General features: G+C 38.9%; 3 protein-coding genes across 10 annotated transcripts in view; 1 reads left to right on the top strand and 2 right to left on the bottom strand.

Annotated features, from left to right (window-relative positions):
- LOC120514212 (guanine nucleotide exchange factor VAV3) overlaps nt 1–12,398 on the top strand; it is a 307,554-nt gene extending 295,156 nt beyond the window's left edge. For both annotated transcript variants that reach the window (XM_039734454.1, XM_039734453.1), the window contains exons 26-27: nt 87–238; nt 8,791–12,398. In XM_039734454.1, coding sequence (XP_039590388.1) covers nt 87–238; nt 8,791–8,835 — 197 coding nt within the window. In that variant the 3' untranslated portion in view covers nt 8,836–12,398. The remainder of the gene's footprint in view (nt 1–86; nt 239–8,790) is intronic.
- A 470,372-nt stretch (nt 12,399–482,770) lies between these two features.
- On the bottom strand, nt 482,771–993,188 carry ntng1a (netrin g1a). 7 transcript variants are annotated; one of them, XM_039735641.1, is made up of 8 exons: nt 992,138–993,188; nt 947,637–948,293; nt 761,380–762,023; nt 635,371–635,543; nt 598,211–598,237; nt 552,942–553,109; nt 528,759–528,893; nt 482,771–484,153 (listed from the first exon to the last, which is right to left on the bottom strand). In XM_039735641.1, the coding sequence occupies exons 2-8, from the start codon at nt 947,880–947,882 to the stop codon at nt 483,906–483,908; spliced, it is 1,641 nt and encodes a 546-aa protein (XP_039591575.1). In that variant the 5' UTR covers nt 947,883–948,293; nt 992,138–993,188; the 3' UTR covers nt 482,771–483,905. The 7 variants fall into 7 exon arrangements, with proteins under 7 accessions (XP_039591575.1, XP_039591576.1, XP_039591577.1 ...); XM_039735642.1 differs by lacking the exon at nt 552,942–553,109 and adding an exon at nt 583,658–583,699 and having other exon boundaries at nt 992,138–993,183; XM_039735643.1 differs by lacking the exon at nt 528,759–528,893 and having other exon boundaries at nt 992,138–993,187.
- Nucleotides 993,189–1,043,821: 50,633 nt separating this feature from the next.
- prmt6 (protein arginine methyltransferase 6) lies at nt 1,043,822–1,045,587 on the bottom strand. Its single transcript, XM_039735342.1, has one exon. It carries the CDS (start codon nt 1,045,468–1,045,470, stop codon nt 1,044,427–1,044,429), a length of 1,044 nt encoding a protein of 347 aa, XP_039591276.1. The 5' UTR covers nt 1,045,471–1,045,587; the 3' UTR covers nt 1,043,822–1,044,426.
- Nucleotides 1,045,588–1,153,433: the final 107,846 nt, after the last annotated feature.

Genomic DNA, 1,153,433 nt, shown 5'->3' with positions numbered 1-1,153,433 from the left:
ACAATATGAGAAATTGGTCTTATTTTTCTATTTCTTTCTTTTAAAGACATTGATTATTTTGATTTTTTTTTTTTTTTTTCTTAAAGTCCTCACTCCCAAGGTGGTTGGAATTGCAATAGCCCGCTATGACTTCTGCCCCAGAGATATGAGGGAGCTTGCATTATCGGAAGGAGATGTTGTAAAGATCTATACCAAGACTGGAGCAAATGGCTGGTGGAGAGGGGAAGCAAACGGCAGGGTAAGAATCGCCTTAATCTCATGAGAGATTTTTACTCATTTTGTAGACAGAGAAATACCGAAGGGAGCTTACACACTCACATAATGACTGACCTAAGGTCACCAGAGTTCTACTAGGCAATAATAAAGAAGGTATAATAAAACCCTAAGGAACTGATCGTCTAAGTGAGAAATTGAATTTCTCTGCTTTCTAATCGGCATTGTCTTGGCCCTCGAAGATAGACCTTTCCGGTATTTATTGCCATTATATGTGTTGCTGCTCTAGCCTGATGTTATTTAATATTTATAAGCTGCGTATAAACTAGAAGTAAATGATTGATCTGGATAAATAGTCCTATGTGAACTGTGAAAGGCACCCCTGAAGCAAACCTAACAAAGAACATTATTGCACTTGCAAAGGTAATGATAATGTTAATATATTTACACCCAGTGATCCTGAACTGGATAGACAGGTAAGAAAGTAGATGGTTGCATACTTTCACAGCTTTTGATACACAGATTATTTTAAATTAGTTTCTTTCCCAGGGAACATTTTCATGCAGGAATGCATTTTAAAGCAGGCCAAGATGGAATTATGTTATAATGATAATACTTTCAGGTGTGTGCATAATTGTGTCCTGGGAGAGCTGGTGCCCTCAGCCTGGGTTTATTTTTGCTTTGTGCCCAGTGCTGCCGTAATCACCAGGCTCAGAAAACTAATGACAGAAAAATGCCCCATAACAAACATCATCATTCTGGAGGCAGTCAAATAATTCACAAGTGCATACATTCAGATGACAAAACACTAAATGAAATCTTAGTCCAGTCCCTTCATGTGTAGCTTCTAGCTTGTGGAACAAGCTGCCCACTTCCATTTGAAATTCTGATTTCCTCAGTTTGTTTAAAAAGTGTTTGAAGACTCTCTTCTTTGTTGTATTTCTTTCTGACATATATTAGCTGTTGGGTTTTGTAACCTAGGAGTTGTAACTTGCTTGTATTTTGTTGTGAGCTCTTCAGGTGTGATGATCAATTTTGTAACCTTGTTCTGTAGCACTTGATCCCTAACAGTCCCCAAACTGATGTTTACTTGATTGTGTTGACCTCCTCTTTAAGTCACTTTAGATAAAGAAAATAAATGTAAATATAAACTTAAGAAACGTCTTCTTTATCTCCTTCCAGTTCTTTGTGGGGTTGACATGTTTGATCAAACCTCTCCACAGAGCTTGGTTCTGTACCTCCTCCCAGTCTCTTTTTACTTTCTCTCTCTTCCTCTGTTCTTCCATTCCCTTCATTCTTTTGCCCACATATTCATTGCCTCTCCTCATCACATGTCCATGCCACTTCCTTGTACTTTCTTAGATACCCCCCCTTCTTTTCTCTTGTTGTACCTCTGATTGTCTCATTTCGTATTCTGCCCTTCTTTGTGACTTCACACATCCACCTCAATATTCTCACGTCTGCCACATTCTTCTCCTGCTTTCCCTTTACTGCCCAGCCTTTAAACTCCCTTCACTTTTTTTTTTCTTTGCTGAAATTTTTGCTGTCATCAAAAAGAGCTAAAATAGAAACTCCTCCTTATTACTAGAATGTTCTTGAAACTCCAAACTTAATACTAGAATGTTCTGGAAACTCCGTCTCCACTGTGGCCAAAAGTTTTGAGAATGACACAAATATTAATTTTCAAAGTTTGCTGCCTCAGTTTTGATAATGGTAATTTGCATATACAGTCAACCCTCATTTATCGCTGTTAATCCGTTCCAGACTCTGCCGCGATAAATGAATTTCCGCGAAGTAGGATTCTTTATTTATAAATCGAATATTTTCGCAGTTAGAGCATAGAAAACCTGTTTACGACCTTCTAAATACAGTAATCCCTCCTCGATCGCGGGGTTGCGTTCCAGACCCCCCTGTGATAGGTGAAAATCCGCGAAGTAGAAACCATATGTTTGTATGGTTATTTTTATATATTTTAAGCCCTTATAAACTCTCCCACACTGTTAACATTATTAGAGCCCTCTAGACATGAAATAACACCCTTTAGTCAAACGTTTAAACTGTGCTTTATTACAAGACTGAGATTGCAGTTCTTTCTCACAATTAAAAGAATGCAAACATATCTTATCTTCAAAGGAGCAGATAATGTCAGAGAGAGCGCTCGCTAAGAAAAGCAAACAATCAAAAAATCAATACGTGCTTTTAAGTATACAGAAGAACCGTGATAAAGCGGCATTTTGTAGAGGAGCGTCCTATCTTCTAGGCAAACAGCCACTGTGTAAACAGCCCCCTCTGTTCACACCCCCTCCGTCAGGCAGAGAGAGTGAGAGAGACAGAGAGAAGCAAACAAAACAAGCGCCACGCGGGAAGCATATCTTATAGCATTGAGGAGTTTTAGTTAATATGCAATACATGCTCTGATTGGGTAGCTTCTAAGCCATCCGCCAATAGCGTCCCTTGTATGAAATCAACTGGGCAATCAAACTGAGGAAGCATGTAACCTAAATTAAAAGACCCATTGTCCGCAGAAAGCAGCGAACCAGCGAAAAATCCGTGACAAATATATAGAGATGTGCTTAAATTTAAAGTCCGCAAAAGAGTGAAGCCGCGAAAGTTGAAGCGCGATATAGCGAGGGATTACTGTACTCCAGAATGTTCTGAAGAGTGATCAGATGAATTGTAATGAATTCAATTAATGCAAGGCCCTCTTTGCCATGAAAATGAACTTCAACCCAAAAAACCTATTTCCACTGCATTTCAGCCCTCCCACGAAAGGACGTGCTGACATCATTTTTAGTGATCCTCTCGTTAGCATGGGTGAGAATGTCGATGAGGACAAGGCTGAAAATCACTTTATCATGCTGGTTGAGTTAGAATAGAGAGGTTCAATTGTTGTGAGGAAGGCTTCAGGGCACCCAAGAAAGTCCAGCAAATGCCAGGACTGTCTCCTAAAGTTGATTCAGCTGCGGGATTGGGGCACCACCAGTGCAGAGCTTGCTCAGTAATGGAAGTAGGCAGACGTGAGTGCATCTGCACGCACAGAGAGGCAAAGACCTTTGGAGGATGGCCTGGTGTTAAGAAAGGCAGCAAAGAAGCCACTTCTCACCAAGAAAATCATCAGGGACAGACTGATATTCTGCAAATGGTACAGGGAATGGACTGCTAAGGACTGCTGGGGTAAAGTCATTTTCTCTAATGAATCCCCTTTCTGATTGTTTAATTGTTTGGGGCATCTGGAAAAAGATTGTCCGGAGAAGAAAAGGTGAGCCCTACCATCAGTCCTGTGTCATGCCAACAGTACAGCATCCTGAGACCATTCATGTGTGGGGTTGCTTCTCAGTGAAGGGAGTGCGCTCACTCACAATTTTTTTAAGAACACAACCATGAATAGAGAATGGTACCAAAACATCCTCTGAGAGCAACTTCTCCCAACCATCCAAGAACAGTTTGGTGACCAACAATGCCTTTTCTAGCATGATGGAGCACCGTTACACCATAAGGCTAAGTGGCTCAGGGTCCATGGCCAGGAAACTCCCCAGACCTTAATCCCATTGAGAACTTGTTTTCAATCCTCAAGAGGTGGGTGGACAAACAAAAACCCACAAATTCTGAACAACTCCAAACATTGATTATGCAAGAATGGGCTGCCATCAGTCAGGATTTGGCCCAGAAGTTGATTGACAGCATGCCAGAGTGAATTGCAGAGGTCTTGAAAAAGAAAGAAGGGCCAACACTGCAAATATTGACTCTCTGCATAAACGTAATGTAATTGTCAATAGAAGCCTTTGAAACTTATGAAATTGCTTACAATTATACTTCAGTATACCATAGAAACATCTGACAAAAAGATCTAAAAATACTGAAGCAGCAGACTTTGTGAAAACCAATACATGTGTCATTCTCCAAACTTTTGGCCACAACTATAGAATGTACTCTGTTTCTTTATTTTTATTTTCAATGCATATGTAGTAACAATACAAATAAATTGTTCAGAATGGAACACCCTCTAAATGTTTCACAATCAGGCCAACATTGCACAAGTAAGCAAGCTATCCTTAATAGACAAAAATATGTCTTTAATATACTGTTTACGATATTCAATTGTGTTTTCCTTCAAAACTACAATTTTTACATACAGAAGTGACACTGTTTTAAAGACATGCGTTAATGCAAAATATAAAATCCCTTGGCAAAAAACAAATGGCCTGCCAAATATCCACATGTACAAATAATTTGTTTAAAAGTCAAAGTTTAATCTTTGCAATTTTAAATAAAACTCCAAGAAAGATAACACTGCACAGTAGATAGTCAAGAAATGACTGCAAAGCACGACCTGCCTACAAGGTTGCATCATACGTACAGTATGTGGGAAAACAAATGTATTCTGCTCTTGGTGCAGTCAATCAATATATATCTTGATATGAGTCATTTTATTCTCAGAAGTATTAAAAAGCTCCTTATATAAATACACACATTTATGTGGAAAATAAATTGAGAATTAAACGATATTTTACAGTTCTGTCAATGTGTTTCGGCTCCGACAGCCTTTGTAACATTTTTTTCAGTTTATCTTTTACTCAGTGCTATCAGTTCTTTACCAAATATGAGTTAACAAGTCACATCAAAGTTTGAATTTTAATTTAATGAGTCTATAGAAGTGCTTTCCAAACTTTTTCTATGGCGACTCACCCTAAGGTCATTATTTGACACCCCTATATAATGTGCCTGGACAATTACAACCCTAAGTTTATAATTAGTCATTTTTTTATTAAAAATTTCTAAAGTTACTGACTCACATATGCCTGTTGAGATTTATGAACTTCTTTGATTTTAGGTCATACGTGTCACAGGTTTGCATGCATTGCTTCATCAAGCATTTGTAGACATTCATTATTTTAACATATTTCTGATTTTCCTTTTTTTCAATTTTAAAGAGAAATTCACATTAGGTGTCTTTTAAATTGACACAGAATGCCTATGATGAATGGATGATGTTAAATAAATATGAAGGTACCTGTGTTACGTGTTTATTGTAACTGTCAAAGGTGGGAAAAAATGACAGACGGAGTTTAGTTTACTCCCGGAAATTCTTCTCTGAGCCTCTGTTCCTGCCTGCAGGACTTAACTGATCTCTGACACTGAGAAGTCGGCTCAGGTCCCATACTCCTAATTGTTAATGTTGTCCACTTGCTGTGTTTTTTTATTTCGGTTTTGATCAATCACATTCTGCTTTTTTTTTGTACCATATCAATTTGTGCACAATAAGAATCTCTTTTTGTGAAGTGTTGTGCTTTCAACTGACAAATTTTTTTGAAAGTTTCAGTTTCCATCTGTGTTTTTAAGCAACATTTACATGAGTTATAGGTACTTCATGCTTAGCAGACATACCACAATCAGAAAAGTAAAAATATTAATAATAGGAAATATAAGAATGCAAATACAGGATAAAGTATATTCGGCCGCCAGAATATGTAAGGTATACATTTGACAATATTTGAATTTATTCTTATTTTTAATATGAGCATTCAAATTGAAATTTTCACATCCTACTGCAGATACAGAACATGAGAACATACAGTAAGAAATTTGACAAACCAGAGGAGGTCATTCGGTCCATCAGGCCCATTTGTTTAGCTAATAGCTAAGCTCTCCCAATATCTCATCCAGATTCTCGGTAGTTTGTTCCAGAGTCCCATATTCATTCTATATTGAAAGTCAAAACTGAAGCTTAAATTACACCCTTACCTTCCTGACACCCCTCAGACTGCACTGTGACACCCAGTTTGGAATGCTCTGGCCTAGAGAATCTGTTTTATGTGAACTTCACTGTGTTATTATTGTGTATATATGCTGACTCACAAGCGACAGCGACAATAAGATTAACAATAATGACCAGAAGATGCATGGGTCAAAAAACCCAAAGTCAAAGCAAAAGAATTAAATGTCAAACTTCATTAAATAAAGTCAAAACATAATAAAACACTTTTAGAAACACAAAAGTAGAATTTCTATCCGCAAAACTCAGCTAACCGGTAAATGCCTGGGATCGACTTTATAGTGTCGCTTTAAGTGGTGTCACAAGAGAGCACATTCCAGGGAATTCTAGAATTTCGGTGCCTATGGAAAAACAAAATGCCGTTATGGTAAGATGTAAGTAAATTTAGAACTTTGTAAATATGCAAAAGCTTAAAAAGACACATGGCTTATCAAAAATCATACAAGAATAAGGACAGAATATTATCAAAAGCATAACTGATCATAACAGTATGTTGGTCATTTTAATGTACGCTTGCTTAAGCCTTTTTTTCTTGCTGGTAATTACCTATTATAAGTTTTCTGAGGTGCTGAATTTTACCTTCATTTTTTACAATGAAATTTGTTCCCAGGGTATCACCATTTTGTCATCATGATGCAACGATGGTTGCTATGAAATGCAGTCCCTGAAGTTACATGATTAATGTTATCAGTACTCCAATATTAAGAATCGGCACATCAAATCCATCTCTATCTTAGTTTGCGGATATTCAAAAGAGTTTAAATTTGTGCGTGTATTAGTTTTCCTATTTAGTCTTTCCAGTTTATGACTTGGAAGACACAGTGGTAGCCTGTGTAAGGAGACCTGAGTTTCCATCCCATGCCCTACCTGCGTGGAGTTTGCATGCTCACCCACTGTCTGTGTGGGTTTCCTCCTACTGTCCAAAGAGATGCAGCTTAGGTGAACTGGCGATGTTAGATTGACCCTTGTGTGTGTTTGGTATGCGGGTGTGTGTGTTTGACTTGCAATGGACTGGAGCTCCGTCCAGGGTTTGTTTCTGCCTTGTGCTCTATGTTCAATGGGAAAGGCTCCAGCCCCCACCACCAAACCCACCATCGATCCTGGTCTGGATTAAGCAGGGTAGAAAATGACAAGTCATAGTTCTTGACATTTGCTTTTGAACTCTGTGCTTTGATTCCTGTATTTAGTGCATAGACAAGCTGCTTTTTGATTTCGATTCTCTGCTTTAACTGTTTTAAACTTAGTAGCCTTCCCTTCTGCAGAGGGCTGTACAAGGTGGATTTTTACTTTATGCCACTTGTGCATGCTTCCTAAAGGTTGCATCTCAAATCTTTCTTTGTATACTAAAAGGCCAATCTCTCCCCCCAACACCCCGACTTTAGCCTGCTAAGTGTCATCTTTCATATTCTGTGGTCCACCTGAATAGGTGCAAGGCTGTGCATTACTAATATTTTGTAATGCCACTACTGATCACCTCCTGAAGGTTCATCTTAACTCTACTTGATACCATGAGCAACCAACCTCAGTTAAGCTCACATAATAAACATTTTCTTCCACTTCAGCCTCCTAAACTAAAGTGTTATCCTTCTCTTTTCGAGGTCTACCAGAAGTAAGAGAAGTCATTTTTAATACCACTACTTACCAGTTTCTGAAGGTTTTATCGTAATCCTTCTTGATGCCATGAGAAACCAACCTCAGCTTAGCTCACACAGTAAACATTAGGACATTACAAAGATTTAGACAAGAACAGCCCAACAAAGCTTGCCAGTCCTAGCCACTTAATTCCTCCAAAGTAACTTAAAATCAAGTTTTGAAAGTTCCTAAAGTCCTACTTTCTACCTCACTACCTCTTAACTTACTCCATGAATCTATGGATCTCAGTATAAAGAAAAACTTCCTAGTGTTTGTGCAAAATTTACCCTTAATTAGTTTTCAATTGTGACCCTGTGATATTGTTGATCTCATTTTAAAGTCTCGCTCCATTGTAGTAATTCCTGTCATGATTAAACATTTTCATAATTTATTCAATAATAATTTTTTTCTGCTGCTTCAGCCTCCTAAATAAAATGCCATCCTCCTCCTTCTCTGGTCTCTTACCTCCTCAGAGGCAAGAGTGCAGTGCAGGACTAGCTGACCACTTTCTAAACATTTCATCACACTGGCACACAGAGTGAGCCTTAGCCCCGCCCACTCCCCGCCACAGCACTAAAAGTCCATTATTCATTGTAAAGTATTGTGTGGAGTTCCGTAAGTCAAGAGGAGCCTCTCCAAATCAATCCTGACGTTTTCTGAGGTGCTCTTATGGCTGACCCTAGATATACATTTAAATTATTGTTAGAATGAAGACAAACATTACATTTGTATGGGACGTCAGGAGGTTTGATTTATTTAACAAATTAATATAGAAAAAGAGTTAATGTCCCATCTAAGGCTTCGCAGTTCTGCATGGAGAGTAATGGCCACCCGCAACTCTGAGTTGTATTAAAACAGATTTTAAATAAAAAAAAATTATTATTTGTTAACATAAAAGATTTGAAGAAAAGTCTGCAAGTTGTCAGTGTCGAACTTTGCAAAGATTCAGAATATCCAGAGAAAAGAAAAACACTTTTTCTCTGACGTTCTACTGTCAGTACAGAGCTTCAATCTTACAAGTTGCTATTACTATAGATATTATCATACCAGCTATTTTTAAAGTAGCAGCAACATAATCTTACTTGCTTGTAAATTATTTGTTAAAAGATTATCTTTAAAGTGACCTTTGTTTGGGCTTATTCACACTTTCTCTTTTCCTTTGTATGTTCCAGGTGGGATGGTTTCCATCTACTTATGTGGAAGAGGAGGATGAGTAAGGCAAAATGGACCCAACAGAGGATCGGAAAAAGCCTTCTCCTTCTGAGCCACCCATGTGGGCCACCAGCAAGGCTTCACTCTGGCAAGTCGGCATGCGTGTGTTTTCCTTTGGGGACAAACAGATAACAACACACTCCTCAGTCCATAAAGTGGTGCTGCCTGTCCTAAATCCCAAATGCAACAAGCAGGGAAATCTGTACAAGCTTGTGTTGACAGATTAATGGCTCGCCTACAGCTTTACAAGTAAAGGCCTGCCAGTCGGCTGTCAGTAGGGACCAGCTTCTGAGCCAGAAGCTCTCCCTCCCTGAAGAACCTCACGTTATAGACAGCTTCATTCTTCTTGTCACTCTTTCTGCTCTTGTGCAGTGTCAGCTCGGCTCCTAGTAAATGTTTCAATACTTCCCAGCCCAGCTTGGGCTCTCCTTGATGAGCTACGAAAATCTGGAGCTGCTGTGTTGTACCTTGTGGATTTATACCAAGGCTGACCTTCTTAACATCCTACGTACCTGTGTTATTATTGATGACTTCATGTACCATTTTCTTTCTAAAGTGAAAACTGTAAGGATTTATGCACTTCATCCGCACAGATGCTGTCTGCTTGGATAACAATCAGAACCTTAAAAAAACATTTCTACAGGGAGAGCAGCATTACTTCATGTTTTTGCATGAAACAAATGCAAATGTTTGCAGCTGGCTTTGTCTTAAAAGGACCTTTTTTAGAAGTCGCTGTTTGTTTGTGTGATGCTAGGTTACTGATCAACTTGATGAAATGATTTGGTACAAAACAAAAGCTTTAGAAAAGATGGAGAGAAAACAGAGACAGTAAATTAAGTGCTGGTACAGAATTTCCATAGCATGCCTCTGACAGTGTTAACTGAAAGGGTAATTATAAGCTGCGGTTTGGCAGTAAATCACTGGGAGAGGAGGGCCGTTCACATGTCATCAGTGCCTCGGACTCGGCCAGCAGTTATAATGAATCCAGACTAATTACCTTGGCTTTTTTTTTTTAACTAATCAGTGAATTTACAAATGTTTCCTCAGAATGTTAATTTCAACTGATAAAGTTGCCAAGGATTTGTTTTCACACACAGTACGATTCTGAGAAGAGAAGATTCGACCCGGTAGGTAGTTTTGAGTGGCACCTAACCCCGTTTATCCTTAAACACGGAATTTGGATTTCTTGCTGCGTTTGGTAATTTGCGTATCTGAAAATCTGTTAAAATGAAATTGTTGCTAGCAATCTGCAGCTAGTATTTACTGTATCCACTAGCTGGTTCCTTAATTGTTCATTGGAATTTGGAAGAGCATAATGAAATCAGGGAGCTGTAATAGAATGGATAATTCTATTACTGCTCTTCAAAACCATTAAAAGAACTTGAAAAAGAAACATCTTGCTATACTTGCTATATTTATTGTGTTGATGAATGTGCTGTAATCAAAAAGAAAATCAACTTAATTCTGATTATCAAATAGAAAAGTACAATTCATTTTAAAATGTAGATTATTTTGCTTTATCCTAAAAGAAGCCCATTGTTTCTAAACAATACACTTCCTCTCACTGTTTTCAAATTAGCAAAACTGATAATTGCTTCCTATACTGCTTTATATATACATTTGACATAACATCACTCAGTCTTATTCAAATTGAATAGATAATAAAAAAAAAAATTCAACAATAAAGGTTGTGTTCTTTATAAATTTGCACTCTGGTTCAGTTCCCAAGATGCATTAGAAAAGCGAAAATGTCCATTTTGAACATATTGCATAAACCCCTCTGGTTTGTCATAGTACGCATTAATCGACTATTTTACATTATTTATGTTAAATTGAATATTTGAAATGATTATCATTGCCTATATTCATATGATGTAAACATTCTTTATTTTCTACTTTGAACACAAGATTAATCTCAGACTAATGTTGCAACCACAGTGTTAAAAATAGTAGGCCTATCAACAATGAATTTGTCAAGTTTATTTGTCAAATATAAAAAAAAAACCATTAATACATTAAATAACATCCAGCATATGAGTAAAGCCAATATTTAGCATATTATATGGTCTATAACTCCTTTAAAAAGGTCAATTTGAAAGACCAGCCTAGGAACGTTACAGTTACGTGACGTCATGATGGCAGCATTCGCACCGCAAAACTCGTTTGCAGCTGGCGGAGGTCTTAATAGTTCTGTATACCTCTTAATAAAATTTGTAACTCAACTTTATTTCATTTCTATAAAATAGAAAAGGTTTCCTTCCAAAGGGTAAACGAAAAATGTCTCATCATACACATCTGCTGCTCCACAACACTTCATAAAGCTCCATTGGTGAATGTCCACTTCTGCACATTAGTGAATTTTTTTGGAATTATTCAACAACGTTCCCTTGAGTAGGACACAACTCCTTTTTCATTAATCATCCATTAGAAGTGCTTATGAATTTATAAATGCAACAAATAAAATTGACACTCAGAAAGGCTCCTCATTTGTTGTATGTAGCCAGGGGCGCAGGAAGCCTTGGCAGCCATCACATCCTTCTCTGAGTCTCAAGCAAATTCATCCCGATCTCCTTCACAACGGGTCGGTCTTTTGTGTCCTTATTTGCAGTACACGTGGGGTTTCCATTTGCAGGAGTGCCAGCAGACGGAGTCCGGTCTCAAGATGTCTCCTCCACTCGTGGGTCTGTGATGTGGGAACTGAGAGAGAAGCATTGAAAACACCACTCCTTACAGGTCTTTCTTTATTTCATTCCTAATTAAAAGTAGCTAAATGGTCACCGCATGACAATATACATGGAATACAGCCTTGAGAATAATTTCCACAATATTATTAGCAGTTCCATACAAGTTTCATAATGTGAGATTGCCTGCTCCTGACGGAGGATGATATCCACTCCATTTTGTAACAATTTAAAATTCAGAGTGTTAAAGATTTGAGCTTCCTGTGTACATTGTGGTGACTCACAGTGTCTTCTGTTTTTTGATTGCAGAAATCCTTGTAATCATTGAATAATTTAAACTGGTAAAATGTGTAAGTGGCTGTGACTATGACGTTGGTGGTTAGATGCTGTGGCTGATGTTTTTGTAGCAGGAGACGGCCAAATGTAACACAACCAAATTCGTATGAACTATTATTGAGAACCTAAAGAGACATGATAATAGATAAATAGTGTAATAAAAACAGTAGACATGGGGGTGACAGGAAGATACTGGACTTGTAAGCTACATTTTATGTTTTTTTGTTTTTGTCAGTCTCAATGCTTTGGGAAGTGAAAGCCATGCACTGAATTGTATAAGATGTTGTTCCAGAATTTGTGTATTATACTTTAACAATAAAAGAAATGTGTATATGCCTATACAGTACAATAATTGTTTCCACTCTAATGCCAAAGAGATAGGAATTTTGTAAAATTTTGCCCCTGATGAAGTGGACATGTTACAAATTCTCTCAATTCTTTTGCGGTTATCTGTGCAATTTGATTTTTGTTTTTCTGTGTATCAATGTAAAGTATTGTATTATATGTATAAAATGCACAATAAACTGTACAATGTTTTTTCATATTTTAAATCTGGAAAAGTTTCTTTTGTTCAGTATCCTCACTTTAGGAAGTGTTAATGGAAGAAATGCTTAAGGGTCCTAGCAAAATGTATGCCACTAAGCATGGGGCATCGATATAACTTGTTTGTGTCCCCAGTTGGAAATTTGTCTTTTTACAGAAGCTATTTAACTAAATAAATAGATAAAGAAAGAAATAAATAGATGTACACACACACTATGGGTCTGAACACACAAAAAAGAAGAATATTTAAAAAGAAAGAAAACACTTCCAACCGCTACACAATAAAGTCATGCATTTTAAACGTCAATGGCACTCTCCTTCTACAGATCTGAAGAACATCCTAACACAGTGGCACAGTCTTAAACCAAGTTAAATAAATACAATCAGTTAAAAATTGGCACCTATTTTTTCCTCACATTTATTAGCAAGAAATGTCATTGCCCATGAACCTCCTTTTCCTGGCGACCCTGGCTAACCCTAACCTTTACCCCTTAATCCTAACCCTACCCCTAATCCTAATCACACTAAAAACAAAAAAAAAAAGAATATCCAGAAGCTCTAGGCAAAACTCCTACTTCATAGTAGAAGCAAATGGTGATAAGCATTTGAAATCCAAAATATTTACTCAAAGGGGGAGGACCAAAGACGTCAAGATACCTTAAAAGCTTTTCATATTTGTTTTTTTTTTTTATTAAATTAAATAGTTTCAGCAACAAAAATAAATCAAAAATATTGATAGTAAACAAACATCAAAATTCAAAAATACCAAAATGCTAAATCTAACCGCAAGAATCAAAAAATCCAAAAACCAAAATACTAAGGATAATAACATAAAGAAATGCATGACACCAACAAAAATCCAAAAGAAGCAAAAGCCACCAACATAAATAAAAACTGGGAAATGGAACATCCAAAAAGCTGAAATTAAAGATAAACTTACCAAAACTATGGAGTGTTAAGTGAAAAGGGGAACCAAAGAACACAAATGCAAGAATGAATGCCACCGCAAGGCAGCTGGGCCAGCAAGTGTCCTGAAGAGGCTCTCAGGTTATTACTGAGCCCAAACTGACTGGCACAGGGAGACTGTCGGGTTAGCTTCATTTTCCTTTTGTGTTTCCTTTGTTTAATTTCAAGCATTTCTTTATACTGTAGGTGTACATTGTAATAATGTGCTTTTGGTATTTACCCGTGTATAATGGATGTTCTTCTGTGTTCCTTGTGTTTTGTGGGTGGACTCGCTACAGATAAGGCCAACTCGAGAAATCCTCCTGAATAAGGCTGGCAGAGAGCATAGTTGCCAGATGAGGCAGTTTCACACTCAGTTGGTCTATTTGTAAATCCATTAGGCATGAAAAAATGGCTTGGGCATGACTCTTCATTCTCGGCCATTTTTCTTGATTTTGTGCACGGTTCCAAAAAGATTAAAAATGTCTATTTGCATTTCCACACCCCTTCAGCCTATGAAATCACCTCTTTTTATTTTCTGCCTAATGGCAGTGAAATGTCACACAACCTGCTTCATTTAAATTTTAAAAAATGTCATTTTCATTTCATTCAACCATTAAAATTTTTGATTTCAAAGGAATGTTTCCAACATTTTGTGGAATCCATGCCATGAGGAACTGAAGTTGCTTTGAGAACAGATGTGAGTCCTTAGCCAGTGTTTTACATTTACATTTATTTATTTATTTGGCCGACACATTTATCCAAAGTGACTCACAATTGGTTACATTTCCTTTTGTTTTTGTCTCAAACGGAGCACAGGCTGGTGAAGTGACTTGCTGAGGGTCACATAGTGTAGCAACCTCAGGGTCTGAAGTCCAAGGCCTTACCTACCTGAGTTGTAGAGCTCCTCATAAATTACCCAGTGCTTGTAGATACCACGCATGGTCAGTGTAGGAGTACTGTTAAAAATGACTTGGATTTCCAAAAAGTAACTGACTTCTGCAAGTAAGAATCTTCAACGAACCATCCCGTATGTATACCTTAGTGTTAATATGCAGAAACAGCAACACAGCAGATGGAAGAACTCGATGAAGGACTACAATGCAGTACACTAGTAGCAGAGTCTTGAATCTGGCTCTTGATTTAGTATCTATTGCAATTATGATCTTGGGAATGTTTAAAATGGTTTTCATTGGACCCTACATCAACATGATTCCCCACTGAGCTTTAGACCCTTGCAATCTGCCTTTGCCACTTACTTCTTCTTCCTGTTTTACAGCCTCTGTTTGACCTGAAATTGGAAGTCCTTAACATTTTTCCTGAACTTAAATCAGTTGGTGAAATTAATGAAGTAGATGATCTTCCTCTATTTGTTGTCAGCCTCCCGTTGCCTGGGAGGAAAATAGTGTTTTTTTTATTGCTTGAGAAAAATATAATTAACAAAACCCAAAACTTTAAAAATAAAAATAAATTAACAAATAATAAAGACTCACTAATGTGCTTGTCTTGCGGTCTTGTATGTATGTTATCATCCAGTTGATGCTCGGAACCAGCCAACTCTATTTAATTTGAAAAGCAACAGGGGCGCGGTGGAGCTCAAACATAAAGAATGCTGGCAGTCACCTCCAGTTCGCCCTCTGGTGGTCATTCCGAGTGTCAACTGAAAGATAACATACATACAAGACCGTACCATCACCCCCCACCCTACCCAGAAGCAGGTGGGTTAGGGTTGATTTCACCTTACAGTATTTTTAGTTGACCAATCACAAACATGTACCAAGTTTCATGAAAATCACTCCAGCCGTTCGGAAGTGATGGTGTATACATCCTTCTATATAAAAGCGGTCGGGATTGTCCTTCCATCCCGTGAGTGCTACGCAGGCGCAGAGTTTCACACACGCCCCGTCCATTTTGCAATGCACGATGGGATTTGTAGTTTTGTTTTTCCAGGTAAAAGATGATTTTCTACTCCAGACGGTGTGATATCTTCTTCTTTCTTACTATATAAAAGCGATCGGGATTGTCCTTCCGTCCCATGAGTGGAAAGCGTAGCGGTATTCCACTTATTACAGACTTACTACTTGCAGCTTGCGGTACGAAGCGACATGATGTGAGCAGAGTTCTGGTGATCCATCGTTCCCTTGCTTTTGTGCACGATGTGCTGGAAAAAAAGACAAAATTATGTCTCTGGAAATAATTCATGTTGATGGAGTACAAATGCCACACCACGTAGTAAATATCAGGGGTGTTCAAAAGGGCGACCTCAATATAGAAAAAAAGTTTAAATTTCATCACAAAAATAACAGAAACTACGAGTATTAAAGTAATATCGCTCAAATGCAATATAACCAAATTAATGAGTTTGTATAAAATATCAAATTGATCTACATTTTGAATTGCCTTACAAAGTGGTCAACTTAAAAGTCAGTCGCCTTAAAAGGCGGGTCACCTAGTACATACATACACACATACATTGACCTTTATATATAAATATACTAGCCATCCCCTGCGGCTTCACATGTGTAGTAGTGAAACAGGACAGTGACGAGGGCCCTGCCCAGCTCTCTACTGCTGACGTCACGTTTTCCCCTCCCATCGGCCCACAGCCTCTACCTTGGATTAGCGTGGATATATTGTTCCTGCAAGCAAACTATGATTCTTATTGCGATGAGAGAATTCGCAAAATCAACCAGAATGTTCAAGCAAATTATAGGAAAAAAAGATCTAAATCCGTTAAGTAGTTCTCTCGTTCGCTAACTGAACGGAGTTAAGGTTACGCCCCAAGGCAGATGCGTGAGTGAGGAGGGCCCCGCAGTCTGATGAGTCTCTCTCGGATTCATGCTAATAAATCAGTACCGCAAGCGATTTCTAAATCCGTGAAGTAGCTCTCTCGTGAAAAGCGGACAGACATACAAACGGGTCTGAAAAACTATAAGAAATTTCACACTTGCACCACAAGATTTTTAAAACCATTTCTTAGCGAGCACCTATAGGCCAAAGGTAACCTACAGTACATTCCAAATTTCAAGTCCCAAGTCCTTATGGTTCGGGAGATTTCGTGATGAGTGACTCAGTGGTATTTGGCTTTTATATATATATATAGATTATTAGTGCGTTGTATGACAGGAACTTAGATAGATAGATAGATACTTTAATAATCCCAAGGGGAAATTCACAAAATTACCTCATTATTACCTCAAAATTAAGTTTGAAAAATGTTTAAAAGACTCTTTTGTATAGCGTACTGGGACATGAATGTACTGATTGGACAGAGAATACGTTGCTGATTTTTGAATGCATTTCTTTGACCAGAACATCTTGGACTTGTTTCATATTTTTCAGATCTCTGTGGGAAATCAAAGCAGGCAATGCAAAGGAGAGGGTTTTAAATTCAACGTGAAACGTGTAGAAACTAGTAAATGAGAATGAAATAAAACAAAGAACTGATCAACAAAACGGGACGTGGCCTCCATTTAAGCGAGACATACTGTATGTGCTGTAAAGACCTGCATTTCCAATGTCCATCCAAAGGTAGGCAGAGCACATCCTCTCTCTGACACACTGGCATGGAGGACTTTCAGCCTAGAAACTGTTCAACAGAAGAGTATGAAAGAAACATTCCTTCCCTTTTACCTTCAGAACAGAAGATGAACGGCAAGAGGAACAATGATACCACCTCTGGTTCTGGCCACCTTATCCTGCCTCTTCTTTCTGGGCTTCCTTCCATCGCCACCACAACTCTTTACGCACATGACTCGAATTTGCTAAAATGTTATATGACGACGGTAGACGATATTTTTCTTCCGAGTTTTTTTCCCCTTCAATTATATGGGCTCATAAGTTCATTTTTGTTTTTTGCTCTTTATCTCACAGTTGCATAGTTAGCAACATGTAGAAACCATCAAATGAGAAGGAAATAAAGCAACGAGTTGATCAAAAAATGGAACTGTAGCCTCTGACTTAGCAAGACGCATGTGCTGCGAAAGCCTGCATTCATTATGTCCATCCAAAAGTGAGGTGCTGCATCCACTGACATAAAAAATGAAGAGAAGAAGGTCAAGATTAGCAAGAAAAGTGCAAAGATGAAGAAGGACCCAATCTTGGGTCAGAGAGCTGTGTTCAGGGCCGGTACCACCACTGAGCTGAATTAGCTACTCGCCTAGGACGCAGATCATAAGGGGGTGGAAATCCTGCCGCACAGGTTAGCTGCCGAACAGTCAGCTGGCACACTAATAGGTTTGGCCTTGGGTGCAAATAAACCCAGAACCGGCACTGGCAGTGTTACTGTATCGGACGTTAATGGGGTCCCAAGTCCCTTGTGAATTTTTCCCTTCCAGATAAGCAGGTTGTGGTAACAGATGGAATAAAATAAGGTGAATCTCACATCATAAGATTTAATCTATAAAAATGCCCGCCAGTCATTTTATTCTTCTGCACATGGTGTAAGCTGATAAGTCGGGATGTAACAAAAGGCTGCTGTTCTTCACAGCTGATTATATTCAAAACGACATCAAATACTCGTGTATGCCCATCACACCCCTGAGATCCTGATTTTCACTTCATTTTTTTCTTCAGAGTAAGACTTTAGATGCTTTAATATGGCCAAATGTGACGATGCGGGTTTGGCTCCACGCTCCAATCGCTATTCGGGAGCCCTTCAACCCAGCACCGTCGGTAAAGTCACCGATGAGCTAGACAGTTGAGGCAATTAACAATTGAGCAAGGGGATGGCATAAATGTGCAAAAAGGTGCGTAGTGTTTTTATTAAAATAGTCAACAAAAACCGTGTTCAATAAATAGTGCAGTGCTTCAAAATTCTTTCAATAAATAATCCAATAAAAGACATAATGCGGAGGTTAAAAATATACAAAAAAAAAACGATCCTTTAAAATCGAGGTTAAAACGTTCCTCTGTGTTAGCGTCTCACCTGCTTATCCCGCTTGGGCTGCCCTCTTCTATCACAAACACAGGTCTGGAGACCTCCCGATCCAGGCTTCGGTCTGGCACTCATCCCAGACCTGAGACTTGGAACCTTGATTTCCAGGACGCCCATATCAAGGACTGCAACACCAAGCCTCGCGACTCCTGCTGCCTTTCCGGTCTTCTACGGCCAGGTCGCTTTTCCCTGGTCACTCCCACTACCTGATCGCTCAGCGGGAGTGACTACAACTCCAACTCCTGGGTGTCGGCCTGACACCCAGGCTTTCTGCCAGCTGCCTACGAGCACTCGTTCGCTCGCTCACCACACACTCCGTGTGGCTCCCTCTCTCGCTCCCTGTAACCTCCGTCCTTTTCGTTTCATTTTTTTCTCCTCCTTTCCAACCGACTTGCGCTTTTTATATTGCGAGGGGCCAGAGCAGCTGCAGCACATTGACCACAGGAACAACCATGGATGTGGGCAGTCCCTCACCTGTGCACTAGGTGAGAAACGGCCACACTGCAGATCGCCCCGCTGCTTGCTACGACTACTACGCCCCCTCACGAAGCTGCAAGTGCAGAGATTATCTTCCCTGTAATTTTCATTTTTCTCCTCCTTTCCAACCGACTTGCGCTTTTTATATAGAGCATGCAGCACATTGACCACAGGAACAACCATGGATGTGGGCAGTCCCTCACCTGTGCACTAGGTGAGAAACGGCCACACTGCAGATCGCCCCGCTGCTTGCTACGACTACGCCCCTCACGAAGCTGCAAGTGCAGAGATTATTTATTTTAAAAAATAATGGCCTTTGCTGAACGAGCTGTGGACCCATAACACCACACCATATGGCTCATACTGCTATCACAGAACACTGGAGGAGGTGGCACAGAGGTGAGCATCATGGCCTTTCAGGCTTTCCTTCCACAAAGAATTACACGTCATGGTGACTCTTAACTGGGCCATCTGATGAGTGCCGTCTAATGGACTGGGCTAGTGCTCTGAAACAGAGGAATGGATGTAGAAGTTACTAAAAGATGGAGAAGATTATATTACTATAACTATGAGCTACCGACAGTGTAGGAACCTTCAACTGTTTCACACTCGTTTGGCCACCTTTGGAATCCTTGTTGCCAAAAAAATAAAACAAACTCCTCGGATGATGCCTTTTACAGATATCTAGTCAATTCTGCCATTTCTCATTCACAAAGTGCACATCTTTTTGTGCAGATCTCTCCTCGCAAGTGTAAAATATGATGAGCCCTGAAACCAGAGAGCCCCCTATCAGCACTCAGTGTCATTGCACCCCTTGTTCCCAGTAAGCCCAAAGTATGCACAATTACGCTTAGTGAACTGATACAATTCTAGCATGTATGATCATTTTCTAACCCACTTTTCCAGTTCAGGGTCACACAGGGCCAAGACAAAGATTTATAAGGGGAATTTATGATTAACTCCCTTCATTTGCTTTAGCGTTGCATGGATTTTTTGTTTTAAATCGAATTTATTGAAACCATACAAGCAAGTGAAGCCTAACAAACTCAATTCAATTCAACCCTCACCCGAGAGAAAGAGAGGAAGGCCAACAGCCAGAAGAGAAACGAGGGAGGAGAATCCTCTTCCCTCCGTAATATAAAAGCTTATTCTAAAATGTTAATGATTAGGTCCTGCCAGGTTTAAAAAACGTTTTGTGCAGATCCACGAAGTGAGAATTAGATTTTTTCCATCCAGCCATCCATTATCCAACCCGCTATATGCTAATTCAAGGGTGCCCACAGTTTTTTGGCTTGCGAGCTACTTTTAAAATGACCAGGTCAAAATGATCTACCTACATTAAAAATGATATATATATACCGAGTATACTTTATACATAAAATATATGTTGTCGTACCTTGCATAACTGAATAACCTTTATGGTACAATAACAATTCAATACATTTATGGTCATTGCAGTATTTGGATTTAATAATCTTCATGTGGGAAAAGGCTGACTTGCATAAATAAGTACAGCCGAATAATGCAGTCAAGGAGGGAGCTCTTGGAAGGACTTCTTATGCTTAATGATCGAGTGACTCACCGGGAACGATGCTTTGGTGTGTCTGCTTTTGCTTCTGAATTCAGCCGAGTGTCCGATAAATGGCGATTTTAGTTCCCTCTCCTTTCTCTTTCTCAGATCGCTTTTCGGAAGGATGTCAGTTTCGTAGTTTTTATGAACAGTTCGAAAGTGCCTTTCCACATTTTCCTTCTTTGGAATAGCAATGATAGATTGACACACCAGGCAAGCGCACTTCGATTGTGACATTGTTTGAAAAAAAATCCTCTTCCAATTCCACATCCAGCCCATACACTCCCCAAACAATTTCTTTTTTAAATCCCTTCTTTAGTTGATATAAATTGGAAGGCTAACTAGATCACTTAGATAGCCTGAGTTTCGCAGTAGCTCGTGCGTTTGGTCGTGCGTGATGGCCAGTGTGTTAGAAGAGAAGAGATCTCAGACTGGCCGCCCTGTATGTCAATCAAGTGGCAAATGATATAGGGAGGATATATGATAGACTAACATAAAAAAAAAATTAATGCAACACGATCTACCTGCACAACCTTTGTGATCTACCGGTCGACCGCGATCGACGTCTTGGGCACCCCTTTCCTAACTACAGGGTCACGGGGGTCTGCTGGAGCCAACCCCAACCAACACAGGGCACAAGGAAGGAAACAAACCCCGGGCAGGGCGCCAGCCCACCGCAGATGTTTTCCAACATCAGTTACCCACTGACTTAACAGAGGTGGGCTAGGATAAGATAAGTCTACATGCCAATTGTGAAGTAAAGGCAATTCCAGTTTGTTTGTCTCCTCTGCAAGCCCACCAAACACAGCTGTTAGTGGATTAGGAGGGATTGTGACTCCAAGGCTGTCTGAAGGGCATTTAAAGATTTTGGTCCAGAGTGATGTTAATTCGGTGCAGGCCCAAAACATACAGTATGTTGCATGGAATTCGATTGGCTGGAGCTCAGTCCAAAGACACTACATGAGGAATACATCTACCATTGTTACACAACATGCCTACAGACAGACATTATAGCAGAAACACTTCTACAGTTCTTCAGTATTATTATATGAGTCTCTTAAGGTCAGGTTGTTCAGTTCATGGCGGTGGATAAGTAACGTTACGTAACCTGACCAAACCTAAGCTAGGAGTAGACAGAGGGTGTGCGACCATACAGGGTAGATCTTCAAGGGTTTATATTTCAGTTTTGTCACAGACCTGTACAAAAAGGCCATTGCCTCCCAGACCACTCAGAACGTCTTTAATAGAAAAGCGTCAGCTAAACCCTCTTGACCACTCTACATTCCAGTGCTACACGTTTGGTAACGCTCATCTTTACCTTTGGTGTTTAGCAATGGGAGTTTTCTTCTGACTCACTCTTATTAGAACTGAATATCATGCCATCATGGCTACTACGTGAATGTCTGTGAATAAAGTTCCCTCTGCTACTTTTGAAGGAATAATTTTTTTGTAATTTAAGGTTAGCATTGTCCAGATACTGTAATATACAGGTGCCGGTCATAAAACTAGAATATCATGACAAAGATGATTTATTTCAGTAATTCCATTCAAAAAGTGAAACTTGTATATTAGATTCATTCATTACACACAGACTGATGTATTTCAAATGTTTATTTCTTTTAATTTTGATGATAATAACTGACAACTAATGAAAGTCCCAAATTCAGTATCTGGGAAAATTAGAATATCAATTAAGACCAATGCAAAAAAAGGATTTTTAGAAATGTTGGCCAACTGAAAGGTATGAACATGAAAAGTATGAGCATGTGCAGCACTCAATATTTAGTTGGGGCTCCTTTGGCCTGGATTACTGCAGCAATGCGGCGTGGCATGGAGTCGATCAGTCTGTGGCACTGCTCAGGTGTTATGAGAGCCCATGTTGCTCTGATAGTGGCCTTCAGCTCTTCTGAATTGTTGGGTCTGGCGTATTGCATCTTCCTCTTCACAATACCCCATAGATTTTCTATGGGGTTAAGGTCAGGCGAGTTTGCTGGCCAATCAAGAACAGGGATACCATGGTCCTTAAACCAGGTACTGGTAGCTTTGGCACTTTGTGCAGGTGCCAGGTCCTGTTGGAAAATGAAATCTGCATCTCCATAAAGTTCATCAGCAGCAGGAAGCATGAAGTGCTCTAAAACTTCCTGGTAGACGGCTGTGTTGACCTTGGACCTCAGAAAACACAATGGACCAACACCAGCAGATGACATGGCACCCCAAACCATCACTGACTGTGGAAACTTTACACTGGACCTCAAGCAATGTGGATTCTGTGCCTCTCCTCTCTTCCTCCAGACTCTGGGACCTTGATTTCCAAAGGAAATGCAAAATTTACTTTCATCAGAGAACATAACTTTGGACCACTCAGCAGCAGTTTTGTCTTTAGCCCAGGCGAGACGCTTCTGACGCTGTCTCTTGTTCAAGAGTGGCTTGACACAAGGAATGCGACAGCTGAAACCCATGTCTTGCATACGTCTGTGTGTGGTGGTTCTTGAAGCACTGACTCCAGCTGCAGTCCACTCTTTGTGAATCTCCCCCACAGTTTTGGGGTTTTGTTTCACAATCCTCTCCAGGGTGCGGTTATCCCTATTGCTTGCACACTTTTTCTACCACATCTTGTCCTTCCCTTCGCCTCTCTATTAATGTGCTTGGACACAGAGCTCTGTGAACAGCCAGCCTCTTTAGCAATGACCTTTTGTGTCTTGCCCTCCTTGTGCAAGGTGTCAATGGTCGTCTTTTGGACAACTGTCAAGTCAGCAGTCTTCCCCATGATTGTGTAGCCTACAGAACTAGACTGAGAGACCATTTAAAGGCTTTTGCAGGTGTTTTGAGTTAATTAGCTGATTAGAGTGTGGCACCAGGTGTCTTCAATATTGAACCTTTTCACAATATTCTAATTTTCCGAGATACTGAATTTGGGACTTGCATTAGTTGTCAGTTATAATCATCAAAATTAAAAGAAATAAACATTTGAAATACATCAGTCTGTGTGTAATGAATGAATCTAATATACAAGTTTCACTTTTTGAATGGAATTACTGAAATAAATCAACTTTGTCATGATATTCTAATTTTATGACTGGCACCTGTACACACATAAATATATTTGATTTTGACAGAAAGCCAGTTATATTACTGAACCTCATTTCGGATTGAATCTCTAATAAATTAGTGCCCTCATGTGGACAATTGTGGAAATTTCAATATTTCAGTATGAGATCCTTCTTTCAAGAGCATTAGATTTCTGGGTTGGTCTGAGATAACATACCACCAACCAACCATTTTCTAACCCGCTGAATCCAAACACAGAGTCACAGGGGTCTGCTGAAGCCAATCCCAGCCAACACAGGGCACAAGGCACGAACCAATCCCGGGCAAGGTGCCAACCCACCGCAGGACACACACAAACACACCCAGCACACACTAGGGCCAATTCAGAATCGCCAATCCACCTAACCTGCATGTCTTTGGACTGTGGGAGGAAACCGGAGCGCCCAGAGGAAACCGACACAGACACGGGGAGAACATGCAAACTCCACACAGGGAGGACCCGGGAAGCGAACCCGGGTCTCCTAACTGTGAGGCAGCAGCACTACCACTGCGCCACTGTGCCACCTTAGATAACATACGGTCTTTATTTTTAAGTCACACTTTCTATTGTGGACCACCATCCCAAGATGCTTCACAATTACAGAGAAACAATACCATTGTTTCCAAGTACATGTTTTTTGCAGTTTGAGCGTAGACAAGTTAAATGACTCATGAAGTGTCACATGGTGAGTTTTGAACCAGCAGCCATAGGATTTCAAGTCTCGCATTTCAGCTCTTGTACCACACACTGCCAGACTACATGCGAAGCGATTGTAAGCCTGGTGGACCTCTAACCTTTGTAAGGATGGTGGGGCAAAGCCAAAACTTACCAAATAATGAAGGGAGCCGTGGTTCAGAAGGAGACTTCATCTTGTTAGGAGTGAGATGACATATTCAAAGAAATGCAGGTGGGCACAGATTTCTGGTCTGAAAGCATTTTTAGCACCTGTTAGCTGTTAAAGATGAGGAGTCTAAAGGGATTCTGTTTCTCTTGCACAAGCTAATTTTAAACAAATTATGATCCATGATGGCTTACTTGCATACTAGGATGAGCAAAAGAAAGCACTGAAATTAGAGATGAAGTAGACTAATGTGGCTGGGGATGCATAATGCGTAGGGGAACGTAGGCAGAAAACAACCTGAGTGTTCACGGTGAGGATGGAAGTTTTATCAGCAGCTATTAGACTTTAAAAGACTGCAGTCGTGGCCCAAAGTTTGGAGAATGACACCAGTTTGCTGCTTCAGTGTTTTTAGATCTTTTTGTCAGATGTTTCTATGGTACACTGAAGTAGAATTACAAGCATTTCATAAGTTTCAAAGGCTTTTATTGACAATTACATGACGTTCATGCAAAGAGTCAATATTTGCAGTGCTGGCCCTTCTTTCTTTTTCAAGACCTCTGCAATTCACCCTTTCATGCTGTCAATCAACTTCTGGGCCCAATCCTGACAGACGGCAGCCCATAATCAATGCTTGGAGTTTGTCAGAATTGGTGGGTTTTGTTTGTCCACCCGCCTCTTGAGGACTGACCACAAGTTCTCCATGGGATTAAGGTCTGGGGAGCTTCCTGGCCAAGGACCCAAAATTTTGATGTTTTGTTACCCGAACCACTTAGTTATCACTTTTGTCTTCTGGCCCGGTACCCCATCATGCTGGAAAAGGCCTTGTTGGTCACCAAACTGTTCTTGGATGGCTGGGAGAAGTTGCTCTCGCAGGATGTTTCGGTCCCATTCTCCATTCATGGCTCGCGATCGGGACACCACAGGCCATATTTGCTTCTACATTTAGACTGATGAACATCCAGTTTAAAATGTGTATGAAAAGTAAACGAAGATGGCAGTGTGTGACGATGTGGGTTCACTTCACGCTCCCGTCTGCCTTCTGGGAGCCCTTGAACCCGTCACCGGTAATGTTAGCAATGAGCTCAGCAGTGAGGCACTGCAATGGAGCAACGGGATGGTGTAAAAAAATGCTAAGTGCTTTTATTAAAACAACAACAAAAACAAAGTGTCCAAATGAAAGTAAAGTGCAGTGCATCTCAAAAGTCATTAAATAATCCATAAAAACAGAAGTGAGGTGGAGGTTAAAATCCAATAGAAAAAACAACAAGGTTAAAACAATGCTGGAAACAGTCTCTTTAAAAACAAAGCCTTGTGTCTTCATTTTACTTGGCGGCTTCCCTGCTTCTCCCATTAGACTTTGCAACAGGAGAGTCGCCCTTCCTGCAGCTGATCTTTCCACTCAACTAGTCTGGAGGCTTCCCAGTCCCTGGCTTCGGTCTCGCACTCTCCACACCAGTTGAGTGGAAAGGTCAGCTGCAGGAAGGGCGACTCTCCTGTTGCAAAGCCCGATGGGTGAAGCAGGGGAGCCGCCAGGTAAAACACACCGGGCTTTGGATTTTTTAAAGGGACTGCTTCCAGCGTTATTTTAACCTCGTCGTCATTTTAAAGGATCGTTTTTTCTCTGGTGTTGTTAACCTCCACTCTGCACCTGTTTTATGGATTAGTTATTTAATGATTTGAAGAACTGCACTTTAATTTGAACACTTTGTTTTGTTTTTGTTTTAATAAAAGCACTTGGCGTTTTTACACCATCCCCTCGCTCTATTGTAGGGCCTCACTGCCAAGCTCATCGGTAACATTACCGACGGTGACGGGTTCAAGGGCTCCCAGATGCAAGACTGGAGCATGGAGTAGAACCCGCATTGTCACACAAAGCAGTAGGTTTAACTAAAGCAAATGTCTTTGTGCATTTATAGGGACAGTTACTGTATACTATAATAGGGAAAGTTACTGTAATCGTCCGAAAATTCAACCTCAAGATTTTGATGACTCTCGACCTTTTAGACCTCGCTGAGTCCAAAAATACCATTTTTGGAATTATGTCTGTGTGTGTAAACACGATAACCTGAGTACGCTTTCAGCGAGGTCAACCAAATTTTGCACACTAGCATTAGGTACAAAACGTAGATTTCTATCAACTTTGAGCTTTTCCGCTAACCAGAGTGGTACTTTTATTTATGCAGCTGCAGAGTCCAATTTTTTCAACTTTACTTTTATAATAATTGTTCAATATTATTAATTTGATTTGTTGCTGATGGTTCTTCAATGTATATAATATAAAAATATAATCATTGTCTTGTGGTTTACTCCTCAAATATCCATCCCCATATCTGAGCATACAAGAAAGTCGAGGGGAGACCACTCCCGATTTTTGGTTAAGAATCTTTCTTTTGTTAATTTAGCTCTTAAATTTTAACTGTCCTTGTGACCACAGCTTTTGTCTTAGCGTTCTGGGTTTTTCAAAATGACTTCATGAATCCCTGCACGGCCTTTCACTCTGAGTTTTGCCCACTTCCTTTAACTCTTCGTCCCCTTGGTCTTATTTTCTCTTGCTCTCCTTTCCCTACCACAACAATTTATTTCTTGTATAGCCTAAAATCACACACGGAATTCCTTGATGGGCTTTAACAGGTCCTGCTTTATGACATCCCGCCAGCCTTGACTCTCTAAGAAGTCAAGATGAAAACCTAGAACATTGTTGGGCAACTGGTGTGCCAGTGCGCCCCGGAATTTTCTAGGGGCGCCGCGAAAACTTTTGTAAAATATTTAAAATTGCTAGTGTAACTTTTGGTTGATTAAAAAATAATGTTTAAAAAAATATATTTTATGTTGGAAAAACAGATAACGGAACACTTACGGAAATGAAATCTAAGAAACACGAGAGACTTCAAATGATCGACAAGAAAATGCACGTCTGTCTTTCGAAAATTGATCCTCGCATCAATCTCATATGTGCTGAAAAACAATCTCAACGTTTAAAGATAAAAAGATTTATCCTTTGATTCCTTTATTAATACAATGTCTTTCAAACTTGTAAAATTAACTGTTTTTATTGGCGATTGTCCATAGATTGTGTCGTCATGACTTTATTTACGGACAGTCCCTCAGGTGCGCCACGAAAGAAAAGTTTTGGACTTAGTGCGCCGCAACTCGAAAAAGGTTGCCTTTCACTGACCTAGAAGAAGAAAAAAAGGGAAGAAATCTTGTGAAGTGCAATTCAGAGAGAGACAGAAGAGACCCTTATCCAGGTAGGTAGGTTGGGCATCCAATGGGTGTCAAAAAATGAGGGTAAATACAACAAAAAAAAACTGAATACAAGTCATCCTCTTTACGGAGCTACACGGCCAATCTATCACTGCGACCTCAGAAATACGATACAAGGGTACAACATACTGTAACACATACAGACACATCAAAAATAAAGTAGACACTAATTAACATAACAATATCAATATCTGTCCATCAGCTAATTGTAGAAAAGAAGTCAGACAAGCCAGACAGTCAGAGCCTCAGCCAACAAGCCGCCTACCCCCTATTGGCCAGTCCACAGCTGAGTCATTGCTGGGCCGGCCAATCGGATGAAAGGACCCTTCAATCTGATGATTCCAGTGCTCCTTTATCAGAGATAACCTTTCCATAGGCAGGCAAACAACATTTTTATGCATTCAAAATTATCAGGATAAACAGGTTTTACACATTTATTATTCACAATGTTTAAATGACTTTGTTTTCTGTGCTTACACGATGGCCTTGCGTATTGTGAGATCACCTCGATATTCAGCAGGCAGGCTTATGTTTGCAGTGAAGTGTGTGTATGCATGTGTTTTGTGGGGTTCAGCACACACACCGGCAGCGGATGTTATTCTGCCAGGGTTTGGGTGGTAAAGACAACCCCCTGCAGCCTCACATTCAGTGAATTTTGGTTTTGGTCATTGGCAGGAATTTTGGCTGTCCCTTGATTTGCCTTTTGGATCACTTCTCAAATGACCCAGCAACACTGTTAATTGTTTCATTTTTTTTTTTTTTGTCATATGGTGCTCAATGTTAAGATTTTAGCTTTTATAACATTTTTGTCACTTTTGTCATTTCCCCCCACTCCCTTGTTTTTGGCTTATCTGCATTTTGTGTGTTGTCTTTTAATCCCCATTCCATTATCCTAACGTTAGACAATTAGGCGCTTCTCCCCGTGTCTGCGTGGGTTTCCTCCCACAGTCCAAAGACATGCAGATTAGGTGCATTGGTGAGCCTAAATTGTCCCTGGTGTGGGTGTGTGTGTGTGCCCTGTGGTGGGCTGGCACTCTGCCCGGGGTTTGTTTCCTGCCTTGCGCTCTGTGTTGGCTGGGATTGGCTCCAGCAGACCCCCGTGACCCTGTAGTTCGGATATAGCGGGTTGGTTAATGGATAGATGGATCAATTCAATCTGCAGTTACCGGAGAGTCCTGTATAAATCTTTCTGCGTGTCACACTATTTCATCTTGGAGTTAGTTTGCTTTATGCAATTATTCTTCGGCCTCCCTTTATTTGCTTCTCCTTAATAAGGTTTGCAGCTGTTATGATCCTATTTTATTTTTAATTTTTCTTTACTTTTCTCTGTAGTTTGGGGTTTTGAATTATGCAGAATTCAAATTTTGCAAACATTTTGGGTTTTTAACGTATTTGATGTTAATCAAATAATTTTATATGGCTTTTGATGCCAAATTTGTTTCTGCAGAGTGTCACCATTTTGGAGCGTTTGTGGTTGTGTTATTAGAGTAACAATGCAGACATGTGCAGTGCATGATGTTAGCTGTGCAACAGGAGAAAATGGCAGACATCGCGTTTCTATCCCAGATTGTGGATAAATACTTAAAAACTTAAAAAGGCAGTCAGTCCAAAAACAGAGATTGAGGATCAGAAAAAGAATGGGGTCCTAAGGCAAAGTGAGCAAAGTCAAAATGGGGGAAATCATCAGAGCCAACACTGAAACCAAAAATCCCAGAGCTGCTTTCAAAATCAGCACTCAAAGCAGTCAGCGCGAAATTCTTTCTAAATCGGGTCCAGTCTTGAACATTGAATGACTGCCTGGGGAATCTTTATACTGGGACACCTGATGACATCATAAGCAGCACTGACCTGCTGCATCATGGGAAGATTTCCATTGAGATGTGCAACACTAACTCCTCACAATTGTGGTGCCTATCACCAAAATAAAATGAAAACTCGGGTGAAAATTCTGATTACAGAATTAGATTGATTGGGTGTTAAAACCTCCAAAGCAACACCAAAATTATGTATTAGGGGACTGGGCGGTCTCATGGTCTGGAATCCCTACAGATTTTATTTTTTCTCCAGCCGTCTGGAGTTTTTTGTTTTTTCTGTCCCCCCTGGCCATTGAACCTTACTCTTATTCGATGTTAATGTTGATTTATTTTTTATAATTATGTCTTTCATTTTTCTATTCTTTAATATGTAAAGCACTTTGAGCTACTGCTTGTATGAAAATGTGCTATATAAATAAATGTTGTTGTTGTTGTTTCTAGAGTCAGAAAAGCCAGAGAAAAATGTGAAACAATCGCCAGTTTTAGCAATCATTTTTGTCTTTGAGTTTGGGTTTCGCTTGCTGAAAGACTGTGGCCATAAACTACTTTATGTTTCATTCCCTGGTCTGTCTCATCTCCAAGGCAGTACTGTGGTCTCTCAGCCATTTAGTCGTTTGGATTTTTTGGTCTTTAAAGATTAAAAATTTTGGATTTGTGGACTTTTTGGCTTAGGTGTTATTCTGTTGACGGTTTTTGAAATACCTCAATTCATATTTTCCTTTTCTTTTCTTGTTGTTTTAAATTGTATTTTTTTTTTTTTTAATTATAAGTCTTGGGTTTCCTCCTACAGTCCAAAGACATGCAGGTTGTGATGGTCTGGTGTCCCGTCAAAGTGTTGTTCCTGCCTTGCGCTTGCCATGTCCTAGATAAGCAGGCTAGGGCAATCGATATGATATGATGAATGATATCTTTCATTCTGCACTTGGAATTCTTCTTTTAATTTAATCAGTTCTTTTAGTTATTAAAGTATTGTGTGGGTTCTGTTTAATGGAGGTTTTGGCCTTCCACTCATGCTCATTTATGGCTGTTATAATCACGTCTCCATTTAGTTAGTAATTTTTTTGTACGAGTAGGTTGTAGCACTGCCATATATTATATTTTCTGGTTTGTCTTTTGTCTCTCTGTGTCGTCCCCACCCAAGGGGTGGTCCAGTTCTAATTATGCAGATCCAGATCGTCTGGATGACTTTGATTTATGCGGGGACGATTCCAGTTTGGCGCAAAGACTATTCTTCATGCCGCCAGTTCGCACACTTCTCGATGGTCCGGGATTTTTCGGGTGATTTTCTATGTAATAAACGTAATAAGTTATAGCGTAATGAAAATTGCATAATTAGATGTGGACCACCCTATATAAAAGTGGAAGGAATGGAACAGGCATTTTGGGTAGAGAGCAATACTGAGGACCTTTGTGCCTCATACAGTTAAAAAGAAGCATGAAAAGGCAGGAAAGAAAAGAACGATTACTGAACCCAAGCTTTGTGGTGGAGAACACAGGTGTGGACTATCCAAGGCCAGACTGAAGATTACCTCACTTAATGGTCAAAGCCCTTTCCAGTTTGGAGGTGGCCACCACGAAACGTGTCGACGTGCTACGGAAAGAAACGGATGGGACAGTCAAGAAGGTCAAGATTAGGGGAGCTGAAAACATTCTTTGCAGTTCTGGGATCGCGCGTCTGCAAAAAAGAGAGAAAAAAGACTGCAATTTCATTTAAGAAGTGACAGAACTGTGTGGACATTGTGTGCTGTCTCTTGTCAAAGAGTTTTCCTTTTATGTTATTTGTAAATTGTATTTGTTGGAGTGGTGGGGTGTGTGGCTATGGATCTGATTGCTGATTGTGATTTGTATATAATAGATTTATTACATTTGTTCTCGACTTCATCTTTTGCGCTAGGCCATTTTCTTTATATTAATTTAATTATCTTTATATTTATTTAATTATCATCAATGTCGCAGGAAGGGCTCTGAGTGTGGATTAGAGTTGCTATCACCAAAAGTGTGGGGAATAGCGGCAACGTCAGAGACAGGGCGAAGTGCTATAAAATAATGTTATGTCGACGCCTGATAGTTTCTCAGTCCTAGACCTGTCAAGTCAATACGTCTTAGAGCGTGAGTGAGCAGTCTGTCCTGCAAAGACTCTCTCTGTCGATGTTTAAAGAGACTGTGCAATGCTACCTAATTAATATAATGAATTTAGCAAATAACTCCAGCAGACCCCCGTGACCCTGTGGTTAAGATATAGCGGGTCAGATAATGGATGGATGGATAGACAACTTTAAATATAAAGATACAAACTGTGAAATGCTCACTTAAGTCTACAGACATGAGGCAGACCATTTGTGAAACCTATACTGGGACAGAGATGACCTTATCTCCACAATAAACTTGGTGGAGTTTGGTGCGGGTTAGTGGTGCTGCCCAACACCTCCATCCACAGTGCTGGTTTCAAACTTCTTTCCATATCTGCATGAGGGTGCAATATCTTCATCAGGTGGCAGTGGGTTCCTCTTCCATCTCAGCATCTTCTTATCAGCCTGGAGTTTATATATTTTCCTGTTGCCTCCATGGAACGATGCTGATGTTTTTTAGAGTCTTTTTGTAATACCAGATGCCACATACAGTGGGTACGGAAAGTATTCAGACCCCCTTCAATTTTTCACTCTTTGTTATATTGCAGCCAATTGCTAAAATCATTTAAATTAATTTTTCCCTCATTAATGTACACACAGCACCCCATATTGACAGACAAAAAAGAATTTTTGAAATTGTTGCAGATTTATTAAAAAGAAAAACTGAAATATCTCATGGTCCTAAGTATTCAGACCCTTTGCTCAGTATTTAGTAGAAGCACCCTTTTGAGCTAATACAGCCATGAGTCTTCTTGGGAAAGATGCAACAAGTTTTTCACACCTGGATTTGGAGATCCTCTGCCATTCCTCCTTGCAGATCCTCTCCAGTTCTGTCAGGTTGGATGGTAAACACTGGTGGACAGCCATTTTAGGTCTCTCCAGAGATGCTCAATTGGGTTTAAGTCAGGGCTCTGGCTGGGCCATTCAAGAACAGTCACAGAGTTGTTATGAAGCCACTCCTTCGTTATTTTAGCTGTGTGCTTAGGGTCATTGTCTTGTTGGAAGGTAAACCTTTGGCCCAGTCTGAGGTCCTTGGCACTCTGGAGAAGGTTTTGTCCAGGATATCCCTGTACTTGGCCGCATTCATCTTTCCCTCGATTGCAACCAGTCGTCCTGTCCCTGCAGCTGAAAAACACCCCCACAGCATGATGCTGCCACCGCCATGCTTCACTGTGGGGACTGTATTGGACATGTGATGAGCAGTTAAATTAATGATATAAACAAAGTTTTTATAAAAATAAAACTTATTTCTATTCAGGGTCATAGGAGGGTGAAAAACATTCATGGCAAAAATGAGCCCTGGGCAAGGAGTCAGTCCACTGCAATGTCTACTCTGGCATACACCCAAACTCGGCCAGTTAACCTCATCTGCACTTCTCTGGAGGTACGGGAGGAAAACCCATGGAGATGTGGGTAAAATGCAACAGTAAGAATGACTGAGCGCCGAGTATGAACTCACAGTGTGTGACCGGTGAGGCAGGGACACTAACTACCAAATCACTGTGATCTCAAAATAAAATGATGTGGCGCTGCTGAGGGCCGTCTTAACGTATGGGCACAATGGGCGCTGGCCAGGGGCCCCAGGAGCAGAGGAGCCCATGATGTTTTCTGATGTCTATGTATGTTTCTGTTTTGCTATCAGACCAGGGGACCCAGCACACTTCTTTGCCAATGATGCTGGTAAGATGGCCCAGACTGCTGCCTCCCAACAGATAGACCGGGGTTCACATCCCGGCCGCTCCCCGTGTAGTGTTTGCTTGTTCTTCTGTAGTCTGTGTGGGTTTCCTCTCACAAACCACAGATTAGCAGGTTAGGTGGACTGGCTATGCTAAATGGGTCTGTGTTGTGTGTGTGTGTGTGTGTGTTCACCCTGTGATGGGCTGGCATGGGGTCCAGGGATTGTTCCTGCCATGCACTTGGGGTGGGCTCCATCTTACCTGCATCCCTTTAGGCGGAGTGGTGGCTCTGAGACTAGGGATCTGCGCTGGCCATCGTGAGGTTGCTGGTTCGAATCCTGTTAATGCCAAAAGGGACTCTGCTCTGTTGAGCAAGGAAGGCCCTTAACCTGCAATTGCTGAGCGCTTTGAGCATTGAGAAAAGCGCTATATAAATGCAAAGAATTACCCCTGCGCAGGATAAGCCAGCATTTCTCAACCTTTAAGTATTTGCGACCCGAGTTTTCATAACAGTTTTAATCGCCCCTCTAACATTTTTTGAAATGTAGATGCATATTTTATTATTCCTACTTAACTTGTATCAACATTTATCTACCTCTATATTTATTATTCTAGTATCACAATGTAGTTTAAGTTCATTTGTTTTGGTTTCAACAGATGTTGTTTTCATATTTTTGATTCTTGTTTTCTTTTTTTCACATCTTTGCGCCCCCCTTTGTGTTACTTCGCGTTCCCCCTAGGATGAGAACCACTGGGATAAGTGGTTTCAGAAAATGGATGGCTGGATGGGTTCAATAAGAGAATAAGGAGTGATATGTGATGTTTGCTTTACATATTCTTTGCAATGAAAAATACACTTTATAATGAAGTTAAATAAATATCCTGAGAGATATTCTTCAGCTAAAAAAGAGCTGATTTTACACTTGGAGCTCCTTAGCTGTGATCATCCTGTTTGAACAAAGCGTATTTTCAATATTCTCCACTAGGTGGAGCTGTAACCATACAGTAGTTCAAATGTCAATATGCAACTTGAGGTTTTTTTTTTTTTGTCTTTTTTAATGAAAGCCTCTATAAAGAACATATGCCCCCTGAATGTCATTATCATTTCTTTTAGGCCTTCTGTAATGCCGGTTGCTTTCACTTCCACTCATTCACTTTTTCCTTTTTTGTATGTGTTGCAGTAGCTGAGGCCCCACTACTGTACATGATGCAGTTTTAGATCCAACAATGGTGTATCATTTTCTTTATTATTGTATCTTATTATCTGCACATATAAATGAAATTAAAAATCCCTGAGTGACAATGGGTGGCAGTGAATATACCCTACGTTTCTTTTAATTAACGCACACTTGCTTGGATCGGTCGAGTCGAGACTGTTTGCTTTCTCTTTGATACATCTGAACTTGCTGTAAATCCGCACCTTTTTCAATATGAATCGCGCTGAGCTAAGAGCGGGCATTCTCGAGGTGACTGAGGCACCAGCTGTTGGTTCTCATGTAAATGGATTGATGCCCTAATTATCATGAGGCATTTTCTTACAATTTGTGTTTTCATTCGGAGCCGAATTCCCGCTAATTGGAAGCAGGCAGCAGCAGTGCAGTCTATTACTGTTGACTTTATGTGTTTGTTTTCATTACACATGAATTAGTCAAACGCACTCATGATCAAAGTGACAAGAGTCATTTACAAATGGCCCTTGATGCTATGAAGGGGATTGCCTGGTATTGTAAAAGTAGATTTGTTTTTCGTGCCTGAAGTCTGACCTTTTCGCTTTATGTGCTCGCTCTTTAGTTTGAGAATTCATTCCTCTCTTATGGTCAATAAAAATAAAATCTGCTGATTAAGGCTAATACATGATCAGCACTTAAAAAAATAAGAGAAGCAAGGCGCATTCAGCCTGTGATGATATTTTGTTGCAGAAATTTCTTGTTTCCTTTTGAATTTGTTGGACTGTTGTCCCCATCCAGAGTGTCCATAACAACTCCCTGTGACGGACTAATGTCCAATTTAGAGTTGGGTTTATGAATTCGTTTTCGCCGTAATGAACTGCATGGTCATGTGAGCTCGTGAGTGCTTACTGTACCTCATTTTTATTCATTTCAGTCCATTATTGCTAACAATCATTAGCTGTACTCGATATGGTGATCGATGACCAGCTATCCTTCACTGACCCTGTTGCAACTGTCTCTTGGTCTTGCATATTTAGTCTATGCAACATCCACCAAGATTGGACCACATCTGATGGAGTATGCAGCACAACTCCTGGTCCAGGTTTGGACTTCCAGCATGTGCCACCAAGCAGCTGCAGATGATTCAAAATGCAGCCGAACGGCTGGTGTTCATATCTCTTATTGTTTTAAATCACTAAATTTGCTCTCAGTTCATAATTTTGATACTTGCCTACAGAGTAGTCAGTGGGTTAGCACCTACTCTGTATGTATGGAGACACTCGTGAGGTCCTATGCTTTTTCTTCCCCACTCAGGTCTGTTTAAGAAATGGTTTCTGGTGAACACATAACTCCAGTTCTTAAATCCGTTACACTGGCTCCTGGTTAAGTTTAGGGAAGATTTCAAAATCCTCCTTTTTACACATAAAGCCTTAAATGACCAAGGTCCGGCTTACAAACCAGAGCGCATATTAAGATCTCAAGATGCCGGTCTGCTTATGATTTCAAGGATTAATAAAATAACAGTGGGAGGTCGAGCCTTTAGTTACAGGGTGGTCTCTCTACTACTATAAGAGATGCCCCTTCGGTCTCAGCTTTCAGATCCTGGCTGAAGACTCACTACTTCAGTTTAGCACACCCTGACTAGAGCTGCTGATTAACTGTACAGACTGCATCTCTGTTAGTCATTAGCACTAAAACATAAGTAACATGATAGTTATAATTTGTTACTAATCCTCTCCTAATCAGTTTCTCTTCTCAGTACTCAAATGTGGCACTTGGTGCCGTGGCCCACCTGCCAAGTTGTTTTGCCCGCCTAAGGTAAAGTCATCCCTGATGGAGGATCGCAGGAATCATGGGGTAGAGGGGTCCTTTCATCTGATTGGCTGGCCCAGCACTGTTTCAGCTGTGGAATGGCCAAATGGGGGAGGCAACTTGATGGCTGAGGTCTCCAGGACTCTAAACAAATCCAAATCCTATTATGTGATATCATCAACTGTTAAATTCTGCTCCGTACTTGTAAAATTTTTATTTTTATGCTGTATTGAGGATTTGTTCTGTTCTGTGTATTGCATTGTATTATATTGTATTGACCTCCTTCTTTTTGACAACCACTGCACGCCCAACCTACCTGGAAAGGGGTCTCTCTTTGAACTGGGGTCTCACTTTGAACCATAGCTGAAAGCGTCCACGAGTGTCCATTAAATAATGGAGTGATGATTTGACCAGGTTGGTTATGTGCATAAGTGTCTGCCTTCTGAGAAGTCCTTCTATAGTTTTTATTTCTGATTGTCACAACTGGTAAATGTATGTTTAGCCACACATACAGGACTTTCCTATAATGCAGTAACATGTTTTTGAGCTAATCCAACCTGTTTAACTTTGTCAAATCCTCTCTGTACTGAGCATAGTATAGTAGATTTTTAAATGAGTTTGTTCCATATATGTACTGATCTTCTGATCTTCGGATGAAGAAGTCCTCCCTGAAATCTTTCCATAATGCACTTCACCTTAATGTTCATCAAAGACCTCAAACAATTGATTCAGCATTTATACAAAACACTTCTTGTGGATGACCTTTACTGATGGCTTTATGGGCACCTAATGAAGGTCCTGAACATTCAAGACTTCCCTGTTTAGTTCCTATGGTTATAACTGCCTTCAGAGAAAGGCAGAGATTAAGGGTCGGGAGATGAGACACGAGTCAGAAATGGAGCAAATTCATTCCTATCTTTTAACACGGATTAAACAAAAAAAAAAAACAAATAGTGAAGTCAAAAATGGAAGAGCAAGAAGTCTGGAAACTAAGTCAGAAGATCAAAAGCAAAGCATAATGCAGGTTAAGCAGTTATTTAAATCTCAGATGATCTGGTAATACATATATTGACCTTTATACACTCACGCCAACAACATCACACACCACCCGTTCCCACTGATTCATGGGAATTACAGCTATAACAATCAACCTCACAAACAGCCCCAATCTTTTGGCTCCCAAAGTCAAATAAAAAGGCTTTGATAAATAGCACTACAAAAATGAACAACTTTTGAAGGAAGATTTCAAACAAAACACAAAGATCACAAATGAATTCTTTAGCATAGAAAGCTCAGGAAACATATATTCTTTAACACTCCAAGAAAGTCCATGAAAAATTAAACAAAAATGGCAATTATAGGATATGACATGACCTTCAGTCTACTGATGCTTGCTTTGCAACTGTGACTGTGGCTATTTCATTTTAAAGACGATTGCATTGTGAAGGTTACATGGCTGTTGAAACAGCTGATTAATCCCAGTTGGATAACTTAGGCTGAATGTTAAAAAAAATATGACTTGAACAGGTTATTCATCCTAACTAGCTCTTCCATCTTATTAGTGTTGATTGTTGACCCTCTGCAGTTCGCATACCAGGAGAAGGTGGAAGCGAAGGATGCCATCATCTTCATGCTACACCAATCCCTCTCCCACCTGGACATAATAAGAGTTATGTTTCTGGACTTCTCTAGCGCCTTCAACACCATCCAACCTCTGCTCCTTAGGGAAAAGCTGACTGAGATGGGAGTAGATTTATACCTGGTACCATGGATCGTGGACTATTCTTACAGACAGACCCCAGTATGTGCGTCTCGGGAACTGCAGGTCTGACATTGTGGTCAGCAGCACAGGAGCGCCGCAGGGGACTGTACTTTCAGGGTCCTGTTCAGCCAACATACATCAGACTTCCAACACGACTCGGAGTCCTGCCACATGCAAAAGTTCGCTGACGACACTGCTATCGTGGGCTGCATCAGGAGTGGGCAGGAGGAGGAGTATAGGAACCTAATCAAGGACTTTGTTAAATGGTGCGACTCAAACCACCTACATCTATTGTCCAAAATAACATCAAATCAAGATTTGAAGATCCTTAAAGTCCTGTCAAGTCAGCTGGGGTATTAATGAGGCTCCAATAGTGTGAGGGGTCTCTGCATGACGTGATAACACTGCACCTACAGCCCCTAGTGATGTTAATTACAAAGAGTTAGGTTAGTGGTGTGTCCAGCCCACAGAAGGGCAAGAAGTGAAGGGGTAAGAATTTCATTTCACGTGCCATGCCACATTCAATGCCAAGGATCAGACAGATATCACATAACACTGTGTCAGAAACATGGGCTAAATGAGAACTTGTGTGCCAGCTTAGAAACTGGTCTTCCTACCTAAAATGGCTGGTTGAGGATATTTGTATTGTATTATAAGGACTGTAGAGTAAGGTTTTACCTCTTCATTTTATGTTTCCTGCATCTTGCTCGAATGTCCCAAGGATTTGACTTTTCAGCCATCTACACCATACATATGGCAAGCAGTCTGGTCTAGTGGCTTCAATTCGCAGCTCTGGCTCACTATGTGACCCTGAGCAAGTCACTTGATCTGCCTCCAATCTCCAATTGTTAAAAATAAAATAAAAAAGTACATGTAAAAAATTATAGTGTGCCCTGAAATGGAAAATCATCTTAGATAAAGGTTTCCACCAGATACACAATATTAATCCAATAATGATAACATATAACCTTGGCTGGGGCCAATCATTCCACATATCCCAGGGGAAATTCCTAAAGACCGCAGGCTAGAAAATATTATCCCATTATATAAAAATGGTGACTGGGACAATTGAGGTAACTATAGGCCAGTAAGCTTAACGTGAATCACAGGTACTGTAAATGTATGGAAGGAATCATTAAGGAAAAGACGGAGCATCACATGTCTAGAAAAGGAGCATTATCAACATGGGTTCAGACGAGGAAGGTCGAGTTGCATTAATATGCTGGAATTCTTTGAGGATGCAACAAAAGAACAGAATCAGAGTGGTGCATATGATAATAATTATCTTGATTTTCAAAAGCTACATGAAAGGTTGTTAGTCAGCAAACTAAAAGAAAAGGGAATTCAGGGTGTGCTGCACAAAATGTGGGTGCAAAATTGACTCAAATACAGGAAGCACAAGGTTATGGTGTAGTGGACTTCAGTTAAAAGTGGTGTCCATCTGAGGTCAGTGCTGGAGCCACTGCTTTTTTTAATATACATAAACAATCTGAAGAAGAATATAATCCACAAAATGGCTAAATTCTCAGATTATAGAGGAAAGGTCAAGTAAGTTAACAGAGTGTAGGTATGAACTAAATGTAAAGTCTTTGGAATTGCACACACTTACAAGTTACAATTTCACAGTACAGGATGTCAATCATTGGCACAACACATGTCACATATGACTGATAGATAGATAGATAGACAGATAGATAGATATGGTACTATTTGATAGATAGATAGATAGATAGATAGATAGTAATAGATAGATAGATAGATAGATATGGTACTATTTGATAGATAGATATGGTACTATTTGATAGATAGATAGATAGATAGATATGGTACTATTTGATAGATAGATAGATAGATAGATTAGATAGATAGATAGATAGATAGTTGGCACTTGTACACATTATAGGAGGCAGCTGAAGGGCTGCAGATTAGGACTGATACATTGCCCGGGGCGGGTATGCTGACACTCGGAAGTTCTACAGGTTTTCCCGGAAATTACCTAGGTAATGTGCACATTAACAACTTCCGTATCATTCCTGGCCCAAAAGGATGATATCACTCATTTCCTTTCCCTAGGACCTCCACCTCTCCACTCCACTCCTATAAAGCCTCCCACCTTTGCTCTGGGAGGCAGTTCTGTTTTGGACTCTGTCATGTAAACTTCTCTACATGAATCATTTGCTTTTGCAGCCAGGAAACTGCATTAAACGGGTGGCTGCCCCAAACCTTGCCCTGCTTCGAGTCTCTTCTTGTTACACACTATATGATAGATAGATAGATAGATAGATATGGCACTATATGATAGACAGATAGATGTTATGATAATCAGTAATCATAAATTAGCCTGTAGGGAGAGCTATTAAAAGAGTGGATATGTTACTGCTAAAGCTCGAAAGCTGTTAATGTGCACATTACCTAGCTAATCTGCAGATTAACTGATTTGCTCCGTTAACGTGCGGAATCAAGAGTTTTCCCATATTACCTAGGTAATGTGCACATTAACGACTTCCGTATCGTTAAAGTTCAAAAGTTTGTTTCTCTCATTTCCTTTCCCTACTCCTTCCCCCTCTCCCTCCACTTTTAGTTTGGTTTCGCCAGCATCTTGTCGTTCCCGGTTGTTTTTATTTCTCATAATTTGCATCAGCTGCCAATGCGTAGCATAGCTAATTCTGTTTTCAAATTCGTTTCTGCCTGTTAGCATGTGAATTTGTGTCATGATTTTTTTTAAAGCAGATAAATTTAACTCCTAGTATGCAAGCAAGCACCGAATTGGTGAGTAAAATGAAGAAAAAATTTTTCACAAACCTCTTTAGCCAAGATTCAAAATATAATAGTGTTTTAATGACAAAATGAAAGTATGATTCCATAACTGAAGATGTAAAGCGAATAAAAGTTTCCAAGAAGAAAGAATCATCTTGAGATTATCGAATACAGTAATCCCTCCTCAATCGCACGGGTTGCGTTTCAGAACCCCCCACGATAGGTGAAAATCCGCGAAGTAGAAACCATATGTTTGTATGGTTATTTTTATATATTTTAAGCCCTTAGAAACTCTACCACACTGTTTATAAATATTCTCCGCACAGTTATACAGTAAACCCTCGTTTATCGCGGTTAATCCGCTCCAGACAGATAAATGAATTTCCACAAAGTAGGAAACCTGTTAGAGCATAGAAAACCTGTTTATGACCTTCTTAATACGTTTTTTAACATTATTAGAGCCCTCTAGACATGAAATAACATCCTTTAGTCAAAAGTTTAAACTGTGCTCCATGACAAGACAGAGATGACAGTTCTTTCTCACAATTAAAAGAATGCAAACATCTTTCTCTTCAAAGGAGTGCACGTCAGGAGCAGAGAATGTCAGAGAGACAGAGAAAAGAAAACAAAAATCAACAATAGGGCTAGGTAGTCTTTTTAGCATTTTTACGGATCGTCTGTATCCTCTAGGCAAACAGCCTCTGTGCAAACAGCCCCTCTGCTCACATCCTCTCGATCAGGAGCAGAGATTGTCAGAGAGAGTGAGAGAGACAGAGAAAAGCAAACAATCAAAAATCAATACGGGCTGTTAGAGCTTTAAAGTGTGTGAAGCACCACACGGGAAGCATATCGTATATCATTGAGGAGTTTTATTTAATACATAATACGTGCTCTGATTAGGTAGCTTCTCAGCCATCCACCAATAGCGTCCCTTGTATGAAATCAACTGGGCAAACAAACTGAGGAAGCATGTACCATAAATTAAAAGACCCATTGTCGGCAGAAATCCGCGAACCAGCGAAAAATCTGTGATATATATTTAGATAGGCTTACATCTAAAATCCGCGATGGAGTGAAGCCGCGAAAGTCGAAGCGATATAGCGAGGGATCACTGTAATTCAAAGGTATGATGTGTTGACTGTACAAGGCTGTGAAAAACTCATTGAGCCGTTGTCAGATGTACGAGAAAGTGTGAAAAAGTTTGTCCATGCCGAAGAATTGTTTGACATATTGTATTCTACTCATTTGTCAAATGGCCACGGTGGAAGAGACAGAATGATCAAGCAATTAAATGCACTTTATAAAAACATAACCCAAGCCCAAATAAAAATGTTTTTGGATTTATGCGAACCTTGTCAACCTAAATCAAAAAAGTGTGAAAAAAGGGATTGTTGTAAAGCCGATTATTTCATCGCATCCATAATTGTAATAATATTTTAAACTTTCTTTGTATTATAGTTCTTTAATTGATTGATGATTGATTCTGTCAACTAATTTGTTGATTGTTTGATTGTATTAACTTGATTCTTCAGATATCGAAAAATAAATAAATAACATTATGTTAATTTAAGCGTACAGAAACGTTGCTGTTGTTCCAGCAAAGATCTTATTTTCACTTTAACGAGTAGTTAAGTAATGTGCAGATTATCTAGGTAATTTGAGAAATGAAACCATTTTCAGCACTTTAACGGATCACCCTAATTAATCTACACATTACCTAGATAACCTGTAGAATAACTGATTTCTGCACTTTAGTAACAGGTACATTTCAATGTCTAGGCTCAGTGGTAACCCACAATGTAACATTAGATGCAGAGATAAGCCATAGAGTGCAGTGTGAACAGAAGAAGGTATCAGGAGCATCGTGTGATCGAAGCATTAAGGTGAAGGTTAAAGGTAAGGTGTTTAAGGCAGTGATGTTTGTAGCTGAGATGTGTCAGAAATGAGAATATTGAGATGGATATGTGGAGATACAGAAAGGGACGGAATAAGAAATGAGACCATCAGTGGTACAACAAATGTGGAAGAGGTAACTAGAGAAAGTACAGGAAGTGGTATGAAGATGCCATGAGGAGAGGCAATGAATATGTAGGCAAGACAGTGATGGGAATAGAAGTTTGGGGAAGAGAAAGAGAGGGAGGCCAAAGCAGAGGTGGATGAATAAAGTAAAAGAGGATCTGAAGGAAAAGGGCTTGACTGGGAAGGAGGTGCACAATCGAGCTGTATAAAAAGGGTAATCAAGTAAATCAACTCCACTTTGAAGTGGGAAAAGAAGAATAAATAAATAAATTAATAATAAATAATATCATTATATTATGATAAATAACAAACCCCTCTTTAATACACACCACAACAACTAAAAAGAAAGAAAACGTCAGACTTGGCAGTCCCAGTCACAGTGCGGCATTATGCAGACGTATTGCTGTTGCTATAAAGGAGCCACCATAGCGTTTCCTGACATACGTCTGCTGTATACTTCGTTGGCTGAAAATCCTCAGTGTTAGTGTGTCAGAGAGAGGATGTGCAGCATTGTTCATAATGGCACTCAGTTTTGTTCTAATCGTCTCCTTCTCTATGATTTATAGGGGGCCAAGAGTGCATCCCATAACTGACTCTAACCTTTTAATTAGCCTGTCAGTTCAGTGGGCCTCTTTTGAAGTGATATTACCAGCCCAGCACACCACAGCGTATAAAATCACCCTGGCCATCACTGAGTTGTGGACAATATAAAGGATGTCACTACTCACATTAAAGGAACGCAGTCTCCTAACAAAAAGTCTGCTGTGACCCTACGTAAGTTCCTATCCATTATGAGACCAGTCCAGTATGTCATTGTTCTTGTATGAGCCCACCACCTCTACATCCACTGCCTGAATTGGGATCAGGTATCAAATGTGTAAAATGTGTGGGCTCTCTGAACCTTTCCTCAATGTCTCACTGGTCTAGCGTCCTACTTTCGAATACCAGGCCCAGTGGAGTGTGACTGTTTTTCCTCAAGCTTTGTTTTAATTTTCTTTCCCCATGGTGTACATGCTAAGTTAGTCAGTCCTGTGTCAGAAGGAGTGTGTGTGTGTGTGCGCGTCCTGTGGTGGACTGGCACCCTGCCCAGGTCTGTTTCCTGCCATATGCCCACTGTGGTGCCCCCACAACCACGAATTGAACTAAGTGAGTTTGAGAATGTTATATTAAAGTAAAACATGACCTGACTGTCAGATCAGAGACCATCCATCCTACCCAGAAGCCACTTGAGGATCAGCCAGCATTATTATTCTTTTTGTTTTTCACTGACAGTAGATATATTTCACAGGTTTTCCTTGGAAGAATATATGTTGTTTTCCTGTGGGAGCAAATAAAATCTGCAATTCAGATGAATTTTTTTTTCTGTCAGCATATTATATTATAACCTGAAAAAATGATGTAGGTAATACATTCATTTTATATAAAAAAAAACAAAACCCTAATTAAAAAAAGAACTTTTTGCTTCTGTTTCCTTCTGTCCTGCCCAAACAGGTGAGCCACAAGCAGCTGCTGCCCGCGTTTTTACAAAGGGTGTCACGGTCCGTAGTTCTGAAAATTAAGAATAATCTCTGCAATATCCACATTCACTTTGAGGCGCTGGTGCGATCTTGTTAACAACCTTTTCCTGTTTCTTTCTCTGCATGATTTAAAATGTTGCCAGTCATCATATATCATCTTGTGTGTATTGGAAATGAGCTTCTGGAGACTTTTAGCAGTGAAATGATGATGGAGGGCCCTCCGCACAATCAAGTCACGTTGTGTCGCCATTTATGAGGATTGCTTCACTCTGAATGCATTGGGCTCTATGTTTGGATATCATGCATAAAATAATAAATATAAAATAATAATAATAACAATAGTAAAAAAACTCTTCATGGCTAATAACATAAGTGCCCTCCTGTTCCTTAAATTATGACAGCCTGTCCACCACATGGTTCATTCAAAAATGCTCATCCACATTCAGGAAGGGCCAAGTTACAGAAGAACACCAGAAATTTGACAAACGATAGGAGACCATTCAGTCCATCATTTCTTTAGCTAATAGCTAAGCTGTCCTAATATTTCACCCAGATACTTCTTAATGGTGGTCAAGGTTTCTGCTTCAACTGCTTGGCTCGATAGTTTGTTTCAGATTCCCACAACACTTTGCATGAAGAGGTGCTTCCTGGCTTCAGTCCTAAATGCCCTTCCCCTTAAGTTCCACTGATGTCCTCACATATGCGCTACGTCGTTTAGCTGAATGAATTCTGCTGGATCTACTTAATCAGCCCCTTTGAGGACTCGGACGACTTGATCAGGGCCCCACACAGTCTCCTCTGCTCGAGACTGAAAAGGTTTCATTCTCTAAGTCTGTCAGAATACGACATGATTTAACACAACAGACATCCCCTTGCAAAAGAAACTTGGGGTGTTGAGTGAGAAAAAGGTTTACTGGCACTTATTGTTCAGTTTAGCAAAAAAATTAGAAAGTGTATTAAAACTAACGCGGCCATATTCTTTCAAAGTGAATATAGGACTGCCTAGTGGGCGAAAGTGTAGTAGTGCTCATTTGGTTGGCTTGCATAAATAATTTTTTTTTTTTTGTCAGATTCTATGCCCTTATAATAATAATACTAATAATAAATATGATAAAGAAATAAAAAAATAATAATAATAATAAACACCTGTGTCTTACAACCACATTAGCACGGCTCGCACATGCACCAACTCCACAGCTCTGCCCTCTCATACAGGCCATGATACTTGTGCGTAACAATACAATATGCACTTAAACTACCAATAACAGTACAAAAAAGGCAGCAGACCACCTCAAACACAATTCACAAACAACAAACCCACAATTAAAAATATTGGGCAACGCTACTAGCTGTGTCACTCCAATCTGTTAAAGCCAAGTTCGTTTTTAGGCTGAGGTGCATCGTTGCTCATTCTTTGTCTTAACGCTCGAGTTTCTAGTTCAAATGTTCTTTCTCACAGGACGTTTCTGGATAAAGCTGGCCAGCTGGTCAGCCTAAGTAGGACATCCGATTGGTCAGACCTTTTCTGTTTAAAATAGAATTGGTGTGATTGGTGATTAGATATAATTGAATCTATCAAGAATCTGTAATAATACTAAAAATAAAAATAATTATAATAACAGTTGTGATAATAAAGCGACACAGACATCATAAAGATATGGGGCAGTGACCAGTATATTGTTTTCCCAGCTGCAAAAGTTGAATTTTAGAAGCACGATGTGCATAGAACAGAGTCCAAAACAGAACTGATGGTGGCTTTAAAGGGCCATAAAGGAATTGACTTCATCAAAAGGGCAGGAATCGGAAGTGATGTCTTCTCATCAAAAGGGCAGGAATCGGAAGTGATGTCTTCTGGCCCGGAAGTGACATCAGCAGAGGGGTCAGCACCGGACGTGGTTTCTTCTGGCCCGGAAGTGACATCAGCAAAGGGGGCGGCACCGGAGGTTATGTCTTCTGGCCTGGAAGTGACGTCAGCAAAGGGGTCGCACCGGAAGTGATGTCTTCTGAGGTGCCAGAACCTTACAGGATTTCCCAGGAAAGGTCTGTAGGGAACTGAGAAAGACATTCAGCGCACTCCGCCACCCCTGGTCGGATGTTTTATTACAATTACTCAGGACCTTTAGCTGCCTCCTACTCGCACGTATGTGACACAGTATAACACATATATGGTGCTTTTCTACCTTCTTCAAAGAACTTTGCATAGACACTGCAGAGCCACTTCTGACACCACCAATGTGTAGCATCCACCTGAATGATGCGACGGCAGCCATTCCTGCACACATTAGCTATTAGACGGTAAAACGATAAGAGAGACAGTTGGCCAATAAGGAACAGGAGATGATTGGGGGTTGGGGCAGAATGACCAGACTGTGGTGGACAATTTAGCCAGGACACCGTACTCTTTTAGAAAGATGCCCAGGAATCTTTAATGACCACAGACAGTCAGAGAAAGTGTAGACTCTTTAGTGCGAAAGGTCAAACTCTGGAATTCAGCAGAATTAGCAAATTATTTACACGGGACAGACTGATATAACAACCGACGTGTCCTTAACTAGCAGTTATGTTCTGATTAATTTGAGTGTCACACGATGTCAAAGAATTGCAAGTACTCATGAATCCAGTACTGTCTCAGTTCATTCTGAACACTGCTTAAGGTAACTGTGCTGGGCTCCCCTGGCACCTTGGTATAAATAAAGGAGTCTGCAAAACATTCAGAGCTTCAACGGATTACTTCATAAAGAGAAAATCCCTGACACTGGTCACCCTAATTAAAACAATACTTCCATATAATGTCAATGTGTGGACTGCAAAAAAAAATGACATCTAAGCAAGTGAAAAAGTAATTATATCATGACATTAAATCTTGGTTTCCTTACTGTAAGAATTATTGACTTACCAAAAAATTTATATTTACGATTATTTTGCTTACTTTAAGAAATCTTGTCAAGTGAATTTGGCTTTCCCCATTGGCAGATTTTCTTTTCTTTTTTTTTTTACTAAATAAAAGCAAAACAACTCTATTTAAAGTTTTTTGGTCTAGTTTTTGCATACGCATGTGTTTGCAGTGCATGCACTGCTGTTCCATAGTACTGCGGTATTTTATAAAAACAACAAACAAAAAAAGAGTATTTTAAAAAGTCATGCCATTATTGATGGACCATTAATCTCCTTTACAGAAAACTGGGATTTTTTTAGCACAATAGAGCTTTATTTCATTAGATGCTTTGAGATTATCTAATAGCACGGCATGGAGTTTAAAGATCATTCATCTTAAAAGATTGCTTTTGGGATAGCTAACTCAATAGTCTGTGTCTGACTTAAAAAAGAATCTGCAGGAAAAGCTCACAGTTTTTTTCAGGAAACCATTCTTGAGACAGCAAGTGCTCATTATATTTGATGTAATGAATTGTGCTTTTCTAATTAATTTTATGTCAGTACGCTAAAAAGGGTATCATCTAAACCAGGCTCATTTTTTTGTATTTATGTGGCTCTTTTTAAGGTGTTAAATTGCTGTGCCCTCAAAACACCCATTCATCTATCCAGTTCCACATTCACTTTACCCAATTCAAAGTCAATCTAAAACTGATTCGACCTTAAACTGTTCAGTAATTATTTTTTAGCAGTGTTTGTGATCAAGAATCAAATTAGACACAACAGTGCCTATCAGTCACAAAAGTAGGGTGCAGTACCTGCCAATTGAGCCCACTAGAATGTTTAGGGCATTCATGGATCTGTAATATACCAACTGATAAAAAATCTATGCACATTAATCACTAATAATGTGCTTAAGAAAAAATAAATAACACTCATTTTAATTATTGCTCTAAACGTGATAATCGATGAAGCATTACAGCTTAATAAAATAAACCTAATCTAATGCCATCCTCAGCCAGGGCAGGAAATGTAGTACATTAAAGGCAAATCGTTATCTGGAAAAGCCGAAAGACAAGGATTTTCATTTTTAAAGATATTTATGAAATGGTATTCATTTTTATTTGTTCACTTTATGATTACCATTTCATTGTGTGTACCTCATAATTACCAAAGCTCTTAATGCTAATGCACATTAGCACTGATATCACAAGTTAAATCAATTCTGTTTTCAATTTCATTAATTCTTATGTAGTGCACTTTCACTTTACTACCTAGCATACCATACAATAATTACCAATATAGAGTGTCTACAATAAATAACATTGAGAAAAATCATATACAATATGCAAAAATATAAATCTGAAGGCTGTATTTACACCCAGAATGCAACTGTTTTAATTCAGCTGTACTCTGAAATGGATCATTGAAAACTTGTAACCCTCCTTTCAAATACCTGTAAGTAAGCTGATGGTGCAACAATTATACTACCACGCCTAGAGCAGCAGCAAAAATAGCCAGAAAAACGTTTAACCAAACCAACTGATCTCACACAAGAATAGAGAAAAAACACAAATGATGATGAATGAAAAATATGAATATGTATTAGAAATCAAAACAAAATTCCTCTGTGTAAACCCACCTGGAACTCTCCCCAAGTAGAGCTATGAATATTATCCCACCACATAATATAAGCAACGAGAAGAATTCATAATTAATTTTAGAATTATGATATTTGAGGGCTCCCCTAGAGTGCCTCCTTCTCTTGCACGATTTGGCTCAAAAGTGAATCAGCACATCGTCATCTCAAATTTCTGTCCAGCTGTTTTAGCTCTAGACCAGGGGTCCTCAATCACAGTCCTGGAGGGCTGCAGTGGCTGCAGGTTTTTGTTTCAACCCACTTGCTTAATTAGAAAACAATTCTTACCAATAATTTAATTTCATGGCTTGTTTGTGCTTTAACTCTACTATGTCAGGTCATTCTCATATCCTAGATTTTCTTTCCCTTTCTAAGGATATCATCCAAAAAATTTGAAGGCTAAAATGGAGGAGTAATTCTCAGTCCTTCACTTTTTTCTCTTCACTTTCCTTCCAAGTATTTAATTAAACCCAATAGTGCACGATAAATACACACAGGAGTAAATGGTAACAAGCTAAATGGAGAACTGCTGGTCTCTTTTGCCTGGGTTCGCTTCCCAGGTCCTCCCTGCGTGGAGTTTGCATGTTCTTCCCGTGTCTGCATGGGTTTCCTACCATAGTCCAAAGACATGCAGATTAAGTGCGTTGGCGATCCGACATTGGTGTGTGTGTGTGTGTGTGTGTGTGTGTGTGTGTGCCCTGCAGTGGGCTAGCACCCTGCCCGGGGTTTGTTTCTTGCCTTGCGCCCTGTGTTGGCTGGGATTGGCTCCAGCAGACCCCCATGACCCTGTAGTTAGGATATAGCGGGTTGGATAATGATTAACTGACTGAATGACTTACTAACTGACTGACTGGTCTTTTTGTCATTTGCATGTTATTGCTAATTAGGAGAAATTAAAAACCAAGAATACAGCTGTTTAAGACTAAAATAAGCAATAAGGGTTCAAAATCTTAAGGAGTGAGACAACTAAAGTGAAGCAGAAGTGTTAGTTGAGCAATAAGGGCTTCTTATTAAGCAACTGGGTTGGAACAAAAACCTGCAGCCACTGCGACCCTCCAGGACTGCGACTGAGAACCCCTGCTGTAAACTGTCCTCAAGAAACTGTGACACACACCCACCATGAAGATATCAATGTTTTGTGTCTGTGGACCATAAAATGTCGAAAACTGGAGATCGAAATATTTGACTAATCTAAAGCTTTCGCTCCTCCCCACAGACAATAGGTTAGGGTTGGGGAAGGCACAAAGCAAATAACTGTCCCCTGAGACCTCCATACCATGCCTGCCACACCGTTTATGATGCCATTAACTGCACTGAAATGCCTAATCATAGCTGAGAATCCTAATGTCATTTGGGATGAATACACTTTTGGGCAATTTCAAAAGTTTGAGTCACATCACTTTCAATAAACTGAACGATTCTTGTTAAGAAATTAGTTCAAATTAAAAGCGGTAACATGTCATCAGGATAAGAGCTCAGAATATTTCTCTGGAATTGGTAAGGCCTTACTTATAAAAGATCATTTATTGTGTTTTATATTTTTATAGATTTCAATTAAAAAAAAAAGCTTCACTAATTTTTAGTTTCCTTTAAAGAGTTAATACATTTCTCTGGGAAAAAAAAAAAACAGAATGTAGCACTTGTTTTGCCTTTCCCACAGTGCCTTGTTATTCCAGGTTTATCTGCCAGGGGAACAGTTATTTTTAAGATAAAGATCACACAAATGTAAACAAACTGTAATTGCACACCTCTCTGGATGACTCTTTGAGTGCTCTTTTCATACACATCCAACATCAGACCCAAAAATGCAAATTGGAATTGCCACGAATTTACAATGCATGCTTTTGAGCGGATCCCATCATGCAGTTCCTGCCATATGCTTCTGAGGTAGGCTTGCAAGTAGAAGCAAAGGAGCATTTGCATAATGATTGTGTGTGCAGCACATATATTTAATCTAACCTCCCGTTGAAGCATCTCAGGTTTTTAAAGTTTTTTTTTTTTTATCCCACTTAGGGTTTATTTTATTCTGTTCTCCATTAGGATTTCATTATCCTGCCAGTTGCAAGTAATTTGCTGCAAGTTTCCCATCGTATTAACATTTTACAGCTGCTATGATTTCTATTATCCATGTACACCTAATCATTTTTGCCAATTACTGAGTGCCATTTTTAAATCAAGAGAACATCTTAGAAGTAATGACTTTGGGATAGCAGCATTGGAAAATCAAATATTGGTTTACATGATCAGTCAGAAAGTGAAACAGGTCCATGCACTTGTTGAAATTTTGCTCTCTCCTGAGGTGACAGCATATGACATCCAACAGTTTTATCAAGTGTACTGAAGCTTTATCAGAGACATTTGCTGTTGCAAGTCCTTTCTATAAAAAATGATCCATGTCATTTTTCGCATAGTCTCATGACATCTTCTGTACTGCTTTGCTGTAACAAAGGTCACACAGTTAGCACGCTGCCCCTTCAGTGGTTATTCTTATTATCTTAGCATGGAGAATTTCAGTTTAAACTATAAGGTAAGTCCATAGGTAAAATCCCTCCCATATTTCAATTTTCTGATCTGGGCCTTCTCCCAGTAGATGGTGTCTCCTTCTGTAGCAAACAAGGGAAATCCAGAAAGGCCAATGGATTCATCAGCTCCTACACAGTCCAGAGTAGCAGTGCTTCTGCTAAGCGTAACTCCACACTCTGACATTACTTTCCATAAGCTATTTAGGGGTACGCTGTTGGGCAGAAGAGACCAATCTGTTTGAATGATGGACTCTAAACAAGTCATATTATGTGATATCATCTACTTTTAAATTCTGCTCAGTACTTGTAAAATATTTTATTTTTATACTGTATTGAGGATTTGTTCTGTTCTGTGTATTGTACTATATTATATTGTATTGCCCCCTTCTTTTTGACACCCACTGCATGCCCAACCTACCTGTAAAGGGGTCTCTCTTTGAACTGCCTTTCCCAAGGTTTCTTCCATTATTTCCCTACAAGGGTTTTTTTTTGGGAGTTTTTCTTTGTCTTCTTAGAGAGTCAAGGCTGGGGGGCTGTCAAGAAGCAGGGCCCATTGTAGCACTTCTTGTGTGATTTTGGTCTATACAAAAATAATTTGTATTGTATTGTATTGAGGTTAATTCTTTGATACTTTTTGTTGATAGTCTTCTATATTTATGTTGTAGAAAAAACAGCAGACTGGATCTAAACAAAAGAAAGAAGTAATTGTCGCACGGAGGATCTCCTGACAGGCTCAACCGAGGTATGTGATAACCGCACTGTGGCTAACATTCTCTTCACCTTCGCTCCCTGCACCACTAAGAAACCTCCCGGTGAGGACAATTCACGTGATATTAAGAAGTTCGGCTGCTTGGAAGGAAGACTGAGTGAACTGCCAGACAGAACGCCAGACAGAACTCCAGTGACTGACCCTGAATCTCAGGCCAAAGAGACGATTTATATTTATTGTTCATTTGCCCAGGCGGGCTGCTAATTGAAACGAAAAGGTATTTTTTGTTCAGCTTTCCTTATTAAATGGAACAACCTGGTTGGAGTCCCAGCTATTCATCTGCTTTCCAACATGACATTCTGAGACTCGTCCACATAATTTAATGTCAAAATATTACAGGGATCTGAGGTGGGCTGGTGCCCTGTCCAGGGGTTTGTTTCCTGCCTTGCGCCCTGTGTTGGCTGGGATTGGCTCCAGCAGACCCCCGTGACCCTGTGTTAGGATATATGACCCTGGGTTGGATAATGACTGAATGACTGACTGGTCTTTTTGTCATTTGCATGTTATTGCTAATTAGGAGAAATTAAAAACCAAGAATACAGCTTTTTAAGACTAAAATAAGCAATAAGGGTTCAAAATCTTAATGAACGAGACAACTTAAGTGAAGCAGAAGTGTTACTTGAGCAATATCACATGAATCCTATATCCTAACTACAAGGTCACGGGGGCCTGCTGGAGCCCAGCAGACCCCCGTGACCCTGTAGTTAGGATATAGCGGGTTGGATAATGGTTGGTTGGATATTATTGGGGCTAAACCAAACAGTCTTAAGTTAACTTCCAAGTGTCTGGCTAATTATTCTGCCGTCCCTTTGATAAACATTTTATACACTAAGCATTTGAGAGCGGCTGGTGTCTGCTTTAATTGTAGGTGCACAGAGATGCCAAGAGCGTGACCTCTTATCACAGAAGGTAGTGCAGGTTTTCTCTAACATCAGAAATCCTTTAAGTCAAAGCCTAAAAAACTCAAGAATGACTTAAGAACATTTATGTTGGGTAGAATACCCAGTGCAGGCTGGGTGGCCTTTTGGCCCGAAACCCCTACACAATTTTGCTTTTTTTTTTTCCAGCTTAACTGGAGATTTTTAAAAAATATTTTCTGTCCAATCTCGCCAGCTGACCCTATTATTGGACTGTCATTTAGAAACTTAAAAAAAGCCATATTTCTCTTAATTATTTATCTTTCTTATGTAAGTGCACATTATTCTTTTTGTATAAATTGTTATTCTTATCTATTTTTAATTTAATTTTTCTTTGCTTGTAACTTTCTCTTTAACATCTTGTAAAGCACTTTGAGCTGCCTTTTTGCATGAAAATGTCCTGTAGAAATAAAGACTGTTTTTGTTGTTATCCCACTCATTAGTAACACATTTAAAGTCTCTTTATGTGTATCTGAAGACGTTGTTGTAGATGGTAGTCTACGTTAAGTAGCTTTGGTTTTGTAGCACAGGTATGACTGTTGGTGGTATGACGGTGTTCTCGTTAGTGTCGTTACCTTACAGCTCCAGATTCTTGGTATCTGCCTGTGTGAAGTCTGCAGGTTCTTTTTATGTCTGCGCAGGCTTTTCTAAATTGGTTCAGTTGGAGTGGACTTTGTACAGTATATACATGAGTGTGTCCAGTGATGGACTGGTACCCCATCTAGGACAGGTCTCAGCCTTGGCCCCAATTCTCTGTGAATGTTCTCTTGCCTTGAAAAAATGTATGGATAGAAGGAGATATGTGTGTACAGCTACAAAGCTTGTCAAGTGTGATGAACCTTGTGTAGCAGTGTAAGGTCAGGGTTATATACAATGCAATTTATTTTTGTATAGCCCAACATCACACAAGAAGTGCTGCAATGGGCTTTAACAGGCCCTGCCTCTTGACTGCCCCCCGCCTTGACTCTCTAAAAAGGAAAACCTCCCGAAAAAACCCTTGTAGGGAAAAAAATGGAAGAAACCCTCGGAAAGGCATTTCAGAGAGAGACCCCTTTCCAGGTAGGTTGGGCATGCAGTGGGTGTCAAAAGAAAGGGGGTCAATACAAAACACACAACATCCATCCATTATCCAACCCGCTATATCCTAACTACAGGGTCACTTGTAGATGTATATATACCTGTTGTGAACGATAGGGGCGCCCTCGCTCCCTTGAACCCCTGTCCACGACTCCAGACACCAGGTAAAAGTCAAATGTTGACTTTATTTCTCTTCCACAGTGCACAAAGCACACTCTCTACCACAATACTCATATAATAAATCACAATAACAACCAATAAACCAATCCTCCACTCCCAGACGCGTTGCCACCCTTCCACCCAGCTCAGCTCGTTGTCTGGGAGTTCCCAAAGTCCTTTTATACCTCCTGACCCGGAAGTGTTTCTGTCCAATAGTCCACAAGTCCTTTTTCCTTCCGGGTCAGGGTAAATAGTCCTTTCTTCAACCCGGAAGTCAGTCGCTCTTCCTGTGACGAACCTCCGGGTCACAGGGCATGAAGAAGCCCTCGGTCCTCCTGCAGCTCCCTCCTGTGGCCCCACGGCATCCAGCAGGGCTTTGCATAAAACTCCAATGTCCATGATGCCCTGCTGGTCTTCTGGGGCCCTCCTCGCTGCAAGGAGGGCTCCACCTGGCGCTTGGGGTATTGGCTGGGATAAATGGCGGCCATCCATTACACTGTGTATATATATATATATATATATATATATATATATATATATATATATATATATATATTGTAAAAGATGTAGAAGGACACAACATAAAGGTTTGGGGTTTTCCGGCCCGTATATTGTAGGCGATCCACAATAAAAAGAAAAGCAGGTCAAAACATAAACTAAACAGTTCATATGCTGCGCGAATCATGGCGTTGGCGGCCATTTTATGAGGGAGGAGCGGAAGTGGAGGAATGCTGGGAAGGAACCATGAGGGAGGATGGGATCGATGGCGTCAGGAAAAGATGGAGGAGGAAGGGCGGAAGTAACACACTGCGGCAAACCCGGCTTATGGTGGCAGAGCGTCTTTTTCCTAAAAGAAAGCAGAAAGAGAAAGTTAGTACCCGCCATTCCCTGCTGGCGAATGTCTTCCCAGGTGTGTTAAGATCCTTCCACGGTCTCCCCACTCAGCGTGCATGACACGATCCCCTTAGCCCAAGACCGTCAGGTGGGCGGACCTAACCGAGAGGTCGTGGATACGAGAGAGGGCATTGGCATTGGCTTGAAGGGTGCCCGGCGATAAGTGACGGTGAATTTATACGATTGTAAATCCAGAAACCACCTGGTGACCCGCAGATTCGACTCCTATATGTAGGAACATCCACTGAAGTCCAGCGTAATCAGTCACCAGAGTGAATTCGCGACCCAGCAGGTAATAACGGAGATGGGTCACCGCCCACTTAATGGCCAAGGCCTCCCTCTCCACTGCCACATACCAGGTCTCCGGTCCATCAGTTTCCGGCTTAAGTACATTACGGGTGTTCGACACGTCGATGCTTTGGCTCAACACTGCGCCCAGGCCTGTGTCCGAAGCGTCGGTCTGGAGAATAAAAAGGGAGCCCAAAATCGGGCGTCCTCAATACAGGTGCCGGCGTTAGGGCCTTCTTTAGGTCACTGAATGCGTGTTCCGCCTTGTCGTTCCACACCACGTATAAGGGAGCCCTTCTTTGTCAAATTGGTCAAGGGTGCTGCTCTTTCAGAGAAACAGGGCACGAACCAGCGGTAGTACCCCACTAACCCCAAGAAAGCCTGCACCTGCCTCTTGGTATTCGGACGGGGCCATCCCAAGATGTCTTTGATTTTGAACACTGTGGTCTCACCTGTCCCCGTCCCATGAGGTAGCCTAAATACTTGGCCTCCTTTAAGCCAAAAAAAACACTTTCGAGGGTTTATGCTGAGGCCGGCTTTAGCTATTGTCGTGAGGACAGCAGAGACCTGCAATAGATGCTCCTCCCAGGTGCGGAATAGATGACGCGTCATCCAGGTAGGCGGCATTATAGGACTGGTGGGGCTTCAGCACTCTATCCACCAGACATTGAAAGGTCGCTGGGGCCCCGTGCAGCCCAAATGGGAGGACCTTGTATTGCCAGTGCCCGCTAGGGGTGCTAAAGGCCGTTTTTCTTTTGCGGATGCCTATAAGGGAATTTGCCAATACCCTTTCGTCATGTCAAGAGTAGTCAAGTATCGAGCCGTACCCAGCCGCTCAAGCAGGTCGTCAATGCGGGGCATCGGGTAGGCATCGAATTTGGAGACCTGATTCAGATGTCTAAAGTCGTTACAAAATCTCCAGGAGCCGTCTGGCTTGGAAACGAGGACGATAGGGCTGGACCAGGGGCTATGGCTCTCCTCAATAATGTCCATGTCCAACATTCGTTGCACCTCTAATTCCACATCAGCGTTTTGCCTCCGGGGAGTCTATAGGGTCTCTCCCGGACGATTACACCGGGGTCTGTGACTATGTCATGCGCAATCAGCGAGGTCCGGCCAGGCGACTCGCTCACTACTTCGGGGATGGCTCGGATTACGTGGGTTAACTCCTGCCGTTGTTTGGGTGTTAGCTCATCATCGAGGTTAAGGGCAGTCGTGCATGAGAAGAGGGAGAGGGACCTATGGGAGTCGGGAAGCTCCTCCCTGTCTTTCCAAGGTTTCAATAAGTTTACATGGTAGATCCTCTCACTCGGTCGACGATTGGGCTGTTTCACCAAATAGTCGACGAGTCCCTTTCTTTCCTTAACCTCGTATGGTCCTTGCCAGTGAGCGAGCAACTTGGAGTGGGAGGTAGGAGCGGCGTCTGGTTGAAGCGCTCCACCAACCCGTCTGTCTGCGGGTGATAGACAGACGCTTTCAGGTGCTTTATTCTCAATAATTTGGCCACCTCCCTGAACGTATCCGAGGTAAAGGGTGTACCCTGGTCCGTGAGGACTTCTTTGGGTATACCCACTCTGGAAAATAAACTGACTAATTCCCGTGCTATGTTTTTGGTGTTAGCGGGCGGGGAACCGCCTCCGGTATCGGGTGGCGTAATCCACCATAACCAATATGTATTTATGGCCACGGTTTGAGGGTTCCAGGGTCCTACTAAGTCGACCCTATTCTATCGAAGGGACATCGATCAGGGGTATAGGGACGAGAGGAGCGCGGTCCCTTCTAGAAATATGGCAGGTCTGACACTCCGGACAGGATTGCCAGAAGCGCCGGACCTCCTTGTTAATCCCAGGCCAGTAAAACGGAGCTTAATCCTCTCCAAGGTCTTTTCACCCCGAGGTGGGCCAAGGAGGTGGCGTGAGCTAATTCGCATATCTCCGCCGGAAGGTGCAGCGGAACTAGCAGCAACTTCCGCACCTCGCCCTTGTAGGTTGCCACCCAATACAGCAGATCATTCTCAAGTACAAAAAGGTGTGGAACCGTCGGCTTGTGAGCTGTTTGGCAGAACCACCGCATTCGGCAAACCGCGGGAATCATCGCTCCACTGCTCCCTCTTAAATGAGGCGTGGATCGAAATTGGTGATCCAAGTTACCCAGAGGGTCTTGTGACCTGGACACGGAAGATTACTAAGTGAAATAACAGAACAGCAAAAATATATAGAATATATGGACATAGGTGATATGTCGGAAGTATGTAGATATTGCAAGGCTTTAAGGTTTAAGTTGGAGACTTGTAAATCAACTAATTCGTGTTGCCATCAGGGAAAAGTACTGCTGCTTCCCAATTAAGAGGCATTCCGCAAGAATTAAAAGATTGGTTGTTTGGTAAAAGTGAAATCTACAAACACTACAGGCAAAATATACGCATACTACAATAATCTTTTCGCATTAGCATCATTCAATGTACAAAACGTTGATTTACACAATGACCATACGCTATGAAAATCTGTGTTCCCAATACAATTACAGTTACGACAAGTTTAATTTAGAAAAAAACACAATTTGGTCAGGTGTATCTTTATGATCACAGATAAGCGATTCAACATAGAATTGAAAGAGTTAAACAATCCGATGTAATAGAAATTATACAGCCAATAATGGATAAAAATCCATACATCCAAAAGTATCGCACTTTAAATGTAATTTATCAGCAAAACATGGCCAAAGAAATTTTCTTGGATTTCTATATCAATCCGAAAGATCACAGTCGAATTTATAATAAACCCACATGCAGAGGTGGGTAGTAACGAGTTACATTTACTCCATTACTTTACTTGAGTAACTTTTTAAAAAATTGTACTTCTATGAGTAGTTTTACTGCACCATACTTTTTACTTTTACTTGAGTACATTTGTGAAGAAGAAATGCTACTCTTACTCCACTACATTGGGCAACACTCGACTTATTACTTTTTTCCATTTACACATTTATATACGCTATATTTTAGTTAGAGAGAAGTCATCAGTGGATCTACTGAATGACTGTTTACCAATCAGACGTGGCAACAATAATCACATGACTCCGTTTCACTAATCAGACGTAGCAACAATAGTCACATGACCACACACACAAACTTCCTGCGTGGGCAGCCTGTGAGAGACCTTTTAGTCATACAGGGCTCCTGATCACTGCTAAACGGCCACAGCTTCACTGCAGGAACCTTGAGAGCCAACTCCTGCTGAAGCTTAACCATCACTTCACTGAGTGAAGAACAAACACGTTTTAACCAAACATGCACAGACACACACAGTCAAGGTAAAGTGAGACTTCTTGTACATGCACAAGCTGCCTTGTTCTAATGTTATTTTCTATCAGCTATGCTATTTGGAGGGCAAGTGAATATGCAGTATTATACTGTCAGTGTACAGGATATCTCGTCACTGTAAGTAGTTTGCACTGTTCAAACATACAAGTTACCTACTGTAAGTATCGGCTTCAAAAGCTTTGTTGTGAAAAACTGAGATTTGGAACTTTGTGTTATTTGTGTATCTTTATTTTGTAAAGATGTTATTTATTTTTACTCATTTTTTATTTTGTTATTTGCAAATAGCAGAATTTGCACATTGTTTTATATTTTTGTCTGTCTTATTACATTTCTAAAAATAAATCATTTATTATGATCAAACAGTTACTCAGTACTTGACTAGTCTTTTCATCAAATACTTTTTTACTTTTACTTGAGTAATTTTTTTGGATGACTACTGTTTACTTCAACTAATATTATTTTGAAGTAACACTACTCTTACTTGAGTATAATTTTAGGCTACTCTACCCACCTCTGCCCACATGTAACGAATTGTCAGCGATAATAATTTCGAAAGACAGATATTCGTGTATATCCAAAGGCAAAGCATGATTCGTCATTTATGTCAAATACATCGCCACATGCTGACCCTTTACTCTTTCCTTTGCTTTTCCCAGATGGCGAAACAGGATGGTCATACTGTTCTTTCTTGTACTGGGGTCAATGGGTGGTATGGTGCCAACCGGTCCTTACGCAGCACCACCCGTCTGCCCGTCCAGGCATTTGGACTCGGAAAACCACCTCTGAAATTTTGTCCAAAACTTCTCCAGGTCCTTGCCAATGGTGAGTCAATTTAGGAGACAGTCCCTGCTTCCTTTGTGGGCAAAACACCCACACTTTGTCCCCTTGTTTCAGCGACGGACCATGAGCCCGGGTGTCATATGCCCGTTTCTGGCGAGCTCCAGCTCCCTCTAGGGCCTCCCTGGCCAGTTGATGAACGGTGTCCAGACGCTCTTTCAACCGCCTAAAATAATCCAGTTCGGGCCCACCAACAATCTCAGGCTCAGGGGAGCCAAACACCAAATCCACCGGCATGCGAAGCTCTCCCGAACATCAGTCCCGCCGGTGTACACTGACTTGATTCCTGTACGGCTGTCCAATACGCCCACAGAACCAGAGGCAAATGTTGGTCCCAGTCTCTCTGGTGTTGACTGGTCAGGATTGCAAGTTGGTGGCCAGGGTGCGTTAAACGCTCGACCAGTCCATCACTTTGAGGGTGAAGGGGAGTGGTTCTGGTCTTCTTCACCCCAGCCGCTGACACACCTCCTTAAATAACGGCTCTCAAAGTTCCGCCCTTGGTCACTGTGAAGTTCGTCCGAACTCCAAATCGATTGAACATTTCATCCACCAACCTTTGAGCTGCTGTAGAGGCACTCAGCAAAAATATATAGAATATATGGACATAGGTGATATGTCGGAAGTATGTAGATATTGCAAGGCTTTAAGGTTTAAGTTGGAGACTTGTAAATCAACTAATTCTGATGTTGCCATCAGGAAAAAGTACTGCTGCTTCCCAATTAAGAGGCATTCCGCAAGAATTAAAAGATTGGTTGTTTGGTAAAAGTGAAATCTACAAACACTACAGGCAAAATATACGCATACTACAATAATCTTTTCGCATTAGCATCATTCAATGTACAAAACGTTGATTTACACAATGACCATACGCTATGAAAATCTGTGTTCCCAATACAATTACAGTTACGACAAGTTTAATTTAGAAAAAAACACAATTTGGTCAGGTGTATCTTTATGATCACAGATAAGCGATTCAACATAGAATTGAAAGAGTTAAACAATCCGATGTAATAGAAATTATACAGCCAATAATGGATAAAAATCCATACATCCAAAAGTATCGCACTTTTAAATGTAATTTATCAGCAAAACATGGCCAAAGAAATTTTCTTGGATTTCTATATCAATCCGAAAGATCACAGTCGAATTTATAATAAACCCACATGCAGAGGTGGGTAGTAACGAGTTAAATTTACTTGAGTAACTTTTGTAAAAAAAAGGTACTTCTATGAGTAGTTTTAGTGCACCATACTTTTTACTTTTACTTTAGTACATTTGTGAAGAAGAAACGCTACTCTTACTCCACTACATTGGGCAACACTCGACTTATTACTTTTTTCCATTTACACATTTATATACGCTATATTTTAGTTGGAGAGAAGTCATCAGTGGATCTATTGAATGACTGTTTACCAATCAGACGTAGCAACAATAATCACATGACTCCGTTTCACTAATCAGACGTAGCAACAATAGTCACATGACCATACACACAAACTTCCTGCGTCTACAGCCTGTGAGTGACCTTTTAGTCATACAGGGCTCCTGATCACTGCTAAACGGCCACAGCTTCACTGCAGGAACCTTGAGCCAACTCCTGCTGAAGCTTAACCATCACTTCACTGAGTGAAGAACAAACACGTTTTAACCAAACATGCACGGACACACACAGTCAAGGTAAAGTGAGACTTCTTGTACATGCACAAGCTGCCTTGTTCTAATGTTATTTTCTATCAGCTATGCTATTTGGAGGGCAAGTGAATATGCAGTATTATACTGTCAGTGTACAGGATATCTCGTCACTGTAAGTAGTTTGCACTGTTCAAACATACAAGTTACCTACTGTAAGTATCGGCTTCAAAAGCTTTGTTGTGAAAAACTGAGATTTGGAACTTTGTGTTATTTGTGTATCTTTATTTTGTAAAGATGTTATTTATTTTTACTCATTTTTTATTTTGTTATTTGCAAATAGCAGAATTTGCACATTGTTTTATATTTTTGTCTGTCTTATTACATTTCTAAAAAATAAATCATTTATTATGATCAAACAGTTACTCAGTACTTGACTAGTCTTTTCATCAAATACTTTTTTACTTTTACTTGAGTAATTTTTTTGGATGACTACTGTTTACTTCAACTAATATTATTTTGAAGTAACACTACTCTTACTTGAGTATAATTTTAGGCTACTCTACCCACCTCTGCCCACATGTAACGAATTGTCAGCGATAATAATTTCGAAAGACAGATATTCGTGTATATCCAAAGGCAAAGCATGATTCGTCATTTATGTCAAATACATCGCCACATGCTGACCCTTTACTCTTTCCTTTGCTTTTCCCAGATGGCGAAACAGGATGGTCATACAATATGAAACAACCGCATTCAGAAAAAGTAATAACACCCACACAATATTTTAGGTCAAAATTAACGATACGTTCCCATGTATTTAACCTGCTTCTTTCATGTCAACGTCTATCGCAACATTACATTATTAATGCGTATGTAAATGTTGCAGCTAATTGTCTCTTCTTTATTAAATCTAATCAAGCTAAACTTTGAACAGAACATATGCAAGGTCTCACTGATCACATTCAAAATTCAAATATCAATAGTTCAGACAAATTCAAAATAGGTAAAGCAGTAATATTACCATTATCATATTAAGGTTGTCCAAGACCATTGCAACAGTTATATCAAAATGCAATGGCAATATCCAGAACTATTGGTCGGACAGATTTATTTCTTACAATGACGTGCAATCCACAATGGCCAAAAATCCTCAGCTTCTTGAGAACAATGCCACTGGCTACATCGGCTCTGGATATTTCCACTTTCGTAAGTAGATTGTTTTATCAGAAAGTCTTATTTTTATTGAATGAACTCGAAACGGTGTTAGGGCAAAAAGGAAATCTTGATATGCCATTTGTATTAAACCGTTTAGAGTTTCCCGTGAGAATAGCTTTTGCAATGACAATTAACACTAGAATTACCAGAGCCTACGAAAAAACTTGTAGATCCGTCCCATTTAAATCGCTTCTTAAATCCCTTCACACCTCTCCGCCAGCATCTTTTGTAATCTAAATGTCCTGATAAAGAAAACTGTAGAGTAGCCGCTATTATCTCACCACTTTAACGTGCACAAACTTCTCCCAGCTCATGCCTTGATTGATTATCTGGGAGTGAAATGGAGTTTTAGAGTAGAAATAATAGATCGTTGTTTGGAATACACGTATTTCATGTGTGTTCCGTTTCTACAGTAATCCGTGTAAATACATTTTTAAAACAGAAACATTTTTCATATTGTAGTAGTAAATGACAAAATGTAGGCATAAACTATATAATGTATGAAGCCTGAAGTCCTAATATCAAACACTTTCACAAAAGGTACAGATATAACAGAACAAGTATGCTTTTCGAACTCGGATCTCTTGAGGTACTGCAAGTCTGCTGCGCTCTAAGTGACAAAATCTTACCAATACGCCACGGAAGCAGTTGTTAAACTCTTGAACCTTTTATGAAAGTGTTTATTTGATCTTTGGCCTTCAGGCTTCACACATTTTATAGTTTATGCCAAAATTTTGTAACATTTATTACTAAAATATGAAAAAGTTTCTGTTTTAACATTGTGTTTACACAGATTACTGTAGAAACGGAACACACATGAAATGCGTGTTCCAAACAACGATCTATTATTTCCACTCTAAACTCCACTTCACCCAGATAACCAGAGGCATGAGCTGGGTGAAGTTCGTGGCATCGTTCTAAGTCGGTGGGGGGATGGAATAGCCACCTGCTTGCAGTTTGTTTTTATCGGCACATTTACAGGACAAAGGAGGCTGACGGAGAGGTGAGAAATGGTTTAAGAAGTTTACTTAAGGTGGGACAGATCTACGAGTTTTCAGTAGACTCTGGTAATTCTAGCGTTATCAAATCACAAGGACAAACATTTGAAAAAGTCGGTTTATTTATAAGAGACAAAGAAACGATATTCACTCACAGCCACTTATGTTACACTAGCAGAATACCCTGAGCGTCAGAAAGGAGGATAGTGTGTTAAAGAAGGTACTAAAAAGAAAAGGAAAAATTTTTAAAATAACGTAACATGATTGTTAATGTAATTGCCTTTTCCCCGGTTTTGGGGGGGGAACCCCCAACCCACTTTGCCACAGCCCTTGTCCGATGGTGAATGCAGTTTTGGGCTGGTCCTCTGGTGCCAGTTCTACTTGCCAATACCCACTGCAAGTCCAAGGTGCTGAACCAACAGGATCCAGCCACATAATCCAATGCATCATCGATGCGTGGCAGTGGGTATGAGTCTTTGTGACTGCATTTAGTCTACGAAGTCCACACAAGGGCGCCAACCCCCCATTTTCTTCCGCACCATGACCATAGGTGCGGCCGCAGGGACTGTCCGAAGGCTCAATAATGTCGTTAGCTACCATCTCACAAATCAATTCTTCGGCAGCTTGACGTTTCGCAAGAGGCAATCGGTGGGGCGCAACGAATGGGAGCGGTGTTGCCAGTGTCAATGTGGTGTTTTACTAGAGATGTTCTGGTGCAGTCCTCCTCTCGAGCCGCAAAATGTCCACAAAATCTTTCAATAGGTGCTGAAGTTGCTCCTGCTGTGGCGCTCAGATGTTCACCACTTCGACGCCCAATTCCTCTACAGCGGCAATGTCTCAGCTGATGCTGGGTCGTATGATGAAAGCAATTTGGAAGCATTGGTCTGAGCTGCAATACTCTCCTGGGGGTCCTCTTGAGTCCCTGCAACTTCCAACAACGGTTGGGAGCCGGTGAGCAGTGGTGTCCAGGTGAATCCACGCTGGCAGTCCTTCCAGGACGGTTCCAGCCCGACCGGAGCGGCACAGTCTCATTACCGAGGCAGAGGACGGCCCTTGACACATCAACACGTGCTCCCCAGTGGGCCAACAAGTCCAACCCAATAATGCACTTATCTTTGATGTCAGCAAGCTAGAATTCGTAGCTGGTCTGGCTCATCCCTACCACCACAGATAACAGTTTCTTTCCGGGCATTACTGTCCGTTCACCCGTAACAGTGCGCAGTTCGATATTGGTGGGGTCCAGTCCTTTGGAAGAGGACCAGCGGTTTCGGGCAACACTCCTTTTTGTAGCAAACAAATAGTGGACCCCGTGTCCACTAAAGCACTGCATGGCCGCCCGTCAATAGTGCAGTCTAGGTACAGTCCACTGGAAAACCCACAGCGCCCCACTTTAGGGCAGTCATCGTGGAGGGTGCTGAAAACGGAGCGAGGGTCCCCTCACGGCCTCACTCTGAGGTCATTTCCGCGGTGACGTTGTACGAGGCAAGGGATTTGGAGCAGGGCAGTCTCTGGCAAAGTGCCCTGGTTCTCCGCATCGGAAACAGCGGTCTACTCTTTGTCTCTGTCGGGGTTGATGTTGGTTGGGCGCCACTGACCTCCACGCCTCAGACTGGTCCCCTTCCACCCTCGCTCAACTGCTCGTTAGTCGACTCGGCGCGCTCGACGTGTCGGTGACCCAGCCTGTAGCACCTCTTCAGCCCGCTCAGCCTCCCGCAGTGCCTCACTCAAATCTCGGGTGACAACAGACAGACATGCTGGCGGAGACGTTCTGGTGTAAGGCCCCGCAGGAAAGCATGGAGACTGAGTTCCTCCTCGCTGCTGTCGAAAGTAGGGTAACCTTTTCGTGTATAGACCCTGATGTCAGCTGCAAATGCTCCCACACTCTCACCTTCACGCCGACGTCGGTTAGTCAGCTTCTCTCTGCTGTGTTCTGCTGAGGTTCTCTGTCCAAAGCGATGGGTGAGAGCAGCGGTGAGAGCCTGAAGATCACGACACTCCTCCGGTGGCAGATCAATGAGTACCTGAAGTGCGGGACCCTCCAAGGCAAGGGCCAAGTGTGTCGCAGCTTCCTCGCAGCTCCATCCATTGTGGAGGGCAGCCAGATCTACTTGTGCAAGGTATGGCTCCAAGGCGCCGATCCGCTGTATCGCTGCAGCTTAGCAGGTGACCGTGTGAGGAGGATCGGCCGACTGGTAACTTGGGTGTGTTCGCGGCAGCTGAAGGTTCATTCTGGCCGTGCCTAGAAGATCGTAACACTGTCCGGGGAATACTAGCACCATCAGGCCAGTTTGTCCCTTTTCTCCGCACAGTTCCGCTGATCAGGCGCTCTAACATAACGCTGTTCTCTAAGATGGCACGCTCTAATTCTTCAAGACTCTGTTCCATAACGGCGTCTTCTAAACAGCCTGGGATCCCACTTCTGACACCAATGTAGCGACCCGTGGTTGAGTCTTGAAGTTTTCAGAGCCGAACTCTGCCGTGCACTTCTCCCAAGCTGTCGGCTAGCAGACTGCCAGCGTTATGCACTAACTGTACCCAGCTCTTTAAGTAGCGAGCACTCGTGTCCCATACACCGCACGACTCCGAGTGTCTCGGCAATAATTGCTTAGATGAAATCTTAGCAATACACAGCTCTGTCCTGTTGTATCTCTTTATTAGAGCAGATAGTCAGAAAACAAAGCTCAATCTCATTGCAAAGCCATTGTCGAAGGTCATTAATGAAGCCATCTTTCTCATTGATGGTAACTATTTACAATTTAATAACCCCGGACGGCAATAACCCAAACCCACCCCACCAATTGAACACAAACACATGCAACCATTACAACAGGAAAAATAATTGATTGCCTTGCTAATTTAACACAACAGTAAACTTTACATAAATTACCCACAATGCACCATGCCGCCAGCGCTGACTGCCGGGTCATTACAATACAATATGAAACAACCGCATTCAGAAAAAGTAATAACACCCACACAATATTTTAGGTCAAAATTAACGATACGTTCCCATGTATTTAACCTGCTTCTTTCATGTCAACGTCTATCGCAACATTACATTATTAATGCGTATGTAAATGTTGCAGCTAATTGTCTCTTCTTTATTAAATCTAATCAAGCTAAACTTTGAACAGAACATATGCAAGGTCTCACTGATCACATTCAAAATTCAAATATCAATAGTTCAGACAAATTCAAAATAGGTAAAGCAGTAATATTACCATTATCATATTAAGGTAGTCCAAGAGCATTGCAACAGTTATATCAAAATGCAATGGCAATATCCAGAACTATTGGTCGGACAGATTTATTTCTTACAATGACGTGCAATCCACAATGGCCAAAAATCCTCAGCTTCTTGAGAACAATGCCACTGGCTACATCGGCTCTGGATATTTCCACTTTCGTAAGTAGATTGTTTTATCAGAAAGTCTTATTTTTATTGAATGAACTCGAAACGGTGTTAGGGCAAAAAGGAAATCTTGATATGCCATTTGTATTAAACCGTTTAGAGTTTCCCGTGAGAATAGCTTTTGCAATGACAATTAACACTAGAATTACAGAGCCTACGAAAAACTTGTAGATCCATCCCACCTTAAATCATTTCTTAAATCCTTCATACCCTCCGCCAGCTTCTTTGTCTTCTAAATGTGCTGATAAAGAAAACTGTAAGTAGCCGGCTATTCCATCCCCCACCAACTTAGAACGTGCACAAACTTCTCCCAGCTCATGCCTTGATTGATTATCTGGGAGTGAAATGGAGTTTTAGAGTAGAAATAATAGATCATTATTTGGAATACACGTATTTCACGCGTGTGTTCGTTTCTACAGTAATCCGTGTAAACACATTTTAAAACAGAAACGTTTTCATATTGTAGTAGTAAATGACAAAATGTAGGCATAAGCTATATAATGTATGAAGCCTGAAGTCCAAATATCAAAGAAACACTTTCACAAAAGGTATAAATATAACAGAACAAGTATGCTTTTCGAACTCGGATCTCTTGAGGTACAGCAAGTCTGCTGCGCTCTAAGTGACAGAAATCTTACCAATACGCCACGGAAGCAGTTGTTAAACTCTTGAACCTTTTATGAAAGTGTTTATTTGATCTTTGGCCTTCAGGCTTCACACATTTTATAGTTTATGCCAAAATTTTGTAACATTTATTACTAAAATACGAAAAAGTTTCTGTTTTAACATTGTGTTTACACAGATTACTGTAGAAACGGAACAGACATGAAATGCGGTGTTCCAAACAACGATCTATTATTTCCACTCTAAACTCCACTTCACTCCCAGATAATCAAGGCATGAGCTGGGAGAAGTTCGTGCACGCTCTAAGTCGGTGGTTGGGATGGAATAGCCGCTGCTTGCAGTTTGTTTTATCGCACATTTACAGGACAAAGGAGGCTGGCGGAGAGGTGAGAATGGTTTTAAGAAGCGATTTAAGGTGGGACGGATCTACGAGTTTTTTCGTAGACTCTGGTAATTCTAGCGTTATCAAATCACAAGGACAAACATTTGAAAAAGTCGGTTTATTTATAAGAGACAAAGAAACGATATTCACTCACAGCCACTTATATGTTACATTATCACCCTGTAAGACCAAACAAGTAATCAAAATTCAATGCGATCTTGAAGAAAAGTTAATTCCAAATATTGTTCTTACTGAAGTTTTAAAATAAAAAGTGAACATAATGCATATGTAACAATTCCCATGAAAAAAACACTTTAAATTGTATTTCCACAGGACCAAACACTGGGGTTGGCAAGCAAAGCGAGCTGGGGGGCCTCCACAATTATTGGCACCCCTGGTTAAGATGTGTTCTTAGGCTTCTAATAATTTTTTTTTCCAGAAAATATAGGCTCACAACACCAAAAAGAGAAAAATCCAACCTTTAATTGAAGTACATTTAAAAAATCCCACATTAAGAAATACATTTTTTACAAGAAATCATGTTTGCCACAAATATTGGCACCCCTAACAATTTCTATAAAATAAATGTAATTGAAGCATTTTTCTAATTTCTAGTTTAGTTTTCAAAGTTGATCAGAGTAAATTTGAACTTTTAATTAGTAATTAATGACTCCCTGTGTCCCTGGGGTGTAAACATGACGTGACTGTGACGATGTGGGTTCGGCTCCTTTCCCATCCGCTGTTCGGGAGCCCTTCAACCCAACACCGTCGATAATGTCACCGAGTTGAGCTAGACAGTAGAGGCAACAACAACTGAGCAATGGGATGGTACAAATGTGCAAAGTGCTTTTATTAAAATAGTCAACAAAAACAGTGTTCAAATAAATAGTTCAGTGATTCCAAAACTCTTCCATAAATAAATAATCCAATAAAAGAAAAACGTGGAGGTTAAAAACACTACAAAAAAACAATCCTTTTAAAATGAAGTTAAAACGTTTCTTAGGAAGCAGACTTTAAAACCAACAACAAGCCCGGTGCGTTCTTTTAACTGGTGACTTCCCTGCTTCTCCCTATCCAGGCTTCGCAACAGAGGAGCCACTCTACCTGCAGCTGACCTTCTTTCCACAACTGATCTGGTGGCATCCCGATCCCTGGCTTCGGTTCCGCTCCCTCCAGACCGAGACTTGGGAATTCCTCTCACGGCCAAGGCTCTCACATGGAGGACACCACATCCCAAATCCTGACTCCTGCAGCCTTCTCGGCCTTACGCGGCCAGCCATCCTTCTTCCCATCACTTCCGCTCTTTACAACATGCTCAGCGGGAGAGACCACTAACTACAGCCCACGGGTGTCGGCCAAACACCCCGCTAGGGCTCACTGTCCAGCTGCCTGCGAGCCAAACTCTCGCTCTCCCACTCACTTGCTCATTCTCCTGCACCGACTTGTGCATACACTTCCTGCTTCATGCAACCCCCCTTTCTCTTTCTTTCGTTTTCCTGATCTCTGTTTTTCCCCAACTCACACTTCTTTTACACAGCGAGGGGCCATAGCAGCTGCAGCACATTAGCCACGGGAACAATCACGGATGTGAGCAGTCCCTCACCTGTGCACACAGTGAGAAACGCCCACACCGCAGATCGCCCCGCGGCTTGCTACGACTACTACGCCCCATGAATCCTGAGCGGTGATTATTTATTTAAAACTGAAACGGCCTTTGCTGACCGAGCTGTGGACCCATAACACCACAGTGACACAGAGTCCTCTTACTCTTAGCCACTCTTCAACATGGGAAAGACAAGAGAACATGTTGTCCAAGTAAGGCAGATGTGTGTCGACCATTATAAGTCAGGTAATGGCTACAAGAAAATAGCTACTCGCCTAAACCTGCCTGTATCTTCAGTCAGAGGAATAAAAAAAAAGTGTAAAACAACGGGAACAGTGACAAGCAATGCAGGACGAGAACCCAAGTTTATCTTGCGACCGCGCACAGTGAGGAGGATGGTAACAGAAGTAAAAAATTCTCCAATGCTCACTGCATTGGAGAAGAGTGGTATCTTAGGGGGTCACAAAGTCTCCATAACAACCATAAGATGCTATCTCCATGCCAAAAAGCTGTTTGGGAGACATGCAAGGAAAAAGCCTTTTCTTACCTACAATCACAAACGTAAATGTCTGGAGTTTGCTAAGCGATACTGGGGCTTCAACTGGGACCATGTGCTTTGGTCAGATGAGACTAAAATTGAGCTTTTTGGCAACAAACATTCTAAGTGGGTCTGGCGTGAATCCAAGAATGAGTATGCAGAAAAGCACCTCATGCCCACTGTAAAGTATGGTGGAGGATCTGTGATGCTAATGGGCTGTTTCTCTTCCAAAGGCCCTGGGAACCTTGTTAGGGTGCATGGCATCATAAACTCCTTGAAATACCAGGACATTTTAAATCAAAATCTGGTGGCCTATGCCAGAAAGCTGAAGATGGGTCGTCATTGGGTCTTCCACCAGGATAATGACCCCAAACATATGACAAAATCTACACAAAAATGGCCCAGCAGACACAAAATAAAGCTCTTCCCATGGCCATCTCAGTCCCCAGACCTCAACCCCATTGAAAATCTGTGGGATGAGCTGAAGAGGAGAGTGCATAAGAGAGGACCCAGGACTCTGGGCGATCTAGAAAGACTGTGCAAAGAGAAATGGTCAAAAATCCCTGCCTCTGAAATGTTATAGGAGAAGATTAAGTGCTATCTTGGCGGCAAAAGGGTTGTATGAAATATTAAGAGCAGGGGTGCCAAAAATTGTGATAATTTTAAGAAATATAAAAAATGTATTTCTTAATGTGGGATTCTTCCCCAATACTGTGAATAAATTAAAGGTTGGATTTTCTCTTTTTTTGTGTTTTTGTGGAAAAAAAAAGAATTTATTAGAAGCCTAAGAACACATCTTAACCAGGGGTACCAATAATTTTGGAGGGCGCTGTGTATATATAAAAAATATATATATATATATATATATATATATATATATATATATATATAGTCACACATGTGCATTTGGGAGACAGTTTAAGGCCTCAAATATAAGCATTTACCCACTGAACCAGGGGTTGGTGCTGCCCTCTTTCTCCTCTCTTCCTGTAGAACAATGGATGAATCCACAACTTAACCAGCACTTTCGGTCCTTGAACAACAATGTCACTTCCAGTTCCAGTCCTCAAGACCCCGCCTCATCCTGATGCCACTTCCGGTTCCAGAATGCCATTCACCCATGACATCATTTACTTCTGCCGACTATACACAACCTCCATTTTTGTCATTGTCAGTTCAGTTTTGAACTCCAGTCTGTAAAGACTCATATGGGGCGGATCCCTCAAACCTTTGACCGTGTTTGTGTGCTTATTTTACTATATATATATCTATCTATATCTATATATATATATATATATATATCTATATATATATATCCATCCATCCATCCATCCATCCATTATCCAACCCGCTATATCCTTACTACAGGGTCACGGAGGTCTGTTGGACCCAATCCCAGCCAACACAGGGCGCAAGGCAGGAAACAAACCCTGGGCAGGGTGCCAGCCCACTGCAGGGAAAGCGAACCCGGGTCTCCTAACTGGGAGGCAGCAGTGCTACCCACTGCTCCACTGTGGTTCCTTATACATATATATCTATATATATATATATATATATGGTCAATGCACATTGATAATGTTTTAAGTCTAGGAAACATCATCTTCACTCTCTTCTATGAACTCTAATGTTGACCACTTTCCTACAGCTCTTATTTAGATCAACATGCCCTAAGGTCAGACAGACCTTACACAGCGCCTAGCACTCAATAGCTCAAAAGTCATTCAAAGAAGAAACCGGTCAGATTCTGATAATATTTCTTTAAAGACTCTGATTATGCACCAAATGCCATTCTTGTCTAAGGACCTGTCTTTTGTACCTTCCTTTAAATATTAAACATTCAATACCACCGTCATGCTTTTTTTAATGATCACCATGCAATGCAACATATGGGTCTTTGTTCAAAATCTACATATACAGCATATATATAAAATCTATATATACAAACACATATATACATAATAAGTATAAGTAATAAGTATTCACTCCCTTGGATATTTTCTTGTTAAACAACATTGAATTACAGTAGATTTGTGACAGACGGGTATCAGCAAGAGTCAAAGGGAAGGTCTACAGGATGGCAGTGAGACCAGCTATGTTATATGGGTTGGAGACGGTGGCATTGACCAGAAAACAGGAGACAGAACTGAAGGTAGCAGAGTTAAAGATGCTAAGATTTGCATTGGGTGTGACGAGAATGGACAGGATTAGAAATGAGGACATTAGAGGCTCACCTCAAGTTGGACAGTTGGGAGACAAAGTCAGAGAGACGAGATTGTGCTGGTTTGGACTTGTGCAGAGGAGAGATGCTGAGTATATTGGGAGAAGGATGTTAAAGATGGAGCTGCCAGGAAGAGGAACAGAGGAAGGCCTAAGAGAAGGTTTATGGATGTGGTGAGAGAGGACATGCAGGTGATGGGTGTAACAGAACAAGATACAGAGGACAGAAAAATATGGAAGAAGATGATCTGCTGTGGCGACCCCTAACAGGAGCAGCCAAAAAAAGAAGAAGAATTAGAATAGATTGAATTTGGTATTTTGTTTTACGTTTGTAATTAATTTAGAGAGAGAGATTTGTTTTCAGTTTAAAATAAAATAGTCTTTTTCTGTTGATTAATTTCAAAAAAGCCAAATTCAATCCACTGTGATTTAATGTTGTATAATAATAAAATGTAAAAAATAATGTAAAAATTTATCAGGCACAAGGAATTAAAGGTATATATTTATAGAGGATTAAGATGCAAGGAACTGCACATCCAAGGCGGAAAAAAAAATTTCTGCCCCGATAAACCTGTCAGAATATGAAAGCAGCAGTTATTAAGATAATGGAAATAACAGTAACATCATTAAGAAAGCTCCTCAGAAAAGGAATGCAAGGTTTGAGCCCACTACACTAATATTTAATTCTCAGTAAGTCAAGCTGAACCGAATCCCACGGAAAGATTGTGCTTAAGATCTAATATGAATGTTCTCATAAAACTTTTACTCATCTCTGGATCACCAAAGTATGGTAATCTTCCATTATATCCTGATTTCCTGAAGTGGCTTTGCTATGAGTGAAAGTCTATTTCACTCACATTCTTAGCTATACAGCATTTGTATGGACAGATGGATGCCTGACTCCCAGAACAGTTGACTTATTGACTTACAGCAAATGAAAACTGGCTAATGGATGCCTGTAATGTCTACCAGAGCTCCTCTTCTGTATTTTCTTTATGATAACTGCAGATGTTCTCACCCTAGTAGAAAGAAAATCATGCAGTTTTGTCAGTTCAGTTTAGTATCATGATGAGAAAGTCTACAAGCCAGTTCCATACAATCAATTCAATTTTAACAAAACTAAATTCAATTCAACCCCCACCCAAGAGAAAGACAGGAAGGCCAACAGCCAGAGTAAAAGTTTAAGAGTAGAAAAGTGGGAGGAGAATTGTTTTCCCCAAAATAAAAGCTTATTCAACAATGTTATTGGTTAGATCCTAAGAGGTTTTAAAAAAAAGTTTTGAACAGATCCCCCAAGTGAGAATTCGATTTTTGTTCAGATTTCAAATAGTATATAAAATCAGTTACCCACTGACTTAAAAGAGATGGGTTAGGATTCTTCCAGTAGAGTAAGAAAAGTCTACATGCTAATAGTGTAGTTAAGGCAATAACAGTTTGTTTGTCTTTCTTTACGTTAAGCCTGTCTGGGAGTCCACCAAACACAGCTGTTAATGGATTAGGAGGGATTGTGACTCCAAGGCTGTCTGATAGGCATATAAACATTCTGGTACAGAATGCTGTTAATTTGGTGCACACCCAAACATAAGACCCAATGAGGCTGGAGCATGATTGTAACGTTCACAGGTTGGATCTTGCCCTGGAAATATTTTTGACAAGTTGAAATGAGACAAATGTGCTCAATTAAAGATTTTAAGTTGAATAATTGTATGGTTTGCACATATGGAGTTCGAGTGAATTCTGTGCATTGGTGTCTTCCACTCCTTTTCTGAAAAGCTGAGTAAGAGATCCCTTTCCACTGTACTGTATGATCTTTAAAAGTAAGGGACTTTAAAATGTTTTTATAAATTATAGAAATGTTGTCTGGGTCCTCAAGACTGATCAATATTTGTTCTGGAATAGAAATATGTGGAAGGTGAGGGCAGATTTTGTTTAGCGAAGATTCTAATTTGGAAATCATGGACAAATTGTGTTGATGGGAAAGTAAATTCAGAGTGTAATTGTTCATAGGATGCAAAGACATTATCTATATACAAATCTCTGAATAATTTAATCCCATACGTTTCAGAAACCTTAAAAACTGTGTAAGTTTGAGAGGGTGGAAAAGGTAGTTATTGTATTGTAGTGGCAACGATAAAAGCTTCTCTGTCTTGAAGTGCTTCCTACATTTCGTTCGATATTCTGAGTGAATGGAGGACAGTTGGGTTATTAGTATATTGATGATAACTTGTATTTACTGGGGCACCAAGCAAGGAATATAAATAAATACTGCAGAATGTTATTTCTACTGTGGACCAAACCTGTGTGTAGTCTGTTTATGTCAATGTCCAGGTTTTCATAGTTTGTATATTTGCCGCCCAGTAATAAAATTGAAAGTTAGGTAGAGCCATGCCACCTTCTGCTTTAGTTCATTGAAGGGTCGCCCTTTGGATGTGTTGATGTTTTGAACTGCAAATAAAGGAGGTTAGGAAAGAATCTGATTTCTTAAAAATGATTTGTGAATGTATATGGGGATGGTTTGAAGTAGAAAAAGAAGCTTAGGAAGGAAATTCATCTTAACAGTGTTCATTCTCCCTGTTAAAGTGAGAGGGAGGGAAAATCATCTATGCAAGTCTTGTTTTAAGTTTTTCCATGCAGACAGAAAAAAATTGTTGAAAAAGAGCTATATGCTTACTCGTGATGTTTACCCCTAAGTATTTAAACTGATCTGTTCTGATAAACGGGAAAGTGTCCAATCTAATGTTGTTTGCTAGAGAGTTCACTGGAACACACTTTTATTCAAATTCATTTTGAGTCTTTTTGAAATTCTGCTTGTGCTGTTATTACTACAGGTACAGTATTCTGTGGGTCTGGTATATACAGTACCATATCATCTACAGTACATATAGTGATATTTTCTGTCCAAGTCCTTCTTTGATAATCATCTTTATCTCAGAAGCATTTCGAAAGTAAACAGCCAATGGCTCAATGGTGATTGCAAATAGAAGTGCTGACAGAGGGCATTCTTGTCTAATACCACGCTCTAGTTTGAAGTAGTTAGAAATATTGTTATTAATAAAAACTGAAGCTTCTGGACTGGTATACAGTAGTTTGATCCATGCACATATGTTATGTTCTTGCCAAATCCAAATTTGTGTAATGTAGTGAATAAATAGTCCCATTCAACCATATTGAATGCTTTTTCTGCATCCAGAGATAATAAGTTAGACTTTGTTGGTAATATATATATATTATATTAAATGGGTGTTGAAGACAGGAAGCTACTGTAGGTATCTGCCTTTAATAAATCCAGTTTGGTCTTGTGATATTACCGAAGGAAGTTTTTTCTCAGTCCTTCTAGCTAGAACTTTGGAGAGTTTCTTAACATCATTATGCATAAGTGAGATCGGTCCTTATGATGCACATTGTAATAAGTTATTTTTTTTCTTAATAAAGATGGTAATTAATGCTTGGTGAAAAGTTTGAGGTATAATTTTATTGTCTCTGGCTTCTATAAATGTTAGTAATAAAAGGGGAGCTAACTTAATTGAATTTTTATTGAAATTTGTCAGCGCAGCCATCAGGTCCTGCTGCTTTTCCAGTCTGAAGTAAGTTTATAGAATTTAGTAATTCTGAGAGGGTCTGAGGTTTATCCAATTCGTCTGCACTGAGAGTATCTAGCTGTGGTATCTGTAATACACAGAAAAACACATTATATCATGTCTTGTCTTCTTAAACTGAGTAGAATATTAGGACTTATTGTAGTCTCCAAATGTGTACATCATATTTTTATAGTCAATGGCTTTGTCTCCCATCTGTGTTGGTAACTACTGGTAGTGCATTGTGAACCTCCTGCTTGTAGATTTGTTGAGCTACGATCTTATTAGCTTTCTCATAGTAATTATGTAATGTTCATATTATGTAGTTCATAGTAATTATGTTGCAATTTAAAAATGAGTTGTTACATTTCTTTTGTTGTCAAGAGTTTGAGGTCTGATTGCAAAGCCTGTCTTTTCATATAAAGTACCTTAATTTAAGACTACAAAATGTTAACAAAAGTTCTGAAACAATGACTCTATGACCAAACAGTTAACTTTGTGAGCTGGAATGTTAAAGGTCTCAACCAAGAATTAAAGAAAAAGAAAGTATTCTCTCACCTAACAGGTCTAAACATGAAGAGATAGTATTTTTACAAAAGACCCACTTATTAAGAAAGGATCAGTTTCAGTTGTAAAGAGATTGGACTGGCCAAATATTCTACTCCAGCTATACAAAGAAAACTAGAGATGTTTGAATCTTTATACATAGAACAATTTCATTTGTAGTGTCAGATGTAGTATCTGATTCTGAAGGGTGATATGTGATCATTATGGGTTTTTATTTAATTGTAAAGTGATTTTGATAAATATCTACACACCCAATAGAGTGTATTTAATTGTAAAGTGATTTTGATAAATATCTACACACCCAATGTGGATAATAGAGACTACATCCAAAAGGTTTTGCATCCATTCCTAATATATAATATAATATAATCTTATAAAATTATAATGGCCAGGCATTTTAAATGTGTTTTAAATTCTGATCTGATTAGGTCTTGAGCCACAGGGGTGATGACAACTAACACTGCAAAAATAATTACACAGTTTAGAATTGATTATAACTTATCAGACCCTTGGAGATTTGTAAGTCCAAACTCAAGAGCATATTCCTTCTTCTCACCTGTACATCACTGTTACTTAAGAATTGATTGTTTCTTATTCGATAACAATTTTTTGCCCATGATCAAATCTTGCAAGTTCCACACTCTTGTAATCTCTGACCATGCCCCTCTGCTCATGGAGCTCAAATCATTATGCTCCACATAGTCATCTCGCAGCTGGCATCTTAACCCCCTGATATTAGCTGACAAGAACTGTATAGAATTTATATCCAAGTTCTTAATTACCTTTAAATTTGGTAAAGACAAAACTTATACAATATGATTGCAAATGGAATAGTATCACTAAATCCTGTTGTGATGAACCCCTTGTTACAGCATTACAGAATGTTGTAATTTTTGTAAGATTTCTGACTTTTTAAAAATTATTTAATACTTCGTTTTGATGATTGTGTCACCTCAATTTTATTTTGGAACGGTTGGTCGTCACAGGCACTGCCATTCTGTGGAGTTCTTCAATCTTATTGGTTATTGGTACTATACCTGTTGCTGATTACAGAACGTGAGAACATGAGGTGTACTTTCTCATCATACTCTTCCTAAGAAAGATGGCAGCATGAAGCAGCTTGTTATTCTAGTTTTGGATACATTTCTGAAAAAAGAAAACAAATGAATCTTCTTGAATATTTTCAGGGTATGGGCTAGCTAACTGGTTCCAGTTAAGGGTACCGTTAATGCTATAGTATACAAAGACATTTTAGACAATTGTGCACTTCCACATTTGGGAAGGCCCTTTATTGTTGCAGCATGATTGTGCTCCTAAGAACAAAGCCAGGTCCAGAAAAACATGAAGGAACTCAACTGGCCTGCACAGAACCCTGATCTCAACCCTGTTAAATATTCTGGGATGAATTGGAATGCCAAATGTGAGCCAGTTCCTCTCGTTCAACATCAGTACCTTTCCTCACAAACATTCTTTTGGCAGAATAGGCATAAATTCAGACAGAGACACTCCAAAATCTTATGGAAAGTCTTTCCAGAAGAGCTCAGGCAGTTATAGCTACAAAGAAATTAGGGCAGCTACAAATGAGTGCCTATGGTTTTGCAATGGGACGTCCAACAAGCTCATATAGATGTGATGGTCAGGTATTCACAAACCTGTGGCCATACTGTGTACTTAAAACATGGTTTGATCTTATCAAGACCATGATAATACAGTAATGGCTGCCTATAAGTGCATCTTTTGGTCAATAAAAGTCTTTTTTGTGTTACACAATAATAAGTGGCTAATGGATGCACTATAACAAGCCCATAAGTCCTCTACTATAAAATATCACTTATGTGTTTGTGGTAAACCATAACTGAAGTATTCTAAAATAAAATGTTCAAGTTTGACATCATAGTCACATGTAAAGAGTACAGTGAAATTCTTATTTGCACATCTAGATACTTGGGTGTCTCAGTAATATCATCTCTGGCACTATGATCAGCAAGTATTACTACTTAAACTGGGTGATTAAGTGTATATATTGCAGACTTACAAGGTCTAACTCCTTTCAAACTTCATTTTAACCATAGCAGAGAATACTTTGAGGAGCCATCCCTGTTGTGGAAGTATTTGAGAGTACTTTAGGCTTTATAAACATTTTATTGAAAGTATTTTTCCTGGGGGTAGCAAAGAAATATTTTAGGAAATCTAGTGAGCATCATTAGTAAGGTACTGAAAGTTAAGGAGATTGGCCTAAAAGTAATTTTCAATAAGAAATGCTATTGAAAACTTATAAAGTTATAATTGACACTTCACATTCTCTACATGAAGAATTTGTGTTGTTTCCATCTGTCTGCTACTACAAAGCATCCAGGCATAGGAAGAACAGAAGTACAAATTATTGTATTCTTTTTCAATGGCAGCTGTCAAATGTCAACACATATAATCAATAATCAGCGTCTCACTGTGCTTCAAAAGGTTATACAGGCATATGTGATTATCATGACTAAGTTCCTCAGCAGGCTTTAGAAGACCACAAAGCTATATAGTGTATTATAGAAACCTAAGACATATCCTCCCTTAACTATCCACCTATGTAAGTGCATGACCTTTTTAATGTAATAAGGGTTTCTGCTTCCGAGAATACTAGTCACAGCCATAATAATAACATTTAGACAAAAAATTAACCCACAAAAAACTGCAAAAATCTAAGAGCTTCCCCTGCTGGCAATACAAGCTATCTTATCTCGCTACAATCCTGTCCAGCTCACTACCAGCTGTCCTCATCTCACTCAATATGGTTACTTGGCCACCAGTCTGCTACCTCATTAGAATAAAAGGAAGCCTTTAGAACTTTCCAACGACTTGTCCCTTTCAAAAATTAAATACTTAACTGACGACATAATTTGGTGATATGGTACCCTTTTTCTGCCTTCAGCTGGTGATAGTTCCTCAGTAGTAGATGCAAATCATCTACACTGGAATGTCACCAGATGAATGCCTTTTCCCATGAATGAGATTGCTGCTAGGTGAGCTCTCTCCCTCTGCCCTGCTGTGATGCCTCATGCAAGCAGCCCCTGGCATTGTCCCTTGGTGGAGCATCTAGTAGTTCATTGACCTAGCATAGAAGAGTTTTAAGTGAGTAGGCCTCCCTCCTGCCACAAAAACAGCTCTGGTCCATCTAGGCATGAACTCCACAAGACCTCTGATGGTTCCTTTTTGGCACCAAGATGTTAGCAGCAGATCCTTTAAGTCCTGCAAGTTTCAAAGTGGGGTCTCCATGGATTAAACTTGTTTTTCCAGCACATCTTAAACATGCTTGATCGGATTGAGAACTGGAGAATTTGAAGGTCAATACTTAGAATTTGTTTTTCATCTTCCTCAAACCATTCCTGAACAATGCTTGCAGTGTGGCAGGGCTCATTATCCTGCTGTAAATGGCCACGCCATGCTGAAAAAGGCTATGCCATGAAGGAGTGTACAAGGTCTGCAACAATCTTTAGGTAGGTGGTATGTGTCAAAGTAACATCCACATGAATACCCGGACCCAAGTTTTCCCAGCAGAACGTTGTCCTGAGCATCACACTGCCTCTGCTGGCTTGCCTTCTTGCTATAGTGTTATTATTTGAGTGCCCTCTAGAGCAAAGAGGGTCAGAGACCTCCTAAAGGCTCCATAAGCCAGATCAGGCCTAGCTCTGTCCTCACCACAAGCAGTCTGACCTTCCTACTCCAACAGACAGGATTTGGCCTACTAGGCCCAAGATAAGAAACTGACTTCAAAGTTCGAGCAAATTATATAAAGTCCAAAAGTCTCTAAAATACACATAATCACCCTTCAAGGGAACGGTACAGTAACACTTGGCTACAAAGGACTAGTCACAGAGTAAAGTCTTTATGAATGACAATATTAATTAACAACAAAAATTGAACAACAAAAATTGTCTAAAAGGCAATCCTAGATGAATAAGTCCCAATACACAAATTCAGAAATCAGAAGCCAAGAAGAGTAGCAAAAAATCACAATAAACCAGAAAATCCAATACTAACTATAAGTGCACAGAAACGAACTTCAGTGGACCACTGAAAGACCTGCTCTGAGCCTCCGAAGATAAAGGCTGAGGACGGTACTTCAATGGAGGCATCAGGGTGGACCCACCTCTTGAGTCTACACTCACAGAGTACAAGAAATATATTGGAACAAATCATTACACGGAGGTATTAAAATAAACAATTTTAAAGGGACAGACTATAATTAAAAAATACAAAATACAAGAGACGTGACACAGGAACATGAAAAATAATGACTGAAAGTTAACAAAAACAACAGAACATAAATACAATATAACATATATTACATCCTGCTGCCATTTCTTCCCCCAGGTCATTAACACTCAGTTGACATGATCTCAAAGAAAATGTGATTCATCAGATCAGTCCATCTTCTTCCATTACTCCATGTTTTGATTTGGATGCTCATGTGCCCACTGTAGGCATTTTTGGCAGTGGATAGGGGTCAGCATGGGCACACTGATTAATCTGAGATTACGCAGTCCCAAGCGCATTAAACTGCAATGCACTGTTGTCCTGACACCAATCTCTCATGGCCAACATTACATTTTTCAGCAATTTGTGCTTCAGCAGCTCTTCTATAAGATTGGACCAGAAGGGATAGCCATCGCTCCCAATGCACATTAATAAGCAATGGGCACCCATGATCCTGTCACTGATTCACCAGTTGTCCTTTCTTGGACCATGGAATGGTAGGTACTAACCACTGCATGCTGAATCACCCCATAAGACTCACCATTTTGGAGATGCTCTGACTCAGTCATCTAACCATAACAACTTGGCCATGGTCAATGTCTCTGAAATCCTTAAGCTTGGCCATTTTTCCTGCTCCCAATACATCACCTTCCAGAGCTGACTGTCATCTCTTGAAGGAGATATCAAAGTTATTCACTTCACCAGTCTGTGGTTTTAATGTTGTGGCTGATCTGTGTAAAGTTCCTTCCTCGAGTCACACTTGGGGTTAACATCAATGAGGTTAAACCAATTCAAGCACAAGAATACTTAACTGTGCCTTAGCTACAAAAAAATCTGGCGTAGTGCAAACCATAAGTAATTCTGAAGCAATTCGGAAAACGGGAAAGTCTTCAAATGCATCTTTAACACACTGAAGGTGTCAGTTGTTGCACCCATTCTGCTAGTGAAGAGCTACACAGACTCAGGATTGATATTTGATGCCACATGGAGGTGTTATCACCAGATGCTATTCATTAGCAGACCTGAGTGGGCACAAAGAAGTATGAGAACCCCCAAATAAGTGGGCACGGAACCACTGACTGTTCTATAGGCAACGACAGATGTCATAGTTCAGCGTTTCTCAACCTTTAAGTATTTGCGACCTGAGTTTTCATAACAGTTTTAACCCCCCTAACGTTTTTTTGAAAGGAGCCCACTAATACCAATTTGTTCTTTTTTAATTAATGATATATCATAGATGCATATTTTATTATACCTAATTAACTTTTATCGACATTTATCTAACTCTATATTCATTTTTTTAGTATCAGAATGTAGTTTAAGTTAATTTGTTTTGGTTTCAATAGATGTATCTTTCATATTTTCAATTCTTGTTTTCTTTTTTTCATATCTTAACACCCCCCCCTTTTTGTAACTTCACGCCCCACAGGTTGAGAACCACTGACATAGTTGTTAAACATCTGAATGCGGCCCTGTTAAAAGTCATTGGGCCATCCAGCTTTTGGACTGTTTCTGTGAACTAAATCTGAACACGGCTGAAGGAAGAGTCAAGAAGGCACACGCTGAACCTCAGACAAGACATTTGCCCTTATTCTCGTTTAACAGTCTTATCTTTGATGGGGCTGATGTGGTGCCTTGACAGCTGTTTGTTTCAGGAAGTTAAACCAGAATTAAAAGCTAAGCTAAATGCTATTTTTTTCTAATGTTCAAGTATTTTTTCCTCTGCCACCTGTTCTGAGGTGTGTGGGTGTTTTTCAGCTTGTATTAGGCGAGATGAAATAACCTATTTTTCAGTAAGCATATGTGCCCTGCAAAATATAGCAACTGTTAATTGAAAATACAGCCTACATGGCAAGACAAACACATTTTTTCTGCAGGCCCGTTGTTGATTTTTTTAAAAAATAATTGTTCTTTGGTTCTCTCAATTTGTCTAGAATGTTTTCTACTTGAGTTTCGGTGACATATTAGTTTGTTAATAATTGGGTTGATGTAATGCCATAATACAATTTATATCATGGAATGACAAAAATGGTTTCATTAAATATCTGCATTCCAATAATTTAATGCAGTGTGCAAAATTAAAAATGTTTGAATCTGGACTTGATTCTGATATGGCAGCTCCTGCTTAGTCTTGACCCACAGCAGAAGATACATCTTAATGTGTGCTACATACTGTACCAGCGATCCAGCAGATTCTTCCAGATGTGTGTTATTGCAGGCTTCTTTATTTGTGTCTCATTCTTACACCAAACCTGACTGCACTCTCCTGTATCAGTATTTGAGGTACACAGTAAGTGTGGGGTGACTCCATGCAGTTACACTCTAGTTACGCTACTAATTCTAAGTAGTAATAGTACAAGTACTCTGCACTTAGTGTCACTTAATGGAAAGTGCTAACAGACAAATGGAAACTGGAGAAGAAATAAATGGAGTTTGGTGCTGGCAGGGATACAAATGATGGAACAGGCAGGGTCAGTGAAGGAAGAGGAAGAGATTATACTTAAAGGAAGAAATGTATGCTTAAAGTTGTGCTTTGGTCATAAATTACAACACTTTACTGTGCATAGGGTCTCATAGTACCTGCACTGTAACTATTCAGAAATTATCTGCCTGCCTAACTACAGCGTAATGGTGAAAGAAAACCACTGTTAAAATAGGTCTAAATTAGTGTAAGCTGCCCAGATTCAAGGAGTTCATAAGAAATGATCCACTTCATGAGGTAGAAGTACATAATAAACACAAACAGATGTGTCAAGTATTTTAAATAAATGTTTAAAGTTTAAATTTGTCAATTGTAATAAAAATGTGTCATTTTGCACCCAATGATAGAGATCCATAGAGGGCTAGGATCAAACATCAAAAATAAAACCATATTAGTAATTTACTGTCCTGGAAATGTTTAACACGATACTTCACATGCTTATATTTGAAATTTGTCATTTGTAACCATCTGGGAGTGACTCTTAGAGGGCTAAGACCACCAGTAAAGAATCAAATATCAAAAAACTCGTATTTGTGATCAGCTACCTCAAAATAGCATTACCTGACACTACACATCGTTGTATTGCCGATCCATTTTTTCAAAGTTTAGTGAAAAGAAGTAATTTTCACTCCTGGTATCCTATTAGGCACTGCACCCCTAGGTTCAGTTGATGTGGCATTTATTGAAGACACCTGTTGGTTTAAAATTTTTCATAAGAGAGCTGTTCCCTGGAAAAAAAATATATTTTTTTAGGTCTAGACTTTCAGGCCACAGATAGGAGGGACCCAAAAAGCCTGACATCTCGCATAACTAGGCATCAGTACGAATTGAACGATACATCATACGTAGGAGGTGTTTTGTACCGATTTAGTGAGATGATGCCGGACCTAAAAAGTATTACGTGACCCTGTAGTTAGGATATAGCAGGTTGGATGATGGATGGATGGATAAAACACAGAACATATGGGCTATAGTGTGCAAAAAGGTAGTTTCTGAAGTCTGATAACTCAATTTTGGTTTCATAGAATGTTCTTTTTTGGCCATCAGACTAAATGCCAGGTTTAAATACTACACTTTATCAAAAACACACCATCGATGTTGTGAAGCATGGTGGTGGCAGCTTCATGCAGTGAAAATGATTCTCTATAGCAGTCCCAAGAAGGCTTGTGATGGTAGAGTGGAAAATAAATGTATAAAAATACTGGGAAATCCTTGAAGAAAACCTGATGCAGTCTGCAAAGGACCTGCATTGGAAAATGATTTGTATCCCCACCAAGACAACAACTCTTAAGTATAAAGGTAAAGCTACACAATGGCTTCCAAACAACATCAATGTTAATGTCCTAGCGTGATCGAGTCGGAGTCCTGCGTTCAACCTAAATGAAAATTTGTGGCTGGACCTAAAAAAGGCCATTCATTCACAATTACCATGCAATCTGACTGAGCTTGAGCAGTTCTGCAAAGAAGACTGGGGAAAAATGTCAGTGTCCAGATGTGCAAAGCTGATAGAGGCTTGTTCACACAGACTCAAGGCTGTCATGGCTAACAAAGGGGCATCTCCTGATCATTGTTTTGTACAATCCATTATTTTGTGTTTTACATTTGTAAATATAACTACTACTTTGCAGAGATTTTTTTTACACTTTGACATTAAAGTGCCTTCCTTTTTTGTTGATTAACACAAGAGTTCATGAAGCCTACGAAAAAAACTCTTAATGCCAGCCCACCTTAAATCCCTTCGCACCTCTCCATCAACGTCTTTTGTTTTGTAAATGTGTATATCAGCACAAGCAGCAAGCAGCTTGCTATCCCATCCCCCCATCGCCGGAGCTCATATTGGGCAAAAAGCTCTCCCAGCTCAAGTCTTCTGTATCTGCGTGTGAGGTCCTGTGAGTTGTGTAGGGTAAATAATATATCATTATTTGGAAAACAGGCATTTCATGTGTGTTCCGTGTCTGCAATGATCACATGGCAGGAAAGGCAAGAAATGCAAAAATATTGAGCACATACCTAAAAGACAAACTTTTTTCATGTTTTAGTACTAACGACAAAATTTCGACATGGAGTGTATAATGTGTGAAGACTGAAGTCCAAGCAATCAGATAAACACTTTCACAAAAGTTATACTTATAACAAAACAAGTGTGCTTTTATTCAAGAATATAACAGAAGAAAAAGAAATTAGGATAGGGTAGAACACAGATATGACCGCTTGAGTGGTGCAGTGATAAGAACTGATGACTCATAATCAAGAGGTACTAGGATCGAATCCAGGGCCCCCTGTAGAATTACCATTTTGAGTAGGAGCTGCTCTTATTGTTACTATTGTACAATAAAAACATACATTTGATTTTAGTCTATAACAGCAGGTGTAAATTTATGGTACTTGTAAAGGTTAGCTTTTTTTTTTAATTTAGTTTTATTCTCTCAGTCGCGTTCACGCTCCCCCGATCTGACACTGCTGTTTTCAAATAAAAACCTGATATAACAGAGGTGAGCTCAGATGAGGATGAGCGTTCTACATCGGAGAAAGAGAACAGAAGCCACCCTCCCCGCAAGAAACGTCCACTCACATGCCAAAAAAGCCAAATTAAATCCACTGTGAGACAATGTTATATAATAATAAAATGCGAAAGCTTCCAAGGAGATGAATATTTTTGATGGACACTGTATTTTTATCATCCTAAAAGATGCACATAACACTTTGTGTCATTTGTGTTTGCTTTCTCAAAGCTGTCTAGTCTACCCAAATACTCCCTGCGGGATCAGCACCTACAATTTAAGCAGACGCAGCCTTGTTTCAATTGCCCTCTGAAACAGCATTTTGTCAGCACTGAAATGATTGCTGAACTCTGACAATAAAGCAAAATGCTAGTTCACAATTTAAATTAAAATGGCATACATATTACAGATGCTTTCATATTATTAAATAAACTGGTACTTGACATAGTGCATTTACACATTAAAAGAAACAGTTTCCATACTGAGAACAAGAAAAGGTGAAACATTTAATTGAATTAGTTCATTGGTACGTGCATAAGTGAGGCTGATAGGAAAAAAGTCGTCGCCTGGCTGGGTACTTTAGGATTGCCTCAGGTGTATCTCCCAGGGTTACCTGACATTGTTACACACCAGTAAGCACGAGTGGCAGTGAGGTGTTAAATCAGCTCCAGGCACAGCCCAAAGCATCACCGGGGTGAAAACGGAAAGGGAAAACTCAAAGCGCAAAGCACAATTAATTGTTCAAGGATGTTTAATGTGGAATTTGATACTAAATAATGTTCATACTCTGGGGTATAGAGATATTCTGAAAGCTGTTTGCTTGCCAAATGTGTCTGGTTTCAAAAGAAACAGAGCGCTTGTACAGCTTTATTAAATCTGCATTCAAAATCTGACTTTATTCCAGCAGGATTGGCTTTTAGCTCTGGGTTGCACCAGGGCTTTGGGCTTCCAACTACTGTTGAAATACATTAGCATGTGAGCGATATCATTTACTTTTCTTGATTGGCCACAACTGGATTCACAGATTTATAAATTTGTTTTCAGGGAAGGAAAAATTGTAAATATTGCTAGGGCCGTAGAGGTGCAGCATTTTTGATATTGTGCTTTCCTATTTAAAAAAGACGGATTTCTGTTTGTAGTTATTGCTTGGTCGAGTTATACACAGTGGATCTTTGCTTTCATTCTCTCCACTCTGTTTCCTTTGAGACACACAATTAACAGTCCTCAATGAAATACAGCTACCTAAAATAACTATGAATTGAGAAATTTGTAGTCAGCTTTGGGGCAGTGGCCATACATGAATAATGTACTACTGTATCATCACAGTAGGAAAATACAGAAGAAAAGCAAAAAAAAAGACACTGCTATCAATCTCAGCAGCTCCTCTTTACTGTTCTTTTGTGAATTCACAAAAGAAAGAAAACTGCTTGCAAGACATTTAGTGAATACTTATCACTACTTGTGTGAGTGCACAGTTATGGAATTACCACAGAATCTGTTTAAAGAATGGATATGCACCAGTATTCAAATTAATTTTGCACTGTAAAATTTAGAGCACTTTCCTTTAAAGCAAGGTGTGAAGTTTGTCTTGGCATCTAAGAGAGCCCATCTCAGACCATTTTGGGTTAGAGTGATGCTGAAAGTGTGGAGGGATCACAACATACAAGGCAGGCTATGAAGATTTAGGACCAATTTGAAAGTAACTGCAGTTTCCTAAAGTATATTAGTGCAATGTCCAGGGCCTCATGTATAAACGGTGCGACGCACAGAAATGTTGCGTAAGAACTTTTCCACGTTCAAATCGCGATGTATAAAACCTACACTTGGCGTAAAGCCACGCACTTTTCCACGGTACCTCATGCCTTGTCGACGCAAGTTCTCCTCGGTTTTGCAAACTGGCGGCACCCAGCGTCAAAGCAATGGTACTGTTCTTGTGTGATTACTCATTATTTTCATGACGCGGCTTTATAAATACACAGAAACTAACCACATATTGTTTATTAGTGTAATGCATCTGATTGTAATTAACTGTAACAATATAATGGTCCAGGGAACAGCCATAGTATTCCAAATACCATAACTGCTTTAGCGTTGTTACTCTCACTTCTTCTTCTTCTTCTTCTTCTTCTTTCAGCTCCTCCCGTTAGGAGTTGCCACAGCGGATCATCTTTTTCCATATTACTCTCACTGCACGACTCGGAGTATTTATATCACTGTATCTGAGTGTGAATCACAGCAGCAGCTGATCGGAAAGAGAATTATCGGTATACAGTTTAAGGACACGCTGTCTCAGCCACTGCAAAACGTTTTAAAGCCTTTCCTGTACAGACCTCGCGGTTCAGAAACAGTTTAATCCCAAGAACTTTAAATGCACTCAATCAATTGCTCCTTGTAGAACGGTTTGTACTTATAAGTACAATCACCCCACTGTAAACTTGCACTACAGTTATAATATCTCACAACCTGGGCCACTTTATAAAGCATTTAAAATTACATATTTTTAAGGTGAAATGCAGCAAAATATGTTTGTTAAATTATACACATAAAACTTTAACTTCATTTAAATAATCTATATTCTTCACTGGGAGTGTCGTGAAGGATAGAATAATTAAACATGTACTACGAAGATATTTCAATGTTCTTTAAACGTTTTGAAGAATCGGCGCTAAGCTTACAGATGGCTTAACGTCTATTACAGAGCTGATTGTATGGCGATCGGTTACTTGGGGAAAGAAAAGCACTGACTGCAGGCGGCTACGCCAATATATATTGAATATAAAACAGAAAGAGAAAATAACAACACAGCTAAAAACGCAGCGACAAATTTCGACAAAAGATAATGCTTGTCATGAGCACGAGGCTCATGAAACACATGTTTAATAATGTGCTTTAGCTCCTATCATCATGAAAATGACATCACGTATACATCTCAGTATTTTAGTTATTCAGAGAGCTGTAATATCACAAATGTAATGGACTCTGTGTCCAGTTGGAGGAAGAGAGCCAGTTTAAGAAGCAAGTAGTGATTCACACACATAGATCACATACGAGTAGAAGATCAAATACAAAACAAAGCATTTAACGTGCTACTTTAATTACGATGTGATTTGAGAAACTGGTTAATTAAACGATTTTAAGATGAAGTTTATAATGTTCTACTAAATGACAAAATAAACTACGTGATTAAAGTGGAAATGTCGAGATTGAAGTTGACATTTCGTGCTTTTTCCCCACCGTGTGCCTTTTTCTCTGTACCCTAATAAACTTTCATATGACACTCAGACAGTGGGCTTACAACTCTTCTTTTCACGGCAACTTTGATATGTGACTTCTTTTTATTTCCGCACTGTGCGATTTTGTGAATGTGAGCTTTCAAGTTTCTCCAACACGCTATGTCACTCGATCAACTTCCTTTTGTTGATTATACCACGGTTTATTTGAACAAATAGTATGTTTTTCCTTTGCCTCCACTTGGTATTCGCTGAAATTCTTATATTTTCCCGTGCTTTTCCCATTGTCTTTTCACAGAAGGCTGCGCTTAAGGGCGATTTATATTGATTTGCATATTCAAATAGGCGTAATTTGGGAGGATTTGGGGCGTTACATAATGCGCGTGCACGGCGTTAGTTTTCACGCTGATCGGGATTTATGTAGCGGAAGAACGTGGAAGTTGGAGTACGCACAGATTCCTGCATCTGGATTTTCTGTGCGTAAGCACATTTCGCTTTTGTGCTTACGCCATGTTATAGTGCGAGTTCTACGCACGGCGTTATACATGAGGCCCCAGCTCCTTTAACATCTCTGTCATCTCAAATCTCTTTTAATGAGATGTCCGCTGCCTTTGACACTATTGACCATGAGATATTGCTGATGCGGCTTGAACATTTTGTTGGGCTTAAAGGGGCTGCTCTTAACTGGTTCAGGTCATATTTAACTGGTAGACACTTTTCAGTGACTTTAAATTCCTTTCTCGTCTACTGCTCCTCTTAAATATGGTGTTCCTCAGGGATCCATTTTGGGTCCTATTTTATTCTCTGTATACCTTCACCCTATTGGAGCTATTTTAGGAAATGTAACATTTCTTTTCACTGCTATGCTGATGATACACAGGTTTATATTCCTGTCTGCAACTCTGCAATAAATCAACTGCACAACTGTCTGTCTGAACTAAGATCTTGGATGGCTAATAATTTTCTTGATCTGAATAAAAATAAAACAGAGGCGCTTATAGTGGGTCCATCAGCTAAAGCCCAAATTGGTCTTGGACTTCTCAGCTCTTTCTCTGTCTTTTGCAAACCTCAAGTCCGCAATCTTGGTGTTATCTTTGATAGTAACCTCTCTTTTGAGAAACAGGTTAATTCTATAGTCAAGACTTGCTTTTTCCAGCTTCGACTATTAGATAAGATCAAGCCTTTTTATCTTCTAGGGATCTTGAGAAAGCTACTCATGCTTTTATCTTTTCTTGCCTTGATTACTGCAACTCGCTGTATTCTGGAATTAGCAAATCCCTGATACACAGATTACAGTTGGTCCAGAATGCTGCCGCTCACTTTCTGGTTGGGGCAAGAAAGTCTAACTCTGTTTCTCCTATTTTAGCTTCTTTATACTGGCTGCCTGTCAGTTTTCAAATTGATTTTAAAATCTTGTTGCTAGCTTTTAAATATTTACATGGACTTGCTCCTGCCTGTTTATCTGAATTGTGTGCTTTACACCAGCCATCTAGAGTGCTTAGATCTTCTGGTCAGTTGTCTCTTGTTGTCCCTCGTACCAAGTGTAAAACTAAGGGGGACGACAGAGCGTTTGCAGCTGCTGCTCCTCGCCTGTGGAACTCTTTACCAAATCACATAAAGGAGTCGTCTACAATTGAACTGCTCAAAACGAGATTAAAGACTCATTTCTATTCACTTGCATTCTGTGACCTTCAGTAATACTGATGGTTTCCTCATTGTGATTATATAACATTACTTCTATTTATTATTTATTTTATTTCTATTTATGTTATTTGTTTGTTTTCTTTTATTCTATTATTGTAAAGCACTTTGGCCACAGTATTTTTATGTTGTTTTAAATGTGCTATATAAATAAACTGACATTGACATATACTTTTGCACTCCGTAAAGAATTGTCTTTTCTCCTTAAGATTTTGTGTGTATGCCTATTAAACTACTCCTCAATTAAATGCACATTCATTTCAGAGAGGAGAAGGCTCTTTGTGTCCACTTTTAAAAATAACAATTGAGTATTCTTCTTCCAATCTTTGCTCAGTGTTTGTTCATAATTTAAACCAGTAGCCCAGTGCAGACTTGGTTGCAATGGCATCCGCCTGTTCCTTCATGGAGCTAAACAGTCAATAGATATTTTGCCATTTGGGTGAAGAGGGTAGCACAATAGCATCCACGCCATTGTAGCTTTAGAGATAATGAGTGAATTTGCAAACTTCAGAGTGATAGAAAATACTGAGGACATGATGAAGGCAATCTGAAAAGATCTGGTGGGCATCAAAACTTGGAAAATATTTATGAATTGTAAGTTAACATGGGTAAGTGCAAATTACAACATGCAAGGTATTGGCACATTCATTATATATACAAAATACAGAAGATTATTTTTTGTTATTGTTGAATTATTTTTCATCTGTTTTTATTTTTATGTATTTTGCTTGTAATGATCTAATTCTTATTATTGTTTTTATAGATTTACTTATTGTGTATATATGCTTAAAGGATACATTTCTTGCTTTCTGTGAGTGGAACCCAAAGGGGTGGGTCCACCCTACTGTTACTGTCTCAGCCTATATATTTAAGGGTGGACAGCGAGACCCTCAGAGGTTCATTGACGTTGTTGGAGAAAGGATCATTATTGTGAGTACTGCTGTGGATTTTATTGGTTTGTGGTTTTTACATTAGTCTCTGGATTTCCATTTGGACTTGTTTGCTATGGATTACCTTTTCAGGTAAATTCTTTTGCTTTATGTTTGACTTATTTTGCTCCTTTGACCATTTTTGCACTTCTTTAATTTATTTAAATAAGTCTTCATTTATAAAGATTCTTTGTTTCCCTTGTGTTCTCAAGCCGGGGAGTATTATGGGTCATTCTCTCTCTTGATGGGAAACTTTGAGAATTTTGAAAATTACTAATAAAACAAAACACCTGAAAAATAATAATTCAGCAATAACAAAAATAATAAGAAGTTAAATAAATATAAGCCAGGAAGCAATCCCTGGCTTTCCAATAACAATGTACAGTTCTTATGGACATATTTCAGAAAGGATGTTGCTGAACTAGAAGCTGAGCAGAGCAGAACAGTTAACTGGAATCGATTAAGATATTAAAGCTGTGAGGACAGATGGGTCTGCTAGACTATTACTTGGACATTTGAACAATTTCACAATATGAAGAGAGTTACAGATACTACTACTCGAGTATTAAGAGAGTGTAAATGAGAACAGAACAGGCTTCAACATAGGAATAACAGTGCCAAAGGGCAAACAGGCCCACAATCCCAGTTCAGTTCTATATATATATATATATATATATATATATGAAGACCTCCTTATGTCTTTCCCAGCTTGGACTACTCATTGTCCAGTTAAGACAGCTTGTGGTGGCCCGGCAGAAACTTATGTGCAGTGTACCATCTTGCTTCCCGACTGGGTCAGGGTTTTATCCCTGAAATCACATAAGCTACTTTCTGTACATCATTCTCTTTTCTTATTCCCTTTAATGTCTTTATCAATACTAATACACCTTCTGCATTTGTCTCACCTATCTGCACTACCAAAATATAATGAAACAAAAGGGCTTTCCAGACCATATTATATCCCAAAATCTCAGAGACTATGAACCAAAACCTTTCGCCTAAAATCAATGTATTATATTTGAGTTAATATAACAAATACATTGGTTGGTAGGTTCTTACAGGTCTACGAAATGTGCGCTTGACAACACTCACGTACCTTTTGTGAAAGTTCACAGATTCTTCAAATCTATTCCTTTTAATAACGGAAGAAACAAAAGAGTTCAACATTTAATGAGAATTGCAATACATTAAGCAGTAGAATGATATATTAGAAATAAAACAATTGATGCAGTCTTCTTATAGTATGTGCAATGAAATAAATAAATGATAAGCGTCATTATCATTTTTCCTGGTTTAGAATGATAAGCGGGTGTCTCTCAGAAAACCTCAGCTTGCATAAACCAAGAAACCAGAACGGATTGGGACCAGTGGGCTGAAAGACTGTCTACGCAGACAAGGACGTCTTTATAATACCCCCAATCCAGACAGCCAGGCCAATGAGGGCTGCTATCTCGCTATATACATCTGTCCAAGTTGCAATTTCAGTAGTTTGAAAATCTGGAGCCTGGCTTACCAGTTAATGAAAATTCATTCAGTAGAGCAATATTTTATAAACACTTATAGTTGGTATGAGTTGCAAATTCTCTGCTTCAGCTATATACCTATTTCAATAAAGATATTTCATGACTTTTTATTTATTTATTTTAAATAAATTTTAATTTAAATTAGATGGCCATCAAACGTAAGTATCAAAAGTATCGGAAGAAATTATAAAATAATATGTAATTAAAGCATTTCCTGAAGAAATAATTGTTAATAACAAATGAAACAAAAAAAGTTCAAATAGCAAACATAATAAGTAAGAATGGAAAAATATAGATTTTGAAAAGTACATTTGGCCTGTATCAGTTCATCTCAAATCTTAACAGTAGAATAAGAAGGCAGCTGCAGTACAGAGGAGCAGTGAGTACTGGCGCTGCCTCAGACTCCCTGAGATGGCTTTGAATCCCGACTCACTCTTAGACTCTACATTTCAATTTTTCTCCTGGTTTTTGTTTTTTTATTGCCAAATTCCAAAAGTTACTGGTTAGCCAATGTGGCCTGTTTTCCGGGTCAATATTTTCTGGTGGAGTAGAAAAGATTAAAAAGTATCCCTGTGTGTTTTATTATTTCTGTGTGAACTTATTAATGTTCTGGGTGTGTCTCTCCTATGAAACCCAGATATTTTGTGCCCATCGGGTCCTGGACATGCAATGATGAGATAATTACTATTAAATATATCTTATTTTAAGAATTCATACATAAAAGTTTCTCTTTGAGGTAAATGCTTGTGTCCAAGTCTTTAATGTGTTAACTGTTTTGGTACTGCTAGAATATATCAAATATGTAGTTATGACAGTAGGATGTGCCATTTATCTGTGTGCTGATTGGTTTAGATTTATTTAAATCAGATGATATGTAAGCTAATTTATTGTATTTCAGATTCTTATGTTGTGATTATAGTCACCAGTTGGCTTAAGTGAAGTGGTACAGTGCACTGAAGGCAGTCCCTTCAAGTCCGGAGTAATAAGTAATAATCTGTTTTGAATTACGTTTGAAAAGATGACTCAAGATATTTCTTTATCTACTACATATTGTCTGCAATACCTGGGATGTACTGACACATTTTTAAAATGATCCTGCATTTTACTGGGTACTGCTATGGCAGATTTCAGCTTCATGTGACCCTGACAATTGAAATAACCGGATTTGTAAGTGGATAACAAAACAGCAAACACTCTTAGTTTACTTCAGTTTATGCAGTTGTGTATTTCAAGATGTGCTCATTATGTGAATGTCCAGGGAGGTGAAGGGGGCTAGCTGGCTAAAATCATGACAACTTGTGTTACCCACTATCACTGATTGTGGGCTGCCAAAAGATAGTCTTCTTCATGGATGCTGCTGAGTGAAGTTTTAGGTTGTCCCTACTACCTTGATAATCGGTCATACTTCAAATCATATTTTATCAGGGCTTCATATTGTTAGGATTTTGCTATGTTTAACTATTGAGATTCACATGTACTGTAATTAACTCTTTATCTTCATAAGTGTGCTTATGTATGCATATGTTTTGATGTACTACTGTTATCAAATCACAGTTATAACGTATTCAGTGATGAGTGCTACATTAGAAACAATTTCATTAGACTTGAATGGATGGAATAAGAAGCATGTGTTCCACGTAACTAACATAATAATTTTATTGTGGACTTATTTAACAGTTAATCTTTTAACAGTTAATGAATGGACAGTCTTGCTCACATGTGGCACAGTGAGTCATTGGCAGGAACTGAACCAGTTACAATGACGTTCCAGTTCCATATGTTGACTACTAGACCTTACAGCCTTTCCTTTGTGAATCCGATCCCAGTCAGTGGTTATTCAGTCCAAAAAATGTCAAAGTCCAAAACTAGACACTTTTAAATGTCACAATCCATTACTGTATATTTGGGTTTTATAACCTCAAATTAAAAAATCTTAGTACAAATAATACTAAGCACATAAAAATCTGAAATTTATGTTAAGGAGCTGAACATACTGTGCTAAGCTCAGCTGCAGTGTTCAAGATACCCAATTAAAAGTGAAATGCGTTATGTAGTCCAACTACTTTGTAAAATAACAAGTAACCTGACTAAGTATTTTCTTTATTAAAGTAAAAAGCCAATCAGAAAATAAAAGTGTGCCGCATGCAATCTGGTAACATAAACCTATAGCTAAAGTGACCATCAGTTTAGCTTTAATCCAGCTATTTGCTATAAATATGTGATCGGGTGATGTAGCAGCCTGTGTTCATACTGCAAATCACTGGTAGCTCAAGTCTTAGAATTAGGGTTAGGAGTGGGTTAGGGTTTACTTCAGAGCACATTAAGGACTAAATGTAAAACACAGGAAAATTCTCACAGGCTCCGTGCTTGTTTTCAGATTTACGGCAGCTGATAACGATGCTTAAGTCAATTTTGTGCAGTTTCATGATGTCCAACTGTTTTGCCAAAGGAGAACTCCAGAAGCAATCTTGTAAATGGAGGTTTTAGGAAACCTGGTTTTGGCTTTAACTGGGTTACTCGCCTTATCCTAATTTTGTGTGCACATGTAAATGCATTAAGTGTTGCTCTTACCTTGGCCATTTCCATTGTCTACAAACATCTGGGTAAGTGTAGGATGAATGGAAATGCAAGAAATGCTGAACACATACTTAAAGCAGAAACTTTTTCCATGTTATACTATTAATGATATGAATTGTATAATGTGTGAAAACTTTAGTCCAAATATCAAATTAATATGTGCACCTTTATTCAAGAATATAACCAAAGGAAAAAAGTCTTCGATTTACATGTGGCTGTCAATGAGATAAAACTCAAGCTCAAATGTCAATCGACAGGAGTTTACACGTATTCTTCAATAGTGTAGAGGTAAGAACTGCTGCATTATAACCCGAAGGTCCCAGGTTTGAGACCGGGCACTCCGTGCTTTGAGTATTATTATTATTTCTACAATATAATAAAACATACATTTGATTTGAGTCTGTTACACCCGGTGTAAATTTTGGTACTTGTAAAAGTTAGTACTTGTTTTTTTATTATTCAGTTTTATTCTCTCAGTGACGTTCACGTGGTACAACAAACTTGCCTCTCCTCTCTGAGTTGATGGCATTTATCTCCATTCTTATCACAAGAGCAGCGCTGTGGCTGATGCCTGCTCAGAACTATTTGTTATACCGGCAATCAAAGATACAATGTCCTATGACCACTATCAGACTGTACAAAGGCAGGAACGTAGCAACAGACAGCTTCTTCACCGTGTTTTTGCTGGTAATAGACCGCTGCACTTTGCTTGGCACCATAAGTAAAATGGGACTTCCACCTGCAGCTAAAGTCATTTAGATCTGACAGCCTTTGATTTAAGATAGCAGGCTGCTTGCCCTGATCGACGCATTTATAAAACAAAAGACACTGATGGTAGAGTTGTGAAGGGATTTAATTTGGGCAGGGATTACAAGTTTTGATATTGTCTTAATGTCATTAGTCTGTGGAAGATATTAAAGAAAGAATTCCAGTGTACATTTGGTAAGGAACTCATACTTAAAAGGTGGCTCTATTTCCAGGTTGTAATTGCTGTCCTAGTAATTAGTACAATTTGCAATAATTACAGAGTTAAAGGAAAATGATTTGAAGTATCAGAAACTGATGTGGTACAGTACTTAGTTCTACTTAATATACATACACAAAATGTTTGTATCTGTCATGGTAAAAAAAAAATCATCAGTTTTAAAATATTTCAGAGAAAAAGCAGATCTTTAAATATCTGGAAAATGTAATTTATGTAATAATGGAAAGATCTGACATAAAAATAAAATGTCAATTGATGTCTGATTTAAGTAAAGTAAATACATTAATTGAAATACGTATGCCAAAGCCAAATAGAAATATGTACACAATGTGAAGATTTTACTTTCACATTTCAGTTCTTGTGAGTGTTATTTGTCCCTTGGGCCTGCCTTGTGGCTTTGTCACATTAGATAGTGTGTACAAATTACATATGATTATATTGAAGCAGAACTACAGTTATATTAAAAGCCTTTTATAGTACAGAATATTAAACATATTATGTTTTTAGTTTCTCAAATACCTAAGACTGATTTCACTATTATGACTATATAATTGATGATTTTTTCCTTAGAAAAGCTGTCACCAGGGTAAACATTATACATTTACAAAGTTCTGTAATAACGACTCAAGGTTTTCAAATAAGCAATAAATGAATGGCATCTCAAATACTATGAGATTGAATTCATTGTTTGTTTATAATGATTCAGGTGATTCATACATTCTAAAGACATACAAAGTGCCACTTTTCGAAAAGGACAAAATGAATGGCTATCAGACAGCCAATTAAAACCTGTAATTCAAACAGCAATGAAATGCACCATGAAACTTTCTGTAGTCCAGTGCTGGTGAGGTTTGAGTCCAATCAGCAGGTATCTCTTGCTTTGCAGGCATAATATCTGCAACACTTGATCAAAGATTAAAACTGGTTATAGCCATTTCCTTAACCTGGTATTTCTATGTTCTCTTTTGCTGGGCATTTAAATCACATGTACTCATGTAAACATAAATAGATTTTGGTGCCTGGACATCAAATCACATGTACTTGTGCAATGTTAATACACTTTGGTGCATAAGAAACCTGAATAAAACAGTGAAAAGTGCTGTAAGCATGGAGGAGGTCTAACTAAAAAATGTAGCATAATCATTATCAAAGAAAAGCATGACTTGCTCAGAAACATAATGAGGTGTGATTTCAATTTTTCAAAGGAATACATTGAAAAAATTGTTTGGATTAATTCATGGAGTTTTTATATATTTTTGGGCACTCGAAACCATTTTTCTCCATCATGTAACATTTTTTCTCAGAACGCATTTTTAACTGACAATTATTATTTTTTGTTTATTACTATAATATTTACTATAATTAATTAAATATCAATATGGTCTGCATATAACTGCAATTGAACGTGGTAATGAGTCATAACAGCAATCAGGCAAAAATTAAAAATTCCCAGGATTTTTCTGTGAATGGGACAGCGGAGCCAAGAATTGGGTTCTGAGGGACTGGCTAACTAGGAAATAAGCTACAGCCTGATACTAAGAACATCACCAAACCTAGCTTGGTGGATCCAAAAGACTTTTATCCAAATCCAATCAATAGGTGGAGGTTTATGGGTTAGTCTGAGGCTAAACTGAAAGAGGTAATTTTGCATGAACATATTAGAAAACAAATTTCTGAGGTACAATTTGATGGGCAATGAACAATCTAGAATGACAATTTAAAGAACTAATTTGTATGATTCACAGTAACAATAAAGATAAAAATTATAACTAAATTGTGCAAATTGTATACGTAAAGTTTAAGGAATTGAGCTGCAACGTGAGTTTCAAAATTCATTTTTTGGATTTGCATTTGCAATTTTTCCCTAAACGTCTTGTAGTGGTGCCACTGAACAGATTGGTGAAAGATCCCATCAGGAAGTCGAAGACATGGAAAGAAGGTGCCAGGGATGTTGGAATGTCAGTATGATGGCGGACTACTGCTTCATATGATACACCAGAAAAAGTGTTCAAACAACAGGCCACCAAACAAAGTTTTGGATCAAAACAATAAAGTTTACATTTAACAATATTAGATTGACAAATTTGTACTAAAATGTGATGTAATGGAAACATGAATTATATTTTGTATTGTGTTCATAAATGCAGATTAAAATATGGTTGAAGTCACAAGTTTATATACACTTAGGGTGAATTCTTTAAAACTCACTATATAACCCCTCCACAGATTTTATACTAAGAAACTATAAATTTGGTATGCTGGAATTAGCCAATACAAGATGGGTAAATGATGGCCATGAACGGATACATGGGGTCAGCAACAAGACTCAAATAGGCCATGGCGCTGAATCAATGATTTATTTATATTAACATGCCCAAAGTGTGCTAGAAGAATATTTCCCTACAGCATTGAACCACTGGTGGCACGGTGGGTAGCGCTGCTGCCTCGCAGTTAGGAGACCCGGGTTCACTTCCTAGGTCCTCCCTGTGTGGAGTTTGCTTGTTCTCCCATGTTTGCGTGGGTCTGCTCGGTTTCCTCCCACAGTCCAAAGACATGCAGGTTAGGTGCATTGGCGATCCTAAATTGTTCTTGGTGTGTGTATGTGTGTGCCCGGTGGTGGGCTGATGCCCTGCCCAGGGTTTGTTTCCTGTCTTGCGCCCTGTGTTGGCTGGGATTGGCTCCAGCAGACACCCGTGACCCTGTAGTTAGGATATAGCGGGATGGATGGATGGATATTGCACCACCACCACTCCCTGAACTGTTGACACAAGGCAGGCTGGGTGCATGGAGTCATACTGTTGGTGACAAATTCTGACCCTACCATCTTTATGTCTCACCAGAAATCAAGATTCATCAGATCAGATTATATTTTACCAACCTTCAACTGTGCAGTTTTTTGAGTCTGTGCCCACTACAGCCTCAAATTTCTGTTCTTGACTAACAGGAGTGGAATGCAGCGTGGTGTTCTGCCACTGAAGCCCATCCATCTCAGAGTTCGAAGTATTAATGCATTCTGAGATGCTTTTCTGCTCCCCACATTTGTAAAAAGTGGATACTTGAGTTACTGTAGCCTTTATGTCAGCTTGAGACCAGTCTAGCCATTCCTCTCTGACCTCTCTCATCAACAAAGCGTTTCCATCTTCAGAACCAATCATAGTTATGCCATTGACTATTATTAAAGTCTACATACTTTAGAAAGAATAACCTTAAATAATGAAGGAAACCATAGTAAAAATCAGATAGGTTGTACAATATAGGGCTAATAAATAAGGACAAGAGGCCATGAAGTGATGCACAGGGTCAGCTACAATACTGAAATAGGCCATGGCATTCAGGTGTTGCATGATTTATATTAACAGGCCCAGAATGTGTGAAGAAAACATTCTCCACACGTCTACCACCACCAGTCTGGACTTTTAATACAAGGTGGGTTGGATGCAGGGATTCATATTATTGGCATAAAATTCTGATCCTACCATCTGTGTACTTGACCAGAAATCGAGATTCGAGAGACCATACTATGTTTTTCCAGCCTTCACCTACCCAGTTTTGGTGAGACTGTGCCCACTGCAGCCTCAGGCTTCTGTTCTTAGCTGACAGGAGTGGATCCAGACATGGCCTCCTGCAGTTGCAGCCCATCCACCTCATGGTTTGATGTGTTGTCCATTCTGAGATGCTGCTTTTCTGCTCACCACAGCTGTACAGAGTGGTTATCTGAGTTATCATCGCCTTTATTGTTAGCTTTGACCATTCTGTCCATTCTTCTCTGGCCTTTCTCATCAACACGACGGTTCATTTTCAGAACTGCTGCTCACTGAATGTCTTTTGAATTTTTTCAAATGTTTTTCTGAATGTTGCATGTGAAAATCCCAGGCAGCAGTGGATGGTAAAACAAGAATTTGGTTTAATTTAACTTTAAGTTTATTCATTTAACTCATCGTGACACATTCCATTTTCCTAGATTAGGCAGTGCAAGACTTTATTGCAGGTGTGAACTGGTTTACAGCTTATTCACTAAAACTGAATTCAAATAAATTCCTATTGTTCAAACTCCTTTAAATAAGCCTCTCAGCTCAGGGTCTTGGAGTGCAGAGCTCACCCCTGTATGGCTGAACACAATGAAGGAGACCACACAGGGCCCAGTGTTAGAGGGGACATTTTTTTATCAATGGGTGGTTCCGTTTCTCTTTTAGGCAAAGGAATGTGTAAATATTACATTTAAAACACAGTAGATGAAGGGCAATAGACACCTATTGTTGGGACTGGGGTGAGAAGTTAAAGGCAAATTTCTTGGTTAATCCTGTTACTGATTATTGTGATGGCTGTCTACAGGATATCATTATTTGCTGTCTTGCAAAAGAATCACCGCTTTGAAGTTTTAACTGCTTAACACTAGAATTACCAGAGGCAACAAAAAAACTCGTAAATCCGGCCCACCTTAAATCCCTTCACACCTCTCCATCAGTGGCTTTTGTCTTCTAAATGTGTCGATAAGCAGCAAGCAGCCTGCTATACCATCCCCCCACCGCCTCAGAATGTGCAAGAAGTTCACTCAGTTCCTGCCTTGATTGATTATTGGGAGTGAGCTACCCAGAATTGTAAGGGGAAATAATTTGATGTGTGTTTTGTGTCTACAATAATCTGTGTAAACATATTGTTAAAACAGAAACATTTTTCATGTTTTAGTAATAAAAACAAAATGTAGACATGAATTGTATAATGTATGAAGGCTGATGGCCAAATATCAAATAAACACTTTCACAAAAGGTGCAAGTACAATATGACAGCTTCTGTGGTGCTGTGGTTAGTACTGCGACTTATAATCCGAGGTCGTGAGTTTGAAACCAAATTTACCATTAAGAGTAGTGAGCTGTTCTTATTGTTATATTATACAATAAAAAATACATTTGATTTGTGTACTTTATATTGTCTTGGGTAACAGAAGTTACTGTTGCCTTTTCTGAAATTACTATTGTGTCTTTCATTGTGTGTTTACTCACTGCCCAATTTAAAGAAACCTGTGCACTATAATCGGTAAATTTCAAGAGTTCCCAGTCTCTTAATAAAACTGGGTGGCATAGTCAGATATTTTAATAGTGTCTAGGTTAGATTACCTGTAAGTGTGACCAGCACATTCATTCATACCAGGTCAGCTTCAAATCACCAATTAATGAAACACACAGGCCTTTGAGATGCATTTGGAAAATTAGAGTACCTGTTGTAAAATCCTTGTAGACATAGAGGGAAAGTGTAAAATGCACAGAGACAGAGACTAGAATCAGGATTTGAAATGAGGTCCCTGGATCTGTAAGGCAACAACACTAACCACTGTACCATATATGAACAATGCTAAATCATAAGCTACCAGGAAAAGCCAGATTCATTGTAACTTTATTCACACATCTTAAATAATTTGGTAAAACAGGGTTTGCATTTATATTTGCCTCTGGATGTGCCCATGCTGCCAGTCTTTCCCTGGACATTTTAAATATGGTTTTGTCAGTCGAATGCTGCTCAGTTGGACTCCTGCATCTTCAGCGCCTTTACCCATTCTTGTCATTTTGCTGTGGTGTGTGGCTGCTTTATGCCTTTTATCAAGTGAGGCTCATTGGAACCTGTTATGCTTTGTTTTCAAATGCGGAATAACTTTTACTCTGCCTTTACGGATCTTGAATACCATTAAGGGAATTGAGGAATTTCTGCAGATTTGATTTTTATGGTAATATAAAGCACTTTTGAAATAAAGCAGCCTTATTTTCATAATGGATTCTCAAGAATCCTCCAAAAGAACTGCAAGTGGAAGCAAACAGACAGACAATGAAGGTGCCTCTGTATTGAAAGGAACAATTGCACCTTATTGAATTGATGAAGTGATCATGTTGTTACCCAGCAAGCATTGGGCACATAGTTGAAATCACAACAGAGAGATGATGGAGAAAACAAACCTGAGAGGCAAAATATAATATAAATTGTTATGATGGCAGATGCTGAAATAAATCCTTATCAACATAGATTTGCTAATTTGTAAATGTGCAATACACCATGCATGAAGATTTCACCACACAACTCCCTTCAGTGAATCAGACCATATCTCGATGTTCATGATTCCTGCATACAGACAATGGCTTAAACAAGTCAATTCAATAGTAAGAACACTAAAGGTGTTACAGACTGGTACAGAGTCATTGTTCTGAGACAGCCTCTGTTGTACTTGTTGGAGCAGCAGCCACCAAGGTGACACTTACATACTAGCCATGGAAGAATCAGCATCATCCATACTGTATCTGGTCACATTGCAATGTAGTGATGATTCTGTAAACACCAAAGAAATAAGTTTGTATGGCAATCATGGGAGAGGAGTTTAATATGAGAGTGGGATTACTTCAAGACTCGGCACTGAACCCATTATTACTTCAGCTAACATTAGATGAGACCAGGACAGAAGTAAAGAAAGTGTCTCCATGGTCAATGCTTACAGTTGACCCTGGGTTATGTGAGGGTGCAAGGGAGGAACTGGAAATGGAATTATAGAAGTAGATGCTCTAGAAGAGCATGGGATGAAGATAAATAGATCAAAAGCTCAAAATATGTACTGCAGCTATAGTGTTGAGGGGAAGAAAGAAAGAGTGAAGCTAGTGATGGACGAGTTAGAAGAAGCAGAGCCCTTTTGGATCTTAAGATCAATAATGCAAAGGGACAGGGCTTCAGGTGGAAATTAAACAAAGAATTGGGGTAGATTGGAAATAGTGGAAAAAGAGTCAAACCAATAGTGAGACATTGGGGATAACTAGAAGGAGACTGAAGGAATGGAAGTTCAAAAGATGAAAATGTTGAGATGGAAAGTTGAATGAACTAAATGGATTGAGTAGAAAATATGTATATTAGAGAAAGGGATAGGATGGAAGATGGAGAGAAGACACCAGTGGGCTGGAAACATATGGCAATAAGAGAAAAACATATGCTAAGGAGAGATTAGAGATGCCATGAAAATAAAGAAGAATCGAAAACACAGTGAAGGATACGCAGAAGACTGCAGAAGGAGATGACTAGAAATAGAATGAAATGGAAGTAATACTTTAGATAGATACATGTTCACTGAAGTGACCCAGATAAGGGAAAGGCCAAAATTCAAGAAGAAGATGGGACTCAGAAACCAAGAATGGATAGTAAAATTGGTCTGTGATTTAAGTCATTTAAGTCTGGCAACATGGAGGCACTCAGAGCAGTCAGGTGCAGTAGGCTGTAGTAAAACTACAAAAGACAGGTAGGAAAGTATTTCAGTGACAACTCAGGGCTGTGGTGCACGTTGAAAGGCTTTCAGGCGATCACAGAACAATAACAGAAAAGTAATCTTCTTAATAACTACTACGTATGGCCTCCTTGGGCTGATGATCCTAACACCCCTGTGTTCATATTGATTCAAACAGCATGCAAACAGCCATCAGAGCCACAGCTCCATGAGATGACCAGGTTCTCATGATGCCCATAGATGAAGTGAGGAAATCCTTGAAAGGCAACAGTTTTAAATCTACAGGTCTGGGTGAAGTGTGGACTTGGAGCTTGTGCTGATCAGCTGGCAGTCATCTTCTTCAACATATCGAGTATGCCCATGGCTCTGGCTATAGTCACCAGCTGCCTTAAGACTTGGCCCAAATCTAGTCTGAGGCAGACTAGACTGGCATACTACACAAGCTAATTGATGGAGGACACAATATGCATAGCCATCCCTACAGCACTATCCCATCTTGGCAAATGACATACTTATGGTACAGTGCTGTTTAATAACTTTAGCACAGCATTTAACACAATCTTCCCTTGATGATGGTGCTGAAGCTCAGACCCTTTAAAACTGCATCCAGGACTTCCTAACTGGCAGACCTCAGACAATCAGGCTTGGGGCATCCACATATAACAATTTTCTCTGTGTACATAGGATTATGTATCATCATCATTGCACATACACTAAGTCTTTTTCTTCTTCTTTTGGCTGCTCCCATTAGGGTTTGCCACAGCAGATCATCTTTTTTCATAACACATACACTAAGTCAAGTTTGCTAAAAACACAGCAGTATCAGGTCTGATTACCAATAAAGAGAAGCCATCCTATAGACAGGAGGTTAAACTTCTCACTCAATGTTGCAGAAACTGCAGTCTCTGAGGATTATACAACTGTCTTTGTCTAACTGCTAGTAAAGCAAAGGAGCCAACCGTGTGGTTTATTAGACATATAGCAGATCTTGTGCCTATTGACATTAATGAGGTTTGAGTAGATCTAAATTTTTGAAGCCATCATTCCTGAAGATCCCTAATCATCCTTCACACCACTTACCTTCTTATGAAGATTAAAGAGTGCCTTCAGTTTTTGAGAATGCTAAAGAAAATCAGTCCAAGTTCCATAGATGAACAGAGAACAAGCCACACAACAAACAGTCCCACCATAGTGTGTTTAACATGGCCCATTTCAACACTTCACATATTAAAAGGTTTGCATTATTATATATGCAGAATCATGAAAAAACGTGAGACATGATCCTCCTGTACTCTTGATCTACTCACTCATTTGATGTAGTGTGAGAAGAAGAAGAAGGTGCCCCTCCTGTACTCTTGCTTTGTCTCTCCCACCCTGACACTCCTCCATCTCACCCACTTTTATGCCTAGCATTGTAGGAAAATGTCAGAGTAGCTCTATTTTCATTCTCACTCTGTCTCACACTCTGAGATGAATGATGGCACAAGAAGTGAGACATGCTACTTTCTGTCAGGGTCTACTGTGGGACTTGCCCTGCGTTTTTTTTCCCTTTTCAGTTTTAATTCTGTTTTTGTTAATTGTTTTGTATGGTCAATTATGTGATTCCTACTCCTTTAGCTCAGTCTATCTCCGTATGTATTATCTTGTTAAGTATACTTTTAGATTTTGCTAGTAGAGTGGCAAGATCTTTAATTATCAAGTCATCATCATGTGCTTTACCTTATTACCATGGAGCACCTAGGAATTACCTAAGGCACTTTCCAGCAATGCAGATTTTGGCTATGTTTACTGTTAAGTTTTGCTGATTTGTTGGTGTAGATTTGCAGTTTTCGGACATGTTTATTTAAGGTCATTTTTTACCCTGGTTCTGCATTTGAATTTTGATTTTAGATTAAGGATTTTTCCTTGTTTATTAAATTGTAACATTCTTTATTTTTGGGATCTAATGTTTCTAATTGAATTTTGTTTCTTGAATTGTGTAATTGGTATACTAGAGTTTCCTAGCAATTCATTTTGAGAAGCACTGGGAGAAAGGATGTAACAAAAAAAAAAAGAAGTCAAAACTTTTTGACAAAACAAGGGCTCTTTCACCCAAACTAAAATGAAAATCTAAAATCATAGCAAAAAAACATTAAAGCTGATTGTCAGAAACAGATGAATATTAAGGGTTGTCCGCCTGTGACTCAAAAGTCATAACCAATGAGCCTAGAATCTTGATCTTGGTCTTAATTGTGAAGTTAATAATTGCAGGTGCATTCTACTTCTGCAGTTTATTTGGCCGTGGGTCCATTTCATGCACCGTGAATGACAGAAAAGAACAGTTGTGCAGGAACACAAAATGGCTGACAGTGGCCACAACTGCTGAGAGTAAAGCACATTATCCAGGCCAATCAAACACCTTTCAAATAAGGGATACACAATGCAGATGCAACGAACAGGGCGCACTTCTGCGTGACTCTTTACAGCAAACTGGTGTATTTCAATACAACTGAAAGTCATACACTCGGATCAAAAACAATGTCACCAACATTGTTATACCATGAAAAACAAATTTGACTCCAAAGATGTTTATAAAATTTGTGGTACAGTGGTGCTGTGTTCTGTCCTTCTCCCTCCCAGCCTTATGAGGCTGAGTTTGAGTCCATCACCAGGGAGTTTTCTCTTTATGAATGTGTGGATTTTCCTTCAGGTGCTCCAGCTTCTTCTTCACACCTGAAAGTCATTTGTGTTATGCTCTTTGGTGACACTAAACTGACTCCCAGTAAAAGAGCTTGAATTGATATGTTTCTGTGTCCTGCATATGAACTAGCACTTCCTTCAAATGTGGCCCTTGCCTTGTGGGCTTCCCATGGTCCTGAAATGGCATAGGCAGGGTTTGATAATAAGTGGATGGTATTTACAATTTACACTCCAATATGCCAGTTAGACTTTTTTTCTCTGTGTTGTTGTATATATTGTTTTTATTGTCTTTGGATTAACATTTTTCATATTTTTATAGTATATCTGTCGATTTTGTTTATAATTGATTGACTTTGTAACATGTATTTATCTGTGTCTATTTTCCATGTTTGTTGTGGGCGGAGCCAAGAGGAAAAGAGGAAGGCCTAAGAGAAGGTTTATGGATGTGGTGAGAGAGGACATGCAGGTGATGGGTTAACAGAACGAGATGCAGAGGACAGAAAGATATGGAAGAAGATGATCTGCTGTGGCGACCCCTAACGGGAGCAGCCGAAAGAAGAAGTTTTGGATGGAGCCACAAGAGGCAGGGCCAATCTGATGTCACCACTTCTGAGTCCCTCCCATCAGGCTATTTAAACTGGCTGAGAAAGCTCAGAAGTGGGAATCATTCATTGTGTGTTGGAGTTTTTTAAGTTTCACTTTTCATTGTTGTATTTTTTTATTATTTTACTTTTTGTTTCCAGGAGTTTGATTACCGGACTGTGCATTGGCACTTTGTTTGCTTTGGATGGTCCTTTATGGAATTTCTTTGTGGCTCTTTGATTTTTGGAGCCTCTCTTTGTATTTTTGTGGATATTTTGTTAATAAAGCTTCTTTCTATGAATATTCTCGGTTTGCCCTGTTCATACAAGCTGAATCTTAATGGTCATCTTTCCTCTTGTGAGGCTTCTGGTATATTTTGAGATGTTTATAGGTCTTTAGCCAGCTCCTCATTTTTGGCGCCTGCTCGAGCTGAAGCCAGCGAGCGCATTAGGAGCCTGGAAAAAAATGTGGTGAGCTTCTGCTGGGCAGACCAGTGAAGATTCTGGGTTACTCTCTGGCTTGTTTTGGATGTCTGACCCATTTCGCTTTGGTGGAAACTCCATTTCATATCACACAGTTAATTTACAAATGTTTTTCATTTAAATATTTTAGATTTTTTCTAAAGCTCTACAAACATATCAAAAGTTACATTTTCAAAGAGAGTTAAACTGCTTTTAACCTTTACATGAATTTTATGTGGGTATCTCTCTGTCTTCACATTACTTCCTCCTCCATCCTGACGGGTATTTCAGGACCATGAGCACTTGCACCATGAGATTCAGGGACTTCTCCTAAACAGCCGCCTGTACAGACAACTGTATGCACGTAGCTAATCCTGCCACATTGTATGTTGTTTGTATGATAGTATTGTCACTAGACACATAAGTAAGAATCTCATTGTACAAACAATCGCAAACCTCAGCTGTTTTTTGTAATAACACTAATTTGGTTTGTTATCATCCTGTGACACTGCAATTAATATAAATACATCTGTCATGTATCAGCATAATGCTTAATCTCTCATTTGACTACCTTAATCAAATCCTATAAATGACAGATCAATACAAACAAGAGAATTATATTTAATTTGATGACACAGGAGCATTTTGGCAGCCCTTTACTTGAGTCCAGGGCAGCATAAAGTCCATTAAGGACACTCATTTTTGAATGTGAATAAAGACAAAGAACATACCCATGACACCTCCCTATTAAAGCTCTGTGAATGAGATTTATGATTTCTGAAAATGTAATTACTCAGTGGTGTATTTTTTTCCTCTTTGGGTTAGAAGGATGATAGCCTATTATGAATAAATGTTCCTGAAAAAAATTCTGCTGCCAGGGAAATCTGTTTTTAATTAAAAATAAACAGATGAAAACATGATATTACCCCATCTACAGAGAAAGGTAAGGAAAACAAAGTGGTAGCCTTACCAAACTGCATCATTAAATATTGACATTGCTGAACGCTTGGCTGATAATTAATTCATTAATTGTTTGATTGATTGATTGATTGACATCAGTCTATTCATTCCGCTGTTCCCACAACTATGATAATCAAATAAAATTTAATAATAACATGCTGTCATTTATTGAGAAATAAAGGTTTTCTTCTTCTGCATTGGAGCACTTAACAAAACAAGTAAGAGTACAAACGTATTTGTCAGAAAAATAATTTCGCATAACAAATCTATTCTTTACCGTACTTATAATGTATCATTCATAAAACGTAATCTCTAACATCACAACTGTATAAACTAAAAATCAGAAAAGAATGGTCCATGCAGTACTGTTTACTTCCCTACTGTATGAATCACTCAACGTGTAAGATTTTACAATATAATATAACCGATTGTACTGTTCAATAATATACTTTATATTCAAGTACATTCATTTATATAATATGTATTATGTACAAAATAAGTGCGGAGTAAAATGAGCAGGTAATTGAATCAAATGAACAACTTAAATAATATTTCATTTGAAACTAAACACATTGGGTCAAATGAAGCAAACAAGCTGCACAGACAGTCAGACACTTTGGTAAAGGGGTGACTTAGTGGTTCTGTACATGGCAGCCTTTACACATCTATTGTTTGTGTGTGTGTGTGTTTGTGTTATTGTGTGTTTATTTCTTTGTTTTTATAGTCCAGCATGTGTGTATTCACTTGTGTGTCCCTCGGTGTGTGCATACATGTTGCGACTGACAGCTGGGGCCCTTTGCTACCCTGGATGCCTCCTTAATGAAAGGACTGGGCGAGCGGACATGCATAGGGTACTACATAGGAGCGCTAGATGGCAGCCCTCCTGGGTTGCAGCGGTTCCTCGGATACCCACAGGGCTACAAGGGACTTGGAGTTCGGCACAGTCCTGTTGGGTTCTGTGGGTGCCACCAGAGGGAGCTGCAAGACTTTTGGTGACCTACTATATTGGACTTCCACCACACCTGGGATTACTTCCGGATAATGCTGATGGGCCACCTGAAGTGCGCCCAGGTGCAGCATAAAAGGGACCGGCACACTTCACTCCTAGAGCCATAGTTGAGAGGAGGAGGATGAAGCTTGCTGGAGGAGGAATGGAACAATGAAAGAGACAGAGAAAGGAATAGAAAGAAAAAAAGTCAAAGTACAGGTGTGCTGCTTTTTTGTGCTGTGCTTTTGGTATCGTGCGGTGGGAAACAAAAGAATAATGGGTGGGCTCTAGCAAGTATTGTGTTTTCAACGGTAAAATCATGGTAGAGTAGGCATAAATGTTCAGCCTTCAAGTACTACATTTACAGCAGACTCCTGAGAGTATGATGAACTCCGAGGCCTCTTAAACTAAAGTAGCCACTTCATACAGTACTTCTTGGCAACTTTTGCTTGCACTCATATCCACCACGGATGCGTACAATCACAGCTTTGAGCATGCGTTTTAGCAGCCATTCACCAATCAAAATGCAATGCTAGAGCCCGCCCTCTCATTTTTTGACGGGTAAAAATGACAGTTTTCCTATCATTGTGTATTTTATGTTGCATGTGATGTCAATGAGATAAATATACAAAGGAATAATTAGACAAATAAGTAAAGAATTAAGCAACAAAAACATATTTCATGACACAATTAAATACTTATATTCATATATCATTTTATTACTATATAAATCTACTGTAACATTTCACAATACATTTATTTGCATATTAATTACTTAATTAAATTTTGTGAGAAATATTCCTCCATATATTCCTTATCCAACAGACAAGAAAAGAATTTGTAATTTAACTTTTAAGTGCCTCTTTTTTTGACAATATTGTAAAATATACTATTAATAAACTGCACTTTCTGCTACAGCCAGAATTATGATCTTGATATTTTTCCAGATTCAAAACACGTTGTAAGAGCCAATCTTAGAGTTAAAGTTTTGAGTTAAACTCATATTAATGTTTGCTTAATTTGAATAGAATATACATTTCTTTCATAGTCATAACTTATGGTATAGTCTTTTCCCCCTATAAGTTAGCAAGAGATAGAACCTTCTTACTGTAACTGAGTAACAGTGTGATAATAAGCTCAGTTGTTGTTTAGAACAGGCCTCAGTACATAGGGACTTAAAAGACTCATTTTAAACTTAGAAATGGGATAAGCATACAGTTTTCTGACCGTTTTGAAATGGTTCAGAAATGTTAAGTAAATAGTAACGATTTGAGAAGTAACAAGATTAAGCTTAGAACTGAACTTTTCTTAACATTAATTTTTCCTTTTTTGCTATTTTAATTTTCCTTTTTTTGTGTGAACTGTTTTACTTCAAAACTTAACTAAACTTTCAAAAACCAAGATATTTTGTCTGTGGAATCATTTCTGCGCATCGGGCTTTTGTTGAATCCCATTTTTTGAGTTGAAGCTGCTGAACTTTTAATTTTGGGAAAACGCAGCTACACACATTTTTCCCTCAAACTTAATAATAAATAATAATTCATTACATTTATACTATATAGCGCTTTTTTCAGTACTCACACTTAAAGAAGCATTGACCTAATCTTAAATAATATTTCTGGGCAATATTTAATTTATATTTAGAAATATAGAGAATCCCGGTAGCATCAACTCTGGACTGTATGTTATATAGTTACTTATCACTTATATTATTTTTTCTTCTTTTTCATGAAAAACTGCACACTTCACTGGCCAGCATTTGTTAGTAAATCCTAAGAATTTATATGAATCTGCACGAAACTGACCAGAAACACAGCCAAATTTGACCATATTCTTGAGATTGTAAATATGTTTAGTCCTTCATGCGCTGTGAAATAAATATCATCCAGCCTCTTTTTCCATCTTTACCGTGAGGCTGTAAATAAACTAAAATAAAACTGTCCACAGAATAAACACTAGTTGCAGTGCCACCTGATCACACTTTTTCAAAATATCTTTAGCAAATAATTGGATTAAAACTAAACTGAATCCTTATTTATGCGTTTTCTGTTACTGGATTGCACTCGACACACTTTTATTTTTCTGCTTGACAGCCCTGCAAAGGACTGATGGTTATCACGTTTGCTTCTTGTCTTCCACCCAGTGTTGCTCCAGTTTTCACTCGCTCCCTATGACCCTAAACTGGACAGATTAAATTTACCCCTCTGCACATGCAGGATTAAATGTATACTTAGGTCTTTTGTTCAGTTCCACCTGATTGCATGCTACGCGTGTGCTTAACCTCTCCTTCACTAGCTGTCACCAGGTGGCCAGAGTACTTGTGTGCACAACAAGAGCGGGCAACGTCTTTACCAAAAAAGGCAATACTTCTGTCAAATAACTCAGTACATTTTTTTGGAGTGGTGGGCTTCCATAGTTAGTGTAGTAATGTGTATTTTTTATGGAATGCAAGTATTATTACTTCAGTAAAAAAAGAATTGCATTAGGCCACTCGTTGCTTTAAAAAATAATCTGATTACTGTGAGATTTGCCCGGACACCATCAGTCGGAAACCACATCTTTATAAAAGCCACACGTTTATTTAACATAAATAAACACAGTCCATAACACCACACAATGCACACAGCAATAATCACCCACAATGAACTCTTCTCTATCTCTGTCCTTGGCCTTTGTCCTTTGTCCTGCTCCCACTCCCGACTCTAGCTCCCAGAATGCTTTTTATTCCCGCCCAGATGTGCTCCAGGTGGCTGATGACGATCTTCCGGCAGCACTTCCTGGTGTGGCAAAGGTGTTGCCCTTTGCCCCAGAAGCACTCCGGGCATCCCTGGCAGGTTCTCCGCCATCTTGCCAAGTGTGGCAGAAGTAATGTTCTCCCAGGTTCTAGGAGGCTTAAGATGCCCCCTGGCGGTGGCCACGGGTCCAAACAGTCCAGAACCCTTTTTCTCCTTTCCAGTGGTCCTCTCCTGCTCCAGGGCGGTTGCCCCCTTGTGGCCCAGAGGCTATTCTTATGACCTTCCGGTCCATTTAGGCATCCCTGCTAGGTCAGAACCCCAGTCGTCTGTGGCACTATGTGGCACAATGTATGTTGTGTTTAATTCATTATTCCTAAGCACACATGACAAAATTATGTGTTTTGGACCTTCTAATCTTACTTGTGCTACAGAAATTAATCTTGGCCCATTGACAACCTAAAGTAAACCCTTTGCAAAAAATCTCAGTGTGATTTTTGATAATGACCTCAAATCTGATAAACCAATGAACTCCATTGTTAAAGCCTGTTTTGATCAACTCTCAGAGTATTCACTAAGGTCAAGCCCTGTCTTTCTGTACATGATATTGAAAGACTAATTCATGCGTTTGTCTCTTTTCAGCTTGACTATTACAACTCATTATACACTGGAGTTAATCAGTCATCCTTTGTTGGTCTTTGATCACTACAGCCAGGCTTCTAAAAGGCACCCGAGAATAAAATCACATAACACCAGTCTTAGCTTCTCTTCACTGACTTCCTGTTCTCTACAGGTTTGAGTTTAAAATTTTACTGTTTGTTTTTAAGGGTCTGAATGGTTTAGCCCCCTTTTATCTTACCGATCTCTTACATCCTTAATCTTCATGATATACAGAGTATATAGAATATACATATATAGTATATTAAAATATATTTTGTGACATGCCTGCCAGACAGCACAGCCTCACTGCCTCAATGACGAATTCACAGCCCCAACGCAGCCATCAGGCCATAGACCAATTGCTGGTCTGCAGGGTGCTTTAATTCGGCCAATGACCTGGCCCACTTTCTCTTTGTCCTTTTTCCTCCAGGATGATCCAATCCCAGTCATGGATCCACAGCCATGGGACCAAGCTGACGAGGTGGATTATCAGTGTCTGAACTGAAGGAGGGAGCCAAGGCAGAATGACTAATGAAGTCACTGCTTGTTTGCTGTGTCTGTGTGTCATAGAGTGGTAGCTCCCATTTCAATAAATATGCTTGCTGTTACTATTTGAAGTTGATCAATTAAATTGACCATTCTGAAACTTGAGACTGAACCTTATCTTTCGGGTGCAAGACAGTAGCTCACACATCACAATATATATTGTATTTACTGTTTGTATTGATGTATTTGTGGAAGCTGTACAGCACTTTGGTCAACTTCTGTTGTTTTTAAATTTGCTCTATAAATAAAATTGACTTGACTTGACATAGCCTTATATTGGACCAATTTAGAGCTACCAGTTAGCCTAACACTGACATCTCTTTAAGTGTTGGAGGAAAACTGGACTACTTTGATAAAAAACACACATGGACACAGAGGGAACTTTCAGATTCTACACAGATTTTCCTCTTGGGATTAATAAAGTATCTATCTATTGTAAGATATGGCCGGCCATTCATCCCAGCCAATACCCCCAAGCCGCCAGGTGGAGCCCTCCTTGCAGCATGGAGGTCCCCAGAAGACCAGCAGGGCATCATGGACAATGGAGTTTTTATGCAAAGCCCTGCTGGATGCCGTGGGGGCCACAGGAGGGAGCTGCAGGGAGGACCGAGGGCTTCTTCTTGCCCTGTGACCCGGAGGTTCGTCATAGGAAGAGCGACGGACTTCCGGGTTGAAGAAAAGGACTATTTACCCTGACCCGGAAGGAATAAGGACTTGTGGACTGTTGGGCAGAAACACCTCCGGGTCAGGGATTATAAAAGGACTATGGGAACTCCCAGACAATGAGCTGAGCTGGGTGGAAGGGTGGCAATGCGTCTGGGAGCTGGAGGATTGGTTATTTGTTATTATTGTGATTTATATGAGTATTGTGGTGGAGAGTGTGCTTTGTGCACTGTGGAAGAAAAATAAAGTCAACATTTGGACTTTTACCTGGTGTCTGGAGTCGTGGACAGGGGTTCAAGGGAGCGAGAGCGCCCCCTATCTATCTATCTATCTATCTATCTATCTATCTATCTATCTATCTATCTATCTATCTATCTATCTATCTATCTATCTATCTATCTATCTCCTGGAGCTGTGAGTCAGCACTGCTCCACTGATGAACAATATTTACTCAAGCAAAAGGCTTGAAAATGTCTGAATACATGCTATATTTCAAAAGTACAAATCCTTTTTGAAATTCAAGGGCTTATATCATTATTTTCTGTTAATATCAGGGCAAGGAATAAAAAGTAAAAGTATTAACTTTTTAAAGCTGTTCAAGCACCATGGTAGAACAGTATTGGCAGATTAGGATCTCAGAGATCCATCAATGGCAACTGAACTTATAAATATTTGAAATGGATTTGAATGAGCATTACTGCTGATCAGGTGTGTGAACTTCAGATTCAAAGCAGAGCTAACTGGGGATTATTGTGTTCCATATAAGCTAAAACAAAAGCACTAAGGCTACTGGTTTTATCAGATCATTAAAAAGAAAATGAAGAGCCAGAGAAATAAAGTCAATGCTCACCGGCAAACTGTATTGAATTAAACAAGTACAGCTAGGAAACTGAAATGAAACCTGAGAAAATGTAGTTTTGTAATGCATATAAACTAGGGAGTCATTTCTGTACAGTATATTCATTTTCAGAGCCCACCTATTCAAGTGCAAGGTCATGAAAGCCAATTCAACAACAATAACAATTTATTACTCATATGGCCCAAAATCACACAAGAAATGTCTCGATAGGCTTTAACAGGCCCTGTTTTTGACAACACCCAGCCTTGACTCCCTAAGTAGACAAAAAAAAATTCCCCCCGCCGCCAAAATAAAACACTTGGAAGAAAAAAATTAGAAGAAATCTTCGAAATTAGAGAGAGACGCTCTTCCAGGTAGGTTTTGCATGCAATGGGTATCGAAAAATGGGGTAAATAGAATACACAAAAGAGATCACAAGTAATCATCTTCACAGAACTAGATGGCCAATCTATCATGGCCAGCTCAGAAATACAATTTAATTGTACAAACTATTTTGGTCTTGCGCAGCACTCCTCATCAAGTGCAGGAGCAGGGCGTAGTGACAGCTCTCAAGGCAAAATGCAAGAATAGATTACATTATACTCAGTAAATACAGAATTATCACATATGATGATACAGATTTGTTTAAATACATCAAAAACAAAATAGAAAATAATTAACATAAATGAAAAACAACAATATCTGCCCATCAGGTAATTGCAGAACCATATTCAGATTGTAGAAATGAGTCAGACAAGCCAGACACAGTCGGAGTCCTATTGGCCTTTCAACAGCCAGTGCTGGACCAGCCAATCAGATGACAGGACCCTTCTACCTGATGATCTCAGTACTCCTTCATCTGAGATGACTTTTCCATGACAGGCAAACAACTTGGCTGTACAGCAGTGGCTCCAGGTGCCACATGAGGATACAGAGAAGAGAAACAGAATAAGCAAGCTTTAGTAACAGTTTATAAATATTTTATTACTCATATCTTAGTACTAAGGATGTTGTATGCACAGCTAATCAGTAGCCCTGCTCGGGATATGCTAAACTGAAATAGTGAGCCTTCATCCAGGATATAAAAGCTGAGAATGAAGGGGCACCTCTTACAGACTTTTGTCACTGTCCTGCTCCACTGACAGACTGAGGAGATCGTTCCTCCCCCACACTATGCGACTCTTCAATTCCACCCGGGGGAGTAAATGCTAACATTAATTTTATTTTAATTTTTTTCATTTTTATTACTATTTAATTTAATATTGTTTCTTTGTATCAGTATACTGCTGCTGGATTATGTGAATTTCCCCTTGGGATTAATAAAGTATCTATCTATCTATCTATCTATCTATCTATCTATCTATCTATCTATCTATCTATCTATCTATCTATCTATCTATCTATCTATCTATCTATCTATCTATCTATCTATCTATCTATCTATCTATCTAGTAGCAGACAGACCATTCCACAGCAAATCATGTCATCAATGTGCATGTCATGCTCCTGTCTTCCCTTGACTTTTCCTAAATTGCTGCACTACAAATGGCAATGTTGTTGTAACTCTGAAATTTTATTCAGAAACTGTGATTGATATTATGTTTCTTCTTTACAATACAATACAATACAATTTATTTTGTTTATCCCAAAATCACTCAAGGAGTGCAAAGGGCTTTAACAGGCCTTGTCTTTTGACAGCACCCCAGCCTTAACTCTCTAAGAAAAGAAGAAAAACTCTCAAAAAAAACCCTGTAAGGAAAAAAATGGAAGAAATCTCAGGGAAGAGATTTCCAGGTAGGTTGGGCGTGTAGTGGTTTTCAAAAAAAGGAGTAAATACAATAAAATATGCAGAACAAAACACAAGTAATTCTCAACACAATACAATATCACAATAATAATATTACAAGTACAAAGCAAAATGAAAGAGAACTGTAGATGATATAATGATATTTTGAGTCAGATTTTTTCAGAGTTCTGGAGACCTCGGCCATCAAGCTACCTTCTCCCACTGGCCATTCCACAGCTGAGTCAATGGTGGGTCGGTCAATATGTTAAAAGGACCCTTCTACCCGATGACTTCTGTGTTCCTCCTTCAGAGATGACTTTTCCTTAGTCCTTAGACAACTTGGCAGTAGGGCAGTGGCACCAAGTGTCACATTTGAGTATCGAGAAGAGAAATAGAATAGCTGAGGGTTAGTAACAAATTATAACTATATTAATTATGTTTTAGCACTAATGACTAACAACAGAGATTCAGTGTGCACAGTTAATCAGCAGCTCTAGTCTGGGTATGCTAAACTGAAGTAGTGAGTTTTCAGCCGGGATAAGAAAGCTGAGACCGAAGGGGCATCTCTTATAGTAGCAGGCAGACCATTCCACAGTTTAGGGGGCCTGTAACTAAAAGTTCGACCTCCCACTGTTATTTCATTAATTCTTGGAATCATAAGCAGACTGGCATCTTGAGATCTTAATGTGCACTCTGGTTTGTAAGTCATGATAAGTTCAGATAAAGGAGAAAGTTGGGTGAAATGACACCTTTTATTAGTTCCGATAAGTAAGCCTGACCTTGGCCATTTAAAGCTTCATATGTTAAAAGGAATCTGCCCTAAACTTAACCGGAAGCCAGTGTAAGGATTTAAGAACTGAAGTTATGTGTTCGTATTTTCTTGTTCTTGCAGCAGCGTTTTGGATTAATTGGAAACAGTATAAATAACAATTTGAACATCTAGTGAACACCACACCACATTACAGTAGTCAAACCTACTAGAAATAAATGCATGAATTAATGTATCATTGTCCCGCATATTTAGAAAACGCCTTAATTTCCCAACATTTTTAAAATGGAAGAAACATGTTTTGGACAATATTGTAATGTCTGCTCTAAATGACATACGAGAGTCAAAGATAAATTATAGATTGTGGGCTGATTCAGTAAAATTAATGGTGATTCCAGCTGAGTTAAATAATGACAATATGTTGCTAAGATCAGCAACGTTCTTTAAATTATTAACATGTCTGCTTTATCAGTGTTTAAAGACAAGTAGTTCACATTCAATCTTTTAATTCACTAATACAACTAATTAAAGACAACAACGGATAAACTTAATTTGGTCTAAAAGAAAGGTATAACTGGGTGTCATCCGCGTACGAATGAAAATTAATCTGATGTTTTCTAATGATAGATCCCAGTGGAAGCATGTAAAGTGAAAACAATAAAGGTCCCAGTACTGAGCCTTGTATAATAATGAAGTACTGTCAGCGCATTTCTGTACGTATTGGAATCTATTTGATAAATAAGAACTCAACCAGGCAAGGACAGTGCCTGTCAGCCCAATGTCATTTTCCAGCATGTGTAGTCAAATAGAATGGTCAATGGTGTCAAACGCTGCGATCAAGTCTAACAACATAATTATAGTGGAGTTTCTTTCCTCATTTTTACTTGAAATATCCCCTAATACTGCCACAAGCAGCGCTATTAAACATTGATACTCAAGTGTGAAACTCTCTGTCCTCTGGCTTACACTTGACTGCATTTACATAGCTTTCTCCCTTCAATAAATCTTGCCCTGCTGCTGCTATTGACATTACTCAGTATTGCTGCCCAGATGCGAATTGCTTTCTCTCATCTGTAGACAACTAGAAAATAATCATAGAAAAATGTCACACTTATAATCACTCATATTGTTTCACTATGGGTGATGAAGAAAATAATAGATAAATCTGAAAACTTTAAGTGCTCTGGTTATTTTTGTTAGCTAAAAAAACAGTCACCTGAAACGATATTACTTTTTTTGCACAACTTGGAATACAAAGTAAGCAGCCAGAAGCAGTTTGTTGGGAGAAAGTACAATGCGGAAGATGACACATTATGAATAGAGTGAACAAACCATGAGTGAATAGCACACAGTGCTGGAGGACAGCTTACTCACAACTTTTCACTGACATGGCAGACACAATGATGAAAATATGAGAATAAATGGTTAGCTGGCTTTGTGAACGTGGAAGGACCGATACAGCATTGTACTTGGCTGAGAAAAAGGTAACTTTTTAGAAGAATAGCAATATGATTTTATAACAGCCATGTTGTAATGCCTGGCTCCAGGCTGAATCACATACATCAACAATTGTACCAATAATCCCTTGGTCTGGAGACATACAAGCAGGAATTTTACTGAACTAAAATTCAACTTCAGACTTGAAAACAGGTAAATAAATGTTTTCTCATCTCACAAGACAATCCACATTGAGATTGAGGTCCTATTTTTTTTTAAATGTTGCCGGCAACATCTCATTCACTTGAATATGAAGTCTGATATACTGTATGTGAGCAACATGCTACTTCTACCTCCACCTCCTCACTTTTGGAGCATTGGTCACTCACAACTCTTACTCTTCTTATGGATCGCATATCACCTGTGGATTAAACTTTAAGTCCTCACCTTGACCAGGGAGGACAGGGATATGTCCCTTCCTGAACATCAAGCTTTACTGTTGGGCCTTTGTTTTGTATCTTTAATTTCATTAGGTTTTCCTCCCTCTTCATCCACTTCATGGTTCTGCAACTGAACCCATCCTACCTCTACCAGAGCATCTGTCAGGTATTTTTTTTGGTCCACACCAAACAAAGTCCAACATTAACAAATTAGGTTTTATTATTTCATAAACACTTCAGGTTTTTAGAAAAGTTGAGGAACAATTGCACATTTTACAGATATGATGTTCACATACTCCTTTCTTTTATAATAAAGCTCTTATTATTGGTGGGCTTCCCATTTCATGTCAACACAAAAGTTTTGAGGAAGTCAAGGTTTCTTTCATTCTGTGATCTTTCCTCTACATTTTCACTATATTCCTCTGCTTTTTTACTTTTACCTATAGCTAAGGTCAGTACTCTAAGCATACAGCATCTATCTATCATCCTCTCTCTTATCTTATTCCTTTTTCATTTTTGTTTCAACAACCAACTTTCAATCAAAACCTGTCTCAGTGCTGTACACGCATCTCCATAAGCAGGTTTCTTGCTATTTTAGTTAAGCCAGATGCAGACCTGCAACCATCTACTGAACTGAACCAAGTTTCAGTTTTTAAATAAGTCAAAACCCGCTTCCAAAATTCAATTTACCAGTTTATTCAATTTAAAATCGTCCTCAGGATTTATGCAACTCCTTTAAAACAATATTTAATGGGTTTAGCTCCTGAAACAGTTTGCAATTTATGGCCTCTTAAACTGCCTGGATCTTTTTTTCATATGTTATATGTCCTTGTGGTACTTCATTTCCACCTCTCTTTTGTTCGCTTTGGATGTCTTTATTCTGTGCTCTTTCACAGCCTTTTTTTAGTTGTTGATATTTCATCGTACTCTTTTTAATCCTCTAATAAGGCATTGATTTCAGTGAGTTCTTTAACAGCTAAGATCCTCTGGCATGTTGCTGGAAAAAGCAAAGCCAATGTGTAAGAAATTCCTGGAGGAGCTTACTTTATAACTTATTTCATTTAGAACTCATATTATTTTCTCTTCTTCATCCACTATGTCATCTTTAGAAAAAAGGAGTTGCACTTATTGAAAATCGCTTATTTTCCATTAATCGGGATGTATAGGTCTTGCTGTTAGCACATCGTTTTTTTTCCCTTTTTGCCATCTCACAATTTTAAGACATTATTCTCTTTTTTGATGTTGTACTTTTCATTTCTGGTTGCTCCCGATTTTTCTTCTCTCTCTTTAAAAATAATTAAAAATTATTTATGAAAAAAAGCGTCCAATATAATAATGTTAAAGCAAATCAAGCAATGGGTGCCATTATTAATTCGACAGAATTAGGCTAATTCTGCTTTAAGGTCTGGAGATGCAGCCACACTCAGAACAACAAGAAAGAAACTAGTGGTGAGAATAAAAAGGACAAAATATAACTATGTTCTTACAGTACCGGGTCATTTTTTACCAATGACCCCAGGAGCACGTGGAAAGACATTAAGAGCATCACAAATTATAACAGCAAAGAGGCAGAGTGCCCCATGGACTCTCTACCTGATAGTCTAAATGCCTTCTACATGTTTTTCAAATAAATGAACACTTTTCTCACCATCAGACTGACCCCTCCATCGGATAAACTGCCCCTCACCATATCAGCAGCAGATGTAAGCATGGCGCCGGCAGGGTGCAAGTAGGTGCACGTGCACCCCCCTAGCTTTTGAAAAAAAAGGAAATGGAGAAAAAAAAAAAATCTTTCAATAATAAGAAAAAACGCGAAAAAATAGTTTTTATTTTAAATTTTTAAATTACAATTAGACGTTTACATTTTACAACTATACATAAACAATCATTCACTTTGTTTCTAAAAGAGCATCTCAAGCCTTCTTTTTTGTTGTCCAAACTTGTCTACAACTTTGTCGATAAATTTTGGACAATTATTTATTCTTTTTTTGTGTACACTAAGCATACATAATCCACTTAATCTATCGTCACTCATTGTAGATCGGTTCCAAGGTTTGACGCCGTAATGTGCTAAAAGATCTTTCAATACTGCAGGTTGTTGCAGGAAGTGTCATGCCAATCTTGAGTGCCTCGGAAACAGCCGGATAAAACTTTGTAGCCTCTTCAATTAAACTCATGCAATCGGTAATTTCGTTTGCAATGTTTTTATTTTTCCACATCTCATACCATGTGGTAGCATCAGATATAAAGTTTGGAAGAATATCACCATACAGACTGTTAATGTCTTCCAGAACTATTAAAACGATGATTTATCCAATTTACTCATTTCTTTTGGGTGAAGTTGTAAAAGTGAAAATGCTTTCTCTTGTGTAAAAGAATACCGAATTTGTAGAGAAGATATTATAGAATCCAAATAAGGGATGAAAATGGACCTCCTAAAATATTCTTCTGCGTTTTCAGAAAGTAAATTCGATCTGTGAACTTGCCTTTTATTTAACCGTGGCTGTTTTAATTCAATGTCTAATTCTTCACAAATCGATTGTGCTTTTTTGAAAATCAATGAAAACTCTTCAGAAACATTGTCTCGATGGGATTGCAGCACATCTATTAATTGAATTATATGAGCAGTTACATCTTTAATGTTCATATTTACTTGCTGCAACTGATTGCACACAGGTTCGAGTTTAGCGAATAAGTAGCAATTACTAAAAGCGTCAAAATGTAAGTTGGAGTTGTAATAGCAGTGAACAGCAAATGAGCCTTAACCTTTGTGTTTTGTTCGCACTGTCCTCTGTAAGCTTTTCTAGCGCTTGGACAATTACCAAAAGTTCTCAGAAAATATTCTGATACTTTTATACTTTGCCGACCAACGTGTTTCACAAAACAGAGGAATATTAGGAATCAAAGATCGTCGTAAAGTGCTCTCTCTAAAAAAGTTGATTACTTCTTTAGTTGTGCCACTGGCATTTTGAACTTCTTTGACATTGTTCAAGTCATTAATGACGAGATTCAATATATGACTGGCACAATGAAAATACAAAGCCTTAGGGTGCTTGTCTCTGATAAGCTTCTGAACACCACCTTCTTTACCTGCCATCGTAGAACAACCGTCATAACCTTGACCGACAAGTCGCGACAAATCTAAATTACAATCATTCAGAAACTGAAGGATTGCTTCTGAGATTGATACTGCATCCAATTTGGTCAACAGAGTATAACCCAGAAATTCTTCGCACACTGTCAACTGCCCGTGCCTTCATCGCAACGCAAAAATCGCACACCAATGGATAGTTGTTTTGTTCCACTAATATCTGCAGTCTCATCAGCCAACACAGAAAAACGGATGCTTTTTAACCTCGCAGATTATCTGTTCTTTGAGAATATCTGCACAGGTTTGGATCAGCTCATTTTGAATCTGATGGGATATGTATAACGCATTTTTTGGTCCAGATTCCAAATGATTTTTTAAAACTTGATCACCTGATTGAATTCGAAATGCAACATATCTGTAAAGACAGAACCTTGATCACTTTTTCCCCGAAGAGGAAGCTCATGCTGAGCAATAAATAAAACTGTTGAAGTAATTGACCGAAGCTTGTCTCTATTTTCTTCAATTTTTCTGTGGTATGTTGAATCCAGAATTTCACGAATACTGAGTTGTTGTTTTTTCATTATTTTCTGAAACTGGATGGAAGAAGCTATTGCATTGATGTGCCATTGGGAATTGGCGTGAGATTGTGCAACTTCATGAAATTTGTGAAATTTAAGACACGGGAAAGGATAAATTGTTGCAGACCACGTTGAACTGGAGGTCGAAATAAGACGCAAACTCGACAAAAGGTCCTCTTGCACTGGCTGAATATGCTAACCACGGATATGTCTTGAGCCATTCCAATCTGAAGAGACGTTTAGCTTCAGGGTTTGCATCTTTCTTGAAATCATACGTTTGACTAGGAGTCCAACATTCCTGCAGCAGCTTCAGACGAAGTTCGTCATCAATATGACAGTTGGTGTTTGTGTACAACCCGATATCGACGCGATTGGGATTGACATCCAACGAAGTTTCATCAGTGGTACTTTCTGATCCAATGCTAGTTTGATCGTGGCTTGTGCTGGTACTCGGGATAGGATCTGCAGTTGTCGTAAACCATCATCTAAATCATCGATCTTGCGCTTCTTGGTTGAAATTAAAAAATTAAGAGACGCTCTTCCAGGTAGGTTTTGCATGCAATGGGTATCGAAAAATGGGGTAAATAGAATACACAAAAGAGATCACAAGTAATCATCTTCACAGAACTAGATGGCCAATCTATCATGGCCAGCTCAGAAATACAATTTAATTGTACAAACTATTTTGGTCTTGCGCAGCACTCCTCATCAAGTGCAGGAGCAGGCGAGTGACAGCTCTCAAGGCAAAATGCAAGAATAGATTACAGTATACTCAGTAAATACAGAATTATCACATATGAGGATACAGATCTGTTCAAATACATCAAAAACAAAATAGAAAATAATTAACATAAATGAAAACAACAATATCTGCCCATCAGGTAATTGCAGAACCATATTCAGATTGTAGAAATGAGTCAGACAAGCCAGACACAGTCGGAGTCCTATTGGCCATTCAACAGCCAGTTCTGGGCCAGCCAATCAGATGACAGGACCCTTCTACCTGATGATTTCAGTACTCTTTCATCTGAGATGACTTTTCCATGACAGGCAAACAACTTGGCTGTACAGCAGTGGCTCCAGGTGCCACATGAGGATACAGAGAAGAGAAACAGAATAAGCAAGCTTTAGTAACAGTTTATAAATATTTTATTACTCATATCTTAGTACTAAGGATGTTGTATGCACAGCTAATCAGTAGCCCTGCTCGGGATATGCTAAACTGAAATAGTGAGCCTTCATCCAGGATATAAAAGCTGAGAATGAAGGGGCACCTCTTATAGTAGCAGACAGACCATTCCACAGCAAATCATGTCATCAATGTGCATGTCATGCTCCTGTCTTCCCTTGACTTTTCCTAAATTGCTGCACTACAAATGGCAATGTTGTTGTAACTCTGAAATTTTATTCAGAAACTGTGATTGATATTATGTTTCTTCTTTACAATACAATACAATACAATTTATTTTTGTTTATCCCAAAATCACTCAAGGAGTGCCGCAAAGGGCTTTAACAGGCCTTGTCTTTTGACAGCACCCCAGCCTTAACTCTCTAAGAAAAGAAGAAAAAACTCTCAAAAAAAACCCTGTAAGGAAAAAAATGGAAGAAATCTCAGGGAAGAGATTTCCAGGTAGGTTGGGCGTGTAGTGGTTTTCAAAAAAAGGAGTAAATACAATAAAATATGCAGAACAAAACACAAGTAATTCTCAACACAATACAATATCACAATAATAATATTACAAGTACAAAGCAAAATGAAAGAGAACTGTAGATGATATAATGATATTTTGAGTCAGATTTTTTCAGAGTTCTGGAGACCTCGGCCATCAAGCTACCTTCTCCCACTGGCCATTCCACAGCTGAGTCAATGGTGGGTCGGTCAATATGTTAAAAGGACCCTTCTACCCGATGACTTCTGTGTTCCTCCTTCAGAGATGACTTTTCCTTAGTCCTTAGACAACTTGGCAGTAGGGCAGTGGCACCAAGTGTCACATTTGAGTATCGAGAAGAGAAATAGAATAGCTGAGGGTTAGTAACAAATTATAACTATATTAATTATGTTTTAGCACTAATGACTAACAACAGAGATTCAGTGTGCACAGTTAATCAGCAGCTCTAGTCTGGGTATGCTAAACTGAAGTAGTGAGTTTTCAGCCGGGATAAGAAAGCTGAGACCGAAGGGGCATCTCTTATAGTAGCAGGCAGACCATTCCACAGTTTAGGGGGCCTGTAACTAAAAGTTCGACCTCCCACTGTTATTTCATTAATTCTTGGAATCATAAGCAGACTGGCATCTTGAGATCTTAATGTGCACTCTGGTTTGTAAGTCATGATAAGTTCAGATAAAGGAGAAAGTTGGGTGAAATGACACCTTTATTAGTTCAGATAAGTAAGCCTGACCTTGGCCATTTAAAGCTTTATATGTTAAAAGGAATCTGCCCTAAACTTAACCGGAAGCCATTGTAAGGATTTAAGAACTGAAGTTATGTGTTCAGTATTTTCTTGTTCTTGCAGCAGCGTTTTGGATTAATTGGAAACAGTATAAATAACAATTTGAACATCTAGTGAACACCACACCACATTACAGTAGTCAAACCTACTAGAAATAAATGCATGAATTAATGTATCATTGTCCCGCATATTTAGAAAACGCATTTTTAAAATGGAAGAAACATGTTTTGGACAATATTGTAATGTCTGCTCTAAATGACATACGAGAGTCAAAGATAAATCATAGATTGTGGGCTGATTCGTAAAATTAATGGTGATTCCAGCTGAGTTAAATAATGACAATATATTGCTAAGATCAGCAACGTTCTTTAAATTATTAACATGTCTGCTTTATCAGTGTTTAAAGACAAGTAGTTCACATCCACTCTTTTAATTCACTAATACAACTAATTAAAGACAACAACGGATAAACTTAATTTGGTCTAAAAGAAAGGTATAACTGGGTGTCATCCGCGTACGAATGAAAATTAATCTGATGTTTTCTAATGATAGATCCCAGTGGAAGCATGTAAAGTGAAAACAATAAAGGTCCCAGTACTGAGCCTTGTATAATAATGAAGTACTGTCAGCGCATTTCTGTACGTATTGGAATCTATTTGATAAATAAGAACTCAACCAGGCAAGGACAGTGCCTGTCAGCCCAATGTCATTTTCCAGCATGTGTAGTCAAATAGAATGGTCAATGGTGTCAAACGCTGCGATCAAGTCTAACAACATAATTATAGTGGAGTTTCTTTCCTCATTTTACTTGAAATATCCCCTAATACTGCCACAAGCAGCTATTAAACATTGATACTCAAGTGTGAAACTCTCTGTCCTCTGGCTTACACTTGACTGCATTTACATAGCTTTCTCCCTTCAATAAATCTTGCCCTGCTGCTGCTATTGACATTACTCAGTATTGCTGCCCAGATGCGAATTGCTTTCTCTCATCTGTAGACAACTAGAAAATAATCATAGAAAAATGTCACACTTATAATCACTCATATTGTTTCACTATGGGTGATGAAGAAAATAATAGATAAATCTGAAAACTTTAAGTGCTCTGGTTATTTTTGTTAGCTAAAAAAACAGTCACCTGAAACGATATTACTTTTTTTGCACAACTTGGAATACAAAGTAAGCAGCCAGAAGCAGTTTGTTGGGAGAAAGTACAATGCAAGATGACACATTATGAATAGAGTGAACAAACCATGAGTGAATAGCACACAGTGCTGGAGGACAGCTTACTCACAACTTTTCACTGACATGGCAGACACAATGATGAAAATATGAGAATAAATGGTTAGCTGGCTTTGTGAACGTGGAAGGACCGATACAGCATTGTACTTGGCTGAGAAAAAGGTAACTTTTTAGAAGAATAGCAATATGATTTTATAACAGCCATGTTGTATGCCTGGCTCCAGGCTGAATCACATACATCAACAATTGTACCAATAATCCCTTGGTCTGGAGACATACAAGCAGGAATTTTACTGAACTAAAATTCAACTTCAGACTTGAAAACAGGTAAATAAATGTTTTCTCATCTCACAAGACAATCCACATTGAGATTGAGGTCCTATTTTTTTTTAAATGTTGCCGGCAACATCTCATTCACTTGAATATGAAGTCTGATATACTGTATGTGAGCAACATGCTACTTCTACCTCCACCTCCTCACTTTTGGAGCATTGGTCACTCACAACTCTTACTCTTCTTATGGATCGCATATCACCTGTGGATTAAACTTTAAGTCCTCACCTTGACCAGGGAGGACAGGGATATGTCCCTTCCTGAACATCAAGCTTTACTGTTGGGCCTTTGTTTTGTATCTTTAATTTCATTAGGTTTTCCTCCCTCTTCATCCACTTCATGGTTCTGCAACTGAACCCATCCTACCTCTACCAGAGCATCTGTCAGGTATTTTGGTCCACACCAAACAAAGTCCAACATTAACAAATTAGGTTTTATTATTTCATAAACACTTCAGGTTTTTAGAAAAGTTGAGGAACAATTGCACATTTTACAGATATGATGTTCACATACTCCTTTCTTTTATAATAAAGCTCTTATTATTGGTGGGCTTCCCATTTCATGTCAACACAAAAGTTTTGAGGAAGTCAAGGTTTCTTTCATTCTGTGATCTTTCCTCTACATTTTCACTATATTCCTCTGCTTTTTTACTTTTACCTATAGCTAAGGTCAGTACTCTAAGCATACAGCATCTATCTATCATCCTCTCTCTTATCTTATTCCTTTTCATTTTGTTTCAACAACCAACTTTCAATCAAAACCTGTCTCAGTGCTGTACACGCATCTCCATAAGCAGGTTTCTTGCTATTTTAGTTAAGCCAGATGCAGACCTGCAACCATCTACTGAACTGAACCAAGTTTCAGTTTTTAAATAAGTCAAAACCCGCTTCCAAAATTCAATTTACCAGTTTATTCAATTTAAAATCGTCCTCAGGATTTATGCAACTCCTTTAAAACAATATTTAATGGGTTTAGCTCCTGAAACAGTTTGCAATTTATGGCCTCTTAAACTGCCTGGATCTTTTTTTCATATGTTATATGTCCTTGTGGTACTTCATTTCCACCTCTCTTTTGTTCGCTTTGGATGTCTTTATTCTGTGCTCTTTCACAGCCTTTTTTTAGTTGTTGATATTTCATCGTACTCTTTTTAATCCTCTAATAAGGCATTGATTTCAGTGAGTTCTTTAACAGCTAAGATCCTCTGGCATGTTGCTGGAAAAAGCAAAGCCAATGTGTAAGAAATTCCTGGAGGAGCTTACTTTATAACTTATTTCATTTAGAACTCATATTATTTTCTCTTCTTCATCCACTATGTCATCTTTAGAAAAAAGGAGTTGCACTTATTGAAAATCGCTTATTTTCCATTAATCGGGATGTATAGGTCTTGCCGTTAGCACATCGTTTTTTTTCCCTTTTTGCCATCTCACAATTTTAAGACATTATTCTCTTTTTTGATGTTGTACTTTTCATTTCTGGTTGCTCCCGATTTTTCTTCTCTCTCTTTAAAAATAATTAAAAATTATTTATGAAAAAAGAGTCCGATATAATAACGTTAAAGCAAATCAAGCAATGGGTGCCATTATTAATTCGACAGAATTAGGCTAATTCTGCTTTAAGGTCTGGAGATGCAGCCACACTCAGAACAACAAGAAAGAAACTAGTGGTGAGAATAAAAAGGACAAAATATAACTATGTTCTTACAGTACCGGGTCATTTTTTTTACCAATGACCCCAGGAGCACGTGGAAAGACATTAAGAGCATCACAAATTATAACAGCAAAGAGGCAGAGTGCCCCATGGACTCTCTACCTGATAGTCTAAATGCCTTCTACATGTTTTCAAATAAATGAACACTTTTCTCACCATCAGACTGACCCCTCCATCGGATAAACTGCCCCTCACCATATCAGCAGCAGATGTAAGCATGGGCCGGCAGGGTGCAAGTAGGTGCACGTGCACCCCTAGCTTTTGAAAAAAGGAAATGGAGAAAAAATAAATCTTTCAATAATAAGAAAAACGCGAAAAATAGTTTTATTTTAAATTTTTAAATTACAATTAGACGTTTACATTTTACAACTATACATAAACAATCATTCACTTTGTTTCTAAAAGAGCATCTCAAGCCTTCTTTTTGTTGTCCAAACTTGTCTACAACTTTGTCGATAAATTTTGGACAATTATTTATTCTTTTTGTGTACACTAAGCATACATAATCCACTTAATCTATCGTCACTCATTGTAGATCGGTTCCAAGTTTTGACGCCGTAATGTGCTAAAAGATCTTTCAATACTGCAGGTTGTTGCAGGAAGTGTCATGCCAATCTTGAGTGCCTCGGAAACAGCCGGATAAAACTTGTAGCCTCTTCAATTAAACTCATGCAATCGGTAATTTCGTTTGCAATGTTTTTATTTTTCCACATCTCATACCATGTGGTAGCATCAGATATAAAGTTTGGAAGAATATCACCATACAGACTGTTAATGTCTTCCAGAACTATTAAAACGATGATTTATCCAATTTACTCATTTCTTTTGGGTGAAGTTGTAAAAGTGAAAATGCTTTCTCTTGTGTAAAAGAATACCGAATTTGTAGAGAAGATATTATAGAATCCAAATAAGGGATGAAAATGGACCTCCTAAAATATTCTTCTGCGTTTTCAGAAAGTAAATTCGATCTGTGAACTTGCCTTTTATTTAACCGTGGCTGTTTTAATTCAATGTCTAATTCTTCACAAATCGATTGTGCTTTTTTGAAAATCAATGAAAACTCTTCAGAAACATTGTCTCGATGGGATTGCAGCACATCTATTAATTGAATTATATGAGCAGTTACATCTTTAATGTTCATATTTACTTGCTGCAACTGATTGCACACAGGTTCGAGTTTAGTCGAATAAGTAGCAATTACTAAAAGCGTCAAAATGTAAGTTGGAGTTGTAATAGCAGTGAACAGCAAATGAGCCTTAACCTTTGTGTTTTTGTTCGCACTGTCCTCTGTAAGCTTTTCTAGCGCTTGGACAATTACCAAAAAGTTCTCAGAAAATATTCTGATACTTTTATACTTTGCCGACCAACGTGTTTCACAAAACAGAGGAATATTAGGAATCAAAGATCGTCGTAAAGTGCTCTCTCTAAAAAAGTTGATTACTTCTTTAGTTGTGCCACTGGCATTTTGAACTTCTTTGACATTGTTCAAGTCATTAATGACGAGATTCAATATATGACTGGCACAATGAAAATACAAAGCCTTAGGGTGCTTGTCTCTGATAAGCTTCTGAACACCACCTTCTTTACCTGCCATCGTAGAACAACCGTCATAACCTTGACCGACAAGTCGCGACAAATCTAAATTACAATCATTCAGAAACTGAAGGATTGCTTCTGAGATTGATACTGCATCCAATTTGGTCAACAGAGTATAACCCAGAAATTCTTCGCACACTGTCAACTGCCCGTGCCTTCATCGCAACGCAAAAATCGCACACCAATGGATAGTTGTTTTGTTCCACTAATATCTGCAGTCTCATCAGCCAACACAGAAAAACGGATGCTTTTTAACCTCGCAGATTATCTGTTCTTTGAGAATATCTGCACAGGTTTGGATCAGCTCATTTTGAATCTGATGGGATATGTATAACGCATTTTTTGGTCCAGATTCCAAATGATTTTTTAAACTTGATCACCTGATTGAATTCGGAAATGCAACATATCTGTAAAGACAGAACCTTGATCACTTTTTCCCCGAAGAGGAAGCTCATGCTGAGCAATAAATAAAACTGTTGAAGTAATTGACCGAAGCTTGTCTCTATTTTCTTCAATTTTTCTGTGGTATGTTGAATCCAGAATTTCACGAATACTGAGTTGTTGTTTTTTCATTATTTTCTGAAACTGGATGGAAGAAGCTATTGCATTGATGTGCCATTGGGAATTGGCGTGAGATTGTGCAACTTCATGAAATTTGTGAAATTTAAGACACGGGAAAGGATAAATTGTTGCAGACCACGTTGAACTGGAGGTCGAAATAAGACGCAAACTCGACAAAAGGTCCTCTTGCACTGGCTGAATATGCTAACCACGGATATGTCTTGAGCCATTCCAATCTGAAGAGACGTTTAGCTTCAGGGTTTGCATCTTTCTTGAAATCATACGTTTGACTAGGAGTCCAACATTCCTGCAGCAGCTTCAGACGAAGTTCGTCATCAATATGACAGTTGGTGTTTGTGTACAACCCGATATCGACGCGATTGGGATTGACATCCAACGAAGTTTCATCAGTGGTACTTTCTGATCCAATGCTAGTTTGATCGTGGCTTGTGCTGGTACTCGGGATAGGATCTGCAGTTGTACGTAAACCATCATCTAAATCATCGATCTTGCGCTTCTTGGTTGAAATTAAAAAACGTCTTATGTCACTCATAATAATATAGACGCGTACTTTTTCTCTTAAAATAAATTTTCTTAAACTTTCTGAAAAATAGAAGTTTGTTCACAGTAACGTCATATAATATTTTAGTTCCCTTATGAACATACCTTTATATTTATACCATGAGAAAAACCATACGGTTTAGAATATACTTTCGTTCGTTTGTTTATTTTGACACTCTTGTTTAACACTCACATTAACCACTTAAGGCATGCCGTCGTGTGAGACGACGCGGCTTATACTGTCCGATTTTCACGTGGTGGTGTATGACACGGTGGTTGCTCTTATAATATAAGAGCATACATATTATGTAACCAATCAACTGCATTTGCTTAAGACAACTGGGCGTGTCTTAAGCAAAAGGTAGTATCTAATTATAATTTGAAGCTTCGATAGTGGTATATTTTTGTCATTTGCATTCATTATTTTGTAATTATTACGTAAATAATAATATTTTGCATTCAGAGCGTGCTATTATTTGTGTATTGTTATTATATGTATAGGTGTATAGCTACAAAATGTATTTTCAAAATAATTATGCAAATGCGAAAAAAATGTAAACTTTTTAAAATTTATAATTCCCCCAACCCCTTCTTTCTACGCCACTAATACTTTAAAACCCGAAAAATAATTATATCTATTTTACCAACATACAAGTATATAGTGTACAGCTAGATCTCTTTTACGCGGTATAGTTCGATTTATGGGAGAACAGTAGCTTTAGAGAAAATATTTATCATAAAAGTTGTAGAACTTATCAATGTCTACAATTTTTATTTGAAATATTTTTCTAAAGTGTACTGTTCTCCCAGAAATCGAACTATTAACCGCGTAAAAGAGGTCTAGCTGTATGTAAGTGCTTACAAAATTACATTAAAAACTTAAGGAAAAAGCACTACCTATGCCACTGAATACATCAATAACATTTTTAACTATATTCCAGTGATCATATGATAACAAAAAAGTCGATGATTTTTGTCAGAAAATTAAAAATTAGGTCATGCCTTAAGTGGTTAATCTATCTATGCAAAACTGACTGCTCTGTACTGTTCAGAGATAGCGACTGTATTGGCAGGGATTTAATGGGCACATACATATACAAAAAAAGTTTTTGTTGGGGGGCGTAGAAAGAAAAAATCTCTTTATGCACCCCTGAATTAAATCCTGGCGGTAATGGATGTAACGAGGATCTTGTTGAAGGCTAACCCCCATAAAGCTGCAGGCCTGAATAAGATCCCAGGCAGGGTCTTGAAGGGCTGCGTTCACCAGCTAACAGAGGTGTTGACAGATATTTTTTGTCCCAGGCATCTGTACTAACATGCCTTAATATCTCTATTGTCATTCCATTCCAAAGAGTTCCGCAGAGTCCAGCTTGAATGACTACTGTGTGGAGACTATCACACCTACTGTATAATTTCAAAGTGCTTTAGAAGGCTGGTTGTAGCAACGCTACAAAGTAAAAGACTTCATTTCCCATCTTCCCCGAGGATATTAATCGGAGTCAATGACTGCAGAGGTTGCAGGGGCTGCTGGGAACAAGAGGGTCTGGCGGGAACTTTAAAAGGAAGCTGGCTAGACAGTAAAAAAGAAGAGACAAGGTCCGTTGTTTCATGTTTGGGTTCACCTGTCTGTTTTGCATCTGCATCATCTGCCTTGGACTATCACTTTTTCCTTGGTCACCGTCTATATAGATGTATGGACTGTCTTGTGCCTGCCTGTTGGATTTACTATTGCCATTGTCGGAGGGAGCGCTCCCTCATCACACCATCCCTCTTCGTATCAGGAATACTGGTAGGACTGTTTATACATTTCTTACAGCAAGCTGTTCACAGGATCATCATTTTGTTCCTTTATTCCACAACCTCTGTTCCTGCTACTTTTGGACTGTTTATGGACTTGGTTGTTAGTGTTTGATGTTAGATGTTTATTGTTGTGTTATTTGTTATCACCTTATTATCGTTGGGGAGCAAGGAGAGTTATCTTTTTATTTACTGCTTATATTTATTTTTTCATTCAATATACAGCTTAATTAGTTCAATCCTTTTTTTCCATGTCTCTGTGTGTAAGTGGTGCAAGTCGTGCCAAGGCTGGGTGCGCTGCTGTGGTCCCCACTAAACAAAATAAACAATTACATCCCTACAACAGTGTGAATCTGAGCAGCAACAGACCACTACATGGTAATGATAAAAACCCCCATCAATATGCTAATAGGAAGAACCGCTCCACTACTGATGCCATCTCTTCTGTGATTCATCTGGCTCTCACCCACCTGGAGAGGAAGGACGCCTTCATCAGATTACTCTTCTTGGATTTTAGTTCTGCCTTTAACATCATCATCCCCCAAATGCTGGTGAATAAACTGTCACTACTTGGATTAAACTCAGTACTTTGCAACTAGACTTTGGATTTTCTAACAGGCCCCAGTCCGTCAGAATCCATGGCATTACATCTTTCACCATCATTCTCAACACCAGCTCACCCAAGGGGTCCATTTTGAGCCCCTTATTGTATACTCTGTTGAACTATGACTGCATATCTCACTACCGAAACAATCACATTGTGAAAGTTACAGATTACAGAGCGGTGGTCGGACTTTCTACAGCATACAGGATGGAAGTGGATAAACTGGAGGCTTGTTGTAAGGATAACAACTTTAGCATCAATATCAAAAAACTAAGAAAATGGTTGAGGACTTTTGGTAGACTGGTACTCTCCCTTCTCTCCTCCTTTACATCAGTGGAGAAGAGTTTGAAATTTTCCCCTGCTTCAATTACGTTTCGGTGAGTATTACAAATGACCTGTCTTGGAGTTACAATACGGCCTGCCTGGTAAAGAAAGACCACCAACACCTCTACTTCTTGAGGAGGCTTTAGCGGGCTGGTCTGTGCTGCTCTATTTTGACCTCCTTTTACAAGTGTGTGGTAGAGTGCATCCTCACCTCCAATATCGCGATGTGGTACAGCAGCTGTTCTGCCACAGACAGGAGATCACTGTGCACAGGTGGTGAAGTCTAAACAGTGTATCATCGACAGCAGCCTACCCACTATCATAAGAGTCATCCTCCATTATGGAAGATGTCACTCATCCTGCACATGGACTGTTTGCCCCTTTCCTTTTAGGCAGGAGATTGCACAGCTTACAGGCTACCACTAGCATGTTGAGGAACAGGTTTTTCTTGGATGCTATTAGACTAATTAAGACAACATCCTTAAATCTGACTGTACACTCAGTATGACTTATAACACACTTTGCATTTTGTTTCAGTAGTATCATGTGCTAAACTATTTGCTGATATCTTTTTTACTTGCTGCTAAGTACAGGGCACAATAAAGCGCAAAGTAAAAAAGCAAGTACCTTTCATAAATTGGATTTCTTTATGGGAATTACATAAATTCCTCTCCTGGGGCCTCACGTATAAGAGGTGCGTACATACAAAAATGTTGTGTACACATATTTCCACGCGCACTTCGAGATGCATAAAAACTAACCTTGCGGTAAAGCCACTAACAGTTTCACAGCAGCCTTACACCATGCGTACGCAAGTTTCTGCTTGGATTTGCAAATGGGTGCCACACAGCGTTAATGCAATGTTACTGTTTCTGTGTTGTTTCCCTTTTTTTTTTATATTTGCATCCATGATGCGGGCTTTATCAAATACTCCAAAATGTATTGCATATCGTTTACAAACTTAATTAACTTGATTGTAATCATTCTGTAATAATATAATGGTGCATGGAATAGCCAAACTATTCCATCTACCATGTCTGCTTTAGCTTTGTTAGAAGACATCGCAAATGGGAGAATTAGAAGAGAGTGCATATTTATAGATGATGACAGCTGGCTTCTATGTCGATTTCGATTTTCAACAGCTATCCTCTTGGAGTTGTGTGCTGAACTGGCGCCAGTTTTACAAAGGCAGACTTTGAGGAATTGTGCTGTACCTGCTCCTTTGCAAATTGTGTCCACTCTTGGGTTTTTAGCCATAGCTGCTTTTGAACATGAACTTGCTGACCGATCGGGCATTTCACAAACTTCACTGAGTCGTGCCTTAAGTATGTTAAAGTCGCTTTTATGTCAACTTTGATGTTATGAACTGCTTCCTCCTGTAAACTAGACTGAGTTGAAAGGTCACTGAACCATGTACACTGACTCTAATAGAGGTAAAACAAAATTTGCCAGAGCCAGAGTTCATCAGTTGAGGAAAATCTTCTTCTAAGAGCTGTTGTGCAAATAATACCTCACTGTCATACTTTTTGCTTACCTTTGTCCTCGGTCAGACTGTCAACTTAAATATAACAGGCACAAAACCATTGTCTATATATTTCACGTTCAATTTGTCTGTCATCATGGACATTGTTTATTGTTGTTTAGTAGATGCAATTTCTCAGTATACAGCTGATTTTATTTTTTTTTTTTGATTGTCATGACTCCCTCTCCTTTTCCTATATTTCCTATGTTATCCTATATTAGCCATCCCCTGCGGCTCTGCCTGTGTAGTAGTGGAAGAAGACGGTGAGGAGGCCCTACCTGGCTCCCCACTCCTGACGTCACGCTTCCTTGTATCCTCGTCTCGTAGCCTCTGTCCCGGATTAGCGTGAATAAATAGCTCCTGCAAATGAACCGGAATGTTCAAGCAAAACCCAATCTAAATCCATTAAGTAGTTCTCTCGTGAAAAGCAGACAGACATACAGACAGACATTGGATTTTATATACTGTAGATTGTATATAAAATCTTCCTTTTAATGTCTTTAGATGCTTTAGTCAGTTGTATGTTTAGCCAAGATCACCAGTGCTGTGCTGCCATACTGTAACTACTGAAATTAAATGAAGGCTAATTGGCAATGACCTGACACTCATAAACATTCACTGTTCAATACATTGTGGAGAGGCAGACAAATCTGATTTCCACCAAACAGAACCTGACCACCATGTCAAAGAGGTGATGTAGCAATGGCCCCTACTAAGTTCAGTGGTTGACTGTTTTTAATCTATATATATATATATATATATATATATATATATGCTATATATAAAATTCCAACATCTGTATGTCTGTCTCCTTTTCACAAGAGAACTACTTAATGGATTTAGATTGAGTTTTTTCCATAATTTGCTTGAATATTCCGGTTGATTTTGCGACTTCACTCATCCTGCTAAGTAATATAGTTTGCTTGCGGTACCGATTTATTTGTGTGAAATCGAGAGAGTTGCTACTTGGGCGGAGCCATCATCACTCACACGCCAGCCTCCATTTAAGTCGGTCTACCTCTTGCTACGTGTTGGAGCGTACCTTGCCTCCATTTAGCTAGTGATATCTGTTTGTTCAGCAGACATTATTATCTACACATTGTTAAGAAGTAATGTTTGATGTTTTTCAAAGAGAGATCAGAGCTACGTGTCTTTTAGAGAGTAGCTGCTGATTTCCAGAGATATCACAGTCACGTGCTTTTCTCCCCATGCCGGGGATACTATGCCGTCAGAGATTAACATGATCATATACATTACAAACCTTTGACCTTCGAGTATACCTACCTTCTGCTTGCCCATAATCAAATTTAAAAAAAAAATGTTTTATTGATTTTTAAATGTTGTCCTGTTTCACTGTTACGTGGGTGGAGCCGCGGGGGACAGCTAATAGTGCATAATGATAGATTTGCTAATCAAACAATAATGTTCTCATTGGTCTCTTGATGGTCTTCCTCACTCATCTTCGTTTTGCATGATCACTCAGTTTTAGTGGACGGCCTGTTTTAGGCAGATTAAGAGTTTTGCAGTACTCTTTCTCTTTGCTAATGATTGATTTAACTGGGCTCCAAGGGTTAGTCAATGACTTGGACATTTTCTTGACTTCGACCCTAGACTTGACTTCTTCTTTTCAGTCACTTTTTCAAAGAGTTGTTTGGACCTTCTATGTCAGGTGCTTTTACACTACAATAAAGTAATACCAGACAGATAATCTCCATTCAACTAATTCTGTGAATTCTGCAACCAATCAGCTACACCAGTGATTACTCTATTTAGATGTGCCATATTAAATGGGATGAATACTTAAGTGATCAGCCATTTTGTTTTTAATATTTACAATTATATAGATCACTTTTCAAAGATCTGTTTTCATTTTGACACTAAAGAGTTTTTTTTTTCTGTTGATCAGTGTCAAGAAAACCAATTAAATCCACTGTGATTCAATGTTGTATAAAAATAAAAAGTCAAAACTTCCAAAGGGGTGAACACTTTTTATATGCACTGTAGATTATTGTGTTAACTTTAACTGCTGATAGATAAATAATACTTTATTTGTTCCAAGGGGAGAATTTTGCTTTTTATAGGAGCTCAATAAATTAAGAAATATATGGAAAAATACACAGAATGAGCTTGTCTTTGAAATGTTTGCAACAATCGATGTTCCAAATCATTTAAAAATGCGTTTATTTTAATATTGAAGACTATTTTCAGCAATAAAGCCCACGGATTCTGTGTAAATCAGTTGATAAGGTTTTCCTTCTAAACTAACTATGAAGATGCAGATCTAATTTCCATAATGAGTGATGGGTATCCAGGGTAAACGAAACTCATTTCCTTGAAAGTTGTGAACCTCTTAACACTTTGTGACCAAAACTGAATTTACATTTGGGCGTCTTGAGGTGACAAGCTAAATGCCCGACTGATTCCAAGCAAATCCAGCTGGTCACTCTAGGGTATTTTGAAAACAAGCTGCACTGGTGTGCTCTTCCTCTTACTCAATTCCCTTATGCAATTAGGATCCAAACCTAAGTCTTAATTTGGGTAAACATCTGACTCCACAGAATACATAGATGCTTATATTGCAGGGTCTGGCAGCGGTGGGGGATCTTTGAGCTCAGATCTGTTAATTACACAATCATTTCTCTAAACTGTAATTAGGATTACTGCTACAGCATGCCATTTGCACTACTGCCAAGATGTGAAGACTTTAATCAAAACAGCAGAGAAAAACAAGTATGATCCACCTGACTCCTAGAAGACAGAAACAGTGTTAATTTTTCTGAGAGTTGTTCACAGAAGGCAGCATGAAATTTAACAATTACTTGTGTTCTTCTTTTGAATCTGCAGGAAGTAATATAACACGCTTGGAGACAATTATGTTTTGTACTGGGTAACTTTAACTACTGTAAAAACACTTAAAGGAATATGTCAAAATATTGATGTTTAGAAAGAAGAAAGGACTAAGTATAGATTGGATGGAATTTGATCAATGGAAACAGATCTGGATAATTTAAAACTGGTATCCATCCATTCCATTTATCTAATCCAATCGTGCAGCTTTGGTGTTTGCAGATGAAAACTAACGTGTAAGCAATATTGTGAATGTATTGTATGGAGACTCAAAATCTTTGAGGGGCATAAATGAAGTTAATAATCAGGCCACACGGCATACAGTTCAGATCCAATTTTTAAAAAATATTAGTGTATGAATATGGAGAGAGAGTTTGTGCTTAAATTATGACAGTTCAGTCACCACCATGGAATCTCTAGGCTAGTAGTGTGAATTCCAGGCCCCCAACACTTAAAATGGGCTTCAAATTCAAAAGCTAGGTCCTAAAACTCAGGGAGGGCCTAGAAACACAATATAAACACTCTAAAACAGGACTGTGGCCTTCACCCTCAAAAGGTGTAAAGCCTTACATTTTCAAAAAGAACAGAACTAAGAAAATGGGTGGCACAAATAATGGAAAAGTCCTCATTACAATAATTATAAAATGTATTTAAAAAAGGCAAACAGTGTCAAAGAAGAAAGTGTAGACCCTGGAGAATCAAAAACAAATACATAAAATATCCAAAGAAGTAAAAGGGAATCCCAGAAATTGGAGCCAAACAACATGGCCAGGAGCCTCACTAAGATGAGGGATCTCAGGATTTATAAAAGACAAGAGTGGTCCCCACTGTGGCACCCTCAGTGGGCCATATCAGCTTGGGCTCATAATGGACATGGACAACAACTAACAGAAATGATAAATATTACAGCAACACAATAATATTGAAGAATAAAATATATGAAAATACTAAATAACAAGACTTAAGAAAAGTATTTCCATCCATCCATCCATTTTCTAAACCGCTGAATCCGAATACAGGGTCACGGGGATCTGCTGGAGCCAATCCCAGCCAACACAGGGCACAAGGCAGGAACCAATCCTGGGCAGGGTGCCAACCCACCGCAGGACACACACAAACACCAAGCACACACTAGGGCCAATGTAGAATCGCCAATCCACCTAACCTGCACGTCTTTGGATTGTGGGAGGAAACCGGAGCGCCCAGAGGAAACCCACGCAGACACAGGAGAACATGCAAACTCCACGCAGGGAGGACCCGGGAAGCGAACCCGGGTCACCTAACTGCGAGGCAGCAGCGCTACCACTGCGCCACCGTGCCGCCCAAGAAAAGTATTTACACAGGAAAAAAAAACAACATAATTAGTCAACAAAAAAATAACAAAATAAACGGACTTTACAATGGAAAGAAAAGATGAGGGCCAGGGTCCTGGCAGAAATCTAAACTGCTAGAGATGTAAGCCTAGGTCAGCCACTTCACCATAGGCCATAAAGCATCTTGGGATGGTGTTTAGTGGGCATACAATAATCATCATCATCCTCCTTCAATTACTGAAGATGTTTTAATAATTCAGGGTACCTTGTGCTGAAGCCTTTGCCTAAAACACCTGGCACAATTCAGGGACCTGCCCTGCACAAACTGATGGTGGGCATAAGGGTAGAACCAACCTTGAATGGGGATTGTTATTATTAATACTACTAGTACTGTTTCTGCTACTACTAATAATAATGTTAATAGTGTACATAAAAAGAATGTAATATGTTGGTCATGAAATAAATCTTTTCCCATTTTCTGTCCTTGGAGAATTGGGCACATGGCAGGAGTCAACAGAACCATTTATCATAACAGTTGCTCCTCTAGATTTGTGAATTTGGAATTTATGTTTTTGGTTAAATAACAGGTTAGCCAGACACAATTAAATGGGTATATTTTTGGAGCTTCCTGAAAGATTACAGAAACTCACAGACAATGTGCAATGAAAAAATATATAAACAAAGCTGATAATTTATATCACATAAAAATAATGTCATATATACAAATTAGTGTTATTTTATATTGGTTAGTGTAATGTCATATTTTTCTTTCAGCTGCTCCCATTTAGGGGTCACACAGCACATCACTCGTCTCCATCTCTCCCTGTCTTTTACATCATTTTTTGCCACACCAACTGCCTTCATGTCCTCCCTCACCATATCCATAAATCTCCTTTTTGGCCTTGCTCTTCTCTTCTTGGCTGCTTTAAACTGTTGAACCCAAGTATTTAAATTCATCTACCTTCACCACATCTGCTCCTCGCAGTTGCACCCTTCCACCACCTTCCCTGTTATTCGCACACATGTACTCCATCTTACTCCTATTGACTCTTACTTCCCTTCTCTCCAATGTGTACCCCCACCTCTCCAGGCTCGCCTCAACCTGCTGTCTGCTCTTACTACAAATCACAATGTCATCTGCGAACATCGTAGTCCACGGAGACTCCTGTCTGACCTCATCTGTCAACCTGTCCATCACCACTGCAAACAGTAAAGGGATCAGAGCTGATCTTTGATGTAATCTCACTTTCACCTTGAACCAGGCTGTCATTCCAACCACAAACCTCACCGCAGTCACACTGTCCCCATACATATTCTGCACCACCCTCTCTCCTTCTACAGACCAGCAGAAGAACCTGCCAAACAATGAAGTTAGCACCAGACCTCCTTCTGATGATGTCACATCCGTCCTTACCTGATGACATCTTCCTTCTCAGAACACACCTATTGAAGACATCACTTCCTCTTCAGACCACCCTGGAGCCGTCCCCTTCCTATCTCCACTATATAAATGTCTCTGTTTTCCATCTGTATTCAGTTTGGTTGTAACCACATGTTTTGTTCTCGCTGCATTTTTCAATATATGGGGTGGCCATTCCCAAACATTTTTCAGTCTCCTGCTCTCCTTATTTACATTGTATAGCCAAAGTGTTGTGTTTTTAACCCTCTTGTCTTTTCAACATGGAAATAACATTTAACATTTTTTACTTTAACCTCCTTAGCATTCGACCTGAGAATTACTCGGGGTACGAAAACCGTGATAAAAGTGTTAGAACTGTGAATCACTTGGGCTGTAAAAGTGCTGTTAGTGCTGCTGTTGTTTGGAGAAATTATGTCTGATTCCAATTTTTTACTAATTATGAAATATCTGCACTTTACCAACAATGAAGACATTGATGAGAATACCCATCCAGCACTCAAACTGAAGAAAATTTGGGAGATATACCAGGCCATTGTAGCAAAATTTCAGAACATTTACATTCTGGCCTGTGATGTCAGCATCAAATAAAAGTCTCATGGTTTATAAGGACAGGCTGTCATGGATTCAGTACATCATGTCAAAAAGAGCAAGTTTTGGCATAAAGTTTTACAAGCTTTGTGATTCTAAAACGGGATACATTTGGAATTTGGTTCTGTACAGAGGTAAAGGGACAAAGTTTGATCTGAAATACAATCAGTGCAGTGTTGCTACGTCATCGATGATGACTTTGATAGATGGATCAAAGTTATTGTGTAACCATGGACAATTTTTATACTTTGCCAGAGCTATTTGACATCTTGTTTCAAAGAAAGACTGATGCATATGGAACAGTGCATCACAACCATCGTGTCAGGCCTGAAGACTTTGGCTGAGCTAAATTACAGCGAGGTATGCTAGTAGCTTGGCAAAAGGGTAAAGTGCTTGCACTGAAATGGAGAGATGAGAAAGATGTTTGTCTTCTTAGCACTGTACATAATGCAGCTACGGTCACAGTTCAGGCAAAAGGCACAAAGCTTACTAAGCTTACAATAGCACTATGTGCAGCGAAAACAATGCGGATCAAGAATTGACTTTCCATCCCATTATGCGGAGGCAACAAAAGAAATATTACAAAAAGATATTTCATCATCTGGTGGAACAGTGCATTTAGAATGCATTCATGTTATACAATCAAAAAGCTGTCAAAACTGTATCTCATGCAAACTTCACATGCCAGCCTGTAGAACAAATCATTGCCTGCACATCCACTGTCCACACCACCACTAGAGAGATGATTATATGATTATATATCTCCAACAGAAAAAAAAACAGAATCCAACCCGTCCCCGTGCTGTTAAAAATCTGATATATATGATAAGAAACAGATATTACTGTCCCGACTGTGACGTTGGATTGTGTCTTTCACCGTGCTTTAAGATTTACCACACAAAGGACTCATTTTTGAGTGAGGGAAGAATGGACCGTGAGATTGACAGGCGGATCGGTGCGGCATCCGCAGTGATGCGGGCTCTGCATCGGTCTGTCGTGATGAAAAAAGAGCTGAGCCGTAAGGCAAAGCTCTCAATTTACCAGTCGATCTACGTTCCTACCCTCACCTATGGTCATGAGCTATGGGTAGTGACCGAAAGAACGAGATCGCGAATACAAGCGGCTGAAATGAGTTTCCTCCACAGGGTGTCTGGGCTTTCCCTTAAAGATCGGGTGAGAGGCTCAGTCATCCGGGAGGGGCTCAGAGTAGAGGCGCTACTCCTCCGGAGTCAGATGAGGTGGCTCGGGCATCTGATCAGGATGCATCCTGGACGCCTCCCTGTGAGGTGTTCCGGGCATGTCCAACCGGGAGGAGGCCCCGGGGAAGACCCAGGACACGCTGGAGGGACTATGTCTCCCGGCTGGCCTGTGAATGCCTTGGGATTCTCCTGGAAGAGCTGGAAGAAGTGGCCGGGGAGAGGGAAGTCAGGGCTTCTCTGCTCAAGCTGCTGCCCCTGCGACCCGACCTCGGATAAGCGGAAGAGGATGGATGGATGGATGGAGGACTCATTTTGAGATTACATACTGTTTTGGGATCATTAGTAGTATTATTATTACTTTTATTATTATTTTTGTTATTATTCATTTCATATTATTTTTATTCATCATTACTATTATTATTATAGTTTTGAAATGTAATAAAAATGAACATTTTCATGGCAAAACGCTTTTTATGCGTTTTTTTGGAATAAAATGCAACACTAAGGAGGTTAAAGTTTACAGTACTAGTACTACAACTACTGCTAACTTAACTAGTAAAAACAGAACACAAGGAATTAAACAGAAAAAAATCTAAAATGAACAAAATAGTAACCTAAAAGCATAACAAAGTGCAGTTAGCCAAGAGGCAGGTAGATACTTACTTTGTGATGAAGTGGTCCGTCAAGATGTTCCTGAACATCCAAACACTGGAAGCAGCGGAGGTGATCATTTGAAGATTAGTCCACACCTCCAGAGTAACAGGTTATTACAAAAAATGCATATTTTAATGTTTGGAGAGAAAAAACAGATGGTAGTATGCAGGGCTAAGGAGAATGAGGACTTCTTGGTGTTGTTGTACAGTTTATTAAGTATACAGTGTGCTACAAACACCCAATTTTTTTGTGAATCAATAAAGTACTACAAAAAACAAAAATGGTATCTGCGTTAATATACAGCAGACAAACTAAGAATGGCAGAACAGTTTCGATTCACTGCTAATGTATGTGTATAATTAGTCATTAAATGTAACAAACTTTAATTAGTCTCTGTGTTTCATTCCTATTCCCACCTTTGGCATCTTAAATCCAGGAGATCAGGCTCCCCAAACAAGATTCAAAGGTAGACTAAGAAGCTGCAGGAAAGCTAAGCTGATTTATTTGATGGGATTGTACCCACCGGGTTAATTTGAAAAGAGTTAACCTATCTTCTTAAAACAGGAACAATTTCACAAAAGTCCTGTATTTCTCAGATATTAAATATTTTGGAATATCAATAATTACTGAAATCTCAGCAAATTCATTTTGGGAATATACTTACAACTGCAAAATGTTTTGTGACAAGTAATCAACACTTCTGGTTCCTCAACAGTAGTCTTCATTTGTAGCTCAGGGGAAACAGGCAAGCAAGTGCAGAATTTGTGTTTTTCTCTTCCTTATAAACAATAAGTGAATGATCTAATTAAAAATTTTCACCTTTTTGATTTAACAAGTTAGCATCTGCTTGTTTGTTTAAGAAATGTCATACTTTCCTGCAGCGCATTTACCAAAGACGCAGGTTTTCCGGAACTATCATGTGGTGCCTTCTTCCTCAGAGGGTCCTCTTTTTGTATATCTGGATTGGAAACTGCAAATGCTGGCTGGCTGACTGCCATAACTCATTGTGGCAAACTATGGAACAAAATACTTTATCATTTCAAATTTATTTTTAAACAGTGCTTACTTCCAATTTGGGTGACCCGTCACTCTTTGTAGGTACTGAGGAGGAAAGATGAGACAGAAACAGAACACGAAAGAGAGAATTATAATCTGTGTGTTATGGCAGAGTGGGCAGATGATACATGAAAGCCTGCTTTGGAATTGCAAAAAGGCACCCAACTGACTCTCAGACTATGAGAAAGTGGACTCTCTGGCCTGATTGAACTAAACTGAACTGTTTGGCCTCAATTCTAACTATCACATGTAGAGGACACCAGGCACTGTTTGTCACTTGCAGCCACTACCACACTTCACTGTTGGAATGGTATTGTATATCGTGTTATGGGGTTTTTCAGTGGCATGCACTGAGATACTAGATAAGGTTGAAGGAGAGTTGAACAGAGCAAAGTACAGAGCTCTTGTTAATAAAAACCTGCTCAAGAGTACTCTGGACCTCAGACTGGACTGAAGGTTTGCATTCAAACATGAATATGACCCTAAGCACAAACCAAAGACAACAAATGAATGGCTTAAGGTCATCTCTGTGAATGTCCTTGAGTTGCCCGACATGCACCCAATTGAACATCTCTGGAGAGACCTGAAAATAGCTCTCCGCTGCCTGATCCCATTCAATTTGATAATGCTTGAGGGGATCTGCAGAGAAGAATAGTGAAAGAAAATCCTCAAATCCAGGGGCCTCATGTATAACGCCGTGCGTAGAACTCGCACTATAACATGGCATAAGCACAAAAGCTGAAATGTGCTTACGCACAGAAAAATCCAGATGCAGGAATCTGTGCATACTCCAACTTCCACGTTCTTCCGCTACATAAATCCCGACCAGCGTGAAAACTAACGCTCGTGCACGCGCATTTAGTAACGCCCCAACTCCTCCCAGAATTACGCCTCTTTGAATATGCAAATCAATATAAATCACCCTTAAGCTCAGCCTTCTGTGAAAAGACAATGGGAAAAGCACGGGGGAAAATATAAGAATTTCAGCGAATACCAAGTGGAGGCAAAGGAAAAACATACTATTTGTTCAAATAAACCATGGCATAACCAACAAAAGGAAGTTGATCGAGTGACATAGCGTGTTGGAGAAACTTGAAAGCTCACATTCACAAAATCGCACAGTGCGGAAATAAAAAAGAAGTCACATATCAAAGTCGCCGTGAAAAGAAGAGTTGTAGCCCACTGTCTGAGTGTCATATGAAAGTTTATTAGGGTACAGAGAAAAAAGGCACACGGTGGGGAAAAAGCACGAAATGTCAACTTCAATCTCGACATTTCCACTTTAATCACGTAGTTTATTTTGTCATTTAGTAGAACATTATAAACTTCATCTTAAAATCGTTTAATTAACCAGTTTCTCAAATCACATTGTAATTAAAGTAGCACGTTAAATGCTTTGTTTTGTATTTGATCTTCTACTCGTATGTGATCTATGTGTGTGAATCACTACTTGCTTCTTAAACTGGCTCTCTTCCTCCAACTGCACACAGAATCCATTACATTCGTGATATTACAGCTCTCTGAATAACTAAAATACTGAGATGTATACGTGATGTCATTTTCATGATGATAGGAGCTAAAGCACATTATTAAACATGTGTTTCATGAGCCTAGTGCTCATGACAAGCATTTATCTTTTGTCGAAATTTGTCGCTGCGTTTTTAGCTGTGTTGTTATTTTCTCTTTCTGTTTTATATTCAATATATATTAGCGTAGCCGTCACTGCAGTCCTTGCTTTTCTTTCCCCAAGTAACCGATCGCCATACAATCAGCTCTGTAATAGAAGTTAAGCCATCTGTAAGCTTAGCGCCGATTCTTCAAAACGTTTAAAGAACATTGAAATATCTTCGTAGTACATGTTTAATTAGTCTGTCCTTAAAGACCCTCCCAGTGAAGAATATAGATTATTTAAATGAAGTTAAAGTTTTATGTGTATAATTTAACAAACATATTTTCCTGCATTTCACCTTAAAAATGATATCGTCATCATATGTAAATACGCTTTATAAAGTGGCTCAGGTTGTGAGATATTATAACTATAGTGCAAGTTTACAGTGGGGTGATTGTACTTATAAGTACAAACCGTTCTACAAGGAGCAATTGATTGAGTGCATTTAAAGTTCTTGGGATTAAACTGTTTCTGAACCGCGAGGTCTGTACAGGAAAGGCTTTAAAACGTTTTGCAGTGGCTGAGACAGCGTATCCTTAAAGCTGTATACCAATAATTCTCTTTCCGATCAGCTGCTGCTGTGATTCACACTCCGATACAGTGATATAAATACTCCGAGTTGTGCAGTGAGAGTAATATGGAAAAAGATGATCCGCTGTGGCAACTCCTAACGGGAGGAGCTGAAAGAAGAAGAAGAAGAAGAAGAAGTGAGAGTAACAACGCTAAAGCAGTTGTGGTATTTGGAATACTATGGCTGTTCCCTGGACCATTATATTGTTACGAGTTAATTACAATCAGATGCATTACACTAATAAACAATATGAGGTTAGTTTCGGTGTATTTATAAAGCCGCGTCATGAAAATAATGAGTAACAACACAAGAACAGTAGCACTGCTTTGACGCTGGGTGCCGCCAGTTTGCAAAACCGAGCGGAGAACTTGCGTATGACAAGGCATGAGGTACTGTGGAAAAGTACGTGGCTTTACGCCAAGTGTAGGTTTTATACATCGCGATTTGAACGTGGAAAAGTGCTTACGCAACATTTCTGTGCGTACGCACCGTTTATACATGAGGCCCCAGGTGTGCAAAGCTTGTCACATCATCCTCAAAAACACTTTAGGCTGTCATTGCTGCCAAAAGTAGTCCTACACTGGCAGTGGTGATACATATCAGTATACTTTATGACTTTTTAAAGAAAGACCATAGTCCCAAATTAGAATTTGTACCGTGTTGTTCCTTCAAAGTTCAGGCATATCTGTTCAGCCCATAAGGGGACAACAAGAAACAGTGGTTACCTTTTAAGGTAGACATTCCAGAAGACACCAAAGAGACATGCTATAAACCTTTAAAATTAAATAGTGGCTCAGCTCTGAACGAACACCAGTAACTAGTAAAGGGTGCTAAGTCTGGTGGCCACCCTTAGGCTGGGAAATGACCATTTTGGGGGTACTGTTGGTTTAAAGTAGACAGAATCTAAGTCAAGGTTCGGGAAGACAGTTGGGGCAAAGCCAAAATAGGATAGGTTGGAAGAGGCCAGAGTCAGTACTGGAGAGGTGGGAGTAGACGGTACAGTACCCCCACTTTTCAAATCAGTACTTTATGTCCTCTCCTGGTGCCTCATTTGTAAAATTTTGTGTTGATTTGAGCGTGAAAATATGCACACAGCAGAAACACGGGTAAATGCATACACCAAAAAAAATCTGTTTTATAAATCCTGCCGTATGCACGTCCATCTGTTATCCAACCCAGGATATCCTAACTACAGGGTCATGGGGGTCTGCTGGAGCCAATCCCAGCCAACACCGGGTGCAAGGCAGAAAACAAACCCCACCACAGGCCGTATGCACATTTCTACCCAATTTTCCCTTTGTAAATGGGCAAACGTGAATGTGTTTCAAACACTCAAATTTCAATCACGCCTGGACAAACCTGTTAAGAAGGCAGGCTCCATTGTAGGATTAAAGTTGGACAGTTTAACATCTGTGGCAGAGTGACGAGCACTAAGCAAACTCCTGTCAATCATGAAGAATCCACTGCATCCACTTAACAGTGTCATCTCCAGACAGAGGAGTAGCTTCAGTGACAGACTTTTGTCACTGTCCTGTTCCACTGACAGACTAAAGAGATCGTTCCTCCCCCACACTATGCGACTCTTCAATTCCACCCGGGGGAGTAAATGCGAATATTAATTTTATTTTAATTCTTTTCATTTTTATTACTATTTAATTTAATATTGTTTCTTTGTATCAGTATACTGCTGCTGGATTATGTGAATTTCCCCTTGGGATTAATAAAGTATCTATCTATCTATCTATCTATCTATCTATCTACTCCACCCTGTAAACAGTCATATATGGAACATGCTAATCAGCCGCATACATATGCGATCACAATGCTGCAGAATTTCATCGGCTGGTAGGGCAACGCATCAAGACACCACCACCTGCATTCAAGAGTATGTGGCTGTGCTCTGCAGCTGAGTGCACTAGATCACACATGGCATTATAGTACCTCTCCTCTGCATTCTGGGGGTCTGAGAAAGGCGTAAGGTGCCGGTATGTGACTGGGTAGCCACTATCACCTGGCATATGCAATGATATGACTGCAGTTACAATGAATAGTACAGGCCATATGAAACAATGAGGGTTCAGCCAGTTGTCTTCTCACATACAGCACCATCATGTCTACCAAAGCTACTTTTTCCTCAAAATAAATGAATCACATGTTGACCCACATCACTGAGACATGACATTTTTCAGCTACACCTTGGCATCACAGATGACTTGTGCATTAACGGAATGTCACTGCTTACAGTTAACAGCTTCATTCTAGTTAGGTGCCCTTATTGCAGTGTGATTGTAATGAAGTCTTCTGATTACATTAAGAAAATATGCCTTTTTATGCTGGCAAAAACAGGTTATGTTTTATTTATGTACACCCACACCACACAAAAACTGGACAAAGTGCCCCACCGGTTGGTTAATGGCTTCCAGCACACTGCGCATGGCGGAATGAAGCTTGGCTAAGATTTTCCTGACCTGTCGGCCAGTTTTCTGAGAAGTGACAACAAGTAACCGATATAAACTGACGACAAAGTCAAAAAAGTTCTTCATTGCAAATACTCAGCATCGTCCCTCCTGAAAGGGAACTAAAATACAGTCTGTACATCATATTCATCACTTTGGAGGTGTAATATGTTTGTCACCTTAACACACTTTATAATAACAGCTCAGAGATAACAATCTTTATCAGTGCAAGTCGTCACTTAGCTGGTTTGCCTGCCTTTCCCTACTTTTATCAAGGGTGTCGTCATTTTCCAGTTTCTTTAAAATGTTGTGTATGCATCGGTCAAAGTTGCTATAAATATATGCATGTTCCCCTGGCAAGTTTTCTTTTATAAGTTCTAAAGTTAGAATGCATCGTTGAACACGCAATATGTAAATTTTATTAATGAGTCCTCTGGTCCTTGTCCACAAAATAACATCACCTAAACAACGAACAATGAACACCTTTAAAAGAATGAGCAGAGCCATAGTGGCAGACTATATCAAGTAAAATGAACATTTAGAGATATCTCAAAATGCATTTAAGAAAATGAATTACAGATATCTGAAAATATCACTTTTTCAAAACATCTAAAATTCATTTTATGATATCTTAGATTTCAAGATATCTTGAAGAGATACACTGTTCATTTTGAGATATCTCAAATGCAGTTATCTTGAATTAAGTTAATGCACATTTTGAGATATCTAACATACATATAAAGATATCTTAAAGTAACTCTGAAATCATTTTGAGGAATCTAAAATGCAATTCAAGATATCTCCGATTGCCTGTGTTTTAACCGAACTTGATGTCTATTTTGCGATATCTCAAAATGAGCAGGAAGCTGCATGATTTCTGTATCACTATGAAGGTATACATATTAAAGTCTGTGTTTCTGTCTGTCACGGAAAGTTTATAACCTGAACTGATCAAGAAACGAAAAAAATGTAAGTTGCACAAACTTTGCCAAAGTGACCTGTGGTTGTGTGTTTATTACAGCAAAGAGATTGAGAAACCAGGTGACATGAAGAGCAGTGAAAGACAAAGAAGAGCAGCAACATCTGCTGAGTGTCAAACAAATCTCAAAAGCAGATCACATGATGCAGAAGAAGAAGATCAATGGCTACATAACGCACATCACAGCAGGTGATGACGAATGAGAAAGAATAAGCAGACAGGGCACTGAAGCTCTTGATTCCTTATGTCCCTGCCTTAGAAGTCAGAGATATTGTATGACCAGCATATTGACACTGTGTATATCTTTATGAAAAGAAGAAAACATAACCTGCTTCAGAAGGATGCTGCATTGAATTACGTGAGCAGCATGTCCTCGTTTTTACCCACAACAAAACAAAATTCTTACTAGTATCTGATTATAAAAAATAACAAAAGTAAAGAATCCTGAGTTTTCTTCCCTTTTATGCAACTCTACTTTGCTTATTGCTACAAGCACACTTAATCTTTGTAACCCTGCGAAATCAAAGGACAGAATTACAGAACACTACACATTAATCTCCTGTGTAACCGGGAGACAATTATTTTTGTGCTGGTCCCAGAAAATACAATCAATCATTCTAATTTTATTTTACCCTTTGGCAACCATCTGTTTACACTAACAGGGTTATAAGTTTAATCTGTGTCATGTGCTTATCTGTCGCATAACAAATAGAAGTGGCTTTTCAACATCACTCATAAAATGTTATAACATTAAATATACAGTTGACATTTTAGGTTTCATTTTCAAATGTAATTTGTGTCTAGGATCTGAAGGCAGACGCAGAATTTGGTGTAGTGGAATGTAACTGTAAAGAAAATTGGAGTGAAATATGACAGAAGGGGATGAGAAATCTCTCATCTTATCTGTGCCCATAATGTTGCGACAATGGGACCATATGCTTGTATTCAAACTAAAATGTGTTTTTCTCATTGAGCTGTTAAGTAGTTAGTGTGCTTCATTATAATTTACTCAATGCATGGGAGTACATAGAATACATTAACTGTGGACTGGGCTCTTCTAGTTATATACAGTACCTCATTACAATGGCAAATTAGTTTCTTTATTGGCTATACTACCAAGAGCCATGCTGTGATTAATAACATTCTGGGGGTCATCACCACCTGCACACCCTGTAATACAAGATAAATGTATTCACAGTCTATATATATATACACTGCTCACAAAAATTAAAGGAACACTTTTTTATTGGGCCTGGCATGAAATCAATTAAACCTGTCTGATAATTTTCTGGTTGGTTAAGCAGCTGAGGTCATTGTTAATCACTTTCAGCTGTATTGGTGTTCATGGACTTAACGACAGGTGCACTAAAGTGGCAACAATTAGAAAACCCTCAAAACAGGACTGGTTTTACATGTGGAGGTCATTTCAAGTTTCTCCCTCTTGATCTTTTTTGGCTGGTTTTCCACTCGGGCTAGTTTTGGCTTAAGTAATCATCTCTACTGGCAGTATGAGGCGATTCCTTAACCCTACAGAAGTTGCACAGGTTGTCCAACTTCTCCAGGATGGCACATCCACACGTGCTGCAGCAAGAAGGTTTAATGTGTCTCCCAGCACAATCTCCAGAACATGGAGGAGATTTCAGGAGACTGGCTGTTATTCTCGGAGAGCTGGACAGGGCTGTAGAAGGTCCTCAACCCATCAGCAGGACCGATACCTGCTCCTTTGTGCAAGGCGGAACAGGCTGAGCACTGCTCGTGCCCTACAGAATGACCTCCAGAGGGCCACTGGTGTGAATGTCTCTACCCAAACAATCAGGAACAGACTTCATGAAGATGGCCTGAGGGCCTGACGTCCTGTAGTGGGCCCTGTGCTCACTGCCCAGCACCGTGGAGCTCGACTGGCATTTGCTCAAGAACACCAGAATTGGCAAGTCCGCCACTGGTGCCCTGTACTTTTTACAGGCGAGAGCAGGTTCACCCTGAGCAGCTGTGATAGACGTGAAAGAGTCTGGAGAAGACAAGGAGAACGATATGCTGCCTGCAGCGTCGTTCAACATGACAGGTTTGGTGGTGGGTCAGTGATGGTCTGGGGAGGCATATCCATGGAGGGACGCACAGACATCTACTGCGTAGGAAATGGTGCTCTGACTGCCATAAGGTATCGAGATGAAATCCTTGAACCCATTGTCAGACCCTACGCTGGTGTAGTAGGTCCTGGTTTCTTCCTAATGCACGACAATGCCGGACCTCATGTGGCAAGAGTATGCAGGCAGTACCTGGAGGATGAAGGAATTGAAACAATTGAATGGCCTTCACGATCCCCTGACTTAAACCCAATAGAACATCTGTGGGACATTATGTTTTGGTCCATTAGGCGCCGCCAGGTTGCTCCTCAGACTGTACAACAGCTCAGGGATGCCCTCATACAGATCTGGGAGGAAATGCCACAAGACACCATCCGTCGTCTCATTAGGAGCATGCCCCTACGTTGTCAAGCATGCATACAAGCTCGTGGGGGCCACATACTGAAAAGCATTTTGAGTAGCAGAAATTAAGTTTTGGAAAAAATGGACTAGCCTGCCACATCTTCATTTCACTCTGATTTTAGGGTGTCTACACAATTGAGCCCTCTGTAGGCAGAAAACTTTTATTTCCATTAAAAGACTTGGCATCCTTTTGTTCCTAAGACATTGCCCTGTCGTTATTTGTATAGATATCCAACTTCATATTGAGATCTGATGTATCTAATGTGTTTCTTTAAAGTGTTCCTTTAATTTTTGTGAGCAGTATATGTAATGCTAAGGTCTACCCATCTGTCATGTGATTACTCCAAACTACTAGTGCTAGGACTTTGATCTTGATTTTGATTTAAAGCTTATGACCTGATACAAGCTAGTAATTCAACACATTTCAGGTACCAGCAACCTTAGCAAACTGACCTGTGCATGTGGGTTTCTGACAACAAAATTATTGGCAAACACAGTGACATAACAGAATGAGTAAGAATACCAGCGACGTCTGCTGAGCATCAAGCAAATGACAGAGGCTGTTGACGTGAAAAGAAACACCATAATAGGAAGAACAAGTTAAGCAGTACCATCTACAGAGCGTTAAATTTGGGATACAGAATGCAAGAACAACAAAAACAGAAAAATGCATATGACTGCTGGTCCTCTTGTAACTCCTGGGGCCAGAGTCTTATGACCTGACATATTCTGGAAATGCAACAAATTTGAGGTGGCGGAAACCTCTGCAAACTCACTTCTGCTCATGGGTTTAATACAGCAAAGTGTCTGTCAAATAGAGTGACATGATGGAAAGGATGAGAAGACCAGCATCATCTGCTAAGTGTCAGGAAAATCATGGAGGCCGATAACTTGATGATGAACAACTTAATAGGAAGACAAAGAAGAGGGAGAGCAGCACCATCTGCTGAGCATCAAATGTGGAATACAGAATGCAAGCGCAACAACAGAGAATGCCTGCAATGTTTAAAATAATACATTATATTAAAACAATACGTTAAAGAAATGTCAAGTTAAAACAATGTACTGACCCTAACCTGACAGTGACCATTACAACGGACAGCATGCCCAAACACATATGCCTTTTCCTTAGGAAAGTTGCATTTATGAGGTGGGCATCTCAGTGTTAACTACCTCTGTAAATGCATCGTCTGCCACTGATGAACAAAACTTAACGAAACATCCCATGGCTTTTTGGCCTCACAATCTAATTAAAATTATTTAAACAAATAATACTAGATGGCAGTAAATGGAAATTACTTTTTATACTTGTGTTGGATCATTATACTACTGTACATAATGTAGAGTTAATCTAAATTTGAACTTTGAACATATGTGTACATTGTCACGCACGCACGAGTAGGGGGCCGCGGACGGACCTTAATACGTTCGGGAAGACATATGCCAGCGGGGAGTGGCGGGTACTAACCTTTCTCCTTTTGTTTCTTACAGAAGAAAAGATGCACCGCCGCCATGAGCCTCCCTCCTACAGCTTCCCGCAGTACGCTACTTCCGCCCTTCCTCTGTCCACTACTCATGACGTCATCAATCCCATCTTCCACCACGGCTCCTTCCCAGCATTCCTCCACTTCCGGCCCCTCCTACATAAATGTCCACCGACACCATCTTTCACCGTCAAGCATACGGAATATTGTTTTCATGTACTTTGACCTGTATCATAATTTATTGTGGATCATATTTCAGTATACGGGGCCGGAAACCCCAAACCTTTATGCTGTTGTCTGATTTCTCTTTACAACATTGTGGAGCCAACCCGGACACAGACAGGCGGACATGTTGTTTTCAAACCAGCACACGTTTTATTTACAATTATATTTACAAATATTGGTCACTCAGACCCAGTCCAAATAGTGCACACAACCCCAATACTCAGTCCTGGCCTCACAATGCCTTTCTTTGGGCCGCCTCCACACCACTCTCGTGCCTTGTCCTGCTTCCACCCGACTCCAGCTTTGAATGAAGGGAGACGGCCCCTTTTATCCTCTCCCAGACGAGCTCCAGGTGGCTCCCGGCATTCCCTCTCCGGGTGCCCTTCTAAATCTTCTCCCCAGCTTTTCCTGGTGTGGCGGAAGTGCTGAGGGAACAGGTCCCCAAGGCATTGGGGCGCCTCCTGGCGGTGACCACGGGCCCCTGCAGGGTGGGGCTTCCATGCCCTTAACCCGTGGCCCCCAAAGCAACCAGGAAGGCGTCTCCCACTTGACACAGGGTGGGCGCAAACCCACATCCGGTCCCTTACGGTGTCCCGGCCAGGTCGTTGCCCCTGGCATCCCTGACAACATGTATTACTGTTTAGTTAGGTGGGAGCTAAGTAGGTGAGAAAGAAAGAGCTCAGAATAATGTCATCAGGAAGCAATGCATTTTATAGTCCCTGCGTGAACATCGTGGGGAGTTCTTCCTGTAGCTCACACTGTAGGGAAAAGCATTTAAGAGTCTTTGTTATCTAAATGTCACAGGTTTGCGGCTTACTACTGGCAGAGTGCAAAATGTGTGGCTTGGAAAGGATTGTGGTGTGATTCCACAAAAAAAAAAAAATGACGTAGTTGGCAGGATTTGTGTGGAAGGGTTGAGTGTTGAGGCAGTACTGTGCAGTAAGATCTGATCTGAGTGAGAGGAAAGGAGAGTGAGAGTTCAGCTGACATCACCAGGAAGCACTCCACTTTACATTGCTTGCAGGCGGTCCATGCACAAACAGCAAGGGGAGTTCTTCCTTTGCTTACACTTTAGGGCGCTGCCTCTGAAGGCCTTTGTTATCCAGAGGTGGCGAGGTTGCTGTAGACTACTGGCAGTTACCACAGTGCAAAATGTGCAACCTGGGATGGGATGTGTTGTGACTTCATGACAAAACAACCCATCATATGAAATATATAGCCGATGAGATTGAATCAAGTCCAACACTTAGTCTACTACCCCACTCATTTAGTAAAACCTTATAGCAGTTTAAGTTTATTATATAAATTTAAATGCCAATAGCATGGAGGTGTTATCACACTTCTACTGGTATAGAATATACTGGAATGTGAAAAAATGTGTTATAAAGTGCTCTTCTTGGGCCACTTCAAGAATCTTAAGTTTGTAAGTAAACAATGGGAAAGAAAAAATTGCAATTATATCTCTTAATCTCGTATCTCTTAATAAAGGATAACTGAATTTTACTGGTAACCCAGAACTTCACACTATAAATTGATAAATGCTTATGCACTGTCTTGTTCAGTGTGTTCAGCTTTTCCATCCAGTTGTAAAGTCATGATGTTTGCTGCCTGATCATATTTTGTACCGTTTTGAGAGTAATTTACTTGTTATTGTTTTGCTTCTAACAATTCTCATTGTTTTCTGCGGTCTAAGATGACTTTGGTAGCATATGGCTGGACAGTGGTCATGACCATCCACTTTTGCATATGGCATTCCATGTCCCATTTTCTCTATTAGAGGGCACCTTGGACAGATGATAGGGTCACCTGCTGGAATTCATCTTGTGAGTTTCCATATTTATTAGCGATTTTTTTCTTTTGTAAATATACACACTCATTAGCCACTTTATTAGGTCTATCTGCTCGTTAGTGTAAGCACACGCCATTAATGATTTTGTATCTAAGTATACATAGTATACAAACTACTGTTAGGAGGTTTAATTGTTTTTCAACCAAACATCAGAGAGAGGAAGAAGTATAATCTGAATGGTCTTGATATGGTATGATTATTGGCACTACACACTCCTGCATCTCAGAAATTAGATAGATAGATAGATAGATAGATAGATAGATAGATAGATAGATAGATAGATAGATAGATACTTTATTAATCCCAAGGGGAAATTCACATAATCCAGCAGCAGTATACTGATACAAAGAAACAATATTAAATTAAATAGAAATAAAAATGAAAAAAATTAAAATAAAATTAATGTTAGCATTTACTCCCCCGGGTGGAATTGAAGAGTCGCATAGTGTGGCGTAGGAACGATCTCTTTAGTCTGTCAGTGGAGCAGGACAGTGACAAAAGTCTGTCACTGAAGCTACTCCTCTGCCTGGAGATGATCCTGTTAAGTGGATGCAGTGGATTCTTCATGATTGACAGGAGTTTGCTTAGTGCCCGTCGCTCTGCCACAGATGTTAAAATGTTCAACTTTAATCCTACAATACAGCCTGCCTTCTTAACAAGTTTGTCCAGGCGTGAGGCGTCTTTCATCTTTATGCTGCCACCCCAGCACACGACCACGTAGAAGAGGGCACTCGCCACAACCGTCTGGTAGAACATCTGCAGCATCTTACTGCAGATGTTGAAGGATGCCAACCTTCTTAGAAAGTATAGTCTGCTCTGACCTTTCTTACATAGAGCATCAGTATTGGCAGTCCAGTCCAATTTGTCATCCAGCTGCACTCCCAGATATTTAAAGGTCTGCACCTTCTGCACATAGTCACCTCTGATGATCACAGGGTCCATGAGGGGCCTAGGCTTTCTGTCCTGTTGGAATTTTGTTGCATGAAGAATGAAGAATATTGGGATTAATGAAAATTTAAAGTGAGGGTCTGTAGGCAGAAACACCTTGTTAGTGAAAGAGGTTTGAGGAGAATCACCAGACTCACTCAAGGTAATAGGAAGGCTACCAATAGACAAAAAACAGCATTTTCGTAATACTTTACACTTCTCTGAATGTCAGGGCAACAAATCTTGAAACGGATGGAGGCGCTACAATAGCAGAAGTCCATACTGTTTTCAGCTAATATTGAAAGATCAAAGATGGTAAAGATGTCACCTGACCCAAAGCATCATTATTTCTGCTTTAACATTCAGATGGGGTGGGCAGAATTTGATGTAATCTGCTTCTTGTACCCGTGACACAGGATAGTTGGGGTGATGTAATGCCAAAGAGAATGTTTTCTTGACACCCATTAATACATCTGTAAACCTTTTGAGTGGCATTTCCACGCCACTACACACTTAAGCATTGTTGCTGTATTTGTTTATCCCTTTATGGCCAATGTCTACCCTTTTTCATGGATATTTCTAGCAATATAATGCACCATGTCACAAGGCATGCATCATCTCAAGCTGGTTTCATTAAGACAACAGTGGGTTTGGTGTACTCCAAAGCACTCACAGTTCCAGGATATCTTTTCATTAGAGTATTTTTGGAATGAGATGGTGTGGGGTGTTTGCAGAATAAATACACATAATCTTTTGGGGTAGTGTGAAGTTCTTGAGTCAGCATGAAAAAAATTACTATTATCTATCTATCTATCTATCTATCTATCTATCTATCTATCTATCTATCTATCTATCTATCTATCTATCTATCTATCTATCACACATGTGTGCTTGGGAGGCAGTCTAAGCACTTAACTAGGAGTAAGACACAGAGACTAGGGTTATTGAATGGTGCTAATACCTTTTCTCCTTCCTCCACAGACCAGCAGTAGAAAAGTCTGCCTGAGACTCTGCCTATTTCCTTCCGAAATACGTGTCCTAACAAGACCTCATTTCCAGCCATGATCCCACCCCTTCCCGTCTCCTCTATATAAAACCAGACTCATTAATCCTCTTGTTTAGTCTTGATTTGGACTCGGTCTTGAATGACTACTTGTTTTGTTGATCTTTGCATACAATATATGGGATGAAATCCCCAAACCATCATCCTATTTGTTATGCTTTCTTTCAAATATGTATATATGTATCTATTTTCTTTTTCTTTTTCCTTCTTCTTCAAAAAATGATGTAAAATGAGAAAAAACATTGTTTATTTAATCAACACAAATGTTACAGTCTTACATGCTAAACCAAAATCTCTCACATTAATGAAATTATTTCTTGCCTTCTTCTTATTGGAGGTTGATGTCTTGGACTGATTTCAGAAAACCCATTTGCAACCATAGTTTCATTCCTCAATAAGACCTGTTCATGCTTTAAAGAACAGTGTGGATTAAATCAGATTCTTTAAGTTCTATGCAGTTAACTGAGCATTAGGAGATCATTTCATGGTGTCCAAAGAAGATTGTACGAGAGTTCTTTCTCTTAAAATGAAGATCATTGAGGTGAGGTTCTATGGGTGCAGCATTGCTTTCCAGCTCTCCAAGAGAATGGGAAGTCTCTCAAGCATCTTCAGGGAATGTAAAGTGTTTCTGTTTTCCCTTCTGGGATACAGCCCTGCTGGATCCTTCTGGCATCCTGGAGTTGTTCTTGGCTGCAGACGCGTATTCATTTATGGAAAACAGCAGAACAGGCTTTGGTGTAGCTGAAATTCTCAGCTCTCTTTTTGCAAATTCTCTTGTGCTCCCTGAGCATTTAATATGAGGGAATGAAGGAAACTCTAAAATACTTGGAATAATGATCACACCAGGGTTTTCCTTTTATGAGAAAGGCTTTAGTGTTTCCATTAATATTGATTAAACTGAAATTAATTGTGACTTTCTACTTGGCCACACAACAGGCAAATCATTCAAAAGCCCTTAAAACAACTTTTAATTTATATATTTTTATACATTATAAACAGAAATGTCTACTTTACATTCATTGAAAAATATAGATTGTAACTGTAGTGGTAAAAAACTGTGGTAGCACTTCTTCCAGAGGGTTTAAGAAAAGCCCTGCCTATGCATAAGTATCTGTAATTGTTTTTGTTAAAATAATAGCTTTTCTTAACAAAGAAATGTTCTCTAGCCTCCGAAAATTTTCTGCTCCTTTGACAGTTTAATTTTTCCATTTATTTATTTATTTTGTGCACGAACACTAGCAATATTTCAATTTTTTCAATATAATTTCAAGTACATTTTAATAGGTTCCCGGCTGCAAAAAGAAATGCAATGATCTGAAATCCTTTAAAAGAAACAAATGGGGATTTTTTTTGTAATTCAAGTGAATCTGTAATGTAAAGCAGCCTCTGAACTGTTCAAATTGCATAGCTAATGTACTAAAAATGTTATGCAGCTTGAGACTTGTACTAAATAAGATTTTGTAAAACGTCTTACGAAATTAAGCTGAAGTCATATGGGAAATTGCCCATCTGAGAAAAAAAATCTCACAAAGAAAATGCAAACTTTGTATTTTTGATAAAGTAATATCATATATCATAATAACCACTTGATATTTTGCAGAATTTCTAAAAAGAAGACTTTTGGGAAGGAACAGCAACATCATATCTTGCTTTCTTAATGTAAAGAAAATATAAAACTGTGGGCCCCATTTACTGTATATATTAGGGCTTTTTCATGCTTTATCCATTTTATGTCATCCTTTTTAATGTTCTAGCTTAGCAGTGAATGGTCACTCTGGCCAGACTCCTTCTTTGTCACAGATGCTACCGTGACCTATTCCTTGCTACCTGCTACTGTTAGATGTGATTTCAAAAAATGGAAGGATGGATGATAATTTCCTTCAAAGCCAGGAGGCTATTCTACCCAGCCGTGGCTTGTTAAAAGTTAATACAGTATGACTGTGGAGGGGTAGGTGTGTTGTAATCTAATGGCCTTTGGTCTCAGCTGGACCAAAATGATATGCACATTAATTTTTCATTGTTGAATTCAAATTAATTTCAGCTCATTCTAGGTAATTTATTGAAAGTGTGTGGATTAAATTGTTTTCCTCTGTCAGTCTTTGGGATGTATTTAATTTCGCCACACAAGCACTGAATCATTTTAGCAGAGGCTTGGACTACAGGGAATAAAATACCCTTCCTTAATTATTTTTAGAATTGTAATAAAAATCAGGAGACACAATCAGGTTGTCTTGAAAGGCTGCAGTCAACTACAAAGTAACAAGATGTTTAGGGATTCTGTCATCTGGATGTTTTATGAACAGTAAATTATTTCAGCATGCAAGTAGTATAACAAATCTGGAGAGTGTGATATTAAGGATTTTTGGGGCACCTGACCTTCTCTTTAGAGAGACTGATGACGTGTTGTGTAGGAAGGAGGGTGGTACAAAAGGCAGCAGCAGTACTTGGTCTTAAAAGGAGAAATAGGACCCTGCTGCCTTTTCAAAGATGGAACCTAGCAGGAGTTCCCATCTGCATACCTTGAGCTTGATAAGTGACACCTTCACACCAGGCGGTCTGTAGACATGCTTCAGTTTTAAGGTGGGCAGTAGTAGAGTTGTTAGAGGTAGGCTGTATAGGGCTATACTTTAAGAGATTTCAGGTAAACGACAGGCTTGAAAGACTTACTGTATTGGACAGGAGTGAAGTGAATTCTGGGAAAGCTGAAAGGAAAAGAGGGACCTTAGAAAGTTTTGTATAGCCAGTCTGTTTATAACTTAGTGTACCTTTTCAGTTCTTGTGGCTTGTGTTGTAACTTTCCTGTGTCTTGAGAAATTGTAACAATACTTTGCTCAAGGACAATAAACCAGGTGTGTGCACTCACATTATTAACCTTATTAAAAAAAGAGTTCAGTTTAGTTTTAGTTCAGATTTAGTTCTGCTGGTGCTTTGTTACAAACATGGAGTGCGTGGTTCAATCGCCACCTTTCTGAAACTTAGACAGTGGCCAAAGACATTTAAATGGAGCTTGCTATCTGCTTAGCCGCTGAGCACTTTCTTTTTATTTTTTGATTAAGAATATATAATATGTAAGGAACTGTGTCATCTGGGAACTGTATGAAGACTACATGAACCCACCCAGGTCTTTATATTGCTTGATTCTGCAGCCATTGATTATTATGAAAATAAATAAAACCTTTATTTGCAATGCAGCTGAGTGCAGGATTTTCATTCCTTGTCTTGCTGCAGTTCCTTAAGGACATGGAGGATGCTTTGTGGAATCTTATATTGGCGTAAATTGGATTGGAGTAAAGGAGTGAAAAGTAAAGACAGTCCCATTAATTGAGTGGCCTGCCATTAGAGGTACCTAGGGTTCAAAACATGGGGTATGATAAAGGAAGTAAGACAGCTAAGAGGTCACAAGTAACCGTTACAGTTGACATTTCTTCTTCTCTTTAAGAAAAGAACCTAAGAGGTTAGTTGGTACCTTTCGTGGTTTATTCTTCATGTAGCGAGTGCGCCTGCAGACACTACAGCTATGCAAGCAGTGTACTGTTTATACTTGGGGGTGTTCTTTATGTACATCTGGAGGATTCCTTCAGGTGGCATTGTGAGGTATCATCATGGTGAGAAAACAAAGTTGTGAATTGCCCAAAATATCGGTTAAATTCCCAGGACACCTGCCGCAATATCTCTGAAAAGGATGGCTTTTTAATGACTACATCCACCAACCCAGGAACACACCCATTCCAGCAAGTATCGGGCATCAGCTCATCACACAGTGAATACAAACACACACATACACTAGTGTCATATTAGCATCACCAAATCCCAAAACCTGCAAATCCTTGGAAGGAAACCTGAGCACACATTTGAAACCCACCAGGAAAAGATGCAAACTCCATCCAGGGAACAGTCCCTACTGTGAGGCATCAGCACTACTGCTCTGCCACCGTGCTGCCCCCACATGTGTACTTATTAATAGTATTAATTATTCATTAAGTAAGTAATTAATTATTTAATTGAAGTCTGTGGTGGGCTGGTGCCTTGCCCAGTTTGTTTCCTGCCTTGCGTCCTCTGTTGGCTGGGATTGGCTCCAGCAGACCCCCATGACCATGTAGTTTGGAATAGCAGGTTGGATAATGAATGGATAAATTTAATTGAAGTTAAATGAAGTTAATGATTTATCTGTAAAATGTACCATACATGCTTTGACACATTTCAGCATGAAAGTGATATCAAGTATAAATCTAAGGATTCTAAATTTGCAGAGAGGTGATATATCATGAATTTAATGTGTTTTGTGTGGCAATCCCATTTTGGCTTTGTTATTCTGGGGTATTGTGTGTTGCTTGATGCGGTAAAAATGAATTTAAATGATTTTGGCACAAGGCTATAACTTGGTAAAATGTGAGAACAAAAGTGAAAGGGTGTGAATCCACTGTAGACAGGGCTACATCAGACATTGTCCTTTATAGACTGTTTAACAGCTTCAGTGATATCTAATCTTAGCATGAAAAAATCAGCATGCTGCTGTAACTGTTGTTACATTTAGACTTAGAAACTGGCATTATGTTTTAAAAGACAAATGCTATTAAATGTACAAATTTGTAAAGAGCTGCACTTACTGAAGTTACAGTACATTCACAAGATTAGTGAACCTAATGCAGGTTATTCACTTGCTGTGGGTAGCAACTACCATTGCAAGGATGGCTAAGACAGGAATTCAACCACATTTAACCACTAAAACCTGCAAGTGTTGCTATTTTAAGACATTTTATGGGCAATTCACTTATTGTTAGCAATTTTAATCATAACCTTATTTTTCTGTAAAACACACAAGAACAGGTGAAAATGACAGATACCCTGTTAGACAGCATTTTAGCCTGAATATCTGTTTGTATTACCATATCATATACTTTTCCAATTAGTCCCACTAGAAGCAATTCCGTGCTCCATGGCAGATTTACATCTTCAGCTCTGTCCAGTAAATACAATTTGCTAATTAGTTCTTAGATCTCTATTGACATTATATGCCAAGAAGATTCACCTCTTTCTTGTTGCTGAACCTTACCCTAAGGTCAGTATTGATTCGAGGTGATCACCAGTAAATTAGCTTCATTCCTTATTCATTGCCCACAGGTTCAACAGTGGTGTAAACACATCATTGGATTTTGCCACATATCATGGAATTAGAAGTTGAAAGATTTTTAAGTAAAAGTTTTATTCCACTCAGCCAACACACTTCTATTATCTTGCAATATATTTTTCTTGTGACTCTTATTTTATTTAGTGATGGGCAATACAGCAGGTTTTCGATTTATTAAATGTCTCTAACATATAGATGTCTTAATTTTGAATAAAGGAATGTGTGAAGATGTCCAATGTGCATTTTCTATTGATCTTTTTCTATTGATCTGGTTGTGTGTCAGAAAAACCTCTGTCCAGTGGCATAAAGTTGCTGGGTGAGTCCATTTATTCAACTTTTAGGTTCATAGTGACCACAGGCAAGCTTCTGGCGGCACTGGGCACAAGGCAGGTATGCCAGCCAACTGCAGGTATGCTGATAGACAAAATCTATGGTCAGTTATACTGCTGTGAAAGCCTTTGTTCCCTTACAATTTTCCACTGTTACTGCAAAATTTGACCATGAAAACACTGGACATTTTTTTTTCAAATATTCAGCTTCTTGAGAAATATTTGCTGATTATGTTAGACAGCTTTAAGATGAACACAAATATTTCAGATTGACTGTATCACATAGGAATTTGAAGAAACGTGAAATTATCCTTTATTAAATTTAGCCAGTTCATTACTTAATGATGCTCACATGCTGCATTAATTCAATTAAGCTGAAAATGTTTTGCTGATGATTTTCATTTGTACTCAGCATCTGATGCTTCTAGTTTCAGTGTTCAGCAATAATCAGCCAGCATTGGTGGATTCCACTTGCCCATAAACTTTTCACCATGTTTGCCACTGATTGAAACAAGATTGGTAGGGAAGATGTGCAAATGTGAACACAGAAAATGCATCTTTCAGCGATATGTTGCACTTCATAGTTTTGAATGCTTGAATCATGTTGTCACCCAACTGGATAAACTGTAGTTTGCTGCTCTGTAGCTGCCAAGAAAATTCTCAATAACATTACTGAATGTCCTCCATGCAGCTTCTGCGGCTTCACTAACAAGTCTTCAAACTGGCGTGTCTGATTTGTGGACCAAATAATCACTTATTTGTGGACATATCTGCCTCAAATATCAAAGTCCCTCACTTTTTTTTCTTTGTTTATCACTTTCAGAGCATTTTCATAATTTCAAGTTTTATATGAAAATGAGGAAAAAATGAGGCCAAAATATCTTTATTGAGTTGACAAGTGGTTTATGTGCCACATGTTTCTGCCCTTGATCACTCGACATGTAGATTACACAGCATGAGTAACATGAGATTTTTTTCACGGATATTTTTGATGTTGTTTGCTGTTGTCAAGCAAGAATTTTTTATAAGAAACTTTTTTTTTTATCTCAATTCTACATGAAAACATGAGATAAAAAGTTTCCTCAGCTGGCCTGTGCACTGGTACAATGAGTGCTGTATAGAGTGGAGGCAGAATCTCTGCATTTTTCCCGATTCTGGGGTTCATCAGTGGTGTGTTATTGCTTCTTCTGTGTTCACTGCTTACATGGACTGGGATTGGGAGAGCATAGAGGGTCATGACGTCACTGGAAAGGGGTGTGTGGCACTCCTGATACCTCTGCAAAAGGACAAAGGTATAAGTCTGTAGAGTTCTGGTGCTTCCTGTCTTGCTATATGGTTGCACGACATGGACTCTATCCAGTGACCTGAGATGAAGACTGGATACTGTGTCTGTTCGGAGAATCCTTGGATACCACTGGTTTAAGTTTGTGTCGAATGAGCGATTGCTCATGGAGTCCCGAATGAGGCACATTACCTGTATTGTGATGTAGCGTCAGTTACAACACTACGGCCATGTGGCGTGATTCCCCAAGTGTGATTTGTCTCACAAGATCCTCATTGTTGAGGACCCGAGTGGCTGGACCAGGCCAAGAGGATGCCCACGTAACACCTGGCTGTGGCACAAAGAGAGTAATTTCTGGAGGGTAGGACTGGAGCACGTGTCTGCCAGGGAGGGTTGCCAACCAGGATCCCAAGCTGTTTTGTCGTGTAGTTGGTGTGGCAACACGCTGTACCAGTGCATGCTTCCCAACCTGACCTGACTGACTGTTACTACATGCTACATGGGGTAAGTAACATATAAAGAGAATATCATTTTTTGATGGAGCATTTCTATAAGCCAACACCTCTAAACATCATGGACATGTTTACTGCTACTCTGAGATTTTTTGTTGGAGTATTTCTTTAAGGCAGTACCACATTATAGACATTTTTACTGCTATTCTGGAGTTTAGTTTATTTGCTCTAACAGGTATATCAGAATTCTGTCTTTGCATTTAATTACCTACCAAAACACAATGAAAAAGGGCTTCTCTAATTTACAATATGATAATAAGTGTCAAGATCAACAAAACGACATATATAAGAGCACCCAGTAATTTCTGTATAAAAATGCTGCTGCACGTTCCTAGTTTGGTCTTGAAATTAAGAGTACTGGTCAATCTTATCCCAGGGAGCCCAAAGTAGCCAAACACATTCATCTGTACTGATCTAAATTCATATTCACCTGCACTGAACACACCAAGAAGCAAATGTTCACAATCTGAAGCCGGTTACTATTTCAGCATTGCAGGCTGCAACATGTTTTCCATAAGATTTGGTATTCCAGGTCTGATATAAGACTGCTAGAATCTGCAAGCTAGCCAGACTTTTGTTAGGCTTAATCTTCTCTCCTTGGTTTATCAGAGTTCTTTTGTATTTTTTTTATTTCTTCCTTGGCTGAAATATGGCATCTTAAACTAAGAATGCACTCTGTATAAAGAAAGTAAAAGTAATTCAAATAATGCAGTCAATTTTTGTCACACACATACCTTGAAGAGAGCTTAGGTGACCTAGGCAGCCGATCAGGATGCTTTCATCTGAGGGGCTCTATTAATGAAAGTTAAGGGATGCATGCTCTGGACACTGGGGTGGTTAGGGTCATAAAAGTATGATAGTAATATCCACGGTATGTACAAAAATGGGCACCATTTATGGTTTTAAAGGGTTATGCGCTCTGGATAACAAGGGAGACCACTCTTCCCTAAACAGGCCATCGAAGTCTAATAATACTGACTAACTGATATGGACAATGGGGCTCCAAGTTGGCTTTGACCAGCACTGACCTGGAAATGGTGTAAACAATAGTTGTAAATAAAAATGGCTTCTTGCCATCTTGGCAAACTGGTGGCTGAGCAACATCGCACAACTAATACAAGTTATGGAAGAGGATAAGAGTAGGAGCCACAAAGGCAATTACAGGGCATCTGATAAGAGCTGTGCAAGAAGAGCTGGTGCCACCACAGGAGCTGCTGGTGTGACTGCTCCAAAATAGAACCACTTCTGTGTCTTTTTACTGAAGGCTTTCTTTATATATTCATCCTTTAGTTTGGATTCCAAGATCTTTTAAAGATATCTCATACCAGTTTAACACTGACATTATTCAACTTTCATGCTCTTTTAAACCACAAGACCTTCAGAAGTTATCTGTCCTAGTCATATGCCTTAGTAAAATTAATAAATGGCTGACTACTAACATTTTACATCTCAATTCTAAAAGAACTGAGGAATTAATTATTGCCTTGCAGGATTTGCACTCAGAGATCAGTTTCAGGTTATCGACTGTTTCATTTCACTTTAAATATTGTGTCCGGAACCTGTGAGTTATGTCCAACCGGCCTCTGGATCTTGATGCTCATGTTAAGACCTTATCTCATTCTTGTTTTTATCATCTAAGGATTATATCAAAACTAGTGTCCAAAGCTTAAATGTAGACATTAGTTCATGCTTTTATTTTCTCATGTCTTGATTATTGTAATTCTTTATTTGCATTTAAACAAGACCTCGCTGCTGTGTCTTCAGTCTATTTAAAAGGCTGCTTCTAGATTGTTAACCCGCTCCAATAATAGTCTCACTTTACTCCAACAGTGGAATTTAGAATCCATTTTAAAATTTTACTTATCACCTATAGAGTGCTGCCTGGTCAAACACCACAATATATTTGTGATCTGTTACATCATTATAGCACTTGGCGCCACTTAGGTCATCTCTCCAGGGTCTTCTTATTGTTCCAAGTACTAGAATAAGGACTCACAGGGCTTTTCAGTCTGCTACATCAAAATGGTGGAATAACGTTCCTTGTGCTTTACGGGCTGCTGAAAAAATTGATATATTTTTGAAAAACGGTTGAAGATGCATCTGTTTAGGTTAGCATATGGGTAGCTGAATGATTATCCCATTCTTGGTTATGCCTGTTGGAATGATAGCTTGTTTTTAATTATCACTGCCTGTAACTGTGCATTTCAATTGCTTTTATTTCGTGCACAGCACTTTGTGACTCTGTCTGTGAAATGAGCTTTATATAAAAAAAGATTAAAATATTAAATACTGTATATTATTATGCAGCCTAAACATTTCCATGCATCACTTTATTTTTCAGTGGCATTGAGTTGTATACACTTGATGCAGCACCACACTATACTTCAGTCCATATATAAATCTAAAATGTGGTTTCCATATTTATTTAATGACATATAAGTGCTGTTTCATGCCCAGAATTCTTTTTGTAGCATTACTTACTGTACCAAATCCGTTAAAACTACTCATAAGGTGGTCTGTGTTAATATGCAATGTTGTTCGGTAACAGTTACTCTGTGCTAGTCTGCAGCTCTGGGGTATGCTGCAACAACGCTAAACCCGAAAGGTAGTCTTGTGACCATAAATACGTACTAAGACCAAATCAGCATGGAATCATCTCAGCTCATAGCACACCGCAACTGATGGTACAAGGTCCAAAATTAAACACATCTAACCACAAGTGGCTACCAACACATAACAGATTTCACTTTGTCATTTACTATTCAAGGAAAATATTTTACTATATTTTATTAAATGTACATTAAATATATACTTGAGTATTATATACACATTTTGCATGTCTTAGTATTATTTGACTTAATGGATTTAGGTCAATATGTATTTTCAATTATGAAGCAATTATGAAGTAACTGCTTTTTCTATCATCTTCAGCTTTTCTGCAGCTCATTGTCCAATTCATTCTGTATGTACTTCATCTCATAGTCAGATGGCTCCCTAACTCTGCAAAATTACTACAAATTATTTGCTGCATCCCCTACAGGCAACAGACAAGAGAGTTATTTGTGGATCTCCTCCCCACCTAAAATACAGAATTGTGCACAGCGTTCTTTGAAACTGAACTTTTGATCTTCAGAAATAAAATCAACAGCGGCAGACGTATCAGCTATTTTTAAATATTTAACTTCATTCCCCATTCATATTATTTTGCAGCAACTATTTAAATAGCTTTAGTCTATTGAAAGGTTTTTTTTAGTGGATTTACATTTTACTATACCAGCCCCATAAAGAGGCAAAGGCTATAAAAGAATATATAAAAATGTACATCCATGATTTGCAGTTGAAAAAACAGAAGTGCCTTTGATGCCTCTCTTCTTTTTTGACATCACAAAGAGCCGAAGTGGACAGCATGCCAAAAAGACCTTTCATAATAACTGTATGTGGTCATGCATATATGTATGGTTTTATACTCACTCAGGTGGTGCCAGGAACTATTTTGAAATTATAAACAGTTACTTTTTATAAAATCAAACACTTACAATATGCTCTTTAATTATGAGATATTCTGATCTACTACAGTCCTAACCTTCATAATGGGTGTTATTTTTGTTTATCCTTGGTAATAAAATTGGAAGAAATTGCAACATGGAATCAACACTGAATAGGTTTCTTTAAATGACCTCAATCTGTTGGGTTGTTTACAAAAGAAATATTAAAATAATATATGATGGAATATTATTTAATTCAAATCTTTTTTCTTCAAATGATTGTATCCTGTTATTGTGACTTCCTTTGTGTAGTAATTAAAAAAATTAAAGTGTAACAGAAGAGCACCTACTTCTACTACAATAACCAAAAAAATAATACATTTTTTAAATAAGTTTTTACCATATGTAAAGGATCTGTTATACACAAACATATAATGAAAATGATTATCCAGGAGAAAAAAACAAAGTGACAAAATGAACAAAAAACCCAGACCTTTTCTACCACATTGGGCCTTATTAAGCCAAGCTCATGGGGTGGATTTCTCCATGGTCAATACAAATATAAATATGTCACAAGGATTAAATTTCTTCCTCTATTATTTCAAACTCTGCTCTTGATATGATAAGAAGTTCTCTTCAAAGTAATGTTAGGTAAGGCCTTGATCATCACTGCTATGCCCAGCAGAGGCTCCCTTAGTTCAGCGATGCCCCAAATATTATCTGCTGGCTTCAGCCATAGCCGGACCCAACAACAGGAAGCTGCCAAAAAGACTAAAAATCTCATGGTAAGGCCAAAAGTCCCCAAAGCAGAAGGATGGCCATAAACCCTTGGCTTGCATGAACATGGCAATCAAAAAAATCTTTCTAAATAACTGATTTATTTAGCAAAAATAGTAAAATACAAGGCAAAAGAAACACCGAAAAGAAAGAGGCAAAAAAGAGTTGCCTAAAAAGCAAACCAAACCGAAGAGTGGAAGTGAAATCAGGGACATGTTACTCCAAGTTTATAGGGACAATTCCATGAAGAAAACAGCAGTGTACAAATGAATCAAACATTTTTCTGAGGGGAGAGAAGGCATCACTGATGAAGAGAGGTCAGGACGGCCAGTGACAAGCAGAACTGACAAAAACATTGTAAAAATTTGTTGTGATTGTGCATCAAAAACATTGTCTGATTGTGAGAAATATAGCAGACCAAGTAAACGTTGATAGAGTAACAGTTAGAAAATCTTGGCATGAAAAAGGTGTGTGCAAAAATGGTCCTGAAGGAGCTCACCAATGAACAAAAGCAAAGGAGAGTCGAAGTTTGAAAAGACCTTTCAGAGATACAAGATAATGTTTTGGGCTGTGTTATCACTGGTGATGAGACATTGGTGTACCAATATGACCCTGAAACAAAGCGTCAAAGTGCATAATGGAAGTCAGCCAATATTCCATGACCAACAAAGATTCCATCAGTCCAAATCAAGAATCAAAATGACGTTACTAAACTTTTTTGATATCAGTGGGATTATTCATTATGAGTTTGTACCAACTATTTGGACAAACATTTAACCAAGTTTACTATTTGGAAGTGCTGAAAAAAGCTGTGTGAAAACGTTAGAAAACAACTCATGGCTCTTGCATCATGATAATGCAGTAGCTTACACAGCACTGTCTGTGAGAGAGTTTTAGCCAGTAAACAAATAACTATATTGGAACACCCTCCCTACTCACCTGGGGCCTCATACATAACGCCATGAGTAGAATTCACACTAAAACATGGCATACGGACAAAAGCAGAAATATGCATATGCACAAAAAAAATCTAGATGCATAAATCTGAACGTACACCAGCTTCCACATTCTTATGTTCCATAAATCCCGGTCAGTGTGAAAAGTAACGTTCATGCACGTGCCCACTGCCCCACTCCGACTCCTCCCAGAATTATGCCTCTTTGAATATGGAAATCAATATAAATAGCCCCTTATGTTTTGCGTTCTGTGAAAAGACAATGGCAAAAGCATGGGGAAAAAGAATTTCAGCAAATACCAAGTAGAAGCAAGGAAATACATACTATTTGTTGGGTTAAGCAGTAATACACACAACAGAAGGAAGGTGATCGAGTGACAGAGTGATGGAGAAACTCGAAAGTTCAAGTTCAGAATGTCAAACAGTACCCAAAATAAATACGAAGTGGTCAGATATTAAATTTGCCGTGAAAATGCGAGTCATAGCCTACCATCTGAGTGTCATATGGAAGTGTATTAGGGTACAGAGAAAAGAAAAAAAAACTGGGACAGTGTGAAAAAAAGGTTGAAATTTTCACTTAGTCATGTAGTTTATTTTGTCATTAAAGTAGAACATCATCAGGTGGCTCAGGTTGTGCAATATTACAACTGTAACACAAGTTTACAGTGAGATAATTGTACTTATAAGTACAAACAGTTCTACCAGGAGCACTTGATGGACTGATTGAGTGCATTTACAGCTCTTGGGATGAAACTGTTTCTGAAGTGCTAGATCTTTACAGGAAAGGCTCTGTAGCATTTGCCGTATCGGGGTGTCTCAATTAGACTGTGTGCATGGCTGACTCCTAACGGGAGGAGCTGAAAGAAGAAGAAGAAGAAGAAGAAGAAGAAGAAGAAGAAGTGAGAGTAACAACGCTAAAGCAGCTATGGTATCTGGAATAGTCCGGCTATTCCCTGGACCATTATATTGTTACAGGTTGATGCCTTAAACTAATAAACGATATGCGGTTAATTTCAGGGTATTTAATAAAGCCGGATCAGGGATGTGAATCTAAAAAAAAAAGGGAAACCACACAGGAACAGTGGCACTGCTTTGATGTTGGGTGCCGGCAATTTTCAAAACTGAGTGAAGAACTTGCGTTGCTAGGGATTGAGCTGGTGTGAAAATATGCGTGGCTTTATGCCAAGTTAATTTTTTATACATTGTGATGTGTCCGTGGAAATGGGTGTACGCAACATTTTTGTGCATATGCACCATTTATACTTGAGGCCCCTGATCCGGCCCCCAATTATCTTTACCGAAAGATGAAGGAAATATTGAAAAGAGACATTTTGATGACATTCAGGACATCAAGCGTAACATGACAGCAGCTCTGATGGCCATTCCAAAAAAAGAGTTTCAAAATTGCTTTGATGGGTGAACTAGGCGCTGGCGTCAGTGCATAGCTTCTCAAGGGAAGTACTTTGAAGGTGACCATAGTGATATTCAGCAATGAGGTATGCAGCACTTTTTCTAAGATGAGTTTGTGAACTTAATGGTCAGACCTCGTAATACTTAACGGAACAATTTAAATAGCTTGAGGGAGGGTTCAGAAGTGGTGACATTACAGTGGTCTTGCCTTTTAGGGCTCCACAAAAAAAAGAACTTGGAACATAAGTAAAATAAAAGAATTTAAAAATTTTGAAAAAAAATTTGGTGAATGTGATGAACAGCTTCAGGATAAACACAAGTATAATTTAGGATTCACTTTATCACATATGAGTTTAGATAAACGTGAAATTAACTTTTATTGAATAATGATAAAATAAATCAATTGAGCTAAAAAATATCTCCCTGTTCTTTTTTGTTTGTACTCAGCATCTGATGTTCTCATCTCATTGCCCAACAAAAGCATTAATGGATTCTACTTACCCTCATACCAGAATTCCATCACTGCACCATCTGTGACAACAGGCCATCCCAATAAATACCTTTTTTCTGTGTGTTGGGCAGGTAAACACTACCACCGCCTAAAGTTCAGTTTAGAGAGTCTGAGGAGGAGCTCTTGTCCACGGTCCATCTGCATGTTAAACAGGAAAAGCAGATAGAAATACATCATGAAACCTAGAGTTAACTCCCTCACATGAAGTTATTTTAGTCATCTTTTTAGTTATTATTTTTATTATTTATATTTATAATTTTACTAATGATTTTTGCTTTTAAAAGTTAGGCATTGTTATTGTCCCTTTATATTCATCTCAAGGCACAGTAATAGGAGTTGAGCAACTAAGCATTTCACTGCATAGTGTATCGCATTGCTGCCCAATGCGTTGACCGGTAGATTGCGAAGGTAGTGCAGGTAAATCGCGTTGCATTAAAAAAAAAAAAAATAAAATGTTAGTCTATCATATATCCTCCCTATGGCATTTGCCATTTGATTGACATACAGGGCAGCCAGTCTGAGATCTCTTTTCTTCTAGCACACCGGTCATCCCGCACACATGATCTACTGCAAAACTCTGGCTATCTAAGTGATCTAGTTAGCCTTCCAAGTTATATCGACTAAAGAAGGGATTTCTTTTTTAAATTGTTGTTTATGGGCTGGATGTGGAATTAGAAGAGGATTTTTTTTTCTCACAATTTTACAATCGAAATGCGTTTGTCGGATCTGTCAATCTATCGTTGTTGTTCCAAAGAAGGAAAATGTGGAAAGGCACTTTCGAACTGTTCATAAAAACTACGAGACTGACTTCCTTCCAAAAAGCGATTTGAGAAAGAAAAAGGAAAGGGAACTAAAATCGCAGTTAACCAGACAGCTGTCATTTTTTACTGAGGAAATCTGTTACCTCCTTGACTGCATTATTCAGCTCTACTTATTTATGCGAGTCAGCCTTTTCCCACATGAAGATCATTAAATCCAAATACTGTAGTGACCATAAATGTACTGTATTGAATTGTTATTGTGCCATAAAAGTTATTCAGTTATGCAACGTACGACAACATATATTTTATGTATAAAGTATACTTGATATATATATATAATTTGTAATGTAGGCAGATCATTTCAACCTGGTCATTTTAAAAGAAGCTTGCAAGCCGAAAAAGTGTGGGCACCCGTGGTGTATTGTATGTATAATTTGTATATGGCAAATAAAATTTGATCTGATTTGCAAAATCCTGGTGAAACATTTCACCATATTCAGCACTAACTGAAGGACAGAAGTACAAATGTGAAAGCAGAAATTCAATCTTTAGTGACATGTTGTACTTCATGATTTTGTATGTTTGAGGTAAGCTTTCATCCAGCCGGATGTGGTTTGGTGGTCTCTTGCCGTCAAGAGAAGTGTCAACAACACCCTTGCATTAGTCCCAAGTTGAAAGAACCTAGTCATCAAAAGGTAATACCTGCTACGTTTTTGATTCTCTCAGCCACTTTGGGATAACAATTTTATTCTCAGTGGATTTCAACATTTATCTTGGTGTCTGTCTTTTTGTCCTATCTTGGATTTTGTTTGAATATGGTGCATTTTAAAAGATGCTTTTCCTCTGTTTATTTTAATCTAGTCCCTGTTCTGAGAAATGTGTTGCCAAATCCAGTGTATGCAGTGATGCCATTGTTACCTAATCCTTAATGAGCTGTCTTCTATTCTTTCTTTCTACACCACCCAAAAATTTAAACTCTCAAACCCAAATAGTTTTTTAATAAGTTTTGCTATTTCATATGAAACATAATAAATTCAGAGGGAAACACAGCATTTTTGCTTATCATTACCCATTGTTATATTATATTTTACATGATCTATGAAGTGAGATTTGGGAAGCTGGCAGTGGCGGTGTGATGCACTTGGCCAAGCCTGCACTTCATTTACTGTGTACATCATATATGTCAATAAATCTGAGATTACAGATGTTTTTTTAATAGTGAATAACCTTGTGTTTATGAAAAAGACAGCACTGTTGTCCACCTGCATATCATCATTAACACTTTGAACACAAGGTACAAGTTAAGCCCTATCTCATTGAGCATGTCAAAAGGCAACATATGAGAGAAGTAATTTCTCGGCAAATAGCCACTACAGACTCAGCAAGCTTGCTGGAGAGCTTTACTGACACGTCCCATTTATCTACTACAGTGCTGCCATCTACTAGATCTGATTCATCATAATTTTTTTTTTTAGACCCAACAGCTTGCGGAAAATTGTGCTATAAACAGACAGTCCATAGTTATGTCATCACAAAAGGTATAAAGCACCTGATGTTTTGAAACATCTACGGTAGATCTGTAGCAAGATTAATATTTTGGTGATAACTAGTTATCTAACACGATAGTGAAACAGCACATACTTTAAAAATCAGTAATCAAACAGCTGTCCTCCGCAGCTTCACCTGTGTAGAGCTGAAACAGGACAAACTTCAAAAAAATCTAATTCAAAATCAATAAACAAACAGGTATCGCTAGCTAAGCGGAGGCAAGGTACACTCCAAAATGTGGCAAGAGGTAGACCGATTCGAACAGATGCTAGAATGTGAAAAGCGGACAGACATACAGACAAACATTGGATTTTATGTATATAGAGATAACAAAGATCGAGATAGTGACAATCAACTGGATGATAGCTGTCTCAAAAGCGTTTCTTCATCACAAGGCGTCAGACTCATCATGACTGTCAGAACAGCACTACATGGACATTCTGTAACACACTAAGCACAAACAGTCACCAAACACCAAACATGTTGCCTGTGACAAGCACGATCAGTGCCATGAAACACATTATATTCATGTGCTCCTAAGCCTGCACTCTGTGTGGTGCCATCCTTCAAGGACTGTCATTTAAATGGAGACTTTTAGTTGTATTGCAGGTCAAAATAAAGTCATTAATTAACAGCATGTCATTAACAGTTTCTCTACATTTTTGACAAAGTTACTGTTGCTTTGTAATGCATTCTTTAATTTTTTTTACAAATTTTGATAGAGTTCATTAGTTATCATGTATGCATAGATGTATACTGCAGCGACCTGGTAATAAATGGTCAATGTGTTCATTTCACAATATGAATCAATGATCAGCATGAAGCTCTTTTTGAAGTAAAAAAATAAATTAATTAATTAAAATAAATAACCAATGGAGCCAAACCACAATGGAACAGAATGAAGCACAATCTTTTTCTATAGCTGATTTAAACAATGTTTTTCAGAATGTGATAGAAAAGAACAGGACAGAGTTCTTAACTGATCAAAATTAATTAATAATTTTAGTTTTCTTTGTTTTGCTGGCAGACATTTATTCCAACTCATTGTATAATAAGGCAGTACTAAAGCTGAGGTGCCATTGCACAGTCAAGTTTTTTTTTTAGCAATTTTTAGCTTTGAATGAATCGACTTTGAATCATCTTTACCCAATACCGTTATTGGTGATGTCCTTTACTATGGAATTCTGTGGCAATCTCTTCCACACCAACACCAACAGCTATAGGTTCTTTCTGGGGTCCATGCTGTACATAGTTTACCATATTATTTATTTTCAACACATTGCTTAAAATCAATTCATTGCATATGCCATGTACATGTGCAATCTGTAATCACTTTTACTGTAATTATTAGGCATACTAATAAAAATAAAAAATAACAATAATAAATACTTCAATACTGCACTCCCACAAGTAAAACCCCACATCTGAAGCTGAGTTTACTTCATTTAACTTGATACCATTGTATGATAAGTATGTAGTGGTGCTCATTGCAAGGTTAGGATTTACAGTTTGCTTTACTTTTTAATTCACTTTTCATTGTTTCAATTTTTGTGTACTTTATTTAGACTTTATTTCAGTTCTTACTGATTTAGTTTTTAGTTTCTCACTTTGTCTGAGTAAAAATGTTGCTTCCATATACTTGGCCAGTTTTGGTTTGCCTATTGCTTTTGATTTAAACCCTCCAAAACATTGTTAACAGTACAAGATTACAGATCAAAGCATTACATTTCAATTCTGATTGAAGCTACCATTTTTACAGGATGTGCTGTAAGGTAAAATAATATTTATACCCAGAATTCCTTTTATTCAACTAATAATAGGACTTGTGCAATTGTATGTAGCATGTAAGAAGCACAAGTGAACTAATAATATTAGGTCCTGGTTAAAAAAAATACAAATATTATGTGTAGAAAACTACTCACTAGTACTTAAGGCTAGTAACGGAGGCTGATTCTTTCAGAAAATTACAAGAGAGCATCCAGGGTAGCATTTGCTCATTAAAATGTAGATGGCAGAGTTTGGATTTTTTGGGTGGCACATTGTTGTACAGCCCACGAAGGTTTCCCACATTGCCATAGCTTTTAGTGAACTTCATAACATAGCTCAGAAACATGGACTGCTTCTGCTGCCTGATTTAGGCCAAGATAAGTGCATGGATGACCCAGACACTATCCCTCAGGTAATCAATGCAATGGTAATTAAAAGATGTTTGGAAATTGTACATTGAATGTAAAGAGACTTGTATGTTTTCCAACATTTACTTGGCAAATATTTTTATTTTTTCAAGTTCTTAATATCTCCCAGTTTTGCCCTTACAGCCTGTGTCAATTCACACTGTGTTCTGGAGGCCGTTTGGGCACTGCATGTATGATGGCATGCCGCTATTGCTCTCTCCACTCAGTTACTCCCATTCTTGTTTTCTTAGTGACTCCCACGTAGAGACCAGCAAAAAGAGTTAAGTTTCATTTTCTTTGTCCTCTGTTCCATGGTTTCTAGTAAATAAATCACCTGGGAATGGTGACAAATGTATACGGTAATTAGATTGTGAATATTCACCATAGGTGTTGTGGAATACCGGGGCACTACAGCCACCACAACACCAACACAGAATGGCAGAGACACAAATGTCGCACAACACACGTTTATTCAAGACAGGGGAAGTGCTTTTCTTCACTCTCCACAGCACAGAGCACCATAGTACAGGCGTTCACAGTCCTTCTCTCTCTCTCTCAACATTCACTCTCACCCTCTTCTTTCTCTCGCTTGCTTCCACATCCACTCCCCCCTCAAATCTTTGTCCGCTTCCTTACGACTGTGGCCTCTGGCTCCTTTTATAAGACACCCAGAGGTGCTCCAGGTGCTCATTGATCTACTTCCAGTATTACTTCCAGGTGTGGTGGAAGTAATGCCAACAAGGGCTCAGCAGTTCTCCAGGTGCCCCCTGGCGGTGGCCACAGTCCCCACCAGGGTTGAACTTCCATGGTCCAAACCTGTGGCACTGCTGCATGCCAGGTGGGTTGCCCTCTACCACTCCGGGGGAGGTAATGGTCTGGATATGCTCTCGCCCCCGGACCTTCCATTACAGGGGCATCCACCGGCCACCCACCACAGCATATTTGGGCCAAGCATGGTTACTGGCAGGAGGTGATGGGTGGTGGCAAAAGTGTGTGCATGAGTGCATAATTGTAAGGTAGTTTGACATCTATAAAAGAAATTGATGTGGTACGGCATACTTACAATTTTATAATCCATTTTTTTGTCAATACAATGCTTTTGCTTTTCAAGCATAAGCAAAATTTGAATATGGAATCTAAGCAAGGTTTTAAACATAAAGCTCCGGATCCTTCTTAATTTTATTTCTGTATCTTCATGGTGGAAGAATACTTATAAACATTAATAGGAGACTAATAAACTGGCAACATAAATTATGTTCTAAGTTTTGACTTTTTAATTTGAGACAGCATGTATTCTTATAAAACCAAGGTTGACTTTTTGTATCTTTGATTACTTTTGATTTGAGAGGAGCATCTTCATCTAATTCGTATTTCATTTATGAGTAATGATTATTTGAACATTCATTTACATTATAAGTTCTAACATCAATTTTGTGTCTTTTATAATGTCAATACATCTTATATTATTGTTACTTAACTGCATCATAGTTTTAGTTGTCAATGAATCATTCATTGGAAAGGGAAGAAATAAATCAAAGGTAAATGAATAATGATCATCTGAAGTGATATAATTAACAGAAAAGATTATTATACTAGAAATGTTAATGGAATATTCCACCTAAAAATAATACTTTTTCACATGTTACTTACCCTATGACTAGTTAGTAGCAAACATTGGGAAAAATGTGTAATCTTATGGTTTAATGTAAAATGTATAAAAATCTTCACGACATAAAACAAACAAATGGTGACCAGCACTACAATGTCAAATTTCAACATTTTAAATCACGTTGTCATTTAAATATCAGAAAAAAATCTCTTTGAACCTAACTATTACCTAACTGGTACAAGTTGTGTTTTCGCTGAATTGTCTGTCGCCCAGCTGCCCCTGAACGCTTGCAGCTATCTGCTGTGTCTTCATGGTTTAACCTCTGAGTGTCTTGTTGGAAGTCATCAAGCCAGGCAGCCTTTGATGTCTTTTCTCCACTTTAAGCCACTCAGACACAGAGCTAAGAGAGCAGATCCTGAGCCTCGGACCAGTAACCTGCCCCTGTTCCTCCTGTAGCAGAGATTCAAGATTGATGATGTGCTGCTTTCACAGTCATTTGCGTCAGGAAGTTTAACCTGTTATATTGCTCAAATGAAGGCAGCACAATGCTGAGTTTACCTGCAATAACCCTTTACTTCAGGAGTTCCTTTTTTAAGCTATGCACGGTTTTTCAAGTATGCAAAGACAGCATGAAATACAGCACCGCCGCAAAGGTGTGCAGATCTAACATAGCAAACAATAAAGGTCAAGCTAAGTGCTTCGTTTCTCTAATGTTCACATGTACTTTGTCCTCTGCTGCCTGTTTTGAGGTGTCTGAGGGTGTTTTGAGGCTTACATTAGTCCCAAGATTAAAGAACCTACTTTTCAAGGAGCATGTGCCCCCACAAAATACATCATGGTGTCATTCCTGACCTGAGCACTTCCCTTGTGTCTCTGGGTGCCCATATGGTCTTCCCATATCTGCACTGGTTATTATTCTTATTTTACCCAAACTTAGTCTCAAAAGAACATGTGTTCATGAACTGTGGGCTCAAAGCAGGCCCTATGAGTGAGTGTAAGTTGTGTGTGAGTGTGAGTGTGTCCCATGATGGCAGACTGCCTAATTCTGGGTTAATTCTGATGGGTTAGACTACAGCCTCAGCAAACCTGAACTCAATTCAACAGGCTCTATAATACAACTGATGTACAGCTCAGCTAATATTTAACGTTAATAGTGTAAAAAATGCAATCTATTGATTGGTTTCCAAAGTAAAAAATGAATGTTACTTTACCTCCAGCAGTATTTAATTTATAAATATTAATAATTAATATGACAATGTTGCTGGAACATCATAAGCATGCAATAACTAATTCCAAAGCCATTTTAGGCCGCTATTATTTTTTAAATAACTTTTTTATATTGATTTTAAGTTCTGAATTCCTTTCAACCACGAGCTTTCACATCACAGCTGAAGACAGAAATGCTGTAACAATTTACACCAAGACTGGAATAAATGGCTGTTGGAGAGAAGAAGCAAAGTGGCAGGGTAAGAATTGTCTTCACCTCTTGGGAAATATTTCATACAAACCATTTACTCATTCTGTAACCAGAGCAATACCTGTGTTTGAGTGGGCTCTAGAGGATTTTTGTCAAGGAACGTAATACACAGATGCACAAAGACTCTGACCTAAGGTCATCAGAGCTCTGCCAAGCAATAATAAAGAAGCTATAATAAAACCTGGAGTAACTGCTCATCTAACTGAGAGCCTGAATTTCTTCACTTTCCTATTATGAACAAAGACAAGTTAATACACCTGCATTGTTCTTCTATTGACAGTATGATCTTACGTTATTTATTGTTACTTTAAGCCTCAACATGGCAATATAACTATATTAAATGGAATTGCCTGTTATTTTTACACTTATATTAATTATTGGTTTAGATAGAGTATTTGAAATTGATACATATTAAGTATTATAATTCAATGCTATATAGCATATTTCAAAATGAACCTTCCAAACTGGAATATTGAGTCAGGCAGAAAGAAAAAGTCCATCCAACCAGACAGAACATTGTGTACATATACATTTATTTGCTTAGTACACTTCTATCCAAAGCGACTTACAAAAGAGGCAAACAATCAAGCAACATTAGGCTAGAGGCCTGTTTGTTCAGCAAGTGCAATAGGATGGGTAACAAAAGTTGATTGCCACAAGTGAACAGATATGATAACTCATACATTTATAATCATTGATTACAATCACTAAAGCAATCAAACTTAAACAAATTAACCAAGAACACAAAAATATCACAGAGCATTTTTTTTCTCTTCTTCATCAATTCGACGGCTATTCACGGAACAGATGGATCTTCAATCGCTTCTTAAATACATTGAGAGAGTCAGCAGTACAGATGGAATTGGGCAGCCCATTCCACCAACTAAGGACTACACAAGAAAAGAAACTGGATTGAGACTTGCTGCCACACAGAGGTGGCATCACCAAAAGCTGTTCCCTGGCAGACCTGTGTGGGCGACGAGGAGTGTAGCACTTCACCACTGTGTCCATATAATAAGGTGCTGACCCACTGACTACTCTGTAGGCAAACATCAGGGGTTTGAATTTAATGTGTGCTGCAACAGGGGGCCAATGTAGCAACCTGAAAAAAGGAATGCCATGTGCCCGTCTCGGCTGATTGAATACAAGAATGAGGTGCTTCATCGGCTTGATGGCACATGTGGGTGCTTATCAATAATATTTTGGCTGTCCCAGCACACCCTGGACCTTGTCAGGAAGAAAGGGCAGGTACTAGGTGGGGTACTTAATTTATTTTCTTTATGTGAGTGTTGGCTATTTTATCATTGACTGATTGTTTAATAGTACTTTTGAGTGCTACTTATCAACCAGTGTCACTTCTATTTATTATAAGGACTTGGCAACATCTATAGTGTATTCAGAAGGAATTCAAACCCTTCACTTTCTGCACATTTTATTGTGTTGTAGATTCACTTTTAAATAAATACAATTCCAATTTTTACCCATTTTTCTACACTCAATAATCCTTGATGACAAAGTGAAAGTGAGCTTCCAGAAAGGTTTGCAAATGTATTAAAAATCAAAAACTTAAATATCTCATTCATACTGTATATGTATTCAGACCCATCATTCAGTACTTTGTATAAGCCCCTTTGTCAACAATTACATCTTCTAATCTTCCTGGGTCTTGATAAGTTGTGCACACCTGGATTTGGGCAGTTTATCCAATTCTTCCTTGCAGATCCTCCCAAGTACTACATAGACTGGACCAGAAGTGTTTGGAAACTGTCATTTTCAGGTCTCTCCACACATGTTCTATGGGCTTTTAAGTATGGACTTCAGCTGGGCCACTCAAGGACAATCAAAGACCACAATTGTCTTGGCTGGATGCTTTAGGTCATTGTCCTGCTGAAAGGTGAACCATCGCCCCAGTCTGAGGTCACATGCACTCTGGGGCATCTTTTCTGTATTTGGTGGCACTTGTCATTTTCTTAATTCTGGCCAGCCTCTCTGTCTTTGATGCCGAGAAGCATCACCAGAGCATGATGCTACCACTCTGTTAAAAATGCATATGCAAAAACGTGACAAAAAAACCTTACATGGAAGTTGTTTTGCTTACATTTAGCAAAAAAAATGGGGTAAACAACTTAAAGTTTCTTAAAGTAAGCTATATGGTCATAAATACAAATATTTTGATAACTCAATAATTCTTAGAATAATGAAAATCAAGATTTAATGTCATGATATAAATACTGGGCGGCACGGTAGCGCAGTGGGTAGCGCTGCTGCCTCGCAGTTAGGAGACCCAGGTTTGCCTCCTGGGTCCTTCCTGCGTGGAGTTTGCATGTTCTCTCAGTGTCTGCGTGGGTTTCCTCCGGGTGCTCTGGTTTCCTCCCACAGTCCAAAGACATGCAGGTTAGATGCACTGGTGATTCTAAATTGTCCCTAGTGTGTGCCTGGTGTTTGTGTGTGTGCCCCGCCTGGGGTTTGTTTCCTGCCATGCGCCCTGTGTTGGCTGGGATTGGCTCCAGCAGACCCCTGTGACCCTGTAGTTAGGATAGAGCGGGTTGGATAATGGATGGATGGATGGATATAAATACTTTATACTTGCTTAGATTTCATTTTTTGAAGTGCACCACCATGCTTCACCTTAGGGATGGAATCAGGCAGATGATGAGCAGTTCCTGTTTGAAGTTCGGTTTTTGTCTCTTCAGACCAGAGAATCTTTTGTCTCATGCTCTCAGATTTATTTAAATACCACCAAGAGTCGCTACTATGTAGTCACTCTACTATAAAGGCCTGATTGATGGAGTGTTTTGGACATATTCATCCTTTAAACAGGTCCACCTGTCTCAGAAGATGTCTTGTGTAACTCTGTCGAGTGCCCATTAGGTTCTTGGTCACCTCCTTGATGAAGGCCCTTTTTGCATGGTTCTTCAGTTTAGCCAGGCAGCTAATTGTAGGAGAAGCCCTGATGGTAGCAGATATTTTCCATTTCACAATTGTTGTGGCCACTGTGCACATTCAAAACTTTAGAAATGGTTTTATCCCCTTGTCTTTATGCATCACCACGATTTGATCACGGAGTGTTCCCTGGACTTCATGGCTTTGTTATTGTCGTAACATGCAATGTGAATTGTGGGGCCTTCTATACACTGATGAGTACCTTTCTAAAGGAAGTTCAGTTTGAGAATTTCACTCTAATAGAATAAAACAAAACTAAGAGTAAATGATCTACTTACTTGATCTTAATTTCTAATTTTATCTGTTATCTGATTCTTGTGGCTTTAAGTTTGCATTCAACTTTTAAACAAAGACACGTGTGCCATTCTATTATACCAAATCATGACCCTACTAACTTCTCACAAAGTTAACTCTCCCACTCAAAACAATGCTTCCTCACTTTGAAGAAATAAACAGTTATGACCAAATGGAACATTTCTACTGGATCAGAGTTGTTATAACATGTCAATTTCTAAAAATGTTTTGTGTCAAAATAACTTTTTACTCCATGCTTTAAGATATTTCTATAGGTTATGAATGCTGTAGATTCAGATTTTTTATTTCTTTGTGCTTCTTATTTATTTTGACCTATTTTATGTTTTGTTTACAGTATTTTTTTTATATCATTGCACCATTATTTGGGTGATCAACAGAGGTGGGTAGTAACGACTTAAATTTACTACGTTACATTTACTTGAGTAACTTTTTAAAAAATTTGTACTTCTGCAAGTAGTTTTACTGCACCATACTTTTTCCTTTTACTTGAGTACATTTGTGAAGAAGAAACGCTACTCTTACTCTGCTACATTGGGCAACACACGACTCGTTACTTTTTTCCATTTACAGATTTATATACGCTATATTTTAGTTGGAGAGAAGTCGCCAGTAGATCTACTGAATGACTGTTTCACCAATCAGATGTAGCAACAATAATCACATGACTCTGTTTCACTAATCAGACATAGCCATGCAGTCACATGACCACACACACAAACTTCCTGCGTCTACAGCCTGTGAGTGACCTTTTAGTCATACAGGGCTCCTGATCACTGCTAAACGGCCACAGCTTCACTGCAGGAACCTTGAGAGCCAACTCCTGCTGAAGCTTAACCATCACTTCACTGAGTGAAGAACAAACACGTTTTAACTAAACATGCATGGACACAGACAATCAAGGTAAAGTGAGACTTCTTGTACATGTAGAAGCTGCCTTGTTCTAATGTTATTTTCTATCAGCTGTGCTATTTGGAGGGAAAGTGAATATGCAGTATTATACTGTCAGTGTACAGGATATCTCATCACTATAAGTAGTTTGCACTGTTCAAACATACAAGTTACCTACTGTAGGTATTGGCTTCAAAAGCTTTGTTGTGAAAAACTGTGTTTTGGAACTTTGTGTTATTTGTACATCTTTATTTTGTAAAGATGTTATTTATTTTTACTCATTTTTTTATTTTGTTATTTGGAAATAGCAGAATTTGCACATTATTTTATGTTTTTGTCCATCTTATTACATTTCTAAAAAAATAATTTATTATGATCAAACAGTTACTCAGTACTTGACTAGTCTTTTCACCAAAATCTTTTTTACTCTTATTTGAGTAATTTTTTGGATGACTACTTTTTACTTCTACTTGAGAAATATTATTTTGAAGTAATGCTACTCTTACTTGACTACAATTTTTGGCTACTCTACCCACCTCTGTTTAAATCAAACCTCAACCCATAATGCAAAATACTGAGAAGGTACACATTAACATTTCCAGAACAAACAGTAAGGGACTGACTGATGTTAGCCTGATATGAATAACAGTTTGTACATTGCGCTCAATAGTTGCTTTGCACGGTTTTTAAATTGCAGGTTCTAAGCAGAAATAGTACTATTTATTGTAGCATAAAAATCTTTTTGAGACTAGGCAACTTACTTTTTCGCCATTCTTGCTCCGTTCTGATCCAAACTATAAAACTGTTAGTGTTTGTTGCTGAAACGGCAGCGGGGCATCCAAGTTTACTATCCCAATTTTATAGCACAAAAGTCCAGAGGTTGCGTATGATGTAATTGTGACTTCCAATTCTGCTGTATGACAAATGCAGCATAGCTACCGGAGACAAAAAGTGATGTACTGCCTACTAATCGGCTTGTAATCTGACATATTTATTTAAATAAGTTATATACAGTAAGTTCTAAATGCTCATTGCAAGATGTTCTGAGTTTGGTCTGGACTATCTCCTTTGTGCACTTATTTTTGTGAGTCTCATTATTATGCTCTTATTAATAATCTCCTGATTTTTTGGTTCTGTATCACTTTAATATGCCATTTTCAGTGTTTGCTTATTTTTCTTGTTGAGACAGAGGTTTCGTACTGTCACCAGTTTATTGGGTTGTTTTTCATTTCTGTGGCCTTCTTTCTTTTGGCTTGATTGGCTTTTTTTTTGTTATGTGACCCTAACATGATGTGTGACGTCATCTAAGCAAACATATCCAAAGATGGCAGCACCCCCTCCTGTTATACGAGTTTTGTGATTTTTCAAGAGTTTGAGAGTTCTTTGGTTAGAGATTTATTTTTGATTGGTTTGTTTGGTGCACAGATTAATTTTCTAATTTCCTTCTTTGCCCCTAGTGAGAAGTCAAGCAAAATGACACGTTTTATTGGCTAACTAAAAAGATTACAATATGCAAGCTTTCGAGGTAACTCAGGCCCCTTCTTCAGGCAAGATGTACATCTTACTTTGCTGATCTTGTTAGCTTTATTGGTTTTGACCTCAGACCGTCTGTCCTCAACTCTGAGCTTGCTTCTCCTCTGTTCAGCCCTTTACTCGTCCTACTCACATTATTGTCTGTTTCTGAAACTTCTATTCCTTCCATACTTCCATACAGATATGGTTTTAGGTGCATTAGTGAGAGCATAAGAATGACTGACTGTGTTTGAGCACACAATAATCTGGTCTGATGTTTAATCCAGTATTGGATCCTGCCTTGCACCTCTTACTCCTAAGCGTAGCTCTGCCCCTCTTCACCCTAAAATATAATAAACTATTTAAATCACGTCAAAACTATCAAAACTGGATGAATGGATGTCTACCTTTACCATTTATATTGTACTCAAAATAGAATCACACTAGTTTTCTTTCAAATAGTGCAGCCTGGACTGTTAAAGAAGGTTTGTTGAAACAGTGAATATCAAAAATAATATAATTTACATTTTAAAAAAATAACCTTTCTAAATAAGCATCGCATGTGCAGAGACCCAATTCTGTCAGTTATTGAAAAACATCAGTTTGACAGATTTACTTCAACGTAAAAATATGTTTTCAGCATGAATGTCAATGTTGCTGTAAATAAAATAAAGCAACATAATAAGGTAGCCTTCACGCCTGCTATAGACATCGCTCCGAAATGCATGTCAACTACACCCTTTCATGCATTACATGCAAATGAGTCAACAAAGATACTGTGCCCTAATGCACTGAATCAGAATTTATTTAGTTGTGTGCCTTTTTATTTTACATCACTGTATATTTAAAAACAGTTTAAAAACTCATGATAAAAAAAAGCCATTGGAAGTTTACACATTTAAACATGTAAATACGGAACATACTATGCTTGATAAATGTTTAAATATCTGTAAATTTCAATCATAAAAAAGGATTTTTTTTCTCATAAAATACAATGCTTTTGAGAAACAGCAGCGTTGCTGATCAGTCAATCTGATTACATATGACTGATCACTTACCCTGCCTGTTCACGATTTCATAAGGTGCGAGAAATATTTTACCAAATAAACAAAACTCAAAGGCTTCCAAAACATTTTGCAGAGCCCATCACAGTCATTAGGATCAAAGAGTTCTCGGAGTCTGCTGCATATGTTTATGCTCTGACACAAATATTTAAAGTCAGGTATCAAAGTAAAATGTATGAGCTGATCCAGAGTCTTACTTTAGGTTCATATACCCAAGTGGCACTGACCGACCATTAAACTTGCCCTTTATATTCTTAAATGGCACCCACATTGTTTTTACACCCTTTTAATTTATTGTGGCTCTGTTTACTGCTCCTACTGCCTCTCACCTGCTTATCTTACCTGCTTACTCTTCAAGTAGAAATCCAATGAAGATTCAAAAGCTTAAATGCTCTATTTCCTATTTTCCAAAATAATTCAGCACATAATGAATATTTCCCCATTTTTTAATTATTTACTGATATGGTTTTGTCAAGTATCAAGTAGGTCTTTTACCTCTCAACCAAAGTGTCATCTGTGAGGAATGTGCATGTTCTTGCTGTGTTCCTACAGTCCAAAGATGTGGTTATTATATGGATTAGTGACAGCGACAATCTGGGGTGCGGGATTGTGACAGTGTACTGTATATAAGTCACTTCTGTATAAGACTGCAGTTCCATTTGAGGTTTCCTCCTGAAATGCTTCTCTTACCACATTTAGGACCTCTTAAATTATTAAATTATCGGAATACTTACAAAAACACATTCCTGAGATTTAAAGAAAGGTCAAAGTAATTCATACCATAATCATGCAACAACAAAACAACAACATTTATTTATATAGTACATTTTCATACAAATGATGTAGCTCAAAGTGCGTTACAAGATGAGGAAAGAAAAGTTTATAAAAAAATAGAAATATAAAAAGGGCAGCACGGTGGCACAGTTAGGAGACCCGGGTTCACTTCCCAGATCATCCCTGCGTGGAGTTTGCATGTTCTCCCCGTGTCTGCGTGGGTTTCCTCCCACAGTCCAAATACATGCAGGTTAGGTGCATTGGTGATTCTAAATTGTCCCTGGTGTGTGCTTGCTGTGTGGGTGGGTGTGTGTGTGTGCCCTGCGGTGGGCTGGCGCCCTGCCTGGGATTTGTTCTTGCCTTGCACCCTGTGTTGGCTGGGATTGGCTCCAGCAGACCCCTGTGACCCTGTGTTAGGATGTAGCGGGTTGGATAATGACTGAATGACTGACTGAAAAATATAAAAATAAGATTAGGTAATACTAAATAACAAAGAATAAAGTAAGGGTCGATGGCCAGGAGGACAGAAAAAACTAACAAAAACAAAACTCCAGAGAGGTGGAGAAAAAAAATAAAATCTGCAGGGGTTCCAAGGCCAGGGGACCACCCAGCCCTCACTGGGCATTCTAGTTAACATAAATGATCTCAATCAGTCCTCATGGTTTTTAGGCTTCACATGGAAGAATTTGATATTGAAGGTCATGTGGACATCTGGTCTTCAATCCATCAATGTAGGGACTGCATGATGACGTGATCAGGTGGTGGTGGCGCAGATCACCACCACAGAGAACTAGAAAAAGAACAGCAGAGAAAGAAGGGGGTTAGTAAGAATTGCACAGCCATGATAAAAATGATAATTCAATGCATATACAGAATATCAGGGTTGCACTAAATTGAAGCTGTGAGAAAGCCATGTTAAAATAATTGTTTTTTATCAATTTTTTAAAGTGGCCCACCATATTAGCCTGGCAAATTTCTATCGGTAAGCTATTCCAGATTTTAGGTGCATAACAGCAGAAGGCCGCCTCACCACTTCTTTTAAGTTTAGCTCTTGGAATTCTAAGGAGACACTCATTTGAAGATCTAAGGTTACAATTTGGAGTGTAAGGTGGAAGACATCCTGAAATAATTTTGTTGCCTCCTATATTTAAGTCTTTGTAAACCATAAGCATGCACACAGTAATGCAATTATAAGCAGACAGGAAATCAGGTTAAGTTAAAATTTTTGAAAACTAGTCACCTAATTAATTTAAACTGCATGGACAAACCACTAATACATTGTGACAAGATCTCTCAGAACTGTTCCAAGTTCCAAAGAGGACTCCCTTCACACTAGGAATTACCGCTATTGCTCCTTAACAGTAAGTACCTCGGAGGTAGGCAGGTTTTCTCAAAGGCTGGCGTGAGACTTGCTAGTTTGGTAAAGTGTAAGTTTTCACTCGAAATTGACGCAACCTCCAAACCTTTATAGAAGGAAAAGGGCAATAAGGACTTAAGCTCGGCCTATAAAGGTGAATCCAGACTGGATATGACCATTGATATCAAACCACTGTGTTTTATATTCCTAGATGGTATCAGGGCTTGCAATTGGTATTCTTATTTATTGTTGTTTTCATGTCATGAAGATTGAATTACATTGAATGAAATCTCTTTTCAAACTAAGACTTAGGGCTTAATTCTTAGTCTTAGAATCTAGACTTAGAATCCGGAGACTTGTATGATGTTAAAAACTTTCATTAGTTAGTTGTTTTAAAGAACAAAAAGGGAGGAACAATAAAGGGGAAAACATTTTACCAGGCTGGTGTAAATAAAGGATGTCCATCTTGGACTCAATTGTGACCCAGGGCTATACTTTATTTACAAACTATTTACAAACTAACAAACCTGTGGACACCCAAATGATTTGCTCTCTCACCTGTTCCAATGTTATAAGTATTCATATGGCTAATAAAGTGGCTTGAGTTTTACTTTAGTTGAATCTTATGAGATGCACAGCATGTGTTATTTCTGACATGGCTTTATCCTTCAGTTTTCATATATCAGATGTTTTAAAACTTGATTTCTCCAGCAGTGAAATATTACAAAAATTAAAGTGGTTTCTTTAGCTGCATGATCTTTAAAAGCTAATCCATGACAAGATAATTCAAGTACAATTGTCAGTCTGTTCAAAGTCTATTCAAATCCCAGCCAACACGGGGTGCAAGGCAGGAACCAATCCCAGGCAGGGCGCCAACCCACCGCAGGACACACACTAGGGACAATTTAGGATCGCCAAACCACCTAACCTGCATGTCTTTGGACTGCGGGAGGAAACCCACGCAGATACGGGGAGAACATGCAAACTACACGCAGGGAAGACCTGGAAAGCAAACCCGGGTCTACTTACTGTGAGGCAGCAGCGCTACCCACTGCGCCACTGTGCCGCCCTACTACTAAACAGTTAATTTAAAATACAGCAGAAAGAATAACAACTATATCTAAAAAGCATAACCATATAGAACCAGTTCTTAACTCACTTTACAGGCTCCAGTAAACTCCCTTGTTATACGTAGAATAACAGTTTAATTATTTTTTAGGCTCTTTTATTTCCACTTGCATATCTGCATATCATGGTAAACATGTCTCATCTTGGGATCACTCATACTGATCCAAGTTTCTATTCTGCTTTTAAAACGCAGCATCAGGTTTTAAGAAAATGATCAGAAGAGTCAAAAACCGGGAGACCGAGATGTAAGACAAAAATCAAAGTCAAAAAGTTCAGAAATGATGATCAATACCTGCAGTTTCAAAAGGGTTTTTTTATATAGCAAACATACATGTGAAGATAGGATTTATCTGCAAATGCAGATACAGAAGCCTAGAAAGGGCGACCTTTAACTGTTGCAAATTAGTGTGGAAATTACAGAACTTTGCTGGGATGTGAGACATCAGGTACACAGAATAGCAACTTCAACAAATGACAGATGACAAAGTACTGGTGGCAACGATTCAAATAAAAATATTCAATTCAAATTAAATGTTAACATTTTTTTTTAATCCAAATTAAGTGTTGAACTAATTTTCATAAGAGAAATAGACTCCTTGGAAAAAAATAAAATAAAAACAAAATGGTGTTTGATTAGATACTAATTTCAATATAAAAGCAGTAAAAAACACTTTGCCTCATAAAATTTCTTACATCACAGAACTTAGTTCCTGTAGTTCAGGACATGCATGTATTGCCTGAAAGGGCAGACAGCAAAAATATTGTGGAAAGCACCAGGAAATTTTGTAATGCTGAATTAATGTTTAGAGACAGGCTGGGGTCAAGTACAAGGAGATCTAAATGACAGCGCACCTAAAGCAAATTGTAATCAAAAATCAAAGTCAAAATAGTGAGTGTTGCCAAATAATCAAAAGAAAACTCTGAAAATCTCTCACAAAGCTACTACAAATCAACCAGGAGACAACACCAACCTTCATATCATCGTGCTGGTTATCTCACAAGTCACAGCCTCCTGTTCTTACATGCGTACCTAGACATTACAAACAATGCAGCTTAAAATTGTGGTGCTCACAAAACAAAAATGCAGCACACCAAGATACAAATATTTTTTGTAAACTGAAAATTACCCCAGATGAGAAAAAAATTAAAAACTAAATTGTAGGTATTCAAAATTTGTAGGACTACACAATTCTGGAATGGTCTGCTTGCCATTATTAGAGAAACCCTGTCTGTCTCAGAATTAAAGCAAGACAAACTCTCGTTACTTTAGCCATTCATACTCTCGCTAGGGCTGCTGCTGCTGAGACTGTTTCGTATTCATATTTTTGCATTGATTTTAAATTGTAGTGGTTGTTTTTGCTTTGCAGTATTTTAATGTTTTCTTTGTCTTTCTGTATATTGTGGTCTGTTGTGGTGAGCATACAAGATAGATAGATAGATAGATAGATACTTTATTAATCCCAAGGGGAAATTCACATACTCCAGCAGCAGTATACTGATAAATAACAATATTAAATTAAAGAGTGATAACAATGCAAGTATAATAGACAATAACTTTATATAACGTTAGCGTTTACCCCCCAGGGGTGGAATTGAAGAGTCGCATAGTGTGAGGGTGGAACGATCTCCTCAGTCTGTCAGTGGAGCAGGACGGTGACAGCAGTCTGTCGCTGACTCTGCTCCTCTGTCTGGAGATGACACTGTTAGATGGATTCAGTGGATTCTCCATTATTGACAGGAGCCTGCTCAGTGCCCGTTGCTCTGCCACGGATGTCAAAATGGCTCATTGTAGAATGTGGCTTGCCTAAGAAAGCAGGAATTTGGACTTTAAACCACCCTGCATATACAAATGTTTTATTGCTTAGTATTTCTCTGTTTATGCTGACCATCTTATTTACAATTTTGTAATAACTGCAAAGTGTGCTAGGCTTGTAAGTGAAATGCACTATAGTTTAATAATTGTAATTAAATTGATCATTCCCATAAAAATGGGCCCGTAGGTTAACCAGGTTTATTATCAGTTATTAAATGAGTGATAACATTGCTAATGCACATTAACATCAACACTGTGAGGTGATGTGTGCACATTTTCAAGTTTAATTCATTAAATACACAAGTGTAAATGAATGTCATTTTGGAAAACAATTTACAAAGTGTAAAAATTCACAGACTTTTTTTTGGTTTAGTAGGACAATTTTCTTAAATAAAGCCTTTTGAAATGTTTTTTTAAGGTAACCTTTGGGTTAGTAATCTATAAAGATATCACACCCTAAATGCAATATAACTATAAGTGGTGACTTGCTTTTAACATGCAAGACTATTATTACAGATCCTACAATTTCTGTTAATGAACCTCCTAAACCTACTAAAAGGCTCAGTAGGTGCCTACTGGTCCATTCCTTTGTGACTAATGAGAAACGTATTTCAAATAACACACAAATTGTGTGCTGTAGGTCTGCACTAAATAAACAGGCCTGAAAATAGATTGATCATTATATTAAGAAGGAGCAAAACCTTCTATTACAAAAACAAAGTTTTTAAAATGTACAGTATAAAATATATAAATAATTGCTTGAATGGCAGAGCGTCATGGTGATTAGCCCTGCTAATTCAACTCTCTATCATCACAACTGCTTAGTTCAGTTAAGAGTCATGGTGGCCAGAGATTTTATAGGCAGCACTGGCCATAAAAAACGACACAATTTTGGACAAAGCGTTAGCTTATTGCAGAGCATATTCACACACTTATCTATATTCATTCATACAGTGCCAATTTGTACTTACCAGATACTAGCATGAAGAATGAATTATGTAATTGACCTCCCTCAAAATTAAACTGACATGGTATATTTAAATTCAAAGGGAACAGTAAGGCAATAGATCACATATTCTTATTCCTTGAACCTTTCAATTTCAGTTTCTGAAGTTCTAAACAAAGTCAAAAGGTCCTTACCTTGATAAAAAATAGCAAATGTTGTGAATTCAAAACAGGCTTCATTTGCCTCACCCAGTAAATGGCCAAACACTTTCCATATGCCTTCTTTTAAGTTAAACAGGCAGACGTTCAAGTCAGATAAATGTTCAAGTTGGACATCACAGAAAAGTCATTTCTATTCCCATCACCTGGAAACTCAACCAGATTTCACAGTTGTTGGTAGCCACTGTACAAGTAAATTAACTTATTAATAAGTACCATATTTGGGGATCATTTGGCCATATTTTTACTTAATTAATCTGCTGCCTGGTGTAATGTTACTCAATGGAAGATTACTACATATCTCTCCTCAACCAGGAACTGCCAGGATTGCAGAATCTGATATTAGTCACCAATCAAACAACTGTCCTCTATAAAGCTTAACATAACATTAGTTTGTTATGGCCAACCCCTTAGCCAGCCGGCAGCTACACCTCCAAGACCTGTGGCCTGGATAAATTACTGAGATTGAATTTTATATATCAAGCTGTACCTCTAACAAATACAATTTCCCCCACAATCCTCTTTTATATATCAAGCCGTACCTCTAACAAATACAATTTTCCCCACAATCGACGGATTAAACATAGGCACACAAAAGCAGATATGTAAAAATAAGTGATTAATTATATTTAAGGAAATAACAAAAAATGCTAATTTCACACGTAGAAAATATATATGTATAAACCACCACCAAAGCAATAACATGACAACACCATATATATACACAATAACAAAACCCTCCCTTGTTCCAGTAACATAAACAACACAAAAAACAACAATGAATGAATACGGAAAGAATGATCGTGAACTTGAGTCCGAGTATATAGCTGTCCTGAATGCGGATGACTGGTCAACAGATATGTGATGTGTTTGTACTTCCCGGAACAGATGGAACAACCTCATCGTGAATCCTCGGCGTGTGGTGGATGATGTAATCCGACCCCGGGGTCTCTGGCGATGAGGAAATTGAAGTAAGTCTGGCGGAATAAAAACAAACTGGATACAAAGAGCAATGTGGAAAACAGCAGGTAAACTTGTTTCGTAGTTGTAAAGTGAAATCTCCATCTTTCTCCTCTTCTTTTCTTCTCTCTCCTGAATTGGTTATATAGTGATGAGCTGGTTGTACTTGATTAATTGTGAACAGGTGTTTTCCATCTTGGGGCTGCGTTCTCCCTCTGTCATCCGTCCTCTCTGTATTTACGGGGACCACATTCACTGACGCACACATGATAAACAGCAAATGGGACGATGGAAACAAAAACGCACTCAGCACAAACATTGACAACACTAATTCTATGTGGCCCCGCTACAAGTTAGCCCTCAAACACAGTCTGAAGTTGAACTAAATCTCATCCAGAGACTTATCTATGGTATCTGTGTCACGCCAAAGGTATTTCAAGCTTCTGATGTTGACAAAGAATTAGACACTGTGTTAACATGCAAGGCAAATAGTATTTAGTGCTGCTTCAGTTACACATGATGGTCAATTGCAGCTGTACTATCCACCTAAGTAACACTCTGTTAGGACAAACACTGTCTGTACCAATTTTTTAAAAAATAGTATCAACCTATGAGGTCATTTATGTTAATATCTATACAAATCCATTAAAATAGCAAGATGTCAAGTTCCTTGGTCATCATTCTTTATTTTCGATATTTTTACATGATCCAGCAGGCAAGAAAAGTGATTAAAAATGAACAGTTCAGGAATTGCAAAATATGCTTGAGAGTCTTTATATATAAAACACACACACACGCAAATTACAAAATCCCAAAGTAGAGTTTGCAAGGGCAATGCTTTATCAAGAAGGCCCTTTATGAGTCCATACCTAGACTGACCAGCACCTATCGATATCAAGAAACACCATGCTGCTGAAAACAGTTAATTAAAAATTACATATAAATGAGTGTGCAAAAACACAAAGAAAAGAACGAAATGGCTAACATTTAGCAAAATAAATGTAATGTCAAAATGATTGAGTCTGGCTTTGGTTATTGGTTTACTAAGATTAAAAATCAATTTGTAAAAAGTACAGAGAAAAAAACAACAAATCAGACATTCTTAAATAATAATACTGTTAATCATAACCAATACCCCACGCGTACAGTTCAGAGTCATATTGATCAGTGCAGATCGCAAAACTCAGAGAAAAGGCCTTTATCTAAAAGCTAGGCCTCAAGGTTACAGATGAGGACTAGAAACAAAATCCACCTGAACCTGAACGTGAGAAGAAGGTTTCACTGCTTGCAAAGGCCAAAAGGGACCAAGGCTGATCTCGCAATAGAGATGGGGGGGAACCATAAACTTCTTGGGGCACAAAACCAAAATAGAAATCCTTAATATTTAAAGAACTGAACAGCAGCAAGAAGTAATCAAAAAGATTACTTAAAAGGCAAAATGAAAGAAAACAAAACAAGTCTGTGATCCAGTAATCCAAAATGCAACAGCAAAGATCATAACAAGAAGATAATAAAAAGCACTTGCACACACTACAATTTACAAAATACAAATCCAGATCACAGAGGGAGCTGAACAAATATGGACACTGAGGCTTTCGCAGGCTAAGCTTTTATTTTATATAAAATATTATAAAATATTTAAATAACAATAAATCATTTGCTAAGACATAGTAAAATACAAAAAGAATAATATTTAGAAGACAAAAAAAATGAATACACAGAACAAAAGGACACAAGGCAGGAATGAAACTCTGGATATCCCATAACATTCTGAATTTCAAATTAAAATCAAAAGAAAAACAGAACAAAGCTTTGCACAATTCCTCATAGGTAAAATTAATTGTATTTTCTATTTTCAGATAAGACATCACTTTTCCACTAAGATATAGAAGATGAATTAGAATTTTTCTGGTTCAGAAAGATAAGTCCACACACAAGAAATGTTATATAGGAGATCACAATAGATTTATTGTAGCATTATCTTATCCCATTTGGTATTACTCCAATAATGCTATTAGGGTGTCAGGAGTAACTGTGAATTTAAAGCTATCTGACAAATAAGCTAATATTTCTCAAACAATGTTCAGAGTGTGGTGTAATCTGAAAATATATGACCAGCATAGTTAGTGCTTTTTGACATCATTTGCAATTAGGACTATCATTTTTATTTTTAAATATGCAATGTACATTTGTTATAGTCGATTTACTTTGTGCAAACTAGCAAAGTGTGCATGTTATGAATAGTAAAATTCCAATTCTTATTTGGAATATGAATTTAGAGCTCACTTTCCTTTCTTTGATCAAGACCATCTAATGGGGAGTAGTAACATATTCACTAAAAGATTCTGGAAGAACCATTAGTCATTCACTGGTTAAAATGTTTAGAGCACAGATATTGAAAGAAAAATAAGAAAGTCTTTTTGAAAGTATTTCTAACTTGTACATAAAAAAATAATGTGGTGCTGGAAGTCAGTTGATCATATAATGCATACACAAAGCTTTGAATAACTAATTGCGTCCATAAGTGAAATACCCTTTAGTTTTAGTTAAGTTTTTAAAAAATATGATTATCTGGTACTGGGGCAGCAGGGAGTATTGTGTATTCAGAAAGCATTCATACCCTTTCCGTTTCTGCATAATTTATTATTTTGTTGTAAATTTCATTTTAGATGGAAAATTTCCCCTTTTTTGCCCATCAATATAGTGTACACTGGGTAACTCATAATGCCAAAGTGAAAACGTGTTTTCTGAATGGTTTGCAAACTTATTAAACATCGAAAACTGAAATCTCTTGCTAATATCAGCATTTAGAGCCTTTGCTGTGGCACTCCAAATTGTGGTCAGGTGCCCCCTGTTTGCATTAGTTATCCCTCAGATGTGTCTAAAACTTGACTGAAGTTCATCTCTGTCAAACTGAATCGATCAGACACCTGTGTATATAAGGTCCCACAATGTCACACTGCCTGTCAGGACAAAAGACACTTTTAAGAAGAATTGGGATGAGATATTGGGACAGCCTAGCTAGTATAGCTAAACAAATGAGTCTGGTGGACCGAATAGTTTCCGCCAGTTTGTCAAATTTCTTATGATGTTATGAAAAAATCTAAAATATCCATTGCCATTTCTTGTGTTAAATAGTATGATTGAACACCACTGAATTCTGTGATGATTGAACACCACTGAATTCTGTTTGTCTTGAGTGTGGTGAAATCACAAAAATGTTTGTGAACTTCACCAAACTCAGCGAAATGCATTGAAGTCAATACAGAAGGAGTAATTGGTTTATAATGGTGCAGGAAAAGTCTACCAATGTGCTGGACTGATTATTGTGTTCAAATATGTGATCTGAGCTGTGAGGCAGCAGTATTAACTACTCCACCACTGTACCTCAAAGAAACAGATGGAATGAATACCACAAAAAAAATACAACAAATAGCCACAAACTGGCAAAAAGTAAATGAAATATTGATCATTGCACTTATGAAGTTCCAATCTTGGGGCACACATTGACCATGCCATTCAGCTCTGTGCACAGATGTAACATCTTTTTTGTTCCCCATTTATCTTTGCAGACATTTTGCACTTTCTTCTTCCATCAAGAACAAAGAAATTCCTTATAAATAGTAATAAATCTTTTGTTGTTTAGTATTTTGCAGCAGGTTCTGTATTTTCTAATAAGGGGTGGAGGATGGGGTGGTTAGGACTCATTTAACGTTTGTTTTGGGATCGTAGCTGAGCACATGGCTAATTTGCATGTGTAATTAGCCATGCGGTGCTGGCACAGAGATTGGTTATATATCCCGTGGCAGTGCTCGTAATATTCTCATTATGGTCAGCTAACGTACTCCTAAAATGAATATACTTTAATTTTTTTGATTATTGTGTGATAGACGGCCAGCAGCTCAACCCGGGAGGGATGCCCACAGAGTGGAAGGATGGGGGAAGGCAACCTTTTTGAAACACTACCTCCCCCAAGACATTAGATGGCAGCTTCCCTGCAGTGTAGTGGTGCCCCGGATTCTCTCAGGGCACCATGGGACATGTAGTTTTATACCACAGTCCTGCTGGGTACCGTGGGTGCCGCCAGGGGATGCTGCAAGAGAACCTGTGGAGTCATATCTTCCCCATTGCCTGGAAGTAAAAAAGTCACAAGGACAGAAGCACTGAAGTACATCCAAGCTGCTTAAAGAACTTAAGTTCTCCTTCTGACCCGGAAGTGCTAGCAAGTCATATGAGAGAAAGAACAGAAGTACTTCTGGGTCGAGGACTATTTAAAGGACTGTTGAAGACTCAGCAGGTGAGCCAGAGTCGGGTAGAGGTGGACAAAGTGTGGTGGGAGGTATGGAGGAGATAATAGAGAGAGAGAATTATGGGCTTATTATTGTGCTTGTTTACTTGCCTGTTTATTGTGGCTGTGGTGCTTAGGGAGCTCTCTTGGAGAAGAAAATAATTAAAAGAACTTCTTTGTGTTTTTACCTGGTGCCAACAGTGCCACCTGGCATGCACAATTTATTTTAAACACATGCAGGAGGGAAATCTAGTAGTATTTTTCAACCTTTGTTGTATTGGACCCATTTTTACCATTTAAAGTTCACTGATGACCCACATGCAACGGTCAAAGAGCTGGAGGAGGTTGAGTTAAACTTCCAAAAGTGGAAAGTGAGGATTCCCCTTGGTGAAACAAGTGCAGTTAGAGACGGTGGGGAGGGGATGGTTTCAGAGCATCTCAGTAGCTGAAACAGCATTTTGTTTTTTTTTGCAATGATGTTATTACAGTAAGCATGAATGAAGTTCTTACATGGCTGGTATACCTCTGATTGTAAAGCATCATGGGTTGTTTGGAAATAAATGTTCATCTAAATCAGCAGCACAGCAAATAGGAAGTACTCAGCAAATAAAGTCAATGCCAAACACAGCATATTGCGGGGAAAATAAGTATTGAACGCGTCAAAATTTTTCTCAGTAAATATATTTCTAATGGCGCTATTGACATGACATTTTCACCCGATGTTGGTAACAACCCAAGTAATCCACACATATAAAGAAGTCAAACAAATAAGTCCCTAAATTAAATTATGTGTAATAAAGTGGAATGACACAGGGAATAAGTATTAAAGACGCTTACTGAAATATATTTAATACTTATGTAGAAAAGCCTTTGTTGGTGTTGACAGCTTCAAGACACCTCCTGTAAGGAGAAACAAATCACATGCATTGTTCAGGTGAGATTTTGGCCCATTCTTCCACACAAACTGTCTTCAAATCTTGAAGGTTTCGTAGACCTCTTCTATGAATTTTGATCTTCAGTTCTTTCCAGAGATTTTCAATTGAACTAAAGTCTAATGATTGACTGGGCCATTCTAGCAGCTTTATTTTCTTTCTCGAGAGTTTCCTTGGCTGTGTTTCCTGATAAAATGAAAAACACTTTGGTGAATTTCACTGATCAACACCAGTGTTAAATAAATAATTTAAGCCCTTTTATAACTGTTGTTTCGAGATATTTGAATTGTGCTGCAATAAACATGACCTGTAGTTTGTTAACACGATGTGTAGGAGATTTGACTTGGAGGAAAAAAAGTATACCTATATTAAAATTAATTTTGAATCTAAACACCCTGTATAATTCATCCAAAATATTTAATATATACAATGAATAGTTTCGATCCATATTGCAGGGTACTGCATCATCAGCATAGTCAGCACAGAGAGATTCTTTTTGTTCCGTTCATTTCCTTCCGATCTTTCAATGTCACTGATAAAGAGAAGCAGTTCTTGGTTAGTTCTGTCAAGTTCGCTGTGCTTCTTTTCTGGTGTTCACATTACCATTTTTTCCTATTTGACAGTACCTACACTATACTGAGTAGAGTAAGCTGTAGGACAAAATGGATGGCACAGAAGAAGGATAAAACCTCCTCCTGTGTTACGGCATCTATTATCAATTATGTACATCCTCTTTCGATTTGGTTTGCTCAAAAGTATAACACACTCCTACAAACTCCAAGTGGTGCTGACTGTCCTAAATCCCACTATAAAAAAAAAAACAAAACAAAACAGGGAATTCTATACAAGCTTGTGTTGACAGATTAATGGCTCGCCTACAACTTTACAAGTAAAAGCCTGCCAGTCGGCTGTCAGTAGGGACCGGCTTCTGAGCCAAAACCTCTCCCTCCCTGAAGAACCTCACGTTATAGACAGCTTCATTCTTCTTGTCACTCTTTCCGCTGTTGTGCAGTGTCAGCTCGGCTGCTGGTAAATATTTAAATACTTCCCACCCCCAGCTTGGGCTCTCCTTGATGAGCTGCGAAAATCTAGAGCTGCTGTGTTGTACCTTGTGGATTTATACCAAGGCTGACCTTCCTAGCGTCCTACTTACCTGTGTTATTATTGATGACTTCATTTACCATCTTCCTTCTGAAAGTGAAAGCTGGAAGGATTTAAGCACCTCATCTGCACAGATGCTTTCAGCTTGGATAACAATCAGAACATTTGAAAAAAAAAAAAGAAAGAGAAAGACACCATTTCTACAGGGAGAGCATTACTTCATGTTTTTCCACGAAACAAATGCAAATGCTTGCAGCTGGCTTTCTCTCAAAAGTCCTGTTTTTAGAAGCCACTGTTTGTTTGTGTGATGCTTAATACTAAGCAATTTAGCAAAATGATTTGGTACAAAACACAAGCTCTAGAAAAGATGGGGAAAAAACAGAGACAGTAAATTAAGTGCTGGTACAGAATTTCCATAGCATGCCTCTGACAGTGTTAACTGAAAGGGTAATTATAAGCTGCGGTTTGGCAGTAAATCACTGGGAGAGGAGGGCCGTTCACATGTCATCAGTGCCTCGGACTCAGCCAGCAGTTATAATGAATCCAGACTAATTACCTTGTCTTTTTACTAATCGGTGCCATTTGTAATGTTTCTTCAGAATGTCTGCATTTTGTAAAACTTAATATTGAGACAGAGGGAGAAATCAGTGTGGAATAATTTTTCTGCACAGTACAATCTCTGTCAAATTCTACAGCACCAATCCCCCTCAATGATCTTCACAGAGGCAGGCAGAAATTTTTAAATCTTGTGAATTTTATTAATGCATAGATTCAGTTTCAATGGTAAATCGGCTAGTCTTGTTGTCCTAGCTTAACTACCTTGTCCTTATGAATTTTCCCTCACACCCCCAGATGTATTTGTTTGGGTAAGTGTGGTAGTCCACAGGTAGAAAGTGCTGCTTGGATGAGTTAACCCAAGGGCTTCACCCCCTAATGGGATACAAGGGACCAATGCTACTCCGTTTCGCAAAATTTTGGTTTGACAATGAAAAAAATCCTGAAGAAGTCTGGAGAAAGAGCGACTTTGTGTTTGATAAGTGTGGAGTCCCAAGTAGAAAATGCTGCTGGGAAGAGATTTGTCTTCACACGAGCTTGCAAAAGAAATGGCCTCATTCCTGGGTCAAACTTTTTTTTTACTTTTTTTTTTTTTTTCATGCCTCTGTTCTCTTTACTCTTTATTATTAAATATTTCTTATTTAGTCTGGTGCCTAATGGGGAGGGACCACTAGTTTAAGGTGCCCAAGTGATGCACATCACACTTATGATTGCTTTAAAATCATTTCAGTTTTTGGTTGTTTTTTGGCCAGTAAATCCTGCCACCACATACGGTATACTGCACCATTCGACTTGTCTTGATGTCTAGTTAGGCAAGACGTCAAGCCTTAAGAGGTTACCTCCTATTATTAGCCTACTAGACAGGAAATCCCTCATTTTTAGATCAGTTTTGGAGCATATTTTGCACATGAAATTTCACCCTTATGATAAAGGTGTCAAAACTAAAATGATCAAAAGGACTTGAAGTTGGACATGTCACATCAGCTAACCCCAGGGCTTCACCCCTAATGGTATAAAAGGGACCAATGCTGCTCCTTTTCACAAAATTTTGAAAAAATGGGGACTAGTAATACAGGCATGTGGAGTACCACTTTACAGTTTACTATTTCAAGGTTACTAATCATGAATATAATTCTTCTTTTGATAATGAATTCTGTACTGGTGGTCCAAGCCATGTAAGAAACATTTCCAAAAGTTTACAAATGACACATTTCAAATATATGCAAGTGGAATATCATTTTAGACTACTTCAAGGTCAGTGATTACGAATTTGACGCTATTTTCAATTTTTGATTCTTTTCCTTGTTTCTCTGTCTTGACATTCCTATTCTCACATAATTATCTTTTGGTTATTTTTATCAGTTCTTTCACAGGATTTAAACATTTTGACCCTGTGGGTAACGTAATGATAATTTTATTTTGATTTGTGTTTTTTAAAATAAAGTTTTTCTTCTCTAAAAGGTGAAAAAAAAACAGTTTTCTATTACCATCAAGAATATTTACAGTTTTAAATTGAAGCACACATTTTAACATTTGAAACATATTACTTTACTATTATTGTTTAGTATGTACTTACTGTATACCTCATGAATTAAATCATTACATTTCTTTTAAAAATCCTGAATTAGGGTGACTTATGGTACTTCAAACTTTTTAATATATAATTACTGAAAAATGTAAACATATATATACTAGCTGTCCACCGTGGCTCCTCCAGCATAGTAGTGAAACAGGACAGTGAGGCGGGCCCTACCCAGGTCCCCACTCCTGACGTCACGCTTCCCCCTCCCCTCGGCCCGCAGCCTCTGTCTTAGATTACTGGGAATATATTGTTCCTGAAGGTAACTATGATTCATAACGTGATGAGAGATGAGAGTCACAAAATCAACCAAAATGTTCAAGCAAATTCTACAAAAAAACCCAATCTAAATCCGTTAAGTAGTTCTCTCGTTCGCTAGCTAAGCGGAGGTAAGGTACACACCCTGAGGCAGACGCGTGAGTGAGGATGTGCCTGCCCCCCTCCCCTCTGCCCGCTGCGTGTCTCTCGGATTTGCGCAAATAAATCGGTACCGCAAGCAAACTGTGATACATAGCGCAATGAGAAGTCGCAAAGTCAACGAAATGTTCAAGCAAATTCTAGAAAACAACCTGATCTAAATCGGTTAATTCTTTCACGAAAAGTGAACAGACATACAGGCAGACAGATGTTGAATTATATATATATATATATATATATATATATATATATATATATATATATATATATATACAGTGGGATGCAAAAGTTTGGGCAACCTTGTTAATAGTCATTATTTTCCTGTATAAATCGTTGGTCGTTACGATAAAAAATGTCAGTTAAATATATCATATAGGAGACACACACAGTGATATTTGAGAAGTGAAATGAAGTTTATTGGATTTACAGAAAGTGTGCAATAATTGTTCAAACAAAATCAGGCAGGTGCATAAATTTGGGCACCACAAAAAAGAAATGAAATCAATATTTAGTAGATCCACCTTTTGCAGAAATTACAGCCTCTAAACACTTCCTGTAGGTTCCAATGAGAGTCTGGATTGTGGTTGAAGGTATTTTGGACCATTCCTCTTTACAAAACATCTCTAGTTCATTCAGGTTTGATGGCTTCTGAGCATGGACAGCTCTCTTTAACTCACACCACAGATTTTCAATTATATTCAGGTCTGGGGACTGAGATGGCCATTCCAGAACGTTGTACTTGTTCCTCTGCATGAATGCCTTAGTGGATTTTGAGCAGTGTTTCGGTCGTTGTCTTGTTGAAAGATCCAGCCCGGCGCAGCTTCAGCTTTGTCACTGATTCCTGGACATTGGTCTCCAGAATCTGCTGATACTGAGTGGAATCCATGCGTCCCTCAACTTTGACAAGATTCCCAGTCCCTGCACTGGCCACACAGCCCCACAGCATGATGGAACCACCACCATATTTTACTGTAGGTAGCAGGTGTTTTTCTTGGAATGCTGTGTTCTTTTTCCTCCATGCATAACGCCCCTTGTTATGCCCAAATAACTCAATTTTAGTTTCATCAGTCCACAGCACCTTATTCCAAAATGAAGCTGGCTTGTCCAAATGTGCTTGAGCATACCTCAAGCGGCTCTGTTTGTGCTGTGGAGAAAAGGCTTCCTCTGCATCACTCTCGCATACAGCATCTCCTTGTGTAAAGTGCCGAATGGTTGAACGATGCACAGTGACTCCATCTGCTGCAAGATGATGTTGTAGGTCTTTGGTGCTGGTCTGTGGGTTGACTCTGACTGTTCTCACCATTCGTTGCTTCTGTCTATCCGAAATCTTTCTTGGTCTGCCACTTGAGCCTTAACTTGAACTGAGCCTGTGGTCTTCCATTTCCTCAATATGTTCCTAACTGTGGAAACAGACAGCTTAAATCTCTGGGACAGCTTTCTGTATCCTTCCCTAAACCATGATGGTGAACAATCTTTGTCTTCAGGTCATTTGAGAGTTGTTTTGTGACCCCCAGGTTGCTACTCTTCAGAGAAAATTAAAGGAGGAGGAAACTTACAATTGACCCCCTTAAATACTCTCTCATTATAGGATTCACCTGTGTATGTAGGTCAGGGGTCACTGAGCTTACCAAGCCAATTTGAGTTCCAATAATTAGTTCTAAAAGTTTTGGAATCAATAAAATGACAATGGTGCCCAAATTTATGCACCTGCCTGATTTTGTTTGAACAATTATTGCACACTTTCTGTAAATCCAATAAACTTCATTTCACTTCTCAAATATCACTGTGTGTGTCTCCTATATGATATATTTAACTGACATTTTTATCGTAACAACCAATGATTTATACAGGAAAATAATGACTATTAACAAGGTTGCCCAAACTTTTGCATCCCACTGTATATATTAATTTATACTAATAAAGGCAAAGCCCTCACTGACTACTCACTCATCACTAATTCTCCAACTTCCCGTGTAGGTAGAAGGCTGAAATTTGGCAGCCTTATTCCTTACAGCTTACTTACAAAAGTTAAGCAGGTTTCATTTCGAAATTCCACACGAACGGTCATAACGGCTGATAACGGTCGACAACGTCCGCCATGTTGAACTTTCTTATTTATGGCCCCATCTTCACGAAATTTGGTAGGCGGCTTCCTGCACTAACGAAACCAATGTAAGTACTTATTTCGGTGGTATGATGCCACTGTCAACCGCCATATTGAACTTTTCAATGGTCTTTGTTACTTATGGGCCCATCTTCAAGAAATTTGTACGTGGGTTCCCAACGCTAACTGAATCCTACTTACTTACATATATACGTCCATAGCCTGCAGCTCGGTCATCGCGGTGAGGCGGCATTGGGTCCCCCATCCCAACGCCTCCCACGTTGTTGGCTGCCTGCCTATATAAGGCCGTCCGTCGCTCCAGTCTCTACATTCCCTTCCTTGCTTCGCCACGGATTCACGCCTCCCCTGCTGATAACTACAGCCTTTTTAATTTAATCCACAGCTTCTCTGCTGTTTTATTGTTCATTTATTACTATTATAGTTATTGTGTAGGTATTTTAGACTTACTTTACTTTGTTCAGGTACCCATTTCCTTTATCATTCCAACCGTAACCCCATTAACATGTCTATCGAGGTGATCACCATCGATCAAAGAACTGTCACTTACCAAGTGGTTTCCATGCCCGAGATGGCACCTACCTTTTCCATTCTCTTTGTTACATATTGCACGCCATATCAGGCTCACTCTTGATATCCGGAGGAACATTGTGTCTTATGTATTGAATGACTGGGACAGTTTCAAGGTGTGGACTGATGACGATACAGGAGACAATTATACTACACAGGAGCACTATAAGAGTGAAATGCTTAAGCCCTTCACCTATGCATCTGCATGTGAGTTGATGGCTGCCTCTGAATTGTTTGGTTGTCGCTTTCAAGTGTACCGAAATGGCCAAATATTTTACAACTTTCGACAACTGCCAATGCCTCTTAAACATCTTAGATTCACAGGTGACGATTTCAGTAGTGGACACTTTGATGTTTATGAATGTTTAAACTCTCAAAAGCTGGATGTGAAGTTATCAATGAAACCGGTTGTATACTTACAACGCTTGACAGATGCCGAATGTCTCTTCAACACACGTCCCACAAATACTGTTGTAACTGAAACAAACCATGAAACTCAAACTGATTATGACAGCAGCAATCCAAGCTGTGAGATTTGAAACAAGATTACTGTTCACATGGCCAACTGTACGTTGCATGCTCAAGAGTAAGCTCAGCGCACAGCTTGGTCATATTACAACCGTAGGCGAACTGACAACATGGTATACAAAGAGGTCCTTATCAAATAATTATTGGTATATTTTCCCTCGGTTTAAAAAGGTTTCATTTTCTTCTTAATAAAAATTTTAAGGTAGTACTTTGGCTGCGAAGCGGGTATTTTGCTAGTATCTATACTAATAAAGCAAAGCCCTCACTCACTCACTCACTCACTCACTCACTCACTCACTCACTCACTCACTCACTCACTCACTCACTCACTGACTCATCACTAATTCTCCAACTTCCCGTGTAGGTAGAAGGCTGAAATTTGGCAGGCTCATTCCTTACAGCTTACTTACAAAAGTTGGGCAGGTTTCATTTCGAAATTCTACACGTAATGGTCATAACTAGAAGCTATTTTTCTCCATTTACTGTAATGGAGTTGAGCTCGAAAGTCGTGGGGGGCGGAGTTTCATGTGACATCATCACGCCTCCCACGTAATCACGCAGTACGTAGAAAACCAGGAAGAGCTACAAAAACCGCTGAAGAAAACATACATTATATAATTAAGAAGGCAGTGAAACAATTAGAAGCGAGCGAGTGACATATAAAACTATATTCAGCGGCTCACGTGAACTGACACAGTGCGCAGACAAAAAGCAACAGTTCCAAAGAGTGCTGAACAAAAACTGAATTATACTGCTATGCTCAAATAGACAAACCACACACCGTGGCACAATAGTAGAGGCTTTGCCTCTAGCCGCCTGAGGTTCGATTCCTTAGAGGGGATGCACTGAGTATGTACGCTTCCCGATACATTTTAGCCTCGCATCCCCTTGGTTTGAGACGTATGAAAAAATATGCGGTTAACGCAGAAAGACAGATCACCAATTGAAGCTTTATGAATAATGGATACTTTATTCGCGATCAATGATTGTTTTGGTAAAGCCATACTCAGTGTATTCATTAGATGAACGGTAAAAAAGTAAGAGCGAGGGGAGGATAACTTATTGAGGCACGCAGGCAAAACCACAATAGCACGCGGGCTCGATGTACTGTAGTGCGATCAACTCGATCTGAATTGCGCGATCACATTTGAAAAATATATCTTTTCAAGTTCTATTTAGTCCATATATGTCAAACTCAAGGCCCGTAGGCCACATCCGCCCGGCGTAATTATATCCGCCCGAGATCATTTTATATATTATTGTTATTAATGGCCCGGGATATGAAGCGCTGGTAATACAATAAACTACAGATCCCATAGTGCAGTGCTTCAACTGCCTTGCCGAACACTTACGCGTCAATCAAGTCTAGCTTATGATGCTGCAAGTTATTGCGGCTAGCCCACACGATGCCGAAGAGAAAAGGTGATTCTGAACATAGAGCCTTTAAAAACCGATGGGAGGCTGAGTATATGTTTACTGACATTGCCGGTAAACCCGTGTGTCTCATTTGTGGAGCTAATGTGGCTGTAATTACAGAATTTAATCTAAGATGGCACTATGAGACAAAACATTAAGATAACGTGAAAGACCTGAATGCAATGCACAAGATACAGAAAGCAGAAGAGTTAAAGAAGAATCTGACACTTCAGCAGACATTTTTACCCGTGCAAAATCACAAAGTGATTTCAAGTGAAGCTACTTTTATGGGAGACACAAATGCACCAGTGCAACTTGCCCCACTTTCCCTGTTGCCAAGTAATGTCGAACCAAGTCGGCACAACGGTGTTCCCAAATACGCACTTTGCTGATAAACTGAGCGCACTGCACACTGAGTTCGCACGGCGCTTTGGTGACTTTGAAGAACAAAAAAAGAATTTTGAGTTGTTTCGCAACCCATTTGCTGTCGATGTGGAAACTGCACCTGTGCAGATTCAGATGGAGGTGATTGAGCTGTTTATATATATGTGTGTGTATGTATATATATATGTATTGGTGTGTATATATGTGTGTGTATGTATATGTATGTGTGTATATGTAGATATATATATATGTATATATATGTGGATGTATGTGTATATATGTATGTATATATGTGTGTGTGTATATATATGTGTATATGTGTCTATGTATATATGTATGGATATGTATATATATATATATATGTTTATATGTGTGTGTGTGTATATATATATATATGTATATATATATGTATATATATATATATATATATCTATACTAATAAAAGGCAAAGCACTCACTCACTCACTCACTCACTCACTCACTCACTCACTGACTCATCACTAATTCTCCAACTTCCCGTGTGGGTGGAAGGCTGAAATTTGGCAGGTTCATTCCTTACAGCTTCCTTACAAAAGTTGGGCAGGTTTTATATCGAAATTCTACGCGTAATGGTCATAACTGGAAGCAGTTTTTCTCCATTTACTGTAATGGAGATGAGCTTCAACGCCGTGGGCGGAGTTTCGTGTGACATCATCACGCCTCCCCGTAATCACGCAGTACATAGAAAACCAGGAAGACCTCAAAAAGCGCTCAAGAAAACATGCATTATATAATTGAGAAGGCAGCGAAACAATAAGAAGCGGCGAGTGACATATACAACCATATTCATGAGTTCTGCTACTTCGGAAACAAAGCACGATGTAAACCTACACTTTAAATTAAGTTCATAGACAGGCTGCCGCTGGCGTTTGTAATTTAGTGCCTGCCCATATAAGGCCGTCCGTCAGCGGCAATCCAATAGCAAACTGCCACGGGTAAATATTCACGGGGGAAGGACTGTGCTTATGGAGAGGAAGATGAGATGGTCAGGGTGGTGTTTGACACAAACTCAGCGAAACTGCGAGAGAAAGTTTTAAGTGCCAGGACTAAGGTAACATTAAATACAGCCATGGACATAGCAGGAGATGGCACCAGCACAGCTGGGAACCTTCGATGCATGTACACCGAGTGGCTCACGTGAACTGGCGCAGTGCACAGATAAAGGCAACAGTTCCAAAGAGCGCTGAACAAAAACCGAATTACACAATTGAAAAGGCAGCAAAAAATATGAAGCGTCTGATACATACAAGCATATTCATAAATCCAGCTACTGCGGAAACAAAGCACACGGTGGAAAAGTCAATGTCCGCTAAAGGAAGACAGTGTAAAAAACCCGTGCATGCAGTGTGTCAGGTCTCAGATAAAGAAGAAGACGAGCTGTTTATTGATGCAGTAAGAAGCGAATCGATGAATGAAACCTGTCATCTTTACAGCGATTGACAAACACGGAATGTAACTTGAACACAACACATCCTACAAATACGAACCTGATTGAAAGAAATAATGATAATCAAATCCTTGATGACAGCAACACTCAGTAACACTCACAAAACAAATACTGTATATTGACAGTCATGTTACGTTATTTTTAAAATGTTCCCTTTTCTTTTTCTACCTTTTTAACACACTACTTCTCCGCTGCGATGCGCGGGTATATATATATGTATATATATATAACCCGATCTACATACTCGAATAATGGATACTTTATTAGCCATCAATGATTGTTTTGGTAAAGCCATACTCAGTGTATTCATTAGATGAGCGGTAAAAAGTAAGGGAGGGAGGATGATGACTTGAGGCATGCAGGCTGTAGTCTGTGCGTCAACTCTATCTGAATTCGCGATCACATTTGAAAAAATATATCTTTTCAAGTTCTATTTAGTCCATATGTGTCAAACTCAAGGGCGCGGGCCACATCCGGCCCGTGTAATTATATCCGGCCCGAGATCATTTTATATACTGTATTATTGTTATTAAAGCCCGGTATATGAAGCGCTGGTAACACAATAAACTACAGATCCCATAATGCAGCGCTTCAGCTGCCTTGCCAACACTAACCGTTAATCAAGTCTACCTTATGATGCTGCAAGTTATTGCGAAGCTAGAGTTATTGCACACTGAGTTTGCGCGCTTTGGTGACTTTGAAGAACAAAAAGTCCGTCTACATGCGGCTCGAACCTTGTGCATGTTTGGTAGCACATATCTGTGTGAGAAGCTCTTCTCAGTGATAAAGACTAACAAAACAGCACACAGGAGTTGCCTCACTGATGAGCACCTGCAATCCATCCTGAGAATCTCCACAACACAGAACCTCACACCAAACAGAAGCGAACTTGTGGCCAAAAAAGATGCCAGGCGTCCAGCTCTAAAATGACATATGAGCAAAGACAACTGAATGATTTGATTTGTTATTGCACGTAAGAGCGGAGTCAACCGTTTTAACAAACAGCGTATTGCACTGATCTGAAATAGCTGTGTGTGTATATATGTAGATATGTATGTATATGTATATATATATGTTTATATATGTGTGTGTATATATGTAGATATATATGTATGTATATATGTGTATATGTATAGATATGTATATATATATATCTGTTTATGTGTGTGTGTATAATATATATATATATATATATATATATATATGACAACAACACTCATCACTCACAACAGTGACAAAACAATTACATTGACAATCAGGTTCACGTTATTTTCAAAATGTTTCCTTTTCTTTTCATTGCTTCTTTAACACACTACTTCTCCTTTCTTGTAAGCGTGAGTATTTTGCTATACATATATATGTGTGTGTATATATATATATATATATATATATATATATATATATATATATATATATATATAACTGTGTATATATGTGTATATATGTATATATATATGTCTATATTTGTACATGTGTATATGTATATATGTATGTATATGTATATATTTATATATGTGTGTGTCTGTGTGTATATATATGTATACACTCATGACAATGACAAAACAATTACATTGTCAATCATGTTACGTTATTATTAAAATGTTTCCTTTTCTTTTTACTTCTCCGCTGCCAAGAGCGGGTATTTTGCTATATATATATATATAGATAGATAGATAGATAGATATGACAACAACACTCATATCAATAACAAAACACTTACATTAACAATCAAGTTCACGTTATTTATTAAATTTTTCCTTTTCTTTTCATAACTTCTTTAACACACTACTGTTACATAGAAGTTTATGGGTATTCTGCTAGTATATATATATATATGGTTGAATAGTTTACTGTCAAATAATGCAAAGAGTACATGACACGTGTTTCGCCCTAATTCTGGGCTCATCAGGTGTATACACTCACTGCACCCCTCTCAGGGATCGAGCCTCGGACGTCAGCATCAGAGGCAAAGTCTCTTTACGTTAAGCCCGCGGCGTGTGGTTTGTTTATTTGACAGCACGTAGATCGGGTAATTACATTCATGGCATTCATAGTCTGAATCACAATCTGATTGTATTGGTGGTTACATACAAGGTAACGCTTTGTGGTTGGTCTGCAAGTCAGCAAACATCCGCCACGGTGCCCTCTTTCAGTTGCGAGAAACAGATCATAGAATGGTTGAATAGTTTACTGTCAAATAATGCAAAGAGTATGTAACACGTGTTTCACCCTAATTCTGGGCTCATCAGACGTACACACTCACTGCACCCCATCTTGGGGATTGAACCCCCGATCTACATGCTGTCAAATAAACAAACCACACGCGCTGGCTTAACATAAAAGGCCGCGCTCTGATGCTGACGCCAGGTCCGATCCTGAGATTAGTTTATTTTTATTGTGCAGATTTTATTTTGGAAGTTTTACTTTCAGATCACTTTTCTTATATTTTGAGAGTTACATTTTTATTTTCTTTCCTTTTTTTTGTTTACGCAATGTGTTAGGAGCCATAATGTGACCAAAACTGTCACACCAATTACATCACAGGCTGTGATGGAATTAATATAGCAGTGGTATCATTATTATCTCTCGGTTGGATCAAATTTCTAATTATCTGTCTAGTGATAGCTAGCTGTCAAACAAGTAGGCCACATTGTCATCTTACATTTAGGTTTTTGAACTCCTTTCGTCCTTGGACTCAGATGCCTTTTGCTCTTGTGTGTTTGTTACCTGCTCGTTCTTCCTACTTCGGTTTTGACCTCATTTCTCTCTCTTGACATTCCTATACTCACATAATCATTTTTTGGTTATTTTTAGCAGTTCTTTCACAGGATTTCCAAATTTTGACTTTGGCTTGCCTATGGGTAATGTAATGATAATTTCATTTGGATTTGTGTTTAACTTTATTAAAATTTGAAGTTTCCGTTCTTTAACTTTAACATTGTTTCTTTCATTGGGATTTCTATTTGTTTAATAATGTAAGGTTTTTCTTTGAATGAATTTTAAATTCTTAGTTTATTCTTTCCATTTGCTGTAAGCTCTTTTGTTGTTTTGCTTTTGCTTGCTTTCAGATTTAGTTTTTTTTTTTTTAATTTACAGTGATCCCTCGCTATATCGCGCTTCGACTTTCGCGGCTTCACTCCATCATGGATTTTAAATGTAAGCATATCTAAATATATATCACGGATTTTTCGGCTGGTTCACGGATTTCTGGACAATGGGTCTTTTAATTTATGGTGAGCTTCCTCAGTTTGTTTGCCCAGTTGATTTCATACAAGGGACGCTATTGGATGGCTTAGAAGCTACCCAATCAGAGCATGTATTAAGTATTAACTAAAACTCCTCAATGATAAACGATATGCTTCCCGCGCGGTGCTTGATTGTTTGCTTTTCTCTCTCTCTCTCACTCTCTGACGTTCTCTAAGCCTGATGGAGGGTGTGAGCAGAGGAGCTGTTTGCCTAGAGGATACGGACGTTCCTTTAAAAATGCTGCTTTATCGCAGTGCTTCGGCATACTTAAAAGCCCAAAAGCATGTATTGATTTTTGATTGTTTGCTTTTCTCTCGCGCTCTCTCTCTCTCTCTCTCTGACATTCTCTGCTCCTGACACGCATTCCTTTGAAGAGAAGATATGTTTGCATTCTTTTAATTGTGAGAAAGAACTGCCATCTCTGTCTTGTCATGGAGCACAGTTTAAACTTTTGACTAAAGGGTGTTATTTCATGTCTAGAGGGCTCTAATAATGTTAACAGTGTGGGAGAGTTTATAAGGGCTTAAAATATATAAAAATAACCATACAAACATATGGTTTCTACTTTTGGATTTTCATCTATTGCGGGGGTTCTGGGCATAACCCCACGATCGAGGAGGGATTACTGTATTTCTAATTGTGAATAATTATGTGAATTTCCCCTTGGGTTTTAATAAAGTATCTATCTATCTATCTCATTTCGGCGCCCGCATCCAAGTGGCAGCCTTTCCAGCAGCTCCATGTATGACTTTATCTTTTTACCTTTTTATCTATTTTTCTCTATTTTTCTATTTCACTGATCACTTCTACCACTTTCTTTTATGTGGAATTGCTCCCTGGACACTTTTACTATTTTACTACTTGACATGGATTTTACACTCCGAGAATCGCCTATTCAAGTAGTCAGCTTAAAGCACTGAGAAGAAATGCTTATGCGGTGTGGTTCCTTATTTACCTGACGAGGTAAGAAGGCGATATCGGGCAGCCGAGCGCGCAAAGATAAAAGATAAGATTAAAGAGACAACTTGAGAGAAAATGGCGTTATAAACCGTGGTGCCTTCTGTAATCCTGGGAAATGTAAACTCACTACCAAATAAGATCGACGAACTGGCTGTGCTGGTGAAAATGTCAGAACCTACAGAGAATGCAGCTTGCTGTGTTTTAGTGAAACGTGGCTAACAACTACCATCCCAGATGCTAGCGTGGAGCTACCGGGTTTAGCACAGTTAGAGCGGACAGAGACGCAAGTACCTGCGAGAAGAAGAAAAGAGGAGGACTCGCTCTCTATGTCAATACAAAGTGGTGCAACTCAGGACATGTAAGCGTTAAAATCTCCACTTGCTGCAGGGACATCGAACTGTTGGCCGTAAGTCTGCGTCCCTATTACTTGCCCAGAGAGTTTGGACACGCGATTGTCGTTATTGTTTACATCCCCTCAAGCGAAGCGGAGATGGCGAGTGACATCATCCATTCCGCAGTTGCTAAGTTACAAGCGCGCAGCACCCTGAGGCACTTGTGCTAATCGCTGGAGACTTTAACCATGTAACGCTGGACAAAACATTACCTGCCTTCTCCCAGTATGTGGATTGTAACACCGGGAAACAGGACTATCGACCTACTGTATGCAAGCGTTAAAGGCATACAGCGCCACCCGCTGCCTGCGCTTGGGAAAGCAGATCATAACCTGGTTCTGCTTCAGCCTCAATACAAACCAAGAGTGAGGGCTACCTACAACCACACGCTCATTCAGGAAGTGGTCCCTGAGGCAGAGCAGGCTCTGAGAGACTGCTTTGGAACTACAGACTGGGATATATTGCTTGGGTCACATAGTGAGAACATTGAAGAGGCTGTTGAATGCACAACTGATTACATCAACTTCTGTATGGACATTGTAGTTCCAGTAAGAACAGTATGCTGCTATGCTAACAACAAGCCATGGATTACAAGTGAAATCAAGGGCCTTTTGAACCAGAAGAAAAGGGCTTTTAAAGGTGGTGATCAGCATGAGCTCAAGTGCGTGCAGAAGGAACTCGAGTCCAGCTCAGGGGCGAAAGAGCAGTACAGGAGAAAGCTGGAGCAGAAGTTGCAGAACAACAGCATGAAGGAAGTGTGGGATGGGATGAAGATTATCACTGGCTGCAGCTCAAGCGGTGCCGCCATCAAGACAGACGTGGAGAGAGCAAACCAAATGAACAACTTCTTTAATAGGTTTGATCACTAACCCACTCTCACCTCGAGTACTGCATCCTCCAACCATCCTTCTGCTGATACCAGCATAGGTCAGACATCCCCACCCACAATTACAACAGCCCATGTGAGCAGAGAGCTGAAAAGACTTTGTGCCAGCAAAGCAGCGGGTCCAGATGGTGTATCGCCACAACTGCTGAAGGCCTGTGCGTTGGAACTGGGGAGTCCTCTACAGCGCATCTTCAACCTGAGCCTGGAACAGGGAGAGTCCCAAGGCTTTGGAAAACATCTTGTATCACCCTGTCCCAAAGGTATCACGTCCTAGTGAGCTGAATGACTTCCGGCCTGTTGCTCTGACGTCACATCTGATGAAGACCATGGAGCGGCTGCTGCTTCACCACCTGAGGCCACAGGTCGCCACGCCCTCGACCCTCTGCAGTTCGCATACCAGGAGAAGGTGGGAGCGGAGGATGCCATCATCTATATGCTACACGATCCCTCTCCCACCTGGACAGAGGCAGTGGTGCTGTAAGAATTATGTTTTGGACTTCTCTAGCGCCTTCAACACCATCCAACCTCTGCTCCTTAGAGACAAGCTGACTGAGATGGGAGTAGACTCACACCTGGTGGCATGGATTGTGGACTATCTTACAGACAGACCTCAATATGTGCGTCTTGGGAACTGCAGGTCTGACATTGTGTCAGCAATACAGGGGCCGCAGGGGACTGTACTTTCTCGGTCCTGTTCAATCTATATACATCAGACTTCCAATATGACTCGGAGTCCTGCCAGTGCAAAAGTTCACTGATGACACTGCTATTGTGGGCTGCATCAGGAGTGGGCAGGAGGAGGAGTACAGAAAGCTAATCAAAGACTTTGTTAAATGGTGCGACTCAAACCACTTACACCTTAACACCAGCAAGACCAAGGAGCTGGTGGTGGATTTTAGGAGGCCCAGGCCCCTCATGGACCCTGTGATCATCAGAGGTGACTGTGTGCAGAGGGTGCAGACCTATAAATATCTGGGAGTGCAGCTGGATGACAAATTGGACTGGACTGCCAATACTGATGCTCTATGTAAGAAAGGTCAGAGCAGACTATACTTTCTTAGAAGGTTGGCATCCTTCAACATCTGCAGTAAGATGCTGCAGATGTTCTACCAGACGGTTGTGGCGAGTGCCCTCTTCTACGCGGTGGTGTGCTGGGGTGGCAGCATAAAGATGAAAGACGCCTCACGCCTGGACAAACTTGTTAAGAAGGCAGGCTCTATTGTAGGATTAAAGTTGGACAGTTTAACATCTGTGGCAGAGCGGCGGGCATTAAGCAAACTCCTGTCAATCATGAAGAATCCACTGCATCCACTGAACAGTGTCATCTCCAGGCAGAGGAGTAGCTTCAGTGACAGACTTTTGTCACTGTCCTGCTCCACTGACAGACTGAGGAGATCGTTCCTCCCCACACTATGCGACTCTTCAATTCCACCCGGGAGTAAATGCTAACATTCAAAGTTATTGTCTTTTTTTTTTTTCATTTTTCATTTTATTACTATTTAATTTAATATTGTTTCTTTGTATCAGTATACTGCTGCTGGATTATGTGAATTTCCCTTGGGATTAATAAAGTATCTATCTATCTATCTATCTATCTATCTATCTAATTGTTTTCTATGCCCTAGTTCTTTGTTTCTGTTTGTTTCTGGTGTTGTTGTGATGTTCATTTTATTGCAATTACGTAAATAGTTTTAATTTTTTATGATTTAGGCCTTCCCCTTGTGTTGGATTTTTAACAATATGTAGTAGAATAGGTCAAGAATGTGCTCTGTCTACACTCCTATTTTAACATCTTAATTGATGGTTTTACAAGATGGTGTTAAAGATGATGAGAAGTCAGTAACAGTATTCAGACTTTTGGACAATCAGAAGGTGATAGTCAGCAGTCAATGCATTGTCATGAAAAATTCTTATGGCATATCAGGGAAACTGAAGTGAAGAACAGAATCTCACTGGTAAGGTGCAATTTGGTAGCAGGAGGGAAGAACGCCTGAAATCCGATAACTTAAGACAAAATAAACCCATAAATTCCAAAGTGGAATAGTTTGATTAAAAAAGGATAGAAATGATCAATAGTACTCTTAATAAAAATCAGAAAAATAAACAGTCAACTGTCATGTATGAATCATGAGGACATCAGATGACTGGCTTTTGAAATATGGCTGTGGTGGTGAATAGAAAAAAAGTCAACCAGACAGAAAACTGAACAAAGAAAAATATCCTGAAGAAGTCTGGAGAAAAAGCATAACTTCAGCATGAGACATATTTCTGGTGTTGATATATACTGTAACACTTCAGCACAGTTCCATCATTCTGTGTTTGAATCCTGGCCAGTCACTCTCTATACAGAGTTTTGCACCCTCTCCATATGTCTGTCTACTTTTTTCCTCAGATTGCTCTGAGTGCTTCTAGTGTATCCCAAATACATGAAGCTTAGGTTGAGTGGTGACCCCAATCTAGCCTTGTGAGCGTCAGTCTATTTATTTGTACCCTGCAATTTACTGGCACCCTGTCGAGCCTTAAGGGCTTTGTGCCTGATGCTATCTGGATAGGCTCCTGAACCTGAGCTGGATTAAGTTGCTTTTTGATTATGGATTAATAAATGGCATTCTTGAAGCCCATATATAGAGACTTGAGTCAAAAGGAGAACCAAGAATGTGAGTCAGCATGATAAAGGAACAATACTACAAAAGACTGAAAAGAAAGTAATGAACTGAGAATGACACCATTAGAAACTAGGATTCATCACCAAGTATGTTAATGTTAACATTAATATTAAATATTGACATATTTGTCTATTGCATTTTAGAAATATTAACAACATACTGGGGGTGGCACGGTGGGTAGTGGGTAGCGCTGCTGCCTTGCAGTTAGGAGACCTGGGTTCGCTTCCCGGGTCCTCCCTGCATGGAGTTTTGCATGTTCTCCCCGTGTCTGCATGGGTTTCCTCCCACAGTCCAAAGACATGCAGGATAGATGCATTGGCGATTCTAAATTGTCCTTAGTGTGTCCTTGGTGTGTGGATGTGTGTTTGCCCTGTGGTGGGCTGGCACCCTGCCCGGGGTTTGTTTCCTGCCTTGTGCCCTGTGTTGGCTGAGATTGGCTCCAGCAGACCCCCGTGACCCTGTAGTTAGGATATAGCGGGTTGGATAATAGATGGATAACAACATACTGGAGCTCATTTATTTAAACAATACTGTGTATATCAAACTACTGTAGGATCAATTGGGCCTTTCTTGAAACTGGCGTCTGGGTGAGTGTAACTGTCCTGCAGTGCGCACACTGGATATAATTAAAGAAGTCAGAATGGATTCACTAAGTGCACCAAATTTACTTTGGCAATCTAAGACTCGGGAAGTGGAATGTGTTAGTGCCAAGGTAGAAACTGGCTGCAAAACAGTAGTCAAAAAAACACACTGATCGTCACTGGCAAAATCTTATAATCTAGTGATAAGAGCACAATGCATGAAGTGAAATTCAAAGCCAAAAAAAAATCAAAAACTAGAAATTGTTTGTCCCTAACATGCAAGGAAATTCTGCTGGGTTTTTAATAAATATCTCAAAACTAGGAAAACAAAAACTGTGTAATGTAATCTTAAATTACATTGGCAATATCAAAGTCACATGAAGCACAACATGAATCACAAATTAGCAAATGGGATCACCATTAAAAATGTAGAAGATGTGAAAAAAAATGACAAAAATGAGAATAGCAAAATTTCATGACTGTTACATCCTGGTTCTAAAGGAAGTTTTGGGCTTTCCCATGTTCAGGTTACACATTCTCATCCTGTTGGTGTGTTAGCTTTCTTACATATCCCAAAAGTGGGCATATTAGGTTAGTCAGCAGCTCTTAATTAGTCTAATGGCAGTAAAAGTGCTTTATGCAGGGCTGGCGTCCCATCCAGAGATGCAAACTGCTTTGGGCAAAAGGTTGCTGGGATAAGCTTTCATTGTCAACCTCAGGGTTTGAGGTCCAAGGCCTTAACCACTATGCTTCACTGTAGGGATGGTATTAGGCAGGTGATGAACATTGTGCATTGAGCATTGTGTTCACCAGTCAAACATCTTGGAGTTCAATTTTTGCCTCATCATTCCAGAGAATCTTCTTCCTTATGCTCCTTTACATTTACTTATTTGGCCAACGCCTTTATCCAAGGCAACTTACAACATTTATAACACAACTGGTTACATTTCTTTGGTTTTTCCAATTGGAGCACAGGCAAGCCAAGTGACTTGCTCATGGCCACACAGTGTCAGTAGCAGGATTTGATCCCACAACCTCAGGGTTTGAGGTCCAAAGCCTTAACCACTACACCACACCGCCTTTAAACTGTCATATGCCTTTCATTCAAGAATGTCTTCCGTCTTACCACTCTACCATAAAGCCCCAATTGACGGGGTGCTGCTCTGTTAGCGGTGACCATTTTGTTCTTGGTCATTGTATTTCTTTTGGACAGATTTACTGCCCTAGGAGGAGTCCTGGTGGCTCTTCTTCCTTTTCACAATTATTGAGGCCACTATGCTCCTGGAGACACTCAGAACTTTAGAAATATTTTATCCCCTTCCCCATATCTATGCCTTACCACAATTTGACTGCAGTGGTCTATAGAGAGGTCTTTGGGGACCATGGCTTACCTTTTGTCCTGACATGTAGAGTGAACAGTTGGACCTTCTAGACACAGACGTGTGCCTTTCTAGATGATATCCAACCAGTTCAGTTTGCTACATATGAACTCCAGTCAAGTTCCAGACACATATAAAACAAACAGGACGCACCTGACCACAATTTGGAATGAATTTTGAATGTGAGATTTCATCTTTTGATTTTTAATAAATTTACAAACCCTTCTGAAAACATGTTATCACTTTGTGATTGAGGGTTATTGAGTATAGGTTGATGGGTAAAAATGAAAAACATATCCATTTAAAATTAAATACACAACCCAATAAAGGTATGCAGAAAGTGAGGGGGTCAGAGTGTTTTCTGAATCCACTGCAGAAAATCCCCCTTTTATTTTGTTAAGGAAAGTTGTTTCTCCTGGTTTAATTTTGTTACTGCATTGCTTCCTGTCTTTTTCATTTAATTAATCTGTTTATACAATATAATGTTGAAACGGTTAATAATTTAAGTGATCCCTTGCTGCCAAGTACAGAACTAGGTATAGAAAATGAAAGAAAATCAAAGCCTTGGCAAATTTTTTTTATTACAAGTTGACTCTCATCAGTTAATTAATCAAATGAACATTAACACTACAAGGAGTTTAACAAAACACACAACAAAACAGCAGAAAGCAACAAGATTACAAAGTCTTGTAAAAGATCATTCAGACAGATTTTAACACCCTGGGACTGCAAGAGGAGAAACAGATTAGAACAGCTGATACATGGCAAGCATGGTGGAGTTAGCATCAGCACAGTAGGTGCAGAAGAGTAAGTCAGAGTTTAAAATGGAAATAGATATTGCTGATCAGCGAGTGAGAGGTGGGGGAGAAGATTCGTTTTCCAGAATTTTTCCTAAATCTAATAAAAAAGACAAAAATGGGGAGAAGATGTATAGTTGAACACATAAATGATATTCCTTTTAATGTCAGAAGATGTCATTCATTTTTAAAGTTTTACTGGAAGTTGTCAGTAAATAGTTATGAAATAATATGTGAATGTGACTTGATTTTTTTGTTCTTTGTTTTGCAGAGTTCATATTCTTTGGATTGTTTTATCCATTGGTGGTGTAGTCACTGGCTCTGCCTCCTCACACATTCAGCATGCTGATTCGAATGGATTTGAATTCCAATGCCAGTGGCTGTCTCGGTGCAGTTTGCAGGTTCTCCCCATTTCTTTCTCTTTTTTTAAATCTGATTACTCCAGTTCCCTTTCAGATCCCTGAAAGTATTCAGGTTAAGTTAACTGGTGATTGTGCACTGCAATGGACTGCTCCTGCCACTTCCTGGTTCATTTCTGCCTTGAGCTACAAACCTCCAGGATAAATATAAAGATAAAAATAAAGCACCTCATAACCCTTGTGGAAAAGTTCGCACCTGGACCCAAACAGGCAGACACAGAATGTCCCAAAACACACGTTTATTGCACCACACAAGAATACAGTGCACCAATCACCATCAAACAGTCCTTCAGACTTCTTTCTCTCCTCTTTACTGCCTCCAACTCCTCCCAGGCAAGCTCCATCCTCTTCCACCTGACTCCGGCTCCCGAGTGGAGTGAGTCGGCCTCTTTTATACAGCACCCAGAAGTGGTCCTGGTGCTCCCCAATTAATATCTGGCAGCACTTCGGGTCTGGCAGTGCTGCGTGTTTAGGTCCTCTTCTGGAAACACTTCCAGGTGTGGCAGAAGTGCTGTAGACCACAGTTCCGGAGCTGTCCAGGCACTCCCTGGTGGTGGCCACATCCCTCCATAGGGTTGAGCTTCCAAGCTCTGATACAGTGCAAGTATTCACAGCGCATCACTTTTTCCACATTTTGTTACGTTACAGACTTATTCCAAAATGGATTAAATTCATTTTTTTCCTCAGAATTCTACACATAACACCCCATAATGACAACATGAAAAAAGTTTACTTGAGGTTTTTGAAAATTTATTAAAAATAAAAAAACTGAGAAATCACATGTATATAAGTATTCACAGCCTTTGCTCAATACTTTGTTGATGCACCTTTGGCAGCAATTACAGCCTCAAGTCTTTTGAATATGATGCCACAAGCTTGGCACACCTATCCTTGGCCAGTTTCGCCCATTCCTCTTTGCAGCACCTCTCAAGCTCCATCAGGTTGGATGGGAAGCATTGGTGCACAGCCATTTTAAGATCTCTCCAGAGATGTTCAATCGGATTCAAGTCTGGGCTCTGGCTGGGCCACTCAAGGACATTCACAGAGTTGTCCTGAAGCCACTCCTTTGATATCTTGGCTGTGTGCTTAGGGTTGCTGTCCTGCTGAAAGATGAACCATCGCCCCAGTCTGAGGTCAAGAGCGCTCTGGAGCAGGTTTTCATCCAGTATGTCTCTCTACATTGCTGCAGTCATCTTTCCCTTTATCCTGACTAGTCCCTCAGTTCCTGCCACTGAAAAACATCCCTACAGCATGATGCTGCCACCACCATGCTTCACTGTAGGGATGGTATTGGCCTGGTGATGAGCGGTGCCTGGTTTCCTCCAAGCGTGACAACTGGCATTCACATCAAAGAGTTCATTGAAATCTTTGTCTCATCAGACCAGATAATTTTGTTTCCATGGTCGAGTCCTTCAGGTGCCTTTTGGCAAACTCCAGCTGGGCTGCCATGTGCCTTTTACTAAGGAGTGGCTTCCGTCTGGCCACTCTACCATATAGGCCTGATTGGTGGATTGAGATTGAGAGATGGTTGTCCTTCTGGAAGGTTCTCCTCTCTCCACAGAGGACCTCTGGAGCTCTGACAGAGTGACCATCGGGTTCTTGGTCACCTCCCTGACTAAGGCCCTTCTCCCCCGATCGCTCAGTTTAGATGGCCAGCCAGCTCTAGGAAGAGTCCTGGTGGTTTGAACTTCTTCCACATACAGATGATGGAGGCCACTGTGCTCATTGGGACCTTCAAAGCAGCAGAACTTTTTCTGTAACCTTCCCCAGATTTGTGCCTCGAGACAATCCTGTCTCAGAGGTCTACAGACAATTCTTTTGACTTCATGCTTGGTCTGTGCTCTGACATGAACTGTCAACTGTGAGACCTTATATAGACAGGTGTGTGTCTTTCCAAATCATGTCCAATGAACTGAATGTACCACAGGTGGACTCCAATTAAGCTACAGAAACATTTCAAGGATGATCAGGGGAAACAGGATGCACCTGAGATCAATTTTGAGCTTCATGGCAAAGGCTGTGAATACTTATGTACATGTGCTTTCTCAATTTTTTTATTTTTAATAAATTTGCAAAAATCTCAAGTAAACATTTTTCATGTTGTCATTATGGGGTGTTGTGTGTAGAATTCTGAGGAAAAAATGAATTTAGTCCATTTTGGAATAAGGCTGTAACATAACAAAATGTGGAAAAAGTGATGCGCTGTGAATACTTTCCAGATGCACTGTACTGCCCTTTTCCCAGTGCTTTCCTTCTTCCTGCATCCCAGTGGGGCAAGGTCCCTGGAAATCTGCCACACCCTGCAGTGGATTTAGCAGGATGTTTTATCAGTTCATTCATGGAGTCTGTCCAGGTAGCATTGGACAAAATGAATTAAGTGTTGGAATATTTTAACACAGAGGAACACATTTATATATTGACTTGAAAGTATGCAGAGACAAGCAGTCTGGTGCACACCAAAATCTTAAGGGAATGTCAAAATCAGACAGACTCCAAAAATTAAACTTGTTTAATCTCGAAAAAGGGGGGCTGCATGGGTACTGCGACAGACAGCTTGGCCCCTTTCCCGGCTGGGAGGCTGATATATTGGAAGGACCAGGAGAGCAGATGTACACAGGGCTTTGCGTCCCCAAGAGCACTAGATGGCAGACTGCCTGGGTTGCGGTGGCTCCATGGGAGTTGGAGTCTGGAACAGCCCTGCGGGGGTTCTGTGGGAGCCACTCAGGTGCAGCATAAAAGGAGGCCCCTGCCTTCATTTGGGGAGTCAGAGTCAGGAGGAAGAGGATGAAGCTTGCGGGAGGAGAAAAGCGAGAAAAAAAAAAAGAAAGTGCTGTGGACTTTATTTGCTGTGCTTTTATACTATGCTGTGCATAGTGGGAAACTTGGGATACATTTCCCATTGTCAAATAAAATGTGCGTTGTGCTGGACTTGTGCCTTGTGACTGTTGTGTTGGGGGTCTGGGGAGCTGATCCAGGTCTTCAAAATTCTCAAAGGCAGTGGTTCCTAAACTTGGTCTGGAGACCCACAGTGGCTGCTGGTTTTTGTTCCAACCAAATTCATAGCTTACATTTATAAGATATTTAGTAATATTTCTATTTTTGCCATAGTTTTAAATGCTTTACTCTCTTTTGTTGTTTTCATATTATTTTCTCCCTTTTCTCTGTAGTTTGCTCGATTCGTTGTACCCTGCTAATGACAATTGAAAACAAGCAAAGCAGACACCTGGGCAAATAACACTGAATGATGGAAAGCTGCAACCACTTCAGTGTCGAGCACACTAATTAGTAAATAATGAAGAAAATAACCAGAACACCTGGAAAAGCAGAATGAGAATCAGGACAAAAATGTTGTTAAAAAGTAAAATAAAATCCTACATTATCCCCTTATAACTACTTAATACATTTTTATAAATCAATTACCAGACTTAGGTTTGTGATTTCTACATTAACCCCAAAGACAGAAACTGGAAAATAACAGTTGACTTGATTAGGCTAGGGGTCCAATTAAAAAGAGAAGTTGGCAGGATCAACACCCTATAGCCACAGGGGGTCCCCAGGACTGAGTCTGGGAATCACAGCTGTATGGCAATGGTGAGCAACCACAGTCCTGGAGGGCTGCAGAGGCTGCAGGGGTTTTTTTCCAACTCAAGTGCTTTATGAGAAGTCAAATATTATCGATGAAACACTAAATTCCCAAGCACAATTTGCCTGCTTCATTTTAGTTGCCTTGCTTGTGAAGATGTTGAACCCTTAATTGCTTATTGTAGTCTTAAACCACTGCATTCACTGTTTTTAATTGTTCCACATTCACAAGAAGATGCAAATGGCAAAGGAGCAAAGCAGTTCATCTATTTGGAAGGAAACTGAAGAGAAAAAAGTGAAGGACTAAAAATTACTCTTTTGTTTTAGGCTTCAAACCATTTGGCTGATACTCTTAGAAAGGAGGAAAAATACAAAATATAAGAGTGACCTGATATTGTGGAGTTAAAATACTAACAAGCAATTAAATGAAATGAGATTTATTATGGACAAGGAATGTTTTGTAATTACACAACAGGGTTGAACAAAAACCTGCCGCCACTGTGGCCCTTCAAGATCAACGTTGCACACCCCTGGTTTAAGACATTGATAAAGCAGATCCAGTAGAAATCATTCAACCTAAAAGTTAATTTGCATATTTGAGGACACCAGTGGAAATTGATGGGAAGTGCATTTGGGAGTGAAGCCTGGGAGCACTTCTTTACACAAAGAGTTGTGAGAATTTGAAACAAACGACAGAGTCGTGTAGTTGAAACAACCTTTTAGAAGAATCTGGATGAGCCCAGAAACTCCCTTTTTAAAAAATACTGCAAGCGCCTTTGGGTTTTTCTAAAATAGCGCAAATTAAGTGGATGAGGCCTGATCTCCTCTCATTTATCTAATTTCTTATGTCCTTATGCCTGTAATTTTCCATTTTGTTTAATAGCTGTAAATTTGTAGTGTGGTTATGGCTTTTCAAGGAAAAGTAGGTTATATAAAAATAAATGGTATTTCTTAGTGTATTAATTATAATTCATATTATTTTACATAGGGCGGCACGGTGGCGTAGTGGTAGCGCTGCTGCCTCGCAGTTAGGAGACCTGGGTTCGCATTTTCTCCCCATGTCTGCGTGGGTTTCCTCTCACAATCCAAAGACATTCAGGTTAGGTGGATTGGCGATTCTAAATTGGCCCTAGTGTGTGCTTGGTGTGTGGGTGTGTGTCCTGCGGTGGGTTGGCACCCTGCCCAGGATTGGTTCCTGCCTTGTGCCCTGTGTTGGCTGGGATTGGCTCCAGCAAACCCCCGTGACCCTGTGTTTGGATTCAGCGGGATGGATGGATTATTTTACATTTGGATGACACCTGTATCCAAGGTGATTTACAAGTTCAGGATTTACTGATATTTTTTTTGTACAGCTGTAGCACAGGCAGTTTACATGATACACTCAGGACCATATAGGGAGTCATACAGTATATATGACTTGAAGTTTAGGATCAGGGGTTTACATTCCAGTGTATTAACCGCTATACCATATTGCCTGCATGTAACAAATAATGAATTTGTAGGAAAAATGAATTGTCCTTGGTAGGGGGTGGGTTTACAGAGACTACAGTGATTAAGTCCACATGAACAGCAGAGGATATTTACAGCTCGAGAGTTCTATAAATTACAAACCTGTCTGTCACTCCATCTATGTGATTCTTAAGTATTCTTGGGTTTAAGGACTCTCTAGATGGCACTTACGATATCCCTAGAACTGTTAATAGTCTATAAAGGACCATGTCTGACATAGCCCCATATACAGGTGCCGGTCATAAAATTAGAATATCATGACAAAGTTGATTTATTTCAGTAATTCCATTCAAAAAGTGAAACTTGTATATTAGATTCATTCATTACACACAGACTGATGTATTTCAAATGTTTATTTCTTTTAATTTTGATGATTATAACTGACAACTAATGAAAGTCCCAAATTCAGTATCTCGGAAAATTAGAATATCAATTAAGACCAATGCAAAAAAAGGATTTTTAGAAATGTTGGCCAACTGAAAGGTATGAACATGAAAAGTATGAGCATGTACAGCACTCAATATTTAGTTGGGGCTCCTTTGGCCTGGATTACTGCAGCAATGCGGCGTGGCATGGAGTCGATCAGTCTGTGGCACTGCTCAGGTGTTATGAGAGCCCATGTTGCTCTGATAGTGGCCTTCAGCTCTTCTGAATTGTTGGGTCTGGTGTATTGCATCTTCCTCTTCACAATACCCAAGATTTTCTATGGGGTTAAGGTCAGGCGAGTTTGCTGGCCAATCAAGAACAGGGATACCATGGTCCTTAAACCAGGTACTGGTAGCTTTGGCACTTTGTGCAGGTGCCAGGTCCTGTTGGAAAATGAAATCTGCATCTCCATAAAGTTCGTCAGCAGCAGGAAGCATGAAGTGCTCTAAAACTTCCTGGTAGACGGCTGCGTTGACCTTGGACCTCAGAAAACACAATGGACCAACACCAGCAGATGACATGGCACCCCAAACCATCACTGACTGTGGAAACTTTACACTGGACCTCAAGCAACGTGGATTCTGTGCCTCTCCTCTCTTCCTCCAGACTCTGGGACCTTGATTTCCAAAGGAAATGCAAAATTTACTTTCATCAGAGAACATAACTTTGGACCACTCAGCAGCAGTTTTGTCTTTAGCCCAGGCGAGACGCTTCTGACGCTGTCTCTTGTTCAAGAGTGGCTTGACACAAGGAATGCGACAGCTGAAACCCATGTCTTGCATACGTCTGTGTGTGGTGGTTCTTGAAGCACTGACTCCAGCTGCAGTCCACTCTTTGTGAATCTCCCCACAGTTTGAATGGGTTTTTTTCACAATCCTCTCCAGGGTGCGGTTATCCCTATTGCTTGCACACTTTTTCTACCACATCTTGTCCTTCCCTTTGCCTCTCTATTAATGTGCTTGGACACAGAGCTCTGTGAACAGCCAGCCTCTTTAGCAATGACCTTTTGTGTCTTGCCCTCCTTGTGCAAGGTGTCAATGATCGTCTTTTGGTCAACTGTCAAGTCAGCAGTCTTCCCCATGATTGTGTAGCCTACAGAACTAGACTGAGAGACCATTTAAAGGCTTTTGCAGGTGTTTTGAGTTAATTAGTTGATTAGAGTGTGGCACCAGGTGTCTTCAATGTTGAACAGTTTCACAATATTCTAATTTTCCGAGATACTGAATTTGGGACTTTCATTAGTTGTCAGTTATAATCATCAAAATTAAAAGAAATAAACATTTGAAATACATCAGTCTGTGTGTAATAAATGAATCTAATATACAAGTTTCACTTTTTGAATGGAATTTGAATAAATCAAATTTGTCATGATATTCTAATTTTATGACCAGCACCTGTATATTCACTTAGTTAGATAATATTATTGACAAATATTTATGTTGTAATACAATTATGCTCACTTTTAAAAAAGTAAATATACTTTATATAGAGGCACATGTATGTTTCATTCACAAAACCCCTAGACAATGTAAAATTTTATATTTTACTAAAATAACATACACTACTGTTGTCCTAATTCATGTCATGTAGTCTGAGGTGAACTAAATTTTTATTGAAAGGGAGATACAAGGGAGAGACCTACAGATACTACTTATAAGTCACCACTAGATGTCAGTATTATAGCCTGTTCCTTATTTCTTAAGATATGTAACCATCAGATACCATTTTATGGTACACCTAAATGTACAGTTTTGCAGTAATGTTATATAGCAGAGCTTTGAGCTTGTGTGCACCTTATAATCTCTAATGGAATTTAGCCATCCTTATCTCATATTATTGAACATCACTTCTTGCCATAAAAATGGAGAAAGTTTGTGTAGTTCCAACAAATAATCCTTGTAGTAATGTTTCTTATATTACAAACGTCTGACTCACTGTAATGTAGTAGATTAGATACTGGACTCTTAAACACAAGGAAGCCAGTTCAGTTTTTACAGCAAGTGAGTGGATCACGTGGCTTGGCAGGAATGTGTGGCATAGAGATTTGCCTGATGAAGGTGTATGCGAAAACCCATCACTAAAGCATCCTGTGGAACAATGTACCTGCTAATATAAGAAATGCCTTTTCAGGCAGGTGACTCACTACTTTAGTCCAGTATACCTTGACTGATCAGCTGTGCATATTACATCTTTGTTAGTTATTTGTACTGAAATATAAGGGTTAAAATAATTATGAGCTATTAGTAACCCTCCTCTGTTCTGCTTCTTTGGTATCCTACTGCAGCACATCGGGGTTTCCTATCAATGAAAAAGACACCTGAGATACTGGGAGCCCTGGACTCAACAGACAGAAAGATTCCGTCATCAGATTGGATGGAACCACATTAACTGCCAGCTAGTTGAGTTCTCAAGGACTTTGCCTTTTATAACCCTGCTTTGCATACTCACATCACCAAAGCAGGGATCAAAACTGGCAAATTCTTCAAGCACAAATGTAATTCATTTTGTTGCAAGTTAACCAAGATATGAACTTTTCCCATTCAGACCTTTATTGAAAGCTGGGGGGACCCAAAACTCCTATTAGGGACATTTGGGAAAGAAGCCAAAGTGTACTGAATCCATTTCAAAGCTCTGAGTTTTGTCAAATAAGCCTCAGTCTTCAAACTTATACACAGTTGTTTTCAGGGATCTTTTGTGTTTGACTGCTTTGGTGCTTGACACACTGGAGCAGGCCATATGGTACATCCAAACCTCCCTATGCTTCAAACCCTTGAGACTCTGTGTGTTTCTCAGTGGTGTATTTTCACACACTTCAACCACCTCAGTGTCATAATTGTACACATTGGAGTTTCCACTTAAACTGCAGCATGTTCTTTTTTCCTCCAAATCGAAAAGTTTTAATTTCCTCTGTATCCACAAACACTCAGTTTTGATGAATTCTGAATCCTGAACTCATGTTGAGTGAGCTTTGTATGAATGAATGCATCATACCAGTATATTCACTAAAGTGAACATCAGCGTGCAAAAATTAATTTGCATGAAATCAATGTGGCTACGCAGGCAAAGAGCGCAGCTCACAACTGTCTGCCAGTAGTTATCACGCCACAACACTGCATTCTGGAAGAAGAGATATAAAAAATAACACCTACACTACTTTGGGTCCATGTTGCTCTGCCTTGGGTAATTCTTTCTAATTAGCCGATGCCTCTAAAATATATAACTCTAGATTCAGCATACTTTTATGCATGCCAAATGCTTAACTAGTTTAACCCATTATACCTGGCAGGCCAGTATTCTGGCCAGCCGCATAACATAATATACCCAAATTGCCAGTGTAACGACTCATATGTCTACTGTCATACCACTGTTGACCAGCACAGCCTATGCATATCTGGTACGCTACTGTGCTCTTATGCTACTCTACTCTGTAAATCTTGCACTCAGCTATTTTGGAGATAGATTGCCAAAAGGCCTTCGCTATTGTAGATAACATAATGATATACCTCTGTCTACAGGGTGGGCCATTTATATGGATACACCTTAATAAAATGGGAATGGTTGGTGATATTAACTTTCTGTTTTTGGCACAATAGTATATGTGAGGGGAGAAACTTTTCAAGATGGGTGGTGACCATGGTGGCCATTTGGAAGTCGGCCATTTTGGATCCAACTTTTGTTTTTTTAATAGGAAGAGGGTCATGTGACACATCAAACTTATTGGGAATTTCACAAGAAAACAATGGTGTGCTTGGTTTTAACGTAACTTTATTCTTTCATGAGTTATTTACAAGTTTCTCTTTGTTTACAGCCATTGACATGTCGCAGAGGTTAACACGTGAGGAGCGGATAGAAATTGTGTTGATGTCTGGTGAACGCAGTAACCGGGTCATTGCAGCAGATTTCAATGCAAGACACCCTACGAGACCACCCATCTGCCATGCTACAATTAGCAAACTGCTTGCTAAGTTTCGTGAAACTGGTTCAGTGTTGGATTTGCCAAAATGTGGACATGAAAACTGTCACTAATGAAGAAACATCAGTGGCTGTCCTAGCTTCATTCAGCAAGAGCCCACAGCGTAGCACTCACCGCATGTCACTGGAGTGGCATTAGTCAACATCCCTTCGCGGATATTAGCTACTCACAAATGGCACCCTTACAAACTCCAGCTACTGCAGCATCTCAACGAGGATGACTCAGATCGGCGCACTGAATTTGCAGAATGGGCAAAACAAAAATTGGAACAGGACCCTCAGTTTACGCAGAAGATTTTGTTCAGTGATGAGGCAAACTTTTATGTGAATGGTGAAGTTAACAAACAAAACCACCGCTATTGGTCTGACACTAACCCACATTGGATAGATCCCTCCAAGACTGTTGGAACAAAAAAATTGATGGTATGGTGTGGTATATGGGGTACAAAGATAGTGGGGCCATTCTTCATCAATGGAAACCTCAAGGCCACTGGATATGTGAAATTGCTAAATGATGATGTGTTTCCTCTTTATGCACTGAAGCTGGCACGTTCCCTGAATTTTTCCAGCAAGATGGTGCACCACCACATTATGGGTGTCAGGTCCGAGCATTCCTAGATGAACAGTTTCCTGGAAAGTGGATTGGTCTTCGTGGGCCAGTTGAATGGCCCCTGGTCTCCGATCTGACCCCTTAGACTTTTATCTTTGGGGTCATCTGAAGGCAATTGTCTATGCTGTGAAGATACGAGATGTGCAGCACCTGAAACTACGGATACTGGAAGCCTGTGCTAGCATTTCTCCTGCGTGTTGCTATCAGTGTGTGAAGAGTGGGAGAAGAGGGTTGCATTGACAATCCAACACAATGGGCAGCACATTGAACACATTTTATAAGTGGTCAGAAACTTGTAAATAACTCATGAAAGAATAAAGTTACGTTAAAACCAAGCACATCAATAAGTTTGATGTGTCACATGACCCTCTTCCTATTGAAAAAATAAAAGTTGGATCCAAAATGGCCGACTTCCAAATGGCCACCATGGTCACCACCCATCTTGAAAAGTTTCCCCCCCTCACATATACTAATGTGCCACAAACAGGAAGTTAATATCACCAACCATTCCCATTTTATTAAGGTGTATCCATATAAATGGCCCACCCTGTAGCTACATTACTAATGCAAGTTACGCTGCTGTTTTTTTAGCTATAGGTCAGGTTTCAAGAAGAAGAAGGAAAGGATTTCAGTTGTACTTTAGCATGGGAGCATCTCAAAACAATAGATACTTAGTGTGCACAGAGAAGTACAAGCAGGCAAAGAGCTTTTGCTCTTCTTTTCAATGGAAGGTTTCTCCTGATCTCACCTTAGGACATCTGCATTATGGTGTGACAGGCGTACTGCTCCAGTCAAACTCCCCACCTGCAACTGTCCCTGAAAAGGGTTGCACCACATATGAGGGAGTTCAGGTGCTTGGCGTCAGAAATGAGAGCCACACAGGTAAGTAGAGATGTGGGGCAATTAATTGGAAGATGGTAAAAATCATGAGAAGTGTTCTTGTGCATTTCTTATGGCACCAAAAACTATTCTGAAGCATATTGCTCTAAGTCCCAGTTTTGGCATTCGGCCCTTATAATGGATGGTAGAAAATGATGAAAACTGTCTAAAAGTGATATAGTTTGTTCTATAGTATCAATTTGTTGTTAAACCTTGTGGCTTATCATCTTATTATACGAATAATACACTACCGTGGCTGTACAGCATAAAGTGCAAAGTACAGTGACTGCAAAGGCGCAACGTGCACTCTTTCTCCGATGTAGAACCCTCGTCATCATCTGAGTTCACCTCTGCTATATAGCACGTCTTTATGTGAAAACGGCAGCATCAGATCAGGGGGAGTGTGAACTTAATTGGTAGAATAAAGCTGAATAAAAAAAACAAAGCTAACGTTTACAAGTATCATAAATTTACACCTCCTGTTACAGACTCAGATCAAATGTGTGTTTTTATTCTAAAATAGTAGAAATATGAGCAGATCACTTCTCAAAATGGAGTTGTTTCGAGTCAAACTCGTGACCCTTTGATTAGCAGTTGGCTGTACTTACCATTACACCACCAAAGCAGTCGTAGAGAGGACGTGTCAATGTCGCACTCTAACGCGGGTTCTTTTTCTGCAGTTATATCTATACTAATAAAAGGCAAAGCCCTCACTGACTGACTGACTGACTGACTCACTGACTCATCACTAATTCTCTAACTTCCCATGTAGGTAGAAAGCTGAAATTTGGCAGGCTTATTCCTTACAGCTTACTTACAAAAGTTAAGCAGGTTTCATTTTGAAATTCCACACATAACGGTCGATAACGGTCGACAATGTCCGCCATGTTGAACTTTCTTATTTATGGCCCCATCGTCACGAAATTTGGTAGGCGGCTTCCCTGCGCTAACCGAAACCGACGTACTTACTTATTTCGATGGTATGACTGTCGGCAGCCATATTGAACTTTCCAACGTCACCAATTTACTGACTTCCCGTGTAGTAGAAGGCTGACCCCATCTTCACGAAATTTGGTAGGTGGCTTCCCTGCGCTAACTAAAACCGATGTACGTACTTGTTTCGGTGGTATGACGCCACTGTCGGCCGCCATATTGAATTTTCAAAACGTCACTAATTCTCCAACTTCCCGTGTAGGTAGAAGGCTGAAATTTGGGAAGCCCATTCCTTACAGCTTACTTACAAAGTTAAGCAGGTTTCATTTCAAATTTACATAACGGTCAACAACGTCCGCCATATTGAACTTTCTTATTCATGGCCCCATCTTCACGAAATTTGGTAGGCGGCTTCCCGCGCTAATCAAACCAATGTACATACTTATTTCAGTGGTATGACACCACTGTCAGCTGCCATATTGAACTTGCAACATCACTAATTCTCCAACTTCCCGTATAGGTAGAAGGCTGAAATTTGGTACTTATTTCGGTGGTATGATGCCACTGTCAGCTGCCATATTGAACTTTTAATGGAAACCGATGTGCGTGCTTATTTTGTTGGTATGACACCACTGTCGGCCGCCATATTGAACTTTCCAACATCACTAATTCTCCAACTTCCTGCGTAGGTAGAAGGCTGAAATTTGGCAGGCCCATTCCTTACAGCTTACTTACAAAAGTTTAGCAGGTTTCATTTTGAAATTCTACGCCAGAACGGTCATAACGGTCAACAACGTCCGCCATATTGAACTTTCTTATTTACGGCCCCATCTTCACAAATTTTGGTAGGTGGCTTCCTGAGCTAACCGAAACCAATGTATGTACTTATTTCGTGGTATGACGCCACTGTCAGCCGCCATATTGAACTTTCCAATGTCACTAATTCTCCAACTTCCCGTGTAGGTAAAGGGGTTAAATTTGGCAGGCTCATTCCTTACAGCTTACTTACAAAAGTTAAGCAGGTTTCATTTTGAAATTCTACGCGTAATGGTCATAACGGTCAACAACGTCCGCCATGTTGAACTTTCTTATTTATGGCCCCATCGTCTCGAATTTGGTAGGCGGCTTCCTGCACTAACGAAACCAATGTACGTACTTATTTCGGTGGTATGATGCCACTGTCAGCCGCCATATTGAACTTTTCAACAGTCTTTGTTACTTATGGGCCCATCTTCAAGAAATTTGGTACATGGATTCCCAACGCTAACGGAATCCTACTTACGTACATATACACTCACCTAAAGGATTATTAGGAACACCATACTAATATGGTGTTTGACCCCCTTTCGCCTTCAGAACTGCCTTAATTCTATGTGGCATTGATTCAACAAGGTGCTGAAAGCATTCTTTAGAAATGTTGCCCATATTGATAGGATAGCATCTTGCAGTTGATGGAGATTTGTGGGATGCACATCCAGGGCACGAAGCTCCTGTTCCACCACATCCCAAAGATGCTCTATTGGGTTGAGATCTGGTGACTGTGGGGGCCATTTTAGTACAGTGAACTCATTGTCATGTTCAAGAAACCAATTTAAAATGATTCGAGCTTTGTGACATGGTGCATTATCCTGCTGGAAGTAGCCATCAGAGGATGGGTACATGGTGGTCATGAAGGGATGGACATGGTCAGAAACAATGCTCAGGTAGCCCGTGGCATTTAAACGATGCCCAATTGGCACTAAGGGGCCTAAAGTGTGCCAAGAAAACATCCCCCACACCATTACACCACCACCACCAGCCTGCACAGTGGTAACAAGGCATGATGGATCCATGTTCTCATTCTGTTTACGCCAAATTCTGACTCTACCATTTGAATGTCTCAACAGAAATCGAGACTCATCAGACCAGGCAACATTTTTCCAGTCTTCAACTGTCCAATTTTGGTGAGCTTGTGCAAATTGTAGCCTCTTTTTCCTATTTGTAGTGGAGATGAGTGGTACCCGGTGGGGTCTTCTGCTGTTGTAGCCCATCCACCTCAAGGTTGTGCGTGTTGTGGCTTCACAAATGCTTTGCTGCATACCTCGGTTGTAACGAGTGGTTATTTCAGTCAAAGTTGCTCTTCTATCAGCTTTAATCAGTCGGCCCATTCTCCTCTCACCTCTAGCATCAACAAGGCATTTTAAGCCCACAGGACTGCCGCATACTGGATGTTTTTCCCTTTTCACACCATTCTTTGTAAACCCTAGAAATGGTTGTGCGTGAAAATCCCAGTAACTGAGCAGATTGTGAAATACTCAGACCGGCCTGTCTGGCACCAACAACCATGCCACGCTCAAAATTGTTTAAATCACCTTTCTTTCCCATTCTGACATTCAGTTTGGAGTTCAGGAGATTGTCTTGACCAGGACCACACCCCTAAATGCATTGAAGCAACTGCCATGTGATTGGTTGATTAGATAATTGCATTAATGAGAAATTGAACAGGTGTTCCTAATAATCCTTTAGGTGAGTGTATACGTCCATAGCCTGCAGCTCGGTCACCGTGTGAGGTGGCTTTGGGTCCTCCATCCCAACGCCTCCCATGTTGTTGGCTGCCTACCTATATATGACCATCTGTCGCTCCGGTCTCTACATTCCCTTCCTTGCTTCGCCACGGGATTCACGTCTCCCTACTGATAACTACAGCTTTTTTGCTTAATCCACAACTTCTCTGCTGTTTTATTGTTTGTTTATTACAATAATAGTTATTGTATAGGTATTTTAGACTTACTTTACATTTCTCAGGTAACCATTTCCTTTATCATTCCAACTCCCATTACCATGTCTATCGAGGTGATCACTATTGATCAAAGAACTGTCACTTATCGAGTGGTTTCCATGCCCGGAGATGGCACCTACCTTTTCCATTCTCTTTGTTACATATTGCACGGCCATATCAGGCTCACTCTTGATATCCGGATGAACATTGTGTCTTATGTATTGAATGACTGGGACAGGTTCAAGGTGTGGACTGATGATGGTACAGGAGATAAATATACTACACAGGAGCACTATAAGAGTGAAATGCTTAAGCCCTTCACCTATGGTTCTGCATGTGAGTTGATGGCTGCTGCTGAATTGTTTGGTTGTCGCTTTCAAGTGTACCGAAATAGCCAAACATTTTACAATTTTTGACAACCGCCAATGCCTCTTAAACATTTTAAATTCACAGGTGATGATTTCAGTATTGGACACTTTGATGTTTATAAATGTTTAAACTCTCAAAAGCTGGATGTGATTTTATCGATGAAACCGGTTGTGTGCTTACAATGGTTGACAGATGCCGAATGTCACTTCAACACAACAAGTCCTGCAAATACTGTCGTAATTGAAACAAACCATAAAACTCAAACCGATTATGACAGCAGCAATCCAAGCTGTCAGATTTGAGACAAGATTACTGTTCACATGGCCAACTGTAAGTTGCATGCTCAAGAGTAAGCTCAGCGCATAGCTTCATCATATTACAACCAGAGAGCCGAAATGACAATGTGGTATACAAAGAGATCCTTAACAAATAATTATTGGCATATTTTTCCTCAGTTTAAAAAGGTTTAATTTTCTTCTTAATAAAAATTTTTATGCAATACTTTGCCGCTGTGAAGCACGGGTATTTTGCTATATATATATATATATATATATATATATATATATATATGACAGCAACACTCATAACAGTGACAAAACAATTACATTGACAATCATGTTACGTTATTTTTAAAATGTTTCCTTTTCTTTTCATAACTTCTTTAACACACTACTGCCGGGTATTTTGCTAGTTCTTGAATAAAAGCACACTTGTTTTGTATACGTGTATCTTTTGTGAAAGTGTTTATTTGATATTTGGACTTTAGGCTTCACACATTATACAGTTCATGTCGACATTTTGTCAATTATTACTAAAACATGAAAAACTTTTCTGCTTTAACGACATGTTTACATAGATTGTTGTAGACACGGAACACACATGAAATGCATGTGTTCTAAATAACAATATACTGTAGTATTTACTCTAGTCTATACAACTCTAAGCAACTGACACGCAGGTAAACAGACTTGAACTGAGAACTTTGTGCGGCAGTGGGGGGATGTGATAGCAGGCTGCTTGCTGCTTATTGACACATTTAAAAGACAAACTACGCTGAAGAAGAGGTGCGAAGGGATTTAAGGTGAGATGTATTTGCAAGTTTTTTTGTAGGCTTTGGTAATTCTAGTGTTAAATCACCTGCAGCTTGCAAACCGTTTGACCTATTGACCTGAAATTTGGTACACATATACTACACTGAAACTCTGCCCTACAGTTTTATATTAAAAAAAAAGAGTTTTGGAATTATTAATCTTTTTATTTCATTTTATTGTAGAATCAACTCTCAGCAGCAGGGTGGCCGTGTGGTACATGCGTACGGGCGCTGTTCTCATCCCTACCACCTTTGCCATCACTTCCCCTACCTCTTCATATTTTAAATCATTGTACACATATACAGGTCAATAAAGGTATGGTCAGGTCAAGTGTATTCAATGCACATTATCGTGCATTCATGCACTTTTATAAATCAAAATTTTGGCTTTTCACAATTGGTGAAAATTTCTGGGGAGGCTAGGATTATAGTGCCAAAATGCTGGGGAGGGCAGGATTCAAAGGGTTGAGGTATTATACTTACAAATTAAAAATGTCATATTTCAATGGGAGGTCTGAAATTTGAAAGTATCCCTTATGAGAAGAATTTAGGAGTCATAGTGGACTCATCACTATCTAACTATCACATTTAGACAGTATTCAGAAACCATTAAGGAGACAAATAGAATGTTAGTTTGTTCAGTACGATTTGTAAAGTACAAAAAAAAGGAGGTGATGCTTAAACTATATAACATGTTGGTGAGGATTCGTTTGAAGTATTGTGTGCAGTTCTGGTCTACTGGCTATATAAAATACACAGCAGCAGTAGAAAAAGTGCAAAGAAGAGCAACTATGCTGACTGTAGAGGATGAGTTTTGACAAACAAATGAAAGAGTTTTCAGTCTAAGAAGACAGAGATTAAGAGATGAGGCTGAAGTTTTTAAAATTTTGAAAGTAATTAGTATGGTGAAAGCAGACTGGTAATTTCCTCAACAAGAACACAAGGGCACAGATGCAAGTGGCTTGTTAGAGAAATTACTCTGCAAATAAAGAATCAACAAGAATCATCAATAGTAATGGAATCCAAGATGGATATCTTTTATTACGACAAGCCTGAAGGAGGCAGCTAAATGCACTTTATCAACCTAAAATAACAAAGCAGCATCTAAAATAATTTGTGTTAATTTACATTTACAATTTACACCAATCAATATTCAGGTAAACGGTATAATCTTACTAAGACTAAGACTGTGCTTTAATATTAGCTAAAGGTTCCAAAATAGTTAAAGAGATTGACACACACACATTTACCTCTAAACAGAAGTTTCTTATTTTTATATTTAAAAAAAAAATATATTGAATTATAATTATCTCATTCTTCCCTTGGTAACAGTTCAGAAATATAAAATTTTTTAAGACTATAATTGTAAGCCCTTCACCTATGGTTCTGCATGTGAGTTGATGGCTGCTGCTGAATTGTTTGGTTGTAAAGCTTTCAAGTGTACGAAATAGCCAAACATTTTACACCTTTGACAACCGCCAATGCCTCTTAAACATTTTAGATTCACAGGTGACGATTTCAGTATTGGACACTTTGATGTTTATGAATGTTTAAACTCTCAAAAGCTGGATGTGATTTTATCGATGAAACCGGTTGTGTGCTTACAATGCTTGACAGATGCCGAATGTCACTTCAACACAACAAGTCCTGCAAATACTGTCGTAATTGAAACAAACCATAAAACTCAAACCGATTATGAAAGCAGCAATCCAAGCTGTCAGATTTGAGACAAGATTACTGTTCACATGGCCAACTGTAAGTTGCATGCTCAAGAGTAAGCTCAGCGCTTAGCTTCATCATATTACAACCAGAGAGCCGAACTGACAATGTGGTATACAAAGAGATCCTTAACAAATAATTATTGCCATATTTTTCCTCAGTTTAAAAGGTTTAATTTTCTTCTTAATAAAATTTTAATGCAATACTTTTGCGCTGTGAAGGGTATTTTACTATATATATATATATATATATATATATATATATATATATATATATACTGTATATATGACAGCAACACTCATAACAGTGACAAAACAATTACATTGACAATCATGTTACGTTATTTTTAAAATGTTTCCTTTTCTTTTCATAACTTCTTTAACACACTACGTATTTTGCTAGTTCTTGAATAAAAGCACACTTGTTTTGTATACGTGTATCTTTTGTGAAAGTGTTTATTTGATATTTGGACTTTAGGCTTCACACATTATACAGTTCATGTCGACATTTTGTCAATTATTACTAAAACATAAAAAACTTTTCTGCTTTAGCGATGTGTTTACATAGATTGTTGTAGACCACGGAACACACATGAAATGCATGTGTTCTAAATAACAATATACTGTAGTATTTACTCTAGTCTATACAACTCTAAGCAAGTGACACGCAGGTAAACAGACTTGAGCTGAGAACTTTGTGCAGCAGTGGGGGATGTGATAGCAGGCTGCTTGCTGCTTATTGACACATTTAAAAGACAAACTACGCTGATGAAGAGGTGCTGTGAAGGGATTTAAGGTGAGATGTATTTGCAAGTTTTTTTGTAGGCTTTGGTAATTCTAGTGTTAAATCACCTGCAGCTTGCAAACCGTTTGACCTATTGACCTGAAATTTGGTACACATATACTACGCTGAAACTCTGCCCTACAGTTTTATATTAAAAAAGAGTTTTGGAATTATTAATCTTTTATTTCATTTTATTGTAGAATCAACTCTCAGCAGCAGGGTGGCGTGTGGTACATGCGTGCGGCGCTTTCTCATCCCTACCACCTTTGCCATCACTTCCCCTACCTCTTCATATCTTAAATCATTGTACACATATACAGGTCAATAAAGGTCAGGGTCAACAGAGTATGGTCAGGTCAAGTGTATTCAATGCACATTATCGTGCATTCATGCACTTTTATAAATCAAAATTTTGGCTTTTCACAATTGGTGAAAATTTCTGGGAGGCTAGGATTATAGTGCGAAAATGCTGGGGAGGCAGGTTCAAAGGGTTGAGGTATTATACTTACAAATTAAAAATGTCATATTTCAATACACAATGGGAGGTCTGAAATTTGAAAGTATCCCTTATGAGAAGAACCTAGGAGTCATAGTGGACTCATCACTATCTAACTATCACATTTAGACAGTATTCAGAAACCATTAAGGAGACAAATAGAATGTTAGTTTGTTCAGTACGATTTGTAAAGTACAAAAAAAAGGAGGTGATGCTTAAACTATATAACATGTGGTGAGGATTCGTTTGAAGTATTGTGTGCAGTTCTGGTCTACTGGCTATATAAAATACACAGCAGCAGTAGAAAAAGTGCAAAGAAGAGCAACTATGCTGATTCTGGGACTGTAGAGGATGAGTTTTGACAAACAAATGAAAGAGTTTTCAGTCTAAGAAGACAGAGATTAAGAGATGAGGCTGAAGTTTTTAAAATTTTGAAAGTAATTAGTATGGTGAAAGCAGACTGGTAATTTCCTCAACAAGAACACAAGGGCACAGATGCAAGTGACTTGTTAGAGAAATTACTCTGCAAATAAAGAATCAACAAGAATCATCAATAGTAATGGAATCCAAGATGGATATCTTTTATTACGACAAGCCTGAAGGAGGCAGCTAAATGCACTTTATCAACCTAAAATAACAAAGCAGCATCTAAAATAATTTGTGTTAATTTACATTTACAATTTACACCAATCAATATTCAGGTAAACGGTATAATCTTACTAAGACACTTGTGCTTTAATATTAGCTAAAGGTTCCAAAATAGTTAAAGAGATTGACACACACACATTTACCTCTAAACAGAAGTTTCTTATTTTTATATTTAAAAAAAAAATATATTGAATTATAATTATCTCATTCTTCCCTTGGTAACAGTTCAGAACATGATAAGGGCAGAATATTATAGTTTAATAAGAAAGACACAACCAGAACACTCATAAATATACAGAGAAAACTAAAACAAAGATGCTCTTTTGGGTTTTCTGCTACACTTTTTAAGGGTAAATATCGCACACATTTTAGGAATTTTTTTTCTGCATTGACACTAAATAAATTACCAAGTAGTGTGGCAGACAGTAGGACTTTAGGGATTTTCAAAAGTAGGTTTTGGTTTTTTTTTTTTGGAGAAATAAAGTGGATAGGATTGATGAACTTTATTGGGCTTAACATGGCCTGTGTTCGTCAATTTTTCTAATGTTCTAAAGGTAAATAAGAGATTTTATGTGTGATAACAACATGATTCAAAACAGCAGCTAAGGTTAAATCTATCTACGGTATCTATGTATCTATTGATTAACTGTAGTAATTTTAAAGTGATTGTCCTTCCATTTGCATTAAAATGCAGCTCTATGAAATATTCATGTTTTTCGCTCAAGCAAGGGAAAGGCAATCTGCTCACAGAGAGATCAGAAGACTCCTGTAGCCGCTTATTATTGTTCAGAATGAATTTAATTGAATCCATGCAGTTACAGTCAAGACAAAGTACCAGTATGAAAACAGATACTTTACGTAGAAAAAGGCAAACAGATTATTCAATGAAACCAAGGCATTAATTTGCCATCTGCTGGAGTTGTTAGCAATTAGTCTGGTATACTAATTGCAGTCATTTTTAAGTTGTCTTCAAGTCTAAAACTTTTCAGGAGGGTGTATTGCACTGGAGTCTATCACATATATTTCCCAGTAAATTTTGCAAAGTCTGATTGTGTGCAGCATTGAATTTTCTGGCACCTTCTGGTGTGCCTGTCACTCTTTCCATTGAAGTTACTGCTTTGGTTTTGGCAGCCAACCATGCCTTCGAGTGTACACTGCTAATGAACTGTAAGGCAATTAATTAAAATAAGCCTCAGCAGAAATGTAGCTCTTGAAATGTTCTTTGTTTCTCTGTGTCAGTCTCATAGGCTGAATAGACAGACAAAAAGCCAGAAAACACGGTCTGGTCTGCCCGAGACGAAGTGATTGACTAGTGAAGTGAGGCGTACTTTTGATTGTTAAATGCCTTATCAGAATGCACGTCTCTTGCTTTTACTTAACTCTGGAGTCTCATGCAGTGCTGCATTCATTCAGTGCTTCCTTAAGCACTCAATGGTGGCCTTTTGTGTGCTGTTCCAACTTCAACTTCTGTCTCTCATCTATCCAACCTTTATCTGTAGGCTGTGTGTTTGTGTCATGCTATAAGGCTGTCATGTGTGAAATCAGTAAAATGCTATGTGGACATGTATGGAAAAAGTGGAATAAATGTACAGTCATATAAATGTACAGTCATGTGAAAAAAATAAGAACATCCCATGGAAACTGTTCACTTTGTCAAAATATTTGAACATGCAAATTATAGATTATGTTTTATGATGGTTGTCTCCATGCTCCTGTTTGCAGATATCATAACCGAGATGAGCTAGGCAAACGAGGACACATACAGTACATACAGCAAGGGGTAGGTACAAAAAAGTGATTAATGCTTTTATTAAAAACAATTCCAAAAACAGTGCTCAAAAAAATAGTGCGGTGCTCCAACTCCAATAAAAATTAAATAATCCTTAACAGCAAGTGATGGTGGAGGTTAAAACAAGTCCAACAAATAATCCTTTAAAAGTGAGGTCAAAATTCCCAGACAGGAAGCTGTCTGTTAAAAATCCTGGTGCGTCCCTTTAAAACTGATGTCTCCTGTGCTTAACCCGCAAAGGGCCTTGCCGCAGAGGAGATGCCTTGCCGACATCCACAGCCAAAAATGCTCCACAGGTCCTGGTCCCTGCTCTTCCATGGCTCCTAGTAGGGAGCAGTGCTGGATCTCATTCTTCTTAGGTCTTCCTGGACTTGCATGGTGAATTGAACCAATGGGTTACTCCAGCTCCCTTATCGCTAAGCTAGTAGCCTTCTCCAGTCCCTGAGTGTCAGCCTCATGCTCCTCTGAAGGGGTCTCCTCCTGGTTGTCTGCCCTCTCTCCCCCTCTCTCTCTCTGTCTCCTGCCTTCTCTCTGCCCCCCTTCTTTCTCTTTCTGCCAATCTTTCATTTCTTCCCCTCTGCTGTGCAGGCTCCTCTTATTTTACCAGCCTAATTGGGCACAGGTGCAATGAGCTGCTTCTTCCGCGGCACCATTGAGGCACCTGACTGACCTGCCTGCCTCTGCTCGTGTGTGAGGTGATTTCAGCCAGCACCTCAGTTAACCATGGAGCGAAATGCACGCACACACAGCTACGCTTGACTGGAGCCTCTGCTCACAGAGAGATTACTTCTTGAAAAGTTGAAAATACACACAAGAAAAATTAACCTTTTCAATTACTTACTCTGCAAAAATATCAATATACTGTACTGTATTTAATGATCTACTGCGGAAGAAGTCCGCTACTGGCCTCAGAAGCTTGTTTTCCCCCCCTTTAGGTTCTTGTAGGTGGTTTGCCTAACTGCCAACTCGTCTCTGACATTGAGTCTAAAGTTTTTGATCACTCCTCCATTCGAATTTCCTTCAGTTTCAAGATGTTTGTGTGTTTTCCTGCATGTTCTACCCATTTCCAATCCCCCACAACATTTCAATGTATTTCAAATCAGGCCAGTGTACGATTCTTTGGTGAATTTGCTAGTGTGCTTGGATCATTATTGTGTTGAAAGGTTCATTTTCAGTTCAGCTTCAACTTTTGAAGTGCACTTGATATTGTAACAAATCGGACCAGATATGCGGGTTGATCACTATTGCTCACCTTCCTAAACTGAAAGATCACAATTATATAAGGATAATCCAATATCACCCACAAAGCACCCCTTCCTAAGTCTCTCCTTAACCTGTTAAATTCTTGTAATGTGTATGTATGTATAAATATTAAAAACACAGTGTTACAGTACAAATTTGGCAAGGCCAGGAAAATTAATTATACACAAAAAGATGGAAACAACAAGGATTAATGACACTCCAATCACAACACAAAATAGCCCTGACAATGCAAATAATAATTTGTATAGTGAATTACACACCCAGGCCCCTCCCGAAGTTTACACCATAGCCAAAGTTTGAACAGACGTATTTTACTGGGTGGAAGAAGCTGGTCAATGAATGAATCCAAATTCTTAAATGTAAAATGTTTCTACAGTCAAGATGTTCACTCGATGTAATAAGGGCAATGCAGACTTCAAGGAAGTATCACTCCTGGTGATGATTTCTCATTTTCACTTATCTTGACAGTTACTCGTAGCAGTAGCTCCTTAAGCTGGCCAAACGGTTGCTGATCGGTTTAGGTAGAGTGCAACTTTTTTTCCTCCCATTACAGTTCTTCCTTCCTCATTTTAAAAAGCAGTTTACTTTATGTGAATCACATCCAGGTGGTTCATTGTGTTATGGGTGCAGCAATGAACGATCAGTGCCTGCTCCCAACATCCAACAGATCTCTGAAATTGGGTGTACAAGCTGACATTTTGCCTTCAGGGGTGGCTTTGTCAGTCATCAGTCTACTTCAAAATGGCTTGTACAGACTGTCTTCTTTACCCAATATAAACAGATAACAACAACAGCAACAATTATTTCTATAGCACATTTTCATACAGACGGTGTAGCTCAAAGTGCTTTACAAGATGAAGAAAGAATAAAGACAAATTAAAAGCAAAAAAAACAAACAAAAATACTCCAGACAGCTGGTGATAAAAAAACAAAATCTGCAGGAGTCCTGAGGCCACGAGATCACCCAGCCCGCACTGGGCATTCTACCTAACATAAATGATCTCAATCAGTCCTCATGGTTTTCAGGCTTCACATGGATGAATTAGATGATGATAGTCATGTGGACATCTGGCCTTCAATCCCCAATGTAGGGACTGCATGGTGCCTTGAGCAGGTGGTGGTGGTGCAGATCGCCTCCACAGAAAACCGGAAAAAAGAACTGAAGAGAAAGTAGAGGTTAGTACGGATTAGAGCTATAACAAAATGATAATTAAAGGCATATAAAGAATATCAGGGTTACACTAAAAGGAAGCTATAATTAAAAGTCATGTTATAGTAATGCGTTTTAGCAGTTTTAAAGTGCTCCACTGTACTAGCTCTGCTAATTTCTATCGGCCAGCTATTCCAGATTTGCATAACAGCAGAAGGTCAGCCTCACCACTTCTTTTAAGTTTAGCTCTTAGAATTATAAGCAGACACTCAATTGAAGATCTAAGGTTACGATTTGGAGTGTAAGGTGAAAGACATTCGAAATATAAGTTGGAGCAGATTATTTAAGGCTTTGTAAAGCCCTTACGCAGTATTTTAAGGTCAATTCTAAATGACACAGGTAACCAGTGTAGTGACATCAAAACTTGAGAAATGTGTTCGGGTTTTCTTTTCCTAATTAGGATTCTAGCAGCTGCATTCTGCACTTGTTGCACTCCGCTCCCACCTTCTCCTGGTATCGAACTGCAGAGGGTCGAGGGCGTGGCGGACCTGTGGCCTCAGGTGGTGAAGCAGCAGCCGCTCCATGGTCTTCATCACATGTGACGTCAGAGCAACAGGCCGGATGTCAATCAGCTCACTAGGACATGATACCTTTGGGACTGGGGTGATACAAGATGTTTTCCAAAGCCTCAGGACTCTCCCCTGTTCCAGGCTCAGGTTGAAGATGCGCTGTAGAGGACTCCCAGTTCCAACGCACAGGCCTTCAGCAGTTGTGGCGATACACCATTTGGACCCACTGCTTTGCTGGCACGAAGTCTCCTCAGCTTTCTGCTCACATGTGCTGCTGTAATTGTGGGTGGGGATGTCTCACCTATGCTGGTATCAGCAGAAGGATGGTTGGAGGATGAAGTACTCTAAGGTGAAAGTGGGTTAGGGTGGTCAAACCTGTTAAAGTTGTTCATCTGGTTTGCTCTCTCCACTTCTCTCTCAATGGTGGTACCCCACTTCGAGCTGCAGCCAGTGATGATCTTCATCCCATCCCACACTTCCTTCATGTTGTTATTCTGCAATTTCTGCCCCAGCTTTCTCCTGTACTGCTCCTTCGCCGCCCTGAGCTGGACTCGGAGTTCTTTCTGCATGCATTTGAGCTCATGCTGATCACCGCCTTTAAAAGCCCTTTTCTTCTGGTTCAAAAGGCCCTTGATGTCACTTGTAATCCATGGCTTGTTGTTAGCATAGCAGCGTACTGTTCTTACTGGAATTACAATGTCCATACAGAAGTTGATGCAATCAGTTGTGTAGTCAACAGTCTTTTCAATTTTCTCACCAAGTGACCCCAGCAGTATATCCCAGTCTGTAGTTCCAAAGCAGTCTCTCAGAGCCTGCTCTGCCTCAGGGACCACTTCCTGAATGATCATGCAGTTGTAGGTAGCGCCTTCACTCTTGGTTTGTAGTGAGGCTGAAGCAGGACCAGGTTATGATCTGCTTTCCCAAGCACAGGCAGCGGGGTGGTGCTGTATGCGTCTTTAACGTTTGCATACAGTAGGTCGATAGTCCTATTTCCCCTGGTGCTACAGTCCAAATACTGGAAGAAGGCAGATAATGTTTTATCCAGCGTTACATGGTTAAAGTCTCCAGCGATTAGCACAAGAGCCTCAGGGTGCTGCATTTGTAACTTAGCAACTGCGGAATGGATGATGTCACTCGCTATCTCCGCATTCGCTCGAGGGGGGATGTAAACAATAACAACAAATGACGTGTCCAAACTCTCTGGGTAAGTAATAGGGACACAGACTTATGGCCAACAGTTCGATGTCCCTGCTGCAACTGGATATTTTAACGTTTACATGTCCTGAGTTGCACCACTTTGTATTCACATAGAGAGCGAGTCCCCCTCCTTTCCGCTTCCCACAGGTATTTGCATCTGTGTCCGCTCTAACTGTGCTAAACCCGGGTAGCTCCACGTTAGCATCTGGGATGGTAGTTGTTAGCCAAGTTTCACTAAACCACAGCAAGCTGTATTCTCTGTAGGTTCTGACATTTTTCACCAGCACAGCCAGTTCGTCGATCTTATTTGGTAGTGAGTTCACATTTCCAAAGATCACAGAAGGCACCGACGGTTTATAATGCCATTTTCTCGCAAGCTGTAGGTTCTAGCTGATTTTTGTTACAGTGGAATGATAGATTTCAAACTATTTGGCAATCTTTTTAAATCTTTTCTTTCTGAGGGCCCTAGAGAGCTCTTTTGATCTAGGCATGATGACACCACTCACGTCAAAAGCAAACAGAACAACAGACTCTCAGTATATGTGGTTTAAATAAGACAGGGTCCACCTTTATACTCCCATAGGAGGTTCTAATTGTTGGCATCTAATCTGGAACACCTGATTCTGACTTACTGTTGATAAATACCTGTATAAGAGTGCACTTACTTTTTCCACGTGACAAACCTTTATTTTTTTTATTCATTTAGATTATGAGACTGAATACACTTTGTCAGTTTTATGTGTCATCTGTTCAAGTATATCACCATTATCTGTAGGGACTATTTGATTGAAGATATTTCAAATACATTGAAAAAGTCAACAGTCTCCATAGGGTGTACGAACGTTTTCACATGATTGTAGGTAACAAAAATATATAGAAACAATTTTAAAATTCTTATAAAGCATCATTATTTTATTTAGAAGTTATGCTAAAAAAAAAAACATTCATCAATTTCAAATGGGTCAACATGTGAAGTGAATGAACATTTACATTGAGAACTGAGACAAACAAAGGGCTTTATAAATTAGACTCCGAACACAAGGCAGCCATTCCTCATTTTTCTGCCATACTTCATCACAGAAGTATTTTTCTATGTCAGTCACAATACATTATTTTCACGTCCACTTTCTGTTTTAGAAATACATTATAGTAAAAGACATTCTTTATAAATGACTATCAAAGTCTACACTTTGTCTTAATAGACACTGAATGAAACTGTGGTTATGTAAAAGGAAATAGAAATAGATATCAACAGCAAAACTAGCCAAACATCATAGATCTGTTTTGCTTTTGTTATTTCTTAATGTTTGAAGAAATGTTCCTTTTTCTTTTGTGAAAGAGGAGAAGACAAAAACAAAAAGTTTTGGGGTAACACTGCAACCCTGTATATTATAAAGCTAAAATCTTTTTAGGCTTTTCAGCAAAAAATGAATGTCTCTAACAACACAAGTCTTAGATTAGACTGACTAAGATGCTGACACTGCTGTTTTAGCATGGGCCAGGCAGGAAGGGGTCGGTCCAAGGGCAATGACACCGGAAGTGACGTCAGAGGTGTTTGAGATGTCAATCATCCGGGACCTCATGCATAACGCCTAATGCATAATGTAGAATTTGTACTATAACATGACGCAAGCACAAAAGCCGAAATGTGCTTATGCACAGGAAAATCCAGATGCAGGAATCTGTGCGTTGGCCAACTTCCGTGTTCTTCCCCTACATAAATCCCGGTCAGCGTGAAAAGTAACGCCGTGCACTTTCTCGATGCTGTCTCGCCCCAACTCCTACCAGAATTACGCCTTTTTGAATATACAAATTAACATAAACAGCCCTTAAGCTCAGCATTCTGTGAAAAGACAATGGAAAAAGCACAGGGGAAAATATAAGAATTTCAGCAAATACCAAGTGGAGGCAAAGGAAAAACATACTATTTGTTGATTTAAACAGTGGTATAATCAACAAAAGGAAGATGATCGAGTGACATAGCGTGTCGGAGAAACTCGAAAGCACAGTTCACAAAGTCGCACAGTGCCAAAATAAATAAGAAGTCACATAGTCAAAGTCACAATGAAAAGGTGAATTGTAGCCCACCGTCTGAGTGTCATATGAAAGCTTATTAGGGTACAGACAAAAAAAAATAGGCACACAGTGGGAAAAAAATCACGAAATGTCAACTTTAATCTTGAAATTTCCACTTTAATCACGTAGTTTATTTTGTCATTAAAGTAGAACATCATAAACTTCATCTTAAAATCATTTAATTTACTAGTTTCTCAAATCCCATCGTAACTAAAGTAGCACGTTAAATGCTTTGTTTTGTATTTGATCTTCTATGTGCTCTAAGTGTGTAAATCACTACATGCTTCCGTTCTTTCTCTTTCTTCGACAGGATCCATTACATTCGTGATATTACAGCTCTCTTAATAATTAAAATACTGAGATGTATATGTGATATTATTTTCATGATGATTGGAATGAAAGCATGTTATTAAACATGGGAACACGATGGCACTGTGATTGTTCATGTCCCACACAAGATGCTTGCTGCCACATGCGCAACCTTCGATGAAATAATTTATTGCAGCAGTACTGTATCTTTCAAACGTACTAACCTCCAATTCCTGTCATGACTTTTCTTTCCCCAAATACCCAATCGTACACAGAATCAGCTCTGTAATAGACATTAAGCCATCAGTAAGCTTACAACGACGATTCTTCAAAACTTTTAAGGAACATTGAAATATCTTCAAAGTACGTGTTTAATTATTCTATCCTTCTGTCCTTCCAGTGTCACGCTATCCTCAGAAAATATACAGCACGAGGCAGGAACAATATGTGAACTTGCTAGCGCTGCGGCACCGTGTCCTCACATGTTTAATTATTAACAATACAGATTATTTAAATGAAGTTAAAGTTTTATCTGTATAATATAATCAACATATTTTGCTGCATTTCATCTTAAAAATGATATCGTCATCATATGTAAATACGCGCTTTATAAAGTGGCTCAGGTTGTGCGATATTATAACTGTAGTGCAAGTTTACAGTGGGGTGATTGTACTTATAAGTACAAACAGTTCTACAAGGAGCAATTGATTGAGTGCGTTTATAGTTCTTGGGATGAAACTGTTTCTGAACCGCAAGGTCCATACAGGAAAGGCTTTGAAACGTTTTGCTGTGGCTGAGGCAGCGTGTGCTTGAAGCTGTATACTGATAATTCTCTTTCTGATCGGCTGCTGCTGTGATTCCCCACTCAGATACAGTGATATAAACACTCCGAGTGGTGCAGTGAGAGTAATATGGAAAAAGATGATCTGCTGTGCCAATACTTAAAGGGAGCAGCTGAAAGAAGAAGAAGAAGAAGGTGCAGTGAGAGTAACAACGCTAAAGCAGTTATGGTATTTGGAATACTATAGCTATTCCCTGGACCATTATATTGTTACAAGTTAATTACAATCAGATGCATTACACTAATAAAAAATATGCGGTTAGTTTCAGTGTATTTATAAAGCTGCTTCAAGGAAAAGAGAGAATAACAACACAGGAACAGTAGCACTGCTTGACGCTGGGTGCCACCAGTCTGCAAAGCCGAGTGGAGAACTTGCGTACGACAGGGTATGAGGTACCGTGGAAAAGTGCGTGGCTTTACGCCAAGTGTAGGTTTTATATATCGTGATTTGAATGTGGAAACGTTCTTACACAACATTTCTGTGCATACGCACTTTATACATGAGGCCCCCGGTCTGTAGAAAAAGAAAGAGAAGAGTCGTTAGTACACAGTGCCATCTTGTGGCTCGCCGAAGAATTACCACCACCTATAAGCTGTCCCCTTGGTGTACGTGTGCATGACACTTTTTAAATCCTTCTGCTTTAGAATCACAACCTTGAAAGTTCACTTTGGCCCTGGGTCTTTTAAATCCCTTAATGTTCCATTACTTGCTGTGTGATGCCCTTTGTTTAAGGTTCCTTAATTGTGAGCTACTGAACCCAAATATGAACAATCCACTAGTATGGATTATACATTCTGACCTTTCAAAACCTGACGTGCTGCCCTTTCAATGCATTACCATTCATTCCACTGATTTAACTTATCATTTACAGATTAGCCATTAAGAGCTGACAGCATTTCAGTTCCGTCAGGAAACGTAAGCCCTGCTTTTCATTTGCTAACGTATGTTTAAGCTGGTAGATACCACAAGCATTGTTTACTCACTCTATTGTTGGTGTATCATAGAAGTAAGTTACTGAGTCGCATTTTAACTGCTTTTTATTTGGAACAATTTTTATTTGTATTATGTATAGTTTTGAAAATGATACAAGTAATGCATACAAGTGATAAAGAATTATATGTAATGTGTACATATAAATTTATTTTACTATTATAATTTATCAATGATGTTATAATCAATACTGTTTCTGTTTTTTTCTTGTTTTTAAACTCAGTTTTCAAGTTAATTGTTCCAGGTATTGTGGTGCATATGAATAGCAGCTTGTAACGCAGATATGTTTACAAGTTGAAGTATTGCTTTTCTTTTCTTTTCCTTCATATTTATCTTAACTTACCTTTGTGTGGACAGAGTCAGCAGCATGTTCTGTTGCACTGGGGCCACCAGCTCAAACCTTGCCTGGTTCATGGGTAAATAGCACCTATTTTAACCTCCTTGGCGTTAACCCTGAGTGTGACATATACTTGGAATTCTATATCAGACTTGGGGTGACATGTAATGATCTGCTTTACAGTGTTGAGCCGGAATAACTCTCAGGACAGTATTCTGCTGCCACAAATCATGAATGTGCTCTGCCACTTTAAGGTAACTCTATAGTAATTTATCAATATTCATGAGTGGGGCAGAGCCGTCAACCAAAAACACAATGGCAAATGAAAAGCCGCAAAGCAGTTTTAGAAAAAACTGAAAATGAAACATTGCTTGAATCGAGTGATGACGATGTGAATTGTTCATCAGATGTTGACACGGACTGTGAAACTGACACATATCTAGTAGATTCCAACCTGCCAAGTTTCAGTGGTATATTCATGTTTGTTGTTGGCTTCATACCACTGCTGACAACCCTGAAACTCCTCATTGCCGATTTACGGGTAAACGTAAAGACGTCTGTTGATCACGATTATCTGGACTGTTTATGATTTGTTGCTGGTGGAGAAAAAAATTGTTGAAATTAACCACTATGCTAAGCAGTGTCCAAAATTTCACATTAAACCATTTACTTGCCGCATTCAGTTGCTGCCAGCCTGCTGATGCAGATTACATCTGGGTGTTTTTCCATATTCTAATACTGCAAGGCATAACAACAACATTTATTTATATAGCACATTTTCATACAAAAACATGTAGCTCAAAGGCATAGTGGGTAAACCAGTCCAGAGATGGTACTGGTCCACAAACCGGTTGTTACAGACATGCATTTTTGGTGAACCTATGAGTGAGTGTCCTTATTAACTCATTATGAAATACCTGCATTTCACTAATAACGATGACTAAGATAAAATCAATCACCCAGCACTGAAACTGTACAAACTGTGGGACGTATATCGGGCGATCATCAAAAATATACAAAAGGTGTAAGTTCCATAAGTGACATTGAAATAAGTGTCATGAGTTACAAGGGAAGGCTGTCGTGGATTCAGTACATTGCATCCAAATGGGAACGATTCGGTATCAAGTTCTACAAGCTATTTGAAGAAAACTCTGGGATATTACAAGAAATCTTTTGACATCTGCTCAAACAGTGCCTTAGTGCATTTGGTGACTGTTTCAAAGCATGTCACACAAAGCACGTATATAAAATCTGCATCAGTACAGCAATGGACACTGGACATACCTTTCATACTGCCATTTGTGTTAAGGTTTTGGTATTTACATATTTCTGTTACACATAACATTTTTTGTTGTGGAAAAAAATTCAATGTGTTTGGTTCATTTTTCCTTAGATACAGTAAATATAACACTAAGGAGGCTACATGCACACCAAAGCAGGCATGTCTGTCTGTCTGTCTATCAGGGTAACCAAATTTAGATTTTTAAACTTTAGGCCCATGTGGAGGGATTTAATCAAAATCTGGTACATGCCTTCATATACAATATATCGTTTCTAATCAAACAATTTGATCAAATAAATGGATAAGTTTATATTCAACTACTTGGTAAACATTTTAAGGACTTTCAAAGTTACTTGTTTCTCTTCCATAAATGGCAATAAAAGAAAAACACAAAAACATATTTTAATATTAATTTTTTCAGTACAATGAACAACTTAACATCTGAAGTAGAAACAAAGACAGTTATATGCATCATAGCTAATGAGACATCCTCATTGGCTTTAAAAATGATTAGTTATAATACAACATTTTAAAACAATGAATTGTAGCTCTGCCTAGTCCTGCTTGCTGTGTGCTTTTCTTACTAACCACAAAAATGGTAGCATTAGAAAACAGAAATATGAAAACAGGAGGTTGTCACACACGTGTGCATGAGAAACAGCTGAAGGGCCTAAACACTAGTAATTCTACGCCAGGCCAGGGGGTGGCCTGTACTGACTATCTCTCTCAGTCCCTTGCAGACCTTTCCCGGGAAATCCCACCTATTGCCTGCCCCAAGGATGACATCACTTCCGGGCACGAGGACGCCACTCCAGGTTCCAGCACAGATGATGTCATTTCCCTTCCAGACCTTTAAAACTGCCATCTTGCCTCAGTACAGGCAGTTCTGTTCTGGACTCTGAACTAAGCAAATCGTGCTACTAAAAACCAAGTTTTGCAACCGATAAAATTATACGGGTGGCTGCCCCAACTCTTTATGATGTCTCCGACTCATTCTTGTTACAGTCGCGTAGTCGGCAGGATGAGACCTTTCCAGAAGAAACCGGGAAGGAACCATGGATATACTCAGGTAGGAGAGTAACGGGGCCGTGTTTCCGGGTAGGGGGCGCGCTCAGAGGTCTGGAGCAACATAGTGCAGGCTTCGCTCCCACCAAGAGAAAACGAGCCCCTAGTCCTACACAGGGAGAATGTGGAGGAGACCCACCGACGTGGACTGGTTCCTGGGGGGAAAACAAAAAGGGCTTATTATGTTCTCTCAGAGGAGAGGACTGAGCCATCTGTTGGGACCATGGTCCCAGAAACATACAGGCTATTCCCAGACCAGCAGGTAAAGGACTTACAAAATTGGGAATATGATCCGGAGAGATCAATCCGGGAGCAAGCTTATGCTCTCTGGGAAATAGTGGCTCAATGGCTGAAGCCATTTGAATTAAATACCCTACAAATTGTGCAGCAGGTGGCCTGCTTTATTCTAATTAAAGGTCTTCCCACTAATTTTGCCCAGCTGGTCTGGGGAGACTTTCATTCCATGGACTAATTATTAACACAAGTTAGAACAACTAAGCCAGCCTCACAATCTGTGAGAGCAGAACGGTCCTCTAGTGGACTCCGTAGGGATTATGTTCCACCATATAAGTCCCTTCCATATAAGCTGAAGCCTGTCCCGATGTCCTCGGGACACAGGGTGGGCCGTTCGTGCAGGAGCGCGGAAGAATGCGGGTAGAAGGGGGGAGGATGGTTATGTGCACTTTCAAACCCCCTGGCTACTTACTCATACGATAGTAGTAATTGCGAATGGATTTCGAGTTACAGTCCTTCTAGGCTCCTGCAGCAACATCTCCATTGTTGATTGCTGTTACGTACTACCACGACAGTGGACAAGAAAAAAGACCAGTAGATGCTGCATACATGGGGAAACACGGATATATAAAACCGCCCTCTGTGTTATAAGCTATGAAAGATTAGCAAAAAAGTTCTCCTTAGAGGTCCACCCACACCCACCTTCTCCTGTGATCCTAGGGTGGGACTGGTCTGACAGTAAATGCGGAGTGCTGATAACTACTTCCTTTATCCCTGTAGGCCTAGTCATGGAAGGGGCTAACGCAACTCAGGCTGTTTCCACGGCGTGTAACCAGCCAGAGGAGAGAGTTACAGAGGGCTGCAAGGAGGATGGGGAGGCTCCTGGGATGTCGCACTTAAACATGTCATCAACCCGGGCCTCGATGAGTCGGGAGGACTCCCCACCCCTTGAGGTCAGACCGGACCCTCTCTCCAAAATGCACTTCCAATTCAAACACCGGCATGTTTCAGAAGGGAGCAATGGAATGACGACTCCCTGAAGTTTGAAAAAAATGCAGTTGTGCTTGTCAATGGTCAACTCACTCATCAGCCCTTGCCACGCGGGCCCCACTTTGTACTAGAATTACTAGCGTTTAGGCCCTTCAGCTGTTTCCCATGCGCACATGTGTGACAAGGTGTAAACAAAATAACATCTTGTATATAAACATCTACGTGTGTGTGTCTGTCTGTCTGGCCCGGAAGTGAGAGGTGGAGTTGGGGTAAGGGCTGCACCTCTGAGGATACGCAAGCGAGGCCAGCACATCGGCAAAATGAAACCTTTGAAGAAAGAGTCACTCGCTTCGCCGCTAATACACAAGCAAGGTGAGCACATTGGCAAAACAAAACCTCCAAAGAAAGTCAAAGTTACTTAGCTGCTAATACACAAGCAAGGCGTGCATGTCTGCAACATAAAACATCCTAGGAGAGAGATGCCCAGAGTAGTTCCTTTCAATTACCTGACATCGCTACATTTCAATTTTCTTTTTCTGATGATTTCAGTAGTTTACAGGACCCTGGGCTTACACAGCTTGTTAAAATATTAATATGTAAAAACAATATTGACTAACCTTCATAAAGGATTAACTGATAACAACTAAGTATTGACAGATTGTAATAAAATATTGAAAAATAGATATCAGATTTTGACTGAATATGGTAAACGATTAACTGATAGAAATATAGTTAACTGTTGACATTAAGAATTAATCCATAATAATAAACTTGGAGGCATAAGAATGGAGTATTGCTCAATGACAATAAATTATTGAGAATTTAAAATAAGTTCAAAATGGCTCTTTCAGAGATATTTACTTGGACCATGTATAAAATGCCATATACCGTACATCATCAATAGCATTGACTTCCTTTTGTTGTGAATCTTTTTATTTTTAGGTTTAGTGTGTCATTTTGTGTTTTTTTTATGCTTGCTTATGTTTATATTTGGGACACAGATGCATTGCTGGTGCCATTTCAGTGAGGTCGTATTTCACTTTGGCAGCCATCTTTGTTACAGCTTGATTGACAGATATTGGACATGTAACCTCAACCTTGGGATCGCTGCCATCATATATAAAGATTGCAACATAGCCTGTAATTATCCTAGTTTTGAGATTTTTCAAGACAAATTTTTGCTGTGTGTACGTGCGTGTGTGAGTATGTGTGCACTTTGATTGAGATTTCTTCTTGATTAGTTTGGTTGCTGAATTCTGCTCAGGTTTTTGACTTTGATTCTTTCTTTGCTCCAGTAAAGTCTTTGTTTGCTGATCTTGTTATCTTTGAAGGTTTTCACCTCTGCCTGTCCTTGACTATAAGCCTGTTTAGTCCTTTTAATCAAACTATTATCTTGACACAGACTCTGTCTATTCCTGACACTTTCGGATATTTTAAAATTTTACAGACTTAGATTTAGGAACAAATTTTCCAAAGCATTCCCATGCAGGTATCTCATCTAACTGCTTACCTCACCGTAACCTCTTGACCCCTGTGATCACAATTCTTGCCATCTCATTTATCTCCACCAGTTTTTGAGGAGACATGATCGTTCGTAAAGCTTGAGGTATGTTTTACATCTTAAATGTGAAATTCCTGCATTCGGTTATTTTAGAGCTGTCTCTTCTTTCCCTCTTGTATTGATGCTGACCATGTATGTTACTCATCATCGACTCCTCTGTACAATCAGTTCATTGTTTTATGACTTGGTACCAGTAGGTGCCCTTCACAGACTCACACCCCTTTATTATCTATCTATCTATAGATATTTAGTATATGTATATATGCTAAAGGGTGCGTCTGTTTGTCATGTTTGAACCTTGATTTTGGTGTTAATTAAAAGTTTAGTGAAGCAAAAATATGGCTGTTGGTAACTTCCACAAAGTTATTGGGGTCTGCATCTTTCTTATGGCAAACTGCATAGGCAAACTGATCAAGAGGGTGGTGTGCTAAAAAGAAAAAGAAGAACAGCAACTGCCGAGTGTGAAGCGAGTTGCTGAAGCCAATTGCATGATTAGAAGAAAAAAATGACAGCGTCAAGCACAGCAATCTGCTGGTACTTGCCAACTAAGAGTGCTGGAGCCTTGATCTTGGGAGGACCAGAGGTCTGTGTGTTTCTGTTGTTAATGGAGTCGTTTTCTGTTAAAAGTATTTTTGTGTGCTTTAGTGTATTGTTTTTGGAAGTCAACATGGAGTCGTATTTTTTTCTTTTTCTGATTGCTCCACCTCATATCACAAAGACAAACTATTTAGGTTAAGCCATATGGAAATTTGAGTTGGGTGTGTGTGTGTGTTTGTGCATGCAGGTAAATGCACCCTTCTGAGGACCGTTGTCCCAAGCTGGTTTGTTTCCTGCCTTGTCCGGATGCTGTGGCCCCCAGTGACTGGTTAAAGCAGGTTGAAAAGTGACATAAATGGATGCATGATACATTGGACAAAGGCATGTCCTCCATGTTTTTGTTTCCTGCTACAGTTGACTAGCCATGTCTATCTGGGCTTTCTTTTTCTTTAGCTTTAGTCTCTTAAAAATGCTGACTGCTTGATGCCTATTGCCATTGTTCTGGGCTACCAAACTCCCTCAATACTCTCCACAACGTACAGCATCTTCCTCTTCCTTTTGCTTAGTTTTGACTATAGAGCAGCGTGGGAATTATGGCTTGTCTACCCTGGCCGTGAAGTGCTTGACACTTGAGGGATGATTTGCGCGGACAGAGAACCACCAGCTTCACTCAACACATCGACACTCTGCCTGTAGCTTACAAATGAGCCACGAGACTGACTGCGGACGTGACGGATTTGTGGAGAGCGGCACACACACTCTGAAGTATGCACACACACTGAGGCGGCTGCTTCCCTCTGTTGTGAGTGGAAGTGGCTCCTTTCTGTCAGGGCACTTGAAAATAACAAGATAAATACAGCTGCTGTGGAAATCACTGATAGCTCCATTTTATTTGTTAGTGCATTACATTGACATGTAAATGTGGCTCTGTAATGCACACTTAAATGGATTGCACTCAGCCTGCTACTTGAATATGGAGGAGCATGCCAGCAACCTTTAAAATTCATTTTAAAGGACCATCAACCTGAAGAAATTATCTTTTTTTTTCTTCTCTAAATGAGTCAGCTTGGCTGGTAGCATAAAGTGAGCTATTTTCAGCCAAAATGCACACTACGATTATCAATGTATTTTAAATTGAGCTCAGGATGGGGGTACAGTTCTTATGCACTGAACCAGCCTTTGTATATGCGTCCATTCAGTCATCCATTTTCTGAGCCAGTCTTTATCATTAAAAGGTTGTGGGCAACCAATGCTAATCTAAATAGCACCAGATGCAAAGCAGAGGACATCCCGGATGGAATGCATGCCTATCACAAAGAATCCTCATGGACACACTCACCCTCAAGCATAACATGCCAGGACGTTGCCCAAAAAACAACAATGACCAGCCAATAATTGAACCCATGTCTGTGGAGTGATAAGATGGCAGCCCTAACCACTGTGCCACTCATTAAGACATACTGCTCACTTCACTCGCCAACAACCCCACATCTCCCCCTCCCCGTCCTGCGCTATGCGCCAGCCACTTCGTGTCTCTGCTGCTTTACCTTCAGGAGTTCCTTTAATTTTGTGGTATTCTTTTTGCCATCTACACTTACAGGCCTTCCAGAGCCTGCTACAGAGAAGCACCCCTACAGCATGCTGCTGCCTCCGCCATGCTTCATTGAGAGGATGGTGTACTTTTGATAATGTGCAGCGTTTAGCTTATGCCAAACATGAGGTTTAGTCTGATGTCCAACCAACTCAATTTCAGTCTCATCACTCCATAAAACCTTTTTCCAGCTGACTCAGAGTCTCCCAAGTGACTCCTGGCAAACTCTAGCTGAGATGTCATGTCTGTATTTTTCTATCAGTGTCTTTCCCTTTGCCACTCTCCCATAAAGATGTGATGGATGAAGCACTCCGGCAACAACAACAACATTTACATCTCTAGCACATTTTCATACACAGGACGTGAAATAATTAAAAGAAAATGAAATTGGATAATGGATGGATGGATGGATGGATGGAAACAAATTCAAATTAGATAAGAATAATAATGAATGAATAACAAACAAAAAATCAATATGCACACATTAAATACATATATAATTAGTAGAAAAGTAGAGTCCTCATCAATAGATTCATTTTTAGGTCATTAAAGAGGAGTCTGAGAGTTGTCATCTACATTGTCTCCCCAATCTTATTCACGGTAGCTTGTAACTCCTTCTAAGTTCTCAGAGGTCTCTTGATGGCATCCCTTACTAGTCTTCTTCTTTCTGTTTTTCAGTTTTTGTGGACGACATGCTCTCAGCAGATTTACAGCTGTGCCACACTCTCTCCATTTCTTAATGATTTATTGATGGAACTAGATATTTAGTGACTTTGATATTTTCTTATCTCTATCCTATGACTTGCACTTTTTACGGAGTTGCTTAGAGTGTTCTTTTGTCTTCATTGTGTAGGTTAGCCCACCATACTGACCTACCACACCTTGGGAATCCCAAATAAGGTGCATTTAGACTACAATCAGTTGAAACTCCAGACAGGTGAACTAACTCTGTGACTTCTAAAACCAAATGGCTGCACCCATGCTGATCAGTGTCAAAATGTCACATTTAATCCATAGTGATTCATTGCTGCATAACAATTAAGTGTAAAAGACTTCTAAAATGGTAAATGCTTTTCATAGACACCATCTTTTAAAGAAATAAAAATTCTGCAGGATCATTCAAACCCATCAAATGGCGGCGTTCAAGAATTTAAGTGACATGCGGGTAAGGAAACTAAGCTGCCCAGCAACTCCAACTTGTGGTTAATCCTTAAATGGGCCTGTAGGACCTCTGGCATCCTTTCAAGGCATCATATGGCTAACACGGTACAACACTCTAGTACTATTGAGTGGCCAGAAAGCTTTAACAAGTAGGGGATCCATGTACACATCATGGCTGGCATATAGGAGTGAGTAGTTTTGGCAATATCAATGATGTTTAAATAACTATCATCTGGCTGTGGAAGAAATTGACATCTTAATTAAAGAATGAAACTTATCCTCTAACAGGACAAATCTGATAAAAACCCTTTAGTGAGTAATCAGGCAGGAGAAAAACGTGTTCATCTGCGTCATTTATTCCACCTGTAGCACCATCCTGAGGAGGGAGCATCTCTCACAGCAGTCTCTTATGGCATGATCTGAATAGTCCCAGAAACAAAGGATCAGGGTTCATTTTGTAATTTACTGAATGTACTTACATTGTCAATCAATGCATACATTTGATACAGATTGGTTAAAATATATGAGGTGTTTAGCTAAGAACACAACCAGCCTAAATAAAAGTCTTTCTCCATTACATCCTTGATCTTCAATATCTCTTAGTTTAGATATTACCCTTGAAATCTCTGTGTATGTGACAACTGTCCAGTTTTATTGTTTACAGGACATCTGCTGATCTCTTACTTGGGACCAGGAGAACCAGAAGAAGACTGATGTATATTCTTGTCTTTGTTGTTTACTTGACCTTTATCTGGTTTCCTTATATGCCTAAACAGGTTTCTGACATTTATTAACCCTTTTATACTTCAAAGATAGATAAATATTTTAATATGAAAAGCATATCAAAAACAATTTTTCCTAAATAACAACGTGACCCCTAAGTCTAATTGTTTCTTCCATATGGCACAGCTTGAGGACTGGCACTATATAAAACTTACATTGATTAATTGATTGCCTCTCAGCCCTTGTACTTGGTAGGACTATCCAGCAACCAAAGTAATGTCTTCTTACAAAAAGACCCCTTGTTGGATACTTCTTATTTTTTGTGGCGTGCTAATGGCCTCTGGCATCCCTGTGGCAGCCACCTGTTATGCACCCTTCAGTGGAGAGAACAACATAATCCTGAAACCTTTTGTAATGTTGTAAATGATGTTACTCCATGTTCTATTAATGCCCAATGAACTTTTTTTATTTGTTTATTAAGTATTCCATTTTTTTCATAAAGAGAATATTTTCTTCCTTCTTGAATTCAGATTTTTTTTTTTTTATCAGTTCTGAGATTTATGCGAACCTTTGTATACTCAAGATATCACTTAACAACCCCCTTGCTAACATGTATATATTAATGTAAATATTTATCCCTCAAAACAAACTAAAATATTCAGCAAAGTGCCAACAGTCTCCATGGTTACCTGAAATAATTCCAGTTCTTTATTATCAGAGTTGTTGCTGCTAAAAGCCCAAATAAATAAAACTGATATCCTGAGAAAATCTTTACTTTTCTGCACACTTGGCCCCTGACCTTCTCTGAAATATCACAACTGTGCAGCTCAGCCAACAACACAACAGGGAACCAAGAAAGGCAGCCTAGTTAAACAGGATTGGCACACAGCAATGATTTTTATGATTGTCTGGAAAAAATTGTAGGAGATTTGCTTGTACATTTAACTGCTCATTTGTTCCCTGGTATTTTTGGTAATCAGTGATATTGTTTAAAAGACAAAATCATCTTTTGCGATCATCAAATCTGTTTGTCAACATTAAACAACTTGGCCAATGATGGACTGATTTCTTTGAAATCTGATACTCTTATCCTTCAAGAAAACCTAAAGATAAAGCTTAAATGTTGTTGTGAACTTTAAAAAAAGTACACCATACAAACTGTTTTACATTTCAAAACCTTATATTTAAAAAGCAATGACAAATTGTTGAAATCATCTTTTTGAAAACAGAGAAGTATTCCGTGTGACCTAAATTTCTGACTGATTTCCTCTTTCAAATTTACATTGAGGGTCAGGATATTTCCACTTTTGTATTATACTCATTCAAGTTGGAACTCTGTCTTTTTTACCACACAGCTTACAAATTACATCCTGAGATCTTTCCACAGGTCGAGTAAACTTAACTACACAAAAAAGATGGAGCAAAATAAAACATAAGTTAGGTCATTAAAAAATAATTTGTTTTTTTACCATGGTGGTCGCCTCCACTAACTTTCACTTCCAAGAGAACAGAAGTTTTACAATTTTCCAATGTTAATAAGTTTTACAATTTTCCAATGTTAATGGGATGTTTTGGTATCAACAAGCAAATTCTTGCCCAGAAAGATTATGAATTCTGGAAAATGGGCACACACAAGAATTGTGCTACGAACCAGGCAGTCCAATAGCACAATCACCAAAACCCAAAGTGTAAATCAATATTAAATATCAGAAAACAAAGCCCAAAGATTCCTAAGTGGCTTTTAAACCTTCCACTAATTTCCTAGAGTGAACCATTTCTTTTCTTTTCTTTTAGTCTTCAAATATGTAGATACTAGTGAATCTGCACCACCATCTTAAATAGTAACATTAATAATGACATCAATTGCAGCATTGCTGCAAATCCTAGTTGCAGGAAGAAAATGAACACAAAGTGGTAGTGCAATGAAATTGTAAAAATACAAATAATTTTTTTTTATTAGTTTTGTTAAATCCATACAAAGCAATCAAGTTTTACAAAAAGAAGAATTGAGTTAAGAACAGATCAATCCCCACCCCTGCAAATGAAATTTAAGATAAACATACCTAAATTAATAAATTCTCTGTGCTTTATGAGCTTATTTTAAAATATTAATGAAGAATGTTTTGAAAAAGTCTGTGGATCCTCTAACTGAGTATTTGATTTTTTCCAATTTCAAATCGGTTTCCCACTGACTTAAAGAGGAAGTTTGGGTTCTTCCAGTTTATCAGAATAAGTCTGCGTGCCAAGAGTGTAGTGAATGCAATCACAACCAAATCTGGAAGAACCCCAAACACAGCTGTTAATGGGTTAGGAGGGATTGTGAGTCCAAGGCTGTCTGAGAGGTATATAAAAATGTTTGTCCAGAATAATGTTAATTTGGTGCAGGCCCAGAACATGTGACCCAGTGAGGCTGGGACGTGGCTGCAACGTTCGCAGGTTGATTAGGAAACTTTGGTTTGAAAACTCATTTTTTGTATAATTGTATGCTTAACACATATCTGTTTCTGCATTGCTACTTTCCACTTCTTTTCTGATATATTAATTGAGATCTTTTCCCAGTTCCTCTTGGATCTTTGAAAGGAAGGGTTGTTGATTTTTTATTTTGAGTCTAATTCTTGAGATTAAGCAATATTTTTCCATGATGAGGGTGCAAGATGAGGAAAATCTGGAAGGTTCTGTTTAACAAAGTTCCTGATTATAGTGAAAGAAATGTGTAGCTGGAATATTATTGGAATGTATTTTTTATCGTTGTCTATATAAAGATCTCTTTAATTCCATCCATTTTCTGGGTTTTATCTCTAAAAGGTAAAACTGAGATAAAAGTTAAGGGAAAAATTAAAACTATGGTTTGAAAACTCATTTTGTTAATGGCCTCTGTTTCTGGTCTGTGCAGTTGTTCTGCCCTATTATTATTATTATTATTTATTATTATCCTATTTTATGCCATCCATCTTCTGGGTTTTATCTCGAAAATAAAAATAAAAATTAAAACAAAAATTTTGAATTCCCATTTCTTTGCTGCTTTAAAAGATTAAAAGTTGACTATCTTAAAATGAGTTAATACTCCCAATTTATCAGAAGCTGAACCAAAGCTCTTAATATGGTATATTATACAATATACAGTACGGAAGAATTTATTACTTGTCTTCCCAAAAAGGATTGGATTAAATTACAGCCATTTCTTAAGTCAATTTCTAAGAAGACAGTGGAATGAGTTTTTGGTTTAATAAAGAAGAGATCAAAGAAAATGTAAAGTTGTTCTTTAGAGTAATCTTACTTAGCTGTCTATAACCAATGCATGGTCTTATAGCACAAGATTCAAGATTCTTTATTTGTCACATGCATAGTTATACAGGACAACACACAGTGAAATGCATCCTGATCCGCTTGTTAAAAATTGTGCAAAGTTAGAAGAATATCAGTTAGATTAACAAAAAGTCATTGATTGAAAGATAACAGTATAATAGAACATAATAAATAAGTAAAATTAAGTGAATAAAGTAGAATTAAGTGTTAAGGTGCAATAGTGCAGTGATTATTGTGCAAAACCAAAGTTAGACAGGTGCATAGTTAAATGACAGACCAATTCTAAAACAAGGTAAGGGTAGACGCCATAGTACAACTTATAGTCCAGTCTACGTATGTGGAGGGTCGTGGATGAGATGGCATCTTCTGATTTAACAGTCTTATGACTTGAGGATAGAAACTCCTTCTGAGTCTCTCTGTCCTGACCAGGATGCTACAAAACCTTTTGCCTGATTCTAACAGATGAAACAGGTTATTGCTGGGGTGAGAGGAGTCTTTGATAGTCCTGAGAGCTGTGGTCCTGCATCTTCTGGTGTAAATGTCCTGCATAGATGGTGGAGCTGACCTGCAGCTGCGTTCCGCTGCACAGATCACTCTCTGTAGGGCTTTACGGTCCTGAACACAGCAGTTTCCAAACCAGGATGTAATGTTCTGTATCAGGATACTTTCCACAGCGCCAGAGTAGAAAGGCTTTAGAATCCCTGAAGAGACCCCAAACTTCCTAAGCTGTCTGAGATGGTAGAGTCTCTGCTTTACCCTTTTGGTCTGCACCATCTTATTTCAAGATTTCCTGTATCATAATTTTTCATAATCTTTGTTTTTGAATCAATTGCATTTTCCCTTTGGGTATTAGTGCCAGGTATATATATATAAAGCTGCACAGTCAGAAGGTTGGTGTGGGGGAACTTGTGGAACCATTGTTTACCCATGTCCTGAAAATTGTGATGCTCTGTTGGGAGACTTTCGATTGCAGAACATCTAAATCTAGGACAACTAACATATCTGATGTGTCCAATAAATAATCTAAGAAAACATCATGCCTACATTTTTTGGTACACCAATTAATTTGAGGGGTTATACTTTTGGAGCCATGACAAACCCAACATCATTCATTAGATCACACTTAATTACATAACATGTAAAATAGCAGTTTATTAGGAAATTGCATTAGCCCTTTTCCTCTGGGCCCACCATCACTAGAATGAATGGAAAGTTTCTTTGACACGGAGATAGGCTGGAACTTAATATGTTTTGACAGTCCAGAACTAATGAAATTTCTGGCCACACCCAAATTTGTTTAAATGAGTAAGTTTATATAACACTAATATTTATAGGCTATTACTCTGACGAGTTTACTTACAGTTGCCCATCCTGCCAACCCCTGATTATGATCAGTTTTTCCTGAGGTCTAAGGAATATCACTAGCAGATGTCCTAAGTCATGACAGTTTTTCAACTGTTTGCCTCCTGTGTTCTCTGTAAACAAACACTTGTTTTTTATATTTCCATAGGTGTTGTGGTCACCTTATTGTTAGCAGAAGCTTTACGTATTCGATTTTTTAGTGCCGTTTGCTTTTCCTTGTTCTTTTTAGCCAACCTGGTGCCCAGTTTCAAAGCTATATTTGATAATTTTCTAAAGAGTCCTTTAAGCAGTGACTCACTTTCTCATTTGTAATTTCCTCCAACAGATCATTTCACAATACCAAAATTAATACTGAGTCATTCCTTCCTGAATGTGCAGAAAGAATTTTAAATGTATTACATAGTCCCAAGTGGATTAACAACCCTGGCAGACATTTAACAAATGAGAAGTCTCAAGTCTCTTCCTTTCTGGCATTTTAAAACACCTTTGACATTCCCTTAAGATGCCTCTAAATCAGAGCATCTTATTTAGTGATTTGTGAACGATTTATATTTTTGAGCGACTCTTTTCAGTGAATCATGTGAATTGATTTGTGAGCACAAACGAATTGTCTTCCATTTTGCTGACGCTGTCTGCTGGTGGATGTATAAAGTGCATGTGCAGGAACCACAAGACTAATGGCAAGCAACTCATTTGATTCATGAATTAGACAGTACCTAAGAATCAATCTAATGATTCACGTTTTCTAGATTCATGAACAAGCCAGTATGTGAGAATCAGTCTAACAATTTTTGTTCATTTGTCTCGTGAATTAGTCAGTACAAGTTGCACAATGCTCATTCACTTGTGATTCTGTAATGTAACGTCTTATTTTAATTATGCATCTTACATGTGTTACCATGCTTCTTGTATGGAAACAAGGCAATGGCATATGAATTATCATGTCAAATATATATTGATATTTATAACTATTTACATATTTATAGGTAATAAATATAAATTAACAAGCAATAATATTAATTATATATTTATATATACACACATATATACTGTATATGTATATAAACTAAAGTATGAATTACTAAACATCTATAAGAGCCAATCTTAGAAAGTTCATGTTAATGCTAATTTCAATAGAGTTTCTCATAGTTACTTACATTATGGTTTAGTCTTTTACCCCATGTAAATTAACATGAAATAGAACTTTCTTTGCTATATCAGTAAAACTGAGTGTGAATTAAGCCAATTAGTAAATAGTTTAATTGCTAGCATGGGCTGTTAAATAAGTTTGCAAATAGGACATTGGAATAGAGTTTTCTGACCATTTTGAAATGAACATTTGAAAGTACAACTGTATGACCAAACTTAGAGAAACATGAAGCCTTAAAAAGAACTTTTTTCTTCTTGTCTTTAATATTATTTTTTCTCAATTTTATGTGTGAATTGTTTTGCTTTGAAGTTTTCTAAAACTTTTAAAATGAAGATATTTGGTCTTTGGAATTATTTGAACATGAGTCACACTAGTGCCAGAACTGCCTCTGTGAAGCAAACTAAAAGCTGCAGAACTTTGGTAATTTGAGACCAACGCAGCTACACTATTTGTGATGCGATCAGAGGGGGACCCCGAGAACTACAACATAAGCCATCCCTAAAAATAAGTCAAAAGAATCGATTCACTTACATGGGTAGTTTAAAGGAGTCAATTTAGTTAATTGATTTAAAATGCCCATCACTGATCTTAATACACTGATGCCCATTCAAGTGGTTTTCCTGCTAATAATGACATTTTGAATGCAATCTTTTAACTAGTTGTTTGATTTTGGTATTTTGTTGTTTGATAAAATGTAAGATGGTTGATCAAAGACCCATTTACATTAACTGAGAAAGCCACTGCAACTAAAGGGAGCAAACCTTTCTGGAAGAAGAATACTCAGGCCTCTATATGGTATAATTGCTTGATGTGGTGGAGCAGAGACTGCTACCAAACATTGTTAGGTTGTATTATATTGCAATAGTATTTGACGTATAGTGTTTGTTAGGTGAGTGGCACGGTAGCGCTTCTGCCTCGCACTTAGGAGACCTGGGTTCACTTCCTGGGTCCTCCCTGTGTGGAGTTTGCATGTTCTCCACGTGTCTGCGTGGGTTTCCTCCCGAAAGACATGCAGGTTAGGTGCATTGGCGATCATAAATTGTCCCTAGTGTGTGCCCTGCAGTGGGCTGGCATCCTGCCCAGGGTTTGTTTCCTGCCTTGCACCCTGTATTGGCTGGGATTGGCTCCAGCAGACCCCCGTGACCCTGTAGTTAGGATATAGCGGGTTGGATAATGGATGGATCGAAGTTTGTTAGGTCATTTAATTGATTTTGTTAATGCCTTTGGGTCACCCTTAATTCATTTGATTAATTTCTGAAAACTAATTTCTCAGCTCAGAGATGCTCGTGGTTATGGTCAACAACATTTTACTAATGTCATAATGGTGCTATTTTGTTTAAGGCTTTTTTCTAACATTTCTGGTGTTGTTTGTCACCCTTTGCTACATATGATGATGTAATGGATTAGCATTGTAAAAAATTGTGTCCACACTTTGGATAAACCAAAGGAACTATGATAGCATTAAATAAATTGACATCAATTAGGTTATGACTTTTTTGTCTTTTGTTTGGAATTCCGAATGGCATTTTAACCTTGGAGTTAGTCTCTCATGATTAATGTATACCAGAACCCTGCCTGATAGTGACAACTGTTTTAGCAAATCCTGAAAGCAACCATTCTTTATGTCTGCAGGCCAAACCAGTCCAAGTCCATTTAAAACACTCAAAAGAAAATGGTTAAAAACAAAAAAGTTTAAAAATGTACATATTGAGGAAATAAATTATTAAAGGCAAACCATGTCAAACTCAGTTTGGTATTTTAATAATGATCCCGAAAGCTGACAACCGCTCATTGACTCGCAGACATGTTTACAGAAAAAACACTGCAGTGGAAGCTTGATAGTCACTGCAGGAGATCACCAGCTTGAGAAAATAATAAGAAAAAAATGAGACACACACAAGCAAAAAAATATAACAGTGTAAAAATGTGCTCAATTGGTAGTGCAGGCAGTGTGGTGCAACTTACCTTTGTCCTGTCATTGTCATTCTGAGCTGACGTATCGATCAAAATACCACATGCACAGAAACACAACTAAGCTTTTGTGATGTTTGTTATTTTTTCCAAAGTGCATTGCATAGTGCCTCAGGAAAAAGCAATTCAGTCCAGCATTAGCTTTCCTGTGCTCAGATGCATCTGTAGTTTACCTTGAAAGCCAAGGACCTGCCACCATCGACAAGCTTTATGTGACACCTGTCTTTGTGCCTTGTACTTTATAAGGGTGAGATTGTGCCTTCAGTGTTTTATCACCACTGAGCTTAAATGTTTATTGACTGCGAAAAGTGCATTGATAATCACAAAGTTATTCGCACAAGAAATATGCTTCTGAGGGGCACATGATTTAGATTTTATTTTCTTTTAGCCAGGATCCTGTTTTCACTGCTGTATTTAAAGTTGCTAGAAATTCACTGTATGCTTTAGTATGCTGTGGTTATCACTGCCACATCACAGCTGCAGAGTTCTCGGGTTTTAAATCCTGACCAGGCAGGTATCGATGTGGACTTTGCATGTTCCACCATTGCTGTATATATATGTTCATCTGGGCACTCTGGTTTCACTTTTATATCCTAAAGATTTGCTGGTTAGGTTGCTTGATAACTAGCCAGTCAAACAATTTCTTCATGTGGTGTGTGCTTGTGGTGGTCATGAGTAGAAAAAGGCCAATCCTAATTAATAGCAGTGTAGTAAGTGAACTTACAGTAAGTGAGCTTAAAGCATTTCAGTACTCAACTTTGACAGAAACTAATAACAAAATGAATCAAGATTCTGCTTCTTAAAAAAATTGCTTTAGGTTTGAAATATTTGGAATAAGCAGGTTTTCGAAAGCACACATTCCACATGTCAAACCCTTGTGCAGGTTTCTACTTCATCATATTTTTAGTATTTGACTGGTTTTTCAAGTTGTCAGACATTTAATTGCCTGCCCATCATGACTGTCCCATAGTAAAGCTACACCACTTGTGTCATTTCTGTATGTGGCTGCAGAATCTGAGGTCTCTGAATCTTCAAAAAGCAGTTACTTTAAAATCACACAAAACTAGCAGTACCAGCAACTGGTTACTAATTAAAAAACAGTAGCTGGAAAGAAAATGGGTGGCACGGTGGCACAGTGGGTAGTGCTGCTGCCTCACAGTTAGGAGACCAGGGTTCGCTCCCAGGTCCTCCCTGCATGGAGTTTGCATGTTCTCCCCATGGCTGCGTGGGTTTCCTCTGGGTGCTCCGGTTTCCTCTCACAGTCCAAAGACATGCATGTTAGGTGCATTGGCAATTCTAAATTGTCCTTAGTGTGTGCTGTGTGTGTGTGTGTGCCCTGCAGTGGGCTGGTGCCCTGCCTGGAGTTTGTTTCCAGCCTTGTGCCCTGTGTTGGTTGGGATTGGCTCCAGCAGACCCCCGTGACCCTGTAATTAGGATATAGCGGGTTGGATGATGGATGGATGGAAAGAAAACCTGAAACCACAGTGTCCCTCTGAGATTGTCACCTGTCGTTTACAGGAACAGAGCACTCAAATAAAGCAGGCGCAATTTTTATACCTTTTTTTACCTCTGAGCCAACATGTCTTTTCTTTGCTGTCGATTAGTTTATTCTTCTTGCCATATCATTCCTAGTTCATTGTGCTAGTTCTTGTCACAACAGTGGCACTGGGTACAATTGTTACCTTTGAGAGACTTCTTAGATGTCAGTTACAAGCCATTGAACTCTGAATCGGCTCAGTTTCTTGTCTCGGCTCTGTGTAATTCTTTTAGCACAATGCTTGAATGAGTCCTGCTTCAATTTCTGACTCTTATTTTCTTGTCGTTCATGTGCCAAATTAGAAAGTACCTACATATTTTCATTTTTTATTTGTAAATATTCCTCCATCAGGAACAATGTTTAGAGGAACAGTTATTTTAGTAATATTTTACAGTTCAGGGTACACTGCTGGCACACCATGTTATCAAAGCTGCAAAACAACCATCTGTGTGCAGTTTGCACATTCTATCCGTTTCCATTTCTCATTTTCATTATTTCATTATTTTATATTTTGCCCAATATATATATATATATATACATTCACTGGCTACTTTATTAGGTACACCTGTTCAACTGCTTGTTCATGCAAATTTCTAATTAGCCAATCACAAGGCAGAACCTCAATGCATTTTGGCACATAGACATTGTCAAGATGGTCTGATTGAAGTTCAAATTAAGCATCAGAATGGGAAAAAAGATGATTAAAGTGTCTTTGAATGTGACATAGTTGTTGGTGCCAGATGGGCTAGTCTGAGTATTTCAGACACTGCTGATCTAATGGGAGTTTCACACTCAGCCATCTCTAGGGTTTACAGAGAATGGTCCAAAAAATGTCTAGTGAGCAACAGTTGTGTGGGTGAAAATGCCTTGTTGATGTCAGAGGTCAGACGAGAACGGCCAGACTGGTTCAAGCTGATAGAAAGGCAACAGTAACTCAAATAACCACTCGCTACAACCGAGGTATGCAGGAGAGCATCTCTGAACGCACAACATATTGAACCTTGAAGCAGATGGTCTATAGCAGCAGGAGACCATACTGGTTGCCACTCCTGTCAGCTAAGAACAGGCAACTGAAGCTACAATTCGACAGGCTCATCAAAATTGGACAACAGAAGATTGCCACTGATGTTACAAAGTTCAAATCATCTCTAGCTGGTTTCTTGAGTTCACTGTACTCAAATGGCCTTCACAGTCACCAAATCTCAATCCAACAGAGCACCTTTGGGATGTGGTTGAATGAGAGATTCGCAGCATGGATGTGCAGCCAACAAATCTGCAGGCACTACATGATGCTATCATATCAGCTGACAAATTCCGGTAGTTTGAAGGCACAAGGAGATCCAACCCGGTACTAGCAAGATGTACCTAATAAAGTGGCCAGTGACCCTGAAACACTGACTACACATTGCTCCTTATCCTTGCACTATAACGCGTAATACAAGCCTCAGCGGTACTCCGCCGACTTATAAGCCTTCTAGCGCCTGTCAGTTTGGAATTGATTGTTTGCTTTTATCTCTCTCTGCTCCTAGCGGAACTGTCATCTCTGACTTGTCATGGAGCACGTTTAAGCTCATGTGTTTGCGTGTGTAATATATATATATATATACAGTAGAGATTTTCAGCCGGGACACCAACAGGCAGACACCGATAGTTCCAACACACACGTATTTATTTACATAAAAGTCCTCAATATAGTCCCACACAGCACACAGTGCCCCTGCACCAACCACCCTTAAAGTCCGGGCCTTCCAAAGGACCGTCCTTCCTTCACCACCTCTGTTCCTCTTTCCCGAGCTTTGTCCTCTTCATCTGAACTCCGGCTAATGACTGGAGAAAGGCACCTCTTTTATATCTACCTGGATGTGCTCCAGGTGCCCTCTGATGATCTTCCTGCCTCACTTCTGCCACACTCAGGGTGTCCCTGGCATTCCTTTTTGCAGCCCTCACGTGGCCCGGGAGAGGCTTAGTCCCTCTCTAGGTCCTTCCAGGTGTCCCAGCTGGGTACAAACCCCAGACGACCACCACTATATACATATACATATATATATACTGTATATATACTGAAAGTCGATACATGCTTGTTTGGCCTGCCTTCAGTCAAAATTGCTAGAAAAGAAGAAAAGGATTTTTACCTATTAAGGTAGATGGTTCAGTGCTTAGTGCTGCAGCCGCACGGCACTAGAAGACTCATCAGGAATACTGGACTAGTAAGCCTTGTATGAGTACTGAGTGTACTGAAAAAAGGCTGAATGGAAGAATTTCATATCCTCCCAACTGGATTGAAGAATTAATATCCCCCAGCAGTAGAGGGCCACCAGTCCATTAGTACCCTGAGTTGCTTGATCCTTTCCAAGTGAAAGTAGGTGAGAGAGAGAGGCTGAGGAGAAAATGACAGAGGTGACAAGACTTCCTGGCTACTTTACGGTATACAGCAGTGGTTCTCATCCTGTTTGGAAACAAAAAATTTTGCTTGGTATACGACCTTTGTTTGGAATACGACTCGCGTGCTAACCTTGTTTATCTCTCTCGAGACAAAGCCACGACTGCCCACCAGCGTTAGTGCGCCAGTTGCTAGCATTCAGTGAACAACCCGCGCTATGACTCTCTGTGAACTTTCACGTGTGTGATATAGCGGGTCCACAGCTCCTGTCAAAGTCCAGCTTTAAAATAAATAATCACTGCGCTCGCAGCTTGGTGAGGGGGCATGGTGGTTATGTGGCTGAAGGTTGTCAGGGCGATTAGCGATGTGGGCGTTTCTCACCAAAGTGCACTTGTGAGGGACCGTCCGCATTCATGATTGTTCCTGGGCCTGCTTATCTTGATAAACAGAAGCGCGAGTCAGCTAGAAGGGGAGTAAAAAGAAAAAAAAGACGGGAGGTTGAGTGAGTGAGAGAGAGAGGGCTGCTTATCTTGATAAACACAAGCGCGAGTTGGCTTGAAGAGGAGTAAAAAGAAAGAACGGACGCGAGAGAGAGAGAGTGAGCGAGAGCGCACATAGATGAAGTGGCTGAAGCAGGCAGTGCGAAGGTCAGCTGCAAGTAGGGCGACTCCCCAGTTGGGAAGCAGGCACCGGGCTTCTTCTTGTTTTTGTTTTTTTTAAAGAATGCTTCCTGCTCTATTTTAACTTCGTTGTTTTTAAGACTTTTTTCTATTGTTTTTAACCTCCACGTTTCACTTCTGATTTTATGGATTATTTATTGGAACTTTGGAGAATGCACTTTAATTTGAACACCTTGTTTTGTTAATTGTTTTAATAAAAGCACTTTGCACTTTTTCACCATCCCCTTGCTTTGTTGTTACCGATGAGGTTAGCAGCGAGGCACATTACCGACGGTGTAGGATTCAAGGGCTCCCTGGCAGCAGATGGGAGCATACAGCAACGTGATTTTGTGTTTTTTTCATGTAAATTTGAATTGATTGTTGAAAAGTATGAAGGTGGCATGTGTATCAGGGACATGGCTGTTGCATACCGTTTGCCGAGAACGACGGTATCTATGATTGTGAAAAACAAAGATGTTATTAAAAAGTAAAGTGAGGTAAAATTTTCATTTATTTCATCTAATTGCTTTTGTATTTATGTATTTTAGTATTAAGCAGTGTTTAAATTATTTTATACAACCCCATCAATGTATAATATGCCAATAGCAATAGGATTTTTTTTTTCATGGGAATGGATTAATCATTTTCCCATTATTTCTTATGGGAAAAATTAGTTTGGTATACGTCCTGTTTGGTATAAGTCAAAGGGTCTGGAACGGATTAAGGATGTATACCTAGGTTCCACTGTACATATATACACACACACATATACTATGGGGTGCCAAACAGGCAAATAAATTGATTTTGTGAATATATAAAGTCGGCGTCGATATATATAAAGTCAGCCTCGGAATTTTGACTTTATATATTCCAGCGCTGACTTTATATATTCCAGCGCTGACTTTATATATTTAAGTTTTGACTTTATATATACCGACGCTGACTTTATATATTGTGGTACCTGGCCAGGGCTGGAGCCTGGCCGGGACGCCCAGGAGGACCGGAGGAGGGCTTGTGCCTCCTCCAGACCGCGAGGGGGTGTCCGCCCTGGTTATGTTGGGGGCCTCGGGTGAAGGGCCAGGTGGCACCCCAGTGCCTGAATATCCTGAGAGCCCAGCACTTCCGCCACACAAGGAAGTGCTGGGGGGAAGACGACAGGGGACACCCGGATGGCTTCCGGGTGCGCAGCCGGCACTTCCGCCACACTGGGGTGTGGCTACAGAGGAATGCCGGGAAGCAGCTGGAGCCCATCCGGGTTCCTATTTAAGGGGCGGCCAAGAGAGAGGCACAGAGACTGTGAGGCCTGGACATTTGGGGGAACGGTGCTGGAGGCACTGGGAAGTGCACTGAAACAAATTGTAAATATATTGTAAATAAACAGTGTTTGTGGGTGAACATACGATGTCCGTCTGCCTGTGTCTGGGTCCCAGTTCACAGTGGCGTAGTCGGCAGGATGCTCCGCCTGTTACAAGGCGGGGACCTGTGAAAAAAACAAATATGTCTGTGGACGACCCGGCGCAGCAGCGGACCCCACACACTCGCCGCGGGAGCGGCTAACCCCAAAGACCGCCACCGGACCGCTGACTGGCCATCCCCGGGTGCGGAGGAAGACGAACGGGCATCGCCAGAGTGCAGTGGGCTCCGAGAGTCGCGCTGTCTGGACGGACGGCCAGGCCGGCGTGGCGACGCCTTTATTACAGATGCTGGGTACTATCATCGTCCGGTTGGAGCAGCTGAGGGGGAAGGCGGTCGCGTCGGGAGTGACGGCGAATATTACGGAGGATCGACGCGACGCTGGAGCCTTTGGCCGACGAAGTACCGTGGGGAAGGTAAGTCTTGCTGTCCCCGTAAAGCATGAGGGGGGATTCACCGAACACGGCCGTGACTTTAATGTGGAGGACCGGCAACAAGTAGGCAATTCCCCAACAGCGGACGCGGCGGTGCAGACTGCCAGCGGAGCGAGGAGAGCGAACACGCATTGGCTGGTAGGACAGGGGCTGATGAGTGCCCTGGGTCCTAGCGCCCTGCGCTCCAAGCCCGCGGCAGTCTCCTGTCAGTCTGCAGGGGCGCAGACAGGGCTGGATTTGAGCCATGCTCAGACCCAGACCGTCAAGGCATCCAAGAGGAGAAGGAGGAACCGCGGGGTGAATGCCGGTTTCTCCGATAGGAAGGGACGTCTCGCTGGGTGCGAGCGTCCGGAGAAGGGCTGTCCTCTGCGGAGGCAGAGGGAAACCCCTGGGCGGCTGAATGAGCCGCCTGCGAGCGGTTCCACAAGCAACAAGAGGACGGGCATGGAACCTGCGGCGGAGGAGCCAACCAGGCAAGTCAGGGGCTGTCGGAAGGGGGGAAGAGCGCTGCCGGTATGGAGACCGGTGGGACGCTCGGTGTGAGTGTCCTGGCAGTGCTTCTGGCCCTCCCTTTTCTCTTTTTACAGGCCCGAAGCCCCGACGAGCGCTGGAGCGCTTTGGAACCTGCCCTCCTGGAACGGGCCGCTCTGTGGGAGGGCTCCCCGCCGGGAGACCAATGATGCCCCGGCTGGTGGGGACGGCGGGGGCGAGAGCAGCGCAGACCAGAGGGGCGCGTTGGCGTTGGAGGGGGTGTCGAAATAAGATGTCCCAGGGTGCCGTGTTGGACCCTGGGGACATAGGAGGACCCTCTCTGGGGACGTGCTGCCCTTTCGGGGAGTGTCGCTCTGACCCACGTGTCTTCGCTAGCGGTGGGGCACAGTGGTACCCGGCCGGGGCTGGAGCCTGGCCGGGACGCCAAGGAGGACCGGAGGAGGGCTTGTGCCTCCTCCATACCGCGAGGGGGCGTCTGCCCTGGTAATGTTGGGGGCCTCGGGTGAAAGGCTTGGAAGCCCAGCCCTGTAGGGGCCCGTGGCCACCGCCAGGCGGCGCCCCAGTGCCGGAATATTCTGGGAGCCCAGCTCTTCCGCCACACCAGGAAGTTTTGGGGGGAAGATGACAGGGGACACCCGGACGGCTTCCAAGTGCGCAGCCGGCACTTCCGCCACACTGGGGTGTGGCTACGGAGGAATGCCGGGAAGCAGCTGGAGCCCATCCGGGTTCCTATTTAAGGGCCCGCCTCCAGTCATTGGTGAATGTCGGGTGGAAGAGGACAGAGATGGAGAGAGGACAGGAGGCGGCTAAGAGAGAGGCACAGAGACTGTGAGGCCTGGACATTTGGGGGAACGGTGCTGGAGGCACTGGGAAGTGCACTGAAACAAATTGTAAATATATTGTAAATAAACAGTGTTTGTGGGTAAACATACGATGTCCGTCTGCCTGTGTGCGGGTCCCAGTTCACAATATTCAAGTTTTGACTTTATTTATTCCGACAGTGACTTTATATAATCAAGATTTGACTTTATATAGTTAAATGTAGTCATCATTGCATAACTTTTTCTTTACCATAGAAATTTAAAGACTAAATTCAACTTCCATTCCTAACAAAGATATTTGTGGCGACTAAACAGAACCCACTTATATCCAAATTCGAGCTATTGAGCTGTCGCCTGCCTGCCTGAATAAGTCACCCTCGTTTCGCTCTTACTTTTTTACTGTTCATTTAATCATGGCTAGTGGCTGTAAAATTATAAAATGGAAGGAGGATTACACAAAGTATGGCTTTACCAAAACAATTATTGATGGCGAATCGATTATTCATAAAGCTTCAACTGGTGATCTGTTTTTCTGTGTTAACCTCCTATTTTTTCATACTTCTCAAACCAAGGGGGTGCGAGGTTAAAATGAATCGGGAAGCGCTGATCAATGTAATCAGTGTACCAAGAAATCATGCATTGACATAAGTTCCCCTTTGCTTGTATAAGTGTGATTAAATGTGTGATTTTTTAACACGTTATGGACCACATGCATCGAAGCTTCTCAGCTGTGCTTGTGCTAAGAAAAGGAAACATTTTAAAAATAACGTAACACGATTGTCAATGTAACCTTTTGTAAGTAGTGCCTGGAGGATTCAGTGTGGAGAAACTGTAGAGACAGCGTGTGTATTAACTTGTGGATTTTTCTGTGAGTATTTGGTGGCAGCGTCACAAAGTCGCTTCCGTAACACTGCATGCATTAGCTGCGGAGCTCAGCTCAGAGACAAATGAGGTGAATGGGAGGGGAGATGATGACGTGACTCCCCCACCCACCTTAACTGTCAATCCCCCACCAACACAGTCTCGGAATTTGCATAAGCACAGCCCTTCACCATCAATGTGAACTTAGTTACAAAGTGATCAAACCACTCGTTTATTTCCTGCGTCGTCTCATTAAACTTGTATCCCGCATTACCCGTGGGCATGACAAATGCCAGTGGCAGCCTGTCAATGAACTTAATTTAAACTTTAGGTTTACACCTTGCTTTGTTTCCGAAATAGCAGCACTCATGAATATGGTTGTGTATGTCATTCGCTCGCTTCTTATTGTTTCGCTGCCTTCTCAATTATATAATGCATGTTTTCTTCAGCGCTTTTTGGAGCTCTTCCTGGTTTTCTACGCACTGCGTTGACAGTCAGTTCATGTGATTACGTGGGAGGCGTGATGATGTCACACGAAACTCCGCCCCCTACGGCTTTCGAGCTCAACTCCATTACAGTAAATGGAGAAAAATAGCTTCCAGTTATGACCATTACACGTAGAATTTCGAAATGAAACCTGCCCAACTTTTGTAAGGAAGCTGTAAGGAATGAGCCTCCCAAATTTCAGCCGTCTACCTACACGGGAACTTGGAGAATTAGTGATGAGTCAGTGAGTGAGTCAGTCAGTCAGTGAGGGCTTTGCCTTTTATTAGTATAGATTAAAAAAGAACAAATTGGTATTAGTGGGCTTCTTTCAAAAAAACTTTAGGGGGGGCGATTAAAACTGTTATGAAAACTCAGGTCGCAAATATGTAAAGGTTGAAAAACTCTGGTATACAGTATGGCCCCAGAAATGAAAGCAGGACATCTGTACAGTTAGCTGGGGATCTGAACTAGCTCTTTAAAGGTATACACTACCCAAAAACGATATCCTGTCTGAATGTTACTTACCCCATGTGCTTTAAAGTGATGGAAGAGAAAAAAACATACTCTCATGCTTTAATAAAGAAATGAGGTAAGAATGTCACAGTAGGTGACCAATGTAGGACAACAGCAAACAATATGAAAATGCCCATGAAAAAATTCACATTACTCATGTCGCATAACATCTCAAACATATATTTTTACTAAAATATTTTTAAATTAATCACTTCCGGTAAGCACTGTTCCCAATAACGCTATTGTAAACAAGGAAGGAACGTGCTCACATACAAACAAGTGTCTGTATTGAAGAACCACCTTTCGACCTCATTCATTGGTCAAGGTCCCTGCCTTCAGTTCAAAGACACAGAATTGGGGGAATGCATTGTACTGTTAACAAAGAACAGTGCATGTTAATATTTTAGCAAAAAATGCATACTTCTTACATGTTTTCAGGATTCAAGTAGATAAGGGAGATATGGATTATGCAACATGAGCAATATAATAATTTGTTTCATTTTTCCATTAACATTTTTCACATTGTTTTCTATCTTCCAGCATTGGTGACTATTGGGTTCCATTATATGATAATAATTTCCCTCATTCTTTATGAAAACACAAGATTAAAAATTTTTTTCAGCCATCGTTATAGAGCAAAGAACGTAAGTAACATTTGAACAAAATATCATTTTTAGGTGGAGTATTCATTTAAGGGCAACAGAAAGTTCAGGGACACCATGAGCTGCTAGAGAGCCTTCTAGACTGTAGTCCTTGGAGTTGGATGCCTAACCCCAGAGGTAACACTAGAATTAAGATTTAGTCTGGAGGACAGTGGAAGCAAACATTCAACTTTTGGGAGAAGGAGACCTCAGAATCAGGCAGATAAAGAAGGGAGTAGATGAGGAGAGTACTTTTCTGAGGTCTCATAGTACTGTTGGCACTCACTCTGACAACAAAGGGTTCAACCCTTTAAAAGTATCGCCAGGTTTGTTTTGTCCATTTGTACATTCAATTCATCCATTTATGTATCTCCCCCTTATTATATTTTTGTTTAATAAAGACACCATTTTTATTTTATTGGTGTATAATCATATTTAGCATGCTGCTGGAGGACCCCTTATTTCTTTAGACAATGAGGTAATTTCTGATAGCAACCATTACATTGTCAAATAAGTTCCTTCTCTTTTAGGCTGGCATTAGTCTTTAAATCACTTTAAAGATTATTGATTTCATTTTTTTTTCTTTTAATATGAATCCACATCTGTGAACATCTGTTTTCTAATCCACTAGTACAGTTGAAGGCTGTTAGGAGCCTGCAACTATCCAGGTACCAGCTGTCAGGGTACATAAGATAAAGCAAACTGGAATACTGAAAATACTTTGCTATCAATATTTTCATTAAAAAGCATACTGCAACATGAACATAATTTTAATAAAGCATGACTACCTTTGGGAAAGTGTAAGATAGCATTTCCCTCTAAGTCATTATATAAAGGATTCTGTAATCAATAAATAGCAACTCTAATTTCCATATAATAGGCAATAAAACAGGGTGAATTTTTCAGTGACTCCCAAGGCACCCTGTTAACTTAATTCAGCTTCTAAAGAATGCTGATGTCTAACAACATCAAATGGTTTGGCGCCACTATAGGTTTAACCCGTACACTCCAAGGTTTAAAAGTTTGCCTTTGTGGCCCTGTAAAAAACTAAAAGAGTCACAAACAACCAACATCTACACAAAATGACTGGAAAAATTCATATTATGTGGATTTTCTATACACTTTCACAAACTACACTGACACAATTACCAGTCCAGTGCCCATATCTATCAAGCGTCTCAGAGTCTCTAACTGACTTAGAAATCTCAGATTCATATTTGGTCCAACTCTTAGAAGTACAACATCCAGTTTTATATGGATAAATTTGCCATTTTGGACTATCAATCTTCATTCAATAAAAAAGTGAAACCATGCTTTCAAAAGTGTTTGCAAATTTACTAAGTATCAAATGCTGAATTCTTACATTCATGTAAGTATTCAGATTCTTTTGCAACAACTATGGCTTAAAATCTTCTTTGGGAAGTCTCTATAAGCTTTGCCCAGCAGGATTTAAGCATTTTATTCCATCCTCCCTGGCAAATGCTTTCAACCTCCGTTAAGACTGGCTGGGAAGTGTCTATAAAGTGCCAGCTTCATGTCTCTCCACAGATATTCTATTCGGTTTAAGTCTGGGCTTTCACTGGGCTACTCAAGGACAGTCAGAGACACAAGTCACTCCACCGTTGTCTTGCCTGTATGCTTCACGTCATTGTCATGTAGTCACCTCAGTCTGATGATTGCGTGAACTGTGGAGCAGATTTTCTTCATGGACCTCTCTGTATTTGTCTGCATTTTTCCTGACTAGTCTTCCTGTCCCTGCTTCTGAGAAGCATCCCAATAAAATGGTGCTGCCACCAACACGCTCACTGTATGGATGGTATTAAGCAGGTGATGAGTAGGGCCCACGATTTACTGCGGCCCGCGGAATTTAACGCTATGCTACGGAATTTAGGGTTTTGCAGCGGTAAAATGCCACGCCATGGAATTAACCTAACTGCCACCGAAAATACCAAATCTGAATGAAATCTCACCGTTTGAGGCATATTGATATTAGTATGATTAGATTTGATTACTTCTTTAAGTTCTTTGTTTAACCTATTGCATCATCTCATTAATATCTTATTCGTTGCTACTGAAATCGAACACAGTGGAGCTACAGTCCAGTTAAAGAAGCTGTCGGCGTTGCTGCAAAGTACTGATAAACTTAACGAGCTGAGAGCTGAACTTGAATTTATATCTGTTCACTGCCAGCCAATTATGAACACTCTGACTTCTTTTGAGGCACAGTTATTCATGGCTGTCGATGTCTACAACAAAGTGTCTGACTTACTGTCTTGCCTGAAATCATCCAGATTTCCAATTGCAACCAGCAGCTGTGAAGATGCAAAGCACAATGCTGCTGCTAAACTTGAAGAATATTTTGTGGAAACCAAACAGCCAGAAATAGACCTATTCAGATCTGTGAGAATATTTGATCCACGACGGCTACCACTCTTATTGAAGAATTTTGCTGATCATGCGCAATCAGTGCCAACAATGATGGCTGCAGCAGATGAATGGCAAGCTTATCTGGACATAGCATCTCGTGAAGTAATTCCAGCTAATATCACGGCTTTTTGTTGTGCCTTAGAGGACAGACTGCCTCGCTGTGCAGCTCTTACTAAAGTTTACATTGCATTGCCGATCTCTTCTGTTGATGTGGAGCGTTTGTTCTTAAAATATGGATTGGTGTTGTCACCACTGCGATATTCTCTGTCACAAGAAAACCTACAAGCTTACAGTGCCATTTTCTTCAACAATAAATAAACAATAACTTTAGAAACATTATTCGAGCGTTTGTTGAGAATAATATTATGCCTACATATGTTTCAGCATTGTTTGCCTAAAGCAAATCTGTGGATTCAAATTTGTGGATGTGAATGCTTTGATATACCTATTTGATTAGTATTACAAATTATGATTGATTATTATTAAGGATTAAGAATAAGAAAAATTGCATTTATTTTGCTTGGGTTACGAATTAGTCTTATGAAGTTCGGGTACTGCATTTGCCATACCACGGTACGCCATGAAATTTAAAAAAACATGCCGAGGAATTTATGATTTCTTGCCGCGGTAAATCGTGGGCCTTAGTGATGAGCCATGCCTTGTGTATGCCAGATGTCATGCTCTCTGAGTCCTTTGAGTGTGGCATGGAAAGAGTGTCTAGCAAGTCTGCCATAAACGCCTGATTGATCGAGCACTGCTAAGATGGTTGTCCTTCTGATTGGTTCTCCAATCTCAAGAGAGGATTCCAGAATCTGTTAACGTGACCTTGCTGACCAAAGCCTTTTCTACTTAAGTTTGGCTGGATGGTGTTGGATTTGAAAAAGTAATTTTAACTTGGTTAATTTATTATCAGTTGTCCCTTCTGCAATACTGGTACTAGATTTATTTAATTCGGTAAGGCTTCTACTTTATTTACCTTACCTTTCTCTGTTGTACGAGGCAGGTCTCCAGCAATCTAGACTCATATCTAGGTAACTGAAGCACCCTCATTTTAAGAAACAAACTAATAGAATTTATTAGTAAACACAAGGATTAAAGATGAATGTTAAATGCATATATATTTATTGGCATATAAGACTGAACGCAGACAGACAAACATATAACATATAGAAAGACTAGCTGTTTGCTGGTATTTAGAGTTCTATTTTATCTTGGCACAGATAAAAGTTTTTTGATACCAAGTCTTTAGAATGATGTGTGAAGTTGTTGCTTCATTGTTGGTGCAGGTTCAAGTGGAGGATTCTTCTTGTGTTGGAGTGAACGTTTTCTCTTTGCTACCCGCATCCCTCACAAATGTGCTTTCTTATCAAGCCTGATGTGCCATGAAAGCCTAGCAGAATGGGCAATGCCCACTCTGTCCTACAACATCCAACTCCTAATGTTTTCAAACTCCATCCATTTCAGAACTACTGAGGCCTCTGTGCTCCTGGGAACACTCAAAGAGAAAATTGAATTGAATTAGAACTTATTTTATACCCTTATCCTGATATCATTTTCCACAATTCAGTCCTCAGATAGGTCTTTAGACTTCCTTGTTCTGATATGCAGTCTGAATTATGGGATCTTATACACACAGGTGTATGCCTTTATTAAACTGTGTTCAGTCATTTCAGTTTGCCAGTTAAAGCATCCCAAGATGTTTGTGGTTTTAATGGGCAACTTTCCCGGGATCAACTCAGGGATGCTGAGAACATGAATTATAAAGAAGCAGTAGAGAAAGCTAATTTGATGCATCCTGGGTTCCTCCCATGGAAGACATGCAGGGCACGGCCAACAGGCTCAAAGGCAGGATGGATTATACTGTGTCTGTCAGTTTAGCCTGAAAGAGCCTGGGAATTCCCTAGAAGCACATTTCGACTGCTGCTAGAGTATTGGATAACTTGATGAGCTCAGTGGAGTGAAGTATATCTTCATGGCCGTTTACAAAAAGTTGAATGAAAGAGACAGGGATACTAATGCCTTTAACTGGATGAAGTAATAATGCATAATAATGAACAGCAAAGGAGAAAACATTTACTGCAATTGACGATGCACGTCTTTCTCTGTCTAATAAATGAGCATGCAGTGGCTAATGAGCCTTTAAATTATTTAGGAATTAATAATATATGATCTGCATTATTAAAGAATGTACTACTTAAGCACATTTGAGATGGGTTGAGACAATTCCTCACAAACATAAATGCAGCATAATTTCTTTTCACACGGTAATTGTAATCTACAGTTTAAATTATGAAAAAGGCAACTAAAAGCTTAATGTTCTGCTAAACATTTTTGTAATCTTGCAGTATTATTGAAATTGATGCTTATGTATTTATTTTTGTTGCTTTATAAAAATTTGTTGAAGCAAACTAAAAACTTCTTTTTGGCAATGGTTGGGTTGAAATTAGATCAGAATTACACTATGGCGTTTGCACATTAGCCACATATCTACATGGGCTTTTCTATCTGAGCTCCACTTTTCCTCCCCAGTCACGATGACGAACAGGTTAGGTTGACAGGAAACTCTAAAGTGCTCCGCAATGACTGAGGGTGGATGTGCCCTTCATCCAACTGATCCTCCATTCAAGGTTGATTCCCACCTTACCTTCAGTTCCCATAGAACAGGCTCCAGCGCTCTTTATACTAAATTTGAATTAGGTGGGTTTGCTGGGTTGACGTTGTGGTGACAATACGGAAAAAAAACAGGTTTTGGTAATTGGATGGATGGCTTATTCATAAACTTTTTAATTGTGAATCACTTCAATCCACATAGTAATTTCGAATAAATATTGAATTTACAGGAAATCCGTACTGCATCAGTTATTGTAATCTTCCTTAGTTAGTTAATCTAAAGGGGATTTCTGTACCTGCTATTGTAAACAGAAGAGAATCCAAGCACGGCCTCCTGCCTGAAGCAACATATAAATATAAATAACAGAAGCAGCTGAACCTACAGTGTCTGGAAATTATTTTTTGGATTTGGTCCAGATGTTTTTAAAGCATGCACATAAATGACAAAGCAGACTGTGCATTTCTGTCTGTTGTACAGAAATAAAAGGCATAAAGATAAAGAGCTGGGGTTGCTGGGGACATCCCATTTAATGTCCAGGTGAAAAGTGAAAATGGGCAAACAGAACAGCATCCTCTGGCATCTTAAGTTAAATATGTTCCTTCAGAGGGGAACTGCATCCTTTGTTGGAGCAGGTCCAGAAATGAACAAATACTTCAGTTGGGTGGCAGTTTAAATGTTGTGGTGGGTGGAAGAGTCGTGGCTAGCGACAATGGTTTTGGATGTGACGTCACTCATCTTCTGCTGCTTTCTCCTCCACTCTACAGGAAACAGAAAACCTGTTAGCGGCGGTGTTGTACCCTCTCTATGCCCCCCATGCTTCCTTTGAGACACTCCCCAGGTTTGCATGTATTGTACTATCTATCTATTAAAGCATGTGTTTGTTTTGTTTTTTAAGCCAATGGCTTAATCACAAATGTTGTTGAGTTTGTGTTTTTTCTCCACATCTGCATGAATTGTTCTGTAAGAACTCCAGGTTCCCTTGGCATTTCAAACATGTGTGTGTGTTAACTTATTTGGATTCTGTTAATTCGTCCATTGAGAGTGTTTATGATTGTATGCATGACTGATCTGTGACACAATGATTCTCCATCCAGGGCTGATTCATGCCTTGCACCCAGTGCTACCAAAAATAAACTCCACCTCCCCATAACCTTTTAATTGGTTCATGCAAGGTGGAAAATGAAGTCCACTTTATTATTGTGCAGCCACTATTCCTTCTCTGGCATTACTTTTTCTAGTCTTTATGTCGTTGCATTTTTTTGTGATTTATTTTGGTATTCCAATTAGGATGGGAGCATGCACTGTGCACCCGCCACACATCGAACCACCTGGATTGGGACTCGAATGCAGCGGGTGACACCTCAGCACCACACTGGAACAATGGCAGTTTTTTTTTTTTTTTCCTTCGGTGGCTGGAGTTAAAGTAAACGTTTTACTTAATTTATTTCTTTACAGAGTACATGTTAAAATCTCAATATTCCGGCCTGCTTATGATTCAAGGATTAATAAAATAACAGTGGGAGGTTATGCTTTTAGTTACAGGGCCCAAAAGTGGTGGAACGGTCTGCCTTCTACTATAAGAGGTAGCCCTTCATTGTCAGCGTTTAAATCCCAGCTGAAGACTCACTACTTCAGTTCAGCATACCCTGAGTAGAGCTGCTGATTAGCTGTGCACACTATATTTCTGTGGTTAGTCATTAGTACTAAAATATAAGTAATATGATGTTTATAAACTGTTACTAACCCTCTCCTACTGTGTTGGTCTTCTTGGTATCTTTATGTGGCCACCTGGTGCCACTGCACTACTGCCAAGTTTTTCGCTTGTCTATGGAAAACTCATCTCTGATAAAGGAGCAAAAGAATCCTTTCATCAGATTGGCCAGCCCAGCACTGACTCAGCAGTCGAACAGCCAGTGGTGGGAAGCAGCTTCTTAGCTGAGGTTTCCAGGACTCTGTGTCCTCATATGTGAAGGTTCTGTATTTAGTGAGTGGTATCATCTATTCTTGCATTTTGCCTTGCATTTTTTATTATTGTATTGTTTTCCTGAGGTGACAATGATAGATTGGGTATCTAGTGCTTTGAAGAGGATTACTTGTGTTCTGTTTTGTGTTACTTATTTACCCCATTTTTTGACACCCAATGCACGCCCAACCTACCTGGAAGGATCTCTCTCTGAATTGCCTTTCCCAAGAATTCTTGTTTTTCTTGTCTTCTTAGGGAGTCAAGGCTGAAGGGTATCAAAAACCAGGACTCACTAAAGCCCAATCTGATGTTTCTTGTGTGACATTATACAAGAAAGAAATTATTGTTGTTGATGTGTTATTCCATTTATTTCAATTATTTATAGTTTAATTATTTTCTTTTAGTCGTGTCTGTTTAAGTGGTTTTCTTTTTTGTGATTTGCATGTTGAACCTAAAGGGGCAGGGCCTCCTGATGCCTCAAATGACTCAAATGCTAGTGTGGGCATATCTAAAGGCCTGAGATTCTTCAGTCTGTGCTGAGGCATTAGCTCCTGTTTCTGTGTGTTATGGTTTAGCCAGGGTTGTTGCCATTTTATGTATATGGTTTTGGTTTTTGAATTCATGTGATTTTACAGTTTTTGCTTATATTATCGTGTTTATGAAATACATAAATTATAAATAATTATTCAAGTCCTTTTGTTACATGCCATAAGTACATAATGGGTTAAGTGTTATGTCATTGCTGAAAGACCACCCTCAGTTTATATATTCAAATTGAGGGTCAAGATCTGTCAAACTAGCACAGATCACTGTGGATCCAATTTGATAAAGGCTACACCAATATGGTATGATAAAGGCTAAACAGAGTAAACTCTAACAAAGCTTCAGAAATCCCTCTGCTGAGATGGGAGAACCTGTCAGAAGGCCGACCATTTCAGCAACACTCCATCAATCAGGAAATTATGGATAGTGGCTAGATGGAAGCCACTCTTGTGTAAAAGGCATATGACAGCCCACGTGTAGTTTGCCAAACAGCATTTAAAGGGCTTTGAGATCATGAGGAAAAAGAATCTGTGACAAAAATGTAACAATTTCTGGTGAAGATTGGGCACTGCTCATCATCTGCCTAGTACCATTACCTATGATGAAGAGGTGTGGTGGCAGCATCATGCTATGGGGGCACTTCTCAGTGGCAAGAACAAGGAGATTGGTCAGAATTGAGGGGAGGATAAATGCAGCCAAATAGAGAGAGGTCTGCTCCCTCAGTCTGAAGCGATGATTCAGATTTTAGAACAACAATGACCCAATGCGTATTGCCAGAGCAACAGTGGAGTGGCTTAGGGACTGAGTCTGAGTGTTTGAGTGTCCTTGAGTGGCCCAGCCAAAGCCCTGACTTAAACCCCATAGCACATGGTGTGTGGAGAGACCTGAAGATGACAGTTTACAGACGCTTCTAATTCAAACTAACGCCACTTGAGAAGATCAGCCAGGAAAGAATGAGATAAACTGCCCAAATCCTGGTTTGCAAAGTTTTAGAGACTTAGCAACAAAGACTGAAAGCTGGATTTGCTATTAAAAGGGATCCAAAATGGTAAATTAAGGATCTGAATAATATAATAATATATACAATACAGTACAGTTTATTTTGGTATAGCCAAAAATCACGCAGGAAGTGCCGCAATGGGCTTTAACAGGCCCTGCCTTTTGACAGCCCCCCAGCCTTGACTCTCTGAGAAGACAAGAAAAAACTCCCAAAAAAAAACTTTGTAGGGAAGAATGGAAGAAACCTTGGGAAAGGCAGTTCAAAGAAAGACCCCTTTCCAGGTAGGTTGGGCGTGCAGTGGGTGTCAAAAGAAGGGGGTCAATACAATACAATACACAGAACAGAACAAATCCTCAATACAGCATAAAAATAAAAAAAATTAGAAGTGCGGAGCACAATTTAACAGTAGACGATATCACATAATAACATTTGGATATTTTTAGAGTCCTGGGGCCTCATGTATAACGCCGTGCGTAGAACTCGCACTATAACATGGCGTAAGCACAAAAGCCGAAATGTGCTTATGCACAGAAAAATCCAGATGCAGGAATCTGTACGTACTCCAACTTCCACGTTCTTCTGCTACATAAATCCCGATCAGCGTGAAAACTAATGCTCGTGCACGCGCATTATGTAACGCCCCAAATCCTCCCAGAATTACGCCTATTTGAATATGCAAATCAATATAAATCGCCCTTAAGCGCAGCCTTCTGTGAAAAGACAATGGGAAAAGCACGGGGAAAAACATACTATTTGTTCAAATAAGCCGTGGTATAATCAACAAAAGGAAGTTGATCGAGTGGCATAGCGTGTTGGAGAAACATGAAAGCTCACATTCACAAATCGCACAGTGCCGGAAATAAAAAAGAAGTCACATATCAAAGTTGCCGTGAAAAGCCGAGTTGTAAGCCCACTGTCTGAGTGTCATATGAAAGCTTATTAGGGTACAGAGAAAAAAGGCACACAGTGGGGAAAAAGCACGAAATGTCAACTTCAATCATTTCCACTTTAATCACGTAGTTTATTTTGTCATTAAAGTAGAACATCATAAAATTCATCTTAAAATTGTTTAATTAACCAGTTTCTAAAATCACATCGTAATTAAAGTAGCACGTTAAATGCTTTGTTTTGTATTTGATCTTCTACTCGTATGTGCTCTATGTGTGTGAATCACTACTTGCTTCTTAAACCGGCTCTCTTCCTCCAACTGGACACAGAGTCCATTACATTCGTGATATTACAGCTCTGAATAACTAAAATACTGAGATGTATACGTGATGTCATTTTCATGATGATAGGAGTTAAAGAACGTTTGTGCTCATGACACAAGCATTTAACTTTTGCCGAAATTTGTCGCATGCTTTTAGCTGTGTTGTTATTTTATCTTTCTGTTTTATATTCAATATATATTGCGTAGCCGTCACTGCAGTCAGTGCTTTTCTTTCCCAAGTAACCGACGCCACACAATCAGCTCTGTAATAGACGTTAAGCCATCTGTAAGCTTAGCGCCTATTCTTCAAAACGTTTAAAGAACATTGAAATATCTTCGTAGTACATGTTTAATTAGTCTGTCCTTAAAGACACTCCCAGTGAAGAATATAGATTATTTAAATGAAGTTAAAGTTTTATCTGTATAATTTAACAAACATATTTTGCTGCATTTCACCTTAAAAATGATATTGTCATCATATGTAAATACGCGCTTTATAAAGTGGCTCAGGTTGTGCAATATTATAACTATAGTGCAAGTTTACAGTGGGTGATTGTACTTATAAGTACAAACAGTTCTACAAGGAGCACTTGAATGGCTGCATTTAAAGTTCTTGGGATTAAACTGTTTTGAACCGCGAGGTCCGTACAGGAAAGGCTTTGAAACGTTTTGCCGTGGCTGAGACAGCGTGTAATGCCGTATACCGATAATTCTCTTCCGATCAGCTGCTGCTGTGATTCACACTCAGATACAGTGATATAAATACTCTGAGTCGTGCAGTGAGAGTAATATGGAAAAAGATGATCCGCTGTGGCAACTCCTAACGGGAGGAGCTGAAAGAAGAAGAAGAACTGAGAGTAACAACGCTAAAGCAGTTATGGCATTTGGAATACTATGGCTGTTCCCTGGACCATTATATTGTTACGAGTTAATTACAATCAGATGCATTACACTAATAAACAATATGCGGTTAGTTTCTGTGTATTTATAAAGCCGCCATGAAAATAATGAGTAATCACACAAGAACAGTAGCATTGCTTTGACGCTGGGTGCCGCCAGTTTGCAAAACCGAGCGGAGAACTTGCGCACGACAAGGCATGAGGTACCGTGGAAAAGTGCGTGGCTTTACGCCAAGTGTAGGTTTTATACATCGCGATTTGAACGTGGAAAAGTTCTTATGCAACATTTCTGTGCGCGCGCACGCTTATACATGAGGCCCCTGGAGACCTCATCCATCAAGCTGCCTCCCCCATAGGCCATTCCATGGCTGAAACAGTGCTTGGCAGGCCAATCCGATGAAAGGACCCCTTTTCCCATGATTCTTGTGATCCTCCATCAGGGATGACTTTACCTTAGGCAGGCAAACAATTTGGCAGGTGGGCGTGGCACCAATGCCACATTTGAGTACCGAGAAAGAAACAGAATAGGTGAGGGTTAGTATTCAAATTATAACTATCATGTTACTTATGTTTTAGTGCTAATGACTAACAACAGAGATGCAGTATGTACAGTTAATCAGCAGCTCTAGTCAGGATATGCTAAACTGAAGTAGTGAGTCTTCAGCCGGGATTTAAAGGCTGAGACCGAAGGGGCATCTCTTATGGAAGCAGGAAGACCATTCCACAGTTTAGGGGCCCTGTAACTAAAAGCTCGACCTCCCACTGTTATTTTATTAATCCTTGGAATCATATGCAGACCGGCATCTTGAGATCTTAATGTGCTCAGGTTTGTAAGTCATGATAAGTTCAGACAAGTAAGCGGACCTTGGCCATTTAATGCTTTATATGTTAAAAGGAGGATTTTAAAATCTACCCTAAACTTAACCAGGAGCCAGTGTAAAGATTTAAGAACTGGAGTTATGTGTTCATATTTTCTTGTTCTTGTAATAATTCTTGCAGCGCATTTTGGATTAACTGGAGGCTGTATAGAGAACAGTTTGAACAGCCAGTGAACACCGCATTGCAGTAGTCAATCCTACTAGAGATAAATGCATGAATTAATTTCTCAGAATCCTGTTTATTTAGAAAGCCTTAATTTCCTAACATTTTTAAGATGGAAGAAACATGTTTTGGACAACTTTGTAATATGCGCTTTAAATGACATGCTAGAGTCAAAGATAACTCCTAGATTGCGGGCTGATTCAGTAAAATTAATTGGGATTCCAACTGAGTTAAATGATGACAAAATATTGCTGTGATCAGCGTCATTCCCTCCAACAATTAACATCTCTGTTTTATCTGTATTTAAAGACAAGTAGTTCTCATTCATCCATTCCTTTAATTCACTAACACAACTAATTAAAGACAACATCGGAGAAACTTCATTTGATTTAAATGAAAGGTATAACTGGGTGTCATCTGCATACGAGTGAAAATTAACATTATGTTTCCTAATGAGAGATCCCAGTGGAAGCATGTAAAGTGAAAACAGTAAAGGTCCCAGTACTGAGCCCTGCAGGACACCATATTGAACTTCTGTGTATAATGATGGAGTACTGTCAGCACATTTCTGTACATATTGGAATCGATTTGATAAATAAGAACTAAACCAAACAAGTACGCGGCCTGTAAGCCCAACATCATTTTCTAGCCTGTGCAGTAAAATAGAATGGTCAATGGTGTCAAATGCTGCACTTAAGTCCAACAACATAATTACAGTGGAGTTTCCTTCATCAGAGGATATCAGAATGTCATTTACAACCCGTGTTAGTGCGTTTCTGTACTATGACCAGTGCGAAACCAGACTGGAATTTCTCAAATAAATTGTAATGCGTAAGGTGTGACTGAAGCTGACTGGCGACTACTTTTTCTAGTATTTTAGAGAGAAATGGTAAATTTGAAATAGGCCTATAATTATTTAGTATGTGTGGGTCTAGGTCTGACTTTTTAAGTAAAGGTTTAATGACTGACACTTTTAGTGCATCAGGTACTGTGCCATGCAGTAATGAACTATTGATAATGTTTAGAATAGGCTGCAAGAACATCCATTGCACTTTTACTAGTTTTATTGGCACTGGATCTAGGGAACAAGTAGTGGGCTTCATTTTAGAAATTAAAGTTAAGACTTCCTGCTCAGTTACAGGATTAAAATTATTAAAGTGCTGAATGCAATGTGAGCAGGGTCTGCTAAGCTAGTATTTGGTTTGTACTGTGATGCTGAGATCTGGGATCTTATATTTTTAATTTTCTCATTGAAGAAGTTCATAAAGTCTGTACTGCTAATATCTGTTGGTATTTTGCACTGTTGATCTGAATTCCCATTTGTTAATTTAGCCACTGTTCTAAACAGTACCCGAGGATTTTTATTATTGCTATCTATTAATGTAGAATAGTATTCTGAGCGAGCTTTAAAGAGGGCTTTTTTATATTTATTAACACTCTCTGTCCATGCAATTTGAAAGACATGTAGCTTTGTTGTTCTCCATCTGCGCTCCAGTTTTCGACACTCTAATTTAAGAGCTCGAGTGTTTTCATTAAACCAGGGAGAGTTTCTATGTGCTTTGATCACTTTTGTTTTAAGGGGAGCCACTGTGTCCAGAGCATCTCTCAAGGTCACATTATAATGTGATGTTAGCTGATCTAAATTGTTTTCCACGTTTACATTTGATGTTAACTGATCTAAATGGTTTTCCACAATTACACTTGACTTACTCAAGGCATCTATAAATTTTGAATATATAAATAAAAGATTTAGTTTTTTGATGGCTTAAAATTTGCAAATGTATCTATATAAAATTAAATCTATAGCACGATGAAGTGTGCAGATAGTGGAGGAGTCTTTATAAATCCGCTGTACACCAGTGTTTGTATGTTAAATGAGGTCTCAAGCCTTAACCACAAAAAACTTAACCAAAGCTGAACGCTGGTATTTGCAGCAGGTTGATGCCATCATTATAAGAAATATTAACAACAGGAAAAGAAAAACTGAAATGAATTACAGAGTGAGAAATAAAATAAATATAGCTGCACAGTTATTCAGCTCTGATATTTAGTCTGGTGTCAATAATTGAGGAAAACTCAATAGGCAAAGCAACGTGTTTATGGATTTGTTTTTAACTGCAATGTTACATTTCATGTTCAGTTAAGTACAAATCTGTTGTTCATTTTGCTTCCTTTTGCTTGATGCAAACAATAGTGTAGAGAGTTATAGGAAATGTCAGACATGTTTACTTGTGAAGAGCAGGCTTTTGAGGAGATTTTTTTTTTAGCAAATCGAGGCTGTTTTTTTTACATATTTTCATGCATTATGCACAATATGTTTTTTTCACGTTTTTACTCGAATTTAGATTCATTTTAACACATTCCCTCAAAAGCAAATGGAAATGAGAATGAAGTCTGACAAGGTTACCAAGTAACTCCTTAGGAGTCAAATGCTTGAGTCAAAGAAACCTGGGGCACTGAGAGCAAGAAGTTCCATTCTAGAGCCTCTTCAGTATATCAGAATTAAAACTCACAGACAAATTGGATCTTCTCATTTCTAATTTATCCCTCCTTAAACCGGTGGCCTGCTTCTGTTTTCAGCAGCATACAAAATAAGTCTAAACAATTTATCAGCATTCATCTGATTCTGGTTGCTACACATGTTATGCTGCACAAACCATCAAGTTGTAAAATTGCAAATCCCCAAGTGCTGTAGAGCAATGAGATGACACAGTGTTTTATTTTGCTCTGGGGAGACAATGGAAAAAACATATTTTGTTTTAAAAAATGTACACTGACATCTTGCTAATTCCAAATAAATTATCTAGCAGTCTGCTTCCAGTGGCAATGGTAAGCCACCAGAAATGGATTTCTGTGTTAAAATTACATACCATAGCACTTTGTCATGGTGAGTTAATTCACTTAAAAAGTGCAGCAGGATTAATCTAAGCATGTCAGCCATTAGTTATTTTAAAAAGTTATAACAGCTCACCAAGCCTCACCAAAAGGCCAGAGCCAGGAGCAACAGGGACAACCACAAGGCAAAGATACTTCAAAGTATGTTCTGTTCTCTTTTTAGGAGAGGACTGGATGTCCCTGTAGAAATGCTTGCATAGAAAATATCAAGTATACTGAGATTATATCTAGAGAGTGGTCCACCTCTTCTTTGTTGTGAAATGGCGATACAAACAAGGCAAACAAGCTGGAAAGTCCTTCAAAAAGACCTACAAACAAGGGGCCTCTTGCATAACGGCGTGCGTAGAATTCGCACTATAACATGACGTAAGCACAAAAGCCGAAATGTGCTTACGCACAGAAAAATCCAGATGCATAAATCTGTGCGTTCGCCCACTTCCACGTTCTTCCGCTCCATAAATCCTGATCAGCATGAAAAGTAACGCACGTGCACGCGCCCATCTCCTCCCAGAATTACATCTCTTTGAATATGCAAATCAGTATAAATAGACCTTAAGCTCAGTGTTCTGTGAAAAGGCAATGGCAAAAGCAAGAGGGAAAATATAAGAATTTCAGTGAGTACCAAGTGGAGGCAAAGAAAACCGTACTATTTGTTGGTTTAAACAGTGATATAATCAACAAAAGGAAGTTGATCGAGTGACATAGCGTGTTGGAAAAACTTGAAAGCTCAAGTTCACAAAGTCGCACAGTGTCCGACATAAAAAAGAAGTTGTCACATATCAAAGTTGCCGTGAAAAGGCGAGACGTAGCCCATCATCTGAGTGTCATATGAAAGCTAATTAGGGTATAGAGAAAAAAAAAGTACACAGTAGGAAAAAGCACAAAATGTTAACTTCAATCTCGAAATTTCCAATTTAATCACATAGTTTATTTTGTCTTTAAAGTAGAACATCATAAACTTCATCTTAAAATTATTTAATTTACTAGTTTCTCAAATCCCATCGTAACTAAAGTAGCACATTAAATGCTTTGTTTTGTATTTGATCTTTTGCTCTATGTGTGTGAATCACTACGTGCTTCTGCTTTCTCTTCCTCTGACAGGACACAGAATCCATTACACTCGTAATATTACAGTTCTCTGAATAATTAAAATACTGAGATGTATACGCGATACAATTTTCATGATGATTGGAATGAAACCATGTTATTAAACAGGGGAACACGGTGCGTGATTGTGTGCGACCTTCGATGAAATTATTGTAGCAGTACTGTCTCTTTCAAACGTACTAATCTCCAATTCCTGTCCTTACTTTTCTTTCTCCAAATACTCAATCACCAGACAATCAGCTCTGTAATAGACATTAAGCCATCTGTAAGCTTACAATGATAATTCTTAAAACTTTTAAGGAACATTGAAATATCTTTGTAGTACATGTTTAATTATTTTATCCATCTATCCTTCCAGTGTCACGTCAGCCCCAGAAAGAATACAGCACAAGGTAGGATCAATCCGTGAACTGGCTAGTGCTGCGGAACCATGTCCTCACATGTCTAATTATTAACAATACAGATTATTTAAATGAAATAAAAGTTTTATCTATATAATGTAATCAATATATTTTGCTGCATTTCATCTTAAAAATGATATCGTCATCATATGTAAATATGCGCTTTATAAAGTGGCACAGGTTGTGCAATATTATAACTGTAGTGCGAGTTTCAAGTGAGGTGATTGTACTTATAAGTACAAACAGTTCTACAAGGAGCAGTTGATGGACTGATTGATTGTTTAAAGTTCTTGGAATGAAACTGTTTATGAACCGCGAGGTCCATACAGGAAAGTCTCTGAAGCGTTTTGCCGTGGCTGAGTCAGGATGTGCTTGATGCTGTATATCGATAATTCTCTTTCCGATCAGCTGCTGCTGTGATTCCCCACTCAGATACAGTGATATAAATACTCCAAGTGGTGCAGTGAGAGCAATATGGAAAAAGATGATCCGCTGTGGCAACACCTAACGGGAGCAGCTGAAAGAAGAAGAAGAAGGTGCAGTGAGAGTAACAACGCTAAAGCAGTTATGGTATTTTAAATACTATGGCTATTCCCTGGACCATTATATTGTTACAAGTTAATTACAATCAGATGCATTACACTAATAAACAATATGCGGTTAGTTTCAATGTATTTATAAAGCCAAGTCAGGAAAATAAAAAGTAACCACACAAGAACAGTAGCACTGCTTTGACGCTGGGTGCCGCCAGTCTGCAAAACCGAGCGGAGAACTTGCGTACGACAGGGTATGAGGTACTGTGGAAATGTGCGTGGCTTTATGCCAAGTGTAGGTTTTATACATCGCGATTTGAACGTGGAAACATTCTTACGCAACATTTCTGTGCATACGCACCATTTATGCATGAGGCCCCAGGCCAGTACCCTCACTGGCTTGGCTAGAAATAGGCCTTCCCAGGCAGCCTGATCCCAAACTCCACACAAAGGCTTCGGCCTGTATGGGCCCAAAATTGCGGCCTAGCTGTAAAAGCTCAACAATGACACCTCTCAAGGAAACTGCCAAACCTCTGGCTTAAGAGATAAGTAAAATCATGATGTAACTCTTATTTTTAAGTTTTCTTAAAATGTAAATTTAATTAATATCTCAATTTGGGGGTTTCTGAGGCTCCAGAATCAAAAGCTCATATTTTTTTTCTCAACGCATTTTAATTTAATTATTATTATTTCTTTTTTTTTTTGCATTAACCCACAGCACCATTTTGTTTTTATATGGCTATTGTCATTTTGGGACATTAACGTTTACAGTTGGTATGTGGTTATTAGGAGTAGCATTAAGGTCAGCCCCTTGAACTTCCCGGTGGTCCAAACCACTGTTTGTTTGTTAATTTGGATGGCTCTTCAATTTTGAAATGTTACTGTTTCTGTTTTTTTGTCTTATTGCTAATTGCTCCCCTCTAATGTTTTTGCCCACTAATATTTGTTCTTTTTTAATTAATGATATATCATAGATACATATTTTATTATACCTACTTAACTTTTATCAACATTTATCTAGCTCTATATTTATTTTTCTAGTATCAGAATGTAGTTTAAGTTAATTTGTTTTGGTTTCAATAGATGTATTTTTCATATTTTTGATTCTTGTTTTCTTTTTTTCACATCTTCATGCCCCCCTAGGGGGGTCCCCCCCGCAGTTTAGAAACACTGGTTAAGGCCTTGTTACATAACAGGACCTTAACCTCCATTGTAAAATGCTAGTGCACTTTTTAGAAAACACTTAATTTTAAAATGAAATTTTGTATTGCAAATGTATATATACCAAGTTTGTGAAGAAATAAGTTTCACTGTAAAAATATCAAACTTATTCTTTAGTCGAAAATTATTCAGTCAAATTGATCAATAATTAAATAAGACCCAATGAGATGAAACTCTGCCCTATGACCTATGATATAAACGTGACATGCTTTACAAGACTCTTGATTCACACTGGGACTTTCTGTATCAAACAGCCAAGGACATAATGAATGTTCAGGCTTAACATTACATGAAGACTTAAATAATTGCAGATGACGGGGCTCGTTGTTGATGACTGAGATGTCTTCCTTATTGGAATCAGACAAGTCCTATAGTTAAAATTCATAAATATTGTTTGTTTACCAGAGTGTGTTTTCGGCAAGTGCCTGAACACTTAACAGAAGCAGAAATTTGTACTGAAATCAGTGAAAGCAGGTTATTGCTAACATAAATGCAATCAACGTAGCTATATTTTGGTTGAAACATATCATATAGTATGTACTGGATATTCTTGTATTTTCTTCAAATCTGTAATCTACAGAGTGTGTAAAACAAGTAGTCTCAACACACAAGAAAGGTTTGGGGCAGCCACCTGTATATTGTCCCTGGCTGCAAAAGGGTATAGAAAACAAGAATGATGTGCTTAGGCTGAGTTGCAAGACTGAACTGATGAGGTTTTGGAAGATGGTGGTTTTATAAGCCATGACCCGGTAGTGATGTCATTTGGCTGGAACCTGAAATGACATCAGTCTGGGCACTGGAGCTGGAAGTGCTGTTAAATCAGCCAGGTTTTCCCGTATTTGACATGCAGAGATGACAGAGGAAGGTTTAGTGCCCCCTGCCACCCCCTGGCCTGGCAGGTAATTAGCTCCACTTGGACCACTTGGCTTCTTCCTGGTCGCACATGTGTGACAAGTGTTAATTTAGCAATATGTTTGCCATTCTGTTTAATGGTGCTTTTGATGGACCACTGCAAGTTGTTTTACTGTATATGACAAACTAGATTACAATATATTTCAAAATTTAACAATTGAACTGTGAAATATTAAGAACAAATACAGTCATAACAGATGTAAGAAATACTTCACTGATAGACACCCTCTGGAACATGGAAGCATATGTTTCAGCTTTTGATCAGTAAGTTTTCAAATGATGCCTCAGAGCCACCATCACACAAGTATTGTCCACTCGAACCACATGCAATAATCTTCTTGAAGCAGGACTGCAGTCACATGTTCCTGGCACAGCTGACTCTCGCTCCTTAGTACTGCTATGCTAACCTGCAGTGGTGCCAGGAACAGGCTGACTGGATGGAAGAATCACCATCTGTTGTTTTTGGTGATGAAAGCAGACTGGAAATGAGTAATGGGTATGTATGAGCCCGACAGAGATCTGGTCCGATTGCTGGTCTAATTCTTTCATGCCAGCCATTTCTGCTGCTCATGTCTGAGACTGTAATATTTCAGCATCAAATAAGAATTAATGTTATTTGTAGCAACTTGGTAAGGCTTTTCCTCTTTGAATCTGAATTTGTTTTTGAAATATTTGCTCACTGAGTTTTGCTTTGCCATGGTGTATCAAAAGCCATCACACCAGGGTCTCTGATATGTTTTCCCTAAACTTTGGCATGAACAACATTAGCACGGGGATGAGGATAAGGCAGTAAGAACAACCAATTGCCTTTAATAAGAATTATAAAATTATATGTTTATGAGCTATTATGGTTTTGTCAAAAGTGACAGGAACATCTAATGATAGATATATAGATACAAAAGTTGTGGGCCTAGTCCTATCTGGAGCTTGGCAGTATTTTACAGGTGCAAGGGAAGAAGGAATGAATGTGTCTATTAATATTGGAGTTCATCGAGTCCACTCAGTAAATGTGAGTAGTTGATTCCTGCTGGATGCTGTGTCGATGAGGCAAAAGGGAAAGTACACAGGCAATGGAGATCTTCATCTGCATTGTTCTTGCTGGCAGATAGTAGAGTGTCTGCTTAAGTGTTTATTTATGATTGCCTAATTATACTTTTCAGTCTCTAACCCTAACCCCCACCCTCAACCTTTTCACGGGGGCATGCTGTATTTTTCATAGCTCTGTAGGTCAAATCAACTGAATTGGCCTAAGGCCAGCTCTTACAATAGCATTATTTGCTGAAGCACCACCGGCCTACCTGATGCAGTACTGCCAATTATTTCATTACAGCTGAATTAACAAGTACAGACATACAATGAACCAGGGAAATCCAATTAAGAAGGTAAAAAGTAACATAACATAACATGTCTTGTTATAAAAAAGGCAGTGTTTTCAATCAAAATCAGAAAACATGACGCACTCTGAATAAGCAAAGATGAGTCAGTGGTCTCTGTGGAACCTGATCAGTGGCTTCATGGGCAATATTTACTGCCGGAATGAAAAATGTGCTCTCCGCTTCTCCTGTTCTGCAGCTGCCTGTCCAAACTGATTAAGCATTAGCACTTCACTGAAACTGAGCCAAATCCACCAATGAGCTCTGGCAGAATCTCGGGGAGGTGATCCCTTTGTCCCTTGAGACCGTCTAGTGGCAGCTAATGGAATTACAGTGAAAACCAATCCCATGCTTTTGGGATTCTTACTCTGCACCTGTTAAGAAAGGAGCGATGCTCTGCATTCTTTAGGTTAGTATCTGTTTTTTTATTTATTTATATTTTACTTCATCACCTTATAACAAAACATATGAGGGGTAAAGTAGTTTTAGTAAAGTTGATAGATTGCCTCCATCTGTTTCACTTTATGAGGCTTCTACATATTGGAAAAATATGCAAAACAATAATATACCCAAGTCCATTGTGATTCAATGTTTTATAACAATAAATCTGAAAACTTCCACTGGGTGCATACATTTTATACACATTTTTATATATATTTTTTAAGAATTCAGACCCCTCCACTTTCTGCACACTTTACTGTGTTATAGATTTAATTTAAAATTGATAAATTTGCAATTTTTGACCCTCAATCTACCCTAATAAAATATTTTAACAGGAAGGCTTGCAAAGTTATCAAAATTTAAAAAGTGAAATCACTCATTCACCCAAATATTCAGACTCTTGATTCAGTAATTGGAGCCCCTTTGGCAACAATTACAAGCTTCACACACCAGAAGTGGACAGTTGCTTCTTGCATATCCTCTTAGACTCCATTAGACTGGATGGGAAGCGTCTGTAAACTGCCATCTTCAGGTCTCTCCACAGATGTTCTATGGGGTTGAAATGTGGGCTTCGGGTGGGACACTCAAGTGTCCCTAAGCCACGGCAACATTGTCTTACCTGTATGCTTTGGATGATTGCTGTGCTGAAAGGTGAACAGTCACCCTAAACTGTGGTTGCATGCGGTCTGGAATAGTTTTTCTTCAAAGACCCCTCTGTACGTGGCTGCATTCATTCTTTTCTCAATTCAGACCAATCTTCCCTGCTATTGAGAAGCACCACCATAACATGATACTGCCACCAACCATGTTGCAACGTAAAGCTGACCATGCGGGAAGCCTGGTGAGCTAAGATCAACCCTTGCCAACTTGAGTGTCTGCCCCTGGGCCTTGTTAATTGACTTTGCAAAGCAAAGCTTCACCAGGAAATGTAATCTCTTGAATTGATTACAGGAATGCGAGGGATTAAAACCCAGTGCCACATCCTGTCATGATTATCACCTCTATGATGTTGTTCTGAAGCTGACAGACCTGGAGATGGGCACCAAAGTTTGGACACAGGTTTCTCAAAAGGATAATTGGTGCTCCTACTTTCATTGCTAACTTGTGGGGCGCTATGCCAGGAGGATTAATGGAATTTAAAAATTCTGTAGGATAATGAACTGAATCGTTGTGTTCTAAAATGTTATTTATTGAAGTGTATGTCCAAGACAGCTTGTCACATAATTTGAGCACCAATTGATTAATTTTATGCCTCCCTCTCTCGTCGGCCTACAGCCTCTTTCTTCACTTCGTGCTTATAAATCAATGCCGTAAGCAAACTCTGATACTTAGCACGATGAGAGAAGTCACAAAATCAACCGGAATGTTCAAGCAAATTATAGAAAAAAAGCCAATCTAAACCCATTAAGTAGTTCTCTCGTGAAAAGAGGACAGACATACAAACAGACTGGCAGACGTTGGATTTCATATATACTGTATAGAGGTAATTTTGTGTGACATACTATAGTTTCTGAAACAAAACATTTCACAAATCACACATACTCTAATAAGTAATGCACATTGTAGCATATGGCCGGCCATTTATCGCGGCCAATACCCCCACACCGCCAGATGGAGCCCTCCCTGCGACGTGGAGAGGCCCCAAATTCTAGCAGGGCATCTTGGACCTTGGAGTTTTCTTTCACAGCCCTGCTGGATACCATGGGGGCCACCAGAGGACGCTGCAGGGAGGATCAAGGACATGTATGTTTGATATAGCCTGGAAGTACTCCGTAGTCACGAGGACAGAGGAAATAAAGTACTTCTGGGCTGAAGAAAAGAAGAGTTTTAATCTGACCCGGAAGTGATAAGAATCACAAGGACTGGGGGGTTTGGAAGCACATCCAGATCAAGGAATATAAGAGGACTATGAGAGATCCCAGCAGTGAGCCAAGTTGGGAGGAAGGGTAACTGAGCTGCTGGTTAGGTGTGGAGGATTATTGTGATTGTGATTATTATTGTTTATGAGTATTTTGGAGTGGAGGGTGCTTTGTGCGCTGTTTAGTACAAATAAATTTAATATTTGGACTTTTATCTGGTGCCTGATCCGAGGGGTCAAGGGGACGACAGCACCCCCTATCTGTCACAACATAAAAAAGTGTATTATGTATTACAAAAGAAAAATGTATATCATATTTTGTGTAAACATGTACTTTTTTCATTTTCAGTTTTTGAAACACACCAGTCCCCACCACCTTTGCCAGATGCAATGATTAGGAGCAAAAATGGAAATGTTGGACATGCACAAAGAAAAAAAAATGCTTAACCTAGCCTCTGCTTTCCAGTTTTGAAAATTTATTTTTGTTATAAAACTTCACAAATCATCCCAGCACTGGGTATTCTCTATTAGTAGAAGACAAAAACTTTGCAAGGAAACTCATTGTCTTTAAGGTCCCTAGACAAGCCTAAAATATTCTAAAAAAATAATAATTATTATTACAAAATACATGAGGGAGGCATAAACATTATGGGCAGCATTAGCATCACCAGACTTGCCTGCTGTAATGACTATGGAGCTCCAAAGGTTTATTTTCTTTGGAATTTGTGTAAATTGCATTTTTCCTCATTTCATTCATTACTGCTTTGCTTTAGCTTAGTGTATTATTATGTCCTTTTGACTTACATCATGTTCTTGGTAACTTAAAGAATCAAAATGATATAAAAAATGTCCCTGTTTATAGGCGGATTTAATGTATTTGTGATTTCTAGACAAAATGTTACTTTCCTGTGAGTGGGTGGCTTTAATGTATTGCTGTTCTCTTCCTGTTTCAGTTTTACGGTTTAGTAATGATTTAAATAACAATGCATAATATACAGTAGATATCAAAATGTCCATCGACTCATTTTGTAACCTGCTTATTCATGTCAGAGTTATGGAGACCAAAGCCTATCCTGGCTACATTGGTAGGAATGAGTCCTGGGCTGGGTGCCAGTCTGTCGCAGACTCTGCCCAATGCTCACTTATAAGAGGCTAATCTGAAATTCACCAAGTTGTCTGACTCGCCCGTCTTTGAGTTTACTGGGTATGTCTTTCAAGGGGCACTCTCTCAGTTTCTCTCAGCCCTTATAAGTAGTGCTTACTACTTGCTAAAAAGCCCACCCCCCAAGTTGTTAAAACAAAAGTAAAGGCTATGAATGGATAAAATTGGCTTGTTGTAAAGCTGATTGTCTGCAGTCTTCAATAAACGCAGCAAAGAAACAATTGTGTTGTGAAGGTCCTTTCTTCAGCACAGCTAAAATTATTTCATTCATTGTCCATTGGCGGTCTTCCAGCCTACTTAAGAAGTCTGGTTTTCATAGCTTTTAGAGTCCTTTACCCTAGAATAAACCAATCAGGTAAGGACACAGTTTCAAACAAATAATACAGGCATTTTGTCTTGTTGGTAAGCCAGTTTCTCTGTGCATATAACTTAAACAACAACAACAACATTTATTTATAGAGCAAATTTTCATACAAGTGGTGCATCTCAAAGTGCTTTACAAAATGAAGTGTGAGGAAGAAGTCTGAAGAAGCAAGAGGATGGTGCAAAAGTGCCAAATGCTTTTATTTAAAAACCAGCAAACAAAAACAAAGTGTTCAAATAAATAGTGAAGTGCTATAAAAATCTTCATTAAATAAATAAATCATAAAAACAAGTGAAAAGGTGGAGGTTAAAAAACGTAATAGAAAAAAAAATCCTTTAAAACAACGAGGTTAAAACAATGGCATGAAGCAGGCTCTTTAAAACAAAGCCCGTCCAGGCTATGCACCAGGGGAGCCACCCTACCTGCAGCTGACCTTCTTCTACCTTCTGATCTGGAGGCATTCTGATCCCTGGATTCAGTTCAGCTCTCTCCAGACCGAGACTTGTTCCCCCAATGGCTAGGATGCTCACGCTAGGGAATCCATCTTCCAAGCCTCCCAACTCCAGCTGTCTTCCACGGTGAGCCATCCTTCTTCCGGTCACTGCCACTCTTCACAAAATGCTCAGCAGGAGCGACCACTACCAACTGCCCTAGGTGTCGGCCAAACACCCCACTAGGACTCACTGTCCAGCTTGCTCGCTCGCTCTCGCACAGGCTATCCTCTTCCTGCCTTCTTCTCCTGCAACCTCCGTTTTTCTTTTCTTTTTCTCCTCCTCTGCTAGCTGCCTCGCGCTTCTATTTAGAATTGGGACGTGGATCAGATGTGGCAATTAGCAGCTCCAGGGAACAATTACGGATGGGGATGACTCCTCACCTGTGCGCTTAAGCGAAAATCGCCTGCATCACGAATCACCCAGGGAACCACTTTGGCCACACGCACCATGTCCCCTCTCTAAGCCGCGAGTGCAGCAATTATTTATTTAAAAAGTGGTCCAGTTGACGTGAGCTGTGGACCCGCTACACTACATGAAGAAAGAAAAATCTATAAAAAATAAAAATAACATTAGGCAATACTAAATAACAAAGAATAAAGTAAGGTTGGATGGCCGGCAGGACAAGAAGAAAAAACAAAATCTGCAGGAGTTCCAAGGCAAAGAGACCACCCAGCCCCCTCTAGGCATTCAACCTAACATTAATAATTTCAATCAGTCCTCATGGTTTTCAGACTTCAGGTAAAAGAATTAGATGATGATGGTCATGTGGACATCTGGGGTACTGCATTCTATCCATCAATGAAGAGACTGCATGGTGCCTTGATCAGGTAGTGGTGGCACAGATCAGCACCACAGAAAAACAGGAAAAAGAACTGCAGAGAAAAGTAGGGATTAGTATGGAATGCAGATTCATGATAAAAATGATAATTCAATTTAAATATAGTTTATCAGGGTTACACTAAAATGTAGCTATGAGAAAGCCATGTTAAAATCGTACATTTTTAGCAGATTTTAAAAGTGCTCCACCGTGTTAGCCTGACAGATTAAAATACCTGTTTAGCCTGCTAAATTTCCCAAGATGTTGTGTGAAACATCAGACCTTCCTCAGCCTGTTACAATACATCTTGCCTGAAAAAGGGGCCCGAGTTGCCTCGAAAGCTTGCATAAGATGGCGCCGACTGGTGTGGCTGGCCGTCTGCTCGTCTCGCTAATCTATGTTTTAACATTGTTTTTATGTTTAAGTTTATCCCAACGGCCACTGTCCTACAATCGTGATTCTTTACTTAATATATTTTCTGGCTTGCTTTCCTCTCAATTTTCATCTCATGGGATATTATGTGAACCTCCACCTTTGTTTTATTCATCTCCTGACTTCTTCTCTTGGACACCGGTGTCCACCTGTATCAGTGAGTTGAATGCCTCTTAGAGATGCAAACGTACCCGCCGCCGTCGTGGAAAAAGAGCCGGAATTGCTGTTAAACAACGCTGACTCAAGTCCCAGAGCTTGGATTCCCGATGCCTACGAGTCATCTATGACCCATTTTCTCCTGCTCAGGGCTTCATCCCTGGTTCATGGGTGCTGGACACCGGATTTAAGTTCTCCATTTCAAGGTGGCATCACTTCTCCTCCGTGAGCTCTCGGGCAGTAAATGCCACTAATCTCCGCATGCTCACTCGTGCTCATCCCGCAACGAGCTTTTCTACCTCTATCAAGCCTGCTCTCTTGAACATGAGATCAGTGTCTAATAAAACTTTTATTCTGCAAGACTTTATTACCTCAAATAATCTGGATTTCTTTTTCATCACTGAGACCTGGATTTTAAATGGTGACTCTTCATGTTTTACTGACTTGGTACCATCAAGTTATTCATTTTTAAACTCTCCTCAGCTGACTTGTCATGGTGGGGAATTGCCACTGTTTTTAAAAGTATGTTCTTGTGACTGAGCCTTACAAGGGGTCCGTTTAGTAGCTTTGAACTGCAACTTTTCGAAGTGTGCAGCTCCCATTCTTTGTTGTTTGCCATGGTTTATAGTCCTCCTGTAATTAATATCTTCATTTCTGAATTCTCTGATCTCCTGGCTGATATCACCCTTTCCCATGACAAAGTATTTATTGTTGGTGATTTTAACATTCACGTTTGTTGTCAATCGAAACCTTTGGTTAATGACTTTTTATCACTATTGGACTAATTTGATTTTATCCACCATATTACTACACCAACTCACTCTCTCGGTCACACCCTTGATCTCCTTCTTACTCGTGATTTTTCAGTTAATAATACTGATTTATGCAATGTTTCTCTCACTGATCACTTTTCTATAATGATGGATATGAATATTACTGTTGATGTCCTGACTACTAGCTGTTCCCTATGCTGCTCACCCTTTTTAAATTCTTCTATTATATCCGATTTTAAAACTATATTCTCTGGTCTTGATGTATAGGTCCAAAATAATGGTATCAATGATTCTGTCTTAAAATTCTTCTTTTAAAATGGTTTTAGTCTCAAATGCTCCACTCAAGATACGCTGTAACCAGAGAAGTCCTGCTCCCTGGCTAAATGAAACTACGAGATCGCTGCGCTGCGCCTATCGAACTGATGAACGGCGTTTGAAAAAAGATTGACTGATTGTTAGATTTTTAGGACTTCTCTGTTCAACTTCCTGGCTGCAGTTAAGAAAACTAAACAAGATTTCTTTGCTGATTTTATTATCCCGTCATTCTAAGAATCCTAGGGTCTTATTTAATTCAATTAATGCAGCCATTCACCCTTATTCTGTGATGGGATTAAATAGCACTGTTCATTCATGTGAGCAGTTTCTATCATTCTTTGTCAGTAAAATTGATAAAATTCGCTGTGGTATTGTTCCAACTGACTTTGAACTTCCTACTGTTAATCATGGTATTGTATTTGAATCTTCTGATCCTGTCTCACTTTCACAGTTGAAAAGAACTATTGACACCCTTAAACCTGCTCCCAGCCCTCTTGATATTGTACCACCACGCCTCTTAGTGGAAGCTTTTGATGTTTTGGGTCCATCTTTACTAGCCATTATCAATGGTTCTATTAGTGAGGGAGTTGTGCCCTCATTTTTTAAACATGCTGCAGTCCGTCTCTGCCTAAAAAAGGCAGAATTAGATCCTGGAGTTTTAGCCATTTTTCACCCAATTTCCCAATTGCCATTTCTGGCTAAAATTCTAGAAAGAATTATTTATAATCAATTGGTCGATCACCTTAACCTTAATAATTTATTTGAGATCTACCAATCTGGCTTTAGGCATTATCATGGTGTTGAAACGACCCTCCTGAAAGTATTCAATGCCATCTCTATTATTACTGACTCAGGTGGCACTGCAGTCCTTCTCCTCCTTGACCTGTCTGCTGCCTTTGACACAATTGACCATGAGATATTGCTGATGTGGCTTGAACATCTTGTTGGGTTTAAAGGGGCTGCTCTTAACTGGTTCAGGTCATATTTAATTGGCAGACATTTTTCAGTGACTTTAAATTCCTCTTTTTCGTCTACTGCTCCTCTTAAATATGGTGTTCCTCAGGGATCCATTTTGGGTTCTATTTTGTTCTCTATATTCCTTCATCTTTTTGGAGCTATTTTTAGGATATTTAACATTTCTTTTCACTGCTATGCTGATGATACACAGGTTTATATTCCTGTCTGCAACTCTGCAATAAATCAACTGCACAACTGTCTTTCTGAACTAATGTCCTGGATGGCTAATAATTTTCTTGATCTGATTCAAAATAAAATGGAGGTGCTTATAGTTGGTCCATCAGCTAAAGCCCTAATTGGTCTTGAACTTCTCGGCTCTTTCTCTGTCTTTTACAAACCTCAAGTCCACAATCTTGGTGTTACCTTTGATAGTAACCTCTCTTTTGAGAAACAAGTTAATTCTGTAGTCAAGAGTTGCTTTTTCCAGCTTTGTCTATTAGGTAAGGTCAAGCCTTTTTTATCTTCTAGGGATCTTGAGATCTACTTATCCTTTAATTTTATTCTCGCCTTGATTACTGCAACTCGCTGTATTCTGGAATTAGCAAATCCCTGATACACAGGTTACAGTTGGTCCAGAATGCTGCCGCTCGCTTTCTGGTTGGGGCAAGAAAGTCTGATTCTGTTTCTCCTATTTTAGCTTCTTTACACTGGCTGCCTGTCAGTTTTCAAATTGATTTTAAAATCTTGTTGCTAGCTTTTAAATATTTACATGGACTTGCTCCTGCCTGTTTATCTGAATTGTGTGTTTTACACCAGTCATTTAGAGTGCTTAGATCTTCTGATCAGTTGTCTCTTGTTGTCCCTCATACCTTAAAGTAAGGGGGACACGGCTTTTGCAGCTGCTGCCCCTCACCTATGGAACTCTTTACCTCATCATATAAAGGAGTCGTCTACAATTGAACTGCTCAAAACGAAATTAAAAATTCATTTCTATTCACTTGCATTCCGTGACCTTTAGTAATACTGATGGTTTCCTCGTTACGATTATATAACATTACTTCTATTTATTATTTATTTTATTTATGTTCATATATTTTATTTCTATTGTGGTCTTTGCCCGGCTTGTCATCCCGGCCAATACCCCCAGGCTGCCAGATGGAGCCCTCCCTGCAGTATGGAGGTGCCCCGAAGACCAGCAGGGAGTCATGGACTATGTAGTTTTTATATGTGACCCTGCTGGATACCACAGGGGCTGCAAGAGGGAGCTGCAGGGAGGACCGAAGACTCATTCGTGCCCTATAACCCGGAAGTACGTCAAAGGAAGAGCGACGTGCTTCCGGACTCGTACCTGACCAAGAAGTGATAGAGAATCACGTGGACTGGGGATTGGGAACACTTCGGGTCAGGGAGGATAAAAGGACTGTGGGAGCCCCCAGACAGGGAGCTGAGCTGGGTGGAAGGGTGGCAACGCATCTGGGAGTCGGAGGATTGTTATTGTAGTGATTATTGTTTGGTTTATGAATATAGTGGAGAAGAGGATGCTTTGTGCACTGTACTGTGACAATAAAGTCAATTATATGACGTTTATTTGGTGTCTGACGTTTGTTCGGAGGGTTCAAGGGAGCGATAGCACCCCTTATCTGTCACACTATTTATGTTGTTTATTTGTTTTATCCTATTAATGTAAAGCACTTTGGCCACAGCATTCCTATGTTGTTTTAAATGTGCTATATAAATACATTGACATTGACTGTGTGTGTTTCTAACAATAGTCACAAAACAGAATATAGTGATGCAGCAGATATTTATTGGGGGAAACAAGTCTACCCACAGGAAAAACACTGTAGAGACCGGGTTAACATGCCATGTCTACTCATTCAGTGTCCAGGAGCTGTGAAGTAGCACCTTTAACCTCTGCTTCAACATGCCAACCAATACAGTTAAACATTCTGTGAATAGATGGTGGCCAGGGTGTGAAAAGCCTCATTGTAATCAGGACATCCTGAAAGTCATGTTGGCTGAACTCGTAATTTCCCTCTAGTAATATACATAGAATGAACAATACATTAGCAATGGAGAATATTATATTTTACAGTGCTTATCCAAAGTATTCCTTGGATGTTTTCCCATTTTATTATTAGAAACATCGAATTACAGTAGATTTGGCTTTTTTGTCATTGATTAACAGAAAAAGGATCTAATGCCAAAGTGAAAACATGTCACTGTAAAGTGCTCTAAATTAATTAGAAATATAAATCACAAAATAATTGATCACAGTAAGTATTCAATATTTACTAGATTCACTTTTGGTGGCTATGACAGCCTTAATTAAGTCTTTGTGCTGTATGCTCATTGCCAGCTAAAATGTCTCAGTATGCCAGCTAATAAATGCTGCAGTTAGCCAATTGTCTCAAGCCATAATTAGATTCACCATAGCAGAGGCAATTTCTTTACTCCATAGAGCAACTGAGCTGGACTGGATAGGTGGAATACACATTCTGTTTTTGAGTTTGAACAAGGTTGCCATTAATCTAACCTTGCTGAGGAACAGCAAGGATTGTGATGGTGCGGGTCAGCACCATGTTTGAGGTTCCCTCCAGAAACCTTTTGAAACTGCCGCCGCCAATAATGTTTCTGAGGGATGAGCTAAGCAAAAGAGACCACCATACAAAGCAAGGGGAAGGTGTAAAAAGGACTCAAGTGCTTTAATTACAAACCAACTGAACTAAAGTGTCCAAAAACTGCACTGCTCAAAATTCTTCATCAAATAAATAAATGATCTATAAAAGTCTGTGACAGTGGAGGTTAAAATTAATCCAAATATCTAATATATAAAACATGTATGTTTGTTTTTCCGCTATACTATTCCGCTATTCTGTCCACCCTGGCCATCGGACCTTACTCTTATTCTATGTTAATTAATGTTGACTTATGTTTATCTTTTATTGTGTCTTCTATTTCTCTATTCATTTTGTAAAGCACTTTGAGCTACATTTTTTTTGTATGAATATGTGCTATATAAATAAATGTTGATTGATTGATTGATTGATATACAAATCTGCACTGGGTGTCCGATCGCCACCAAACGGCATGGGGCTCCTATGTGACCAGGAGAAGGTCATGGGGTATATTTGGTTCGTGAAAATGTTCGTAGTGAACCACAGGGCACCTTTTCACCGACACAATGTTTGGCTCACGTCCCCGTACTTAAGATGGCCACACATTGCAACGGAACTTCACTTTGGCGCCATCTAGTGGCAGCTTTGGTCCCTGTGTATTGCTCTTTACCCATATTTATTTAAATTGCCAAGAGATGGCGGAAGAGTCCAAGTATGAGAAGGCCGACTGCTTTGATTGGGTGAAGAGCAGTACGTAATACCATGTAACACATTATAATTGTCCTGCTTTTCGCTAATATACCCATGCCACCCAAAAAAAGACGTAGAATTGGAAAGTCCACTTCAGATGCCACAACAAAGTCTATTTCAAGCCCGTCTCAAATGCCTCACCACACAGAGTCCAGAGTAGAGGAACTTACAATAAAATGTCAATCAGAAAAATGTTTGTTCTATTTCTATGTTCTGTTTCTTTCATTTGGGACATTCACCGGTTATAGATTCCCGGGCAACGCCGGGTACTCCTGCTAGTATATCCATAAAAACATAGTTAAAAAGAGCAGGAAGTAGTCCTCAAAAATCCCTTTAAAACAGACTTCTCTCCAGCTTATCCTATTTGGACCTCACAACGTGGGGAGACGTCAGCCATAGGCGCAGACAATCTTCAGTTCTGGATTGTATCCCGTCGCCCTTCCCATGGTAATCCATGGGGTGCCGCCAAGCCTCCACTCCCTTGGCCTCCCTCTGCCAACCCTGGCCTTGCAGGGCAGTCCCTCTGGAATACTCCTGTTGCTCCAGCAGCAGCAACCTTCAACCCACTCGATAACCGGCCACACACTTCCTCCCTGGGGCTCACATTCCTGTCTTCCTCCTTCTTCCCTTTTTGCTCCTGCATGCTCTCTCGCTCCTGCCCTTCTCTCCCATCTTTAACCTCTGGTTCTGTTCTCTGATCTCATCTCTCTCCCACTTCATTCCTATGCAGGCACCTTTCAACTGTACTACTTAATTGGGTGCAGGTGCGAGAGACTGTCCCCTCTGCAGCCCCAGTGAGGTGCCTAACCGATTCACCCTCCTATGCACGTATGTGCAGCACGATCAGCCTGTGTCCCACTTAATCACTGAGTGAAATGCACTCTGCCCCCTGATTGAAGAGCTGCACCTTTCGGAGTATGATTATTTATTTCAAATCAGCAGAGCACGACGGACCACTCCTCACACACCATCCTCCACAACACCCTAGGTGTATAGGAGGGTTCCAGCCTTCTCCCAACCCATTGCAACTGGTGGTCCACTTCTATGGCATGGCCTTACACCGCACTACAATCAACAGAAATAAGCAAAAGAGAGACTGTACATAAACCACATGTTCACCTTGCACATTCACTTTAATAACTATGGTCACTGACTGATCACCACCTAACCCAGCATGTGCAACTTTGCTAGTGTCCGAGGACACTTTGTGTAAAACCCATGAAGAGAAACTGCAGTAATTCCTGAATCCAGAATGTGCGACCCTGGGAAAAGAAGGAGACCTCCTGAACAAAGGGGAGAAACCATGATGAAAATCCTTTCATGCGTCTGGAGAAAGCCATCCAGTATAAGGAGCAAAGCATCTTTCATTTCAAATCATGAGTACAAATTACTTTGATTCCATGAACTAATAATTGTAATTAATAGGAAGGACAGAGCCAGGTAATGAATTATGGTATTTGTGCAAATGTAACTAAAAGATAATAAATAACCTTGTAAATGATAAGTTCTGGTATTGTATTATAAGTTTCTTTCTAAACCCAGTTTGGTAGTGCAGTAGCATTTCACAGGCACACACACAAAGAGCAAGACAAAGGAGGAGGTTTGGGAGTTGGTTGCAAACCTGTGCAGAAACTAGCTGCTGTCAGCAAATGAATGCCACATGCGGGCAAAAGCAGCCAAAAAAAAAAAATCAGAATTCATAAGTTATGTGCCGCTTTCTAAAAGACACAAACGTTCTATCCAGAAGAGAGGTTGAATACATAAGTTATGCAAATACGTAAGTGCATTTTCCGAAAGGAGAGAAAAAGTTATACTAAACTTTCATTATTTTTTTTTTGTGTTGTTTGTTAGTGTCTTTCATCTACATGTATCTATATAAATATACTGTATATCTATTGAAAGAACATCCATCCATTTTCCAACCTGCTGAATCCGAGCACAGGGTCATGGGGGTCTGCTGGAGCCAATCCCAGCCAGGGCGCCAACCCACCACAGAGCACACACACACACAAACACACCAAGCACACACTAGGGACAATTTAGAATCACCGATTCACCTAACCTGCATGTCTTTGGACTGTAGGAGGAAACCGGAGTACCTGGAGAAAACCCACACAGACATGGGGAGATCATGCAAACTCCACGCAGGGAGGACCCGGGAAGCGAACCTACAGGTCTCCTAACTAACAGCGCTACCCACTGTACCACTGTGCCGCCCGTTATTGAAAGAACAAGAGGACACAAATATGAAGAGTTGTGGCACCCCCACATAATTAATATATTTTCAGAAATAAACAAAATGTGATTTAGGGTGTTAGAGAAACATCTCTACAGTGTACATAAAATAGAATATATTCATATTCTATTAATGTTATGTTATAAATAAATGTAATTATTTTGTTTATTTCAAAAAGCATTTTTGGCTTATTTGTAAGTCTTCTGCCACATTTTGAACCACAACAGAGAAAGCAGAAGTGTTAATGTAGACTTTAGCTGATCTCTTCATGTTTCTGGTATCTCGATCAGAAGATGAAACATAGATCCTACACCCCATTATCTCTATTAATTTGCTGTCTCAAGGTGGACAAGTCAAATCACTCTCATTCCTTCTTGTTGCACCTCTGGGCACTACAATTCTTTACCATTCTTCTTTACAAAAGTGCTTAAGCTCTGTCAGGTTGCATGGGAATTATGAGTGAACAGCATTTGTCAAATTCAGACACAGACTGTCAATTGAATTGAGATTTGGACGCTGACTTGGCCACTCCAGGACATTAACATTGTTGTTTTTAAGCTATTCCTGTGTAGCTTTGGCTTTATTCTTAGGATCCATTGTCTTGCTGGCAAATAAATGTTCTCCAAAGGTGTACATTTCTTGCAGACTACATCAGATTTACCTCCAGAATTTCTATTTGTTTTGCTGCATTTATTGATCCCTCACAAGGCTTCTAGGGCCTGCTGCAGAAAATCATCCCTCACAAATACTGCAAATAGTGAACACCATGATTGAAGGTCTGATGGACACTGAATTACTATTTAGCCAAATAACAGACCCATTTATATAACTTTAACAATAAAAAAATCAGAACTGCGACAAGCCTCTGATAAAAAACTAATAAAAAAAATGAGTTTCTATTAGTCTTGCTCTGATCTAGTGCAATGTAAATGCTATCAGTTGCAGGGTATCCGCATTCAGAACCATTTTATTCTATCTGCCATTTCACTCTTCAGAATCACTGAAACAAAGGCATGCGTAAACTCCTGCATTGGGCTTCAATTTACTATTTTCCACTCATCTTTTCACTGGTTGCCACTATATTTCTTTATTGATGATAATATAAATAAATAGATAAGTAAATAACACATTTTAGTTAATTACTCCCTTCTGAACACTCAAGAACTCAATACAAAATGAAACCATAAAATAATACAATCCTTCTTAATAAATGGATGTGGTCTGTGTATCTGTGTGTCCATGCAGTTGCTATGTCTCTGTCATTCCAATAGATGGCACATCACAAACATTTGTAGTAATAAAATACATTGCATCTGTCGTTCCAAAGATGGCACATCACTAACATTAACACTGCTTTCACAAATCCATACAAAATGGCACATAACAGAGACATATACTTTTCATTTTTCATTCCAACAGTTGGTGCATCACAAACATTTGTATACCAAATAGCATATAACAGAGACATATGCATTGTATTTTTCATTCCAATAGATGATGCATCACAAAAATTTGTAGTAATGTATTGTATTGTTCCATCATTTGGAAGGACAAATGTGATACATTTTTTACTACATGCATTACAATTTACATGGTGCACTGCAAATGTTAATGTTTGGATTGATTACTTAGTTGTCAGCATGTTTAAATATGTATCAGACCTAGTTAAGCAAATAAATAAATCAAATCAAACAAACAAATAAAACAATACAATAAAAGAAAAATTAATCCAAAAATTTAGAAAAATAAAATCTACAGCACTGAGTAGGCATTTCTGAAAAAGGGAGTTTTAAGATGTTTTATCAGTAAAGAAAAGAATTAAGATACAATGAGAGAAAGAGTTTCAGAGTCAAGAAGCTAATTCTGACCTTCCATGGAAGATAGGCAGACCGAAGGGACAATAAAAAGTCCAGAAGTAGAAGTGTTGCAGTGAGCAGGCCTGTGCATAATCTTTACAAACGTGTTTTAAGTGAGTGAGAGCCAGATCATGGAGTGCATTGTAAGCAAGGACAAGGATTTTAAAGTCAATATGGTGCTTACCTGAGAGCCAATGGCGTTTAATATAGAATAGATATAATGTGACGATGAGCAGTAGTTTGACTCAATAAACATGCAGCAGAATTTCAAACTAACTACAGCTTACAAGTTTAGCCAGGATACAAGACAATAAAGAGTTACAATAGTCTAGTTTTAATGTGTCAGATGCATGAGTTACACTCTCAGCTGCAGAGCAGGACATTGAGGGATGAAGTCTCAGAATGTTACAAAGTTGATAAGAGGCAAAATGTAATGTAATGTTAATGTGAGATTGAAAAGACTGAGTGTTGTCGAAATCAACAGCAAGATTCTTGACTTGAGGGCATAAAGGAACAGGGGTCCCATCATTGTTGATTTGAAGGAAAAGGGTTTTACTGGGGAGGAGGTGCAGAACTGAGCAAGACTGATCAGGCACATTGATCCCACACTGAAGTGGTAAAATATGATGAGGAGGAAGATGATTGATACAGATATTAACTCTTAGGGCTAATTTTTTTCTCTTTCTTTTCTCCCAGGGCTGAATATTTTTCCAAAAACTAACTTTTTTTTTAAAAAAAGAACACAAAACTATTGTTTAACATATTAAATCAACAGAAAATATTTATTTATGACTAATATAACTGTTTTGCATTTTGTATGAGCCTGCATACTATATAATTTAACATATTATTTCACATACTATACATGTTACAAAGCAAAGTCCTGTAAAGTATGATAACACTCAAAGCAGCCAATTGCATGCATTGCCACTGCTTACAATATGTGTTGCACTGGTGCTGCACACAACACAGTCAGGCTTGTACTTTTTGTCCTCATATGTTGCAGGAAAGTGGCGCTCAGTCAGCCTGTCTGGCACTGCTCTTTGTGATGGCCTTCCTCGCTTTGCCAAAGGCGCTCCAACATAATCTGCCAGCAAACTGTCAACCACCTTCTTGCAGAAATCTGCTGCAGTCATAGTGCTGTCACTGTTTGCCTGCTTGAATAATAGATATCCATTTGTGATGGTACACAGTGTGGTACCACTTGGTGGACTTATGGCCGTAAGCATATGACCCCAGCATCTGATCCAGTCGATCAACTCCAGCCATTTTACAATTGTACTCCTCAAATGCAACGGGCTTGTCCAGCTTCCTACCTTCTGGGTTTCCCTTTGAACGAATTACTTTCTCACATAAATTGTTGGTGTGAACTGTAGTAAGACAAGTCACCCGTTTGGCATCATGCCATGCCAATGCCGCCAAGTTATCTGCCCACATGAAAACAGGATTGTCACCTCTTTTCATCTTCAGCCTGTCTGGCTTCAACTGTGAAGGATGTGTCTCCTGTTCACCCTCACTGTGCCACAAGCTCCAATTCCCCTGCTCTGTAGATCCATGAACAATTCTGGTGATGTATAAAAATTGTCCATGTACACAACATGTCCCAAATGTTCATAGCCCTGAGGCAGCTCCAGAACAAGCTGACTTGTCGAGGGACAGTTCTCTCTTTGAAAGGAATGCTTTCCAGTATAAGTAATTACTTTCAGGCAGCAACCAGTGTTTGCTTCTGCCAGTACAAAATCCTTTATGCCATACTTTGTGGGCTTGTCTGGCATATATTGGCGGAAAAAAGCCATCCCTTATATTTTATCATTGATTCATTCACAGACAAATCACGGCCAGACTGATAAAACTGTTTATATCTTGGTTCCACAATGTCAAGCAGGGGCTGAACTTTACACATGGGGTTATAGCCTGGCTCAACCCTTTGGGATTTGCTTCTGGTTATCACAGAAGTGAATGAAGCTTTGCAGCAGCATGTACGGCTCCCATGGATCAATTTCTGGGTATTCCTCCCACGCGAACCTTGCCGTAGGTGCATCGGCAGCGCAAATGCGCTCAGCTGCCAGCCGAGCAGCTGGGGCGGCATCGGCCGGTCTCCGATCGGCTGATGCTGGCTCCTCAATCTCTTGCTCGATCTCCTGATCACTGTCAATGAAATCCGACTCTGAAAAATCAGAGTCCGATTCCGTGATAATGCGCAAAATGTCATCTGCCGAGTGTTTTCTTTTCTGCACTCGCTTCGCTCCCTCGTGAGATGTTGATGCCATCTTGCCTTTGTTTGCATTTTTTTATATATCACAACTCATGCACATATAAGAATCAATCTAACATTCCTCCAAGCAGAGAGGGAATGCCTGTGATGTGACAGCGAGTTTTGTCGCCATTAACAGCTGATTGTCACCCTCTATCCCTGGATGTTGACTTTTGTCTACATTCGCCCTCAACCCCTCCTATCGACAAAAGTCGACATCCATCCTAAAAGAGCTACCATGAAAGGGTAACTTTAGAGTCCACATGGACCTGGCACTAGCAGATGATGTGCCTTTCAAATTGTGAGGCAACTAATCAAAGAGGATGGAGAACAATCCTGAGATGACTTTGTAGAAATGTCATGAGAATGTCAATACCCTAAAAATGAAAATAAATAATATGATGTAGCATAATTAAATCAAAGGGGAAGGTGGTAAGCAATAAAACGCAAGGGCCCCAGTACTGAACCCTGAGGCGCAACATGGTGAATTGTAAGAAATGTGGTTATTCAATTGAGTAAATTAAAATCTATTAGTTGAGTAAGGCTGAAACCAAGAATACGCAGTATTAGTCATGCCCAGTGAAGACAGGCATTCCAATAACTGTGTGTACAAAATAGTGTCAAATCCCAAAAGAAGATTGAGAAGGATAGGAATACTTACCAGTCCGGAATCGGCTGCACGGAGCAGATCATTTGTTACTGTTTTGGTGCAGTGTTTAAAATGGAAACCAGGTTGGTACAGTTCAAACTTCACATGATCCTGTAGTTATAAAGCAACAAAAATTTTAAAATTTTGGCAATAAAAGGAAGATTAGAAATAGGATGATAATTGCTGAAATCGTAAGGATTACTACCAGCATTCTTGATATTAGGGGAGACAACATCAATTTTAGGAAAATCAGAGACTACACCAGAGGAAAGGGGGAATTAATAGTAGCAGTTAGAAGATGAATGAGAGGACGTAAACAAACAAAGACACTGGGAAAAGGATCAAGTTGACATGTAGATGAATTCGATTTATGGATCATCCCTGATATCAAAATATCATTAACTGGAGAAAAATCAGAAAAAAGAAGTTTTGACATGTGTGGCAGTGCTCATCCAGGATCCTTGCAAACCCATTAATGGGCACTGAGTGATTTTAAAATATATTTCCAGGAACTGCTGACAGTTTTGATTTTCAGGCTTAAAAGGGTTCCAGACTGTTAATTCGGGGGTCTTGGACCCTGTTCTCCTCAGGATCATTCTTATTTTTCACTTTGATAGTGGTATGGCAACCTGCCGGTTAGTGTCGCTGCTTCAGCGTCCTTGGTTGGAGTCCCACGCTTGACCATTTTCTGTGGTGTGTTTGCAGCTCTCGGCATGTCTGTGTGGGTTTTCCTCTGGGAATTCAGGTTTTGGCCTCATGTCCCCAAATATGTTCTACTTAGGTTTATAAATGAGTCCAAGATGGACCAAGTGGGTGCATGTATGAAGGGATCATGCAGAGCTTGTTCCGGCTTCGTGTCCAAAGTTGCTTGAATAGACTCTTGGCCTTCACCACCTTTAAAAGGCTTAAGCATTTACGTGTGTTATTTTGCTGTATATTTACTTCTTCTTCTTTTCTCACTTCTATGTGGGGTCGATGTGCTTGATCAACCTTCCCCAAACAGCTTGATCCTACACCTTCTCGCCAGTCAAGTCCTTTATTTTCAAATCTTCAGTTAATATGTCCATGCACCTCCGCGTTGGCCTCCCTCACTTTCTCTTCTTCTGTACTTCCGTTTCCGTCACTCTTCCTTTGTCTGTCCCCATTACATATTCATACCACTTCAACCTTTCTTTCCTGTACTTTCTTAGATCTCTCTAACACTTTTTTGCCCCTGAGATTGTCTCATTTCTTATTCTGTCCTCTGTTGTAATTCCACACATCCATCTTAAGCCTTTCATTAAAACCACATCTAACTTCTTCTTATTCTGTGCTTCCTTTACTGCCCATGTCTCAGCTCCTTACATCATTGCTGGTCTTACTACTGTCATATATTAAACATATATTTTACTGTATATTTACTGTATGAATGTAAAGATGGTGACAGAGAGACTGAGCAGCTTGTACTAGCTCATTACATTCACACTGTTTTCTATATTGTGGTGTCTATCACAGCACATTGTGCAAAAACAAGAACAATGTTACTTATGTCAACTAATTAACTGTACTTAGATCTCAGTAACAAACAATTCCAGGTTATATTCCTTTTTTTTTCTTGCATCCGATGACGTGCTAAGCCCTGTGAGCGTTCATGTATTAAACAGTGTTTTACAATGCGGCAGGCCTCTTCCCCAGTTCATTGTTTAAGCTGTTTGCCTTGAACAGCTCAGTAATAAGTGGTGAAAGGTAGAAGCTCCCAGATTTAGAAAATAAAGAAACCTACAGATCTGCAGATAATGAATGTGGCAGCTTATTCGATGGAATGGCAGCACCTGCCCTCTTTAGGCCACCTGAGTGTGATATCATGGAAACAGCGGCATCACTTTAGTTCTGCTGTTTTGTAAATGCTTGCTTTGCGCGTACCAATCAAATGGCAATTCAATTCCAGCAAATATCACACTGCGAGAGTCTCCAAGAGTTAACTTCAGCGAATGGAGCTCAGTGTCCTCACAAAAGACATACACAACCTCTCTATTTTTTATTTTTTTTTCCTTGAAATGCAGTACTTAACACTTTCCTTTAAATTTGCTTTATGACATAATTACACTGTTAAAATGAAGTTAAGCCAAATTGAAAAGTGGTAATTACTGAGATTGTAGAACTCTGTGGGATAATAGAACACCTTGATACAAAAGGCTTAACAGCTGGAACCTGCAGAAATATTCAGCAGAGAGCAAAGTTCCCCCGTTTCTGTCTGATCAGACGGGTGTAAATGACTCCCGGGGAATACGTGCGGCTGGTCCCAGCACATCTGCCACTACTTGAATATACATCACTAAGCCGACCCGGATTGACACTAATTTAACAGGTGAAGCATAGTGAAATCCATTAATGTGATCATCCACCTTTCAGAGCTCTTACAAATTTGGAATCAATTTATTTCTTCATATGTATGCAGAGGAAGTTTCATGTTCTCCTTACCAAAATGCAGATTATATAAAGGTCATATGCAAATATACCCATTACATCTAATTAGAGAACATTTATTGCAGATGGAATTTTCGGCATTACTCCCTTCATGTGTAAATAGACCCTTTTTGATTTTTTGATTCACAAAATGGTTAGCTACCATTGGCCTTTAATCTTTTTTTCACGTCTATGTCCTCATTTAAATGTGCTGACGTTATAAATATCCCAGTGCAGATTGCTCTGATATATTAAATACGATCTTCACAAAAAAATCACTTTTTAATTATTTCCTACATAACTTCCCAAGTATAAGAAAGTTATGATTTTTCCTCTTAACTACTAAAACTCAGTAGTGGTCTGACAGTGGACTGTTTATTGGACAACACTGGAGTTTTGATTTCATGATAATAAATCATAAAATAATAATGTGCCACTCATGTGCGTCAGAGGATCTCCTCACAGGCTCGATCGAGATATGTGATACTCCACTGGGGCTACAGAGGGCGCTGTTGTTAACATTCTCTTCTCCTTCTCTCCCTACAGCACAGAGAAAACGCCCAGTATGGGCACTTAGCCCCGCCCCTTCCGGTTTGTCAGATGTAAGAAGCCCAGCTGCCCAGAAGGAGGCGTCTTTTGCACTCAGAGTGACCTGCTGGACTGAGCTCCCTTAATTGACCTTCTATTCTGTGGCAAAGAGACAAATACCTTTGTTGATTTGCCCAAAAGGCTCTTTGTAGAGATGCCAAGAGGACTGTTTTTATGTTGGATTGCTTTAATTAAACAGGATGACCTACTTGGTATCTGAGCTTTTCATTCTATCTCCGACCTGTCATTCCTGAACCCAACTACAAAATCATTTGATCCAAGTCAGTATTGAGTGGGACTGGGGCTGATCTTAGCTTTGGAGAGGCTGCCAGTTAACTTGACAAGCATGTCTTTAGGATGTGGGAGGAAATATGAAGGAGGAAAAGGAATTCTTAAACAGACAAAGGAGAACATGAACATTCCACATGGACTATGACAGTGTAGGTGATTCAAACCCAGGAAATGGAATCTGTGAGGCAGCAGCATTACCTGCTGTGCTGGCCTGCAATAACTCTCTTCTGTTCAATGGATTTTTTAATGGAGTTCACCTACTATTGACAGATACTATTTTATCATTTTATCAGATCACCTGTGATACTGTATGAACATACCTTCTTTCCTTAATGCAGGATAGGAAGAAATGTCAAAATTAGCCTATTGTACCCCTCTTATTTAACCCTTGAGACCTCTAATGGTAGGCTCCTTGCTGACTGAGAATGCCTTTTATTTTCACTCCTTTACTTCAACCCAGTTTACCACAAATAGAGGAATTCACAGAGTGTGTTTCATGCCCTTAAGGGACTGCATCTAGACAAGGAATGAACAATCATAGCCTCTCAGCAATGCTAGTTAGTGATCAATAATTTGACTTTGAGTTTAAGCGTTTATTTAAAAATATTGCACAATGTAGAAAGAAAAAAAAGGAATTTTAACTGGGTTAATTAATTATCTGTTTTACCATCTGCAATGCCAGTAATTGATTAAATAATTCATTAAAGTTCCCATTTTATTTTCCTTACCTTTCTATATAGGAGATAGTCTCCGGCTGTTAGTCGTATATCAAGTTAACTGAAGCACACTCATTTTATGAGGCAGAATAATACAATTTATTGATAAACACAAAGATTATAAAAACAAAATAACTGCATATATATCAACATATTGTATAAAACAGAAAGCATGACAGATGAGACAGACAAACATAGATAGATAGATAGATAGTGTCACACATGTGCGATTAGGAGGCAGTCAAAGAGCCTAAAGGTGAGTGAAACATCGCGGGATAGAGGGTTGTCACGTGGTACTTACCTGAATCTCTTTTGCTCAACAGAAAACTTGAAGAAAAATAATTCCTCCACATCCAGATTCCAAAATGGCCGCGACGACGTCACTTCCTGCCCACCATGATGACGTCACTTGTGGCTCCATCAATCCACCTCATTTCCGTCCCATCATGATGACGTTGTTTCCGGTTCCTGTTTTCAACGTCACTTCTTGCCAACCATTTCCTGTCCCATAATCCTTTCCTGTATAAATTCGCCATTTTGACTCAAGAAAACTGTTCATTGTTTTTGTTCTGAGACTTTGAATCATTCTTTTCTTTAATTGTCTGGACGACAATATATGGGGACGGTCCCCAAAACTTTGTTTTGTATTGTGTAGCATTCTTTTTAAGAAGAATAATTATCACAATAGATAGATAGATAGATAGATACTTTATTAATCCCAAGGGGAAATTCACAAAGCATATAATACAGAAGAAGTTGGCTATTTACTGTCTATTTAGGTAAACAGTTGTACAATACCAACTCTTTAAGGACAGTATTCGATTTTGAGTGGAGTTGTTGCTGTTGCTGCTCCTGGTTCAAATGGAGCATTCTTTCTCATTCAGACATTGTCTTTTGTTTGTGCTGTGCTCTGCTTTTCTCAGTTAGGCTCTTTGCTGTATCTTGTATAATTCCATAGGGAAAACCATTAATCTTTCTGGCACAAAAAAAAAAGTTCCCTTCTTGAAGTATGAATATTCTCAAACTGGGCTTAGTCAATAGCCGTGAGCTTGGTTTGGCAGAGTGGATCTCAATGAGAGAGCAGCTCATCAGCTTTTAGATTTCATGGAGAGATCCTCAGCTTTGCTAGAAGAGCGAAGAGATGAATAGTTTAGCTAGTTTTCAAAGGAAGGTGTAACCTCTGGTGATTGGATCAAAGTCTCTTCCATTTACAGAACTAGTATCTGCTCATAGGTGTGTTATTTTGTTGAATTATAGCTCTTTGTTTGAACTTGGGTGTCCATTGGGTGCCTTCCGCTCTGAAGGGGCCTTGACAAAGATGTCAGTTCAACTCTGATTTACATCTTTTTTGTCAGATGAAACACTTTGCAAACCAAGAATGTTACAAGCTGCGGTTTATGCCATTTTCTCAGGAGTGCAGGTTGGAGATGAAGCTGGATTTCTGCACCCCTGTTAAATCTGCTGTCTTAACTGGCCTTATGTTTCATTAAGTAAATAGCAGAATAGGCAATGCCCACTTTGTTTTATATCAATAATCAATAGTAGCAATATAAGCAATGCAAAGTACTAAAAAGGTGAGTTCATGCAGTTTTTATGAAGTCCCAGATGACATTTCCCATACTGTTCAGTTCCTTAATTAAAAATTATACAGTAAATCCTCTGTATACACGGAGTCTGTTCCTGTAGATTTCCTAATCCGATATTATAGAAGTGTGGCCTGTTTTGCAGCATCTGTGGTCTACTCATTCCTATTTGCAACCAGATTCCACCTGCTAATACTTACCTCTGGTTTGGAGGCCGGTGGGCACAGAGGTCTGGAGACAAGTCAACATCCCACCTGACCTCCCCTCTGTGCTGAAAAGGTCACAGTGAGATTCCCCTCTCCCCCTGTTTTCAGCTGCAGTTTAATGATTTAATTTTTGTGTTCCTGTTGTGTTAACAAGTCTTCATGTTCTGATAATATTCCATGTGTTCTTTGCACTGTTTTTCATATGAACGTTTTAAATTTCAACAGTGGCAGAAAAGTGTTTTGAGAAGTACTCCTTAACCCAAATGCATCAGGATGGGCTTGGTTGATTTTTGATACATGAAATTATGTGTTTAAGGTAATGAGTAGCAAAGGTGTACAGTCAATCGAGTGTGTCGGAACCTAATCTATTTCTTCCATAGGTTCAATGCATCAGTTTGTGCAGTTTCAGTTTCTGCTGGGTTTTTCAGGAATGTAGCCCTCATGGATAATGAGAATTGACTGTATACTGTTATTTGAAGAGTGATAAGAAAGATTTCTTGCCAGAGACAGAGCTCCTCAAAAAGTGTCCAGCAGGTAAGCAGATAGCAAGCTCCATGTAAATGTCTGTGGCTCCTCTCAAAGTGTTAGAAATACAGAGAATGAACCAAATACTCCATTCTTACAACAAAGCACCAACTAAACTAAACTGAAAACTGAACTGAGATTCTACAGTAGTTGTAAAGAAGTTCTAATAAAAGGAAGCCACATCACACACTTCTTGCCTAAGTGTCTTACTGTCCACTAACAGACATGTTTGGTTTCTCAAAACACATGAAGGTTATCACATAAGCTGCAAATATACTGGCTATATTAAACACCTATGGTCCTGCTTTGTCTTTCAGCTTTCCCAGAATACACTCTGCTCTCACAAACTGTTCCCATGAAATCTGTCAGGTCTTGGTTTGATTCTCAGCCTGGTTTTTACATAGGGGTTTTCTCTTTGAGCTTGGGTTTACATGATTGACCATTTATGAGTGAATGTGGGTGCGTATGAGTGAGCATGTCCAGGATAACCTGCCTTCCAGGCTTCTGCCAGTATATTTGCCAGCTTAATAAAGCCCTGTGATTGCTAAAGCAGTATTCAGAAAATTAACTGAAATAGGCATGTTCTTAAAATGTTAAAAATTTGTTTTTCATTATTAGCCTAACCATTACTTTGATCTAAACTTATATCCACAGACCAGGTTGCCATGCTGTGGGTGAGCTGAAAATTGCTGCCATTGAGTTTAATGAACATACAGGGCTGAAGCATCACAGTGTGGCTTACAAGGTGATCTCCGGTGGGGGGTACAATATGGATGGCGATTCAATGCAACAAAAGCCACTGACTGATAGCTGTTATCATATGCAGTGTGCACATATTTTATTTTTTGATATTGTATCTGCTCCATAAAAGCCAGCAATAGAAAGAGAAGGCCAAGGCTGACTATGAGGGCCTTCTATCTGGTGCCGTGACAGATTACCTCTGAGCTGCATCACATTAAGCCTGGAACTGTGAGAGAGATGTATATTCTGCTTACCTTCTGAAGCTAGCAGTGAGAATGTAAACTGAAATGTAACTCTTCAGCAAAAGCTCGGCTGTTAGTGGCTATGATGTTAATTCCAGTCCTAAGAATATCTTTATGTGTCTGCTTTCAGTAAAAAAGCAGGACTCTTCTGTTTATCAGTTGTGCTGTGGCTAATAAAAGTACCATGCAGCCATGTCCTCTACATCTTCCACGGTCAGCTGCATTTCATTTGTAACATAAAAATAGAAAATTCTTTTTGAGGAATTAACCATACTTGGGCAACAAACAGTGATGAGCCATGTACTATGCCCAGTTTTCACGTGCCAGTCTCAGCTGACAAAAGTGAAATAACAATCATAACATAAAGGGTCAACTGATTAGCTTAGAATTGTCCAGTATCATAACTGGCAGGTCATCAGACATAAATGAGACAGCTTATATCCCATGCAGATAGCCATGGAAGGGTTTTGGGATGACCAAGCATAGAGGATACCCCTGTATCCCCCTTGAGGCAGGGAGGCTTCCAGACTCCAAAGCGCCCCCACACAATGCCTCGGCAACGACAGCCACAAAAATATACATTTTCTGCAAAAACTGGTGTGTTGTGTCATGTGACATTCCACACAACAGAGGAATGAATGTGAGAAAATCTACACAAGGTAGCTTAGCAGACAATGAAGAGATCCGTCATGATAAGAAAATGAAAATAACTAAGTGTTGCCTAAAAGAAGCAACTGGCACAACAGGCAATTGACAACAACAACATTTATTTAGAAAGCATGTTTTCATACAAACAATGTAGCTCAAAGTGCTTTACAAAATGAAATAAAAGGAAGTTCAGATAAAAAATAAACAAATAAGATTAGGCAATATTACAGTATGTAACAAAGAAAAAGGTAAGATTGGATGGATAAGAGGACAGAAAAAAAACTCCAAACAGACTGGAGAAAAAAACAAAATCTGCAGGGGTTCCAATGCCAAAAGCCCACTGGGCATTCTACCTAACATAAATGTTCTAAATCAGTCCTCATGGTTTTCAGGCTTCATATTGAAGAATTTGATATGATGATGGTAGTCATGTGGACATCTGGGACACCCGCCATTCAATCCATAAACATGGGGGGCTGCGTGGTACCTTGATCAGGTGGTGGTGGTGCAGATTGAAAACACAAAAAAAATGGAAGAGACAACAGAGAATAGTACAGATTAGTAAAGAACCCAGAGGAAAATGTTAATTCAATGCCCATATAGACTAACAGGGATACATCTAAATGTAGCTACGAAAAATATATTTTAAAATAATGGATTTTTAGCAGTTTTTTTAAATTGTTCTACACTATTAGCTTAATAAAGTATTCCAAATTTTAGGTGCATAAAAGAAAAAGACTGTCTCACCACTTCTTTTCAGGTTGGATCTTGGGATTATAAGAAGGTCTTCATTTGAAGATCTGGGGTTACGACTGAGTGTAAGGGGACAAACATTCCAAAATATAGGACAGGGAGAGATTATTTAAGGCTTTGTAAACCATTAGTAATATTTCAAAGTCAGTTCTAAATGACATGGGTAACCAACGTAACAACGCTAAAACTGGTGAAATGTGCTGAGATTTTCTTTTTCTAGTTAAGATTCTTGCTGCTGCATTCTGCACTAACTGTAGCCAATTGATTTCTTTCTTAGGTAGTCATGTAAGGAGTTCTTTACAGTAATCTAGTCGATTGAAAACAAAAGTGTGAAGTGAGTCTTGTAAAGTTATAAGACGTCTAACTTTAGCTATATTTCTTAAGTGAAAAAATGCAGTCCTAGTTATTTTATTAATATGTAATTTAAAATTTAGGACAAAGTCAGTAGTTACCCCTAAATTCTTTACCTCCAACTTTTTAGCCTAAATTCAAGTCAAGTCAAGTTGGGGAACAGTGTGTTGCCGCACCCACTACACAACGAAACAACTTGGGATCCCGGTTGGCAACCCCCCAGGCAGACACATAGTCCAGTCCCACCCTCCTGAAATGACCCTCTATCTGCCGCAGCCAGGTGTTACGTGGGCGATTCCTTGGCCTGGTCCAGCCACTTGGGTCCCCAACAATGAGGATCTTACGAGCCGAATCACCCTCGGGGAAATGCACCACATGGCCGTAATGCTGTAACTGACGCTCTCTCACAATGCAGGTAATGTGCCTCATTCTGGACTCCATGAGCAACCTTTCATTTCACACAAAGTCTAACCAACAGTACCCAAGGATTTTCCGGAGAGACACAGTACCAAAGGAGTCCAGTCTTCGTCTCTGCTCACTGGATATCGTCCATGTCTCGCAAACAGATAGCAAGACAGAAAGCACCAGGACTCCAAAGACTTGGACCTTCGTCCTTTTGCAAAGATATTGGGAGTGCCACACACCCCTTTCCAGCGACCTTATGACCCCCATGCTCTCCCAATCTGTCTACTGACTTCATAGGAAGAGTCACCATAGACATGAATGTCACTGCCAAGGTAAGTAAACCTCTCAACAAGGTCAACGCTCTCTCCGCAAACAGACACACTGCTGATGGCTGTGCCGAAGAAGTCATTAAAGGCCTGGATCTTGGTTTTTATCCAGGACTCTCGCAAGCCCAAACACTCAGACTCCTCACTCAGTCTCTCAAGCGCCCCGATCAGAGCCTGCATTGACTCAGCGAAGATCACAGCATAGTCAGCAAAGTCAAGATCCGTGAATCTTTCTTCACCAACAGATGCCCCACAGCCACTGGACCCCACGACCTTGCCCAGCACCCAGTCCATACAAGCATTGAACAGAGTAGAAGGAAGAACAATACCCCTGACTAACCACAGAATCAACAGGGAAAAACACAGAGGTCCTGCCTCCACTCTGCACAGCACTCACAGTACCAGTGTACAGGCCGGCCATGATATCCAGCAATCTCGAGGGGATCCCGCAAACCCTCAGGATGTCCCACAGGGCATCTCGATCAAATGAGTCAAGCGCTTTGTGAAAATCGACAAAGGCTGCAAAGAAACTCTGCCGATATTCGCGTTTGCACTCCATGAGAACCCTCAGTGCCAAGATGCGGTTGATGGCAGACTTCTTAGGCGTAAAGCCAGACTGTTCCGGTCGCTGGTAGGTGAGCAAGTGATCACGGATCCTATTGAGGACAACCCTAGCAAGGACCTTACCCGGCACGAGAGCAGTGTTATCCTCCTGTAGTTACTGCAATCCAGGCGATCACCCTTCCCTTTCCAGATAGGGACGACAAGTCCCGTTTTCCAGCCAGTTGGGATGATGCCATTCTCCCAAATGGAAGCAAAGATTGCTTGCAATGCCAGGAGGACAGCCTTACCACCAGCCTGAAGAAGTTCACCCTGGATACCACAGATAGCCCAAAGGATCAAGTTTATTTCTAAAACCCTCACTGTATCATTTTTGCCAATAACTAAGATTTCTTTTTTCTCCTTATTTAGTTTGAGAAAGTTACTGCTCATCCATTCATAAATACAAGTAAGACACAGGATCAGAGAGTCAAGAGCGTCAGGGTCATGAGGTGCTATCGATAAATACAGCTGTGTGTCATTTGCATAGCTGTGGTAGCTGGAAATCAAAAAGAGCAGTGGACCCAGAATAGATCCCTCTGGTGCACCATATAAAATATCATGGTCCTCTGAATTATAATCACCACAACTAACAAAGAATTTCCTACCTCTTAAGATTGAAACCAATTTAAGACATTGCCGGAGAGGCCCACAGACTGACCAAGGTGATTTAAAAGAATGCTGTGATTAATGGTGTCAAAATACCATAGATAACATCTATGCTTGGAGCATCACTAGTGAAATGCTATCTGTGTCATAAACGGAGCAGATTATTCTACGTCAGAGGAATCGATCATTGCGGCAATGTGATAAAAAAGGCTTGTTCTTCTCATCCTCCTTGCCCACCTGTTCCCAATACAGACATCCAAAAGCTTTATAACAATGTTCTGAGCAACATGACAGCCCTAGGCCAAAACAGAAATAAGAATATGCAGTATTTAAACAGAAATAAGTAAAAAATAAAAACAGTTCTCAAAATGTTTTTCATTATTATATGCTAATGCCACAGAAATTTTCCTCCAAACAGCAACAAATTGGCCAGGTGCAGTGTGGGTTTAATACACACTATAAACATTTGTTTGAGTAGTTTTTGACTTTTGGGCTTAACAGAAAAAAGTTAAATGCAGGAAATTTTCAAGAATTTCTTAGGATCTCTTTAGTATGGGTCTGGATTTGCTATGTTTTATAAATTTTGAGTTGTTCATAGGATGTAAAATAAAGGCGCTATATTGCGCCCGACCCGGCACAGATTGACCCAGAGGCACGTGTAAAAGCACAAAGACTCTTTTATTTTTCTTCACCTGTGAGGCACATCTTCCCCATGAACCTCACAGGCAATACACAGTCCCACAAGCACTTAACTCCACACAACACAATCCTCTGGCGGCACCACTCCTCCCAGGCAGCCTCGTCCTCTTCCTCCCGATTCTGGCCCCTGAGTAGTGGCTGCAGGCTCTTTTTGTAGCCCTCCCGGAAGTGCTCCAGGTGGTAATTGGCCTAATTAGGCTGCACTTAAAGGTGTGGCTGCCTTCCAGCCCTCAGATTCTCCTTAAGCCACGCAGCTCCTCCGGGTGGTGGCCATGGAGCCCAACAGGTCTGAATCCTGAAGTTCCACACCTGTGGCCCCGATGTAACCCAGGAGGGCTGCCACCAAGCGTTCCGGGGGATGTAGACTGCATCCCATGGCTGCTCCCCTGGATCCAGTGTTGAAGGAGCGTCCTGGCCGGGCATGGGATCCGGCCTGCCTGACACAAGGACTAATAGTTAAAATCTAGTATGATATGGTCTGTTCAATTAATTTTATTATTATTGCCATTTTTGTTGTTTCTGGTTCTTATTCCTTTCCTCCTTTCCACGAACACCATTACATTTTTGAGAGCAACTGCATTGTTGTTATAAAACACTGCATACAACCTTGTGATATTTGAAACCAAAGCAGGCTACATTCACACTGCAGCTCCATTTCCATATTTTCACTCATATAGTTTGTAATATACGTAGAAGAGAAATAGAATTATCAAAAATCATCATGGACTCAAACCTTTTCAGAAAGTATTTAAAATTTGCAACCAAATTGAGCAATACACACCAGTCCTGTCTCCTGTCCTTTGAGTCACTTGTGTTCATGTAGGGATAAATGTACTCAGAAAAACAGCTCTGATCTTTCATTTCTTGATGCTCTTCCTTGCCGTCATGAGCTGACAAATTCACACGCGTCCTACACTGAAATGATGTGAAGTAGAGCAGCAACCAGAATCTTTTAGTTTGCATCTGTCTGACAAAATTCTTTTATTCAAAACTAGCAAAATACCCGCGCTTCGCAGCGGTGAAGTACTGCCTTAAAATTTTTAATAAGAAGAAAATTAAACCTTTTTAAACTGAGGGAAAATATACCAATAGTTATTTGTTATGGATCTCTTTGTATACCACATTGTGAGTTCGGCCCTCCGGTTGTAATGTGACCAAGCTGTGCGCTGAGCTTACTCTTGAGCATGCAACGTACGGTTGGCCATGTGAAAAGCAATCTTGTTTCAAATCTCACAGCTTGGATTGCTGCTGTCATAATCGGTGTGAGTTTCATGGTTTGTTTCAATTACAACAGTATTTGCAGGACTTGTGTTGAAGTGACATTCGGCATCTGTCAAGCGTTGTAAAAATACAAGCGGTTTCATCGATAACTTCACATCCAGCTTTTAAGAGTTTAAACATTCATAAACATCAAAGTGTCCACTACTCAAATTGTCACCTGTCAATCTAAGATGTTTAAGAGGCATTGGCGGTTGTCCAAAGGTGTAAAATATTTGGCCATTTCGGTACACTTGAAAGCGACAACCAAAGAATTCAGTGACAGCCATCAACTCACATGCAGATCCATAGGTGAAGGGCTTAAGCATTTCGCTCTTATAGTGCTCCTGTGTAGTATAATTATCTCCTGTACCGTCATCAGTCCACACCTTGAACCTGTCCCAGTCATTCAATACATAAGACACAAAGTTCCTCCGGATATCAAGAGTGAGCCTGATATGCCGTGCAATATGTAACAAAGAGAATGGAAAAGGTAGGTGCCATCTTCGGGCATGGAAACCACTCGGTAAGTGATAGTTCTTTGATCGATGGTGATCACCTCGATAGACATGTGAATGGGGGTACAGTTGGAATGATAAAGGAAATGGGTACCTGAACAATGTAAAAAGTAAGTCTAAAATACCTATAGAATAACTGTAATCGTAATAAATAAACAATAAAACAGTGGAGAAGCCATGGATTAAATTAAAAGGCTGTAGTTATCAGCAGGGAGACGTGAATCCCGTGGCGTAGCAAGGAAGGGAATGTAGAGACTGGAGCGACGGACAGCCTTATATAGGCAGGCAGCCAACAACGTGGGAGGCTTTGAGATGGGGGACCCAACGCCGCCTCACATGGTGACTGAGCTGCAGGCTATGGGCGTATATATGTACGTAAGTAGGATTCAGTTAGTGTTGGGAACCCACGTACCATATTTCTTGAAGATGGGCCCATATGTAACAAAGGCCGTTGAAAAGTTCAATATGGCAGTCGAAAGTGGCATCATACCACCAAAATAAGTGCATACATTGGTTTCGGTTAGCGCAGGGAAGCCACCTACCAAATTTCGTGAAGATGGGGCCATAAATAAAAAAGTTCAACATGGCGGACGTTGTCCACCATTATGACTGTTATGTGTAAAATTTCGAAATGAAACCTGCTTAACTTTTGTAAGTAAGCTGTAAGGAATGAGCCTTCCAAATTTCAGCCTTCTACCTACACGGGAAGTTGGAGAATTAGTGACGTTGAAAAATTCAATATGGCAGCTGACAGTGGGGTCATACCACCGAAACAAGTACATTACATTGGTTTCGTTAAGCAGGGAAGCCGCCTACCAAATTTCGTGAAGATGGGGCCATAAATAAGAAAGTTCAACATGGTGGACGTTGTTGACCGTTACGCGTAGAATTTCGAAATGAAACCTGCTTAACTTTTGTAATTAAACTGTAAGGAATGAGCCTGCCAAATTTCAGCCTTCTACCTACATGGGAAGTTGGAGAATTAGTGACGTTGGAAAGTTCAATATGGCGGCCGACAGTAGGTGTCATACCACCGAAAGAAGCACATACATTGGTTTTGGTTAGCGCGGGGAAGCCACCTACCAAATTTCGTGAAGATGGGGTCATAAATAAGAAAGTTCAACATGGCGGACGTTGTTGACCATTATCGACCGTTATGACTGTTACGTGTAGAATTTCGAAATGAAACCTGCTTAACTTTTGTAAGTAAGCTGTAAGAAATAAGCCTGCCAAATTTCAGCCTTCTACCTACACCGGAAGTTGGAGAATTAGTGATGAGTGAGTGAGTGAGTGAGTCAGTGAAGGCTTTGCCTTTTATTAGTATAGATATGCATGTGGGTCACATTTTGGATAGACAGATTTGAATCAATCACAAAAAATATCTGAGCAGGTAAATAAAAAAACAGATATAAGGGAAAAATCAAAATAGAGATGACCTTATCCTAACTTTGTTATGTACACCAATAGATGTGTTCTCCAACCCAACTCTTGTTCTCTTTTCCGTACACTCACCTTGTCTGGAAGGACATACACCAAGCAACTAAAATACACTTGCACTTGGGATTAAAGGATTCATTCTGCACCCAGAGCTGGCTGCTATTGTGCTTCACTTTCCCTATTAAGGGGCTTTTTCTCCTTATTCATTTATACCCCAGGCAGAATGCAGCAAATATTAAATGACAGCAAGAAGAGCAGGCAATAAACTTTTATTTGGTCATTATAGACTTTTACATTGTTAAATATTTGTAATGTGGTAAAAAGCAAATAATAATAATAATAATAATAATAATAATAATAGGTGTAGACTATGCAACAAGGCAGAAAAGCATACTAGTCATATTGTCGCTGGCTGTATGACATTTGCACCTACTGAATATACACAGAGACATAATAAAGTAGCCAGTTATGTACACTGGACTACATCTGTGCAAGAATCTAGAGGTACATGTGCCAGACAAATAACACCAGCCAGAAAAGGTCGTGAAGCATCAACAACATCACCATCATGTGGGATGTTCCAATAACAACAGATAGAACAATCCTAGCAAATTGACCTGATATCCATCCATCCATCCATTGTCTAACCCGCTGAATCCAAATACAGGGTCACGGGGGTCTGCAGGAGCCAATCCCAGCCAACACAGGGCACAAGACAGGAACCAATCCTGGGCAGGGTGCCAACCCACCGCAGTGACCTGATATTGTGCTGCAAAATAAGAAAGAGAGAACCTGCCTGTTGGTCAATATAGCCGTCCCAGACGACTTGAACATCATGCTAAAAAAAACTGAGAAGATTAGTAAATACAAAGATTTGGAAATCAAGATTAGCAGGATGTGGAACTGTAAAACTAGAACTGTGCCAGTTATAGTTGGAGTATTGTGAAACAGTAAACAAAATGAAACTCAGCTTGTTCACTCATCATTGCTTGTGGAGAAATTGACTTCACAAATCTTGTTCTTGCTGAAGCATAGCTCCATACCTCTGGATTTGAATACCTGCTATTTTGCTTATGAACACTTAGACAAAGACGGACTTCTGGAATGATGAGTTCAGAACAGATGAGGGAAATATAGAGTTATTTGGCCAGAAGATGCATTTGGTGAAAACCACAGAGTTTACCCAGAAGAACCCAAGAGCAAAAGTAAAGCATGGTGATGGAAAGCTTATGGTTGGGGGCTACTTTGCTGTAGCAGAGCCTGGACAGCTCACCACTAAATATCCATCCATTTTCTAACCCGCTGAATCCGAATACAGGGTCACGGGGGTCTGCAGGAGCCAATCCCAGCCAACACAGGGCACAAGGCAGGAACCAATCCTGGGCAGGGTGCCAACCCACTGCAGGACACACACAAACACCCCACACACCAAGCACACACTAGGGCCAATTTAGAATCGCCAATCCACCTAACCTGCATGTCTTTGGAATGTGGGAGGAAACCGGAGCACCCGGAGGAAACCCACGCAGACACGGGAGAACATGCAAACTCCACGCAGGGAGGACCCGGAAGCGAACCCAGGTCTCCTAACTGCGAGGCAGCAGCGCTACCACTGCGCCACCGTGCCGCCCACCACTAAATATTTCGCTATGAATTTTTCATTGCACCAGAGATTTCTTGAGGATAATGTGGTACCATCTGTCCACAGACTGTCCACAGTTCTGCTGAAAAGGGGCAACATGACAATTACCCTAAACATACCAGTAAAGCCAACAAGGAATGACTGAACAGAAAAAAACTGGAGAGTTATGGAGTGGCCAAGACAAACTGTGGAACTGAATCCCTCAAGCAAAATGTCCAGCTGATAGAATTCTGCATGGAACAGTGGGAGAAATTTTCTCCCAGTCTATGTCACAGATTGTTGGAAAGTTATGGCAAATGCTAACTGAGTGATCATTATCAGGTATTAGAGCCAAAGGTGGATTTACTTTTTTCACATGGCATATCTGTTCATTATTTTGTTAAAAAATTATTGCAAATTAATGCAAAGTCAAAATGTAATTGTTTCTTCCCCTTTATATAAAGATAATGCTTGCATAATTATCAAACCATGATATGTCCACATATCTTAAAAACAAAACATTTAATGGGGGGTACTTACTTTTTCACAATATTAGCACCAGAGGTGTGGAATGAAATGTACAGCAATCAAATGCTAAGTTATCAAATAACATTCACTATGTTGAAACGGATCAAATGGTTTCAAATCATAAAGATTCATTTATATTATATTAAATCAGGAGGATATGTTTCTGAATTATAAACACTTCACTTAGCTGTTTGTGGCCCAAGTCTCCATAACCAGGAAAGCAACTAGAGCTGGAGACTGAGTCCCTGAGGCTGAAGGAGGTGATCCTGAGTCCTGTTTATCTGTCATTCAATCGTTATTATAAACTGTACCTTTAGTAATGAACATTACTATGCAGAATCTAACAAAAAAAAAAAAACATACGGTTCAAAAGAATTAAGAAAAACAGAAAAAGCACATAAACTAAAGAGAGCCTTTTTCTGTATGGGTACATATTAAAAATAAGTGAAGCTTCCGTTCGGATTTGAATGCTCTGTGGAGCAACTCAGCTCAGCTACTGCCCCAAACAGCCAGCATAGCAACTCATTTTAACACATCAGCCAGTTCCCAATCTGAAGAAGGCTGCTGCCAAAGGGTAGAGCACCTGGCAGAATGCTGAGTAAGGATAACAAGAGCATTGATTGAATGTTTATTTTATTTAATGAAAGAGGGCATGGAGATTTTTTATGTATCAGAGCAGGCATGTCATTTGCACAGGAATGGTCTGCTGAATCAGAATGACAGAGAGCCTATTAATCCAAATACCCACACAGAGGGCACCCTGCCAAGCACTTGGCAAACATAAATGAAAGAGGACTGTCCAAATAGTAAGGGTTCAGTTAACTATCTTTCTCTCCATCCATTTTCCATACCATGCAGCAGTGGGTGCCACAAAACAACCAGCAATATATAGTGTACCAGTCCACCACCGGGATGATCATCCCACTCTCACATACATACGCCAATTCACCTAGAATTTTTTTTTTAACTAAAAGAGAAAATCCACACAAATAAGGGAAGCACACGTAAACTCCACAGGAAAGGCACCCACAGCTGAAAATGAAAAGCAATCCAAAGCTAAGCATGTGTACCCCCTCAGGTCTTAGTCACTCAGCAGTGCAGGAGATGCGGCTGAAAGAAATTAATACTTTGAATGTCGATTCATATATCAATTAAAAGTGGACATATTATGAAGAAATATTCTTAGGCAACGTTGTGTTTCTGTGGACTCACACCAGAAAGCTCCTTAGTTCCCAGATTTGCACGGTGGTGAACTGTTGGTGGTCATCTTTGAAGCCACACTGTCTGGCTTGGAAGCAGTCTCCTTCCAGTGTGAGCTAATAGGAGAACCTCTTGCACTGGCTATGCAGAGACTGCCTATGAACACAGCAAGCAGAGTGTTTCATGCTGGCGTCAGCTGAGTGAGCACTCTTAGGCCAACACACTCCACTACATTCCACCCGTCCACAGCAAGAATCCCACAGTTGTCACCAAATGTACTGCCATGGACTTGCATCATGAAACATTTCAGTTTACAGATTTGCACTATGGTGAGCTGCTAGCGACCAGTCTCAGAAATGGTCTCCTTATAGCATGAGCTAATAGAAAAACTCCTTGTCTCAACTGTGAAGACACCACTGTGAGTGAAGCTCTTCTTGTCTCTCACATAATGCCATCACTACAACCATCTACATTATGTACATACCACATTTCACAAACACAAATCATACACATATAGGGCTAAAGATTGACCAACAAATGTTCAAATTAAAAAGTACATGGTGACAAATGTGTGAAGGAAAAATTGCGTACTGACAAATGGCACAGCTAGTAAACCTCCCATGTGGTTAGTTTTATTTACGAGAAAGAAAATTTACAAGATAATACAATTAAAATGAAAATGTGTCTAAACAAGACACATAATGTGAGGAGAAACACTATGTCCAAATAAACAGAAACCACAAAATAAGATAAAGTAGAAACTGGTATTAACTACTGGAGGTGACAGTTGTGCTGGAACTGTCTTGATTTTGGACTAAGGAGTGAGAACAACGGCCAAAATTCCACATCATGTTATAATCAAAAATTCTGAAAGCTTCAGTAGGTAATGGAATGTTTGCTGTACAGTAAACCCTCCTTGATCGCGGGGGTTGCGTTCCATAACCCCCCGCGATAGGTGAAAATCCGCAAAGTAGAAACCATATGTTTGTATGATTATTTTTATATATTTTAAGCCCTTAGAAACTCTCCCACACTGTTTATAAATATTCTCCGCACAGTTATACAGTAAACCCTCGTTTATCGCGGTTAATCCACTCCAGACAGATAAATGAATTTCCACAAAGTAGCATTCTTTATTTATAAATCTTTATTTATAAATATTTTCACAGTTAGAGCATAGAAAACCTGTTTACGACCTTCTAAATACGTTTTTTAACATTATTAGATCCCTCTAGACATGAAATAACACCCTTTAGTCAAAAGTTTAAACTGTGCTCCATGACAAGACAGAGATGACAGTTCTTTCTCACAATTAAAAGAATGCAAACATATATTCTTCTTCAAAGGAGTGCGGCGTCAGGAGCACAGAATGTCAGAGAGAGAGAGAGAAAAGCAAACAATCAAAAATCAATACGAGCTGTTGGGATTTTAAGTATGGGAAGCACAGCGATAAAGCGGCCACAATGAAGAGATCAATGTGAAGGCATTCTTTCAGCATTTTTTAGAGGAGCTTCCATATCTTCTAAGCAAACAGCCACTGTGCAAACAGCCCCTCTGCTTACACCCCCTCCGTCAGGAGCAGAGAATGTCAGAGAGAGTGAGAGAGACAGAAAAAAGCAAACAATCAAAAATCAATACGGGCTGTTAGAGCTTTGAAGTGTGCGAAGCACCGCGCAGGAAGCATATTGTATATCATTGAGGAGTTTTATTTAATACGTAATACATGCTCTGATTGGGTGGCTTCTCAGCCATACGCCAATAGCGTCCCTTGTATGAAATCAATTGGGCAAACAAACAGAGGAAGCATGTACCATAAATTAAAAGACCCATTGTCCGCAGAAATCCGCAAACCAGCGAAAAATCCATGATATAAATTTAGATATGCTTACATTTAAAATCCGCGATGGAGTGAAGCCGCGAAAGTCGAAGCGCGATATAGCGAGGGATCACTGTATAGCTGTATATATACAGTACTTTTCAGACTGAATCTTATTTTCATAAAGAACACATGTATTAAACTTTAATTGTGCACACAAATTCTCCTCTTTATCCCTTGAAACGCTTAGTAATACTCTGCTACTCAATGGATTAGACCAGTGGTCTCAAACTCCAGTCCCGAAGGACTGCAGTGGCTGCAGGTTTTCATTTCTTAATTAGTACACTGCTTCTGCTGCTAATCAACTCCTTTTCCTTTCAGTTTATTTGACTTGTTTTTTAAGATTTCTTCCCCTGAATTTCTTCATTGTTCCTCTGAATTGCTTTGTCTCTTTCCTTAAATGGCACCCAAACAAAAATGAAATGTGAAATGAGTGAGCCAACAGAAGACCAACTAAGTCAGGGCCTCAAACTCCAACCAATTTCACTCCAAGCAGTTGCTTAATTTACGCACTACGTGCCGGTCCGGGACATGTTTTAAAAACGTTACAGTAATGTGTGCATGCCCATCTGTCATGTGAAACTTCAAAGTCTCGTCTTTCCGATGATATAAACCATTTTGACACACAACAACCACAGCACTGACACTAAAGCCTTTTTACAGAGAAGTACATACTTTTAAGAGTTGACTGTGCCTACCTTTGAAGACCCCTGGAGTCTTGTTAATTAAACGCATTCTTTAATTCTATGGCTTGTTTCTGCTCTCATTGTGCAATAACAGACATTTCTGAAATTGATGACTTTACAGCCAATCTTTTCTAAGAACTGTTAAAATGTTTTGTGGACCTGAGCAGAGCAACATTCTTGAGACCTTTATCTTTCTTTATTTTCAGATATTGTATGGTGGACGCAGTTTGCTGGTCATGTTTTGGTTAATTTTGTATCTCATTATAGTTTGGCTGCTAATTAAGGAAAAAGAAACAATTAAGGGCTCTGAGTCTTCAAGAGCAAGTCGATTAAGATTAATGCAAAAGAAGTTCATTAGCAGCAAAAACGGGACATTAATTAAGGATAGGGTTAGGATGAAAACCTGCAGCCACTGCTGTCCTCCAGGACTGGAGTTTGAGACCACTGGATTAGACAGCAGGTATTCACCATGAAGAAAACGAAGAACAAGACTCTGCTTATTTCTACCAAATCCTCCAAAACTGAACCTCTGGTAACCATTCTTCAGTCTTCTTTTTCTCAGTGAGTAAAGCCAGTTCTTCTAAATAGTTTCCAAGAGTCAGTTAAAACTTTGAGGTGTCAGTTGACTAAGAGTTCTTATCAGGTTCAATTTAATTCCATTTATTTTTGTACAGTGCTCTTCATTGAGTGCAGACATAGAGCACTGTGGCAAGTTCTCAGGTGAAATACATGTATAAATCTTACAAGTTACTAAATGCTGAATTAGTACATATAGAGACACAGGTTTGTTTAAACACATTGGAAAACAAAGTGGTTTGAACGTGACTAACATGAATGGAATCCAACAATATATGTGCATTAATGGCTGAATTACAGCCAGTTGACAACGGAGGAAAGGAAAAGAACAAGTCCAGTCAGTAGCATCCCTGGGGAAAACAAACCACTGGGAGTCCACAATCGGCTGAAACATAGCAAGTCAAAGATAAAGCCAGACACAGTCACAATCCTGGAGACCTCAGCCAACTAGCTGCTCACCCTGGACATTCTTTAATAGGGTCTGTGTTGGGCCATCTAATCTGATGATAGAATCTTTCCATCTGATGACTCTAAGCCTCCCAGTATCTCAGATGACTTTTCCACGGGAAGGAAAACAGCTTGGTGGTGGAGCAGTGGCACCAAGTGCCACATCAAGATACTATTTGTAGAAATGACTAACAAACAGGTGCATCTCTTCAAGAGAGTAGCTTAGCTGCCAGCTGTTTGCAATTTATACAAACCAAACCACCCATGGCTGGGATTCTCCACAACATAATTATCATTATTCCAGCAAGCAGACGTTCAGCCTGGCTGTAATTTTGGTGGTAGTGGAGAGACAGATTCTGTTTTCTTCTATTCTCAGGCCCAGCAGTATGATCTAGTGCAGGAGTATTGAATTCCAGTCATGGAGGTCTAGAGTGGGTGCAGTGTTCTTACTCCAACCAGTTTTGTAATTAAAACTAAGCCCTAGCAAATAAAGAAACTTGATAATTAGTTATGTGGCTTGTTAGAGCTTTCATTCTTCCAAGACAAATCTTTAGCCCATTGTCGATTTTTCATTTCTTGAGAACAATATCCATATATGAGGGTAAGTCAACAAGTAAAGGGACATTTGAGAAAAGGGGCATTTATTCTAATGATAGAAATGTGAAACATACCTTATTTTTCTACATAACCTCCCTGGACTTCAGTGCACTTTTCCCAACGTTTCACAAGTTTTTCGGTTGCATCTGCAACTAATTTTGCACCGAATTTTGCACCGCATCAATGACTTCTTCATCACTTGCAAATCTTCTTCCCCTTAGCGCTTCCAGAAGTTTCCAAACCATACCTGCAGCCTTACTTTCCGGTTCGTGATGATGAACCCAAGTTTCATCTAGAGTAACGATTTGCTGTAAAAATCCATCTCCCTCGCCATGATAACAGGCCAAATGATTACGAGGCAAACAAAAAGCGAATCACTGCCCTCATTTCCTCCTTGGTGCAGATCGACAATGGAGCTGTCATGTTTAACGGTTTGCTACACTCCACGCTGGAATAACATACAAGCAGTGTTACCAAACTCTGAAAAGAGAAATTAAAAAAATCCCTTTACTTTTTGACTTCCCCTTGTATTTTGTGGTCCAGAACAGTTTTATCTATATTAATAAAAGGCAAAGCCCTCACTGACTGACTCACTGACTGACTGACTCACTCATCACTAATTCTCCAACTTCCCATGAGGGTGGAATAAGAGTTACGTTGTATAGAAGTGTTGGCGACTACACTCATTCAGCGCTGGATACAAGCAGTGTTACCAAACTCTGAAAAGATGAATCGGCCACCATAAAAAAATCCAACTTCCTTTACTTTTGACTTCCTTACCCTCGTATTTTGTGGTCCAGAACAGTTTTATACATGTATATAAGGCAAATACATAGGTTTAAATGGAAGCACATTAGCTGAAGGGCTTGATGAATACTTACGTCCATAGCCTGCAGCTCAGTCACCGTGTGAGGCGGCGTTGGGTCCCCCATCCAAACACCTCCCACGTTGTTGGCTGACTGCCTGCCTATATATGCACCTCATTATTAGCTAAAGGCTGGTTGAAAGGATGGCTGCCTCTGAACATGCCTCTTCAACATCTTAGATTCACAGGTGGCGATGAAACTGGTTGTATAACAATTGAAACAAACAATGAAACTCAAACCGATTATTACAGCAGCAACCCAAGCTGTGAGATTTGAAACAAGATTACTGTTCACATGGCCAAAAACTAAACTAAAATATGCACTTAAGGGTTCTAAATCATAAAAAAGGAGTTAACTAAAAATAAGCCCAAAAACATATTGATTTAGTAGTAAATTAATGGGTTATTATTTAAACTTTGACTAATGCAAATACCTGCAGCCACTGTGGTCCTCTAGGACTGGATTTGAGTACCCCTGGTCCAGTACTTCACAAGAAAAAAAAGGGTAATGCCAGCTTGGTTCTACACACATAACTTACTCCATTACCAACTCACTGCCTCTTAATGCATCCAGTTAATGACTTCTCCATATATACAAATGCATAAGACATATTTATATCTTTAATCCATAAAAACATTTTTCTTTCTCGAGACTTAAAATCAAACTTCAGGGCTCATGAACTTCCATTTGATTTCTGATCTCTTTTCCTTAGCAATTCTGTCAACCATATTTACTGCTTGCTTCAAAAGCTTGATTGCTTCATAAAACCCATAATCCAATGGAGTGTACACCGAAATGAACTTCTTCTATAATCGGCTAGAATCTTAGCTTCACTCTTATTCACGTTGCACATTTCCAACAATAATTCTTGCTGCTTCGTGTATCTTCTTATTAAATACTTTGGTGACCTATTTTTTAATATGTTATTATTTATGTGGATTGCATAACCATGAATTACACACAACACAAACTGAATTCAACCAGTGCTACTTTGATATGTGTGCTGCATATCAAATTAATATCAGCACAAATTCATGAACAAAAAGTCCAAAATATATTAGTACCAATTACTTCTTTTTTTTTTATATTAGCTGATCATTTTTAGGGAATTCACAAGGAGATTTGCAGAAAACCTAAAATTAAATCAATTACAGGTGGATCTGGACAGAAATTAAGCACATATGTGGCAGATGAAGTATAGTGATATAATTATATGTAATTACACAATGGAGGAGGGGCCAAAGCTTGAAAGTACTCATTACAGCATGCAGAAGCGATTATGAAGGCTAAAAGGATGCTGGGTTACAAAGCACACTGTTTCAAATACAAGTCAATAAAGGTTATCCTCAAGTTATACAATGTAGTTGTAAGGGTTTGGGTTTCCATATTGGAAAAAAATATAAGTGTGCTAAGAAAATTGCAGAGATAAGCTTATAAACCGATTCCAGGACTGTAGTGTGAGTGATGTTAGAACATTAAAAGAATCTACATGAAAATAGGCCATTCAGCCCATCCAAGCTCACCAGTACTATCCACATAATTTTTCGAAAATAACATCAAGTTGAGTCCTAAAGTCCTACTGTCTACCACACTACTTGGTAGCTTATTCCATACGTCTATAGTTCTCTGTGTACAGAAAAACTTCCTAATGTTAGTGCAAAATTTACCTTTAACAAGTTTTGAACTGTGTCCCTGTGTTCTTGCTAAGTTCATTTTAAAATAACAATCTTGATCCACTGTATTAATTCCCTTCATAAGTATGAACATTTCAATTATGTGTCCTCTTAACCTCCTTTTTCTTAAAATAAAGAGGCTTGGCTCTTTTAATCTTTCTTCATAACTCATCCCCTGTAGTCCTGGAATCAGCCTAATGGCTCCTTTTTGGACTTTTACTAGTCTGGCTGTGTCATTTTTGTAGCCTGGTGACCAAACCTATACACAGGACTCCAGATGAGGCCTCACCAGTGATTTATAAAGCTTGACCGTAACCTCCTTGGACTTGTACTCCACACATTTTGCTCTATATCATAACATTCTGTTAGCCTTCTTAATGGCTTCTGAACACCGTCGGGAAGTTGATTGTGTGGAGTCACTATGACTTCTAAATCCTTTTCATAAGGTGTACTTTCAATTTCCAGACCTCCCATTGTGCATTCAAACCTAACATATTCTACATCCTATGTGTAATTCTTTTACATTTACTAACATCTGCCACAAATCTGCCCAAGCCTGTATGCTGTCCAAGTCCCCCTGTAATGATTTAATGGATTCCAAATAATCTGCCAACCATCTGTCTTGGCATCATCTGCAAACGTAATCAGCCTGTTACTTCTACTCCTATCTAAATAATTTATATATATTAAAAATAGCAGTGGCCCTAGCACTGACCACTGTGGGACACCACTCTTTTAACACAAGCCAATTATGATAAAGTTTCTTATGCCACAACCTTCTGCTTCCTGTGTCGGAGCCAATATGGCTAATTTTTCATATGAGCCTTATGAAAAAAAGATGTAAAGAACTTAAGCGATTGAAAATTGAGAGGTGACATTATAGAGGTATGTATAAGTATAAAAGCAGTAGTCAGGGATGCCAGGGCAACGACCCGGCCGGGCGCCGTGAGGGACCGGAAGAGGGTCAAGGCCCACCCTGGATTATGTGGGGCCACCTTCCTGGTTGCTCTGGGGCCACTGGTTGAGGGCATGGAAGCCCCACCCTGTAAGGGCCCGTGGTCATCACCAGGAGGCGCCCAATGCCTTGGGGACCTGTTACCTCAGCACTTCCGCCACACCAGGAAGTGCTGGGGGAAAATAAGGGCGATACCGGAGAGCTGCGGAGAACAGCCGGCACTTCCGCCCGCGCTGGGCGTGGCCAATGGGAGTGTCGGAAGCACCTGGAGCTCATCCGGGTCATGTATAAAGGGGCCGAAAAGAAGGCATTTGTGGCCAGGACTGTGTGTTGGGGTTTGTGCAGGACTGGGTCTAAGTGACCATTATTATATTTGTAAATAGTTGTAAATAAAGCGTGTGGTGGTATTTAACAACATGTTAAGCCTGTCTGTGTCGGGTCTGCTCCACACAGTATACTTGATGGCAATCCTTACTTTAAAAATGATTTCATCAACAAAATTCACAAGGAACAGAGATGATTGATTTGGTGATGTAAGATGCAAAAGAGACTGCATAAAAATTGATTAGTGATGGAGTTGTAGTGAAAAATGAGCAGGTACCTTTAGAGAGAACAATGTCATCACACTGATCAATTTCTTAGGAACACTACACTAACACTGGGTAGGGTCACTTTTTATTCTCTGAACAACTTTGATTCTTCATGGCATGGATTCCACAAGATATTGGAAACATTCCTTTAACATTCTGCTCCATGTTAACATGACTTGATTTGTCAACTGCACATTCATGATGCGAATCTCCTGTTCCAACATATCCCAAAGGTTCTCTATTGGATTCTGATCCAGTGACTAGGAAGGCCACTGAAAAACACTAAACTCCTTGTCATGTTAATGAAACCAGTTTGAGGTGACTTTTGCTTTGTTATATGGTGCATTATCATGCTTGAAGTTGGCATTAGAAAATGAGTAAATTGTGGCCATGAAGGGAAGAACATGGTAGGCAACAATACTTAGATAGGCCGTGGCATTTAAGCAATGACTGATTGTTATTAAAGTGTGCCAAGGAAACATTCCCAACACCGTTACATCACCACCATGAGTCTACACTATTGACACAAGGCAGGTTGGATGCACAGATTCATGCTGTTGGCACCAAATTCTGACTCAACCATCTGTTTGCCTCAGCAGAAACTGAGATTCATTGGACCAGGCTATTTTTTTTCAGGTCTTCAGCAGTTCAGTGTTGGTAAGTCAGTGCCCACTGCAACCTCAACTTTCTTGGGTGAAAGGAGTGGAACACAACGTGGTCTTATGCTTTTGTAGCCCATCCACCGGAAAATTCTACATGTTTTGCTTTCTGAGATGCTTTTCTGCTTAATGCACTTGCACAGAGTGGTTACCTGAGTTACCAGCACCTTTCTGTCAGCTCAAACCATTCTGGCTATTCTCCTCTAATCAATGAGGTATTTCTGTCCACAAAACTTACTTTTACATCATTCTGAGCAAACTCTAGAGGATGCCTTGTGTGAAAATCCAAGGAAATCAGCAGTTGCAGAAACACTCAAACCAGCACCAACAATGATGCCGCTGTGGGAATCACTAAGATCACATTTTTCCCCAGAGGGAGCACTGATAAAACCAAATGTCTCAGAGCCTCCCTTGCTCTTTTTTCAAATGAAACTGGAAGCGTGTTAAAATTGACACGGCCAGGAAAAACATTAGCAGTGACAAGGAACCAATCTAACATAGGAGCATCACAAAGGAAAAAACAGCAGACAAGTGAGAGGTAAAAAGGGATAATCCAGGTGGATGTGCAGTTCAACCATGGATGCAAACAAAGAAGTAAGTTCCTAATCGGAGCACTACCAGGTTAAATAAATAGCATTGGACAGATTCACAAAGTTCTGTAAAAGTTTAATAAAAGTCATGCTGGCAGAAAATCAAAGACAAAGTCTTACAGATTTACAACCTTATTGATGTTGGAAAACTAGCAGCCCAACCCATCCTGGGCATTCTAAAGTAGAGTCTGTGCTGGGCTGTCCAATCTGACAATCAAATCTTTCCATCTAACCAGGCTCCCAGTATCTCAGATGAGTTTTCTATGAACAGCAGAACAGCTTGGCAATACAACCCAGGGCACCTAGTGCTACAACAAAATACAGAGAAATAGAATTGAGAAGGGTTAGTGATGGTTTATAACTATTGTATTAGTTATATTTTAGTAAAAATAACTAACAAACAAATGAAGATGCACTATGCACAACCAATCAGCAGCTCTAGTCAGGGTATACTAGACTAAATTATTGAGTATTCAGCAGGACTTAAAAGAGCAGACTGGAGATAAGCAGATAAGTAATTTCATAGCTGTAGGGCCTTGTAACTAAATGGTCAATCTCCCAATGTTATTTTACTAATCCTTGGAATCAAAAACAGGTCGGCATCTTGAGACCTTCATGTGTGCTTTGGTTTGCAACTAATAATAAGTATAGATAGGTAAACACAGCCTTGGCCATTTAGGGCTTTATATGCAAGAAAGAAGATTTTGAAATAAGCCCTAAGCTTTAAATGGGAACCAATATAAGGATTTGAGAAGCATGTTTATAGTATCTTGTTCTTGTACTGATTCTTGCAGCAGTATTTTGAATTAACTGAAAGCTGCATGATAAACAATTTGTACAGCCAGTGAATAATACATTACAGTATTCTTTGGAATTTATTTTTAAATATTATTTGTGTTCTTTCATGTCTGTTTGTTTGTCATGTAATGTCTAGTCAGAGTATTAAAAATAAAAAAAAGGTAAATTGCAAAAAGAAATAATAAAGTTTTGCTTAAGAATCATAGGTTCACAATTAGTTTTTTTCTGACTAGCTACTAATCTACTGGATCAGCCCCCACTTTCCTTAGATTTTCAATTAATGTTTTGTGGTTAAAACTTTAAATGCAAATAAAATAATTCTAAACAAAACTAAAATACTAAAATATAAGAAATTTGTTACTGGAAACAAGGAAACCGCAAAGAAAAGAAGGCATTAAGGAAGGCTGATACTGTGAAAGAGACTGTGTTTTAAATAGTGCACTAAAATGTGGGCAGAAAGCATAAAGACAATGTACATTAAAGCAAACTGACAAGCTGTAAAGCAGTAAAAAAGGCAGATGAAACCAATGGCAGACGTTTTCAAGTCAACTACAGAAGGTTGATGGAAAAAAGATTATGTTCAGGATCATAAAGCAGATGGCAAAATGAAGATAAAACATAGTGGGTGTGAAATGCTTGAATTTCATTAAACACGTGTAACAAATAAAGGCAGATGTTAACTGATACTTCCTTCTTTATTTACAGTATAGGGATTCTTAATAATCAGGCAGTGTGGTCATAGAAGCTAATGACCTTTTAAATTAAGTAGCATATGATCTATCTATCTATCTATCTACTAGCTAGGTTGATATCCACAGTACCATTTAAAAGTATTCCCTTCCTTGTGAATTTGGCAGACAATAAGGATTAAAAATCTTAGGTGTCCAATAAATATATACTATACTGCTGGCCACTAAAATTGCAACATCAAGAAAGATGTGATGTATCAGTGTGATATTTATAGTGCAGATTACTTATGATGCATGGTGTACATGATTAGAAATACACACATTTGGAACACACAAAAATCAATATGTGGTGTATCCATCTGGGACGGCGATATCTTGTTTTACTCTGTGTAGGAAGAGCCATTGAGTATATGTTTGAAGAGTGGCATGCCATGAAGCCTCTGTATTTGCTTAACTCTTTTAGGGTAAATTATTTTTACTTCCTTTTATCCCAGGGCTGAATATTTTTCCAAAAATCTCAGTTTTCTAAAAAGCACACAAAGCAATGGTTTCACACATAAATCAACATAAAATACTTATTTATGACAAATGTCACTCTTTTTTAGGTCCCAGGAACCCCTAAAATAGGCATATTCCCATACTTATTATATATGTGTTGTGGTGTAGGGCCGGCCGTTTATCCCGGCCAATACCCCCAAGCCACCAGGTGGAGCCCTCCCTGCAGTATGGAGGTTCACCGAAGACCAGCAGGGCATCATGGACATTGCAGTTTTTATACGCAGCCCTGCTGGATGCCGTGGGGGCCACTAGGAGACGTTGCAGGGGGAACAACGAGTATTTACCATACGCCCCGAAAGTACGTCCAAGTCACATGGACAAGGGGAATGACGTGCTTCTGTAGTGAAGAAAAGGACTTTCTACCTGACCCGGAAGTGATACAAGATCACATGGACTGGGGATTGGGAACACTTCCGGGTCAGGGAATATAAAAGGATTGTGGGAGCTCCCAGACGGCAAGCTGAGCTGGGTGGAAGGGTGGCAACGCGTCTGGGAGTCGGAGGATTGGTTTATTGTATTTGTGATTAGTGATTTGTATGAATATAGTGGAGGAGAGGGTGCTTTGTGCACTGTGGCGAATTAATAAAGTCAAGTATTGGACTTTTACCTGGTGTCTGGAGTCGTGGACAAGGGTTCAAGGGAGCGATAGCGGCTCCTATCTGTCACAGTGTTTGTCTCATCACCAATAAGCCGAAAGGCACTTTCTGGTAAAAAAAAGTCTTGAAGTAATCAAGTGGCTGCTAATCCGTTGTGTCCACCAGCAGAACATGTCGTTTGGTGAAGTCCAGTTGCCAGCTCGTCTCCCACAGATCAATGTCTGTGTAGTCCTCCCAGGATGAACATTTTTATCCAGCACGACGATTAGCTGATGCAAGCCCCTGACTTTCGTTTTCCACCTCCAGGGGCCTCATGCATAATGCTGTGTGAAGAATTCAAACTGTAACATGGCGTACAGATAAAAGCGGAAATGTTTGTATGCACAAAAAAATCCAGATGCATAAATCTATGTGTTCACCAACTTCCACGTTCTCCTGCGACATAAATCCCAGTCAGCGTGAAAAGTAACGCACGTGCACGCGCCTGCCACTCCTAAACTCCTCCCAGAATTACACCTCTTTAAATATGCAAATCAATAAAAATAGCCCTTAAGCACAGCGTTCTGTGAAAAGGCAATGTAAAAAGCATGGGAGTAAATAGAAGAATTTCAGTGAATATCAAGTGGAGGCAAGGAAAAACGTACTATTTGTTGGTTGAAACAGGGGTATAAACAACAAAAGGAAGTTGATAGAGTGACATAGAGTGTCGGAAAAACTCAACAGCTCAAGTTCACAAAGTCGAACAATGCCCGAAATAAAAAGAAGCTGTCAGATATCTAAGTTGCCGAGCTGTAGTCCACCGTCTGAGTGTCATATGAAAGCTTATTAGGGTACAGAGAAAAAAAATAGGCAGTGGGAAAAAAGCATGAAATGTCAAATTTAATCTCTAAATTTCCACTTTAATCGTGTGGTTTATTTTGTCATTAAAGTAGAACATCATAAACTTCATCTTAAAATCGTTTAATTTATTACTTTCTCAAATCCCATCGTAACTAAAGTAGCGCGTTAAATTCTTTGTTTTGTATTTGATCTTCTATGTGTGTGAATCACTACGTGATTCTTAAACGGGCTTTCTCTTCCTCCGACAGGACACAGAATCCATTACATTCGTAGTATTACAGCTGTCTGAATAATTAAAATACTGAGATGTATACTTGATATAATTTTCATGATGATATGAGCTAAAGCATGTTTTTAAAATGGGAACGTGATGGCGCAGTGATTGTTCATGCCTCACGTAAAATGCTTGCTGCATCATGCGCGATCTTTGATGAAATAAATTATTGCAGCAGTACTGTTTCTTTCAAACGTACTAACCTCCAATTCCTTTTCTTATTTTTCTTTCTCCAAATACTCAATCACCACACAATCAGCTCTGTAATAGACGTTAAGCCATCTGTAAGCTTAGAACGCAGATTCTTCAAAACTTTTAAGGAACATTGAAATGTCTTTGTAGTACATGTTAAATTATTTTTATCTATCCAGTGTTGCGCCAGTCCCAGCAAGAATACAGCACAAGGCAGGAACAATCCATGAACGGAGCGCCAGCCCCTTGCTAGCACTGCGACACCTTGTCCTCACATGTTTATTTATTAACAATATAGATTATTTCAATTTTAGTTAAAGTTTTATCTGTATAATATAATAAACATATTTTGCTGAATTTCATCTAACAAAATTATATGGCGGAAGTAGCGCCATCATATGTAAATCATAAGCACCACGTGCTTTATAAAGTGTCTTAGGTTGTGCAATATTATAACTGTATAGCAGCTTTATAAAGTTTAGTGTGAGTTAATTGTACTTAAACATACAAACCGTTCTACAAGGAGTAATTGATGGACCAATTGAGTGCATTTACAGTTCTTGGGATGAAACTGTTTCTGAACCACGAGGTCAGTATAGGAGAGGTTGTAAAACGTTTGTTGCATGAGAGCAGTTCAAATAGGCAGCATGGCTGAGGCAGTGTCTGCTTGATGCTGTATACCGATAATTCTCTTTCTGATCAGCTGCTGTACAGCTGTGTTTCCCCACTTAGATACAGTGATATAAATACTCCGAGTGGTGCAGTGAGAGTAATATGGAAAAAGATGATCCACGGTGGCAACCTCTAGCGGGAGCAGCTGAAAGAAAAGAAGAAGAAGAAGGTGGAGTGAGAGTAACAACGCTAAAGCAGCTATTGAATTTAGAATAGTTTGTCCATTCTGTGGACCATTATATTGTTACAGGTTAATTACAATCAGACACCTTAAACTAGTAAACAATATATGGTTAATTTCAGTGTATTTATAAAGCCGTGTCAGGGAAGTGGATCTAAAAAAGAAAAGGAAACCACGCTGTAACAGTAGCACTGCTTTGACATTGTGTGCCGCCAGTCTGCAAAACCGAGCGCAGGTATGAGCTACCGTGGAAATGTGCATGCCTTTACGGCAAGTTTAGGTTTTATACATTGAGATTTGAACGTGGATACGTTTGTACACAACATTTTTGTGCGTACGCACCATTTATACATGAGGCCCAAGATCACTTGTATCAATATTGGAGTTCAATAAGTCAGAGTCCAATTCAGCAATGATATGCAAAAAATAAATAATAAGCACAGAGTATTTCACTTTGTGCATTTGCTTCACTCTCTAGTCTGATGTTGATGCCATTCTAGACATTGCTTACTTTATGCTACTCATGCACACATCAAGTCAGCGAGTCTAACAGTCCTTTGAGCAATGTAACGTAATGTAACAGTGAGTTTTATCAAGATTTGCAGCTTTATTTTGCCCTCTGCCCCTGATATCCATTCTCAACCCCTTGTGTCGACAAAAGTCGACATCTGCCCTAAAAAAGTTAAAGTTCATCTATGGTAACCACTGGTGGTCTCTGGCATACTAGTCATTGTCCGTCTATATCCCATATTTGCTCAGTAGGGGGACAAATCTGGTGAAAATGCAGGCCAGAGAAGAAGTGATATTGGTGGTCATCCAGGAAATGTGATGTATTGCTGGCTGGTTAAGGTATTCTTAATGTGTATGTGGTGGGAACAGGAGTAGAATCCAGTTACACTCCACGCCATAACACCTTTCTTGGGCTTGTATGGTGCCGTCAAAATTCATACTTCCAGGAGCCTTTTGCTGTAGTCCATCTATAAAAACAGATCTGTCCATCACGGTGGAATAAATTAAACTGGAACTCATCTGAAAACACAATTCAATGTTATTCATTCGACCATTGGTGGTGCTCATAGCACTATTCCAGTCGCAAATACCTGTGGTCAAGAGTGAAGGAAATCTGAAGCAGTTGATATCAAGCAAGGAAGCCCAGCTGAAGCAAGTGGTGTTGAACAGTGTGTTTAGATGCATATTGACACGTGATAGACATAAACGGTTTACGGTCTGTGATGTGACTAGCCATGTACACGAGATGGCTGTCCTCCTGTTTATTTGTGCATCAGGCCATTCTAGATCCCTCACTTTGGTTATCCAATCCTTCTTCTTTAGTCACATTCCATTCAACATGAACACTGACATTGTAGAAAAACAATCCACAATTATTTACGTTATTTCCACAATTCTCCCGAAAGTCCGAGAGCTGGATGCATAATTGTTGTCCTCTTCACTAGGACATTATTGGACCCTAGGAATACATTAACAGCACTCACTTAATGAGGTTTTCTTTTTAGGTGCCTTTTTCTAACCACTGTGGGAAAGTCTAGGAGATGAAACATGTACTGCACTCTGACATGACATATTTATCCTGCAGATTTCAGACCAATATGACATGTTTTTCTATGGAGCAATTTTAATTATCTGCAGTGTATTTTCAAAGAGCACAAAAAAATAAAAATATAGATACTCAAAAGTTAATGAAATGCACATATTGCAATACAATGACATTGGTGTCTCATGGTCATAGACACTGCGCGTGGGCAGGATAAATTACATACTGAAGAGGCGTGGGCAGGATAAATTACATACTGAAGAGACAGAATTGAAATGTGAAAATCCCACCTTGGTGGATTTTACATGTTTTCCCCAAACGTGTATTTGTATTCCACAAACTTTACTTTACTTTACTTTACATTGGATATCTTGGTGCATGTACACGTCATAAACATGTGCTGGTATGGCTTGTTGAACTGACAGAGAGGAGTGATCACTTTGGCTCTGATCAGCTTTAAAAAGTCAGCAGCTTAAAGTGAAAGTTTGAAAAAGGGAACTAGGAAGAAGAGGAACAGGGAAGAATGCAGATACCAAGAAGACCCATGCCATGAGATACAGCAATGTAACCTTAAGAGACACAAAGTCACACACATTAGGTGTTTAGGCCAGCATTCTCTGTGATAAATCTAAAAATTTCCAGGGTGTATGGTGATTTGTCATATCCTTTTACCTTTTTATTTGTGTCAACCTTTTGCCATATTAAGAATGATGATGATAAATAGGATTTATTTAAGTAGTTATGCACAAATTCAGGCAACCTACGGATGTTGCATCTGCTACAAAAGTTAAAAGTTGATTCATTTTTGGATCTATTTTTCCTTATTAAATCTATAATGAATATAGTGAATAAAAGTTTACTGCCTGCTCCCCTTAATTTTTATTTAATATTTACTTTTCCCTGTTGCCTGAGGTATAAACGACTAAAGAGAAGAATTCCCGTAACAGGGAAAGTGAAGTACGGTAGCAGCCAGTTCAGTCCCAAGGGCAACTGTATTGTGGCTGGGGACTTTGTCTCCTTGCAGACCAGGTGAGTGCAAGCAGAAGAGAACAAGAGTTGGGGTGGAGGACGTACAGTACGTGTCTACATAACAAAGTTAGGACAGTGTCACCCTAAACCTCTTCCATGATTAAACATGAGTTTATTAGGTTAATAAGTGACTTACATCTGTGTAGGCATGTAATTCACTGGGCCCTGGCACTCCATCAGGGACTGGTTTCTGCTATGTGCCCAGTTGTGCCAGGACAGGCTCCAGCCCCCCCTTATCCTTAAATTATGAAAAAAGGTTGGAGAATATTACGTTATATTATAAACTGTGTATGCGTGCAGTAGGAGGGCGTTGTATGGACCAAGTGAAGGTAATTCCACACCAGGCCAAGGGGTGGCGGGGTGCACTAAACCTTCTCCTGTTATTTATCCAGACCAGCAGAAGGAAAACCTGTCTGATACTCAACATTGAAGACGTCACTTCCAGTCCCAGTGCCCAGGATGAAGTCACTTCCGGTTCCAGCACCTAGACTGATGTCAGAAGAAGGTCACTTCCGGTTCCCCTACATCCTCTCCCTTAAAATCGCCATCTTGCCAAACCTTCAGCAGTTCATGTCTGGACTCCAAAAAAGACACTTGTCTAAAAAAAATCACCCCATTGCAGCCAGGGATAATATACTGTTGGCTGCCCCACACCTTTTTAAGTGTGTCGAGTCTGATCTTTTCACAACTGTTATGACAAAACCTGAAAGTTTCACAAGGATATCAAACTGAGGGAGACTAATTATTTTATAAACGTCAATAATTCAACCGTTACTTCACATTCGGTATTTCATAACAAATGCCATTACATTTAAAAGTAATACACTTCGGTCTCAATGTGTAATTCTGAAGAATAAGTAAGCTTTAAGCTGTCAATTTACTTCCATATTTCTTCCTCATGTTTGAAGAGTCCCAGCCCCCTTAGGGACTGGTTAAAATAAGTCCGTTGCAACAGACAACATGAAAAGTAGCAGATTTAACAGGGAAAGCATGAGAGAAACATAACAATGTGTACTCACTGATGATTGAGTTGTTATGCACAAATTCAGACACCTGATGGGTACGGAGACTACTAAAGATAGAAATAAAATGATTAATTATTGATTCCAGGTGGGTACTCATGCGCTGCCCCTGTAACAAAATATCACAGAAAGATCCCCAGACTACCAAGCACCTGTAGTTCTTGTACTGATGTTATTGAATAAATGTGAATTTTCAAAAAATTATAAGTATTACTGGGCAAAGGTAAAACATTTCAGTAAAAGTCATAAACTGAGCTAAACAGCATGAAAGAGAACCAAAGGTGCATGCTCTTAAAACGCATCTCTGTTTTAAAGGTTCTAAATTCACTGGTGTGCAAAAAAAATGTTTCACTTCCTTCAAATAGTGTAGGTGTTGTTTACAGATGTGAGGGTGCGGAATCCAAATCTGGCAAATGAATTATTCACATTCAGGTTTTGAGAGATGAAGGTTTACAAAAAATCTAGAGAAGGAAACGTAACATATTTTTAAAATTAATTATTTAGAGTTGAAAAAAATATACATTACACATATAACTATTTAAATATAATGATTACTTACAAAGAATAGTCACTTGGTAGTTTTTTCCCTTTTAAAATCATCTGAATGGAGTGATCGACAGATGTCTGCTAACATAGACTCCCTCCACTTTCCACTCTGACATCTCTCCAAAGCCGAACCTCGTGAAGGATAGAATAATTAAACATGTACTACGAAGATATTTCAATGTTCCTTAAAAGTTTTGAAGAATCAACGTTATAAGCTTATGGATGACTTAGCGTCTATTACAGAGCTGATTGTGTGGCGATCGGTTACTTGGAGAAAGAAAAGGAAGGACAGGAATTGAAGGTTAGTACGTTTGAAAGACGTACAGCAGGGGCGGCCTTAGGCATGTGCAAACTGTGCACCTGCCGCCAAGCCAATATATATTGAATATAAAACAAAAAGAGAAAATAACGACACAGCTAAAAGCGCAGTGGCAAATTTCGGCAAAAGTTAAACGCTTGTGTCATGAGCACGAGGCGGCTATGCAGTGTCTGCAATGGACGTGGCCATCCGCCGTGCATAAGATACCATATTGACATTGGCGGGCGAAGGGGCCACCGATTCTTTCTCTGCCCAGGGCCGCCATGAGCCTAGAGCTGGCCCTGAATACTGCTGCAATAAATTATTTCATCGAAGGTCGCACACAATCACTGCGCCACCGTGAAATTATGTTTAATAACGTGCTTTAACTCTTATCATCATGAAAATACATAATAATACATACAGTAATGGATCCTGTGTCTTGTCGGAGGAAGAGAGCCGGTTTAAGAAGCACTAATAAATCATATACATAGAGCACATAGAAGAACACATACAAAACAAAGCATTTAACATGCTACTTTAATTACGATGTGATTTGAGAAACTGTGCAGTGCTTCAAAGGTTCAATAAATAATCCAATAAAAAAAAAAAGATGTGGAGGTTTAAAAAAACAATACATAGAAAAAACAATCCTTTTAAAATCGAGGTTAAAACATCCAACAGGAAGCAGTTTTTAAAAACACAACAATGACAAGCCTGGTGCATCTTTTCTGTTAGCGTCTCACCTGCTTCTCCCAGTTAGGCTTTGCAGCAGGCGAGACGCTCTCTGCAGCTGCCCTCTTCAACTTCTGCACGAGACTGGAGACCTCCCGATCCCTGGCTTCGGTCTGGCACTCATCCCAGCCTCGGAGACTTGGCTTCCCTGACAACCAGGACGCTCATGTCAGGGAGTTTACCGCCCAAGCCTCCCGACTCCTGCAGCCTTCTCGGCCTTACGCGGCCAACTGTCCTTCTCTGGTTACTCCCGCTACCTGGTCACTCAGCGGGAGCAACAACAACTCCAACCCCTGGGTGTAGGCCTAACACCCAGGCCCTCGCAGCTGCCTGCGAGCGCTCGTTCGCTCACCCACAGGCTCCGCGTGTCTGTTCCTCTCTTGCACCATCTTGCTTCCTTGCTCCCTGTAACCTCCGTTCTCTTTCCTTTCGTTTGTTCTTTTCTGAACTTTTTGTTTCTCCCCAACCGACTCGTGCTTCTTTTTATATAGCGAGGGGCCATAGCAGTTGCAGCAAATTAGCCACGGAACAATCACGGATGTGGGCAGTCCCTCACCTGTGCACTCGGTGAGAAACGCCCACACCGCAGATCGCCCGTGGCTCGCCATGGCCCAACGCCCCCTCGCTAAGCCGCCGCGAAAGCAGTGATTATTTATTTAAAAAAAATGGCTTTTACCAAGCAACCTGTGGACCCGCTATACCACAGCTATGTCACTCAATCAACTTCCTTTTGTTGATTATACCACAGTTTAAACCAACAAATAGTATGCTTTTCCTTTGCCTTCACTTGGTATTCGCTGAAATTCTTATATTTTTCCCCGTGCTTTTGCCATTGTCTTTTCACAGAAGGCTGAGCTTAAGGGCGATTTATATTGATTTGCGTATTCAAAGAGGCGTAACTCTGGGAGGAATTGGGGCGGGACAGCAGGCACGTGCACATGTGTTACTTTTCACGCTGACCAGGAGTTATGTAGCGGAACAACATGGAAGTTGGAATACGTACAGATTCCTGCATTTGGATTTTTCTGTGCATAAGCACATTTCGGATTTTGTGCTTACGTCACGTTATAGTGCAAAATTCTACTCACGGCTTTATGCATGAGGCCCCTGGACAGTTTGACATCCATCGCATGGCGGCGTGCATTTAGCAGGCTCCTGTCAATAATGGAGAATCCACTGTATCCACTGAACAGTATCATCTCCAGACAGAGGAGCAGCTTCAGCAACAGACTGCTGTTACTGTCCTGCTCCACTGGCAGACTGAGGAGATCGTTCCTCCACCACACTATGCGACTCCTCAGTTCCACATTAACACTATACAAAATTATTGTCTGTCTGTTATACCTTCATTGTTATCACTCTTTAATTTAATATTGTTCTTTATCAGTATGCTGCTGCTGGAGTATGTGAATTTCCCTTGGGATTAATAAAGCTGGATCTCTAAATAGAAGGATAAATAATAAATATTAGTTATCTATCTATCTATCTATCTATCTATCTATCTATCTATCTATCTATCTATCTATCTATCTATCTATCTATCTAAAAACAACATCGTTTTATCATTTCCGGACTGCTATATCATCTCACACTATACATCCTGGTTACCCAAAAACAAGTACTGGCTGAGCTGGATCTCTAAATAGAAGGATAAATAATAAATATTAGTTAAAACAATACTACATTTTGTTTTGCAGTGAATATTAAGGAGGTTTACTTGATAAAAGGAACAAAGACACAACTGAAAACCCTTTCATTCATTTCTATGAACATACAAATAAAATATAACAATCTTGGATTTCTTTTTCTCTTGCTTTAAGTAACTCTAGCATACAATTTAGGACCACAGGGATGCTGGAGCCAGCCTGGTTAGTTTTTTGTCAAACATGGACAGAGAGCCAGTCCATTACAAGGCCCACTCACATGCAGACCCTCATTCACACTTGTTTAAAGCCAATTTAGAATTATCAACCTATGTAAAACACATCTTTGAGGGATGTAGTAGAAAAGCAAAAGAACAAAAACTACATAGATAAAAGAAAAAGTTGTATTAAACAGTGACAGGGTGGAAAATTAGAATCCAGGACACTGGATCTGTAAGCACTGCTAACCACAGCATGACCATATGGCCCTCTGTGTTTCAATTATCACATAAAATATGAAAACCTTAACAAATGCTTTATTTACCTCCAACATAGAATAATGGCTGCTTCTGACATCAGAGTTTCAAAAACTGACGGCTAGCCTAATTGCTGGCAGTATGTGCAGTGAACAGCCAATGCGTCTGAACAGAGTGTGCCCCATCAATAATGATCAGAAAAACATTTTGTCAGAAAATAATTATTTGAACTACACCGTTATGAGTGGTTTGAAAAGTGGGACACAACACATTTCTCAGAATTCACAGATAAAATGAAAAAGGAATTAGCAAATATTCAGATCCTATTAGTCCTGCTGACAGGTGCAATGTGAGTTGCTAATTTTCACAACGGACATTTCAGCGAGAATGTATAACACTTGGATGAAATGTAGTTATTCTGAAAATTTCTGTCCTTGTACATCTGCAGAACTGGAATTAAATGAGATCTATTTCTAATTCTGTTTATTGTTTACTTGACCTGCTTCAAGTTTACTGGACGTCAGGTTTAGCTGAACAGGCTGGGGATGATCTAACTAAGACGTCTTATTCTGGGTTTTAACTCACCTGAAATCTCACCACTTCACGTTTTAACCCACCCATCCTTTTACTTTGGTTACAACTACAAAGGAATTTGGCTGTGCGCAACTGCTAACTGCTGGCATAGTGACACAGAGCTGAAAAATGATGGGGTACACACCTGCCCATCATTTAGTGTGTAGTTTGCTCCTGGCCCTTTCTCTATCTTTTGTTGGGCAATGCCATTCTTAAAACAGCCATATGATTACAGGGTGAAAGATAACACCCAGACCCAGCTAGAGGACTTCACTGTGGCATTGTGATTAAATGAATACTCCAATCAAGAATTTGTATGGTACGTAACCTATGTAGTTTGAAATGATGGCTGAGAAAACAATATAATCTCATATTTTCATGCAGAATACAGAAAAAAAAGTTCATGATATAATAGAAGCCATTAGAGACCAATGCTGTACAACAGCAAACAACATGAAAAACTATATAATTTGAAGCAAAAATAAAGAAAGACAAATGCAATGAATGTGAAGTACTTTTTTCAGACTAGAGTTCAAAACAGAACTAACACCAAGATGGTCAAACTGCTGGTCATATGGCTTCAAGGCAGGAAGGGGCGGGCCCGGGAGAGCAGACAACCAAAGTGACTTCAGAGGTAGAATGCCTGTCAATCTTCTGTTCTGTAGAGGAAGGAAGAGAGAAGACATTATCAAACAGTGCCCACCCCTGGCCTGGCGGGTAACTACCATCACCAAAGCCTTAAGCTGTCTGCCAAGTGCACATGCATGATTGAAATATATATATATATATATACTAGCGACTGGGCCCCGATTGAATTGGGCTACAAATTCTATGTTTGTGAAATCCATACTTTCTCTGCAAAGAATTATTTGTTTTTTTATGTCCTTGAAATGATTTTGTTATCATGGCACTGATTTGTGATTAAAATAGACGTTTTCAGCCAATGTATTGAAGAGCTTCCTGTTTAAATGGTGTTGAGAGATGTGAACTCAGCTCTTCGGCGCACCTCTTTTGATTTTTTGGCAAACAGATTTTTAAAACAAACCGTATTTTATGACTCTAATCAGAGTCGGAGTAATAATTATGTTGCCGTGATCATTTTAGATCTGAGATCGGCTAAAATTTAAACAATGACCGTTGTTAATACCCAGCTGTCATTACTCAGTTTGCCAATAGATGTCAGAAGGACGGATGCCAAAACTGAACTGCCCAAAGATAGATTTCGACGTGCCAAGCAAATGGCGATACATTCTAAATTACTTACGGTTCTGGAGCTGTTGAAGGGTTTAAGTCAGTTGACGATGTTTGTCCTGGAAAGTACACCCCACCAAACCAAAAACCAACCGAACTTACTGTTATCTGCTCGAACCAACACTGAGTTACTATACTCAGCCATCCAGCATCACTGAACACCATTACCGAACATTCTTAGCCAATCATGCAATACTGCATCCGCGTTTGCCACGTTATGTTCTAACTACAGAGGCAGAGTCCCATTACATAGTTCTAACTTGTATCGAGTAGAGGTATTGACGCGAACACCATATATACGGGGTATTGATGCAAACACCATACATACTGATAGTATCAAATTATATATAAGGACCCTATATATATATATATATATATATATATACTGTATATATATATATACATATATACGTATTGCTAATTAGAAACTATTTGTTGTATTTTTCTTGTGGATATCATTCTGTTTTCATCTTTTGTTGTCTGATGTACAGTGGTGCAGTGGTTTGCACCAATGCCTCACAGCTCATATCTTATTTTTGGCCACAATAACTGGTCCAGCATATCTTTGCATTCCCCTCAGGGACAATTAAAAGACCACTGCACCATTATAATCCACTCAAAACTAGTTCAGTTCCTCCATATTGGCTTTAATGCATTTCACAGAGTGTGGCAAAGTTCCCAAGTGTTTAAGTGATTTTGACAAACTCATGGTGAATGGGTTTGACTACTCTCTTGGTACCTTGGTATATAGAAAAGAACTTTCAAATGATCCCAGGAAATAAATAAAACATCCATGACAACATCTGATTATAAAATTGGTCGAAATGAAGATTAGTAGGTGGCCCACTGGTTAGTGCTACATCTTCATTGGTCCAGCATCCTGGGTTTGAAACATGTGCCTGGTCTATGGAGTTTGCAAGGAGTCCCCAAGTTGAATCATTTTCCTCCCTTAAGACGTGTTTGTGGGTCTGGTTAACCGGTCCTGTCCTAGGTGATTTTCTGCATTGTATCCAGTGTTGCAGAAAGAGTTTACATATGTACTCTATGTATGTATGAAGATTGGTACAAATAGTGGTTACTCAAATCTAAGGCTAATTAGCATCCCGAATGTTGCTTAATTACAGAAATTTGAAACTTTGAGTCAAAAAAAGTGTTCACTGTTTTTTCTTTTAACACTCTTCACACTCATTGCAGTGGTTTAGTGGTCTCCAAGTGATTTTAAATCAGAGCCTAAAACTCAGTTCTGACTTTGGAAAAATAAAAAAAACTATATATATATAAAGACAAAAAGAAAGTCTATAAGGAAAGGATTTCAATTCAAATGCAAAATTGGTTTCTTATTCATCTGGGGCAGAAGCCAAGAGCCACTGTGACCCTCCAGGCAGTGAGTCTAAGAAGCCTGCATTTGATGGTGACATTTGGCTCTTTCAATTGTAAAGCTGGCCCTTTCACCTTTAACTTGCAGAAAAGAAAGGCAAAGTGCTCGCACTGCAGGCCTTGTGTGTTCAGGATATGAATGATCAGCACTTGACAGATGATTTTCTGTACAAAGTGACACAAAAGGACATGGACAAATGTTTGAAATGTTCAGCAAAGGGGAGCAAGTTGGTGTTGCTACCTAACTCAAAACAATCACCACGTTATGAGACACCATGAATTCTTAAATGAAAAAAAGAAAATAATGAACAAGATAGAAATATAAAGTCATTTAAACTGTTCTAAAATTGATTTTTGGATACAAGGGTTCCTATTTTTATGTAATTTCTGTTGTTAAATTTGTGATGTGTTCAGGTATTAAATTTTAATATTATGTTGGGGTACTACAAGCATTGAGTTTGACCAGCCTGAATGCAGAATGTATAGTGATGGACCAGGAGAAACTAATTTAGGACACAAATGGAAATTAAGTGGAAGTGCATTTAAGGCAGAGGCCAGGAAGCTCTTCTATACAAAAAGATTCGTGGGACTCTGAAACAAACTAGTGAGAGGTGGAGTTGAAGCTGAAATCTTGACAACCTTTAAGAAGAACCTGGAGGAGATATTCAGACAGCTTAGCTATTTCCAAAACAAACAAGCTTGATGGACTGAATGATCTTCTTTTGTTTGTCAAATATCTTATGTTCTTAATATTACCCAAAAATCAGATAAAAAAAACAAAATGTCAAAGCCAAATTGCACAAGCCAGGATCATAGTAAAAATAGTAAAAAGATTTCATTTTAACTGAATGCACCACTGGAGCACACTCAGTAATCCAGAAACTTGGACACCACAGGTAGCGGAACAGGCATTTAATGGAGGCAGGGTAAAGTGGTATATTTTACATGACCTGTGTGTGACATGACAGGCAATTGGCGCAGTGATCACAAACACCATAGTCATGCAGATAAAAAAAGGCAGTGCCCGCTATCCAAATTGCAATAAACAGTGGTGGCACAGGAGCAATATTACAAAAGAAATTAATAAGATTTTCAGAACAAACATAAAAATGCAAAGCATGTGCAAACTTTAATTTTGTACAACCAAAAAACTTAATTCTTGACAGTGATTTTGTGATTTCCCCCAAACAGCATTTTATATTGAAAACCTTTCACCATTTTGGCATTGTTTATCCAATATCATGACCTTATTGTTTAGGAAGGTGACATGCTATGTCACGGCATCATGCCCTGCCTTTGAAAGATGGTGGCATGGATACAAGAACAATATCAACAATATTTATTTATATAGCACGTTTTCATACAAATGATGTAGCTGAACGTGCTTTACAGCAGTGGTCCCCAATCTTTTTAACACCAAGGACCGCTTTACTAGGTTTTTTTGTTTTTCTGTCCCCTGGCCATTGGACCTTAAATTTTTCCACTGTGTCTCTTATTTCTCTATTCTTCATTATGGCACTTTGAGCTACTGGCTATATAAATAAATGTTGTTGTTGGGCAAATTTTTCCAATGTGAGGGGGAGGATTTTTAGGGGCGGGTTCGTAGGGCAATTTTATACACAATTTACATTAAATTTCTATTATTATTAAGTTATAATATCGTAATAGAAATTATACAGCTTAAAATAATGCAGAATCAGTGGGAGCCCTGAACTTGTTTTCCTGCAACCAGAAGATCCCATCTGGGGACGATGGAAGACAGTGACACGCAAAGTGTGTTGCTTATGTTTAGTCTGCTCCGTAATCTCGTTTTGGTTGCTGTCACTGCATGCTTCCTCACAAGGATAGGATGTTGGAAATGGAAGCAGCTTCAATAGTTTCTTTCGTGTTAATTTTAATCTCCTCTTGCCTACAAGTTATGTTGATGAGAATTTTTCTCAGCATTTCCTTGTGATAATACATTTTCAGGGTGCGAATGATGCCCATACCCAATGGCTGAAGCACTGCTGTGCAATTGGGCGGGAGGAATTCAATGCAAACAGTATCTGAATGTGGAATATGTTGTGGGCAGCACAGTTATCAATCAGAAGCTGAATAATCCTCTTCTTCTTCTTCTTCATATTGTGAGGTTTCTGAATTATATTGGGATCCCCCCCACCCAACGGGAACGTCACACTGAAGTGGATCCTGAAGCACGATTGCAGCATCTGTGTAAGATTGTTTGTCCATTGCTGGGGCAGGGAAACAGCAGGCTCACAGCATGTTGTCCCATTGACAGAGGTCTCAAGAGACTTTGAAAACCACACATTTTCTTGAATGAGTGCCGCATTAATGGGAATGTTTCTTGAAGGAACATCACTGAACCACATAAAATTGGCTTTTTCGCCGTCTTCAAATGCAGCAGTTCGCATACGTTTGCAACCCGAGATTGTTCTTCTTTTTTGCATATAACAAAGACATATGCATTGCATTTGTCATTCCAACAGATTGCATATCACAAACATTAACACTGTTATCATTTTTTCATGTCTGCCGTTTCTATAGAAGGGTGACAATGAGTTAAAATTCTGATGAATGTTTTTCAAATGTTGACGAGCAATAAGCAAAAGGTATCACTGAAAACCACAGAAAACAAAAACAGCAAACAAACAGTGCGAGGAAAGTTCAAAGAAAGAACATTTGTTTACAATGTTTCTGTTTGGGGATTGTTGTGCAAATGTGCACAACTAAGCTGCGACCACAGAACTTACTGCTGTGTGGACGATTCATTCAAGCATTTCAAGGTCACTTCATTGTAATGAAGTATCTGCTACTGAATGTACTTCGTAGCAACGAGATTTCTATAGACTCGTGTCATATGGGAAAACTGTCAGAAACATAAAAATACTTTGTTGTAATACTCTCTCACCTCAGTCTCTCTCCCCTCTCTGCGCCTAGCATTCTGAAAAGTGTCTTCAGTGAAGGGGGCAGCCTTTTTGCTGTAGCCCTTCACTGAGTGAGTCTCCAGTAGTTGGGGACCCCTGCTTTATAGGATGAAGAAAGAAAAAAAGAAAAAAAATCTAGATATAAAATTAGGCAATACTAATTAACATAGAATAAATGTAAGGTCCGATGGCCAGAGAGGGCAGAAAAAAAAAATCCAGATGGCTGGAGAAAAAATGCAAAATCTGTAGGGGTTCCAAGGCCATGAGACCACCCAGGCCCCTCTAGGCATTCTACCTAACATAAATGATCTCAGTGAGTCCTAATTGTTTTCATGCTTCACGTGGAATAATTAGATGAAGATGGTCACCTAGGCATCTGGCCTTCAATCCATCAATGTAGGGACATCACGGTGCTTTGATCAGGTGGTGGTGTCACAGATCGCCTCCTCAGAAAACCAGAAAAAGAATAGCAGAGTAAGAAGGGGTTAGTAAAGATTACAGAATGATAATTAAATACATATAGAGAACATCAGGGTTAAACTAAAATGAAGCTATGAGAAAGCCATGTTAAAATAATGTGTTTTAGCAGTTTTTAAAGTGCTCCACTGTATTAGCTTGGTAAATTTCTATTGGTAAGCTATTCCAGATTTTAGGTGCCTAACAGCAGAAGGCCCCCTCACCACTTCTTTTAAGTTTAGTTCTTGGAATTCTAAGCAGACACTCATTTGAAGATCTAAGGTTATGATTTGGAGTGTAAGGTGAAAAACATTCCGAAATACAGAATGGAGTGAGATTATTTAAGGCTTTGTAAGCTATAAGCAGTATTTTAAAGTCAATTCTAAATGACACAGGTAATTAAAGTAGTGACATCAAAACTGGAGAGATGTGCTCAGATTTTCTTTTCCTAGTTAAGATTCTGGCAGCTGCATTCTACACGACCACAAAGTTGATCATTGAACTGAGGCCTAAGGTGTCCTGGTGCCAAGTGCACATATGAACACCCCTATGCTTGAACATGGTGTTCGTTATGGACAATCCATGATGAGCACAGAAGTCCAATAACAAAACACCACTCGGGTTCAGATCGGTGGGGCCATTCCTCCCAATCATGCCCTTCCGGGTCTCACTGTTATTGCCCACGTGAGGATTGAAGTCTCCCAGCAGTACGAGGGAGTCCCCAGAAGGTATGCCCTCTAGCACCCCCTCCAGGTACTCCAAAAAGGGTGGCTACTCCAAACTGCTGTTCGGCGCATACGCAGAAAGAACAGTTAGGGACCGTCCCCCCACCTGAAGGCGGAGGGAGGCTACCCTCTTGTCCACTGGAGTAAACCCCAATAAACAGGCTCCAAGTCGGGGGGCAATAAGTATGCCCACACAGCTCGGCGCCTCTGACCGGGGGCAAGTCCAGAGTGGTAGAGAGTCCATCCCCTCTCAAGGAGGTTGGTTCCAGAGTCCAAACTGTGCGTCGAAGTGAGCCCGACTATATCTAGCTGGAACCTCTCGACCTTGCGCACTAGCTCAGGCTCCTTCTCCTTCAGAGAGGTGACATTCCACATCCCAGGGGCCAGCCTCTGTAGCCGAGGATTGGACCGCCAAGGTCCCGCCTTCGGCCACCACCCAAGTCACACTGCACCCGACCTCCTTGGCCCCTACCATAGGTGGTGAGCCCATGGGAAGGGGAACCGACGTTGCCTCTTTGGGCTGTGCCTGGCCGAGCCCCATGGGTGCAGGCTTGGCCACCAGGTGCTTGCCATCAAGCCCTACCTCCAGGCTTGGCTCCAGAGGGGGGCCTCGGTGACCTGCGTCTGGGTGAGGGAAAACACCGTCTAAATTTTTTCTTCTTCATAGGAGGTTTGCTGAACCGCTCTTTGTCTCATCCCTCACCTAGAACCAATTTGCCTTGGGTGGCCCTACCAGGGGCATAAAGCCCCGGACAACAGAGCTCAATACAAAAAATATATCAATACAAAAAAAATAAAAACAGTCCAAATACAGGCAAAATTGTGTTTAATGTCTTCCAAAACTCCAGAATCACAACACCTTGTCCCCAGACCTCAGTCTCGCTATCGTGATGAGATTAAATTTTGGTATGGGCTGTATACTCAGCCTGAGGCACACTTTTGGTGAAATACCTGCAAGAATATCCCGGGTTAGAAGTATCCACCTGCAATTCTGAAGTCATCTCTCTAGTGTCCTCTCTAATGGCTCCATGTTTTTTCTGCATCACTGAGCTTAAATTCACTGTTAAAAGGCCATGCCCAAGTACACAGTAGCCATTCAGCACAGAAGAGAGAGAGGACCACAAAAGCATTTATGTGATGAGCTCTTCTTCATAGGTGTTTAAATTTCAGCTTAAAACAGTCGCTAAGGAAGCCAGGCGAGGGGGTTAAGAAGTGATGGCATGTGCTACTTTTGTACTCTTTCAGGAGCACTTTGACACAACAAAAGTCTGCAAATGCCTCTTACAAAAAGAAGATGACAGAGGAGAGAATAGCAGCAATCAACTGTAATCAATAGTTTAAAGCCCACCGTAGAGATGCAGGAACACTCTGACAGTTGTGGCTTTATGTCCTCATGCTGTGTGGTTATAATTCTAAAAGCTCTTTGGACCCATACAACTCCTCTTTGAATGAAGGGTTTCTTGCTACAATAGGCAGTTGGAGACATCTTGGTGAATAATGTCTGCTACGAATCATTCACCAGGAATAAGTAATACTACTGTAGAAAAGCTTTCAATTTTGAAAGCTTCAATGGAATCATGAAAAGCTAGTCTTTCTTCAAGCTGTAAAGGTAGGAGTGTGAGGACAAAAAAAAAAACGAAAGAAATGCACATAAAACCAGCTCACAACAAATGTTGGGGCAATCCAGATGTTGCTGCCATGATGCTCTGTACACACATGTCTCTCACAGAAGCCAATGGGAACTTCTAGCAAATGTTTATTTTGCAAAAAACTTTCACTTATCACATTTTGTCTTTATAAGAAGTATGATAGACGATGTGGATGGACTGGCACCCTGGCCAGAATGGATGCTATTCCCTTACCTGGCTGAGAGGGCATCATGGATGGAGAGTGTGAATGGATGGAAATCAAACCCCAAATGGTTGCCTTTCCCTTTCTGAAGGACAGTGGCAGACTGCCTCCTGAGGCCATGGCTATCCACATTATGCTAGTATGGCAGCATCCATGTGGTATAGCCCCCCCATTTGTTAATTTACAGGGCAGCATGGGAGTTATTGGTTTGGAGGGCAGCCCTGTAAATGTCCATGGCTGCCACTAGAAGGAGCTGCTGAGAGGAGGTGGAATTCTGCCTGACCTGGAAGTACTTCCTGGCTTTGGCACTGATGCCTCAGAAATACTCCATGGGTTAGCTTAAATTGGAGCCCTCAGCCAGGGAAGAGGAGGAAGAGGACGAAAAAGGGAAAGAGAAGTAATTATCTATTGCTATTTTGTATTCACTGTGAATAGGGTGTCTTTCTGGAATAGCTTGTAACCAGAAGAAAAGGTACTGTCCAAAACAAAAAGGCCCTGTTTGGAATTAACCAAGAGTGGCAGTCAGTTGACTCCAGGGTTTGCAATTTAAAGCCCCCCAATCCCCAACATTCATGGTAAATTTCTGATACCTTATGGAGTATAATGCATTCATGTTCAAATGAGCTCATTTATGGAAGGCTGTCATTTTGTTTTACTCTATAGTTTCTTTGTTTCATCTCATCCTATTTTCTGAAACTGCTTTTCCTTTTGAGGGTTGCAGTGGCAGCATGCCAATCAGGTCAGCCCAGACTTTTCTTTCCGTGGCTACAGGTCCCAGTTTCCAGGTGTTTCCAAGCCAACTGAGATATCTAATCCTTCCAACATATCCTGTGGTCCGCTGCAGGCTCTCTGCTTTGTGGCATGCGTTCACAGCACCTTTAGAGAGAGTTCTACCCAGCAGGCATCCTTTCACCATGCCCAAACCACCTTGCCTGGCTCCTCTCGATCCAGGGGGGCAGCGACTCTAATCTGATGCACTCCCAAATAATTGAGTCCAGCCACCCTACAAGAAACTTTATTACCTTATTGCTGCTTGTACACATGATCTGATTCAGCCGAGGATGTGATGATGTCCAACTGGCGTGGCTAGGGATAGCGTTGTTGCTTTATGAAGATGTTGATCACTTTGCCTCATCTGACTGTGAGATCTTTAGAACACACTCGAGTGATTCACTGCCGAGAGTAAAGTAGCAGGTATGAGGATCTGCATCTCCAAGTCTGAGGTCATGGTTCTGTCTTGGAAAAGAGTGTTTTGCTCTCTCCAGGTGAGGGGGAACAACTGGCTTTCGTACAGGAGTTCAGGTATCTTGGCAGCTTATTGATGAGTGATAGGAATGTGAGATCGACACTTGGACTGCAGCAGCAGCAGTTATGCGGGCACTGTATTGGTCTGTGGTGGGGAAGCAAGAGCTGAATCTAAAGACTAAATCCTCAGTTTACTGGACAATCTACATCCCACCTTTCACCAATGTAGGTTATAGTTATATGTAGTTGTATACTCTCTATATATAAAATCTTAAGCCTAAAAGTGCAACGATTTTGTGCAACGATTTTATGTGACGTTTTTAATGTCCCGCTTTTCGTCACGCTTTAAATTGGGCTTATTTTAAAACCTACATACTGTATATATGATTTGGTATCATTATTTTTAGAAAATCGAACTTTAATGTGATGTTGTTAGATTTTCAGATTCTTATTCTGTTTTGAAATTATAAACTAAAATATCAAGAACTCACGTCCTGCGAGACGAGACTTTGTGCCAAGAGATTTAACCACACCTGGGGCTGGAAATAAAAGACAAAGAGTAGATGACAAAGACAGGTGCTGTACAGACTTTTAAATGGTTGAAGTGCCGTGTGAGATGCAGATCACGTGGCACAGCAGCAGCAGCAGCAGCAGCAAGCCATCCAGCAGCTGACCGAGCAAAGAGGAGGTAAAAATATCTGTATTTGTTTCCCATTGTATCACTGTTTAAAAGGGGGTTTCAGAGGAGCAACCACTCCTTGGGGTGCATTCATCCCTCTTCTTCACAACACGAGCGGCAGAGACGTGAAGTGGCTGGCACGTAGTGCAGGCCATGGGGGTTGGTGAGGGAAGCAAACATGGGGTAAGCCCCCCTAGTTTATCCATCCATCCATTATCCAACCTGCTATATCATAACTACAGGGTCATGGGGGTCTGCTTTAGCCAATCCCAGCCAACACAGGGCGCAAGGCAGAAAACAAACCCTGGGCAGGGCGCCAGCCCACCGCAGTAGTTTAGTTATATAGTTATAATTTATCTTATTTAAAATTTTCTATGTTTTTCCAAACAACTTGTGGTGCTACATAAAAGAACGATTGTTTGATTGGTGAAGGGGATTGGTGCTGCTGTTTCTAAATGTCAGTTTCTGGGGTGCAAATCCCTGTCCGTGTTGTACCTGCACAGTCTCCCTGTGTCCTCTTCCAAGTGCTCTTTGTTTCTGTCCACAAGCTAAATAAAGCATCTTTGGCCAACAAGTCCGTTGTCAGTCAATGAGTTGGCTGAGTCCTGCCTTGTGTCCAGTGATAGACACCCTTCAAAGTGAATTAAAATAAGTTCTGGAAAATGAATGAATGGGGAGAGAAACTGTTGCCCCTCATAATACTTGCAGACATCTATATTTTCATTCCTAAATTGGTTCCTTGATTCAAACTAAATATACTGTATTTTCCTGAATGAAACAAAATGGTTTTAGTTGGTATGATTTAACAGTGTCTGGTACTTGTGGATGACCCAAATAATTAATCTACCAGCCAGAAGATACAGTGTAAATTATCTGAGTTTTATAAAAAAAAAAAACAGATAAGAAACAATTTACTTTTCATCTAAAAATAAAAAGGCATGACTAGATTGTGGATGGAAAATGAAATTCATACTATTAGATGACGCAGCCCAGGCTCTGAGACACTGGGATGCTTCTCCTTGCTGACGGCTGATTTAAATAGGCATCGTACTGACAATGATAACTGAGCAAGAGTGGGAAAACAGCACTCGGAATCTATAAACAATCAGGAGAAACCAGCAACTGCATGTCTCCGAAATGACCACACGTACATTTCAATTAGCTCGGAGCTGCTGAGAATGCAGAGAAGGCACACTGCTCATACAAATTGAGATGCTCTGGAGGACTTGGAGGAGAGGCTGCGAGTGAAGGCTACAGACAGTAATAAACGGACAAAGTGCCTGCACGTTCACACGCATTACTCAGTACTCAGCTTGGTACAGCACAACCACTTATGAAAGAGATAAGGGCAATTACGGAATCACTCCAAAATGGGGACAATTCTATCCACCTGACTGTAATGTCGGCCGTGATTAAGAGCGAACTGAGCCGGAGCCTCGGAAAGATAGAGCGATTCAGAAAATCAATAGGCTTCAAATAGGGCGCATTATTCCTATGATCATTTCTAAACGGCTGCTTTCCTCTCAGAGGCAGTTTCCAATCCCCAGTGCAATATAACTGATTACGCAACATGCCTTTAGAACAAAGGTGGGCAAAATAGGCCCTGGAAAAGCTTTGGGGACGGCAGGTGTCTGCAAAAACTCGTCAACCAATATCCTTTCAGTTAATGCTCTGATCACGTGGGACGGCCTTCCTTCTTTCTTGCTTGCTCTTTCTTTCAGTTCTGTTGTCAGACATCAAGAAGTGCTTTCAGTCTCATCAGCTTCAAACCAAAAACTCAATACAAGCAATGCATTTAGTGATAATAAAAAGTGCACTTCTAAGAGACAGCTTTACACATGTGACATTCTCACACATGACTTGCCATTGAGTACTTCTACGGTGCTTCAAACAAGTAATGAGAATTGAATGTGAAGTGCAGGAAAGTGGAGCAACAGCCTTATCAATCTTTATTTGCTTAGAATACCTTTCACACAGCAAATTACAATACATTGTGGTACAATGACATAAAGTAAAATGTGATTGTAAGGCTAAGTATAACAAAAATAACAACGCTAACGTAATTTTTCATTCTAAACACTTACCATGCTAAATATTCCAATGGATTGCCTATAGTTTGCATATTACCTTTTGCCAGGCAACAGAGTGTGCCATAAAACTTGCACTTCATTCCATCATTCCATTCCAGATACTGTCTGAAGATGATAGCTCACCAAGACCCGGAAACAGACAGAAATGGTGGTTTGTAGATCAGGGGCATCTTAAGGAACCGTCCTGTCAACATCCTGTTTACTGTCTATACAATGGACTTCTGGGACATTACCAGCACTTGCCATCTCTCATACAGAAATTCACAAATGACTCCTCTGTCATAGGCTGCATTAATAACGGAGACAAGTCAGAGTACAGGAGGCTTGTAGGGGACTTCATCTTGTGGTGCAGGGAGAACCACCTGCAGCTCAACATCAGCAAGGCAAAGAGTTGGAGGTGGATTCCCAGCATCCCTCAGAGGCCTTTTACCATTCAGGAGCATCTAAGAAGATGCATGTTGTAAACAGAAAACTGAATAGCTGTATGTAGCGTGTAAAACAGTTTGCCATGGTGCATGCTTTTGATGTATGCAGCAAGCTTTTGGAAAAGTTGGTTTTAAAGACTTCATTGTACTTCATCCTCAGTTGAGACCCAGGTTTGTTGGAGTCCTCCTGCATGGAGTTTGCATGTTTCCCAAAGAGAGGATGTGGAAATTGTATGTAGCAACAAAGTATCTGGGGGATTACATAAACAGAAAACTGAACTGGTCTGACAACATTGTAGCGCCATACAAGAAGGTTCCTGCAAAGTAGACTGTGTTCTTGAGAAGACTCAGCAGTCTTTTTGATGTATGCAGCAAGCTTTTGGAAATGTGCTGTCTGTAGTAGCTGTGTATTGTTTTACACTGTGGTCATACAATGGCTGCCATACAACGGTGGAACACACTTATCAGGAAAGTCTGCACCATCACAGGGCTAACCCTGGACACACTGGAAGTTGTTGCAGATAAAAGAATGTTGGTAAAATTGAATGCCATTATGAAAAATCTCCACCATACCCTCCAGGAGGGCGCTGTCTCGTAGCACTTTTAGCCACAGGCTCATTCCACCACAATTTGCTAAGAAGCACCACTGGGACTTTTTGCAAGTTGCCTTGGATAAGTAAATGTAAATGTAATATCTGTATCAGTTTATTTCAATTAACAGTTCTGGAGAGGCAGAGCTATTCTAGGCTCATCAGATTTTAGGCTGGTAAACTATCTTTGATTATATAAACAGATGAATATGGCATGTAATGAAGAACACTTTCAATTTAAGAAGAGATTTAAGACGTTTTCTTTTGGCAACTCAAAGCAAACCCGTAGCTGCTGAGATCTGACTTATATTAACTTGCCCCTTTTTATGTAGAGATAAATAACAACAATTCTGACATTGCTGGTAGTTTGGAAATAAGACAATTGCGCAGACACAGCTAAACCTTGATTTAGAGGACAGCTGAATCTCAAAATGGCATTCTTTACTGTCATGGGTCCCACATTAATGACATTTAGAGCAGTAACATGTGAATTTATGCAAACATGTCATTCATTCATTGCATGAAATAGCAGAGTGACTAAATCTGAATGGGACACCACTCCATCAAAGGGCACGCTTACCAGCACACCCACCCATGTGCCATGAGTATTAGTACAGTGACATAATTTTCATAATGTTGTCTCTGTACGCCACCACAGTGGATTTGATAAAAAGCTATCATTATGTGATTGAAGTATACACCTTCAGCTTTAATTCAAAGGGTTTAACAAAAACACTGTATAAGCTGTTTAGAAATGATAGACATTTGTATACATGGTCCCCCAATTTTCAAGGGCTCGAAAGTATTTGGGCAAACGAACAAAATCATAAATATAATGATCATTTCAATATGTGGTTGAAAATTCTTTACAATCAATGACTGCCTGAAGTCTGAACCCATGGCCATCACCAAGTGCTGTGTTTCCACCCTAGTGATACTTTGACAGGCCTTAACTGCAGCTGTCTTCAGGTACTGCTTGTTCGTTGGACTTTCTGCCATCGTGTTTGTCTCCAGTAAGTGAAATGCATGTTGAATTGGGTTGAGGTCAGTTGATTGACTTTTACATTGAAGAATATTCCATTACTTTGGATTGAAAAGCATTTGGTTTGCTTTTGCAGTATGTTTTGGCTCATTGTCCATCTGTACTGTGAAGCATCATCCTATCAGTTTTGCAGCATTTGGGTGAATATGAGCAGACAGTATAGCCTTGCACACTTCAGAATTCATCCTGCTACTTCTATCAGTAGTCATATCACCAGCAATAAACACCAGGAGTTCCATTCACATCCATGCATGATCATTCCATAAAACTGCTTCCACCACGTTTCACAGATGATGTGGTATTCATCGGATCATGAACCATTTCTTCTCTTCTACATACTCTTCTCTTTCCAACATTCTGGTACATATTAATCATAGTTTCCTTTTTTCCAAAGAAAATTGTTCCCAAACTGGACAGACTTTTAACAAATGTTTTCTGACAAAGTCTAATCTGTCCTTCCTGTGCTTGAGGTTTACTAGTGGTTTGCACCTTGTGATAAACCCTCTGTCTTTACATTCATGAAGTCTTCTCTTGATTGTAGACTTTGGTAATGATAGATCTTCATGTCGGGGAGTGTTCTTGGTTTGGCTAAATGTTGTGAAGGGTTTCAGAACTGAATTCTACAATCATCCATCACAATTGTCGTCTGTGGTTTTCCAGACCTTCTGGTGTTGCTCAGTTCATTCTTTTTATGTATGTACCAGTCATTTCATTAGACCACTCCTGGTGTTTCTGCTGTCTCTCTAAACAGTTTCTTTTTCTTTCTCACATTAATGTTGGCCTGTTTTTACTTCCATGGACAGCTCTTTGGACCTCATATTGAGAGTTCCTTGTTAAAGCTACCTAATGCAAATTCCACACTTAGAATCAATTCCAGAACCTGCATAATAATTAATGAAATAATGAGGGAACTGCTCCCACCTGGCTATGGAAAAGCTAGCCAGTCAAATGTCCAAATAGTTTGAGCTCCGGAAAACGGGGGGCTCATTCCCAAATTGTTCATACAATAATTTTGGTAAACCCCTTAAATCAAAGCTGAAAGTCTAAACTTCAATCACTTAATAAATGCTTTATTTCAAATCCATTGTGGAGGTGTACAGAGCCAAAAATATGAAAATTGTCTCACTGTCCCAATACTTATGGACCTGACTGGATGTCATGCCATTTTCTTAACGGCTTAATCAAGACCAGGGTCACAGGGGATGGTGGAACCTATCCCAGCTAGCATAAGGTGCAAGGCAGGAACGATCCCTGGACGGGCCACCAGTCCATCGCAGGGTACACACACATAAACACACACCTACACAACAAACACACATTAGGACCAATTTAGCACCCACACAGACACAGGGAGAATATGGTCTCCTCAGGGTGAGGCAGCAGTGCTACCACTGTGCCACCATGCCACTCAATACTTATGTGCTCAATTATTTCAGTTTTATATTTCAAATTAATTTAGACCCCCTTGCAGAAATCTGTTTTCACTTTGACATTAAAGAGTCTTTTTCTGATGATCATGCCAAAAAAGGCAAATTAAATCCAAGGTGATTCATTGTTGTATAACAATAAAATGCTCAACTGGAGAAATCCAAATTGAATCCTACCATAACAATAGAAAGATATTTTTTAATTAAAATTAAAAAAGAAGTAAGTTCACTTAGTGAGGAAAAATTCAAACATTTAAAAAAAACTACTAGGTATTATTTGAATACTTTGAACCATTTGTATATTTCAGCATTTGTGAGCAATCACTTCATATTAAATCTTTTTCTGTTTCTGCTGTTTAGGTAGTAGTAGTAGTAGTAGGTAGTAGGGTAAGTACTGTAGCATCTGAAGTGTTTTACATGACATGGTACTGTATGCCTACTCATTTACTGCTTACTCATTGTAATACAATCTGTATATATAATTTACTAAGGCAAGACAACCATGGAAAGCGACATGGATTCACTAAGCCGCCGACAAGTGAGACACCTATGGCACACGCAGGAAAGAGCCATGCCCACCAACTCCAAGACCATTGGATACGACGACAACTCGCAGGGCCACGCCCACCAATTCGGACGTGACGACACAGGAAAAATGGCGTCATTTATATTCGTCTGTCGTAGAGGCCACATGCAGTGGAGGTCAGGATAATGTCATGTGCATGTCATTCACCTCCGAGCTACGTTGACTGTTCATAGAGGCATGTTTCTCGCGGAGGTGAATCGCCATATGCAGCGTGTGAAACGGTTTGCGAGGGGTATCCCATGGGATCCTTAAAATAATCCTTTACAACTGAGGATGAAGCACAATGAAGTAAGCAGTCTTTAAATAACAACTTTTCGGTTACGACGCACGACCATAGCAAACTGTTTTACACGCTACATACAGCTATTCGCTTCCACAACATGCGTCTTCTTAGATGCTCCTGCAGGAACACGGAAGACGTTTTCCTGCCCACCAACGCTCCTTTTTCACCGGCCGGCGTCTACCCTCGCTCTTTAGGCATTCACACTGCCTGCCCATTTGCCCGGATGCAAAAACTCACCGACCACCCAGTTAGTCCCTTTCGTCTGTGGTAATAGTCCGCATGCACGTCTGAGCCACGCGGCGTTTGTTATGCCGCAGGTTCACTATTGTGTTGTACTGTATTTTGCTCTCTCCAGAGTTCCATCTTTTCATTCACTTACAGTTGCATTCTCACACCAACCTGTTTTAGACAACCGTGTCTTTCCAGAAGTGTTTAGCATTCAATAAATAATTATGCATGAGATTGACCGTGTGTCTACCCAGCGCAGAGAGGTATGGGTAAGCCGCTGAACCCCATTCTGGCTGCAAACCGTGGAATTCCCACTAAATGTGACTCATATGCTCCCACTCATTACGTCCCTACCCTTTGTGCACACCCCCCTCCTACCGTGGTCGGGTATCTTGGTGGATTATATATGCAAAAGCAACCAAAACCGAGGGGTATCCCATGGGGTCCTTAAAACATTCCTTTACAACTGAGGTTAAAACACAATGAAGTAGGCAGTCTTTAAAAACCGAGTTTTTGGGTTACGATGCACGCCCACCCGCATGCACCATAACAAACTGTTTTACACGCTACATGCAGCAATTTGCATCTGCGACAAACATGCGTCGTCTTAGATGCTCCTGCACTTTGTTCACACCCCCTCACTACTACCGTGATCGGGTGTCTTGGTTGGATTATATATAGAAAGGCAGCCAAAACTGCACAGAGCAATGAAAAGTCTAGAGTTCCATCTTTTCATTCACTTTCTGTTGTATCCTCAAACCCTCCTTTTAGACAACTGTGTCTTTCGAGAAGTGTCAACCATCAATAAATAATTATGCGGCGTTTGTTATGCAGCGGGTTCACTATTGTGGTATTTTGCTCTCCCGAGTTCCATCTTTTCATTCGCTTACTGTTGTATTCTCACAGCAACTCGTTTTAGACAACCGTGTCTTTCCAGAAGTGTTTAGCATTCAATAAATAGTTATGCATGACATTGAGCGTGTGTCTACCCGGCGTGGGTAAGCCATTGAACCCCATTCGGGCTGCAAACCGTGGAATTCCCACTAAGTGCGACTCATACGCTCCCACTGGTTGCGTCCCAACCCTTTGTACACACCCCCCTCCCACCTCGCTACTACCGTGGCCGGGTGTCTTAGTGGATTATATATAGAATAGCAGCCAAAACCGTACAGAGCAATGAAAACTCTACGTCACTCACAGGTACATCTGGACTTTGTAAAGGCGGCGACTCAAGTGACGAGTTGGAGGTGGGCACATGGCCGGGCAGTGCATACTGAACGAGAAATCAACAGACTAGCATGACGGACAGAGCTGAATGGACGTTCTTCTCTCCTCCCGTTCCACACTCCGCGCCGTGCACCCCCATCCCTCCGTCTGGCAGGAGAAGGCGAGGGCAGTGCGCCAGTTTTCAGTCACGGACATTGTGTGTTGTTTCGTTCCGTGCATTGTTACAATGTTGCTTTTCTTGCTGATTTATTACATTACCGATTTTTCAAATGTTAATTTTCTCCTCTGCTTAAAATCATTAAAAACCGGCCTGATTATGCAGCGTATGTACGCGCGGGTTGGCTAGTTTTATATATTTTGTGTATATATATATATATACTCAGAAAAAAGCGTCCCTTTTCAGGACTGTGTATTTCAACAATAATGTTTTTAAAAATCCAAATAACTTTACAGATCTTCATTGTAAAGGGTTTAAACAATATTTTCCATGCATGTTCAATTAACCATAATCAATTAATTAACATGCACCTGTGGAATAATTCGTTAAGACCTTAACAGCTTACAGAAAGTAGGCATTTAAGGTCACAGTTCTAAAAACGCAGGACACTAAAGAGACTTGTCTACCGACTGTGAAAAACACCCAAAGAAAGATGCCCAGGGTCCCTGCTCATCTGCGTGAGCGTGCATTAGGCATGCTGCAGGGAGGCATGAGGACTGCTGATGTGGCTAGGACAATAAATTGCCATGTCCGCACTGTGAGGCGCCCTAAGACAGCGCTACAGGGAGACAGGAAGGACAGCTGATCATCCTCGCAGTGGAAGAGCCGGATCTCAATCCCATTGAGCACGTCTGGGACCTGTTGGATCGCAGGGTGAGGGCTAGGGCCATTCCCCCCAGAAATGTCCAGGAACTTACAGGTGCCTTGGTGGAAGAGTGGGGTAACATCTCACAGCAAGAACTGACAAATCTGGTCCAGTCCATGAGGAGGAGATGCACTGCAGTACTTTAAGCAGCTGGTGGCCACACCAGATACTGACTGGTACTTTTGATTTTGAGCCTCCCTTCATTCAGGGACACATTGTGAAACATTTTTAGTTTATGTCTTATGGTGTTGACTCTTTTAGTGTTCATACAAATATTTACACATTAAGTTTACTGAAAGTAAAAACAGTTGAAAGTCAGAGGACGTTTCTTTTTGCTGAGTATATATATATATTGCAAAGAGGAGACAAGACAACATCAAAGATATGGGGCATCACCCTGGTGACCCCATATACTGTAAGTACAGTGTTTAGAAATATGAAATACAGGTAAATTGCAGACAAGAATTCAGTACTAATTTCAAAATGGAAAAACTTACAGTCATATGGATTCCAGGCAGGAAGAGGCGGGGACAGGAGGGTGGATAACTGAAGTCATATCAGCGGTGTAATGGCTGTCAATCTTCTGTTCTGCAGAGGGAGGAAGAGAGAAGACATTAGAAAACAGTGTCAACCCCTGGTTCGGCAGGTAATTACCATCACTAGAGTCCTTAAGCTGCCTCCCATGTGCATTCAAGTGACAGTATATATAAAATCCCCTAACTATTGTACTATATAAAGTCATTTCTTCTGGATTCCACTGTCTTATAGGTATTGTCTGTGTGACTGGAGTTGTTTATACGTGAGTAACTACATGTTTGCCAAGTTTCCTAGTCCAAGGAAAACTGACTTTGATGCTTAATATTCAGATGCCATAAAATAAATTATTTGTTCTGACGTCATGTCTTTGGACTGTTGGAGAAAAAACTTGTCAGTATTAGGAGACCACAAAAACTGCACCCCATTACCAATCAAAAGTAAAAGTCACATGAGGCAGCAGTAACCTCAGTTGTGCTGCAGTACCATCTGAATGGTACTGTGGCACAATCTAAATGTTGTTCTTGAAATTTAGTCATCCTTCCATTCATGTTTGGAACCCACTTTACCCATTTCGGAGTTAAGAGGAATCAGAGTCTGTTTTGGGGTAATGAATGTAAGGCAGAAATCAGCCTGGGACCAGACCCCTGCAAATTTGCAGGTCATATCCATTAACATCCGAAACAATGTTGCTAGACTAAAAGTGTGTGTTTGACTGGAATGAGGAAACCAACCTCTATGGGTAAAACCCATGACAACATGAGAAGAACACCAAACTGGTATTTTAAAACAACACTAGCTTCTGCACTGTCAAACCACTCCTACACAATGTGTGGTGACGCTCTGTGACTCAAATTTATTTCCAAAGCCCTTGTGCCTCTACAGCACCCGCATGCCTGATTGCTCTTGTATCACCTATTAGTATACTCCTCACAAGCTGCAGGATTACGAGAAATAATGACAATTGATTTTAGGCAAGCTCCAGCTTGTACCCTGCATCTGAAAAGCATAATGGCCACCACCCATTTGTACCGGTGTTGTTTAAAAGCAATTCTACAAGCTGAGGCTTGTTACAATACACATGTGGGTTTATTCAGGTTGGCCGATGTAATCACTCTTTATTTTTCCATTGATGTTCCATTATTATTTTTTTCTATATTTTGATTACTGGCTCAATAGTTTTTGTCCCCTTTGCAATCTATGGTGGCTCTAGATGTTCTCATAAAAATGCAATTGACAACTTAATGCTGCATTTATGTGAAAGTTTAAAAAACAATTAAAATAAAATTCAAGTCAAATATACAGATTAGATAGATAGATAGATAGATATCTAATCTGAGTCATATCTATCTATATTAAATTGATATGAATTGCCCTAGATTCGATATGATAGCCACTATATTAGATACTGTAGATCTAGAAACACAGATAGATAATAACCCTCAAATCTTTTTCTTAGTGCCATTTTAATATCATAACATTCATAAATGGAGCCACCCCCATCTGAAATAAGACAGGGAGCGGTCCTAGATGGGACACCATCCAGCGCAGTGCACACTTATGAATGTTTGAGATGCAATAAGAAAACAAAATGTTTGAGATGCAATAAGAAAACAACATGCAGAGAGGAAATGACCTAGAACCGTCCTAACCAGTGCCCAGCTGTATCATCCAAATAATTAAATAAATAAATATATAATAGCTGCGGTGGGCTGGTGCCCTGCCTGGGGTTTGTTTCCTGCCTTGTGCCCTGTGTTGGCTGGGATTGGCTCCAGCAGACCCCCGTGACCCCGTAGTTAGGATATAGCAGTATGGATAATGGATGGCTGGATAGATAATAGCATAATTGGTATGAAAAATGTGTAATCAATAATGTTGCTGCTTTTACAGTAGTTGAGCAGATGTTCCTGTTTAACACCACTTTTCTAGGTTTCAACTCCATGTTTCATTGTCCTAAGAAATTTCAGTAAACTGGTCAACATTCCCAATTTTTCCCATATATGTTGGAAAAAAATGTTGCAAGAGAGCAAAACATTGTCCTACCTATATTATTTTATAAAATCTGGATTCTGAAAAATACACAACCAAAAAAAAAAAGAAAATATTATTACTGTTTGAAATTTTACAATATAATTACACCAGATTTCTGGTGATCCCCAACTCATTGGCATGTCACATACATGTGAATCAATCTTATTAATCACCAAAGACCCCCCCACCCAGTCATATACTTATGGTCTTCAGAATATCTTGGTCCACCAATAGCTTGCATGACATCTTCCCTGTTGCTAGTTTAGTAGCATGTGGACAGAGTTTAATTGTTCTTTCTTGATCGACACATACACTTGACTGCTGCATGGGTGCTCTTCATCTTTGTCAAATAAACGCCCTCATTTAAATATCTAGCAGCCACAAACATTTTTTATCCAACCGCGTGTTTGCTGCCTTCCCAGTTTATAATTTTAAAAATCTAGTCACCTTACTATTTGTGCAAACTCATTCCGTGTACCCAATGCCCCTTAACCAAGTTTATTTTAATGATTTTGACTTTGCCATTCTCAACATATAAAAAAAACTCACCGCTTTTGAAAGAAGTTGGAAATAAGTTTTCAAAGATTGTTTTCAAGTCTCCCATTATACTTATTTAATTTCAAAATAATTTTAAATACAGACCCCATGTTTTAATAATTTATTATCATCATCAAAATCGGAAACTTTTGAAGCATTGTCAAATCAGACCAAATTCGTATAAAGTACCCAACAACTACATTTAAATAAAAGTAGAGATGCCTTTCTGGAAAGTGGCACAGGTACAAGTAGAATGTGTCCACAAGAAAAACAAGTCAAGTAGAAGTTTTGAAATGTCTTCTATTATATATATATTATATATATAGATATCCATTTCGGCGCCGCATCCAGTGGCAGCCTTTCCAGCAGCTCCGTATTTATCTTTATCTTTTACCTTTTTATCTCTATTTTTCTCTATCTCACTGATCACTTCTACCACTTTCTTTTATGTGGAATTGCTCCCTGGACACTTTTACACATTTTACTATTTTACTATTTGACATGGATTTTACACTCCGAGAATCGCCTATTCAAGTAGTCAGCTTAAAGCACTGAGAAGAAATGCTTATGCGGTGTGGTTCCTTATTTACCTGACGAGGTAAGAAGGCGATATCGGGCAGCCGAGCGGCAAAGATAAAAAATAAGATTAAATCGAGAAAATGGCGTTATAAACCGTCGGTGCCTTCTGTGATCCTGGGAAATGTAAACTCACTACCAAATAAGATCGACGAACTGGCTGTGCTGGTGAAAAATGTCAGAACCTACAGAGAATGCAGCTTGCTGTGTTTTAGTGAAACATGGCTAACGTCTATCATCCCAGATGCTAACGTGGAGCTACCGGGTTTAGCACAGTTAGAGCGGACAGAGACGCAAGTACCTGTGGAAAGAAAAAGGAGGAGGACTCGCTCTCTATGTCAATACAAAGTGGTGCAACTCAGGACATGTAAGCGTTAAAATCTCCACTTGCTGCAGGGACATCGAACTGTTGGCCGTAAGTCTGCGCCCTATTACTTGCCCAGAGAGTTTGGACACGTGATTGCTGTTATTGTTTACATCCCCTCAAGCGAACGGAGATGGCGTGTGACATCATCCATTCCGCAGTTGCTAAGTTACAAACGCAGCACCCTGAGGCACTTGTGCTAATCGCTGGAGACTTTAACCATGTAACGCTGGATAAAACATTACCTGCCTTCTCCCAGTATGTGGATTGTAACACTCGGGGAAACAGGACTATTGACCTACTATATGCAAGCGTTAAAGACGCATACAGCGCCCCCCACTGCCTGCGCTTGGGAAAGCAGATCATAACCTGGTTCTGCTTCAGCCTCAATACAAACCAAGAGTGAGGGCTACCTACAACCACACGCTCATTCAGGAAGTGGTCCCCTGAGGCAGAGCAGGCTCTGAGAGACTGCTTTGGAACTACAGACTGGGATATATTGCTGAGATCACATAGTGAGAACATTGAAGAGGCTGTTGAATGCACAACTGATTACATCAACTTCTGTATGGACATTGTAGTTCCAGTAAGAACAGTACGCTGCTATGCTAACAACAAGCCATGGATTACAAGTGACATCAAGGGCCTTTTGAACCAGAAGAAAAGGGCTTTTAAAGGTGGTGATAAGCATGAGCTGAAGTGCGTGCAGAAGGAACTCGAGTCCAGCTCAGGCGCGAAAGAGCAGTACAGGAGAAAGCTGGAGCAGAAGTTGCAGAACAACAGTATGAAGGAAGTGTGGGATGGGATGAAGATTATCACTGGCTGCAGCTCGAGGCGGGTGCCGCCATCGAGACAGGCGTGGAGAGAGCAAACCAAATGAACAACTTCTTTAATAGGTTTGATCACAGTAACCCACTCTCACCTCGAGTACTGCATCCTCCAACCATCCTTCTGCTGATACCAGCATAGGTGAGACATCCCCACCCACAATTACAGCAGCCCAGGTGAGCAGAGAGCTGAAAAGACTTTGTGCCAGCAAAGCAGCGGGTCCAGATGGTGTATCGCCACGATTGCTGAAGGCCTGTGCGTTGGAACTGGGGAGTCCTCTACAGCGCATCTTCAACCTGAGCCTGGAACAGGGAGAGTCCCAGGCTTTGGAAAACATCTTGTATCACTCCTGTCCCAAAGGTATCACGTCCTAGTGAGCTGAATGACTTCCGGCCTGTTGCTCTGACGTCACATCTGATGAAGACCATGGAGCGGCTGCTGCTTCACCACCTGAGGCAACAGGTCCGTCCCGCCCTCGACCCTCTGCAGTTCGCATACCAGGAGAAGGTGGGAGCGGAGGATGCCATCATCTATATGCTTCATCGATCCCTCTCCCACCTGGACAGAGGCAGTGGTGCTGTAAGAATTATGTTTTGGACTTCTCTAGCGCCTTCAACACCATCCAACCTCTGCTCCTTAGGGATAAGCTGACTGAGATGGGAGTAGATTCACACCTGTGGCATGGATTGTGGACTATCTTACAGACAGACCTCAATATGTGCGTCTTGGGAACTGCAGGTCTGACATTGTGTGCAGCAATACAGGGCGCCGAGGGACTGTACTTTCTCGGTCCTGTTCAATCTATATACATCAGACTTCCAATATGACTCGAGTCCTGCCACGTGCAAAGTTAAGCTGATGACACTGCTATTGTGGGCTGCATCAGGAGTGGGCAGGAGGAGGAGTACAGAAAGTTAATCAAAGACTTTGTTAAATGGTGCGACTCAAACCACTTACACCTTAACACCAGCAAGACCAAGGAGCTGGTGGTGGATTTTAGGAGGCCCAGGCCCCTCATGGACCCTGTGATCATCAGAGGTGACTGTGTGCAGAGGGTGCAGACCTATAAATATCTGGGAGTGCAGCTGGATGACAAATTGGACTGGACTGCCAATACTGATGCTCTATGTAAGAAAGGTCAGAGCAGACTATACTTTCTGAGAAGGTTGGCATCCTTCAACATCTGCAGTAAGATGCTGCAGATGTTCTACCAGACGGTTGTGGCGAGTGCCCTCTTCTACGTGGTGGTGTGCTGGGGTGGCAGCATAAAGATGAAAGACGCCTCACGCCTGGACAAACTTGTTAAGAAGGCAGGCTCCATTGTAGGATTAAAGTTGGACAGTTTAACATCTGTGGCAGAGCGACGGGCACTAAGCAAACTCCTGTCAATCATGAAGAATCCACTGCATCCACTTAACAGTGTCATCTCCAGACAGAGGAGTAGCTTCAGTGACAGACTTTTGTCACTGTCCTGCTCCACTGACAGACTGAGAGATCGTTCCTCCCCACACTATGCGACTCTTCAATTCCACCCGGGAGTAAATGCTAACATTAATTTTATTTTAATTCTTTTCATTTTATTACTATTTAATTTAATATTGTTTCTTTGTATCAGTATACTGCTGCTGGATTATGTGAATTTCCCTTGGGATTAATAAAGTATCTATCTATCTATCTATCTATCTATCTATCTATCTATCTATCTATCTATCTATCTATCTATCTATCTATCTATCTATTAAGTGGGATTAAATATCAAAACTGCAAGTACATGTAGCATAGCATCTTCCTGTCTTATTTTATACTTTCACACGTGTGCGGATAAGGGACAGCTGAAGGGCTCTAGTCACTGTAGTTCTACTGTCGCTCCAGGGGATGGCGTTGTGTCCTAAAGCCTTTTCTCTTCCTCCCCTCCAAACCAGATGAGTGATGGCTGTAACACCTTTGACATTACTTCTGGTGTTCCTTCACCGTGACCCCCCTCTTCCTGCCGGAAGGACTCAAAGCTGGAAGCTCCACCATCTTTAGTAGTTCAATTCAAACTCCAGTCTGAAAGGACATCTCTGCAATTATTGGGCCTTTTTTCTTATTTTTACTTCACCAATTTTATGGTGGTGTCCAAACTCTTTGCCGTTGTTTTGTGACCCTCTTACAATACATAGTCAAAAAAAGTCCTTATAAACTTAAAATAATCCAGGCAACCTCCTTATATTGTATGTAATTTTTATTACATTCAACTAAAATATGAGCCAAGTTACTGCAACTTGAATCTGCGACATTCAACGTGAACAGACATTTTAATGATTATATCCTAATTCAGTGCAGTGGATGCTAATAGGTGGGGGAGACAGCCTATCCCCACTTTAAGAAAGAGCAAATCCATTCCTTTGTAAAGCGAATTTCAATTATGCAAAGACGATTACAATGAATTTAAATAGAAATGTTTTTTAAGCGCTACCAAGCCCCCATTTCTGCTCAGAAAACACCGGACTACAGGAAGCTTTTCAGAATTAGTGTAATAATAACATTAGTTATGGACTAATGGTAAAATTAGACAACAAATTTAATAAGCAAGTACATTGAATATATTCTCAAAACATACTCAAGTACACTAACAAAGTAACTTTAAAATACTGCCTCAGACATTATGTATGACAATAAAAAGCATAGACCTCTCTTGAACTTAAACCTAATTTTGTTAAGTGCATTAGATTTTGGTCGGAAACCTGTCAGATTTGCTCCTTAAAGTGTAAAGTTTCTTTAAGTGAGCTATTTGAAGGATCTTGCAAGTTGTAATAAGGAGAAAACAAAAGATGGTGAAAATGAAACGGAGCAAAGAAAAAGTCCAGTAAACAAACATTGAATTGCAGATGTCGCTCAATCCAGTGCTGCTTCTTTCTAGACTTTTCTTCTACGATCTCTGGGAGTGTTTTTTCTTTCTTTTTTAGTTTATAATTATATGACAACTCTCAACACTTTTTCTCTTTATTTATCCCGCGAGAAGAAAGAGTGGAATCTTCTGGGGCAACACTGAAGTAATGTCAGAGGGCTTTGTCGCCCAGGCTGCGGGTGAAAAGAAAGATGCAGTTAGTGACCACATTTCCCGAGGCGGTCATTTGTAATGCTGCATTCCATTTACCTTGGTAGTCAGATGTCAGAGGAATGGCGTCACACCAAAGTTCACAACTTTCCAATAAAACATTCAGAAAACCAATATGGATTTCTCCAGAAAAACCATTGTTGTATTTGCGCTTTCAGAATGCATACAACTGCTGAGCAAGATGATAGCAAAGCATTACACAGTATTATGCAGATCCAAGCACCATAGTTTCAAGTCCAGAGATAGATGTTGGACAGTACTCAGTGTACAGCTGATTTAAAGAGATACAGATAGACAGAACTGCTAATAAGTAGTATAATATTAAAGCGTTCACTACTTTTGTTGCAAAGTGCAGCCACTTTGGATTTTGAGGTTGGGGTTGATGAGACTCTCCCGACTTTCCAAGTTGGTAATCTGACTTATGGGTAGCATTCAAGTTGAAACTTCCTACTGGGAATTCATTACAACTTGCCTGAAGAAGGGTCTTGAGTTGCCCCGAAAGCTTGCATATTGTAATCTTTTTAGTTGGCCAATATAAGGTGTGTGAACGCTAGAGGTCACTGTTCCCTGTTTAAATCCAACAGGCAGATGCTCAGGACACAGGGTAAAAGTACTAAGAAGTATTTTAATATTTTTCTTCTTTAAATAGTGCCTCTCCAGCTCAACAATGAAGCAACTGCGAACGATCGCACCCACACGTGCAGGTGCGACTCGCTCCAATTACTTCAATTAACTTCCTGTGGATGTACAATCGCGCCCACGGAGAGTAACATGGCTTTATGGATTTAAAACCTGGCTCCTTTTCTTTTGAAGCTGCGGACCCGCTATACCACACAGCCACAAATAAACACAAGTAAATAACACAATGAACACAATTCTCTCCTTCACACCTCCCAACAGGCTTTGTCTTCTACCACTCAACTCCGGCTTGCTTGCTGGGTTCCCATCAGTCCTTTAAATAGTCCTTGACCCGGAAGTGCTTCTGTTCTTCCGACCACGTGAAAAGGATGAGTCTGCAGGTCCTTCGACAGCTACCCCTGGTGGCACCCATGGCACCCAACAGGGCTGAGAAATAGAACTCCAAGTCCCACGATGCCCTACGGGAATCCGGGGTACCGCTACACTTCAGGGGAGCTGCCATCTAGAATTTTGGGTAGCTGCTGTCCCCCATCTTTCTATTCCAGGGGTGTCCCTGCCAGGTTGAGCTGCTGGCTGTCCACCACAGGTGTCATTTGCTTTTCCAGCTTCCCAGTTCAAATGTAACACATCCTGAGTCATTACCTCCAAATTTTCTTTTTTTTTTTTTTTTTTATTAATTTTATTACAATCCATACAAGCAATCAAGTTTTACAAAAAAAAATTAGTTAAGAACAGATCGATCCCCACCCTGAGAGAGAGAGCAAGCCAAACGTAAAATTTAAGGCTTGTAAACATACCTAAATTAAAAAATTCTCTGTGCTTTATAAACTTATTTTAAAATATTACTGATTAGATCCTGCCATGTTTTGAAAAAGTCTGTACAGATCCTCTAACTGAGTATTTGATTTTTCCAATTTCAAATAATATAACACATCAGTTTCCCACTGACTTAAAGAGGAGAGTTTGGGTTCTTCCAGTTTATCAGAATAAGTCTGCGTGCCAACAGTGTAGTGAATGCAATCACAATTTGTTTGTCTTTCTCCACTTTAAGCCCTCTGGAAGAACCCCAAACACAGCTGTTAATGGGTTAGGAGGGATTGTGAGTCCAAGGCTGTCTGAAGGTAATTAAAATTTTTGTCCAGAATAATGTTAATTTGGTGCAGGCCCAGAACATGTGACCTAGTGAGGCTGGGGCTTGGTTGCAACGTTGCAGGTTGGATCATGCCCTGGAAACATTTTGGAGAGTTTTAGTGAGACAGATGTGCTCGATATATAATTTTGAGTTGTATAATTGTATGCTTTGCATATGGAGCTTGAGTGAATTCTCTGCATTGCTACTTTCCACTCCTTTTCTGATATATTAATTGAGAGATCTTTTCCCAGTGTCCTCTTGGATCTTTGAAAGGGAGGGATTGTAAAATGATTTTATATATTGTAGAGATGGAGTCTAACTCCTTGAAATTGAGCAATATTTTTCCAGCATGGATGAGGGTGCAAGATGAGGAAAATCTGGAAGGTTCTGTTTAACAAAGTTCCTGATTTGAAGATAGTGAAAGAAATGTGTAGCTGGAATGTTAAATTTGGAATGTAATTGTTCATAGGATGCAAAGGCGTTGTCTATATAAAGATCTCTAAGCAAGTTAATTCCAAATTTTTCCAGATATTAAAACTGCATATGTTTGTGAAGGTTGAAAGAGGTGGTTCTCTTGCAGAGGTGCCACAGATAGAAGCTTCTCCGTCTTAAAATGCTTTCTACATTGGTTCCAGATTCTAAGTGAGTGGAGCACAATTGGGTTATTAGTGTATTGCCGATAGCGTGTGTTTATTGGAGCACAGAGCAAGGAATACAAAGAAGTACTGCAGGATTTTACTTCTATTGCGGTCCAAGCCTGTGTATGTTCTTCTATTTGTGTCCAGGTTCTTATCGCCTGTATATTTGCTGCCCAGTAATAAAACTGGAAGTTAGGTAGAGCCATGCCACCTTCTGCCTTTTGTCTTTGTAGGGTCGCTCTTTTGATGCGTGGATGTTTTGAATTCCAAATAAATGAGGTTATTGTTGAATCTAATTGCTTAAAAATGATTTATTAATGTATATTGGGATGTTTTGAAATAAAAAAGGAGCTTAGGAAGAATATTCATCTTAACAGTGTTAATTCTTCCAGCTAGTGTGAGATGAAGGGTTGACCATCTATGCAAGTCTTGTTTAATTTTTTCCATGCAGACGCGAAATTTTGTTGATAAAGAGCTTTATGTTTACTTGTGATGTTTACCCCGAGGTATTTAAACTGTTCTGCAATGATAAAAGGTAGGGTGTCTAATCTAATATTATATGCTTGAGAATTCACTGGAAAGAGTACACTTTTATTCAGATTAATTCTGAGACCAGAGATCTTTTGAAATTCTGTGAGTGCTGCTAAGACTGCAGGCACAGAATTTTCTGGGTCCGATATATACAGTACCATGTCATCTGCATATAATGAGATTTTCTGTTCCAGTCCTTCTCTGCTAATCCCCTTTATCTGATCAGTATTTCGACAATGTATTGCCAGTGGTTCAATGGCAATTGCAAACAACAGTGGTGACAAGGGCATCCTTATCTAGTGCCACGTTCTAGTTTAAAGTAGTCTGAGCAAATGTTATTGATGCAAACTGAAGCTTCTGGGTTAGTATACAGTAATTTAATCCATGCACAAATGTTGGGCCAAACCCAAACTTCTCCAATGTAGTAAAAGGTATTTCCATTCAATCATGTCGAATGCTTTTCTGCATCCAATGATAATAATATTTCTGGGGTGTTTGATTTAGTTGGTGAGTATATTACATTAAACAGGCGTCGAAGATTTAAAGATAAGTGTGGTCCCCTAATAAATCCAGTTTGGTCTTGTGATATTACGAGGGAGCACTTTCTCCATCCTTCTAGCTATGATTTTAGAGAGTATTTTAACGTCGTTATTCAGAAGTGAAATTGGTCTGTATGATGCACATTGTAATAAGTCCTTATTTTGTTTTGGAAAGACAGTGATTAGTGCTTGGCGAAAGGTTTGTGGAAGAGATTGGTTATCTCTGGCTTCTGTAAATGTTGCTAATAGGAGGGAGCTAGCTGAGCGGAGAATTTCTTGTAAAACTCTGCAGGGTAGCCATCAGGGCCTGCTGCTTTTCCACCTTGGGTGACTTTATAGCATCTAGTAATTCTGATAACACAGAGGTTTATCAAGTTCCTCCACACTAAAGCGTCAATTTGTGGTATCTGTAATGTATCCAGAAATGCATTAGATTGTGTATTGTCTTCTTTAAACTCAGTAGTATATAGGGATTTATAGTAGTCTCTGAAAGTGTGCATTATATTTTTGTGTTCGATGATTTTATCTCCGTTAGTGTTAGTAATTACGAGATTGCGTTGCACTTCTTGCTTGTGAATTTGTTGAGCTAAAAGCTTATTAGCTTTCTCTCCATGTTCATAATAATGATGTCTGGATTTGTAAATTAGTTGTTCAGTTTCTTTAGTTGTCAAGAGGTTTAATTCTGAATGTAGAGCCTGCCTCCTCCTATGTAGAGTCTCGCTTGGTAGTCTGGCATGTTCTTCATCTATTTTAGTAATTTCGCTTTTTATCTCTGCTACTTTCTTGGCTTGGATTTATTTCTGTGGGAAAGATATGAGATAATCTGTCCTCTTAAGAAGGCCTTAAGAGTTTCCCAGAGTATTCCTGCAGAGATCTCAGGGGATGTATTTGTCTCTAGAAAGAATTTGATTTGTTTGGATATAAATTCAGTACAATTCTCGTCAGCTAATAGAAGCGGGTTGAGGCGCCATCTGCGGGTGAGTGTATGGGGCTTAGTAATTTCAGCTCCAAGATCATAGGTGCATGGTCAGAAATAACAATAGCATCGTATTTACAAGATTTAATCTTAGGCAAGAAGTTATTGTCTATAAAGAAGTAATCAATCCTTGAGTAGCAATGATGTACTGGTGAGTAGAAAGAATATGTTCTTGAATTTGGGTTTAAAACCTCCAGGGATCTGATAAGTTGTGATCAGTTATAAACTTTGTAATTATCTTTGCGGTGTTAGATTGTTCCCCTGTGGAGGAAGTCCTATCTAAAAGTGGATTTAGAACACAATTAAAGTCCCCAGCCATTATAACTTTATGAGTGTTCAGATTGGGAATGGATGCAAATAAATTTTGTATAAATTCCTTATCATCAACATTAGGTGCATAAACATTTATCAAAATCATTTTACAGTTAGATAAGTCTCCCATGACCATTACATATCTCCCTTCAGGATCCAATACTACATCTGATGCTACAAATGGTACTGTTCTATGTATGAGAATTCCCACACCTCTAGTTTTCTTTGTAAAACTAGAATGGAACATTGGCCAGTCCAGTCTTTTGCAGCGGAACTGATCCTTGCTTAGTAAGTGGGTTTCCTGTAAAAATACTATTTTAGCATTTAGACCTGTTAGGTGAGAGAGTACTTTCTTTCTCTTTAATTTGTGATTCAGGCCATTACCTCCAAATTTTCACCTGGATGCTCTCGATTGCTTTGTCAGGAGGCCGGGTCCATCTTTGAATTAAATTTGTGCACACAGCACTCTATGTTTATTAAAACTGTCTTTGTGCCATGTGTTGTAAATTTGTATGCAGTTCATCACTATTTCCTTCAATTTATTGAACAGAACTCAATAACTTTGGTGTTCTCTTTGTGCAGGTATAAAAAAAAATAAATCAATGTTGATATACAGGGCTGCATGTAACTTCTTTATTTGCTTTGAACGTTTGTTGTAAATTTCTCTTATAGAGAAGCTATTTAGAAGGAAATGCCAGCAAAACTGAAACAAGTGAATGGAGAGCAATTTCATTTTTCTGCATGAGCATTCTAACAATAAACACACTGGGTAAGGGAATTGATACACTGAGTCTATTTACAGAATTTTTGAAATATTAGGGAAAAATCTGAGTTAAAATTAAAACAATCAATCTGTACTGCATATAGTGCCCTTCTTCTGGACCAGCTACAAACAGAAAGAGAGCATTTAATGGCAGAGTAACCATCTTGAAAGTGGAGATTGGGATTTGGTGGAGTTGTGGGCGTGACTTGTTGTGAATCATGCAAATGACGTTGTCACATGTGTGCACACTGGAGACTGCTTACAAGCTCAGGTGACAGCAGTTACCCAGTGAACCAGGGGTCTGCGCTGTTTTCTAATGCCCTCTAACTTACTCTCCCTGCATAATGGAAAAATGGCAGTCTGTCCACCTCTGATGTCACTTCCTTTATCAGCCCTTCTGGGCCCACCCCTTCCTGCCTGAAAGCCATATGACCAGCAGTTCGGCCATCTTGGAGCTAGTTCTATTTTGAACGTGAGTCTGAAAAGAAGTTTCCACCACTTGTTGGATGTTTTTTTGTTTTATTCAAATCTTTAGTTATACGGGGTGACCAGGGTGGTGCCCCAACCCTTTCACGTTGTTATGTCTCCTTTTACAATGTACATAGCTACAATTAATCACGTATTCTGCCTGTTGGAGGATTGTGTGCTATGTTTGCTTAAGTTGAGTTATGCATACAATATGAACAATTTACTTGTTATTTTAACACAAATTTTAAACCAGAAGGCTGCAGACTGACTTCTCGCCTCTAACTTGCTTTTAACTATAAAGAAGTCACTAAATTAACCTATATTGCAAATGTAAAAAAAAAGAGATGTTAACAATTGTAATGAATATTGAAACTGTAGGTTACCTTTAATACGTTTGTCATTCAAATTTACAATTATAATATTTTTTTAAAATGTGCTTCATTCGAAGTGTTTAAATTTCACGTGAGATTGAAACAAAATAATAAGACCAAGACAAGAGAGTCCAGACCATAATAGCAAAGAAAAAAAAATCCCAGGAGCACAGCTGCATGATCAAACTGTCCACAAGATGTCAGACCTGACCAGGTCTCATCAACTGAACACTTTGTCATTCAGGCACATTAGGTCATTCATTACTTTTCTTCGTTTTTCCATCTCAAGTTAAATAGCAGGATCTGATTATTAAAATGAAAGGAACAAGTTTTGCCTAACATTTTGTCTAACTGACACATTCATACACATACTCTGCGAAAAGGTTCTTCAAAAGACAAGTAGAGGGGGGCCTCAAAATGTTCCTTGTTGGTACAAAGGGGCCACATGAGCACACTGCCAGCAGCCAGTGATGATGTCCTAATGTCTTTCTCTAAAATCTTCTTTTTGGGATGTTAAGGGGCTCTGGGGTCTCTTTTGAATCACATATTGGCAGGAGGAGTCAGGTTGTGGTGGCTGAGCTGGTGGCTTTGGAGCTACAGAAGAAGCAGACAATCAAATAATTTTGGACAACATCCCTTCTAATGCTTCATCTCGCACAGACACTCAGATCTACTTTGTAATCACAAATCAACTTGACACATAAACAAACTTGCATTGTGGGAAGAAAAGTGGAGTACCAGAAGAAAACCATGGGAAGGATTTGCCATCTCCGCACAGAGAGTGGTCGTGCACAGGATTTAAACCCAGGACGCTGTAACATCATTCTCTTTCTTTACTAATGGTGACAGATTAAGGGTATGCTCATCCTTGTACCCTCAGACTACACGTCAGACACCAGGTAAAGTCAATAATGATATTTATTATAACAATATGTGCACAAAGCACCCTCCACTCCCAAATACTCCAATAACAAATCCTCCAACCTCCCAGATGCTTAGCCACCCTGCCTCTCAACTCAGCTCGTCTGTCTGGGATCTCCCAGAGTCCTTTATACTCCTTGACCTGGAAGTGTTTGTCCCTCTGTCCATGTGACTTTCTATCACTTCCGGGTCAGGTAAAACTCTCTTTTCTTCATCCGGAAGCACGCGTCATTTCTTCTGTCCATGTGAGTGGCACGTGCTTCGGAGTGTAAGGAAAATAGTCCCTGGGCCTCCCTGCAGCGACTCCTGGCGGCCCCATGGTATCCAGTAGGTTTGTGCATTTAAAGACCACTGTCCATAATTCCCTGCTGGCATTTGGGGCACCTCTACGCTGCAAGGGGGGCTCCATCTGGCGCCCTGGAGGTATTGGCCGGGGTACATGGCGCCATATCTTATATAGTGAAAATGTAATGGTGCGAATCCATCTGTCCATCCATTATTATTATTATTGGGACATCTGTGTGTGCCAGTTATTGTATCTTATTTATATAAAATAATACTGGCAGTAGATGTTTATACCTGAGGCATCCTGTTTTGGGGAATGTACCACATGCAATCAATTCTTCTTTCATTGAAACAAATGCATTTTTACTTAAACCATTATTAAATTATTTTTAAAAATGCTAATTTTACTTTAAACAGTGTTATGGACAGCCACAGCCACTACCTGGCCGGGATGCCAGCAGGGCGGAAGGACCAGGGTAAAGGGCATTGATGAGGCAATACATCTCCTGGGACACTAGAGGGCAGCCCTCCTGGCTGGCTGTGGCACCACGGATTCCTGCAGGGCATGTCGGGAACTGGAGGTTGGTGAAGCCCTGTTGGGGCCCTAAACAGGACCTCCAACGCACCTGGGAGTGATTCCAGATAATAGTGATGAGCCACCTGGAACACTCCCAGGATCTGAATAAGAGGAGCCGCCTCACTCCATTGAGGGTCCAGAGTCGGGAGGAAGGAGACAAAGCCTGAGGAGGTGGATGGGCTGGTGGCAAGGAAGGGAATGGACTGTATATTGGTGTGCTGTTGGTGGTTTGTGCACTTTTAAACTGTAAACGCAGGTGTTGAGTGAACCTGTGTCCGGGGGTAAGGGTGGCCGTACGCCCCCTAGTGGCTTACAACAGTAAAAATTTCCTCACTACCTAAAGTGGCTTTTAGAATGCACAGATGTGTACGATACTTTTTTTAATTCAGATAAGCAGTGTGATTTCTTTATTTAAACAAACACTGCAAATTTAGATTTATACAAAATCTTCACTGCAAATGGTAACCTATAAATAAGAAATAAATAAATCAAAGGCTACAAGTGTACATAATTGCTTATAAAACGAATCATAACAAAAGTGCAAAGAAATATTTTATTTGTTTCAAAAATTTGAATTACAAAAGAAGTATTTTAATATGACACTCAAACAGTGGAACAAAATTAAAGGATTTAAAAATTGGCATATTGTCTTCCCAGGGTGCAATCAAACCTGAAAAAAAAACATTAATTGCTTAACTTGAAACAGTTTTATTTTGTCTAATAAGATTTCTCCCTGTAAAATTGAACTAGGCAAGCAGATTTGAATGACTACATGGCTAACTTTTTTTCCAAGCATAGTCTGTGAATTCCAGTCTTTCCTTGATTCAGATGTTCTGATTTCCTAAATGCTCAACAATCTAAACTTGGAGAAACCCCTAAAAATGTGAATATAAACCTCACAGTCTAACACTTTGCAGGACCACTCAAGATTTCAATCCTTGCATTGTGCCTCAGCAGCTTTGGGTGCAGAGTATGGGTCATCCTTGGACCACTCAGGGCTCACACACCTACGTTCACACCGGACCAGTATACATTAACAAACAAACCTAACATACCACGTTATTTGAGATGTGAGAGGGAAACAGGAGGACTACCTGGAGGAAAGCCTCTGCCCTCTGATCCCAGGACATTGGATGTGAGGCAGCAGCACTAACTATGATAGTTAAACATGTCACATTTACAAGTTTTTATATTATTCCCCAAAGGGTGCAGGACTACTTTGAACTCTTATTTTATTACCTAGTGCGCGGTATATAGGCAGACTGTCATCTGTTACTAGGGGCCAGTGTGTTTTGAGATGACTTCTCTCCACCACTGTGAAGGTTATCTTCTTCTTCCCTACTGCATTCAGCTTCACAGCTTTAGACAAAAACATTTTTTTGTTTTTCTGATCGAAAAGTGACTTTTGACCTTTTTAACACAATTACACAGGTGGCATTATGCTGCTTCTCTGCCTGACTTCTTTTGGTACATTAGCTTTAAAGTTAACGTTTCATCTGTTCAGGCTTTAGTAAGATCCATTCCTTTGAAGATTAGATATTGATGGAGTCTAAAAATCCACTGAAAGCATTCTGACTGCTTTTTATTTTTCCTTTGACTATGTTCCTTGACTACTTTAAGCCTGTAATTTATAATTTCTTCCATTGCCATCTGTCTCCCTTGGTTTTTTTTAAGTTTCATAGACAAGCATTACTCCTCCTCCTTCTCCACTTCACCAAAAGAATCCTCTTTATGATTAGCATTATTATAGCAGACATGCCTCCACCACTCAGCACTTTGGTCTCAGGTGTCATTTCTAACTGGGACACCTTCTGTGTATGCTTTATACTTTTGCTCATTTGTGTAGTTCTGCCAGGCATTACAAAGATTCCAGCTAGCCCTGTTTCAGTTATTTTTTGCAATTAATAGTTTATTTACGCAATATTAATTTACATAAACTATCAAATTCATTTAATCTAATTTATAGTCACAGAGGACCAGAGCTTCTCCCTTCACCTCAGGGCACAATCCAGTCTTTTAGAAAATGTAAAATGTGCATGAAGATTATCGTGAGTGAAAAGAACCTGGAAGATGTTCAACAAGTAGACATTCAAGGTCAAAAAAGGAATAGCGAGGGCCACAGTACCAGGAGACAAAGCGAAAATGCATAAGCAGGACAAGAGGGCAAAACATAATGGTATTCAAGAGGTAATGGAGGTTGACATCAAGCTTTTGGTAGGGCCTACTTGAAGTAAAACTAACTAGCACTAAAGAGAATGAGAAATTTTGCATAAGAAAGCATGACTATCGCAATATTTAAGCATTAAGTTCCATGGCGACACTGTTAATTTTTTAACAGCATTATATTTTGGCAACTATAAATAGTTGAACTGGTTAAAAAATAAATACATTTTTTGCATTTACTGCAATGTCATTTTGTTTTTTTTTATTATGGACACCAACATTTTGTGTATCATAGTTATTAACATTGGTTGTGGATTGCCAGTGTAATGCAAAAGAGCCAGTAAAAGCATACTGTAAGAGTGTTGGGGTGCCAAAAGAGCAAAAAACGCTAAATAAAGAAAGCAGAAAAAGAAAAGAGGGGTGCACAAAGCAGCACCAGTACAAAGTTGACCAATGGGTTTGTTATAAAGCATTTAACTGAGATGATCTGTCCTCCATGGGATCAGGGTCCACCACTCCAACTTCCAGTGGTTTCACTGATTATATAGAGTCCTGGGCCGAAGTGGCAAACCTATGCTCTACAAGGTGGAAGTGATGCTAGAGTTGGCTCAAATTGTCCTCCTCCACTCTAGGGGAAACAACATGGAGGCCATTATTGACAGTGTTTTGTCCCTGTTTTTACCTGCTCTAAACCAGGAAGCCTGTGAGTTGTGTGCGTGGCACCTGAAATTCACGTCGGATGAGGTCATTGACCGATAATATATAAGTCGGCAGCACCAAGCGCTCATCATCCTTGTATTGAATTTTTCTATGTACTATTTACAAGTAGTTTACCTGTTGGTGATGAAAGATTCACTGATCTTGACTTTGCTGACGATGCTGTGATCTTCGTGGACTCAATGGAGGCTCTGATTGGGGCTCTTGAGAGTCTGAGTGTCTGTGCTTGCGAGTGTCCTGGATAAAAACCAAGATCCAGACTTTTAATGACCTCTTGGGCATAGATATCAGCAGTGTGTTTGTTTGCGGACCTTGTCGAGAGGTTTACTGACCTCCGCAATGACATTCATGTCTGTGGTGACACTTCCTATGAAGTCAGTAGATAGATTGGGAAAGCATGGAGGTGTCATGAGGTCACTGGAAAGGTCCAAGTCTTTAGAGTCCTGGTGCTTCCTGTCTTGCTATATGGTTGCGAGAGATGAACGCTATTAAGTGGGCGGAGATGAAAACTGGACTTCTGTTGTACTGTGTCTCTTCGGAGAATCCTTGGGTCCCACTGGTTTAACCTTGTGTGCTTTGTTGCTCATGGAGTACCGATTGGGGCACATTACCTGCATTGTGAGGGAACATTAGTTATGCACTATGGCCATATAGCGTGATTCCCCGAGGATGATCCAGCTCGCAGGATCCTCATTGTTGAGGACCCGAGTGGCAGGATCAGGCCAAGGGGATGCCCACGTAACACCACTGCAGCATGTAGAGGGTTTGTTTCCAGAGGTTGGGACTGGGCCATGTGTCTGCCTTAATTGCCAACCAGAATCCTGAGCTGTTTCGTCATGTAGTAGGTGCGGCAATGCACTGTATACCAATGTGTGCTCTCCAACCTGACGTGATCTGAGCTGACCTTGATTAAGTTCTTAAAGTTTAAAACTAGCTACAGTGTTACTGATGATGATTTTTGATTAACATTTAAAATCCTGACTATACAATTAGGACTGATTTAAGGGAATTTGACTTTGGAAAGGCTTCAATACGTTTCATCTTCTAAGCCAGTATCACTATTCACTCATCTGGCTTGCTTTATCCTATCTTTTGGCAGAACAATGTGATCTATAAGATGCCTCAATGTAAATAACATTAATCAAGATGCTAGAAAAACCCCACTACTTTTTAACTTCAACTCAAAACACAAAATTAACAACAGAATGAAGTTCTGTACATATACAAATGCAAAATAACTCAAAAATACCTGTACAGAAATATGTAAATACTACAACTCAAATATGCACACCCACTCACCTGTGCAATTGACCAGCAAGCCTTTGGAAGGAAAACCTCTGTTGACCCAAAGAGAAAGTGTAAACTCACAGACTCATGGGAAATGACTAGGGATAGGATTTGATTCCTGGATTTGGGATTCATGATTTGGCAGCACTTACACTGCAACACTTGACTACTCCTTGATGGAAAATTAACTAAAATAAACTGCTGATTACTTATTAGATTAGCAATTTAAATTAGCCTGATGTTATTCATATTTAACCAGTGAATATCTGTTTAGTATTTTACTGTTACTGTATTAAAAGTGTAAAGTTGTGTATTTGGTGAATAACACTCTGCTGGAGTAAAAATGCAAACATTTCCATTGCTGCTTAATTTTATTCCTGGTCGTAATGGACTGCAGACTATCCTTTTCACAAGGTGGTGCCACCATGAGACTCAAGAATTATTAGGAAATCCTGGGGAACACAGGGAAAACGTAAAACTCCATGTAAACGATACTCAAGCTAGGAACTCCTGAACTGGGATCAAAGTGTGATTTCATTAAATTGTAGCTGCACACACTGGTTCTAATAAATTGTAGTTTTATTTTAAATTGTGTTCTTTCATATCCATCCATTTGCTTAGCTTTTCAACACACATTTTTTCTGTACAGAGGTGCAGGCAGTGATTAAAATGGGCCTGGACTCTTTGGTACTCTGTATGTTCTACTGTTTTGGGAGTCTTTCCTGAGTACTGATAGTCTTTAAAGTCAGCCAGTATTCACTGTGCCGTATTTGCACTTCAGTCTCTGGAGTATGGTTACTTTTTCCTTTAGTACAGAAAACTGGCACTTCTCACGCGGTCATGTGAGATGTGACATGCCACACATAGCAGCCACCTCTTAGGAATTAGAGTGATGGGTTCATCAGGTTCATCAGACTCCTACTTAAAATCCCTTTCTCATTTTCTCTTAAATATGGATGAGGTGGAACAGCTCTCATCCCAAACTTTTCTCTGTCCCAGGGCCTGTATATATACAATATGAAGAGGCAATTCCATCTCCTCTTAGTTGAAGAAGTAAAAACAACAGGTATACCACCTTCAACCATCGGGTGTAGGCAAACAGAATTTATCTTTGTGGTAATGGAGGTAAGCTAAAAGGAAATCCTGAATACGAAGCCAGTCCTCTTGGGACACATTCATGTAAACACCCTCACTCACAATCGAAGATGGCAATCGACCTAACAACATTATCTTTGGACCACGAGAGGAAATTCATAGATCTATGTGAAACCCAGAGGAACACAGGCAGAACATGTGTAATGTATATCGATGGCACCCCTGAAGTGACCTGAAACGGGGTACAGTCTATTTCAGCTGAGTATACTACTCTTTCTCCCAGCATGCTTCTCTTGAAATGTATCTGCCTCATTTAAGGACTACTTAAAATATGATATCCCAAAAAATGACAAATTTCAATACAAATTAACAAGGGTAAGCAAATAACAAATTTGAATGCTGAGAGGTCAACTAAATGATGCTAGACAAGACTGGTGAGTGGAAAATAGTAAGAGTACAATTGCCTTGAATACGCTTCCTAGATGTGGGGCTTCTCCTGCGCAGATATCAGTAATACACATCCCCCCCTTCTCACTTTCTGCAGCACACTAGCTGAGACTGACATTTGTATTGCAGGGCTGCAGTGTTCAGGCATGGCCCGAGGGAATGGCCAGGAAAACCAGATTTAGCTTGGTTCACTGCCTGTGAGTCAGAGGTGTCTCGCAGAGGCTATGGCCGAGGTTTCTTAGATCTCTGAAGTGAAGGAATGGAGCCAGAGTAAAGGGTGGACGAAGGTCGGTAAAAGGAATTTTATTTCTTTTAGCAACAATTGGTTGCTTACTTTCTCATAAAAATGCAAAATAAGTAAAAGAAAAGAAAGTCTATAGAAAATAGTTTCCTGGATAGAGGAAACAGATGATGCTAGAATAAAGCCCTACTTTTTATTAAGGTAGGATAATCTCCAAAATTAGGGTTCATGCACTGACAATAACATGCCAAGGTTGCAGTGAATGAATTTCTGCTCTTTAGGACTATAAGCCATCAAGGATGATCACTAATGCCAGTCCCTCTGGTCCTGGTGGTGGTAAGGGTCCTGATATCCCTTAGGCGTTTGGGGTTTTCATCCTTTTTATACTGAAGTTTCAGATAGCTGCCAAATTCCCTGGCAGAATTTTATCCCTGATCAAAATCGAGCTTGGCCAGTGCCTTGAACCAAAGCTTCAGCCACTGTCCATGTCTTTGAGTCTCTGAATCTGTGGGATGAAAGGAATGGAAAAGTCCCATCCAGAAGAACATCAATTGTAAAATGGACCAGGAACTCGGGGTAAATTTACGGGGTTAAGCATAAGAAGAGTTAGAGGAAAGGCTAGAGTGCAAAATCAGAAATAAAGTTGAAGATGCTGGGCAGAAAACCAAGTACCTGGCTATCATTTCCTTTGTTAGCAAATGGTGTCTGATATACTGTCTTTTATACTTTTAATCCGATAGGTGGACACTGTTAAGGTGCAGTATAGTTGTAAAGGTTTCTAATCTAAGTATAATATAACCTTTTTTTCATATTTAACAGTTTGTATTGTACAGTATTAGCTAATAGTTTATTTGTCTTTTACTTATTTTGCCTTGGTGTAAATGACTAGTGTTTTAAAAATCAGAACTCTTCATTGTTTCTTTTTTCCTTTAATGAAAAGCCAAATATAACTCAACTCCGTTTATTTATTTTTGTCTGTTTTTGTATAGTGATCTTCATTGAGTCCAGGGACAGAGCACAGTGTCAAGTTCTCAGGTAAAATGCAAGTATGAATATTAAAAATGACTAAATACATAATTAGAACACATATAGACACTGAAACTGATTAATGTAAGTAGAAACCAAACATATTTGTCCATTAATTAACTGTTGAATTGTAACAAGATGCAAAGTGAGCCAACAGGTGATCATCTCACTTAAACGTCTAATGCTCTGATCCTAGAAGGCCGTCATTTTCACTCCAACTATTTTCTTTATTAGAAGCTGATTGAAACAAATTATTTAATTTTATGGATTGTTAGTGCTGCCATTCTGCCATTTTCAAAACTGTTGATTTTCTTTTTGCTAGATAGATTTGAAAGAGAGAAAATATTGAGAGTATACAGAACCTGGCTCTGAGGCTAAGGAAACCGTGCTGGTATCCAGAAGGTTGCCAGTTCAAATCCCTGTCACTGCCAAAAGAGATCCTACTCTGCTGGGCCCTTGAGCAAGGCCCTTAACCTGCAGTTGCTCTAGGGGTGCTGTACAATGGCTGACCCTGCGCTCTGACCCCAAGAGGTATGTGAAAACTAACAAATTCCTAATACAAGAAGTTGTATAAGGCGTAATAACGAAGAAAAAAAAAAACTCAAGAAAATATAAATAAAATAACAATAACAACAAACCCCAAATACTTATTGGGTAGGAGTATGGAGTAATCTGCCCAGCTTTCCCTAGGTTTACATTTAAAGTCTTTTAAAATTTAAATAAATCAGATCCAGCTTCTTGTGTCCATGAATAGAACATAACAGATGCTGAGGGATGTTTGTCATTTTATCTTCCAAAGTTTCCTTGCTTGAAGTCACAACCGTTCCAGGATGGTAAAGAAATATCATTAAAGTGTTGGTAGGAGAGTATAATAATGTATAATAATGTTGGTAAGAACAATAATATTAATAATACATTTTATTTAGGCAAGGCACTTATCTCTATCTCCATTGGCAGTCATATGGACAAATTCAGTCAGAATTTCAATATTTGGATAACACAGTTTAGTTTTAACTGTAACGTGCCTGCTTTTTTGGCAATGCTCATTCACATAGACGTTAAGTCCGCCTCCTACCTTTTTCTACTCCATCTGAGTATATCAGATGAAATCCGTACAGCATTAAAATAATGTCTGGAATAAGAAGTTTAAGCTGATTCACAGTGCACAAAATACCACAGTAGCTGAACTCTTTGTGTCTCACCATTAGACATGCCAGTTTGTCTTACTTCATTGAAAGTGACTGAAAATTTCTCAATATACTGTAAGGAGTCAGAACAGCTTTCAAACCTTTCCACCTTACCTTTATCCGTGCTCCAATTTCTCCCATTCCTTTTTCAATGACCTGCTCTTCAAATACAGTAAAGTGTAACGTAAAACCTTATAAGATGTGATGACTGCAGTACTGTAATATTTAATATTTACTATACTTCATTATAAATTCCTAAGAGCTTCTTGCATTTGTAGATGTTGTAGATGTATTGTAGCCTTTGGACCCTCTTCGCTAACCCTTCGACTTCTCCCTAGTTTACTGTACAGCTTGTCCAAAAGGTGTTGAGATGAGCTGATGCTCAGGTTCACGATTACAGCAGCATATCACCAAAGCAAAAATCACTTTATCCTAGTGATGAGCCAGATGCCAGATCACATCTAATCATAACATTACAAATTGTTAAATAACCCACCTTTCCCCCAATATATTGGTCAAGAGTCGTGTGTTCAATTCAAATGCGTAACCCTGTGCTTTAAGGGAGGAACAAAATTTTAGTGAAAAACACGTTTTAAACATTTTGAGTATTCAACTGGATACCTTTTCGTACATTATACAAAACAAGAAATGTGAGATTTTTTCAGGAACATTCTGATACTGTTCGCTGTTTTCAGCTTTAGTCACCATCTACTCCCATTCAATTTTTCTTGGTCCTCACCCCTATCATCATTTAAAAAATATATCATTGTGTATTATTCCTTTAAGCAAATGATTACTTCTTTTTTAGATCTACACACACCAAAAATAACTTCTTGCTTTATGCTTGCATGTTTCTGTGGTTTCAATCATTTGCTATGCCTACTATTTCAGTTTCCTTTACTGTATTTTAAAGAAATATAAGGAATGATTTTCTTCTTATACCTCTGAATGTTGCACTGTGGACATATATTTCCAATCCATTTTTGGAAAGTTAACATCCCACCACATTTTCCTTACTGCAAATATATCTTGTTTGCTTAAATACTATTCTTTTCTTCATAGCCTCAATTTGCTGGCCTATAGCAAACTGCAATTACCAAATCTCTGGATTCCTCCCTTACTATGATGGTTCTCAACCTGTGAGGCACACCCCCCTAGGGAGTGCGAAGTAACAAAATAGGGGCTGCGAAGATGTGAAAAAAAGAAAACAAGACAAATCTTTTTTAAAAACAGATTTTTGCCTTTCATGCAATTTTAGTTTAGCAGCTAAAAACTCTCGAGTTTTATTAAAATACTCACTATGAATTGTTTCCAAATGGCACTTAAGCTTGGGTTTCATGCTGTCCGCTGCCAAAATTTTCGAAGAAATAACACAAGGGGGCCTCTCCTTGACGGCTACTTTGGTTCTCATGAATCCAAAATTTAAATACTCTTCAGAATATTTTCTTGATTTAACTTTCGGAATGACACTCTTCTCCGCACTTGTTGATGCTTCACAATTGTCTGGTGCTCGTTTGCACCCAATTAAAAATTAATCCCTGGTGCTGAGCTTAAAAATGTTTGGTTTTTACAACGTATATATTCGAGTTACTACGAACACTATCGAGCACTTAAGTCAAACAACCAGACTGAAATATGGCCTCGCCGAGATGACGTTCAATTTATACTAGCAGGTGCATCTCTAGTAAATTCGGCAAAGATTGAAACTTTCCGTGAAAGCGCAAGAAATAAGAAGAGATGGGCAGTGTTGCCATATGTGGCATAATTTCGCTATTCATAGGGAAATTTTAAACTTGTAACGGTGTATCGGCAGCAAAAAATATAGGAATAAATTTTATCAGGGATTTAAAAAAAATGTTAGGGGGGCACGATTAAAACTGTTATGAAAACTTGGGTTGCGAATACTTAAAGGTTGAGAAATGCTGCCTTACTAGCTTAACCCTCAGTCATTCTGGCTTGTTCCCTGTTTGTGTGTTGATTGTATGAACTATTATTTGTCACATATAGTATATCCTTACCTTCCTTGTCTGTCATTCCTTAAAGATGTTGAGCCACTAATATTATATTCTGCTACCTCATTCTTATTTAGCCATAATTCTGTACTTCCTACAATTTCGTAGTCCCAGGCTAATACTGGTGCCTCTAGCTCAGGGGTTTCAAACCTTTTTTCCCCTGAGAGCTACTTTTACAAAATGAAAATGGACGAGAGCTACTCATGTTTTCTAACATTTATTCTCTTAGCTTATTTCAACCCAAACAAACTAAATAAGCTTGTTTTTGCCTGAACATTTACAAAATGTTGGTGTCCGCAACTCACATTTTGCATTAAAACATCACAAAAAATATTTAGATTACCTGCAAGTGCAGTCTGTATGCATTGTCTAGTGTATCTCACACTATTGAATTAAAACATGAATGCTGTCAAAACAAAACAATGCAATTCCGAAGACACAGATATTCCTTATTCATTTGTCATTTTGTTCCATGTCACTGTTTCACTTTATTCACAGGTCCAGTTGCATGTGTGATGTGTTTTTTAGTTAGTGAGATGACTGGCAGTGCATGGAGTCAACAAGAGAGGCAGGTGTCTGGTGGAGTGGAGGCACTGAGGTTCACTCGTATGGAGTCATTTAAATGTTCACCTGTTGGTCTTGTTCCGAACTTTGATTTCATGACATTCTTGTCAGAAAAGGCAGACTTACAGAGGTATGTAGACCCAAACAAAGCAGACATTTTCAGAGCTGCTTGGTGAAGATTCTTATAGTTATGTGGCTCTACTAAGCTTCAGAAATGCTGAGAATGCTGTTGAGACTTTAACTGCACATTATTTTGAAGGTTTACTAATATATAATATATAAAATCCAATGTCTCTCTGTCTGTCTGCTTTTCACGAGAGGGGCCTTCCTCACTCACTCGCCAGCTTCATGCCGTGTTCCTTAACTCCGCTTAGCTAGCAAACAAGAGAACAATTGAATTCAACTTTGTTTGATATTTAAAATAAAGTGTTACTTAGGTCTTGATGAGTCTGAGTCTGGATATTCTCTCAAGTGTATGCCACATTGAAAAGACAGGTTGTAATTCAGATTGTGGGTCATGATTTTGTGTTAAAAGGATCGTGATATGATTTTTTGGAAAGATCACCCACCCCTAATTTGACTAGTCAAGTTTTCAAATTTATGTAGAATTCATTAACCCTTTGCCGAGCTACTTGGAATGGGGTTACGAGCTACCAGTAGCTCGTGAGCGATGTGTTGGAGACCCCTGCTCTAGCTAATGTATTTTATCTCCAATGCTCCTCAAAAACAAGATAAAAGAGGAAAGTTTTGAATTACATTTTGAGCTAATATAACATAACCACATTCTCAAATTCCCGAAGCTGTCAAATCAGGCCCTGACCTTGAATAATTTCTGTGATGCTGGTCTTTAAACCATAGGGTTGATGGTTTAGTCCAAAGTCATTATTCATTGCATATTCATGAAATTTAGAATTTAGAGTATCAGCATCAGTATAATAAATACGAAAAATTATCATTACCAGAAAAAACAACCAAAAGTAATAATATGCATCTTATCTTATCACAAATATACCCATAGTGTGCATGCTCTATGTTAATATGTATATGCATTTCAGACTCAATGCAAACTTAAGCTATACGGGTGACATGGCAATAATTTCAACGACCTTACTAAATTATTAAAGAAGCAGCAATTAAATTAATGCGAAAGCGTCAAGACATTTTATTGTGCTTTGGTTGAAACTAGTTTTAACATGTACATGCAGTAATCCTCCGGGGAACAATTATACAGCTTCTGAGGGATACACTCAGGAGTTGAAAAGCATAGCATCAAGGGCAGGAAAACTCCAGGCGGAGGGCTTAGTAGAAAAAGAAGTCACAGCTGTGTCATTCATTCTGCTGAAAGCATCGCTCTGAAGTAATGTAAGGAATGATTTTCAAGCCTGCCTACGAACGTTGCATGGTGGGCATACATTTGCAATTGCACAAGTGATCAGAGGCGAGGGTCGGCAGTGTTGTGTCATTTTTAATTTGGGAGCTGGCTGCACAATGACAGTTGGAAGAAAGCGTCCTAAATTTAGATGGGCTACCTCTGAACCAGGGGTCTTGTGCCATGATTGCTTTTCCAGGCTGTAGTTTACAAATAGAAAAGTAATACTTGTTTTGCTCCTTTTGCAGAAAAGCTGTGTTTAAGGGGCAAGCCACCAGATTCAGGAAATTGATAGCAAGATACAGGCTTGTTTTTTTTTTAAATAGTCTTCAATTTAACCAGAGGACATTTTACTATAAACACTTATATGATTTTTTTTTATATATTAAGGTACAATAAACAATTATCCTTCTCCCTATGTCAGTGTGGATTTTCACAGAGTACTCGTTTTCTCTAAAAATGTACTTTACATGTTCAGTTAAATGGTGATTCCATACTGACCCTATTGATTGACTGGGCCCCACAGTGACCTGGCAACCTGTCCAGTATTTAGTATGTCAGAATAATATAAAGTAAAACGCTGTATCCAAGATATAGGAAGCAGAGGGTTATAGTGCAAAGAGCCCTGTTAGAACTGGCTGACATTAAGAGTGGTGGTCCACAATATTCAGTGCTAGGGGTGCTGTTACTTTTAATTTATGTGTGGGTTACGTACTTACACAAGAGTGAAGGAGCTGAGTCCAGGCTTCTGAAAAGATCAGCTTTATTATTATCTCAAAGTTGTCCAAATGGGAGCTGTCACTTCAGCACATACAAAACCTAGCTTGCACGCAATGAGGCTGATACCATCCTGTATTCGCTCCGTTTGCAGATTAGACAAGTGAGAAGACAGAAAGTGAGCACATGGCCAGGTCAGTGGCTGGTATTTAATGTTCCCTGTATCAACCATTGGGTGACAGACACGTTAACACAATAAGCCTGTGAACTTGCATTTGCAGACAAGCAATCCCTGCCTGTGTTAACAGGAGTTTCAGCACATGGTGCAGCTGGGGAGCTGTCAGGGTCTCAGAAATCTCAGAATATAAATAATTTGGATAGGAATGTAAGTAACAAGCAGGTGATGTTTGCAGATGATGCCAAGTAAAATGGATTGTCAGGTAATCTGGAATACATTTAAACATTACAGAAGAACTTGATGCGCAGCGCTGCTGCCTCGCAGTTAGGAGACCTGGGTTCGCTTCCCGGGTCCTCCCTGCGTGGAGTTTGCATGTTCTCCCCGTGTCTGCGTGGTTTTCCTGCGGGTGCTCCGGTTTCCTCCCACAGTCTAAAGACATGCAGGTTAGGTGGATTGGTGATTCTACATTGGCCCTAGTGTGTGCTTGGTGTGTGGGTGTGTTTGTGTGTGTCCTGCGGTGGGTTGGCACCCTGCCCAGGATTGGTTCCTGCCTTGTGCCCTGTGTTGGCTGGGATTGGCTCCAGCAGACCCCCGTGACCCTGTATTCGGATTCAGCGGGTTAGAAAATGGATGGTTGGAGAAGAACTTGGACAGCATAGAGGCTTGGGCAGATTTGTGGCAGATAAAATTTAATGTAAGTAAATGTAAAGTATTATACATTAGAAGTAAAAATGTTAAATTAGAAAACACAAAAAGGGAGGTCTGAAAATTTAATTTATACCTTAAGAGAAGAATTTAGCAGTTATCAGTTTCCAGACCGTGTTCAGAAGCTTTCTAACTTCTTGGGACTAAATGGATTCATTCTGCCCTCTGAAATGGCTGTTACTGTGCTTCACTTTCTTTATTAGAGAACATCTTTTTATTCATATATAACCTCGTGATAGAATGCAGCAAATATTTAATGCACGTAAGGGAAGCATGGAGTAAACTTGTATTCACTTTTTATAGATTTAACATTCTTACAATATTCTTAACGTGCCAAATTAAAATAAAATTCATAGGATGTGGCAAATCGCCATTAAACCTGGCTACTTCAGGAGCTGCCATAAATGATCCTGGCCGAGACACCCAATGTGTGTGGCATTTGATCTCTTAGGGTTACAATGCTGTGTCTCATAGTATGGATCTTCTTGCTGAATATTTTCTTCTTGGTTCTCTTCTCCACACTTTCACTTTAAGCTGATGACTTTTTAATACTTGTTAGGGCCAAAGTATCTGTTCGATGTGATTTTGACAGACGATATCAGCACATGCTCACAAGGTGTGCATGCACAAAGATATCCAATGGTTTCAAGGGATTACTTTTACTCATGTGGAAAGTCCAGTAAACAACTAGCTTACTATATAACGTTCTGACTTTTCATCTTGCCAGTCTACCTTTTTGTATTGGCAAGCTTCATTTTTCTGGTTAATGTTTAGTCTGCTGTCTCTACTAACACTTCCTCTTTCTGTTTTTGAAACACTGCTTTTACAGCGCTTAGAAGTTCAAGTGTAAAACAAAACAGAAGAACTTACAGTTAAAATATAGCTCTCTATTATGTAAAAAACCCTGGGATGAGACGAGACATTTATCAAGAGATGTTTTCAAGTCTGACGAGATGAGACTTTGTCCATGAGATTATTTCAAGTCATGCACACTCCCGCCTCTTAACCATATTCAACCACGCTCATGATTCTCTCACCTCTCATTCGTATGAATGCTTTTGTCAGACACAGTTCCTACTCTCTCAGCTCTTATCAATTTTAATGTTTTCCTCACTTTAAGTTCCCTATTAAAGAAGACGTATCATGTCCAAATTTTATTGAAGAATTTTATCATGAAGGGTTATCAAGAGAAAAAATGAGTGCATGGGAAATCCTAGCACTGAGAAATGATGAAGTCAAATGAATTAATGCCAAAAATGTTGATGAGTTACACAGCAAACAGGTTAAATGCTTATCAATAGACTATGCTGAAGCAGTTGGTGGTGATCGTGTGGAACATGAAGACATCAACTTACAATATTCCAAAGTATATCTACAACTGTTAACACCATCCGGTTTTACCCCACATGAATTACTGTGGAAAGAAGGGTGTATCCAAGAAAGGTAATAAAAGGTAGTAAATCTTCCGCGGATAACATTAAACAACAAAGGAGATCTTAATATGCCATTCGTATTAAAACGTTAACAGTTTCCCATTAGAATAGATTTTGCAAAGACAGTTAACTAATGTGAGAGCCACTATTTGAAAAAGTCATTTTATTTAATAGAGAGAAAGAAACGAAATTCAATCACAGGCAGTTATACGTTGTGTTGTCATAATGAAAGTCCAACCACAGAATCAAAATTCAATGTGATATTGACAAAAATTTAATTCAAAAAATTGTTTTTACTGAAGTTTTACAGTAAAAGTGTAAGTTTAAAAAGTATTTGTGTGTTAATTTCAAAGCCAAACAGAACAAAATCTTATTACGCAATGAATAACTCTAACGCAACATGAAACATAATTTACTTTCACATTATTACATTTTACTATTTTCTATATGGTTAATTACTCACTGTAATGTAAAATAGTTCTATTATGCATATGTAACAATTCCCATGAAAATAAAAATCTGTTTAAATTGTACATTTGCATCCAAATATGCTAGCAGTAGAAACGCAAAGACGCTAGCACGTAGCACAGGCCCCGTTGGGGGCAAAGCCCCCAGTACAGTTTAAAATCAAGAAATTCTTCTTAACACTTTAAAGAACAAGAACTATAATAACAATAAAATCACATTCCTTTCAGAGGAGTAAATTGTTATAATTGGTATTCATTATTAATTTCTTGTTTTATTGTGAACCTAATCTATTTAACTTACTATTTCAATATAGGTTTATTGTTTTCTTTGCTAGAATCTCTTTCTAAGATGGTTATGACATTTTTGCACTGTTTTCCGATGTCATCTTACTTTAATGTGCTCCACCATTTTCTGGAGTTGTTGCTGCCACATTTCAGGGCAGTTGACCCAGAACTGTGCAGTTGGTGACATGAGAAACACTTCCTATTCATTGTGTTTGTAGAAACTCAGCAATCTATATAGAAAAACAAGGTGACATGCCATAAGGAAGGAAGCAGCATCTACTGAAAATGAAGCAGATTGCAGAAGCCAATTGAGAGACAAATGACAGCTCTGGAATTCACTAAGCGTCAAGCAAATGTGAAGCAGCAATCTGCTTGTCCTGAAGAACTACTGGGGTAGGAATGTTGATCTTGGGAAGACTAGAGGCCTGTGTATTTCAAGTATGAAATTTTTTTTAAAAGGCATTAGATGCAGCATATAATGAAGTAATGAAAGAAATATTGCACCATCAAGACATTGTAAAGAACAGTGACTTGTGACTTACTAATGAGAAAGCTTCTTACAAAAGGCAACTAACGGTAACTTTAAAGAAGCTATGGTAAATGATGTCAATAATTGGTCAGGTCCTGTAGGTTAAACCAATTTTACATATTCTATACGAGTTTGAACTTTAGGGTAGGGTGAACAAGAAGAAGAAAGAACACCTATGCTTGTATATATTTGGCTGGAAGTTACATTCATACTCTCATAACAATAAACAAAAAAGTCTTATGCGTGGATGATAACAAGGTAGAATTTTTTACCTTAATTCTAAAGAATAAACTAAAACAGGTCATCATTTAAAAACCATAGCACTTACTGTTAAGAATCATAAGGGTAACATTGTGGCATAGGAGTGTTTTTGTTCAGTGGGATTGGGACTTTGGCCAGAGTACTGTAGATGGCAAAAATGAATAGCTTCAAGTATCGAGATATTTTGGTACAAAACAGGAGCCTGCTACTGAAGTTACAGAAGAATTTCTCCTCTCAAAGCCCACTGCCAATGTAACTAAAATAAGGCTTTTAATAAAATACAGATGAATGTTTTGCAATTGCTTAATCAGAGCTCAGACCTCAAATCATATAGAAAATCTTTGGACTCACCAAAACATGCAACTTGATTATTCTAGAACTCACCTGCAAAGATAAATAGGATGAAATGGAAAAATACAGGTGTGCTGAGGTCACAGAAACAATTCACACATTCTGTAATTTAAGTTTCCATTTAAGTTAAACCTCCAACTGTGGCATTTTTTTTATTTTCATGTTTAATTACAGTATATTGTCCAGTAACAATTTATTTTGTCCCAAGAATTGTGATGGGTATTCTAAGCATACTTTATAATGCTGAATATAAATATATAGTCAGATTGTTTTCTATCAGTCTTAGTTTTCTTGTGACACCACCTTCATATTTAAATACATAAATATACTGTACATTTTTCAAATATTAATCACTATTATATATATCTACCTTCCTCTTCTGCATATCAATCCTAGACTTATGAAAACTTTGTTAAAGCAATGGATAAAGCACAAGTAAGATTTGTGTACTTGAGAAATTAATTTACTCATATCTGGAAGGAATTTTTGCAGGCCCTAAAATCAGAGAAGTGCCAAGAGATGACAGATCTGAAGAAGAGTTAAATGATGTTAAGAAAGCTGCGTGGCAGAGCTTTATAACTGTACAAACCATTATCCTGAAATTGTGATCGAGCATCTCAAATTATACCACATAATAGGTGCAATCTGCCATTGGAAGTTCATTCCTTGGACTCTTTCTTGGACCTTTTACCTGAAAATCGTGGTGTGGTCAGTGATGAACATGGTAAGCAGTTTCCAATATGGAATAATCTTACCCAAATTAAGTAGCGTTACAGTATGCTGGCTGATTACTGCAGGTCTTTTAACAGAGGCATTCCTGAGGCAAAGTGCTGCAGAAAATCCAAAAGAGCTAAGGTTTAGATAATAATGTACTAGCTGCATGTGGTCTTCAGGACAAACAACAACCTAAGACTTTCTAGCAGTTTTACTATATTTGTGAATTTGGAGAGGTGTCAGCTCACTCTTAAGAATTACACAGTGTGTAGGATGTGAACCACTTTGTGTTTTCTGCCCCACTGGCTTTCGTAAGAAGACACTAGTGATACCAATATCTTAGCCGTATCAGTAGCATATGAGTTCTATTAATCTTTGTCTCGAGAAAATACCTCCAGATAGACAATGTTTTAGGGAAAACTTCAAACCTTGCCCTCCATTGCTGCTGTTTCACTTGTATGTTGTTGAGTTGTGACAATTGCCTCGTTTTGACGTTGTGTCTCTTTTCTGTGAGCAGAGTGGACTGCTCCATACACACACAGGACTTTCGCTTTATTTATGTCTAATGTTTGTCGTATTAATAAGCATGTAAGTACACAATATTTTCAAATTTAAGTTGTATGTCACACAAAACCTTACTTAACTGGGAAATTCCAAAAATGTATTTATTTGAACTCATTTCACAAAATACGATACGATTCAAGCATTTTTACCGTGGGACAAAAAGTAGTTTTTGTTGACAAGTATTATTTTCCTAGGAAGTTTGAATTTGGCATTCACCTAAATACTGTTGATTACATTAGGTGATAAAGTGTCTGTAATCATCTCAACTTTTACATGAGCAGAGGTTGATTAAACACATGAAATACACAGCACGGTGGCACAATGGTTGGCACTATAACCTGATGTAATAACTCTATGTTATGAGGTTGAATCTCATTTGGGACATTGTCTGTGTGGCATTTGTATGATACAATACAATACAATACAATTTATTTTGTATAGCCCAAAATCACATAAGAAGTGCCGCAATGGGCTTTTAACAGGCCCTGCCTCTTGACAGCCCCCAGCCTTGACCCTCTAAGAAGACAAAGAAAAACTCCACAAAAAAAAAAAACCTAGTAAGGAAAAAGAAAGAAGAAACCTTGGGAAAGGCAGTTCAAAGAGAGACCCCTTTCCAGGTAGGTTGGCTGTGCAGTGGGTGTCGAAAAGAAGGGGGTCAATACAATACACAGAACAAAACACAAGTAATCCTCAATACAGTATAATAGTAAAATAAAAATATTACAAGTACAGAGTAGAATTTAACAGTAGATGATATCACATTATATTATTTGGATTTGTTTAGAGTCCTGGGGCCTCATGTATAAACGGTGCGTACGCACAGAAATGTTGCGTAAGAACTTTTCCACGTTCAAATCGCGATGTATAAAACCTACACTTGGCGTAAAGCCACGCACTTTTCCACGGTACCTCATGCCTTGTCATACGCAAGTTCTCCGCTCGGTTTTGCAGACTGGCGGCACCCAGCGTCAAAGCAGTGCTACTGTTCCTGTGTGGTTACACCTTATTTTCCTGACGCGCTTTATAAATACACAGAAACTAACCGCATATTGTTTATTAGTGTAACGCATCTGATTGTAATTAACTTGTAACAATATAATGGTCCAAGAAATAGCCATAGTATTCCAAATACCATAACTGCTTTAGCGTTGTTACTCTCACTTCTCCCCTTCTTCTTCTTCTTTCAGCTCCTCCTGTTAGGAGTTGCCACAGTGGATCATCTTTTTCCATATTACTCTCACTGCACCACTCGGAGTATTTATATCACTGTATCTGAGTGTGAATCACAGCAGCAGCTGATCGGAAAGAGAATTATCGGTATACAGCTTCAAGGACACGCTGTCTCAGCCACTGCAAAACGTTTTAAAGCCTTTCCTGTGCGGACCTCGTGGTTCAGAAACAGTTTCATCCCAAGAACTTTAAATGCACTCAATCAAGTGCTCCTTGTAGAACTGTTTGTACTTATAAGTACAATCACCCCACTGTAAACTTGCACTACAGTTATAATATCGCACAACCTGAGCCACTTTATAAAGCGTATTTACATATGATGACGATATCATTTTTAAGGTGAAATGCAGCAAAATATGTTTATTAAATTATACAGATAAAACTTTAACTTCATTTAAATAATCTATATTCTTCACTGGGAGTGTCGTGAAGGATAGAATAATTAAACATGTACTACGAAGATATTTCAATGTTCCTTAAACGTTTTGAAGAATCCGCTAAGCTTACAGATGGCTTAACTTCTATTACAGAGCTGATTGTATGGCGATCGGTTACTTGGGGAAAGAAAAGCAAGGACTGCAGTGGTGGCTACGCCAATATATATTGAATATAAAACAGAAAGAGAAAATAACAACACAGCTAAAAACGCAGCGACAAATTTCGCAAAAGTTAAATGCTTGTGTCATGAGCACGAGGCGGCTATGCAGTGTCTGCAACGGACGTGGCCATCCACCGTGCATAAGCTACCTTACTGACATTGGCGGCGAAGGAGCCACCGATTCTTCCTCTGCCCAGTGCCACCACAAGCCTAGAGCCACCCCTGAGTACTGCTGCAATAAATTATTTCATCGAAGTGAAACACATGTTTAATAACGTGCTTTAACTCCTATCATCATAAAAATGATATCACGTATACATCTCAGTATTTTAGTTATTCAGAGAGCTGTAATATCACGAATGTAATGGATTCTGTGTCCAGTTGGAGGAAGAGAGCCGGTTTAAGAAGCAAGTAGTGATTCACACATAGAGCACATAGGAGATCAAATACAAAACAAAGCATTTAACGTGCTACTTTAATTACGATGTGATTTGAGAAACTGGTTAATTAAACGATTTTAAGATGAAGTTTATGATGTTCTACTTTAATGACAAAATAAACTACGTGATTAAAGTGGAAATGTCGAGATTGAAGTTGACATTTCGTGCTTTTTCCCCACTGTGTGCCTTTTTTCTCTGTACCCTAATAAGCTTTCATATGACACTCAGACAGTGGGCTACAACTCGCTTTTCACGCGACTTTGATATGTGACTTCTTTTTATTTCCGGCACTGTGCGATTTTGTGAACGTGAGCTTTCAAGTTTCTCCAACACGCTATGTCACTCGATCAACTTCCTTTTGTTGATTATACCACAGTTTATTTGAACAAATAGTATGTTTTTCCTTTGCCTCCACTTGGTATTCGCTGAAATTCTTATATTTTCCCCCGTGCTTTTCCCATTGTCTTTTCACAGAAGGCTGAGCTTAAGGGCGATTTATATTGATTTGCATATTCAAAGAGGCGTAATTCTGGGAGGAGTTGGGGCGTTACATAAAGCGCGTGCATGAGCGTTACTTTTCACGCTGATCGGGATTTATGTAGCGGAAGAACGTGGAAGTTGGAGTACGCACAGATTCCTGCATGTGGATTTTTCTGTGCGTAAGCACATTTCGGCTTTTGTGTTTACGCCATGTTATAGTGCGAGTTCTACGCACGGCGTTATACATGAGGCCCCTGGAGACCTCATCCATCAAGCTGCCTGCCCCATTTGGCCATTCCACAGCTGTGACAGCGCTGGAGCAGCCAATCCGATGAAAGGATCCCTCTACCTGATGATTCCTGTGATCCTCCATCAGGGATGACTTTACCTTAGGCAGGCAAAACAACTTGGCAGGTGGGCAGTGGCACCAAGTGCCACATTTGAGTACTGAGAAGAGAAACAGAATAAGTGAGGGTTAGTAACAAATTATAACTATCATATTACTTTTGTTTTAGAGCATTATGACTAAGAACAGAGATGCAGTCTGTACAGTTAATCAGCAGCTCTAGTCACGGTATGCTAAACTGAAGTAGTGAGTCTTCAGCCGGGATTTAAAAGCTGAGACTGAAGGGGCACCTGTTATAGTAGCAGGCAGACCATTCCACAGTTTAGGGTCCCTGTGACAAAAAGCTTGACCTCCCACTGTTATTTTTTTAATCCTTGGAGTTATACGCAGACCGGCATCTTGAGATCTTAATGTGCAGTCTGGTTTGTAAGTCATGATAAGTTCAGACAAATAAGCTGGACCTTGGCCCATTTGACCATGATCTCATTGTGTTTTTGTCTCCTGATTCTCTGTCTTTGAACCATGGCATAGGAATATGTGTTTTAGTTTAATGGATGGCTGTAAATTTTTCTCCACGTGAATGAGAATGGTTGTGCGCATGAGTGTGCCCCATGATGGCCCTTGTATACCCTTGAGATTTGGTTCCTAACTAGTGCTTGACATTTTGTGTGATTCAGTGAACTAAGAGAGTATCTGACCGTGTAACTTTAGCTCCTTGAAATGTGCAAATTAAAGCAAAATAAGTCAGAATGAGAGGCTGATTGTTACACCCGAAAAGGGGACTCTTTTTGCAATTAATGGCTGACAGTTAAAGGAAGGGTAATCTCAGACAGAGTCCACCAGAGGAAACGCAGTATAAAGCAGGGCTAAATTCTGTCAGCCAATCAGTGGTAGATGGATTCACTGAAGCAAGACAATGCTTCAAGCAACAGAAGAAAAACCCTGAGGGCATTTTGCATTTTGTTCTTTATTTTGGGTCCCATAAGCTGTGGCCTCTTGGCTGCCATCTCATCTCAAATCACTCCACCTAAAGCCCCACTGTGAGATGATGACTCATTGGTCTGTAATCCTGGACCTGCGAGTGAGACTTACAGCCACGAGCTTCTGAGTGAAATGCATTATGTTCCCTGTCATGTGAATAATGTCTTACAATGTGTATTGTAACAGTGAATACATTTGTAAAAGGTTTTGTCCACTGAACAAATTCTCATTAACTCCCTGAGCTAGAAGGTGTGTCAGAATAATTAATGCTTGTCTATGGACATTTTGTGGTTGATTTATTTCAGTGTGAGTTATGAAACCAGCCTTTTCATTTCTGTACATTGATTGTTGCTCAAATTTGTAACTCAATATAAGTAAAGTATTTTGTTTTACTAATTTAAAATTATAAAAAAAATATATATACAGTAGCAACTCTACCTCTTATACCATGAGTTTAGTAGTGATGGAAGATGGGACAGAGAGATTGATAGGCAGATTGGAGCAGCGTCAGCATTTATGTGGACATTGTACCGATCAGTGGTGATGAAGAGAGAGCTAAGGTGAGAGGGAAAGCTCTTGATTTACTGGTTGATCTACGTTTCTACCCTCATCTATGGCCACAAGCTTTGGGTAGTGACTAAAACAGCTGGATCATGGCTACAAGTGCTGGAAATGATCTTCCTTTGCAGGGTGTTTCGGCTAATCCTTAGAGATAAGGTGAAGAGCACAAACATACAGAAGGATCTCAAAGTAAAGCTACTATTCCTCTGCATCAAAATGAGCCATTTGATGTGGTTCAGGGATCTGAGTTGGATGCCTCATGAATGCTCCATTGTGGAGGAGTTTCAGGCATGTACAACTGGGAGAAAACCTTGGGGCAGATTCAGGACACTCTTGGAGAGATTATAATTCCCAGGCAGCAAAGGGAACACTTCAGTATCATGGAGGAGCTGGAGGAGGTGGTGGGGAAAAAGGGACATTTTGGCATCTGTGCTTGGACTTCTGCCTCTGTGACCCCGACATGGATAAGCATTAGAAAATGGATTGATGCGAATAATAATATGCCCATCTTGATATTTATCAGTTCATATATCCTGTTGTCTTCATGAGTGTAATAATGAACAAATAAATAAATACTTGTACTCCCATATAAGGATATATCCTTTCTTGTACTCATGAGGCTCTGGCTCAAAGGTGAAATGGACATTGCAGATGAAGAGGAGAATGAATTGATATATGAATGGATCATCATCATTACCATCATAATAATAATAAAGTGTTTATTCCTGTCTTACATTACTGTTTGTTGGATAGGCTTTGAAAATAATAACCTTGATATGGGCAACAACATGATTAATAAATAAGAAAATAATAAATAAATTGAATATATTACAAAAGAAAGTCATTAAAAACATTTATCAACAAAAAACAGAATAATTCATAGAAAATCAACAGAAAAAAACCAAACAGAAAGAAAAGAAACTACAGTCCGGGAGGAAGACCTAGTAAATAACATACTATTAACACTAGAATCCCTGAAACCTATGAAAAAACTCATAATCCCTGGCCACCTTAATTCCTTCGCACCTCTCCATCAGTGTCTTTTTTTTTGTAAATGTGTCTATCAGAACAACCAGCAAGCAGCCTGCTTCCAGATCTCCCAGCCCAAGTCTGGTTATCTGGGTGTAAGGTACCTGGATTTTGTATAGCTTAAGTTCCATGTCTACAACAATCTATGTAAATGTAGGATGACAGGAAATGTGAGGAATCCAAGAAATGTTGAATGGAAGGGGCTATTTATATTGATTTGCATATTCAAATATTCAAAATTCTGGGAGGAGTCTGGATGGGGCTGTAGGCGGGTGCATGTGCGTTAAAAGTCATGCACATTTCTGTTTTTGTCTCTAAGCCATGTTTTAGTGTGAATTCTACACACGGTGTTATACACAAGGCCCCCTTTCTGTATATGGACTCATCTTTGTTTGACATAAGGCCTATTAGCATTATTCCATTTACATTTGACAGGTGAATCACCAGAGGTAAAGTCATTTGTATAAAGTTAGAAGAATAGTGGGGAAAGGATAAATCCCTGTGGTGATTGTATTGAAAGCAGAGCTAAAGTCCACAAACAAGATCCTTATATATGTCCCAGGCTTATCAAGGTGTCAGTAAATAAAGCTCAGACCTAAATTCACTGCATCATCCACAGACCGGTTGGCTCTGTATGCAAACTGAAATTGGTCCAGGAAGTCTTTTGAAGCATTTTTGAGGTAATTCAGAATAAAGCGTTCAAAGGTTTTCATTACCACAGAGGTTAAAGCTACTGGACTGTAGTTATTTAGGTCTGTGACCTTTGATTTTTTTTGCTAAGACCTTGCAGCAAGAGGAGACACAAGGGGCTCTCTCGCAACCACCTGCCTCCATACTAAACAGCATGGGCTCTTCCACTTGCTCTCTCTCCTTTGTCTTTTGTTAACCTCTATTCTTCTTCTGCTTTTTGTTCTCCCCGTCACTTGCTCTGGCTCCCTTTTAAGCTGTGGCCCAGCGCAGGTGCTGCAATCACCAGTTACGAAGAATAAAGAAAACACTCAAATGACCTGCTCGCATCTGCACGTAAATGCGCAGTCAGCAAAGCACCTCAATCATCCTCAGAGTAACACGTGCACATTATTGAGTGCATCCACCCCACTTGAAGCATACACGCTCCTAATTATTTATCTCATTTAAAATGTACAGTGCCACAAGCACCTCTCATCACACTCCTGTAGAAGATAGTTAGATTTTGCGAATCTTTTCAAGATGCTGCAGGTCAAGTTTCTGAGTAAATAGTAATAGGTTAAGGCTTGACACCACTAATTTCTTTTCTCTATTTTACCAAATTTCTTCACTCGTCAACATCCTTTGCTCTCCTCTAAATTGTCGTGATTTCACAAGGATTTCAGTTTGTGTGTTATCGTGGGGTTAGCGGAATATACCAAGCTCAGGATGGATTGGCTTACTGTTTCATCCTAAGCTTAACACACATAGAGAAAGACACAGACACACATACACTATCCACTTAAGCATTAATTATGAGTGATTCCTGCACAGCCTATTAGTCCTTAGTACTCCACATAGTGACTCACTAGCTTTAGTGAGTCTCACATCGGTGTCCCAGGATATAACCCAAACCACAGGCTGACACATGTTAATCCCAGAGAATTCCATAGACACATGGATATACCTTGGCTAATGCCACTTCCCAACCAATTAAACAGTAATACCAACTATGGTGTTTTCTGTTGGGGACATCTCCTCTCAGCCTGCTAACCCTGTGGGAAAGAAAATGTCAGTCTACCCGCACATCGTGACCTGAATCTACTTTATTACCATCATCACTTAAGATAGGAAAATAAAGTATATTATTTAAAAATAATAAGTAATTGTAATAAGTTTCCACTGTGAAAATACTTAAAAACTATTAAGAACTAAAACAGAGCGCCAACTTTTTCCTCCATGCCCAACATAGTCCATCCCAGTGCAAATTCAAGACTACATGTTTCCCAATTATCCCATGGAATACAAAGTAAACATCCAGCTTGCTAAGCTAAAAAATTGATTTTTTGCTTCTGTCACCTTCGCACCGTTGTTATCAGGCTCACACTTTACTGTAGATCTGTTAGATACATTTGAAAGCATTTGTGTTCCGGCGCCTGCAGCCACAAGCTTATTCCAATATAAATATGTTTGAATTAATTAGGAATCTCATTAATCTAATTTTGAAAGAGCAGAACAGAAGTACCTGGATTGGGATTAAGACAATTCAACAAAAGACAGCTGTGAGCAGTCCAGGTTTGGGCGGATAACAACATCATTACCGTATGTTCACAAATTTCTGCTTTGTGAGTGCATAGCTCCAAGACAACAAGCTGGCATTAGCAAGTCCCAGTGAGACAATGTCTTCCACCGTTTACCCTATCAGCCTCCTTTTGAAAACTCCCCTACAAACTGTGATATTCAGAAGACAGAAATGAGCTCTTCATAATGAACAGCAGGCACAACTGGAAGCTTGTTAGCAACAGATTTTACAAAGTTATTCCAAAACATTTTTTACTATTTTAGGATTTCCATTTCATCACTGTTAATGCACGCCACCAATTATCTAGCAACACAGTGCAAAGCAGCACCCTGGAGGCCTTGAAGGCTCTACTCACTTCTGTCATAGAAGCACTAGGCAAACTGATGAGCTGTGAAGGTCTCCATGATCTGATCTCATCTCAGATTTGTCAGTAAATGGTAATATCTTAAGTTGTATAACCAAAGGCATTTCTTTCAAAACATGATGTACTTCACCAGGACAGACAATGCGACAGCCAGTTAAACACCACAAGGCTTTCAGTTATGTAATTTTCCATTTTATGTACTGTGCCCGATACGCACATGTTTAAATATAGCAAGAATATTTTATTTTTAGATAGCACTCTTTGATTTGGCATCACTGTGATGCAGATGTGAAGGCTGCTTCCTTGCGCCTTCAGGTGACTGGATTTGAATATAAGTCCAATCAGTGTCTATGTGGAGTGTGCATATTCTTCCTGTGTCATTGTGCACATTTCTGTGGATACTCTGGCTTCTTCCTGCTTCCAAAAGACCTGCAAGTTAAGATCTGTTGTGGAAAAACATAAGAGGATCAGCAGACTAATACACTGTTTATTAGGCAAAACAAAACACATGCAATACAAGAGAACAGTACCAAAAGGAAAATCCATCAATCCATCCATTTTCTTAAACCCACTCATCCAGGGCAGGAGCATAGTGAAGCTGCAGCAGCATTGGGCACAAGGCAGGAACAACACCTGGACAAGATGCTCGCTGTGGTATACCAGGTTCATGGCTTAACATTTTAGAGGTACAGAGAAAAGAAAAACAAAATAGAAAGAAAAGTCCATAAGTCAACTTTAATCTCGAAATTTCCACTTTAATCACATAGTTTATTTTGTCATTAAAGTAGAACGACATAAAGTTCATCTTAAAATCTTTTAATTTACTAGTTTCTCAGATCCCATTGTAACTAAAGTAGCACGTTAAATGCTTCATATCCTATGTGTTCTTTAATGTTTCTACCCCATGTGTGTGAATCACTCCATGTGTGTGTGCTTCTTAAACGGGCTTTCTTCCACCGTCAGGACACAGAATCAATTACATTTATGATATTACAGCTCTCTGAACAATTTAAATATTAAGGCTAGAATTACCAGAGCCTACGAAAAAACTCGTAGATCTGGCCCAGCTTAAATCCGTTCGCACCTCTCCGCCAGCATCCTTTGTCCTGTAAATGTGCTGATAAAGACAAGCAGCAAGCAGCCATTCCATCCCCCCACCGACTTAGAACGGGCACGAACTTCTCCCAGCTCATGCCTTGATTGATTATCTGGGAGTGAAGTGCTGGAGTTTTAGAGTGGAAATAATAGATCGTTATTTGGAATACACGCATTTCATGTGTGTTCTGTTTCTACAATAATCTGTGTAAACACATTTTAAAAACAGAAACTTTTTCATATATTAGTAGTAAATAACAAAATGTAGGCATAAACTGTATAATGTATGAAGCCTGAAGTCCAAAGGTCAAATAAACACTTTCACAAAAGGTTCAAGAAAAAGACAGCAGCTTCCGTGGCGTAGTGGTAAGATTTGCTGACTTGTAATCAAGAGTCCCTGGTTCAATTCTGACTCACTCCTATATTTGCCGTTTTCAGTAGTGAGCTGCTCTTATTGTTAATATTATACAGTGCACACATACACTTGGTTTGCGTCTGTAACACACGGTGTACATTTATAGGACTTGTAAAAGTTACCTTTTTTCACTTTTATTCTCTCTAAATCACGATCATGATACATACTACCGAACCCCCCACCCAAGGATCTGACGCCGTTAGTTTTTATTTGAAACTGGGAATAACTGGAGATGTTAGAGGTGTTTTGAGACAATGGAACTGGACATTCTCTCATCTAGAGGGATAAAAGCTAACACACAAACGCTGGCGAATCTGCCTTCTTCGTATCTCACCGTCACTTGATTTTTTTAAAATCAGTTTTATAGAGTGTTCCTGCTCACACTGATTTAGTATGTACCTTTATGGTCTATGATGTTAAAAAAAAACAAAAAACCAGAGACATAGGTATATATGATATATGGAAGTATTCGTTTTATGACCTGTATAGTACATTTTGGAAAACTTTGTGGCACAGACGCAACATTATTCATATTATTCATATTCATTCGCATAACATCTTGCGGTTTGTAATCAGTGACCGCGTGTCCTTCCTACATTTTTTTCTCCCCGATCTTGCCCGTAAAGAGACAATATATGTGAAAACATCCCACATGTTGCTGTATGCTGTTTCAGATCAGGAGGGGTTTGTACTCCAGGACATGCAAAGGACAAAATAGTACAGAGCAGTAAGGTCATCACTATATGCAATCATCAGATTCAAATGTTAACAGTTCACACACACGCAAGGATCATCCTTCCTGAAACATTTACAACGTTGCAAAATCTACCTATTACAATGTACACACTTCTCTCTATGCTGTGGTTTCTATTACACACCTGAAATAAAGAGACAATATATGTGAAAACATCATCGCACTAATGCAATATTATTTGAAAACGAACAGCGTCCAGACCAAATTTAGCTATTCTGGTGTGAATTTATGCTGGCGCTGTTACTTAAAAGTCAGATCAGAAGGGGTGGGGTGGAGTGACACTGACTCAGTTTACTTTCCTGGGGAAAGCGGCTGTCTGGAACAGAAGCTTGTCGATGTTGAATCCTCCTTTTCTTTTTCCATCGCCTTTTCTAGTAAGATGTGACGACGAAGTTCCTCTGCAAGCTGAGCCATGAACACTCTTCTTTTCTCAGTGGCCCCCTTGCATGCCTTGCACAGTACATGTGCGTTGATCACCGCCAGCATGTTGTAGCACACAGCAACTGGCCACGTGCATGTTCTTGCAAGCAACTGAATAAGCTCCTGATCTGACTCTAAGTACCAGAAGAGTGTTCATGGATCAGCTTGCAGAGGAACCTCGTAAATGAGGCCCCTGGTCCCCTGCCCTTGGTTGTTTCAAATCTAGCATCCAATGCTGCTGCAACAGGCTTTGACTCCTGCAATGTTCACTTGGTTTGAGAATATATGCATGTGTTTCCTCACTTCTTGAAATCTGCCTGATCTGCACCCCCAAATCACATATGTCTTAAAATACATGCGAGCAGGGTAGTGCACCAAGAGTTGCTGGGTCGGTTTTTACCTCTGCCTTTCAATACAAGGCAAACTTGTAACAATTCGTCCTGCCACACCGCTAACCTGTCCTAATTGGCAGCAGATGATAAAAAGGACAGGTCAATATCACACCCTGTAGAGCCCCCCCGTACACACCTTATTTTAAAATGTTCAGTCACCCCTGATGCCAGAGCATTTACAGTCCAAGAAAAAAAAAGAAAAACCCTAGTGGTCAATCTTCATAAAAACATGAGGAATATATTGCATCGCAGAAAAGACAGAGAGGAAAAAAAACAATTTGTTACATATGCCCCCCCAACCCAAAATAACCCTTATATGGGATGATACAAAAAATATATTTATATACAATAAGAATATTCCTCACCCAGTTCCCCTTCCAGAGCTTATAAGTAAGCCCACAGTTCCAACCCCTGTGGGCAGCAGGTGAAACAAGGAATGCTTAATACATGCCAACTCCTAACTGCAAAAAAATCTTCACAATAAAAGCTATACAGTCAGTCTGTGCCATGATACAGAACAGTAAGTTCTTCGTCAAGCTCACCCGAGTCCGTGGGAAATAGCGGAACAATCAATTCACCAGTCAAAAAAAGAATTACTTCCACCTAACCGTTAGGACTTTAGAGGCTCCTGGACTTCATTTCATGACCCAGGCAGTTGCTGATCTGCTTCGTTCGGTTTTCCCGTATCGTCTTCTTGGCTCTCCTCTCTCCCTTTAAACACCGCGCTTTATGCTAATTGCTTCCCGAAAATAATAAAAAAAGGAAACCGGAAGTCCCACCTCTGGGGTGCCGCTGTCAATCTCAGTCTGTAAGTGCAATCCCAACAACACCCGATCGACTGCAGAAAAACATATTTTTATTTATGTGGCAGCGCTACAAACTAATTTGTCTGAGTTCAAACTGTGAATAATATCTGAACACAGTTGCAGCATGTTCTAACTGTGTAAACTGCCTTGGATTAAAGTCTTGGTCAAATATACTGTACACCAATTAATTCAAATTTAAATTTTAAGAACGCACCCACCGGTGATTCCTGAATTGGCACCTGAAGCTCTGATCTAGACTAATGAAATTTGAGAATGTTATGTAGTTTAAATATTTAAAACTGCATTGGGCTTTTGCTTGCTCTGTTATGCACTTCATGATGGTTCCATTTAAAGTGAAGATTCTTGATGAACTGGTATCGCATTTAAGGCTAGTTTTGTCATGCTCCCTTTGACCGACAAACCAGCCCAAAAAACCCCATAATTTTGGAAGTGGGTGAATGAAAACATTTGTTAGAACTGCAGTTATGTAGTCTTTTCAAATATAAACCAGGATGACGGTTTAACATAGACTGCTTTTTTTTTTTCTTCTTTGTGGGGGCGAGGGTGCTCCTCCATTAATCTTTTCAAATAACCCTCTGAAAAGATGATGGATGAACTTTAGCCACCGTTCATAAGCAGGAGAGCATGAGATGAGGCTTCATTTGTAAAGATTAGTTCATAATCAGAAGAGCGTGTCAGGGAATACTGGAAATGCATAAATGAAAGAAATGGCCAGTTGCTAACAGGGGAATGGCATTTGTTATCTTGTAAAATAATAAAATAATTTTATAAAAAAAAAAAATAGGAAGAAATAAAATAGTTTCTATGCAAATACAGAATACTGAATATATAGAACCACACTGTGCAAAGGATTTAAGTATTTTCTGCTCTCTTCCTTCAGGCCATGTGACAAAGCAATTAAAAAGGTTGAAAATGTATGTAATCTCTATTATAAACGAGGAGAGATTTTTCTCACAGTCTACAATGCATTAATGAGAACACATTTAATAAAGTCGTCAGTTCATTTTCTTTATTGTGCTACGATAAGGATACACAAGAATCTGTAAAAATACAAAATCAGCAGGCACATCGCTGGACACTGATAGCTATTCTGTTCTGACAGGCTCAGTGGACTCAAGCTTTTTAGTGGACAGAGTCCAGGCCCTTCATTTAGTTACTACATCTGAAATTCATCCATCCCTTTTTAGAAGCCACATTTCTATTGCAGTGTCATTTGAGGCTAACCCAGAATGACATGCCAGCCCACTGTAGGCCATGCTGACTCTCACACCTATAATCAGTTATACTTATCCAAATTAAAGTTCACTGATAGCCTAATATGCTGATCTTTAGGATGTGAGAGGACAAGTACAAGATCAGCTTTACAGTCAAATGTACAGAATGCAATGACATTCTCTTGAATGCTTTGAAATTACTTTTATTATTTTTCAGTGCCTTTTGATTTATGTATGAGAACCAATATATACGCCGTTTGACTAGATATGCAAGATGTCAATCGTTTTTGGGTTCCCTTTTTTGGTTACTCCAGGCACAAAAACCCTCACTTTTGCTTTGTGTCCCCCCACCATTAACCCATCATCTATGTGGGAAGAGCAAAATAGATTCAGCAAAAATTTAGATTTCTGGTTTTCGACGGATCTCAGTGTTTTAGGGTCCCCCGATACCGAAAACATCACTATCTCGATGATAGGTGTGTGTCTGTATGCGTGTGTGTGTCTGTGTGTCACAGTTTCTTGAGGACAATCTAGAGCTAAAATGGCTGGACAGACAAATACCAAACTCGAAACTTAAACCTGTTATGAGGTGATGATGTGCTGATTTGTTTTAGAGCCAATTCTTGCCAATGAAATAGGCACTCTAGAGGAACCCTCAAATACCGTAATTTTGTAATTAATTAGGAATTCTTCTCATCAATTACTATCATAATGACCTATTTTAGATCCGAAAGACGAGCATCAGAGCGGTAAAAAATTATTGAAATGTTATAGAATAGTTTGGGTAACTTGATTCCCAGGGCCAACTAATGCTCATGTCCAAATTTTTTTTTACCATACTTGTGCAGGAAATTCTACCCTTATGCTTAAGAGTAAATCAATAAGTGTCTTCAGTAAAATGAACAAAACATATATCTGTGCCTGCCACATCATTCAACTCCAGGGGTTCAACCACTGATGGGATATGAAGTGCCAAAGTTATTCCTGTTTGCAAAATCCAGATTGGTAATGTAGGCATGTGGAGTGTCATATTATTATGTTTCGAGGTTGTTGATTATGAATATGATAATAATTTTTTGAATTATTACTGGTGGTCCGAAGGGTAGAAATGACTAATTTCAAATAGAAGCATTTTAACTATTTCACGGTCAGTGATTACGAATATGATGCTATTTTTGATTATTGATCCTTTTAGGAATCTAGCCCTATATGGACCTCTGTCAGAGAGTGAAAAATTACAAATTTCTATAACAATTGAGAATATTTAGACTTTAAACCTTTAAATTGAAGCAGACTTATTAATGTTTCAAATATGTGACACAACTATTCTTGTTTATTATGTACTTTTACCACATGAAGTGAATCATCACATTTCTTGTGAACACCCCGAATCAGGGTGGCTTATGCTAAATCAGGCATTTATTTACTTGTATGTTTGACCAACATTCAATACATTGCCACTCTGGGGCACCATGATCAGCTGATAATAACCAACAAACTTGGACCTTACCTTGAAACATCTTCGTTAATACAGTACACCTACTGTCTGTACTGCGTTAAGTACAACAGGCCTAACATTTCCTTGTAGAGCCCACCGCCATTATCTGCAATGTTAGTATTAATGAAATGCTTATATTCAACTAGAAATGAAGATGGGCTTATTCTTTAGAAAATCTTTTTTTATTAACACAATGTAATCCCAATGGATTTCCCCTTGAAAATGCACAGTTTTGATAAGAGCATCCAAAATGCAACACAGACAGTGACTTTTCAGGAATTGATTTGAAGTCAGAGACAGTTTAATAATGTGCCATCATGAGTGCATGTTCCTACATTGTATGTACTGTAGAAAAATGATTGATCTGCTTGAACTGTTTGTCCACACATGTTGGGATCAAAAACAATAATTTCCCTTTGACTTACATTGAAATATTGTGATCAAACCAAGCTTTCTGGCTTATTTTACAATATTAAATTATTAAAAGTGACAATCTAGATATTTGCCCAATTTTGTCATTCCTCCAGTTACACTTTGTTGGGTATATTCAGTGTTAATGTTTGTGATGCACCATCTATTGGAATGTATTTTATAATTCTTATAGTAATATAGTGCATTGCATTTTATATTCCAACAGATGGTGCATTTGTTATGTATCTACAAACACTGGTAATGCTGTTGATAATCCAATACCAAATGGCGTATAATTGTAGCAACAGACAAACTGACACTTTAGCTAAAAAAGAAAACTTTAAAGAGAAAGGCTATAGGAAATAAATACAGAATCACACATAGAGATTTTGTTATGTTTCAGCCAGGGTTTCTTCCTTGGGCTATGTGCATTTTCTGTTCTGTTATTTACATCTGCTTAGTTTTGAATTAATATTTCTTACTATCCATGTGCGCCCAACTACGTTGCGCGTGTTAAAGTTGTCTGTGAAGGGCTGCCAGTCGTGAACTGGGCCCTGCGTCGCACAGCATTATGATTTTTTTTATAAGGGAAACAAAATTACAAAAGAAAATCCTTGGACATTGATTCGATAGGAACGGCCTACTCGGAATCACTGTCGTAATTATGTGGTGGTGTTGGAGCATTTCTGCTTCTGTCCGTTCACAGTCCGTCTCGTTTTCACGACACTGTCATTTCCTCTCACGATCTCTTCTCAACATTTCTCCAATCTCGCAGGTTGCTTTGTGGCAATCCAAAGAGTAAGGCAATATACACACGGAGCAATGGTTATAAAAGGAGGACACATCGGTATCCGGGCTCTTTAAAGCATAAATAGGGATCACTTCACTGACATGTGAGCAAGCCACGGTACAACTGTGAGACGCGCAACACTCGCCGGCTACAACGTAACAATAATAATTTCCGGAACGTGCTGTTACGTTGTCATTCATTTTACCCACTGTCTTTCTTTCATTCATATGTTACGTAGTGTCACGCATGCGTGACTAGGAGACCGCGGATGGATCTTAAAACACATCGAAGGACGTTCGCCGGCGGGAATGGCGGTGTACTAACCTTGTTTCTTTGTTTTCCAGGACTAAAGACGCTCCGCCATAAGACCTTGCCCGCAGTACGTTCACTTCCGCCCTTCCTCCGCCATCTTCCCTGACGTCAGCAGTCCCATCATCCATCACACCTCTTTTCCAGCATTCCTGCACTTCCGGCTCCTCCCATATAAAAATGGCCGCCAACGCCTAGTATGGCATCGCGCATGAATGTTGTTTTCTTGTGTTTTGACCCTGCATTATTTTGTTGAAAAAGTCTGGAGTGTTGACAATATAAGGGGCCGGAAAACCAAAAACCTTTTTGTTGTCTCCTATTGCATCTTTTACAGTAGGCACGTACCTTTTATCTTCGGCAATCTCATTCACTAACCAGGCCTCAGGAGCTAACCAGCGTAACACTGTCCACCACCCCTTTCGTTATTCCGGCACATTGTTGACATCCATGAGTAACAACAACGTACTAAACTGGAAGGTGGTCTACGCATGCGTGGAATTTGCGGACAAACAAAGATCAAGATCTAAATGAAGATCTCTTTAGTTAATTTAAAGCACAACAAATGTCTATGTTTTGAGGTGTGACTGGATTACTACAGTCTTTAGTAGTATAAGCCTGGAGGAGATTCTTAATGCAATGCCTATGTTTTAGCTGTCTCTCTACTGCCATCTAGTGCTTCTCCTTCTAATTCATTCGGACAAACAAAGATCAAGATCCAAATAACGATTATATATAGAGATGTATTATGTAATTTCTGTTAGGTTTGTTCTTTATATTGTATTGTTGTATTTTATCTTTAAATGTTCTGCCAATTTTTGTGTTTTGTAGGAGGGACCACCCTGATGTCACAGCTGCTGGGTGCTCCCTCTGCCTTTATATTGAGATCAGAAAGGAGGTTGAAGCAGTGCATCATTAAGTTTGTGTAAATCATTGTAAGTATTGCTTTCTTTTGAATTTTATAGCTTGACCATTTCCTTCTTTTCTTAGATGATTGATTTTTGGATTATGTATAGCTATTTGTTCACTTTGGATCATATTTTTAGGTAAATCCTTTTGTTGTCTGGTGCTCCTTGAATTCCAATAGGATTACAACCTGGGCATCTTGTAGTTCAAAGCTAAGGAATTGCAGTTAGGAGAAACAAGACACAGACAAAAATAAAATCCAATAAATGGTTTCATTTTGCTTGAATTCTCACTACATTCATAATGGCTAAGACGATGCAACACTCTAGTACTACTAACAGACATAAAAAAGTGTCATTTTTATTATTTTGTCCACTTTTAAAATAGTTTCCTAAAGACAAATTACTACTTCTTTCAAATGTGTTCTTTGTTGAGATTGAACTTTAGCCTGTGCAAAGAGGAGAAAAAACAATGTCAAAGAGTTGAAGCACCACCCTGGTGACCTCGCAAAATTGAAATAAGGAAAAAATGAAAAATAGTCAACAGGTTGTGGATAACATCCCTCAGAACTGCCTTTAAAATAGCTGAACATCTAGTTATATGGGTTCCAGGCAGGAACGGGTGTGTCCAGGAGGGTGGATCACAGAAGTGACGTCAGTGAAGGAACGGCCGTCGATCTTCATTTCTGCTTTTGGAGGAAGTGAGAAAGCAGTGGAACACAGTGCTAATGCTTGGTTTGGAGGGCAAATTATCACCAGAGCCCTTAATTTGTCTCCCATGTGCACATGTGTGACACCCGTTATCAATGACTGTCCCTAGATATTTGTAGTGATTCACCATGTTCACATTTTCCCTTTTAATTATTGTTGAGAGAGTGGGAAGAAGGAATCACCTGAAGTCTGCTGCCATATCCTTTGTCTTAAGAGATATTTCGCTGGAAAAGGAAAGATCATACCATTGAACAAACTCAATAACAGTAGGTCCTTGGCTGTCCTCCTCTACTATGAAGAGACTCGAAACAACAAGATGAAATGCTGTATCATGAAAAGATAAGGCAAGATGGCCGGTCCTCCTAAATGACCACATACACACATAAACTCACAATGGGCCAGCTTGCCTATTGACACAGCTTGTGAAAACACAACTCAGGCAGTGATCAGGCTGAAACACTAATTCTGGGGGTACAAGTCAGCAGAGTTAACTACTGCATCCCACAATTTAACAAATGTATCAATTATTATTGTAGCTGCTTGAAGCGGTATACTACAAAATAAATCTGTGTCTTGAAATCGTTTTATGAGGTAATTGCAGTATGTTGTTGCAAAGCTCTGAAATGTAAACATACTTTCAAGTCTTTCTAGTAAAATATCAACAATTGTTGCAAATTAGAAAGTACTTCATTTCAGAAATGAAAACAAAAATTACAAATTTTCACATTAGTGCTTTTCAATTCAGTATCACATTTACACATTTAAAGGGCTTCAGCGCCCATAATAATTTTTAATTGTTAGTAGTCTTATCATGTTTATTAATATCTTTATCTGATTAATTGAGTTATAGGGTGATGACAGCCAAAGCTTATCTTGGTGGCACTATCATAAGGCACACTCACTCATACCGGGCTAGGTCTATCTAGGTTTGCTACTCTGACATGTATCCATTAATTGTCCCTCAATCAAACTCAGGCTCATTCAACATCCAACAAAATTTCATGTGCACACCCACACTAACTCATTCACACCACATCATTATCCATAGTCAATATCCATTCATTATTGAACATGCTTAATAAAGTCCAGGGTCAAGTGACAGAGAACAGTATCCCATGTAAGGCAGGAACTAAATTTTGAATACAGTCAACCCCAGCGAAGTCGCTGTTCAGAGTTTGCGGCCTCAGTCATTTGCAGATTTTTCCTTACAACCTACAGTCATATAAAAAAGGTTGGGAACCCCTCTTAATTGTTTGGATTTTTGTTTATCATTGGCTGAGCTTTCAAAGTAGCAACTTCCTTTTAATATATGACATGCCTTATGGAAACAGTAGTATTTCAGCAGCAGTGACATTATGTTTATTGGATTAACAGAAAATATGCAATATGCATCATAACAAAATTAGACAGGTGCATAAATGTGGGCACTCCAACAGAGATATTCTTTTAATACTTAATTGAGCCTCCTTTTGCAAATATAACAGCCTCTAGACACCTCCTATAGCCTTTGATGAGTGTCTGTATTCTGGATGGAGGAATTTTTGGCCATTCTTCCATGCAAAATCTCTCCAGTTCAGTTCAATTTGAAGGCTGCCAAGCATGGACAGCCTGCTTCAAATCATCCCATAGATTTTCAATGATATTCAAGTCAGGGGACTGTGACGGCCATTCCAGAACATCGTACTTCTCCCTTTGCATGAATGCCTTTGTAGATTTCAAACTGTGTTTTGGGTCCTTGTCTTGTTGGAATATCCAACCCCTGCGTAACTTCAACTTTGTGACTGATGCTTGAACATTATCCTGAAGAATTTGTTGATATTGGGTTGAATTCATCCGACCCTCATCTTTAATAAGGGCCCCAGTCCCTGAACTAGCCACACAGCCCAACAGCATGATGGAACCTCCACCAAATTTGACAGTAGGTAGCAGGTGTTTTTCTTGGAATGCGGTGTTCTTCTTCCACCATGGAAAATGCTTTTTGTTATGACCAAATAACTCAATTTTTGTCTCATCAGTCCAAAGCACTTTATTCCAAAATTAATCTGGCTTGTCTAAATGAGCATTTAAATACAATAAGCGACTCTGTTTGTGGCGTGAGTGCAGAAAGGCCTTCTTTCTCATCACCCTGCCATACAGATGTTCTTTGTGCAAATTGCACTGAATTGTAGAATGATGTATGGATACACCATCTGCAACAAGATGTTCTTGCAAGTCTTTGGAGGTGATCTGTGGGTTGTCTGTAACAATTCTCACAATCCTGTGCATATGCCACTCCTGTATTTTTCTTTTTAACAGCAACTGTGCCTGTGGCCTTCTATTTTCTGATTCCATTCCTTACAGTTGAAACTGACAGTTTAAACCTCTGAGATAGCTTTTTGTTGCCTTCCCCTAAACCATGAGACTGAACAATCTTTGTTTTCAGATCTTTTGAGAGTTGCTTTGAGGATCCCATGCTGTCACTCTTCAGAGGAGAGTCAAAGGGAAGCACAGCTTGCAATTGACCACCTTAAATACCTTTTCTCATGATTGGACACACCTGTCTATGAAGTTCAAGGCTTAACAAGCTAATCCAACCAATTTGGTGTTGCAAGTAATCCTAATTGAGCAGTGACAGGCATTCAAATCAGCAAAATTACAAGGGGACCCAAATTTTTGCACAGCCAGTTTTTCACATTTGATTTGATTTCATACAACTAAACTTCTACTTCTACTTCACTAAAATTCTTTGTTCGGAAAACATCCCAGTACTCGGATGTTTCTAGGAAATGAAAGACATACCACTGATATCTTTTCTGTTGAAAGTAGAATCAATTATTATGCAGGCTGAGAGGGGTTCCCAAACTTTTTCATATGACTGTAATTAATAATTGTGAAAAACCGCAAATATTCTCCACAAATTTTCTATGGCTTTTTTTGCGGCAATACTGCACTGTAGAGAGAACAAGAAGCAACTGTAGAGGAAGACATGACTTGGGATGGTGAAAGTAGCCAATCCGAGAACATTATTCATTTCTCTTTGCTGCTGATTGGCTGCTGTCCTGTGACGGATCTCTGGCAGATACAGCCCAGCATTCCCGCGTAATTACAGTTTTACCGCATGTAGCTATCTCAAGTGTTTCGCTGAGTGTTCTCATGTTTTTCGTTTTGTTCTTCTTAAAGCCCTAAGATGCCGCCCAAGCGCCTGAAGAAGAGGTGCCACCCAAGGAGCTGTAAATCCTCTGCTTTGCTGTGCAGTCATTATCTTCATTTACATACCTTCATTGTACTGCACATCTAATTCATTATCATCATCATCTTCAATCAATATCATTTATTATTGGTGAGTACCCATACATTTTATTGTATTTTTATTATATTAAATTAAATTACTACTGTATTTACCCTACTTATACCAAAGAAAATGCACTTACATGAATTACAGTACATATAGGGGTAACATCGGTATTTTACATTCTAGCACTGCGGGAGACATAGCAGTACAGTACTATACAGTATACGGGTTTGCCTTTACATTCTTTTTTTTTTAGGGCAATGTGTTAATCTGAGTTTGACATTAAATTAATTTGTTTTGGGGACATATTTAGGGTTTAAACTATAAAATAGGAATTTATTGGCATTTTTTGACCACATTCACAATTCGTGGATGCTCAATTTAGAGTGAACAACAAATAAAAGAATCACTAACACTCTTTACAAATGTTTCAAAACATCAATGAAAAGGAAAATTGGAAAACTTAGCTGAGTAACAAATCCTTTGTTCCAAAGTTGGTACACCAGAAGGCCTCAACTGTGCAAAATACTGTACAGAATGTAATAATTTCATTTGCTTTCTTAAATTCATAAATAAAATTATAATAAGTCTGTATTGTAGTAATTTTTCCTGGAAGATCTCCTAGCCTTTGCTGTGACTTTGACTGTCCACCCCTCCAAGCTTTCTGGTGAATGTAAGGAGAGGAGGCGTGCAAAACATTTTACTTCTTAATAATACTTCATGTTTTGATTTTCCAACGGCTGCTTCAAAAAATTTTCTTTTTATACATATTTATTAACCAGTAAATCTCTGGTTGTCAGACTCAGTCCTGGGGACCTTATGTGGTTTCACACTTTTTTTCTCTTATTAATTGGACTCCTAGCCTAATTAAGCAAGTTGTTATTTCACAGTTTTTATGTTTTCGGGTCAATGTAGAATTTACAAAACTACGTTTAGTACATTTTTGGTAGCATGTATCCAATATTTATCTGTGTTACATAATAATGCCTTTTTTATAACTTGCTTTTGTAGAATTTACACCATTATTATGAATTTTATTCTGCTTTTCTAGGTGTTCTAGTAATTTCCTGCATTATTTACTAATAAGCACTTCAGTTGTCGGACTTTCAGCATGCAGTGCTGTTTGCCCAGGTGTCTGCTCTGCTCATTAATTGTTGTGATTAGGATACAATTAAGGAAGAAAATTACACACAAATAAAACACATTAAAGGAAAATAAAAATAGATAGCTGAGCATTTAAAGCTATAGCAAAAACACAAATCTTTTTAAATGCCATATAAATGTTACTATCTACTGACTAGAATAAATCTGAAAATATTTGATACCTCATGTATTATGTGTACCCTTAGTGCTTGTCCTACACTTTTCTTTGGTATCCTTGTGCCTCTCAACCTGTGTTGGCCAGACCTTCCTCTCCCTATTGCAGGGGTGTCAAACTCTAGGCCTGGGAGGGCCGCAGTGCTACAGGTTTTCGTTCTAACAGAAATGAGATGTGAAGTGAGCCAACAGATGATCAGCTAAACTGCGATTTCAAACTCCAACCAATTTCACTCCAACCAATCTCTTAAGAAGCCAATTCTTCCTGTTAATTAAACCCATTATTTAATTCCATGGCTTGTTACTGCTCTCATTTTGCCACAGCAGACATTTCCAAAACGGTTGATTTTCTGGTTTTTCTAAGAACACTGTAAAATGTTTTGGTGACCTGAGAGATCAACCTTACTGAGACTTTCGTCTGTCTTTATTATCAGATATTGTGTGCTGGGCACAGGTGAGATGGTAATATGGCAGCTTGTTTTGTGTCTCATTATTGTTTGCCTGCTAATTAAGGAAAAAGAAACAACTAAGGGGCCTGAGTCAAGTTAATTAAAACTGAGGCAAAATAAGTTAATTAGCAGCAAAAACAGGTCACTAATGAAGAAGATGGTTAGAATGAAAACCTGGAGCCACTGCGGCCCTCCAGGACCAGAGTTGGATACCTGTGCCCTATTGCATTCCTGTAAAGTCTGCTTCTCAGACTGTGTCATTTGGAGATGTGTGACTCACTTCTTGTCTTCTTTTTGATTACCACCAATGGTAGATGGGTCCCCAATTACCTGCTGATTGGATAACATCATTCATATTTTTGTCATAACTTCCCATCTTTGAAGATGACTCTCAGTATTCCTGACACTTCCTGTCATGATTGACTCAGCCACTACAGAGACACTGATCATAAAGCAAACTTACGATTGCTTTTATTCTTTCACTATACGGATGCATATTTATTTATGTTGCAAAGATTTCCTGCTTGTTATGGTGTGCAAAATGTGCTCTTTTTTGTCTCTATTTCTATTATATTTTGCTCAAGCTAAACAAGATTAACTTAAATACAGGACACTTACAAAATTTATTTGCATCCATTCCCAATCTGAACACTCATAAAGTTATAATGGCTGGGGACTTTAATTGTGTTTTAAATCCACTTTTAGATAAGACTTCCTCCACAGGGGGAACGGCAACTAACACCGCAAAGATAATTACAAAGTTTATAACTGATCACAACTTATCAGATCCCTGGAGGTTTTTAAACCCAAATTCAAGAACATATTCTTTCTACTCACCAGTACATCATTGCTACTCAAGGATTGATTACTTCTTTATAGACAATAACTTCTTGCCTAAGATTAAATCTTGTAAATACGATGCTATTGTTATTTCGGACCATGCACCTATGATCTTGGAGCTGAAATTACTAAGCCCCATACACTCACCCGCAGATGGCCTCAACCGCTTCTATTAGCTGACGAGAATTGTACTGAATTTATATCCAAACAAATCAAATTCTTTCTAGAGACAAATACATCCCCTGAGATCTCTGCAGGAATACTCTGGGAAACTCTTAAGGCCTTCTTAAGAGGACAGATTATCTCATATCTTTCCCACAGAAATAAATCCGAAGCGAAGAAAGTAGCAGAGATAAAAGCGAAATTACTAAAATAGATGAAGAGCACGCCAGACTACCAAGCGAGACTCTACATAGGAGGAGGCAGGCTCTACATTCAGAATTAAACCTCTTGACAACTAAAGAAACTGAACAACTAATTTACAAATCCAGACATCATTACTATGAACATGGAGAGAAAGCTAATAAGCTTTTAGCTCAACAAATTCACAAGCAAGAAGTGCTAACGCAATCTCGGTAATCACTAACACTAACGGAGATAAAATCATCGAACACAAAAATATAATGCACACTTTCAGAGACTACTATAAATCCCTATATACTACTGAGTTTAAAGAAGACAATATACAATCTAATGCATTTCTGGATACATTACAGATACCACAAATTGACGCTTTTAGTGTGGAGGAACTTGATAAACCTCTGGCATTATCAGAATTACTAGATGCTATAAAGTCACTCCAAGGTGGAAAAGCAGCAGGCCCTGATGGCTACCCTGCAGAGTTTTACAAGAAATTCTCCGCTCAGCTAGCTCCCTCCTATTAGCAACATTTACAGAAGCCAGAGATAACCAATCTCTTCCACAAACCTTTCGCCAAGCACTAATCACTGTCTTTCCAAAACAAAATAAGGACTTATTACAATGTGCATCATACAGACCAATTTCACTTCTGAATAACGACGTTAAAATACTCTCTAAAATCATAGCTAGAAGGATGGAGAAAGTGCTCCCCTCGTAATATCACAAGACCAAACTGGATTTATTAGGGGCCGACACTTATCTTCAAATCTTCGACGCCTGTTTAATGTAATATACTCACCAACTAAATCAAACACCCCAGAAATATTATTATCATTGGATGCAGAAAAAGCATTCGACATGATTGAATGGAAATACCTTTTACTATTTGGAGAAGTTTGGGTTTGGCCCGAACATTTGTGCATGGATTAAATTACTGTATACTAACCCAGAAGCTTCAGTTTGCATCAATAACATTTGCTCAGACTACTTTAAACTAGAACGTGGCACAAGACAAGGATGCCCTTGTCACCGCTGCTGTTTGCAATTGCCATTGAACCACTGGCAATACATTGTCGAAATACTGATCAGATAAAGGGGATTAGCAGAGAAGGACTGGAACAGAAAATCTCATTATATGCAGATGACATGGTACTGTATATATCGGACCCAGAAAATTCTGTGCCTGCAGTCTTAGCAGCACTCACAGAATTTCAAAAGATCTCTGGTCTCAGAATTAATCTGAATAAAAGTGTACTCTTTCCAGTGAATTCTCAAGCATATAATATTAGATTAGACACCCTACCTTTTATCATTGCAGAACAGTTTAAATACCTCGGGGTAAACATCACAAGTAAACATAAAGCTCTTTATCAACAAAATTTGCGTCTGCATGGAAAAAATTAAACAAGACTTGCATAGATGGTCAACCCTTCATCTCACACTAGCTGGAAGAATTAACACTGTTAAGATGAATATTCTTCCTAAGCTCCTTTTTATTTCAAAACATACCAATATACATTAATAAATCATTCTTTAAGCAATTAGATTCAACAATAACCTCATTTATTTGGAATTCAAAACATCCACGCATCAAAGAGCGACCCTACAAAGACAAAAGGCAGAAGGCGGCATGGCTCTACCTAACTTCCAGTTTTATTACTGGGCAGCAAATATACAGGCGATAAGAACCTGGACACAAATAGAAGAACATACACAGGCATGGACCGCAATAGAAGTAAAATCCTGCAGTACTTCTTTGTATTCCTTGCTCTGTGCTCCAATAAACACACGTTATCGGCAATACACTAATAACCCAATTGTGCTCCACTCACTTAGAATCTGGAACCAATGTAGAAAGCATTTTAACTCTTTGAGGGCTGAATTTTTTCCAAAAACACAGTTTCTGAAAAGCAATGGTTTCACACAGAAATCAACTTTAAATGTCTGTTGCTGCATGCTGTGGCTGCCAGTTTGCCAAGAATGTGCGGCAGGCTTGCTGCCAGGTTGTCTTTGCGGATGGGGCAACAGCAACAGCAGGAATCACGGTTGTAGTGCATTGCAATCTGGTTTCTACCTCTTACCATTGTTAAGTGGCAGTCTTCCGGCGTAACACTGCTGTAGGCGTGTCAACAACACGAACCTGTTCAGCACCACGCATTAGCTGGGGATCAGTCAGCTGAAGCTGGAACCTCGCATTCATTTCAATCATTTGTATCAAAATTGAAGTCCGCAAGTCATTGCCCAGTTCAGAGATAACAGGCAAAACTTCATGCATGCAGTATTTTGCTTTACGCATTCGCTTTGATCTCTCCATTATGTCAGTGCCATTTTTGCCATTGTTTGCGCCGTGCTACTACACGAGTGCAGGAAGTCTCGTCAAACCAATGAAGCTAACTTTCTTTCTAGCAACGAGTCCAACTAAAAGATAACGGTTGGTTTTGTCACAGTTTACAGTTGATTACCATCGCCAACTCCTCCTTTGACAGAAGTTGACATCAGCCCTGAAAGAGGTAAGACGGAGAAGCTTCTATCTGTGGCACCCTGCAAGAGAACCACCTCTTTCAACCTTCACAAACATATGCAGTTTTTAATATCTGGAAAAATTTGGAATTAACTTGCTTAGAGATCTTTATATAGACAACGTCTTTGCATCCTATGAACAATTACATTCCAAATTTAACATTCCAGCTACACATTTCTTTCACTATCTTCAAATCAGGAACTTTGTTAAAAAGAACCTTCCAGATTTTCCTCATGTTGCACCCTCATCGACACTGGAAAAAATATTGCTCAATCTCAAGGAGTTAGACTCCATCTCTACAATATATAAAATCATTTTACAATCCCTTTCTTTCAAAGAATCAAGAGGACACTGGGAAAAAGATCTCTCAATTAATATATCAGAAAAGGAGTGGAAAGTAGCAATGCAGAGAATTCACTCGAGCTCCATATGCGCAAAGCATACAATTATACAACTCAAAATTATATATCGAGCACATCTGTCTCGACTAAAACTCTCCAAAATGTTTCCAGGGCATGATCCAACCTGCGAACGTTGCAACCAAGCCCCAGCCTCACTGGGTCACATGTTCTGGGCCTGCACCAAATTAACATTATTCTGGACAAAAATTTTTAATTACCTTTCAGAGAGCCTTGGACTCACAATCCCTCCTAACCCATTAACAGCTGTGTTTGGGGTTCTTCCAGAGGGTTTAAAGTGGAGAAAGACAAACAAATTGTGATTGCATTCACTACACTCTTGGCACGCAGACTCATTCTGATAAACTGGAAGAACCCAAACTCTCCTCTTTTAAGTCAGTGGGAAACCGATGTGTTATATTATTTGAAATTGGAAAAATCAAATACTCAGTTAGAGGATCCATACAGACTTTTTCAAAACATGGCAGGATCTAATCAGTAATATTTTAAAATAAGTTCATAAAGCACAAAGAATTTATTAATTTAGGTATGTTTACAAGCCTTAAATTTTTCGCCGTTTGGCTTGCTCTCTCTCTCAGGGGTGGGGATTGATCTGTTCTTAACTCAATTCTTCTTTTTGTAAAAACTTGATTGTTTTGTATGGATTGTAATAAAATTAATAAAAAAAAAAAAAAAATACAGGACACTTGTATGGGCAGTTTAACATCAAGGTAATCTGTTTTTCTGAATTGCACCAGTATCAATCACTGTAACATTTCTTTGAAATGAGCAGGAATTCAGGAGATGCCTCAAGCTGTATTGATGATTTTATCACTTGTGAAGAAATGGGCACCAGGACTAAATTGGTTTACAGCTTGGGAAAGGACGTTTCTTAAAACATCAAAAACTTTACTGTTTGGGAAACTGACTAATCAAATTAATTAAAGAGTTTGAGCAAATACATACATCATATTGCCAGCCAGCCAATCAGGTATATCTAACAATCACATGTTGCGAAACCCCCGTATAGAATTTTATAATAAATATGCCTCGTCTAAAGAGCAACATCAGAAGAAGAGAACAGAATGACTTCAGAAGAGAAGAGAACGATGTCAGGAGAGGGCACCAGCCACGTGTGATTACTTTCATCTGATCGTCAGCTGAAGCATCTCATGAACAACTTCGATAACCAGATCAATGCCTTCCTGGGACATTCATCTTTGACATCTTTAACTTCTCGTAAGATTTTTTCTAAAGTCTATATATATATATATATATATATATATATATATATATATATATATATATATATATATATATATCTCCAGACTTTGCTATCCAAATTTTCTTTCATGCTTTTCTCTACTGGTATTATTGCTCTTTAATAAACGCCATGTTGCTTTTAAGTTTCTATGTTTTATTTTCATATCTAGAGTGACTGAGATAATGAGAAAATTATTTTGAGCACCTGGAGCAGTAGGACATGCCATAGTATTCGATGTGCAAGGTTTATCGAGCTGAAGACGTAGAGCTCTGTCCAATAATGAACAGTGCATTAAACTAACACTTTCACTGGTTGATAAATGGCCTTTAGACAGGGATGTTGAGCCTTTGCATGTTTGAATATATTCTTGGAGACCAAAGGTAATATTTAGGGCTGAATTATATCTAAGACTTTACACGTTGTTCGTGCCTATGATAAGTAAATCTCTTGGAGTAGTAGGGAAAGCGGACTGTGCCTGTTTTATTCATGCAGTAATTGTGTGGGTTAAAGTGCTAGGTAATAACGTGCAATGGTACTTTTGTGGTAAGGGTCTGTGTGTCTATGCATATATTTATGTATGTGTGTGTTAACCTTAAGATGCTACCAGGTATACTTGATCCAGGGTGTCTTTGTTTCCCAGTTTCTCTGAAATGTTGCATCTGCAGAGTTGCCATAAATACAGGGGGTCCTCAGGTTACGACACAGTTCCGTTCCTACAACAGTGATGTGACCTGAATTTTGGAGTAAGTCGAAACGCACCATAGCATAAGTCACTTACCTATCCTAACACATTTGCAAAATCATAATCTAGAACATAAAAACACAACTAAACCACAGGAAAAGGACATAAATATACTGTACTGTAGTAACAGAAAAAATGAGTGTAAAAAAATGCTTACTTTTATTTCTTCTGAATTTGTTTGTTTTTATGGGAGTGAGCGTTGTAAACTCGAAACGTTGTATGTTGAGACGTTGTAACCCGAGGACCTCCTGTATGCAAAAGCAGCAAAAGTTATGAATATGATGCATTAACTCTTCCCTTTTAAGAGGGCCAACGTCACACTTTTGCATTTAATTATTTTATTTTCTTTGATTTTTCATCAGTTTATATAGGCTACCTGTTGTCACTTCTCAGTTTTACTGGCTGATAGCTGTGCCTGCTGTGTCGGAATCCATTAAATGACCGATGATGCTCTAAATTCAGTTTTCGTATTGTGTTTTTGAACATACATACAACAAAACAGGTTTTTCCAACAAAAAAACAAAAAACAAAAAAGGCAAACATAAAAAGACAATTTGCAGCAGTTTCATGTTTAATTAACATAATCAGAGTAATTTACTGTGCTTGTATTAGAATATGGGAACGTAGCGGAAATGAAGCTGCTTTTGTTAACCATAAGCAGTTTCAATCCATTAATGTACAAGTCATTTTTGTTGCCAAGATAAGTCTGCCAATGATTAATTTATTTTGATGCAAAGTACCGCTAGAAGATGATGTACATGATGGCTGACTTATTGGTAAGGTAACTGGCTGAACCCTTAGTGTTTCAAATGGCCTACTATTCATAGAGCAGAATGTTAATTGACACACGTAATTTTCTTGTTTTCATCCTAATCAGTAAGGCATGAATAAAAGGGTTTACTGGGACTTAAGCCCTGTTACCCTGGGCTGGAGGGGTGGGTTCCAATGGTGAAACAGGAAAATACGAGATCAGAAACATTGAATCTCAATTTGTTACATGTGGCTGTCAATCTCATTCTGGGCACAGCTGGTGAAGCAGTGATTTTTAATTTTTATGAAGAATCTTTTCTGTCATCCAATGGACACAATTTAGCACTCTGAGTGACTTCAACTGTGAGTGGGCTCTAAGTTGTTTTACCGTTCAAAATAGCCACATTTAAAGGTTACATGTATAAATACTCAAACCTAATTAATTCAATTCAGTCTGATGGGAGGTTAAGCATACAGTATCCTGTGAGATTAAGGACCGTGGAAGAATATAAGCATACAAAAAAAGTGAGTTGGAACGAAAACAGGTGGCACTTGGAGAGTGCAGGACTGACAAATCAGTCTCACTTAGACCTCTAAAGCCAAGTCAACCAATATGTTAGATATATTAAAATGGTAAAGATCAAGATCAAACACATTAGATTATTTTAAGACAAGTGATGCCAGCCATAACTAGAAATGTTTAGATTCACTGAGCCGGCATCATAGTATAACAGATGTCTACTCGATAAACATTTTAAGATTGTCCTTTGACAATGGAGATAAGAAACACATTTTCCACATTCCCTCATAAGAATGTATTGCTTAAAAGTGGTTTCTGTGAACAGCTAATTCATTATATTTATTCATGAGTTTGTTCTTGGCCCCTTGACTTGTTTCTGCTTTTATTTTTTGATTGGATTGAGTGTAAGATTGAATTCATTATCTGCTTTTGTGTTCAAGGCTTTGCTTTATATTGGTGAAAATCTTGATGGACCTTAACTAATAAGGAAGAATAAATAGAAATATATTACAGAAAACATTGTATATGGCTTAGTGGACATGCTATATTGCATCCTTACTAATGCTCATGATTCAGATGACCACCAAGCAGTGATGAGCTGGAATTAAATATTGTATCACAGACAAATTCTATTTTTTCCAAAATACATGTCTCTACAATAATGCGTTTATTTTCTCATTACGAATAGGAACATTCTGTGCAATACATTGAATTACTAACAGGGCATCAATTGATCATAGCAAGCAAATTTAGATACCACAGAGTTTAGTATGTTATAAAGAAAAATACCTCGACTTATTTGGACAAAATTTTTAAATTTTAATTTGTAAAGATATGTTGCTGATTCACAGTCTGCAGTTCAAAGCCAACCACTGTCTTTGTGGAGTTTAGATATTCATCTCATGGCTGTTTTGGTTTTATCTCCCAAATAACAAAATACATACATGTCAGTGTCAGAGTGTTAATGTGGTGGGTCTGACCATGCTGCTATCTTTTCATGTTAAAGATAAAGGGAAAACTGGAAGGTGTGTTGTCCCAGATGAGTCAAGGGGTGTGTGTCCTGTAACTCCATTGCCACCAGCCAAGAAAAATGGAAGGCAAAACCAAAACTACACATTGCCCCCAAAGCATCCAGAAGCCAGTTGTCAACCCGCTCTAGAAAGCATTTCTCATTTCAAAGGCATCAAGAGATCATTGCTGACCCAGGAGAAAGATGTGGTACTCCCATCATTGTGCTCAAGTGCCTCTCTCAATTTCACAAACATCCAAATAAACGGGGAGTCCTTCAGGATTCCCGGCTCTTCTCCTTGTCTTGTCAGTATCTGCAGAAGTGCACCTTACTGTCGACAGGCACTCCATCTATGATTAGTTCTTAGCTTTAAACCAATGCTGCTGATACAATAAAATAAACAAAATGGGAGGAGAATACAGCATATTTATATTTTATTATGAACAGATAAATGTGTATGCCAGCGAATTCAATTCAATTCTATTCAATTTTTGTATAGCACTCTTTGGTGAGTGCAGGGTTAGAGTACTGTAACCAGTTCACAGGTAAATACAGTTACAAACTTTACAAATTACTAATAATAATGTCGTTCATAAAAGTCGAATGCGGAAAACTTACGCTATTGGTCCAGGAGATTATGATATGTTAATGCCCACCTGAGAGACTAGCCATGGAGCACACTGCCTTTTTTTTCTATGTATTTTTCCTACATGATCACACGGTATTACCCAAACTATTCCGAAGCAATACTTGCAACTAAAAGCTTTGTGTTTTTTTGTATTTCACACCCTCATACACCTTTATTGTAAGAGCATCCCTTATCTATAATGGAGCGTTCGCTCAGAAGAAAATATTAAGCTGGTTTTAAATTAAAAGTCGTTAAAGTGACGAAAGAAACTGGTAACTGAGCTGCTGCAACAAAATTGGATGTGTCTGAGAAACTGCTGCGAGATTGGAGAAAGCAAGAAGATGTAAAAAAAAAAAATTTAAGTGTCGCATTTTTGAAAGGGCATATGAGTCGGGGTCTGATTTTATGATCTATTTTTTGGGTTTAAGACCCGACTTATACACGTGTATATACAGTAAGTGGAGTCTAACAATATCTGATTGTTAATTATTGAACTATAGCCAGTTAACATGAAACTCCAGTCAGCAAAATCTATCTAAAAGTGCAGTTTGCCAGGCAATTTGTAAAGTCTGTTTGGCTCTGAAATATTTCCTTTGAGTTTTCATAGTGTTTCCTGGACACCTGCATGTGCAGACAAAAGAGGCGTTTCATGCCATTGCAGGTTGGTAATACACGGGCAAAAACACCCACAGTTCCATAAAGAATCTCACAATCAGCCTAACATTCTCATTACCCAGGATTTCCAAATGTGATTGGGGTACATGGGACTGATCAGAGTGGAGTTTGATCAAACATTATTTGGAAAATGTACCTCTCCTCCTGATGAATAATCAGACACAGTGTCTTCATCAAATATAAGACCTTCTTCAATATCTCGTTGGTCAGACACAAGTTCTAGGGATATGACATTCCCTGCAACTGACCCAACAAAAAAAGAGGGCTATATGGAACATACCTATGGCACACATTGAGGACAAATATATGCAATGACCATCCTTTACCTTGAAATGAAGTGACCACTGCATCCTGCCACTTGTTCTGAGGATCAGCTTTCCCCTGGAATGCCCTCAGAAACAGGGCGATGGGCATTTTGCTGGAGAGCCAACTCTTCTTCAGTGGTTAGCTCTGGACCGCATGGACCTCCACCTGTTTTTTGCTTGTCTGCCTACTTATTAGCTTTAAAATTAATGTTCTTTACATTATATATGATCCTTTATGTCAACAATTCTTTAAATAGTTATATACCAATATTTACCAGTTTGAAGTATATTCTTGTACTTCACTTTAACCTGTTCCTGTGTTCTCCTCGTGCTCATGTTTGATTTGGAATTTTGACATATCCTCTTTAATAAAACCCTTGTGTGCGTCCAAGTGTCTGTGTGTGTCTTCTGGTGAAGTGCGTATGCGGGGCCACAGGCGCACGTGTTCAGTCTCTTCCTGTGCATTCCCTATGCAGACACACAGACGCGTGAGACAGACACACATACACACACAGGTGGGCATGAGACAGACAGACACACACACAGGCGTGTCCAGAGACACACACACACACACAGGCGCGCGGGAGACACACACACACACAGGCACAGCGCGTGCGACATACACACAGAGACATACATACACAGACAGTGCACCAGTCACACACAGGTGCACCAGTCACACACACACACACACACACACACAGGCGAGAGAGACACACACACACACAGACACAGAGGCGTGAGCTTAAGATAGACACACACACACACAAGCCCGCGAGAGAGACACACACACAGGCGCATGCATTGTTGCAATGTTACTTTTCCTGGTTGTTTATTAAATTGCGGTTTTTTCAAATGTTAATTTTCTTCTCTGTGCTTAAAACTCATTAAAAAAAGTGTTTTTAGTGAGCGGGTCATAAGGCTATAGCGCGAACTCTTGCAGTGTTAGTTTTCTCTGTTGTTCATGGTTTTCTTAGTGTTATTCAATGTTTTTACATTTAGTTAACTATTACGCTGTGCATTCAATGGTACTTTGTATAATTAACTATATTTGTGCTTAAAAACAAAAAAAAATATATATTTACATACGTTTCATACGGTCTGGAATGGATTAATTGTATTTACATACAATCCTATGGAGGAAATTACTTCGGTTCACAACCAAATCGGGTTACAACCAGAGTTTTGGAACAAATTATGGTCATGAACCGAGGTTCCACTGTATTACTGTCAGACAAAATTAGAGGCATTTTACGGAAGTAAAAACCAGTATTACTGGGAGAGAAAATTAAAGGCACACAATACAGTGACGCATATTACAACCACATACAGGGTCCCTTTCCATTTAATATAGACTGTTCCTGCTAATGTTTATGCACTACTGTTCTAGCGCCCGTTATTGTAACGGGCTTAATGTCTAGTTAAATAATAATTAATTTGACACATAGGAAATGAAACGCTGCTTTCAGTAAGTACAATGCACACGCGTTTAATTTGTTGGCCACTTTTTGCCAGCCATCTTTTCTGGTTTGGGCTGCTTTTGCAGTGTTACCCCTTGTGCATATTAAATCTTGAAATCCTTCGAGTAACTAACTAACTAACTAACACACACACACACACACAGCTTGTGTGAAAAAAAAAATGCACCCGTTCTTTCGTCATTTTGTTGCAACCTATCAAAGACTTGCTGATCATGTTTTCTAGACTCAATATATATGGGCTTTTCACTCAGCGCGGGCGCGCACAATCATCTCGGATGATTAGATCCAGCTACTGATTAGATCTACTACACGGCTGCATTTGAAAAACTGACTTTTCCCAGATGTGTTTCGCTGGCATTAACTCAAACAAAGATGAGGCATCTCATACCCCCAGTTCTAAGCTCAACTGAGAGTTTGTGTAATGACTTACAAACTGGGATTATGTGGTCATACTTTGTAGTTCTTGTAATGATTCTTTCAGCACCTTTTTGAACTAACTGAAAGCTAAATAAAGAGTAATTTGAATAACCAGTGAATAACGCATTGCAGTAATCAATTCAACTAGAAATAAATGCAAGAATTAATTTCTCAGTATCCTCTATATTTAGAAATATCTTTATTTTCCAATACTTTTAAGATGAAAAAAAAGCATTTTCTGATAGCTTTGTGATGTGTCTTAAAAGACATACAAGTTTCATAAACATGTCTAAGTTGTGTCCTTATTAAGTAAAACAAATGGTAAGTCCAGCTCAGATAAAAGATGGCAGAATATTGCAGTCTGCAACACTTCTCCTCATAAATATTTGTGTTTTTTCTGAGAGAAGTAGTCTTAATATACAACCTTACTGCAGCACAGTTCTTAATTCTTCAATCTAACAGCGCAAGGAGACAATATCATTGTCTATGTGGAGTTTGCATTTTCACCTATTGTATGTGTGATCATATTTCTCTTACATACCCAAGGCTCGTAGTTTAGTTTAACTCATTATGAGCGAGTGGGTCCTGTAATATACTGGGATGGTTCCTACTTCAAGTTAAATGCTGTTGGGATAAGCTCAGCCCCAACAACTCTCTCCCGGATGAAGTAGTTGTAGAAAATGGGCAGACAATCCTAATAAATCACAGCACTGATGTTTAAAATTGAAGATCATTTTAACTTTTTTGATCTCTTAATTTGTTGGCACCCAAATTCTTGCATTTAAAGGTGCTTTGGAAATTAATTTTGAAACACTTTCTAGGTTATAAAATTGCCAAAAGCACCTGTTCGTATATTCTGTGGATCCATCAATGCAATTTAGTTGAACTTGGCCCTTTGCACAATTCTGACATGTGCCCAGTGCTGGCAGAAGACCCTCTAACAACCTGCAATGCTGGAATAGGGTCAGGCAGGTTTTGATGCCTGATGAGCATTACTTTCTATATGAATGGGTATTACCGGTGTGAGAATTCACTGAGATGGATATGCAGATATTTGCAAATTGATGTAATTTCACAAATGCTAAATGATGCACTGTGTGTGTTTCACTTTTTTGCTACCCTCGGAAAAACAGCTCTTCATTGGAGTGCGGCTTTAAATCACTGCCTTAAGATTTCCCCATAAATATTTGACCAAAGAAAAAGCCTTTCAAGTCGCTCGACGGCACCACAGTGAAATGTGCACCTCAGACAGGGATTTGCACAGATTACCGTGCCAATGATCCATCCTGTCTATTTGCATTTTGTTTTTAAATTCATAGGCAGGCAAAGAAGCATGACGATGAAGCCTAATGTGAATTTTTGGAGGATAGCAGAAATTTTATATCGATGACTAAATGTCACAGCACTGCTATTTCAGATGAAGCAGTTTTGAGGAAAAAAATTGAAATCTTCGCTCTTTGTCAATTTGAGTGCACTAGAATTGTATCTATGAATGACCAGTGATTTACAGTTTATTTCTTAACAGACAACAATTAAAAGTGTTAGGTGGTACTAAACTGCATATTAGTCATATGCCTTAAGTGTTACTATTAGTGTTTTTTTATTGCGAAAAATGTAAAACCAATGTAGGGCTAGAGTCTATATCAGCAGCACAGAATGAAAGGCAGGAATCCTGAATGCGGCGTTGGGGTTTTACTTTTTTATTATTATTATTGTTATTTACATGAAAATTATTCTTACAGCAAAATTCTGATTGGGGATGCAACCTGTGAAGAACTGCAGACATGTCACATCTGTTCATTTATTAATCTGCTTATTGCATTACACACTCCCAGGGGCCAGGGGTTATGCCAGCCAAATCAGGAGCGAGGCAGGAATCAGTGCCAGTCCAATGCAAAGTACACTCACACACAGTCCCATTCTTATTTATATAGAGTTTATTTGGGCATGCCAGTTAAACTAACCAGCAAACTTTGTGGATGTGAAACTGGAAAACCAAAATGAAAAAATCAACAGATAAAGTGACTGCATTGTGGAATCTGCCTTAATCTCCTGGAGCACCAACCATGGCCTCTCCAAGCTCTCAACCATTTTGTGTATTGTGGCAAAATATGACCCGTCTTTTTGTTGCATGATTTATGAGAAATAATTCAAAAATGTATTTCCATTTTAAATGTTTGTCATGCATATTACTTAATTATCAATGGAGTGTCAATAAGTGTCCGAGATCTCATGCTGGGTTTCTGCCTTATGCTGCTGCTCTTGGTGTTGTTGAGCTCTGGTCCCTTGTAAAACTGTAAGAAGTAAAACAGGTTCAGAAAATCGCTGCAGAGGTTCTTCTTACATTTGTAATATACTGGACAATGGAGGTATTGCTTCCTTATCATTTTCAGCTGTATCATATGGATTATGGACTGTTGATGCCAAAATGTACCTCTAAATTTTCTTATCATGTACTTTTTTATTGCAATCACCTATCTTTGTGATTTGATTTAAAAGACCATTAACAGACATTTGAACTTGAACCCAGCATATGCAGGCTTGAAATGAATATATATATTATATATATTATATATATATATATATATATATATATATATATATATAATATATACCTACACTCTGCACCCCAACTAATCAATTTCCCCCCTCCAATCCACCTACCCGCCCCTCCTTATTTGCTATATATTGCCTTGGATTCCTCTGTAGATGATTCAGAATAGGAATAGAAAGTTCAGGAATAAAAAACTGTTTTAAGATATGTGATTCATTTTCTACTTTGGTGGATTTCCAGATACAAATTTCATAATTACTTACATGCTGTATAACAACTACAACTGGAACATATGTGGTGATCTAAAAAACATACTGGCACTGCCATTTGCAAGGAAGCGTGGATATCCTAAGTTCCTAATTTTGCATTTGTAAATGGGACAGTGGTTTGTGTGATCCATCACCAGTGGGTTTATTCCTGTTTTTTTAATGTCATCTGACTGTGATGTTTGTTAATTTGCTGTAAGCCGATGTACTTTACTTTAGCCTCACATTTTCACCTCTATACTGACTGCTGTTCTCACTTGATTGATAACCATTTTTTCACTCACTGCTGATTTTGGTCTCCTGGCTTCTGGTAGCTTTTCTATACTGGTGCAGAAGGAAGACAGTTTCAAAATAGACGTGAGACACAATACACAATTGTGATGAGCAGAGAGCTACCAGTATGTCTTGTTTATAAAGAAAATGTGGCAGCAGTTGTACGTTGATATAGTAAATTCTTGATAATTAGAATGTCTCTTCTTGATAGGTAGAATGCCCAATGGGGGCCTTGGAACCCCTGCAGATTTTGTATTTTTTTTTTCTCCAGCCTGTTTGGAGTTTGTTCTGTTTGTTTTTTCTGTCCTCCTGGCCGCCTGTCCTTACTTTATTCTTTGTTACTTACTATTGTCTAATCTTATTTTTGTTTTTCATATAAACTTTTCTTTCTTCATCTTTTAAAGCACTTTGAGTACACCATTTGTATGAAAATGTGCTATATAAATAAATGTTGTTGTTATTTGAGGATACCGTTCCTGCTGGTTTGCTTATTTTCTATTATAAAAGTGTAACCCATTTAGCTATAACCATGGTCTACTCGCATCTATTTGCAGCACATGCATAGTACAAAAAGATTGTAAGAGGCCTCTCATACAGCAGCGATACATGAAATTGTACAACAACAGGTTGGTGATGCCCTTAGATGCCTTATTGATCAAAGTGTGTCAAAATGGTGTCATGAGGCATAGATGAGCTGTTGAACTCCATTTGTGATAGGGCCTGGGGACTGTAATTGTTTCCCACCAGCAAGTAATTTCTTGTGAATTTCCCTTGGGATTAATAAAGTATCTATCTATCTATCTATCTATCTATCTATCTATCCATTTTCCAACCCGCTGAATCCAAACACAGGGTCACAGGGTCCGCTGGAGCCAATCCCAGCCAACACAGGGCACAAGGCAGGATGCCAACCCACTGCAATCTATCTATCTATCTATCTATCTAAGTGCTAGTCATTAGCTGGGAGTGATTAATTCATTTTAGTTGAGTTTGACCTTTGTATGGACCACCTCTCACTACTACCGATTGGATGGTTTAGTAAAGACCTCAGACTGACCCTGCCATGGTTGCTTGTATCCTCTGGCTGAGGCCGAGAAGATGTTTGACTTTGACTATCTAAAGGAAGTAAAAGTCATAACATGATGAACCTATGAAGGATCATTATGAAGGCTGGCATGTTCACTGACCCTGTCTCCCTTTACCAGAATCCCATCTAACACCCCCCTTCTTACTCATCATGCCCAAACCTGTGAGACCAGCCCACTTGCCCCACGCAATCTGGATTGGTTCTCTCCTTTCCTCCAAGTATTTTTCCCTTCAGGAGCCTGGGTAGCTACCTGTCTGCTTTAGCCACACAGTTTAATGAATTCATTCTTGTGTCTACCATAGTGTTAACAAGTCTCCAAGTTCTGAAACTATTCCATGTGTTCTAAGTGTTTTGTACTGTTTTTCTGATACAGTTTCTTAATTTTCAGCAATGGCAGCGAGGAGTAGTGCTGATAAAAATGTTTTTCCAATTGTTCCTAAGAGCAAATGTGTTGTGATGAGATTAGTTGATTTTTAGTACATGAAATTATGTATTTATGGTAACAGGTAGGAGAAGTGTATTTTGAATGTGGTCCACAAGAAGCTAACCCCATTTTTCCCATTGTATCAATGCTGCAATACACAGTTTTTATTTCTGCTGGGTTTTTCAGGTATGTAATCCATGCAGATAAAGAGATTTGACTGTATATGCAAAATTATTCTTACAACATAATTCTAATTGAGGATGCAACTTGTTAAGAACTGCAAACATGTCACATCTGTTCATTTATTAATCTGCTTATTGCATTACAGGTTCCCAGGGTCCGGAGGGTATGCCAGCCAAATCAGGAGCGAGGCAGGAATCAATGCCAGTCCAATGCAAAGTACACTCATGCCCAGTTCCACTCTCATTTAAATAGAGTTTAGTAGACGTGAAAGTGGAAAACCAAAAGGGAAAAAAATCAACAGATAAAATGACTGCCTGCATTAGATGTTCAGTATAACTTGTTAGTTTTGGACTTCAATAAAACTGAGTTTGATACCCCAACTGTGTGGGAAGAAATAGTACATTTACATGGAATACAAGGAATCGTTTATTTTCTGTATTTACTTATTCCAAATTTGGCATAAGGTAGAGGTGACCTACCGAGGGCAATGCAGGGAACATCCTTTCACATACCAACACGTGTGGAAAACACCAATCCACATGATCTACACACCTCCTACAAGGTAATGTGTCAATTTTAAATAAAATAGAATTAGAAACTATTCCTTTAAATGATTTTAGTTTTTACTACTAAGTGGTAAATTCGAAAGGAAAAAGTAAAAAGTATTATTTAGATGTAGTTAAGAAAAAGAACAAATTTTAAAGCTGCTAAAGATCCACCAGGGTTCCTGCATGAGCCTCTAAAAATTCAACTGCAGTACAAGCAGGGGGTGCTGTGCACTTGACGGTTGTCCGCTGGGTGGAGTGTAAAGTGTAATAAAACAGAGGTTTAACATTTTTATTTTTCTAATCCAGGGAATTCTCGAGCATGTTTCACAACTGTGTGGAAAATTCATTAAATAGCCATACAGAGCAGGGAAATGAAAAGTGCAATTTTTCTTTATTGAAGCCACCTCGAGGTCAGCTCTGGCATGAATACCATTTGCAAACCTTTATGCAGCTGATAATGTGAAACTGAGGATTTTAAAAACAAGCAGGAGAATGTAAAACTTGCAGGCCTCTTCAATGTCCCCTTTAATTAGGCGAAAGTCAGCATTCTAAATGACACAAATATGATACGATCGTAATTTCCTCTAATCACTCACACATACCTCTTCCCTTCGATTAGGCCTGCTCCAACCCAGACAACTTAATATCTTCTCCAAGGTAATAAAATAAAAGACAATCTCTGTTTCCATTTTATTAGTATAAAGCATCTTAATTGCAAGTAATCTCTCCAGCCATATGCCACCCATTTCTTGGCTGTACTTTGTATTCATGCTCTTGCTCGGGTTTTGAATCTGATTTCCCTGTGTAGCAGCTGAGTGCTTCCTTGGTGAGTGAAACAATTTCAGCTTCAGCTCACTGGAACAAAGCCAGCTCTTCCCTATCCCTTGCACGTCTCCACAGATTAGAGATACCCCCAAAGAAACAGCTTGATTTAATAATCCTCATTTACTTTAATTTAATGATCTCTCTAGTGCTATTAAATGCATGCTACTCAATAGGCTGTTGGCCTTTTTCATTGTAAAGTGTATATATTTTAATTCATTTTCAATTATAAGGAGCCTTATTTTGTTTAATGTAACTTCTTCATCCAGGATTTATTTGTACCATTTGATCTTCTCCTGTCCATTTACGGAAAACAGTTCTAAAGGGTTTACCCCATCTCTTAGTACCTTTATATTTGGCCTAATGGCAGGTACTGAAGGTACTGGAAGGCTGCATTTGGCTATTGTAAGGCTGGAACCCTCCAGAAAAATATTTTTCCTTTAAATACAATTCTAGTATGATAACCCTAGAGCTAAGAAAATTCACATGACATCTCGGATAGAAAGTCTTGGGAAATTCTGGAGTTAGCTGGAAAAAGATTCTATGGTCTAATGAGACCGAAATTAATCTTTTTGGCCATCAGAATAAACAGCATTTTTGGTCTACACCAGACACTGCATATTATCAAAAATATACCATCCCCACTGTGAAGCAGCATCAGGTTGTGGAGGTACGTCTCTGCAGCAGGCGCTGAAATTCTCATAAGGGCAAAACGACCAAAATACACGTAAATCCTGGAAAAAAAACCCCGATGTAGTCTGCAAGAAACCTGCTTCTTAGGAAAAGATTTGTTTTTCAGCATGACAAAAACTTGAAGCTTAAAGGCTTAAAGTTAAGCAGAAAGGGCTTAAAAACAACAGTGTTGATGTCCTGGAGTGGCCAAGTCAAAGTCCAGATCTCAATGAAATTGAGGATTTGTGGCTGGACAATGACAATATAGAGTTTGAGAAGTTCTGCAAAGAAGAAGAACGTTGAAAAATTATAATGTCCAGATGTGCAAATATTAGTTAATAAATAATCTTTTACAATTTATTACAAATATAAACTTAAATGAAGTTGCAACAATGCATTATTATGCACGTAAGGAAAAGGACTGAAGATAACTCAAGGGTTAATTAAATGTAGCTTAAAGCTTTATCACATGAGGTCTGCCTCACCTTAGAGAAACCAGCAACTTGATTTTCCAAGGTTAGAATGAGGTAAATGAGTAACAAACACCCCTCTAGAAAACGAGAATAAAATACTGGGAAAGCCCAAACACCCCTCCCATAAAGCAGAACTAAGATCAAAAGGAGAACCTACATCACACCCTGAGGCGGCATTCAGATAAATGAGAGTTGGCAGGTGTCAGAAAATACTACTTGGTAGCACTAGTTGATTGGATGGAATAATAAAGTTCTGCATGTTATGCATATTAAGAGTAAAATGACGTGATGTATTAGATGAAGTAATGGTAATAGAACTATATATATATATATACTCAGCAAAAAGAAACGTCCCTTTTCAGGACTGTGTATTTCAACAATAATGTTTTAAAAATCCAAATAACTTTACTGATCTTCATTGTAAAGGGTTTAAACAATGTTTTCCATGCATGTTCAATTAACCATAATCAATTAATTAACATGCACCTGTGGAATGGTCGTTAAGACCTTAACAGCTTACAGAAAGTAGGCATTTAAGGTCACAGTTCTAAAACGCAGGACACTAAAGAGACTTGTCTACCGACTGTGAAAACACCCAAAGAAAGATGCCCAGGGTCCCTGCTCATCTGCGTGAACATGCATTAGGCATGCTGCAGGGAGGCATGAGGACTGCTCATGTGGCTAGGGCAATAAATTGCCATGTCCGCACTGTGAGACGCCTAAGACAGCGCTACAGGGAGACAGGAAGGACAGCTGATCATCCTCGCAGTGGAAGAGCCCGGATCTCAATCCCATTGAGCACGCCTGGGACCTGTTGGATCGCAGGGTGAGGGCTAGGCCATTCCCCAGAAATGTCCAGGAACTTGCAGGTGCCTTGGTGGAAGAGTGGGGTAACATCTCATAGCAAGAACTGACAAATCTGGTCCAGTCCATGAGGAGGAGATGCACTGCAGTACTTTAAGCAGCTGGTGGCCACACCAGATACTGACTGGTACTTTTGATTTTGAGCCTCCCTTCATTCAGGGACACATTGTGAAACATTTTAGTTTATGTCTTATGGTGTTGACTCTTTTAGTGTTCATACAAATATTTACACATTAAGTTTACTGAAAGTAAAACAGTTGAAAGTCAGAGGACGTTTCTTTTTTGCTGAGTATATATATAAAAGCAAATCCATCCATCCATTATCCAACCCGCTATATCCTAACCACAGGGTCACGGGAGTCTGCTGGAGCCAATCTTAGCCCACACAGGGCGCATGGCAGGAAATAAACCCCAGGCAGGGGGCCAGAAAGCAAATAAATTGTTTAATTGATTGCTCATTCCGTGGACTGAGATATTTATACGTATCCTGTACAAATAAAGAAAAGTTCTGTCATTTCATCTGGGCTCTGCAACTGCCTTCTTTGAAGACAGAGGAATGTGTTTTCCACAACAAGACCTGTACACACAGACTTGAAGCTGTCATGGCTGACAAATCTGAATCTTCTAAATACAGACTTGAACAGTGGGAATACTTCTGAGTTCAACTATTTAGTGTTTTGTATTTGTAATTAATTTAGTCCACTTTGTAGAAACCTATTTTCACTTTGAATTAAACAGTCTTTCCATGTTGATCAGTGTCAAAACAGCCAAATTAAATCAACGGTGATACCTTACTGTATAATAATATAATTTTAAAAACTTTCAAGCGGGTGAATACTTTTTAGGTACTGTATTTATCGTAGCCATGTTTGATGATTCAGTGGATGACATTTACGATTGGGGAAGTATTTTGTACTCTACTCTAGTGAGTTGTTTAGCGGATTGTTAGGATTGTTGACTTTTGCTTGGTGCTTTTTGGTTTATTAATGGCCCAGCTGTGCTTTTTGAAGCCTTACCTGTTAGAGTGTGGACTTTGTTAAAATAAAATACTGTGTCATTAGAAAGGTGGCACAGTCTGGTGTGCTACTAGAGATTTTGAGACCCATGAAAGAATATCATTTTGGGCCCTCACAAGGTCAAAGCAACTTTGTACCCTATGGAAACTCCACACCCAGCCCATCCAAAGCTTCACCTATGCAGGTTTGAATATTCAAATGAAAAACAAGTAAATACTCAAATATATTAAAACTTAGGTTAATGAGCTTCCTAGTCTTTCTCAAGCTGCCTGGAGACAGTCATGAGTGAATTGTGCTTAAAACTGGGTTGGAGTGTCACATTTCTAAACCAATGCAATTCCTCATGAAGGTGGCGCTCAAAGAATGGGCAGTGATTTTGAACTTATTAACCTGGTCCGACAGAGAGCAAGCTTCTGTTTATGATGAACAGCCTGTAGGCGAACAGTCTCCTAAAAAAACCCCTATTAGACATACTGTATAAATGTGAGTCACGTGTGCAGAAAGCACATAGGACTTCTTAAAAATAAACATAACCTGATGAAAAAAAAAAACCTTTCTGTAGCATCAGATTATACATTGGAATTTACCGGCATCAATAGATGAATAGTAAATGTCAACGATACGTTGTTGCAGGTGCTTGTGTGTGCTCTCTGTTTTTCAGTGATAGATAGTGTAGGAGTTGATGTAAAACTGAAAGAACTGTTATGTTCATAAAAATATTAAATGCAAAATATGCATATGTGTCACACTCCTTCAAAAGGACTGCCATTAGGGGGGTGATAATGAAGATGTACGTGAGATGAAAACTCCTGAATCAACAAATCTGCTTAACAAAATCAGAAGATTCACAGATGAGGCTGCACTACATCTACCTAACTGCACATCTAAATGAATAACTAAAGAAATTTACTATTACTTTCTAATTGGGATTACAATCATGTCATGTCAAAATAGCCACAATATTTTACTATGTTGTATGTCTATAGACCCCAATGTTTATCTAAACTTTGTTTGCTGTTGTTATATCATATAGAGATGTAAGAGTTAAAAAGACAGAAAGATATCATAGCAGAGGCAGGCACATCTCAAACATGTGGAGCAAAGTACCAGCCGAGATCTGTGTGTGTATTTGTATCTGTCTCCACTGTGGCAGCGCTCACTACAAAGTGCAAATTAATTATTAAGCTTCAGTTACCTTGTGTCACTGAGCTCCTGAATTGATAACAACAATTTCAAATTTCTATTTTCTCTCAACATCAAAGTAACTTTTGCTCTCTCCCTCAAAAGCCAAATTGTAATTTAGGTGGTCTAAATATTTTTAATTACACCCCATTATTTTAGGCTTTATATGTCAAGCCTGCAGTCGCTTAACATGGAGACAGCACATATTTGTGGAGATGAGTAAACTGAGTATCCATTACTGACGCTGAAAAGGCTTATTTAAAGTGCGAATTTGAAAGGGTTATTACAAAAAGAGGAAAACTAGAATTACGCCAGGTATTTTTCATTGCATTTATGAGAAAGTCTTACCGTGAAATAACAGCTACAATTTACAGGTTTAGGAGTGAATCAGAACAATATCAGGTTTTACTAAGAAAATGAATTAGCCATTCAACATGAAAAACCTGATCATGAAAGTGAAGTGCAGAACCAGATCTTCAAATTACTACAGCTTTGCATCGCAAGTCTAGAATAACGTGATGCTAATATTAGTGGAAATTAAAACAAACATCCGTTCTTTTATCATCGAATATCTGTCTTTAGCTTCAAACATATTTTCAATTAAAATTGAATTGTGTTCAGAAAGTAACATTCGATCTCAAAGACCAAATACTTGGATATATGAGGTGAGACACAAAAATAACCAGATGGGCAAAAAACAAATATTGATGAATTACAGCATTCTAAACATGGTCACCAATTATATAGTCCCCCTCCAAGTCTCTACACCGATCCATACGTTTATTCCATTGATTGAAACAGTACTGGAAGTCTTCTTGCTTGAGGCTCTTCAACAGGTTTGCCGTTTTTGTCTTCACTTCATCCACTGAAGAAAAATGTGTTCCCTTCAGGTCACTTTTGATTTGCTGTTGATTCGCTGTTCGATTTTTTTCACCCGACATTATCACAGCAACTCGTGTAGCAATTGTTGTGCAAATACTGACTGATCTATTCACAGGATATACCCAGCCAGTCAACGCTTTGAGAAGGCATGTAGGAGGGAAAATAGTTCTATGATTCACGTCCAGCCAACCTCCAGACGGTTTTCCAGGAAAGCCCAAATCCCAGTCTGGTTATTTTTGTGTCTCACCAAGTTAAGGCAGAACTGATTTAGAGAGGTACATAAAGAATGTTAGCTGTTGTGGTCGTCCGAAGGAATATCAGGCTTGAGAAAAATAAATTTTGGCGTGTCAACCCAGCAGTCCCCATTTATTTAGCAGAAAAAAAAGCTCAGTGCTGTTAAAATAGATAAAAATAGTTGCCACCAAATAACATGGGCTGATTCTAGGTTGCAGAAGAGCTTCTTCTCTCTGATTTCTTTGTCATGAAGTGATGCCTCCTTCTGGGTAGTCTCACTTTTATGGCCCAGGTACTGGAAAGGTGGAGTCAGTTGCCTTCCTTGGGCAGTTTCTATGTACTGTGTAGGATAAGCAAAGCAAGACAGTTATCAGCAGCATCCCCTCTAAGTCTGGGGTGGAACTACAGGAGGAACCTTGACATGACACTATCTAGCATTAAAATCATTAGCCACTGAAATAGTACATTCATTGTGAGTTAATTAATAATAAACATATACTGCTCAGCTTATTTGAATTGTCTTGTAATTTTATTTTTAATCCAAAGACATGCAGGCTTAGGTGCATTGGCGATCCTAATTTGTCCCTAGTGTGTACCTGGTGTGTGGGTGTGTGTGCCCTGCGGTGGATTGGCGCCCTGCCCTGGGTTTGTTCCTGCCTTGTGCTCTGTGCTGGCTGGGACTGGGTCCAGCAGACCCCCGTGACCCTGTGTTAGGATATAGCGGGATGGACAATGACTGACTGACTGACTGTATTTTTTTACCTCTTGGTTTCTGGATTTGACTGAATGATCCTATAAACTGGTTCATTTGCACTACATATGGAGAATAGACTAATGTTAATAAACTGAACTTTATTTGAGAAAAAAATGCATGTCACCCTCTTCTCTCTTTCAAGCCTTCCTTACCATTCTTTCCTTTCCTGGAAGACAAAATTTGACTTTGACGTTTCAAATAAGCAAAACAAAGATGCATCATACATTAACCAGCAAGTGTGTGGATTGCTGTTCTGGCTCAAGTTCATGAGGAATGGCCTGAACCATTTTGGCTAAAACAGGACAAAGAGATACAAAGTAGTTTGACTTTGGATTACTACTTTTGGCCAAAAAAAAAAAAAAGTTTCAAATCCTATGAAAATTATTCTTTCATATATATATACAGTATATATATATATATATATACATATATATATATATATATATACTAGCCATGCGCGTGATAAAGTTGTCTGTGAAGGGCTCCCTGTTTAAATGCAGCTGCCAGTCGTGAACTGGGCCCTTCGTCGCACAGCATTATGATTTTTTATAAGGGAAACAAAATTACAAAAGAAAACCCTTGGATATTGATTCGATAGGAACGGCCTACTTCTGAATCACTGTAATTATGTGGTAGTGTAGGAGCATTTCTGCTTCTGTCTGTTCACAGTCCGTCTCGTTTCACAACGCTGTCGTTTCCTCTCACAATGTCTTCTCAACCTTTCTCCAATCTCGCAGGTTGCTTTGTGGCAATCAAAGAGTAAGGCAATATACACAGAGCAATGGTTATAAAAGGGGGACACATAGGTATCCAGGCTCTTTAAAGCATAAATAGGGATCACTTCACTGACATGTGAGCAAGCCACGGTACAACTGTGAGACGCGCAGCACTCGCCGGCTGCAACGTAACAATAAGAATTTCCAGAACGTGCTGTTACGTTGTCATTCATTTTACCCACTGTCTTTCTTTCATTCATATGTTACATAGGCGCGTACCTTTTATCTTCGGCAATCTCATTCTCTAACCAGGCCTCAGGAGCTAACCAGCATAACACTGTCCACCAACCCTTTCATTATTCCGGCACATTGTTGACATCTGTGAGTAACAACAACGTACTAAACTGGGACGTGGTCTACGCATGCGTGGAATTCGCGGACAAACAAAGATCAAGATCTAAATGAAGATCTCTTTAGTTAATTTAAAGCACAACAATTTGTTTAGTTTGAATGTCTGTGTTTTGAGGTGTGACTGGAGTACTACAGTCTGCAGTAGTATAAGCCTGGAGGAGATTCTTAATGCAATGCCTATGTTTTAGCTGTCTCTCTACTGCCATCTAGTGCTGCTTCTTCTAAATAATTCGTGGACAAACAAAGATCAAGAACCAAATGAAGATTATATATAGAGATTTAAATAAATCTGGCCAATAAAAACTGATGAAATGGTTTTCCACATTTTGTAAAGTCCCTGTTTGTCACAGGCCCTTGGAATCGTTCTAACTTTCCCCACCCAATTACGGATCCTCTGGGCACAGCAATTAGCTCTGCTGTCTCAAAACCCAGAGTCCTGAGTCTGAATATCAGGATTGTCGGTAGCTGTATGGAGTTCTCCTTATATTCTATACTCCTTGTGTCTTCATGGTTTTCCTCCCAGTGCTTAAATTTTCATTCCAAAAGAGTGCAAGCTAAGTTTAATTTATAGTTTACTATAAATGAAGACGAACGCATTAACAAGAACCATTATTCTTATGCAGGTTTTGCATCTACTTTTTAAAGTATCATTCACAATCAGCTTGAAGTTAACAAAGTACATGACAACTGATACTGTATCTTTGGTAAAACTTAAAAAGAAATCGTAAAATGCCATTGTACCATCAAAAAGCCAATATTATTCCAAAGGACCTGCCATGGGACTGAGTATAAATGGAGACAAGCAAACTTAAAGTAGATTATGGTCTCAATATTACATTATAGTCCCTAGAATTATATATGGAAGAAAAAAAAATCAACTATCAATTATTTAATTGGTCCAGCTTCATCCTCAAAGTGGCTCAGCCAGGCATTGGTGGCTCAGTGTGCAGCACTGTGCAGAAATGATAATTTACAATTTAAGTATTTAAGTATACTGCTAAATTTGTTTTTTCTCAATCAATTTGCAACTCCTTTAATATAATAAATGAGCTGTGAGCCTTGTTGAGTAATTGCACAGATAAAACAGTCCGCATGCCCCCTTGATCCAGTCTGCTTTTGCTTAATGCAGAAGAGAGCAGACATTGTAAACTCCTCTATAGAATTGGGCAAGTTTTCTAAATGCTTGGATAACTGCCATTGTTAAGCCTCTGCTTAGGAAAATTTTTGAGTGCCCAGGTTTAGAAAATTGTGGTGGTGTGAAATTTTGTATAAATTGATAAGAACAGCAATGGTTTAATGGTTAAGAAGCCCCCAAATTTAGAACTGATTCTTTGTATTTATGACAGGGTTGGGGCAAGTGCCTGAAACCAGTTTGGCAAGTGGTTATCTGCAGGGCTTTCTCAATCAGCCCCTGCATGGAGGCCAACTACTTACAGTGGTGTGAAAAACTATTTGCCCCTTCCTGATTTCTTATTCTTTTGCATGTTTGTCACACAAAATGTTTCTGATCATCAAACACATTTAACCATTAGTCAAATATAACACAAGTAAACACAAAATGCAGTTTTAAATGATGGTTTTATTATTTAGGGAGAAAAAATCCAAACCTACATGGCCCTGTGTGAAAAGTAATTGCCCCTTGTTAAAAAATAACCTAACTGTGGTGTATCACACCTGAGTTCAATTTCCGTAGCCACCCCAGGCCTGATTACTGCCACACCTGTTTCAATCAAGAAATCACTTAAATAGGAGCTGCCTGACACAGAGAAGTAGACCAAAAGCACCTCAAAAGCTAGACATCATGCCAAGATCCAAAAAATTCAGGAACAAATGAGAACAGAAGTAATTGAGATCTATCAGTCTGGTAAAGGTTATAAAGCCATTTCTAAAGCTTTGGGACTCCAGCGAACCACAGTGAGAGCCATTATCCACAAATGGCAAAAACATGGAACAGTGGTGAACCTTCCCAGGAGTGGCGGCCGACCAAAATTACCCCAAGGCGCAGAGGCGACTCATCCGAGAGGTCACAAAGACCCCAGGACAACGTCTAAAGAACTGCAGGCCTCACTTGCCTCAATTAAGGTCAGTGTTCACGACTCCACCATAAGAAAGAGACTGGGCAAAACGGCCTGCATGGCAGATTTCCAAGACGCAAACCACTGTTAAGCAAAAGAACATTAGGGCTCGTCTCAATTTTGCTAAGAAACATCTCAATGATTGCCAAGACTTTTGGGAAAATACCTTGTGGACTGATGAGACAAAAGTTGAACTTTTGGAAGGCAAATGTCCCGTTACATCTGGCGTAAAAGGAACACAGCATTTCAGAAAAAGAACATCATACCAACAGTAAAATATGGTGGTGGTAGTGTGATGGTCTGGGGTTGTTTTGCTGCTTCAGGACCTGGAAGGCTTGCTGTGATAGATGGAACCATGAATTCTACTGTCTACCAAAAATCCTGAAGGAGAATGTCCGGCCATCTGTTCGTCAACTCAAGCTGAAGCGATCTTGGGTGCTGCAACAGGACAATGACCCAAAACACACCAGCAAATCCACCTCTGAATGGCTGAAGAAAAACAAAATGAAGACTTTGGGTGGCCTAGTCAAAGTCCTGACCTGAATCCAATTGAGATGCTATGGCATGACCTTAAAAAGGCGGTTCATGCTAGAAAACCCTCAAATAAAGCTGAATTACAACAATTCTGCAAAGATGAGTGGGCCAAAATTCCTCCAGAGCTGTAAAGACTCATTGCAAGTTATCATAAGCGCTTGATTGCAGTTATTGCTGCTAAGGGTGGCCCAACCAGTTATTAGGTTCAGGGGCAATTACTTTTTCACACAGGGCCATGTAGGTTTGGATTTTTTCTCCCTAAATAATAAAAACCATCATTTAAAAACTGCATTTTGTGTTTACTTGTGTTATATTTGACTAATGGTTAAATGTGTTTGATGATCAGAAACATTTTGTGTGACAAACATGCAAAAGAATAAGAAATCAGGAAGAGGGCAAGTAGTTTTTCACACCACTGTAGCTGGCAAACTTCACCTTAGTAAATAGTATTGTGGGCAGGTGTGAAACCATTGTGTCACACCAGAATTCTATTGGTCTGAAGTTACCGGAAGTACCAGGACTCCGTATTGACTGTAGGGTTTGAACAGAGAGTCTATAAATTTGCCTGCTTTACCCATCCCTCTCTCTCTCATACCAACTGATGAAGGAGCATCTCACACACCATGAACTGAAAAAGACCCACTGAGGAGCACAACTCGGCAGCCATATTGAGACAGGCATGCTGAAGGAAGCTGATCAAAAATGATGCCTTAACTAGACATTTAAAAGTAACTGCAAGTCTGTGTGCCGCCAAAACCTACACATCAGCATTTATCAGGATTTATGGTTGCCAGTGTTCACTTGTACTTTGCATGTTTTTATTATTTATGAGTATTATCAATAATACACAATTATATTGATAATAATTATTTAAATTGTATGTTAACTCCTGCTTGTCTTTTACTACACCTAATTGCCTGAGGTTATAAATGTAGAAGGGAAGGTGAGGGGACGTTATATGATACAATATCTTATAAACAGTGGTAAGCCTATGAGATATGAGGCATTCTGACAAAGGCTACATATTAATAATACAAAAGGGGAGGGTAGAGTAATATATTACTCTTCCAAGACAAAACAACAATTTAGAACTATTATTAATCTATCTTTTTGAATAAAAATTGACCTTGTTTTCAAATGTTACAGTCAATGATTATTTGAATTAAAATTCCTTTTCAGGTTTAGAACTAACCATTGCACTGAAAACTGTTTTAGTTAAAATAGTAAACGACCTGAGACTTAATGCGAATGAATGCAAAGTGTCAGTAGTTATTCCTATAGATCTGCTATTGGCTTTTGACGCCGTAGCTCAGAGTATTCATACTATCTGTCTAACACAATGGTTTGGCCTCTCTGCCATAAAGTGTTTTTTGTTATATATAACTGAAAGAGAATTCCTTCTTTGTACAGCTAGACAACTGTCAGTCAGAAGTATATGACAAACAGAATGGCGTGCCACAAAGATCAATTTTTGGTCCATTACTATTCTCATTATATGTGCTCCCTTTGGATAAACTCATTGAAAAACATGAGGCGAATTTCCATAGGTATGCAGATGGCAGATAGCTATACACATCAGTTGAGCATGATAATTCTAATGCTCTTAACCCTGAGATTGAATGCCGGTGTAAAAAAATAGAATGGATGAGCAGTGATTTTCTTGAAATGAACAAGAAGAAACAGAAATTCAACTAATTGGTTGTAGTGAAAAAGAAAAAAAAGGAAATGGTGAGAAAAACCTAATCACCTAACATTTAAGGTAAAGCTGAAAGTAAAGAATGTTAAGTGTGATCACGGATTCAGAACTAAACTTCAAATTGCACATTACCCAGGTTACAAACAAAAACATTTTTTCATTTAAGAAATATCGCCTAAATTCAGTGTTTTCTGCCATTGAAGGATGCTTTTATTTTCCACTGCCAGAGAAAGACACCAGTTCATTGAAAGTGAAATAATCACGAGAAGTAGTGCAGTTGTTAGGGTGCCAAACCAGCCACAGCCCCATTTAATAATAAACAAACTCAAACAAAAAAGTTTCACCCAAAGAGGACACAAAATAATGTGCATAAGTGCTGAGAGCTCTGTCTCATTTCCTTGCTTGGGTCATACATTTCCTTGCTTGGGTCATACGACAACCTCCAGTCTTTGGCTCCCCATTTTTATAGGCTACCAACACCCAGAAGGGGCGGGGCCAGGCATTGTCTCCTGGCAATAGCTCCATGCTGTGGCAAAAGCAAGAGACACGGTTAGCAATGGCGCCCCCATTCTGTCTGGCAGTGGTATTACTTGGCTTACCTGAGCCATCTGGGAGGTCCTCAAGCGTACATCAAAAAGTAAGCTTCCAAGCACATTACACTAGTGTTATGCGCACTTCTTTGACTTCCAGTGCCGTTTAAGATAGACTTTATTACTGCTTATAAGTAATGAAGAACATAATGATTGTCACAAAACTGAGTTTACAGCAAAACTCAGTGTTTCGCACAGCACAGAAATTCTCAAAATAAGTTTGATTCCAGTGAAATTTGTTTAGTTGTTTTCTTTCAGTACTTTCATGCATTCATTCTTCATGCATCTGTCTGTAATTTAGGTTTAAATAAAGATCTCTAGTGAAAAATATAAAAATCACCAGAAGTGTGCATATTCTCAACTTAAATAAGGCTTTTTGCTAGGTAATGCAGAGTTCCTGTGAATAAAAATGTGCACAATGGTGTGTTTTAGCATGCAGTCATGTGGAAAATGTGCAGCACGTTACGTTTTTTAAAAACATACTGCTTTCCTCGATCATGAATTTTACCGGCGTGTCACAGAATTTGTGCTTTGCGAAGCTGCAGAAAAGAACACAGGTAAACATGAGAGTGTGAACAAGCTTTAAAAGTAAAATTTTTTTGTCCAAACAAAAAGCAAAACAAAACTTTCAAACCCCAAAAAACTCTTCAGTGATTTATGAGTTTTGTGGAAAGTGAATGGGATGCCAAACTATGATAATGCTGAGTAAATGCTGTTACTCACAAGGCACCATTTATAAAAGTAAATTTGCACACACTCCAAATGCCAAGGGCTGCTATTGAAAGGAGCGCATGCTACGAACACTGAGGGGGACCCCTTCTTTGAAGTCAAATAATACCGACTACCTACTATGTACAATAACGAGCGATAACACAACAACAACATTTATTTATATAGCATATTTTCATACAAAAGTAGCTCAAAGTACTTTACATACTGAAGAAAAGAAAAATAAAAGACAAAATATAAAATTAAAATAAGACAACATTAGTTAACATAGAAAAGAAGTAAGGTCTGATGGCCAGGGTGGATAGAAAAACAGAAAAAAAACTCCAGAAAAAAAAATCTGCAGAGGTTCCAGGCCACAGGACCGCCCAGGCCCCTCTGGGCATTCTACCTAACATAAATGAAATAGTCCTCTTTGTATTTAAAAGATATCAACTTACCCAGTCTTGGGCTCCATATGGGCTTTTCCCGGCACTGGAACTGACTAGCCTGGGGATATACAGGTGGGTAGGACATTAAGAATAGAAGGGATAGGTGGGAATCCTTCACCTCTCGAGGAGGAATGCATAGCCTGGAGTGGAACTGAGTCCAGCTCTGCAAGAGGAGTGTCAAGGACCATTAGCATTGAGTAAATGAACCCTGTAAAGTCAAGCAGCCTCTCTCTCACTCTGTCTCTGCCATTTTCCATCACAGGAGGAGGCCAGGCCATTGCTTTCTGCATTTAAAGGTTCTGCGAGAGATAGAAAGCCACCTAGTAGTCTATTATCAGGTTGAATTATTTTAACCAACACTCATTTTACTCTGCTTTTTTACATTTTGGGTATAATTAAAAATCTTAAGTTAACTTATACTGTACATTGCAGAAGATTCTCTCCTGCCAGTTCTGGTTCTCTTTTGAATTGCCTGGGGTTACAAATGTAAAAAAGAAAGAAAGAAAGAAAGAAAGAAAGAAAGAAAGAAAGAAAGAAAAGTGAACTACTGCAGCAATTAGCCCTGACAGTAAGGTCAGAGTATGGGGTTTAGGGAATTTTGTTATAGTCTATGTTACAAAGAGTATAAAAAGAAACAGGTTCACCCTAAAACAATACCATGCCAAAACAGGTTTATTCTTAAATAAGATCAGCTATTGTTTAAAAATGTTAAGACTATTACATACTGATGTTTTATAGTTTACTGTTTGCTTAGCTCTGTTAGGGTGGCACATGAATACCATTACATATTGAGCAGGAAGAGACTTCCACTGTGATTACCTCCTCTTTAAGTATAGCCTGAAGACTGAGGGTCAGGTACTCCATTAAATTGCACTTTGAGCAACAGTCTTGTATGCAAGTATCCTTGTTATATTGAGCTGCCTGCCCCAGTGCTGAGAAGGTATTAAGTTCTTCCTGTTGCTTTCACCTCCTAAGTGTAGAGGAAGTATTGAAGTGGCAAAACAAAGAGCATACTCACTATTAAAGGAAAAGACTGCACTGTAAGAGAAGAAGCTGCTACAACTTTCAGATACACACAACACAAAATGAGTGGCTGGAGGATGTGCACTAACAAAATAAAAAGCCTAGGGAAAAGTGCTTTCTCATTTTAATTTTAAGAAAAAACAAAAATAAAAACAGAGTCAACATTAAAAAGTGAAAACAAAAACATTAAAAAGGTGCCAATAACCCATAAGCATGCCACATTGAGCCCATCTGTTTATACTTAATGTAAAGACATTCTGACTTCAGATGATGCGTTTCACACGACAGAAATAACAATTTAGTAAATGACTTTGACATTGCCACTTGGGTGCGTTCATATTTTTCATCCTAAATAACACTTTATATGTGCATTGTTATTGAAACTCCACATATTTTTTAATAAACTCTAAAGACTAAAATAAAGATTAACCAAGTCAGATGGGAAGAATAGGACATGTATAACGTAGAACTTAAATGGAGGGCATTCTATTGGGAAAGTGGTTATCACTACTGCCTCACAGATTTAGAGTCTTTGGTTCAAATTCTCTGTCATGTTTTCCCTGGCTGTGTGTGTAAGTATGAGTGTATGCCCACTCCCTTCTGGCCATTGGTGCATGCCTTGCTGTCATGATAGACACAAAACCTTGTGTAATATATTACTTAACTCGACATGCAAAATACACTTGGGAACTAATTATAAGAAGCTTATTCATAAATGTCCCATTGTAGGATTAAGACATTAATATAGTGGGGAGGTTTGTTTGCCTTAGTGATCCTTAGAACTATGTTGCCTGGAGATATGTACTCCTTATATGGTGACACATGGCAAATTGGTCTAAAGGGAAGAGTCAGAGCATGATCAACCCACTAAAGACCGCCATTACAGTATCCAAAAAAAAAATAAATCAAAGACAACCACATTCACAGACACAAGTCACTCAAGCAGACTCCATCCACAAAAGCATGGAGCAGGAACATAGGCTCATCACCCACAAGGTGAAGAAAGATGGTCAAGTGCAATGCCCTCTGAACAACAGGTGGGAGGATGATGGATCCAAAATGACTTGACTGTAATAATGGAAACTGGAATTTGAGATGTGGAATGTAACATAAGCTGGAGCTAATGCAGGAGGTTTAAAAATACTAGCTAGTTATGTACAGCTTTGGCTCTGAAACCAGACATCTTGATCAAAGGGGGGTCTCTTCTCCTCCTACTCTGTTGTTACCCAAAGGGAGATGCTCTCGGTAAACGTGAAGATATTCAGATGATCCCTGCTGGATGCCCTACTTTTGGAGTTTGCTCCAGCAAAAAAGAGTGCCTCCTCAATGCGAGCAGAGAAAACACTTTTGACCATTTTAGAGACACTGGATTCTGTGATAGGAAGAGGCATCATCTACAGACTTTCTTATCTTAATGTACAACTTCAATATACTTCTAGGGGATGATAGAGATACCAAGAGAGATGTAATATGGGAAAAATGATTGACTGATCTGAACCTGAGTATTGAATTATCATTGGATGATGACTGACTGGTATGCCACTGTAGAACCAATCTGTGTTAAACTTAGTCCTTCTGAAAATAACAAATTATTTCCTCACTTTAATATCTTAGAACTGACTGCTTGTTTTGTTATTTTACAGACATACTGGATTGAGAGAGACTTCCTAAAACTCTGTTAACTGGGTTAGACAAATGATTCTGGCAAAAGAAAATTAATTATCTGTAAATAAATGTATTCAGAGGTTTAGAAGTGGAACAATTCCTCATCTTATGGATCTCCTTATGTCCAATAGAGGAGGAATAGCTTAATATGTGGAATATAATTCTTAAACCATAAAGGATACTAGTAGATATCACTTGCACTCTTTGTATTATACAGTACTTTGAAAAAGTAAAAAAAACAGCACAAGTCATATCAAAATGAAGGAAATGGCTATTAGACATATATATCACAATTAAGGAACCAAATTAGGTGAAAAGATTAAAGAAGCAGAATATTTTCAGTGTGAATAATGCAGGGCAAACAGAAATATTTAGAATGATGAGGGAAATAATCCACCCATCCTTTTTATCAGAAACTGATTGTTCTATTGCATTGTCTTGGTGAGTCAGTTTCTCTTTTAGTAGCATGGGCATAAGATAAAACCCCAAATAGACAAAGAAATTCACAGTTACTTACACACTAGTGCTATTTAAAAATATAATTCATTGTAATGGACACGGTCTAGGAAAATGGGAGGACTATGACTTGACCGGAAATCTAGGAATTGCACAAGACAAGCAGATAGATAGATAGATAGATAGATAGATAGATAGATAGATAGATAGATATTTGACCGGTGTCCTGGTCACACTCACAGGTAATCTGGCCTAGACACCATTAATATATCCGATTACGCCACCCAGTTTTATTAAGAGACTGGGAACTCTTGAGATTTACAGAAAATAGCACACAGGGTTCTTTAATTTTGGCGGTGAGTAAACACACAATGAAAGACAACAGTAATTTCAGGAAAAGCAACAGGAACTTCTATTACACAAGACAATAAAGTAAATTAAAAAAATAAACAAACATAAAAAAATCTAACAATATCAGGTTCGAAATTCCTTTTTATTTTTAAAAAGGAAAGCACACAGTCCACACTCTAAAAGTCCGTTAAAAACAAGAATTGGAGGATACAACCTTTAGTGATGCAGAGTCCAGTTTGCGCACTGCGTTACCCCAATACTTAATCGTTCAACTGTCCACGGATACACTCTGTTCACTCGTTTCCCAACAAAAGTTGTGTCAAATCGTTGAATCCCTGTCAACGTCTCTTCGGCGTTCCTTTTTTTTCCACTTTGGGCTCCTTGTGTTGCTGTGACCTAGGCACGCCTCATTTCTCGTCTGCCAGCTTTGCTTGGTCCTTCGCTCTCTTGCAGGACCCACAACCAGTGTCTCCTTGTGAAGCAGTCTCTTCTTCCCTGGAGGTGTTGCCATCCTTGTGCATCACGTCGTGCCAGCCAGGTTCCCTCATCTGCCTACGAGCCAATGTGCTCTGTCCGAGTGTCTTGGCAGTGTTCTCAGTGGACCATTCCTTCCTTGCCTTCTCCTGCCCAGAAGTTTAAATCTCCTTCAGTCCCTGCCATTATCAGTTCTGGACAATCGGATTAAACAATGGCACATCTAAATTTCCTGGGTTTAACAATTAATGAAAACACAAGTTAACAAAATGTATTGTTACCAACCATTAATGAGTACAGATCTGCTGATTAGAAGCCAATATTGTCAAACATGTTAATTTCCAAGTCAGGTAAATACAGACATCCTCCAAGGAAGGAGCAGTTCGGTTATCACAACGGTATTGTTTGTAATCTCAACTAGCCAAAAACTTCAAAGTAATGACTCTTTTGCAATACAGCAAATACCTATTATCTGTTGACAGCCTTTTAACTTCTCACCCCCAGTGCCAACAATGGGTGCCTAATGGAACCACCCAGTGTACAAAAAAAATGTCCCCCTCTGACAGATAGATAGTACAGTAAATATGTCCAATATCTCTGTATTGATCAGATACTTTACTTTGTAAGTGTTAGCTTCTAACTGCTTGGTTTGCCTTATTTACATTGCATCTTGCATCATTCTCAAGCCTCAACCCATATAGAGTTAGCACTGTTTTGGAGAGCAAACCAAATGAACAACTTCTTTAACAGGCTTGACCACCCTAACCCACTCTCACCTCGGAGTACTGCACCCTCCACCCAGCCTTCTGCTGATACCAGCATAGGTGAGACATCCTCACCCACAATTACAGCAGCACAGGTGAGCAGAGAGCTGAGGAGACTTCGTGCCAGCAAAGCAGCGGGTCCAGATAAGTATCGCCACAACTACTGAAGGCCTGTGCGTTGGAACTGGGAGTCCTGTATAGCGCATCTTCAACCTGAGCCTGGAACAGGGGAGAGTCCCGAGGCTTTGAAAAACATCTTGCATCACCCCAGTCCCAAAGGTATCACGTGCTAGTGAGCTGAACGACTTCCGGCCTGTTGCTCTGATGTCACATGTGATGAAGACCATGGAGTGGCTACTGCTTCACCACCTGAGGCCACAGGTCCGCCATGCCCTCGATCCTCTGCAGTTCGCATACCAGGAGAAGGTGGGACCTGAGGATGCCATCATCTATATGCTACATCGATCCCTCTCCCACTTGGACAGAGGCAGTGGTGCTGTAAGAATTATGTTTTTGGACTTCTCTAGCACCTTCAACACCATCCAACCTCTGTTCGTTAGAGACAAGCTGACTGAGATGGGAGTAGACTCACACCTGGTGGCATGGATCGTGGACTATCTTACAGACAGACCTCAATATGTGCATCTCGGGAACTGCAGATCTGACATTGTGGTCAGCAACACAGGAGCACCGCAAGGGACTGTGCTTTCTCCAGTCCTGTTCAGCCTATATACATCAGACTACCAATAAGAAGTCAGAGTCCTGCCACGTGCAAAAGTTCGCTGATGACACTGCTATTGTGGGCTGCAGTCAGGAGTGGGCAGGAGGAGGAGTACAGGAAGCTAATCAAAGACTTTGTTAAATGGTGTGACTCAACCCACTTACACCTGAACACCAACAAGACCAAGGAACTGGTAGTGGATTTTTACAAGGCCCTGGCCCCTCATGGACTCCGTGATCATCAGAGGAGACTGTGTGCAGAGGATACAGACCTATAAATACCTGGGAGTGCAGCTAGATGATAAATTGGACTGGACTGCCAATACTGATGCTCTGTGCAAGAGAGGACAGAGCCGACTATACTTCCTTAGAAGGTTGGTGTCCTTCAACATCTGCAATAAGATGCTGCAGATGTTCTACCAGACGGTTGTGGCAAGCGCCCTCTTCTACGCTTGTGTGCTGGGAGGCAGCATAAAGAAGAAGGACGCCTCACACCTGGACAAACTTGTGATGAAGGCAGGCTGTATTATAGGAATGAAGGTGGACAGTTTAACATCTGTAGCAGAGTGACGGCGCTAAGCAAGCTCCACTGCATCCACTTAACAGTGTCATCTCCAGGCAGAGGAGTAGCTCCACTGACAGACTGATGAGATCGTTCCTCCCCACACTATGCGACTCTTCAATTCCACCCGAGGGTAAACGCTAACATTATTCAAAGATTTTGTCTGTTTTACATGCATTTTTATTACTCTTTAATTTAATATTGTTTTTTTGTATTAGTATACTGCTGCTGGATTATGTGAATTTCCCCTTGGGATTAATAAAGTATCTATCTATCTATCTATCTATCTATCTATCTATCTATCTATCTATCTATCTATCTATCTATCTATCTGTAGGGGCCAATGAATTATACTTGTGCACATATTTTTTCATGGAATCACACCACAACCCATCCCCATTTGCACATTTTGTACTGTGGTAACTGCCAGTGGTCAGCTGTGACTCTGCAACATCTGGATTACAAAGGTCCTCAGAAGCACCTCCCTACAGAGTGTGCTAAAGTGAGACCCCCCATTTGCTGTTTGTGCATGAAATGCCTGTAAGCAATGCAAAGCAGCACGCTTCCTGATGGTGTCAGATGAGGTCTCTCTCACTAAGCCCCCAACTTACTGCAGAGCCTCTACACTCCATCCAGCTATAATGCAAATCCTGCCGACTACACTAAGTGTTTCTTCGTGGATCTACCCAAAGATCCACCCCAGACTGCACATGTTGCACTTTAGTAAGTGTCGATGAATGGCCGCAAATCTGCGACACATGTATTAAAAATGTTCTCAGAAGCAGCTTGCTATGGCATGACCTAAAAGAAAAGCTTGTGTCTCACCTTACTGCACATCACCACCTCTAAGGTGAACACCAGTAATGAAACATTTGCATTAAATCAACTTTATTTATGCAGGCAATGACTATAGCTAACAATTGTCAGTCAGTAGTCAGTAATCACACCACAACAGTGAATTATTGAAGAAGCAATAGTTTTTCCAAAATAAAACCTGCGCTACTTCTTAGACTGAAATAAGCATTTAATTGTGAATGATTTATTCATTATTTTCAATTCTACTTTATTTCCTACTTTAATTTATTTATTGCATAAAGTATGGTGTATTCAGTTGTTTGCTTTGTACACCAGTCATTTTTTATTTCAGTATTATTGTTTTTGCAATGTACTGCTAGTACCTTTACCTTACAATATGAGACCCCCACAGATGAAGGTTCATGTCCCCTTTTCTGGATAATTCTTTGCATTTAGCTGATGCCTCCGAAATACATGATTCAAAATTCAGCAGGAACAATGCATGATGTGGGCTTAACTAGTATACAGTAGATGTAAAACAATTGCGTCATAACCTGAGAATGGATTGAACTGTGGCCTTCACACTTGATGACTGAGCTTTTTGGATGATGTTGAGTCTTCTGTTAAGCCACACTTTGAGCCAAAACCATCCATCCATCCATCCATTTTCCGACCCGCTGAATCAGAACACAGGGTCACGGGGGTCTGCTGGAGCCAAATCCCAGCCAACACAGGGCACAAGGCAGGAACCAATCCTGGGCAGGGTGCCAACCCACCACAGGACACACACAAACACACCAAGCACACACTAGGGCCAATTTTAGAATTGCCAATCCACCCAACCGGCATCTCTTTGGATTGTGGGAGGAAACCGGAGCGCCTGTAGGAAACGCACGCACACACGGGGAGAACATGCAAACTCCACGCCGGGAGGACCCGGTAAGCGAACCCAGGTCTAGCCAAAACCATCTTATTTAATTTTCCACTGCCATATTGAACTTCTAATTTAACTGAACTAGAGATTTAAAATTTGGGACTGACCCAAAAAAGTATTGAACATACTAATAAAAAGAAAAATGAGCAAAATGTAAATTGTATACTATATTGACAATACTACAGCAACACATTATTTGATATTTTAATTTGTGAATTTATTTATTTTTTTAATATACACTCCTATCAAATCTGATGACTGTAAAACGCTCCAAAAAACTTGAGTCAGTTGAATGTTTCCCACTGTGTGACATCTTTATTTCTTTAAATTGCACTTATTATGTGTTTTGGCACTGAAGACACAAGCTGGTTACGTTTGACAAGCACATTTTCCCCAATTCATTCATTATGCAAGTCTTCTGCTGTGCAATTATACAGGGCCTTCATTGCCATATTTTGCGCTTCATAATGCACCACACAGGTCGGGACTGCAGGCAGACCAATCTGCTTTCACAGCCAAGCACCTGTAATCTGGTTGGCTTTTGTCCTCTTTGGAAAAGACAGCATCTGGATGGTAGCATATGTTGCTCCAAAATGTGTACATATCTTTCTGCATTAACACAGATGTGCAAGTTAGTGTTTGGCATTTGGACCTGATGCTGATAACAGCTTGGATGGCCCTTTTCTTTTTGGCCTTGAAAACACAATAGCTGTTTTTTTTTTGTTTCAAAAACTATTTGAAATGTTGACTTGTCGTACCAGAAAACGCGATTCCACTGTGCTACTTTTCAGTCTCAGATGAGACCAGATCCAGAGAAGTCAGTGGTGCTTCTAGACAGTTATGTTTGGCTTCTGCTTTGCATATCAAAGTCTTTCCTTGCATCTGTTGATCCAGCAGCGAATGGTGTTGATTGATACAGGTTTACTGAAATATTTCTGAGCCCATGTCAAGATATCAATGGCAGACTTATGATGGTTTTAAAGACAATGACATCTGAGTGATCAGAGATCATGTGCATTCAATGCTGATTTTCTGATTTGCCTTTATAAACTGAGATTTGTCTTTGGGGAACATTGTTTACAAAGTTCTGCGTCATTTGCCTGCACATCTATTAGCAAATTGTAAGCCTTAACCCATCATTGCTCTCGAAGGACTTTTTCGAAGGCCTTTCTATATTAGATCACGATTGCCTAACTTGTTTCACATGAGCTTGTTATTTCAACTTGTTACATTGTTTTTAATCCTGTCCGGTACATTTTTGGGACATGTTGCATTCATCAATTTCCAAATAAACATTGTGGCCAGTAGGGGACACTCCAGCTCCCAAACTCCCAACACAGACAGGCTTGGACACAAGTGTAAAAGCACAAGAGAGTTTATTTATGGGAAACTCTTCCAATGAGTGTTTCCCACAGCACCACCACAAGTATAGTAAGCACAGCACACAGCAATAGTTTGTCTTTACCACACTCTGTCTTTCTCTTTGTCTCTGCCTCCTTTGCTCTTCCAGCAAGCGTTGCCTCCACCCCTGACTCTGGCTCCCCGGAGGAGGCTGGGACGGCTCGCTTTTGCATTAGACCCAGGAGTACTTCTGGTACTGCTGCATAGCGTGATGGAAGCATTTCTGGTCAGACGAGAACCTCTTGAAACAGGGAGTCCTTCCCCTGCAGTAACCCCTGCTGGCTGCCAAGGACCCTAACAGGATTGTCCCTCAGGACTACAACTCGTCAATTAGAACATTAGAACACTCTAGACGAGAACAGGCCATTCAGCCCAACAAAGCTCCCTAGTCCTATCCACTTATTTCTTCCAAAAACATTGAGTCGAGTTTTGAAAGTCCCTAAAGTCTTTCTGTCTACCACACTACTTGCGGCTTATTCCAAGTGTCTATGGTTCTTTGTGTAAAGAAAAACCTCCTAATGTTTGTGCGAATTTACCCTTAACAAGTTTCCAACTGTGTCCCGTGTTCTTGATGAACTCATTTTAAAATCACAGTCTCAATCCACTGTACTAATTCCTTCATAATTTTAAACACTTCAATCATGTCACCTCTTAATCTTCTTTTGCTTAAACTGTAAAGGCTCAGCTCTTTTAATCTTTCCTCATAATTCAACCCCTGTAGCCCTCGAATCAGCCTGGTTGCTCTTCTCTGGACCTTTTCTAGTGCTGCTCTGTCCTTTTTGTAGCCTGCAGACCAAAACTGCACACAGTACTCCAGATGAGGCCTCACCAGTGCATCATAAAGGTTGAGCATAACCTCCTTGGACTTGTACTCCACACAACGTGCTATATAACCTGACATTCTGTTAGCCTTTTTAATGGCTTCTGAACACTGTAGGGAAGTCGATAGCTCCTAAATCCTTGTCATAAGGTGTACTCTTGATTTTCTGACCGCCAATTTTGTATTCAAACCTAACATTTTACTTCCTATGTGTAATACTTTACATTTACTGACATTAAATTTCATCTGCCACAAATCTGCCCAAGCCTGTATGCTATCCAAGTCCTTCTGTAATGATATAACGGATTCCAAATTATCTGCTAATCCACCTATCTTGGTATTATCTGCAAACTTAACCATCTTGTTACTTATATTCCTATCTAAATCATTTATATTTATTAAAAATAGTAGCAGCACTATCACTGACCCCTGTGGGCACCACTCTTAACATCGTCCAGTTCTGATGTGGTTCCTCACACCATCACCCTCTGCTTCCTGTGTCTGAGCCAATTCTGCACCCATCTACAAACATCACCCTGAACTGCCACTTCTTTTAGTTTGATGCCCAACCTCTCATGTGGCACCTTGTCAAATGTTTTCTGAAAGTCCAGATAAATAATATCATAAGCTCCACTTTGATTGTATCGTTTTGTTGCCTCCTCATAGAACCCATGCTGACTGTTTAGAATAACTCCTGTCCTTGCCATGTGTTGCTTAATCTTAACCTTAATAATTCCTTCCATTAATTTTCCTTTGATGCATGTTAAGCTTACTGGCCTTTACAGGGTGGTCCAGATCTAATTATGCAGATCCAGATCATCTGGATGTCTTTGATTTATGCAGGGACGATTACAGTTCAGCACGAAGATGATTATTCATGTCATCAGGTCGATGGTCCAGGATTTTTCGGGTGATTTTCTATGTAATAAACATAATGTTATAGCGTAATCAAAAAATTGCATAATTAGATCTGGACCACTCTATAGTTGCTTGGATCTTCCCTATCACCCTTTTTATATAATGGGATGATATTTGCCATTTTCCAGTCCTTCGAAATCTCTCCAGTGCACAGTGACTTCCTAAAAATATGTGTCAAGGGTTTATATACGTACTCATTAGCCTCCTTAAGAACACGAGGATAAATATTATCTAGTCCTGGAGATTTGTTTGATTTCAGTTTATTTAATCTGAGCAGCACTTCTCCCTCTACAATTTCCAAATTCCTCAGTACCTCCTTAGTAGTCGTGTCTACCTCTGGGAGGTTGTCCACTTGCTCACTTGTAAACACCTCAGAAAAATGTAAGCTTAGGGCATCTGCTATTTCACTGTCTCATATATCCCTGCGGGTGTCCTTGCTGGGTCCACGGCAGCAGAGCACTGCCATCTATTAGACTGGGAAGGAACTTCCCTGAATGTACCAACTTCCCCACATTATCCATTAATTCATCCCTTTGTAAGGGATTTTGCTTCAGTCCGATCCCGGCTGGATTACGCCCCTCTTCATGCTGGCCTTCCATTACGCATCCCGGCTTGGAAAACATCCAGCACATCACTCAGAACATGTATCTTCAAAAAACAATGCACTTGATTAGATAAAACAGGACATGAGTAACTTGTTTTTTTAACTTTTTCTTTGAAGACAAGTCAAAGTAAATTTACATATCGCTGCTTTCTGTTTTTATTAGCATTTTCCTCACTGTGCCAAATTTTTTGGAATTGGGGTTGTAGATTCCTTAGTCAAGTAAATCCCCCTCGTATTCTTTGGACAATTCTCTCTCCCGAAGGGAAAAACAAGCTTCTATAACTCTATAAAAATAACCAGTATTGTAAGTTTCTAGAGAATAATGGAAACACCACAAAGTTCAATTATGCAATAAAAACTTCAGCAAGAAAAATTTGCAAAATATTGCAGAAAAAAAAAATTAAAGCTTAGAAGTTTCCGGGGGCAATAGAAAAGCTATGAAAGTTCTATGAGGCCAAAAAAGCTTCTAAGAGAAAAAAGGAATTTCTGAAAATGTTATAAATTCTGATCAAAGTTTTAAGAGTTTCTGGGTACAACAGCAATGTCTAGAAACTTCTGTAATGGCATAAAGTCTTCTGGAAAAACAAAAAATGGATTCACAGTATGCACCGTTTAAAGTGTAATGGAAAAATGTTCAGTGCAATAGGCATTTGTTGAAAACATTCATCTCTTTAATTTCCCTTAAAATAATGGCCATTATGAAATAAAAGTTTCACAAAGGAAAATAAATCTAGAACTTTGCGGAAGTCAGTGTAAGTTTTTGTAGATTGCAGAGAGCAATAGAAAAGCATTTAAAATTTCATTTAGAAAAGTTTACAAAAAACAAATTTTAGACTATGATAGAAGAGTTTACAATAATAATAATAATTATAATTATTTTTATTTATAGGGCACTTTACATTAGCAGTAAATCTCAAAGTGCTACATAAAAAGTTTAAACAAAGGCAAAGCAAGATAAAAACAGAGATAAAACAACAATCATTTTAGCATTTTTGTTAATATGCTTTCCTAAATAGAAAAGTCTTTAACAGCCCACAGTCTGCTGTGTTCTTAGGCTCTCTGGTAGGCCATTCCAGAGCCGTGGAGCCGCGGCTGCTCGGTCACCCATTGTATGAAGTTTGGTCACAGGGGGTGAACGTGGTGGGTATTTGCAAAACGGAGGTTTCTTGCAGTGGATTGTAGTATTAGGATTTCCTTCAGATATTGTGGAACATTTCCATGGATACATTGGTGAGTGAGCAGACAGAGTTTGTATTCGATACGGAGGTGGATAGGGAGCCAATGAAGTGGCCGAAGGATTGGTAAAATGTGTTCATAGTTCCGCACCCTCATCAGGATTCTTGCAGCACTATTTTGAATTTGTTGGAGCTTTTGAAGGCTTTTGCTGGGGATCCCGATGAGGAGTGCATGAGGAGTCAATATTATGTTATGTGCTGGAAGCTTCTTGAAAATACGTAACTTTGTCAATAGAATTTTAAAGACATTTATACAAAAACAGTTTAAAACTTTTCTTGAAAACCTTCAAGAAATTAATTGAAATTTTTAAAGTTCTAAGGATCAGTACAGTAGAAAATTCAATGTAATGTCATTGATTAACAGTCTACCTGGATGAGCAAACTTTATGATTAAGTCTGTCAATGTCAAAAAACACTACTGAAAATCTGCCATGTTGGCTTGAAAAAATCACCCAAGTTACGTGTGTTAATGTAGAATAAAAGGCCAAAATACGCACTCTGTCAACTCAGGACAAAACCACTTGGCAGACTAATACACCAGGGTGTAGACATTCAATACGTAGCAGCACATTCGATTACTACACTCTGCTTCAGTGCTATTGATCGATTTCAGGAGTTTTTGGGTCCCCCTTGTAGTGTATACACTATAACAATGCAAATTTCACATGAATTGTTTCAATTGTCACTAGCGATGATCTATGATAAACAAATTCACCAGAAATCGTGATGAATGCCGAAGGAGAGCAGGTGTTCTGGAAACCAAACTTACCTAAAACTGTGATGAATATCGATGGAGAGCAGGCGCTCTGAAAAAATTTCAATACTAACAGAGGAAAATGACTAGGAGATTAAAAAACTAAAGGGCACTGGCAGAGCTGTAGTTTAATAAATAAGCTGTGGTCTCAGTACCAAGAAGAGCTAACCACACCAAAGGTCAAGGTAAGAACGAAAAGCCAAACTTGTAGTTGTAAAAAGTAACACAATTTCTTACTTCTAACTTGTTTTTTTTAACTTACAAAACAGTAATCAAGTATATTTTTAATGTTTCTTTTGCAAAGTTAATCCTAATGATTGGATAACAAGTAACCATCCATCCATCCATCCATCCTCTTCCGCTTATCTGAGATCGGGTCACTGGGGTAGCAGCTTGAGCAGAGATGCCCAGACTTTCCTCTCCCCGGCCACTTCTTCTAGCTCTTCTGGGGGAATCCCGAGGCATTCCCAGGCCAGTCGGGAGACATAGTCCCTCCAGCGTGCCCTGGGTCTTCCCCGGGCCCTCCTCCCGGTTAGACATGCAGGCATTTTGATCACATGGCCACCTCATCTGACTCCTCTTGATGCGTAGGAGCAGCGGCTCTACTTTGAGCTCTTCCCGGATGACTGAGCTTCTCACCCTATCTTTAAGGGAAAGCCCAGACACATTTGAACACTCTAGACAAGAACAGGCCATTCAGCCCAACAAAGCTCGCCAATCCTATCCACTTATTTCCTCCAAGAAAACATCAAGTCGAGTTTTGAAAGTCCCTAACGTCTTACTGTCTACCACACTCCTTGGTAGCTTATTCCAAGTGTCTGTCGTTCTTTGTGTAAAGAAAAACTTCCTAATGTTTGTGTGAAATTTACCCTTAACAAGTTTCCAACTGTGTCCCCATGTTCTTGATGAACTCCTTTTAAAATACATCTCAATCCACTGTACTAATTCATTTCATAATTTTAAACACTTCAATCATGTCACCCTGCAGAGGAAACTCATTTCAGCTGCTTGTATTCGCGATCTCGTTCTTTCGGTCACTACCCATAGCTCATGATCATAGGTGAGGGTAGGAACATAGATCGACTGTTAAATTGAGATCTTTGCCTTATGGCTTAGCTCTTTTTTCACCACGCCAGACCGATGCAGAGCCCACATCACTGCAGATGCCTCACCGATCCGCCTGCTGATCTCACTCTCCATTCTTCCCTCACTCGTGAAAAAGACCCCGAGATAATTGAACTCCTCCACTTGGGTCAGGATCTCGCTCCCAACCCTGAGCGGGCATTCCACCCTTTTCCAGCTGAGGACCCTGGTCTCGGATTTGGAGGTCCTGATTCCCACCCCAGCCGCTTCACACTTAGCTGTGAACCGATCCAGAGAGAGCTGAAGATCCCGGCCTAATGAAGCAAACAGGACAACATCATCTGCAAAAAGAAGTGATCCAATCCTGAGTCCACCAAACCAGACCCCCTCAACACCCTGGCTGCGCCTAGAAATTCTGTCCATAAAAGTTAGGAACAGAATCGGTGACAAAGGGCACTCTCACTGTAAATGGGTTCAGTTTACTGCTGGCAATATGGACCAAGCTCTGACACTGGTTGTACAGGGACTGAACAGCCCTTATCAGGGGTTCCGGTACCCCATACTCTCAGAGCACGCCCCACAGGATTACCCAAGGGACACAGTCAAACACCTTTTCCAAGTCCACAAAACACATGTAGACTGGTTGGGCAAACTCCCATATACCCTCCAGGACCCTGCTTAGTGTGTAGAGCTGGTCCACTGTTCCGCGACCAGGATGAAAACCCCACCTGAATCCAAGGTTCGACTATTTGATGAACCCTCCTCTCCAGGACCCCCGAATAGAGGCTTCCAGGGAAGCTGAGGAGTGTGATCCCTCTATAGTTGGAACACAGCCTCCAATCCCCCTTCTTAAAGAGGGGAACCACCACTCCGGTCTGCCAATCCAGAGGCACTGTCCCCGATGTCCATTCGATGTTGCAGAGACGTGTGAACCAGAACAGTCCTACAACATCCAGAGCCTTGAGGAACTCCGGGCGTATCTCATCCACCCCGGGGCCCTGCCACCAAGGAGTTTTTTGACCACCTTGGTGACCTCAGTCCCAGAGATGGGGAGCCCACCTCCGAGTCCCCAGTATCTGCTTTCTCATTGGAAGGCATGTTAGTCGGATTGAGGAGGTCTTCAAGTACTCCCCACCGACCCAACGTCGAGTGAGGTCAGCAGCGCACCATCCCCAACATATACAGTGTTGACACTGCACTGCTTCCCCTCCTGAGACGCCGAATGGTGGACCAGAATCTCCTGGAAGCCGTCCAAAGCCGTTCTCCATGGCCTACCCAAACTCCTCCCATGCCCGAGCTTTTGCCTCAGCAACCACCGGCCGCATTCCACTTGGCATCACCTTCAGCTGCCTCCAGAGTCCCACAGGACAAAAGGGTCCTGTAGGACTCCTTCTTCAGCTTGACGGCATCCCTCACCGCCGGTGTCCACCAACGGGTTCGGGATTGCCACCACAACAGGCACAGACAACCTTACGGCCACAGCTCCGGTCAGCCGCCACAATAATAGAGGCACGGAACATGGCCCATTCAGACTCAATGTCCCCCACCTCCCTCAGGACGTGGTCAAAGTTCTGCAGGAGGTGGGAGTTGAAGCTACGTCTGACAGGGGACTCTGCCAGACGTTGCCAGCCGACCCTCACAACATGTTTAGGCCTACCAGGCCTGACCGCATCCTTCCCCATCATCGGCCTACTTACCACCAGGTGGTGATCAGTTGACAGCTCCGCCCCTCTCTTCATCCGAGTGTCCAAGACATGTGGCCGCAAGTCCACGACATAACCACAAAGTCGATCATCGAACTGAGGCCTAGGGTGTCCTGGTGCCAATTGCACATATGAACACCCCTGTTTTGAACATGGTGTTCATTATGGACAATCCGTGACGAGCACAGAAGTCCAATAACAAAACACCGCTCGGGTTCAGATCGGGGGAGCCATTCCTCCCAATCACGCCCTTCCAGGTCTTACTGTCATTGCCCACGTGAGCATTGAAGTCTCCCAGCAGTACGAGGGAGTCTCCAGAAGGTATGCCCTCTAGCACCCCCTCCAGGGACTCCAAAAAGGGTGGGTACTCCAGACTGCTGTTCGGCGCATACGCACAAACAACAGTTAGGACCCATCCCCCCACCTGAAGGCGGAGGGAGGCCACCCTCTCGTCCACCGGGGTAAACCCCAATGAACAAGTAGCTGTCACTATTAATAGGTGGGATGAAATTATATAATGCATCACATGACGTCTATAGCCATAAATAGTTATGAGAGAAACAATTCTCAGCAAAATGTAGTGTAAAATAGGTCAAATGAACTGCATTTCACTACTAGTTAAAATTTTATCATTCACACAATAAAGATCTTCAGTAAAAAAAATCTTTCTAAGTGTGCATATCTTCAGCTAGGATGAGGCCAGTGCCAGGTAATGGAGTGAGTGGGAGTTTGACAGTGGCGACTTTCTGTGTATTGAGGATCCTAGGAAGAAGACAAAGCAATGTGCATGATGGAGTGTTTTAAGGTGTTGTCAATTGCAGAATACTTCTGCAGAGATGTGGATGAAAAGGATAAACAGATTTGATTTTGCGAGTGTGCACTTCACACAGCTGTAGAAAAGTACGCAAGTAAACAGAGAAGTATGAATGTGGCTTTAGGGAGCAGTTTTCCTAGTTTTACACTCCTTTAAAACCTCCGAGGAACTCTTTATTATGCAATATTTGTAATTATGCAATTACAAAATCACCTACATAACAAATTTTAGTGTGACGTTATCAAAATTGGACGTGAATCACAACTTGCCTGTTTTACTCGTGACTAACCATAAGTGAAAATGACTGTAGCTATCAAAAAAACACACAAAAATGGCAGTGCCGTGGTGAAACAGCTATCCAAAATGGTGCCGCAGTAATGTCAATGGCAGAAATTAACATCCAAATGTACTAATAACATCCAAATGTACTAATAATGAAAGAAATTAAATCAGAGACATTCCCAAATGAGGATTTATCAAAGAAATAATAAACACAATTTATGCAGAACTTTTTTTTTATTATTATTCACTTAAATTTCCTGGTGTTAAAGCAACAAGAAAACATTTAGAATGTCCTTTGGTGGAATCTTATTACACTTTAGTATATATGTAAACTGATATTCTTTGATGCCAGCACGTTGCCAATACAGAGGAATCTCTGAAACAAAAAAATAAAATAATTAAAACAAATTTTCACAAAATAAAACATTTCTTCTATTTACTTAGGATTAGATATATTAACATGTTGCCTCTTTAACACAACTTGTCAGTATTACAAAAGAATCTACATATTACATTTTTGTCTTTCAAGAAAATAACTTTGTATACAAAAGAATAAATTACATTGACATTTCTATAACCTCTTCTGTTTGTTCCTCTCTTCAGGTGAGCACTAGCGTCCGAGTACCGCAGTGCCCCTACGATAGACAATACTATGATTAATTTGGACTTGCTTTTGCGGAGGGGTGGGGCTGTGGAGGGAGGGGTTGGCTATAACACATGTGCATCACTAACATCAGACAAAAGAAATCTTTCAACCAACAAGGGTTACAGAGCAACGTTCACAAGAAGCACAGATTATACAGGGTTTTGGGACTTTAGAGGGTCCAAGGTGGCAGTCTGAATGGATTTCTTATATCCACAATGCACTGACAGCAAAGAATGCCTTTGTTTGGTTGGTCCATATACACACATACACACACGCACGTTGGACAGTTCTGTATTGCACTGCGTCAGACTAGCCAAAAGCAAACTTGCTCAAGGTTTTCAGAAGCGACCCAAAGTGGCCCTGCCGTTTGCTTTGCGATTGCAGAAATTGCTGCGGCTGCCTAGATGAGGCAGAAGAACGTCCTTGGTCTTCAGTCTTCTCTCCAGGAAAATAATTTAAGTTATGGCTTAGTTCACCGGCCTTTGTAATTTTTTTTTTTTTTTAATTTTTGCGATGTCAGCTTCATTGTATAATTTTGCTTTTCTTATTTTCAGTTGTCTATTATCATTTTTTTCTTCTTCTTAATGAATGAATTTGTTTTGTTGATTTTTGCTTTCTCTCTGGCACATTCCATCCATAAAGAAGGTCCGATTCTGTGGAGGCTGAAGCCAGCACACAAGTTCATCAGCACTTAGAGAGTTAGGGGGTAACAAGACCCTTGCAACAGTGCAGTCAGCAGCAGTGGCAGCACAAGAACAGATAATTTAGGAGCAAAGAGTGCCCCCTGGCCAGAACTGGAGCGGTCACAACCTCCGAGCTCATCCTCACACCGTTTCTTCTCACATAAGATTCCAGTGTAGGCGGCGGGACATTGACAGCGTTGATGATTGTGGCAGACTCCACCATTCTGGCAACGCAGAAGCTCATCACAGACACGGGCTGAGGGGGCAAGCAAAAGAAACCATCGGTGAGCACACAGACAGCAAACATTGCTCAGGCTGGACAGAGCTACAGTCATGAAATGGGAATTAAATACCTGTGGACATTTCATTAAAAATAATAATAACTAGATTAGTCTTTGCATCTTGCTTCAACAAATTCTGAAAGAACAAAAAATACTATGCATGGTGGTATACGTTACATTATTTTCACATATATTGCAGATGAAAAATTGCTCTTTGTTTTTGTAGTCATCTGATAAAATTAATAAATGACTAAAAAGATCCAATTTGCTTATTCAACTTTACATCCAGAAGACATCATATTGTAACTCTACACATATAACTGTCAATAACAATAACTGCATTAGTTTAGTCATTTTCTAGATTAATGTGATTGTTTCCTATGTCACTTTTTAAATTTATAGGCAAAAATCAATCAGGATTAGATTAATGCTTTTTATGCATCTCTTTTATGCATTTATCTGACTGTTTTGGTAAACAGATTTTTAAACTTCTTGGCAGAAACCATTGTTTAATTTGATCACATTGTTCTTTTCTTGAAAGAATACAATCTCAATTAGCTTGATCAGTTTTCTGTATTTCTTTCAAAATTTTTTGAGATCAGACAATCCTATTTCATATCTGAAGGAATTTTGCACATTAATTTTTGACTTTTTGAACAGAAGACAGTCTGTTTTAGTTTTCTCATTTATTTTGTATTTTTTTTTTGTCAGAACATAATTTCATTTGTTTGTCAATATTTTTTGAAAATTGCTTTTTTAAATTGTCTTAGTTGGATTAAGCTGGACTGGTATGTTATTTTAAATGTCTAGACAACCTGAATTAATTTAATCTTTCTTTATATCTCATTTTAAATTTCCTGAGACAATTTAGATTAGTTTGATTGCTTTAGTTTGAAACCAATCAAGGTGATTAATTTGATCATATTTCACTATGTTTTTCAATTCCATCACGAATGACTGTGCTTAGTTTTTCAAAACAATCTGAAGATGTTAACTTAAGGCACCTCTCAAAACTCAAACAATCAGATATTCTGCTCAATGCTTGCTGTATTGTTCTTAACAGGGCTGTTTTCCCAAATACAATGAATCTTAGGAATTCATGAGCAACTTTAATATTCACACATTTAACATATTTTGTGCATTTCACAAAACCCCTCTTAAACAGCCACTTTATTAACCCTGCCACTGAAGTGGCCTGCAAAAAAAAATGTAAGCATCCATCCATCCATTATCCAACCCGTTATATCCTAACACAGGGTCACGGGGGTCTGCTGGAGCGCAAGGCAGAAAACAAACCCCGGGCAGTGTGCCAGCCCACCACAGGGCACACACACCAAGCACACACTAGGGACAATTTAGGATCGCCAATGCACCTAACCTGCATGTCTGTCGATTGATAATAATATCATTATAGGTTTGTGTTATTACACAGTGGAAGGAAAAAAACTGAAATGTAAACATGACTTCATAAGTTAATAACCAAATATGACAGAGTATAAATAAGCACAAAATTGGGCACATGTTGTCTCTAAGAGAAACGCAAAGGAGATGATAGACACATCATAAAAGAAAAGGATGCTTTTTTAAGATGATCCTGTTCATCTGCTTTTACATGTCAGGACAGTGTTGTTGTTTACTAAGACACGCAGCAGCCTTTCCAACAGCGAGGACAACAAAAGTGGGATGATACAATGAAGTCTGTACATCACAAACTATTTTACTGTCTCTCACATACACAGACACCCCTTGGACAGCCTGGTATACAGTATATTTCATTTTAAAAATCTGTTATTTTTCCACTAAATGAAGTAAAATACCATTATGCATTAAATAAATTCCACAGTCCTTCAGACAGAGCACGGTTTGCTTAGTTGTTAAGTATCAATTCTGTTCTTTTTTATTCTATTATGGGGATATTGCATGGAGATAGCAGAAGCATGTTTTCCATATAGCTAGGCCTACACCTTGCATTCCACATGTTGCAGGATTGCGAATGTGTTGGGTTGTATTGTGTGAGGGTCAGTTAGAGGCATCAACAGATATAAACATGGGAGATACCTGCCATCACCAAGTAGTCCACCGCTAACTCATCATTTCTCGCTTTTTTAAGATACAGCCAAATTAGCTCAATGAAGACACTGTGGGTACTCTCAGGGCACCTTGCCACAGTATCTCTAAAAACATTCTTAGTGATTGCAAAACCAACTGTATGTTCAATGCAGAGGGCCTTTACATGTGATTTAACAAGGCTCCCAGATATATGAATGGGGATCCCCCCTAGTGGTATTAGCAAAGGAGAGAATTGAAACAAAACTGGGTGCCATTATGAACAAGGCTGCACATCCCCTCACCGTAACACTGACAAATTTCAGCAAATGAATTACTCATCAGAAGTATGTTAAGAAGTGCCATGGGGGCTCCTTTATACCAACAGCAATATTCCTGCATAATGCCTCACTGTGAGTCAGACTGTGACTGCTAAGTCAGAAATTGTTTTTTGAATTTTATTCCTTCTTAATGATCCTGGTGTTTTTTCAGACTGTAATGTGCTTATCTATCTATCTATCTATCTATCTATCTATCTATCTATCTATCTATCTATCTATCTATCTATCTATCTATCTGCTCCATCCCACTGGTTTATTTTAAATAAAATGCACGTGTTGGGTTTGTGAGCTGGTGGTCAGAGACACAGAATGCAATGGAAATTCTTCTGGGTCAGCTATCTTTATTGTAGCCATACTATCTCAATCCAAACGTATCCACTCAGTTCTTGTCCTTTCCTTTTCTTTTTTCACGCTTCTCCACAAAAATAACTGTAACACAGAAAACGGTCTCTGTGAAAGTAAAGCAAGCTGCTACTATAAAACACTACTTCTTCAAAACTTTTAAAGAATACAAAATTATTAAACTTATAAATTTGTATTTATTAACAGTCTGAATTACTGACATTAACAATTATAAACACTGAAAAAATGATATATATATATATATATATATATATAAGATCTCTCATAATGTGAGTTTAACATATTCCGTGTGTTGACTGATGCCTGCAGCTACAGTCTGCAGAAGAGGCAGCCTGTTTAAGAAATGCTTAGACATTAATAATTGGGTCGAGGAGCACGCAGGTTAAGAAGGATTTAACGTGCTACATTAGTTATGATGGGATTGGAGAAACACTTGATAATTAACGATCGATCTTAAGATAGATTTTACGATGTCGTTAGTGTTACGATGCTTTTATGAAATGCAGCCCAGATCTGTAAGTGGAAATTCGTTCTATAAACTGCTTCTAATTTTTATGATCTTCCATCATGTTCCTGACCTCACATTTTCCATTATAGGGTCAAAAGAAGCTGAACGCTATTCCAGCAGCATTAGACACAAAATTTGGCACATTAGCTTGTGTGAGATGCCCCTCTGTTGTCGGTGTCACTCTTGTCCATAGCCAGCACCACTCACACTAGGCCAATAGTACTCTAATGTATCCAGTGTGTGTGTTGATGGAAGAAGAAACAGCAGTGGCTAGAGAAAAGCCATCTGGAGGAGGGGAAGATTCACCTTACGTCCCTGAACTTGTGAGGCGTTAATTATATCCCCTGCTACAATGGACTATTTACAATTCTTCCTAAGTTACATTAGGGATTGAACTTGTTACTTACATGGTAATTAGTTCACTGACACAGAAAAAAGTATTTGTTTTTTTCAAAGACACTCCATTTGTATTGATGAAATAAGTGTTTATTGGACATTTACATCTTTAACTACACATAGTTCACTTTTAACATCTTGATGTGTTTTTCTTCAGTTATTTTGAGTGGAAAAGGTTTATTTTGCCTTTTCTATAGTTATATGAAAGAAAATCTACAATCCTCTCTCTGCAGGCATTGCAGTCAACATTAAAGGGAAAGAAAAAAATCAATTGTGGCTTGAAAAACCAGAGAATAACAGGTTACTTCTGGAGTCCCGCAGCACCTCACGCTGTAAAACAAGTCTTCAATACAATAAAAAATGAGAGGAGAAAAACAAGCGCTAGGCACAGCTGAGTGGGCTGAGAAGTTGCAAAGAAGCAATACATGTTGGGAGGGTGGGGGGATTGATTGGGGGACAACAGAAACACTGCATTTCATTTTTTATAGAAATCCAAAGCCATATACTCATCTTCCAACAAAGCAAAGAAACATTTCTTGTCAAAATCATGTCACTATAAATGCGCCTGAATTTTTCTACTGCATTAAAACAATATAGAAGTCATGCTGGTTTCTCCACTGTTATTTCCACACAAAATGTTCCCTCCCCTGCACCACACTGCTGGTTGTGGTAAATTCTAAATTCTTTATAGGCTATTAAACCTTTCATTGGCTCAATAACTATTCTCCTTTATTGGCTTTTGAAGCAAGTAAAATTCACATCTGTTAAAATATGATAACAAAAAGATGGAAACAAATAACTTTTGAAGTGCAAGAGCATGTAAGAAAACAAGGCTCATAAATTAGAGCATATTATGAGGGTTCGATGAAAGTCATCACAGCCTATTCAATAAATGTTCACATGGGAAAATCTTCTAATGTTGCTTTATTTCACTCAAGTCAGGCAGTGTAGCAAAGTGGATAAGGAGCTGGACATTGAAGGACCACGTTGACAATTCCATTACTCTCTCTGACCCACATGTGCTACAATTCTAAAAAGTATAAATAAATAGTGCTGTCATGTATCTGGACTTGTAAAGTGCCTTTGGATGGTGCTTGCTACATAAAATAAAAATAATTATTTGTTTTATATACATTTTCATATGTTAAATGTCCAGGGGCTGCACAGCTCTAAGCTTATCTGAGACGGTCTATGAAACTGCCTCTCTCAAGTTCATTTGGAATAAAAACAGTGACCATAAAAAGTACTCACCCTCTTGGAAGTTTTCACAGTTTTTTTGTTATACAGAATTAAATTACTGTGGATTTAATTAGGCTTTTTTTGGCAGTGATCAACAGAAAACACTCTTTAATGTCAAAGTGAAAACAGATCTGTGTAAAATGGTCTAAATTAATTATAAATACAGAGCACAAAATAACAACAATAACAACATTTATGTATTTAGCACATTTTCATACAAATGACGTAGCTCAACAAAATAATTGATTGCACAATCATTCCCCTCAAAATTATCACTGGTGCAGCCAATTTGTTATACCCTTTGTGAAAGTGTTTATTTGATATTTGAACTTCATTATATATTTCACGTCAACATTTTATCAATTTTTACTATAACATGAAAAAAGTTTCTATTCTAGTTATGTCTTCAAAATTTCTTACCTCATTTCCTGTCATCTTACATTTATCCAGATCATTGTCAACATGGAACACACATGCAATGTACAGTATGTATTCCAAATAATGACATATTATTTGCCGTATCGCACCCCGATAAACAGACTTGACCTAGGAGAACTACAGCTGCGTCGGTGGGGAGGGTGGGATAGCAGGCTGCTTGTTGTCTGTGCTGATTGACACATTAGCAAAACAAAATACACTGATGAAGAGGTGCGAAGGAATTTAAGGTGGCCCAGGATTACGACTTTTTTCGTAAGCTTCAGGGATTCTAGTGTTTAAGAAGCCACAGCTTATTTCAAAGGAAATCACCTGTCTGGGTTTCCATTTGCTTGCAGTATAAATGCTCCTTATCTGGAAGGGCCAACTTTCGGTGTGTCCGTATGGTGACCTAACCTACACAATGAAGATAAAAAGAACGCTCCAAGTGACTCCATGAAATGCTGATTGAAAAGCTCAAGTCAGGGGAAGGAGACAAGAAAATATCCAAGTGATTGAATATCTAGTTAAATCAATTATTAAGAAATGTAAAGAGTATGGCACTGCTGCCAATGTTCGAGAGCTTGGAGTCTACAAAAACCGTGATCATGCCAGAAGAAGTCTAATTAGGGAGGTCACCAAGATATCTCTGAAGGATTTACAAGCTACAGCAGTTATCCGGGTGCTTCACCAGCCCCAGCTGTGTGGTATCCGGTGCTTCACCAGCCCCAGCTGTGTGGGAGAGTGGCAAACAGAAAGCCACTGTTAAAAAAAAATCACATAATATTTCAGAAGTAATCTCTGAAGTAAGCTGCAAGAAGGTTCTGTGTTCTGATGAGACTAAAACTGAGGTTGTAGGCAATCAGGCTAAACACAGTGTTTGAAAACTGCCCATCATTAAGCACTGTGAAGCATGGTGGTGGCAGAATCATGCTGTCCATTACTAACCCTCCTTTCTTCACAGTATCTTGATGTGCATCTTGGTGCCTCTGCTCTACTGCCATGCTGCTCTCTTGCCTATTATCTCAGATAAAGGAGCATTTGACTTAGCTCTCTCTGGAAACAACTCCAAATAAATCCACTGTATTTCAATCTTGTACAACAGCAAAATGTGAAACCTTCCAAGGGGGTGAAGGCTTTTTATAGCCACTGTATAACATCTTAATTGAAGGTCTGTTCGAAGGCTGAGATTTTCAAAAGAATAATTTTACATGTAAGAAAGAGTCTAAACACACATACCATTTCCTTTTAAGAAGCTGAAAGATAAAAGTCAAAACTTTACAGAGGATGTAATCAGAATCCTATCTGTAAGGATTCATTTGCTTGCTGGAGTGCGCTGCTCTTACTATGTCATTCCTTTTACGCCTTGACGTATGAACGCTTCTTACTAATTGCAGTTTTATTTTAATTGTATGGTGCACAATGTATGCATAGTGAACCTAGTAAGGATGACCTGATGCCATTCATCTTCATCCAATCAGCTTTAAACTCTGATGATGAACAACAGAAACCCATCAATGCAATGTGTCCTTAGTTTCAAAATGAGAAACAAACACTCAAACCTATGTCACCAAAACAAAATAAAAGTTCAGTGTAAAGAAAACATAAATATCTTAACAGCTCAGCAAAATTTTGTGTTTTTATGTTTTAATTCTTAGCCCAAACCCATGGAGACATGAGGAGAACTTGTAAACTGCACATTTAAAACATGTGGGTACAGGATTTGCACCCTGAGGCTGGATCTGAGCAGCTGTTATAAAACAGTTACATTGATAATAATGAACTAATAAAACAGCATAAAAATATATTTCAGTAAGGTACATGACATTTACCATGTTCTCATGTAAAGAATAGAAACATACAGATAGGGTTAATCTTGCAATCACAGAACTCTTCTTTATTCCAATAGGAATTCGCCAGGCTAATACGGTGGAGCACTTTAAAAAACTACTGAAAACACATTACTTTAACATGGCCTTCTCATAACTTCACTGTAATTAAAATCCTGATACTCTGTATATCCAACTCATTATAATAACTATTCATGGTATTCATTCAATAACTATTCTCTAAAATCTGTACTAACCCCTACTCTCTCTTCTGTTTCCTTTTCTGGTGTCATTTTGGTGGTGGCGCATCTACTCAAAGCACCGTGATGTTCCAACAATGATGGATGGATTAAAAGCCAGAAGTCTGTTTGACCATCAACATCAAGTGACTCCATGAGAACCCTAACTACAAAAAGGACTGTTTCATTTATGTTAGGTTGAATGCCCAGAGGGGACGGGCGGTCCCGTGGCCCGGAACCCCTGCGGATTTTATTTTTTCTCCAGCCGTCTGGAATTTTTAAAAATTTTTCTGTCCACCCTGGCCATCGGACCTTACTCCTTTTCTATGTTAACTAATGTTGTCTTATTTTAATTTCTTATTTTGTCTTTTATTTTTCTTTTCTTCATTATGTAAAGCACTTTGAGCTACTTTTTTTGTATGAAAATGTGCTATGTAAATAAATGTTGTTGTTGTTATTCCAAGTTATTTCTTCTAAGTTCTTTTTTATGATTTGATCTCTTGTTAATTTAACTTACATTGCTACTGAGGAATGTGTTCTGAGATTTTTCCGACAAGGGACAATGTTTATTCATATACACAAAAAAGAATTTTACTGTACTTTGGACACGTGACAATAATGGCTCTATATTTTTATACTTTAGGCCACACAACATATCTCATCCTAACTTTTCCCTTCACGCTTTGAAGGAGACCCTCAAACCACAGAGCATGCTGTTCTAAAATACTCTACTAATACTTGAACTCTTACAGCTGCAGTTCCCCAAAGTAAAAACAATAAAAGTAAAAGCACTTTACTGTACTAATTGGACTTATAGCAAATTCTGTGGAATATCATTTGAAAAAATTGGATATCCTCTCTAAGTCACTTAAAAGGGGCTATCCCTCCTGAGGGCAGTTGAATGAGCGCGCCATCAGATATCTGAAAGAAGAAAATCTGATAAGAACTCTATGATAATAATTTGCAGAGTGGCAAAATATGGATTTCTTGACATTTGAAAATCTACTCAAAGGCACCAAGGTACGCCTTAGAATATTTGTAGACACAAAATTATTAGCCTGCTCTGGTTTGTTGCCTTAACCTGCTCTCTGGGTTACAAGGTTCTTAATACGTTTGAGCAGTCAAATGTGATGCCCAGCTTTGTGGGATGAGTTTTGGGGAAAAGAGAAGATTACCAAAAACAATTAGCACTGCGTTTATGTTGTTGTATCTGAGAGCATAACATTTATTTCTTTAAAATATTGTGCTATTGAGAAGATAAATGGAAATATCTACTTTAATAAAAGGATGTGTCTGTCTGTATGTCCGTCCAGTTGTTATGTCACTGTCATTCCAAAAGATGGCACATCACAAACATTTTTCAGTAGTAAAATTCATTGCATTTGTCATTCTAACACATTATCACTGCTTTTACAAATCCCATACCAAATGGCATAGAGACATATGAGTATGCAACAGAGACAGACCGTATGCATTGCATGGTGCACCGCAAATATTAACGCTGAAATGTGTGTTGATTATTTAGATTTCACCCCATTTAAGACAGGTAGCACAGGTAGTGATAATAGAGATTCTACTGATTTCATGAGCCATGCTAGTTACAAAACCCAGAATGAGAGTCTCCTGTTGCTGTACTCAAGGAAGGAGCTCAGGAAGAGAATTTTGGGAAGGGTCATATGACGGAGAGACAGGAGATGAAGACGAGAGTGATTTTGGTTTAGACCTAATTTCAAACTCCATCTTCTCACCTATACAGTAAAGTCTTAAACGGTATAGTCTAGCACTCCCACTCCATCCCATACCTTCCTCCCAACACCTCCTTTCCTTGTATAACATTGCTAGTGTCTTGTACTCCAGGGCCAACATTAAAATTTCAAGATGCAGAAATCTTGAATCTTCAGAATAAATAAAACTACTGTAGAGTGGAGGCTTTAGCTCTTAGATATCCAAACTCTGGAAAGATCTACCTACCAAAATCTGAAAATCCCCTCAGCATTTAAATCAAGGAACACGACTTATCATTTTGGGATAGCAAACAGTTATTGCTGTGAAGATTGTTTCATACTGGTTTCTTACAAAACGTTTCATGTTTAATAATTCTTTTTTGACTTGCCTTTTCCAAGTCCATTTTTCTTTCTCTTCGTGGAGTCTATGGTGGCATATGGTCTGCCTTGGAGTAGTCACACAGTAATGGACCTCTTCCAGATCTTTTCAATCCAAATGAAACTGTCAATGTTTTGCTCACATGTAGGCAACCATGGACATCAATTAATTTTCAATGCTTCACTGAGTATTCAATAAGCTTTGCACTCATTCCTTATTAAACGTTATTTTTTCATTTACCATTTCTATACTGTATATCATTAGTATGTTTCATTGCTTGTTTTTCCTTTTCTATTATGCAAGAGAAAATATTTCTCATGCTCAATGCTGTAAGGTCCTTTGCTTTCAGAGATTTTTTAAATATGGAATTGAATGAGGGCAAAGCTACTATTTAAACACAGAATGGTTTATTGTACCAGCACAATATTAGCTGAAAGTTACAAAGCGTTTCTTCACACACTGGTGTTTGAGACCCCACAACAGGCCAATAACCCAAAGTGCTCATTTTAGGTTGCAGGTGGAAACCTGAATAACTGGAGAAAAGACAAACAGGCACCAAGAGTTCTTTGTTATCAATTGTTAAAGATATCACATTGCTAGTTTGTTATCATGTCTGCAACAAAAACTGTATAGGACAGTAAAATTATATTATATATATATATATACACGTATATCTACTCTATATGTATATAAAATCCTAAGCCTAAAAGTGCAACGGTGACATTTTTATGTCACGCTTTAAATTGGGCTTATTTTAAAACCTACATATATATGTTTGGTATCATTCTTTTCAGAATTTATCGAACTTTAATGTGATGTTGTTAGATTTTCAGATTCTTATTCCATTTTTTAAATTATAAACTAAAAAATATCAAGAACTCACTTCTCGAAAGATGGGACTTTCTGGCAAAAGACTTAACCACACCCGCGACTAGCAATAAAACACAAAGCTGTACTTGTTTCCCATGGTATAACCGTTTATGTGGGGATTTTGGAGGAGTGACCGCGTCTCTTTGGGGTGCGTTCAGCCCCCTTCTTCACAACGCGAGTGGCAGAGACGTGAATTGGCTGGCGAGCAAAGCGAGCGGGGGGAACCCCCTAATGTATTTAATGTGTAATTTTTTTTTGAGAAGGAGTGAAAAAAGGAAGATTTCTTAGAAAGAACCATGGGTGATGGAATCATTCAGAGCAAGCTTTATTATTAATGACGTCTTGCCATCTCCCAAGAATCTCAGCCATTCGTTCGAAGAGGACCTAACTTAACTCTCATAATGTTAAATGTTAATAAGCGCTTTTTGTAATTAGTAACTTGAGCCATTCTATCTAAAGAACTGCCTGTCACTGTGCTTACTTTCTCCTGACACATTGTGCTTACTTTCTTATGTTCTTTTTCAAGCAACAAATCATGACAACGTGCATAGCTTCTTCCTAAAAGCAGCAGCCCTTTTTGAAAAAGAAAAACACATCAGCACGTCTTCAGCAAATTTTAATGTGAGCTAGAAATTCTCACTTGGTGGATGAGGCTTCAGTCAACTAGGACTTGCTCAGACATGCTAGAGCGGTTGACAAGCTGAGTGTGACTTGAAATGAACAAACTGCAGGATATTGCCTTCATCCAAAATAAAGATATCAGATATTGAAAAAGTAGCAAGTTAATTCTATAATTTTAGCAAATCTTTTAACTAAAATATTGAAAAATGTTTAATCGTAGCTTACCCTAAAGGAAGTGTTTTTACAGTAAATTGCAATAGTGACTACAGGCCTTAGACATTCATCATCTAACATGCCTGAACTATTCATTGTAACATAACCCTGAAACCTGCTACATCCACTTGAGGATAGTGAGGTGCGAGGTAGGCAAGGACCAAGTCTGGGCTCTATCACAATCTCAAATTATATTATCAATCATCTCCCATGGTGACTGATATTAGGGGAACACCAAACGGTATGGAATTTTTGACCAGAACTTAAAAATACCTCTCTATACTCTTATACTCTCATGAAAACTACACTACATTATCACTGGGCTTAAGGAAAAAAAACAACTTCACTCCTTCCACCACTTGACAATAAACACTCAAGATGGAAGTTGGATGACCCAAGAGTCTGAAGGACAGAAGATCAATAAAGCAGAAAGACACCTGATGGAAAAGCGATCATCTTGTTTCAAGCACTACATCTACATCAACAATGTCTGTGTATTATATCTGTTTTTTTGATGTTTCATTCTTTTTACAACTGTCCTTCAAAAGATGGGGTCATCCAGACTGATAGCCAAATCTTTCTTTTTTGTATTGTCTATGTCATCATTGATCATCGCCTTTTGAAAAAAACTTACAAACCTGCTCATACCAAATAGCTTTAAGCTAAATGAAGACTGTGAAAATACAAAGAGGACCAGAGCTAACAGAGAACAAACAAAATGTATTGTTGTTTTTCCAGAGACCCACTGTAAGAGTAGTTGGTAGTACAGGAGACATACAGTCCAGAAATCAATACAGGGGCCTGTGCTTGAGACTGGCTATTCCTGTTTCCTTATAATACACTGTATATTACACGGCCAAGGTCCGGCTTACATGTCCGAACTTATCATGACTTACAAGAATTAATAAAATAACAGTGGGAGGTTGAGCTTTTAGTTACAGGGCCCCTAAACTGTGGAATGGTCTGCCTGCTTCTATAAGAGATGCCCCTTCGGTCTCAGCTTTTAAATCCCGGCTGAAGACACACTACTTCAGTTTAGCATACCCCGACTAGAACTGCTGATTAACTGTACAGACTGCATCTCTGTTGTTAGTCTGTTGTTTGTTAAAACATAAGTAACATGATAGTTATAATTTGTTACTAACCCTCACCTATTGTTTCTTTTCTTGGTACTAAAATGAGGCACTTGGTGCGACGGCCCACCTGCCAAGTTGTTTTGCTTGCCTAAAGTAAAGTCATCCCTGATGGAGGATCACAGGAATTGTGGGGTAAAGGGGTCCTTCGCGGCATGGTGGCGCAGTGGTAGCGCTGCTGCCTCGCAGTTAGGAGACCCGGGTTCGCTTCCGGGTCCTCCCTGCGTCAAGTTTGCATGTTCTCCCGTGTCTGCGTGGGTTTCCTCCGGTGCTCGGTTTCCTCCCACAATCCAAAGACATGCAGGTTAGGTGGATTGGCGATTCTAAATTGGCCCTAGTGTGTGCTTGGTGTGTGGGTGTGTTTGTGTGTGTCCTGTGGTGGGTTGGCACCCTGCCCAGGATTGGTTCCTGCCTTGTGCCCTGTGTTGGCTGGGATTGGCTCCAGCAGACCCCGTGACCCTGTATTCGGATTCAGCGGGTTAGAAAATGGATGGATGGAGGGGTCCTTTCATTGGATTGGCTGGCCCAGTGCTGTTTCAGCTGTGGAATAGCCAAATGGGGAGGCAGCTTGATGGCTGAGGTCTCCAGGACTCTAAACAAATCCAAATCATATTATGTGATATCATCAACTGTTAAATTCTGCTCCATACTTGTAAAATTTTTATTTTTATACTGTATTGAGGATTTGTTCTGTTCTGTGTATTGCATTGTATTGACCCCCTTCTTTTTGACACCCACTGCACGCCTAACGTACCTGGAAAGAGGTCTCTCTTTGAACTGCCTTTCCCAAGGCTTCTTCCATTTTTTCCCTACAAGGGTTTTTTGGGAGATTTTCCTTGTTTTCTTAGAGAGTCAAGGCTGGGGGGCTGTCAAGAGGCAGGGCCTGTTAAAGCCCATTGAGACACTTCTTGTGTGATTTTGGGCTATACAAAAATAAATTGTATTGTATTGTATTGCATTGTATTGTATTGTATTAATAACTTCTGTGAAAGAAAACACCTCCTTTGAAGACATCAAAATGTAATGGCTAGAATTCTGAGGAGCCGCTATATCTGAAATGATCCCTCTACTGGTACTGTTGTAACCTTCCATCTGTCCTTTATCAAACCTACTTAATCCAGATCGGAGTTTCTGGAGTCCATCTTTGTAGAAATAAGTGGCTTGCAGGAAACTGTCCTAGGGGCTTTAGTCCACATCAGTACATAAGAAATTTGAAAACAATAGGTGACCATTCAACTCATGAAGCTTGTTTATTTAGATAATAGCTAAGCTGTCCCAATATCTCATCCAGAGTCTTCTTAAAAGTTGTCAAGGTTTTTGCTTCAACAACAGAGGTGTGGCCAGAACATCATGTGTGGGTGGGCATTTGGCTTGTCTGGGGGGGCAAAAAATATCCATCCATCCCCATTTTTGTAGGGGGGTCAAATAATAATAACAACATAGTTTTATATAACATATAAAAGCAAAAATTGTGGCATAAATCATAACCTATTGTTCAATAAAATTAACAGAGGCAATAGAACTTGTATTATTATTCTTTGTGAACAAATATAGAATTACATCTACAAGGTAAATATCAATAAAGTCAAATGTATACAACATATGAGAGCAAGAACAGAAACGTGGCTCATTGTAGTCATTAGGGAGGCTATAGGATATCAGTTTCCAGTGTTTAACCTGGATATTATTTACAGGACCAGTCTGCGGTTACTTTTGGCAAATTCTGAAATAAATTCATTCATGTCTAAATGTTCTGTGATGTTCTTCTCATGTGCCAGAATGACTAAATTTCTCTTCCTTGAATGCAACATTGATCGGCGGAGTGAAGTGAGAATGCAGTTCAAAGTAGAGAAAGAGCTCTCGCATGCAGCTGAAGACACACCAATGATGAGTGCTGTGACATATAGCGAATGCAACATAGGGAAGGCCTCTTTGTACTGCTGAATGCATTTGCACGCTTCTGAGAGATTAGCATCAGTTGGCAGTTTATTGATTAACATTGCTTTTGCCACAGCAGTTTCATTTTGCAAGCTCATGCTGTTTTGCTCTGTGCCTGCAAGTGCCTGAAGTGGTTTCAGGAGAGAATGATCAAGAAATAATTCTGATTTTGGCAGGAGAAGCGATGTGGCCCTCAATAATTCAACATTTCTCTGACAGATTCCTGTCTCCATTTCCACAATAGCTCTATCAAGAATGCTGAACATAGCCCTTTTAAAAGTCTGATTAGGAGCAATTTGTTCATCAGAGTCACCATGCCCAAGCGTAGGCAAGACAATACTATCATCAAGCTGTGAATTAACTTTCCGTTTCCTTTTGAGCGAATTGGTAGGCCTACTTTCACACTGAGAGAAATGCTCCTCCCAGAATGAGTCGCATCTCATCTCCTTCAGTGTGGCCAGTGAAGCTGTCACCACCTCCCCAGCAGTGCACAAATCCACTGCATGTGCCTGTAGAATTGCATTGGCTGGTTTCAGCACACCAAGCACATGAAGGAGGAATTTTCCTGTATTGAAGAAATTCTGCTTTTTTAAATGGGTCAAAAGACCACATGCCTCTATGCAAATATCAGAAGGGGCAGTGTCAGCCTCTGCTACCTCAGAGAGAAGCCCCCTTATAGCTTCCTCATTGTTGACAATGGACTTTGTGACATCATAATGACTGGTCCATCATATTTCTAGAAGTCTTTTCAGTGTGGGTGTATTGTATGTGTGTGAAACATAATGTCTGTGACAAAATGTGTTCAATGAATTTGACCAGTCAAAGAACTTCTTAGCCAGAGGTTCTGATTCCATTGCATGTATCACTGCTAAATGGAGCTGGTGGTTGTAGCAGTGTACATATGGAATGTACTTACCAACTTTGTTTTGTAACAAAGCCTGGACACCACCCCTTGCACCAGACATGACAGAAGAACCATCAAAATACTGTAACCTAGCTCAGAGAGATGTGACAGAATTTGGTTACAAATGTATTCAACATCAAGCTGATTTAGTTCAATTAAGCCAATCAGGTGTTCTTCAGGGATGGAGTTCTGGACAAATCTAATCACTACAGACAAATTCTCAATGTTACAGCGATCCCTGGTACCATCACTTTTAATGCAAAGTCCAGGAGAGTCAGCTTTTTCATATTTGGTCCTGATATCTTTTACCACCATTTTGGCAAGAGTCTCAATTATTTCATTTTGAATTACATTGGATGTGTATGTTGCGTTGTCTGGGATGTATTTTACAATTTCTGCAAGTTTGGCATCTTTTTGATTGTGTAATCAAAGAACTTAAGGAAAAGTCCCTCCTCCCCACCTTCGTGATTTGTGACCACGCAGAGCCAGTTCATTGACTGCAAGGAACTGAACGGACTCCCGAATGCTTTTCACATAATATTCATTCTTTTCTATCTGGGCTGAACCCAGTAGTTGAACTATGCGTTCACCCGTCTCTGCCCAGCGCCGATACTCTTGTTTTTCAGACATTGCTCTGACATGCTGGATACTAGACTCGTGTTTGTGGAAGGCGCCACCGTCTTTTTCTAGAGCTTTTTTCCAATTAACGTAGCCGTGTTTGGTGAATATGTCCTCACGGTCCGAATTGGAAACACTAAATTTGCAGCAAGCAAAGCAAAAGCTGGCATCATGGACAACAGCATATTAAAGCCATGGTCGAGACTGATACCAGCTTGCACTAAAACATCTGAGTGTCTTTCCGAATACGCATTTGGGATAATTAATAAAAATAGGCTGGAATGGGCTTTCCATATTTAAGTCAGGCAGGCCAGACTGTATATTTTGTTGAAGGCAGATGTTTGGAGTATCCGACACGGGCGCAGAGCTGAAGGATTGTGTAGGCTTATCTACATCTTATGAAGTTTCAGTTCCCGACGTGGGTGCGCTGTACTTCGTGTTGGTAAGCAGCGGTGCTGAGCTCAACCGTGGAGCCAGCAGCTTGCGGAGGGACAGAGGTTGAAGATGTCTGCTTTTTAATAAGCCACCTAAGCATAGCCTTTGGTGTTACCAACCAGAAAATAAAAGAAGAATGGAACGTATACGCTGTTTTAATTAAAGAATGCAGTCAACAGGTTCAAAACGTGCTGCAAAATGTGCGGTGAAGAAAACTGTGAGCAGCACGGTGCCTGTCTAATTGGAAAGCAACTCAGTTTTGAAAATCAAATGTTATTCTTCTTCATTGAACAGACAGAACATTTCGCAGGGTGGGCACGGCTTGTCTCTGGGGGGACAGTGCCCACCCCTGCCACCCCGTGGTCACGCCTCCGTTCAACAACATGACTCAGTAGTTGGTTCCAGATTTCTACAACTCTTTGCATAATTAAGTACTTTGTGGCTTCATTCCTAAATGCACTTAAAATTAATTTGCCCACTCATTTACAATGGCAGTTGACTTATGGGACTTGGGGTGGGATATGCTATTGGACATGGAGGCATGATTTAGTACAGAGTTTCAAAAAGGCTACAAGTGGGAGTGAATAGGATTGGAGTTTATTCTGGGTTGGAGTGGAATGAAACCTCTAGAAAGCTCTAGAAAGTGGGAACAGTATTAAAATATTAGTCTTGAAAAACCCACTAGTAGAAGGAATACTGGAATTATAAGGAAAGAACCTGCACAGTAACAGAGAGAACGACCAAACTCCTCATAGGCAGTGAGGATTGAATCGATCCAGATATGGAAGAATTCAGTGCCAAGCACTGTGCTAATATGTTGCCCACTGGTGTAAATCCTTATAGACTAAAATATATAAAAAGATCACGATCAAAACTAGATGCTCATCTTCAGCATGATTTAAATGCTAATAATTCCAATAATGACATGAACTCACTACTACCTTTAGTGCAGCATGATGGAATTCGTCATGTCCGCAGTATGAGAAGATAGTTATTATGAACAAACATGAGTGATTTAGTGGACTTTTAAGTTAATCACTGGATATAAATTGCATACAAAATGTCTCGTTTACAAGAATATTCACTCTGTTTCATGTCTGTTTGGGTGAAAATGCTGTAAACTCAAAGTCATGTTTAATAGTGCTAAGAGACATGTTAGTGTCAGAGGATTATTATGAGAGAACAAAAACACCAGGAGATGGTATCGAACTCAGAGACATATATGGGTCAAAATTGGGAGATCAATATATAATCAGGCAGCCAAGTATCAAAGGGCATGCCATTAATCAGAAGATGTGTGAAGAATGAAGATCAAAAGGCCAAAAGAAACTTAACCATCACTTGGTCCTACCTAAAAATAATGCTACATGAAATGAAACGGTGTTTATCCACTGAGGGATAATGTTGACTGACATTGGCACAAATGTGTAATGCATAAGTTCAAAAATGTAAAACAGTTAAACACTTCATAAACAAGTTAATATTTTAATTGAGAATATTACTTTATAACCAAGATTTCAATTGGAAAGACACCAACTGACAATGAGAGAAAAAAAGGCATAAAATATTATGGTGAGTGAAGTTTCCTATATTATGTATTTTAAGTATAGGGTATGAACAAGCTGATACACAGAATCTGTTACACAATTGCATTTAAATATAAAAGTCTAATGTAATGGATAGCTGTGATTCTTACCTGGCTGGGATACCTCCATAACAGGAGGAACTTGCACAGGGCAATACCTCAGAGGCTACAGTGCCAAGGGTTTGGAGCATGGAAGCTTATCTCTGCTGGAGATAGTGGCCACTGCCAGGGGGCACGTGGAGAATGGCTGAGCCCTCTTCTACAGGGCTGCCACCACACCTGGAAGTGTAGCCAGAATGAGATCATGAAACACCTGGAGCATTCCGGAAACTCTATAAAAGTGGTCAGCTCCCACAACTCAAGGAGCCAGAGTCGGGTGGGAGAAGATGAAACTTGCTGGAGGAGGAGTAGAGGCAGAGAGAAAGAAGAAAGGGGCAGTGTATTGGTGCTATTTGGTGCTTGTACTGTGCTGTGTAGTGGGGAGCAAAGGAAAGCGCTTCCCCACCTAAAATACTGGGCTCTGTGTCTGTTGTGGCCGGGTTTGAGGAACTGTACGCACCCCAGTGGTTCACACTAAACACTGAGTGTAAATAAATCCATAAGCGCAAGTTGTCATCAGTGATTGGATGGTGTGAAATATTTGTGCAACACAAGATGTTAATGTAATGACCTGAGGATAATGGTATATATCTATTTGTACAGGGTGAGTCAAAATTATGTTCAAACTTATGGAACTGATATTTATATACTTAAACACAATTTTCATGGACAATTTATGTGCCACATATGGTATATGTGTTGAACATGATGGTGAACAGATTGAGACATTCCTGTAAATCATCTTGCACATATGAAGTATGTTTTGTGAATAAACTGTTTCTACCATTCAAATATTAATATAATTTTGACTCACCCTGTATGAGTGTTTTGTGTGTTGTTATTTTTGGATAGATACTATAACACAGAAGCTAGTTTCTTAATTTGGGTAAGAGTTCAATTAACAGTTGAATTGGTTTAAACAAAAACTTGTAGCCATAGGGAACCCCAGGACTTAACATGAGAACCAGTGGTCAAAAGTACAGGGAATGGGTCAATGCCAAAAAGTAAGAAGGACCTGAGACACCGAAACCAAAACACAAAATACATGAAAGGTCCTAACTGCACTAGAAGTCTTTAGAGCAGCTAACACACATATAAAGATCTTTTAGCATTGAGTTCAGAATTGTTGAAGGAGTGCTTCATGCTGCTATCTTAAATACCCTGTTGGCAATGACATTATCAGTCACAAGATTGGGGTTAAATGATCTAAAATAGCTGAAGGAAAGGGATAAGGAGAAAAATGAAAAACAAACAATAAAATGTATATAAGACATTGGTAACGGAACGAGGGAAAACAAAGAATATAAACGGGGGTGGGAAGTAGTTTCACAATCCTAATACAAAAATCAGTAAATCTCAGGACTTGAGGTATTTTCAAACATAGCCAAGCCTTTGAATTACTTTCATGGCTATTAGCTGTCCATTGTTTGGATCAAAGGACTCATGGTTGAGCTTTTTCTGGCGCTATTCACATACTTTCAAGCAGTCATTTACCTTATTCATAAGGTCACGTGTCCCAGACAGCCCCTCCACTACCTACCCTTGTAAACGATCAGTCCAGATCCTACTCTCCCCGACTGGTGCCATGTGCTTCCAACTATCAGCCAGAAGGTCTTCTACCATCCACAGCCTCACGCTTTCTGTCTCCATTGCAATTTTCTTAGTGCCTCTTTCATAAGCCATTCTGTGGACTCCCTGTATGGGGGCACAGCTCATCTTCTCCTTATTCCTGGCCAGGCACAACAGTATGGATCATCCCAGTTTTACTGAGCCCTACTCCTATACAGTACTATGTTTTCCTGCTCTGGTGTCCAATTCTAATTCAGACCACCCGCCGCAATATACAGTGAGAGAGAACAAGATGAAGAATTCTAAAAGTGTATCTATGCATAACAAGAAAGATTCTGTATACCTTGCTTTAAGACATAAACACTGGTGTATAAAAAACAACTGTTGAACAGAAGCCACCATGTCTCTTAAGAGTAAAATAAGATTATCTACGGTGTTTCTGATCATGCAGATTCTTCAACTGTTTAAACATACTGCTGCTTGTAAAACCCCGCTCAGAGTTGCCCTTAAATATTATGATATCTTAAACATGCATGACAGCAGCTGTCCCATTTAATTAAAATTAAGTCAAATAATCTACATGTGTATGAAATAACATATCCCCAAGAGCTTTTGGATGCAATTAAGGCATAAGAAATCCTTTATTAATTAAACAGAAGTCTTCTGCTCTTGTCAGCCTCTAATAACTGCTGCGAGCAAAGGATTTCTACTCTAGTAAACATTACATTGATTCTGCAAAAGGCTGAAAATGTCAATTCTTGATAAATCCTTTAAAAATGTATGTGCATATCTGCTGCAATTCAGTTATTGGGTTCTCCCTAGCTGGAAGATGTCTTCAAAAATAAGGCAAGTAATTAGAAATGTAAAAACAACAGATACATGAAACATAAGGACTTCATTAAACCCACACAATGAGTGTTGCATGCTTCATACAAGCAACTTAGCAAACCTCAAAGTCAGACTTTTGCTAAACTGGGGTTAAATGTGTTTGTAATTGTTGGAGGTGGTACTGCTATGTTATCATCAAGAGCCTTCAGCCATTGCATCCACTGTCTTTTGAAAGAGTAGAGGCCTGAAGACTCAGGTTTGGTTATCCATGTGGCACTTTGTAGTGATGACTAGGGCCTACGATTTACCATAGCAAGAAATCGTAAATTCTGCGGCATGTTTTTTAAATTCCGTGGCTTACCGCATGGCAAATGCAGTATCAGAACTCAATAAGACTAATTAATAACCCTAGCAAAATGAATGCAATTTTTCTCATTCTTAATCCTTAATAATAATCAATCATACTTCATAATACTAATCAAATAAGTATATCAAAGTGTTCACATCCGCACATTTTAATCCACAGATTTGCTTTAGGCAAACGATGCTGAAACATATGTAGGCATAATATTATTCTCAACAAACTATCGAATAATGTTTCTAAAGTTATTGTTTATTTATTGTTGAAGAAAACGGCACTGTAAGCTCGTAGGTTTTCTTGTGACAGAGAATATCGCAGTGGTGACAACATTGATCCATATTTTGAGAACGAACGTTCCACATCAACAAAAGAGATCGGCAATGCAATGTAAACTTTAGTAAGAGCTGCTCAGCGAGGCAGTCTGTCCACTAAGGCACGCCAAAAAGCCATGATATCAGCTGGAATTACTTCACGGGATGCTATGTCCAGATAAGCTTGCCATTCATCTGCTGCAGCCATTATTGTTGGCACAGATTGTGCATGATCAGCAAAATTCTTCGATAAGAGTGGTAGCTGTCGTGGATAAAATATTCTCCCAGATCTGAATAGGTCTATTGCCGGCTGTTTGGTTTCCACAAAATATTCTTCAAGTTTAGCAGCAGCATTGTGCTTTGCATCTTCACAGCTGCTGGTTGCAATTGGAAATCCGGATGATTTCAGGTAAGACAGTAAGTCAGACACTTTGTTGTAGACATCGACAGCCATGAATAACTGTGCCTCAAAAGAAGTCAGAGTGTTCATAATTGGCTGGCAGTGAACAGATACAAATTCAAGTTCAGCTCTCAGCTCGTTAAGTTTATCAGTACTTTGCAGCAACACCGACAGATTCTTTAACTGGACTGTAGCTCCACTGTGTTCGATTTCAGTAGCAATGAACGAGATATTAATGAGATGATGCAATAGGCTAAAGAAAGAACTTAAAGAAGTAATCAAAACTAATCATACTAATATCAACATGCGTCAAATGGTGAGATTTCATTCAGATTTGGCAGTTAGCTTAATTCCGCTGCAAAACCCTAAATTGCAAAACCCTAAATTTAAAGCGTGGCTTTAAATTCTGCGGGCCGCGGTAAATTGTGGGCCCTATTGATAACTTCCCAAAACAGGACACAAGCATTAGACCCAAGGTGTAGGAAATGTACCCACGCCAAGATGACAAACATTTAACCAGTTCTCCATAATAATCCATCATGTTCTGACTCCTGTATGAATGCGTCTGTCATAATGATACTAACACCCCCTAGTGGTCCAAGATGAATACTACAACTAGGGCAGTGTTTGTAGTATAGCCAAACAGAATACAGAAATTCTTAAAATGAAGTGATTTGAAATGTACTAACTAAACATTTCTAAGGACAACTTTGTGCATTTCCCTAAATGCTAATCAAGTATCTTAGCTGTGACCGCATATTTGCAACATTTGCCTTGCAGAAATCAAGAAGAATTTAACATTTTTTAATCCACTTCAAGCAACATTGAGATTACCTCAGCAATATTCGCCACAAACCGTGAATCAACCCAGGACAACAGCTTCATCACAAGGCCCACTCACCCGTAGTGTGTTTGGGAATACATAGAGAAAAACCCACATGGGCCTGAGAAAAAAGCACAGACTTCACACAATGACCAGTGACAATATTTATCAAGCGTCTCAGAGTAGGAAACCAGGCCTAACTGGCTCAAAAATCTCAGAGTAATGTAAATTTGGTCCTACTCTTGGGAGTAGGAGAAATTGTATTTTTTCAATCTTTCTAATTTAGTAAATTACTCCTAACTTCCTAATTTTATGAGGATTTAGGAGAGCTCATGAACTATTCTAACTTGGTAGGAACTACCAGAAAGTGGAGATCATCGCACACATACCAGAAAATAATAATAATAATAATTCTTTGCATTTATGTAGCGTTTTCCTCACTACTCAAAGCACTCAGCAATTGCAGGTTAAGGCCCTTGCTCAAATGCCCAACAGAGCAGCGTCTCTATTGGTATTTACGGGATTCAAACCGACAAACTTATGATTGCCAATGCAGATCCCTAGCCTCAGAGCCACCAGAGAGAGAGAGATGTTGGGAGTATGCACCGAAAGCATTTGGGCACCCACCACACGACAAACCACCTGTCTGTTTGTCTGTCCAGTTTTCACGCGAGAACTACTTAACGGATTAAGATTGGGTATTTTTCTATAATTTGTTTGAACATTCCAGTTGATTTTGTGACTTCTCTCATCGATCAAGGAATCATAGTTCGCTTGCAGGAGCAATGTATTCACACTCCGTTTTAATGAAAACCTCGTCATAATGATTTCTTTTTTGGTCCTGGCCAATTTACAATAGACCTAATGTTCAAAAAAAAAAGTTACAGCAAAGTCATTATCTGCAAAATTAATTTCAATGAAATCACTTTTCATAAGTAAGCAGCACAACACGCATATGAACAATAGATTACAAGTTTATATCACTTGGCTTATTGGATAGTCATCATACTTTTGCTCTGAGGGGTGCCATTTATGTAACTCAACCAGTGTTTGCTACAGAAAGTCCACATTATGGACACCGAGAGACAACGTTTCATAACCGAGATTTAAACCTTTGGTAACTAATACTAAAACTCCCAACACCCCCAGGACCTTGAACACTAATAATAGCACACTAGGGACACCAAGAGGCAATGCTTACATAATTAAAGCAACTTACAGAGAAAGTTGGAGCTTCTCGCTGCCATTGGTGCCAGCAAGAAGAAAACAGACATTGAGTTTGGTTTTCCTCTGTCAGCTTTGTCAACCGTTGTTCCCTGCCATGTTTCCAGAGGCTGATAAAATTGTTACTATTTTCTTTTACTTTGTAATAGGAAAGGTGGGCTAAGACAATGGAGGCATGGATGGATAAATGGATAGATGGATGCCTAGACTGATAATATAATATAATATAATATATGTCACACACGTGCGAATAGGGGGACGTTGTGTGGACCAAGTAAAGGGGTGCATTAAACCTTCTCCTGCTATCTCTACAGACCAGCCGCGGGAAAACCTATCTGAATCAAGAACGTCACTTCGGTTCCGGTGCCCAGAAGAACATCACTTCCGGTTCCGGCACCCAGAAGAACGTCACTTCTGGTTCTGGTGCCCAGAGGAACGTCACTTCCAGTTGGCGCCCAGAAGAATGTCACATCTGGTCCCGGCTCTCAGGCTGATGCCAGGGAAACATCACTTCCAGTCAACCTACACCACTTCCAGTTAACATACATCACTTCCTGTCTGACCATTTAAAACCACCATCTTTTCCAGCCTTCATCAGTTCTGTCTTGGACTTTCTACAATCAACTACTCTGTTGAATAAAAAAACAAACCTTTGCAGCTAGGAATATTATACGGGTGGCTGCCGCAAACCTTTTTACGTGTGTCGAGTCTCTTCCTTTTTACAATAATATAATATAATATAATATAATATAATATAATATATGAAGGGTCCTTGAGCAAGACCCTTAACCTGCAATTGCTCCGTACTGGGTATGACATTACTTTGCATCCAGCCCTACAAGTAGGCCCTCCAACCTGCAGGGAAAAACCTGGGGGTTAGTGGCAGGATTGGCACTCCAGCCATCATAATAAAACCTCACACTGGTTCCACTCCATCTGAACTAGTGTGGTGCTGAGGTGTCACCCGTTGCATGGCTTCACTCGGGTCCTAATCTGGGATCCTGAGTTGGTTTGTCATGTGGTGGGTGCAGTAATGCGCTATATCAGTGCCTGCTCCTAACCTTTCTTTGTTTAATTGAACAGATTGCCTTAACTCTGAATGTCTTACATCAGACATGAGATTGATTTTTTTTTTGTAAGAAATTTAGATGCGATTTATTTTGATATACATGCAAAAACTACTTTTCATTCTTCTGATTTCCAGTTCTAGATAGATAGATAGATAGATAGATAGATAGATAGATAGATAGATAGATAGATAGATAGATAGATAGATAGATAGATAGATAGATAGATAGATACTTTATTAATCCCAAGGGGAAATTCACATTGTCACATTAGTTCTTTACACCTCATTGTCTTATTAACCTTCTAAGTTAATCATTTTTCTTTATCCTTAATTAGCTGTCCCCTGCAGCATTGCCAGCATAGAACTGAAACAGGACAGTGAGGAGGATCCTGTCCTGTATGGCTCCCTACTCCTGACATTATGCTTCCACCTCCCCTTGGCCTGCTGCTTGTCTGTCTGATTCGCACAAGTAGATCGGTACTGCAAGCAAACTGTGATACGTAGCACAATGAGAGAAGTCACAAAATCAACCAGAATGTTCAAGCAGATTATAGAATAATACCCAATCTAAATCCATTATGTAGTTCTCCCGTGAAAAGCGAACAAACATACAGACAGACATTGAATTTTATATTTATGGAGACTAGCAACCCAGCTAATTACCAATGAGATTCAAAAAAAAGTAATGCAACCAAAAATTAAATCAGCAAACATTAACAGTAACTGTTTTAACTTTTGCACATACAGATGTTAGTGGGTCACATTTAGAAAGAAATTAAAGAAAGAAGGTTCGCAGTGGCCCACAAAGCATGTTGTTCAGTTTCCCAGGAAATTCTGCCATGGTAGAAAAAGAAGGATGGGAAATGTCTTATGTAATTAAATGATTTACTCCATTAACAGCAAAGAACTGGCTTCAAATTGAGAAACTGTTTGTATCATAAACCTGAAGCCACTGCAGTTCAAGTCACCTGCCCTCAATTCAAGGCAAATAATTCAGGCAGAAACACACTGTCTTGAGTACTTACAGCATTATATATTTTGTTATGGACATTAACAGCCCAAAGGGGACTGCAACAATATATATTATATATATTTTCAACTCATTTTTATTAGCACACATTATAAATTTGTTATATACACTATTTCAAAATAAAATGTCTTGATTTTTTACGGCTTCTATGGTAACATTAATAAAAACCGTTTCTCTCTTCAGTTTCCATGAATACATAAAATGCACACTTCCTGACCATATTCATTTTTCTCCTCATCTCCCATGACTTCAAATACTTGTGATTTAAATGAATGTACAACTTTGGATATGCTCTGTGGAATTCCCTAAGCATAATGTCAGTCTTTGAATGAGGCTGAACATGTTTACACTTTAATTTAAAATGACAGACAAGCAAGCAGTTGCACAACGACAAAATCCATCATAAACCAGATACAAGTCTGTCTTGCTGCTGTGTAGTTTAATCTGACAGACAACATGTGTGCATCCCCAAAACCCCAGTGTGCTGTAATATGTTACATGCAATCAGATAATAACCAGAAAGAAGAATAACATGGTAGTACCTGTACCATGGTCCTATATTTAATAAATAAATGGTAAAGGTGTTTTATGTGCATGCTATATAAAAAGATACATTTAATAACTTGATGTCATTTTGGAGAATTTAGGTGAATAGGATGGATAAGTTTGTTCAGTTGAATGTCTTTTTCTTGTCACAATTGTTCTGTTGTTCTACACACATGAACAACATTTGTTTTTGATATTGTGAAGCTGCACATAATGTTCAATAAACCAGTAACACAATATTCTCAAAGCCAGTCAATGCAATTCATAGGGATGGGGGCTTCAGCTAACAACCCAAAATGGGGTACCAATCCCTTTACACCCACCAAAACACTGCCAGTATAGAATAACCAATTAACCTAGAAAATCTGGAAAACCTGGACACAAACCTTTTCAGACATTGGGGGAACGCGCCAAATGCAAGAAGACTGCAGCACCATGCCACCCCACTGTAGAGAACGGTTAAACAAAAAAATATGTATATTTGATGAATCTTGCACTGGGCCTAAAAAAAACTTCCAAGTGGTATAGAATAGTAGTAGTAGTAGCTTATGTTTGTAATGTCCTTCTATTTTTCTTACCTGTCCTTATATAGTGTATCTCTTGTTTGGACATTTTAACTAGATGTGAGCCCAACTAGATGTGGGCCCAATTCAAGTTAAAAAAACTTATTTATCATCCTTATTATACTGCTAGATAGGAGACAAAATAAGTATGCCTCCTATCGTAGAAGTATGATATCAAAAATAGATTCTTTCATTGCACACACCACAAATATAAAGAACGACGCCCAACGTAGCATACGGCGATGTAAGAATAGGAACGGAAAACGGTGAGGAAGGAATTCAGAAATCAAGAAGAAAGAAAAAGTTCTTGAAAGACGCAGTTGTGAATAGGTGTTTTTCTGGAGACAACAAATAATGACTCGAAAGATTTAATCTCGGAAAGAGCTTGAATTTCAGCTTCACCACCATAAACTCCAGATGTTGCCATGATATTGATAGTACTTGTGACTTGTTGTGATAACTCGACTTGTGTTGGAAAGAACAACAGGAAGAACATCTCCAAATCTGTCCCACTGTGATGCAATGAAATCTACTGCCCTATGTCGTAGTGAGAGTGCATTGCCTTCGTCAACCATTTGTGTCAAGAAATAACCCACTGATAAGAACAGGCAGTTGCCAGATCCAGAATACAGATGACGTTGTACAAAATCGAAAGAGAAGATACTGTCGTTCATTTTATAACAAAAGCTTAGGAAACAACCATCGCAGTATAACGAAAATAGCAAGGAGCGAAACCAATGCCAATGGTCGAGAGTACCTTCCTGTAGCAGGCTACAGAAAAAACTCCCAGGCACACACATGGCCGAAGTGAAAGGTCACGCGGTCAGGCTAGATATAGGGTGGTGACGTGACACCAATGGGGTCATAAGAGAGAATCAGAGAACACGGTAGTCCGAAGAGGAATAGGAATCAAGAAAAGTGGTGTCGGGTGTATGGGAGGCCGCAGGCAGTGTGAGGAAGGGTTTGGAAGAGGAGGAATAGGAGTCGAGAAATGCTGTGTGGGCTGCATGTGGGGGGGACCGGGTTTGAAGTGGAAGCAGGATGAACCAGAAGAGAAATATATATAAGAGATAATACAATAAGTAAAAAATAATTACGCAAAACAAACCAACATGCTTTAACTAATACAGTATGTATAGTATCAAATCAAATGGACGTAATTGCCACTTGTGGCACACATTACACATTTGCAGCTAATGCCCCTTTCCCTCTTCATCTTCATTTATTCCCTGTACCTTAAATCTCTGCTGAATAGTCTAATTCTTCTGAAAAGGTGCTGATGGACACTTTTTTATTTTCTTTATATTTTATAACCATTAACCATTATAACTATTAGAGGTTCAAAAATGCATGCTATAATAAACACTTTCTCATAAAGTCTGTTAAACTGAAGAGATTCCTCCACTACACACTTTAAATACAAAAAGTGTTAAGAAATAAAAAAGGTTTAATACAACAATCTGAATTATTAATTTAATTTCAGGTTCAAAAATTGAACAAGGACGGACACCCTGAACAGCAATTTAGAATGATGCAGCACTTATGCTTTGAGGACCATCGTAGACATATTGCATAATAAAAAAAGCAGTGTTAGGAAAGTTAAAAAAATAACAATTACTCATTTCTGATTAAAAAGTTATCTAATCTCAGTGTTTAAGGGTTTGATGCTGTTAATTTTTTGTGATATGCTTAGTTTTGTCCTCCCATGTGGTGTCACCCAGGAGTGAAGCTATGGGTGGGCCTGTGACCACCAAACCATAAAGAATTACTCTGTAACAGTTTAGAATAGAGGATACCAGTGTGCATCAATTAGTCATTTACTGCTGCATAATAAGATGTTAACAAATGGTACGCTAAGTCTGACGTGACTAATCAAACAAGGCGTTACATGTCTTTGGGACATGGCCTACTCTGACAGACTCAAGCAAAGGAGACAGAGTGGAGACTTAATCCAACCATGCAAACTCCTCAAAGGTATTTTTTTAGCTTAAGGGTGAATCACATACTCGAGGACAGTAATAAAAATTAAGGAGAAGTGCATTTAAAAATGAAGCCAGGAAGCACTTCTTTATGCAAAGAGTCATGGGACTCTGGAACAAACTAGCGAGACGTGGAGTTCAAGAAGAAACCTTGACAGTCTTTAATAAGAATCTGGATGAAATTTGGGACAGGTTAGCTATTAGCTAAACAAACTGGCTGGATGGACTGAATGACCTTCTTGTTTGTCCGATTTCTTATGTTCTATGTTCTATGCCAACATGACATCTATTAGCCACTTACAGCTATGCAACAAGAGCTAAACAAATGCATTGTTTGTGCCACACCATGGGCTTAGCAAAGGTCCTTACTTCCAGTTCTATCCAGAAAACGCTCAGGCAAATTTTTGCCCTTCTTCTAGGAGTGCCTGCCATTAACCACCTTTTGGTCTTCAGTTTCCAACTACAGTATCTGGCTGCTGTCCTGTCTTGTCTCTATAATCTTACTTCTGGACCACTCTTCTATTTCCCTCATACTTGTCAACGAGCAGATATTAGCTTTGATCAACATAATATATTTTGCATATCCTCTAAAACTGCATGGCTTCCATTTATAGTTTTTTGGATATTTTTGCAGTTTTTGTTTTTCATTTTAAGGCAATATGGCTTCATCTGTTTGGATGTCTTCTCATGTGCAAAAATAACAGAATCATAATAAATCCATCCATCCATTATCCAACCTGCTATATTCTAACTACAGGGTCACGGGGGTCTGCTGGAGCCAATCCCAACCAACACAGGGCGCAAGGCAGGAAACAAACCCTTAGCAGGCGCCAGCCCACCGCAGGGCTCATACTGAATCTACTCTCTATTTATAAAATCCTAAGCCTAAAAGTGCAACAATTTTGTGCAATGATTTTATGTGATGTTTTTATGTCATGTTTTTTGTCTCTTTAAATCGTGTTTCTTTTAAAACCTACATTTATATGTTGGGTATCATTCTTTTCAGAATTTGTCAAAATTTAATGTGATGTTGTTAGATATTTTGATTCTTTTAAATATAAACTAAAATATGGACTCTAGTTTAATGGGAATACTCTAATCGGTAAGAGAGTAAATATGTTATTCTCATTTCATGATTTTTACTCCGTTAAATAATAATTAATTTTTCTTTTACATGTTTATAGAATTTCATGATTTTGACTCCATCCATCCAACCAGCTTTATTCCAACCATAGGGTCACAGGGGTCTGCTGGAGCCAATCCCAGGGCACAAGGCAGGAAAAAAAAACCCTGGGCAGGGCGCCAGCCCACCGCAATGCGCACACACACACCAAGCACAATTTAGATTCGCCAATGCACCTAACCTGCATGTCTTCGGACTGTGGGAGGAAACCGGAGTACCTGAAGGAAACCCACAAAGGCACGGGGAGAACATACAAACTCCACACAGGGAGGAACTGGGAAGCAAACCCGGGTCTCCTAACTGAGAGGCAGCAGCGCTACTACTGTGCCACCATGCTACCCCATTTTGGCTCCAATGAATAATAATTTTTCTTTTGTACATTTACAGATTTTACTAATATTCTGGCCACAACTGGAGCTTGGTCACCGGAGGAGGCGGGGGGCTTCCCCTCCTAGTAGTATTATAAAAAGTAGTCTTTTTTTATAATGAATTTTAGCATTAGTGTAATGTTTAAATATAATTCTGAGCTTATCCTATAGTAATGATGACATTGCACATTTTCATCTTTTTATGATTTTGGGTAACATATCTCCAAAGAATACTTGTGTTGCCTTTGGTGGACTATTAAGGAAACTGTTCAGGACTGGCACGGCCTTAACTGACAACCTAAAGTGCATATAACAAGATTTTCAACTTCTGCCACTTGAAGTTTCACGTGGATTTAAAGGGATTACATTTTTTTTCCTCTTACATTTTTAACACAAGAATTTGTTAGAGAAGAAGTGAGGTTCTTCTCATGCATATATAATCAGCCCTCTACTGTAAAAACAGAAAGGTGGTCTCTGGGGTAGATTGGATTGTGTGCCTTTCAGCCTGTGCGTTACAATGCAGGTGGATTGAGCAGAAGGCACCAGATGTTCAGGCCTTTCCATGGGACAGCTCCAGTTTGATTTTTGTCCACCATTGTCCAGGCGTTCTTTAACAGGCAGAGGCTGTATGAAATCATGCTGTATAGCTTTGCTGTGTGAATGATTTAAAGTACACATTAAAAAAGCTCCAAAAAGGGAAAATCTGGTAATTGTCTACATAATAACATTTTAGTGGTATCAAGAAGAAATAGTGGACAATTTCTTTGTGCTGTTGAAAAACAAATAATCAATAATTAAACAAAAGAAAGATCATAAAATGTGTGATGCAAAAGGGTGAGAAAATGAATCATTTCCAAAAATGTATAATAAGGCCAACAATCTCAAAATTCCAGAGCCCAGGGTTCAATTCCAGGCTATAGCTCCCTGTGACCCTAAAGTTGGATTAAGAAATTACAAAAACGAATACAGTGGATTTACAACATAACCAGACCCCTTCACTTTCTGCACACTTTATTGTGTTGTAGCTTTCATTTTAAACTCAGAAATGTACAGTTTTTGCCCATCAATCTACACTCAATAAATCGTAATGAGAAAGCAAAATGTTTTCAGAAAAGCTTGGAAATTAAATTAAAATCAAAAACTTAAATCTCTCATTTCTACAAGTGTTTAGAACCTTTACTGTGAACTCCAGATTGTGGTCACGTGGGTCCAGTTAGCAGTATTTATCCTTGAGATGCATCTAGAACTTTAATAGACTGGGCATTTTTAGAAAGGCACACATGCACCTGTGTATATAATGTCCCACAATTCACAGGGCATATCGGGACCAGAAACAAGTCCAAGGAACACTCTGTAGGCAATTGTGATAAAATTGTGGTGAGGCATTGACCAGGGCCAGGGTGTAAAAGCATTTCAGTGTTGCCAACAGGACGGTGGCAACAACAATGGTAAAATGGAACAAGTTTGGAACGACCAGAACTCTTTCGAGGTTTGAGTAACTGGGCAAGAACAAAGTCGACTAAGAACCTAATTGTCACTCTAACAGATTTTCATATGTTCTCTATGGAGAAGAAAGAACCTGCTGGAATGATGAAAAATTCAGCAGCACTCCATTAATCAGGTGCATATGACAGCTACTTGGACTCTGAAAGCATGAAGAAAGAAATTCTCTGGCCTAATGAGACGAAAATTGAAGTCTATGGGCAGAACCCCAAACATTTTGCCTGGTAAAGACCAGTCACTGCTCAACACCAGCCTAATACCATCCCTACAGTAAAGCATGAGGGTACTTACGGAAGATACTTATCAGCAGTGGGGTCAGAGAGACTGGTCAGAATTGAGAAAAGGATTTATATAACTACATTTAGAGAGATCCTTGAAGAAATATTTTTCAGAATACAGATATCCTATCACCTTCCAGAAACCTGAAACATACAGCCGAGACAATGCTCAGGTGGCTTCGGGTCAAGCTGACTCTCCATGTGTGGCAGTGAAAAGTAAACCACAGGTATTGGTTCCATACTTTGTGCGGAAATCATGCTGAAATGTGTGCTCATTGCTCACCGTTCAGTCCATCAATGAGAACTTGACTCTGCACCTAGCTAAAGTGGGCAAAAACTAAATGACTTCTCCAGCAGACAAATTTGTCACTTTGTTATATGGCAGAGTGGGGAGGAAATCTTCATGGTCAGTGGATTGCTTCATGAGCAAACCGTTATTCTACACCGAGGACAGAAAATAATTATCTTTAGCCCTGTAATGTACTAAGTGTACTCATACACACTCTTTTAGTCGGTTGATGTGATTTTGACTCCACATGCTGTTAAACTGTGCTGAGCACAGAAACATGGGAGGGAATTCACTTTAAAATTTGCTAAAATACTAAAGACTATGGCAGATTCAGTGAAGCAGAAAGCGGTGAGTGAGCCAAATTGATTGTTTTATGCCTGGCTTCTAAATGCTTTACTCATTTTTCAGTTTATTTTTTTTTTGGCAAAGCTTTCTCAACAAATTTGGAGCGCCAAATGCCTTTTTTATTTTTTTAAGAGGGTGATTCATATGTGCGATAATGGAGTTTTCAATTGATTCATTAATAAAACTTAATATTTAATCAATATGCTGAAAGAAAACTAGGTATTAAGTGTGAATTATACCCACAGCCTTTCCTGTAATTATCTTCACTGAGAGGTTTCTACATTGTTCTATTGTTCTGATCTATGAGACATGAGCTGTATGGCATTCGGTACTTATCGTCATTACTGCCTGTACTATGATCATTTGTAGAGTATGGTTTATCTAGGAAAGTGGAGTTTAGGAGTAATACAGGACAAAAAAGCTGGTCGTAGTTTTATAAACTTTACAGTAAAATATCACAACACTTGATTTTGTGGTTTTCCACAAATGCTAAACTCACAGTTCATATACGCAAGTACCAAGGAGATGATCATTGGCCTCTTACACTTACCTATATAAATTATATATATAGGTATAAAATATGCCTAAAAATACTTAATAATCCCAGTCTAACATCAAGTCAATTAAGATTCAGGGATATCAATCTGTCCAGTGAGGACGTTTAAGAGATTGTGAATCAACTTCACCTGCTTTGGTGAAATATGAAAGTAAAAACAGGTGCTCTGGAGAGGCAACAGCAAGACAACCACCAAAAAGAGAATGCTTTGGCAGGCAATTACTCTCTCCTAATCTTTCTTGTATGATTCTATACCAGTTTTGTGTTTTGCCATTGTCCTTGGCACCACTTGGTACCTACAGCTGATTCAAATTGCACAGGTAGTTCAGCTGCTCCAAGATGTCACATCCTTATATATTGTCACAAGAACGTTTTCTGTGTCTCCCAGCACAGTCTCAAGAGCATGGAGGATATACCAGGAAGACAAGCTGTTACACGAGGAGAGCTGGATAGGACCGTTAAAGCGTATCAACCCAGCAGCAGGACCAGTATCTGCTCCTTTGTTCAAGGAGGAACAGGAAGAGCACTGCCAGAGCTCTACAAAATGACCTCCAGCTAGCTACTGGTGTGCATGTTTCTGACCAAACTGTCAGAAAGAGACTCCATGAGTGTGGGCACAATGACCTCTAGTGGGAGTTGTGCTCACAACCCAGCACCGTGCAACTCGATTGACATTTGCCAAAAAATACCACAATTGTCAGCTCCTCTATTGGTGCCCTTTTCTCTTCACACATGATAGCAGGTTCACACTGAGCACATGTGACAGATGCTGTGGTGAACATTATGTAGTCTGCAACATCATCCAGCATTACCAGATTGGCGGTGGGTCAGTGGAGATCTGAGGCAGCATATCCTTGGATGGTTACACAGACCTCCATGAGTTAGGCAATGGTACCCTGACTGCTGATAGGTACCGGGATGAAATCGTAAGAGCCATCGTCAGACCTTACACTGGTGCAGTAGGCTCTGGGTTCCTCCCGGTGTCGGACAATGAAATTCACGTGAGTTGAATTCATGTTTCGATGTTGAATCAGCCCTCAATGGGTTTTGGTTTCCATTGACTGTTGTTACATAATTTTGTTTTTTTAAGAATTACGCAGTATTACTCCGTGAAGGTTTTTGACTCAAATATTTCAATAATCGAGATCCAATTTGTGACTTAAGTGTTCCCTTAATTTTGTTGTGCGGTGTATATAGCTAATATAAATAAATTCTGTCTCTCTCTCTCTTTATATATATATATATAATATATATATATATATATATATATATATATATATATATATATATATATATATACTGTATATATATATATATAAAGTATATATGGTATGTGAGTGTAGGCCCATGTATATATATATATATATATATATATACATATATATTGTCACGCACGTGCGAATAGGAGACCGCAGACAGACCTTAAACCACTTCGGAAGACGTTCGCCGGCAGGGGGTGGCGGGGTACTAACCTTTCTCCTATTATTTTTCCAGTAAAAAGACGCTCCGCCATCATAAGCCTTCCCGCAGTACGTCTACTTCCGCCCTTCCTCCGCCATCTTTCCTGACGTCATCAGACCCATCATCCCTCACGGTTCCTTCCCAGCATTCCAGTATTACTCCCTATGAAGGTTTTTGACTCAAATATTTCAATAATTGAGATCCAATTTGTGACTTAAGAGACCTTAATTTTGTTGTGCAGTGTATATAGCTAATATAAGGGGCCGGAAAATAAATAAATATGCTGCTTCTCTCTCTCTATATATATATATATATATCCTCTTCAGTCAACTTCAAAATATTCTTCTAGAGATGCAATGCCTATCTCAGTACATCTCTCATTCCTGTTAACATTTTCTGTACTCCTGAATGTATTTCTTCCCTTCAATCTAACAAAATGAGGTCACGGCGCCAGATTTGGCAAGTACAAGAAGTGCAAAGCAACTACAACATTGTTTTTGGCCAAATGCTCTTTAGCTGACAACGTCGTGTTAGCAGGTGCATTGTCATGGTGCAAAATTCAGTTTTGGGTGTGCCACGTCTCTGGACGTTTTTCTTGAAGCTTTCCTGTAGAATCCTCAATACTTTAACATGTTAGAGGATTTGGAGTATTGGATCTCAAAAGGAGTATTTTGAAAGTGACGTAAAGGCAATTGCTGTGAGGTTTATAATTTTTTTTTTTTTATAATTGCAGGACTGTTTTGGTTGCCCTTCGTGGTCACAGAGATGGGCTACTATAGTAGTGACTTCCTTATTCTGAATAATGCAAGGGACATCAAAAATATATCAATAAGGGAGAATTAAATGCAAGGAGAACATAAAATGATAAATAAACAGAACAGAACACATCTCTTGACCCACTGAGCAACCCATCACAATCTATACAGTAATTGGAACATAAGATAATGGGAAAAATTCAGGACCAAAAAGGACAGCCAAAGGCCCAGTTTAACATCAGCTAGAAACTCATGCAATGAAATGAAATACTGACTGACAATAAAACATCTTGGTGCAGGCAGCATACTGTAAAGAACTGCCACTGTAAAGAATCTCTGAACACCTCCCGGAAAGAAGGCAAGGAACAAAAAGCAAGGAACTCCGCAATTGGTTGGGCTGACAAGAAGGAAGAAAAAGAAAATTGTGGAATAAAATACTCCTGGTTACTAGGGGCACATGGTCCAGGTAAATGAATGTACTGTACTGATATGGGCAAGGCTTGCAACATCTGGGCCTTTTAGTACCATGGACAGCACAGGTGTGCAGTGATGCTAATAGACACTATACAGGTATGGAGGTATGGGGACCTAGACTGGTGTTCATGCTACCACTGAGGTCATTTCAGGATAAGCCAGAATAATTCCAGGTTGTGTGTGTAGGGAGCTGGGGGGTTAGAATCATACAGCCAGTTTTCTGATGAAAGAACAGACAAGTGTGGAGTTGGGAAGTGTGAGGCAAGTGGGAGAGGTACCAGACCTCAAACAGAGATGAAGGACCTGGGTGTGGTGACAGTACTGTACTGAGGATTGTTGAAAGCCACCTGAAAAACAGACAGGAGTTTGAGAGACATGAAGGTAGGCCTAGAGTGACTACAAGGTTCTATTCTGTTCTTGCACTTTTTGTTACTACCATTGTTTGTATCTTTTTGTGATCTCTGTTTAACTAATGAACACTCATTTGTATTTTTTTGATCTCCTCAACTTCATTATGGTTTGGGGATACCTGAAAACTGCTTTATACTGAATCCCAAAATAGACTGCATCATCATATGGCGATTCTAAATTGGCCCTAGTGTGTGCTTGGTGTGTTTGTGTGTGTCCTGCGTGAGTTGGCACCCTGCTCAGGATTGGTTCCTGCCTTGTGCCCTGTGTTGGCTGGGATTGGCTCAGTAGACCCCGTGACCCTGTATTCGGATTCAGCGGGTTAGAAAATGGATGGATGGATGGATCATATGTACAGTCATTAGGTTCACCAATCTGTTATCAGTTTGTAATCTGTTTGCCTCCAGAATACTTTGAATTCTGTAAGGATTTTTTTCCAACAATGTTCAAGAAACATGCCTTGGTGATTATGGTCAGCGCTGACTTGATAGCATCACACAGTCCCTTCAGATTGTTTGGCCACACGTTATTAATGCTGTGAACATCCCATTTCATCCTCTCATCGTAGTTGTGCTCCACTGAATTGAGACCTGGGAACTGTGCAATCCATTCAAGTAAGCTAATGATAAAGTCATGTTTTAGAAGAAGCCTGTGATGAGGCATGCATGGTGACATGGAGCAATATTCTTCTGGAATTATTCATGTGAGAAATGAAGGCTGTGGACATAAAGGGATGATACTGAACATCCAACCTGCAATCCATTCAGTTTCAAATCCGCATATCCTGAGCAAGGCTGCAGTGATGCTGGAGTTTGCAGTATTGCTTAGGCATGCTGTGACATCAAAGAAAACTAACATGCACCAAGAAAATATTTTCCACACTATTAAACTCCTGTCACCAGTTTGTGCCAAAGAGACAAAAACGTAATGAATTTATGAAAATTTGAGCATACCATCTGTGGCAGAAATGAGAACTTGTTGGACTAGGTGGCCCTTTCCCAATCTCCAATCATACAATTTAGGTTATTGCATGCTCTCGGCACCTCATCTTTCTATTCTTAGCTAAAAGGAGTTGAAACTGGCATTGTCTTCTACTGCTGTAGCCCACCTGTTGCAAGGGCCAACATGCTTTGTGTTCATAGATGTCCTTCTAAACATAACTGTTGCAAAGAGCTGTTACCTGAGTATTTGTGGCTTATTGATAGCTTTAATGAATGTGGCCTTTCTCCTTTTTCTTCACTCAATTTAAAGGGTACCTTCACCACAGACCTGCTGCTCACAAGATGCATTTTGTTTTTCACACATTTTCCTGTGCAATGTAAACATTGTAGTCCATGAGAACACAAGACAGTAGCTGTTCTTAAGATATTATTACCACCACGTCTGGCATCAACAGTTCTCCCATGGTTGATTAGATCACACTTCAAACCCGTGGTAACGTTTGGCTGAATGATAACTTGATCTCCCGATCCACGTTAGCATGAAATATGAATTGAAATGCAGATAGATGATTAGCACATTACAGGAGCATGCTATTTTTACTAATGAACAGTGGACAGGTCCACCTAATAATCTGATCAACCTGTCTGCATGCATGTGTATGTGTATATATGTATATGTATATACTGTATATATATTGCTACCCGTCTAGGACAGTTTGGAATGTAATTAATGTAGAAATCAGTGTAAATGCTTGCAGTGCACCATCTATTGGAATGTATTTTATAAAGCATCCATCCATCCATTATAAAGCATGTAATTATAAAATGCATTGTATTTGTCTTTCCAATAGATGCATTACAAACATTTGGAGTAACAAAATACATTACTACAAATGCTTGTGATATGCCATCTGTTGGAATGACAAATTCAGTACATTGTATTACTACACATGTTTTTGACATACCATCTGTTGGCATTACAAAAGCAATGCATATGTCTCTGTTATATGCCATTTGTTATAGGATTTGTAAAAGCAGTTGTTAATATTTGTGATGTGCTATCTGTTGAAATGACAAATGCAAAGTATTTTATTAATAAAATGTTTGTGATGTGCCATCTTTTGGAATGAAAGTGATAGAGCAACCAGATGGACACACAGATACCCAGGCACTTATCCTTTTATTAAGGCGGAGATATATATTTTTTTGCATATATTGCATTATATTATTTCTTTCAATTTCAGTATTATAGTTTGTGTTTTAGTTGCATGTAATCTGTACTATTTTAACTATACTGTGTTCATAATGCTAATTATTTAAATGATTACTTGCATGTTGCTTCAATATAGCTTCAATACATTAACAAAAACATAAAAAAAAAAAATAATAATAATAATAATAATGCATTTTATTTATATAGCACCTTTTCCATTTGAAAACATGTTAATAACAAGTATATATTGTTTTGAGTTACACTAATTCAGATAAACTCAACAAATTCTACACACACCATCAAGGCCAGGAAATTTCAACAGCTTGACTCAAGCAGCTTAATGCCAAGGCTGACTTAAGAATCAGGTTATGCTGGTGCCCCTGCTTTTCTGCCTCTTCCCCTCTTCTTTTCTAATCCTTTGAACATTCTTCATGCACGTTTTCACTACACCCTGCACCTCTTGTGCACATACTGAGGTAACTGCACTCATTACATCAAAGCCATATTGATCCTCACCTTTAGTCTGCTCCCCCACTGCATTACTCCTTCAAAGATGTAACCTCTTATTGCTGCTGAAACCACGTCTCTTACACTCACCTGCTCCTGTTGTGATGTTCCTGCTGGTAACTGACATGTTGGTCCATCAATGAAACAAACCCACTGCTCAAATGGGAATTTCACACTTCAGTTAACATATGTAAAACACATGCTTCCTATTCTGAGTGTGTTATTTGCCTTGATGATGGTTACTGTAAGTGTCTCTGAGCCTTTGCCCTCTCACTGGTGTAGCATTAACATAACAACAGAAAGAAAAATTCTACCTAAATCTTAGAATCCTAAGTTCTTAGGTTTGTACAGTAAATGTCGACAGGATTCCTAGTAAAAAGGCCCCAGCGATTTTCTGAGATTCTCGTGGTTTGTTTGAAAATCGTAAAAGTATAAGTGGATTCAAAATGTAAGGTTTTAAGAAGGTCAGCCGAAAGTGCAGTGGAGGGATAGATATAGATACTCTATGAAGTGGTTACTGATTGGCATGGCACAGTACAGAGCAGTGACAGAGCATTATCAAAGATAGAAATACACTGGTAGAATGAAGCTTGCTGTGTGCATCCTTAGAAGTGAGCCTCAGACTGTGATGTACTCCAAGTACTTATAATAAAAATACATTTCAGTACTATGTAAATAAATGCTTTTTTTTAACCAGGTTAATACTGAGCACGAATGAACTGTTTTTATGATTGACTTTTTCCCCTGACAATCCATCCATTTCCTATACCTCCTCCTTTGTCTGATCCAGAGTAGAAGATGTAAGGGGAAAACTTTCTGTATAAATTTGACAAATGCTTCAGAGTGTGCCTGCCCATTAAACGTAGACATTCTGAACTATTGGTATTCAGTACGTCACTATGACGATGAGATCATATGATGTTTAAACTCACTTCATTTGTCTTTAATAATAATTTATATATAAGAAGTCGTATTCAATGAATCTTTGCCAAATGCTTTTAATCTGTTAAACTATTTTGGGACCTTTAGATAATAGTAAGACACAGATGTATTAAAAGAATATACCATTTATCTGTATGCGGAGTGGTGTAATCTGAAATGGTTCTTGACTGTGTGATGCAAATGAACCTAACTTTTTTAAGGCCAATGCTTTGTTAGATTATTTAGTCAAGTCACAGTAAATTGATTAGTACACGGGGTGAATCCCCTCAGGTTTATTGCACTAAAGATGTCCATTTTAGATTAATTTACTAATTGTGACTCTGCTACTTTATATTTGCAGTGTATTCTCCCTAAAAGTTATTGCCAGAAAACCTGGGATATCTACATGTCTGTCATCTGCATGCTCTTTGAGTTGTGAATTCTCATTGTAGGTGAGTTGGAGTGGATCGTCACACAAGGACCATCCTTACCGCCACTAAATCAGTGTGTTGGCAGGAGGTTTCCTAGCTCTGGTAACAGCATGGTGTCAGTCAGCCTGGATGCATAGATATTTCAGGAACTTTTAATACAGCCTGTTTTCCCTAACAGTGTGAAGGCAAGAAGGCACTGATGACAAGAACCATTCACACATGTACCATATAAACTCACGTATAAGTTGGGTCTTGAAACCCAAAAATTCGATCATAAAATCAGACTCCCACTTACTGTATATGCCCTTTCAAAAATGTGGCACATAATTTTTTTTTTTTTTACATCTTCTTGTCTCCTCCAATCTCACATCAGTTTTTCAGACACATTGAGCACAGCGCAGTTATGAATTTCTTTCACTACTTCAATGCCGTTTAATTTAAAGCCAGCTTCATATTTTCTTCTAATCAAATGCTCCATCGTAGATAAGGGATGCTATTACGGCAAAGATATATGAGGGTGTGAAATTCAAAAAACACAAATTAGTGCAAACGTTGCTTCGGAATATTTTGGGTATTACCGTGTGGTCACGTAGGCACAATACATAGAAAAAAAAAAAGCAGTGTGCGCCGTGGTTACTCTCTCAAGTGGGTGTTAGCATATCATAATCTCTTGGAACAATAGCGTGAGTTTTCTGCATTTGACTTATACGACCAACATTATAAAATACTAGAGATCATACAGTAAAATCAAGTGCTGACTTATCCGCGGGAGAACTTATCTGCGAGTATATACGGTACTCAAACTAATTTATAATTATACAATTTAAAGTCTATAACTAATTGAAAATATATTCTTTGGGATAAGTAGGAAAAACCCATACAGATATGGGGAGAACATGCAAATGGCACTTAAACAGTGACCAGAATGTGTTTTGAACTAAGGAGTCTGGAGCTACAACACAAGTGTTAATTATTATGTTTACATGCCACCTATCACTACACTAATGTATAAAAAGGTCTGTCATTTCACTACGGCCTTCGAACAGCCTAAGTAAGTAAGTAAGTAAGGCTCACAGTTGTTATCTGCATGTCTGTGATGCATAGTATATTTTTCTGAATGTTTGTTTCATTATATTACAATGCCCAAAATTCACACTAACAGACAAAAACTATTACTCTGAAGCATGGCTGTAAATTGTGTAGATGCTGGACACTTACAAGTTGAATATGTCACATGGTGAAGGTTTAGGGAGAATGGGGTCTTGGCTGACACATTACAATTTTACTCTCTGGAAGGATGTCTTAGGGCCCATTCATACTTAAGCATTATACATTTCCACCGTTTGGTGTTTCTCAAGCTTATTAATGACATTTTGCAAGCGTTTTTCATGTTTTTCAAGTGTTTTCTAACATATATTCAGAGAAGTGTTTTAAAGGGAAAATTTGATTATGATCATCTCCAAATGTGAGAGTGTCCTAAATTTTGTATTTTAGTTTTGTTTATAATGTGTGTTTCATCTATTGTTCAGTGTCCTTAAGTGTTTAGGAAGGCGCCTATGAAAAAATAAAATGTATTATTATTATTATTATTAAAGGCAGAGCTTAGTATAACAATGCAGTTTGTAGGCATTGTCATACTAAAATCAAGCACTAAAATCCTACACCTCTTTGTGAAATCTGAACAGCAGCATTTTGGCAAAGTTGTTATCTAATAAATCCCCTTCTCAAGAATCCCATCTGAAGGAGATAATTACAGACCAGCCTCTCTCCTCTCCTTTCTATTTAAAGCACTTGAATATGCTGTCTCCAGTAAAGTGCTTTCCTTTTGTCTACAGAACAGACTGCTTGTTCCTAATTAGTCAGGCTTAAAGAGGAACCACACCACCATTCTACGTGCTGCTGTTCATATGTCACAGTTGGCTAGAGCTACCAACATGTCATCTGTCCTCATTCTGCAAGACCTCTTCCTTCTGTCTTCAATACATACAGTTAACATCGAATCAGGTATTTTCTCTCCTACCCTTGGGCAGATCCTGGAAATGAGATGTCAAGGGTGCTTCAGGCAATGCCCCAAGGATTGGTGCTGGGCCCTCTCTCTTCTTTCTATACCTGTTCTCACTAAGCCCTATCATCCTGTCCCATAGTTTCTCTTATAAGCACTGAGCCAAACACAACAGTACCAGGGATTGCCTCCTTTGGACCACACTGTATCAGCTAAAATCGCTTAATGTCTCATTAATATTGCAGCCTGGATGAAGAAACACCATCTCCAGATCAACCTAGCAAAGGTGGACCTTCTTATTATCGCAATTCCCCTAGCTATTCAGCTCATTATTGCTACCACCTGGCAAGAAGGTAAGTAATCTTGGAGTGGTGATTGATGACCAACTGTCCTTCATTGACCTTATTGCAATGGCCTTTTGGTTTTGTAGATTAACTGTATAGAACATCTGCAAGATAAGAACTTATCTGACAGAGTAAACCGGGTTTGGTCTTGTCACATCTGGACTACTGCAACTCTCTGGTGGCAGAAGTACTGACATGTGTCACCAAACGACTGCAGATAATTCAAAATGCCATAACATGTCTAGTATTCAACCAACCAAGGCAGGCACATGTCACTCCATTTTTAGATTAGTGTATTGGCACCCTGTACTGGCACATATTAAGTTCAAATCCTTGATGCTTGCCTACAGAGTAGTCAACAGGTCATGTATGGGGACACGTGTGAGATTCTGTTTTCCTTCTTCTCCTCTCAGATCTGCTGATGAATGGTATATGGTGATGTCATCTCCACATGGAACAAATATCAATCCAGACTCTATTCATGTGTAGCATCAATCTGGTAGAATTAACTGTCTACCTCCATAAATTGTGACTCCTTCAATGTGTTTAAGAAGCACGTGAAGACTCTTTTTTGGTGAATTGATAACGGCTTTGATAGATTCTTGTAACTAGCTTGCATTTTGTCCTGAACTTTTCACTTGTGGTCATCGATTTTGCAACCTTGTCATGTAATACTTGCTCCTGAACAGTCCCCCAGACTGATGTTTAATTGATTATGTTGGCCTGTTTTTGGATAAAAGCATCTGCAAAGCATAAATATGTAAAATGTAAATGTATTGGCACTGTCTCACCGACTTGGCGTCTTCAGTTCAAATCTTGTGCCCAGTCATCAACAAGGAGCAATCATGGTCTCCTTGTATTTGCTTGGATGTTCTCTTAGATGTGCTAGTTCTCCTCCCATTTCGACAAAGAAATGCAGGTTAGATTATTTGGCAGCTGTATTTTGGCACTGAGTGAGTTTGAGTGTGTGCGTGAAGAAGCCCTTCTGTGGACTGGTGCCCTGTTCATGGCTTGCTCCTACCTTGTTCCCAAGTCCTCTTAGTTAAGCTCCAGTCTCCTAAGAACCCTGAGATGGATAAAGTGGGTTTGGGAATGTTATGTTATTCCATATGAACTGCATAAAAAATTTACATCATTATTTGCAGCATTAGCATAAAATGAAAACTGATTGATCACTCAGACAGCTTTGGTCTTTTTCAAGAAGATTTGCAGCCAAACTCAATGTTTAAACGTGTCTGTCTTATTAAGTCCACCTTTCCACAAATATTAACATCTAACAATTGTAATCATTTATTAAAATAACTGCAGATTGTTCACATTGTCTTACTACTCCATGAATGCTGCACACAAGGTTTACTATTCAATAATATTACATTATTAAAAAAAAACAGTAATTAACAAGACACATAATAGAAAACAGTTACTTTTGGAAGCAAAATTTTGTTGTAGACAACACACAGACTACAAAAGGTCGTAGTCACTCAATGTACTCATTCATCTATGAAGAAAAAAGTTATTTTTATTAAAAATCAAAACAGTGCAATAAAGCAGCTCAACTCCCAAAACCCAAGAAAGGTGCAAAAGTGCAAAGGGCATGCTTTAAGCTGCAAATAAAACTAAACTGCATTCACCACATGACCTTTAACTCTTTTTCAATTAACACAAAATATATATGCTGTGAACCATGCAAGTAAAAAAGTGCAACATTAGAATTCCAAATTACCCATCTATTTTGGTAATTAGGTTTAGAAAGTAGTTTAAAAAATCAGTGCATAAGCTTAACTGAACAAAAAGAAACACTGCCATTCATTTCTAGGTCTGGCCCATGTAGGCAAGTGATTTTTTTTTTTTAACTGGTTTGGTTTTGGTTCAGTTAGATGTCATTAGCTGCTCATGCTAGCAATTGTAAGCCTTGGCAGCAAAATTATATTGTTAATAACAAGAAGAATAGGAAGAAAATCAAACTGCAGGGGAGGAGGGCTGCTCTGAAGTTGTTTTACTTACGTTGGCATCCATTGTGCCATATAAATCCTGGAAGACATTCATCACATTTAGGCCCTGTCGTTCCCTTCTTACATTCACAAACTCCCGTGCCACTACAGCGATCAGTGACTGAGCCAAAGGGATTACAATTACAGTCTGTAGAAACAAGACAACACATATACACACTAGAGACTAATCCAAGGGTTAATGGTTTCACAGGTTTAAAAAATATCCCCCTTTTTATTGATCCCCTCCCCACCCCTCTCAACAATAGCTACACATTTGCAATCATTTCAAAGAGTTACACTTGAAAAGTAACATGAAACTGGATTTTTGGCAAAATGAGAAAAGTGGCAATCAGCATACAGACTTTACCCATGGTCCTACAGCAAACCTTGTCAAACGTCATAACACATTCATTTAGATTGATAATAGTTTTTGGAAAGCAGTCAAGAGCCAAGGCATTCCAAATAATTGCAATTAAGGTGGACTTATATAGTGATCATATTCTGACAAAAAAGCAGTATAATAAAAATTGAAATATATGAGGGGGGACCCAAAACTTTCCAGAATTGTTAAAAAAGAACCTTTATGATAAAACAGCAATTCTTTTTTGGACACCTTCAAAATACTCATTTTGAGATGCAATACACTATTCTCATTCCTAGAAACATTTTGTGCACTCATCTTTTGTTACCACGTCTAGAGCCTCCTGTGTTTTTTCTAGGATTCCTAATGCAGTAGCAAATATTCTCCCCTTCAGCCTCAAGTTTAATTTCGAGTCATAAAGAGCAAGATTTGGTCAATACGTTGGGGTGTGAAGCAACAACCACATTATTTTTGGTCAAAAACTCTTCAACCGATAATGTGGTGTGTGCACGTGTATTGTCAGGGTGAAAAATACAGTTTTACTGCTCTCATCGTTTTTCTACTTCCTGATGTTTCAATGTACCTCAGCAGTTCAGTGTAATGTCACTGATTAGTAGTCGGTTCACGGGAAGCAAACTCTTTATCAAAAAGTCCATCAGTGTCGAAAAATGCAATCATCATTATCTCTTGAAAATGGGCCATGATAGCTTAGAGAAAAAGAAATCGGTGAACTCATCTGCACAACTATAGAATAAATGGCAGAAATAAAACTCCCACACAGCAGACTGATTAACCTGAGTTGTAGGCACATAGCACTTCACAGAATATTTGATAATTACACCCCTCTCCCGGGCTATTGACCGACTGCAAGAAGTTTTGGGTCCCCACTCATATGTTGAAACAAACTGAAATAATAATCTGGTTCATCCTTTGTCATTTTATTGTAGCAAGATTTGGGATGGGTTTCCATCAAGCAATTTGAAATTATATGCTACAAGTATAAATGATGAAAGTGTGATTGAGAAAGTCATTTTGGAAATTGTGGGTGTCCACAGTTGGCTTAAGGTACTGTTGGCATCTTCCGTATTGTCAGGATTTAAGAAATAACTGAGCCATTTTTTGTATTTTTTTTATCTGTTATATACACCAGTATATATTATGTGCTGGTTGAGATAAGTTAAGGGTTATCTGAGAGAGCCTTAAATTACTGAGAAGAATTGATCAGGAGAAGAAAAAGGGTGTCTGAAGTGTCCAGCAATAAGGAACGTGACAAGTCAAAAACAGAAAAATCAATGGAGAAAATCAGTTGTCAAAAATCAAAGAAGCAAGGCCAAACTCAAAGTTAAAAGGCAAAAGAAAAAAAGTTTTTTTTTTCCTCCTAACTAAGTACTAAAACAGTTTTCCAGATGCTTCTGAGTGCTGGCATTTTAACCCTAACCTTTCATTTTAACTTCCACGAATCACACATGGCTTCATTTCCAGCCATGTGAACCAAACCAAAACAACATGGCAGCCACCAGAAATGTAATTTATCATCCAAACAAGATGCTAAACATTTTTAAGTTGATAAACTAAAATATAATTACATAAATTCGACATTAGAATGAAATAAAATACACAAAATTCCAAAATTGTAACACTATGATGCTGTTGAACATGTGGGATGCACACTGCATGGCTTGTGACATCATGGGAGCTCTCTGCTTAAGATCGACTTGTGTTAACTCTATTTATAATAAAGAAAACCTTCTGCTTGAGAAATCACTTTTAAATGCATACAGACCATTACGGAAATTTTCAGGTTTTGACCAAGCCATCTCAATGGTGTCCAACTCCGATCCTGGAGGGCCACATTGGCTGCAGGCTTTCATTCTAACCTTTTTCTTAACTAGTTTTTGCTGCTAATCAATTTGTTTTGCCTTAATTTTCATTGACTTGCTATTTAAGTCTCTGACTCCATAACTGTTTCTTTTTTCCTTAATTAGCAACCAAACAAGAATAAGATACAAAATTACATGATCAGTTAACCTGTGTTCTTCAAACAATATGTGGAGGTCTCAGAAATGACCATTTCCTTGGTGGGCCCTGAGATGATGATCAGGTCCAGGTAGAGGGATTTAAGTGTGATATGTTCTGAGAACCACAACTGCTTGACCAAGTTCCCTTTCAGTTGTTCTTAGAAGGCCTGTCCTTCTTCTAGGGTTTGAGTGGCCCTTTTGGCTCTCCTTGACAAAGAGTGTAATGATTCTTGCAGAATGGCGATGTTTGGTGGCATTTAAATAGATGTATTCTTCTTTAAGAATTATCATTATTCCATTATCATTATTGGGAAAAATCACCAAAATGGACCCAGAGGATTGGACCCCCAGTTCCTTCATTTTTTGGTTCTTTTTCTTTTTTCTAAAATTCTTCACAAACAGTGGAATTGAGTTAAAGCTTGAAAAACAGAAAATTAAGAGACTCTCTTGAATTAAAAGTCATGGCACTAGTGTGTGTCTTTCTGAATTTCAAATAGAAGTAAAAGTCACATTATTATTAATGACAGACAGCTAGAGAAAGCTGCCTGATTAAAAAAGAATTTTAATTAGTAACAAGATTGATATTAAATAAAGAGATTAATTGAAGTAAAAAGCCTGCAGTCATTGCATAGTCCTCTCCCACCCCTCTATCGTAAAGCATTTTGCAGAACTTAGATGGTTTACTCTTTTGCTTTCCATCAGTCTCTACTATGGCCTTAAGATTATTCTTTTTCAGTAACAGATTCCCCCAACAGGCCAATGTTATGCAGATATCTTGATATCATTGACCATTTAGTTCTCTTTCAACCTTGAGACGCTGGTGATGTTTCAGAAAGAGTGTTGGCCCCTTAATTGGCTTCCCTCCCAAGTCTCCTTGTTTTTGTGCTGGCAAAATTCTTTATCTCAGCAGTGCCTGAACAGTAGATAGATAGATAGATAGATAGATAGATAGATAGATAGATAGATAGATAGATAGATAGATAGAGGCAAATATTTTGTATGGTTTTGAACCTTTTTCCTAATCTATATAGCAGTATTTGTGACATTTTAACTCTGATTTTCTTAGCATTTTTCTTATTCTTAATTTTGACAACACTTTATAATAAGTGTCTTTTATTACGGTGTACGCACACAATAATTAACCAGTAATTATATGCCTGACTATGGCGTGGCTAATTTTAGCATGGATGTATGGTGCCTTTCATGTAAAAGTATAAGGGAATGTGCATTTATTATTCTATACTTGATTGTGTTCTTTCCAATGGATTCAGAAATTATCCAGACTTCTTCACATTTTTCACATTTTGTTATATGTGAATACCCTCAATACCCTAGAGTCACAAAGTAAAAACAGGATTTTAGCATTTCTTTCAAATGTATTAAAACATAAAACTGAAATATCATATTGAAACAACTATTCAGACCCTTTGGTATGACATTTTAAATCTCACTCAGGTGCAGCCGTTTCTATTGATCTTCACTGAGATGTTTCTACACCTTGTTTGGTGCCCACCTGTGGTCAGTATTCTTGACTGGACACGATTAATAAAGGCACACATCTGTCTATAAGGTCCTACAGTTGTCAATGTGTATCAGAGCTAAAACCAAGCCATGAGGTCAAATAAATTATCTGTATATCTTAGAGACAGTATTGAAGCACAGATCTGGGGAAGACTGTAAAATAGTTCCTGCTGTATTGAGCGTTCCCTGGAGCACAATGGCCTCAATAATTTATGAATGGAAGAAGTTCTAGGGTGTTGTACCATGTTAGCCACTATGGATGTAATGAGAGGTCAAGCAAAATCACACCTTTTATTGGCTAACTAAAAAGATTACAATATGCAAGCTTTCTGGGCAATTCAAGGCATTGTGGTAATTACATCTTGCCTGAAGAAGGGGCCTGAATTGCCTTGACAGCTTGCATATTGTAATCTTTTTGGTTAGCCAATGAAAGGCGTCATTTTGCTTGACTTCTCACTGAATGGAAGAAGTACGGGACAAATGCAACTTTTCCCAGAACTGCCCAAATGGCAAAACTGAGCAGATGTGGGGAGAGGGTCATGGTAAGATAGGTGACCAAGAGCCCAATGATCACTTAGGCTGGGCTCCTGTGAGCCTGTGTGGAGATGAGAGAAACGTCCGGAAGGAAATCCATCACTGCACCATTCCACCGATTTGGACTTTATGACAGAGTTGCCAGACAGAAATCTCTCCTCAGTAAAAGATGGCCACATTGACAATGTGATCAGAGTAAAAATCAAACCACGAGGTCGAAGGAATTGCCTGAAGAACTTAGATACATGATTATGTTGAGGAACAGATCTGGGGAAGGCTGCAAAAAGTAGCACAGCGGCCACCATAATTCTTAAATGAAAGATGTTTGGAAAAACCACATCTCTTCCTCAAGCTGACCACCAAACCAAACTGAGCAATTATGGGAGAGGGCCATTGTACTGTAAAAGGGGTGACCAAGAGTCTGATTGTCACTCTGGCTGAGCTCCAGAGAACTTGTGTAGAGATTAGAGCTTCCAGAAGGACATCCATCGCTTCAGAACTCCACTGATCTGGGCTTTATGGCAAAGTGGCTGAACTCTGTTTAAACTTTCAAAGGGACACTGACCAGCACAAAGCAAAGACAACACCAGAGTGGCTTAGGGACATCTCTAGGAATGTCCCAGAGTTGCCCAACCAAAGTCCGGACTTGAAGCCAATTGAACATCTCTGGAGAGACTTGAAGATAGCTATCCACTGACAGTCTCTGTTCAAACGTGATGGAGCTTAAGAGGATCTGAAGAGAAGAATGGCAGAAAATCCGCAAATCCAGGTGTATAAGGCTTGTCAAGTCATACCCAAGAAGGTAATTGCTGCCTCTTGTGCTTTAACAAAGTACTGAGTAATAGGACTGAATACTCGTGTTAATGTGATATTTCATTTTTTAATTTTTAATAAATTTAGAAAAATGTTACTTTGTCATATTGAATATTGCTTAAAGTGGGGAAATGATTTCAGCAAGATGCTACAATACAGCAAAATGCTGAAAAAGTGGTCTAAATACTTTCTGAATCTACTGTATATGATAAAAGTGTCCACTTACAATGTAGACAGACAGGTAATTACTGAGTAGTTAGTGTACTTGGGCTGTAATAAGAGGTACTGAATGGCAAGTTTTGGATTCAGTTTACATGTTTCTATCAGATTCCTAAATAGACTGCAGTTTTAAATCTAGAAATAGCTACAGGGCCTTTAGTGGGGAGCAGATGTGGTCAAAGGCAGAACAGTAAAATACTCATTAAGGCAATTAGATTCACTAAAGAACAAAAGTCTGAAAAATTATGAAAGCCACACATTGCAGGTTTTAATTTTTATCTGTTGACAGCAATTTAGTCTTTTACTTTTCCTTCTAGAGCTGTACAGCTTGAAATAAAAATAGAGTAGGACAAGATCTGCAAATATTATTTGTAATTCAGCAGCACTGAAAACTTTTGAAGAGTCTGTAAGTAGACATTTTTACATCACACACACACACACACACACACACATAAAGATATATGTGGGCAACCTGGAAAGACGCTGAACATTTAGTACTACGGGTATATTGATGTGTTTTAACATTTATGAAGCAACTGGCAATATTTGTCTAAGGGTGGCTTCGCTCAGCACTCCAAAACAGAATATATTGATTTGTGCAGCATTAGCAGGACATTAGGCCTTAAATCTTACAAAGACAGATACAGTACATCATATGCCGTACCCATTTTTTTTTTTTTATCAAAGAACAGAATATATTTTTGATTTACACTTTGCACATTGAAGATCTTAACTGTGAATCAAGTACTTTTGTTCATGGTTGGAAGTTATACTGAAGATGCTTTCAATTAAAAACCTACTTTGCTTAAATGACAACTACATATTGTATTCATGAGGCCAGCAGAAGAAGAAATGGTGATGATCGGGTATTTTGACTGATTTCCTGTAATGCACTGCACTGAAGAGAATTGAAAAGTAGAAGAAACTGAAATTCTGCGTATACATTAATGCTTGTGTCTCTGAAATTGTAATGAAGAAAGAAAGATAGAAATGGGAAACCGATTAAAATAGGTGTCAAGTACCTAAATTTCATTTACTGAAAGAGTGATTACGATACAGTAGGGATTCAGCTAATGAACTTGGCAACAACTATACCCTTCACTTGTTTTTTACTCAAGCCTTTGATTTCAAGATGTCTTAATGAATGCAGGGAACAGCTGCTAAAATGAGTTATATTAAAGCTGAAAAATAGTTTAAAAAGTCAACAAATAGCACAGGTAAAAATGTACAAAGTCAACTCTCTGAGAAATATTTTTTATACAGTAAATAGGAAGAACTATCATCATGATTCCGGAGATTTAAACAACACAAACATCCTTTTTTGTATCTGTAAAACTTTTTTCCTTGTTAAATTTGTGAATACGCTTTAATCCTTTTTTAATTCATCTCCATGCCATCATGTTGTTTTTTCTTTTTTTTTTCCCCAGAGGCCATGTTGTTGCCAGCAACTTTGCACCATTGTCACCATGTGATACCTGGAAATTGTGTTTTGTGACTTCATCAAGCAGAGGGTATTTAAGATGGCATCATGTTAGTTCCAGCATCCAAGATTTTGCTCTGCCTTCTTATGCTATAGGACTATTTGCAGCTATCACTTGTGATGTTTCACCTTCCCAGTTCAGTGCATTCACGTGGGCTTCCAGTCGGACTATTTGGAAAAACGTGAAACTGCTGATCTGCTGATCTGTTACTTTTTCTTTTAAAAAAACAACTAATCTTAACTGCATTTTTCATGGAAATAAACAGCAAACTAAATGTAGTAAATGTGTGTTACTTTACTTAAAATGTAATTTGACCAGAAAATGGGATTACTGGCTTACCCAAAGGTAAATTGAAAGGTTAGAGGGATATCACAACACAGAGGATTCTGCTAGGTTTGTTTTCTCAGAATTGTTTGACTTGTATGTGTTATGTGTAAGTCAAGTTTAAATTCCTTTATCACTAATTTTTAATTCAACAATTATTGTTGTTATTTATGTTTATTCTTTATATAATAAAGCATTTTTGCCACTTTTGTTAATTGTTTGGTTTCTATGTGTGGATCAATTTTCTGCCATGTTCCTTGTGCTTTGTGTGTGGTTCCTCAAGAGGCGGGGCCACCCATCAATCTCCATCATATTATGTGAATGCATCTACTGTTAAATTCTACTCCGTATTTCTAAAATTTGTATTTTTATACTGTATTGAGGATTTGTTCTGTTCTGTGTATTGTATTGTATTGTATTGACCCCCTTCTTTTTGACACCCACTGCACGCCCAACCTACCTGGAAAGGAGTCTCTCTTTGAATTGTCTTTCCCAAGGTTTCTTCCATTTTTTCCCTACAAGGGTTTTTTTGGGAGCTTTTTCTTGCCTTCTTAAAGAGTCAAGGCTGGGGGTCTGTCAAGAGGCAGGGCCCGTTAAAGCCCATTGCAGCACATCTTGTGTGATTTCAGGCTATACAAAAAATAAATTGTATTGTATTGTGGGATGGCTTCCTGCTCTATAAAGGCTCAGGGAAATTGCAGTTCCCCTGCATTGCACATACACATGTATGTCATGTCATTTACTAACCCACTTAATCCAGACCAGGGTAATGGGGGTGGTTGCTAGAATCTATTCCAGCTAGCCTAGGGTGCAAAGCAGAAACAAACCTTGGACAAGGTACCAGTTTTTTGCAGGTCAAATGTCAAACACACACCAGGGCCAGTTTAACATCACTAGTTCACCTAACCTGGATGTCTTTTAACAGTAGAAGGAAACTGGAGCACTGGAGGAAACCCACACAGACATGAGTAGAACATGCACACTCCACACAGGGAGGACAGTGGGACAAGAATCCAGGTCTCCTTACTGCGAGGCAGCAGTGCTACAACTGAGCCGCTGTGCTGCCCTACATGTGTAGGCTCTGGTGTTTTAATGAGATTTCCCTGTTTTGCTGTTCTTTGTGTTTACTGCCTTTTTGATATTTTTTGCTCTGTTTAAGCATTTCGAACTGTGATTTATGTATTGAGACACTGGTTTCTCTCTCCGTGGTGAGACATTGTCAGGAGACTTACTTTTTTCTTTTTTTAACCTTAAGACTTATTTCCTGTTTGAGGTCAAGTTGGGCCTAAAGCCTCCTATTTTCCTGTGTCAGGCTTGCCTTGGGATGAGATATGGTCTGTTGGTTTTTTAGCGGCCTTGCTCCTTTGACATTTTGTAGACCCAGAATCATAGCCAAAGCTGAGTCGGTAGAGCACTGATGTGGAATTTTCAATAGAAAACTAATATTTGCTGTAAAGTGATCCCTCTCTATATAGAGCTTTGACCTTTGCGGCTTCACTCTATCGCGGATTTTAAATGTAAGCATATCTAAATATATATCACAGATTTTTTGCTGGTTCACGGATTTCTGCGGACAATGGGTCTTTTAATTTATGGTACATGTTTCCTCAGTTGCTTTGCCCAGTTGATTTCATACAAGGGACGCTATTGGCAAGATGGCTGAGAAGCTACCCAATCAGAGCACATATTACATATTAAATAAAACTCCTCAATGATATACGATATGCTTCCGTGCGGTGCTTCGCATACTTGAAAGCCCAAACAGCACGTATTGATTTTTGATTGTTTGCTTGTCTCTGTCTCTCTCTCTCTGACATTCTCTGCTCCTGATGGAGGGGGTGTGAGCAGAGGGGCTGTTCGCACACTGGCCTAGAGAAAACGGACACTCCTCTAAAAAATGCTGAAAGACTACCTTCACATTGCTGCCTTCCTTGTAGCTGCTTTGTCCGGCGGTGCCTCGCATACTTAAAAGCCCAACAGCCCTATTGATTTTTGATTGTTTACTTTTCTCTCTCTTCCTCTCTCTGTCTCTCTCTCTGACATTCTCTGCTCCTGATGAGCACTCCTTTGAAGAGGAAGATATGTTTGCATTCTTTTAATTGTGAGACGGAACTGTCATCTCTGTCTTGTCATGGAGAACAGTTTAAACATTTGACTAAAGGGTGTTATTCCATGTCCTGAAGGCTCTAATAATGTTAGAAAATGTATTTAGAAGGTTGTAAACAGGTTTTCTATGCTCTGTGAAAATATTCGATTTATAAATAAAGAATCCTACTTCGCAGAAATGTATTTATCGCGGCAGACTCTGGAACGGATTAACCATGATAAACGAGGGTTGACTTTATATACAGTATGATAGCACATGAATACAGCATTAGATTAGTAACCAAAACTTTTGAAGGACTAGTTAGTGTAAAAACATATTAAGTGACATTTGACTATGATTTTTGGTTAATGTTTTGGATTATGGCGGCTTGGCATTTTGGATTTTCTTTTTCTCAGTGCCAGTTCATCATGGTAGTAAATCTAAACAACATAAAAAACCGGCTCATAATTTAGCTATCATGATTCTTGGTTTTAGGATTTTGCTATTCATTCTTGTACTACCTTAATTTGTTTTTTGGGTTAGTTTTCATTTCTATAGATATGATGATGACATCATCCACCACCATTTTAGAATGACTTTTCTTGAAGCATATCTCAGGTAGATAATTGTTTTGCATTGTTGCAGCCATGTTGTTTGTGATGATGATACCCGTTGCTAACCACATGATTCTTTAATCAGAAGCCTGTGAAACTGTTGTATTTGACTCAGAAAATTGACTGTTGCTCATATTGAGAAAGTAAGTTAATAACTAAAATGCACCAAATTCATAATTCCATCCCTAGAATAGATTGAGACAAAAAATGTATTCTTTGGATAGTGGCTTTCTACTCTTTGTCTTCAATGTAAAATCTTCCTCCTATCCCTGCTTATAGGCGCGAGTTGTCATGTATTAGGATCACTGTTTTATCTGTAAATCCTTAATAACAGTATCTCTCGAGATAAAGGTTGAGTTTTAGGGAAGTGTGCATATTATCATCTGAGGTGGGATGAAATACTGCCTGGGGTTTGTTTCCTGCCTTGCGCCCTCTGTTGGCTGGGATTGGCTCCAGCAGACCCCTGTGACCCTGTAGTTAGGATATAGCGGGTTGGATAATGGATGGATGGATGTATATTATAATGAAGATAAACTTTTATTTGCAAGTTATGAGAGAATGTTGTTTCTAAGTTGTATTTCTTTATTGAAATGTTTGATTTATGCAAAAGTTTCATCAACACATTCTGTGTTTACATTTGTACTGCTGTTATTTTTTTTTAGGTTAGATTTAATTTCTATGGTTATGTATGAGTCCTACATACTGTTTATGCCAGACACTATAGAATTATATATTACATAAAAGGATTTCTTTTTAGTTTGAAATGTTGCTCATGCAGATAATCTATTAACATCCTATTGACAACAAACAATGCTTTAACAAAATATTTATATTGAAGGTTAAGAAAATGATTATTCACACTTTTAGATAATTTCATTTGGGTTGGCTATACAGCTTTCCCTGCACAAATGTGGAAACACGGGTTGTCTGTGGTCGCATTGGCCAGGTCTAATCTATGAGTAAACATGGCCGCTCCACACTCTGTTTGTACCAAAGGAGAGCAACAAGCTATGATCCTCATTTTATGGGCTGAATGTGTACTACTGCTTTCTGCCCAACACAGAGACAGTGGTTTACAATGATTTTACAAATGGATTGAGGAATTCAAAAATGGTTGGACAACTGTTAAGTATGAAGGAGCTGTGGGACGCCCATCCACATCCTCTACTGATGACAACATTGAGCAAGTCCGTACCATGATTCTGAAGAACTGACAAGGAATTTCTCCTCTGGTATGTCTACAGCCTATAAAAAGGGGATCACTGTTTGTTGCTGTTCTTTGATGTGAAGGGAGAGTATAGAGGTCATGGTTACTCTTAGAGAACAACAAGAGAAACTAACTGTTTAAAGTTGAAACTTTGCCACTGCAACCATAGGCACACCATGTTTCCAACTGTAAACGGGTAAGCTGTACAGAAATCACAAGAAAAGAATCACAGAATTGCAGATAATTATTGACAGGTACCATAAGTATCCAGTTTTTTTGGGAATGTAATAAAGAATGATATATACATATTCAAATTAACTATATATATATATATATATATATATATATATATATATATATATATATATATATATATATATATATATATATACACATCCATTATCCAACACTGTATATCCTAACTACAGGGTTCTGCTGGAGCCAATCCCAACCAACACAGGGTGCAAGGCAGGAAACAAACCCTGGACAGGGCACCCACACAAACACCCATACACCAAGCACACACTAAGGACAATTTAGAATCGCCAATGCACCTAACCTGCATGTCTTTGGACTGCGGGAGTAAAACCGGAGTACCCGGAGGAAACCCACACAGACATAGGGAGAACATGCAAAGTCCATGCATATATATATATATATATATATATATTATATATATATATATATATATCTATATATATATATATATATATTGTGAGAGACGTCCAGGGACCTTGCCCCACCGGGATGCTGCGAGAAGGGAAGGACCAGGAGAAGGGCAGTGTCTTTCGTGGAATGGAAGAAGGCAGCCACCCTGGGTTTTATGGGGGCCATGGACCTGGGGAGCTCAACCCTGTGGAGTGACGTAGCCACCGCTAGGGGTCGCCTGGGCAACTCTGAACACTTCCGTCACTTCTGGGTGCTGTATGAAAGAGGCCACCTCACTCCACGCAGGGGCAGGAGTTGAGTGGAAGAAGACGGAGCTTCTGAGGGAGGAGTTGGAGGCGGCAGAAGAGAGAACGAGAAAGGAACTTTAATTTTGATATTTTTGTGCTCTGTGATGGGGTTTGTAAATAAACACGTGTGTTTTGGGACATTCCATGTCTGCCTGTTTGTGTCCGGGTCCGAATCTTCCACAATATATATATATATATATATATATATATATATATATATATATATATATATATATATATATACTATATATATATATACTGTATATATTTATATATATATATATATGTGTGTGTGTGTTTCCTGGTAGGTAACCACCTAGAAAATCAGATTGCGCTTCAGAACTAAGAATGTAATACTGTACTCCGATCTTCACCCTGTCAAATAAGCAAAATCAGGCGCTAAGGTCCAAGCTTCAATCCCTGTAAGGGGATGCAAAATTAAGTACACCTGACAAGCACAATAACGGTGACACATGTGTTGTGTTCTCTTTGTATTATTTGGCAGATACTGCAATATATATATATATATATATATAATTTTGTAAATTAGTAATATTTATTATTAATATTTATTAATAATACCATAATAATAATAATACCACCAAGGCTGATACTGTTTCTTGTGCCTAAAGTTACTTAACTTGATTCATGATTAGATTGGATTAAACTAGATAACATTAAATTAAATATGCTTTAGTATCTAATCTAATTTAATCAATTATTATTATTTAAGCATTATTTAAGTTTATTATTTCTTGGCCTCCAAATATCGTGATTTTAAAGTAGCGTTAAATATTAAACCCTGTATTATGCAAGATGTTTTTTAAGCTTATTATCATGTTTTATACCTCCTTTCACACACACTCTTTCCCTTTCTGAGTAATAGTTATGCAGTTACAGCTACACTTTTCATATTAAAATAATGATCTTTAAGGAGTATCACATTTCTAGTAAACAAGAGTCACAGAAGGCCATGGCAGAGGTCCCTGATTAGCAGGAGTGAAGAAAATCCCAAGCACATCTCTTCCTTATATAACTATTTTGCCAAGATTATAAATCCACCCCAATTGAACCGTAAGTCAAAAGATCCTGAATACAAATGAGTGTTTGAATAATAAAACAAGAAGAGCGTATTTTTATTCAGTTTAGCAGGAAATCAAATATTAGGACTAGTTTTGAATTCACTGTCATGTAGAAATAGGGAAATAAAATAGGCGGGATTTCAACTAAAACTACCCTGTCCTAAATGCAAAACTACTAAATTAAACCCGGATTGTCTTACTTTTTAAACTCTAGACTGGTTACTACTGGGGAACTTCAAATGTACATAAATACATGATAATGATTATACTTCTAAATGCAGTCACAGCTAAACTTCATCTTTAACCAATGATCAAAGGAAATAATGAATTTTATCCTTTTCAAACTTGAACCCAATTCAAAGCAGTAAGCTTAATGTTGGTTTTGAAAGTTATCCTAAATGTAAAAAAAAAAAAAAAAGTTCCAGGTGTCTTTTTGTTTATTGATACCACTAAATCCAACTCTCTGAATCAGTCCCTCAAAGAAAAGAGAGCACAAAACTTCAAATAATCTGCAGCGTAATTCCTCAGAAGAATCAGTGTGCTTATAAGCATATTGAAACTGTTTCTACAGAGTGCGAATTGACTATTAGAGTTTTGCATCACTTGTTGCTTAAATTTTGCCTTAATTCTGAAAGATAGAAAATATTTCAGTATTTTTCTTCAAAGAATCAAGCAAATGCAGGAAAAGCCTCAAGAAATGGAGGGATTTTCAGGTACAGTGACTGTAAGGTGATAGACCGAGTCACACTAGTGGGGAGAGAAAGTGCTGACATTCATGTTGTGTTAGAAAACAGCTGGATAGATTTAATTAAACTAAAGTCTGTGCGCAGCATTTGCTGTGGAACAAAGCTTCTTAGTAGAAGGTAGAAAATCACCTGATCTAGGAAATGGCCTAAGGTGGCAGACTAGCACTACTACCACTTTAGGTAGCTTTATCAGTACCTCACTCCATGGGCTCAGCATTCATTCCTCCTGAACACTTCATGCTGGTGTGGTTTTAAAATGTGTCTTTGCTACAAGCACATCTCAATCACACAAACTGCCTATACCACAGACTAATTCGTCATCAGTGGCGGGTCCAGGCCTAAATGTACTCTATGTCTGCAGTCCTATCAGTAGACTTCAATACTTATTTCAGTGGTGATGGAGAAATTTCGAGGGATGTGAATGCCTGACCTAATTTTTAGCAGTGACTTGTCTTTAATTTCATTATACTAGGGGGCTTCGCCCCCTGCTCGCTTCGCTCGTCAACCGCCGTGTTCGATTTTCCGGATACACACTTTTAAGATTTTTTTTTTCTTGCTATTTCATTGTTTCACTTTTATTTCCGAACTTCTGTAAAAACAATATTTGCAATCTTTCGAGTCCCAATATGCTGAATCTTTTTAATGAGGTCGTGAGACATGTGTTTAATGACTTTGTACCATAATTCAGTATAGGTTTCTCTGTTTGGAATTTTAGCACAGACAAAACGATCTACATCATCAGCAGTTAACAATTTTTTTTGCAAAATAACCAATAAATGTATGTGAGGTAAACTCCGTTTTTGAAATTCTCTGACTTAAAATTCAAAGCCTTACAATATTTACATACTTCTGACATATCACCTATGTCCATATATTCGATCTCTATTCGCCTTTTCGTTATTTCTCTGAGTAATAATTTCTTTCTTTGCGCTAATGTGATGTTTACTTTCTTTGTTTCGATACTGTCATTTTTTTCTGCTTTCATATTCTGTATCTTGCTCTGCATGTGTTTCGCGCCTACATTTTTTTTTAGTCTTTTGAATTCCAGTTTTCATTATCTCTAACCTGCTCTGCATGTGTTTGGCCCCCTTGTTTTTTAACCTCTTTATGGCGTTTTACTTTGTTTTCTACTCTGTCTTATTTCTGACCTTGCTTTGTCCTGTTTTTTTTTCAATGACACCTTGTCCATGGTGATTATTTCCCTTTTTTGAGTAATAATTTCCATTTGTTTGTGCTACTGCGAAATTACTTTTTCTTTTATACTTTCTAATTTTCCTACTTTCATATTCTTTAACTTTCTCCACATGTGTATCACACCAACGTTTTTTTTTGGAGCCTTTCGAATTCCGCTGCTTTCATAATTTCTAACCTGCTCTGCATGTGTTGTCGCAGATGGCTGGGGGGATGACCCAGCCGGGATACCTTGGAGAGCCCTGGACCTCAGAACTTCCGCCACACCAGGAAATGCCGGGGGGAAGAGGAGCAGGGACACCCGGAGTGCTTCCGGGGATACAGCCGGCACTTCCGCCACACGGGGGCGTGTTGGTGGGAGATTGCCGGGAAGCACCTGGAGCACATCCGGGTATGGATAAAAGGGGCCACCTCCCTTCATTCGAGGCTGGAATTGGGAGGAGAAGGAGACAAGGTCTGGAAGGAGATGTGGAGGCGGCCTGAAGAGTGAAGGCATTGTGTGGTGTTGGCCAGGACTTTGGGGACTCTAGGGGTTTGTGAGCACTGAACTGTGTAAATATTAGGGAAAATAAACGTGTGTTGGGTGACAACATGATGTCTGCCTGTCTGTGTCCGGGCCAGCCTCCACAGTGTATAGCGCCAATGTTTGTGAATGTGTTTATGAACTTCTACTTTGACTTTTACTCTTTGTTTTTTAATTATGAGCTGGAGGGGTTTTTTTTTTTTTAATTCCACTTGTTCCGGGCTGATAATTACTTTCCTTATTTTTTGAATTTGCATCTAGATTATTCTTTTTTGCATTTTTCTCTCCAACGCTTTTGAGTCTCTTTTCTCTGCGCTGCTTTCTTCTTCACTTAGTCGTCTACATTTTATTTATAATGTATTGTCCTTATATGCTTTATATGCGCTGAGAGCCCTGGATCTGTGTGTGCTTAACGCCTTTACTCGACTTGAGTGTTTTCCTGCCTCTGGGCTTATTTGATATTGATTGTAAGTAGGGCGTGTCTTGCAAGAATCTCATGTTCTACGTCATCGTGAGACAGTCCTGGGTCAATCTCTTGGCACAAAGTCTCATGTTTAAGGTCCCCGCGAGACGCTCCGTGGTCATTCTCTTTCATCTTGCGGTTTCTTTTAAGTGTCTTCCGTGATTTTTTTTTTATAATAGAGAGACTAGTCCTGAATGACTATGTTCAAACACATACTTTTTATAAGTAAAAAACTGCAATCAGAAGAGTTTGGATCAAACCTTCATCAGAGACTTTGTCAACCGATCACCATATGATATGTTGGCTCAGATGGCTGGAGTGCTTGTTGGACATACTTAGTAGGTTTAAATGGGCAAGACCAGTGCTCTGGTAATGCTTTGCCAAAACATCTCAGTCTGAGATTACAGCCACTCTCACCTCTAACTGAAACTGTTGTATTTTAGAAAAAGTTACAATTTAGAGTAATAACTATATAAGTACAATTAGAGGAAAGAATGGACAACATATTTCACCTGTGCAGAGGTGCTAGATTCACATTATGAAAAAAACTTTATAACTTAGGGATGCCTTGGAATAAAGGAGTCATGTGTAGTTGTCTACTAAGGATTCCCCATGCACACCTGTCATCAGACAAATAGCTGGCATAGTCCATGAAAAATAGAGCCAGGTGACAGACACAAGACACATTGGTGGGACTATGTTTCTGATCTGGGAAAACCTAATCATTTCATAAATTAGGATTTCTTGCACAAACTACTAGACTTACTGAAGGTAAGTAATAAAATAAGGTTGGATCAGAAACTTGTAATAATGTGGACACTTTTGACAATGACATACTGAGTAGAATCTATTCAGATTCAAAGTATTTTGAGACCTGGTCAAGGTGGAATGCTGGCTCATTTCAAGTCAGCCCTTGAAGACATATTAATTACAATTCTAAAAGGACTAGGTTGATTAACATTTTCTTTTTAAAAAAATTATCATTAAGCAAATTGCATCTGAGGATAGATTCTGGTCCCAATGGCTGCTGTATCTGAGTATGAGGGCTTGGAAAATGAATGAATGAGAGAATGAGAATTAAGCGTGAGCTGTGGCTGTAATCAAGGTCATGGTTCAGTTGTTTTGTTATATGTCATAAGTACAATGAAATATTTACTTGCACTCTTCTGCAGCAAAAATGTTACACTGTTTCTTTCTATAGATAATGTGTGTTTAATAATTGTGTTTGCCAATGTACTACAATAATGGGCTTTATCCGGAAAATACGAGGTAAGCTGCAAACTATGCCCACACCTTTCATTAACTGAGACCTCCATCATCAATGTAAACGGGCACAGATTTTTCTTTTAACAACATTTACTGTTTTTGTAGGAATCCACATTTTTTCCTCGTGTCTGCACCAGTTATTCTCTGGGTGCTCTGATTTTACTTGAACATCTTAAACATGTATAAGTTAAGTTAGTTGTCTACTTGAAATTGGATCTGTAAAAGTGAAAAGGTGAGAGAGAGTGCCCTGTAAAAACTGGTTGACTTTACGATGCTGCCTCCTGCTGGAGGTCTGGGGTCTCATTTATAAAGCTTTGCATGGATTTGAGTGTGAAAATATCCATACCACAAAAAAACAGAAGACTGTATACGCTAAAAAAATCTGATTTATAAACAACAATCATCTTGTAAATGTTCATAAATACCTCGAACGCTGCCTGGTTGTCACCTTGAACCAACCAAATACGAACTAACTAATCAACCTCATACATAACTAATGAACGGGTTTACATGTTAAGGGACAATAGAAGAGAGGCAAAAAACAAAACTTTGAAGAGTGCAAGTCAGAACTTCTTGTCTGTAAATCAGAGGCAAATAACTGATGGCCTAAACATAGGTGTCACCAACAAGCGCATATATATTAAATAGCAATGTGTTACTGCTACCGTGAATACCACAAACTCTATCAGCCACATCATGCCTGAAATTAAAATTTGTCCGATCTCATGTGAAGAAGCAGATTACTCGTCTTTGGCAAAATGTAAGTGCAAATGAAGGGAGAAAAAGTATATCTACGTTCTCTGATTTCAATCTGCGAATGGCCCCTGCAATTGGAGGGGTCTTATATGGTAGCATTATGCCAAAGCAATCCTGACGTTTCATCTTAGCATCACATATAACTTTTATGGTAATGAAATGTTACTGTTTACAGTTTATAGTACTAGGGTGTTGTACCGTGTTAGCCATTATAAATGTAGTGAAAAGCCAAGCAAAATGACACCTTTTATTGGCTAACTAAAACGATTACAATATGCAAGCTTTCGAGGCAACTCAGGCCCCTTCTTCAGGCAATCCTTGAAAACTTGCATGTTGTAATCTTTTTAGTTAGCCAATAATAGGTGTCATTTTGCTTGGCTTTTCACTGTTCACAGTTAACAAAAGCAGCTTCATTCTTCCTAGGTGCCCTTATAGCAATATGAGTTTTACGGTAGGAAACCGTACAGTGCTGCTAACTGGATATTTGTGCTGAGCTGTACACCCTCAGGATGAGACGTAAAATCAATGTACTGACTCTCTGTGCTCATAAAAGACCCTTGGGCATTCTTCGTAAAGAGTAGGGTATATACTGTTGTCCACCACTGCCTAGTCATTCTGGACCCCTAATTATCCCCTGTCTCTAACTAGCTATCTGTCTTACCACTTCACCATTTAACTGCTAATGGGCGGTTAGTGTACTGGTGCAGAAATGCTGCTGTCACATCATCCTGGTGAATGCTACACATTACTGGTGGTTAAATTGCACCACCATGAAGAGAACTAGGGGTCAAAACAAGGGAGTCTTGTCAAATTCCCTAAACATAAACTTTGAGTTATATTTTATGACTGCCCTTTCAAGTTTATTGGAGAAATGAAGATTAGAACTAAATGATTTTTGCTATATTACTAAATGTTTAGCTTAGTTTTGACTATTAAAGGCATACCTTATTTTTTGGGATGGACAATTTATTCAGGGTCTTATGTGCTGGTTGGCTAAATTAAGGCTGGTTGGTTGCAAGCAGTCAAAGATATAGAACTCCAATCAACCAATGCGACACATGAAATTGTGCGGTGTCATTTGGCATGACAAAAGTCCGAAAAAAAACATTTGCTGAATACATACTTAGGAATGACCATCAATTTGTCTTAAGAACAAGCACAGCATGACATATGGAAGGTCCTGCCAAGAGAACACCCAAAGCCTTAGCTTATCATAAATGATAATGAAGCAAAACATCTCATATATATAAATGAGATGTCAGTGGATGGTTGTGTTGGCAGTCAAGGCATAAAGGCCTAGGCCTTAAATAGATAAGAAGGTCATAAAATAGTTGAATGCTTTGTCTCCTGTAGAAATTCAAGTATTAAAACAGAAAAGCAGGCCGCAAGTGATCTTGAAGAACATTCACAGCAATCACAGATTTCTTTTGTAACTCTACCTCATTTTCCTATTTCAGAACTTGCTGGAGGACATTATGGCTTACAGGTTACTGATTGATATGTGTGAGGTGCTTCCATCCAGTGGCTCTGCATTCTTATTAGCTAGGAACGCACAAATGTCTGTGCTGGCCTAATGAATTGCAGTACTTAGGTGCCCCCTGTGTACTCTTCAAGGCTTTAAAAGTCGACGCTTCAACGTCTCCATTTCATCTAGATGGCAATTAGGGGTTGCATTCATAGGGTATTACTGCACCACGCTCCTTCTCCTCCTCCTCCTACACCTCGCTGAATGCAAAGAAGTCCATTGCAATGAAGAGCCAGGTTTTTGAAAAAAAAAAAAAAACAAAAAGATAATGCTAGTGGAGAGGGGAAACACATCCTGCTCCAAAACCTGAGATAACAGCAGGAATTTTACAAAAGAAAAGGAACAGTATGGTTGTTAATTACAAAGATTTCTGGAGCATATCTAAAGGTATTAATCTGTATTTGGGTAAAGAGCAAACAAAATCATACATAATGATTTACAGTTCTAAATAGAGCGTGACCCACTTCTTATTATATGAGAGTTACGATTCAAATCCAGGTCAATGTTTACTTAAAAAAATGAACAAATAAACCAGGAAGAAGCTCTGGTATATAGGTGTTAAAAGAGCTCCTGTGACTTAACTTTGTTTAATGTTTGTTGTGAGAAAATTTACATTTATATTATATTTTTATATTGTGTGAATCTGCAGGGAACTGGAAAATTACTCCTTTCAGTGATGTTTTTTTTTTTTTTCTAAATTAATTCACAGTTCAGACCAACAAGGTTATTATTTTATATTTCTGTCACACAGAAAAAAGGGCTTCACACTTACCTTGCAGAATGTAAAAATCAATTAGATACTGATGCTGGCTGTATGCACCCTCAATGGTAAAATGAAAAATTCTTTGAACATGCGTTAAATTCCTAATTTGAAAATAACAGCAGTGTTCATTATTATGAGTCACTGTATAGATAATAGGCTTGCTTCAGATTTGCTCACCTATCATTATGTACTTTTGGCTGAAGCTTACAAAAAATGTTCAAGGCGTATTCAAGGGTTCCATTTCCAGCCAAACTTAAAAACTGTTAATGAAAGTGCAGCGATTTAGACAGTAAGTAATAAAGAAAGTGTTCCTGAAATCAAGGAAACATGAGAAATGACAGATTATTTACAGAGTCACTGATGTTTGGTCTTTGGAATAAACATATGGAGTGAATGAGGCATAGGGGAAATGTAAGGAAAGCTCCTCTGATGGCTGAACTCACTCGAAGGGGCATTACGTTAGCAGAAGTCGCCTTTTATGTAATGAAAATCAAATAAAATAGAAGGTGGCATATTTAAACTAAATGAGTCCAGGAAAAATGTCAGATTATCATTAATAATATAATCAACTTTTTAAAAAACTTTGCTGTATTTCATATTATTGAAGAACATATGGATATAAAGGAATACTACACCCAAAAATACTTTTTTTATGTTATTTACCCATGCAGTTTTTAGTGATGGCCCAGAAAAAAATTGTAGATTGGAGAGAAAAAAGATTATGATAATAATAAAAGGTAATAATGTACAACAGCAAATAATGTAAAAAATGTCCTTGGAAAAAGCAAAAAAAAAAAAATCTCCCATAATCCAGATGGAAGTTATCCAGTCATATGCTCAAAACACATTTTCTTGGTACAGTATTGTTGAACAGATTATTCTGGAATTGTCAGTGGACATAATAAGCAAGATAACCAAAGCCTCATGAAAATAACTTTTTAAATTCAAGAGCAACATCTCCTTCTCATTTATTGTTGAAGAACCATGTCTTTTTATATACTGTATATGTGTGTGTGTGTACACAGCCATGACTCAGTTAACAACATCTTGACTAATGATGCTGTGCTTTAATGACAGAGATTCCATACCGATACAATAAATGAAATCGAACAGCATCAATACAACATTGTAAGTTGTCGTAAAACAGTAATATTATTTCTGTATTTCAATAATTACTATTAAGTTGTGTGATGCATGTATCATGCTGATGTTAGGTCAGGTTACTTAAGGTTAGGTTAGATTAAGGTATGTTACGTCAGGGCGGGTATGTACATGACACATCATTGTGGTGAAAATGGCACAAAATCTGCAGCGGAAATGACATGAGATACACATGAAAATGACAGGAAATACTAACTAACTAACTAACTAACGATAGACTGGTCGGAACCATATGTTGTCATTAAGTGAGACACGACTGAAAATACTGTATGTATGTGTGTGTATATATGTATATATATATATACTGTATATACACACACACATACAGGTTGAGTCAAAATGATGTTAACATTTGAATGGCAGAAACAATTTATTCACAAAACATACTTAATTTTTCATCCTGTTCGCCATCATGTTTAACACATGTACCATATGTGGTACATAAACTGTCCACAAAAATTGTATATAAGTATATACATAACAGTACCATTAGTGTTAATATAATTTTGACTCACCCTATATATATATATATATATATATATATATATATACTTACACGTGTGCACTTGGCAGTCAGCTTAACGACTTTGATGATGGTAGTTACTCATCAAACCAGGGTTTGGTGCAGTGTGCTAATTATTTCTTTCTTCCTCCCTTTGCAGAATGGAAAATTGACAGCTGTTCCACCACTAATGTCACTTCCGTTGTCCTACCTTCTAGAAAAGATAAGTACTCTGCCTTTGTAAAATGGTTCATTTGTTTTTGTTTGTTTTCATTGCACAGGACAACGGACATGCTCCAAACCTTTTGTTTTACAATATACACAGTAGGCTAGAAAGCTGTTTTTTGACGTTTGTTTAGTACACAACACCATCATCCCTCAGAAGCCAACAGGGAAGCTGGGTCAACAATACTCCCCTATGCAACTGGATGCTGGATTTTCTGGAAGAGAAACAAACCCCAGACATTCTGCATTGGAAACACCATCTCCAGTACCATAAGATTGAGCATGGCAAACTTCTTTTCACTCCGCTGACCCATGACTGCACTGCTGGCACCGCTGTGTACAGCTCTAACACCATCATTAAATTTGATGAGGACACAACAGTGGTGGGTCTCATCAGCAAAGGGAATGAGTCAGCTTATACAACAGAAAAACAACGATTGGTGGACTGGTGTAAGTGCAACAATGCTCTTAGTAGTTTATATGCAGTACATTTGTTTCATTTGCTGCTACTGTTGCTTTTTTATTATTAATTGTTGTTATCATTTATTTATTTATATATCTATATATTTATAGTATAGTTCTTTACTTGTATTTATGTCTATGTTGCACTGCAGTCCTAAAGGAAGTGTTTGCTGCAATATGGTGTATGAATGTTATGACAATGAAACCACTTGACTTGCAAAAGCATGCATATTGTACATTATGAGCATACGACTAGATAAGTGACATGAGGTTTATATGACACAAATAACACAAGCTTTTATTGTTTTTGTCTTTCTTCCATGGACGTGTTTCACATCATTTGACATTGTACAGCATTGGCCACTATTGGCTTCTATTATATCATTAACCTTTTCTCTCCATTCTGTATGAAAAGATGAGATTTTTTTTTTCTTGGCCACCAGTACAAAGTATATGGGGTAAGTAACATGTAAAAAATATAATTTTTTTTTAGCTCATTTTGCTCATTTAAGTTATGTAACCTTTAAATTTTTAAGCCTACTAAATCCAATTCAAGAATGTAGAGGATGGTATAAAGAAGCTTAAGATGCAAAGCATACACAACCCTGGATGGGATGCCAGTCATTTGGAGGGTTCACTCACACACAAACACAATGACTCTGACAATAAGTGCAATGTACATAATTCTGGAATATTGGAAAGAAATCAATATAACCCGTGGGAAATTCTGAGATACAAGAAAATGTGAACTAAACAGAGAATTCAGGCCTAGGATATTAGATCCATGATACAGGAGAACTGCATCGCTCTACTACCCTCATGTGGTACACGTGATCCTGAAAGACAGTTATGAACTGGGACACACTCCATTGAATAGCACACCTTCATGGGGCAAATTTAGAGTGGCCTGCTATCCGAACTTTTAAGATGGACCTGAAGAAAAATCAACACAGACATACTTGAAGAATGAATTAACTCCATGACAGTGATTTAATGAGAGAACTGTGAGACAGCTGTGGTAACGGCTAAAACACAATGCCACCCATAGCTTCCTTGTGCCTGCCTTCTTCGTGACCCTATTACAAGTAATACACTTTCACAAATTTCTTCCATTATAAAATGTTGTTTTCAATATATTTTATAAAATGCATTGCAATGAAAACTGCTTAAAAATGAAGACTCTGGCAAGCATTTCAGTGATTTTTTTTTTTGGCTGGCATGAAGAGGCTGCAAAAGCAAAGCTAGCAAATTAGTAAAGGAAATAACAAACAAAATCTTGTAAAATGTCAGCGATGACTTAAGCTATTTGCAAAAAACCTGAAGAGTAAGAATGCAGCAGTCGAAAACTGTCAAGACAGCAAACAGTCAGAAAATAAAATTAGAAGGCTGAAACTGACCTATGCAAACATTTTCATCATCCAGCTCTGCGGAAGTGTTTCTGTAGAAGCCAAGCCGGCATAACTGACAGTGCTGACCTCTAGTGTTGTGTTTACAGCTCACGCAAATGACAGTATTTAGCAGGTCGATGTAACTGCACCGATTGGAGTGGCCGAAGCATTCACAGTCTTGCAAGGAAGAAAAGAAATGTATACAAAAATGTATACGGCAGCAAAGAGAGAGCAGATTACATGCGTGATTAGGATGATGAATGCATACAATGGCTGCATGTTGGCACAAACACAAACAGCGCTGTCAAATGTCACTTGGCTGCAGACATATCATGGGCTACTATGCATGTTGCTGGGTAGCAGAGAAGTCAGGCATATGGAAGGCAATGAATGGACATCCAGATCACTACAGCAACGCAGAAAGCTATGCAACACTCCACAAACTGCAAGAATCTGAGGAATTTAAACAGGTTGGCCGATATCTGATAGGGCATGATTATATCATGCAATGCACAGGTACACAGCACACGTTTACTTATTTTATTTTATTTGTTTAGTTTTTGCAAGACTGATTTCCTAAACTTATAAATGAGTTGGGACTCTGAAAGCACACCTGGACTTCAGTCTTAATATTACCAATCAAATAGAGCTCACTGAAATTCCATCTTATTGAAAATGAAAAACTTTGTGAATATAAATAAATATAGATGCTCTACAATAACACACTTATGCATTATTGTGAAACTTTTATTGGGCAATGGAAATGCCTCAGTTAAACTATAGTTTTAATTTGAGTATTAGGAAAACATCCTTTCATACCCCAAACATGCTAATCAATTACAAGTACGTGGGAAGTCCAAGCCTATCCCAGCAGCACAATGTGCAAGAAGGAACCAACTCTGCATGGGATTCCAAATCATTGCAAGGCACATTTACTTAACAAAATGCCCATTTGGACTGACCAGCTGTTCACGCATGTATGTCATGGGCACTTGGAAGAAAACCTAGAGAAAATAAGTACAAACATAGGGAGAACAAGCAGATTACAAACAGGGAGCTGGGATTAGGTGGAAAACCCAGGTCTGGTTACCATGATGCTAACAACTGTGCCATCAAAACTATACATGAATTAGTCATTTTACCTCTACAGCAGGTATATGCTGCAATTTATTAAAATTATTACATTAATAAATACACATAGCTGATAGTCACTAGGACAATGTGTCCTGTGCTTTGCATAGTCAAGACTATAGTCAGCTGTTATATCAGTTGTTAATGCTACAAGTTAAGTAAAAAATCTGGGTCTCTGTTGTTTATCTGATTGAACAGAGAATACAATAGATATGAAAGGCACTATATGACAGATTGTATAAAAAATGTGCTGACGCTGACTCTTGCATTGGCCTTGGAATGACATCAGCATGGTGTTAGCATCAGCATGAGCATGAGCTGGTATTATATATTCAAATGAGCAGCTTTAGGACCAGTTGCAAGGAGAGAAGTCTTTTACAGTCACACAGTCACCATTCTAGTGTGGTTAAAACGATCAGACCGTGGAAGGACAGCGAGCTACCTTAAAGTGTGATGAATTGAGCAATAATCTACTAAGTCAGATAGATAGATAGATAGATAGATAGATAGATAGATAGATAGATAGATAGATAGATAGATCTGTGTATACGGTATACACCAAAAATCTGTAAAACTTTACCAAGAGAAATACACATGGCTAACATTGTGGATGCTTTAAAAAAAAAAAAACTCCTAAAAACCCACTTTTTAATTTGACTTTTTTGGAGCTACATTTCTTAATTTACTGTACGTGCACTGTATGATCATATTCTTCAATGAATTTGCAATCCTTATTAATCTCTTCTTTTTTCTGCTTTTTTTTCCTTTAGTGCCATTTTGCACCACCACCTGGTTAAAGTCCTGTGCAGCCGCTTGTGATGACTGAATAAAAGCAAAAACCCCAAATGTCCATGAGACCCACTGCATCAAATCCCTAGGATGAGGCCTAAAAAACAATAAGGAATGATTTAAGTACATTTATGTTATGTGGGGGCTGGGTGGTCTTTTGGCCTTTGGACCCCTACAGATTTTGCTTTTATCTCCAGGGTATGTAAAGTTTTATTATTTTTTTCTGTCTGACCTATCATCTAAACTTATCATCTGACTCATCTTTAGAGATTAAAAAAAAGATTCTATGTACAGTATAAGGACTTTACTTTTCTAATAGTTTTATATCTATTTTCTGTAATTGTGTATTGATTTATTTTTGTTTGTTATTTAGTCATTATTATTCTTATCTAATTTGAATTTGCATTTATTTTCTTATAACTATTTTCATGATATCTTGTAAAGCAACTTGTGTTGGATCATGTGTATGAAAATGTATGATAAAAGTAAATGTTATTGTTATGTAACAGCGCTGACTCTTTCATCAGACCAGGGATGACATCAGCACTGAATCAGCAGCAGTATGAGATGGCATTCCATCAGTGAAATGAGCAGCTTCAGAGCCAACTGCAGGGGTGCCTATAAAAAAGTCACACCTACTGCGGTCACACAATTACCATTCTAGTGTGGCTAATGTAATGATCCTCTAGGTCAGATTGGGGCGAGCACTTAGTGAGTGCTAAGATAGATAGATAGATAGATAGATAGATAGATAGATAGATAGATAAGAAACACTACATGATAGATGGAAGAAAACCTAGAGAAAATGAATACAAATACAGGGAGAAAAAGCAGATTACACACAGGGAGCTGGGATTAGGTGGAAAACCCATGTCTGGTTCTCATGATGCTAACAACTGTGCCATCAAAACTACACATGAATTAGTCATTTTACTTCTACAGCAGGTATATTGTCCAATTTTTTAAAATTATGACATTAATAAATATACGTGGTTGATAGTCACTAGGACAATGTGTCCTGTGCTCTGCATACTCAAGACGTCTGTGACAGCTGTTATATCAGTTGCTAATGCTACAAGTTAAGTTCAAAGTCTGGATCTCTGTTGCTTATCTGTTTGAACAGTGAATACAATAGATATGAAAGGCACTATATGACAGATTGTATAAAAAAATGTGCTGACGCTGAGTCTTGCATTGGCCTTGGAATGAAATCAGCATGGTGTCAGCATGAGCATGAGCATGAGCTGGTATTATATATTCAAATGAGCAGCTTTAGGACCAGTTGCAAGGAGAGAAGTCTTTTACAGTCACACAGTCACCATTCTAGTGTGGTTAAAACGATCAGACCATGGAAGGACAGTGAGCTACCTTAAAGTGTGACGAATTAAGCAATAATCCACTAAGTCAGATAGATAGATAGATAGGTAGATAGATAGATAGATAGATAGATAGATAGATAGATAGATATAAATGTGTATGTGAACAGTTCATACTTTATCAAATAATGGGCTATGTTTTAATAGATACACTTCAAAATGCCAAAATTCAAATGCCTTTATTAAAATGTAATTGTCCTGGCAAGAATATTTCACGGAGGTTTTCGGACCATTGCAATTTGTATTTAATTAACACAATTCCTGCCATGTTCTCTGCCACAGCATGATTCCAATACAGTTTAAAAGAGAAGCCTATGAGTTAATAAAGTGCTTGCTCATCTTGACGTGAATAAATGTTTTTAACTTCCAGATTTGTAACCACTGCCTCTGAATATTTTTTCAAATCAAATCTTTTCTGTAACCTTTGAAGAATAAATGTAAATAGTTACATGCAGGACTCTAGTGAGGTAAGCCACCGATCCCCAGCAAGCGAGGAATCACAGCCACTAACACTTTCTTTTCTTCTGCCTGCAGACAGGAGGACAAGCCCAGAGATGGACCGTGAAAATAGTTCCAGCCTTGCCCGAAGCTCCAATCCCTTCCATTCCAGGATCTATTTAAAAAAAACAATTGTACCAAAAGTCTGCGTTCACTTGGGAACCCACTTCTGAATGGTTTGGAGCTCTGACAAAGAGACTTATTTTGAGAGTCACAGAGCATTGGCAAGCCTGGGCTGCCCTGGATGTGAGATGGCCACAATTTTCTTTGATTCCTTTTTTCTTATTTTTGGCTTCATTAAATAAGGGAACCTGGTTGGCCCCCAACCCTTTATATTCTCTTTTGCTTCTTCTCAGTACAATATATAGACATACACACAATCACATATAGCTTAGGCTTTTGTTTTCTTGCAGATTAAAAGTGCTAATTGCACTATTTTAGTCTCTCGTTTTTTTAAAAAAATGAATGATTATCATACCACAATCCATTTATATTTAACATCAGAATTATTCTTTAATTTTAATTTGTACTTTTATACTATTTGAGACCATTAATTCACCAGCAGTATTTAAAGATATGGAAAAGAAGACCCCATTTACTTAAATCTGATTATCAGTGGAGTGTCCCCTACCAAAACCACCTCTTTTAACTGTAGATGACTTCATATTCTGTTTTATTGCTGATGTCTTGATTACTCCATGAATGTTATGATGAATGCAGTAAGCTTCTACACTGTACTGGATATATTAATATTGTATTAAAATATGCAAGACGAGTGAAATTCAATGCATCTTTCTATTCCTTGAGCTATTTAATCCCTCCAAGGGTTATGAATTTAGCATTGATTTTGGAATTACTGTACATGCTTGTATTTCTCACTACTTGGTATCAAGGGGTACAAAAACACTTAATGCACAGTAACTCAAATATGTTGGTTTATGTCTGTTTTACTCGACCTGCTGAAGTTTATCCAATCTCAGAAGTTAAACTACAATGGGATTTGTCATTTCTTAGATCAGGGGTGTCGAACTCCAGGCCGGGAGGGTCGCAGTGGCTGTGGGTTTTCATTCTAACCCTTTTCCTAATCAGTGACCAGTTTTCACTGCTAATTAAACTTCTTTTCCCTTAATTTTAATAGCCTTGGTTTTAAAGATTTAGTCCTCTGAATTTATTCCTTTCTTCATTAAATGACAGGCAATCAGAAATGAGATGTGAAACGAGCCAACAGATGACCAGTTAAACTGGGATTTCAAACTCCAACCAATCTCTTAATGAGCCTGACCTGATCCTTGCTGTTAATTAAACCCGTTATTTTAATTGCATGGCTTATTGCTGCTCTCATTCTGCCACAGCAGACATTTCCAAAATTGTTGATTTTCTATTTTTTTCTAAGAACACCGTTAAGATGTTTTGGTGACCTGAGAGATCAGCCTTACCAAGACCATCACCTTTCCTTATTTTCAGATATTGTGTGATGGGCGCAGGTGAACTGGTCATGTGGCGCCTTGTTTTGTATCTCATTATTGTTTGGCTGCTAATTAAGGAAAAAGAAACAAACAAGGGGACTGAGTCAAGTTAATTAAAACTAAAGCAAAATAAGTTAATTAACAGCAAAAACTGATCACTACTGAAGAAGATGGTGAGAATGAAAACCTGTAGCCAATGCGGCACTCCAGGACTGGAGTTCGACACCCATGTCTTAGATGGTAGACCTCCATGTGTTTCTAGTCAAAGTGAGTTGGGGGCTCAGCAGATTTCACACTTTGCAGGATTAGAACTGTTATAAAAATTTGAAAATATGGGACACCATATGGGCAACCTGGTTTTGAACAGAATGTCAGCAGATGTGAACAAACAGTATGTCATTGAAAGCCACATCACCTTTTTCACAAAAGAGAGTAGATCTATTATGCCCTGATTGAGGTTTCAGCAGGACATCTCTTTATAGGGAATCCTCCATTAAAATGTTAAAGTGTAATCTTCTATTCCATTCATATATGCAAACCTTCACATTTCTGGAATGTGGAAAGAAACTGGAGTAGCTAGAGAATGCTCATGTAGACACAAGGAATATGCAAAAATCCAGAAAAACCTTGGCCAAGTCAGGATTTGAACATAAGACCGATAATTTATGAGGCAGCAGTGCCAATCACTGTGCCACCGTTCATAACAGCTAAATTGTTTTATGCTCATATCCATATTGTAAATTTCATGCCATATTTTCTTATAATTGTATCGAGACCTTCTTGTAATTTATATTTTATGACAAAACTTGCAACTTCAGGCTGCATGGTGTCAGCAGTGGGGTTACTCTGGACATGAATTCATGATACACAATCAGTAGAGTGCCTTTAAACTAGACCTGGTGGTAATTCCGGAGCACGTCTTAAAGTCATGCTGCTCTTTTTAACTCTTTCAGGGTGCAAGCTAACTTTTGTCGATATTCAGGGGTAGAGGCCGGTAATCAGCGGTAACAAGACTTGCTGTTACGTTTTAGTTCGATTCTCTTTGCTAGAAGGAAAGTTAGCTTTGCTGATTTGACCCCTATTCCTTGCGCATGCATGACTAGCAAAGAGCAAACAACCTCTAAAATGGCATCAACATCTGGCGACAGATTGAAATGAATGTGCAAAGGAAAATGCTCCGTGGATGACATTTTGTGTATGATCGCTGAATTGGAGGACTCCGATTTTGATGCAAGAGATATGGAGATAGATATCAAAAATGAAAGTGAGGAACCAGCATCAGTAACAGCATCATGTTTGTGTAGCTGATGGTCCTGTAGCAGCATTCACCTAAGAGGACCACCATTTACAATGACAAAAGGTACAAAACAGATTGCGTTGCACTGCAAGTGCCACTGCTGCACAAAAACAACTAGGCAGCTGGCCCACCATGCATTCCTGCTGGCCATTAAGCCGCTACTGTGCAGCCGCTGCTGCCAGAAATAGCAAACAGGCGCCACACTCAGTCACAGCATGCAGCAACAGACTTTTTATGTTGATTTATGTGTGAAACTATTGCTTTGTGTGCATTTTAGAAATCTGAGTTTTTTGGAAAAATATTCAGAGTCAATTCCATGGAAGCTCACATTGGCACCCACAATATGAATCCCTAGGAAAACCAAATTTCTAAAGAAAAGTAAGCAGCCTTTGAAAGGTTCAGACAGTCATGTTGCATGATGTTTTCTTTGGATGGAAACTTCCCACCTGCCACAAGAGGAATCCCTTTACTTGTAAAAGTCAGCTAGAAGAAACTGCAATGGACTTCTAGTACTTCTCCATTAGAACAGTCTGTTGGCTGAAGTGTTAAATACTTGTGATTGGAGCTGCATTTCCTTCTGCTAACATTCTGGGGATCAGATGAAAGCAAACATGGAACATCATGTGCATGTTCCTCCTGGATTATGAGGTAACTGTACCCAAATTGTTTTTGAAGGAAAATAGTGGATGAATGTACTGTAATAGAAAATTAAGTTGTATGATTTTAGAAATAGAACTGGCCTGGCTGCCTGTCACTAGTTGGTTCCTGTCTTGTGTCTGATGCTGCTAAGATAGGGCCAGGCCCCTGTATCCTTGTACTGGACTATGCTAGATCCATAATGGATTGATATACGAACAAAACTACATCTCCTTATGTCATGCATGCGTATGTACATACATTCATATTTCATCAAATTCTTGGTTAGGGGCAGACATAACCCCATTGAGCATACTCTTTGGGACCCTTTCTTGCAAACACTCACATCCAACCTAACACACATGTCTATGCAAATGTGAAAAGAAAACCACACTGTTGGTGAACACAGGGAGAACATGTAAACTCCACACAGAGCAGACATGGGATTCTAATCCAACGTGGTAGATCTGTGAGGTAGCAGCATAAAAGCACTGTGCCACCATATGATTCTTTTTATAACACCTTCTGAAAAATAAGAGTTTTTATGGTTAAAAAAATCCCCCTCTAGAATTAGTAATAATAATAATGCCATAACTTAATATGTTAATTGCTTGTTTTGATTGGCCACAATTCAGTACCAGTTTGAAATGTGTAAAATGATGTTGAACTTTGCAAAAACCATAAGCAGACTTCTTCCATATCAAGGACGCTTTTTCATTTTACTTCTCTATGTGTCTTACATTATCAGCCTGAAATTATTGTAACTAATTGCAGAGCTTAACTTCAATCCATGCGTGAAACAAAAATGTAATTGCATTATTGAGCTTTTCAATTTACCATGCTTTTTCATGCCGCTGTTGATATATACTTTGTGGGATGGCTGTATATTCATTATTAGCTACCTTTTATGTGCCAATTGCAGTAAATACTCTTATCATAGCAGCAAATAATTTTTTCATTTAGTAGACGGACGATGTGGGGTACTGGCCAAGTGAGCAGTGGGCTTTTAAACTGGGAGGTTACAGGTTTAATTCCTGCCTCAGTGAATGACTATGAACAAATTAACTAAACTTTCTACACTATCATTGTTAAAAAATGAAAAAGGATGAGTAAAAATAGCTGGTCTTATGAGTTGTGTTGGATAAGGACATCAGCCAAATGTGCAATAATAATACTGTATATTTTAAGGCAGAATACATGCTTCCCCTACTCAGAAAAATGCAGTTTTATGAAAAGTAAGAGTTTTTGCTGTATATGTCTTTGATTTCTACTTTTCTCAGAAAGAAAGACAAAAAATGATTTTATAGTGTAAATGAAGGCCAGCATTAACATAATGTGCAGGGTTAAGGCGGCACCATAGCAGAAATCCCTCTGTGATCTCGGTTAAGCCAGCATGCACCATGATCATGATCACTTCTTCTTTTCCAACTAGATGTCAGTTGAGAGATGCATGGCAAACTGACCCCTCTTTTGCTTATAAGCGTGTAAGTGATGGCTGGCAGCCTTAGCTGGCCAGGATGCCCATCAGATGGAAGGACTGGGTGGAAGAAAGAGTGCACAGGGCATTGTCTTCCTCGGAACGCTAGATGGCAGCTTCCCTAGGCTGCAGCGGTGCCTTCACTGGGCAGCATGGGACATGGAGTTCTTCAACTCAGCCCTGTTAGATTCCGTGGGTATCACCAGGGTGTGCTGCAGGGGCCGGGGAGCCCTATTTCATGAGGTTTCCGTCTCACCCAGAAGTACTTTTGGAAGACCGGAAGTACTCCCAAGTGGAAGATAAAAGGAGCTGTCTGCCTCAGATGGACAAGCCAGATTCGGGTGGAAGGTGGACAAAGCTTGCAAGTAGGAGTGGAGGAGGAAGAAAAAGAGTTGTACTTGTGCTTACAGTTGCGCTTAATTGCATGTACTTGTGGCAGTGGTGGTGGGAAACACTTAAAAAGAAGAGTTTTCTCACAATTAAAGTCTCCCCTTGGGATTAATAAAGTATCTATCTATCTATCTATTTATCTATCTATCTATCTACAGTGTATCTATCTCTGTCTTTTAACTTGTGTCTGTGCCTGTTTGTGTTGAGTGTTTGGGGAACTGGAGTGCCCCCTGGTGTCCACAAGGCCCTTTTGTAAAAAAGACAATTGGAATTTTACTTCATTTTCTAGTCTGGTGAACAAGCATAAATCAATGCTCATCTTAGCATACAGTATTCATTTTGTTCACAAAACTGACTGCAGGTAACACAATGGGGTAGCCACAGCACCAAGAGGCTTGAATTAAATTCGAACTATGGCACTGTCTGTATGGAGTTTGTATGTCCTTCCTGTGGAGACTGTTTTCCTTCCATATCTAAAACGCTTTGTGAGTTTGAATAATATGTGATCACCCAAAGGCCCTCACACTCTGTGTGTGCACAAGGGTGCATTGGGATATATTGGTGCCCCTTCCAGTACTGGTTCTTGTCTTGTATCTGATTTTACTCACGTGGATTGTGGCTTTTGTAATTCTATAAATGGATTAAGCAGATTCTGTATGTAGATGGATGGGTAGATGGCTGCATTATCAACTGACTAAAGTATAACAAATGCCCCTAATATAAAATACACATACTGTACATTGATATTGCTGTATAGTCACATTTTCAGTCTGTCATAATATCAAAACAAAAAACAACCAAAACCGTCTGCAGTGATCATAGAGACTTCACTCTTGGGGAATGATTATGAGGTGTAACAAATGCGTGTCTGTGGCTCACTCTCTGGGCTCATCTGCTGTATGCACCATTGCTCTGGGTCGAGAGGGGCTACTTATCCTAACTTTCGTCTCTCTTGTTCCCTCCACAGCAAAGAAGAAGCCCAGTGAGGGCAACTGATTCCACCCCTTCCAGTCCCCCATCTAAATATCCTGTATCTGCTGGAAGGAGGTCTTCAGTCTTTTACCGAACTTACTGAAGGATGGACTTCCTTCCTTGCAGTCCAAATCCTACTTTCCCTGATGGTAATCTTATTTTTTTAAACACTGTTCTACTGGCACACACAGCAGCCCTATTTTTTGTTTACTTTGCTCTCTTTTCTTTGTTGGGATTAAAAGAGAACAACCGGTTTGGCAGCCCACCTTTTTCAAGTGGTAATGTGCAGTCCCTTACTCATCCACAGTGGCCTATTCTAAAAATCTACAATAAGCAAGATTATATATAAAATGAAGAACATTTACAATTCCACACAGCAGGATTTGAGTCACTCCTTTGTCTTTGTGTTTTCCTGGATTTTCTCTGAAGCCTTCTACTTCTCTTCCAACTGAGAAGGTTTGGTTAAATAGCTACTGTAGATTGGCATGTGCTCAAAAATGGACTGTCACCCCTCCCAGGGTTGGTTTGTGCTTTGTCTCTAAAGCTGCAGTAGAATCAGAATATTCAAAATATGAGGGGATGGGTGACCTAAGTTACATTACAAACATTACCCTAAGGGAGTTCACTTGTCCCTTTCATAATAGACCTGGGTACAAAATTTAATATAAGCTCTGTTGACTTGGAACATGTTGCAGAAAATGTTATTTTTTAAATGATTACTATATGGCATGATATTTTCAGTCATAAGTACAAGACAACAAACTTAATAAACACAAGATGAACACCACTGATTTCAACATTTAATGCACTTGTTAATAATTAGGTTTTGTTATCTATGAATAATAATATAAATGACATATTTGTTATGTTTTTATTAGACAGAATTTATAATTTTTTGAATTAACTAGATATGTAATTACTTCTTTCATTTTCCTGCTGTACTTATCCCAGCAGGCTAATGTTTTCTTGCATGACTTAAGGCTGATGTTTGCATAATGTTTGCAGATTAACCATAATGATGTGGAAACTGCTATCATTTAACTCTTTTGGCAGGTGACTGGGACGAAAATAACCTTAATAGAATATCAGGGTTTTCCAGTGATGCCATGTGATATGTTTGAAAGAGACAGAGAATGCCTGCCTAGCTCAGATAACCTTGGCACCAAAATGCATTTAAAATCCAGAAAATACACTTTGTAATGGCATAAAGAACATGGAGGATACAACCACAGACAACGAGAACCACAATAAATTATGATTAATCATGACTTTGTAATTAAAAGAAAACATTTGTAAGCTCAAAAAAAATAAATAAATAAATAAATAAAAGGTTGGTTGACATACTTAATTAACTTCTATCAATCAATTATCAAACCAGCATAATCCAGTTCAGGGTCACAGGGTCCAGAGGCTATCCAAGCATCTTCAGGCAGAATGCCAGATCCAGCTGAGTGCCACTCCACTAAAGGGCACAATCTTTCATACAGAGCTGACAAAACACGTAATCTTCAAGTTTTTGGGATGTGGGACTTGAGATTCTCGAGAAAAACTCAGGCACAGATAATGAGGTTTGTTTAAACTCCACCCAGACATCAATCAGGTTTAGAATTCAAACCTGGAACTCTGGGATAATAGCAGCACTAACCATTGAGCCATTTGGCTTTCTTTCTTTCTTTCTTTCATTTCCCAGTTTCTCCAAAACGTTGCATACTCTTGGGTCGGATTCGCTGTAAACATACTCAAGTTCTCCCATGTAGTTTTCCTTTATAAATCAACGACTTTTGTTTGGAAAGTTATATACACACATTTTTGGACTCTTTTTGTGCATACACAAGCTTTATAAATATGACCCAAAGACTGTGACTGTGACTGACTTTGTCTTTGGCTTTCTCTCTTAGAACTAACAATGGGCCCTCCAAAGGTTTATTTTCTCAAGTGGTGCTGCTAACTTAAGCTTTTCTATTCATCTTCTCCATTGGTAATTGGCCGTAGTTTAATTGATTAAAATTGTTGATTTGCTTATGATTATGTTATTCAGTTTTTATTTTGATTTTCTTTGCGTTTAAAAAAATCTGTGTCTTTATGTGTAGTAAATTGTTAAAATTTATTCTTATTTAAAAAATGTATTCTTATTTATTTATGCAATCTGTGCCTGCACTCAGTGAAGTATACTAAGGTAGTAAGGTATGCTTCTAATACCCACAACTTTTAGGATTGCTTTGGCAAGATGCCATTGTCAGTTCTGAGCAGAAACTGACAAAGGCATCTCATCATAATCAGTGTACAAGCTATATTTCTTCCTTCTGTTTTACCTTGTTTTTATTTCTTTTAAATGAGCAATTCCCTTGTGAATTCCCAAATGTATTAATATCTTTCTCACTGTAATATGATAATGTAGTTGTACTCTGCTAATATAAGAGATGCCCTTTCAGTCTCAGCTTTTAAATCCTGGCTGAAGACTCACTGCTTTAGTCTGGCATACCCTGACTAGAGCTGCTGATGATTAGCTGTGCATGCTGAATATATGTTTGTTAGTCATTTGTATTGAAATATAAGTATTATAATATTTTTAAACCATTACTAACCCTTCTCTATTCTGTCTCTCTTCTTAGTATAGAAAAGTCATCTCAATTAAAGGGGCACTGGAATCATTAGATGTAAAGATTTGATAATCAGATTGGGCAGCCAGCACATATTTCATCATAGAAAACAGGAGGAGGTAAGTGACCAACTGGGCAAGGTCTCCATGATTGTAACTTTATTTTTCACCTTCTCTTGTACAATTTTAATCTTAATCGTTGTCAACTGGCCATAGTTCATCAATTAATTAATGGACAGATATTGTTGGTTTCTATTTATGTTTATTTATTAAATGTTTAATTTCCTTTGTGTGTTTTAATAAATTTTCATTCTTATGTGCACCAGTTCTGTATTTGGTAATTAGTATAATCTATACTTATATTTTAACTGAGAATTGTTCACAGCATTCTGCGCCTGCATTAAGTTATATTGCATTGCATTGTATTGTCCACTCTATGTATAACTAATATAAAAATCCCTTCAAATGATTAAATTGTAACAACCCCTGGGGAAGAAACAGAGAAATGTACTAGCACTCAAAACATTTTCCTCAGGTGTCACTTAAAAGGAGGGTTCAGTCTCCTTTTCTATATTCACCACCCACACTTATTCTGAGTCTTCCTTTCCTCAGATGGGATTTGAGGCAACACCTCCCTCTTACTCACTAACTTCATAAACCGATCCATGCCAGGATCTTTTACAAGACTATTCCTTGAAAACCACATACCAGGGCTAAAGTATTTTAATGGTGGAGAGCCTTCCAAGTTCTTGTGAACTGGTAAGTGCTTTTCACCCCTCTTCTCCAAGCTCATAATGGGCTACATTTATGGCTCCTCATTTTCCAAAAGCCAATATGCACCTTAAATCTTTCTTTCTTTGGTCTTTTCCCCGGACTAGTAAGTGACAAAGGCTCTCAGTGCATTATTCGGTTAGTTGTCATGATTGCTACTCTGTTTTTTAATCACTTGTCTGTTAAACATAAACATTTTTGGTGTCATGTAAAGTACTGTACATGTTTCGAATAATCATCAAGTGATAATACAGAAAAAAGCTTGTCTCTAATAATCATCTAGGCAATTATAAAATCAGTCCTCTAAAGGTTTACACTTCATTTTGATCAATTTTTGTACTACAACCGTCATTTAATTTTAAACATAAAATATATGATTTGATTATTTTTCAGTACATTATGTATTTCAAATCAGACTGCCAATAAATAACGTGCACGTATGTTACTGTGTAATCCAAGTTTTCAGTGAAGGCACTGAAAGTTAATTTTAGTTCATAATGGCAAAAAATAGAACCTGAGGCTAAATACATATAAAAAGAAAACTCACTATAAAATATTAAGATAATACCTACTTCATTGTAGCACTATGTTTCCTCTTAGTATAAATGGTAAATACATTTCTGGCTCCAATTACACAGCATTGTTAAAAGTTTTAAGTGAACAGAAGTTCATCTGAAGTGACTTTTTACTGCTATACAGAATAAAAAACTGAAATCTGTTAAGTAAGGACACATTGCTTCTGTATGCCTCCAGTTTAGACAGGCAAAGGCAATATTTATAATATGACGTGAAAAAACATTTAAAACTTTTTTTAGCATTTTCCATGACAGTGAATAATTAGTATAAGTTCTATAAATATATTATTATTATATATTAATGACATGAAATATTTTATTAGAAAAAAAATAAGTGAAAATCATACTTGGCATAACAATGCTACTGATACTGATTACAGTAATCCCTCGCTATATCGCGCTTCGACTTTCACGGCTTCACTCTATGGCGGATTTTAAATGTAAGCATATCTAAATATATATCGCGGATTTTTCGCTGGTTCGCGGATTTCTGCGGACAATGGGTCTTTTAATTTATGGTACATGCTTCCTCAGTTTGTTTGCCTAGTTGATTTCATACAAAGGACACTATTGGCGGATGGCTTAGAAGCTACCCAATCAGAGCATGTGTTACATATCAACTAAAACTCCTCAATAATATAAGATTTGCTTCCCGCGCGATGCTTGATTGTTTGCTGTTCTCTGTCTCTTTCACTCTCTCTGCCTGACGGAGGGGGTGTGAGCAGAGGGGCTGTTTGCACAGAGGCTGTTTGCCTAGAAGATACGGATGCTCCTCTAAAAAATGCTGCTTTATCGCGGTGCTTCGGCATACTTAAAAGCCCAAAAGCACGTATTGATTTTTTGATTGTTTGCTTTTCTATCGCGCGCTCTCTCTCTCTGACATTCTCTGCTCCTGACACCCATCTTTGAAGAGGAAGATATGTTTGCATTCTTTTAATTGTGAGAAAGAACTGCCATCTCTGTCTTGTCATGGAGCACAGTTTAAACTTTTGACTAAAGGGTGTTATTTCATGTCTAGAGGGCTCTAATAATGTTAACAGTGTGGGAGAGTTTATAAGGGCTTAAAATATATAAAAATAACCATACAAACACATGGTTTCTACTTCACGGATTTTCACCTATCGCGGGAGGAGAGATTACTGTATTGTTCTTGAAAGCTTTAAAGCTGTTTCAGTCATAATATGGTGTGCAGGATACCATGGCTAGTTATGTGTTCTCCATGTTAATATGTTCTCCTCTCTTTTGGATCTGTACAACTGTCCATGTTCTTCTATCGACACTGCCTATTTTCTGCCTTATGGACCACCATGTTGTGCACTTTGCACATTGTCCTTACATCTGTTTTTGGCTTCTCCTCCAGAACTCTGCTTTGTCCCCCAAGGACATGCAGGTCATGTTACCTACTGACATGAATGTGTCTGTGCGCGTATGTGGGCCCTGTGATGCACTGGCACTCTCCTACCTTGTACCACCTCTTCAGACATGGGACGAATATAACTACAAATAATGGGGCATGGTGCTCAAACCCAGGATCTGTCACACCACTTTCCTAACCAGAGACAAAGTATCAAATGAACACTGACTGATTGTATACATTGTTGATTATGTCTTTATTTTTGGCATTTAAAATGTAAAGACTGTGCATAACACCACCATATAAATTCAGTTAACATTACGAATGTGACAGTGGTTATACTGCACATTACAGTCTACTTAGGAGAGTGTAATGAATAATGTTATATAAAATAATATTTTTCTTTGTTTATTGTACAATTAGTAACTACATCTTTGAAGGACTGACATGAATTATTACTTTTTACACCATTTACAGTTTTAAGAAACCCACACAAACAAATATAATAACATCTGTAAGTGCTTATTTAATGCCATTGTGTAGTCTAAAATATAGTTTTGTTGCTCTAAAATTATATATGTATAATTATATTATTAAATTATCTTCCAGAAATATATTAATAAATGATTTATCAGCCTGCACCTGTTTTGAATATGTATTGAAAATTATGTGCAAAGGAAAAAGAAAGAATCATCTGCATCTGAAAGCCGTTATTCATGATACCGGTTAATGCCAAAATGCACAACTCCTAAAAGGCAAGTTCTATACCAAGCAATTCAACTCCTAAATCCTGACTCAACATTACCTCTTGAAAAGCAGTTTTTTCTTATTTGTCAACATAATTTTGCAGTAGCTCTTAAAATAGTTTTCCTTTTACCCTTAAGAAATAAAAATAGCCACCTCTCTTCTTGCCAAAAACAGTTCTATTTTTATAGACAAAAGTGCTTTTAAGCATGTTGGTGGCCATCATTTCACCTTTCACACTGAATATAACAATGAATACACGACCAACAACATTATCTACAGTACATGCAACACCATGAACAGTCAAACTAAGGACCTAAAACATAACATGGAAAACATAAAACAGGTAAATGATATTGCCCTAAATCCTGACATCCACCTCAGTTTACATGATATCCACACTAATCATGCAAAATTATCTAACACAAACCAGAGGAAGAAGTTCATAACCCACTGAAGCTCCAGTCCCTGGTCTAGTATCACTGTGTTGGTGCCAATCATGACAGATTCTGAACATTCTGCAGTGACTTCTAGAAACTGATCCAGAGACCTCAATACCTTCATATCTAATGCTTCCACTGGAAGATCTGTTTATTGATAAGCACATGAACTTGTTTCCTAAAACGTAATAAAATTGTTAAAGGTTTGAATGAACAATGGAAAGTCTGAAACTTGAAAGTACAACCCTTATGAGAAGGATCTAGGAGTCACAGCGGACTCATCATTATCAAACTCCAGGCAGCTTTCAGAAGCCATTAAGGAGGCTAAGAGAATGTTATGTTATACAGAATAATGTTATAATAATTTAATAATAAATAGAATGTGTAGAATAATGTTATAGTAATGTGAATAGTGTGTAGAGTACAAATCAACAGATGTTATCCTTAAGATTTATAACACACTGGTGAGGCCTTGTCTAGAAAACTGTGTGCAGTTTTGGTGTCCAGGTTACAAAAAGGACATAGCAGCGCTAGACAAGGTCCAGAGAAGAGTGACTACATGACTGCAGGGTATGACTTATGAGGAAAGAGTGAAGGAGTTAAACCTTTTCGGTTTATTCAAATGGAGATTAAGAGGAGACATGATTGAAGTGTTTAAAATTATGAATGGAATTAGTACAGTGGATTGGGACTGTTACTTTATAATGAAAATGGCACAATTGGAAACTTGTTCAGGGTTCTGACAAAAACTAGAAAGTGCATCCTCTCACAGAGAACTATAGACACATGGAATAAATTGCATACTATTGTTGGACAGTAGTGTCTTTCAAAACTTGGCTTGATGTTGTTTTGGAGGAATTGTGTGCTTTGTTGGACGGAATTTTTTGTTATCATCCAAAGGCTTTCTAATGTTCTAATGTTTCTAACAAAAGGAAAAAAAATAATTTATTACCCTAAATTACTTTGGCGATACTGTATCCTGTGGTTTATATAAGTGACCACTGATTTTTCAGAGCCTTATGGTTTAACTACGACAGGCTCAATGAACATACAGTGCTGTGTATTTATATGACGTTGTCATTTCAACAATTTGACTGCTTCATCTAACAGACAATTTGTAGCCTGGAAAACAGTTTGACTTTCACTTTAAAACAGTTAAATATTACTTTATGTTCAGAGAAGTATGTGGTAGACAGGGGGTGAACTTAGCCAAAATGTCTGGATGTTTTGGACTCGTCTGATGCCGATAATGAAGAGCAGAATACAAGTTTTTCTCCTAAGAGTGAATATTAGTGGAGGTTTACTTGCTCAAGAAAGCTATGCCTGTATCTGTGATTGTTGAAAAACAGCCACTTACAAATACAGCTTGGTGACTGTCTTGCTTTTTAGGACTTAAGAATGCTTTCTATTTACTTCTATTGTTGACTACCCCAACATTTTACTATTATTTTTTAGATAGTCACTCCTGGCTTCAGAACTTATTTAGGATCACACAAAGCCAAACATCTCTTGTGTAATTCTGCACACACAAGGGTCGCCCAGGACTGAAACTGTGAACCATTGGCCTAGAGTAAGGCTCAGAACACAAAGTATGCAAGATTATAGTAATGAATAGTTAATAGAACTGTGTATCATCTCCCATACTCCTTTAATCAACATATTAATATACAGCTTAATTCACTCCAGGGGTGCTAAGGGCCCAGGCCCATACTGAAAGTATAAGGGACAAAGCAGGAATCAATCCATATATCCTGTCTATCATGGGGCTCACTCCTAAACACACAATGATAATGGGTCGATTTAAATTCTTCATTAATATGAGTGGGACACTGAAAGACCTACAGGAAAATCCACACAGACATAGCAATTTGCTGTAAACAGGTCTGTGTGCAAGCCAGTGCACCACAGTCAACATTGTTCATATGAGAATTCTTTATGTTACATTCTATATTATTTTCCTAAAAATTTAAAGCAAAATGACAATGAATAACTGATATGTAACCCATATATTTAACCTGTTAATATAAGATGAAGCTTATTCAGATCTGTGAAGAGTTCCCAACTAACACCACATGCAGTTGAAGAAGGCATCTGAGGGGCAGAGGCTTTTCTTCAAATGCAGTAACCCTGCAATTTCCTTTGGGATTATGAAAGCATCTATCTATCTATCTATCTATCTATCTATCTATCTATCTATCTATCTATCTATCTATCTATCTATCTATCTATCTATCTATCTATTAGCAGAACGTATTCTAGTGACATTCCGGTGTCCTGGAAGAAACAAGGAATTGGCTCACATTAACAGATAAAAATGGAGAATAAAAGACAGCGAAATTGGTGGAGAGAAACTCAAAACTACAGTACTGTATAGCAAAATTACCAATAGTACAGAAATTCAATGCCTATAAAAAGTTTTCAAATTTTATTGTTATAAAACATGGAGTTTAATTTGGCTTTTGTTATTGAGGCACTTGGATTGTTCTTTTGTCTTCATTGTGTTGGTTCGGCCACCATACTGACTCACCACATGTTGGACCTTCAATATACAGAAGTGCATTTATGTTACAATCAATTGAAACCCCTTGACTACAGACAGGTGGTCTCCATTGGACTAATTCTGTGACTTCTAAAACCAACTGGCTGCACCAGTGATGATTGAGGTGTACCATATTAAGATTTATGCTAACCGTTTTGAGTTATGTGAAGAGTAACCAACTAATGTGGTTAGTGCTACTACCTCACCACCCCAGCATCTTGGATTTGACTCCTGCGTCTGGTCATATTCAGTGCGGCGTTTGCACATTCTTCCTGAGTCTGAATAATGTTTCCTCCCACAACTCTTGAGACATGCAGGTTAACTGGTGACTATAAATTGTGCCAGTGTGAGTAAGCGTGTTGTGTGTGTATGCAGTGCAGTGGACTGACTTGGGGTTGTTTCTGGTCTTGTACCCAGTGATACTAGGTTAGGCTCTACTACTCTGCTGCCATGAATTAATTTAAGCATGACTGAGAATGTTACATAGGTTTCTGCTCCTATTAGTTTTAATACAGTACATATAATCACTGTTTGGGTTATTCTATAACAAGCTCAATGTTTTTTATGTCTCCATATTATAAAATGTTACCAGTAGCCTTTGCACACATTTTCCTTCATTGTGCATGAACTAAATATTACATTTCAAAGGGGAAGTGGACTAGTGACAGGAATGTGGTTACAGTTAAAGGAATTTGGTCTGATTTGTAAGGAAATAACACTTCACAAACATTCTAGATTCATACAGTGTATTAGCTCTCACAACACACAAAAAGAGGTGGGACAGATTTGTCTAAAGGGGTAGGGTGGGGGTCCACTGTATGAATCTCAGAATTCCTACCTCTCTTGCTGTTTGCAACTTGAACTGAAGGTACAGTTGACAAAGCAACTTGTGGAGCAACTGGACAAGTTTGAAAAACAAAACAAAACAAAAAACAAAAGATAATGGGTAAATTAAACAAATCATAAATAAACAGAAGACTGTAAAATGTTTCATTAGGTGGATATAAGCAGTTAACAATGTTCTTGGAACGAGATACCCATCCATCCATTATTGGACCTGCTTAACTCAATTTATGGTTACAGAGATCTGAATTATATCCTTTAGGAGAAATGGAATTAACTGCAGATGGGTTGAACTCGATTAGGCAGGTTCAACAATGGATCGATGAAGCGCATTAGATATGCCGTGTGAAAAGAAAAAAAAATAATTTTTGCAAAATGTTGCTAATTGAGAGACTGACCCCTACATTAATCTTGCAGGTGTTTTCCAACACATCTCCTTCATGCTGGATTTGTAAGCATCTTAAAATGACAGTAATGTGAAACAAGCTGCTTGCTGTTCATATATTTCATTTAATGTAGATTTCCACAGTATTTTTTTGTTCTTCACTTATAAACTCTCAAAACTTTTTTTACAAGAAAAAATATAAATATGTGTAAAATAATTGTTAGTTAAAGATTTATAGTGTAAAGCATTAACAATAGAGAAATGTGTGCCTATCAACATTTACTAAAAAGGACAAACACACTGTAGGTCAAGCTTTCATTGACTGACAAGAACTGACTTTCATGTCAGTTTTTCAGCATACTTATTCAGAATCATATAAGACTTTAAATGTGTGCAGGGCAATAAGTAAAAAACAAATCAATACAAAAACATTCTTATCATTAAGAACATAAGAAAAGAGTTGACAAGAATAGACTATTAAACTGGCAAACATAGCATGTTAATAAACCTCTTTCAAAACTGTCAACCTAGGACTTGAAGATCTAAAAGCTCATAATAAGCCTTTCTTAAATCTTTTGTTTCTTTCTCTTATAAGTGTTGGCAATTGAAAAGCACATAAAAATAAAGTTCATAATTGTTCACTCCCAGTTGTATTTGGGCTCAGATAATCCTGGCATCACACTGCATGACTTTGAGTTGGAGATCATGCCACACCACTTAATGACAGTGTCACTCGATCGTGTTGCCTTCAGGATGTCAGATTACATAACCAGAAACTGTAGGGGGCTACAAATGACACAACTATATCATAACTTTTCAGCACAGTTTAGATTCCTCACTGCCACACAAAAGTTTGCTTCATCTTGACAGCGCTGTGGGCTATAGAGTTGTTTCCCAGGCATGGTGGGCACAGCCAAACTCTTAGCCTGTCTTTTCCATTTTGTTGTGTTATGACAAGCAAAAAATATTGATTAGACCACTGCTCCAGAGCCTTTTCTCACCCTTGGCACACCTAAGGCCTTCCCAGAATTCCACAGCACAACCACAAGAAAAAATATACAAAAAATATAGGAGTTCCAAAGTGCATACAAAGAAATTACATTCATTTATTGTTTTCTATTTGATAAATTTAACATCACAGCTAACAACATTTTTTAACTTATAACTTATATTAACTAATATCAACTTTTAACTATAATCAATGTAACAGCTGTGCTTGTTTTAATGAACATAATAGTTTTATATTCAGCTCGATGTTTGAGAGAACAACTTGATGTTCTTAGTCAAGGTTCTTCAAGCATGACTGCTTATAACTTTTTATTAAAACTACAGTTGAAAAAGTTTGCATAGATACGTTGTAGAAAATGGGAGCAGAACTGCAATAGCCTTGTCGGAAATCCAAGGATATTCATCCTTAACTGCAATGCAGAAAACATTTAATGGAACTTCAGTGAAATTCAATTTTAGTGTCCTGTCATTCCTCAATTTAAGAAATTCCTCTCAAATCTGAAGGGAAAGTGCTTCTGTAGAATTTTCGGCATTATTTGCTAAAAGATTTTGAGTCCAACTGTAGTACTCTGGATTAATTGTGTCAAAGTATAGCTCACATTTCTTTAGTAGCAATGTTGAGACAAATCTACTATGATCTGCTTGTTTTCAGTTGTAGTCTTCTTGGTCCTTTGATGTATTTCTAGTGATGCTTGCCAATTAACCTAACCTGGAGGAAACTGGTGGAACGCCATGCATTCACGGGGAGAACATGCAGGTCTCCTTACTGTGAGACAGCAGTGCTACCACTGAGCCACTGTACCACCCAAGATGTATCCAATCCACACAAACTCACACAGACAAGCAAAAAGAGGACAGCACATACATCCAGTTGGAAATCTGAGCACACCTCATACAGTATGTTTAGCGGTCACTATGATGCTAAGATTCACACCTTCTGAAAATGGTGATTTGTTTATTTTATTTGTGGGGACCTAGGAACACACCCAGTCTTTACCTGGCGGGCACATACTCACACACAGAGACACTGTTATTTTTAGTAATAGATAAGTAACAATGAAATATATTAATCAAATGGTAAATAAAAGAACAATTAATGCAATCGCTTATCCAAAAGCCCTCCCCAGATCCTGGAAAGTGATAATAAATTACAACACAGCACGACAAACAATAAACACTAACAACAATGTCTAACACAATCCTGCACGCCAGGTGGAGTTGATGGTAGATGAGTGAAAGAAAAACTTTGTGAACAGCTCTTCAAAAGGAATGCTAAGTTTTGCCCTACCAGTTCTTTATATGGCGTGAGGTTGATTGGGATTGCTTGCCAGATGAAGACATATCCAGTCACACAGACAAGCAGGCATAGGAGAGCACAAACCGAGTTGCAATCCAATTAATTGTGAGAGGTATATAAACACACAGACAGACGATCGCAATCTTCAAAGTATCATTAAGGTTCCTTTTTTTGACTCAATCATCTGCAGGTGCATCTTTCAAAGCTGTCCAATAGTGTTATTCCGCTGGGAAATATAGTACATTAAGTATGGCTGCTTCACACATGTGCAATACTGAGTACATTCACGAGTATCACCCCATGATATAAATAAGACACACATGAGCAACATAAACCTTGTGCTTCTCATCCTCTTGGAGGCATTGCACACTTAACATCGTCTTGTCACACACCACACACATTTGTCGCCTATTCTCTCTTCTTTTTGTACAGTCTAAAATACCTGCCTTCCTTCTTTTCTTCTGGGTACAGTATATTGTATGCATTGTACTTTCAACTGAACACTCATTAGTTACCATTTCTTACACGTACAAGACCCTGCCCATGTGACTAGCAAGGCAAGCCGAAGGACACTATGACTGAGTTGAGAGGACATCAAATTACACAGCTGATAATGACAGGCATGTGCTTCAACTGTCTGCAACTCACTAAGATTAAATCACAAAATCACTATGAAGATCATGTAGGGTCAATGGGAGTTATCAAGACATCCTCACACCTGACATGAAAATACTACAAAAATTAAAAAAGGTCATTTAAATAAAAAAAAAAATCTTAAAGTCACTTATTTCAGGTTTACATTGTTTATTAGCATCTTTCAGTTGTAGTATCATGTCACTTTGTGCAGTTAGAAATGACAAAACCAATCTATAACAGAAAGTAAGCCGGGGACAACATATTTACATCTTAAATGTCTGCAGTGTACTTTATTGAACTTCACTGTCCAAAGTACTTTAATCATAAATATAAGAATTATCATAAAACTGCCGTGGGTTAATTTGTTTATTTCGTTCATATGTCATTACTATGGTGTAATGACTGCACTTAACAGAGTACACGGAAATGAACATTTTGTTAGACGTGTAAACTTGGAATAATTACTATTTAAATTACTAAAAATATTGAGGTCTGAAATAGTAACATTGAAGTAAAGCGTGTTAAATATCTTATTCAGACTGCAGGATCTGAAACTGACGAAAAGTATGAAAGTATTTTCAAATTACCTTTAAACAAGGGATACAATTAAAATCACATTTATTTTTTTATGTCAGTATTTGATAAATCCAAGTTATTTGTTGACCTGCACATTATCATTAAACTTTGGAGTCAGAATTTCATTACAAAGGATCGGAATGCACGTGGTCCAATGAGATATTTCCTATTGTTAAATTTATATCTTATATGAAATTTCTGTCTTAAATATTACCAAATCCAATGAAGAAGAAATACTTAGATGCCCATAGATTTTAAATTGGTTGTCCTACAGCACATTTGAATTAAATATTTGGTGTAAAATACACAGCATTAGAAGAAATTAAGGATGCCAGTTTGGAGGAGGATGAGTTGTGTTACTCCAACACCAGTGGCTTCATCTATTTGCACAATTATAAAGTACAATCTATCTATCTATCTATGTGACGATGTGGGTTCTGGCTCCATGCTCCCATCTACTGTTTGGGAGCCCTTGAACCCAACACCGTCAGTAATGTCACCGAGTGAGCTAAACAGTGAGACAACATTTGAGCAAGGGGATGATTAAAAAAAAGTGCATAGTGCTTTTATTAAAAAACAATCAAAAACAAAGTGTCCATAAAGTGCAGTGATTCAAAAAGTCATTAAATAAATAATCCATTAAAAGAAAACGTGGAGGTTAAAATCAATAAATAGAAAAAATAATCCACTAAACACAACGAGGTAAAATAGTACAGGAAGTAATATGTTAAAACCAAAAACCCGGTGTCTTCTGCTTCCATGGCGGCTCCCCTGCTATGCTCATCTGGTCTGCTCTACAGGAGAGTCGCCTACCTGCAGGATCAGCTGTCCTTCAATCAGGTCCGGTAGCGCTTCGACCCTTGGCTTTGTCAGGCTCCCAACCGGACCAAGACTTGGGGTATTTCCCAGCGGCCAAGGCGCTCACGCTGGGACTACACCAGCCCATAGTCTTCTCGACTCCCGCTCCTTCTATGGTCAAGTCGATTCCTGCACTGGTCACTCCAGCTACTTAGTCGCTCAGCTGCAGCGACAGCTTTCTCAGCCCCACTGAGTGTCGGCCAAACACTCCCCACGTGGTTTCGCCTCCCAGCTGCCTGCTTTCTCCCTCGCTTGCTCTTCCGTGCCGGCGCTCTCTCTCTTACTTCCTGCTTTCTTCAGCAACCTCCGTCTTTTTCATTTCATTTTTTCATCCTCTCCGAACCGACTTGCATTTCTTTTATAATGCGAGGGGCCATAGCAGCTGCAGCACATTAGCCACGGGAACAATCACGCATGTAGGCAGTCCCTCACCTGTGCACTCAGTGAGAAACGCCCACACAGCAGATCGCCCCGTGGTTTGCTATGGCCCAACGCCCCCTCGCTAAGCCGCCGCGAGAGCGGTGATTATTTATTTAAATGGCCTTTGCTAAACGAGCTGTGGACCCACAACACCACAATCTATCTATCTATCTATCTATCTATCTATCTATCTATCTATCTATCTATCTATCTATCTATCTATCTCAGTAAAATATTTTTAATCTAAACTATGCACATTCCAAATACAGTATGTAGTTGGCAGGGAATATACCATTTATAATGAGTTTAATTAAAGAATATTATTAATATTTACTTTGAATTCAAGCTCTATACCCTTTTCCCTTCTCCATGTGAGCACTACATAAATATAACTGCACCTCAGAAGGAATGCAGAGTTCCTTTAGACTAGAATCACCAGTAGGACTAGTAAAAATGTTTTGTCATATATAATCCCAGTTCCATCTACCAATATGTTTAGAAAAGACGAATGGCATCAGCAGAATGTTGTTCCCTTTGCAAATCCATAAATTGCAAGACCACAACTCTCCACCAGAAGTTTAAACTTCACGTGTTAATACCATCTTCCTTTATTAATTCAAGATGTTGGGTGAAATGAACGGTTTGAAAGTGGTGTTGCCAGGTTGGTGGTTTTTCTGTAAGGTTTAGACTTGTGCGGTGCTTACTTGGTTTATGTGGCGGTAACACAGCAGGGTTTTTTTTAACAGTTTTTAAGCACATGTATAGCTTTGGACAGGCTGTAAGAAACAACCCTGATATAATTCTGATGATGAAGGTCACCAATCATCATGATGATATCTTGAACAGGTTATCCACAAAGACAAGCCAACATCATTGTCAGACAATTAATTTTCCCACATTCTTTCACTTTTTAAATTTGTGACTATTTTGTGCTTGGAAATTAAAATCCACCAACTCTGACTTAGTCCATAACAGATGTCGCTATAACCTCACGCTCAGCAGCTTCCTACAGTGATTTCAGTTTGAATGTAAAGTTATTTTCCTGACATTTCAAGAGGATTTTTTACTTCAGTAAAGGCAAACCTGTTTTTTGTGCTAAATATCAAAGTACATACAGATCGGACATAATGTATTCTTAAAATAACCATAAACAACAAAAAATGTGCTGATTATTTTGGAGCAGCTGGGGATTTGGACTCAGGTGTTACGTATGGCACACTCAGTGTAACTCAGATGCAAGCTGCAATTCAAAGGCATCACAACCATGGCTGACAAAAAGGGAATGTATTCCATTGTGACTGCACATGAATACATCAGTCATACGCAGCACTTTTATTGATGTTCACTATCCATAAATGCCTCCATTCTGAATGTTTATTCAAAATATTGTATTTCTAATTTGTCCAAAATTCATAAGACAAAACCAAAAAAGTACTTAAGTAGCAGTTCAGGCCCTATTATTTTAAGCTGTTAGAAAGGTAATCCTTAAAATAGACCACTCACATACAGAAATGATGCGATTTGTAATATTATAATTAAAACTGCTAAAATATAACTTGTGACACATCTGTGCCAATTTAAACGGTTCAGAAACCAGCAAACAAAGATTTTTCTCTGGTGTTAATAGAGAGTACAGCTTCATATTTCTGATTGCACAGGCACAATGATTCGCTGGATTAATTGTTTTACCAATTAACACTTCAACACAGACAATTGTTTTGTTTTTTTACAAAAAGTGTTTTAATACTTATTTGATTGGTGAAATATTTTTTTATTTTTCTAGGGAATCTGAACACGATTAACTGTAATGGAAGAGAATACAAAATTTTTGCAATAGTGTTTTATAACACGTATTATTTTCTGGAATACATCATAACTATGTTGTTACTGTAAATGTTTTTTTTGTACAATGTTACATAGAAAAACGTGATTTTAACAAAGGCAAAAATCATGTAATTTTTAGTTTGAATAAAATACTTTTTACTTTAATCTGCAAACACTTATTACAAACCATTTCTTTTTTGACTAAAGTTTTAAACTACAATTGCAGAAATCACACAAAATATTTTTTCAGTTAATATTTTATAATCAAGTGGCCAATGTAATGGTGAATAAACTGGCCATAAGTGATTAAAAATGGGATTTAATCATTAAAGATTAAGTTACACAGATTTGATTATCCATCTTTCTGCTGTTCATATATGCAAAATGTAATTTATCTAATGCAGAATCCTCTGGCTTTGTGAAGAAAGAAGTCCTAGGCAAGACATCAGCATATGTAAAAGAAACTTAATGTACTGAATAAAGTTTATGACATATTGCATAATGATTTATGCAAATGATTCCCATTCTGTTACTGCAGTCCTATTATCACAGTTACCATCACTTTGCATTTCACAGTTTCTTAAACTATAGTCATGACACTTTATAATATTTAATATTTCTGAAGTAGCAGTCTGTTAGATTACATCATGTGCCCTGGTATTCAGGCCATGGTAATCGTGTTTGCTGATTACATTATTTTCTGAGCGTTTGTACAAAAAGGGAGCTATTTCAGAAGGTTTTCTCTCAATAAATGCCAGACTAAAAGTCTCCTTTTTCAGGATTGTGGAGGAAAGAATATAGTTTAGCAAAATTTTAGAATAGGATGTATTATAGCCCCTATAAAGTCACATACTGGCATCAAACACAGACACAGCATTAGCTGTATGCGGCAAGCAGATTCCCCATAGGTAGCCCTTATCCACATCTTGCCATTCGTGGATCAGAAGTCTTGTTAAGAACAAACAATGTCTTTGCTAAGGTCTTGTTACGCAGTGCTAACTGACTCTTTGATCTACTTAGGCAGCCCACTTTTTAAAGTGTTATTACAACAGCCGCTCTGTGCATAACGTGCCCAAATTGGGCATACTGTCCACACATCCAGATTCAACATCACTGAATTCTTCACGTGTAGACATAACACAACTTTGAATAAACCTCAAACATTCACCAACTACAGTGGATTCAAAACATATTCAGACTCCTTCACTTTCTGCACATTTTATTGTGTTGTAGCTTGAATGTTAAATTGATAAATGATTCATTTGTGCTCATCTGCACCAGTAACAACAAAGTGAAACATGTTTTCAGGAAGATTAGCAAATATATTAAAACTTAGAAACTAAACTCTGCCATTTACAGTATATTAGTATTCATACTCTTTGCTGTGGCACTCCAAATTGCCAACAGTCACATCCTGTTTGTGTTAATTATCCCTGAGATGAAGTCCAACAGTGCCAAATATGAATCGACTGGACATTATTTAGAAAGATACACACATGAGGTCCCACAATTCACACTGCATGTCAGGACAAAAACTGAGCCATGAAGTCGACGGAACACTCTGTAGACCTCCACAATCAATCAGATCAAGAAGAAGCGTATAAACCATTTCTAAAGTTTTAAGTGTTCCCAAGAGCAGGTTGCCTTAATAATTCTGAAATGGATAATATTTGGAATCACCAGAGTTGGCTGTCTGGCCAAACTGAGTAATCAGACAAGAAGGGTCATGGTCCGGTTGGTGACCAAGGACCAAGTAGTCTAACAGAGCTTCAGAACTCCATTGCTAAGACATGAGAACTTGTCTGAAAAATGACTCTCTCAGGAGCATCCATTTAGATATTTATGGTAGGATGGGGAGATGGAAGCCACACTTGTGTAAAAGACATTTAACAGTTTATAGGACTGCATAAATAGCATGAGGAAAAATATTTTCTTGCCTACTTAGACAAAAATTTTACTCTTTTGGCAGAACTCCAAACACTGTGTATGGTGAAGACCAAGCACTGCTCATCACCTGTCTAACACCTTCCTTACAATGAACTGTGAGGGATGGCAGAATCATATTACTGTGTGTGGGTCCTTCTCAGCAGCAGAGAAAGACAGACTGGACAGAATGCAGCCAAATACAAAGAGATCCTTGAAGATAATTGCTCCAGAATGCACATGAACTCACATGACCTGAGGTGACTGTTCACTGTTCCATACAATAATGACCCTAATTATACAGGCAAGACAACATCAGAGTAGCTTTGGGATAAGTCTCTGAGCATCCTTGAGTGACTCAACCAAAGCCCAGTCTTAAACTCCCATAGAACATGTGTGGAGAGACCATGAGATGGCAGACCCTTCCCATCCAGTCTAATGGAGCTTGACAAGACCTTCCAGGAAGAATGAGATAAACTGTTCCAATCCAAATGTGCCAAGCTATTAGTGATTTACACAAGAAAAGACAAAACAGTAATTGATGCCTAGGGGGCTTCTACAAATTGCTGAATTAAGGGTCTGAATACTTATATGACTAAGAAATTGTTTTATTGTTAATAAATTTGCAGACTTATCTAAGAACATTATTCCACTTTGTCATTATAGGTTATTGAGTGTAGATTGAAAAGAAAAACCGGCAAGTTTATCATTCTAAAAATAAATCTACAACACAATAAACTGTGCAGAAAGTGAAGGGATCTGGATACTTCCTGAATCATGTGTATATCAGAAGATCACCAGAGATGTAGGAGCCATAACTTCAGATATGACGGGACACGGAGGGAAACAAATCATTTCCTTGGTGTTTGCATAGCTGGTAATGATGCACACATACACATTTATTAAGATAGAGGAAAACTTCAATCTCAATCCTATTTTTTGTAAAAATTGATCGATTTGTATGGAACAATTACAATAAAATTATTAATAATAAAAAAAGATATGGAGGAAAACAAAATTCAAATTTTTCTCTTAACTTGCAAGTCAAGCATTTAGTGAGTTTTATTTTTTTTTGGAATTAATGAGCTAAAATCTTCTGAAATGGGCCCATTCTGTTCTGACATTGAGACATTAGTAGTTAAATTTAACATATAAAGGAAAGTCAAGAAAACAATATTTGTATCTTAAATTATATGGAAGCAGACATCATGGTGCTTAATGTTCAAAATGAAGGATTCTTAAAACTACTCGGCTTGAGAAAGCAACCAGGCAGTTATTGCCAGGGAGCCACTGCTACTGTATATGGAAAGACAATCGGATTTTCGACACCCTTGTCCCATTGTGTCAGCATTGACTGGTCAAATGAGTTTTAAACCTTACAATCAAGTAATATCCCTTGATGATAAATCTGAAGCAATCTGGGCAACTACATTATGTGTACAGTATACTTTGTACAAAACATCAGCATGAAGGATTAAGGAGAGATCATCTACAATCGATCAGCATGACTCTGTAAAGCCCCATTCTCGGTGAGGAGGAGACAATTCAAGGTGTTTCTGTTTATATTGTAATGACTTAGAAACATTCAGACTTTGTTTGTTCTGCAGTACCTTGAAAGTTCATCTCATTTAGAAATTAAGGTTTAAAGTAATTTTTTCTGCATGTTAGTTTTAACTTTTATTAACAGGTGGTAACTAAATGTTAGATATGAAATTAAAAGAACTCTTCTCTATGAAAAATATGTACATGATAAAATAGTCATATTCATGTATACCCTTACAAACCTTACCTATTAGCAAATATTTCTAATATTACTTTATGAAATCGCATGTGGCTAAGTTGTATTATTGATTGTACACTGGCATTTTATATTTAATAATTTTCTTTTTCAAAAATCCTACCTTGCTTTGGTTTAGCAACTTCTAGTGATGAAACACTCGATACTGCATGTTTCGGGAAAAATCAGGAGTTATTAATCACACCTAGTGCATAAGACTTCATTTATCTCAACAAAACTAGATAAACAAAGACAACTACAGACATTATTCACTTATTACCCATAATGCACTTGCACAACATATGATTGCCAAGGCTGACGAAGACGAGCAATTGATGCATCCCAAAAAAAATTGGACAGAAACAAGTTAATATTGTATGTAATTTTGCACTGGTCGACTGGTTAGAATCCATTGTCGATATCACTCAGTATATCCACAATCTGTTGAATGAGATTGGTAGTGATTGTGACACTTGCATGTTGGTGTCAATGGTGCAGTGTGAAAGGTGAACGACAACAAAAAAAATACATAAATAACAAAAAGATGTGAAATGCAAGCAATATAATCAACCGAATGTTGATTGCAAGGTCTCATTTTTCAACAGATATGGACATGTTTTGACATAAACAAAAAAGGGAAAGCTATAACCCATTAACTCCATCAATATGCAGAAAATGGTTCCTTTTTATGTATGTGGATGCATGGCATTGATTTGATTCTGAAAGCATTTTTAAATGTATATTAAATCACAATTACATACAATTTTGTATTTCCTTTAGGTGGAAATATTCACTTAAAAAGGGGAAAATGAATTTGTCTTAATGACACGATAAGCCGAAAAGAAACATCCTGTCAAAAGTTTCTGCAAATCTTACAAAGCAGTAAAGGCTGTGATTCCATTAGCAACATGGGCTCGTCTTTCTGCCTAAGTGGGATCAGGATTAGAGGAGGACTTGGCTGTGTTCATTTTTTCTCGGAGTCTATTAAACAAGCCTACAGAGCCGAGTCATGATGACAGTAAAAACTCCAACGAAAATCGATATTTATTCCAGTAAGTCCAGTCTAAGCTATTCAAAAGACTATTAAAGGTCAGCTCAGCCACCTACACTAATATTATAAAAAAAGTAATAGAATCATCTCATAAACTGTGTATAATATTAACAAATGGTGAAAATTTATTTTGGGAGTCATTAATTGCCAGCACTGACTAAATGTGTGCTTCATCATTCTTATTTCAAGCTCCATTACGATCCATAAAAAAAAAAAAAAAATATATATATATATAAGTACAACTGTGCTCGCTAACAGCATAGCTAAATATTAACTAATAAGACAGCAAACAAATCTAATGGGAATCTCAGCTTTAAAACAATAAAACAGAAAACACATAAAGATGGTGATGAGAAAGGACACTACAACACGATAAGAGTGAAGACATCCCACAGCTTTTCTCCCATTCAATTGTTTAATTGAGTTTGAGACAAAGCAGAACATACTATTTTTTTTTTTAAAAAGATGCTTTATTTGTAATTTATTGGAAAAATGATTGTGTAAATAAAACCATCCACTATAATGAAGAAGTAGCATTGCCATTTTTAAACCCAAGTGTTGCTTTACGTGTTTTTGTTGCTTATCCCCTATGCTGGTCTGCCTGGAGTTTTCTTTTTAATAATACAGCATTTTCATACATAAGGACACTGTTCTATATGTGACGAGTCATAAAAATGGCTTTCTCTGAGTTGGATGTCAGCAGATTGTTTGCCAATGCCATTTATTTATTGTTTTTAGATATTTAATTTTGATCTTTTTCTACCTGAGGCTGTTTTATTGCAGAGACTGGAGGTGATTTTAATAATGTGGGATTAAGAAAGTCCATGAAAAGTCAACAGCTGTCAGGCTGTGAATGCCAATGCTGTCCGGTACTTAAAACAAAATAATTCTTTAAGTAAACCACCCCCCCCCAGCATCAAAAGTGTCCTTTCTGATCACCCTACAAGAAAAAAAAACCTATTGAGTTTCCCGATTAAGAATTCAAAAGCAAACATCTGCTAATGAAAAGAAGTGCTGAATGTGGTGGAGGATGTCTGAATGGAGTGAGATAGCATGCAACACAATTAGTAACATGGTCCATGCAGGCAAATAACATAGACAACAAGCAGAGCAGGTTCTAAAGATCCACTGGAACCCTTATCCATTTCTGTAGCCTTAGAGTGTACGCATAAAAATGAAAGAAAAAAGGAAGATGTCCTTTGTTCATTTCTTCTTGTTCTTTCCAACCTCCACGTGTACACATACTGTAACAGATCTAAGTTGTGAATTTTCACACATTACAATATTCTGAATGTTATCACTGCTTACCCCCAATGAAGCTGGTTAGACGACGAGGATCTTGTGACACCAGTCTTCTTGTTATCCCAAAGCCCCTCTGTGCTTACTCATGGCAAACGACCAGTCACCTCTGTTGCCTTTAGGTAGTGAATCTGCCTCTCTGGGTCTGTCCATTAAGATCTATTGATCCTAACATTCTAATTACGCCTAAAAGCCCACCTTTACTCACTTGCATTTAGACATCCTATTGTTGTATTTAACTCTTTTTAAAGTGCCTCTCTTACATCTTTTATACTAATGCTGACCTTGACGTGCTAATGCCGACTCTCAGTCAGTCCACGTCCGTTCAATTCACTGTGTTTTTATGTTGCAGGCTCCACTCTGTCTTATATGAAATATTTGAATGATCACGTTGGTTTGTGTGCTCTGTAATGCACCTTGTGTTTAGTTTAAAGTAAAAATGAGTATAGATATTATTTTTCTTCCAGTACGTCAAGAATTTTAACTGTTTGCCTTACAAATTCTTCCATGAAAACCCAGAATACAATGAGGTCTGATTGAGGTCATTTATGTTAGGTAGAAGGCCTAGAGTTGCCTGGAACCCCTGTAACCATCTGGATTTTGTTTTTTTTGTTTTTTTCTGTTCTTCCTGGTCATCGTTAATTGTTAATTAGTGTTCCCTAATTTTAATTATTTATTTTGTCTTTTTTCTCTTTCTTCATCATGTAAAGCACTTTGAGCTACATTGTTTGTATGAAAATGTGCTATAGATATAAATGTTGTTGTTGTTGTTTCCTAAATAACTAATTATAAGCTGATTAGGTAATATTTCGTATTAAAGTATTAATTCAAGATGAAGTCCCATAATGCGACTTCTAATCATTAAGTATGTCAGACTTGCCAGCTGGCTTTGCTTTTCCTGTCACCAGACCATGTCACTTTACACAACTTAAAATTGCTGAGCAGATCAAACTTAGCAAATGCTTGCCAATCATCCGGCACAGTCATGGTCGCCCCTTTCTGTGACAGCCAATAATGTGCTGCCTGAAGGAGCTCATTGCTGTATGAAGGGTTAACAAGTAGGGGTGAGTTCAGATGCAATCGTGGCAATTTTTTTCTTTCCTTTTTTTCCATTCTGTTATGGTATATAAAACATAAGATATCACTCACACAACCTTCTTTTGTTTGTGAGGTCCGAAATACCCGTGTTTCCTTACTCCTCGTTGCTGCATTTCTTGCATTGGTTGTCATCTCTCATGTCCATACAACTGTTTGATATTGTCGGGGTGAGTCATGGACTAGGCGACTGGCGGTCATGCTACCAAGCCACCAACTGCCTCTGATTTGCTAAGATTATGCGATTATATGCGAGAAGGCGATGACTGAAAATCTCTGCCATGATTGTTGTCTAATTTGAAACTGGCATTAACCCTACTCAAGTGATATTGAAGGTCAAAGGTCAGGGACTTAGTGCCAGTCTATCACATGGCATCCACACACAAACAATGCTGGCCAATTTAACACAACCTTCATGACTTAGGAAATGAGGGAGGAAAACTGGAGTACTTGCAGAATAATGGATTGAGGGGACAGGGCAAACATGCAGACCGTACACTTAGTGTGGCCTTCACATTGAGGACGCTTGATGAGGTAGCACTACTAAACACTCTACCGTTGTGCTACCCTTTTTCAAGGTTAGTTCAGTTGTGTTACTTGTAATCATCTTTATGTCATGCATAAGTACTAATCAAGGGTATCTTTATACCACCTTTTTTTACTTCTTCTTCTTATTATTATTATCTGGTATTTTGTGCCACTTTTGATGGTATACTATTTAAAAGCCCCCATTCCAGTTGTTAATTCAGTCATTGACATTTCTAGACTCCAGTGTGCTACACATGCACCCCTTGATCTTGGTGTTTCTGTCAATTATAATTTTTTTACAGATTTAATTTCCCTCTTGCCCTTACTAAAAATTCACAGGAGGATTTGATACATTTAGTTTCCATAAAAGTGGATGTAATCACTTTTAAATATTCTTACTGGATTGTTGTTTAGGGTGATTATATTCTCTGAAAGGAAAGAATGATTCCAATGAATTTTTACTTCAAATTATTTTGTTTATACTTTTTTGTAAATTTTATTTTTTGCCAGTTTTTTAACACATGAACAGTAAGCAGGTGACCATATGTTCAATTTGATTTCACAAATTCTTGACAAGTTTCCATTGTGGCTTTAAGCCTCTAAGATATTGGAATGGATGTTTTATCCCGCATAAATTACTGCATCTGGCATTTTTGTAAGAAGTTAAACATTTAATGAATGTATGTATGTTAATTATGGTTATAAAAGACACACTATTAAAAATGAGAAATCATAATTTATTCATCAAATATAATAAATAATAATAATAATAAGCATTGCTTTGTTACATACATATACTTTAGGATGGCACAATGGGTTGTCCAGCTGGCTTATTAACTCCAGTGGCTGTGCCCATATTATCCTTTTGAACAGATGGGTATTCTCCAGGTATCTTTTTTTTCTCTCAGATGTCAGTGATGTGCAGGTCTGATGGATTGCCATCTGTACACTGGCTTGGTTGGGAGAATGTGAATATACACTGGGATGCACTAATGGCACATCCAGGGCTGGGCTTGGTGCTGCTGGGATAGGCTATGGATCACTACGGCTCTATAGGTGACTAACTGTGTTAACAAAAATGCATGAATTGAAAAATACGTTAAGTAACATTTTGTGTCCATCTTGATATCAAGGTTACATATTAGCTGATCAGATCATAATTAACAAATCATAAAATAGTGAAATGGCATTAAGTCACAAACAGATGACTTCCAGTTTGTAGTGTCTGATAACAGAGGCGTGTAAAGCACCAGGCATACACATGAGCGTGGTGAGCGCCTTAAGGGGACCAATTTTAATGGTGCACAAGGAGAAGGAGGAAAGTGTAAGGCTGTCTTAACAGTTTCCACTTCCTTCCTAGGCTTGACCCACCTGATGAATAGTAACATCACATCAGTGCCACCTCCAGCAAGTCGGTAGTGATGAGCATTTTGATTCACTGATCTGGTTCATTCCAGCAACCCGATTAAGTAAATCAATGAATTTCATTTGTATTTTCGTAATACAAGATAATTCCAGGAGGTTGTCCCCCTTGAATAATTTGCAAATGAGTTATTTATCTTATATAGGCAATTATTTATATATATATATATATATATATATATATATATATATATATATATATACAGTATATAGGAATGCAAGGCAATATATAACAGATAAGGAGGGTAGAGCAGGTGGATGTTATTGATATAATTGGGGTTCAGAGGGTGTTGGTTTGGTTATAAAGTCTTATTTATTATTTGCATGCTCTTAGCACAGCTTAGCCTTTAGCTAAACAAATGAACTTGATGGACTGAATGGTATCCTCTCATTTGTCAAATGTTTTTTGTACTATATTACTTATATTTATTAAATACTATATTAAACATGCTGGTAATTTATATCATAGAGTGAAAATCCATCCATCCATTATTCAATCCGCTATATCCTAACTACAGGGCCACGGGGGTCTGCTGGACCCAATCACAGCCAACACAGGGCTCAAGGCAGAAAACAAACCCAGGGCAGGGCGCCAGCCCACCGCAGGGCACACACGCACATACTAGGGACAATTTAGGATCACCAGTGCATCTAACCTGCATGTCTTTGGACTGTGGGAGGGAACTGGAGTACCTGGAGGAAACCCACGCAGACACGGGGAGAACATGCAAACTCCACGCGGGGATGACCTGGGAAGTGAACCCGAGTCTTCTAACTGCGAGGCAGCAGCGCTACCCACTGCAGCACCGTGCTGCCCTAGAGTGAAAATGTATAATTAAAATAAGATACTAACTTCGAGAATCATAAGAGAATAAGTATTCTGCAACTCATTCTCGAGTAACCATTCAGTGATTTACTTTGCAAATCAAAAGAATGAGAATTATGATTCATTGTCGGGTAAAGATTCAGTTCACAAATCAAATGAATGAGAATCATGTGACTAATTGCATATTATTTCACAAATCAATTGAACGAGACCTTGTGCCAATTGACCTGTGCTCTGGTGATGATTTTCTTAATGGATCAAATGAGAATCATGGGAGTCGTTTGTGAATCAAATGACTGAGAATCATGTGACGCTTTTTCAGGTAACAATTCAGCTTAAACTCAATATAATGTGAATGTTAAATTCCCGGTTCATTCAATAAGCCATGAAAAGTGTGCTAAATTAAAGTTAAAAACAAATAAATGTTAGAAATTAGAATAATATGTTTATAAGGTTCAGGTTTATGTGACTAATTTGTTGAATATACAAAGGGGCATAAACGTATTAGTTTAATGTTATGTTTACATATTCTATTTAAAGCAATTCCAATACTGTAGTGTACAAAACATAACAATAAAAAAGTTCTAATATAAATGTGTTGCTACTGTGCTGTACTTGTATGATGAACTAGAGAATAATCAATGACAGAGTGATTTTGTTCACTGATAATGATTCAGTTCTAACTAGAAAGAATCAAAAGTGAAGTCGAGAATCATGAATGAGGTGGGCAGTACTTGCACATAGCCACCCTTCTTTCCAATAACAGTCATAAGCCTTTCCATTCATGGAGTCTGTCAGTTTCTTGATCTGTTGACGATCAGCTTTTGTGGAGCAGTGACTACAGCCTCCCAGACACTCTTCAGAGAGGTGTATTGTTTTTCTCCCCGTAAATCTAGCGTTTAAGAAGTGCCCACAAGTTCTCGATAGGGTTTAGGTCAGATGAGGAAGGGGCCATGTCATTATTCCTTCATCTTTAAGGCCTTTACTGGCTGGCCACGCAGTGAGAACTTCGATGCAAGTGATGGAGCATTGGCCTGCATAAAAATCATGGTCTTTTCCTGTATCACTGTTTGAAGAAAGTGTCTTGAAAAACTGGCAGTAGGTTTGGGAGTTGATTTTGAGTTCATCTTCAATGCAAAAGGTCCAACTAGCTCATCTTTAAAAATACCAGCTCATACCAGTACCCCACCTCCACGTTGGAGTGGAGCTCTGTGCCATTACTGATCCACAGGTCCATCCATCTGGTCCATCAAGAGTCACTCTCATCTCATCGGTCCATAAAACCTTTGAAAAAATCTGTCTTCAGATATTTCTTGGCCCAGTTTTGACGTTTCAACTTATGTTTCTTGTTCAGTGGTGGTTGGGTTTCAGCCCTCCTTACTTGGCCATGTCTTTGAGCACTGAACACCTTGTACTTCTGGGCACTCCAGGTAGGTTGCAGCTCTGGAATATGAAAGTACTGGAGGATAATGGGTTCCTGGTAGCTTCACGTTTGATTCTTCTCAAATCTTTGGCAGCTAATTTGCATCTTTTGTTCTCAACACGTTTCTTGCGACCCTGTTGACTATTTGCAACAAAATGTTTGATGGTTCTGTGATCACACACCAATATCTTAGCAATTCCAAAAGTGCTGCATCCCTCTGAAAGACTTTTTACAATTTTGACTTTTCAGAGTCAGTTAAATCTCTTTTTGGCCCATTTTGCCTGAGGAAAACTAGCTGCCTAATAATTCTGCACACCTTGATATAGGGTGTTGATCTCCTTAGGCCACACCCTCCCTCATTACACAAATACACATCACCTGGCGTGCTTAAATCCAATAAGCATTCAAGTTAATACAGCTTGGAGTTGGAATATACGCATTAAAAATGATGATATGGTCAAAATACTCACTTGCCTAATAATTTGCACACTGTATATATATATATATATATATATATATATATATATATATATATATATATATATATATATATATATATATATATAGGAATGCAAGGCAATATATAACAGATAAGGAGGGTAGAGCAGGTGGATGTTATTGATATAATTGGGGTTCAGAGGGTGTTGGTTATAAAGTCTTATTTATTATTTGCATGCTCTTAGCACAGCTTAGCCTTTAGCTAAACAAATGAACTTGATGGACTGAATGGTATCCTCTCATTTGTCAAATGTTTTTGTACTATATTACTTATATTTATTAAATATTATATTAAACATGCTGGTAATTTATATCATAGAGTGAAAATCCATCCATCCATTATTCAATCCGCTATATCCTAACTACAGGGCCACGGGGGTCTGCTGGACCCAATCACAGCCAACACAGGGCTCAAGGCAGAAAACAAATCCAGGGCAGGCGCCAGCCACACGCGAGACACACATGCACATACTAGGGACAATTTAGGATCACCAGTGCACCTAACATGCATGTCTTTGGACTGTGGGAGGAAACTGGAGTACCTAGAGGAAATCCACGTGGACACGGGAGAACATGCAAACTCCATGCGGGATGACCTGGGAAGTGAACCCGAGTCTTCTAACTGCGAGGCAGCAGCGCTACCCACTGCAGCACCGTGCTGCCCTAGAGTGAAAATGTATAATTAAAATAAGATACTAACTTCGAGAATCATAAGAGAATAAGTATTCTGCAACTCATTCTCGAGTAACCATTCAGTGATTTACTTTGCAAATCAAAAGAATGAGAATTATGATTCATTGTCGGGTAAAGATTCAGTTCACAAATCAAATGAATGAGAATCATGTGACTAATTGCATATTATTTCACAAATCAATTGAACGAGACCTTGTGCCAATTGACCTGTGCTCTGGTGATGATTTTCTTAATGGATCAAATGAGAATCATGGGAGTCGTTTGTGAATCAAATGACTGAGAATCATGTGACGCTTTTTCAGGTAACAATTCAGCTTAAACTCAATATAATGTGAATGTTAAATTCCCGGTTCATTCAATAAGCCATGAAAAGTGTGCTAAATTAAAGTTAAAAACAAATAAATGTTAGAAATTAGAATAATATGTTTATAAGGTTCAGGTTTATGTGACTAATTTGTTGAATATACAAAGGGGCATAAACGTATTAGTTTAATGTTATGTTTACATATTCTATTTAAAGCAATTCCAATACTGTAGTGTACAAAACATAACAATAAAAAAGTTCTAATATAAATGTGTTGCTACTGTGCTGTACTTGTATGATGAACTAGAGAATAATCAATGACAGAGTGATTTTGTTCACTGATAATGATTCAGTTCTAACTAGAAAGAATCAAAAGTGAAGTGAACGAGAATCATGAATGAGGTGGGCAGTACTTGCACATGTGCTTTAAACATCTAAATGAAAGAGGCTGATCACATCACGCATATGGTTTAGCATCCCCGTTGAGCTTTCCTGATATGGTTTGTTCATGCCAATTGACTGCCATGATTCATTGAAAAGAATTAATAATTTGTGAATTGCATGTCACTACATGCCAGGGTTATCTGACCAATCTGTGTGTACTTCTGTGTCTTGTCCAGTATTATTTGAGACACTGGTGTTTACTTATTACTTTCCCTCAACTATTAAATGGGATTTTTCTGGCTGGGGCCCCAACTCTTTTTATATCTCTTTCTGGACATAATATTTTACACTATATAAGCTACTATGTAAGGTGTGCATTTGATTAGGAGATGTTAAAATCTTGGAGGGCTGCATTAGTATGGCTAACACCTTATTATACTAACAGGTTTACTAGCTATGGCAGAGTTCTTTTTACTGTTCTCACTCTCAACTTGAGTATAAACCTGTACACAGATGTGTCAGGTCAATAGATATCAATGGGCTGAGCGTGAATGCTTGGGTCAAAAAAGAAATCCGATGACCAGATTTTTAACTTTGAGAGGGGGAATATCAAGTATCCTTAAATCAATAAACTGGACATTAACATGTAAATAGAAGGTCTGAATTTACTTTAAGAATTTGAAACCATTTTTTGGATTTATGTACTGTAGTCGTGCAAAAATATACAGAACAGAAATTTTCTTGTTAGCAACACTTCAGGAAGTGCTGATTGGTAGAATTATTTTCATATAATGCTTGAATCTCTTTCTTAAAGAATAGGATTTTCATTTGAGAAAAAAGATTGGTTTGAAATGACGAGCTCACATCCTGTGTTTTAGAGCAATAAATGCACTTCTGACTTGTGCGACACTTTGGTGACTTCTCTTCTAATCAATCATTCAGCTCTTGTAACCGTACACATGCTACTGCTCCAGGGAACACTGGCTGGAAAAGATAATGCCTCACTTTATTGCACTATTTATATTACAATGACCTTTTTCAACATTATGCTGGTGGACAAGTCCTAGCATTATTATTCAGATTTAGTAAAAGGAAAAAAAAAAAAATCAAACATATTTTTATAGCTTTTAATTTATTTTTGAAATCTCAAATTTAAAATTCCAATACTTAGATTTCACAACTCAGCGTGTATGCTTTTCCTATAATATAATAATAATAATAATAATAATCTAATTTAAATTTTACAGTAGGTGACTGGACAGATGGGAAGATGTGTGGTATTATCATATTATGTATAATTATTTCCATGTTAATAATTTTAAGGAGGACTGCTTTAGAGCAGAATGTCAGGATTGTTTTAAAATTGAATTCTTTCACTGCTTACCGTAAGAGCAAAGAGAAAACAGAAATGAATACTGGGCTGCAAGTGGACTTTAGGTGAAAAAGAGCAAAGCAAAGCATTGGCAGTTTGGTTTTTTACTTACTAACTGGGCCAGGATTATTAGGAATACCTGAAAGAAAAGAAAACAAAAAGTATAAGTATTGATTTTTAATAATTTGCAGTACTATATTAAAATTGTTAATTTAATTATGGTAAAATATATATATATAGATTTAACATAACATTTCAGAAGATTGACTAACTAATGAATAAACATTCATACACTTAAAAGTAACCCAAAAACTCTATAAACTTTAAACGTGCTTCCTGTTGAAATCAAACCCAGGTCTGGACCCTAACATCCAAGTCACTTAAACAAACATGCATTCTAACTAAACTTTATTAATTCTTTGTCTCAGTAAATGATGCTGTTTACAAAATGGGAAAACAGCAAAGTTCAGAAACAAAGGTGTCTCACACAACTATTTTAAATTATTGGGTTAGCTAGAATGTGAGTTTCGAGTATCTCATCCACATCATTCAATCATCAGTGATAAGTTAGCATACACAATATTACTCATCAAAAGTCAGTCAGGCATTTTCCAACCGGCTATATCCTAGCTACTGAGTCATGGGGGTCTACTGGAGCCAACACAGGCGCAAGGCAGGAACAAACCCTGGGCAGGGCACCAGCCCACCTCAGGACACACACACACCAAGCATGTCTGTGGGAGGAAACTCACGTAGACGACATGCAAACTCCACACAGGGAGGTCCCGGAAGTGAACCCAGGTCTCCTTACTGTGAGGCAGCAGCGCTTCCACTGTGCCACCCCTCATCGAAAGTGCAATTTATAATTATAAAGGACAAATGATTAAAATTTGAAATAAATAATACTAAATATAAAAATGTAAAATAAAATACAACACATAATAAAAATAGGCATTGTTTTGTTACATACATATACATTAGGATGGCTTATTAACTCCAGTGGCTGTGCCCATGTTGTCCTTTTGAACAGATGGATATTCTCCAGGCATCTTTTCCCCTCAGATATCAGTGATACGCATGTCTGATTGACTGCCATCTGTACACTGGCTTGGTTGGGAGAGTGTGTATATGTGAGCGTAAACTGGGATACGCTCATGGCACACCCAGTGCTGAGGCTGGGGCTGCTGGGATAGACTATGGATCACTATGACTCTATATGTGACTAGCTGGGATTAACAAAATGCATGAATTGATTAATACATCAAAAATAATGTGTGTCCATCTTGATATCTTAATAAAGGGTACATATTTGCTGATCAAATCAGAATTCAATAATGAATACTAGAAATGGTATAAAGTCACAAAAGATAACTTTCTATTTGTAGTGCTTGTATGCAAAGCACCAGGCATACACATGAGCGAGCGCCTTAAGGGGACCAATGTTAAGGGTACACGTGGGGAAGGGAGAGAGTTGCAGTCTGATCTTAAATGAAATCGAACATCTCTGGGAAGACATGAAAATAGGTGTCCACCAATGGTCTCTATTCTATGAGAAAGAACTTGAGTGGATCTGCAGTGAAGAATGGCAGAAAATCCACAAATCCAGATGTGTGAACTCAAGAAGACTCCAGGCTGGAATCGCTGACAAGGAGGCTTCATTTAAGTGCTGTGTAACGGGTCTAAACACTTGCGTTCATGTGATATTGAAGTTTTTTTATTTTTAATAAGTTTGAAGAAATTTCTCACGCCCTGTTTTCACTTTGTCCTTCTGGGTATTAAATGTTTCTTGACGCAAGGAAAAAAATGAATTTAAACTGTTTTAGTACAAGGCTGCAACATAGAAAATGTGAAAAAAATGAAGGTGTCTGACTACTTTCTGAAGAAACTGTATGGGCACAATATACCACTTGGGCCTGTGTGGGTACCTCAGAATGTTCATTTAATTAGATTTTTAAAATCTGCTTTTTTTCTTCAGTTGTCTCAATTTTTTATAACATTGTCTACATCATTGTTATAATCTGATGAGTAGACTGTAACTGGCTAGATGATTAAGTTTGTGGAAATGTATATATCTGACATTGTACAGTAAATGTTGATGTGTTTGCCCCAGAGAACTTCCTCAATGAAATAACGTTTGGAGGTTACAGAAGACGGAACAGACCAATGGTTTACACTGGTGACCACAGAGGAAGTTATTCTTGTAAAAGTGACACTTAATGTTTATCGGCCTTTTGGCCCTGAAATTAATTGCCAGTTTCTATGGCACATATTGTATCAAATATTTTTATAGGAGTTTTTTAATTATCTCAATAAAGTGTAATTCAGAGTAAGCCAATATTTATTTTATTTTGTCAGTATGTCACATACAGTGGTCCAGCACTTTGATTCTATAATGTGGTAAGGTGGAATCACTACTGGAGATAAAGTGGAAGCTAAAGAGAGGTAATTTGATAGTTTCTGGGTATTTTAAGTAATAAAACTACACACAGTAGGTTACCACAGATGACCAGCAAGCTCATTATCACAATCCTGAAATATATTTTGTTAACATAGGGGATTCTAGATAGACGAGATCCCATTTGATAATGGACCACAGTGCTGAGTTCAAAACATTTGCAAAGACAAGAGACATTTGTGCATTGCATCCCTGAATTTCCACAGTCAAAGGGAAATTACTGAAGTTACTGAAGAAAGCAAAACGTTGCTGAGTTTTAAAAATGGCTAACACCTTATTATACTAACAGGTTTACTAGCTATGGCAGAGTTCTTTTTACTGTTCTCACTCTCAACTTGAGTATAAACCTGTACACAGATGTGTCAGGTCAATAGATATCAATGGGCTGAGCGTGAATGCTTGGGTCAAAAAAGAAATCCGATGACCAGATTTTTAACTTTGAGAGGGGGAATATCAAGTATCCTTAAATCAATAAACTGGACATTAACATGTAAATAGAAGGTCTGAATTTACTTTAAGAATTTGAAACCATTTTTTGGATTTATGTACTGTAGTCGTGCAAAAATATACAGAACAGAAATTTTCTTGTTAGCAACACTTCAGGAAGTGCTGATTGGTAGAATTATTTTCATATAATGCTTGAATCTCTTTCTTAAAGAATAGGATTTTCATTTGAGAAAAAAGATTGGTTTGAAATGACGAGCTCACATCCTGTGTTTTAGAGCAATAAATGCACTTCTGACTTGTGCGACACTTTGGTGACTTCTCTTCTAATCAATCATTCAGCTCTTGTAACCGTACACATGCTACTGCTCCAGGGAACACTGGCTGGAAAAGATAATGCCTCACTTTATTGCACTATTTATATTACAATGACCTTTTTCAACATTATGCTGGTGGACAAGTCCTAGCATTATTATTCAGATTTAGTAAAAGGAAAAAAAAAAAAAAAATCAAACATATTTTTATAGCTTTTAATTTATTTTTGAAATCTCAAATTTAAAATTCCAATACTTAGATTTCACAACTCAGCGTGTATGCTTTTTCCTATAATAATAATAATAATAATAATCTAATTTAAATTTTACAGTAGGTGACTGGACAGATGGGAAGATGTGTGGTATTATCATATTATGTATAATTATTTCCATGTTAATAATTTTAAGGAGGACTGCTTTAGAGCAGAATGTCAGGATTGTTTTAAAATTGAATTCTTTCACTGCTTACCGTAAGAGCAAAGAGAAAACAGAAATGAATACTGGGCTGCAAGTGGACTTTAGGTGAAAAAGAGCAAAGCAAAGCATTGGCAGTTTGGTTTTTTACTTACTAACTGGGCCAGGATTATTAGGAATACCTGAAAGAAAAGAAAACAAAAAGTATAAGTATTAATTTTTAACAATTTGCAGTACTACATTAAAATCGTTAATTTAATTATGGTAAAAATATATAGAGAGATTTAACATAACATTTCAGAAGATTGACTAACTAATGAATAAACATTCATACACTTAAAAGTAACCCAAAAAACTCTTAAACTTTAAACGTGCTTCCTGTTGAAATCAAACCCAGGTCTGGACCCTAAGATCCAAGTCACTTAAACAAACATGCATTCTAACTAAACTTTATTAATTCTTTGTCTCAGTAAATGATGCTGTTTACAAAATGGGAAAACAGCAAAGTTCAGAAACAAAGGTGTCTCACACAACTATTTTAAATTATTGGGTTAGCTAGAATGTGAGTTTCGAGTATCTCATCCACATCATTCAATCATCAGTGATAAGTTAGCATACACAATATTACTCATCAAAAGTCAGTCAGGCATTTTCCAACCGGCTATATCCTAGCTACTGAGTCATGGGGGTCTACTGGAACCAACACAGGGCGCAAGGCAGGAACAGACCCTGGGCAGGGCACCAGCCCACCTCAGGACACACACACACACACACACCAAGCATGTCTGTGGGAGGAAAACCACGCAGACGACATGCAAAATCCACACAGGGAGGACCCTGGAAGTGAACCCAGGTCTCCTTACTGTGAGGCAGCAGCGCTTCCACTGTTCCACTGTGCCACCCCTCATCGAAAGTGCAATTTATAATTATAAAGGACAAATGATTACAAATTTGAAATAAATAATACTAAATATAAAAAATGTAAAATAAAATACAACACATAATAAAAAATAGGCATTGTTTTGTTACATACATATACATTAGGATGGCTTATTAACTCCAGTGGCTGTGCCCATGTTGTCCTTTTGAACAAATGGATATTCTCCAGGCATCTTTTCCCCCTCAGATATCAGTGATACGCATGTCTGATTGACTGCCATCTGTACACAGGCTTGGTTAAGAGAGTGTGTATATGTGAGCGTAAACTGGAATACGCTCATGGCACACCCAGTGCTGAGGCTGGGGCTGCTGGGATAGACTATGGATCACTATGACTCTATATGTGACTAGCTGGGATTGAATTGATTAATACATCAAAAAATAATGTGTGTCCATCATGATATCCTATTAAAGGGTATATATTCGCTGATCAAATCAGAATTCAATAATGAATACTAGAAATGGTATAAAGTCACCAAAAAGGTAACTTTCTATTTGTAGTGCTTGTATGCAAAGCAACAGGCATACACATGAGCGAGCGCCTTAAGGGGACCAATGTTAAGGGTACACGTGGGGAAGGGAGAGAGTTGCCTAAGCAGTCTGGTCTTAAATGAAATCGAACGTCTCTGGAAAGACATGAAAATAGGTGTCCACCAATGGTCTCTATTCTATGAGAAAGAACTTGAGTGGATCTACAGTGAAGAATGGCAGAAAATCCACAAATCCAGATGTGTGAACTCAAGAAGACTCCAGGCTGGAATCGCTGCCAAAGAGTCTTCATTTAAGTGCTGTGTAACGGGTCTAAACACTTGCGTTCATGTGATATTGAAGTTTTTTTATTTTTAATAAGTTTGAAGAAATTTCTCACGCCCTGTTTTCACTTTGTCCTTCTGGGTATTAAATGTTTCTTGACGCAAGGAAAAAAATGAATTTAAACTGTTTTAGTACAAGGCTGCAACATAGAAAAAGTGAAAAAAATGAAGGTGTCTGACTACTTTCTGAAGAAACTGTATGGGCACAATATACCACTTGGGCCTGTGTGGGTACCTCAGAATGTTCATTTAATTAGATTTTTAAAATCTGCTTTTTTTTCTTCAATTGTCTCAATTTTTTTTATAACATTGTCTACATCATTGTTATAATCTGATGAGTAGACTGTAACTGGCTAGATGATTAAGTTTGTGGAAATGTATATATCTGACATTGTACAGTAAATGTTGATGTGTTTGCCCCAGAGAACTCCCTCAATGAAATAACGTTTGGAGGTTACAGAAGACGGAACAGACCAATGGTTTACACTGGTGACCACTGAGGCAAGTTATTCTTGTAAAGGTGACACTTAATGTTTATCGGCCTTTTGGCCCTGAAATTAATTGCCAGTTTCTATGGCACATATTGTATCAAATATTTTTATCGGAGTTTTTTTTTTAATTCTCTCAATAAAGTGTAATTCAGAGTAAGCCAATATTTATTTTATTTTGTCAGTATGTCACATACAGTGGTCCAGCACTTTGATTCTATAATGTGGTAATGTGGAATCATTACTGGAGATAAAGTGGAAGCTAAAAGAGAGGTAATTTGATAGTTTCTGGGTATTTTAAGTAATAAAACTACACACAGTAGGTTACCACAGATGACCAGCAAGCTCATTATCACAGTCCTGAAATCTATTTTGTTAACACAGGGGATTCTAGATAGACGAGATCCCATTTGATAATGGACCACAGTGCTGAGTTCAAAACATTTGCAAAGACAAGAGACATTTGTGCATTCCATCCCTGAATTTCCACAGTCAAAGGGAAATTACTGAAGTTACTGAAGAAAGCAAAACGTTGCTCTCTCTGAGTATAGAAATTTACTTCTGGATGGAGTAAAATGATCTTCTGTACAGGTACTCATGAGCTTGACGAGTGAAAACCAAGCTACAACAACAGCTTAATTGTTGAAAACTACAAAAGCAACTGAAACAATGACATTCCAATGGTGTAAGAGCATTATCACTTTTACTGTATATGATGGAGAAAATGTAGGAGTCTAAGTACAGAAGAACTGGCAACAAGTACTCATAATAAGGGTCCATGAAAAACCCAGACCCATTGAGAGTCAAACATCTGATTGGAATACCAACCAAAGAAATCATCAACATCATCAAAATTTATGATATTACTTATCTTTATCTCTTTGCCCCCAGCACCATTTCACCATTTCACTTTTCAGCACAATGCTGCTAACAAAGAGACACAAGTCAAATTTCTTGATTCATGTTTGCCAGTTCTTTAACAAGTTTAATTCCAAGCACAAGCTGTTTGGTGGCTCAGACTGTTCCATTTCATTTATCCCACTACTAACACCATTTATTTGGCTTGTTTTTCTAGCTAGCACGAAACACTTTTTAATAACTCACAGGGACAGCAAGTTACCATATGCTACAAAATCTTTACTTCCTCTATTATCTTCACACATCTCATTCCCTGTATTCATGGGTCTGCTCCCGAAGCAGGAGCACCCTCAATTTGTGCAGCGTTACTTTAACCATACATCACAATAGGAACTCCATCCGCAGGAGAACTTTAAAGTTACCCTTTAAGCAATAAAAGTCATAGCTACTGGTTTTGAGATGCAGAATAGGTGAATTACTTATCAATAGCACCTGATGACTCCGACTCTTTCGATACACTAACACAATGTCTTACTGGTATTTCTGAATGGATGAATAATAATTTTCTCAAACTAAATAAAGAAAACTGAAATTTTAGTAATTGGCAATAATGGATTCAGTGAGGTTATCAGAAATAAACTTGATGCACTAGGATTAAAAGTTAAGACGGAAGTAAAAAATTTAGGGGTAACCGTGGACTGTAATCTGAATTTTAAATCGCATATTCATCAGACCACTAGGACAGCATTTTCTCACTTAAGAAACATAGCTAAAGTTAGACCTCTTATATCATTGAAAGATGCGGAGAAATTAATTCACGCTTTTGTTCTCAGTAGACTAGATTACTGTAACGCACTCCTCTCAGGACTACCCAAAAAAGACATAAATCATTTGCAACGAGTGCAGAATGCAGCTGCTAGAATCCTAACTGGGAAAAGAAAATCTGAACACATTTCTCCAGTTTTGATGTCACTACACTGGTTGCCTGTGTCATTCAGGATTGACTTTAAAATACTGCTTATGGTTTATAAAGCCTTAAATAATCTGCTCCATCTTATATATCGGAATGCCTGACACGTTATATTCCAAATCGTAACCTTAGATCTTCAAATGAGTGTCTCCTTATAATTCCAAAAGCTAAACTTAAAAGAAGTGGTGAGGCGGCCTTCTGCTGTTATGCACCTAAAATCTGGAATAGCCTGCCAATAGGAATTCGCCAGGCTAATACAGTAGAGCACTTTAAAACACTGCTGAAAACACATTACTTTAACATGGCCTTTTTATAACTTCACTTTAACTTAATACTGATACTCTGTATGTTCAATTCTTCATAATAACTATTCACAGTGGCTCCAAAATCCATACTGACCCCTACTCTCTCTTCTGTTTCTTTTCCGGTTTCTTTGTGGTGGCGGCCTGCGCCACCTCCACCTACTCAAAGCATCATGATGCACCAACATTGATGGACTGAAAGCCAGAAGTCTACGTGACCATCATCATCAGGTCCTTCCATGAAAACCCTAAATACAAAGAGGACTGTTTGACTTATGTTAGGTAGATTGCCCAGAGGGGACTGGGCGGTCTCGTGGTCTGGAACCCCTACAGATTTTATTTTTTCTCCAGCCTTTGGAGTTTTTTTGTTTTTTCTGTCCACCATGGCCATCGGACGTTACTCTTATTCTATGTTAATTAATGTTGACTTATGTTTATCTTTTATTGTGTCTTCTATTTTTCTATTCATTTTGTAAAGCACTTTGAGCTACATTTTTTTGTATGAATATGTGCTATATAAATAAATGTTGATTGATTGATTGAATTAGATTAGTGGATACTATGACACTTGGTCAAGCCATTAACTCAGACCAGTACATTATTAAAAATATTGCTGAACGACTCCTTCAGCATGACAGTACATGACCACATATAATATAGCACAGGTTAGTGAATCTGAATTCAGAGGATGCTGGATTGAAATACACACGGATTCATGCACCTGAATTAAAGAGAGCAATTACAATGTTCCATCTTTTGCACTATTTATAGGCCCTGATCTTTGTAAACATTCAACACAAAATAATATATAGAAGAAAATGATGAACACAAAAACATTATGTACTGTGCATAAAAATGTATAAATATATGAACATTTCAATTTTACATTTAAATGTGTTTCTTAATACCTCTAAATATTAATATATAGAGAAGTGCTTTAATTCATTGTATATAAAAAGAAGTCGTTATACATTTCCCAAGCAGCAGTTTTCCTGTCTGTGTCATGGAGCTATCATAAAGCTTAGTTCTTGGCAGAAAAGAATTCTCAGTGGCTTTCTTTTCCACCTGAAGGGCACTCACTAACATCATCAAAGAAGGAAGGGCCTCCCACATTGTGCAATCGATATTGAGAGAATAAGCCCATTTCTCTTTCCTGATACTGTGCTGACAGGCATAGTTAAAGCCCTAATTTATGACCTTTTGGGGGAGAGAAAATAAAAAATCAGTGCAAAATACAAGGGACAGCTAAAATGTCACACTCACGTGTAGCTTTCTTAAAAAAAAAAAAAATAATAATAATAATAAATCTGTTTCAGCAGATGATTGAATTGCCACACCATGTGCACAAATCTGAACTGCTCCATGCAGAATCATGCGTCTACACCACACTTCAGTCCTCCGGACAGATTTGCAATTTTATTTTACGTAATACACGTTTGATTTATTTTTTTGTCTTTAGCTTCTCTTGTTTCAAACACATGAAGAGGAAAGTCATTACTATATAACATGACACCTTGATGTTTTTAAAAGTAACTAATTACTTTTTACTGCTCAGTCAGGCTTATAGCATATGGCCTGCAATTTCACAGATATCTCTATATCCATAAAGCAAAATCCCTGCCACTTTGTTTCTTTATGTACAGTTTTGGGTTTCAATCCACAGAATAGAAATTTGACACACAGGTTCTTCTCACCATAATGAGTCTGGTATTTCTGCAGCTCTGAGCCTCCAACCTGGAGTTGACTTAATGGACAGTTGCCTTTATCTGAGTCTGATAACGTCTCACAACCCTAATCTTAACCATAGTGTAACTAGATGAAGCTTTGGAAGTTTGCAGCTAGACTCTATTGACACCCATTGCAGTCAACTGCACCTACCTGGAGCTCCAAGGTGGAGGTTCTAGGGTGCAGCAATGTATACTTGAAGATTTCCAGCAGATAACTTTTATCCATTGCCCCTCCAAGTGGTGGTGGGATGAGGCTCATGGTGGAATAGAATGGCAAGAAATACTTCACACCATGATTTATTGACAGAGAAACAGCACCATGCAGGGTGTGATTGTGGTGTTGGGGCTGATGTGCTAAATAATGTTACCTGAGACAAACCACATTTTTGTTGCCCGCATCATTAATTAGACATGAGACGATACACTCAATCAGGGGTGTATGTACTATCAAGTCATTCTTTGTGTTCAGTCAGGGGCCTGTGATTGCAAGTGGAATTTGACCAAAAATCTTGATTAAACGATCGAGTGTCTGAACACAGAAATCACCAAGGATGAAACTCGATGAATTGTTCAAATCACCAAGGGGACCCAACCTCATCCTCCCCTACTGAAAGAAACGATCGAGTCTCTGTCTGCCAAAAGCAAGAGGGGGAAATTCTACACTTCATTAAACAATGTGTCTGCACGCTGAATTGTTAAAAGTATGATCAACTGTCTGTTAGGAGCTCTTTTCATTAAGACCCCCAGGGGCCTATGGGGGTCTTAATCTAGGCTTACACTTGATCCAAATATAATACATATTGTAATACAGGCTTCACAATACAGTGTTCCCACAATAGAGTGTACCTTGCTAACTGCAAACAAAATCATAAATAAATAAATACATTATATATTATTTGAGAGTGTATAATGAAACATGTTAGCTTTAAAGCAATAAAACACACAAACTATTGGAGCAGTCAGCAGACCGAAACATTTATAAATCCTGGTCGGACCAAGTACCTACTGAATGAGTGCAGGCAGAGAGCACTTAGAGACCAAGAACTAGCCACTTGATTGAGAGCAATCTCTCTAGAAGCACTCCTGTTTGTTCTGCAGCTTTCTAGAAAGTGCTGTCCAGGGTCTCATCACTCAATAACAGTGCTGTTAAAACTAGAGCACCCCAAAGACCGAGAGGTCGGCCGTTTCAAGTGGCAGGAGGTGACAGCCTGTGAGTGGAGGACTTCAAGTGGGTGACAGGAGCTGAATGGAGGAGCTGAATTGCTGTTTGTTGCAGAGCGAATGAAGAGGCAGAAGTCGGGAAGAGGGAAAGAGCATCGCGAATAAGTGGGCACAAGTTGGTAGGTTTAAAAATCGCTTGCAAAGGGACAACACAAGGTGAGGCACAACTTGTCTTGGTGTTAAACAACATATTTGTGGTTTTGGTGGGCATTCTCCGTGGTTCCTAACAGAGAGGAAACTTGCATAGTCACACCAGGACTTGGCTATCTGCCTGTTTTGCACTGTGATATTAAATAATAAATACGGCAGTCTGTCTGAGGGCCAAATCTTGCACATCCTAAGAGGTGTCTGCCCCGGTGTGCCTGTCTGTTCTGTCACTGTGCTTGTCGTGGCATTCATTATAAACAATAAAAAAGTATAAATTCTTCACTGCAGTCAAACAGTCCTGCAAAATGCACCTACGCATTTTTAAATAAAGAGGATATTTAAAATAGATTGCACAATTAACACCTCAATAACATTCCAGAAATTACCAAAAATTTTTGAAAATTTAATAATCTAATTAAATAATCTAATTTAAACAGATATATCTGAAAATCTAAAAAATAAATGACCTGCGATTAGAAATGTGCACACAATTTGCTTCTGGGAAGTTTTGCAGTGTAGCGAAAGTTAAGGGTGTACATTATACACAAGTTTAGACTTTTAGAATTGTGTATGTGTATGTCCATTAACAAGTTCAATTTATATTGATCAAGATTGGCATTCCTGTTGTCGGTAATTTCCAGTAGAATGTTATGAAGTTCTTCAAAAGGGATTTTTCCTGTTATACTTAGAGAACGCAATGAGACACACTTTTTACAGTTATGAAAAAACTAGCTAAGAATCACTTCTCAACATCTATGTGTCATCAATCAATATTACAATAATAAAACATTTCTCTGTTTTTAAAGGTAGTATACAAATAATGAAAATATATATGTTCCTCTTAAAGTACATGATTAACTTTCATTTTTGGTATTGTTATCTTGTAATGTTAAAAAATGGAACCTCTTTTCTTACTAAAATGCCACTTGAAGGGATTACCTCGCCATGCACTTCACGTGATGGGCATGGGTAGTGTGATGTTTATCATATTTTCTTTTTAACAAAGCAAATCTAGGTTCAGTTCTTGTCCATTATAATGAACCTTTTCTTGAATCAGGTTATTTTTCTCATTTTTCCAAGCCACTCTCGATGAAACTCTCCTGTCTCCAGAATTAAGGACTGCAGGTCGGGGTTCCTTGTGCCAGTATATTGTATACAAAGAGGTTTTTCGAAACTAACAAATAGTTAATATACTAAATGCAACAAGGTTCATGTTAATAAAGTTTGGTAATACTCATTTGTAATTACTTTTGACCTTTCCATTTTCTCACCCAGGCAATACTGGGTAAGCAAGTTAGTGATTTAATAAATGAAGTCATTTTTACTTTCTCGTATACGAAGTATAATGAAAGTATTGTAATCATCCAAAAATTCAATGTTGAGATTTTGGTGAATCTCGACGTTTTAGACCTCTGAAATTATGTCTGGGTATCTGTGTGTGTGTGTGTGTGTATGTAAACATGATAACTTTAGTGAGCTTTCACTTAGCTCAACCAAATTTTGCATTCAAGTATTAGGTACAAAACGTAGATTTGTATTAACTTTTGGGCTATTACCATTAACTGGAAGTGGTACTTTACCTTTTATGCATTTGCTCAACTTTACTTTTATAATAATTGTTCAATATATTATTAATTTGATTTGATTTGTTGTTGATGGTTCTTTAATGTACATAATATAAAAATATTATCATTGTCTTGCAATTTATTCCTCAAATATTCATCCCCATACCTGAGTATACAAGAAAGTCTAAGGAAGACCACTCCTGATTTTTCATTAGAAAGTTTAAAATGTTACAGTTACACAACTTCATTCAGTCAAATACATTTAGGGGTTTAAAACAGGCAAATGCTATTTTATTATTGTAATTACATTCATGTTTAATACACATATATAATATGTAATTTATTTATTTACTTCCACTGCATTGTACGTGTCTGTGAAGAACAGAAAAATGTCCGACATCCATCGAAATTCACTTTTCTGCTGCTGGTGGTTTTCTTCATTAAAACCTTAAATGAAAAGAAGCAGGATTTGCAGCAGTTTCAGCGCAGAGGGATTCTTGTCTTTTGTTATCAGCACCACCTTCCCACCCCCAATGCCCCAAGAGATGTGCTGGCAAACTCTTGATCTGCTGGTGACCTAGCACTCCTTGCTGGCACACTGCAGGTCTGCGCTGACGACCTCTCCCCCTCTCTCTGTAGTAGAGTGTGCTGAGGCTAAAAATAGCAGAAACACCCCAAAAGAGATGAGAAACGGTACACGGAGCGCCTGTGCTCTGCTGTGTGCTGGAAACAGGCCATCCCTAAGATGATTTACCTTAAGTCTTAAAAATGAAAAAAGGCGCACAAATTTCTTTTTTTCCCCCCTGCATGCTTGAATCTTTTAAGCTAACAATATCTAAGAAAGCATCAGACAGCAAGGAAACACAAGTTTGATTTGTAAATAGATTCAGCTGCCGTGGATTTTCTAAGGTTGGCTAACTGCATCTCTAATTTTGTGCATTATTCTCTCATTCAAGCATTTTCAAAATGGAGAAGTAGGGGAGCCGACTAAAAACCTGAGTAGAATTTTAACTTTGCTTATTGGCATGGCAGGCAAAAATCACCATCTTAAAGGTATCTTCAATGTCACTCAAACAACCCGTGTGCTATGAAGCATTGTAGCGCAAGTGACATTTGTACCTCACCCCTCTACCCCAACGTCCTCCCACTCAAAAATAGAGTGTTGTACATTTCTGTAATGCCTTAGGATCTCTGCTGAAATGACTGCCTCATTTGATGTGTTTGCATGCTGAGTGGTTTCCAAAAGGGGAAAGTGTACCCACACTCTCTTTCCAGGCCACATTAGGTGACCTTCATTATGCAATACTTAACCAGTGCTCAAAATGCTAGTCTTCCTGGGTCTGATGCCACAAGCTTCACACGCCTGGATGTCATATTTTCTTTAATTCTTCTCTGCAGATCCTCTCAAGCTCTCTCAGATTTTGTAGAGACCATCAGTAGACAGCTACTGTATTTTCATGTCTCTCCAGAAATGTTTAATTGGGTTCAGGTCCGGTCTCTGGCTGGGCAATTCAAGGACATTTCTCGAGTTGACCCATGTCACTCCTGTGTAGTATTTTCTTTGTGATTCCTGTTGGAAGGTTAACTTTTAGCCCAATCTGGGGTCCAGGGCACTCTCCCTAAAACCCTGCCACAACATGATGCTGCCAACAACTGGAATGGTATTTGCTCAGGTGATGATTGGTGCCTGGCTTCCTCTAGTCGTGATACTAACCTTGATTTCATCAAATCAGTCTGAGAGTTCTTTAGGTGTTTTATTTCTAAACTCCAAGTGGGCTTTCATGTGTTGTCTGTCAACTCTGACATAAACCTCAGATTAATAGAGTGTTTCAATGGTGGTTGACCATCTAGAAGTTTCTTCCATCTTCACATAGGTTTTCTGGAGCTCAGCCACAGTGACCATCAAGCTCTTGGTCACCTCTCTTACCATGGTCCTTCTCCCTGGATTGCTCAGTTTGGTTGGGCAACCAGATGTAAGAAGAGTTGTGGCTGTCCAGACTTCTTCCAGTTAAGAATGGTGGCTTTGCTATTGGGAAACTTAAAGCTGGTATTATGTTTTGTAGCCTCCCCAGATCAGAGCCTTGACACACTCCTATCTCTAAATCTACAAATCTACACCTCCCAATGCCGCAAAAAAGCAATGAGTATTTCATAGGATTCATCACATCCCGGCCATTGCCTCTTCCAGCTTTTGCCATCAGGCAAGAGACACAAAACAATGAAAACCAGGGCAAACCGCCTTAAAAACAGCTTTTATCCAAAAGCAATCATGGCCCTGAACTCTAAATTGAAACTGCTCCATATCATTCTCCCAAAGTGCAATATAGACCTTATGTCAACCAGTGCAAGTTGTATATATAACAACTGCAATTTGTATATTTTGTAAAGTACTTTTATTACTATTCAGTTTGTTATTATTTTCTCTGGTCTTGACTTTTTAACTCTTATTCCTCACACTGAGTCGACTGCACCTTCAATTTCGTTGTTCCTTTGTAAAAGTGACAATGACAGGAAAGATCCATCTATGTATCATCTATCTAAAGCTGTAAATGCAATTCCTTCGACCTCATGGCTTGGATTTTGCTCTGATACACATTGTCATCTGTGAGACCTTCTATAGACAGGTGTATGTATATATTTTGTAATCATGTCTAGTCAATTGAACTGAACACAGGCAGATTCCAAAAAGGGTGTAGAAACAATTTAAGGATGATCAATAAAATGGGATGCACCTAAGCCAAATTTCAAGTGTCATATGCTCTAATATTTTTGTCAATGAGGTATTTCAGTTTTTATTTTTAACAGTTTTGCAGAAACTCTTAACATCATTTTTTTGCTTTGTCATTCTGAGGGATTTAATGTTGCTTGATTAGGGAAAAAATGAATTTAGCACAACTCTGTAATATAGCCAAGACTTTCAGAATGAAAGACCTGTGTGTGTGTATGGAGCAGTCTGCTCTGCTCACTCTCAAACCACAGCAACTAGATGGCACATGTATACACTTTTACATTTTTTCAGTGTTTGCTGCACACAGGTCTTTCACCATGCAGCAACAATGCTGTGCTTATGACGCAAATGAAGAGACACAACATCAAAACGAAACAATCACCACGGCTCAACAACGTGCAAATGAAACACCTCAGCAACAGAGGGCAAGACTTGAACTTTTCACTAAAAACATTGTCTATCTGGAGGTATTTTCTTGAGACAAAGATTAATAGGACTGATTTGACAGCCATACAGCAAAGATATGGACTCACCAGTATCTTCTTACGAAAGTCAGTGGGGCAGCAAACACAAGGTGGGTCCATGTCTTCTGCACTGGATAATTCTAAAGAGTTTGCAAATATAGTCAAACTTCTAGGGCATCTTAAGGTTGTTTTTTGTCCCGAAGACCACACGCAGCTAACATATATATATACAGTATGTATATGTGTGTGTGTGTGTGTGTACAAGTATATATATTGTGGCCTATAGGAGGTGTTACCAAGCCCCAAAACCCTAGACACAACTACACCCAGACAGCCTGGGTTCAAATTAAGGTATTTTTTGTCTTCTTTCCCAATCACAACAATCCTTCCTTCTCTTCTTTTACTCCTCCCAACTCTGACTTCCTGAGCTCAGTGCTCAGCTTCTACTGTATATAATCAGTTGCATCCTGGAAGCACTTACGAGTCAGGCAGGACTACAGTGTTCCTTGGGTTGTCACACTCCAAGAGCTCACCATGAAGGATCTCACAGAACCTCACAGAGCAGGCCCATGGGGCCACAATTCCCATAATGCCCATGCGGCATAATGCCATCCTATATATACAGTGGGACACATTGCCCAGACAAAGCACCCATAGCAGGCAGTTACCCACTGTCCATCCCAGGTGTTGCTCAGTGGCTGTTAGGATACCAGCCTCACTGCAGCCTCTGAAATGTCCTTCCACATCTGAGTCCTGACACAAAAAGGAGGTATTGTCATTCCCTCCCTTACCTTCAATTATCAAAGCCTCCTGGCCAGGTAAGGGAGTGGGGTCCACACCATCTCGGATGGCGTTTGGTCAATCACAATATATATCATTTATATCCAAAAAAAAGATCAGGATTCAACAAACACACACATCTGGCAAGGAGTGTACTGTTTGTATGTCGACTGTAAGACATCATCATTCATTATTTGTCTAAAAGAGGTGAGGAAGCTTTCACTTAGCATGGAATAAGGAAGCTTACACTTACCATGGAATAAATAATTTAATTTCTATTGCATTTAGCACTTCATTTACTAATTGCAATTTTGCACAGTGGCTTCATTTCTTTCCTATTACAATTAGCCTCTTTAATGGCTGCCTATTGCACAGGAGTTTGCATATTGTTCTAATACACTGACTTTGCTAGGGTCACATATTATTCTAACCCATCACATTTTACAGTAATTTCTAATTGCTTTTTTATTTGGATTCTCTCCTTGACAGCAATAACATTTTTTTCATGCCATTGTGCTTATTTGTCTGTTTGTTGCTGAAAGTCAACCTAGCGTTTAGAGCCAACCTAGCTAAATAACACTGTATGGCGCTGTTTAGTCTAAAAGTCAAAGAGCTATTTCAATAAGATAAAGGAACTTAAGGTAATGAATGGAAATCTGGAGCTCTATTGAAAATGACATTTCCCTCTCATATTACTTGACTTGAAGGGCTATTTTCATTTCAGATTCCTAGAGCATTAGTGACACATTCCACACTTTATCTATTTGTGCTGATGCATTAGCAGTTTAATTCTGAAAAACACCTAAAAAATGAAAGATCAAAAGAGCCAGGAGGATTAAGTTCAACGCTAATCTCATAGTGTGCAAATAAAGCATCATTTAAATGATTATATTTTTATTTACCACTTTTGTTTAACTCAGATTTCCTACAAAGACTGATTCCAGGCAGTAATGGAAATGTATTACATTTCAGATGTTTACAAAGCTGCGTCTGGTCAGGGATACTAGCGGTCTACAGAGATGCAAGCAGTTGGGGAGCACATTTTGCTTGTGGACATGTTATGCATGAAGTTCTGGGGCCGAGCAGTAAGTCAGCAGAGAAGCAGACACAGAGGATGAGCTGTGTCAGCTTCAAGAGTGAGCTTTAACTAGGGCTCTGAGGCTTCAGTACAGGTATCGCTGGATCCCGGAAAAACACTACAGCACTTTTAAATAGCAGTCCTCTACTCAGATTTGCACATGTCATAGTGTTTGGATTCTGTCTCTGTTTTCTGTGATTGAAGGAGTCTATCATTTGCAATTGCCCTTGAAGCTGAACATTATCTCCATTTTCAATGTTGCGTACTCCTTCAAAAATATTAAAGCTTACTTTATGCAGCACTGATGAAATGTGAAATATGTACTTAATAAATAATAAATATATGTCTCATCTATCTGAATTGGAAAGCCTCACAGATTGAAATATTAGCAAACTTACACTTAAGCCCGTAAGTATTTGGACTGTGACACAGTTTTCATAATTTTGCACCATCACAATGAATTTGAAATGAAGCAATCAAGATGTGATTGAAGGGTAGACTTGCGTTTTTAATTTAAGGAGTTTATCAAAAATATTATATGAGTCATTTAGAAAAGACAGACATTTTTATACATGGTCCCCCCATAAGCTCAAAAGTATTTGGACAAACAAACATAATCATGATTATAACGATCATTTACAATACTTGGTTGAAAAGCATTTGCGGTCAATGACTGCCTGAAGTCTTAACCCATGGCCATCTCCAAGTGTTGGGTTTCCTTCAGGTGCTACTTGTTCGTTGGACTTTCTGCCTTCAGTTTTGTCTGCAGCAAGTGAAATGCGTGTCCAGTTGGGTGCAGGTCAGTTGATTGACTTGGCCACTGAAGAATATTCCACTGCGTTATCTTAAAAAGCACTTGGTTTGCTTTCGCAGTATGTTTTGGCTCATTGACCATCTGTACTGTGAAGTGTCAGTTTTGCAGCATTTGTCTGAATCTGAGCAAACAATATAGCCCTGTACACTTCAGAAATCATCCTGGCAGCAGTTATGTCATCAATTAACACCACTGATCCACTTCCATTGGCAGTCACATGTGCCCATACCATCACACTACCTCCACCATGTTTCACAGATGATTCAGTGATTCTTTCTCCTCTCCATACTCTTCTCTTTCGAACACTCTGGTATATATAGGTCTGAATTTCCATTGTCCAAAGAAAATTATTCCAAAACTGGACTGTTTTTTAAAAAAATATTTTCCAGCAAAGTCTAATCTGTCCTTCCTATTCTTGAGGTTTACCAGTGTAAACATTCTGTCTTTACTTTCATGAAGTTTTCTCTTGATTATAGACTTTAACAATGATAGGCCTACCTCCCAGGGTGTGTTCTTGGTTTGGCTAAATGTCATAAATTGTTTTTTCTTCACCAAGGATAGAATTCTGCGACCATCCAGCATAGTTGTCTTCCATAATTGTCTGGGCCTTCTGGTGTTACTGACCTCACTAGTGCATTCCTCCTCTTTAAGAATGTACCAAATGGATGATTTGACCACTTCTGATGTTTCTGTTGTCTCTCACATAGGTTTTGCTTGTTTTCTCTGCCAAATGATGGCCTGTTTTCATTTGCATGGACATCTCTTTGGCCCTCATATTGAGAGTTCACAGTGACAGTTTCCAAATGCAAATTCCACACTTGGAATCAACTCCACACCTTCTACCTACTTAATAGTTAATGAAATAATGAGGGAACTGCTCTCACCTGGGTATGGAACAACTTTTCAGTCAATTGTCCAAATACTTTTGTGCTCCAGAAAATGGGGGACCATGCATAAAAATGGCTGTCATTCCTAAATGGCTCATACAATATTTTTGTTAAACCCTTTGAATTAATGCTGAAAGCCTACACTTCAAACACGTAATTATTTCTTCATTTCAAATCCATTGCGGTTTTGTATAGAGCCAAAATTATGAAAATCATATCACTGTCCAAATACTTATGAACCTAACTGTATGTATATATCAGAATGACAAATACAACAGTAAGAAGCACTACTGGCATCATTTCTAGTATTACACTATACTTAGTAAAATGATTATTTTGATAGCAGCAATACAGATGGTGTAATTCCTTTCGTTTAACATCCCAAAAGTTTGCTCTGATGTTTGGAATAAAGGATTTCAGCTACTTTGTCCTGAGGTTGTGGAATAAGCATCAAAGGGAAATGCGGCTGTGTGGTTTAGTGCCATTGAATAGATTTAAATGTATAACAAGAACAGTTAAATGTGAGTGCTTTCATATTTAATAGTCGTGACTGGGCTGTTATAATGCTTATTTAATCTGTGTTTTGAGCATATCCAATATGTTAGATTGTGGGAATTGTGGCTCAGTGGCTAAGCTATTGGATTGCCAACCACAAGTGTCCAAGTTCAGTACCTTCACTGAGTTACTGTGTGACACTGAGCAAGCCAGGCCATCTTTCATAGAAGTGTGCAAACAAATCTATTTTCAGTCTGTTTTTTCAGCTCATCTTTAGTTGTGCAGACTATTATAATTTTTTTCCTGTGATTTAACATGTATGGAGTGATCTTGAATTGTTTCTTGTTTCTTTAAACTATAGTGCAGCTTGCTTGTAAATTGCTTTTTAATGGTGTATCCTTAGAACAATGCTACATACAATTACTGATGCTTTTATTCAAGATGACGAATGAGATCAGCATTCATTAAATGGTTTGCATATACCGCACATTAAAAACGAAAATACGAGGACATCTCTCCAGTTTTGATGTCACTACATTGGTTACCTGTGTCATTTAGAATAGACTTTAAAATACTGCTTATGGTTTACAAAGCCTTAAATAATCTCACTCCATTCTATATTTCGGAATGTCTCTCACCTTACACTCCAAATCGTAACCGTAGATCTTCAACTGAGTGTCTACTTAGAATTCCAAGAGCTAAACTTAAAAGAAGTGGTGAGGCGGCCTTCTGCTGTTATTCATCTAAAATCTGGAATAGCTTACCAATAGAAATTCACCAGGCTAAAACAGTGGAACACTTTACAAAATGCTAAAAACACATTATTTTATTGTGGCTTTCTCATAGCTTCATTTTGTTTAATCGTGATATTCTGTATATGCATTTAATTATCATTCATGGTGGCTCCGAAATCCATACTAACCCCTACTTCCTCTGCTGTTCTTTTTCCAGTTTTCTGTGGTGGCGATCTATGCTGCCACCACCTGATCAGAGCACCGTGATGTCCCTACATTGATGGATTGAAGGACAGATAGCCACATGACCATCATCATCAAGTTCTTTCATGTGAAGCCTGAAAACGATGAGGACTGTTTGAGATCATTTATGGTAGGTAGAATGCCTAGAGGGGGCTGGGTGGTCTCGTGGCCTGAGAACCCCTGCAGATTTTGTTTTTTGTTTTTTTTCTCCAGCCGTCTGGAGCTTTTTTTTTTCTGTCCTCCCTGGTTATTTATCCTCCAAACTAACTTGGAGGGTAAAATTGTGGTCTCTAACAACATTCCTCAGACTGACGAAGCTGCTTGGATGAGCAGTGAAACGTATCTACCTAACAAGAAAGAAGTCCAGTTGCCATGACTCAACTACCAGATATATGAGTTAAAAACTACATTATTTCTCTTAGTGTATGGTAAAAGTGAAAAAAGACTAGTCACTTTCCTACACACAGAATCAAACAAATTGAACTTCATAAGTCATATTATTTCTTTTAACATTCACATGTTGAATACTGAATGTTGTTTTTTATTGATCTACACTGACTATGAGAAGTACAAAAATTAAAAAAAGGTTAGGTGCAAAAATGTTGGCTATGTAGGCTTGATCAGAAATGTTGTGTTTCTATCCTTCTTTTCTTATTTTCAGTTTGAGATTAACATTTGCTTTTTTCTGTTCCTTTTGCAGACACACTTAAATGCAGCAACTCCGTTGGTAGCTCCATTTGATACCCCTTTGTTTAATGAAACTTTTCACAGTTAGTACTATGGTTAGTTGCTTTTTAACACCAAAAATGTTTAAATGACAATGTACAGTGGGTTTATAAAATATTCAGACCCGTTTAGTTTTTTATCATCGTTATGTTGCACCATTTTGCTAAAATTATTTGAATTCGAATCAGAATGACAAAAAAAAAAAGAAATTTAGTAATTTATTAAAATAAACAAAATATTACATTGATACAATTGTTTAGACTCTTTGTTATGACAGGCGCATCCCAATTTATTGATCATTGTTGAGGTGTTTCTACACATTGTTTGAAGTCCTGCTGTGGTCAATTCAAATGAGTGGACGTGATTAATAAAGGCACCCATCTGTCTACAGAAGGTCCCACCCTTGACAATGTGTAGCAAAACCAAGCTACAAGTAGCTGAAAGAATTGCCTAAAGAGCTTAGAGACAGGATTGCGTCAAGGCACAGATCTGAGGAAGGCTACATTGAAGGTTCCCCAGAGCACAGTTGTCTTCATTATTCTTAGATGGAATAAGTTTGGAACAACCACATCACAAGATTCACATTACAGTATCTCTGGAGGAAACCAGACCCCACTCATCACCTGTGCAGCACCATTTTAACTGTGAAGCATGGTGGTGACAGCATCATGCTGTGGGATTGTTTTTCAGTAGCAGGCACTGAGATACTAGACAGAGTTTAGGGAAAGCTGAGTGGAGCAAAGTACACAGATATCTTTAATTGAAAACTTGCTCCAGATCATTCTGGACATTAGACTGGACCCAAGGTTCACCTTCTAACAGAACAATGTCCCTATTCACAAACCAAATAATGCACAGTGGCTCAGTGGTGACGTTTAATACCCTCAAGTGGACCAGCCAGAGCCCACGCTTGTACCCAAACAGACTTCTGAAAATAGCTGTCCACTGATGCTCTCCATTCAACCTGACAGAGCCTGAGAAGTTCTGCAGAGAAGAATGACAGAAAATCCACACATCCAGGTGTGTGAAGCTTGTGGAGTCAGACTCAAGAAGAATCCAGGCTGGAACCACTGCCAGAGTGGCTTTATTTAAATACTGAGTAAAGGGTCGGAATACTTGTGTAAATATGAGAGTTAAGTTTGTTTGTTTTTTTAATAAATTTGAAAAAAATTTCTGAAATCCTATTTTCACTTTGTCATTCTCATGTATTGAATGTTGCTTGATTTGGGGAAAACAATTAATTTAAATGACTTTAGCACAAGGCTGCAACATAACAAAATGTGAAAGAAGTGAAGGGGTCTAAATACATACTGAATTTCTCTGTCATATAAAATGTCACAATTCCCAATGCATAATAGCTCAAATTCTTTGACGCTCAGCCCATAATGCATACTAGTAGAGTTTTTACAGAAATAGCCAATCTTAAAATGGTGGTTTCTTTTACACACTTGTAAAATCTGTTATCTGAGATACCATTTCATTTTTAATTTAGTTTACAGAGAATTGGATTCAACTATAGTTGGGGAATAATTTATACATGACCCCACTCAATTACTTATCCATTAGCAACTTAGTACAGAAAGTACATGATGAATGATATTGTCTGACAGAAACCAATTGCTTTAGATACACTGCGCCATATAAGAATTTTGAAGGGTGCATGATTAATTCACTGTTAGTATTTCACAAAAGCAGATGCCTCTTAAGGCACTAGAGGGCTCAATTGCAGAGCCATGAAGCTGCCAGGCAGCAGGGTGCCATAGGAAAACTGCAGATTCAGGCTACTCGCTCATAAATTCAGCCTCAGTACTGGGCTATAATTTAAAGCGGCAGACTGTGGGTGACACATTCAATGCCTACTGAACTGCAGTGAGGTGGAAAGGGATTTGGCAAAAATGTTATGTTCAATTGAGATCCTAGGAGTATTACTGATGAGAAGATTGAAAAGGGACGACACTGGGAGATTCAATAATAAATAACGGCAAAACGTTTAATAACGGCACAGAGGAAAATGGCAAAAAAGGACAAATCACACACAAGGGGAAGTCTAATATTAATAATTATGATCATTTGCAAACATTCCTGATGCCCTTTTTGGCTGTATTAATCTTACAGAAAATAAAACTAAGATGTAAGAAGGAAGAAAGTTTAAAGGCCCACAAGTGAAACATTTAAATATGCTTATGAGATTGTGTACATTTCTGATGAATTAGGGCATCGTATAAATATGAAAAAATATACGTTATGTGTCGTGATAAGAAGAACCCCAGAGGCAGCAGATTGTGTATATTTCCGATGAATTAGGGCACTGTATAAATATGAACAATGTACAGTATGGTATGTATTGTGATAAGATAGCTAGAGGCAGCAGAGAGCCTCCATAAAAAAGAGAGGCCTAAAAGGACAAAAAAAAAAAAGTGGTGTCGTTGTTATACTAAATACCCCTTGAAGGTAAGGCTCTAAGGAGAACACAAAGTAAACTCAATAGACAAAACAACAATCCTGGAGCCTTGCCTCCTTGGGCCTACCTAAACTAAGTTGAACCCTGTCTGTCAGTCAATGTGGCCTGTTCACTTTCCCACCACGTTAGTACCAATCAGTCCTCTCCACTCCTTTCATTTCTCTCTTTCTTTATATCTCTGCTTCTAGTCTCTTGTCTCTCCAGCTGACCCATTGGCCTCCAGACTCAGATTCTTCTGGCTTTAAGTCTTAGGATTACCATTGAGGTCAGTCGTGGCCATATTTTTACAGCAGTCTTGACCAACTAAAATGCCCTAAACTTCCAAGCATGATCTCTCATGTAGCCTTTCAGTTCCTCATTTGTTTTAGAAGGTCAACAAAATTCCATACATTCTGACTTGGGATTGGTTGCATCACTTCCAGCCATGCGCTGGACTTAACTGCGAATACACAACCCGGTCTCAACTCCCTGAGCTAGTGGTTACATGCTTACACCTTTCACTCTCGGTGGTAATTATGGCCTCACTACTGTAACTCTCTTCTTAGAGTGTTCATCATTTCTGTCGGTGGATGGTTCACCTGTCCCCTAGTGCTTTGTAGAAATATTGAATGTTCCTAACCAACCCACATTCTATCTTTATTATTGGGGTACTCTTTGTGGGGTACCATTCATGATATGGTCTGCTATCCCCTTGTAGCCCCTGCCATCACACACTGGATTGATGAGGTTATGTTTTGCGCTTATGTTGGTGCCTCTACTTCCTGCTTTTCTTACTGGAGGAATCACTCACATTGGTCTCACCTTTCCCCTGCTGGCATTTTCAGGATTTCTATCATTTTCAGTGTACAGTATGTGTCTCACTCACTCTTTTATGGAAGTGTTCAATGGGATTTACCTCTGCCTTTTACCATATTGGTGGTGCCCTCTTTTCAGTCAACCACCCCTTCACACTAGTAGTCTACTCCAATATAACTGACCTTATTAACACTAGAATTACCAAAGCCTACAAAAAAACTTGTAAACCTGGCCCACCTTAAATCCATTCGCACCTCTCTGTTAGTGTCTTTTGTTTTGTAAATGTGTCGATAAAAAGCAAAAAGCTCTCCCAGCTCAAGCTTTGTTTATCTGGGAGTGAGGTAGTACCAGGAGCTGTAGAGGGTAAATAATATATTTTTATTTGGAACACATGCATTTCATGTGTGTTCTGTGTCTACAAAGATCTATGTAAGTTTAGCATGACAGAAATGTTGAACACATACAGTCCCTAAAAGACAAACATTTTTCATGTTTTAGTACTAACAACAAAATTAAGTAAGCACTTTCACAAAAGGTAGAAATATAACAGATCTGTTCTTTCAAAGCAATCATGATCTATATGAGTTATTTGGAACATATAGCAACAAAATCAGTGACAAAAGTTTATATCTTCCCTTTCTGATAAAGTGTATGCTTCCCCAAGAAGCTCTTTGCTTTTTTTCTTTTTCCTACCATTAGCAATTGGAATCAGAAAAGAAACATCAGTTGTCATTGTGCATCCTCAATGCATGTGCCTCATTTTCCCTCTTAATGCACCACTCATCCAGTTAGTGTCTCACTATAAGTATAATGTGTCCAATATTTCAAAATATCTTAGTATAAATGAAGACAACGGGCACATAATCCAAGTGGCAACACCAAATTAGAGATTAAAATCTAAAGTCAATGTCATGTTGCACAACATCTAGTCGTTAGGTGTGCCAGAGGTATTGACCAAAGTTGCTGGTATCGTCTCATGACCATGTCACTTTACACTTAAAATCACTGGGTATGTCACATTTGATGACATCCAGCACATCCGTGCTTACCCCTTTTTGGGATAGCTGATAATAGGTTGTCTGACAGTGCCGGTGCTGTACGAAGGGTTAACAGGTATGCGAGTTCACCTGAAATCTCTTCTCTTTATTTTTTTTTCATTATGTTATCATACATAAAGCATGAGACAATCAGACAAATGAGCTTCTCTTCTATTTGGAAGGTCAAAAAACCTGCACTCCTTATTCCTTGTCACTGCATTTTATGATTTGTACTTTCGGATGAGCATTCATTGGTTGTCAGATCTCATGCACGCAGAGTGCTCCCCTACAACTAATGACAAAATCAAACCTGTGCAATTTGTCAGAAAGAGTCATGGACTAGATGCAGTGAATCGCTGGCCATGTCACATTACATGACTAGGAGTGCAATACCAACTACCCCCGACTCGCTAAGATTATATGAATGAAAGTTACGACTGAAAATCACTAGAAAAGTTGTGAATTACATTCTGAAGTGCAATGAGGAATAAGGAGCACAAGTGTTTTGGACTTCACAAAATAAAAGAGATGGTCACTTGTTTGATGTCTAGTGTTTCACATACCATGACAGAATACAGGGCAGAGATTATGGCTGGAGCCATCATAAATGTTAACGCTTTGTACAACACAGGCTTTGTCAGGCAGCACGTTATTGCTGTTATTATCACAAAAAAGGGAACGTTTGACTGTGCTGGAACTCACTAACTGTGACATGTCCATTGCCACAAACATGCAATTGGGCCTGAAGGGCCTAAATGATAGTAATTCCATGCCAGACCAGGGGGCAACGGAGTGCACTGATTGTCTCTCTCAATCCCTTGCAGACCATACACGGGAAATCCTGCAGGGTTCCGGCACCACTGAGGACTGCTTTCACTTTCACATTATCGATTATTGAGTATAGACTTAATGGGGAAAAATGGAAAATGTATCCATTTAAAATTCAATCTACAACAGAATAAAGTTTGCAGAAAGTGAACAAGTCTGAATACTTTCTGAATCCACAGTACAGGGGGTCCTGTCTCGACATACGTTGTTTGGAGTTTACAACACTCACTCCCATAAAAACTTAAAAAAATTGAGCTGTGAGTGTTTCGGCTTACGCCGTTAGTGTCGTACTTACAGACTATGTGGGTGAACTAGTTTGGTTGTGTGCAGCGGAAGAATGCGCAGTAACACAGCGTATAAGTGAGCGAGTTGGCGAACTAGTTTGCTTGCGCATGGAGGAGGTGTTCTGTCTGTGTTGCTTTGTTTGGCAACTGTTTGGCCCTTATCATGGCTCCTAAAAATAAGTCAGAGTCTTCAGATAGTAGAGCTTCGAAGTAGAGGAAAGCCATCACGATGGAAGTGAAATTAGACATTGTAAAGAGAGTAGAAGAAATAAAGGTAAGGAATTTTTTACACTCCTTTTTTGTCATTTGTTCTGTTACTACAGTACAGTATATTTATATCCTTTTCCTTTTTCTGTGGCTTAGTTGTGTTTTTATGTTCTAGATTATGATTTTGCAAATGTGTTAGGATAGGTAAGTGACTTAGGTTAGGGTGTGTTTCGACTTACACCAAAATTCGTTATTACATCACTGTTGTGGGAAGGGAACTGTGTTGTAACCCAAGGACCCCTGTATAGCGCTTAAAAATTTATTTCAGTTGGGCCTAAGCAGAGTACATGAATTGCTTATGATCACACAGTCACATAAAGGCAGCAATTGAAGCTGACAATTTAAGGCTGAACATCCCAATGATCTAGGTAACTTTATTTCATACTAGCTGTCCCCGCGGCTCTGTCCACATAGTAGTGAAAGAAGACAGACTTTAAAAATCAATAAACATACAGGTATCGCTAGCTAAGCGGAGGCAAGGTACACTCCAGAACACAGAGGTAGAGCGACTCGAATGGAGTCATGGCACGTGAGTGAGAAGGGCAATGTTCGGCTCCCAACTCCTGACGTCACACTTCCCTTCCCCTCAGGCAGCAGCCTCTGTCTCGGATTAGCGCAAATAAATTGCTGCCACAAGTAAAGTATGATACCGAAAATCAACTGGAATATTCAAGCAAATTATAGAAAAAACCCAATCTAAATCCATTATGTAGTTCTTTCATGAAAAGTAGACAGACAGACACTGGTTTTTATATAGAGAGAGACAGTGTCTTTCTATAGCAAACTCTGCCCAAAGGTGCTTTGCAAAGATAGAAGTGTAATCCGATGACATGCACTTATATTTCAACTGGACTAAAGACAGATTTAATGAACCATTGCGATTACAAAAGCTTGGATCAGACTGGCCAACCCGTGATTTACAGTCCATGTCCTTAACCACTACGTCACAAATAAGTTTATTAATGAACACATTTACATGAACAATAAGAGGAATCTTTAGGGATTCATCACTAATCATCATGACAAGGCACTGCAATTGGGGCCACTTCTGCCATTTCTTTATGATGGTGACTAAAATGGCCAAGTGGCATTTGCTGTGATAATCTGCTGCCTTGTGTGTGAATTGCAGTGCAGCACTTTACAACCAGAGGAATGCTGAGGGAGTTGAAAATGCGAATATTTATGATTTGTTAAAAAGACAAGCATTTAATAGAAGTTCATTTGCATTGATTAAGTCCCTCATTGTTATTAAGGTGCCTTATAAAATACAAAAGGAAGCTATTATTCTATAAATTAAAAAGAAAGCACTTTAGGCCACTGCTCTGCCTTGTACTGCAAATACAATATTATGGTCATAAACTTATAATTGTGAGGGTGATATGGTGGGAGGGAGGCTAGCATTGTTGCCTTAGAGCTATAGAGTCTCAACTTGAAGTCTGGCCTGGTCACTGACTGTAAAGTTTGCACATCCTTCTTGTGTTGGCAAACATTTTTCTCCAGGCACTTTGGTTTTCCCTCTACACCTAAAATGATGTGTGTGTTAGGTCAATTGGTGACCCTAATGTGGCCCAATATAAGTTTGACTCCATCTGGAGTTGGTTCCTACCTTATGTCCAGTTCTTCTGCTTGATCTGAATTAATTTATTTTGATCCCTTCTTTCATTAATAGAATGGGAAAGTTTGTGGCAAGAAATCCAAACTACTTGTTAAAGCCACTCTGTAGGGATCATAAAGTAAAATATGAATAACTGTATATGGATAAAAGAACGATACAAACGTATATAACAACACCAGTCTAATAAACACACCAGTGCCGCCAAAGTGATGCCCGGCGGCTGTGGCTGTCTAATTCAAAAAATGCCAGCTTTTTGTGACCCTTGTAATAAGAACAGGGTGCACTTCTCCCTCACACTTTGGCACTGTAGTCACTCTGCATTACTTTTTTCCATACCTGGAAAGATAGAAATTCAATTTCCGGTTAGAATATTGAATAAAAGATTTTCTAATGTAATATGTAAGGCCCTGCTCAGTGCCTCTTCAGTAATGATTTATAAGCTGCATAATTATATCAGATTACTAGATATACACCATAAAAAAAATATTAAATCCTAATTAAATTTGTATTTTCAGTCATTTGTCTCAATATGACTAACATATGTTTAATATTGCTCCACTAAATCTGGTAACCACTACGAAGATGGGTGATGATTTGTCGTGCAATTAGACGGCACAGCTTTAGCTCTCACTTTCTTCCTTATGAAGATATTGAAGAGACCATATGCCAGCGGTCTGCTCTCTTTCTGTCTTGCTCTCTATACTTAGAGGACTAGGATTCTGAAAGTATAACTATTTTTTAAACAAAAGCAGCAAAGGTGCTTATAAGCGTTCTCTAATATTATGCTGTCAATCCAGATATCCGAGCCTCATTCAAGTGCACTTCACTGCGCGCTTGTAACTCTCAGCAGAATAGAATTCAAAACAATTGCTGATGTAAAAAGAGATGACTCAATAATAAAATGTACAAAATGTCTATAATATATCACAAATAAAAAAAAAACACTTTCATAAATGCACTTTCCTGCCATATAAGTATTAGGCTTGCATAAAGCAACCATCTTTCCTGGATTATTTACTGTATAATTTCAGCAGAATTTGCAAACCATTAATAGTGTTGCAGAAATGGATGTATACATACAGTAAAGTACCTAACCTAAGTCTAATATTTGTTTTATTCACTTTGTGAAGTCATTTCTTCAACCACAAAGTGGGAAAACCATTCAGAATGGGCATTCACACCCACGCAGACTCACTCTGAGCAGGCCAGTTCAGTGTTGTGGAGACATGGGAACAGCATGCAAACTCCACATAGAAAGAAACTGAGCAAGGGTTCAACTCTAGCCTTCTGTAGAAAGACCACTACGTCACCTATAAGTGTTACACAACATTCTCTAACTCACTTGACCTGAAAAAGAGCTGTACTGGGGGAGCAAAGCTAGCAGTATGGGGTGAAAGGGCAAAAGCAGATCATCAGAGGGCCCACACCTGCATACCCCCAAGATTCACCCATCTGTTATGCTCTTGCTAGAGCCTTATCTCACACACCACCTTTCTCCCCTTCTTTTCTGTGTCCCTGGTCACTTTCCCCATTACTGTTAATTGTTTCCTATTAGCCATGGAATCTAATGTGTCCTTACAGTTTATGATTCTCAAGTCCCGCACGTCAACTCAAGTCAAGCTTGTAGTCATGTGTACAAAACACAATGAAATTCTTACTTGCATGTCTCCTTGGAACAGCTGACAAAATACAATATAAAAATAAGATAATGGTGTTGCAGCTACTTGAGATAAAAAAAAAATCTGCCATCTATGTAGCAGAAAAACACGAAAGTATATTCTAGCGTGTGATTTATACTGTTTCTGTGTGAATTGATGAGAGCTACGGTTGTGCCTTTCCTATGCTACTAAGATGTACTGTATCTATTGATGTGTTTCATTCCAAACAGTAAGCAAGAGAACAATGAGATAATTGCAATTAAATATTATATCCATAAAAAAAGAAAAAAAAAACATATTTAGGGGTGGGCAAATGTAGTTTTACTGATGTGAGTATATTCTTTTATTATTATTTATATATTAATCATTGTATTCTATCCTGTTGGTAGCCGATGATAGCAAATCTACAGTTCATGCACAGTGAAAGAATTGTCTGAAGAGCACGACAATGACTTAAACCATGTACAATGGCCACACCAGTCAAAAGATCCAACTGAACACCCAGAGGAGATTCAGTAAGGGTACATAACACATTTTCCATTTGCATTATCAAAACACAAAATGACAGAAATTCTCATTAAAAATCGAAACATATTATTGAGATTGTACAGTATGTGTTCGAGAGATCATGTGAATGACAACATGTTTTGGAGAGCAACACAAAATGAACAGCAACAACCTGTGACAAGATAGAACCCAGCAGAACATCTGATAGTATGAAACACCTCTGTTAGGTTCAGATTTGTCTCACTGTGCGTTCATCTCCTTCACTGACCATTAAAGAGTACAAATCATGTGAGTATGAGACCTTATGAGCTGTGTATTATATAACCCCTATGTTCTTCTTCTCTCATCATTATGTGCCATCCATAGTGGAGATGTGGCTTTACATCCACTGTTAACTATATTAATTGCACTCACTAATTTATTTCATACAACACATTATCTTTTTGTGATATTTTATATTTTAAACTGTGTAGTGAATAAGAAGTAATACAGAAATATCTAATAAACAACAAAATCTAATGCAAATGAATTCAACACTCCAAGATAAAATAGGTACCGCTTATAACTGTGAGACTCCCAAGTGTTCTTGCAGAATAATAAGTTCTTTTAATAATAAGTTATTTTTCCCATTAAACTACCACTACATTAGCCCTCTATTAATGGCAAAGCTGCTTTCACACAGCCACTTATATCTCTATGGACATGAACTGTTCTTCTTAAAGAGACAAATCAAGCTCTCCACATCCCTTGGAAATTTCTTTCTCTGCCTCTCTCTGTGTCTGTTGGGAGTAACCATCCAGTTTTCAGTGCTTAGCCACTGGGATCCAACTCCCATATCGGCATGATTAAGTGCAAGCCCAGAACCAATCCTGGACATGATTTCAGCTCTTCACAGATTAACATACACATTCATAATGGACTGATTCTGAGGTGGCAATTAATATACAGTTCACTTTTAGGGTGTGGGAGAAAACATGAACATCTAGAAAACCACCAAATGGACATAGAGAGAAGGCGTAAACTGCACACACAGTTTTCAAATAGGAGACCAATACCTAGTACCTGAAATTTTGACGCTGCTGTGTTTAACTTCATGCCCCTGTGCCACTCCATGTGACTCCAACATCATGTTTCAGTACAATCCTTCACTCTGTGCTCCTGAGCAGGTCACTTAACCTGCTTGTGTAATAAATTGTACATCTGTTGGTTTTCAAAAAAAAAACTGTAAAAATAATTATTATCCTGAATGGCAGTGCAGTGGTGCAATAGCTGGTGCTGACACCTCACAACTCTAGAACCCAATATCTGGTCACTTTCTCTTTGGCTTTCTCTTCAGGACCTCTCCCAAATCTTAAAGATGTACAAAGTAAGAGGTTTGAATCTTGAATGTGAGAAGGACCTTGGAATCAAACTGGATCAAGATAGTATATAGAAGCCATTAAAAGGCTAATAAGATGTATTTTATATAGCCCGACAGACTACACTTGAGCCAAGTAAGGTTATAATTAAGATATATAATATGAGAGTGAAGTCTCATCTGGAGTACTGTGTGCAATTTTGGTCTCCATATTAGAAAAGAAGACATAGCAACACTAGAGAAAGTTCAGAGAAGAATGAGTAGGGTGATTCCAGGATTGTGGGATATGAGCTATGAGGAGAGATTGAAGGAGCTGAACCATTTCATGCTTGTTATAAAAATATGTACTTCAAAAACTTTTTAGAAACCAGTTGTACTTACTACATGTCATAATGAGTACAGATAAAATCTTAGGAAAGACCAGTTAAAGACAGAAGTTGGCTGGCCAGCTCAGAGGCGTAGCTAGTGTTTTCAGCGCCCGGGTACAACTAAAAATTTCATGCCCCCTCCTGTTTGCCAAAATGCAATGGGAAGGGAAAGAAAATTTTAAAAAATGTATTTAAAATAATAGCATTTTAAGAAAAAAAGTTCATGTACTGTAAGTCTCCGAAAATGATAACGCCGCCTCGTGTTCTTTAAAATCTAAATCCGTCATTAGTTTTTGTAAGAAAAAAATCATTATCCGCATTTAAAAATGATTTTAAAGGAAGTATATAGCAAATTATAAAGATAAATAATTTTATATTTATAAAAACTGCATTATCTTACAATTTATTCATATGAAAATATGATGGGGAAATGTCTAGACTTTTGCAGCCATCTACTAGAATACTTCACCACAGCCCAATCAATTTTCTATCAAACACATAAACACAAATCACTTGGCACACAGAAATGGCGTTTGCAACAACTTAGACAATGATACCCTAATGCCTCATGTCAGTCGCCACCTGTTTAAGAACGTCAAAAATGTTTCTGGGTGGGAGTCAAGCATTTTAGAGTAGTGGAGGGATAAATTATAGTCTGTTGGGTATATAGAACTAATACGTGCTTCGAAATCAGAAAGAGACAAAAACATATGAAAAAGATATCCTCCTACTGATGGAGTGATGGACTGAGTATGCAAATGTTTTTATTTACTTTTAGTGCATTTAAGAATGGAAAACATTTCATTCTAAAATTTCGTAACATCAATTTGGCGCCCCCTGGGTGCTGCGCCTGGGTTTAGATGTCCCCCCATGCTGCCCCCCCCCCTCCCAGGGGCTACACTACTGGGCCAGCTAACCCAGGGGAATACAGGTGGGCTGAGATGAAAGGCCATTTAAAGGCTGGAAACAACATTAGACTGGAGTGGAAGGGTACAATTTTTTTATGAGTCTCTAGAAGGGGACATTGGTTTTTAAAAATATGAGCAAAGGCTGAAATTGGGGCTTACTTGACCTGAAGTGAGTCATGCCAAAAGAAGACTGGAATGAAGCAGCTCCAATGGTTCAAGAGGTACATCAAGGTGGACAAGCTGGACAAATATAAAGTCAGTGAAACTCTGTCTCTTTCTACCATCTTCCATCCCGAGGAGACTGTCTAACTGGTGTCCATATTTTGAAATCTATGCTGCCTGGCCGTTTGCAGACAGAATGCTTGATCAAACACCAACCTGGACAAAGCTGGACCAGAACATAAGACAGAGAGCCATCTGGTAGTAAGAATCTACCCAGGCCGTATTGGTATTATTTTCATACTCACATTTTTTTTTACTTTGCTTATGATTGGCCGCAGTTGGAAATAGAAATTTAATCTACTGAATGAATGAATCCATGTGTAACTCTTCTCTCCTGTTTGTTCTGGTACTCTAGTTGGCTGGGTACAGAATGTAACAAAAAGAGGGACATATTGAACTGCAGCAGCAGATAATCCTGACGGTGTGGTAACAGTGTGGGGTTTGGAATTGTCTTTCAAAGTCTACGTAATAAAGAGTATAAAGAAGAATGGGGTCACCCTAGGACCCTAACACAAATAAGGTGCCATTATACCACTGCAAGCCAAATCCGCCTAATTTGCACATCATTGGTGTAGAGAGAGGAATGGAATTCTAGAAGATGCATTGAATATGTGAACACACTTCTTGGTGGAAGTTCAAACCCAGCCTCATCATCTACAGTGTCACTGTATGAATAAAGGCCAATGATGTAAGAGTAAGGTATCTGTGGCATTCTGTTAAGGTCTACATAATAAAGAGTGTAAAGAGGAGAATAGGCTCACCCTGGGACCTTTCTGTGACAAAATAACATTTACAAAAACGGAGATGAAGCACTAACATTTTTGAAGTGTTCAAAATGTATGACGGGAATAAGTAGAGGGATCGTGTTACTTTAAAATAAATTCTTCCACAAGAACAAAGTAATACAGAAACCTGTGCATAAACATTAGGAAGTTCTTCTTCATACAGAGAACCACAGACAAACAGAATACATTACCAAGTAGTGTGGTAGACACAAAGACTATGGTGACTAAAAGTCACCTTGATGTTATAATGTAAGAAAATGAGTCTTGCTGGACTGAATGGCCTTTTCTGGTGGAAATCTAATGTGCATGTTTTCCATATGTGAATGTTTTCCATATGTGAGTCAGTGTGTCCGGTGATGCACTGGTAGTCAGTTCAAGGTTGGTTCCTTCATTCCTACAATCTTGGATTAGAAAATCAGGTAGTAAAAATGCATACACTGTCCTTAAGAATGAACTCAAATGATCACATTTTAAATACAAAGACTGAATTTGCGTGACTATTTATGAATTCATCAGCTGTTTTCTTTAAGTGCAACTTCATCATCAATAAAGTTTAACTATATTCCCTTGTAATAATATTTTACAATAATGTCAACATTATTCCCCTTTAATGATCATAAAGAAAACTTATGTGTTCCTCTTCTTTTTTCATGGCACTAATAAGCACTACACAAATTCATTAACTCAGCCCATGAAATAACATTGGCATAATAGTGGTAGTAAATCACTATAAATCAGCATCCATTGTTTAAACATGAGCTTTACATACAGCCTACTGCGTCAGATTTATGCTGAAATATTCAGATTCTGGAGGAAATTAAAAATTGTCCTTACTTGGCCCCTTTTCTTTAATGGCAACCTTGGCTTGCAATCTTCTGAAAATAATCAATGCCATTACTGGCCATTCACAATTGTCGCAAGTCATACAGTATCTGCTTGTCTTTTTGAATATGTTGTAAGAGCCATTCTCCTAGTTCTATAAAATGTATGAATATTTATTAGATGATAATGCATAAAATATGGGAGGTTCCTAAAACCCCGGTGAATAGAATTGAGTTGGTATTTTCCTGTCATTTCTTAACAGTTATGAGTAAACAATGTTCTTTAGTAAGTGTTTAGCCTCGCCTTGCGTAAGGTACAGAGGCATACGGTTTTTTAACCGTGTCCTTGTACGTGTTCTTGTTTGAGCTCACGTTCGTGCTTATGCACGTGACCGTGCCTGGGCGCATGTCTATGTGCCAACGGCCTAAGGGCCTTTTGAGTGTGAAGTAACTCGTAAAATAAAAGAGTTTTGAACCGTATGTTTGAAGCATACAGAAGAAGAAATAAATAACCTTTAAGTATAGAAATAACCAAAGCTTCATAAGAAAAACTAAGTTTATAGAAGATACATTTTTTCTTTTTTGTCTTTATTCTTTGTGTGTAACTATTTTTCTTTTTATTCTTGTATGGATTGTTTGCCTTTAACTTTCACTAAATATTTTTAAAACAAACTTTTGGACTGAGAGATTTCTTTGACACGTGTCTTACCCGTGCCTGACTTCGCCTTATACAAAGGCAGCTACATATGTGTTTATTTTTTAATCTTTATATATTTAATTTGCACCTATTTTTATTACATATACACTCACTGGCCACTTTATTAGGTACACCTGTTCAACTTCTTGTTAATGCACATATTTAATCAACCAATCACAAGTCAGCAACTAAATGCATTTAGGCATGTAGAGATTATCAAGACAACCTGCTAAAGTTCAATCTGGGAAGAAAGATGATTTAAGTGACTTTGAGCATGTCAGTGTCAGACGGGCTGGTCTGAATATTTCAGAAACTGCTGATCTATTGGGATGTTCATGCACAGTCATCTCAAGGGTTTACAGAGAATGGTCCAAAAAAGGAAAATATCCAGTGAACGGCAGTTCTTTGGGCGAAAATGCCTTGTTGATGCCAGAGGTTAGAGGAGAATGGCCAGACTCATTCAAGCTGACAGAAAGGCAACAGTAACTCAAATAACCACTCGTTACAACTGAGATATGCAGAAAAGCATCTCTGAATACACACAAATCTTGAAGCAGATGGGCTACAGTAGCAGAAGACCACAACGGGTGCCACTCCTGTCAGCTAAGAACAGGCAAATGAGCCTCACCAATACTGGACGATAGAACATTGGAAAAATGTTGCCTGGTCTGATGAGTTTCGATTTCTGCTGCAATATTTGGATAGTAGGGTCAGAATTTGGCATCAACAACATGAAAGATGGATCCATCCTGTCTTGTATCAATAGTTTAGGCTTATGATGATGGTGTAAATGGTGTGGGAGATATTTCCATGGCATACTTTGGACCTTAGTACCAATTGAGCATCGTTTAAATGATACAGCCTACTTGAGTATTGTTGCTGACCATGTCTATCCCTTTATTCTATTGCGCTACGATTGGGACATGCCCAACTATGTAAATGGTTGGCATATAATGAACTGCTTTGTAGTTTTTGGAATTCCTCTTATCCTCTAAATAAATCATACAAGTAAAACGTATCTCCTACCCAAGCAGACCCACAGAAACCCTTAACTGTGAGAACCAAGCTTTATGGCCTGTAAAGTCCTGATTCAATTTCTGGTGTAATCATTGCATGCATGGATTAAGCATTTTTTTTTTTACATTATTGTGGGTTTCTCTCCCAGAGATCAAATACATGTATGTTAGTTTAATTGTGTGTGTGTCAGTGTGCCCTATGAGTGACTTGGACCTCTTTCACCATCCTGTCTGGCCTCAGTGCTACTTGAATGGGTGGCTAAAGGTTTATGTCCATAAGATTGGTTGAACCTGGGCTTTGACAAGCAGAGAGTGTTACCAGTTGACCTTAAAAAGTCCAGGAGACCTTAGAGAAGTGTGGTAAGGAATGACTACCAGTGTAGTATTTTGGGCTCTTTTGGCTGATAGAAAGGGTAGCCTAACTAGGTGTTACCTGTTTATTTCTATTGTAATTGGGGCTCAAAAATGCAGAATTGCATGGGGTCATCTAGAGGAGACATCCCAGGAATATAGTTCTAGGACCTCTTATCAGAATCGGAGACAGTGGAAGTAATTTATAGGGTACATCTTTAAGAATGAGGAAGAGAAGTGAAAGGGATGTGTGGTATTCTGGTGAGAGGTAAGCAGGGAGTGGTATATTGTATATGAGAGACCACCACAGGTATTAGATAGGCCCATTGGGAATACTTCTGCATTCTTCATGTGTTATTACTTATCTTTTATAATATGCCCCATTCTTATTTGTAGTTTTGGCCTCTTTGCTGCTCATTTGGCTTTGAGGAGGCCCTGTGAGCGCCCACTAAAGGTCACAATGTGTATATAAATGAGCAGGTGCTGCTCATGTGTTTCCATTTATGCAATTTCTAGTAATGACATTAAGCTAGTATGACTTTTCACTGTATCGGCACTTTTCTGTGTTCTTACTATTTAATCCCACAATGCATATTATCTTTAGATTTAATTAATAATAATATACTTATGTTTGCTTGTTGCTTTCACCCATCAAATAAAATATGCTCTGAGCTAGAGCCTGTTTTGGCAGCACTGGGCTTATGACAGGAAACAAACCTGATCTGGGTGCCAGTCTATCATAGGTCACACTCCCACTCAGGCATTGTCATGATTTGAGTTTCTGTTTAATTTTTCCCAGGTTCCCCTGAAGCTAGAAAACTCACTTTGGTGTTGTTTTTTGAGGCTTTAACACCCATGCATTCCAAGCTTTGTTTTAACAGTTGATTATTTTTCAGTGTCTTTCCTGATATCATTTTTGTTTTGCCATGGTGCACTGTTTTTCGTGTGGATTTTCCCCTGATGCATTGGGGCGGCACCATTTGTATTGTCATTTTGTGAGCCAATATAAAGTTCAACTCCAAACAATCAGTAGTATCTGAGACTGGACCAAACTTAGTGAACTACTTACTGTAAGATTTTGATTACTGGGTATTTGAATCTGAGCTCTGCCTTTTGAATTTAATTTTTGGTTTTTGATTTTGCTCTGGTGTCTTTGTTTTGACTAATAGTCTTGCCATTTACTTTTCTCTTTGATTCCTCTCTTTCTCCCAATTATTAATCCTATTTTTTGGACTGATTGACCTTATTGCAGTCACTATAGTCATACTGGTACCCATTTATTGTTGCATGTTATAACCAAACGCATGCCAAATTTCATTTCAATTCCTCATATAAAACTTATGGACATTAATTTAAAAAAAACTTAGGAGAAATAGGTAGATTGATAGACAAGAGGATACCATTTAGCTAACTAATAGCTCAGTCATCCATATTAGATATTTGTAAAATTTTTATAATTTGATTTGGTTTCATTTTTGCAAAGTATTGCTTTCTTTCTCATTATTTTTTTCTTCCAATTTGGTGAAATCATTGCATTACCTTTTTGTATATTTGCTTTTTAAGGTGTCGCCATTTTGTAATTCTAGAGTTCATGGGTGCCATCATTTTGTTTTCTGGTTGCTATGATTTTGCATGGTTGCTAAGCACATGTGAATCGTGACATTCCGTCGGCCACTTGCATTAAGCAGGCGTCTGATCTTTTAGCCAGAAAAGTGAACACTAGGAATAAATACAGTATGTTAAGAAAAGATTTGTAGGGATTTTGAACTTTTCTTACATCTGACATTTTGCTTCTGGATTTGGTGCCATGGCTTAACATTTCTTCATGTACTGATCTTGGCTACAGTTGATCATTCTTTAGTTGTTAGACATCTCTGCTGCTCAAATAACAATTTCCAACATACTAGTCTCAGTATTTCAAACAGATATTTTTAAAATGTTGTTGAGCTTTCATCTTTAGCTCAAGCTTGAGGTGATGCTTCTTGGACTTATATTCATACAGTGACACTGTAGATGATGAAGCTGAGTGTGAACCTCAACCATGAGGTGTATGCACATATTCAGTGCACTTTCTGGCATTCCAATCCCCTCTCTGCCCCAGTAATGTGCGGATACGGCTGATTTGGCTTGCAGTGATACAACAGTCCCTGCCATGTCATGTTAGGGTCCTTGGGTGACCCTATTCTCCTTTATACAATTTGTTACGTAGACCTTGAAAGAATGCCCCAAATCCCATACTCTTACCACACTGTCACAACATCCCCTTTTCATTTTATAACTCCAGACAACTAGATAGGGTACCATAACAGGCATTATTTAAACAGACAGTGCCATAAACAAAAGCAAAATAACTCCATACAACCTGGTTCTGCTTGATGTTTAGTCTTTCCAGGCAGCCCATTTCTTGCTTTGTCGACATTAACTCAAAGCATTCTAGTCTTGATTTCCTCCTCCTCCTTTCTTTTACTGTACTGAACTCTTTTACTGATCTTATAAGATGTTATACAGTTCATCTAGGCATGATGTGGTCATACTGTCTCTAAAACAACTTTGTCTTTTTAAAATTAAATTTCTTGTCTCTGAAGAGTGCTTTCTGAGCTCATACACTTTCGCCATTAAAGTCAGGAGGCACATTTGTAACTTAGAAATGGGGGAAGAAAAGTCATAAATTGCAAGTTGTTGTAGATACATCTCATCATAAATTGTGCTTTGTGGTTGATGCACCTAAACAGCACCCCACTGTAGCATTCTTAAAATTCTAGTCTTACAATGCCACAGAACTTTTACACTTTCTACTTAAACTGATTATCAAGACATTAAAATAATCCTTACGCAAACAACAAAGAATTAACAGATAAGATATTTTCAGTAGCCAAGTAACATGACTTGCTGTTTTAACATAGCAGGCTGTTTCAGCATAGAAAGAAATAAGACATCTTTGTAAACATTAGAAGAAAAGTTATCCTCCTTCCATAAAAGTTCTGCTCCTTCCTTTATCAGTATTCCATCCAGAGTTGTTTCCTACTTAAAACTGGATCAAACTGGTTCATAAAACTGCTTGATGGATCCTTGGGTGTTGATGACATAAGTTATTTGCCAACCACTCTGACCCCAAACACCACCCCTTTTAAATGAGATGCACTCAAAGCCATGTTTATAAAGGTCACTATTTAACCGAGAGAGGCCTGCAGTAAATATCATAACATTACAAAGACCAGCAGGCTGTGTTCATCTAACATTTAAACAATTTACATTTTTTATCCCCTTCCCCCTTCCTCTTGCTGGTGGGCACATTTGCACAGAGATACAAAACAACAGCACCTTCCCCTCAAGGTGTTAAACTTGCAAAAAGCTACTCACAGATATTCGCAGTTCCCTTAGGGATTGGCAGGTAGGAGCCAACGCTCCAAGCACGACCCTGGTAATTTTTCTTACATCTTCCACAGTCTGGACCTGTGGTGTTATGCTCACACTCACAAGACAGTTTTCCTCCGTCATACACACAGGTGTTGGCATGAAGGTTGCACTTGCACCTGTCAAAAAGAAGACAATGTCAACACTTTCAGGTTTTCAGCTGCACAGTTCAATTAAACACAAAAAAAGAAAGCAGTGTTTGTCTTGCAGGTGGCGTCCACAACTTCAGCTCATTTACTTTCTTTCTTATGGGAAAGCTTAATTTGCTGAAATGTCTAAAAATGGCCCAGTAGTTTGTTTGTTTTTTTTGTAATAATTATCTTGATTGGTAAGAAGCTTAGGGGTATCTCTGAAGAGTGACTGCTTTCTCAGATATTTTAAACCCTGTTATGGCTGCCAGATCTTAATAAAGAAGTGGAGGATGTGAGTTTAGGAGCAAAGCTTTGAGGAGCTAATGATAAATGAGAGACAAAGAATGAATTAGGAAATTGTACACAGTCAGTGGCCCCTTTAGTGCAGAAATCCTCCCAGAGGAGGAGGCAGACAAGCTGTAGACGGCATCTTTGAGATTTCAGAATAAACAAAAAGAAGAGCCATCTTAAGGAAACACATTCACCAGATTTCCTTATTATTTATAGAATTATAATCTATGTATTTACTAATCAGTCAGTATATTTTATATTGTCTTACTTATAGTAAATTAAACAAGATACAACATAAGGCATGGATTTCATTATAAGAGAAATAATAGCATACAATAACATTACATAAAATTCTGACAGCCACTTAATTCAATTCATGCACAGAAGCAGCCAGGGCTTATTCTGGAAAGACTGGGTGCAATTGCAGAACATAACCTGCATGGGGCGCTAGGTCATCACATGGACACTTTCACACTGACATTCATCTCTATATATATAAAATACTAGGGGGTTGTGCCCCCTACTCGCTTCGCTCATCCATCCCACAACCCCCCGCCCCCAAAGGGCGCAATTCACGTTAGCCACTTCGCGTCTCTGCTGCTCGCGTTGTGAAGTGGTGGGGGGTTGAACGTGTGCTAAAAATGGATCAGCTGCTGTCTTGCTGCTAACTGCTACCGAGCTGTGTGATCTGCATGTCGCACTGCATGTCGTTCATTTAAAAGCCTGTACAGCAGCTGCTGCTATGTGATCTGCATGTTGCGCGACGATCATTTAAAAGCCTATACAGCAGCTGTCCTTTTGTCTCACTTCCTTGTCTCGCGGGATGTTGAAGTGTCTCTGAGAATTTGTTTGTAAGTAGGGCGTGACGTGCAAGAAGTCTCTCGGGACTTCAAAGTGTTTCTCCGAGATGATCACGTCTCGACCCAAGATTTTTTTATATAATAGATAGATATATAAAAATAACTACTTAACAGATTTTATTTAAGTAGTCAATAACAGAAAGAAAGCTTATGATAATTTTCATACTGCTTTTATTTTATATAGCATAAAGCAAACACGTGTATAATCAGAAGAAATAAAACAAAACAAAAAAAATCAAGATATTTTCATACAAATGCTGAGTGTAGGACAAAAAGATGACTCTTACATTGTACGTAGCAGTGACCCAGGGTCGCACTGTACAGCTTTAGTGTGTGTATGAGACAGTAAGATGGTTATGAAGCTGTGGCACAATGCACATCTTTTAAAAGCTGGAGTATATTATGCCAATGCCTTAACAAATGTAAATTATGAAATACATAAATAAATGTACCCTGTTCATCTTTTATGCATTCATTTACCTCAAAACTAGCAGCATGTTTGCTAAAGTGAAAAGATTTCTTTTAATTAAATGTTCATAGACAGAGATTACTGTAGACCCTTGCCTCATGTGAGGCACATATCGCTTCTGAATATTGGTTGTCAGAAACCCCATAAAACCACTCAGGAGTAGAGCATAATTAGACAATAAGACCCTTTAGAGGTGCCTAATATTGCAATAATGCCTTTCTTGTGCATCTTCGTAATGTACATTATTTCATTTTAAACAAGCAGAAAAATCAGGGCTACAGTTAGTATTATCACTTCTATTTTGAGGCCCTAGAGCACGTAAGAACATGAAGTCTTTGAAATCAATGAATCAATTTTTATTTTACAAAGACTCTTTCATGGTGAGCATTATAATAAATCTCTTTAACAAGTACACACCAATTTACAGTATAACGATTCTGGGGCAACCAAACATTGCATTTAAAATACGCAGAAAAGAAAAAAAAATACATTTCATTTTACAATGCAGTGTGGTATGGCGGCACAAGGTTTAGAGCTAAAATTCAAGCTGGGTCACTATTTGTGTGCAGCTTTTATATTCTCTTTTCGTATGTGTGGGTTTTCTTGTCAGCACTTCTCACATTATCAAAGATGTACGCCTTAGGTTAATTAACAGTGCTAAGCTGGCTCAAAAGTGAGGATGAGTGTGTTTGCATGAATGGGGTCTGTGATGGTCCTGTCCAGGGCTTACGTTCTTGTTCTCAGTGCTGCTGGTATGAGGTATGGCACTCTGTAACCCTCAATGGGATTAAGTGGATCTGAGAATATCATATATCGTAACTTTACAAAAGGGGCCAACCCCTAATATAGTCCTTAAAATAGCATCTGCCTTGTCCTGCCTGTAGTTACACCCTTGGCACTACACAGAGAATATCATCAAAACTGCGATATGATGGGAAACATCAGCCCAAGGTCATGAAACCCACTGAAAAAGACTATGGACAAACTAAGCAGAACTAGATAAGAAAACAAAAACTAATATGCTAAACCAGCAGATGGCTGTGCTTCATCTCTGTCAATTATGAATAATATTCCAGCAATATTAAAGGAATTTGCAGCTACGATATTATAGAAGCCGACAGGACATTGCAGTGATTATCTCTAAGCACCCCCTGGTTGGAATTCCAGTAGTGGAGATACAATTGCTCATAGCCCCAGGAAACTGTTTAAAAATCCTTGTTGAGTTTATACACACTTTCAGAGTTTAGTGCTCTTGTTTTACTTCAACATTTTAAAGACACCCAAGCTAGTGAGAACAGTGAACACATTAGATTAATTTTAGCAATCTAGTCCAACATGTGCATTCATTCTATTCTCCTAGATTCTGCAAAATAATATCAAGTTGAGCTCCTGCAGTCAGACACACTCCATTAGCCAACTACATGTATGTATGAGTGCTGTAAGATGGATTGACAGCCCATCGAGACTACAGCTACCCAGATAGATCACAGCTCCTAGCAAATCTCAAATTGGATTTTATTGGTTCTGAAAAGAAATGAATATTATTTGTAACATTTTGGTTTTGTAGACTTAATAAAAGACTGAAATCTATCCAGACATACATAAATCCAATCTTATGAACTCACATCACTAATATCCAGGGTTACATCCTGCATTCTTTCTCATCCATTTGTATTTAGTAACGCTCCAGTCCATTCTCAAATATTCATCTTATTAATTTATTCCATTTTGGAATATCTCTTTACCACAAATCAGTGAGGCTTAAGGAACAGGTATACTCTGAAACTAAGTGGACACAGACAGCTGTGGATGTGGACACTGACAAGGGATTCACACCCCGTTCTGTTTATAGTACAACTGTCATTGCGCGGCATGGCTTTGATGCAGAATTATCCCATGAATGCACACTGACCTTCTCTTCAAATGTGTCTGTAGTGGCGATTCGGAACAGAAACGGTGGGTACCGACACAGAGGGACATCACCTGACATCACCAAGGAGCACTATGCTCACAGCGTTCAAAGGCAGTCCCTTCGTGGCTGATTAATACAATTGCCTCCTTTATCTCACACTGCAATGACATCACTTCTGAGCAGGAACATCACAGGTTTGTGGTTGTCCACAAACATTTTTGGTGATTTGTGGTGTGAGGCCATGGCCATTTAGTGTCTATGTTTTGTTGTCTATGTGCAGGCGCACACAGAACTGGATACAAAAATCTAGAGGCACGTGGTCACAGACCGCTGATGAAATTTACACCACGGGACTTTAGATCGCCAGGAGCCCTTATAGCATTTTGACATGCATTGGTAGACAGTCTATTGAAGAGAAAGACATGGCAATGTCACAGCTATGAAAGTGTAATGGAATACTGTGTTAAATATATGTCTTGCTGAGGACAACTCAAAACCTTCTTTAAACAAGCAGATCTTTAAAAGCGTAATCTTCTATACTAATAAAAGGCAAAGCCCTCACTTACTCACTGACTCACTCACTCACTCATCACTAATTCTCCAGCTTCCCGTGTAGGTAGAAGGCTGAAATTTGGCAGGCTAATTCCTTACAGCTTACTTACAAAAGTTAAGCAGGTTTCATTTCAAAATCATATAGGTAACGGTCATAACGGTCGGCAACGTCCGCCATGTTGAACTTTCTTATTTATGGCCCCATCTTCACGAAATTTGGTAGGCGGCTTCCCTGCACTAACCGAAACCAATGTACGTACTTATTTCGGTGGTATGACGGCAATGTCGGCCACCATATTGAGCTTTCCAACGTCACTAATTCTCCAACTTCCTGTGTAGGTAGAAGGCTGAAATTTGGCAGGCTCATTCCTTACAGCTTACTTACAAAAGTTAAGCAGGTTTCATTTCGAAATTCTATGTGTAACGGTCATAACGGTCGACAACGTCCACTATGTTGAACTTTCTTATTTATGGCCCCATCTTCACGAAATTTGGTAGGCGGCTTCCCTGCGCAAAACCGAAACCAATGTACGTACTTATTTCAGTGATATGACACAACTGTTGGCCGCCATATTGAACTTTCCAACTGTCTTTGTTACATATGGGCCCATCTTCGAGAAATTTGGTATGCGGGTTCCCATCGCTAACTGAATCCTACTTACGTACATATATATGTCCATAGCCTGCAGCTCGGTCACCGTGTGAGGCGGCGTTGGGTCCCCCATCCCAACACCTCCCACATTGTTGGCTGGCTGTCTATAAAAGGCCGTCCGTCGCTCCAGTCTCTACATTCCCTTCCTCGCTTCGCCACGAGATTCACATCTCCCTGCTGATAACTGCAGCCTTTTTATTTAATCCACGGCTTCTCTGCTGTTTTATTGTTCATGTATTACGATTATAGTTATTGTGTAGGTATTTTAGACTTACTTTACATTATGTCCTTTATCATTCCAACCGTAACCCCATTAACATGTCTATCGAGGTGATCACCATCAATCAAAGAACTGTCACTTACCGAGTGGTTTCCATGCCCGGAGTTGGCACTTGCCTTTTCCATTCTCTTTGTTACATATTGCATGGCCATATCAGGCTCACTCTTGATATCCGGAGGAACATTGTGTCTTATGTATTGAATGACTGGGACAGGTTCAAGGTGTGGACTGATGACGGTACAGGAGATAATTATACTACACAGGAGCACTATAAGAGTGAAATGCTTAAGCCCTTCACCCATGATTCTGCATGTGAGTTGATGGCTGCCGCTAAATTGCTCAGTTGTTGCTTTCAAGTGTACCAAATATTTTACACCTTTCGACAACCGCCAATGCCTCTTAAACATCTTAGATTCACAGGTGACGATTTGAGTAGTGGACACTTTGATGTTTATGAATGTTTAAACTCTCAAAGGCTGGATGTGAAGTTATCGATGAAACTGGTTGTATGCTTACAATGCTTGACAGATGCCGAATGTCTCTTCAACACAAGTCCTACAAATACTGTAATTGAAACAAATCATGAAACTCAAACCGATTATGACAGAAGCAATCTAAGCTGTGAGATTTGAAACAAGATTACTTTTCATATGGCCAACTGTACGTTGCATGCTCAAGAGTAAGCTCAGCGCACAGCTTGGTCATATTACAACTGGAGGGCCAAACTCACAATGTGGTATACAAAGAGATCCTTAACAAATAAGTACTGGTATATTTTCCCTCAGTTTAAAAAGGTTTAATTTTCTTCTTAATAAAAATTTTAAGGCAGTACTTCGCCGCTGCGAAGCGTGGGTATTTTGCTAGTATTTAAATAATTGAACGTGCTTAAAGCACTGCTAATCTCTGGTTAAATGAGGACTTTTTAATGGCTACTTCATTTGAACTCTTTTCCATTTTAGTCCTTTCTTGGTCGGTGTGGGTTTAATTGTTCTATCAGTTGAGCATTATAACAGAATTATATATTATATCACCTGACACCCCTTTCTCTCTTAATAACCCCTTCACACAATCTAACTCTCTCTTTGGATATCGTCTTGTTCTCCATTTCCAACACCTCCATATCCATGATTCTTCTCCCCACATTGTTTACCTCTCCTCTCATGACATTTCCATACCGCTTTAACCTTCTTTCCTCTTTTTTCTTTGAGAATTCCCCAACTTTAACTGCACATCGGAATCTCTCAGTCCTGATCTTATAAAGCTTGCGTTACTCCACACAACCATCCATCCTTTTAATGTACTGGGTATTGAAATTTAGGGAACTTCTCATTCAGATAGTGGCTCTCAGCTTTTTTCCAGAGCAGATGAGGAGATTGGGCTGCTTTACTAAACTGTGAATTGCATCCCATAAACAAAACTGGCCAGAACAAACTTTGAACAAGTTATGGCTTGGTTTGTGATGTTGTTTCTTACCATCAGCAGTTTTTAAGGCAAATTACTGAAAAGACTGTAGCATAACTGAAAATGAAAAAGCCAATAATGCTGAAATATCATTATGTTCTCATCTGGACAGTAGTGGTTACTGCTACTGCATCACAGATGTGAGTCCTAAGTTTGAATCCCATGCCAGTTTGTTCCTTATATGGAGTTTGAACACTCTTTACATGTGTATGATTGTATTCCTTCCACACCCCAAGAAATATCTGTGTGTTATGTTAACTGCCAGATCTAAACTGGCCCAGTGTGGGCACAAGCAGAAGTGGGCTGTGGCGCGCACTGCCACCCTGTCCAGTGCTGTCTTATGCATTACACCCGATGCTGATTAGACAGGCCTAAGCCCCTCACATGACATTAACTGAATTAGGCAGATTTAAGATTGTATGTGTGAGCCAAGTCAGCTTAAGACAGGGTTACCCCTGCTGAAATTCTAGAAGTAGAGAAGCCATGTTAGATTTGAAGAAAGCTTTTTTTGTATCATGTGGTCTAAAATGAAACCACATACATTCTTTATCAGTGTTAGTTTATCAGTCCAAGCCCATTTAAAAGAAACAAACAGCTAATGCATAATGATCTCATGATCTCAACTGTCCAGTTCTCCAATTTACTGAAATGACACTTAAAACAAATTCAATGTGAGTCCATCTTGGAATGTTGGAAATATGGGCACGATAAAGTGGGCAGACAATGAAATACAAAATTATTATTTAGTTGTCCAAAGCTGTTTTTAGATCAATGTATAAATCCCATATGCTAGCTAAATAAAACATTGCTTGTCTCTTAGACTAGTCAGAGTAATCATTTACTGTAGGGTCCAATGACTATGATTACATACAGCATAATAATTCATTATTGTGTAAGTATGAGAAGATCGTCACCTCAGTGATTAAAACAACAAATGGTTGCTAATCTCTCAAAAAACCCAAGAAGGTCATTGTTGAAAATAATGTTTGCAAGCTTTATCTTTTTATGGCTTCAAATGTATTGTGAAAAATATTCTGAATGGAAGGGCGAGAAAAGAAATACAGTTCTAAATAATTCACAAGGGACCTTCTAATGGAGAATAACATTAAGGCTGAAATACTAAAAAGGAATCTCATTAGGTAGGGTTATTCTTAGTGGAACATTTTTTCCAATAAATCTGGAGACACATATAAACAAGTTAAGTGCTTATGAATGACCCGGTTAGACCTTCGGACCATCGTTCTTTTTCTGGATCTGGGTAATCAAAGCCAGACCCAATCCTGACAGCAATTTGTACAAGGCAAGAACCAAACTTGATTGGACACCAGCCTATGAAAAGGCTCAGTCACACACAGGGACAACTTAGGGGCAGAAATCAACTCTACCCACATATCTTTAGGATATAGGAGGAAACTGGAATACCCACATGGTAAGGGGAACATACAAACCCCACACAGATAATGACTGGGCCATGACTTGAATCAATGAACACTTTGCCATTCTCAGATAAGAGTGACTTTACTACAGTCATTTTATTTAGAACAAGTGGAGAATAAAGTTCCCATATGGGCTCATTTATTATGGGCAGATGGCAACCATATCAGCGTACCACATTGAAAAATTAGGCTGCGGGTGCCATCAAGTGTTTAGTCACCACTAACCCACATATTCTGACTTGTGAAACATCTGTTCATTTTCTGAATCTCCTTTAATCTGTTTCATTTCTTCTTTTACAGGGAGCAGGTGCCTCGCCTAACAACACCATAAGCAGGATGAAAACCAGCTTGAAATGCCAAATTGTTGCAGAGCAAGAATTTACATTAAGAGTGTTAAACCGTTTCTGGTCTCCAAGATTACATTCTTTCATATTTAAGCCTTCTACTCACCATTTTCCCATGCACAAATTTCAATTTAGGTTCACAAGAAGTTGGAGTGTGTTTTGGATGGATCCCTACATATAGCATCTGGCCACCATAATGGACACTTGCTCACACTGGACCAGCTTACAATTGTCAATCAATCTAACCTTCGAGGCCTGCTTCAATGCTGCAATAACAATGTTGTCTTTACAAGCAACTTATGTTAATTTTGATAAATCTCACCCATTAAGTGAATAAAAAAATGTCATACTGTATTACGTCTTGCAGAATCATACATTTATTGTGTCTGTGCCAGTGCGGCTCCTGGCCAACCTCAACCTCATCTTGTGATGCTCACCTACAGAGTGGAAAAAGGAAAACATCTGCAGCTTAGGAGAACAGTGAATATGTCTGGATGTCCATAATTGGACTTAAGCGACATGAGACTTTCTATAAGTACAGTGCTTCTAATATGAAGTCTTTATTGTGCTTTTAGTTTTCAGCAACAAATATGTTGAATTATAATTAAATGTCTAATTTTATAAGCTTAAAAACTCCTCTTGCCTTCCCTTTCTATTGGATTCAGCTATACATGTGACATTTCTTTAATCTGATTTTTCTGGACCACCATTGAGCCAGTACAGTGGTAGCACTGCTGCCTCACAGTAAGGAGATTGCAGTTTGTATCCTGGGTACTTGCTGCTTGAAGTGTGTATGTCCTCTCAGTGTCAATGTGAGCTTCCTCCCACAGTCCAAAAACATGTATGTTAGGTGAACTGGCAATGATAAACTGGCCACCGATATGTGTGTGTGTTCATCTTCTAATAGACTGCTGCCCTGTCCAAGAATTGTTCCTGCCTTGTGCCTGATGCTCCAGCTTTTCCACAGCCCCGCTATGTGTTTAGAGGACAGATGGATGAACCACCACTATTGGTCTTATTTGTCATCTGCTCCCATATACTTTATGTTTAATTACACAGCATTGTCCTATCAGTCTATAGTAGCCAGTGTGGTGTTCTATGCTGCAGTCTCCTAGGGAAGCAACCTGAGCTCAAAAGAAGCACAATGCCTGAACAAACTTATCAGGAAAGCCTGCAACATCATAGGGCTAACCATAAACACACTGGAAGCTGTTGTGGAAAATGTAAAATTGGATGCCATTATAAAAAATCTCCTCCAGACTCTTCAGGAGGTGCTGTCTGGGAGCACTTTTAGCAACAGATTCACTTCACTAGGGTGGACTAAGATTCATCCATTATCCAATCCACTGAATCCGAACACAGGGTCACAGGGGTCTGCTGGAGCCAATCCCAGCCAACACAGGGCACAAGGCAGGAACCAATCCCGTGCAGGGTGCCAACCCACCGCAGGACGCACACAAACACACCAAGCACACACTAGGGCCAATTTAGAATCGCCAGTCCACCTAACCTGCATGTCTTTGGACTGTGGGAGGAAACCGGAGTGCCCCGAGGAAACCCACGCACACACAGGGAGAACATGCAAACTCCACGCAGGGAGGACCCAGGAAGCGAACCCGGGTCTCCTAACTGCGAGGCAGCGCCACCATGCCGCCCCACAGACTAAGATGTACCTCTAAATTTTTTTTTTCTGCCCAGTGCTATCAAGCAATTCAATGCTTCCACCCAAGGTATTTGTTTTCTATTTATTAGACCTAAAAAGAACTTGCTGGGCTCTTCTAACCCTAATTTCTGCAGGAAAGACTCAAGGCCTCGGTTCAGGATCTGTATTATAATACACTTCAGGCAGTGTGGACTTCTTTAGACGCCCTTACATTTTCAAAGTGTAATTTGTTTCCTATAGTACAGTATTGATCTAAACAGTATATATGTTGTATACATTTTCCACGACTAAATGTTTCTCTTTTGTTCTTGTCTACAGATTAACACAAGCTTTATTTATATAAAATGAAAAACAGAGTTTAAAAATGACTGAGCTAGTTTTGCACTGTAACTTTTCGATTTTTAGACTCATTAAATGCACAGCTTGGCTTTTTAGTGTTCTCCAGTAGGTACACAGCAAGACATAAAACTCAAAGTAGAATTTCAGGTAGGATGAAGAAAAATGGCATTTAATAATGCCACAATGGAATATATTTAAAAATGGGGTACAGGTCACATTTTCCAAGCTTACTGTAAGAGACTTTAGATAAGCCCAAAAGCCTGGTCTAATCAGTGACTATAATATTAAGCTATGCATATTATAGCCAGATTTCTGATGCCTTTGCTTCTGATAAAAAATCAAGGAGACTTTCTGAAATGCACAAAATGAGATTAGATTTTGATTTCTTTCAATCACATTGGTAATTTCAGTGTGGTTACAGAGCTAATCTTGTTGTTTATCAAGTCAGGGAGTGTTTAGTTTCTTTTAATGGAATAGTCGCTTCACACGCCTTGTTCCATTTCAGATCCTGCGATGGCAGTGCACTTCTACAAGAGGATAAATAATAAAGCCAGTCCACAAAATCAGGGAATAATGAGAGATAAGAAGCAAAAAAAAAAAAAAAAAAAAAAACACAGACACACACACTTACAGTCAGTCTGTAAAAAGCTAAAAAATGATACTGAATCTTTTTATACATACTGATCTGTCACTTTCATGTTTGTTTAGGCATTTGCTTCACCAGATGTGATTTGATTAGTTTAAAAAATGTGTCCATCTTCTAGCCTGCTTATTCAGGTTAGGGTCTGAGTAACATCAGGCAGAAGGTGGTATCCCGTCCTGGATACAACTCCGGCTCATCACCAGACACTCATACTTTCATGGCCACCATGCTGGACCAGTTTACAGTTGCCAATCAACATAACGTGTATACAATAAAACTTACTTTTGTGCATAGCACTCTTCACTGAGACAATTTTCAGGTAAAATACTAGTATAGATTATATACAATATATATATAAAAACAGACTAAAGTGCCCAGATATAATCCAATGTAAACATGTGACAAATATGCAGACTAAACACAGACAGTGTCTGTGGCAGGATTTGAACTCAGGAGCTGCAAGGTGGCATTGTGCTAAACATTAACTACAGTAATAGAACACTTGTCAGCCTTACTTTTTCAGTGTATGTATTAGTACAGTCCAAAATAGTCTCACAAAGTTCTATGCTGTGTGTACCCTAGAAACTGGCACCTCAACATGGGCTCCACACTGCCCACATCAGTCCAGTTTTGTATTCACACTGCAAATATCATCAGGGAGGTCTGTCTTTGGCAGTTTAGTGATTTAATGTACATGAATATAAAGCATGTTGCTCATAATGACAGTTTATTTAGGCTGTCAAGGGATGCTGGAGATCAGGCCACAGAACCATCTTAACAGCATCAAAAGCCCCTGGGAAAAGTAGTGTGCTGGAGCCCCTGTTTGGACAGCAAAACAGAAACATACATAGGCATCAGAAACATTGTTAGCTCCCTATGATCCTGGGGTCCCCATTGTGCCCATACGTTAAGACGGCCCTGGGCCGTTAAGACAGCCACACTTCTTCTTCTTCTTCTTTCGGCTGCTCCCATTAGAGGTTGCCACAGCAGATCAACTTGTTCCATATCTTCTTCTTCTTGCTCTGTCACGGCTGCTCCCATTAGAGGTTGCCACAGCAGATCAACTTGTTCCATATCTTCCTGTCCTCTACATCTTGCTCTGTCACACTCATCACCATCATGTCCTCTCTCACCACATCCATTAAATCTTTTCTTAGGCCTTCCTGTTTTTTTTTCAATTCAATTCATGAATTCAATGAATGAATAAATAAATAAAACCAGAATCCTAGGAATATATAGAGACAGTGGCAAAAGTATATGTGCAGGTAGCAGTGGAGGTGACACAAGGTTACTGATTGTTCATGAGTCTGATTGCAGTTGGGTAGAAACTGTTCCTGAACCTGGAGGTGCGCGTCAGAATGGACTTTAGTCACTTCCCAGATGGCAGCTCTATGCTTAACTTCCTTCTCCCAATATATCCAGCATCTCTCCTCTGCACATGTCCAGACCAAAGCAATCTCGCCTCTCTGACTGTCTCCAAACCATCCAACTTGACCTGACCCTCTAATGTACTCGTTCCTAATCCTGTCCATTCTCATCACACCCATTCCAAATCTTAGCATCTTTAAATCTGCCATTCCTGCTCTGTCTCCTGCTTTCTGGTCAGTGCCACCATCTCCAAACCATATAACATAGCTGGTCTTACTACTGTTCTGTAGACCTTCCCTTTCACTCTTGCTGATAACTTGCTGGGTCACACTATGAGGGTTTTTTTATTCAGCTCAGGGGGTTTCTTGAACATTCCCTAAACTGGATGCCAGATTCCTACATAGGAAGATATTTGCAATATTCCCTGATTGGGGCTCCAAGGTGGTTAAGGAGACAGGAGTTGAAGACACTGGAAATCCTATGTTTCTTCTAATATGTCTGTCCCTTTGAAAGGTTGTGGCCAGATCAATATACAGTGACACCTGGAGCCACCAGCTAGCAGTATATAATACGAAGCTGCACTCCTCTGAAGCACATCTGGATGACCCGCCAATGTTTCTAGGAAGGCTGAAGCACCAGATGTTCCCCTGGGTAAACCCTTAAAAGGACCTCTGACAGGTGAGTAGAGTAAAGTCCCTTAGGAGGACTTGACAGCATGATTGGTGAGAGAAGGAGGAGGCAGAATACAGTAGGCATAAGCAGAACTATTATCTAATCAGGAAACTGGGTGGTGTAACCTTTGTTGTTTTTCCCATTTGTGTTTACTCCTGCACACTTGTATCTCCTGAAAACCTTTTAACCTGCAATAAAGCATTTTGTTGATGGATTTTGTGATGTTTGGGTGCTCTACCGGGTTTGAGATCTGCTCAACAGCACCCCTTACAGTCATCAGGCTTACAGTTTTTGGGGGACATGACTACTGATGTGCTCTTGAACTTAAGATACACTTTGCCTCCTTTAAACCCAAGTCAGCCAACTCTGTTCCACCTATTGGTCACATTAGGCTGATGTCACATTATGTGAGGTATGTCAGTCATGTCAACTATGGCACGCTGGACGAATATGGGCATGTCTAAATTGGCAACGTTTTGGTGACTATCCAATAGTTTTCTTGCCCCTTTATATGACAGCTAATAGCATGCTGCCTGACAGAGCTAGTACTGTACAAAGTATTAACAGGTATGGTGAGTTTGGCTGCAATCCATTTTTTTCTTCTTTCCAATCTGTAGAGGTATTCCTGTTTTTGATATTCAGAACACCCACATTCTTTATTCCTCGTTCATACATTATACTGCTGGGTGAGCCTTCATTGGTTGTCAGCTCTCATGCACATAGAGTCATCCTGATGACTAAAGACAAAAGCAAACCTGTTTAATTTTGTCAGAGCGAGTTGTTGATTGGTAGGTGTGAATCACATGGCAGGTCACATTACATGTCTGCTTTAATGGGAATGCACCACCGACTGCCACAACTCACTATGATTATATTAATGTAAAGCAATTGAAAAGTGATCTAATGTGACATGGCCTTCAGCATTTCATTTCTAATGTTTTCATTTTTATTTCTTGGTATTTTTTATTTTGATGTTTTATTACTGCTTTGATGACACATGCAAACACAGTCCTGTAAAAGTTGGTGCCCCACACAACAAAGTGTTAGAACGTAATCTCAGCAGAAGAAAAGAGTGTATGAAGGACTTTGTTAAAAAGAAAATAAAAAAATACAAACTAATAGGAAAAGAATTACTGGTTATTACTGGTTTTGTTTTATCGACTTTTATTCTAATAGAGTTGCCAGGGAAGAGGAAAAGAGAAAGGCCTAAGAGAAGGTTTATGGATGTGGTGAGAGAGAACATGCAGGTGATGGGTGTGACAGAACAAGATGTAGAGGACAAGAAGATATGGAACAAGATGATCCGTTGTGGCAACCCCTAACTGGAGCAGCTGAAAGAAGAAGAAGATGGTCCTGGTAACATGTTGAAAGAATAGTAACCATTTCTGTGTATTGACTTTGTTTAATGTCCATAAATTTGTTCTATTTGCTCCAAAAAGAAAAAAACTTAAAAATCTTGGACGATCACTGCAACATTTGGTCCCTGAGATGTTCTATTTCTACTAACCACATTATTACTGATATACTGTAGTCTGGGTTCCAATTAGATTAAAGGATTAGTTCGGTATTTTTCAAGTCAAAGTTATTTCTCAACAATCACAGTTTAATTTAATTTTCCAGTTAAAATTGTGCTCTAAAGTGAGGCATTTTTTATAAATACCTTGTCTGTTCTTGCTGCTTGCAATATGGCTGAATGGTACCAGGGTCCATTAGTGAATGAATGAATGAATCTTACTAAATATGTCCACATTAAAGCAGCAAAGGTTTCCATTTAGAAAGATGTGCTCTGTGTTTATGAGGCATCTTTGTGATAATGAAAGGAAACTAGAAATAATTATTTTATCAAAGATCCTGGGAACTACTTTTCTTGAGGTAAAAATTAATTTCCTGTTCACTTGTCTGCTACTAGTCGTCATTGTTGGTGCCGTTTAGACCATAAAACCAAACATGTGTCTGGAACTATTTAGAGCAATTCTTTCTTTAAAGAATTTTTTTTTGAAAATGTGCATAAAACATTAAAAAAATTAAACATTTACAGTTTCCATCGGCTTCCTTGTAGTAATCATGATGTATTAAAGTGATGCCTTGAAGCGCTTAAATGAATGTGAACACTCGAATGGAAGACCTGCTGAAAGCAGACCTGCAAGTTTATTGCACTCATTTATCTTGCAGATGTAGTGGAAAAGAAAATGTGCATTCAATGGAAACCAAAATCACCAACCCACTTCAAGGGCTGATTCAACATCACACCGAATATCAAAGTCCAAAATTAAAATCACTGGCTGATCCAAATTGTGTGAGTTTCCTTATGGCAACTCATAATGTGACTCAGTAGTGTGTATGGCCCCCACATGCCTGTATGCACTCCACACAATGTCTAGGCATGCTCCTGATGAGACGGCTGATGGTGTCCTGGAGGATCTCCTTCCAGACCTGGATCAGGGCATCAGTGTGTGGCACTACTTTACAGCGTTGGATCCACAGATACATAACATTGCAGAGATTCTCAGTTAAATTCAGGTCTGGGGAATGTGCGTACCACTCAATGCGTTCAATGACTGCCTACACACTCTGGCCACATGAGGCTGGGCATTGTCCTGCACCAGGAGGAACTCAGGGCCCACTGCACTAGTGCAAGGTCTGACAGTGGCTCTGAGGATTTCATCTCAGTAACTAACTGCAGTCAGTTTACTGTTGCCTTGCACGTGAAGGTCTGTGTGACCCTCCAAGGATATGCCTCCCCAAACCACCACTGTCCCACCGCCAAACCGGTCATGCTGGGTGATGTTGCAGGCTGAATAACGTTTACAATGGCGTCTCCAGACTCTTTCACATCTGTCACACTCACTCAGTGTGAACCTGCTCTAGTCTGCAAAGAGAATGGGGCACCAATTGCGGAGCTGACAATTATGGTATTCTCTGGAGAATGAGGACATTGAGCCCTCATGCCATCATAATGGAGTTTGTTTTCAATAGTTTGGGCAGAAACATATACACCAGAAGCCAACTGGAGGACATTTTGTAGAGCTCTGGCAGTGCTCCTCCTGTTCCTACCCACACAAAGGAGTCCTATTGCTGAGTTGCTTGTGTCCTGGTATCTCTTCCATGCTAAAGAGGCTGTGCTGAGGAACACAACAAACATTCTTGTGGCAGTACATATCGATGTGCCATCCTAGAGGAACTGTGTAACCTGAATCAGCTGCAGCTACTGCGTCATGCTACCAGAAGTGACAAGGATACTATTAGTCAGGAAGGATAAGGAAAGAGCAATTGTCTGTGGCCACCACCTGCCAAACCATTCCCTTTTTGGTGGTTATCTTGCTGTTGCCTCCCCATTTGTCACTTTCATTTGCACCAAAGCAGGTGAATTTAATTCACAATCTCGTATGCTTCCTCACTGGACAGATTTATATCCCTGAAGCTTAACTGACTTGGTGTAAGACTAGGATGATTAAACGGTCTCTTAATTGTTCGATCAGTGTATAAATAAGGCTTCACTTTAGAACACAGATTTTATGTGGCAAATTAATATATACCATGAGTTTAAAGAGATAACTTTGAACTGAAAAATACTGAACTTGTCCTTTAAAAGGGTTATTTCAAGAAAAAAAGAAAACACAGCAGCACTGGCAAAAAGCAGAGGAGATACAAAGCCAGACCTCCGTGCAAGTGACAAAGGGATCATTGACCACAGATTCTCTCAAGAGGTCCTTGAACAAAATCATTTTTCTTTTCCAGAGGCTTTCCTTTAGCAACGACTGGTATTCTATAAATGAATACTTAGTGTCAGCTAAAACCAACATCTGCTACAATTTTCAAAGGGTATGACTCTATCCTTATTACACATTTTGAGAGAGCAATTTGTTGTAACTGTTTTCTCCATGGTGACAGGCCATAAGAGACTCTGAGGAATAGGGTTTGCTGTGTTTTACCACAAGGACTTTTAAAGAAAAGATTTACATGTCAGAATGTGAGAATTTAGTTCCAGCCTGTTTACCAAATACAATGCTTGTGCTAAAGCAGCGGTCTTTTAAGAGATGCCCCTGAGATAAGGCAACGTGCACAACCAGTATGACACAAAGACAAGATACCAGTGGGTGCAGGGCAGGAATGAACTATTAAAATTATAAGAGGGCTAAAACGCTGAAGGCCACAGTTCAGTAATTATCCCCATCGCAGTCTGTGTGGCATTATCATGTTCTTCACCAAGCTTCTTTGGTTTTCTATAAGAACACTGTTTTTGTACAACAAGCATTTTAGTGTGTTTCTTACTTTTAGCTAGCCTGCTGTTCACTTCCTCCACAATAAACTGACTTCTCATTCCCTGTTGGTTCCTTCCATGCACCTGATAATGTCAGTCTAAGTTCTGACTCCTACCACACCCTAAAGGATGGATGGATTTTAAAATCACTATGAAAAGCAGTTCCTTGCTTAACTGAATATTTTCATGTACTCATCATTCTAATTCCAAAGTAATTCCAATGATAAGTCTCCACAGACAGTGATGGGGATAAGAACTGAACTGTGGCCTTCAGTATTTTAAGCACTCATAATGTTAAAAGTTTGTTCCTTCCCTGCACCCACTGGTTTCTTGTCTTTGTGTCAATAATTCTTAATAATAATAATAATTCTTTGCATTTATATAGCGCTTTTCTCACTACTTAAAGAACTCAGCAATTGCAGGTTAAGGGCCTTGCTCAAGGACCCAACAGAGCAGAGTCACTTTTGGCATTTACAGAATTTGAACCAGCAACCTTCCGATTGCCAGTGCAGATCCCTAGCCTCAATACAGGTTGTGCACATTTGTGAATAAAACTGATGCATTCATTTTCTGTTTTGTGAGTTCATGGATGATTTAATTCTATCAACTCTAAACTGTACTCCAGTCCACAATTGGCATACTTCTTAACAGCATGTCAGTTTAAAGTCATCAGGTTCTACAGGAGGAATCATCTAATTCCTTACCCCATTAACTACAGTACCCACAATGCTGTTGAGCACAGGATATATTAAACTGACGCAGAGCTGTTGGAGAAATTATGTCAAATGGCACTTTAATTGGTAACAGACAGTGGATTCACACATTATTCAGAACCCTTCACTTTTGTCACATTTTGCTGTGTTGTAGGCTTGAGCTAAAATTTTTTTTTTAATTATTTTTCCCCACATCAAGCAACAGTCAATAAAACCAGAATAACAAACAGAAAGCAACATTTTAGAAGTGTTTGTATTATTTAGTCACTTTGCTATAACAGATGACATTTGACTCGGGTGCACCTAATTCTTGTGATCATCACTGAAATGTTTCTGCACCTTGTTAGGGGTCCACCTGTGGTCAACTCAGTTGACTGGACATGATTAGGAAGGATAACAACCTGCTTACAGAAGGTCCGTCCGTTGACAAAGTGTTTCAGATCACAACTCAAGCCAAGAGGTTGTAGAGTTTAGAGACAGGAATGTGTCAAGGCTCACATTTGGGGAAACCTACAAAAAGATTCATGCAGCACTGGAAGTTCCCAAGGACACAGCTGTCTTCATAATTCTCAAACTGAAGTGGTGTGGTTGCCTGGGAGAAGGGACATGATAAGAAAGGTGACCAAGAAACTGATGGTCACTCTGGCTGAACCTCAAGAGAATGTCTGTGGAGATAGGAGAAACTTCCAGAAGGAAAACCATCATTGCAACACTCCAATGATCTGGGCTTTATGAGTGGCCAGACAGAAGCCTCTCCATAGTAAAAGACACATGGACGCCTGGTTGGAGTTTGAAAAAAAGGAGTTTCTAACTGAGAACCAAGATTCTCTGGTCTAATGTAACCATGATTAGCTTATGGAGGAGACCAGACATTTACTGGTCACCTGTGCAACACCATTCCATTCATGAAGAATGGTGGTGGCAGCATCATGTTGTAGGGTAAGAGAAGTTGAACTGTGCAAAGTTCAGAGGTATTCTTGATGAATACCCGCTGCAGAGCACTCTGGACCTCAGACTGGGCTGAAGGTTCACCTTCCAACATGGCAATGACCCTAAGCACAAAGCAACAACAGCACGGAAATGGCTTAAGGTCAACTCTGTGAATATCCTTGAGTTGGATCTGGAGAAGAGTGGCACAAAGTCCCCAAATCCAGGTTTTCAAAGCTTGTCAAGTCAAATACAAGAAGTACAGGCCTTAATTCCTTCCAAAGAGGCGTCAAGTAAGTAAAGGGTCTGAATATTTGTGTAAATGTTACCATTTCAATTTTTCTTATTTTTAATAAATGTGCAAATCTTCTTATATAATACAGTACCATAGCTGTCCATTTGTCTGTCCAGGATTTTAAATCACCTGTAGCTCGTAAACCATTAGAACTACTGACCTGAAATTTGGTACACATATACTATGTGGCGTCTACTATCCGCTTTCGGGGTGATGATTGACCTCCAAGGTCAACGGTCAACTCAGGAAGGTCAAGGTCAAAAATCAAATAACTTGTAGCCTGAAATTTGGCACACATATACTACACTGAAACTCTGCACTACAGCTTTATATTAAAAGTGAAGAGTTTTGGAATTATTACTCTTTTTATTTTTATTTTGTTTTATTGTAGAATCAACTCTCTGCAGCAACCAACAGGACGGCTATGTGGTGCATGCGTACGGGCAATGTTCTCATCCCTACCACCTTCGCCATCACTTCTCCTACCTCTTCATATCTTAAATCATTCTTGAGGTGGATTAAAGACTTAAGTGCCAGCTTAAGTGAAGAATTAAAGAAAACATACTAAGTAACTGCAACACAAACACTGACTTAATCAGTTTTAACGCAAAAAGATGCCAATGAAAGAAGAGAAGAAGCGGGCCGCTAGGGTGGAGAAAAGAAGAGCTGCTCAGGAAGCAGCAAGCACATCAACCTCTGAGCAAATTATGGAAAATATGAATGTCAAGTGTATTCACTGCACGTTATCGTGCAGTGTGCGTTACTGGTATTTCTATAATGCTGCTTTGTGTTGTCATTCCGGGGTATTAAATGTTGCTTGATGTGGGGAAAGATTAAATGTAAACGATAAATAGCAAACATCAAAATGTAAAAAAAATTAAGGGGTCTGAAAACTTTCTGAATGCATTGCATATTTCTGAGATGGCCAGTTGGAAGACAAAGCTTTATGGTAAAACTAGTAACAGTAAATTGATCAAAAGTCAGATGGTCAGCAATGTATTTATGGGATAAAGGACCTGAGGGTAAAAGCACATGATTAATGCAGTGAAAGTCAGTATATCAGTCAAAAATGAGATGCCCAGTGACACCGGTTGAATTAATGATCCATATTTGTGAAATGAACAGCTGCAACACAAAAATAGCCAAACTAGTAAAAGTCATTAAACTGATAAAAAATGAGACAGCCAATGATGCTGGTTAAAATGACAAGTTTATATTTTTAAGACAGGCAGCCTAAGATCAAAAACCCATGATTAAACCAATACATTTTATTCTCTGTCAATCAAAAATGAGATGTCCAGCACCAGTTAAATTGGCAATTCAAATCTGTGACATGAGCAGCTTGTGGGTAATACACATGGTTAGACTAGAAGACGTCAATATACCAATCATAACTGTAATGGCCAACAACACGGGATTAAATGTCATGTTATAATTGTGAAATGAAAAGGTGGAGGACAAAAATTAATCAAGTCAGTATATTGATTAAAAATGAGGTGGCTAGTGACACTGGGTAAACTAATGATTCATATTTGGGAAATAGGAAATGTGAGAGCAAAGGCCCATGGTCTGTTAAATATAAAAGACTATAACAATCAAAAATGAGATGACCAGTGACACTTGTTCAACTGAATATTTTTATATATGAAATGGCAAAGGTCCACAGCCTAACTAGTAAAACTCAACAATTTTATTAAAAATAAGATGACCAGCATCACAAATTATACTCTCTAATTATATTTGTGAAACCGACAAACAAAAGTAGTCTTCTAGTATTCTGATCGAACATCAGAAGCTTAACACCACTGGTTTAAATGTATATGTGTACCAAATTTGTTCAAATTAGTATGTCAATTAAGCAACAAACAGGAACCATGAAGCCGGTCAAAGATGTGATCAAGTGCTCAGAAATGAGTCAAAGAAACTAAACAGACAGCAACCATTAACATGAGTTTCAAGAAAAAAAAGAAACTGTGGGAAAATGTTCAAATAATTTAAAATAAATTTGCAAACCTGAAGAAACTGAATATGGTAAATAAAAAAAAACTCTGTCACAAGACAGCTAGACAGAATACTAATTAAAGGATACGTATCTTCCAAGTGTGACAGATAGGGGGCGCTATCGCTCCCTTGAACCCTTGACCAAGATGTCAGACACCAGGTAAAAGTCCAATAATTAAATTTATTTGAACTAACAAGTGCACAAAGCACCCTCCTCTCAGCAATACTCATTCAATACAATACTTCTCAATAATAATCACAATCCACCACTCCCAGACATGTTGCCACCCTTCCACCCAGCTCAGCTCAACGCTCTGGTGTTTCTCAGAGTCTTTTATAGTCCCTGACCCAGAAGTGTTTCGCTCTCTCTGTCCACGTGACTAGGAACAGTTCCGGGTCAGATAAAAATCCTTCTTCTTCAACCCGGAAGCACGTCATTCCTCTTGTCCATGTGACTCGGACGTACTTCTGGGGTGTAGGGAAAATAAGCGCTGTTTCTCCCTGCAGTGCCTTCTAGCGCCCCCCGTGGTATCCAGCAGGGGTGTAGAGGAAAACTACAATGTCCATAATTCCCTGCTGGCATTCAGAGCACCTCCATGCTGCAGGGAGAGCTCCACCTGGCGGCGTGGGGGTGGATGAATGGCCGGCCATATATCACACAAGTCAAAGCTATTTCTTCACAAACATAGTAACTTAGGCATTTACCACATGACATTGTGCTTTAAAGTTAAGCATTTTCTAGAATTATTTTTAAATATCTTGCTGCCTCAGGAAACGGAGCACCAGCAGAAACTAAAAACCTAAAAATGACCAAATATATCCACTTTGAATCAGCAAAACTTTCAGTATAAGAAAACATGTCTTTCATGTTTCCAACGCATGTTTGTCATGACAAAAGGGATCTGGAAATAATCGTTTTATCGCATATTTCTGGTAGAATTTTTGATGAGGTAATCACTTGTGGGATTTTTACATAAATATGGAAGTAAACAAACATAATACCAAGCACACAGCAGGAAACATTTGGTGAGAATTTGTCTTCTGAGTGGAAACCACACCCTCGTGGTGAAAGGTTATCACAGAGGAGGACAAAAGATGAGGAAGTGTGCATAGCTGGTCTTTAAAAATAACAATCTCATAATATTGATGCGTTTAGTTTGAAAATTACATGTATAAGCTACTTGACAAATTGTGTAAAATCTCAAGACATGGATCAATGCTCAATAAAGTTTCTTGCCTTGAAAAATCTGCATGTTTTTATGTATGTTTTAAGCTTTTATTTTACGGTAATGCAGAATCCATCACATTCATGATATTACAGTTTTCTGAATAACTAAAATACTGAGATGTATACGTGATATTATTTTCATGATGATTGGAATGGAAGCATGTTTTTAAATATGGGAACACGATGCGTGACCTTCGATTAAATAATTTATTGTAGCTGTAAGAGCCAATCTTAGAAAGCTAAAGTTTTGAGTTAAACTCATATTGATGTTTGCTTAATTTGAATAGAACATAAATGTCTTTCATAGTCATAGCTTATGGTATAGTCTTTTCCCCCTATAGGTTAGCAAGAGATAGAACCTTCTTACTATAACTGAGTAACAGTGTGATAATAAGCTCAGTTTGTTTAAAATAGGTCCCAGTAAAAGAAGGACTTGAAAGACCCATTTTAAGCTTAGAAATGGGATAAGCATACAGTTTTCTGACTGTTTTGAAATGGTTCAGAAATGTTAAGTAAATAGTAACGATTTGAGATGTAACAAGTTTAAGCTTAGAACTGAACTTTTCTTAACATTAATTTTTCCTTTTTTGTTATTTTAATTTTCCTTTTTTTGTGTGAACTGTTTTACTTCAAAACTTAACTAAACTTTCAAAAACCAAGATATTTTGTCTGTGGAATCATTTCTGCGCGTCGGGCTTTTGTTGAATCCCATTTTTTAAGTTGAAGCTGCAGAACTTTGGTAATTTTGGGAAAACGCAGCTACAGTAGCAGTACTGTTTCTTTCAAACGTACTGACCTTCAGTTCCTGTCCTTACTTTTCTTTCCCCAAATACCCAATCGTCACACAATCAGCTCTGTAATAGATGTTAATCTATCTGTAAGCTTACTACGACGATTCTTCAAAACTTTAAAAGAACATTGAAATATCTTCATAGTATGTGTTTAATTATTCTATCTGTCTATACTTCCAGTGTCGTGCCAGCCTCAGCAAATATACACAGTGCGAGATAGGATAAAGCTAGTGCTGCGGAACCGTGTCCTCACATGTTTAATTATTAACAATACAGATTATTTAAATGAAGTTAAAGTTTTATCTGTATAATAAAATCAACATATTTTGCTGCATTTCATCTTAAAAATGATATTGTCATCATATGTAAATATGCGTTTTATAAAGTGGCTCAGGTTGTGCAATATTATAACTATAGTGCAAGTTTACAGTGAGGTAATTGTACTTATAAGTACAAACAGTACTACAAGGTGCAATTGATTAAGTGTGTTTATAGTTCTTGGGATGAAACTGTTTCTGAACCGCGAGGTCTGTACAGGAAAGGCTTTAAAACGTTTTGCAGTGGCTGAGACAGCGTGTCCTTAAAGCTGTATACCGATAATTCTCTTTCCGATCAGCTGCTGCTGTGATTCACACTCAGATACAGTGATATAAATACTCCGAGTGTTGCAGTGAGAGTAATATGGAAAAAGATGATCTGCTGTGGCAACTCCTAACGGGAGGAGCTGAAAGAAGAAGAAGAAGGAGAAGTGAGAGTAACAACGCTAAAGCAGTTATAGTATTTGGAATACTATGGCTATTCCCTGGACCATTATATTGTTACAGGTAATCTACAATCAGATGCATTACACTAATCAACAATATGCGGTTAGTTTCAGTGTATTTATAAAGCCGAGTCAGGAAAATAAAGAGTAATCACACAGGAACAGTAGCACTGTTTTGACGCTGGGTGCCACGAGTCTGCAAAACCGAGCGGAGAACTTGTGTACGACAGGGTATGAGGTACTGTGGAAATGTGCGTGGCTTTACGCCAAGTGTAGGTTTTATACATGCGATTTGATACATGAGGCCCCTGGGAAACATTCTTACTGTGAATTTCATTTCTGTGTTTTGGTTTTTTTTTTTTAACTTATTTTCCTTTTCGTTATACATTAAGCCCCTGGTCAGTTAATTCTAGTCTGCTTTGGTGCATGTTGCTGGTACCTTCAATAAATAAAAAAAAATCTTTGTGGGACTTGTCCCTTCAAGAGTTTTACGGTTCCTCCTTACTGTAAAGTATGGGACATGCAAGAATATATCAAACTGTTAGAGCCAAAGCCCAATTTGGGCAGGTGTAGGCTGAAACCAGCCTTCAAAGTGGGAGCTGAGGCTTCCTTGGAGCATAGCCTTTTCAGGGCCGGCTGGTGAGGAACCTGGCCTGCCTTCGGCTCAGTTGTGGAGGCCTCATGCCTTTGGCATTTGTGTGCTGCAAACATAACAATGTCCTTCTGTTTGGAATTCTTCAAAGCTTACTAAACCCCTGTGGTCCCCGGCCGGGACGCCCAGGAGGACGTGAGGAGGGCTTGTGTCTCCTCCAGACCGCGAGGGGGCGTCCATCCTGGTTCTGTTGGGAGCCACGGGTCGAGGGCATGGAAGCCCTACCCTGTAGGGGCCCGTGGTCACCACCAGGCGGCACCCCGATGCCGGTTTACCCTGTGTGGTCTTTGGCCGGGGATGGAGCCCGGCGGGGCGCTGGAGGGCCGGAGGAGGGCGTGTGCCTCCTCCAGACCGAGTGGGGGCATCCGTCCTGGTTATGCAGGGGGCCTCGGGTAGGAGGCTTTGAAGCCCAGCCCTGTAGGGACCCGTGGCCACCGCCAGGCGGCGCCCCAGTGCCTGTTTATCCCAGGAGCCCGCCACACCAGGAAGTGCCGGGGAAGACGACCGGGGAGACGGACGGCTTCCGAGTGCGCAGCCGGCACTTCCGCCACACAGGGGTGTGGCCACCGCTAAGTGCCGGGAAGCAGCTGGAACCCGTCCGGGTTCCCATAAGCGCCTCCCTCCAGTCGGTGGTGGACATCGGGAGGCAGAAGGACGGAGCTTGAGAGAGGACAGGAGGCGGCCAGGAAGCAAGGCACAGGAACTGTGGGCCCTGGACTTTGGGGGATTCAGTGCCAGCAGCACTGGGGTTTGTGTGAGTGCACGTGACTATCGAACTTGTAAATAGTGTAAATAAAAGTGTGTTGGGTGCAACAATGTTGTCCGTCTGTCTGTGCCGGGGCCAGCGTTCACACCCCTCATATCTTAAACAAAATATTAATTTGAACAGCTAAAACTTCCTCTGCCTCAGTACTGGTACGTTTAATATTCACACATTTTAAATTGATTAAAGACTTTCAACTAAAACTCAATTTATAAATTATTACTATAATATATTTTATGGTTTATCTCACTCGTCCAGATAACTCAGCTCAAATGCCAGCTCCCAAGGAGTTTAAGCAATATGCCACTTTCTGAACAGTTTTTCTTATTTTATTGGACCTACTTCATCATTATAACAATGTTAGTTACATTTGGATTATAAAGTACAAACAAATACATAATGACAGCAGTAATCCTCACTCCCTACAGCTCACAGTCAACAGGTTTAACAAAAAACACTTAGACTTGTATATGAAATTAATGCAAAAGACTCCTAAGGCCAGACTTTTAAATTCATTTACAGTGGATTAAGAATGTATTCAGGCTCTTTCACTTTCAGCACACTTTATTGTGTTGTAGATTTCATTTTAAATGGATACATTTGTAATTATTGCCCATCAATATAGATTCAATAAACCATAATGTCAAAGTGAAAATATGTCCTCCGAAAGGTTTACAAATTTTTTAAAAATCAAAAACAGAAATTTCTTTCATGTAAGTATTCAGACCCTTTGTTTTGGTGCTCCAAATTGTGATGTTTTTAGAACTTAAGTGGAATCTGCCTGTGGTGAATTTAAATGATTGGACATTTAGAAAACATTTAGAAAATTACACACTTGTGTATATAAAGTCCCACAATTTATACTACACAGGGTAAAAACCAAGCCATGAAGTCCAAGAAACTCTCTGTTGACCTCCATGATTAGATCAAGAGGATAAAAGAAGGAGCACTGTGGCCTCAACGATTGTGAAATGGTAGGAGTATGGAGCTACCAGGACTCCTCCTAGAGTTGGCTATGTGGCCTAACTGAGCCATTGGGCAAGAAGGGCCTTGGTGTTGATCAAGGATCCAATGGTTACTCTAACATCTGAGATGGAAGAACCGGTCAGAAGGATGACCATTTCAGCAGTACTCCGTCAATTAAGCATTTAGAGTAAAGTGGCTAACTCCCACTTAGAGTTTACCAAGTAGCATGTTAAGGACTCTAAGGACATGAGGAAAAAAATCTATGATGAGACAAAGAGTGAACCCTAGGCAGAACTCCAGACACTATGACTGGCAAAGACCAGGCATTACCTGCCTAATACCATCTGTACAGTGAAGCGTGGTAGTGACAGCATCATACAATCAGGGTGCTTCTCAGCCACGGGGTCAAGGAGATTGCACAGAATTGAGTGAAGGATGAATAAGGCCAAATACAGAGAGGTACTTGAAGAAATCCTACTCCAGAATGCATGTGACATCAGACTAGGGTTAGAGTTCACCTTTCAGTATGATAATAACACAAAGCATACAGAACAAAACAAAGTTGAAGTGGCTTCAAGACAAGTTTCTAACTGTTCTTCAGCCAAAGCCCAGACTTTAACCTCATAGAACATGAGTGGAGAAAGCTGAAGGTGGCAATTTACAGATGTTTCCCATCCAGTCTAATGGAGCCTGAGAGGATCTGCTGGGAAACATGGCATAAACTGGCCAAATCCAGATGTGCACAGCTTGTAGAGACTAACCCCCCAAAAACTGAAGCTGTAATTGCTGCCAAAGATGTTTCTACAAAGTAGTGAATTAAGGGTCTGAATACTTACAGTATATGATGAGAGATTTTAGCTTTTTTTTTATTATTTTCAGTACATTTGTAATTTGTAAACATGTTTCACTTTGTCATTCTGAGTGTAGATTGATGGAAAACAATGCCAAACTTATTCAATTACAATAAAATCTAAAATATAATAAAATGTACAGAAAGTGAAGTGGTCTGAATAATTTCTGAATGCTCAATGCTTATGGATAAAATATTATTATGAGAAAATCTAATAGCCCTGGTCTGATTGACCAGACAGAAGTAGGGTAAATATTTTAGCCCTCTCAATTGTTCTATAAAACAGATAAAGAAAGAAAGGGAATCACGTACTAGAGATAGCAGTCAGATGGGAGCAAGTTCAAAACACTGAGGAACTGGCATGGGAAAACAACATAGGAAGAACAAAACACAAAATAAATGAAAACCTGAATCTTTTATTTATATATATATTTTCTGATTGCTTAAATTTCCCAAGTTAGGTTTTCCTTCATTTAAAACTGACGTTGAACTTTTTCAAACACATAGATTGACTTGAAATAAGAAGGTCGCCATGATGTCATACACTATGCCACAAATGTGTTCTAGCAGAAATACAGCATCATTGCAACCATTTCCCAAAATAGCAGTGATTATGATCTCACTGATACAGGGAAAAAGTAAATGAAGTAACATCTAAAATGAAACTTTACATTTTTTTTACATTAAGATTGGTCAGGGTGTAATGAATTGGATAAGATCTAGATTTCCCACCATACCCCAAAAAAAGGAGGTTAGGCTGATTGGGACATCTGAATTAACCCCATAGCAGTGGGTTTGTGTTTGTACTTGAGTGCCCTACAATTAACTGACACTGCATCCAGAGTTGGGTCCTGCCTTGTGCCTGCTGAAGCTGGAGTAGACTCTTCTCCCTTGCACCATAAAACTGGATAATACAGTTTTATAAAATGAATGGATGAGGAATCCTTTTTCTTAAAATATACTTCCATTTTCTTTGCCTACTTTATCATGTCTTCTCGGTCCAGTTCTGGGGTTATATGCATAAGTGCAATTCTTTTAGATGTGCGTTTTTTGAGCAGGTGGTGAGTTTACAGCAGAACCAAACTATACACTTAAAATGACAGTTGTAAAGACACTTACATACTGCAGGTAAGTTTTATTGCAGAATACACAGCAGTCTTACATAATTCTGGAGTTTGTAAGTTGTGATTTACTTTTCTAACCATATGCTCATTGCTTTTACAACATTATTTTCAAAGCCAGATGATTTCTGGGAGACATTTGCATAGGTCAGAACCACCTACTATAAGACATTTATATAAGATAACTTGCAGTTTCCTTTTATCCAGATCTGAAATTAGACATTTCTTTTTAAATGTGAACAATTCAGCCCAGTGTATTAAAGGCATATGAAGTTAACAGCAGCAAAATAATGACTATAAAACAAACTATAGAGATACTTCAGCTTAACTTAACGTATCTGCAATGGTACTCTGCTTAAAACTGTTACCTCTTTTAAAGATTTGTTTTCTGTAATAGGTGGTGGATTTGGATTTGTATGAGTTGCTCTCTGGTAGTATAGCTTCTTTAGTCTGATTGTTTTTGGTTCTTAAACCTACAATACAATGTATTTACATTTATACGTATTTGCACTTTTATTCCAAAGCGACTTACAAAAGAAGTCAAAATAATATAAAAGAAGCCAACATAATTGTCACACATGTGCACCTTGGGGACAGCTTAAAGGCTCTGGTGGTGGTGACTCCTTGCTGATCCACAAGACTGGACTGTTTACTGACACCTCTTCTCTTCCTCCCACTATACACCAGGGGCCTCATGTATAAATGGTGTGTACACACAAAAATATTGCATACATCCGTTTCCACACTGACATCACGATGTGCAAAAACTAAACTTGGCGTAAAGCCACTCACATTCTCACACCAGCTCAAACCATTGCATATACACGTTTTCTGCTCGGTTTTGCAAACTGCCAGTACCCAGCGTCAAACCAGTGCTACTGTTTCAGTGTGGCTTCCCTTTACATTTTAGATTCACATCCCTGACACAGCTTTATCAAATACACTGAAATTAACCACATATCATTTATAAATTTAAGGCACCTGATTTTAATCAACCTCTAACAATATAATGGTCCACGGAATGGCCAAAATATTCCAAATGCCAAATACCACAGCTGCTTTAGCGTTGTTACTCTCAGTACAATACTCACTGTATCTGAGTGTGAAATCACAGCTGTACATCAGCTAATCAGAAAGAGGATTATCGGGATACAGCATCTAGCACACACTGCCATGCGCACAGTCTATTTGAACTTCTTTCATTCGGCAAATGCTTCTATCAACCGCTCCTGATACTACTGTTTGTATTTATAAGTACATTTACCTCACTGTAAACTTGCACTACAGTTGTAATATTGCACAACCTGAGCCACTTTATGACCCATTGGCATTATCTGCAATATATTCACATGTATATTGCACTTATGCTTTCATATTGTATATTTTTCATTGTTTTCTATCATATTATTATTATTGTTAATGTTATTTTATCATTTTATAGGAAAATTAAGCATCTTGTGGGAGGCAGGAACAATTTCTGGATGAGGTGCCAGCTCATCGCTACCACTGCACCACCGTGCCCCCATTTTTAATACATGCATTAATTCATTTCATCATGAAGATGATAAATATCAAGTATACATCTTAGTATTTAAATTGTTCAGAGAGGTGTGATATCATTAATGTAATCTATTCTGTGTCCTGTCGGTGTAAGAAAATGCCTGTTTAAGAAGCATGTAGTGATTCACACACAGAATACTTAGAAGAACACATATAATGTGAAGCATTTAATTTCCACTTTAGTTACAATGGGATCTGAGAAACTCTAGTAAATTAAACATTGATTTCAAGATTAAGTTTACAACATTCTACTTTAATGACAAAATAATCTTTGAGATTAAAGTAGACATTTTTACCTTTTTTTACATTGTGTCACTATTTTTTTTTTCTTTTCTCTATACCCTAATATGTTTCAGTATGACACTGAGAAGGTGGGCCATGACTCACCTTTTCACGGTGACTTTGATATCTGACCACTTCTTTTTTTTATTTCAGGCACTTTATGACTTTCTGAACTTGAACTTTCGAGTTTCTCTGCCACTCTGTATCACTCAATCAACTTCCTTTTGTTGTTTATACCATTGCTTAAGCCAACAAATAGTGTGTTTTTCCTTGCTTCTACTTGGCATTCACTGAAACTGTTTTTTCACATACTTTTGCCACTGTCTTTAACCAAACACTGAATGGGAAAGGTGATATTTATATTGATTTGAATATTGATTTAGTTTTCATGCTGACCAGGATTTATAGAGCTGAAGTGCGTGGAACTTGTCTTTCGCACAGTTTTGTGCATCTGAATTTTTTTGTGAGTACTCACATTTCCACTTTTGTCTGTTTGCCGTGTTTTAGAGTGAATTCTATGCACAGCATTATGCATGAGATCCCAGTTGATTGACAACCCAACCACCTCTGACATCACTTCTGGTGTCCATCCCCCAGGACTCACGTCTTCCTGCCTGGCCCGTACTTAGCTAGAAGTGTCGCCATCTTTGATCAGACAGCCAAATATTCATTCAAAAATGAAAACAATGTAATTTTACCTAGGATTGTGAAGCTGGATAAATTGCAGCACTCATTTGGAGTGGGCATTTCATTTTGTATGGGCATACAGGAATTCTAACATGGAATTGGTTCTGGGAAATTTTTAAAACTTTCTGAAGGGTGAAGGTTTTAAAACTGTTATTCTGATGACATGAGGCAGTGAACTAATGTATTGTTTCTCAAACAAAACCCCTGTCACTTGGGCTTGCATTTCTTCTACCAGCATTTGGCATTTGGGTATATTAGTGGTCAGAAAGCTTCCACATTGCAGCTGCTAGCCTCTTCAGTCACTAATGAAAAATTATTATTGGAGGAACTGGAAAGCAGGGTTATAGAAATTCATCAAATATTGTGTTTATGGCAGAAGTGAACCTTTTTTAATAAAGTAAACATTGCATATAAATCTTATGTTCAGTTTTTAAAATCACAGTGTGAAGTGCAAGAGGCTCAGTTCCTTTGAAAGATTTGGGAAAGATTGAGGTGGTTTCTTTTATAATATAGTTATTTTTCAGTATGCTAATTTACATAAACAATTTTAAACACATTTAATCCAGACCAGGGTCACAGGGGGTGCTGGGGCCTAACTCAGCTACCATAGGGTACAAAACAGGAACAAACCCTGGACAAGTATACTTGACTAGTTATTGATTATGGTTTCATAATCGGTATTATGGGCTTAGCAAGTCTAAACTGAGCAAACATTCCTAACCAAAAATCAGTCCTATTTTTTTTTAACTAAAGCCCAAGCAGAACCCAAGAAGTGAAGTCAAGACAACTAAAGCGAGAGGTCTGTATTTCAGAAAGTCAGAACAAGCATAAAGCAGAGCATGCCACATGTTTTTTATCCAATTACAGATAACCTGAGAGCGAACAGTGATGACCTCTTTTTCTGTGACACAGTTGAGGATGCCCAACACGTACCCCTGGTCAGTAATCGTGGTAACCTTTTGTTTTGTTACTTTAAATTTCATGTATAGTAGTTTCAGTTTCATGAAAAAAGCTGATTTGGAGTTTTCAATGAAAACTATGTGTTGAATATTTCTGGAAAGACAATATGTCTATATGCCTGTGTGTTTTTCTGTCTTTGGTAAAAATGTTGTGAATGCTGTAACTGTAACTTGAGAATGAATGGACCAATTCATTTTAATTAAATTGTGTAGACATCTTGCACTCAGTGCTGAATTCCAACTATTCATCTTTGAATTTTTAAAGTTCAGAATTTTTCAAGCTGATGTCAACAGCATTCAAACTACTACTTGAAAATGCACAAAACTTGGCATTTAGGACTTTCAAAGAAAAGATTTTATGAATTTTGAGTTGAACTAAAGGCTCAAGCTTTGAGCTTTTAAATTTTAAAATTGTCAAAAGCAGCAGTCTCAGCAGCCACATTCTACTTACAAAGAGACATTGATCACATTTTATGCCTTTATTCCGTTAGCAGGATATCTTTATTTGTGCCACATTTATACTTTTCCATTTTATAAAATAATAAAGGTTTCATGCATGAAAGAAATTGTGTGCTTCTATTTTTTATCCTATACTGTGTAAAGGCATTAGCGTAAAATTCCACTAGTTACAGATGAATTGGTTCATTAGTAAATTGTAGAAATTTTGGCCAAACATTTTTTATTACATAAAAATAAGAATTCAAAAATGTTGCCTTTAAAGTAGACTTAAATATGAAAAATAAACCAGTTATATTGTATTTTGTATATACTCTGGATTCAGAAAATATTTAGACCCCTTAACTTTCTGCATACTTTAATTTTAATTGGGTAAATGTCATTTTTTACACTCAGTAACTGATAATGACCAAGTGAAAACTTTGTACTCAAATTTATTAAAACCTAAAAACTGAAATCTCTCATTCACATAAATATTCAGAAAATTATTTCAGTACTTTGTAGAAGCCCCTTTGGCAGTGATGACAGCTTCAGTCTTCTTGGGTTAGTTTCTTCATGCTTTGTACACTTGAATTGGTGCAGTTTATCCCATCCTGAAAGATCATTTCAAGCTGTGTTAGGCTGGATGGGAAGCGTCTGTAAGCTGCCATCTTCAGGTCTCTCCACACAAGATCTATGGGGGTTTAAGTTTCAGCTTTGGCTGGGCCGCTCAAGGACAATCAGAGACTTGTCCCAACACCACTACAGCACTGTCTTGCATGTATGCTTTGTTTCGTTGTGCTGAAACGTGAACTGCCGCCCCAGTCTGAGTTCACATACAGTTCTTCAAGGACCTCCGTGTATTTGGATGTATTCGTCCTTCTCTCATTTCTAAAGCAGTCCTTGCTGCTGAGAAGCAACCCTGTAGCATGATGTTTCTACAACATAGCGATGGTGTTCAGTAAGTCTGTCTTCACCAGATACAGTACTTAGAGTTCTCCCCAATGAGTTCATATTTTTTTGGTCATTATACCAGAGTCCTTCAAATACCATTTGCCAAACTCCAAGTGGACTGTTAAATGTCTTTAACTCAAGAGTGTCTTCTGGTTAGCCATTCTACCACATACGCCAGATTGATGAAGTGCTGTTGACATGGTTGAGCTTCTGACAGGTTCTTCTATCTCAGCTGAGGACTTCTAAGCTCTGCTAGACTGATCTTAGTGTTCTTGGTCACTTCCCAGACCTGGGCCTTTCTTGCCTGCTTACTTAGTTTTGCAATCTCTAGGAAAAGTCCTGATGGTTACAAAGTTCTTCCATTTCACAATTATTCAGGCTGCTGTGCCCCTGGGAACACACATAACTTTAGAAATAGTTTTATATCCTTACCCTGATCTGTGCCACACCATATTTTGATCACAGAGGTCTACAGAGAATTCCTTGGACATCATGGCTGTTTTTTATTCTAAAATGCAGTGTAAATTTTAAGATCTTATATACACAGCTGTGTGCCTTTCTAAATAGTGGTCAATTAATTCAGTTTGCCACAGGTCACATATCAAGTTTTTTACTTTCTCACATACAAAGTATAGGGAACGTATTGTAATCGTACAAACATTTGACATTGGGATTTTGACGAATCTCTACGTTTTAGACCTCCCTGATTCTGAAAATACCATTTTTGGAATTATGTCAGTGTCTTTCTGTGTGTGTGTGTGTGTGTGTGTGTAGGTAAATATAATAACTTGAGTACGCTTTCACTTAGGTCAACCAAATTTTGCATACAAGTATTAGGTACAAAACGTAGATTTCAATCAACTTTTGAGCTATTTCCGCTATCAGGAATTGGTACTTTTTTATTCATGCAGCTGCAGAGTCTGATTTATTCAACTTTAATTTTATAATGATTTGATTTGCTGTTGATAGTTCTTTAATGTATCTAATATAAAAATATAATCATTGTCTTGAGGTTTATTCCTCAGATATCCATGCCCATATCTGAGTATACGAGAAAGTCTAGGGGAGGCCACTCCTGATTTTTTTATTTGCAGACCTTTCTGAAAACATGTTTTCACTTTGTTATTATGGGTTATTGAGTATAGATTGATAGGCAAAATGGCAAATTAACCCATTTAAAATGAAATCTACAATACAATAAAGTGTGCAGAAAGTGAAGGGCTCTGAATACTTTCTGAAACCACTGGATATTTGGTAAATTCACACCTCATACACTACTGTACTCCTGTTATAAATCTAAGAAAGTTATGTGCTGCTTGTATCAGTTTTTATGTATGATCATCACTTTTATATTCAGCTGCATTCACTAATCTTTATGTATATTGTATATAATTATAATTATCTAATAGTACATAGTAAATGGTATTGCAGATAGATAGATAGATAGATAGATAGATAGATAGATAGATAGATATATAGATAGATAGATAGATAGATAGATAGAACATTCATGCAAGATAAATAAATAAATAAATAAATAAATAAATAGATAGTACAAAAGGTCATTTGTTAGTGTCGGAAGGTAGAGTGGTGACCAGGTCATATATCACTTATGTTGACAACAGAGTTCTAAAATCTTACAGCAGTAAGAGCAAATGATCTTCTCATTTATATTTCTGACCTGCCATAATGTTGTGGACAGGGTGACTGCTGTTGTCAAGGATGGCCTGTACCTTCCTTCCCATGCCCATTTCCACCACCATTCCCAGTTTATATGTTCTAAACTAATTAAAGACTAATTTAGTTATTAATATCTTGCAGGTATCTATCCATTCATCAATTACTTGAACTCAAGTATCCTTCTATTTCCAACCCTGTATAATGTATTGTGGACTATGGCCGGCCAGTCATCCCGGCCAATACCCCCAGGCCGCCAGGTGGAGCTCTCCCTGCAGCATGGAGGTGCCCCGAATACCAGCAGGGAATTATGGACACTGGAGTTTTCCTTTACATCCCTGCTGGATACCACAGGGGGCAACAGATGCCGCTGCAGGGAGGCCCAGAGAATTGTATGTGCCCTATAACCCGAAAGTACGTCTTAGTGACAGCGACAGGAGGAATGACATACTTCCGGGATGAAGAAGAAGAGGACTTTTGATCTGACCCGGAAGTGATAGGAGGTCACGTGGATTGGAAATCCCAGACATCGAACTGAGCTGGGTGGAAGGGTTGCAACGCGTCTGGGAGTGGAGGATTGCGATTATTGAGTATTGTGTATAGTGTTTATGAGTATTGTGGAGAGGAGGGTGTTTTGTGCACTATTTATTAATAAAAAGTCAAATTATTGTACTTTTACCTGGTGTCTGGCGTATGATCTGAGGGTTCGAGAGGATGATAGTGCCCTCTATCTGTCACAGTATGTATTAACTTGATTAGCAATTTTAAATTGGCACCATGGCGTGTGCCTAAATGGACCCTGCAATGGACTGGTGATCTGCATTTCCCTGGGCTGTCTGAATATACTGAACCCATAAAATGGATCAAGTGGTTCTAAACACAATATGTAGTTCTGTCATCATATTAGATGACACAACACAGACTTTACTGTAGAACCAGGAGGGGGTGGGAAGCCAGTTGGGCATCTAAAGTCTCCAGGGCAGTGGCTGAGTCTGACTTTGCCTTTGACTTTGTCTGTAGTAACTGATTGTGGGCGACCCAGATCTTTATTTTCTTCAAAGAAGCGACTGACTGGAGTTTTTGTTTTCTTCTGCACCATTGTTAACTAGCTATCATTTAACAATAGTGTTAATCAACAGATATTGTTAGGTTCCTTTTATGTTAATCAGTTTGGAACTGCTTTGTTTTACTGTATGTTTAGACAAATCTGTATCTTTATGAGTATGTATTATTTAATTAGTAATTTATAAAGTGGTAAACACATTGAACATGTTACAGTGGGGGGCGGCACAGTGGCGCAATGGTAGCGCTGCTGCCTCGCAGTTAGGAGACCTGGGTTCACTTCCCGGTCCTCCCTGTGTGGAGTTTGCATGTTCTCCTCGTGTTTGCGTAGGTGTCCTCCCACAATCCAAAGACATGCAGGTTAGGTGGATTGGCGATTCTAAATTGGCCCTAGTGTGTGCTTGGTTTGTGTGTGTCCTGCGGTGGGTTGGCTCCCTGCCCGGGATTGGTTCCTGCCTGAACTCAGTAAACAGCACAATACAAAAATAAAGTGAATAGAAGTGAGCTGAATTAAATATGTGAGTATGTTGGTTTTTAAAAAAATGAAATGAGTTAGTTCATGAAGGATACAGGCTTAAACTTGACTGGTTCTTATAGAAATGACATGAACGACAAATGAATTCTAATCATATGTGCAGTTGTTGTAGTAATCAAGCCAGTTACATCAAATTAGGTCAAATTTGCAGCTACTAAATGTTGCTCATGTCAGTACTAGGAAGACTTCTTCAGATTGCTAATTGAAAATACACTAACTTCAGTTATTTAATTTCAGGCTGCATCATGTCAGACAACATTTAAACAGAGGAGTCAACGAAATCTTAACAAGCTCGCCTGTCCTGGGGCTGAATGTGCATTAGTTACAGTTGGTGCCATTGCTGCTAAATTTAAAACAGATTACACTGGCAAAATACATGATAGCCAACATTTATTGCCACATGTCCCACTTGCATTGAAGACAAGGATCTCACAAGAAGGAGATTGGGGTTCATGCCTGGGTGCTCCCTGCATAAGAGTTTTCATGTTAGAATGACAGTGTGGGTTTCCTCCCACAGTCCAAAGACATGCATGTTAGATGAACTGCTGTTTTTAAGTTGTCTCGTGTATGTATTAAACCTATGATGGATTTGTGCCCAATAAGTTAAGTTTATCATATATAATCATGTATAAGCCAGGTCTTGAAACCCAAAAAATCGATCATAAAATCAGACCCTGACTTATATGCCTGTTCAAAAATGCGACACTTAATTTTTTTTTAACGCCTTCTTGCTTTGTCCAATCTCACAGTTTCTCAGATGCAACGAATTTTGTTGCAGCAGCACAGTTACCAATTTCTTTCGCTACTTCAACGCCATTTAATTTAAAACCAGCTTCATATTTTCATCTGATTGAACGATCCATCATAGATAAGGGATGCTCTTACGATAAAGGTGTATGAGGGCGTGAGATACAAAAAAACCAAATCAGTATAAACATTGTTTCGGAATAGTTTAACTATTACAGTGTGGTCACGTAGGCACAATGCATGGAAAAAAAAGGCCCTGTGCTCCGTGGTTACTCTCTCAGTGGGTGTTAGCATATCATAATGTCTTGGATCAAGAGCGTGAGTTTTCTGCATTTGACTTATACGAATGACACTATAAAATACAGGAAATTGTACTGTAAAACCAAGCCCCGACTTATCCGTGAGTATACATGGTACTTTACTTCACTTCACTGCCATAATACTACTTTCAAGGACTTAATATAATTACTTATAAACAAAACCTCAATGCAAATATACTTTACAACTAAGGAAACATTAATCACCATTCCCCAATATCTCTTAAAGAACCAACTTAGACATATTTATCAAGCATAGGCTCCTACTGAATTATATAGCAAATAAAAATAAAAAAGCATTTTAAGCAAGGAAAGCTAAGGTCAAGATGCTAAGTCACATGTGTCTTGCATCTCTTATAAAGCCTATGGCCTGTTTTTCCAGGTGGAATGAGAGTGAACAAAATATAACATTCGATACAATCAATTAAAACATACTCAACAAAGCTCACATTTGTTTGATGAGGTGGCCAGTAACTATATGGTCCTTACCATTGAGGAACCCATTGGCATATTAAACATTGTGGACCACCAGGGGGCGTACCGCTCCCCAGACCTTGACACAGACAGGCTGAGACACAAGTTCAACGCAGCACACGTTTTATTAATGTGGGGAAGCGTCTTTCTCTTGCTCCTTACTTCACAACACAGTACACAAAGCACCAACTAATATCTCACTGTCTTTTCTTCCTTCTCTCTTTCTCTCTCTTCCTCTGTCACCTCCACTTATCCTCGAAAGCTTTGTCCTCCATCTCAAGACGCTCACTCCAGACGCTGGGAGGTTGGCAAGTTCTTTTATAGCATCCAACCTGGAAGTGCTTTTGTTCTTCTGCCCACGTGGTCTGTAAGCAGTTCCAGGTTAGGTGGAAACCCCATGCCACATGGCTCCTCCATTTTTACAGCACCCATTGTACCCAACAGGGCTGAGATAAGGAACTCCAAGTTGAATAATGCCCTGTGGTAATCTGGGGCACCATTGCAATCCAGGGGAGCTGCCATCTAGCCTTCTGGGGGATCAGTGCCCTAAAGAGACTGCCTTCCCCCATCCTTTCACTTCTTGGGCGTCCTGGCCAAGTTGGGCTGCCAGCTGTCTCTTATAACGCACATTAAGCAGATTAAACAACTTACTCACAAAGAGAGACGAGAAGTCATGGGGGTCACAGAAAACCTGGACAATGCAAGGATCTGCTTTGTGTTTATTAGCGTCTTTATTCTTTGTCTTAGCTGGCTAATGATATATGTGACCCATTTATTTTGAGTCAAATCAATTTTGAATAACCATATACAGTTTTAAAACAAACAAACAAGACATTCATAAATTCAAATTCAATCCCATTCACCTATCCATCCAGTTCAGGGTCCTTGGAGCCATCATCTAATCTAGCAGTGTTGTGTGCAAGATGAGAATCTGTCCTGCACAACATGCCAGCTTAGAGTCCTCAATTAACCAAACCTGTGCAGTGGTAGAAAAAGAGTATGTGAACATTTTGGAATGACTTGGTTTTCTGCTTTTTTTGGTCATAAAATGTGATTTGTATAGACAAATGCATTATGCTTAAGCTAATAACACAAACAATTTGAATCTTTCATGTCAATTTTAAACACACCTATCAAACATTCGCAGTGTGCTATAGATAAGTAAGTGAACCCTTAGACTTAATAGCAGCCCAAACCTCCTTGGGCAGCAGTTACCTCAGACAATCACTTCCGGTAGACTCGGATCAGACGAACACAACATTCAGGAGGAGTTTTGGACCATTCTTCCTTACAGAACTGTTTCAGCTCAGCCATTATCTTGACCTGGACGTCTGGTGAGAATGGATCTCTTTATGTCATTCTACAGCACCTCAGCACTCCTGGCTTAAGGTCTGACTAAACCACTCCAAAAGGTACACTATTTTTTTTTTAGAAGCCATTCTGTAGTAGATTTACTTTGATATTTAGGGTTACTGCCCTGCTGCATCACTCAACCTTTACTAAGCTTCAGCTTGCAGATAACCACCCTGACATTATCCTTTTGGACAACCTAATAAACTTGGGAATTCCTGTTCCTCTTGATGAAGACAGCCTGTCCAAGGCCTGAGTCAGTAAGGTAGCTCCTAATCATGATGATTCCTCCACCATATATCTCCTTTAGGATGTTGGCATGCAGAGCCATTTTTACACCATATGTATTGCTGCATATCTTCTTGAAAAAAAAATTCAACCTTAGTTTCATCAGACCACAGAGCATTTTTCCATTGGCATTGTGGAGTGTCCAGATGGTCTTTGGCAAACCTTAGACATGCAGAAAAGTGTTTTGGAGAGCAGTGGCTTCTTTCATGCATGGCGAGAATTCTACATTGGAAATGACTACGAACACACAATCTGTGTAGGCAGAAGTATGGACTACTGCGCCACCGTGCCACCCTTTTTGTTATATGTCAATATAATAGTAATAGAAATCCAAGACTATAATTGAAAAATTACTCTTTTACCTTTCCATTCATAGAGAGGTTACAATTGACAACAAATGTTTTCAAAAGTTTTGCTTCCTGAAACAATTTTAGTGATTATGATTGATAGCTTCAAGTTGAAAACAAAAAATGAACTTTTATTGAATTGATCATGTTTAGTCACTCATTAATGTTGACACATTGCATTGGTTCAATTGAGCTAAAAATGCTTTGTTTTGGATTTTCATTTGATGATGCTTCTCATTTCAGTGTCCAACACTGATGGATTCCACTTACTGCAATACTAATTTTCCATCATTGCAATGTTCTGGATTATCAGAGAAGAAGTCCAAGTGTGAATGTAGAAGATGAATCTTTAGTGATATGTTGCACTTTTGAATTCTTGAAACACACTAGTTGACAAGAATATTCTTAAGAACATCCTTGAATGCCTTCAGCCCCGACTAGGAGATCTTCAAATCACCTGTCATCGAAGATGTGTCTGATTTGTCAGTCCTTCAGTCATTTACTAAACTGTTTAGTCCTGAACAGAGTCCCGGGGAGACTATCCCAAGCTAGCATAGGGGAACAAGGCAGAACCAAACCCTGTACAGGTCACCAGTTCATTGCAGGATGAACACACACACACACTAGGGCCAATTTAGGATGGTCAGTTCACCTGAACTGCATGTCTTTGGACTGTGAGAGGAAAGTGGAACACCTGGAGGAAACCCATGCAGACCCGGGGAGAACATGGAAACTTCACACAGGGAGAACCCTGGGACCCAAACCCTGGTCTCCTTACTGTGAGGCAGCAGCACCACCACTGTGCCACCCATCTAATTTGTGGACCAACAAAAATGCATTCCTTTATCTTGGCATCAGTTATTTGTGGGAAAATCTGTCTCAAATATCAAAATCCTTCACCTTCTTCGTTTACCACTTTCACAAATATTTTCATCAGCCCAAGTCTTATATAAAGAGGAGACAAAAAAACCTTCATTGGGTAGACAAGTAGGTTATGTGCCACACTTTTCGGCCCTGGTACCAAATGCTTACAGAGTGGATTGTTATTTTAATATGAGACTCTTCAACAAGGCTGTCCCATTTGCATTACTTGGGATATCTGAGCTGTATTACTAGTTGCAGTGCCACTACTTTCAGATCACTACAAATGTTCCACTCTTATTTCTTGAACTGTACTGTATATGTATACTTGTGATATAAGAGACATAAAGACATAAATCACTTGCAATGAGTGCAGAATGCAGCTGCTAGAATCCTAACTGGGAAAAGAAAATCCGAACACAGTTCTCCAGTTTTGATGTCACTACACTGGTTGCCTGTGTCATTCAGGATTGACTTTAAAATACTGCATATGGTTTATAAAGCCTTAAATAATCTCGCTCCATCTTATATATCGGAATGCTTGACATGTTATATTCCAAATCGTAACCTTAGATCTTCAAATGAGTGTCTCCTTAGAATTCCAAAAGCTAAACTTAAAAGAAGTGGTGAGGCGGCCTTCTGCTGTTATGTACCTAAAATCTGGAATAGCCTGCCAATAGGAATTTGCCAGGCTGATACAGTAGAGCACTTTAAAACACTTCTGAAAACACATTACTTTAACATGGCCTTCTCATAACTTCACTTTAACTTAATACTGATACTCTATATGTTCAATTCATCATAATAACTATTCATAGTGGCTCTAAAATCCGTACTGACCCCAACTCTCTCTTCTGTTTCTTTTTCCGGTTTCTTTGTGGTGGCGGCCTGCGCCACCTCCACCTACTCAAAGCATCATGATGCACCAACATTGATGGACTGAAAGCCAGAAGTCTACGTGACCATCATCATCAGGTCCTTCCATTAAAACCCTAAATACAAAGAGGAGTGTTTGACTTATGTTAGGTAGATTGCCCAGAGGGGACTGGGCGGTCTCGTGGTCTGGAACCCCTACAGATTTTATTTTTTTCTCCAGCCTTTGAGTTTTTTTTTGTTTTTTCTGTCCACCCTGGCCATCGGACCTTACTTATTCTATGTTAATTAATGTTGACCTATGTTTATTTTTTATTGTGTCTTCTATTTTTCTATTCATTTTGTAAAGCACTTTGAGCTACATTTTTTGTATGAATATGTGCTATATAAATAAATGTTGATTGATTGAAGAGGAAATCACAAACATAGATAATTGCAATTAAAAGGTGTGAGATGGAAAAACGTAAAGGTGATTTTTTGTGATCAGCAGACCAAAATCCATAACCCAAAAGTGTTAAAGAAGCAAAATCTTTTTTGCCCAGTGTTACCATGTCCCATAGGAATTGGCCAGAATGCACCAACGAAAAGGTTTATTTGATTAGTTTGTGGTTGTGACACGGTGGCACAGTGCCTTCTGCTGTTGTTTCTTTTCCCAATTCTAGAGCATTGGTTCTGACCCCCAGTCAGGTCACTGTCGACTTGAAGCTGACACATCTTTTCTGTGGCTATTTTTTTAGTCTTTATTTACTCCCATGTCTAACAATGTGCATGCTATGTTGGACTGGCATCTCTATATTAACCTGGTGAGGGTGAGTGCACAAGAGTGGCCTGCAATGGACTAACACCCTAGATGCCCTCCCGATGTTGCCAAGATAGATTTTGGCTCCATGCAGCCCCGTACTGGAATAACTGGGTTCAAAAAATAGAAGAAAGGAGGTCAAGAGAGTCGTTTGGGTGTAATGTGGAGCTAGAGCAACTCTCACATTGACTAGGTGCCCAAGTGGTGCACACTGATTGGGGTGTAGTTTTCACAAATTAGTCTTAGACAAAATATTGTTCTATATCTGCTGTAAGCAATTTATTTAAGGGGATAAAGCTGAATAGAAGTGCCATGGGGACTGCCCTTGAACCAACACCATGTCTCCTAACCCAAGATATTTCCATGAAGTCTCCTAATGTTAAATTGTCTGATTTTGTTTCTCATGTTATTTTTATATTCTCAAATTGTCTGCCATTTAATCTGCAGGACATAAACAGTGGTGACTTTCAGTCAAACAGTTGAGTCACATTGTTATAGAAGGAACATGAGAATGGGGGATATACAACAGGGAACATGGGCAATAAAATGACACACTTTAAGATAGCCTAAGGACGAGCCATGGGGTGTTCAGTAGGCTTCCTTGTGAGCTGGGTATGACCGGGTACACAGTGGCCCCCCCTTGTGCACTTTTGAATGGAAATGCCACAGATGGTTTTTTTTTTTTGTGGTTCCTTGCCTTCAATCAGTATCCTAAAGAATCTCTGAAACCATATTTAACTGCATAAGATTCACACTCAACCATCATTTCACCTTCAATCAGTCTAATAAGAATTCCAAACAGAAAGTAATTTGCCATTGTTTCAAATAATAATTTTGAAAACTCTGTTATTGTCTTACAGCTGGCTAATAAACTGCAGGGTATGATCTCTCAATCCTCTGTTTATGTGGGTGCACTTACTGGGCTGATTGTATGTCATCTAGTCCACTAGCTGGACTCGGCTGTACTCTGACATTGCAGTTCTTGTTCCACTCCTCCCCCTAAAGACCTTGACAAAGGCACACTGCCGACGAGTGAGAGCCGGCATCACAGCATGCTGTCACAGAGGGAGGCTTGAGGTAAACCAAAGTAATCGCTCACCTGCAGCAGCAAACTGAGTGGATGCATCAGGACATGTGCCACCCTGTGTCCCTTCATGTACTTCAGTTACCTGACACAAGAGGATTGTCCTTGTCTGCAGTATATAGGTTTGGCAGTCAAGCAGCAGGGATGATTATAGAGACTGTGATGAGACACCCAGTAATGTCACATTCAGTTAGCATCTTTTATTCACAATTTCAAGCTACTGTGATGAGCTGCCCAGTCAACAAGGGAAAGGCAAGCAAGAAAGTCTGGCATATAACAGGGAGAAGGCCCAGCAAGGTCCCAGGAAAGACAGGCAAACATACGTAAGCAAAGATGATATATACCATCATGCCAAAGCAGACAAACTAACTACACTGCCAACAGACATAATGTCTAGTATGTGTCATCCTGAAGGGCTAAGGATGGGGTAGCAGAAAGCCACAGAACAGAAACTGGTGAACAAGCAGTTTCCAAAAGCATCTTTCCACACTGTAGCAAAAAAAGTAATCTATTAAAGGTTGGCAAAAGATTACCAGACCTCTAGTTTAACAGAGGACACCACAAAATGCCAGGTATAGACAGCAATGGCCAAGTTTTAAGTACTGAGGCAGAGAAAGGGCTGCCCAGCAGATGTGACCTTCTTAAGGGAACTGGATGAACCCTAGAGATTGCTAAGATGAAAAACTAGTGTGGTGAAAAAGTGACAATGTAGTGCTACCCATGACCCTAAATATAACTGTGAGTTTGGGCTGGAAGTGACGTTGGATTGGCATTTAACGGTCTCTCTGGCCCATAGACTCACTGTAAGTCTGGGAGCAGAGGCTCAACCAAAGCAATGTAATATTAGTACTTTATTGGCGAGAAGCTTCCAAAGAATCCCTATTTAGGACTGACAGGGGTCGGGGGAAGATCCTAAAACCAGTTTGGCAAGTGATTGTCTACAGGACTCTATCAATCATCCACCGCATGGATGCCAACTACCTAACTAGCAAGCTTCACCTTAACAAATGGTGTTGGGGGCAGGTGTGAAACCATTGTGTAGCACCAGAATTATATTGGTCTAAAGTTGCCTTTTTGGTTTTAAATCAAAATCCATTAAGTATTATGACGCCCTATTGGCTATAGGCTTTGGACAGAGAGTCTATAAATTTGCTTGCTTTACCCCTCCCTCTCTCTCTTACACTATCACCATGAAGGAGCATCTCTCTGTCACATCATGAACTGAAAAAAGACCACACTGAGAAGCACAACTCAGCAGCCATATTGAGACAGGCATGCGGTCTGTTCTGAAGACCAAAATGATGCTTTAGCCTGAGACATTTTAAGTAACAAACAAGTCTGTGTGCCACCTGAAACTACATATCATCATTTATCAGGTTGTATGGTTGCCAATATTCACTTGTACTTTGCTTATTGTTATTATTTATGAATATTATCAATAATACATTATTTAAAGTGTAACTTAACGCCTGCTTTTTACTACATTAATTACTACAACTAATTGCCTGAGGTTATAAATGTAGAAGGGAGGGTGGGGAGACGTTTTATAGTACAATACCTTATTAACAGTGGTAAGTCTAAGGGATCTGAGACACTCTGACAAAGGCTACACAATCTATATATACAGGATGACACAGAAAAATGGGAACTTTTGAAAAACCCAATAAAAATAGAAGAAATCCAACAAAAAAAATGTATTGACAGCAATTGAACCACTACACCTTGCCTTTCAAGAGACTGTAATTCAAATTATCAATGTCTGAAAATTCCGTCCGGTAGATGGCATCCTTCTGTACGTATGACCCAACTCTTAAGGTAGCTCCACAAGAAAAAATCACAAATGGACAAATCCGGTGATCTTGAGGGCCAGGGAATGTCACCGAATCTTGAGATGACACGGTTACCGAACAATTCTCGCACAGCTGCCATTGATTGCCTTGCAATTGATTACTAAATTACTAAATGGCGAGATTGTTTACAGCTCAAGGTCCCTGTTCCGCAGTGCTACCAACTGTACATGGCTGCCATTACGCATTTCAAAAGTTCCCGTTTTTCTGTGTCACCCTGTATAAGTGTCAATGTGTGTATGTATGTTCCAGCATCACGTCCGAACGGCTAGAGCGATTTTAATGAAACTTGGTACACATGTTCCTCATTGGTCGACTAAAAATACTGTAGGGTGAAATTAGTATAACCCCCCCTTTCTGGGTAGGGTGGGAGGTGATCTTGCGGTCTTGTATGCACGTTATCATCCAGTTGACACTCGGAACGAGCACCAGAGGGCGAACCGGAGGTGACTGCCAGCATTCTTTACATTTGAGCGCCACCGCGCTCCTGTTGCTTTTGAAATTAAATAGAGTTCTACGTGTGGAAGTATGTTTGTCTGTCCGGCCCGGAAGTGAGACGTAGAGTCGGGGTGAGGGCTCCAGCTCCGAGGATACACAAGCGAGGCCAGTACACCGGCAAAAGAAAACCTCCTAAGAAAGACAGTCACTTAGCTGCTAATGCACAAATGATGTGAGCATGTTGGCAACATGAATCCTTCTAGCAGAGAGATGTCCAGAGTAGTTCTGATGATTTAAATACTTTCTAGGATCCCGTGCTTTTAACAGCATGGGCTTACACAGTTAGTATATACCAGGCGACTGCCAGCATTCCTTATTTTTGAGCAGCATTGCGCCCCTGCTGCTTTTCAAATTAAATAGAGTTGGCTGGTTCCAAACGTCAACTAGATGATAACATACATACAAGACCGCAAGACAAGCACATTAGTGAGTCTTTGTTTCTTAATTTATTTTTATTTTTAATGTGTGTAAAATACGAGGGCGAACTGGAGGTGACTGCCAGCATTCTTTATGTTTGAGCAACACCGCGCTCCAGTTGCTTTTCAAATTAAATACAGTTGGTCAGTTTCGAGCGTCAATTGGATGATAACATACATACAACAACACAAGACAAGCACATTAGTGAGTCTTTACCCATCCATCCATTATCCAATCCACTATATCCTAACTACAGGGTCACGGGGTCTGCTGGAGCCAATCCCACCCAACACAGGGTGCAAGGCAGGAAACAAATCCCGGGCAGGGCACCAGCCCACCACAGAAAACCCACGCAGACATGGGGAGAACATGCAAACTCCATGCAGGGAGGACCTGGGAAGTGAACCCAGGTTTATTGTTTATTAATTTATTTTTATTTTTAAAGTTGTGGGGTTTTTTTATTATGTTTTTCTCAATTAATTAAAAAAAAACTTTATTTTTCTCCAGGGTAATGCTGGGTATTTCAGCTAGTAAAGAATATAAAAGGAGAAAATAGAATAATATAGAACTTAACCAAGTCAAAACAATTTGATTCTTTATGCTCTCCCTGTTTCCACATCATTTGAGCATTTATTTATTCAATGAATCAGTCATTTTACTATACCTTAGCATTACTGTGGGCATGAAGACTGCTACTGTAGTGTCCCATCATTCAGAGAAAACTTTATAGGTAAGTAAAAAAAAGTTCAAACGATATAGAAAAAAATATAAAGATTACTCTAAGGCAAGAAAAATTGTGATGAAAGCAAGTCATTCATCCCAACAGGCTCCTCCATCCTATTCACCTTGATTGTCCAAACTTAACATCAGGTTAAGATGTGATGGTCCCCAAAGTCATCCTCTCCATTTACATTTGGTAATTTTTTCCATGTCTCTGTGGTTGTTTGCATGAAGAAAAACTTTCTAATATTTGTATGAAATCTGCCTTTAACAGGTTTCCATCCATGTCCCTGTGCTCTTGTTCACCTCATTTTAAAGTAACAACTGGGATGCACTCTGCTAATTCCTTTCACAATTTTAAGCACGTTAGTCATGTCCTCTCTTCATTTCTGTTTGCTTAACCAACTCCTTCAATCTCTCCTCATAGCTCCTACCTTTTTGTCCCAGAACCAGCATAGTTGTTCTTGTCCAAATTGTTAATGTGCATTAAAAGGAGAAGTGGCCCCTGTATTGACCCCACATGGACACCACTTTTTAAATCACCTTATTCTGAAAATGTTCCCCTCACCATAGCCCTTTGCTTCCTGTGACTGATCCAATTTTACACCCACCCATAGTTTGCACCCTGGATTCCCACTTCTTTTAGTTTGATCACTAATCTTTCCCGTGGTACCTTATTAAAAGCCTTCTGAAAATTAAGACAAATAATAGAATAGGCACCATTCTAATTCTATTTTTGATGCATATTCAAAGAATTCCAGCATATTAGTGCAACATGACCTTCTTCGTCTGAACCCACGTTCTGTTTTAGATTTGTGCTGCTCAATCTTCATCTCCGTATTAATTCCTTCCATTAATTTACCTGTGATGCACGTTAATCTTACTGACCTATAGTTTCTTAAATTAGCCCTTCATCCATTTTATACAATGGGATAATATTTGCTAGTCTAAAGTCCTTAGGGATTTCCCCAGTGTGCAGAGAATTTTGTAAAATATATGCCAAGTGTTTACTACACTCACTAACGTCCTTAATAGTTAAGTTATGAATGATCCTTTGCATTTTTATCTACACTGTTGATTTGTTTGCCTCAGTAGGTTGGGGCAAAACAGCGGTTGATGGCATAACAAAGCTACCTTGCAGCATTCAGATTTCTTTCTATATAGAGTAACATGCTCTCTGTTTGTCCCAGTGGGTTTCCTCCAGGGATTCTCCATCAGTCCAATGACAATCTGACATTGTGACTGATAACACTGGGGGAAATAAGCATGTAGCATCATTTGTGATTGTCCTGTGATGAACTGGCAATGTATTTCAGGTACGTTCTGGCCTACTGAAAGAAGCTTTAGTGAAAATTTCAATGGCAGTCCATTCAAACAAAACTTACTTTATAAAGTGCTGTACCCACAACATGCCTTACCCCAGGCACTTTACAACCATAGCAGTATGTACAGCAGTAGCTGGTGGAGTTTGCATTTCTCTGTAATCACAACCATGGCAGGTTAAGGGCCTAACTGCAAATAACAGTGTGTCAGTATTGAGGACTGAACCAACAGCTTTCTAATTTACAAACAACCACTTAAGCCGCTACTGTAAACCACATTGTCTAGAATCATGGGGCTTAGTTTAATAGAGAAAATGGATGTATATTGAGCAAAGAGAAAGAGCCAAGAGGGGATCTATTTATTGTCTAATTACTGAATGGCCTGCACTCTTAAATAACAGAAAGTGAGCTAGTGCACTTTAAATCTGATGATGATAAACAAGCTCCCTTGATAATATACACTGCAGATAAAGGGAGACTCACTGCACGCACTACGTGGAGTGAATCCTAAAATAGGTGGTACTGGAGCTTCCCCACTGTGAGTGAACTGTGTGACCCACAGCAAGCCACTTAACCTGTCTGTGTCCCAAATACATAATCATCTGATGCAGTGAATATTGTGTTGCTCCACATATTGTAATGTTTATTTGGAAAGGCTGGTGCCTTAGAGTTTCTGGGACCTGACTTTGATTCCTGTACTAGTCAATATCAACATGCAGTTTGCATAATCTCTCTGTGCAAATGTGGGCTTCCTCCAAGTACTCTAACTTCTTCACAAATCACAAAGATTTATACGTTAGGCAACAGGCACCTCCGACATGGGCAGGTATGGTTGTGTGAGGGTTGGCTTCTGGTTTGCACATAAAGCTTAGACAATCTAAGGTATAATTGGATGGATTTGGTGCTAAGTAATCTTAGCCATCCATCCATCCATTTTCTAACCCGCTGAATCCGAATACAGGGTCACGGGGATCTGCTGGAGCCAAACCCAGCCAACACAGGGCACAAGGCAGGAACCAATCCTGGGCAGGGTGCCAACCCACCGCAGAGTAATCTTAGCAATTTTTATAAATCTAGATTTTTGTCATTAACATTGTTTAGTTGTACTTTGGGATCAGTAAAATGATGAATCATACACATAATGTTTTATAATAATGTGACTACTCAATGGACAGTGCTATTCTGATTCCCATTATCCTTTGTTTATTCCTCATTTTTAAGGAGCTATTATTATTATTGTTAATAGAAGAATCAAACTATGAGGAAGTAGTGAAAGCTTTAATAATTACATTCTTAATTAATCTATTTGTATGGAATGTATGATTACAATGAAATTAATAAAATTTAAAAAAAAAAAAAAAAAAACAATAAAGTAAGATGGATAAGACATGATTACAACAAAGCTCATATAAAATGGAGGACAAGAGCTATGTCCTGAAATACACACCCTAGTGATGGCATTGTGTCAGAAAGAAAAAATGTAAAATGTTCTGTTTAATGTTCTGTTAAAATTCAACCAGTTCATAAAAAAGATACTGTAAATAGATTTTCAGAATATTCATAGGTCCTGTCTAAGATTCGTACAATCAAACAGTTGAAATATAATAATGAGAACAGGCCATTCAATCCAAATAGAAGCAACTTGAACTTTAAAGGTCCTTAAACCCTACTCTCTTCCACACAAGTTTTAGTTTATTCCATGTTTCAGTATTTCTCTGTATGTAGAAAAATACTGTGTAGAATTTACCCTTATGTTCCCACTTGTGAGTGTTAGAAAAGCAAAGCAAAATGAGCATTACACTCTAAGCTTGGCCTTACCCACATTCATGTATGTATGTGTGTGTGTGTCAAAAGCCAAACATTTTCAGAGCTTCAGAATGGACGTTCGGATACTCTATCATCCATTCCGACCTGGTGAGGACTGATATGCTAAAAGAACAGGGCTGTTCCTTGTGTGCTTGTACATGCCTGAAATGTTGCAGGCCTGAATCCATAACTGGTTAAAACACATGTTAAGCCAGTTAGAATTTTTTAAAACAACCTTATAACTATGGCAATATATGGTACATAGCTCTCAAATATGAATAATGGGAGCGATATTTAATTTAAGCAAGGAACTCTGGGCAACAGCTCAAAACATACCTATAGATAGATAGATAGATAGATAGATAGATAGATAGATAGATAGATAGATAGATAGATAGATAGATAGATAGATAGATAGATACTTTATTCACACCTATGGACAAATGATTGATATTACATGGGACAAGATCGTCCACTTCACTTAGTTGGTACAGAGAGACTGAAAGCCAAGCAAGCCAGGACCATCACTATTACCATGCGCTATCCTCTGCTGGTTATTCTTGGACATCAAAACCTCTATCAGTAAGTCTACTTGTTTGTTAGAGTGATGGCAGTGTGTCGCACTGATTACATTTTGTGCATCATCTTTAATGATTATAACTTTCTATTATATATATATATATATATATATATATATATATATATATATATATATATATATATACAGTACAGGCCAAACGTTTGGACACACCTCCTCATTCAATGTGTTTTCTTTATTTTCATGACCATTTACATTGGTAGATTTTCACTGAAGGCATCAAAACTATGAATGAACACATGTGGAGTTATGTACTTAACAAAAAAAGGTAGTCATTTCAGGTGACTACCTATTGAAGCTCATCGAGAGAATGCCAAGAGTGTGCAAAGCAGTAATCAGAGCAAAGGGTGGCTATTTTGAAGAAACTAGAATATAAAACATGTTTTCAGTTATTTCACCTTTTTTTGTTAAGTACATAACTCCACATGTGTTAATTCATAGTCTTGATGCCTTCAGTGAGAATCTACCAATGTAAATGGTCATGAAAATAAAGAAAACCCATTGAATGAGGAGGTGTGTCCAAACTTTTGGCCTGTACTGTATCTATACCATATAGCCAAAAGTATGTGGACAGGCCTCCAAAGGGTTGAGTTCAGATGTTTCATCCTCACCTATTGTTAACAGGTCCATAACCCCAAACACAGCTCTGTAATGTCCATTGACAAACAATGGCAATTATGGGCCATACTGATGAGCTTCAAATGTGGCATTGTCATAGGATGCCACTTTTGCCACCAGTCAGTTCTTGCAATTTTTGCTCTGCTAGATCTTTCCTAGTCCACTGTAAGTGCTGTTATTGTGAGGTAGATGTGTCCAGCAGCAACACCAGCTCAGGCATGAAATGGTAGACCATGCAAACTCACAGATTGGGGTTGTCGAGTGCAGAACCACATAGTGTGTAAAAATCGCTTATCCTCTGTTGCATCACTCCTAGCAGAGCTCCAAGCTGCCTCTGGAAGTCACACTAGCACAAGAACAATGTGCCAGGAGCTTTATGAAGTGGGTTTCCATGGCCAAACAGCTGTACGTAAGCCTAAGATCATTATGCACAATGGCAAGTGTCAACTGGAGTAGTGTAAAGCACATCACCATTGGACTCTGGAGCAGTGGTAACATGTTCTATGGTGTTCTATGAAGCGATGAATCACATTGTGTGATGGATAAGTCTGTGTTTGGTAGATGCCAGGAGAACACTATCTTCTGGGCAGCATAGTAACGTCTGTAAAGTTTGATGGAAGAGGTATAATGGTGTGGGGCTGTTTTTCATGGCTGCAGCTAAACCTTTGGTTCCAGTGAAGTGTACTGTTAATGCTACATAATACAAAGACATTTTACACAGTGGGCTCTTCCAGCTTTGTGGCAGCAGTTGGGGAAAAAAACCATGGCTTTGCAAAAAAAAACTTGAATGATCTACGCAATGCCCTAACCTTAACCCTACTGGACCCTTTTAGGATGAATTGGAATGCAAACTGCAAGACAGGTTCCTAAGATCTTAGGGGGCTAGGACCAACTGTAAACAAATTTGGACATGAGCGTCAGTAGTCTTTGCACCTTAGGAACCAAGTTGCCCAAACTATTCTATAACATTTCAGTAATTATTTACTGCTCTGATGCTGAACTTTCTGATCACAAAATCTGTCATTACAACAGTAACTGATGAGAAGAATTCATAATTAATTGCAGAATTACAATATTTGAGAGTTCCTCTAGAGTGCCTCTTTCTCTTGCATGATTTGGTTCAAAAACTAATCAGCACATCGTCATCTCGTAAAACTAGACTATCCTCAAGAAACTGTGACACATGCACACACAGACAGACACACACCCACCATTGAGATATAAATGTTTTCGGTATCAGGGACCATAAAACATCGAGATCCGTCAAAAACCCGAGATCGAAATTTTTGATGAATCTAAAGCTTTTGCTCCTCCCCCATAAATGACAGGTTAGGGTGTGGGAGGGCACAAAGCAAAAATCAAATATTATTGTTCGACATCAGCAACTTTGATGTAGCATAAAGCGACACTTCACTTGCTTATATTGCTGATCCCCATTTTTTTCAAAGTAATGCCAAAAGGACTAATTTTGACCCCTTGTATGTCATTATTGGTTGAATCCCTGGGGTTATGGCATGCACAGAGTCAAGTCCTTCCAATACATTTTGCTGAAGACACCTACTGGATTATTTTTTATCATATGGCTTTAATTTTCTGCACAAAATATGTTCCAAAAATGGCCTAAAAATGATGTGTTTTGGGGTTCAGAGGGTGAATAATAAGCTTGACATCTTCCATAAGTGGACATCAAGATGAGTTGATCAGTATATCATATGTGGAGGTTTTCTCCTACCAGGGAGTCAGGAGTTGCTGAAGTGATTTCAAAGCATTCAGAAGTACAGTAATTCTTATGAACACAATAAATCCCGATAAACTCAAAAGTATTGATAAAACTAGTAACTGAGCAATACGAGACACTGTGCATGGCGCGGTGTATTACAGCATAAAGCAGATGTGCCTCCTCACTTGACTAACTGACAGACAATCATCCCGCACGCGTGTACAAGGCTGCGATGTACGGGGCACTGAATGTGTTTGGAAAGGCGAGCAATTGTTGTACCCAAGGACAAGACAAACGGATAGATCAAACAAAAGAAAGAAAATGAGTCCTATATGAACGTGACAGGAGAACATTTTAATAGGGTGCTATAAAAACAATTGAACTGAGAGCAAAATGGGCCATTTTTTTCAGCGCAGAATGAGCATCTACACCCCTGAAATACCACTGCCCTCAATTTAAATGGTTTCTTTTCCGGTCAATACAGGATATCGAGACAACATTGCATACCCAGCAGCCTGTGGCGTAATAACTCATTTAAAAAAGGCCAAAATGTTAATGACATTAGAAAACATCTCGGGGGCAGTCAGAGCCTGCTTTCAGTGCGGCGAGACATAAGCGAGACCACAGGCATTTCACATTCAAGAAGAACACTTGTTGCTAGCGAATCGACCACTGTAGTAACGGGGAAAAAAATAACTCAATTAAACCTGATTCGGCCACATCCTCTAACATGAAGTAAATGGAATGTTTCCTTTCAGCCAGACACCTAATTAGAGGGGAGAAATGACTGAAAGTGGAAGTCCTAGAGAATGTGCAGACAAGGGTGCTGCGCGGGCGTTCCCAAAGCGGGATTTGAAGCCGTTTTCCATCACACGCAAAGCAGCGAGTTACTGGGTGAGGGGCGCTGCTTAGTATAAGATTAATGGACGATTCTAATTATAACATTCGAGTACGTGCACGGCTCACTGATTACACGAAGAAGATGACTGTTCACTCTTTCCCTTACTGTGATGCTCTAAACCTTTCGCAACTGGTCGATGATACTTACAAGCTGTTCATTGAATTATACAGCTTGATCGTTACCTTGGCATTAGAGCATGCACGTGAAGTTGGGGTCTTTTATTTTGCAATTCTTCCAGTCAGGTTCTGCTGTTCTGAATTCAATCCAGCAGACTCTCCCCGTAAATGTGATGGGATAAGTGGCAGCGTTATCTAATATCACGGGTCGTCCTCGTGATGGAGAGAGAGGGACGTTGCAGACAAAATCGCAACTATAAAAGAGCTGTCAAGTCCCTGTGACCTTCGCTACTCCAGCCACCCTTCCCTCAGCCCCAGCGTAGATTTCTTGGAGTGGACCGCAGATCCGCGAAGCGCTATTTTCCTTGTCACCGAGCAGGCGAGCTGAATGTCATTTGAACCACAATAGATAAGGTCAAAAGCTCGGCCGCCGTTAAAATTGAAATACGGCATTTGAAATCAGAGCGCAGTGAATGGAGGCGCATCTTGTCACCAAACAGCAGGTTAAAGCTCGGGAAGCTAATCCTGCATTTAGTTTGACCGAAGCCTCTTCTCACGTCCAATTAGACACTCACCTAGCGCAGCCGAGCATTCTGACATGAACGTCCGCGTTTAATCCAATATGCGCTCTGTAGCGGAAGGGAGCGCAGTGCGCAGCAAACACATGTGTCAAAGAAAAAGCAGCGCTCAAAACAGTAACCGCCTTGCTTTACATACATTTTTGTCTTTCTTTTCTTTTTCTTATTTTGTATTAAAGCGCTGACAAGTAATTTACCCAGGATAAAGGCGTGTCTGTCGTTGATGGCTTAGTTCTGCTCTAATCCCAACAATTACTTCCCTTTTCAGATAGCAGCTGCGTATTAAAACAAGAGTTTTATTGATGCCTGTGATTCAAAGCAGTTAAGTGGTTGAGAGGGTCGCGATGTTTGATAATCATGTTTATGAAGTGGAAACTCTTACCACTCAGGCTAATGGAACGAGGATTCGGAATGTCTAATATTAATATCAGCCGCATTTTACTGAACACACTTTTCTAAAGCAAGCACTGAATTAATTTACAGACTGGCCAGTCTCTATCTTTATTGCCTCGCCGTGCCACTATAATTAAATTCAACTTGGTAAATTAAAAACAAAAAGGCTTGTACAAAACTACTGAATTCTAAATATATGGCCTTGCAGCGAAGGATTAACCTCATTATACTGCTGTACTGTGTCTTATTTGCTCATACTCTACAGCTGTGGGCAAAGCCCTTGGCTAATAGTAAAAAAAAATTAATCCTTATTTAGACTTATCGTGGTGGAACAACAGCAAGAGCTGCAGCCCCATGGATCCAGAGTCCTTGTTCAAATCCACCTTGCCTATGTGCAGTTTGCATGTTCTCCCAGCCATGTGTGGGGTTTCCTAACACATCCCATCTTAATGTGCATCACAAGTAAATTAATGGAAGGAACCATTTAAAAGAAGATGGGGGCAGCACATGGCAACAGCAGAAGTGTTACAGAACAGTCATCATGGGGTCAGACAGGGAGGTCAAGTTTTACCAATATGCTGAATAGTGGAGACCCACAGGGGTCAATGTTGGGACCACTTCTATATATACTGTTAATGATCTGGACAGAAGAACAGACAACATACTGGTTACATTTGCAGATGATACCAAGAGAGGTAGATTAACAGAAAATCAGCAGTCTGCTGAATTATTACACAGGGACTTGGACAGCATGCAGACTTAAACAGATTTGTGGCAAGGGAAGTAAAAATGGTAGTTTGAATAAACAATGGGAGGTCAGAAAATCCGGAGTACACTTTATGAAAGAAATGAGGAGTCGTAGTGGTCTTTATGCTATCAACTTCCGGACAATGTTCAGAAGCCATTAAGATGGCAAACAGAATGTTAGGTTATATAGCGCCCTGATGTCTGGAGTACAAGTCCAAGGGGTTTATGCTCAAGCTTTATAACGCACTGGTGCAGTTTTGGTCTCCAGGCTACAAAAAGACATAGCAGCACTAGAAAAGGTCCACAGAAGAGTGACTAGGCCGATTCCAGGACTGCAGGCGATGAGTTATGAGGATAGATTGAAGAAGCTGATCTCGAATATTAAGAGGTGACATAAGTGAAGAGTTTAAAATTATGAAACAAATTAGTACCCTTAACAAGGAAACCTGATATGTGTGTCATCCACCCATGCATCCATTCATTTTCTATCTCATTTATCCCACTCAGGGCTACGGGCTATTCTGATGCTTGCTTTTATTTCAGATTCAAAATATAATTTCTGCATATCCTCTTCTAAGCCAACTAAATCTAGAGCAGGGTCTCACTGGGCTGAAGCCTATACCAGTAAGCATAGGACACAAGGCGGGAACAATCCCCTGGACAGAGCGCTAGTCCATCGCAGGGTGAACACACACACCCACTAGAGCCAGTTTACCAATCACCAATTCACATATCCTGCATGTCTTTGGATATTGGGGGGAAACCAGAGCACCTGGAGGAAGCCCGTGCAGAAACGTGGAGAACATGCAAACTCCATGCTGGGAGAAACCCTGATCTCCTTACTCCTTACAGGTCTACCACTGTGCTACCATATAAGTACTCAGCTTTATAATTCAATCATTTAAATAAATATGAATAACATTCTTCCTTTACGCCGTTATAAAATACATTATTAAACACATGTACAGAGCTCAATATTTTATAACAATACATTTTTAATATGTATAATAATATGTCTCACTATTTTTAAAACTATGTTCATTATTAGTGTTAGACTAAAACTGGAATATTTTAGAGATAATATTAACTTTAAATGCATGAACCAATTTCCATTTCCTAGATGAAGAGTGATCTCGGATATTAAAGGTAAGACTGACTATAACTGTACTCGATTTTGGGCTTATTTAATAACTGTATGCTCCTTTAAGCTCCATATTGCTTTTTTTCTTTAAAGCATATATCATTTTATGATGACTTTTTCTTTAAGTAAAGCTGCAGGAGGAATATTTTTCAAGTAGGCCATCTGGTGAAGGTGTTCCAAACATAGAATGAGGAGCAGAAGATGGAAAGAGCTTGACAATGGAAAAACTGACTAGTGACTGGGAAATGCATTAAGCCCATGTTTTAAGAGCTGCCACTTGGGGGCAGTAACTCCTTAGCATTTCTACCCTAAAAAGAAAATCCTCTGAGGTTGTCAGATAGTAGGATGGGTCATAGCGCAGTGCCAGTTCTCTCCTTAGTCCTAGTGGAAGGACCCTTGGTCTCTAAAATTTTGATGGAAAACACGCAAGCAGCAAAGAACCAATTTGGAGGGCTGTCACCTTTATAATCAGATCCGATCTTATGGTTTGCTAATGCCATTATGGATTAAAGGGTCTTTTTTATTGGTCAAACTTCTTATGGTCTTGTCATACAGTGTAATGTGCAGAAAGGTGCTGTCCCAGGGTAATAAGCTGAGCCCTACATGGTACCAGCTACCGTAAATGGCATCTCTTTAACCTTAACATAGTGTCCTGATGGTGTTCATCCCCAAATGTTTCTTCTATAGAGGGGTGTGCAATCATCATAACCAATTCTGCACTACTTCAGTTCAAGCAGGCACTGAATCAAAGATAACATCTACTGTAAGCAATACAATCTTGTAGGAGCAGAAGATGAATTTTCAAATATTAATGTCTGAATTCATATATGTTTTTTTAATAGATATTTAAAATTCTTTCTTAAAATTTCTGACCCATCTATCTATTGATTCAACCATTTTCTAGATTGTTTAATCCATCTTAGGGTGAGGAGGAAGACGAATGTGTACCCACAGCACTGGGCATTTTTAATCATAATGAGTCATATTAGAGTTGCCATTAATAGTTACTGAGCAAGATACTAATAATTTCTAACATACAGTGTGAGTCAAAATTATGTTAACATTTGAATGGTGGGAACAATTTATTCACAAAACATACTTCATATATGCAAGATAATTTACAGGAATGTCTCAACCTGTTCATCATCATGTTCAACACATGTACCATATGTAGCACATAAATTGTCCAAAAAATTGTATATAAGTATACATATAACAGTATCATTAGTGTTAACATCGTTTTGATTCACCCAGTATTACAGATAATCTGGACTCGTTACAGTGCGATGCCAAGATGTGCCACCTCTGTATGTTACTCCACTGACAGGAGAGATTTTAGATTACAGATGGAAGTTGGGTTCCTTTGCAAAACAACTTAGGGCATGACTTTGTTACCACTTAACTGAATGTTGTAGCTTTTATACAAAATAATCAACTGTGCATTGACTGAAATGATTTACGGCAAATTCAGAGTCAGAAAGAGTTGAAGTCATCAGTAGATCTGGGAGCACTGAAACCTACACAACACCTCAGCTAAAGCAACCAATAGTGTAACTTTAGTCTTGGGTGGCAGGGACTTAGAGAGTCGTCATGTAAGGTATGCTCAAGTAGGGATGAGTTCAGGAATAGAAGTGAGAGGGAGAGAGAGAGATTACAGCACTTTAGGAACACGTCTCTTTTATCTACCTGCAACATTAGAAGAAAACTTCCATCAAATGAGAGTCAGAAGTTGTCTGAAGAGTGACACATTTTGGGGTGAGTTGGACATTTCCACACAAAGCTGAGAGGAGTCACCTTGAAAACTGATTTGCATACCTTTTCCTTTCAAGGGCCACATAGGGCTCAGCGGTGTAGTTCTCTCTGGGGCCACTAGATGTCACTGTGCACTAGTGGCTCTCAGGTTCATAGTGGATAACTGACCCCAGAACCCATTCCTGGGAATTACGTAAAAATAAGTCCTCAGTGGTGTTTGTTTGTGCCTGTGCTATTTGAACAGTGCATCTAGAATCAAGAGGTTCACTTGTGAGAAGAAGGGAGGTCGGGTACATGATGAGTAAGAGAAGGAAGGTGAAGGAGAATATTTATGGTGCTTGTCATTATTAACATTTTTGATATTTTGTTGCTTTTTTCGCATTTGTCTGAGTTGGAGTACCTTTTGGTGTCCTACCTTTACAATATTTCTGCATCAACTTTCATATATTTCTTCACAGGGATTAAATTGTCAAGGGCTGGAGTCAATCTACTGGGCACAAGGCAGGAACCAAAATTAGGTGGGGATGCACTCACACTCAATCATACTGGACCAATTTACAGTTTACAATAACCTTCATACCAGCATCTTTTTTTGATGTGTCCGCCTGTCTGTGTCTGGGTCGGCTACCATAAGAGATAATATTGATGACCACAATTAACATAGATAGATAGATAGATAGATAGATAGATAGATAAAAGGCACTATATGATAGATAGATAGATAGATAGATAGATAGATAGATAGATAGATAGATAGATAGATAGATAGTGACCATTGAGAGTGAACTGGCTAATAACTTGGACTTTCTTGATATTGTTAATAAGGTTGCATGGATAAAAGCAAGTCAGAAGCCTCTAATTTATAGTTATTGTATATTTCTGTTTCAGTTACTGTAAAACTATGTTTATACCTATTCATGACTGTCAGCTTATATTGGTTGGTTGAGTTAGGATATTAATCAGTGTTCATACTGATGGCTATAATGTCATTTGTAGCTCTATAGATCAGTCAGGTATATATCACTGCTTGTTACTGAGCTGAATGTTGCATGTCAGCAAAATCCAGCACCACAAATTTCATTTGGTTTGAGTGAGGACAGTCTCAGTTTGAGTGATTGTGATTTTTGCGACTACCTAAGGAATTGTACTTCTTGTGCAAGGAGGCAGCTACACAGCAAATAACAAAGCTCAGGACATGCAGCCAGAATAGTGGTAAGAGCATCAGGCAGTAAAGCCAATGTCACATTATGCCACTTCTAATCATTGGGTATGTCACATTTTCTGAACACAGTTGTTAATCACGTCAAATTAAACGACTAAATATTGCTGGCTCTGTCACATTTAGTGATTGTGTGCTGACCTTGCAGTACAGTTGAGGTTGCCCCTATTTGTGACAACCAATAATGTGTTGACTGACAGAGTTAGAACCGTATGAAGGGCCTACAGTTACAGCAAGTTCAGTCTGATTTCGCTTCTTTTTTTAATTTCATTCTGTCCTCGTACATAAAACCCGAGACACCAAGCTTCTCTGTTCCACTTTCCTCGTCACTGAATTATATGCACAGTACGTCTGGATGGTTGTTAATTAGTTGTCAGCTCTCATGCACACAGGGGCACACAGAGCCACCACTATAGTTACAGTTACAAGCTATTTGGAGTGAGTCGATGGGCATGTTACAGTACATGGCACGCCACGGACTCCCTCCTAATCACTAAGGTTATGTACAGTCAATGAAGGCTATCACCGAAAAAAGTTGTGTAATGTGACATAGCCTTAATTTGTCAGCCAAAACATTTACACAAAACCAGAAACAAGAAACATGAGATGCATATTGAAATCAGAGAACTAGTTGTAAACCATTAACTTCAAAAATTGACCATATCAAATGACAGAAAGGTTTTTCTTTGAGAAGTCTTGGATGATTAAGTACTGGGGGCAGCTTAAGGGCCCTGTTGATGATGATCTCCTGCAGGAACACAGGCGGGTGCTAGTTACTAACACCTTCTCTCTTCCTCCCTCTTCAGACCAGAAGATTGACGGTGTTAGCACCCTTGATGTCAAATCTAATGTCCATCCACCTGGACCCGTCTCTTCCTGCTGGAAGTCCTTATTACTGGAAAATCCACCATCTTGAGGCCGTCAATACATAGACCCATGTCTCTTTTTGCATCACGTTTGTGAAACTGAATTTTCTTTCAGTTATAAGCAGGGGCCCCAACATGTTATGCTTATCTTTTTTATAATACACATACTAGTGGCTTTTTAAAATGTCATGCTAGTGATGGTATGACATACAACCTCCAGGAACTGTCTGCAAGCATTGGGGCCACCATCCTAACAATCAGTTTACATCATTGTGGCATCCATAAGGAAAACAAGGCAGTGCCATGGGAGAACAGGAATCATTTTTAATGATGTTTAAATTATGTAGTATGTACTTTTTTACATAGCTAGTTTATGCCATTTTGAGTTTGATGTCCTATAAATATATAATTGAATAATGCACTTTTAGTGAACGTGTCAGTGGGTTTGTAATGCCTGGCAGCAAGGGTTGGGAAAGGGGACCTTATATCTTATCAGACCCAGGGGCATGTGGACTTGGTATTCATCCCTGATTAACTTTGATGGTGCATTTAGCCTCTTCTCACTTATGCTGAATGCACACCTTCACTTGGATGCTAAAGCAGCTCTAGAATATACAGTATATGATTTTATTCTGCACAGAGATTGGTGTGATATGCATAATTTTATACAGTCTAGCTTTCTGGCTTACAGATAGGACAGCTTCATTACCTCCTTAGTGACTCCCTGGGATATGTTGACAGCAAGCTGTGACTGATTGTGTGCTAGACATTTGCAAAATGAGTTATTGTTTCATCACAACAGTCCGTACCAATCACAAACAAGGCTTTTAATCAGCAGGATGGCAAGGTCAATAATAACCTTAATCATCTAACTTCAATAACAAAACGTGTCACCAAGCAATTTGTTTGAACAGGATGCGGTGATCAGAGAGGAGACAATGTGTGTTCTTCGCAACAAGGCTCTCCTCATTCAACAGAATCCACAAATATGTGCAGCCCCTAATAATGATCTATTTGCTTTTTATGCCTCTGTGATGAATGCAATCTATAAACAGAACCTGGAAATATTAATTTGTTTTAGGATGCCTCTGTCTCATGATTCACCTCCATAGGTTTATGTATCCAGCTGCATTCGGAAGGGAAATTGTAAGTCCTAAATGGCAGGGAAAAAAAAATGAAAAAAATCTTCCATAATTTTAGGGAAGTGGAGTTTAAACAAGATCAGTCAGTCTATTAAACTAATGACAGAAAGAAATACTGACACATTAGTCAATAGTGCTTGCTTTGGTCCTAATTACGTTGTAATGAATAAGACATGACAGTCATTTTTATATTGATAACTTTTCCATCTCTGTTTTCCAGCGCTTGGAACCTTGTAATTTATCATTCCTTCCACATGCAGCTGTGCCTTAGTAAATAAATGTTGCCTCCATTATTTATGGCTTTTAGTTATTTACCCTGATGAGTGCAGGATGCAGACATTTCATTGCAGCTTTAGGGATTCAGACCGGTAAGAGAAAGAGAGTCCACCATTAGTAGGGTGAGTGCTTGCAAATTCAGTACAGGTAGAAGCTAGTCAGGTGTCAGCGACTGCGGGTACGAGCATTTGTGTGCCCACTGATGGGTTCATCTACATCCCAAAGACATTCACTTTATGCAAACAGGTGACTCAGGAGTAGGCATAAGTGACTACAAAGCATGTGTTTGAGCGCCCTGTGATGGAGTGGTGCCACACCCCAAACACAAGCACCTTAGGTTAACTGATAACTGTTGTGGCGGATGGCTGGGGGTCCTGCCCAGCCGGGTCACCTGGAGGGTCCGGGACAGGAGCAATACCTTTCCTGGGCCACAAGAGGGCAGCCACCCTGGTCTGTGTGGGGGCCACGGGAGCAGAGCTTAGAAGCTCAGCCACATCAGGAAGTGCTGCTGGGAGAAGATCAGGAAGCACCTGGAGCGCATCCAGCGGAGGTATAAAAGAGACCGTCTCACTCCAGCAAGGGAGCCGGAGTCGGGTGGAAGTGAACAGAGCTTGGAAGAGAGGAGTTGGAGGTGATAGAGAGAAGAAGAAGAAGGAAGTTTAAAGGTCTGTGTGTTGGTGATTACTACACTGGGGATTGGGTTTGTAAATAGGGGTTGCAATTAAACACGTATCAATGATGGCGAGCCTATGAAACGCATGTCAAAGGTGACACACCGCTATCTTTTGGGTGACATGCCAGCATTCACTCACACCCGAGTTACCAAAGCAACTGAAAGAGCCAAAATATAAGAAATACGAGACCCTACACCACCCATCCATCCAGATCAGTATTTCATCTGTCATCAAGGCAGTTGACTTCTAACCATTGCACCAGAAGCTCATTTTCAAGGTGCAAGTACGATATTTGCAACTGATGTGTTCAAAATGAGTGTTTGTGTGAAATCAGCTTTTGTATTGGTTTCTCACATGAAACGCATTGAATTATTTTGTGTAAGGAGACAGTTCAACAGCACTGCTGCAGAGGTAAGGAAGTTATTAACCTCAAAGACTATTTTGGTATACTGTCTCGATAGAGTATGCAAAGGGTAGTGCTGGCGTCATTTTCTCTTCGTGGTTACACTTCTGCAAAGGGCAAGTAGTCTGCAATTCTAAGCATGTGCTGTTTTACATTTCTCTCTACTGTCCCTCTTAATCCCTTCTAAAAGTGGCTTATTTTCTGTGCTATTCACCACTGTGACGATAAGTGGGACAAAGACTTTACGGTATGCTGTGTGTGGACAGTAGCGTTAGAAAAGTGTAACAAGGCATATCTTTGTCTGGCTTTCATCTTCATTATCTGGAACATTTCCTTCCATACTTATAAGCCACTTAGGAAAAGAAATCTGGACAAAGCCTAAAATAATGGGGAACAAAGGCCTAAAAATAAGGTTATAAACATAACATTGCTCCTTTAAACGTTTCTAGAATAATAGGACTTTTACTTTTATAATACATAGCGCCACACATACTGTAACTGGGCTGTGTTTTTTAAATTAATGACTATATCAAGTTTGGCAACCAGGGTGAGCAGCAGCTCCCCAAACCAGACACAAACAAACACCAAGCACAAGTCTCTGCAATACACACGGATTTATTTTGATGTGGAAAATGCTTTCCCTTCTTTCCCCACCAATACACAGTACAATAAAGCACCAAACACAAATAAAGCAGTACACAGAACTTTGCCTTCTTTTCTTTCACTTCCGCTTTGTGTCACCTTTCACCTCCACTCCTCCTCCTGACCCTAGCTCTCTGAGTTATGGCAGGTGGCTCCTTCTAAATACCGTATATTCGCGTATAAGTCGGGTCTCAAAACCCGAAAAATCAATCATAAAATCAGACCCTGACTTATACGCCCATTCAAAAAAAATGTGACACTTCATTTTTTTTTTTTTACATCTTCTTGCTTCTTCCGATCTCACACCAGTTTCTCAGACACATCGAATTTTGTTGCAGCAGTAAAGATACCAATTTCTTAAGCCACTTTGATGACTTTTAATTTAAAATAAGCGTCACATTTTCTTCTGTTCGAACGCTCCATCATAGATAAGGGATGCTCTTACGATAAAGGTATATAAAGGTGTGAGATACAAAAAAAAAACACCAAACAGTGCAAGCATCGCTTCAGAATAATTTGGATATTACTGTGTGGTCACGTAGGCACAATACATAGAATAAAAGGCAGTGTACTCTGTGGTTACTCTCTCAGGTGGGCGTTAGCATATCATAATCTCTTGGAACAATAGCACAAGTTTTCCGCATTCAACTTATATGACCGACATTATAAAATACTAGAAATTATACAGGAAAATCAAGCCCTGACTAATCCGTGGCAGAACTTAAACACCAGTATATATGGTAATCCCCAGACATACTTCTGGCGTCCCAAAGGCATGGGCTGGGAACACTTCTAGGTAAGGCTGGAGCCCCAAGAATTTGGGCTCCTCATTATGCACAGCACAACCTGGTGGCAATCATGGAACTCAACAGGGTTCAGCCAAAGAACTCCATATCCCATGCTGCCCTGTGGGAATCCGAAGCAATCACTGCAACCCGGTGGGGCTGCCATCTAACATTCTGGGGAGGCAGAGCCCTAAAGAAGATGCATTCCCCCATCCTTCCATATCATGGGTGTCCTAGCTGTGTAAAGCTGCTGGCCATCCCTTACAAAAGAATTGTTTATCTTTTTTTTTTTTGAGTGGGGGCACACCAAGCCTAAAAGGTTCAATATCACTGAACTAGGCATGCTTATGTATGCCCTCTGATAAGCAGATACCACAGACCTGACACAGAGCTGTTTAGGTTAACTGCCGTGTCTAAACTGGCGCTATATGAGTAAACAGTAAAGCCATTTGTGTTCCCTGTGTTTGGGTTTCCTCTCATGTGTCAAGGATATGTAGTTTAGCTGGCAGGGCTAAATTAGTTCAGTCTAAAGGAGTTTGGATGTTTGTGAGTATGCAATTAAATGAATTGTTGCCACATGTGGCTTTCTTTGGGTTCTTAACTTTCCTTCCAAATCCTAAAGGTAGGTAGTTTAGGTTAATGGGTAATTCTGCATTGGCCCAGTAAGAATGAGTTTGCTTGAGCAGACTTTGTAGTTGACTGGTATTCTATCCAAAGAGGTTTCTTTCCTAATGTTCAAAGCTCATGTGACAGGCTCTCGGTATTTGTGACTCTGTATTGGAATAAATGGATTTGGAAAATAAGTCAATGGATGCGACAGACCTCTGCCAACTGTGAATTGGATTAAGCAATTAATGAATGATGGATGGATTTAGCAGAACATGACACTAATGACGACTTTAAAAGATGAGCTTAAGCTCTCGTACAGCCCATTTCATCTGAGTCTATTCTAATTTCATATCCGAGGTGGATCTAATCTTCCTCTGTTTCATGTAAAGAGAAAGACACAAAAATGATCATTTTTATGTTAATGAACCCATGTAATTTGCAGTAATTGCTGTGAAGAATTTTTAAAAATCATCCAGAGGTTTCTAGAGAACAGCAAGCAATACCAATATATTCATGAAACAATCTCATATTGCTCATGTAATCCATATAATCCACATTTAAAGTCATTCAATTGCATTTTCACAACGTCCCCGACACATATTTTTACAAAAATATTGTTAAATAAACCACTTCTGAAAAACACTCTTGTGATTAAAAATGCACTCAAATACACCTCTAAGCTTTTGAATTTAAGATCTGCCTCTCATTCATTGGTGAGCAATCCAGCCCAGTAACAGTTTAATCTTTGGCAAACTTTGTACTTCACATACTTCCTTAAGTCCATAGCGCCATGTGGAGCACAGAACATCAACGACATATCTCCAGCAAGTTCTGTCTTTTCTATCTCTTCCCAACTGGTACTATATATACACTGTTAGTACTATGTACCACTTCAGGTATTTTTGGTCTGCTCTCTTCCATTTTTCCTGAGGATTCCAGGTTTGAGCCTGCTGGGGAGTATGTCAAATCCAGTCCCACTTTCTCCTCCAGATTTGCTTGGTGACTAGCTTTTGTCCTGCTTTCTGTCACAGGTCTTTCATGTATATTTTGTCAGTCTGCCATGTGTTGAAGGTCCTTTGCATGAAATTGCTGATGAAAGTTTGGACCCTCTGTTGCATCCTTTGTCATTCTCCATGTTTCTTTATCATACAATGGAACTGCTTTGATGTTTGAATTGAACATCTTCAGGTTGGTTGATGTATTAGCATTTCTCAAGAGGACCAAAAATGTTTCAATAACACAAAAGCCACCTTTGCAGTGACATTTCTGCCAGCACCTCCCTGTTTATCCACTATGCTTCCCAGGTATGTAAAGGAGTTCATTTCTTCAAGGATGTCACCTTCTGCTCTCATTGTGTTGTACGCTTTGTTGTTAATTCCTATGAACTTGGTCTTCTTCATGTTAATGTTCGGTCCTATCTTGTCTGATGTGGTTACCAGATGTTCTGTCTTCTCCTGTCTTTAGCAGTGATAGTGTGAAAGAAGGCCTGAGTTATCTGTAAGGTTCAGGTCACCTGGCTGTGTCCACAGGGTCCACGTTTAGACTTCTCATAATAAAAAAACAAAGAGCATGCATTGAAAGACATGTTAAACTAAAGGTTAAAATATTATCAGGAAGAGAATACGCCATGTGCATATCCGAGATGATTCAAGAAACAGAAGGTCAGTTCATCCATGTAGTTTCACAGACAGAATTCCAAATTGCTCCAGTTGTGGATATGAATATTAATATAACAACAGGAGGCAGGTCTTCATTTCAAATGCTCATTCACATCTGAGCATATTCTATTTTCATTCGCATAAACATGTATTGGAAATAGTTTATTTAAGAATATTTTAGCCAAAACATCGGTGTATGCAGCATGGTCAGCCAGTACCTCAATTAACCACAGAGCAAATCACACTCACACACACCCGCACCCAATTGGAGCCTGCACCTTCTCAGAGCACAATTATTTATATAAAATTGGCCACCTATAGTTTAGCCTCGGACCCGCTATACTACAGCTCTGTGTTTACATCTTCTGAGCTTTGATTTATTTAATAAATCATTCATTTTAGTATACCTTCGCATTATTGTAGGCATGAAGGCTGCTACTATAGTGTCCCATCATTCACTCAAAACTTTACAGGTAACTAAAAAAACTTTCAACGATATTAATAAATTAAAAAACAATATTCAAAGGCAAGGAAAGAATAGTTGACAAGAACAGGCCATTCAGTCCAACAAGCTTATCTATCCTATTCACCTAGATTGTCCAAAATAACATCAAGTCGAGATTTGAAGATCACTAAAGTGCTACTCCCCACCACAGTATTTGGTAATCTATTATTATTGTTAACTAACTCTAATTAAACCATTAATGACTTTTGGGGTAAATTAATTACTTTATACTCTTATAGAAAAGGGGCGATACAGTGGCACGGTGGTTAGTGTCATGGCTCCAACCTCTTGAGAATTTCAATTTCGATGCCTGGCAGCTGTCTGTGTAGTGTTTGCCCATTCTTCCACATCCTCAAAAATGTGCAAGGTGCTTTAACTGGTAATTTTTAATCTACTATGGGTGAGAATATGTATGAGTGCAGCGTACAATGGATAATATACTCATGTACTCTTGGCTTCTGTCCTGTGTCCAATGTTACCGGGACAGTCTTTGACCCCTGTAACCCTGTAATGGATTATCTCAGCTTTGGAAGTGCAATTGATATGAATATTCTATATTATACTTCTACCTAACAAGAGAGAAGTCCAGTTGCCATGACTCAACTACCAGATAATTTCACCTGGATGACTGAGAATCTTCACAGACATATTATACTTGCTACACTCGCTTTTTGTTATGTTTGTCAAATGTTTGGACATGGACATGCTCAAAACAGAATTAAAACTACTTGCCCTAAAAAAACAAACAGAACTGTCGCATACTTTCCAGGACAAACTAGTGCACTTGCTGATTTTTCTGAACCCAGCAAGCAAACTTGGCTCTGCCTCACGCCGTCGGAGATCTGTTTTTCCATTTCATTTGCACCACATTTTTTAAGATGCTATTTGACACACCCGGTATCTTAGAAAGTGATTGCCACTTGAAGATTTGCATGGCACTGCTGAGCTGTTCAGTTAGGCAGTGAGCTGCTAAAAACGAGTGCTGCGTCTGCATGTTTGGTGAGAATGCTGCAATGTGTCAGTTTCTAATTAATTTCTTGTATAAGAGGTCAGACTTAAGGGTGAAGAGGGCAAACAAGCTGACAATGGCAGGTCATTCCCTCTTGGGCTTTGTTTTCTTTAAGTCTTTAATATTAATATCTTAAGAATAGCAGGTATTTTCAAGGTATACCTTTTTAAATTTTATGAATGCAATTTTTGAAGAAATAAAACAATATAGAAATTACCCAGAATCTCAACATACATGCTGTACATTTATATTTTGTGTTTTATTTAAATGAAAAGTCCATATTTTAAAAAGTAGTATAGATACATCAAAAATGTCTTCAGGCCTTAACAGATTGCTATAGAGATGAGCATCAGTTAAAGTTATTTTAAATACTTTAAATTTGGATCTGTGTGGTTTTTCCAGGTGCTCTGGGTTACCATTTCAGAATTCTAGCTTCTATAGATGATGTTCTCATCATGCTTTTCCTTCCATGGTGATCCTGTAATTGATTGGCACCCTATCCAGTGTTGGTTCCTGCCTTGTGTCTTTTTCTGCCTGGATAGGCTCTAGACCTCAAGGTCCTTAATTTTTATTAAATAATTTAGAAATATAGTTTACATTAGACCTTTTGATAAAATAACACAAATAATCAAATACATGCAAAAACCAGAAGAAGAGTGGAAATACAGGAGGACCTTGGAGTATCACCATTAGAACTGAATGTTCAGCCGACACGTTTATCCAGGCTTACTCACGAGACCAAGGTATATTTAAACTGTCTACAGGTGTTTATTTTTTGCAGATGGGGCACAGGCTGGATGCTTTGTGGACGGGTCTGATGGTAACCTTATCCCCGACCTAGAACTTTTCTACTGTATGTAGACCTGAATATCCCCAAACATTTGACTCTTTCTCTATTATGTCACACTTTTTCTGGCCTGACATGGAGATGACGCTGAAGTCTGCAACTTTACTTGTGGTCAACATCAGGATGGACCAGTGTTTGCTAACATCTATGGTCTAAACATTTCCTCCTTTCTCTTATCCCTAGGTAGGAGTGGTTTATTAGAAAAATTTCAAGACGTGCAGAGGAGCAGGTTCAAATGTATTAACACAGTAAAGAGTAACATTCTCTAACTTAATGTTCTTAATTTACCAAAAACTGAAGCAAAGCAACAACTCTTTATATTACAGCCTGGATGGTTAGCGGCTCTTCTTGCTAAAAGTCTAGACACAAGGTCGATATGCATTTAATGGTCTTGTGCTTCCTTATTGTATCCTTGCACCAATGGGGCATCATAGATTAGGGGCCAAATCCCTTCTCATATGCGGGCCTTGTGCCTTTGAGCCAATCATGACAAAGAACAACCTATGTTCTTGAACCTTCTTGCCTGAGGTAGGGCAAAACATGTCTTTAGCCTTTGCAGACCTCAACCTGTGGCTAATGTGTCTGTTCAGGCAACCCTAAGTTACTCTTTAACTGTATCTGGCCTGTTATGCAATAAGCAGAACAAAAGCTAGGAAAACAAGCTCTTATTATAGATTAGCTAAAAAGTTACAGTCAACAGTTTTCATCTAAAACTTTAAGTATTTTCTAGAACATGCTTTATTTAAGAATGCCATTAAAATAGCCTGTTTTAGTATGAACCCAGATGCAATAAACTACTGTTCCAAGTCCATCCTTAAGTTCAAAAACCCTTACTCATGACACTGGCTAAAAGACATGCTCAGGGTCACCCAGTGAGTCACATTCTGGAATTGAATGAGCAACCCAAGTCCAGTATCTTAGCCGCTACGCCACACTGTTCATTGCCTAGACATGCTTCTTCTCCATGTTAGGAGCCAGATGAGTTGTTCTGGGAATATAGTGTTGTAGACCCCAAGGTATCCACTAGAAGGATGACCTCCTAGGAGACCAGATTTTAATGCTGGGCCCGGTCCATCTCTCTGTTGAGTACAGTCATTCTTAATGTCTTTCTCTGAGCATTTTCCTTTCAATTCCCCAAAGACATAAATGTTAATTATTAATTTAAAGTGGCCCTTTATTACTGACAGTGGCTATGTGCTGGAAAACACAGACTCTTAAAAAAAATCACAAAGTAGTAATCATGTTGCAGTGGAAACATGCTAAAAGGTTAAGATACCCATTTTAAAGATAATACAGACAATAAAAGACCAGACTTTAAATCAGAGGTTCCCAAACTCGGTCCTGGTGACCCCCTGTGACTGCAGGTTTTTGTTCCAACCACATTCACAATCAGTAATAACTGATCTCATTAAGTTAGCTGGGTTTTTTTTCTCTTTTCTTATTCTGTGTTCAGAAAAGCACAACAGTATGAGTATTACATTATAGGACATTTATAAATATTTCTATTTTTGCCATAGCTTTTAAAATGCTTACTTTTTTGCTCTTTTCCTATTATTTATCTTTTATTCTGTGTAGTCTGCTCCTTTAATTGTATCCTAATAGTGACAGTTAGAAACAAGCAAAGCTGACACCCAGGTGAACAACAGTAAATGATGAAAGGCTACAACTGCTTCAGCATTAGATGCACTAATTACTCAATGATGGAAAGGCAGAATAGAAATCAGGATAAACATAAAAAAACAAAATACTTTATCCACATTTAACTGCTTAATTTTTATTAAAATGTATTAACATACTTACTCTTGTAATTTCTTTATTGACCCGGAAACACAGAAACTGGGAAATAACAGCTCATTTAATTAGGCTGGGAGTCCAATTAAGAACAGAAGTTGGTTGGAACAAAAACCTGCAGCCCCAGGGGGTCCCCATGACTGAGTTTGAGAACAACTGCTTTAAATAATGTGCTGAGGTTCTAGGACAAGGTTAAAAGGTACAAAAAACTTAATTGTGAAATCATTTTATAAATATAACAGGAATAATAAGAATGCAGTAATTGGAAAATTCAAGAATGAAAAAGCATTTATTATCTTCTGCACCAAGCAAAATAAACCACAATGGTAGTCTCGCTGAAGTCAGACGACACATCGACAATCATGAGTGAATTGTGCTTAAAACTGGATGGAAACAATTAGACGGCTGACTAAGTTGCAGACTTCTAAACCAATCTAACTCTTCATGAAGTCAGCGCTCAAAGTAGGGCCAGTGATTTTCAACTGCAATGATCAGAGGTACTTTCATTAACCTGGACCAACAGACAGCAAGCTTCTGTTTACGATTAACCATCTACTTTCAAATTGTCATGTAAGAATCCCTATCTCTTTATCTATACTAATAAAAGGCAAAGCCCTCACTCATCACTAATTCTCCAACTTCCCATGTAGGTAGAAGGCTGAAATTTGGCAGGCTCATTCCTTACAGTTTAATTACAAAAGTTAAGCAGGTTTCATTTCGAAATTCTACGCGTAACGGTCATAACGGTCGACAACGTCTGCCATGTTAAACTTTCCTATTTATGGCCCCATCTTCATGAAATTTGGTTGGCGTTTTCCCTGCACTAACCGAAACCGATGTACGTACTTATTTCGGTGGTATGACGCCAATGTCGGCCGCCATATTGAACTTTCCAACCGTCTTCAAAGCCCTCACTGACTCACTCATCACTAATTCTCCAACTTCTCGTGTAGGTAGAAGGCTGAAATTTGGCAAGCTCATTCCTTACACCTCACTTACAAAAGTTAAGCAGGTTTCATTTCCAAATTCTATGTGTAACTGTCATAACGGTCGACAACGTCCGCCATGTTAAACTTTCTTATTTATGGCCCCGTCTTCACGAAATTTGGTAGGTGACTTCCCTGCGCTAATCAAAGCCGTTGTACGTACTTATTTCGGTCTTTATTACTTACGGACCCATCTTCAAGAAATTTGGTATGTGGGTTCCCAACGCTAACTGAATCCTACTTACGTACATATATACGCCCATAGCCTGCAGCTCAGTCACAGTATGAGGCACCGTTGGGTCCCCCATCCCCACGCCTCCCATACAGCTGGCTGCCTGCCTATATAAGGCCGTACGTCGCTCCAGTCTCTTCATTCCCTTCCTTGCTTCTTCACGGTATTCACGTCTCCCTGCTGATAACTGTAGCCTTTTTATTTAATCCACAGTTTCTCCTCTATTTTTATTGTTCGTTTATTACGATTATAGTTATTTTGTAGGTATTTTAGACTTACTTTACATTGTTCAGGTACCCATTTCCTTTATCGCTCCAACCGCACCCCATTAACATGTCTATCGAGGTGATCACCATCGATCAAAGAACTGTCACTTACCGCGTGGTTTCCATTCCCGGATATGGCGCCAGCCTTTTCCGTTCTCTGTGTTACATATCGCACAGCCATATCAGGCTCACTCTTGATATCCAGAGGAACATTGTATCTTATGTATTGAATGACTAGGACAGGTTCAAGGTGTGGACTAATGACGGTTCAGGAGATAATTATACTACACAGGAGCACTATAAGAGTGAAATGCTTAAGCCCATCACCTATGGTTCTGCATGTGACTTGATGGCTGCCGCTGAATTGTTTGGTTGTTGCTTTCAAGTGTACCGAAATGGCCAAATATTTTACACCTTTGGATAACTGCCAATGCCTCTTACAAAGCCTTCTTCAAAATGTTTACCCCAATCTACGAGATCTCCATGAAAACGATGTGTCATGGTTGAGGGAGAGAGCTATCCTGACACCAAGAAATGACATGACTATGACTATAAACCACATTTTACTTCAAGAACTACCTTCACAACTGAAAACATATCAGTCTGTGGATTCAGTTGTAGAAGTGGAAGACGCGGTGCACTATCCGGTAGAGTTTCTCCACACTCTGAATCCTCCAGGCACTCCTGAGCATAATCTACTGTAATTTTGAAGGTTGGGGCACCAATAATGTTACTGAGAAACTTACAACCACCTAAACTTTGTAACGGTACAAGACTTCATGTCACATGTCTGCAAAAGAACCTAATTGAGGCAACTATTTTTACTGGCAGTGGCTCAGGGGAGAGAGTTTTTATTCCTCGCATCCCCGTTATACCCTCTGATCTCCCATTTCAATTCAAATGCCTCCAATTTCCAGTAAGGCTCTGCTTCGCAATGACAATTAATAAGTCTCAGGGACAGACCCTACAAAAGGTTGGCATTGATTTGAGGCAAGATTGCTTTTCACATGGCCAACTATACGTTGCATGCTCAAGAGTAAGCTCAGCGCACAGCTTGGTCATATTACAACTAGAGGGCCAAACTCACAACTTGGTATACAAAGAGATCCTTAACAAATAATTATTGGTATATTTTCCCTCAGTTTAAAAAGGTTTACTTTTCTTCTTACTAAAAATTTTAAGGCAGTACTTCGCAGCTGCGAAGCGCAGGTATTTTGATAGTATATATATAAAATCCAATGTCTGTCTGTATGTCTATCTGCTTTTCACGAGAGAATGGATTTAGGTCGTGTTTTTTTTCTATAATTTGCTTGAACATTCCGGTTGATTTTGTGACTTCTCTGCAGTAGGGATTTATTTGCGTGAATCTGAGACAGAGGCTGCAGGCCGAGGGGAGGGGGACGTGTGACATCAGGAGTGGGGAGCTCCATTCGAGTCGGTCTGCCTCTCGCAACGTAGTGGTGCGTACCTTGCCTCCACTTAGCTAGCGATACCTGTTTGTTTATTGATTTTTAAAGTTTGTCCTGTTTCTAAGGAGCCGCAGTGGACAGCTAGTTAGACATAAAAATTTGTGTCACATATGCAGAGAGCACATTTTATGTTTTAAAAGTTAACAACCTGATGAATGAAAAAAACGTTTCATAGCATCAGATTATTCATTGGAATTCAATGACATCAATGGACAAATGTTAAACATGAACGACATGTTGTCATAGGTGCTGTGTGTACTTCCTGTTGTTCTGTGTTACAACGACAGTGTAGGAAAAGATGTAAGCTTCAAAAAAAAATTGAATTGTAAAATGTGCATTTGAAGTAAACAGTGTGTCATACTGAGTCAAAAGGACTGTAGTTAAGAGAGCTGATAACGAAGAGCCTCAGGGGATGCAGATTTCTGTACTGAAAACTCCAGAATCAACAGATCGTCTAACAACACCAGTAGATGCACAGATGAGGCTGCAGAATATCCACCCCCTGACTGCACGTCTATATGAATAACTAAAGAAATTTACTTTGCTGTCTAATTGGAAAAGCAAACATGCCTTAACCAAATAATCGAAACACTTCATAACATTGTATATTCATAAACCACAATGATTCTCTAAACTCTGTTTGCTGTTGTTATGTCATATAGTGATGCAACATTTAAAATGGCAGAAAGATATCATAGCAGACAGAGGCACTTCTCAAACATGTGGAGCCCAGTAGTTGTGGTGGTTTAAGTGTGTGTGTGTGTGTGTGTGTGTTTGTCTGTCTGTCTCCTCGCTCATTACAACATGCAAATTAATGATTAAGCTTCAGTTAGTTTGCGATACTGAGCTCCTGAATGCAACAACAATTTAAGCTCTTTCTTTTCTCTTAGTGCCAAGTCTTTCATTTAGAATCTTTTGCTGTTTTCCTGAAACCCCAGTGGTGGTTTAAAACGCAAGGACTAGAGAAACTGGGGAAAGGTGTTTTAGGAAGAAACCTTGTGGGTGTAGCCTTTGCTCTCTACACACTACTTAATAGGTCATACCCAGACATGTATTCTTGGTTGTAAATACACATCTGCCACCACAAGACTACCACAATGGAAATGTATCGTCCATAGTTAATAAATGTCTCATAACAAAAAGTTTACTGAAGTCAACTCCACATAGGATATACTTTCAAATAACACTGGTTCTAAAAACTTGGAGACTGACTCTGTAAAACAATACAATACAAGACACAATGTATCTGAAGGAAAGGCAAGCTAAAAACATATAGCCTTTGTAGATGGTGTGGTGATTCAGTGGAAAGCTCCTCATAGCACTGGAAGGCTGGGTTTGAGTCCTGGCCCAGTCCCTATCTGTGTGGAGTGTGAAAATTCTACAGTTGCAGGAAAGCTTTTTTCAGTACTTCAGTTTTTTCTTCTAGATCTCTAAGATGTATGCATTGGGTTAGTGGATGACAAATAACTGGTGTATCATTAGTGAGTATGCTCTGTGATGGACAGGTGACTTGTCCAAAGCTGGTTATTCTTAAAAAAATAGACAGGTGGATGAATACAAGATACATCTGATGTATGGCATGTACATTATAAAGCAAGTAATAATTTCCTTGTAAGATGTACATGTGACAGTGAATTTAAAAAAAGTGTAGAGCTGGGAAACTTTTTTTTATATCTCCGTTAAACTGTGATGGAGCAAGTCATATTGAATATGACAGCGATCCCACTGAATCTGAAACCATTCATGGAGATGTTTCTTATCAATCATGGTGGAAGGATATTCACTTTTTAGAGATAACGAAGTAAGAAATCAAGCACTTATGTGTTTCTCGTTCTTCATTCCATTTTTCAAGATAAGGGTCATTCATCCATGTATTTTCTCTATTACAGGTCAAGAACACAGCCAATCTATGCAAGTCCTGAGTCATCACAAAGCACAAACAAGATGCCATTCCTTCATTGGGCACACTTGTACGCATAACCATACTGGCTCATAGCAGACAAATTAAGAGACATTTATTTCAGCTACATTTATATATCTGAGATGAAGAAGATGTGGATATGTGGGCAGGCATTGAAAACGGAAGCAATTCACCTGGAAATTGAACAACTCCTGCAGCAGTAAAGAGCCCTCTGTATTGGTTGTTCATTTTCCAGATCAGCTTCAATGGAGGTTGAAGAGGCATAGCAACCTCTGGAAAAGACACCAGTCCACTACAAGACACACTCACTCACTAAGTCGTCCATAGACATAAAAGGGTTTGGGATAAAAAAAGGAAATGGGATACAACTTAAACAAACACTAGGGGAATGTTCATACTGAACATTAGAACATTAGAAATATTTTGATGAATATCCATTAAATATTCTTTAAAATAATTTCAAGTTGAGATCTGAAGGTCCCTAAAGTCCAACTCTCCACCACACTACTTGGTCACTTATTCCATGTGTCTATGGCTCCCTGTGTGAAGAAAAACTTTCTAATTTGTAAGAAATGTATCCTTAACAAGTTTCCTAATTGTGCCTCTGTGATTTTATTGAACTAAGTTTTAAGTTACAGCCTGAATCCTCTGTACTAATCCCTTTCATAATTAAAAAAAATAATCATGTTACCTCTTTATTTGCTTAAACTGAAAATGTTCAGGTTAGTTGCTCTTCTCTTGACTATTTCTAGTGCTGCTATGTCTATTTTGTAGTCAAGAGACTAAAACTGCATACAGTACTGTTTGGCCCAGTGTTTGGACTAGGATTTCAACTCAAGTTCTGACCACTGCAAGCGTTTTTACTGTTCAGTCAATTAGAACATTTGGAGTCTGTCTTGAGAGCATCTGGTGCATAATGGGAAACAATTTTTTCACACTTGGCCAATTTGCCAATGAACCTAATGTGGATTTTAAGAATGAGGGATCAAACTGGAATATCCAGTCATAACTCACATAGATACACAGAGAACATGTAAAATAAGACTTATTCATTGTTTTTCTGACCTCAAGTAATATAATGCAGAATAATAAAAGATTGTACTGTATACCTGGTGAAAGGCCATATGGACAAAGACTAAATTATTCCTTCACTGTTTTTATGATCCTCCTTAATTCAATACAGTGTAGTGAAGGATTATAGCCTGCCATGTACCATCAGAAGCCAATCCTTGACAGAACACTTGTTCATCAGAGAGTACACCGACACCACCATATTTTGGAGCTACCAGTCACTCTAAACAACACACCTCTGGGCAGCAGTAGGAAACTGGAATAACTAGAGAAAAGCAGTATTTCAAGGTAAATGTAATGCAAACATGGCCTGAGCTATATACTCAAACCAGGCTTTCAGAGCACTAATAATAATAATAATAATAATAATAATAATAATAATAATAATAATTCTGCACATTTATATAGTGCTTTTCTCAGTACTGAAAACGCTTTATTTAGTGAGTGGGGAGCCACTAAGAGACCCAGAGAGAGAGATATCCAATGTCCTAGGACATTGGATATCTCTGAGTCCACAGTTCTTGAGGCTGATCCTCCGATTAGCTGTGAACCATCCAATCTCACTGAGATTGCACAGTTTGTGAACCAGCTGAGAGGGGGTAAGGCTGCAGGGATCTGAGGTATCCGGGGTGAACTTCTCCAGGCTGGTGGTAAGGCTGTCCTCCTGGCATTGCAAGCAATCTTTGCTTCCATGACTGGCATCATCCCAACTGACTGGAAAACTGGACTTGTTGTCATTATCTGGAAAGGGAAGGGTGATCGCCTGGATTGTAGCAACTATAGGGGGATAACACTGCACTCTGTGCCGGGTAAGGTCCATGCTAGGGTCGTCCTCAAGAGGATCTATGATCACTTGCTCACCTACCAGCGACCGGAACAGTCTGCTTTTCCGCCTAAGAAGTCTACCATCGACTGCATCCTGGCACTGAGGGTTCTAATGGAGTGCAAACGCGAATATCGGCAGAGATTCTTTGCAGCCTTTGTCGATTTTCACAAAGCGTTCGACTCAGTTGATCGAGCTGTGGGACATCGTGAGGGTTCGAGGGATCCCCTCGAGGTTGCTGGCTATCATGGCCGGCCTGTACACTGGTACTGTGAGTGCTGTGCAGAGTGGAGGCAGGACCTCTGCGTTTTTCCCAGTTGATTCTGGGGTTCGTCAGGGGTGTGTTCTTCTCCTACTCTGTTCAATGCTTGTATGGACTGGGTGTTGGGCAAGGTCGTGAGGTCCATCGGCTGTGGGACATCTGTTGGTGAAGAAAGATTCATGGATCTTGACTTTGCTGATGATGCTGTGATCTTTGCAGAGTCAATGTAGGCTCTGTTTGTGGCCCTCGAGAGGCTGAGTGAGGAGTCTGAGTGTCTGGGCTTGCGAGAGTCCTGGATAAAAACCAAGATCTAGGTCTTTAATGACTTCTTGGGCACAGACATCAGCAGTGAGTCTGTTTGCGGAGAGAGTGTTGACCTTGTTGAGAGGTTTGCTTACCTTGACAGTGACATTCATGTCTCTGGTGACTCTTCCTGTGAAGTCAGTAGACAGATTGGGAGAGCATGGGGGGTTATGAGGTCGCTGGAAAGGGGTGTGTGGCGCTTCTGATATCAATGCAAAAGGACAAAGATCCAAGTCTTTAGAGTCCTGGTGCTTCCTGTTTTGCTATATGGTTGCGAGACATGGATGCTATCCAGTGACCTGAGACGAAGACTCAAAGACTTTGTGTCGAATGAGCGGTTTCTCATGGAGTCCCGAATTAGGCACATTACCTGCTTTGTGAGAAGGCGTCAGTTACAGCAATACGGCCATGTGATGCGTTTCCCGAGGGTGATCCGGCTTGTAAGATCCTCATTGTTGGGGACCCGAGTGGCTGGAGCAGGCCAAGGGGTCGCCTACGTAACACCTGGCTACAGCAAATAGAGGGTCATTTCCGAAGGGTGGGACTGGACCATGCATCTGCCTGGGGGGTTGCAAACCAGAATCCCGAGATGTTTCGTCGTGTAGTGGGTGTGGCAACGCACTGTACCAGTGCATGCTCCCCAGTTTGACTTGACTTGATTTGGAGCTACTAAGCACTGCACCACTAATCAGCCCCTAAACCAATCAATCACACCTTTCAAATTTACTTTACAAATCACATAAAATAAGCCCCTATCTATTCATTTTCATTGCAACATAATCCAATTCATGGTCACAGACAAAGAAATAATTAACAGGTGGCACAATCAGTAATCTGAACCAGAAAATTGAGTTTTCAGGATAAAAGATGCGACAGAACTGCCATCATGAACCACCACATCTGATTTGTATGTGATGTTGTTATTTAGTAAAGGAAACACTTGACATTTTTCATAAATTAATAAAGAATTTGAACATTTTTGTGATGTCATTCTTAGACTATTTGTGCCCAATAACATACTGAAACGAAGAGAAGTAACATTTTAGATATTTTATTGAATGTACATTGCAGTTTAGAGAGATGTTCATTTGTAAAGGAATTCTTTTCTTGCTGATGGATGCTCGTGATCATTGTGGACATCTGGGAAGAGATCAGATCTGACTTGCAGAGTCAATGTAGGCTCTGTTTGTGGCCCTCGAGAGGCTGAGTGAGGAGTCTGAGTGTCTGGGCTTGCGAGAGTCCTGGATAAAAACCAAGATCTAGGTCTTTCACACTAGAATTACCAGAGCCTACGAAATAACTTGTAATTCTGTCCCACCTTAAATCGCTACTTAAATCCCTTCACACGTCTCCGCCAGCGTCCTTTGTCCTCTAAATGTGCTGATAAAGAGAAGCTAGGAGCAGCCGGCTATTCCATCCCCCAACCAATTTAGAACGTGCACGAACTTCTCTCAGCTCAAGCCTTGATTGAGTATCTGGGAGTGAAGTGGAGTTTTAGAGTGGAAATAATAGATCGTTATTTGGAACACACGCATTTCATGTCTGTTCCGTTTCTACAGTAATCTGTGTAAACACATTGTTAAAACAGAAATGTTTTTTATATTCTACTAGTAGATGACAAAATGTAGGCATAAACTATATAATGTATGAAGCCTGAAGTCCAAATATCAAAGAGACAGTCCATTTTGAGAAGTAAACTGCTCTTAGTCTTACTATTTTTGAGTAAAAGCATACATTTGATTTCAGTCTGTAACAGCCGGTGCAATTTATGATCCTTGTAAAGGTTAGCTTTTCTTTTTTTTTCAATTCACTTTTCATTCTCTCAGTCACGTTCAGAATCAATCCAAACAACCCTATCTGACATGGCTGTTTTCACATAAAGACGCGCTATAGCTCTGCAGTGTACCACGATGCATACTAACGTCCCCCCACCCCAAAAGGGTTCTGACACACAAACGCTGGCGAAGCTGCCTTCTTCGTATCTCACCGTCACTTGATCTTCTTTTTATTCACTTTTATTGAGTGTTCCTGCCAGTCCCCGCATGTTGCTGTATGCTGTTTCTTTTGTACTCCAGGACATGCAGAGGAGAGAATGGTAAAGAGCAGTAACTTCGGCGCTATATGCAATCATCAGACACTCCCCATCTGCCCGTGTCGTTGTGTTATATTTGTATCTTTTGTGAAAATGTTTCTTTGATATTTGGACTTCAGGCTTCATACATTATATAGTTTATGCCTATATTTTGTCATCTACTAGTAGAATATAAAAAACGTTTCTGTTTTAACAATGTGTTTACACAGATTACTGTAGAAATGGAACAGACATGAAATGCGTGTGTTCCAAACAACGATCTATTATTTCCACTCTAAAACTCCACTTCACTCCCAGATACTCAATCAAGGCATGAGCTGAGAGAAGTTTGTGCACGTTCTAAATTGGTGGGGGGATGGAATAGCCGGCTGCTCCTAGCTTCTCTTTATCAGCACATTTAAAGGACAAAGGACGCTGGTGGAGAGGTGTGAAGGGATTTAAGAAGCGATTTAAGGTTTGACGGAATTACAAGTTTTTTCGTAGGCTCTGGTAATTCTAGTATTAATGACTTCTTGGGCACAGACATCAGCAGTGAGTCTGTTTGCGGAGAGAGTGTTGACCTTGTTGAGAGGTTTGCTTACCTTGACAGTGACATTCATGTCTCTGGTGACTCTTCCTGTGAAGTCAGTAGACAGATTGGGAGAGCATGGGGGGTTATGAGGTCGCTGGAAAGGGGTGTGTGGCGCTTCTGATATCAATGCAAAAGGACAAAGATCCAAGTCTTTAGAGTCCTGGTGCTTCCTGTTTTGCTATATGGTTGCGAGACATGGATGCTATCCAGTGACCTGAGACGAAGACTCAAAGACTTTGTGTCGAATGAGCGGTTTCTCATGGAGTCGTGAATTAGGCACATTACCTGCTTTGTGAGAAGGTGTCAGTTACAGCAATACGGCCATGTGGTGCGTTTCCCCGAGGGTGATCCGGCTTGTAAGATCCTCATTGTTGGGGACCCGAGTGGCTGGAGCAGGCCAAGGGGTCGCCTACGTAACACCTGGCTACAGCAAATAGAGGGTCATTTCCGAAGGGTGGGACTGGACCATGCATCTGCCTGGGGGGTTGCAAACCAGAATCCCGAGATGTTTCGTCGTGTAGTGGGTGTGGCAACGCACTGTACCAGTGCATGCTCCCCAGTTTGACTTGACTTGATTTGGAGCTACTAAGCACTGCACCACTAATCAGCCCCTAAACCAATCAATCACACCTTTCAAATTTACTTTACAAATCACATAAAATAAGCCCCTATCTATTCATTTTCATTGCAACATAATCCAATTCATGGTCACAGACAAAGAAATAATTAACAGGTGGCACAATCAGTAATCTGAACCAGAAAATTGAGTTTTCAGGATAAAAGATGCGACAGAACTGCCATCATGAACCACCACATCTGATTTGTATGTGATGTTGTTATTTAGTAAAGGAAACACTTGACATTTTTCATAAATTAATAAAGAATTTGAACATTTTTGTGATGTCATTCTTAGACTATTTGTGCCCAATAACATACTGAAACGAAGAGAAGTAACATTTTAGATATTTTATTGAATGTACATTGCAGTTTAGAGAGATGTTCATTTGTAAAGGAATTCTCCTGAGGAAAAAGAGATCAAAACAAAGCGAGATTCTGTAGCGTCCCCATGCTAAAGTATTACTTTGAAAGCTATGGGACACCTTATTTTTTACTCCCAGAGGTACAGCAAATATATCATTTGTTTCTAGAACATTGCATTATTATTGAGCAATTTACAGAATAGGAGGGGAAAAAAATGGAATGAAACAGATTCATCATGACATATAATCTATTAAATTAAAACAGTAATATCTTATTTATTATGACCAAACACTAAGCAAACAAACAGCAATTAAAAAAAGGTTATAATATTTAAACCATGCTAATTAATGCTAACATTAAGTGTAAAAATCTGTTATATATGCTGCAAGTTTATACCTATACCAGTAAATATATTCTATCTATCTATCTATCTATCTATCTATCTATCTATCTATCTATCTATCTATCTATCTATCTATCTATCTATCTATATTGTTATTTATCTTCAGGTCAACCACCTCTTAAACCCTTGGCTACACATTAGGTTTAGGTTTTATTTATTTATATAGCACATTTAAAATAACCAGAAGTAGGGCTTTAATGTTATATTTAACTAGACAGTACTCCTGGTGAATGTTCAACCATTTGGCCCATTTTCCACATTCAAGCTATGAATCACAGTTATCAGAGGTGCCAAACCTATCTTATCTTGTCTTGCTTTGCCTTGCCTCTCTTTCTTTTTCTTTGTCTAAACATTGTGTCACCCACGCGCGAGTAGGAGACCGTGGACAGATTTTAACACACCTGGGAAGACATTCGCCGGCAGGGAATGGCAGGGTACTAACTTTCTCCCTGTGCGTTCTTTTAAAAAAAAAATGCTCCGCCGCCATAAGCCGGCTTTGCCCGCAGTACGTTACTTCCGCCCTTCCTCCGCCATCTTGTCCTGACGTCATCGATCCCAGCATCCCTCACGGTTCCTTCCCAGCATTTCTCCACTTCCGGCTCCTCCCTCATAAAATGGCCGCCGACGCCATGTTTCGGCGTCGCACTTATGAACCAATTTTATGTTTATAGTTTTGACCAGTTATTTGTTTTTGATTGTGGATCGTCTACAATATACGGGGCCGGAAAACCCCAAACCTTTGTGCTGTCTCCTCTTGAGTTTATTACAATTGTCTTTACAATATGTATCAGAGGTGCCAACCTTATCTTACCTTACCATACCTTACATCATCTCACCTTTCTTTATGTTACATTATCTTTTCCTTTCTTCTTTACCTTTTCTTATCTTGCCTCCATCCTTCTGAGTTTTGTCTTTTCTTGCCTTCTTCTTATCTTATCTTTCCTTACCTTTTCTTTTCTTATCTTGTGTTTGTGTCGTTGTTTTCCTTTTTTGCCTTGCCTTTTCTTATCTTGTCTTTGCCTTGTTATTTCTTGTCATAACTTTCCCCCTTTCTTTTCCTCCTATATCGTATCTTAGCGAATCTTACCTTATCTTTCCTTATCTTATCTTACCTTTCCTTATCTTTTCTTATCTCATCTTATCTTGCCATATCTCGTCTTATCTTATCTTGTCTTTCCTTGCCTTATCTTATCTCTTCTTGTCTTATCCAATATTGCCTTTTCTTACCCTAATTTACCTTATCTTTTCTTGTTTTCCCTGTTTCATTTTGGCTTATTTTGCCTTACCTTATCTTGCCTAACCTTCTTTTTCCTTATCTATCTATCTATCTATCTATCTATCTATCTATCTATCTATCTATCTATCTATCTATCTATCTATCTATGAGTTTGTATATTATAAATTAACTAGCTATAGTTAAATAAATATCCAATATAACTGATGTTTTATGTTCTTTAAAAAACAAATGTCAAGTGGTAACATGTGAATAGACAGCCTGAACATTGTAAATGTTTTATATACTATGTACTGTATAATAGACTAGCGGCAGTTAATATGACTATAATTGTAATCTATCTGTTCAGCACTTTGAGTTTGATACCAAAGTTAACTGGTCATCTGTTGACTTAATTTACATCTTTTTATGGATTGGCTGCTTGTTAAAATATACAGTTAAAGGTACTGAATCTTAAAGGCGACTCAGCTACAATTCTGACAAAATATGTTTGTTCTTGAGCATCAATAATTGGTTACTATTTCGGAAAACAGTTGTGAACATGAGCATGAAGTTGCTTGACTACTCTCCAGCTCAGACACTAACCACACATCATTACTTCAAACTAATGGTCCCAGGTAATGTTCTGGTAGTGAGTGTTTAAGAGCAACTGCTATGACTTGTAAAGCAGCTTGCCAGGAAATGTGCATATCTTTTGATATTAAAAAGGAGACTAAAAACAATATTGAAAGCAGAAGAAAGCCATTATAAGGGTTGTGGTAATTTTTAAGCAAGGGAGTTTAACTGTAATCATAGTCAGCAAAACTGCAAAGAATAGTTTACCAAAATTCTATTATTTTTATGACAGCTGTCACACACGTGTGCATGGGAGGCAGCTGAAGGGCTTAGAAAGAACTGATTATACATCTGCCGGGCGGGTACTGACGCTCTTTCTGAGTTCTCTACAGGTCTTCCCTGGGAAATCCCACCAGGAGCCGACATTTCCAAGAAGGACACATCACTTCCGGCACCAAGGGCGACATCATTTCGGTTCCGCCCCTAGGATGATGTCACTTCCGGTTCCGCTCAGAGGACGACATCACTTCCGCCGCCTGTGCTATAAAGCCCCTGCCTTTGCTCTGGCAGGCAGTTCTGTTTTGGACTCTGTTGTGTAAACTTGAATAATATGCATCAAGTACTTTTGCAGCCAGGAAACCGAATTAAACGGGTGGCTGCCCCAAACCTTTCCACGCCTCTCCTCATCTTATTACACAGCCAACACACTAAAATGAGAAGCAAAAGAACTACAAGTCAAAATCAGAATATCAAAAGCAAGACTATTTAACTACATTTGTTCACTGATCAAATCCGCAACTTGGACAAAGGGCTCATGCACTGCACTGAAATTTATTAGCAAGTCAAGAACAACTAGAAACACATTATATACACATAGTGACTTCTGAAATGGTAATATGACGTGCTTAAAAAATTAAATAAAAAGAATCCTTCTCAAACAAAGAAATAAAAAGTTTTCAAAACATAAAATCAGAGTTTGACCTCCTGGAGTAATAAGGCTAAATTGAAGATCTGATGGGCTGTTCAGGAGCTTCTTCTGATTCTGTGCAATGAGTGAGCCGTTTTAATATAAGCGAGATATATGGCTGGGCATTATAATAGAATGACAAAGCGAAAACAAGATTTTAGGAATTCTTGCAAATTTATAAAAAAAAAAAAAAATCTGGGCAAGATCCATGCCATGAGGTGAAAGGAATGACCTGCAGATCTCAAAGGCAGGGTTATGTTGAAGCATGGATGTGTGGAAGGCTGCAAAAATTTCAGTAGTGCAAGACCACATTGACTCTTCCTAGAGATTCTGCAGGGCCAAATGGAGGGAGAACAGACAAGTTAACAAGAACCTTAGGGAGAGATCCAGAGAACCTATGTGGAGACAAGAGTAACTTCCAGAATGCCAACCACCACTGCAATACTCCACTAAGCTGGGATTTATGACAGAGTGATCAGACAAAACATGAAAACTTGCTTGGAGTTTGCAAAAAGTCACCTAAAGGACTCTCAGACTATAAGAAAGAAGATTCTTTGGTCTGATGATACCAAGATTGAGCTGTTTGACCTCAATTCTAAGTATGGTGCCAGGAGAACACCAGGCACTGCTCATTACATGTGCAATATCATTTCCATGGTGAAGCATGATGGTGGCAACATCATTCTGTGGGGTTTTCTTTTAGTTGCAGGGCCTGGGAGACTAATCAAGTCTGAGGGAACGCTAAAAGAAGGAAAGTACATAGATACCCTTAATGAAAACCTGCTCCAGAGTGCACTGGACCTCAGACTAAACCAAGGGTTCACCTTCAAATAGGACAACGACTCTAAGCACAAAACCAAGACAGCACAAGAGTGGCTTAGAGTCAACTCTGTGAATGTTCTTGAGAGGCCTGCTCAGAGCCCAGACTTGAACGCAATTAAATATCTCTGGAGTGACCTGACAATAGCTATCCACTGATGCTCTCCATCCAACCTAACAAAGTTTCTGAGAAGCTGAAGAGCCCAAAATCCCCAAATCGAGATGCGCAAAGCTTGTCACTTGATACCAACCAAGGAGACTCCAGACTGTAATCACTGCCAACGGTTCCCAATTACCGAATACTTGTGTCGATTAGTTATTTTAGTTTTTTATTTTTAGGACATTCACAAAAATTTCCGAAATCTTGTTTTCACTTTGTCATTCTCAGGTATTCAGTGTTCCTTTATCTGAGAAATATAAATGTGAATTAATTTTAGCCTAAGGCTACAACATGATACAATGTGTAAAAAGTGAAGAAGTCTGAATACTTTCTAAAGACACTGTAGCATATGTTAAAATAAGCAGTAAACTTTATCCAAAGACTTCACATCTGCCACAAGGCCTACTATACTTTAACCTTTGCAGTCATTCATTGTACCAAATGCTGCTGGGATCGGCTTCAGATCCTTATAACCCTGAATTGGACAAAAGAGAACGGAAGGCGTTCATGACAACTACAAGAGAATCAAAGATGGAAAAAGACAAACACGGAATCCCAAGGCTCAAAAGCACAAAGTAACAGCATTAAAACACAGCAGTACCGTAATGAAGTAACATTTAGCCTCCAAGGATGTGTTGCTTAACTTATCACTGCTGGTAAGCCCTCCATGTGCTCATGTTTTGCTATTCAGTGAGTCTGGTTACACTATCTAGGAATTGGAATGTTGACATCAATGCACTTTGTTAGCGATAAAATGAGCAGAATCCTAAATGACATGCCAAAATCAATTGAAAACATAATTATATATTATCACAATTATATTCTCAACATGAAGGTAATTTAGTCACTAATCAAGTTGAAATAATAGTGGAGCTTCCTGCTAGCGGTGCACAGAATGACATATGCTATCGAGCTGCTTTTTCTATCCCTTGAAGAGCAGTAGCAAAGGGTGTTGAGATTATTAACCAACTGGAAACAGTGAAGCAAAAGCACATTGGATAAGACAATCAACACAAAATAATCTCAGGTCTTACTTTGATTAGTTTTACTAAATGGCATCCCTGTTCCAAACAATTACCCTACATGTGCTAAAAGATTCTGTTGCACTTAAAACATTCTGAGAAATAATAAAGTGGTCAAATTTAATTCTTATACACATGCCATGTATTTTCCTCATCTTTTTTTTTTTTTTAGATGAATATACATAAGTGAAATGTGAGAGAAAACAAGTCCACAGGAACAGACGTGTTGTTGATGACTTAATGATTCACATTAAAGTGCTGGGCTAACTCATTAAAATTTCGCTCATTTAAAAAAAATAACATCCAGCTGTTAATGACATCCCTACCACGAGTGCTGCTGCTGCCAGGATTCAAGCTGTGTGAGATCCAAAGAGAAAAGAATTGTTTACAAAAAATGTGTGCTGCTTTTTCTTGTTGTGGCTTCATAATAGACAAAATGAAAACCAATCGCCTGCACTGCCCTTTATATCTAACGGTATTGATTTTTGTTGAGGTGAACTGGCATCACGTCCGAGATTAGAAAGTTCCATGTGGCCAAAGCTGTTGCAGTAAAGGAATTATTTAAGAACTAGGTGATGTTAAAAGTAATGTATCTCAGGGTTCGGTGCTGGGGCTGCTGCTCTTTTTAATAGGCGTAAATGACCTGAACAAGAATATAATTAAAGAGCACAGCAAAATCCCTGCTTATTGAAATGGACACAATGGTAAGTCTGTCTGTTTCAATCACTTAGTAACCTCTGTTCACTGGATACACTGGATATGCTAGCCCTTACATCCTTCTTCCCTTTGTGCATCCTGTTGTCCTTGATCAGTGGACATTCCAGCTTTGACATTCTTCTTTCTTTGTGCATCTTGTTGCCTTTGTTCATCAGGCATTGCAGCCCTCTTGTGCAGGCCGACTGACATAATGCCTGGGCAAGGACACTGGACTCCGGACATTTTGCCATTTTATATAGATAGACTGTGCTACCTGTCCAAGGAGAGTTGAAATTTAAAAAATCAATGAAGATCTCAGCATTAACATTTACAGTGCATTATCTATTGGGATATTATTTTGTAACACATGCAATAACAAAAAAGCATTGCATTTGTCATTTCCACAAATGATGCATCACAAACAATTGTAATAATAAAATGTATTACTACAAATGTTTGTGATGTACCATCTGTTGGAATGACAAATGTTAAACATTTTATTCCTATAAATGTTTGTGATGTACCAACTGTCGGAATGACAGGGACATGGCAACCAGACGAACACACTGATATACTGACATTAATCCTTTTATTAAGGTGAATACGTTGGGTCACAGCTACATTAGCATGACTTACCATGCAAACCAAATGAATCTAATTGTAGGTCACTGAGGCTGTAATTGAAGTAATGCTATAGGGAAAGAGATAGGGACACTTAACTATACTGTTATAATAATTCTTTTTGCATTTATATAGTGCTTTTCTAATTGCAGGTTAAGGGCCCTGCTCAAGGGCCCAACAGAGCAGAGTCCCTTTTGGCATTTATGGGATTTGAACCGGAAACCTTCCGATTACCAGTGCAGATCCCTATCCTCAGAGCCACCGCTCCATCATTATTATTATTATAGAATAAGTAATCAGTCCCAATATTAAGTTGAACTGCAGTTAAATAGGTAATAACAGTGTAAAAAAGAAGCGTGTAAAAGGAGGCACTTACTGCAAACTGTGGCTAAGACAACTAATCACTGTAAACACATGCACTAAATAGTCATTTTTATATCAGCCACCATGGTGGTTCTATTAGAGCTAGGGTTCGCATTTTGAGATGTTGTCGCTTTTTTGTGAATTAGCGTTATATAGTTAAAGGGTGCAAGGCCTTCTAAAAGCCCCCCCCCCCCCCAAAAATCAGGCCAGTAGCCTTATCGACCAGCCCAGATATGGCCTGATAATGTGGGCAATATTAATGTCATTTATAAATACAAGATGGGAGCAACCTGTGAATAGTATTCAGGGGTTTACATTGACAAAATGTTTTCATTATCTAAGAAATGTGCAGGAACAATTAAAAAGACAAATGAAATGCTAGGTTATATCATAAACTATAATATAAATCAAGAGGGCGGCACGGTGGCGCAGTGGTAGCGCCGCTGCCTCGCAGTTAGGAGAACCGGGTTCGCTTCCGGGTCCTCCCTGCGTGGAGTTTGCATATTCTCCCGTGTCTGAGTGGGTTTCCTCCCACAATCCAAAGACATGCAGGTTAGGTGGATTGGCGATTCTAAATTGGCCCTAGTGTGTGCTTGGTGTGTTTGTGTGTGTCCTGCGGTGGGTTGACACCCTGCCCAGGATTGGTTCCTGCCTTGTGCCCTGTGTTGGCTGGGATTGGCTCCAGCAGACCCCCGTGACCCTGTATTCGGATTCAGCAGGTTAGAAAATGGATGGATGGATAAATCAAGAGATGTGATGCTCAGACTAATGCATTAATGAGGCCACATTTGGAGACTTGTATGCATTTCTGTTGTGTGCTACAAGAAAGACAAAGCTGTGGAGAGAAGAGTAAAAAAGTGCACCCCTGGACTTAAGGACGTGTCCTACTCTGACAGATTCACAGAATTAAACCTGTTTAGTCTTGAGCAGGGCAGACTATGTGGGGACTTGATCTAGGTATGTAAAATCCTCAAAAGTATTCTTTCTGCTTAAAAATCAACACAAACAATAAAGATATACCACCTTTACTTGGATTATTATCATTAATTAATACTAAGGTGATTTTTAATAAAAAGAAGTACACTAAATGCAAAAGTACCTCTGTCAACAAATGTAACAAAACTGTTAATTACTTTATTTTCTCCAGCAACATAACTGAAAGTCTCCATTTGAATGAGAGTCCTAGAAACACGGCACCACGCAAAGTGCAGGCTTAGAATGCCACATGCCATAAATTTGACACGTTTCTTTGCATTGTCCATGGTTGTTCCACGCAACACATTTCATAGTTGGTGGCTGTTTGCACTTAGTGGGCCCAGACAGTCATGACAAACCAGATGTCTTATGATGAAGAAACTACTTGGGGTTAGCATTCTGCATCGGTACCTTGTCACTATCTCGATCACTGTCATTATCATCAAAATATTCACCTTGCAACAAATTTACTTGTTTCAAAACATCAGCATATAGTTTTGCAAGAACATAACTATGGACAATCCATTTATAGCATTATTTTCTGCAAGGGATGGCACAGTGGCGAAGTGGGTAGCGCTGCTGCCTCGCAGTTAGGAGACCCGGGTTCGCTTCCCAGGTCCTCCCTGCATAGAGTTTGCATGTTCTCCCCGTGTGGGTTTCCTCCCACAGTACAAAGATATGCAGGTTAGGTGCATTGGCGATCCTAAATTGTCCTTGGTGTGTGGGTGTGCGTGCCCTGCGGTGGGCTGGCGCCCTGCCCGGGTTTTGTTTCCTGCCTTGCTCCCTGGGAGTGGCTCCAGCTGACCCCCGTGATCCTGTAGTTAGGATATAGTGGGTTGGATAATGGATGGATTTTCTGCAAGTTGTTGCAACCCCCCAAAAAAGACAAACATTCTGAGGCTTTCCACTAGGTGGCAGCAGTATGGTAGATACAGCATATACTCGTGTTTAAGTTCTTCTGCGGATAAGTCGTGGCTTGATTTTACCGTCTAATTTCCGGTATTTTATAATATCGGTCATATTGAATCACGCAATTTGTCCAAGCGATTATTATACTGTATGCTAACGCCCACCTGAAAGAGAAATCAGGGAGCACACTGGCTTTTTTTTTTCTATGTATTGTGCCTACGTAACATCACGGTAATACCCGAACTATTCCGAAGTGACGTTCGCACTGTTTTTTCTTCTTTGTATCTCACACCCTTATACACCTTTATTGTAGAAGCATCCCTTAACTACAATGGAGCATTCGATCAGAAGAAAATATGAAGCTGGTTTAAAATTAAAAGTCGTTGAAGTGGCAAAAGAAATTGGTAACTGCACTGCTGCAACAAAATTCAATGTGTCTGAGAAACTAATGCGAGATTGGAGGAAGCAAGGAGATGTAAAAGAAAAAAATTTAGTGTCGTATTTTAGAGTGGGCGTATTAGTCGGGGTCTGATTTTATGATCGATTTTTCAGGTTTCAAGACCCAACTGATATGTGAGTATATACGGTAACTGAGATGTGCAGCAAAGCTTGCCAGGAGGCTGGCTGCGTCTATAATGGCTGTACAGTACACTGAGGTACAGTAGGAGTTATATCGTACATCACGCCTTAACGGGCTCAATGAAAAAATAAATTGTAAAGTGTTAATGAACAAACATAACATAAATTACATAAATACATTCAAAATAATAATTTAAACATAGCAAATATAATAAATAAAGCAACAAATAAATATAAACCTGGAAAAAAATCCCCAACAATTTTCTGCGAGAAAGCAGATTGGGTCAAGAGATATGGCAAATCAATGAGAAACAACTAGTATTTCACAATTTAAAAGAGAGTTGTCTAAAACGTAGAATTTTCCACACAATGAATTACTAAAAAGGAACAAGACATAAATGTCATCCAAAAATAAAGGCAAATAGTCAAATGTAGAAGAGACAAAAAAATGAAGAGCTGAAATGGAGGTTTTTGATAAGGTACAAGATATACAGTACGATACTTGAGCAGCACCATCATTATTTTATTTCTCCTGCTCCTCCTACCTTCTGACTGCTGTGAAATTAATATGAAACAACAAAAGACCCAGTTGGGGTCCTTTGAGAAACTGCAGAGCCCCTCCAGAGCAAATTCTAACATTATGAAAATATCCAACCTCTCTCTGTATAATGTGAAAGACAGAGTGTGGAGGCAAAGGGGGCAGAGCTCTAATTTTTCAACATGTTTCTTACATTTCCCAAAAATACATTTTAAAATAGTAAATTTACTGTTTATGTGATAGGAAAGCAAACCAGAGTTAAAAGAAGGATATCAAATTACTCGTTTATTCTTGTGCATGATCATTTTTTACAATGACACAAGAGAGACCACTTAAAAAAATAAAGGAAAGGAAATCCAATATGGTTTTCAAGTAATAAACCCTTTGCCTCTTAAAAGAATTGTAATTGTCAGTTTGCCACTATTACTGTATTTTTGGTATTCAACACTCGGCATTTAATGACAGAACCTACAAACATGTAACAGTTTCATAATTAATAATGCCTAGCAGGGTGTTAGACGCATGAGTGATAGTAAGTCCTTGAGGAAGGGCACCCAATAAGCAGTCATTAATATTTTTTGAAAACCACACAGAATAGTCACATACCTAACAGTGTGTGCAGGAGGAAATGATCCAGATATATGTGACTTGGAAGTGCCTGTGGTACATAACATTAATTATGCTTTAATTAACGACAAAATTTGGCAAATGCAGCTCTGTGCTACAAAGGTCTGAGTTACAGCAAACACCAAATATGCTCACTTTGCATAGTATTCAGAATTTACAGTGACTGCTGACACTTTAGACCAGTGGGCTCAAACTCTGGTCCTGGAGGGCTGCATTCATTCTTATCCTTTTCTTAATTGGTGACCAATTTTTACTGCTAATGAACTTCTTTTGAATTAATTTTAATTGACTTACTCTTGAAGACTAGACCCCTTGTTTCTTATTCTTTAAGTAGCAGCCAAACAATAATCTCTCTCTATATAAAATCCAGCGTCTGTCTGTCTATCCGTATGTCTGTCTGCTTTTTATGAGAGAACTACTTAACGGATTTAGATCAGGGTTTTTTTTTCTATAATTTGCTTGAACATTCCAGTTGATTTTGTGACTTCACTCATTGCGCTTAGAATGATAGTTCACTTGCAGGAGCGATTTATTCGCGCTAATCCAAGACAGAGGCTGCAGGCCGAGGGGAGGGGGAAGCGTGATGTCAGGAATGGGGAGCCGAATGGTGCTCTCCTCACTCGCGTGCCAGCCTCCGGTCGAGTCAGTCTACCTCTCGCGACGTGTTGAAGTGTACCTTGCCTCTGCTTAGCTAGTAAAACCGGCTTGTTTATTAATTTTTAAAATTTGTCCTGTTTCTACGCGAGCATAGGGACAGCTAGTGAGATGTAAAATGAACCAAAAAATGACCACAATTGTCCATCATACAGTATCTGAAAATAAAGAAAGATGAAGGTCTCAGGAATGCTGATCTGCTCAGATGCCTTAAACATTTTAATAGTGCTCTTAGAAAAGAGAAAATCAACAATTTTGGAAATGTCTGCTATTGCACAATGAAAGCAGTACCAAGCCATGGAATTAAAGAACGGGTTTATTTAAGGACAAGACTTGGTGCCTAATTAAGCAAGTGGTTGGAGTGAAATTGGTTGGAGTTTGAGGCCCTGACTTAGTTGGTCTTCTGTTGGCTCAGTTACTTCATATTTCATTTCTGTTTAAGGAAAGAAATAAAACAATTCAGAGAAACGATGAAGAAGGAACAAATCTTAAAAAAACAAGTCAATTGAAATGGAAGGAAAAAGGAGTTAATTAGCAGCAAAAATTGGTCACCAATTAAGAAAAGGGTTAGAATGAAAACCTGCAGCCACTGCAGCCCTCCAGGCTCAGAGTTTGAGACCACTGCTTTAGATTGTCTTTCTCAAAGAGTAACCGGAAGGCATCAGCAACTGCTGAAGGAATCAGCAATGCTGAATTGGCCTGCGCCTCTGCTACAAACCACTCCATCTGCTGTTAGAAAGCCCCACTAGTACTCGCTATAGCCAAGCACATCATTCGATTTACTGGAAGGGGAGATGGGGTTACAGGCACAAGCTCACAGACTTGATTTAATAATTAAGTCTTGGGAGTGCCATGTTGCTTAAAAGACTTCAAACTGGACTTCTTTTGAAAGGTTGCACTCTCATGCTTTATCTCAAACTCTAGAGAAGGACTGGGAAAATGTCAGTGCTTACAAAAGTATGACAGCCACATGCTTAAAAAATGTAAGCAACTGAAAAGTATTTATATCCTGACATATCTTGTTTTCCTTATTGTAAGAATTATGGACTAATCAAAATAATTGCATTTATGATTTTTTAGCTTACTTTAAGAAATCTTGTCAAGTAAATTTAGCTTACTCCACTGGCAATTATGTTTGCTAAATAAAAGCAAAACAACTCCCATTTTATGGTCTAGTATATGCATTTTTTTGCAGTGTGGAAAATGGCAATTGATAACACAAGAGGGATTCCACAAGCATTCAGTGTACACTTGGAAAAAAAGAATGAAAAACGAACCAAGAGATAAAGGAGCAGGCCACAGCTTTGTTTCAAAGACATGCTGGGGTCGTAATTAGATGAGCAGACTGGCGATCAAAACAAAAATAAAATGACAGAAGTTAAGAGGAAGAAGCAGAAGTCAAGAACCAAAACTATCAAGAAGCAACCCCTAACCAAAAAGAAAATTCTTTGAATTTATTCACAGACTTGAATGTCTGAAGCTCTGCACAGCCATCTTAAAAAAGTGGCATAACATGTCACTGTACTAGCTGGCTGCACAGAGTGGCAGCAATTTTAAAAAGGAAATGAAATTAGAAGAAAAGGAAAAGTATAAACTAGCTATGGTCAACTGCCAGAAGATTGAGAATCTAGAAAATAAGCACAAAACCAAACTTAGTCAGGGAGCATAGCTAGACAGTCGAAAGCCAGAATACGCACGAAAACATAAGCCAAAGGATGTGTTAAAATAAAAACTGTAAAGGTTTTGTAACCAGGAATCATAATAATGCAAGAAAAATAACACTGGACACTTTTAATTTCAATTCCAGTAAGCGCACAAAGGTGACCTTTCATACCATGGACCACCACACATCACACACGAACAACAGCAAGTGACCATCAAAACGATGCAGCAGAAAAATGTGATTTATATGTAATATTGTTTAAAATGGATCAAATTCAAAAACAAATAAGACCACCACATCTTTAACCTCTGAAACCCACATAACATACACGCTATTATTATTATTAGAGGTCATGGAAAATGTATAAAAAATAAAAAAAAACAAAAGTCAAATCAGGGCAGTTACATGATGTCCTAGTCTTGAGACCAACAACCAGCCTAGCCACAATAACCAACATGTTCATGGTGGCATAAAACAAGCATGGAATAGCAGCCCCCATGATCAAAAAGAGTGACATGATGATGTCCCCATCATAACGATAGCAGAAAATCAAAACATGATCACGAATTACACATAGCAGAGAAATACCACAATAAACCAGGTTTCCATCCAAGGAGTTTTTGCGAAAAAATATTTAGCGCTTCAAATTTTAGCTGATGGAAATGCTAATTATCGATAAAATGTTGTACATGTCGACATAATATTTTTCTGTTTAACTTTAGCGCATAAATTCCATATCGATACTTCAGATGTCGCAAAAACTACATTGGAAACACTTTTTGTCGGAAAAAAAGGGCTTTAACGCAAATAAATGTGTCACATGATACATTTTCATCACGTGCAATCAAAACGAGAATAGCAGAGCTGTTCGCATGGTCTGATGAAGAGACTCGTTATTTCTCGTGATGAGCCAATGCAGTAGCGGATAGGCTGGGTCTCCTGCTACTAAACGGGGTACCTGAACTCCCTCCACATCAACTGTAGCCTGGGGTGTCTCTCAGGATGTCTAAATAATACAAAAACCGCAAAGGTGATTTACTGTGCCAGTCAAAATATTTAATAAACCGTGTGTTTCATTATCTAAACATTTTTTTCTTATTATTAAATGGCAGATGTTTTAGCATATATGAGAAATTCTCTCATTAATATTAACTTTAGTTTTTTTGATTAAACGTCGTTATTTTGTATTAATTCAAATTTCAGTTTTAATTAAAACCTTAAGGGAAGCAGGTTACAGTACTAATTCAGTTGTTATCGCACTGAGAAGGGATGTTGAAAGGTAGGCTCACCTGTACAGATCCGATGCTGCAAACACAGCTGCATCATGGGCACTTCCAGGAGTGCCAACGCAAATGTCTCATTTCATGCACCTGTCATCAACAAGGGCCTGGAGAACAATAGATGGCCACCCTTTGCGATTAATGTAATCGCGTAGCCTTCCGTCGGGGAAGAATAGGCACATGTGCCATCCAGCGCACCGTAAATCTGTGGCACAAGATGCACCAAGGAATTGCGGTATGCAATTTCATTGGCCTCCGCTACAGTCGGAAGTCTGATATAACGCTGCATTAATTTTTCTTTAATAGCGGTGCACACAGCATATACACATCGATGGACGGTAGTTTTACTAACCCGAAAGTTTCTCCAACTACTCTATACTCGCCGCAGGTTGCCAGCTTGTAAAGGGCGATGGCAATCCGCTTTTGGGTTGGAACCGTGGTCGGTGGCAACCTGTGATGGGCGCAACATCAGGACTGATGAATCCAAACAACATCTAAAACGCCGGACGTGTCATTCTAAAATCTTACAGCCAGAGATTTTCTGTGAAGTGTCTCCCACCACCTCCTCCCAGAAGGTCTTATTCGTCGTCTCTCCCATACCCGTGGGTTTCATTGCACTGGGGTACTTTCTTCGAGCTCTAGGGCTATCAGACAAGCAACTGCTTCATTCTGCTGTCGTCTTCGGATATTATGTACAATTCCAATTATTTGTGAAACTGAAATAACAGTAAGCTGGCAAATTTCAAAAAACTGTCTGAATAATCTCTCCATTTCTTTGTTTCTTTGTTTAGTGGAGGGGGTGTAACGTGGAAAACAAAAGGTAGATAAGCTGCGACATACACAAAATTATGTATGGAAACGGCTCAAGGGCAGATTTCTTTTCGCGATACAACAAAACTTATGCGACAGTTCGTTTTGGAGGGGATGATGTCATCACGCACACCATTTTATCGATAAAAGCCAGTTGGATGGAAGCAGGCTGGAGACAGCAAATTTCGCACATTTTTTTTACGTATATTCTGTTCATCGATAACAAAACGTCGCAAAAAACTGGATGGAAACTTGGCAATTGTTCAATCAAATTGTCTTTAGACTAAGACGCCAGGTTCCAAAGTGCCGGGTTTCAACCCATGACCCTCTGAAAAGGGATGAAAATCTAAAAGCACTACCATAGAATATTTTTAAATGCGTAAATTCTCTTGAGATTCAGTAACTGGAACTTTCTGGCATATGCCTACTATTTCTATTTGACGGAGTTACTCTGCCAAGTGCGGACAAGAACTGTTGTCATTTTTAAATCATGCTTTTCTACGACACCATTTTGAAACCTTTGTTTTGACAGTTACTTGCCATTTTTACACAGGACGGGTGTGTGGCAGGGTGCACTACCCTGCTGTAAAATGCTGCTTTCAGCGCAGAATACCTTGTCTGCAGCGATGTTCAGGTAGGTGGTACATGTCAAATGAATGTCTATATGAATACCCAGACCCATTGCTCAAAGCACCATGCTGGCTTATCTTCTACTCACAGTGCATCCTGGTACCATCTCTTCCCCAGGTAAATGAAGCCGAAGTACCAAGCCGTCCTACTTGATGCCACAGGAAGTGATTTATTGGACCAGGCAACCTTTTTCCATTGATCCAAGGTCCAGTTTTGATGCTTGCATGCCCACTGTAGGGTTCTTTAATGGAGACAAAGGTTAGCATGTGCACTCTAATTACCCTGTGGCTACCCAGACCCATACACAGCAGGGTTCAATGCACTGTGTGTCATGACACATTACTCCTGTAACCATCATTAAAATAAGCTATGATTTGTGCCACAGTAGTTCCTTTGTTGATTCATTTCCTCTTGCATTGATGAGTTTTGGTCGCCCAAAGCCCAGTTGGAGGTTTGTGTCTTTTCTTTCCACGGCCTAATGTGGGAAGGTACTCACAATGGCTAACCATGAACAACCCACAAGCCTTGCATTCTTCAAATTGTTCTGACCCAACTATCTAGCCATAACAATTAGGCCATAATCAAAGTCACTCAACTCTTTACATCTGCCCATATCTTCTGCAATCAACACATCACAGCGGAGTGGTGGCTCTGAGGCTAAGGATCTGTGCTGGTATCCTTAAGGTTGCCGGTTCGAATCCCCGTCACTGCCAAAAGAGATCCTACTCTGCTGGGCCTTTGAGCAAGACCCTTAACCTGTAATTGCTCCAGGGGCGCTGTACAATGGCTGACCCTGCGCTCTGACCCAAAGGGGTATGTGAAAACTAACAAATTCCTAATACAAGAAATTGTATAAGGCGAAATAAAGAACAAAAAAAAAAAATCAAAAACAAGTACCTAATGTCAGCCTGCAGTGCAATATATCCTTGACTTTGACTTGTGCCATTGTTTAAAGATAGTCATTGTCATTCAAAAGGGGAGTGCTCATTAGTGTATATATGAACGATAACAGACATTGGGAGAGTGTTACACTTTGAGGACTCTGGAGTGAAGAGTTGAGGACTCTGGAGTGAAGAGTCAACATCATGACCCACCACACCCTGTGATACTAATAATCATGTGCAGAGAGTCTAAAAGAAGATAAATTGAATTGAATAGAAATATATCAACTTTAATACAGGGATTAAATCTGGAGCACAAAGCATAGAAAAAACAAATTATAGTTCTTATAACAACACACTTCAGATTTAGAGCACTCCTAGAACAGTCCACTATGTGTAGGCAGATTGCTGCCATTATAATTAATAGTGCTGATTATCACACTTTTATTGCTGTTACATTATAATTAACTAGCTGTGCTATGTGTCTAACATGGTTAAAAATCTAAGCAATCAATGTAGACCTCAGCATTAACATTTGCAGCACAAAGTCTATTGGAATATATTTTGTAATACATATAAAATGCAATGTATTTGGAATTCCAACAGATGGCACATCACAAATATTTGTTGTAATAAAATGCATTACTATAAATTTTTGTGATGCCCCAAATGTTGGAATAACAAATGCAATACATATACCTCTATTATATGCCATTTCATATAAGATTCAAAGATGCAATGTTAATGTTTAAGATGCCGAATCTGTAGGAATTACAAATGCAATGCATTTCTTTACTACAAATATTGTGATGAGCCATATATTGGAATAACAAATGCAATGCCTATGTCTCTGTTATATGACATTTGTTATGGGATTCATACCATTACTACAAATGTTTATGATAAACCATTTTTAGAATGCCAATTGCAATGCATATGCCACTGTTATGTGACATTTGGTATGGGATTCATAATATTACTACAAATGTTTGTGATGAACCATCTGTTGGAATGATAAATGCAATGCACATATCTCTATTATATACAATTTCATATAGAATTCATAGATACAATGTTAATGTTTTTTGATGCCAAATCTGTTGGAATGACAAAGACATAGCAACCAGACACACAGATACACAAGCATCTTTTTTGAGATGGATTGATAATTAATCTGGTTTAGCTTTTACACATTAACTTAAAAAGGGATCCAGGGAGGAGTGGCAGTAATAAAAAAAGCAATAAAGCCAAGTGCAACAGCAGATGAATCTATAAAAAAAACATACAGTACATGTGGTTTGATAGTTTTAAGGTTGGCAAAAATATTTTCTTTCAGAAAACTAGGCAGGGTGCTATACACTTTTCTATGTCCGAGCTTATATACAGTTATAAATATGACTGCTCAAAAAAAAAAAAAAGTAGTACAATTCCTATTTAGCCCAAACTTCTCAACAGAAAACAACTGTGGATATGGTAAAGCTCATTTAGGTCAGAATCCTAATTAGACACTTAATCACCTTCTTCTCAATCGAGAAGTAAAACAGATGTCTTAAAAAAATTAAGTTCAGAAAAAGAGATAATCACCAATAGTCATTCATTGGGTGATTAAATGGAGTACTTTAAGGATTAGTGAATGAGCTGCTCAGCTTTGGAGAAACCGAAAGACTATCAAGATTAGATATACTGTATGATGAAAGCCATATATCAGGCTGAGAAGTATATTTCATTCTCATGAAGTTTAATTCTGAAGTACAATACAGTTTCCAATTAACTTGGCAACAGGGCGTAGATATCAATCAGATTTCTGTGACTCGGTGTAATTGGTTCAAGAAAGACGGTGATCATAGGGTATAATTTGGATCTAATGCTATATTTGTGTATCCAGATGTCAGCTCTTATGATCAGATTTTCATGTGAAATGGATGAGTTTTTGTGTTTAATAAAAAAGGTCTCTCAGTGTCGAGCCACACTTTTCAAGTAATTATAGTTTACATGGCGCTTATGAATCAGTGGTGCTATTTCTTGCTGGTGTGAAGCTCTTTCACTGATGACTTAAGATTAATACACAATGTAATACTAATGTTAAAAAAATCTGCTTTAAATGTATGTTTTACCTCACATTTTTAATGTAATTATAATTGATTTAATGAATTGCACCCCAAAATTCATTATGATATCCTCTTCTTCACTTTTCCAGGTAAGACAACAAGTTAACAGGAATGATAACAGAAGTGAAAATGAAAGCATCACAGTCTGACACGTCTGTGTGTTGAGCCAAGGAGAGGGAATACAGTGACTGGAGCTATTTTTGGGTAAAGTTTCAACCGGACTTGTTTCTGAAATATTAAGGCTTAGCGCAAATAGCAAACATGTGAACGAGGTACATCAGAAACTCTTAGTCCAAGTGCAGCAGCCTTGTTCTAACAAAATTCAGGTTGCTTTGAAGGTTCTTCTGAAATCCACACCTTTTTTTGGTGCAGTCACGAGTGTGTACAGCAGGAGATGAACTGTAATGTGTTATAGTTAAAGTCTGTTTCATGAGAAGAGAATTAGTATGACTGGTTATAACAAGTGCTCAGTGTCAGACTGAGGAGCAACTGGAAGTTCACAAGGCCTCTCTCTGCAAAGATGTCAGAGTGTGTGATTTATCTAGAAATGTCTCGTTTCTGCAGCATCTTGTTGGCAGGTGACTGAAAGTTCAACTGCTGCTTCTTTCATGTAGATTTCGTGTCGTGCCCAAGGTGATGGCTAGATCTGATCATCACTAATTTTCTAGGCTATAAAGGATGCCATCATCCATACAGTACATGTTGTCACACCAGCAGTAACTGTAACTTGATTATTCACTACATTTTTGTTTCTTTTCTATAATTTTACTAACCCAGTCAATGACAGTGTTAAAGCTGTATTACTCTAAATGTAAAAATGGTGGAAAAAAAGCTGCATCCCACAGGGTAATAATTTTAAAGAGTAAATTAACATAGATTTGCAAGGCAAGCTCAGATCTTCCTTACAATTATTTTATGTGCAGCTCTTGTGATAAATTGCATTATAAGGAGAAACATATAATATCCTCAGGAACCAATCCTTCCATTATCTAACCTGCTTGTCCTGTTTAGGGTCTCCTGTCCATGGAAGGGCACACTCACGCTCAAAGAGGTCAACATTAACTTATAGGTCTTTGGGATGTGAGGAAAACAGGTGGGTATGGAGAAAAAGATGTGGTGAGAATTGCATGTGCGATCACATGTGGGTGCCACGGAGCTCCGAAAAACAGACACAACTTCACCAAAGTTAGGGACGGAGTGGTGGCTCTGAGGCTAAGGATCTGTGCCAGTTTGAATCCCCGTCACTGCCAAAAAGAGAGATCCTACTCTGCTGGGCCCTTGAGCAAGACCCTTAACCTGAAATTGCTCCGGGGTGCTGTACAATGGCTGGCCCTGCGCTCTGACCCCAAGGGGTATGTGAAAACTAACAAATTCCTAATACAAGAAATTGTATAAGGTGACACAATAGAACAAAAAAAAAACACAGATTAGGGTTAATAGAAGATTCTGTATTATTCACATTCACATGCTTTCTTTATCAATGCAACATAGTAATTCTCATTAATAAAGCCCCCATCTTCTTTCACTCCTCTATATGAGCTTTTGGCCTCTGCCTCCTAATCTTCACCCTTAGATGAGGCAGAGTGGCTTCTTATATGTCGGACCTGATAGCAATTCCAAGTCATATGGAAGTTCTACAAAATAGCGATATCCATCATTCAAAGTGCCCCCCGTTCCCAACCACACACACACTCCATCCACCCAAGTGACTCCAACAGGATTACCCTTCCGAACTGCAATACTCAGGCAACCCTAAATGAGTCCATACTGGGTTCCAGCCAGGGAAATAACAAAGCCCACTCATTCCTAGTCCATCCATTATTTGATTATTCTAACTGGGGCAGAAACTGAGGACCATCCTGGCTGGGTTGTGTCTCCAGTCTTGGGCTCCATCAATCATGCCCCTCCAGCCAGGTAGGTAATTATTCCTGACCCCAGTTGGGATGCCAGTCCATCCAATCTGACACTTACACAGGTAAACATTGAAAATATTGATTTTTAAATATTTGTGGGGACTGAATTTAAAAATGAAAGCCATGTTTTCCAATGGTTTAACATTTGTTCCACAAAATACATTTTTTTAGCTGTTAATTACAGCTTTTCTTTTTGTTTTAACACTATAATTAATTACAATCAATATTTATTTTAATGATAATTTCATTGAATTGGACATTTTCCAATTCAAAGCAAAACAGTTATGTTATTTGATAATAAAGTCAACATACAGCTGCTGTTGAACACAGTGATGAGTCTTAGCAGCATGTGAAGCCATTAGAAGCCCATGTCTACACTGTGAATGGGCCAGCAGAGCCAGAAATTGTCATTGGGTTCAGAAGGAATGGCCAGCTAGATAACAGCTGACAAGAACACCATCAGACCAAGTGTGATGGATCAATATAAAAGTGTTGCCACCATTGCTTCATATTAAGCTTGGTTTAACAAAACAGTTTGTCAAAGACCTATCCTAAGTTAGAGCCGATTTTAAGTGTTTGTGCAGTACAAAGACAAACAACAACCACAATATTTACTTCTATTGAACACTTTCAACGCAAAGAATGTAGCTCTAAGAGCTTTGAAGGTGTCAAAGATATAGTTATAAGAAAAGAAAAGCAAATTAAGTTAAATTCAACAAATTAAATTGAAAGAGAGCATTTTTTGCCTGACCTGCTATTACAAAACTAATTTCTAATGCAGAATCTGATGACGCTTTGAAGAACATGAAAGGAGAGTCTTGGGTATCATTCAAAGTAGTAGGTAACAATAAAAGTTCGGCCTGTACACGTACCGTGAGTGCTGTGCCGAGTGTTGATTCTGGAGTTCATCAGAGAATGTGTTTTTACTACTACTCTGTTCAATGATTTCATGGACTGGGTGTTGGGTAGCGTTGTGGGGTCCAGCGGCTGGGGGGTATCTGTTGGTGAAAAAACATTCACTGATCTTGACTTTGCTGATGATGCTGTGATCTTTAAAGAGTCAATTGAGGCTTGTGAGTGTTCTGGATAAAAACCAAGATCCAGGCCTTTAATGACCTGTTGGGCACAGCCATTAGCAGTGTGTCTTAGAATTCTCTCTGACAGTCACCATTTGAGTAGAGTGTTGTACCATGTTAGCCATAGATTGATACAGGAGAAAGTAGGGTGAAATGACACCTTTTATTGGCTAACTACTGTAAATAGATTACAAATGCAAGCTTTCGAGGCAGCTAAGGCATCTTCATCAGGTAAGGTAGCTGCCTCAAAAGCTTGCATTTGTAATCTATTTAGTTAGTCAATAAAAGGTGTCATTTCACCCTACTTTCTCCTGTAGTCACCATTTGAGAAACCATCCCTTTTAAGAGCTCTTTTAGGTTTACTGTCCTCATCAATTCCTAGAGCTTTTCTAATGTGTTTGAATTTTGTTTAATTCGATGGTCATCTTGATGAATTTCCATTGTTTTTTGCAAGTGCCAATGTCTTCCTTACTAAGCATATGATTAGTTTATTTGCATTACCCCTTCGCTCACATGATGTTAGTCACTTCTGTTAGTCAATTCTTTCATTTTCTATTAACTAAATTAATCAGACATTGCTAGATCATACTTTACAATGTTAAATAGTATATTTGCAAGTCAGTTTTAATCAATATGCATTCACACTGTCTAACATACAGTATATGATGAACTGGGAATATGATTAAAATATACAAGATTGTGAATCTATATGGTTACATTTTAAAGGTGGTCTGTTTGAGATATGGCTGATGCTAACTGCCTGAGATATACCAGTACACCTTGTTGGAAGAATTTTAATAGAGCAGTGAAAGCTCAGAAATGGAAAGGGCTATAATCGATTTCACCGTACAAGCTACTTGCTGAATCACCATCAATACTCTGTTTGTTTGTTTTTTTTACTGTTTATTTATTTATTTTAGCTGCTACATATTGGCAGGAATTGAATTGTATTTCTGGAAGCAATATGAGAAAATAAGGAAAATAGCTTTTAGGGGAGCTACTTGATGAGTAGCAAACTGGCAGAAAGCCTATGTTAAGTCTGTCATTTACAAAATGAAAACGTATTATGTGGGAATATGCACACATACACACACACACACACACACACACACACACACATATATATATATATATATATATATATATATATATACTGTGTAAGACGGCTGGGGTGGTACCCAGCCGAACCTCAGCCCAGGAGGACTAGAGGAGGGCTTGTGCCTTCTCCAGACCATGAGGGGCTATGCTGATGCCCAGGTTGCCCTGGGGTCCACGGGTGCAGAGCTTGGAAGCTCAACCCTGTAGGGGCCCTTGGTCACCGCCAGGCGCACTCCTCCAGGGTACCTGAAGAGCCCTGACCTCAGCACTTCCGGGAAGAAGACTGGGGACACCCGGAGGGCTTCCAGGTGCGCAGCTGGCACTTCCGCCACACGGGGGAGTGTCCGCGGAGGAGTGCCAGGAAGCAGCTGGAGCCCATCGAGGCTGGTATAAAAGGGGCCGCCTCCCTTCATTCGGAGTCAAGAGTCGGGTGGAAGCGGACTACAGAAGGAGGCACTGGAGAGTGAGGCCTGGACTTTGGGGATCGGTGCTGGAGGCACTGGGTTGTGCACTAAACCATTTGTAAATAAATGTGTGTGTTGGGTGGCAAAATGATGTCCGGCTTTAAATAAAAGGAGAACAATAAATGCTAAGACATTCTGGAGCCTGTCTCCACAGTACACAATGTTTCATTCCCTGTCTACATTTTCTCCTTCTCTTTGTCCTGTCTCACCACTTGTAACTTGTATTTCTTTGTGTTCTTCCTCCATCTCTTTGCCAGGTGAGCCCAAGTCTCCACTTAGTTCAAAACTCCAAGCTCACCTAAATGAGCAAACATAGTTCCTTTAAAACTGTAACTCTTCCGGGTTCACAAACAATTTATCAAGCAATGGTTCTGTCATCTCAAACCCTTTTGGAGGCATACAAACATCTACCTAAAAGACCGGGGGCACCTATATTTGAATGTAACCTGGAAAGTAGCTTCCTGATGCTCCCACATGTTCGCAAAGACTAATAGGTGCTCTCCTGTCCTTCTTTGTCCACCTTTAATACTTTATCCAGGCTGAAATCTCTACTTCCAATATGGCTTCTTTCTGTCCTGATCGGGTAAAAGTGCTGACCAAGGCCCAAATGGCACATTGGTCGCCCGTCTGGCCAGTGGTCCCAACTAGCTCCCAGATGGGATGAATACACCCCTGCAGTGTACCTCTTCACTGACTTCACTATATACTATATAAATGGAAGGCAAGCTTCCAAGGGACATATATTCTCCTAATACACTAGATGGCTGTGTTCTTCTAGCAGTATTCATTTTTGAACTCCTACATGACTGCATAGGAGCTGCAGTTCCAATAGGCAGCCTTGTTTGGGTCCTTGAATATAGCTAAAGGGAGCTGTCGTGTCCAGACACCCCTGCCATGTAGTGGTTCTACCTAACTCTGTTAGTTAGAGTGGATAGAGAGGTCAAAAATCACTGTATCTGTACACTGTATGAGTGTTAATGTATTTTGTAACCTTGAGTCTTGTGTATTGTACTTCTGGGCAGTGTTTGAGAACTGAGGCAAGCCCTAGCATCCACTCATAAAAACAAAAAACATATATTAGTATAAAACTTACAGCAATTCCATTTTAGTCACCTTCAAAATACTCAACTTGAGATGCAATACTCGTGTCCCAGCGGTCCTCCCTTTTCTGTTTACATTTCTTGTACTCATCTTTTGCTGCCATGTCTAGAGCCTCTAGCGTTTTTTTCCTATATTTCTTCAAGAATAGCAATTTTCTTCACTTCACTCTCAATTTTAATTTTGAAAACAAAAAACAAATACAGATCTGGTGAATATGGAGGTTGGAAGCAACAACCACATTCTTTTTGATCAAAAACTCTGACTGACTGCTTGCGCAGCTGAGCTGTCAAAATGCAGTTGCAAAAAGGTGCAAAACACAGTTTTGAGTGCACCACATGTTTTTCGTTATGCTTTTCCATAGACACCTCAGCAGTTCAGTGTAATTTCACATGGTTTTTCATGGGGAGCAAACTCTTTATAAACAATTATGTCAGTGTTAAGAAATTCCATCATAATCTCCTGAAAATCTTGTAGAAAAAAAGGCTTGTAGAAAACAAATCACCAAAGTAATGGGCACAATCTCTCTCTCTATATAAAATCCAATGTCTGTCTGTCTGTTTGTCTGTTTGCTTTTCACAAGAGAAGTACTTGACAAATTTAGATCAGGTTTTTTTCTATAATTTTCTTGAACATTCCAGTTGATTTTTCTTAAGTATCATAGCATCATCACTGATTTATTCGCATAAACCCGAGAGACAGGCTGTGGGCTGAGGGGAGGGAGAGGCAGGACCATAGGAGTAGAGAGCTGGGTGGGGCCCTCCTCACTCACATGCCAACCTCCATTTGAGTCACTTTATCTCTCATCACGTGTTGGAGTGTACCTTGCCTCTGCTTAGCTAGTGATACCTGTTTGATCAGCAGACATTATCATCCATCCATCCATCCATCCATTATCCAACCTGCTATATCCTAACGACAGGGTCACGGGGGTCTGCTGGAGCCAATCCCAGCCAACACAGGGCACAAGGCAGAAAAAAGCCCTGGGCAGGGCGCCAGCCCATCACAGATTATCATCTAGAGATTGTTAAAGAGTAACATTTGACGTTTTTAAAAGAGAGATCACCGTTACATGTGTTTTAGAGGCTACCTGTTCATTGGCAGAGATATCGAGGCCACGTGCTCTTCTCCCACCGTGGGGGATGCTCTCCCATCCTAGTTGAACATGATCAGATGCAGTTGCAACGTTTGAGCATACCTACCTTACGCCTGGCCAGAGATACCTTACCAAATTTTTACATTTTTGGCAAAGAGATCACAGGTACATTCTCTCCCCGATAACAAAATCAAAAATATTTTATATCAAGAGGCCCTCGGAAATGAAAGCTTTCAATATAAATTCTTGTTAATACAAATTATTACATTTTTCTAAAATTTTTTAATTGAATTTTAAAGTTTGTCCTGTTTCACTACTACATGGGCAGATCTACGGGGGACAGTTAGTAATAGTATAAACAGCACAAATACACTCTCAGTCATCTCTGCGTGATGCCAATCAGCAAACTGATTAACCACACTTGTAGGCACATGATACCTAGTGGCATATTTGGGAAGTACACCCTACTCCTGTTCTATTGACTAATAATGGGAATTTTTGAGTCGCCTCTAACATATATACATATATGTTTTATGTCAGTATATATCATTTTGGTTCCACCCTACTGTTTATTCAGTGTGCTAGGCCAAGGATCACTGTTAGTACTAGGCAGTCCATCCATCCATTTTTCAAACCTGGTTTCACTAATTCAGAGTTGTTGAGACCGGAGCCTACCTCAGAAGCACTGTTTGAAAGGCAGCAACCAATAATAATATGGTGAGGCGCATGAAGTACAACCACATAGCTTTAAGTTTTCAGGTATCTTCATTGAGTTTAAGTTAAGATAAGGGACAATTTCAAAATCCTCCTTGTAACATCTAAATCTAATCTTTAATTTCAGCCCCAATTCCTGAATAGAACTTATTAGAATATTCATAATAAATACATTTATGGATTATTAATTGTCATCAGAACATACAAGCTTTCTAAAGACTAAACAAGAAAAATATAGTTAATGCATCTCTAAGCTATGGATTGATCCGCTATATTGAAGACTTGTTAATATCTGCAATCAAAGCCCCTGATTTGGCCGATTGTTCTGCAAAAATTAAAACTGGTTAATTTTCCTAAATAGAACGCTGGAAATTTTTCAAGTGATGTTCTCTGTATCCTCCTGTGGTAGTAAGTGTCACTGCTACTTTGAGCAGGCTGCCGCTCCTCACTAGAAAATGAGACATCAGGGTGGTTGGCAAATTTTACCACTAATAGTGACAAACACAGAACCAAACTATATATGCATAGTACAATAAAATAACATTCTAAAATGCTGCATATTGCATACTATCTCACAATGAATATCATCTCTATGCCAATGCGTTTTTCTTGTTTTTATTTTATTTTTATATTAATTTTTTTAAAATAAAAAACACAATCCAATCACAACAATAAGCAAGTACCATAACATTGATATGAGGATAAATCCACTGGGTCAGAACAGACAAGCATCTTACAGCACTGACCCAGCAGATTGTTGCTCATTTCATTAGCTTGCTATCCTTAGAAGAACAGCTTTGCCAAAAGATCATGTGATTGTGGCAGGATATCCTGCTGCTCATTTAAGACTGGAATAATGCTGATGTCACCCCGGCAGATGCAAGAGTCAGTGCCATTTTGGTACGTTCCTTTATTACATTCAGCCTTTAACATTCACCTAACTCAGAGTTTTTTAAAGAAGTTCTTTACGTATAATACTGTAAATCAGGAAAATAAAATGAAAAGGTTCAGCATATACCCAGTGTGCATACTTGACAATTATTAATAAACTAGCAAAATACCCGTACTTCGCAGCGGAGAAGAAGTGTGTTAAAGAAGTTATGAAAAAGAAAAGGAAACATTTTAAAAATAACGTAACATTTGTTTTCTATTCGTTTGCATAAGCACAGTCCTCCACCAGCAATTATTTAATGTTAGCTCAGACCCGGCACTTAAAAGTTTCTGTCGCACTTTTGCTGAGTTTGTGCCAAACACTATTCTGTCCCTGACCATCTCATTTATGTTTGCATAAGCACAGTACTTCACCAGCAATTTTAAAAACGCCTGCGGCAGCGTGTCTATAAACTTAATTTAAACTTAAGGTTTACACTATGCTTTGTTTCCGCAGTAGCTGCACTTATGAATATGCTTGTATGCGTCACTCGCTTCATGTTCTTTTGCTGTCTTCTCAATTGTGTAATGTGTTTTTTGTTCAGTGGTCTTTGGAGCTCTTCCTTGTTCTCTACGTACCGCATTCACAGTCAGTTCATGTGAGCCACTCTCTTGTGTGATCTTGCGATGTCCACGGCTTTATTTAATGTTAGCTTAGACCCGGCACTTAAACGTTTCTCGCTACAGCAATTTTAACTCTGTTACAAAAACTGATCCAAAGTCTCATTTATACCTCATGTCTTCACAATAAACTTGTATCTTGCGAATATCGTATTCGTCGTAGGCATGACAAATGCCAGCGGCAGCGTGTTTATGAACTTAATTCAAACTTACGGTTTACACCGTGCTTTGTTTCCGCAGTAGCTGCACTTATGAATATACTTGTATGGTTAACTCGCTTCATATTCTTTTGCTGCCATTTCAATTGTGTAATGCGTTTTTTGTTCAGTGCTCTTTGGAGCTCTTCCTTGTTCTCTACGTACCGCGTTCATAGTCAGTTCATGTGAGCCGCTCTCTTGTGTGATCTTGCGATGTCCACGGCTTTATTTAATGTTAGCTAAGACCTGGCACTTAAAAGTTTCTGGTTACAGCAATTTTAACTCCGTTACAAAGTGATCCAAAGTCTCGTTTATACCTCGTGTCTTCTCAATAAACGTATCTCGCAAATATCGTATTCGTCGTAGGCATGACAAACGCCAGCGACAGCGTGTCTATAAACTTAATTTAAACTTACGGTTTACACCATGCTTTGTTTCCGCAGTAGCTGCACTTATGAAGATGCTTGTATGCGTCACTCGCTTCATATTCTTTTCCTGCCTTCTCAATTGTGTAATGCGTTTTTTGTTCAGCGCTCTTTGGAGCTCTTCCTTGTTCTCCATGTACCACGTTCACAGTCAGTTAACGTGAGCCGCTCTCTTGTGTGATCTTGTGAATATTTACCTTATATGGGCAGGCACTCAATTACGTGGGAGGCATGATGATGCGGGATGCAACTCTGCCTCACACGGCGAATGAGCTGCAGGCTATGGCCGTATATATGCTCAAAAAGTAGGTTCCAGTTATGACTGTTACGCGTAGAATTTCGAAATGAAACCTGCCTAACCTTTGTAAGTAAGCTATAAGGAATGAGCCTGCCAAATTTCAGCCTTCCACCACACGGGAAGTTGGAGAATTAGTGATGAGTGAGTCAGTCAGTGAGGGCTTTGCCTTTTATTAGTATAGATTCAAGTCAGATTCTGAGAAAATTCAGCACTGATGCTTGTAAAAAGAACTGGAATTTTTTTCCCATTTTCCGATAATATGTAATACCACTTTCCCACTGAGTTATTAAAGGTAGATTGAGTAAAATAAGACTTCATGAACATAGTGTGGTACAGGACATCACAACTGATTTTTATAGTATAATGTATTATCCCTTTTGTTATTCCTCCTATTATTTCTGTTAAAGTGTTTGGGCTGATTTTAGATCCAAGACTGAGAGATAAAAGAAACGTTTTGCCCAAAGTGATCTGAGTATAGAAGATTCCCTAATTATGTGACATAGCAATGTTGGAGATAACCGTGGGTATATTTTAGATAAGTTTAGACATCTCATCTCTTGTATCTGGTGTCATACACGTGAGCATTGGAAGAGTCTTGTGGGTACCTGTAAGGGGAAACAAAGGAGAATGATTGAGGGACACATTTATTAAACTCTGTTCCATTTCTGCGCTTTAGATTAGAGGGGATGATCCCAGAAGATTCTCAATATTACTTCCACTTTGATGTCACTAGCCCTGTCTCTTCTGCTCACACCACTAGTATAAAGCACTCATTAATTGTAAGTTGGCGTTCATTTAAATGATCATCTTCAGTGCATGCTCCCAATCTCTCTTTCACTCTCTCTTTTCCTTGAAGGTCAGACCTCATACCAACTTACATTGAACCCTGGATGAAATACACCGGAACTTAAATATTTTGTCATTCCTCCTTTCTTTCTGTCATTGGACATGAAACGGAGCATCCCATGGGAACCCAGCTCTACATGAGCTTTGTTTGTTTTTGTTCACACTCGCCAGAATGAAAATGGGCATGATGGGAGAATGTAATATGTAATCTGAGGGTTGTTTGCAAAAAAGGCTCTCTGTAATAGCCGTTAGTACACTATGGTGGGATTAACAAGTGTGTAAACAGTCTCTGGGACTGCACATTGTGGAGAGGAATTGCAGAATTAGTCATAATATCAGCTAATTTTGAAATAATCTTCTTTTCTACCACCATCTCCTAAGAGTCCAGGGTTAGTCCTGGAGTGCAGCCTGGCCTTCCTGACCAGAGTATTCAGATATCTGTCATCCCTTGAGATGGAGTTACTCACTCAGCAAACCACAGTGCAGAAGGATTTGCTAGGCATTATGGAGTGGCAGAACATTTCCAGCAGCTTGTCCCACCAAGACCTCAGCCACCTGAACTAATAGATCCTGCTCTGGCACTTTTGCACAATAGGTCCGTGCTGCCCACCCAATCTTGCCTCCAGTTCAGGTATTTATATGACAGTGCCAGTCCTATGATAGTAGAACACTGGAGGTCCATCAGCACTTGCTTTTGCTTTGTATCGCATAAATACACAATTTTATATCATGTATAATTGTTATATAACATTATTAACAGCACAAAAGTCATCTGTTTAAAATGTTACACCCCCCCCCTTTTTATACACAACTGAATTCAAGATTCTCCTTCTCCTTACATGCTTATTCTGTTTTAGTTTGTTTGGCTTTATCGCTCAACTTCCTGATCTTCCACTATTATGAAGTAATCCATTAATGTAGTTTTTCAAGCTTATGGCCGATTAAATAGAAAAGTGAATGGCAAATATGGGTGATGTCCTTGCTGAAACTGAACAATGCCTCTTTCCATTTCCCCTCTTAAGCCGTAAACTCTCCTATGAGTGTCAAGTTTCACTCAATGCCAGGACCTTCACCGCTCCTTTGTAAGCACAGCCTCACTGTAGGCATTGCAGACACTAAAGAATTGTTTGCAGTCTTATCCTTTATGATTTCAATTCAAAATATTGAGCCTGCTACCATCTACTGCATTTAAATTCACTAAACTGCAAAATATTTTGGAATATGAACACTGCTGTGTTGGTGTAGTGAAGGCAATAATAGAAAACTCATCCTGCAAATAGAAAACTCATCCTGCAAATGTTTTCAAAGCCCTTACAATGTATTGGACAAGCAAAATCCTTTGATTTTTTGCAATCACTTAACTTGCAGCAGGTAATGAAAGCTGTAAAAGCATCTTAATCAATTTGATCAATTATTTAGCATAATAACTAATAATATATATTTTTAAGGCATGGATAAATTGTTACCTCGATTTTGCATGGAGTTGCTACCATTCATAATTTAATAGAACATGAGATTTAAACATCACAATATTTTTTTAGCTGAGAATGTTAATTCCTCTCTTTATTTTATTCATTTTCTAACTCAGTTGTCCAGTTCAGGCATTCCAGCAGCAAATGGTACAAGACTAAAAGTAGCCCCGGATGGGGTGCCGGTATATCACAGGGCACAGACACTCACATTCACACAGATGGCTCCAATTTAGTGTGTTTAGTGTGTGCATGTCTTTGAGATTTGAAAAAATAATGAAGACAATCCAACGCATAAAACTTACAAACTCTAAACAGAGAACATGCAGACCCAGTATTCAAATGCAGTCACCTGGAGCTATGAGGAAGCAGACCTAACCTCTGAACCACCATGCTGCCCCTGACATTTATTGCTGCAGTGCTGAGAGATAATAGTGAATTATATTTTGAGTTAATCCTTAAATTTTTAGTGACCCAGTTTTGCAGCTCTAATATGGTTACAGCATTTTGCTTAGTCTTATATCACTGTAAGCACTACTTAAGACTTTTACACTATGCTGTAAAGGCAGCTAAAATCTCCAGAATTATACAGGATTTTACTCCATTGGAAAAGCTCTGACATTTTTTATATCAGGTTAAGGAGCTTATATTTCTAGTGCCGAAAGACAAGCAGCAGGACCATTAGTAGAAAACAATAAGATTCCCAAGACAAAATAGCCCTAACCTAATTCCCTTACCTGAATATTAATATTGAAAATAAAGGAGAATAATGTTATTTGTGTTGAAACAAAGCACATTATTTAACCTTATGGATGGCACAGAGATTACAGTTTCAGCCTCATAACATCCGAATCCAGCCGGGCTGCTGCCTGCATGTTCCCCTGACATACACAGTAAGTAGATTGTTCTCTGGCTGCTCCAGTTTTCTTCTCACATCACTAAGTATGTCCAAGTCAGCCTAGCACAATATATGTAAAGGCCAGTGTAGGTATGAGTGGGCCCTGCAGTAGTTACTGCCTTGCAGCTGATGCCACATACAAATAGAAGATGGCAGGCACAAAGTCTTAAAATATTAAACACTGCAATCCAGACTTTATCAAAAACACAAAGATCGAGTCAGAGTGCCTTTTTTATTTTGCTTGCACCTCACAATGGCACCTAACATTCCTAGAAACCAGCAAATAAATGACATATTTTTCTTTTATAGCATAATGGGAAAAAAAATATATAGAACAAAACACACACATTCATAAAACAATCTACAAATACATTGGGTTTATAAGCCAGTCCCCCTTTTTTATTTAAACACATTCAGAGTTCATATATTGCTGATAACATTACTGTTTTGTACTCAAATTGCAAGATGGAATGGCCAAAACTCTTGTCAACAACTTACACACGCACACTATTAGATATATGTTACGTTATGACATACTGTAAATATGGCTGTAAGCACGTACAAGATTTTTTTTCTCTGCTCACTTTTTAGAATAACCCGAGACACGACCATTTGCTGGCACTTATTCCTTACTTTTCAGAGCTCTCTTTTTCTAATATTCTTTTGTTTACTTCATTCCATTTTTGGTCAGCTCTCATATTTACCATCAACCAAACTGAGCTGTTTCTTTTTTTATTTCTTTCCTAGAATATTGCTTTCATCCTCATCTACCTTGGAGGCAGTGTGCTGTTTTCTTGCATGTCTACTCAAACACACTATTAAACTGTAAGTTCAAAAGTTCGTTCTCCCACAGTCTTTCTTATCTTACCTTCAGAGCTCCTGAGTACCTAACCAGTCTGCTCCAACGCTAAACAGCTTGTCGGGCTCTTAGTTCTGAGCAGCAGGGCCTTTAGTTGTCCTACACACCCAGCTAAAAACCCGTGGGGATTGTGCCTTTTAGCCTCTGACACCAAGACTATGGAATAGCCTGCATTATGGTCTGTGTGAGGCTGAGTCTGTTGATTCTTTTAAAAAAACAAGTGAAAACATTTCTTTTTAAACAGGGTTTTAATCAGTGCTGAGTAGTTGCTGTTTGTATATTTATTATTTTTATTGCTTTTGTTTTAACTGTTGTAAAGATGACCCCCAACATTTGCGGGGGTTACATTCCTAGAGCACCCGCGAATTGTAAAAAACTATGAATTTTGGATGTTGTCAAAAAAATCCCTATAAATGCCCATTTATATAGTTTAAATCCTAAATATGCCCCCAAAACACTTTAATTTCATTTCAAACTCAGCTTAATAAGTTACCCTAAAAAAAAGGAATGTAAAGGTAAAACCGTATACTGTACAGTACTATACTGCTATGTCTCCCGCAGTGCTAAAATGTAAAATGCCGATGTTACCCCTATATTTACTGTAATTCATGCAAGCGCCTTTTCTTTGGTATTTTTCTTTGGTATAAGTAGGCTAAATACGTAATATTATATTAAATTTAATTTAATAAAAATACAGTAAAAAGTACGGGTACTCACCAATAATGAATGATACTGATTAAAGATGATAATGATGAATTAGCTGTGTACTGTATTGCGATGAAGGCATATAATGAAGATAATGTCTGCATAGCAAAGCAGAGGATTTACATCTCATTGGCTGGCTACTGAGGCATAACTTTTTAGTTCCCGAAGCAAATCCAGTAGTTCGACCTTCTCCTGGACTGCCTTAGACTTTTTCTGGCGCTTAGGTTCACTGCTAAAAGTCTTGGAAGGTGCATAGCATTTGGGCGGCATCTTAGGGCTTTAAGAAGAACAAAACGAAAAACAGAAGAACACTCAGCGAAACACTTGAGATAGCTACACACGGTAAACTGTTATGATGCAGGAATGCTGGGCTGCATCTGCCGGAGATATGTCACAGAGCAGCAGCCAATGAGCAAAAAGGAGAAATGAATAACGCTCTCAGATTGGCTACTTTCACCATCCCAAGCCACATTTTCCTCTACAGTTGCTTTGTGTTCTCTCTACAGTACAGTATTGCCACTAAAAAAGGCATAAAAAATTGCAGAGGATATTTGCAGTTTCCGCTAACAATTATTAGTTAGATTCTAAGGAAAAATCTGTGAACGACTGAGGCTGAAAACTCTGAACCGCAGCTTCGTGGGGGTCTACTGTATTTGTATTGTATTGCTGTTCAGCACTCTTTGATCTTTTGTCTGTGAAGGGCGCTATATAAATAAATTACTACTACTACTACTCATCTGCTGCATCAACTCTGTATTTGACATTTTCACTAATTTGAACATGTGCACAAAACCCCAACATTCTGCCTCTGCTGCAGCCTTCACTCTCCCCTCTTTGCTCTCCAATCTCAGTTGCACCCCGTCTAGTCGATATTTCTACCCGCAGAACTGTTTTCTAACAAACCCAATTTGGAGGAAAAAAACACACATCTGGGAACCGTCTGTGGACAGAATGGTCGGACATGGGTTCAAGAATTGAGGAACCACCTTGGTAGGCCTGATTAAAAGGCACAAAACAAAAGGAAGCAAAGTACAATGAAAAATATCACCCACTGCTGTTAAAAACAAAATATTATAACTAGGCAGGTACTCATTTTCTCTCTTTCTCTTGTGCATTACGGAGGTTAAAGCTAAATACACCGACTTCAGTTAGGATGAAAGTAAATACTGTGCTATGTCCATACTGATAATTGTCTTTTGTCCCTTAACTTTCTCTCAGGTGTGGGTGGAATTCTTGTTGTGTTAGGTTTTGTTTTTGATATTCTTTATGGTGTTCCACAAGGATCTATCCTAGGTCTGCTGCTCTTTTTGATTTGCATGCTTCCTTTAGGTCAGATTATCTCAAGGCATAACATGAGCTACCACAGCTATGCCAAACTGTATTTATCAATAGCGCCTGATGACCCCGACTCTCTTGGTTCACTGATCCAATGTCTTACCTGTGTTTCTGAATGGATGAGTAGTAATTTTCTCAAATCAAATAAGGAGAAAACAGAAATTTTAGTGATTGGCAAAAATGGATATAATGAGGGTATTAGAAATAAACTTGATCCATTAGGCTTGAAAGTTAAGACAGAGGTAAAGAATTTAGGGCTAATTATTGACTCTGACCTAAATTTTAAATCACATATTAATCAAATTATTAGGATAGCATTTTTTCATTTAAGAAATATAGCAAAAGTTAGATCTCTTAGAACTCTGCAAGATTTTGAGAAAGTAAACAGAGCCTCACTGTGTTTTCAATTGGTCAGATTACTGTAATGCACTCAGGACCACCCAAGAAAGACATCAATCGACTGCAACAAGTGTAGAATGCAGCTGCTAGAATCTGAACTAGGAATAGAAAATCCAAGCACATCTCTCTAGTTTTGATGTCACTACATTGGTTACTCGTGCCATTTAGAATTGACTTTAAAATACTGCTTATGGTTTACAAAGCCTTAAATAATCTCGCGCCATCCTATATCTTGGAATGTCTAACACCTTACACTCAAAATCATAACCTTAGATCTTCAAATGAGGGTCTGCTTATAATTCCAAGACCTAAACTTAAAAGAAGTGGTGAAGCGGCCTTCTGCTGTTATGCACCTAAAATCTGAAATAGCTTACTGATAGAAATTCGCCAGGCTAGTACAGTGGAGCACTTTAAAAAACTGATAAAAACCTATTATTTTAATATGGCTTTCTCATAGCTTCATTTTAGTGTAACTCTGATATTCTGTATACTGTATGCATTTGATTATTATTTTTTTCTTGGCTCCAAAATCTGCATTAACCCCAACCTTCTCTGCTGTTCTTTTTCCTGTTTTCTGTGGTGGCGATCTGCACCATCAGCACCCCATCAAAGCACTGTGATGGCCCTACATTGATGGATTGAAGGCCAAAGATCCACATGACATCATCATCTAATTCTTCCATCCATGTGAAGTCTGAAAGCCATGAGGACTGATTGAGATCATTTATGTTAGGTAGAATGCCTAGAGGGAGCTGGGTGGTTTCGCGGCCTGGAACCCCTGCAAATTTTGTTTTTTTCTCCAGCCAAATGGAGCTTTTTGTTTTGTTTTTCCTGTCCCTCCCTTACTTTTATTCTATGTTAACTAGTAATGCCTAATTTTATTTTTATATTTTGTCTTTTTTTCTCTTTCTTTATCCTGTAAAGCATTTTGAGCTACATCTTCTATATGAAAATGTGCTATATAAATAAATGTTATTTTTTTCCAAGCTTTCATTGTCTTTTTAATTTTCTGATTTATTTTGAAGTTATCCATTGTATAAGTTCTGCAATTTTTTCCTGTTTAATTTTCCACTTTTATCTGCTTGATTGCACATTTGTTTACAAGGTTTTTAGACAACAGCGCCCCCTCTTGTCCTATGTTCAAGTCAGGGTTTCCTTTTTATTTCTTTTGCTCCTCCCATCACATGACTGTAGCACAGATGTTGCCAAGCAACAGGTAGGCTTATCAGTGTGAAAACTGCACATGAAAGGGTGGGCCAGGGACAAAGTCCAGAAAGCATCTATTCAAAAATGGATGGATGGAGGTATGGACTCATGTTCCATTTCTGCAGCACTATGGTGGTCTTGCAATTTAGTAACACTTTTCATTTGCCAGTCCTGTGGCTAATTTAAAACACAGCACATATGTTTAATAAAAAAAAAGATATTTCATTTTGTGTGCTGAACAAGAAGCAATCCCTGGACAAGTGTGCTGATAGCTGCTCCACTGCTTGTTTTTATTGTTTTTCCGCTGATGTAAAATAAGCATGTGTGTTTTCAAAGAATCCAATTGGGGAAACCAGGTTATGTTTCCCTCTAATATTACACCATTATTGATCCACCTTTCACATCAAAATGGAAAGGCTGCAAGGGGAATGTCTCATTTCGGCCGATTAGCCTGATGGTTTCCACCCTGCACTATGCACTTCATAGACTGAAGTGTCTCAGCAGGCTTTTTGAAAGAGACCGGCCAAGAGACTAATGAGAATAAGGTAGCTGAAATACAGGACACCTTGAGAAAACTGAAACAATGTTAAGTCAATTTGTTGAAGGTAAGATGGATGCCTGGTCAAGGCTGTAAATGCAGGGTAAAGGGGCTGCTGTAAGACAGGGGCAGGACCTTATCCGGTCCTGACAATAAAAGAAAATAGGCTCCTGCAACATTAACCTTCACAGTTGTGCCACAGCAGAAGGTAGAATACTGCCAGGGGGCAGTGATCCATATTATATTAGAGAACATCCTAGGAGTTGTTATTCCTAGGGGGACAAGAGCCGGGAGCAGGGCAGTGGCACGGGAATGACAGATAATTTAATAAAAGTCCTCTACCCCACTAGAGGGCAGCAAGGGGGACCTCTGATATGTACTGAGGAGGACAGGATTGTCATTCCTTTTAAATGAGAACTGGATTAAGGCTTGCAGGAAAAGCTGGGGAGGTGAGAGTCAGCTCTGGATGAACCGCTTCAAAACTTTCAAAGTACACCCTGACCAAGCAAGAAATGTTGCTGATTGACTCAGAAGTGCTCCCAGTATAAAGTATAAGGCCACCTCAACCATAGAAGACTAATTTAACTTAAAATCAGGAAATAAGTAGTGCTAGGACTTAACTGGCAAGAGGAGGACAGGCCAGTATATGGAGCAATGGAGACAGACATGATCTCAAGGGGGCTTGGTGTTAGTTTAAGGGAGCAATTGTCCCAACAAGTAAATAGCTGTTGGGAATTGTGTTCATATACCTTTTGTGTGGTATAGCACTCAAACTGGGGGTTTACCACCTCAAGGATTTTATTTTATTTGGGCTGTTTTAGCCACCGTTTTATCTAGTTACTGGTGACATCATTTTTTCTGCAGTTGTTAGATTGCCCTCCATGCTATTGTGGGTGTGCCTTCCAGGATTGTGAACTGACTATCATGATGTGTTGGGATAAAAGTTCAACATTAAGGTAATTTCCTCATCCTAGTTCACAGATTCAGATCAAAACCTCAGCTATTGTTAAATTCTTTTTCCTAGTGATTTTTCTGGTTTAGGGCTTTCTTCTCATTTTTTCAAGTTTGATTTTTGTCTTGTTTTCTGTGCTTTTTGATCTCCCAGTATTTGACTCATTTCTGTTTTTTGATCACATCTTTTCTCTTGGTTACTTTCAAAATTCAACATTCTCTCCTGTCTAGCATGTCAAAATCATTTACCTGCTTATTTTATGATCATTTTACAACAAATTAAAGTACCCAGTTGATAAGTGAAAGAGAATATGAACAGGGAATGTTTGAATGAATTGGGAGCAGTAAAAAAATACCAATATAAAACAGGTCAGAAACTGTAAGACATAGACAGACCACCAAGGCCAGAACATCAAAACCAAACACAAAGTCAGTATAATGTTGCAAAGGGCCTGACATAAACTAAACATGTTTGCCTGTTACTAATCCTAACCCAGCCACAGGGGATGCAGTTGCGGTATTGTATGAGGAAGTCGGGAGTGGCAGAGAAGTACGTAAGAATAGCACAGGATATGTACGAGAGAAATGTGACAATGGGGAGGTCTGCAGTAGGAGTGACAGATGCATTCAATGTGGAGGTGAGATTACATCAGGGATCGGCTCTGAGCCCTTTCTTATTTGCAAAGGTAATGGGCAGGTTGACAGAAAAGACAGGAGACCCCGTGGACTATGATATTTGCTGATGACATTGGGATCTATAGCGAAAGCAGGGAGCAGGTTGAAGAGACCCTGGAGAGGTGGAGATCTGCTCTAGAGAGGAGAGGAATAAAGGTCAGTAGGAATAAGGCAGAATACATGTATGTAAATGAGAAGAAGGTTAGTGGAATGGTGAGGATGCAGGGAGTAGAGCTGGCGAAGGTCTAAATACTTGGGATCAACAGTTCAGAGTAATGGGGAGTGTGGAAGAAAGGTGAAAAAGAGAGTGGAATGGGTGGAGAAGAGTGTCAGGAGTAATTTGTGACAGACAGGTATCAGCAAGAGTGAAAGGGAAGGTGTACAGAAAGCAGTGAGACCAGCTATGTTATATGGGTTGGAAACAGTGGCACTGACCAGAAAGCAGGAGACAGAGCTGGAGGGGCAGAGTTAAAGATGCTAAGATTTGCATTGGGTTTGATGAGGATGGACAAGATTAGAAATAAGGACATTAGAGGGTCAGCTCAGGTGGAATGGTTGGGAGACAAAGTCAGAGAGACGAGATTGTGCTGGTTTGGACTTGTGCAGAGGAGAGATGCTGGGTATATTGGGAAAAGGATGCTAAGGATAGAGCTGCCAGGCAAGAGGAAAAGAGGAAGGCCTAAGAAAAGGTTTATGGATGTGGTGAGAGAGGACATGCAGGTGATGAGTGTGACAGAGCAAGATGTAGAGGACAGGAAGATATGGAACAAGATGATCCGCTGTGGCAACCCCTAACGGGAGCAGCAGAAGGAAGAAGAAGAAGAAGATTTGCCCGTTAGTAATTTTAAAAGTAATTGTTTTTATAGATTATCATCGTACATTCTGTACACTATACCCTTTACATTGCCATTATACATCATGTGACTTCCATATCACGTGACTGGCAACAGGCATAGTGACCATTAACAATATGGCTGCAGCCATGAGAAACAACCACAAATGGATGGTGCCTGCACATGTCAACCACACAATTTGGCACTATGGTGATGTCACTGGCAACACATAAAAAATAACAATGATAAAATTAAGCTCAATAAATCCAAAATCAAATAAAATATAATTACAGAAGGACAAATTCCAGAACTGTGATAGTCTAGAAATGCAGCAGGTGTTTCTCATTTTAATTTAGTTTACTGTATTTTGTTAATTCCCTTTGTTCATCCCGCCCTCTTATTATGTCTTAACTGGTGACCAGGAACAAAAAACTTGCTCAAAACTGAAGTTTCAACAAAACTTGTTTTGCAAATTCCTGAGAAACAATTCTATTTATCTGAAAAAGTGTGGTAATTTAGTCTCCAACAACATTCTGACAATCAACAGGATGGAGGATGTGACACACTTCAGTTTTTCAGTTAAACCCTTTTTACATCTTCTACTTCTTCTGGCAGGGCCTCAGGAGATGGTACCAAAACAACAGATCTGAAGTATCCCTGTCATTTGTGATTGCTCCAGCCTTATTGGCTGTTCGAAGGCACTCAAACTGTTCTTGCTTAACCCCAATCAGTCTCTACCTCCAGATCTTGCCACACTTCTTCAAACCTCTTAAACAAGGCCACACATACTGAACTAAACTGACTGTTTTACTCATTCAGTGCAAGCCCCTTTAGTACAGCTATTCTCATTCTGAAGGCCATATCACATTTGATGACTTTGCCTGCAATTTTCAGTCATAGCCTTCATTTACATGATGCTGGCGATGCTGATATTATTTCTATAATTCTTGTGTGTATCAATAAATTGTACTATTCTGTTTCTTACAAGTGTGCTTCAGTTAGATCGATGTAACTCTAACGGCTGGACATCCACCTACTGCAACAGAGAAAGGTAAGTTAAATAAAGTAGGAGCCTTACCTAATTACTTACTCAATTATTAGTATTGTGGAAGGCCAGTCAGTCATCAGTCATTCATTGCCCAACACGCTATATACTAATACAGGGTCACGGGGGTCTGCTGGAGCCAATCCCAGCTAACACAGGCCGCAAGGCAGGAACAAACCCCGGGCAGGGTGCCAGCCCACTGCAGGGCACGCACACCCATACACCAAGCACACACTAGAGACAATTTTAGGATTGCCAATGCACCTAACATGCATGTTTTTGGACTGTGGGAAGAAACCGGAGTACCCGGAGGAAACCCATGCAGACACAGGGAGAACATGCAGACTCGATACAGGGAAGACCCGGGAAGTGAACCTGGGTCTCCTAACTGAGAGGAAGCAGTGCTACAACTGTGTCGCCATGCTGCCCTTTATTGTAGGCAAGATTGATAATTGATTAACCGAGTCAAACTTCTCTTTCTTCTCACATTATAATGACTATTCCTGGGTGTGCAAGTTAAAATTCATTTTCATCTTCCTGCATAACTCACACAATGACAATTCATCTTGCCAATCACTCTATCCTATTCATATTTGTGGAATATGGGAATAAAACCAACATGGTCATGTGTGCAGACTACACATATGTAACTGGTCCAAGATTTAAATTCAGTTTTACCATACAAAACAAAATGCTTTTTCTATATTTATTAAAACAGAAAATGACAAGCGGGACAAGTACAAACGAAGCCCACGCAAAGAGGCAAACACAGGTTGTCAGATGTGATAATGAACCAAAAGTCTACCCTGTGTCTTTGAACAAAATACAGATGAGGTGCCAAAATAACTATGGTGCCAAAATACAATGTGCCCAAATTCTGTGTAATGCCAGAAGCCCACAGGCAGCTAAACTGTTAAATATGGACAAGGTCACAGTTTTGTGGAAACATCTTTAATACTGAGATGGCTCTAGGACTTTACAGGGTGTTCACTGGCCAGTCATAATTTGCACCACACATCCCATAAAATGGTCAAACACTTAGGCTTCCAAGAAAACGTTATTTACCTATAGAACCTAAAACAGCATTACAAAGTCAAGTTGAATGTCCTAAAATCACAGACTCTCCAAATTCTCTCCAAATTCTCAAGACTTCTTCACATGACTAATAGTGGTGGGCATACATTTGCACACAGTGTACACCCCTCAGTGTTTTTAAATTGTGAGAGCTTCTTATATGAACAGATAAGCAAGTCTCATCCAGCAGGGAATAAGGGGAAAACCCTGTGTAATTAGGCCCACGGGGGTTTATTAGGTCATCCATGTAGTCAAACTTTATTTAAGCTATGAAATCACTCCTCCCTTGTGTCTTTGTTAATCAAGGCTTTATTTTAAATTTATCTGGGGCTCATTTGGATAGTTTCTTTGGCATCATGGTGGCATAAATGAGTGTATGTGTGTTTATATTTAAATTGCCAGGTGAATAAGTGCCACCAGGATGATGCTTCAGAGGACAGTCAGGCAGTGACTTCCTTAAGCACCTTTGTAAATAAATAGGGGTTCTAGATTGTTGCAGATTCAAACTTCACAGTGATATCCTACATTTTAACACAAGAGTTTGACATTCTGCAAGAAAGCAGGAAGGATTTTTTAAGGATGATAAGAAGCAGCAGATATGCTCCACCGGAGAATGCAGGTTTCATTCTAGCCACAGAGAGCAGGCTGTCCATGCTGGGTCCTTCAAAACAAACGGTACAGTAATAGAGGGTTGGAAGGAGAAAGGAGAAAACAATCCGGTTAAAGAAGGATGAAGGGAAACTTGTTGACCAAGAGGGGAAACAGAAGTTGCTGTAGACACCTGTACTTTCAGATAAAGTCAGAGCTCTCACATACAAAAAGATCAGGTGCCAGAAGAGGGGACTAAAGCCTAGAACATCAGGAGATTGGAAGACCAACTTTAAGCCTACTAAAAACATTACGGTTTGGCTCACAATTGACTTCACAATAAGGTTTAAAAGCCATTGTTGGGAGTTGGAAGACAAATTCAGGTGAATGGTGACTGCTGAAGAGTGGCTAAACACAGATAAGCAACACGTGAGAGGTAAATTCCTGTTGGGTGAAAGTGAAGTATCCAGCTCAAACGTTTAGGAACAGAAAGCATACTGTAACTAATGACTAATACCGTATATATTCGCTTATATGTTGGCTCTTGAAACTCAAAAAATCAATTATAAAATCAGACCCTGACTTATACACCTGTTCAAAAATTCGACAGAACTTAAATGTGAGTATATATGGTATGTAAAATGTTCTTGTTTATCACAGTGACAGGGAGTTGCAATGTGTTATATGTTGGTTGTATTCACTCTATACACACACTAACACCACAACTCTACTACTAGTAGCTGTACTAGTACTTATCATGAGGGTCAGTATAGTCATATCATCTATATATCATAACTGAACTGATGAAAGCTTAAAGAAGGTGAGGTGCAAAACAAGACATGTTGGTCGCTAATGCCTTGTTAACCCTTTAGTGTTTTTTTTCTGCAGCAGTATAATGAAGGTAATCCACGGCCACACTGCTAAAATGTATTTTAGTTATGCCTCTTCTTCACATCACTGAAGAGGAATTAACTGATATTTTTTTTAAATGTGACAAGTTGCATATTTTCTACACGAAGTGGAACTAAAATGCGCCATCATGCACAGTGCCGTGTATTAACAACACAGAAACTCACTACCTTGAAAGTTATTTGCCCAACCACAACAACCTTGACGTTTCTTGACGTAAAAAGAAAATTAGTCCGGGGAGTTGTTAGTTTCCTTTTTTTTTTCTTTTTTTTTTAAAACTAGGGATCTTTATTTAAATATTGACTAGCAGGCAGAATTCATTCATTAAAATGTTTCAAGACAGGAGCTAAATTCCTTGATTCTTGTCTAAATAGCACAATTTTTACTGGAAGCGAAATGCCATATGTTTCACAAATGTTTTTGCAATGTGAAACATTGAGTTTTGCATGAATCATTTCACTCATCACTGTTGGTATGCTCATAGTTGGTTTTCCTTACAATTATTTAAATAGACATCACTTAATATCAAAACCAAAAAGGAGAAACCTAACTTTACATCAAAAAAATACTCTAAATCATAATTACTTAGGTAGTTTTTTTTCTGGCACAGAGGTCTTTGCAAATGTAGATGTTCGACCTGAAGCAAGGTTCAGATAAAGAAACCCCGTGAGTCTTCCAATTAAACCAAATTTGGCGCCCATGACATTAGAAACTTGAAATGTTTCTGAATGACATCATCTTTGAGTGACGGTTGGTCTAATGTTAATATGTATTGCATTTATTTTCTTGTTAAGAAGCAAACCATAGGCTGTTGACACAAGAAGGAGCTCAACAAACGTCACATGTTATTAGTAACAGGTTCAAGCATAAGGGAAAAATGTCCAGCCGTGACATACAGCAGTAAATTTAATTACTAATAATTGACTTACCTTCCTTGTATCTTTATATCAGAAATAGCATAGAAATATCTTGACAAATTATTTTCATCCACCATTGTGGCTCCCGTGGCTGGCCTTAGCAGTCTTATTCTGAGATCAGTTACAGTGAAAAAGTCTCTAAGGTTCTTAGTTGTGTCCAACTGCCCATAAAGAGAGGCCATATTGTGCAGCCGTGGTCCTGCAAAAAGGGCAAACCTGTCTTTGATTTCAAAACGAACAGTTTTATCATATTTCCACACATATCCTCTTGAATATTCCTCTGTACAGATAATGTCCAGCAGCGTATGTTGAGTAAGATCGTAAACAGTTTTGGGCTCCATCGTGAAAGCATCTAAGCAGTCTGTAGCATAAAACTGATAAGGCTGCCATGATCGCCCATAGTCAAGAGACTTCTCAAGGATCATCTGCTCTGGGCGGCCAGATTCAAATGTCAGTACTATGTCGTCGGTCAGCTCGATGGTTTTGTTCCATGACAGTGTGATGTTTACCAGCAGGGGCTTGGGGTATCTTTTCCAAGAGGATGACTGCCAGAATGTCGTTGGATTTCGTCCTTCAAAATCAAACATCAGCTCCGGTGGGTGTGCCAGTTCCGGCGTGCTGGCGTCACATTCGTTATTGCACATGTAAGGATTTTCCTAAAAGGTAAAAAACAGAAGAAAAAAAAAACACAAGACTGTTATCAGTAATACTATGTGAGCAATCATATTAGAGGAGAGAGACCGATTAAAGACAACACCCAACAATCTGACAATATTGACTTTTGACTGTCAGATTTATAATCTCTGTTTTCAAAGAAATATTGATTTTCATTTCTGCAAGAAGACCGTTTAAAGTGATCCCTATGTGACTGCGGATGTCTGTTGAAGATATTGTTTAAGTGAAATTGTGCTCATGTTGAGTATGTGAGGCATGCGGTGGTAAATTGATTCTTTGTCGTGAGAATTGAATTAATGTTATATTTTGTATAGATTAGCCATTCTTTGGAATGCAATGACAGCACACAAACGCAACCATAAACAAATGGTTTGATTCCTGCCAACTTAGCAAAGACATATATCATTGCCTGCTGATTTGCTTTAATTATACTGTAACCGCACATCTGAATTTGCAATTTAAATGCAATTACTGTGCAAATGACTACTTTTAACCAAAGCCATATAAAAGGGGCATAAAAAAGTCAGTTTGTTTAGCCAATATGCAGGAAAGGGTGACAGGAATGCATCATCTGTGCAGCTTATTGGGTAAAATATGCAGGCAAAAGCAAAAAAAAACTGAAACTTTAGTCTTTTCTTAAAAGCTTCAAGGCCGGACTTGGTATGCATGGTGGATTGTTCTGCTTAACTCTAACAAATACACATGCTCAGTTTGAATTCCTGCAAGATGGAAATACAGATCTATCTATCTATCTATCTATCTATCTATCTATCTATCTATCTATCTATCTATCTATCTACCTATCTATTGCCCTTCTTGTCTATTGCTACATTCATAACTAATTTAAACAGCATTTAAAAAAAAACGTACATGATCGTACCAATCACATATTCAGCCATCCATTCACTATCTTAGCTAAATTCCATTACACGTTTGAAGGCAGTTGCAGCCTTTCCTGCCAACATTAGACATAATGCATTGCCATTGCTGAGACAATGCTTGTGGGTCCTGCCTCTCTTTGTTTCCCATTCTTTGCCATAAAGCGCATGAAGGGGTTATGGCTTTGTCTGAATTTTATAAAAACTAGGGGGCAAAGCCCCCTGCTCGCTTCACTCACACACCCCCCTAAGCGTTGTGAAGGTGTGGGCTGAACACACGCTATGGAGATACGGACGGATCAGCTGCTGACTTGCAGCTACTGCTACCGAGCTGCTTGTTCTGCTTGTCGCGCTGCGCGTCAATCATTTAAAGGTATGTACAGCAGCTGTCCTTTTGTCTCACTTCCTTGTGTTGCGGGATGTTAAAGTGTCTCCAAGAAATTATTTGTAAGTAGGGCGTGACGTGCAAGTAGTCTCACGGGACTTCAAAGTGTCTCTCCGAGATGATCATGTCTTGACCCAAGATTTTTTTTATTATAATAGATAGACAATGTTGCTCAGGTTTGGGGTTGTGGGCGTGTATCTTTGGAAAGCTGTGCAGCTAAGGGGTGTTCAGTGGGGAAATTGGCTGATTGCTCGTTCATATGCAAGTGGGATAAGCCCAATAATTCCTCATTGACACTTTGCTGCTTGTTAAGGCAAGCACCAACACCCACAAAGCATACAAAGAATCTGAATAGGACAGTCAAGTGAAGAAAGAAAAGAAAGGGAGCAATCAATGAGAAAATGTGGGAGAGTGTGCCATTGTGGTTGTCAGGAGGCAAAACAGTTGAGTGGCTCCAAATGGAGCAAGGAGAACAGCACTCTGGGACAGACCACTCCTGTTTAGCATCTGAAGAAGCAGGAGCAGCCGATGGCTTTGAGGTTTCATCTCATGGACAATGAAGGATGGTGGTGGGATGACAGAGCTGGGCTTTGGGCATCCTAGCAGGTTATCAAATGAGGTGGCTGGGACAAAAGCCAATGACTGATGGCCGTGTATGCCAGCATCTCAGCTCTCCTGAGAGTGGATCAGCAGAGGAGGTGGAAGAAAAGGAAGTGCTGGGCTTGATAGAGGGAGAGAGAACACCTGATTTTAACTCTGTGTTTTTAACTTTGGTTTTAACATGTTCTTTTGGATCTATTTATTCATTGATTTTAACTTCCACAAGAGCAATTGTTTTTATGGATTATGCCTTGTGCCCTGTGTTGGCTGGGATTGGCTCCAGCAGACCCCCGTGACCCTGTATTCGGATTCAGCGGGTTAGAAAATGGATGGATGGATGGATGGATGTATTTATTGAATTGTACCGCACTTTTAAACATGATTAGATTTTTTTCATTGTTTGGAATAAACTGCAGTAAACACTTTGCACTAGTCCTTTGGTTTGTGTCCTCATTGTCCCAGTCTATCCTCGGCACTGACTATCGATGTCCCAGGAAACAAATTATGCTAAGGCTGAGTGCACCAGGGGCGTCACAATCTCATACAGAGAGTATGTCCATAAACCTGGGGTGTCTAAGTCAGTAAAACAGCAGCTCAAACTGTTTAGCCGCCCAGGTGAGTAAAAAGGCTTTTGACTTTACAACTGCAACTGCAATGATATCATATCACACAGCGGAAGTTTCTTTCACTCAGTCACACTGCCTTTTCCCTCCTGGCATGAACCAACCTTTTAAAGAATACCGTAAGATTAATTTTCTGATGTCAGGGCTTTTTATGGACCAGTGCATCTTTTTTAATATATTTAATTAGTAGTCCTAATGTTAATGTCAATATTTGTGGTTACTTTTAGATGTCCTTCCCCAACCCTATTCTAAACTTAACCCCTTGTGATGGGGCTATAAATGTTAAGAGTTATTAAACTTTATGCCTAATCTTAACCCTAACGTTAATGTTAATCTTTGGGTCATATGTATTGGGTGATTTTTTTTTCTCTAAATTTTCTATTATCCTAATTTTAGTATTATAACCCTGACGTAAAAAACTTTTTTAGTACCTGATGTTAAGCCTTTGTGTCAGGGGCCTATCATATATTGACCTAATTTCTTGACTATTAAATATTTATTTTTTAAGAAAATATCTTTCAAATAATAAATACTCTTTCTGAATTGAGTCCTTATTTATAAAACTGTATTAGAGTTATTTTAAGAATATAATTCATATTTATAAGATTTTACACAATTTTTTGCAATAGACCTTAATATTTATTTTTTGAATGTGATTTATTAAAAATTAGTTATCAGTTTTATATATGGATAGATTAAAATTGGGAGTATTTATAATTGAGGTGGTAATATGAGTATTGGTGTATGCAGTTTAATTAAAAATATTTTTATGGGATGTGTGCCAGTGCCACGGTCCATTGGACTTTCTTCTTTCTCTACCCTAACCTAACCTTAACCCTGATTAAAATTAAAATTATAATTGTCAGTTAACTGTAAAAAGTGAATAATAACAAAGCAACACTTCTGTACTAATAGTATAAGACAACAGGGAGTCCTATCTTTCAAGCCTTTCTTTTCTGCTTTAGATTTATTCAATCTTGTGATGCTTCCACTTTGAAATGCCCTCTCTTAAAACATTTGTACTTGTTTGCCACAAATCATTACACCACAATGTACTACAATCTCTGGGGCTTGATCCACACATCTGTTGTCCTATTAGCTCCAGGATAGGCAAGTGTTTCGGGAAAGACTTTTCACAATAGACTAGCTCCAATTTATCACGACAAGATAATCGGCTATTTGATTAGGTAGGAGATGTCAGTGCCTTTGCTTGGAATGCCACCTTGGTGATTGGAGTCCTAAGGTGTGATTTGAAAGCAGACAGGGAAGTGAAAAAATGGGAGAAAAATGCAATGGTTTTTGTCCTGTCCTCTGAATCAAGGGGAATGTGTGACTTCTTTATTAGCAACTGCTTTTCTTTATTTGTGTGTGCTTTTGTTGCAAAAAGGATATGTTGAAGGTTTTACAGGATTGGTAACTATATGACCTGAAACATTAATCGATCATCCATCCACCAATTATCAAATCCACTTAATCCAATTCATGGCCTTCGGGTATTAACTAATTAATCAATTTTATTGTACGTAGCGCCTGCTGCAAAGGACATCATTATCTTCATGAGCTTTAAAAGGCACAAAAGAATGTAATCCATAGCAACAAAATTAAATTGAAAATATTGCTAACATTACAGAGCTAACATTAAAAAATAATGATTTAACAAGAATGTGCATCCTTACATGGCACAGCATTTGCAAAATATTCTAATCCACATCACAGTTATGAGTAACATTGGGTGCAGAGCAAGAACTGAGTCCGTATTGGGCAGCAGTCCATAATAAGACCCACTCATGCATATCAATATATAGCATGTGTAACAATAAGGATGCCAGAGGAAACCTCAGACAGAAAGGTGACAAAATGAAAACTCCACAAAGACTACAATCAGGCAAAGGATACAAACCCAGGATGTTGAATCTATGAGGCAGCAACACCAGCCACTCTCTATAGTGCTACCTCAACGTGTACCCTGCTAATATCCAAGCAATAACGGTAGTAATAACTATCCACCCATTTTTTTAATTCCAAAGGCTTTATGTTGTTATCATGATATTATATTATTAAAATAAAGTTTTTCAACTTTAGATAGAAAACAGTTTCTTGTCTTGTATTATTTTCTGCACTGTTTTAACCTGGGATTTTTTTTTTTATGATGATTCCATTTTAGCCATACTCTACAGACTTCTCAGACCACAACAACACTCTCTGGGGCCATGTGGGGAATTCTTTGGCATTCTAATTTCAATTTAAATTCTAAATATCCTCCTAGTGTAATCTTCTAAGGTGGGTTGTTGGTTAAAGCTATAGCCTTGCAGACCATGTATCCTTGCTTCAAATCCCATGTCTCACCATTGCATATGTGGAGTTTGCATGTCTACATAGGCTTTCTCCAAATCCAAAAGACATGCAATTTAGGTTACTTTGTGATTCCAGGCATTTTGTAAATGCCTGCATGACAATGGACTGGTGTTCTGTCAAGGACAGCATCCTGGAATAGGCTTGGGTTTCCTGAATCGCTGAAATGGATTAATTGGGTTTGAGAATGTCTTGCTATGTAAGGCTGTTTTCAGATGACATGCCCAGAGTACAAGAAAAAATGTACAAAGATAGGAGTAAAGTCTAAGCAAAATCATGAAAATATCCATCCATTTTTTCACAAAATCACTCATCATTAGAGGTCAAGGGAATCTGGGATCCATCTCACCACTTTTGAGCACATTCCTGGAGCAAAGCTTGTATAAGATGTTAGTCCATAGCAGAACAAACTTAAATACCCAACAGGAGTGGCTCTTAGATAGATAGATAGATAGATAGATAGATAGATAGATAGATAGATAGATAGATAGATAGATAGATAGATAGATAGATAGATAGATAGACAGAGATTAGCCAACCACCTGCCTAATACTGTGTAGGTCCCCCTCCTGCTGCCAAAACACCTGACCCATCAAGGCATGGACTCCATAAGACCTCTGAAGGTGTTCACTGGTATTTGGTGGTAAGATGTTAGTAGCAGATCCTCCAAGTCCAGTGAGTTACATGTGATGCCTCCACTGATCACACTTGTTTTATTGAGCACATCCCACAGATGCTCGGTCGGATTCATATCTGAGGAATTTGGAGGCAAAGTCAACACCTTGAACTCTTTGTGATGTTCATCAAACAATTCCTGAACACTTTCTGCAATGTGGCTGAGTGCATTATCCTGCTGAAAAGAGGCCATCAGTGCCATCAGGAAATACTGTTGCCTTGAAGGGGTGTAAGTGTTCTGTAAAAATCTTTACATAGGTGATATGTGTCAAGGTTACTTCCACATGAATGCCAGTACTTCTGGTTTCACAGCAGAACATTGCCCAGAGTATCATGTTACTGCCGCTGAGTTTCCTTTTTGCCATAGTGCACCTTGTTTCCATCTCTTCCCCAGGTTAACAATGCATATTCACCCGGTCAGCCATATGATCTAAAACAAAACGTGATTCATCAGATCAAGTCACCATCCTCCAATGCTCCATGATTCTGTTCTGATGTTCACATGCTCATTGTAGGCACTTTGGGTGGTGGACAGGCTTCAGCACAGCCACTCTGACCATTCTGCAGCTCTGTAGCCTGATATGCAGCAAGCTACAGTGCACTGCGTATTCTGACACTTTTCTCTCGTTGCCAACATTAAGTGTTTTCAACAGTTTGCGCTACATTAGCTCTTCCAGCGTGATGCAAGGATAGAGGGAGACAACCTATCAGGACTAAAGCCCCTCGACATGCTAGGTGGCAGCATCCCTGGGTGAGGCTACCTGTACGGACACCCACAAGGCATGCTGGGAATTGTAGTCCTATGGGGCAGTCTTGTTGGGTTCTGTTGGTGCCTCCTGGGGTGCTTCAGGGATCCATGATCCCTACTTTGACCTAGATGTACTGGCAATGGGCAATGCCCTAATACCAGAATTACTCCCAGATTTATGCAAGATTTATCCAAAATAAAAGAAGCCGCTTGACCTCATTCAGGCGAGCTGTAGTCGAATGGAAGAAGGACAAAGCTCGCTTGGAGGAGTGCAGTGAGAGAGAAAGTGAGAAGAAGAGAAGATGTCAAAGCCTTTCTGTAAGGTATTAATACAAATAAACTTTTCTGTTGTACTGGGACTTGTGTCTATGAAATTATGCCTTGGGTTTAGGGAGCTCTAACTCCCCCTAGTGGTCACAGTATAAATGTGTCTGCCACACTCCTTGGCTTATTTCATGTGTCTATGGTTCTTTGCATGAAGAAAAACTTTCTAACATCTTCACGAAATCTGCCCCTAACATGTTTCTAATCTTGTCCCTGTGCTCTTCTTACCCATTGTGCTGGCCCTGGTTTTACACAGGGACCTTCCAGGTTCAATTTATTTCTTTTGTAAGGCCATGTGTACAGAGTACTTAGTTTAATATAATAACAATAACATGGTTAATTATACAACATTTACATACTGTATACAAACGCACAAAATTCTCAACACTATACTTGAGGCAGAGCAAACATCTCAAGATCGTAAACCACCCTAATAGTAAGCACATTGAGACAAGGTATTCCACGTAAGTAATAACTGTAATCATCTTTTCATCATCTACCAGGGGCTGCCCTCTGGATGTTTAGGCACACATTTACAGCCCGGATTATCCAAACTAGAAAGTCAAAACCACTTAAATGTGATCACACCTGTAAAAAGCGATTGTTACATTTCCGCTCACAACCTTGACTGGAAAGTTGTTTGGCCTTAGCACATCCATTCAGATTCTACCAACATTTATTGTAGGAATCAGAGTCTACCACAACTGTCCAAGGTAAACCAGATGTAGAAGAGATAACAGTGTGCACCAGTTAATCATAAGCGGAACTTTACTGGGATAAAACCATCGTTTTCAAGACCCAAAATGTTCTTGACCCACAGCAAGAACTTCCTTCTGTGGGAAAAAAAAAAAAAATTAACAGTGATATGGGCTAAAAAGGAATTGACTCAAGAGTGACTACTTAAGTAAGTGATACTTAAGATATAGTATTGAATAATTACCAGTGAAATGCACAAACCCTTTTATCAGATAAGGATATGTTTCCATTGATTTCTTCAGGCAAGCACAGATTTATGCAACATAATGCCATGAAGCCTACAGGATTTATACAAAGGGCAGAACCTTTTATTAGAGCCTACTGTAACACTGATTTAACAGCAAAACGCTCCTCTATGAAGATCAATACCCTAACCCACCCGTGCAAACCAGAGCTTTCAGAAAAGTAAAGCAAATGGCCATTGAAAATCAATGGGAATGTTCTATTTTATTTAACGGCACTGAGTGCTCTATTAGCAGATTAATGGTTTGGCGCACATTAGAATAATTGACATCGCTAGTGTTGTAGCCCAGACCTGTAATTATAGAAGCTGTTTCGATTAATCCTAATTTGATCCACAAAGACAAGGAATGAGATGAAACCATGTATTTTACAGATGGCAAAGCTGTTTAAGCAGAAAGGTCACATTAAATTGCAACTAATGATGTCTTTTCCCAAAAACATCTGAGGTTAATCCAATGTTGTATGTCATTGATGAAGTGAGAAATAGAAGGGGTTTGAGTTGAAATTCCTCAGAAAGCCACTGAGCCGCGATAATCCCCGATTGTTGGTCCCATTATTACTTGTCCTAGACAATTTCACTGGTTATGTGTAAAACACGCCTTACAGAAATGATGCGGCCCATTCCCTTTAATGTGCAAGCAATTCTTTTTTTTTTTTTCTCCAGAAGAGTGTGGGAGTCTTCGGGTGATTTCCTGAAAGTTGGATTGACAGACAACACTTTCTACTACAGTTTTCATTGATAAAAATGGACTTAGCTATTAGTGCAAGAAATAAACCTTGAATGTGAACAGCATGGTGATGTCCACTGGTTAACAAATGTTGCCTTACATTACCAAAGATCTTAGTACACATCCCAGGCCTGAGGCCTGCCTGTGTAAAGACTGCATATTCTGCACTGTGTCTGTCTTGCTTTTTTTCCCCAGATTCTTCAGGTCATACATGTTAGGGTAATTGGTGACTCTAAATTTTCCCCAGTGTGAGAGTATATGCATGCATCTGTGTTATATAAGACAAAGGACTCCCAATCTTGTTGTACCATCTGGTCAGCCCCCCATTAATGTAAACCTAATTCTGCAAAGCTAGGTCTTATCTCGGATCTCAGTTACTGCTAACAACAGTCCTACAGCCTTATTGTGCACAATAAGAGACCGTTAATTCAAAGCAAATCCTTAACAATAGCAGACCATGAATGATGAATACATGATCAAATATCATGTGTGGACACCAGGGGTGCACCAGCCGGCTAAACACCCGACATGACAGACACAGACACAAATGCTGAAAAATAAAAGGGTTTTATTCAGTGGGAAAAAGTACAGTACAGCCCAAGAATACAGCACACAGCACTTCTTCTTCTCTCTCTGTCTTTTTCTTTCCATTCTTCCTCCTGCCTCAACTCCTCCACTGACAGGCTTCATCTCTCTTTTACCCATCACTGGTTCGTCTCTGCGAGGCAGCTGGCCCCTTTTTAAGCCACACCCGGTAGCATTCCAGGTGGCTCATTACGGAGGTGTGGAATTACTCCCAGGTGTGGCAGAAGCCCAAAGTAGGGCTCTGCAGCTCCCTAAATCCCCCAACCCCAGGGTGGCATCCACGGAACCCAATAGGGCTGTGCCATTCAATAATAATTCCCATGCAGCCCTGTGGGAATCTTAGGTCCCATTGTAACCCTGTCCTTCCTTTAAGGAGGCGTCCTGGCTAGGTAAAGATGCTGGCCGTCCCTTACGCACGTGATAACTCCAAGCCGGGGTACTTCCCCTTTTTTCCTTGTTGTACCACCTCCAGGAACTGAAATGTTTTGAATTACCTTCATTGTTTTTTTTTTTTTTATCTTAAATTGTAAAGTACCAAACTCTTCCTAGGCCCAGCTAAAGGTGATACAAACCCTCCACATTGCATTTTAGAATTTTAACACATGACCATCGATAGTTTTTTGTGTGGGTCTGTTTTTTAATTTTTATTTCAATAGTACATGCATGTGCCAAATGTTTTTGCAATAAATAATTTTTCAATAATGGAGCAACCATAGTGTGATTAGATACTGAATAAAAATGCCCTTTCAATACTTTACATTTTCAGTACATAAAGTATACAGTTACATCTGAATCCAGATCAAAAGCAGAGGAAAATTAACTCGCAAATTACATACAACTTCAATCCATCCATTCATTTTCTAAATCCTCTTAATCTTTAGCAGTGTCACGGGGAAACTGGAGCTAAACCCAGCAAGCATCAGGTACAAAGCAGAAACAATCGCTGAGGAATCCTGTTTGTTGTCAAAAAAGAGGAAAATAACTTACTGATTGTTCCAAATCATTGTTAGGGCTGAGTCTGCTTCATGGCTGCCCAGTTGTACTTCTGTAAGCGTATTTTACGGTAAGCTGAAGGTTAGTGATGAGCGAGCACCAAAGTGTTTGGGTGTTCAGTCCGAACACATCGTGATGTTCGTGTGCTCTACCAAGCACCTTAATATAATGTAAGTCAATGGGAGACAACCAGGCACCCCCTGCTCTGAAGAGGGGAGGGTGCCTGGTCCATTGAAAAAGGTCAGAAAGTGACAGAAACACCACCCAAATGAACCGGGAACAGCATGGGGACGATGTCTGGATGCATCTTGGACTTCCAAGTCGCTGCTGGGAATCAGTTTGTCCGAGTTGTGCGCCACTTTTACAGACTGACAAAAACACACCCAAAACCCCCCCAAAAAATCAATTTTACAGGAAAAATGACACTCTAAAACATTATATGCCAGTGCCTGCAGGTAAGCTGATGCTCTACATAGCACCCGATGATGTGTCCCGGCCAGCCAATCACTGTAATGCCAGCACCTGACATGGCTACTGGCATTACAGTGAGGGCAGTACTTACTTGCCCCTTGATTGGCTGTCTCCAACCCGTGAAACGTGTGAGGCGGAGACTCGAGCATGGCGCACGAGCACATGTGGTGCTTGTTCAAGTAGCGCCATACTTCGAGCATAGCGATGCTCAAGCTGAATACATTTTCGGCCATCGCTCATCACTAGTGAAGGTTACTGAACTTTGGTGACAGCTTTCCACTGTTAAAGATTACCATTGTATTAATAACTTTAAAATGAAATGTTAGATAAATAACTACTAACATTTGCCTTTACTCCTCATTGTATGTTCGGCACTAGTTTGCCAATTTCTAAAACTGTTTTGAAAATAATGATACAGCAAACAAGTTTAACTAAACTAAAAATGTTGAAACATTAATGGACTGGACCTGTAAGAGAGAGAGAGAGACAATTTACCAACTGCTTGTGTTTGGGTGATGAAGACGGTGCTTACCTGTTTAGAATCCTTCTATATACAGTGGTGTGAAAAAATATTTGCCCCCTTCCTGATTTCTTATTCTTTTGCATGTTTGTCACACGGAGTTTCATCACACATTTAACCATTAGTCCATTTTGCAATAAACACAAAATGCAGGATTTGATAGTTTCGTTATTCCAGGTAAAAGATGATTTTCTACATGGCCCAGTGTGTGCGATATCTTCTTCTTCTGGTTGGGCAACCCTTAGCAATAACTGCAATAAAGCGGTAACTTGGATTGTCCTTCCGTCTGGTGAGTGGAAAGAATTGTTGTATTCAGCTTTACAGACTTACTACTTACAGCTTTTTAAGGTCATGCCATAGCATCTCACATGATGTGAGCAGAGTTCTGGTGTTCCCATCGTCCCCTTGCTTTTGTGCGGGATGCGCTGGAAAAATAGACAAAATTATGTCTCTGGAAATAATTAATGTTGATGGAGTACAAATGCCTCACCGCATAGTAAATATCAGGGGGGTTCAAAAGGGCGACCTCAATATAGAAAAAAGTTTAAATTTCATCACAAAAATAACAGAAACTACGAGTATTAAAGTAATACTGCTCAAATGCAATATAACCAAATTAATGAGTTTGTATAAAATATCAAATTGATCTACATATTGAATTGCCTTAAGAAGTGGTCAACTTAAAAGTCGGTCGCCTTAAAAGGCGGGTCAGCCTAGTTACAGAATAATGGGTGATTACCGAAATCATATGAGCTGTCCTACTCTGTGGTCAACAGGAAGAGCAAGAGCACTTCACAGCCCGCCAAATGCATGAAATAACTGAAGAGATAAGCTGATTGCATTACAAATCTGACCCAGAACTCTCTACAGGCAGTGTAAGAGGAGACAATCATTGATGCTCATCATCTTCTCCATGGCATGTCATCCTGGAGTACCCTAAACTGGCTCATTCTACAAATAGGTGCTACTGGAATGAATCCATTGTCATCCATTGAACTACTAGGGTTCCTTTGGTGCTTTGGAAGGGCAGACTCCTTAAGCAATTGCTTTCGCGCTTGCCCTCAAACTAGAGTTCATGCTGAATGAAAAGTCACAATGGTTATTCACTAAGGTTTGCACGTAAGGGATTTAAGGGAGAGAAAGGACACTTTAAACCATTTATTCTGAGAAAATGTTTGCTAGCACACATACAGTGGCAGGTGCTGTACACTAGGGTTTTGACCCAATAGATTGATTTTAAAAATTAGCCTCTTGCGAGTTCTAATTGAGCTTTCAGTAGCAAGGTGATCTAAGGGAACAGACATCTTGCAGTGAATAAAGATAACTGTCCAGAAAAAAGCATGAATGTGACCAAATGTTACATTATTGTCTGAACTCAGTTAACCACACTGACATCCCAACGGCATTTAAAAAGACTGAAACTTGGAAGTGCTTTATAGAGGACAGCAGAAACATATTCACTGGTGAGCACTGGTTTACTCTCTCCATATTCATCCTTTGTTAAAAAAAGAAAAGCAAAGAAAAACGTGCTTTATATTGCTGTGCAGGTTTATATACTACATACTGTACTGTATATTCACCAATGTGAGAAGACAGACTTTAGTAAAGTGTGAGTATGCTGAATGAGAGTCTTCACAAAGGATAGGCAGTGGGTTGATATATGTATTTAATTATTTATATATATTAAGCCTCAAACCAAACCCCAAACCTCAAAAACAATTGCACAATAAACAAGACTCAGGTTTGAAAAGGCTTATTTTTATTCCACAAAAATACCATTCCAAAATCTTTTATACAACAAAACCTTTACAAGCACAAATTTCCTTTCAATTCTTCAATCCTCTCTCGACAAGTCTTGTCCTTCTTCTCTCCTGACTCTCACTCCCCTGGGTGAGGCAAAAAGCTCCTTTATAACACAGCAGGTACTTTGAGCAAATCAAGACCCTGCAACCACGAAGCACTTCTAGGTTGGGCGGAACTCCCCCACTGTCAGGGGAGCCTGCTCCCAGCAACTCCCTCTAGCAGCACCTAAGGACCCCTGAAGGGCTTTGCACCAGAACTGCAAAACCAATGCAGCCCTGTGGGTGTCCAAACAGGAGCCACACCAGAGAGATGCTTCCACTTAGTGTACTGGGGGAACACATTTTCATGAGAGGGAGTCTCCCTCTGTCCTTCCATTATATGAACAAACTTATCAGGAAAAGAGAATGATGGCAAAACTGGGTGCCATCATAAAAAACTCCATCTCTCTGAGCAGTTTTAGCCGCAGGCTCATTCCACCACGGTATGCTAAAAAGCACCTATGGGGGTCCTTTCTTCATACTGCTATTAGGAAATTCAATACTTCCACCCGATGCACTTATTACATTTATTTTTGTTTGTTTATTTACTCATAGATTGATTGATTGGCTGCATTCTTTGTTCTGTGGGTATGTGTCCGTGTTTTTTATATTCCTGTTGCTGTATGCAACTGAATTTCCACCAAGGATAAATAAAGTTTATCTAATCTAATCTAATCTAATCTAATCTAGTAATGGCCTCCTCGACCAGGAAACATCACTAACCAACCTAGCCTGAATGCCCATCAAATTCTGTTACTGCCAGAAGGGTTCCTACTCAGGTAGGCCCTCGAGCAAAGGCCTTAATCTGAAAATTGCTCTACAATGCTGTATAATGGCTAACCCTGTGCTCTGACCTCCCAAAGTCATACATAAAAACAATTTCCCCTCAGGAATGAATAAAGTATACAAAAAAAATATATAAATATTCTTAAACAAATATATATATATATGCTAGTTAGCATAACCAGAAACAATCCCTGGACAGGGCACCAATCCATTGCAGACATCTGTTGAGCAAAAGTAGGTTTACAGGTGTGAGTACACAAGGCCAGCAATTTGAGCGCTGATAAGACTGTACCTAAGTACACTGTTCCATTGTGACATTCTTTTGAGTTACTAAAGGTATTGTAATAATCATAACCTGCATATCATTTGCTATACGAACAACTGTAAAAATACTTTTGTCCACCCCTATACTGTATAGCTCATAGATTTGATACAGTATCTGCAAAATAATACAAAGAATAGGCGCTGACATCCGAGGTTCGATCCCCATAAGGGAATGCAAAAGTGCCTACATCTCATGAGCCCCAATAAGGGTGAAACACGTGTCGTGCACTCCTTGTATTATTTGGCAGATACTGTATCATATACAGTACCTATGAGCTTTTTCGCAACTACGTAGTGGACATATATATATATATATATATATATATATATATACACTCACCTAAAGGATTATTAGGAACACCTGTTCAATTTCTCATTAATGCAATTATCTAATCAACCAATCACATGGCAGTTGCTTAATGCATTTAGGGATGTGGTCCTGGTCAAGACAATCTCCTGAACTCCAAACTGAATGTCAGAATGGGAAAGAAAGGTGATTTAAGCAATTTGCTCATGGTTGTTGGTACGGGCTCTGAGGATTTTCTGCTCAGTTACTGGGCACAACTATTTCTAGGGTTTACAAAGAATGGTGTGAAAAGGGAAAAACATCCAGTATGTGGCAGTCCTGTGGGCGAAAATGCCTTGTTGATGCTAGAGGTCAGAGGAGAATGGGCCGACTGATTCAAGCTGATAGAAGAGCAACTTTGACTGAAATAACCACTCGTTACAACTGAGGTATGCAGCAAAGCATTTGTGAAGCCACAACACGCACAACCTTGAGGCGGATGGGCTACAACAGCAGAAGACCCCACGGGTAACACTCATCTCCACTACAAATAGGAAAAAGAGGCTACAATTTGCACAAGCTCACCAAAATTGGACAGTTGAAGACTGGAAAAATGTAGCCTGGTCTGATGAGTCTCGATTTCTGTTGAGACATTCAAATGGTAGAGTCAGAATTTGGCGTAAACAGAATGAGAACATGGATCCATCATGCCTTGTTACCACTGTGCAGGCTGGTGGTGGTGGTGTAATGGTGTGGGGATGTTTTCTTGGCACACTTTAGGCCCCTTAGTGCCAATTGGGCATCATTTAAATGCCATGGGCTACCTGAGCATTGTTTCTGACCATGTCCATCCCCTCATGACCACCATGTACCCATCCTCTGATGGCTACTTCCAGCAGGATAATTCACCATGTCACAAAGCTCCAATCATTTCAAATTGGTTTCTTGAACATGACCATGAAATCACCATACTAAAAACTGTCACCAGATCTCAATCCAATAGATCATCTTTGGGATGTGGCCAACATTTCTGCCCTGGATGTGCTTTCCACAAACCTTGTTGAACTGCAAGATGCTATCCTATCAATATGGGCCAACAGTTCTGAAAGAATGCTTTCAGCACCTTGTTGAATCAATGGTGTAGAATTAAGGCAGTTCTGAAGGCAAAGGGGTCAAACATATATTAGTATGGTGTTATAATAATCCTATATATGAGTATATATATATATATATATATACATATAAAAAACAAACATAGGGCTTGAATGAGATGGGAGCAGGCTTCAGAGAGGAGAATCACCTGAGAGGAAATCTGGCAATAGAATTCCCAAAGGATTTAATTTTTAATCCAGGGAATCTATGATGTCCTCCTAAGTCTGGTCACCTTGTTCATATGGGGCATAGAGTAGCGGAAACATTGGGGTGTCTCTAGTGGTTCAAGGCAGGGAACTTGAAACACATACTGAGCAGTTGCTCCAAGGCATTGGGTGAAAGTAAACATTGCTCGTGGCATGGCCAGGTCCTAAAGTCAATTGCAGAGGCCATCGAAAAAAGCATAAGAGAAAGCTGGAAGATCGAGGGAGAGGGAGAACAGCCACAATTGAGGAGCAGGCAATGTCAGACTTGTCAGCTTTTTTCTGCAGGTGAAATTCCAATCTTATATCACTTTGACGTCACTGAGGCTCAACATCAAACTGACCACAGTAACAACATACAGGTCATAATACTGAAATTAACTTCTTCGTTGATGGAGAGTATTGAAAACAGTATTACATTGTGCAAAAATACTAGGGGGATCCAGTAATCCCCCATCCATCCAACCCCAACACACACCCCAGTGTTGGCTACATGAAAACTCCAAAGGGAGTTACATATACATTATAATATAACAGCATTATCAGTGGGGGACTCAGTCCCTAAAAAGTACATAAGCTAGCAACTCTCCTGGCTGGGTCACCTGGGTTGATTGGGGAATCTGATGTTCAACAGTCCTGAAACATCCAACGGATATCTGGGAACCAATATATACATGTCTGGGAACCATCTTCTTGCCACTGACGAGGAAAGGTAAACCACCCCAGACCTTATATTTTTCTTCCTTCTCTGTAGCCAAGAATAAGCAACAAAAGGGGATTGAAGGACATGACCCTCCCACCCAATAAACCCCGCCCCTACCCAAGAAACTCCTCCCCATCTGGTCCTGGAAGGTGGCACCAGATGCAAAACTGACTTACTGACATTCCCAGAAGACACAGCTCCTACTACAAACTACTGCCAGGAAAATTGACAATTTTTTTTTGTTTGATTCATTTGCAGCTGTCTTTTGAGTTATTATTAAAAGGGGCTACTAGGGTGGTGCCCCCACGTTTCTAGGCTTCTCAGACTTGCCTGCCTGCCCTGTCACATTTTACAATATATATACTGTATACAATATGTATATATATATATATATATATACAGTAAACATATGCAGTACAGTATATGTATATGCATGCATGCAAATATTTTTTGCTTAATCACAATGAGTAACCTTTACTGCAAAGCAGCTGAAGTCCATTGCTGACATTTCATACACCAGAATTGTAAACTAAGTAAGAGATGGTTTCAGGGCATGACAGCTCTAGCCTCCAGATTGGATGAGCACATAGAGAAGATATACCAAGGGAATATAAATTTACTGGGCACTGGCAGAAGTGGCTGACAAATAGTTTTGAACCAATCAAGCATCTCCTCCTCACATGAAACCTGACTAGACCTTAGATTGCGTTACATTTTAAATGAAAAATCATACTCTTGTCGAGTAGCTGCATTCTTGTTAAAAGCCATATTTATCTATTAGTCTGTATGTATACTCGAAAACTAAAAAAGGCATCTTTAACCTCGAATGCAATTTTTTTAATAAGGATTTTGCAATATGTTTGTGGTATTTCCCCATAAAAGGTGTTTCACAAAAAATATGTCCAACAGTATTATTAAAGGTTCTTACAATAATTTTTTGAAGTCCACCCAGCAATTTAATTTCTCAGCCTGCTATAACTATTACATCAGGAATGTACAATCCTTGTTCTGAAAGCTATGGCAACATCTTAAGTTGACTTTTGTGTTTTTTATTGTTTGATCAAACATTTTTCTCTATTTCTCTTTGTTCTGTCTCAGCATTAGTAATAATGTGACTTTTAATTCTCTTTCAAGTTTAGTAAGACACTTCTCTTGTGATGTTCCACTGTGAAGGTGCTAAATATCTTTTTTTGTTTCACTTTAGTTCACATTCTTGTCAAGGAATACATTCTTTATTTTTCTTTTTTGTTTAACTAGAAGGTTATTAACCTTGAATTGCAAACAACAAGGGATTTAACTGCTAATTAACCAAATTAATATACAGTACCTTTCACCTGTATGTTTATTCATCATTAAGTAACAGCTTGTAATAAATAGGAAAAATGAAAGAATAAAGCTAAGGGACTGGAGGTCTTATAATCCTTCCCAATTCATTTTGTTAATTTCCCAGAAAAGTGCAACTTAGTCTAGAAAGAATATCTGACCCTGCAGAATGATAACACACAAAATGAGCAGAGTATCTTATTAAATGGCACATTACATAACCTAAACAATTGGTTTCTAGTTAAGAAATTGATGGGAACAAATGTGTGCAGCGGACATAGCAAAGTAGAGCCAAAAGTTGCTATCCCTGCAGCACAGGGCTGTGGGCAGTAGGAATAAACCTTGGATGGAATGCAGATCTATTGGGAATCACACACACACAAGCACAAGTAGCTATAAAAAAGCCAGCGAGTCCTTGTCTTTCCTCATTTATTTTCACAGCACTCTATCCAATTCAGTGTTCCTTTTTACTTAAGGCAAGCCAATGTCAACAGAAACCACATTACATAAGAAATTTGACACACAAGTGGAGACCATTCAGTCCATCAAGCCCATTGGTTTAGCAAATAGCTAAGCTGTCCCAAAATCTCATCCAGATTCTTCTTAAAGGTTGTCAAGGTTTCTGCTCATTGGTTTGCACCAGATTCCCATAATTCTTTGTGCAAAGAAGTGCTTCCTGGCTTCAGTCCCAAATCCACTTTCCCTTAATTTCTACAGATGTCTGAGTATGTGAAAGGATATTTTAGATCTACTTTATCAATGCCTTTGAGGACTGTAGCCTCCTTAGGATTACATTTGTTCTTAAAAAGACATGTAAAAAGCGTTTCATTTTTTGGCTTGCAAAATTACATTTTTATTAAATCTCATCTTTCTACTGTAAAACGTACAAAACAATAAAAGAACAAAGTCAGAAGTATAAAATAATGATACAAATAATAATAATAATAATAATATAACCAGCACCCTGCACATGGGCGAGTGATGCAAATGTCACTTTTGGATTCACTGAATTACTTGTGGTTTCACTGTCTGTTTCCGTTTCACTGCCGATGAAAGGTATTTCTTACAGGATGCCATTATAAGGCCAGGTGAGGATGCACCTACACTGTTTCCCAGGTAACACTTGGCCTGACACCTACATAAGACATGCCTATACCGTTGCCCGAGTAATTTTCAGCACTGAAGCTGCTGGCAATTTTACAGCCCGAGTTATCCTGGGTCTTATGCGAGACACTCAGAACTAACGCTTTTAGCTCTGTTTTTATAGCCTGAGTGATACTCGGGTCTAACGCTAAGGAGGTTAAATACCTGGATTAGATCCCCATGCAGTATTCTCTGCTTGAGACCACAAAGGTTTAATTCTCTGAGTCTTTCTCAATATGACATGTCAGTAAGCCATGGGATGCACTTGGTTGCTCTCCCCTGCATAGCTTCAAGTGCTGCTATTTCTTTCTTGTACCTTGGTGACTAGAACTGTACACAATACTCCAGAAGGGAGAGAATTAGAGTATATGGAGAAACAAACAATTTGCACATGGAAGGACCATGCATCTCAACACAGGCAGCGACCAAGACAGCATTAGATAGCCCCGTGGAGATGTGAGGCAATGGAAATTACCATAGTGCCATATCATGGAGTACTCACTAAATTGCCATGGAGTGCCCTCACCAAACTGAGTGGTTAGAACCTTGAATGTGAATTTTCAGTTTTACAGGAATCAAGACTTTTATGTTGACCCAACAACGTGAGAGTGGGATGTCACCTCAGTTCTGCCAGGTAGAAGTAAGCTGGGAGCTGTGTGAAAGGGGAATGTCTGTCGCGTTACTGTGTTCGATGTTGCCAGGGATCTTGTTGAAGAGATTTTATTGACAAGTGCCAGAGAATAGTAAGAGGCCTTTTTATATGAGCAAAAACTGGGAAAAGTGGCAGCTGACAGCTAAGGTTGTTTTTTTCTTTAAGGTACTGAACCATAACAAAGCAAAACTAAAATTCTGTTGAGAAATTTGTTTGACGGACTACTTGATAGCTAGTCTCTTGCAAGGTCTTTCTGTGACATATTCAGGCTCTATGAAATGTTCATTCGTTTTTATTTACTTATTTTTTTTCCAGTTTATTTATGTTGTTATAAACATGCCCCAGAAACACAGAAGACACGTTTTCTTAATTCAACACCTTTTCTACTACAAATTGGACATACTGTATTTATAAAGTTTTAACGCTTTTTTTAAAAAACGCTTTTTTATGAAAAGCTTTCATAAACTCCATTTCGAAACACAAGTGTGCCCTAGCTATTTTTAAAAGTGTATCAAATATGCTTCACTTTAGAATTCAGTTTTATGTGGCAAAGTAATATACACCATGTTTGTGAAGACATAATTTTGAATTGAAAAACAGTAAATCTGTCCTTTAGACACAACCATATAGTATTATAGGGACCAAAAACTCCAAAATGTCATTATTTTGAACACATTTTACATTTTCTCCAGTGTAATTGTATGTATTTTCAATTTTTTTCCCCTACATGGGGCTTTGTTGTGTGTTGATTTGAATATGTAAATAGTTTTCAGTTTTGTAACTTAAATAATTTTCACATCTTAGGACATCAACATATTATGGTATTATCTGTAAAGATGCTAGTGTACAGTAGCTGCTACTCCTGGACAACCGGAAGTCACAACATGCAGTGTCACAATTGTAATGGTATAGAGGTCAGTTCCAAGATTCTGAATACTAAACAAAAAACTTTTTTGCTATTTTAATGGTGTGTTTGTATAAGGAGGTTAGGATTTTGCATACTTGTTCATTTAATGTTTGATTAGTTCTTTCAGTAATTTGGACTTTGCTATCGACCCTCACTGATTTTTGAATCACCCATCTTCTTGTCTGTGTTACCCTTTTACCAACACTGGCAGAACACAAATTCTAGGCATCCACAGAAACAAACAAACACAACAGTGCACCCATAGGAAAATAATTACACAAAAAGGTAACACAAAGACACGATCATAATAAGGTGAAAAATATTAACAAAAGGAAATATAAATTACTAAAGATACAAATATTGAAAACAAAAAAATCAATGACACATTCATGATCCATTAACATATACAGTACATGTGTTATGTTTGGCATTCATATCTAATGTTTTACTTGTCCATTTGAGCTTACTTAATGATATTTATTTAACCTGGTTATATATTTTGCAGGTCAGAGAATCCATTTGGATATTAGTTTTCTGATTAAAAATCATTTTCTCATGCTTAGATATTTGCTACGTCCTTTACAAACGTCATTGGGGTTTTCACAGGGGCCACCATTTTGTGAATCCCATTAAAGAGATGCAGCTTCCAGTTGCCAGGAATGCGGCCATACAGATCAGGACATCTGGCACCATTAATGTGACAGGATTAATGGTTGGCCTTGTTTTAGCTCAGATTGCAGATAACTCACAGGAATCTTATTTTGCTGTCCTCTACTTTGATTTCCACTCTACTTTGATTTCCAGTTTAGAGATATGGATTGATGAAAGATAAGAACTGTCTCTTAGTATTTGTGGAATTTTGATATTTCTTCTCCTGGCTGCCTCCATTATTCAGAAACATTGTCCATTTTTCAAGGCAATTATAATAAACATACTATATATAAGTGTTTTGACAGATGTCATTATTTTAGCTTGTCACATTCAAAATGAGTATTATGCTTAGTCAAATGTATTCACACTCACTCAAAATATCCTTTTTTTCTAACTAAACAAATGAGATTGCAAAGTTTTAATTAATTCATTTATTTATTGTGTATTCAAAGCGTGTGTTTCTAGGACAGGTGTCATCATATTTTATAGTTTTAGTGTAATGCCAGTGTAACGGGTGACGGGGTCGTTGCTATAAACAACATGGCCTGCATCCATTAAGATTAAAAATTAAAACGGTAGCATAGAAATAACAATAAAAACTAATGAAACTAAGACAAAATAACAATTTTGTTAATAATGAAAAATGCTCAAAATGAATCAATACATCTTCATAGGAATCATGATGCAGGCTGCTAATACAATATCTCGGTATAGTTAAACTTAGTTAGACTGAGGCTTCAGAGTAATTTAACCCTTGGATTCAGCTGCTCATGTACCACCAGCCTGCATCATTTTATTTCATTTTAAAAAGTTGTAAATTTTAGATTGTACTTATTATTTTGTAAATTGAGAAGAAACAGAAGAAAGTAGAATTAATACAAGTCTGAAATTTTAAGTCCATCAAATAAATATTACATAAAATGAAAAAAAACAAAAAACCTGTAGAGACCTAAAATCAAGACTTTTGTAGCTCACTTGCTGGATGCCTTTATTCAGTGGGATTTTCAAAAAGAAAGAGTAATCCTCCCAGTGTCTGTTTTCCCACAATTAGGCATGCTTCTACAGAAAGATCTTTAAACGTCAGAAACAGCAAAAAGAACGTCTTTTTTCCCACAATATGAGGAGTATTAACCTGATTGCTCACACTCAAATGAGACCTTGCCTGCTCCGAAAGATTTCTCTTTGGTGCAAGGCTTGATTGAAGTTGCTGCTACTTTCAATCTTTCTCCTTGCTCAAGCTAACACCTTGTGGACTTTTTGCTCTCAGCAACAAAGAAAGAGGGGCTTAACCTCACGGCAGTGTGAATTTTGGAAGCTCTGTCTCAGATTACTGTCTGTAATAGACACCTGGGCAAATCCCACCAGAGGATTATGGTTAGATTTCAAAATAGTTTAGGCTGTGGAGGTCGATCAGGTTTATGTGCTGAAAAAGTGCAAAACAAATTCTCACAACACTCCTTCAGACAGCAATTCTTATACTGTTGTCATGGCCTTAGTTACTGTGGAAATATTGAGCTTCATTAAAGGCGTGAAAAGCCCGAGTCCAAGATGGATTAAGGTGGAAAGGTAAAATTTTGGGGGGGTTGTAAATTCAATAAGGCTCTAAAACGAATTGCACTGTAATGTATATGTACAATTGATCTACTTTATAATGTTAAAACGAATTGCACTGTAATGTATATGTACAATTGATCTACTTTATAATGTTAATTCACATTTAGGATCTGTTTTGCATGGTAATGTACTACGGATACGAGAGAATTAACATATATATATGACTGCTTTTATATACTGTATATATATAGAGAGAGACAAGATGCCAGCAGGATGAAAGAAATGGGGGAGAGAGCATCCAGAAGACACTACCATCCTCGGGAGGATAAAGATAAGCCCCCCTCGGTGACCGTGGCACCACAGATTCGCACAGGGCTAGAAGTCCACAAAGGGAGAAAATGATTCATGTATCTTAAAATAGTATTTTATTCCTAAACTTTTGACACCGATTAGGTGTCATTATCAAAGGAAGATGATTAAACATACAGGAATCAAAGGCAACATATAGTAATTAAGAAATGGGGGCGGTAGGTGGGTGTAAGAGAGGTGGATTAGTAAGGTGGGGTTTGGAGGGTGTTGGTTTTATAGACTTTTTAATTATTTGGATATTATTTAAGACTAGCTCAAAGGACACTTTTGACGGCATTTCTAGTCTGACAGAGACAGTCTCCCCTCCTTCACCATATCTTTGATTTCAATAAGCACCAGTAAGAAGCCAGCCTTTGATGGAGACAGAGCTGCTTCAGATAAGCTGCTTGAAATAAGGAGCAGACTTTCTTATTGTTCATTATACTGTACATCTTGTATATTTGTTATAGATTTTTTTTAGATATATTACCATGAGGGTGGCATGGTGATGCAGTGGTAGTGCTGCTGCCTCACAGTAAGGAGACCCAGGTTCGCTTCCCGGGTCCTCCCTGTGTGACATTTACATGTGGGTTTCCTCCCACAGTCCACAGACATGCAGGTTAGGTGCATTGCCGATCCTAAATTGTCCCTAGTGTGTGCTCGGTGTGTGTGTGTGTGTGTGTGCCCCTGCGGTGGGCTGGCACCCTACCCAGGGTTTGTTCCTGCCTTGCACCCTGTGTTGGCTGGGATTAGCTCCAGCAGACCCCCGTGACCCTGTGTTAGGATATAGAGAGTTGGAAAATGACTTATTGACATTACCATGAAAGGGGGCTTTTGCCACAGACTCCAGGACTTTATCGGTATGTCACTAGTTTTTGTTGCAGTGTGTATGCACATTTATATGTCTTTTAGGCTGTCATTTTACTTACAAGTCATAAATGCTTCAAACAGATACAAACAATAAATGATGAGACTTAGTCCTTATAACAGCAAGACAAGATCATAAGACAAGATCAGGAAAAAGGGTCTTAACCTCATGGTAGCCAATTTTTGGAAAACCCTTGTAAATGATTATAATGGCTATTTGACTTCACAGTTTCAAAAAATTCTGACGAGTTTTCCAGCCTCTACTGATCAGACGCCTCACTGCAATGTATACAGATTTGCCCAGGTTTCAGCATTTCCTTTCATACACAAACAGACCATTGAAATATGTTAATTTATTCTGGCATTGAATCTTACATTGCAATATGGCAACTTTGACTTTGCAAAAGCTGCAGCAGCCATGTTATCTCTCTCTGAATTTAATCAGCTACCTTTGCATGTCAATAGTTATTGCATTCTGAAGGAAAAATATCTGTTGCAGTTGTGAAAGGGAAAACTCGGAAGTGAGAATGAAAGATTACAACACGGTTCACACAAATACAACATGGAGTGTAATATTTTGGACTAAAATGAGTTCTTAATTGGGGGCCATTCAATTTTTTAAGTAGTGGAGCACAAACTCTACTATCTGATGTATGGCTAGACTGAGACAAATAAAAATTTGCCCAGGATTTAACAGAAGTAGTGCAAATACAGCAGATCTATAATGAAACATTGCATAAAATTGTCAAACCTGCTTAATCCAATTCAGAGTCACGGGTGAGGGGTTGACCCTAATCCTCCAGCATAGGGTCCAAGAATGGCAGGACCCCCCCTTGCTCACACAGACACACAGGGACAATTTATAATCTCCAATTAAGATAACATACATGTCCCTGGAGACGTGGGAGGAAAAACTTAAAGAAAAACCCACACAGACATATGAAGCTTGAGCAAAAGCGGGTACATGATTTAAACAGAAGATCCGTGAGTTAGTAGCACTAACCACAATGCCTCCCAGATCTGTAATGTATTTCTTCTGTTTAACAAAACAATTTAGAGCCCACCAATGCAGGATGTCTTAAAGCATTCCTCTATTACTGAACACAGTTGTCTCACTTTAAGCTTTTCCATTCCTTCAGAATCATTTTTCTGACTGGGTGTCAAGCCATATTTGCACCATAGCAATGTAAGCAGAATCATGAATAATCTATCGCTTGTTTGCAGCTTCAAAAGCTTCTCTTATTTTACAGAGGCACACACCAAATCAATGCTATCTGAATTTGATTCATTTGTCACGTAACTGATCATGAGTCCCTGTCCGTGGCAGCCATCTGTAAAAGGGTAAGTTGCATGCTTAGCAATTGTCTTCAAGGAGGTTAGTTACATTAACATGGCCTTTTATAACTTCACTTTATCTTAATCCTGATACTCTATATGTTCAGTTCATCATAATAACTATTCATGGTGGCTCTAAAATCCGTACTGACCCCTACTCTCTCTTCTGTTTCTTTTTCCGGTTTCTCTGTGGTGGCGGCCTGCGCCACCACCAACCTACTCAAAGCACCATGATGCCCCAGCATTTATGGACTAAAAGCCAGAAGTCCACGTGATCATCATCATCATCATCAAATCCTTCCGTGAAAACCATGAATCCAAAGAGGACTGTTTCATTTATGTTAGGTAGAATGCCCAGAGGGGACTGGGCGGTCTCATGGCCTGGAATCCCTGCAGATTTTATTTTTTTTCCTCCGGCCGTCTGGATTTTTTTTTTGTTTTTTCTGTCCCCCCTGGCCATTGGACCTTACTCTTATTCTATGTTAATTAATGTTGACTTATTTTATTTTCTTACTGTGTCTCTTATTTTTCTATTCTTCATTATGTAAAGCACTTTGAGCTACATTTTTTTGTATGAAAATGTGCTATATAAATAAATGTTGTTGTTGTTGTTGTTGTAGTTTCTTGAGCAATTTCTTTCCAAGTTTATTTGTTTTAGTTTTGACTTTTTTTGACTTGACTTTGACTATCATCTAACCCACCTATGTAAGAGTATTCTCAGTCTGTGTCCATTAAAAAAATACTCTCCCTCACTCATTTATAACTCAGCTTTATTCTTCCTATATTTTGGAGTGCATGTCCCCCTACCATACATTTCCAGTTGCAACTTTAGATCTTCTAATAGCAGTCTGCTTATTATTCTAAGAGTAAAGCCTAAAAGAAGTGGCGAGGTGGTCTTTTGTTATTAATGCTCCAAAAATCTTGAATACTATACCAAAAGGGATGCACCAGGCTTAAACAATTTTTTAAAATTCCTAAAAACTATTTTTTAATTTGGCTTTTTCAAAACTGGGTCTTAGTTCTACTTCTAATAGATTTTATGCACATAGAAATATCATATTCTTCATTGATCTGAATTCAGAAGTAATCTTTACTTTATGTTTACTGCTTTTTCCAGTTACTGTGCAGCCACTTGTGATGCTCGATTAATAGTCCTGTAGATACTCCAACTGTTGATGAGACCCACTGTACTGAATCTTCTAAAATGAAGATTAAAAATGTTAAGAATGACTTAAGAACAATTACATTGGATAGAATGCTCAATGGAGACTGAGCACTCTTTTGACACAAACCCTTGCATTGTGACACTGAAGTTTTGAAATGTTTTCTGAACTTAAAATGTATCTATTTCAAAGGATAATAACTCATCTCTGTTATTTAATTGAGTATTGACGAATTCTTATCTACTATTTTCAGTATATTATTTATTCCTTCTTATTCTTATTTACTAGCCCTGGGTGGGCGCTACATTCTAGCCACGCGTATGGGGGAGCAGATGTACAATTTAAAAAGATTGTTATTTTCATGGGAATTGTAACATTACAGCGAGTAATTAACCATAGTAAAAAATAGTAAAACATAATAAATTGAAAGAAAATAATTTTTCATGTTGTGTTATGAGTTATTCATTTTAGTTCTGTTTGGCTTTGAAATTAACACACAAAAACCTTTTTAAAGTTACAAGTAAAACTTCAGTAAAAACAATATTTGGAATTAACTTTTCGTCAATATTGCATTGAATTTTGATTTACATGTTTGGAGTTACATTGTAACAACGCAACGTATAACTGCCCGTGAGTGAATGTTGTTTCCTTCTCTCTAATAAACATAAAACATAAATATGTTTTTCTTTGTGATTTGCTAATTTTCATAGCAAAAGCTATTCTAACGGGAAACTGTAAACGTTTTAATATGAATGGCATATCAAGAGCTCCTTTGGTGTCTAATGTTATCTGTGGAAGATGTACTACATTACCTTTCTTGTCGCCTGTTACAATTATACATGTCAGAATTGTACGACCAGTTTTGAATACAACTAATCTTGTCCTATTGCATAGCCTATCACTCATACATAAATTACACAATAACATTATGATACATCCTTCTTTCAACCGTAATTCGGCCGGTGGAAGACCAGATGGTAATAACGGTTGTGGATATTCTACAGGATATTGTAAGTTGATGTTTTCATCTTCCACACCATCACCACCAACTTTTTCAGCATAGTCTATTGATACTCATTTAACCAATTTGCTGTGTAACCGATCAACAATTTTCATGTTAATTCATTTGGCTTCATCGTTTCTCTGTGCTAGGATTTGCGTGTGTACTCATTTCTTCTGTTAATAACCCTTCGGGATGAAATTCTTCAATAAGATTTGGACATAATAAGTCTTTTTAATTGGGAACTTAAAGTGTGGAAAACACAAAAATTTATAAGAGCTGAGAGCATAGGAACTGTGTCTGACAAAAGCATTCACACGAATGACATGTGAGAGGACCGTGGGCATGGGCAGTTAACCATAAATGGTTGAGAAGAGAACGGGACTTGAAAAAAACTCTCATGGCAATAGTCTTGTCTCGTCTCAAGATTTTCTTTTATAATAGAGAGATTTATCATTTATTTTGGTGTTTCTTGCAATTTTTTGGCATCTTGTAAAGCAGTTTGAGCTACATTTTTTTAATAACATTGTGCATCAGAAATAAATGTTATTGTTAACAACTGTTAAGGTTTACATCAAGACTTAAATAGCCCTCAAAAAATGAATTTCCAAGAGATGAAAGAAAAATCAAAAGGGACAGCCAGTATTGTGGTCAAAAAACAGATGGGGTCATGAAACTGGGAAAGCAATTCAAAACTTTCTTCAGTGGCAAAATATTAACTCAGAAGTCAAATAAACATTGCAAACTAATTTAGAAAAGACCATTTGTTTTTGTTATTTTGGTAAAACTAGGACAATAATCCATGAGTGTGGTTATTTTATATAGGTGGAGCATGATGGCAAAGCTTGTCACCTCATTTCCACATCATGTGAGCAGCAATGCATGCTGCAGGTATAAACAACATGGCTGGGGCCAACTAAAAATAGCTACAAAATGGCAGTGACCAGAGAAACAACAAACACAAAATGTCATCACCAGAATGGCAGCAAAATGAATAAACCAGCAAATATAAGAATACAAAAATTCCAACAGTTAAAAAAAAAAACTATGCTATGAAATACATTTTTACCCAGGTACTCCACCAAAATCTCCACATACAGCAGGCACTATGCTGCCCAGAAGAATACCATGTTAACCCAGGCACATCTCAAATACTACATGCTGGCTTCAGCTAGAGCAGGCCTCAAAAATAGGAAACTGGCAGAACAACTCAAATGTTCAAAAATATAACAAAAACTCATCTTGGCCTGTATTAATAATGAGAAGCAAAGAATCTTCATGACAAATTTATTTACAAAAATAGCAAAAAAAGCAAAAAAGCTCAGCAAAATAAAAAGAAGCATAAGGAATTGCCTAAAAAGGCAATCTTAACAAAACAAGTCTCAATATGAAAACCAAAAATCAGAATTCTGAAGCACAGCAAGAATTTAATACAATTCCAGTGAAATTTAACAATAGTTAACTGATCTTTCTGTTGCACATACACTAAAATAGCCAGAAGGAGGGCTCAGGAATAGTGATATTACAGTGGCCCCTCCTACTGGGGCTCCACCTACAAGGAACATGGAACATAGGTTAACTTAAAGCTACAGTACAGAGAGAGAGAGAGAGAGAGAGAGAGAGAGGTTAGCAGCTGATATAGCACATTGCCTCACCCACCACATGACAAACCAACTCAGGATCCCAGATTAGGACCCGAGTTCAGCCATGCAACGGGTGACACCTCAGCACCTCACTAGTTTATATGGGATGGAACAGTGTGAGGTTTATTATCTATCATGGCTTAGATTGCCAATTCTGAAACATATCCCCAGGTTTTTCCCTGCAGGTTGGAGGGCCTACATGCTGGATGCAGATTAACGTCATACCCAAGACAGACAGTACATAATTGAACAATAGTAAACAAAAATACCAGAAATAACATATAAACATGGACAATTTGAATACAAAGACAACAAAAACAAAAATAAACAAAATGTATACATAACTTCACATTGATACGTAACAAATTGATCTCTTACATTAAAAATCTCAGATATATGTAGTTAAAAGACTCACAATAACAACAACAACTGTTTTAAATTGGTTTGAACATTTGTTTGGGGTTTTCAGTATCTGTATTTGAAAGTGGTTTTTCCAGCACAACACTTCTGCTAAGTGTAATTACAGTTTTGTTTTGTGCTAGAGTAAGCATTTGCTGGGGCTGATTTTTATCATTCTTTTGTGCTTATCTAAAGTGAACCTAAATATTCCTTCTTATTTTTTAGAAAGATTATAATGGTCAGTACACACCTGCTGCCTTCCTGTTAACCAGCCATTCAATATGTCAGACAGCACCCATGAGCCAAGAATAATTTGATGGGAGAGAAAGATGAAATTAAATTCAAGCACTGATTATAATTAGTGCTCTAACATCGTGCCTAACAGTCTTTGTGAAAGCTTTTGATTACTCTTTTGTTTTGTTTAGTGAGTTTAATATCTTTTGTTATGATTTAGCAAGGATGTCCCTGGCTCAAGCACAGTTTTCTTTAATTTAATTCATTTAATATAATAATATAACATGTTTCATTATTTCTAATATGTTTGATCCTTGTGAGTGTTATGTTTTCAATACTTTTGTGTTTATTAATTATTCAATATGTGTGTACTATGTTTGTTTTTGTGTAAGAGAGATTAGGAGCACGTGCTGATACAGTGCATTGCCATACCCATCACATGACAAACCACCTCAGGATCCTAGATTAGGACCTGAGTGCAGCCATGTCATACAACAGGTGACATCTCACCACCACACTAGTTCAGATGGAATGGAACCACTGTAAGGTTTTTTATGGTGGAATTTTTGTGTAAATGCATTTATATTTACTTATGTGCCTTTGAAAAGATCATCCAGGAGCAGGACCACCTTGACGATGAGCTGAAGGACCACCCTTAGCCTATTTATCAAGAATGAGAATCAGGCTGTGCAGACTGGCATTGAAGTTTGTGCAGTAAGCTGTTATTTTAGGATTTTGCTAAGGAGTACAGACTGGAGTTGTTTGCCTTTTGTTACATATTTACCTATCCTTGTCCTTTTAATCAGATCTTTATGGGTTTCTCTTCCTTAAAGGGCCTTTCTGATACATTTTGAATATTTACAGTATTTCTGGACCTTAAAGCCAGTTCCCAAGTTTTGGGGCATGAAGAGAACGAAGCATGTCAGTAAAGGTTAGGGTCTGGCTGTCTGGGATGAGACCTGTTATGGGAGGCAGACACTGTGAATTCCTGTGCTTGTATGGCCCTACTCTTAGGAGTAGGTTTAATAGTATTTTATCACTTTTCCTAATTTAGGAAGCTATTACTAATTTCACCAGGATTTGGGAGAGTTGTGAACTGTCCAAACTCACTAGGAGATGCCAGAAGAAGGCTGAGAACGGCATGTAAATTCCAGGAAAGGTGCAATGTTTTGGAAATGTTGAGCAACAATGAACTCATAAAAAGATAATGATTTGATAGAGATCAAATAACATTTGCAACAAACCTTGTATGTTACATCTATATGAAGAAACCATGTGCTCGCACCTGAAATGAAAGTGCTGGTGAAGTTATGTGTAAAACGTAGCTTTGAAGTAGAGATGATTTGTGTATTTATTTAATTTTGCACCAAACCGTGTAAGTCTTTACGACATGTGAGGTAATATGCACAGCAGATTAATGACTTTCCCCATCACTGCACAGGAAGTAATATTAAAGCAAGTCGCATGCATGCAAATCAGACATACTGTGAATATCTCAGCATCAACAGGCAGTGGGGTCATGGGCATAAACTGTATTGTAATAGCCAGCACATTGTCTTAAAAATAAGCAGGGCAGTTTATGTGGTTGACAGCAAAATGTCACACAGGTAAGTTGAATTCTGCATTCCACTAACCCCTGGAGCATTTGCATTACACTTCACAAGCCTGGGAAAGTTCAAGAAGGCAGGTGCAGATTCCCTAGGCATTGGAAAATAGAGCCTTGCAGAAAATAAGGGGGATCTTGGAGAGAGGCGCAGCACACCACAGTACACTGGAGATGTGAATGTGACTTATAGCTGTGACGAGTTTCAGCTTAAGTGCTACTTTATGAGGTGCTTCACCTGGCCATAACAGCAGGCAGGTGATTCTTCTGAAAGTACAGCTGTGGAATATTCACTGTTAAATAAATGTGCTTGTTATTGGGCTTTACTCTCCTTTAGTGTGAGTATCTCTGTATTTTCATCTCAGTGCTTGTTACAGTATTATTTATGATGCTGTTGCAAAGCAGCAACTATTACATGCTGCTTAGCACAAAATTCTACCTTATTATGTATTTCTTTTACTTCTTTTATTATAATTATTGTTATTATTATTGTGCTGAATCCACAGTGTTAGTATCAGAAAACTACAAAACCATGGTTTCCAAGAAAACTACAAAATGTCTATATGAGTACCACTTTGCTGCACAGGCTGTCATAGAATCGTGATGTCATTCATTCACAAATATGAACTTTTACTCTAAGCATTGGAGTGGGTGTAGCACGCTTATACAGTATATGCGTCTATATACGTCTCAAGTCCTACTCTGAGGTAGTACAAATTTTTATGCTAGTCCAACTGTCAGTGAAACTCCAAGGAGTAATTCTGGAATGCATGATAAATATAGGTCCTGGGGTTATTATGCTATTACTTGTACTTCTGCATTATATTGCTTTTGAGTTGTTATGTGCTTTATTTTACATAATTTCTATTGTTTATAATTGTGCACTATACTGTATATTTAAATGTTCTTATGTTCTCTTTCCTTTGTTGGTGGAGACTCAGTGGGTGAGACCACCCTGACATCACCGACCACCCTGTCATCACCACTCCTGGTCCTTCCTCTGACTACATAAAAGAGTTGAGAAGGCTGAGAAATGGGAATCTTTCATCATTATGGGAAATTCTATAAATATTGCTGTGTTTTTGTGATTGGATTTTCTGTTATTTTTATTTTTTTTATTCATTACATGCAATCAAGTCAAACTTATACAATAAATGACTTTATAGTCAAACTAGAAAATAAAACAAAAAACATCAGAAAGTTAAGAAAGAACAGGAACAAAAAAAGAGACAAAACTGAACAAAATAAAATTCAGTTCTATTGATTTTGTGTTATTTCGATTATTTTGCACTGTTTCAAGGATTCTACTGAACTGTGTTTTGGACTTTGCAGAGGATTGCCTTTTTTACTTCTTTTGATCTGAAGTGCTGTATTTTCAGCAATATATCTTTCAGTTATAAAGTTTTTTGCTCTGTTCATATACGCTGAGGGTTGACAGTTATCCTTCCTGTTGCTGGGCTTCCTGTACATTTTTAGAATATTTTGAATTATTTTGCCAGCCTCCAACTGAAACCAGCCAGTAGTATTTGTGGCAGGTTGAAAACAGTAAGCTTGGCTGGGCAGACCAGTTCAGATTCTGGCCTGCTCCCTTGCTTCCTTTTGTTGGCTTCACCTCATTTTGGTCTGCCCTGTGCATCTTGAAGCCTTAATACCTTTCTGCCATTTTGTGCCACTGTTGTTATGACTTATGTTTTTTTTTTTTTTAATTCTCTTAGGCTTCCTTGAAGCTAGAAACTTAGTTTTGATGACATTCTGGGGTGTTTTGCCCTTCAAGGGTTTCAATTCTATAATCATAATTTTAAATACAAGTTTCGTTTTGTGGTTAGTTATTTTTTAACAGTTTTACCTGCACCTTCTCTTTTTTAAAATAGATACCTTAAATTTGCAGTTGGTATTGCCATCTCAGTGGAATGCTATCCCATGATGCACTAGGTTATCGCTGGTAATAAGGTCCTCCGTTCAGTCATTCTGTATTCAAGGTTGGGCCAATTATAGCAGATTTATTCCTGACTATTTTGGTTACTGGTTTCTTGACATGTTCTACCTTTTGACATTGATTTTCAGCTTGCTTTTCGGCTTTGACGATTCTCCATTTTTAACTTATGGTTTTGACCCTTACTTTGCTTGTTTGTTAAGTTTTTTTTTCCAGATCATCCCTCTATCTTTTGGACTGACTGTCTGTTTTACAGTTTTTACAGCTATTATAAGAATACTTTTGATTGGTCGCCTGACTTGGGATTTACTGTGTTTAGTGATTTGGATACCTCTGCCAATGCTTTACTTGTCTCCCTGCTTCTTTATTTTGTGCCCTTTTTAGTTTATTTTGTTCATTAACTGTTTAACATTTCCACCTCTGTTCTTCCATGGTTCCTCTGTTTGTATCTTCACATTCCATCCTTCACCATTACTTTTGTTCTTCATTCTAAAATGCCAAATACAAGCAGGAGTAGAAAATCTTTTGTGTTACTCTCACCTTGGTTGAATATTATCCTGAGTCCCAAAGGTGAAAACAACCACTTCACAGAGGCCTTGAAATGTTGCCAAATACAAATGACTTTCATTCACCTATGCCTGAGCAGAAATTCAAGCAAGCCCTTCTTGATTTAAAAAAGTTATATTAAAGAAGAAATCAGTGACTGTACTACATAATATCCGAATTATTCGCACCTTTGGATTAGAAGAGTTGTGTTTCATTCTTAGCTGAGAGATGAGAGTGGAATTAGTGGTGTCTTCCAACTGTGTAGGGAGTCGGCTTTTTGAATGCTCTCTTGCTTAGCTGCAGATGGACACCAGTGAAAGTCAATTACATGCCACAGCTGGAAATGTAGCAGGAATACAATTGTGTCAGAGGTGTTCAACACACGATCTCACACAGCAGGCCGTTGCAAGGGGACCTTCCACCTACACACACCTCCCAGGCTGATTCTTTTCACAAGATCTGACTGTGTGATCACTACTTCCTGCTCCTGCAGCAGCATGGCTGCTCTCAGCAGTTACAAAGACAGGAATCAGTCAGCCATATAACACAAAGATACATATATCCATGTCAGACCAGTCTGTGTCAGTGTGATTGATTGAATGATTTAAAAAGAAACAGGCTTATTTACTTTCATACTTGCAAATCATAAAAAAAACACACTGCCGTGTGAGAAAGTGAGTAACATGCAGATGTGGTCAAAACTTTAGAATAAAAGAAGTGACAAGTGGCACATCACATCAAAGGCTTTCCACTGGAGGTGACACTTTAATTTTGGGGCTACTGTAAAAACTATTTGCTAGTTATTTAAGTTGTATTAAATGTTTGCCTATATATTAGTGCATAGTTTATGGGAGGTTTTTATAACCCCCATAAGTTCAATTGAACTGGCATATTCTATATCTTGTCTCTCTGCTATAGATTAACCTCAGTTAGTGACCTGCCTTGCCGAGAGTAAGGCATGGAGGGCACACAGTTTTAAACCATGCCTTAACGGGCCCAGTAGTATGAAAGTTAACAACGTATAGTGCCATACGTCTACAGCGTACTAACGGCGAAGTAAAGAAACAACCGAAGTTTGGCAAGAAAAGCTAAGTTTAGAGAAGTTGCCTTTTATTCTACACGTGTAACAACCTTTTTTTTTATTCTTGTGTCGACTGTTTGCTTTGAATTTTCACTAAATCTTGTAAAACAAACTTTTGGACTGAGAGATTTCTTTTGGCACACGTTTGACCCGTGCTTGATCCTGCCTTACTCACCAGCAGCTACAGCTACTATCCTTACACTCTGTAATGCACCATAATGCATGTGGGGTGTTGTGTGTTGTTATTGTCACCAGCCATCATCCTAATAAAGAACAGCAACAATAAGAATAGGGGCACCTAAGGGGCATCTATTAGCCCACTACTTCCATGTAATAAGACCAGAAGAAGCATTTTGCTTGGTCATAATAAGAGTTATTGAAGCATCCTTGACAACATTACAATAAACTCTGCCTATGATGCAGCTTTGAGAGCTCAAAAAAGGTTTTATTGTTATTATTATTAGTAGTAGTAGTATTTAGCAGATACCTTTATCTGACTTACAAAGCAAGTTATACTATATACAAGAATTATTATAAAGTGCAAGTATCAAAAGCCACAGAGAACAAGATAAAAGTCAAACAAGAGGGAAAAATACTACGACTACAACAAAATAATTAACCTGCAAACAGACTAAGATAAAAATCAGTTATCTAAGCTGTTTGTCAGTATAACACCAGTTATCCTATAGAAGACAAATTAAACAGCTCCAAAGTACGTAACAAAAATATTCCTCTTATAAAAGACCCTAAACCTGAGTAAACTGAACGCAGATCGAATAGACAAAGCCAGATCATTCCACAACTTTTGAGAAAAAAACGGAGAAGCATTGTCCTGTCTTGGCAATTCTGGCAATAGGAGGAACAGTCAGCAGGTGGGCAGAGCTAGATTTCTTGAAGGGCCATACGAAGAGTCTAAAGACTGGAGCGTTCAGTGAACTGTAAGTCAACACAAGAGTTTAGAACTGAATCCTGCAACTACAGTAAACCAATGGGGAAACTGAAGCAGAGGAGGAGTAAGAGTGAAACAAGGAACACAGAACACCAGTCGAAGGAGCTGGAGAGGTCGGTTAGCACTTAAAGGAATCCCAGACAGGAGAGAATTGCATTAGTTCAACCAAGAAAAAAAGGAGCTGCTTAGCATAATTAGTGAGGAAGGGCCACATCCTCTAAATATTGTGAAGAAAGTAACAACAGGATTGGGTCATTGAAGAAGTATATTTTTGATGAATGAAATTCAGGAGTCCAGAGTTCATGCCAAGACTTCTGACTGATTGTCTAATGGTGAAAGGGTGACATCTTCGAGAGTAATGTTTATAGACTAATCTGAGGAAGGAGAAGGAAAGGTTAAATTTAAGCTGATTATCAGTCATCCATAATGAGATGACAGACAGACAGCTGGAGATCTGGGCTGAAATCTGGATTGGAAGAGTAGAGGGGGGATACATGTAAGATCTTTGCATCATCAGTATAGAGATGGGTGGAGAAGCCATAAGAGGATATAACATTACCTCAGGAATGCTTGAAGAGATAATGGATCAACACTGATCCTCAATGCACACCTGTGGAGACATTTTGTGAAGACGACAAGGAGTTAAACCAGGAGGCACAAAAAGTATCGATCAGAGAGGCGGGACATGATCCATTCCAAAGCAGAACCACGGATTCCAAGCTTATTGAAAGAAGGGATAAGCAGTGAGTGGTTAATTATATTGAAAGCTGATGAAAGGTCGAGAAGGATAAAAACAGAGGAGGGAGAAGCAGCTCAAGCAGATTTTAGAGTGTTTGTGATTGAAAGCAGTGCAGTCCCAGTGGTGTGACCCTTACAAAATCCATGTTGAAGAGGGTCTAGTATTTTATGTAATCCAGTTTGTGTATGTAATACAACAACAAGTAACTAATTGATGTGCTACAGCAAGCCTTTCAATTCCTTATTCTGTTCTGTATTGTTACCCGGCCAACTCCCATTGTGCAGCCATGATCCATTCAGTAGTCCACTGGGCTTTAACAAAGTGCAGCATTTATGAACTTTCACATTTAGACTGTAGAATTATAAATAATAAAAAATACATGGAATGAAAACAATATTCATTATCTAGAAAACTGTCTGCTCCGAACTTTGAAATGGTGGTTGTATTACCTCTCCCTATCAGTGGGAGTGTTGCTTAAAATTGAGATTCAGAGTTATAGACATTTCCTGGCAGTCTACCAAGGCACTAATATCAAAAGTGGGAAAACAACACCAGATTCTACTACAAGACCCTACAATGTTCAAGCCACTGAGGATTTAAATTTCTGCAACTGAAAACGAAACTGTATTGACAGAATAACTTGGGAAATTGCACTTTTACTTTACTTTTTACTTAATTCCCAGTTTCTATCTTGTCTGTTGCCCTCTTTATTTTCCAGAACTGCCTAGCATGTGCAAAGCTTTATGAAGATGCACTGCATGATTTTATTAAAAGAAGTGCACTGGGTTAGCCTGTATCTGTGAAAAAAAAAGTTACATCTATAATAGATGTATAAATAAGAAAGATACATGAAACCTCACCTGCAAAACCTTTTACTTCTAAAAGTTTTACTAGCCCATATTATTTATAGCTGCTAAATAACACAACATACACGTTTTTGTGAGGAAACAGAAAAAAAAAGGAAGCATGTGCAAGCTCTACATCTAGAAATCATCCTGTAAATGGAGTCCACTTCCCTTGATACAACAGTACTTACAACTGCACAGCCACACTTCATGATTAATTAAAATTAACAAACAATTTCATTAGTAATTTAATAATATAGCATCCTCAGATCCTTTCAGTCCAGATAATAATTTTGGAGGCTGAAGCCTGCAGGATTCAGCTGTGGACTGGACATCAGCTCATCACAATGCCTGCTAATGGACAATCCTACACTCACACAACTAGTTAGGAATGACAGTTAGTCTAAAGTCATCTTTGTGGTTAGGGAGGAAAACCAGAATACCCACAAAACAGCCCATAGAGGCACTGGAAAATAAGAAAGGCTAGTATTAAAATCAAGATTTATGGGACAAGCAGGCATCAACACAAATTAGAACACCATTGGGCTACTAATAATCGTGTATAGAGGCAAAATCACGTAGACTGGATTTGGAAGAGGAACATAAAAGACAAAAATAAGGAAATGATCTCAACCAAAATGCATTGAGAAAACCATACAATTATTACTCCTGAAATGATATTCTGTTATACACTGTATAGGCAGATTGGTACCATTATAATCAAAAATGCTGCCAACCAAGGTAGGATCCTACCCTGAATGAGGTGCCAAGTTTTTGCTGGGGCAGCGTAGTTTACTTTGACTCTCACACTCAAACAGGGCCAATTTAGAATCATCAGATAACCTAAAACACATCCCTTTGGAAGGAAAATGGAAGTACCCAGAGAAAATCCAACAAAGACACAGAAAAAATGGCAGACTCCACACTGATAAGAACCGAGTGTATCATTAAAAGCTAGCAATGATAAACATGAAATTACTGCAATATAATATAATATAATATAATATAATATAATATAATATAATATAATATAATATAATATCTGCAATGATCTGGTGCACTATTCAGAGGATTGTTCCTGTTGTGTACCCTATGATTACTGGGTAGGGCTCCAGCTGCCCTGGCACTCTACCCCAGGTAAGCTGGAAAAATAGATGGATGGACATATAATATATATACAGTATATACAGTATATTGCTAATGTCTGTCTGTTTGTCTGTCTGTCATGTGATTCCTTGCAAACTACTGGAACTAGAACCTTGACCTTGGTCATAATCAAAAGGCCTGATGCGTTCTGCAATTCATAACATTTAAGGTAGTGATATGCTCGGCAAAGTGACCTGTGTTTTTATGTTTATTATGGAAAAATGATTGCAAAACCAAGTGACATGCACCAAGCATATCACAGAAGTCAATTACGCTATGAAGAACACAATAATGGGAAGAAGAAGAAGATCAGCAACATCTGCTGAGCATCAAGTGTGGGATACAGAATGCAAGAGCCACAAACATAGAGAAAGGTGAGCTGTGCTTGTGTGTTCAAGCTAAACTGATCAATAAACAAACTGCTAACCACCATAATGGCAGGAAGATGAACAACAGCAGTGATATCTGCTAAGCAAATGTCAAACAAATTGTAGAAGCTGCTTAAGTGGTGAAGAATGAGAAACATTAAGAAGACAAGAAAAGTGAGAAGTGATTCTGAATATAATGCAGTTGAGCAGCAGGAAAACACGATGTCTCATAGGCACGCAACATAAAATCCAGGATACAAAATGCATAAACAGCAACAAGAGAGAAATACATTCTGACAAACAAGAAGATCGTCAAGTACTCCAAACTTCCATCTACACGCAAGCATTGCTTTTGCATACTTAGATCAACATTTGCTTAAAGATCACAACTTATTAAAGTTGGATCACCAATGTGATCACTGTGAAGCTGTATTCTTTAAAAGTGGCAAAAAAATATATATATGTTATATGTTGCTGAAATGGAAAACTGAAGCTTGCTCTATATGAACCACCCAAAGTAATAAAATGCATTATAACTTCTAGAGGAAATGAAAAAAGTAACCATTTGGAAAATGTAAGAAGTATGAAAAGCTCCTTATCTTTTGCACCAGTTGGAGGACACAGGGGGGTCATTTGTGTTCATAATTCATGATCAAGTTCATCATTATATTGGTGGACTACACCCAGAAACGAAGATTTTATTTTATTAGTTCTTGTTTCCATTTTTCATGTATTTTGTTTTTAATAAAATAATTATTTTGTTTTTAACTTGCTTGGTCTCCACAAGCTCATGTTCAGCTTGCTCTATGTGAGCCATCACAAGTAATAAAATACTTTATAACTTTTACAGCTGAAAGAAGAAAGATGCATTCATTATTACATAATTAATTAATTGACAAAATAAAAAGGAGAAATTGATAATCCTTGACTTTCTTGCCTGAAAGAAGTAATTGTTTAGAGAGTATCAATAGTCATAAAGAGGTTAAAAAACAAGGGGGCCAAACACATGCAGAGCAGGTTAGAGATAATGAAAACTGGAATTCAAAAGACAAAAAAAACGTAGGCGCAAAACACATGCAGAGCAAGATACAGAATATGAAAGCAGAAAAAAAAGACTGTCAAAAAAAAGAAAGTAAACATCGCATTAGCACAAAGAAGAGAAAAAATTAGTCGGCGAAATAACGAAAAGGCAAATAGAGATTAAATATATGGACATAGGTGATATGTCAGAAGTATGTAAATATTGTAAGGCTTTGAAGTTTAAGTCACGAGAATTGCAAAAACGGAGTTTACCTCTCATGCATTGATTGGTTACTTTGCAAAAAAAATTATTAACTGCTGATGACGAAGATCGTTTTGTCTGTGCTGAAATTCCAAACAGAGAAACCTATTCTGAATTATGGTACAAAGTCATTAAACACGTCTCACTGACCTCATTGAAAAGGTTCAGCACTTTGGGACTCGAAAGATTCCAAATATTGTTTTTACAGAAGTTCTGAAATAAAAGTGAAACTAATGAAATAGCAACAATTAAAAGAAAAAAAATCTTAAAAGTGTGTATCCGGAAAAATAAAAATCAGGGTTGGCGAGCAAAGCGAGCAGGGGGCAAAGCCCCCTAGTATAATATAATATTAAAGTGTAGCGATGGACGGCACTGACATCCCAGGATGTTCTGCAGCGCTATACCTAAAATTGGAATTATGATTTCTTTCAGTTGTGTTTAATTTTGGTTTGTAGCTTTTGGCAATTGGAGTTATTTATTGAAGTTAAAAGGAGGGTGGTTTGAGTTTCCCCCCCACCATTATCCGATGCTGCCTGGTGTATGCTTTCCAGTATTGAGACTAAAGGGTAGAGGCTTAATTTGAATATTGCCTTTTGTAATGGTTGTTTGCATTACTTGAATGTACAACGCTACCAGTATTAAGAAAAAGAGTAAAGAAAAAGTGATTTTCTTGATAAATCGAGTGTGTCTGTTTGTCACAGTATAATATACAGTACATTATAAATAATTGCAATGTGAAAGCCAAGTGTACGGTAGCTGTAATAATGCTTTAATCCAGCATCCATCATAGTGGATGAATAACAATATCTGTGCTTTACACGTGGTCAGTGATCTCAATAGCAGGGGGACTGAGAGGAGGGTGGAGCAGATGGACCTTGAAACAGAGGCCATCCTGTTAGGAGAGACATAAAGTGGTGGAGAGAGCAAGAACTGCCAGTACGATTAGCAAAAAAACCCAGATCAGAGGTTTCTCTGAGGTCTGCGGGTTTAGCAGCATGTCCTGTAGATCTACCAGCAGTCATCACGGTGGAAAGGCTGCTGGCTTACCATCAAAAATTAAATGAGTCATTTCTTTCATTCCAGTCATTGTTATATAATTAGAAATATCAAGTCAGTGATTATAACTTTATAGTTTTTGTTTTGGCAATTAAACAATTATATAATACAGCTGTGCTGGTCCTAGAAAGTATTGAAATCATCAGAAAAAAAATTGAAATGTAGAGATGTCAGGTAATTTGAAGGAACTACTCTGGGCATCTCCCTCCTAGGAGGATTCGTGCTGCCGACGTGCTTGCATTGCTTATTATCAGCTAAGCGTCTGTCTTTCTCCAGAGGTTTCCTTTTGCCGGTGTGCTCGCCTCACTTATGTATTAGCGGTGGGAACAAAAGTAAAAAGGATACCGTTTTGCCGATGTACTCGCCTTGCTCCTGTATTAGCCACTAAGCGAGTGACTCTTTCTTCAGAGGTTTCACTTTGCCGACATGCTGGACTCACTTGTGTATCCTCGGAGGTGGAGATGTTACCCCAACTCAACCTCTCACTTCCGGAACTGACAGACACACACACTTTCATGCGTAGATGCTTATATATAAGATATCTCTTTGCACCCCATAGTCCTATAGGCCAATGGTGGGAACCTTCATTCCTACCAGAACTCCTTTCCTTTCCTGAGCCATACTGCTTGTTAAATGTCCAAACTGGTTGATTCCTTGATAGTGTTCAGTCATATATATTTTTTTAATTTCTGTAAAATTGTACATTTAAGTTCCCCTTGGGGAAAAATAAAATCTAATCTAATCTTCTTCTCTGTCTTGTTCTTTTTACCAAGCATCACTGTCTTTATCAACCCGTTGTCTCCCATTCTGATACTGTATATTCATGGCTTTTATCATGTCAACAGCCGCCATTTCTCTGTTCAAACCTGAATAAATATTTTTAGCTGTTTACCATATCTTTCCAGCATAATCACTTTATTTTTCTGTAACACACCATTTGTAATACATTTAACTTTCTTACATCTTCTGCTTTTAAAGTCCAGGATTCATATGCATAAATGTGGAAAATGCACATTCCTCCAGTATTTGCGTTTTGGTTGTTATGTTAATATTCTTGTAAATATTCTTTCTTTTATATTCTGACCAGAATCTCAAAAAACTCGCAATGAATGCTTACATAATAATAATGATTTGACTCTTCTAAAAATGGTGTAGACAGTAGCAAATAAAACTGCTAAAATTGTTTCATTTTTGTAACCACTTCAATAACCGATCACAAATCTAACATTAGTAATTTACAGGTATTATTATTTGATAAGAAAAATACCATGCTAAACTTTTTACAATTGAGACGGTGGCAAGCAACGTTTAGATGGCATTCAACAGTTAATAACAAAGACTTAAAGAGGCCTATTCCTGCCCCATTAGTGCCTTTGTTCAGCTCCATGGAGAGCGTGCAATTATCGAAGGCTATCCAACAAGATGTTAATGAATCTTATCACTTAGGAGACCACAGAAATTACATAGAAGAGTAAAATGTTTGATTGCTACGCAGCTTGCAATAAACCGTCTTGTTTCTATTTTGCGGTGAACTTAATGCTAATTAAATCATTGCAGTGGCAATGGAATTTGAATGTCAGTTAATGATCTATTTATAATAGGTCTTTAATAGAATGGGACTGTAATAAAAACCCCAGGCAAGAGTAGGTAATAATTAACTTAATGAGAAGATAATTCACTGTAGGTGAATAAGCTTTACTTGTGAAAAGTACAAAACTGAAAGGATGTCTGAAAATAATGAAAATGCCACTGTTGCTTTCAAAACATAATAAGTGCCTTGAATAATTTTAACATTATTGTTAGTCAGTTAATCAATCCATCAGTTATTTCTGAGCATGTTAACAATTGTAGATCAATGGTGTACAAAGGCTGATGTGCCTCTGATGTCTACTTATCAACACTGGCTGTGTAATGAGGCACCAAGTCCAGGAATTATGTAGGAGCCTACCTGTAAGCAGACATAATGGAATTTTGCTTTTCTGTGAATTAAACCCATTGAATCAAGAGATATAAATTCCCTCTTGCTGTTAGACAAAATCCTTTTTTCTTTTTTTATTTGTACCAGCAGGCAGCTATTTGGCAAAGAGTGTAGCACTGATGCATGCTGCTCGTAATTGCTGGTTTTTCCTGGAGAGACACTGGGCTGAAATAGTAATCTGACCCCAGGTACACCACCCAATATATACATATATATATATATATTCCAACATCTGTCAACATCTGTCTGTGTGTCTACTTTTCACAAGACAACTACTTAACGGATTTAGATTGGTTTTTTTTTGTATAATTTGCTTGAACATTGCAGTTGATTTTATGACTTCTCTCATCGTGCTAAATATCATAGTTCGCTTAGAGGAGCGACTTATTCACGCTAATCTGAGACAGAGGGTGCGGGCCGAGGGGAGGGTGAAGCATGACGTCAGGATTAGGGAGCTGGGCAGGACCCTTCTCACTCACACACCAGCCTCCGTTCAAATCGGTTTACCTCTCCCCACATTTTGGAGCATACCTTGCCTCCGCTTATCTGGCAATACCTGTTTGCTTATTGATTTTTAAATTGTGTCCTGCTTCACTACTACGCAGGCGGAGTTGCGAGGGACAGCTAGTTACTTATATTTTCAAAATGGTGCCTATCCAGGCATTTCTAGCATGCAAAGTGGAATAACATCCTGGGAGAAATGTTACTTTCCATGGTTCCTATACTTAGGAACAATCTTGGTAAGAACAGGCCATTTACTGTAACCCAGCAAAGTCTACCAGTCCTACTCACCTAATTTGTCCAATATAATGTCATGTTATGTTTTGAAGGTCCCTAAAATCCCACTGTCTATTACACTACCAAGTGACTTATTCAATGTTTCTTTGGTTCTCAGTGGAACACTATATGGCCAAATGTTTGTAGACACCTAACTGTTGAACTTATATAAGTTTGTTTGATATCCAATTTCCAAACCATGGGCATTAGTATTAAATTACCCCACTCTCTTGGTGTTATAAAAGCCCCCACTCTTCTGGGAAGGAGAAGAGAGATTTTGGAGTGTGTCTGTGGGGATCTGAGCCCAGTCAGCCAAAATAGCATTTGTGAGTTCAGGTACTGATGTTGAATGAGAAGACTTGGCCCTCAATTAGTGTTCCAATACATCCCAAGGGTGTTCTGTAGGTTTGAAGTCAGGACTTTGTGTAGTTCACTTAAGCTCCTCCATGTCTTTATAGACCTGGCTTTGTGCACAGGGGTACCATCATACTAGAATAAAAAGGGCCTTCCCCAAACTGTTGCCACCAAGTTGGAAGTACACAACTATCTAAACTGAGCTTGTATTCTGTAACATTAACAGACCCTTTCACTGGAACCAAGGGACTCAACTCTAAACCTGAAAAACAGCTCCAGGCCATTATTCCTCCAAACTTAAGAGTAGGCAGTCCTGAAGGTAGCATGCTCCTGACATCCATTAAACCCAGATTCTTCCATCAGACAGCCATATACAGTAGAAAATTATGATTCATCCCTCAAAAGCACATGTTTCCATTCTTTCAGATTCCTTGGCATGGCACATAGTGATCATAGTCTTATGTAATGTTGATTGCCCATAAAAATCCATTTTAATGAAATTTGCAATGCACATTTCTTGTGCTGAATTTATTTCCAGAGGATTTAGTATAGCATAGGCAATTTTTTACGTGCTATGCTCTTCAGCACTTAGTGGTCCTGCTCTGTGAATTTGTGTGGTCTACCACTTCATGGTTGAGTTGTTGCTGCTCTTAGATGCTTGACAGGATAGATCTAGCAGAGTAAAAAATTTCATGTGCTGACGTATGGCAATGCCATGTCTAAAGTCACTGAGCTCTTTAGTATGGCCTGTTCTCCTGCCTGTGTTTGTCAATGGAGCCAACATGTTGTGGCAGACGACCAGGGGCCTTGCCCCACCGAGACACCTGGAGAAGGGAAGGACAAGAGGGCACAGCAACCCCTGGATTACATCAGGGTCATGGATGCAGAGCCTGGAAGCTAAACCTTGTTGGGGTTCGTGGCCACCGCCAGGGGGCATCTGGATGATCCCGGAGCCCTGGATGGCAGTAATTCCGCCACACCAGGAAGTGCTGATGGAAGAGGAAGCGAGTGCACCCGGAGTGCTTCCGGGTGCCCATGCAACACTTCCGTCACACCAGAAATCAGGTGCACAGGTGCATCATAAAAGGGGCCACCTCACTCCATTCGAGGAGCCGGAGTTGGGTGGTAGTGGACAGAGCATGCGAGAGAGGAGTGGAGGTGGCAGAAGAAAAGAGAAGACTTAAGAAAGGACTGTGAGCATTTTATAAAATAATAAAACATGTGTTTTGGACATCTGGCTGATTCAGTGTCTGTCTGTGTCCAGGCTTCTTTCACAATGTCTATATACTTGATTTTATGCAAATATTGTTTGTGAGTGCGGCTGAAACACCTGAGCTCAATAATTTAGAGGTGTGCTCACATTCTTTTGGCTATATAGTGAATGTATTAAAATAATAAAAGTATGATCAGCAGCCATTTAAAGCCTGTGTGTGAAAAGAAATGGACTAATGCAGGGGTTTTCAGTCTTAGTTATGGGGACCCACTGTGGCTGCAGGTTTTTGTTCCAGCCAGCATTTGTTTTTAATTGGACTCCTGAGCTAATTAACTGAACTGTTATTTCCCAGATTCTGTGTTTTGGGAACAGTATAGCACAGTATAGAAATAAGGAAACTAGGTTTGGTAAAAAAAAAAAAATCATAAAATGTACTAAGCAGTTATATGGGAATAATGTATTTTTCCTTTTAAACAATATTTTCATCTTGATTTTCATTCTACTCATTCTAATTAATCCATTATTTACTAATAGTGCTATCTAGTGCCCGACTTGGCACAGACTCACTCCAGAGGCACGTGTAAAATGGCACAAGACTTTTATTTTCTTCAGCTGGAGGGCACATCTTCCCCGTAATCCCTCCAGCCACAACACAGTCCCACAAGCACTTGAAGATAGGCACAAAACACACAAAAGCACTCTCTTCTCAAACCACCACCACTCCTCCCTGGCAACCTCGTCCTCTTCCTCCCAATTCTGGCCCCTGAGCAGTCGCTGCAGGCTCTTTTTGTAGCCTCTGAGAAACCTCCAGGTGGTGGCCATGGACCCCAATAGGTCTGAGTCCTGAAGTCCCACACTTGTGGCCCCAATGTAACCCAGAAGGGCTGCCACCACGTGTTTCGGGGGACGTAGAGTGCATCCCATGGCCACTCCCCCGGATCCAGTGTTGAAGGGGCATCCCAGCCGGGAAAAGGACCCGACCGCCTGTCACATGGGTCTGACACTAAAGTAGTTGCAGCCTTTCACGATTCAGTGTTGTTTACCGGTGTGTCTGCTCTGCTTGTTTTTAATTGTCATTATTAAGATACAATGAAGGGAGGATACTGCACAGAAAAATATAATGAAGTCAACAAAAGACAGTTAAGCATTTAAATCAACAGCAACAATAGAAATATTTCTAAATATCTTATTAATGTAAAAATCATGCAGCTGTGCTTTTCTGAATGTAGAATAACAGAAGAGGAAAAAAACACAGCTAATTAAATGAGATGAGTGTTATTAGTTGTTGACACTGATTATGAATCAGGTTGGAACAAAAACCTGCAGCCACAGTGGAACCCCACGACCGAGTTTGAAAACCCCTGGACTAATGTGCTAGAAAACCTTTTTTTATTTCTATGATAACAGCAGAAATTGCAGTTCTGTACAAATCAGAGATTTACACTGAAATATAAAAAAGCCAAGTCAGGTAAGCTACATCTTAACAAGCAGATTTGCAAGTGTCATAGAGACATCCAAATCCCTACTGTTAGATCTGCATATGAAATGAAAGATGGGGGTAAGGGTAATTTTAAAAAGTATAAACAGATGCTGTTAAAGAAATTTAAATATGGGATGTGCACAATTACATATAAAAGAATTTGGAAAACATAAAATACATTGTATGAAAATAGATGTAATGGAGAGTAAAAGTGATCAGGAAGGGGGAATTTCACTGATAAGAACAGATTTTACAGGCCACCATGCTATCACCCCTGAGTTTTTTAGGAGTGCAATTACTGATAAGAACTTCTACTTTGCTCTCTTCTAGGGTGTGCCATTTGTCTTAGAGGGATTGGAGGCTACAGAAGTGCTCTATGTGTTCCACTTATGACTAGTTACAGTATGTGCTCCGAATATCAAAGACAAGGAGAATTTAGCAGCACTTCCCTTTCTAGAGAGAAAGCTTGGGGTAATAAGGCACTTGTTTTAAATGTCTAAGACTAGACAAATGTGACTGGGACAGGTCCACTAGTAAATTAATCCATATAAAGTCAGACAATTCACTGGCTAAGAAGAGAACAGATGAGAGGAAGCTGAGCAGCGAGCCAACCAGAGATGAGTTGACCAATGGAAAAGGAAGCTTCATTGTAACCACAAGATTTAGTGCGGGACAGAGCAGGTTGTATGGATGGATTGCCATCTTTCTATTTTGCTTTCGTTTATGGCCCTAATTATTTGATGATCAAATTTAAAAATTAAAACTTATTAGGCCTGCTTTCCTGATTATACGTTTTATTCTATTTTAACACTAGGATTTGAGAAATCGAGTGCACACATAGTCTCGACCCCCCCTTCCCCAATCATCATCTCCAAAGAAGTGTTGGTTACATTAATTACAGATTTCAAATTAGCCCTGTGTGACCATCTGAGTGTTATGTGTCTGTGTGAGTGCGCCTGTGATGGACTGTTTTATGGATGCTGCTGGCATGTTAGGCATTAACCCTGAATCGAGATTTTGATTGTACTGTTTTAAGAATACCACGTTTTGTATATTATGCTAGTAGATGCTTGATGTTACCATAAAACAAGTTCTATAGCTAGTGATGAAAGTTGGACAACAGTACATTTTGCATGAATATTGTAAATTATTCCTTAAAACATGAAATTTAGATTCATGGAGATGTTTTCCTGCTAATTTACTTAATGTATTCTTTAAATAATTGCGAAAAACTTGGTTAATATGATTTTATATAATTTTTGGTCTGAATAGACTTCATATTTAAATATATGGGAGGCACATCAGTCCAGCTGCTAGCTATCTATCAGTCAGACCACCTACACTTCAGAACAGGTAATTCACCTAAAACTAAGCATGTTTGGGGCTGGCCAATACTTGGGTAGGAAACTGTTTAGGAAATGCTTCAGTTGATGCTGGAAGAAGTTCTGGTGAGGCCACATGGTGGTCTGGGTGGATCTGCATGCAGTGATGGGGACACAGAGCTGTAAAACCTGGAGCCATCCTTTGATAAGACTAAAAACCAAGATCCTGACTTTGTGGCCATAAAAGGGCATATTGTGAAAAGATCTTTCCTGATGTCCTGGCTAAATTGTCCACCTCAGCCTGTTCATTCTGTCCCCTGTGCCTAATCTCCCTCATCCTAATATGGGGTGAACATACTGGCACAAGTAAGGCAGCCGTTGCTGGCAGGTGGATGCTGCACTTTGGTGATGGTTGAAATGTTTCCCCGTTGTATATGTAAAGTATTGGCTCCAGCAGATCCCCGTGACCCTGTAGGCAGGATATAGCGGGTTGGAAAATAAATGGATGGATATGTAAAGTGCTTTGAGTGGATCAGAAAAGTGCTCTATAATTGTAATGTATTGATATTATTTTTATTATCACCTCAAAACATTGAAGTCTCAAGTTTTTATCTGGAGATTGTACATTCTTACTTTGTACTCTTAGGTATTTCTCTAAGTTTCTTCATCATTTAAAAAAAAGGTTGATTAGTAATTCTAAAATTTGGCCAGGGGTGGTAAGTTTGGATGTTGGGCATATTATGAAGTCACAGATTTTCCATAATTGGTTCAGGCTTTGCATCTAGTGATGTTGGACTAGCCTATCATGGCCCAGGATTGAAAGAAGGAGGTACAGATAGCTGGAGACACAGCAGATATATTTTCTAAATCAATGTGGTCCATTATATGAACTATACATCCATCATATTTATTCATTGATGTTGTGTTTATTGAAACACACAAAACAGCAACCAAAAAATAACAAAATCAAGCATAGGTAGAAATCAGCAGTTACAATTACTTAAAGAGTTTTTCACTTTCTGAACCTGCATGTCCCAATATACTGTCAATAGGATCATGATCTATGTTCATCCATTTAATTACTCAACCCACATAATCTGATGTCCAGAATCACTGGAAGACATCGCCAGAGAACACCACATTCACTCACACAGGGGCAATTTAGAGTTACTAGTCAACCTGATGTGCATCTATTTAGGATGTGGGAGGACATCCAAATTAACTAAAGTGACATCCACAAGGACACAGGATCATGTAAACACCAAATAAACAGTGATCAGGGTTTGATCTCTGAGGTGGAAGCACTAACCACTGCACCACCATGCCGTCTTAGTCACACTTGGCAAAAGTGACATCATCAGTATTGGCACTTTAGCTGGGTGGTATACAATGAACAATCTATCAAAGCCAAATGCTGAACACAAAAGTGCAGAACAAAGATGACTGAATGAAAAAAAACCTGAATAAAAGGATAGCTTAATTTCTTAATTAGTCTCAATTAAAATTCAATATTTAATTTAAATGATGGATTTATATTTAGAGCATTGATAAAACAGAAGCTCCAGGAGGAGTTTGAAAACAATTTCGTCTGAAGGCGAGAATCATTCACCATGTGCCAACACGCAGTGATTATTTTAAGGGTTCGTCATAAGTTAAAACAAAACGTATTTTGTCAAAGATGTAAAAAAGTGTGATGGCTGTCTTAGTTTGAATATGATGGAGAAAAACCGACAGAGGGTGCATGCAGCAAATCATAAAGTACAATCCTGGATGGGAGATAATTATATTTAGTGGCACTGGGAGTTTATGTGGTTATAGTACCAGGAATTAAGTATAAGTGATGGAATGCATTTATTATAAATTATTAAATCCAAACTTACTTAAAGAATTACAGGACAGCTCATTCTTTTCTGACTTAATCGGACCATTGACGCGACAGTAGGATATATAGGAAATTTTCATTTACACTAAACTGAAATGCATTAGGCAGTAGGGTCAAAAGAGACAGATTGCCTCATGCAGAGTGCCGTTTCCAGCAATGCTCTTAATATTAACTCTAACAAGAGTATTAGTAGCTGAACTGCGCCATAGCATGAACCATGGTAACACTGCCATTTTTGCTTCCTTTTCGTAATTTTGAAAGAGAGTGGCCAGATACCCTGTAATTTTTATAACAGACAAAACAACAAAAATAGAAAACTGTTATATGTCTCGCTTGTACCTAGACATCCCTTAAAAACTCAATTGGGGAAAATTGATTTAAAATATAGGTGTTTGCTGAAATCTGGAGAGGCTGTCTATAAGCTTCCAGAAAAAGATATGTTTTAAGTACGTTTCACGTCTTGTTTTTGAAAATATTTTTGACTGCGATTTCCTCTTCAGTGTTTATTATGAAGGTGGCATCAGTATCTCAGTGGTTAGTGCAGCTACCTCACAGCTTCAGAATTCTGGGTTCAAATGCCACATTTGCCAATGAATGTGTATTAGTTCACATCCAATATCATAAAGACATTGTTACGTTAGCTGACAGTGTTAAATTTGCCCCTTGTACATGTGCTCTGCAGTTGTCCAGGATTGATCTGACTCTTACAATGCTAAATGGGATTAAAAAGAGTTAGAGAATGGATTGAATGGTAGCAATGATGGGTTTTCCTAGGGTCTTCAGATTAATACATTGTTAAATATAAACCAAGAGATCTTATCCTCAGACTGTCGAGGGCACAATAAAGTAAGTTGAGTGCTGGTTTCAGCTATTGTCACCTTCCACCTCCTTGATAAAATGGCATAATAGCATTTAAAGTTGTAATTTATAATGGGACTATCAGGAATGTACTGTATATATTAGTTACTTACTGCTGTGTAACAAAACCTTAACAAGTTTTGAGCTTTATTTGGTTATAGTCATTCTCTCATTGGGACAACTTAGATATTAGCTAAACAAACAGGCTTGATGGACTGAATGGGTCTCCTCTCCTTTGTCAAATTTTTTATGTTCTTATATCTTACAAGTCTCCTATGATTTTAAAATGAGGACTAACAATAGTCTGCGGTGGGTTGGCACCCTGCCTGGGATTGGTTCCTGCCTTGTGCCCTGTGTTGGCTGGGATTGGCTCCAGCAGACCGCCGTGACCCTGTGTTCGGATTCAGCGGGTTGGAAAATGGATGGATGGACTAACAATAGTGCACCTGTTAGTTATTTATCAAAATAAGACTACCAGCTCACTTTATAAACTGGAAGAATACTAAACTGCCTAGTAGAGTACAAGGGAAACAAAACATTTTAAAATGACAACAAATTTAAATTCACTCAGATTACTTTTTCAATGCTTAGTAGGCTTTTAGTCACATTATTCTCAACCAACACACTCTAAATTATGCTGACTTTATGTTCTAACCAGAGTAGTGAAAAGGATTCTTTTGTTTCCATTTTCTGTTTTATTCATGAGTAAATTTCACACAACCATTAGGATGTTTTTATTTACACAGAGAGCCATAGACACATGGAATTAGCTACCAAGTAGTGTGGTAGACAGTAGGACTTTAAGTCAAGTCAAGTCGGTAAGCATGCACTGGTACAGTTTGTTGCCGCACCCACTACACAACGAAACAACTCGGGATCACGGCAACTCCCCAGGTAGACACACGGCCCAGTCCTAACCGCCGGAAATGACCCTCTTTGTGCCTCTTACGAGCTGGATCACCCTCGGGGAAACGTGCCATATGGCTATAGTGGCGTAACTGACACACCCTCACAATGCAGGTAATGTGCCTCATTCAGCACTCCATGACCAACTGCTCATTCGACACAAAGTCAAACCAATGGTACCCAAGGATTTTCCGGAGAGACACAGTACCAGTAGGACTTTAGGGACCTTCAAAACTCAACTTGGAAAAATTAATTGGATAGGACTGGTGGGCTTTTCTGGTCCCTACATTGATGGCTTGAATGCCAGAGGTCCACATGACCATCATCATCTAATTCTTCCATGTGAAGCATGAAAACCATGAGGACCGATTGAGATCATTTATGTTAGGTAAAATGCCCAGTGCGGGCTGGGTGGTCTCATGGCACTGGAACCCCTGCAGATTTTGTTCTTATTTTCTCCATTCGTCTGGAGTTTTTATTTTGATTTTTCTGTCCTCCTGGGCATTGGACCTTATTTTATTCTTTGTTACTTAGTATTGCCTAATCTTATTTTTATATTTTTTCTTTCTTCATCTTGTAAAGCACCTTGAGCTACATCTTTTGTATGAAAATGTGCTACATAAAGAAATGTTGTTGTTCTTGTCAGGATTGGTCTAATGTTCTATTGAGTTTTCCTTTATTGGAGTAGGAGACCTCAACAGGGCCAATGTCATGGACGAAAATGTATGTTTGAATTAAAATATCATCAGAACTGTACATCTTTTTTTCTGAATGACAAAAAAAATAACTTGATAAAATGTTGCAAGACATTATGGGCTAAATAGCTCAATTAGAGTGATGAACACTTTGCATTATTCAAATTTTTTACTGTTCTGTTCTATTGATATAGTAAGCACACTCAAATATATTTCAAAGTCAACATTTTGATAAGAATAATATTTGTTTTGTTCATAACCTTTAAATGTTCTATGCTATGCAATGATTTCATTCCTGTACAGAGTGACATTACATAAATGTGCCTTCCACTCAAGATATTTGCATTGTTCCTATAAGAGGAACCAATGATGTCAAAGGTAACATTGAATTTTAATATACTATTGCCTGCTTAAATAGCCCAACATAGTGAACAGTCATCACGTTGAGTACCAAAGTAACAGAGGTCAGCAGGTCAGGACGCAGAGTGTAATAATGTATACTGCAGTCCTCCTCAGTTGTGATAAGATGCGTCCTGTGTTTTCAACCTTTCTCATACCTATTTGATTCTTGCTAGATTACACTCGACTCTGTGCTCATTGTATCTTGAAAGTCTAGTGCTGACTACTGTATATCAAGTATTTAATTTAGCTACACTCAGCTCCTTAGCGTCTCAGCGTTTGATTTTCAGTGTTATTTCAGTCTTACCTATCAAATTACTTGGAACGTAACATTACCTCTAATGCATTCTCTTGTGCTTTGTCTCTTTCACTCATCTTTGACACCATTATTTTTATACTTGTCTCTGCACGTGTTCTACTGACTCACAACTTTCTGACAACATGGTCATTCTCTCAGCTGCCATCCTCTTAAATGAATGTAGCTAAAGCTTTGAAACAATGCCAACAACAGTCTTCTACAAGAGTAAATCCTCAAAGCCATGTATGATACTCAATTGGCAATATTAACAATGTGTAAAATGGCCCAAGAATCCACTTTCAAAGTCAGTCCTCCAGAAAAGGGTTTCAATCCAACCTTGTTATCCTGGAGCTAAGGATACTGGATGCCAATATAAGACTTCAGGGGATGATTACACCAGCTCCCAGAATTCAAATTTGACCTCATGAGAATCCACTTTCATCCTTCCTAAACAGCATAAGTAGAGAATCAGGTTAATTTGATTAATTTGAATTTCCCCTTGGGATTAATAAAGTGTCTATCTATCTATCTATCTATCTATCTATCTATCTATCTATCTATCTATCTATCTATCTATCTATCTATCTATCTATCTATCTATCTATCTATCTATCTATCTATCTATCTATCTATCTATCTATCTAAAGGACTTGTCCCCCTAAGCCCACTAGGCTTGTTTCATTCTTGACTGAGTAGAGGTGATGATGACATGCAAATCCTTGGCAACCTCTGTCTGCTTGCCTTGTTATTACAATCCTATTATGTACTGTTAGACCTCACACTACCAGTCAGTTTGTTTACTGAACTTAGAACATCTATAGTCTGACTGTTATTTATCTTTTCTGATATATGTTACATGCTTATAATGGATATTTATTTGGTTATTTTTATTTGGATATGCATTGCTTGCATATTGCCATTGCTTCATGTATAAATCTGTGCCATCTATGGCATTTTACTATGTACCAATCTAGGTTAATAGGATGGCTGTCTTACTGGGCTGAATGGCCTGTTCCAGTTACAATTGTTCTACTTTTCTAAAGATCTAGTGTGATGCATTGTGACTACATTTACATGGGCAGGACTAGCAACAAAAACTTATCATGATACAGCAGTACAGTGACAAAAATTGAACTGAATTCAATATTACAGTGCCACACATTAATATCTCTGCTGGTCACCCCATGAATAAGTGGCATGTAATATTCTTCATTGCAGGAAGGTAAGTATCCAAGCTTCCACGAATCCTTGTCTGAAGTCATCTGTGTGGAGTTTGCATTTTCTTCTGATGTTTATGTAAGTTCTTAAGGCTTGTAACGTTCAACTTTGTCACCTGTTCAGTTTGTCACTAAGGCAGAAAATATGTGCTGCTGCTGTGAAAAACATTCTGTATTATCCCTTTTACAAAGAATGTAGGTGCCACTTCACTTAATGACCACAGGCCAGTCCACCAAAATCTAATATTATGAAACTTTTTTGAAAGGCTGGTCCTGGACTATATGACTACTCTTGAACAGCTGGACTCAAACCAGTTTGCCTATCAGACAAAGACTGGGGTGGAAGATGAAATCATCTATGTACACTCTGAGGCTCATTTTTTTTTTTGATTTCTACAGTGCCTTCAGTACCATCTAGCCATGCCTCTTAAGGGGTAAGTTCAAAGATGTGCAGTTGGATGAGCCTATGGTGTCCTAGATAGTGGACTGTCTGTCTGGCAGACTATAGTTTGTGGGCCTAAGGTCTGTGCATCTCATATGAATATGAGCAACACTGGAAAGAAAAGAATAACCCTGTCACCCTTTTCACTCTGTACACCTTGGACTATACAGTACATATAACACCAGGTCCTGTCATTTGCAGAAGTTTATGGAGATGATCCTGCACTTATCGAGTGTAATGATAAAGGGGATGACACAGAGGAACTGCTTATTGACTTTCAATGTACCAAAGATCCCCTATGCCTGGTCACTATTCAGGTAGTGGATTGTCGATGTGGTGCATTGCTACAAGTACTTTGGGATCCACATCAATGACAGGCAGGACTATTTTCGTAAAACATAGCTGAACTATATTAAAAAGGGCAAAGCAGACTCATTTTTCATAGGAGACTGCATTCCTTTAATATGTGTAGCAATATCCTTCACATCTTCTAAAAACTCTGTGATGGCCAGTGTAATTTTCTACACTGTGGTGTTCTGAGCAGGTAACACTTCAAGAGGGGCCAACCGAATCAGCAAGCTATTTAAAAATAAGACATGCTCTGTTATAGGATGCAGTCTTTACTTGTTGGAAGTAGTAGTGCAGGAGAGAATGAAGACAAAACTGATGACCATTATGAAAAATGCTGCTTATCTTCTATCTGACACATTAACACTGAAGACTTTCAGTCTAACAATTATTCAGCATAAGTGTGTCAGGAAACACTGCTGGGGCTTCTTCATACCTACAGGAATACGCTTTTATAATGCTACTACTGTAATACCAAGTCAAAAGTCTTCCTTATCTTAACCATTATGGGGTGTATTTGAGAATGATTTGCTGTTTGCCATAATATAATAAAATATTGATTGATTTATTGAGCTTCTATGAAAAGCCAAGTTTCCCTCTGGAGACAAAGATCTATCTATCTATCTATCTATCTATCTATCTATCTATCTATCTATCTATCTATCTATCTATCTATTGTGGTGTATCGCCGGTCATTTATCCCGGCCAATACCTCTAAGCCGCCAGGTGGAGCACTCCCTGCAGTATGGAGGTTCCCCAAAGTCCAGCAGGGCATCATGGCCATTGCAGTTTTTATACGCATCCCTGCTGGATGCCATGCAGGCCACTAGGGGATGCTGCAGGGGGGCACAACGGTTATTTACCCTACGCCCCGGAAGTACGTCCAAGTCACATGGACAAGGGCAATGATATGCTTCTGGGGTGAAGACAAGGATTTTTTATCTGACCCAGAAGTGATACAAGACCACATGGACTGGGGATTGGGAACACTTCCGGGTCAGAGAATATAAAAGGATTGTGAGAGCTCCCAGACGGCGAGCTGAGCTGGGTGGTAGGAGGACAACGCATCTTGCTTTGCACTGTGGCGATTGAATAAAGTCACTTATTGGACTTTTACCTGGTGTCTGGAGTCGTGGACAGGGGTTCAAGGGAGCGATAGTGCCCCCTATCTATCTATCTATCTATCTATCTATCTATCTATCTATCTATCTATCTATCTATCTCATTTACAGTAAATACAAGAAACTAGGCTAAGTGGTTTATCTAAATTGCTGAATTTTTCAAGTGCCCTGGTTTCTGTTTGCTACTTTAGTGATCCAACTTTATTGCCTTTGTGAAATGATAGGCCTCAAATTGAAACAAAGAAAATTTATAAACAGATTGACCCCACAATATACTATTTGCCTTTCCTTTCCCCCCATTGATATCCAGAGCCTATCTCAGCAGTAGACTAGAAGATAATGCAATATTAAAGTATTAAAGTTATTCAATGAAACCCCACTGTATATTTACCTAATTGAAGTAAATACTACACAGCCTTACAGACAAGCAGTTTAAATACATCGGTACAACGGAGCAACAGCATTTAGCATTTTGAATGTTTCTAAATTGCTATTTTCACTCTGCTAAAATATTCCACAATTATCAATTCAGCAGAATTGTCAGCTAATTTTATACACGTTGTGTCAGACTGTCTCCTTTATGAATGCATTTTTATCTCCAGCAATTCTGCATTATCCACACACACAAAGTCACACATTTGTTAAAAACACACTGTGTACTTGACCTTGCCCCCTCAGCTCATGTAACAGGAAGTGACTAGAAATGAGCCAGTGACCTCCTTCAACCCACACATTTGCCTTAAGTGCAGAACAAAAGTTCAGGAAGTTAAAAGCATTTATACTCACCTTGCTTTATGCCAAAGATCAATACTAACTATAACTTCCATTTCCCCAGCTAGCTCAACACAGGCCAATAATTTCTAATTCTTTGTGAAAAGCAGGAAAAGTTTATCACTTAACAGTATACAAGATGCCATACTCTACAGTGAGATTGTGGGTAGGATGACTGCATTTTGATGATAAATGCCAATGAAAAAAGCAAAGAAGACATTGTGAAGCATCACGCATGGCTTGAGAAGCTAGGCAACTACAATTCAGCCCCATCTGTAGAGTAGATGATTTCATATAGTACATTATGATGAGCAGATGCACTTATCGTCTGAACCTTCCTGCTAATTAAAATTGATTTCAGACCATTTGCCTCATTTATATTCACTTTTACTGTAAACAGAACTTTAAATTTCATTATGTCACTGTCACGTATTCTCAAAATTCAATAAAGTGCATGCGCATGTGTGTGTGTGAGCGAGGTGGGCTTGCACATTAAGATTTAATGTCGGGGATTGTGTTGAGATTGCAGAATGACTGGCTCTACTTGAAGTTTTCCAATATTAATGCATGTGGCAATGTGACAGAAATTATGCTGAGTTTTAAAAAGCCACATATCTTACAGAATTTTATAGGATTATGAAATATACTGTATTACAGACTTAAATGATTTTATGCATACAGCTTTTGAAAATAATCAATGCAAAAAAAGTACTTTTCATATATCTTCTTGTTGAATTGCCCAATGAAAAGAGTCTGGATGAAATTTCCAGTTTTAATGAAGATTAAAAATTTCTACATGCATTTTTTAAAGCAAATATTCCAAAAGGTATTTTTGAGCTGGTCTGTAGTACAGTCTGGCACCATCTAACTGTAAAACCCCTGAACCACTGTCCACCATTCCCTCAAAGCAAGTTAAATACTTAACTTGTCCTTTAATTCCTCCATTCTTCCATTAGCAAAAGCTGCTCAGATGAAGAACATACATGCAGAGGATAGCTAGCTAATGACAGTTTCAATAACTAAGCTAAGTTCAAAAAAGGAAGCAACTCTGTCATAGATAACCACATATGACCATGAACTTTATTGCAAGCTCATTCTTTGTTGTCATTGGACTTGATTTTTACAGTGACATTTGTGATCCTGTATCTGCATTTGATCTGAGTTTAGAAATAACTGGAGATGTAAAAAGTTTCAAGGTTATGTATTACTAGGGTGTTGTACCATGTTAGCCATTATGATTGTAGTGAGAAGTCAAGCAAAATGGCACCTTTTATTTGCTAACTAGGAAGATTACAATATGCAAGCTTTCAAGACAACTCAGACTCCTTCTTTAGGCCAGATGTAATACAGAAACTGGAGTTCCCTGTGTTTATATGGACACCCGGACAAATAACAAGATTGGAAAACCTTTAAGTGAGACATCTTAAATGTAAAAAATTAATAGACCTCTTCAGGCTAAGATTCATTTAGCAAGAGAGGAGATCAATGTATGGTCGAGATCTCTGGATAAGATAACTGTCCAACAAAGTCTTATGAAGTTTCTGATGAGTTTTTCAATACAATGTGGGTCTGTAGTCAGGTTATCTGTGTCAGTCCGAAAGATGCAAACAATTCTTATACCTGGCCATAAAACTCGTCTCTATTTAAACCATGTTGTAATGTGTTCAATTTTAGTATGAGTTTAGCCTCCCAATCGGAAAGCTTTGAACGGTTGCATATTGTAATCTTTTTAGTTAGCCAATAAAAGGTGTCATTTTGCTTGACTTCTCACTGCAAAGTAATGTATGAATGTTTCATCAAGTTGGTCCACAATGATATGTATAGGGTTCATATTGCCATTATTCTTCTTTAAAAATTACAATCCTATTTATCATAAAGTTGGTACGCTGTGTAAAGAGTACATAAAAACAGAATGTGATGATTTGTGAATCATGAATCATGTAACCCTTATTTTTAATTGAAAATAGTAAAAGGCAACATATCAAATGCTGAAACCGAGAAATTGTTTGTTTGTTTTTTTTAATTAAATGCTCATTTTGAATTCAATGCCTGCAAGACATTTCAAAAAAGTTGGGAACGGGCAACAAAAGAATAGAAATGTTGTGTAATGCTAAAACAAACACTTGGCGTGAACACCTCACAACTAATTAGGTTAACTGGCTATGGGTAATCACATACTGTAATTTGGTATAAAAAGAGCATCCCAGAGAGGCAGAGTCTGATGGGGAGATGTTCAATGCTCTGTGAAAGACTGCATGAGTAAATAGTGCAACAATTTAAAAATGAAAAGAATTTGGGGATTTAAACATCCTCGATACAACCCAGCCACAGGGGATGAATAAACCTGTGTGTTTCTTCATGCCGGTCCTAAGCCCGGATAAATGGGGTGGGTTACATCAGAAAGGGCATCCAGTGTAAGATTTTGCCATATCAATATGCGGACAACAATACAAATTTCCATACCGGATCGGTCGAGCCCCGGGTTAACAACGACCGCCACCAGTACTATTAGCCTACAGGGTGCTGGTGGAAAACAGGGCTACTGTTGGCCGAAGAAGAAGAAGGAGCAGAGGAGGGGGATAGACATGTCCGGAGGCAAGAGAAGAGGAGGAAAGTAAAGAGAGTGGAACTGAGGGTAGGAACTTTGAATTATGGCAGTATGACTGGTAAGGGGAGAGAGTTAGCAGATATGATGGAGAGAAGGAAGGTTGATATATTGTGCATGCAAAAGACTAAATGGAAGGGGAGTAAGGCCAGGTGGAATGGAGGTAGATTCAAATTGTTCTATCATGGTGTGGATGGGAGGAGAAATGGGGTAGGAGTTATTCTGAAGGAACAGTATGTCAAGAGTGTTTTGGAGGTGAAAAGAGTGTCAGGCAGAGTAATGATTATGAAGCTGGAAATTGGAGGTGTGATGATGAATGTTGTTAGTGCATATGCACTGCAAGTTGGGTGTGCAATGGGTGAGAAACAAGATTTTTGGAGTGAGTTGGATGAAATGATTGATAGTGTACCCAGGGGACAGAAAGTGGTGATTGGAGAGGATTTCAATGGGCATATTGGTGAAGGGAACAGTGGAGACGAGGAGGTGATGGGTAGGTATGGTGTCAAGGAGAGGAATGAAGAAGGTCAGAGGATAGTGGATTTTGCCAAAAGGATGGACATGGCTGTGGTGAATATGTATTTTAAGAAGAGGGAGGAACATAGGGTTATGTACAAGAGTGGAGGAAGATGCACACAGGTAGATTACATCCTATGCAGAAGAGTCAATCTGAAGGAGATTGAAGACTGCAAAGTGGTGGCAGGGGAAAGTGTAGTTAAGCAGCATAGGATGGTGGTCTGTAGGATGACGTTGGAGATCAAGAAGAGGAAGAGAGTGAGGCAGAGCCAAGGATCAAATGGTGGAAGTTGAAAAAGGAAGACTGCAAGGTTGAGTTTAGGGAGGAGGTGAGACAGGCACTGGGTGGCAGTGAAGAGTTACCAGACAGCTGGGAAACTACAGCAGATGTAGTAAGGGTGACAGCAAGAAGGGTGCTTGGCGTGACATCTGGAAAGAGGAAGGAGGAAAAGGAAACCTGGTGGTGGAATGAGGAAATACAGGAGAGTATACAGAGGAAGAGGATGGCAAAAAGAAGTGGGATAGTCAGAGAGATGCAGAAAGTAGACAAGAGTACAAGGAGATAAGGCGGAAGGTGAAGAGAGAGGTGGCGAAGGCTAAAGAAAAGGCGTATGATGAGTTGTATGAGAGGTTGGACACTAAGGAGGGAGAAAAGGACCTGTACCGATTGGCTAGACAGAGGGACCGAGCTGGGAAAGATGTGCAGCAGGTTAGGGTGATAAAGGATAAAGATGGAAACTTGCTCACATGTGAGGAGAGTGTGTTGAACAGATGGAAAGAGTACTTTGAGAGGCTGATGAATGAAGAGTACGAGAGAGAGAAGAGGTTGGATGATGTGGAGATAGTGAATCAGGAAGTGCAATGGATTAGCAAGGAGGAAGTAAGGACAGCTATGAAGAGGATGAAAAATGGAAAGGCTGTTGGTCCAGATGACATACCTATGGAAGCATGGAGGTGTTTAGGAGAGATGGCAGTGGAGTTTTTAACCAGATTGTTTAATGGAATCTTGGAAAGTGAGAGGATGCCTGAGGAGTGGAGAAGAAGTGTACTGGTGCCATATTTAGAATAAGGGGATGTGCAGGACTGCAGTAACTACAGGGGAATAAAATTGATGAGCCACAGCATGAAGTTATGGGAAAGAGTAGTGGAAGCTAGGTTAAGAAGTGAGGTGATGATTAGTGAGCAGCAGTATGGTTTCATGCCAAGAAAGAGCACCACAGATGCAATGTTTGCTCTGAGGATGTTGATGGAGAAGTTTAGAGAAGACCAGAAGGAGTTGCATTGCGTCTTTGTGGACCTGGAGAAAGCATATGACAGGGTGCCTCGAGAGGAGCTGTGGTATTGTATGAGGAAGTGGGAGTGGCAGAGAAGTACGTAAGAGTTGTACAGGATATGTACGAGGGAAGTGTGACAGTGGTGAGGTCTGCGGTAGGAGTGACAGATGCATTCAACGTGGAGGTGGGATTACATCAGGGATCAGCTCTGAGCCCTTTCTTATTTGCAATGGTGATGGACAGGTTGACAGACGAGATTAGACAGGAGTCCCCATGGACTATGATGTTTGCTGATGACATTGTGATCTGTAGCGATAGTAGAGAGCAGGTTGAGGAGACCCTGGTGAGGTGGATATATGCTCTAGAGAGGAGAGGAATGAAGGTCAGAATACATGTGTGTAAATGAGAGGGAGGTTAGTGGAATGGTGAGGATGCAGGGAGTAGAGCTGGCGTAGGTGGTTGAGTTTAAATACTTGGGATCAACAGTACAGAGTAATGGGGATTGTGGAAGAGAGGTGAAAAAGAGTGCAGGCAGGGTGGAATGGGTGGAGAAGAGTGTCAGGAGTAATTTGTGACAGACGGTTATCAGCAAGAGTGAAAGGGAAGGTCTACAGGATGGTAGTGAGACCAACTATGATATATGGGTTGGAGACAGTAGCACTGACCAGAAAGCAGAAAACAGAGCTGGAGGTAGCAGAGTTAAAGATGCTAAGATTTGCATGTGCTGTGCTTTTGAATAAACACGATTATCAACTCTGTCTTTGATATCTCCGTCCTGGAGGGCCAGTGAAGAGGCGTTCAAACCATTGCCAGGGCAAGAGATGACAATTTCTCACATGTTGGTTTATTATATATGCTAGCGTGATTCATATAGATATACAAGAAAACTTCTTTGTCCATGTTTTTCAGATAAATTTTGTGTAAAGTGCGATACTTTTGGACGTATGGATTTGTATCCATTATTGACTGTAGAGTTTCTAACACGTCTGATCGTTTACCTCTTTTGATTCTATGTTACATTGCTTCTCTGTGATCATAAATATAAACCTGACCAAACTGTGGTTTCTTTGAAATTAAACTTGTAGTAGCTTTAATTGTTCCGGGACCACAAATTCTCATTGCGTATGGTCCTGAATCATGTAAATCTATGTTTTGAGCATTGAATGCTGCAAATGCGAACAGATTATTGTAGACTGGGATATTTTGCCTGTAGTGTTTGTGGATTTCACTTTCACCAAATAACAAATCTTTTATTTCTCACGGATACGCCTCTTCATTGAGAAGAAACACTACTTTTCCCTGATGGCAACACAAATTATACGATCTACAAGTCTCTGACATAAACTTTAAAGCCAAAAAATATCTCCATACTTCTATCATATCACTTATGTCCATATATTCAATCTCTTTTCTCTATTCTGTTATTTCACTGACTTTTAATTTCTGTTTGTTAGCGCTAATGTGATTTTTACTATCATTTTTTTGGGACTTTCGAATTTTAGTACTTTCATAATCTCTAACCTGCTCCGCATGTGTATCACACCAACGTTTTTGAACCTCTTTACGACATTCTACTTTGCCTTCTACTCTTTGTCTTTTCCTCTTCTATTGTTTGTATTTTATTTCCGCCCTAACTTGGAACTGTTAGGCACAAAGTCTCATTTCGCGGGGCTTGAAATTATCTCTCTGAAAATGTCTTGTCTCGTCCAAAGATTTTTTTATACAATAGGGAGATATGTGAGATCAGATCATTCAGGCAATCAATCCAGTTTGGGTGGCTCATACTTTACTGTTATCCACTGACAACATGAATTGCTGGACCAAGCAAAGCAAACTCGTTTTTCTTCTCACACTGTGATGGCCAGTGTGATTTTCTACATTGTGGTGTTCTGGGCTGGTAACATCACTTCAAGAGAGGCCAACCGAATCAGCAAGCTATTTAAAAAGGCAGGCTCAGTTATAGGATGCACTCTTGACTTCCCAGGAGAGAATGAAGACAAAACTGATGGCCGTTATAAACAATGCTGCTCATCTTCTCTCTGACACACTAACACTAAGGACTTTCAGCCTAATAATTATTCAGCATAAGTGTGTCAGGAAACGCTACTGGGGATCCTTCATAACTATAGCAATATACCTTTATAATTCCTCACTACTACTATAGATATAACTGCCAAGTCTAAAGTCTTCTTTTATTTTAACCACTTTGGAGTATATTTGAGAAGAGTTTCTTGCCTGTCATAATATAATAATATCATTTATAATATCTACTGTATCTATCTATTCATTTCCTGATCCACTTATCTCATTTCTGTGTCACAGGCAGCCTTAGCTCACTTGATTGCATTGGTGTGTTTTTCAATGGACTAATGCAACATCGAAGGTTGATACCCGTCTTGCAACCAATGATATTAAGATAAGCTCTGTCTCCTAGGTACCATTTTTAATTGACAAAACCAGTACGAAGCAGATAACTTGTGTATCCCTTTTAAATCATGAAAAAATGTTACACATTAGTAACAAAAATCTATAAATACCACTTGCATTCATGTGAAATATGCTCCATCATTTAGACTTTTAAGTTTAAGGAGCATGAATCACAACTTCTTGTATCTGCTGTTTTTGTTATCTATAAATAACCTACAGTATTTGCCTGTTGTTACAAAGACCTTTAAGGTTTATATACAGGCATCAAATAATCTAACATCTATTCCTTCTTGGTGTAGGATGAAACCAAATCACCAACAAAAACAAAGGGGGAATCATCCAAGTTACACACAGAAGGTGACCCAGCTTCATAAGACTTCCTTGTACCACCATGCCAGCCATCTAAAATGTGCAGATTTTATTAATTTTACTTACACTGATCCAAAAAACTTGACAAGTACATCTAAAAATAACAACTGGGAATAACCAAAAAAGATTGGCACAGTGAGTTGTATTACATGCAGAACCTGTGACTTTAACAAATAAACGTGAAAATGCTATTGTGGGATTTTTTTCCAATATGTATGATGTCATATTTTCCGGTAAAAGTTGCTTTTGAGTGGCTCTGACACCTACATATCCTTTTCAGATTAGGCATAGCAGAATGAGATGAACTTTCGTAGCTAACAGTCAATCTCTCACGTCTAGGGGCTTGTCGCAGTGGCGGCTGCATACTTTAACTAATTTCTAGCCTTCTGCTTCCCCAAGGGTTTAGCCTCTCATCTTTGCAGCTGTGGTGTGCAGTCAAGATCTAAAAAACTTGCCACTCAGACTGGAACGTAAGCCTCTCAGGGATGTCCAAGTATAGAACTTGCAGCTAGTGAAGCACACAGGTCATCATGGCTCGTTGTATGACACCGACTTGGTCTACAAACCTTCAAAGCTCTATGCTAAATTTGTCAATGTACCCTCTTCTGGCACTTTGTAAAGCCTTTTGCACGTTTATAATGTAGCTATGCTTAATCTGTATAGCTTCATTTGTTCCATAATATTTTTTTCTACTATTATTTGTGTATTCTATATTTTGTGTTTTTATACTATCATTGTCAGCATTTCTTTTGACATGTACTGCCTAAAATGGGTCAGGGATACTTCTAAGGTCTTCCTTGTGTCTTCAATTGGTTAAGATCTTGTATTTGTTTTTTTCTTTTTCTTATTGTGCTGTTACTGATACCCAAAGCTAAAAGATCTCCAACATTGAATTGAACAAAGGGAATGCAAAAGCGGATGGATGCTCAACTTGAACATTTGATAGTGCACAGTGAGGTAAAACAACACCTTGTGTGTGGGTCATATACTTTTAAACATACTGTACAAAATAAATGTGTGATTCCAAGAGCACAGAGTTTGCTCAGGATACCCCAGTTTCACCAATTTCCACAGGATTTCAAGAACTGGGAGCACAGCTAATCAAACTGTGTCAAGGGAAACAGAGTTAAGTTTAAATATTGTGGCACCAAAGAGTGAATACATGTTGTGTGTTGGTCAGGCATGCAAGTAAAAATTCCACTTGACAATACAATACTACTACTACTACAACTACTACTGCTACTATATCCCAAAGACATGCATGCAATGGACCATTACGCTTGTATACATTGAGTGTGTTTTGATATGAACTGGTGTGGATGAAGCTTCTTATTTCCAGACGTTTTCACCTGGCAATCCAGTTTTACTCCATATTCATTCATATTACAGAGCGGTGTGAGAGAATGTGCAAATATGTCCTGACAAGAGTTGATGTGGAGTTTGCAAGACTGTGGTATAGCGGGTCCACAGCTCACTGAGCAAAGGCCATTTTTAAATAATCACCGCACCCGAGGCGGCTTCGTGAGGGGCGATGTTAGCAGCGGGGCAGTCGTCGATGTGGCCATTTCTCACCGTGTGCACAGGTGAGGAACTGCCAACATGCGTGATTGCTCCCGTGGCTAATGCTACAGCTGTGATGGCCCCTCACGATATAAAAAAGAAGCGCAAGTCGGTTGAAAGGGGGGAGAGGCCGCAGAAAGGCAGCGGAAGTCGGGAGACTTGGTTCTGGAATCCCCAACGTGGGCGACCTGGCCGTTGGTTGGAAACCAAGTTCTCCGAGACTGGGATGAGTGCCAGACCGAAGCCAGGGTTCGGGAGGTCTCCAGTCTCATGCGTGTGTTTCAGGAGGGCAGCTGCTGAGAGCGTCTTGCCTGCTGCTAAGCCCAAACGGGATAAGCAGGTGAGACGCTAATAGAAACGATGCACCGGATTTGTTATTGTTTTAAAGATTGCTTCCTAAAGAAGATTTTACCTCTCGTTTTAAAGGATTGTTTTTTCTATTGATTTTTAACCTCCACGTGTTCTTTTAATGGATTATTTATTTATTGAATGAACTGCACTATTTATTTGTGGACACTTTTGTTTTGATGGACTGATTTTAATAAAAGCACTGTTGCACTTTCAACCATCCCCTTGCTCAGATGCTCAGTTATTTGCCTTCACTGACTAGCTCACTCGGTTTCATTATCGACGAAGACCTTCCCATGTTTTGGTTTTCTGAAACTCTGGTTTCATTCCACACCCCAATGACACACATAGTGCATTACAGACTGGTGTGAATGTGCACAGTCTTGATTGAAACTGGTGGGGAGTTTGCACATTTTCCCCGTGTTCCTGTTGGGTTCCTCTGGGTACCTTAATTTCATTCCAAAGGCATGCATGTTATAGACAAGTTGCATGTGTGCAATGTGCCTTGACATGAACTACTGTAGAGTTGTGTGTTCTGCCCATGTTCATATTTCTTTTGTTTAGATACTTCAGTCTGCATATTATAGCTTGTTGGCTGTGTGTGTGTGTTTGTGTGAGTGTACCCTGACATGAAGTGAAATACATTTTTGGGCTCCTCCACCTTCATTCCAAAGTTCAAGGTACAGTATGTACAGTATGTTATGTAAGTGAGTGTGTCTAAATAGGCCCTCTGATGAACTGGTATGTAGTTTTCTTTATTTTCTTTTGTTTTTTCAGGAAACTGCATTTTCCTGCCACGTTCCAAGCTACAGACTAAGAGGATTGTGTAAATGACAGTGCCCTAAGATGGATTAGTGTAGAGTTTAGTCGCTCTCCCTGTGTTTATGTAGTTTTCCACTTTTGTTCCAGTTTCTTGGCATATCACAGATACTGTATGCACATCTTAGACAGGTTGATTACAGGCCAGACATGAACTGGTGTGGGGTATGCATGCTCTTCCTTTGCACTGCCAGGGGGCCTGGGGACAGGACCGGATTTTCCTATAGGCTAACTAGGCTTCAGCCTAGGGCCTCAAGATCAAGAGGGGCCTACATTCAAATTGTTAGCAAAATTAAAATTACACTACTGTATTCTAAAAACATTGAACACTAAAACACTGAACCGAAAATAAGGAGAAATTCTACGCATATGACTAATAAACAAACATAAAAATGTATTGGTTAAGATCAACGCGTTTGGCTCATTGGGTCTGCTCGTTTGTATATACTAGATTGCACCAAAGTATAGTTCATACGTTCACTGATTGCTATGGCAAATATTGACGTGCCTTATGCTACTAAGCTCTGGTTTGTTCTTGCATAAATAAAGCGCAGATTGGTGTAGACTGGAACAGACAAACGAACAGACCTATTGATAGCCCGACGTTCGGTTATATTCGTGTTACTTCGATAATATGAAACACATGTTAATGTTATTAGAAAAGATTCTTATTTTAGGATTGCGTACACGATCATTTGATTCTCGCCTTTTGAGTTCAGTAGGTTCAATACTTTAGTGAAGTGTTTATAGACTATTGAAAAATTTTTTGTGACAATATCTTCATTTCGCGGAATTCTAGGTAAGTTCTTAACATATGTTTTAATTTGTATATTTTAAAATGTATATTACATGCTTTATTTTATATTTTCATGATTATATTATTAACATATTGATATATATCACAGTAATGATGTATTTTATTATCTCTCATGTAATTTACAAACTTAAAAATGGGAGGTGAAAGGGCCTCATAAGTGGAATAGCCTAGGGCCTCTTTTCATCTAAATCCGGCCCTGCCTGGGGACTTTAGTTATTTCACAATTTGGTCAATAGGTGATTCTTTATTGACCCATTATGGCTGCACATTAGTTGGAGTGTTTTCTATGATAAAAGGGGATACTATTGATATGAATTGCAGTGCAGCATGTGCAATGTGATGCATAGGAAAAGAAAGATGGCACAAGCTTCGACTTTCTCTGACCAGTTGAGGTGACTCACCTCTTTGCCCACCACAACCACTCCAATACTTAATTACAACAATGAATAAGTCGCTACCCATTGCTGAGCTGACCCTACAAAAGACTTCCATGAAAAATATCTCACAAATTTGAGTAAATATTAAATTATTCTGTCATGTGTCAACAACTCTACTCTCGCTGAATCAAATAATCAAATGTGTTGTGCAAGAATATGGATTCTTGCTTTAATTTGATGGACTAAGATGACCTTTTTCATAAATTTTGACAATAACCAAATAATAGAGGAATGAAGAAATCTAACTTTAGAACCTAATACGGATACATATTTAGAAGAAGACTCACAAGCAACATCCAAATCAACTTTTCAAAGGTGTTTTACAATCAGATGAAAATTCATAGAAGAACAGACCGAGCAAACCTAAACCACAGTTACAGGATTACAGTAGTTACAGCAACAATCAACATTTATTATTTATTTGGTTGACCTGGCAAAACGCCGCATTTTAAAACTGGACAAAGTGCATGCTTGATAGTTATCGCAAATGTAAGTATCACATTCATGAAACTGGAGTGAAGGACACATAGAATTTCAGTGTTTAGTTACAAGTAGAAGTGGAAAATGCTTGGAGCTAGGCTAGTGTCAGCATGAACGTTTAAAATAGTACACGGCTCTTTAAACTGATATACTTTGATACTGCATCTTAAATTACGGTCTTTATAAATATCAGATTAATTCACAAAATACATACAAAAAATGTAACACAAGATAGAGAGTTGAAATAAAAGAAGCATTCCGGCTTGTATTAGTCTGACAAGTTGGATTTTGCAATAAACATTTGTAAATAATCCCAGTGTTGGACTCCTAGCCAATAATTAAATGCTAAAATTTCGAAAGACATATTATTTTTCTCAAGTAAGTTGAATTATCAATGCTGGAAAACTGATAAAAAGGTTTGGGTTTTGCTTTCAAACAATGCATTCGTATTTTTGATGTTTTCGTGAATTTTTTTAAGTGTTTTCTACACAAAAATTACCAGAATGAAAAGAAAGATGAGAGTATTGATTTAATAATGGGATGTGAAAATGAATGGATTATTTTAGCAGTTTAATTTGATTGACAGCTTACACCAGTCTATTATTATTCAAGTTTGTTCATTATTCAGATTAATTTTTTAATGTGCACATCCAATATTACTTGCTTTAAACACTAAAACACCTTCAGAATAACCATCTAATCCACTTAACGTGACTTCAGAGTCCAGAGGAGCACTGAGTGCAAGACAGATATCCATCATAGTGTACCATCACAAATGCACCTCCTGGATGATTTAGAGTCACTAGTTAACCAATCTAACTTGTACATCATGTTTTAGAAGAACCCCAGGTGCCTGTGAGGTTAATTCCACACAAATACATTTTTAAGTTCAAGCTTATTGTCACAAGAATAGAGCACAGTGAAATTCCTAATACATACTGTATCTATCTAGTGCAAAATGTCTCTACTCTCAAGCACCTTAATCACCAAGGATCACTAGTCAAGTGCGGATTTTAGATTCAAACCTCTGAATTCTTTCTTTTCCTAAAGTAATCTTTTCAAAAAGTAAACTGAAAAAATTAGAGATAACGAGCGATTAAAGCAATACAAGCAGGACTATTTGACACTCAGACCCCATGTCTCTAATGCTGTTGTCCCTTTGTTACTGCTATGTTGCAGTTAGTTGAAATGCTGTCACTAACTCTGCAGCCTGGATTTGTATTCCATACTGTTCTGATAGTCCTATGAATTTCAACACAACTATAGGAAATTCAGATATAAAACTTTTAAATATTTATTATGCTTGGAAAAAGCTCTTTTTTCACCTGCTGTGGTTGGTTCATGTTTTCTTTGCGTCTGTGTGTGTTTTTCTCCTTGTACTGCACCTCCGTTTCGCTCACACATCTGTAACAAGTACATCAGGATGTTATTTAAAATGAAGTTGTCTGTTTTAAACATTCTGGTTTATCATGGCATTTGGGAGTGGAGACACACTGCATGTTGTTTGTAGATGCAACTGATAATTTCATTGTTTCATTGTACGTGACACGACTACTATTACTACTACTACAACTGCTACATCTTTTCCCATTACATCCTAAAGATGTATATGTTACAGTAACTTTAAATGAAGACTCTAACCTGGCCTTGATGAATGACAAACGGGTACATGTGTCATAGCGCCCTGTGATGGATCAGGGTTACGTTTTGCTTTGCACTTGATGCAGCTGGGATACAGTCTGACTTCCTGCGGCCCTGAAAGTGGATCAAGTTGGTTTAAAGTATATTTCAAAGGGATGTTTTTAGTTGAATATAAGCAACCTCAACAGTGAAACAAAACCATCATGACATCCCACCTTTGGTACAGCAGAATAATAAAGTGGCATCATGAGAATTCTTTTGGGCCCAGCAGTCATTAAACCCTGTGCATCAGCTTTTAGTTTGCTTCATAGGACAGTTCTGGCACTAGTGTGACTCATGTTCAAATAATTCCACAGACCAGATATCTTCATTTTAAAAGTTTTAATAAAATTCAAAGCAATACCAATTCACACAAAAAATAGAGAAAAAAATGATATTAAAGAAAAGAAGAAAAGGTCTTGGTTAAGAAAGTTCTGTTTAAGGAATTAATGTTTCTCTAAGCTAGGTCATACAGTTGTACTTTCAAATGTTCATAACAAAATGGCCAGAAAACTCTATTCCAATATCCATCCATCCATTATCCAGCCCACTATATCTTAACCACAGGGTCACGGGGTCTGCTGGAGCCAATCCCAGCCAACACAGGGTGCAAGGCAAGAAAAACCCAGGAAGAGCACCAGCCCACGCAGAATGCACACACACATACCAAGCACACACTAGGGACAATTTAGAATCAGCAATGTACCTAATCTGCATGTCTTTGGATTATGGGAGGAAATCAGAGCACCGGAGGAAACCCATGAACACGGGAGAACATGTAAACTCCACACAGGGAGGACCGGGAGGCGAATCTATTCCAATATCCTGTTTGCAAACTTTTTAACAGTCCATGCTAGCAGTGAGCCTATTTCCTAACTGGCTTAATTAGCACTCACTTTTACAGTTCTATTTCATGTATATTGTAAAAGTCAGCCCTGACACAGACAGATGTAGGACACAGGTTCAAAGCACCCAAGCGGTGTTTATTTTCTTTCCGCTTGTGGAGAACGTCTTCCCCATTCCCACGAGCCCACAACACAGTCCCAAATACAAGCACAAGCACAATACTTTTACTTTTCTTCTTCTTTTTCTCTTCCACTCCTCTCCGAAAAGCTTTGTCTCCCTCCACCCGACTCTGGCTCCCGGAGTAGTGGCTACTGGCTCCTTTTATAACACCCCTGGAAGTGCTCCAGATGTTTGATGACCTATTTTCTAGCACTTCCAGCGGAAGAGCTGCTCTAGGGCTCAGCAGCAGCTGCAGCAAAGATCCCAACAGGGCTGCACCAAACTCAATCTCCTGCAATTGTCCAAGGCACCGCTTCAACCACCACTGGGAGGTACTGTTCTGACCAGGCATGCTGGATGCTCCCCAGTCCATACAGCGGAGAGGCATCTTGACGGGCAAGGGCCCCAGCGTCCACCACACTATATATATATATATATATATATATATATATATATATATATATATATATATATATATACAGTATCTCATAAAAGTGAGTACACCCTCACATTTTGCCTAAAGTGTCACTATTTTGTGTGGCGCCAAATTATTTTCCAGCACTGCCTTAACTCTCTTGGGCATGGAGTTCACTAGAGCTTCACAGGTTGAGACTGGAATCCTCTTCCACTCCTCCATGACGACATAACAGAGCTGGTGGATGTTAGAGACCTTGCGCTCCTCCACCTTCCGTTTGAGGATGCCCCACAGATGCTCAATAGGGTTTAGGTCTGGAGACATGCTTGGCCAGTTCAGCACCTTTACCCTAAGTTTCTTTACCAAGGCAGTGGTCATCTTGGAGGTTATCATGTTGGAATACTGCCCTGCAGCATAGTTTCCGAAGGTCGGGGATCATGCTCTGCTTCAGTATGTCACAGTATATGTTAGCATTCATTGTTCCTTCAATGAACTGTAGCTTCCCAGTGCTGGCAGCACTCATGCGGCCTGAAACCATGACAGTCCCACCACCATGCTTGACTGCAGGTAAGACACACTTGTCTTTGTACTCCTCACCTGGTTGCCGCCACACATGCTTGACACCATCTGATCCAAATAAGTTTATCTTGGTCTCATCAGACCACAGGACATGGTTCCAGTAATCCATGTCCTTAGTCTGCTTGTCTTCAGCAAACTGTTTGCGGGCTTTCTTGTGCATCATCTTTAGAAGAGGCTTCCTTCTGGGATGACAGCCATGCAGACCAATTTGATGCAGTGTGCGGCGGGCGCATGGTCTAAGCACTGACAGGCTGACCCCCCCCCACCCCTTCAACCTTTCATACGTCTATTTTCAAAAGACAACCTCTGGATATGACACTGAGCACATGCACTCAACCTCTTTGGTCGACCATGGCGAGGCCTGCTCTGAGTGGAACCTGTCCTGTTAAACTGTTGCATGGTCTTGGTCACCCTGCTGCAGCTCAGTTTCAGGGTGTTGGCAATCTTCTTACAGCCTACGCCATCTTTATGTAGAGCAACAATTCTTTTTTTCAGATCCTCAGAGAGTTCTTTGCCATGAGGTGCTATGTTGAACTTTCAGTGACCAGTATGAGAGAGTGTGAGAGCGATAACACCAAATTTAACACACCTGAGACCTTATAACATTAACGAGTCACATGACACTGGGGAGGGAAAATGGTTAATTGGGCACATTTGGACATTGTTCACTTAGGGGTGTACTCACTTTTGTTGCCTGCGGTTTAGACATTAATGGCTGTGTGTTGAGTTATTTTGAGGGGACAGCAAATTGACACTTTTATACAAGCTGTACACTGACTACCTTACATTGTATCAAAGTGTCTTATCTTCAGTTTTGTCCCATGAAAAAATATAATAAAATATTTACAAAAATGTGAGGGGTGTACTCACGTTTGTGAGATTGTATATATATATACTGTATATACTAGTAAAATAGTAGCAGAAGTAATGTGTTAAAGAAGTTATGAAAAAGAAAAGGAAACATTTTAAAAATAACGTAACATGATTGTCAATGTAATTGTTTTGTCACTGTTATGAGTGTTGCTGTCATCAAGGATTTGATTATCATTATTTCTTTCAATCAGGTTCGTATTTGGAGGATGTGTTGTGTTCAAATTACATTCCGTGTTTGTCTAGTCTATCCCTGACCATCTCATCTTTGTTGTCAACCGTTGTAAAGATAACAGGTTTCATTCATCGAAGTGATCACTACCCAAATTGGTACTTGTGAATCTAAGATGTTTAACAGGCATTCCCGGTATTAAAGTTGTGGATTTGCCTGCGAATATTTAGCGGCAGCGTGTCTATGAACGTAATTTAAACTTAAGCTTTACACCTTGCTTTCCTATTGATATGTCTACAAAGGCTTGTTCAGTATCAGAGGGTTGTTCCTTTCTTACTGCATCAATAAACAGCTCGTCTTCCTCTTTATCTGAGACATCACACATTGCATGCACGGGTTTACCTTTCCCAGTCCTGCAAACTTTATAGCGAAGTGGTTCAATTTACCACATTTTTTACACTGTCTTCCTTTAGCTGGACATTGACTTTTTCCACCGTGTGGTTTGTTTCCGCAGTAGGTGAACTTATGAATATGCATATATGCGTCAGTTGCTTCATATTCTATTGCTGCCATCCCAATTGTGTAATGCGTTTTTTGTTCAGCGCTCTTTGGAGCTCTTGCTTGTTGTCTGCGTACTGTGTTCACAGTCAGTTCACGTGAGCCGCTCGGAGTACATGCATCGAAGGTTCTCAGCTGTGCTTGTGCTATCTCGTGCGATCTTGCGATGTCCACGGCTTCATTTAATGTTAGCTCAGACCCAGCAATTAAAAGTTTCTCTCACACTTTCGCTGAGTTTGTGCCAAACACTATTCTATCCCTGACCATCTCATCTTCGTTTGCATAAGCACAGTCCTTCACCAGCAATTTTAACTCCATTACAAAGTGATCGAAAGTCTCGTTTATACCCTGCATCCTCTCATTAAACTTGTATCTCGCAAATATCGTATTCGTCTTAGGCATGAAAAACGCCAGTGGCAGCGTGTCTATGAACGTAATTTAAGCTTAAGCTTTACACCTTGCTTTCCTATTGATAAGTCCTCAAAGGCTTGTTCAGTATCAGAGGGTTGTTCCTCTCTTACTGCATCAATAAACAGCTCGTCTTCCTCTTTATCTGAGACATCACACACTGCATGCACAGGTTTACCTTTCCCAGTCCTGCAAACTATAGCGAAGTGGTTCAATTTACCACATTTTTTACACTGTCTTCCTTTAGCTGGATATTGACTTTTTCCACCGTGTGCTTTCTTTCCGCAGTAGCTGCACTTATGAATATGCTTGTATGCGTCACTCGCTTTATATTCTTTTGCTGCCGTCTCAATTGCGGAATGCGTATTTTGTTCAGCGCTCTTTGGAGCTCTTGCCTGTGGTCTGCGTACTGCGTTCACAGTCAGTTCATGTGAGCCGCTTGGAGTACATGCATCGAAGGTTCTCAGCTGTGCTTGTGCTATCTCGTGCGATCTTGCGATGTCCACGGCTTTATTTAATGTTAGCTCAGACCCGGCACTTAAAAGTTTCTCTCGCACTTTTGCTGAGTTTGAGCCAAGCAATTTTCTATCCCTGACCATCTCATCTTCATTTGCATAAGCACAGTCCTTCACCCACGAATATTTAGCAGCAGCGTGTCTATTGGATTGCTGCTGATGGACGGCCTTATATGGGCAGGCACTCAATTACGTGGGAGGTGTGATGATGGGGGATACAACTCCACCTCACATGGTGACCGAGCTGCAGGCTATGGGCGTATATATGTACGTAAGTAGGTTCCAGTTATGACCGTTATGTGTAGAATTTCGAAATGAAACCTGCTTAACTTTTGTAAGTAAGCTGTAAGGAATGAGCCAAATTCAGCCATCTGGCAAAATCAGCCTTCTACCTACATGGGAAGTTGGAGAATTAGTGATGAGTGAGTGAGTGAGTGAGTGAGTCAGTCAGTCAGTCAGTCAGTGAGGGCTTTGCATGCGCATAGGAGGCAGCTAAAAGGCCTAAATGAGAGAGTAATTCCATGCCAGACCAGGGGGTGGCAGAGTGCGCTGTCTCTCTTTCTCACTTTCCTGCAGACCATTCATAAGAAATTCCACATGGCCCTGATGACTTCAATTCCAGTTCCTGTGCCTTCAATGATGTCACTTCTGGTTACGCCCATAACAATGTCACTTCCGGTTCCGGGCCCGTGTATGGTGTCACTTCCGGTGTAGAACCCATGGAAGACAAGCCCTTTTAGTGACATCATGTCTGGGTCCGAGCGTATGGAATAGGACCCTTCCTCTTCTGGCTTTGATGACTTCTTTCCCTTTTCTGGCCTTTAAAGCCGCCATGTTCAGAGTAACTTGGCAGTTCGATCTTAGACTCTAGATCTAAAACTATAAATTTGTGTGTGTGTGTGCGTATATATAAATATATATATATATAGGCCAACAAACTATTTTGATGTTAAAAAAAACACCAACATAAGTACATTTGTATTTTGAAAAGGCAACATACTATATATCTTTCACCTCAAAGCTTTTCTTTTAACATTTGTCGCTTTTGCAATATTGTGCAATGCTTTTATATTTTTATTCAATAATTTTAAATGGATCCATTCATGTTAGAAAACAATTGAACCAACTTAGCAAAGCATATTGAAATTGTTCCCTTGAAATGTGCCTTGTAGTTGAAAAAACAGAGCTCAGAGGGTACCTCTCCTGACAAACATACCAGACGATGTGCACTTTTCCATGGATTACATTTCCAGGAGGGAAACTGATGCATCAAGAGGAAACTAGATAAAAGGACCCATTGATTGAAGCACAGATTAAATGAATGTAAGCCCAGGATGTTTTTTTGCACAGCTGCACATATTGTGTTACAAGGCATGTCAGTTAGACAATAATACCAACTGGGCAGTAGGCACTTACAGTATCATAGCTAAGTGATGGGAACCAATAAACCATAACAGTACTTCTGTGAAACGTATGCACAGGAGTCTAGTTTGCTTACTCCATATAAAACCCAAGAATGTGTAGCGCACCATACAGTATTTGTAAATATAATTCAGACAGAACATGCACTGTATGATTTTTCCTAATCTGCTTATACAACTCAGAAAGCAATACGGGCAAGACAGAAACACATCTAGAACTGGGTGCCAGTCCATCATGTGGCACAGCTGTAAATTTAGGTTTGTCAGTAACCCTAATGCAGTGCTTGGAAGCAGAGAAAAGTGTAAATTGGCCCTGGGAGAATGATCGGATACCTCAGAGCGTATTGGCTGGAATTACATTCTGGGATGCAGGAGCTGCAGGGGTCTTTCCTGCATACAGTATATGAGGGCTGATTGAAAATCAGTGAGGCTCTCCCTGTATCTTTTTCAGATAGGCAGATATGAGAATTCTGTGTGGGTGTTTGTGAACGGCCTTCATTTATATGTTTGGACCTGCAGTTGGACCACCATATTCATCAGCATTTTGTCAGTCAGTACATTTAATGATACTTTATGCTATATTATAGTAAAAAAAATTAGCTGTTTTCTTCCCTGTCTTTTATAGGAGATGTGACTTCTACTAGCATTACCTAGTCATTATTAAAAAATTATTATAAGTTTAATAAAATCTCTTTTGGAAGCTGTATTGCAATTATGCAATTATGCATTTCCACTAGTATAGCATTACGCATGTGTGTTTAGGGGGCATCTGGATGGCACTGTAGTGTGAAACGAGGGGCAGCCACTTAAAGTGTCACTTCGCAGTTTGGAAAGGAGGCTTAGCCCCGCCCTCTGTGGGCTTGGGCCTGTGAATATGGCAGGATGGAGTCGGCATGGTTGTCTTGCCTGATTGAGAGGAAAACAAAGAGAGAAGGAATTGTCAGTATTGAAAGTTTACTTTCAGTTTCAAATACTGTTAGGAGTGCATCGCCTAGATGACCCGCACTCAAGTCCATTTTGCATTGGATGCTTTTGTTTCAAAAGTTGAAATTAACAGGAGATCAGCTGGCATGGCATCCCATTTGTTGCATCCTGGTCCAGAAACTTCATTACAATGCAAACCTCTGGAGTCTTTTAACCAGAATAATACAAACAGTTTTTTAAAATGGATGGAGGAAAATAAATACTAGAAGATAAGAGAATGTCACTTTGGTGTATAAAAGCATTGTTGTGTACAAATGAACCACTCCAGATAAAATGTTAAGCCAGAAAAGTGGGAAAGCAAGAAAGAGTATACATTACAATCTTCCTTTTAATCTCAGTACCAGTATATTATATGTCTACATTTCTAATGCTTGCACAGAGTGATATAAGGCTGTCGGTGATATAAATCTAACCAACCCAATAGCTCATTTAAGCACTCATTTATGTATACTTTATGAAAAATAATTCATCCGGGTGTAAAATGTTGTTCAGGTCAAATATTTAGATATGTCGAAAAAATGAAGGTCCATCAGGGAATGTAAAGACCACTGCTTGTCCCAGAATGCATAATTAGCATCAACAACAGGTCACTAATTAAGAAAAGGGTTAGAATGCAAACCTACAGCCAACGCAGTCCTCCAGGACCGGAATTGGGGACCCCTGGTGTACAAGATGTCCTTAAGTCCTGGGATGCACTCGGCTGGTCTCCTCTACACACCTTCAAATGCTGTACCATGGTGACCCGAACCGCACACAATACTCCATATGTGGTCTCACTAGTGTGATATATTGAGTGAGCATAATGTCCCTTGCTTTATATTCAACAGTTTTTTTAGAATATAATCTAACATAGCTTAGATGATGTTGTGTCATTATAGACACCTAAATCCTATTTAGAGTTGTTAATCAAAATGAAATCTACTGTGATTTAATGTTGTACAACAATACTTTGTGAAAGCTTTCAATGGGGTGAATCATTTTTATAGGCACTGCAAAACTAAAAGTATCATATAAAATATGTGCTGATTGGCTGGTGCTTGCATCATTACTAAAGATTTTGCTTATATTTTACTCTAAACTGTATTATACCCTCAATGACTTAGCTATGTAGTCTGCTTAACTAAATCCTGGCCTGGTAGGAATCATGCATTGCTCTCAATATGTTTACCAGTATATTTTGAACACCACCAATAGTACATTTAATAGAAAGTCTCCATTCATTATGTGTAATAAAGACAATATAAAATACATTTATTTAAAGCAACATGAAAATCGATATCAATTATCATTGCATAAGGTAGTAATATGGTAGACCAAGTTGTATAATTTTTGAAGACCACAATATGACAAGCTCAATAACCTGCAGTACCACCTTATCTATTCATTCCTTATATCTTGCTACACGTTAGGACAAAATGAATTAACATCACTGAGACTGCACCTTTGCACATATACAGCAGTAATGTGGAAGCTCTCATATTTTTCTCCTATAGATTCTAATTTACCTTCTTTAAAGTGTCCTTTATGCATTCTGATGCTATATTCTGAACATTTATATTCTTAAAGTAACCTATCAGCTTGACAACTGTCTAGTGATATTTTTTTGTTTTTTGTACTGTATTCTGGTTATTGCTGTAAACTACTGTATACCATAATTCAGGATCACTAGGGGTCTGGCTTCTATCCTGGCAGCAATTGGTTCAAGGCAAGGACCAAACCTGAATCTGCAGCCAGAGCATTCACACTTTTATCAATTAACTTAACCTGCAAGCAGGGCCAGCTTCACCATTAAGACGAATTAGGCATTCACCCAGGGTGCAGATCATAAGAGGGGGGAAACGTAGCTACAAAGGTTAGCTACTGAACAGTTGGTTGGCGCACTAATAAGCTTGGTCTAGGGCATAAAATAAACTATTAAAGACACTGCCTGCAAGTTTTTGTGGACGTGGAAGGAAAAATGGAGTAGCCAGGGAGATGTGTGAGGAGATAATACAAACTTTACACAGGACACAAGACCTGTGAAGCAGAAACACCAAACACTTCATCATCCTGCAGTGCTTATCATTGGAAGTTTTTAATGTGTGTTGCTTGGCATACTGTGTATGTGGTTGCAAATTCCCTCTTTATTTTAAAATATATTAAGCAGGCAGTGTGGTGTAGTGGTTAAGGTTTTGGACTTCAAACCCTGAGGTGGTGGGTTGTCCTGTGTGACCCTCAGCAAATCACCTGACCTGCCTCTGCTAAAATGGCAAACCAAAGAAAAGTAACCAGTTGTGTCACAAATGTTGTAAGTTGTCTTGGATAAAGGTGTTGGCCAAGTAAGAAAATGAAAATATTACATATGGAAAAGTTTGCCTGGACTGCTACATCAGCATATTGCTGCAGATATTTTCATTACACAATATGCGGTCCATATTTTGATCATTAGCATAGCATAAAGAAGAAAGCAAAAATATAAAAACAACTTACATACAGTCTTTCACATGCAAACTTTACAAGGTGCTGCACAAAAAAAGACCACAAAAAAGCAGTTATTATAGATGTTGTTTTAATCTACAACAATACAAGCTTATCCAAACACAATATTCTGAACATTAAATTAAAATGAACATCTAATTCTAACTTCTATACAGCATTAATGAAAATCATTGGCAGTTAATGGAGATGCAGAACAGAACTGACTTTCTTTATCTGTTAAAAAAAAATTGGAACACGTTAGTCTAATTTCATACCTTCAGGCCAAGATAATTTTGCTAAGATGTCATTCATTTTTAAAGTAAATACATGAATAAAATTGCTGTATTTTGTTTTATGTTATCTATTGAATAAAAGGTGTCTTCTGGATATCTAAGCCATTCCATTATGTTGTGATGCATTTCGGGAATAATCCATACAGAATGAATTTTTAATAGGAGAAATCCAATCAGGTTCCTCTGCTGCTCACACAATGTTGCTGCCTGTTTCAAACATCTGCTTGAATTAGCCTTTTTTTTTAATTCATTTATTGTTTCTGTCTCATGCTGAGTGAAGAATTAATAATTAAAAAATAAACAAAGAGCATTTAATACTGCAGCATGCCTTTGTACAGTAGCACAAAGTAAGCAGCTGCAATCCAAATAAAATTCTCATGAGAAGGACAGACTGATCAGAGGTTTATTTTTTAAGTTTTTGCCTTCTCACAAAAGACAAGAAATGAAAGGATAAAACAAGACTTGGTATTGAGACCACTCTCCCAATATACAGTATCTGTTGGGCTCCTGGGGTTATAAATCTCACGGTCAGACTGCAGACCTCTGCCTCTTCTCTTCTGCTCCATGACTTCAACTTTGCTTCTGTTGACTTGGCTCAGGTTTGTCACTTAGCTGTTCTCAAAGTATGTGTTTTGGTGTTGACGGCTGAGTCTTACCTAGTGCTACTGTTAGCGTTCATTACCCACAACAGTGGCATTTATGATGCTAAAGGCTCAATTCAGAGCTTACATTACTGACTTATTGATGAGCGAGAAGATATTCTTAATAGCAACTGACATGAACAGACCCACAGATGCTAGTTATTGTCCCTCTTTTTGACACCATAATTAAACAGGACAGCCAGCTGGTACCCCAAACTTTTGTTTGTCTAACAGCTTCTCTTTTTGCACCTTTATAGGAGTGTTAGTTTTATTTTTATTTTTGTCTGGTGAAACACAAGGAATACTACTCTCTAACAGCCTTATTCACGTTTCCGTGTTTACCTGTGCACTTTTTTGTCATTAGTACATTAGAATAATCAAGATGAGAACAGGCCAATCAGCCCAACAAAGCTCACCAGTCATACCCACTTAATTCTAAAAAAACATCAAGTCTGTTCTGAATGTTCCTAAAGTCCTATTATTTACCATGTGTATGGTTTTCTGTGTAATGAAAAACTTCCTAATGTTTGCGCGAAATTTACCGTTAACAAGTTTCCAACTGTGTCCCCGTGCTCTTGATGAACTCATTTTAAAATAACAGTTTCGATCCACTGTACTAATTTCTTTCATAATTTTAAACACTTCAGTCATGTCACCTCTTAATCTTCTTTTGCTTAAACTGTAAAGGCTCAGTTCTTTTAATCTTCCTTCATAATTCCTCACCTGTAGACCTAACGGCCTAGTCGCTCTTCTCTGGACCTTTACTAGCACTGCTTTGTCCTTTTTGTAGCCTGGAGATACTGCACACAGTACTCTAGATGAGGCCTCACCAATGCGTTGTAAAGCTTGAGCCAGTGGTTCTCAACTTGTGGGGTGGGCCCCCCTAGGGGGGCGCAAAGTAACAAAAAGGGGGGCGCGAAGATGTGAAAAAAAGAAAACAAGAATCAAAAATATGGAAAAAACATCTGTTGAAACCAAAACAAATTAACGTAAACTACATTCTGATATTAGAACAATAAATATAGAGTTAGATGAATGTCGATAAAAGTTAAGTAGGTATAATAAAATATGCATCTACATTTCAAAAAAAATGTTAGGGGGGGTGTGATTAAAACTGTTATGAAAACTCGGGTCACAAATACTTAAAGGTTGAGAAATGCTGGCTTGAGCGTAACCTTCTTGGAATTGTACTCCACACATTGTGCTATACTGTATAACCTAACATTCTGTTTGCCTTCTGAACAATGTCGGGAAGTCGATAGCTCAGAGTCCACTACGACTATTAAATCCTTCTCATAAGGTGTACAGTACTCTCAATTTTCAGATCTCCCGCTGTGGATTCAAACCTAACACTTTTACTTCCTATGTGTAAGACTTTACATTTACTGACATTAAATTTCATCTGCTACAAACCTGGCCAAGCCTGTATGCTGTCCAAGTCCCTCTGTAACAATTTAATGGATTCCAGATTATCTGCCAATCCACCTATGCTGGTATTATGTTACTTATATTCCTATCCAAATCACTTATATTAAAAATAATATACATGCAATGCATGCAGTCTGTCAGTAAAATCAATTCCATTTATCTAACAACTGCCCATTCCTGGTTCTTGATTCCTGCAGAAGAGGTTTAGGATTTGCATTCTTCAAACATTAAACAGCATCAAGTCTCTTTTCCGTCTTTGGTGCATCTTTAGAATTGTGATCATAATTGGCAGAGTGAGGACAATACTACCAGAATATACACGGTGGGTCAACAAAATAGCTTCAGGTAAGAGAAAATGAGTCTGATGATTTTTATTTTATTTTTAAACTAGAGATATTCATTTAAATACTACATGACAGGAAGATGTATGCATTATTAAAAGTATGTAAATGCTTCCAGATGGGACTAAGCATCTTTACTCTAATGTAGTCTGTATCAAGAATTTTTGCACCAGGTTTCAGTGCAAATTCAGTTTCACGTTGAATCGTTTCGCTCATCACTTTCTACAGCATTAATGTCCATTTCTGTTTTCCAGTTTGTACAAAACACTGTAGATCCCTAGAAAATATGTCCATTTTCAAATGTCCCATGCATGTTCCAGAAGAAAATGAGATAATTTTTGAAACTTATTGTACAACATAACATAGCACAGACTACATAGCTTTCACCTGGACACTTTTTTACTATTTTTATCAGTATACTGCTGCTGGATTATGTGAATTTCCCCTTGGGATTTATAAATCTATCTATCTATCTATCTATCTATCTATCTATCTATCTATCTATCTATCTATCTATCTATCAAACCTTTGCAGGCACTGTTTGCTGCCGTACACCAGTCTCTTATCACTCGGCTTGTGGGAAAAGCATCTCAGTGGCTCCATCTTTGCTGTTGTGTCTGGTTCCCTGTATAGTAAAACTGTTTTGCTTGTTTGATTTCTTGGAATTCATGACTTCTAAAAAACATTTTATACCATGTCAGTGTATGATTGCTTATTTGTTGTACATCTTGACAGCACAGAGGCACATACATAAAACTCATCATCTGACTGCAACTCCAACAATGGAGCATCTATTAAAGCACAGATGGATATTTTTCAGCAGGGAATTTTGATGGAGCTATGTGAAGTGGTTAGGACGAAAGGTCTAAAAAAGATAATGCAGATGGATAAGAACACAGGATATGTTGGGTGACTGCCAGCACTGATGTTAGGAGTGGTAATTGGATGACTATTTATTGACAAAGCATTTTAATAATACAAAGGCTACGCAACACAGCATAGCAAAGAATTAGGATCAACTGCAGTTCTGAGAATGGGACAAAAACCCAGTCTTGCTCATACAGAATCAGTATGGGTTTTCTTTAGCCAATTTTCTTTCCTTTTGTACCCCAGAGTAACTTATCCAGGAGTGAGTAACTGTGCCCCTTAATGGAGTAGTTATCCCATCTAAAGCTGGACCCTACCTCATGGATGATGTTGCTCAGATAAGCACAGAGCTACATTGGTCAAAAAAAGATAGATGAACTGTAAAGGGGGACAGACTACTGATTTGTCCTGATTGCTGAGATTTTGTTAGGTTTATGAGTACCAAGACACTGCAAATTTCAAAGAACTAAATGTCACATTTTGGATAGCAAATGACATTTTACTGAAAAGAATGGAACAATGCATCGAAAGATAACGTCTTTGATTACTAATTCCTTTTATAAGCCAAAAGGTCATTAAAGCATAATACTGTACATTTTTAAAGTGGATATTAGAAAATAAGATTGGCACTGAACACGTCTATTTCTGTGTGTGGACTATAATAAAAAAAGGCATACAGATACAAAGAACAGATTATTCCAACAGGGGTTAAATACTGCTTAGCTACCAGTGAAAAAAAGGCTCACTGACTCAACAAAGAAATGGAAATTTACAGGCAGTTTCACTCCCCTAAGTGGAGAATTGAGACAATTCCACCTCATCTGTACAGGTATTTAGTGCATTCATCTTTATTAATTAAAGAAGCGTTCACTCTGTGACAGCTGTCACCATCAATGACAAAGTTATTATCAGGTGCATTTTTTAATTGTTATGCTTGAGGCTGGCAGACATCCGGCTGGAGTTTATTGAAGATGTTTTGTAACTGCCACTCACTGCCATGTCTTGTGTATTTCAAGTACACTGTATTAAATATTCATTAGCTGAGCTCACAATAAAATGGGAAGGAATGCTGATGGCTAGTATAAATAAGAGCAAATTCTCACATTAGGGTGAGGTCTGTTATTTTCCTCAATGGCAGTTTTAATACTCTTTTCATTACCTCCTGCAGTAATTATTTTGTATGTTGCAACACACAACAGTAAACCCTGACTTGGTGTTCAAAATGTCCACACATTCAATTGAAAGAAGAGAGGTTTCGGTTTTCTCTAATAATCACTGTCTAATGCACTGTATACTATCGGCTTTTATTATCTGTCAAGCCATCACATTTTGTAACCTGTACTGTACACTGTATTTATTACTGTAACCCCTGATGCTGTCACCTTCCATAATCCCTTAATCACTTCCCACCAGTACCTCCTTTTTGATTATGTCACAAACAACAAGCAATTCACATCACTGTCAACCTCCAGACACATTTCTGCTTCTGCAAACTGTTGTAAAATAGCAGTGGATAATATCACATTCTAATTAACACGCACATGTTGTTGTTGTGTTTTTAGTGAACAATTGGCAGCTCTTATATGTGGGAAGTAAGCTATCTACTTATTCTTGATTTCAACTTTTCTTAGAAGTTATCTCTTATAAATATTCTAGAAGAGGATTTGTGTGCATTATTTTATATAAAGGAGGACCTACACCACAGAAGTCGAGGTGACATGGCATCAGCAATGGGTAAGTAGAGCTGTCATAAGCCAAATAGTGGGGAAAAGATTTTCAGCAGAACAGTGGAGAAAGCAAAAAGCCATCAGAGTGCCACCACCAGAGACCCAACAGCTTTCCAAAGGCTCAGTCCGTCCATCCATTCATCCATCAATCCATCCCACATCAGGGTCATGGGAACACCTGAAAAGCCTTTACCTTACTTTATTCACTAATGCAATATAATTTGCAAGGAATTTCATTAAGAGAAACCCAGAAAAATAAAAAGAAAAAACACAAATATAAAACATATAACATACAGTAAGGGCAAGCAGTAAACATCATTCCCCTACAACCCCAAATATGCAATTTAACAAAACCACACTTAGACATATTTATGAAATTGTGGCCACATTAATCACTTGTGAATGCTTGAGATCACTTCAGGTTGTTTTTTTCTTTTTTTTTTCTGGTGCCTCCTGACTCAACGTCACGAGGAAACCCCCACTTATGATTTACTGTTTGACTCGTCTTGAGCTGTTTGGGATTCTCCCTATTTCTGGCCCACTCTACCTGAAAAAAAGCACTTATTTTAGGCCATTTTTGAACCAAATTTATACGCAGAAAATTACACCAGTATGATAAACAGTAAACCAATAGGTGTCTTCAGCAAGAATGATCAGAGGGATTTTAAGTTGCATGTGCCAACATCAACTGACCCAAGGGGGTAATAGGGTACAAGGGGTCAAAGTTGCTCCTTTTCACAAAACTTAAAAAAAAAAAAGATTTATAATATAGGCATGTGGAGTGTCGTTTAATGCTATTTTGAGGTTGCTGATCATGAAAATGAAAATATTTTTGATATTTGATTCTTTTACTGGTGGTCCAACCCACAAAGAGCCACTTCCAGAAGATTCAAAATGACAAATGTCAAACACAACCATGTGGGGTTTCGTTTTAGATTATTTCAAGGTCAGTGATCACAAATATGATGTTATTTTAGATGTTTAGATGACCTCACCCTCTATGGACCTCTTACAGTGCATGGAAAATGACAAATTTCTGTTACAACTGAGAATATTTAGACTTCTTAAACAAGCGGCTCAAATGAGTTTCCTCCACAGGGTGTCTGGGCTTTCCCTTAACGATAGGGTGAGAAGCTCAGTTATCCGGGAGGGGCTCCTCCGCATCAAGAGGAGTCAGATGAGGTGGCTCGGGCATCTGATCAGGATGCCACCTGGACGCATCCCTGGTGAGGTGTTCCGGGCACATCTAACCGGGAGGAGGCCCTGGGGAAGACCCAGGACACACTGGAGAGACTATGTCTCTCGGCTGGCCTGGGAACACCTCGGGATTCCCCAGGAAGAGCTAGAAGAACTGGCCGGTCAGAGGGAAGTCTGGGTATCTCTACTCAAGCTGCTGCCCCCGCAACCCAATTGCGGATAAGCAGAAGATGATGGATGGATGGATGGATGGATATTTAGACATTAAACATTTAACTTGAAGCATACATTTTAATAAATTCAAATATCTGACCCAACTGTTCTCATTTATTATGTGCTTTTGCCTCATGAGGTAAGTGATTATATTTCTTATGAACACCCTAAATTAGGGGGGCTTATACTAATTCATTAAATATTCTTAACATTTGAAAATTACTTTCCAAACTTGCTCAATCCAAATTCAGGTCTGTAGGAAACCAGCAGCACTGGATTTAATATGGGGTGCCAATCAATTACAGGGCCCACTCACACACATGCTTAAACATACTTGTGTCTTTGCCACACAGAGACCATGTCAACATACTAGCTGTTGTCAACAAGGAACCCTCCATGTATATTCAGAATATAACAGTTCTTCAGTTGCTTCTAAAACTTTGTAAAACTGAACCCTCATTCTGCCATTCTATGCAGACCTTGCATTTCTGTCAAGTCATAAACATGAGCTGCACATCAATTATTTTGAGCTGAAGTGGAACAGAGAAGTGTTGGGTAATTTTATGTGGGCAAAAGATATTTAAGGAAATGAAATTCATGGTCATTTATTTGCTAATTATTGAAAAATACTTCACCTCACCAGAGTGCATACAAGGAGATACAGATTTACAAAAACAAGCAGATATTTTCCTAAAATAAGCAAAAATCTTTCCAAATATAAAACAAACATTTTCCTAAATTTGTAATGAATGCAGGGTGATTCGGTCCACTGATTAGAATATTAGCAGAGTAACAATAGAGGAAATCACATTGTAATTGGAAGATGTTGTTGATTTGCAGGTTATGGCAAGGTAAAAGAAGCAGTAAAGAAGCAGTAAAGGTAAATGCAACTCATGAAAAAAAAACTTTACCTGAAAGCATTAAGGAGCTTAAAGACTGCTAGTGTAAGTGAAGTAATGCATTTAAAATATTACTAATACAAAGAGAAACATTTTGAAAAATAAAGTGCTGAAACCTTTTGAGCAACTCCAGAAGTATATGTGCAGTGTTATTCCAGTGTAAATTGATATACGCATTTTACAAAAACATTCTGTTAGAAAGTGCAACTACATAACTCCAGCTTCACTGGTAGAAAGTGCAACTACATAACTCCAGCTTCACTGGTTTCTAGTTAAGCTTAGAGGAGATTTCAGAATCCTCCCTCTTACATATAAAGCTTTAAATACTTACCTTCTGAACTTATCAATACAGGCAAACAAGAGTGAGCATTATGATCTCAAGATGTCCACCTACTAAACATCCCAAGGATTAAAAAGATAACAATGAGTGGTTGAGCTTTTAGTTTTAGGACCCCAAACCTGTGGAATGGTCTGCCTGCTACTGTAAAGTAGTATTTAGTATTAACTTTTAAATCCATGCTGAAGATTAACTACTTTAGTCTGGCATACCCTGAATACAGGTGCTGATCATCTGGGCATAGTCATTTAGTCATTTGTATAAAATGTTAAGCATTAAGCAGTAATTATGAACAGTTATTAACCCTCTTCTGTTTTCTTTCTCATCTTGGGACCTTACTGTGCTACCGTTCTATGTCCAAGCTGTTTTCCTGCCCATGGAAAAGTCACATCAGATACCGAGAGCCTTGGAATCATTGCATGAGAAGATTCTGTCATCAGATTAGATGGCAGAATGACTAGGAAGGGATGGGCATCCAGTTGTCTAAGGTCTCCATGAATGTGACTGTGTCTAAGTTTTGTGTGTTATAACTCACTGTGCACCCTTCAGACGTTTTTCTCCACAGATGCTGCCTACTGGAGTTTTTGTTTCCCTCTCCTCTATTGTCAACTGGACGTAATTCAAAAATTAATTAATGGACAGCGATTTCTGCGTTCCATTTATGTTAATGAGTTTCAAACTACCTTGTTTTACTCTGTGTTTAAATAAATATGTGTCTTTATGTTCACTAAACTCAAGTCAAGTGAAGTAGATTTATTGTCATACCATCCATCTAACATTGCAGTATACAGTGGCATAAAATAAAGTTTGCCAGAACTGCAGTACAACATATGCATAAACACAAAAGAAGTGCAAGACAGGTGAAGAACTATACTTTATTATACCATACTAGTTAATAGATACATACATAATTATTAGGTAATGAATAGATAGCAATGAACTGCATATACATCGTCCACTAGAAGCAGATCAGAAGTTGGGGGAATTAGCACAGAGTTCATAGTCTAGACAGCCAAGGGGTAGAAGCTGTTGCAGAGTCTGGCAGAACTAGTTTGGATGCTATGGTACCATCTGCCAAATGGAAACAGTACAAAGTGACTATGGGAGGGGGTGGCAGTCCTCCATTAACTTTGAACTTGCCATATTGCTCTTCACCTACACTCAGTGAAGAGTGCTACACAAAAATAAATTGAAACTTTTATATAATCATTATAAAACAATAACATCTATACCCAGACTTTGGGCAAAAAGCAGTCACCAACTTTCATAATGAATACAGTATCATGAAGTTAATTCTTACTTCTTACTTTTTACTCAGCTCATATATGAAATTAAACACATTTCAAAAGTTAGCCTGCAGGTAGAGGTGTTGAAAAGAGTGTATAAGTTTAAATGTCAACGATCAATGCAAAATTAGCTGCAGTGATATCCCACAAACTGCAGTATGGATTAAAAATTGGAAGAAGGTATCCAGAGTATTAGGTAAATGAAGAATTAATGCAAAGGATAAAGGTAAGGCTTTTAACACCATGGTAAAACAAGCAATTGTGTATGGAGCTGAGAAATGGGTAATAAAGGGAGCACAGGGAAAGAAGTTGGATGCGGCACAATATTGGGTATTTTGAGAATTTTTAGATAGATGTATGAAGTTACAAAGAAGGGCAGAATAAATGAGACAATTGGGTGTGTAACAAAAGTGGAAGACATATCTAAGAAAGTACAGGAACATAGGTTGAAGTCGTATGGACATGTGGTTAGGAAAGAAACTGAATACGTGGGCAAAAGAGTGATGGACATGGAATCAGAGAGGAAGAGAAAGCAAGGAAGGCCAAAGAGGAGGTAGATGGATAAAGCCAAAGAAGAGTTGAAAGAAAAGGGTTTGACTGAGAAGGAGGTGCAGGACCGAACTGTATGGAGAAGATTGATCAGGCATATCGACCTCACATAGAAGTGGGAAAAGATGAAGAGGAAGAAGTAGAAGAAGGCAACATTACATTAAACATGTGCACTTTATATGTTACTGAAAATTTTATCACTAATAGCAGCAGAATGGAAAGTGTCCAACCAAGAAAGAGGCTGTGCCTGTTATAAGGCTGCCCCTTACTGTTTCACATGCATTACTACTCATCTTTCGTTATGTTTTAACACAATCCAGTTAGATGGTTTATGCTGGTTAAATTAGGTTACACGATTGTTTTGTGCTCATAAACAATAGGTAATCAATGCATATAGTATTATCTACTGTTAAATATTAAATGCCATCAACCAAATTTACCTAAAACCTTGTGCAGCATGATGCCTCGCCCATGTTCAATTTTGCTAGAGGGTGCTTAACACCTAGTTTTCAATGCAATTTACACATTCCTTTATTTTTACATCAGGCCTTCATGTCTCTTGATCCTGGTGTTGAGGAATGTGTAAAGACATGATTCAAGCTGTTTTCATTTGAATATAGTCATAGAATCACACTACAATAAACACAAAAATACATCTATAAACCCAGGAAGGCTCAAAAATACCAATGTATAAAATGAGTCTCTAATTTATGAATATCTGGATTACTGACACCTAAAGCACCGGTTTGAACATTAAGACAGTGTGACAGTTCAGATGGATGTTTAATATCCATCTTTTCAATTGCTAATTGATTATTATTTTCCAGAAGGAAAGAGTCCCTTATGGAAAACCAAAGGAGAATCAAATTGAGTAGTGATGTCCTCAAATGGTTCATTCATGAGTTAAGGACATTTTTGGAGTTACCACTTGTGATGTCTCTTCCTTCTACTTTGATGTGCTCCTGTGAATTTCCAGTTGCTCTGTTTCAAGGAAACAGAAGGTTGTTATTGATTTTCTACTTTGCTACGTTGTCAACTGTTTTTTTATGTTTTTTTTTTTTGTGAAAATAAAAATTACCACAATGCTCCAAGTAGAATTCAACCAGTGAGATGCCATTAACTCTCAGAGTACAAATTTACAAATTAAAATGAGTTCTGGGGTCAGTTATGTGTTACAGCTCTGCCAATTCAAGTGCCACTGTTCTTTACACATTGCTGCAGTTCTTGCAGCTACCACTCTAAAGGATGTTCACCTGAAATTCCCTTCTGTCTCACAACAATATCATGTTGAAGGCAGGAAACATTTCAAGTTTAACGTGTTCAACAAAGAAGGAGCCTGGTTCACATTTTTTAAACAAAGAGTTCGGATCAGCATCATTTTTCAGCAAATGTAAGTGAAATGAAGAGAAAGGGAGAACAAGTTTTTACACAAAACATCAACATTCTTTATTTTCTCTCCAAAATTGTAAAAATAACCAGCTTGATTTAGCCCAACATGTTAATAAAATTGTGTGTGGCATGTGTTGCAGCTGTGAGAGAGAAGAGTAAACTAGAAGGAAAATGAGAGAAGGCGTTTGCTTTTCCATTTGTGTTTTATCTTCTATGGTTGTGCCAATTAAGGCTTACTCTACATTCCACTTTTCAAGACTGCACGAAAAGACAGATTGCTTTTCCCTTCTTGCTATTTTTTGATGATGATGATGAATGATTTGACAAAATGCACAATGGAAGCAGAGCAGCTGCTTGACTGGTGCAAGTGCAAGAACCTGTCATTCTATGTTGATAAAACTAGAGATGATCATGGGCTCCAGGAATACCCGCTCTGTCCACTCTCCACTTTACACCAAGTGTTCTATGGTAGTGAGATTGAAAAGCAGTACATTCCTTGATGTACACTTGGAAGAAGATCAATACCTCCTCCTTGACCAAGAAAGCACATCTGCAACTCCACTTTTTTCACTTTTCTTTCTTTTGCCTGACTGAAGTGGACAAACCTTCCACACCATATCCTCACCACATTCTCCAGGGACACCATTGACCAGTCTGGAGTGGGAACTTTAATGCAGCTGATTTCATGTCCATACAATGGATAGTGAGCACTGCAGAGTCCATCACTGGACTTCTCTCCCTTCTATCATGAGCATGTTCACAAAGCACTGCATCCATAAGGCCTCCTGCATTGTTGAGGATCCCTTCCACCATTTCCACAGTCTCTATTCCCAGCTTTCAGTCAGCATAAGGTCTGTGGACCAACGCTGCCAGACTGAATAACAGCATCTCTCCACAGGCATTTTACCCTCTGTCCCTGTGTGGGCACCGTCCTTATAGGCCCTTATGTAATTACAGGTCTGCTTTCCTTTGCAATTCTTGTCCATTGTACATCTCCTGTCATCACTGATTGCTGTTTGTCAATATGATGTCAATTTGTACAGATGTTACTGCTTGTTCCATATTTCCATATGTAAATTTTCAACCTCTCTGTACTGTTATATTGTCATATCCATTGTGTAAATGATGGTATGAAGACCATCACTGGCTATAAGCAAAGGAACAGCTGTACAGCAGAGGACCATGTGGAGAGTGTGAATGAGTTTAATCTCTGCCACAAACTCACCAGCCACCACCCCCTCCGTCACAGCTGCTCATCCAATCCTCCCCCAAGCTGCTAGTATATATCATGCAGCCCTCTTCCACCACCAGCATATCAGAACATCAGAAGGTGCTAACAGCCTCCTTGCTTCTCCGCCCCCTTGTTCCTTACACCATCAGGTGTGTCCAAGACCTCTAAGGGCCTGTGCTGCTGAACTAGCAGAACCCCTTCAGAATGTCTAACCAAGATCAAAATAATCTATCTATCTATCTACCTACCTACCTACCTATCTATCTATCTATCTATCTATCTATCTATCTATCTATCTATCTATCTATCTATCTATCTTCAAGGGGGCTGAGCCCTGCTTTGTCTTGTCCTTTCTCTGGATATTCAGATTATCCACAACAACCCAAGGACATGCAGGTTTGCTTGTCTGGTGACTCTCAGTCATCCACATATCACTTAATGAGCTGTTGGCGACACTCAATGAGCTCCATACGAGTGAGTGTGGCTATGTGTATAACTGTGTCATGCTATTCAATGCTCCTGGAGAAGGCTCCAGCGCATGAAAGTTGATTTTGTGGGCTTAGTAATCAAAGGTATGCATAGTATGTACAGTATCTACAGGTTTTCCCTGCTTTATAAGCTATATAGTTTTATAAGGTTAAATCTGTAAAGCAAACATATAATTACGATTAATTTCCATTCATTCAAATGGGAATTAAATCAGTATTCTATGGCCCCAGAACCCATGTCTAGTTTTTCTCAAATAATACTAAAATACAGTCATGAAAACTAACCCTAATAGAACCTTTTCCCTTCATTAATTACTGTTAATAAGGCTGTTTACCTACTCAGACCGGGGTGGTGGTCCCCCTCTTTAAAAAGCGGGACCGGAGGGTGTGTTCCAACTATAGAGGGATCACACTCCTCAGCCTCCCTGGAAAAGTCTATTCGGGGGTTCTGGAGAGGAGGGTCCGTCGGATAGTCGAACCTCGGATTCAGGAGGAACAGTGTGGTTTTCGTCCTGGTCGCGGAACAGTGGACCAGCTCTACACCCTTAGCAGAGTCCTGGAGGGTGCATGGGAGTTTGCCCGACCGGTCTACATCTGTTTTGTGGACTTGGAAAAGGCATTCGACCGTGTCCCTCAGGGAATCCTGTGGGGGGTGCTCCGGGAGTATGGGGTACCGGACCCCCTGATAAGAGCTGTTCGGTCTCTGTACAACCGGTGTCAGAGCTTGGTCCGCATTGCCGGCAGTAAGTCGAGCCCGTTTCCAGTGAGAGCTGGACTCCGCCAGGGCTGCCCTTTGTCACCGATTCTGTTCATAACTTTTATGGACAGAATTTCTAGGCGCAGCCAGGGTGTTGAAGGGGTCCGGTTTGGTGGACTCAGGATTGGGTCACTGCTTTTTGCAGATGATGTTGTCCTGTTTGCTTCATCAGGCCGTGATCTTCAGCTCTCTGGATCGGTTCGCAGCTGAGTGTGAAGCGGCTGGGATGAGAATCAGCACCTCCAAATCCGAGAGCATGGTCCTCAGCCGGAAAAGGGTGGAGTGCCCTCTCAGGGTTGGGGGAGAGATCCTGACCCAAGTGGAGGAGTTCGAGTATCTAGGGGTCTTGTTCACGAGTGAGGGAAGAATGGAACGTGAGATCGACAGGCGGATCGGTGCAGCATCCGCAGTGATGCGGGCTCTGCATCGGTCTGTCGTGGTGAAAAAGGAGCTGAGCCGTAAGGCAAAGCTCTCAATTTACCAGTCGATCTACCTTCCTACCCTCACCTATGGTCATGAGCTATGGGTAGTGACCGAAAGAACGAGATCGCGAATACAAGCGGCTGAAATGAGTTTCCTCCGCAGGGTGTCTGGGCTTTCCCTTAAAGATAGGGTGAGAAGCTCAGTCATCCGGGAGGGGCTCAGAGTAGAGCCGCTGCTCCTCCGCATCGAGAGGAGTCAGATGAGGTGGACCTACTCTCTCTATCTGTGGTTGGTTAAATGCACAAGATAAGCAGTACTTGTCCATCACACATAAACACATCCATTCACAATCTTAAACAAAGAATACAAGGAATAAAAATTAAAAAGTACAAGAGTTTAATGAAACCAATTTGTAATGTTACACAGGAGGAGGAGCAGTAGCAGCGCAGTAAGATGCCAAGATGCAGAATGCACAATGGATGCAGACAAATGCAGTTAAGCCATACCCTCAGTCACATCAAGTTTTACACTTAAAGGAATTGTCTTTCTTGGGCTTTTCCCAACTCTTTCCTGATATTTTTCATTAATGGTACTGTGATGCCTAAGATATTGTGAAGATGAAACCATTAGTACACTTGTGAACCATAGCAGTGGCAAGTTTTCTGAGCTTAGCTATGAAATGACTGACAGAAGTGTGTGTTTCAAATTGTCTAAGACTCAGTCTCCATAAACTTTGAAAGTTCAGCTTGTTATAGTTTGGAGGACCAAAAGCGTATTAAATGACTTTCCTTCTATTCATTTTTAATATAAATGGAACTCTGTGTTCCATTTTACTAAAGAGTAGATCCTGTCTGGAATCGTTTTCATTAATTTATTTGGACTGCACCTGCCTGTCATTTAGTATTTAAGTAAAGCTCAACAGAGGAAAAAATAAATTGCTGTAAGCAACCATATTCTCCACTAGGATTAGTCAGTCGCTATGTAACAGGAGGGGGTTGATAGCATTTCTTTTTTTAGTGGAGAAGGTACCGCAGTATGCTAAATGGTATATTTTGGTATATCTTTGAGTAGAAAGTATGCAGCCCATCACATTTGTTTAAAAAACGTACTGCACTCCTCCATAGTGAAGTAAATGAGAGGCATAAATTAAATTGATTTCACCTGCATGGTACCAATTACATGTGTTACGCTGCTGCAGTAAAGAAAATGAGGAAAAATAAAAGTGTGAACGAGGCTTTAAAGAGCAAGGTTACTTGTTTTCCACCCATCAATAATTTACAATTACAATTGTATTCTACTTAATCAAATGCATAATGATATTATAACAGATACAACCATTTACCAAAAAATATAATTAAAACCAGATTCAACGCCCAACCAAACACCAAAAACCTTTAGAATCCAAAAACACTCATTTCAGTGAGTTTTGCATTTGAAATTGTTAAATTATCTGTGAATTTTGATGTTAGTTTCGCAGAAATTCACATGAATTGAAAGGTTCCTGTTTTGATCATCACTACATACATACATACATATATAAGGTGTGAGAATTTAATTCACGGGATAAATCTGTAGAAACAATGTGCTCATATCTGGGCACTAGCAGCTACTGTCTCCTTCGGCCATGCATTGAGACGGCGTACCTGGATCTCTGTTTCTAGCATATCCTGGAGTTCCTTTGTTACGTTACGCTGGGAGACAGAAATGTCTGAAAATCTATTTTTGGGAAGAGGCAGAAATCACACATAATGTGAATAGGATGGATAATTCAATTTTGGAACTGATTTCTAAGCCAGAAAGTCGAAAACACTGCATCATGCCTTGGGACATTGTCATGGTGAATGATCCATATCTGGTGTCTGGAGTAACCCTAACCCTCTTTGAACCTCTTATGCCAAACAAAGACACTTGACTTACTTATAGACTCCACGTCTTGCGCCATTTTCAACAGTGCCAACATTTTAGTAGCACTTTGTAGCATGTGCGACACTACATGGCAGTTCTGGGAATTAAATTGTCCTACCTACAGTGGGATGCAAAAGTTTGGGCAGCTTTGTTAATAGTCATTATTTTCCTGTATAGATCGTTGGTTGTTACGATAAAAAATGTCAGTTAAATATATGATATAGGAGACACACACAGTGATATTTGAGAAGTGAAATGAAGTTTTTTGGATTTACAGAAAGTGTGCAATAATTGTTCAAACAAAATCAGGCAGGTGCATAAATTTGGGCACTGTTGTCATTTTATTGATTCCAAAACTTTTAGAACTAATTATTGGAACTCAAATTGGCTTGGTAAGCTCAGTGACCCCTGACCTACATACACAGGTGAATCCTATAATGAGAAAGAGTATTTAAGGGGGTCAATTGTAAGTTTCCCTCCTCCTTTAATTTTCTCTGAAGAGTAGCAACATGGGGGGTCACAAAACAACTCTCAAATGACCTGAAGACAAAGATTGTTCACCATCATGGTTTAGGGAAAGGATACAGAAAGCTGTCCCAGAGATTTAAGCTGTCTCTTTCCACAGTCAGGAACATATTGAGGAAATGGAAGACCACAGGCTCAGTTCAAGGTAAGGCTCAAGTGGCAGACCAAGAAAGATTTCGGATAGACAGAAGCAACGAATGGTGAGAACAGTCAGAGTCAACCCACAGACCAGCACCAAAGACCTACAACATCATCTAGCAGCAGATGGAGTCACTGTGCATCGTTCAACCATTCGGCGCACTTTACACAAGGAGATGCTGTATGCGAGAGTGATGCAGAGGAAGCCTTTTCTCCGCCCACAGCACAAACAGAGCCGCTTGAGGTATGCTCAAGCACATTTGGACAAGCCAGCTTCATTTTGGAATAAGGTGCTGTGGACTGATGAAACTAAAATTGAGTTATTTGGGCATAACAAGGGGCGTTATGCATGGAGGAAAAAGAACACAGCATTCCAAGAAAAACACCTGCTACCTACAGTAAAATATGGTGGTGGTTCCATCATGCTGTGGGCTGTGTGGCCAGTGCAGGGACTGGGAATCTTGTCAAAGTTGAGGGACACATGGATTCCACTCAGCATCAGCAGATTCTGGAGACCAATGTCCAGGAATCAGTGACAAAGCTGAAGCTGCGCCGGGGCTGGATCTTTCAACAAGACAACGACCCGAAACACTGCTCAAAATCCACTAAGGCATTCATGCAGAGGAACAAGTACAACGTTCTGGAATGGCCATCTCAGTCCCCAGACCTGAATATAATTGAAAATCTGTGGTGTGAGTTAAAGAGAGCTGTCCATGCTCGGAAGCCATCAAACCTGAATGAACTAGAGATGTTTTGTAAAGAGGAATGGTCCAAAATACCTTCAACCACAATCCAGACTCTCATTGGAACCTACAGGAAGCATTTAGAGGCTGTAATAATTACCTAGTTATAGGTCATGAAGGCCATAGCCTATTGAAGCAGCAGTCTGCACAGTGCAGAAAACAATCCAGGGCACCAGTTCGTCATTCACACACTCACATTCACTCTTAGCCAACTTATAATTGCCATCTAACTCTACACACGCATCTTTATAATATGAGAATTTTACCTAAGAATTTACAGGGTATGTAATAAATATGGGTGTTATGATGGTGCAGTGGCTTGGTCCTGCTGCTTATTATGGTTTGGTCCTGCTGTACGGACCTTGTTTACCCCCACATCTCAAAGACATCAAGAGATGTTGACTGGTGACTCTAATGAGACCTAGTGTGCCATCTTGATGGAATGACACTCCTGCTTTTTGCCTGATTCTGCCATACTCAGACTAGCTTGTCTTGTAAAATTGATCAATTAATAAGTGCATAAATAAATTATCAGCTTATATACTACATCGTGGCGCAGTGGTAGCGCTGCTGCCTCGCAGTTAGGAGACCTGGGTTCGCTTCCGGGTCCTCCCTGCACGGAGTTTGCATGTTCTCCCGTGTCTGCGTGGGTTTCCTCTGGGTGCTCCGGTTTCCTTACAAAGACATGCTGGTTAGGTGGATTGGCGATTCTAAATTGGCCCTAGTGTGTGCTTGGTGTGTTTGTGTATGTCCTGTGGTGGGTTGGCACCCTGCCCAGGATTGATTCCTGCCTTGTGCCCTGTGTTGGTTGGGATTGGCTCCAGCAGACCCCGTGACCCTGTGTTCGGATTCAGCGGGTTGGATAATGGATGGATGGATACTACATCATTCATTTTTACACTCAGCAAATGTAGAACATAAGCATTTAGTGTTTAATTGCAACTGTATGATTTCCCACACATACCTTATGTACTGTAGATTATCCATTTATTGTATCTTCCAAACCGCAGTGCTTACCTTGAGAGCACTGAGTACTAGAGAGTAAGCAGTCCATTGCAGAGGCACACTAACATATCCTCATTCATACTGGTACTTTTTAAAGTCTCCATTCAACCTAACCTGCTAGTCTTGGGATGGGGAAAAGAATCTGGAGTACCTACAGGAAAACCCAGTGCCTGGTGTTCCAAGAAAATTCCGGTGACAATGTGAATATTTCCTGCCTCCCACTGTCTACTGTCTCACCACTTGTATGAGCTGCCAGCATTCTTACTCCTGTTACGTTGGTTTCATCTCTCCTCCTCACTTTGTCACACTGTATTCACTTTTCTTGCATTTATGCAGTTGTCAGACTTTTCTAATGAGTCGAAGCCACTACTGAAATAGCGCATGAATTTTAGGGTCCTATTTTGCATTTTTAAAAAGTGTAAACTACATATTTGGATAAGGTTTATCACGTTTGCAGCTGTGATTTACAATTTGCATTTGCAAAGTACATTAAAGCAGACTAATTGTGTCGTACATTTTTGTCAAACTAGCACTTACATTTCACAAGTATGCAATAAAAAGAAAGAGCTTTTTTTACATTAAGTGATATGGATTTTTTTTTTGCCATTTGATGAAGCTTAAAATAGCAACAACATGTCTTTTCCTGTGTGACTCAGTGATGAAGAGCACATTTTAAAAGTTCTCAAAGTTATTACTGTGGCATTTTGCATAGAAGCATGCTGGGCTGGCATTGAATTCAAACAATAAACAAAGTCAAGTCAAGTCAAGTTGGGGAGCATGTACTGGTACCATGCGTTGCCACACAGACTCCAGGTCGAAACAGCTCAGGATCCCGGTTGGCAACCCCCCAGGCAGACACGCGGTCCAGTCATACCGTCCAGAAATGACCCTCTATCTGCTGCAGCCAGGTGTTACGTGGGCAGCCTTTTGGCCTGGTCTAGCCACTTGGGTCCGCAACAATGAGGATCTTATGAGCCGGATCACCCTTGGGGAAATGTGCCACATGGTCATAGTGCTGTAACTGACACTCCATCACAATGCAGGTAATGTGCCTCATTCGGGACTTAATGAGCAACCGCTCATTCGACACAAAGTCAAACCAACGGTACCCAAGGATTTTCCGAAGAGACACAGTACCAAAGGAGTCCAGTCTTCGTCTCAGGTCACTGGATAGTGTCCATGTCTCACAACCATATAGTAAGACAGGAAGCACCAGTGACCTCATGACCCCCCATGCTCTCCCAATCCATCTACTGACTTCACAGGAGGAGTCACCAGAGACAAAAGGTGACGTTAAATTAAAATTCAGTTTTTAAACTGTGGGTGGTATTGGGACTTGCTGCCTCAAACAGCTCAGGCAGCATACCTGATAATTATAATAGACTAAACGTAAAATTTAGTTTTGATTTATCTGAATTTGTAAGATCATTTGAATACAATCGGTCATCTTTGTCTTTAGCTTTGCCATGTGAGTCATCGCCTTCAAACTCCTCCATACATATGCAGCGCTAAGATGCTTTTGTTGAAATGGCTGTCAATAAAGCATCTGCCTCAGAACAGCATGTGCTGTGTACTTTACTGCTCCATAAGTGAGCTCTCCTGTTGTTAGATGATGCTCTGCCACCTTGGTCCGGTTTATATCTGCTTCCTGAAAGACTCAAATTTAAAAATATGGCAGTACACTACTGCTTAATGCAACTTCAACACAAGCTGTCGGGAGGATAATGGTTTCATGTGGATGTCATGGAATTACATTCAGAGCCTCATAAATGTGACTTGCCTGAAATAAAATTAATTAGGATTTTAATTGTAAATATTCATTGCAATTAGAAAACGGTCTGCATGTCATGAAAACCGGGAGCAACACGGTAAACTCCAGGAGGAATGCACTATCCTTGGGGTCGTTCTCACCACAAAAACCACAAGGTACGTCTAACAAGCAATCAATCGCTAGACTGCCATTCAAAGTCTACTGAACATGCAGCACAAACAGAATAATTAATCTAAATGCTCGTCTATCAAGCAATTAATTCAGTCAGCTGAGCTTCAAATGTCTCTAGAGTTCCAAAATGCATTTTACATATTAACATTCAGAGAAAAAAAAATGCCCGGCTTGCCCGGCTCCCCTTCCAGTTTATGCAAATCTTTATTTATGAGGGCAGAGAGTTTACTGTTTGTGAGTAAAGGAGATTAAATGAGTTAAATTACTGCACAATTCTACTCTTCCAGAAAGGCACTGTATAAGGAGTAATTATGCAACTAATTTCATTTTAAGGCAAGTTTAGACCAGCATTATCAGATTTTTATTTTGATTCAGTTGCTATGTTATATGGGTTGGAGATGGTGGCACGGTACAGGAGACAGAGCTGGAGGTAGCAGAGTTAAAGATGCTAAGATTTGCATTGGGTGTGACGAGGATCGATAGTATCAGAAATGAGTATATGAGAGGATCAGCTCAAGTTGGGTGGTTGGGAGACAAAGTCAGAGAGACAAGATTGCGTTGGTTTGGACATGTGCAGAGGAGAGATTCTGGATATATTGACAGTAGGATGCTAAGGATAGAGATGTCAGGTATGGATGTGGTGAGAGAGGACACGAGGTGATGTGTGTAACAGAACAAGATGACAAGGACAGGAAGATATGGAAGAAGATGATCTGCTGTGGTGACCCCTAACAGGAGCAGCCAAAAGAAGAAGAAGAAGAAGTAATACAGTAGTTAACGTTATTGTGCTGTGTATCCAGAAGTTTTGGGATTGTATGGATTCTGCACATTCTCCTTATGAGTTTTACTCCAGGCATTCCAGTCTCCATATCCTAAACATTTTAGATGACACTGACTGGGAACTCTAAAATGGAATTGTGTGAGTGTCAGTGTGAGTGTGCGCTCTAAAAGCAAATGACAACTCATCATGGGCTGATTGCCATCTTACCATTTGCACCCTTTTCTTCTGGGATAAGCACTCAACCTTCGGTACTGAGATAGACAATGAATGGATGAACGTATGGGTTTTAAGGAGTATATAATTATAAGAAATTAAATATAAGCAGAGGTTAGCCTGACAACTTTGATTCCTGGTGGGCCTGCTTGTGTTCAGTTTGTTCTCAAACCCGTTGTCCAAATTAGGGTTACAGATGAACAGAACCAATTCTGACAGCAATAGACTCAAGGCAAGCACCCACCTTGGATGGAATTCTAGTTCATCAGTGGAACATAATATAATTATTTAAAAAGAATTACATTATTTAATGCGCTGCTCTGTCAAAGAAGCCATATAAATGAAACCATGGTTATTATATGATGATGGCAAAGATATTTTTAAATGAACAGTACATTGATTGCCCTGACTTTATTATAAATAGCACATTTTTGAAGTGAGAATCAACTTTATTCTTATTAAATTAGCTGTAATAGCAAAGCAGAGGAGTGTGAGTTGCACAACCTCAGATCCTCAAAATAAAAAAGAAAATACTTTTCAGAATATTGTTTCCATATTTAGACTCCTTTTCCTGTGTGTATTCACCAAAATGTTATTTGTTTTCTGGGCCTCATGCTGATGCAATTCTGTCTCCTCCTTTGTATTTTTAGAAATCTTTTTAAAAAAACAAAAAAACAAAAAAAAAGAACTGTTACATGAACAATGGAAAAAGCATTGAACATCTGCCGATAAAATAAGAACTGAAGAGGGTATACGGTGACGTATATTGTGGATATTAAGACACACATAGCAAATACAAGGGGCGACACAGTGGCGCAGTGGGTAGTGCTGCTGCCTCGCAGTTAGTAGACCCGGATTCACTTCCTGGGTCCTCCCTGCATGGAGTTTGCATGTTCTCCCCATGTCTGTGTGGGTTTCCTCCCATGGTCCAAAGACATGCAGGTTAGGTGCATTGTTTCCTGCCTTGCTCCCTGTTTTGGCCGGGATTGGCTCCAGCAGACTTCGTGACCCTGTAATTAGGATATAGCAAGTTGGATAATGGATGGATGGATAGCAAATACAATAAATAAAACATAAATAATACACATTGGTGAAAATTTTTTTTATGTAAGTTTTTAAAAATACAGTATCTATATACTGTATATATTATTTTATATTAATTTTATATTGATTGACTTATAATAATAATAATAATTCTTTACATTTATTTTCTCACTACTCAAAGTGCTCTCCACGTAGGGAGGATCTGGGACACAAACCCATGACCTCCACTGTGCCACTTCTATCTATCTATCTGTCTAATTATATAGTGGCATATCTATCTATCTATCTATCTATCTATCTATCTATCTTTATGCTTAACAACTTCAAAGTCCTGGTTTTGACTCCCATCTCCAGATGTTTTCCATGTCTAGCTGGCAAATTCTTATGTGCATTTTTCCCTGGGTACTCCAGATTTACTTTGCACGTTGTGCATGATTATGAGTGTGTTTGCAAGCGACCCCTGCAAAGGGGTTGGCATCCCATCTAAGGTTGCTTCCTTACTTATAACTAATGATGCTGAGATAGCTACCATTCCCATGTGGCTCTGAATTGCATTAATGAATACTGAAAAAAATTGTGTTATGCTAAATTATATTATTTTATTACAATTGATTCAGAAAGTATTCAGACCCTTTAACTTACTGCACACTTTACTGCGTTGCAGATCTAATTTTAAATGGAAAATTTTCCATTTTTGCCCCAGTCTACACTCAATTACCATGGTGACAAAGAGAAGACTTTTTTCCAGAAAGCTTTTCAAACTTATTAAAAATCAAAAACTGAAATGTCTCATTCATAAAAGTAATCAGACCCTTAATGCAGTACTTTATAGAAGTCCCTTTGGCAGCAATTACAGCTTTGAATCTTCTTGAGTAAGTCTCTGTAAGCTTTGCACACCCGTATTTAGCCAGTCTATCCCATTCTTCCTTCTCTAGCTCTGATAGATTGGAAGGGAAGTATCTGTAAACTGCCATCTTCAGGTATCTCTGCAGATGTATTGTGGGGTTTGAGTCTGGGCTTTGTCTGGGCCACTCCAGGACAGTAAGAGATTTGTTCCAAAGCCACTGCGGTATTGTGTTGGCTGTAAGTTTCAGATCGTTGTCATTCTGAAAGGTGAACTGTCGCCCAAGTCTGAGATCATGTGCAATATGAAGCAGGCTTAAGGACCGCTATGTATTTGCATTTAGCATTTCCTCAACTCTGATCAGTCTCCCTATCCCTGCTGCTGAGAAGCACCATTGCGGCATATGATGCTGCCACCACCATGCTTCATCTGTCTTGCCACTCATATCATATCATATCATAAATGTTTGATTGATGAAGTGCTGCTGAGATGGTTGTTCTTCTGACAGGTTCTCCCATCTCAGCAGAGTACTTTTGTCACTCTGTGACCATTGTGTTCTCGGCCACCTCCCTGACTATGGCCTTTTTTGTCTGTTTACTCAATTTGGCTGAACTATCAACTCTATGAAGAGTACTGGTGGTTCCAAACTTCTTCCACTTCAAAATTATCGTGGCCACTTGGCTCCTAGGAACACTCAAACCATTAGAAATGCTTTTATACCCTTCCTCTGATCTGTGTCTCATCAGAATTTAATGATGGAGGTCTACAAAGATTTCTTTGGACTTTATGGCTTGTTTTTTGTCCTTACATGCAGTGTGAATTGTAGGACCATATATACAGAGGTGATGCACCTTTCTAAATGATGTCTAATGATTTAAGTCTGGCACAGATGGACTTCAATCAAGTTTCAGAGTGTAGATTAATGGGCAAAAATGGAAATGTGATTATTATTAATTATTAATTTAAAATTATATCTAAAACACAATCAAGCATACAGAAAATGAAGAGTATAGTACATGTTTTGAATCCACTGTACTGTAGATATTCTTCTTGCCATTGTTCTGTGCATAACAATGTTGTTATGGGGCATACATTAAGATGGAACACAAAAGTGCTTGAGCCAAAAAGTAGTAATGTCGAGTTTGGCATCTCCTCAGTGAAAATATTTAAAATCTCATCAATTGGGTGGAGACTCAACAATCTGACTGGACAAATTAAGAGAAAGAGTAATAGAGCAAAAAATAAAGAGACAGGAGTGCACAAACTAATCTAGAACTTGTGGGTTAAACTGGTAGATCTTTGTCTTGACAATAATGCTTTTTTGATAGAAGAAAGAAAAAATGGATGATTATTTTGTTTTGTTATTACATGGCCGGGATTCGTCCTCTAGGCACTCCTTTTGACTTCAAACCGCCCAAGGCTCGTCTTTCTGTGTTTACTCTGTAATATTGATTACACAGAAGTTACTGTGGTCAAAAGTGTGGAAAAGTTGCCAGTCCAAAACAGACAATTAATTATTAAGTCAAGGAGAAAATTAAGAATAGTCATAAAGAATACCTCAAACAGAGCTGAAAGGCAAAATGAGCCAGCAACCAAGATGAAAACATTAGAAAAAAAAAAAACTAAAAATCCTTTTTCTAACTTTCATTAGCATTAACTGACACTGCAGAGTATTTTTAGAAATCCAAATTCTTCATTTATGTGCACTGGTCACTACCATCCTAAATAGGCAGAATGTGATGACAAAACAGGTCACATGACCAGCAATGGTGACGGCAATGTCAAACAGAAAAACAGCTGTGACAAAAAAGGAACATAAAATTTTGTAATGACGATGTGACTAAAATAATGTGGAAAAAAATGAAACTCATCAAAATTACTTGTAAATTATACTGTATTATGCATGATATTAATTCTGTCAAGTCCCCAAATTATTAAGATAGAAGATAGAATATAAAAGAGGGAGCCTTGCTAAGGCTTTTCACTTTGTTGCTACTAAATCCTCCAGGTCTGTGCTCCTGTATTTTGAAGATTAGTGTTTAGTGTTTGTTGCTTTTATTTTTTTTGTATTATCTTGTACAGCTCAGTCAGGTCCATACTTCAATCAAGGCTGATGCTGCCAACCAATCTTAGCCAGATGGCATGGACTATTACAGTTTTCTGCCTCTCAGAAACCAGACTCATTGAGTTCTGCTACACAAATGCCCGAAAGAAATCAACTCAACTTAAAGTAAACCAAAAATTTGTAACCCGAAATTCAATTAAATGCTATCATCAAGCAAAAATCTGAAACCCAAACATACGTAGATCAGAAGTTGTTTACTGGGAGCACACACTAAATAAACACATCCTATTCCTTTGTTATTTTTCTGAGGATTATGATAGGTATGAAGTGCTCTTCATGACCTTTATATCACAACCGTGTGATGTAACAGCTGCCAACTATTGGATAATTTCCCAATAGCAACAGGGCAGGTCAGGTTTTGGAAGCATGCACTGGTACATAATGTTGCCGGACCCACCACATGACGAAACAGCTTGGGATCCGTGTTGGCAACCCCCCCAGGCAGACACATGGTCCCGTCTCACCCTCTGGAAATTACAATCTATCTGCCGCAGCCAGGTTTTACTTGGGCATCCCTTTGGCCTGGTGCAGCCACTCAGATTCTCAAAAATGAGGATCCTATGAGCCGGATCATCCTCTGGGAATAGAGCCACATGACCATAGTGCTGTAACTCAATCCACCACAATGCAGATAACAGGCCTCATTCGGGATTCCGTGAGTAACACAAAGTCAAACCAGCGGTACCCAAGGATTCTCCGAAAAAAACACAGTACCGAAGGAGTCCAGACTTCATCTCAGTTCACTGGATATCTTCCATGTCTCGCAACCAAATAGCAAAAAATGAAGTACCAGGAGCCTACAGACTTGGGCCTTCATCCTTTTTCAAAGATATCGGAAGCACTTCTGCTACACACATGCTCAACAGACATCAGCTCAACTTATTTTGTTACTGTAGTTGCAAGCTTGATGTCTACAATGCAGATAAGAAAACATTTTACATGATGTTCCATTCGGTCAATTACTGAAATAGATTTTTCTATTACATTCATACATGCATCTATTTTCAGGGCATACTCGTAATAAACGAATATACTTAAGGCATAATGGGAGAGAAACAGGAGGCAACCCTGGTAGTGGTGCCAGTCTGTCATAGTGAAGAATAATAGATATACTCTGATTCACCCAAAATGAGCCTGTATTGGGCTACCAGCGAATATAATGGTGTGGGAGGAAGCTGTAATGACTGACGAAAAACAATGCTGAAACAAGAAGAATGAACACAGTAACACTAAGAGAGAGGAATGTTTAATCATTTTCAAAACATGTTGGAAAGAAGCTCAATAAAGAATTTGATAGGTGAAATCTTTCGGTTCAGTAGTAGCTGCTTAGACCACACAAAGTATTCAATTCACACTCAAGGGGTTAAAAATCCCATAAGGCATCCTATAGAAGCAGATGCCCGACATGTAAAAATGTATTTAGAGCACTCATTTTAGCCATGGAAGAGTATTTAAAGGATGCCTGCGGTAGGGAACAGCAGCAGGCTGCACAGTCAGTAAATTACTTAATTAGAAATTAAACAATTTATAAGTCGTATTTCATTTATACGCAGATTAGTCACGCTGCTGAAAGCTAAGCCATTGTTGCAGAGAATTGCTTTTTCATTTAAGTGAGTGGCTTTCTTGGTGCATCTTGACCTAAACAATGATGATAGCGGATTAAATTGGTTCCACACCTGCCTCAGAGGGGCCTGTGAGGTAATGTTCAACTTTCTGTGCTTGTTCAGAAACCCTTAACCAAATTTCCACAGAAATATAACAACAGACGACACCACGCAGGAGACACAATGAATTATTTGTCTCATTAGGGAACAACTAAGACACTTTCAGCGATAACTGGCAAGTAAAAATGAAGGTCCTCTGATTTCAGAGATATTAATCATCACAAAGCACTGCTTGACTTTTTCTCCAACAATGCTGCAGGCGGTGTGTCTGGAGACAGAGGATGGTGGCGTCTGGGCTGGCAATCATATTACAATGCAGCACAGATGCACATCTCCCTTATGAAGTTCTTAAGTTATTCCTTGTTACTTCTTTATGTTGGCAGAGGCAGTGAAAAAGAACAATGATTGACAAGACATCCAAATATGCAAAGTACAAATGGTTTGGAAATTTATTGAAGTGCACAGGCATTATTTCTGATCTTAACAAAGTAGCCATCCCGGATTGGCAACATCAAGTTACTCTTTTTCTGAATTTCCAGAAACTGAACATAAAAACATTCATCCATCCATCCATCCATTGTCTAACCCGCTGAATCCGAACACAGGGTCACGGGGTCTGCTGGAGCCAATCCCAGCCAACACAGGGCACAAGGCAGGAACCAATCCTGGGCAGGGTGCCAACCACCACAGGACACACACCAAACACACACTAGGGCCAATTTAGAATCACCAATCCACCTAACCTGCATGTCTTTGGATTGTGGGAGGAAACCAGAGTGCCGGAGGAAACCCACGCAGAAACGGGAGAACATGCAAACTCCACGCAGGGAGGACCCGGAAGCGAACCTACAGGTCTCATAACTGCGAGGCAGCAGCACTACTACTGCGCCACCGTGCCGCCCTAAAACATTCATTTATCTGTTATATAGATTCATTTTGTATGTTAACAGGAGATACAAAGCAAATACCTATTCATGCACATACTTCGATCCAGGTGCCTTAATTGGCAATGAGCCTCAAATTTTTAGAAAAGAAGGAGGAAGATAGACAACCCGAAGGAAACCTCAAAAAAAAAAAAAAGAACATAAAATCTCTACACAGGCAATAATGAGGCTAGGAGAGAAGCCCAGATCCGTGCAAATGGAAAGTGGCAAAACGGTGCCATTCTGTCACCCTGGTAAACACTTTCTTCTTTATTTTGTCACAGTTTACGTCCAAAACTGGCTATGCAAGAAAATCTTGCTCATGATGTGCAGATTTTTAGATCCAGTAAGGTATGGCTTGGTAACAAGTTGTCTTTAACTTGTTAACATGCACACTCATTCAGGTGAGAAAAACTGAGGAAAGAGTTGAAAAGCTAACTATGACAACAAGGTGTCACATCAGGATCTTTTCTGTCATTGGGTTGTTACAAAATAAATTTGTATCCATTTCAGTGCCATGATTGAACATAATTAGATCAATTGTTAGAAGGCTTATTAAGGAAATTAGGTGGGCTTTTGTGTAGTGGCCTCATTGGCAGGAGCAATGCTACATGTCAGTCACATGCCAACCTGTTATGTCCACAGAGAGTGGTGCAGCAGTCCTTTAAAGCTGACATCCCTAAACAAAGAAGCTGAAACGCAAGCCTGCAACGCACCAAATCTCCCTATAATGAGCATCCCTTTTAAGATGGCCGCATGTACCTGTGGATCTGGATGAGTGAACTTCAAAGCAGGCATGAAGTAAATACCAATACAAATACTGATCCAAAGAATCTTCATGAGTGAGGAGACTGGCACTTAAACTCAAACAAACTGCAGTGGATTGAAATAATATTCTTGATTTATACAACTTTCTGTGAGTGCTCACTCACCTAATTTACAATGGTACTCTTTAGGAGCACATTGCTGTTGATCATCTCAAGTTGCCACCAGGTCTACAAACTTAGGCCTGCTTTACACGGGTGTTCTTTGTGCCTGCATCATTAAATTCATGGTTGGTCTTTCATGTTTAACATCTTTTTCATTACTCTTACTCTTGTTGACTATATGAATAGGCTGCTTCTATTCTGACACAGAGAAAGTGACAGAGAAATTTTTAAAAAAGAGCCAGAAGCCAGAAAACCAAAGTTATAACCAGGAAGTCAATTAAATACTACGGTCAAGAAAAATCAGAAACTCAAACATACGTAGATCAGAAGTTATTTACTGGGAGCACAGACTAAATAAACACATGCTATTCCTTTCTTATTTTTTTCTGAGAATTAAGATAGATATGACACGCTCTTCATGACCTTTCTATCCACGACCCTGTGATGCAACAGCTGATAACTATCAGATAATTTCCCTATCAACACAGCAACAGGTCAGGCCAGGTTGGGGAGCATGCACTGGTACAGCACGTTGACACACATACCACATGGTGAAACAGCTTGGGTTTCTGGTTGGCAACCCCCCAGGCAGACACGCGATCCAGTCCCACCCTCTGGAAATCAGTGTTTATCTGCCGAAGCCAGGTGATACTTGGGCGTCCCATTGGCCTAGTCCAGCCACTCTGGTTCTCAAAAATGAGCCAAATCACCCTTGGGGAATTGCGTCATGTGGCCATAGTGATGTAGCTGATGCTCCATCACAAGGCAGATCATGTGCCTCATTCGGGACTCCATGAGCAACCGCTCATTCGACACAAAGTCAAACCAGCCGTACCCAAAGGAATCTCCAATGAGACACAGTACTGAATGAGTCCAGTCTTCGTTTCAGGTCACTGGATAGCATCCATGTCTCACAACCATATAGCAAAACAGGAAACACCAGGACTATAAAGAGTTGGACCTTCATCCTTTGCAAAGATATCGGACCCCCCTTTCCAGCGACCTCATGACCCTCCATGTTCTCTCAATCTGTCTACTGACTTCATAGGAAGAGTCTCCAGAGACATGAACGTCACTGCCGAGGTAAGTAAACTTCTCGACAAGGTCAACACTCTCTTCACAGACAGGCACACTTCTGATGGCTGTGCCTAAGAGGTCATTAAAGACCTGGATCTTGGTTTTTATCAGGACACTAACAAGCCCAGACACTCAGACTCCTCGCTCAGTTTCTCGAGAACCCCGATCAAAGCCTCCATTGACTCTGTGAGGATCACAGCATTGTTGGCAAAGTCAAGATCAGTGGATCTTCACCAACAGATGCCCCACAGCCGCTAGACCTCATGAGCCTACCCAACACCCAGTCCATGCAAGCATTGAACAGAGTGGAGGAGCAAGAACACACCCCTGACGAACCCCAGAATCAACTGGGAAGAACGCAGAGGTTGTCCCTCCACTCTGCACACCACTTACAGTACAAGTATATAGGCTGGCCATGACACAGCAACAACTGCCCCAAGAAATGGTCGTGCATTTGACAAACAAAATGCCACCGCAGGAAAGAACAAAGTAAAGTAACAAATATTACAACCTTACAATAACATTTTCTTGAAGCAAACTAAGAACAGTTCCCATTCTTATCAACTCTCTCAGAGTAGAAGAATGGTCCAAACTGGCTCAAAAATTTAAAAGCGATGCAAATTTGATCCTTCTATTATGATTAGGAGTAATGGTGTTTCATCAATTTTTCTCATTTAGCAAACTACTCCTAACATCACTAGGATTTAGCAAATTCACTAGAAGCTCCTAGTAGATGGAGTTTCATTAGAGATGCACTTTCTGGGAAAGGCAGAAGGTTTTGTAAATGCTGGACAGTAATGAAATCATAAAAAGATATCAATCTGACAGGTGGAAGAATATTCATAATAAATCTTGTATGTCAAGTGATTGTTCCATCTGTACAAAGAAGCCATGTGCTGTCCGCCGAAATGAGAGTATTGGTAACGCTACATTTTGTGGCCAGGGGGAAAAAGCAGCTTTGCAATAGCGACGATGTGAGTATATCACAACCAACCATTTCTCAAATTTGCCACCAAACTTTACAACACGTAGGGCAATACGCAGACTTACACATTTCCCCAACATTCTATACAAGGTAATGTTACAGCAAGCTTCATTCATGCAAATCACTGATTTTCCAGGAGTTGTTGGTGTGATTGATGGCACGCACATGAAGATCATTGCCTCTTACGCTTGTCAGTGCAATTCCAAGGAGTAATTTTGAGACACTTGATAAGTACAGGCACAGGTTAAGAATCCTTGGGTTAAAAATTAATAAACGTGCATAAGTATTTCAGGCTACCCTTCAAAAAAAGGGCAACAAAAGAAAAAAACATAGGTTTAATTCTTACATCGAGAACAGCTTGCAGCATATTATGGCTATACACTGTTTTAACACAATGTTAATATCATCAGCAACAGTAAAGTGCCAGCCTGTATAAATGTAAAGGAAATACTAGACCCCAGACGTCCCACAGTTTATTTTCTAGCCTACATTTTCCTCTGTTCACAGAATCCAAATGGTGAAACTAATACTTACTAGCCACTGTATTCTTTTAAAACTTTTATACACGTCCAATCTTTCTAACAAACCAATAAATAATGAAATGAAACTTGTTTGAGGTAGGGGTCAACCTTGGAGCCTATCACCCCTGTTGTTACCATCATTTATGCCCCTCCCTTAAACACAGAACCAATCACATGATATTGTGGAAGCTGCTTCTCCTATGACCTTGCGACTGCCGAAGGACTTGACTGCTACTTCTAAAAATGTATATAATCATTTTTTTTTTCCTAAACTGTTTATTCGGTCTCTGCTGGAAACTGAATTGAACATATATATTTTAAACCAGACACTCACAGTATAGTAATTCAATATCTGCAATAGGCAAGAAAAAAGTTTTCCGATGCACGCTTATGACTCATTCTAGAAATTTCACTGTTTAACTGCAAGACGGAACAGGGCTAAAAATAAAACAAAGAGTAAAATAGAATATTTAAAGTTGTTTAGTGTGTTTTAATTAGTTTGTAAATGTGATCAAAAGTCAGAAATAATATTTAAAGAAGTAGAGTAAGCATAGATTTAAAAAAAGAAAACATATTTATATATGAAGTGTCGGGGGGGGGTTACATTTTGGTCTTTTTGTGTCCTGATTGTAGCCAAGCCAAAAATGTCAAGCTTTATGATTAAAAAGAAACATAGTTGGAAATAGTAATGCTAATTGAAAAAAAATAGTATTATACCTTTTGTAATAATCTCCCTAGCCCTGGAGTAACTGCCCACAAACTGAAATGATTTGTCAATTAAAAAAAGTAGAAAAGAAAAAAAAAATGTGACCATCTAATCATCAGGAACAACACTGCCTTGGGGCTCAGTGCCATGCCGAGATGTATTCTATCACTTGATATGCCAGTCATGTAACAGCTCGGCCTTCAAAATGGAAAATGCAGACACTATATTCAGGGTGTGATGTTAAATTCCTCTGCCGCTGCCATTCGGAGGTGAGCCTGTGACTTTCTCATCAATTTTTAAAGTCTAATCACTGAGCAGGAGTTCTGTAACTGCACCTTTGCAGGGCTGCAGGAAAGCTTGACTTCGTTCAAGAGAGTAATTAGCAAGTTGAGCTAATTAAACAAAAGAAAGATACAGCAGCAAATTTAAATGAATGCTAAAATTATAAGGTGAGACCAGGTTCAACACAGATTCCTTGAGGATTTGTGTAGTGTCCTATTTAAAGGATTGCACAAATAGATTTTATTATAGCAATATTAGTGTAATGTTGCATCATTTCAGCTATTGCTCAGAATCCACTTTGCTAGGGAAAAAAAAGAAAAGCACGGATTCTGTTCTACCAAGTAACTGTATATACTGTATATAAAGTGCTCAAAAAATTAAAGGAGCACTATGAAAACATATTAAATCTCAATGGGAGAAAAATCCTGCTGGATATCAATACTGATATGGACTGGGTAATGTGTTAGGAATGAAAGGATGCCACATTGTTTGACAGAAATGAAAATGATCAACCTACAAAGAGCTGAATACAAAGACACCCCGAAAATCAAAGTGAAAAAAATGATGCGGCAGGCTACTCCATTTTGCTGAAATTTGATTGCAGCAACTCAAAAATCATACTCAGTAGTTTGTATGGCCCCCGTGTGCTTGTATGCATGTCTGACAATGTCGGGGTTGGTGGGGCATGCTCCTAATGAAACGATGGATGGTGTCCTGAGCCCATGGACAGTCTGAGGTGCAACTTGGCAGCATTGGATGGACCGAAACATAAGGTGTTCTATTGGATTTAGGTCAGGCGAGTGAGCATGGGGGCCAGTCAATGGTATCAATTCCTTCATCCTCCAGGAGCTGCTGCATACTCTCGCTACATGAGGCCAGGCATTGTCATGCACCAGGAGGAACCCAGGACCCACTGCACCAGCATAGGGTCTGACAATAGGTCCAAGGATTTTAACTCAATACCTAATGGCAGTCAAGGTGCCATTGTCTAGCCTGTAGAGGTCTGTGCGTCCCTCCAAGGATATGCCTCCCCAGACCATCACTGACCCACCACCAAACTGGTCATGCTGAACGATGTTACAGGCAGCATAATGTTCTCCACGGCTTCTTCAGACCCTTTCACGTCTGTCACATGTGCTCAGGGTGAACCTGCTCTCATCTGTGAAAAGCACAGGGTGCCATTGGTGGACCTGCCTATTCTGGTATTCTATGGCAAATGTCAATTGAGCTCCACGGTGCCGGGCAGTGAGCACAGGGCCCACTAGAGCTGCCCCTCTAGTGCAACTGTTGTTATTTTCATTAACACCAAAGCAGCTGAAACTGATTAACAACCCCTTCTGCTACTTAACTGACCAGATCAATAGCCCAGAAGTTTCATTGACTTGATGCTATACTCGGATTAAAAAGTGTTCCTTTAATTTTTTCAGCAGTATATATAACTACTGATCAGCCACAACATTAAAACAAACTAACAGGTGAAGTGAGCAACATTGATTATCTTGTTACAATGGCACCTTCCAATGGAGGGATATGTTAGGCACCAAGTATAAAGTCCGTTCTTCAAGATGATTTGAAGGTCATATGCTGGAAGCAGGAAAAATGGGCAAGCACAAGGATCTGGGCAACTTTGACAATGGCCAAATTGTGATGACTACATGACTTGGTCAGAACATCTCCAAAATGGTAAGTCTTGTGAGGTGTTCCCAGTATGCAGTTGTTGACACATACTACACGTGGTCCAAGGAATAATACATTTTATTTTATATAGCGCCTTTCCCATGCTCAAGGAAGTACAACCGGTGAACAGTTGAGAAGGTGAACAAGGCTGATTGATGCAATTTGTGTTATTGTTGTGTTACTGTACTGGGAAACTAAACGCTGGCCATGAGAGAAAGGAGTAGGAACACACAGTGCATCACAGCTTGCTGCGTATGGGACTGTATATCCAGAGAACGCTCACGGTGCCCATACTGACCCCTGTCTAGTACTGAAACTATGGCAATTGGCACATGATCGTCAGGACTGGACCATGGAGCAATGGAAGTAGGTGGCCTGGTCTGATGAATCATGTTTTCTTTAAGATCAAGTGGATGGCTGGGTGTTTGTGTGTCATTTAATTGGGAAGAGATGGCAGCATGATGCAATATGGGAAGAAAGAAACTCAGTGCACCAGGTAATGTTCTGCTGGGAAACCTTGTGTCCTGGTATTCATGTGGATGCTACTTAGAAACATGCCATCTACCTAAACATTGTTGCATTCCTTGAGTTTTGTGTTATATATTTGAAATTACTTTAGACCACTTTATAGAGATTTGTCTTCACTTTGACATTAAAGAGACTTTTTTGGTGGTTCACTGTCAAAAATACAAAATTAAATCAATTTAAATTCAATGTTGTATAAACAATAAAATGTGAAGCAGTGTTTATATTCTTTAACCCTTGAACTCAAATCATGTTCCAGATGTCCAAACCAACAAAAAAAGTAAAACCTCTTACCAAAAGAAGAAATAACTTCAAAGGGTACAAACTACAAAATGTCCGCCTAAACAACAAAGACCATGTCAGCCCTGAAGAGTTGCTGTTCCACTCAGACCTACTGAATTCACTTTACTTCATATGCACATCTTAGGCAGGCAAACCCCCTGAGCCACAGAGTACCTCAGAACACTATTCACGCAGATAGTGCCAGGGCTTCGATTCAATGCCAGCACTCCAGGGCTGTGAGGCGCCAGCACTATTCTGTTTAACACAATGGCACCCTATGCATATATTCAAGCATCCTTATTTCATTCTTTAATTCTTAATTTAATTCTTATTTATTTAATTCAAGCATTCTTAATATTAGTATATTCAAACAGTCTTATTTCTTAATAGTAATATTCAGATATTTATTGGATTGGTTTTATTGTGACAAATATTTGCAGCTAAACATTCTTACAGCAATATCTCACAAGAAAGATCATCTGATGTTAGACAAACCTATGGAACATTTCTTATGTCCAGCACTACATTTCTATCTCTTTGCTACTTTGTTCTGTGCTCTGTCACATTTCTTCAATTGAAATTATTTACACTACATTCTAAAATCAACTGTTACTTTCTTGTGATAAACATTTCTCTTCTGTTTGTCATGATTGCTCATGTAATACACAAATATATTACTTCCGTGATCTTTTCTGTTTTTTCTATGTGGGTTCCTACTCATAGAAGAGAGGCAGGTAGGACCCACAGTATACTGTGTGAACTGGGACCCAGACACAGGCAGACGGACATCATAAGTTCCACCACACACGTTTATTTACAATATTTACAAGTTTTTGTGCACTGCACCCCAGTGCCTCCAGCACCGATTCCCCAAAGTCCAGGCCACACTCTCAGTCACTGTGCCTCTCTCTCGACCGCCTCCGTCCTCTCTCCAGCTCTGTCCTCTTCCACCCGACATCCACTACCGACTGGAGGGAGGCGGGCCCTTAAATGGGAACCCAGATGGGCTCCAGCTGCTTCCCGGCAATCAGTCCTGACCACACCCCTGTGTGGCGGAAGTGCCGGCTGTGCACCCGGAAGCCATCCGGGTGTCTCCTGTCTTCTTCTCCTAGCAATTCCTGGTGTGGCAGAAGTGCTGGGCTCCAGGGTTCCTCAAGCACCGGGGCGCCGCCTGGCGGTGGCCACGGGTCCCTACAAGGCTGGGCTTCCAAGCCCTTTACCCGAGGCCCCCCACATAACCAGGACGGACGCCCCCTCACGGTCTGGAGGAGGCACAAGCCCTCCTCTGGTCCTCCTGGACGTCCGGCCGGGGACCACAGCTGTAATAACTGTATTCTTTCCTACTTTACAGTGCAGCCAATTATTATTAACAGAAACTTACATGTTAAGTAGAATAACATTTAGTGTACCTCATCCACTTCTCAAGTTACACATCAGGGATACATTAGAGCAGAGTTGCTCTGAAACTGTTTACTGTTGATATCCAAGCACTCTAAAAGTGACAGCAGTGTGATAATTATCCACGAACGGATCAATAAGCTACGTTTTACTAAAAATCCTGATTATGATCTATGCCCTTGGTGACAGGATATTGAATTTGATATTTAGGCATACTATAAGAGAGAGCCAGTAGCTTCCCCAGTTGTCCTTCTGCATCTCCTTGAAGTTTTATGGGGAGGGTCCCTTTTCATAAGAACACAACAAAGATTTTGACAAAAATGAGACTATTGTGCTCATTATTTTCTAATCAAATAAAACTTCCCAAATGTTGCTGAGGTCTTCAGGTTGCTTTTTTCATCTGCACTACTGCGTATTTTTTCCACGCATCTACAGTTATCTATGTAAAGAAATATTTCCCAACATTTGTCCAAAGTGTATCCATAGTCTATCCCTTCCGAACGTTTTATTATTCATGAAGAACTAATTGTTGTTGGAGACGCTAATCATACCATCTGCCCTACTACTTCTATCCTTTGTAATTTAAAATACTTCTTTAAGGTTAATATTTAATTTCCATATGTTTAAACAGAAAAGACTCCTTCACTCTTTCCTAATAGCTCACATAGGTCTGGGTCTGTCATGTGTTTCTTGTAATATGGAGACCAAACTCTAATAACTCCAGATGTGGTTTAAAAGGTGAGCTACAGATTAGATAAAGTCTTCTTGTTTGGTACTTCACAAACCACGGATGCTATATATGCAAACATCTCGTAAACCTTTTTCATCACTTCTACAGAGTATGATTTTGATATGCAAGCTCTTTACTATATCACATAGGTTTAACTTGCTATGTGTGGGACTTTACGTATTTATTTATATCTGCCCAAATTTTGTAACTATTTTCCATAGAGATGTTAATAATTCCAGTGTATCTTTTAATCCAACTGGCTTACGTGTTCCTACAAATTTTACTGAATTGTAGAGGGGCTACATAATAGTAGGTATTTCTTGTGTTTGTGCTGAGTTGTACTTTGTTTACATCGTCCCATTTACTATCGTGTGTGCGTATGTGTGTGTGTAAGTAAATGTCCCCGGAAAACAAACGGGGAAGGACGATACAGGGAGACCGTGACCACAAGACTGGAATTTCCTGTGTTATTTAAACAAGAGGAGCAAAGAACAGAAGAAGGGCATGGAGATTGAAAAGAAAGGAGAGGCGGAGAGGAGAGGAGAAAGGAGTCATTTTCACATTCATCTTCCAAATCATCACCTGCAACTATTGCACAACTTTACCGTTGCTTTTTCATTTTCCGGAACTCCAGGTTCAGATTCAGCGGGTTGGAAAATGGATGGATTAATGCATTGCGACAGCCAGTGAGAAGAAACCCCGGGGTTCGGATTACTTTCAGCCACTGTCAAAGGACTCACATGGTGAGATTGTTTTGTGTTTTTTTCAGGAAGGAGCAAAATATAATTTCGGACAGTATTCATTTAATTCGGGACTTTAATAACTCTGGACTCATATATCACATCCATTTCAATTGCCGTTTGTTTTGGTCTGTGCTTGTGTTTTGTGTTCTGTGGGTATTCATGTATTGTTCAGGGGCAAGGGAGGGCTTTGTATTATCTTTTATTACTGTATATTCATGTGCTTGGGGTAAATAGATTATATATATATATAATTTTGGGGACTCTAGGAGAGCTCACTTTTCCACAATTCCCAGAATACTCTGGCAATTTCTAGGTCTTTTGCATTCTAATTCCTTTCTGAATATTGGACAGGCACCAGCACTGTATAAGATGTCTATCCATTTCACGGCATGCTCATTTCTAATGGCTCGATTTGTCATCACCAACTAGCCTACTATGCAAGTGTTCAAAATGTAGAAAGAAAGTGAGATATAGGGAGACTGAACAGGGAGTGACTGAGCCAGGATTTCACGTTGATTCCCTGGAGCTGTCAGACAGCGATATTAATCACAAAGAGAAAAAGAGACAAGTCATTCTTTTTTTTCATCATTTAGAGCTTTGTCTAATTATTATATTCCTACTACAGGTTTCCAAATATCTGGTTTATTTTTGTACAAAAAGGTTAGTAAAAAATATTTTGTGCTGTTTTTGAAACCATTTTGAGTCTGTTATGGGCACTGCCATTTTGTGAATCCCAATGCCAAGACATGGCTCATGGTTGCTGTAGTCATGGTTGTGGAAGTCACAACATCTGATGTTGTCAATCTGATGGCAGCTACATTTTCATCCAAGTTTATGAATATTTCTCTTGAAGACTTAGTGCTATTCCTTCTTTTCCATTCTCCCTGGCAATATTTTTTGATTTTGATATCCGGCTTTTGTTTGTGGCATGACAAAAATGTGGCTTGATTTCAGTTTTGATCTTTGATTTTGTATTTTGACTACATCTTATTTACTGGTCCATCTCTCTCCAAATACTTCCTCTGTATTTGAGCCAGTATTGTATTGGTGCTGGATATGGAATTGAATGTGCTTGTTGCACCCTGGCCATCGACAGACAATGGTGCAAAGCTTGTATTTGTTAAACCTAGTGGGGTAGGCAGAATGATTTTCTTCTGTTTGTTTATTTGGTAAGTGGCTACACCTTGTGTTTACCACCATCCTTGTTAATAAAAATATCTCTTTTAACTAATTTGGTCTCTTTGGCAATATTTTGGGTTTAGGGACAGGACTAGAGCTCTTCCTGCTGCCCACACCATGTCATCTAAATCACAGGTGTCGAACTTTGGAACTGGAGGACCACCGTGGCTGCAGGTTTTCATTCTAACCCATTGTGTGTGTGCTTCTAATTAACTTCTTGTGAATTAATTTTAATTGAATTGCTTTTTTAAGATTTGTTCCCCTGAATTTCTTCATCGTTCCTCTAAATTGCTTCATTTCTTTCCTAAAATGGCACCCAAACAGAAATGAAATGTGAAGTGAGGGAGCCAACAGAAGACCAACTAAGTCAGGGCTTTAAACTCCAATTTCATGATGATTCTTGTTAATTAAATCCATCTTTAATTTCATAGCTTGTTGCTACTCTCATTGTGTAACAGCAAACATTTCTGTAATTGTTGATTTTCTCTTTTCTGTTCACATGTTTTATGGACCTAAGCAGATCAGCACTCCTGAGACGTTGATCTTTCTTTATTTTCAGATATTGTATGATGGCCACAGTTGTTTTGGCTCATTTTGTATCTCGTTATTGTTTGGCTGCTAATTAAAGAAAAGAAATAAATTAAGGCACAGGTGTTGAACTCTAGTCCTGGAGGGCCAAAGTGGCTGCAGGTTTTCATTGTCGACATCTTCTAGGTTAGTGACCAGTTTTTGCTGCTAGTTAACTTCTTCTGTCTTAGTTTTAATTAACTTGACTCAGGCCCCTTGTTTGTCTCTTTTTCTTTAATTAGCAGCCAAACAATAATGAGACACAAAACAACCTCACCTGTGGCCATCACAAAATATCTGAAAATAAAGAAAGGTGATGGTCTTGGTAAGATTGATCTCTCAGGTCACCAAAACATCTTGACGGTGTTCTTAGAAAAAAACAGAAAATCAACAGTTTTAGAAATGTCTGCTGTGGCAGAATGAGAGCAGCAACAAGCCAAGGGATTAAATAACAGGTTTAATTAACAGCAAGAATTGACTTCTCATTAACAGACTGGTTGGAGTGAAATTGGTTGGAGCTTGAAATTCCAGTTTAGCTGATCATTTCAAGTTGAAGCACTTTGAGCTACATCATTTGTATGAAAATGTGCTATATAAATAAATGTTGTTGTTGTTGTCTCGTTTCTGTTTGGCTGTCATTTAACGAAGAAAGGAATCAATTCAGAGGACTTAGTCATTAAAAACAAGGCTATTAAAATCAAGGGAAAATAAGTTAAATACCGGTAGCAGTGAAAACTGGTCACTGATTAGGAAAAGGGTTAGAATGAAAACCAGCAGCTACTGCGGCCATCCAGGTCTGGAGTTCAACACCCCTGATCTAAATTATTAAGCCCAAAACATCCCCTGTCAGAGATGCAGCCTTAGTTTCCTCCATTCCTTTGAGCAGAGTTTCCCAATACTTTGTTCTCAACATCTCCTCCAGATCACACTTACCATCTTTGTGATTATCTTCCTTAAACAAAAGGGCAACTTGTCATAAATTGTTTTTGAAGTAACTGACTCTTCTGCCCATTATTATCTCCATCCCACCCTCTGCCATATGGTTTGAAGCGTAAATTTCTAAAAACGATGAGCAAGGAAAGGTGAAGGCATACTACGTGGCTCAAGGAGAGAAGGCTCATTGAGATTCATAGTCATCTGAGAGAAATGTGTGGGAATAATTGCATTCCTGACAACACCATTTGCTAGAGTGTTCATGTATAAGCCGGCAGCAGAGAATTTGCATAACTAGGCTGGTTAACATCGAAAAGACTACATTTCTTAATAGATTTGTTTTTGGGGGGGCGGGAGGGGGTCAATCAATTCAATACACTTGTCTAAGCTTTGCCTTTAACATTGCACATACTCAACATAGACGCTGCCGCTATTTGAGGTATTTGCTTCATGGCTTGACAAGAAACACTTAAAAAAAAATGGCTTGGGAACAAAATGAAAGAAGTATGAAAATCAAATCATTCAGAAGATATCGTAGCTCTTTATTTCATTTGAAAGGAAATGAGCAAAGCTGTGCTTTAACGTGAGCTCTAAATCACCTAGCACCTAAACATGTGCTGTGTTACATAAGTGTTAGGAAGCAACAAAAATAGTCCCTTACTTTCCGTCATTGTTTAATGGGATTTTGCTTTTTATATATTCAGTGTTTTGCAAATCATTCTCCAAAACAGTGGTGTCAAATTGGTAGAGTATCAAAAACTGAAATGCAAACAATCTATTTCTAGATTTTATGAAATAGTTTATTATGTTGTTTTACAGTGAGATGAGAATAAATTACATGGCATATTGATTGAATCAAACAGAACTGAAAGAAATTGAATTTGCTATTAATGGACTGGCGTCGTGTCCAGGTTTGGCTCCTGCTTTGCACCTATTACTGCTTGATAATATATAAACATTAAAGATCTAAGGTGGATTGAATGAGTTTCAGAAAATTAATGTCAAAATTTCTCTTTCATGGACTGGTAACCCTGTCTTGTGCTTACGGCTGCTAGGATGGGTTATGACCCCCTGTGACAATATAATGGGTTAAGTGGACCTGATAAAGATATGTAATGTTATGAGTTCAATTTGCCTGGCATTGTATGCAACATTGATTTATACCTTGCATCTACTGATGATGGGATGGGCTCCAACACCCATGACCCCTGAGCTCTTTTAAGTACCTTTGACAGTGGATGGATTGATGGATATGTGAGTCTAGGTGAACTAAATTGAATTGAAATTGCCTCTGAAAGGCTGGTGTCTGCTCGAGGGCTCATTGTTGCTTTGTAACTGCTGCTGCTCAGATGTTTTACGGCAGTTGCAACATGAATTAAGCAGGCTTGAGATGGTTATTTGATGTTATGATTTAAATTTGCATTTAATGTACAAGTACCTACACAACAACCACAAGGGATCCTACCTTGTGCCTTAGACAAATTTTCACAAGATCAGTCCATTCAGCCCAACAAAGTCTGCCAACTTTATCCCCCTAATTTCTCCCAAATGACATCAAGTAGAGCTTTGAACATCCCTAAAGTCCAAATGTCGATTTTATTTTAAAATGCTGATTTTATTTTTTTCTCCAGCCGTCTGGATTTTATTTTTTGTTTTTTTCTTTCCTCCCTGGCCATCAGACCATACTTTTATTCTATGTTAATTAATGTTCCCTAATTTGAATTATTTATTTTGTCTTGTTTCTCTTTCTTCATCGTGTAAAGCACTTTGAGCTACATGATTTGTATGAAAATGTGCTATATTAATAAATATTGTTGGTGTTGTTCTCTGATCGAGGCTAAACAGGTTTAATTGTCTGAGTCTGTCAGAGTAGGACATGAGTAGGACAGAGTAAGATAAGACATGTCCTGAAGTCCTGGGATGTACTTGGTTGCTCTCCTCTGAACAGCTTCAAGTGCTGCTATGTCTTTCTTGTACCGTGGTGACCAGAACTGCACACAACACTCCAGATGCAGTCTTATCAGTGCATTATGTGCTCTAAGTGTAACTTCCCTCTATTTTATATTCAATAAATTTTACGACATAACCTAATATTTTGTTTGGCTTTTTAATTGGTTCAGTAAATTGTGTCAATATAAACCCTTAAATTCTTATATAAACCCTTAAATTCTTCTTCCTGTGTAACACTGTTTCCTATCTTGTATTTATAATTGATGTTCCTTTTCCCCATGTAGCACTTTACATTTTTCTACAGTAATCTGTATTTTCCAAATGCTAGTCCAGTTCTGATGGTTGTCCAAGTCTTTTTGAATTACTTTTGCACCCTCAGTATCTGTTATCCCTTCAAATTCAATATCATCTGCAAATTTCACAAATTTGCTAACTACACCGAAATCAATGTCATTAATGTAAATCAGAAAAAGTTAATGATCTCAGGACAGAGTCCTGAGGGACTCCACTCAAGACCTCACTCCACTTGGGGGCCTTCTTCTTTTATCTTTTAGTCTTTGTCTCCTGCCTTAGCTAACATAATGTTCTACAGTTTCCTCCCACATCTCAATAATCTGTAGATCAAATCAATCGCTGATTCTAAATTTGCTGGGCTGGAGTGAATAAGAATTGAAATAACCCAATGTTCCTACCAAGGGTGGTTCATGCTTTGTACCCTGTACATAGTCTCCTGCACTTTTTTATCAATATTGAAAATGAGTTAATGAATGAACATACGGCATGAAAAGACTGCAGCATTCTAATCAATTGAATCTGCTAACCCTAGACACATAATTCATTTTCTATAAATGTATTTAACTTATTATTTTACTTGTTATTGCATTTTTCAGTAACCTAACTAAATGTAACTTCATTAGCTTTTTAGGATTTTAAATTATTTCAATACATTATTGTCTCTCAGTTTTAATTCTATTTGGTTCTGCAAAATGTCAGCCTCCAAAAACCAGCATAGTTTACCGCTCAGGCTTGACCATAATGTTGATAGTTTCTGTCCAAAAACACATTAGCAATTCATCAAAAGAGCAAATGTCATTATGCACTGGAAGCCAGGGGAATTATTTTGCATTTGATTTTCGGTTCTGATAGCATTGTTATTGATTTAAAATTTCCCCAGCACTGCATAGGCCAGACACAACAGATCATTGTAGTTTTGAACTGTCAATCACTGTAATCCCGGGCTGTCTAAAAGCTGACAGAGTTAGGCAGGTTTTTATTCTGAAGCCTCTAAGGACATGCCTCTAGTCCAGCAACCTGAAAATTTCCTCCTGACAACAAGAACTCTTAAGACTATTACTGCAACCTCTTAAGTTAAGGGATGAACTAATTGATGGTGGAAGGCTTTTCCATTCTACTGCATTAGCAGATGTAGCCACATTGATTTAAAGATGAAACAACCTAAAATGCAACTACTGAACAGAGTTATCTTGGCTGCTGATTCATTTGTCGGACAGCAGGATGTTATTTTTAGTATCTAAAATCATCGAAAAAGGCAGTAAAAAAAAAAAAAACACGCCATCATTGGTTTTACGCACATAACTTTAATGTCTTCACCTTTTACTTTGGTAGCATTTAATCATGCGAGTGAGTGAATGAGTAGAGTAGTGCCTTGCGTAGGGTGTATTATTGTCTTCCACCTGATGCCACCTAGATGGATTGAGCTGCTTACATGATTGGAAGGATAGAAACTGCTCCCATACTGTATGTTTAAGAGCGTAAGTGTAAGTGGTTCCTATAATGAACCAGTATTCTAGCCAGGACTGGTTTCTCTCTCTGAAATGGAGGAGGTGGTCTCTTTTAGAATAATAGAATGACTTAGATGGAATCACTTCATTCCTCCAAAATAACATCAAGTTGGGTTTTGAAAGTCCCTACAGTCCTACTGTCTACCACTCTACTTATTAGCTTATTTCATGTGTCTGTGGCTATCTGTGTGAAGAAAAGGTTCCTAATGTTTGTGTGAAATTTACCCTTAACAGGTTTCGAACTGTGTTCTTGTGTTCTTGATGAACTCATTTTAAAGTGACAGTCTTATACTTCCTACACCTCATATAGCATTTCATTTTTCTTTTTTTCTTCTTAGAATATTTATGTCAATGTTGGACATGGCAAATGAATGCCAACACTAGACAGCTGTAAAGCCCTAACTTGTGGGACTTCATGTATCAGTGTGAGATTTCTCCAGTATTTCAGTTCTACCCACATTGGTTCACCGACAAAAGCGCGATAGACATATGAGCGCAGACAATACCGCGACGGACAAATGAGCGCAGACAAACTCGCTAACTGGTTTTCGACAAATGCACACCGACAAAATCGCCACGACAAAATCGCGAGAGAGGCCAAGAGAGTGGGACGTGTACGTGTGCATTACGTACACATTATGTGCTAGGTTAAAATTGTTATAACTGCTGATGGCATGCCGCAAACAAATAACAGTCGAGGGTTGGCATAACGCGTCGTATACAAAGCGGAATTACCAGCAGTCAGGCAGCCAGCAAGTCTAAATACGTTCAACTATCAAGACGTTTTGCTGCAATTCTTCCTACATATGCAGGGTGTGATCTTAAGGACTATCTGCGTGCCGTGTCTCATAATATTGACTTCTAAAATAAACATTATTATATATGCTTTAAACTAGTAATTCATATTTAATGAAACTTTCACGATTTTGTCGGCGCGATGTTGACGCCGCGTTTTAATCGGCGCTATTTTGTCGCCGCTCATATGTCTATCGCGCAAATGTCGGGTCACTACCCACATTGTAAATATTAGTTTGGTTTTACTTCTATTTATTTATATTAACAAGCATGCACGGAAATGCACTCCCACTCCATCTAGGAATTGCTACTTCCTTGACGTACAACTACAAGGTGTCACATACGTGTGCATGGGTGGCAGCTAAAGGGCTCAAAAAAGGATAATTTTATGCCAGACTAGAGAATGGCACAGTGCACTGATCCTTCATCCTTTTCCTCACCAGACCAAACATGGGAAAATCTGCCTGGGCTCAATTATGTCACTTTCCTGTACCGGGCCAAACAACACCACTTCCGGTCCCTACCTGGATGACATCACTTCCTGTTCCAGTCCGGATGACATCAACTCCGCTTCTTACCCAGATGATGTCACCTCCTCTGCCCGGCTTTAAAACCGCCATGTTTTGTCCGCCTGCCAGTTCTGTTTTGGACTAAAGGTTGTTTAAACCTTTGTTTTTTGAACAACGCCTTGGCTTCTTGTAGCCTACTTCAAATATACAGGAGGCTGCCCCCAAACCTTTTTTCTGTATTGTTTGAATCATTTCACAAAAGGTAGGCTTCTGCCCCTCAGGGCCACGTAAGGGGCTGAGGTTGTTCAAAAATGGATTGATGATTTTTTTGTACAGACATAACCAAAAGTATTGGTACCCTTCCACAATTAAAAGAGAATCACAATTTTCTGCTAAATAAGTTGAAACTTAGAAAAGTAATTACCATCTGCCATCCGTATCCCACAGAGCAGACACTTTGTGGCAAGGCTACATAGATTGAATGAAGAATCAGTTATTCTCATTTCAGTTTGATAGGTCAGTATTGAAACATTGGACGTTAGTATGCCTAGAGAAGCTATATAGGCACTAGCAGCGACAGCTAAGCTTGGAGGACCCCACTTGGTAGGACTTTATGGCTGCCAAGGGTTAGCAAGGGGAAAGGGAGAATTGTGAGAGGCAGAAGTAAGGAGGCAGCTACAGGGGATTAATACAGAAAATACAAGCAAACTGCACTCAAGGACATCTGCTCTTCTATGGTGGCCAGAGGTGGGTAGTAATGAGTTAAATTTACTCCGTTACACTTACTTGAGTAACTTTTTTAAAAAATGGTACTTCTACAAGTAGTTTTACTGCACCATACTTTTTACTTTTGCTTGAGTACATTTGTGAAGAAACACTACTCTTACTCTGCTACATTGGGCAACACTCGACTCATTATGTTTTTCCATTTACACATTATATATGCTCTGTTTTAGTCAGAAAGAAATCGCCAGTGGATCTACTGCATGACCGTTTCACCAATCAGATGTAGCAACATTAATCACATGACTCCGTTTCACCAATCAGACGTAGCAGCATTAATCACATGACTCCATTTAACCAATCAGACGTAGCAACATTAATCACATGACTCTGCTTCACCAATCAGACATAGCAACAAAAAACACAACACCGTTTCACTAATCAGGCGTAGCCATGCAGTCACATGACCACACACAAACTTCCTGCGTGGGCAGCCTGTGAGAGACTTCTTAGTCATACAGGGCTCCTGTTCACTGCTAAACGGTCACAGCTTCACTGCAGGAACCTTGAGAGCCAACTCCTGCTGAAGCTTAACCATCACTTCACTGAATAAAGAACAAACACGTTTTAACCAGACATACACAGTCATGGTAAAGTGAGACTTCTTGTACGTGTAGAAGCTGCCTTGTTCTAATGTTATTTTCTATCAGCTATGCTATTTGGAGGGCAAGTGAATATGCAGTATTATACTGTCAGTGTACAGGATATCTCGTCACTGTAAGTAGTTTGCACTGTTCAAACATACGTTTCCTACTGTAGGTATCGGCTTCAAAAGCTTTGTTATAAAAACTGAGATTTGGAACTTTGTGTCATTTGTGCATTTTTATTTTGTAAAGATGTTTTTTATTTTACTCATTTTCATTTTATTATTTGGAAATAGCAGAATTTGCACATTATTTTATATTTTTGTCTGTTTTATTACAACATTTCTAAAAAAAAATTATTATGATCAAACAATTACTCAGTACTTGAGTAGTCTTTTCACCAAATACTTTTTACTCTTACTTGAGTAATTTTTGGATGACTTCTTTTTACTTCTACTTGAGTAATATTATTTTGAAGTAACGCTACTCTTACTTGAGTACAATATTTGGCTACTCTACCCACCTCTGATGGTGGCCATCTAGAAGGTTAATAAACAGATGAACATCTATGCAGAAAAAGTTTTGGAGCTTCTACATAAGGCTCAGTTGCTCCCAGATTGGCTCTGTTTGGTGAGTCAAATTTATTTTCTTTGTCTGAGAGAGCGCTGAGCCAGCTATATTAATTTGTTGCCCATTCTCTGTTATCAAGTCAACTTTGCCTAAAACATCAGAAAGGGACATTCATTTTTCTACTCTCAGACTGCATTAAATTATTTGTTTTTTCTTCTTTGGATATTTGTATCAGTGCTGTTGTTGGTGCATGTTCTACATAGGGGGGAAAAATAGTAGCTTGTCCAGGAGAATAAGCATTCTTAAGGAAAAGGGGTCATTAATACTGGACACTATCACTTTGTTGTAAATGTTGTTGATCATGTCAATATCATGCATGGTATAAAAACACTTTTTTTGTAATTGACCAATCTAGCCATCAACATTTTGGCAGGAGTGAGGAAAAGGATCAAGGACCAATATAGTTTGATGCTGGTGAACCTTTCTTAAAATCATTCATCACCTTAGAAAGCAGTGCAGTGTAGTCATCACACATTTTATAAAACTACTGTTACAACTTTGCTTTTTTAATTAAGGAAATAATACAAATTAAAATGGCATGAATGAAATTATGAAGACGCCTTAGAAGACATACTTGGATTATAGGGATATCTCCATAGGACTATTTAGTGAAATTAGTATCATCAGTGTCTTATAATCAGTCACTCAGCCTATCTGAATACAGTAAAGTACTTAAACATTTGTGTTGTGTCATTGTGTGCATCAAAGAGAGCTGTCTGCAGAGGACAGGAAGAAGGTAAAAGCTGCAGAGGACAGGAAGAAGGTAAAAGCCATGCATGGTTAAAGTAAAGGTGACAAGACCATGTTCAAAGAGCTTCCTGTGACCAAAGTAGCTAATATTGTCAAAAATTTAAGGGTCCATGGAACTGTAACCAACCTCTCTGGACATGGTTGAAAAAGGAAAACTGACTGCAGAGTGAATAGAAAAATAGTTTGAATGTGGCAGAAAAAATCAAGACCGCCAAGATCAAGGTACAACAGTTTCAGGTTTCACTATTTGTCTCTGTCTGAATGAAAGTGATCTCCATGATAGCAGACTCAGGAAGACCCCACTTCTAAACGGCAGACATGAAAAGCTTGACTGCATGTTGACAAGTCACAGTCCTTGTTTGGAGGATGTCCTTCTGACAGATGAAAATAAATTGCAGATTTTGGGTAAGTCACATCAGCTCTATGTTCACCAAATAGAAAATGATGTTTAGAAAGAAAAAAAACACCATTCCTACTGTGAAACATGAAGGATGCTCATTAATGTGATGGGGTCGCTATGCAGCCTCTGGCATTGGGTGTCTTGAATCTATGCAGGGCACAATAACATCCAAGATCATCAAGGCATTCTGGAGAGAAACATACTCCCCATTGTCAGAAATCTGTATGTCAGCTGAAGATCATGGGGCCTCCAGCAGGATTATGACCCAAAACATACATGTAAGAGTACCCAAGAATGGGTGAAAACACTGGGATGCTATACGTACTGATCTGAAACTAACTGAACATCTATGGGAAAAGCTGAAAGTCACAGTTGGGAGAAGCACCTTGAGCATGGGAAAAGTGCTATAAAATAAAATGTATTATTTAGGGACACATCAATCCTATGAGAACTTCAGCAGTTTGCTCAAGAAGAGAGGGTCAAACTGCCAGTTGAGAGGTGTGAAAATCTCAATCGGAGCAGCAGGAGGTGCTTGATTGCAATTATTGCCTCAAAGGGTGTACTACAAAATATTATGTTAGTTGTCCCAATCATTTCGTCCATGCCATTTTATTTTTTATGTTAAGTCCTAAGTGAAAAGCAAAAGGTCTGATCTATGGAATATAATAAAGAATGATGGATACCATTTAACTTTGTCAGTTTCAACTTATTTCACAGAAAATTGCGATTCTTTATTAAATAATGGAAAGGTTCCGATACATTTGGCCACATCTGTACATTGACTCACACTGTTATCACCTTCCATACGTTGAAGTTTAAGTTCAAATATATTGCTATGAGTCTTTTGTATAACGAAATTCTTATTTTCATCTCTCCCATAGACTAGTGACAGGACTAGTATTTGTTGCTGCAGTTGTTGTAGTAGTAGCAGCAATACTGTCACATAATACCAGATCAATCAATTAATACAGACATAGACAATAAATATAAAACCATATGTTAAGTACAACATCAGATGATATATGAAATAAAAACACTTGTGCAGTTGTCAATCTGATGCCTGATGAGTATACTGTAGATACTGTCCCTCAATCTGGGGTGCCAGTGCCAAAGGACCTGTATCATTTGTCAGAAAGGAGAAAGCAGAAAAGTGACCATTACTCATGAGTGACTGACATATTATGTTAGCATCAACAGCATAGCACTCTGGGTAATAATATTAAAGGTGCAGGCTCAATATTACACATAGGTCATGTACAGGTCCATACTAAAAGACATTACCTTTAAGACATGAAAACACTGACACATTTCCAGTGTCCTTTTATGTGAGCATTTTGCATTTAAATGTGTGTTCTGGTAAAATATACCCCACTACTAGAATCAGCATTGTATATTCAAGAGGACAGGTGTGTACCATCCAACTTTGGCTGTTGTAGCTTTGTCACATCATGCGGCCCTCCCAAAGCATCATGGGGCTCTGGGAAAAAAAAAAGTCTGTCTAAGCCAGCTGCATGCCAAATATCCAGGAAAATATTTGGCGAACAGCACATTTGCTGTGAAAAATGCTTTGTTGAACTTTGCTAGTGACCATCAGGATGACTGAGGTGTTTAATAATACAGTTCATTCATACAGAAGGCCGCTGTGTGCCAATCATATTCTGAACTAATCTCATGCCTTCTTTGATATTTTGAGGTCATGAACTGTCTAAGTGCCATGCCAGGTTGTCATACAGCCAGTGAGGATGGACTCTGCTGTGCACCTATGGAAATTGGAGAGCAAATATGGACACGTCCAGGCTTTCCAAGGAAAACTAACATATTAAGAAACTATGATATGTACTGCCGAGGTTATGTGCTGAATGTTTTGTCGGTTAAATGAAATATGTTGCAAATGTAAACTGATAATCTCTTACAAATGCTAAATAAAGGCATATTGTGCAATAGATCACTTTACTTAGTTTTTTAATTTGGAAAAATGTATGCAGATCTATCAGTTATTCAGAAGCAATAAACACATTTGGTAATTCTCTAATACTCTGAAGCATAAACATGGAAACGTAATTAAAAATGACCAAAGCTGTTAAAAACAATTACTACTATTGTACACCTATTTACAGCACAATTACAGATGGTTAGCATATTTAGCAGTGAATATTGATTACTTTTCCAAGATGTACAAATTATTGGAACCTTTCTTATACAAAATTATTTCAAGTAAGCTTAACTTGCCATGATATTTATCATAAATTGATTCAGTGTAGGCAATGTGTAAGAGTTATTAGTGGTAAGAAATATTGGATTTTTTTTGGTCTTAATCCCACAAGGCAGCAGAATGTCAATATTTGGTGTTGCTTCAACCCAAGCATCTTCTGATGGTTATAGACCATTATAGAAGTACCTCATACTAGATTTGGTCAATGCATTCTGCCCTTCTAATCTCATTTTCTTCTACTTCTGCACTGGACTAGCAGTCAGGGGAGGTCATCATGAAAAGTAAAAAAAAAAAAACTAATAATGATAACATAAAATAAATTTGTCCACTGGTCTGTGCTATAAAGTTGTATTCTGCATGATTCCAATAAGTTTGGTTACTTGTATAGTCAAAATCGTTGAATTTGTGCATTTCCTGTTCAAATACAGGTGAGAAACGCGAGGTGCGGTAGCAGCGAGCCTCACCTCACCTTGGACTGCACTGTCCCTCATGCACGGGGTTAATGCATGCAATTGGCGTGTGTCTCTCTGTATGTCACCGATATAATGTTTGCAGACACGTTTATTATACACACCAACTTTTCATTGTCTGGCTAATAGCATTAGTGAATGTGTGTGACATATTTAGTCTTGCTGATCGGACATAAAAACGCAGTGAAAAGGCACAGTGTGCGGCAGACAGTAGCCGCACTGAAGGGGGCGCATGTAAGCCCAACAGGTGCTTGTTGTTGCTGGCTGCTCTTCCTGGCGATAATCTCCATTGAGGCGGAGAAGGATAGGCGCGTAAGACCATAAACGGTTTTCAATTTTATAAAAAATGGGATCAGATAAAGGAAAAAAAAAAAACAATCCAACATTTAAAAACTTAATTTTGACCTTAAATAAAATATTCTTTTGTTTTTCATGCTATCCCTTTGTTTAACCGTCTGTATTAAAATTGATTTAAGCATCAGAATTAAAAGCTTTTAAAAACTAAATATTTCAATTAAGGTCAAAATTGAAATCCATTTTATTTGTATACCACTCTATACTTTCATTTGTATTGTATGAATATGAATTGTGGAATTGCAACAGCAAATCTAGAACACATGGAGGGTGCAGAGTGAAAGCGCTCTCTCTTGCCACTATAATTGTAATGTTCTTTCTTAGCCAAATATGCAACTTACCTATGTGTGTGTAAAGAATGCTGATGAGATATGAAACATAACCAGCAGGCAATATGCATGCTGCCAGTTGAATAGTGAATAAGCTCATCTTTGGGGTTCATACAGTGGGATGCAAAAGTTTGGGCAACCTTGTTAATAGTCATTATTTTCCTGTATAAATCGTTGGTTGTTACGATAAAAAATGTCAGTTAAATATATCATCATATAGGAGACACACACAGTGATATTTGAGAAGTGAAATGAAGTTTATTGGATTTACAGAAAGTGTGCAATAATTGTTCAAACAAAATCAGGCATGTGCATAAATTTGGGCACCACAAAAAAGAAATGAAATCAATATTTAGTAGATCCCCTTTTGCAGATATTACAGCCACTAAACGCTTCCTGTAGGTTCCAATGAGAGTCTGGATTGTGGTTGAAGGTATTTTGGACCATTCCTCTTTACAAAACATCTCTAGTTTATTCAGGTTTGATGGCATCCGAGCATGGACAGCTCTCTTTAACTCACACCACAGATTTTCAATTATATTCAGGTCTGGGCACTGAGATGGCCATTCCAGAACGTTGTACTTGTTCCTCTGCATGAATGCCTTAGTGGATTTTGAGCAGTGTTTGGTCGTTGTCTTGTTGAAAGATCCAGCGCCGGCGCAGCTTCAGCTTTGTCACTGATTCCTGGACATTGGTCTCCAGAATCTGCTGATACTGAGTGGAATCCATGCGTCCCTCAACTTTGACAAGATTCCCAGTCCCTGCACTGGCCACACAGCCCACAGCATGATGGAACCACCACCATATTTTACTGTAGGTAGCAGGTGTTTTTCTTGGAATGCTGTGTTCTTTTTCCTCCATGCATAACGCCCTTGTTATGCCCAAATAACTCAATTTTAGTTTCATCAGTCCACAGCACCTTATTCCAAAATGAAGCTGGCTTGTCCAAATGTGCTTGAGCATACCTCAAGCGGCTCTGTTTTTGTGCTTCCTCTGCATCACTCTCGCATACAGCATCTCCTTGTGTAAAGTGTGCCGAATGGTTGAACGATGCACAGTGACTCCATCTGCTGCAAGATGATGTTGTAGGTCTTTGGTGCTGGTCTGTGGGTTGACTCTGACTGTTCTCACCATTCGTTGCTTCTGTCTATCTGAAATCTTTCTTGGTCTGCCACTTCGAGCCTTAACTTGAACTGAGCCTGTGGTCTTCCATTTCCTCAATATGTTCCTAACTGTGGAAAGAGACAGCTTAAATCTCTGGGACAGCTTTCTGTATCCTTGCCCTAAACCATGATGGTGAACAATCTTTGTCTTCAGGTCATTTGAGAGTTGTTTTGTGACCCCCATGTTGCTACTCTTCAGAGAAAATTAAAGGAGTAGGGAAACTTACAATTGACCCCCTTAAATACTCTTTCTCATTATAGGATTCACCTGTGTATGTAGGTCAGGGGTCACTGAGCTTACCAAGCCAAATTTATGCACCTGCCTGATTTTGTTTGAACAATTATTGCACATTCTGTAAATCCAATAAACTTCATTTCACTTCTCAAATATCACTGTGTGTGTCTCCTATATCATATATTTAACTGACATTTTTTATCGTAACAACCAACAATTTATACAGGAAAATAATGAATATTAACAAGGCTGCCCAAACTTTTGCATCCCACTGTATATTTGTAAATCTTACTCTGAAGGAGTCAGTGCCTCACCAGCCATGAGCCTCACCAGCCATGAACCTCACTGCGCGTCACTGTTCTGCACTAATGTGACCAATTTCTATAGGGCTTGTAGATAGAGATAGATAGATAGATAGATAGATAGATAGATAGATAGATAGATAGATAGATAGATAGATAGATAGATAGATAGATAGATAGATAGATACTTTATTAATCCCAAGGGGAAATTCACATTTGTGTAGAATTTTAGCAGTTTTTATCAAAATATTCCTTGTCAGGACCTCTCTGGGTAATTCTCAAAAGAAAGTTTTTGGAGAAATGGTATGTAACAACTGGCGTGTTCTTATTTTTGGCTTCTTATTCTTGAGTATCTAAAATTTCTTAGCTAGCCTGAATTGACTCAGGAACAGGAAATCAAACCTATAAGAGTGGTGTGGTTGCTTAGCCCATATTAACATTTCTTGCCTTTTTTCTGTGTTAACAAACACTTTTAATATCAAACACATTGCATGTAATATCTTACTGTATTACTGTATATGATCTCTACAATAGGCTAATTCAAATGGAATATTCCATATGCAGCATTTTACTGTAAATGCCACTTTACTATAATAACATCACTTGAAAGGCAGTATATACGAGACCAAGCTAGATACCATATGTGAATTTTTTTTTTAATATTTTGCCTTGTGTCTTCAACATGGCACATCTGTCTAAAGTTTGACCCCACATTTAACATTACCATAATTGTTTGGTATGCTTGTCATTTAACATACATATGGTGCCTAAGAATTTAAATATGTTGCATGTTTGTCACTGTGCTGTGCATGTGACAATAAATTTGAACTTGACAATAACAGCATTTGTTAAGATCAGGTGCACCCAACGCTTGCACTCAGTTTTGGCATTGAATGATTCTGACAACTATAAAATGAAAAGTTTTTATAATTTATAAACTGAATAAATTGCAAATGCCAATGTCAGGGCTGGACAAGAGGAACACAATGTGAACAATAGAATCCCAGCATTAGTAGAGTAAAAGGATCAAGCAGGCAGACTGGATATCGAAGGATTTGTGCACATCTGGGGTTACTTTATCTCTCAGGCATGCTTTTTAAAGAAAGGCATTTGAAGTAGGCTAACGCTCGGCTTTGAAGTCATTATCATGATTGGAGTATATTTCCAGAACATTTTGAAGTTACTCAAGGATGCTTAGTAGGCTACACCCAAGCTTTTCAAAAGCACTTCATTAGATTTCTGAAGCTATGTATAGGCCACCGTCTGCTTCATTTTTAGCTGCATATTTGTTGACACAAGGAATAATTATGATCACTTGGTATTTGTAATATGATATGATATCTTCCCGGAGAAAATTAGGATTCTGCTTCCAGGCTTCCAAGTAGATAAAATTGAAACACTCTGTACAAATGAAGAAAGAATGAAGATTTATAAAGTCATTAGAACAATCAGAAAAGGGTATGGACTGACTATTGAGTAATTTTGCTAGTACTGCAAACAATAAAACAAAAGTGTTAGTGGTAACACTTTAGAATAGGGGCTACATAGGCACATCTATTAATTAGTAACTGTTGTGTAATACACCAAAAGCTTTGATTGTTTTTTAATTAAAGAATTAATGACAACATGTGACACTAGGGGCTATCTCAGTGCATCTGTCAGTCCCATTTACTGCTACACAGGAAGACCTGAACAAAGGCTTTGTTTGAATTAAACAGCAGTAAGTGAGTAACAGATGCAACACAGCAAGCTCTTAAAGCATTTAGTCTAAATTGTTACCAACATAGCAAAGTTGTTTAATCTAACCAAATATTTAAGCTTCTTTTCATGTTCATTACATTCTTCTGGTTCATACCTGTAAATAAGCTGGACGTGAAGAAAGTACGTAGTCTTTTTCGAAAGCTGACAATGATTCAAATTAATTTTGTAATAAAATAGCACTACACTTAGCTAAAGAATTGCAGGCTACTAAATACAATACCATGGATTACAGGGTGAAATATTCACAAATTCGGTAAACCTCCTTTCTCTGCATATTTGTGCTTATAAGTATGCATGTGGCATGTACAGATTGTAATATTGTTGTAAATAATACAACAATACTACAATAAAATAATAATAATACTTCTTTACATTTTCACTATATAGCGTTTTTCTCACTACCCAAAGCAATATACACCAAAAGTGGGGAGCCCCAATTTTGTGCCAGTATGCTCACCGCATGTTAGCTGTTAAGTGGTGTAGGGAATGAGAGATACTTAGCCAGTAAGAGACAGGGAATGATTAGAGGGCCAGAATGACCAGGCCCATCCATCCATCCATTATCCAACGGGGGTCTGCTGGAGCCAAGCCCCAGGCAGGACGCCAACCCACCAGGCCTTGGTGAGCAATTTAGCCAGGATATCGTGATACACCCTACTCTTTATGAAGGATGCCCAGGGATCTTTTATGACCATAGAGAGTCAGGACCATCTGAAGGATGGTGCTGCACTGGGGCGTTGGGATCCACATTCAGATCAGAGGGTAAGCAATCACTTCTGGCCTCACCATCACCTCTTCCAGTGGCAACTCAAGCTTTTCCATCTAAGTACTTGCCTGGCCTGAACATGTTTAACTTCAGGTGCATTACCTCTTCTGAAGTGTATGTGGTATAGCTGTTGGCAGTATAAAGTATCTCACTTTAGCTCATTGACTATAACCATTTCAAGGTAGTAGTCTATAAAAATCTAGCACAGCAAAATGCCACTTTAATAAAGCTGGTACAATGGTCGAGCTGTTTCACATTGTGCATTTAGGAGCCTCTACTCACTAGATATGCTAGCTCTTACATTTCTCTGTCTTTGTGCTTCTTGTTGCCTTTGTTTATCAGACATTACACCTCTCTTTTATACAGCGGACAACATTACAACAGGACACAGATGCTGGACATTTTGTCATTTTATATATATATACACGTGTCATTGCCAGAAGGTTTGCTGTGTCTCCATGCACAGTCTCAAGGGCATGGAGGAGATTCTAGGAGACAAGCAATTACTCTAGGAGAGCTGGAGAGGGCCATAGAAGGTCCATAACCCATCAGCAGGACCAGTATCTGCTCCTTTGGGCAAGGAGGAACAGGATGAGCACTGCCAGAGCCCTACAAAATGACCTCCAGCAGGCCACTGGTGTGAATGTCTCTGACCAAAAAACCAGAAAGACTTCATGAGGGTGACCCAAGGGCCCCATGTCCTCTAATGGGCCCTGAGCTCACTGCCCAGCAGCATGCAGCTCGATTGGCATTCGCCATAGAATACCAGAATTGGCAGATGCACCACTGGTGCCCTGTGCTTTTTACAGATGAGAGCAGGTTCACCCTGAGCACGTGACAGAAGTGAAAGGGTCTGGAGAAGCCATGGAGAACATTATGCTGCCTGTAACATCATTCAGCATGAGCAGTTTGGTGGTGGGTTAATGATTGTCTGGGGAGGCATATCCATGGAGGGTCACACAGACCGCTACAGGCTTGACAAAGGCACCTTGGCTGCCATTAGGTATCAGGATGAAATCCCTGGACCCATTGTCAGACCCTATGCTGGTACAGTGGCTCCTGGTGCACGTCAATTCCTGGCCTCATGTGGTGAGAGTATGCAGGCAATTTCCTGGAGGATGAAGGAATTGATACCATTGACTGGCCACCACACTTTCCTGACCTAAATCCAATAGAACACCTCTGGGACATTATGTTTTGGTCCATCCAATGCCACCAGGTTGCACCTCAGACTGTCCAGGAGCTCAGTGATGCCCTGGTCCAGATCTGGGAGGAGATCCCCCACAACACCATCTGTCATATCATTAGAAGCATGCACCGATGTTGTCAGGCATGTATGTATACAAGAACACAGGGGCCATACAAAGTGCTGTGTACAATTTTGAGTTGCTGCAATTAAATTTTGGCAAAATGGACTAGCCTGCCACATAATTTGACAGGAGTGATGTGAACAGATTTTTTTAGTGTGTGTAAATAGACGAGCCGCAGAATTCTGAACATACTGTAATCTATTGATATGCATTGCGATAGTCCAGACAGGTAATGATGAAAGTGTGAATCAGTGTTTCAGTATCTTTCACACTGAGGAAAGAATGCAGATGAGCAAAGTTGTGAAGATGAAGAAAAGCTTTCTGCACTATTGAGCTAATGTGTGGTTGGAAAGTAAGCGCTGATCAAAGATGACATCCAAATTACGGACTGATGCTGAGGGTTCAACCAGGATCCCATCAACATCGATTTTTAGCGCACAAACGGTAGAGGGGACAGATTTGGTACCAACCAATAGAATTTCTGTTTTATCAGGATTAAGTGGTAAAAAATTAGCTGTCATTCACTGATTGATTTCCTAAATGCAATCAGTCAGTGCAACTGGTGAAGATGTTGCAGTTGCATCAATACTTATATAAAGTTGTGTGTCATCGGCATAGCAGTGGAAGCTTAGACCATACCAACGAATAATCTCACTAATTGGAGCATGTAGATGTTAAAGAGGATTGGACCTAGAACTAACCCTTGAAGGATACCTTGTATGAGTGAAGTAGTGACAGATTTCTAATCCCTAATGAAGACATAATACTGACGATTACTGAGGTATGATGTGAACCAAGAAAGAGCAGCACCAGAGATACCAGTTGCTGAAATTCGGGACAGTGAAATGTTACGGTTAACTGTATCAAATGCTGCGCTTACGTCAAGGAGAACTAAAATAGCGGCCATCCCGGAATCTGTGGTTATGAGTAACTCATTGGTTACCTTAAGTAAAGTAGTTTCAGTGCTATGTACGGCTCTGAATCCAGATTGAAAATATGTTATATATGTTCGTAGATCTTTATTTTGTGCATTTTTTATGATATTATTTGAATTTTCATATCACTAGTGGTCTAATGTGTTGTGAAGTGCAGTCTTCCCTGGCTTCTGCCATACAGCTGCAATGATCTGTTCTCTAACTTTTCATTGCCTTCAACATTCACAGCGATGGCTGCGCCACATAATGCTCATTTATGATCAGAAACAATACCATCTGCATTCATTTTCTTGACTCTCTGAGTCAATCCAAGCCAGGATGCTTCCCAAGACTCACCAGTGACCTCACATGCATGCGAACAGATTTAAGAAGAGGTGAAGATTTTGTAAGAGTCATATGTATCTCTCTTTAAGTGCTTGATTATCTCTCTCACACTCGTGCTTGAGCTCTCTCTCATACTCACATTTACACACACACACACACACCCTCTACATGACACCTTTTACGGCTGGCTCCATCCCTTCAGACATGGTGCTGCCCCACTAGAATTTTTATGCTAAAAACGCCTCTGGATGTGTGACTGAAAAATACAGAGGCTGCATAATGCCATTGAGTCAGCATGAACCAAGATCCCTCAAGAAAACTTCCATCACCTTGTTGAATCCATGTCTCAGAGAATTTTGCTGTTGTGGAGGCACGGGAGTGTGGGGGGGTGGTCCTACCCAGTACTAGATAGCTGGACTCATTAAATCAGCTACAGAATGTATATATAGGAGTACATAGCTAAGTATATACAGCATGTAAATAGTGTCTGTGATTTATTGCAAATTACAAAAAACAAAACCACTTTTTAAAGATGACTTCAAGCTTTCTGCATCACTGCAATCAACAGAGATTTCACCCCCAAGGTGTCACAAGAATAACAAAGCAAGTTCCGCATGTGATGAGAAATCAGGACCCTTCTGCAAAGCAATGCATGGTAGCATAATGTGTTTTTATTATTGAGTCTAGACACAATTGAAAGGTGTGAAAAAGTAAATGGAAATTTCTGCCATTTGTTTATGTCAACACCTGCAAATCATCCTGACAGACTACATTTTTAACAAAGTCTCCTCATCATAACTTAGCCATTAGCGAGAAAAATTGAGAAAAAAAAATGAAAGCAAAACAAATAAAGAAAAAAGCTAATTCATTTTCACTTCACTTTGTAACTCTAGCTTGGTCATCAATCGAAATTAAAGAGTCCTTTTATGTTTATATGCATGTCTAATTTAGCATTTAATTTTTTTTAATAACATATTAAAAAAGGCTAACATTCAATAATATATTTTTTCAAGCAAAATGTTCATTTTCCCTATCTGCAAATTTGATGGCTAATGAATATTTTTATTGATGGTAAACCTTTGCCCTACGGGACACCAAAGATAATTATTTGGAATTTAACAATTGGTTGTCAGCGTTACAGTTAAATGGAGTAGACTCTTTGTTTGAAGATAACTTGTCAGCTCATTCTGAAGAAGCGGACAGCATGGCTACCAGGCTTCAATGTACATATCTTCATGACATTTTTGTCAACATAGCTAATCCACCTCCCTAACTATTTCCTTTGTACAGACACAATAAATCAAGTACTTGACATCCAGTTAGCTCTTAATCAACATGCAGTGTGCTTTGTCTTTTTATGCATCATTCTTTATCATCAGTAACATGTGGTACAGTGGTTATGCACCAGGGACACAAGTTCAACAGTCTTGTTCTATCACTGCACATGTAACTTTTGCCCGTTCTTGCAGGCTTCACCCTTTTTTCTATCTCATTCTGCTTCACAAATTGCCAACTGTGGAAAAGAAATGGATGAACAGACTTTGTATGATGTTATCAATATTCCTAAATTTGATAAATGGATCGATGGAACTTTTGTTTTCAGAATGCATATAAATGGGGAATGGAAGGTTTGGTGAGCACAGCTTATGGGTATTTGCCCTAATATGGTATTGCATGCTATTAAACTTGTTTATTTTTATAAAATGTAAGGACCAGACCAAGTTGGGCAGAGCATTTACTGGGCCTCATTCAAAGGCAGTAGTGGAGTCTTGGGAACAGTGCCTGATTAACCGTTGAAGGTAGTCCCGGGAAAGTGGCTTCAATTTTCAGACAACATGACAGAGACCACTCATCATCTTATTTTCAAAAACATCCAAGCAGGTGTCCATGCTTAAATTCACAGTTTGTTGGGAGAAGAGGATGGGGGGAACCCATCAGCGCAAGAGTGCCAAGTAGTTAGGATTGGAGGAAGAGTGCCGCAGACAGGGATGGCATGTGTGGTGTGCGCACAAAGAGGTGGGCTTCAGAGGATTCCCAACCTTGTCTCTGTGAAAGGCCCATAGGTCTTCTGGGCATGATGGATGTACACGAGAGGAAAGTCTTCAGAACCATCACAGAAGCAGCAAAAAAAGACTCCAGATGGCAATGGATTACGAGGTGTGAACTGTGGTCATTTTCTACTTGGGCACTTACTAAGAATTGATGGTTTCTGGGTGAGGGCTTCTCATGTTGAAACACTCTAATGATCCGAGGTTGCAACACTGATGAAGTGTCCAAGTGCATCAATAAATGTATGTAGTAACCAATGCAAAAAACATTTAAAAAACATATTAATAAGTCACTTACATAGCTACTCACAAAGAATACTCGCCCAGAATAAAATGAACGATGTTTGGAATGGACTGGGCATAATTACTTGACTCAGGTAATCCAGGGTTCAGGTGCAAAAAGGAAGTATGGATAAAACAAATACCCTGAACCATTTTTGTAATGGATTTCCTACCTTCTGCCACTACCTTATTCCAACAGACAATCCACCCACACCTTCTCTAATACACCAAAAACTCCAACCACTTCAAACGGTATGGCCAGTGATAAGATCAGTCTGTGCAGTTCATAACTAAATAAAAAGTAAGGAGACAGCTTAGGAAGTTACACACAGGAAAAGCTGCAGGACCTGATGGAGTCCATCATTAAGTTCTTAAGGCCTTTGCTAACCAACAACGCAAAGTGCAGCTGCTGTGGAAAACATCCTGCATTGTTCCAGTCCCAAAGAAAGCAGGTGCCACTTCACCTAATGATTACAGGCCAGTGGCCATTACATCCCACATCATGAAGATCTTTGAAAGACTGGTCCTGGACTATATGAGTCTTCTTGTAAAAAAACGCACTGACTCACTGCAGTCTGCCTATTAGACAAAGATTGGAGTGGAAGATGCAGTTATCTATCTGCTCCACAAGGCTTATTCCCACCTGGCTGCACTGTGAGGATTATGTTTTTTGATTTCTCCAGTGCCTTCAGTACCATACTGCAGTCCCTGTTAAGGGGATATGCAGGTGGATAAGTCTAAGGTGCCCTGGATAATGGACTGCTTGCTGGGTAGACTGCAGTGTGTCAGAGTCAAGAACTGGATGAGCAACACTGGAGCTCCACAAGGAACAGTCCTGTCTCCATTTCTCTTCAACCTGTACACGTCCATCTATAAATATATCACCAGGGGCCTCATATCCAAGCCAGGATGCTTCCCAAGACTCACCAGTGACCTCACATCCATGCGAACAGATTTAAGCAGAAGTGAAGATTTTGTAAGAGTTATATGTATCTCTCTTTAAGTGCTTGATTATCTCTCTCACACTCGTGCTTGAGCTGTCTCTCATACTCACATTTACACACACACACACCCTCTACATGACACCTTTACAGCTGGCTCCATCCCTTCTGACATGGTGCTGCCCCACTAGAATTTTTATGCTAAAAACGCCTCTGGATGTGTGACTGAAAAATACAGAGGCTGCATAATGCCATTGAGTCAGCATGAACCAAGATCCCTCAAGAAAACTTCCATCACCTTGTTGAATCCATGTCTCAGAGAATTTTGCTGTTGTGGAGGCACGGGAGTGTGGGGGTGGTCCTACCCAGTACTAGATAGATGGACTCATTAAATCAGCTACAGAATGTATATATAGGAGTACGTAGCTAAGTCTATACAGCATGTAAATAGTGTCTGTGATTTATTGCAAATTACAAAAACAAAACCACTTTTAAAGATGACTTCAAGCTTTCTGCATCACTGCAATCAACAGAGATTTCACCCCCAAGGTGTCACAAGAATAACAAAGCAAGTTCCGCATGTGATGAGAAATCAGGACCCTTCTGCAAAGCAATGCATGGTAGCATAATGTGTTTTTATTATTGAGTCTAGACACAATTGAAAGGTGTGAAAAGTTAATGGAAATTTCTGCCATTTGTTTATGTCAACACCTGCAAATCATCCTGACAGACTACATTTTTAACAAAGTCTCCTCTTCATAACTTAGCCATTAGCAAGAAAAATTGAGAAAAAAAAATGAAAGCAAAACAAATAAAGAAAAAAGCTAATTCATTTTCACTTCACTTTGTAACTCTAGCTTGGTCATCAATCGAAATTAAAGAGTCCTTTTATGTTTATATGCATGTCTAATTTAGCATTTAATTTTTTTTAATAACATATTAAAAAAGGCTAACATTCAATAATATATTTTTTCAAGCAAAATGTTCATTTTCCCTATCTGCAAATTTGATGGCTAATGAATATTTTTATTGATGGTAAACCTTTGCCCTACAGGACACCAAAGATAATTATTTGGAATTTAACAATTGGTTGTCAACGTTACAGTTAAATGGAGTAGACTCTTTGTTTGAAAATAACTTGTCAGCTCATTCTGAAGAAGCAGACAGCATGGCTACCAGGCTTCAATGTACATATCTTCATGACATTTTTGTCAACATAGCTAATCCACCTCCCTAACTATTTCCTTTGTACAGACACAATAAATCAAGTACTTGACATCCAGTTAGCTCTTAATCAACATGCAGTGTGCTTTGTCTTTTATGCATCATTCTTTATCATCAGTAACATGTGGTACAGTGGTTATGCACCAGGGACACAAGTTCAACAGTCTTGTTCTATCACTGCACATGTAACTTTTGCCCGTTCTTGCAGGCTTCACCCTTTTTTCTATCTCATTCTGCTTTACAAATTGCCAACTGTGGAAAAGAAATGGATGAACAGACTTTGTATGATGGTATCAATATTCCTAAATTTGATAAATGTATCGATGGAACTTTTGCTTTCAGAATGCATATAAATGGGGAATGGAAGGTTTGGTGAGCACAGCTTATGGGTATTTGCCCTAATATGGTATTGCATGCTATTAAACTTGTTTATTTTTATAAAATGTAAGGACCAGACCAAGTTGGGCAGAGCATTTACTGGGCCTCATTCAAAGGCAGTAGTGGAGTCTTGGGAACAGTGCCTGATTAACCGTTGAAGGTAGTCCCGGGAAAGTGGCTTTAATTTTCAGACAACATGACAGAGACCACTCATCATCTTATTTTCAAAAACATCCAAGCAGGTGTTCATGCTTAAATTCACAGTTTGTTGGGAGAAGAGGATGGGGAATCCATCAGCGCAAGAGTGCCAAGTACTTAGGATTGGAGGAAGAGTGCCGCAGACAGGGATGGCATGTATGGTGTGCGCACAAAGAGGTGGGCTTCAGAGGCTTCCCAACCTTGTCTCTGTGAAAGGCCCATAGGTCTTCTGAGCATGATGGATGTACACAAGAAGAAAGTCATCAGAACCATCACAGAAGCAGCAAAAAAAGACTCCAGATGGCAATGGATTACGAGGAGTGAACTGTGGTCATTTTCTACTTGGGCACTTACTAAGAATTGATGGTTTCTGGGTGAGGGCTTCTCATGTTGAAACACCTAATGATCCGAGGTTGCAACACTGATGAAGTGTCCAAGTGCATCAATAAATGTATGTTGTAACCAATGCAAAAACATTTAAAAACATATTAATAAGTCACTTACATAGCTACTCACAAAGAATACTCGTCCAGAATAAAATGAACGATGTTTGGAATGGACTAGGCATAATTACTGGACTCAGGTAATATGGATAAAACAAATACCCTGAACCATTTTGTAATGGATTTCCTACCTTCTACCACTACTTTATTCCAACAGACAATCCACCCACACCTTCTCTACTACACCAAAACTCCAACCACTTCAAACGGTATGGCCAGTGATAAGATCAGTCCGTGCAGTTCATAACAAAATAAAAAGTAAGGAGACAGCTTAGGAAGCTACACACAGGAAAAGTTGCAGGACCTGATGGAGTCCATCATTAAGTTCTTAAGGCCTTTGCTAACCAACAACGCAAAGTGCAGCTGCTGTGGAAAACATCCTGCATTGTTCCAGTCCCAAAGAAAGCAGGTGCCACTTCACCTAATGATTACAGGCCAGTGGCCATTACATCCCACATCATGAAGATCTTTGAAAGACTGGTCCTGGACTATATGAGTTTTCTTGTAAAAACGCACTGACTCACTGCAGTCTGCCTATTAGACAAAGATTGGAGTGGAAGATGCAGTTATCTATCTGCTCCACAAGGCTTATTCCCACCTGGCTGCACTGTGAGGATTATGTTTTTTGATTTCTCCAGTGCCTTCAGTACCATACTGCAGTCCCTGTTAAGGGATATGCAGGTGGATATGTCTAAGGTGCCCTGGATAATGGACTGCCTGCTGGGTAGACTGCAGTGTGTCAGAGTCAAGAACTGGATGAGCAACACTGGAGCTCCACAAGGAACAGTTCTGTCTCCATTTCTCTTCACCCTGTACACGTCAGTCTATAAATATATCACCAGGTCATGTTCCTGCTGAAATTCTTAATTGATTATACAGTAATGTTGTGTATTGACAAGGAGAAGAGACAGAGTATAGGAGTCAGGTGGAGAACTTTGCTTCTTGGCATGTCTACACCTTAACATCAGCAAAACCAAGTAAATGGTTATTGATTTTGTCACACCAAAGACCCGCTGTGCCTGATCAGTATTCAGGGAGAGTACATGTAGAGGTGGTGCACAGTTACAAGTACTTTGGGGTCCCCATCAATGAAAGACTGGACTGATCTCATAACACAGATGGACTACTGTATGTAAGAAAGGGCAGAGCAAACTCCTTTTCCTAGGAGACTGTATTTGTTTAATGTGGGTAGTGACATTCTTCCCATCTTCTAAAGCTCTGGGATGGCCATTACGATTTTCTATGCTGTGGAAAGCTACACTGGTAACATTAGTGTAAGAGTGGCCCACCAACTCAACAAGCTGATTAAATAGGCAGGCTCAGTTATAAGTGCACTCTCAACCTGCTGCAGGTAGTATTGGAGGAGAAATTAATGACCATTAGGAACAATGCAGCACATCCTGTCTTTGACACACTAGCATTAAGTACTCTTAGCCAAGTAATTATTATTCAGTAGACGTACGTCTAGATGTATGTCATGCCTACTGAAATATGCCAGTATAATCCCTCTTTTAACAAATAAAGTACTGTCTGTCTATCAAACTATCTAACAGTATTAAGCACTGTAGTGTGCTGTGTAGCAGTGCTCCTACAGTTGACCTCAGAGTTCTTTGAAGAAAGCAACAGCCATGAAACCCTTAAACCATTGCTGCTATAGTCCACTGATCCACGTGTTTTCTTTTCTATGAGTCAAGTTTCCCAAATTCTGGCCTACCTGTCATACTAAAGCAAGCCAAGCATCTCTGAGGAAGGGTTATAAATTCAACCATATGTAGCTGTCTCTTCCATCTTTGTCTGTCAACCTCCTCCTTCATGCTGCTAACCTCAGTCTGTGCTCCTGGTATTTCTCTATTCTGCCTCACAATCCAATGGTTGTACTGTACATTTCAATTGCCTTCTGTCCTGTTTTCTCCAGGTTCATTAACAAGTCTATTTTAAGTGCTTTCTACTGTATATTTTCACAAAACAAGCCAACTCAAGTCTATTTACATGCAGTTTACTTCCTCATGTTGATCATTCTCCCATAAAAGCGCTTGTGTTTTGACAGTACGCCTAAATCTGTCTGCCCTCTCCCATTATCTGTGTGCAACACCCTGTTTAATTATACAGCTAATGTTGCTTCAGATACAGCAGGCTGTTTCCTATGAAGTATTGGGCTGTGTGCTGCCGAAGCCCCCATTAAAATGACTTGCATTGATGGATAAACAAATGCACACTGCAGTTTTCCTTTTTGTTTTTCAATCCGCTGGCAATTACATATCCTGAATTTCACATAAATTGCATTACAAGTATGAATGTAAAACATTACACGGTTAACTTTTGAATATTATGAAATTAACATTTTACATAAAATCATGATTATGTGAATCACAATACAACTTCATTTCAAACACATATTTTGTCTTATTCATTATTGATTCAAAGTAAAGAAGAGAGCCTAAAGCCATGCACTGTGTCTAAATATCACCAAGATACCAGCCAATGGGGGAAATATACAAGGCATACCATAAACACAATGTTGGAATTGAAGACTTAAAAATATTTCATTAATGTGAACTAGTAAACAAAAGTTTATAATAATATCTACATAAATCAATTTCTTCAATCAAGCTTTATCTCATATTTTCTGTTACAGTTTTATTGGGTAAGTAAGAATATGGCTTGCATCTTCATATCGATCAGACACTGCATTTGTCAGTTGTGGTCTCTACAAGGTGCTAATGCACCAAAATCAAATGTTGTCTGAGAGGCAAAAATAAGAAAAAAGAAAAATCTATTCCTTTACACAAGGGTTTTACTGGGTCGTTAAGTAAGTATGTCTGTTACCTTCCTATAGTGTAAGTCAGATACAGCTAGCTTACTACTGCTAGGTTATTCACATTACACTCTTACATCATGTTTCATCAATTTATTCACTGTGGGTGACGGCCAAGGACCTTACCCAGCCAGGATGCCTCCATAGTGGAAGGACTGGGGAGAGAGAGCACAGGGCACTACCTCCCCCATAGCCGTAGTTGGCAGCCTTCCAGGGTGCCTCAGATTCCAACAGAGCTTCATGGGAGTTGGAGTTAGACACAGCTGTGTTGGGTTCCATGGATGACGCCAAGGAGTGCTGCATGGACTGCAAAGCTCTACTTTGTCAGGCTTCCACCTCACCCAGAAGTGCATCTGGAGCATGCTAATGGGCCACCAGAAGTACTCCTAAGTGGATAAAAGAAGCCCACCGCCACTGCTCCAGAAGCCAGAGTCGGGAGGAAGAGAGACAAACTTTGCTGGAGAAGGAGTGGGAGGCGGAAAGAGAGAGAAAGAAAGAGAGAAGACTGAAGACAAAGTGCAGAGTACATTTTTATTGTGCTGTGGTGCTTCATTTTACTGTGCATTGGTGGGAAACAATTTGGAAGAGTTTCCAACACCCTAATAAAAGTCTGTGAGTGTGAAAGAACCTGTGTCTGTGTCGGGTTAGGGAGCTGGAGCGTCCCCTGCAGGCCACATCATGTAGAGTGAGATCTGTATAGACAAGTGTATCACATGTATGTGCACTGAAGTGAATGTCAGTGCAGAAAAATTCTAGAAGAAGCAAAATCCTTTCCAAAATAACATCTCCACTATGTCAGGTCCACATTCCCTGTCCTGGTAATTCTTTAGGATTAGCTGACACCTCTGCAATATATGACTCCAGACTTTTTATAACTGCAGTATTTATATATAAAAATCCTACATAATGCAAATATGTTTTGCTCAATACTGTTATCCTATCTAGATATTTTGCAACCTTTCGATTTTTACAGATATGGGGTGTTACATGACCTATTCTATTCCCTTTATCTTGATTGGTTTAAAGTGTGGGTTTTACAGTTATGTTGCACAAGATATTCTAGCCTTCATTAGCTAATATTCTCTTATATTTCTTCAGTCTTGTCATAGTGAATTGAATTGCTCATATGCAGGCTCTATCAAATTTGTTGTAATACTGGGGTGTCCTTTGGATCTCAGCTGTTATTTAAAAGAAACTTATGTAATAAAAAGTATTCCAAGCAGTGGGCACACACTTCTTGGAATAGTCCGTCCCCCCAATTACAAACCAGTTGAATCAAATTTTAGTGTCCTTATGTTTTGACTAAAAAACTTAGTCAGACCAGAAAAAATAGTTGATTTGGGATCAGAAAAAAGAATGGAGTCAAAAGCAAATGAAGGTCCTAAAATAGAAATCAAAGTCAAGGAGCAAAGCTATATTCCAGAATCAGTAATCAAAAATAGTAAAAATAGTAATTAATTAAGATGGATACATTAGGGCAACTCAGAAGCCCTTTAAACACTTATGTCAATAACATCACCTCTGCACAATCCATGTGCATCATGGGAACTATCATCATGAACATGGGTCACCCAAATATCCCAAAATGTGGGTGTCAAAACAAAAAGTGTGTTGGAAAAGGCGTGAAATAAATTTCCATGTTTAAACTTAAGCGTATTTCACAAACTAATGACAGGAATTCATTCTCTGGATATCAAAATCCCAGAAATGCTTTTACGTCTGTAAAAAATTAATAAAAAATTGAATAAAAACCATCCATCGTAACACTAGGAGATTGGAACTTATCCCAGCAGCATGAGGCTCTGAACCCTGAACAGGAGGCGTTCCTTAAAATTTGCAGCCCTACTTGAACAACAACAACAACATTTATTTCTATAGCACATTTTCATACAAAAAAGTAGCTCAAAGTGCTTTACATAATAAAGAATAGAAAAATAAAAGACACAATAATAAAACAAAATAAATCAACATTAATTAACATCGAATAAGAGTAAGGTCCAATGGCCAGGGGACAGAAAAACAAAAAAACTCCAGACGGCTGGAGAAAAATAAAATCTGTAGGGATTCCAGACCATTAGACTGCCCAGTCCCTCTGGGCATTCTACCTAACATAAATGAAACAGTCCTCTTTGGATTTAGGGTTCTCACGGAAGGGCTTGATGATGATGGTCACGTAGAGTTCTGCTTTTTAATCCATCCATCATTGTTGGAGCATCATTAAGCTTTGAGTAGGTGGAGGTGGCGCAGGCCACCACCACAAAGAAACCGGAAAAAGAAACAGAAGAGAGAGTAGGGGTTCCACTTGAATTACTAAATGCTTTTGGGAGAACCCAAACAAGAGATATTAAAACAGAAAGAATCCCAAAAAAATGGAGTACTGGAATGCTTTTCCAAAAAAAACAAAACAAATGGGAGGATGCCTGTGCAACAGCAGAGTTTTATAGAGGGGCCTCTGAAACAGAACTATGACCTCTTGAAGTGAGCAGTAAAGAATTCTCCAAGGCATAATCAGCGCTCATGTTTTGTCCAGTCCCTAGTCAAGTTTAAAATTGCACAGGGCATGTCAGCAATGTTATAATTATTCTCAGTTTTGAAGGTGTGCATGTTTTTGCATCCTAGTCAAATTAAATATTTGCTTCCATGTGGCTTGGTAAGTCAAGGGTTTGGTCTGCAACACACAAAGGGGCCAGTTTCAATTCCCTCCATGGACTCACTTTGTCACCTGGAAAAGTTACTTAATATGGAATTAACTACAGTGTCCTTGGATAAATGATGTAAGTATTCATTAATTAGATAGCTCAATTAAATTAATTACAAAATACATACATTTTGAAATCCTCTCTATCTAGATTAAGGTGCCAAGGACTCATGGATGCAAGACAAGAAACCACCCTGAACAGCGTGCCAGTCCATTCCAGAGCCACTATATAAGAATTCCACTTTTTTGACATCACTTACTCAATTTGTTTAGTTTTTGTTCCATACTACCAACATTTCATTTTGCCTGTAAAAGAGCCTTGCCCAAATATAAGAATTCAGAGAAACTCAAACTCAGTGTTAACTCAGAAAATAATTAAATTACCTTAATTTACACTCATTTTGGTAAACAGGTCTAATTTTTTTTCCTTTTCTAGAGACCTAATCAACACTACTCTTGACAGTAAGCTTTTTATATAAACTGCATCACACCTCCTTTCATTTGCTGTACTTTGCGTGATGGCAATAATGAGATTAAAGAAACTGGGTTGTTTAGTGGTTAGCCCTATAATGTAGACAATGCATCATACGCTTAGAAATCAAAGCCCCTCATTTTCATTTTATAGAATATATATATTTAGATTTAATAATGCTGCCGGGTTTATTAATCTTCCCAACCCGCTCTCTACTTTTTATAACTTAATCTCCCTGGGGTTGGCCATAGCATGGATTAATAATATCTCCAGTGGTTCCCCGTGCTCCTTCTCAAGCCATCAGTTGATTTAAAATATACTAGTACTTAATTTACTTATATTAATTGTATTAAGTCTTTTTATTACACTGATGTTCAAGGTAAGTAGAGATTTGGAAGGATATGTAGTGTCTTTTTTCAGGGCTGTTAATTTGTCAGCTATTCATCCATTTTTAATCAGATTTATCTTTTACAGTACTGCTGGAAGCTGGGGCTTATCTCAAAATACCAAATCCCTAGATGAGCTACCAGTCCACTGCAGGGCACGTCTAAGCACATAGACCTTCGCTTACTAGTAGGAGGCCAATGTGGAACCCCATCAGGGTTGCCAGGTCCTTAAAAAAATCTATAGCCCAAGGACAGCATAAGAATAACGAATTTGCCCTAAAAAAAGCCCAATATCTGAGGTAGACAAAAGGACACTCACGGAAAGTAAGGGACGATGTCAAGAGCAATACGTTTAGGTACATACCAGGGAACCTAAGGGAGCTATTTCAGAATGAATGAATGGGTATATACCATCACGCAACAGGGGGAAATCTTAGAACGCTAAAGAATATATAAAAGTCTGAATAGCAAGAAGGATAAAAAACATGGTAAAAATGCGGTCAAGCTGGCTTGTGAAGGTAGGAAAATAGCCCAAATACTGCATTGTTTTTTAAAAAAAAAAGGAGCCCAAAAAACGCAACCTGCAATAGCCAATGCAGACAATACTGTGTGATCAAACATAGATGACTTGGGTGGGAAAACCACGGAAAGGACCCCAACTGCATATTTTTTGGATGTGGGAGGATGCTGAAAAAAGTCTCTGCGGATTTTGACCTGGCTAGGAATTAGATTTAGATACTTTATTAATCCTCAAGGGGAAATTTAAATGCTTACCACAGCAAAAATATAAAATACAACAAAACAGAATAAAAACATAATACAATAAATATCACGCTACCGTAACTGTTGTAGATTGAGTCTGTAATAATTTCCTATGACTTCAGGATGGAGTTAAGGGACAGAACATCGGAAGCATCTAATGGCAGCAGGCAGAAAAGAGCTCCTGATGTTCTTTGTATTGCACAAAGGAGGAGTCCATGGTTAAAACTTCCCCAAAAGAGTGACCCCTGGAGAGGATGGGCAGAATTATTCATGACAGCATTTGAATTTGCCATCATCCTCTTGTCCATAACAGCCTTTAGAGTGTGCAGGGTCAGTCCCATGATGAAGAAAGCTTTTCTGATGTTTGGTCAGATGTTTTGCATTGCCTGAACTCCAGTTGCTTCCCCAGGAGACCACAGTGTAGAACAATACTCTGGCTACAATGGAATGGTAAAACATTTGCAGAAGCTTGCAGCATACAGCAAAACACCTGAGTCTCCTTAGGAAGTACACACCAATCAGGTCCTTCTTGTTTGGTAAGACCAGTTCAGGTTGCCATTTATATGAACGTCCAGCTAATTTTATCTCTGCACCACTTTGTGCCCCTGGATGGTGACTGAACTCTGGGGCTCCTTAACATGCCAGATATCCACCACACACTCTTTTGTTTTGTTGATGTTGAGCTGCCAGTAGTTCTATCCTGCACTAAAAGACAAAGTCTTCTACCAACCTCCCGTACTCCTGATTTCTCACCATTATTACACCATACACTGGTTACCTGTGTCATTCAGAATTGACTTTAAAATACTGCTTATGGAATACAAAGTCTTAAATAATCTCGCTCCATCTTATATATCAGAATGTCTGACACCTTATATTCTAAATCGTAACCTCAGATTCTCAAATAAGTGTCTCCTTAGAATTCCAAGAACAAAACTTAAAAGAAGTGGTGAGGCGGCCTTCTGCTGTTATGCACCTAAAATTTGGAATAGCCTGCCTATAGGAATTCACCAGGCTGATACAGTGGAGCACTTTAAAACACTGCTGAAAACACATTACTGTAACATGGCCTTCTCATAACCTCACTGTAATTTAATCCTGATACTCTGTATGTTCAATTCATCATAATAACTATTCATGGTGGCTCTAAAATCCGTACTGACCCCTACTCTCTCTTGTGCTTCTTTTTCTGGTTTCTTTGTGGTGGTGGCCTGCACCACCACCACCTACTCAAAGCTTCATGATGCTCCAACAATGATGGATTAAAAGCCAAAAGTCTACATGACCATCATCATCAAGTCCTTCCAAGAGAACTCTAAATACAAAGAGGACTGTTTCATTTATGTTAGGTAGAATGCCCAGAGAGGCCTGGAACCCTTGCAGATTTTATTTTTTGCAGATTTTATTTTTTTTCCAGCTGTCAAGGAGTTTCTTTTTTGTTTTTTCTGTCCTCCCTGGCCATCGGATCTTACACTTATTCTAAGTTAATTAGTGTTGTCTTATTCTAAGTCTTACTTTTTCTTTTATTTCTCTTTTCTTCATCATGTAAAGCACTTTGAGCTACATTATTTGTATGAAAATGTGCTATATAAATAAATGTTGTTGTTGTTGTTATTGGTGACACCTATCATGGAGGAGCCATCTGAGAACATCTACAGATGGCAAGAGCATGCATTATGCTGGAAGTCTGGAATCAAACCTGAGTCCAGAATGGTTTGTGAAGAATTTGAGAAGAGCACAGGAAATTTCTTAAATAAACATGTGTCATGGTGCAGCTAAGATTACCAGTTGATTTATGATGTGTATAGTACATTTTTTGTATTAAAACGTTTTATTTCAAAAGGTCACACCTCAATATTTAATGAGTATAAAATAGTAAAGTACAGTCTTGCTAAGGTCAGCACCACACAAATTTTGTAGTCCTTTCTGATTTCAAGCTCTTTCTTTGTAGATTTTTCATGTTCTTCCATATGGGTTTTATTTAGCTACCCCATCTTTCTCCCATAGTTCAAATAAAATAAGTCAGATCAACTGGTTCTTCTAAACTGAGGTCCAATATATCAACTTCAGGATGGGTTAGCCAGATCTTTTCGGAAGCATCTAATGGCAGCACAGAAAACGCCTTGAGTCCTTTGAAAAGATGAGTAATGAAATCAAGGTGTGTGAAGGATGAAGCTTAAATTATTCATGACAGATTGAATTTGCCATTTCCTCTATATAGATGACTTTGACTGTACTGAGGTCAGCATGATGGAAAAGTTCTATTTGAGCAGGTGATAGCATGAACTCCAGTGTTCCAAGGAGACCAAGTGACAACATACTCTGGATCCAGATGGTAAACATTTCAGAAGTTGCTTAAAATATATACCACTAGTCTCTAAAGTACACCTCATCAGGGCATTATGTTTAAAGAAGTTTATGCCATTATAGAACTTCAAAATTTTAGCTCTCACTTAGCCCTGAGGGTGAAGAACTCTGGTGTCCTTATAGTAGATATCCACTAACACTATTTGTTTGTTATGTACTCCTAGTTCTACCTAAAAGACTAAAGTCACCAACTCCTATCTGTTTTACCATTAACCCCATACACTGTTACCTGTATCAGAATGCTTTAACTGCTATGATTACAAATCTGATATCTCCATCTATATTCAGAATGTCACTTTAATATTTAATCGTAATCTCAGATCCAAATTGAGTGTCTGCTTAGAATTCGAAGCAAAACTTAAGAGTGGTGAGGCGCTTCCCTGTTATGCCCTAAAATTGCGATACCTGCAAGAATCCCAGCTGTAAGTGAGCATTTGAACTGTGAACACATTTTTCAGGCCTCCTACTTCACTATTCAACAATCCTGTATGTCAATTCATCTAAACTTTATGTGGCTCTAAAATGGTGTACTACTTCTCTGTTTCTTTTCGAGTTTGTTTTGTGGTGCCTGCGCCATCACTGAAGATAATGGTCAGATGCTCACATGGATGGTTAAGCCAAAGTCTAAAACCCATATCTCAATTGCCTTCAAGAGACCTAAATCACAAGAGACTGTCTATCCCAGAGATATGAGAACCTGAACCTCAGTTACTCTCACCAGTCGGTTCTTTTAGTTCTGTATGTCATGTCCTCTTATGTTTACGACTTATTCTAGTTAATTTGATTGTCTTAATGAAAGTCTTACTTTCTTTATCACATTTTCCATCATTCAACATTGCAATTTTGTGAAAATATGCTATATAAATAAATGTTGTTGTTGTTGTTATTGGTGACACCTATCATGGAGGAGCCATCTGAGAACACCTACAGATGGCAAGAGCATGCATTATGCTGGAAGTCTGGAATCAAACCTGAGTCCAGAATGGTTTGTGAAGAATTTGAGAAGAGCACAGGAAATTTCTTAAATAAACATGTGTCATGGTGCAGCTAAGATTACCAGTTGATTTATGATGTGTATAGTACATTTTTTGTATTAAAACGTTTTATTTCAAAAGGTCACACCTCAATATTTAATGAGTATAAAATAGTAAAGTACAGTCTTGCTAAGGTCAGCACCACACAAATTTTGTAGTCCTTTCTGATTTCAAGCTCTTTCTTTGTAGATTTTTCATGTTCTTCCATATGGGTTTTATTTAGCTACCCCATCTTTCTCCCATAGTTCAAATAAAATAAGTCAGATCAACTGGTTCTTCTAAACTGACCTGGTGCCACAGTAAGAACACAAGCTGGCTTTCTACCCATGTCTGTTTGTTACAAGTATTACTGCTCCAACAGTGTCCAGCTTCACAAGACCCTTCGACAGGCCAAGCTGATAATCAAATAGACCGGTGGATGTTTAAAATTTAAAATGCTTTAACAGAACATAATGATACAAATAATCCATTTCCTATTAGGATTGTACTTGACTGTACTGAGGTTGATTGCATCAAAAAGTTCTTTGTGAGCTAATAAACGAACTGTAAGGAAAAAAGAAAGAAAGTTGGACTAACGACATTTCTGGTGGATCCCCTGAGCTCTGGCCTAGCACGCAAGTTGACTTAAAATATATTACCAACTAGCAAAATACCCGTGCTTTGCAGAGGAGAAGTAATGTGTTAAAGTAGTTATGAAAAAGAAAAGGAAACATTTTAAAAATAACGTAACATGATTCCATACATACATACAAACATATATGTATACATCTTAATTTTTATTAAGAAGAAAAGAAAACCTTTTTAAACTGAGGGAAAATATACCAATAACTATTTGTTAAGGATCTCTTTGTATACCACATTGTCAGTTCAACAGTCCAGTTGTAATATGACCAAGCTGTGCACTGAGATTATTTTTGAGAATGCAATGTATAGTTTTGTCCAGGAGGAAAGCAATGTTGCCTCAAATCGATGGCAACCTTTTGTAGGGTCTGTCCCTGAGACTTATTAATTGTCATCGCGAAGCAGAGCCTTACTGGAAATTTGAGGCATTTGAATTGAAATGGGAGATCAGAGGGTATAACGGTGATGCGAGGAATACATTCAGAGTGTGAAGCTCTGCCTTCACACTGCATCTCCACTGCTTTATAAAAGAACACCATATAAGGCCGTCGTTTCTCCTTGCTTGCGGTTCTGTACTGTTTTATTGTTCGTTTATTACGATTCTTATAGTTATTGTGTAGCTATTTGAGACTTACTTTACTGTTCAGGTACCCATTTCCTTTATTTAATCCGCGGCTTGTACGCTATTTTTTGTTCGTTTATTGCGATTAGAGATATTTATTGATTCCCTTCTTTAGCTGACTGCCTACTCATATAAGGCACTCCGCTGGTTTTTTGTGAAGCAGCCTTTACACAGCTTCTCCGCTACTTTATAAACGAATGACATATAAAGCCATCCTTTTTCCTTGCTTTGCCAAGGAAGCTGCCTTTTTATTTAATCCACAGGTTCTCCGCTGTTTTATTCTTGGTTTATTACGATTATTATAGTTCTCTTTATATATCACGTTGTCAGTTCAGCACTCTGGTTGTAATATGAGGAAGCTGCGCAAGCTCACTCTTGAGAATGCAACATATAGTTGTCCAGGAGAAAAGCAATCTTACCTGAAATCAATGGCATCGTTTTGTAGGGTCTGTCCCTGAGACTTATTACGCCCTGAGTGTGGAAGGATGGGGGAGGGAAGAGTATTTTTAAGGGCGTTACTCCCCCAGACTGACAAAGGGCAGCCCCCTTGGTTTACAGTGGGGCCACGTGTTATGAGCATGGAAGCTCAACCCTTCTGAAATTTGTCAGGGCCCTATTTGGCAGCACTTCCACCACACCCAGAAGTGCTGCAGGAAGAAGCTTGTTGGGCATCTGGAGATTCTGGGTGTCCTATAAAAGGAGTGAGTCACCACCACTCAATGGCCAGAGTCGGCAGGAAGAGGACAAAGCCTGAGGAGAAGTGGTGGCAGAAGGACTGGCAGCAGAAGGACTGTTGGGCTCTGTGCTTTGCTTTACCTATCTGTGTTGGGTTAGGGCGGCTGTACATGCCCTGGGCTTCATGATAGATAGATAGATAGATAGATAGATAGATAGATAGATAGATAGATAGATAGATAGATAGATAGATACACACACACACACACACACACACACACACACACACAGGCTGACTCCAAGTACAAAGGAAGTTAAGTCAAAGTACAGACTAGAGCTCAATACCAGTGGTCAAGGAGATCTTTTGTCAAAGCCACTTTAAACTTTGTATCATCACCAGATTGACCTCACAAATGAGTGCACCCTGGGGAATTCTGGTCAAGATCTCTGTGGAGATGGCAAAAACAGAAAATTGACATAGCAAGTGGGTAAATGGGAAACAAACATGGCGTAGCGCTAAAACAGGATTAAATAATGAACGTTCTTAGAACAGGTTCTAGACCAAATCAAACCCTACATTTGAATTCCTTGAGTCTTAAAATTCTTGTACAGCTTGATAGGAACTGCACAATAATTTTTACACAAAAAAAATCATTAAAGTCGAACATCATATCAAACATGGTGCTGCTCCCTTTGTGGAACTAGGTTTGAAACCCAGCCTTGTCACCTTGCCTCTTATCTTCTTGTCCTCTAGCATCCCAAAGACTTCCAGTTTAAGAACAGAACATTCATGGTCTTAGTGAGGAGGGCTCTGTGAAAGGATGGACCCTGCGATAGGATGACACTTACTTTGCCCATTAGCCTCCAGCTAACCTTAAATGACCAACAAGGATGAATATTTTGACTGATTAGACTTGCAGTTTCTTCATAAAATAAATTTTAAAGAAGCCTTCGGAGTTGGTGCAAAGATGTATAATGTTAAAACTTTACAGTGTCACATTCAGTCAGGAGTCCCTTAAAAATTCAATAAGGAACAGGGCTAGAGCCTAAGGTTCCAAGTTTCATATTAAAACAATAAACAGTCCCAGACACATCATACTAACACACAATTATGAATCTGCCTGTAGCATTCTAAAGAAAAGTCACTCAAGGCTTGGGTACTTAGCAGCAGAATGATAAAAAATAAAGGAGCATAGACAGATAAATGAGGTGGGAATGAGCGAGAAGGCCACTTTCAAAATGAGTGAATCACATCAGTAGGAGCTCACGGTGCTGTGCATCTTATTGAATTTGAAAAAGATCCAGATTACAAAAAAACAAGTAGACAGGTGTCTATAAATTTGGAGTTTTTTTTTTGCTTTGAAACATCAAAGCGTGAAGATATCATTACAAAAAAAGAAACTGCAAGAAAAGAACTTCTCTAATTTATTACTTGTCACTAAATGAATATAATTTAATTAAAGTTGTATTTGTGCAAAGTAAAATCGTACTCAGAGTTCATTATCACAGTGAGGTGCAGACACTAGAGAAATACTAAAAATAGCACACTATTTATAAAATATTGACAGCTCCCAGAAATCTGATCATTGATTTCTATCACCTTCAGAAGTTCAAAGTAGAATGAATCCTGCACTTGGCTCTGTGGATACTGGCAAAAATATCAGAAAATGTTAGAAAAGGTTCTCAGAGACACCTATGACAGGTCTGCTACGGAGATGTGAATGTAAAGTAACACCTCTGAATACCTGCTAAATGACGATGTCATGCCTGTAACTGCTCGAGCTGTTCTGAGAGAAGGATGTGGTCTTATTTATTCAAAAGGTCGATGGGTTTTGATTCTGTTCATTTTGAGTTAATGTAACTTACTTTCTATTTACAGGTCAAAGGACATTAAACATGAATGTATATACTGTAGTTAATATAAAAAAACACAAAAATCTGAATAAAAATTAAAACACACCAATTTAGAATGAAAAACATAATGCATAGGATACTTTAAAATATCCATCCATTTATTCTCTGATAATTCAGCAAGATCACTTACCAAATCAGCATCAGATTCAAGAGAGCAATCCCCCTCCCTGTATAGAATGGCAGTCCATCAAATATATCTATCTACCCATTTATAGAACCCGCTTCCACTTTTAGGGTCAAAGTACTGTATGCTGAATACTTGTTCATCACAGAGAGCCAGAATATATCCATCCATTCATTTATGGGATGGATGTCAAAGTCAAGTTTTGAGGTCAAGCTGAGACACTTCCTGCCTTTCAGCATTGGGTCCAAAGCATGAACCATCCCAGGTTGGGATGCCAGTCCATCAAGAGACACAAGAAATGTATCCATCCTTCCATTTACTGATGTCGTTTTATCAAATTTTAGCATTGTATTGAGTCTTAGATTATAACCAGAGAATTGTTGCACGTTAAAATGCACATTTACAAAAACAATAAACTGTTACTGAGCCTCTCCTCCTCTATTCAGTCTCTCCTCTTGGTACTCTCCTGTGGCACTTGGCACAAAAGCCATACTTCTGAGCTGCTCATGGAAAAGACACCAAAGATACTGGAAGCCATAAGATTAAGCCATAAATGGACTGAGTCTTCTCATTAGACTGATCAACACAAATTTATATTGTAGACCATCCAGAAGGGGTGGGCAGCCAAAAGGCTCTAGAGGTAATATTACTCACCGGTGTGAGAGGGCACTGTCAGTAATCATTTCTCATCGTTTACCTCCAGGACTGGTCCAGGCCAGGACTAGATATGTCGCTTCTCCTGCACTCCCTTGGCCTCAACTGGAATATTAGTCTTATTCTTGCTGGAAGTTCATTTGTTGAACTTGTGTCTGAGAGACAACTGTAGTGCACCAGCAATGTTCTTAACTTTACAAAAGTCTGTGTCATGTTACAGGTAGTTTCAGGTAGCTCCATCTTTAGGTAACTGCACTCCTAAACCAAGGGTTGGCGCTGTCTCCTAATGCGTTTTCTCTTCCTTCCTCTGAAGAAGCAGTAACTGACAGTCACGACCCCATTGATGACACTTCTGTTTCCCGACCACCTGAACCTGCCTCTCCCTGTCCTCCAAGATTAAAACCATCTTCACTGCCATCTTGGGGCAGTCAACACTAGGCACTCCGCTATTTTTCAAACAAAATATTTCTGTATTCTTTAACATGAAATACCAAATATATCTGCATATAAGTCAAGTCTTGAAACCTGAAAAATCGATCATAAAATCAGACCCCGACTTATACACCTGTTCGAAAATTCAACACTAATTTTTTTTTTACACGTCTTCTTGTTTCCTCCAGTCTCGCACCAGTTTCTCAGACACATCCAATTTTGTTACTGCAGCGGAGTTACTAATTTCGTTCAACACTTCAACGACTTGTAATTTAAAACCAGCTTCATATTTTCTTTTGATCGAACGCTCTATCGTAGATAAGGGATGCTTTTAACAATAAGGGTGTATGAGGGTGTGAGATATAAAAAACACAAAACAGTGCAAACGTCACTTTGGAATACTCCGGGTATCACCATGTGGTCACGTAGGCACAATACATAGAAAAAAAGGCAGTGTGCTCCGTGGTTTCTCTCTCAGGTGGGCGATAACATATCATAATCTCTTGGATAAATAGAGTGAGTTTTCCACATTTGACTTATACAACCAACATTATAAAATACCGCAAATTATACTGAAAAATCGATCCCAACTTATCCGCGAGTATATATACGGTATATGAGGACCAGTAACAGCACACTGCACGTTACACTTGACTTGAGTATTCCAAGTTTTCACCCTCTTTCTCTCTACATTTACCATTCGTTTGCTCAGATGTTGATGCACTTGTTGCTTCCTGAGCAGCTCTTCTTTTCTCCACTCTAGCGGCCCGCTTCTTCTCTTCTTCTATTGGCATCTTTTCGCATTAAAACTGATTAAGTCAGTGTTTGTGTTGCAATTACTTAGTACGTTTTCTTTCATTTTTCACTTAAGCTGGCAATTAAGTCTTCAATCTGCCTCAAGAATGATTTAAGATATGAAGAAGTAGGGGAAGTGACGGCGAAGGTGGTAGGGATGAGAACCGTGCCCATACGCATGCACCGCACAGCCACCCTGCTGGCTGCTGCTGAGAGTTGATTCTACAGTAAAATAAAATTAAAATAAAAAGAAGAATAACTTTGGAGGTCAATCATCACCCTGAAAGCAGATAGCAGACATCACGTAGTACATGTGTGCCAAATTTCAGGTCAATAAGTCAAATGGTTTGCGAGCTACAGGTGATTTAAAGTCCTGGACAGACAAACGGACAGCCACGGTAACATATTATATAAGAAGATCATCAAAGTGCCCAAACTCTTTATGTTTTCTTTTGTCACTATTTACAGTGGCCAACTTTTATTTGCTTGAAAATTATTGTCGAACTGTTATTTTATCTTTTCAGTATACAGGACATACCCTCCTGGTACCTCACCCCTTTATTGTTAACTTGCCTTTTTCCCACAGTATGCATATAAATACAGACTTTTTGTGTAGAGGTGAAAGACTCTTAAAGCTCAAGAGTTCAACAATACCAGTGAATCATTTTTCAGTAATTTGAAACAATTTAATCAAAGTTAATACATTGTGCCCCACCAAGGACTGGTGTTCTGTCCATTTTATTTCTTGCCTCATGCCCCATGCTGCTAGGGTAGGCTCTGACCACTTGTGACCTCAAATTAGATTATGAAAAAAATATTTTATGGGAGTACATTTTTATGAGATAGGAATAGTTCCTTGCTCAGAGTTGTGTTGAGTCTAGTTGTGCACTCATACCTAGCAGCTCACATAAAAGATAATGAGACCAGTGCCATTTAAAGTTGACTTCCTCGAGTGACACCTTCATAGACACTGTGGACTTTAGTGAAAAGTCAATATAATTTGCAGGAGGTGTCCTACAGAACAAATCATATCAGAAAAATATTTGCTTGACAGTGATTTATGAGGCTGGTAGGATTGACTTTAACTTTATGAGTTTTTTCAGTCAATAAAGCAAAAGGGAAAAAAAAAAACATACCGGGAAAATAAAGCTAACATTTATGGGAGTCTGAGATGAGTGTCTCTAAATATAGCGGACAGACTATATTACCAAATCACCTACTGTGTGGGTCCTTCCATTTGTTGCAAATATCTTCGTACATTTGTTAGATAATAATGGCAACTTATTTTACCTTTTGAAAATAATTTCTGAATAAGTAAAACCATGTTATTAGATTTTGTAGAGGACGTGGATGGTTGCATGGATTTTTTGAGCCTGCAGATTTATAAAGGAAGCCAATAAGAAATATTAATAAGAATTTATCATTCAAGCTTGAAGAATCTTTCCAGTTTAGCAGTTTAGTACTGGACTTGAAATCACAGGTGCATTCTAACTTATGAGACGCTAAACAATTTGCTCTGCTCTGAGCTCCAGTTGTAAAAAATATACACCTCAACAATTTCATCCTGTTAAATACATCTGTCATAGAAATAACAGCTCCTTACTTAAAACACAAAGTACATATTTGTTCCAGCTGATATACAAACAACCAGAGATGGATTGGGATCAAAAATTGTCTTTGGATGCTTCTTCAGACTGGCCCACCACAATCTGCTGGGCACACATCATTATTGAGCTATGGTGTGCCCGAAATGGAAGCAGCAGAAAATTAAAACAAGTGCTACGCACAAAAGAAGGGGTGATGATTAAGGAAAACACTCAGAAAAAAGAAGAGGTTTGAGGCAACATTATATGTTGTCACAAACATATACACAGAAGGCAGCTAGAAGGACCAAAAGCAGGTAATTCCATGCCAGGCCAGGGGGTGCAGTAAACTTTTCTCTTTGATTCCTGCAGACCAGACACGGGAAATTCTGTCTGATTCCAAAAACGTCACTTCTGGTTCCGGTTCCCATGACATTATTTCTGGTCTCAGACCCCATGACATCACTTCCAGTTCAGGACTCAAAGGCATCACTTCCAATTCCGGCCCCCATGACATCACTTCCACCAACCTGCCTTAAAAACCAGATCACTTCCCGCATTAACTCAGATCTGTTTTGGACTCAACTCTGTATATAACTGTGCTTCGTATTTGGCTTTTGCAGCCAGGATTTATGTATACGGGTGGCTGGCCCAAACCTTTTTTTGTGTGTCAAGGCTAATCATTTCACAATGTCAAATTTCAAACATGGCTATCCTTTATTTGCACCTATAGGTGGAGCCCCCATGTGCCTTCTTCAAAGAATCATAGCAGACTGAAGAAATCAAACAGAAAGCTTCCTTTTGTCAGTTAGGTTCATTTACATAAAAAATTCCAATATAGTTTAATAATTTTCACCAATCAAATTTAGATAAATTGTATACGTCAAAAGCATACCTCCGAATTAAGTAAAGTCCCAAACTAGTTAAACATATTAAAAGTCCTGTATAAGAAATAAGACTTTATATACATGAACTGTTATCACAGAACAAAGCACCAAATTAAATGGTATATGTGATCTCTTTTTCTAACGTTAAGCGTACAAATGAAGTCAATGTGTCCTAGTTTAACAAGCAGGCAGTTTAAAACACTTTTTTCTTTTCCCTTACAATTCCTCGATTTTGTTTTAATAGATCAACTAATCAATGTTCTTAGCAAAGTTTTTAAAATCATCATAAAAGTCACCAGATGTATCCTAAGTCTCAGTTCATAAAGATATTTCATTAAATGACCTCAATAAGAATCGCCAATTGTCGTTAAGGCGAAGTCCTGTTACTATCTAGAAATATATTTGTGGTCATTGTTAAAGAACAGTGGTTTCATATCAAAGGCTGAACCCCTAGTCTGGAATTGGCTTTGTTGGCAGTTAAATTAACATAGAGTAACTAGTTTTCAAAAAAGTCCCATTATGACTCAAAGTTAACCCAGTTGTCTACTATAAACCTCTCTGTTTCTAAAATAATAAATCATGTGTATGATTGTGGTTGTGATTGTTGGTCTTGGCCATTACCTGACCAGGACATCAGCTGGATGCTAGGACCAAGGGAGAGAGCATCTCCGAGGCACTGCCTCCCCTGGGATGCTACAGGGCAGCCCTCCTGGACGGCAGTGGCACCATGGATTCCCGCAGGGCATGCTGGGACCTGGAGTTTGGCACAGCCCTGTTGGGTACCATGGGGTTGGCCAGGGGGAGCTGCAGAGCCCTACATTGGACTTCCACCACACCTGGGAGTGATTCCAGGTAATACTAATGAACCACCTGGAGCACCACATGGAGTAGAATAAAAGGAGCTGCCTCACTCCATTCAAGGAGCCAGAGTCGGGAGGAAGAAGAATGAAGCTTGCGAGGGAGAAGTGGAGGAGGAAGGACTGTGGATTTGAAAAGGAAAGAAGAACTGTGAATTGTGGGCTGGGGAGTGAAGACAAGTACATCCCCAGTCTTGAAAAATAATGTGTTGTGTGCTGCACTTGTGTCTCACCTAACAGGTCTGTGTCAGGTTAAGCAAGGATCAGCTGCAAAAGACTGGACTGGCCAAATGTTCCATTCTAGTTTTACAAAGAAAACTAGAGGGTGGGAATTCTCATACATAGAACTGTTCCATTTGTAGCATCAGATGTAGTATTGGATCCTGAAGGGAGATATGTAATGGTCATGGGAGACTTATCTAACTGTAAAATGATCTTGATAAATGTTTATGCACCTAATGTTGATGATAAGGAATTTATACAAAATTTATTTGCATCCATTCCCAATCTGAACACTCATAAAGTTATAATGGCTGGGGACTTTAATTGTGTTCTAAATCCACTTTTAGATAGACTTCCTCCACAGGGGAACGCATCTAACACGCAAAGATAATTACAAAGTTTATAACTGATCACAACTTATCAGATCCCTGGAGGTTTTTAAACCCAAATTCAAGAACATATTCTTTCTACTCACCAGTACATCATTGCTACTCAAGGATTGATTATTCTTTATAGACAATAACTTCTTGCCTAAGATTAAATCTTGTAAATACGATGCTATTGTTATTTCTGACCATGCACCTATGATCTTGGAGCTGAAATTACTAAGCCCCATACAGCCCCAGATGGCCTCAACCCTTCTATTAGCTGACGAGAATTGTACGGAATTTATATCCAAACAAATCAAATTCTTTCTAGAGACAAATAGAGATCTCTGCAGGAATACTCTGGGAAACTCTTAAGGCCTTCTTAAGAGGACAGATTATCTCATATCTTTCCCACAGAAATAAATCCAGCCAAGAAAGTAGCAGAGATAAAAAGCGAAATTACTAAAATAGATGAAGAACATGCCAGACTACCAAGCGAGACTCTACATAGGAGGAGGCAGGCTCTACATTCAGAATTAAACCTCTTGACAACTAAAGAAACTGAACAACTAATTTACAAATCCAGACATCATGGTTATGAACATGGGGAGAAAGCTAATAAGCTTTTAGCTCAACAAATTCACAAGCAAGAAGTGCAACGCAATCTCGTAATCATTTCACAAATGGAGATCTATCGAACACAAAAATATAATGCACACTTTCAGAGACTACTATAAATCCCTATATACTACTGAGTTTAAATAAGACAATACACAATCTAATGCATTTCTGGATACATTACAGATACCCAAATAGACGCTTTTAGTGTGGAGGAACTTGATAAACCTCTGCATTATCAGAATTACTAGATGCTATAAAGTCACTCCAAGGTGGAAAAGCAGCAGGCCCTGATGGCTACCCTGCAGAGTTTTACAAGAAATTCTCCGCTCAGCTAGCTCCCTCCTATTAGCAACATTTACAGAAGCCAGAGATAACCAATCTCTTCCACAAACCTTTCGCCAAGCACTAATCACTGTCTTTCCAAAACAAAATAAGGACTTATTACAATGTGCATCATACAGACCAATTTCACTTCTGAATAACGACGTTAAAATACTCTCTAAAATCATAGCTAGAAGGATGGAGAAAGTGCTCCCTCGTAATATCACAAGACCAAACTGGATTTATTAGGGGCGCACTTATCTTCAAATCTTCACGCCTGTTTAATGTAATATACTCACCAACTAAATCAAACACCCCAGAAATATTATTATCATTGGATGCAGAAAAGCATTCGACATGATTGAATGGAAATACCTTTTACTATATTGGAGAAGTTTGGGTTTGGCCCAACATTTGTACATGGATTAAATTACTGTATACTAACCCAGAAGATTCAGTTTGCATCAATAACATTTGCTCAGACTACTTTAAACTAGAACGTGGCACTAGACAAGGATGCTCCTTGTCACCACTGCTGTGTGCAATTGCCATTGAACCACTGGCAATACATTGTCGAAATACTGATCAGATAAAGGGGATTAGCAGAGAAGGACTGGAACAGAAAATCTCATTATATGCAGATGACATGGTACTGTATATATGACCCAGAAAATTCTGTGATAGCAGCACTCACAGAATTTCAAAAGATCTCTGGTCTCAGAATTAATCTGAATAAAAGTGTACTCTTTCCAGTGAATTCTCAAGCATATAATATTAGATTAGACACCCTACCTTTTATCATTGCAGAACAGTTTAAATACCTAGGGTAAACATCACAAGTAAACATAAAGCTCTTATCAACAAAATTTCGCGTCTGCATGGAAAAAATTAAACAAGACTTGCATAGATGGTCAACCCTTCATCTCACACTAGCTGGAAGAATTAACACTGTTAAGATGAATATTCTTCCTAAGCTCCTTTTTATTTCAAAACATCCCAATATACATTAATAAATCATTTTTAAGCAATTAGATTCAACAATAACCTCATTTATTTGGAATTCAAAACATCCACGCATCAAAAGAGCGACCCTACAAAGACAAAAGGCAGAAGGCGGCATGGCTCTACCTAACTTCCAGTTTTATTACTGGGCAGCAAATATACAGGCGATAAGAACCTGGACACAAATAGAAGAACATACACAGGCTTGGACCGCAATAGAAGTAAAATCCTGCAGTACTTCTTTGTATTCCTTGTTCTGTGCTCCAATAAACACACGCTATCGGCAATACACTAATAACCCAATTGTGCTCCACTCACTTAGAATCTGGAACCAATGTAGAAAGCATTTTAAGATGGAGAAGCTTCTATCTGTGGCACCCCTGCAAGAGAACCACCTCTTTCAACCTTCACAAACATATGCAGTTTTAATATCTGGAAAAAATTTGGAATTAACTTGCTTAGAGATCTTTATATAGACAACGTCTTTGCATCCTATGAACAATTACATTCCAAATTTAACATTCCAGCTACACATTTCTTTCACTATCATCAAATCAGAAACTTTGTTAAACAAAACCTTCCAGATTTTCCTCATCTTGCACCCTCAACCATGCTGGAAAATTTATTGCTCAATTTCAAGGAGTTAGACTCCATCTCTACAATATATAAAATCATTTTACAATCCCTCCCTTTCAAAGATCCAAGAGGACACTGGGTCAATTAATATATCAGAAAAGGAGTGGAAAGTAGCAATGCAGATAATTCACTCGAGCTCCATATCCGCAAAGCATACAATTATACAACTCAAAATTATATATCGAGCACATCTGTCTTGACTAAAACTCTCCAAAATGTTTCCAGGGCATGATCCAACCTGCAAACGTTGCAACCAAGTCCCAGCCTCACTGGGTCACATGTTCTGGTCCTGCACCAAATTAACATTATTCTGGACAAACATTTTTAATTACCTTTCAGATAGCCTTGGACTCACAAAACAACACTGCAAGGAGTGCCAGTCCATAACCTGACACTGACACGCACACATCTGCAAGCCTAAATTAGACTTGCCCATTAATCTGTTCTGCATGTCTTTGTGAAGAAAAGCTGGAATACAGACACTGGGCTTGACATACAGCTCAACACAGACAGAGACACTGTGCCACCATGCTGCCTTCTTTAATGTTTGTCTATTCCAAATGCTAACATTCAGATTAAGTTGATGTCCCAGATTTGTTTAGTCAGAGAAGTTAAGATACTTTTTTATATGTAGTCCTGCCAGAATTAACTCCAAGCTACACCACACCACCAAATACTAATTTTATGTATACAAACATATAAAATAAATGAATGAAAAAAAACATTTAAAGAGCAATAGTATACAAAGGTGTCTTCAAAGAATATTTTAAAATAAAATGCAATATATATATGTATGTATGACTAGATACATAGAAAATAAGAAGAGAAATTGACAGAAATTTTGAGAATAGATAGATAGATAGATAGATAGATAGATAGATAGATAGATAGATAGATAGATAGATAGAATAGCGTTGAAGCTGATGTCAATGGCTTTATGTGATTAGTGATGTGGACACGCCTGAAAATTATACAAAGTGTTTTTAAAGACATTTACAGTTTGCCTTTGTATTATTCTCCAATACAACAGTTTTTTTAAAATGATTTGTTGTTCCTTCCCTGAAATATTTTGTCTGACAACTTGAAATGCATGTTTACAAGCAAAGTGAAAAATATATTGTGACATGCTAAAATACATATTAGTACAAGACACATTATTATTGGCACAGTAATTTAGCCTGTAAATTGAGATGTGATGTTTATCTCAGAAGTATTTATAGCACAGATGGGCAATTTGCTATGAATTCTAGATGCTAATTACAAGTGCTATAAAATCAAATATCACAGACGGAATTAATAATATGGAGGTGCCTCAGAAGTATTGTATTGCAGCTCATTCAGTATATATTTGCTATATTTGCCGTATTGCAATGTAAATATTCTTGGCCTTCGAAGATTTTAATTTTATTTTCAGAAGTCAGCAGTTTTTTTTTTTTTATTTGTCATTCTGTATCTATAGCACATCATGCAGTTTTAAAATTGCCATAGATGAATATAAATTGTGCATTTGATTGAAATGAAATGTCAGGACTTATTGTGTGTGAGCCCAGAATTAACACTGTAATATTTGCTTTCAACACTACAATTTAAACGCATATTTCCATGCTTGATCAAAAGCGTATACAAGTGATTGTGCATTATCAAACTACTGTACAAAAAGTAAAAAATGTGTTAAGACAAAAGTGTTTTCCTAGTGAAAATAACAATATTTTTCCATCAAATGAGACTTTGTGCCTACAGCAAATGTATTCATCTGGAGTTTTTCTTTTTTTAAATAAATTTAACAGCTTCATTTTATACTGCTTGCACATGATCATATAATTGATCTAATTATATCCAAAAAGTGTGAGCTCACTGTAGACTGGTGAGATTTGAAATAATTATTTGCATCCGCAATGCTGTTTTTTATTTGCTGTGGTGGTAAATAATTATATATATTATTAAGTTCAAACTTTCTATTCATTCATTTATCCCAGCAGCCCCAGCATTACTCAGTTCAGTATTGTGGACACCTGGAGCCCATCCTGACAAAATTAAGTGCAAGGCAGGAACCAACAGGGACACCAGTCCATCACAGATCTGTGAAGCAGCTTGATCAAACCATATCACAGATCTGAAAATGATCTCCATCCAACATTTCTCCAAGGCCTGTTTCTCACCTACTGTGTGGATATTGTCAATTTCTTTGATTAGATTATCCCAGTGGCCAGATGGGTCAGTTAAAGATACAACTCTCCAAAGAATATGTTTTCTGTCTATTGCAATAGTAGATTTCCTTCATGAAAATGTGGATTTGAGAAAATGGATTAAAAAAAAAAGAAAGGAGTTACTGAGAGGAAATATTTATATGCATAGAAAAATAAAACAAATAATGTGCAGCAAACAGCCACTTGTGACAATGTAAATGGTCTTGAAATGTTGATTTCTTTTCTTTTTCTTCTACTTGCCCAGTGCTTAGTGTATCTGTCATGAAAAAGATGTGCCACCTCATTTAGATGAAGATGGCGTGTGAATCCTGACAGATCAAATCGAAAACAGTACACCAGAAGAATATTGTCAGTGTCTGTGCAAATCAGCGAAATCTCTCATTACAAGCAGAGTGTAAATATTACATTTCATGTAAAATCTGCTTAAACCTTTACCTTCACTTCAGGAAGCATATGGCAATAAAAGCAATTCATAAATGAAAGTGGATGTGTGGGACAATTGCTTTCCAGATGCAAGCACTTCTGTCTTCAATCACTGCTATCACGTATCAGTAATTATTACCTTTCTTTAGCCCATGTCAAAAGAGGATTCAAATTATACCTATTTATGAAGGATATTGTCTTTAAATGTCATAACTGTAATTGTAAGGCAGACCATTGGAAAAAGAAAAGTCATTCTTTTTAAAGAGAAGGTAATGCTTTAATTATCAAATGCTCCCTGAAACAGGGCACTTCTTACGTACAGCAGAAAATGCATTACAATACGATCTGCTGGGCACCTCACTGGACCGGTCTAAATGATATTAGAATATTAGAACAATCTAGACAAGAACAGGCCATTCAGCCCAACAAAGCTCACCGGTCCTATCCATTTTATTCTTCTAAAATACATCAAATTAAGTTTTGAAAGTCCCTAACTGTCTACCACATTAGTTGGTAGCTTATTCCAAGCGTCTATTGTTCTCTGTGTGAAGAAAAACAACATCCTAATGTTTGTGCAAATTTATCCTTAACAAGTTTCCATCTGTCTCCCCGAGATTAACTCATCTTTATATATAATACGCTACCATGGCTGTCTGTTTGTCTGTCCAGGATTTTAAATCACTTATAGCTCGCAAACCGTTTGACCAATTGGCCTGAAATTTGGTACACATATACTATGTGACATCTAATATCTGCCTTTGAGGTTCTGATTAACCTCCAAGGTTATTCCTCTTTTCATTTTATTTTATTTTATTGTAGAATCAACTCCCGGCAGCAGCCGTCACTTCCCCTACCTCTACATATCTTAAATTATTCTTGAGGCAGATTGAAGATTTAAGTGCCAGCTTAAGTGAAAAATTAAAGAAAACGTACTAAGTAATTGCAATACAAACACTGACTTAATCCGTTTTAACGCGAAAAGATGCTGATGAAAGAAGAGAAGAAGCAGACCGCTAGGGTGGAGAAAAGTAGAGCTGCTCAGGAAGCAACAAGCGCATCAACCTCTGAGCAAACGAATGCTAAACGTACAGAGAAAGAGGATGAAAACTAGGAATGCTCAAGTCGAGTGTATTCCGTGCAGTGCGCCATTACTGGTTTTAAAATAATACAGGGAGTGCAGAATTATTAGGCAAGTTGTATTTTTGAGGATTAATTTTAATATGGAACAAACACAGTGCTATCAGTCAATCCAAAATGTTAATAAACCTGAAACCTGAATGTTTCACAACGGAAATGTGAGTGTGAACATCATCAGGGGAATACATATGTGCGCACAATTATTAGGCAACTATTAGTGTGCAGATTTATTATGCAACTAAAGGAAAAATGAAAATTTTCCCATCTCACTTGTTTATTTTCATCTGTTATAGTGAGAATAATAAACAAACACCTCAAAATTTACAAATAAACATCTCTGACATTTCAAAAAATAAATCAATCAATCAATGACCAATATAGCCACCCTTCTTTCCAATAACAGTCATAAGCCTTTCCATTCATGGAGTCTGTCAGTTTCTTGATCTGTTGACGATCAGCTTTTTGTGGAGCAGTGACTACAGCCTCCCAGACACTCTTCAGAGAGGTGTATTGTTTTTCTCCCCCGTAAATCTAGCGTTTAAGAAGTGCCCACAAGTTCTCGATAGGGTTTAGGTCAGATGAGGAAGGGGGCCATGTCATTATTCCTTCATCTTTAAGGCCTTTACTGGCTGGCCACGCAGTGGAGAACTTCGATGCAAGTGATGGAGCATTGGCCTGCATAAAAATCATGGTCTTTTCCTGTATCACTGTTTGAAGAAAGTGTCTTGAAAAACTGGCAGTAGGTTTGGGAGTTGATTTTGAGTTCATCTTCAATGCAAAAGGTCCAACTAGCTCATCTTTAAAAATACCAGCTCATACCAGTACCCCACCTCCACGTTGGAGTGGAGCTCTGTGCCCATTACTGATCCACAGGTCCATCCATCTGGTCCATCAAGAGTCACTCTCATCTCATCGGTCCATAAAACCTTTGAAAAAATCTGTCTTCAGATATTTCTTGGCCCAGTTTTGACGTTTCAACTTATGTTTCTTGTTCAGTGGTGGTTGGGTTTCAGCCCTCCTTACCTTGGCCATGTCTTTGAGCACTGAACACCTTGTACTTCTGGGCACTCCAGGTAGGTTGCAGCTCTGGAATATGAAAGTACTGGAGGATAATGGGTTCCTGGTAGCTTCACGCTTGATTCTTCTCAAATCTTTGGCAGCTAATTTGCATCTTTTGTTCTCAACACGTTTCTTGCGACCCTGTTGACTATTTGCAACAAAATGTTTGATGGTTCTGTGATCACACACCAATATCTTAGCAATTCCAAAAGTGCTGCATCCCTCTGAAAGACTTTTTACAATTTTTGACTTTTCAGAGTCAGTTAAATCTCTTTTTGGCCCATTTTGCCTGAGGAAAACTAGCTGCCTAATAATTCTGCACACCTTGATATAGGGTGTTGATCTCCTTAGGCCACACCCTCCCTCATTACACAAATACACATCACCTGACGTGCTTAAATCCAATAAGCATTCAAGTTAATACAGCTTGGAGTTGGAATATACGCATTAAAAATGATGATATGGTCAAAATACTCACTTGCCTAATAATTCTGCACTCCCTGTAGACTCGATCCACTGGACTAATTCTCTTCATAATTTTAAACACTTCAGTAATGTCTCCTCGTAATCTTCTTTTGCTTAAACTGAAAAGGCTCTGCTCTTTTAACCTTTCTTCATAATTCTTCACCTGTAGTCCTGGAATGAGCCTAGTTACTCTTCTCTGGACCTTTTCTAGCTCTGCTATGTCCTTTTGGTAGCCTGGAAACAAAAACTGCACACATTACTCCAGATGAGGTCTTTCTTGAACATACCACGTTTCGACTTGTATTCTACACATCACGGCACTATATAACCTCACATTTTGTTAGCCTTTTTAATGGCTTCTGAATGCTGTCTGGCAGTTGATAGCATAGAGTCCAATACGACTCCTAAATCCTTATCCTAAAATGTACCTTCGATTTCTTAAATATTGTTCATCTCATTTAACATTCAATAACCTGCAAGTTGTAAAATAGGTGAATTTCCCTTGGGAAGCTTAAATATTGTTCATCTCATTTAACATTCAATAACCTGCAGCAACCCATGACCATTGGTACTTGCATGTCTACTGTGTAATTTACAAAGATTGGTTTACATTTAAATGTTCAATGTTAATATAAAGGAGAGTATGCATGTACAATATGCTATATGTACTGCAGTCTCCTAAAGTGCTGTTTAACTCTTCTTGCCTCCTTCTGCTAGGTTTGCTCTAACTGACATATGCAGCCTTTACAACCCCTGTGTATGCTGGTACAACTTACAGTGCCTTTGTCAGACACTTTCCATAGATATATTGCATAGGTCAGCGTAACGCTGTTAGATGTAAAATGCTTGAATCCTTATCCAAAATGTTATCAGAGGCACTAGATAATCATTGACAGACATCATAGGTGCAACAGCCTGTCTTCATGTTTGAATAATGGTCTGTTAAAAGCTAAGCTAACCACAAATCAATCCATAGCATCAATGTATAGGCAAGTCATTTTTAAATGACATTGATGTGTATGTCCAGTTGTATTGTGTCATCAGTTATTCTGATCAGGGAAAAAAGCTCTGAAGAAAAAGAGTTTGAAAATGAGCACTTCCCACCAGTGGTAGAAGAAGCAGCTTTCTTTTAGTTGCTAAAAGTGTAATGCATGCATACATTTTGTGAGATTTGTGAGACCCTGACAACCCCCCAAATACTCTGAAACTCTGTTAATGTTGGCAGGGATTGGTTGTTCACTGGCTCAGCGTTTACAGTGTCTGTTGTCCAATGGTTTATGCGAGGCAACACTGAAAACTGGCCACTCACCTGGCCTTGGCGTTCACTTTTTCACTCTTCTATTTGTGTAGGAAGGCTACACAAGGCTGTTCTTTTGATTTGGGAAGGGAGCAAATGCAGGACAACGTCATTGTCACTGCTTATATGCCGTACGTGTCTTGAGTGACAGCTCCTGTTTGAATAAATGCTTTGAGAATGTTCCTATCTTCACAACCATAAAGCCAGACTCACCTCCTTCTCTGTAGTGCAAGTCTGTGACTCACACGTCACAACATAAATGTATAATCTACTAGTTGTTAAGTGTGTTCTTGTATTTGATTTCCATTTCCAGCTAAGTGTGGTGCAGACTGTACACGCTGCTAAATAACATATAATATTGACATTTTTTTTAAGTTTAAAATCAAACTGGGAACTTCAGAAGAAATTTTAATTTGAATAATGCCAATAACATTTAATTATGTAATCAACAGAACTGTTAAAACTGTATACTTAGACATTTAATCAGTTTGCTATAGACTGCCACACAGTCTTGCACTTTGCTAAAGGCAAACACAGTTCCTTTTTTTTGTATTAATTTGGACTCTTTGTACAATTTAGCATTACTTCTTGTTCAGCTGCTGAAAAGACCTTCACTCTCTCTGCTACTGTATGTGTTGTGCTATTTTACATCAATTAAAACACGAGTTTCAAATCCTATACTTTTCCAACCTAACATATAATATACAGTTGTGTATATTTCTTTAGTTTCTCATTTAAAGTCATGGGCACATAATCTGTAAATTATGCACTCTAAGTGTTTTTTGAGTCATGATAGCTTTTCTCCATAATCGTTACTTGTTTCTTAAATATCATGAGTGCACACATCATTGAGAATTGCCTCAGCTCATCTTAAATTAAAAAGCAACGCTTTGCATTAGTGGAACAAATTGAGCCTCAAATGTAAGACTAATTCAAGAGAGACTTCATTTCATAAGTGTGCTTTGTGGAATGCCATCAGGAGATAAAGCAGAAATTAAAAGGGACACTTAGTGCAATGGTCAAAAATTAGAATCTAATAGCCTTCTTAATGGCGTCTAAATATCATCTTCCAAGCATTTCAGCTATATAGCATGATGTGTCGAATAGCTCAAGTTTTATAACGTACTAGTGAGGTCACTCCTTGAGCACTGCAGGAAGTTTAGGCCTACAGGCTACAAAAAGGACATAGCAGTGGTAGAGAAAGTCGAAAGAAGAGCAACTAGACTGATTGCAGGACTGCAGAGGATGAGTTATGATAAAATATTGAAGGAGTTGAACCTTTTAAGTTTTAACAAATAGTTAAGAGTTGACATGATTAACGTTTTTAAAGTTATGAAAGAAATGAGTCCAGTGGATTGAGACTGTTACTTTAAAGTGAGTTCAACAAGGACACCGGGACACTGTTGGAAACGTTTTAAGAATAAATTTTGCACAAACATTATAAAGTTTTTCTTCACACAGAAAAACATAGACACATGGAATAAGTAGTGTGGTAGACAGTAGAACTTTAGGGACCTTCAAAACTTGACTTGATATTATGTTGGAGGATTCAAGTAGCTAGCATTGGTGAGCTTTGTTGGGCAGAATGGTCTGTTATCGTCAAACTTTTTGTAATGTTCTAAAAATAAAAAAACAATCTGGTGTGAGAATAACAGGTAGGCAAGTCAAACCAATCATTAAAGCCAAAACAGTAAACATGAAACAAACACTGCAAAACATTCTAACAATTTTAACAAACAATTCTTTTGGTTTGTTGGGTCAAAACTAAGACAACAAGATGCTGTGTGCCACCATCTTACATAGGTGGACCATGTTGACAGAATGCATTTATAACTGATTCCTTGTAATAAAAAACTCAAGATTAATATGTTGAAAAGGCTAAAAGTCATAACATCATGTTGTTCCTGGAACAATAGAAACCCCATGATATCAGACCACCAATGAGACACTCTGGAGTCACAGAGAGTACCAAACAATTGGTTTAAATGCAATATTAGTATATTTGATCTGAAATACATAGAGTTTTTGTTTTTAAAATAATTTTAAGGGTAATAATAGTCTGATAGGGGTCTAATTGTTATTCCTTTACTTACATTTATGAGATCCTAAATTTGATCAACTTATCACACAACAGAAATATGACACACCATTCTCTTCAGGATTATGGGTTTTCAAAGGCTATCATGTTAGCATTTGGTACAAAGTGTGCACCAACACACCGAATGTATAACTTGCATAAATATTATTGTTTATAATCTCCAATATATCTTTTATTTTAAAAAACAAAGGGAAAGACTACTATCATTAAGCACCAGGTATATTAAATTAACATACCAATACAATGTAAAGCTTAGTAAAATTATATTTTACAGATTTCTATTAAAGAAAGGTGACAAGTAATTTAGCATCATTTTGTAACTGCATAACCACAGTTATATTAGTTATTGCAGGAACTGCACAGATCTTTATTTAACCTACTTTACCGTAAAATGAACCTTAGAATAATTAAGGACATGTTGCATTAATGATAGTGTGTGTCTCTTAGGAATATATTTAATGTCCATCTCATAATATTATGCCAAAGCTGCATGCGCAGAGGAGTTTTTAATAATGTCTTTGTTTCCTAATTTAGTTTTGATTGGCTATGAAATCCATAGCAGCACTCAAGGGCTCAAATTTCCTCAGTCATCAGCACTTCTCTTCCATAAATTGTACAAATGCACATGACTTCTTCCGTCTGGGAGCTTCTTTTCGAAGCCTATGTTTAACCTATCTTGAAAATTAGCTGCAGTCTGGAGATAATTGCAGATAATTTTACAAAAGCAACTGAGGTTCCTGCTGTGCGATGTGACAGGCAAGGCTATCCGAATTGAAAAACAAGCCAACAACTTATAGCCTACAGCTTTTATCAAGATGCGGTGAAAGGAATTTCCAAAAGCCTGCATGCCCGTCACTAAAATGAAAGTCAGAGCGTCTTTGGTCAGTGAGTCCTCACTCAGCATTGTCTTAATGAAACAGTGCATTTCTGATAATAATTCATTTAATATTTCCTTTACTAATGTATTTTAAATTGTCAGCTTAGTTTCAATCCTTTGATTTTACCAATTTTAATGGAAACCTCTCTAGCCAAAAATATGGAAGACTGATGAAAATGAAATTTTTCATCCTATTGTGCATTTCAAAGTCCTTCAGTAAAGCAGAAGACTAAATTATAAAGCTTTAGAATTGATACAGAGAACAATGGAACTCTGGTATGTGAGGTACACAGGCAGACAAAAAATAAATAAATAATTAAAATCATTTCACTCAGAAAAAAAAGCGTAGGTGATATCATAAACTCTAACAATTGTATAAGGATTTAATAATGATGATCCAAAGATATACGTTAATATTAAAATGGTCTGTGCATAATGAGTAGAAGCTTAGAAGAGCAGAGCAGATTAGAGGCATTAGGCAAGCAGCAGTGTGCTAAGGATAAAAAGAAAAGGTCTGCTCCATGAAGAAGAAAGTCTGAGAGGCTTTATGGTGATTTCACTTTTTACTTGCTTCTGAAATAATGAGATGAATTCAACCTGAATCACAATCAGCATATTTAATGATCACACTTTTTATTTGGAAGGTGGGTTTTACTGTTGAGCAGCTGTTAATGTTTTTGCTTAATCTTTAAAATATTGTAATTTTAAGTATAGAGATTATAGAGATAGTGTGCTACAGTATGTTGAGCTTTAATTCGAATACCAGCCCCGCTATACCAACCCCTTTTCTGGCTATTAAAAAATTAGCATAATATTTTTGCCCTCTATACTTTGTTTATTTTTTAAATTTCTCTGAACTTTATTTTCAACTCTGAGGCAAATTCCTTCACAGAATTACCCCATTAATGCTTTTCAGTGATCTTTGGAAATTTATAATTAATATGAATATGCAAAAGCCCAATGGCTGTATAGTCTTTATTCATTGAAACTATTTTTTACTTATAATGAATAATATGTATATGTCTGTTTACTTATTTCTATGTAGTGCACATATGCACTTTTTATGTTCAACAGTGTTGTGTTGTGCTTAAGTTTGTAATTCTATATGCGTTATAATTGATCATATAGATGCATATGTGTATATATTTAAACTATATATATAGATAGATAGATATTCCTCTCTGTGAATAACCTTATTCACTGAAATTTGCATTGAACCTTGCACTTCCTGCACTTCTTTTCCCTTTCTCTTACTGCACATTTTTATCATGGATGCAAATTGCTTCTTTTTGTCTTGAATTTAGATTCATTCTTATGAATTATGTCATGGCTGGGTTCATGGCTCCTGGGAAGCTTGACTTCAGTCTCTTTGTGGTTCACTGGATGAAATTTCTTTTGATTGTTCACTGCTGCCTGTCTGACTTTGAACAGTTTTCTTTGCAACTTGGAGATCTGGCGTGTGGGAATTTAAGGGCTTAGAGCATGGATACATTGTATTAGATAGATAGATAGATAGATAGATAGAAGTTATTCCTGTGCTGAAAAGGAGTGAATGTAAGAAGCACAACATTTGGCTAAATAGCTTTGATCGGGTATCAAAAGAACTTAGACTCCTTAATAATTTTCACTTTCTGATTTAGATTTAATTCTTTGATATTATTGCCCAGTAATCTATAGTCAGTAACCCATGATGACAGAGTGAAAGTGTGTTTTCAGAATGGTATGAAAATGTAATAAAATTCAAATAAGCATTCAGACTCTTTGCCATCTATTACAGCTTTGAGTCTTCTTGTGAAAGTCACTACAAGTTTTGCACACATGGATTGAATTTGTTTATCCCATTTTTTTTCTGGCAGATTCCCTGAAGCTCTGTTAGATTGGATGGAAGGTGTTGTTAAACTGCCATCCTCATGTCTTCCCACAGATGATCTATGGGGCATAAGCCTGGTCATTGACTGGGCCACTAAAGGACATTCAGAAGCTTGACTTGAAGCCACTCCAGCATTTTTGTTGTCCATTTGCTTCAAGTCATTGTCATGATAAAAGGTGAACCATGGACCATCTACTCTATAGAGGTGGGCAAAAGTAGGTTTACAGTTGTGAGTAAGTGAAACGGAGTTTATTCTTGTATTATTATTTATTGATTAATTATTGTATTGTTTATCTGTATTGTCTCCTTTTTCTTTTTATTATTATTAAAAGTGTACTTGAGTGTAGCAATCATGCCCTGTATGTCTTTTTCCATAAAAACAACTTTTGCCCATACCTGTATACAGTATGTGTGAGTACATCTCTATCGATCTATCTGTCTATCTATTGTGAAGCCCAGGGCACGTACAGCCACCCTAACCTGAAACAGACAGGCAATGCAAAGCACAGCCCAACAGTCCTTCTGCAGCCCATCGTTCCGCCACCACTTCTCCTCAGGCTTTGTCCTCTTCCTCCCAACTCTGGCCATTGAGTGGTGGTGACTCACTATCTATCTATCTATCTATCTATCTATCTATCTATCTATCTATCTATCTATCTATCTATCTATCTATCTATCTATCTTTGATGGACCAAAAGCTAGAAGTCTACATGACCATCATTATCAAGTCCTTCCATGAGAACCTTAAATACAAAGAGGACTGTTTCATTTATGTGAGGTAGAATGACTAGAGGGGACTGGGTGGTTTCATGGTCTGTAATCCCTGCAGATTTTATTTTTTCTCCAGCTGTCTGGAGTTTTTTTCTTTTTTGTTTTGTTGTTTCTGTCCTCCCTGGCCATCGGACCTTACTCTTATTCTACAAGGGGGGACCCAAAAATAACCGGAAATATTTTTAAAATGTGTTTAATTTAATTTTCTGTACAAAGTACAATTAGTCTCCTTCAAAGTACTCTCCATTGGCGGAAATACACTTATCTAACCGTTTGTTCCATTGTTCGAAACATTTCTTAAATTTGTCTGAAGTAATGCCCATTAATGCTCTGGTCGTTTCTTGTTTTACCTCTTCGACGTCAGCAAAACGCTGGGAACAAAAAGAAATCACACGGAGCTAAATCCGGTGAGTAGGGTGGGTGGTTCAGGGTTGCCATACCATTTCAATAACAATAGTTTCTGCAACACTTTTTTCAAGAAGAAAACAAAATTTCACTGTCGTGCGTTGCTCACGATAATCGACCATCGTAAAAAAATGACGCTTGCACAAAACTACTTTTACAAAATTCACTGAACACAAGCACAACCTTCCAGACTGATGGCACTTGGCAGACTGACTTGTGAGGAGTGTAACTAGATCGCCCAAGCGGCCCAACCACGTACTACAAGTCCCTACCTCATATGTTTATTAATGTTGACTTATTTTATTTTCTTACTGTGTCTGTTATTTTTCTATTCAGCATTATGTAAAGCACTTTGAGCTACATTTTTTGTATGAAAATGTGCTGTATAAATAAATGTTGTTGTTGTTGTTGTTATCTATAGCACATAATGAACAATATCCATAGGGACTTCAAAAAATATGGCTACAGCCATGCAAAGTGGTCTCAAATGGCACAGAACATCCAAAAATACAATATAAAATAGAACTGATGTGATATCACTATCATAAAATTAAAATAAATAAATAATAAAGAATGCATCTGTTATGCAGTAATTCCAAAGAATGTGACCAAATGACTTTAGGAAGGCCATAACAGAGTACTTTAGTTGACTACATTCATGTAGCCGGTTATTCACTACAGGATGGCACACCAAGGTCCAGGCTGACTCCTCAGCTTTTCTTTCAGTAGGCTGGCACTGGTAGGCTTTGTTATGCAGTCTGTTGTTACATGTATAAGTCTAGGGAGCAGTATATTGTCTACAGTCCAATTTGATCTTGGAAACTGTGTTTATAGGTAAGCATTCAGATCTCATTACTATAAAGACAACAAACCCTTTGTCTTGATTACACCTATTTTGAACTGAAATGATGAGAGATTATCATCTGACCCCATCACTCCTCTTCCAAAAGGTGTCAGGTCAGGTCTGTCACAGTTTGAACTTCAGATTAACTAATGAAAATGTATCATGTTGTATATTACTCCAGAATGCAAAAATATATAAGTATCATTTTGTGGAGTAAAAAGAAACCCTTCTGACATAGACAATTACAGTAATATTTCAAACACTTCAGCAAATGTGTTCTTTGCTTCAGATGGGTATTAAATAGGCCACATAATGCAAGTGCACTACACATATAGCTCACTGTATGGAGGAACACTTAGCAGACAAACAAATCACTCGAATGGTGAATTCTTCTTTCTCTCCTGTCTTGGCTTCCTTTTATTTATCTTTGTTGACATGCCTGGAAATGTCATATTTACACAAACAGAAATTCATAAAGCTGTGCCAGCTAACTGTCTTTGCAGACAATGATATCCAAGGGTGCTGAGGGTAATGTCCTTAAAGCTGACCAAAAAGATATTAACTCATTGACAACTGAGTGTCAATGGCTTTTTTCTTCCTTGTAATTCTGCTATCACTGAGGCAGCCTTAGGAATTATACTAATCTATACTGGATCAGGATCACTTTACATTATTTGTTTCTACTTATAATCTAGAATGTGTGTAGTTAAGTATATATTTCTCATTCTTATTTCATATCTGACTGAACTTGCCTAAACTGTTTCCTTGGTTTACATTGTAGTATAAAGTAGTAGCATCTAGTTACACTGTTTCGCTACAATGTAAGTACACTATAATAAATGACAATATAAAGTACGCCCCCAGGTCATCAAAAAGATTTATATTTTAGTATTGTGAGCCAATGTTCTCTGTGGTTATCCCAAAGTTCTAATATCAATCTCAGCCTGGACACTGTGGGTGTGGAGCTTTCATGTTTTTCATGTACTCCAGCTTCTTCCAACATACTAAAGATGACTTGGAGGAGATTCAAAACCAAGCAAGCATTTGGAAAAAGCAGTTTAATGTAGAAAAGTGCAACTTGTGGCAAAAAGGTATGCCAATTATAAATACAAGATAAGAGATCTCCACTGTCATACTGGAAGTAACCTCTAAAAAGGATTTTGGGGTTTATGTTGACACAATATTTTCAGCAACTAAGTATTCCATAGAAGATTGCAAAAAAGGCAGATAAAACGTTAGGACTGTTGAATATAAATCGAGGGACACTATACTTGGACTAGACATTAGATTAGGTTATGATAGGTTAGGTTAGGTTAGGGTTACAGAGATGATTTCCCTCAAGGGGACAAAAATGCATGGGTACACATTATCCATCTAAATAATTACTTTTCTCTCCTTGCCACAATACCCATTCCTAGATTACATTAAAAGCTTTTAAAATACTTTTAAAAAATCATAAAACATTGCCATGAAAACCTATATAATACATTCCTATCAGTATTTTAACTAACTGTACCTAACTTGCATAAAATTGTATAAATATTTGAAAATTGCAAATAAAGACAATTAAAAGTAATTTTACATAAAATCTATTATAAGGTCTAAACTACAATAAAAAGGCATAAATAAAGTATAAAAAAGCTGTACTATCAGTATATTAAGGTTACAAAATTCAGTGCTACCTAGGATTTATTTTAAATCTAAAAATAGTGTACTAGGGTTATTTAAGATTAGAGACTGTTAAAAGAATAAAACCCAGGGTTAAAATTTTAACATTAGGGACCCTGGTAGGATTGGCTTTACCCCCACGAACCTTACGTTCAGGGTTTGTAGTAGGGGCAGGCCAATCCAACACACTGTACAGTAGAGACAACCTTAAGATTAGGCACCCCTTCCCACTAAGTTTAAGATTAGGCACCTATTCTAGATCTTAACATCAGGGATTAAGAGAAAGCCCGGCCCATCCCCACAATCCTTAACCTTAGGAACTGTGAAGATTAAAAGGCACAGCTATTCTCTGCTCCCATGACTCCAGTAAATGGAATGCATTATCCCATGTCAAAGTCCTTGAATTTTACTCAAGGAAACCAGTGAAAATTAACACAAAGTGCATTTAAAACTGAGGTCAGGAAGCATTTCTTGGCCCAAAATTTTGTGGAAATCTGGAACAAGCTATTGAGTCATGAAGTGAAAGCAAAACCGTAGCAGTCTTTAAGAAGGATCTGGAAGAGCTAGTTTGACAGCTTAGATATTGCTTAAACAAATAAGCTTGATGGACGGAATGGTCTCATCTCATTGTCAAAATTCTTATGTTCTAAATAGATATATGTTAGGATAATTGGTCATTCTGAACTGGCTCTGTATCAGAAAGTGAAAGTAATTGCAGGTTTGGGTTCTTCCATGTGGCTGAAGCATCTGGGATAGGAATGGGCACACTAACTTTGATATAAACCGGTTCAGAAAATGAATTACTTAATTGAAGGATTTCAGAAGTATAGCTTATTATTAAGTATAGTTAATGTTATACTTTAAAGTGTCATGGGGTTAGAAGTCATTTCTAGCTGTAAAAACTCATTCAAGGCCATCACTTGTCAAATTTGTTGTTCATGATGTAACTTGTTTTATCTTGCCTTTTATTTTGGTTGACTTTATGTCAGTTTGGTGTGACATTCTACTACAAAAGAGACTGCTAATACTCCAAATGTTTAGAGGGAAAATTGTATTTAAATGATAGGCTGTCAACCAAAAAAAAAAAAAAAAACTATATATTGTCACATAGGCTACTGTACAAGACTGGGAAGTGTCTCATGGGTTTGCATCTGTCATCTCAAAGAAGGAAGGCAAATAGTGAAACACCATCATTAACATGGTTCCAGTTTTCCCTGGAATGGATGAGAAGACCTTAGAAGTAGAGTGACATCACTTCCATTGGAAGTGACCTAAGGCTACCCCTTCCAGTTGGCCCAGAAATTAAAAACGTGCAACACAGGAAGTCATCCAATGCTGGACCTGTTTTAGAAGCGGACAGAGGTCTCATCTTAAAACATATACTCCAACCCATGTAGAGCAACGATTTGTGATTCTTTTGTTATTGCTCATTGATGATAAGTGAACCCCACAGAGTTTCCTTTGCTGTTAGTTTGGCAACATCTCACAAATGTTTTGGAACTTGGCCAAATTATGTAAAATGCATTGAAGACAATGGGGAAAGAGGAACTGAACTAGTTTTAAATAGATTGTAATACTATAATGGTCTTTTAAGTGTGTCTGAAGACTAGGGAAGCATATGCCACCTATACTGGACTGATTATTGTGGCCAAAAATGTGATCTTAGCTGTGAACCATAACTATAAACAAAACACAATATATGTATATCATTTAGCTCAATCTTTGAGACACTTCTTCTTCTTCTTCTTCTTTCGGCTGCTACCATTAGGGGTTACCAAAGCAGATAATCTTCTTCCATATCTTTCTATCCTCTGCATCTTGTTCTATTACACAAATCACCATCATGTCCTCTGTCACCACATCCATAAACCTTGCAGATCTACCCTTAGCATCCTTCTCCCAATATACTCAGCATCTCTCCTCTGTCCAAACCAACGCAATCTCACCTCTCTGACTTTGTCTTCCAACCGTCCAACTTGAGCTGACCCTCTATTGTACTCATTTCTACCTTAATTGCCAACATAAACTGATTTCCAAGTCCTGGCAACCAGAGTCCCAGCCAGCTCAGTTGATGTTCACCAGGACTATATAATGGAAAGGGGCACTGAGTGAATGCTTCTGCAACTGTACCAAGTTACGATAAACCTTAAACCCTGTAAAATAATAATAATAATGAAAGACTTATTACTATTTACAAGACGTTCCTGTCTTTTTGAGAGAAGAAGATGTGTGATGCATCAGCACAGATAGATCAGACACAGCTAGCAAGCATTTTTGTTTTTGTTTCTGATCTATCTGCACAGATGCTTCACACTTGAGCAATTGTGGGTCTTTGATACCCCTAATTTCCAGAGATGCATGCACACTACAGTGAATGGATTAACTTGGGCCTGTTTGGCATTGACAGGAGTGGGTGAGCTGCGGAACCTCAGTCGTAATGGGGACTGAGACATGAAATTGTTCCCCATGAAACAGCAACTCCCAGTAATCTTGTGGTTCATAAGCTTGCACTGATTAGTCCCTGCCCCTTGTACACAGCGCCCTTTGCTTCTGCCGACTGTATTGTTCAATGAGATCCTCGGATCAGCACCACTGTGGTCGCTTGCAGCCTCTGGTGGAGAACCTACAAGATGATTGAATTTGACTATAATAATAATGAAAATAATAATACTTTTTTTTTTTTTACTTTTCTAGAGGAAGTTTTCCTTAGGTGGAAGGATCATTACTGGAGCATCCCCCCAGGCAAGCTTCTATACCAAACCCATTTTCAGCATAGGATCAATGTTTTACTATCTATATCTTCCATATCCACAGGGTTTTTTAGGATAGAAACTGTTACGTAAAATGAGAATTGACTATATATATATTCATTACAAGAACAAGGACACATCAAAGAAATAACCAAAGATTCTGCTGCTTGTAATGCAACATATACGTGCATGCATGTGTTAAGACCTATTATACCAAGTCAAAATAGTCAAATATTTCCATACATTTTTTACAAAAGAATAAACACATTTCATTTGAATTTTGAAGAAATACAACATTCTGAAAAAAAGAAAAAATTTAATGACCCTCTAATAACAAATCTTGAAGAGCATTGCTGTCTACACCTGTGCAAATTTTTATTCTTTACCCCTCTATTTTTGGATTTGTAATTTTTTTATTGCTTACATATTGAAGGTATTTGATTGATTGTATGGAATAGTAACATTTTTGAAATGAAAATTATATACACAAATAAAATAACTCAAATAACAAAGTTCTAGGCATGCAGTTTGTTCTCTGCTAGTTTTGACTGGCCTAAGTAACACGGGCTGCTCATTTATTCCCCACTCCGTGTGGCTTTGTTTGCCTGCCATCCGTGTAGCTGCACATTTCTAATCTTCTACCACCACACTTAAGCGAAACACTCTTCTCATTAATCAAGATGCAAGATGAAGAAGACATCGCCTACGGTCAGCAAGTTATTCACTGCAGTTATATTTTTAAACTTACCAATGCGCAGTAAGTCTCAGGAGGGTCTCCGCAGGTGATATCTGGCGGGTCCAACTTAACTTTTACATATTTGGTCATGTCAGTAGCCTCTGGTTGACAGGCCATGTAATCCCAGGTAATGCCTTCATCTGAATACATCTGAAATTTGCAGACGTCATAGTGTCCCCATACAGAAGGGTAGTGCTGCATTGCATGGTTTACGGCTACCCAGAGGGTATGTAGCGAAAAAAAAGTAGAAAAATGCATTTCTTACTCCTTTGCTGTTTATTTTTTACCTGTATTTGAAATTAGGAACAAAAGATAAGCCAAGGAATCTCAGAAAATAATCCAATTTGAAGCAAATCACAAGTTGTGGCTCTGTGTCATCATACTCGTGTGCTGCTTGGATGATCGCTTTAGGATAGCAGCGTCTTGTTTTTGTTTATCTCTCCATCTGCAACAAGCTGTTTACAGCCAGGAAGTACATCTGCGAAAAGGTTTTTCCAAAAGTGGAGGAACTTAGCGTTTTTGCTGAGGACTTTCCGAGAGGTGCTATATCTAGGGCTCATGAGAGAAGGCTTGATGCACTTATAAATCAGTTTCTCCAGAAAACTGATGAGCTTTTGCTGTCTAAAGTCAGTTTTCCATCAATCATCATTTTCTTCTCGTCCCAAGCCCCTGTAGGAAACAAAAACGGTTGGAAACGATCATTTTTACAGGTTGTGAAACAGGGACATTTTACAGCTGTTAAAAAATAAAGAAACAAAAAAGTAAGAGGATTGTAGGGGTGATAGGGTGCCTGGCAGAAGTTCTGTTTCAGTTTAATGATTTCTCATTTAAACAGGCTTTAGGCATTCATTTGGCACTGATTTTTTGAGTCTATCAAGTCATATTCTTTTAATCTGATGTTTTTAGTCTCTTGAGTTTTTGACTTTATCTTTAACTTCTGGATAAACCCTTAAGCAAATTAATTTCCCATAGTATCTTTTACAGAAGTTGCACCTCTTCAGGCCTGTTAAACAGAATTCCTAACATTGGCCGGAAGCCTGTGCCTTACTCAAAGATGACATTGTTAAACGTCTTGATTAGGATCAAAAAAAGAAAAGAAAGATACTTTAAAACATCTCCTTCTAGAATGAATGCTGTTTCAATGCATTTCAAAATAATAATCTGTCCATTCATTCTATTTTTTAATCTGTGCAGTCCAGTTAAGATCCCATTTTCTCAGCACAGACATAAAATGGGAACAGAGTGTCACCCATAAACTACAAGATATAAATTTTTAGATTTGTCTCATTTTCTAACAAATCAGTCTATTATTATTGTTATTATTATTACCACACTTCTTTTAACTTCACCTGTTTGTTGTCTGGCACAAATCTTGTAATCAATATTTAACCCACTTCCTATTGTCCACATGACTTGAAATTTTGCACACTTACTCACTTCCGATGACAATACATGAATCAAAAATCAGTTTCACTAATTGATCAATTAATCCATGTTAATTAAGAAATTAAATTTTCATATGAATAAGTTAAAGATTTCACCAATAGATGGTGCTAGTAACAGATAGAAATATTAAAGGAAGTGTTAAAATAAAGAATACAAAATTATACTAAAACAAACCCAAGACTAAAAAGTTGAAAATAATACAGTATATATATAAAAAATACTTTTTAAAAACCACGCTTATATTAAGTTACAAAAGTGTACTAAAAAGTAAAAAGCAAGTCTCATTTATTCTAAAGATTTTAAGAAGTGCTTCCATTGTATGTTTTAAGAAGTGCTTTTATGAGTGATGTATGAGAGACTTATTTTTTACTTTTTAGTACACTTCTTAACTTAATATAAGCATGGTTTTTAAAAAGTATATATATATATATACATTTTTTTTTTCAAAATTAATGTGCTGCTGGCATGTATCCCACTTCATTTGTGATATCCAATGCAGTTGTTTATTACTTTTTGATATTTTGGACTTGACGCATTTGCTAAGCACTTCACAGTACAAGTTTCAAATCCAATAAAAAGTATTCACCGCCCACCTTGGAACCTTTCACATTTTATTGTTATACACAATTGAATCACCAAATGTTTAATTTGCATTTTTAGACACTGATAAAAAGAAAAAAAAATATTTTTATCAAAGTGAAAACAGATATCTGCAAAAGTGGTCTAAATTAATGACAAATATAAAACTTGTCACTTCTCCTGTTTGTGATTTTCATGGATAGGTTATCAAGGTATAGCGAGGATGTCCACTTGGGTAGGCTAGGGCTAGTATCATTATTTTTTGCAGGTGAAGTTGTCCTCTTTGCCCCATCTGGCATTCAAATGATTCACTAATGAGTATAAAGCAGAATAGATGAGGATGAGCACCACCAAGTTTGAGGTCATGGTTCTGTCTCGGAAAAGAGTGCAACAACCATCCTTAGTAGGAGAGTTCAATTATCTCAGGATCTTGTTAATGAATGATGGAATAAGGACACCATTGGTGGGGGCACAACTAGTGTATTGGAGTTGTGGCAGCTGTTCTGCATGCATTGTACCTGTCCATGGTATTAAAGTGGGAGCTGAGTCTAAAGACTAACCTCTAGGTTTACCGGTCGATCTGTAATCCTGTCCTAACCTGTGGGTAATGACAGAAATGAGGTTTCTTTGCAGGGTGGCTGGGCTAACACTCAGTGATAGGATAAGAAACTCAGTGATTTGGGAGAGCCTCAGAATGAGGTGATGTGAGTACATCATAAGGATGCCTCCCGGGGCAGCTCAACCTTAGAGGTACGTCCCACTGGTTGGAGACCCAGGACATGCTCGAGAGATTATATATCTTGGCCGGTTTGGAATCGGTCGCTGGGGACAGGGAAGTCTGGGATAATCTGCTTGGCCTGTTCCCACCACGACTCTCACCAGGAAGAGCAGTTGCAAAAAATTAGAGTGGTTAATGAGATTTCCTTGTATTTTGCTGCTTTCTTTTTTACTCTTTACCCTCAAGAACCTTCCAGGGCCTTCTTCAGAGATGCATCTCAACAACATGACATGACCACTAATTTGTGACGTTTGTCTTAAACCAAAAATGGCTTTTAGTCTGATGACCAGAAGGCTCAGTTTTGGTCTCATCAGATCATATAAGCTTTTTCCAGCTGACTTCAAAGTCCACCATGTTCCTTCTGGTAAACTCTCCATGTGTTTCACTTAACAGTGAAACCTGTCACTGGTTAGGCACCCAGAAAATAGTCGTCTACACAGTCTCTGCAGTCTAACCCAGTGTAGATTGGAACACCTTCACAGTTATCACAGGTCTCTTGGTGATTTCCCTCACTAGTCCTCTTCATGCACAATACCTTCTAAGGCCTGCTGCAGACGAGCATCCACAGAGCATGATGCTGCCACCACAGTGCTTCACAGAGAAAGTAGTGAGTTTTTTCATAATGTGTAGTATTCAAACATAGTGTTTAGTCTGATGGCCAAAATGTTCAATTTTGGTCTCAACAGTCTGTAGAATCTTCCTTCAACTGACTTGAGTGCCCCCCATATGCCTTCTGTCGAGATGTCATATGCATATGCAATAGCTTTGTCTTTGCCACTCTACAATAAAGCAGTTGTTGACTGCACAGTCTCCCCAGTGTGAACCACTGTATAGCTTGTAACTTCTTCAGACATACTGTTTGTCTCTCAGTGGCCACCTCACTACTCTTCTTCTGGCATTATCACTTAGTTTTTTTGGATGACCTGCTCTAGGCAGATGTCCAGCTGTGCCATACTCTTTCCATTTCTTAATGATTAATTTACCTGGACACCAAGAAATATTCAGTGATTTGGATATTTTCTCGTGTCCATTCCCTGACTTGTGGTATTCAGTAACCTTTTTACAGAGTTGCTTGGAGTGCTCTTTTCTCTTCATTGTGTAGGCTAGGCCACCATATTCACTTACCACAAGTTGGACCTCTCATGAGAAAACAATTCTTAATCCTGATCTTGTAAGACTCTTTTCATAAAGCCATCAGTAACGATAATTAAGCTCTGGTGGCCTGTTTTATCACAGGGTGAACGGGGCTCTCTAGATTTGTTATGAATTGGCCTATTCTCATAAACTGAAAATGGCAGAAACCAGACAGGGAATCTCCATTAAACTAATTATGGGACTTCTAAAACAAACTGTCTCCACCAGTGATGATTTAGGTGTGCCATATTAAATGGAGTGAATATTTGTGCAGTTATTTTGTGTTTTGTGATTGTAATTCATTTAAATCACTTTGCAGAAATTTGTCTTCACCTTTACAATAAAGAGACCTTTTAGGCCGATCATTGTGTCAAAAGGCCAAATTATATCCACTGTGATTCAGTGCTGTAAAAAACCAAAATGTGAAAATATCCAAGGGGGTGAATACTTTTTATATGTACTTTAGTTATAATACTACTTGTAGTCTCCATGCAGCTAAGGTGTTAATTTAATAGTTATTATTTTTTCAACTTCTTCATATGTTCTGCCAAAGGATATAGCAGCCTTATTAAGTGTTACCTGTCAAAGACAAACAAAAGGAGGCACAAAAGGGTTTGGGGCAGCCACCCGTATATTATTCCTGGCTGCAAAATGGATTGAATTGATGTACAGATGTGTACAGTTTAGAGTCCAAAACAGAACTGAATTGCTGAGGTAAAGATGGCGATTTTAAGGGCAAGCAGAGGGCCGAAAGTGACGTCTTTGGACGTGATGTCCACAGGGCCAGGTGGAATTTCCCATTAAAGGTCTGCAGTGGAAAGAGAGAAAGGATTAGTACACTTCGTCAGCCCCTGGTCTGGCGTGGAATTGCCCTCATTTAGGCCCTGTAGCTGCCTCCCAAGTGCATGTGCGTGAAATGCCTCATATAAAGAGCAAAAGAGAATTTTGGGAATGTTTAAATAGGTGTTGCCTCATGTCCAGTCATTGCCTCTGTAGAGTTTGCATCTTCACTTCATGTCTATAAGGGCTTTAGCTGTGATATTTTTTTTTCCTTTTCAGATTATAACAAATAATGATAATACATTTTATTTATATAGCTCCTTTCACATGCTCAAGGCGCTTAGATTGGGGTAACTGACAAGCCTAAATTGAGCCCAGTGTGAGTGCAGTGTGCCCAGTAATGGACTGGCACCGTGACTGCTGTTGATTACCAGTGTTGTTTGATATGGATAACAGACGGATTAAGTGGGTTTTGAGAATGTAATATTTGCATGTCTACTTTAATAAATGTGAGCTAAGACAGAGTTTCTACAGACATTTACTTGCCATTAACTTTAATTACAATACTGCACTTCCAGCTCAAACTGAAAAGAATGCATTGTGTTAAATTTGAATGTATAATTACATTTCTTCATTTCTTCATTTCAGTGTGCCATCTTGAAGAAATTATGCCTATACTAAAAACACACAGTTCTCCTCTGGCTGCACGGAGTTTGGATAACTAGACTCGTCCTGTCATTTCTTTCCTAATACTGTTCAGTTATGTCTGATTTTTGCTTGAAGCAGAATACAGAATTCTCCTCCTCATTCCCTTCCTGTCGTTCGAATCGCCCAATATGATACCTCAGGCTATATACTCTGGAGTAAACTAAATAAAGACAATTGTGTGGTGCCAACTCTGCTGACAGTCTGTAACTTAAGCAAAAGAGAAAACAGCAGCCGTATCGGTGAAAAACTGATGATTTGCTGCTTTCAACAGTTCAGCAAGAAATAATAAAAATGCACATTATATTATAAAGTTAAAATCAATTATACAGAGTTCAATAACTTTTCTCTGAATAAGTTTATTTTGGAGAAACACTTTAATGCATATATGCATGTTTGGGCTAAATGCCTATTTTCAGAAAAGACACGGGTCAGTTTTCTAAAACTGCCTAAACCATATTTCATTTTTTTACTACAGTCTTCTTTTAAAAAGTGAAGTATAAGATAATAAAAGATAAGCTAGCCTTGACAAGTGTGCTGTTAAATCCCCGACAGAGTATCCCTTTCAAAAATAAAATATATCAGTGGCAACATTCACCTCACCATTTTTCATGTCTACATTGTCCAGTTCATGGTTTTAGAGAGAAGGGAGCCTACCCTGACTGGTTCTAACCCACTCTTGCAGATTTCTGACAATTACTCCATCAAACCGGTCTCTAGTGCTTTAGATGCTATTAGATGATAACTTGGCCAGGTTTCTCCTAGCGTGGGTGGGAAAAGTTCACCCAGACTTGGGGTTCTTGTTGAGAGGGGGGAAAAGGATTCTGTAAAAGATCAAAACAGGAGTCGATGCTGAAATATTAGTTGGAAATGGATTCATTTCTGGGGCTGTAGTCACTGTACTGGTCAAAAAACTAAGTAGTGGCAAGGCCACAGGGTAGATGAGATCTAACAGGTATTGTGGTGGTATCTTAGTGAACAAAGCTCTTAATTATTGTATGGGGGCTGAAACAATGTCTTATGATTGACAGAATGGGAATGTGTTACCCGTTTATAAAAGGAATGACACTTCTCAGAGCCCTGTTAAGATCTGGGATGAGATACTAAAATGGACGAAGGTCAAACCAGACATTCAGGAGGAATAACTAGAAATCTGTTCTGGGTGTGCATCAATATTCCAGGATTTTATTGTTCTGTCAACATGTGCTTTATAAACTTTTAAAAAGTTCTCTGTTGTATCCTCTAGAAGAGTATGGTTTTCAACTGGCCATTGTATATGGAAAGCAAGATCCTGTTAATGTTCTGAGTGAGGCATTCAACAGAAGAATGCAGTCTGTAGATGTTAACCAGATTTAAACCTAGAACCTACAGAGATCATTCTGGCACCAGTTACCTTTTTTATGGGTTAAAGGGGATGTCAGGGGTGTTTACAACAGACGTACATAATTCAGGAGGTAAAGAGAAAGATAAAGAGCTAACCTGGCAGAGCATGAGCATTTAAATGTAAGCGTGTCCAGCAAATGACTGGCATTTCACGTAGGGTTGGTATGTGCCTCACTGCAAAGGACAGAGAAAATTGGATAAGAAATGGAAGGCATAACTTTAAGATGGGAAAGTCACTCAAGTTGGTAAACAGACATGCAGAGCTCATGGAGGCAAAAACAGACAGGAAACAGGGTTTGTTTTCTTTGTTTAACATTAAGTTTATGTTCTCCTTGGGTTCATCTCTCTAATGTGTTAATTTTTCAAAAAAGTCATTTAATTTATCTTTTATCTTTCTAGGCCTCATTATGGGTACAGGGGTTTGCCACAATGGAGGAAAAAATCAACATCTCTGTTAAAGAATAAATAAATAATAGGGATTACTCTTCGTGTTCATTTATGGGTAGAATGACAGCTTCAAAACACTAGTGTGATGTTTATGTGTTAATTGATATCTGTCATTATTACCAATATCCACTCATCAGTGGTTAATTTTTAGTAAAAAAAGCAATCTGGTCAAAGGTAAGAAAACATATGATAGACAGCTTAAGAGCAATAGTAATTTAAATAACCAGCTGAACCAGGGGGTGGCGTGGTGGTCTAAATCATTTACTCTTCCTCCAACTGCAGAATGGAAGACTGACAGTCACTCCACTGCTGACGCCACTTCCATTGTCCACCCTCCAGGACCCACCCCTTCCTATCGAGTGACTGTATACCCCAGGAACCGGCCATCTTGTTCTCAGTTTTGTTCTAAACTCGTCACTGGAAAGAGATCTCTACAAATTATTGTGTATTGCATTTTTGTACATTCTTTAAAATTATATGGGGTCACCCTAACTCTTTCATTTTGCTTTGTCTCCTTCTTACAATATACTGTATAATATATATATACTGTGCATATAAAAAGTTTTCACTCCCTAGGAATCTTTCACATTTTATTGTTATGCATCATTAAATCACAGTGAATTTAATTTGGCTTATTTGACACAGTTGAACTGAAAAAAAGTCTCTGTTACAGTTAATGTTACAGTGAAAACAGATCTACAGAACAGAAGTCTATATTAATTACAAATATAAAAATTTTTTAAAAACTAATCACAAGTATTCATCCCCTTTACTATGGCACACCCAATCATCACTGGTGCAGCCAGTTAGTTTCAGAAGTCACATCATTCGTTCAATGAAGATCACCTAACTGGTTGTCACACACAAATGCTTAGGAGGCAGCCAACAAACCCTAAGGTGAGTAATACTATAAGTGACAAGGGGTTGATTGAACGTACTGACATCGCTTCCGTCCCTGTGCTGTGATGTCATTTCCAGTACATCTCATTTCCTGACACCATTTTGTCGATATAAACCCACTGTATACAATGCTACGCTGTCAAATGCTTATTTTTTGATCAAATTTTGCTATCTTGCAATTCTTTTTGTCTGGATATTATATGGGGTAATTCTCCAACTCTTTATTATGGAATTCTTTATGTATCAAATGGGGTTTCAGTTAATTGTAGTATAAATGCACCTCAATCTGAAAGGTCCAACTTGTGTTGAGTTAGTATGGTGACCTAACATACACATTGAAGACAAAAGAACACTCAAAACAACTAAGTGAGAAGGTAATTGAAAAGAGTAAGTTAGTGTATTTATATCACTGTATCTAAGAGTGAATCACAGCTGTACAACACCTGATCAGAAAGACAATTATCAGTATACAGCATCAAGCACACGCTGCCTCACCCATGCTGTCTATTGAACTGTTGTCATACGGCAAACGATTCAGAGCCTTTCCTCGTGGTTCAGAAACAGTTTCATCTGAAGGACTCTAAACGCACTCAATCAGTATATCAAGTGCTCCTTGTAGAACTGTTTGTACTTATAAGTACAATTACCTCACTGTAAATTGCAATACAGTTATAATATTGCACAACCTGAGGCACTTTATAAAGCGCGTATTTACGTATGATGACGATATCATTTTTAAGATGAAATGCAGCAAAATATTTTTATTATATTATACAGATAAAACTTTAACTTCATTTAAATAATCTATATTGTTAATAATTAAACATGTGAGGACACGGTGCCACAGCACCCGTTCACGGATTGTTCCTGCCTCGTGCTGTATATTTGCTGGGGCTGGCGCAACAGTGGATGGATAGATGGATAGAATAATTAAACACGTACTTCAAAGATATTTCAATGTTCCCTAAAAGTTTTGAAGAATCAACGTTCTAAGCTTACAGATGGCTTAATGTCTATTACAGAGCTGATTGTGTGGTGATTGGGTATTTGGAGAAGGAAAAGTAAGGACAGGAATTAGAGGTTAGTACGTTTGAAAGAGACAGTACTGCTACAATAAAGTATTTCATCGAAGGTCGCACACGGCGCAGCAAGCATCTTGCGTGAGACATGAGGAATCACTGCGCCACCGTGTTCCCATGTTTAATAACATGCTTTAACTCCTATCATCATGAAAATGATATCACATATACATCTCAGTATTTTAATTATTCAGAAAGCTGTAATATCACGAATGTAATAGATTCTGTGTCCTGTTGGAGGAATCGAAAGCCCGGAAGCATGTAGTGATTCACACACATAGAGCACATAGAAGATCAAATACAAAACAAAGCATTTAACATGCTACTTTAGTTACGATGGGATTTGAGAAACTAATTAATTAAACAATTGTAAGCTGAAGTTTATGATGTTTTACTTTAATGACAAAATAAACTATGTGATTAAATTGGAAATTTCGAGATTAAAGTTGACATTTCGTGCTTTTTTCCCACTGTGTGCCTTTTTTTTTCTCTGTACCCTAATAACCTTTTATATGACATTCAGACGGTGGGCTATGACACTCATGGCGACTTTGATATGTGACAACTTCTTTTTTATGTCGGGCACTGTGTGACTTTTTGAACTTGAGCTTTCGAGTTTCTCCGCCACGCTATGTCACTTGATCAACTTATACCACTGTTTAAACCAACAAATAGTACAGTTTTGCTTGCCTCCACTTGGTATTCGCTGAAATTCTATTTTCCCTCGTGTTTTTCCCATTGCCTTTTCACAGAAAACTGAGCTTAAGGGCTGTTTATATTGATTTGCATATTCAAAGAGGCGTAATTCTGGGAGGAGTTGGGGTGGGGCAGAAAGCGCATGCACGTGCATTCATTTTCACGCTGACCGGGATTTATGTAGCGGAAGAACATGGAAGTTGGCGTTGGTGGATTTTTTTGTGCGGAAGCACATTTCGGCTTTTGTGCTTACATCATGTTATAGTGCAAATTCTACACACAGCGTTATGCATGAGGCCCCAGGTGTGCAAAGATGATAGAGACCTGTGTACACAGACTCATGGCTGTCATAGGTGTGTCTACTAAATGCTGATTTGAAGGGAGTGAATACTTATGTGAATTATTTTGTCTTATATTTGTAATTGATTTAGACTGCTTTGTAAATTTGTTTTTGACTTCAACATTAGATAGACATTTTTGGCTGATAAATGGCAAAAAAATCCAGTGTGATTCAGTATTGTAAAACAGTCAAATGTAAACTGGGCAGCTACTGTTACTCTCAGCATCAAACTTGTCCAAGCCACCAGTACAGCCTACCCTAACAAAATTCAAAAACTTGAATATAAAATAGAGAATGTTTAGTTTGATGAGGGAAGGTTGCTAGTGGTTATGCACATGTTCAGCACAGTTAGAGGAATCAAAGGAACTGGTTCAGATGCTGACATCAGCCTCACTTATCCACTTTGAATTGCTCTGATGAGAAACCCAACATTTCTAAATACTCAACACTTTGCTGTCAATTGCATTGCATATGGTACAATAAGTCCAAGCCTGCTGCTTCCTACACACCTCCATGTATTTCTATAACTGAAGGAGTGCATCAGAAAGTTTAAACTACTTCATTTGAGCCAAAATGTATTTGTATGTGCTGGTTGCAATTTACTGTTGTCTTCATCCTTAAATATGAGCCCTTTGCACTGTGTATAGTATAGTGACTGTGTTGAACAAATGTGACTGTGTGAAAGTCCAGCATAAAGTTAGACTGAAATCCGCTGGGAATGCTGACCTATATTAAAGAACTCACATTCAGCACTATGGACACAGACTCCCAGTGGTGTCTCACAGTCATGGTTAAACTGACTGCAACAGTGCAAACCATGGTACTAACACATAAAGAATATTAAACGCCTTTCTACTGAACTTGTACACTTGTCACATATTTACATTAAACCAAATGCATATCTTTATAAATAATATGCTACCGTGGCTGTTCATTTGTCTGTCCAGGATTTTAAATCACCTGTAGCTTGCAAACCGTTTGACCTATTGACCTGGAATTTGGTACACATATACTATGTGATGTCTACTATCTACTTTTGCGGTGATGATTGACCTCCAAGGTTATTGCTCTTTTTATTTTTATTTTATTGTAGAATCAACTCTCAGCAGGAGACAGCAGGGCGGCCGTGCAGCACATGTGTAGGGGTGCCGTTATCATCCCTACCACCTTCGCTGTCACTTCCCCTACCTCTTCATGTCTTAAATCATTTTTGAGGCAGATTGAAGACTTAATTGCCAGCTTAAGTGAAAAATTAAAGAAAATACACTAAGTAATTGCAACACAAACACTGACTTAATCAGTTTTAACGTGAAAAGATGCTGACGAAAGAAAAGAAGAAGCGGGCCACTAGGGTGGAGAAAAGAAGAGCTGCTCTGGAAGCAACAAGCGCATCAACCTCTGAGCAAACGAATGGTAAACGTACAGAGAAAGAGGAGGAAAACTATGAATGCTCAAGTCAAGTGTATTCACTGCATGTTATCGTGCAGTGCACCATTACTAATGCCAAATAATGTCCAATCTGTGGGTAAAAGTGACACAAGTCTCTGAGGGCTAGGAACCTGGGTTCAAACTATATCACCATCTTGAGGTGTTTGTAACTTCTCATTGTAAATATACAGTATGAGTTTTGGTTTTTTTTTTGCAAGTACACTGGTTGTCTTGCTACACCCTCATGGCATATGTTAGATTAATTATAAACATAAAACCTTGTTTAACCCAGATTGTACTCTCTATCTATCTATGCTACCCATCTAAGTTAGACTGAAATCTAAGTAATCAACCTAGAGCTCAATTTTAATGTCCAATGGCTGTGTCTCCATTACATACAACTTGGTACAGGACTCATAAAAGCAGTTCTAAAGTTTGTGATGTGCCATCTGTTGAATAGCAAAGACATAGAAAGACATGGGGTTGGTCTTCTGCCCAGACTTAGGCAGCCCTAGGGGCACTGAATAAGTATGGAAAATGACAATCTGGAAGGATATTTAACTTTAAAATGTACAGTAGGATTCTCATTTTGAGATACTCAGGAAGGTTCCTGTAGAAACATTTGCTGTTGCTTTCGGATTATAGATTTGCTTTGAGTAAACTGCTATCAGTATCATCTCCAGTGCCTTCTAACTTTGACAAAGACAGAGAACAATGTAGCAGATGACCAATCTGCCAAATGGGCAAATTGTGTTTTTGTTGAAAGGCGCTGGGACAGTTGACAGCCAAATGTGAAGTGGCCAGGATGAGGATGACCACCTCCAAGTCTGAGGTCGTGGTCCTCAGCTAGAAAAGGGTGAAGTGCCCTCTCTGGGTTGTGGATAAGGTGCTACCTCATACAGATTAGTTAAAGTATCTTGAGATCTTATTCACGAGTAAGGGATGAAGGGAACAAGAGATCAGCAGGCAGATCAGAGCAGCATTCACAGTTATGCGAACGTAGTAGTGGTCAGTCATGATGAAGAGGGTCAATTTACTTGTTGATCTATGTTTCTGTCTTCACCTATGATCACAAGCTGTAGGTAGTGAGATCGCTGATACAAGAGGCAGAAATGAGTTTTTTGAAGGGTGTCTGGGCTCAGCCTTAGAGATAGGGTCAGAAGCACATACATTTCAGAGGAGCTCAAAGTAGAGTTGAAGCTCCTCTGCATTGAAAGGAACCAGATGAGGTGGCTCAAGTCTTGAGATTGAGAGTTCAAATACTGTGCCTGACATTGTGTGACCATAAGCAAGTCACTTGACCTGCCTGTGCTCCAATTGGAAAACCAAAAGAAATGTAACCAATTGTATCATTAATGTTGTAAGTCGCCTTGGATAAAGGCATCAGCCAAATAAGTACATGGGAATGTAAATGTTCAGGTAACAGATTAGGAAGTGTCCTGGACACCTCCTTAGGGAGGTGCTTTGAGTATGTCAAACTGGGAGTAGACCTTGAGGTAGACCCAGGGCATGCTGGAGAGATTATATTTCTCATCTGGCCTGAAAATGTTTGGTATTCACCCAGAGAGGTTGGAGGAGGTGGTGCAGAAAAGGGATATCTGGACATCATTGCTTAGAATGTTTTCCCTGCTAGATAAGCAGCAGAAAATGGATGAATGGATGATCTTTTGCACTGTAGCAGTTTGTAACTTTTAAACTTATTATCACATAGTTTAAGTTGATCTAACTCTTCCAAATTCTCATAAGGTTTGTCAGGAAATTGACCAAACTTAGCAGAAGATCGTAAGAACTGTATCCTCGAATGTGGCTCTAGTATTAAATCCTCTATTTTCATTAATACTTTCACCTAGCCACTGTGTCACATGTTGAGAATTCATTATCCTCAACGTGACAATCTTAATTGTGTTTTTTTAGGCACCTTTAGGCCACTTTTAAGCTTCCACATTTTTCATGTTCTCTAAAAGATTAGTGGCAAACTATTGTCATATTGAAAATGAAGGCCTTGTCCTCATAAGGCTTAGCTTAATATCTTCAGTCATCCATTTATTTTGTATAACAGCTTTCCATATTGAACACCATTCCTTGAAGCTTTATAGGTATGAAAATGGAATACATTTTTATGTACCGCGCATAGGAATACAGGCTGGTTAACTGGGTTGCTCTTGAGTCACAGAGTGAGGTGAAGGCTGAGATTAAACTAGAAACCTTGTAGCTTGAAAGCTAATGTTTAGCAAACTAGGCCAAGAAGCAGCAGGTACTAAAGGTAGATAGTGAAATTCATTTTTGTAAATTGACTACATGAATCCAGCCTGATAAATGGTATATACCCAGCATATTTCTTTCAATTGTCAGTTTAGAGTTGCAAAGGCCAGTGTTTAGCCCATCGTATCCATAACCAACCTTGGATTGAGTGCCAGTCCATCACAGGACACACTGACATTCACTGTCAGGAGTTGGTTGATCTCCGCCACATCCTGTCCGTTCATATTTCTCCTGGCCACCCCATCTGTGTCTCTTGCTGTGAATCTCTAATCACACAGCAGTCTCATGAAGGAGGGAGCAGGAAAAATAAAAATTGGACTCTAATGGTGGCAGTCTTTCACCAATGGGTACAGTTTTGCCTTTGCCAAAAACATGTTTTGAGCTTTTTACATCAATTAACTGATATGTAAGTAGAAAAATACACACACACACACAAATATAGGGACGCCATGTAAACTACATAGGGACGCCATGTAAACTTCAAGCAGACAGTGTCTGACCTGAGACTTGAACATAAGCTTTTGAAACTGTAATCTCATCTACCCCATTGGCAGAAGTGGAAAAGAGAACCTGTGGTACTCCAAATTTCAGATTTTTTGTTGCATAGAAGGTCTGAAAACACATACAGTATTAAAGCAAATATGATATCCCAAAATATGTAGTCAGCAACATTTTTGGAGAGCTTAATCTCTTTAGGTGTCCAAAAACATGGTGAAATACAGAAAATATTTTGGAGAAGTCAGATAGTAGAGAGTGGGGGTGAGGAGGGGTTGTGGGGAGTACTTAGAAGTGCTAAAGGTTAGTGAAATTAAAAATAGCTTTTCTAAATATATGTGGAGTGCCTAGCAAGCACCAGTACATATACATTAACTGCCGGTTCTCATACTGTATGCTAGAGTACAAGTCCATGGAGGTTATGATGAAGCTTTATAATGGACTGGTTAGGCTTCATCTGGAGTACTGTGTGCAGTTTTGGTCTCAAGGATACAAAAAAGGACATAGTGGCACTAGAAAATGTCCAGAAAAGAGCAACTAGGCTGATTCCAGGGCTACATGGGGATGAATTATGAGGAAAGATTAAAAGAGCTGAGCTATACAGTTTAGGCAAAAGGAGATTATAAGAGGAGACAAGATTTGAAATTATGAAAGGAATTAGTACAGTGGATCGAGACTGTGACTTTAAAATGAGTTCAGCAACAAAATGAAACACAGTTGGAAATTTGTTTAGGGGTCAATTTCACACAAACATTAGGAAGCTTTTTCTTTACACAGAGAACCATAGACACTTGGAATAAACTACCAAGTGACGTGGTAGACAGTAGAACTAAGGGGACTTTCAAAACAAGACTTGGTGTTATTTTGGAAGAATTAAGTAGATAGAACTGGTGAGCTTTGCTGAACTGAATGGCCTGTTCTCGTCTAGATTGTTCTAATGTTCGAACTGGGAAGAACAGGTACAGAGTGCCATGGTACCAGCCCACTTCAAGCACTGACCTATCCATAATGACAATGAATAACTTGTGAAGTTTTTTCAATATATAACATTTTTACATCATCACTATAAGACAAATGTGTTATCCAGTGTACAGAAGATATTTTAAACTTTTCAATTATTAGGCCTTTTTGTTTGTCAAACTGACCAGGAGACCAGTGCATGTTGGGAAAGTTTAAATTTAGAGTTTCTTTTCATTTTTCACTTAGTTAGCTTTGAATGACAGATTATTAACCTTGAGCTCAAGTGATAATGATACCTGTAACATTTTCTGAGTTGTGAAAAACTACAAAAAGTGAATGGCCTATGTGGCGAGTGGCTGGGGATGGTACCCAGCCGGGAAGCCCAGAAGGACCAGAAGAGGGATTATGCCTGCTCCGGACCATGAGAGGGCGACCGCCCTGGTGGCTATGGGGACCATGGGAAAAGATCATGGAAGCTCAGTCCTATAGGGGCCCATGATCACCGCCAGGGAGTACCCGAATGCCTGGAGAGACCTGGTCCCCAGCACTTCCGGCACACCCGAAAGTGCTGGGGGGATGAAGAACAGGGACACCCGGAGTGTTTCCTGGTGCACGGCCGACACTTCGGCCACAATAATGAGTGCCAGCAGAAATTCATTGGGAGGCACCTGGAGCACATCTGGGTGAAGATAAAAGGGGCCGCCTCCCTCTATTCAATGGCTGGAGTCAGGTGGAAGAGGACAGAGCTTGGTGGAGAGGAGTGGAGGCGGTCAGAAGGAGAGGCATTGTGAAGGGCCTGGACTGTGAGTGATTAGTATGGGAGTACTGCGTTTTGTGTGTGCACTGTAAATAGAAATGTACAATAAACCTGTGTTTGGGTGCAAACCAGCGGTGTCTGCCTGCCTGTGTCCAGGCTGCTTTCCACACATATTAACAGAGATGTAAACCTGTGCACCAAGTATTCCACATATTTGCCCATTTTGGGTAAGAAGGAAGTGAGGCCGATGCTTTTTTGGTTTATTTTTAAAAACAAAACACTATTCTGATGATACTCCCCAATTCCTGGCAACCACCACTGCTGTTTTTATGAACAGACACATTTTTCAAAAACCAACACATTTGTCTTGCTTTGTTATTTTGCTTGAGAACAAAGACTCAACAAAAGACTAAAGCCATCTGGGAATGGAACGAACTTCAGCATCCAGTTACTGCTACTAATGGGACTGTATGTAGACATAATGCATCTAGGCTGTATTATTTCTTGTATCACTGTATACTTGCTGTTAATGGTTTGGATGTACTGTAAATACATATCATTTTAAAGTAAAACCTGAAAAGTCTTGACTCTGTCTGACTGTTACTACCTTCTCCAACAGATTGTTCTTGTCTATCCTATAAACTGTTAAGGGCCTGAGAGGACACTCTTGTGATAAACTAGTGATAATCTGGTGATAAACTAGATTTAAGTAAAGAAGAGAAACTAAAATCAGTTCCAATGCCATAGAGGTGCCTGGGGTTGAATACATGGGGTAAAATATGGACAGACAGACAGGTAAGAAGTTACAGGTGACAGGTACATATCTGGTTTGAACTTTCTTCCTACCCCCCAGCAGAAAAAAACCTAGAACATCACACTTCAGTCACCGGCTTGCCTTCTTCCCACAGTGCCATCTCTTCACTTGGTGAACAGTGCACATGCACCAGTTAATCTCATGATCTAAAAGAAAGTGTGATTCATCAGAAGAGAACACCTTCTTCCATTGGTCAATTGTCCAGTTCTGACATTCACTTGCCCATTGTAGATGATTGGGGTCGGGGACAGGGATCAGCAGGGGCACTCTGCCAGCATGCAGCAATATTTGATTCGCTGTGTCTTCTGACACCTTTCTCTCATGACCAGCATTGAGCCATCACAATTTCTCCCTTGTCAAAGTTGCTCAGATCCTTAAGCTTGTCTATTTTTGTGGCTTCCAACACATCACCTTCACAGACTGACTGTTTACTTGCTGCCTAATGTATCCCACCCCTTGATAAGTGACATTGTAATGAGATAATCAATGTTATTCACTTCAGCTGTCAGTGATTTTAATGCTGTGGTTGATTGGTATACATATTTGTTATTGAGCTATACTTTGTGCTAACCCCAGACAAACTGAAAAGAGAGATAACCATCATGTTTTATGTTTATAGCTGATTCACTTAACTGCATTGCCTGGATGCCAGCCCAGTACATAGGACTGCTCATCTCTGGGGGAAAAAAAACCTGTTACATAAGTATCATTTTTGGTGTTCATCAAGCAGAGTTCCTCTCATTTGAGAAATGCTCAGATCTGTGGCTAGTTTTTCAGTGGTATTTAGTTAGCAAAAGAAATGCAGCATCAAAGTCATGAAGATGTTGACACTATGAAAATCTGAGGGATTTAGCACTGCACCGAATGTTGAATCTTAACAATACTATCCAGGCGATTACATACAAGATTTGCACGGATATTGCTGCAGAGCAGTCGAAAATGAAAATGGACACTGATTGTATCTAATCCACTACAAGCTGTGACAAAGAAATAGCATACATAATGGTGAAAATTATCTCTTTATAAATAATAGGAAAAGATTTTGAGAACCAGGCAGAAAAATATTTAAATCATCGATAACCTGTTTGGTCTAACTCATCCTAGCTTCTGTCACCTCGGTAAAGAGATTACACATTTATCAAACAACCTTATCTTCCCCAGCCAGGCCAACTGTGATGATTTTTTTCATCTCCCTAAAAGACAACGTATTATAAAGGTCACTCAACTTACCCTGCATATATCACACAACAGCAAAATGATTTTTTTCCTGATTTTAGCTCAGAAAAAGGCATTTAAGCCAGCAACACAGATAGACATAATGGCCATTTTTCACTCACTTCTTACTGAACCAGCTTTCCTGAAGATCTTTTGGAATCATTGCAAGATGTTGTAATTTGACCCTGCTACCAGGTGACTTTCTCTTGACTGGCACTTCCCCCAATTGTTGCCAGCATAATAGTCACAATAGCATCATACAGGGTTAATGCTTAGGGTTCCTCAGACATCTTCGCCAGTTCAGTTCTAAACAAAATGTTTACAATTTTGATAGGTGTATCCATTTTCCTATTAACTCAGTGTTTTAATTTCGTATGATCTTTTTACTTTTGGGTTTTAGACATTGTGGTGAAGCTGTAGTACCTTAATGTGTACAGAGTACACCAAGATTCAAAAATTGCAGGTTAGTAGCTTCAAAATCAAGTACAGTAAAACCTTGGATTGCGAGTAACTTGGTCTGTGAGTGTTTTACAAGACGAGCAAAAACGTAATAAATTTTAACTTGATAAACAAGTGAGGTCTTGAAATACGAGTAGTACGTATACGCATTGTGTGCTGATCACAACTGAGCTGATGGTTCTTCTCTCACTCTCGCTGCAGGATTGTGGGTAATCGTCTCCCATGCTCAATCTCAGTTTTGCGTGCCTCACTCGTATAGGGTGTGTATACTGTTTACTATAGCATTGTGAACACGTGTGTGTGTGCAAAGCATTTTTTTATTTTGTGTCCAAGTGTAGTGATTGTTCTTTAGTAACCGTACTGCAACAATGGCCCCCATGAAGAAAAAGGTTGAAAAGGAAGCCGGTAAGAAGAAGGAGGAAGTTAAGAAGGAAATCATCGAGAAGCACGAACAAGGTATGCGAATGCCCGATATCGCAAAATTTTATAACAAGAAAAAGATGCCAGTGAGCCAACAGATAGACAGTGATTCCGTTAGTTATAGTGAAAGTCATCCTACACAATAACCCCCCTCCTCCTCTCCCTCATACCACCCATGATTCTTTCCAAAGGTAAAGTGTAGATTAATTTGTTTTATGTATTTTTACTTTATATTTTGTATTAATCATTTTTATATGAATATTTTTAGGTTATGGAATGAATCATGGATTGTTTCCATTATTTCTTATGGGGAAATTCACTTTGATATACGAGTGCTTTGGATTACAAACACGATTCCAGAATGAATTATGCTTGCAAACCAAGGCACCACTGTAGTCTCAAATGCTAACTTGGCAATTAAAGGAAATGTTTGGTATTTTTCAAGTCAAAGTTATTTTTTCACAATCATGGTATATGAGGGGCAGCCAAAAAGTTCCCGGAATTGTGAAAAAGCGGTCAAGTGAGAGATCAGTGCTGCAGTGCTTCTAGCGTACGAGTCCTCAATTTGCACATGAACTTGATGTTAGCACGTTGTTCGAACTGTGACATTATGCCAAATGAATATGCACACGTCTAACTCAAATGGTAATTAAAAGAATACTACACGCTGAAACCAATACAGACCTGTTGTAACTGTTCTACAAACATGCGCACCCCTCCACAACAATGTGTGCGTAATCTGACCTCTCATTCCCCCGCTATTAACACAATTCCGGGAACATTTTAACTGGCCTGTATATTATTTTGACACATGAAATGGTGTTCAAAAGTGAAGCATATTTTATAAATTTTGAAATATAACTATCCTGCTCTTGCATTTTATAATGGAGGTGAAGTGTACCAGGGTCCCTTTGTAAAGAAAAAGCTTAAAATTTACAGAATACATCTTTCCAACCACAAAATGTTATTGAGTATTGATCCATGTCTTAAGATTATGCACTATGACCTCCAGAGGGCTCCTCAGTGGCCCACAGACAGGTTCTAGTTTAATGAAATAATGTTTTATTATTAACAGTACCTCTTTAGGCCTTTTAATCAACCAAACAATGGCTCAAATAGCAAACCAACAGCTTCTGTCTCCTTCCTGTCCTCCTTTGCAAGTGTCGTCCACTGCCTCATGACTCTGGCTCCTTGTATAAGGCAGGGTGGCTTCTTTTATGTTGGACTCTCGAGTGCCATGGTGTACTTCAATTTCCAAGGTACAGTAGCTCTCATTCCTAAATCGCACCTCCAGGTTTTATATGGAGTCTGCATGTTCTAACCACATACTTATGGACTGGCAGGCATCAGTGTCAGTGAATTTACTAACTCAAAATCATTGTGCTCTGTTCTTTTATTGCCCTATCCTCAGCAAGAGAAACTCATCATGTATTAAAAAATGGATTACTGGCATGTGACATTTCAATCTGCTCTATCACACACTCTGAATTTTTTTTTTTTTTGATTATCCGCGCACAAGACCTGCCACAAAAAAAGGTGGCTTGGCTCTTTCAAACATCTAATGCTTTTATTAAAAATACAATGCAGTGTAATCCGTTCAGTCCAGATGTATTTTTATGTGGTCTTTTCACTATGCTGTTACTCGGCTTGTGTCTCATTCCACAGGCTTTGTGAAATAACAACAGAGAAAGTAATGGGCTCGAGGGTGGGGTTCGCTGTAGCACTGTCATAACTTCACCCACGAGAGCCGCCAGAAGCAGACGAATGAACAAGAAGCATGTCATTACCTCAAGAAAAAAGTACCAAAAATATCTGATAAAATAATTATTTCAAGTTTTCTTTCATTATCACAAGGATGCCTCATAACACAAAAGGCTCGTTTTCAGTAAGATTAAAGGCTTTTTTATTCAATCGTGGATGTATACCCATTAGCCCTATTGGTAAGGTACAAAAACAGACAAGGTATATTTAAAATTTGTAAAACAAATGGTTCAATCTAGAACACCATTTCAAGTGGCAAACTGATAATATGCCATAACTGTGAAGAAATAAGTTCAAAAATGCCAAACTTGTCCTTTAAATAAGAGAGAATGGAGAAAAAGAAGGGTTAGTTTCTCCATTTTCATTTTTCCTGATTGCTCAATCTGCATGCTAAACTCAAGCTCCACCAGTACTTTCACAAAGCATTTACCTATTCAACCCAGTAATATAGAATTTTTGCCACAGTACTAGTCTAAAAAGCTGTTTTGGCATTAATTATCCTTTAAACTGGAGAATTTTCCATTTTGTAGTGAAAAATCCATCCATCCATCCATTATCCAACCTGCTATATCCTAACTACAGGGTCATGATGGTCTGCTGGAGCCAATCCCAGCCAACACAGGGCGCAAGGCAGGGTGCCAGCCCACCGCAGGGCGCGCACACACACACACTAAGCACACACTAGGGACAATTTAGAATCGCCAATCCACCTAACCTGCATGTCTTTGGACTGTGGGAGGAAACCCACGCAGACACGGGGAGAACATGCAAACTCCACACAGGGAGGACCCGGGAAGCGAACCCGGGTCTCCTAACTGCGAGGCAGGTAAAAAATCCAAATTTGTATAAATAAAAGTTTAACCTGTTTTTTTTTTTTTTTGTGAACCGGTTTTCACAAAATGTTGCATGTGTGAGGTCGTTGATTCAACTTAAAATACAGGGAACATGCATACTGGAGAAATGGATTGTAATGGGAGCGGTAAAACCTAAAAAAATAGCACTGACTCAAGGACTGTAATTCCCATCAAGCAGCAAGAGCAAGTTGGGACTGATGGGAGGACATTGTCATTAACATGCACTAACTTTTCTACTAACCAAATCTGGATCTCATCTAAGACCACAGGTACAGAATTTTCACCTCAAGATAATAATTTCATAATCTCGCTGGACTACAGCTTTTGCCTAAGGGAATTTCTTTTTTTATTTGGGAGTGATTTCCAAAACAGGTTTCCCTCATTTGTTTCTCCAGTGCAATACTGGGTACTCCAGTTAGTACAGCTAGCCAGGAAAATACTTCATGTTTGCTACTCATGTCTGCAATTTGAGACATGCTACTTTATTTTGATGGTAAGGTGTAAAAATTCAAGTTACCATACTAAATTCTGTGTTGCATTTACCCAACTATTTGCTAACAGAGATTTCTTAACAGTAGAAAGCCTGATATTTCACTCTCCTATATTCTGAGAAGCAATAAAGTGTTGTAACGCTATTACTTTAATTTGAGCAAGTGTTTTTAACAAAAAATAGAAAATATCACTCTTAAAATAAAATACACCTATCTTGACTAGGTGTGTCCTAGCGAGCTTAGTCACGATTCATTTATTACTTTTCTGAACCTGTTATTCTATTAGAGCATCACCAGACATATATATATATATATATATATATATATATATATATATATATATATATATATATATAGATATTGTGGTAAATGGCCAGCCATTCATCCCGCCCGCCGGATGGAGCCCTCCCTGTAGCATAGAGGTGCCCCGAATTCCATCAGATCATCATGGACAGTGGAGTTTTCCTTCACAGCCCTGCTGGATACCCTGGGGGCCACCAGAGGATGCTGCAGGGAGGCTCAAGGATTGTTTTCAATACAGCCCGGAAGTGCGTCACAGTCACGGGAACAGAAGAAACGACGTACTTCCGGGTTGAAGAAAAGGAGTTTTTTATCTGACCCAGAAGTGTTACCAGTCACATGGACAGAGAGAGAGAAACACTTCCGGGTCAAGGACTTTAAAAAGGACAGTGGGAGATCGTAGGGTTGAGCTGAATCGGGTGGCAGGGGACAACGTGTCTGGGAGAGTGGAGGATTGGTATTGTATTTGAGTATTGATTATTGTATGAATATTGTGGAGTGGAGGGTGCTTTATGCACATTATTATTGTCCGAAAATAAATATTTGGACTTTTATCTGGCGTTTGGCATCTGGTCTGAGGATTTAAGGGGACGACAGCGCCCCCTATCTGTCACTATATATATATATATATATATATATATATATATATATATATATATATATATATATATATATATATATATATATATATGAATATATGAAAAGTTGATTGATTAACTCACCAACAATAACACTATTTTATATTTAGTTATAAAGCTGAAAGTTGGCAGTATAGTAAATCTAGGTCAGTAGGCATCCACTAAGAAAGGGCATTTTGATATATCAATATTTATTGGTAAAAACCCTCACAATAAAAAACTAAATACCCCAAAATCTGAAAAAATGTTTTCACTGATTTGATTGAAATTTGGTAACATTGTACAAAAAAGAAAATTAGCCAACCTGTGTTGTTTATTTGTGCTTATTTAACAATGCTGCAGTGAGTGGGCTATTCTTAGACATGCTGTCTAAGAAACTGTGTAAAGAAATGGGGCTTCTGATTTGAAAATGAAAACCAAAGCGGAAGTTCTGCGAAGCTCAAAGAAGATGTGCTTAGCAAGTATCCCCTAATGTGTCTGCTTCTTTCTACTCCTACGGTATAAAATACATACAAATTCAATGAGTGCTGGGGAGGGTATGGTTGCCATCCTTGAATTGTCAGTCTCCCTTATATGTAGTGCTTACATGTTGCACAACAGGTTGGGTGACGGGAACCTTTGGTGGTGAAATACATGCAGTCTTGCAAAGAACTGCGTGTCGCCTTGGTGGTCAGACTGTACTCTCCAGTGTGTAAAGCACGAACAGAGAAGTACCAATAAAGCATACTGGCCCACTTCAGGCCCTTCAGGTGTAACAGCTTGCCTTGGTCAGTTGCAGAGATCATTAAATGGGCTCCTCATGGATGGGACATAAAGGGGATGGACATTGTCCGAATTTTATGACATTATTTGTTTTCACTTGTTCTTTTCCGTATAATGTTTACAACATTCAAATGATTGCATGAACAGCACATCAATATCAGTGCTGTATATTCCATCCATTTTCCAACCCGATGTATCCGAACACAGGGTCACGGGGGTGTGCTGGAGCCAATCCCAGCCAACACAGGGCACAAGGCAGGAAACAATCCTGGGCAGGGTGCCAACCCACCGCAGATGCTGTACATTATAAATTATATTAAAACTCAATTCAATGTTTATTGCTTTTGACCTAAACTTTCCAAAAATTTGTAAAAGTGCAAGATTCCACATCAAAGTGTTACAGTCCATTCTGATTAAACCTACCATTTTTACATGATAGGCTACAGGTTGAAATTATATTTACATTCAAAATTCCCGTTATTCCTTCTAATTACCATTTCAATTCAAAAGAATGCAGTTTCCTGAAAACTATGTTTCCAGTCACCATCAACAAATGCCAAAATCAGTCACTAGGAAGTGCAAGAATTGCATGAATGTTTCACTCATGGCCAGTTGTATCTAGAATAATTAAGAGTAAGGAGCTCCAGAGATTCAATAATATTAGCCCACGGTAAACAAGAATAAACAAACAAACAAGTATTGAATGCAGAAAAGTACTTAGTTAGTTTTAAAGCACTTCTAATATGTCCGATTAATTGATGTCACTTTAACTGAGATTTTAGGGTATCAAAGCTTGTGAAATCATAATACCCCCCTGTCTGTCTTTTAAATTATTTAGCATCATTTGATGTTATTTATCCATTTTGTACACTATTGACTTAATTTCAACCTTCACATCACATGCTGCTTGTTTATTTGTCAATTTGCCAATCACAAAAAAAAAAAACGAATGAACTAATTTTCATGAAATTGGGCATGTAGAATGCAGTTGGTCCAACTTAAATTAGAGGCTACAGTATATTGAGTTTCAATATTTTAATCGTAAGGGCAACTAAATGGGGGAGCAAAACTGCATCATGATGCCTAAGCAGTTCACAAAATTGCAACAAATGATTTGAGATTCAGTCATTTGTAAAATGTAGCTTGTTCTTAGATCGGCAGCAGTAGGAATCTGATTTTTATGAGCACCCTACCAAAAAACAAAAAATATTATTTTTAAGGAATCTTTTTATGTGATTCCAAATATACCAACATTAGGAAGAATGTACTGTCCATAATACCATTCATATTCATATCTTTATAATGTGTTAACATCAATACAATGTGGAAGTGTCATGCAAAGATATAAGGATAAGAGGAAAGTATTCCAGAACTGAATCATTTCTTTTTAAGGAAAGGGAACAAGAAAAACCTTAAGATGATAATATGATGATGACATTGATGATGATGATGATGATAATGAGGAGGAGTATGCTAATAATAACAAGCATGGTTTTATGAGAGCAGAAAAATTGATAACTATCGGAAAGGTAGTGTGTATGGAAGGTGGGACACTTCTGTTTCTGCCAGCAATGACAAAAGGTTCAACATTTAAAAACACGTAAACACACAACAGTACATGTGGATCATTCCTATTTAATGTCAGCCAATCTGTGTTCTCTTCAACACACCAGAAATTTCTATTTATGGATACAAAGAGGGATTTGGATAAGCTAAGGCCGATGTCACACTGCGTGACTTTCACTTGGAGAACATTTTCTTGTCGCCTTTAATATGTCAGATTACAGAACTAGGAATTGCAGGAGGTAGATGATTACACCACTCCCTCACAACTTCTCTGCACAGTTTCAGATTTCTTATTGCACCACGAAAGTATCGCAGAGTCAACACATTTTGCCAACAATCAGCATGGAGCACACCACAATAAGAATTAGTGCACCAGACTAAAATAAATTAATAAGATGGAGAATAACCAGATGGTTCTTACTTCTGCCATGGTTGTTTACGCATTACTTTGTAACCAAAAATAAGAGGAAATGTCGTAAAACCTGGAGAAAATCTTATTTGTTTGTGGATGGAAAACAGGGATGCCCAGCTATGTTTGTACAGCTTATTAATAATGTTGATTGGTAAAATTCACAGAAGTGTTTTTTTGCAGGGAATTTGCGGTGTTCACCAGTGATTTTGTTCACAGAATGTTTCCCTAAAAATTCACCATGCAGCCGGCTCAGACTAACTTTTTTTCTCACAGCAACCCATGATGCTTCATGAGGCCAGCATGACATCACAGAGTTGTGGCAGCCATGTCACTAATCAATATGCCATTCCTGCTCAATTTGCGTCGGGCATGTGCAGAACTTTCACAGATACATACAGTAAGTGTACTCAACTCACGCTTTATGGCACTGCCTGATCTGCTGCACACACGTATGAATAATTGACAGCATATGCTGTACATGCCGGCATGATGTCACTATCCGATTGCTGCTCCAGCTGGATGTGCACCCCATATTCATTTAAAAAAAAAAAAAAAACCTCATGGAATTTTTATTTTTTAAGTATTTTCATTTGAACGGTACACTAGCTGACCATAAACAGAATATTATGAATATACTTCTTTGTTCTTCTCAGATTCATTGTATGTTGTGCTCTTCACTACATAGTGCAGATTGGGTAGCGACAGGCACAGACCACCTCAGGGTATATAATGATAATCCCTTGCATCATTGGTTTTGTGGGTGTTGGTGAGTTGTAGTGGTAGGAGCTCAAGGGATATAGAGAGAGATAAAGGATTTGGAGTATTGGAGTAATCTCAAGCAGGCATGGCGGCCCAGTGGTTAGCACTGCTGCCACAGAACTCAGGTGACATATTTGGCTACAATAATCAGTCCAACACAGCTGGCAGATGTTCCCCTAACCTTAAGGGGCACTTAAAATACCTTTGCACTATTATAATCCAGTAAAGACACGTTTAGTTTCTCCTCCCCCTTTGACTTCAATACATCTTGCGGAGTTTGTAAAAATTATCGAACATTTCTGTGATATCACCACATTTGTGATAATAAACCAAATTATCACTAGTTGTCAATGCTTGTACACATAGGAGTCCACCCTTGAAACCTGTCATATAATGTAACGGGCGCTTAAACAGGAGACATTAAACAAAACTGGGGATATTTTAAATAAGGACTAACAGGTTGTACTTAAATTAACTCTGTCAGCATTATTCATTATCACTGCTCTACTTAGCGGTCTTCCTTTAGAAGAGGACTACAGTGATTTGCACATTGCAGTTTTGTTTCTTTGTGTTTACTGCATTTTACTTTCTTTGACTTTGTTAGGCAGCACTCCAGTGGACATTCAGTTTCCTTTGTAAAAATCAGTTGGTTTGAACCACAGTTGGTCCATGCAATACAGGTCTGTAGGTTTCCCACAAAACGTCCCAGTATCATTTCATTTTAGGTAGTTGGGTATTGGTATTTCCTAGTTGTAAAAGTCACATTTACTTTTTGATGCTAAATCATCAAATGATTCAGGGCATTATTGAAAAAGACCCCAAGAGGGGGTTTTAAAATGCCATTGGTCGGTTGGCATGCAAGAGTCGTCAATGTAAAAAGAATGAGAGAAGACTGCTGGAATGCTTTGATCGCACTTGAGAGATAGTTGACCTGTCACCTTCTTGCCTAACTGTAATCACAGGCCCAGAACAGCTACAGTGGTTTTGTTTTGTTATGGTCTTTTGTATTAAGAATAATAAAGACATTTAATGCATTTTTACATACATCCATTGCTCTTAGCATAATTTTAGATGTGGAGAAATGCCAGGTTGGGTCTCTCCTTTTACAAACTTTTGTCAGATTCCATTAGCTAGCACAAGCAATCTAAAGGCAGTAATGCTTGTTACATCTTCTGCCAAATACTGCTTTAAACAGCTTCCATTTGGAACAAATATAGCTCCAGCAATCTACCGATACAAGTCAACTAAAGTTTTACAAAAAGCTAAAAGGATGGAAGAGGCTGATTTGAATGTGACCAAAGAATTGTTTGTTATAAGAGGTAGGGGAAAAAACATTTTGAGTTGTATTGTGGGTAAGATAGGTCATATGGGTTACAATAAAAAATATAACTGAAATAAAATGAGCCATGGACTGATTAAATGCATTGTGTAGACCAATACATTACAAACTAAGAAACAGAGCAGGAGATCATGGCATGGAAAATAGCAGGAACTTGAACATTCTAGAGCTTACAGGATAACCCGATAATATTCACCAAACATCTACGGGTTCAAAAGAGCATTACTACCAAAGCGCTAACTAGATACTTTCACGTCTAGGTTTTTATCAGCAGACAGTACTTATAAAATAGACATTGACAGAAGTTATTATGAACACGCCAGTGGGTCTAAAAACACATTTTCTCCAATGAATTTCTTAGGATCAGTAACTGAAGGCCTAATAACAGTTGATCATGGCATGGCAATCCTTTAGACATGACACAAGACAGAAACTCTTCAAAGATGGACATCAAGGACAGAAAAGGCCAAAGCACTAGGGGCCTGGGCTTTTATTTGATGTTAACACAAGGCCTATTCATAGAAAAACATTTTGGCATTACACAAGGAAAACTTCTGCTGAATCCAACACATTTGAAGGCAGATCATGGCAGCAGATAGGTCTGATGGGAAACAATATGATTTTTCATTGTCAAAAGTTAAAAATACTGGATACTATTGTTTTTGCTGACCCTCTGGAATTGTGTTAGTTAAAATTAAGGGTTGTTTATCTGACCTGTTGTATTTTTATAAATATGTTCAACAAAGTTAGACACCTGTATGCTGAAGTTATAATGTTAAAAATGTCTGTAATTATAGTTAAGAAAATTACTTGTGTAACAGAGGTTGAGTGAACTAAAATGTTTTTGAGAAATAACCTTGCTATTCCTTATGTAGTATTTTTATTAAATTGCAGCTGGTTTAGTATAGAGTATTTCTGAAGGGCTTTTTGGATTAGCAGATAGGAAAAGTAATTTGAGAGCATCCATCTCACACTTGCTGGTATTGTGGTTGGTAGAAAGAATCCACACTAGTATTTTTGGCACACTTGTGATGAATAATTCATTGCCTAAAAGTCCTCAGTGTTATTGTGTTAGAAGGAAGATGTGAAGCATTGTTCATAATGGCCACCAGGTTCCTTCACTACTACTCTAGTAGGTCGAGAGTGGGTCCCATAACTGAGCATGCCTGTTTCATTAGCTTGTTGATTTATTGGTCCTCTTTTAAGTGATGTTATTGGCCCAGCCTGTAGAAAATCACATGTGAAGGATGTCAATACCCACGTTAAAAGAGCACAGTCTCCTAAGAAAATGAGCACAGCTCTGAGGTGGTTCGTCGTGTGGTGGATGTGGCAATGCGCTGTATCAGCAAATGCTCCCAACCTCTCTCTGTCTTTCTCTACTCTTTCATGTATAGTTCATCTGTGTTGCAAGACCACACCAGCCTGTCATTGATGTGTACCCCCAAGTACTTGTAACAGTGCAACACTCCCTAAATAGTGACCAAGCGTTGAGGCTTTTTGGGGCGGCAGAAGTCAATAACCAGTTCCTTGGTTTTGCTGATGGTAAATAGCAGACAATTCTCTTTGTGACAAGAAACAACGTTCTTCACTCATCTCCTAGACTCTGTTACTTTGTCTCATCCATCTTGTCAATACATTCTTTTAGGGCAGAATCATCTGAGAATTTTCTGCAAGTGACGTGACCTGGTATTATACTTATAGTCCAAAGTGTAGAAGGTGAACAGGAGACAGGTCTGTTCCTTATGGTGGTCCAGCATTGCTCACATCCACATCAGAGACACAATACTTGAGTTTTACAAATTCACAAACAAATCAACTTCAATAACAACAACAGCAATTTATTTCTGGTATAGCCCAAAATTACATAAGGAGCTGCACATTGGGCTTCCACATAAAACAACAATGGACCATCGTCATTTACTAGCAAGGCCTGAAAGTGGAGTAGTTTGAGTTTTTATTGTGAACTGCATGGTAACCGACAAGCAAGCCAAACTATCCAGATGGCAAAACAGAATCCTAAAAACAGTAAAACGTACTACTTGCATGCTAACAAGCAACTTCAGCGACATCTACGGGACAGATCACAGCAGACACATTGATGGGAGGGAAAATCTGTACTGCAGTGCTGATCTTGGAAAAAAGCCTAAAATGAAAGTGTCCAAGGAAAATAAATACCAAGGAAGGGGATCGGACACCCAGGCAGTACCAAGGTGTCTGCTTGAAGAGGAACATCTCATCTACTGCATGTGCATGAGACAGGAGCACTTTGGGCAGCCAGGGGGCGTTCTAAACAGCACAAGGTAGGTGACCTGCTGTGGAGCTCAGCAGAAAACATGGTGCTGAAACGAGACAAAGAGGACCAACCCCTCCACAATCTAGACAGGGCTTCATTTTGTCTTTTATTTGTATGTTTTGGTTGTTTGTTGTTTATTACCTTCCATTTACAGTTAATAAAATTTTTCATTTATTACTTTTTCCTCTTTGGTGCTTGCTTGGGTTTGAGGAAAGTTCAATACATAGAGCTCTCTATATATAGTTCACATTTGTAAATAAAGTTAAATATTTAAAAGCAAGTAACCCCATCTGAAAACTTGGTTTCATTGCCTAAAGTTTGGTATTATTTTTTTTTTTATATAACTACATAGCATGGTTAATATTAGTCTGTCTATTCATGACATGTTTCTGTTTTGTGCTAGTCAGGGTCTTGGGAGGTTGGCATCAACCCCAGAAACAACAAGGATAAGACAGGAAGCTGTGTAGCAAATCATAAAGCACAATCACGGCCACCACACGTAGTGCTTGAGGCCTAATAACATACGCAAAAACAATCAAGCAATTCATTCTACCAAAAGTGGTAATTTGAAAAAGAAAAATGAAAATAACTTTTTTTTTTTTTTTTTACTGAAGTCTGTTTGACAAATAGTCTTTTTTATTCAATAATAAGAAATCAGTATGGAGCTGTCCATACAGTGACTGCAATGTAAATGTAACTTTAGTGAAACTACTCAATGGAAGATTTTACAATAAAATGCAACTGAGTGTACTGTACAATAATATGCAATCAAGTTATTTATTATGTACGCAAATAAATGTAGTGTAAAACAAACAGGAGACTGAATCAAGTGAACAACTTAAATAATATTGAATCTGAAACTAAACACCGGTCTAGTGACGAGAACAAGCTGCCTAGACAGACAGATTGGTACAGGGATGGCTTAATGCCGCTGTCCACATCGACCATTACAGATCTGTTTTGGTGCGTTTGTGTGTTCATTATTTTCTTTTCATCATCATGCATGCTCTTTGATTTGGCAAATAAACTGTCAGCTACCCTTATTGTAAGTTTCTTTAACTGTGTGAGTGCATGTTTGTGTGCACTTACAAGTACCTCCATTCAGATTATAAATCTCAAAAACTACTCATACAACAAGTTTCCAAATTAATAGGCCTGGGCCGTTGATTTAACAGAGCACACTGCAGACTTTGAGTTACGCTAAACATTTTCTACAACAGTTATCATTGACCAAAGGTCAAACCACTCTTAAAGGTTTTAAAAGGAACAAAATCTCCTAAAGAAAATGAGCCTGCTCTGCCCTTCCATATAGAAGTCCACTTTGTTACAAGACCTGCCCAACCTGTCATTGATGTGGACCCCCCAAGTACTTGTAGGAGTCACCGTCTCCACATCCACTCCCTGAATAGTGACCAGACAGAGAGGCTGTTTGGTCAATGACGAGTCCTTTGGTTTTTGCCAATCTTAAGATGCAGACAGTTCTCTTTGCACCAAAAAACAGACTTCTCCACCTGACTCCTATTCTCGGTTACTCTGTGACAAAACTTGGTGTTATATTTATATGTGTTAAAGGAGATGGAGACAAGCACTGTAGAAAACAGGACCAAAACAACAGGCCTGGAGCAAGTAGCTAGATGAAGATGAAGCCACTTGTCTGAAAAAATAGGTCAATTTTTGCAGAAGTTATCATTGTACATAGATCTGAATTTTCAGGGTGGATATTTTAGAAATGATTCATTCTAAATATTTGTTTCTTTACTTGGATGTAGTCATGTAGTCAAAAAATGCAACAAAAGATGTGAAAATCAGTTTTGATTTTTGACAGAGACACATATGCAGACACCATCCTAAAATCAACATTTCTTGACATTTTGCACATTGAAGAATCAGAATCTTAACTTAATTCAATAACCAGTTCTGACCCCATCACCAAGCTTTTATTTACCTGGAAGTAATAAAGCCTGTTGTAGTTCAAATCAATACAAACCAAGGTGCTATCTTTATCAGCCGTACTGATTGCCTTTTGACTAGCAGCCAGGAACTGAAACTGAGTAAAGGAAATCCTATCAATGAGTGAAGGGCAACCTGAAAGTTGAATATAAGTACTATTTTTTTATTTTTGGGAATGCCTATGTATTTGTTTAGAATATTAAAAACATTATTGTTCAAAGTGAATACTTTGCCACTTTCATAAAGTAAAGCATTTCAGAACAGCATACACTACAGACTGACAAAACTAAACATCATCCATCCATCCATCCATCCAGCTATCCACTTATTTATGATCCTACTTAGTCCAGTTTAGGTGGTCAGCTAGCCAAAGCGTATCTTGGCAGGGACCATCCCTGGAGGGGACACCAAAATCTACTAACTTCTTCATTAATTTTACAAGCAGCCCTGCCAGGCAGCAATTCTGTAGACATGGCTCCATTTTTTTTTATAATGCCTGACTAGAGGCTCGGTAGTGATGCTGGACTAAGAGCAGTCACATATCATCTTACCATACACTTAAATCCAGCTGATTCACTGAAAAACAATACCACTAAAGTATATTAAAAGTTCAAACTTGAAATGATTTTTCATTAGAATGACACTGATATAATTTTTCATATTGCTTACTGTAAACCAAAATAATATAAAATTATATATGATGATAATTTTCAAAGGCTTTTCCATTCTTGCTAGCTTTGAGACACACTGCTAAACAATGTGACATTAGTTTTGCAGCAGCTTGGTACATTTGTTTTCTGTAGAAAAATTAGTAGAAAATAAAACTAATTTTACTCTCATAATAAGTTAGCTTGCAATTACTTTGCGGAAACAATATAACATAAATCTATCTATCCATATATACATTATATAAAATGCTAATATCTGTCCGTCTGTCATGCGATAACTCATGGACTAATTGGGCTAGACCCTTGATTTGGCCTTAATCAAAAGCTCATGAACAGATATGCTCTGAAAATTGAAAAGAAACTGAGATATTTGCTCTTTATTTTAGGACCGTAGGTCCTTGTGTTTCACTAGTTTATATATACTGATGCCTCCATGTCTCAATTACTTTTGCTGTGTGCTGACGTTTTCTTGCTGTTTGCCAAACATGAGCAGGTTTGGTTCATTGGTGATTTGAAAATGACTCTATATAAGAAATAGCATGTGTGTCAATATGACCTATTGGAGCCTGGCACTTTCTCCAAGCCGGCATTGCATTCAGTGTTGCCAGCTTAGGTTCCTGCGGCATTGAAGTATTAAGTCAGCTCAGGAAATGTAAGACTGAATATATACAATATCATTTTAGTTCTGTCATGACATGACATCACCTTAGATTTGAATCAAATTTTAGAATTAGATGATTGTTAGTTATGTCCTAATATAAAACCATAAAGTTGAAAGAGGGTGTATTGACTTTTTCACACCACTGTCAGCCGCAGAGTGTGTATATATATATATATATAAAATATACACAGGGTGTCCATAAAGGCTGTGTGCAATTTAAAATAGTTGTAACTTTGTAAGTATGTGTGATAGACAGAATCTGTAAAAAGGGTTAGAAAGAAGAAACACTTAAGTTTTTTTATCATTCTTATTAATTTTCAACATGTCCACTATCATTACTTATACAGTACAAAGGGTAATACGATTCTGTAGTTCTCAGAAAACATTTTCAAGCTGATTTTCAGTAATACCAGCAATCACATCAGTTACCCTAGCTTGCAAATCTTCTAAAGATCGAGGTTTGGTTGAGTAAACGTTAGCTTTCACATGTACCCATAAAAAGAAATCAAATGGAGTCAAATCTGGCGAACGTGGAGGCCAAGAGAATAGTCCACCTCATCCAATCCATCTGTGAGGGAATTTCTCATGTAGAAACTGTCTAACATGCAAAGCAAAGCGACAAGAAGCACCATCTTGTTGAAAAACTGTATTCTCTATCAGTTGTAATTGTTCAGGTTGAGGAATAAAGTAATTTTGCAGCATTTCTAAATTGCTATCACCATTATTAACACACACTTCAAAAAAGAACGGCCCTATGACTTGATTTTTTCCCAAAGCACACCACACATTAACTTTGGGAGAATCTCTTTCATGTTCAACAGACTCATGTGGATTTTCAGTTCCCCAAATACGGCAAAAATAAAACTTCTAAAGACAAAACAAAAACTAGATACACCAAGCTGTCTAATCCTTTTTACGAATTCTTTCTATCACATATACTTACAAAGTTACAACTATTTTAAATTGCACACAGACTTTATGTACACCCTTTATATCACAAACGGGGGTGGATCAATAATGTGGGGTTATATTACATTTATTATATATATGTACAGACTAAAGTATATATCCAGTAAGGGTCTACCTGCAAGAGAATGGTAGCGACTTTCTTAACAGTGAAAACCCAGTAGTCAAAGCATGTTTGTATGCCAGTGCTGACAACAAGCCGCCACTATTTCCTTTGACTATAAGTATTGCGGCACTCACATATCATGGAAAACTTTGTGGTTCCCACTTATTATGGCTCACCTTCCGACTCATTATTCATGTGAACTTCTGGTTGGCATATTGCGAGAAATGTGACGTCACTGTCAGTTTGTTACTCAGTTGACTCCAAAAACAATTAAGATAAGCTTTCATTTATTCATGAAAATAAAAAGTAAACTAAGTTTTATGTGTGTGCTGCATCACTCCAAATAAATTTGTCCATAAAAGTGCCGTATCTTGTTGACCTATTATTTTTTTATTGTATATTATCGAATAAGGTGAAAGATCAGCATTTTCTCACAATTCTGAGAATTTAAGTATTATTTTTTTTTTATTGTCCAAGTGGTAGCTCCCACTTCAATGGGTTTTCACTTGAAATTTCCAGTTGAGAAAGTTGTATCTCTTTCCTGTCCAATGGCAGGTGAATGCAGCATAAGAAAAACTGATGTTAGGCCAAGCCAGCAGGTGGCAGCATTAGGTGGTACTGTATTGAGATTTCTAATTTAAAATATCAGGCAGCCTCGACAGCTTCAAGACTCATCCCTTTCGAGTGCCAGGCATGGCTCAGTGGTACAGTATCATCAGAAGATGCTCTAACCAGGAGGCCTTGTAGCGAGACTCACTTTCAAGAATCAACCGAACGTAACCTCAAGACGTAGTTTAAAGGCTGCCTTTTCTAGTGAGGACTTGTGTGTGCGTAAACATTTGCTGACCGGGAGAAACAGAAGTCACGAAAAGGAGAAAATGGTGGGTGATAAAGAGTGTTTTTGGAAGATGGTAATGCTACTGAGAATGATCAGTGATGTTTCATGACTAGGACACAGTAAGGTTTTTTTTTTTTTGCCTTTTCTCTTTTCATTTGATATTTTATGTTTTTTCATGGTTCATTCCTCCACATATGCTTAAATAAACAACATATTTTTGATGTTTATGAACTGGCATAATGTTGGGTTCAAGAGACTCATTCTCCTTAGCCCTATTTGTTTCTTTACTTATATTACATTTGTCAATTTACTGCACCCAGTTTTTTTTCCCATTATAGACTCACTTGAAGCCTGCTTGAGTAGCATCAGTGGCAAAACAAAAGCCAATGTGAATAATATATGACCACACCTAAATATACCTTCAAAAAAGTCTGTCTCTGTAAGTGCAATATAAGATAAACCTGACAGGTATGAATCTGACAAAGTCTGCAATAAATGAATGGAGGCCTTCAGGCAAGCTTAATAAACATGGGTTTAGCTAGTCAGTCAAATACAGTAGAAAGTATTCAAAAAGACTTGTTATGAACACATCTTAAGAACTTTGTCACAAAAAATTCTCAAGAGCAGCGTCTAATTCTGCTTTGCAATCATGACAAATGATATAAAATGATGTCTACAGATCCATCTATTTTCAGACCCTGTATTTTCATAACACGCTTTAGGTGGGTGGAGGTCCACCATGGGGTCTTCAAGGATAAAGCAGAATTCAGCCCAAGAAGGGATGCCAATCCATCCCAGAGCAGACTCGGCACTGGACTCTTGGTCCAATTTAGATTCACCAGTAATTGAATTTAAAACCAGAGGACAGTATGTTGAGGGAACTGATGGGGCCCAAGGGAAAAGCGAAAACTCTAAAAAAGACAACAAATGCTGGTCCCTGGAGGCAGACAGCCGTGGTAGCCACCACACCACAGCTCCACGCTCTTTAAGTCCCTATTTCTAAACTCATTTTTTTGGTTCTGAGCATCAGTTTTGTTTTTATCCAACTCCAATGAGTCAAACCTGCTGTGTCAAACTGAGCAGACCATTCCCTCAACGCCAAGCCTCATTTAGCAGATCTTTCATGGCTAACAATTGGCACTAAACTCTAACAGGATAATAATTCATAGAAGCCACTTCAGGGTATTCAAGAGACAATGCTGTACTACATGACTTGACAGTTTGCTGGCATTTTCTCTACGACATGCTGAGTCACAAAAGAACAACACGTCTCTCATTGCTTTTTGCAGACACCGGGTCATATATTATATAGCAGACATGTGGGGCAAAGTAGAACTGCCCTTCCACTTTGGGAGGAGAGTCACGCTTTAAAACTTTACATTCACAAATTGTACAGTTTTGGGTGTCGATTTCCTACTTTGAGTTTGAATCTTGGTTTTAAATAACTCCATTTTGAACCTCGTTATAATAACTTATAAGTCATACAAATAAATTCCTTTATCCACTTCTCTCTCATTGTCAAGCCTCACATGGCTCTTAATTACTGTACTAAGAAGATTTGAATACTGAAATGTATAAAAAATATTAACTGTTTACTTTAAATATACTTAAGTCTATTGGGTGCTAAAATGCCTCTCATTTTCTAATTGAGGTTTTATTTTAGTTTTTAGGGAATCTAAGGAAGCTTGTAGATGCAGACGATCTTTCCAGATGTGTGCACTGAATCTGGAATTCCCCTTCCAGACCCTCTCATATGCGGCATGTCCAGCCCCTGTCATGTCAGCGGAAAACGTTTAATCTGCATATGAGCAACCTGTCTGATGTTCAGGGGGTAACTGGATCATAAGCACATACATGGGAATTCATCTTCAGGTCTATAATTAGAATTTAGCAAGGCTGTAGAAAATCATAGTATTGTAGATGCTAAACACTCCTATTACTTATCATTTGGCAACTTACAACAATTGGTTACATTTCTTCCGTTTTTCCAGTTTGAGCCCAGGCAGGTGAAGTGGCTTTGTCATGGTCCCACACTGTCAGAATTGGCATTTGAACCCGCAGCCTCAGGGACTGACGCCCAAAGCATTAACTGCTATGCCGTACTGCCTGTAACCTTGAGCCCCACTTCCTTCAGGCTTGTCTAATATTGTTGTCCTTGGCTTTCCTGTATTGATCCCACTTCTGACACTTTATTTTTCTTTTTAATTGCTGCCTTCCTTCTTCTGCAATGCCTCATGAATGGCCCTTTCAGCTCCTCTGGGATTACGTTTTGCATTTTGTTTAATTTCCTACTGTTGTAAATATCTTTATATTAGAGGACAGGCCCATTTATTATTATTTTGCTTTGAATGTTATATAGTTGGCTGTCTCTCTCTTTTCAAGCCATCATATTTTGTTAATTATTCTCTTTCTTTGCATTTTATTCATGTCTTTCTTTGGTAGATGAGAATATCTGAAATATTTTAACAAGCAAATGATGTAGAGCTGAGAAAACAAGTGTGCATTTTCAGATCTAAGGTACGGGTGATGCTGTGACCCTCATACACCACTCATTCTGGCGCCTGCATGGCTCATCGCCATAAATTATATATAATCAAGCAATTCTGAAAATGACTTTGTCTTCTTATTACTAATGTTATGCAAAAATTATGTAAAAAAAATATAAAAATGACTAAGCCCTGCATATGCAGTAAATGTTACATATGCAGTGAAGTGAATTTGGCATCATAGGATTTATTTTGAGCAAGAATTCAACACTTAATTGCAGATATAGAAAACTATTACACTAAAGAATTCATTCTACATTGACAGTATCAGAGCTCTGTTACAGTTCCCGACACAGAATATAAATCAAGTATGTGACCAGAGTGCTTAGACACACATGAGGTCTCGGAGCAACAGGGCATTGACTGCGAGTTCCTCAAATTTTTGATATGTCTGATAAAAATTAACATTGTTTTTTCTTTTGTTTGTGATCTTCAGTGAAGGTACACATTACCCTAAAGTCAACGTACAGGGAATAAAAACACCAGAACTCCTACAAACATATTCAGTTCAAATCAACTGTCATTATGTCGTAAGACATAACCATACACATGCACATTTATATTGTACGTACAGTATATAGTATATATAAAAAATAAATATATGTAAATCTACAAATAGATGTATATATAAACACACCACAAATAGATGTTTTAAATATGCAGTACGTATTGCCTGGTCCTGGTGAGCTCAGGCCTGTACTAGCAATTTTAGACACAAAGCCAACTTTGGACGGGAACCGTCTACCACTGAGAACGCATCACATAAGTACACCTCAGCACAGTCACTCAGACAAATTTATATTCAACACCTAATAACAGCAGCATTATTCTGGATTCTGTGTGAGCCTGAAGAGGGAAATGACTGGAAAACAAAAATTAAAACATAACCCTATAATCAAACATCCAATTGATCAACAAAATTTAGCACTTGTCATAGCTACGGGAAAAAAAAAAACTACATAAACTTAAGAAAATCATATAGGAAACGTTATTTTTAGATGGTTTAAAATAACGATAACACTTATGATATTATCGGTAATAAGGAAAACAAATCAGAAGTATTTTGGAGCTTTATTTTTGATTTCTTGGGGAAGTGTAACGAAGTGACTGCCTTACATGAAATGCAAAAAATATATATATTAGGTTGTTATTCTGACATACTATATATATTCTGTGTAGGCATGCAGGTATATATGTTATATATACACACACACAAATACATACACACATACATATATACAGTACATATATATACTGTATATATAAATATACAGTATATAAAGTATTTAGATACTCATACACACACACACACACATATATATATATGTATATGACATAGTGAGCGTATGATTTAAGAGGTTTTATGTTTTAAGGTCCTCTAACTGAGTAAAGATACGTTGTAAACACCATCTAAGAAGATTCAGACAGACAGACAAGGAAGTTCATTTTCTCCAGCAGCAACACAAAATCTAAAGTGCGCCGAGCAAAACAGTCAAAACAAAGTGGAAACTAATAAAGAAGCATAAGAGTGGGAGCTACGCCCATAATGTACCCAGCATACATTAAATTATGGTGTTCCTAAATAAGCATAATGCAGGTAGACAGCACATATACAGTATATATGTAGCTTGTCAAACAAGAGGTAAGAATTCATTCAATCAAGCTTGTTTATGTACGGTATATGCAGCACATTAAAGGACATACTGTATGTAAAAGTAGTGTCTGTTAGGGTTTCCCAGAGAAGGCAATATTCTAAACAAGGACTTATTCTTTGATGTTTATTAGGTGAATAGGTTTGTCTTTTTTTGCAATAGTACACTTTTAATTACTGCAATGATGCATGGCACATAATGTGCTTCAGCAAATCACAATCTGTAACATCAATGGATGTGCATCAATTAAGACTAATTGGGAGAAGGCTCGAGGTCAGTTACTGTATCACCAGAATATATTAGTGCTTTCATTAACCACGTAAGATGACATGATTCTGACTCCTTTGTAACGGATTGCATGGAGTCTCCCTTGAAATTAAATTGCTGCTCTATTTAATTTCAGCATTCACAGGAAAGAGGTCACCCACCAAGCAATGCTCATCCCCTCACGTTTTTTCAAATACCGTCTGAATCAAACCGCAAAATCCTCATGCTGTCAGAGAATCAAAAACGTAAGATTTGCTCAGCATGTTGAGTGCAGAGACCAAATCTGAGGAGGGGAAATATGGGATAACAAAACCATCTTTTTAATGTCAGATCTATCACCTTGCAGGGAAAGATAGGGAACATCAGGGCATTATTTAAATAGGTGACTATAGCCCAGATGATTTAGTAATAATTAAATGTTTATAATAGCAAAAAAAAAGTTATGTTTCATCTTTAAGAATTTCATCCGTTCATCTTGCATAATACGACTCCAAAACTATAGTTTCTGATCCCAATAAGAATTGTCAACTAGAGTTGCAGGTCAAAAATGATGACTGCATTAGCTGTGCTGAATACGGAGCAAATATTGTGGAATGTGGGTCATTTAATATATTAAGTTGAGGAGGGTCTGACAAGGAGCAGCCAATTAGACCTGGAATTTCTACATCACTTTAAGAGTTGTGATTAACAGTGTCCTATTTTTTTTTTTTACCGACATAGCATTAAATGCACTGAAAATGTCAAACTTTGTCAAGAACTACTTTAAATGGCCCTGGTTTGTCTACAAATGAGGTTTAATGAGCTGTAGTGATATATACAGACAGATAAGACTAGAAATTTTTGAAAGCTCGCATGTAGCGGTCATTATCGCTTTTACAGTTTTGATGTGAATGTTTTTTTCCCTTCAGTCTGAACTTATATCTCGGTGCCAAAGAGGAGGCAGCATGCTGTGCCTGGCATTATGAAACAGATTTAAGCCTAAAAACATTTAATAGTGAATACATTTGGAACCTCAAATTTAGCACAGTGTATTGAGGGTGTTAATTAAAGTATAAGCTAAAGTAATACACACAACTAAGAGAAATGGGGCGCATTTCATAGAATGTGAGAACATACCAAATTACTTTAGACAGTATTTAAATTTAAACAGAAAAATGAAAAGGCCCTTGGCTTTTATTTTTTACTTTAAGATAAGAGCTATTGGTGGATATTTTATAAAGGTTGAGTTGGTAATATTACACATTCATCATTTATTCTTTTTTGCATCAATATTTGAAACTTACATCTGACTAAGCATTAGCTGCCCCCCCCATTTTAATTTACAGAGTTTAATACCGACACAGACGTAACAACACAATTAGGGCTGCTTAAGCACACTCTGTAGCTGTAGCGTACACTCCCATTCAGAGTCGGACATTTGAACTTTAACAAGTGCAGGTCAACTTTGGGAAAAGAAAAAGTTCAGGAACATTCCTCAGCAATTTCAGCACACTTGTTCAGGAGGTAACTAGGGGACAGAGAACAGTTGCCGGACAGAGCTCCTTGTGCAACATGATCCGGGGACAGCCACGTGTGGCCGAGGGGTCTACAAAAAACCGCAATCAAAACCATTGCTTATGGTGAAGCCACTCGAGCAACATGGAAGAAAACCCTCTCCTGAATACCCCATTACTTCTAGTCTCACGTCGGTAGTAATGGAAGGGCCTTCTGTTGTAATGCTGTGCGTCGACAGACTAAGTGGGGCTAAAATGGGAAAGTTCCCACCCTGCACCTGTTAATGATGATATGGTCCTGGATTCTACAAAGAGGGAAATGAGTGAAAAATTATAACATTTCCCTATGGTTGAACATTTTATTAATCTGAAAGGTGCATGACTTTTATAACTTTTTTTTTTTGTTTCTTGGGGAAGTAAAATACAGTGACTGCCTTACGTGAAATGCACAAAATAAAATGATGTCATTAATTAAGTCTGCCCATCACTTTTTCAGCCTGCTTTAACCTTTTCATTGCTTTAGGGTGCTTAATTACTTAATTAGGTGACAGTGCTAAATAAACCATTAGGACATACTATACCATATATATACTATATATACTTACTGTCTATTATTTATACACCTCTGTGTGTGCGTGTATATGTAGATAGATAGATAGATAGATAGATAGATAGCAGTGTGGTGTAGCAGTTAAGGCTTTGGACCCCACCCCATGAGGATGCAGGTTCATATCCTGCCGCTAACACGGTGTGACCATGAGGAAGTCACTTAACCTGTGTGTGTTTGAAATGGACAATCAAAATAAATGGAACCAATTGTATCTCAAATATTGAAGTTGCCTTGGATAAAGGCGTCAGTCAAATAATAAGGAATGATAAATGCATAAACAGAGTATTACACCCAGAGAATGGCCATACAAGTATAAACTTGAGACTGGAGAACTGTTTTGTTTAAATGCGAACAACATCATCTACATGCAACAGTCCGAGTGGTTCCATCTACTTTCCTTTGATTAAGAAATGATTATTTCATTCTAAATAAAATGGATTCTTTCTCAAATTATCAGAGTCCAGTTGTAATACACAAATGGCACCACAAGTGAATGCTATAAGTAAGTCATCTTTATTTTCAAATAAAACAACCAAATCTTTTTTAGCACTCACTATTTATTTTAAATGTACTTCACAACGTTACATTTACTGCTGTTATTATACAAGAAACAATGTTTCACTCTTAAACACTGTCATATTTCAGGGTTTTATTTTTAAATGAACAGCAACACTTGTTGAAAGAATTACTATTACCTATCATTTTTTACTAGTGTTATAAAATATAATGCCTGTTGAGGGGATGTAGGGATTTATATTGTTACACAATTTTAATGTCTAATTTATCTGCCTGTGATTTGAGTGACCCTAAAGTGCAGTGCATGAAAAGGGAAGAAAACGGAACAGTGACAGGTCTTCCCAGTGGTAAACAGATGCTTAGGAGCACAGCTGCCTGGGTTTGCGGTTTTTTAAAATGTACTGACTGAGCTCTGATTTTACTCAGAGAGGCAATGCAACCTTCACCCTGCAAGTACCAATGAAACCAAAGCCCCTTCAGAACATGGCTCATGGATGCCAGAAGTTGAATTTAACATGCCGGAAGAGCAACTTCTAACACTTAATTGTGCATATTATTTCTGGCAGCGATAGATAGATAGATAGATAGATAGATAGATAGATAGATAGATAGATAGATAGATAGATAGATAGATAGATAGATACTCATTTTTGCACTTTTAGGACTACAAGTATTTTACGTTTCAAGAAAAAACACAACAGTATGGTTATGCACACGTAAATCTTGAAAAATATGACTTTTGTTGATCAATCGCCAAGGAAATTATGAGTATTTATAAGAGGGGTCTGTTTTCAAAGCTTGTTTAATATGCATCTAAATGAGATGCTAGCTGTGGTCTTTCTGTACTTGTTTATTCGACAGCAGATGCCACTTTTTTAATGACTAGTGTGTTTTTTATTTATTTTTCTTTTATAGCATGATAATTTCTAAAAAGCGATCACTGATAAGGATCTATTTATATTGTTTTCACCACATGATTACAGTCCACTACTGAGTTGTGTCGGACTAAGAATAAGAATCCTTAATTGCCGTAATTATATATTTAGTCTTTCAAGGCGTTTTAGTGTCTAAATATATTTATAAAATTAAAACTACGCACGTTATTAAAATTTTAAAAATGCTAAGACTCTTCCACTAAGTGATACGCTCGCGTACTGACTATACGGGATACGATCTACACGGCTGGAATGAGCGCAGCGAAAGCACAGACAGTCTATTCAAACTGAAAACCCATATCATAAATATTTGCCTTACTGCCTCGATATATTAAGTAGCAATCGTACGTTCAAGTCAACCTCCGTATGTTCAAACTTGCTTAAAGTAGTTTAACTTGCGCACAATCGTTACAAATAAATCGGCTTCACTATTCTTTACGTTTCTTGTACCTAACCTGTGATTTATCATAAAGAGCAGCGCGTGCATCGGTATAGTCAAGACAACAGATTGTGTATCTTGAGTCAAGAATGACTTGAATTTCAAATGCCTCGATGATCGCTTCAAAATGTGTTTTGTTTTTCTTTCTCTCTTTTCAAATCGAGAGACAAACTGATTTTTATATGTGGTAATTCATGTTTTAAGAATAACAATGAGAAGGAAAAAAGCTGTCTCGATTAAGGTCATTCAACGGTAGGTTGTAAGCGGAGTTCGTGAGCTACACCACTGTGCCACAAGAGGGCGTAACCAATTCTTATTTACAAGCACAGTTGTGTCTTACCAGTTCAATCTTTTACCTGCAATTTTATGGTTAACACAGATCTTACTTTTAAGAGTATTTACTCTCTATTTAAGTAGTTACTACACTTGTATTTATTTTGCCCATGCATGCGTATATAGTATACTCATGTAGTTATGTTATTGTACTTAGGCAAAGTAAAAGATTCAAAGCTTGTCTACTCTATAGTTTAGTTGACTACGTTTATGTGTATTTGCTGTTACCCTTAAGTAAAACAATTCTCATCGTTTTAAGCTGTACGAAATTAAATACTTACAATTATGAAGATTTACGTGTCTTGGTTGGTTTTGCTTTTGACCACGGGGCAATTCGGCTTTTCACAATGTTCAACAAGTTCGCAAATGACCAAACGGATCCTTTTTAAAATATCTGCTAGTGATCTAAATGTGATGACCTGCGGGAAAAAAAAACCTTTATAAGGGGAGGGGATGGTGATCAAAAAAGTTGATACTGCAGTAGTGTAATGCCGAAGCTAAAAGGAAGGGATTTAAAAGTATCTTCCGTCAGTCTTGATTCGTATTAAGATGTATGTGATCTGCCAGGGTGACTCTTGGCATCTGGAAAATAAATAAGTGATTCCTTGTCTTGAAAACGCAGGATCAGCACAAAACAGAGACAGCGAGCAAGCGGGCAATATTCCCAGCACAAAACGCCAGATCCAAGTGGGTTAGGTTTCCTTATTTTACGAAGTAGGGAGGGAAAGGAAGCAATCGCCCCCCTGCCCCATCAACCCCGGGGTAAAACACTTTCTTGGTAAACTTTTAAGGGTACTTCTGTCAGACGGTATCCTTGTTTTCACTCCCCATGCCCAAAAGCAACAAATGCAACTCCCGCACCTAAAGACTTCATTTTTTCAGGGTTTTAGGAAGGCGTTGCAGACGCTCACTGGGGGCATAAATCGCATCAGTTATCGCTGGCGGCAGAGACATCTTCTCAGCAACCTCTGGAGCAAAATCGTCCTCCGCGCATTCCTCCACTGCGCGCAGAAATGTCAGAGCTCACGGCGGAGATGGATAGAAGATTACACGGACACTTTGAGCCCCTTGCATGAAACAGACACCGCACCTGGAGTCGTCAGAACGTGGAATTCTCTAATGCATCCTACCGGCGTACACCGGTATGGGGCTGGAATAAGGAACCAAAAAAAAAAAAAGAAAACTTGAAGGACATGTAGGAGTAATTAAGAGGAGCTAAAACTCCTGGAGCCACCTGGCAGCAGCGTTACGAGAGATGTTTCAGAGATAAGCAATCTTCTCCAAATGCGAGCTAATATAGGGATTGCAAGCTTTCTTGAGTCTCCGGACCGACGCGTTCCGCTGGGTCCTAGTGGCCACCGCAAGAACCTGAAAGCGCACAATGCAATCTGGAAAGAAACACAGAAAGGCGTCGTTCAGAGAAGAGCTCCTCGATTTTTTCGATTTATTTGATTTTTGTTTCATGCAGTGCTTGTTAGTGTCTAATTTACGGTATCAATTGTTTGACAAACTGGATACAGGTGAAAAAGAAAATTAACCGAAAGCTGGACTGAAAGAAAAGCCGGTCGAGGGAGAACAGTTCACACCAGAAAAAATCGCAATATACTAGACCGTTTTTGAAATTCATTGAGGCGAGCACTTCTGTTTAATTATTAATTCTTGGAGTACGGCGCACGATTAATCAAGAAGTTTCATTGTCGGCTGGAGCTAAACTGGTTAATCTCGCATTTGGTGACGGCATTTGCAGAGGGTGTTATTTCTTTTTCAAAAAGTTCATCTCGGACCACGACTTTGGTAAATGATTGAAAACTGCTTGGGAAACATTGAAGCAAATCACACGTTTTTTTTCCTATTTCAGTTTTGCCAAATAGTTGTAGCTTCATGTAACCGTCAGGACGGTGAAAAAGGTTTAAGCCATTCCGTGTTTACTTTAGGGGAGTCCCAACACCGAATGTGATAGCCCCCTGTGGATGTGAGGCACACGCAAATGAGTCCGTTTGAATCACTCTAAAGTAGAATATTGTCAGGTAACCACTTTATTACGTTTAATCTTTTAAAGGATATGAGTTAGGGAGTTATTATTATTATTATTATTATTATTATTATTATTATTATTATTATTATTAAGGATGAACACAATTGCTCGAGTACATGGCGTGAACACTGCTAGTTAGCCGACGGCCGGAATCTTACTGTGAAAGACCCCCTTACTTTTCCTCCCCGCACATAAACACAAATGCACATATACGTTTGATGCGTCACGTATCCCTATTAAAGATGTTCAATATAATTTTATTTCACTTAGTCTTCCGTGTGCACGATGTCTTTCCTTTATTTGAAAATAATTATTTAATTTCAGAACCCTGAACCGCGGTGCTTCCGATTGATATAAAGATCAATGTCGTTAAATTTTTAATAGGCAGAGGAAAGAGAAACTTTGATAAATATTAAATATTTAACACTTTAACACCAGCCTGGCGTACTAATACAAACAACCGAGGCTTAACGCTTGCGGCAAACTAACAGCTAAGATTACACGGGCTACCCAGAGCTGTCTGTTCAAGCGCGAGTAAGCGTATGTGCGGCTAAACAATCGGATCCACAGGTCACTAAAGCTTGGAATGATTATAAACAAGGATTACAATATTGCACAGCCAAATTCCTTGAAGAGCTGCCGAGATTGCATAGATTTTAAGGGTGTCGATACAACCAGTAAAATGTTCCATTTATATTTGCAAGAGCGACGTAGAATTAAGAAGAACGATGATGTTCGGTCTGACATCACCGAGTGTACATGTATGAGGTTTGCCATTAGTATTCTTTAATAATACTGTAAACATTTAAAGCTATAAATATGTCTGGGACTGCTGACATATACAGTATCACGTCATGGAAATGCACCTAGTTTGATATACCGTAGCAAACCTGCAAAGGGCAGCAGTACTCGTTCAGCAAATTAAACAGATATTGACGACGTGGGAATTCTATCTATCTATCTATCTATCTATCTATCTATCTATCTATCTATCTATCTAAAAATAAAGGTACCTCAAGAGGTTCTTCAGAGCGATGCCATATAGGGATTTCACATGAAGGATTTAGAAATAACTTCTATTTAATTCGATTCTTAACAGATTCCATACAAAACCATTATCTGTGAAATACAAATGGGCTCGTGATTTTAAAAGAGCTGTTTCTATATTTAATAGTACAAGTTAAGTTCAGTTTTCCTCGATCCATCACTATATTTCTGTTAGGAACCTTTCCAAAAGAAACCGATTTCATATCCAAAGGACGGGTTAGAAGAATGAAAAAACGCCTGGCAAGTAGCGGCTCTACGAGAATCTGCACAACCCAGTAAAGTGCCATTACAGAACCGTTATTTCCCACAGGTCATCTAATATTGAGCCCTTCACGGTCTGTGTAAGACAGGAGCAACGACTGCTCCGAAATCAGAACACGAGCTCGATTATATCTTAAATCCCTTGGAAATATCACAAGAATGCACGATCCACCTTTAAAATGCTAAGTGATGTTCTCAACATTTTCCCTTACTAATTATTAGTCAAAGTGGATTTCAAAATAGGAAGAGTGAAACAGCAGAACCAGCACAGGATGCCCCATTAGATCAATAAAAACGTGAATGAAACTAATGGAAATGTAGAGGGATAAAAATATTCAGATTATAATTATTGGTTAGCACTCTTTGGGTAAGGATTTCTATAGTTTTCTCAATACTATTAACAAATTGTGACCTTTAAGTTATGCGTGTGTAAATTGTATAACAACAAATCCAATTTGTACCTTTCAGTAACACGTGTCCAGAAAGTTTTTTTTTTTCTCTCTCTCTCTTTTTTACAGCAAAGAAGTGGTGCACCACAATTGAATTAACACAGAATACTCTAAACACACAATTCCTTCTCTTAATAAGCGCTGAGCACAAAGGGCAACCTCAGAATTTGCCAATCCACTCGCGGTTTTCCGCGATCTCTTGATAAATGCGCCATGCAAGACATCAGGCTCAACTGCAAAGCAGAACTCCTCTCAGCAGTCACGTCCATTAGCAGATTAATGCAAAGACAAACTTGTTGCCAAAGAGCGGCTTGCTTCAATCAGCGGCTTGATTCAAGGAGCAACAGCTATTAAACAAAGTGCGGCATATGCACACTGCTCTAAGTAACGAGATGTAGACCGCAGATTATCGTCGCGGCCATGCCAAACTTGTAATGGGTGCTCCGTTTTAATGTATTAATGGGAGTAAAGATCTTTATACACGTTTAAATGTCCCTAGCAATTTTTTTTCTCGCCTGCCAACAATCTTTGTTCATACATACCTTTACATTGAGGAATTAATGATAATAATAATAATAATTCTTATTATTTTGCTTATAATCGGTCACCTTTATTGACAGTATTTTGGAAATGCCAAGCCTTTTCTTACATTAATACAACCACTCCGTTAATTCATTTATTTATTTACTTATTTATTTGCCGAGCCCATATATGTCTAGCATGTCATCTTTGCAATCTTTACTGTCGAACTCCCAGCTGTCCTGTTGACTGGTCTTTGGCAAGACTAAATCCTTCCTCGGCTCCTACGCTATATTCTTTGCATGAAACAGCAAGAGAAAGAAATCAAATGACATAATGATGCCGTGCAGCTAGCACTTTAATTTTGCTTTAATACGCGTCTCGAATGGCTGCATGTTAGCCTGGAGGCTGATCAGTAGAAAATATATGTATATAAGGCAATCTATAACTGAAAGAGTGTAATGAATGGCCGTGATTTGTGCTGATCACATTTGCAGGGACCTTGTTCCCTCTCCATGCAAATCACTGAGAGCCGAAACTCATTATCAGGATTTGATGGGACTGTGGCAAAGGACACCAACAGATTATCAGTCATGTTACAATGCCCCGCCTGATAGTTTATGTGATGCACGCCACTTGTGTCGAGGACACAGAATGGTTAAAACATTTTTGATTCTCTTTTCTTTTTTTTTTTTTCGTAATTGGCTGTTACTAAAAAATAATATCAGTTACTTTTTCACGTACTGTTAACCAGCCAATGTCACAAATGTTTACTGCGTCATATTTGAATGGTAAGAACAAAATGTTAGCTGCCAGTTTTACATTTTCTTGAAACCAGTCCTCTGTCATATAAAAGTGGATACACCCTCCTAAGTAAAGCAAGACGTTTTGATTCAAAGTATTCTTTACTTGCATCATTTAGAGATATACGTGGTTTAAGTTGATATTAAATACTAATGTTAAAAACACAATGTTTGTGCAGCTGTGGTACAAGTCTTGTATAATGAAGTACTCCTTGGAATGACATCAAGTAAGCACCACGGCTAAAGTGGTCAAGACACAAATAATGCACGACAAAACCTAAGCTGAAATTAAAGCATAAAAAAAATAACCCTGAAAAAGAAAATTTGAGTGAACAAACTGTAAATTCTCATCCGAAATTCGAGCTCTTAATAAAATCAGCAAGGAATACAAGTGATTACACTCAAATCAACGAGTCTTCATTACACGTGTGTTACACATTTCTCAAAAGCAAATATCTTGTTAAATACATATCTGATTTTTTTTTTTTTTTTAACTTAGAAAGTACTGTATATCACGAGCTACATGGTGATTATTGCCTAAAGTTAATGATTGGACATTAGTGTGCCTGCACAGAAAATAGCAGGGTTCAGCACTTGGACAGTTCCCTGGACTGGAATGAAAAAGGTGATTTCCTCGTAGCGCCTCGATGTTAACAATTACACATTCAACTTGTCTACACGGGCCTAAAAAACAAAAACGTGACCTGCGCTTTATGGCCTTGTCGCATAAAAGCAGATTTTCCCACCCCTAGAGAAAAGTTGTGAGAGTAAAGGGATGGATGGGACTGAGTGACATTCGTCTCCTCTGCTCTTTTCGTTAGTCACTCACAATGAGCTGTGTGTTATGCTTTCTTCAGCATATTCCTTTCTTACTATATATGGAAAAAAAATATCTTTTCATTACTATACTGCGTTCTTGCTAATTTGAATAAGTTTACCACGAATAATTTTCCATACGTTACTCTGTGTTTTTAATATTATCTGTTGTGTATAATAATCCGAGTTACAAAAGTGTTACTGTATAAAATATGGCAAAGCACTAACCCCACTATAAATGCTGATATAGTTTCCAGGCTTCTTCTGCCACACATTTATTTTTATTCATTTTTTTTTTTTTTGCACTTATACAGTTGTCAAATCTCTTAATATATGTTTATTAGCCAAAACAAGCTCTTCAACTCCACCCCACACACTTTTTAAAATAAAAATATTTAACAATAAGTCTGGCTGGTTGCATTGCATGCTTATTATCTTCTGCTATAATTGCTCTAACTGCAGTTGTAATAACTATACATAGTAATTGTATTCTTACAATTAGAATATTGAACTGAATTCCATGTTTTCTAATGAAATGTAATGCAAATAAATTACTGCAGAAATTACCTTATTCACTTTATGCATTTAAATGGAGCAACTGCCTGTTGCTGCTGGCATACAGTTGGCTACTGCCCTCAGGGACACTACATTTGGGTTAAGTGGGTTTAGACAATGGATGGATGGATGAACTGCATGCATTTTTAGTTGAATTTGGAATTTATTTCTTTTGTTTTTATGGCACATTCTGGGCAGTTTTCTCAAGGCAGGGGAAGATTCAAATAAAGAGTGAGTGCCTAAAGATTTAAATCTGTAGCATGTCAGACTATTAATCCATTTATTTTGTGAGCTCATTTGCTCTTCCATTTTCTAAACCTCATTTTCTATATTACACACAAGCCAGAGGAGACACTGTTCTGCCATTATTAAACAATAAAACAGGTGACAAATATTACTTATGATTTGGCTGAAGCCTTTATCCAAGGCAACTATCAACATTTGAAAGATGCAGTTGGTTGCATTTCTATTATTTTACAAGTTGGAGCACAGGCAGGTAAAGTGACTTGCTCATGGTCACATGGTGTCACTAGCCCGATTTGAACCCACAACAATTAAGAACATACTTAAGCACAAGCTGAGACTTGGCCAGTTTAGATTAATTATATAATGTTTTCTAAGTATACTGTTTGGAATAGAAGAAATCAGTACAGCTCACCTGTAAAAGAAGTCTGCTAGAACTTAAAAGTCACACAATCTGGAAAGCACCGGGAAAAAGAAAAGAAATACTTGAGGTGTGAGACGAAGTGAGAATGGCAGTGAAACAGGCAGAGAGAACACAAATCACCTTGATTTTCTGGTACAATGGCTGTAAAAGCTAGAAGTAAATTGTCTGCTTTACATATTCTATATGCAGCTATCCATATATACAGTACTGCAATGGGTTTGGGTGTAATGTTGGCAGAAATTTCTATAGAGGCAAATCTTTTTTTCATAATATTGCAATTCATTGCACAGTTTTTCAGAAATTAAAAAATTAAGTTGGTGAAATTAACAAAATAATTTACATCAAGAACAGCAATGTTTGTTTTCCTTTTACCATTAATGTGACATTACTCCCATTAAAAATTGAGCACCTGGGAAATTACAAAATTCAAAACTGAAGGCAGAGTTGAATGTTTATAGCTTCATGGCCACAGTATACCCTTGTAATTTAGTGATGCCCTACCCAGAGATGGCTCCTGCCCTGTCTCGATAATGCAAGAATAGGCTTCGGCCCCCTGTGTCCTCGAATTGCATAAACAGGAACAGAAAACTGAAGGATGGGAGAATAGACACCTACAATAGCTAAAGGTCTGCTACTGAATATGCATTAATTCCCCTCAGTCAGTTATACAGCATCTCACATTTATTATCTTGCACAAAAGGAAACTGATCACTGAGCTAACATGTAGTACTGCAGCTTGTTACACATGAGGTGTTCTTGTAGACTGCATTTTCTACTCTTTACAGGTGTAAATATAAAAATCATGAGCCGTGTAGTAGACTTAACATTCCATTATGTATTCACAGAAGCATGTCGATGGCATTTCAGTGGTTCAGTCTGCTCCATTAAAATCTGTCAGTTGGGTCGTACAGTACTGTGGTTTGAACATCACACGGTGCCCAGCCATTCATCCTTAGGTATCCTAGTCAAAAGACTTATGTTGAAGCTTTATAAATTTTACACTTGCAGAGGAAAAAAGAAACAAATGTTTGAAAAATAGATGGTGTGTGAATTCAATGTGCTTTGGTTGGAATCATGGGATACTGAGATGATTGAAAATAAGGCTACAATTATGGAAGTCAGAGGTTTCCTCTGTTCTTTTACATTTCGATATCACACCTAAACAAAAATAATGTCAATGTAATTTCCACCCTAGGAAGTAAATGCTAAATGAATTTCAATTCAGTTAAATTTATTGTTGTTTTATTTTATGGTGCATTGCAAAGTATAAACAAATTACCAAACAGAGTAATAGCCATCAAAAATGAATACAATCAAAATATATGGATAGGATCCAGCCCGTAAAAACCGTCATCTTCATTAAGTGAGTTGAGGAATTTTATGTTAAAGAAATATGCAACCATTCTAAATTTAAAATACATACATAAATATCACCTATAAACATGCGCAATTTGATGTAAAACTCCTTATTTGAATGTCAGACAAGTCTTATTGTCTAAGAAAATTACTACATAAAAATTAATGGCACAGATTTCTCATTTATTATCACTCTAGCACAAAGAATAAGAGGTGCTGAATAACACGTTTATTATATTCTATAATTATTTGACCGAATTATGTCATTTATTTGTCCCTTCTAAACATCATTGTATTAATTCAGGTTAGATCTGCCTCTCCTAGAAGGACCAGGCTCAAGGCAGGAACAAAAAAGCTGGTCCTTGGTTTTGCCAGCAACAATAACAGAATAGATCTGAGTGTATATTAGAGCAGTAAAATAATAAAGTTACCACAGTCAAATCAGACAGACCTGTTTATTAAGCAAGCATTACGGATGGTCGGGTGTATTCTGTCAGACAGGACTCACTCGCTACATTCTCATTTTCAGTTGTTGCCATCAGGTCACTGGAAAAAGGTTCCAATGATAACAATTAACACAGGGGTGTCAAACTCCAGTGCTGGTGGGCCACAGTGACTGCAGGTTTTCATTCTAACCATCTTCTTAATTAGTGAGCCGTTTTTGCTGCTCATTAACTTGTTTTGCCTTCGTTTTAATTGACGTGACTCAGACCCTCTAGTCGTTTCTTTTTCCTTACTGAGCAGCCAAACAATGATGAGACACAAAACAAGCCGCCACATGACCAGCTAACCTGAAAATAAAGAAGGGTGAAGGTTTCAGTCATGTTGGTCTGCTTAGGTCACTAAAACATCTTGACAGTAGTCTTAGAAAAAAACAGAAAATCAACCGTGTGCTGTGGCAGAATGAGAGCAGCAACAAGTCCTGATATTCAATAATGGCTTTAATTAACAGCAAGAATTAGCTTCTCATTAAGAAACTGATTGGAGTGAAATTGGTTGGAGTTTGACGTTCTGATTTAGCTGGTCATCTGTTGGCTCGTGTCACATCTCATTTCTGTTTGGCTGCCATTTAATGAAGAAACAAATGAATTCAGAGGACCGAATCCTTAACAACAGGGCTAATAAAATGAAGGGAAAAGGAGTTAATTAGCAGTGAAAGCTGATTGGGAAAAGGGTTAGAATGAAAACCTGCAGCCACTGCGGCCCATCAGGACCGGAGTTGGACACCCCTGAATTAACAGGTTCCAAACCCTATTTATCTTCTAAATAAGTCCAATTTTAAGAAACCTCCACAGACTGAAATCATGGGATTAACAGTAAGCATCGGCATCAACCATGAGGTAAGGCTAAATGTTAGTGTGATTTTTATGTGCAACACAGTAGATGCAATGTTTCACCATAAGGGCTTACTGCTATGCTTTATTTGCTTAATGGCTGTTGATGTTATGTGTATCTATGTAAATCCAGCTGACCTTTTGTAACAATAAAGTTGAATTGAATTGAACACCAGTCCATTGCAGAGCTCACCCATGCACTCCATCACACTGACAGAAGACCATTTTTAATAGATAATTAACCAGACACACACCTGAGATGTGGAAAGAGTGTTGGAACATCAGCCGAAAAAACATGTAGACATTGGGAGAGCATTTAAACGACAAAAAGGAAACAAATAAATGAGGCGAGGAGTGGGAGCCCATGAAGCAGCTATGCAGACCACCATATATTTATAGAGAAATACTGTATTAATTGTGGAAAGTGGGAAAAGAAAATTCAAACTGATAGTCTCTTTAATTAAAAGGAAAGTCAGATATTTGGAAAATATAATATATAGCACGATCTTTACTACAATGAAACACTTTTGAATGGTAAAATTAGCCAAAATGACTTTAGTAAATTACTGAGCAGCAGGAATGTGACCATAATAATAAAAGTAATTGTGAATACATTCAGTAACACTTTTTTTATCTGTTATCCTCTTTAATAAAACCTCTGTGTGCGTCCAGGTGTCCCCATGTGTGTGTCTTCTGGTGAAATGCGCATGCACGGGGCCGCACGTGTTCAATCTCTCCCTGTGCATTCCCTGTGCAGAGAGAAAGAGAGAGAGAGAGAGAGAGACACACATAGGTGCGTGCGAGAGAGAGACACACACAGGCACGCGAGACACACACACACACAGGCGCACGAGAGAGAGACACACACACACACAGGCACACGAGAGAGACACACACACAGGCGCGTAGAGAGAGACACACACACAGGCAGGCATGAGAGAGAGACACACACACACACACAGGCGCGCATGCATTGTTGCAATGTTACTTTTCTTGGTTGTTTATTAAATTACAGATTTTTCAAATGTTTATTGTTTTCCTGTGGTTAAAACTCATTAAAAAAGGTGTTTTTAGCGAGCGGTTCATAGCACTATAGCTCAAACTCTTGCAGTGTTAGTTTTCTCTGTTGTTCAAGGTTTTCTCAGTGTTATTCAATGTTTTTACATTTAGTTTACTATTACGCTGTGCATTCTATGGTTTAATTAACTATATTTGTGCTTAAAACTTAAAAAATATATATATATTTACATACAGTTCGTACGGTCTGGAATGGATTCATTGTATTTACATACAATCCCGTGGAGGAAATTACTTCGGTTCATGACCAAATCGGTTTCGCCCAGAGTTGTGGAACGAATTATGGTCGTGAACCGAGTTTCCACTGTATTACTGTCAGAGAAAATTACAGGCATTTTACAGAAATACAAACCAGTATTACTGCGAGAGAAAATTAAAAGCACACAATACAGACTGTTCCTACTAATGTTCTAGCGCCCATTATTGTAACGGGGTTAATGTCTAGTTTTAAAATAAAAATGTCAAAACTGAAGAAAGTCACCACTATTCAACACTTCTAGTAAAGGGTATTCTATACAAGACACCAACTCATCCACTCCATGTTACTTTTACTCATGAATTGTAACAGCAGGACAGTTTCAATGGTGCAAATTTCAAAATAATTCTTTTGTTTATCAACCTGAACCTCCTTAGATAACATTTACAATGTAGATTTGTTCAGAGAACCTTAAAAAGCAGGAAGCTTCCTAACGTCTCAACTCTACGTGTCTTCATTGAGAGCTTCATTTTTGTGTTCATTTGTAACTTTGCATATACAAACTAAACCCAAGTGAACTTTTTCTGTCATTCTAGCCCTCAGCCTGCCTCTCTCTCCCCCGCTCTCTCTCTGTAAATGTCTTTGACTTGAAAGGTTATGACTTGTGTGCATACTGAAATGGTCCACTGACAGCTTTTGCAAATGCATGTCTAAATCAGGACTTGTCGATAACAATTTGTCAATATGTCTTTCCATCTGCTGCATTCAGCATTAATAGTTACTGTAACTGGTTGCAGGTCTCCTGGCTGTAGAGGGGCAGGCTTCCAGTTATTTACAAAACAAACACAGCAGAGAAGAATTTTCATTCTTGTATTAGTAGGGAGTGTATTTGAAAATTTTGAGTATGTTTGAAGGAGAGCTAGTGATTTGTTATCCTCTTATCTTTACACTACTTTACATTTGTAGAATGGCAACAACTGCCTAAGTGAAAAAGATGAAGGGTGATATCTGAGAATCGAAGTATTAGATTTGCAAAAATAACAATAATTTGCTGTATATTAACAATAATTTGCTGTATATTTTATTATAGAATATGTCTGTAATAAAAATGATTGATAAAGGTAATATACTTATTGACTAGTTTGACACAGAATGAAAGCGGGTGCTAATGGATATTAATATCAATAAAAGAAGATACCAGGTAATTATATATTTTACATATTACCATTCATGGTTCAAGTCAGGGTTCAAGTTTAGAAATGTATGTGCAGATGGATGGATAAATTATGCATTTATGGATGGATCAATGGATGAAATAATGTGCAGATGGATGGGTGGACACGTCTTTCATGCTGAACTCAAATGAAAGAGCTTTACCTAAAGTATAATTTAACTTTTACCTGACTTAAATGTATACACTAAAGCAAAGTATACGTCTTGTACAAACTTGAAGAACATTATCATGCAACATTGATATGATGACGCCTGCTGTCTTGCTGCTGCAGATCAATTTGAAAGTTTTCAAGTTAAAATCTTTTGCTCCTAAATTTCCTCTCTAACAGGCTAAGAGAAATAAATCTGTTTCGTCCTTAGCAGACAAGGCTAAGGGAGGACCTAACTGGAGTCTTCGAAATTGTCAAAGCTATTGATAAAATTGATTAGAATTATTTCAGTAAAATGGGGAATTGTCTTCAAGGACGTCACTTGAAATTTTCAGGAAGATGAAACAAAGGACGCATGTTTTTATCTAAAGGGTGTGTGAATCTACAGCATACAGAGTCATGTAGTTAACGTTTAAATTCTGAGAATGTTTAAAAGTAGCCGGACAAGAAATTAGGACAACTTCACAAATCATTACTCCTGCCAGCGCACCAGACTGACTGGCCTCCTGAGGTTTCTGAAGCAGCCTTTGGTTTTGCAGCATCTCTCAAATTCCCCCAACTTAAAAACTATCTTTAAAAACATATATAGATCATAAGATTAAATGTATTACCAGGAACACGACAGGGACGTAGCAGCTTGTTGTTCCCATTACATCTTCATGTTTACATGGCATGTTCAATGTTTATACGTTATTTTAAAACTGATGATGTATAAGTTAAAATAAAATTAATAATAAGTATTGAGAGAATATGCATTATATTGAATACAGTTTTTAATATCATGTACACATTTATATTTCCATGATGCAAAAAATTTGGATGGTTGTTTAAATAAAATTTTACTTCCAGTTGAGTAATTTTTCTCAAATTTCATATCTGTTTGCTTTTTATCATTACAAATATCTGTATTAAATTTGAATCATCTATCTGTAATTATAACCATAGTTTACTTGAAAATTTGTGAAACTATTCAGTTAAAGTACCGCTTCCGGTTGCCAGAAGTGGCCTACAACTCGATAGGATTCCTTATTTTTGATATAAAGCAGGTGTATAAAATCTCATTGCCCTAGGTCAATGCATTTTCGATTTATCATGTTTGCACACAGACATACTGTTCATAATTTCAAAAATGGTATTTTCAGACTCAGGAAGGTCTAAAACGTTAAAATTCATCAACATTTTGAGCTCAAATTTTTTCACGATTCCTATACTTTCTCTATACTACGTAAATAAGAAAGTAAAAATTAGAGATGTGGAAGGCCTATTGACCCTTTGATGTACCCTCTAAGTAAATGATTACTTCGTCCTCTTCTGCTCTATTGATGAACAGATGATGCATTGGTTTACTTTGTATTGTAATATCCAACTGTTTAATACCACAACATGCAGGAGTACTTGCGATGAAAGACACCATATGTACACTGGGCAGCACGGTGGTGCAGTGATTAGCATTGCTGACTCATGGCTAAAGCGCCCTTGTTTGAATTCTACAAGGTGTTGTTCTCTCTATGAAGCTTGAACCTTCTCTGTGGATTTAAGTTTTCCTTCAGATATTCTGGCTATCTTTCCACCGTCCTAAAATCATGCCATTTAGGTTAAATTGGTCATTTTACATTAGCCCTAATGTGATTAGATGTGTGTGTGTGTGGGCTTTGTAGCACCTTGTCATTTCTTTCATGTCTTTCTTTCTGTGTGTTCTCACATGGGGTTTCTTTGTCTACTCCATTTCCCCAGGCCACTTCCCAAAGACGTGCAGGTTACTTCATGATGAGCAAGATCACAGCGTAGACTGCAGAAACAGACATGTCAAACTGGGATTCCAAGTTAAATGGTTGTTTAACTTTAGCTGGTATCCAGTGCTGGTTATTTTGTGCCCAACTGACTGGTCAGTACCTAAACCATGCGGATGGGGTTTTCTCCCTCTAATGATCTGTGCTCTATGTGAATGCCTAATTCACATTAATGGTGGCACCGGCTGTGTTTTTTTTTATTTCCAGCTAAGGACCACCATCATCATTTTCACTGAGGATGATGGCCCTTAGCTGAGGATACACTATGTGGGCAGCAACAAAGCTGGTGATAATGCAGTACAAAATAATAATGCCCAATTGTAATCTAAAGACATCTCCCAGTAATAAAAGCAGTTTAGTACTGCTGAAATTCATGTAATCACATTAAATGTACTGAATTAATTAGAATTTCATTACTTATGTTACTTATATATGGTTGAAAGTAAGTAATATGTAAATGACATAAATGGCTACCCGAGTACAGTACATTGAATTTTTACGATGCTGCCAGGTTTGTACCCAAAATGTGTTATTTTAGGCCATTACATGTTAATTTGTTTTACTTTGGAATTATACTGATGTTGGCTTGGTCTTTTAAAGGAAATTAAGATTTCATTTTGTTCTTTAAAAGATAACAACTTTTCAGTTTTTCAGTGTTTTGAAAGAATATGATTAATGGATAGAATTAATTGTAGTTATAGTAAACTAGAGGGAAGTGAACTGTCAGTGTGTCTGGGAACTTTATAGTTAAACTCCTTGGTGTTAATGTGAATGTGAAAGTCACGAAGCTATGAAAGGCTTCAAAAATACAAGGGACACATCGAGTGTGCAGATTAGGCACTGACATTCATGCACAAGTCACATAAAAAAAAATCAATAATAGTGAGCAAAGAAAGACACTTCTACATTCCTGATGGTGATGTCGTGTTGTGCATTGCTGACTGTTTGAAGACACGTCACATGAAGGACATGTGCTAAATCTGCAGCAGCACAGCAGCGGACACTCGACAACCTTTCTAACTGTATTTATGTTGACATTTTGCTATTGAAATCCATCCAACCATTATCCAATCTGCTATATCCTAACTGCTGGAGCCAATCCCAGGGTGCAAGGCAGGAAACAAACCCTGGGCAGGGCGCCAGCCTACCGCAGGGCGCGCACACACACCAAGCACAGAATCACCAAACCACCTAACCTGCATGTCCTTGGATTGTGGGAGGAAACCCACGCAGACACGGGGATAACATGCAAACTCCATGCAGGGAGGACCCGGGAAGCAAACCCAGATGTCCTAACTGCGAGGCAGCAGTACCACCCACTATGCCACCGTGCCGCCCCTTCTATTTAATTGTTTCTATTAATAGAAAACTTAATAAATAACAATGAAAGTATTAAAAAAAATAAGAAATACAGTATGTTTTATGTTTAATTACAAAGATTTATTTTTTAATGAGGACTTCTTTTTGTGAATTAAATATATCTAAATTAACACAGCGCTAATATACGCCTTGTAGTTTACTTGTTTAACTGTTGAATTCACATTCTGTTATTGGTGATTTCTTCCTTAAGAATTCACATTATTAGTTATTTCTTCCTTATTAAAATGCTGGAAGGATAGGAGGGCATCGTCCTTGTATTTTGCAGCTTTCCATTTTTACCTGGGGGTTGGAGAGTAACATGAAAGTAAAGTAATTAGTAATGGGATTACATTTTCCAGGTAGTAATTAGTAAAATAAGCCCATTACAAGTGAGAGAAGTAATTAGTAATTTGTAAGGATTACTTTCTTTGAGTATCTACCATAACTCTGTTCACTTCAACTGAATTCAGTCTATTTTCGCTCGGCCTTCACCGAGTTCTGTCTCAGAGCACTGTAACAAGTTCACAGTTAAAATACAATTACCATTCTACAAATGACTAATTACATAATGAGTACACATAAAGATACAGATTTGTTCAGACACACAGTAAAACAAAGCAGTTCCAAACCGATTAACATTAATGGAACCTAACAATACCAGTCCATTAACATTATTGTTGAACTGTGGCCAGTTGACAACAGACGAGAGATTTTGCAAGAGCCCCTGTAGGATGTGAGATGATGGGTGAAGTAGACGCACTTCCCGGAAGACGAGTGGACCTGCAAGTACATCTGGATGTAGCCTAATAAGATCCTCCTGTTCCAGAGTCAGACAAAGTTGAAGAGACATGGAGGAAGAGGAAGAGTAAGTCGGTATATTAAGGAACATAAAGTCTGGGAGTCAGGAATGAATGCTTATCCCCTAAAGATAGCCGATCAGTCCATAAGAATGTAATATGTTCCAGAGGGGCACAGATTTTGATATTATGTTCCTTGCATTTTCACATTTCACCCTCCCATCTATTCTACTAAAGTTTGGACTGCCACTATTTTCTCATAACTGGTCAGTAGGATGTCCTGACTGTCTGTTTGGCAGAGTAGTGCACCATCCACTATACAATTTTTATTGTCACTAAACCTATTTTTTCTCTTCTTACTTTTCCAAATAATATCCATTCGCTTTTAAAAACAGGATAAAAGTGAATCCAGAAACATGCTAAATCCCTTGTCAAGAGTGCCCCAGTTGAACTGAATAAGAACCAATCCTGCATTCAATGACAAGAAATCAGTCATGCTGGACTTTATTGTTCTGTGTGACCAGGACCATTACAGGGGATAATGCCCTAAAAGCAATCCCAAAGACTTGTACAACTATTGTGAGAGCTTCAGGCCTGCGTAGCGCTTCTGCATTTCAGAACAGCTAAGGATGTTTGGGCTCAGGCAGTACTAGAATGAGAGACCATCTAGGAAAAGCTTGGGTTGCTGCTGGAGGAGGTGTTCGTGAGGCCATCAGAGGGTTTGCTTATTTTGTGGTCTGTGTGTGGAACCAGGGCCATAATGCAGTGATGGGGACACTATGCTGTAAAAATTGGGGCCGTTCTTCAGAAATGGATGAAAAACTGAGGTCCTAACTCTGTGGTCATAAAGGATCCTTGGGCTTCCTTTGTAAAGTGTAGGGAGTTTCCTGATGTTCTGGCTACATTTCCCACCACAGCCTGGCCATTCTGAACTCCTAATCATCCCCTGTCCCTTATTGTCTAACAATCTCTCTCACTTCTTCAACATCTATTAGCTATAATGTGTGGTGAACATACTGGAGCATAAATGGCTGCCGCCAGATGTGGATGCTGAACACTGATGGTGGTTGAAGTGGTTCCCCGCTGTCTATGTAAAGTGCTTTGAGTAAATTAGAAAAGAACTACATAAATGCAGTTCATTATTATTATTATTATGCTGTCCAAATTTCCCACTTTATGTAAACTGGAAGCTGAACTGGAGACAAATAGAGCAGTAAAGAGGACATGCTGGCAGGAACAAGTACAGTGACTGATACATTTAAGCAAAGCAGGATAAACTCAATGGCCCATAACTCAAAGTCCTTTACCCTGAGCAATCTGACAAAGATAAACCCTAGGAAACCCCAAGTATGCCATGGTCTATTAAATTCTATTGTTGTGAGCAGGGAAGCAACTACTTAACAGTCTTTTATTTTTGAATCCAGGACAGCAGTGCCTCTAGCATAAGAATGATGCTGGCACTAGTGGAGAACAATTAGTTGAAGACTATTTTGTGATGCACAACAGTAACCCAAGGGTAGCAGAAGATGATGACATCCCAGCAGAGACAAGAGGCCTCACAGAAAATACATTACGACCAAAGTGTCGACTGAGCATCATATGGGTAAAGTAGGAAAAAACAGTGCAGAAAAAGCAGGAAGAGCACCAAGAGTGTCCTCCATTTTCACATTCCAGATGCCTTCTTGCCCTGAATCATGACATCCCACTCCTAATCAATGGAAACCCCGAGATAATCTGACAGTAACAACTAGAGTAAAGCTGACCAAAGGAAGAATGGACTGTATTGGACTACTCTGGTGAATTTTTGGGCATGGTGTCTGTTGCAGACTGCTCCCATTTTGTCTGTCACTTCCGTTTGGTCAAGTCTTTCTGAAAAATGTATAAAATTAAAATTGATCAATTGATGGAAGTTTTTTTTTAAATGTTCACCATTGTATAAAAACGTTATTCATAGAAAAATGTTAGCATGCATCAACATCACAAACATAGTTTAATTTGAATTAAAAATAAGAAATGTTACACTAATTCAAAAACGAATTCACACAAACAAATGTCTCCTTTTAAACATATGCGCTTTGATTCCCTATTATATTTATGATTATTTTAATAAGGTATAGTTATCCACATACAGTATCTATGATGACAACACATTTCACCCTGCCTGTGAGCTGCATGGCATATTTAACAGATTGTGTCTGCACCTTACTTACCTATAACTCAAAATGAAATACAAAATGTCAAAGGCTCACCTGGCATTTTTCAAATGGAAAATTCAAGAATGTTTGTGAAGGGCAAACATGGTGGTGATAATTTAAGACTGAACCTCCAACATGATAAGTATTTTCAAGAATTTGTGGCTAAACTGAGACTGATGGCACTCTGTGTGATGTGGAAAGCAGCATTCGGGGAGCCCCATTAGTCAATGATTGGTCATAATTCTGCAGCAAAATTACAATAAATCACCCAATCACAAAAATGAAGAGAAATCTTTGCCAGATTAATGTGATTATGAAATTCTAAGAGGAATAGTGGCTTCTGAGAAGGACCAAGTAGAACTGTTAGGCCAGGGCAAGCAGCAGTTGACGATCAGCTGCAATAATCTGCCAAAGAGAGTAAGGATTCTGGGTAAAACTTAAGTTAACCATACGGTTTCAGCACCCCAAGTTTTTATATAACATTGAATGACAGTAGTTTTATATTGTCTTTTTTCTTACTGATTAACAGAAAGGGGCTTTTCAAAGCCAAAGTGAAAAGAGATCTTTACAAAGTGGTATAAATTAATTACCAATGTAAAAGACAAAATTAATAGATTGCATAAGTATTCACCCCCTTTAATATGACACACCTAAATCACCAGTTGGGCTGCCGATCGGCTTTAGAATTCACAAATTTGTTCCACACCTGTAGTCAAGGGGTTTCAGTTGACGGTAGCCTAAATGCACCTTATCTGGAAGGTCCAACTTGTTTGTGTTAGTATCGTGGCCTAACAGACACAATGAAGACCACAGAACATTCCAAGAAACCCGGTGAAACTTTGACTGAAAAGCAACTCAACATGAATAAATTGAAGAAGACTCATGTAACGTGGATAAAGAAACAATGTGAACCTCCCTCATGTCTTGAATAATGTCAAGGAAGGCTTTATTGGTGAGTCTAAAGCTGGATCGGACACAATCGATCCTGAGAGCAACAGTGGCTACACAAGTTCACATGTTATCGTTTTACAAAATTGAATCACAGTGAAATAAATTTGGCTTAATTTATACTGATATACAGTCAAAGTAAAAACAGATCTCTGCAAAGTGGTCTAAATTAATTACAGATATAAACACAAATCTACTATTCTTCTGTGGTACAGGTTTCCTGCAGACTGCATTAGGTTTTCCTCCATGATTTCAGTTTCAGAAATGCTCAAACTAGCCAGTCTGGAAACCAACAAACATGCCATGGTCAGTGTTACTGGGATGTCATTATTTCCTCGTTCTAGTGTGTGATGTGAACATTAACTGAAACTCCTAAACTGTGTCTGCAGGATTTTATGCATTGTGCTGCTGCGATGTGATTGGCTCATTAGATAACTGCATGGATAAGCAGGTGTACAGGTATTCCTTATAAGTTACTTAGTAAGTGTTGGCAAGAAAGAAGTAGACAAAACAAGCATAAAGATTTGGGGAAGCCTCCCTGTCTAAAGTCTGGAGCGCGGAGTAGTCAAAAATGACTGATATCGGTCACTTTGTAAGAAATACAGTAGACAATAAAATACAGACTGGGTGGAGTTTTTATCTTGAAATGGCAGGAAGGGAGTTGAGAAAATAGAGGAACTGGCAATGACGTTATCAAAGGAAACGGAAGTGCTGTCATCTGAGGAGTGACGTGAGTGATGTCCTCAGTTGGAACTGGAAGTGACGTCATTGGAGGAGAGATGGAAGTGGCGTTGTCTGATTGCGACAGAAGTAGAAAATAATGATTATTCTTCCGTTGTTCTGTCAAAAGATGGAAAGAGGCGTTAGTGCTTGTTTTCAACCCCCTATCTCTTGTACTTTCATTCCCATTTGGACCCTTTGGCTGCCCCCTAAGCGCATGTATGTGTATTAAGTTTGGGGGCTGCTGATGTAATTAGTTTTCCAGTGGTGAAAACACAGTAATGTGCATGATGGTGCCTTTTAGTGTGCCTTCATGTTGAAAATATGCAGCATGTCACATTTTTAAAACCACACTGCACTACTCTGTAGTGATTTGAATGAGAGACATACGGTAAATAGAATTGATTTTATTGGAGTGCTAGGGATTATGTGTTTCATGACACTCCAGAAAAGAACATAGGATAACACAGAAGAGTATGAACAATTCTTTAGTGAGGTCATGTCAGGTTGGAGAGCATGCAATGGTGTAGCATGTTGCTGCACCCAACAGCTCCAGATCCTGGATGGCAACCTCCAAAGGCAGATGTGGTCCAATCCCACATCCCAGTAATGACCATTTATTTGCCACAGCCAGGTGTTACATGGATGTCCCCTTGGCCTGGTTCAGCCCATGAGGTCCTCAACAATTAGGATCCTGTGAGCCGGATCACCCTCGGGAATACATTCTGAATAAGTATCTATCTATCTATCTATCTATCTATCTATCTATCTATCTATCTATCTATCTATCTATCTATCTATGCTAGGGTGTTCACCCCCGCTCACTTTGCTCACCAGCCACTTTGCATCTCTGCCACTCACATTGTGAAGAGGAGAGCTGAACGCACCCCAAGGAGATGCGTTTGCTCCTCCGAAACCCCCTCTTAAACGGTGATACAATGGGAGACAAATACAGTTTGGTTTTTTTTACCTCCTCTTTGCTTGATCAGCTGCTGGCTTGCTGCTGCTGCTGTGCCTCGTGATCTGCATCTCGCATGGCACTACGAATATTTAAAAGCCTGTGCAGCAGCTGTCCTTCTCTTTGCCTTTTTTTTCTGGCCCTGGGCGCGGTTAAATCTTTTGGCACAAAGTCTCTTTTGGCACAAAGTTTAATAAATTCTGAAAAGAATGATACCAAACATATATATGTAGGTTTTAAAATAAGCCTGATTTATGCGTGACAAAATACGTGCCATAAAAACATTACATAAAATCTTTGCACAAGATATAGAGAGTAGCTTCTGAATACATATATATATATATATATATATTCTGAAAAGATTAATTCCATAGGCAAATATATGAAATTGGGCCCATTATATGTGATGATGTATTCACTGCACAGCAGACTAAGTGCCACCATGAACACTGACAAATTGAAAGAAAATGGGAAAGTATTGGTAATGGCAAAACAAAAGAAATTAGTAGAAATAATCAGAAAGAAATATAAGAAAATAACATGAAAGAATTCAGCAGGAGCTCCACCAGGGGTCTGCTCTGCTAATACGTCTTCAGCCAAGTATTGATTCCACACACACCATGTATCAGCCTGGTTTCTGAATGATGTAAACCTAAGAACGTTCAAAAAAGCTGATCAATCGATCCCTTGTTTTACTTTTACTTGATTTAGAGTTTTCCATCCTTGACATTATATTTCCTTCCAGTTACTTATCATTAATAACAAGAAACCAGAATACACAGTATTTAATGCAATATTTCTAATCAGTATTATTTTTTTGTTCTCATTTGTTATTCCTTAGGAGAAATCAAAACTGTCAAATGTCAAAGCTTGTTGCTTCTCAGCTTGGGTTCAAATCCTAGCATGGTTCTTATCGTTGTGCCATCTGTGTGTGTCTTGAGGTTTTCTCCAGCTACTTCATTTTCCTTTCTCTTCACAAAGATGTGCCGGTTAAATCATATTAACGAGAATAATGAATTGGTGCTCTGTCTAGAGTATTGTGCCCAATTCAGATGGGATGCATTATTGGAATAAGCAGGTTTTGAAAACTGAATGAATAAGTAGAGATTAAATAAAGTCAAGCAAATCCATTATTGTTATGTTAAGTGAAGAGACTTTCTAGATTTTGGCGTGTGAGGGCAGTCTGCCTCACCATTAGCAATGTGCTTTAGACGTCCTTTGAGCAGACTCTAACGCCCCGTGACAAGGATAAGAAGCTTTGCTTGCAAGGAGAAACATCTGCTCAAATTAACAAGTGGTTCACAGACGCTCTTAACCTAGTAAGTCGAAATTCAGTTGACAGCAGTGTCTCTGGTAATTTGGAAACAAGTATGAATAGTGCTGTAATTAAGGGGAAATTGAAAAGCATGTCAAGCCAAACCGAAATATCTGCGTGCGCTGGAGTAAAGAGTGCTGCATGTATAAACTGTTGATACGACTTTAGGAAAAAAAGTTAACTCTTTTTTCCACTTGATATATGTGTCATTGTCACAATCTGTTATGATAAGCATTTTATTGTTGATTTTACATGCCAAAGAAAAATATGAATAAATAAAAAGTGAAATGAAATGATTCCTTTGAGCTAGATCTGGAGATCCGGCTGTCAGGCAATGTTTACCTGCAAACTGAACAAATCGTCTCATCTTGAATGTTAGACATTTCATGATGTGCAGTCATGACAGCACTAAGGTTTATTATACCATGCAAGTGATCCATGGCAACTCAAGAATTTCACACTCTTAGAAAGCACTGATATATTTTCAGAAAAGACTTTGCATAGTTACTGAGCATGGCCTTCCTTACTGATGGGGAGTGGTAGAAGAATTAAATGAATTACAATAAGACTTTCAATTTAAAAAACTAGGAAAAAAATCGAATTTACTTCTGAAAAAGCTGTAACGCAACATGGCAGCATACTGATAAGTGCTGCTTCACAGCTCCGAAGCCACAGGTTTGATCCCAGGCTGGTTCACGACCTGTGCTGATCGTGTACAGTGGATTCAAATAGCAAATCAGACCCCTTCACTATCTGAAGGTTTAACTTTCAGCATGGCAATGACATAGAGAACCCATGCTAATGCTGGAGTCGTTTAGGGACAAGACTCTGGCACTCCTTTGATGGCCAGATTTAAACTCCATAGAACATCTGCAGAGAAACCTCAAGATGGCAGTTTAACGATGCATCCCATCCAATCTAACTGAGCGTAAGAGGATTTGCCAGGAAGAATGGGATGAAATCCAGGTCTGTAAAGCTTGGAGAGACTTACCCAAGAAGATCTGAATCTGTAATTGCTGCCAAAGGGGCTTCTACACAGTACTGAATTAAGGGTCTGAATACTAATATAAAGGGCGGCATGGTGGCATGCCTGGGTTCATGTCCTAGGTCCTACCTGTGTGGAGTTTGCATGCTCTCCCCATGTCTGCATGGGTTTCTTTTGAGTGCTCAAGTTTCTTCTCACTGCACAAAGATATGCATGGTAGGTGAACTGGCAATGCTAAATGGGGCCATGTGTGTGTTTTTACCTTGTTATGCACTGGCACCCTGTCCAGAGTTTGTTCTTGCCATGCTAGTTGGAATGGGCTCCATCACCCAACACCCCCGGTCTGGGTTAAGTAGGTTAGAAAAAGACATGACAATACTAACATAAAAAAGATTTCAGTTTTTGAATTTTGATAAATTTGTAAACCGTTGTGGAAATCACCCTGCGATGGACTGGTGCCTTGTCCAGCGTTTGTATCTTCCTGCCTTGCAACCCGTGTTAGCTGAGATAGGCTCCAGCAGACCCTTGCAACCCTGACTAAGCGGGTTAGAAAATGACTGTCTGACCTTTCTGAAAACATGTTCTCTCTTTTTCATTATGTGTTATTGAGTGTAGATTGATGTGCAAAAATAGCAAACGTATCTATTTAAAATGAAATGCACAACATAATAAAGTGTGCAGAAAGTGAAGGGGCCTGAATACTTTCTAAATCCACTGTATATTCATTCTACTCATGTGTATCTGGTTTTGTGTAGGTGATCTGAATTTCTTCCGTGTCACATGAATGTGCATGAGCTGTATTCTCAAATGGGAAGAGCCTAATCTGATATTACTGGGTGCATGACAGGAACCAACCACGGAAGGGGCTTGCAAAGGAAACATTCTTATAAGATATTGTGAGCCTACTTTGTCCAAGATGGCAATGGTGAGACCATTTATTTGGTTGTTTTTCTTCAGCACTTTCAGTCCAACTATTTCAGTGCCTACCTTATCTATATCAAATAGTTCTGATCCATATAAGCAACATGATATATATATATAGGGATTATACAAACGTTATTATGCTAATGTGTGATGAAATCATCTCAGTCTATATAAACTAGTTCTCCTTCTATTATGTCAGTATTTGTCATTGTTGACTGAACTGTTCATGTGCCAGTTCCCTCCCGTCTGTTGGAGTAAAAGTATGTCCGTTAGAACCATTGCCATGGTGAGCTCAGCTGTTATTTAAAGGGCAATTTCCTGACAGTTCATTGCAGGGGTCCGTGAATGGAATACAGCTAGCAACCCTACTTACTGACACTAGTAATGAGCGAAAATTTTTCAATTTGCATATAGTTTTGCAAAACTCACTCTTTTTGTTTTGCAGGTGATTTGACAATTGCAAAATGTGAAACTCACTAAAAAGTTTTTTCTGGGAGTTTTAAAGGACTTTTTTTTTTTTTTTGGGCAGGATCATGGGGTCCAGCGGCTGTAGGGCATCTGTTGGTGAATAAAGATTCACTGATCTTGACGTTACTGATGATGCTGTGATCTTCGCGGAGTCAATGGAGGCTCTGATCGAGGCTCTCAAGAGACTGAGTGAGGAGTCTGAGTGTCTGGGCTTGTGAGTGTCTGGGATGAAAACCAAGATCCAGGCCTTTAATGAACATTGGGCACAGCCATCAGCAGGGTGTCAATTGCGGAGAGATTGTCGACCTTGTCAAGACGTTTACTTACCTCGGCAGTGACATTCATGTCTTTGGTGACTCTTGCTGTGAAGTCAGTAGATGGATTGAGAGAGTATGAGGGGAATCATGAGATTGCTGGAAAGGGGTGTGTGGCTCTCCCGATATTTATGCAAAAGGACAAAGGTCCAAGTCTTTAGAGTTCTGGTGCTTCTGGTGCGAGACATGGATACTATCCAGTGACCTGAGATGAAGACTGGACTCCTTCGATACTGTGTCTCTTCGGGGAATCCTTGGATACTGCTGGTTTGACTTTGTGTGGAATGAGCGGTTGCTCTCAGAATCCTGAATGAGGCACATTACTGGCATTGTGAGGGAGCATCAGTTACGGCACTACGCCCATGTGGCACGATTCCCCCAAGCGTGATCCGGCTCACAGGATCCTTATTGTTGAGGACTTCAGTGGCTGGACCAGGCCAAGAGAACGTCCATGTAACACCTGACTGTGGCAAATAAATGGTCATTTCTGGGGTGTGTGACTGGACTGTGTGTTTGCCTTTGGGGGTTGCCAACCAGGATCCCGAGCTGTTTCATCAGTTGGTGGGTGCAACAGCATGCTACACCATTGCATGCTCCCCAACCTGACATGACCTCACTAAAGAATTGTTCACATGCATGTGTTTTCCTTTTCTGGAGCGGTATGAAACACATAATCCTTAGCACTCCAGTAAAATTACCATATACCTGCATTTTTATCACTCTTTAATTTAATATTGGTTTTTATCAGTATATTGCTGCTGAAGTATGTGAATTTCCCCTTGGGATTAATAAAGTATCTATCTATCTATCTATCTATCTATCTATCTATCTATCTATATGTCTCTCATATGCAGTACGGTTTTAAAAATGTGACATGTTGCATATTTTCTACATGAAGACACACTAAAATGCACCATCATGCACACTACTGTGTTTTCACCACAGGAAAACTAACTACATCAAAAGCCCCCTAACTTAACATCCAACTGCTTTATTCTAGTTGAGGATAAGTTTTGTGAGCATTGGCAACGGCTGAACTGGTGGGAGGAAAAAAGACCAGTGGGCGGAGGAAGAGCACTATGTGGCAGCAGATCAGCTATCACATCTGGTAGTCAAGGGTATTTTGATGTCTAGGTGTGCCCTGTGGGGTGTTACTGTTGGTCTTTATTATATTGTCCCTTACAGGAATTTTGAGATCTTCCTGTTGTGTTAAATTTTGCTTTAATAAATAAATAAACTTTTGTGTGATAATTGGTCAGTGGTGTAGATCAGATTTTAAATAAATAATTGGGTCCCGATGGCGTTCAGGCTCAGAATGGGCGCAGGTGTGTGCCTGACGGTGCTGCTCCAGAGTTGATTGTGGTGCTCGGCTGATCACACACTCACGTGCAAAAGTGAGAGGATCAGTTGGATGCCACGTTCACACCTTGGAATGGAAGTAGGCCGAGGGTTAGATCTGCACCCAATCAGGCCACTATAAGAGGAGTCTGCATGGCTGAGGGGGATGGCAAGGAAAAAGGAAGAAGAAAAAGAAAAGAAACAAGGATCGAACAAAGAGAGAGAGAAAAGGAGATTAAGGAATGAAGGACTGAGATGGCAGGACCCAAGAAGCCAGGGTGGAGGCAGGAAGCAGGGAGCAGAGCCCCTCGGAAGAGCATAGGGACAATGCTCAGGGGCTAAAGTTTTTGGGGTATCTGGAGTGTCCCGATGCTCGCTCCAATATAAGGCCGAGAAGTGGCAGCAGGAGCCAAAGGAGTGAGGTTCAGAGCGGTGCCCGGCTGGAAGCCGTGGAGAGCAGAAACGTGAGCCTGTGGAAAAAGGTTGGCTCTGCCAGTCATCAGGATGTCTCCTCTGTCTGCGGCATCCCGTATGGGGTAATCAGAGGAGACCTCAGTTTTAGAAAGATGCACCAGGGTTTGGAGGTTTTTTTTTAAAGAACAGATTCCTGCTTGTGCTTTTTAACCTAATTTAATACTAGTGTGTTGTACCATGTTAACCATTATGGATTTAGTGAGAAGTCAAGCAAAATTACACCTTTTATTGGCTAACTTGCATTTTGTAACCTTTTTAGTTAGACAATTAAAGGTGTCATTTTGTCTAACTTCATTTAATGGAATTATTTATTGCATTTTTAACCTATACTTATTTATGCTGGCTTCTATGGATTATTTATATATAGGATATTTAATGATGATAAACTGATGCACTGTACTAACTGCAATATACTGTACCCATTGCTGCATGTGTGTGTCCTCATTTACCCAGCTCATCTCGGTCCATGGCTATCATCAGTTTGGATTCAAGAGGTTCCCAAAAGCAAGAAGGGAGCATGGAGCCAATTCAGACAGCCACATTCTGTCCTCCTGGATCTTTAGGTAGGCTGGCACCTAGAGTCTCCAGTCCACTCACACACATACTCACACAGGATGAATATGGAATCACCCATTATCTTAACCTGCACATCCAGAATACACCTAGACACTAACCATTCTGTATTCAAAGCCATGGTTCATAACATAGCCAAGCTAAACATTACTCTGCCTGACAGACTGGCCCAATAAAAGCACGTAAGCCTACGGTGGAGTAGTAGCCCATTCAGAGACTGTGCCTGCCCTGTATCTTATTTTACTAGTTAGGATTATAGCTGTCCATGACCCCTGTAATGGGAAAAGCAGGTTCAGAAAATGGATGGATATTTACCATCAGACATGTTATGTGCAGAAAAGTCCTGTGGAGAACCATTAGACAAACTGATTACAGCAAGAGTTATTATTATTAGTCTTTATTTGGCAGGCACCTTTATCTAAGACAGCTTACAAAATCAATGTACTGTAAATAAAGTACATCTAAGTGATTAGAAAATGCAAACTTAACAAGTTGCAAGTAAAGAGTGATGGTGCACTATCTATAGACTTCAAGTAAAGAATAAGGAGAGCAGAATATAAATTATGAAGTAACAGCTGGACGTTTGGTTAGTCCCAATGTACGGTATGTGGCAAGGTAGACATGCAAATCATAGCTATGAATGTGAGTGAATATGCCCAAAGTTATACTGGCATCCCATTCAACACCAATCATATCTTTGTACCAATGAGGTCTCCAAGCAGGGATAGAAAACAACTGACTTTATGCCACATGATACAACAATGCCATGCTGTCTATCACATGTCAATCCTTGTCTAGATCAGCGCCAGAGCTTTATTCAACCATTAGCATTTTACCCTCTGCACTAACTTCATCATAAGACAAGTGATCTCTTCTTATGACATCAAATGAGAGAGATGTCCCAATCACAGACTGAATTCATTCCCAAATCAGCTACCAGGTGGCAGTCCCACAAATGGAACCAGTTAGGGATGACTGACTGGTCAGCCTCTGATTGTGTATTGTAGATGGCCAGGCTCAGGTCATCTTTAACTTTGATCTTTCCTTTACATTTATTGTCACACACGTGTGATTAGGATGCAGCTAAAGGGCCTAAATAATGGTAATTCCACACCAGACCAGGGGGTGGCGAGGTGCACTGACTTTCTTTCTCAATCCCTTCCAGACTATCCATAGGAAATTCCGCACGGTTCTGGCGGCTATGATGATGTCGCTTCCCGTTGACGTTACTTCCAGTTTCGGCAAATAATGTCGCCATCTCTAACAACCTGCCTCAGTTCTGTTTTCAGCTCAAACCTGTAAAGAACTCCTAAGAATTACCCATTTGCAACCAGAAAATATTATATGGGTGGCTGCCCCAAACCTTTCTTGATGTCTTTGGCTCATTCTTGGGACATTATATATTCTGAACATTTAATATCACACTTGATTCCTTCTTTACCATATGTGCTTAAGCACATAGAGCATGTGATGGGTATTTTAAATATGTCAGTTTTACATGCTTTGTTATAGCAATGATAATTTATAGTGGCATGATGGCACAATGGTTAGCACAACCACCACAGAGCTCCAGAGTCCAAGTTTAAAATCTAAACCTGATCACTGTTGGTGTGGAATTTCTACATTCTCTTCTCACAGCATGGATTTTTCTCTGGGTACTGCACTTTACTCTCACATTCAAAAGGAACACCCCACCCCTCAACCTCTGAGTGAATGCGTGTGAGGGTGCCTCATGATGGACTGGAATCCCATCTGGATTTCATTCTTGTCTTGTCTCCGTGCCTCTAAGGCTTCACACTCTCCAGGCCCTTAACTAGATTAAGCAAGTCCAGCTATGGAGGAGTGTTACCTTAAGTGCTACTTTGAATTTCTCAGTGCATATAGTCCCCTAAGCCAAGCTTTTACCACAAATTGAAAGAAAATGGATGACACAGTAGTGTATGAGGTAGCATTGTCACATCACAGTACTTGGTTGCTTCCAACAATCAAAAGACAGTCTTAGGATGGAAGAGATTTCAAAAATGTCCCACTGATAGTGTGCTCTTATTTGGTCCCCATTGAGATAGGCTCCACACTTCTTAGACCTGAAAGTGGATTAAGCAAGTTTAGGAAGGTTTAGTGTTAGGCCGAGTTTATACGTCACATGACGCAACGTATGCTGCAGCAGACGCTCCTGCTAAGCAAGCATTGTACTGTTTATACTTGTGCACGTACTTTACGTAAATCTGGAGGAATCCACCAGGTGGCAGTGCGAGATATTATCACGGTGAGAACAGGTTCGACTTTGCTGTGTTGTGAATTGCCTGGAACACCCATTAAATTCTGATGACACCGTACCGCAATATCTCTGAAAAGGATGTTTAATGATTAAATCCATCAGTCCAGGGATTTGTCCATTTCAGCTAGCATTGGGCACAAGGCAGAAACAATCCCTTATCGCAAGGTGAATACAAGCACTCACATACACTAGCATCATTTTAGTGTGACCAAATCTGCGTATCTTTGGTGGGGAACAGCAGAGCTAACGTTCCGCCACCATGTCACCCCCATGTGTGTAATTATTAACAGTTTTCATTATTTAAATGAAATTACTGAATTATTTGTAAAATGTAACATACATACTTTAATGCATTTCATTATGAAAGTGATATCAAGTATAAATCTAAGGATAAGGAGAGTTGGAATATCATACGTTTTTTCGCTGTCAGGACCGGAGGAAGCCCTAGTAAAAAAGACAGCACAGAAGACGGTATGTGAGACTTTTAAAATGTATCGTGTCATTACAAAAGTATGCGACACTTGAATATAAAAGCACTACGGATGCATCTGTATTTTGGCATTTTACTTCACCACATCGAACCATTCATCAAACATCGAAGTGCGCACACTGATCTCGTAGGATCCGCAAAGCAGCTTTCTGTCACATGTAGATAGTAACCAGAGACTCTGAAGTCACATTCCAACTTTTAGCATACTGCGCCCCCCAACTTTTTGCTGGTACTGCAACTCATGCACGTGTCGTGTTAATTTCTGAGGACCTGTTCAGAGGACGCATCAAATGAACGCTGGGAATGTGTGGCAGCCATGATGCGGGCGCGTACACATTCTGAGCGTGAAGTATAAATGAGCCCTTAATGTTTGTTTATCTTTACATTTAAATGTATGCAGTGCCCTAAGTCAAGTTGTTAAGACAAATTGAATTGAACCGGACGACACAGTGATCATCACACCATAATGTTTGTTGCCTCCATCTTTGTTAGGCTGACTGAAATTTTAAAAATGGACAGATGTACCTGTGTCCTATTCTGGTTATTGCTTTTCTTCCAGTGTTCCCAGAAAAAGCACTGGCTCACTGTGAAATTGTAATGGAAAAAGAAGATTTTGAATTTTAATGAATGGGTGTGTAGAAGGGTAGATTGATGAAGTGAGCAAGGTGGTACAGTTTTTTGAAACATCACAGATTTCACTTGTTACAATCTAGATATTTTATCGTGAATTTATCCTCGAAAGTCACTTTAACATCCTAGGCTTTTTTTTTTATTCGTGGAACAGGTAATACTAAAAATGCCTAAATTATATTCCTGAGCTAACCTTGCTTATTTCATTTCTGAGAGATGGCCGGATGCTCGGCTTGGCCAGGACGCCCCTGAAATAGAAGGATGTGGAAAGACAGCTACATGTGGACACTGCAAAAAAACGCTAGATGGCAGCTCCCCTGGAGTGCAGCGGTGACCCGATGACCAGGGCATCCTGGGACTTGGAGTTCGGTTGCTCAGCCCTGTTGAGTACCGTGAGTGCCACCGGGGGAGCTATAAAAGGACAGGAGCAGTCATACCTCATCCATAGCCTGGAAGTACTCCCAAGTCACGAGGACGGAAGCTCCAAAGTACTTCCGGGCTGAAGAAAAGCAAGTTGTTCATCAGATCTGAAAGTAATGGTAAGTCACGTGGACGGAAGGACAGAAGCACTTCCTGGTCAAGAACTATATAAAGGACTGCTGGAGAACCAGCAAGCGAGCCAGAGTTGGGTGAACGTGGACAAAGCTTGCTGGGAGGTGTGGAGGAGAGATTTATAGAGAGAATATTGTGTGTTCTATTGATTATGTGCGTTTTTTGGTGGCTGTGGTGCTGGAGAGGCACTATTTAGAGAAGAAAAATATTAAAATACTTCTTAGTACTTTTACCCTGTGTCCTGAGCATCTGTTTGTTGGGTTTAAAGGGGCAACAGTGACCCCTAGAGTGTTATACTTTCTAAACTTATATTAACAGAGAAATCAAATAGACGCCCAAATGTTAGATGAGAACATACTACATGAATCAGTAAAATCAGAGTTACACAGTAGACAATGTGTCAGGTGGTTAATTGGCCTTAAGTTGTTGCATTCTTTCTCTTCTTTGGCCATAAGTGATGCTAGAAAGCATAAGAATGGTTCTGTAGGTGGCTAACCTGACAGAGATGTCAAAGAAGTGTTTCCAAATACTCTTCTTTATGCAGCCCCTTGCTGGCTGATTATGGAAACATTACATCAACTAAAATCGAACAACTATTAATTCCAATGATTTTGTTACTAGTCAGTGAAGTTACTTTAACATAAATATGATAACATGTTGACTCCATAATTTGGCAATGACTCAGCTGGTGGGAGGAACAGACCAATTTGTGGAGATATGGAATATTCTGAGGAGGGCATTCAGGGAGTGCTTAAGAAGCACTGTAGGGAAGTGGATTAGCAATTACATCTAGTGTTCAGGGGTAATTTGATTAACAGAGAAACCAGGCATATCAGCAAATGTTAGATAATATTCTTTTTACAGGGCCTTGCTGGCTGATTAAGCAAGAACTACATCAACTAAAATCAAACAACTGATAATTTACAATTGGCTAGGTTACTTGTCAGTGAAGCCACTTTAGCTATAACATTAGCTGCGTATGGTCTATGGGACAAAGAACAACCCAAAGACTCCCCAGCAGTTTTACTACATTGGTGAACTTCTAGACGTGTCAGCTAACTCTTAAGAATTACCAGAGGATATGGATTCTCCTCTACAGCCGGGACAGGTCGTATCTTATCTGAGATGGACGTGTAATTGAGTGCAGCTGTGGCACAAATTGAGCGGGAAAGGCTGGAACCTGTGTCAGGCAAACGAGTGTAGCTTGTTGTGTGAACATACAATGTGCATGTATCACACTGCTTTTTGTCTATTTGGGCTGAATGAGAAGTGAGGTGCATGCAAGCACCAAAAACTTTAAAAGTGTGTGCATGCGCCATTTCACACTTGTACAAGCTTCTGCATCTCCTACAGAATTCACACCAACTTTCTTGGCTGTGGTTGAGCGTGAGCAGAGTGGACTGCTCCATACACACACACAAAAACACACATGTCTTTCATAGTGAGAAGTGAGGTGCATGCAAATGGCAAAAAAATGTCACCATCTAGTGGCTGTGTTTGAGAGTGAGCAGATCAGACTACTCCATACACACACAGGTCTTTCATTTATATATGTCTAATATATGCTGACTGCAAGGTCCCAAGCACCATTTCACATCTTCTTACAAGCATACTGTATGCACACTTGTTAGTTTATCTGAGCTTAAACATATACAATCTAATTGTAATAACACTTTTTTAGTATTTGCTTTTACATTTGCATATTTCTGATATTCTTCAATTTGTTTTCATGCATCCCCATATCCTCTCTATTCCTTGAAAAACATCAGGAGTCATTTTCATGTGCTATCCTCCATCCAAAAGGGTACTTTCTTCTTAAACTCTTGTTTAAATATGCAAAATGATGTTGGTTTTCCAGGTTTATGCACTTAAAAGCTGCATCCTAAATACTCTTATAAATTACAGGTCTTATTTACTGGATTTTAGTGTTGGTACCTGCCATGTGCCTAATACTACTAGAATACATCTGAGGTTCTTGTGATGCTAATCTCTCTCTATATAAAATCCAATCTTTTTTTCTGTCTGTATGTCTGTCCACTTTTCATGAGAGAACTACTTAACGGATTTAGATCGGGTTTTTTTCTATAATTTGCTTGAACATTCTGGTTGATTTTGTGACTTCTCTTATTGTGCTATGTATCATAGTTCGCTTGCGGTACCGGTTTATTTGCGCAAATCCGAGAGACACACAGGTTGCCGAGAAGAGCGGGGCGGGGCCCTCCTCACTCACGCGCCAGCCTCGGGGAGTACCTTACCTCCGCTTAGCTAGCGAACGAGAGAAATACTTAATGAATTTAAATCGAGTTTTTTCTATAATTTGCTTGAACATTCCAGTTGATTTTGCGACTTCTCTAATTGCATAAGTATCATAGTTTGCTTGCAGGAGCGATTTATTTATGCTAATTGAGTAGCATATTATTGCACTAATCCGAGACAGCGGCTAGGGATGAGGGGGGGGAAGCATGATGTCAGGAGTAGGGAGCCGGGCGGGGTCCTCTTCACTCACACGGTAGCCTCCTTTTAAGTCGGTCTACCTCTCACCACATTATCTTGCCTCTGCTTAGCTAGCGATTCTTGTTTGTTTATTGTTTTTAAAGTTTGTCCTGTTTTACGCGGGTGGAGCCATGTGGAACGGCTAGTAATAAATAAAGCAACTTCAAAAACCTGAATGGATATTGTGGTAAATATGGATAGTGTGGTAAAGTATGTTAGGGTTGCATGTCAGTGCAGAATTTTAAATAAAAACAGTGTGCCTCAGGCATGTGGGTGTGGGTGTATGCCATTGAAATGCCAAGAGGCTGAGGGGTGTTTAAAATAGACAAGAGCGGATTGCTTATTTAAATGCAAGGGAGATCAGCTTGGGATGTTTCCTCATTGATGCCCTACAAGTCACTAGGCAAAGCACCTGCACCCACAGAAGTGAGTGGGGATCGAACAAGACAAAAAGAGAAAGAGCAATGGAGGAGAAAGTCAACAAAGAGAGATGAGCTGAAAAAATAAGTAGTAAAGATCAGAATTATAAGCCAGTGTAGTGAAGAGGAGGCATGGCTGTCAGGAGGTGACCTACAGTGAGCAAGAGGAATGGCAGTCCAAGGGCAGGTGGCTGCTACTGAACATTCAGGAAGCAGGAGCGACTTTAGGACTTTGAGGGTCATCCTATGGGAGCCTAAGGATTGTGGTGGGATGACAGAGCCAGGCTTTGGACATCCCCGGCAGTGACTAGCTGAGGTGGTTGGGATGCTCAGCTATTACATGGATGACCACACTTGACTGTGTCTCAGCCACACTGTGGAAACCAGATGGGAGAGCTGGGGTAGGCAAGGAAGAGAAAGGCACCGAGATCTCAGGTGAAACAACAGAGAAGGAACCAATTTTAATTCCAAAGATTTAGACTTGATTTTAACCCCTGTATGTATTTATTGTTTTATTGCCTGGTAACTTTTTGTTTACTGAATTATTTATGGATTATGTGTTGTCACACATGTGCGCATGGGAAGCAGCTAATGGGCTTGATTAAGGGCAGTTCCGAGACATACCGGGATGTGGCAGAGTGCACTGACTCTTTTTCTCCCTTGCCTGCAGAACATTCACGGGAGATTCCACCTGGTCCTCTTGACGTCACTTTCGGGACCGAGCCAATGGAAGGAAACCTTGCCGGCTCCGGCCCCTGTGATGTCACATCCGGGCTCGCACCAATGGCAGAAGACCTTCATGAGCCCGACCCCTTTGACTTCACTTTCTGTCTTCCCCTTTAAAAGCCTCCACCTTTTCCCTATTCCCTCAGTTCTGTTTTTTTTCTGTTTCGGTTTTGTACACATCAGTGCTGTATCCATTTAAAGCAACTTTGCAGTCAGGAAAACAGTTATACGGGTGGCTGCCCCAAACCTTGGTATGGCTCTGTTTCGAGTTTGTGACAGTATTTATTCAAGAACTGCACCAGACTTTATTTATTTGGACACTGCTGTACACTTAGAGGAAACAGTCTTGCTGTTTATGTGTCCTCACTGCACTAGTCCATCCTCAGTTTCCGGACTAATGGTGTCCCGGGTGCAGGTGATGCAAAGCTGCAGGCAGGGCATCACGGATGGTATACTAGTAGTACTGTAATAGCTGTAGTACTGCGAAATATACGGAGTACACTGAAATACCTTCTTACATGTCCAACCATTACACACTATGGCTTTCTAGCACCATGATATATGTCATAAGTCATTAAAATACATACTTGTGTAAAACCAATTAAAAATATGCATAACATGTTCACGAATATTGTAAAATATTTTGCATATAAATCTGTAGAATACTCTAGTGAGGCCCTCACCTTTGGAGTTTTATTACCATGCTACAAAAGAAAAAACAAAAGATTTAGAGGCTGTGCATAAAACAGTAACCGGCAATAATAATAAAGGGCATATCCTTCACTTAGAAGCTCAGGGATTTTAGTGTTTATAGAGAAGACTGTGCAGACCTAACTGAGGTGATGTGGTCACCACACGTCATCTCTGCCTTCCTCCCGGAGTCGCTCAAGTGACTGACCACTTTACTTCAGTCCAGTCTGAGTGAGTGAGTGAGTGAGTGTGCAGGATGACCATTCATCTCTGCCTGGTTTCTATGTTGTGCCCACGGCCTAAGGATCAGTCTTTGGCTGTCAGTGACCTTCAACAGGACAAGCCACATACAAAAGAGGAACAGATTAATTTAAATTCTAGTTTGTTGTTATGTATTTACAGTACAATGAAACTCTTATTTGCTTGTCCCACAATGACTAGTGACAGTAACGTAACACCAATCACTGACATTAAATAATCAGACCATGTATACAAGAAGCACTCAAGGCTGCAGTAAAGTAAATTTCAAGATAATATAGGAAATAAATGTTTCACACATGGATATGTAGTAATACAGTTATGGAGTACAGAGCTGAAAATAACACCATGGGGACTTGTCTCTTGTTCTGTGCCTTATTTTACATTAAGGCTGTAACATTCACGGCTCTGCCCTCGTTTTCTTATAAGACCCATCATTAAGCTTTTCAGTTCACTAGGCAATAAAAAGAGTTTTGAACTTCCAAACTGAGAATACTAAGAAATGTCCTTTCTCCACAAATGTAGGGATTTAGTCATTTTCACTTTAAAGGAAAATGAAAGCAGGCTCCATGCTAATATGTTAAAGCACAACAGAGAGGGAGCCGACGTAAACATTACAAGGACAATAATAGCAGGTCAGAAAGAGGGGACGCAGCAGTGACATACAGCAGGAAGAGGACACGTATCCTCCACTCAATGACAATCTCAGTAGTCCCAAGTGAATGTCCTTTTTATCAGGCAGTATGCGAAAACAGCAAATGAAAGCAAATTCAGTGAGTAACATCAGAAACTCACTTAACTCGGGGGCAATCAGATCACATTTTCCTGTGTCAGTAGAAAATTAAAAATAGTGCTTAAAGGTAGGCCTGAAGATTTTAATACATACAGAGTGAGCACTGAAGATTCTGTAAAGGTACAAAAAGTGTTGTGGAGCCTTGTTGGAGCTGAAAGTTGTTTGACAGTATTTTAATTCAAAGTAATATTGTGGCTGTTTATTTCTTCCGTCTCTTTTAATTTTAACATCTGCCTCCATTCTCCTTTTCCACTTGTTCTTTTTTTTTTTGAAGAGTCTGTCCACCATTCCTTTCAGGTCATCAGACTACTGGCCATTTCTTTTGTCTCATTTTATGTCCAGGATGAATAGAAGGAGGGGATTTTCTTTAGATGTCCTCAGTGGTGAGTGCCATTCTTCTACGCAGGAGAAAATGCTAAATTCTGGGCTTAGCTGAGGATCTGGCCACATTTTCATGATGTCAAAGTAGGGGGCAATGGATATATGAGGCACCTCCAACAACAATAGACAAGTGTATTTTTTGCCATAATTTACACGTCAGAATAGTGTAAGAGAGGAGACTGAACACAGAAAAAGGATTGGGGCATGACTTTGATCCTTGAAATGTGAAGCAAAAAAAAAAGGATGAATCTTTTAACAACGATATGCAAGATAACTTCTCAGATGCAAGGACAAAACAATGCTGATTTGCAATGTCCGGTTCCTGATTTATAAAGGCTATCGTCAGGAAGAGATGGGTCCAGGCAAGCAGCCAATGGAAATGATGTCAGCAGTGGAATGGCTGTTAGTCCTCCATTCTGCTGAGGGAGGAAGAGAGATGGAATTAGAAAACAGCGCTAAGCCCTGGTTCGGAGGGTAATTACTATCACCAGTGCCCTTAAGCTGCCTCCCAAACACAGGTGCATGAAGACAGATAGATAGATAGATAGATAGATAGATAGATAGATAGATAGATAGATAGATAGATATGATAGGTACTATGCTGAATGGGTAGACATAAGATAGATGGATAGTGTGGCCACCAGGGGCACACCAACTCCCCAAATTCAGCACAGACAGACACCACGCACAAGTCCAGAACAACATAGGTTTTTATTGAGCTGTGTGAAACTCTTCCCAAACTGTTCCCCACCAGCCAGCACAGCACACAAGCACAATACAGTACACGGTGCTTTGTCATTGCCTTGCTTCTCTTCCTCTTTATCGCTGTCCTTCCACCTCCACTCCTCTTGGCAAGCTTCATCCTCCACCTCCAAACTTTCAATCCCTGAATGAAGGCAGGCAGCTCCTTTTATGCTGCACCTGGAAGTACTCCAGGTGGCTCATTAGCAAGGTCTGAAAGCACTCCCAGGTGTAGGTCTCTGCATCACCCACTGAACCCAACAGGGCTGTGCCAAATTCCAACTACCCATGGAGCCCTGCAGGAAGACTGCCATCTATTGCTTTGGGGGAGATAATGCCTTGAGAACACTTATTTTTATTTTTTTTATTATAAAGATGTCCTGGCTGGGTGAAGGCCCCGGCCATCCATTTAGATAGATAGATAGATAGATAGATAGATAGATAGATAGATAGATAAGATATACAGTATAATCTCCAACTTAGAAATGTTTGGGTCACTTTTAAATCCGGTGCAGTTAAGGTTTTAGCATTAAAAATTTTGCTGTGTGTGAATGTGATTGACTGACAGGTTGAATGTGATTGACTGACAGGTCTGCCTTCTTAAGGATGAAAGGTGAAAATACTCGGTTGAATTTACAGAAGACAGCAATGAAAAATTCTAAAAGGAAATCCAAAACTGCTGTTATGCTTCTTAACAAACAAATCCATCTTAAAGACAGAGTAGGTGTCTGTGTGTCCATCCGTTAACTATGTATCTGTCATTCCCATAGATGGCTCATCACAAACATTTTTGGTAATAAAATACATTGCATTAGTCATTCCATAGATGGCTCATTAGAAACTTTAACTCTGGTTTATGAGTCTACTTTGATTACATAGATTTCAACCTGTCTTAGATGGGTAGCACAGACAGTTTTAATTAAATGCACATTTGTAATACATAAAAGCAGAATTGGTTATCATGGGCTTGGTATGAAATGTCAAGTTTCAAATGATTCTAAAAAAAAATAATATTCCAATGAGTTGCACAAAGTAGAATGGTGTTTTTATCAAAAGATGTCAGTAAGAACTAGTTTTAATTAACATCTACAGTAACCACAAAAAATATTGTTGGAAAGAATCTTAAATGTCTAAAACGTACATTATTCATAGTAAACCTTGTAATTTGTATATGAAACAGCAACAGGCGTTTCCAGTGAGATTTTTAAATAAACACGTGTCACACTCTGAAATTCAAGCCCTGATAGGCATACGTAATAGAAGTATTACACTATAAAATGTTAAAGCCATACAGTGGTCTTCATACAGTGCGTTTGCCATCTCTGTATCAAATTTTTGGGGGGTTCGGCCCAAAGTCTTGCAGCTTAGGTTGATTGTTGATTCAGTGTTTACCTGAGGTACAGGTACTCTGTGTAAATGTGTGCCCTTAACAGAGCTGGCAGCTTCTTTGCACCCAGTGCTTCTAGGAAAATTCTGTGACCCTCAATAGGCTCAAATGAGAACATTAAAAGGAATGGAATTTATATTTAATGTCTATCACATTCTCCCGTCATAAATAAAAGAGCATTTTGCCTTTAGTTGCTTGTTGTTTACTTGTTGTTGATTGTTTTACTATTTATTCTAGAATTTTAGCAAATCATAATGTATGATTGCTAATTATTAGATACCAGTAACGGCTTACTACACGATAACATGCAGTGAATACACTTGACTTATAGTTTTCATGCTCTTTCTTTGTAAGTTTAGCATTTGTTTGCTCAGAGGTTGGTGTGCTTGCTGCTTCCTGAACAGCTCTTCTTTTCTCCACCTTAGCGGCCCGCTGCTTCTCATCTTTCGTCAGCATCTTTTTGTGTTAAAACTGATTAAGTCAGTGTTTGTGTTGTAATTACTTTGTACGTTTTTCTTAATTTTTCACTTAAGCTGGCACTTAAGTCTTCAATCTGCCTCAAGAATGATTTAAGATATGAAGAGGTAGGAGAAGTGACAGAGAAGGTGATAGGGAATGAGAACGGCGCCCGTACACACGCGCCGTATGGCCGCCCTGCTGCCAGGAGTTGATTCTACAATAAAATAAAATAAAAAGAGGAATAACCTTTTAGGTCAATCATCACCCCAAAAGCAGATAGTAGACTTCATGTAGTGTATGTGTACAAAATTTCAAGTCAATCGGTGAAACGGTTTGCGAGCTACAGGTGATTTAAAATCCTGGACAGACAAATGAACAGCCACGGTAGCATATTATATAAGAAGATATTTTAATCCAAAAATGACCAAATGTACTTCTTATACAGTATGATGACACAGTACACTTACTTCACATGTTAATAGCTGGCAGGGCCCTTGGGTGAATTTTCAGATGGGTACCTTGTCAAATCTTTAACTTACAAAATCTTCTTGGGGGTCTTCACATCCTTTGCCCACTTGTCAGAACAGTTCAAAGAAGAGAATGGCTAGGACATAAATCACACTCTGAATAAACATAAACTGCTAGGGTAACTGACAGTTCCAAAGTTTTAGACACTCCAGCTAAATTGTGTGTTTGTTGACATTTGAAGAAACAATTATTAAATACAACATTGACAGCAAACAAACAAAAACTGTCACTTTTATGAAAATGATACTGTGAAGTGCCGTCGGGTGAGGGAATCACCAAACCCAAAAGAAATGCTGGGACACCAACCAGGTCCTCCCATTTAATTCTTGGAAGACTTATATATAAACACTTGCATTTGAGCTCCATCCTGTGGTGCGCTTAATCCACAAGTAGACGCCACCTTCTGGAGGCCCTCAGGCTTTATAGAGGTTGGACCAGAAGAGGCTGAGTCAGTTGCCCTGACTGGCCATCATTTCAGCACTGTGGAAGGAAAGGGAGAGAACAGAGTTAGTAACAGCGCCACCTCTCGTTTCGGAGTGGGATTACATACCTCAGATGAGCGTGGAAGGTGATTCTGTGATGTAAATGTGTGACATCAGTGCTGATTTATTTGATGAAATGACAAATGTAAAAAAAAAATTAATAAATGAAAAAGTAAAGGAGTCATTTGTGTAGGTTTGGGGACCCTTTCAGTTGTAAATTCTCAGAACTCGTTAGGTTGTTCATCTGATAAGGAATTGACATTAGGAGCTGTCAGCTGATATCAAGTCCAGAGCCTAAAAAATTCTTTGACTCTTCCAACATTGTGCAACAATCAACAATTATGAGGTCTTTTTAGAATTGCCTGAGGATTTTAAATAAACTTATTGATGCCTAAAAAAAGCAGTGGACGGCTATACAAAGATAACAAAATACTTATTTCTAGCAATTTCCACAGTCCAAAATGTCACTAAGAAATGGCAGTTACGGAGAACCTCAGAGGTTAAGACTAGAACTGAAACGCCAAGAAAGGTAAGAGAGAAAAAAGCTTGTATACTGTGCAGTAAGGCAAAGCAAAATCCGCATACGACTGCAAGAGACCTGCACCCGGTGATACTTGCACTGAGATGGTCTTCACAGAAGAGTCATTAGAGGGAAACCCTACCTGCAATCTCATCACCATCATCATCTTGGAACCAAGTGCTGTTGACTCATGAAATTGAAGTCAAACTCTTTGGCCACAAGCACAAATGGCTTGCTTCAAGAAAAAAAGGGGCAGAAGAAAAGAACACTTTGCTGTGAAGTAGGAGGTGGATCTATTAAGCTTTGGAGTTGGCTGTATTGCAGCTAGTGGCACAGGAGACCCTGAGTAGAGGGAAAATGGATTCCATTAAACCATTAAAGATCAACAAATATTCAATCACTCAGTCATTCAGGAAACTGAAGCTGAAATAAGGATGGCTTCTACAACAAGACGGCAACCTAAAACACACTTTAAAATCTGCTACGAAGTACCACAAGCAACACAAGGTGCTGTTTTGAAATGGCAGCTGCAGTGCCCAAACTTGTACATCACTGAAAATCTATAGGTAGATCTGAAATAACTCAGAGCTAGATCAATCTGCAAAGAAGACTGGGGAAAAACGTCCAAAACAATAAAAAGCTTGTAAGCTGTGATTTTGCCAAAGGGGATGTTACCAAATACTGACTCAAGAGAGCAGTCAAACTTTTTCAGATGCCATATTTTCTCTTTTATTACTTTCTCATATACGAAGTGATCCTCCAAAAATTCGATGTGGAGATTTCGATGAATCTCAATGTTTTAGACCTTCCTGACTTTCTTGTATATAAATTATGTCTGTGTGTTTGTGTGTGTGTGTATGTATGTAAACACGATAACTTTTAGTACGCTTTTACTTAGGTCAACCAAATTTTGCATACAAGCATTAGGTACAAAACGTAGATATCTACCAAATTTTGGTCTATTTCTGTTAATCGGAAGTGGTAGTTTACCTTTTATTCATGCAGCTGCAGAGTTTGTTTTATTCAACTTTACTTTTATAACAATTGTTCAATATATTAATATGATTAGATTTTTTGTTAATGGTTCTTTAATGTACATAATATAAAAAAATAATCATTGTCTTGCGGTTTACTCCTCAAATATCCATCCTCATATCTGAGTATACGAGAAAGTCTAGGGACAACTCCCGATTTTTTTTACATTGTTTTAGTTCATGAAATAAATTGTAATTGTAAATGAACATTTTCATAAACATGTCATTGTTATATTTTTTTTGCTGTTGGAAGTTATATTTGCTATTTTTCATTTTGTCACCAAAATATGCAACTTGGCCTAGAATGTCCAACATTTTACATGTAACTGTATCTGTCTGTATATACTGTATATGTATATAGAGGATTAAGCCACTTTTGGAAGGTTGTAGAGCAGGGGTCTCCAACTCCAGTTCTGGAGGACTACAGTGGCTGCAGGCTTTCATCCTAACCCTTTTCTTAATTAGTGACCTGTTTTTGCTGCTAATTAACTTCCTTTGAATTATTGGTAATTGAGTTGCTTTTTAATATTTGTTCCCCTGAATTTCTTCATCATTCCTCTGAATTGCTTCAATTCTTTCCTTAAATGGAACCCACAAAGAAATGAAATGTGAAGTGAGTGAGCCAGCAGAAGACCAACTAACTAAACTCCAACCAATTTCACTCCAGTTGTTTAATTAGGCTCTGATTCTTGTTAATTAAACACATTCTTCAATTCTATGACTTGTTGCTGCTCTCATTATTCAATAGCAGACATTTCCAAAATTGCTGATTTTCTCTTTTCTAAGAGCACAGTTAAAATGTGTTGGGGACCTGAGCAGATCAACACTGCTGAGACCTTCACCTTTCTTTATTTTCAGATATTCTATGATGGTCACAGTTTGCTGGTCATGTTTTGGTTCATTTTGTATCTCATTATTGTTAGGCAAGTAATTACGGAAAAAGAAACAACTAAGGGGTCTAAGTCTTCAAGAGCAAGTCAATTAAAATTAATTCAAAAACAGCAAAAACACATGACTAATTAACCCTTTGAACCCAGCCAGTCAGTTTTCCGGCCAGCCGCCTAACATAATACACGCAAAATGCCGGTGTAACAACCCACATAGCTATTGTAATAACACTGTTGGCCTGAATAACGGCCTACGCATATCTGGTACGCAGTCCTGCTCTTATGATACTCTGCTCTGTAAATCCTGAAGACAGTTACTTTAGAGGTATATTCCCAAAAGGCTGCTACACCTCTTTGCCATCATAACCTGGCTGGCTGGAATACAGGCCTTCGCTATATTAAACTACATAATAATATACAGCTGTCTAGTTCCATTACTTATGCAAGTTATGCTGCTGTTGTTAGCTATAGGTTAGTTTTTTATTTTTTATCATAGATTTCAAGGAGAAAAAGGAAAGGATTTCAGTTGTACTTTAGCATGGGAGCATCCCAAAACAATAGATACTTAGTGTGCACAGAGAAGTACAAGCAGGCACAGAGAGCTTTTGCTCTTCTATTCAATGGAAGGTTTCTCACCTTAAAACATCTCCTTTATGGATTGACAGGTATACCGCTCCAGTCAAACTGCCACTGTCCCTGGCAGGGGTGGCACCACGTCTAATGGAGTTCAAATCATTGGGGTTAGAAGCAAGAGCCCCACGGGGAAGTAGAGAAGTGGGGCGACTGATCGGAAGATGGTAACAATCATGTGAAGTGTTCTTGTGCATTGCTTACGGCACTAAAAACTGTTCTGAAGCATACTACTCTATGTCCAAGTTTTGGCATTTGCTCCTCATAATTGACAGCAGAAAACTGTGAGACTAAAAGTGATACAGCTTGTTCTATGGTATCAACCTGTTGTTATAACCTTGATGGAATATATAATTTGACTTTTTTAAATCAAAATTTTGGCTTTTCATAATTGGTGAAAATTGCTGGGGAGGCTCGCATTATTGTGCCAAAATGTTGGGAGGGCAGGCCTCAAAGGGTTAAGAAAAGGGTTAGAATGAAAACCTGCAGCCACTGTGGTTCTCCAGGACCGGAGTTGGGGACCCCAGTTATAGAGTATTTGTTATGTTACATTATACAGACAATAAATATACCTGCCTAATCCAATTCAGGGACACTAAAGGCCGAGTCTATCACAGTAGCACTAGATGCGAGGCAGAGAACTACCCAGAATAAGGTGTGTGCCCTTCACAGAGATATGTGGGTACAAGAAAGGAGCCAGCAATGGTGGGACTGTGATTTTTGTCACAGCTGTAGCTCTTCTCCATTGTTGCTTTGGCATACTGCCGGTACTGGCTGATGACAGTAGAGCTCAGCCCAAGCGTATAGGCAAAAAAAAACCCCACATGAATACCAATCTGATTGTTCTCATTCATGTCGCATGACAACGAATTAGATAGTAAATCAATCTAGGACCACATTTGAAAGTGACTCAAATCTAATTTGAAAAGGTCAGATTTCTATGTCTATGTAGTCCTGAAAACATCAGATTTGTGTCACATTATGGCAAAAAAAAACAAAAAAAAAACAGATTTTGAGTCACTTCATTGTGGTAATGTGAACGTAGCCTTAGTTACCAAACTTTAATTGGGCTTGATTCTATCAGACTCATGTTATAGAGATTCTTTTATTACGTGTGGGAAAACACTTGTCAAAAACAAATTAAAAATGGTGAAGTGAACTTGAGGTGCAAGATGTAAGAAAAACTGCTTTGGTTTGTTCCAAAAATGGAAGAAATTTAAAAAGTTAGGTTTGAACAGCACAACAATCCCAACACGCATGAGACCAGCTTGAGAATAAACAGAGGGTCCACTCAGACTCTGGAGAATCTGAATCCACTTTAAAATCTGAGGATCCTTAAGCTGATGCATTGAGAGAGTAGGAGTGAGAAGAATGGGAAAGACCACAACTGGACAGCAAGTTGTCAACTGAGCCATATACTCCAAAAGTATCAGGTCTACAGATGTTATTTAAATCACCAAGTATCAGTGCCCCCCTAAATCCTGTTGTGATTGTCTGACAGGTGGTTCTTGATTTGTTCACGTCCTCTTTGTAAGCTTCAGCGATGGATTTTCTCCATGACCCTATAACTGAATTAAATAAGTTCTAACAATGGACGGATGAGTCTCTGAATACTTTCTACAACTGAAGTATTATGTTTTCTATAAGAAGTTAGTCTAAACTTGCCACTAAATAAAATTATCAGTCTCACAGGACACAATATAATGGCTATGTACATGCAGTACACTGTCAGCAGAATACTGGAAGTTCTTAAATACCCTTACAATGGTCACATTTTAAGGCCTAGTAGTTCTTCAGTCAATACATATAAAGTTAAGCTGTACAGAGGTGCATGCCGGCATTGTACCTTGCACTTCAATCGGTTGCAATTAGTGCAGAATGCAGCAGCCAGAGTCTTAACTAGAGTTTTAACAGGGTTTTATCATCTCAACCTAATCATTTACAGCTAACAAACTGTTTGCCATACTCAGCAGCAAAATGCAGTGCATACAAAGGAGAGAATTAACACAGAACTGAGTGCCATTATGAACAATGCTACACATCCTCTCTGTGACACACTAACACTGAGGACTTTCAACCAACAAATAACTCAGCAGAAGCGTGTCAGGAAATGGGGGCTTCTTTATACCAACACCTGCACTATGCCTCACTGTTACTGGGACTGCCAAGTCAGAATTAATTTTTTTTTTGCTTTATTGTCAATCTGGTGTGTTTTCAGACCAAAGTGTGTATGTATATTTATTTATGTATGTATTTACTTATCTACCTATTAATGTATTTATTTAATGAGCTTCAGTAAAAAGCCCAATTACTCTCAGGGGAGAAACAAAGTTTCTATCCATCCATCCATCCATCCAGTAGCTACAAGTGGGTCCATTTGGTTACTTTTAATACTATAAGTTATCTCCAAATTATGATGCTTTCTGTTGTAGGTGACACAGATGACTAGTGCACAAACATATCAATGTGCGCATGTGTACCGTTTCAGAAGACAAATGTGTTCATATTACAGATACAGGTCACTTCTACTTATGAATGTGAACCGTCAAGACAGGCAAATCTGATCTGAGCAAAAAATATGAACTGAGACAATGAGGCTTGTAATGTAAATGTAGCCTATTATTTCCTGGAAAACAAAGTCATTATTTAAATGAAAATCTGTTCATTTTCTGAGCATGCTTAATTCAATTTCTAATATTTATATTTATTATATATATATATATATATATATATATATATATATATGAAGTAAGTGCCCAGGAGAATAGATGGAAGGGGATTTCTTGCCTGACCAGAAGACTCCAAATGAATGGCCAGGCATCCTGGCTGGGTTTATCTGCAGTACCTTTCCTGGCTGTGAAGAAAGGGAGGGACAAGGAAGGACAGTTTCTGGGGGATATTTGATCTCCCACAACGCTAGGTGGCAGCTTCCCTTGGGTGAAGCTCCCATTCATACTCTCGCAGGGAAATGTAGTCTTGGTGAGCAGCCATGTTAGGGTGTGTGGGTCCCACCAGTAGGGGTTGTAAGAAAGGTGCATACCTGGAAAGAGGTGTTGACTGACCTGGAAGGGCTTCCAAGCTGTAGTCATTTGACACTAGAAGTACTTCTGGGTCTGGCATGTATGAAACCATTGGCCTCATCCAGGTGAGTTGAGTTGGGAGGAAGTGGACAAAGACTGCCTGGAGGAGAGATGGGGGAATATATTTGTGAATAGAAATCAGGATTGTGACCGGTAAAAGATATCCTAGTTAAATAAACACTGTATTGATGATCTTCACTGTGTGTCTGCAGTCTGGGGCTCGGAAAGCCCCCTAGTGTTCATTACATACAGAATATATGTAAAAAAATTATTTATATATATATATATATATATATATATATACATATATACAGTGCATCCGGAAAGTATTCACAGCGCATCATTTTTTCCACATTTTGTTATGTGCAATTACAGCCTCAAGAACATTTTATTACCAGTTATTTAATTTGTCCAATTACTTTTGAGCTCTTGAAATGAAGGGATTGTGTTAAAAAAATGCTTTAGTTGCCTCACATTTTTATGCAGTCATTTCGTTCACCCCACTGAATTAAAGCTGAAAGTCTGCACTTTCTGCAGAGCACTGCATCCGAGTTGTTTCATTTAAAATACATTGCGGTAATGTACAGAACCAAAATTAAAAAAAAGCTGTCTCTGTCCAAATATTTATGGACCTAACTGTGTATATATATATATATATATATATATATATATATATATATATATATATATATATACTACAGGTGCATCTCAATATATTAGAATATCATCGAAAACGTAATTTATTTCAGTAATTCAATTCAAAAAGCGAAACTCATATATTATATAGATTCATTATACACAGAGTGATATATTTCAAGCATTTATTCCTTTTCATTTTGCTGATTATGGCTTATAGATAATGAAAACGCAAAATTCAGTATCTCAGAAAATTAGAATATTGTGAGAAAGTTCAATATTTTAGACTCATGGTGTCCTACTCCACTCAGCTAATTAACCCAAAACACCTGCAAAGGGTGTCCTGTGCCTTGAAATGGTCTCTCAGTCTGGTTCAGTAGGCTACACAATCATGGGGAAGACTGCTGACTTGACAATTGTTCACAGAGTGCTGTATCTAAGCATATTAATGGAAAGTTGAGTGGAAGAAAAAATGTGTCAGAAAAAGGTGCACAAGCAACAGGGATAACCACAGCCTTAAGAGGTTTCACAAGGAGTGGACTGCAGCTGGAGTCTGTGCTTCAACGGCCACCACACACAGATGTATTTGGGACATGGACTAAAACTCTTTGCATTATTTGCCAGTAAACTATGTAACATTCTATGACCTGCTTCTCACAACTGAGAGGGCCCATGGCGGATGTTTGCAGACTGCAGACCAATCACATGCGTTACCTGGTAGGTAACCACCATACAATCAGATCGAGACTCAGACTTCGTATCCTATGAATATATATATATATATATATATATATATATATATATATTCATAGTGTCAGAGATGGCTAGGGTGGCGACTTGGCTGGGACACCCAGGAGGACTGGAGGAGGGCTTGCGCCTTTCCCCAGACCATGTGGGGGCAACCGCCCAGGTTGCTTTGGGGACCACGGGTATAGAGTTTTGAAGCTCAAACCTGTAGGGGCCTGTGGTCACCGCCAGGGGGCGCCCTGGTGCCTTTGTAGCCCTGGACCTCAGCACTTCCGCCACACCCGGAAGTGCTTGGGGGAAGAAGACTGGAGACACCTGGAGTGCTTCCAGGTGCACAGCCGGCACTTCCGCCACACAGGGGAGTGTCCGCGGAGGAGTGTCAGGAAACACCTGGAGCCCATCCGGGCATGTATAAAAGGGGCCGCCTCCCTCCATACGAGGGCTGGAGTCGGGTGGAAGAGGACAGAGCTCGGAGGAGAGGAGTGGAGGCGGACCAGAGACAGTGAAAGGCATAGTGAGAAGGCCTGGACTTGAGGGGTGATTGGTGCTGCGGCACTGGGTTGTGCTAGCGTATTGTATATAAATATTGTAAATAAATGTGTGTGGTGCTAAAAACATCATGTCTACCTGTCTGCGTCCGGGCTGTACCCCACAATATATATATTGTCACACACGTACACATGGGAGGCAGCTAAAGGGCTTGAGTAAGGGCAATTCCAAATCAGACCAGGATGTGGCAGAGTGCACTGACTCTTTTTCTCTCTTTTCTGCAGACCATTCATGGGAGATTCCACCTGGCCCTCTTGACGTCACATCCGGGTCCGAGCCTATGGAAGAAGACCTTGCTGGCTCTGGCCCCTGTGATGTCATGTCCGAACTCGAGCCTATAGCTGAAGACTATTATGAGCCCGACCCCTTTGACCTCACTTCCTGTCTTTCCCATATCAGTGCTGTCATTTACTTGCAATTTGCAGCCAGGAAACCAAATATACGAGTGGCTGTCCAAAGCCTTGCTATGGCTCTTTGTGGAATTTGTGACAATATATATACACACACACATAAACAGTGCCCTCCGTATTGTTTGGGATAAATTTTCACTTCAGCTCCACAATAAAAAATTTCAAAACGGAAAATTGAGATGTGATTAAAGTGAACATTGCAGACTTTCATTTAAGGGTATCTGCATACATTTCGGTCATACCACATATAAATGAAAACACTTTTTACACACCATAATGTTTGGGACAATTGGCGTCACAGATGTTTGTGATTCCTCAGGTGAGCTTCATTGCTTCAGTAGTGCAGATATAAGATACCTCAGCTTGCTTCTACCCTTTGGAGTCTGTAGTTGCCTTTGTTTAACATGAAGGTAAGAGCTGTGCCAATGAAAGTCAAGGAAGCCATTATGAGGCTGAAAAACAAGAATCAAACCATTAGAGACATCAGTAAAACTTTAGGAGCACCTAAATTAACTGTGTGGAATATTATTATGAAGAAAGGAGGCACTGGTGAGCTTAGTAATTCAAAGGGACTGGTAGGCCAAGGAAAACCTCCACTGTTGATGAGAGAAGAATCCTCACTATGGTAAAGAAAAAGCCCCAAACGCCTGTCTGACTGATCAGAAATAGTCTTCAGGAGGCACATGTGGATGTGACAGAGATGATTATCTGCAAAAGACTTCATGAGCATGCAGAGGCCAACCCTGCAAGAAGCAAACCTCTAGTTAGACTCAAAAACAGGATGGCCAGATTACAGTTTGCAAAAAAGGACTTAACAGAGCTTGCAGATTTTAGCAAAAAAAGTCTTGGAGACAGATGAGATAAAGATGAACCTGATAAGAGTGATGGCAAGATTAAAGCTTGGAGACTGCCCAAGATCTTGGCATACCACCTCATCTGTTAACAATGGTGGTGCGGGTGTTATGCCTTGGGCATGTATGGCTGCCACAGGCACTGGCACACTTCTCTTCATTGATGATGGAACTGCTGATGGCAGAAGCACAATGAATTCTGCAGTATATAGAAAAATCTTATTTGCTCAAGTTCCTGTAAATGCCTTCAAACTAAATGTACGGCGCTTCATCCTACAACAACATAATGATCTCAAACATACTGCTGAGACAAAGTGGAAAATGGTAAATTCTTGAATGTCCAAGGCAGTGACTTAACCTAAATCCCAACTGCGCAGGAAATCCATATACTGAAGGGAAAACATAATAGGACAAGCCCCTGAAACAAGCAGGAGCTGAAGATGGCAGAATTAAGAGGCTTGGCGGAGCATCACCAGAAGATCCTCAGCAACTCATGATGTCTTTGAATTGCACACTTCAAGCAGTCATTGCATGCAAGGAATATGCAACAAACATAATGACTTTAATAGACCTGCCATTGCTATGTCCCTAAATTTCTGCTACCCTGAAACAGGGGGGGCGTGTAGAAAAGGTTTAATCATTTCTACATGCTGTTGCCAAAATGTATGCAAATACCTTTAAATTAAAGTCTGCAGTGTGCACTTTAATCACATCTGAATTGTCTAATTTATAATTTTAAACTGTGGAGCAAACGGGTAAATCAAGCTAAAAATGTGTCTTTGACCTGAATATTATGGATGTTATATATGCACACATACATTTTTTAACCTTTGCAAAGTGTTTATATCTGTGTATATAGGTATAGAAAGCTGCCTCTATTATTTCCACATGGTAGTTAGAAAGTTACACTTTAAATGTAAGAATAATACAAAATAGGCATTACACAAAAATTTCCATCCATTCATTTTTGAACCTGTTACATTCAATTCAGAGTCACAAGGTAGTGGAAACCTAAGTCCTACAAATAAAAGTGTGGCTTATTCTTCCTTTCTACCAAAGGTAGCAGCTGTTTTTTATTTGAAATAAATTTCATTTCCCAGGTTTTCCTTATGAAAAAGTAATTGCATTAGTTTATTGGCTGCCTCCTTAATCTCAAAAAGGTTACAGATGCAGGCCGTATCAAGATCAAAATACAGTACCTTTACTCTAAAAAATGACAGCAGTTATTTGATATTTAGTTGTTCATTGGGAGAATCTGTAACAGATAACAGGTGTATTTGATGGCAATTTACAGTGCATCGAGCTCATGACCTTGGAGGGAGAAGTTTCAAGTTTTCATTCACATGAGCTTTTGAAAAATCACTGACTCAAACATTTGTTAAGTGAGACATAATTAACACTTTTTCTGCTGTTTTAGAATAAATGATATAAAAAAAATATGAAGAAATACATGAGTTCAAAACATTTTTAGATTTTGTTACTCCAAGAAATATAATAAGACAGCTGGTAAAGTTCTTCAAGTCTCCAGGCAGAATAATAATCAGGATACTCTACAGGCTTCGGCTTTTATCTCCAGGAGTGTCTGAAGATGCCACTTTCTCACTCCTGGATGCTATTTAGCACCACAATGTAAGCAATTAAAATTTAGCCTTGCACATCTTTTTTTTTTTTTTAAATTCAAGTACATTTTAAGTAACAGACTACTAAAAATAAATTGTTTAGTGAGAACGCCTTTCTCTATTCTGGCTCAACTATATAACATAAATGTGGGAAACAATTATAAACACTTCTGAATTTTTTTATTCCTACTGAATGATAAGAACTGCTAAAATTTTGTCTCAGTGCAGATTTTAATAAACATAATGTCCAATTCTAGACAATCACATGTGCACTGAGACCATTACTGTAAAGCCAATCTTTATTATTCTTTTAAAAAAATGGAATATATAGGATGCACAACTCAATTTTTCTCATAACATGGAAGGGAGTAAAGCTGAATGCCTACAGGCAGACCAAACGTGCGTCAAACAATGCAACATCTCACACAAATGCAGCTGGAAGGGAGCTTGCAAGTCCCTCCTGCTCAAGGGCACCATATTTTGCATTAATAGGCTGAGAAATGGGAAACCACATTTCATTCAGGGTGATCTTGGTTGCAAGCCTTTTATTTTCATGAACTGAGGTCCTTTTGAGCGTTTAAATAAATGAATTTGTTGATGGCATGGGGGTGGGGGCGTTCCACAGCTAGCTCACACTAATCTTCATTATTCATCAGAATAACTTTCACCCAACTTAAAAGTCTTAGATTTCATTTTCTGCTCTCCTATAGTACAGTCCAAGTGCGCGCAAATATGCCTCGGGCTTTTTTCTGAGGGAGACAGTGTGATTTCTCCCACGATTTTAGTGTCTTGAACAACATCCACGGGCTCGTCCAGATACAGGATGGATTGTTTCCAATGAGTTTCCTGTTTAAATGGAGATGTGCTTAACACTAAAGGCTTGTCTTCGCCTTGGAACGTAACCGAGAACCAGAGGCAGAAGGCGTTCACGGAGGAGGAGCCGAAGCACTCAAAGCTGAAGGCGCCGCTGACGCGTTTTACTTGCTCCGTGGTAGCCTTGTACAGATCGAGCTCTGCGAATTTCGCCGGGTGGGAGAGCACGTCTTCCACAGAGACGCTGTTAACAACGATCTCGTTATTCATGATGCACTTCCTCGCAAAATCGAACATGCACGTCATATCCACGTCGTACTGCTCTTTCACGGTGTACCAGAAATTCAGGCGGTCCTCGGCTACTGCTTCGTTAATGGGAGCGATGTAGAGCTCGGCCTGGGAGGGTAAGATGAGGCCGCCAGACTTCAGCCACTTATCTCGCGCAAACAGCACGGAATGCAGCATAGACTCGTGCATCAGCGCGTAGCCCATCCACTCACTAACTATTACGTCCACGCTTTCGGGCAGCTCAATGGTCTCCACCGTGCCATGCACGACTGTGATCGCATCTTCCATCTTATTCAGCTTCACGATTTTTTTCGCTTGCTCGGCAATCGAGCTCGCCTCCACCGCGTAGACCCGTTTAGCCCCTGCCTGCACACAAAACACACTTAGCACTCCCGTGCCGGCTCCCACGTCGAGCACAACTTTACCCCTAATCGATTTATAGTTCCTTAAAATGCCCAACCTGTAGGAATTGGTCCGGACTTTATCTGCAAGCATTTCCTCGTGAATCGTGACGTCGGAATAGCTTTCGAAGTAAAGCTTGTCCTGTGTAGTACGATCAAACTTTCTCTTCTTCGAAGGTAGTGACATTTTATGTTTAAAACTGTGCTGTTTTGGGGACAAATCCAACGCCACTTGTCAGACACCTCCCTTCAGTCCCCTTTGTCCGTTCAGGCGAGTGTACCGCACTGATTGCTGGGAAGTCGAGTTCTTTTTGGCGCATTTTTCTTACGTTTGCACGTTCCTTCAGCTTTTTTTTAAACTACACCTCCCAGAGGGTACAACGATTGACTTGAATTTTAAAGCGACACAGTTGCAGTTTCTGAAAACTGCTTAATGGCAGTATCCTGAGAGAGGATGACCTTAAGTTTCTTATTCGGTGCGACTGTTAATGTAAGAAATTCCTAAATCCTTTGTCATATATTTATACTTTAGGACAAAAGGCAGGAAACCGTGTTTTTTCACATAATTTTCCATTAATTAAATTGACTATTTGGAGTAAATAAGTCTTTTCCAGATTTTCTTTTCAGTTGTACATGCTAATACACTGAACGTCTGTTTACATAAACATTATCATACAGTTGTACCACGCCTTCCCCATCTATTTATTGGCATTCTGAATATTTTGTAACAAAAATATGTAATAATAAATTTATCAGGATTCATACTTCTTAAGTCACGTTCATCCAAGAGTGTAAATTTGATGGGGGTTGGGATGGTATTGCTTATTAAATATAGCATTTATTGCCTGAAAGCTTGGTTAATTGTTAGTAATTATCCTCAGTTACAGAAGGTTTGGGAAATCTAATATTTTTTATAAAATGTACCCAATTAATGCCTTTATTAGGAAAATATTTTCAGATCTAGATAAAATTGGACAATTTGTACTTCACAGCCGGAACCACCATTTTTTGATTGTCTTGTCCCTAGAAACCTATAGAAAGAAATGTCTATTTGTACTACCCAGAAATTCAGTTGTATTATCTTATTTTTTCAAAATAAAAGATAATCTTTTATGAGAACAAATCTTATTAATTCTACAAATTAATTTTTGATCAGTTTTTTAAAGGTATTATTTTGGGAAATATTTAATTCTTAAGTGTTAATGGATCAGTTGTAGTCCTTTTTTCAGGAATGAATTTTGGATGTATGTAAAGTCGCTTGGGTTAATTAAGAGCTGCAAAGCAACAAAATTGTTTAAAGCCTTCCAATTGGTTACTCATTGATTTCTATCCTTATGAGAATATTATTGGTGATGTCTTTTATGTTTCTGTTATTCTGCTTTAATATGTGAATAAATTATTTGTATTGTTATATTCATTTTAAAATGTTTTGTATAATGTACATAAAACATTATTATTCAAATAAAGTATCTATCTATCTATCTATCTATCTATCTATCTATCTATCTATCTATCTATAATAACATCAGCTTGTGGAGAATTGTCACATCATAATACCAGCATCGTCTTTTCAAAAATATATATTTGTGAAATTGTAAATTGGTGATGCACTCTGCTCCTTATGCTGTTTTATACACTGATTATGAATATGCTTTTTAATTCATTGAGACCTGAATCATTTATCTGTAAATGTATTAAGGTTAATTGGTTGGTGGAATGGCAGCATATCGTTTAGCACTGGTGCCTCACAATTCCAGCATCTTTGATTTGAATCCTGTACCCGGCCATTGTGTGTGTGCAGATTGCAGTTTCTGCCCTTATTACTAGGGTTTCTTCTTAAATCCTCAAAGACTTTTAGGCTTGTTTAGTGGGCACTTTCTTAATGGGACTGTAGGGATGTGCATGAGTGAAATTCACAGAGACCTCATTCAGTGGCACTCAGATATGCTCTGTCTCCCTGACTTGGATTAGAACTTTAGAATAATTTAGACGAGAACAGGCCAGTCAGCCCAACAAAGCTTACCAGTCCCATTCAATTCACTCAGCTTGATGTTATTTTAGAAGAATTTTGAAGGTCTATAAAGTCCTACTGTCTACCACACGACTTGGTAACTTATTCTATGTGTCTCTGGTTCTTTGTGGGAAGAATGACTTCCTAATTTTTCTGCAAAATTTACTCTTAATAAGATTCCAATTTGTTTCTGTAGTTTTGTTGAGCTTATTTTAAAATAACAGTCTCAATGCACTCTATTTATTCCTTTGAGAATTTTAAGCATTTCAATCATGTCTCCTCTTAATCCCCTTTGCTTAAACAGAAGAGGTTCAACTACTTTAATCTTTTCTCATAGCTCATCCTTTTCAGTCCTGGAATAAGCTTAGTTTCTCGTTTCTGGCAGTGTTATGGCTTTTTTTATAGCCCAGAGACCAAAACTGCACACAGTACTCCAGGTGAGGCTTCACAATAATAATAATGATAATAATAATACATTTATAGCACCTTTCCCATGGCTGTGGAATATGGCTGGCAGTAAACCCGGCCAATACCCCAAGCCACCAGGTGGAGTCCTGAGGTGCCTCGAATGCCAGCAGGGAATTATGGACATTGGAGTTTTCATCCACAGACCTGCTGGATACCACAGGGGCCCCTAGAGGACGCTGCAGGGAGGCCCAATGACTGTTACATGCCCTATAGCCCGGAAGTACGTCTTAGTCACAGCAACAGGGGAAATGACGTATTTCCGGGATGAAGAAGAGGACTTTTGATCTGACCCGGAAATGCTAGGAAGTCGCATGGACTGCGTGTTCAGAAGCACTCCCGGGTCATGGACTATAAAAGACTGGGAGAGATCCCAGTCGAGTGAGCTGAGCTGGGTGTCTGTGTCCGGGCCAGTCTCCACTATATATATATATATATATATATATATATATATATATATATATATACTATATATATATATATATATATATATATATATATACACACACACACACACACGGAAAGATGGGATAAACTAGCTAAAGAATGTGATGGGTGCATGAAGGCAATTCAGTCTACTGAGAAAGAAAAAAGTTGTCCAACACCAGACATTTTAAAAACATTTTACTCATTAAAGCTTCCTTACTGCTTCTTAAATGAATGTGGAAGCCTTTCTAGTCACGCAAGATGTACACATCCAAATTAAGATGCAAATGTTGATCAGCTGTCTCTTTCCAATTCCCCATTGAGAGTCAAATTTTAATTGTTGTTTGATGAGGTGTTCCAAGACTCCTTCCATGCTAATCACACAATTTCTACCTTTTGCTTCGCTGCCTGCTCTAATATATGGTAATATGTTCTACATTCTAAGCTTGAAGGGGAAAAGATCTTCAATCAAGTCAAAATGTTTTAGTTAAATTGAATATTATATATATTAGTGAAAGAAATGTTTTTATTTTTGTCAGGTAGCTGAATAAACTTTGATATCACAAAAGTAAGCGTTATTACTGTCATACAAGTGCCAGTGATGCTAATAATCTCATTATAAATCAGTTGCACATTGAAATGGATTTAAATGGGATACAAATCAAATATAATGTATATGCACCATTTGCTGGCAGGCCTTGGGGATATAAACTCGTACTTCTACAGTAAATAATCACCTAATTAATCTAACACTCCAATATGTGACTTGTATTATGATTGTCCTTATTACAATCACGAGTTGTAAATAATGGTGGCAGCTTAATGACAGATAAGTTAGTTTTACTGGCTCACAGCACTTGGATGCTGAGTTTATTATTGATTCATTCTAACCAAAACCAGCATTTTTAATTTAGTGTATTTTCAAATAGCACATTTAAACTCCTTGTACAAGTAAGTCAGTCATTTTCCAACCTGCTATATCCTAACACAAGGTCATGGGGGCCTGCTGGAGCCAATCCCAGCCAACACAGAGCACAAGGCAGGAGCAAACCCCAGGCAGGGTGCCAGCTCACCACACACACACACACACACACACACACACACACACAGACACCCACAGGACAATTTAGAATCACCAATGCACCTAATCTGCATGTCTTTGGACTGTGGGAGGAAACCGGAGGACACTCATGCAGACACGGGGAGAACATGCAAACTCTACGCAGGGAGGACCTGGGAAGCGAGCCCGGTTCTCTGTACTGCGAGGTAGCAGCACTACCCACTGCACCACCGTGCCACAAACCAGAACTTAGTGAATCCAAATTCAGGATCATTGTTTTTGACTATAGGAAGAATATTGTACTATACACATTCAAATGTATAATTAATATTAAACTTTTTTGGCTAAATGTTATAGAGCATAATGGCATTGTATTTTTTGAAAAGCTGCCAAACACTGCACGAATTAAAGGAAACTTTCACTTTTGGGCAAGACTTACAAAACTACAGAAAAAGATATCTGAAGCAGAGTTTTTCTAAACTTAATTCCACGCTGTTTAAACTATCAAGTTCAAATATTAATGAGTTAAGTTTTAGAGTTTTAGTACCAAGAATTCATGTGAATTTCATTAAAGGACTATTCCAACACTTACCATGGATTTTGCAGAAAATAGGCGATCAATGTCTGTCCACATTTGTTTCATGTTTGAACCATCTCAACTCTTGTGAAAAAAGAAGAAAAATAGCCATAATTCCATCCAACCAATTTCTGACCTACTTTTTCTAGTTCATTTTCTTAAAATCTTTTTGATTGGTATATTTTATTTGGACTCTTTTTTGTTCTGACCTAGTGGCACCAAGGGCTGACCACATTACTCATGTATTATACACAAGGCGGTTTGCCTCATAGTGAAAATACACAGAAAGTACAGACATTTTCTACCCAGTGGATTATCAGACTCAAACTCTGGCACTCTGAAGTGTGCATCTAGAGATGCTCAGAGACTTGACCTTTGGGTCATGCTAGTCTTCAGTAACTTTCCCATTGTCCCATGGAAATTTGTAGTATTGTTTGTTAGATGCACAGATTTCTTCTTCTACCTTGTCCACAAGGGACTTGTGCCACAGCTTGTCTGGCCATAATCAGTACAGCATTTTGTAAATCAGCATGTTCTTGTCTTTATTATATTTAGTATATGTTCAAATTGGCCATAACAGCATTTCATTTCTTTTTTACACTTATAAAATTTTTAACAAATACTATAATATAAAACACATTTTATTGTATATATATATAAATATAAATATATACAGTAAGGTGAAGCTTTTGTCACAGAGTTGCACCACAAACAGGAAGGTGAGTCCAATAAAATAACTATTTTTGAAAAGGCAGAAGCAGTCTCAAAGTTTTATTCAAAATGCAAGTTTTTCTTCAGCACACAAGCAACACTGCACACACGAAACGCTGCAGCACTCGTCCTGCTTTAGCTTGATTCTTCAGATTAAAAGAACACAAAGCCTTCCTCATCGAGCAGATTCAGTGGCTAGCATCGGCTAGTCCAGACGCATGCTGATGAAAAGAGGACAAGAGAGAGAACAAAAGCGTAATTGAAGTTCAGCTTTAAATTTTCTAAACACCGTCAGGTAAGGGTGCCGCTGATCTCGTACAGGGCTTCTTAGCAGTGTGTTTGTTTCTCATTAAAATACTGTTTAGCAGAGTTTCCATATGGAGTTGTTAGTGACAAATTGCAGGAATGTGCAGCAGCCACCATCTCAGTCACAATATATATATATATATATATATATATATATATATATATATATATATATATATATATATATATATATATATATGGTCGAGGAAAGCACTGCAAACTCTATGGATAAATGTTGCGGTGCAAATTCTGTCATCTCTGTTTAGTCTGTCCGACAAAAGTAATGTAAGAGGGCCACAATGCGTGCCAATACAATGGTTCAAAATATTCAAAATAAAAAAATTCTCAAGGTCTGAACATCTCCTTTTGACTGCTTTGGGCTTTATCAGTGGGGGATCATATATATATATAGGAGAGGAAATCAATAATTTCCCACTCTTGTTCAAGTTGGCTGTACAGCTTTCCCAACACGCACATGGAAACCTGCTGTGTCTGTGGCCACAATGGCAAAGTTACAATCTCGATCAATCAGTTTCTGTACTTGTTTTTTAGGAGTAAACATGGCCACCTTGTTGTCCATTTGCACAAAAGAATATCGGCATGCAGTCATCTACTTATTATGGGCTAAAGGTGTACCAGTGACAAAAATCGTTGTTGGTTCAAATTTGTTGTTGGCAGTGGACATGGACAGGCATCCCACTCCTTCTTCGTACTTAACGATTGTCTGACCATTTTTGAACTTCTCAGTGTATTCTGTAAGCACTTCACCATGGAAAACACTGTCTTCATATTTGGCAGATAGCCTTTTGTGGACTTCAGCTCCTGGTATACCATCCCTTTTTTGATGCAAACAGAGAGTAGATCAGCCATGTTTACTCAACAACAAGAGTAACTGACGGATCAAGCTTAAAACTTTATCACTGTGACCACAGATACATCATGTTTCCACATATGTGAGGTGAAAGCTGCACAGCCAACCCAAACACACAAAAGTGCAGGTAATTATTGACTTACCCTTGTGTGTATATATACTGTATATATCTGTATACATATATTGTGACAAGGAATACACTCCAGACATTATAAAGGTTTGGGACAGCCACCCGTATATTATATCCTGGCTGCAAAAGTTTGAAAATAATTGAACAGAGATGTTCACAAGACTGAGTCCAAAACAGAACTGCCAGACTGGAGTTAAGTTGGCGGCTTTAAAGGCCTGGGGAGGAAGTGATGTAATCGGGGCCGGAACCGGAAATTGCATCATCGTGGCCAGAAGTGCCATCATCAGAGGCACCAGAATCTGATGAGATTTTATGGGAACGGTCTGCAAGGAACTGAGAAAGATAGTCAGCAAACCCTGCCACCCCCTGGTCTGATATGGTATTACCATTACTCAAGCCCTTTAGCGGCCTTCTACTTCCATATATATATATATATATATATATATATATATTATGGCAGTTGGCCAGAGACATTGCCCCACCGGGACGCCTGGATCAGGGAAGGACCGGGAAGGGGGCAGTATCTTCCCTGAACGCAACAGGGCAGCACTCCTGATTTCCATCAAGGGTCACGGATACGGAGCTTGGAAGCTCAACTCCATGGGGGTCCGGTGCCCAACCAAGGGGCTGAATGGATGGTCCCTAAACCCTGAAGGACAGAACTTCCGCCACACCAGGAAGTGCTGCTGCTCCAGGAACTGTGTATGCCCAGAGTGCTTCCGGGTGCAAGGGCAGCACTTCTGCCACACCAGGAAGTGCTGCCGGAAGACTGTCATCAAGCACCTGGAGCACATCCGGGGCATGATAAAAGGGGCCACCTCACTCCTTTCGAGGAGCCGGATTCGGGAGGAGGAAGACAGAGCTTGTGAGGGAGGAGTGTAGGTGGCCGAAGAGAGAATTAAAGGACCGAGGAGTCGTGAGTGTGTGGAACCAATTGTATATAGTGTATAACAAACCCGTATGTTTTTGAACTGTGGTGTCGTGTCTGTCTGTGGCCGGGCTATTTGTTACATGGCATCCCAGATGGGGCTCTCTGCCTGGTGCACAGCAGCGCAAAACGGACATGGTTTTGGCACGGCGCAAAGGAAGCATGCGCTCCCGTGACGCTCACGTGCTTTGAGTGAGTGACTCAGTCCCTCTTGTTAATAATAACAAATACACCAACTCTCCCCAATGGGAACGAAAATGGCCAGGCGCGGCCTGAAAACAGTAGGCAACTCGAGGATGCCCATCACCGAGGAAAGGGCTGGCAGGTCTGAGGACACAGCCAGGCAAGGGAAGCTAACTCCGGGGGAAGGGTTTTTGGAGGTAAGTACCGGACCCTGAGAGACGGGGGCACGAGATGCAGTTTTCCGGGTGCACCATCCGGAGGCGTTTGGCTGGCCAAAGGACGCCGATCCAGGAGTTGATGGTGGGACAAAGTCCAAGGAGGACCTGAGCCTGCTGTTGTCGAAAAAATCTCGCTTAGTGAAGGAGCGCCTGGAGTCCTATTCCCTGGGGAGTGGCCTGAAGAAGCAGGCGGCGGCAAGGGGCCTGGATATGCCTTGTGACACAGGTAAGGGGGTGGAGGGTGTGTGCCGGCCTCCTGCGATTAGTATAGTGCAGGCAGGGGCGGTGAATCTCCCCCCCTGTCCGTGGAAGGACCTGGCCAGCAGATAAGAGCGAGCAGAGTGTGAACCACCTGCCTGCTAATTTACTTGCTGTGTTTGCAGCCGTACGTGAGCTGGAATGGATCCTTCAGCCTGTCTGGTCGCTTTTGCAGATTTACAGCGCTCTCCGGGAGGCCATTGAGGTGCTGGGGGAAAAAGCGTGCGCGCCTTGGAAGGAGGTATCAGACTGGTCAAGGGGACACAATGCTGGATTCTGCAGCCGGAGAGATGTGACGGTGCAGGTAGGTGAAACTGGCACCGTAAACAAAAACGGAGACCCTAATGAAAAGACCTGTGATATTTATGATCGGAATCAAGTAGCATGGGCTCCGACAGTGGACATGGCAGTGGTGGCCGATGATGCCATAGGGTCGGATCTAGTAGGGGTGCGTGCGAGGAGCCAAATAGTGAGTGCCGGTTGCCCAAGCATACTGCTCCAAAGGCCAGTGACAGCCTCGCTGAATTCCACAGGGGTGCAGACAGCACGGGGTCTTTTTGTATACCATAGGGAGACCCAGACTGTCAGTGCACCCCAAAGTAAAAAGAGGAGGATCCGGCAACGGAGGACCAGGTCTCTTGACAATAGGCAGGTGCGTCCAACTGCAAGCGAGAACTGCCCTCTGCGGGTGCAGAGGGAAGCCCCTAACCTAGCGAGGAGCAAGGCAGAGTGGACATTCCCCATTTGTTTTCATTCCTTGAGGGCATGAGGGAGGGGAGTGTGTCGATGTTATGAGTGCCACAGGACTGATCATACTTGTAGACTCTGTCCACATAGGGTGGCAGAGGATGCCTGGAAGTGGCCTCAGGGCAGTGTCTCCGGATCTTTATATTCTCTTTCAGGAGGAACCCATGGACTCCTATACACCAGCCCCCTCACAAGAAAGAAACCAGCCCTCGCGGGATGGGCTGCTTCGCCTGGGGTGGGCAATGTGGCAGGTGGTCAGGGACCTTGCCCCACCGGGATGCCTGGATCAGGGAAGGACTGGGAAGGGGGAAATATCTTCCCTGAACTCAAGAGGGTAGCGCTCCTGATTTCCATCAAGGTTCACGGATACGGAGCTTGGTATCTCAACTCCTTGGGGGTCCGTGGCCCAACCAAGGGGCTGACTGGATGGTTCCTGAGCCCTGGAGGACAGCACTTCCGCCACACCAAGGGCCTCATGTATAACATCGTGCGTAGAACTTGCACTATAACATGGCGTAAGCACAAAAGCCGAAATGTGCTTACGCACAGAAAAATCCAGATGCAGGAATCTGTGCGTACTCCAACTTCCACGTTCTTCCGCTACATAAATCCCGGTCAGAGTGAAAACTAACGCTCGTGCACGCGCCTTATGTCCCGCCCCAACTCCTCCCAGAATTACACCTCTTTGAATATGCAAATCAATATAAATCGCCCTTAAGCTCAGCCTTCTGTGAAAAGACAATGGGAAAAGCACGGGGGAAAACAAAGAATTTCAGCGAATACCAAGGCAAAGGAAAAACATACTATTTGTTTAATTAAACCGTGGTATAATCAACAAAAGGAAGCGACATAGCGTGTTGAAGAAACTTAAAAGCTCACGTTCAAAAAATCGCACAGTGCCAGAAATAAAAAAGAAGTCACATATCAAAGTCGCCGTGAAAAGCCGAGTCGTAACCCACCGTCTGAGTGTCACATAACAGCTTATTAGGGTACAGAGAAATAAATAGGCACACAGTGGGGAAAAAGCACGAAATGTCAACTTCAATCTCGAAATTTCCACTTTAATCATGTAGTTTATTTGTCATTAAAATAGAACATCATAAACATCATCTTAAAATCGTTTAATTAACCAGTTTCTCCAATCACATCGTAATTAAAGTAGCATGTTAAATGCTTTGTTTTGTATTTGATCTTCTATGTGCTCTATGTGTGTGAATCACTACGTGCTTCTTAAACCGGCTCCCTTCTTCCGACTGGACACAGAATCCATTACATTCATGGTATTACAGCTCTCTGAATAACTAAAATACTGAGATGTATACATGATATCATTTTCATGATGATACGAGTTAAAGCACGTTATTAAACATGGGTTTCATGGCGCAGTGATTGTGTGCGACCTTCGATTAAATTATTTATTGCAGCAGTACTCATGGGCGGCTCTAGGCAGAGAAAGAATCGGTCAACATGGTATCTTATGCATGGCGAATGGCCACGTCCGTTGCGGACACTGCATAGCCACCTCGTGCTCATGACACAAGTGTTTAACTTTTGTTGAAATTTGTTGCTGCGTTTTTAGCTGTGTCGTCATTTTCTCTTTCTGTTTTATATTCAATATATATTGGCATGGCCGCCCCTGCAGTCCTTGCTTTTCTTTCTCCAAGTAACCGATCGCCATACAATCAGCTCTGTAATAGACGTTAAGCCATCTGTAAGCTTAGAGCGCGGATTTTTCAAAACGTTTAAAGAACATTGAACTATCTTCGTGGTACATGTTTAATTATTCTATCCTTCACGCCAGTCCCAGTGAAGAATATAGATTATTTAAATGAAGTTAAAGTTTTATCTGTATAATATAATAAACATATTTTGCTGCATTTCATCTTAAAAATGATATCATCATCATATGTAAATACGCGCTTTATAAAGTGGCTCAGGTTGTGTAATATTATAACTGTAGTGCAAGTTTACAGTGAGGTAATTGTACTTATAAGTACAAACAGTTATACAAGGACAAATTGATTGAGTGCGTTTAGAGTTGGGATGAAACTGTTTCTGAACCGCGAGGTCCGTCCAGGAAAGGCTTTTAAACGTTTTGCCGTGGCTAAGACAGCGTGTGCTTGAAGCTGTATACTGATAATTCTCTTTCTGATCGGCTGCTGCTGTGATTCCCACTCAGATACAGTGATATAAATACTCGGAGTGGTGCAGTGAGAGGAATATGGAAAAAGATGATCTGCTGTGGCAACTCCGAATGGGAGCAGCTGAAAGAAGAAGAAGGTGCAGTTAGAGTAACAACGCTAAAGCAGTTATGGTATTTGGACCATTATATTGTTACAAGTTAATTACAATCAGATGCATTACACTAATAAACAATATGCGGTTAGTTTCAGTGTATTTATAAAGCCGCATCAGGAAAGTAAAGAGTAACCACACAGGAACAGTAGCACTGCTTTGACGCTGGGTGCTGCCAGTCTGTAAAACCGAGTAGAGAACTTGCGTACAACAAGGTATGAGGTACCGTGGAAAAGTGCGTGGCTTTATGCCAAGTGTAGGTTTTATACATCGCGATTTGAACGTGGAAAAGTTCTTACGCAACATTTCTGTGCGTATGCACCGTTTATACATGAGGCCTCAGGAAGTGCTGCCGCTCCAGGAACTGTGTTTGCTCAGAGTGCTTCCGGGTGCAAGTGCAGCACTTCTGCCACACTGGGAAGTGCTGCCGGAAGACCGTCATCAAGCACCTAAGGCACATCTGGGGCATGATAAAAGGGGCTGCCTCACTCAGGAGCTGGAGTCGGGAGGAGGAAGACAGAGCTTGCAAGGGAGGAGTGGAGGCGGCCGAAGAGAGAATTAAAGGACTGAGGAGTCGTGAATACGTGGAACCAATTGTATATAGTGTATAACAAACTGTGGTGTTGTGTCTGTCTCTGGCTGGGCTATCTATTACAATATATATATATATATATATATGCACTCTTATTTATGATTTGTGTGTATGGGTGTGAATAGATATTCAAGTAAGAATGTCAATGTATTTTGTATTTTGTACACTATGTACATAAACATTAGTACAGCAAGCTCATCCATGTTACTCACCTAGATTATTCAAAATAACATCAAGCCAAGTTTTTAATGTCCCTAATGTACTTCTCTCTACCACACTACTTGGTAATTAATGTCTTGGTGAAGAAAAACTGCCGTTAACAAATTTCCTATTTTCTTATTTTCTCTCATTGTAAAGTCGCAACAAGAATCTATTGTATTAATTCCTTTTATAATTTTAAACGCTTACATCATGTTTTCCTTAAACAAAAAAGGTTCTCCACTTACTTTCTACATACACATGGCAATAAACCTGAACTTAAAGAAAAAATACATTTATGTGTTACTAACAAATAATTTAAGAGAGCTAAATAACTATTTGATGGTCCAGCTTAATATAACTTTCAGGAGGTTTAATGATATATGTGCTTGTCACAGAAGTGTGCTGATTGACCCTGCTGCCACATGCTGGACTGATTTTGTTCGCTGCTGTATGATGCCAAAGGCTTTCTTTTCAGCCTTTTACCTAATCAGCAGGGTGATACCTGCAAGTATTTGATCTCTTTTTCTGTATTATTAAAAAATAAAAAAAAAACAGATTAATCCTTGCCCCAATGTAGCATACAGTATCATATTGTGTAGCCGTAAGAATATGTGCTTGATCTTTTGGTAAGGAAAAGGTAAACTTGTACAGTTTAATATGTTTTATATATCACAACGAGCAATGCTGCTAGGAATTTAGTATAAAATCTAAAAAACACATCATTTTGTAATCTGAAGCCCAGACACTGGCAGTGTGGAGTCTGCCCATTCTTCCTGTGTCTGTGTTTCGTTACCACATTCCAAAAGACATCCATGTTAGGTTAACCAGAGACTCTAAACATTTCTGGTTACAGAGAAGTCTGAATGTTGCCTAAAATGGACTACAGCATGTCTAGAGTTGTTTTCAACCTCTATCTTTGAATGACTGTTCATTTGGACTTTTTCTTTTTTGCGGCACAGTAACACATCAAAATGATCTTATAAAAGTGACCAATTAGATACATTCTCTGGTTATGCCCTGTCCAGATCAACCAAGCTTTTTACTTAGGTCTGATTAAACAGGTTTATAATCATGAGGATCGAAGTGGGGTAGGGTGTGTGCTGGATAGTGGATTTCTATGTGTACCTGTGCTGCTGGTGAAAATTTGGGCTTTTCCTGTTAGTAGAAATTTCTTCTCTCTCAAATCCCAAGGCGCTATTGTGAACAAGGTTCCAGGGTATGTATGCCCTAATCACCCTGAAAGTAGATCCAGCCATGGATGATGGAATAAAGTAGCAATGAATGAATGTCCAGTTTTTCCCAGTTTAAAAAAATATCCTGTAAGTACTGGGCACAAGGTAGAAACAAACCTGGACAGGACATGGCAAAGTGATTTGCAGAACATGGGCATTAAGTGTGAAATTGGGCCAAGCTAAGAGTGAACGACAGCTGGAATGCAATAACCTGAGTAGCATGTGCAGATGGCATGAAAAAGACATTGCGGCAGTGGCTTCTAACTGATGTTGGCATAACCCTGAATATGACCTACAATACCATTGTTAGAAAAAATTGCACTCATTAATATAAAACAACTCCGGATTATGTTTGGTTGTGGGACAAGTATAGAAAAACTGTGAAGATTATATTTGCCCTGGCATTGCAGTTTGCCATCCCTAATGCAGTATAGATTTGTAATAATGCATGTGGAGTGCAGTGGAAATATATTTGCTGAGTAGATGCATTATGGAATAGATGTGCTTATGTCTGGAAGTCTGAGAAATTTTGGGAAAAGGCTACACTAAGTGTTATTTTTATTAAGTCATTTAAAGACAATTTCACAAACTAAGTTAGCTTACTACCATGCAAACTGTGCAGAACTTCATTTTCATCATGTACTATGGCAAGTGTGCTTTGATGTGACTCCCAAAATTGGGGGTTATCATTTCCTCTAATTATCTGTCACCATATGGTTTCCTACACAGTAAAGAGGAAATTGCCCACTTTAACAGACAGCATTGGCATTTTCACAGGCACAATCAAAGAAAAAGCTGAGCTCCATACATTTCAAATTGGCCATCAGCCTGCAGACTCCCATTTCATTTTCATAAAAGCACGAGCAATGGGCTCTTTTCTCTACCACCCCTAAGAAAGTGCCTTAAATAATCTGGTGCTGCATTACAGCTTTACCCATCAATCCATTTTTAGTGTTTAGTTAGCCAAAGGTCATTCCAGTTACAGTGGTAAGAAACATATCTGGAGGAGATGCCAATCTATTGCAGGGCACACTATCACATGAAAATCTAGTGAATTTGTCACACCAGGCTGATTCAGATTAGTTAATTTACTTAACTGGAATGCAGTGGAGTTATAGAATATTCAGACCCCTACACTTTTTTCTGCCATTCTTCTCTGTAGAACCTCTCAAACTCTGTCAGGTTGGATGGAGGTCTCTCCAGAGATGTTTGATTGTTCAAGTTCAGGCTCTGGCTGACCCACTCTAAGACATTCCCAGGGTCGTCTCTATGCCATTCCTATGTTATCTTGTCTTTGTGCTAAGGGTCATTGTCCTGTTGACAGGACAACCTTTGGCCCAGTCTGAGGTTCAGAGGGGTCTCAAATAGGTTTTTATTAAGGATACCTCTGTACTTTGCATCATTCTGTATTCCATCAACCTTGTCTAGTCTCCCAGTTCCTGCCACTGAAAACAACCCCATAGCATGATGCTGCCACCACCATGCTTCACCATTGGAATGGTATTTTACAGGTAATGAGACAGGACAATAATTTTGGTTTCATCAGACCAGAGAATCTTGTTTCTCGCAGTCTGCAAGCCCTTTAGGTACCATCTTGCAAGTTCCAAGTGAGTTTCCATGTGTCTTTTACTGAGGAGAGGCTTCTGTCTAACCACTATTATACAGCCCAGATCAGTGGAGTCAGTGTTGCAGTGATGGTTGTCCTTCTGGAAGTTTCTCCAGTCTCCATACAGGCTCTCTGGAGCTCAGCAAGAGTGACCATCCAGTTTTTGGTCATCTGTTTATATGGCCATTCTCCCCGATTGTTCAGTTTGGCTGGGTTGCCAAAGATTAAAGATTTGCGGTTGTTCCAAACTTCTTCCATTTAAGAATTATGAAGGCAACTGTGATATTAGGAACCTTCAATGATGTAGGAGTTTTTTGTAGCCTGCCACAGATCTGTGCCTTAATACAATCCTGTATTTTGGTACCTCATTGCTTGGTTTTTACTCTGATACTCATTGTCAACTGTGGGACCTAGTATGAACAGGCGTGTTTGTTCTTAATCTTGTTCAATCAATTGAATTGACCACAGCTGGACTCCAAACAAGGTGTAGAAACATCTCAGTGATGATCAGAAAAATGGGATGGACCTGAGACAACTTTCAAGTGTTATAGCAAAGGGTCTAAATTTTTTTTTAATTTGCAAAAATTTCTAAAATTCTGTTTTCATTTTGTCATTCTGGGGTATTGCTTGATTTGGGGGAAAAAAATAATGACTGTAGCATAAGGCTGCAACTTAATAAAATTTGAAAAAGTGAAGGAATCAGAATACTTCCTGAATCTACTGTACCGTTGAGATAAACCAGATTGTAGAGAGGAAAATTATATTTTGCAGGTAAGAAAAACAGATCTTCTCAGCTAAAGTAGCTTTACTAACTAATCGTGGTGCTAGAGAGTGCTGTACATATGACAGAATGGCCTCATAAGGGGAAATCTATATGGCAAGACAGTAAGAACATGTATTCTTCTTCCTTTTCTTCATCTTCATCTTCTTTTTCTTCTTATATGAATCATTATGATTCATTATTTAGGAGACACTTAATATATAATGCAGTGGTTCTCAACCTGTAGGGCGGGCCCCCCTAGGAGGGCGCGAAGTAACAAAAAGCGGGGCACGAAGATGTGAAAAAAAGAAAACAAGAATCAAAAATATGAAAAAAACATCTGTTGAAACCAAAACAAATTAACTTAAACTACATTCTGATACTAGAACAATAAATATAGAGTTAAATAAATGTCAATAAAAGTTAAGTAGGTATAATAAAATATGCATCTACATTTCAAAAAAATGTTAGGGGGGGCGATTAAAACTGTTATGAAAACTTGGGTCGCAAATACTTAAAGGTTGAGAAACGCTGATATAATGTAATATAATATTTTGTGACCCACCTAATTCAGTTCCGCAATGCAATTCTAGATGATACTGGGGCAAGACAAAAACAGAACTGGACATTGTGCATGTCCATCACAGGGGCCAATAATACACATTTCTCCACACACTTGGGACAATTTTGAATTATCAATCAACTTTTTGTGTTTGGGAATATGGGAGAAAAGCTGTTTGTCCAAAGAAATTATACATGGAGAGCAGGAAAATAATTTTTCTTCTTCTTCTTGTTCTTCTTCGTTTTCGTCTTCATGTATAATGCACTTTATAAGTTACAACACCAAACAGTAATACATTTTGTAAAGTCTGAGCAATGTCAAAGGAGGAAATTAGCAGGCAAAAGGGAAGCAAATTCAAAGTTGAACACAAGAACTGCATAGCCACAAATAATTCCAGGTTTTATGTGAAAATCTAGCTCTCAAATTCATTCAGAGATAATTGCGTCTGTACCATCACAGAAACCCCAGAGGGGAGCAGATGTTGTTTCAAGATATTTTGTTGTCAGTAGGTGCTTAAACATCAGTTGGCTAAGAGCATGTTGTGTGATGTTTGTGGAAAGCCTCTTCTACATCTTGCAAGTGAGAACAGAGAAACATCATCCATTTCTAGCATAAATAGGGAGAGAAGGTATAGTCAGCAGGTAGATTGAAGCAGAACATAGACTTAGGGAGAGACCTGAGACTGAAGGTACTGAAGTGCAGATCTATATGGGAACAGTTTTGAACTGAATGTTTGCTGTTACTTGAAGCCAGAGGGGGCGATAAAGTAGGGGAACAGTGTGGTTGAAATGAGAAACTGAATTTACTAACTATGCAGCAGCATCCTTCTAGTGTAAAAAGGTTGGACATCATTGGCTGTGAGATCAGCAAGGAGGCAGATGCACTTAAAAAGAACAAAAGCCTGTGGAAGAAAAGGTGGGAACAGTCATATCCTGTTATTGATGTGGAAAAAAATAACAACAGGCCTGAATCATTTAAGAAATGCATTGATTGAAAGAGAAGGAATAATTCAGGCTTATATCAAGGTTCCTGCCCGTATCCAATGCTAAGAGGGTAACATCAATAAAAATAATCCTTTGTGAAAAGATCGGTGGGTGGAGAAGCAGAAGGCAAATATACAATACTCCACACAGATAGGGATCGGACTGGAAAGATAATGCCATATTACAAATCCATTTGTTGCTTAAATACAGTGTGTTTGCTAATATGTGTTGCTCTCATTTAAGATGTCTTAACCATTACATAAGGATGCATTTTAATACAGTTCATGCTGTTTTATATTCTTAGAATACTTCTGGAAACTGGGTAGAATCCCAAATGTGGTGCCCTGCTATGTACTTCTTTCCTGTGGGCATGTCAGCATATCTATGAGAAGGATCAAAGTTACATCAAATATTTTAATATTGTATCCTGGCTAAACTCCAATTTGGCAGACTTCAGTTATTTTGCTCTTTTTAAGATATCAAGAGATTTCCTTATACTATTGATATTTGTATGTATAATCAGAAAAAGTATAGAAAACCTACATTCATGTGTCAAAGGCCACTTTTGTTTGTAAAGACTTGCATGCAGTACAATGCTGGGGGTTGGGGTTCACAACCTATTTAAGTGAAACACGGAATGACTGAAAGCTTAGAGGGAAAGTCTCGGGCCTAATAGGATCTCACTAGAGAGGCTAGGGCTTCTACTGATCGGGAATCGCTTGCATTTTAGAACAGCAATATCCTCAGCCTGGTAATTCTGAAATTCACAGTTTATCTTGGGAAATGGAGAGATGGGATAGGATGGCAAATATATCTGAGAATCTGAGGCTCTTCCAGATATTTTTGGTGAGGAGGACATTTTGAAAAAGCACAAGACCAGCATCTCCAGTTTCCAAAGCATCCTGGAAAGTGCAGGATGGCCGAGTGGATAGTCATGAATTTGTATAGCTTACAGTACAGTACTGTACTGCAGTTTAGTATATTACATTGCTTTTCTATACTCTATGTACTGTATATAATTCTGCATTTAATTTCCTCGAAAGCTTGCATATTGTAATCTTTAGTTAGCCAATAAAAGGTGGCATTTTGCTTGACTTCTCACTACATTCATAATGGCTAACACGGTACAACACCCTAGTACTACAGCATTTAATTTCCTTAATTTATTCTTTATTGTTGCACTATTAAGCTATAATAAGAATGAACAGGCTTTGTAAGACAAATAATTTAAATTTGTGGCATACAGTTTTGAACATTGTGTTGAGCTGTACAGTATAACTTCAAGTCATATTTTAATTAATGTTAGAGTTGGGTGGCATGGTAGTTTAGTGGTTGGTGTTGTTGGCTCATAGATCCATTGTTCTGGGTTAAGATCCCGTGGCCAGTCACTGTGTTTGTGGAGTTGGCATGTTCTTTCTGTATCTACATGGATTTTTCCTCAGATGCTTTGGGTTTTCTACCACAACTCAGCATGTTAGATTAATTAGCATCTAAACTGTCCCAGTCTGAGTGTAGGTATATGAACTAATGTGTCCTGTGATAGAAAAGCAGCCCACCCAGGATTGATTGCTATCTAGGTAGGCTCTGGCACCCCATTACCCTAAATTGAGAAGCATACGTTTGAGAAAATTGTTATGTATTGTGTTACACTACATGTTCCTCTATTGCATACTAACCTTTCATGTTAAGTGTCATGATGCTAAAGCACAATATCTATCTAAATAAACATTAAAGTAAAACAGCTGGAAGATTACTATTTTATGTAGCATATTTTAAAAGTGAAATTATCCTAGGATTCTTTAAGTGGCTTGATCTCCGTGTAGGAAGTCACCATGCTATTTAATCAAAAATTAATCTTCAATTAACGTGCATTGCAGGATACGTTGCACAAGTGGACATTAACATATAGTATATATAGTCAACAAGCCCAATGACTGAATTCCAACACCACATGCCTCTGGTGCTTTTGTAAAGGTGTGATGAGTATCTTCCTGGCGTTGTTTGTGTGCACTCATTCTATTAAAAGACAAAAATATTATAATACTTAGTTAATGGTTATATTCAATCAAGATTGCATCTCTTGAGGACCAATAAAGTATAAATAAAAATTATAATGATAATGATGACATTAGTGTCCTGTGTCACATGGCTGACTAAGCCATAGTGATATGTTTGGTGTGGGTGAAGGGCTTATGGTAGCCATACAAGATCAAATTATAAGCACCAGAATCTACAGAAAATCTAATTTTAAGGACACTAACATTACAGACAGGACATGCAGATACTGCATCAAGGAACAAGAAATATTAGGTTGTAAACTACTGACACAGCCAGGCAACATGCACAGACACAGTCAAATGACAAACACTAGACATCAAGAACTGGCCCTATTACACAGACTATTGGATTATAAGTACTCTTCCGGCACAGCACAGCACTAGAAAATACTATGTATAAAAAATACTGGGGCAGAATTATAGAGCCAGAACTATCCACCATAATCAACCAGACATACTACTGATATACAAACAAAATCAAACATATATTATTGACATTGCCATGCCAACCATGCAGAGGTATAAAATATTAGCTAGCTATTTGCACTGGTTGATGTGTGAGGAACTTGTCAATGAAGTATGTGATTTCTGGTATGCTCACAAGCCACAAGGTGTCATGAAAATCCATACATTACCATCTTGTGAGACATGGCTGATCAAACAAAGGCAGCTGATCAACCAAATATATTGCTCCAAGATAGAAAGGCAAAGACCTGCCTTATCATTGACGTTGCCATCATAGGATATGCTAATCTTCTAACAAAGTAAGTGGAGAAGATAAGCAAGTGCTGAGATTTGGAAATGGAAAACCAGCAAAGGTGAGAACTGTGACAAGTTGTCATTGCACTTCTCAGTATCCTTAGAAGGGTTTCAACAACTACTGTACCTTGAACAGCTCCCAGGAAGACCAAGTGTCAGAGAGGTTCAGAAGAGAGCATCTGAGGCATGGCACACATTTTGAGAAAGTTTTGCATGTGAGATGAGATACAAGTCTCTGGTTGAGACTCACCCACCTAACATAGCAGTGGTAATTAGGTAAACATGGTGAATAATAGTAACAATAATAAAAATAATAACCATAACACTACACAAAGCAATAGCTCATAAAAACACAAACGCACATCACTTAACCTACATATCACAGACAACATCACAGAGAACATAACAACCATACAACTTAAAATGTAAGCATGGACCCAGAAAACAGTGCATGACAGACATCCCAAAGAACTTAATCAGCCTTCTGCGGATAAGATTGTATCAAATTGTTTTCAAAGCTATTGTCAAGGCAGAAGGGCTTATGCTAGCCATACAATATCAAGTCATAAACATGGAACACTTGATAATATATTCTTAAAAAGTACTAGGGGCCTCTGTCCCCTGCTTCACTCGCCAACATCCGGGCTGGCGCTACGTGCTAGCTACTTTGCGGGTCTGCCGCTCATGTATGAGGAAACGGATGTACAATTTAAACACATTGTTATTTTCATGGGAATCGTTACATATGCATAATAGACCTAACTATTTTACATTATTGTGAGTAATTAACCATAGTAAAAAATAGTAAAATGTAATAACTTGAAAGGAAATTATGTTTCATGTTGCGTTAGAGTCCCTGGAGGGGGTGCTAGAGGGCATACCTTTTGGGGACTCCCTCGTACTGCTGGGAGACTTCAGTGCTCATGTGGGCAATGACAGTGAGACCTGGAAGGGCATGATTGGGAGGAATGCCCCCCCGATCTGAACCCGAGCGGTGTTTTGTTATTGGACTTCTGTGCTCGTCATGGATTGTCCATAACAAACACCATGTTCAAGCATAGTGGTGTTCATATGTGCACTTGGCACCAGGACACCCTAGGCCTCAGTTCGATGATCGACTTTGTGGTCATGTCGTCGGACTTACGGCCACATGTCTTGGACACTCGGATGAAGAGAGGGGCAGAGCTGTCAACTGATCACCACCTGGTGGTGAGTACGCTTTGATGGTGGGGGAGGATGCCAGTCAGGCAGAACTTCAACCATGTCCAGATGGAGGTTGGGGACATTGAGTCCGAATGGGCCATGTTCCATACCTCTATTGTTGAGGCGGCTGACCGGAGCTGTGGCTGTAAGTTGGTCAGTGCCTGTCGGCAGTCCCTGAACCCCTTGCTGGACACCGGCGGTGAGGGATGCAGTCAAGCTGAAGAAGGAGTCCTACGGGACCCTTTTGTCCCGTGGGACTCGGGAGTTAGCTAATAGGTACCGGCAGGCCAAGCATAATGTGGCTTCGGTGGTTGCTGAGGCAAAAACTCGGGCGTGGGAGGATTTTGGGAAGGCCATGGAGAATGGCTTTTGGACGGCTTCAAGGAGATTCTGGTCCACCATCCGGTCTCTCAGGAGGGGGAAGCAGTACAGTGTCAGCACTGTATATGTTGGGGATGGTGCGCTGATGACCTCAACTCGGGACGTTGTGGGTCAGTGGGGGGAGTACTTTGAAAACCTCCTCAATCCCACTAACATGCCTTCCAATGAGGAAGCAGAGCCTGGGGACTCGGAGGTGGGCTCCCCCATCTCTGGGACTGAGGTCACCAAGGTGGTCAAAAAACTCCTTGGTGGCAGGGCCCCGGGGGTGGATGAGATACGTCCGGAGTTCCTCAAGGCTTTGGATGTTGTAGTACTGCCTTGGTTGACACGCCTCTGCAACACTGCATGGATATCGGGGACAGTGCCTCTGGATTGGAAGACCGGGGTGGTGGTCCCCCTCTTTAAGAAGGGGGACCGGAGGGTGTGTGTTCCAACTACAAAGGGATCACACTCCTTAGCCTCCCTGGCAAAGTCTGTTCGGGGGTCCTGGAGAGGAGGGTCCGTCAGATAGTCGAACCTCTGATTCAGGAGGAACAGTGTGGTTTTCGTCCTGGCCGCGGAACAGTGGACCAGCTCTACACCCTTAGCAGGGTCCTGGAGGGTGCATGGGAGTTTGCCCAACCAGTCTACATGTGTTTTGTGGACTTGGAAAAGGCATTCAACCGTGTCCCTCGGGGAATCCTGTGGGGGTTGTATGGGGTACCGGACCCCCTGATAAGGGCTGTTCAGTCCCTGTACAACCAGTGTCAGAGCTTGGTCCGCATTGCCGGCAGTAAGTCAAACCCGTTTCCAGTGAGAGTTGGACTCCGCCAGGGCTGCCCTTTGTCACCGATTCTGTTCATAACTTTTATGGACAGAATTTCTAGGCAAATCCAGGGTGTTGAGGGGTTCTGGTTTGGTGGACTCAGGATTGGGTCACTGCATTTTGTAGATGATGTTGTCCTGTTTGTGTCATCAGGCCGTGATCTTTAGCTCTCTCAGAATCGGTTCGCAGCTGAGTGTGAAGCAGCTGGGATGGGAATCAGCACCTCCAAATCCGAGACCATGGTCCTCAGCCGGAAAAGGGTGGAGTGCCCTCCCAGGGTTAGGAGCGAGATCTTGTCCCAAGTGGAGGAGTTCAAGTATCTCGGGGTCTTGTTCACGCGGGAGGGAATCTAATATTCTTATCTACAGATTTAGGATATATATGGCAAAGATGTTAATGGCATTGTTTTTATTCTTCGAGCTGAGCTGGCTTTTGAATTTCTGATTTTGATTTCATTTTGCATAATACCATCACTTTCTTCAACTCTGTAGTACTTATACTCATTGTGCTGCAAATTTTTAATGATTGAACTGTCATTCACCTGTATATTTAATCTGTTAACATGTTTTCCTTCTCTAAAAATGTCACTGTTACACTTGTATAAGCTGAATTACATGTTACCTTTGAACGTCTTGATGACATGTATGTTATTATAATTTTTGCTATTATTCAAACTAAATTATATACTCATTCCATTTTTTAACCTGCTTATTCAGTTTAGAATACCCTCAAAAAAGCTTTCAATAAATACTCTAACAGAGGCCAGAAATGCCTGCTTCTGCTGGGAAGCCTATATCCTTCTGCTCCCAGACCGATAACCTCAAAAGAGTTTAACTTGAATAAATACGGCAACATTAACATACATCTCTTTGGGTAGAATTGATGATGTCAATAGTCAGAAAATACCTGAACTTGCTTTCAATTGAAACTTATGTTTTGTTTTTTTTGCAGGCATATCAAATAGTAGAAATCAAAAAAAAAATAAAATAAAACATATGATTCAAAACAATTCAAATCAATGTCCTTAAAGCAAGTTTTTCTCAGTAAAACTAAGAGAGATGTCTGTGTAAATTAAGACTCCTTTCCTCTTATTTCAGTTAAGGTGTTCTTTAAAATGCAAGTCATTGTGCAGCATTTTTCCTTATACATGTCTGCATTGGGGAACATTTTCATTTTGTAGATGGGCTATACTTCCGTCCTCTGTTTATTTGCGTCTTCCGGTCTTCACATTGTGTCTCTCATATACAGACTCTTGGTAGCTGATTAAACAAGATTTAGTTACATCAGCCTAAATTTTTCTCCTGGTAATTTCCTATGGCCTGGTTACTTGTCAGTGAAGTTACTTTAACTAATTATGAGAAACATGATAAACCCAAAGTCCAAATCCTCTATTTCACATCTTCGTACAAGCATATACACACTGGTTAGTTTATCTGAGCTTAAACATATACTGTAAGGTTTCAAGACTCTTTTGGGACTCCCCCCAATGGGACAGCACGCTGAAGAACATCCCGAAGCTTGATCGCCTCATCTGTGGAAAACAGCCTATCAAGTTGCTGGGGCAACCACAGGCTCCCAGCGCTGTAGCAGCTTGTCACGAAAGCAAATCCGAGAAGATCACAGTAGCAGTACATGTGCCTGCCGTCGATGGCTGATGCAAGGAACATTTTAAATGGAGGAAACAGTATTACTTTGCCACTAACCTGGCCACAGCCCTGTCTGATTGCTGTGTCTGTGTATAGGAGAGTGGTAGATCCCACTATAAAAAACCATGCTGTTCCTATTTTAAGCTGAATAAAAGCTGGTTTTGCTAAAGTACTGAGACTCAGCCTTGTGTTTTGGGGTGCAAGACAGGGACTCACATGTTGCAATACATACAAAAATAATAATACACTTTTTAATGTTTGCTTTTACATTTACATGTGGCATTCCAATGCATCTTTATAGTGGTCATATGTGCCTTGCACAGCACACCATGGCCACTAACTTGTGATTAGACTGAAAATGGGCAGCTCTTAGTGACCCAACAACAAAAGTAAATAGAAGGCGAGGTACTACGCTACCACAAACAACCTTAGCGTTTTAACAAGATGCCAGAGATGTGAATTAACTGCTAGCTTGACTTCACACATTCTGCTGCATATATTTTATAATGCTGCACAGGAGTCAATGATGACTGCCAGTCCTTCTGAGCTTCCCGACTGCCCTTGCTGCCCTACATGATTCTTTGCATTTTCCTCTGACTTGACTGTTGTATGTCTATGGAAGATGCATTTGGCATTACCACTCATTTTAAACTTGATCACAACCTGCTTCTGACTAATACCGAATTTGTCTTTCTGCTCCATCACCAGCGCATTTCCATCCTTGTTTTGTTAATGTGGTCAGGTGCTATCGATCGTGGTGCCTTTGTATACGGATGTACACTGCTTTAGCAACTAATTCTTGCCTGTATCTCAACTGTCTCTCTGACTCGATTTTAGGTGATGACCAGAGCACCCTTTACAGGTGGTTATCCAAATCCCAAGGTGCCAGGTACCATGCTTCACAGTGGTGCTTTTTAGCTGAACATTCCTTTCTCTTTATTTGCCACAGGTGCAAGTTCATAGTTTTACTTTTGTTTTAGTATTACATCCTTTTTTAGGAAATGTGTCCTTTATCTTCTCTTCCATCCTAGATAGTTTTTAATTACATACATAGAGTTTTCTTTCAGTTTCTTCCTTTATTTTGTAAACACAGTGGACTGCCATGATGAGTGGTTTTAGAAGGATCTGTCATGTGCCTGTTATGAACCTTCAAAATATGAGGAATCAAAATACTCTAAAGCTGCATTTGTGCCTAATCGTTGAACTAGTCCACATACACTTTACAAACTCAGCAATCCTTGAATTGTTTATATAATATACAGTATGTATAATATTTCTGTTTTATAATAATAATAATTTGTGACATTAGAGACAATTGCAGATCACACAACATAACTGTCATGTGCGTCTTCTGTAATTAAACATATTAGTGTTAATATTTACTTTTTACAACTGGTAATCTGTTTGTAAAATCCAACCACCATTAATCAATTAATCATTAATCTACTTATCATGTTATATTATTAAATGTATTTCTTATTTACATTTAGACATTTTGTACATAAAATATGCTCACAACTAAAATGCTGTCAGATGTACATTAATTTACATAATGTATGTATTAAACTGCTAGTTTTCTTCAGAATAATTTATTAACAATTGGGGCTCAGGAAATTTACTGCTTCACCTAGTGCAGGGGTCCTCAATCACGGTCCTGGAGGGCTGCAGTGGCTGCAGGTTTTTGCTCCAACTTGCTTAATAAGAAGCACTTATTGCTCAAGTAACACTTCTGCTTCACTTTAGTTGTCTCGCTCGTTAAGATTTTGAGCCCTTACTGCTTATTTTAATCTTATACAGCTGTATTCTTGGTTTTTATTTGCTCCTAATTCACAATAACTTGCAAATGACAAAAGAAACCAGCAGTTCTCTATTGAGCTTGTTACCATTGACACCTGTGTGTATTTATCATGAACTATTGGGTATCTATACTAATAAAAGGCAAAGCCCTCACTCACTCACTCACTCACTGACTCACTCACTGACTCACTGACTCACTGACTCATCACTAATTCTCCAACGTCCCGTGTAGGTAGAAGGCTGAAATTTGGCAGGCTTATTCCTTACAGCTTACTTACAAAAGTTGGGCAGGTTTCATTTCGAAATTCTACGCATAAGGGTCATAACTGGAAGCTATTTTTCCCCATATAATGTAATGGAGTCTTGAGTTGAGATGGCGGGGCGGAGTTTCGTGTGACATCATCACGCCTCCTACATAAGTACGTAGAGAACAAGGAAGAACTCCAAACAGCGATGAGCACAAAACGCCATTTCACAATTGAGAAGGCAGAAAAACATTATGAAGCAAATGATGCATACAAGCATATTCATAAGTACAGCTACTGCGGAAACAAAGCACGGCGTGAACCGTAAGTTTATATTAAATTAAGTTCATAGACAGGCTGCCACTAGCGCTTGTAATTTAGTGCCTGCCCATATAAGGTCGCCCATCAGCGCAATCCAATACAAACACTGCCGTAAATATTCACGGGTGAAGGACTGTGCTTATGCAGAGGAAGATGAGATGGTCAGGGTGGTGTTTGGCACAAACTCATTGAAACTGCGAGAGAAACTTTTAAGTGCCGGGTCTTAGCTGACATTACACGAGATGGCACCAGTACAGCTGGGAACCTTCGATGCAAGAACACCAAGCAGCTCACGTGAACTGACGCAATGCGCAGACAAAAAGCAACAGTTCCAAAGAGTGCTGAACAAAACCGAATTACACAATTGAGAAGGCAGCAAAAAATATGAAGCGACTTATACATACAATCATATTCATAAGTGCAGCTACTGCGGAAACAAAGCACACGGTGGAAAAAGTGAATGTCCTGCTAAAGGAAGACAGTGTAAAAAAAAACGTGCATGCAGTTTGTCACATCACAGATAAAAGGAAGACGAGCTGTTTATTGATGCAGTAAGGAACTAATCGATGAATGAAACCTCTTATCTTTACAACGATTGACAAACACGGAATGTAACTTGAACACATCCTACAAATACGAGCCTGATTGAAAGAAATAATGATAATCAAATCCTTGATGACAGCAACATTCAATAACACTCACAAAACAATTACTGTATATTGACAATCATGTTACGCTATTTTTAAAATGTTCCCTTTTCTTTTACATAACTTCTACTTCTCCACTGCAGTACACGGGTATATATATATAAATGTATATATATACCCCGATCTACAATACATACTTTAGCATAGACAAGCCACACGCTGTGGCAATTGTAGAGTCTTCGCCTCTAACGCCGACATTCGAGGTTCGATTCCCGAGAGGGGTGTACTGACTATGTACGCTACCGATTCATTTTACCTTCGATCTCCTTGGTTTGGGACGTATGAAAAATATTAGGTTAACGAGAATCATGTTACGCTATTTTTAAAATTTTCCCTTTCTTAGCACAAGCACAGCTGAGAAGCTTCGATGCATGTACTCCATAACGCTAAAAATAACGATTTAATCACACTTTCAATTCCAAGCAAACGGAACTTTTGTCAATGCATGATTTCCTGGTACATCCATTACACTGATGCACACATCACAGCTACAAAAATGTTAGAGTCGGAATAAAGCGCGTTCCTACGACTGATCATTTCGACTACCCGAGTAAGCCTTGATAAAAGCATGGTTTTGTGCACACTGAAAAGCAAGCAAAATTAGATGCATTACAGAAAGCGGACTTTGTGGCTCTTACTGGGGATCATTGGACTTCCGTGACCGCTAGTAATTCTAAATACATCTAATTACAAAATGTTCAACGATCACACTGTTTTAGCCTAATGTACAAAATAATTTTGGCTAATGTTACTCAGAGTTTAAAGAGTAAGCTGGTCAAATTACCTTTTATGTTTCTGACTTATTTTTTAAGAAGAAAACTGCACTTTATGTTGAAATTTTGGTTATTATTATTTAAAGACAATACTATTCTGAAAATGTACTTAAAGTACTTAAACTACCACTTTATTTTTAAGTCTGCCCAATTTTAACCAGGGATGATATTTTTGTTTCTGTTTTGAATTCAAATGCAGTTTAAAAGCTTTTTTTCAGAAATTAAAACAGCTTCAGTTTACAATATTCATGTCCATGTCTATTATTTGATTCTGTCGCCCACTAAAACCGTTTTAAATTAAAAAAAAAACATTTGCATTTGGGGCAAATTTACGTGCGATTACATACATTAATCAAGATTAATTCTTACACAGCCTCTAATTAATTGGATTAATTTTTTAATCGAGTCCCACCCTATATATATATATGTAGATATATATATGTAGATTTGTATATATATGTGTATATACAGTATATATGTAGATATGTATATGTTGTATATACAGTATGTATATATGTGTGTGTGTATATATACAGTATGTGTATATATGTATATATATATATATATATATATATATATATATATATATATATATATATATATATATATATATGCCAGCAACACTCATGACAATGACAAAACAATTACATTGTCAATCATGTTACGCTATTATTAAAATGTTTCCTTTTCTTTTTACTTCTCCGCTGCCAATCACAGGTATTTTGCTATATATATATATATATATATAAATAGATAGATATGACAACAACACTCATATCAATGACAAAACAATTACATTAACAATCATCTTACGTTATTTTTAAAATGTTTTCTTTTCTTTTTCATAACTTCTTTAACACACTACTTCTCCGCTGCGAAGCGCGGGTATTCTGCTAGTAATTAAATACTTGGAAGGAAAATGAAGAGAAAAAAGTGAAGGACTGAGAATTACTCATCCATTTTAGCCTTCAGATCATTGGGATGATATCCTTAGAAAGGGGAAGAAAATCTAGGATACGAGAATTACCTGACATAGGAGAGTTAAAGTACTAACAAGCCATGAAATTAAATTATTGGCAAGAATTGTTTTCTAATTATGCCACCGGGTTAGAACAAAAACCAGCAGCCACTGCGGCCCTCCAGGACTGTGATTGAGGGCCCCTGGCCTAGTGCACCAAAAATGCTACAGCTGGCCCTAAAGCTGACATCATTTTTTCCTCTCAATGCTAGTTCTGGTCTCATGGCCACTGGTATCTTTCCTAATCCACTGTAATGTTCAAGAAAGGAAAGTCGGTAAAAAGAAATGGCATTTTCAAGACAGGCGTGAGAATATACAATTGTGATTTATTGTGATTGTGTCTTTGTAAAGAAAATGTGATTTAGATACAAATGTGATACAATTTGTTGATAAACTCATAACTGATAAAACCCATTTCTGGTGTATAAAGAATTATTTTGGTCCTCAATAAACATGATTTTGTTATCCCTGAATAAAAAGCTACATCTTGTTTAAATAATCCCAAAATAAAAACAAACACTAATTTAATTTTATGAGTGGAATTTAACAAACTGTAAAAAGCTATTTTTTTCCTTAGTACACCAAGTTTTTTATTTTGAGTAAACTTTAGTTATTTTGTTCTCTTATCATACTGAAGTCTGTTAGTTCTTTCTGTTAAAAAAGAGACAATTACAATAATCTCAAAATCTCAGCACCTCAGACTCAGACAGTATTATTAATCCCACAGCAGATGAAAGGTCAAGTTTCTCATCATGAAGATACAGTAAAAATACTCGTAAACAATATAATGTAATCCAAATTGGATTGAATATATTTGCATATACATCTCTTTGCTTTGTATTTCAACTCTGATAACACACCTTTTTTCAAGAAAGAATATAGTTATGTATGCAAAGGCAATTTAAGTGACATTTAGGAACACTTGATAAATCAGGTGTATAGATGTTTCAAACAAAAATGTGAACCTTAAAGATGTATATATACTGGTTGGATTTGAGCGTACAGCCACATGTCACACTCTGCTCAATATAATTCCTGGATCTTTTGATTCTATTATTAATTCTTATTATTATAAATCAATGTAGAGAAAAGCCAAGCAAAATGACACCTTTTAATGGCTAACTAAAAACATTACAATATGCAAGCTTTCGAGGCAACTCAGGCCCCTTCTTCAGGCAATCTTGATTACATCTTGCCTGAAGAAGGGGCCTGAGTTGCCTCGAAAGCTTGCATATTGTAATCTTTTTAGTTAGCCAATAAAAGGTGTCATTTTGCTTGGCTTTTCTCTACATTCATAATGGCTAACATGGTACAACACCCTAGTATTATAAATCAATGTAATTTAAGAAAACCAGGACACATTACTATTGTTTTTATCATTTTTTTAATAATTTGACCACAATTAAGTGACTTGCCCTGGCTCAGTTAATGAGAGATGAGAATTGAAGCAGCAACCTTTTAACCAAAACTAAACTTGTGTGATCTCCTGTAATGGAATGGAATGAACCCACAAATGGATATGTGCTAGTTGTGACAGCAAATGATACAACAAGTGGACACATAATGCTTAACGGCATTTACACTTTGCTACTTAAAATGGGAAACTCTGCAAACCAAAGTGCTGTCAATTACTGCATCACACGTTGACAAGAGTGAGTGATTTGAGAAAGTAAGTACACCATTTTCAATCAGATCATCACTAGCAATTGTCAAATTCTCATCTGGTCATACAATTCGATAAGTCTAACTTTTGGTGACAAACATTTGGCTTTACTTTGTCATTATGGACTTAACAAAAACTGAATGTAAGTACACCCTTTTCATTTCTACTTTGATGTCTCTCTTTAATGTTAGTATTCAACTGTCTGTCAGTAGAGCAGGACAGTGACACCAGTCTGTTGCGTAGAAGCTGCTCCTCTGTCTGGAGATGATACTGTTTAGTGGATGCAGTGGATTCTCCATGATTGACAGAATCCTGCTCAGCGCCCGTCACTCCGCCACAGATGTCAAACTGTCCAGGTCCGTGCCTACAATAGAGCCTGCCTTCCTCACCAGTTTGTCCAGGTGTGAGGCGTCCCTCTTCTTTATGCTGCCTCCACAGCACACCACCGTATAGAAGAGGGCGCTCACTACAAACGTCTGATAGAACATCTGCAGTATCTTATTGCAGATGTTGAAGGACATCAGCCTTCTAAGGAAGTATAGTTAGCTCTGTCCCCTCTTGCACAGAGCATCAGTATTGGCAGTCTAGTCCAGTTTATCATCCAGCTGCACTCCCAGGCATTTATAGGTCTTACCCTCTGCACACAGTTACCTCTGATGATCACGGGGTCCATGAGGGGCCTGGGCCTTCTAAAATCCACCAACAGCTCCTTGGTTTTGCTAGTGTTCAGGTGTAGGTGGTTTGAGTCGCACCATTTAACAAAGTGCACAGGGTCAAGGGTGTGGCGAACCTGTGGCCTCAGGTGGTGAAGCAGCAGCCGCTCTATGGTCTTCATCACATGTGACGTCAGAGCGACAGGCCGAAAGTCATTCAGCTCACCAGGACGTGATACCTTTGGGACTGGGGTGATGCAAGATGTTTTCCAAAGCCTCGGGACTCTCCCCTGTTCCAGGCTCAGGTTGAAGATGCGCTGTAGAGGACTCCCCAGCTCCAACGCACAGGCCTTCAACAGTCGTGGTGATACTCCATCTGGACCCACTGCTTTGCTGGCACGAATTCTCCTCAGCTCTCTGCTCACCTGGGCTGCTGTATTGTGGGTGGGGGGAAACTCTCTCCTATGCTGGCATCAGCAGAAGGATGGGTGGAGGGTGCAGCACTCTGAGGTGTGAATGGGTTAGGGTGGTCAAACCTGTTCAAGAAATTGTTCATCAGGTTTGCTCTCTCCACGTCTCTCTCGATGGTGGCAACTCGCTTCGAGCTGCAGCCAGTGATGATCTTCATCCAATCCCACACTTGCTTCATGCTGTTATCCTGCAACTTCTACTCCAGTTTTCTCCTGTACTGCTCCTTCGCTGCCCTGAGCTGGACACGGAGTTCCTTCTGCACGTGCTTGAGCTCATGCTGATCACTGCCTTTAAAAGTCCTTTTTTTCTGGTTCAAAAGGCCTTTGATGTCACTTGTAATCCATGGCTTGTTGTTAGCATGGCAGCATACTTTTCTTACTGGAACTACAATGTCTATACAGAAGTTGATGTAGTCAGTAGTACAGTCAACAACCTCCTCAATGTTCTCACTATAAGATCCCTGCAGGATATCCTAGTCCGTAATTCCAAAGCAGTCTCTCAGGGCCTGCTCTGCCTCTGTGGACCACTTCCTAAATGAACGTGTGGTTGTAGGTAGCTCCCTCTCTCTTGGTTTGTAGTGAGGCTGAAGCAGAACCAGGTTATGATCTGCTTTCCCAAGTGCAGGGAGTGGGGTGGCGCTGTATGTGTCTTTAACGTTTGCATACAGTAGGTCGATAGTCCTATTTCCCTGGGTGTTACAATCCACATACTGGGAGAAGACAGGTAATGTTTTGTCCAGCGTCACATGGTTAAAGTCTCCAGAGATTAGCACAAGCGCCTCAGGGTGCTGTGTTTGTAGTTTAGCAACAGCGGCATGGATGACATCACACGCTATCTCCACATCCACCTGAGGAGGGATGTAAACAATAACAACAATGACGTGTCCAAACTGTCTGGGCAAGTAATAGGGAGGTAGACTTATGGCCAACAGTTTGATGTCCCTGCAGCAAGTGGAGATTTTAACATTTACATATCCAGGGTTGCACCACCTTGTATTCACATAGAGAGCGAGTCCTCCTCCTTTCCGCTTAACGCAGATATTTGAGTCTCTGTCCGCTCTAACTGTGCTAAACCCAGGTAGCTTCACATTAGCATCTGAGATGCTAGTCGTTAGCCACATTTCACAAAAACACAACAAATTGCATTCTCTGTAGGTCCTGACATTTTTCACCAGCACAGCCAGTTTGTCGATCTGATTTGGTAGTGTGTTCACATTTCCCAGGATCACAGAGGCACGAAGCCTTGTATCGCCACTTCCTCGCTAGCCATTTAGCCTTTAGCTTAGCGCCTGCTCTGCTGCCACGATACCGTCTTCTTACCTTGTCAGGTAAATAGGGAACCACACCAGCATGGGCCTTTGTTTTCAGCACTAGAAGTTGACTACCTGAATAGATAAGTCTCGGTGTGTAAAAATCCATGTCCAAGTAGTAAAAAGTGTCCAGGAAACAAATCCACATAAAAGAAAGTGATAAAAGTGATCAGAGAGATAGAGAAAAAGGTAGAAATATAAAGTCGTACATAGAGCTGCTGGAAAGACTGCCACTCACGGCGGCGCCTAACTGACAAAGATGACACTTAAACTGTTTAACTCAAATTTGAGCATTAACGAAGAGCTAAAAAAAACTGAAGTCAAAAGCTCATTAATTCCACAGCAAGTGTGGCAAGTGAAAGTCTAAAATGGTACTCTAACACAACTGTGGCTCAGCTGAAGTACTGATGCAGTCCTTATGTTGACCTTGTTATTGGTTTTTCAGCTGTTTCCCATAGCTCTTCTTTATTGTTATGTTTGATTTGTGTACTGACCTTGGCTTGATTTAGTTTGCAAGTGCATGCCTCCTAATAGCTCTTTGACATCTCTGACTATCACGTTTCCTATAAGCCTAAAACATAATGTGGTATTTGATCTTCAATTGAGGGTAAATTAGGAGGTTTTTCTTCCCACAGAGAACAATAGACACATAGGATAAGTTAATAAGTAGTGTGATGGACAGTCGGACTTTAAGGACCTTCAAAACCTGACTTGATGTTATTTTGGAATAATTATGTGGATAGGACTGGCTAGCTTTGTTGAGCTGAATGGCCTGTTCTCATCGATATTGTTCTAATGTTCTAATCTGATGTCATTGTTAGTGAAAAAAATAACCTTTTTTACATGGATTCTTCTATGAAGGGCTTCTAACTGTGCCTGCCTGTTTAATTAAGACAATCTCTACCATTTGTACCCTGCACTTAACTACAGAGATTAGATCTTGTGACATTTTACTTTTTAATAAAAGAAGACCTGTTTAGGTTTAGATATTGTCCAATTACTTTTAATCTGTTTAACTATTTGGGACCTTTAGATATGCAAAAGGTATTTCTGTACTAAAGATTACACCATTTATCTGTGTGCTGATTGGTACAAACTGATGTGTCAGTTGACTTTGTTATGTAAATGATCCAAACTTATTTAAGCTCATTGATTTGTTAAATTCTTCAGTACTATCATGGTGAACTGACCAGAGCACATGACATGCTCCCTCAAGCTTGTTGTAATGAAGGATGTCCATCTTGGAGATGTTTATAATGGTGATCTTGACTATGCTTTGTTCAAGAAAGTAATTTCCCTCACTGGTTCTCATGACAACTTTTAGCAGAACTGCTCTTCCCAGAAGAGGTTCAGCTTCATTCCACATTTTGCATACTGACAAAGCAGCAATAATCTCGAAATGACTAGCCCAATTTCAGCTAATATCTTCTATGCCTCTTTTTTGTTATTTGTTGCTTTTGTTTCATGGTGTAAATATATTTCTGTTTTATTACAAGTTATTTTACTTTTTGTTGTTTGCTTTCTAATGAACTGCTTGTACACAATAGTGTCGTGAGAGGTACGGTGTGATAGTGATAATCAGTAGACATGAACTGTCTTCATAACACTGACTATCTTCCTGCAATCCTAGCATGTAATTTTGAGAGCTGTGACATTAAAGCTATTCACTCACTCAATTTTACAACCATTATCTACACCAGGCAGTATCCCACTTGTAGACTTTACTGCAGTAAGTGGCTTAAACTTGTGCAGCGATAAAATGGTTGTAAAAGCTAGCTTCACAAGTTGTCACATATCTTCTGATTAAATAAAACCCAGGCTGTGGCTTCAGTCTTTCCTACATAAATACTGCTGTGCAAATTCATTCCAGCAGAAATTGAAACTCCCATTCCAGCAATAAGGAACATTTTCCCTTTTAATAATGGCTTGCCTATTAGTAACAAATAAACATCAATATTTATTATAATCTCTTCTATTCATATTGGTCCTTGGTATTTCTTGTTGCTTCATTGATAAATGTGAATGCTTTATTTATTTCAAGGATGATCAACTAGTTTGATTTTCCAGAAGTGTATTACTTTTGTAAAAGGTCTTCTTATTGCTTTTGATTGCATCATGTAATGGAGATGTGCTTTTAACAGCATCTAATTTATCAGAGGGCAGTCACACTTTCAATCACATGTGCTGTAGTGGAATTTTAATATCCTACACTGTCATGGCAAAATAAATGTCTATGCTAATATATGACAGTGACACTGTTGGTCGCATGCCGAACAGAAAACATATATGCAGAAATGCACTAGCTTCCAAGAAGCTCTGTTGTGTATACAAGTATGATTTTTTTTGCACTTATTATGAATTTATTTAGCAATACAATCATTTACTGTCCTATTAGGTTTATGCTGTAGATACACTAGAAAGAGAATAAATTGATATATCTGAACTTGAATTGAACCTGTCAATTGAAACATGAATTCCTGAATCAATTAAAACATCAAAAATAGAATAAATGGTTTTCATATTTCTTATTAGTTTAAAACCTTAAAGGCACAAGTAATGAAGTTGAAGAATCATAGGTGCCACTTGACATGTGAAGCTCAACATTAGTATTAATACTCTTAGGAAATAAAATACATTATTCTTTTATTATCTTGTCAAAATTGATGCTCATTATTCATTCCTCACATGCATAGGAGTGTATTATAGTTATTATAGCAATTTCACAATTAATAAGAATACTGACATTAAAATATGGAATGTGTAAATATTTGTAGAAATAGGCCTGCTGATAGTAGCACCATACACTTGTTTCTGGGTAGCATTGTGGCGTTGCTGTCTTATGGATCCAGTGTCCCGAGTTTGAAACTCATGTCTAGTCTTTGTGGAGTTTATATGTTTTCTCCATATCTGTGAAGAAACTTTAATTATTTTTCCAGTTCTCAAAGATGTGCATGTTAGATCATTAGAACCATGAGAGTGTATATGTAAGTGAGCCCCATAATGGACTGGCATCCCCTCCAGGTCTTTGTGCCAAGTGCTGAAACAAGCTGTCCAGCTTCTCACAACCCTGAGTTGATTAAAGCAGGTTCAGCAATCGTTGGATGGCTAAATAGATGGATGGAGTGTGTGATTAGAAGAATAACTATCCATTCATCTATCTTCTGAACCGATTTTATTCCATTACATGCTTGACGAAAGCTACAGTCTATCAGTTACAGTTACAAGGCCAAAGCATGGAGAAACATTTCATGACAGGGCACACTCCTCTGCACACCATTACACAGACTAATTTAGAGACAGCGATGAACCTAATCTACATGTCTTTAGACTGTGGGAGAAAACCATACGCAAGTATGGGATGTGTGAAAGATCATACTTGACACACTTAAAAAGGTTTGGGGCAGCCACCCGTATACTATCCCTGGCTGCAATGGGTTGATTTGTTTGACAGAACAAATTGTTTTGATTGGAGTCTAGACATGAACTGATTGAGGTTTGGAAAGATGGCAGTTTTAAATGGGAAGACCAGAAGTGGCATAGGGGAACGGGAAGTGACCTTCTTCTGACATCATCACAGGGGCCGGAACTGGAAGTGACTTCAGCCTAGGCACTGGAACCGAAAGTGACATTGTCTCAGGTGCTAGAACCGAAAGTGACATTGTCTCAGGTGCTAGAACCAGAAGTGACATTGTCTCAGGCACCAGTACTGGAAGTGACGTCTTCAAGGATGGGTCAGACAGGTTTACACACGGCTGGTAAGCTAAGACAACAGAAGAAGGTTTAGTGCACCCTGTCACCTCCTGGCCTGGCATGGAATTACCTTCACTTGGTTATACAACATCCTCCTATTCGCACGCTCGTGACAGTGAATATACAAACTCGACACAGACTGTGGTCGAAACTGTAAGGAAACACGATTAACCACTAAACATGTTTCAAAACAACTAACTACAAGTGCTCTCATACAGTTATGAATAAATTAAAGGCAGAGATTAATGCGGGGCTTTTTAGAAGAACAGTCAAGATTATTGGCAGAGGTCAATGCACAAGACATTAAATTGGTTCTTTAAAAAGACTACACTAAATCTTAAGTCAAGAACAAATGCAAAATCAGTTTCTAAATAATTTTTCACTCAAGCGCGGGTCTCTTGCTCAGATATTCCTTTCATTTCTTTAATTTCATAAACTGCATAATAAACAGTGCCACCTTTTATCACATCAGGCATTGTCTGCACATCAAAAACCTAGCATTATACAGAGTCTGAAGCTCCAAAATTGCGGCACCTATGAACAGACATCCATCTGTGTTCCTAATCTGCGTATTGCTTATCCACACAGGGGGAGCAGAAACAATGCCTGGATAGGGCACAAGTCCACCACAGGGCAAATACACACATTCGGGTCAATTTATCACTTTGCCAATTCACCCAGCCTGCATGTATTTGGACTGTGGGAGGAAACCAGAGCACTTGCGGGTAACCCACTCTCCTTGCAACAAAGCAACAGCACTGCTGATATGGTATTACATGCTTTTATGTATTTAGTTGTTGTTTTTATGTTTCTGAATTATTATGTGCTTTATTTTCATGTACTTTCTGCTATGTTTATAATTGTGTATTGCCCCTTTAAATGTAGTTCTGCTCTATATTCTTTGTGGGTGGAGCCCCAAGAGGCGGGACCACATGTACGTCACTCCTCCTGGGTCCTCCCTCAGAATATTTAAATTGTTTGCAAATGCCTAGGAGTGGGATTCATTGCCATTTGCTGTTAAAGTTTGTAAGAACTGCTGTTCCTATATTTCAGCCAGAGTTTCTCGTTGGCTAGTTTTCAAATTCCTTTATATTGTCCATTAGTGATCCTTTGGTTATGTTAATAGTGTTACTGGTGTTAATTTTTGTATTATTCTGTGTTGCTGATTAGTTTTAGGTATTGTTTAGTTTCAAAATATCCATGTATCCTTTTCTATGTGACATCAGTTTTGTCCCCCAAGAAGCAGGTCCACCTGTCCATCACCATCAAAGAACTGCCATCGGCCCTATAAAAGCTGAGGAAAATCCACAGTCCCTTGGGTTCATTGAATGTGCTCGTGGTGTTGATGAGTTCTAGTGTCTATTGCTTTATTTGTGATTTATTGTTCAGAATTTCAATCTTTTACTCAGTTTTTTCTGCTACTCTTTTGGAATTGTGTATTGGTACATTGTTTGCTAGGGACTGTCTATTTTAGACAACTCCTGCTATTTGCTTTTTTGGTGAAGCATTTTATTAAGAGGAGCATTTTTTGTGAAATCAGTCTTTTATTTATAAAGATCACTTGTTTTTAATTTTGGCACTAGCCATGGTTTGATGCCCCCCAAACCCAGTGAGCATTTTTTGAGGTATTTTGGGATTTTGTTTGATAAGGAACAACAAGTTCATGACAGCTGTTTATTGTTGGATTTTTAGAATTTATTTAATCTCTGGCTTTTATTTTAAGGATTTCTGGACCATGTTTTGGGGCTTCGTTTAGGACTGCCTTTTATGCAACCCCTTTTTACTCTGCTGAAATTTTAGTTAATAAATCCATACTTAATAAAGAATCTTTGTTTGCCGTATATATGAAGCCTCAAAATATAATAACATTTCCAAAACAGGGAAGAGAGATGGACCACAAAAGAACATTTATAGAAGATTTATTAACATAAACAAGAAAATACAAAATCGTAATTCAACCATCTAAGAATAACAAAGCAGAACTGCTAACAAAACTCCAAATCTTCCAAATAAACCAGAAGGAAATGCATATCACATAAGCTTTTATAGGGCTGGGAGCAGTCACTCAACAAAGACTGACAGGTGGCCCTGCCTCTTGGGGTACCAGCCACAAAACACATGGAACATAAAGACATTTATTTATTTATTTTTAGGTCTGTGATAATTCTTCACAATCATGGTATATATTAATTTGTCAAATAAAATTATGTTCTGAATTGAAGCATTTTTCATAAATTTTAAGAATACCTTGTCTATTTGTGCAGAATGGATTTTTTTATTTATTACTTAATGTTTTTTGACTATTCTCATTGGTATTGAGTTTGACTTTTTCAGATACTTTGTAATTATTTTGCTTAACTGTGCATGTCTGTCTGTTTCTTCCCTCAACAAGTCTTTTAGATAATAGATTATAAATGATAAAACTTTTTTTTTTTTTTACACTTCTCTCTTTATTCATTGGTCAAGAGTCCTGTTTTCAATTCAAAAGTGCGGCCCCCATGTATAGGAGCTTCCTATTTCTGCACTACTTTAATTTTCTGGAAATATTTAACAATATTTTTCAAAACATATATATGTGTTTTTCCCACTATGAGCATATGACTGGATGTCTAATACTGAACTATTAGACATGTGTAATGTGAGATTTTTTCATGGACATTTTTGATATTGTTTGTTGTCCTGCAATGGTCACAATTGGGTCCCTTTATATCAGAAAGTTTGTTTTGAGATTAAAATGTTTTCTTAGTCACTACAACAAAGTACATGGGTTAAGTAACATATAAAATAAATCATTTTTGGGTGAAGTATTCCTTTAAATAATGGCTGTGCTTGACAGGGTAGCAATTTAGTCATTGGCCTAAGAACACAATTTCTTCATTTGGGAACTCTTGCTAAGGTAGCACTCTGAGAGGACAAATCCTTTTTGAAACAAAAGTAACACTACCAGCAAATACCTATGATTATATGTAATAATATCGTTGACTCCAAATGTTAAACAATAGTTAATAAAAGAGCAAGTAGTCACACCTAGTGCTGGTGAAATAATGATTTTATGCTTTAAATTTGGTGTGATTTCAGTAGTTTATATTTTTCCAAAATTTTGACCAATTTAGGACTATGTCTATGACTATGGTTTTTGGTAGCCACAGGGCTTTAAAATAGTTTTGTAAGTCATTCTGAACTCACCTGCACCATTTATTTATTTATTAACATATATATCCCTTCAATTTCAGAAATATTTCTTAATTGGAAGGATGGTAAATCTATCTATCTACAGTATTTACTGGTAAAAACATTAATTTGTGGTTTAATTGATTCCCAGCTCAGCATGATATTGATAGTACTAAGTAGGGGCCACCTTACTTCTATATGTCTTTCTGACCCTTAATGGGAGACCTGTGACCATCCAATAAGTCTTACAATGACTGCACATACATTGCTTTCAAAAAATATAATAAAGGATTGCCTTGTTCTCTGAAAGAAATATGTTCCTTCATTTCATATAAGATTAATTTTTTTCAAGGTATGTTCTATAAAATTTTTTTATTTATTTGCTGCCTTCTCTTTTTCTGACCTCCTCCTGTCCTTAGTCTATCATCAGATTGTGCCAGTTATTAACTGGTAAATTATCCAAGGGTTAGTAAAGTATTAATGACACATCAACAGCTCTAACACTGGTACAATATTGAATTATTTTCCATTATTTGACAGAAATGGTCCAACTGCCTTCTCAATAGAATCAGGCTAAGGAAAAATGTCAGAAGCATACTGTACATGTTATAGAGCTGAATCAAAAGAGCAAACATAGCTTTTGAATTTCTATACACAATTTATTGGAAGAACCTGGCAGGTGGTAAAGAGATACACAGGCTTGACATTTTAATACATTGTATTGACAACAATGCTGAGAGATTTAGAGGAAAAAAAGAAACAAGCAAGCAAGCACACAAAACAAATGCTGCGCCAATCAATCAGTTAGCAGCTGAGGCTTCAAAACAGAAAAGCAAAGAAATCACATGAAACTGTTATTAACATGTTTTCTGTTTCTCATTATCAGGATTTCAACATTCTAACAATCGCTTGGCACTTACTAACATCCATATTTCAGATCATGTGAAACTGAATAATACAAAAACAAATGGTACAGAATGCCTGATAATGGTACCAGTGACAATGCAGGCTCTTGCTATAATTATATTTAGTGCCAAACACCCATTGTTCCTAGGAGCTAACAGGGCTCAAATGTTGTTTTGACACACTAGGAATGTTTCATTTTCTTTTCTTTTCTTTTCTTTTATCATGTTAATACACAACATTTGCTTTTCACTAGTAACATGGCAAGTATGATAAGGAGCAAAAAAATTTTTATCAAGGTTATTCACTCTTATTTATTTAGTAAAAATCAACTTTTCATATCATTTCAACACTGGGTATTTTTAGCCCCAAACTAATCAGTATGATATAGTCATATACACGTAGCAAGAAAATATTTATTACACCATGCTGTGACTTTCTAATAGGACAACGGAGTCTACTGTATCTGTTGTGGAAGAACTGAGAGCAGACATCATAGCAGTGAAGGTTCAAGAGGGTTTTATTTAAAGCTAACAGAGGGGACAGCAAAATATAGGGAGCACTCTGAAGTCAGAGAATTGTTTGTTTGTCCATTGTATTGACCAATCAGAGAATAGCTGACATCACTAAAGGAGTTGAAATCCATTCATCCATCCATTATCCAACCCGCTATATCCTAACTACAGGGTCACGGGGGTCTGCTGGAGCCAATCCCAGCCAACACAGGGTGTAAGGCAGGATACAAACCCTGGGCAGGGTGCCAGCACACCACAGGGCACACACACACACACACCAAGCACAAACTAGGGACAATTTAGGATCATCAATGCACCTAACCTGCATGTCTTTGGACTGTGGGAGGAAACCCACGCAGACATGGGGAGAACATGCGAATTCCACACAGGGAGTTGAAATCAATTTTGAAAAATGCAGAAATTATCTAAGCTTCACATGTTCTTGTAAAGATTAATCAAAAAGATAAAATTTACCGTACATTGCTGATAATTTCCAATATGTTCAAAACACAATAAATTTATTAATTCATAGACAAGAAGAGTAAATTTATATCTAATGTCTCCCAATGCATTACTACAGCATTTAGTTAACTCTTTTTTTTAGATGCACTCACATATAATGCAAAAAGCACCTACTGTGACGGCCATGCCTTTCTGCATGTAACATTCTGTGTGTACTCAATTACAGATTAGTTTAGTGTTTCAAATTTATCTCAAAAAAAGCTTACTTCAGCTTGAATTGTTGTTTTGTTTTCCTCTTTTACTTGTCAGACATCTGCTGTTAATGACAAAACAGATCCATAAAACAAGTTAGTCAAATGCCAGGTGAGGCACGCATGAAATCTGCTTGTACAGCAGCTCACTTCTACTGCCACTTCAGATAAATTAACCATAAAAATCTAAATTAAAAAACTGGCTACTTACTGGAAAAGAATTGTAAACTGTGTAAGCTTCGTTCTATATGCATAGAGTGAGCAAATATTTACTCATTATTTACGATACACTTAAAACAACTTCACAGCTGCATTATCTGAACATTATTATTGTAAATAATCGGCCTTATCAGTATTCATCTAAATTGAATTTTAAAAAATTATTTACTGGTAATTTATATAAACCAGATGTGCCCGATTCTGATCCTGGGACCTTGTTTATAAAACTTTTTGTGAATATGAGTGTAAAAATATGTGTATGCAAAAGAAAACATGAAAATGAGTATGCTAAAAAAAATCTGATTTTATCAAACCTGGAGTATGCACATTTCTATGACACATACCCCGTATAAATCACAATCATCTTGTAAATGCGCATTCGTCAATGTGCTTCAAATCTCACCCGATTATACCCTGAAACAACCACACAAGAACCAGGCTAATCAACCTCTTTCATATGCTGCAAACCTTCATTGGCTGGTAGTGCAGCCACACGATGCACCCGGTACTGCGAGACAGAAGTTCTTGTCATTAAATTAAAAGAACGCAAAGAACCTTTATTTGGTGGCCTAAGAAAGTGTATCAGCAACAAATACAGTAGGTTGATTGACAACGTGTTAGTGCTGCTGTGAATGCCATGAGCTCCAGCCACACCATGTCTAAAAAAAAAATTAAAGAAAAGGTCCAATCTCTGGTGATGAAGTCACCAGCAGAGTGGGTGTGTGATGTGAGGAGATAAAAAAACACGTCTACGCTCTCAAATTTTAATCTGCGAATGGCATCTGTAATTGGAGATTATGTGGCATTATGCCAGAGCAGTCCTGATATCACAAATGACTTGCATGTTGCAGTGCAATTGCTTACAGTTAATAAAAGAAGCTTCATTCTCGCTAGATGCCCTTATTGCCATGTGAGTGCATTAAAGCGCTCTAGGATAATGGATTATGTTAGTGCAAATTGCCTTTTTATGTTGGTAACAGAATAACATCACTGATCACTGACTATCATATATACTGCATCACTAATTCTCCAGTTCCCGTGATAGGTAGAAGGCTGAATGAAAACTGGTTTAGCAGCGGTCATTCATCAATCAGTTAATTTATGGTTTCCAGGCGGCTTCCCGCGCTAACCAAAACCGCACTTATTTCGGTGGTATGACGCATTGTGATGGACTCAAGCGTGTAGGTAGGCTGACCCCATCTTGAGATATTCTTATTTCTTACGCCATTGTCGGCCGCCATATTGACCAGTTCCGTGTAGGTAGAAGGCTGAAATTTGGCAGGCTCATTCCTTGCTTACTTACAACAATTAAGCAGGTTTCATTTCGAAATTGTCCGTGTAACGGTCATAACGGTCAACAACGTCCGCCATGTTGAACTTTCTTATTTACGGCCCCATCTTCATGAAATTTGGTAGGTGGCTTCCCTTAGTGGACAACATGAAATTTGCAAGGCTCATTCCTTACAGCTTACTTACAAAAATTAAGCAGGTTTCAAAAATGTAACTTAAGTTGTTCTCAAAGAACTGTCACTTACCGAGTGGTGATACCACCTACCTTTTCCAAATATGTTCAAGGTGTGGACTGATGACGGTACAGGAGATAATTATACTACACAGGAGTATTGGCCTTCTTTAAAGGGAACTAAAATACAATCTGTAAATCATATTCATCACTTTTGTGGTGTAATATGTTTGTCACGTCAACAACGCACATTATAATGGCTTCACTTCAACACAACAACGCACATTATAATGGCTTGGTGATATGATTTATTATGTGTGCTATACAAAGAGTCATCATTTTAAAAAGGTTTAATTTTCTTCTTAATAAAAATTTGAATGGTTAGGTTGCAATACTCCTGCGGTCAGTGGGCTGGCACCCTGACCCCTGAGAAGTGGGTTTGTTTCCTGCCTTAAAGGGAACTAAAATACAATCTGTAAATTATATTCATCACCTGTGTTGGCTGGGATTGGCTCCAGCAGACCCTGCCGGGTTTGTTTCCTGCCCCGTGACCCTGTAGTTAGGATATAGCGGGTTGGTTAATGGATGGATGGATGGTTGCAATACTCTGCTTAGTGTCGTCATATCCTAGTTTCTCTGAAATGTTGCGTACCATTAAGTTTTCTTTTATAATTCCCAGCATTTGCATTGGAAGTTGCATACTCAAATTTTGAGCTTCTTTTTGTGGGTACGTAAACTTTGTAAATGAAACCACCTGGAAAGCAACTGTGGCACAGGGTTTTCTTCCTTCCACTTTCTTTTTCAGTGACCACTTTCTGCTGTTAATTGACTTCTTTTTCCTTCATTTTAATTGCCGTGTTTTTTCAGACTGTCCTCTCAATTGTTTCTTTTTTCCTTAGTATCTATCTATCTATCTATCTATCTATCTATCTATCTATCTATCTATCTATCTATCTATCTATCTATCTATCTATCTAAATGGCAAGTAAACAAAATTGATATATGAAGTAAATCAACAGGTGGCCTACTAAATTGGGGCCGCAAACTCCGACCAGTTCCAGTTTTCTATGAGCACCGTCAAAATGTTTTGTGTACCTGAGCAGCTTAACATTACTGACACCTTCACCATTCTTTACTTTCAGATAATGTTGTTCAGATTAGATTAGCTGGTCATGTGTTGTTTCATTTTGTATCTCATTAATGTCCGACTGCTAATTAAGGATAAAAGAAACAATTAAAGGGTATGGGTCTTAAATAACACGCCAATTAAAATTAAGTTAAAAGAAGTTAATTAGCAGCAAAAACTGGTTACTAGTTTAAAAATGGATAGAGTGAAAATCTGCAGCCAAGATAGCCATCAAAGATTGGAGTTAGACACAATGATATAAGCAATAGGATTGATTCGGAAGGGAACTGCAGTGGATATGTGGGCAGAAGAATGGGGCTTTGGGGCATACAACAAGGACTGTGCTGTGGTGCACAGCTTGCATGGCACATGAAGAAGCTGTTGGATTGAGCTGCAGACAGTGAGGATGGAACAGAACCTGCTGTGTGCTGTTAGACTCTCTTAGCAGTAAAATGTACCATAAAGACTGAGTTGTGGTTATGGTTTTACTGTGTCTGAAGATAACGTGTTGTTGGCGACGTGGTCTGAGTTTTGTTACCGTTTGTCTGTAACTGAAGAGACCCTTTTGCTTCTGTGTATCTTAAGACTGTAATTAATGTCTTTAAGGTATTTGTCACATTTAGTATCCCCATTATACAGTAAATTGGTGAATTATTGAGTTTTCTCAAGTGTTGATAGCTAGACGGAGAACTTAGTGCTGTTGCTTTCCCCCTTGCACTAGGTTATATCCATTGTTTTTTTATTCTAGTATTGTTCATTTTGTATGGAGGGTTTTCTTTTGGTTATTTTCATTGTATTGTTGATATTGTGGTGACCTCAACATCAGGTTTGAAAAGAAGAAAAAAAAACAGAAGGAAAAAGTAGGGATCACAGAACAGTTTACTGGAACAGTAAAAAAAAAAAACAACACACGCAAAAATGAACGTCTTTCAACTTGAACTATTTACAATTGCCTATAACTCTCTCGTTGTTCTGGCCATGAGAGAAGCACTAAAGGAAAAAAAAAACGCTCACTTCGTAATGCAACAACACCTTCCTTCCCTCTCCCTCTCACTTGAGAGCACCAACACTGCTTCCGTCCCCTCCTTTCAGGGTACCACCCCTCTTTCAGTGTCCATCATAACACCATTGTCAGTCCTCCATGCTGTACTCTTCCCTCCTTGAATTGTACCCAACAGTCACCCCAAAGGGCCTTCAACCTGGCTGGGGCGTTACAATCACATTTGGCACATTTGGGTAAATAAGTAGTGTGACATGGTTACTGAGAATGAGAAAAGGGGGATTGCATTGACTGTACTAAACACCTGTTGGTTTTTCAGTTTTAATGTTTTTGGGGCCTCTTTTCTTATTTTAAATAAAGAATCTTTTATATTTCTCTCTATAGTATTGAAAAAGTTTTCCGTCGTGTCCGCATTGTGTAGCTTTGACCACTCCCCTTCACACTGCTTGCCCAATCATTACCCCTACTTTGCACATCCTCTGTACCACCCTGTGATGCTCTCAGTGCTGCTAACTTGCCCTTCTTCGCTTATAACCAAGGCAGGAAAGCATTACTCATTCAAGAATGTTGAAGTTTTGATTGCGATAAAAAACAGTGGCAAAAGCTGATCATGAACATCGAAAGAAAGAAAATGAACTAAAAAGAGCTGCATATAATAAAAATCAAGAACAAAGAGAATCATCCAATAAATGAGAAAGAGAAAAACATCCCAATCAACATGCATACAGAAATGCAGAAAAGCAACATTTATAGGATGTAAGTTAGAGGATAAAGTAATTCATAATATTGTTTTTGATGAGGCGTTAAAAAAAAATTGCATTATTTACTTTTTATTGCTTTTTTACTTTTTACTACATTTTATTATTCATTGGTATTTAAAATAGAAAGTTGTAGTGAAATTCTCAAGTAACTGATTTTCTGTCTGTAATAACTAAGGACCAAACTATCTTCCTCCTGAGCCCTGCATACTTTTCTATATATCATCTCTTTAAATACAATTCTGTCTCTAACTGAGGGGCACCCCAACACCCTTCATGGGCAAATTAAAAAAAAAACAAACCTACCATTACATAATGATTTACAATTTCTTTGACACTACAGCTTATCAACAGACCTTCAGACTTGCTGTTCACCACAGTCCAAAGTACCCAAACATTTTACCTTCAGACTTCAAACGAGATTTGAAATCTCCATCAGGTACTTCTTTTACAAATGTTATGTTTAAGAAATGTGAACTACAATAAGTCACAAACCCTCCACAACAATAGCACTTCAATTCGTGCCATTTGACGTCACTTGGATTGGAGCCTTCTGTCTATGAAAGCTACTGAGACATGACAAGCATATATGGGCTACGTTTTTAACTACATAAGTTACGTTTAAGAATGTGTGTTTAATGTAGTCTACTAATGCATGCAATTGCATTCAAAAAGATGTGGCAAATGACTCTTTAATTTGATGAATTAACTAAAAAGTTAAAATGTTCCATCCTTCAAATAAGTTATCTAAGTCCCCAAAAGGACCTGAATGTTACGTCATGTATACATCGTCTAACTTGTTTATAGCATACAAATGACACAGAAATTATTTCATCATCTTCACTAAATACAGTTATGGTGAAAGATGATTGCACTCTCTTTCTGCTGTATGTAACATAAAATTCTCAAACGTACCTAATCCAATTCAGGGCCAGCTGGTCCCTCCTTTGACAACAGTCCAGGACAGGATAGATGCCTGTGCAGGACGCCAGTCCTCCACACCCTCCACTTGTGCATACACCCAACTCCAGAATGGTCCAGTCTAGAATTGCCAATCAGTCTAACACACACGTCATACACACAGTGTCAGTAGGAAAAAGAGAAGCATATCACGGCATAACTTACAGTCATTTATTCTCCAACAAAAATGAAAATTGAATGAATCAAGCCTCAGGAAACAAAACACACATATATAGTATTTTATTTCCCATTTATTTACTCAAAATAAGATTGTGTAAAAAATATGTACAGTACACCTCATGATTCAGTAAATTATATACTTAACAGAAACAACTTGAAGTAATTATTGTGTTCTGCATGAGTTTATCAGCCAACAGATGAGCAGCTAACCTAGCGATCTCAAACTTGGTTCCTGGTGGGCTACAATTTTTTTCCAACTAATTAGACGCCAATTCCTGCTGTTAATGAAATATTTTATTTAATTCTATGCCTTGTTAGTGCTCTCACTCAGCTACACCAGACATTTCTAAACTGTGGTTGTTCTTTTCTCTAACAGCACAATCAAAATATTATGTAGGTAGTGCAGATTAATATTTAGTAGACTTTCAGTTTTTCCTTTCCAATATTTTATTTAAACGTGTATTGTATGCTAGACATATGAGTACAAACGGATCAAGGTTACCCGTTGACTCATTTGCATCTCTTATTGTTTGGATGTTGTGTAGGAAATATGAAGCAATAACCTCAAAAAGTAAGTCAGGCAAAAAAAATGTCTTCCGTTATCATCAGTTAATTGGTTGAAAGTGGCTGAAATGAATGGAACTAACTGTGACCCTCCAAGAAATGAGTTTTACACCCCTGTCTTGAAATATTCTGGTATAAACAGATGTATATGGTAGGCTCTATGATTATGAAATGCAAAACAACTTCACATCATCACCCTGTTGCAGCCATATTAGACAGATGATGCTAAGTTCTTGTGATAATGTGTTGTGTTTTATTTTTGACAAGCAGCTCATATAACTCTCAACTACTGTACATTAAGTTGCCACTTATGCATGAGGTGTCCTATTGGCAGATTGCCATATTTCAAAGTTATATGTGCATGTTGCAATAAATGCACAAGTCGATCATAAGCAATAAATATACTAACAAATGTCTTCTTTCAAATACAAACTGTAATGCATTTACATGTTGTCTACTCTATTTCTTTAGTAGAATATGCACATTGCACATGTATATGCCGAGGTGAGCAGCATGTCACAGCTGATTGAATCTGCTTTTATTGAAGATCCCACCTATGTCAATTCTCATACAGTAAAATGGCTCTACCTTTGGATAGATGAGGTTCAGAGCATTCTAATGATGTATAGTTGTCCATGATTGGTCATTTATACTACATGTCACAGCTGTGTATAAAAGGAAAGGAATTAATTGGGTGAGCCACAAATATAAAACGTAGCACGCACTGTACATGCCTCGAAGAGATTCGTTTTTTAATGTCATTGGTCATTAGTCAATGGGTGGGCCTCTCTGGCAATGTCTTAAATTGGTTTGAATCCTATCTGGCAGGTAGAAAATTCTTTGTAAGTTGTGGTAATTATACTTCAAAGACCCATGGTATTCTATATCGTGTTCCACAAGGCTCCATCCTGGGTCCGCTGCTCTTTTCAATTTACATGCTTCCATTAGGTCAGATTATCTTGGGGCATAACGTGAGCTACCATAGTTATGCTGATGATACACAGCTGTACTTATCAACAGCGCCTAATGACCCCGACTTTTTTGATTCACTGACACAATGTCTTACTTGTGTTTCTGAATGAATGAATAGTAATTTTCTCAAACTAAATAAAGAGAAAACAGAAACTTTAGTGATTGGCAATAATGGATATAATGAGGTTATTAGAAATAAGCTTGATGCATTAGGATTAAAAGTCAAGACGGTGGTAAAGAATTTAGGGGTAACTGTTGACTCTGACCTGAATTTTAAATCACATATTAATCAGATTACTAGGACAGCATTTTCCACTTAAGAAATACAACAAAAGTTAGACCTCTTATAACATTGCATGATGCTGAGAAGTTAATTCACCCTTTTGTTTTCAGTCGACTACATTACTGTAACGCACTCCACTCAGGACTACCCAAAAAGAGATATAATCAGCAAAAAAGAAACGTCCTCTGACTTTCAACTGTTTTTACTTTCAGTAAACTTAATGTGTAAATATTTGTATGAACACTAAAAGAGTCAACACCATAAGACATAAACTAAAAATGTTTCACAATGTGTCCCTGAATGAAGGGATCCTCAAAATCAAAAGTACCAGTCAGTATCTGGTGTGGCCACCAGCTGCTTGAAGTACTGCAGTGCATCTCCTCCTCATGGACTGGACCAGATTTGTCAGTTCTTGCTGTGAGATGTTACCCCACTCTTCCACCAAGGCACCTGCAAGTTCCTGGACATTTCTTGGGGGAATGGCCCTAGCCCTCACCCTGCGATCCAACAGGTCCCAGGCGTGCTCAATGGGATTGAGATCCGGGCTCTTCCACTGCGAGGATGATCAGCTGTCCTTCCTGTCTCCCTGTAGCGCTGTCTTAGGCGTCTCACAGTGCGGACATGGCAATTTATTGCCCTAGCCACATCAGCAGTCCTCATGCCTCCCTGCAGCATGCCTAATGCACGTTCACGCAGATGAGCAGGGACCCTGGGCATCTTTCTTTGGGTGTTTTTCACAGTCGGTAGACAAGTCTCTTTAGTGTCCTGCGTTTTTAGAACTGTGACCTTAAATGCCTACTTTCTGTAAGCTGTTAAGGTCTTAACGACCATTCCACAGGTGCATGTTAATTAATTGATTATGGTTAATTGAACATGCATGGAAAACATTGTTTAAACCCTTTACAATGAAGATCTGTAAAGTTATTTGGATTTTTAAAACATTATTGTTGAAATACACAGTCCTGAAAAAGGGACGTTTCTTTTTTGCTGAGTATAAATTGATTGCAACAAGTGCAGAATCTTCACTAGGAAAAGAAAATCAGAGCACATCTCTCCAGTTTTGATGTCACTACACCTGTGTCATTCAGAATTGAGTTTAAAATCCTGCTTATAGTTTACAAAGCCTTAAATAATCTCTCTTCATCTTATATTTCGGAATGTCTCTCACCTTACACTCCAAATTGTAACCTTAGATCTTTAAATGTGTGTCTGCTTAGAATTCCAAGAGCAAAACTTAAAAGAAGTGGTGAGGCAACCTTCTGCTGTTATGCACCTAAAATCTGGAATAGCCTACCAATAGGAATAAAGTGAAGCACTTTAAAAAAAAACTGCTGAAAACACATTACTTTAACATGGTCTTCTCATAGCTTCATCTTAGTTTAATCCTGATGCTCTGTATATTCAATTAATTATAATTATTATGCATGGTATTCATATTCAAAATCCTTACTAACCCCTACTTTCTCTTCTGTTGTTTTTCCTGTTTTCTGTGGTGGCGACCTGCGCCACCACCACTTGATAAAAGCACCGTGATGTCCCGACATTGATGGATTAAAGGCCAGAAGTCCACATGACCGTCATCATCTTCTTCCATGAGAACCCTGAATACCATGAGGACTGATTGAGGTCATTTATGTTAGGTAGAATGCCCAGAGGGGGCTGGGCGGTCTTGTGGTCTGGAACCCCTGCAGATTTTATTTTTTTCTCCAGCCGTCTTGAGTTTTTTTTTATGTTTTTTCTGTCCTTCCTGGCCATCGGACCTTACTTTTATTCTATGTTAATTAGTGTTCCCTTATTTTAATTCTTATTCATTTTGTCTTTTTTCTTTTTCTTCATCATGTAAAGCTCTTTGAGTTGCATTATTTGTATGAAAATGTGCTATATAAATAAATGTTGTTGTTGTTATTGAATCAGTACATTTGTTCAGAGATCAAGACAAATACAGAAGAACTAGTTTGTTCGTTCATTACACATCACTAGCCACAACCCATCTTTATGCACAGAGCTTCCATGAGAATGCATGAGGATTGTTTGGTTGACACACAATAAGATTTGAAGTTTTTACTAATGAAATACCTTCAAGAACAAGAAAACAAGTCCTAGAAAAGTTATAGAAGTGATATGCAATGTCTAGACCTTGAGTCAAAGGCCAATCACAGTTTTGACTCTGTTTAGAACGACACATTTGCTGGGACTTGATGCTACGCTTAATTTTAAGTATTGCTTATAATACACTATAGTGTTATTACCATACCCAGCTGTAGTCTGCTGCATGTTATCCCTATGTTAGTTTTCTGAGAAATGATCTTTCAGTTTCAAAAAGACAGCTACTGACTTGTTCATGGTATAATCCTCCACCTCCCCTCCACTGAAGAATGGCAGCGCTATGTGATAATTTTTTATTGTTTTTCTAATCGTGCTCTCATCACCACCCCGCCAATAATTTGGTTCAGTTTTAAGCACTGCTTCTAAGTACACCAGTCTTCCTCCTATGTGCCACACGTGTGCTGTTTAGATTGATTGGACAATCTGTATTGGCTCCTGGGTGAATGGTTTAGATCAGTGTTTCACAACTGTTAAGGTCTCAAAACCCATTTCACATGTAAAAACGAGTGCAGTTACACCGAGAAGTAAAATCCGAGAGTGGCCTTTTGAGAACTGAAGTGATCACTTAGAAACGGGATAAAAAAATCTTGCACAGCTCTGTCGATCCCTTTGGTGGAGAGATGATTATATTGTGAACAAGTGTCATATGCTCATTACCCAGAAGTGGTTCAGAAACACTGCTTTATGCCAGAAAAACACTGCTTTATGCCAGCAGAGGCATTATCTGCGTCACCGTAAAGCCGAGGATATACTTAACACTATGCAATGCATGCACTTGCGGACACAGCTGCCACGCAAGCAGTGTACTGACTATACTTGCACGTGTACTTTAAGTAAATCTGGAGGATTCCATCAGGTGGCAGTACAAGAAATCATCACAGTGAGAAAACAACACCCTGTTACTTTGTGTTGTGATTTGAGAAAAGAAAGATGTTAAAAATAAAAATTGTTTGCATTTTGTTGCTTTTACAAAGTTTCAAAAGCAAAAAAAGATGGCAACAGCGACACAGGATGGTATGTGAGATCTTTAAATGTATTGTGTCATTATGATGAGGAATATGCAACGCTTCTATTGCCTATGTGAGTAATGGATAAATATTTTTGCCTGTCAGCATTTAAATTCATTATTTGCTTCACCGCATTAAACCATTCATCAAGCATTAAAGCAAATGCAGCTTGCTGTCACATGTTGATAGTAAACAATGATGATGATGTCATGTACCAAAACTTGAAGACTCACGTCACTCAAAATTTTGATGGTACTGTAAGTCACGCACGTGACCTGTTTATTTTTTTCAGAAGATGTGTCAAAAGAATGCTGGGAAATCCGTAACAGCTGTGATGCATGCGGATAAACGTTCTGAGCATCAAGTATAACACCGCCCTACCCCAGCACTAGAAGAAGCTGCTATGAAAATGTATGTTAGTTAGTTAATTAGTTTTTCTAATTCCAGTTATGAAATGTAAGAAAAAAGCAACAATAAATAAATAAAAACACACTAAACATCTATGGGGAACCTGCAACAGAAGGCAGGAGAGCATGTGTGAATTGCAGCACAAAAACCCCAATCTATTGTATAAAATGTAAGTGTATCTAGTGGTAAATGGAAATTGTTTCAGGGACTGGCATTAAAAATAATTTTGAAAGTGAAGGTTTGGAAGAGTACGCAATAATATGTTGTCACACACGTGTGAGTAGGAGACATCCAAAGGGCCTGAGTAATAGCAATTCCACGCCAGACCAGGGGGCGGCGAAGTGCACTAACTGTCTTTCTCAATCCCTTGCAGACCATTCTTGGGAAATCCCACACAGTCCCGGCGCTTCCGATGACATCACTTCCGGCCACTTCAGGTCCTGATGACACCACTTCCAGTTCTGGCTCCAATTACATCACTTCCTCCACTGGCCTTTAAAGTTGCCATCTTGCCTCCACATCATCAGTTCTGTTTTGGACTCGGTCTTGTGAATATTTTACAATTATTTCAAATCTTTTTTGCAGCCAAGGCACATTATACAAGTGGCTGTCCCAAACCTTTATGATATATTTGTGTTGTTCTTGTGACAACATTCATGCTTATAGTTAATTATAGATGTTTTACTTGTTGCTTCAGAGTGTGACATAGTGTGTGTGTGTCTTTGCATGTGTATGTTTGTGTGTATATGTAAAAAACTATATAACTGTAACTGTAATACTTGTTTATAGAGATTGTTTAGGTGCAAGAGACTAAATGTTTCCAAAATGAAACATAAAATGTTGTTATATTTTTTTCCGGGGGAAATTTGGCTTTTCACAGAAGCTGTTTAAATTGATAAATACATAAATAGATAGGTAAATAAAAGTATATGCACACACACCACAATGGTTTAAAAGAAAGAAAATTAAAAAGAAAGAAAAGAAAACTTATGACTTGGCAGTCCCCATCCCAGTGAGGCATTATGCAGATGTATTGCTGTTTGTATAAAGGAGCCCCCGTAGTGTTTCTAGACACACTTCTGCTGAAAGTGTGGACGAAACTCAGACCTGACAGCAGGTGCGGTTATAAAGCAGCTTTATTTTCAGAGTCACGGTGAGAAGAGTTTCAGAAAAGCAGACAATCAAATATACATGACAGCGTCAGGGCTCTTCTGAACCCCGTCTGTTGGGTGGGGTCCAGTTTTATACCCCTAGAATGCGTGATTTAATATCATTATAAAATGTAACAGTCAACACATTTATTATACACAAACCTTGAGCCCCTTTAATGTCCCTTATGCAATTTGATTTCTTGGCCCCTTTTGTTATGGCGTTCAGATGTAAGCTAAGGGAAAACGTGATAAGGCAGACTCATGTGTGGAATGCTCAGACCTTGAATCCTTTGCACAAATACTTTACTGTTTGCTAAAACAAAGCAGGCTTCTACAAGCTGACTGCTTAGACATAAATTAGTACAAGGGAACGAAGAGAACATTCGTCTTCCACAAAAGTCCTGAGTGTTATTGTGTCACAGAGAGAATGTGCAGCATTGTTCATAACTGAACTCAGTTTTGTTTTAATTCTTTCCTTCGCTATGACCTCCAGGTTGTCCAGAGTCTGTCCTATAACTGACCATGCACTTTTAATTAGCTTGTTGATTCGATGGGTCTATCTTGAAGTGATGTTACCAGCCCAACACCAGGGCCAGAATAAGACGAAATTGGGTCTGATGCTGCAGCGCAAAAAAAGACCTATTTTTTCTCGGCATTGGTGCATATGCATTTGACACTCACCGCACATGCACACTCGGACCGACCAAGGAGCCTTAATTGCTTGCGACGCAACCAGCCAGCCTTTATTGAACATGAACAATAATAAAGATGTAGTATCGTAACAACTTGAGATTAACATCAAACTATGTAACATTAACATTCAATAGCAATTGTCTGAAAAGTGCACTTAATGCAGAAAATCTAACAATGAAATACACAAAATTTCGCAATTCTCTTACGAAACAGAGTAAAAAAAATGAATTTGAAGAGACATTGGGTCAGTTCAGGCTCTTGAGGGTAAAAATATGTTCACAATTTAAATTTCATAATAGACCAGAATCCTGTCGAGGATTTTAAAAATTCTAAACATCCATGCCAGGCCTGCAGGCCAGCTTTTAGTTTTACCTTTACAGATAACCATTTAAATAGCCATTGATTTTTACTCTACAACTAACTTTCAAAGTGAAAAATTTACTACGTGACACTTACGGAACAATAATAAAGTGCCAAGAATCCCCAAGATATTGAAAAAATGCAGCTAAATTACTAAGTAAACTGTTTAACGTAAAATTGATAGCATTAACTTAAAATCTTCGGTTAACAATAAACACAACAACGTTATAGTTATGTCACAGTGCAAAGAACAATAGTAACTGTATAATAAGTAATGCTGTGTCTAGGCGTCTGAAAGTCGGACTCCAAATTTCATTCTAAGAATTGTTTTGAGGTTAATATAGCAAAGGAAAACTGTTCAGCTTCCGGAAAATTCTTGTCTGTTTTCATCTGGGCCTATTTCAGGAATGGGCCTAATGCTGTAGCATCAATAGCAACCACCTTAATCTGGCCCTGCCCAGCACAGTATGTGAAGAAGAGTCTACTCTACCCCTTCTTTATATTAGTTACTAGCAAAATACCCGCACTTCGCAGCGGAGAAGTAGTGTGTTAAAGAAGTTATGAAAAAGAAAAGGAAACATTTTAAAAATAACGTAACATGATTGTCAATGTAATTGTTTTGTCACTGTTATGAGTGTTGTTGTCATATATATACACACACACACACACACACACGTATAAACATATACATATATACATATAAACATATCTACATATACACATATCTACACATACACATATCTATCTATATATATACATATACACATCTACATATATATACATATATATACACAGATCAACATATATACACACATACATACATACACACACACATATACATTGTCGAGGATGCCAGGGGCCACGACCCGGCCGGGACACCTTGGAGGACCGGAAGTGAGCGTGTGCCCATCTGGGATCATGTGGGGGCCGCCTTCCTGGTTGCTTTGGGGCCACGGGTTCAGGGCATGGAAGCCCCACCCTGTAGGGGCCCGTGGTCACCGCCAGGAGGCGCCCCAATGCCTTGGGGACCCTGGACCTCAGCACTTCTGCCACACCAGGAAGTGCTAGGGGGAAGAGAAGCAGGGACACCGGAGAGCTTCCGGAGAATAACCGGCACTTCCACCACACTGGGGCGTGTCAGCGGGAGATTGCCGGGGAGCACCTGGAGCTCATCCAGGTGCGGATAAAAGGGGCCGCCTCCCTTCATTTAGGGCGAGAGTCGGGAGTGGAGAGGACTGAGCTTGCTGGAGGAGGCAAGGAGGCGGCCTTTAAGGTGAAGAAGGCATTTTGTGGCCAGGATTTTTGGGGTTTTGTGGTGTACTTGTGTGACTTTATTAGTGTAAATAAATGTGTTGTGGGTGAAATGAACATGTTCGCCTGTCTGTGTCCGGGTCAACTTCCACAACATATATACATACATACAACATACATACAGATAAATATACATATATATGCACACATACACAACACATATATATATACATATACATATATATACACACACACACATATATACATATATATATATATATATATATATATATATATACAGATATCCACATATATATATACACATATATAATTTTTATTAAGAAGAAAAGAAAATATAAATTTTTTAAACTGAGGGAAAATATACCAATAACTATCTGTTAAGGATCTCTTTGTATACCACGTTGTCAGTTCAGCAGTCCGGTTGTAATATGACCAAGCTGTGCACTGAGATTACTGTTGAGAATGCAATGTATAGTTTTGTCCAGGAGGAAAGCAATGTTGCCTCAAATCAATGGCAACCTTTTGTAGGGTCTGTCCCTGAGACTTATTAATTGTCATCGCGAAGCAGAGCCTTACTGGAAATTTGAGGCATTTGAATTGAAATGGGAGATCAGAGGGTATAACGGTGATGCCAGGAATACATTCAGAGTGTGGCGTTCTGCTGTTTTTTTGTGTAGCTCCCTTCACACAGCTTCTCCGCTGCTTTATAAACGAACGCCATATAAGGCCATCGTTTCTCCTTGCTTTGCGGTTCTGTACTGTTTTATTGTTCGTTTATTACGATTCTTATAGTTATTGTGTAGCTATTCGAGACTTACTTTACTGTTCAGGTACCCATTTCCTTTATTTAATCCACGGCTTGTACGTTATTTTTTGTTCGTTTATTACGATTATAGATATTTATTGATTCCCTTCTTTAGCTGACTGCCTGCTCATATAAGACGCTCCGCTGGTTTTTTGTGAAACAGCCTTTACACAGCTTCTCCGCTGTTTTATAAACGAACGACATATAAAGCCATCACCTTGTCAATTGTGTAATGCGTTTTTTGAACAGGTTTGATGCATGGAAGTGATCACTCATACTGCGTTCAGTCAGTTCACGTGAGCTGCTCTCTTGTGTGATGTTGCAATGTCCACGGCTTTATTTAATGTTAGCTAAGACCCGGCACTTAATAGTTTCTCGGTACAGCAATTTTAACTTTGTTACAAAGTGATCCAAAGTCTTGTTTATACCTCGTGTCTTCTCATTAAACTTGTATCTCACGAATAAAGTATTCGCCGTTTTTCTGCAGCACTCTTTAGGAGCTCTTCCTTCTTTTCTATGTACTGCGGTCACAGTCAGTTCACGTGATTTCGTGGGAGGTGTGATGATGTCACATGCAGCTCCGCCCCACGCCATCGAGCTAACGTCCCATTACAGTATATGGAGAAAAATAGGTTCCAGTTATGACCATTACGCGTAGAATTTCGAAACCTGCCCAACTTTTGTAAGTAAGCTGTAAGGAATGAGCCTGCCAAATTTCAGCCTTCTACCTACACGGGAAGTTGGAGAATTAGTGATGAGTCAGTAGTGAGTGAGTCAGTGAGTCAGTGAGTGAGTGAGTGAGAGAGTGAGTGAGTCAGTGAGGGCTTTGCCTTTTATTAGTATAGAAGATTCTGTGTTCCGAGACCACTCCAACCTGTCACTGATGTGGACCCCGAAGTACTTGTTGGAGAGGACCACCTCTACATCTCCTCCCTGAATAGTGACTTGGCAAGTGAAAATGAATAACCAGTTCCTCAGTTTTGCTAATGTTTAGTTGAAGACAATTCTTTCTGCACCAAGAAACAAAGTTTTCCACCTGACTCCTGTACTCTGTCTCATCCCCCTTATTGATACAACCCAAAAGTGCAGAATTATCTGAGTATTTCTGCTAGCGACATGACCTGTTGTTATGTTTAAATAGAGGTGTACAGAGTGAAGAGAAATGAAGAATTTGCAGTGATATGGCACGAGAAATCTAAACTTCATACAATGACAGCTGACAGATTGAGGTACAAAGAAACTTGATTCCAAAATACAGCATCATAAAATGTCTTGGTTGCATACTTTAAAATCTATTCTTTTGAAGAGAAAGTTCTTTATATAAAGTGTGCATTATATAGTTGATATTGGTGTAAACAAAAGTCGATAATCATACACATACTTTCTTTAAAAATGTTGAGTGTTATACTCACTTTTCTTCAGTCATTTGCAGCTCCTTTATTAGATAAGCAGACACATATCTGTTCATATTTTGGGTATGTTATTTAAGCACAATAATGCTAATAGCCCCTTAGGGCAGAAGAGGCTAACTGATGTGACTAATTGAGGCAAATGGCAATCAGACTAAACACTGCATGACAAGACATTCATTAACTAAAGTCCTACCAACGACACACACTCATTTACAATAAATATGCTTTCCTATTTAGACCTTTTTTTGCTTCTGTTAATGATAAAGCAGCTTAATGTAGCACAAGAGGGAGAAGGCAAAGGAATTGGTGGTAGATCTATAGATCCATTCGTTTGGGTATTTAATACTTGTGTTATATCATAATGCCAGTGAATAACATGGTGTGTGCATAACAGGATGATTGCTTGGTTGACCAGACATCTCTGTATTTTCAAGGGCACTCCTTATATAAAGCACAAATTTGAAGCTTTAAATAATCTGTTAGCATTTTACTGCAATTCGTATCGTTCAAATTACTAAGAAGCAAAATGAGTTTATTATGTAAATCAGGTAAAAAGGCTCACTATCGCTTGACTTTCTGCATTTCATTAACTGTTAACTATTATCAGGTTAACCGTGTTTATTTATTTTTATAATATGTGAGCAGTCTACTAATTTCAGATTTTCCCGCATGAAAAGGAGCTTATTGAAAATTCAAGAAGAGACCATTTTAGTACCATAAGGGAGGTGACCTTGAATGCAACAGATATAAATAAAACAATTCAAGCCGTTGAAAATGAACTAAGCATTATAATGTGCAGAATTAAATGAATGTCACCAAAGTAAATAATAAATGAAACTGCAGCCTGAAAGTGTGATTGGAAATTTTTATCACCATAAGGATAATCTTTTAGAAACCATCCCTGGAATTTTTGCTAGGCTTTGAGAAAAAAAGAAAGAAAAAAAAAAGGAATCACCTTTTTTAATTTTTTTCTCAGCTATTTCCGAAAACATCTTTGTAAAATTTATTACAATTCATGAGCTTTTGTGGAGTGCACGGTGGCATTTATGAATTTCAGAGTGCTTACATTTTTCCTTTACGTATAAATCAGCTAAGGCAAACAGACAGAGTAGAAAGACAGACAGGCAGAGTAAAAAGTGACAGGAAGTGACCAGTGTTATAGGTGACATACTGACCACCTGGGTCAGTACAAGTTATGTTTAAAGACATTAATCTGGAGTTGATTATTCCTGCAGTACAGACTCAGGGCAGTGGGAGACGATTCATAATTTCACAGAAGTATATGCCCTGTAACCATCAGGTGGCATTGTTCTATGTTGTCTATATTGACCCCAGAAGTGACATTTTTCTACAGTCTATGCTCATAGAGCCCTCAGTCAATTTGAAGATTAAAGCAAGAAATCACTGTTTGTCTTGCAGAGTGCAAGCTGAAACTTATCACCTTCTTTACTGTTTACATCAGTTTATTCTCCATCTGGAAGTTACCAATATACAGTAACTGTTTAGATACTTGTTGCATCTCACATTCATTTCTTTAGTTCAGTCTGATGGTAACTGAGATAAGCACACGACAAGTTCACAATAAATCATTGAGTATTTAGGAATAATCCTTTCAATTTTGAGATTAAAGCCTGTGGTTAATTTCCAGTTTCTCCCATTGTTGGAATTTAGTCTTGAATATTTAACTTTCCATGATGTCTAATAAGGGATTTGTGACTATAGGAAATTAATTTATATTAAACTCATGCTGGGTATTAAACTCATGCTGGGATCTGAGCCATGCACTCCTGCCTCAGAATTCCATAGACACAGATAAATTGCCCAGTCTGGTCACTGTTTTTGTGAATTTTGCATGCTCTTCTTCTATCTACATAGGTTTCTCCAAATTCTCTATCTTATAATAATCACATCATGCTGTATTTATAAACTTTAATTTGAGATTTTGAGTCTGGCAGATGGTTACACTTCAAGTTGCAGTTTTTGTATGAAAGGGACTATATTATAGAATAATAAAAATATGTGATCAGAGACAATGAGTGGTTTTAAATTAGCCAATAATAATGTGAAATGTGTGCAAAAGTGGCTCCAGAGGGTCGATGGGGAGATTTGCAAGTCCACATTTCTGTGCAGAATTGTTTGGCAGCCAATTTCCTTGTTAGCGCTCCGGGGTTCTGTGATCACCTGCATCCCTAGAATTATAAAGAAGAGCTTGAGCAGGAAAGAAAGGAGATCAGTCGAAAATGAAACTAAAGGCAGAATCAGACTGGTGAGCCAGCGGGATGGCGAGGAGGCAGAGCAGTTGGTGGCCCAGAGAGGGAGCAAGAGGAACAGCATGCCAGGGGCAGATTGCTCACGCTGAGCACTAAGGAGGAGCAGGAGATGCCAACAGAGGTAGTAGGTATGAGGAGGTCCATCTCCCAGCGCCCCACTGGGTATGTCCTGAGGTGACTAGGGTGAGAGCCGGTTAGAGGAACTGTGGCTGTTAGAGTATTCACCAATTGCAAGACTGAGAAGCGTGAGCTGGTAAGACGGGATAAGAAAGATACGTTGGGATGACAGAGGTGCAAGGAATGGAAAAGTAGCTTAATGTCAGTGTAGTGTCATGGTTGTTTTTAAGGAATGGAGTGCTACAGTTTATTAATTCATTTATTAGGATTTTTTATTTATTAGATGCACTGCACTTTTTTAACTTTGGGGTTGTATTTGGACCCTGGGATTTGTTAATAAAAGCACATCGCACTTTGTTAAACCATTTTGTTTTGTCCTCATTGTCTTGGCTTATCTCGGTAGGTGACTTTCAGTAATCTCAGGTTCAAGTGTGTGAAGGCAGCTTCAGCCAACCTGGACCTTCACATAATACTTAAAAAGTCTGACTTACACAGAGTAGTGATGGACAATTGTCAAATAATTAGTTCTATATAAATAACTCTTTTCAGTGAGTCATAACAAATAGACATTCAAGCACAGACGAATGTTACCAGCAGAGCTCAACATGAGTGCTGAAGCGTACGCATGTCGTTGTCGGCATCTTTCATTGTACGCAGAGATGTTTAAAACACATGAGCATATCCACCCATCTGATTTATGTTTCTTGTTCTCTTCACTTCTGATTCTTTTAAGTCTGAAATGAATCATTACCAGTAAACGAGAACTCTGTCACTGACGGTTCTCTTGTTAATCATACCAGTACAATAAAGAAACAACTCATTTATACAAGAATGTATTCATTGTTTGGTTTGTACAATTTGCTATTGGGATTGTTTTAAGCAGAATATATGACCATAATGTTAAACTGAAACATTTATGTTCCTTTCCAAATACAACAAATTAATTAAACAAAAAACAATCAATTAGTCAAACAAAATCTTATAAAAATATTATTCTAATGTGTAATAATTATTTGCTTTCAACTTTAATTTAATGCTCAGCTTTGTATGCTTCATTAACTACAAGAGGCATGTATCGCTCACCAGTTCCTTTGACTTTAAACTGAATCATTACCCTCAAATGAGGCTCACAATTCTTTTTCATTAGATTCTCAAACTGAATCATTACACATGAATGAGGTGTACGATTATTATTAATTTGATTTGTGAACTGAATCATTCCCAGAGGGTAAGTCACATGATTCTCATTAGTTTGATTCATGAACTAATTCATCACCCTAAGAAAAGGCACATGATTCTCTTTATTTGATTCTCAAACTGAATCATTACCCGAGACTGAGAAACATGGTTCTCATTGATTTGATTTGCAAACTGAATCATTACCAGAGAATGAGGTGTACAATTGTTATTTACTTGATTCACAGTGAAACATTACCTGAGAACGAGGCACATAATTTTCATTTATTTGTTATGCAGACGGAATCATTACCCAAATGTAATATCATTCTCAAATGTATAGTCTTATTTTAATTATGCATTTTCACTATGTTGCAGTGCTTTATGCTTTCAAACAGGACAATATTTAGAAATATGAATTAACAACATTTTGAATATATAATTTTGTATAAATAACAATGTATGAATTATTTGATCACCACCAAAATGTTTTTTTTACCCCAGATCTTATGTATGAATCAAACAAATCACTTAAATGTGTAGTTTAAAGGAATCAAATCATTAAAGTGAATTCAAAGGCCCATCACTAGTGCAGAGGTTAAGCTGTCTTACGGCTCCATTATCATGAGTTCATGTCCAACATGGAGTTATGGTCAGTGTGGAATTTGCATATTTCTTATAAGTCTGTATGGCCTTTTCTCCAAGTACTCCAGTTATTCTTCCACTTCCCAAAGAAATACATATTCAATTAATTGTCAATCCTAAGTCAGCTTTCAGTAAGAACACAGAGCAACAATATTCACAAGAACAAGCTATGCAGTCCACCATAACACATCTATCTCTATTCACCCAGTTTTTTATCCATATTTGTCCACAGGGAGAAATTTGGCTCTCTATAAGAGGAAAAAAAAGAAGAAAAGCCTTTTCATGTTTTTGAGAAAAATTTACCCATAACCAATTTTCAGCTGTGCACCTATTTTCTGGTTAAAGAATGTATTTTAAAGTAACAGCTGGTTTTCATTTTTCTAATTCCCTTCAAAAGTTTGAACACTCCCATCATGTCTCCTCTTTGGGGTGTTAGTGGGCAATACAGTGGACTGGACTTCCATCCAGGGTTGATTCCTGCCATATAACCTATGCTCCTCTGCCACCATGGATTGACTTAAGCAAGTTTAAGAATGCTATCATTCTACTTATAAAGTGTCTTTCTTAGACTCAAAACGCCATTGACAGCTGATGCTAAGTTCCATCTATCTGTCAAACATGTAAAAGTAGAAGGTGTAACTTTTACTGTTCATTGCAGTCTTTATAGGCACCATTGCATTCAGCAGCTCTATCAAGTCTCAAACCATTTCTTTGTACTGTAGATAAAGGAAGAAACAGCAAATAATTATGACAAAGCTAACATTCTGTAGCTATAGGGGACCCCTTACATGAACAATTGCCTTTATCAGCCAGCCCTGTTAGTTTTCAAATCAGACAATTTGCCAACTCTATTCAGATGATACTGTGTGGGTTAGAATTATGTCGTAATTATTTTTTGGGAGCCCAACTGCCAAGCAGTACATCCTTGGTGCTTCTTACAAGCACAAATAGCTTATTATTTTAGGAATTTCAGCTGAGATATCAATGTCCCCGAAGTATATTAATCATTCTTTAACTGAATTATTGTGCCAGATTAAATGTTTAATTGCCTGTAGCAAAATAAATAACCTGGAGGATTTGTGGGTAATACTCAAAAAACGGCCTGCACCAGCTGTTAGATGTCATGCGCTATCTGGTGCTTTTGTTTAAACTCCAGATCTAATGATGTCTTTGCAGTTCTTTTTAAAGCTAGAAAGCCAAAGAACTAAGGCAATATCGAAATATCTTAAGGGGTTTGTACTTTAGAACACAATGCATCAGGAAGCCTGTCCAAAGCAAATGATGACATTTACAGCCCCACAAGAAATCAACCCATCTATAGTAAAGAATTAATTACTAACTTGTCAGGGTTTTTAACTCATATAGAAAAAACTGACTAGGGAGGTTTTAAATTTCATGTATTAATTCTTTTTTCTACCCTGAAACTATACAACTGCTTGGTTTCTCAGGAGACTTCTGTACCGTGGAATATATTAAACAACAACCAAATGAAAAGAACCTGCAGTTTGGGTAACAGCAGGGAATACATTTCACTAACAAAGATAAAAAAGGTAAAATGAAGGCAACTGCACATCTGAGGAGAGGGGCACATAAAAAGCATTAAAAAGAAGTTACTCACAGATGGAAGAATATAACGCTCTTTCTAAAGCACAAGATACACTGAAGAGGGTCTCTGATGCACAGCCAACCTGCTTGTGCAAGTTCTGAAAGCCATAAAATGACAACAAAAATGTTCTTCTTTTAACATTGGCAATGATTATTCACAGCTTTAATTAAGTGTGAGGTAGTAGATGAGCTGCTGTTCTGTTGGGGTTTTGTGCCTTCCTTTGCCTGGTGTTACAGAGGCAGACTATTTCATGATAACTCATCACCAGATAATGTGAATAATACATATCCTCACATGATGCTCCTATGGCTTCCCTCACACACCAATACTTCATAACATAGCATATTATCCCCAATGCTCTTAATCCAGTTCTGGGTCACAGGGTGCCATAGCCTACTCTGGCAGTGCTTGGCACTAGGCAGGAATTAGCCCTGAACAATACATTAGTCCATCACACTAGACATTCTCAAACAGCACCACACTCACACTGGGCAAATAAAGAACAAGCATTTAACCTAACATGTATGTGTTTGGGGATGAGGGAGAAAAATCTATAGAGAAGCAGAAAGAACATGCAACACTAGAGAACATGAATTCAGAAAATATACAAAAAGGATGGGTGAATTTCAGTAGAGAAATAGGTGCCATTTCCAAGGCTGGTTCCTGCCTTTGCCTGAGTCTGCTGGATTGCTGCTCCTTATGAGGCAGTATGAAGCAGTATTGGATAACAAAGGTTCAAAGTAAGAAAGGATTTTGTGGACTGGAACCGTTTTGAGCTATGAGCCCTAACATTGACTGATCCAGCTCTTTGTGAAACAGTACTGGCTACACTGGGTGGGTCCTGACTGGTTCCATTAGGATTGACTCTTGAGAAAGAAGAACAGATGGAAGGCTGTATGGTGTTCAGAAACCTGGAGTGAACCCTGGAGTTTGAAGAGGGGCAGTCGATGGAGAGATTCATATATACCATGAATATGGATGCCTATGAATAAAATAACACTAAGGCTGATAAAGTGTTTAGAGAGAATTGTGCTGCTCTTCATATTTAACTTTAGATAGATAGTGTCACACATGTACGATTGGAAGGCAGCTAGTGGGCCTAAATAATAGTAGTACCACGCCAGACCAGGGGGTGGCGAGCTGCACTAACTTTCTCTCTCTGTCCTCTGCAGACTACCTCCGGGAAATCCCATTAGGTGCCGGCCCCATAGATGACGTCACTTCCGGTTGCAGCACCACAGACAACGTCACTTCCTGTCATGGCCTTTAAAGCCGCCATCTTGTCAAACCAAAATCAGTTCTGTTTTGGACTTCAACCTGAACACAACTCATCAAAATTTAACCTTTTGCAGCCAGGGCACAATATATGGGTGGCTGCCCCAAACCATTTATGATGTACCTGTCTCTTTCTTATCACAATAGGCAGAAAAGAAGAACATCCAAATAATAAAAAAGACTTTAAGACCATCACCCTCTGAACCCCACATTATTAATCAACCCATCTTACAACCTTCCCTGCTATTTTCTATATATTGCCTTTGATTCCTGCATGTCTAATCATTACCCTTTGATGATGATACCTGATAGGTATCGAAAGCTCAGGAATAAAAAACTATTTTAAGATGCGTGATTGACTTTCTCCCTTTGTGGATGTTTAACTATAAATATGAAAACAGTATCATAGACCTTTGCTTCAACAGAAAGATAGATAATGTGTCAAAGAGAGAATGTATGGCATTGTTCACGGTGGCCATCAGTTTCTCCTTTTTTTCTAGCTCCAGCAGGTTAAGTGGGGAAAATGTGCCATATTATTTCAGCACTTCCTAAGTCTCAGGGTCCTGTCATTCTCTCTGATAGAAGCCTCTATTCTTCACAGAAAAAAACATAGTGATAATGAAATAGGGATTGATGGGATACCTGTAGGGGATTGGTCTCATGACTAGCCTTTACATAAAACTATAATGAATGACCATGAATTTAAGAAGTTAAAAGGAGATCATATAGATCACTATGCATGAAGCCACCATGTCGTACATAACTGTGGTATAATTTCCATGTGGAAAAAGCCCTTATTGTTTTTTTCTTAAAACACATTGTCTGCTCTAAAATAGTAATATCTATGACTATATGGACTCACAAAACATTGTCAGGGATGGAAGGTGTAGGTTTTGGAGCTATAACACAAGACAGTCTCCGTATACTTTATTAAAAGGAACCGACAGTTCTTATGTGTCTGATACCTCATAATATGTTTTGAGGAACTTATGACAATAGCATAATGTTCGTAAGCGGCCACTGGGTTTATGAAGTGCCAACTAGTGCCAAATGTTAAACTAGCAGAAATGTAACAAAAATATCTGCAAAAGCTTGAGAAAGCTTCCTCCAGGATGTCTATTGACATTACAGGGCTCCCATGTGGTACAAGTGGGCCCTTTAACTATATAGTGGGGCTGAAGAATGTAAGGCTATCTGGAGCTACAAGAGCCTGGAGAGACAACCTCAGGAAATCTAGAATACATTTATGATTAAAAATGTTTCCACGGATTATCCTGAAAATAGCCATAGGATCAGATATAATGTTGTCCATTGCCTAATTGAGGTTACACCTGGCAAGGGAGTCTGGATGATGATTCACCTGACAGGGAGTAGCGGTAGACAGTGTTTGGGGTAGTTACATGTTTCTTTAAGTTTGGTTTTCATTGTTGGGGACACATAAGTGTCCCCCCTCCCATTGGCCTGCAGCTGTTCTCTCGGATTCGTGCAAATAAATCATGTTAGCCAGAGATTTTCTGTAAAGTGTCTCCCCACCACCTCCTCCCAGAAGAAGCAAACTCGAGCTCTAGGGCTATCAGACAAGCAACTGCTTCACTTGGATATTATGCAATTATTTGTGAAACTGAAATAACAGTAAGCTGGCAAATTTCAAAAACTGTCTGAATAATCTCTCTTAATTTCTTTGTTTCTTTGTTTAGTGGAGGGTGTAGCGTGGAAAACAAAAGGTAGATAATTTCGCGACATACACAAAATTATGTATGGAAGCGGCTCAAGGGCAGAGATACAACAAAACTTATGCGACAGTTCGTTTTGGAGGGTGACATCATCACACGCTATGTTATCGATAAAAAGCCAGTTGGATGGAAACAGGCTGGAGACAGCAAATTTCGCACATTTTTTCGTATATTCTGCTTGTCGATAACAAAGCGTCAAAAACTGGATGGAAACTTGGCTTATGATACTTAAGTGAGAGAAGTCACAAAATCAACCGGAATGTTAAAGCAAGTTATAGAAAAAAACCTGATCTAAATCTGTTAAGCAGTTCTCTCGCTAGCTAAGTGGAGGCAAGGTACGATCTGTGGCTGGAGCTTGAATGAGTAGGGCCCTCCTCTTGACCCACAGCCTCTGTCTCGGTTTAGTGTGAATAAATCGCTCCTGCAAGCAAACTTTGATACTTAGTACTCTGACATAACTCACAAAATCAACTGGAATGTTCAAACAAATTATAGAAAATCTAAATCCGTGAAGTGGTTCTCTCTTGTAAAGTGTACAGAAATGCAGACAGACAAACGTTGGATTTTATATACAGTGGAACCTCGTTCCAGAAACGTCAGAAACGTGCTCACAGTCCAAAGCACTCGTATATCAAAGTGAATTTCCCCGTAAGAAATAATGGAACCTGAGATGATTAGTTCCACAACCCAAAACTATTCATATAAAAATGATTATTCTATACTAATTAAAGGCAAAGCCCTCACTGACTGACTCACTCACTCACTCACTCACTCATCACTAATTCTCCAACTTCCCGTGTAGGTAGAAGGCTGAAATTTGGCAGGCTCATTCGTTACAGCTTACTTACAAAAGTTAAGCAGGTTTCATTTAGAAATTCTACGCGTAACGGTCATAACTGGAACCTACTTACGTACATATATACGGCCATAGCCTGCAGCTCAGTCGCCGTGTGAGGCGGAGTTGTGTCCCCCATCATCACGCCTCCCACGTAATTGAGCGCCTGCCCATATAAGGCCGTCCATCAGTAGCAATCCAATAGACACGCTGCCGCTAAATATTCGCGAGGTGAAGGACTGTGCTTATGCGCGAAGATGAGATGGTCAGGGATAGACTAGTGTTTGGCACAAACTCAGCGAAACAGAGAAACTTTTAAGTGCCAGGTCTTAGCTAACGTTAAATAAAGCCGTGGACATTGCAATATCGCACGAGATAGCACAAGCACAGCTGAAAACCTTCGATGCATGGCGTGAACTGACTGTGAGAAGGCAGCAAAAGAATATGAAGCGAGTGATGCATACAAGCATATTCATAAGTGCAGCTACTGCGGAAAGAAAGCACACGGTGGAAAAAGTCAATATCCAGCTAAAGGAAGACAGTGAAAAAATGTGGCAAATTGAACCACTTCTCTATAGTTTGCAGGACTGGGAAAGGTAAACTCGTGCATGTAGTGTGTGATGTATCAGATAAAGAGGAAGACGAGCTGTTTATTGATGCAGTAAGAGAGGAACAATCCTCTGAAGCTGAACAAGCCTTTGAGGACATATCAATAGGAAAGCACGGTGTAAAGCTTAAATTTAAATTAAGTTCATAGACACGCTGCCGCTGGCGTTTGTCATGCCTACGACGAATACGATATTCGCAAGATACAAGTTTAATGAGAAGAAGACTGGGAAAGGTAAACCCGAGCTTTTTATTGATTCAAAGGAAGAACCCTCTGACGCTGAACAAGCCTTTGTAGACATATCAATAGGAAAGCAAGGTGTAAAGCTTAAGTTTAAATTACGTTCATAGACACGCTGCCGCTAAATATTCGCAGGCAAATCCACAACTTTAATACCGGGAATGCCTGTTAAACATCTTAGATTCACGAGTACCAATTTGGGTAGTGATCAATTCGATGAATGAAACCTGTTATCTTTACAACGGTTGACAACGAAGATGAGATGGTCAGGGATAGACTAGACAAACACGGAATGTAATTTGAACACAACACATCCTCCAAATACGAACCTGATTGAAAGAAATAATGATAATCAAATCCTTGATGACAGCAACACTCATAACAGTCACAAAACAATTACACTGACAATCATGTTACGTTATTTTTAAAATGTTTCCTTTTCTTTTTCATAACTTCTTTAACACACTACTTCTCTGCTGCGAAGCGCAGGTATTTTGTTAGTACAAAATCTAAAGTAAAAATACATAAAACAAATTAACCTACACTTTAACTTTGAAAAGAATCATGGCTGGTGTGAATGAGTTTCTAAATTCTTGTGGGATTCCACCCAACGGGGCGACATGCGGAAGAACGTCTCCCAGCGCTGTAGCAGTTCACTGTAAAAAGCAAATCTAGAAAGATCGTGGACATGCTATAAACGCCTGCCATCAGTGGGTGATACAAGGAACGAGGAACAATATAAATGCACAGGGCACAGTACTACTTGGCCACGACCCTGCCTGACTGCTGTGTCTGTGTATAGGAGAGTGTCATATCCTGCTACAATAAATAACTGCGCTGTTGCTGTTTCAAGCTGAATAAAGCTGGTGGTGTAAGACGGGGACTCGCACATCACAGCACACGCACGCGCACATACACACACACACACACAGTCACAATGCTGTAGTAAACAGTATACGCTCGTACAAATGTTGACTATATGAGTGAGGCATGCTGACTCAGATGGAGAATAGGAGACAATCGCCCATAATCCCGCAGCGAGAGAGAGAGAGAAGAACCATCAGCTCAATTGTGATTACATGACACTCAGCAGACAAAGCGTATACATACTACTCGTATTGCAAGACATCGCTCGTTTATCAAGTCAAAATTTATTAAAAATTTTAGCTTGTCTTGCAGAACACTCGTAAACCAAGTTACTCACAAACCGAGGTTCCACTGTATATATATATATATATATATATATATATATATATATATATATATATATATATAAATATCTTATACATAAACGTTGTGAACTTGGCCCGGACACAGACAGGCGGACATGTTGTTCTTTAACCACCACACGTTTATTTACACTATATACAATTATAATTATGGTCACAAAGACCCCAGTTCATAGGTCACACAGACCCAGGTGTGGCGGAAGTGCTGGGGCAACAAGTCTCCAAGACATCGGGGCGCCTCCTGGCGGTGACCACGGGCCCCTACAGGGAAAGGCTTCCATGCCCTTGACCCGTGGCCCCCAAAGCAACCCGGAAGGCAAACCCCACGTGATCCAGGCAGGGCTCTGACCCTCTTCCGGTCCCTCCTGGCGTCCCGGCCGGGTCATGGCCCCTGGCATCCCTGACAACGTCTACACGTTGAATTGTGTGTGTCTGTCCGAGCCGGAAGTAAGAGGTGAATTCGGGGTAAGGGCTCCACCTCCAAGGTAACAGAAAACTCGCTTAGCCTCTAATAACACAAGCGAGGCCAGCACATCAGCAAAACAAAACCACAGCAGAAAGACACTGTCCTTTGCACCTCACACAGTGCACAACCCACCAGCACTATTGCTTCACGGTCTTTTCTTTCCTTCTTCTCTGCCACCCTCAGTCCTTCACTTGCAAGCTCTGTCCTCTTCCACCTAACTCCCTGAATGGAGTGAGGCAGTCCCTTTAATAGTGAACCCAGAAGTGCTCCAGGTGCTTCCTGATTAACCACCGGCAGCACTTCCAGGTATGGCGGAAGCGCTGCTCGTGAATTCAGTTCCTCTTCAGGCATCACTTTCGGGTGTGGTGGAAGTGCTGCAGATCTTGTTTTCGGAGTTGTCCAGGTGTCCCTTGGCGTGGCCACGGACCAAAACAAGTTGGAGCTTCTAAGCTCCAAGCCCTTGGCCCTGATGCAAACCGGGGGGCTGCCCTCTCATGCCCCAGGGTATAAATTGCCCTTCTCTTGGCCCCCTGCTTCTCCAGGTCTCCCAGTAGGGCACGATCCCCAGCCATCCATTACTATATATATATATATATATATATATGTCTTTCATCTGGTCCCCCTATGATGATGTCAACCACCCATCCAGCACCACGATTTTCCCAGCACTCCACTGTTTAGTTTCTGGTCCATCCATATAAATTGTCCGTCCTCCCATCCTTCTATGTCCTTGCTTTGATTTTTGTAAAAAAAAAAAGAGAACGTGGATACATTAATATTTTCTGTTACAGTATACGGGGCTAAAACCTTCAAACCTTCATGCTGTGTTTGTTATTCTTCTTTTCAATATATATGTATTGTGTGTGTGTGTATATATATATATATATATATATATATATATATATATATATATATATATATATATATATATATATATATATATATATATATATATATATATATATATGATGCAGTACCTGCCCAAATAGTACAAAGAGTTCACAACATGTATTTTGCCCTAATTGGGGCTTCGGTTTTCACCCTGTCAAGTAAGCAAACCAGCCACTGTGGCACAATATGAGGCTTCGACTTGGGCGCTGACGTTCGGGGTTTGATCCCCGTAAGGGAAAGCAAAGTTGGGTACACCTCATGATGCCCAATTAGAGTAAAACACCTGTTGTGTACTCTTTGTATCATTTGGCAGATACTATATCACATATCTATAATCTGCTTTTCGCAACAGAGGGGACGTGGTGGATGTTTGCAGACTGACCGGCTAACCACAAGTGTTACCTGAAGGTAACCACCCAGATAATCAGATTGCAATCAGGCATATGTCTCTCTCTCACTCTCTTTATATATATATAAGAAATATTCATGTATACAGTTTACTTTATAGTTCTGAATTGCTAAGAACATATTTTATTTGTAAAAGAACTAGACTAGAATGTTTTTTATGTTTTATTACACATATATTTTAATAATGAGAAACTAATAAAGGAAGCAAGCCTTTTTAGGTGGGTAATAACAAGGATGCTACTCATACCGCCTCATTTTTTTAACCACTCCTGGAGAGAGTGTTTTTTTCCTGAAGAATGTGTTTTATAAATTGCTTTCTTAGCTGAGCTTAGACCATTAATTAATGCTACAGTGAAAATATGTTGTACATAGATTTTAATAGCTCAGTTTAAGGGAATGCGAAGAGCTGACATGAAGCCTTTGCTAAATGGCTGCTGCACTCAATTCTTGGAAATAAATGAAATAAAGGAATCCGGCTTCCAAATAATGGCCCATCTGCCTGTCAAGCGGTAGCAATCGTTGTGTGTAGACAGCTGATGTCTGTCACTTACTACCCTTGGGACAGCTTGCGCGGCAGTCAGCAGCACTGAAATTTCTCCAGTTCATTTTGGTTGAGCTGCTGATTTTCTGCATAAGACATTTTCATTTAAAATAAATTTTGAAAAACCTTGAGAAATTCTGTTAACTGAAGTGCTCTACAATCATACATCAGGTGAAAGAAAATGCTTTAGGTCAGTTTTTAAATTGTTCCTTGTATTTTCCAACATGTTAGTCATTTTCAAACAAAATGATAAAAAAAATGGACGATCTAGTCTATGCTAATGAAACAATGAAGAACTATCACTGATTATTTAGTAAAGAATATTGTGTGCAATTGTCAATGTTTTCAATAACATTTATTCTGCTAAAAAGTTCCATTCTGTCTACATTTTTCACTACTTAAAAAAAAATCTTAATTTTCTCACATTGCAGTTTTGAGGAAAGGAATAAATTGCTGTGATACACACTTATTGGCAAGTTGTCAATTTCCCTGTTCACTGTGGAATTCTCTTATTACAGCAGAGTTTGACCTGAAGTCGAAAGATATGAAAATAGAAGGCAATGATGTGCAGACTGCAAAAGCATAGAAATGTCGAATGTAAAGAGCACAAAGCTGGCATCGTTTTGTTCATCTCCTCTAAAATGTTCTTCCAAAACTTCGAAGGATGTCAAAGATGCACGATTCAGTTGAATGCCAAACGTGAAAAGCATAATAGAATATTAAGGGAGTTAGCAAAATATGTCAATATGGAATTTCAGTCGTAATTGAACCAGAAATAACTTGAATTTAGATGAATATAACAAATATAGAATTCTTCCCTAAATTATGTTAGAAATTATTTTTAGTATACACTGCAAATTAAAATTGAATATATGAAATAATAAAGATAATGCTTTAGAAAGTACTAATAATAATAAGGCAAGCAGTGGGCAACAATAGTGTACAATGGTGAGTCACATAATTAACCTTATCCCTGTTTGAGTCTGCACATTTTCCTTATGTTCAAATTAATATTCTCTGAATACTCCAGTTATTCTCCATATACAAAAAAAATCATCTTTAGGTAGGTTGGTAGTGTTGCTTAAGCCCAGAGTGAGTGTGTTTCTGTGTGTGTGAATCCCCCAAGCCTGTAATGAAAAAAGATTCTGGATATGATTCAATAGATAAAGCTAGCAAAGATCTAATCCCTACTTCTCTATAGCACCTGCTGGAAATAATCTGTGAAGGCCATGAATGCAATTTAATGCTGTTCTGCGCAATCATCTTACTGATTACTGGAATTAACAGGTTGGAATTGTTGGAAGTGTCAAACCAGGCATTGTTAATAGACAAAAAAGAAGCAGATTTGCCCTAAAGTGTCCAGGTTTGGTCATGTTAAGAGGATATCATCCTTCCTGAGAACAATATATTGGAATAGAGAATAAATAAATGAATGAACGAACGAATGAATGAATGATGTAGGAGTTGGTGAAGTTCTGGGGTGTTCAAATCTTGAAGGATGAGTGCTAAGAGTTAAATAGTTTTTCTAACCACACAGCAGTCTTGACTTATATTTTATTTGAGCCCTTATTTTTATTAGCTCATAACTGCTTTTAACCCATGTTAGCTTATTTCTATGTATTGCCTTAGCTTAAGCATGGACTTATGAAAATAATGCAGCAGCAATGTTAAGACCCTTAAGTTTCATTCTGTGGTTTGTACTATCCAAGCTGCCTATGAAACTTTGTTCTTTCAGAGAAATGTCACTTGATAAGAGATAAGTGATGATGTACGTGTGAACTTATACAGTAAAAGCAGCCTGCTCAATGCAACAAGCACACACACATCTTAGGAGCTGTTGCTGGGCCCTAGCAGGCCGTAAAGCATTTTTTGTGTGTCTAGCAATAAACCCTTGCTTCCTACTGATCAATGCTTTAGGTGTTTGATTTATTTTTTATTTATGTTATAATTTAGGTTATAATTTTAAATGCTTCTACAGTGAAATGGACTAAGCAAATAGTAATCCACTGACCTGCTGCTTGGCCCAAGGTAAATCTCACAGCCTGTGCTGCAACCAGTGCAGAAATATATGATGTATATATAGTATAAAAGATGTCATAAATTATATTGCACTAGTGTGTAAAGTATTGCCAATACTGCTTACTTACTGTCTTACCATCGGTTAATGTCATTTATTATTGACACAGTCATGTGATAAGAGTGGGGTAACCAAAAGAACAAAGAGCATGCACTTTACTGTTTTTTTGTTTATTGCACATCTTGTTTGTACTTGTCAATATTTTGTCAACTTTTAACTTGCCTTGAATCACCATTAATTTTACTGAATCAGCCCGCAATCTAGGAATTATCTTTGACTCTAGCATGTCATTTAAAGTACACATTACAAAGTTACCCAAATCTTCAATCTTAAAAATGTTGGGAAATTAAGACGCTTTCTAAATAAACAGGATTCTGAGAAATTAATTCATACATTTATCTCTTGTAGGATTGACTACTGCCATGCAGTGTTCACTGGATGTTCAAACTGTTCTTTGTACAGCCTCCAAAATGCTGCTGCAAGATTTATTACAAGAACAAAAAAATGCAAACACATAACTCCAGTTCTTAAATCCTTACACTGGCTCTCGGTTAAGTTTAGGGCAGATTTCAAAATCCTCCTTTTATCATATAAAGCCCTAAATGGCCAAAGTTCAGCTTATTTATCTGAACTTATCTTGACTTGCAAATCAGAACGTACATTAAAAACTCAAGAGACCGGTTTACTTATGATTCCAAGGATTAATAAAATAACAGTGGGAGGTCGAGCTTTTAGTTACAGGCCCCCTAAACTATGGAATGGTCTGCCTGTTACAGTAAGAGATGCTCCTTCAGTCTCAAATTGCAGCTGAAGACTCACTACTTCAGTTTAGCATACCCTGACTAGATCTGCTGATTAACTGTACAAACTGCATCTCTGTTGTTAGTCATTAGCACTAAAACATGTAATATGTAATATGATCTATGTTCTAATTTGTTACTAGATAGATAGATAGATAGATAGATAGATAGATAGATAGATAGATAGATAGATAGATAGATAGATAGATAGATAGATAGATAGATAGATAGATAGATAGATACTTTATTTATCCCAAACCCTCACTGATTCTGTTTCTCGTCTCGGTACTCAAATTTGGCACTTGGTGCCATGGTCCACCTGCCAAGTTGTTTTGCCTGCCTAAGGTAAAGTCATCTCTGATGGGGGTTTGCAGGAATCATCAGGTAGAGAGATCCTTTCATTGGATTAGCTGCCCCAGCGCTGTCTCAGCTGTGGAATGGCCAATTGGAAGAGGGAGCTTGATGGCTGAGGTCTCCAGGACTCTAAACAAGCAAATCATATTATGTGATATCATCTACTGTTAAACTCTGCTCTGTACTTGCAATATTTTTATTTTACTATTACACTGTATTGATGATTACTTGTGTTTTGTTCTGTGTATTGTACTGTATTGTATTGACCCCCTTCTTTCTGACACCCACTGCATGCCCAACCTATCTGGAAAAGGGTCTCTCTTTGAACTGCCTTTCCCAAAGGTTTCTTCCATTTTTTTTCCCTACTTGGTCTTTTTTTGGAAATTTTTCCTTGACTTCTTAGAGAGTCAAGGCTGGGGGTCTGTCAAAAGGCAGGGCCTGGTAAAGCCCATTGCTGCACTACTTGTGTGATTTTGGGCTATACAAAGTTAAATTGTATTGTATAATAAATTGTATAACCTCCTCTAGTTTCTTCTATCGTGCCACTATTGTAAATAGTGCTTTGTAGAAGAGCTTTTTCAGACATCTTGTTTCAGTTCAGAAATTGGCCTTACTCTTTTTGTGAGGTTTAAAACATCACAGATTATTTTGGTGTATTTTTTTTTTTATCATGCTGGTCTTGCGGCACGGTGGCGCAGTGGTAGCGCTGCTGCCTCGCAGTTAGGAGACCCGGGTTCGCTTCCCGGGTCCTCCCTGCGTGGAGTTTGCATGTTATCCACGTGTCTGCGTGGGTTTCCTCCGGCGCTCGTTTCCTCCCACATTCCAAAGACATGCAGGTTAGGTGGATTGGCGATTCTAAATTGGCCCTAGTGTGTGCTTGGTGTGTGGGTGTGTTTGTGTGTGTCCTGCGGTGGGTTGGCACCCTGCCCAGGATTGGTTCCTGCCTTGTGCCCTGTGTTGGCTGGGATTGGCTCCAGCAGACCCCCGTGACCCTGTATTCGGATTCAGCGGGTTAGAAAATGGATGGATGGATGGATGCTGGTCTTTTAAAATTATACAATGTATATGTTATTACAATTGTGTTTTTGCTTTTAACATGAAACAATTTTGTTTGGGTTTGTATGCTGCACTGCCATTACCGTGATACATATCTCAGTTTCTGGAGTTGTGGCCCGGAAGGTCACCATATATGATGTCACTAGTGTGAAGGTTAATAAACCAGCACCACATAGCTGTTGGCATCCAAATTTGTTGATAATATGTCATACAATTATTCAGGTGTTTTTGGTGGCTTTCAAAAAATGCCTCTCCTTTTCTACTATAGGTTTGGTTAGCATTTTGAATTTTCGCAACAAATTATTTATAATTCCCAGTTTTTGATTTTCTTCATTGTAGACTCATGTTGTAGTGTCAGGTATTTCTAAAACAAACTTCTAACTGCTCAATTCTTTTGCCCTAGTATTACGATACTAAATCAGAGATGTCATTGGAGAGGACCAGGGCAAAGCTCTAAATATATTTCACACAAAGATCAGCTGTGAAAAAAATCACTAAAATGTCACAACTCAACTATTCAAAACAAAATTAAAAGGCACATGTTTAGTGCTTCTGAGCACTCAAACAGGAATAAGCACCACATAGAGCTAAAATCCCTGATGGGTCCTAATGCTACCCTAAATGAAAACCTTATGGTTGAGCCCACAAGGGTTTATTTCACTCACTGCACCCTATGTAGTTATAAATGAGTGCTTGTCTAAGTCGTCTAAATTTTAATGAGCAAAAATAAACATTATAACAGGAAATAATGCGAAACGTATACAGTGCCATCCACTTTTTATTGACACTCCTTATAAAAATTAGTAAGAAATGTTATGAAAAAAATCAGTTTGCTGAAGAACCGTCACCTTGCACTAAAAAATGGAGAAACATCTGTTGTTTAATTGAAACAAGTTCATTTAAAGAAAAACAAAGCCCTATCAAGAAATAAGTATGTATAACAAAAACACACGTATTATATAACTAACATAACTTATATGTTCTGCAGAGGGTCTAGGGCGTGACGGACCTGTGGCCTCAGGTGGTGAAGCAGCAGCCGCTCCATGGTCTTCATCAGATGTGACGTCAGAGCAACAGGCCGGAAGTCATTCAGCTCACTAGGACGTGATACCTTTGGGACAGGAGTGATACAAGATGTTTTCCAAAGCCTCGGGACTCTCCCTGTTCCAGGCTCAGGTTGAAGATGCACTGTAGAGGACTCCCCAGTTCCAACGCACAGGCCTTCAGCAATCGTGGCGATACACCATCTGGACCCGCTGCTTTGCTGGCACAAAGTCTTTTCAGCTCTCTGCTCACCTGGGCTGCTGTAATTGTGGGTGGGGATGTCTCACCTATGCTGGTATCAGCAGAAGGATGGTTGGAGGATGCAGTACTCCGAGGTGAGAGTGGGTTACTGTGATCAAACCTATTAAAGAAGTTGTTCATTTGGTTTGCTCTCTCCACGTCTGTCTCGATGCGGCACCCCGCTTCGAGCTGCAGCCAGTGATAATCTTCATCCCATCCCACACTTCCTTCATACTGTTTTTCTGCAACTTCTGCTCCAGCTTTCTCCTGTACTGCTCTTCGCCGCCCTGAGCTGGACTCAGAGTTCCTTCTGCACGCACTTCAGCTCATGCTTATCACCACCTTTAAAAGCCCTTTTCTTCTGGTTCAAAAGGCCCTTGATGTCACTTGTAATCCATGGCTTGTTGTTAGCATAGCAGCGCATACTGTTCTTACTGGAACTACAATGTCCATACAGAAGTTGATGTAATCAGTTGTGCATTCAACAGCACAACTAACTAACTAACTAACTAACTAACTAACTAACTAACCATCACCGATTCTGTTTCTCTTCTCGGTACTCAAATTTGGCACTTGGTGCCATGGTCCACCTGCCAAGTTGTTTTGCCTGCCTAAGGTAAAGTCATCTCTGATGGGGTTTGCAGGAATCATCAGGTAGAGATCCTTTCATTGGATTAGCTGCCCCAGCGCTGTCTCAGCTGTGGAATGGCAAATTGGAAGAGGGAGCTTGATGGCTGAGGTCTCAGGACTCTAAACAAGCAAATCATATTATGTGATATCATCTACTGTTAAATTCTGCTCTGTACTTGCAATATTTTTATTTTACTATTACACTGTATTGATGATTACTTGTGTTTTGTTCTGTGTATTGTACTGTATTGTATTGACCCCTTCTTTTTGACACCCACTGCATGCCCAACCTATCTGGAAAAGGGTCTCTCTTTGAACTGCCTTTCCCAAAGGTTTCTTCCATTTATTTCCCTACTTGGTCTTTTTGGGAATTTTTCCTTGTCTTCTTAGAGAGTCAAGGCTGGGGTCTGTCAAAAGGCAGGGCCTGGTAAAGCCCATTGCTGCACTTCTTGTGTGATTTTGGGCTATACAAAGTTAAATTGTATTGTATAGTAAATTGTATACCCTCCTCTAGTTTCTTCTATCGTGCCACTATTGTAAATAGTGCTTTGTAGAAGAGCTTTTTCAGACATCTTGTTTCAGTTCAGAAATTGGCCTTACTCTTTTGTGAGGTTTAAAACATCACAGATTATTTTGGTGTAATTTTTTTTATCATGCTGGTCTTTTAAAATTATACAATGTATATGTTATTACCATTTTGTGTTTTGCTTTTAACATGAGACAATTTTGTTTAAGTTTGTATGCTGCTGCCATTACCGTGATAGATATCACAGTTTCTGGAGTTGTGGCCGGAAGGTCACCATATATGATGTCACTAGTGTGAAAGTTAATAAACCAGCACCACATAGCTGTTGGCATCCAAATTTGTTGATAATATGTCATACAATTATTCAGGTGTTTTTGGTGGCTTTCAAAAAATGCCTCTCCTTTTCTACTATAGGTTTGGTTAGCATTTTGAATTTTCGCAACAAATTATTTATAATTCCCAGTTTTTGATTTTCTTCATTGTAGACTCATGTTGTAGTGTCAGGTATTTCTAAAACAAACTTCTAACTGCTCAATTCTTTTGCCCTAGTATTACGATACTAAATCAGAGATGTCATTGGAGAGGACCAGGGCAAAGCTCTAAATATATTTCACACAAAGATCAGCTGTGAAAAAAATCACTAAAATGTCACAACTCAACTATTCAAAACAAAATTAAAAGGCACATGTTTAGTGCTTCTGAGCACTCAAACAGGAATAAGCACCACATAGAGCTAAAATCCCTGATGGGTCCTAATGCTACCCTAAATGAAAACCTTATGGTTGAGCCCACAAGGGTTTATTTCACTCACTGCACCCTATGTAGTTATAAATGAGTGCTTGTCTAAGTCGTCTAAATTTTAATGAGCAAAAATAAACATTATAACAGGAAATAATGCGAAACATATACAGTGCCATCCACTTATTATTGACACTCCTTATAAAAATTAGTAAGAAATGTTATGAAAAAAATCAGTTTGCTGAAGAACCGTCACCTTGCACTAAAAAATGGAGAAACATCTGTTGTTTAATTGAAACAAGTTCATTTAAAGAAAAACAAAGCCCTATCAAGAAATAAGTATGTATAACAAAAACACACGTATTATATAACTAACATAACTTATATGTTCTGGAAGGTTGCAGATTTTCTGTCAGCATCTGTATCAGAGATGTCTTCTTGTGATTTAATCTGTCATTTTTATGAAGTTTTCAGTTTTCTATGAATCTGTTACTTCAAAGCAAGTAATTATTTAAGTTGGTTCTAATAAATACTGTAACTGATGTTGCCGCTCTTAACAGGAAAACTTTGGCAAAGAAACACAGCTGCCCTTCAGAAAGTCCCAATCATTGCAGGGTTGATTTGGACATGTGTATTAGATGAGTATCCTGCTGAAAGATCCAATGACAACCCAGTTTTAGTTTGCTAGTGGAGACAGACAGTTTTTGATTTTACAATCTCATGATATTTCATGAAATCCATGATGCTATCTACCCGAACAATGTTTCCAATGCCTTTGGAAGAAAAACAGCCCCACAACATCACAGAACCTCCGCCATATTTCACAGTTGGGAGAAGGTTCTTTTCATTATAGCCATCCTTCTTTTTGTTTATTGCTAAAAAGTTCAATTTTTGTTTCATCAGACCACGGAACACGGTTCCAGTCAAAGTTGTAGTGATGTTTTACAAGCTCCAGGTGCTTACGTTTGTGGACAGCTGTAAAAAAGGCTTCTTTCTGGCATACCTTCCAAATGATCTCCTGGCATGGAGATTCCATCTGATGGTGGTTCCGGAGACTTGATAACCCCAGGACTTTACTTTTTCTTGTAATTCCCCAACAGTGATCATTGGAGATATCATTGCCTCTCTTGTCATCCTTCTCACCCTGATTCCATCTGTGGTTCCGGTAAAACAAACTTGTTCCACTTTCAGGCAAGTTTGTCACAGTTCCAGTTAATGACCACTTTTTTATTAATGCCCTAGAAATGGGCATTTTCAGGTGAGTAGCTATTTTTTATATCCATTCCCTGAGTTATGAAGGGCAACACATTTCTCCATCATTTAATTTGAGTGTTCTCTTTTCTTTTCCATGATGATGGTTGGCTGAGGAAATTTGGTTCTGTGTCTCCTCACATTTGTATCCCAGTTAATCAGGAAGTCATTGATTTCAGCAGGAAAGGAAACACTCCAATCAACTTAACAATGACCAATTTAAATGGGAAACATACTTCGGTTACATTGTTTCACATTAATTTTCAAGGGTGCCAACAATTGTAACACATGTGTTTTTGTTAAAATATGTATTTCTTGATGAGGGCTTTGTTTTTCTTTGAATGAACTTGTTTCAATTAAACGTCAGATGTTTCTCATTTTTTCAGTGCAAGATGACGGTTCTTCAGCAAACAGTGATTTTTTGTAACCCTTCTTACTAATTTTTACAAATGATACAGAAAATGCAATGAAGTGTGAAGTTAATGTAAGTCAGCTGCACGGTAAATTTCCAGAAAAATATTTGACGAACAAGGTCACCAGCGAACATAGAATATTCGATGAGCAGAACACTTTGGCGAATTTCACAGCACCACTGATGACAGTCTCTTATGTGTACAAGGGGTCGTTTCGGTCAGGTATATTTTTATTGTCTTTCTCCCCTGCAGCTTTGTGACTCAGAAAGACAATATTAAATTTGGCAAGAGAAAGCGTTTTTACAGTTTTAATTTTCCAAAGGCATTTGGCAGGACTATGTTGAATGTAATGTGTTACAGCTTTCAGATAATAATTAGATTATTAGCCCACATACATACATCTAATTCTAAACTCAATTAATGCCAAAGAAGAGATCATGTGATGACTAGAAAGAGTCACATAAACAACATAACATTAATAAATATTAATTTTATTAAAATGACAAAGATAACAAAATCAAACTCTTCATACAAATAATAGATGCAAATGAAATACATATATGATATTCCACAATCATAACATACTTGAAACATCAAATTTGGAGAGAATTCTGGCCTAATATCAGTGGAGCTATAAGCAGGGAAGGACAGTGGAGGTGAGAAGCTGCAAAGAGAACTGTTCTGAATTTACCTGATGGCTATGAAGAGAGAGGTTAGGACCTACTGGACTAGTGAACTGATGGTCTAATTCATTGAGACAGTGGCTCATGACTGAAGTCACAGTCAATCAGGGAGCCATAGATCCTGTATATTTTGTTTCTTTGGACCATGCTCTCCTTCGGACAGAAGGTTCTATCTGTTTTGCCGTGCATATAGTTCACTTACACCTTGACAACAAGAATAGTTATATTAGAATAGTATTTATTGATTACAACTCTGCATTAAATACAGTAACACCATCAAAACTGACGGACAAGCACCTCACCATCCGCCATCCACCATCTGTAATTTGGATCTGGACTTTCTAACACACGGACCTCAGGTAGTCAGAATTGGGAAATTTATTTCCAACATAGGAGTTTTAAAGGCAGGGACACCTCAGGGCTGTGTGCTGCACTCTCTGTTTTTACACTTTTCATGAAGTGGCTGGGTTGTCTCCCAGAATAACTCCAGCGTTATCAAATTTGCTGATGATACCGCAGTCATTGGACTGGATTACTGGGAGAGATGACAGCCTACAGGAGGGAGCTGGTAAATCTGGTAACATGGTGCCTGGACAAAAATCTCTCGTTAAATGTTAGTAAAACAAAAAAGATGACTGTGGAATCACAGAAAGGGAGGGAGCAGCACACACCATTGTCATCAGTGAGGTACAAGTGGAGATAATGAAAACCTTTCAAATGTTTCTGCATTTAATGATGATCTTACCCACAACATTATTCAGTTGGCAAAGAAATCTCAACAACATCTATAATTCTTGAGAAGGCTGAAGACATTTGGCATGCCAGCCATAATCGTAGGTAGCTTTTATAGGGATACTATTGAGAGCATTTCTACCAATGCTATTAATACTTGGTTTGGCAACTGCTCTGTAGAGAACCCCAAAACCCTACAGCGGGTGGTCAGAACCAAGAGGAGATGTTCTATCCTTAGTAGACATCTACCATGCCAGAGTCATCAGGAGGGCTCTCACTATTGTAAAGGACAGCACACACCTCTAATACGGTCTGTTCTCTTCACAGTCCTACTATAAGGCAGACACTATAAGAGTGTGAAATCAAGAACTATATGATTACAGAACAGATTTTCTCTGCATGCAAGTAGACTTGTGAATGATTCCTGTCCATTATCTCCCTAACAATATCTGACTGTATATTTGGTCCCACTTGTAATGTCGCTAATCTATTCACCTTTTGAATTATGATATCTGTATTACATTTTTGGATTAGATGTTTCAATCTCACCATCTGACTTTTATATTTACTTAATACGCATAGCATTTGTGCTATATATGCTTACTTTGCACTTCTGTATTTATTATGGAAATTAAAACTATATTATTTTCTAATATATACATCTTGTGTTTAATTTGTGTAATTTGATGGCCAGAAGAGCATGCACAGTAAGATTTGCATTGCACAGTGTGACTGTTTATTGTGCATATGATAATAAATTCTCAATTCAACTTAACCCAACTCAACTCTTATTTGCTTTAGTAAATTACTTTGTATTGAGTACTCAGTGAAAGGCACTTGAGGAAGGCCACAACATTAAGAGATCTGGAATTATTGCATCAAGCAGAAAAATTAGCAACAGGAAAAATAGTGAGAAACCGGAGAAGAAAAGTTTAAAAGTGAGACCATATATCATCTCTCTCTTCTGTCTGCACAGGAAATTAAGTCCTCCATTAAACTTTGATAGTCTATCTACACCTTCAATCAACACATCACACATGATAAAAACTACAGGCTTTATAAAGTGTAGTTTCTGAAACTGAAAGCACATTTTTAATAGTTCTTATGTTTGAAGTAGTAGATATACCCTCTTCTAGTGTTGTTATACTTTTAACCCTTTGTTAAATTACAACTAATTTAAAAATGCACAAGTGAAACGTCTCAGTAAGGAGACAAGGATTCAGGTCATCCCTGTGTAGAGTTTGCATGTTCTCCCTAAATCTGTGTGGGTTTCCTCTGGGTGATCTGGTTTTCTCTCACAGACCAAAGACATTCAGGTTAGGTGAATTGGCCACACTAAATTGGGCCTAAGTTAGTGTGTGGTTGGTGTATGTGTGTTCCCTCTGTGATAGATTGGCGTTCCATCCTGGGTTTGTTCCTGCCTTGCACCCTACGTAGCTGGGATGGGCTCTGGTACCGCTTGCAGCCATGTTCAGGACTAAGTGGGTTAGAAAATCACTGATGAGTTCCACTTCAATCATTGTTATCTTTAATCGACGATGTTTAATTCAAAGCTTCAATATAGTTCAAAACCACTTAACCCCTGTTTTAAGTCTTTACACTGGTTTCCAGTTAAGTACAGGGATGATTTCAAAATATATATTTATACATAAAGAAATGTAAATACATTAAGCCATGATTATTTAACCGTATTTGTTAGTGTATACCAGGGCCTGGCATGGAAAGAGTAAATGCAACCCAGACGACAGCTGGTGTAACACTAGTTCTTGTATTTTAAAGATGCCTGCTTTAGATTTGTAGGTGTGGTGTGCAGTAAGTGTAATCAATGCTTAATATATCTCTGTACTGTACACCTGTATGAGTAACGCAGACATATGTATGATGTGTCATGCACATGCACTTGGGAGGAAGCTTAAGGGCTCTGATGATGGTAGTTTCCCACCAAGCAAGGGGTTGGCGGTGTGGTCTAATGCCTTCTCCTTTCCTCACTCTGCAAAATGGAAGACTGAACTTCACTCCACCGCTGTCTGCCCTCCTACATCTGCCCCTTCCTGCCTATGACCAATATGACCGGATGTTCAGCCATAGTTTTTCAGTTCTTAGTTGGACTCGCATCTCAAAAGATGTTTCTATCATCTTTGCAAAAAAATCATTTAACTCTTAAGCCTTATATTATACTGGGTCACTGACATGCCTAATATAATTGTGTCTGTCGGTTCGCTTCTCTTAGAGATGTTTTGCTATATTCACATATGCATTTATCCACACATACAAAAGTATTTCAGTTTGTACTAAGAATATTACACACACATATAAACACTCAAAGACAAAATAAAAAAAAGAAGATAGTGCCTAAGGCCAAGCACAACATTTTCTACAGTATATAACCAAGGAATTGCTATAGTGGTCTGAGTTACAGAGAGAAAAAGGGGCATCTTAATCATTTGCCGTATGTGTTTTGGGCTTTCAATAGACTCTGTGGTGAAATTAGCAATTTTTTTTCAGAATGGGCTCTTTTGAGAAGTATAATAAGCACACTAATGTTTTGGATCTGTTCCTTGCAATATTAATGTAACTGGAGAATTGAACATTGATTAGATGGCCCTTTTCATTAATTATGATGTCACATCTCCTGCCACAAACAGCACAGTTAATGTTCACATGGTGTCATTGTTTATGCTTTTATCTGGTGTGGGAATGGAACAGACAATATGACGTAAAAGGGTTGGGTTCTTTTTCAAGCACCTTGCTTAATAGCAATGAGGTTAAATGTTGAAAAGAAGAAACAGAAACAGAGCTGATCTGAGTAACAGTTTGGTATTAGGCTTTCAAAAGAGGCTTTTGTGCGCTAATGTGGCTCTGACAGATGTGGGTTTGATACTGAACACTGACTTCCAGCCAGATCTGTTCTTTTATATATTCAAGACCAAAAGCGGTTGGATTTCAGAAGCACACTGGAAATTACTCATTTTCAGTGAGTTCATCCTCCACTCTGGAGTGAAAGAAAGAAGAGTGGTTAGAGACTGCTTCTCACCTAAACCATCCTCCATTTTACCTCCTTTGCAGAGCTTCCAACTCACTTCTGTAATGTGTTTGCATGACACTCAATTTATTTATTCTATCTCTTAGTCCTTTGAATTTTGAATGGTTCACGCATTAAAAGGCATCATTCCATATGTGCTGGCAAAGTGCAGTTAATATAACTAATATATTCTTGATGGTTGCAGATTTCTGTGGTGATCTGGTGCCCTGCCCGGAGTTTGTTTCCTGCCTTGCGCTCTGTGTTTGCTGGGATTGGCTCCAGCAGAACCCCGTGACCCTGTGTTAGGATATAGCAGGTTGGATAATGGATGGATGGGAGGATGGTTGCAGATTTTCTGTCAGCATCTGTATCAGAGATGTCTTCTCATGATTTCATTTGTCACTTTTATGATGTTTTCAGTTTTCTATGAATCTGTTACTTCAAAGCAAGTAATTATTTCAATTGGTTCTAATAAATGTTCTTCTAAATGAACCATGCATTGTCTTTTCAATAAAATTCCACTCTCTTAATTGCTCTCATCACCATTTCTCCAGGGTCTTATTTTAGATATTGTACCATGAAGATTTACAATTTTTTGTCGTAGACTTAAACCTTGTCATTACGTTATTCTATGTAGTAATAGAGGTCAACTAGTGGACTGGTATTGTCTGCTTTACTTCTTCTGGAAGTTGAGCCCCCGTACGCAGACAGACAGACACTAAATGTCCAAAATCACACATGTTTATTATTCCTTACACCTTTACAACTCCACACAATGCTCTAACCAGGCAAATACTCAGTCCCTTCGTTCCTCTCATCCTTCTTCTCTTTCTGCCACCTTCACTCCTCCATATGCAAGCTCCGTCCTCTTCCACCTGACACCGGCACGACTAATGCAGTGAGATGGCCCCTGTTATAATGCCCCGGATGTGCTCCAGGTGCTTCATGATGATCTTCCACCAGCACTTCCTGGTGTGGCGAAAGTGCCGCATAAGCACCTGGAAACACTCTGGGTGTGTGTGGAATTATTTTCAGCAGCACTTCCGCTACACTCAAGCTCCACAATTTTACGAGTGCCCCTTGCCGGTGGCCACGAGCCTCAACCGGGTTGAGCTTTTAAGCTCTGATCCCGTGGCCCCAATGCAAACCAGGGTGGCTGCCCTCTTGTAATCCAGAGGAGGTATTGTCCCTCTCCACCACACTTCTAAAAAGCAATGATTTCTTTTTTCCTTATCTTCTTGAAATGCTGGTTTGGACCCTTCATAGTCAGAAGGAATTTGATTTCATTTAGCCACAATGATTTTTCCAATCATTTGTCTAAAATGAGAACAACCCTGTTTATATTATTTGGCTGTGATCTAATTTTATTGAAATGGTGCAGACAGTAATCTTATCTCTTACAGCTTACCAGTAGAAATTTGTCACGCTAATATTGTGGAGCACTTTATAAAACCACTAAAAACACATTATTTTAGGATGGCTTTCTGATAGCTTCATTTTAGTGTAACCCAGATATTCTGTATATGCATTTAATTATAATTTTTATCATGGCTCTACAATCCATACTAACTCCTACTTTCTCTGCTGTTATTTTTCCGGTTTTCGTTGGTGGCGATCTGCACCACATTGATGGATTAAAGGCCAGAAGTCCACATGACTGTCATCGTCTAATTCTTCCATGTGAAGCTTGAAAACCATGAGGACAGATTGAAGTCATTTATGTTAGGTAGAATGCCTAGAGCGGGCTGGGCGGTCTCGTAGCCATGGAACCTGCATATTTTGTTTTTCTTCTCCAGCCGTCTAGAGTTTTTTTTTTCTGTCCTCCTGTCCATCGGACCTTACTTTATTCTTTGTTATGTATGTAGTTCTTGTTTGTACATTCGCCATATGCGTGTGCAGCACAATAAAATTCATAATGACATTTTAATATGTTACTTATAGAACGTCCCGTCTTGGTTGCACATGTATAGGGCATGTTCGTGTAATCGGACCCTCCGGTTATTAGGACCAAAATGATCGCATCCCGATGTGGTCCGATTAACAGGAATCGACTGTACTTGCTTGGATAGGCATCAGTCTGTGAGGTTTCTTTTTCCGGTTTCGTTGGCGGCCCTGAATAAATGAGTTGAGAAAATGGATGGATGGTTCTCAATTCATTTCTGAATATAAAAAGATTTAGTCTAGTCCGAGTTTACTGTGAAATTTTTTGAAAGAACAGTAAACCGAATGGAAGTAGGCCTATGTAGTGATCAAGCAAGAAAGGTCAAGTTGATATATGGATGACTTCTGTTTGTAGAAGATCACTAACATATGTTTTATTCTATAGATTTAGATCTTCTTGTTGTAATTCTAGTAAGATTATTCAATCTCTGTTACGATGTGTGCAATATTTTTTATACCTAATAAATCAGTTTTGATTATATTTTGATACGCACAGTGTTTCTGCAAATTTTCTTTTATATTATTGTTTTGACGATAACTTAATTTTCTCCCCATTTTGATTTGAATTGTGCAAGCTGCCATTTCAATTATGTTTTGATATGCACACAGATTTTGCTTTATTAGTTGGATGATGACTTCATTGCATCATCATTTTGATTTGAATTGTGAGAGCTGACATTTCACGTTTAAATTTTCATGGCTGTGGCCGTTTTCTTTGTTCTTGCCATGTGGTTGCTATTATGTGACTGCAGATGTTGTGATAAATAACATCATACAGACTGTTGTTAAGATGGCAGTATATGTTCATGTATGTGGATAAATTGAAAACAAAGTATTGTTTGGTTTTTAAGATAATTAGACAGAAGATATTCAGATTTCCAGAACATTTCTCCAGTATTTTTGCCAGCAGATTTTTGCTACTTCCAGTTTTGACCTTCAAATTTCTCTTTTGGTTTTCCTCATCAATTTAATTTTCCTGTCCATTTCTTATTCCTTCTTGGGCTTCCCGCCTCATTACACTTTAGATTTTTCATCTGCTTGCTCTCACACTCTCTACTGATAAAGGGTCACACACCTTCTAGGTCACCTGCCCTCATGTGTCTTGGAGGAATTTTACTTAGCGCCATCCAGGCCAGTTTTCCTAAACTGGTATTTGCAGAATTTCTTATACTTCCATTGTATTATTCTTTCTTCTTTGCTTTAGAACTTTTCTTTTCCTTATATTATTCTGGCATCGACCTTGCCCCTAATATCCTCCTGCCACCCCTTTAAAACCAGGGTTAGAATACAGTATTTCAGCATGACTAGTACACTGACTGTTTGGCATGACACAATCTTGGCTTATCACTTGTTATCCCATTAACTAATTCAATAATTACAACTTCTTCCCAGCAGAATGGCTTGCAATCTATCATAAGATCAATTACATTACAGTGCAATTAGATTAAATTACTAAGTAAAACCTGCTAATATGACAGAAGCAAAAGAAGTAAAAATATTTGCTGAGCCCATCAGAAATCTTAAATAAAATACAATATTTTCTGCTAAATAACTGCCCTCGGTCATTAATGGGAATTAGATCTGTTTTCATTTTTTCCTTACCAGACAGAATAATATACCTGGTGTAATTTAAGATTGTGATTCTACCATATATATTCTTACTATACATTAAAAGAAAATATTACTTATTTCTTTGTGGTTTTAGGTAATGCGGGTCTGCATGATGGTTACTTATTTATTTAAAAAGCTCTTTTCCCCTTACTAATGTGCTCCCAACAAAACTCCTTGTGTTGCGATCACAGATCCAGAAAACTTCTGGAAAGATTAACACGGCTCTGCTAGTTGACAGTTTCTCAGAAACTGAATGATTGACTTTTTTTAATTGTCGAGCTATGCAGTGTTTAGATTTCTGACATCTTCGTTTCAGTCTTGTGCTGTTGTCAGACAGAAAGGTGGATAGTCACCTTATGTGCTGACATCACTTGTTTTTAGACAATTACAGTCCCTTTTAACGACATATTAATTAACATGATAATGTAATAAAATGTGTTTATCCCTTGCTAGGGGTGTGATGATTTACTAAACAATCACAGAGAGGGTTGCACTTCAGAAGTTCCTGACCCAGAAGAAGATTCATGGCTCTTAATTATTTTCGTCCACTTCAGCAAGCTCTGCTACTCTTTTCTTTAAAAGGACCTTAAATTGGATGAAGAACTATCTTCTATGACTACAAGAGGAAGTTTGCATGATGTAGCATATGGTGCCTTTGGGCACGTCGGTGGCGTCTTAGTGCACATATCAATTACATTTAATGTGTGGAGAACCCAAAAGATTGCGTGAAATGTTGTAATCCATAAGATTCAAATGCAGCAACTCAAGTGTGCTTGCTTCATCTGATGTTAGTTAAAGGCTTAAAAGTACAGCATGCAGTAGAAGCCTCTTGTGAATTCTATCACTATTTAACAAATAAAGAAAAAATTAAATTATGTTAAGAACACTGAACTTAATGTAATAGCCAAATAATTCTTTTAGTGTTCTGTGCTAGAGTTTGTGCCAGCTGAGCCCAAACTACAGAGTATCTCAAGCTCTGATTGGACAGAACTTTCTGCAGTTTTCACTGAACACTGTTGGCCTTTCATATTACAGAGACAAATCTGAAATTATAAGTGTGACCCTTAAATAACTGAAAAAAGTGTAAATGTTGTATTTATGCATTGATATTTGCATATATTTGTGTATTTTATATTTTTTCACTCAAGGATTCCATTTCTGTGGCTTATTTCTTATTACTTTTCACAAATTTAATTTTTGCTCATATCTTGTTTTATTTTATTTACACAATTACTGTTTTTTTAAGACTCCACGTAATCATAATTATCACTCTGATGTCATCACAGATGTGACAGTATTTACATACAACGGCCGTAGTATTCTTTATCCTTCAGTGGATTCAGTGGTAGTTAATCCTGATTTCAAGCAGGCCATAATGCTTCGTTTGTGTCTCTGGTTTCAACTTTGTTTTGTCCCTAACTTTTTATCTCTTATCTTGTTTTTTTTTTCTTTTTCAGTTTTCAATCTCATGATTTTGATCACTTGCTTTGTCTTTTGAACCATCTCCTGGTCCTGTTTTAATTCTCACAATAATCCTCATACAATGGGTAACACATTGAGAATATGACTGGGTTATGCTACTTACTCATAGGTGGTAGCTGTCATGGACAAACACACTTCATAGAAAATGAAGAGAGCTTCTTCTAGGTGAGTTGAGTAAAGGTATATCATGTTTAAGAAACATAAAGTATCAAAAAAGGTATTATCAATATTACGCAGAACCCATTAATTCACTTACTCATTATTCATACCCACTTTGTCTAATAAGTGTTCATAACATTGTAGTTGAGCAGTGGTTAGGACTGCTGCCTCACAGATCTAATGCCTTGGGTTTAGATCTTACACATGCTTCTCACCTCTGTGAAATCCAGTTGTTCTCTTCGTGTGTGTGTGTGTGTGTGTGTGCGCGTGTGTGTGTGTGCGTGTTTGTCCAGGTAATGCAAATCATACAAATCATTTGCATATGTGTTGCACACTACCATGACCCAGTTTTGAAATTTTAATGGCCAACAATGTAATTCAAGGTGTATCCTGGCAGAGCTATAAGGAAGGCAGGAAGCAGTCCTGGACAAGAGAGTGGTCCCACTTATATGCATGCCCACACTGGGCCAGTCTGGAGTTTGTGAAAATTATGAAGATCGTTTAAAGTCCACATTAAAAATGACCAAGAATGAAATTTGAACCCAAGGATACTGGGCTAATGAGGTAGCAAAGTTACCCATTGCACCATCCTTTACATATCTTTTTTCTTTTAAGTAATATTTTGCAGGAATACCTATGTGTGAAAAATGGATAATAATAGGATGCAAATGTCCTATTGAAAATATTCGTATGGCTTTTGTATCAGCCTGTATATTGTTAGCTTCTGATAGATAGCCTTCTTCTGCCATCTGCTTTCATTGTTTTAATTCTTGACATACCTATCATCTTTAATGAGTCGGATTTCATTTGGGAAGAGATATCAAGCGCACATTCTTCTGATGCTGCCTGATTACTTTTCATGTTTTTTTATAGTTTCTCCCTCCCTCTCTGTGTCTGCTAGTTTCTCTTTCTTTGTCTCTGCCTGTCGGCATTTTCAGCGACCTCTCTAACTCTTCTTGCATTTCTTCCTCTCTGACTGCAGCTCCTTCAAGCCGCCGCAGGGCTCCTAATCGTTCTTTTCCCAAGTAAGCTGGTACCTTCCTTGTCCTCCTGCTGATGCTCACAGAATTTAATTGCATGCAGCTTGCCAAAACTCTGCAAATGAAATGTTAAAACTGACACCAAGCCAGAGGATGTCTAAGAGAAGACAAATGAAACAAAACAGTTGGTGGACTGTGTGTTTCTTTTTAAATACTTGAATGATTGTTCTCTGGGGTGTCCTTGGTAGAGGTTAACATAGTAGAAGAAGCATAGGGACTTTATTCTGTACAAGTGGGTAAGACGGGCAAGGACACAGATACAAAGCCATACAAATACCAGTTGCCAGGGTTTGGCTCAGCTGGCAATACCTATGTATGGCACACTGACATGCATGTAAATGGCATTGTCTAAATGTGGTTAACACACTGGAGAATCCCCCTACTGTTTAAACAATCACAAGTCTCCAGCGTTCAGGGTCCAAATCCCAGTCTGAGCTCTAAAAGGGAGCTGAGAATAGTCACTGCTTGAGTTTGAGATGACAGCAGCATATCATCAGTTTTAAATCCATTAATACATTTCTAGTGCTAGGCCAAATGCCAGATCATATCTAACGATAACATTAAAATGGTTATATCAAATTATGAATTCATGATACAGTACAGTTACTCACACACGTTTTTCTAACAACTGAAGCACAAGCATATTAAATTGGAAGAAATTAACCCAACAATTTATGTTTCAGTGCCATAGTCAGTATGCCTTACTGCCCCCTTATTTCCAGGTGCTTTCACTTTAACTTTAACCAGAACAGTTTCACATCACCAGTTAACATAACATGCATGTTTTTGGAATATGGGAGGCAACCCAGCATACCTTGAGGAAAATATAAGTTGACATAAAGGCAAAATGCACACGCTATGAACTTAAAGGTCGTCAAAAGGTGAGCACAGAGGATCTGAAGGCTACATATATCTGCAACATGTGAAAATGTAAGACACTCTGAGGAACAGAAACTGAATTATATTGAATACTAGGGGGCTGTGCCCCCCGCTTGCTTCGCTTGCCAACCCCCTCGTGTATGGGGAAGTGGATGTACAATTTAAACAGCTTGTTATTTTCATGGGAATTGTTACATATGCATAATAGACCTAACTATCTTACATTACAGTGAGTAATTAACCATAGTAAAAAATAGTAAAATAAATTGAAAGAAAATTATGTTTCATGTTGCATTAGGGGTATTCATTGCATTATACGTTTTCGTTCTATTTGGTTTTTGAAATTAAAACGCAAATACTTTTTAAACTTACACTTTTATTGTAAAACTTCAGTAAAAACAATATTTGGAATTAACTTTTCATCAATATTGCATTGAATTTTAATTCTGTGTTTGGACTTACATCGTGACAATGCAAAGTATAACTGCTCGTGAGTGAATATCATTTCTTTCTCTCTAATAAATAAACCGACTTTTTCAAATGTTTGTCCCTGTGATTTTTGCGTTGTCATAGCAAAAGCTATTCTAATGAAAGCTGTAACTGTTTTAATATGAATGGCATCTCAAGATCTCCTTTGGTGTCTAATGTTATCCATGGAAGATGTACTACATTACCTTTCTTGTTGCCTGTTAAAATTTTACATATCAGAATTGTTCAACTAATTTTAAATACAACTAATCTTGTCCTATTGCATAGCCCATCACTCATACATAAATTATGCAATAACATTATGATACATCCTTCTTTCAACAGTAAGTTGGCCAGTGGAAGACCGGACGGTGTTAACGGTTGTAGATATTCTACAGGATATTGTAAGTTGATGTTTTCATCTTCCGCAAAATCACCACCAACTCTTTCAGCATAGTCTATTGATACGCATTTAACCAATTTGCCATGTAACCAATCGACAGTTTTCACGTTAATTCATTTGACTTCATTGTTTCTCTGTGCTAGGATTATCCGTGTACTCATTTCTTCTGTTGATAACCCTTTGGTTTGAAATTCTTCAATAAGATTTGGACATAAGTTTTCTTTTATTGGGAACTTAAAGTGAGGAAAACGTAAAAATTTATAAGAGCTGAGAGCACGGGAACTGTGTCTGACAAAAGCATTCACACAATTAAGAGGTGAGATGACCATGGGCATGGGCCGTTAACCGGAAATGGTTGAGAGGAGGGCGGGACTTGAAAAAATCTCTTGGTAATAGTCTCATCTCAAGATTTTCTTTTATAATAGAGAGATTTGCATAGGCATTGCAGCTGGTAGTACTGCAATCAGAGGCACCAAAGGAATTCTTACACTTTATCAGAACAGCAGCTTGTCTTATAAGAACATAAGAAGTTTGACAAGCAAGAGGAGACCATTCAGTTCATCAAGCCCTTTTGTTTAGTTAATAACTAAGATGTCCTAATATTTCTTCCAGATTTTTCTTATAAGTTGTCAAGGTTTCTGCTTCTACTATCTATCTATCTATCTATCTATCTATCTATCTATCTATCTATCTATCTATCTATCTATCTATCTATCTATCTATCTATCTATCTATCTATCTATCTATCTATCTATCTATCTATCTATCTATCTATCTATCTATCTATCTATCTATGATAAACAGATATAGACTGCCAGACAGATACTGTGTGGGCTTGTCAACATTAACTAAATAAATGACAAGACAGTTGCCTCTGGTCATAAAAGTAGGATACATTAAGAAACTGAACAGAAATGCTGCATGTATTGGCAATAATTAATTCTGTGAATGGGAAAAACGGGTTTTTGGCATAGCGCAAATCTGAAACCTGGGACATGGAGATTTCTCATAAGTAAATCTACAAGATGGAAATGTAAGCAAATTACTGTAGACTCACATCATCTAGATTTTATTTCAGCTTAAATGCTCTATTAGCCTAACTGATGTAATTAGTTTATATCAGTTAAACTCATATAATTAATTTAAACAGATTTATGCCTTTTTAATTATGCTTACCATTTTTAACCACATATAAAATAAAACAAATATGCTCATCTGTTTGCATGTTCTGCTTATAATAAAAAAAAATATGTGAATAAAGCTTGACTTACAGATGTAGAATGTCCCTGCTGAGGATTTGGATTATTTTTGAGTCAAACTAGGCGTAATTTGCTGTCACGTCAAACACTGCCTCTTGACAGAACCAGATATATACTTTCATAACTTGAAAAAAGGTGCAGTGGTTAGTGTTGCTGCCTCCTACTTTCCAAGAGACAGGATTCAGACCCCAGCCCAGTCATTGTCTGTATGTCAGAGTTTTTGCATACTCCCCATGTCTGTATGGGTTTTACTCCAGTTACTCCTGGTTTCCTACAATATGCCAAAGATGTACATTTTTCCCATTTGTCTATGTCTCAGTTAAAAAGATTTGATGACAGAATTGGCAGCTGTGCCATACATGTTAGGTAAAGAAACAATTCTAAATTGACACTGCTTTGCGCTTCCCTTTCCCCTTGGCCTGGATTAAGTGGGTTTCACAATCTTATATATTAGTGGGTGTGTGTATATGTATTTATGTAGGTATGTACATATCTAGATATGCACTCTATATAATGTGACTGCTCTTTGGAACAAGGAATTGTTTGGCAGGAAAGTTGCAAGGCCCATCAAGAGTATATGAAAGACAGAGAGAGATGAAAAGGAAAAGAAGTAGCTTGTGTGGCATCAATACCTGTTAAGGTACACCCATGGAGACTGTAGGGACTGTTATTACTCTTTGATTGCTTTTTTACTTTTTATGTTCTTCATATAGCTCTATTTCTATTTCTATCTCTATATGTACAGTGGATTCAGAAAGTAATCAGACCTCATCACTTTCTGCACACTTTGTGTTGTAGATTAAATTTTAGATTAATAAATTTGCCATTTGGATCCATCAATCTACATTCAATAAAAGATAATGCCAACGTGAAAACATGTTTAGGAAGGTTTGCGAATTTATTAAAAAATAAAACCTGCAATTTCTCATTTGTATTAGCATTCAGACCCTTTACTATGGCACACAAAACTGTGGTCAGGTGGATCTTGTTTGATGTATTTGTCCTTGAGATATGCCACCTGTGGCAAATTCAATTGTTTGGACATTGTCTAGCAAAGACACACATACCTTTGTATAAAAGGTCCAACAATTCACACTGCATGTCAGGACAAAAACAAAGTCATGAATTTTAAGGAATTCTTTGTACACCTCCACAATCAAATTGTGGTCAGGCATAGATCAAACATTTGAGCTCTACCAGGAGTACAGTGACCCCAATAATTGTGAAATGGAAGAAGTTTGGAACCATCAGATCTCTTCCTAGAATTGGCTGTCCAGCCAAACTGAGTAACTGCAAAGAAGGACCTTGTTCAGAGAAGTCATTCTAGCATTCTAGCAGAGCTTCAGAAATCCTCTGTTGAGACTGAGAATCTGTTGGAAGGATGACCATCTCAGCCACACTCATACCAATCACGTGTTTATGGTAAAGTGGCTAGACAGCAACAACTCCTGAGTAAACATTTCCAAGAGAGTGTCTAAAGGACTCTGAGAACGTGAGGATAAAGATTATCTGGTCTGATGAAACAAAAATTGAATTCTTTAAGCAAAACACCAAGCACTATGCCTGACGGAGACCAGACACATCTCATCAACTGCCTAATAACATCCCACTAGTAAAACATAGTGGTAACAGCATCATGGCATGGAGTTGGTTCTCAGCAGCTGGTGCAGGGAGACTGGTCAGAATTGAGTGAAGGATACAAATGGCCAGATAAAGAGAGGTACTTGAAGAAAACTTGCTCCAGAGCTCACACAACCTTAGGCTGGGGTGACAGTTCACCTTTCAGCACAACAATGACCTGAAGAATATGGCCAAGGCAGTGCTGGAGTTGCTTCAAGACAAGTCTCTGACTGCTCTTGATTAGTCTAGAAAAAAGCCCATTCTTAAACCCCATAGAACATCTCTGAAGAGACCTGAAGAAAAAAATATAAGAAATATCCAAGTTGAAATAACCTCTCTTAGTCTAAAACTGCAACAGTAAACTAATTTGTAGCTGAGGTTGTGCAGAATTTTACCTCTTGTAATAAGTGGAGACCAAAGGCGTGGAAAGGTTTGGGGCAGCCACCCGTTTAATTCGGTTTCCTGGCTGCAAAAGTCTTTGAGGCATTGTAAACAGTTTATACAACAGAGTCCAAAACAGAACTGCCTGCCAGAGCAAAGGCAGTGTGCTTTATAGCACAGAGGGCGGAAGTGATGTCGTCCTCTGGGCCGGAACTGGAAGTGACATCATCCTTGGGGCCGGAACCGGAAGTGATGTGTCCTTCCTGGAAATGGCGGCTCCTGGTGGGATTTCCTGGGTAAGACCTGCAGAGAACTCAGAAAGAGCGTCAGCGTACCCCGCCCCCCCCGGGCAGATGTATAAGCAGTATTTTCTAAGCCCTTCAGCTGCCTCCCATGCACACATGTGTGACACTCTGTTTTAAGTTTGCAAATCCAACACTGCTATTCAATATTATGAAATTTCTAAAATGTATACAGCTTGCTGTATTTAAGATAGCTCTGCAAAAATTGAGCCATCCTGACAAATTTACCTATGAAATCAGTGTGTTAAATGTCAACAAAATCATGTCACAAACAGACAGACACAGCGGCAGACAAATGTGGCTGTTGCAGTAGTTGTTTTTCGTATTAAATGTGAATACACTTAAAAAAATAATAATAATAACACTGCAAACACTGGAGTTTGAATTTTCATCTTGTGAACTTCTGATCGCTGTATTGGAGAGAAGAGAGTGCAGTGCCTGCAGTTAAGGGAGTGTAATGCTTCCAGTTTGTTTTTTTATTTTTTTATGTATAGTTTTTTTGTGTTCTTTTTTCTTAAACAGCATTTTGAAAGGAAAGAGTGGGATTAATTTTTTCCTATTATTTATAATATGTGTCACTACTTTTTATTAATAACTTGCTGTCCCCAGCAGCTCTCCCCATGAAGTAGTGAAATAGGACAAACTTTAAAAATCAATAATTTGTATTGAGAAGAATTTATATTGATAGCTTTCATATCTGAGGGCCTCTTGATATACAGTATTTTTGGTTTTGCTCTCAGGGGCAAGAATGTAGCTGTGATCTCTTTGTCAAAAGTGTAAAAAGTTATGACATGGCATCTCTGGCCAAGTGGAAGGTAGGTACGCTCCAATGTCAAACGTTGCCACTGTATCTGATCGTGTTCAACTCTGACAGGAGAGCGTCCCACACGTGGAGAGAAGAGCACGTGGCCGTGATATCTCTGCCAATCAGCAGCTACCCTCTAAAACACACATAGCTTTGATCTGTCTCTCAAAAACGTCAAACGTTACTCTTTAACAATCTCGAGATGAAAAAGTCTGCTGAACAAACAGGTATCACTAGCTAAATGAGGCAAGGTACGCTCCAACATGTGGCAAGAGGTAGAGCGACTTGAACGGAGACTGCATGTGAGTGAGGATGGCACCCTCAGCTCCCTACTCCTGAGGTTTGCCCTCCACCTCTCTTCAGCCCACAGTCTGTCTCAGGGATTCACACGAATAAATCAGTGTCACAACCGAATCATAATATTTAGCGTGATGAGAGAAGTTGCAAAATCAACCGGAATGTTCAAGCAAATTAGAAAAAAAAAACACAATTCAAATCAGTTAAGTAGTTCTCTTGTGAAAAGTGGACAGACATACAGAAGTTGCACCAATCTATGACTTTCCATTGGCACTTCACAATTAAGAGCATTTGATTCTACATCATAATTTTTCTTATCAGCATCTTTTCCTCCCACCTGGTTTATCTCGGTCATGAAGTACAAGATTCCAAGGGTTAGGCCTGTGCAAGGGTTTATAGGCACCAGGCATCACAGCTACACAGATGGAGAAACTGTGAGTACTCAGTCATCATATTCTAACAACCAAAGTTTATCAGCAGTGCTCTTTATCACTTAAAGGGCTTAATTGTTCACATGTGGCCTCTAAGTGACAGCACGTAAACTATGAACATTTCTTGTTTGTAGAGGTATCTTTCCATGAATTCTGTCAGGCAGTGTGAAACCACTGAACTCTTAACCCTATAGTTTCCAGCTGAGGTCCCACCTCTGGCTCACTGTATGCTCCTGGTCACCCTGTATAAGCGGTTTTGAAGAATTAGCAAAATACACACAATTATTGCAGAGTGGTCTTTACAGATGTAAGTTCAAAACAGGACTGTCCCAAGATGGTGGAGCTTCCGGGTTTTGGGACCTTCTGACAGGAAGATTGAGGTCGAGGTAGACAGATGCCAATAGTGATGTCAGAGTTGTTCTAGCTATCAATCATTCGGTCTGCAGAGGGAAGAAGAGAAAAAGCCATTAAGACACAGTGACAACCCCTGGAGCAGTGATACAATTAGTCACTAGATCCCTTCAGCTGCCCCCTCTGCACAAGCGCATGACAATTTAACAATTCTGTTGTACCCTGATATTTGGCTAAAGGCATCGACTGAATATCTACATTCAGCCTTAGTTACGCCAATGTAGTTCTAAGTGATTTCTTACTGCATTAGCTGATTCTGGAGCCACAACATAAAAATGAAGTAAAATTTCACAAAGTATTTGTCAGTCTTAGAATAAAAGTCAAAATGACAATAGAAACCACAATTAAAACGTTTGCTGAAGCCTCAGTCATGCTTATGTCACAACCATTGAGACTTTAGCACTAGCATGTTCTGCCCATGCAGCAGATATTTACATTTAGATGGCTATTGGTTAGGATTAAGAAACAATCAGTGTGTCTAATCTGACTGCTAAAACTCTGAACCGCCTTTAACAAACTGAGCCTGCAAAATTAAACGTGTCAGCACGAAAAGATAAAGAGTGCATAGCAAAGTGTGGACTGAAGGCTTCTTCTTTCAATTTGGAAAGTCACTAAAAGTGCACAGAAACTTCAGACAGCTCTGCTACCTCAGCACACCTACATTTGCATTAGAAAATGAGATCAATACAAAGCCTAACTTCTTCCAAATTTAAAAAAAAATCTATCTTTCCTGCTGATATAAGGTATCACACATGACTGTAAAAATAGATTATAAGCAATTGTCAAATAAGAAGGAAATCCAATATTGAGTCATTTTCACTCAACTGATGAAGTGCTGCACCATTAAACTGTATTCATTTTAGACTGCATCTCTAACTTACCTAACTTCACTTTACAGCATTAACAGACCAATTTTGTATTATTGTCTTTCTTGATTCTTTTGTCCCATTAATGTTATAATAAGAATGTACACCAGTGCTTTACATTTTATGTAGTTTTCCCAGAAGGTTGTGCAACGTAATTTTTTATTGCTAGCGATTCATTATTCAATTGGTTTGAAGAAATTCATAGGGAAACAAGATGTACTGTATTTGCTACGTTCCTCATTTTTCTTTACAGTCTCTGTCAACCGTAACAGCCTTTTGTTGGTGAGACACAGCAACATGCATCCCCTTCTTGTACCAGACTGAATCCTGCACTCGCAGTCACTTCTTCACTTCTTTGATAACCTTGTTTTCACTTCAAAACATTTTCCCATGGATAGCACTTTTACCAAGAGGTACATCTCTAAAGGAACCAGAACAGGCCTCCAGAATTAATGAGGAGTGACAAAGTGCTTCCTCAGTTTTTTAAACTTGAGTATGGCTGTGAATTTTCATTTTGGCAGAGGATTTCAGCAACATTTATGTGAGATTAAGTACTCTTTAAACACTTCTATAACATTATAAGAGACTAAACGTACATGTTTGAGGTAATAGCTTGACCATGAGGTACAATGTTAACCAAATTCACTGCTTCTGCTTCTCAAAAAACAGTGACCATTTTTAGTCAAATTTGATGGGGTAGCCTTTAACTTAAACTACTTTCTCCAGGAGACATTGGATGATGCCATTCCAATGTTAATCTTAGTTCCAAAGTGAATTCACGTTTTATCCCTAAAATAAAGCTGAACACGTAGGTGTTTTGGGATCAATGGTTAGACTTAATGAAATGCAAAGTGTACACAACATTGAATATCCTTAGGCAAGTGGGGCATTTAACATTAGCCACAGAATAAGGTGCAGTCATTTCCGGTTGCTATATTATTTGAGCAATTGTCTGTATATGACCTCTGAACTATTGTACTTTTATTTTAATATTTCCTCCCACTGTCCAAAGACATGTTGTGGGGTTGGCAATGATAACTTGATCTCTATTTTCTGTGTGTGTTTTTGTGTCTGTGTGTTTGCCATAATAATATTAAACAATAAGTAACAAAATAAAAAGGTAAAGTCAGATGGCCAGGAGGACAGAAAAAAAAAATCTAGTTAGGAGAAAAAAAGGAAAATCTGCAAGGGTTCCATGGCCAAAAGACCACCCAGCCCGCACTGGGCTTAAAAGCCCCTTTTAATCAATACACTGAGAGCTTGGAGTTGGGAGGAAGCCTGGGTTCCATACTAATCTGTACTCTTCTCTGCTGTCTTTTCCAGCTCTTCTGTGGTGGCCTTCTGCGCCACCACCACCTGATCAAGGTGCCATGCTGCTCCCCTGTGTATGGATTGAATTGTCCAAGATGTCCACATGACCATCATCATCATATTCTTCCATGTGAAGCCTGAAAACCATGAGGACTGATTTAGAACATTTACTGTATGTTAGCCCAGCCCAGAGGGGGCTGGGTGGTCTTTTGGCCTTGGAACCCCTGCAGGTTTTGCTTTTATATCCAGCCTGGTTTTTTTTTTCTGTCCCCCATCCAACCTTACCTTTTTCTTTATTACCATACTGTAAACTATTATTGCCTAATTGTTTATGTTTTATATATTAACTTGCTTTATATTTTATCTTTTGAAGCACTTATCCTTTGCAGATGCACATTGATGCTAACTCATATATGTAAACTAACTTAGCCTAAATGCAGTATTACACTAACTCATACTCATAGGACTCTCTCCTTAACATTCCAAGATTTGGCCACCCAGTTGAAGATCAGAGACACTCACATATCTTCACTTACCTCTCTGCCTGCCCACCCAATTGCCTGCTCTTTCAGTAGAACCTCCACTCCATTGTGGGACACCAGCCGTGTTCAGATTTTTTTTTTTTTTACTTTTGGCATATATATTAATTTATTTGTTAAGTGTGAAAAATAAGCAGGTTTAGAAATAGGGGTCAAGCAGAATGCTGGTTGTGTTGTGTTACAATCTACTTTTGTTCGCTTCTGTTAGATGTGTATGTAAGGCTACTGAGATATTAAATAAGTTTTAGTTTCTTCTTTAATTTTTAAATTCTCCCTTACATTAGGAAGCACATTTCATTTTCAACAGCAGCTCAGCATACTGTTCTGTCAATACAGCTGAATTTCATGCATTTAAGATATTAACCCTATTGATGAGTACTCCTCCCGAGGCTAAGTCGACACAAGTCCCAGCCCACATTACTGTAGCTATCTTTGCTAAAGAAGTGCTGGCAAATTCCCTAACTACTTTTCAGCCATGACTGAATCAGCCTCCAGCAAATGCCTCATCTGATAGATTCTTAATGAGAATGAGATTTGATGATCTTGCTGTTCAATATTCATTCTCCTCTGTGGCCAAATTTGCTTTGCTTCTGTCTTAAAACATTACATCTTCAGCAAGTTCTTAAAAAATGTAAGGAACTTCTTATAAAACAGTGTGGTCTAGAAGCTAAGATGCTGCTGACACTGTCCCCACGACAGCCACACTGTGTGAACATAAGTGCACAGTTTGATCCACCATTTGTATGAATATGCAAGTGAGTACATAGATAGATAGATAGATAGATAGATAGATAGATAGATAGATAGATAGATAGATAGATAAAGTAATATGTACCTTACATACAGGTTTTGTATATTAATCTACAGTATAATATCTATATGATGCAAAAGTAACAAAGTACATTATACAGAAATACATTACAGAATAGGATTTCAGTTGCAGTACTGTAATGAATATAACTGTGCGACAGCTGCTTTAACTTTCTGATCTTTTGATTTTATTAAAAACCTTGAACAATTCTGTTTATAGTTGCTAAACTCTTTACTGTATGTTTGAAACCTTAGGCATTTGCGATTGAATTGACAGACTGAAACAAATTTAACAAAAGATATAGATACATATAATATTTTAAATATTATATTTATATATAATAAAACAGATAAATATGGAAGGCAATATATTACAAAAATTGCTAGATAGATAGATAGATAGATAGATAGATAGATAGATAGATAGATAGATAGATAGATAGATAGATAGATAGAAAAGGCACTATATGAAAGTATTTTATAAAACTAGCTGAAATACCCAGTGTTGCCCAGGATTAGAAAATAGACTGTTTTTTTATTGTTTGAAAAAAATATGATTAAAAAAAAAAAAACTTCAAAAATAAAAATAAATTAACAAACAATGAAGACTCACTAATGTGCTTGTCTTGCGGTCTTGTATGTATGTTATCATCCAGTTGATGCTCGGAACAGGCCAACTGTATTCAATTTCAAAAGCAGCAGGGGCGCGGTGTAGCTCAAAGATAAAGAATGCTGGCAGTCACCTACAGTTCACCCTCTGGTGGTTGTTTTGAGTGTCAACTGGATGATGACATGCATACAAGACCGCAAGATCACCCCCCATTATACCCAGAAGTGGATAAGTATTTTTAGTCAACCAATGAGCAACATGTGTACCAAGTTTCATGAAAATTGCTCCAGACGTTCGGAAGTGATGCTGGAACATACATACATACATACATACATACATACATACATACATTGACTTTTATACAGTATATATACATACTGATGAATTACTTATGGATTACATTAAAATTTAATCAGACTACATAATGCATGGTAATTTTAAGGCATTACCAACCAAATACTGATACAGTTCTTTTTGGGAGAAAGAAATGAACCTCACAAAATTTCCATTGTCAAACCTGATAATCGCTTGTTCAGGGATAGAAAGATTGAGAGTTAGACATACTTCTAGATCTGCACTAGTTGTACTGATTGATTCACTGAGTTTTTGATAATTTGTGACAATAAAAGATAAACACCTTATAGATATTGTGAGCTGGGGGGCTGATCGCACCCTCAGAGAATACAAATGTTCTTGGGAAAACCCCTGAAAAACGTTGACAGACTACCTTCACATTGTTCCTTACCTTACTGGCGGCTCTGTTGCATGATAAGTCACTCGCGCAGTACTCCGCTTACTTAAAAGCCTGTACGGTACCTGTCAGATTTGGAATTGATTGTTTGCTTCTCTCTCTATCTCTCACTCTCTGACATTCTCTGCTCCTGGCGGAACTGTCATCTCTGACTTGTCACGGAGCACGTTTAAACTTTTGAAAAAGAGACAAATGTTTGTTTGCAGTGTTTGAATAAAGTTCCTGTTTTGTACAATCTCCTGTGTTTCTGTGCAAATCTGTGACCCAAGCATGACAAGTGGTACCAGAAGTGGAGTTTTCAAGCTCCCCGGATTCACGCTCTTGGTAATAGGTGAAAACTCCACTTCTGGTACCACTTGTCATGGTTGGATCCTGCTAACAAAATAGGCATTGCTCCCACCACATGCCTGCTAAAATTAGATTAAATTAGTGTGGACAATGGATAATTAGATTAATATTTTCTATTGTGGAAACTATCCCAAGGTCCTCTGTAAGCAGTTATTTTACATATATTAAAACTTGTTCTATATAGTTTAATGGTAGAAACACTAGCAAGTTGAATAACTTGTTCACTATCAAATCAGAAGTGAAAATTGATGGTTTAATGTTCAGTCTTTCAGCATTTAGTCACACTGCCTGTCTGGGATACATTTATTGTTAAATTCATGCAAAGGTTATGTAATTACAGTACAATGTAGTAATCATCGATACCTGTCTAATCCATTTTAGAATCATGCGGTGGTAGTAGTCAGTGTTTCATTTTTATTATAAACATGTTAAAATGCACCATACTAACATGATCTATCAAAGAGCACTATAATAAGAGAAATTACAATTGGATAATGAATTTCTAACACCTAATTAGTTGGTTTAGAGGATATGAGGCAGAGATGTTGCCAGTTACTATGACCAGCTTACCCAGTTATGAGAGAGCTTAGTCTTGAGATTCTACCCATAGCACACTCGGGATTTGGCCCCATTGCTAGGAAGTCCCTCTGGGAGCAACATGCTTAGCCTAATCTTAGTCAGAACACTCCCCTAATAATCAATGTCTATGTGAGCTTTTATTTCACTAATTTGTAATTAGTATTTCATCACTCAGCATTCTGACATGAGCAGCATGCCAGTCGGAGAGGAATGCTAAGTTCCTAGAGGGAGGTTGTAACCTACATTTAATACTAGAGAGTTCCCAAAATGATTTTCTCCTTTGCCTAACTCAGTCCTGACTGATAATCACGCAAGACATCTACGGAAAGAAGATCATTTTCAGAGACACTGGTTGGTACTCTCCCGTTGAGTAATGATGTTTCAGTCTGGAGAGCTCAGGCATGGATTCTAGCTGATTAAATAAGGTAGTAACACAAAAAGAAAGGGGCTGTATTAATGTAGTGCCTGAACAACTGTGAAAAACTAGGAATTGTATGCTGGAAAGTAAAATATTGTGTATTAAAAAAGGATGATACAGATATTTCTTTTAAAAAAAGGGTGGCATAGTGGGCAGTGAAAGGATGGAAGTACAGGTGGGTCTTGGATTATGGCAGTCTTGCAGATAGAAATGAGCACATACAACCTAATAAGTTTTCTTTCCAACTCAATTTCAATTAAATTGTAAACTAGCATCTTCTGTAATTTTACTTAGTTTTAACACAGATGAATGCATAGCAACCATCAATGCATAGCAACCATCACTAATACTAAAACACAGTATAGTACAGTACAGTAAAATACATAATTAGTCACCACTTTCAATCTTATGTGATTTTCTTTGCATGTGTCTCAAGATGTATCCATTAATGGTGGATTTTCATGCCATAGAAAGATAGATAGATAGATAGATAGACAGATAGATAGATAGATAGATAGATAGATAGATAGATAGATAGATAGATAGATAGATAGATAGATAGATATAACTTTATTTGTAACCGGGGGAAATGTGGATTTTTACAAAAGGTCTTTAAATAAATAAACACATAAATAGAGAGTGTAACAGTTGATGGCGATATACCAGCGCTTAACCCAATACAGACAGACGCCGGAGGCACTCTGATCAAAGCACACGTTTTTATTTTACAGTTCACACAGCACAATGCATCATAAACAACTCAGTCCTTTTCTCTTTCCTTTCTTTGATATTCTCTGCTGCTCTCACTCCTTGACTCGCAAGCTCCATCCTCTGCCTCCCAACTCCAGGTCCTTGAATGTAGTGAGGCGGCCCCTTTTATAATGTACCCAGATATGCTCCAGGTGCTCCCTGATGACCTTCCTGCAGCACTTCCGGAAGCACTCCGAGTATAACTGCTTCCTAGTCCAGCAGCACTTCCTGGTGTGGTGGAAGTGCTGCTTAGCATGGCTTCTGAAACATCCAGACATCCCCTGGTGGTGGCCACAGGTTTTCACAGGGTTGGTTCCCATGCAATCCTGGAGGGCTGCCCTCTTGCATCCCGGGGTAGAAATTGACTCTCTTCCGGTCCCCTACTTCTCCAGGCCTCCCAGTGGGCCAAGGTCCCCGGCCATCTATCACAGCAGATAAGCAACTAAGTAATTAAATAAATGCACATACATATATACTTTGGTCTGAACACACACTAGAAAAGATCAAAACATCAGTATATTGTCATGATTGAGCGTTTTTGTCAATTTTTTATTTGTTTTCTGTAACATTTTGGCTGATGTTTATATTCGTTTTGGGGTTTTCCACAATGGAGAATTAATTTTTCATTAATTTATTTTCATATCTTTTAATTAAAAGTTAATTCTGTTTTCAGTTATTATATGAGGCCAGTTGTGTTTTTTGTGGGCACAGTTATTCTTGCTCCGTTGCTAGTGGAAATGTTCCCATGATCCTCCTTATCATCAGCCTGACAACACTTAACCATTGTGTATAGAACCAATCTATCAGAGACTGATTTAAAAGAAACTTAGGGTAACTCATTTTGTTTTTTAGCAAGGAGCTCTGGATTTTATACTGAAAGGGGGAAGCCTCAGTATTTGTGATTTACAACAAATATGCCTAAGTGGGAATATGCAACAGACTAGGAAAAATGGAACTTTGCACAACAGAATGCTCAACAGGACCAAAGCCAACCAAAGGTTGCATCTATCATTTATACGTAAAGTACGTAAAGAGCACTCCAGCTCTCACATAAAGAAAACCCAATCCACAGTGCTGGACAATGTTTGATGCAAAGAAAGATCATGAAATAAAAAATTAATAGAATAAATAAATATAAGCATAAATAGTTAAGAATGGTTCCTCTGTAGTATGCATATCAGTGGATGCAGCTAATAAAGCTGCTAAATTAATCCTGTGAATGTGTTATCATCTGAATATTCACACTTCACCATAAATAAAGAAAAACTGGACCAAGACTGATGAGTGGTATTGGTAGTCTAAGCAAATTTAACCAAATGGAGATTAAGTGATGGCAAGGTTCCCAGCTGTTATT

Source organism: Polypterus senegalus, chromosome 14, assembly GCF_016835505.1.
Source record: "Polypterus senegalus isolate Bchr_013 chromosome 14, ASM1683550v1, whole genome shotgun sequence".
Classification (NCBI taxonomy): Eukaryota; Metazoa; Chordata; class Cladistia; order Polypteriformes; family Polypteridae; genus Polypterus; species Polypterus senegalus.
The sequence above is the reverse complement of the archived record's forward strand: the minus strand, read 5'-3'. Positions and strand labels throughout refer to the sequence as shown.

Excerpts from the sequence above, each read along its gene's own strand:
- ntng1a (XM_039735641.1), bottom strand. The coding sequence starts at position 947,882 with ATGCATTTTTCTACTTTTTTTTCGCTACATACCCTCTGGGTAGCCGTA. Across the intron at positions 762,024-947,636 it reads CTGAGACTTACTGCGCATTG|GAAAATCCTTACATGTGCAA; the intron begins GTAAGTTTAAAA and ends TTTACCTTTTAG. Across the intron at positions 598,238-635,370 it reads TAAGGGAACTGCGAATATCT|GTATTCCTAATAATCCTGGC; the intron begins GTGAGTAGCTTT and ends CTTTTCTTTCAG.
- prmt6 (XM_039735342.1), bottom strand. The coding sequence starts at position 1,045,470 with ATGTCACTACCTTCGAAGAAGAGAAAGTTTGATCGTACTACACAGGAC.